This window comes from Aedes aegypti, chromosome 2, assembly GCF_002204515.2.
Source record: "Aedes aegypti strain LVP_AGWG chromosome 2, AaegL5.0 Primary Assembly, whole genome shotgun sequence".
Classification (NCBI taxonomy): domain Eukaryota; kingdom Metazoa; phylum Arthropoda; class Insecta; order Diptera; family Culicidae; genus Aedes; species Aedes aegypti.
Window position 1 is genome coordinate 105,830,534 of NC_035108.1, and position 1,153,433 is coordinate 106,983,966.

The 1,153,433-nt window shown below is 38.2% G+C and overlaps 7 protein-coding genes and 3 long non-coding RNA genes across 22 annotated transcripts; 4 read left to right on the plus strand and 6 right to left on the minus strand.

Annotated features, from left to right (window-relative positions):
* Positions 1–437: 437 nt before the first annotated feature.
* Positions 438–100,886, minus strand: LOC5575249 (RYamide neuropeptides). The gene is made up of 4 exons (XM_001655604.2): positions 100,536–100,886; positions 15,620–15,880; positions 1,344–1,587; positions 438–1,280 (listed from the first exon to the last, which is right to left on the minus strand). The coding sequence occupies exons 2-4, from the start codon at positions 15,780–15,782 to the stop codon at positions 1,229–1,231; spliced, it is 459 nt and encodes a 152-aa protein (XP_001655654.1). The 5' UTR covers positions 15,783–15,880; positions 100,536–100,886; the 3' UTR covers positions 438–1,228.
* LOC110675889 lies at positions 45,154–45,355 on the plus strand. Its single transcript, XR_002499887.1, has 2 exons — positions 45,154–45,263; positions 45,318–45,355. It is a non-coding gene; the product is annotated as an uncharacterized LOC110675889 (long non-coding RNA).
* A 29,566-nt stretch (positions 100,887–130,452) lies between the features above and the next one.
* On the minus strand, positions 130,453–131,124 carry LOC5575248 (ARL14 effector protein). Its single transcript, XM_001655605.2, has one exon. It carries the CDS (start codon positions 131,021–131,023, stop codon positions 130,520–130,522), a length of 504 nt encoding a protein of 167 aa, XP_001655655.1. The 5' UTR covers positions 131,024–131,124; the 3' UTR covers positions 130,453–130,519.
* Positions 131,125–131,526: 402 nt separating this feature from the next.
* On the plus strand, positions 131,527–145,046 carry LOC110675890 (protein RRNAD1-like). The gene is made up of 3 exons (XM_021841860.1): positions 131,527–132,058; positions 139,931–140,689; positions 144,855–145,046. Exons 1-3 carry the CDS (start codon positions 131,636–131,638, stop codon positions 145,017–145,019), a joined length of 1,347 nt encoding a protein of 448 aa, XP_021697552.1. The 5' UTR covers positions 131,527–131,635; the 3' UTR covers positions 145,020–145,046.
* Positions 145,047–165,156: 20,110 nt separating this feature from the next.
* On the minus strand, positions 165,157–165,868 carry LOC110675258. Its single transcript, XR_002499310.1, has 2 exons — positions 165,697–165,868; positions 165,157–165,635 (listed from the first exon to the last, which is right to left on the minus strand). It is a non-coding gene; the product is annotated as an uncharacterized LOC110675258 (long non-coding RNA).
* Positions 165,869–180,900: 15,032 nt separating this feature from the next.
* LOC5575250 (diacylglycerol kinase 1) lies at positions 180,901–836,430 on the minus strand. 4 transcript variants are annotated; one of them, XM_021841863.1, is made up of 21 exons: positions 835,826–836,430; positions 820,622–821,564; positions 800,196–800,660; positions 787,293–787,766; positions 473,682–473,765; positions 456,997–457,079; positions 341,454–341,658; positions 340,844–341,017; positions 326,380–326,556; positions 307,567–307,689; positions 306,361–306,485; positions 305,686–305,794; positions 263,294–263,422; positions 262,435–262,646; positions 245,189–245,329; positions 244,623–245,120; positions 243,903–244,547; positions 218,182–218,337; positions 217,407–217,623; positions 216,687–216,868; positions 180,901–181,596 (listed from the first exon to the last, which is right to left on the minus strand). In XM_021841863.1, exons 5-21 carry the CDS (start codon positions 473,752–473,754, stop codon positions 181,507–181,509), a joined length of 3,339 nt encoding a protein of 1,112 aa, XP_021697555.1. In that variant the 5' UTR covers positions 473,755–473,765; positions 787,293–787,766; positions 800,196–800,660; positions 820,622–821,564; positions 835,826–836,430; the 3' UTR covers positions 180,901–181,506. The 4 variants fall into 4 exon arrangements, with proteins under 4 accessions (XP_021697555.1, XP_021697553.1, XP_021697556.1 ...); XM_021841861.1 differs by having other exon boundaries at positions 326,380–326,562; XM_021841864.1 differs by having other exon boundaries at positions 244,632–245,120; positions 326,380–326,562; positions 835,826–836,428.
* A 56,563-nt stretch (positions 836,431–892,993) lies between these two features.
* Positions 892,994–921,288, minus strand: LOC5569420 (gram-negative bacteria-binding protein 1). Of its 3 annotated transcripts, XM_001658462.3 has the most exons (6): positions 921,008–921,167; positions 920,480–920,949; positions 913,080–913,221; positions 912,238–912,407; positions 911,470–911,858; positions 892,994–893,218 (listed from the first exon to the last, which is right to left on the minus strand). In XM_001658462.3, the coding sequence occupies exons 3-6, from the start codon at positions 913,133–913,135 to the stop codon at positions 893,015–893,017; spliced, it is 819 nt and encodes a 272-aa protein (XP_001658512.3). In that variant the 5' UTR covers positions 913,136–913,221; positions 920,480–920,949; positions 921,008–921,167; the 3' UTR covers positions 892,994–893,014. The 3 variants fall into 3 exon arrangements, 1 of the variants encoding a protein (XP_001658512.3); XR_002499890.1 differs by lacking the exons at positions 892,994–893,218; positions 911,470–911,858; positions 912,238–912,407 and adding an exon at positions 912,433–912,991 and having other exon boundaries at positions 921,008–921,288; XR_002499889.1 differs by lacking the exons at positions 892,994–893,218; positions 911,470–911,858; positions 912,238–912,407 and adding an exon at positions 912,433–913,009 and having other exon boundaries at positions 921,008–921,288.
* On the plus strand, positions 913,563–914,106 carry LOC110675892. The gene is made up of 3 exons (XR_002499891.1): positions 913,563–913,596; positions 913,656–913,786; positions 913,848–914,106. It is a non-coding gene; the product is annotated as an uncharacterized LOC110675892 (long non-coding RNA).
* A 17,278-nt stretch (positions 921,289–938,566) lies between the features above and the next one.
* LOC5574228 (chromatin modification-related protein eaf-1) lies at positions 938,567–986,237 on the minus strand. 3 transcript variants are annotated; one of them, XM_021841868.1, is made up of 6 exons: positions 985,996–986,237; positions 985,340–985,721; positions 977,339–978,175; positions 965,401–966,755; positions 965,216–965,339; positions 938,567–939,990 (listed from the first exon to the last, which is right to left on the minus strand). In XM_021841868.1, the coding sequence occupies exons 2-6, from the start codon at positions 985,478–985,480 to the stop codon at positions 939,406–939,408; spliced, it is 3,042 nt and encodes a 1,013-aa protein (XP_021697560.1). In that variant the 5' UTR covers positions 985,481–985,721; positions 985,996–986,237; the 3' UTR covers positions 938,567–939,405. The 3 variants fall into 3 exon arrangements, with proteins under 3 accessions (XP_021697560.1, XP_021697557.1, XP_021697558.1); XM_021841865.1 differs by having other exon boundaries at positions 985,340–985,777; XM_021841866.1 differs by having other exon boundaries at positions 985,340–985,795.
* A 24,681-nt stretch (positions 986,238–1,010,918) lies between these two features.
* LOC5569428 (myosin light chain kinase 2, skeletal/cardiac muscle) lies at positions 1,010,919–1,142,942 on the plus strand. Of its 6 annotated transcripts, none has more exons than XM_021841870.1 (7): positions 1,010,919–1,011,408; positions 1,022,190–1,022,587; positions 1,112,838–1,113,132; positions 1,120,564–1,120,705; positions 1,120,773–1,120,868; positions 1,120,946–1,121,049; positions 1,142,301–1,142,942. In XM_021841870.1, exons 2-7 carry the CDS (start codon positions 1,022,554–1,022,556, stop codon positions 1,142,644–1,142,646), a joined length of 1,017 nt encoding a protein of 338 aa, XP_021697562.1. In that variant the 5' UTR covers positions 1,010,919–1,011,408; positions 1,022,190–1,022,553; the 3' UTR covers positions 1,142,647–1,142,942. The 6 variants fall into 6 exon arrangements, with proteins under 6 accessions (XP_021697562.1, XP_021697561.1, XP_021697563.1 ...); XM_021841869.1 differs by having other exon boundaries at positions 1,022,204–1,022,587; XM_021841871.1 differs by having other exon boundaries at positions 1,010,919–1,011,404.
* The last annotated feature ends 10,491 nt before the right edge of the window (positions 1,142,943–1,153,433 follow it).

The window sequence follows — 1,153,433 nt, forward strand, 5'->3', positions numbered from 1 at the left end:
GATGACAAATTTGAATAATTGACATAACTCAGAGCAAAGTTGTAGATTTAGACGAAATGACAAGTTTTCTCAAGACAATTTTTCTTACTTTAAGATAAATCGGTTACAATTTTTCGTCAAAAATTTCACTTTAGTCAAATCGTTATAATTTTTGAGTTCGTCATTGGAAAAATTGCTCAAAAATATATGTTGAAATTCATGTCATTTCTGACGTGCCGTGGAAATTTCATTCAAATCGTATGTAAAATCGAGAAACAGTTACACATGTTTTGTTCAATACTGTATCTCTGTTCAATGCAAAAAGTCTCCGAAGGATGCGTTGAGGTTCTTGTCCAATTTTCGTATTTCTGGAAGATATACATAAACATTAACACATTTAAGAAAATATTGACCGTCGGACTGTGAGCATGGGTTTTCACCGTAATGAAAAATACCGATTTGAGTCTGTATGACACTATAGCAAGTGTAGTTTATTTACATAGCTGATTAGTATCTTCTTGAATTTTCGCTTGCATTCACCTCTTTCAAGAACAGTGCAATTATAGGTAGGATTTGCTCTGCAGCTTAGTTTTAAAATATATTTAAAGTAAATATACATTTGTGCTGTTCAATGTTGCGATTGTGCACGGGGCCCATTTTGTATTTATAAGCAGATGTATTTTCTTTATATTTGTATATTTATAGATTGGCTGTACAATCACAATGATTTCGATAACAGTACAATGTAAAGTCTTTTACAGTTAATTTGCTTGTTTCTTTTCCATTTATTTGCAACAATTTTCGAAAATATCTAATACATAAATAGTTTCATTTAAAATGGTAATGAATAGACCTTAAACGACAGTCAGTGCGTGGTTCCTCACGTTGGATCTATGACGAGGTGTTTTAACATTTCTTTTTTGTAACAAACTCATGCTCAAAAGCAAAAATACTGAAAGCCACAGCCTCATATTAGCTCCTAGATCGCTGAACAGAAATCACCCAGCCTCGATCGATCGATTGAAGTTGATCTGGCTTAAACTGAAAAAATATGGCATAGCTCAACTTCAAACGTTCTTTGAATCTCTATTCAGCAAACAGAGCCATTTTAGGCTAATGATTAGCTATAACTTCAACATGAAAAGTGTCTGTTAACGTTGCATTGGGTTCTGTGTAGCAGCGTGATGGTAGTTGATGTTGGCAATCGGAATGACGGGAGGGAACTTCTGTTTCGGCTACTCAACTCATCTTAGGGGCTCGAGGAGTCCAGGTCTTCATTGTATTGCTGGTCGCGTTCCTTTCTAAAATATTGCAAGAAACAGGGATAAATTATAATTACTTCATGGATTCCTTATCTGCCTTACCCGTAGCATCGGTACAGGTTGGAGACACCCGTGTGCAGACAAGCCAGATAGGTCAATTCTGCTCCGTTGTTGTTGTCGGTTTCGATTTCTTTCGTTAGCGTGTCGGAGCGTTTTCCGTAGCGGGATCCAAGAAAGAAGCGATCGTTCCTAGGGACGACGTTCACCTGTCGGAGATCTTTCCCGCCGTAGACGTGCGACCGGCCATATCGACTGCCGACGAAGAACGGCCGTTTGTCGTTTAAATCTGAAGGATAAAGGGGGAATGCAACACATTAGTGGACTCTACCCGAGGAGGAAAAAATAACTCGCAATAATCTATGCATACCATATTTTGGTATCATACCATAATTAGGTATTGTTCAGTTGTCAATATCACATTTTGGTATTGGATTCTTTTTAAACAATTTAAATACTTAATTTTAGTATTCGATAGTTATTGAGGACTGCTTAAGGTATTGAACTATTATTGAAAAATTTCACTTTTATATGAAAATCCATCATAGATCATTTCTGATCTAATTATTAGTTTGGTGTTTGTAGAATATGCATGAGAACTTATTTGAGGTATTTTACCTCTTATGCAGGGCTCATTCATTCCTCATTAATGGTGTAAATAGGTATTGGGAATTTTCTGGTATGGTATACCTTAGAATATTCAGTAGCAGTTTTATTCTGCTCGAGTAGTCTAATAAATTAGATCACGCTTTCAGTAGCACTTTGAAGTTAAGGCTAAGTAGCCCGTCATTTGTTTTGGCAGCCATGTTGGCATTGCAGCTCGGAATTGCAAAGTAATAAAACTCAGCCCTCATAGTTACTATCGATCCGGAAAAGTATCACTATATACGTTGACCTGCAGAAAGTATGCTGATACTTCTTCAGATGCATCAGTGCATTATCAACTGGTTTCTTTAAATTAATTAACTTATTACGCGTGGTAAAGATGGACAAATTATGGGTGAAATTATGAAAAAAATCCACGTGCTCGGCTGGGATTTGAACCCAGGACTCTTGTATGCTAGACGAGCGCTTTACCGACTAAGCTACCGAGCCACTTGGTGACCCAATAACTGCGTTGGTTACAAGTTTAGAATTCAAATCCCTACAGACCACGCGGACCCCCTTTATAATCCATATCCATCCATCTCATTTTACTACTCACACGGAGTTTAATTTAAAATTGTGCCATGATTTAGCAACAATCATCAACGACGCATACATATATCAATGACGGACTACTTCGCCTTAAAAGCTAAACGATTCTCAAAACCCCTGCACTGAACCAGGAAACATCATGAAAAGTATTAAAAACGTCACATACATTTAGTTACAATGATTCTGAAGTTGTAAGGTTTCAGATATCAGTTGAGTAGTTCACACTTAACAGCCCATGTGCGCATGATCGACCAGCACACTCTTTGCTGGGAAAATGCGTTTTTGGGTTCCCAGCTGCATTCTTGAATATTTCAACAAATTCGGTCGAATAATCTGGCCATTTGCTAAAGATTGAAATTCAAAAGGTGACAGGGGAAGACTTTTTGAATAATTTCTTACTTTTGTCATCTGCAAACGCATACGTCATTTTATTCAATCAATGAGTTTGATGAGCGGTTATATGGATGAATTGACGTAAACACGAAGTCACTCTAACAGCAACGCTAAACTATCTGAATAAACACTTTACAAACCGGGTATTAGGTAAAGAATGCTTATCAATGAAAAATTACATTTTGGTAATATTGGCGCTTACGTCGACTATGCGAATATGTACACGCAAACAAATTTTGTTGTATAATCTACCGAATCCATGGTAGAACTGCACCAACGATTTTCAACCGACTACAAAAATCAGTTAAGTTTACTATAATCTGGTAAAAATCACTGAGTCGTGTAGTAAATGTGACTAGGTCCATAGTAGCCGCGACTACAAAGCATTGTATTTCAATCCGTGACACCCACCGTACAACACAGTATGGTGAAAAGTACAATGCCAAACTTGTCAAATCTAGAATGTTTCTAGTAGACCTGTGCGCCGCCGCGCCACGCCGCCGCCGCCGAACCATTTTACGTCACGCCGACGCCGAATGAGCTATCGGCGGCGCGCCATACGCCGATCAGCACAACGCCGCCGATTTTGTATTTTCACGCCGATAGATAATTCGGCTCGTAAAATTTGATACTTTTATAACAACAATTGAATACTCTATAAAATAATTCAATATTGCTTAAGAAATTCCTCTAGAGATTCTTACAATAATTCACCAATTAATTAATCAAACAATTCCTCTATGTATTTCTCTAGGACTTCAAGAATTTCTCTATCAACTCCATCCTGATACATTCCAGAGATTTTTCAGGGATTTATCCTGGAATACCTACGTGGATATCTCCTTGAACTCCTTCAATGTTTCCTGTAGGAATTCATTTAGATATTGCTTCAGAATGACTATTAGACCAGCAATTACTGTAGTAATGCTTGCAGACATTCCTTCAGTAACCACTCTACGGATCTCAAAATATTCCTCGATAAAAATCAATTGAAATTTCTCCAGGAGTTCCTCCAAGACACTACCAAGGAATATTTATAGGAGTTCCATCATATATTTCTCGATGAATTGTAGCAAGTGTATGCCCAGGAATTGTTACCAAAGAAGTTTTTCCACAGTTTTATCTCATATGTTTATATAAGGGAATCTTCTAGTAATTTCTCCATGAATAATTTCACAGATTTTTTAGCTCTGGTGTTTTTTAAGGAACTCATTTATCATTCATCATTTTATCATTTATCATCATTCATTTTCGTTTCTTCTCGGATATTTTTAGTGTTTTCAGGGAATTTGTAGGATTTATTCAAAATATTCTCTCATAAATTATTTAAGAGATTCCCTGCAGTCTCTTTTGAAAAAATAGTGTTATAAAAAATAAGCCAGGGATTTCATCAAAATAATCCTGAAGAAATTCTTCTATAAACCTAAATCATTCAACTAAGGAACGCTTCTTCAGCAATTCCTCCGAATTTTGTTATTGGGATTCATCGATTCATTCTTTGAAGTATTCTGAAACCGGTTTTATTCTGGAATTTCTCAAAGGATTACGTGGTATAGGATATCTACATTTCTTCAACAAGTTTATGAGTAAGTTATCCGCTAAGGATTTCTCTTGGAATTTAGAATGCTCTGATTCTGAAACCAATCTCCTGGAGATTCTCCAGAAAATATTACATGGATCTCCAACATCGACTTCTCTCGGTATATCACCAAAGATACTACTTGGACTTCCGTCCATTGTACATCTTAAATTTTGCTCAAGATTCTCTAATAAATTCTGCACTATTTCCGATATTATACTTTCAATATTCCTTTGGTAATTTCAAAAAGAATTCTTTTAATTCCTTTCTGGTGACTATTGAAATTTCTCTGAGCGCACCAGTATTTCCTATGCTATTTTTAACTGAATTTATAAACTATATAAGTGACCATTGCTAAGGAAAGTAATTCACTAAACACACAACTTGTTTTTTCATCAGAAAAATGTAACAATTTTTAGTGGTTTAACAAGTAAAATATATCACATTTTATACCCAAAAGTTACTCGTTGCACATTTTGATTTAAAATTTCTAGTGATATCTTTCGAAGAAAAATCACCACAATCAATTCACTGACAAGATTTTTACAATTTAATGCACAGGAAATATTATTAAATATTCATTTCAATTGGAAAAACTTTCGTAACCTAACCTCACTTTTAATCCATGAGGAGTTCCGCCTACTGTAGATATTCTTCTTAGAGCTCTTTCAGAACTGATTCCAGCATTCCTTAGCAAGTATAACTTATGATACCGCATGTAAATTAGTTCAAAAATTATCATGATGCACTAGTTCATGAATTACTAAACATCAATTCTTAAAAAAAAGTAAAATTTCTTCTATGTCTTTCAGGAACTTGTAGGGATTGCAAAATCCCTATGCATGGGGAAGGCACCAGGTCCGGACGGAGTTCCAAACCTGACGCTCAAAGTCGCAATCGTGGAGGCTCCCGGTATGTTCAGATCTGCTATGCAGATATGCCTGGACGAGGGATTATTGCCAGATGTGTGGAAGAGGCAGAGCCTGGTACTATTGCCAAAGGCGGGGAAACCACCCGGTGACCCGTCGGCGTATAGACCAATATGCTTGATTGACACGGCGGGGAAGGTGCTCGAGAAGGTTGAGGTACACTGAGGTTGTAAATGATCTCTCAAGCAACCAGTTCGGCTTTCGGAAAGGGAAGTCCACCGTAGACGCTATTCTGACGGTTAAGAAAACCGCTGAGCGTAAGAGGAGGGGGATTCGCTACTGCGCAATAGTGACTCTGGATAAAAGGAACGCATTTAATAGTGCCAGTTGGGCGGCTATTGCTGATGCGCTCCTGCGTCTGGGGATACCCGAGTACCTGTACAAGATTCTCGGAAGTTACTTCCAGAATCGGGTATTAGTCTATGACACAGAGGTGGGTCGGAAGTGCTTTCACATAACCTCAGAAGTCCCGCAAGGTTCCATCCTGGGTCCGGTGTTATGGAATGTCATGTACGACGAGGTGTTGAGATTAAAATTCCCGGCGGGTGTGGTCATCGCTGGCTTTGCCGACGATATTACGCTGGAGGTCTACGGTGAATCGATCGAAGAAGTGGAATTGACTGCAACCCACTCGATCGCAATTGGGTCCTAAAATTTTTAATGAATTCTTGTTTTTATTTGATAACACGAAAAAGCATGTTACTGCAACTCCTTTAGCAATTTTTCCCGCTCAAATAAGGACTATATCATGTTTAACCTTTAATTTAAAAATTTGGTTCATGAATGAACCTTGACACTTTTGATCATGTTTGACGTTCGCTTAGTCGTCAAAAACACCACAGGGCTTTAAGTTTTAACACTGGGGTTGTTCCTATCTGACATTTCGGAAGGGACACGGAAAGCAAAATATACTCAAAAATTTGAGTTTAAGCCAAGGGGTGTGACAAAATCTAAAGAAACATAAAAAAAATGGTTTTCGAGCTTAAACCAACGGAGGACATTAAAAAATTGAGTAAACATGTGTTTTTGGCCTAAACTTAAGCGTATAGCACTAAAATTGGGACAGGGCTTTAGGACCCTATTGTGGAGGAGTGGATGAGCTCCAGGAAACTGGAATTGGCTCACCACAAAACTGAGGCGGTTGTTGTCAACAACTGAAAGTCGATGCAGCAAGCGGTGATCAGTGTAGACGACTGCACGATCACTTCGAAGCGCTCCGTCAAACACTTGGGGGTGATGATCGACGATAAGCTTACCTTCGGTAGTGTCCATTATGCCTGCAAGAGAGCCTCCACAGCTATTGTGGCACTGTCCCGAATGATGTCCAATAGCTCTGCGGTGTACGCCAGCAAGCGTAAGCTTCTGGCCAGTGTCGCCTCGTCCATACTGAGGTATGGTGGCCCGGCTTGGGGCACGGCTTGAGGCACGGCTTTAAGTACCGATAGCTACCGTACTTATAGGCTAATGTGCCTGAGGGTTGCTAGCGCGTACCGTACCGTGTCACACGATGCACTCTGCGTCATCACCGATATGGTGCCTATTGGTATCCTTATCATGGAAGACATAGAGTGCTTCGAAAGGCGCGGCACAAGAGGCATACACAGGACAGCCAGACTGGCCTCCATGGTCAAATGGCAGCGTGCGTGGGACAGTTCCACCAAGGGAGTGTGGACTCACAGGTTGATTCCGAGGTTAGATATCTGGGTCAATAGGCGCCATGGGGAACTAACATTCCACCTGACACAGGTCCTTTCGGGCCATGGTTGCTTTAGACAGTATCTACACCGTTTCGGTCATGCGGGTTCTCCCGAATGCCCAGTTTGTGCAGGTTTAGAGGAAACGGCGGAACACGTTTTGTTCGTGTGCCCGCGTTTCCGCACAATGCGTGACCGCATGTTTGCCACATGCGGTCGGGACACGACTCCGGACAATTTGGTTCAGAGGATGTGTGAAGATGAGTTTGGCTGGAATGCTGTTTTATCGGCTATCACCCACATCGTCTCGGAACTACAAAGGAGGTGGCGAGTGGACTCGAGGAGTGGCTATTGCAGACGCTAAGCAACAGGTGGTCCAAGGGCTCATAGTTGGCTACGTAGGTCATACCGGTGCCCTACGGTCGAAATCGACCCTTACAGCGATTAAGTGGCCGCGGGGAGAACATCCTGGGAGCGCTGCTGTCGTGGCGCCGGCCTACTGGGTTGGATACGAGCCTCTGGTTGTTCGGGGCAGGTGGAGGCCCCTTCGTCAGCAATCCCAGCTGGTGCTAGCTGATAGGGCCTAAGCCTTCAGTAGGTCAAATTGCGAAGCCCGCAGTATCAGTTCTTGATACCTGCAGTGCAGCTGGGCGCGGGCGTAGTGGTCGACCCTGCCCGCCTTCAGCGGACAATGGGAGGTGAGGACCACCCGGCAAGCTGGCAAAGCGCCAGCATGCTACCTTTGTGGACCCTCCTAAGCGTGTCATCGATGTTCGTTGCTGCATGGCTACGCAGCTAACCTGGAGGATGCGATGTGCAATAGCCCCTCTCCGAAGCAATGCCTTCTTGGTGGTCCCGGAGAGACGAAGGGTTTGGCGGCAATGGGAATGGTTTAGTGGGTTGGGGGTGTAGTAAATGGTCCCCAACCCCACACTCCCGGACCTTGGTCCGGAGTCTGTTGAGCAGATTATCCCCCCATTGCATAGAAGGAAAAAAAAAGACAAACAATAGTAGTTGAAACAAAATAAATACCATACAGTAAACCATCAACATATTGGCTATAATCTTGCTAAAAAAACTTCTGTCAAAATATTTACCCACTTTTAGTTATACAGGTTCAAAATTTATTGTCTTAAACGAACCACCAGTGGCGCAAGAGTTCGAATCTAGTGTGGGGCAAAAGTACCCTGGGAAAAACACAAAATATTCATACTTCCATGACAGGCATACTTTATACCAGCCGTAAACTTATGTATATATGTTAATATGAGGATTTTAGGCAATTTGCAGTTTTTTTTTGTGAGTTTATACAATTGTCGAACTTTTGCCTCGCTAATTAGAACTATTGCCCAAAAATTGTTTCCAAGCATTTATGGAAACAACTAATACATATTACCGACTGATCGGAACCAATTAAATTCATCTACGATATGGAGGCCAAGTAGTAGTTCAAATAGTTTAAAAAAATAGGAATTTGGTTCATAGTGACTACAGGAAATCAAAAAAGTATTTTAACAAAAAAAAGTATTTAACAAGAAAGTAGATGTCTCAAATAATTATTTATATAATACAATAATAGGGTCCTAAAATGTTCAATGAAATCTTGTTTTCATTTGATAACACGAAAGAGCATGTTACTGCAACTGCTTTAGCAATTTTTCCCGCTCAAATAACGGCTACATCATATTTTAACTTTAATTTCAAAATTGTATCCATAAATGAACTTTGACACTTGAGATCATGTTTGACGTTCGCTTAAGAGATGAGAATTTAAGTAACGCAAAGGCTAATGGACGCCGGGGGAAATTTTTACTTTGCTGTGTTTGTTGCAGTAAACAATCCCTAACAACCCCATAGAAACGGTAGAGTGAAAAACAGTGTACACAAACCCGCCAGCTAGCCAACTCGCCAGCTGTCACTTCTACCTTCCCCGCAGCTAACCACACCGCGCACCCACTGAGTGCTTAGTTCGGTAAACCTGTCATAAAAATCTTGGACGGGCTACTTAGCCTTAAGGGAAAACTCCCTCATCTGAAGTCCGAAACCGGTGTGATAAGTATCCGCGGGATCTACCTACAAGCCTGGAACGACCTTAGATGGTCCGCAACATTCTGGCCGTCGACCCTACAACCTTGCGGGAGCTTTGCGACGAGGAAACACGTTGGAGATCGGCGAGCCCAACGCTGGTGGTCAGTGAGCCACGCTATCACTGTATCACACGCCACGAGTGTAACAGTGACGGACGTTTTGGAGGTGAGAGGGACGGTGAGACCCATGGGCGTGCCCCGTTTACCGTAGCTCAAAATCCAATGAGTCACATTTCCGTCGGCGAGCGTTTGGACGTCGGTCAAAGGCCGGAATCAACCCACGAACGTTCCCGAAGGAGATTCTACCCACGACGACGTTTGAGCCCTGAAGTCCCAGTTGCTGTAATCGAAAGTTTGACCAAAAAGTACAATATTCAAGTCGAAAAACAACAAATAGCCATAACTTTTCCAAATCTCAATCGATTAATAAAATTTAGAGGCAAAGTCTCTTACCTGAATAGCATTCCAACCACCATAACATTTAAAAGTTTTGTTTTGAATTGAGTTAGAAATCTTGAAAAGAAACTCTTGCCCAACTTTACTCTACACTAAAATAACAAAGATATTTTTTTTTGAATCAATTTGGACGAATAAATAAAAGTAGCTCACTTATGTGAATGTGCCCAACTAAACACGAAATGTATCATGCCAATTTTCTGTGTAAAACGGTGTACAATCCACTATTGGCACAATTGGCATTATAGCCAAAATAGTTGCTTCTACCCTCACGGTGTATTTCGTAGAGCAATTTCAAAACAAAAAATTCGGCATGTCTGAAATTTTGACACAAGAAAGCCATGATTGTCCCCTCTCATTTGCAACCAAAACGAAAATAATCGGTCGGGGGGTCTAGAGCAATATTTTTTTTTCAATTTTTTTACGGAGTTTGGGATATAACTTAACCTTAGCGAGGACATTGGAGAGTTTTCGACCCATTTAAAAATTCAAATCATTATAATTTTTGATTAAAATAACCTAGCAATTTGTCATTTTCTGAAAATTAGGTATTTTATTTTGAGAACATTTATTTTTGCGGAAACAAAAGTTTCAAATGGCCCCTTGGGGAGCTTCCATAAAAAAGTTACAAATTTGGCTTAGGGTCGTTTTCGACCCGAAAATTCGAACAGCTCGAAAAAATCAGTGTGTTGACCGAATTCAGTTCTGTTGGGCTTAAATGTAAGGTACATATGTCTAGTTTCAGAAACCCTCCCGGAGATCCGGTTTTGGTCACTGTAGCCACCGGGAAACTGCTACATCTGAAAAAAGTCTCTTTAGAGACCCTTACTTTGACAACTTGTAGTTTAGTAACTAAACAAGTAATCTAAACCGTCCTTATATTATTGAACAGACATTCACGTGGACTATAAATAGAGATTCTCAAATCATTTATTTATTCACACCCGGTTCCGGAAACCCGGAACATCCGAAAAGCAAGTTTCCATCGCAGTTTTGTATATGTAATTCACATCGATACTATTCGGTTGATGGATATTTTGGCATAAAATTTCTCTGTGATAAGGAACCAATTACCAGTGCACATCCCTTGAAAAATTCGGTTCAGTATGGTCCATGCGGAACCGGTTCCTGGAGTCCCGGAAGGTGTGCAATTTGGACAATTCTATGAAATTACTCGGGTTTATGCCCCGAATCCAAATGAATTGTGTCCAATTCGTTACAATTTTTAATGTTTGGATGCATTTTGCCAAGAGGGTGAATGAATGGTTATTATGATCCTTTTGGAGTACCGGAATGGCCACCTGGAGACCCGTAATATGGGACCACAAAGTTTTAGCACCAAAACTAGGCATGCGACGGCTCAAACTTCATGATTTTGAATCCCTGTGACTTTTCTAATTTAATTATAGGGTCAACTCGAACGTCTTTCGATAGAAGATTAGCATCAAAAGTCGTTCGAGTTGGCGCTTTTATAAGTTTTGAACACAACATAGCTATACGAAACATAGTACTTGAGATCTGCTGGATATAATTTGCAAACAAGTCTGTATGCACTAAAGTTTACCGTTTTTGACTCCTTCTTGGTGTAATCGGAGACTTTGATGATTCACCTGATATTTTTGATAAAGCTTCGAATGATTTCGTTGTTAAGCTAGCAAAATCGTAAAGTTACTGAGTACCATTTTCAAAGCTGATTGAATTTATTTGTTTTATGAATAGCTATAGAATTCCGTACAACTCTAATAAAACTATGCTAAAACTGAACATGACAGCACTTATTCAGATCTCTAAGCAAAATGTTAGGATCACACGGGATTGATCGTGTAGATTCACAGGTAGATTTGTTATGAATGAAACCTATCGATGGTTGTATGAATTCATTTGCACGTTTTCTACCATCAATTTAACAAGGAAGTATATATTCGATAGTATAATTAATAATATTCTGATCTTTATTTGAGAGATTTTTAACCCTAGACTGGCTGCCAATCTGAGAATATTTGTCAGCAATTCTGTTTGTTTTACCATCGCAAACAAAAGCAATGTTCTATCAATTCTCACTACAAACACATGGACAATAGTGTCAACATTGCAATTGGATTGGAATATTGGATTTTTGAAATGTTATATTGCGTCTGTCATTGGCACAAATGTGAACTTGTCAATATTCTAGAATCTATGACATAAGGTTGAAAGGGCAAAAGATCAAAGAGAAATAAAGAGGGGACAAAAGGTCAAAAATCTTTTTTCAAAGATGATTTAATTTACCATAATGCAAATCACTTTTAACCTTTTGTCCTTTTGACCATTTGCATTTTCGACCATTCCTTTTGTCTTTCAACTTATTGTCCTTTCGACCTTTTGTCTTTCGATCGTTTGTTTCTAAACCAAGTCAGGAAGATGTATATTGCACTTGAGATACATACCAAAATTGAAAAGAGGTTGTTTGACATACTTAGTTGTAAAAGTAATGCAAATGGATAAAAACAAAGGAGAGGCAACTCAAAAATTTAATTTTCGGCCTCAGCCTGTAATTTTTAGGTCTATAATTGTCTAGAATATAATCTACAAGATATTGACACAAGATTTTTGCAACATTTTTATCTAAATCCATATCAACAGTTCACCTCACCAAAAGTTATTAATTCACGGTGCATTTAAAATGATACCTTTCACAAACAACAAAATAAAAAAAAAATTGCACTGGACCCCCCGATGGATTATTTTCATTTTAGCAGCAAATGAAAGAGGAAGGACTTGTCTTTCCTTGGTCCAAATTTGAGACATGCCGATTTTTTTGTTATAAAGTTACATGATAAAGACACCGTGCCCTATTAATTACCATTTATTGTAGTAAGAAATAATACAAAAAACTCTCAATTGGTTAATCACATCCTTTAGAAGTTGAAGGAAGCATTTGGAGAGAAAGGGCAAGCAGCAATGAAAGCTGAAACTGCTGGTAGACTTTTTCAAAAACAGATACAGTTAAACCTCCATGAGTCGATAATGGAACATATCTCGAACTCGATATCGACTCATGGAACCATATTAAAAATCAAATTTCATGGTTACTATGATGGTCCCCTCAAACGGCTTTTCATAGCATTGCTGTTCCATGACTCGATATTTCCATGAGTCGATGGTCCCTTCAATATCGACTCATGGAGGTTTAACTGTAGGTATCAGTCCCTGCAGATTATTTATTCGAATCGCATTATCACCGCTTGATAGTGCCCATTTAGTGTTGGAGAAGGGGTGGTAAAATGAACACCTTAAGGATATCATCTTCTTTCTGATATAAAAACAAGGAATATGCATAGTTCTTCCGCACACGATCAAAAATAGGGATGTTATCTAAAGTAGCAACACGAATTCAAATTAAAAAAGCTAAATTTTCACATATTTTAATCACTAGCAAAAAACGATGGAAATGTTCATTTTAGCTGCACTATGTGGGTAAAATGAACAGCTGTTGGTGGTAAAATGAACACCATGCAAAAAACGTGAGCAAAACTAATATTTTTTAAAATTTTCATTGCATTCCCGAAAATATATCTATAAATGTTTGTAACCCATTCAAAAAGAAATCTTAAAGTTTCAAATTTGACATCATATCACAACGATCACTGCAAAACCTCAAGACCTCCGAGCTAAAAGTTACGTCAGCTCTAACTTTCAAACGTGGTTTTCTAAAATCTTAGTTTTAGTGGATATTTTCACTTCAATTGACTTCCGTACCAACCTCTGATGTATGATCTAAATCAGTGCTTCCCAAACTTTTTCAACTTTCGCCCCCTTGAGGCCAACATTCATCTGGAATCGCCCCCCTGATATGTGATTTCAATATTTTATGTAATTAAGTGCTCCACAGAATCATGATACAATAACTATTATGTACATTTAAAAATATTCTTAAATATCGATATCCCAAAATTATTAGGAATGATTTACCAGACTGCAATTTATAATAGCAATTTTAATAATATTTTGCGTGCTGTAAGGGCTTCTGAAATAGTCTTTGATACAAGTTCAGCCCAATTCAAACTATTTGAATGTAATATATGCATAGGCGCCAACTTGCGACGTAGTTGGGGGATGATTCTTTAATAGTGAATACATACTGATTTATATTTTATTTCTAAAATAACTGTAATTATTTTCAAAAATTGTGAACAATAAATGTTTGACGTTTCTGGGAACATTTTTTTAAATTCGATCCAAAAACACTGAACAAATGTTTAAAAATCCAGAATGTTTTTCAACTCATATTTCAATGCATTATGTAACAAGGATATTTTCTCTAACCCCATGAAAAATTTGTCTCTAAAATTATTTGTAAAATGAGAAATGATAAGAGTGCAACCGAGTATTCTTTTTCCTGTAAAAACAGCTAGATGCCAATGAAAGAAATATTAGAAATATTATATATCAGGCATTGCAGAATTCGCTCTCATTTGAGTATGAAGCACGATCAGAGCAAGCAAAGAAAAACGTCCCATCTATTGCGGTCCACGATCGTCATTGTATCGCAAGGTGTAACTAGTTTGATAAATGAAAGCAGCGAACGAGTGCCCCAAAGAGAGAGCGATGATAAAATCCATTTTTCTCGCTTGTTTACCGTTGGGGGTAGGTGTTTTTCTATACTGGCACGATGAACAATCCACGAACTTCCAATAACAATAGTGTCCCCCAGGCTTGGAGCATATTTAGAGGGGTTTTATCATGCACTACTATCGCCCCAATCTGATCGAAGTTGTAGCAGTATACGATAAACAGTCTCTCATAATGTGCAGCATGTTATGATAGTTACAGAGAGCGATACGTGAGAGATTCTCTCAATTCTCTCAGATTTTCAATCCCTGAGTAAAATATATTGAACATTTGCAAAAAGTTCTAAAAATTCTCAGATACATGTGTTTTACATCCAAAATATGTTGTGTTTTCAAATGCTATTTGTGATTAATCATCCGACCTTGTGAAAATATCAAATACCGACCATTATTAAAATTCACATGTTCACATGAATGCATGTTTTTGACAATTATTAAGTGTAATCTATCATTATTTTAAAATGATTGGAGATCATAATTTTAAAGTGATTGGAGATTTATCGTTCCAAGGTAAAATATTCATGGAATTAGTTGAGTTTGGAATTGATTAACCTTCAGATGTGTGTCCTGATAATATTATGAGTAATTATATTCAAATACTCCCGTGATAGCCTTTTCGCCCCCTTTTTGAATTTTTCGCCCCCCAAATTCTATTTTACAAATTTTCGCCCCCTTGAGCCTGAGAATCGCCCCCCGGGGGGCGAATTCGCCCACTTTGGGAATCACTGATCTAAATCGTCCGTGCGTGATAAAAATTGATTGAAATTTGTTTTTTTTTCTCGGTAACAGGCACGGTGTTCGTTTTACCACCACTTCCCCTAACCATCTCCACGTGCCCGATAAACATGTCATCAATAATGCATTTATAACTCAATCACTGAGCCTTGGCAAAATACGATATGCCTTTGTGTCATTTGCCTTTTTTCTGTTTGCGCACTACATTCATGCTGGCTGGCACAACAGTTCTGGTGAGCTGGAGGTTACCTCTTGTGCTTCAAGATAAACCATAGTGTAGTACTGGAAAATATCACTTTCTCAAACGACTTCCTTTGGGGTGAAGACAAGACGGGAAGCGTATGCTTTTAAGGTCGCAATCGAAGGAAATCATCGTAATTGAAAGATGAGAGCGCTTCAATAGTGGCTGTTTAGCAGATACTGCTCGAGGTGGTTTCCCGATGAAACTTGTTTTTTTTTCCTATAGCCTCATTTTACCGTTTATTGTGTAAAATAAAATCTAAGCATAACGTGATTATTGCCAAGTTTCTACATTCTTCGTTTCCTACGTACAGTTCCTGGAATACGGTCAATCGCTTTTTCATCCCAAAACACAACATTTAATTTTGGTCTCGTAAAAACCAGGGCCCTACTCTACTCACTTTTCTCGTCGACTCCCCCAAACAGGCTGTTGGACTCGAGCGGCGATGGATCGGCACCGCACATGATGGAACTCATCACCAGGACCGCACTGACTAGAAGGATTAGCGAAGAGGCGCTGCAGAGAACCGTGGCGGGATGATGACTACGTGCAATTAGTTTCATAGCTCTCTGGATGTCGTGGTCGGTTGTAGGAGGATATGGAGTGTGGTGGCGCAGCGCTTATTCCGGTTCAGGTGACAGGGAAATGGAGATGATCTATTCTGCAATTTTGAACGGAGAAATGTGAAAAATAAGCGATTAGTCTTGTCGTCAGGGGAAAAACAATCAATCGAACAACAGTAGGTCTGTGGCGCGGTTACGATAAAGGTAAGATTCGTAATTATTGTTGCTTATTCGATCAGTCTCCCTGAATAAATCAATGGAATATCAATCAAAGATATGCATTATGACTTCTGTGTGATGTATTCCGAGTACTATAGAGCCAGTCGATAAAAACCCACGAGATTCACATTCCAACTTGACCACGCGTGGTTTTCGGATATACCCAGTACACAGTAGCAAAACTTTCGCCAGACATAGGATAGCTAAGACGAATAATACATTAAATATTATTTGGCAACTATTTACATCTCTCTTTAATTCATATTTCGCTGTCGTTTAAAATGTGAACCAACCATTACTTGTTGCCGTGACATTCACAAATAATGTAGCCACGCAGCGGCTATTATTAGGGTGGGTCGATAAAAAGAGACTTAACGTATATTTAAAGCTTGATGAAATGTTTGCAAAATTATAGGAGAAATTGGGGAGACTTTGTGACTTGACAGTTGTAATTCTGTAGCGTAGGCACCGTAGGGCACAACAGAGCCGAAATCTTTTTTTTTACATTAGTTACATTTTGAAATTTGAACTTATTTTAAAATCTATGTTAGTATGCGGAAGTTTTAAGGTTGGTGAATATATTTGTAACAGGGAAGGAAAGGATTTTTTGGGATTTCTTAAGCTACTTAGACTACTAAGCTGATGAAGCTTGAAGGGACAGGATGTCCAGATCTGTAATGAAACTAAACAGAAACAGTTTGTGGGAGACACGACGACAAGAGGACAATTTGAAAGGGAAAAAGAAAGACAGGGAACGAACACAATCAGTCAGAGAGTTTCAGTCAGTTCAGATCTGATACCACGATGTTCACTGCATCCCCACACAACATGTTCGATATCCTGGTAAGCCACGCCGCAAACACAGAGATTGCTTTCTGAGAGCCCAATACGGTGGATATGCGCGCTTAACGAATAGTGATTGGACATAAGCCGGCACATGACACGAATGAAATCACGGCTCATGCCCAACCCCTTAAACCATGGTTTTTTCGACACCTGTGGAAATATGGAATGCAGCCATCTACCCATTTCTCCGTCTCTCCATTTCTGTTGCCAGCTGATCAAGGTCTCCCGACGGGCCAATGCAAAAAAATCATCGAAGGCGATTTGACGCTCGTATACATCGCCTTCTTTAGCGCCTACCTTAGCCAGAGAATCCGCTTTCTCATTGCCCGGAATGGAGCAATGGAAAGGGACCCAAGCTACGGTAATAGTGTAAGAGCGATTTGATAAAGCACTCAATGCTTGGCGTATTCTATTCAGGAAGTACGCTGAGTGCTTCACCAGCTTCATTGACCGAACAGCCTCCAGAGAGCTTAGACTGTCGGAAAAAATGAAGAAGTGCTCGGGTGGGAGAGAACTGATGTACTCTAAGGCGTAAGCTAAGCTGCTAGCTCAGCAACATATACAGAACATGGCTTTAAAAGCATGAAGAAGGCGCTATGAAAAACGTTGTAAACAACGAAACCAGTGATATCATCCATTTTAGACCCATCAATAAAGAACTGTCGGTTCTCGCTGACATGCCCGAATTTACTTGCAAACATGGGAGGGATAAACTTTGAACGAAAGTGATCTGGTATACCATGGATATCTTGCTTCATGGACAAATCAAACACTACAGAGGAACAGTCGAAATCTAGGAAGTTATCACGATTTGTGTTAACCGAAGATGGGCTAACCTCCAGCGTCATGTACCAGTAGTACAAACTCATGAAACGAGTTTGAGGGTTATGTTCAAGCAGCTTTTCTTAGTTTTCAATAACCAATGGATTGAGAACCTCACAACGGATGAGGAACCTGAGTGTTAACTCCGCGAAACGATCTGTCAGGGGCTGTACTCCTGCAAGCCCAACAAACATTTTAGTGGAACAAGAGTTGAACAAACCACTCTGTAGCTTATTTCAGTTGAATAAACTGTTGTTCAGCTACTAATGTTACTTGGGAGTACCTCTAAACTCATTGTGTGAGTCGAGTTCATGCAGCCTAGCGCGATGCGAAGACAGCGGTACTGAATCCGCTGTATCTTCAGCATACCGCCGTGCGGGGTGACATTGGGCCTAGGGGGTGACTTTGACCGCCTCTTTCGATGCATCTCATGGCTAGTAGGAACGTCAAAAAACTAATCTATGACCATTTATTGCAGTGGTCCTCAGCCTAACCGATTACACGGGCCATCTTAACTCTTTCAAAATCAGTCGCGGGCCGCAAGATTTATAATGATTATTTTGAACAGCTCACTTTAAATCACTATTTCTATGAGAACGGATAATACATTTCTGGGAACTTTATGATCAAAGCAAAGGGGTTTGGAAGCAAAGATATAAGTGACAGAAAAAAAATGAATTCATGACGAAAAAAATTAACATTGAAAAACTTTTTAAGCTAGAAACAGAGCTTTATTAATATACTCAACTCAAATACGATCAATATGTCTCTTACCGTATTGGACAATGCAATTGCAACTTTTTCGATTAATAATACAAAATGGTCTACTTTAGAGGTTTTTATCTATTTTTTTATGGATCGATTCATATCAAATTTTAACATATCTTGAATATATTTATTTGTAACTTTTATTTTCTTTTACGAATTAAAAGCAATAATAAATTTCAAAATTTACTCAAACCAAAAAATTGACGAAATAGATTGATATTATCTTCAGCAATGTTGTACATTTAGATGAGTTTAACAATTATGCTGAAGATACTTGTGTAGGTCTCTCATATTTTGATATAAATCGTTTGAATATTTTTCGCGAAATTCACTTCAATCGAATCCATTTAATTTTTAATATTTTTGTATTCAATTTTTAAATATTTTAAAATATATGTTGACACTTAAGTAACGTCCGACATGCTGTGTGAATTTTATTCATATCGGGCTATAAATAACTGAGATTTATCCCATAAAAAAGACCATTTAGTATGGAAGATCGAAAAAGTTGCAGATGTATTGTCCAATACTATACATTTCTTTACGTTCGGGCTCCTCAACAATTCAGATAGCAATCCATAGTAAAAAAATTCGAATAACATAATTTTCAAAGTTTTACAGAAAAAGGAAACATTTTTGGAGTCAAAATCTAAAAAAAAATCAGCATTCTGTGGACACCTCTGCAAGACCAATTTGGTTCAATTTTGTAAACTTAAATATGTTCAGAAGAGAGATTTTTAGAGACTTAAAGACTTTTTGCAGGCCCATAGCCGTGCCTTCAAGATACTAAAAGAAAAATCAGGTTTTCAGAAACTTTGAACCTTTGAATGAATCAAAGTCAATTACATATTACTCCTTATACCATGACGATGCATGAACGCAGAAATTTTACATGATTTCAATGACTGACTTTCCAAGAACAAAGTTGCAAGAGCAAAGGATTAAACTCTAGCATAAATGAAAATTATAACATGCGGGCCGCATCACATTAACATTCAAAATCCATTCGCGGGCCGCACAAAACCTTCTCGAGGGCCGCATGCGGCCCGCGGGCCGCAGTTTGGTGACCACTGATTTATTGGCTATTTAAAACGTATTCTTGAAGCTTGACACATTGTTTTTATTATTCTGGCATTAGCTTGCTGTAAAAACATTGGCCCAAAGTCACCCTTATGGCCCAATGTCACCCCGCCTTACGGTATGTGTTTTCGCCGCGGATTGAAAGCAAAAGCTGTGTTATTATGTTATAAGGTTTTTTTCGAACATAGGTTGTTATAAACTTGATGCAGGATGTTGTTAAAATATCTAAAATTATTACAAAAAGTGTATGAATAGTAACATAAACATAACAAAATGTGTTTTAAATATATCAAAAACATATCAAGCCAAGTTATAACGTTTGATACAAAGTATCAAAATTATAATACTGTTCGATATACGATGATATCCCGACTAGAGGCTTGTAACAAAAATATAATAAAATTTTATCAGAATATGATATGCATATCATATTATGATATAATTTTGTTAGGCTCCGTCATTCATAGAACATAATAAAACAGAAATATAACATAATGTGTTTCATATCCCTTTAAGATATTTTTTTGTTCATTTTTAACAACTTTATAACAACATAAATAGATAGTTATGTATTTCAATAATATACAATATTATCGTATATCGAACAGTATTATAATTTTGATACTTTGTATCAAACATTATAACTTGGTTTGAAATGTTTTTGATAGAATTAAAACACATTTTGTTATGTTTATGTTACTATTCATACACTTTTTGTTATAATTTTAGTTATTTTAACAACATCCTGCATCAAGTTTGTAACAACCTATGTTCGAAAAACACTTATAACATAATAACATATGCTGATATAATTTTATTATGTGCCCTTAGTCGGGATTGTATATTATTGAAATGCATAAGTAACTTTTTAATTTTGTTATAAAGTAGTTGAAAATAAACAAAAAAAAAATCTTAAAGAGAAATAAAACACATTATGTTATACTTTTGTTTTTATATGTTCTGTGTATAACAAGGCCTAACAAAATTATATCATGATATGATATGCATATCATATTCTGATAAAATTTTATTATATTTTTGTTACAAGCCTCTAGTCGGGATATTATGTATGATCAAAAGATACGAGATACACACAACTCCCCATAACTCGATATTATAGAGACCATCGAGTAAGGGAGGTATCGAGTTATAGAACACGAATTCAGTGCAACTGTGATTCAAAGGACTATCGAGATAGCATCAAAATCAGCTTTTACTATGGTTCTACAGCATTCATTTGAATTTGCATAAATCATTAACCCCTCTACCGGCAGCTTCATTTTTTACCGCAAAATAAATATTAAAATCGTTATAACTTTTTTGTTTTTCATTATTTTTGCACCATTTTTTCACAAGTTCTCAAACAACTCTTCTAGTTTTGGGATCTGTGTCGATATTAATTTTTGGTGATCTGGTTTTAAAGATATTCCGATGTCCCTTGGGGGACCGACATTTTTCATATAAAATGCCTTTGGCGGCCATTTTGTTTTTGATCAATTTATCAAAAAAATAAAATGTGGGCTATATAATGCCAGGCAATAAAGAGCTTCTCTGAAAAAATCATTCAAATCGGTTCAGTATTCTTGGAGATATCTGAAAATTACGATATAATGTTTTTTGAAGTTTTTAAGATCTTTATTCGGCCAGCGTGGTTCCAGGAACCTAAATGGCCATTACTTAAAGACGGCTGCACCAAATTGCTTCATTTTTTCACAACATACTCTCATTAATGTATTGTTCCGAAGAGTGAATATCCTAATACGATTAAAATTCTGTAGCCTGAAAAATTAACGGGGGATTCTAGTTACGGGTCGGTACACGTAAAAGTTGATGAGTGGTCGAATGTCCATGGCGGAATCCGAACTGTTCATTGGCAAAAAATGAATTTTCGTTGATGTGGGCCATCATTCTGTTCAAAATAACCTTTTCAAAAAGTTTACTGATGCAGGAAAGCAAACTGATTGGACGATAGCTAGAAGCTTCTGCAGGATTTTTGTCTGGTTTTAAAATTGGAACAATTGAAAACATTTGCTGAATATATCAACTTAAAATGAAGTTTCTTGATGAGGATGTAGAAAAATCCATCATCGCCAGGAGCTTTTATATTTTTGAATTTTTCAATAATAGTTCTCACTTCTTCCAAATCAGTCTCCCAGGCATTTTCGAAAACGTTCTCTTCATTGAGAATATTTTCGAAGTCCTGAGTAACTTGATTTTCAATTGGACTAGTAAGTCCTAAATTAAAATTGTGTGCACTTTCAAACTGCATAGCAAGTTTTTGAGGTTTTTCGCAATTAGTTAGTAATAATTTGTTTTCCTCTTTCAATGCCGGTATTGGCTTCTGAGGTTTTTTCAAGATTTTAGATAATTTCCAAACGGGCTTTGAGCCAGGGTCCAATTGAGAAATCTTATTTTCAAAATTTTTGTTTCTTAATTTTGCAAAACGTTCCTTGATTTTTTGCTGCAAATCCTGCCATATAATTTTCATAGCAGGATCGCGAGTGCGTTGAAATTGCCTTCTCCTCACGTTTTTAAGGCGGAACAAAGGGTTTAAGATCATCGTCTATAATCACGGATTCAAATTTTACTTCACATTTTGGAATTGCAATGCTCCTGGCTTCAACAATGAAATTTGTTAAAGTTTCAAGAGCATTGTCAATATCAAGTTTAGTTTCTAAAGAAATGTTAACATCAAGATTAGAGTCAACAGTTTCATATATATTCCAGTCGGCTCGTAAATAATTGAAAGTCGAGCTGATAGTATTGAGAATCGCTTCATGAGATATTTGAAATGTGACAGGGACATGATCAGAATCAAAATCAGCATGAGTAATCAGTTGGCTACAAAGATGACTAAAGTCGGTTAAGACCAAATCAATCATAGAAGGATTTCTAGAAGAGGAAAAACATGTAGGGCTATCAGAGTATTGAATTGAGAAATAATTGAGAAGAGCACTCATCAAATAAAATTCTGCCGTTTGAATTACTTTGAGAATTATTCCATGACCGATGTGTGACAAAAAATTTTGACTTATTGAGAGTCAATTTTTGCAAGTCAGTTTGGAGCAAATTAACTTGCTGTCCAGAACATTGAAAAGGCAAAAAGGCAGCTATGAAAATATATTTACCAAGCTGTGTTTCAACAGAAACACCTAAAGTTTCAAAACTTTAGTTTCAAATGACGAAAACAGTTTTATACGCCTATGAATGATGATTGCAACTCCCCCACATGCCCCATCAAGTCGATCATTACGATAAACAAAAAAGTTAGGATCTCTTTTGAGTTTAGATCCAGGTTTTAAATACGTTTCGGTAATAACTGCTATATGCACGTTATTAACCGTAAGAAAATTAAACAGCTCGTCCTCTTTTCCATTCAGAGAACGAGCATTCCAATTTAAAATATTTAAATTATTATTTGGATGGCTTTGAACATTGCATCAATCATTAGATTCAATTGTTCAGTTAGAAAATTAAAATCAGAGGCAGACATTTCACTTGAAGTGGGTACATTTGATGATTTCCCATTAGAATTTTCGGTAGACGAAGAAGCGGAGTAGGAGTTATCTGTGGCGGTAGGGTTTTTTTTCCATTTGATTTGAAACAAGTAGAATGGATACTCATGGAACGAACAGGGGAGGAGTTCAAATTTCCTGCTACGATATCGGCAAAGGATTTTCCGTGGGTAGATACATTCGAAATTGAAAGATTCGAACGGCTACCCGACGGATTAAAATTAGTTTGTGAATGAGCATGATTATGATCTTCCTGATGGGTATGATTCATGATCGAGCGATCGTTAACTGAAAAATTAGTATTGTTCGATATTCTACCAGGCAAATTCCGGAAACGACCGTTATCGTAACGGATATTATCTTTCATCTGCCTGGCACGAGCCTCAATGACTCTTTTGCGTGAAGCGCAATTCTAAAAATTTGACCCCGCAATCAGAGCATATGAACTTGGTGGTATCTTCCTTCACTGGACAGACGTCCTTAGCGTGAGAAGAACCTCCGCAAATCATGCATTTAGCATCTATGCGACAATTTTTTGTACCATGACCCCACTTTTGGCACCGACGGCACTGATTGGGGTTCTGGTAATTTCCTCCAGGTTTCTGGAAATGTTCCCATGTCACACGGACATCAAACATAAGTTTTGCTTCTTCTAAAGCTTTAATATTATTTTGTTCTTTTTTGTTAAAGTGAACTAAACAAAATTCTTGAGAAAGCCATTTCCAAACAATGCCAGATTGGGTTCTCTTTTTCATAATGATTACTTGGACTGGGGAAAATCCAAGTAAATCATTTATTCCATTTTTGATCTCTTCAGGTGACTTATAGTCACTTGAGAGATCTTTCAAGACAACTTTGAACAAACTTTCAGTTTTGTCGTCATAAGTAAAAAATTTGTGCTTCTTCTCTTCAAGATGTTTGAGAAGAAGTTCTCGATCTTTAAGAGTTTCCGGTAAAACGCGACAGTCTCCTTTCTTTGCGATTTGAAAGGAAACCTTGATTCCCCTAATGGAGTTCAAGATCTCTTGCCTAAATCCCCCAAATTCGGAACAACTGCCCACGATAGGCGGCACTCTTTGCTTCCTCACTTGAATCAAAGAGCCTGGGCCAGAGGCTGCTTCGATTTGGTGTTCGGAAAACTTGTCTAGAGCATCGAACTGATTGCTCATTTCGATACAATTATTCATTTCACCCTTGGAAGAAAGTTCGCATTCCGGAGAAACGTCCTTTCTTCCATTCTTGCCACGTTTAGTGACAGTTTCAAATCCCACTTTTTTGGAAGGAAGTTGTGAATTCAGAGATTCACCCTTCCTTTTGTTTGTTGTTGATACCATGTTAAGTTAATAAACGGAAGAAGACGTGACCTTCGAGAGGTTTTTTTTTTTCCAAGACGGTGTCCAAGAAGGATTACCACCGCTAGCTTTCGCCAACGGGTCCAACGAAAAATCGAAGGCACGGATCCAAACAAGGATCGTAAAGGGATCAATAGTAGAAAAAATAGTACTGAAAAGTACCGTTTTAAATTTTAGCACTGAAAAGTACTGTTTTATTGCTTTAGGTAGTTTTTAAGAAAATTTCCAAGAGCAGAGAGAATTCGTGTACGCACAGCACGAAGGTACGATGCGCACTGAGCTAATTTTTATTGATTCTCTCTATGTACACGCATTGAAATATCAAAGAGGCGATACCCCTAATCTAATTATACTTATCGTGGAGTTTACGTTAATTAATTTAAACTTTCACTGGTGACATGCACGACCAGCAAACCTACATCATACCGGGGGATAATATATCTCCATTCCAACTTGCTAATAATCCTTGAAGGGATTTAGATGCTCCCTCCTATTGTGGTGGTCATGGTGCAATTAGGAACTACAAAAGGGGTAGTTTTATAAGCGTGACGCATGCCTTTGGCAAATTTTGAATGGCTGCCCGTCCACCACCGTCAGTTTCACGGTTAGTGAAGAGCTGCATGTAGATATAGGTGTATGTTTATTAACTGAATTTGCTTTCAGTATGAACGCCTCGAATAGAAAACGGTTTGCCATCCTGTGGAGCTCGAGACTACTTGGGACCAATGGAGAAATGAAAGTGATACCCTAAAACACAAACAGTTTTGAACAGGGCCGTTTTCAGTGGCCTATTTTATCGAATGAACTTCTTTTTCCTCTTCATTTTGACGTTAAGTTCAAATTTGAATTGAACCTGCTGATGCTGCTCTCAGGAGCTATTTCACAATTATGAACTGAGAGCATTCCTTTTCAACTGTCCATATTTATTTGAATTTGTATACCATGTGACAAGTACGGAACATTTTTTTGTGTTTAGATGTTAATGCTAAGTATGCCAGTTATTCGTTTAGGCAGCCATATTAACTGTGCAGCTCATTAATTCAAAGTAATAAAACTCAGGCCCCATTGTTAATATTGATTCGGAAGAGTATTGGTCTATACGCTTACATGCAGAAAGTATGCTAATACTTTTTAAGTTATGTCAGTGCAAGACCAACAGATTTTCTTCATTTCGTAATCGTGAGGTGAATCAGCTACAATCATCAATGTTGCGTACAAATTTCAATGACGGCCAACTTCGCCTTAACCGGATGACATTAATCAAAATCGACATAGATTCACAAAATAGCTTGTGAGCAATGGTGCAAAATTATACAAAAAAAGTTATTGCGATTTAAAATGTATTTTGTGGTAAAATAATGAAGCTGCCGGTGGTGGGTTTAGTGTGATTTTGTTTTGTTAAAGGGGCTATGCAGTCGTTACATGATATAAGATTCAGATTAAGCCGACTCTGACAGCGAGCCAATTGTAATTCATTTCAGCAATAGTATAGTAGAATTTGAAATTAGGCTTGGGATTTGAGTCTTTTGGCGATAGCGACACATAGTTTTGCCCGGTATCTATTCGGAATATTATTTAAAAGCCTATTTATTTAACGGTAACCTAATGCATTGCTCACGCTTCCTTACTAGCGCCACAGCGAACGTTTTCTTTTATCGATTTCCGGAATCAGCGATGAGGTTCGCTTCCATGCATGTAACGGACAATTACAGCCACCGGTGGAACAATAAACAACTTCAAAATGACCTTTTACTGCTGTCCATCTGCTTGACGTGAGACTGGAGACGCATAATTTAATAAAGAAAATCGTCTTTGATTTGGGAGGGCCTATCGGACAAACGAAATGTGCTTGGGAAACCACATTCGGGCGAACACGTTGCCCGAGGGAAGATAATATTTTCTGATTTCGTCGCTTAACTGCGTGGTCGACCTCACATCAAACCACAGTATTAACAGGACCATCAGTTGAGTTAGCAACAAAGCATATCCTTCAAGTTTGTGAGCATGATTGTTTGATGTCGTCACGGTGTCATGGACGGTAGTTTATGAAAAAATGTGTCAAATTGAAATTGGCGCGTTGAGTGCTTTTTGAATACCTATCTAAATGAGAAGGAAGATTATGTTGTCTTAAATGGAAATGGTTTGGGGATCGAGGGAATTGTTACAATGTTTTTTTTTGCCTCTCTCCTGTTTTAGTTTTCCTGAAATATGGATGGCTACTTCAATCAAGCATTTTTATGAGTATTTATATAGTTAGTTACGAGAACGAAACTAAGACCTTCAAGTCTCGCATATTTGTTAAAAAAACATATCTCATAAGAACAATGTAGAAACCTAAACATTGTTATTGACAGACATTGACATTGCTATTCATGAACAGAAAACTATGCTTTTAATGCTGTATGATTTTGAAAATGAGTTCAGTAACTCATATTCAAGCTTACACAGCATTTTCAATACTCAAAGTTGACATATAGGCTTAGCACCAGCGGATTGTTTAGTACCGACATATCCAACAATTTTCCATACACCTTCAAAAACTGTGAATATTATCATGCAAAACTAACTTTAATGAAAATTAAATAGTTAATCAATATTAGACATCTATAAGCTAGAAAGCATAGAATGTCTGTGATGGCAACGATAACGAAGCATTAAACATCGTTGGAAGAAATTGCTATGTGATAATATAGACCTGATCAAATTCGCCCCTGTGATCAGTTTCCTCCGGATCACGGTACCATGTTAAATCTAATGTTGACGACTCAGTAAAAATACCAAGCTGGATAGGTTAGTTACCTACACAATTTAATTGAAGTCTCAAAGCAATGCGAGTTTATACTTGGTTATGATATCATGGTTCGCGGAAGTCTGTCTCTGACATGGATCCACTAATTCGCATCAACTAATAGTCCAATCTTCCAATCAATTAGCTCAACTATTGCTGCCATCAGTTGCATCTGGTCCAGGAGTGCATCTAGTTAACTAATTCTAAATAAAATGCTCTCATTACCTCTGTATCCAACATCGAATAGCATCAGTGGGTGGGTGGTAATAGCCAGAAGCTACACTTTCATCTGTTGAATCCGTCCGTACGATTACTCCCGCGAAGAATCTCTATCTTGCTCATTATGCTATTTGGTTCCATCCCTTTCCGCAACCATCGCGAGTCGGTTAATAAGCTACATGATTGAACTGTAAAAAGTTGATTAATCCCATCATCTACTGCATATTTGCCATCACCTATTTGCACAACACATCTCCGGGACACACAAAGTATCGCATCATGACCAGACCACCCGCGCTCGGAGGAAACAACCATGCTGCTCCACCTCTTCTGATGCGGTATTGACTCAATTGCGTTGATAGCTGGGACACGATAGCCGTAGCGGTAAACGCGCAGCTATTCAGCAAGACCAAGCTGAGGGTCGTGGGTTCGAATCCCACCAGTCGAGGATCTTTTCGGGTTGGAAATTTTCTCGACTTTACAGGGCATAGAGTATCTTCGTACCTGCCACACGATATACGCATGCAAAAATGGTCATTGGCATAGTAAGCTCTCAGTTAATAACTGTGGAGCTGAGAAGCAGGCTCTGTCCCAGTGGGGATGTAACGCCAGAAAAAAGAAGAAGAAGCTGGGACACGGTGCTCCACAGACCAAAAAAAAACACCGTCAAATTTGTGCTAACCACTCGTTTCTTATGGCTAAGCTGCATGTCTTGGCAAAAATAATGAACAAAGACGTTGGGTTCGTTATTAAGTTACGTCCTTGTAATGTTATAAGTCCCCACATTCAAAAGAAAGCCAAGTTAGGGTGGCGTGTAATACGAACTTAACGAGGTAGTAGTGAAAACAATTAATAAAACCATAATATTTTTGTTCCTTTGCACCAGTACATAATATGTAATGATGCGTTCTCATAATAGTGAGTCTTAATGGGAAATTGAGGTAAACCAATACACGGTGCCCCGACAGACCGTTATTATGCAAAAAAATTGTCCATCAAATCTGAGCACAGGGCTCGATTCCTGAGATCATTTTGCACCTCTGGGCCAATTTTCAAAAAAATCCTTAGGAGAAATCTCGAGAAATCTCGATTTGAAGCTTTTGACTTAAAAATTCAATATAATCCATATTATATGTCTTCAATAGCATAGAAAAAACCTACAAAAACGCACAAAAAGTTAGCTAAACTGTTCTCAACTACTATATAACTGTTACCGTTGTTACAATTATAAATATTTACAACTGACTTAACTCACCAGAGTGGCTTAAGTATGCTTTTACATGGCGTAAACCAGAAAGCTATTAAACTAAGCTAAGAATAAAATCAAAGAAATAAATTTCAATATACTATTGATGTTACGTTCAATAAACGTAAAACATTCAATGCTGAATATTATTAATTAACAGCTAATTTTTCGACTTCCACACTATGTGACCAGCCCACCATAGTCTGCCGTATTTATTTGCTTAATCAAATTTTCTTCATTGTTCATCCGGTACTACTCTTGATGTTTACGTATAGTTTTCCACCGAGTATTGCCCTCCCCACTTTACGTAAAAAATATCCTGTTCAACATTCTCAGCCTCAACAGGATTATAACTACATGGGAAACATGTATGTCATATGTCACAAGTGTTCGAAGATTAACAAAGTCATTAACAATTTTAAACAAATCCCCATTAAGCACTACTTAAGTATCAACTTCACTAGTACTTCCACTCTATATACCTTCAATCATTTACTACGTTTTATTTTTTTCGGGATTCATCGTCAATCTGTTTATTGATTTCTAGTAGTTCGGCTCAGTAACAAAAATCTAGCTGTTGCAGGTAATGTCAAAGACTTAAAAATGAGACTAAAAGCTGATTAAGCAGACAAATTTAATCAAGTGTAAGGATTGTAGACGAGGAGCCTTTTTTTGTAAAATTACATGGAATGAAAAGAGATGTGTTTCCGAATTTACTGTTCAATATTGCGTTTTGTCGCTTACACTCAGGGTAGACAATCGTCGCCGTCAAATAGAAAAAGTCGGCGACGAAACTAATGTCGTTTTCGTTTTTAGCTGTTGCAGGTAATGTCAAAGACTTAAAAATGAGACTAAAAGCTGATTAAGCAGACAAATTTAATCAAGTGTAAGGATTGTAGACGAGGAGCCTTTTTTTGTAAAATTACATGGAATGAAAAGAGATGTGTTTCCGAATTTACTGTTCAATATTGCGTTTTGTCGCTTACACTCAGGGTAGACAATCGTCGCCGTCAAATAGAAAAAGTCGGCGACGAAACTAATGTCGTTTTCGTTTTTAGGAACTGGGTCGGTGATCAACACATAAACAAACCAATGTCAAGTAAATTGTAGTTCGGTCGAACCTGAATCGGGTTGGGGTTGAAACTGTGATTCAGAACGGGTTGCGCCAGTTCCAACCTAGGTTCAAAAACGAATTCGACATAAAAGAAGCGTTGTCATCGTCACTCAACCAGCGTCGGATGACGATTTGCCGCAGAGATCCATTCACATAGGCTCGGCGTCATGATGACGATCAAATACGATTCCTTCGTTGTGGGCGAATCTTCGTCCGGGAGCACCAAACCGACTAAAAATATGAACCGAATATACAGTAAACGCATTCTTTATGTATGTAAGGGTAGCAAGCGGAATAAAGAAATATTTGTTCGTTGACGATTTTGGGTTGAAGTTAGTCATGGCATTCTTTCGTTGATGACGAGACGACGCCCTGCCAGAGTTATTACACTGGATGACGTTGTTTTTTTTATTTCGTCGGTGACGAATGTGACGATTGTCTGCCCTGCTTATACTTCTTGATTTTGCAGACGATGACTTTATTGGAATCGATCACAGTGCAGTAAAGCAGGGTTTTTGCCATTTTGAAGATAGACAACTAAGATAAGCTTGTGATGCCATTTACTCTACCCAAACGTATAAGATCGCATATAGAGAAAAACAGGTTCAGATGTGTTGATGCTGAGGCAGTTCTCTCCATCAATGTAATTAAAGTTGTTGAAGAGCCATATACGTGTGACGTGTGATAATAATGTTTCCCTTGTAGTAAAAACACGTGTTTTAGCTGCGAATATTTCCTTTTATAGATTACGTAACCAGCTTAGGGACCCGCAACTTGCAAATGGAGACGACATTTCTACACTGTTGCTTGATAAAGGCTTATCTTACTTCAAAGATCCATTATTTCGTTAACAACTTCGCCAAAACACCTCGCGATCCTTGATCGTGCAGCACTGAAAAGTGTTTCGAAAACTTAAGCAGTTTTTAATAATAATGCAAAAAGAGCAACGATTAATACAAGCTTACCTAAATGAAACATCATTGTCAATTTGCCCTGTATAAAACGCTTATCATTGGCTCTCTAAGCACATTTATTTAAGAATAGGAGCGAAAACTATTGAGCGAATAAAATAGGCAAACTTCAGTGAGCTGGTCATTTAGTGCGAATGCCGGAAAAGTCGTAAATATTTCTAATTATTGCAACGGTAACAATGTTATACTAGTTGAGAACAGTTTGGCCAACTTTTTTAGCGTTTTTGTAGGTTTTTTCAGTGCTATTGAAAAATTTTAATATGGATTATATTGAAATTTTTAGTCAAAAACTTCAAATCGAGATTTCTCGAGATTCCTCCTAGGGATTTTTTTAAAAAATTGGTCCAGAGGTGCAGAATGACCCTAGGAATCGAGCCCTGTGCTCAGATTTGATGGACAATTTTTTTGCATAATAACGGTCTGTCTGGGCACCGTGGCAATAGGAACAGAAATTAGAAAATACCACTATTACTGGAACATGTTCCAATAATGGAGAAAGTGCTTTTTCTAAAGATTTAATGATTATGCGATTCTAAGATTATTTTTACGTTAAATAGATTAGAAAGCTTTTCGAATGACATATTCAGACATGAAAAACGAGCTTCTATTACTTTTTTTTCCTATTACTGGCACAGACGCCCCTATTCAAATGGTATACCATTGAAGAGAATCAAAAAATAGATTTAAGTATATGCTATATACTATATATTATACGGGCCTTCCTTAGCCGAGTGGGTAAAGATCTTTTCGTAATGGAAATTTCCTCGACTTCTCTGGGCATAAAGTATCATCGTCTGCCACACGATATACGAATGCGAAAATGGCAACTTAGGCAAAGGAAAGCTCTCAGGTAATAACTGTGGAAGTGCTCATTGAACACTAAGCTGAGAAACAGGCCCTGTCCTAGGACATAATTTCAAGAAGAAGAAGAAAACTCAAATCTACTTTTTGATTCTCTTCATAAATTCTGCTCAGAGGGTTAGATTACGTTAAAGAGTTGACCATTTGCCGTGGTTATCAGGGATTTACATTCAAAATTTAGTTCATAGGGAAAGTGTACCAGTTGTGGCTATAGTAGTTCCTTATTGCGATTGTGTTTCCATAGTATTTTGCAAGACTTGCTTTTTTGACATTCGCTTGAGAGTGCCACTAATAGCGTCACAGGGGCATTTGCCGTGGGATGTGGCAAAAAAGTGCCACTCTGCTTCCAATCCATGTATTTTCTTGAAATTACATAAGCTGGCAATTTAGTAAGTTATTTTTCACAAAACTTTTTCTAGAAGAGAATTTAATGGGATATGGATAAGGTTGTTACTTTTCAATGTTTGCAATACTGTTGTGATACCTTTAGAACCATAAAAATCCGTCGGATTGTTAGACGGAGTTGATATCCTCATAGGCAGAGGCGAAGTCCATTGATTGCCTTCATTTAAAAAAAAACATAATCACTGTATAATTCCGTTTTAACTATTCTCAATAAAAAATACAATCTATTTTCTGATTCAAACTCATTTATCACTTGAAAATACGATCATATTTGACGGTTTAAAACAAAATCTTTGAAAAAAAAATTTCAGTTTTAGACTTAAAAAATTCGAAGTTAGAAAAACTTTTTTCCCTAAAATTTGCCCAATTTACAATGTATGGACGACTTTTAGTAAATTTAATTACGAAACTTTTTGCTTAAGGATGATCAAAATCTGAAGTTTTTTTTAAATCGACTTTAAAGTTTTGAATATTTTTTTTTTTCAGTGTAGAAAATGCGTTTTTATTTTTTTAATATTTTTCTCTAAAACGTCAGGAAATTTCACGACAGTCCCCCATACAACACTTTTTTGTAGGTCTTACCGTTTTTGAGTTATACGGGTTTATAAAAAAAAGTAAAAAAAACTTTGACCCTTTCCAAATGTTAGTCTAGATCTATTTAAAAAAAAAACTAAAGGCCGGTTTGCTACTGACAAGAAAAGGAATCGCCTATCTCGATGCGTGGAAAATTTCTCCCAAGAAATGGTCAAGAAAATCACTTTTTTCTGATCGCAGTATGCAGTTGAGAAGAAATGTCACTTCAAAGGGGGCTCTCTGTAGGAAATTTCTTGACCCTTTCAGTCAAGGAATTTCTTTACTTTTCTTGAGCAAAACAGCATACTTAGCTTAAGTATGCAAAGTATCTTAGTTTCACATACTTTTGACATCCAGAAAGTTTCATTGAATTCTGAAGTTCGAGTTGGCGTGAAATCCGTCCATACATATATTGTGCATAATAAGAGATACCTAACAGGAAGCACGATATGAGAGTTTGATTGCTACGTTGAACAGACATTTTTCTATGTATGATTCTACGGCCCTTTTTGTAATTTCTCATGACAGTACAAGTATAACAGCTTGATTTACTATAGATTTTATTCCCGTATTACTCCGCAGATCTCTTCAGGAGTTTGTTTTGAAATTTTTCATGAACTTTCTAAATAATTCTTCCGAAAAAAAGTTTTATACCTTCATTAATCCAATCTGGATTTTTTCTAATTTCTCATTTCCGTTTAGAGTATCTTCACAAACTCATACAGTAATTCCTCCATTTTTCTTTTTGAAGAATTTTCATTGAAATCTATATATATTTTCTAGTCATTTATCCAAATTTCAAGCAAAATTTTCAGATTGTTTAAAAAAAAATGAATTTCGAAAGAAAATCATGGAGTAATTTTGTGTGAGTTCTAAGTACGACTTCCTTGAATTCCTTCGAGGATCTATGAAAGAGGAGGTCTTTGATGTTTGATCTTTTTCATTAATGACACTTTACACCAGAACGGTGCATTCGTGTCAAGGAAAAAGAAACCTTCTTCAAATATAAACAAATATTTTCTCCAAATAATGTTCTACAAGACGTTTTGAAGAGAATGATTGAAGTAGTTGGTTTGAATCCCTGAACCTTGAATAAAGTTTTAAAAAATCTATGGAGATTGGAAAATTTTAAAGAAAAAAATTCAGAGATATGTTTGAACCACAGCAACAATATTTTGATGATATGCTGGAGACATTCCAAGAAAAACATCTGGAGGAACTTAATGAGAAATCCAAGAAAAAAATCATCGAGGAGTTCTTTGAAAAGTTTATAATAGACATCATCGAATAATGCCTGATGAATTTTTTGAGCAATTCCTGAAAGTAATCGAGGATAAATATTTGAAAAAATCCTCACGAAAATGTCTGGAATAAATGAAAAAAATCGGCTTAGGAATTATTGTAGGTTTTTGTGGAAAAGTGTCGAAACGAATAAACTTTTGTGGAAGCGTTAGAGCGCTCTAAGATTTTTGGACCAAATCCTAAAGAAATTCCTCTACGCATCCATTGAAAAATCGCAGGTAGCATCCCTGAAGATATTTATGAAGGTATTTGAAAAAAAATCATTGGAGAAATTACTAGAAATCCTGAAGCAGTCTGAAGATCTGAGAAAAATATCATTAAGAACTTGTGGAATAGTCGCCTAATAGATTTTTTGCCACAGAACCCACATATTCTACTATCTATTACTGTATATATATAATTTATAATCAATATAATTTCCCTGAGTGTAGCCGAAATTCCCTGAGAATTCCAGGTTTTTTCAGGTAGTAGACACCCTGTAAAAGCTGGTTACGAAATGCAAGGTACATCCGTTATTTTTTGGGTTTCACTCGAAAACATACCTCTTTCAAAGATTGTATGATATTGCCCCGAATGCCGTTTCCAGGAAATCGTTTCCCGAAATGCACCAAAACTAAACTTTCGCTGATTTTGTTTTATTTTTTTTTGCGTTGAGAATGTCAGAACAGAACGGCCTACAAGAGCCCTAACATTCGTAGCGATTAACAAGCAACTATTCAGCAAGATCACAGCTAAATGTCGCGGATTCCAATTCCGCCGGTCGAGGATCTTTTGGGGTTGAAAAATCGTTCACATTTAGATTTTTTTCACGAGCTCGGTTGTGCGAATCTCGGCTACCCAATTTTAACCGATACTCAGCTAACAAATTGTCCGGTTGCTTAGCAACGAAGCATGATTTACTGATACTCGGCTTTAATTTGCTGAGATCCCAGGAAATTTGTTTGCCGACTACTCAGCTGTGCGGATCTCGGTTAAAATTAGCCGAGAATGAGCATTCTGAACTAAGTGTGTTCTACTTTCGAGATAATAGTACGTTTACGCAAAAAGTTGCAGAATGATGATTTTTACAGCACGATTTGTACGTTTATCCAACGAGGCTTGCCGAGTTTTGTAATGAATCATTGGGACCTTCCTTAGCCGAGTGGTTAGAGTCCGCGGCTACAAAGCAAAGCCATTCTGAAGGTGTCTGGGTTTGATTCCCGGTCGGTCCAGGATCTTTTCGTAATGGAAATTTCCTTGACTTCCCTGGGCATAGAGTATAATCGAACCTGCCACACGATATACGAATGCGAAAATGGCAACTTTGGCAAAAAAGCTCTCAGTTAATAACTGTGGAAGTGCTCAGAAGAACACTAAGCTGAGAAGCAGGCTCTGTTCCAGTGAGGACGTTAAAGCCAAGAATAAGAAGAATGAATCATTACACAACATCATTTCAAAAATTGTAAAATAATTGTGACTGCATTTCGATACGATTTCCAATACCCTCTAGTGGTCTTCTACAAAATTGCAAAAAATGTTGTACGCAACTTGTTGCAGAACTCGATTTTTACAGCACTCGTCGTAATTATTCAACTCGGCAAGCCTCGTTGAATAAATGTACAACTCGTGATGTAAAAATCATAATTCCGCAACTTGTTGCGTAGACTACTACAGTGAGGATTCGCTCGTGGGGGGTCCGCTACATGGAATGACTCGATGGTTGGATGTTCGCTGATTTGAAAATATTCCAAACTGACTTTGACAACTGAGTATCGTCGCATTGAAGTCTCTATAAATAGAACAAATGCGTATGTATATGCGCGTTTCGTGACGATTTGCTCTCCAGATGCGTTAGTGTGGAGCATTATCACCAGCTGTCAGTCATTCCAACTAACGGGTCGGGTTCGCTAGATGGTTCGCTATTTCGTAGAAGACCATTTGAGGGTATCACAAATCATATCTGAATGCATTCACCATTATTTTACAATTACAGAAAAAAATGTTTTGTAATGATTCATTACGCAACTCAAAACAGTTGCGTAATGAGAAAGCGTTGCATAATGGATCATTATACCACTGGTTTCAGTTGCGTAATAACTATTACCGCACTGCATAATTCAGTGCAGGAAAGTAGACCATTTCGTGACAGATTGGCGTGATGAAAAATAGCCTATTACGATGAGAAATTGCAAAATGATTCTTCTCCATCTGTCGAAAAATATTCTTAGTTAATCATTGTGGAAGTGTTAATTTGATCATTTAGCTGAGAAGCAGGCTGTTCCGAAACAAACAGGAGCTCTTTTCTGACTCTATGGACTGATTCACGAGTTCACTATGGACCAATGCACGAGTTCACTAATTTGACGTTTGAGCGGTGCCGAACTCACTAGTTTCCATGGTGACATAAATAACACGGCACCGCTAAAACGTCAAATAGTGAACCTGTGCATAGGTCCATTCGACGTTTGAGCGGTGCCGTGTTATTTATGTGGCCATGGTAACGAGTGAATATGGCACCGCTCAAGCGTCAAATTAGTGAACTCGTGCATTGATCCATTGAGTAGTTCGCAAAACTCTTATTTCTGGTGCGAGATCAGCTTTCAGCTGCAATGTTTATTTTGATTAGTTTAGTTGTGAAAATACATGTAAGGATAACTTACAATTCTCGCATAATCTGGGATAACGCCCTAAAAGCCATTGGTAACCACGTGTGTAGCTCGTTGTTTCTGAGCAAATGAATGAAAAATGAAATCCAAACCAACACCACTGGCAGATAGAGAATGATCCTTCCTTCACCATATCGTTGATAAATAACGTGTTATTCCATTAAAATGCTCAGGAACGACGAGCTACACTCATGGTTACCAATGGATTTTAGGGCGAGATCATAAATTATGCGAGAATTGTTTGATTTGAGCTTGATACAAATGTGTTCGCCTATGGATCAATGCACGAGTTCACTAATTTGACGTTTGAGCGGTGCCGAATTCACTAGTTTCCATGGTAACATAAATAACTCGGCACCGCTGAAACGTCTAATAGTGAACCCGTGCATAGGTCCATTGTTTGTTTGGCTACCAACCTGTGATTTAGATTTTAATTAGTTTTAGTAATTTTCTGTAATTCTACCACTTACTTTCTGTGATAGTGAACAGTGATAAACTAACTGTGATAGAGCTAGTTTTAAATTAGATTTAATTATAGAATTTACTGTAAATATAGGGACAAGTTTTAGAAAGTAGGATAGTTCAATTTTCACTAATTTACGTTAATAAAAGTGCAGCCTCGAAGAAAAACTTTCTTTCTCTTTGTCACGACTTGCTATACTGCATATCTTTGTATGGATGACATTTCAGCTCATCACCATCGTTCAGTCGCATCAACACTGCGGTGCAGTGCTGGCAGCAGGCTCTGACCTAGTTGGAACGTCATGTCAGAAAGAAAAAGAAGAAGATAATGATACCTAAGACAAGACCTAAAATAAAAATAAAACTAATTGCCCATCCAAAAAGACCACTTCTTATTGGTCGTTTTGGCAAAGGCCTATTTCCACATTGTTGAATTTAATTGCTACAGGGAACTTTGTTGGTATTCCAGCCTAGTTGTGTTGCTAGTTTGTAAGCTAGATTTTCTATAAAAAATGAAATTTTACATGAGACAAATTTCAATATAATGTTGCATAGCCTAACGAGTCCTCAAAATTATCATATGAATAAATATACTTGATTTGAGCATTATAATGGAAATTGTGCTCAATTTTCCAAATAATATTGCTAATTTCAATCATAATTTAAATTTCTGAAATACATTGCATCCTCAAAGAACACCAAATTATGAGCCTCGATTTTTTTTTCATAAGATCGAGTGTTGTAAGGGGAATTGGGTGAAAATCAACAGGGCAGTCGCAGCTGAGCTGTTACGTCCTGTCCTAGGATGATACAAATAAAAATACTATTACAGCATAAAGTTAATGCTAATGTCTTATTCCGAAGGTGTGGAAGGAGTTGACGGAAGTGTCACAAGCCTTGCAAAATAAAAAGGGGGAAGTTGGTCAAATATGTTGCGTGAAATAATTGGTGCATGAACTATCGACTCAACAGAATAACCTTAGCTTGAAAGAAGGAAACATTTCTGATGTTTAACCTTCCTAATGCATTAAGAAAAAGTTACACATTATTCATTAAGAGTCAAAAATGACCCATGACTTTAAAACGCTTTCAATAATTTATTTTGGAACCGATTTTCGTTCATTAAGGTTTATATGAAAAAATATGGAACTCTATTATAGAACCCTGATTTTTTTGTGAGTATTGCCATTCTGGGCACACGAGTACAATGGAACCTGGAACTTGTTTAAGAAGGAACTGGCGTATAGCACATTCAGCAGTTCTTACACATGGTTGACTTGACCAATTAGATATAGCCGGATTTGCTCGGAGTATTCCGGAACCGGTCCCGCTAGGGTGTGATGTGGACATTTTCAGACCATCATATAATTCCATCATGCGACGGTTCAAAATATAAGATTTTCCATGCAGATTTATGTGGGGCAAGCACGAAGATACTCTATGCCTGGGAAGTCGAGAAAATTTCCAACCCGGAGAGATCCTCTACCGATGGGATTCGAACCCATGCCCCTCAGTTTGATCTTGCTGAAAAGCTGCGCGTTTACCGCTAAGGCTATATGGGCCTATCAAACATAAAGTTATCATACTTGAAGATGTTGATCGTAGCTTTAATATTAACGTCTTGTTTATTACGTGTCTTGATGGATAATGTACAATCAGTGACAATCTAAGCCTGTGCTAACCTGATCAACTCTTTGCCTACGCCTGCTTACCTTAACAAACTGCTACATACTCAAATTCCATTTTCGTTATTACCAAATTAGAAAAAAATATTATAAGGAATCGGAATAATTCGGCAAGTCATAAACCATGTTTCGGATTAGTAAAACGACATTTTATTGCAGGCGAACTATAACTTTTGGCACCAATTTTAATTTTGAGACTCGTTCAAATAGGGTACCCGACGTTCTTTCAGGGAGATTCCTTCAAGAATTCCTCTCTAAATATCCCCAGAGACACTTTCAGAGAATTATCCAGAAATTGTTTCGAAGGTTCCCTCAGGGATAATCTCTACCGTAATCCTTACAGCAATTACTTCACAAGGGCTTTTACCAGAGATTCCTCCAGAAAGAACTTTTGTTTGCCCTGATACATTTTTGTCCGGTCCCGATAGGGCTCCAAACATATCCTAGCAATTGCTCCAGGAGTTTCTCCAAGGATTACTGCGAATAAATATTTACAGGGATTCCTATAGATATTTCGCAAGAAATTCCTGCAGGAATGTATGTAGTGATTCCTTCATAGATTTCTCCAGTAAAAGTTTTTCTGAGATTCTTTCAGGAATTTCTCTTGGAAATCCTCCCAGACCTGTTTCGGGAATTCTTTCAGGAAAGCGTCGAGATTCTTCCAGAGATTTTCAAACGATTTTTTCTGGTTTTCTTTCAGATATTCCTCTAGAAAATCAAGGATTCTTGCAGAGATATGTTCAAGGCTATACTTTTTAATTTTATGGAGGGATTATTGTGTATGTTAAATTATGTTGAAGTTCAATTGGTGGTTTTCATATCTTCAGGGTTTCTCCAGGAGTTACACTAGGACAATTTATTCAAGGATTACTCAAGATATTTCTTTAGTGATTCCTTTAAAATTTCCAAGATTCTATTAGGAATTCCTGCAAGTATTCCACAACTCACAACTTCCTCAATTTTTTTTTTCGCAGGAATTCTCTCAGAGTTATTACGAGGAAAATCGCGACATGAATTATTCTTATGATTTCTCTAGGAATTCCCTAGGAATTTCTCCAGGGACTCATTCTGGGCCTCTTAAAACTCCCTCGGAGATTCCTCCAAGAGTTCTTCTTAAAATTCGTTCAGAGATTCTCTAAACGAAAAACTTTTCGTCATGAACGTGTTTCGACTGTGAAATTGAGCGTTGCACGCTAATCCGTTGTCTGGTGTGGTGCTTCCTCCAAATCGTCCACTGCAAGCATTTACGTGTAGGTATCTTTTTTCAAGTTGTCTCCAGGGATTGCTTGAGGAATCTCTTCAATAACTTAGCTAGGGTCTTCTATTTTTCAAAAAACTTTTTAGAAACGGAGTTCCTAGAGGAATCTCTAAGAAAATCACAGATGAAATTCTGGATGAACTTTTATTCATTTTGATGAAATACCTGGAGGAATTCACGAGCGAATCTCTGTCGGAAATTCCAAGTGAGTTCTGAAAGAATTCCCTGGAGGTGTTTTTAGAGGCCCAGAGTAAAAAATGGGAGATCATTTAAAAGGAATACCTGAAAAAATACTTAGATATGAATTAGCGATTTTTTTCCTTAATGCATGTCTAAGAGAATTCCTGAAACATTTGTGATTCGATTTTTAGCTGTCACCCCTAATCATTCTATTCACGGCGTGTCTGGTAGAACAATATTATCACAAAAAAATAGGCATCGCTAAATCTTTCAGCATTCGAAAATATAGGTTTTTAGCTTTCATTTGACGGGTTCCCCAAAAAAATCCACCGAGGGATCCTGAACATTTTTTTTTATTTTGAATTTTTGTTCCTTGAAGTACAATATTTTCAAATATAATCATGGTAAAAGACAGTTTTTTTTTCTCTCAAGCTCGATGGTAGCCCAAATTCCAAATGAAAGTTGATATAACATAGATATATAAGATTACATATTGTAATAGACATAACTGTCCTATGTGATCTTGGGGATACGACACTTACTCGTACAGTGGAGGACACACTCAGTTGAGTTTAACTAATTTTCATTCTTTTACCAAGATCCGCACAGCTGAGCGGTAAGCAAATTAATTTTAACTGATATGTCAGTCTAACATCAAGTTTACTTAAAACAGCACCTTTGGGTGCCGTTACCAAACGTCACTTTTACTAAGATGTCAACAAACGGCCTTTTACCGAGATTTGCACAGCTGAGATCGGCATTCGGATTTAAGTGTGTATTTGATTCTAGTGTATAACTGTCTCTGTTCATAATTAGAAAAGATTAATTTTCGTTTCCTTCTTTCTGGAATCACACCCCTATTGAGACAAAGCCAAGTTCTCAAATACGAGTTCTTCGGTTACTCATTAACTGAGAATTTGATTCGCCTATCATGATTGTTTATTTTATATTGTGTGTAAGAAAAATAAACTCGACCGATGAGATCTAATCAACCATCCTGGAAATTCCACAAACTACGTAACGCTCTAGGGTAAAGTGACCAGACGTCCCGGATTATCCGGGACAGAGCAATTTTTAACTTGACAGTGCAGTGTCAATACTTTTTATTTTAATTATTTTAGTATGTAGTACATGTCCTAGACTGAATATAAATGTAAATTGCACATCCAACACAGGCAGCGCTTCATTGGGGATGAGATCTGACAAGCGTCCCGGATTTTTTCCGGGACACATCTGGTCACATTACTCTAGGGGGAGGGAGGAATAGCGTTTAATTTTTCCATACAAAAAACGTTACGCAGAGAGATGGGATGAGGTGGTCAAAAATGTCCGATTTTAGCGTTACGTAATAAATGGACGCTGCCAAACAATTGATACGAAATAGAGCTCTTTTGAACCGTTTTTACAAATCAATATTACTTGCTGCTGGGTTAATATTGTCATATTTTGCACAATAAATATGATTTTAAAAAAATAACATGCCAAAATAGTGACTCTTTGAATTGAAAATAGTCTTGCAGTTGTGATAACTCAACTGTTATATCCTTGAAAATATCGTGGTCAACAGGCACAATCTGGCTTCATAAATAAGCAAAAATGCAACATTTGAGGAACAGAAAATGTATTCAAGATTCAAGAAACGCCATTCCATGACCAAGTAAGTACTAACAGTTTGGACCAGACCAAAAGAATCATTGAGTCATTTTTTTTTTCAAGCAGTACGAAACAGTCGACAAATTCGATAACTTTGGAAGTTTGTTCATTTGTCTCTGCAACGGAAATTCCATGGACATCTGACATAAAAAAGAGACACATGATTTGAATTTGGAGATCCTAATTTGACTCCTCCTGACTTGAGTTTATGGAGCTACTGTAAAAACAGAGGCAGAGCTCAAGGTAGACTCTTGAGTCGCTATCATCGCAAAACCCCCAAAAAAGCTCCAAAAGGTAATAAATGCAGCCACTTGATTGATGTTGCTTTCATGAAATAGCCCAAAAAAAAATGCAAAAGTTGCACCTTCTATTTGCTGATGTCGGCATGAATGGGAAGGTATCTTTTCGAGATATTGAAACCCTTAGAATAAAGTCATAAAAATCTACTGTAAATTGCAGTTACTCAACTCTACGGGGCAAGTGGGCACATGAAATTTAACTTTTTATTCTTCCTCATAATACTTACCGTTGCCAATAATCACATAATTAATTATATTTCATGTTGAAAACATATATTATATGAATTGATATCAATCTAAAAGGAGTATAAAATGGTAAAACTTTCTTGTTTGTAAGCTACTTACGTGTTTTAATTAATGCAGTAATTGTGAAAATTGTATTATTGTTGATCTACTTGTCAGAAAACCACATTCACGGTGGAATTATTTTTATGATTTGATTTAACAGGAAATATCTTCCACTATATTCTTATTAAATTTTGAAATTCCAAGCTAAAAACATCAACATAACTTCAATACTATTAAAAAAGTCTGTGTAGTGTCACTTACTTCGGGTGCCTGGATAATATTCTTAATGAGGATTTTTTAAGCTTTTTGCTAAGGCTTGGGTAACAGGGCGTTTAAGCATATTCCATTTACTTTCGTAGGCCGTTGTAATGTTGATCCATTCTACTTTTAACCTTTAACGGTTGATTGGCAAAGACAATTCGCAATCAATAACTAAGTACTCAACGAACTCTAAGCTTGGAAGCAGGCTATGTCCCAGCAGAGGTGTAATGCCAGACAGAAGAAGAATAAATTTAATGTATTCTAACCATGAAAAGAAACAGTGCTCGGTTAGATATACTTCCACAGTATGAATAAGTGAACAGTCGAACTTACAACATATTTAATCGAATAAGTGTCCTATAGCTCAATAAATCCTCAAAATCACATAGGACAGTTTTGTTTTTTACAAAATGAAACTCAATAGATATGTATATATATTTATTTTATGAGCTTTTATATGAAAATAAAACTTTTATCCAACGAAGCTGTATTTTGCAATGATTACATTTAAAAATAATGTACTCTAAAGAACAAAAATTTTAAATAAAAAAAATGTTCGGGATCCCTCGGTGGATTTTTTTGGGGAACACGTCAAATGAAAGCTAAAAACCTATATTTTCGAATGGTGAGAGATTTAGCGATGCCTATTTTTTTGTGATAAACCTTTCCCATATACACGCCGTGTATTATGCTCTCATTTGTGTATATGATGACAAAACAACATTTGTCAATGACAACTAGACTCTGATTTTCAACTATCGTCGACTAGTTTTGTACGTTTATTTAAAAATGTAATTGTACACCATTTTAGCGACGTGAATGAAATACTGCTGACGTGATGTGAGTAATTCTTGCTGAGACTGGACCACTATTTACACTTGGTCGTGAAAAATATTTATATTTATGCTCATTCGAAAGCTTCTGTCGAGTTAGTAAAGAAACTGCATTCAATTTGTCAAATTGATGGACCCCTTGGTTGTCAAAATTGAAAGAGTTTTTGAGGATCCCTCGATTTTTGACAATTCTTGGCTCACTTAAACTGCCATAGTTAAGAATTTTTTTCAACAACCTCTTGACAGAGCAAATATAGGAGCTTCATTGGCAAAAAAAAAAATATTTTTAAACATTTCAAATACATCACAGTAAGCGTAAATCGCTACCACACCCTTATATGACCGCAAATTGCATCAGCGCAATAGGAAATGTTTTACAAAATTTGCTCATAACTTTTGATTGAAAAACATACGCCTCTGATTTTTTTCACATTTTGTGTAAAATTAGCTCAGCTTTCTAATGATCCAAAAACTTTCATAATCGGTGGTTGCGAACAATGTTAAATCAGTTTTTTTTCCGATAAAATCTAATATGGCGACCATATTCAATATGGCCGCCAGATATTTTTATTTTTGCAAATGATGCTCCTATGTTTTCTCTTTTTTCAAAACCATGTTAATGTGATGGGGTTGATGAGTTATGGCAGTTTGAGTGCGGCAAGATTTGTCAAAAATCGAGGAGTCCTGAAAATCTGTTTGAATTTGAAATTGATAATTGAACACTTTGAAAGACCAGGTGTGAATAGTGGACCGGTCTCAACGATAATTACTCATGTTACAATTTAGTTTTTGCTATGAACCATTCAGAATATTGTTGTACAAAAACCAATTTAGTTGCACGATGAAATTGGCTTTACTCAGGTAACCAATAAGCATTTGAATAAGCCGCGAAGTAGCCTGTTATCAGAATTTGAACTGCTTGCTGCTCTTTTAAAGCAGTTCGATTGCTAAGCTGAATTGAAATAGCAGTGGCGCTGCTGTTTTCAATCTCTAAGTCGGTAACAAGCATTTTCACGACACGGGCTGTTTTTAAACTCTGGCATTTGAAATGCTGTATTATTGCTGTATGAGTGCTACGAAAGACAAGTGCAGGCAATGTGTTACTAATTCGATACAACATGCCGTCTTTTTCATACTGCAATCATTATATGTGAGCTATTTTGATAGCTACTGGAAATGTTGCAATCAAGTGGAGGACTTCAAAAATAAACATGATCGCAGTCGTACGAAGCCAACTGAATCATCGATATTTCGATTTTGCAGCATTGTTCTAGTTTTTGAAGGCAAAAAATATGCAGCAAATGGAACAACAACATTTATCAGTGCGCGCTAGTATTAGCACTCTATAATAGTTTGCTTTAAAGGCTCAAAATAAGTTGTGCCTCGTAGATATCATGATGAGTTCGTAGATGACACGCAGCAAAATTGAACTTATCCGAACAAATCTGGAGCTCGATTAGAAAAGGTCGTAAGTAACAAAAGTAAATAAATTCTGCTAATTTCACCATTAGGTAGATTCTACTCAGTTTAATATGTGGTTAAAATATCATTTTGATATGATATTTCTTTAAAAATAAAATAAAAGTTAACACTTCGACGTAATGAACAAAAACTAAGAACAGTGCAAATTTGTTCATTCGTCCTTTTGCGCATAAGGTCGAAAGTACCAAAAACGCCTGATTCCGATAAAACGTGTATTCGACCTTTTGTAACCAAAGGTCCCATGAGCGACAGCTGTCAAAATAAATGGAAAAGCTGATACGACGCTCCTGTAGTATTAATTTTGCCTCGTTAAACAGTTTTTTTTTACAATGAGTGGATTAAATTCAATGCCAGGTAAGTTTCTCAAAATTAAAACATTATTTTAGTGTAATAATGTTCATTTTACAGAAGCTGCGATTTTTCGAAAACAAATCGTTTGGTTTGATGAAAGGAATTTACGGAAGAACATTCCTATGGAAAGACCCCAACTAAAGACCCGCCAGATCGCAGATTAGTAATCTCTTCACTTGATGGTTCCTGTGGAAAAACAGCATCGGGATCGATTCCATCGATGGGAATGAGCATCCTTACGCCATCCAACCTTCAAGCAAATCCAGTAACACTGATTCCATGGCAAAACCGGTCCGCACCGGCTGGGCAACTGGAAACATCAATGGATTAGTCTCCCCTTGCCAATGCTTGGATGAACACCAATCAATCCCTTCATCTTTCCTGACACGTCTTCGTCCGTCAATTTACCAGCTTCGTATATGCTGATTTCATCAGACGGTAGCCCAGGCCTTAAAACTGAGTCCTTAAAAACGAGTTATGAAGAGTTGAATGTGTTCTGAAACTAAACAGATCGAAGATTTATTATTGAAAACTTTTTTTAAATATCTAAACTTATTTTTAGAGAGCCGTTAGTCTCTTCTATTTTCTTAATTTATATTCCGAAAGCTTGTAGTATTTTTGTACAGTCAAACCTCTATGAGTCGATATTGAAAGTACAATCGACTCAGTGATATTCTAAGGAAAGCTGTTTCTTTCGGTTTCTAATCCAGCGGCTATCAACGATGCATAACTTTAGATGTCCCCCTCGATGGATCTTCAACTACTCCAGGGAGTTGGTGCACCAACTGGCAGACTTCGATGTAAGGCATGCGAATTGGACATGGTAGCGTTCCAGAAAACGAACAGCAAACGTTTAACATGGCAAAAGCGTTGTGCTAACTGCAAATCAATCCGAGAAATTCACTATTATTGAGATGAGAATACAACGATGGCTGGTGGGTCGTATGTACTTCACTGACCATCAACCAGTCCGATCGTATTTTGACGTATGGACATTTTCAGATGACAAACGTCTGAACGTGCCCGTTCGATGTGCAGCGGTGACTAGCGTTAGGTCGTATCGATTAGGTCGAATGAACCTCAAACAATCTCACACACGCAGAAGAATTTCTGTATGTTAAGATTACAATCCTGTCAATTACTTTTACTTACGCACAAATAGTTGTTTCGAAATAAAATTAACTTACGCCAACACTAAATTAACGTCAAATCAAATACACACACTTCTTTGATTGAGCTATCCACTTGTACTTATAACAATTATAATTTTGATAATTATCACTATTCGGAAACATTCACCTCCCTAGACTTCAAGTCATGCTCACAAATCTACTAACTTCTAACTTGCAAGGAATAGTGTAGGTGCTAAGATGACCACCTTTCACGCAGGAGATCACATATCAAGTTTGTCGACTCGCCCTTTGTTTTCATTTTTGCAATGTTTTTTTTAGATCGATAAAGCAGCACCGAATCTTTTCAGATATGTTGATAAAGCAGAACAAAATGCTGAGTAAACATTGCAAAATATTGTAAACTCAATAAAATTCACTTTGAGTCAAATAAAATATAGTTAAATTTTGACGTTTGACGTTTGTAAATTCAATCAAAAATATAGTTGTCAACAACTATATGGTATGGTTATGTTTAACAATATACTGTCAATTCAACTATATTTTTAGTTATCTCCAAATTAACCTTAAAATATAGTTAAATTGACCGGAAAAATAATTACGAACACTATATTTTGTTCTCCGTGCATAGACGGAAAACTTTTTTATTCTCATAAATAAAAAAAATGAGTATATTTTTCTCATTTTGTTAAATGGTTTAATGGGAGGGATTTCGTGTTGTGTCTTGATACGTATATTATGTAATTTTAAGCTTTTTGTTTTAAATATGAATTGAATTTCGTTTGAGAAACTTCATGGTGAGTTATCTCAGATAGTCAAAAATGTCACATTCGACCTTTTCAAATCGAGCTCCAGAAATGGTTTCTTAAGTAGGGTCTAAATTCACCGCTCGATGCCAAACCACCTGTAGCGTCACCATCTCCAATTCTATCGATCATCAGGTCGACATTTCAATTCGTAATATTGAATTAGGGTAAATCGCCAAATGTTGAACGGTTAAGATAGACGTTTTTATGTTATTTGATTTTAATAGAAATTCTGATAGAGAGGTTGCTAAAAAAAAGCATTCAACACCGTAGGCGATTGTTTAACATTATTCCTGTTACATTTTTGGTACTGTAATGTCCATTTTGAAATAAAAAAAATATATATTTAAAAATATAGTTCTACACCCAATTGTTGAACACATACATAACCCATCTTATTCTAATGTCGAACGATTGTCGCTAAATGTTGACCGCTTTACTCCCGCGTTCATTCAACTTGCAAGTTCGCGCTCCTCGTCGGTTGTGAGGACAGGGTAAGGTCCGCGAACCACTTTCCCTGACCACTCTGGGCTGAGACGGAAGTGGATCGTCCCCTTCGGCACTCCATAGACTTTAGCGGCTTCTGCTAATGTACATTACCTTCGACATTACAGCATCAATCGCGAGATTGAGGTTATACTCCGGATAAATCGGCAGCCGATGCGCAATTTCAATCATGATGTAAACAAACAAACGGTGATGGCATTGATGCCATAGTGAAGATAGTGAAATTCGAAGAAAGATTCAGGATATAGCCAGGGTTGCAATTAATTATACTTTACTGAATCGCGTTTTTCATCATTGCAACAGACACCATTATAGGATTTTTTAATAATAATTATTCAACAGATATTTGAAGCAATAAACAATACTATATTGTGTAATCAAATATTCTATTTCAATATAGGTTATTATTTATTTAGTTGGTGTTACATCAATTAATTTGATAAAACCTCGTTAACGTCTCTCCAACTTCGATTTTGGCCCACGTTCTCCAGATCTTGTTGCACCTGATCAAGCCACCTCGCTTGCTGTGCTCCTCGCCTTCTTGTGCCAACTGGATTCGACGCGAACACCATCTTTGCAGGATTGTTGTCCGGTAGTCTTGCAACATGCCCTGCCCAGCGCACCCTTCCGGCTTTCGCAACCTTCTGGATACTGGGTTCGCCGAAGAGCCTAGCGAGCTCGTGGTTCATTCTCCGCCGCCACACACCGTTTTCCTGTACTCCGCCAAAGATCGTCCTAAGCACCCTTCGTTCGAACACTCCAAGTGCTTGCAGGTCCTCTTCCAGCATGGTCCATGCTTCATGTCCATAGAGGACCACCGGTCTTATAAGCGTTTTGTACATGGTACATTTGGTGCGAGGGTGAATCTTTCTCGACCGCAGCTTCTTCTGGAGCCCATAGTAGGCGCGACTTCCACTGATGATGCGTCTCCGTATTTCACGACTAACGTTGTTATCAGCCGTCAACAAGGATCCGAGGTAGACGAACTCATCAACCACCTCAAAAGTATCCCCGTCTATCGTAACACTGCTTCCCAGGCGGGCTCTGTCGCGCTCGGTTCCGCCTATCAGCATGTACTTTGTTTTTGACGCATTCACCACCAGGCCGACTTTTGTCGCTTCACGTTTCAGGCGGGTGTACACGTCTGCCACCGTTCCAAATGTTCTGCCGACAATATCCATATCATCCGCGAAGCAAACAAATTGGCTGGATCTTGTGAAAATCGTACCTCGGTTATTGAACCCGGCTCTCCGCATGACACCTTCTAGTGCGATGTTGAACAGCAGGCACGAAAGTCCATCACCCTGTCGAAGTCCCCGGCGGGATTCGAACGAACTGGAATGTTTGCCCGAAATCTTCACGCTATTCTGCACACCGTCCATCGTTGCTCTTATTAGTCTTGTGAGCTTCCCGGGAAAGCTGTACTCGTCCATGATTTTCCATAGCTCTTCGCGGTCGATGCTATCATAAGCCGCTTTGAAATCGATGAACAAGTGATGCGTTGGGACTTGGTATTCACGGCATTTCTGGAGGATTTGCTGTACAGTGAAGATTTGGTCCGTTGTCGAGCGGCCGTTGATGAAACCAGCTTGATAACTTCCCATAAACTCATTTGTTATTGGTGATAGACGACGGAAGATAATCTGGGATAGCACTTTGTAGGCGGCATTCAGGATAGTGATCGCACGATAGTTTTCACATTGCAGTTTGTCGCCCTTCTTGTAGATGGGGCATATGACCCCTTGCTTCCACTCCTCCGGCAGCTGTTCCGTTTCCCAGATTCTGACAATCAGACGGTGCAGACAGGCTGCCAACCTCTCCGGGCCCATTTTGATGAGTTCAGCTCCAATACCATTATTGGATTTCAATATAGGTGTTTGCTACGAAAATCAAAAATCTGGCTATACTGTCGATGAAACCAAGACTGTCATGTTATGCTAGTGTTCAACAAATGGAAAATGTACGTGAAATGAAAGTGCACTTGAAAAAGTTTTATGTAATTAATAGGTACGAGTAAATTGTACGGATGTTTAGAAAATAACTAAAGCAGACTTTTACTGATATCGTGAATAGGTGCTTAACCCAATATACGTAGTATGTTTTACTACACAGCTTATTTCATAGCAGCCCCAGCTTAAGTTTTTTTCTAAGAGAATTGAATTTTTCGTTTCACCTACCGATAAAAATTTTCAATAAATATTTCGTTTAAGAAATTAATGTGCTAATTAAATTTATTGTGTCCAATAGTACAGCTAACTTACAAAATAATGTGTATAATTTATTGAAACTGTTTGAAAATGGTTCAATTTCCTGTTTTAACACGGTTTCTACAGATCGTTCAACATTTGGGTAGCGTTTAACAATTAGCGAATTACCCTAAGGAACAAAAAATACAACACAAGAGAAATGAATATGAATAGAGGCAAAGGAGAAGAAAGATAAAAAGAGAGGGATGGGTAAACATTTTTGTTTTTTTTTTTTGCTCAGCACCGAGGCGTTACAGTTTTTTGACAACTGAATTCAACGTTCCTGAAGGTGCAGCATTGAAGCAGCCCTTTATTTCGCCAATCCCTGCTATGAGAAAGCACTATAGGTGCATATACGTTTGACGAGCATTTCAAGCGTGTGCTAGAATAAGGGCGTAAGTCGCATGGTCGATTTATCTTCATCGATCCTCTATTCTGTGAATAAAGGTGACAAGATGCGGGATTGTTAGCATTTTTTCACTTCAGACCGCTTGACAGCGATAGCAATCTTGCGTCCTGAGATGAAAAAATTCTGACAAACCCGCATATTGTCACCTTTATTCACAGAAGAGAGGATCGATGAAGAGAAATCGATCATGCGACTTACGCCCTTATTCTAGCACACGCTTGATTTAATGCTTTGCCGTGTAGATGCATGTAATGCAGGATGGATGCTGGTTCAAATGCTTGTCGGTTACTTGGGTAGTTACATGATGAAATTGTGTTGAGCCGTGCCTATAAAAAAAATAGTGACTAGCGTTAAAAATGTAAATGCAGGTAATCACGCTTTGTAATCACTGATTTCTTATGAATTTGTGGACATGTGGACTACCATAAAAAGGGTGTTAGGTCATTAGACCGAAGTACGTTGGGCCGAAGTTTGTTAGGCCGAATTGATCATAAGGCCGAAACTGTCAAAACGTAACAGAAACCAGATTTTTTTCTTTTTTATTATAGACTATTCTGTCTTCCTTTTTCACTTACTCGGCCTAATGGACGTTTAGTCTAATGACCCATTCGGCATAACATTATTCAGCCTAATGACCCAGCAATCATCGAAAGAGCGTAATTTTAAAATGGGCAAGTCGATTTAAAAAAAACACCAGAATTGTAGATTAGCAAAAGAAAACGAATGGTGAGCATATATTTGATGAAGATTTCTCCTGAGAATATCGGTCTTGGGAGCACCGTGTTGGGAAATTATAATCGAAAGGCGTGAGTCCAGTCACATCATATGAATTCGACACTTTTATGAACCGTTGATGTGCGAAAATTATGATGGTGAGTGCGTTTGATCTACCACGCAAGTTAATGTTCATCGCTCCATGGCTGAAGATAATTATGAAACCTTAAAAGCTTTTTTTTGGTCGCTGATGATGCGGTACTGCTTTTTATGACTTTTGTTGGGTGTAACTTAATTTAATTCGGGGCTACCTAACGTCACAACCCGACAGTCAAAAGGTCTCGTATTTTGAGATGAAATACCCACGCTTCGAATTTTGCGCAGCTGCTGTACGAGAAATTCCGATAAAAGATTCAAGCTCCGTATACAAAAACGTGGTTCTATTGAAATCTGGATTGCTTCAACGCCATTCCGTGGTTGAGGCCAATAACCTAAACTTGGCTAAATTTTTAAAGTTGGCATTGATTAGCCTTCCTTAGCCGAGTGGTTACAGTCCGCGGCTACAAAGCAAAGCCATGCTGAAGGTGTCTGGGTTCGATACCCGGTCGGTCCAGGATCTTTTCGTAATGGAAATTTCCTTGAGTTCCCTGGGCATAGACCCGACTAAGGGCACATAATAAAATTATATCAGCATATGTTATTATGTTATAAGTGTTTTTCGAACATAGGTTGTTACAAACTTGATGCAGGATGTTGTTAAAATAACTAAAATTATAACAAAAAGTGTATGAATAGTAACATAAACATAACAAAATGTGTTTTAATTCTATCAAAAACATTTCAAACCAAGTTATAATGTTTGATACAAAGTATCAAAATTATAATACTGTTCGATATACGATAATATTGTATATTATTGAAATACATAACTATCTATTTATGTTGTTATAAAGTTGTTAAAAATGAACAAAAAAATATCTTAAAGGGATATGAAACACATTATGTTATATTTCTGTTTTATTATGTTCTATGAATGACGGAGCCTAACAAAATTATATCATAATATGATATGCATATCATATTCTGATAAAATTTTATTATATTTTTGTTACAAGCCTCTAGTCGGGGAGTATGATCGTACCTGCCATAGCATATACGAATGCGAAAATGGCAGCTTTGGCAAAGAAAGCTCTCAGTCAATAACTGTGGAAGTGTTCATAATAACACCAAGCTGAGTAGCAGGCTCTATCCCAGTGAGGACGTAATGCCAAGGAGAAGAAGAAGGTGATTTCAATTCACCTGTAAACATTCTGAACTGTTACGGCAAATGAACTGTAATATTTTATCAACAAAATTGTAATACAGTGATCCCTCCATGAGTCGATGTTCCATGACTCGATATAGTAGAAGCATTAAATTAAGAATGCTAATGTCGCTACTGTTCGTGTTACCAACATCTAGTTTGCCACGCGCTGACAGCTTGAATACCGGTCCTCAAAGTGTCAAAAAAAATTTGAAATCATCCACTACAACATGACATCGAACAAACAGTTTTTACAGTTCATGGAACCATACTGGAAACAAAATTTCATGGTTACTATGATGGTCCCTTCAAACAGCTTTCCAAAGGATTGCTGTTCCATGACTCGATATTTCTATGTGTCGATGGTCCCTTCAATATCGACTCATGGAGGTTTCACTGTAATAGCTTAATTTATTTTTACCAAATTAGAATGAGCCTAATACAGAACACTTGATACACAAAATATGAATGTATTATTTCAAATGATACTAATAAAGATATTAAAAAAAGTTGACCCAATTTCGAACATAAAATTCCCATTTAAAAATGCATAGATTTCCGTATCCCAAATCGTCTACTATCTACCCCGTCACTTTGAAATCCACGAAGCACGTGCTTCATGCGTTGCCAAATATCATTCAAATTGAATTGAATTTTCTTCTTCTTCTTTTCTGGCGTTACGTCCCCTCTGGGACAGAGCCTGCTTCTCAGCTTAGTGTTCTTATGAGCACTTCCACAGTTATTAACTGAGATCTTACTATGCCAATGACCATTTTTGCATGCGTATATCGTGTGGCAGGTACGAAGATACTCTATGCCCTGGGAAGTCGAGAAAATTTCCAATCCGAAAAGATCCTCGACCGGTGGGATTCGAACCCACGACCCTCAGCTTGGTCTTGCTGAATAGCTGCGCGTTTACCGCTACGGCTATCTGGGCCCCAATTTTCAGTAACCCGGTGTGGTGGATTAAAGATTAACAGCACCGTGTCAGTTCGTATACTCATTCGTTGAATCCCACCTGGCAAACAAAGTTTCCCCGAGCAGCAGGTGAACGGGAGGCGTAGGCCACTGATTCACATTTTTACTCCCGCGATTGAGGGCCCATTCATCATTCCGAGCAGTGTGCACAGTAAGCCCGAAGAATACCTTTACATATTGTTACGCAACAAGTGTGCAACAATCAAACTTCCGTCGACGATTAGGGTTTCCAATTCTTTTTTTTCGTTTTTTCATGGGTGAATAAGTTTTTTTTCGTGTGGGTTATCTTTTGATTTTCGTTGCATGTCCCTCTGGGGCGAGCGAAGGACTCAAGATCACCACAAGAGGTATTCTCGGTCTCTAGAATCATTACACACTAACATTCCTTCCCCATCCCAGCTGACTGTGAGGACTTGGCCGGCGCTGTTATTGATCAAGATTATAATATTTAATAATCAAGATTATAAAAGCTGACTTCGAGAGTAAGTGGAAAGTCCCATTCCTTATTCATTTAGATCGAAGTGCCAGTTCCGATTAATCACGGAGTTGCAACCGTTTACATGTACAGTCAGTCAGAAAAATAAAAATTGTATAAAAAATACTAACAAAAAAAGAAGGAAATGTACTGGTGTGCAAAAATTAAATATGTGAATTGAATATGGACATTTCTTTTCAATAATTTTGTGCCAAATATGTATGTTTTATATTCACGTGACGCCAAATCCCGTTCATATTGGAAACCCTAACGACGACAGTGTCGGTTATGTGATGAGAGGATGACAAACTGGTTTGAATCATTCATTTGGTGGGCGAACCGAAGAAGTGGGAAAGCAAATTCAATCACGGTGCGAAATCGTTTGTAATTTTGCGATCAGGATAAATATGAGTTTAAGGATTTATTGTCAACACGCCGTCAAGCGGATGATGATAGGATCAATCGGATCCGGTGGGCGGTTGGAATTCCTGCTGGCAGCTCAGCACGGAGTAATTGGATCCGGTGCTTTTCAAATAGCCACTAGGTATAGCTGGCTCATGGCGTTGGGCTTTGAATAGGGCGATCCATCTGGACCACATTTGTCATATTGCAACGTTAAGCTATAATGGGAATCAGGTATCGTCAAACGAGATGACTTGCAATGGCAGTTGTTAGAAATATTTTTATACTTTTTTTTGCATTACGTCCTCACTGGGACAGAGCCTGCTTCTCAGCTTAGTGTTCAATGAGAACTTCTACAGTTATTAACTAAGAGCTTTATTTGCCAAAGTTGCCATTTTCGCATTCGTATATCGCGTGGCAGGTACGATGATACTCTATACCTTCGGAAGTCAAGTAAATTTTCATTACGAAAAGATTCTGGACCTACCGAGAATCGAACCCATACACTTTGCAAGTCATCCCCATTCATCATCATTAGGGGTCTGGTTAGAGTTCGCGGCTACAAAGCAAAGTCATGCTGAAGGTGTCTGGGTTAGGATCCCGGTCGGTCCAGGATCTTTTTGTAATGGAAATTTCCTTGACTTCCCTGGGCATAGAGTATCATCGTACCTGCCACCCGATACACGAATGCGAAAATGACAACTTTGGCAAAGAAAGCTCTCAGTTAATAACTGTGGAAGTGCTCATAAGAACACTAAGCTGAGAAGCGGGCTCTGGCCCAGTGAGGACGTAAAGCCAAGAAGAAGAAGAGGCGGTTTCAAAAACCACAAACCCACATGTTTTTCTTATTTTTCAAAATCCCATCAATTACATTATTTAGAACAAGAGGTTAGCATGCCCTTAAACTGGAACAACTTTTAAATTGGTGCTTATCAGCCATGATTTGACCCGATGTATCTTATAGTGTCCCTCTTGCCCATAGCCCCCCTAATTTCCTGTAGCGGAACCTTATCGAGCTCGCTTTCTGGTAGGGATCAGTCGATTTGACGTTTGGCTTGAGTCGTTTCAGATTGATTTTCATGGGAAATTGTCTACATTTAGGCATGTTATACAGATTTACAAAGCCTTATTTTTAAATAAAATGGGAAAATATACGAGTTGTAAGAATTATGATACCATTTTTATTCTCGAAGACCCATATTTAGTACATAGGGACATTTTTTTAATGCTCAATCCTACTTTGTTATCCAGCTTATCACGCTAGCCTGCTATAAACTTCGAATCACCCCTTTTTGACATTGCTTGCCTACACTATAATATGTTTATGGTATGTAAAATGAAAAAAAAAACAAATTAAAAATAAACAGGTGCAAAATAAATCCAGTGAAAAATTTTGACTTTTCAATCAACAATCGAAGAGCATGGCTTACTAAGCCTGAACTATAAAATCGGTAGGCAAGAAATGTCAAAGTCAAATCAACCCTCGCAGTTTTATAGCTAGCGTATCGATTACAGAAATTGGTAGAGATCCATGAAGAACGGTACTGATTTGGTCGAAATAAGTTTAACAAAAATTGAACTCCAACAAAAAGTTGTGAAATAGTGATCAATAGTGATGATTTTCCCCGGGTTTACGGTACATTCTGATATCATATCGCAACGTAGGACCATTTTCGTATATTTTAGGCTTAATAAGTTAGTTAATGTACTGAAGCAAAAAAAGATTGAAAGTTTTGCTCTCTAAGAGTTAGACGAAGCATTTAATTGTCGTATATTATGGTGACAAACTTGCCATCTTTAAAAACGCATCTTATGGTTGAAAATGCAAATACAAAACCTCAACCGTAGTTCTTCAGAACTACCCGAGCGGAAGAAAATAACTACTGAATACCAAATTGAGGTATTCCATACCAGATAATTTCCAACACTTACAACCTGAATGAGGTTTGAATGAGCCCCCCAGACAACCAGAATGTACGTATAACCAATTCACCTTTTGCGTTATGCCAGGTCCGTCGCACTCGGGCTCAGATTGGGTACCACTTCTAGTACTGCATTTCGTCCCTCGGTAATGCAAAAGGTACCCAAGTTTGACAGATCGCAGTACACTTTTCACGGCATTCTAGATTACCTTATGAGCCATAAAATTTAGGGCAATTGCAAGAGACATGAAGGTCTCTATTTGTCTCTGGTTATGCGATGCTTGTATGTGCAAAGTTTCACGTATAAAAGGTCGCGGAAAGGCCTTATAAGTACAAAAGTGGAGGCGATATACGTGCATATTTTATATGATGAAACACAACATGCAATGCGAGTGTGTAGTTTTTCTTGCGAATTAGTCTGTACTCTTATGCGACTTAGTTTATGATAACAAAATTTATTTGACAGCTGCTACGGATTGATCTGACTTACTTTGTACAAGTATACGGGACGAAATGAAATGTACATATGAACTCATAAAATAGCGTTTTATGCGAGGAAACTCATCCTTATAACGATTCCATCCACTATGTAGTGCGGAAGTGATGCAGTTTGTACTAATAAGTGACTTTGTTCGTATACTGCTATGCGACTTCGGGTTGTCTGGGCCTGCATAAGAGGTAAAAAACCTCAAAAAATAATTCCTTCTGCATATTCTACAAATACCAAGTTGATATTTAGATCAGGTATTGTAATACCTAAATAATACATACAGTTAAACCTCCATGAGTCGATGTTCCATTACTCGATATCGACTCATGGAACCATACTAAAATTCAAATTTCATGGTTACTATGATGGTCCCCTCAAACAGCTTTCCATAGCATTGCTGTTCAATGATTCGATATTTCCATGAGTCGATGGTCCCTTCAATATCGACTCATGGAGGGTTGACTGTAATAGATTTTCATATAAAAGTGTTTTTTTTTTCAATAATAGTTAAATACCTCCAGCAGTCCTCAATACCTATCGAATACCAAAATGAAGTATTTGTAATTGTTTTAAACATTTTGTTCAAATACCATTATAATACCAAAATGAGGTATTGACAACTGAACAATACCTAATTATGGTATGATACCAAAATATGGTATACATAAGCAGAGCCGTAGCGTGGTCTCATGGCACCTTTGGCAAACCTTTATTCCAGCGTCCCTTAGTCAAAGCTTATTGAAACATATAATTAAAATTCTTTCTAGAATTCTAGAATGGCTTCTACATGGTTTTTTTATGAAGGTCATCAAATGTATCGTAAATAGCTAACATATCTTCTTAAGGCTCTAGTAAGAATCAATCATTTGTCATAACTGACATTCAATAACTGACAAGACTCCTGCAAGGATACATGTATATTCTCTGAACCATTTGTTTTAAGTAGAGTTTTAAAATTATTAGTTCGGATAAACAGTAGAGAATTGAAGGGCTTATGCTTGAAACAGAATATGTAGGCCATGGCTCCTTAAAAATTAGAATGTTTCACCAAAGCTTATCTCATAATGGTAATATGTAGTAAATTAAAAATAATAAAATTCTTCGAGATGAGAATGGTTTAGATTTTTCCGAAATTTCAATATGTTTCATTTTTCAGAAAATCGTAGGAAAAATAAAAAATAGAAAGATTTCATTGGTTTTTTTTTCAGAAAATATGCGTGGTCAAAATATTCTCAAAAGTTTCATTGTAAAATAGCAAGCTGGACATAAATCATATATTTTGTCATTATTCAATAAACAATTGCTTGAGGGTTCTCAATTATTCTCATGGAATTATTGTTATCATTTAAATTAAAACTTTTTGTACAGAAAGAAACCAGAAAATTGAAATATTTACAAATATTTTAACAACTGTTTTAAAAACATAATCATAATCAAATTTAACTTCATGGTGAGAGAGAAATTTTGTCAAGCGTCTAAATGTAATTTCCCCATTTATATTTCCGATGATTTATTAAAAAAACAAAACTTTTGGCCAGGTTTAACTTTTTTTGAAAATTCTGAAAACTTTGTGAAAAATCTGTCAAGCAGTTAAAAAATGGTAAAAGTTATCCTTTCCTTGATTTTGTGAGAATCTTGCACAATTTTATGTAGAAACTCTGCCCAGAATTTCGTGGCGTCCATCCAGGCAGAGGCAAGTGTTAGATTCATGTTTACTATTCTATGAAAATTTCTTTTATGATCCAGCTTGAGATTCAGTGAAATCTTGTTCGACGTATTTAGTTTTTGTGCAGCAACCTTTATTTAATAATTCCCATTTTACCTGTCAATTTATCAAAGATTCGTAGGTGGGAAAGGATTTCGTGTAATTTCATTGAATAAATCGAGTGAACGAAACATACACTCTAACTCCCAGAATATCTACAAGATTTTCATTATTCAGATAATGAAAATCTTTGTTTCTGCTCATTTACAAACTTAATTTGAGTGTAATTATTTAAACTTGAAAAAACTTTTGAGATGCTAATTGCTTAAGTGCTGTGCATAAGTTATTGCGAGTTATTCTTTCCTCCTCGGGCAGCAGTTTAAGCTAAACATGTTTGGTTTTCCAGCGTTCCAGGTATAGATGCCTATTAAAATTTCACATGTGTAGTTACGTCCTTTTGAGTTATGTCCACAAATTCAAAGGTAATCAGTGATATAAAAACTCCATTTTTGAGGCTTAATCAAAAGAAGGACTGATTTAAAATAGATTTAAGAGGAATTCTAATGTCGTTAATCATGTTTAGAAGTTGACAAACTGCTATAACATTTCACATTTGTTATTCACATTTTTTTATTGGCTTAAGTGGTGTAAAACATTACGGAGTAGTATAATTAGGACAATTAGTTAAAATAGAACACTCACATCATTTTTTTCGCTTTACCATGCTTTAAAAACTTATTTAGAGACTTAAACTATAGACACTCCGTTCTTCTTTACTGCAAGTTTCTTTTCATCTTTTTCACCGAGTCTAACTCTGTCGTACAAAAGTTAGCAAAACTGGAATAATGCTTATGAAAAGTAGGAAAAATCCAAAATTATATTGTTTGTTTCTTTTTTAATTAAAAATTTAGGTTCTTGCAGAGCTTGATTTTCCAAGCTTCGTTAGTTTTACTCCCACAAGACGTTTTAAGTCTAGCATAGATTAGATAGATAACTAGAAATTGGAAGGTTCGAGATTCAACAGCTACAATATGATAGAAAACAAACAAATTTTTCAAAGCTGTATTATCCTGAACTGTCTACCTCTTAGTGTGTTTTACCTTATGTTAAAGATGTTCGTTACTGTATGATGAGTCTTTAATTTGTCAGACAATTGTTTCAGTGAATTTGCAATGAATCCATAGGACGAAATAACAACAGGTGATTCATTCTAGTCATTATTTTCTTCCATTTTGGACTGCTACTTTTTACGTCGTTCTATTTAATACACTACACTTATTTCATAGTGGTAACCATTTCGACTAGTAGTGATCACAAAATCAAAACCAGAAAGAAAAACTTAACAAAATATGCGACAGATGGCTACCCACAACCGAAGACATAAAATTTGGAAATATTCTTTAAAGTATACATGCACAATATTATGTACAATATGTAATCATTTGTTGCATGTGAAATATTTTAAAACGCCAGTACATGTTTTCATAAAGTTATCCAGAATATTGTTCTACAGAAACTAATGTAGTTCCATAAGAAAACTGGCTTGTCTCTTTAAGATAGAGGCTACGAAAACTCAGTAATTTTTTTCCGACATGTTCTTGTAGTTTATCATTAACAACATTTGAACATAATCAACGATTTTGGAATGCCTCTTTATTATATTTGAAAGCTCTTAAAAATTGCAAAGCAAAGCCTAGGAATGAGCAATCATTGTCATATTCTGTTCAAGCTGTGATAAACTATTGTTGTGGAACAAGATTGTTGCAGCAAGGCTAGGAGAGGACAATATATTTGTTTCTGCGTGTTGGTTGACAATTGATTCACTGGTCACTTATGATTTCAAATGACGACTTTATTCGAAAGAGCAGAAAAATCGGTCATCCTTACACGGAGAAACCTTACTATCCAAAAAAACTGCATTTAGTTTTTACCCTCTATTGGGATTTTTGCTGCTCTCACAGCAGCAATGTTGTCCAAATCAGAGAAAGATACACCGACCCAGCGTCGAATATCCTTGGAATAAGCCAAATTTGGATTATTTCGAGTTTACCTGTTAATTTGTTTTAACCCACTACGGAGACTTCGAAAGCTAACAGTGAGTAGAAAATTTTTGCACCGAGTTAATTTTTGCGCTTGTTGTCAAACAAAAACTACCTACTGAGAGCTATATGCCAGTTAACACCCAAATTTGGGTTATCCCACGGAACAGCCGAATTGAGTTTAAATAAGCCAAAAACACTGGCATAGTACTGCACTCAGGCAAAAATACTATGAATATCCATTATTTTCCCTTATGTTTATTTGCCACAAGAAATCGGCAAGTATTTCATTGATTCACCTTATGAAATGATCTGAATCACGGTGTGGTGTCTTGCTGATTTCATAAAACAGAACATGAACATTGAAATAAAAATTATGAATTTCTTATATCAGCAATATAAACTACATTGCTTTTTATGACACAAATTATTATTTCATTATTAGTTTTATATTCAGTTGACAATACATTTCATATAGAGTATTTACAGAAATGTCAATGCTTTCACCTACTCATTATTAGGTGAAATTTATTTTAATGTTGAGCAAACGCGTGGAAATCGAATTTCCAACTATTTTGCCGTGTTGTGATGCTCAATAAAACGCAGCAAAGTAGTATTGCACATGCTCCTATTTTACGTTGGTCAAGCCTAATGCCAAAAATATATTGAACAAATTGACAATGGCATTACTCGTACTACAATATTTTGATGACGTCAACTCGACCATTACTCTCCGTTTATTAAAATCTACATTTCCATTTTCTTTTTCCAATTATCTGGATCCACGCGATTGTACATTGCCGAGCTTCCTTTCTGGACTTCTGAAAAATTTGACGCAATATGTTGGATCTCAACGATGGCGGTGATTTCGAGCTACAAATTTTCATAATCACAACCCTATGAGTTTTTCACATTAGTGACAGCTATGTGAATCGTTAGGCAGCCTAATGAAATTGATATATGGTAATGATGTGAAACATACTTCGCACTTATGGTTTTCATCGAATTAATATGAAATCCATAATAGCCTTATAAAATATGGTATCATTAAGAAAATGACTCATGACGGCAATGGGAATCATAAGGCGTGCAATGAAATTTGTAAAAGTTCAATATATATAATAATTTTCTCAATTATGGCTATCATTTCAACGGTATGAAATTCATATTAGCCTTCTGAAATAGGTTTTTATAGATTTTTCAATGCTTCATAAGGGAAAATTTATGAAATTCGTTAATTAATTTGCCTGAGTGTGGAAGTTGAGTTATTTGATCTGCCGGTTGAATGAAAAGAACTTAGCCAGTAGGTGTTTTTTTTCGCATGGCTGCAAATGAAAACAACTTCTACCCAGTGTCGACAGACTCACACTCAAATCTCAATCAATACCCTCTCCCGTGAGAGCAAACTCAATAGAGATCTGCTTCGCAAATCTCACGCTAGAGATTTTGATGCAAAATCACTCAATCAACTCAAACCGTTAAAAATGATTCAGTTGAAAAACCCGTCAAAAACTCGTGAAACCCGAATGTTGTTGTTTACGTTAGAAAGGAATACTATAGTTTTACCAGACTAACAAGCAATGATTGCCGTGTGTGAGTTAATTGTGGAAATACGAGACAATGAGTCAAAAAGGAGAACCAACTCATCCATGGTTTTTTGACTGCTGAGTTGCGTGATTAACAACTCACGCATGAAAAATCTCAAGCGTGAGTTATGAGAAATTGAGTTTTTCACAACACTGTTTCTACCCCATTAACTCAAAATTAGGTTAGGGGCCGTCCATAAATGACGTAGCATTTTTTCGCTGATTTTTTACACCCCCCTCCCTCATCGTAGCAAATGCGCGTACTCCCCCTTGGAAAATACGTAGCATATCAAGCACCCCCCCCTCCCCCTCTTTATATTTTTTTTCTGACTGGGTTGAAACAAAAAAAAAAATGAATTCAGAAGTTCAATACAAAATTAGATATTAATTACTGACTGAAATGTAAGGATAATCTAATCTAACAGTTTGATATACAGTAGCGCTCAAAAATAATTTGTAAAACAGTTTTAAATAAACATTATTTAAGTTACATAATTTTAGTTTCCTGTTTCATATACATAGGCTTAATTATATTACTTTTGCTGATGCTACCATGAAAAACAAGTTTACTATTAAAAATGTGAAATAAAATGTTTGATTAGATTAATGAAACTCGTTACCGTTGAGTTATGGTGCAATATATGTTGTAAAATTTGTAGAAATTTCTTTACATTACATGATTGTTTTTTTAATAATTCGTTGTTAGGGAATAGATTTCAATGAGAATGATCAACAAAATGTATTGATTTGAAATGAATCATTGTCATTATTATCCAAAATCAAATCCATTTGGCAATCAGTGGCCATATACATAAAAGAATAAACTTGAAGTATTTGAAATATTTAGAAAATCTTAACGATTATTATACAAATTATTAATATCCATTAATATTTCAGTTGAACTTCATTATCGTTTCCATACAGACATAATCTTACACAACCTATAATGAAACAGTTAAGTAATAAAAATTCTTTAAATTACCGATTTATTAGAAAATTGAAATTTCAATAACACTCGAATCTGTTGTCCTCATTAATGTTCAAACTATTTCATTAAGAGCGTTGATATATCAAAACAAATCGATGAGTTGATCGGGAGGAGATCTCCTGCAACATCGAATGCATAATTCACGGAATAAATATCTTGTTTTAATGAAAATATGAATAAAACTAGAACCGCTGACTTTATGTTTTGTTAACAAATGGCAAAACAATGTAATTCAAGTAGTTAAAGTTGTGATTGTTAATTAAATTATTGAATTTTTATTTTGTTGATTTATAAATTTATGAATTTAGACACGAATATAATATAATATTCACATAATTATTTAAAGCTTCAAAACATCTTGTTTGATTGCAGAAAATCTAAAATTTCATAGATATTTTTTTATTTTTGTTATATGAATGTTTTGAAGCTCACTTTATAACCCAAGTTTTTAAGTCAAAAAAAAAAAAGAAGTTTGATAAAAAAATAATTGCATACCATTTTTTTTCAGCGCCTCTCTTTTTACCGACTTGATTCAAAATGCTACGTCCACTAGCTAGGACCCCTCCCTCCCCCTCGTCATACTTCGTCACAAATTCGCTCCCCCTCCCCCCTAAAAAGCTACGTCATTTATGGACGACCCCTTAACGCACGAACCCCCCCGAATTGAGTGAAATGAACTCACTTTTGAGTACTTCATTTTCTCCGTGAAGATTTTAACATCGTAATTTTAAAATTATTCAAGAACATCATTCTCTTCTTTGATTTTTTTAGTTTTTTTTTTATGTTTTACAATGGTGCTTCAAATATTACTTATAAATTTGCACTACCCCATTTGAGCTTGATTTTACCCACTGCAACAAGGTAGCTAGTTTGAAGAGAACCAATGAATATACGACACCCGACGGATGCTCTAACGGTAGATAGAACAACATCCCATCAAATCAGTAAACGACAAACCAACAAACAAACGCTGGAGCATATGTTCGCTCTTCAAGCGCACAGAGGAAGCCGATGCCAATGATTCCTGTGGGTAAACGGAAGTGCCATCATCAAAGTGTCCTGATGGGTAAAAATATCAACCATGAGTAGGTATGATGGCCTACAGTGAGGTCCGGTGAATGAAAGTAGTGGCTATTATTGGAATAGAATGGAACGACCAGAGGTTTTCTAAAATCTCGTATCATAATGCAATAAAAAATAAAAGTAAAATCCATAAGATATCGACATGAATTTGGAGAGCCCAGAGTCGATTTTTCCAAAAGCAATTGGTTCTTATTGTAAGCATATGTAACTCGCATAAGTATCACCTTGTGAAGATCCCTTCGTGGTAAAATATCGCCCATATTGTATTTTCAGTACGAAGAATTGTTTTCTTTAGCATGAAGGTCACGCACGACCTCTCCGAAGACATTTTGCTGATAGATTATCAATCTCCTTCTTTCAGCCATTTTTCACATTTGAAAGTCAATTATCTACTGGAAATCAGTTTCCTTTACCATTCTATCATCAATCATTGAATGCCGCTCGATAGCTTTTCATTCGCAACATTATCATCAAGTTTATGAACGATGAAGTTGTTTCACCCAAATGACATCTAACCAACAATTAAAATGTAACCCACCCCTCCATAGTCCGGTAATATCACACTATCCATCAATTGCTTCATAGTGCCCGAACTGCGTTTCATCTACTGATAGTTTCATATCATACTACCCCACCAGGCTAGACTCGACGCGGGATGAACGGCCAGCACTTCCACCTGAACCACTGTTAACAAATTGCATTATCATAAACTGCATCAGACGGATGTCGTTCTAATGCACTTACCCGATGCGACGATGGGGGCGGTTCTTAAAACATTGCCTCTCCTCCGGTCGGCTTAGAGCAGTGGTTTTCAACTTTTTTTTTCGTTTCAGAATTGGGAATTTAACGACCTGTAGATTAGGGTACAATCAATTCAATCAGGTTTCTGAAATTATTTGTTTCTCCTTTCTGGTCAATTGAAAAGGAAAAATGAAAAAAAAAGTAAATACGAGATATTAGACTGATTTAGTGGTAGTATTTTTTAAACATCAGTATTATAATAGCAGCACAAAATTCACGTAAATTTCAGGGATGAGAAATCCTTATCACACTTGGAAACCACTGGTTTTGTGTTCCTAGAAGTGGAGACAGTGAAATCATCATCCGTGCTGGGTCAGAAGTTCACAAATTGCTATTGATTTCCGTAGGAGCAACTACGCCGTTGTGCAGTTCACTGTTTAAATTCAATGTCCCCTTTCCGTTGGTGGAAAAAAAGCAGCAAAGAATGGGGTCGTGTTTTTCTAGTGTTCTAGACGGGACTCGTATGGAAGATGGAACTGTTTTAAATTCTTCACTACTGGTAGAGAAAATTCACTTGCTCCACTTCTTTGACTTCAATTGAACATGTGCTCGGTTGGTAATCAAAATAAGTCAATGGTTGTGTGCCGGGCACGTTTACATGTAACAATGTTCTTACGAGCGCTGTAACGGTGCTCTTCGTATTTTCGTAGCTAATGGATTTATGAAATAAAGGTCTGAAATTGATAATGCTCGTTCGCAATGTTTCAAATTTTGAAATAATCTGTGGCAGATGATAGAGACAGGAACGCGCAAAAATTGGTCAACTTCAAATTGATGTGTTTCTATTGAAATTGCATTAAAAAAACCTGAAATGCTGCATTTGAAAATTGAGAGTATATACAATGCATTGCAATGGTTGCTATGATGAGTTTTTACCTCTTGCTCTCCAGTTTCTAAAATGACGTCCAAGTAAGAGGAACGGCATGTCAAAATTTTGCTCGCGCTGCAAGAGAATCCGACGTTTTCGCACAAAACTAATATGAAGGCGGATTTCAAGCAGCTTCCGGGACAGAAGTTTTATACCGCATCAGGAAAAAGGAGGGTGGCCGAAATTTTCAAAATCATCAAACTATCAAAATTTCCGAAACAATACCTCGTCCGGCATGCCATAAGCTTGTGTGGTCTAAAAAGTGATATTTTAATCACTACGGTATTCATCAATCATGATATTTACGTCATGGAGTGCTTCGAAAAGCGGCTACTACCATTCCTGAAGCAACATAATAGACCTGTGCTATTCTGTCCGGGCTTGGTGAGCTGCCACTATGGGAAAACGGCAATCGAATGGTACGATACGAACAACGTGGTTTTGATACCCAAAGACCACAACCTTCCCAACAGCCGAGAACTCCTCCCTATCGAACGGTATTGGGCCTTGATCAGATGGAATTTCAAGATAACTAATATATCCATGGAAAACTAGCAAAAGTTTAAATCAAACTGGCATTCGACGGCGAATAAGGAGGTTGAAACCACTGTGCAAAATTTTATGGAAGGGGTTAACCTGAAGGCACTACAGTTCGGATTTGACAAACCAAACTAATAAACGCACATTTTTTCCTTTAATTATATGAATTAATATTCTATTTTGTTATGGCTATATCGGTCATGCGACTCAAAGGTAAAGGAAGTCTATGGAAGATTTATGGACAGGCTTGATAATACTCCTCAACATCGCACAAAACACACCAGAGTAAAGGCTCCCCAAAATCTACGCGACTTTTTACAGCGACAGCGAAATCGGCGTCGCGATTTCGTTGTTGTGTCGCTGCAAGCGCTCTTCTATGGAACCATCTTGACTGACACCCCAACTAACAATTTTGGCGCTATAAGCCAAGATTATTTGCTTTGTGCTGTATAACAGTTGAATTGAAGCAGCGAACGCAGCAAAAAATGAAAGCTGTCAAAAATAGAACTATTAGCGTTAATACAGCTGTAACTCAAACGTTTTGCAGCTACAAACCTTAGCTGAATAAATTTCGTCAGTTATCGCTTTTGCTGCTTTCACTAAGCTGTAACTCAACTCCGTAAAAGATAGCAACCTAATGATGTGGAATAAAACTCGTCATCATTAATCCAGCTGCTTCTATACAATATGCTCAATATATAATTAAGAAGCGCTTTGTCGTCAGTTATACAGCGAGCATACAGCAGTAAGCTGTAAAACAACAACTTATGGCGCATCTACTCAGCTTGTTGGATGTAAACATTGCGTTTGACGTTCCGCACCCTTTTACAGCCTGATGAAGTGGTGTAAGCGTGGCTATGACATCTCTTACGATCATTATATAATATTGTATAAACCGTTTTCGATGTAGAACAAAACGGTGTGTTTTCTTTGCCTTTCGATATAAACTGTGGTTTGCAACAATGACAGCGTCGAGACTTGTGGATGCAAAGATCGTGAGTTTGATTCCAAGCGGTGGCAGGTAACGTTGGGAACATATTATTCAGATATTTTTGATATGAATTCCGGAAGCTGTGAAACAGCTTGAAAATAATATTTAATCGATAATACAGCGAAGCTCGATTCAAAAGTTGCGAAATGTCGTAAAACTGTCGAGATAGAGCAATAATCGGTATGAATAAGAGCTGCCAATACAGCTTAAAAGTGGCTGAGTAGATTCGCCAGATTTGTTGGTAAAAGGATTGCTTTCGTTCGTATGTACAGCACCTTTAGTCAGCATAAAGCCGTATAAAGAGGGCCTAGAGAATGTTTACATTTGCACTAAATGTTAGTTGGGACGACGCGAATCGTTGCGAAATCGCGTCGCTGTGGCTTAGGTGTCGGCCAGGGTAGACGCGTCACGCGAAGCGATGCGAAAATCCTTTGGAGTTTGACATTTCATTATTAATAATTTTCGCGTGACGCGTCTACCCTGGCCGACACCTTAGACGCGCTTATATACTTGTCCATGAAGTCCGCAAACTCCATGTTCTTCTTTTTGCTCATATCGATATTGAAGTTGCCTGCCACGATGATTGGCATGGTGATACTTGAAGAAGTTCCACGCCATAAAGAACTTTTTCAGCTTCGTCGTGGTATCTGGGAAAATGTGCATCTACATCTACTAGTAGTGCCCGACAATTCATTATAGTGATCTCGGCAGCGCATATATCACCATAATCATCTGACAAGCCCAGCTATACATCATAACAGGTGCAAATTTTAATGCAACCTGCAGGGAATCAACGGTGTTTGTCGTAACTATTGTCGAATTGTGAGTTATGAAGTTTTTTTTTGTGTTAAAGAATGTTTATTTCTATGAAATTTATAAATCATATAATAACATCCATAAAACTTTAGTTTCAAACAAGTATTTGATCATGATATCAACCTGAAAGTTTTTAAGGATGCTTAAAATATATCTCCTAGCCCGATTTCATCTTCTAAACACGTTACGGTTGAAATAATTTAATTTCTGTTAAATATCAGGGATTTTCTTAGAAATTGCCTTGGAGTTTTCATTGCAATTCTTGATATTAACTATTAATTATTTCTTTAAATATTGCATTATTAAGAATTTTACAAGCATTTTTGGATTCATGTAGAGTCGTTTCAAAAAATAACAATAATCGCATGGACAAGTAATCAATTTCACCCCGTAATGGTATTCCCCGATTTTTTATTCAAGATTTTTAGCACTAAAAACACGTTTGTTAGAAAAATTTTGGCACATGAGCCAAAGAGGCTGACCGTCGTTCTTGTTTTCCTGCATTCAGTTGTTTGGCATTTTCAACATTAGTGAAAACAGACAAGAAAAACCATGAAAAATGATCAAATTCACCCGAAATTACGGTACATGTAAACTTCAAAACACCAAAACCTTATAACAGCAAGAAAGATGTGCTTTTCTATAGAAAAAATAAGACATGCCTTGATATTTACCCATTTATCAATAGTTAAGTCATGAAAATTAATAGTTTTCATTATTGAGGTCGATTCGTAGAAAGATTTCCTATCGATTGGTGCAAGCATCTCGAAAATCAATTCGGGCCGGGTTAGTCGTGACGCTAGCGATTTTCGTTTTTCGAAAGTGTTCTCCAGTATGTTGCCGTAAGACCAGGTCCGTCCCACTCGGGCTCAGATTGGGTACACGCTAAGAAAATATTATATTAGATGGATTAAATACCATTCTAAAACCATATTCGGTCTATTAACTCATTGTGATGCATTTTTACGCATTAAGCTTGGTTAGTATAAACATATTTTATATCTGGAAATGATTTTTCGGGAATTATTTAGTTCATGCATAAAGATCTAAAATCCTGTATTGTGAATAAAATTAGCCATTTATTTTTCTTATGTAAACCAAAAACAAAACAAAATGAAACAACGTTAAATATTCGCATGAAAAACATTTAATTCCACCTAAATCTTGCAAGTGTGAACATTTATATTCCATTTGGTGCTCTTCGTTAACCCAAATCACTCCCACTTCTCTGCCGCTTCGAACCAGCATCCACAAGCTTGCAGTTTTTCTTCTCACATTTTTTTTCCAGTCAGCTACCGACGATCGCAATGGAGCTCTTCCCTGAATCAAGCTGAAAAAGTAAGTCGAAACGACTAAATACCAAGATGTATGGTACAAACGAACTTACCTTCATATGCATTTGGTTGCTTCGTTTTGTCACTCCTACGCTGCTTGTGGCGGTGGCGGATAGTTTGCTGTAGAACAAATTATTTAGGGAACTCTTTCCACATTTTGATTTTAAATGTTTTCAATGATTTTCACGCGGAAGAGACTTCACTGTTGGTTGAATATTGCACATCAAACTTCTTAGAACGTGCACTTTCAAGAAACCACCGGAGATCTTTGACGCGACGTGATTGCAATGAGATAGTGTAGAACAAAATAACAAGCAATAATTTTGGTTAAGTCTCAAGAGTAGTGTGATTCACTACATATGCTCGTCAAAAAATATTTCGTGGTTAAGCATGGAAAGGTATAAAACATAATATTTCGGTGACTAATTTTAAAGTTTCTCAATGATTAAAATGGGATAATGTTGGGAAAATATTAAATCTCATACTAATTAGTATTTTCGCCTTTCTCCGTGTACCACTTCTAGTACTGCATTTGGTCCCTCGGTAGTGCAAAGGGTACCCAAGCTTGACAGATCGCAGTAGGGTAGATGTACCAATAGTGGAGGTACTAAGTACGATTGTGCGATATTTGCCAGAAAACCATTCGTCAGAAAACTATTCGCCAGAATGACATCCGCCAGAAAACCATTCGCCAGAATGTACCATTTACCAGAAAATCATTTGCCAGAATGTACCATTCGCCAGAAAGTACCATTCCCCAGAATTATTTTTCTTGCCGATCTTGGTCGATTATTTCATGGTAAAATAACCCGGAATCCAAAGATGGTTGTCTCTATAGATGACCACTGCCTCTATTCACAATTTCAAGAGCACTAAATTACCACATCATTTTAAGCTTTTTGCTAAGGCACAGAGTGCAGACAATATATCAGGTATCAGAAGGCCGGCTCCAAAGGCACGTTCCCCACCAGTTGGGAGATTTGTGCCATCGCCATATTTGAGCCTATTTCATCATCTACCCGATGGGAGAGGAAAGGGAAGGGAAAGATGGGAGGAAATAGGAGTGGGGTCCCTTGAAGAGGGAAGATCGCATAAGCGAAATGAGAGCATGTAGCTCCATACCACAATGGGTTCGAACAGCGCCCTAAAAAGGGCCCTGCAAAACGCATGAGCGTAAAGAGAGCCTATAGCTCATTACCACAGCGGGTTAACAATATCAGAATGTCCTGAAGATTCAGGCTTCTGAATTCAGTTTCACTTAATTAGTGTTTACCAAGTAATTGGAATCGCATTTGCGCAAAAACTGGACAGTTACATATCAGGTGATACGAAGTTCCATAATCGGAGTCACAACTATCACACACAAACGAGTCAGCACGCTGAATATTTGCCATGTGATAGTTGAGTCAGCAGTGGCCTGTCAACGCTCTGACCAAGAGACTGCAATTCTGCTTTGACAGATTTGTTAAATACTTCGCCACCTTTGGAGATGGCTCAGTAATATACGATTTTGTTTGACGACACGACTCCAAACTATTCCAATATTGCTTGTGCTGAGTTGCCGCCCAAGAGTTTATCTTAAGCTTCACCCAGCACTTCGAAATTGGAATAGCCGGCTCAGGGCCAATGAAGCGCTGTTGAAGTGCTGATTGCACTCCACACATAAGAGCAAATATTTCCGCCTGAAAAACGGTGCAGTTTCTACCAAGTGAGTAAAACTGATTCAGCCTTAGCTCACGAGAATATACTCCTGCACCAGCTCTACCTTCAAGAAGGGAGCCATCAGTGTAACATACTATATTGTTTGATATACTTCTTTCCAAATAGCCAGACGTCCACTCTTCCCGTGAAGGGAATTGTGTGGTAAATGTCCTGTAAGGAAAGTTACAAGCAATTGTGAGATCACTTGGAGCAAGGACAATTTTGTCCCAATTCACCAAAAGTGGAAACAACGAAGTGTGTGTAGATCTACGATTCACTGGATTTTTCTCCAGTAGATCCAGTACCCATAAACGGTAAGAGCAAGAAAGTGCTTCTTCTTTAAGATATATGTGTATAGGCGCAACGTCGAAAAGGGCCTCGAGCGCTGCTGTGGGAGTTGTAGAGAACGCACCAGACATCGCCATCAAGCACATCCTTTGGAGATGGCCCAATTTTGATTGGATTGTTCTCACATCGCCCTTTTGCCACCACACAAGACATCCATATGCCAATATTGGTCGAACAACTGTTGTGTAAATCCATTTGATATATTTGGGTTTGAGGCCCCAAGTTTTACCAAAGGTTCGCCGGCATTGACCGAAGGCCATACAAGCTTTTTTGACACTGAAATCAATGTGAGCTGTCCATAAAAGTTTGGAATCTAGAATGACTCCGACATACTTTACTTGATCAGTCACATTAATCTCAGTGCCAAAAAGACGTAAAGGTCGAATTCCATCGCGGTTTCGTCTTTCCGTAAAAAGAACAATAGATGTTTTATTCGGGTTAACCGAAAGGCCATATTGGCGACACCAACTCTCGACTACCTGAAGAGCACTTTGCATCAGGTCGAATAGGGTGCTTATGCACATACCAACTATCAGAGCTAGATAGTCGTCGGCAAATCCATAAGTTGGAAAACCGCAATTATTGAGTTGCCTCAATAGCGTATCTGCTACGAGATTCCACAAAAGTGGTGACAAGACTCCCCCTTGGGGGCATCCGCAAACACTCAATTTTCGAATCGCTGCTTGACGCAATGTCGAGAAGAGATGTCGGTTTTTGAGCATTTGATGAATCCAATTGGTAATCATTGTAGGTAGCCCATGGTTTCGTGCGGCTTCCAATATGGCATCGAAAGACACGTTATCAAAGGCACCCTCAATATCCAAGAAAACACCCAAGCACGATCGCTTCTGAGCGAATGCTTTCTCGATATTGTATACAACTTTGTGTAAAAGAGTCACAGTGGACTTTCCAGATTGGTAAGCATGTTGATTCACATGAAGAGGCATGTTTGCCAAATAAACATCACGGATGTGATGATCGATAATGCGTTCCAGACATTTCAGAAGAAAAGAGGTCAGACTGATTGGTCTAAAACTCTTCGCTTCCTCATACGACGCACGTCCTCCTTTTGGGATAAACTTTACAGTAATATCACGCCAGGATTTGGGAATGTACCCGGTAGCAAAACTGCTTACAAGTAGCTTTTTCAAAACATGTTTGATAGACTCAAATCCCTTTTGGAGCAGAACAGGATAAATCCCATCCGCTCCTGGAGATTTGAAAGGAGCAAAACTATTAAGTGCCCATTGAATCGATTCAGTAGTTACGATACTGCGAGCCGAGGCCAGAGACTCGTAACTACATGAAAAGACATTTGGTTCATCCGTAGATGCTATGTCCACACATCCGGGGAAGTGTGTATTGAATAAACATTCTAAAACTTCTTCTTCGGAAGAAGTAAAGTCACCATTAGGTAAGCGAATTTCGTTCACTTGGAAATCCTTAGATTTTGCAAGAATTTTGTTCAACCGACTGACTTCACTCAAACTGGAAACATTTGTACAAAGGTTTTTCCAGCCGGATCGTTCAGCAGAACGAAGAGCCTTCTTGTAAGCCTTGCGAGCTGACTTGAACGACTCTGATCCAGCTGAACGGCGTCTGTTCCAACTCCTTCTACATTGTTTCCTGAGTCTAGTCAGATCGGAATTCCACCATGGGGTCCCTCTTGTAGTCTTTACAGACCGCAGAGGACATGCTTCTTCAAAAGCTTCCATAATGTAGGATGTTGTAGTATTAACGGCATCATCCAGATCACTTGGATTTTCAATGGACGGAGAATATCCATGAAATTTGGTCGCAACCAATTCAATGTAGAGTTCCCAGTTTGTTGACCGGGGATTCCTAAAACGCAAAGTCTGCGCAGTTACATTTGAATGTTCAAAGAAGATGTAGCGATGATCAGATAATGATTCCTCATCTGATACATGCCAATTCGTCAACTCGTGACTGATTCTATTCGAGCAGAGCGTTATGTCTAACACTTCTTCTCTATTAGAAACCATGAAGGTTGGGCGATTGCCTATGTTAAGTAATCCAAGGTCTGTACTACTTAAGTATTCCATCAGACTGGAGCCTCTCAAATTGATATCCGAGCTGCCCCAGATGATGTGATGAGCATTGGCATCACTGCCCACAATCAGCGGAAAGCCTTTTGTTACGCAGTGTACGACAACTCGTTTGAAGTCATCCGTTGGGGATGGTTCATCATGTGGTAAATATACCGAACAATAGACGTATTTCCTGTTGAGGTCACCAACAGAAACATCAATTGTGACAGCACATACATCTCTGGTCGTCAACTCAGAAATGAGTGTAGCAACGATTGCTTTATTTACGAGCACGCATGCGCGGGGCATTTCAAGCTTGCTAAAAGTAGCAAAAAACTGGGTCCACAAGGTTACCTAGATAGAAGTTTCCTCTACGAAAGTAGGGTTCTTGAACTAGCGCCACTTGGGCTGCACCATTTTGCATGAGTCTGCAAAGATTGATCGTTGCTGTTCTTTTATGCTGAAGATTGATCTGAGCTAACCTAACCGTAGCCACTACCCAAACTAGGCAGGATTAAGCTTTTTGCAATCTCAGCACGAAAAAGACCAGCAACGAAAAAACCAGATCGGTATCTATTTAAAGTCGCCAAAGGCGAAAGAGCACAGAATACACTGTGTAAAACGCATAATGCGAATCCATATAGGTGATAATTTAAATTAAATGTCAACATATTCATAATCCCACCCTTATTAAGCCTCAAGATAGAGACTGAAGAAGGGCAGCCGATTATCTCGGAGAAACACAAGGTCACCTGCACCATTGCTCCGGGTAGCACAGGAAGGACTCAATACTGTGGAGGGCGCCCTGGTACCCCACAGGCTCCGTTTGCGGTTAGGTTTTATTTAGACCCCCCTAACCATTCATTCTTAGGCACGGTACGCATCACACCATAAATTAGGGGTCACCTGTGAGGTGGACTTTTACCACCGGAACAGGCAGTCCGTAGTGTTAATTCTTAGCCAGTTGAAACAACCGCTACCGACACTACGCGGCTATCTAGGCTGCTCGGGAAAAGGAGGTTAATATTGATGATTAACTCCTGACGTGCCCAAGCAGCCATGTCTCTATAGATGACCACTGCCTCTATTCACAATTTCAAGAGCACTAAATTACCACATCATTTTAAGCTTTTTGCTAAGGCACAGAGTGCAGACAATATAACACTGCTATTCTACATCTCTTGCGAGATTTTCGCCTATCAAGTATTGATACAATATTCTAAGCTGTCTCACCTATTTTCAACTTTGAGAAAATTGCATTTCCTTTTACCGCGAGCTGTTCTTCATGAGAATATTGTATTTGACAATATTGTTTTTACAACTGCCAGAAAATTTCTCTGCGAATGCTGCTTTTCAATGAGCGGTTTATTAGAGTTGTGCTACTTTCTCTCAAATATCGAAACCCCGAATGTCGTTACCCAGAACACCAGTTCCCTAAATACCCCATTTTTGCAAGTGGTTTATTTTCCCGAAAAGTTTTTGGCACTCATAACTTTATACATTTCAAGGTGGTTATTTTCTATTCTTTTTCGTTCTTTCTAGTTCACCACTCTGTCACCGAAGATTGTATCCATTTTAAACTGCATCTGTTTTGATACCACGTTGTCGTTTAATGGGGTAGAGGGGGTTGTTCTGTTCAAATAACACGATCCATACAAATTTCGGGGAAATGGATTGCGGGGAAAAGTGTCATTCGAGTAGTTGGCGTTCGAGGAAATGACATTCAAGGGAGCGACATTCGAATAAAAGTAGCACAATCGATTTTTAGTGATGTCACCTCAATTGCAGTAGGGTAGAAGTACCAATTATGGCTATAGCACCAATTATGGCAATAGTGGGAACAAAAAGAGATTTTTCTTCTTGTTTCACTAGAATATAACGGCCAATATTCACAGGAATGATAAACCTATTTGTATTCGATGGTAACTAAACCTTGATGAGATCATTCGTGCAATAAACTTCGAAATATGAATATTTGAAAATTTTGTCTCACACATATGTCACCTTCTTAGCAGTATGCTAAAGAACACCCGTTACGAAATGTATGCTTTCATCCGGAAAAACTGCTTCAGTTTATAAATGTATGTTGCCCAGTGAGAACAATGTCATGTCTACCTATCTCAAGTGATATTTCTTATGACTCTGGTACCTTTTACTTGTTCGTACCTACGGGATTTCTGAGCTATAAATATTGGCTATCGTAGGCGCAGAAGAGAGACTTCCTGAACTGTGGACTGATTAACATATTATTTTATCCTTTATTTGCAGGATATAAAAGTGGCGACGAGGATCATGGAAATGTGTATTGGCGATTATCGTTTTTCTTTGAGGTGTTCTTCAGAGCTGACGAAATTGTCGTATATTGTAAACATAGTTGTTCTTTTGTGAAGCGATTGCTATATTGATATGAACGAAATTGTTCTTTAGTGTTGACGAAGTTGTCAAATGTAATGTTGAGCAAAGCAGTATGAATCCAATGATTTGAATGTCTTGTTGTAGTCATGAAATAAATACTTTAAATAGCTGTGGAATTTGTTGAGTATATTTTCGATTGTTCGTTGTTGTAACGTGAATGCGGCTTTTTAAAGAGTTGATAGAAAGTTTCTAAAGGGGAAAGGACTGTCATGTGATATTTCTTATGACTCTGGTACCTTTTACTTGTTCGTACCTACGGGATTTCTGAGCTATAAAGAAGAAGAGAGACTTCCTGAACTGTGGACTGATTAACATATTATTTTATTCTTTATTTGCAGGATATAAAAAACAAATGAACAGATTTAGCTGGTGAGCAATCAAATCCACTGTTTTAAGTTGAAAATCGTGTTATTTCCTCTATGTCGATAACTGGTACAAAGAGTGTATGAGAGCCCAATTATGGCGATACTCTGGAGGCGGTTTGTTTACATTTTTTGATCAGTGAAATAAAAGAAGTAAAGCTATTTTACGGGTGACTTCCACGACGGGACGGTTCGGTAAGGCATTATCTTCACGTACTCAATTACTAAGATTTTTCGATCACACGTTCGAAAACGCTCGCAAGCGGAAGATGCTAATTTCATGGTTGAGAGGGGTTTTCAGCGACACTCGATTTTTGAATTTTCCCTCTTTTTTCGTTAAAATTAGGCGCTGGAAAGGTCATGTGAGTTTATTATGCTGTTTTGTATAATAATTTGCATTTTCACTACAATTAGACTTCTTTTCGAAAATTAATTTGCTGCCATGAACCTATTCCAATAAATTGATTTAACATCTATTTAACATATTTTTTTTAGAAAATATTATGAGCAATCACTTCATTACATATTAGCGTTGCATTATCATTCGCTCTGGATGGCGTTTGAATTCATTTCGTGCAAATATTCGATAGTCCACAATTGGTACACTTTTATGTCGAATGCTAGGAACACTATTGCCATAATTGGTACAAAGACAACGCTTTTTTAAATCAATTTTTAGAAGCTTATAGTCAATTTAGTACTAAAACTGTTCAAATCGACAGATTTGCAAGGCTTTAAACGAGTAATTGTCAAATTATCGCTATTTGATATGGTTTGGGGCAAATAAGATTTTTCCAATTCGTATAAAATATGATGTTATTATAAATTCTACAACTGCCTTATTTGCCTGAAATCTTTTGAAAGTTGTAAATAGTAAATGTAATTTTAGTTTGTGAGTGGATGCTTTAATTACAACGTATATCGAAATCTCGTAAATATGTTTAAGAAGCAACACAACTTTCAAGAACAGCTTATGATGTGAAGAAGGGAGAATCTCATTTGAAGTTTTCTAAGCCATAATTCCTCAATACAATTTACATTAAAAAAAAAACATTTTAAATGAAACTGAAAATTCAGAAACGGAATTTACTATTACCATTAAATCAAACGGAATTTACTATTAACTATAACATATTATATCAATAATAGCTACAATTTACATCGTAATCTCGTAAATATTTAATGAACAAATCCTTAAGAAGCAACAAAACAGCTTATGATGAAAAGAAGGGAGAAGTCTTCCAAACCATAATTTTCTGCACAAGTTTTATTAAAAAAAAAACTTACTTTATTATCAGTCAATATCAAATATCAAATCTTTACGTCAATAAGCAGTATCTTTCATACATAGTAGAGCTGCTTTTATTGAATGGAATTGTTATTTTATTCTGCGTTCTTCTTCTTTTTTCTAGTTCTAGTTCCGGGGGGAGATTAGGCGCTGTCTGTTCAATTCATATTGATAAAGTTACAAAGGAATGCCTGAGAAGTCGATATTTTTTCAACCTTACGAAAGTCATTTTACCTAGTCCAAGAATTAGAATACTAGAACCACATTACAAAAAACGGATATTCGATACTTACTATGTCAACTGGAGATGGTCCTCAAGAGACCAAAATCAAACAAAATTTGTTAACGCTCTGGCTCGATTATTTCACCTACAATTTTAAACATGAATTATCTGAAAAAAAAATCTAAGGTATGGTCCATTCTGGGGAATGGTACTTTCTGGCGAACGGTTTTCTGGCGAAAGGTACATTCTGGCAAATGGTTTTCTGGCATATGGTACTTTCTGGTGGATGTCATTCTGGCGAATAGTTTTCTGGCGAATGGTTTTCTGGCAAATATCGCACAATCACTAAGAACGATTGAATTTCATTTATCCGCCTAAATTCAAGAAGCGCAAATAATGTACATGTTAATGTTGTAACGGGAAGTAACGACCATTGACTTAATGAGAAAAATAATTTCATCGCAGTAATCCACGGCATGTCAGTGAAAAATAATACCTCTACTATTCTGCCCATAACTGCATATTTGTAACATTCGACAAAAGTAGGCATTGAGTAAATGGGATACCAAGTTTGCATTTTACTGCAGTATGGGAGGAAACTAGAATTTCAAAAAATCACTGAGAATTCAAAAGTGCTTGTTTGATGCTGAAATTTTGAACAACTCATATCGCATATGGGGTGAGCAGTCAGAAAATAATTCTGATAGAAATTTCGTTGGTACTGCATTATGAGGCTCATGTATAATCTCAATGTGACTGTTTTGCGGTTACAATTGCCAATGTGACAAAACAACTTGGTATTTTTTTCAAATTTTCTAGAACAATCTCACAGATTTCAGTAAGTTGATCGAAAGTATTTGTCATTAGATGACTCTCCCCGGTATTAACCCGAAATTTTCAAAAATGTCGAATGTGACTGATATGCAGTTATGGGCAGTATTGGTACACTGCTCCTTTAGTTGCGGTATATTTTTAATTTGTGTTCCTGTGAAAGGTATTCAACGAGCTAGCTTATGTAAGATTAGATGAAAATTTATTACATTTGTTATCAAATCCATGTGTTTAAAGTGACTGATATTCAAAATGGTGCGCAACAAAACAACGTCCATTAATTACGTAAGGGTTTATGGGGGGAGGGGGGGTTTGAGATATCTTACGCGCTATACAATTTATTTTTAATTTTCATGCAAAAAATCATATTATAGGGGGAGGGGGTGTTGAAAAATCCCAAAAATCGCCCTACGTAATAAATGAACCGACCCCAACATAAAAACCGTTCATGTGATAGCATATAACGCAAGCCCATGATAGGCAGTTCAATGTAAGCGGTATTCCTTAAATTTACACTGTTTCAATAGTTATTGGCACTTAGCTGATAATTTTTCCATTTTGAATTTTTCTCTTAATGATAGGCTGTTCTTTCAACTTGTTTCCCAACATTTCGCAATTAGTTAATTAGGTAAAACGATAATTCTTCCATAATACTTAGCGTGACATAAAGGATTGTAACTACAATAAGCCTGTTGAGCTCTGTTACGGTAGGCTAATGATAGAATCTGCCCTACATAACACTGTTCGACAAAAAAAGTCGATCTGAATGCACAGAGACCGGACAACCCGGGCTTGAAAGTATAAAAATAAACAAACATAATGGCGTTTTCAGAATGTTCGTGTCTGCCCCAGGTCATTTTTAAAATATACTTGAACTTTTTGCATTTTTTATTTAAAAATCTAATCTAATCAATAAACCGACACAGTGTTTTATATTCAGGACAGCGGAATTCATGTGCCATATAATGTTTTAAACATTAAGTCCAATATGAAGAGTTGTAATAAGATTTGCAGGAAGCCCTCCCCCTTTTTTTGCACTCTCCCATTTTTAAAGTATCGCAAATGATGGAATATTTGATGTACAGGGGGTTGTCAAAATAACTGGGACAGGCAAAAATTGGGCCAACTTTGGAATGCTGTAACTTTGACAAAAATTGACCTATTTCAATTCTTTAAGAAGTAATGGACGGGTCAACTAATCTAGTTTTGAGGTGCATCCACGGAGATGAACTATGACCACCGGATACCGGTGATAATCCGGAAGCATGTCTTATGCAGTAAAATTATGACATGTTTTTAGCAAAGGTCTCGGCTAAAAATTCAAAATTTTATTACACATGAAGATAGAAGATCAAATTCTGAAGCGATTGGTGCGCCAAGTATTAAGATCGATCCAGAAACAACTAAGATGGCCATTTCCCCGGAATCGGTGCCGGTAGTGGATCCGAATTGGGATCAAACAATTTATTCACTCAAAATATGTCGCGCAATATTGTTTTCTCCCTAGCTTATCTTAAAATACCCTATTATAAATTGAGAAAGAGTCTTGTACAGATTTGGCCACTCATGGCGCCGCCAAGTGCCCCGGGGAACCTTGCATAGGGGACATTTCGATTTCGACACCAAAGCATATCATGCGACGGCTCATTCTTCATGTCTTATCGTAAATAGAGCAACTGTAGACTCAAAACGGATAGTTGACTACAGTGACTACTTCCGGGACCACCGGATGTCCCCGAGGGAACCTGTAATTAGGGACAATTGAAATTGAACTCCAATACATATCGTGCGACGGTTCATTTTTCATGTCTCGTGCTAAATAGGGCTAATGTAGACCTAAAATGGATAATTGACTACAGTGGCCACTTTTGGGACCACCGGAATTTGCCGGAGGAACCTGTCATTGGAGACATTTCTGTTCTTACACCAAAACATATCATGCGACGGCTCTTTCTTCATGCCTTGTCGTAAATAAAGTAACTGTAGACTCAAAATGGGAATTTATTTGAATTGGTAACTTTTGGAACCACCGGGTGTCTCCTAGGGAACCTATGATCGGGGACAATTGGAATTGAGCTCCAATACTCATCGTGCAACGGCTCATTCTCCATGTCTAGTCATGAATAGATCAACTTTAGACCGAAAATGTTCCCTAAGGAACCTATCATTGGGGACATTTCGATTTTGACACCAAAACATATCATGCGACAGTTCGTTCTTCATGTCTTGTCGTAAATAGGGCAACTGTAGACTCAATGTGTATATTTAAATATTGTGGCCACTTTTGAGACCACCGGATGTTCCAGAGGGAACCTGTAATTAGGGAAAATTGAAATTGAACTCCAATACATATCGTGCGACGGTTCATTTTTTATGTCTCGTGCTAAATAGGGCTATTGTAGACCTTAAGTGGATATTTGACTACAGTGGCCACTTTTAAGACCACCGGAATTTCCCGGAGGAATCTGTCATTGGGGACATCACAACCTCCCTCAGGGATATCCGGTGGTCACAAAAGTGGCCACTGTAGTCAAATATCCACTTAAGGTCTACAATAGCCCTATTTAGCACAAGACATGAAAAATGAACCATCGCACGATATGTATTGGAGTTCAATTTCAATTGCCCTAATTACAGGTTCCCTCTGGAACATCCGGTGGTCCCGGAAGTAGTCACTGTAGTCAACTACCCGTTTTGAGTCTACAGTTGCCCTATTTACGACAAGACATGAAGAATGAGCCGTCGCATAATATGCTTTGGTGTCAAAATCGAAATGTCCCCTATGCAAGGTTCCCTCGGGGCACTTTGCGGCGCCATGAGTGGTCAAATCTGTACAAGACTCTTTTTTAATTTATAATATGATATTTTATGATAAGCTAGGGAGAAAACAATATTGCGCGACATATTTTGAGTGAATAAATTGTTTGATCCCAATTCGGATCCACTACCGGCACCGATTCCGGGGAAATGGCCATATCTTGGTTGTTTCTGGATCGATCTTAATACTTGGCGCACCAATCGCTTCAGAATTTGATCTTCTATCTCCATGTGTAGTAAAATTTTGAATTTTTAGCCGAGACCTTTACTAAAAACATGTCATAATTTTACTGCATAAGACATGCTTCCGGAAATCCGGATTATCACCGGTATCCGGTGGTCATAGTTCATCTCCGTGGATTCACCTCAAAACTAGATTAGTTGACCCGTCCTAAAGAATCCTAAAGAAAACCCGTCTTAAAGAATTGAAATCGGTCAATTTTTGTCAAAGTTACAGCTTTCCAAAGTTGGCCCAATTTTTGCCTGTCCCAGTTATTTTGACAACCCCCTGTATATCAAATATTCCATCATTTGCGATACTTTAAAAATGGGGAGGGTGCAAAAAAAGGGGGAGGGCTTCCTGCAAATCTTATTACAGCTCTTCATATTGGACTTAACGTTTTAAACATTATATGGCACATGAATTCCACTGTCCTGAATATAAAACACTGTGTCGGTTTATTGATTAGATTAGATTTTTAAATAAAAATGCAAAAAGTTCAAGTATATTTTAAATATGACCTGGGGCAGACACGAACATTCTGAAAACGCCATTATTTTTGTTTATTTTTATACTTTCAAGCCCGGGTTGTCCGGTCTCTGTGCATTCAGATCGACTTTTTTTGTCGAACAGTGTAATTAAACATCGAGTTTTCTTTCTAGATACCTTTAAAAAGACCCAAATTCATGCTTCTTTATTAATTTTCTGACAATCTATATCAGTTTTCAGGATAAATATATTTTTCATGTCTTCATTAGAAACAATTTTGCCAAAAATGACATAGAACAAACAGCCGAAAACATCAAATAAAGTGACCATGTTAATGATGAATACTCAAAATGCTAATAATCACTACTTAAATAGAAGAAAAAAATACTGTTCAATGAAAGATCTTTATCAAGAGTAGATCGAAAGCATTGAAAATGTTAGATCAACACATTAAAATATGTAATATTTGCATTTATAATACAATTTTGAAGGCATAGCATAAAATTACCAGAAAAAAATCTGGTTAAAGTTTTAATAGCTCTGTAATTTTTATTAATATATTTATCTATGAAGAACAGCCTTCTAATTAAAGAAGGAAAAAATCCTGTTGAAGTTAGTAGCAGTTGTAAGAATAACAATATTAACACAGCAAAGCTTCAAAGAACTGCATACGATTGTAAGAAGGAGAGCCTAGCTTTAAAATTATCAGCTATTTCAAGTAAATGATTATTAGAGCAATAAAATATGGAAGAACAGCCTATGTTATAAAGAAGCCATATTTATAGAATTGATAACAAGCAACTCTAACGATATCGAACGAAAAAAAAAATCCTAGCACATTTGTCTATGTTTCATGGAACATAATCTACTAACGCGGAAGTAATGATCGAATAATAACCTCGAAACGATGTTCTAATATGTCAGATGCGTCCCAAACAAACTTATAGACTCATTTTTAAATTTTAAATTCCTATGCAGTAAATCAAAATGTCTCTTTTGTGTCACGCCTTTGAATTCTTCAAACAGTTTCAACCAGTCAAACTTTATTTAATAATTTTGTCTTTGCCCATTCAGTCAGTCCGGAAAAACGACATCAAGCACTAGATTTGTTCACCTCTTGAATAATCTTTCAAAACCCACCTTCTACATTTCATACATTTTTATTACGATTCATAGCACTTATTAAAATTGAACTTTTTTTTTCGACATATTTTTAATAGCTGACCTTCCAATAAAAACAGTCATCAATTTCCAATCCAAATATCTCGCCTGTCGTTTTATTAAATCATTCATAAGATAATCATTAATTTAAAGCCCAAGGGGGATCTGAAAACCCGAAAAATAAATTACCACGTGGTTAATGGATAGTACAGTGAAGCAAATTATGAAATTTTGGCTCCCTTATGCTAAAACGATTTTTATTATGGTTATTAGCATCTTCCCAAAGTTTGAAATGATTCGTGAAAAATTTGACTGTAGTTTGTAGTTTATATGGAAATTAGTATGGAAAATGAACACTATTTGTTTTCAGCCCACTATCCCTCAGTCATAATATTTTAGGGATATGAACAATATAACAGTGGATAGTGAACAGTCTCAGGTGAACAGCATAAACTGGGTTTGCATGTAACATGCTTTATCAACTATTCGGGAGGCAACAGTGCACGCACAGTGCTCCAATTACCGTTATTATCAAATAAAATATACCATCCAAACGGCAGTCGGCAGTTGATTACTGACGTTGTTCTGCACCTCTGCCGAATTTGAAAAAAATCCTTAGTCAGAATTTTGAGTTACGCCCTTTTGAAGTTTATATGATAGAAATCACATGAAATATGCCAGTTTAACTTGTTTAAACAAACAAATTACAATAAAATTTTGTAGTTTTAATTTTTTATAAGGTTTAAGATATTAAAAAATACATTTTTCTAAAAAAAAATTCGACCTACATTTGAAAAGGGCCAATGCTATGTTTAGTTATTACTAATAAGCCAATACACGAAAAATGATATCTACCAAATTAACGCCTGGTAGTGATTTGAGAAAATTGCAAAGCATTCAAAAATATATGAAAATTTTTTGGACAGGATATGCAGATACGCCCTTTTGAAATGTATGGAAAGAATATGGAATATGGAATACGGTGGATTCTGCTCCATCTATAATCAACGGTTAGCTAGGTGTATACATGATCATTACACTTTTGTGGTTGTTCTTATATCATTCAATTTAGCAAGTTGCATAGAAGAAATGATTCAAATATTACAGGCCTGCCCAACCTTTTTGGCTCTTTTTCGACATAATGGTTGGTGCGTTCACAAGAATAGACCAATATGAACAAAATTAGTCTCAAATGAATGCTTTGTAGTATATCTGTCTAATCCATGCTGAAAATTTTAAATTTGTATCAAACTTTTCGCTAGCGATGCAAGTATAGGTAAAAATCAGTCCGGCCCGCGGGCTGGATCATTTTTTGGACTTAATTGCATCGGAAGCAAATATGTTGATATAAGTTTTTAACATGCATGGATTAGACAAATATACTACCAAGCTGCTTTCATTTGAGACTTATTTTGTTCATATCGGTCTATTATTGCGAACGCATTAACCATCTATGTCGAAAAAGAGCCAATAAGGTTGGGCAGACCTGAAATATATTGTAACGCAGAATTTTCCAATTTGAGACCCCCTTTCCTCCCCCACGTTACAATTTTTGTATGAAAAATGTATGAACCGTAACACTAGCGAATCCCCTCGTTATGTAATATTTGAACGATTCCAAATTTACACGTACACATATTGTCTATACTGACATTGAAAAAGGACCAAAGTATAATTGAAATATACACTATTCAATATAGCTGAACAATGACTGTATCAAATTTGACCGAAACACTCGAACATCACTTATCTGTATCTATATTATACATCTGTGTTCTATTCCATTCTTTTTAATTCCTTTCTATTCTAATGTGTTCTATTCTATTCAATTATACTCTACTTAAGTTTATTCTACTCTGATCCACCCTAATTGTTTTTATACATATTTTTACAAATGGACACTGTATTAATTAATAACTGCACGCAAAAGATTCGAACGGTAGGTACACTTTCGATATTTGTACGGCTTTTTAGCGCTCCCAGCTCTGTAAAAAATTGCGAGGACTAGGCTGACATAATGAGCTGGCGTCGGAGTCTGTGCATAGCGCTGTTTCACAGACCTGTCAGCGCTATAAAGTCGAACAAACATCGAAAGTGTACCGTTCAATTCTTTTGCGCGCAGTTGTTCATTACAACATTGGCATTAGTAAACATATGTATAAGAACAAGTGGGGTGGATCAGAATAGAATAAATTTAAGTAGAGTAGAATTAAATCGAATAGAACAGATTAGAGTAGAAAAGAATTAAATGGAATTGAATAGAATGTAGAATATATAATTGTGTGGATACAGATATGTTATGTTCGAATGATGCGATCAACTTTGATGTTCTGCTATATTGATGTGTATATATTTCAAATATCTTTGGCTCTTTTCTAATGTCAATCTAGACATAATGTGTACGTGTAAATTTTATGCAACTTGCTAAATTGAATGAAATAAGAACAACCGCAAAGGTGCAATGATTATGTATGCACCTAACTGTTGATTATAGATGTAACGGAATTCACCATGCAATATTCTTTCCATACACTTCAAAAGGGCGTATCTGCATATCCTGTCCAAGAACTATTCATTCATATTTGAATGCTTTGGACAATTTCCTAAAATCCTGATAGCGTTAGATTGTTAGCTATAACTGTTCGTGTTGGTTGATAAGTAATAACCAAACATAGCATTGGCCCTCTTCAAATGTCGGTCTAGAAAGGAAAATGTGTATTTCAATATCTAAAACCAGATAAAAAATCAAAACTACATTTTTTTGTATAATCTTTTTGTTTAAACAAGGAAAAATGGCATATTGTATGTGATTTCTATCATATAAACTTCAAAAGGGCGTAACTCAAAATTCTGACTAAGGATTTTTTTCAAAATTGGCCCAGAGGTGCAGAACAACGTCAGGAATCAACTGATGACTGCCATATGAATGGTATATTTTATTTGATAATAACGGTTATTGGAGCACCGTGTGCACTGCAGTGGTGATCCAGGCGGGAAGAATAGATGAATGTAATCCAGGCTACTATGTTCTACAGCAAAAAAGCTGTGTTACTCTGAAGGCAAATTTAATGATCATCTTAGCTTGATTTAGATTTTGTTACCAATAATAACAAATTATCCTTACGTCCCATCAAAATGTGGTCTTCGCCAAAGTTGAAACTGAAAGGATTTCACATGAGAAGAGATTGTTCACGTTCTCATAAATCATTATGACGATCAGTTAGAGGACGGAACAGAAAAGGTTTGCTTTTCATTTTTTTCCATATACACAAAATTTCTTCGAACTGACATCAAATTTTGGGAGAATAACTTTCAACATAATTGACGCCCTTTAAGCATGAAGCAGCAAAAACTTCGAAATTCAGTATTCCTTTAAATACAAATAAACCAAATAGAAGCATTCAAATAAAAACGGATCAAAAAGCATAGCAAAAATAAAATAAGAGAATAGCTTTAAAAAACAGAGCAAAAAAATGCGCATACTCAGAACGGGTAGGAATAACAAAAATTTCGTGGCATTTTCCCACCACTCATGAAAAGTTAAAAGTAAGGTTTCGTAGGATCAATGCACGAACACATTTTTCAGATACCTAATATGGGTCAACTTGTTAACCAAGTATTTGGCAGACGATGAGTATCGACCTGCACTAGTGTGTTGTTAATTTGTGGTATTTCCCGTAAAAGGTGCGTGCAAAATTACCATCCATTGTATCAAATTAGCTTTCTTGCTCTTAAAATTCCTATTCTATTGATCTCTCTACATATGCTCTAGAGTCTTGTTATGTGCACCGAGCTTTCCTTCATTTAAGTTTTTCCAGAACATGTCGTAAAGTCTATCTATGTCTTTGCATAGCTGAAGAAAACCTACACTCACACCCTCCAAAGAGTAATGGGATGGGAAAATCCTAACCAAGTGTGAGCTATAATCATCGCGCTTGGTCACATAAACCTGTTGCCCTCGAATCGAATTCGCACTTCGCAGCGTCGACGACGACGACGACGAATCGACGTATGAGTGGCAGTCGAGAAACCCATTCACTTTCCTACGAAGTAAAATAAATAACAGCTTCAATTTAACATTCAAAGCAGGATAACCACAAAGCTATAGAAGCGCCCTTCGCGGTGTAAAAACAACGAAATTGGTGATATATCCTTTTATGGCTGGACCATATCGTTATGTGGGAGAAGCTTGTACCCTCTGCAGAAAGAGTGACTTCACCTGTGCTTAAAGATGCATGCGCTTTCTTCTGGTAGTAGCTTCAGGAGCAGGTTAAGCACTCATATCTACCTTCAGGTGGAAGTCAACATTTCGAAGAGGATTCCATTTACTGCAGCCAGAAAAAGGTGTGAAGAAATAATGTTAAAATTGCTGTAAAATCGTATAAATAAAAATACGTGATGGGACCAATGAGGGCGGGGGAGCCACATCTGCCCGGGGAACGGTTATCACCTGAAGACAGTCGTCATATGCCTTCATGTGCGAGTCAATGCGTGTAACTTGGGACTGGTTCTATGGGACACGGTGTGCATGGAAGGGGATTTTCACCAGGGATCAGTTTCCCCTATACCGACCTGTTGCGTGGCTGGAGGTGGAGAACGTATTAAGCGACGGCTATGCCATCTGAGTTGGTAATGATGGGGGGAGGGTTGGGAGGATAAAGAAACCGATGCTTCGGAATGTGTATTATTTACGATTTGCTTAATAAAATTTTCGAGAGATATATTTAACTCGTGTTCTTCTCGGTGAATTACCTCAGCATATTGACACACTAAAATTTGGCAATCGATTTCAGTAAACGTTTTGCCTAGAATTTGACAGTTGAAATCTTGGCTATTTATATGCCAATGGTTCCAAGATCATTAAGACGTTTCAGTTTATAACCAAAATTGCATTCGGTTTTGACTATCCATTACTATCAAATCTCAGCTGTTAAATTTTAGAGTGCACCAGTTGATTTTTATTTTGGGTAGCAACATCGCTTAAGACGAGTGCAAGGCTCTCTTTCCACATTCATAGGTAGTTAAAAATATAGAAGTGGAACTTTTTTTTCGCAGCTGCTATGAATCAAGACAGAATTAAATTAGAAATTATGAGGAGTCACAAGAAGGCTATGAGAATGTTAATTTAGGAACGGGATTTTCCCATATATAATTGGATTGTTTGATTATAAATGCTAATCAGAAGTGCGACCAAATTCAAAAGCGTGGGTTGGATAAACAATTATTGGCAAAATTTAATCAATATCTTTTATTACTGATTACATAGAGACTTCTTTTAGTAATAAATTGAAAATTTTGTTTCTAGAATTTTCCCAATAACACAGCGTAACAAAAATTACAGTTTTTCGTGACTCAAAGATCAAATTATGTGTCTCTAGTAGATTTGGGATCGCTGAATCTGATATGGCATCTCAGAAATGTCTCTGCGCGTCACTATTTTGTGCTACAGGTCGCCAAAGTTGTATAAAACACTAGTTTAATTCATGTTTACATGAAATTAAATGTATGATTCATCAAACTTTTTAGTGATCTAATCCAGTAAGCATGCAAAACAGGACGTAAACTTTCATTTCAAATATAATTTGGTTGAAATTGGCACGATCAAATTTAGATTAAATTGATTTTTTCAACATGCTTGCAGTCTCCATACAAAACTCTTCATTTTCTTATATGGTACAATACAATACTTTTCTAAATCACAAAAAAGAAATTGGACGTCGAAAGTATTATGAACTTTGCTGATAAGTATTGTCAAATACATTAAGTTTGAATTCTGTGGCAAATTAAGTAAATAAATTGCCATACAAGCTGGGAAAGTTGCATGCAAGTTGGCTGATATAGTCAAATTTTAAATTTTCAACAGCCAATATCTTAAAAACTAGACGTGCTATGATATTTTTGAAAATGGTAATGGATCCTGCAACTCTTAATTAAGTAAATAGCGGTATACCGAATATATTCTGATGCTTGAGACAAAAACGTGTTCCGCAGTGTAATGTATAGACAAATATTCACGAATTCCTGAATAAATTTCTCGAGGACATCTTTCGGGAATATTTTCGCAAGAATTGCAAGAAGTCATGGGCAATCCTTGGAATCATTTCTGGAGATATTGTTTACATTTATAAGGCCAAAATATCATCTAGTCTGGCTTGTCCAAACACCTACCATATCAAACGTGAAATTGCTGGTTGAAGTCTTGAAGAAGTTCTATATAAAAATCTACAAGGGAATCCTAAGAAACGCGCGGCCACGAAGTCCACTGCTATCCGGCATTCTTGCAACATGCCCTGCCCATCGTATCCTTCCAGCTTTGGCCATCTTCTGGATACTGGGTTCGCCGTAGAGTTGGGCGAGCTCGTGATTCATCCTTCGTCTCCACATACCGTTTTCCTGCACACCGCCAAAGACGTTCGAAGACTCCAAGTGCTTGCAGGTCTTCCTCGAGCATCGTCCACGTTTCATGCCCGTAGAGGACTAACGACCTGTCGCGCTTGGCTCCACCTACTAGCATGTACTTTGTCTTGGACGCATTCACCACCAGTCCAACTTTCGCTGCCTCGCGTTTCAGCCGGGTGTACAGGTCTGCCACCTTTTCAAATGTTCGGCCGACAATGTTCATATCATCCGCGAAGCAAACAATTTGACTGGATCTCGTAACAATCGTACCCCGACTGTTCAGCCCGGCTCTCTGCATAACACCTTCTAGTACAATATTGAGCAACAGGCATAAAAGTCCATCACCTTGTCCTAGTCCCCGGCGGGATCCAAACGAACTGGAATGTTCGCCTGAAACCTTTACACAATTTTGCACACCCTCCATCACGCTCTTATCAGTCTCGTGAGCTTCCCGGGAAAGCTGTTCTCGTCCATGATTTTCCATAGCTCTACGCGGTCGATACTATCATATGCCGCCTTGAAATCGATGAAAGGTGATGCGTTGGGATCTGGTATTCACGACATTTTTGGAGGATTTGCCGTACAGTAAAGATCTGGTCCGTTGTCGATCGGCCGTCAATGAAGCCGGCTTGATAACTTCCCACGAACTCGTTTACTAGAGGTGACAGACGACGGAAGATGATCTGGGATAATACTTTGTAGGCCTCATTTAGAATGGTGATTGCTCGAAACTTCTCACAATCTAACTTGTCGCCTTTCTTGTAGATGGGGCATATCACCCCTTCCTCCCATTCCTCCGGTAGCTGTTTTGATTCCCAGATTGTGCCGGCATATCAGCCGGTGCAGACAAATGGCCAGCCTCTCCGGGCCCATATTTATGAGTTCAGCTCCAATACCATCCTTACCAGCAGCTTTGTTGTTCTTGAGCTGGTGAATGGCATCCTTAACAATAGATTACCGTGCACTCTTTTTTCAATACTTAAGCATAAATGTTTTGATCAAACGATAAACGATTTAGCTACGATTTGCTTAATCAAAATATTTTTTTTTCTGGAATGGAGAAACACGAAATATGTTTGAAAAGAACCTATTTTACATTCTATTATTTGAAAATTTTATATAAATATGAGTATATCTCGAAATTGATGCAACCTAGAAAAAAAATTACTTAAGTACTTTTTGATTGCAATTTTTCTGTACTTTCAAATAATCACATAAAAAAATATTTCCATTTTGAAACATTGTGAAATAAATCACATAAGTTGTCCCCTAAAACATATCCAAAAATAAAAAAAAAAAAATCGAAACTGCGTTTCTGGAGAAAATCGATTTAAAAATTTTGTTTTTGAAATAAAAAATAATCTGTAACTTTTTTTACCGTGCATATTTTTCTCCATATAGTAATAATACCTACAACTTTTTAGAAGATTTCAAATCGATCGGACAAACCGTTTTCGACTTACAGTTTTTTAAAGATTTGCCATGCATTTTCCGATACGCTCTTCTCAAAAATAAGGCGAGGTTCAAAATGGCGGTCTGAAGGTGCAAAATGGCATTTTTGGTCATTAAGAATCTGTATGCAAATTTTCAGGCGATACAAAAAATACAAAAAAAAATCAGGTTTGCGAAACGGCGTGGAACCGCTCTCTTTTGATAACAATCAAGCAATGTTGCCATCATGCCAAAATATGGAAACTTGAACGGTTATTTTGGAAAGTTCTCAACCCATGCTTCAACTTTGCCGAATATGTCGAATTAGTATTTCCGCATCTAGACGTTGCATTTTTCAAAAACATTATTATAACCCTGATTTTTTTTACGACCCCCCGATAACGGTCGTAAAAAGAGGTTGGGGTGTAATTGAAAAGGCTGTTTCAGATTTGTTTCAATTTGAACCATAATTAAAGTGGAATTCCATTTTTGGCATGCTACATTTTTGTCTCAAGCACCAAAATACCGCTATTTACTCAATTAAGGGTTGCTGAGTCCATTGCCGTTTTCGAAAATATCATAGCACGTCTAGTTTTTGAGATATTGGCTGTTGAAAATTAAAAAAATAGCTATTTTAGGCAACTTGCATGCAAGTTTGCCAGCTTGTAAGGCAATTTATTTGCTTAATTTGCCACAGTATTCAAACTTTAAGTATATAACAATACTTATCGGCAAAGTTTATAATACTTTCGGTGCGGAAAATATATTTTTTGATGGTTTAAAAAAGTATTGTATTTTCCCATATAAGAGAAACGATGAATTTTGTATGGAGACAGCAAACATGTCGAAAAAATTGGTTAAATCCAAATTTAATCGCACAATTTTAATCAAATTTAATTCAAAATGAAAGTTTAAATGCAAAATAGCATGCTTAGTAATCCACAAAAAAATTTGATAAATTATACTCTAAATTTTATGTAAACATCAATAAAAACAGTGTTTTATACAACTTTGGCGACCTGTTGCTAAAAATTGTGACGTGCAGGAACATTTCGGAAAATGGCATCAGATTCAGCAACCCTAAATCTACTCGAGACACATAATTTGATCCTTGAGACAAGCAAAAATGTCATTTTTGTTACGCAGTGTAATTTATTGGTGAGAAATTGAGACATTAAACAACTTTTTTATAAAATCCCTGTATCATAGTTTATCAAGTGTAATATGAATGTCTTATCCGTTTACTAGAAGGGTATTAGATAACATTGTTATGCGCGGGTTCAATTTTTTCAAACGAATTATTGGTTCTTTGAAAACGTATTTTTTCAAATAGTCACATTATTATGGTGTCACGTTACGAAAATTGCCTTATTTTTGATATTGTAAAATAAATACTTCTTATAGAACTCTTATATTTTGGATTCTCTTCCTACTCGTCAAGATACGTGTTTTCATAAAAAAAGATTTAAAATCGGACTATTCTTCGAAAAGTTACACTAGGTGCAAAGTTTTGGTGTCGCGTTACGTTAAGGCCGCACGGGACGTCATCATAATCACCGTATCCATTTCAAGAAGCAAATCCCAAGAACCACTCCGTATATCGATGCGAAAATGTATCACTATGATTCTATATATGTAGTGCACAACCCAATACATTTTCAGCTTCATCGGTTCACTAAAACTCGAGATTTGCTTCCACAAAGTTTTGATGATTATTGCTAGAGTGAGACGAAAGATAGGGAAAATAACACGGTCTCCCGTGTCGCCTTAATTTTAACCGTAAATTTTCAGGATGAAACTACAAATTTCAAAATGCTTGTTCTCAGCAATGCTACAACCGATTTTCGAAATTTTTAGTAGATGGAAATAGTTATACTAGCTTTCAGCGTTGGAGCCACCCCACTTAAACCCTCCCCGTTTTTGTAAAATGTGGGTATGGGGTCATGCACAAATTACGTCACGCTCTAAGGGGGGGGGGGGTCGAGCCAAGCGTGACAAGCCTTACAAAATTTTCGGAGGACTCATACAAAAAATGTGACAAAGGGGGGGGGGGGGAGGGGGTCAAAAAAGTTGAAATTTAGCGTGACATAATTTGTGTACCATCCCTATGTCTGTGTTCTCTTGTTTTTCACTCAAATCTGATCAAGTAGCTCTGGTTTTTAATAAACTCGTTGGCTAGTGACCCAAATCTTATCAGACAGGTGCCGCTTGGTGCAGGAATAATCTCTCACATATTGTGGAACACTTGGATTCGTAAATAACGTGGTTCTCCAGCGGATAATCCGGAATATCCGTAAAAATGGTCAATTCATGAAAATAATCCAAGACAGTTTTTTTTGGCAAACTCATCAGAACTCTTTATTACAAAACGCAATAGGTTATTTGAATTGTTCATGGACCTAGGTGGTCACAATAATGGCCTCTGGAATATCCGGAACATCCGTAAAAATGGTCATTCCGTGAAAATCATCCTAGATCACTGCGCTTTTTTTTTAAACATATCAGAAATCAATTACTAAACATAACGGATGATTAGGATTGTTCTTGGATATAGGTGGCCACTATAAAGCCCTTAATCCTCCTGGAGCAACCGTTAATAATGGTCATCTCGTAAAAGTCAGCTTAAGGACATATAGGAAGGAATCCCTGTCATGGCAGTGAAAATGGCTTTCTCACACATACAAACACATTTCTGGAAGTCCACAATATATCTCAAAATAATTCACTTACCTACATTAAGTTCACTCCCAAATTGCTAACGAGACATCAGAACACTATTACCTTACGATTTCCGAAGTTTTAACACCAGTAGCTGGTGTAAATTTCATGAACCGTGCTAATTTTCAACACGGACGTTTAACTTTGTTACAATTGTTTACACTTATGATCCTGCGAACGAAGAACACTTTTCGCCGAATTTTACCACTTTCGCTAAACGTAGAACCTCCAACACAGTTTACTTTCACTACTTGTTAATTAAAGAATAATTACTGGTGGATTTCTTATGAAAACAACTTAAAATTTCACCAAACCGTGCTAAAAACAATCACTTGATCACATCATTTCGTTTTTTTTATTTTTCTAATTTTACGCCGGCTACTCGCTTGCAAGGCTGTCAGATACGTTAATGATTACGTACGACATCAAGCAATCTTATTTAGTCGAAGGGGAAAAGACTCAAATTGAAGTAGCGATTACTGGCAACAACGTCTTATCAATTATAATTTCACTATTACCAACAAATAGGAGAATATTTTATGTGTACCACTACTTTTATACAGTTATTAGTGGATTCAAAGGAGTTTCACCTTAAGTAGACACGTAGTTTTTTTCAAATCTTCTGGATGTCTTGTTATGACATTTATCTATGTTGACATTCATCCTTTACGTTGTATAATAATGAATTTGATTAATTTTGCAATAAACTTCGGTGATCAAGATGGTCTTTAATTTCAATACAAATTATACTTCTTCTTCTTCTTCCTGGTGTTATGTCCTCACTGGGATAGAGCCTTCTCAGCTTAGTGTTCTGATGAGCACTTCCACAGTTATTAACTGACAGCTTTCTTTAAAAAAAGTTGCCATTTTCGCATTCGTATATCGTGTGGCAGGTACGATTATACTCTATGCCCAGGGAGGTCAAGGAAATTTCCATTACGAAAAGATCGTGGACCGACCGGGAATCGAACCCAGACACCTTCAGCATGGCTTTGCTTTGTAGCCGCGGACTCTAACCACTCGGCTAAGAAAGGCCCCGAATTATACATAAGTTCTATAATTATGATTTTTTACGTGTTAAAATGATAGTCTTGGATGATTTTTATGCCCAGTTTTGCGGATCTTTCCAAGGGAGTTGTAGTGGTCCATAGGCAGTCCGGATTGGATGATTTTATAAATTGATAATTTTTATGAATATTGCGGATTTTCCAGTGATCCATGTTGTTTACCATTGAAGCCAAGCAGTCCCCAACACATGTGAGGCTATCTTTTCACTGACCGGCACCTTTCTGATAAGATTTGGGTCGCTTCTTAAAACCAGACCTAAAACCAAAGCTATTTGATTAGCTTTGTGCAAAATATAAAAAAAAGAAACATAGGTATTTACCTCTCACAAAAACGTGAAAGGTTTCAGAAGAATTGCGCCAACGCTTAAATCTGGTACAACTATTTCCTTTCAATGAAAGCTCAAACAATCGGTTGAATAATTGAGGAACTGAATTTTATGAGTTAAAGTGTATTCACAGTTTTGCCTAATAATCTGATTTAATAACTCTTCTGTGCGGCAGAATTCCATGATATTCAGATCACTATTTTGAGACCATAAATGACCTTAACAATTTTGCTAAAAGATGATCCTTAAAATACTACATGGCTACGTTGAAATTTTATTGGCCCAATATCTGGATCAATTACACCCCTGTGCCACAAAATTCTGTATCCTTCAGACCACCATTAGTAAATCAAAAACACCTGCACACGCTTTGTCTGAACCAGCAGATTATAAAAATCGAATGTACATCGGATATTGTCATCATCTTCAAAAAAGATCAAAGGAACGGTTAAAAAATGTAACCCAAAAAAAGTGCAATTATCCCACTGTACAGCAGCTCTACATATTTTTCGTCCGATCATTAGGAAGCTTTTATGTTCGTCTACAAATTTCTTAAAATAATTTATTGAATCTTTTTCATAATTTTACCCATTTATCAGATCCATTAACTCCACTGTGTTATTGAATTTTGGGTAGTAACGACAGCAATAAACGTATGCTTGTCGACTTAGCCGAAAGCATACTTTTAAAAGTACATCGTTGAAAGGTTTACATAATTTTATTTCACAATCAAATTCAATCACAGAAATATCTAAATATTATTGCTAAGAATTTAGTCAAATTTATATGGTGACCACATCTACGCTTCTATAAAGCACGACATTCTCAGAGGGTTTCACAGAAACATTAAATTAATTTTAACCAGTGTCGGATCTAATTACCCCACTGTGAGGCAGAATGTCGATTGTATTAAACAAATAACAATACTAGATATACATTTTTTCTGAAACCTGAAAACAACATTATCGATTTTATCAATAAAAATAAAAAAATGCTTTTTGCGTAACGCGACACCATTTGCAGAACCCTGTTGGAAGATAAACGTAACGCGGCGCTCATAAAATGAAATCAATGATTTCTGCAATTATTCAATATTTCCTTCCAGTTTGAAGTCACACTCTGATTCTTATCAATACATAGAAGGATTGCCTAGAAAAAACCCGGATTGTAAAAATTTTAGCAGAGCAGATATAGGCGATTATAGAGTGATGTTTAAAAAAGTGCATTTCAGCGATGGTGTCGCGTTACGAAATGCAACAGCTTTCAGTTACCATATATACAGTGTTATGTTTCAAAATGAATGTCACAACACCAAGTACATTTAATATGCAAAATATAAAGGCTGTTTAATAACATGGTCACAAGGCATATTTCCGAGAACAGGCCTCATTTGATAATGAAAGTCGTTTCCTCGTGGTGTCGCGTTACGTTGGAATGTGTCAAGTATCAACAAAAGAGCAACAAATATTCTATGACTCACACAGAGCTTTTATCATAAATTTCGTCTCGCTTCTTCAGCTCACTGTTCTTTTCATAGTAGAATCACATGGATTGTGTATGTAAAACCATAACAATAGCGGTAAACCAATAAAACGTCTTGTCTATTAACTTTTTATAAAGTAAATTGAACATTTAAAGTAAATTCGTATTCAAGTAAATTTCAGAAGTGCTAACATACAATCCATAACCTACTAGGTGAAAAGAGAAATAAACGACCCCCGGTAATAGTGTTTGTCTATGTGCTCTTGATGGTTCAAACTGCGCTGATAATGTTAGATAAATTGGTCAGCAATAACTTTGAAACACCTTAACAACGGTTTTTTTAACCACCTTGATACGCCGTTTATAGCGCCATCACAACGAATGCGAACACAGTCTAAACTACACCTTATTCTCAATAAGGATATTAAAGAGGTTCTGATGATCTCTAGCTGGGTCTAGAATTTTTCTAAATGGATTCCAGAGGATCCTTATGGAATCCTATGTTCTTATGGTGGGCTTCTTTGAATTTACAGCAAAATCTTGAGGATTCTGAATATATTTCCAGAGGAATTCGGTGATTGATTGTAGTCAGTGGCTTGAGAATTTTCAGTAATATCGCAACGAAATCTCAATATTCTAAGTGATATCAAAGCTTATTTGTGTATTCTACGGAATATTGGCAGCTTGTTGAGCATCACTATTAGTATAACAGTGATTTTTGTAATTATTTCTAAAGGATTTTTCCACCCATATTTCTATTGAATATCATATTGAAGGCTTATACAGTATTCTGTTTTGAAAACTATCATAGTCTTTGCGTACAGCAATTGATTTGAATCGTTTCTGTGTGACCTTTTGAATGTAGTCAATCATGTGATATGACATGCCTTATTATTTTCAAATTACCGAATATTGTCGAATTTGACTCTTGGAATTAAGAGATAAACTGATTTATTCTGTTCATTAAATTAGAAAAATCATCCAGTATTGTTACACCTAAAACTTGTTTATAATGAAATGTATTGTATTTCTGAATATTACACTATTTGGAGGATTTGTTCAGTTCTTGAATAAAGTTCACTTATGCGAATATTGTTTTAAAATGGCCTATGTATACAAAAAGTGCACATTGAGCTTGTAAAATATAATTGAAGATATTTCAGCAATGAAAACTGCCGTGAATCGCAAGTCAGTCCCATCTGTAAAAAGTAGGCATTGAGAAAATTGGGTGTGAACTTTCCAAACTCGTTTTCCATGCGAATATTCAAAAAATTCCAGAACGATTGGAACATGTTCAAATCTTAATGAAACTTTCATAATTTGCTTTTCACTATGTTACCTTTCTGAGAAAAATATAAAGATGATCAAAACACGGTTCATTTTTGTGTTACACGGTGCGGAATTTTGTAGTGGGACTGATATGCGGTTACTGTTCATTATGGAAAAATTTGACTTGCTGTTTTTTCTAGTTTTTCCAAACAAGTCTTATTATCTCATAAGGGCAGCTGAAAGAACATTGGAAAATATGCTGAAAACTGAACTCAACTCAATTTTGACGAAAATGCAGATGGGACTGACTTGCGATTCACTGAAGAAAAATGTGCGGAACTTTTGTCACAATCAATATGACGGGTCTACATATTTGTAGCACAGTCCTGTCCTACGGAAATCTGCTTCGAAATGGGCCCCTCGGATGTCTGGTCATCATTCGGTTGCATAATGATGATGTAACAACGTCCAAATGAAATTCTTGGGTTCCGATTTTGGCAACTGAAAATTTCAATTTTGTTGCCAAAAACCGAATCCCACTGTATATCACAATTTGTCATAAAAAATCTGAGAGCAATTGCTTATAAATGCGCGCTTTTAATCATGTCAAGAAAATAACAAATTATTTTATAATTCAGTTATGGACATTTTTTTCTATTATAGACATTTTAATCGCAAGGGTCATTTACGTCTTTATGGACAATAACAAAACGAGTTATATTTTGTTTAAGTTATAACACAGTTTGTTTCAATTTTGTTTAGTGTAGAATAAATTGTGTTATAATTTTTGTTATTTTAACTACTAATCAGCCAAAATTATAAAATATTTCGTTACAGAAAACGCGCTAACTGAGTAACAAAATCTGTTATAACTCTGTTGTAATCCACTGTCAAGCAGATCAATTCTACACTAATTAAATAAAATTATTCATATGATTTCTTGAGTATCCTTATCATTTCCATTTCGAAATACCCTAGTACGTCAAAAAATGGACCTAAGTCGAAAACCATCACCTGATACGAAAGTTTTGATGGAAATACAACTTTTTTTTAAAATTCCTAAAAATTCAATCAAAATCGATTGAACAATTGCGAAGTCACAGAATTTTGAAATTTTCAGTACTGTAACGCATGAAAAAACTTGATTGTTTTAGAATTGTGAAGAAAATATACGCCTTTCTCTGAGAGCATTAGAAAATGTGGAAAACTTTTGCTCTCAAAAAATCGTTTGCTTCAGTTTCTGAAGTAAAGTACAAATAATTTGTCATAAACGCTATTGACATTCATACTTTCAACTTTTAGAGAACCGAATTTTGTTTTTGTTTTGAATTTTTTATTTCTTAAGGCAAATTTATCGAATTCAATCCGATTCCTTATGATGTTTTTATGTTTTTCGAAAGACCATTTGCCAGAGTTCATCAAATCCGAAAATCGTCAATAGCTTATAAAAAATCCGAAATATTTTTAAAAGGGATTTTTTTATTTCTGTGGCATGTGCTTTTTTCTAAAGCCTTCTGACTTGGAAAATGCGTCAATATTCTTTGCATAGAAGTGCACATTGCTGTCAAATTTTAGACGATTTAAGTGCATTCATGACAAAAAGGAAAAAAAAATCCATTATTTCAATCTATTAAAAAAAAGGTATGATTAAGAATTGGGCTCTTTCTTAATTCACTTCAATATGATAGTTTTTTCTGTCTAAACTTTGTTTCTCTAAACTGTCTAAAATTTTGCAAAAAAAAAAACTATTTAATCCGACACACAATGAACATTTTTTGAAAAACCTCTCTGCTCAAGTGAATCAGAAGTGCCAAGAATAGGCTCCGGCGCCCTATGTTATTAAGATTTCCAAAAACCTTTCTAAAGGATTTCGATGGAAATTCAAGAAAATTTTCAGTCAAATTTTGACTGTACATTACGGTGTCGGCATTTTCAACCCACAAAGAAGATTTTTCCTACATTGCACAAAAATCCACAAATAAAAAACTATATTTTAGACATCTGCTCTTATTTAGATAACAAATCAAACTGAATTAATTGGAATGGAAAATTTCAAAAGAATTAAATTGATACAACATGAATAAAAATATTAAAAAATTATAAATTATTCATAAAACACATGATGAGATTTTATTATTTAGATATTGTTAATTAAGTTGGCTTCAAACGGACAAACTTTTCTCAGAATCGGGTCAAATCACGTAACGGATTTTCCATCAGTTCAAACAGTTTTTTGTACCATTACTCAGAAAATCTTGCCTCAGATGTTTCACTTTCGTTTCCTAGTTTCTGCACAGGTCATCAACATGTTTGCACGCAAGATTTAATTATTTAGCCACAGCTTATGCATATGATTTTTTCTCTACAATAATTGGTTCCCGGTAAACTAGCTCACCATTGCCACGCTATCACAATTTGCAAGAATAGAAGAAAAACTAAGCGCGGAGAATTTAATAATTGCTGTCATCCGGTTTTCCCATGTGCGGTTTCCGATAATCCGAATCCGAAATGGTTGCACATATGATTCATTTAGAATAAAGAACTCACCTCTTTGAATGCCGATGATGATTTTTTGTTCGATCTAACACACAACCGAAACCACCTGTCGAATTGCCAATTGACACCGATTTAGAACCACGCTTCCAACTGACTGGTAGTTATCGCGTTTCGCACTTCACTCAAAAATATTCACACCAAGTCACTTTCGGGCGCCTGGCGGGAAAACCGGGATACCACCGTTGAAATCCTAGGCCAGAAACGTTAATCACCCAATCGTCGCCGTCGGATTGATCTTCTAACACAATCGAGAGGCTAGTCCTCGTGCTTGATGTTCTGTTCGGTTCTGTTCCGCTGCTTCTGGGGCACCAAACGCCGGCTTCCGTTGTTCCTTCGACACTGCGGTTCTCCATGGCAATGGGCTATGCTTTTATACACACATATCAGCGACGACGGCGGATATGCGAAACGCGCCTGTTGCTCGCTGCTCCAAACCGATCCGCGGTGGCGTGGAAACGCTGGCTGGCAAGGAAGAGGAGAGAGCAAGAGTGGCCGATCCGGGAGGAAGTCCCTCGCCGGTATGCAGCGGCGTAGGAATGGGGAAGGTTAGAAGGGCTGGCTTCCCCCAGACTACTTGCCAATTTCTCGCTCGGTTTTTATCACGGTTTAATATTTGATTATCATGCTTTTCGGTAATGTTCTAATTCAGGTATAAATTGTAATCAGCGTGTTGATAATTAATTTTATACACTTTTATTGACATTTTTTCAACAACATATTACATTTCATTTGGCGTAGTTGATTTCACCTGCTTTTAAGAAAAAAAAAAACACTTGTAATTTACTTAACCTAATTTAATCTAAATATATAACGCATTAATCGTGGCAATAGAAGATTTTGTCTTAAATTAAGAATTTCATTTGACATTTGGACCCCTCGTACGCTAGCTAGCTAAACAGTTTGCGAAAAAGTCCATTTTTTGATAAATATAGGATATTTCTTCACGTGATATGTCTCATATTTCGCTTCGAACACATAGCAAACTTAGTGGCATCGTATGGAGAATGGATATGACTTTCATTTGAAGTTAAAAAATATTTAGCGTCCATTTTAAATTTTACCGCCATCTTGAATTTTGTTAGAAAAATCGTTTTTTAACCATTAGCGCACCGCTCGTTTTGAATTCTGAGATCACCATCAGAAAGCTGAGGAAAAAATGCGTAAGATAAGCTACAGGTACTAGGTGAGCGATGGTATTTTTGCAATTTCTCATCATGATAGGCTGTTTTTCATCACGCCAATCTGTCAAACAGCCTACTTTTCTGCACTGAAATATGCAGTGCGGGAATAGTCATTACGCAACTGAAATCAGTACTGTAATGATTCATTACGCAACGTTTTCTCATTACGCAACTGTTTTGAGTTGCGTAATGAATCACTACACAACCATTTTTCAGAAAATGTAAAATAATGGTGAATGCATTCCGATATAGTTTCTGATACCCTCATGTGGTCTTCTACGGAATTGAAAAAAAAAAGTTGTACGTAACTCGTTGTAGAACTCGATTTTTACAGCACTCGTCGTAATTATCCTACTCGGCAAGTCTCGTAGGATAAATTTACAACTCGTGCTGTAAAAATAATCATTCTGCAACTTGTTCTGTAAACTACTATTACCTCATGAAATGAACGATTTTCTAAATGGATAAAAACATTTTTTTAAATTTCTCATCGTAATAGGCTGTTTTTCATCACGCCAATCTGTGCTGTAATGATTCAATGAATCATTACACAACCATTTTTCAGAAATTGTAAAATGTTGGTGAATGCATTCCGATGTAATTTCTGATACCCTCAAGTGGTCTTCTACGAAATTGCGAAAAATATTGTTCCTACTACGCCATTGCAGTATGTGTGCTTCGTTGGTGCTGGTCTTTCGTGCGGTGGTCGTCCGTTTTGATCAGGCGGCAGGTAGGTACATGCCAAGGTTGGTTGGTAGTGATATACCAGAGGAGTCATCAGAAACACGATGTTCCAACGAAGCTACAAGTTGTTCGGTGGCTTTGTTGGAGGTTAACGAGGGAATGTTTTGGGTGGCAAAATCGCCGCGCAGCATATCGGCTCTGCATCATCCCATGCTGTTCGAGTTGAGCATAAACAAGCATAGATTTGCGTTTGATGGGATGTTGCGCGATAATGATTGTACCTCAGGGAAAATAGGGCCTTTTTTTGTGGGGATGTTTTTACGAGTCCTAATGCTATCTGAGAAGAGTAGGTAACTAAACCTAGCAGTTTGTTAGCAAAATGTTATTTCTTTCAAAGTAAACTTGAATCAATGCAATCGTGCTTCGAGGAGATGGTCTATAAACTATGATAGTCCTGGTTTGCAAATTTGTCATTGATGACATTAATGCAAAATATAGCTCATGGAATGATTCACAAAGCAGTTCCATCAACAGAATTTTATTTGATGAATGTTCTTCAGGATATTTCTCAATTCAATGCCTTGATAACCCTACTTGTTTTTCCCATTGTTCAAGTCGGGAGCATTGCAAGTCCTAAATGTGAAGTAAAATTTGAATCCGTGATTACAGACGATGATCTTAAACTCTTGATCCGTCTTAAAAACGTGAGGAGAAGGCATTTCAACGCACTCGCGATCCTGCTGTGAAAATTATAAGGCAGGATTTGCAGAAAGAAATCAAGAAACGTTTTGCTCAATCAAGAAACAATTTGTTTTTTAAATTCTTAATTGGACCCTGGCTCTAAGCCCTTTTGTAAATTATCTAAAATTTTGAAAAAACCTCAGAAGCCAATGCCGGCATTGAAAGAGGAAAATAAATTATTACTAACTAATTGCGAAAAAGCTCAAAAACATTCTATGCAGTTTGAAAGCGCGCACAATTTTAATTTAGGACTTACTTGTCCAATTGAAAATCAAGTTACTCAGGACTCCGAAAATATTCTCAATCAAGAGAACGTTTACGAAAATTTCTGGGAGACTGATTTGGATGAAGTGAGAACTATTATTAAAAAAATCAAAAATATGAAAGCTCCTGGCGATGATGGAATTTTCTACATCTCATCAAGAAACTTCCAGAAAGTAGCTTATCATTCTTAGTTGATATATTTAACAAATGTTTTCAATTAGCATATTTTCCTGACAAATGGAAAAATTCTAAGGTTGTTCCAATTTTAAAACCAGACAAAAATCCTGCAGAAGCTTCTAGCTATCGTCCAATCAGTTTGCTTTCCTCCATCAGTAAACTTTTTGAAAAGGTCATTTTGAACAGAATGATGGCCCACATCAACGAAAATTCAATTTTTGCCAATGAACAGTTCGGATTCCGCCATGGACATTCGACCACTCATCAACTTTTACGTGTTACAATTTTGATCCGTTCCAACAAATCTGAAGGCTATTCTACTGGTCTTGCTCTTCTAGACATAGAAAAAGCATTCGACAGTGTTTGGCATGAAGGTTTGATTGTAAAATTGAAAAACTTTAATTTTCCAACATATTGCTGTGTGTGTTTGAAATGCAAATATCAAATGCGGGAACACCAAACGCGGTAAAATTTTTAACAAGGCGAAGTCAAAGATTGATTTTCTTTGCTAGGTCAGCGGTGAGATGGATCATGGTTGCTGAGTATCCTTTGTTACCGCATTTGAAGCTCAGCTAGCTAAGGTTTGCACGTCAAACGCAAACAGCAATACATTGTTAGAATAATTCAAAGTTATCTGTCAAATCGTACACTACAGGTTAATTATCAGAACTCCAGGTCTGAAAGACTTCCTGTAAGAGCTGGTGTTCCTCAAGGCAGCATTTTGGGACCAATATTATACAACATTTTCACATCTGACTTACCTGAGTTACCTCAGGGATGTCAAAAATCCTTGTTTAAGGATGACACAGGCCACTCCGCCAAAGGACGAAGTCTGCGTGTCATCTGTAGTCGATTGCAAAAAAGTTTGGATATTTTTTCATCATAATTGCAAAAAATGGAAGATTTCTCCTAATGCTTCCAAAACTCAACTACTTATATTCCCACATAAACCAAAAGCTCTTTATTTAAAACCATCGAGTAAACATGTTGTCACGATGAGAGGGGTTCCAATAAATTGGTCAGATGAAGTTAAGTATCTAGGGCTCATGCTAGATAAGAATTTAACTTTCAAAAATCACATTGAGGGCATTCAAGCCAAATGTAACACATATGTAAAATGTATCTATCCCCTTGTTAACAGAAAATCTAAACTTTGTCTTAAGAACAAGTTTTTGATCTTCAAACATTTTTTCAGGCCAGCCATGTTGTATGCTGTAGAATTCAAAATAAAATTTTGAAAATGATTCTGAGGCTTCCTCCCTGGTATATTACAATCTTCTATTGAAACGATTAATGCGTTATATATTTAGATTAAGTTAGGTTAAGTATATTTAAAACGTGTTTTTTTCTCTGATAAGCAGGTGAAATCAACTTTCAGTGGTGCATTTTGAACTGAACGCGAGCCAAAAATGAACGGAGCCCGAGCCAAATTTGCACTTGAACGTAGTAGTCAATGAAATTACGAGCAAGAGCTTGCCGTTGCTCAAGAACGGCCCGTTCAGTTCACATTAATGATTGGAGGCCCACTTGAAGAATGAATGTATTAATCGTCGAAATTTATCATGAATATAGAAATCATACAGCTCTCGATATTATGCATGTCAAAAACATAACATTGACCTGGAATTTGTCGTAAAACAGTCAAAACTGATCGCGTTCATTTTTCGACTCGCACGGGTTCATATTTTTGAACTGCTCAATTTTCAAGCCTACTAGATCGCTGCGTTCAACAAAATGAACTGGAACGCGAACTGAACGCGTTCAAATGCATCACTGTCAACTCACCTGTAAAAAAATCTGAACTGCTACGGCGAATGAAATGTAATATGTTGTTAACAAAATGTTAATAAATAAAATGTTTTACCAAATTAGGATGGTAGTGTTGTCTGACACAGAACACATATAAGAAATCATTGTAATGTTTGGAATGATACTAATAAAGAAATTAAAAAAAAATAAGGTACATGAAAACCCTTAACCCCCTGACGCCTAATGATCAGTTTCTTTCATGAACACAGTTAATTTATTACACAAAATGGATGGCTGGCGTACTTGGCAAAGTTGTGAAAGACTCAGTCAGTCAGCAGTATATTGACAGGTTTTTCAATTCAGATTTGTTCCACTACACTCAAGATAATGTCCTCATTTGATGCATGTGCCAACCCATATGGATTTTTGCAATGGGGGTTTGCATATGAAGGGTATATGCGAAATCAATGGATTGTCGTCAATCTTTATTTCCATTGAAAATACGATTATTTCATATCCAATCCATAACCCAGACACATACTTTACATGGGCGGCTTCAATGGAGTATATTGATTAGACAAATCAAATTAATGAACGTTTTTGGTTTTCCTTGTTATATTCAATAATGATCAAAAATAAAGAAGAAAGGTTTATTGTATAGATTAATAGACATATTACAACAGCCTCAATATGCGGTATGATAAAAAAAAATAATTATAATAAGCGGGTGAAGCAGACGAACCAAAAATTGCTTGTTGAGGCAACTCGTTTTGGTCTTTATAATTATAATTTGGTCTTTATAATATATTCTCATCACATCTCTGTGGGCAGTGAGGTGGGTAGTTCATCAGTCGGTTATCGTCCTGATTATCGTTTATTGCTGTAATATTCTCTGCATAAAAGTAGATTAAGTTATAACAATATCAAAGAGTTGATTTTCAGCCATAATTACCTTCCAATTCAAACAAAATATCGCTGAACAAATGCAGCTTATTTGGATCACCACCGAGAAAACTTTTTACGGACGCCATGTTTTTACACAATGTGCTTCAGAAGAATGTATACATTGCACATACTTTAAATTCGTTTCAAATGGCGTATATGTGCTGCAAATAGTAGGTATTTATTACTATCATAGTGTGTATATGGCACATATAAAACTAATGATTTTGGAAATTTAAGCAACGCATGTGCAAATCCACATTAATTCAAGGGAGCCATTTTCTTGAGTTTAGGTTGCGCTGTAAACATAAAATATTTCAATTTTTTAGCTGTTTTGTCAGCAGCCCTTTTTTATATGTTACAATAAGCGTGATATCCAAATCAGAGATTCCTGAGAGATTGTAGAATGGATACTGGAAGCCATAGTCAGTGGGGATTCCAGCGTGAATTCTGAGATTTCAGGATCATGGGATTCCAGTGTGGATGCTAGAATTGTGAATGACTCTAGTGAGGAATTTCAATGTGGATCCTGAGATTCCAGTGGAAATGATTAAATCATGGGCAATACTGTGAGAATCCTGTGTCTCCAATGTGGATCCTGGTATTTCAATGTGCATTCTTTGCTGCCAGTAAAGATCCTGGGATTGTAGTGTAGATCGTAGCATTTTAGTGTGGAACCAGGTATTCCAGTGTGCATCTTGGGATTGTAGTGTTGATTATAGGATTTCAGTGTAGAATAAGCCCCATTGGCTCATATACAGATGTGATTTTAGTGCTGAAAATTGTCTCTAAAATAAAAAAAATCAAGGGATCCCATTTCGGGGTGAAATTGATCACTTGTCAAAACTATTATTGTTAGTTTACGAGATTCTTACATGATTCCCAAAGTGTTACCACAGGATTGTCTCAGGAACTCTAATTGTGTGCACATAAATCTTACAGGATTCCCTCCAAACTCAGACTGGATCCTTTCAGAATATCCAAAGGATTCCCATACAATATTTACATTACTGTAAGATTCTCAATGGATTTGCTCACTATTTCCGCAGTATTTCCACATTTGCACAGTATTTCAACATAACTCTCAGGATGCCTACAGTACTGCCACTGAAAGCCCAGGATTTAACCATTTCCACTGGAAAGCCAGATTCATCACTGGAAACCCAATATCCACATTAGAAGCCTAGGATCGACAATGGGGTAACACAACCGACACCAAAATCCCAGGACTTGCACTCAGTGCTGGGAATGAAATTAGTAGTAGGCTTGAGTTTTTGCGAAAATCACGTGGCTCTTCTATGGGGCTCTGCACTGTTTTGATTTTGTAAAGAATTTTGACGTTTACTGGCCTTGTTGTTTACTTACTTCATGGCAGAGTAAAAGAGAGAGGATGATTTTTGTTCAGAGCCCCATTACAGTAGTTCAAAATTGTGAATCTCATCAAGTAGCCTATGTTAGGTACATGAATTTTCTTCACTGGCTCCGCTGACTATGATTTGCTACGCTTGCCTACTGTAGTGTGAATTTCGGAACTTTTCCCAGCCCTGCTTGCACTGCAAATCTAAGATCCAGACTGCAACACCATAAACCACATTGCAATCCAAGAATCCACATTGGGTTCCCAGATTCCCCATTGGAATCCCGGAATCTACCTAAACACTGGAATCCCAGGATCCATACTGGAATCCTAATACCCACATAAAAATACTGCAATCTCAGGAATAGCATTGGAATTCCAGGATCCATACTGGAATCTTAATATCCACACTGGAAAATCAAGGTTGACGCCAAAATACCAACAACCACACTGAAATCCCTGGATCCACACTTGAGTCCCATCATCCACACTGGACTTCCAGGATCCTACTAGAGTTTTACGAAACACACTGTGGTCCCAGGATCCACACTGGAGTTTCAAAATTCACAAAATTCTCAGTATCCACACTACAATTCCAGGGCCCACACTAGATATCCAAGGTCCATACTTGAATTTTAGGACCCACTCTGGAATTGCAGGATCCACACTGGAATCCCATGATCTACGATACAATTTTAAATTCCACTCTGGAATACCAGGATCCATATTGGAATACCGAGATCCATACTGGAACTCCAGAATCCTCACTGGAAACCAAGCATCCACATTGGAATCCCAGAATCTACATAGGCTTCCTTAGGGGCCTTCCTTAGTCGAGTGGTTAGAGTCCACGGCTACAAAGCAAAGCCATGCTGAAGGTGTCTGGGTTCGATTCCCGGTCGGTCCAGGAACTTTTCGTAATGGAAATTTCCTTTATTTTCTTGGGCATAGAGTATCATCGTACCTACCCCACCATATACAAATACGAAAATGACAACTTTGGCAAAGAAAGCTCTCAGTTAATAACTGTGAAAGTGCTCATAAGAACACTAAGCTGAGAAGCAGGCTCTGTCCCAGTGAGGACGTACTGCCAAGAAGAAGAAGACATAGGCTTCCTTGGATCTATATTGAAGTTTTAGGATTCACACTGGAATCCTAGTATCCACACTGAAAACTCTGAATCCACATTAAAATATCAAAATACATTCTGGAATCGCAGCATCTACACTGGGATCCCAACATCCATACTGAAATCCCAGGTCAATACTGAAATCCTAGGATCCACACTTAAATACCACGATTCATCCTTGATCAGGTGGATCCACTCTTGTAAATACCAAGATCTACACTGTCACACTATGATCCATTCTGAAAGCATACGATCTACAATACAATCCTAGGATGGTGTCCGGCCGTTTTCCTTTTTTAAGCATAGGCTATTCTTTCGAGTTATACTGGTTTCGTTACTATTGGCAATAATTCAGCTTATATTTAAATTGGGAATTTTACCTTCTTTAAATCATCGGCAGTTCTTTGTACTTATACTAATATAAAAATTGTTTGCATCGCACTTGCTTAAATTTTCATAAGAGATTTTTCCTTCTTTTGATCATAGGCTGTTCTTTCTGTTTCTCCTCCAATATTAGGATTGCAACGTGTGAACAGAACTCTGCACCGTTGCTTGCCAATAGCAGTAAACCGATTGACTCGGTGAACAATTACGTGGAAAAAGCTCACAGTTTCTCCGTTGTGAAAAGAAGAAGAAGCCAAAATTTGCGGTTACTAGAATTATATACCGTAAAATGGGGTGTTTAGGACTAGTGGGGTTTTAAGGGATTGAACTTCTTCATCAAGTTTGACAAGTCATAAAAACGTCGAAAGTCGATATATCAGTCGTCTGAAATGCTTGATTTGTTCGGAGGGTTGTGAGCTGCATTATGTGATAGGGGATGTCTATTAAAATATAGTATTGTAGAGTCTTGTTATTTAAAACGATTAAAAACTTTTTTATTCGAATTTTATAGGCTAAATACATTCATGTACAAAACTATGAAACAATATTAAGAAAAATATGTGAGTAACTTAGAAGATAAGTATATTTAGTTTAGATCACAACGAAGATAAAAACTTTTGAAAATTTTATATAAATTTCGACTTTTGATATTTCTTATGGAAAAAGTCTCTTTATGAAAATAAGTGGGGTGTTAGGGGATTATTTTTTCTACTTTTTACAAGTTTCTAAACTCATTCGATTTATGCCGTAATATATTCCAATATACTTTTGGCTTATTCCATGAAGTAAACCTGCGTTGTAAAAGTTAAGGGGTCTATTTTGTTAGTCCTTAATTTTACCAAAATATACTAATCTCGAAAATCGGTAAAATTGGTAGGAGAATCTTGATAACAAGGTATCAAAGTAAATATGGGATTTTTCTTGATACTATTTTCAAAACTTGTTCGATCACACTGGTAAAATGTTTGGAAAGTTTGAATGATTCATTTATTTGGAAATGGTTTTGAAGCCATTGATCCTTTTAGTGGTAATCCTATGAAGTGGTAAATAATAATAATATTTTGTCATTTCTCAGAGTCGATAAGTGAAGAGTTTCGTGAAGAGTGAAACCAAATCTACCTACCGAACTGTAAAACCGTCTATCTATCGAACAGACCAGCATAACAAATTGGGGCTATTTTCGAAGACGAAAGAGAACAATCATTTAAAGAAGCCTCTTCGCGCAACTCTCTGTATATAGACTCTGTCATTTCTGAGCTCTTTTTAAAAAAAAATCGCGGCCTCGTCGGGCACTAAACGCATTGTTTTATAGAGTGAACGTCAAATTTCCGCTCCATACTGGAATACTTTTCTTCTTTAGTATTTTTTCGACTATGCCACTGGGTGTTGCATGCAAATACTTTGTTAAGTGTAGTGTTTTATATACAGGGCAAATTGGCCATTTCATCTATTAAAACTTAAAATTCTTCTTGTTATTTATGAAGTTGCTCTTCAAAGCTTATAGGATTCGTAAATTGAAATTATGTGATTTTGTTGCATTTATGTATGAAAATCATTTCAAGACAATTTTACGATGTATAGATAGTTTCCAAATAGGATTAAGAACTATGAAAGATTTAGCAGTTAAAATAAAACGGTTTGCGTTTGCAGGGGTTCCAATTTCAATAATATTGATGTATTATCTGATTAAGGTTGAACGTAACTTATGAAATTGAATGAAAGCATCAAATTTATTGACTAAAAAGAATATGTTTTGTTGTTGACAAAATATGGTTTTGTTTATGAAACTCAAATTCCTTAACACCCCTTTTGCATTATCGTCAAAAATCACACATTTTCATGATTATCTCAGAAATCTGTTATAGGATCCTCATAATTGTATTTGACTTTTGATATACACGACGAGATAATGGTAGGGCTGTCTTTTGTTCAATTATTGACATACTAGAAGTTTCTCTTCTTCTTTTTTTCAACCCCTAACACCCCATTTTACGGTACTTAATACGATTCGAGGGATCGAAGCAATCCAGTCCTGCAGCAGGACTAATAAGTCGTGAACCGTTTTAGTTACTGTCAAAAGCTGACTACAAACACAATGCAAAAACTTCTGCTTTCAGCTATTACCGCTAGCAGAAAAGTGAATATTTGCTTACATTTAGGATGTTCTTCTTTCAGCACTGACTGTTAGTTGAACTAACATCAAAGAGCCAATTATGTGTATATCAATGATCATTAACCTTCTTTAAAAATAAGTTGTATAAGTTTTTTGGAAATCAGCTTCGAAACTCACTATAATAACATGCTAACTGTAATTTACTATTATTTCCTATTTCGGCCAAACGGCATTCGGCCAAATGGCATTCGGCCAAATGGCATTCGGCCAAATGGCATTCGGCCAAATGGCATTCGGCCAAATGGCATTCGGCCAAATGGCATTCGGCCAAATGGCATTCGGCCAAATGGCATTCGGCCAAATGACCCGGAACCGTGCATGACACATGTACCGTTCAATGAATGAATTGAACAAGTTAGCATTGTTTTTTCGTTCCGAGTAAGGATTGTTTTGATCGTATTTCACTGACTATTCAGAACGATTTGAAAACAATCATTATCATCGACTGAGAAAAAGCAGTGCTAACGTGTTCATTTTTTACTTTCCTTGAAGCTCACGGTGATGTTCTTGGCTGATCTACAGCGGATTTACGAATGTGCTTCCTAATTACCTATTTTTCACAATTTATTTTGGTACGATAAAAGGTATCTTTAAACGGGATTCAGTTTTAGAAATACTTAGCCATCATGTTCTGGGAATTGAAAAAACCGAAATTTTTATACAGGTATGTTGAAAATGTGAAATTTCTGGAGTTTTCATACTTTGTTCGCGAAACCCCTCCGATTACCCAGTAACATGCCGACCCTGCGACATAGTTCAGGGGTCTCATGTTACTAAGCTAGTTCTGCATGAGTGGTTGGAAGCCATTAGCTCTTCAGGGGGAGTTATACAACACATGGTATGCTAATTTACAACTGAACAAGCGTATTATTTAGCTGCTGTTAAGTGTTGATTCAAGATGAGTTCAGTCGGCTATTTTTAGCGTATAGTGAGAAAAGTTATGTGAATGATGGTCAACAATAAAATTTATTCACGCGAGGTAAAATCAGTCTGAAATGATTAATCTAATTTTTATGATAAGTTTTAGTTTCTTCAAAACTTCAATTTGAATGTTTCATCAACTTAAATTAAAATTTATTTATTTTATTTATTATATTTTTTATAAGTTAATTATTTTATTAATTTATATTTTTCATAAACACTTTATTGCCATAAAAATAATCCTCTGTATGAATATATTTAAATCAATTGAACGGTTCTGAGGAATATGAATCTGAAAAGAAAATAAGCGAACGTTTTGATGCGTGGCATTTTTTTTAACCTATTTTATCGAAGAAATTTCCACTTTTCTTGAGCGAAACAACATTCCGAGCAGACGAAAAAAGTTTAGCAATAGCAAAATGTAAAATGGATGGCTTGAAGTGATATTGGCTGGATAGATATGAGATAAAATATCTGGAAGTGATATCCAAAATTAACTCCTAGAACAACATTGGAATGTCATATTTAGATTTTGTAAGATTTGGCCATTAGCTGCGAGCCTAATGAAAAGTATTGTTTTCTGATCTTTCATCTCTTACGTCAATCAAGTCAATATCACGTTTTGTTCGTCAGAAATTCGCTTCTACTTGGAATTCTTTCCTAAAATATTCATTTTTGTTTTAGTTTTTTTTAATAATCCTATACTCTTGGAGGCTGTTTAAGTTTATTTTCTAAACAGCTAATTAAAAAGTTCGGAGAAAACATCAGTTATGATTATATCTGGTAACTTTTTTTATATTGATTAATTGAACTTTGAAATGCATTTGGAACTCAACACGAATTTCAGATGTTTTGTCCATTTTCCGAAAATATTGCTATAGTGTGACCTCTTTCAGCCATCCATTTTATCTAATAAATTAACAGTATTCATGAAAGTAACTGATCTCAAAATAAATCACTGGGTGTCAATGGGTTAAGGATTTTCATGGACCTTAATTTTAAATCCCGTCTACATCTATGCCTTCAAAAGGTCGCTGGTTACGCATATAGATCTTATGTAAGCATTAACTAATCAATTTTCCAAACCTCTCGGAGTTCGGCTAATAACTCTTGCAACATAACGAAACAATTAAATTGATACAAATCCAGTATTGAATAAACACATTGGTAAACGACACGATTCCCTTTCTGGCAAATCGTTGGTTGAAGTTTTCCCTCATTAGACTGTTTACTCGGTATAAATTTTATGTCTCTGCAAGTCCCAGTCGCATCGACTATCAATCAGAAAGATCATCGTATAAATTTCATCTCGGCAGGGCTAAGGAATGACGCAATGTTTGTTACGCCCTCGCGAATGCCCCGTTCGCCATTGGCGTATGATGAATTCTCGGAACAGCATTATTGTAGTGACTGTGCTGCAGACAAAAATGCGTGAAACCGGATTGATGAAAATGCAAACCGTCCAGATAGGAATCCCTCAGTGGCATCGGGTGGCGGAAAACCCGTTAATTAGTGTCAGTTTTCTAGCATGTTTGGTTTGCTCTGGACCATACCGAGGAACATTGGGCACATATGTTTGGCGACTTGTTGCGTTCTTATGGGACTACCAGCAAAAAAAAGTTGACGAAAGTCGTGTGCCAACAAACTAATTACAATCAATGGGTGTGTTAATTTGCTGCCCTGTACAGATTGGAGCTCACGTCAATTTGACACTCTGATGTCATATGTGATTAGATTAGAGGACGTTTAAATGTTCATAATCTTATCTTCCCCACTCAACTCGGCTTGCATGAACATTGTCTGCAAATTCGATAATGTTTGGAAGTGATTTCCCCACGAAGCATAATCCAAAAGAGCCCAAATCGCTTCATCACTTCTTCATATGCATCGCCCTTTCGCACTTGAGGTAGGCTCTTTGGCTACCAAACAACAGACATTACGTTTCTCTCGACGGAAGCAGATCCCATTGGAGCGTCGATTTCACGCGCGTGAAAATGATCAACGTGGGAAAACCCCATCCCCGATTATTCGAATTGATAGTTGCATGCAGGGGAGAGACAACAAAAAATGGAGAGTATCTAACATGCATGATTCGAAACATTTGTTGCGACTTAGTAGCTTCGCGCAACAAAATTCAAAAAGCTTGTCGCAGGAGCAGATGCGTCATTCTTTGCACGAGAGAACATGATGTCACATCACCCTCTGTGCTACAACGGCTCAAAATCCAAAGCTGTTCGGTCGAAGCTTTCATAAAAGCTTGATGCGGAGCATTATGTTTGTAGGTCAGTACTTCCCAAACTGTGCGCCGTGTACCGTTTTGACTCAGTTTCGAACACTTGAGGCGAAGTAGGCCGACATTGAAGTTTATACGTGTTATCGATGATTGTTGCTAAAGCATCTCACGATTTCCAATTAACTTTTGGGCTGTCGCGCTGTTGTACTTTGTACAACAAAAATGTCTATCGACACCAAACCAAAATGTATTCCTCAAGAATCTTTTTAAGAACAATATTCAACAGTTTTTTATTCACAGTATGGCCCTGCACAATGCGGTAAAATCAACAAATGTACGTAGAAGTCGAACGCACTATATGCGATTCGAGTAGACCACAATTTTAAATCGATATATCTCATAATCCAAATAATTTCGTAACATGGGGTCTTCAGTAAAAAGTTGTTCCGGAGGTGGAGCGCTATCTGATGGTACCTAATTTATTTCGGAATTTTACCGCTAAGCAGCATTCGTGTGCATGAAACTTTAAAGCCCCACGCACAATGTGAGCGGCAGCGCGGTACAGCGGCATGACGGCACGCCCATCTTGATCCACACTCCACTTATCAATCCCATGTTGACTAAATCCTTCTCAACATTGACTTGACAAGCAGAGTGTACCTCAAGATGGGCCCGCCGTCATGCCGCTGTGCCGCGCTGCCGCTTACATTGTGCGTGGGGCTTAACTTTTTGCAGATATCTCAGAAGCCTGTCCATTTAGAAAGATGGCGTTTCGACAAAGTTCTTCTTCTTCTTAGCTTAGCTTAGCTTAGACTGACTACACATATCAATGGTTGCTATTCCGTGATTGACCGAAGTCAGTGAAAATGCACAAAGAATCAACTAGAAGTTCGGCTGGGATTGGCCATAATCTTCTTCAGTGTGCATAATTCAGTGCCTCTATTTATACAGGGTCAATAACGGCGCCGGCCACGTCCTTGCAGTCAGGTGGGATTGGGGGAAGGAATGTTAGTGTGTAACCTTTGCTTTTTGGAGACCGTGTTTGCCTCTGCATCTCCACAAAGGTTACTGGGAGGGATGTTTGTTAATGGGGAGGATTGTTGGGTCATAGGATTCACTTTGATAAGCGATTAGACCATGATAAACAATGATTTGTGAGATATATACATGCTTATACGTAAATATAATATTTTCATTTGATATGAACAATTTCTATGTAGAGGAAAATTATGCCGACACTTGAGGTGACGAACCATTCAAAGTTTGTTGAACAAATACCTAAATGTAACATTCCTACAGCTGTCAGGACGAAAGCATGTGTTATTATATTTTACTCATTTGAAAAGAAACAAAAAACTCGATTGGTTGGGACATTATAGAACACTCTTATTCTTATTCCGACACTTACAGTGGCGAACCATCCAAAGTTTGTTGAATAAAGTGAAACTTTCGCAAGTCTACACTTGTAGTGTCGAACCATTCAAAGTTTTTTTAATTACAAAAATAAAGGTATATAAGAGGTGTTCTGAAAAAAAAAAATGTTAAACATAAATAAATCATGAATCAGAGTTTGTGTCGACACTTACAGTGACGAACCATCCATAGTTGGTTGAAAAATCATATTTACATCCCACCATTGTAACGATTGAATGTGCAGTCATACATATTTTATAGATTAGAAATAGTAGCATGAAACGAGCTCACCAATTGATCCGTTATCCTTGACTGAGCAGCCACAATCCACTTTCGGCTTCACTCGTTTGCTCGGCTATAAAAAAGCACTCAGGAAAAAAAAATAAGCGCGCGACCCAAAAAGAATAAAAAAAAAAAAAAAAACTGTTCGGGCTTTCTTGACGCACTGCCCAGGAGCAAGCGTCAAGGTCAAAGGATCAAACAGAACTAACCGATCGCGGCACTTTTTCAGTTACTCCAACCGAACTCACCGATCACGCCACTTTTTCACTTACTAGACCAACGCGCGACATGTTTGATCCTGCCCTCGTCGCTCGCCCCGGCAAAAGCAAGTGTCAAGGTCGAAAGATCAAACAGAACTCAGACTTGCATACAAAGAGATTCTAAATCTAAAAACATATATATTACCATTAAATATATTTTATTGAACAAATTTGACAAAAATGGCCCAAATTGCATGTCTTTACAACCAGTAAGGTTGTTCGAATTCCCTCATCTCTTCCTAGATAACAGATGGATACACATTTTGTGATGATGCGTAGTTTTTTTTCTTTGCACTGAAGTGACCCGACTAATCGCAAACGTTTTCAGAAGAAACTGAAGATATTTGAAAAATGTTTCATCGCGCATAAATTCCATCAAAAATATCGCTGGAATTCTATCTATTCTGCAAAAACAAAGCTATTTTTGAGAAAATGGTTATAACCTGCTTTAAATATGTTTATGAATTGTGCTACAGAATATCAGTAGGTATTTGATCAAATAATTGTTCAGGAATTGATTAAGAACTACTTCCAAAAATGTTTACGGTAATTCTAAATTAGCCAAAAACTTCTAGAGAGTGTGCAGTGGAGTTCTATAGGAATTGCTCTGAAAATCGTCAAGAGGTTCAGCAATGCTTTGGTAGATTATATCGAAAGTGATCCAACGTTCAGAAGTCGTTGGAACCATCACACTCGTGCTGTGTATAGCACGATGCCGCTGGTATTAGATTAGTTCATTACTTCATCCAAAGATTCTTCAATAATTTTCTGGTAACTCTCTAGGGATGTTCCAGAAAGTTCTCAAGAATTACTCCCAGGAGTGCTCACGAGAATTTGTCCCAGAACATACGCATGGTTGGCCATTGATACATATTTTTAAGAAACCATTCATTAATTCATTGAGAAATACCAGAGAGAAGTGCTCCATTTGTATTTCTAGCGGTTAAAAAAGTTTTTTTTTAGCAATTATTACTTTACTTGCAAAAATGGAAGATTTCTCCAATTGCTTCAAAAACTCAACTTATAATATTCCCAAATAAACCAAATGCTCTTTAACTGAAACCTTCAAGAAGACATGTTGTCACAGTGAGAGGAGTTCCAAAAATTCAGATGAAGTTAAGTATCTAGGGCTCATGCTAGATACAAATTTGACTTTCACAAAACCAATTGAGGGTATTCAAGCCAGATGTAACAAATATATAAAATGACTGTATCCACCCATTAACAGAAAATTGAAACTTTGTCTTAAGAACAAATTTTTAATCCTCACACAAATTTTCAGGCCAGCCATGTTGTATGCTGTTCCAGTATGGACTAGCAGTTGTAATACCAGGAAGAAAGCTCTGCAGAGGACTCAAAATAAAATTTTAAAAAAGAATTTGAAGCTCCCTCTTTAGTATTGATGAGTTACACAGAATATCCAATGTTGAAACATTGGAACAAATGTCGAATAAATTTATTAACAATTGCCACAAAGATTGCATTGTATGTTTAGGTTAAATTAATTGAAAGCTAATAAATCTTCGTGCTGTTTAGATGAATACCTATAAGTAGATGAAAAATCGTATTTAGTACTAAACCATTCAATTCCACTATAGTTTGTACTTAATTGAAAGCGTTTTTTTTTCTCTCTTATAAGCAGGTGAAATCAACTCACCGGTAAAATTTATAACTGCTACGGCAAATTAAATGTACTACGTTGTTAACAAAACATTAATAAGAGCTTAATATTTTTGTTTAGTTTTACCAAATTAGGATGATAGTGTTTTCTAGCACAAAACACGAGAAGAAATGAATGCAATATTTGAAATGATACTAATAAACGAAAATAATCATTACACACATCATGACTATGATCATTTCAAATTCTTATGATATGATATCCGTAAATGTTTGAAAATCATGAATGAGTTGACGAACAGCACTAGCACTAACAGTTCCTAACAATGGGACGCACCCTCAAAGCGGCTTTAGATCTAACCATTCTATGTGATTGTGTAATCAGCATCTAAACACTGTGAATGAAGGCGCATAGATTTGATGCCACTTAACACACTGCCTTTCATATTCCTGCCCAAGTTCAAGTCCATCGTCTTCGATTCAGAAGAACAACGAAACGCACGTCTAAAAAAAGAATCACATTCCCAAAGGTTGTCTCGTGTAAAGCCAAATCAAGCCCAACAGGCACAGAAACATGTGACTGAAGAAAGCCAACAAAGTCTATGTGCTGACCACCTTCATCTATCCTATATCTACCAGGGAGGCACAAGAATCGTTCATACGTCTGGCTATGCGTCGTGGTGTGTATTATAATGGTCTTAATCCTATAACTAACGCAACATGTTTCCATTCCGTTCAAGACGCCGATGTCGGATGTTAAAATATGAACTAAGTCACAATATCATAAACCGATCTGATGTTCATCCCACTATATCGACGTAATCATCGAAGGTACTTACAATCGTGTTTTGGGCAGTAAATAAACAGCCATTTCCACTGTATGCACTAATGAAACGCACAATTGCAGAAGATTCCACTGATTAATTAATTCACGATACACAGCTTTCACAGAAATGATCTATTATTCAGACCCGCAAAATTAATCACGACCGCACAACCGTACGCCACAAAACAATCTGAGTGAAAGAACTGCGCCTGGAAAGCGAAGAAAGCGATTCACCTCATCGAGGACTGCGAGGAGCAATCCGTTTCGACAAAGTTCTTCTTCTTCTTGGCATTAACGTCCCCACTGGGACAGAGCCTGCGTCTCAGGTTAGTGTTCTTATCAGCACTTCCACAGTTATTAACTGAGAGCTTTCTATGCCAAAATTGCCAAAGTTGCCAAAGTTGCCGCGGACTCTAACCACTCGGCTAAGGAAGGCCCACACTTCGACAAAGTTATTCAGTAATTCAAAGGCTATCATTGTTCGACCAGCTATATTCAAAATGTTGTCAAAAAGCTCCTGAGATATTTGCTAAACAAACTTTCATGCACAGAGCGTCGCCTGGTGGCGGAATTTCGAAACTGTATAATCATCGCATGTCAGCCTGTTGTGGTGGCATTTTGAGTGAAACTGGCAACACTGAGTATCCGTAAACTAGAAGACCAATGGGGTCGGTTCCAATGCGAAAAACTAAAACACGTCCACTTCTACTCGTTGGTGCTTTTTATTATGATCTGATGCAAAGAAAACAAAATGGTGGTAAATTCACAAGAAGCACAGGTGGGTGATTTATAGTGGGGGCAAGTCGCGTTCTCCAAAATCCTGAACACTGAGTAATAGGAATATCAGTAGTGAAATGTCCAGTGCGCATCGTACCTTCGTGCTGTGCGTACACGAATTCTCTCTGTTCTTAAAAACTACCTGAAGCAATAAAACAATACTTTTTAGTGCTACAAAAACTGTACTTTTCAGTGCTAAAATTAAAAACGGTACTTTTCAGTGCTACTAAAACAGTACTTTTCAGTATTTTTTTTTTCTACTATTGATCCCTTTACGATCCTTGTCTGGACCCGTGCCTTCGATTTTTCGTTGGACCCGTTGGCGAAAGCTAGCGGTGGTAATCCTTCTGGGACACCGTCTTGGGATAAAACCTCTCGAAGGTCACGTCTTCTTTCGTTTATTAACTGAATATGGTATCAACAACGAACAAAAGGAAGGGTGAATCTATGAATTCACAACTTCCTTCCAAAAAAGTGGGATTTAAAACTGTCACTACACGTGGCAAGAATGGAAGAAAGGATGTTTCCCCGGAATGCGAACTTTCTTCCAAGGGTAAAATGAATAATTGTATCGAAATGAGCAATCAGTTCGATGCTCTAGACAAATTTTCCGAACACCAAATCGAAGCAGCCTCTAGCCCAGGCTCTTTGATTCAAGTGAGGAAGCAAAGAGTGCCGCCTATCGTGGTCAGTTGTTCCGAATTTGGGGGATTTAGGCAGGAGATCTTGAACTCCATTAGGGGAATCAAGGTTTCCTTCCAAATCGCAAAGAAAGGAGACTGTCGCGTTTTGCCGGAAACTCTTAAAGATCGTGAGCTTCTTCTCAGACATCTTGAAGAGAAGAAGCACAAATTTTTTACTTATGACGACAAAACTGAACGTTTGTTCAAAGTCGTCTTGAAAGGTCTCTCAAGTGACTATAAGTCACCTGAAGAGATCAAATATGGAATAAATGATTTACTTGGATTTTCCCCAGTCCAAGTAATCATTATGAAAAAGTGAACCCAATCTGGCATTGTTCGGAAAGGGCTTTCTCAAGAATATTATTTAGTTCACTTTAACAAAAAAGAACTAAATAATATTAAAGCTTTAGAAAAAGCAAAACTTATGTTCGATGTCCGTGTGACATGGGATCATTTCCAGAAACCTGGAAGAAATTACCAGAACCCCACTCAGTGGCGTCGGTGCCAAAAGTGGGGTCATGGTACAAAAAATTGTCGCATGGATGCTAAATGCATGATTTGCGGAGGTTCTTCTCACGCCAAGGACGTCTGTCCAATGAAGGAAGATACCACCAAGTTCATATGCTCTAATTGCGGGGCTAATCATAAGTCAAATTTTTGGGATTGTCCTTCACGCAAACGAGTAATTGAGGCTCGTGCCAGGCAGATGAAAGATAATATCCGTTACGATAACGGTCGTTTCCGGAATTTGCCTGGTAGAGTATCGAACAATACTCATTTTTAAGTTAACGATCGCTTGATTAGGAATCATACCCGTCAGGAAGATCATAATCATGCTCATTCACAAACTAATTTTAATTTCGAATGTATCTACCCGCGGTAAATCCTTTGCCGATTTCGTAGCAAGTAATTTGAACTCCTCCCCTATTCGTACTATGAGTCAGTGTTGCCACAAGTACAGATTTATCTGGGAAGGTACAGATTTTCTGATAGTTTTTGGTACAGATTCTGTACGGTATAGATTACAGATTTTCTCCGATAAGTACAGATGGGTACAGATTTTTGGAATTGGCGATTTTTGTAACACAAAATACAAAAAAATGCTTGAAATTCGGAACTAATTTCCACGAAACTATTATTGAAAAATACTATTTCCATATAATTTAATATTTATTATTTATTATGTGAAATTATTTCAATAAAAACTATGTTAAATTTACAAATCAATTCGGATTTTAAGAATTTCTTTCAACAATTTCGTGTGTGGTACAGATTTTGGGTACAGATTTTCAGAAGCTCTGGTACAGATAGAAAAGATTTTTGAGCTTTCGGTACAGATATAAATGTGGCAACACTGCTATGAGTATATATCCAATCACAAATTCTTCGGCAGTGCTCATTTAACTTCTGAACAGGCAACATTGCTGCACTTTTTTTTTTTCAAGGCACTTCGTGCTCGTGGCCACTACTGTGCCGGAATCAGGTGATCTGTAGCTTCTTTACCGATACAGATCTATTTTTAGCTTATTTATATTTACATCAACTTTCACTCTCTCCTACTCTTTTACTCTCACACCGAGCAGGTAGGAGAGAGCTCTGCTGTTAGTGAGGCTAGCTGCCTGCGAAGAGGGTCAGTTTGTCTCAGTCACCATCTGATACTGACGGAGGATGGATGTGCTCCCCAAAGCACGGTCCTCCGTGAGGCGTCTTCTGGTGGCTGGACGGGTTTTTTTGTGGAGGGGCTGGGAATCGAACCCATGACCTTCCGCTTATGAAGCGGAAGCGTAACCTCAAGGCTACAGACCCCCCTAACATTGCTGCACTTGGCGCGAAAGATAGCACGCACAAATCATGGCTACTATGTTTTACTCCATATATCCAGTGATGCCTGCAGAACAGCCCAATAATTATAGCCAAAGTTTTACAACTCATTCAAATATCAATAACTATTTACCGGGGCGTCCGATTTAAAAACGATCTTCGGCAAAGTTGTAGCTGATGAATGTATATCACAGTATCAACGTAGCTCTAATCCCCAAGAGCACATGGGAAAACACTATGACCGATTGAATCAATTGCTTGCTTTTCCCATAGTAATTCCCATATAAGCTTTAAAGGACTTGTGCAGTCTCAGTTTTCATCCAAATGAGCTGAAATTTTGGGAGGACACTCAGAATTTGATCTAGAATCGAATGAGCGGAGTGGAGCAAAAACGATTTTTTGAACCACTCTAGTACCCACTCTACTTGTTTCAAATGAAATGGAAAAAAAACCTACCGCCACAGGTAACATCTACTCCGCCTCTTCGTCTACCGAAAATTCTAATGGGAAATCATCAGACAATGTACCCACTTCAAGTGATATGTCTGCCTCTGATTTTAATTTTCTAACTGAACAATTGAATCTAATGATTGATGCCATGTACAAAGCTACCACTATGACTAAAGAAGTCCAAGTAGGTGTAAAATTTACAAATCAAATTTTTATTGGATTACGTTTTTCTAATGGATCCAAATAATAATTTGATTATTTTAAATTGAAATGCTCGTTCTCTGAATGGTAAAGAGGACGAGCTGTTTAATTTTCCTACGGTTAATAACGTGCATATAGCAGTTATTACTGAAACGTATTTAAAACCTGGATCTAAACTCAAGAGAACTTTTTTGTTTATTGTAATTATCGACTTGATGGGGCATGTGGGGGTGTTGCAATCATCATTCATAGGCGTATAAAACATCAACTGTTTTCGTCATTTTAAAATAAAGTTTTTGAAACTTTAGGTATTTCAGTTGAAACACAACTTGGTAAATATACTTTCATAGCTGCCTATTTGCCTTTTCAATGCTCTGGACAGCAAGTTAATTTGCTCCAAACTGATTTGCGAAAATTGACTCGCAATAAGTCGAAATTTTTTGTCATTGGTGACTTTAATGCCAATCATCGGTCATGGAATAATTCTCAAAGTAATTCCAATGGCAGAATTTTATTTCAGGATATATCTCAATTCAATACCCTGATAGCCCTACATGTTTTTCCTCTTCTAGAAATCCATCTACGATCGACTTGGGCTTAACCGACTCTAGTCATCTTTGTAGCCAATTGATTACTCATGCTGATTTTGATTCTGATCATGTTCCTGTTACATTTCAAATATCCCAAGAAGCGATTCTTAATCCTATCAGCTCCACTTTCAATTATTTTCGAGCCGACTGGAATATATATGAAACATTTATTGACTCTAATCTTGATGTGAATATTCCCTTACAAACAAAACTTGATATTGACAATGCTCTTGAAGCTTTAACAAATTCTATTGTTGAAGCCAGAAGCATTGCAATTCCAAAATGCGAAGTAAAATTTGAATCCGTGATTATAGACGATCTTAAACTTTTGATCCGTCTTGAAAATGTGAGGAGAAGGCAATTTCAAAGCACTCGCGATCCTGCTATGAAAATTATATGGCAGGATTTGCAGAAAGAAATCAAGAAACGTTTTTTACAATTAGGAAACAAAAATTTTGAAAATAAGATTTCTCAATTGGACCCTGGCTCTAAGCCCTTTTGGAAATTATCTAAAATCTTGAAAAAACTTCAGAAGCCAATACCGGCATTGAAAGAGGAAATAGTTATTTATAAAACTAGTTGCAAAATGATGATTTTTTCAGCACGAGTTGTACATTTATAAATGAATACAACGAGTGCTGAAAAAATCGAGTTTTGCAACGAGTAGCATACAACATTTTTTGCTATTTCGAAAAATGCCGTTTCAACTGGATGAACTCTAAAAGCACAAGCAAACATTTCAAAAGAATCCACATAGGCATGCAGCCATGAGTAGTTTCAATTCAGTATTTTTCAATCACGTAGGCTGTGACAGTAGTACCCATGAATGTCATTAATTTTCTCGCTCCTATGGATTTCATGCAGATCTTCCCTATTAGAGGAATGAACAGGTAAGAAAATGCTGGACGATCCGATCCCACATCAGAATCGCCAAGCTGTGTCGGAACCTGATCGAACAACGGATGTAGACTTTAGTGAAGTGACTCGCCGTGTAAACCAAATGGAAAGTCATTTCGCTCGAGTCGAGAATTTTCACCTCGCTGTAGGACACCGACAATCCTCACCTCACGCCAGATGTAGAATAAACTCAAGAATCAGATGCAATTGTGCTTATCCTATGTGACATGTAAGGCAAGACTAGTCGGCGAGGTGTCGACTCGTTTCCATTTGATTTACATTAGTCGCCTCACGTCACCCGAGGTGAGAACGACTCGTCTTGACTCACACGCCGCCCAGAATAAGCATGGCATGAAGAGACTGGGACACTGGGTTATTCGGTTGACGAAAACAGTACTGAAAAGTGCTACTTTTCAGTACCGAAAAGTGTGCTGAAAAGTAGCACTTTTCAGCACTGTTTCTTTTGGTAGGAAAAGTAGGCCGTTATGTTGATCAACTTCTCAATGAAAAGTTTATTGATTTGCAACGGAATTGCAAAAACAAATTATTACTTACTAATTGCGAAAAAGCTCAAAAACTTGCTATGCAGTTTGGAAGCGCACACAATTTTAATTTAGGACTTACTAGTCCAATTGAAAATCAAGTTACTCAGGAGTTCGAAAATATTCTCAATCAAGAGAACGTTTTCGAAAATGCCTGTGAGACTGATTTGTAAGAAGTGAGAAGTATTATTAAAAAATTCAAAAATATGAAAGCTCCTGGCGATGATGGAATTTTCTACATCCTCATCAAGAAACTTCCAGAAAGTAGCTTATTAAAAATGATATATTTAACAAATGTTTTCAGTTAGCATATTTTCCTGACAAATGAAAAAATGCTAAGGTTGTTTCAATTTTAAAACCAGACAAAAATCCTGCAGAAGCTTCTAGCTATCGTCCAATCAGTTTGCTTTCCTCCATCAGTAAAATTTTTGAAAAGGTTATTTTGAACAGAATGATGGCCCACATCAACGAAAATTCAATTTTTGCCAATGAACAGTTCGGTTTCCGCCATGGTCGAATGTCATCAACTTTTACGTGTAACAAATTTAATCCGTTCCAACAAATCTGAAGGCTATTCTACTGGTCTTGCTCTTCTAGACATAGAAAAAGCATTCGACAGTGTTTGGCATGAAGGTTTGATTGTAAAATTGAAAAACTTTAATTTTCCAACATATATTGTTAGAATAATTCAAAGTTATCTGTCAAATCGTACACTTCAGGTTAATTATCAGAACTCCAGATCTGAAAGACTTCCTGTAAGAGCTGGTGTTCCCCAAGGCAGCATTTTGGGACCAATATTATACAATATTTTCACATCTGACTTACCTGAGTTACCTCAGGGATGTCAAAAATCCCTGTTTGCGGATGACACAGGCCTCTCCGCCAAAGGACGAAGCCTGCGTGTCATCTGTAGGATTCTATAACATTCCCCAGAAAACCATTCCCCCGAAACCCATTCCCCAGAATTCCATTCCCCAGAATCTCATTCCCCAGAATGTACCATTCCCCAGAATTTCACTCCCCAGAATGAACCATTCCCCAGAAAACCAATCCCCAGAATGGACCATTCCCCAGAAAATTATGTACCTACTTTAAAGTTTTGAAACAATCTATTTAAAAAACTTGGAAATTAAACTCCATAAGCTAAGTATGCTGTTCCGCCCAAGAAAAGTAAAAATTTCTCCCCAAGAAATGGTCAAGAAATTTCCTACAGTGAGCTCCATTTGAATTGACATTTCTTTTCAACTGCGTACTGCGATCAAAGAAAAATGCTTTTCTTGAGCATTTCTTGCAAAAAATTTCCCACGCATCGAGATAAGCCGTTTCTTTTCTGTTGAAGTGCATACTTCGCTATACAAAGTTGTTTACAAGTACATGAGAAGATTAGCATTGGTGCTGCTAATTATGAACACTTTACGCATAATTCAAATTTCATTTGCAAATGAACTATCACAGTAGTTTCACTTTTATTGGCACTTATGAAGACTGATAGATCAGTCTATGGGGAAACACAATATCCAATATTTATTTAAAAAAAATATACAACTCATCACTACTCTGCACAAAATAGAGCTACACCCTTCTTTCGGTATAGTAGTTTCCAAAGATGTTCCTAGTATCATATTATACGTTTCCGATATAATGATGACGTAAACTCTGCAGAACAAAAACTTACTATTCTGCACATCAAAATGATACGCCCTTCTTTGCGTCAAGTCTAAATTACAAATGACTTGTTTAATTTTGCACAAAATAGTGATACACCCTTCTTTCAGTCTTATCCTGCTGACGATATAGACAAATTTTTCCGTAAGGATACCAAATGGCAAGAAGGCATTTGGCATGATTGATTAAATGATCAAGGACCATTTGATATAATGGTCATTTGACCAATGACCATTTGGCATGACATGAAGAACATCCTTTTTGAAAAGAAGGAGCTTAAGTATGGTTGGATAGCAAATGGCTTTATACCAAATCATTTTATGCCAAGTGACCTTATGCTATATGGGCTCTTCATCGATATATTTTGTCTATATCATTAATGAGATAATACTGAAAGAAGGGTGCATCACTATATATGCAAAAATAAACATATAGTCTGTATATTTTATGGGAATGTATTAAAAGAAGGGTGTATTATTATAATATGCAAAATACTCATGAATAGGGGGATTAGGGGCATATTGGACACATTAGGTAAATGCTTATTTTACATAGAATCGAAATATGTTTCTTTGCTCTAAAATTAAATCCACCGCTTCCTCCGCTTTGCTTATAAACTAATTTGAAACTGAGAAAAAAAATATAGTAGAATTTCAGAGGACAAATGAAGCAAAGCGTAAACTTTTATACCGTCAAAACGTTCATATACAATACAGATTTCGTACAGTTTATAAAGTTTTGCTGAAATATGCATATTCCCAGAGAGTAAGGGGGTGTCCATTTCGCCCCGTGTGTTCATTATGTCCCTAACCCTCCTACCTACATATTTGTTTTGTCACATCAGACCTTAGCCTGTCACATAAGTGACTCTTGTTCCTCTTTTCTGGCATTACGTCCCTACTGGGACAGAGCCTGCTTCTCAGCTTAGTGTTCTTATGAGCACTTCCACAGTTATTAACTGAGAGCTTACTATGCTAATGACCATTTTTGCATGCGTATATCGTGGGGCAGGTACGAAGATACTCTATGCCCTGGGAAGTCGAGAAAATTTCCAACCCGAAAAGATCCTCAACCGGTGGGATTCGAACCCACGACCCTCATCTTGGTCTTGCTGAATAGCTGCGCGTTTACCGCTACGGATATCTGGGCCCCCCCATAAGTGACTCACGCAAAGCAATAATTAAAAAAAAGAAAAAAAATGGATATTCATATAGCTTTCTGGGGAATGGTGCATTCTGGGGAATGGAATTCTGGGGAATGTTACATTCTGGGGAACGATTTTCTGGGGAATGGTTCATTCTGGGGAACGGAATTCTGGGGAATGGTTTTCGGGGGAATGGTTTTCTGGGGAATGTTATAGAATCATATTCCCACATAAACCAAAAGCTCTTTATTTGAAACCTTCAAGTAGACATGTTGTCACGATGAGAGGGATTCCAATAAATTGGTCAGATGAAGTTAAGTATCTAGGGCTCATGCTAGATAAGAATTTAACTTTCAAAAATCACATTGAGGGCATTCAAGCCAAATGTAATAAATATGTAAAATGTCTCTATCCCCTTATTATTAGAAAATCAAAACTTTGTCTTAGGAATAAGCTTTTGATATCCAAACAAATTTTCAGGCCAGCCATGATGTATGCTGTACCAATATGGACTAGCTGTTGTAATACCAGGAAAAAAGCTCTGCAGAGAATTCAAAATAAAATTTTGAAAATGATTCTGAAGCTTCCTCCCTGGTATAGTACCAATGAGTTACATAGAATATCCAATGTTGAAACATTGGAACAAAATTTGATGTCAAATAAAATAATTAATAACTTCAGGCAAAATCGTTACAATCTTCTATTGCCACGATTAATGCCTTATATGTTTAGGTTAAGTTAGGTTAAGTATATTTAAAGCGTTTTTTCTCTTATAAGCAGGTGAAATCAACTCACCTGTAAAAAATCTGAACTGCTACGGCAAATGAAATGTAATATGTTGTTAACAAAATGTTAATAAAATCTTAAATTTGTTTTACCAAATTAGGATGATAATGTTGTCTAATTACACAGAACACCTAGATATAAGAAATGAATGTAATGTTTGAAATGATACTAATAAAGAATTAAAAAAAAAAGTAGTGAAATGTGTACTCGAAATGTTGGGAGGCCGTATTATGGAAGTTTGAAATAAAAACCAAATTGTATGTATAATCTTAAGTTCTAAATAAGTGTAATAATAAAACATGAATTACAGTATTGAAGCTGCTATCACGAAGGCTGCTCTCAATAATTGGTTTATTGCGCCAACGATGACGATTCCCAACACAGCCCTTGATCTCTTAAGGCGAAGTAGGCTGTCATTGAAATTTGTACGTGTCGTTGATGATTGTCGCCAATTCATCTTAAGATATTGAATCAAAGAAAATCAGTAGGTTTTGCACTGACACTGCTGACACCTCATGTATGTTGGTGCATACAGTTATACTTTTTCAAGTCAATATAAACTATCAAGAATGAGTTTTATCACTTTGAAATTGCATGCTGCAAAGTAATCATTGCTGCCAAAACGAATGACGGGCTATTTCGCCTTAACTGAACTTTTTTTTTTTATTTAATCTAGATCTCGCGGTATTTCATGTTGAACATGGAAAACCAAGGGTGTTGTATGCATGTAGAACGCGCGATAACTCGCGTAACAATAATTCGCGCAACAACCGAAAGGTTAAGAGACCAATTTGTTTAAAATAGAAACCATCCATTATATATATAGACTTTCCTTAAAATTGAGACCAAGTTCCAACAAACAGACCTGCTACTAGTCCTACACCAATTTCTTCAACTTAAAACTGTTAAGTAAATCTGTATGCTCAACAACTGGAATATTAAAACATGAATAGAATAAGAATAATTTGAATTAAGGCACCAGGAAGAGTGAAAGATAGAGAAAAAATATACGGGGAGCTCTATACGGTATGTTTTTATTCAAAATTAGAATATACAGAAAAATTAAGATGCGGGCTTCGTGGCCGTGCGGTTAGTGTTACCAAGCATTTAGCCGCATCGAGTCAAGAAGTGTGGGTTCGATTCCCGCTTCAGTCCGGAAAACTTTCGTCAGGAACGTATTTCGACTATGCCACTGGGCGTTGCATGCTAGTCCGTTGTCTAGTGTGGTGCTTCCTTCAAAGGACATACCTAATCGTCCACTGGGAAGCAGTAACGCGTCGGTGTCTTTCTTCTTCCTCCCTGACGTCGCAAAGAGGCGCCTATTGAGCTTGTTTAATCACTTTATGGAGTGAAACATTGTTCCGGTGAGAGTAACAGCCATCCAAAGAAATAAATAAATAAATCGAAGTGCATGTTGTCAGATACGCAGTTTGGCTTTCGCAGAGCCAAAGGTACGAACGACTGTCTTGCGCTGCTTTCTTCAGAAATTTAACTTTCCTTTACTCAAAAGGAGCACATGGGTTCAGTGTTTTTGGACATTAAGGGTGCTTTTGACTCAGTTTGTGTTGATGTCTTTTTAGACAAACTCCACGCAAGTGGCCTTTCATCAATTTTGAACAATTTGTTGTCCGAGAAGCATATGAGTTTTACTCATGGCAACTTGATAGTTTCACGAATTAGCTACATGGGTCTACCCCAGGGCTCATGTCTGAGTCCTCTTCTTTATACTTTTTATGCGAGAGACATTGATTACTGTCTCATGGGAAATTGCTCGTCAAGACAGCTAGCCGATGACTGCCATTGCCACGATTAGTTCGTTATATATTTAGGTCAAGTTAATTGAAAGCGTTTTTTCTCTTATAAGCAACTCACTAATAAAATGAAATATATTGTTTATAAAAGCTTAATCCATATCTATATATAAATAAAAATGGAATGGTGTTTGTATGTCACGAAATGGCTTACGAACGGGTCAACGGATTTGAATGATTCTTTCTCCTAAAAAAAAGTTTGTTGTTATTCATATATCTGACAATCTTTATTCTAGTATCGAGCAATTTAAACATCACACATCAATTGTAGCCTATTTTTTAATCATTAATTTATTTCTAATCACCAAATCCTTGGCGTCGTGTTCAATACTCTCGTACATCCACTTTCGGGTCACCCTGCAATGCGGTCCGCACTTTGAGCTCCCACAGCACTGGCACGGAAAGTGGCACCCGGGGCAGCTCATATCCAAACAGTCGCACATATCCTTTCCCGTTTCCCGGTGGATTCCCCTCTCGTTGTAGATTCCGGTCGTTTTGGGCACCACCAGCGGAGTCGATTTCCGATTCAGCTTTCGCTTCTCGCGGCGCGATGTGTTCGGATTGAAGTTGGCCAAAAACTTCGGGTCCGTCTCCAGCTTCTTCAGCTGACCGTTTTCGGTCCGGCGGGTGATTCGTTGCTGTTGTTGCCGCAGATTGGCCGAAACCGGCGTGTTGGAACGTTCCGAATGCGGCAGCGGCGAACATGACGCCGACGAGATACCGATACGCTCTGGCTCACCTTCATCGGAGGAGTTGATTTCCACGCAGTCTTCCATAACTTTCAAAGGGATTTTTCTTGATAACTTTTACGAAATACAAAGGATTGTTTTGTGATGCGAAATCGAATGAAAGCAACGAAAGAAAGATGTCAAAGCCGTCAAAGCGGGGTAAACAAAAATGCTGTCAGATAGCTTGTGCTAGTTTCCGTTTGGTGGCGCGCGGCATTCAGAGACTGAGAGCGAATATGCACTGAAAAAAAATAACAGAAGATTCTTTCTCTTTTGCTCTTCAACAAAACTTGAAAACAACAGTGCCAGTACCTGTGAACTTACAAAGATATTGGCACAGTTGTTTTCAGATTTCCCAAAAGAGAAAAAGAGAGCGATTTTTTTATGACGTCACCGTGTAATGGCTTATAGCTGCTTATAGATGAAGCGAATTAAATTGGGAGAGAAAAATTATTGAACGGTACTGTAACAGTAAGTTAAAAAAATACTCAAATATGCGTTTTTCATTTTCATCGTGTATAGCTCAACAGTACCAACTCTCTGAAATTTGTGTGTCGCTTTTTGTCGAAAACAAAAATCTTGAACGAAACACCAGTCTAAACACATTACAAACTTTTTAAATACAAAACTTTTGTAAGTTTTAATTTATTTTTTAGAACAATGCCACTAGAATATTCCGCGCATTCGTTCAACTATGTGGATTACTTCCAACGTGCCACGGCATTCCTCAGCGAGCACCGATGGATCTTCGAGCAGTCCAACACGAAGTTTGTGCAAGCCGGCATTCTCGATGCGTTTCCTCGCACGTGGATTCAGGATTTTAAGCGCGCCAACAACGAAGAGCTCAACCAAATTCCGTTGGGATATGTGAATGAAGCGTGGTGTGATGATTTTAAGCAATTCTTGAGGTCAGTGGATAGTCTTTCGGTGGAATATGAACGGAAGTGTGATAGTTTAGATGGAAATCCAGCGACTGTGAAAGGTATAAGTCCTAAGAAATTGTACGAGATTCGTAATTTAACGAGTCTTATTGGTGATATATGCGAACCGAGTGAGACTCTGCTTGATTTTGGATCAGGATTGGTAAGTATTTCATAATAACTCCTAGTACCGTAATACGGGGCAACATTGATCAGTTTCCGGATGTTTCTTAAACATTTCATTTAAAAATTGCAAATCTTGCAAGATTTATAAATTTAAAAGATTTTTTACTTAAAGAAAAATGCCACAGAGTATTAGTTGCTTAATAATTGACTTAGATAAAATAAAACAACTATTGAAGCCTTATTCGCTTAGAAATGGAGACTATTCAACAACCATCATTTTAATACCGTTATATAGTACATGCTTATTCAATGAGCTTACCTTGACTGTTCAACAATGGTAACATTATAAGTAGGAACTACAACGTTTATTCCACATTTAAACCATCAGGTTTTCATAGAACATACGTAAATACTTGTTCAGCGTTTATTTAACAGGATTGCATGACGAAAGTCCAAAATTTTTATTAAAATAAATAAATTGTAACAAATCTTCGCGAAGAATTATTTGAAGTACCTATTCGAAAAAAAAAATGAATTCATTTTGAGTGAAAAAAAATGAACTCTTGAAAAAATCTTCCTAAGTATTCTTGAAGAAATGTTTGCATTAGTTTATGGAGGAATAATGTAAGATTTTCTGTAATAGTTTATGAAATAGCATCTTCTTATATTAAACAAATACATGTAGAGAAAAACATTGAGGCTCAGGATTTTCTGGGTATTTACTCAGGATTCACTATTTTTTGTTTAATACGAATCTTTAATTTTTGAAAGAAAACACTCAAGTGATCAGTTTAATCATACTAGCTTTAAAACACGCTCTAGAAAATTATCTAATAGTTGTATTCGAGTAAAGTGAAAGCCTTTGCTAAACTGAGCGAAAGCTTTTTCTTTATACGACCTATTACGGTCCAAATAAAGACCTTAACTTTCCTTGTAGTTGCTCACAATTTTAAGTAATACATCAAAATCTAAAATGTCGTAGACAGTGTACTGCGATACGCCAAACTTGGTAAACAAAATGTAGCGCTGAGCCCGACAGCTATATTTTTATTTCGTCTTCAAACCAAATTCAGTACTCTGAAATGTTTCTGAAAAATTACTGGAAGGTCGGGGAAAGTCAGGGAATTTTATTTTCCAAATTGAGTCGACACCCTGTAGAGGATTGCTTGAAAAATTCACAGCAAAAATTTTTGATTCTCTTTTGATTTATCCTAATACTCCACAAGGTTTTCATAAATAATAAAATAAGATTTAACTGGGAAAATGTTCTTAGTGATTTCTCAGAGAAGTTTTCAACAAAGCTATCTGCATTTTTTCAAAGAAAATTGTCTAAGTGTTTCTCTAGATTTATCTAAAAATCAATTTGATATTAATCCCCGAATTCCTTACCCATATTTTTTCAATTCAATAATTTCAAAGTTTTTAGTGGAATGGGTTCAGCTATTCTTTCATAAACTCTTCCGTGCAAATATTCAAAAATTTTCCGAGAAATTTGTTCAGAGATTTCTCTTTTTTTTATTATTAAAGTTCAAATTGAATTTGGAAAAATATTGAACTCTTATCGGGAAACTCAACCTCAACAGTAAGTTCTGTTATAAGCGGTAAATGGGCTGTTCAACAGCATTTCAGTGCCAACTGGCAGCATATAACATTTTTGAATGCTTTTAGGCATTGTGATCCACAAGCCCTGAAATTATACCCTGTATACGGGTATACAACGCTATGTTACAGGGCTTGTAAACCCTGTGCCTATTAGCAGTACACAAGGGCTGTGAATGCTTATAAACGGCTTGGTGACATGACGTTTATGACAACAAAGCCGAAACAGATTTCAATCGAAACAAATTTAGATTCGATGATCAAATTTGGTTAAAATGTATTCTGAACAGCAGAATGATTGCAGAAGAAGTCCAGAAATTCATGAGTGGTGGAAACAATAAGGATTTAAATGCTTCCGATTTGCAATATTCCTGATAAAGAACTTTCTCATTCCGAACCATAGCAAGAACAGAGAGAGAGAGGAAATGAAAAATGAATCATGAAAAAGTTTTTGGCATTATTCCGCGAGATCATCTCATTGGAAAGAAGGATTAGTTGTTAAGGGATTTCACTTCCACCATTATATCGTCCCCTTAATGCTACAACTAGATAACTCGAAAATCAAAATTTTGGGATGTGCAACTTTGAAAATAAGATCGTTTTACAAGGTGACGGTTAATCGCAGAGGATATGGTTCAAAAATAAACTTTAACTTGTGTATTTTGAATCACACGCTTATGAGCTGTAGGTATTTTACAGATCTAATTAAGAAAAATGTTTTGGCATATTGAAGTCAAAAATTTCAAATTTCGAGTTATCTAGTTGTAGCATCAATGGGACGATATACTGCAATGTAGTCCGTGGCCTCTTCCATGAGTTTGCTAGCATCCTTACCGGGGCTAACTGGATACCTGGGTAATCTCTTATGCTTTAAATACTATCCTGGGCGAACTAAATCATCAATGCATAGGTGGAGCAGTTGGAAAATCTAGGGAAAATCATGTGATAGGAGCCTCGGAAACATAAGTTCGAACAACCTGGATCACGTAACAAAAAAACAACTCTGATTAGGAACATAAAAAGGTAGAAAAGGACGGAAAATAAACAAACATGTTTTTTTCTTTTTCTTCGATCCATGTGCTATAAAATTTTGACACTCCTCACTTCAGAGACTTGGAACGAGTAGGTCGTTTATCAGCCGAATAATTCGCCAAAAGTGGCTCTATAGCAGCTCTTAATTGCGATATAGTTCCAATAAGCTCTGATAGCCAAGCCTTTAAGTCGACTATAGAACCAACTTGGTGCCGTTTTATACGGCTTAGTGGTTACTTGGGTACGTATAAGAACTCTGAAAAATTTTAAAACTCCTGGAATTCATTTTTCTTCTTTAGATTCTTTAAAATGTTGCTTTTTGGAGGACGAATTTTTGTACGAAGGTTCCTAAGAATACGTCATGTGAAGGAAGAAGAAACAACAAAAGGTTAAAGTAGACCAAAACAACCAAAGATAAGTGATTATCTATATTTGTTTCTCTAGAGGTGAATCAATGGGCTGGATAAAAAAACAATAAACTGCAGGATAATTGAAATCGCTCAAATCATATTAACAAAAAAAAAAAACATTTTTTTCAAGGAGCTCCATCAGAATCTTCATAATTAAGCCAAAAAGCCTCTAGGAATTCCGCCTTGAAAATGTACAAGAATTCAATTCCAAAATATATATTTTTTTGCAGAATTTATAAAACAATTTTTGAAACATTGTTTTAAGGAAGAACTTCACAAATTTCTTCATGTATTTCTTAATTAATCCCTGCCTAGTTATTTTGATAAATTGCTAATTTCGGAAGTAAAAATATGCCTGGGATTTTTTAATAAATTTCTTCTGGAGATTCGGGGCCCAGATAGCCGTAGCGGTAAACGCGCAGCTATTCAGCATGACCATGCTGAGGGTCGTGGGTTCGAATCCCGCTGGTCGAGGATCTAAACTAATCTGAGAAGCAGGCTTTGTCTCAGTTGGGACGTAACGCCGGAAAGAAGAAGAAGAATTCGAAGCCAAAAGACATTCCAAAAATACTTTTCGTATATAATTCCTGTAGAATCTGGAGATTTGAAGCAGAATTTACGGTGGGTGCCCCGTAGACTTATAAAACTTTATTTTTCTCGCATACTGAGCTGGGCTATAGTTCATAGCAGTACTTAAAAATACAATAAGATACTCGAACATGCTATTGTACATATAGTGTTTAAACATCGTCTAAATATTTTGCTTGCCTTTGGTGTACTAAACACAATTGTTGAACATTGTTTGTGAAAAGGTCTCAACTTTTCGAAGCAACCAGCTATATTACAGTTTTATAATAAATGAATAATCTCTATGTAAACATGTGGTTGTATTAATACTGTACATAGGCTGTTATTTTGGATTACGGTGATCATAGGTAATAAGGACTTCGAAAACTTTTCTTCTACAATTGAGTAATTATTTGTTAAATAACCCTGTTAGACAAACGTTGCATAAGCATTTCTAGATGTTTGATGATAACTGGTGGTTTAAATGTTGAATAAGCATTGTAGAATCTACTTATAATGTTACTACTGTTGAACAGCCAAGGAAAGATCGTTGAAAAACAGGTACCGTAATTTCGGGTGAAATTGATCATTTTTCACGGTTTTTCTAGTCCGTTTTCTATAATGTTAACAATGCCAAACAACTAAATGCAGGAAAACAAGTACGAAGGTGAGCCTCATCGACTTATGTACCGAAATTTTCTAACAAATGTCATTTTAGTGTTAACAAATACCTCTTAAATAAAAAATCAGAGGATCTCATTTCGGGGTGAAATTGATCACTTGTCAATGCCATTATTGTTAGTTTCCAAAACAACTCTATATGATAAATTTGAGCTCCCTGAATCCGAATATGCTTGTAAAATTCTTAACAATGCAATATTTATATAAATAACGAATAGTTAAATTTCAAGAATTACGCGGAAAACGCCTAAATGTATGCAATTTCCTAAGGAAATCAATGATATCTAACAGAAATTCAATTATTTCAACCATATGAGCTAATTGGTACGAGTTTTAGTGATGAAATCTGGTTTGGGGATATATCTCAAGCATCCTCACAAACTTTCAGGTTTATACCATGTTCAAATCCTTGCTTATAAATAGAAGTTCATAGCTGTTTGTTAATACTGTACCGTGCATGATTTTGAAATTTTACGTAATTTTCATAGTAATAAACATTCTTTAACGTAAAAAACTTCACAACACACAATTCTACAATGGTTACGACAAGCAACGTTCATTTACTGCAGCTTACATTGATATTTGTGTTCCATTACGAATAAATAAAATCGTGTGGTACGATGATCAATTTCACCCTTCTGATCAATTACACCCGATTTTACAGTACTATATTACGTTAATAACACGGTTGTTATTGAATTGATTCTCCATTAGGTACTGGGCGATCAACGCTTGAATAATAGTTAAATTTTACCTAGGACAATTATTAAACAACTCATAGCTAAATAAAACAGCTCTGAGAAAAAAAAACCTGTTTCCTGGGAAGTTGATTAGTACTTGTATGTTGAAGAGCTTTCCGATTACGAGCAATGGTGGTTGATACGTTGAGTGCAAAACATTTTGCCTTTTTTTTCATTATCTTCACTGCAGTTTAGAGCCATGTAAGTATTGTCGAAAAAGTGACAAAACAAGTCAAGCGTGTGCTAGAATAAGGGCGTAAGTCGCATGATCGATTTCTCTTCATCGATCCTCTCTTTTGCGAATAAAGGTGATTAGACGCAAGTATGTCGGCATTTTTTCAACTTAGGACGCAAGATTGCGTCGCTAACAAGCGGTCTGAAGTGAAAAAAATATATCAAACCCGCATCTTGTCACTTTTATTCACAGAAGAGAGGATCGATGAAGAGAAATCGATCATGCGACTTACGCCCCTATTCTAGCACACGCTTGAAATGTTGTTAAGTATTAAAAAAAAATATTTTACTCTATGTCACACATGGAACAACGGAATCTAAATGGATAGAAACAGCTGATCTTCTATTATTATAGAGAAGCTATTAGACAACCAAACGAAATTATCAACCAACGTTACTTCTACTTTGGTTCAACTAGCATTTAAAATAACATGAAAGTGAGGAACTAAAGTGCTGCTTTGAACATATGCAACATTTGATCATCACTTTATACCGCATATACTTTTGTTCAACAGTCACAGCTGTTATAAAGCACTAGTTAAGCAGACATGTCTATTAATCGCCCAAAATTGTTTCTTGGGTGGACACTTTGACAGAACGTACCTTCGTTCTGAACTTCCGAGCGCTGTCCGGAAAACTAATTTACGCTACGTCTTCGACTTCACCGCGAACTTAGCTTGGCTTCGAGCTCTCCCGAATAAAACACCTACAGTTAAGCTACGGCAAAGTCTACGACGCATCGGAGTCCGCACTAATCGTCCAGGACATGGCGCAGGAGCATAACATGAAGCATGAATATGTACATGACGGAAAGACATACAACATTTCGCTGGAGATGGAAGATGGTACGATTGAGGTTAGGGTACATGATTAGACAGTTCCTCACAGTTCTCTGGCTTGTAAGATGATCACGAAGATAAAAATCACTTCACAACTTCACAAACAATCAGCGCAATGAACACCAAAAGACCGGGTTCTCCTCTTCAAGCCGTCATAAAAAATGCCGACAAAAGGCAAACAAGATCGTATATTTGAGTCAACAGCCAGGATCATTGGTAGAGTTTATGAATTGAAAAACGTCAACCAAAATTCTCTTCTGATCGCATTCGATTTCGATCACGCATTCGATCGAGTCGAACACAGTTTTCTCGCCAAAACTATGGAAAGAATCAACTTCAATCAAGGATTGATTAACTTGCTATTGCAGTTTGCAAGACATAGTCACTAAAAATTTTAATTAATGGAAAAGTCAGAACACATTTATATACCCCTTATCGATGCTGCTTTATGTAATATACTTCCAACCGCTGGGAATTGCGTTCCATGAGGATTTTGATGTTCTTCTGCATGAAAATTGGACCAATGTTCCCAACGGTTTTCAGAAATGTCTTTGGATGAACAACGTTCGGCAGTTGAACATCGTCCAAAAGATGATTTTGATCAATACCCTCGCATCATCCAAGTTGCGGTATACTGCATTCGTTTTACCATTACCAAAATAATTTTTTGTTGCATCCATCTCACAAATAGAGTCATATCCATGTATGGTAAGCCATGAACAAAAATCGCGTTCGAAGCTCTCATTCTACCAAAAACAAAAATGGGACTTCACTTGCATTCACCATCATTCAAGGCTAAAGCGTTACTGGTTAACAGGATGATTGCTCGTGATCTACCATTTTTAAGGTCGTTTCTCGAAAATAATGCAAATCCTTCCAACATCATACATGTTCCTCGACGATATGAACATTTTAAACAGTGAACGAAACGGCTTTTCTCCTGGAAAACATATCGAGAAACCCTATAACATCAAGTGAAGCATATCAACTCTTCCTAAGGCGTATGAAAGCTCCAAAGAGAATTCGGGTAACGATAGTATACGATAGTACATGGGAAAGTTTTGACCAATGAAATACTATTCAAACGGAACAGGTGCATGGATCCTTTTTATAATGACTGTCCTGGAGAACCTGAAACTGTCGTGAATCATTTCTTTACATGTAATAGAAACAATCACATCTGGGGCATCAACGAAATCTGTTTACACAAGCGAATCATCGTTTGCGAACCCTCAGCTTCGAAGACTGGTTGTTTCCCGTTTTCAACAATGTCAGAAGATCTTTTCGGACATTTTTGCTCAAAACTTTACCCACAGACAAGCAGACGTAACACTTTGAACAAATTCCATTAAAATCCATCATCCCACCATCATCATCTGGTGAGCATGTTGCACGAAACCACTGTTTTGTGCAACAAGATCTACAGATGGCGGTAGTGTGAAACGTCAAACGCGAAGCAAAACGATGCACGCGCCTCTGGGTGTGAAGTTTGAAACATAGCAGATTTGATATGATCGTTAAATAAGTGGTCGATCGAAGTTTCTTCAGTGTTACGTCTGTTCGTCTGTGCTTTATCTATTCTGTTTAATTATTCAATTGTTGTCTATTCTGATTAATTTTTAATTGCTTAGAACTACCACAAAATAAATTACAGTATAACAGCTTTGGATGTCAGTACTTGTGCAAAACATATTAAACTTGCAACATTTGCATTGTCAAATGAAATTTTCAATAAACATACAGAAATCTGATCAACATCACCCCATTTTACAGTACTCAAATAGTTTGAAACAACTTTTAATTTCAGGGTTACTTAAGCCAGAACCTACATTCAGCTCACCAACTCAGGGTTCTCGGTCTGGAGGGAGATCCTTATCGCGTTCAAGCTGCGCAGCAGAGGCAAATGAAACTCTTCCCAGATTCCCAGGAACATGTGAAATATGTTCAGCACTGCATACTGGAGGAATCATTCCCTCAAATCCAAGATTCGTGTAAATTAGCATTTTCCGAGGACTTAAACTCAACTTACGCAATTGTTGGTTTGCATGCCTGCGCGGATCTCTCGATTACCGCCATAAATATGTTCCTCTCGCACGATACCATCACCAAGCTGGTGATTATGCCTTGCTGCTATCATAAATTGGAATGCGATTCCGACTCCAATTGTGCAAAGTTTAGGAATTTCCCCATCAGTGATCCTTTGAGGGACGCCACAGAAATGGTATCGAATTTCATTGGGAGACCATTCCTGCGACTAGGCTGCCAGCAAACATCAGCCCGCTGGAGAAACATGACCCCAGAGGAACATGCCGCCCATGGATTAGCCATGTTTGAACGAAGCCTGGTGGAGGCCATCGTCGAACCGGGGCATAAAGTCACCAAAAGGAAAAACTTATCTAACAGTGGGAGTGGTTCCATTCTGGACAAATATCAGCTGTGCGACGAAGCGGGTTCAGAACTGAAATGGAGTGACCAGCAATACAAGGAACTGGAGAAGCTTAGTGAAAAGTACCCCGATGGAAGTCAATTGGCGGAATATTTGACGTGTCTTCAAACATGCTTGCAGGTATTATAGAGGGATTCCACGGAGGCATGCAAGTCGATTCTGATCGACCATTTCAAAAATATCTGAAACTTTGCACAGTTTTTCAGTTCCATCTAAATCGTCATTTTCCGATATCAAATCTTCAAGTTGAGTCACGACTAACTTTTCAAAAGGGTGTATGTGAAAATGGTTCAAAAATATTCAAAAAGCTGCACAGCAAAAACGGTTCGTTCGATTGTTAGACAACTAAAGAACAAAGTTAGACAACTAAATAAAGATTCCAAAAAAATACAAACAGTAAAAAATTTTTTTTTTGCATTAAAAAACATCATTTTTGTCACAAAAACTCAAATATTTCAAAACCCTATCGGAATACCAACGTAATTTTTTGAGGGAAAACGGTCCATTATATTAGCTATCTACCATAAAAATTTGGTGATGGTAAGCCAATAAACAAAAAAGTTATGACATTTCAGATATTTCACAAATTTGACACTCAGTGAAATTTTTTTTTTTTTTTCATTGTTAATTTTTTTTTAGGACCGCAGTTTGTTGCTGAATTTTTTGTTAAGGGTACCACATGAGGTTAACAAGTTGTTTTCATGTTTTTATTTAATTATTCATAACCTTTATAGCATCTATTAGAAAGTTAGACGCGATCCAGTGTTGTGATCTAAAGTCTTGATAGTGTCATATTTTTTATTGTACGTAACTGAAGAAAAATTCTCTCAATAGTGTTGAAACCTTTTGATAAAAGAAACCTATAAGAAATCTAATATTGAAGACAAAAGCTACAAAAAAAGTTTTCTATACAGGTATACGACTAGTTTACCTGCAAAAAGTTTACCTCGTAGAGAACAAGGCGGGTCTATACCCAGGTGATCTAGTATACGTAAAGCAGGTCGGTTTTCTCGGCGCTGGTTTTCTCCACAAAGTTAAAATCTGATTACACCTGGGTATAGACCCGCCTTGGTAGAGAATAGACTTTGTTAATCATATTTGGGAGAAAGCGAGTAACTTCAACAACATCAAAAACATGATAGGTACATACCATGAACATACTCACGAAAAAGCTAAAAATATACTACCACTATGGTTATGAAAGATTTAATTGTAAAATTTTTCTTCAGTCAAGCAAACGACACCAAACTAGTCAGTAAAAACTTAAAAGTGATTTTGTTTATTAAAATCTAACGAGCAACATGAGTAGTCGCTTTCTCAACTGTTGCGAAAGAGCTACGAAATCTCACCGAAAGCACCATAGATAAACTGAAAGCGGCTGGTTATGCTCCAATGTCTACATTGAATACAAATTTACGCATTTGTACGTCCTGCCGTTTAAACGTTGACAAACGGGCAATCTGTACATCATCGGTGGATCAGGTTGCAGGAAGTTCGAAAACAACAACAACTGAGGAATTACTAGATGCACCGACAACAACTGAGGAGTTACCAGAAGTACCAAGTGCAGATAGTCTTGCCACGGTACCATCAGCGACATCTGTTTCAACAAATCAATCAGAAGATGAGTGCATCCAGAAGGTCAACATCGAACGCTTCAACGAAGGGATAGCTGGAATAAAAGTGACTCCGATTAAATGGACGAAGATGGGTTACGTCAATTATCCCGAGAAAAAATACCGTGAAATCAACGAAGCTGTACGAAGAAACCTCTTCAAATTAGGACCTGAGGATGTGGAAAATACAGACTACGATGAGGTAATTATGAATATGAAGGAAAGGTTCTCGAATCTAGCCACGACAAGGAAAGAAAAATTATTGATTTTGTCGATGCTGCCAAGCTCGTGGTCTATTCAAGACGCCATTGATGAGTTCAAAACCAATAGAAATACAGCAAAAGAGGCAAAACAATTCAAAAATAACTGTCTTGCAACCAAAAATGCTAGGTCGAGTACTTCATTAACAGATGAGACAAAAGAAAAAATAATTCAATATTTTGAAGACGATGAAGTAAGTAGAGCTATGCCTGGCCAAAAAGATTATGTATCTGTAAAAAAGATGGAAAGCGTCAAGCAATCCAAAAACGATTAATGATGACTACTTTGAAAGAAGCGTATAAAATATTAAGGTAGGTTTTTCCTCATTTGCAAGCCTTCGTCCAAGGCAATGCAAGCTTCTATCCAATTCAGGAACACATAATGTTTGTGTGTGCACAACACACGAAAATATTAACCTAATCTTACATCGTTTGAAAAGAATCAATTTATCAAAGGATATTTAAATGTTAACTGGTAGTCTTTTGTGTGAAAATACAACATCAAATTGCTATCTACGATCTTGTTCGGATTGTCCAGATTCTTCATCATTGGAAAATACTTTATTCGCTGAGTTTGAAGAAAATTATATTGATCAGTTATCATTTGAGCAATGGGTGACCACGGATAGGTGTGACCTAGAAACTATTGTAAAACCTGTAGATGAGTTTGTGTCATTTTTTTGCTTGAAATTAGAAAGTTTAATTCCTCACGACTTTATTAAAACAGAGCAATCCCGCTTTTTAAAAAATACGAAAAATACATTACAAGATGGTGAGTTTTTAGTCATTTGTGATTTTTCTGAAAACTATAGCTTTGTATTGCAAGATGAAGTGCAGTCCCATCACTGGAACGTACAACAAGCTACAATTCATCCATTCGTTATTTATTTCAATGGAAGTACGCAAATTGAACATTTTAGTTTTATTGTAATTTCCGAAGATTTAAGACAAGACTCAGTATCTGTAAATTTGTTCATTGCCAAAATGATTAACTTTTTACGCGTTGATAAGGATAAAGAAATCAGAAAGATATATTTCATGTCTGATGGAGCAGCATCGCAGTACAAAAACCGTAAGAATTTTTCGAGCCTATGTCAATTTAAATCAAAGTACGGAATTGATGCAGAATGGCATTTCTTTGGTACGTCACATGGCAAAGGTCCTTGTGATGCTATTGGAGGAACCATAAAGCGCATGGCCACAAGAGCAAGTTTAGCCAAAGAACGTGAGCATCCAATTAAAACTGCAAAAGAACTATTTGATTGGGCGAATCGCAGAAAAGAAGAAGATTTAACAAAATTATCATTTTGTTTTACTACTACTGAAGAGTACGAATTAACGGCATCAGAGCTCAGCGAGCAATATAATAACGCGAAAACGATCCAAGGAACCCAAAAATTTCACTGTTTCATTCCATTGTCAGAAAATAAAATTAAAGCAAAACTATACTCGAACTGTACTGATAATGATGCAAAAGTGTTCGATATTGTAAAAAAATTGAATAACAATAAATAAATAAATAAGTATTAATAAAATGTTTTCATGATCTCATAACGCATTCCCAAATCCAAAACTTTTAAAGTTTATATATAACATTTAGAAACTCATCGATCATACTCTAAAAAAAAATATCCTGGTAAAAAAAAATTATTTTCGTGTAATCTGTTAATTCATTTTAATTTATACATATATACATATACATATAATATTTATACATAGACATAATATTTATACATATAATATACATAATACTAATGAATACATGAAAACGACTTGTTTAATTCACGCAAGGCCCTTAACAATAAAATCAGCAACAAACTGCGGTTCCCGTAATAACACCGAAAAAAAAAAAAAATTTCTACTAAATGTGAAAATTGTGACATGTTTGAAATGTCATAACTTTTTTGTTTATTGGTTTACCATCACCAAATTTTTATGGTAGATAGCTAATATAATGAACCGTTTTTTCTCAAAAAATTACGTTGGTATTCCGATAGGGTTTTGAGGTATTTGAGTTTTTGTGTCAAAAATTATGTTTTTTAATGCAAAAAATTTTTTTTACTGTGTGTATTTTTTTTGGAATCTTCATTTAGTTGTCTAACTTTGTTTCTTTAGTTGTCTAACAATCGAACGAACCGTTTTTGCTGTGCAGCTTTTTGAATATTTTTGAACCATTTTCACATACACCCTTTTGAAAAGTTAGTCGTGACTCAACTTGAAGATTTGATATCGGAAAATGACGATTTAGATGGAACTGGAAAACTGTGCAAAGTTTCAGCTCAATAGAAAAAAATTAATTTAAAAATTTACCAAATTTTGGTGCTGTTGCTTGGAATCACTCTATAGTGACACGAAGTTATTAGTTTCTTAATGTAACGATATAAATATACTGTTCTCTCTTTTTTGCAGCCAATATGCGAGAACCTTATCCTGCTGGATCGTATGTGCCACATCGAAAAAGAAGCACAGAGTCGGAACATTACCGTGCGGTGTAAACTGGTGAAATTTGCAAACGACAAACTTTCTCCGCGATGCTTTGTTATAATAGTCGAAAAGATAAATACTGATTGTTGAATATATCAATATGAACAATACTTAAATCATTCAATTTTTTTTTGTCAGGAATGTCTCTTAGAAGTGTTTCCATGAATTTCTTCAAGTATTTCTTCGAAATAATATCTAGCAAGTCGTTGACAGCCCGACCAAAAATGACTCCCAGGTCTCTTTCCTCCCTCACTAATCAACACCTTTTCCGTGGCGATTGTGAAGATGCAGAGGTATTCTCGGTCTCTAGAAGCCACAACCATTTGTAGCAGTCTGGAAATTGGTAAATATTTTTGTATATAGTTCGTGTAAATAAGGTTGTTGGAATAGGTTGTAAAGACATGTAATTTTTAAGAATGAAATTAAATTTAAAAGTATTCCCTTAGCGTAGGCAAACAAACGAACTGGCAAACGCTTCCCCAGGTCGAAGCCAAGATGGGAAAGGGAAGGCAGCACGACTAGTATACAAGTTGTCCAATGTAACTGGGTAGTCACGACAGTACATGAAGACTTCCGGGAAATGACGCACTTCCGAGTGCATTCGAGATACACTTTCCCTTATCTGAGGCTTCACAGACTCGATCATTTCGTCCTGTTGATAGACTCACACTCAAATTTCAATCAATACGCTCTCCTGTGAGACCAAACTCATTAGAGATCGGCTTCGCAAATTTCACGCTTGAGATTTTGATGCAAAATCACTCAATGAACTCGGGATTTTCCCGTTTGGCCGTTTTAGTTCGTAGCCAGCTGGAAAGATCCATAAATCCTTTCAAGGAAATTAAATGGACTCGCCCTCAGGGAAGTCTCATTCGGGCAATTTGAAATTGGACGCGTGGTCTCCCTAGTGGAGTGGCGCTTAAGCCACGTGTTTTTGAAGCGGATCACCCTGTTGGCTGCAAATTGGCGCCCAACCTGGTTTCTTCGAAAAAATTTATTTAATCTTTGATGTAGAATTAATTTTTGTGAAATATTTATGTGGTATTTATGGATAGTTTTAGGTTCACGTGTTGATATTTTTGGAGTAAGATTTATTATAATTTTGAATTTTGTGGAGATCCTCTGATCCTTGAGATATATTATTTGGAGGATACTAAGCTTTGTTAAAAATTGAATTAGGAGCTTCCGATAAGAGGGAAGAGTGAGGAGACGAGAAACGACGTTGAGGCGAAATATTGGATGCTGATAATTAATTTGTAAGATTTTTGTGATAGTTTACGCGTTGAATTCCAGTTCTTTTTCTTGATTTCTTATTATATTTGAATTGAATATACGATTATCGGAATGGCTATTAGGCTGCCATTTGCGGTTCATTTGATCAATGATGAGATAGGTTACGAGCTTCCGATAAGAGGGAAGATTGAGGAGACGAAAAACGACGTTGAGGCGAAATATATAATATATATTATTGAGATACTTATTCAAAGAAGATGGTTGGTAAATGGCTGGGCATGGCGTACCATTGGTACCTCGCGTACCTGAAGAAATAAAATAGACCCCTTTGTGTGGTCCTTAGCCTCTTGCCCAGCAATTCCTATCCCTACCTCCTCGCGGTACTGGCCGGGGTACGAGTAACCTTAGGGAAGATCGGGTTACCAACCCCCGGTGGGAACTTTGGTCGTATGCTGACAGGGAAGGGGGGGTTTGCTTTTGCTTTTGCTTCTGCAAACCTTGAGCCTCTGTACTTCATGTTAGGAGCGGCTCACAACAGTGTCTGTTCCCCATGTCAGGGGCGGCTGATCATCGTCCGAGTGCCAGAGAAGGACTCTAAGCTAAACTGCGCACTATGGTCCTCCGAACATTTAGGGGGAATGGTCCTCAGGAAATCTAGGGGGTTGGTGTCAGGCCCTGCAAGCCAGCCATAAAAAAATCAAGCAACGAATAATCAACGAGAGAATACGAACCGGGACAATCGGCGAAGACCACAGCGACGTAAAGGGACTAGCGATTGGAAGCTCGGTACGTGGAACTGTAAGTCTCTCAACTTCATCGGGAGCACACGCATACTCGCCGACGTGCTGAAGGACCGTGGATTCGGCATCGTAGCGTTGCAGGAAGTGTGTTGGAAGGGATCAATGGTGCGAACGTTTAGAGGTAACCATACCATCTACCAGAGCTGCGGCAATACACATGAGCTGGGAACAGCTTTTATAGTGATGGGTGATATGCAGAGGCGCGTGATCGGGTGGTGGCCGATCAATGAGAGAATGTGCAAGTTCAGGATCAAAGGCCGGTTCTTCAACTTCAGCATAATAAACGTGCACAGCCCTCACTCCGGAAGCACTGATGATGATAAAGACGCTTTTTACGCGCAGCTCGAACGCGAGTACGACAGCTGCCCAAGCCACGACGTCAAAATCATCATAGGAGATCTAAACGCTCAGGTTGGCCGAGAGGAGGAATTCAGACCGACTATTGGAAAGTTCAGCGCTCACCGGCTGACGAACGAAAACGGCCTACGACTGATAGATTTTGCCGCCTCCAAGAATATGGCCATTCGTAGCACCTATTTTCAGCACAGCCTCCCGTATCGGTACACCTGGAGATCACCTCAGCAGACAGAATCGCAAATCGACCACGTTTTGATCGATGGACGGCACTTCTCCGACATTATCGACGTCAGGACCTATCGTGGCGCAAACATCGACTCTGACCACTATCTGGTGATGGTCAAACTGCGCCCAAAACTCTCCGTCGTTAACAACGTACGGTACCGATGGCCGCCCCGGTATGACCTAGAGCGGCTCAAGCAACCGGATGTCGCAGCGGCATACGCGCAACAACTCGAGGCTGCATTACCGGAAGAGGGTGAGCTGGACGAAGCCCCTCTTGAGTACTGCTGGAGAATAGTAAAAGCAGCCATCAACGATGCAGCTGAGAGCAACGTCGGGTACGTAGGACGGAGTCGACAGAACGATTGGTTCGACGAGGAGTGCCAGGAGGTTTTGAAGGAGAAGAATGCAGCGCGGGCGGTCATGCTGCAGCAAGGGACCCGGCAGAACGTGGAACGCTATAAACGGAAACGGCAACAGCAGACCCGCCTCTTTCGGGAGAAAAAACGCCGCCTGGAGGAGACGGAGTGCGAGAAGATGGATCAGCTGTACCGGTCTCAGGAAACGCGTAGGATCTATCAGAAGCTCAACGCATCCCGCAACGGCTTCGTGCCGCGAGCCGAGATGTGCAGGGATAAGGATGGGAGCATTCTGACGGACGAGCGTGAGGTGATCGAAAGGTGGAAGCAGCACTTCGACGAGCACCTGAATGGTGCTGAGAGCACAGGCAATGAAGGACGGGACAACGGAGGAAATGCCTTCGTCAGTACTGCGGAAGATGTAAACCAACCAGCCCCCACTTTGAGGGAGGTTAAGGATGCCATTCACCAGCTCAAGAACAATACAGCTGCTGGTAAGGATGGTATCGGAGCTGAACTCATAAAGATGGGTCCGGAAAGGCTGGCCATTTGTCTGCACCGGCTGATAGGCACAATCTGGGAAACAGAACAGCTACCGGAGGAGTGGAAGGAAGGGGTAATCTGCCCCATCTACAAGAAAGGCGACAAGTTAGATTGTGAGAACTTTCGAGCGATCACCATTTTAAATGCGGCCTACAAAGTATTATCCCAGATCATCTTCCGTCGTTTGTCACCCGTAGTAAACGAGTTCGTGGGAAGTTATCAAGCCGGCTTCGTTGACGGCCGATCGACAACGGACCAGATCTTTACTGTTCGGCAAATCCTCCAAAAATGTCGTGAATACCAGGTCCCAACGCATCACCTTTTCATCGATTTCAAGGCGGCATACGACAGTATCGACCGCGTAGAGCTATGGAAAATCATGTACGAGAACAGCTTTCCCGGGCAGCTCACGAGACTGATAAGAGCGACGATGGAAGGTGTGCAAAATTGTGTGAAGGTTTCAGGCGGACACTCCAGTTCGTTAGGATCCCACCGGGGACTACGACAATTTTTTTTTTCTTTATTAAGGTGAATTTTAGCACATTGACGAATGGCTAGTTCTTCACCTGAACCGGACTACGACAAGGTGATGGACTTTCGTGCCTGTTGTTCAATATTGTGCTAGAAGGTGTTATGCGGAGAGCCGGGCTTAACAGCCGGGGTACGATTTTTACGAGATCCAGTCAATTTGTTTGCTTCGCGGATGATATGGACATCGTCGGCCGAACATTTGAAAAGGTGGCAGACCTGTACACCCGCCTGAAACGCGAGGCAGCAAAAGTTGGACTGGTGGTGAATGCGGCCAAGACAAAGTACATGCTAGCTGGTGGGGCCGAGCGCGCAGTGTTACGATAGACGGGGATACTTTCGAGGTGGTCAACGAGTTCGTCTACCTTGGATCCTTGCTGATGGCTGACAGTGGAAGTCGGGCCTACTATGGCCTCCAGAAAAAGCTGCGGTCAATAAAGATTCACGCCCGCACCAAATGTACCATGTACAAAACGCTCATAAGGCCGGTAGTCCTCTACGGGCATGAAACGTGGACGATGCTCGAGGAGGACTTGCAAGCACTTGGAGTCTTCGAACGTTGGGTGCTTAGGACGATCTTCGGCGGTGTGCAGGAGAACGGTGTGTGGCGGCGAAGGATGAACCACGAGCTCGCCCAACTCTACGGCGAACCCAGTATCCAGAAGGTGGCCAAAGTTGGAAGGATACGATGGGCAGGGCATGTTGCAAGAATGCCGCACAGCAACCCTGCAAAGATGGTATTCGCTTCGGATCCGGTTCGTACAAGAAGGCGTGGAGCGCAGCGAGCTAGGTGGGCGGATCAAGTGCGTATCGATTTGGCGAGCGTGGGGCAGAACCGAGGATGGAGAGATGCGGCCACGAACCGAGTATTGTGGCGTAAAATTGTTGATTCAGTGTGATCTGTGTAGATGTTAACTAAATAAATGAATGAGAAAGAATGAAGGGCTAATGAGTCACCGTTTACGATCGACCAAGAGTTTGATTTAATCTGCTCTAGAATTTTGAAGTTGAGAAGTAAGATAGCCAATGGGTTGGATGATCGATCATTCTTCCGTTTGAAGCACTATTGGGGTAGGGTCTACAGGATAATGACCATGGATGGTGAGTCGGAACGAATGCGGAAAGACCTGCTGAAGGATATACGGACCGAGTTGAGTAAATTTGAGGGACGAAAAGAGCTAGCGCAACGGCCAGATCCGTTTAACTTTGAAGGTGAGGATCAATCCAAGAAAAACAGCGCAAGGCAGAAAGAGCAGGTTGATCGAAACGGGAATCAGGAAGGGCAGAAGATAGAGCTAGCGAGAGAGAGAGAGAAGGCGTTGGAGGCATTATTAGAAGGAGCAACGATCGAGATGCTCTTAGGGGTCGTCCATAAATGACGTAGCTTTTTAGGGGGGAGGGGGGTCTCCACGAATTTGTGACGATGTGTGACGAGGGGGAGGGAGGGGTCCTAGCTAGTGGACGTAGCATTTTTAATCACGTCGGTAAAATGAGAGGCGCTGAAAAAAATGACACGTAATTATTTTTTTATCAAACTTCTTTTTTCTTTGTTTGACTTATAAAGTTGGGTTCTAAAATGATGATTCAGCTTCAACACATTCCTATGACAAGATTAAAAAAATTCAAAGAAATTTTTGATTTTCTGTATTGCAATCAAACAGATTTTTTTAACACTTCAAATAATTATGTGAACATTATATTCATGTATTAATCAATTAATTTATAAATATATAAATTGAAAGATAAATAAATTAATTAAAAATCAAGGCTTTAAAGACTTGGAAAACATTGTTTTAGTTCTATTCATATTTTCTGTTAAAGCTTATTTCTTTAAAAAACATGATCGCTCTGGCAAATATTACATTACATTAAAACAAGATATTGTATTATGCTCGCAATGTTGCAGAAGATCTCCACCCAATCAACTCATGGATTTGTTTTGATATATCAATGCTCTTGATAAAATAGCCTGAACTAAACTTAACTCGATAGTGAAGTTAAGCTGAAATATTAATAAAGTTGAATAACTTGTATAATAATCGCTAAGATTTTCTGAACGTTCCAAATATTACAAGTGTGATCTTTTCTACATCTGGCACCTGATTGCTAAATGGATTCGATTTTGGATAATAACGACGAATACATTTTCATTGAAATCCGTTTCCTAACAACGAATAATTAAAAACCAATCCTCTACTATAACTAAATGTCTTTTCAACATATTATAAAATCTATTGTACCCTAACTCGTTACTGAACCTATCAATCCAATCAAAGATTTTTTTCTTTTTTTATATCTTCAGCTGTAAACTAATTTTTCATGGTAACAACAGCAAAAGTTATACAATTTAGCAAACAACTTAAACAGGAAAAAGTTCATTTATAACTGTTTTACAAATTACTTTTTTATTAATTATAATTAAATTTAAAATTAATCAATTAATAATTTTATTGAGCTTGAGCTTGAGCTTGAGCTTGATTGGCTGTCCGTGGATGCTACTCCAGTATCGCCAGATCAGCTGCAACCGAATGACTGATTGGGACTAGCAGGCATCTTCAGTGTATAAATGCTGGGATCTTCTATTTTTTTAGCGACAATGGTGCCTGCCACGTCAGAATGCAGACCAATGTAGGGAAGGGGGAGGAGTTGATGATGCATTATACTGGCTCCCACGTAGACCGTATATACCACTGCATCTACGCCAGTTCTTGCGCGAGTGTATGGATTGGGGAAAAGGCATGGCAGAGAGGTTTGCTTTTTGTGGTTAGCAGACTGCCTATGAATCAGGCGAAAGGAAAGGCATGCGCGTGGAAGAATGGAAGCGTTAGGGAAACGGTTTCTTGCCCGTCTCTGGTTCTAGCGTTTGCTATGAACGAATAGTTTGAGTGTGATAGATTTAGTATGGAAGATAGAAGCAAATAAGAGATATACAACTACAAAGTACGAGGAAAGGGACGGGCCTGGGATTGAACCCATGACCTTCTGCTAATGCAGCAGAAGCGGTAGCCATCAGACCACCAACCCCGTCTGTAATCAATTGATAATTTTATTAATAATTATATTAATAATAAATTTCTTTTGAGCGCTACTGCAAATCAAACATTTATTCGTTTGATTATCCTTATGGTTCAGTCAGTAATTAATATCAAAACATGTATTGAACTTCTGAATTTCATTATTTTGTTTTAAACCTAAGGAAAACAAATAAAATAATTGTAGGGGGTGGGGGGGGTTGCTTGATATGCTACGTATTTTCCAAGGGGGGGTATCAGCATTTGTGACGAAATGCTACGAGGGGGGTGGGGGGTGTAAAAAATCAGTAAAAATATGCTACGTCATTTATGGACGGTCCCTTACCAATAAGGCTGTGCTGTCAACTGTGACGCACATCAGGCAACACGCAAAAGCATCACTTACTGTGATGGTGAAAAACTTCATGAACGTGTCCAGCGCGCCATTCGTCACCGTTTCCATTCATAAGTGAAAGTGCCTTTGAGATGAGAACGTCGTTCAGAATTCATTCTCGTGTTATTTCGTAAATAAAGTTAATTTGTGCTTTTACAGTATTTCTCGTATACTTGTTTCCATATTTGAAAGACATTTCCAATAGGTACAAGTTAAAGAATTGCAACGAAAATTGGAAATTTTGTTGAACGAATCGAAAGGGGCTAAAGGTGGTGACAAGAATAGCAATATGGAGAATGAAAGTTTGAAGGGTGTATAACAGTGATGAGAAAAGTACTGGAGCAAACATTTACCGCCTCTACATTTACATCTTTCTACACGACCATCAAAATCCAAAGCAAACCATGACCGTTCAAAACCAAAAAATGTCACGGCTCTTCAAAACTGTAATCTTCTTCTTCCTAACGTTTTTCAACCCCGAATGCGAAATGACTCGAGCACAGTGGTGACACGATTTTTGCGGTTTTCTGGGTTTTGCATTTTTGCTCGATAAAGGTAGCACGAAATTGAACTTGTTTATATGTATCGCAACGGAATGATTGTGCTCTTTCTGTTAAAGCTAATAGATTTCAATTAGTTGAAAACACTAGCGAAATATTAGCGATTGAATGATTTAACACTTTTTTTAATCATTCACCTTGGAATGGCTGCCCGAAAACGGTCATAGTGGAGAGACAAAAACAGTCAAGCAGTGCGTGAACCGTTGGCAGCGCAACGCCTGATGGTATTGATGCTGCTGCTGCTTTGTGTTTTGGTTGAATGGCAGAATCTATGAATTGTGGTGAATTGTGGTCACAGTTCCCAAGACTGGTAGCCCAGGATACGCAAGTTCGGCGAGCCACACCGAGAATCAAAATGGGAGAGAGAAGGTATACAGGGATTCTAGAGCTTCTCTAAGCGGTCGAAGCTCAAAATATAATGAGTTAGCTAGGAATTGTGTACATGTGAATTGTGAATGAGACGTACGATAGCTACAGGCAAAACCAAGAGCGCGGCAGTTACCACTGACATGAGAGCAGGAATTACCGAGCCGTAGATGGGAATGATACAGTAAGGGAGTGATTTCATGGGAATGATGAATGGGGCAGCTACGACAGACGACGCGATGGACTGGACCTGCCTTAGAGGTTCGGTAATGAGCATTTGGAGCGAATGAACGAAAGATTTGCTTTGTACAGAACGAGTCAGATGCAGCGAGAGGTAGTACAGTGATAGTATGAAGTTCGAGGACCGTGGAACGAGGCGGTGACCCGTAGAACAGAGGTGGCTCAGGACAGGGATGCCTACCGAGGTCAGCAAGCTAGCAATGCCTTTCGAGATGAGCAGATCGGGCATCCATTCGAGAGGTATCGATCAAACGGACCTTGGAGACATCAGCGAGGCGTACGGAGGAGCTTCAATCAGCATTGGTCCAGTGAGCAGAGTGGCATTGGAGTGGGGATCGAGACGAACAATTTAGACGAATTGTTGCAAGAGAACCTGGGATTCAGTTGGAGTTCAGCTCCGATGAATTCTCAGAAGACGAGAGGAGGTTTACCAGGAGACAACGCGAACCGAGAGGTAACTTCAGACGAATTAGTGAGGTGTGAGATTCGGGATGTCGATCGCAGAATGGAGAAATGGCACTTGAGTTTTAGTGGGGTTGCACGAAGCAGATCGCTTGAAGATTTTCTGCTAAAGGTGCGGCGTCTAGCAAGAATGGATAGAATTGCCATCTTTGCTATGCGGACAAGTTTCTCAATTGGGAACAATTTGAGGAAAGAATCCGGTATATGCACGGCAATCCGAATAAGGACCAAGGGAATCTGAAATAGAACCAAAATGAAACTTTCCTTAATTTCAGAATGGAAATTGAGCTGCTGAACAAGCTTCTCAGTATTCCATTAGATCCACAGCGTATTTTCGAAGCTATCTTGTATAACATGCGCCCTCATTAGCGTTCGAAGCTGGCGACCGTTCTACAGTCGATAGCTTGCGAAACTTGGAATACGACGCGAACGACCCAATTTTCAAAAATTCTCCGGAAGGACCAAATAGAGCGAATGCGGTCCATAATATCGAAGAAAAGCGAAAAAGAGATGAATCTTACAGCTCGGATTTGGAAGCGGAGAATGTAAATGTGATGGGAAGCAGGTTAGAGAGAGATAAGAAGCACAGAGATTAGCGATCAGCAGAAACGAATGGTAGAAGTTAATACTGTACAGTTACCTCTATGTTGGAACTGTAGGAAAAACGATCATTTGTGGAGAAATTGTCCAGAAGAGAAGAACTATTCTGCTATCTGTGTGGCACATAAGGGAAGACGGTGACTACATGTGAAAACCACTCGGGGGATGTGAGAGTACGGGCTATGCATAACTGGAAACTTTATGGGCTTCGTGGCTATGCGGTTGGCAACGTCAGACGTTTAGGCGTATTGTGCCACGAAACGTGGGTTTTGTTTCCCGCGCCAGTCGGTAGAATCCTTTCGTCAAACGAAAAATTCATCACTGGGTGTTCCGTGTTGTCCGTTGCCTAATGTTCGTGATTGTTCATTCTCTACAGCCTTTGGCTGAAGACGGTGTAATCGACTTTTTAAGCCAGGAGTGCCAGCTAGGGAACGACAGCATTCTGGTTTCAAGAGTTTCCAGGGAGATGGAGGCGATTCCATACGTAGATCCATACCAGAACGTATGTGAAGTAAAATTTTACACGGAAACGTGTCCGCATGTGGCGGTAACAATCTTCAACAAGACCTACGACGCACTTTTAGATTCAGGAGCGAGTGTAAGCGTAACGACAGGTCCGTCCCTGAGAGAGACTCGCGAAGAGGAAAAATATCAACGTCATATGCATCCCAGATTCCCCTCTCACGAAACGTCAAATGCAGCCCACCGTTTTTATGGCTGAAAAAGTGAAAAGTATTGTATTCCAAATAAACTATTATTAAAAACCTCAGTCAACGGAGCAGTTTTTCCGAAGATGCTGATAAATTTAAACACAAGACTAGTTATTTATAATGTCTGCTACGTTTGCAGGCATTAAATTTCACTCAAAATGCCGTTTATACTTCGGTGTGATACAAACGCAATAGTTTTTTGCTGAGATGGCCATGTGAGAGTTTGAACAACTTGCGCAAGATTGAAGTACACACTGAGTGGAATAAGAAAAAACTCAGCAATCGCAGAAAAAGAAGACCGTCTCCGCGAGTCTCGTCTCAGGTCCGTCCCACTCGCCTTCAGATTGGGTGCATTTGGTCCCTTGGTACTGCAAAAGTTACCCAAGTTTGACAGATCGCAGTACACTTTTCACGGCATTCTAGATTTTGCTCTATTACCTTATGTGACATAGAATTTCGGACAATTGCAAGGGACATGAAGGTCTTTATTTCGTCTTTGATAACGAGCTTGGCAAGCATGGGTCACTGCACAAAAATCTTCCCCTCTTTTCCACTCTTACATAAGATTTGTAAACAACAAGGCCAGTAAACGTCAAAATGCCATACAGAATCAAAACAGTGCAGAGCCCTATAGCGGAAAAAAATCGGACTGACCGTGCACCAGAGTTCGGTTAAAATAGTGACAGCGGATAAGACTGTGCACAAGAGCCAAGGGTATATAAGCTTACCGATGGGATTTCGGGGTATTACGAAGATTATACCGACCTTGATAGTACCACAGGTTGCCAGGAGTCTGATTTTGGGGTACAATTTTTGGAAAACCTTTGGTATACAGATTCAAGAGACAGACGGTTTTGAGCAAGTGACGACCGTTGTCACCAGTTCTGCAAGTGGGGAAGGTAGTCGATTGAGGTTCCCATTCTTCAAATTGAAACGTTACCGACGATCAAAGCATCCGATCCGGATGAATCGTTGGATTTTTCGGCATTGGAATTACCCAAGCCGTCGAAAGCAACTACGGAAACCATTGAAACGGAACATGAATTGACGAAAGAACAAAGGCAGGAACAGATAGCAGCGATCAAGGTATTTCCATGTACAACTGAGCACCGTTTAGGAAGAACGTCGGCGATTCAACACGAGATTGTATTGATAGAGGAAGCCAAACCAAGACGTCAACCGCTATACCGGTGTTCACCGGCAATCCAGGCGGAAATGAATGCAGAAGTCGAGCGGTATAAGCGAATGGATGCCATTGAAGAATGTGCGAGTGAATGGGCTAGTGCACTAGTTCCTGTTCGTAAAGCGAACGGGAAGCTGCGTGTCTGTCTAGACTCCAGGAGGATTAACGTATTCAAGAAAAAGGACTCCTATCCAATGAGGAATATGGGCGTGATATTACAGCGTTTGGAGAAGGCGATGTATTTCTCCGTAGTGGATTTGAAGGATGCCTATTTTCAGATCTCTCTCAAGGAAGAATGCCAAGACTTCACAGCGTTCAGGACACTCAAAGGCTTGTACCGTTTCAAAGTTTGACGCTTTGGATTGACGATTCACGATGTGCCGGCTCAGGGAAAAGTCAATGATCTTGCCCCAATGATCTTGCCCGAATGTCCGATTTGTTGAAGAAGTCGAAACAAAAGTTTATATGGACCGAGGCAGCAGAAGCGACGTTCGGAGACTTTAAAGCGGCTCTGATAGCTGCTCCGATCTTGGGAAACTCAGACTTCTCACAACCTTTCTGCATAGTCAGATGCATCTGAACAATAGAGGTAATAAACTATAGAGGACGAATGTCGCTGATATCACTGTTGGAACATAACCTCTCCCGCGCGGGGCTGTAAGTGTCACTTTTCATTCATTGTTTACTAACAACTTTCAGTATTTTGGTTAGTTAGTGCGGTCTGATAAGGTAGTAAAAGAGCCTCTAAAAATGGTCCGAAAATGTTTCTGGATTAATTTTCAGGTGACGGAACGTACTGCTGGTCCATCAGTAACTTTCCACAGGTAAGGATATGGTGAGAAGTTGCTAGAAATAATGATTGATCGATTATTCCCAAGTAACCATGAAGCATTATATCATTGTATATATAATGCAGCTGCATTGCCGTAAGCCTACCATTAAAGTAGTTTAAAAGTGGAAAAGGGCTCTTTTACAGTTGCACTAATGCAAAAATGACGATAAAGCAATGAAGCAATGCATAGAGTAACATTAGTGCAGCTGTGCAATTTATAAAGTGATGTTAGTGCATTGATACATTTGTAATGTAGAGTTAATGCTTTATTGCTTGACAGCTGTTGAAATAATGGAATAAAAGCAATGTTACATCAATGTTGTTGATATGCAGTAGAATACGTGCAATGTTATAATGCTTGTGGTTGAACTTGAACTTATTTGGCTTTACATCAATTATCTTGATAAAGCCTCGCCAACAATATTTCGCCAATTCCCTCGGTTCATGGCCGCTTCTCTCCATCCTCGACTGTGACCCACGCTCTCCAGGTCCTGGTGTACCTGATCAATCCACCTAGCTCGCTGCGCCCCACGCCTTCTTGTTCCGACCGGATTCGTGGCGAACACCATCTTTACAGGGTTGTTGTCCGGCATTCTTGCAACATGCCCTGCCCAGCGTATCCTTCCAGCTTTAGCTACCTTCACGATACTGGGTTCGCCGTAGAGTTGAGCGAGCTCGTGGTTCATCCTTCGCCGCCACACGCCGTTCTCCTGCACGCCGCCGAAGATCGTCCTTAGCACTCGGCGTTCGAAAACCCCAAGAGCTTGCAAGTCCTCCTCGAGCATAGTCCACGCCTCATGCCCATAGAGGACTACCGGTCTTATGAGCGTTTTGTACATCGTGCATTTGGTGCGGGGGTGAATCTTTCTTGACCGCAGTTTCTGCTGGAGCCCATAGTAGGCACGACTTCCGCTGATGATGCGCCTTCGTATTTCCCGACTAACATTGTTGTCAGCCGTCAACAAGGATCCGAGGTAGACGAACTCGTCCACCACCTCGAAGGTATCCCCGTCTATCGTAACACTGCTTCCTAGGCGGGTCCTGTCGCGCTCAGTTCCGCCAACCAGCATGTACTTTGTTTTCGACGCATTCACCATTAGCCCGACTCTTGTTGCTTCGCGTTTCAGGCGGGTGAACAAATCTGCCACCGTTTCAAATTTTCTACCAATAATATCCATGTCGTCCGCGAAGCAAACAAATTGTCCGGATCTCGTGAAAATCGTGCCTCGACTGTTAAGTCCGGCTCTCCGCATGACACCTTCAAGCGCAATATTGAACAACAGGCACGAAAGTTCGTCACCCTGTCGTAGTCCCCGCCGAGACTCGAACGAACTGGAGTGTTCGCCCGAGATCTTCACGCAGTTTTGCACACCGTCCATCGTTGCTCTGATCAATCTTGTGAGCTTCCCGGGAAAGCTGTTCTCGTCCATGATTTTCCATAGCTTTATGCGGTCGATACTATCGTATGCCGCCTTGAAATCGATGAACAAATGGTGCGTAGGGACCTGGTACTCACGGCATTTCTGGAGGATTTGCCGCACGGAAAAGATCTGGTCCGTTGTCGAGCGGCCGTCGATGAAACCTGCTTGATAACTTCCCACGAACTCGTTTGCTATAGGTGATAGACGACGGAAGAGAATCTGGGATAGCACTTTATAGGCGGCGTTTAGGATGGTGATTGCACGATAATTTTCACACTCCAGTTTGTCGCCCTTTTTGTAGATAGGGCATATAACGCCTTGCTTCCACTCCTCCGGTAGCTGTTCCGTTTCCCAGATTCTGACTATCAGCCGATGCAGACAAGCGGCCAACCTGTCCGGGCCCATCTTGATGAGTTCGGCTCCGATACCATCCTTGCCAGCGGCTTTGTTGTTCTTGAGCTGTTGAATGGCATCCTTAACTTCCCCCATCGTGGGAGCTGGTTGATTTCCGCTATCCGCTGTGCTGACGTAGCCATCGCCTTCGCTGTCCTGACCTTCTGTGCCTGTGTTCTCTGCGCCATTCAGGTGTTCATCGTAGTGCTGCTTCCACCTTTCGATCACCTCGCGTCCGTCCGTCAAGATGCTCCCATCCTTATCCCGGCACATCTCAGCTCGCGGCACGAAGCCTTTGCGGGATGTGTTGAGCTTCTGATAGAACTTCCGCGTTTCTTGAGAACGGTACAGCAACTCCATCTCTTGGCATTCCACCTCTTCCAGGCGGCGCTTTTTGTCCCGGAATAGGCGGGTTTGCTGTTTCCGCTTCAGTCTGTATCGTTCCACGTTTTGCCGCGTACCATGCTGCAGCATTGCAGCCCGCGCTGCATTCTTCTCCTCTAAAACCTCTTGGCACTCCTCGTCGAACCAATCGTTTCTTGAGCTCCGTTCCACATATCCGACAACGCTTTCGGCAGCGTCGTTAATGGCTGCTTTGACTGTCCTCCAGCAGTCCTCAAGAGGGGCCCTATCGAGCTCGCCCTCATCCGGCAACGCTGCCTCAAGATGCTGCGCGTACGCATTGGCGACATCCGGTTGTTTCAGCCGCTCGAGATTGTACCGGGGCGGGCGTCGGTACCGTACATTGTTGATGACGGATAGTTTTGGGCGCAGTTTCACCATCACCAGGTAGTGGTCGGAGTCAATGTTGGCGCCACGATAGGTTCTGACGTCGGTTATGTCGGAGAAGTGCCGTCCATCGATCAAAACGTGGTCGATTTGCGATTCTGTCTGCTGAGGTGATCTCCAGGTGTACCGATACGGGAGGCTGTGCTGGAAATAGGTGCTACGAATGGCCATATTCTTGGAGGCGGCAAAATCTATCAGTCGTAGGCCGTTCTCGTTCGTCAGCCGGTGGGCGCTGAACTTTCCAATCGTCGGTCTGAACTCCTCCTCCTGGCCAACCTGAGCGTTCAAATCTCCTATGATGATCTTGACGTCGTGGCTTGGGCAGCGGTCGTACTCGCGTTCGAGCTGCGCGTAAAATGCGTCCTTGTCATCATCAGTGCTTCCGGAGTGTGGGCTATGCACGTTGATTATGCTGAAGTTAAAGAATCGGCCTTTGATTCTTAACTTGCACATTCGTTCATTGATCGGCCACCACCCGATCACGCGCCTCTGCATATCACCCATCACTATAAAAGCTGTTCCCAGCTCGCGTGTGTTGCCGCAGCTCTGGTAGATGGTATGATTACCTCTAAACGTTCGCACCAATGCTCCTGTCCAGCACACCTCCTGCAGCGCTACGATGTCGAAACCGCGGGTCTTCAGTACATCGGAGAGTATGCGAGTACTTCCAATGAAGTTGAGAGATTTGCAGTTCCACGTACCGAGTTTCCAATCGCTAGTCCATTTTCGTCGCTGTGGTCTTTGCCGATTGTTTCGGTCCGTATTCTCTCGTTGACGTTCCTGTGCTGATGTGTTTTTACGGCTGGCTCGCAGGGCCTGACACCAACCCCCTAGATTTCCGGAGGACCATTCCCCCTAAATGTTCGGAGGGCCATAGTGCGCAGTTTAGCTTAGAGTCCTTCTATGGCACTCGGACGATGATCAGCCGCCCCTGACATGGGGAACAGACGCTGTTGTGAGCCGCTCCTAACGTGGAGTACAGACGCTCCAGGTTTGCAAAAGCAAACCCCCCCTTCCCTGTCAGCATACGACCAAAGTTCCCACCGGGGGTTGGTTACCCGATCTTCCCCAAGGTTACTCGTACCCCGGCCAGTACCACGAGGAGGTAGGGATAGGAGTTGCTGGGCAAGAGGCTAAGGACCGCACAAAGGGGTCTATTTTATTCCTGCAGGTACGCGAGGTACCAATGGTACGCCATGCCCAGCCATTTACCGCGCCCAGCCATTTAGTGCTTGTGGTTACTTGGGTTATTAATGCAGCCTTCCTGCCGATGCATCCCGGTTAGCAGCGTGGGCACAAGCATTGCAAACAAATCTGCCGGCTCCGGGTCCAAGAATTTTCATTTGCTCTCGACATTTTTGCAACGAGGATTTCGTTGTAACTGGAGGAAGGAAGCACCTTCGCGCTGGAGCTGTTCCACATACTTCAAATATATGTACACTTCAAGGTGTACCATATTTGGACAATCTCAGTACAGATCATTCGAACGACGGAGGAACTTCATCTTTGCCAGATACCACCACCGACTGGGGACTCAGCCAGTATGAACTTACCAATTTGATCTCTAACATTTAAATTAAAAACTAAACATTTTTCAGAACTGCAACCGGATACTTGTACATATGCAATGCGTGCGATTCGGAAATAGAAAACACTCCCGCTGGTTCTAGACCTATCAGATACCCTGGCGACGTCCGGGAAAGCGATTTTCTATCCCTTCCGCGAGCAAAGCAGGCATTCGACGTTACTTTTCAAAAACTGGAAGAAACGAGGACGCAAAAAGAACATTTGTACCAGGAAAACCAACGATATTTGGCAAAAATTTCCCTACTTCAAGCACAGCTACAATCAGCGATGGAGCAACTCTCAGTGTCGAGAAACTGCAGCAACAATGAAGTTTTTGATGTAAGTTATCATTCATTGAGATGTACTTTGAAGAATTGTTCTAGCATTTATCTCTTGATAATTTTATAGTCAATCAAACAACATAAGCCTGCTGTTGTGTATAAGCTGGCAACGAACACCAAACAAGGATCACGATACTCTGAGGATATACGTACGTTTGCCATGGGTATGCATTACCACTCTCCAGCCGCATATGAATTCGCGAAGGAGAAGCTTAGTTCCGGAGATGATCTACCTCATAAATCTACAATTGCTCAGTGGTACAACGTCGTAGACTGCAGTCCCGGCATTTCAGCGGCAGCCTTAGAGATAGTGAGTAACAAGGTGAAAGCGATGAACGAAAAGGGTAATCCGCTCTTTGCGAATTTGGTTATGGATGAAATGTCCATTAGAAAGCAATTATTTACGGAAGCCGATGGAACTATTGGTGGCTGCACTAACGTTGGATTCGACATTGGACTCAAACAAGAGTTGGCCACGGAAGCGTTGGTATTATTGGTAACAGCATTAAATGATCATTTTAAGGTTCCTATTTCGCATCACTTTACGGCTGGAATCGCAGCAGAGCAGAAAAACATATTGATCACTCAAGTTCTGATGGCATTACACGATCAAAATCTAATCGTACCATCTATCACTTTTGATGGTATGAAGACAAACATACGTTGCATGAAGCTATTGGGAGCATCTTTTGACGAGCCAATAACACCAACCTTTCCCCATCCGTGTGGAACAGGTTCTGTGTGTGTTATCATGGATGCTGTTCATATGCTGAAATTAGTTCGCAATACTTTTGCTGCTAAAGGTGTTGTTCAGGATTGTCTATGCCGTGATATTAATTTTGATTTTTTAATCAAGCTTGAAGATTTCCAGTCCACAAGAGGACTTCATCTTGGTAATAAGCTTAACAGTAGTCATGTTAATTTTCACAAAAACAAAATGAAATCCAAACTTGCGATTCAAATGTTCAGTAATAGCGTGGCGAATGCATTAGAGTACCTTTTGAAACAAAACGTTGAAGAATTTTAGGGTTGTGAAAGAACAATTGAGTTTCGTCGTACGTTTAATAACTTGTTTGATATAATGAATTCAAAATCAAAATTTGGAAAAAATTTCCGCAGGCCGTATTGTAATAAAACACATCCAGATTTCATCAAATACCTACAATATTGCAAACAGTACATCACAGGACTAACATCAAAGACAAATTAAAGACCTTCATGTCCCTTGCAAATGCCCAAAATTTTATGGCTCATAAGGTAATCTAGAATGCCGTGAAAAGTGTACTGCGATGTGTCAAACTTGGGTACCTTTTGCACTACCGAGGGACCAAATGCAGTACTAGAAGTGGTACCCAATCTGAGCCCGAGTGCGACGGACCTGCTAACATGCTATGTCAAAGGAGAACAGATTTCAATATTAGAAACAGTTAATTACACAGGTTTCCTAGGACTACTAGTTAATATTGAGTCGATTACTATCATTTACTTCCAGTATATATACCCTTCTAGTAGTCCATTAGATTATCTACTTACCTACAAACTTTGCCAAGACCACATAGAACAAACATTTTGTCTGATTTGAGCCAGAGGAGGTTTTGACGACAACCCAACAACAAAACAGTTTACCTATGCGTTCCGTGCCCTCCTTATCCATAAAGAACTAAGAATGTCCACTGCTGCAAACAGTTTACCGCAAGATAGCACAGAGTTGGCCATACTATCAGTACCAAGTACCAGGAACAAAAATTCAAGAGTGTCAGATACCTCTTCAAATAACTTGCTGGAGAATTAGTTGTACGATGAAGTAAATTTGAAATCCTTGGACAATATTGACAATGATATTGTTACATACATTGCAGGATTTGTTGAGAGAAAGGTCGATAAAATACTTAAATGTGATGAGTGCAGGAGTGCTTTGCATACTGACGAAACTGAATATTCTATGTTAGTCGAGCATAAGCGGTACTGTGCTGGTGCACTGATTAACGCGCAAAAAGATACAGTCATCATCTGCAAAACAGCGGAACAGATTTTAAGAGCAGAACAAGAAAAAATCGAGAAAGGTTTTGTAGAACCAGTTAGGTTGGTAAACAAAACATTGTCAATTTTGTGGGATCAAAACCCGACATTGTTTAAAAATTTAGATGATCACGTTACGCAATGCCCTGTAGACGAAAACCACAAGCTCCTATTAATGAAACTGATTGCACGCTGCTACTTAGTCATTCGTAGCCATCACATGTGTAGGCTAGTTTCTGAGGCAAATAAGAAAGAAAATATCAGGCAGTTCTCTAAGAAAATGGTCATATTTGCTGGACAATGATGATTCGCTGAACACTGTAGAAATATGTTTTGACTGGAAATAAATTAAATGAAAAAATATTACACTCGTTTTACTATTTATTATACACAATGAAATACAAAAGTAAATTAATTTAACAAGGAAGTTGTCAAAAAAAGCTCTCAGTTAAAAACTGTGAAATTGCTCATAAGAACACTAAGCGAAGAAGCATGCTCTGTCCATTACCGCATTAAACATTCTTCTGTTTGTTCACTAAAGTGTATAAATTTGTCCATTTATGTGCAAACCACATAAAAAATTCAATAATTCTAAAAGCACATCATTCTTGAAGGTCAAATTCCCCTAGTAATATCCGATTTACTGCTCATTAACGCATGTCAGCCCCATGTTCACTGGATTTCTTTTTCACATGAGGCATTTGTGCCTTTATGAGCAGTTCAGTGGCAATGGGGGTTGATTTTTACCCTACACAGTTTGTATGATTTCGAAATGCATATTGTCAAATTAATATAGGGAAAGTGTACCAGTTATGGCTATAGTGGTTCCCTATTTGGCCATATGCAAAATTTGGATAACTTTTACATTTTTAATCTTTTTGAATGTTTTAACATCAAGATTTATTCTTAATTTAACTGCTAAAACACAAAAGATTTTTCAAAATGCAAAAGCATACAAGATATCACGTATGGCGAAATAGGGAACCACTATGGCCATAACTGGTACACCTACCCTAACTACGAAAAAAAGCAGTTAGGTGTATGTACCGTAAAGCGTCCTGATTCTGCACATGTGGTCTAAATTTTGTCGAAATTTAAGAACATTTACCAATACCTCTATCTGTATATGATGGTAAAACATCACTTTTTATTGTACCTTAAATTATTAGTATCATTGATTTTCAATTTATTAGAATATTCCTAATTGAGGGGAATTAGGGCCTTAGGTGCGCTGAATTACGGCACTTTACGCTATCTGTTTTAGACAGTGTATGCTATTCGGAAGAAAAAAATCAGGATACATGTTACATATTTATAATCAAATAAGTTTGAAACTATTAAACAGAAGTTGCTTATCATTGAATGGTCAAATAAAACATTGCCCTACTATTTTAGTGGTGTAACCTGTCAGTCACTTAATCATCGGTGACCAGACCATAATGATAACGGAATCGGATAGGTGGACAGGCATTCAACATTCTCTAGCAAGACCTGGCGACCCTTGATCTGGTTTGTCTCCTGCAACCGCACGCTTTAGACTGTTCTCGGCCGCGTCAATCCTAAGTCCGCGAATATGCAATGATTGTTAGAGTCATTAGGGCTTTTCTACCAGCCTCGTTTTCGTAGTAAAATAAGGAGCGCATATTTGTCGACAGGCTTGGTATCTCCGTCGTTTCCAGCACTGCTTTAACAGCCGCTCATCAATTGAAACTTTCAGCAGCTTTCTCCTGATGTGGAAGTGTCTGTAACCATCTTATCCTGGCGCACACGATCGACACTGTAATTGTAAAAAAAGTTCCATTAGTTCGTTCGAAAGGTAATCTCTAAAAATCACTTACCTTTTCGCGTTCCCTCCTGAAAAAGCGTCCTCTGTACGAGTGGAATGCGAATTACCACTGCACCAGCACTTCCTGTGTGAGCCATCTAATTTAAGACTATCAAAATTTAATTAATCTGTGATTTTTCTTGCTACAAACATTAACGAGTGCGATCTTCGATCGCTACCAAATGGAAAACACGAAAATAACCAAAACAATACAAAGCGTAATTTGACACTTATATACCCACGGGCGCTTCGCATGTTGAAAGCCGAGAACAAAAGGAACAGCAGCGACATTCGTCCTCTATAGTTTATTACCTCTATTATCTGAACTCGCTGTGGGAGCTGCTTTAACCCAGCAGCAAGATGGGCAGCCACGAGTCATTGCTAAGAAACTCAGTAGCACACAACGGAAGTATTCCAGAGTAGGAAGAGTGTGCCTAGGAGTTTTGCTGGCGATGCAACACTTCCGGAACTTCGTGGAGGGCACTCGGTTTCCTGTAATTACCGATGTACGTAGCCTTTTATGGTTGTTTACGATCGATGTAGAATCTTGCAACGCAAAACTGCTGAGATGAGCGTTGAAAATCTAGTCCTATGACATTGAGTTGGAATATAGGAAAGAGAAGAATAACGTTTAGCCAGATTGCCTGTCTAGGTCGGTTGAAACAGTTCTGACGGTGAATGTGGACAAGGGGTACCAGGAACTGGCGTCAAACATCGAAAGCTGTCCGACCCAGTACTGCAATTTCCGTGTAGTCGATGAAGAAATTTTTAAATACTGTAAATCTGAAGACAGAATAGAAGATGGACGTTTCAGATGGAAGAGATATCCGCCGAAGGCTGATCGTGTGGAGATCTACCGAAGAATTCACGAAGAAGCGCAATTGGGTTCGGAGAAAACTCTAGCGGTGGTTCGACAGAAGTTTTGGTGACCAAAAATGGCGGTGGACGTTAAGCGGCAATGCCAGGCTTGCGTGAAGTGTCAAAAAAGCAAAGCGTCGAACCAAAATACGACTCCACCAATGATGGGTCAGAAAAAGGTCGTAGAACATCCGTGGCAGTTCTTAGCGATGGACTAGGTGGGTCCGTTACCATCGTCTGGAAAGGGGAGAAGTACCTGCTTACTGGTAGTGACTGACCTGTTTAGTAAGTTTGTCATTGTTGCTACTGTTCAGGGAAGCGACAGCGGAAACTTCGGCTCACTTCGTTGAGAATTCCATCTTCCTGCTCTTTGGCGTGCCTGAAGTTGTGCTTACTGACAACGGAACGCAGTTCGCGTCATCATCAAGAATCACTTTAAAGAGAGGGTGAATAACCTGCAACGTATCGCTAATGCGATCTGGAATGCGGGTCATAGTTACACACTTACATTCCTTCCCCATCCCAACTAACTGTAAGGACTTGACCGGCGCCGTTATTGATCAATAATATGAGAGCTGCTGAAATGTACACTTCGAGAGTAAGCGGAAAGTCCTAAAGTAAGTAATTTGAAAGACTGAAGGTTCGGATTAAAATATGCAACACATGGCACCTGTTTATAATTGTGTATATTATGTGATTTTGCAACATTCAAACCATTTCAATTCATTACCATTCATTTCTTCGTTCTAGCATAGTAACGTATCAATATTCCCTATTATATACAATCAGCAGGTGATGATAGCTTTATCGTTAGCTCTGTCAATTCTATGCATTCATTACTATTCATACACTTATCCAACACAGCGAAACATAAACGATCGCAATGCGACATTTTCGCACTATGACGATGCAGAAGCGATTTTTTTTTATCGATGCAGTAAGACTTTTTGATTTTCGCTAAACTTCTATACATAAACGTTACATCTTCGATCTCGCAACATGGATTTGCTATACTCTGACATTTTACCAAACAAATCTAGCAATAAGTTGGATCAATATGGATTTGCTGTTGTTAATATTCGCTTCGAGGGTGGCTGTGTTCAGCAAATATGTTTCTTCAATGTTTGATATAGTTGTTGTCTAAGTGATATTGAATGGGTTTTTGGTTTTGTAGATTTAATGAATTACGCTGAGATTACTATCGGTATCAATATATTCTTTTCAATATTTCATCTACGAGTATAATAGGTCTGGTTTATGGACGAATATGTCTCTATTAGTTTGACTACGACTTTGGTTCACTATCATTCAATTTAAATGGTTTAAAGCCTTGCTAGAAGTGTAGCACGCGTAAATGTGATTTTAATAGTTTTAATAGGAAAATGTTTCCAAAAGTAGCAAAACATAAAAATCGATACTGATGGTTCTGTTGTTTGGATAATGTGCAGAATCTGACGCAGATTGTTTGGGTTATTATCTTACTTTTTCGGTATTGTCAGTCCTCGGTTCAGTAGTAAAATCAGACGTGTTTAATTTAAGAAACTATCTGAGGTGGGATAGTTAAAAAGTAAAATCTGTGTTTGTGGTAATATCCTCTATTTTGTCAGTATCGCTTTATACCTTCTAAAAGTGCCCCGTTTGGTCCGAAAGTTTGTGTATTGGTTGTTCAAAGTTACACTCTTTTTACTTCAGTAAACAAATGGACTTCATCAACGGAAACAAATGACTATATTCATCTAGAATTTGTACATCCATAACGTTTCGTGAGAAACTTAAAACAGTCGCTCTTCAGCTACGCTATCTATCTCCTATTCTCGCTCTTTCATTTCATTCTCTCTGACGTTCTTGCACGAGCGCGCAAGTGTATACCCTCATGAGCAGACGCCCGATCATTCTCATTCGGTTGGCTATACACTGTTCCCTATCATTTAACGTTTAGTTTCTGCTCAACGTTATGCGCGGGTAACGCTTTTGCTTACAGAATTACTTGCTTGTTATGAATATGTGTATGTTTTCTATATAAAACCAGTGTTTTTAGGCCTGAAACTACTATCCAGAGGCGACTGGCTGCTTTCGATCGCTGCTCGAGTCCTCGTCGTTTGAGTAAAGAACATAAACTAATAATCGAAACCAATACAGCGGTAACAGTGATGTACAGGTAACAGTTTGCTTAGCAGAAAACAAATTAGGGTTAGAGGTGTTTAAAACAAAAACGTATTAAGGTGTAACCATTGCTAGATAGTTTCTGAAACTCTTTACATCACGTGTATTGTATATGTTTTAGAATTGTTGGATCGTTATTATCTCTAACTAAAAGAACTACTCTTTCTTATCAGATCCTTACAGTTACATAATATCATGTCTTATGCACCTATTTTAGAATTTCAGTTATATGTTTATAAACTAGTCAATACTGTGTCTCTTTGTTGCAGTGATAATGAAAATTTATTTCCTTCTATACTCTATAACTTCTCCTATTTACACATGTTCAATGTATTTCGTATGTTAACTGCTACTGTGGTGTTTCCGAAGCAAAAATAATTTTCTCTTGCTCTGAATCTCATGCTATTCTCTTCACTTTCTTTTCCATGCACCGGCTGTCTTTATCGGATCGGTTATTTTTGCTCGTTAAAAAAAATAAATAATTCAAAGATCAATACAACACTTCACATATTCGATATACTTTGATAGGCTTTGGTATTAATTTCCCCAGTGGTGGACCTGCGGTTTGTTCCACACGTCGAAGCAGGTCCGAGTGGTGTGTACATTAGATGCACATTGAAAGCGTTTTATGAAGTATGGATTAAGTTAGATATCTATGACATTCAGTTTTGTACATTCTTTTAGCAACTAAATTCGAACGCGATGGTCCAGATTTTGTTTTGTTTTGTTTCGGATAACTTCCTATTCGGGTGGCTAAGAGTAACGATGGGTCGATTGGGCACATTTTCTTCAGGTGTGCTCCGTCTAATTAGATCCAATAGTAAATTAAAGAATAAATAGAAAAAAGTAATAAATCAAGAAAAGTTTCTTACCATAGTAACCGTAGCAGTTTGAACTAGCTTTTACTTAGTGTTTTTTAAACAGCGACGTGAAATCCAGTAGCCAATCTTTAACATTTCTTTAATGAGTTCAACAACAAATAGGTAAAATAGTAACTTATACAGACGATTTGTAGTGAATAAAGTGAGTAAAACTCGTAGCAGAATCGCTGAAAATATTCCTGAAGAAATACCGGAAAAGGAACTTCAAAACAAATTTCTGGATTGATAGAACCTACGATTTATTTGTATTACTTCTTATTTGTTTAGAAATTCATATTAATGGGGAGAATGTCAGAAATAATCCCTGGAGATTTATTAACGGCAATACCTAAACTATTCTAGGCGAGTACAAAAAAAGAACACTTGTGAAAATCCTTGATTTCATTTCTTAAAAAATCTCTGGATAGAGAAATGTGATGCTTTTTAAAAATCTTCGAATGAACTGTAAATGGGATCATGGATGTATTTTCGTCTGAGGAATTTTCTTGCTTTGAAAACTATAAGAGTTGCTCTAATATGAACAACTGTGAAATGATTAGCTTCATTATGTATTGTCTTAGGATTATAAAATTGTACAAATATTTAGAGCGATTTCTCAAACCTTTGAGAATACCAGCACAAAAATGAGTGGAATATATGGAGGAATCTTCAAGACTTCTTCAAGTATTTTACAGTTGTATTCGAAAACGAATCTTTTGATGAATACCAAGTTGCATTTTTTTCAGTAAAGAAATCTTTGAAAGAAATCATGGAGTTATTCAAGAGCATTAAAAAAATGAAGTGAGGAACTAAGATGTACTAAGAAACACAAAAAAATGAAAATTTCCTCGAATGATATCGGTTACAATATCGAGAAGTTCCGTAACAAATATGTAAAATATTGCCTGGAGTTGATGTAATTCCCAGACAAATAAAGTCTGTTCCACTTAGAATTGGGTCCTAAAATTTTTAATGAAATCTTGTTTTTATTTAATAACATGAAAAAGCATGTTACTGTTGCTACTTAAGCAATTTTTCCCGCTCAAATAATGGCTATGTCATGTTTAAACTTTAATTTAAAAATTTGGTCCATAAATGAACCTTGACACTTTTGACCATGTTTGACGTTCGCTTAGTCGACAAAAACACCACAGGGGTTTTAGTTCGACCACTGGGGTTGTTCCTATCTGACATTTCGTAAGGGACACGGAAACAAAATACACCCAAAATTTGAGTTTAAGCCAAAGGATGTGACAAAATCTAAAAAAATGTTTTTTGGGCTTAAACCAACGGAAAACATTAGAAAATTGAGTAAACATGTGTTTTTGGCTTAAACTTAAGCGTTTGGCACTAAAATTGGGACAGGGCTTTAGGACCCTATTTGGCCGTTTTCTTTGTATTGAAGAAAAGTATATTCAGAATTGCGTTTTCTCAATTAATTAATCCCACGAAGTTCTGATCTGACTTAGCCAGCTGCCATTACAATCGTGATATCATAGAATGGTATTTGCAGACTAATTTCAATTTTAGTGAAAAAAACATCAGTCCACCAAATATGTTGATAAAATATTGAGGGATTCCACGGAGGCATGCAAGTCGATTCTGATCGAACATTTCAAAAATATCTGAAACTTTGCACAGTTTTTCAGTTCCATCTAAATCGTCATTTTCCGATATCAAATCTTCAAGTTGAGTCACGACTAACTTTTCAAAAGGGTGTATGTGAAAATGGTTCAAAAATATTCAAAAAGCTGCACAGCAAAAACGGTTCGTTCGATTGTTAGACAACTAAAGAAACAAAGTTAGACAACTAAATAAAGATTCCAAAAAAAAAATACACACAGTAAAAGAATTTTTTTTTGCAATAAAAAACATCATTTTTGTCACAAAAACTCAAATATCTCAAAACCCTATCGGAATACCAACGTAATTTTTTGAGGGAAAGTTTCAGCTCAATAGAAAAAAATGAATTAAAAAATTTACCAAATTTTGGTGCTGTTGCTTGGAATCACTCTATTGTTTTATTACAAAATTCGAACGCGCTCTTTCTTGCTCATTTACACGGTGGTTTGCGATTACCCTTTAATGGGTGAAAAAATACCCATTATCGAATAGTGTACCGATCTGTCAAATCATGGGTGAATTTGAAAACTCAAAAAGAGTAAAAAAATACCCATTTGTTAAAACCATTGTTGATCTCATAAATGGGTGAAAAATAGTTATGAAAAGTGTACATCAATTTGCAGAGAAAATTAACGTGCTTCTTGATTCTTTTTGAATTTCTCATAATATGATTATCTCTTTTATTAGGTACTGGGATATTCCATAAAAGCGGTGAGTGATGCTCGTTTCGAATATTAATTCAAATAACTAAAGTTGTTGATTTATTTCAGGAAATTTCAGATTAGTTGGAGGGTTGCACCGGTTTGGCATCACCTTTCATTCCGGCACAATGTTACATCGATATATCAGCAATAAAAAGTGCTTAAATATATTTCCCATATGTTCCATGTGGTAAAATAAACCAAAACTATAATTTCTCAATTGTTTTACTTAACGATAACGTGAATAATCTTCAAATTTATGATTGTCCTCTCATCGTTCTCGAAATGGGTAAATTTTCACCCATTTTTCAATGCGGGAGCGTTTTGCATAAAGGGTAAAAATTTACCCATCCTATGAAATAAACTTGCTTTACTCTTTAATGAGTAAACCGTGTTTACCCATTAAATGTGGAGAGGCACGTCTAGCGGAAATGGGTAAATTTTCACCCATTAAAGGGTATTCGCAAACCACCGTGTACGTAGCTAGGATTTTTTTCTAGGGTGGCCATCAAATTCTTATTTTACAGAAGTAATGTCTTTCGCAATACATAATCACGATTTCCACAAATTTCGTAGTTTGCATAGATTTTGAAATCGCTGCACATCAGTGATATTTGTAAATTTCTATTTTTCTTCACTGAAAATATTCCTTTTTTGTATATTCCAGTAAAAAAAATGTTCCGAAAATGCTCACTTAAACGTATTAGAACATTCCTGTACAGATTGTGGCAGAATACGTTCAAAAGTTCTTTTAAAAACTCTTCCGTAAAAATACTCAGAAGTTACCCGTTATCTGTTCAGAGATTTCTTAAGAGAATTATAATATGTAATATTATTATTGTTTCCGGTGTCCGGCCGTTTGGCCGAATGCCGTTTGCCCGAATTACGAGCAAAAAAAAATCAAATTGCTTGAACTCTAATGAGTTCGATTCATAAGTTCGTGGCCCAAGAACTGATCAGCTAATTAATTTGTTGATTTTCATGATGTGGCCGAACGTCATATTTGTCGCTATATTAGTGCTCCAAAAGAATAATTGAAACGATTCGTTAATTCGGGACGAAGTTGAGAACTCACGTCAAGACTCTTAGCTAATAGGTGGTTCATTTCTGGTGTTCAGATTAATTTTCATCGGAAATTTTTCCTTCTTTTAAACATAGGCTATTCATTTGATCTGTATTGGTTCCATAACTATTGGCAATAATTAATATTGTAAGATAATTTTACCTTCTTTAAATCATCGACAGTTCTTTGTAGTTATACTGATATAATAATTTTCGCTGAACATTACTAAAGGACCTATGTACAAATGAGAGATTCTCTCGCTCTCTCGCTCTCTTTCGATTATAACAGTAGAATACTAAAGCTTTTGGGAAGTTTTTCATTATAGATCGAAAGGCAATTTTCTTGACTAGCGTTTCATACAAAAAACTTATCAAAATAGGTTAATGCGACTCAGTTATTGAGTAAAGAGAAAGTAAACAAAGAGAGCCTCTCAATGTTAGATAGGTCATTGTCTTAAATGTTTATAAAAGATTTTTCCTTCTTTTAGTCATAGGCTATTCTTTCACATTTGACTATTTTCCGTAGATTGTTGGAGTTATGGCTTTAAATATGCTCATAAAGAGTATTTTTAAAATATATTTTTAGTACAAGAATTAACTTCAGTGAGATGTCATTCTGGTCCAAGATTATCTCTGCGCCGTTGCAGGCGTGTATCAGTAAATCGAACGACTCGGTGAACACTTACGTCAAATAGGCTCACTGTTTTTTTCCGTTGTGAAGAAGCCAAAACTCGAAGAAGCCAAAACTCGTAATTGCTAGAACTATGAATTAATTTACTTTGTAAGATTCGAAGCATTGAAGCAAACCAATGCTACAGAAATACGAATAAGTCGTGAGCCATTTTAGTTACTATTAAAAACTGTCTACAAACGCAATGTGAAAATCTCTGCTGGCAGCTTTTACCGCAAGCATCGAAGTGAATAATTGGTTACATTTAGGATTTTCTTCTCTAAACATTGACTGTTTCTTGAACTAATATTAAAGAGCTGAATATCAAGGATAATTTATCCTTCTATAATAATAAACTGTTTCTTGAAATTCAGTTTTGAAATTCATTACAAATGCATGCTAACCGTAGTTTACTATCGTTCTCAATTTCGGCCAAACGGAACTCGGCCAAATGACCCTTTCGGTCAAGTGGCGTTCGGCCAAACGGCATTCGGCCAAATGACCCGGAACCATTGTTTCCTTTGGGTTGTTGTTCAAGGATTCTTCCAAAAAAATCACCTACACGCAAACAAAATTTCTTGTATAATCTACCGAATCCATGGTAGAATTAAGAACTGCACCAACGATTTTCAACCGACTACGAGAAAAATATAAAGATGATCAAAACAAGTTCCATTTTTGTGTTCCACGTTGCATTTTGGAGGACCGGTGCAATCAAGAGGCTGTCATTTCCATAGAAGAACTGTCAAAAAGCTTCCCGATCAACTGATTTGAAACGTCTTGTGAATAGGCCTATCTGACATTTCGGAAAGGGCACGGAAAACAAAATACACCCAAAATCAGAGTTTAAAGTAAGTGTGGCCACATTTTAAAAATCGAAAAAAAAAAGGTTTTTTTTTCTTACTTAAACCAACAAAAAACACTTAAAGCCTAGTATCCACATCCTAAGTAGAGCGGTCAAGTACAATTTGTTGTGAAAAATACCATGATTATACAATTTTAAAACCGGACAAAAATCATGTGCAGGCAGTATGATTTTCTCTCAGTAAACATTGATAAAACAGGACAAGAAGATGTTTCAAGTTGATGAAAATAAAATGTTTGCCATTGAACAGTTCGGGTTTTGACATTGACATTTGACCACCCATCAACTTCGAAAATTTAAAGTTATCCGTCAAATCGTACACTTTAGATTAATTATCTACGCAGCATTTGAGGGCGATGTTGTACAATATATTCACATTTGACTTGTTTGATTTACCACGGGTGAAATTGATCACCGTGGCACGCTATTTCATGCCTTACTAAATGAGCACACATATCAATGAAACTTATAGAAAATAAACGTTGTTTGTCTTAACTATTGTCAAATTGTATGTTGTGAAGTTTGTTAGTGTTGAATAATATTTATATTTATAAAAATCATGTAGAATTCCTTAATCGTGTTTGGTGTGGTATTGATAGGCATCCAACAACTTCTTGATTTAAACAAGGATTTCTCGATTACTTTTTCAAATCGACGTAAGTAACTTCCATACGGTTTTGAGAAAATTAACTCAGAAGAATCACAACCTGTCTTCTAAAAATGTTTTAAAATGAATCACATTTTTAACATTTTTTCGACGTGTACATTGCTTAAATTTTGCATGCAATGAGCTCGCGTTCAAAAACTATGGAGTTCATATTATTTCACACGTGAATTTTATGACAAAATTATAAGCCGTTTTATTCAGTTACTTGCGACGTTTTTCTACCAGTGTAAAATCGACTCAAGTAGTGTTTTGTTTTGATTCGTGGTTAAGTCACTTTGTCTCTCCATACAGCGGGGCGGCGAAAGTAGTGGTTAGGTTGCGAAAGTTGAAAATCTTACTTTCGTCGTTTTGTAAATCCGGAAATTAAACGTTCCAAAAGTGAAAAGTCGAGTTGGTTCAAAGCGAAACGTGTAGAATTTCGTCTGCGAAACACGTAGGATCGATAAAGTAAGTTTGTATACTTTTTTGACTAAGTTTTCGAGATTTGACATGGTATGAGCCAGTTTGTAAGCATGCTTGACATATATCCCCAAAACAGTTTGTATCATCGAAATTCGTACCAATTTGCTTATTTGGTTGAAATAATTGAATTTTGGTTAGATACCAGGAGATTCCTCCGGAAATTGCCTACATTTCTCGAAAACTTATTCAAACAGACTCAAGTCAAAAAAGTATACAAACTTACTTTATCGATTGTACGTGCTTCGCAGACGAAATTCTACACATTTTGCTCTAAACCAACTCGATTTTTCACTTTTAGAACATTTACTTTCCGGAATTACAAAACGACGAAAGTAAGATTTTCAACTTTCGCTACCTAACCACTACTTTCGCCGCTCCGCTGTATGGAGAGACAAAGTGACTTAACCACGAATCAAAACAAAACACTACTTGAGCCGATTTTACACTGGTACAAAAACGTCGAAAGTAACTGAATAAATCGGCTTATCATTTTGTAATAAATTTTTTGTGGGAAATAACAGGAACTCCCTAGTTTTTGAATGCGAGCTTATTGTATGCAAAATTTAAGCAATGTACACGGCGAAAATATGTGAAAAAGGTGATTCATTTTAAAACAGTTTTAGAAGACAGGTTGTGATTCTTCTGAATTAATTTTCTCAAAACTGTATGGAAGTTACTTACGTCGATTTGAAAATGTAATCGAGATTTAGACTTTTCTGCAGTCTTCTTGAAATTCAATTGTTACGGTACATCAGGGATGTCATAAATCTTTGTTTGCCGATATTGCAGACCACTCCGTCAAGCTTGCGTGTTATCTGTAGTATATTGCGTATAAGTTTGGATATTTTCTTCATACCTACTTGTAAAAAATGAAGCTTTCCCGAATGCTTTCGAAACCAATTCAACATTAAATGTAGAATTTAATCACAGACAAACAGACGTAACACTTAGAACAAATTTCTTCAAAATCCATCGCGCACTATGCACCATCATCATCAACATTGTTTCGTGCAACAAGATCTGCAGATGGCGGTAGTGTGAAACGTCAAATGCGAAGAAAAACGATACGCGCCCCTCTGGTTATGAGATTTGTAACATAGCGAATTTGAAATGATCGTTGAATGAGTGGTCGATGATAATTTCGTCAGTGTTACGTCTGTTGATCTGTGATTTAATTATGAATAAATTCAGGGAAGATTTGTAGGAATCTTTCAATAAGTGTTTTATACAATTATGGTAAGGCCGATTAAGTTTTTAATAAGAGCTTTTTTCATCGTGTGAGCTGATGAATCCAAGGCCGGTCAAATACGTGTAGTACACGTAAGTAGAAAAAGAGCTCGCTTTTCATGCACAGCTCGAGCGAGGTAGTGCTGGCGATGGCTGGCGCATCTTTTGACGCAAAAAGTTTTGTGATCAATCCCCTAGCAGTGAGAAAGCAAAACAATTTTTTTCATAACATATAGTTAGACATACGGTTTCTTCGAAAAAGTAGTAGAAGTGGCAATTTGAATCTACTTTGTTTAAGACACAATTTTTCATTTTTTTATACTTTTCGATATATGCCGTAATCTATGAATGACTTCAAAAAAATCATATTTTTTATAAAAGCATTCTTTCAAGATTTTAAACTTTTTTTGTGTTCTATACAAAGTTGTTCGTCACAGAAAAACCCGTGTGTATAGACATTTCATCAAGATATTTTTGAAACAAAAATGCTATTCATAAATTAATCGTTTTTTTTCAAATTACTTACTCTCTCCAAAGAAAAGAATCTTCTAGGCAAACGCTTTTATCACCTAACAAAAAAGAATACATGGTACTTTCATGATATGTAGGGTAGTCTGCGACATTTTTCGCCGGAAGCAGGTATTGGGGCCCAAAAAAGGGGTAGAGTAATTTTTGAATTTGAGTGTGATGAGATGTTCGGCTAAACCACGGGTTTTTATGTGACGAACGCTTTGTAGAAAAACACAAGAAATGTTTAACAAATTCACGTCAAGATATATTTGATATCAAACTACTAAAAACGCAAAATGATTCAGTGCAAAACCAACTGATTTTCTTTGATTCGAAATCGTGAGATGAATAAGCAACAATCATCAACGACGCGTACAAATTTCAGGCCGTCATTGAAATTAAATTATTACATATGGCGAAATAGATAATCATTATGTTCATAAATGGTACACCTATCCGACTGCATTCATACTAGAATCTACGTAATTTACGCTAATTAGATATATAACACTATATTTGTAATTTCTAGTGAATGCTAGGTGAATGGTATCTGATATCAAAAGAGCGTTATACAAGATGTAGTCCGAACGTATTACGTATAATACTGACGAAATTTCCAGCGGATACGTTTTGAACGAACATCATAAATTTCCTATGTTTCACACTTCACAACTAGAGGCGTGTGCATCGTTTTCTTCCGTGTTTGACGTTTCACATAAGCGCTTACTGCAGACTCTGTTGCACATGTGATGTTGCACATCACAGTGACAGTTCGTGACAGCAGAATCTCGGCTCACTATGACGTACAGACATTTCGTATCGGTTTCTCTCTCCCAGGTGGTGACCAGTCAATCAAATTTTCAGATTTGTGCTCCATTAAATTCGGTGGATGGCTTCGCTTTAGCAAACATTAAAAAAAGTTGATCTTAGTGCTATATTTAAGAACTCCTTTTCGCTTCTTGGTGCGTAGCACTTTGGAATATGCTGTTCAAGTCTGGGCACCGTATCATAATGAACAGTGCCATCGCATAGATAGCGTCCAGAAATCGTTTCTCATATACACGTTACGTCATCTATCGTGGTCCAATCCCATCAAATCACCGGCCTATGAAGATCGTGGCCAACTAATCTTAATGTAATTATTTGTTAGGTAATATTTGTTTGTATGCTCCTATGCGCACTCTTCGTAACCGTTCTAATTTGTGGATTCCTACTCGACGCACTCAATAGCTTTTTTTGACCCTTTTGAGTTTTGACGCTAGTTGTAGATTATTTAATGATGTTTCCAATAAATTTGACCTTAATATCTCTAAAAATGTTTTCGCTAGTAGGATAAGAAATCTAGATTAAGTCACAAACTGTGCAACCATAAGTGTTGAAGATGTAGAACCAATAAATAAATAAATTAGGTTTTTGGGGGGTATTGAGCCTATTTCATATTTGTTTGTCTGTACTATCACTGTTGATATCGAACATCAAATCTTACAATGTATCCAATCGACACAATCGCCACACTACGCTGTATGCGAATCTCGTTCTTCTTAAAGATCTAATTTAAAGCACATAAACCGAGCATTTTCATCCTTTCTGCCGAGGAGACTGATAGATTTTGTTTATATATAGTACTATATCCATTCTTCTAGAACAACATAACACATAATTATGGCACTAAAACTGCCCCCCGATAACTAGCTATAGCTCAACAATGATAACAATAATAACCGATATCTCTTATTTCGAATCGAACAATTAACGAATAGTAGTGTGTTAAACCTATGATAACTAACCGTTCGACATCTGTCAAAGAGAATTTCATTCACTCGCCACAGCCAAAACCGATTTAGATTAAACGGCAATTTAGATGATACCCTAGTTCCGAATTATTCCGTCGCAACAGATGCGTGATGGTTTGCTATCGATATAATCTAATGCATAATGACGATATTGTTCTGTCCGTTACAAAAGGGCTTCTACTCTTTTCGCCCGGTTGGCCATTCAGATGAATATATTGAAATTATGTGCTCTATGCTAATGAGTTTCGTCCTTTGCGGTAATTATGTTCGCACCTCAATAGCCCGGTGACCTTTAATATGGAAATGCTTTGAGCCTTACGTGTGAAAGTGTGTCAGCTGTTGTCGTCATGCAATAAGATGAAACGAATTAGGTGTTGGTATGGAGGATCAACTTGTGACGGAGGATAACGTGAGTTTCAGGAGATAATTAATAACTGATGGGATGGATGTACAGACCTACATGCTTATGAATAATCAAGTGAAGTTTTAAAGCAGAAGATTGAATTACAGTTTGTCAATTTATCGGTATGAATGCACAGTTGAAATTAAATATAAGACAATAGGTACACTTCAACTTCATTTTACGAAGGTAAACCATTTTTTAGTGTTGGCGTAAGCGAATTCGCTACGAATTATTTTTTCTGCAACTCCGTTGCAAATCAATCAACTTTTCATTGAGAAGTTAGTCAACATAACGGCCTACTTTTCCTACCAAAGAAACAGTGCTGAAAAGTGCTACTTTTCAGCACTCTTTTCGGTGCTGAAAAGTAGCACTTTTCAGTACTGTTTTGGTAGGAGTCAATCGAATAACCCAGTCTCTTCATAACATTTGTGCTTATTCTGGGCGGCGTGTGACTCGAAAAGAGTCGTTCTCACCTCGGGTGACGGGAGTCGACTTTTCACTTCATTCGACTCGTCTCGCCTCCTCACACGCCGTGCAGAATAAGCACATTTACATCTGGTTATTGTAAAATCGACTAATTGCTAGAAAATGCATTTCACCGAAGTTGGATTTTTCGCGGAATCAATGCAAGATACCATCCTTCGGAAGTAGGGCGCATTCGAGCGTATCCGGATGCGAATAGAATGCACGAATTCCAAAGTTAGGTATCTCGGTAACTATCTGGTTCCGACAAATGCTGGCGATTCTGATTTGGGATCGGATTGTCCAGCATGATACCGATGAAAGCGAGAAAACTTGTGACATTCATAGGTACTACTGTATCACAGCCTACGTGATTGAAAAATACTGAATTGATACTACGTATGGATGTATGCCCATGTGGGTTCTCTTGAAGTGTTTGTCCGTGCTTTTAGAGTTAATCCAGCTGAGACGGCATTTTTCGAAATAGCAAAAAATGTTGTATGCAACTCGTTGCAAAACTCGATTTTTTCAGCACTCGTTGTATTTATCCAACTCGGCGAGCCTCGTTGGATAAATGTACAACTCGTGCTGAAAAAATCATCATTTTGCAACTTGTTGCATAAATAACTATTTACGACCAAAATTCAGATAACGTATCAAATTAGACGATTCCGCTAAGTTGTCTAATACTGTAATCATTGCCTAACTTTCTTTTGACGGTTGTAAAGAGAAGTCGAAGTGTACCTATACGTAGCCTATTGATAGTGAAATCGATTACAGTCCGAAAGAGGCCATCGATATAAGTTTTCCATCCACAGGATAGAAGCTAAGCCCAAAAATCAAAAACCGTTACTCAACATTGTTTGCATCAAGTTGATCCTCAAGCTTACGTCGAATTAGTTTTGAGTTTTATGAAATCCTTTGCTTACATAAGCACCTTCCCTCCTGTTTCCTATACCACTTTTAAAACTTTTTAAATCTAGGATATCCATATAGTAACGAATTTCGATACGAAATCGTGCTCCTTAATTAAGTCGTCTCTACTAAAGCTAGGATATATATCATACAGATGTGTACGGGAGGGCATTCGTGTGTGTGCTCGGTGTAAATGCTGGTAGGAAAAGCTACGGCTCCTATCCCATATGAATAGTATAAAGTTGGTTTGAATAAATCCAGCAGGAACTGTCTGTACGGATATTTTGCCATCGCTCGTCCGGTTTCAGACGGAGCTTCCCATGTAGTGTAGGTGTAAAAAGTAGCACTATTCAGCACGCTACCGTTTTGTGTGGTTGGTTTGATTTATTTGGTTCCGTGTTAAAGCTATGTCGTTTCGTCCGGAGGTTTGACCCCCGGTTTTTCTTTTGTTACCGTCGAAGCCCAATCCGGATGTGCTGCCGCCCTCTCTGTTCAGCGTCGTCGTCATCGTTACGCGTCCGAGAGGCTGGCATTTGGCTAGCCTTCGTTCGAGGGAGTGTCCGTGTCGGGCTTCTTCGATAGTCATCTTTTCAGGAAGTTGAAAAAGCCACCGGTCTTCTCCGAGCGAGGCCCCATCAGCATGGGCACCTGGTTTTTGTGGGTGAGTCGTATCTGCAACGGAAATGTCGAAGAGAAACAAGTTCGATAAGCGGATTAGGTAATATGTGCTGGCACTTTGAGTATTGAACTCTGATGAAACATAAATCGCGTTGAAAATCTATGATTTCTCAGGGAACATTACTAAAGGACCTATGTACAAATGAGAGATTCTCTCCTCTCTCGTTCTCTTTCGATTATAACAGTGGAATACTAAAGATTTTGGGAAGCTTTTCACTATAGATCGAAAGTCAATTTCCTTGACTAGCGTTTCATACAAAAAACGCAACAGAAGAGGTTAATGTGACTCAGTTATTTATGAAAGAGAAAGTAAACAAAGAGAGCCTCTCAATGTTAGATAGGTCCTTTAGTAATGTTCCGCGAGATTTCGATCGGTGGTAAGCGAAGCGTAACAGAAAGGGGAGACTAGGGAAATTTGATCCCTTTTTCTCAATGAGATGTATGTCTGCAAGTAAATCACAATTTGTAAAATACACAATACTGTACATACTCTCCTGTAAACATGTTTTGCTATGTTATTAATTACGAGGCAGTTTTAAAAAGGTTGTTGAGATACACAAAACTTTAGTTTATATCATGACATATCTAAGATAACACCGTATGTTATTTTCCCTATTTCTTGTTTTATTCCAACAATAATCATCAAAACTTTGCAGAAGCAAATCTCGAGTTTAAGTAAACCGATGTAGCTGAAAATTTAATGGGTAATCCACTACATACATTGAATTATAGTGATACATTTTACATCAATATATGGAGTAGGACAAATGTACCATTAGTGGTGCATCTTAGGGAAAACTGCTGCTAATAATATCATGCAATATGTGATTTGCACATGTCAGTCGATAGATTTTAAACCCTTCTATCATTCAAATGTATAAAAATCACGTTTTATTTGAAATTTTCTTGTAAAAAGTCTAGCACCAATAATAGGAACACTATTCTTTTAGTGGAGGCATGTTTTAAGACTGGTTCCTTTAATGGCGCAAACCGTTGATTTCTTATGGGACCCTACACTAAGGGTACTGATGCACCGCCATAGGTACAAAATAGCAAATTTTTTATGGATATTATTCGATACCTTGCATCATTCTGAAAAATACCGTATAGTCATTTTTAGTGCCAAACATGTGAAAACACACAACCTCCACTATTGGAGCTATCTCTACTTAGGGAGCGTTTACCCTAGTACTTTAGATTTGGTTCTTCAAATGGATAGGGATGATTGCTTTTTTAAGAAGCGTTTAAATAGTTTGATGACACCCCAGGTAACCATTAGGCCGTAAAAATTGGCACAACATCGGTTCTATAGTGTTATAAAAAACTTCTCTCACAGAGCCTATAAACACTATATTCCTCTAAAGTGCTGCATAACAGCCACTTTTGGCGAATTATTTGGCCCATATACTGCCTGCCCCCACTTTCAAACCACGCCCGTGCAATAGACGACAAAACATTTTTCACCACAGATATTGCGATTTTTTTTACCACTTAGACTTTGATGATCTGAATTTCGTCTTTCGTAGGTTTCGCCTTCGATTTCGCTGCCCCTTTTCGATCACCGCCACCCATGCAATTATCCTGATGTTCATGACAGTTCACTCCGGCCGGCTCAGTGTTTACCATTTTCTCTTTGTTCTCGACTCACCAGCTGGTCTGGTTTACATAACAAAACCAGCTGGTCTTCCGATGTTTACAGTCATCGTCATTGTTATAACCTCCAGCTGGTGTGTTGAAACCAGCTGGTAGTGACAAAAATCAAGGATGAAAGGTAAATGGTGTTTGAAAATGTACCATCAGTACATTATTCACGCAAACAAATTTTGTTGTATAATCTACCGAATCCATGGTAGAATTAAGAACTGCACCAACGATTTTCAACCGACTACAAAAATCTGTTAAGTTAACTATAATCTGGTGAAAATCACTGAGCAGTGCAGTAAATTTGACTATGTACATAGTAGAATCCACTACAAAGCATTGTATTTCAATCCGTGACACCCACCGTACAACACAGTGTGGTCAAAAGTATGATGTTAAACTTCTCAAATCAAGAATGTTTCTAGTCAAAAATACTACAACTCTGGTTAAATCAACAGAAGAAATTTTCTTGTGTAGTGATGTTGACTATGTTTTGGTAGAATTAACAGATTAATGTAGTCGGTTGAAAATCGTTGGTGCAGTTCTTATTTTTACCATGGATTCAGTAGTTTCTACAATAAAATTGATTTCAGTGTTGGCAGCTTCTCAATTTCGTCATGGAAGTCTAATCATTCGTGAAAATTACAATAAAAAAAAGATCTGTTTGTTTTGTTTTTTATCCTACTTCAACCGCTATGAGTCAAAAACGTGTTATTTTGTTTCCTTCTTTCTCGTACCAATTGCTTCATCACGATAGGCGATTACATTTTTCTGTAGTTTCTAGTTGTTTTCGGTAAGCTCAAACGGTCGGTTCCAGGCTCGAACTTAGTACTGTTAGTTGTAGAATGTTATGTTGCAGAGCTTTTCCAATTGATCCATCCTCTGGTCTGATTAAATCATTGTCTAAGAAGCGTTTTTAAAGGCAGAAAAGTGGACGGACAAGTAAGTAAACTTGAAATCAATTTAATTTGCTGATGATTTTCTAATGCTTTTGTTTTTCACCGTAGTGTCTGCCAAAAGAACAATCTAGAAAAAAATAAGTGCAGCTGCATTGATGCGAGCTATTCAATCGCAAAATGCTTCGGACGAGGCTACGGATAACTTTCCGGTAGCACCAGAGAAGAAAGATGCATCATCGCAGACGGAGTCGAATGAATCCGCGGAAGGGAACGATAGCCTGGCTATCAACATAAACAAATGCCTTTTGCTGTTGTCTCACGTGAATACAAAAGTGGATGCGTTGGGCGCGAATCAATATCAACAGCCTGGAAGATCTTCAAATGAGCAGATTAATCTGTCGAAGATAACTTTCCAATCCGTTGAAAGTTTGGCTTATTTTGAAAGCTTGGAAGATCGCTGCCGAGATGAATCGTTTGTGAAGGGAATTGTTGCCTGCATTGGAAATATTCACGGTCGTCACAGATATACAAGTCAAGGAGCAACGATGAGTCTTCGAATAATCGACTACTTCTTCGCTCGCGATTTCCTGCTACAGTGCTCGTGGACAGGTACTACTTGTTCGTCCGGTAACGAGGAAGCAAAAAAAGCAAAAAGTACCGTTCATGAAGTTTGATAGAACGATTGATTTGTTTTATCAAATGGTGCTTTATTCCGACCCATCCTATACGCTAGATGAATGCAAAACTTTTCTGCACCGCTGCTTGAAGAACGCACATCAACGGTTCGCGGAAGTGAACGGAATAAGAAAACCAGTCTCGAGAAAACGGAAGCAATTGACGAACGAAGTCGTTCCACCTGAAGACCGTATGACCGGAGGACAGAGTAAGGATTTCGACAACATTGCAGAGGCAGATACAAGTTGCGGCGAAGGATCACTGGTAGAAACCAACGGAAATGCATAGTGGCAAGTAGAGTTTCTGGAAAATCATGAGGAAGAGGAGAATTTGCCGCCAAAGTAGTTGAAAATTGAAAATTAGCACCGTGGAATGGAACATTGATTGATTTTTTTCTGTTAAACTTTTATTTTAGTGATGAACTTCTAAAAAATAAAACCGAAACGTGAATTCGACGAGAATAAATTGTGGTTTTTATTCAAACATGACAGTTTTCTTATTTGACTTTGCTCATTTCTCAGGAAGAGTATGATGCAACGGTACAAAAATAGTTTCTTGGTGAATTTCCATCGCAACCAATTTACAAAAAATGCTGCTGAATAGATAAACCTTACAAGAACTGAAATCGTTATTTGTAATTGTTCTATAGATATAAAAAACATCGGAGGGAAACGGTTTTTCAACGTGCTTATCATTTGTAAGGAACCAATTATCTTCAAACTTGTTTGTTAGCCTGAACCCTTCGTATATTGTGCAGTACAGAAAGTTATCACCATTAATTCGAGAAGGCTGTTTTAAACTAGGATATGATTGAATGACTGGGCTGTTGTTGGTGGGGCTGAGTTTTCTCGGAGATTCTGTTAATTATTTGGTTCAATGGTAACCGTCCAGATCGCACCATATTTTTAATTTGAAATAAGAAATTTTCGAACGGGTATGATGTTAACGTAGGCAATGATCCAAATTTTTTGACCTCATCCACAATATGAACAAGGTTGTGAGTGTTACTCGAAATAACGTGAAAATGTTTGTTGTAATTTTAAATGAATGTTTTGAAAAGGTTCTCAGCCATGGGTAAATATTTCCTATAGTGTTCACTTGAACAAATCGTGACGGCGTAGAGCAAACTGATGAAGTTCTCAAACTGTGTTATATCAACAACATGTTTGAGAAGTGCTATCCCAATATAATTTAGGAAAGATGCGCATTCAGAGACCTTCCAATGGCAAAGAAATCGCAATCCTCGCACTTTACGATGCATTTCTGACGGTAGCCTTATGTTAGCTAGCATATTGTCAATACTATCGGTTGTAGATTTTGACCATTTTGCATAATGCATTTGGCCTTCTTTGTAAATTGTGAGCAGTTTTTTGGTAATACCAGAATGTAACAGATGTAATGAATCAGATACTATTATATCCTCAACCATGTCAATTGGTAAGCGAAGCAGGGGCGATTCAACGTAAATCTTTTTAAGTTTCCCATTGTCTCGAATTTTGTAAGTTTGATGGAATGAATTGAAGTTTACCGTTCCTGTAATTATACATGGATATGAATTCATGGTAATAGAGTATCCCCGACTAGAGGCTTGTAACAAAAATATAATAAAATTTTATCAGAATATGATATGCATATCATATTATGATATAATTTTGTTAGGCTCCGTCATTCATAGAACATAATAAAACAGAAATATAACATAATGTGTTTCATATCCCTTTAAGATATTTTTTTGTTCATTTTTAACAACTTTATAACAACATAAATAGATAGTTATGTATTTCAATAATATACAATATTATCGTATATCGAACAGTATTATAATTTTGATACTTTGTATCAAACATTATAACTTGGTTTGAAATGTTTTTGATAGAATTAAAACACATTTTGTTATGTTTATGTTACTATTCATACACTTTTTGTTATAATTTTAGTTATTTTAACAACATCCTGCATCAAGTTTGTAACAACCTATGTTCGAAAAACACTTATAACATAATAACATATGCTGATATAATTTTATTATGTGCCCTTAGTCGGGTCCACTTCAATTACCTTTAATAAAGGCTCTTGCGGGTGAGTCACAAATAAAGGCTCTAATTTTAACCGTCAATAGATTGCTGTTGATTAGGATTACTGATTTTAAAATTGTTTCCGCTTCATCTGCAAATGGCTTCAAAAACTCTTCGGTAGAAGTAGGTTTGCATGAAAAATGGCTGGTTCTTCGAAAACGTTGAACAAAATTGGCCATACTTGATCAATACCATTTTTGTAAAGCGGTAATCCGTCAATGTTTATATTAAGAGAAATTTTTCCAGGCTGCTTAAGATCATAGAATGCTTGAACCAGACAATCACCTATAACGAATAGAAAACACACCCTTTAAATTTTCTTTCAACTTATTTCAATACAAAAACAATATACCCAATCCTTGATGCCAATACTGGCCACCTCCAATTTGGATCAAGTTGGGTTCTTTACGAGGGGTTCTAAGCAGACTTCGCGGATCGGTGGGAAGGCACCGATCTATGGTGGAGAGCCGATTAAGCAATGGTTTCAAGGCTGAATGAGAAACATTGTATTCCAGGCTCCATTTTTGGATGAAAGTGGTTAAAGTTTCATTATCGTCAGTGCAATCCTGCTCCGAGTCTGAGGATCAAGCAGGACTATAGTCAAATGACTCTTCAAGTGCACCATGAGCTTCCATCACGTCGGAATCATCGAAACCAAGATCTGGAGCTACTGTTCCCGAGGCTGCCTCGTAATCGTTTGCAGAACTATCGTTAATTCCATCGTTCACTCCGTTAATTTCGGATACTGTGTAACTAGTCGATCGTAGATTGCCATCGTTCAACAATAATTGCTCATACTTAGCTAATTTTCTCATGTAACTACCACTTTTGAGAAATTTTTGCCAAATCTGACTTCCATCCATTGTGGCTATTTTTCTTCTAATGTTTATTTTGTTTGTTGATTTTTCAAAATGTCATTCACAACAAAGCTTCATATTAGCAGTAGTGAATATCAAATACGGCTTACATTGACTAGGCTGATAAGCACTGTTACATAGCGTTATATACCAATATAGAACCTACATTACTGCTTCAATAACACAAAGCCTACAGGCACTTGAAAATATGATATGAAGTTTGTAAGCATTAAAAATCTGGTATACGGTTATTATCCAGCTTATCACAGTGCTTAATGGTTACCTGGGACTTCACAAAACGTAGAGTGAGAGTGAGTTCATTGAACATTTTAGTTGGCGCTTGGAATAAGTGGATTGTACATTTATTGGAAATACAGTCGCCTCTCCACATCTCGATATCGAAGGGACCATCGAGATAGGGAGAGATCGAGACAAAGAACAAATTTTTGATGAATACTAGATTGAAAAACACTCCGTTGCCAAGAAAGTAGTACACAAACAGCCATCATTTTGCGCTCCTAATTTGTTTTGAATCCCAAAACATTGGTCTAGTAACCTTCGATATTGATCATATCGACATACGGAGAGAAAATTGAGAACGAAAAATGAACAGAAACACATCGAGATATGGAGATATCGAGATGAGGAAGATATCGAGATATGGAGAGTGAAAATGTATGCAGACTGAAGGGACTTATGAAATCATCGACATAGGGAGAGATATCGAGATGTAGAACATCGAGATGTGGAGAGTCGACTGTAAATGATTTTTTTAGGCTCTATAAGTGTGCCTGGATTTGATAATTTAAGCTACTGTTCTTCAAACTTTGTTTTCTCGTCTCCCGGTTTATTAGCGCTTTCTTATCTTTACTATAAAAAGTGATCCGATGAGACATTGAAGATAATATACGAGAAAATAACGAATCACCTATTTGCTAGTCCAAGCACTTTCTTTACAAAAAAAAAAAACTATTTTAGATTTGCATTAGTAAGTCAAAAAATAAAACATCATTCAGAAGTCATGTAAAATTAACTTTCGATGCACTCAAAAAGAATATATAAATACAAATAATTCTCACTAATGTGCAAATATATTAATACGATGGTTACGAATTTGGCCTATAATCAAATTAATTATCAGTCTGATTAAGGGGTCTATTTTATAAGTCGAGTCGATCAAAATGACTCGACTGGAGTCACTGTCGACCAAAAATTTCACTCGACACGGCTCTGTCACTCGAGTTTTTCGACAGTTATCACACTATGTGACAGGATTACTATAGGAGTCGACAGGTGACATCTGAAATATGCATGCTTACTTTGATCGACAGTGACCACAGACGAGTCACATGAGTCTGCTCGATTTACAAAATAGACGCCTAAATTGTTTATTGAAATCAGATATCCGGCGCCATGGAATAAGCGAACATGTGCATATTGAAATTTAATGTGTGAGATAGATTTTTTACACTGAAATTATTTAAAAATCACATGAGGTATTAGTTAGTTTCATATAGTGATTTTACAGATAACGGTGAATTTTTCACATTTCTCAATAACTGAACAATCGAATAACATTACATTATGATAAAAAATTGTCCATCAAATCTGAGCACAGAGCTCGATTCCTGAGGTTATTTTGCAACACTGGACACATAAAAAAAAAGTCCTAGGAGGAAACTCGAGCAATATTGATTTGAAATTTTTGACTAAAAATTTTTTGATTGACGATGAATCCTGGAAAAAATGAAACGAAGGAAATTGTTGCAGGTATATAGAGTGGATGTCCTTGTTTGGGAGCTGGTCCTTTTCCTTCTAAGTGAGTGGACTGTATTAGGGCTTTGCGAGTTAACCGGTGGGAATTCCTGGGCGGACAAGTTCTTCGGTGGATTGGGGACTTGTCTTCCAACAGTCTCGGGTGGGTTTCTCTCCGGTTAATCACTTGGGATACTTCAAATTACGCACATAAACACACTACTTATTCCACAAAGTTAATTACACAATTATCTGCACATTTATTTGGTGAAACACATTTATTCTAGTACATTTATCTATTTCACGTCAAGGTAATAAAAATGCTAATCAGCTACGACCGAACTAGTTGCCGACGTTAGGAATACTACTTCTCTTACAAACAATGGGTTCCAAATTTCGGCGACCGAAAGTGTTAAGCTGTTACGTCATCGTTTCGGTCTTCGCAATGAAACAGCTGCTAATGCCGAATACATTCTATGTTGCGACGAGGGGGCTTACAATGGGTACTTCATCCGAGTTGCAAACATTCCCGCCCGCCCTGAAATTGCTGGATTTCTGAAAAGAAAGAAAATCTCTCGTGCGGATGTGGACGGTCTAACTGTCTTTACCCGACTAAAGATACATAACAAAATTATATCAACACATGTTATTATGTTATAAGGTTTTTTCGAACATAGGTTGTTACAAACTTGATGCAGGATGTTGTTAAAATAACTAAATTTATAACAAAAAGTGTATGAATAGTAACATAAACATAACAAAATGTGTTTTAATTCTATCAAAAACTTATCAAATCAAGTTATAATGTTTGATACAAAGTATCAAAATTATAATACTGTTCGATATACGATAATATTCTATAGTATTGAAATGCATAACTATCAATTTATTTTGTTATAAAGTTGTAAAAAATGAACAAAAAAATATCTTAAAGGAAAATAAAACACATTATGTTATATTTTTGTTTTATTATGTTCTGTGGATAACGGGGCGTAACAAAATTATATCATTATATGATATGCATATCATATTCTGATAAAATTTTATTATATTTTTGTTACAAGCCTCTAGTCGGGTACCTTTCGATATTGCCTTCAACCTTATTAACCGATGATGGATACACAATTTTTCAACAGCTCTATTCAAGCTTGCTGTCGCTGGCTTCAAAGTGACAGCTCTAATTATTTTGTCATCTCTAGGTGTAGCTAATCACCAACGCTTCGTTCTCGCTTGTAGCTGCGTGAATACCTTTGCTAAAATAATGATCGGTCTAATCAGATCTAGAGGGTTAAAGAGCGTCTACGATGATCGACAAGACTCTTCGCTTCGTCAGTTATTCCACCGTGTCGATTTCGGGTATCTTGAACCGGAATTTCAATACATATGCCGTCGGATGCCACCCTAGTCCTAGGGTTCGCACCGCTTGATCGGGATCTAGTTGGACTCCTTCCTTTTCTTTCCTCACTACAACGAGATCTTCTTCTGGTGTACCCTGCAATACCAATGGACTATTGGAAGCCCATTTCCTTAACCGTAATTCGGTATTTTTGTTAATTTCGTCTAGCTGGGTTCGCCGCTTCCGGATTAGTCCATGTAGACGTCCTCCGCTGCAGTCTTCGGCGCTTTTGAGTAGTCGGCTTGCTCATCCAAGGCAAGCTGCTTCAGTATCCTGGTGCCTTTCTCCTTTACTACTGGATGATGGGGTATGTAACAACGAATCTTGTTGTGCCCTTTCCGAATACGCATCCACCTAGCACATATGACCGAGCTTTAGGTATTCCTCCATATACCAGTTGTATTGGTTACGCAGCGCTGAATCCTTCAGTAATCTACGTTCCGGGCCTTGAAACCGTCGGTAAGCGATATCCCTTGACTCGCCAAGCCTTCCAAAAAACGGCTTCACCCCTTGGTAGTGCGACTACGTATCGACCGTCCGAACCTCTTAGAACCGATTGAATATACTGTTCCTCGCAGCGCACTTCATTCGGGGAATTATTATGTGAATCGATCTTTCGCAGGACCAAAATCGGGAAGTCGCTCCTTCAAACGAATCGCAATATAGCAGGTTATGCGATTGTTATCGTGTGGTCCGTTCACACATCCGGACACTACCCATCCAAACACTGACTCATTCAGAGAGGGTAGACCTTCTCCTAGCAGGACTTCATTTCCGGTATTGAAAATAGTGAAAAAGTGCTGGATTCCCGACTAGAGGCTTGTAACAAAAATATAATAAAATTTTATCAGAATATGATATACATATCATATTATGATATAATTTTGTTAGGCTCCGTTATCCATAGAACATAATAAAACAAAAATATAACATAATGTGTTTTATTTACCTTTAAGATATTTTTTTGTTCATTTTTAACAACTTTATAACAAAATAAATAGATAGTTATGCATTTCAATAATATACAATATTATCGTATATCAAACAGTATTATAATTTTGATACTTTGTATCAAACATTATAACTTGGTTTGATATGTTTTTGATAGAATTAAAACACATTATGTTATGTTTATGTTACTATTCATACACTTTTTGTTATAATTTTAGTTATTTTAACAACATCCTGCATCAAGTTTGTAACAACCTATGTTCGAAAAAAACTTATAACATAATAACATATGCTGATATAATTTTGTTATGTACCCTTAGTCGGGTTCCTAGCACTAAGTCGACAGTCTTGGATGTGAAAAAGGCTGGGTCTGCCAATTCCACGCCGGCTGGGATTTCCCATCCAGTCATGTCCACATTGGCTATTGGAAGATTCGCTGTCACCCTTGGTAGTAACAGGAACTCCATCCTTCTCGAGAATTCTGACTTTCTTGATCTTATTGTAACTGCGACCTTTTGCTTCATCTTCGTGCTGGCTTGCCCGATTCCAAACACTGAAACCTCTGATCGTTGCCGTTGCACCTTCAACTGTTGCGAGAAGCGATCCGTCATGAAGTTGCACTCTGATCCGAAATCCAAAAGTGCTCTGGCCGGAACTTGAGTTCCATCCTCACCTTCCACTAAAACGATAGCTGTTGCTAGAAGCACCGACGATGTACGGTTGCAGGATACGTTGGAGGATACCAGGGTAGGTGTTCCTTGGGGAATCTTCGACCTCCCTGGTGATTGGGTACTGCTACCCATTGCTGCAGTTCGTTCGATCGGGGATCCATTCCTGTTCTCATTGGAAGACGGTCGGAAACAAACCAAAGTGTGGTGTTTGCCCCTGCAGTTCCGACACACAAAACGACCCGAGGAGGAACAAATAACTCCCCAATAACTTATGCATACCATTTTTTGGTATCATACCCCAATTAGGTATTTTTCAGTTGTCAATACCTCAATTTGGTATTATAATGGTATTGAAAAAATCTTTAAAACAATTAAAAATACTTCATTGAGGTATTAAACAGCTATTGAGGTCTGCTGGAGGTATTGAACTACAATTCAAAAATTTCATTTTTATATGAAAATCCATCAAGTATTATTGAGGTATTACAATACCTAATCTAGTTATCAGTTTGGTGTTCGTAGAATATGCTTGAGTTATTATTTGAGGTATTTTACCTCTTATGCAGGGCTAATTCATACCTCATTTAGGTATTAAGTATTGGAAATTATCTGGTATGGAATACCTCAATTTGGTATTCAGTAGTTATTTTCTTCTGCTCGGGGAGAGGGACAATCAATCGCTCGATGTCCGCGCCTAAAACAGTTCCTGCAGAGAGCGTTGTTTCGCAACACTTTGTCGCGGTCAGTTGTGGACATCCGTTGGAAAGTCGGGCATTGGTAAAGCAGGTGGGTTTCCGAGCATGCTACACAGCGTCCCACTGTTGACTGAACTGTATTGTAGCTGGAGTGTAGGTTGGATGGTTTCCTCTTCAACACTGGAAGCTCTGGCTTCAACTCAGACGATTTCGTAGGTAGGGATCCCAGAACCTTGACTCTACGTTGGAGGAATTCGGTCAGATCCTTGACGCTGTCCTGCTCCTTCATCGATGAAAATTCCTCCCAGCTCCTCCTTGTGGCTGGATCTAGGCGAACGCACAGGATATCCATAAGCAGTAGATCCTTATAATCGGCGGGTTGAACTAACTGATTCAAGGTTTGAATCGTTCGTTCAAATCCTTCCAGCAGGGATTGCAAATCAGGAGCCGACTCCTTAGTCAGCTTCGGGAGCTTGAAGAGTGCTTGCACCTGCCTCCGCTTCAACTGCTTGCTGTCGTTGTATCGCTTGGTGAGTGTGTCCCATGCGATCTGATAGTTGGCCCTTGTTATTGCCAGTGGGTCAACCAGAGCCTTCGCTTCGCCTGCCAAGCATCCTTTCAGATAATGGAATTTTTCCACATCTGGTAAGTCCGCCTTCCAGTGTATGAGCGACGTATACAAGTCGCGGAAGCTCAGCCACTCGTCAATGTTGCCGTCGAAAGTCTGCAACTTGATTTGCGGCAATCGCACGTGCTCCATGGTCGGCTGTTGCGATGTATCCAGACTGCGAATGGATTGGTTTAAAGCTGGGGGTTCCTCCAGTTCCTTTATTTTGTCCAGCAGCAGTGATTTCATATCGTAATACTTGCTGCCGAACTCGGATCGCTGCGTGGTGTAGATCTCGTCCTCCTCGGTGAAGTCCTCGTGGGTCTCGATGTCTAGGATCACATCGTTCACCTTCTCCCACAATTCATCTAATTTCTCTAGTCGCACCGTCAGCTGACTCACACTTGTCACTACACTCAACTTATCGACAAACCCACAAATGTCCTGAAACATGTTGAGGAGCGACCGCAGCGTTGTCTTCAGGGTCCTCATGGCTGGAGTTTTCTTAGCGGTGGACGTCGTCGCTGGCATCTTCACACTCGCGCTTGGACAGAGGGTTCGAATACAAAAAACGTAGGTGTAATATTCTGCTGATTCCTAGCCTCGGCTAGACATACACTGTAGAGCTGTTCTATATTTACCTGGAAAAACAGGATTTTGCACCCTCTCTACAGGTATGCACTTCAACAGATCCTAACCGGTTGATTACTTAATTGGTTGAAGGCTTGTATCGACAGATCCCTCAATCGTCCAGAAATATCACACGAAAGTAGAAGCAATTATGTAGTACTCTGTGGTGTCCAACTTCGGCAAGGCATATACTGTTCTAACTAACCTGAGAAATCAGTATTTGCGCTTCAAACGATCCAAATAACAGTGTGCCGGAATATCACGGTTCACAAAAACTGTTTTTTCCGCAATAGTGAAAACATCAATCGAAAATCGCATCAGCGGGCCCCTCGATTACGCTTCCACGAAAATATGTTGGACACATCCACAGTCACGAGAGAAATTTTTATGTTTGTAGTATGCTATCTTCTCCCGCTTCGACAAGACATATACATTGGTGTAATACAAAAACACTGACCTGTACAAACAAGCAGTTCGTCGTCACCAATGGTCCAGTCGCACGCTGTGTGAAACGCCGTCGGTGGTGTTATTTTTGTTGCTCTTCGTCCAGTCCACACGTTTGCCGTCGGGATCAGTTGAAAACGACAGTCTCCGTTCAGTTCTCGTCGGTGGTGTTTTGGTTGGTTAGATCGGCGCGTTTACCAACGGAAAAAGTGCGGACAATTCCCTTGTTCGATCGATGAAGTGATTAACACAGTGGACCGGTCGAAATTCCGGTTGAAAACGGGATAATTGAACGAAATTCGGTGGTGGTGTTCGTTCAATTGTGGTCGAATCGATTTGCTAACGACGATCGAGGTGAATGGATGAAAGTTCTCGGTGTTTGTTTTGGGTGCGGTTTGTTGTTGTACCGTCGGGGAACAGTTCGTTGGCAGTGCAGTGCAATTTGTTGTGGTGGAAAAGAAAAAAACGGTGTAGAAACCGACAGTGGTCCAGCAACGGCAGGACATATACTGTAAGTGTTTTAATTACCTGGATAAACCAAGGCAATCAGCCTGATTTGATGATTCCGGGGTGATAGTACCACAACAGAATGGCATTGAATGATCGGCAGTTCTGATTGGAATTGGTTGGTCGATCAGCTGCGTGATGATTGAAGAGCGAAAAGGATGGATGTTCGCTCGGGCAGTTCGATTCGATGAGACATGGTGAGTGCGCTTTTTGTTGCTAATTTATTGCGATGGCGTTTTGGCTTGCTCCTTACTAATTGCGCCAACGATCCTCCTTGGAAATGTGCAATGGCGATTTGAAGATCACTATCCTTCCGATGAATCCGGCTCGAAGGACCAATGTTTGGGAGCTGGTCCTTTTCCTTCTAAGTGAGTGGACTGTATTAGGGCTTTGCGAGTTAACCGGTGGGAATTCCTGGGCGGACAAGTTCTTCGGTGGATTGGGGACTTGTCTTCCAACAGTCTCGGGTGGGTTTCTCTCCAGTTAATCACTTGGGATACTTCAAATTACGCACATAAACACACTACTTATTCCACAAAGTTAATTACACAATTATCTGCACATTTATTTGGTGAAACACATTTATTCTAGTACATTTATCTATTTCACGTCAAGGTAATAAAAATGCTAATCAGCTACGACCGAACTAGTTGCCGACGTTAGGAATACTACTTCTCTTACAAACAATGGGTTCCAAATTTCGGCGACCGAAAGTGTTACGCTGTTACGTCATCGTTTCGGTCTTCGCAATGAAACAGCTGCTAATGCCGAATACATTCTATGTTGCGACGAGGGGGCTTACAATGGGTACTTCATCCGCGATGCAAACAGTCCTAGTTATGTTGATACTTAAGTAAGTAGTACATATTGGAGTTTGTTTGAAGTTGTTAAAGACTTTGTCAATCTTCGAACACTTGTGACATATGACAATAATGTTTCAGGTATAGTTATAACCATGTTGTGGCTGAGAATGTTGAACAGGATATTTTTTACGTAAAATGCTGAGGGCAGTACTCGGTGGAAAACTAGACGTAAATATCTAGAGTAGTACCAGATGTACAAAGAAGCAAATTTTATTAAACTAAACCAATATGGCAGATTTTGGTGGGCTGGCCACTTAGTGTAAAAGTCGAAAAATAAGCTGTAAATTAATAATATTCAGCATTTAATATTTCACGTTTATAGAACGTAACATCAATTGTATATAAGAATTTATTTCTTAGATTTCATTCTATTTAACTAAGCTTACTGGTTTCAGCAATGTAAAAACATACTTAAGCCACACTGGTTGGTAAGTCAGTTGAAAATGTTTATTGTAATTAACGGTAACAGTTAGGGAAAGTGTACTAGTTATGGCCATAGTGGTTCCCTATTTGGCCATACGGGATATTTCGATAACTTTTACAATTTAAATATTTTTAAATGTTTAAACATAAAGATATATCTTAAGTCTTACTACTACAACACAAAAAATCTTTCAAAATGTGAAAACATTCAAGTTATCCCGTATGGCGAAATAGGGAACCACTATGTCCATAACTGGTAGACCTGCCCTATATACTATTTGAGAAAAGTTTGACTAATTGTTTGAGCGATTTTGTAAGTTGTTTTTCAGTGCTACCGTCGATGGGGGTGACAATGGGTCTTGGGGGTGAGATTGGGTCAAAACGGAAAAATATGTTTTGTGAAATATTTCAGCTAATAACGCTGATATTACTAAAATTAATAATTCATATGTTAGGGAACATATTATTACACATAATTCATAACAGTATACATTTTTAGAAATAGTAGTTTTTGTTTACTATATCAATAAACTTGCATGTTGAAACTAGATAAAATTTACAACATTAAATTTCTCCTGTACAAAGTATCACGCATGTACTCTAGCCTCTATCGTTGTATTAGTAGAATGTTGAAAGTCTTTTCATTACACATCACAGGTATTTTCCGGAATCTGTTTGATTTTCCCACAAAAAAATATTTTTTTTCGGTACGATGTCTAAAACATTGAAAATGGGGGTGACATTGGGTCAAGCAAGAACGATAGTAAATGAAATTTCAAGTCTATTTTTTTGACATTCTACGGTGCCGAGTGTTCTCTTTTTTCATTAAGATGTGTTTATTCTTTCTATATACAGCATCTCTGAAACATCAAACAAGTCTACTTGAGTATTCCGTGCATTGAATAACAATACAACGCATTTTGACAACTTCTCAAACCAGCAACTGTGTTTCGTGCGCAGCAACATCGTAAATTTTTATCAAAAGGGTGTTTTTTCCTAAATTTGATTATTTATCAGTGTTTTCATATAATAGAAACATCTCACGGAAGTACAAATGAGTTGGATCGCTGAAATACTGGGATTATGACGTCAACTTCTGCCTGAAATGTAATGATCGTGGAATGTCGCACCGAAATTTAACTGTTTGCGAAGGTTTTAAATAATCACTGTTTCAGTACACCTTTGGGGAAACTGAATGGGCTTTATAGCAATGGGGATGAGACTTTGAAGACAATTTGAGGGAAAAACCAAGAAAATTTATGTAAACTTGACGATAAATGTTGGGTTTACATATTTTTTCTCATAGCTCTTCAATTTTCTGTATATTTGTTCTTTTAAGTGGGTTTATCATACTTGTGAAACATCTTAGATATCTTTTTGTCTTGTTTGCATCGTTTTTTATCAATATTTTTCAGTTGTGAATGGTTTTGAAATCATATTCTCAAAAACAAGTTATTTTAATTACAGTGACCCAATGTCACCCCCTCTATGGGGTGAGATTGGGTCATTTTTCATTCACTTGTGGTGCCGCTGGGAATAAATATTTGTCTTTAATTTTTTGAACAGTTGTTAATGTACCATCAAAGTACATACACACCAAATTTGAAGTTTATTGGAGTTAAATTGCGATAGTTATTCAAAAAATAAATCGCACATATCCCTTTTTGACCCATTGTCACCCCCAACGACGGTATTGCAAAATTTCAATATGGACTATATAGAATTTTAAAGTCAAAAGTTTGAGAATCCTCCTAGTTATAATTTTTTAAATTGGCCTTGAGGTGCAGAATGCCCTCAAGAATCGAGCCCAGTGCTCAGATTTGATGAACATTTTTTTTTCATAATAACGGTCTGTCAGGGCACCGTGCATACTATAAAGGGGGTTTTATTTTTCGTCAAGCATAGGTACACGGAGAAATATTTTTACCTAATTTTTGAGTTTACTTTACCCAAAATTAAGTATATCGATTATAGTTTCAACCCAAAATCTCTCGGTTTTCTCTTTCTCCCACACGAATGTTGTCAAAAATAGAGAGAGCTGCATCTATCCAATGGGGGTACTTTGGCCCAATAAGCCAAATTTGGGTAAATGCAACTTTTCTTATGTTTGGGTCGAAAGAACTCACTTTTGCGTTAAATCTACCCAAAATTGAGTATATTTTTCTAATGGAATTAAAGCCAAACTACCTAGTGGGGACCTTGGAAATTTAGCCAAAATTGAGTTATTGGGCTCAACTACGGAATTGCATTGAAACAACCCAAAATTGAGTTGAAATCCGTCTCCGTGTAGACTACATACAATAATTACAATACTTTCTTACATGCTATGGATTACTTCTATTGTTCTTTAGTCGTGTTTTATGCTGCTTTTTGGACATAGTAATGCCAATGAATTCGCAATGTACATTATACTGACGCATCATACGGTTTATTGGTCCGTTCTGAGCATAATGCGTTCTGCATGATTTTTTGAAAATAATTTTCTTGTTCTTAAATGCCGAGAGGGTGCGTAGAAGTTTAGTTGAGAAAGAAGTGCAGCAGAGTCTACACGGTTCGAAATAATGTTGTTTATAAAGAGAATCATTGCGAATTCCCGGCGTTGCTTGAGTGTTTCCAAGTTGATGAGCATGCAGCGTGCTTCATACGACGGAAGTGGCAGTACAGTCCAATTCAATTTCCGAAGGGCGTATAAAAGGAATTGCTTCTGAACTGATTCTATGCGTTCTTCGTGTACGACATGATACGGGTTCCATACTAGGTGACAGTATTCCAGAATTGGTCTTACATATGTAGTATACAATAGTTTAATAGTATATGGGTCTTGAAAATTGTTGCTGAACCTCTTAATGAAGCCAAGCATGCTGTTTGCTTTGTTTATTATGGAATTATAATGTTCTACAAAAGTGAGTTTAGAGTCTAGGGTTACGCCCAAATCCCTTACAATTTTACACTTCTGAACTACTTGATTTCCTAAAAATACTTCAATTGGAGGTGTTACATATTTTCGACTAAATGCTATTGAATTACATTTTTGATATTTAGCTGGAGTAGACTTTTTTTTTGCACCAAGTGAAGAATAAGCTAATGTCATTCTGGAATTCTTCTGCTTCGCTAGAATTACTTACTTCCATGAAGAGCTTCATGTCGTCTGCATATATAAGAAATTTTATTTTTCTAAGTAAAAAGGAAATGTCGTTTACATACAAAATACAAAGAAGTGGGCCTAAATGAGAACCTTGGGGTACTCCAGAGGTTACAGAAATGGGTGCTGATAATTTATTTTGAAAGCGCACTATTTGTTTCCGATGTGATAGATATGACTGGATCCAACTCAAAAGTCCTGGTTCCATTCCTATTTTTTTGCAATTTGAAGATTAATAATGGTATGTCGATTCGGTTAAATGCCTTACTGAAGTCAGTGTAGAGGGCTTCTACGTGCTTGCCATTGTCCATTGCGTTGAGGATGGAAGATACAAATTCTAGCAGATTGGAAGATGTTGAGCGGCCTTTAAAAAAGCCATGCTGCCTACAAGTAATTTGGTTTTTTACTTGCTGGAAAATTTTGTCGTTTACGAGAGATTCGAAGAGTTTGGGAATACAGGAGATAATGGCAATCCCAGGATCTACACTAAAGTTCTATGATCTACACTGCAATCCCAGGATCTGCACTGGAATCTCAGGATCCATTCTGATATTTCAGAATTCAATCTAAAATCCTGGACTCTCCCTGAAATACCTGCATCCATACCGATGTACACTGGAATCTGGAATCCCAGGAACCATTCTGAAATCTAAGAATTCACACTGGAATCCCGGGGCTACACTAAAATACCGGCATCCACACTGGAATCCCAGGATTTACATTGGCCTCCACAATAAGCAACTTGTGCCCATAATCACGCTTTGAAGACTTTTTGACGTTAATAAGATTGGAGTTTGACGTTAATAAGAATAATAAGATTCTGACGTAAATGAGAATTAATAATTGAAGTTAATTAATAAGACGTTTTGAAGACCAACCCAAAGAATTAGTAAACTAAAGACTGATATTTTAATTTGTGCATAAAACCAAAATATACATTTTATGATTGCTTGGTACTTGCTTTGTGAAATTCATACCTTATAAGTTATTGAAGCTTGATTCCAAGCAAACTTTAATCGTCATGAGTTTTATTTAGAAGTTCTATCAAAAATTTCATTAAAATTTTCAAAATATCTATGAGGAGCAATCGTTTTGGATGGCTTTAAGTGAAATAAATAATTGATCTTTCAGCTAAATACCACCAGATTTTTTTCCGTGATGCCTGAACTCAAAATTTTACCAATAAATGAAAAACATTTAGCGTAGAAGTACCAATTATGGCAATAGTGGGAACAAAAAGAGATTTTTCTCATTATTTCACTAGAATATAACGGCTAATACTCGCAGAAATGTTAAACATATTTGTTTTTGATGATAACCAAACCTTGATAAGAGCATTCGTGCAATAAGCTATGAAAAATAAATATTTGAAGAATCTTGCCTCACACATATGTAACCTTCATAGCAGTTTGCTAAAGGACACCCGTTGCGAAATTTATTTTTTCATCCAGTACATGACATTCCATAACACCGGACCCAGGATGGAACCTTGAGGGACTCCTGAGGTTATGTGAAAGCACTTCCGACCCACCTCTGTGTCATACACTAATACCCGATTCAGGAAGTAAGTTCCGAGAATCTTTTACAGGTACTCGGGTATCTCCAGACGCAGGAGCGCATCAGCAATAGCCGCCCAACTAGCACTATTGAATGCGTTCCTTACATCCAGAGTCACTACTGCGCAGTAGCGAATCCCCGTCCTCTTACGCTGGAGTGCTATCTCATCGGTTTTCTTAACCGACAGAATAGCGTTTACGGTGGACCTCCCTTTCCGGAAGCCGAACTGGTTGCTTGAGAGACCATTTACGGTGTACTTCAACAGTCTGTTGAGGATGATCTTCTCGAGCACCTTCCCCGCCGTGTCGATCAAGCATATAGGTCTATACGCCGACGGGTCACCGAGTGGTTTTTCCGTCTTTGGCAATAGTACCAGGCTCTGCCTCTTCCACATATCTGGAAATACTCCCTCGTCCAGTCATATCTGCATAGCAGATCTGAACATCCCGGGAGCCTCCAAGATTGCGACTTTGAGGGCCAGGTTTGGAACTCCGTCCGGACCTGGTGCCTTACCTATACTGAGGGATTTTGCAAGTTAGTACAAGTTCCTCATCGGTTACCCTCTCCTCATCGCCAGCCCTAATCCCCGGCTGTCCTACGAGGCCAAGGGCTAGGGTTGTGGCGTGGAAAGACCCCTCGATGATCCCCTCCAGCATCTCTGGAGATTGCTCTTTAGGAGCCATTGCACCTCTTGTCTTTGCCATAACGATCCTGTAGGCATCTCCCCACGGATTCGCGTTGGCACTCTGACAGAGTCCCTCAAAGCAGGCCTTTTTGCTTGCCCTTATCTCGGACCTCAGCGCGACTTTGGCAGCGGTGAACACCACCCGTCATTCTTCACGCTCCTCCTCGGTACGTGCTCGCTGCATCCGCCTCCTGGCCAGTAGGCTGGCACGGCGCAGGTTCGCAATCGCTTGAGTCCACCAGTACGTCGGTGGTCTCCTATTCCTAGAGTGGACTTGCGTAGGCATGGTCGCGTCGCATGCACGCGAGAGCACCGCTACCAGTTCGTCCCCGCTTAGACCGAGTAAGTACTTCGTCATTGAAGTACGATGTCTTCCACCTACGAGGGCTTGGCCTTGACCTAGCCGCTTCCTCTACTCGCTGCCTGCTGTTGTTGTAGTCGCTACTGTAGCGAACCGCTAGTTGGTCGCTGTGAGTGTAGGCATTGTCTATCCTCCAGTTAGAACTACTCGTTAGGCCAGGACGAAAAAAGTAACGTCGATAATCGACTCCGCTTCGTTTTGGCTAAAAGTACTTTTTATACCAATATTAGTCAGATCGACATCCAGCACGGCCAGTGCCTCTAGCAGGATTTGACCCCGCTGGTTCGTGATACGGCTTTCCCATTCCACAGCCCAGGCATTGAAGTCACCCGTTATTACTACTGGCCTTCGCCCTGTCAGCACGGTCGTCATACAGTCCAGCATCTGCGTGAACCGCTCGGTCGACCAACTCGGAGGCGCATAGCAGCTACAGAAGAGGACCCCGTTTACCTTGGCGATCACGAAGCCCTCGTAGGTAGTAGACACCAACTGCTGGACAGGGTATTTACCCGTTGTCCATATCGCCGCCATGTTTCCGGATCCATCCACGACCCAGTTGCCGTTGCCGGCGGGTACTCGGTATGGGTCCGATATGAGTCACTGCCTGCGTTAGAGCCCTCACCTCGACACCCTCGCCAAGGACCTCTTCCGCCAAACTTTTGTAGGCGGCGCCCTTGCGCTCCTTGTCGCGCTTAAGCTCGAGGATCATTTCACCTGTACGAGTGCGTCTGACACTGCGTACGTCGGCCCCTAGATCTGCGAGCTTCGCGTCGCTGCGCATCGCCTTCAAGACTTCCGAGTACTTGGATTCTTTCGTCTTGATGATGATCGCATCACCCATTTCGCGCTTGGCACCTACCCTCCTACCTTTCTTTGGCCTGGTATCCCTACGCTCCTACACTTCGTGCCTCTTGTTGCTCTTCTTTCGCTCTACGGTTGTCCAGGGGGCGTCCCCCCTGATCCGCCCTAACCTGTGGTGTTTGAGGAGCTCTCAATGGTCGCAGTGGATCCATCGGTATAGCGCCGCTGATGTGCTGGATAGTGTGTCCGCAAGGCTTCAGCGACGGATTGTCGCAGCCGCGTTGACAAGTCTCCTGCCTTGAAGTTGTATTAATTTGACGGTAGACGAATTTGAGTGATGAGCGGTACCAGTCGCGCTCGCCGTATCAGTGGACCTTGGCGACTGGGGGGAGTTTCGTGCCAGCTATGCTGTCGAACAGATTGTCGGCCTCTTCTAGCAGGCGGATTTTAGCATTACCAGCAGTCTTCTCTGCAAAGCGTCGAAGTAATTAAGTAACGGAAAGGCAGAAGGCCAGTGCGTTGGCAGGGGTAGATGGGCGGAGACCTGAAACTATTGGCACGTAGCGGTTATAGATGGGAGACAGTGTGTCAACCCGACTAGAGACTTGTAACAAAAATATAATAAAATTTTATCAGAATATGATATGCATATCATATTATGATATAATTTTGTTAGGCTCCGTTATCCATAGAACATAATACAACAGAAATATAACATAATGTGTTTTATTTCCCTTTAAGATATATTTTTGTTCAGTTTTAACAACTTTATAACAAAATAAATAGATAGTCATTAGAGTGATGCAAATTTTGAAATGTTTGCTCCCCTATGCTTAAACAATTTTAATTATGGTAAATAGCCTCCTCCCAAAGTTTGAAATGATTCGCAAGAAATTTGACTGTGCACACGTCATTTGAAGTTTATATGGAGATTACTATGGAAAACGCCAATCTTTTGTGTTCCCGACTAGAGGCTTGTAACAAAAATATAATAAAATTTTATCAGAATATGATATGCATATCATATAATGATATAATTTTGTTACGCCCCGTTATCCACAGAACATAATAAAACAAAAATATAACATAATGTGTTTTATTTTCCTTTAAGATATTTTTTTGTTCATTTTTTACAACTTTATAACAAAATAAATTGATAGTTATGCATTTCAATACTATAGAATATTATCGTATATCGAACAGTATTATAATTTTGATACTTTGTATCAAACATTATAACTTGATTTGATAAGTTTTTGATAGAATTAAAACACATTTTGTTATGTTTATGTTACTATTCATACACTTTTTGTTATAAATTTAGTTATTTTAACAACATCCTGCATCAAGTTTGTAACAACCTATGTTCGAAAAAACCTTATAACATAATAACATGTGTTGATATAATTTTGTTATGTATCTTTAGTCGGGTTCAGCCCTCTATCTTTTCGTGATCATATTTTATGGAAAAGTGAATACCCTCATCTCATGTGAAAACTTCTCAGCTACAACTTTGCCGAAGACCACTTTTTGATTGGACCTCAGGATAAATTGTTATTCATCATCATAAAGTTGGTTTGCATGTAGCATGCTTCACCAACTGTTCGTCAGGCAACATTGGAGCTCCTGGCGGGAAGAATAGATCAAAGTAATCCAGGCTACTATGTTCTACAGCAAAAAAGCAGTGTTGCTTTGAAAGTAATTGAATGATCATCCCAGGATGATTTAGACTTTGTTATCAAAAATAGCAAATTATCCTTACATCCCATCGAAATGTGGTCTTCGGCAAAGTTGTAGCTGGGAAGTTTTCACATGAGATGAGAGTGTTTACTTTTCCGTAGATTATTATGACGAGCAGTTAGAGGACTAAACACAAAAGGTTTGCCTTTTCCATAGTAATCTCCATATAAACTTCAAATAGCGTGTGCACAACCAAATTTCTTCCGAATCACTTCGAATTTTGGGAGGATCATTTTCATCATAATTGACATCGTTCAAGCATAGGGGAGCAAAAACTTCAAAATTTGCATCAGTCTAATAGTCATGCAATTCAATAATATACAATATTATCGTATATCGAACAGTATTATGATTTTTATACTTTGTATCAAACATTCTAACATGGTTTGATATGTTTTTGATAGAATTAAAACACATTTTGTTATGTTTATGTTACTATTCATAAACTTTTTGTTATAATTTTAGTTAATTTAACAACATCCTGCATCAAAATTGTAACAACCTATGTTCGAAAAAACCTTATAACATAATAACATATGCTGATAGGATTTTGTTATGTACCCTTAGTCGGGAATCAGTCTGTTCATAGCCAAGAATGTGGTTTCTAGACCGTAAAACAGTCGACTATCAATAAGAGCGGCGGCGACACGGATTCGAATAGCTCGGTTGTTGCTGCGGTGCATTTCGCATGAGATTTTATTAGGTTCAAACGGCTACGACAGTTGGCTCTGACTGCTTCACAGTGGGCCTTGAAGGATAGGCCACGATCTAAAGTGACCCCAAGGATTTTTGCTGTCTTACGATGAGAGATGGTTTAGTTGTTGATTACGATCGGAGGCCCACTGACCCTATGCCCAAATGGACATATGTGGCATCGAACACTTTTGGATGCCAACATGGTGAAACATACAAAGGCAGCCGATTTGGCCACACGAGAGACGGCTGTTTGTGCTTTTCTGCGTGTCGGCTACAATTGTCGGTCCAGATATTACGATAATTATATCGTCCGCATAGACGAAAATCTGCACTTCTGTTGGCAGGTCTTCGAATACGCCGTCCATCATGACCAGAAATAAAGTTACCGATATGACGGACCCCTGTGGTACCCCGGTTTCTTCATTGAAGGTGGTGGACTTGGCAACAACCCTAAAGGATCGATTGGTAATGAAGTTCTTTATGAAGTGCAGGATGTGACCGGTTATGCCACAGCTAACTAGTTTTTCTAGAACAAATGGTGTCCAAGTCCGGTTGAACGCTTTTGAGATGTCCAGTGAGATAATCTCAGTGTGGTAGTTTTTATTATTTGCCTCTTGGAGGACTTCACCGAGAGCTGCAAAGTAGGTGTTCGTGCCATATCCATACCGGAAAGCGTGCTGCCGGTGATCGAGTAGGCCGTGTTGCTGTAAATGGTGTGTTAGCCGGCGGTTCACCATTTGATCTACAACTTTCGAGAGGCAGCAAGTGAGAGCAATTGGACGGTAGCTTGTTGGTACTCGTAAATAATTTTCGGGTTTGGGTATCGGAACAACGAAACTATCTCGCCACTCTGTTGGGTAGGAGTCACTCAGCCATAGATTATTAATCTGCTCAAGCAAAACAAGCTTCCCTGGTCCCACCAATTTCTTTAGCATAGGGTAGCCGATGTCGTCGGGGCCGGCGGATTTGCCATTACTTCGGCTCAAGGCATGCTGAAAAAAGGGTAGGTTGATGGGGAGCTGGGAGTTGTTCGCAATCGCCAGCGATAGCGCCGGATTGTCGGACGAATTTCGGGTCGTAGATATCGAAGGCAGCGAAGCTGGCAAAGTATTTGCCTAGGCCGTTCGCAATAACGGTCGGGTCCGCTGTGTTATTGCCGTTAATAACGAGAGTAGGCGAGGCGACGGATCGTTTGCTGCTAAGGGCGCTGACCTTGGCCCATAAGTCAGTTGTTGTTTGAGAAGTATTGATGCTGTCGAGAAAATCCTCCTAACAAGCTCTTTTAGCATAACGAATGGCTTGCCGGCATTCGTTGCGCTTAGATCAATATCTGTCCAAAGCCGCAGCTCGGTTTGGATGATCGAGTTTCAATCTCTTGACAGCACGGAGGGCCTTTCTGCCTGCTTTTATAATTTTCTTGATCTCCGGAGACCACCAATGAAGTGCCTTTCGGCCGGGTGTGTTGCTTGTTTTCGGAATTGATACGCTTGCCGCTTGGGTAAGGATAGCGTAGAAGTCGGATATACCAATTGGTCGATGGTTACGGACGGATGTGCAGATGTTGTTGTTATAGGCGGTCCAATCAGCTTGGTTATATAACCAGCGGGGTCGTCTAGTTGTGGCAGGAGCCTCGGCGGCTACTGAGATTTGCAAAGGATGATGGTCGCTTCCACATGGTTCCGAGTTGACATTCCAGTGGAAACGCCGGACCTAATTTTGTAACGAACCTTTGATAAAAAAAAAATTGTGTAAATGTGCGTAATTTGAGGTGTCCCACAATGGGGCAGAATCAAAAAAACGCGGAAACAACCTGTAATTCTTCGAAATGAAGAGATAGACGTTTGGTATCTTCAGCGAAAATGGTCCTTTCAATGAGACCGATGTTTTGAGATAAAGTCATATATCTTGTATTATTCGCATAAATGGCTCATATGCCATTTCGGCCAAATGGCATTTTAGGTGTATGGTTTCTTGGGCAAAGTTGTTCACTGTTTTATGCTGAAAACTATTGCTGAAGACGTCAAATTTCCAAGGCCTACTATTTTAAAAATATAGACAATTTTTGAGAAAATGGTGCTAAAAACCGTAATATTTGAGTTTTGCAAGTATTTTTTCAATTAAAATGCCATATATCGCCTATGATTATGTCATCTATTGGCATAAAGCAGGTCTGGTAAAAATTGGATGTTAAAAATAAAATTTTGTTTGATTTTTCAAATAATAATTCCAAAAAACAGGGATATTGCATATAGGCTATTCTTGCGATCGGGCAAGTTCGGGCAGTTGTTTTCATCGCCATCCACTTACGAAAGGTCAGAGCATTATTGTCTATTAATTTCTAGGATATTATATTTAATATATTTTTCTATGCGATCTGGAAGTATGATAAGCTTATAAAAAAGGTTAAAAATTATTCTACATCACAATGAAGCAGTTTTCCAATGAAAACAAAAGTTCAAAATAATAATAATAATTCTTGCGGTTCGCTGGTAGCTACATTTACTCAAACACATGTTATACACAGTGCTCTTACATTGCTCTATTCGCAAAAATGACCTAAGCGCCAGACTCATTATATCAAACTGTTATAGTATTAATCGTAGTAGTCTCATGAGTTGAATAAACAGTTATCCGTTACTACCTGTAGAGAACAGTCGCCTTATTTCCTACATTAAAACATGGTGTCAGATCCATAGCAACAGGAATAACAGAAAAAAAAATGGAAGAGCTGAAATTGCAAATTATCGAATTGCAAAATGCTTTACGGGAAATTAAGGAGCGCGGAAATGGTCCGGTAACAAGCGCTGGCATTCCAGAGGCCCCTGCAATATTCCTTTCGAGCCCAAGTATCCCTACACCGGAGGCCATTGACATTCATGGAGATATTTGCCAAAGTGTCAAGTTCTTCAAATCATCATGGGAATATTACTGTATAGCGAGCAACCTCTCAACCAGGCCCATGAAACAACAAATTGCAACCCTTCTGTCGTGCATTGGGAAAGATTGTTTGAAGCTTTATCAGAACTTACCGTTAAGTGTTGAAGACAACCAATCTTGTGAAACGATATTGTCTGCTTTAGAAGCACATCTACTCCCGAAGATAAATAAGCGTTACGAGAGAGCTATTTTCAACAGCGCCGTTCAAGAACAAGAAGAAAATATAGACCAATATATACATCGTTTGCATGGGCTGATCAAGAATTGTCAATACGGAGATATGCAAGATGAACTATTGTTGGACAGAATCGTGGTGTCTGTAAGAGACGTGAGACTGCGCCAACGTCTTTGGGAGAACCAAGAAATTACGTTGAACGAAGCAATACAAAAATGCCGTGCAACTGAACTTACAGAAAAACAGATGAAACAACTCAATTCAGATTCCAAGATGTCAATTGAAGCACATGTCGATAAAATCCAGAACAAAGGAAAAAGATCAAACTATGCCGCATCGTAAAACAAATCTAAATGCAATTACTGTGGATACGAACACGCAAGAGAAAAAGAGAAATGTCCAGCGAATGGGAAGAAATGCCTTCAATGCGGATTGATGAACCACTTTGCGTATGCAGATCGAAACAATCAAATAATGAAGTAAAACTGAAGTCCAAAATGAATCACCAACCCAGCTTCACGCTTCGTTATTCTTCGGCACTGGCGATAAGTGTGAGAAAGTTAAATGCCAACTAGATACTGGAGCGTCCTGTAATGTGATGGGAATATCCTGTTTTACCAGAATCTCAGCTAGGAAATAACTGAAAACTACAACGACAAAGCTTAGAGTTTATGGTGGAGGTGTAATAATACCAGAAGGTCGATGTGAACTCACAGTTATTCAAGATGGTCAAGAGTCAACGCTGATGTTCGAAGTGGTAGGAGGTGAATACAAGGAGTATCTTCCGTTATTATCGTTACAAACATGTTTGAAATTCGGATTCATCACTGTAAACAAGGAAGCTATCAACACGATATTCTCAAATAAAAGCGGAGCAGAACAAATAATAGCTGAATTTCCGGACGTATTTGATGGCTTGGGTTGTGTAGAAGGAGAAGTCAGCTTAGAAATCGATAAATCAGTTCCACCCAAACAGCAAATTCCAAGACGAGTTCCTCAAAAATTGCGTGCTGAGATAAAAAAGCAGCTTGATGAGATGGAAAACATGGGTGTTATTGCAAAGGTAAATGAATATTCAGAGTGGACTAGTAACATTCTTATAGTACGACGTAATGACAAACTGAGACTCTGCATTGATCCCGTGGACTTAAATAAGGCATTGTTAGACGTTAAATATCAAATTCCGAAACTAGAAGAAATTTTACCAGAGTTACATCAAGCAAAAGTATTCAGCTGTCTTGATACAAAGAAAGGATTTTGGAACTTGAAACTAGACGAGAGAAGTAGCAAATTGACCACGTTTGTAACACCATTTGGCAATTACCGTTTTCTTCGTATGCCGTTCTGAATTAAGCCAGCTATGGAAATATATCAAAAAAAGACAACATTTACTACTTCAAGGATTAAAAGGAGTTGTCTGTATCGCTGATGACATTTTAGTATTTGGATCTGGAGAAACTACTGAAGAAGCAACTATTGATTACGACAAAAATGTAAGAAATCTACTAGTTCGTATACGAAAAGAAAATTTGAAACTTAATCGAGACAAACTGCGCTTGTGTCAAGACTCTGTGAAATTTTTCGGTCATATTATCAGCAATCAAGGAATAATGCCCGATCCAGACAAAGTGAAAGCAATACGAGAGATGCCAAAACCGGAGAATAAGGACGACGTGCTACGCTTTCTAGGAATGGTTACTTATCTTTCAAAATTCATACCAAACCTATCTCAAAGTTCGGAACCATTGCGACGATTAGTGACAGCTGATCAGTTTGAATGGAATCAAAATCACCAAGATAATTTTGACAGCATAAAGAAATTAATTAGCTCGGACATACTACTAAGTTTCTACGATGTTAACAAGCCCTTAAAAATTCAAACAGATGCATCATCAAAAGCAATTGGGTGTACTCTGATGCAAGAAGGAAAACCGATTTCGTATGCATCAAGAACCCTTTCGTCTACAGAAGCAAATTACGCACAAATTGAAAAAGAATGTTTGGCAATTGTTTATGCTTGCACAAAGTTTGATCAGTACCTCTGTGGAAAACATAATATCATTATTGAAACAGATCATGAGCCACTCGTAACAATTTTCAAGAAACCCTTATTTGTGGCTCCACGTAGAATTCAGAAAATGCTGATGGTCCTTCAACGTTACAATTTTCGGCTAATCTACAAAAAAGGCACGGAAATGATCATAGCCGATACTCTCTCAAGAGCTCCTGCAAATAGTTTAGATGATCCCCACTCTTTTGAAGTCTATCGTTTGGATTTGGAACAAACCGATCTGACCGAAGATTTACGAATATCGACGCCAGCAATGAAAAAAATCATACTGGAGTCAGAAACTGATGAAGAAATTGTACTTCTCAAATCACTTATCTCAAAAGGATGGCCGACAAAATACAGTGAAGTCAGCGATTTGGCGAAGAGATATTTCAAGTTTCGTGAGCAGTTAACCATCTACAACGGACTTGTTTTGAAAGGAGACAGAATTCTGGTACCTAAAATTATGCGCCGTTTTGTACTGGATACCCTTCACAAAAGTCATCAAGGTATCGAAGCCACTCAAAAACTATCTAGAGAATGTGTGTTCTGGCCAGGAATATCAGCGCAAATAAAAGATCTTGTCTCGCAATGTGAAGTCTGTTTGAAAAACTCCACATCTCAAAAGAAACAAGTAATGCAATCTACTGAAATCCCAAGTTTGCCTTTCGAAGTAGTAAGTATGGACGTAATGGAAATACGCTGGAAATCGAAGCCTTTGCGACTGTTGGTGACTGTTGACCACTATTCAGATTTTTTCGAAGTAGACGAAATGAAAGACTTATCATGCAAAACAGTGGTAAATATAAGTAGAAAAAATTTCAGTAGACACGGTATACCTGCAACTGTTATATCAGACAATGGAACCTGTTTCACTGGTGCTGAATTTTGTAACTAATTAACTAAACCGGGCAATCTCTCAGTAACAAGAGACCCCTCGAGCTGGGTCTCAGGGTCGGCTTGCTACTGGGTAAGCTGAGGGGCTACGCGACCAAGGTGTGCAGCGTACCGTCACCTGACTAGAGCTATTGTGGTGTGTGGAATGAAAGAATTATAACTTGGTGGGAATCTCTAGGGTTTTATTGGGTAAACTGAACTATTGTGGGTTTTAGGGTTATCTCTTAGTGATTTATTGCAAGCTATTGTTCTTGTGGGGGTGTGGGTGTTAATGGGGTTTCACGTACCGGTACGACTTGCTGCTTCTGGTTGCTGCCGACGATCTTAATGGTGGCCTGCGAGCGCTCGCTGATGCTGCTAACAGGCTGATGGCATTCTGCTGGACAGGTGGTAACGACGACACCGTAGACGTAGTGTCGTAGGGGTTTGGCTTTCGTTAGGCGTCCTCCCTCTTTGACGGCAATCGACACGGCCCAGGACGGTACCGGAGTGACCGTGCCGAGAGGGGAAAGCTCCTTTCCGTTTAGGGGTGTATACCCCGAGCTGTGGACCTCCTTCACAGTTATGACCGAAATGGCCAGAGGTCAGCGAATCCTTGACGGGTTAGGCTTAGCAGACTTCCGTCTACTAGGCCGAAACGTGTGCTGCTGGTAGGCCACGCCACACCAGCCAAGATGGCGATATTTTAACGGTAATAAAAAGGTCCTGTGAGGGTAATGGGAGGAGTTAGCTAGCTGTACTAACTTTCTAGCCATTGGTTATAGGCATTAGATTAGAATAGATTTAAGGTTCAATCATACCTGATGAAATACACTTTCTCTCCCAATTTGTAAGGTTACCACTCACTTTAATTATAACTTTGAGGACACTTTCAAAAATGCACTTGAGCACACGCACGCCTTTTTCAGAGTGAAGTGATGGCAATTCTAGAATTTGGCTTGACCCTCTTGTCTGTTTTTCCTCCCCTCCCCAATCTCCTCAATTGTGGGTTGGGGGGTTGTTACCACCTGTTGCGTGTAATACGCCTGCTGGCCCACTTATCGTTTATGTTTGTCTTGTACCCACAGCTTGCATGCAACTTTTTCATATTTGTAATTCAATTTTAACAATTCTTCTAACTTATTAACAATCATATTTTATACATTTTGACAATTTACTAACATTGATAACATTTACTAACCTTTTATTTACTAACCCTATACTAATCCAACAACACTGAACACTAGAAACGTGACAGTATACAAATAAAAAAATAGCACGAATTAAAAAAGGACTAACAATTTGTAACAAACGGTTACAATTTCAAAAATTCAAACAAGATTGGAAGTTCGAACATAAAACTTCAAGCCCACACCATCCTCAAGGTAATGGGAAAGCAGAATCAGCCGTAAAAATATGTAAAAACTTGTTGAAGAAATGTGAAGATAGCGAGACGGATTTCTATGAAGCTCTATTGATGTGGAGAAACACGCCAAATAAAATTGACAGTAGCCCAACTCTACGATTATTTGCTAGACGAACAAGAACTCACCTTCCAACGATTCCATCAGCATTGAAGCCAAAAATAGAAGAAAACGTAAGTGCAAAAATAGCAGAAAGAAGATCTAAAACAGCAGGACATTACGACAAAGGCACTGTTAATCTAAGAGATCTTGAAAATGATGAAAGAGTTTATGCGAAAATATATCCAAAAAAACATAAATGGACAAACTGTAGAATATTATTCCGACGAGACTACAGATCTTATTGGATAGTTACAGACGATAACCGAGTCTATTTAAGAAATCGTATTTTCATTAGGCCTGCAAGAAATACTATACCAAGTGAGGCAGAACCAGTTCCGATCGAACAAAATTTCGATGTCCACGATAGATTACCACATTCACATAAAAAACGAAACGAAATATTCGATGATATTTTCGATGAACCACAACAACCATCAAACAAAAATTATCCAACAACCATGCCCGTGCCAGTCGATGAACAGGAAGAAATCGTGATTAGTTCAGAACAAAACAATGAAAGCGAACTCCATGGTAGTGCTGAGGACTTGAATGGAAATGATAATGATTGTAGTACAAATCAAAATAACGAAACACGTGATGAAACAACGAATGGTACATCTACGGTATCGCAAAATGAAGAAGAAATCTTTGAACCTGCATTAAGAGATTCTCACGAAACAGATGAAGAGACCTTTACATCAGAAGAAGAAACACCTACTTCAGAGGAAGCGACATCAGTCCCAGATGAACCATCTGTTATAGAAGATTCATCGTTCAGTACCCGATATCCGTTAAGAAATAGACTAAGAGATTTTTTCAATTATCGCTAACAATCATGGAGGAGGAGATGTTATAGTATTAATCGTAGTAGTCTCATGAGTTGAATAAACAGTTATCCGTTACTACCTGTAGAGAACAGTCGCCTTATTTCCTACATTAAAACACAAACCATTTCGGTCGAATGACAATTTAGGTATGTAGAATGATTTCTTCGGCAAATTTGATCGTTATTTCATGCTAAAGATGTTAAATTTCCAAAGCCCACTATTTTTGAAAAACTGATGAAATTGTTTTGAGTACTATATTCGGTTTCTCCGTTAGAGTGAATGCATCTGTGCATTGCGATAAGTTTTCGTTTTGGAATCATTGGCTGAAATCCAATATGCTACGAGTACTTCATGCACGCGGTGTGAAGAACTGTCCAACATAGGAAAGGTTTGATATAGTTAACCGCAAGAATATTCATCATTATTTGTAGCTTTTTTTGTTTATAGCTTAGTCAACTTCCAGATAGCATTAAAAAAATATATTAAACATTATGCCCTTGGCAAAAATGGACATTAAAGCCCTGGCCGTTCATAAGTGGATAGCGATAAAATTATCGGCCCGAACTTGACTGATCGCAAGAATAGCCTATACACTAACACCCTGTTTTTTTTTATTGAAACTTTATTCTTAAAATAATCAAACAAACAAACAGCTCTGTTTCATGCCAAGAAATGACATAGGCCTAGGCGATATATGGTATTAAAACTGAAAAATAACGAGCAAAACATATAACAACAAATATTTCTTAAAATTTTGTCTGTTTGTCAAAAGTAGTAGGCTCCGGAAATTTGACATCTTTAGCAATTATTTTCAGGATAAAATAACGATCAACTTTTTAGAAGAAATCATATAGCAACCTATACATTGAATCGAACGATATAGTTTGACATAATGAATCTGGCACTAAGGGCATTTTTGCGAATAGAAAATACATAATCAATGTATATAACAAATATTTAAGTATATTTAACCAGTAAACCGCAAAGATGTTAATTATTATTATGAACTTTTGTTTTCATTGGAAAACTGCTATAGTAATTTTGAAACTTTTTATAAACTTAGCATACTTCCAGATCGCTTAGAAAAAATATATCGAATATCATATCCTAGAAAATAATAAACAATAATGCTCTGACCTTTCGTAAGTGAATGGCGACGAAAACACCTGCCCGAAATTGCCCGATCGCAAGAATGGCCTATTCGCATTATCTTTGTTTTTTGGAAATATTCTTAAAAAAAGCAAACATAATTTTATTTTTACCATCAAATTTGTACCATACCTGCTTTATGCCAATAAATGACATAGTCATAGGCGATATATGGCATTTTATGTGAAAAACTACAAGCAAAACTCAAATATTATGGTTTTTAACACTATTTTCTCAAAAATTGTCTATATTTTAAAAATAGTAGGCCTTGGAAATTTGACGTCTTCAGCAATAATTTTCAGCATAAAACAATGAATAACTTTGCCGAAGAAACCATACACCTAAAATGCCGTTTGACCGAAATGGCATATGCGCCATTCATGCGAAAAATACAAAAAAAATATATGACTTTATCTCAAAACATCGGTCTCATTGAAAGGACCATTTTCGCTGAAGACACCAAACGTCTATCTCTTCATTCCGAAGAATTACAGGTTGTTTCCGCGTTTTTTCGATTCTGCCCCAGTGTGTGTCCCAAGTAATTAAAGAAAAAACCACCAATGACTATTGGAAGACAGTTCTCAATCCAGCGATAAACTTGTCCGTTCAGGAATTCCCATCGGTTAACCCGCAAAGCCTCAACACTTTCGGAAGTAAGTGGACTCTCGGAAGGAAAACGATCAGCTCCCAAACAATTTCTATAGGAATTCCGCTGAGAAAATATTTAGATTTTTTTTCTGTTAGTAGCACTAGAGATTCCTCTAGGAGTTTGCAAGAAACTCATTCAAACATGCTATAAATAATTGTGTAAGTATTTTCTTAGAAGTTCTGCCAGAAATTTGCTTAAAGTTTCTTCTGGTATTCTACTAAAATCTGTTTCAAGAATATGTTAGATCTTCGCTCCTCTTGTTTTCTTTAAACGAATTCAAAAAATACTATTGAGCATTACTGCCCATAACTGCATATTTGAAACATTCGACAAAAGTAGGCATTGAGTAAATCAAATACAAGGTGTGCATTTTATGGAAGTATGGGAGAAAACTAAAATTTCAAAAAAATACCAGGAACTCAAAAGTGCTTATTTGAGACTGATATTTTGTACAACTCATATCGCATACTAGGTAAATAGTCAGAAAATAATTCTGATAGAAATTTCATTGCTATTACATTACGAGACTCATTTATAAACTCAATGTGACTGTTATGCGGTTATAATTACCAATGTGACAAAACAACTTGGTATTTTTTCGACTTTTCTAAAACTATCTCACAGATTTCAGTAAGTTGATCGAAAGTATTTATCATTTGATGACTCTCCACGGTATTAACTCGAAATCGACAAAAAGGTCGAATGTGACTGTTATGCAGTTATGGGCAGATTAATGCCTCCTCAAAGAGCCCGGTTTTCCAGCACCCAAATATATGCACAACTATCTAGTGTTATAAGCTTATTTTATTCATCCATTTTCTTACCGTGCATGGTCCCTGCATCCATGGTTCGCCGTCGATCTGCATCGGAAAGGTTTTCTTCGTTGTCAGGACCACTTCGCTGCACTGGGCCAACCGTCGACCCGAAGCCCTCAGCCCAGTCCGCACCTGACCCATGTGCAGACAATTTTCCAATCCAATAACCTCTATCCGTCGGTCACCAATGTCTGAAAGTAAGAAACGACAATGCATATAAGCGGGGGGAAAATCATGAAAACGGATATTTCCGTTTTTGATAGGGGTAAGCATTAGATTTGGACAAAGATAACATAGCAAGAAGATTACTAACGACCATTTTGTATTAAAATTGAGTTGTTCAGGGATATCTAGTTTTTTACACATTCAGAATATTGGTTTAAATTTGAACCATAATCAAAGTTGTTCAAAAATGGTTGGTTACTCAGAAATATTTTATAAACGAACTGGAATCATCCTTTGGCCCATTTTATTTCAAATTGAGCTGTCATTATGTGAATCTTAATGTCATTATATTACTAAACATTAATATTTTTAAATTATTTTCAATATAAATACATATTAAGACATTGAAGCATAACAAATAACTTATGTTATACTTGAAAAAAATATTTTTTTCTAGCTACCTACAATTTTTGTTTTAAATCACTGAACAACCCAATTGTAAACTCGACTGGTTCCAGAATATACAATCTTCGACCGTTAAAACTCCTATCCACCCGGACCTACCTTGAATGGCAATCGACAGATCGACCGAGTTGAAACTGTTGGCGGACAGCTCTTTGTCGGAGTTTTTCAGCTTTTTCCGAAACGGGCCCTTGCGCATTCGCTTCTGGGACAGATTTTCGCCCCACAGGTTCGATCCGCCGTGGGTGTACGGGATGTTGAGCAGAGCTATGCCCTGCAGCTGGGGACCGTTGGCAAGCTCCAGTGAGACTCCGTCACACTGCGAACGAAAGCGAAAATCCATGAAAACGATTTAACGACGCCGCCGCCGGTTGCTGATATGCAAATTCGGGCTGAAATCCACCCTCTCTTATCCGGATGGGAGAGTACAATAAAATGCGAAGGTGACGAAAGCCGGCGCACAGTTGTCCAGAATCAAAAAAATCAAAAAGTATAGAGGAATATATCCGTTATAGTCTTACAGATTTTCTAAAGCAGAGTTTGCTAGAGTTTGTAGCAATGTTCTGAAAATTCTATCACTGCACTCTACTTGCTTTAGAATGCAGTTAAATGATTTGGTTTTTTTTTTATTTTTGATGATTGAACGTAGGATTCTTGAGTCTTAATTTTGATTATTAAAGCAAGCTGACATGTAAGTATGTGTTCTTAACTATTTGATTTTGATAGATGAATGTTTGATTTGGGTTTTTCAACCTAAAACTATGTTTGGAAATCCAGGCTATGACATTTTTTTGAAAAACTGGACCACTGTGCGGCAGTAGGGGCGAACCAAAAAAAAGATCAAGATGGACAAAGCCCAACGAGTGTCGTAACATACCACAATTTCCAGACTTTCGTGCAGATTTTTGCACGATGCGGCGAACGTTTCCGACGTGGCGTACTCGAAATACCACAGCTTGTTCTTCATCCGGCTGTTGAACTTGTGTGGATTTTTCTCGCGCTCCAGATGGAATTTCACACAGATGGCAGCGTCCTGGAATTGAGGCGGGGAAAAAAAAGTTCATGCGGTATGAGTTATTGGAGTTTAAGTGGATCGTTGCGAATTTCGGAATAGTTTCATATTTATGAAGTGGATTTTGGGAGGCATTTTGTTTCCCGAATAGTTGATACTTTTTATTCAGCAGTGTATTGCCTATGAAATGAACAGAATTACATTAACGTTTATCTTATTTGTGTGAATTAATTAACACATTACTACTTCTAGTAAAATTTCCCTTTCCGATTTTAAACTGAACAACCGAATCAAATGATTGATGCAATGTTCAAAACCGTCACAATGGCTGAATCAGTCCAAGTTGGTGTAAAGTTTACTAATAAAATTGTTAGCGGATTACTTTTTTTCTAATGGATTCAATTTTTTTTATATTAAAAATGCTCGTTCGTTGTATGGCAAAGATGACGAGCTGTTTAATTTTCTAACAGCTAAAAACATACATATAGCAGTTATTTAGTGAAACTAATTTGAAACCTGGATCAAAACTCAAAAGTGATCCAAACTCTTTTGCCTATCGTAATGATCAACTTATGGGGGGACATGTGGGGGAACACGATAGCAAAGTTTTTGAAACTCTGGGTGTTTCTGTTGATACACATCTTGGTTGATACAAAGACCCATTAAAGACCTCCATGTCCCTTGCAGTTGCCCAAAATTTTATGGTTGATATACACTACCCGTCATAAATACGGACTCACTTAAATAAGTACCCACCAAAAAGTTAAGCACCTTGAAACGGGTAAATTTACATTGATATTTCGGGGAAATTTGAAAAATTTGGATAGCCTCGCGGAAATAACGCGCAGCGAGCAATCCCCGCACAGAACAAAATTCACATAGTGTGCGTTGAACGTTGACTCATAAAAAATCATCAACTTTGTCACTGTATGTCACATCTACGATTGATAATGCCGCTGTTTCTCTTTGGGAACATGTGATAATGAAGTCCATTATAAGAGGCCGGTCTACGAAAGTGTGACAGTACATGCATTTGGTATTGGAAAAAGCAAAACAGAAACAGAGGGGGTGGCGTCTAAATACACCGAAAAATCAATGCTATCATATTGAAATCTTCCCTTTCCAAAGCTCAAAGGAATCTTTCGAAACAACAACTACCGAGAAGCTAAACATTACATATAATTTGCAATTGGATTAGATGGACAAATTGATGTGAAGATTTGTGAAAAAGTTACACGTCTTCTCAGTGAGAATCGAACTCACGACTCCCCGATTTCTAGTTGGGGCGCGTTAACCAATACGCCATGAGAGGACTCATGAACGCAGAAGTTATTCTGAATTCGATTTCAGCTCAATAATCACGTGGTTCTTTTTCGCAAAGTGCACCTCTTTCGGAAGAATTAGATGCCCATCCAAACACAACGCTTTCTATATATATATCCAATGCCTTCACATCAATTTGTCCATCTAATCCAATTGCAAATTATATGTAATGTTTAGCTTTTCGGTAGTTGTTTAACTTCCACTCGGCTGGTTAGCCGTAAAACCAGGATTCATAATTAAAAAACAAGTATTTCGAAACAAGTTGTTTGAGTAGAAAAATGGGTAACCACAGCGAGATGGTTTAGTTAGATAGGCATAGCATATGTAATGCTTTTTGGACCCTTTTACTAGTTGATTGTAGTAAAAAAACTATGAATATTAGACAATAATAAGACACGCTTAATTGATGTTGAGACAATTGGGAAACGTCAAACCATTGCAAACAGCCAATGGGGCTCTACACTGTTTTGATTTTGTATAGGATTTTGACGTTTCCTGGCCTTGTTGTTTGCTTATTGCATGGCAGAGTGATAGAGGCCCAGATAGCCGTAGCGGTAAACGCACAGCTATTCAACATGACCATGCTGAGGGTCGTGGGTTCGAATCCCGCTGGTCGAGGATCTTTTCGTAAAGGAAATTTTCTCGATTCCCAGGGCATAGAATATCTTCGTACCTGCCACACATGCATGCACATGCAAAAATGGTCAATCGACTAAGAGAGCTCTCAGTTAATAACTGTGGAGGTGCTCATAAGAACACTAATCTGAGAAGCAGGCTTTGTCCCAGTAATGCCAGAAAGAAGAAGAAGAAGAAGAAGAAGTGAAAGAGAGAGGATGATTTTTGTGCAGCGCCCCATTGCACCTAACGACGAGCACAGTTGACTCTGATTGAAAGCCAGGAAAATTTACTCTTCAAAGCAATCCGATTTTCCAGGAATCAAAATTTTTCTTGTAACGCGTAATATTGCAATTTTAGAGATAACTATCCGTTCTACGGTTGAACAGAGAGCTACCGCAGCCGTCACATTACTGATTTTTACAAAGCATCATCGATTGGCTGCGATGATAACTTGGAAACCACGCTAATGAGTGTTGTTTTCTGCCGCGTTTCAAAGCTTGGGACTCAACAAGCATACTTTGATTAGATGGTTTCGTTCAATGATACAATGATTTTTAAACCTGCGGTAGAACTTTGACAGCTGCGGTAGAACTTGGCGGCTACCGCAGAACGGAAAACTTTCAAAAGAACCGTAATATATCTTGAGATTCTACAGTATGGACCATAAAAAATGCGAAAATCGTCATGTCATGTTTAATGGTAGTTTTTACATAAAAAATGTGAATGAAACATAAATATTATTCATTACTTGTATTGCTTAATCTGTTTAGAATCAGTTTTTGCTTTGGACATGATTTTATCTGTTACTTTCATTTTACCAGAGAAGAATTGGACGCATACCTTCAAATTTTATCATGCGGACGTCGAGTTTAACATCTGTGTGATGAAAGCTTCTAAAACATCAACGATTGCGTGAGATTCTTCACAGGCCTTGTCTCCAGCATACGCCCATATCTAATGATAGAATTGGTTCATATCTGGATCATTTTGAAGAGCTTTGATTGAACCTTCATATAAGTGTGATAAGCGAGTAGAAGCATTAACCTAAGAATGCTAATGTTGCTGCTGTTCGTGTTACCAACATCTAGTTTGCCACGAACTGACAGCGTGAGTACCGGGCATCGAAGTGTCAAAGTAATTATAAAATCCAAAACAACGACATGGTATTAATCAAACAATGAAAAACCATAATTTAAGGTAATAATAATTGAAATCAGTTTTGTGACAACAGCGCCATTAGCGTTCTACTACTAATAATTCTATTGATAAGCGGCTCCGTTTTGCTCAAAACCTATGAGCTAGTATCGATATAAGTTGTCTCTAACCAAAGGAACATATTTCATCCTCAAAAATCTGTTATAGGCCACCGAATTTATTTTTTATTCAACTTTAACAAAAAATAAAGTCATATCAAACCTATCAGACGCAAATGCCCTCAAAACTATGGCCCTGGCAAAATATTTTATTGTGACCATGAAAAATACTTTTTTAAGAACTCCTTCAATACTTTTTATTTCAATTAATTAAGTATATAGTACATGTCTTAGATAGAATATGAATGTAAATTGCACATCAAATATAGGCAGCGTTTCATTGGGGATAAGATCTGACAAGCGTCCCAGATTTTTTTTCCGGGACACATCTGGTCACATTAATATAAAGTGAATCTGACGTGAATCACTTGCGGGTATGGAGCTCGGGTTCTGAAGCACTTGAATTTAAAGTGAATCGATCCTGACTCTCTTGAACATGGAGTGAATACGACATGATTTTTGTTTGACTCCATATTCAAGACAAACTTGAATTACCTGAATATGAAGTGAATCAAATCTGAAATACTTTAAAATAAAGAGAATCGGATATTATTCTCTTGGATATGAAGTGAATCAACATGAATCACTTGAATTTGAAGTCAATCAAACTTGAATCACTTGTATATGAAGAGATTCTGACTAATTTGAATATGAGTCCGGCTTGAATCACTCGCACATGAAGTTTCAGATGTTTCAGATCTGATACACTTGAATATACAATGGATCAGACCTGAATCACTTGAATTTAACATGATTCTGTCATGAATCACTTTCACTTCCAAATGTCAAAAGCTTTCTGAACAGCATTCCTTACGACGTCAAAATGAGAAATCTACAAATGAAATTTCTCAACAGATAATCAATTCTCTATTTCTTATAATACATATTTTTGACCCTCATTTCTGTGATTTGTGTTCTCCGTAAGGTGTTTTATCGGTTAACTGATCGGTTAACATATTTGTTTAAATTTTATACTAAAATTTTGAAGAAAATATGCTAACGTCCATTTCTGAACATCGTTTGTGATTGCGCCCTTCAGCATAATCGCCATTTGTCAAATCATATACCGTTTTGACTCATATTCCGAACACTCAAGGCCAACGGTGACTACGAATGCATCTGGTGGACATAAATTAGCTAAGATTTGTAAAAATTTTAAATTCTTCGCAAAGTCTAATTGTTAGCTGTTGGGTGTGCCGATAAAAATGTTCATATTTGCTTGTTTAGTATTGTTTTTACGTTAAACTATGGAACAACATTTTGACTCAAATGCCGAACACTGTGATCATTGTGTCTCATATTCCGAACACCTTGATTCAAATTTCGAACAGCACGAATAAATCGTATTCAAATGAAACATTTTGAAAACTATTTTATCTGAGCTAGTTTCACTGGTCTAGAGCTAGCGGATCATCAACACTCCCGAGGTATAAAATAAATTGGAAGACGTTAAAATTGAATTGCAATTGACTGCTATTTCCTTGTAATTTGATGAAAAATTCCAACGAAATATTTCACCCAAACCGCCATACAAAAACCGAGTGTTCGGAATATGAGTCTGTTCGGAATTTGAGACAAAACGGTATTCAATTGCGCCCCACAACCCAGAGAATATGATTATAGTAGAGAAACGCGGAGAGGATTTTGACTTTGTTTATAAACAACATTTGCAATGACTATCGATAGCTGAGGTCATTCAAACAATATTTTAGTGTGTGTGTCATCCTGTCAGTCGTCGTAAGAAACCAAGCTTATCAATGACGTCACTTACGTATCGCTTTCACTAACACACATCCATCCTCTCTTTTGTGAACTTCTTTTTGAGTCTCATTGAATTTGCTCGATTGGAACCACGTTTGATGGTACAATTGGAACCTTAGGTTTCAGAATTCGCGCTTCTCTATAATAAACAAATTCTCTGCCACAACTGAGTCTAATTATTGGAAAACCATCTGTCAAATCCACTCCACTTTCAATTATTTTCGAGCTGACTGGAATATATATGAAACATATGTCGATAGTTATCTCGATGTTAACAAATCTTTACAAACAAAACTTGATATTGACAATGCTCTTGAAACTTTAACAAATTCCATTGTTGAAGCCAGGAGCATTGCAATTCCAAAATGTGAAGTAAAATTTGAATCCGTGATTATAGACGATGATCTTAAACTTTTGATCCGTCTTAAAAACGTGAGGAGAAGACAATTTCAACGCACTCGCAATCCTGCTATTAAAATTATATGGCAGGATTTGCAGAAACAAATCAAAAAACGTTTTGCACAATTAAGAAACAAAAATTTTGAAAATAAGATTTCTCAATTGGACCCTGGCTCTAAGCCCTTTTGGAAATTATCTAAAATTTTGAAGAAAAATAAAACAAACTCAGAAGCCAATACCGGCATTGAAAGAGGAAAACAAATTATTACTAATTGCGAAAAAGCTCAAAAACTTGCTATGCAGTTTGAAAGTGCGCACAATTTCAATTTAGGACTTATTATTTATTTATTTAGTTGGTGTTACATCAATTAATTTGATAAAACCTCGTTAACGATGTTACGCCAATTTACTCGGTCCAAGGCTGTGTCTCTCCAACCTCGATTTTGGCCCACGTTCTCCAGATCTTGTTGCACCTGATCAAGCCACCTCGCTCGCTGTGCTCCCCGCCTTCTTGTGCCAACCGGATTCGACGCGAACACCATCTTTGCAGGATTGTTGTCCGGTAGTCTTGCAACATGCCCTGCCCAGCGCACCCTTCCGGCTTTAGCAACCTTCTGGATACTTGGTTCGCCGTAGAGCCTAGCGAGCTCGTGGTTCATTCTCCGCCGCCACACACCGTCCTCCTGCACTCCGCCAAAGATCGTTCTAAGCACCCTTCGTTCGAACACTCCAAGTGCTTGCAGGTCCTCTTCCAGCATGGTCCATGCTTCATGTCCATAGAGGACCACCGGTCTTATAAGCGTTTTGTACATGGTACATTTGGTGCGGGGGTGAATCTTTCTCGACCGCAGCTTCTTCTGGAGCCCATAGTAGGCGCGACTTCCACTGATGATGCGTCTCCGTATTTCACGACTAACGTTGTTATCAGCCGTTAACAAGGATCCGAGGTAGACGAACTCATCAACCACCTCAAAAGTATCCCCGTCTATCGTAACACTGCTTCCCAGGCGGGCTCTGTCGCGCTCGGTTCCGCCTATCAGCATGTACTTTGTTTTTGACGCATTCACCACCAGGCCGACTTTTGTTGCTTCACGTTTCAGGCGGGTGTAGAGGTCTGTCACCGTTCCAAATGTTCTGCCGACAACATCCATATCATCCGCGAAGCAAACAAATTGGCTGGATCTTGTGAAAATCGTACCTCGGTTATTGAACCCGGCTCTCCGCATGACACCTTCTAGCGCGATGTTGAACAGCAGGCACGAAAGTCCATCACCCTGTCGAAGTCCCCGGCGGGATTCGAACGAACTGGAATGTTCGCCCGAAATCTTCACGCTATTCTGCACACCGTCCATCGTTGCTCTTATTAGTCTTGTGAGCTTCCCGGGAAAGCTGTACTCGTCCATGATTTTCCATAGCTCTTCGCGGTCGATGCTATCATAAGCCGCTTTGAAATCGATGAACAGGTGATGCGTTGGGACTTGGTATTCACGGCATTTCTGGAGGATTTGCCGTACAGTGAAGATTTGGTCCGTTGTCGAGCGGCCGTTGATGAAACCAGCTTGATAACTTCCCACAAACTCATTTGTTATTGGTGATAGACGACGGAAGATAATCTGGGATAGCACTTTGTAGGCGGCATTCAGGATAGTGATCGCACGATAGTTTTCACATTCCAGTTTGTCGCCCTTCTTGTAGATGGGGCATATGACCCCTTGCTTCCACTCCTCCGGCAGCTGTTCGGTTTCCCAGATTTTGACAATCAGCCGGTGCAGACAGGCGGCCAACCTCTCCGGGCCCATTTTGATGAGTTCAGCTCCAATACCATCTTTACCAGCGGCCTTATTATTCTTGAGCTGGCTGATGGCATCCTTAACTTCCCTCAATGTGGGGGCAGGTTGGTTTCCTTCATCCGCCGTGCTGACGTAGTCACTTCCTCCGCTGTCGTGACCCTCGTCGCCTGTGTTCTCCGTGCCATTCAGGTGTTCATCGTAGTGCTGCTTCCACCTTTCAATCACCTCACGTTCGTCCGTCAAGATGCTTCCGTCCTTATCCCTACACATTTCGGCTCGCGGCACGAAGCCTTTTCGGGATGCGTTGAGCTTCTCGTAGAACTTTCGCGTTTCTTGAGAACGATGCAGCTGTTCCATTTCTTCACATTCCGCTTCTTCCAGGCGGCGCTTTTTGTCCCGGAATAGTCGGGTTTGCTGCTTCCGTTTTCTTTTATATCGCTCCACGTTTTGTCGCGTTCCTTGCTGCAGCATTGCAGCCCGCGCTGCATCCTTCTCCTCCAAAACCTGCCTGCATTCTTCGTCGAACCAATCGTTACATGTCCTCCTTTCCACGTACCCGACGATGCTCTCGGCTGCGTTGTTGATGGCTGCTTTTATGTTGCTCCAGCAGTCCTCAAGAGGGGCTTCGTCAAGCTCGCCCTCTTCCGGCAACGCTACCTCGAGATGCTGCGCGTATGCGGCAGCGACGTTCGGTTGGGCCAGTCGCGCTAGGTTATACCGAGGCGGGCGTCGATACCGTACATTGTTGATGACGGATAGTTTTTGGCGCAGTTTCACCATCACTAGATAGTGATCAGAGTCGATGTTAGCGCCACGATAGGTTCTGACGTCGGTAATATCGGAGAAGTGCCGTCCATCGATCAAAACGTGGTCGATTTGTGATTCCGTCTGCAGTGGTGATCTCCAGGTGTATCGATACGGGAGGCTGTGCTGGAAGTAGGTGCTGCGAATGGCCATGTTCTTGGAGGCGGCAAAATCTATCAGTCGTAGGCCGTTCTCGTTCGTCAGCCGGTGGGCGCTGAACCTTCCAATCGTCGGTCTGAACTCCTCCTCCTGGCCAACCTGAGCGTTCAAATCACCTATGATGATCTTGACGTCGTGGCTTGGGCAGCGGTCGTACTCGCGTTCGAGCTGCGCGTAAAATGCGTCCTTGTCATCATCAGTGCTTCCGGAGTGAGGGCTATGCACGTTTATGATGCTGAAGTTGAAGAACCGGCCTTTGAGCCTCAACTTGCACATTCTTTCGTTGATCGGCCACCACCCGATCACACGCCTTTGCATATCACCCATCACTATAAAAGCTGTTCCCAGCTCACGTGTGTTGCCGCAGCTCTGGTAGATGGTATGATTACCTCTAAACGTTCGCACCATCGAACCTGTCCAGCACACCTCCTGCAGCGCTACGATGTCGAAACCGCGGGTCTTCAGTACATCGGAGAGTATGCGTATGCTTCCAATGAAGTTGAGAGATTTGCAGTTCCACGTACCGAGTTTCCAATCGCTAGTCCATTTCCGTCGCTGTGGTCTTTGCCGATTGTTCCGGTCCGTATTCTCTCGTTGACGTTCCTGTGCTGATGTGTTTTTACGGCTGGCTTGCAGGGCCTGACACCAACCCCCTAGATTTCCGGAGGACCATTCCCCCTAAATGTTCGGAGGGCCATAGTGCGCAGTTTAGCTTAGAGTCCTTCTCTGGCACTCGGACGATGATCAGCCGCCCCTGACATGGGGAACAGACGCTGTTGTGAGCCGCTCCTAACCTGGAGTACAGACGCTCAAGGTTTGCAGAAGCAAACCCCCCCTTCCCTGTCAGCATACGACCAAAGTTCCCACCGGGGGTTGGTTACCCGATCTTCCCTAAGGTTACTCGTACCCCGGCCAGTACCACGAGGAGGTAGGGATAGGAGTTGCTGGGCAAGAGGCTAAGGACCGCACAGAGGGGTCTATTTTATTCCTTCAGGTACGCGAGGTACCAATGGTACGCCATGCCCAGCCATTTACCAACCAATTTAGGACTTACTAGTCCAATTGAAAATCAAGTTACTCAGGACTTCGAGAACATTCTCAATCAAGAGAACGTTTTCGAAAATTTCTGTGAGACTGATTTGGAAGAAGTGAGAACTATTATTAAAAAATTCAAAAATATGAAAGCTCCTGGCGATGATGGAATTTTCTGCATCCTCATCAAGAAACTTCCAGAAAGTAGCTTATCATTCTTAGTTGATATATTTAACAAATGTTTTCAATTAGCATATTTTCCTGACAAATGGAAAAATTCTAAGGTTGTACCAATTTTAAAACCAGACCAAAATCCTGCAGAAGCTTCTAGCTATTGTCCAATCAGTTTGCTTTCCTCCATCAGTAAACTTTTTGAAAAGATCATTTTGAACAGAATGATGGCCCACATCAACGAAAATTCAATTTTTGCCTATGAACAGTTTGGAATCCGCCATGGTCATTCGACCACTCATCAACTTTTACGTGTAACAAATTTGATCCGTTCCAACAAATCTGAAGGCTATTCTACTGGTCTTGCTTTTCTAGACATAGAAAAAACATTCGACAGTGTTTGGCATGAAGGTTTGATTGTAAAATTCAAAAATTTTAATTTTCCAACATACATTGTTAGAATAATTCAAAGTTATCTGTCAAATCGTACACTTCAGGTTAATTATCAGAACTCGAGGTCTGAAAGACTTCCTGTAAGAACTGGTGTTCCTCAAGGCCAATATTATACAATATTTTCACATCTGACTTACGTGAGTTACCTCAGCGACGTCAAAAATCCTTGTTTGCGAATGACACAGGCCTTTCCGCCAAAGGACGAAGCCTGTGTGTCATCTGTAGTCAATTGCAAAAAAGTTTGAAATTTTTTTCTTCATACTTTCAAAAATGGAAGATCTCTCCTAACGCTTCCAAAACTCAACTTATAATATTCCCACATAAACCAAAAGCTTTTTATTTGAAACCTTCAAGTAGACATGTTGTCACGATGAGAGGGGTTCCAATTAATTGGTCAGATGAAGTTAAGTATCTACACTGAAAACATCTCTTCGTATTTTATCCAAAATACATTTCGTAAAACAAGATTTCGTACATATAACGCTATTTTCATTCATTGTACGAATTATTTGTACTTGACAGAATTTCGCGATTCAGTGACTTTACGAAATAATCGTATGATGTACGATATACAATTCGTAGATGTGCGTTATCGTGTTGTTCGTATTACGAATTGTTTAGTATTACGAAACTGATCGTTTAATCTACGAAATCATTCGTTGTTTTCTGCAACAAAAGGTTTCGTAGACACATTTCGTAAAACAAGACACGACCGCAGCCGAGGGAGGTAAGAAGAAGCGCGTATAAATGTTCGTTCTATATACGAAACAAACGAATTTCGATTACGAAATGTTTAGTACATTATAACAATCATTGTTTGTTTTGATTTCGAGCTTGAATCATATTACGAAGCTGGATGCATACATATTACGAAACTGTTTCGTTGCAGAAAACAAAGAATAATTTCGTAGTTCATACGAACGATTTCGTAATATAAAACAATATATATTTTCAGTGCTAGATAAGAATTTAACTTTCAAAAATCACATTGAGAGCATTTAAGCCAAATGTAATAAATATGTAAAATGTCTCTATCCCCTTATTAAAAGAAAATCGAAACTTTGCCGTAAGAACAAGCTTTTGATATTCAAACAAATTTTCAGGCCAGCCATGTTGTATGCTGTACCAATATGGAATAGCTGTTGTAATACTAGGAAGAAAGCTCTGCAGAGAATTCAAAATAAAATTTTGAAAATGATTCTGAAGCTTCCTCCCTGGTATAGTACCAACGAGTTACATAGAATATCCAATGTTGAAACATTGGAGCATATGTCAAACAAAGGTATTAAGAATTTTAGACAAAAAATTTTGCAATCTTCTTTTGCCACGAATAATGCGGTATATGTTTAACTTAAGTTAGATTAATTGAAATGAAAGCAATTTTCTTTCCTATAAGCAGGTGAATTTAATTTACCCGTAAAAATTTTGAATTACTGAAGTGCTAAACAATAGAACAATATTTACTTTGCTGTTGTTGGTACATGTATCAAAAATCTCGTAAAGGATGATATGTAGGGCCTTGAAACACAAAACAAATCATAACGACCATGCTTGTTACTTTTGTGTTCCACCGTTATTACAATCGTATTGCACAAATAAAAACCAACATCCCGACACAATTGCGCTCACTTTCAGAAGCCAAGGCAAAAACTCTTCTTTTCAAATAAAAATCAAGATAGCGAGATTGCGCGGGATGCGAAAAGTAATTTAAAGTTTTCTATCTTTTCAATTCAACAGGAAAAGTGTCCCAGCGAATGGTGGAAACACAGTCAACTCTCCCTTACTCGATATTCCGTATCTCGATATCGAGTTAGAGAACTATAGTAAAAGTTGGTTTTCATGGCTACCTCGATGGTGCCTTGGATCGCATTTGTACTGATTTTGTGTTCTATAACTCGATGCCTCCCTAACTCGATGGCCCCTTCAATATCGAGTTATGGAGAGTTAACTGTAAGCCAGCGACAAACTAAAATTGTATGATACATTTTTTTCGTTGTGAGAAACTGACGCTAAACTTGTTCGTAGTTCGCAGTTGCTCGTGAATAAATGAATTCCAATTGCAAAAAATGTGATCAGACTCTGGATATTGAAGGTAAAAGGAATTTAATAGTTCACTCGATGACTTTATTGCACAACCATACCGAGCCGTTGTAAATATGTGAAATCAAACGTGGTTGTAAGCACAGCATAGCTACATTGTGTTGGACATGCAACAATCGTTATAAAGTTCATTCGTGCCAATTAGTCTCTCGTGCAGCAATTCTCTCGTTCATATGGTTGAAGCAGTCCAGAAGAATGTGCCTTCCAACAGTTTTGTGTACCTCGTTGGACTCTAAATTCTGGGTACAAGAATTGTGGGAGGGAAAGAGATATGCTATGCAGTTGATTTCCGGTACCGGATAACGATAAACTTAGGCATGCATTCCATTCAATTGATCGCGATTTACAGTTACGGACAAAACATAAAACCCAAATCATAAAAAAAAGTTTAACTTCGTAATATTTTTAGGTTTTCCTTCAGATAACTGAAGTTTTCGTTACTGTTCATTTATGTAACGATTTTCCTTATCAATCCACAAATTTACAGAGCAGAACAATGATTAAGGCTAGAAAAATGAAGAAATTTATTTGAGATTGGAAAAATGAGTACAGTCTACAAGCTAAATCATATCAAAATTTTAGAGGCATCGATTTTTTTTTTGAGCATTCTGTTGAGAGTTAAGCAGTTGTTTCAGTTTACTCAAGATTGCAAGCATTCTCGAATGCAATGAGACAGTTTATCAATCATAAAAGTTTACGTATAATTGAAATTTAAGAATTTTGTGCGTTTATACTTTTTATCTCTCCGCTGAGATTCTAATTGTTTTGTCCGTAACTGTAAATGGCACATCGTTGTAGCCCAACATTCTCCTTTCTTGCACAGGGCTATTCAGAACCTTTCAAAGGCCAAACGATGCTGGCCTATTTTAACCTACTCTCTACCAACAGACACCTCCTTTGGCCTTTGCCCTTTGATGTAGGTATCTGCTAGGATTGGGTGCTTGTATCGGGTTGGTCGGGATGATGGCATGCCAGGCAACTTCAAGTGTCAGCCAGCTGCCAGAAAGGTGAAAGGTTAAGAATTACATACCATGTCGTCCGTGTCATGAATAGCATTATGAGTTTTTCCAAAGAGTTTTACTTTCGGACGGAAGGAGCACAAACCTTTCTAAATGAATGGGTCAGGAAGGCTAATCGGTCACAATGAGATTCCAGCTCATTAAGGTGGACATCAATTAGGTGAAGCCAGATAAAGCGTCAAAATAATAATAGTTTTTGCTATTTTTCATCGTAATACGCTGTTTCTGTTTTTATATTTATCAAGAACTGTTCTCATTTACCATTACATAACAATTATCAGAAATTTCAAGTTAGTGGTGAACGCATCTCAATATGATTTCTAATACCAGGAGTTTCTGAGCAATTCCATGAGAAAAAATACATGATATAATGAAGGTAATTCTTTCAAAAATCAACGCCAAAACAACAATATGAAGGGTGTCCACGATGAAATTACCACACACAAAATTGATTCGCAAAATTCGAGTTTCCATCCGATTGCCTTCAAATTTTCAGGGATTGAAAAATAACTATTAAACTTCATATTAACATTTTACTCGTATTTTATTAACAGTCCATACGCAAATGCCCGCACCTTGGCCTCAACCCCGGCCATAAGATTCTGCACAACCTGTGAATCAACCGTTTTTTGCATGTGAACCCATACTTTCTTCAGTTCCTCGACTGTCTTCACTACCTTAGGTCGTTTAAGAAGGTGCTGCTTCATAATCGCCCAGTACTTCTCGATGGGGCTGAGCTCCGAAGTGTTGGGAGGATTGAACATTTGCGGCTCGAAATTGACCTTATTGTCCGCATACCACTTCAGCACGTCCTTGGAGCAGTGGCATGAGGCCAATTCCGGCCAGAAGATTGTTGGGACGTTGTGGGCCTTCAGGAGAGGAAGCAGCCGCTTCTGGAGGCACTCTTTCATGTACACCTGTCTGTTCATCGTGTCCTGAGTCACGAAAGGTGCACTCCGCTTCCCGCACGTGCAGATGGCTTGCCAAACCAGGAATTCCTTCGCAAATTTAGACAGCTTCTGAGTGCGGACATGCTACGGAATGCTGAAATTATCCTTGGCCGTGAAAAACAGGTTGCCTTGGATCTGTTTGAAGTCGGCCTTCACATATGTTTCGTCGTCCATGATGCAGCATTCAACTTTCGTCAGCATGTTGAGGTACAACTTCCTGGCACGGGATTTGGCGGGCTTGTTCTGCTTCTCGTCGCGATTAGGGGCCTTTTGTACCTTGAACGTTCGAAGCCCAGCCTTAGTTTTGGCCTTCTGGACAAAACTTCGGCTTAGGTGCAGGTTCTTAGCCACATCCCGAACGGAGGCGTTCGGGTTTCGGTTAAAAGCCCCAACTACGCGGTTGTGATTTTTGGTGTTGTACGGAATACATTTTCCTTCACTTCTGGGCTTCCGATCGGTGGTCAATCGTTCCTCGAACCGCTTAATCACTCGCGACACCGTGGAATTCGCGATTCCCAATGTTTTAGCGATGGAACGATGCGAGAGATCCTGGTTCTCGTGATGAATGCGCAAGATTTTGGTGTTCTTTCAACTCCATTTCCGCGAGTTTTGATCACAGGACTTTGAAACTTGCAGGATGTAAAAAGTGCACTATGAACTAAATCCACCCAAATTTTCATTAAATTCTACCCAACGGTTATAAAGTTAGAGAAATTTCATAGTGTGGCAATTTCATCGTGGACACCCTTTATTACTTACTTATTTGGCTTTACATCAATTATCTTGATAAAGCCTCGCCAACAATAATTCGCCAATTCGGTTCATCGGTTCATGGCCGCTTCTCTTCATCCTCGACAGTGACCCACGCTCTCCAGGTCCTGGTGCACCTGGTCAATCCACCTAGCTCGCTGCGCCCCACGCCTTCTTGTTCCGACCGGATTCGTAGCGAACACCATCTGTTGTCCGGCATTCTTGCAACATGCCCTGCCCAGCGTATCCTTCCAGCTTTAGCTACCTTCACGATACTGGGTTCGCCGTAGAGTTGAGCGAGCTCGTGTTTCATCCTTCTCCGCCAAACACCGTTCTCCTGTACGCCGCCGAAGATCGGCGTTCGATAACCCCAAGAGCTTGCAAGTCCTCCTCGAGCATAGTCAACGCCTCATGCCCATAGAGGACTACCGGTCTTATGAGCGTTTTGTACATCGTACATTTGGTGCGGGGGTGAATCTTTCTTGACCGCAGTTTCTTCTGGAGCCCATAGTAGGCACGACTTCTGCTGATGATGCGCCTTCGTATTTCCCGACTAACATTGTTGTCAGCCGTCAACAAGGATCCGAGGTAGACAAACTCGTCCACCACCTCGAAGGTATCCCCGTCTATCGTAACACTGCTTCCTAGGCGGGTCCTGTCGCGCTCAGTTCCGCCAACCAGCATGTACTTTGTTTTCGACGCATTCACCATTAGCCCGACTCTTGTTGCTTCGCGTTTTAGGCGGGTGAACAAATCTGCCACCGTTTCAAATTTTCTCCCAATAATATCCATGTCGTCCGCGAAGCAAACAAATTGTCCGGATCTCGTGAAAATCGTGCCTCGACTGTTATGTCCGGCTCTCCGCATAACACCTTCAAGCGCAATATTGAACAACAGGCACGAAAGTCCGTCGCCCTGTCGTAGTCCCCGCCGAGACTCGAACGAACTGGAGTGTTCGCCCGAGATCTTCACGCAGTTTTGCACACCGTCCATCGTTGCTCTGATCAATCTTGTGAGCTTCCCGGGAAAGCTGTTCTCGTCCATGATTTTCCATAGCTCTACGTGGTCGATACTATCGTATGCCGCCTTGAAATCGATGAACAAATGGTGCGTAGGGACCTGGTACTCACGGCATTTCTGGAGAATTTGCCGCACGGAAAAGATCTGGTCCGTTGTCGAGCGGCCGTCGATGAAACCTGCTTGATAACTTCCCACAAACTCGTTTGCTATAGGTGATAGACGACGGAAGAGAATCTGGGATAGCACTTTGTAGGTGGCGTTTAGGATGGTGATTGCACGATAATTTTCACACTCCAGTTTGTCGCCCTTTTTGTAGATAGGGCATATAACGCCTTGCTTCCACTCCTCCGGTAGCTGTTCCGTTTCCCAGATTCTGACTATCAGCCGATACAGACAAGCGGCCAACCTGTCCGGGCCCATCTTGATGATTTCGGCTTCGATACCATCCTTGCCAGCGGCTTTGTTGTTCTTGAGCTGTTGAATGGCACCCTTAACTTCCCCCATCGTGGGAGCTGGTTGGTTTCCGCTGTCCGATGTGCTGACGTAGCCATCGCCTTCGTTATCCTGACCTTCTGTGCCTGTGTTCTCTGCGCCATTCAGGTGTTCATTGTAATGCTGCTTCCACCTTTCGATCACCTCGCGTCCGTCCATCAAGATGCTCCTATCCTTATCCTGACACATCTCAGCTCGCGGCACGAAGCCTTTGCGGGATGTGTTGAGCTTCTGATAGAACTTCCGCGTTTCTTGAGAACGGTACAGCAACTCCATCTCTTGGCATTCCACCTCTTTCAGGCGATGCTTTTTGTCCCGGAATAGGCGGGTTTGCTGTTTCCGCTTCAGTCGGTATCGTTCCATGTTTTGCCACGTACCATGCTGCAGCATTGCAGCCCGCGCTGCATTCTTCTCCACTAAAACCTCCTGGCACTCCTCGTCGAATCAATCGTTTCTTGAGCTCCGTTCCACATATCCGACAATGCTTTCGGCAGCGTCGTTATTGGCTGCTTTGACCGTCCTCCAGCAGTCCTCAAGAGGGGCCCTATCGAGCTCGCCCTCATCCGGCAACGCTGCCTCAAGATGCTGCGTGTACGCATTGGCGACATCCGGTTGTTTCAGCCGCTCGAGATTGTACCGGGGCGGGCGTCGGTACCGTACATTGTTGATTACGGATAGTTTTGGGCGCAGTTTCACCATCACCAGGTAGTGGTCGGAGTCAATGTTAGCGCCACGATAGGTTCTGACGTCGGTTATGTCGGAGAAGTGCCGTCCATCGATCAAAACGTGGTCGATTTGCGATTCTGTCTGCTGAGGTGATCTCCAGGTGTACCGATACGGGAGGCTGTGCTGGAAATAGGTGCTACGAATGGCCATGTTCTTGGAGGCGGCAAAATCTATCAGTCGTAGGCCGTTCTCGTTCTGTCAGCCGGTGGGCGCTGAACTTTCCAATCGTCGGTCTGAACTCCTCCTCCTGGCCAATCTGAGCGTTCAAATCTCCTATGATGATCTTGTCATAAAAGCGGTCGTACTCGCGTTCGAGCTGCGCGTAAAATGCGTCCTTGTCATCATCAGTACTTCCGGAGTGAGGGCTATGCACGTTTATGATGCTGAAGTTGAAGAACCGGCCTTTGAGCCTCAACTTGCACATTCTTTCGTTGATCGGCCACCACCCGATCACGCGCCTTTGCATATCACACATCACTATAATAGCTGTTCCCAGCTCACGTGTGTTGCCGCAGCTCTGGTAGATGGTAAGATTACCTCTAAATGTTCGCACCATCGAACCTGTCCAGCACACCTCCTGCAGCTTAGTGACTATTTCGGCCTAATGACACTTTCGACCTAACGGTACAGAACCGTTTATGGTGTGCATTCATAAAGAATCCAATTATTTAAATATGTAATCTTATGGTGTTCTTTAAGATATCTCTAAAGTAACGATTGGAAAAATAGTTGTATGCATCCAGTTATTTCTAAAGAAAAATTCCGATGCATGGAGTAGTTTATGAAAGAATCTTAGAAAAAATATGTGGAGTAATGTCTAAAAAAAAGTCAGTCATATCAAATGCAACATGATTCATATGATATAACGTGCTGTAAATGAGAAATAATGTCGGGCCGTGTTTACATAAAATGACATCCGGACCAACATCCAGTGAAGGAATGTTTACCGAAAGAACGTGAAGTGGATGAATGTGTAGTGAAATCGTTCATTTTTTGTAAACACGGTCCGCAGTAAAGGTTTTCTTCCCGCTGGAAGTTGCAGCGTGACGTAATCGTAGATTAGTTCATAGGAGTAATATTTTGAGTGAAAAAATCTGGCAACCATCTTGGATTTCGATGCTATCTTGATTTTAAATAGTAAAATGAGTTTTTCACCTTGTTAGCACTCAACATGTTGAATTTCGAGGATACCGCTAAAAACAGGTAATGTTTCCGCTTCTTCTTATGTTTATTTCACTTGGAGTTACGTCCTTACTGAAACAGAGTCTGCTTCTCAGCATAATTATTGATTTCAGAATGATTCTTCTCACCTATTTTTTGTAGCACATCATATCTTTGAATTGAGGAATAGTATTCATACTTTCAATAAATGAAAACTGTCTAAAACGTTGATTAAAATTAACAAACAATTTTTTGAACTTCATACATTGTTTTTCATTGAATGAAGTTCATAGATTTCGCTTTGGGCTATTAGCATGTCTTGTGGTGATATTGTAGCTTTAAGCTAAAACATTGTCAAAAATGATTTGTTTAGTAATGGAAATCTTGTGTTTCAAAGAACAATTATTTGATTTTCTGATGATACTTTATGATCATCTTAACTGCCGCCCAACATACATGTAAAAAATAGCGCGAGCAGGCTTCGTCCTAATTTGGACGTAATGCCAATACTCAGAAGTAAAATTTTGAATTAAAAAATCTGACGGACATCTTGAATTTCGACGTCGTCTTGGTTTTAAGAAGTTGAATGAGTTTTTCATCATGTTAACACTCATCATGTTAAATTATGCGGTCTTCATTGAAAAAACAATCAGGTACTTCCATTCTTATCTCTTTCGTATAACAGGATGCAAATGACTCATTACGCAACGCATATGAGTTGCGTAATGGTTCATTACGAGACGCTTTCCAGTAACGTAATGGAGCACATGTGATTTATATAACTATCATTCTTATGTAGAAAATTGTATAGGTCTATTAATTTTTGTTCAGGATTTGTGTTATTATCATTATTAGTACTAGGAGCTGTGGAATATTTTCCGCTCCTACCTCTTCCGCTCAGGTGGAAATTCATTGACTTTTCCCACCGTTATTTGCACTGGGCTCGGAACAGACGATCTTGCAGCTCAAGTACTGGGTATCCTCCACGCTTCTTCAGAACAGAAATATCTACCCCAGACTCTAGCAGTAGAGACCTGTGTAATATGCTGGTCACGGTAGTACCTTTAGAAATTGTATATTAGAGCCACTTCCGCTGCAGACTCAACTCAATACCAATCGAAACACCGGAATCGGAATCGATCATTGTTTCGAATAGTGATGCTATCCGAACGTTGGTTTGAAAAATTACGACAATTGCTCAGTATATTCAGTACAAGATCAAAATTTCTCAAACATGGCTACGGACGGCCATGTGCAGATTAATGCATAATAGTTTAATAATTATTCCTCAAGTAACCTTTTACGAAATTGCTAAAAATGTTGTACGCAACTCGGTGCAGAACTCGATTTTTACATCACTCATCGTAATTATCCAACTCGACAAGCCTCGTTGGATAAACATTTTCACCTTGTTGCGTAAACTACTATTGCCTATTTAAAACTATGTAGTAACAAAAAATGTAACAATTCAACTTCCTATTTGAGCGGTTCCACGCCGTTTCGCAAACCAGATTATTTTGTTGATTTTTTATGACCAAAAATGCCATTATGCACTTTCAGACCGCCATTTTGAACCTCGCCTTATTTTTGAGAAGGGCGTATCGGAAAATGCATGGCAAATCTTTAAAAAAACTGTAACTCGAAAACGGTTTGTCCGATCGATTTGAGATCTTGTACAAAGTTGTAGGTATTGCTTAGGACTATATGGAGAAAAATATGCACGGTAAAAAAAGTTACAGATTATTTATTATTTCAAAAACAAAATTTTAAAATCGATTTTCTCCAGAATCTCAGTTTCGATTTTATTTTTATTTTTGGATATGTTTTAGGGGACAACTTATGTGATTTATTGCACAATGTTTCAAAATGGAAGAATTATGAACAAAAAAAGTTATGATTTCTTAAAAAAATACAGATTCTGAAACAAAAAATCGAAATAGAGGAAAACAATATTTTTTTATGTGATTATTTGGAAGTACAGAAAAATTGCAATCGAAAAGTACTTAAGTAAATTTTTTCTAGGTTGCATCAATTTCGAGATATACTTATATTTAAATAAAATTTTCAAACAAAAAAAGAAAAATAGGCCCTTTTCAAGCTTATTTCGTGTTTCTCCATTCCAGAAAAAAAATATTTTGATGGAGCGAATCGTACGTAACTCGTTTATCGTTTGATCAAAACATTTATGCTTAAGTATTGAAAAAAGAGTGCACGGTAAAAAATATAAAGATGTTTTCAAATGAAAATTTGAAGCTAATAGTTCTTAAAAACCGCAACATTGATGTTTTTAATTTTTGGATATATTTTGCAATTGTTGTAGGTATTGTTTAGTACTATTTGGAAAAAAATATGCACGGTAAAATATAATGACAGATTTTTTAAATAAATAAATTAAAATCGATTTTCTATGAAAATGCAATCGTGATTTTTATTATTTTTGGACATGTTTTAGGGGACAACTTATGTGATTTATTGCACAATGTTTCATAATGGAAGAATTATGGACAAAAAGTCATACAGTGGGATTCCGTTTTTGGCAACAAAGTCGAAATTTTCAGTTGCCAGTTTTATTTTTCAACTACTGGTTTTGAAAACATCATTAGAATGTTATTACATCATCCTGATAGAACCATATGGCAGAAAGACTTCTGAACGGTTCACTTCGAAGCAGTTTTCCGTAATATTGTATTATGCTATGGATCTATAGGGCCGAAATGTTAATTGTGGCAAACGTTCTACATCCATGCTTCTTACGCCTCAACGTCTTTGATGATTTTTAGAAGCTTTATGTACACTATTTGTATGAGTGGGCCATGTAAAATTAATAATCGCAAAAGTGGCTTTTATACAAGAACTGAACATTTTCCTAAAACTGTGTAAGAATACAAAAAAAAAATTAAATTTGTTACTGTATTCATACAAAGACGTTTTTAAGTACAAATCAAAAGCCCTGGGTATTGAAAAACATCAAAAATCAGTTCAACTTTAGGCTTTAGCGTAAAATTTTACAAAATTCGGTAAGTTTAGAATACTTTACTAATTAATGTTTCTGATAAAGTAAAGCATTTCATAATGAATGATTGACTGCAGTCAAAAGACCAAACATAAACAACTACATCTCATGATCCATAAATGCGACTCGTAATTTTGTAGAATACACATACAACTTTTATTAATTTTACTTGAAGTGAGTTTTTATTTAGCTAAACATATAAACATATAAAACATATATTTACATATATCCATGTTATGAAACCTCAAGAACCTGATAGGAATCTTCAGGTGCTCGTAAGTAATCTACAGAAAAACGCTAAGGTTCCGAAGCATCTTGCTAAGAATATTGCTGCTATATTGCCGAAAATTCTCAAGTCTGCAAGGAAAATTTTCAAATGTTTTTTATTTTTAGGTGACCACTAGCACTCCTCAAATTCCTCTGGAAACCTTTTCAAAATCTACAAGATTTCGCCAAAATACTCAAAATACCACCTCAAATTCACATTTTCCCCATGCCCTAGAAATCTTAAGAGTTCTTTAGGAATCACCAGATTTCGGACATAATCCCCAATAACCAACTATACATTCTCAGGATCCCACAAAAACCCCAAGTATTCGCTTGGAATCTGCAGACATTCTCAAGAATCCGTTAAATCTTCTGAGAAGTCCCTTAAGGACTAAGAATCTCCTAAGGATTCTCCAGGCTTCAGAACTCATAGTTCCAGCTCGCAAGGAACATTTTGTTTATGTTGAGACTCGTATCCTTGATTAAAAATCTTGTACCGAACTCGTCTCTTAAAAATCTTACGTCTTAAAGAATTTCCAACAAAGAGGGAACGTAGCTCTAATTAGTTGTCGCAGAAATATTAATATACACACTAATACCACAAACAAAAAGTTAAAATACTCTTAATCGTATTTATCGTACGCTTCAATTATTGAGAATAAGTTGTAGTTTGGACTGTGAAACTGGAGAGAAGTGATTTTTAGTGTACCACCAACTGGCAGACCCAAGTGGGCTAGACACTTAAAAGGAATGCCTAAGAGATTGATCTCTAGTTGAGATTGTGGTGGAGATGGATGGCCTTATGAAACGTTGCGAATGCATGACAAATGACCATCCTGAAGTAAATAAGCGCGTACGGGAGCCCTTAGTGATTAATGAGATTTGGGGGAATATCAACGAAAATGAAGATCTGGAATGTAATCGGTTTGTAGTTGACCTGCCATTCAGATAAATAAAGCAACAGACACGATAATATTTACAAAAAATTACAAATTTTAATGGTATTCAAAAATGTTGCCAAAAACGGATCCATTTTGTTGCCAAAATCGGGGGGTGCCAAAAATGGAGCATGCCAAAAACAGAGCATGCCAAAAACGGAATCCCACTGTAATTAAATTAAAATATTACAAATTAAAAAAAAACGAAATAAATGAAAACAATATTTTTTTATGTGTTTATATGATAGTACAGAAAATGCATTGGAAGAGTACTTAAGTAAAATTTTTCTAGGTTGCATCAATTTCGAGATATACTCATACTTATATAAAATTTTCAAATAAAAAAAGAAAAATAGTTTTTCCCATACCCATACATTTGGACATGGTAAATGAATAAAAGAAAAACGATGATTTTTTTTAAACGTACTTCATGGGTACAAAAATAATGCGCTATGTTGTCAAGTTTTATCACTGTAGCAATCATCATTGAAAAAAATGCGGTACAAAAACTTCGTGGTGTGAAGTACCTATGTAGTATATAAGGTAAGTCTGAAACCGTGAGAGCATTAGTGTTGTATCAACAGTGATTGTTCAGTGAGTGTAGGTGACGTTTATTTGCCTGTGAAATTGACATGCTACGAAAGAAGATACAGCATTATATTGTGGATTAAGGAGGCGTTTTACAGAGGTATTTATTTTTGTTGTGCGTGAAGCTGTACAAATATCATTTTTTCGCAATGAGTTATATCAGTTCAAGATGTATTAAAGTGTTCAAACAAAGTTGTTCTAAACAGGTTTACCTCTGCTCCGTGTTTTCGGATAGTGAAAAGTAGATTCTGCTGATGGTGCTTTGCCACCTGAACATTTTTTTTGTGTTCCCGTTGGTCGCGATTCCGCCGATATTGGCAGGTGCAATGTTATCCGGGTTATAGTGCTTTGTGCAACGCTAAATAGCTGCAATAGAATTTGCTGATTGTGCTGTAATCAAAGTGTATTTTTTGGGGGAAGATTTTGAAGATGGCTTGTGGCGCCACCCGGATAGTTTTTGTTACGTTTGAGAAAAGTGTGATTCTGACAAATTAAGAAGAAAAATCATATAGTTCCATGCCGTTAAGTTCTATTTACAATGAAACCATTCAGAGGATGTCGATTCAAATTCCCTATAGAATCGTTGAAGTTTTTTGAGAAAACGGTTTTCTACTCGGCGTTTAGACATAGTATTTGGTGAGTTTGTTCCGATTAAACTACATATATTAATGCAATCTGGACTTTTTCTGTATCATGGGGACAGGCCAATTTATTTTCTCGTTTCAGAGAGCGAGTAATGGCGCTCAAACCAAAGCTTTTTAGCTAGGACACTAGGTGGAAATACCTGTGTCCCATCCCTGGAAGACGAACGCGCATGGAGCGACATTAACTTTCTTAGCTGCGTCACTCCCAACAATGATGAAACCATTACATTCACACTTACACCCAATTACAAAAAGTGTACTTAACTACACCTACACTAAATTTCAACCCAGTCGCATCACTCGCTTATAGTGAATCCTAGACCATCACCTTTCCCTTCATCCAACTCCTTGACATCTATGAGGGCGTCGGTGAGTCGCTGGCCTCTCTTCAAGTAGGTGTCATATCATCATTTTCCTTTCCTTTCCTCGTAACGGAGAAGATGGGCGTGGCCGGCAATGGACATTGTCATGTCTTTTCATTTCTGACTTCCGATTGGATAGCTATTCCATCCGAATTAGTTCTCCATGAGCAATTGGAATAAGAGTGGTAAAGCAACTAACATGACAGTTTTCAGTACGCAATCTACGAAATACTCCGTTACCACGCAACGCAACGCAAACAAAGTTGTTCTAAACATTGTCGAAATCTTACGGAAGATAATATTCAGTAATTGGTTTTGTTGGGATTTGCTGAACATAATAAATTAAATAGTAAGCTTAAAATTTTTGATTCTTGTCGTTTAAAACTGTCTAATTGTACTGAACTATCTAGTAGCGATGACTCATCGAGCAAAGGTAGCATAGATGTGATTAGAATCACATTTTTAATGCCACGTTTAGATTTACCGTGTATATCTCGGAAGTGATGCATCTCAGCTTAATTTTACTTGAGTATTTTTCGATAGAAATTTTTCATATTTAAAAATATATAGTTATTTTTCTGCACTCAAAAAAACGCACCAAAAATATCGTTTTACATAAATTCGTTTTATTTATTTTTTAAATAATTTATTTTTTATCCAAAAATTTTCCGTTTTGAGGCATTGAGCAAGAAATTACAAACAATATGCTGCAAAACATATCCAAAAATTAAAAACATCAATTTTGCGGTTTTTAAGAACAATGAACTTCAAATTTTTATTTGAAATTTTCGTTTTTATTTTTTTTACCGTGCATACTTTTTTAAATACAAATAAATTAGTATACAGGTTTTGATCAAACAATAAACAATTCAGCTACGATTCACTCAATCAAAATAAAATATTTCTGGAATGGAGAAACACGAAATATGTTTGAAAAGGGCCTATTTTACTTTTTTTATTTGAAAATTTTATTTAAATATGAATATATCTCGAAATTGATGCAACCTAGAAAAAATTTACCTAAGTACTTTTCGATTGCAATTTTTCTGTACTTTCAAATAATCACTTAAAAAATTATTGTTTTCCTCTATTTCAATTTTTTTTTCAAAATCTGTAATTTTTAAAAAATTATAACTTTTTTGTCCATAATTCTTCCATTTTGAAACATTGTGCAATAAATCACATTAGTTGTCCCCTAAAACATATCCAAAAATAAAAAAAAAATCGAAACTGCGTTTCTGGAAAAAATCGATTAAAATTTTGTTTTTGAAATGAAAAATAATCTGTAACTTTTTTCACCGTGCATATTTTTCTCCATATAGTCCTAAGCAATACCTACAACTTTGTAGAAGATCTCAAATCGATCGGACAATCCGTTTTAGAGTTACAGTATTTTAAAGATTTGCTATGCATTTTCCGATACGCCCTTCTCAAAAATAAGGGGAGGTTCAAAATGGCGGTCTGAAGGTGCAAAATGTCATTTTTGGTCATAAAGAATCTGTATGCAAATTTTCAGGCGATTCAAAAAATACAAAAATTAAATTAAAAAAAAAATCGTCATGATCGGTGGAATTACTCATTTGCTAGTATTCGATGAACCTCTGTATCGCAACGTCCTAATACAATTTCCCTGTTGGGCTGCATCACAATGAAGGGCGACAATTTCAATATCGATAAGCTTCGCCACAGTGGGACGAAGGTGAACGGGTGGAAAACTATAAAATCCTACTCACCACACCCACGGAGAAGTAGTTGTTGACAATGTTATAGGGCACGGTGAATTCCGACGCGGCTTGTGGCTTTATCAGCTTGGGCAGGTCAACAATTTTCTCCTTGACTTGCGGAACCGCTGGGGTTTCTTCCGGTTTCTCGTCGTCCTCCTCTTCCGGTTTCGCTCCGTCCGAATGGTTGTGATTATTATGATGTTGGGTAACAGCACGTGTCTTATCGTCGTTTCCGTCGATGTCTTTATGCTCACCACCACTGGAAGCGGAAAGGGAAGGCGAGTGGTCACCATTGATGACTTCCGCTTCACACTGGCTGGTGCCATTAACGACTGTTTCCGAGTGTGATGCCAGAGTCCTGCCAATGTCCCCGTTGCTGGTCGTGTTGGTTGTTTGCTGAGTAATTTCCTTCGACGAGGAGCAGGACAACGACGTTGTCATCGTGGCCGTGGCCAACTCTTGGTGCTGGTGTTGGTGCATTGTCGTGGCTGTGCCATTATTGTCACTCAGAACGACTCGTTTTGTGTTCTCTATCGATATCTCCGTAGTTTTTGTACTATTTTTGCTTTCGTCGTACGATTGAATCACAGATTTTTCCACTATTATCCTATGCGAGAGTTCTATCACTTTTTGTACATTCTCCGAAAGGGTTACCTGTTGGGAGCAAAACAAATGGGAAACAAATTTAGAATAATTAACCCATTCAACCCCAACCGCAGAGATCACGACCTGTAGTACCTTATGAGTCGGAATTATCGGCGTATCTTCAATGATCGTCGGATGGTTCTTGACTTCTATGCTCCACCGATCAAGCATCACTACCGAAGACCGTTGAATCTTATCCAATATCTTGGGAATACTTTCCCCCTCGTAGCCACCACCCCACCTCAGACACCTGGCCAAGTCATTCCCCGTCCCCAAAGGAATCACCCCTACCGATGGCTGGCACTGTAATTCAATGGAATCCATCGCTTCCAGAACCCACCCAACAGTGCCATCGCCTCCGCAGCATATCACCATGAAGTTGGGAACATCTTTGAACATGGTCAACCCCTCCAGCGGGCCTCCCTTGGACAAATCGTACACTTGCCGTGGGTTCAACAGGTACTGGAACTTCCGCAGGATTCGATCACCTTGACGGCCACCACTTTTAGGGTTGATGAACACCAACAGGGGACAGATGTTTTCAGTGGCGGTGATTTGGAAGTGAATCGTTGAAGGGACGTTCTGGAAGAAATGCGTTTCTTAGATTCAGAACTACATAGGTATCTGATCACTTAGGGTAATATTCTTACCTTGCCTCGGCTGGTGGTGTAGTTGATGGATTTCTGTCGGTCGAGAACTGCAGGACATATTACTGTTGGCGGAAGCACCATGTTGGCAAACTCACCCAAAGAGCATTCCGCTTTTACCAGAGAGGCACATTTGTTGTGAAGCTGTAAATGAAGTGAAAGAATGATTTCGATACAAAGATTAGTTACCATCAAGATGAAGGTAATAAAGTCATAATGAGTTATATGTTTATTTGAGTTTCTTCTGCGTATACATTTAAGTTTATCAGTCATCTGTTAAGGAGTTCAAGGGGTGTGGCGTCAACTGCTGTGTACAATAAACATGATTTCCTTCACTATTCGATAAATAATGTCTGAACAAAAGTAACTGCCAAAAGGCTAAATTTTCTAACACAATTCGACTGGATCTGTGGTACTCTCCACTGAGTATCGTGTCCTGTCAGGCCGAGACTGAATATCTCATGAACTGCCGGAAGCAAATTATTTCCACATCTTTGTGTTACTTTAAAACAATATAATGTGCAGTGATAACCATGAAAAAACATAATGCAAATCTCTACTAGAACGATTTTTTGATGGACGTTGTGCACTTGGTCCACTCTGACTGAACACTTTCTAGGAAAATAACAATCATTTAATGTTTGCATGATCAAATTGGGTGCATATCTCTAAAATAAACATATTATCAACATCCTTCGACATCAGATTCGTAGATTCTTCAATAATCCATATCCTCAATCATTGCACATTGGGCCAGACGGCAAAATTAGGAGGAAAAAAATATTTTGACTATGAAGATGGTTTTTAAGAACAGAAATGTCTTCGGCAAAATTGTTACATATAATGAGGACTACATTTTAACGTTAAGTGATATTAGGGTGGTCCAGCAAAATACGAAAATATATATGCTAACTTGCATGCTTTTTGAATTAGCGCATTTTGGTGAAAGAATTAAGTGATTCTATTGATTTGTTTATGAGATATGATCATTTTTATAGAAAAAAAAATCATATTCTTCAAATGTAAATATCTCAAAAAGGGGGACAAACAGAGTTGCAATTTGCACAGGATCTGATAGGTATAACCTAGAGGTTCAAATAGTATATTGTATTTTGGGAGGATATAGGAAGATTTACAGAATAATTTTAATGCGAAAACGAGCATTTTTTACTGAAAAAATCATGATTTTAGTTGGAATATTGAACATTACGACAAAGTACTAAACATACATACATTTGAAAACTGTTCAACTGAATATTTGACTCTATGACACTACCCCGAACGCCACTACCCCGAATGTCACTACCCCGAACGCCATTACCCCGAAAGCCATTACCCCGAATGGGTCACTACCCCGAACGCCATTACCCCGAATGCATAACATTTTGAGGCTTATGCTAGTTACAGAGTGGGGAGATAATTGTACGATTCCTTATCAGTATTTAACGAGTTTAGCTCAACTATGTATTTTTGAAATATCAGAAGATAAAAAAGCAGCTAGTTTTTTAGCAAATATTTTTTTCATTCTAAGTTTTCTTTGGATTTGTCCTCTAATTTTGGTGAGATTCGCACAGCCACATTGCAAAGAATTTGAAGAATAGCCTTTCCAAAAAAGAAGGATGAATTTATTATGAAAAGGATAGCTATAATATGTACAAAATTAAGATGTAGTAAAGTCTCTTATTGGAGATCGGTACTCACTTATTTTACTCATTTTTGTAGGTGTCAGGCTACTAGCATTAAGATCTCCATAAAGATTATGTTTCGTAAACGATGGTGAAGGATGATCACTCTGAGATAGTCACTGCAAGTGTTGTACTATGGAACACGCTTAAAGACAACCTGATAGACAATCGTTCCGCTATACCTAGGAAACGTTAATACACTTGTACATGTTAGAAAAAACGGTGGCCTCTGATTGCCGCTACAGTAAAAACTTTCGTTGATTGGTGGGATCATTAGTTTAGAATTTCGATGAGATAACCATATAGATATATATATATATATATATATATATATATATATATATATATATTTTTTTTTTCTTTTTTTTGGTTCAAGACGAAGAAATTATGATGGCAGAAAAGTGGTGAGCAAATCCATAAGAGACCTGTCTGTTTTAATACAAAACAATAAAAGAAGGGAAAATTTCTTAGAATTATAGCAGGATTCACTTTAGTGAATGCCTTCAGGATATATTTCTTTAAAAAAGCTGTTCTAAGTGGAAATACTAGTGACTAGCTTATCAAACGAATACTTGAAAGAACAGCCTATTTAAGAAAGAAGGGCAAACATCTGGTGAAATGTTTGCAACTATGACGTGAATGATCAATGTAACAACGTGATGATATGGCACAACCTATATTTATAAGAAAGGAAGATATTTGTTTAAAAACAAAATTGAATTATGAGCACCACCAAGAAGTCCAAATACCAGTGATCACGCAGCTGTTCAGCAAGACCATATTGAGGGTTACGGGTTCGAATTCCTCTGGTGGCGGATCATATGCATTGAACATTTCCTTGGCGTCCCTGGGAATAGAGGCACATGTACAAGAATGGTAAATTGACAAGGAATGCTCTCAGTCAGCTTATTTTATAAAAAGCCCATTCACAAATTTCATAACCCTGAAGGAGGCAAAAAATAGTGTGGGTGGTTGTCTTCAAAATGTTACAGCCCATACACAATATGTAGAATTTCCATACAATACAAAAAAATAGTATGAGGGGGTGGGTAGGTGTCAAAAATGACAATTTTTAGCGTATTGAAATGTCATACTATTCGGGGTAATGGCTCATTCGGGGTAGTGACCTATTCCGGGTAGTGGCGTTCGGGGTAATGGCGTTCGGGTTAATGGGATGGAGCCGAATATTTTTCTGCATATTATACTTATTTATGTGATGTTTCGATTCATATTCCGAACATGAACAGCATAAGCCACGACTTAAAATGCCATTAATAGCCAAAAAACAACCGATACTTATAAAATATTAAATTTCTTTACACAATTTAACCATGGGCCGTGAATCGTGAAATTTAACCTGAATTGATGATAAAAATATTATGATATCACCTTTTATTGTAAGTTTTTCGCAAAAGTTTGGAACAACATTTTATTTCCATTGTCGAACACTGTGATTATTCTACCACATATTCCGATCACTGTGATTCAAATTCCGAACAGCGCGAATAAATCCTATTCATATAAAGAATTTTGCAAATAAATTAAACTAAGTTGAATTTAATGACATGTATTAGTGAAACATTTCAACCAACACACCATACGAAATCCGCGTGTTCGGACAATGAGTGTGATTGTTTTATGTTTAAATCATTAACAAAAACATGTTTTGATTCGTTGTAATTTTCCACTGAACAGGCTGTGTATGGTGAAAGTGATTAAATTTAATTAAAAACAAAAAACTTGGACTATGCAATGCTTTTTGGTTTTGTATAACAATTACTTTGCAATTGATAAGCATGAACTTGAGCTTGGATCAGTTTACATTGCAAAAAATAAACGTTCAGCTTCGTTGAACAGCATGTCTAAAAGAAGCCATTTTATAGTATGTCGTTATGCCATAGATATGTACCCTGATTATCTCGCTTAATCAATTTAATATATTTCATACATATTATTACTTATGCATTAAAACAACTGTTGTGAATAGGAAGTTGCGATCGGCCTCTATTACAGAAGGTTTGTATTTATTAGAGAAAAATATAAAAATAAATATTCGATTGAGAAGATTTCCGATGGTTTGACTTTATTTTTAACAGAACACATCCTGATTTTAGCTAAAATCATGAACTCACAGTAAAAACTGTTCGTTTTGACATCAAAATTATACTGCATATCCTCCAATATCCTCCAGAGATACAATATACCATTTAGACCTCTAAGTTATACCTTTCATATCCTGCGCAAATTGCATACCCGTTTTTCCACCAAGTTTTTCAACTAGTTATAAAACTTTGTAGAAGACGACATTTTGATAGAATTTGAAATAAAAAAGTTGTAGGCAAAATATCAATTTTTCATTGACTCTACCCTGCATAATTGAAAACGCCATAACAAGGTTTGCGTCTTCGGCAAAGTTGTTCAAAATTAAACAAAGAACAACTCCCTAGAACACTTCAAAGCGCTAACTTGAAAAGCATAAAAGTTGACAAAAATATAACCCTAATGTCACCTAATGTCAAAATATAGTCCTCATCATATGCAACACATTTGCCGAAGACACTTTTGTTGGCTTGCGGTTCAAAACGGTTGGGCAGGCCTGCTCTAAATCATAGTTTCCCAAACTGTGGGTCACGATCCCGTAGGGTATCGAAAAAAAAAAACGTATTCTTCACTTATTATGCTGTTGATGGATCTTAGAAATTTGTTAACGGTTCCAGAATCCAAGAAAAATCTAGACAATTATTTCAAACTAGTGGCCCTGGCAAATTTCGTCTTGCCTACAAGTAGGCTGTTGAAAAAGCCATAGATTCAAAATGACAGTTTAGTTACCGTATTTTTGACTGTTCTGTAGGCTTCTTTGAACTTTTTATTCAAATGAACGCGTCGAAGTCCTGAAGTTGAAATCTTAAGTTTTCATTCCATACAAAAAGATTGGAAATCGATTAAACTGTTCAAAATTTATGATTTTTTTTAAAGAAAAAATCTAATGCGCTGAGACCTACAGTGTGTTTCGATAAAAAATTACTGATTTTTTATTTGCAAAAAAATATATCTCAAAATTTTTAAGTTTTTACATCGCTGAAAATTTGAAAATAAACGTAAAATTTTCTGAACTTTCAAGAAAACACGGGAAAGCCGAAATTTTTTATTTTTTTTATGTAAAAAATTTGTTTGTGAAATTTTATATTTTTCTTGGAAAAGTCAAAATTTGTAGCTTTCATTCCGTCCAAGAAAATTGAAAATCGGTCAAGCTAGTCAAAAGACAAAATTTTGCGCGATTTTTCTGGTCACCCTATTTCGGAAATGGTCACCCTAATCAAAAAATCCAAAATCACGTGTATCCTTATTTCGGATAAGGAACAAAATAGCAAATTTTTACGGAATTCGATGACCCAGTAGATCGGTTTTTCATGGAATGGCTGAATAGTAAATTTTGATATGGATATCTAAAAGTGATATTGACTTGATAGATATGAGAGCTAATATATCTGGAAATATCATTTATCTTAAATTGACTGCTAGAATATCATTTGCATATCATATTTGGGCGTTGTGATGTCGACAATTTTACTATGTTGATTATACAGACACATTATTGGGTCGATGGGACCATTTTTAGCGTAATTAAAAAAGCTTAGTTATAGCACATTTTGATATCGGTAGCTAAATTGATGATGGCTTGCTGGATATAGGCAGTACCGTAGCGTGCGGTTGGCCAGGTTAGCATCCGCCAAGGGCGTCGACCATCAAGGGGGCGCCAAAAAGTCTGGTACACTTGATACTTTTTTAAGAGAGACATATTACACAAGAGCACCACATGAGTCACTGGGCGGTATGAATAAAATGTAGTAAAGTTGAGTCACTACATTATCGGTACCGTAATCCGGGGTAACATTGATCAGCGGGGTAAAATTGATCGCAATGACCTTCTTCGTAAAAAGCTCGAATCAACATTTGTTGATGAAATATTTTCAATGCATGAATGGCGATTCTCTTTCTTCCAATCATGAGCTAATAAGCAATAAGGTTTTTGCGAAAATAAAGTTGTGTTCATGCGTAAATGTTTCAACTTTTGTAAACAATGATTTTCATGCTTATAGATGACACCATAAAAGAATCATGTCTCACATGAGTTCTGTAAACGATATGAGCAAGAGAAATTCGGTTGCTACTAAAAATGACATCGCTGAAAACGACTCCGTTGTCAAAATTTTCATAAATATGTCCAATAAAACATAATTCACAAATTATTATAAAGCGTGAAGAATTTCCTTAGGAATTTGCATACATTTAGGCGTATTCCACAATTCAAGGTGTTTTTAATTTTAAAATAACTCAAGAAGTAAATGACTAATAAGAGTTTGACCTTCATATTCGGCTTCAGGGACCATGATTTTAGTAAGTAGTGATATTTTCAATATTACCGAATGATGTTTTCATGGTGTGATCAATGTTACCCCATATCAGCTAAATCAAAAACTCACTTAAAACATTTTTTTTAACATGCCTTAAACTTTCAGAAAACAAAATACAGTACATAAACACGAACAATGGGTGGCAGTACTTGTTTTAAAAATATAAAATTTGCAACACATGCATTTTCGAATCAAATGTTTAAGAAATATTCAAAAAAATGATCAATGTTACCCCGGATTACGGTACCGTAAAACGGGGCGAATAGAAAAAGTGGGGGAATAGAAACAAAGCGACCTTCAGTTAAAAATGTGAATATTATGTAATGATAATCTTTAAAAACCTACTGAAATACTTTTTCCCATTAGTTGAAAAGCAACAGAGTACCGCTAGACTATTTTCAAATTAAAAATTTTGCTACATTTCTCATTAAAAAAATGAGCGGAAAATATTGAAATCTCAATCATTTTTGATAGCTTAAAACATCCGGCATTTTTGCTGATTTCAAAAATGATCGAAAATTGATCTTAATTTTAAAAATTTTATTTTTTTTCTTCACTAAGTAAAAACATGTTGATATTTCTTCTAGATGCAGTGTTTATTTTTCCATAAAATGAAAAAAGTATTCATATTTACTGAACAGTGTTTCTATTCGCCCCATTGCGGGGTGAATAGAAACAAACAACTATATCATAAATCTTTGTACGATATAATTTTTATTTTTTAACAGCAATTGGGGTCTTAGCAAAGGAAGACGCGACCCATATTTTAGGCTAATAAATTTGGTTTTTATCCGCACGGTTTAAGTTGTTCACATTCAAACATGTCGGAAAGTGTTTCTATTCGCCCTATTTCACGGTAGTAAACGCTATATGTGGAACATGTTTGTGTCATTTCTCTTTCTAAACCTTTCGAACATACTACAAACAACGCGTTGCTATGAATAAAGGTAGCATTCACTACAAAGCTACTGATAGTTAGCTTCAGAGCACAATGGTCGGAAAAAAGTGAAGTTTGGCCAAAACTAGTTTTATTGCCTTAATCGATAAAATATGTAAACTTTATATGTTATTTGGCGTTTTTAGTGTTTCAGATGGGATTATTCACATATTACGTAACTTTTTTTAAAAAAGTTTTTTATTTTCATTAAAAATGTTATCAAACTGGGCTGAAAGCACATTTTTTGTTTGTATTTGACCGAGTTTGATCAAAATGTGTATGAACAGTGGTGAAATATACCTTAAATGAACTTTGTTTGAAAAAAATCTTCAAAATATATGAAAAAATTGAATTATTCAAATAGCTCTGACTTACAAATCAGCAAATTTCTGCAAACAATTTAAACGATTTTGTAAGATCTAAGGATGCATTTTGATGTGCTATATTCAAAATGGCGGCGACATGACGCGAAAAGAGTTGTTTTTCATGTTAAAAATCATCAAAATTACTGATTCCAATATTGAATAGTATTAAAACTTCAACCAAATATTTTTTTCCATCCTCATGCTTGATAAAAGTGTTGAACCATAAGCTTTTAGACAGTGCGTAACATTGGGGAAATATTGCATTCCTAAATTATAAATTTTGTACTTAATTTTATTGTAACATTTTTCAATTTGTTGACTTCAGCCAGTTTGCCGTCATAAAAGTCATATAAATTTAAATAAATAGTTCAATTTCAATTAAGGATCGTAATAATATAATATATGAGGTATATTTTAAAATGATAAAAAACATATATATCTCAAAAAAGTTTTTGGTAGTTTTGGCCGCCCCTTTATATGGAGCCCGACCATTGTGCAGAGGTTGCTACTTATGCTTTGAGATTGTTGAAATGAATGGAATAATTAAAATTTGAGTAAATATCATGGGGAAACGATGTCAGCTTTGATATTTCGAAAGGTATTTTGAGATTTTCGCAGAAATTTTCATATTTCGAAAATAATTTTGAATTTATGTGAGAGATCTGGTATTCTTTCTCGCGTTACGTCCCAACTGGGACAGAGCCTAATTCTCAGCTTAGTCTTCTAATGAGTACTTACACAGTTTGTAACTGAGAGCTTTCAATGTCAATTGACCATTTTGCATGTGAATATCGTGTGGCAGGTACAAAGATACTAATTACGACAATTATGTTCAATCTGGCATTACGATAATTATGTTGTATCTTAGGAATTCGTGGATGTCGAATGGATTTCAGCTAATAATAAAGTAATTCTTATTTTCATGTAAGATTGACTGACTGACTGACATCCCAGATTCTCTTATTTTCTTTGGGATTCTGGAATCCCTATAGTAATTTTGGGTTTCCGATAGAATTATAGAATAATAATTCTGGGATTCTTTTGGGAATATTATATATCCGGTATTTGATCTGGCTGTTAATCTTTTGAAATGATTCGGGTATCTACAAGACAAGGTATTTCGGTAAGAATCTCTGAGATTTCAGTGAGATTCGTGCAAACTCTGGTTCAAATCTTTGGAGTTCTTGTAAACTTTAGACCTGTCTATATGTAAAAATGTAAAAGAAAATCCGTAATTCAATCACTATTGTGAGAATTTATTTCTATTTCTAAGAATTCCAGGGATTCTACCAGGAAACCTATCGAAATAACGAGAATACCACAGAAATACTCAGAATTCCATATCCATCATCGGACTTCAACATGCTGTTTTTTTAACTCACAGAGAAAGCTCAACTTTATAATTCCACAATTGCTATTATCTCAAGATTCCTTCACAGGTGTTTTTTTTTAATTCACAGAGAAAGCTCAACTTTATAATTCCACAATTGCTATTATCTCAAGATTCCTTCATAGGCTTCAGACTTCTACCTAAAATTCCAAAATTCTCAAAAAAAAATCCTTGTTGTCAAATCATTATAAAATTCACATGCACATAAAGGGAATGCTAGATTTATCGCAAATTTATACTTCAAATCGTGTAAAATTACATTATTTACATGAATTAGTGTCCATGCTCGATTACGCGATGTAGTACAGTCGACTCTTCACATCTCGATGTTCTTTATCTCGATATCTCTCCTTATGTCGATGATTTCTTAGGTCCCTTCATTCTGCATACAATTTCTCTCTCCATATCTCGATATCCTCATTATCTCGATATCTGAGTATCTCGATGTGTGCCTGTTGATTTTTCGTTCCTAATTTTCTCTCTGTATGTCGATATGACCAATACTAAAGGTTACTAGACTAATGTTTTTGGGTTCAAAACAAATTAGGAACACGCAATGTCGTCTGATTGTTTATTATTTTCTTGGCAACGGAGTGTGTTTCAATCTAGTATTCAATAAAAATTTGTTCTTTGTCTCGATCTCTCCCATCTTCGATATCGAGATGTGGAGAGGCGACTGTAATATTCATATATTCACATGATTTGTCGTGTGAATAAGCGACAAATTTGGCATATTCGCATGAGTATATTGATTTTAAGTGTCACTCTGAATGAAATTTTCTTAACGTGCAGCATCAGTCACTGGCTGATGCTCGAATGTAGTAGGTACTACATGTTCGAATTTTTTTTTCTTCATACCAAAAGTGTAGTAAATTTTGTGGATTTTGTTTTTGAGTAGATGATACATGTAGTAAAGCTCATACCACTCACTGTTTCGAATGAAATTCGCAGACATAATAATGGAAACTGAGCTAACCTGAGTGACGTGTAACAAAATATATAGAGTAAAGTGGGGCAAAAGTTCGAGTGGGGTAAGAGTTTCTTTTTAAGATTTCTAGCTCAACATTAAACAAATCTTATAAATGTCAAGGTGGTTCGAATGCTATCCAAGTATCATAAACATCGATTGAGATTTGGAAAAGTTATGGCTATTTGTTGTTTTTCGACGTGAATATTGTAATTTTTGGTCAAACTTTCGTTGCATTGAACCAATTGAAATAAAATCTTTCTCAACATTTTATGTAAGGGCGTTTCTAGGCCTATCATAAGGTTGCTTTGAGGTGTATTAGTTTTTGCATAAATGCTTGAAAACAATTTTTGGCCCATAGTGGGGCAAAAGTTCGACCCATGTATAAAATCACGGACAAATTTGCAAATTGCCTAAAATCCACATATTATCTTCAAATTTAGTTAAATTTGTCTGATCGTGTGAAAATTGTCACCAAAATTTTATATTTCCACTAAGTTTTGCGAAAAACTGCTATTTTTGAGTATATTACAATTAACCCGGTTTTGGGCAATTTTTTGATGAAAATTTAGTGTGTATTTTTAGGCAAACTTAAGTTTATGGCTGTTATAAAGTGTGCCTGTCATAAAAGGATCGATATTTTGGGTTTTAGCCAGCGAACTTATGCCCCACACTAGATTCGAACTCTTGCCCCACCGGTGGGGCAAAAGTTCGAATAAGACAATCAATTTTGAAACTGTTATAACTAAAAATGGGTAAATATTTTGACACAAGTTTGTTAAGCAAAATTATAGCCAATATGTTATGTGGCCTCAATTTTCAAAAAAACACTGCAAGATTTTTTTTGTAATTTCCTGATTTAAATCTAGCAGGATTCTCGGAAAGATTCGCGAGAATAATTCCTGTCAAATCTTGGCCAGAATTTTAACATAATCTTGAGCAGGGTCCACGCAACGTATTGTAAAGAATATCTATAAACACAGGACTGCAACAGGACTAAACTCTTGCTGAGTTCTAGATGCATTTTTTTCACTGAATCAACGATTAATAATCCTGGCAGACATTCTCTTAATGTCTTGGACAGAACTTTCAAAGAAAGTAAATCAAGATTCTCACAGAATGTTGGGAGCAGTTCTTTAGATCCCTCAATAGAATTAGTAGAGGCAAAGATTGGACTCGGAAAAAATGCAACACTATGTTTTGGGTGTAGCTTTGCATCGTATGGGTAAAAATTGATGAAATTTTGGGTGATACTAGTTTAGCGTGTTATGTTTATGTGTGCAATATTTTATTGCGATCTGTCAAGTAGTTTTCAAGTTGCATCTGAAACAAAAAGAGCTACGCCAGCAAATCTTGGGCCCGGTGATCGATAATCCTGGTCAGTCGCACAGATGGATTCCACCGTGTCCCGCGTTGTGAAGATGTTCCAGGAGACGGCGCGCTGGAAGCGGCCGAAAACCAAAATCGGAATACTCAGAGAAGGTGCGGAAAATAAGACAGTACTTTAAGCATAACCCGAACCTTTCCACCCGAGACGTGGCCAAAAAGGTCAATTCGTCGAAGTGGTTTCCTCCAGCAGACCATGAAGCGGGTGGAGCTAGGGTACCCGTCCTATTATGGAGGACTTAAGCACGGTGTTGAAATTTAAATCGTATTTCAGTGTCTAAAACCTAAATATTGTAGTATTTTGCATTTTGAACTATTAAAACTATCCTTTATCTGGAGTATAGTAAAGTAAAAAAGCAAATTTTGGAATCAAAAATACATTTTTTTAACATAAATCTGAAGCTCTTCCTCTGTCCTATTATTGCGGTATTTCGTCCTATTATTGCGCTAGTGCCGTCCTATTATTGCGGTATACCAAAAATCATAGATTTTATTACATTCAGTATACATTCAATGCCACACAATGTGCTAGCATTGAAATTATGCTCCCTCCATGTTAATGACACTGCACGGTACTGTCCGCTTGTGTGACTTTGGACGTATCTACAAAGAAAACTAATTAATTACTTTATGTCACGATTTGAAAACAAATCAACAGAATCGAATGATTTTCTGCCGGTTTCGTCTCCTCTTCCGTCGCAGCTGGACAATGTTAACGCAAATAGACAAGGTTCTTCCATCTAAGACCACTAGTCGCAATATAAGAAATGATTTTTTGACTCAAATATAACCACAATTTTGTTGCTTTTAAAAATATTTTTCACTAGTTTTCACCAATCCAATGCAATTTCAAAAAATTGCTTCCTTGCAATCATCTTGTATTTTAGTTTTTCAATGCATTTTTGCCATGTTTTCCGATTTTCAATCAGTTTACGTGATTTTTCGGTAAAACATTGTGTTTATTTGCAATATATTTGTAAAAAAAGAGCAACTACAGGGTAAAGATAAACAGATATCTTTTGTTTGACCAAATAAATGTATGAATGACACAAAATTTTGTTACAAAATAGTACCCTAATAATAAAATTAATGTTTCCAGCAATTACATTTAAAATGAGTATTGAAATATTGGATGCTTGAATGTGATTTACAGATACCGCAATAATAGGCAAACAGCTATTTTCATTGTCCTATTATTGCGGTATATGCTTTTTCTCAAAAATATAGAATTTTTATTCAAAATTCAATATCTATCATGTGACTACATCCATACTGAACTGATATACCCACTGCATATAATTGTTTTGGTTCTTAACTTAAAAATTCACGCTAATGAAAACCCGTCCGTAAATAGAGGGACTGGTTAAAAATATAGGCTTTTATTGATGCATCATTTAAAACTGTTCTTCCATCGATCAAAATCGTTTAATTTTCAAAGCATTTATCTGGCACAGCTTGGGAACACTATAAGCTTTCATCATCATCAATAATATCCATAGAAAATAGAGTTTTCGATTAATAATGAGTGTTTAATTCTAATACCGCAATAATAGGGAATACCGCAACAATGGGCAAATTACCCTATGTGTTTTAAGGTCAGGAAGGCGCCAAACCGGACTGGCAAGCAAAACACGGTGGCCAAGTTGCTTGCGCGGAAGCTGTCCCGTGAGTGGCTGGTCAAGCCAGGTTGTCTCGTCATGGACGACGAGACATACATCAAGGCGGACACCAAACAAATCTCAAACCTCGAGTTTTTTGTCGGTACGTCCCGCAAGAGAAAGATGGACAAATTCGCGAAGAAGTACCTGTTGTGGCAGGCGATCTGCGAGTGCAGACGGTACAGCAAGTCGTTCGTTACAACCGGCACCATAAACGGGCAGATTTATCGAGAGGACTGCTTGCTAGAGATGGGCGACTCACTCACGAATCATCCAAAAGAGTCGACTCTCAAAATTTTGTGAACGAATCACGGTTCTTTTCAAAAGAGTCACGGATCACTAGGACCTTATTTTTTTCAAAGATGGGCCTAAAAATTGATCCTGGATTATTTTTTTTGTTGGACTTTTCATAATCTAGTTCTCAGACATGTTTGAATAGTTGATTTAGCTTTATAAATAAGATCTCATACAAAAACGGTACCATATTGCATTTTATATACGAAATATATGACTAAGTTATGATTTTTCAAATGAGTCACTGAATCGATCAAAAGAGTCGATTCACTTTCGTGAGTGAGTCACCTTAGACTCGCTCCCAAAGTTGGACCATTTTGCCCATATCTACTGCTTGCAGAAGCGCTTGTTGCCCTTCATCCGCTTTCACCGTGGTCCTACGTTGTTCTGGACGGATCTCGCTTCGTGTCATTACGCCAAGCGAAGGGCGTTAATGTGGTCCCGAAGGAGGCGAACCCGCCAAATCACCAGAACTTCGTCCGATCGAAAAGTTTGGTAATGGAGAGATAATGAGCGATAATAAAGAAGAAGTTAAAGAAAAGCGGAAAAACATTTAAAACCGATGAAGCCTTGAAGAAAAACTGGGAGAAATTGTGTAAGAGAGATGGGAAAAACGGCCAACTCCATCTGCAAAGCACACATTTTTTTTTTCTAACTGTAATCGTTTCCGTAGAAAGGTTGACCCTTATACCGTTTTGACTCATGCTTCCAAAACTTACGGTAACTCAAAATGCATCTTATAGGCATGAATCAGCTAAAATTAAAAAAAAAAATCATATATACAATTTCTTTGCAAAGCCTAATTGTAAACCATTCAGTTTGGTGATGAAAAAAAAGTTTTACCGTTTTGTTTCTCAAATAGAGTCAAATATTTCTCAGGAGCACATAAATCCGCTAACGAGTCTCCAACCAATCGTCTCTCAGCTCAGCCGAATCATAGTGTGCTGCTCTAGCCGCAGTCTCACGAAAATTCTTTAAGCGCGCTATGTGATGAGCACCAAAGGAGACTCGTCTCGTGCGCTGCTCGGTGCTACGGCTCGCCATAGGTATCCAAGTTGTAAAACATCGGCTTAGTAACGAAGACCCTCTACAACTATGTTCACTATGCAGGTCTGCTGTGTTCTAAACAGCAGAATGTACGTATAACGAAATCACCTGGAGGCTTTGAATGTGCAAAATTTCACTTATAAGATGTCACGAAAAGGCCTTCTACGTATAAAAGTGGACGCGATATACGTGCATATAAATTTGTGATGAATAATAGCATACAATGCGATTGTATAAATTTTCTACCGAACCAACCTGTGATCTTATGCAACTGAACTTATGATAACAAATGTTGATTTGACAGCTGCTACAGATTGATTCAACTTACATTGTACGAGTGTACGGGACAAAACAAAATGTACAACTGAACTCAGAAAAAAAGCGTTTTATGCGAGGAAAATCATCAATCGGACGATTTTATCCACCGTGTGTTGCGGGTTCGATGAAAATTGTATGAATAAACGAGTTTTCACATGATTTTCACGCGACTTCTGGTTGTCTGGGATGAGACGCATTAAGACACATCTCATGAAAAATGAAGCGCTCCAAAAAAGATCTCATGATGGCGCGCAGTATGTGCGCCTGCAAGCAATGTGGCTTCTGCACATGAGGCTACAGCACGTGCACAGTAACTCTACTCTCAAATTCCGAACATCCGACTTTTTATAGCGATTTTTCAAGAAAACCACTTTAATTTCTTCGCAGGATTATCAAATTTTCTATGCTTCAAGTCCTTTACATTTAAAAATTGTGAAAATATCAATTCTCACCTTTGGGATTGCGCCTATTCGGAATATGGTCCATGTTCGGAATTTCAGACAAAACGGTATCACCTTTTACATTAGTTCTATTCAAGAGTAAGGAATTTGCTTCAAATGACGAACATTGTGTTCATCCTGTCTCATATTCATACCCTCATTCAATTTTTGAGCAGCACGAACAAATTCAATGAATATTTTTTGTAAATAAATCCATCTGAGCTAATTATACTGATATCGAACAAGAAGATCATTGCAACTTCTGGGATATAAAATAGGGCTTATCACATTAAAATTGAGATGCAGTTGACTTCCATTTGCTGGAAGTTTGATAACATATTTCAGTGAAATTTTCAACCATCTCATCATCAATTGAATGTCAACTCTACACTTCACTTTTGCAAAAAAAGGAAAAGGAAACAGAAAAAAAAACTAAGTAAGGTGAGCAAATACCTTGAAACTCTAATATGTTCTTGTTATTAATTATGAATCGTGGTTTACGGCTAACCAGCCGAGTGGAAGTTTAACAACTACCGAAAAGCTAAACATTACATATAATTTGCAATTGGATTAGATGGACAATAGACTAATGCAAATTTTGAAGTTTTTGCTCCCCTATGCTTAAACGATGTCAATTATGCTGAAAATGATCCTCTCAAAATTTGAAGTGATTCGGAAGAAATTTGGTTGTGCACACGCTATTTGAAGTTTATATGGAAATTACTATGGAAAAGGCATATCTTATGTGTTCAATCCTCTAACTGCTCGTCATAATAATATATGGAAAAGCGAACACACTCATCTCATGTAAACACTTCCCAGCTATAACTTTGCCGAAGACCACATTTTGATGGGACGTAAGGATAATTTGTTATTTTTGATAACAAAGTGTAAATCATGCTGAGATGATCATTCAATTACTTTCAGAGCAACACTGCTTTTTTGCTGTAGAACATAGTAGCCTGGATTACTTTGATCTATTTTTTCCGCCAGGAGCACCACTGTTGCCTGCCGAACAGTTGGTGAAGCATACTGTATGCAAACCAACTTTATGATGATGAATAACAATTTATCCTGACGTCCAATCAAAGTTGTAGCTGTGAAGGTTTCACATTAGACGAATTTGTCCACTTTCCCATAAAATATCATGACGAAGAGATAGAGGGATGAACACAAAAGATTGGCATTTTCTATAGTAATCTTCATATAAACTTCAAATGGCGTGTGTCAAATTTCTTCCGAATCACTTCAAACTTTGGGAGGATGCTATTTACCATTATTAAAATCGTTTAAGCATAGGGGAGCAAACATTTCAAAATTTGCATCACTCTAATGGACAAATTGATGTGAAGATTTGCGAAAAAGTTACACGACTTCTCAGTGAGAATCGAACTCACGACTCCCTGATCTCTAGTTAGGGCGCGTTACCCCTACGCCATGAGAGGACTCATGAACGCAGAAGTTAACCTGAATTCGATTTCAGCTCAATAATCACGTGGTCCTTTTTCGCAAAGTGCACCTCTTTCGGAAGAATTATTATCAAAATTAAAAACAAGTATTTATCGAGCAACGGACTCATGTTCCGTAACCGGTCGTTTGAGAACGTCGCGACCCATTGGAAGCCACAATAGAAACCTCAGCCAGCGCAGTTGCTGGCTAGTGTAGTGTGCTATTTCCATACCTAAAAAATAATGCGCTCTCGGGCTAGGCATTGAATATACATAGAAAGCGTTGTGTTTGGATGGGCATCAATTCTTCCGAAAAAGCTGAAATCGAATTCAGGTTAACTTCTGCGTTCATGAGTCCTCTCATGGCGTAGGGGTAACGCGCCCTAACTAGAGATCAGGGAGTCGTGAGTTCGATTCTCACTGAGAAGTCGTGTAACTTTTTCGCAAATCTTCACATCAATTTGTCCATCTAATCCAATTGCAAATTATATGTAATGTTTAGCTTTTCGGTAGATCTAATATGTTGCTTATCTTCTAAGCTTAGACTTCTAAGTCGCAGACTAAATAGGCCTATATGTCAAGATAAGCAACATTTTAGAGTTTAAAGGTATTTGCTCGCCTTACTAGTGATATTAGTATTTTACTTTCTCTTTTACATACTGTAAGAATCTCTCCAAATATATAAAGAAGTGTAGCATCATAAGTCTGAGCTCCTAAAGAAAGCAAAAATAGCATATCATCTCGCCATACAAAATCCGGGTGTTTGGAGTATGAGTCTGTTTGGAATTCGAGACAAATACTAATCGCATAACATGTGAAAAATCCCACAAACCGTTTCTATGCACACAGACAGTCGTCAGTTAATGACAGTGGACAGCGACACTGGATATCCTACTTACCATCATCCGACACCAGCGGCAGGTCAGTCCGGTGATGCCGTTGTACGCTTTGATCCGCTTCCGGCACTTGGAACACCGCCCGTAGCAGTTGCCCTCGACCCAGTGGTGCTGAAACACGGAACTGGCCTTCGATTTCTTCGACTTGACGTAGGTGGCGATGCAGGAAGCCGGGGCACGCTGGACGCACCGCTCGTGGACCGTGTATTTGCACACTTCCGGTCCGCACGCATTTAGCATGAAAACGAAACGAAAAGCGAAACGGGAGCCATTGTTAGGGGTGGCAGATAATGCGGTTTCGAGTTTCGGGGATGTCACATGTATCAATGATGGGAATGTACATTTGATACGGTAAATATCCATAGGCAGCCAAATTAACAAGCATTTAAAGAAGAAAAATGCTCTGTGTTTAAAAAAAAAAGTAATCAATAAAATACTTAGGCAAATGCAATTATTTGAACACTTTAAACAATAAAAAAATATATTAAAATCTATCGATATTCCTATAAAAAAAAGAAAATAAGCAATGAAATACAAAAATTAGCTCCAACATTATTTAAAATTTTGAAGCAAGGAATAATAATAACAAACACTGAATAACTAAAAATATCTAATGGAAAACTAATCACTTTAAAATTTGAAAAAATGCTAATGGACAAACTAAAATAGGCACTAAAAATCAAAAAGTTGCAAATAAAAACTGTCAAAAATGCTATTTTTGAATTTTTTGATAAATTTTTCTATTGGTTTTGCTATTTTTGCTTGCTTCGAGTTATTGTATTTACTGTTTTCGGATAAACTAATGATGGTTATTCTTTTTCTAGGGCATGATAATATTTCTATTTAATATCGAGATACTCACGGACACAGCAGAGTCCTTTCTTGCCCAGTCCGACCAGCATGTTGAGGCACATATTGCAGTAAGCCGGCTTGCTGAAGTGTTTCAGTCGCCACACGTGGTAGCCGTCCTCTTTGAGAGTATTATCGACACCTACTCGAGACCAAGGCGGGTGATGGTGGGCCATTCAATTTCCATCAATGGGCGTATAGTTGGGTTGCGTGGTTTTGAGGGAAACGTGAGGAGAAATAAATTCAAGTGCTTAATTCTTGTGGATTGTTAGATTGTAAATTTTGTGATTAAAACTGCATGAATTTACGATGGGATTCCGTTTATATTTGAAGAAGGTGTTATTGCATGTGCAGCTAGTTTCCATTTGCTTCTAGATGAAAATAATGAAAGTAAAAATGTTTAACACTTTTCACAATCACATATTTTTGGTTTTAGAACGAATTTCTTAACGTTTTTGTTATTACATTATCTCAATTTTTGTTTGGAACACTTTTAGTTAATTCTAGAAAACTGTAAGAAATACTATTCAACTGAACACTACTATGTTATAAATTATAAATTTCTTATTTCCCGTACAGACCTAAGTGAAAGCAAAAATATTAAAACCCCCACCACTCAGCGAATACTCAATGAATTCAAATACTTTTTTGTACTGGTGGTTCAGAAAATTGATTTGATTCCACACTACTCATTTGATTCAAGATCAAATTTTGAGTGTCCTCCCAAAATTTGAGTTCATTTGGACGAAGACTGAGACTGCACAAACCTTTCAAAACTTGTATAGGAATTACTATGGAAAACACAAGCATTTTATTCAATTGGTCATAGTGTTTGTCCATGTGCTCTTAAGGATTGGAGCTACGCTGATATCCACTAGGAGATTCTAGGGGATAATTAAAAAAGCTCCGTGCGCGTACGGCGTCACCATAATGTGGGTCCCAGGACATAGAGGTGTTCCTGGTAAAGCAACCGCAGACTTCCTAGCAGGATGCGGCCCTTCTGGTCCTCGTTACAGCACTAAGGTGCCCCTTGCCAATACGCGACGGTGGGTGAAATCAACCATACGCCAGACATGGCAGGCAGAGTTTGCTCGGGCAGCAAGAGAATCCGACGTTCTCGCATGAAACTTATGTGAAGGCGGATTTCAAACAGCTTTATACTGCATCAGGAAAATGGGTATGTGGTGCCCTGCATTATAGGCCTATTCACATGACGTCTCAAATCAGATGATCGGGAAGCACTTTGACAGTTCTTCTATGAAAATGACAGGCCCGTGTTAGCACCGTTCCTCCACCGATGTAAACAAATGCATAGACGGATCTGTTACATGAAAAGGCCTATTAAGATAACTTAATTGCTATGTCACGCTAGAAAATATGTGTAAACCTTGGTATTGGAATGTAAACACCTTGACACAGAGGTTAGCATTAACACTAAAATGATTAGTTTTTGATCAGTCTATAGATATGGTAGCGTGGAGAGTTTGTGACGGATCCGTGTGGTGAGTGAACAACTACAACTTAGTGTCCGGGAATTCCGGAATCACAGTGTTCGACAGAATACGCGTGGACCGTGGTCAGGAGTATCACAGTGGCGACAAGGACGGGATCTTGAATTGGTAAGAAAATGAACAGTTAGTTGATTCGAATTCATTTGTTTACCTACGTTGTGTACCGGCTGGATCGATTTTTAAGATCGGAAGTCGGAGGAGATAAGTCGGTATGGTTGATTTATGGAAGGAGCAGTTTGTATTGAATGCATTGAATGTGCCGATACCAGGGGTTTTAAATTACGAAATATAATAGTCGGTTGTAATTTAATGAAAAGTGATGCGTTAAATGGTGAGAGATGTGTCGAGTAATGGAATTTGAGAGCCGATTGGAAAATTGTTAGTTTCAGGTACACGACTGGGAACTACAGCTTGTGTTCCGATAAAGGAGGTTTCTTGGCAGAGGCACTGTATAGCAAAGCTTTCAGAGAGGGTGAAGGCGGCTGATGCAATGCACAGCATGGCTCCCGGAGAGCAAAATAAAAAGTGGCTGGTGCACTGCACAGCATAGCTCCAGGAGAGCGTACTCAAAAAAAGGCTGGTGCATTGCACAGCGTTGCTCTTCGAGAGCGTGCTTAAAAAAGGCTGGTGCATTACACAGCGTTGCTCTTCGAGAGCGTGCTTAAAAAAAAGGCTAATGCATGGCACAGCCTTGCTCTTCGAGAGCGTATTAAAAAAAAGGCTGGTGCATTGCACAGCGTTGCTCTTCGAGAGCGTGCTTAAAAAAAAGGCTGGTGCATTACACAGCGTTGCTCTTCGAGAGCGTATTCAAAAAAGGCTGGTGCATTACACAGCGTTGCTCTTCGAGAGCGTGCTTAAAAAAAAGGCTGGTGCATTACACAGCGTTGCTCTTCGAGAGCGTATTCAAAAAAGGCTGGTGCATTACACAGCGTTGCTCTTCGAGAGCGTGCTTAAAAAAAGGCTGGTGCATTACACAGCGTTGCTCTTCGAGAGCGTATTAAAAAAAAGGCTGGTGCATTGCACAGCGTTGCTCTTCGAGAGCGTGCTTAAAAAAAAGGCTGGTGCATTACACAGCGTTGCTCTTCGAGAGCGTATTCAAAAAAGGCTGGTGCATTACACAGCGTTGCTCTTCGAGAGCGTGCTTAAAAAAAAGGCTGGTGCATTACACAGCGTTGCTCTTCGAGAGCGTATTCAAAAAAGGCTGGTGCATTACACAGCGTTGCTCTTCGAGAGCGTGCTTAAAAAAAGGCTGGTGCATTACACAGCGTTGCTCTTCGAGAGCGTATTAAAAAAAAGGCTGGTGCATTGCACAGCGTTGCTCTTCGAGAGCGTGCTTAAAAAAAAGGCTAATGCATGGCACAGCGTTGCTCTTCGAGAGCGTATTAAAAAAAAAAGGCTGGTGCATTGCACAGCGTTGCTCTTCGAGAGCGTGCTTAAAAAAAAAAGGCTAATGCATGGCACAGCGTTGCTCTTCGAGAGCGTATTAAAAAAAAAAGGCTGGTGCATTGCACAGCGTTGCTCTTCGAGAGCGTGCTTAAAAAAAAGGCTGGTGCATTACACAGCGTTGCTCTTCGAGAGCGTATTCAAAAAAGGCTGGTGCATTACACAGCGTTGCTCTTCGAGAGCGTGCTTAAAAAAAGGCTGGTGCATTACACAGCGTTGCTCTTCGAGAGCGTATTAAAAAAAAGGCTGGTGCATTGCACAGCGTTGCTCTTCGAGAGCGTGCTTAAAAAAAAGGCTAATGCATGGCACAGCGTTGCTCTTCGAGAGCGTATTAAAAAAAAAGGCTGGTGCATTGCACAGCGTTGCTCTTCGAGAGCGTGCTTAAAAAAAAGGCTAATGCATGGCACAGCCTTGCTCTTCGAGAGCGTATTAAAAAAAAAGGCTGGTGCATTGCACAGCGTTGCTCTTCGAGAGCGTGCTTAAAAAAAAGGCTGGTGCATTACACAGCGTTGCTCTTCGAGAGCGTATTCAAAAAAGGCTGGTGCATTACACAGCGTTGCTCTTCGAGAGCGTGCTTAAAAAAAAGGCTGGTGCATTACACAGCGTTGCTCTTCGAGAGCGTATTCAAAAAAGGCTGGTGCATTACACAGCGTTGCTCTTCGAGAGCGTGCTTAAAAAAAGGCTGGTGCATTACACAGCGTTGCTCTTCGAGAGCGTATTAAAAAAAAGGCTGGTGCATTGCACAGCGTTGCTCTTCGAGAGCGTGCTTAAAAAAAAGGCTAATGCATGGCACAGCGTTGCTCTTCGAGAGCGTATTAAAAAAAAAAGGCTGGTGCATTGCACAGCGTTGCTCTTCGAGAGCGTGCTTAAAAAAAAAGGCTAATGCATGGCACAGCGTTGCTCTTCGAGAGCGTATTAAAAAAAAAAGGCTGGTGCATTGCACAGCGTTGCTCTTCGAGAGCGTGCTTAAAAAAAAGGCTGGTGCATTACACAGCGTTGCTCTTCGAGAGCGTATTCAAAAAAGGCTGGTGCATTACACAGCGTTGCTCTTCGAGAGCGTGCTTAAAAAAAGGCTGGTGCATTACACAGCGTTGCTCTTCGAGAGCGTATTAAAAAAAAGGCTGGTGCATTGCACAGCGTTGCTCTTCGAGAGCGTGCTTAAAAAAAAGGCTAATGCATGGCACAGCGTTGCTCTTCGAGAGCGTATTAAAAAAAAAGGCTGGTGCATTGCACAGCGTTGCTCTTCGAGAGCGTGCTTAAAAAAAGGCTAATGCATGGCACAGCGTTGATCTTCGAGAAGGTATTAAAAAAAAAGGCTGGTGCATTGCACAGCGTTGCTCTTCGAGAGCGTGCTTAAAAAAAAGGCTAATGCATGGCACAGCGTTGCTCTTCGAGAGCGTATTAAAAAAAAGGCTGGTGCATTGCACAGCGTTGCTCTTCGAGAGCGTGCTTAAAAAAAAGGCTGGTGCATTACACAGCGTTGCTCTTCGAGAGCGTATTCAAAAAAGGCTGGTGCATTACACAGCGTTGCTCTTCGAGAGCGTGCTTAAAAAAAAGGCTGGTGCATTACACAGCGTTGCTCTTCGAGAGCGTATTCAAAAAAGGCTGGTGCATTACACAGCGTTGCTCTTCGAGAGCGTGCTTAAAAAAAGGCTGGTGCATTACACAGCGTTGCTCTTCGAGAGCGTATTAAAAAAAAAGGCTGGTGCATTGCACAGCGTTGCTCTTCGAGAGCGTGCTTAAAAAAAAGGCTGGTGCATTACACAGCGTTGCTCTTCGAGAGCGTATTCAAAAAAGGCTGGTGCATTACACAGCGTTGCTCTTCGAGAGCGTATTAAAAAAAAGGCTGGTGCATTGCACAGCGTTGCTCTTCGAGAGCGTGCTTAAAAAAAAGGCTGGTGCATTACACAGCGTTGCTCTTCGAGAGCGTGCTTAAAAAAAGGCTGGTGCATTACACAGCGTTGCTCTTCGAGAGCGTATTAAAAAAAAGGCTGGTGCATTGCACAGCGTTGCTCTTCGAGAGCGTGCTTAAAAAAAAGGCTAATGCATTACACAGCGTTGCTCTTCGAGAGCGTATTAAAAAAAAGGCTGGTGCATTGCACAGCGTTGCTCTTCGAGAGCGTGCTTAAAAAAAAGGCTAATGCATGGCACAGCGTTGATCTTCGAGAAGGTATTAAAAAAAAAGGCTGGTGCATTGCACAGCGTTGCTCTTCGAGAGCGTGCTTAAAAAAAAGGCTAATGCATGGCACAGCGTTGCTCTTCGAGAGCGTATTAAAAAAAAAGGCTGGTGCATTGCACAGCGTTGCTCTTCGAGAGCGTGCTTAAAAAAAAGGCTGGTGCATTACACAGCGTTGCTCTTCGAGAGCGTATTCAAAAAAGGCTGGTGCATTACACAGCGTTGCTCTTCGAGAGCGTGCTTAAAAAAAAGGCTGGTGCATTACACAGCGTTGCTCTTCGAGAGCGTATTCAAAAAAGGCTGGTGCATTGCACAGCGTTGCTCTTCGAGAGCGTGCTTAAAAAAAGGCTGGTGCATTACACAGCGTTGCTCTTCGAGAGCGTATTAAAAAAAAGGCTGGTGCATTGCACAGCGTTGCTCTTCGAGAGCGTGCTTAAAAAAAAAAGGCTAATGCATGGCACAGCGTTGCTCTTCGAGAGCGTATTAAAAAAAAAAGGCTGGTGCATTGCACAGCGTTGCTCTTCGAGAGCGTGCTTAAAAAAAAGGCTAATGCATGGCACAGCGTTGCTCTTCGAGAGCGTATTAAAAAAAAAGGCTGGTGCATTGCACAGCGTTGCTCTTCGAGAGCGTGCTTAAAAAAAGGCTGGTGCATTACACAGCGTTGCTCTTCGAGAGCGTGCTTAAAAAAAAGGCTGGTGCATTACACAGCGTTGCTCTTCGAGAGCGTATTCAAAAAAGGCTGGTGCATTACACAGCGTTGCTCTTCGAGAGCGTGCTTAAAAAAAGGCTGGTGCATTACACAGCGTTGCTCTTCGAGAGCGTATTAAAAAAAAGGCTGGTGCATTGCACAGCGTTGCTCTTCGAGAGCGTGCTTAAAAAAAAGGCTGGTGCATTACACAGCGTTGCTCTTCGAGAGCGTATTCAAAAAAGGCTGGTGCATTACACAGCGTTGCTCTTCGAGAGCGTGCTTAAAAAAAGGCTGGTGCATTACACAGCGTTGCTCTTCGAGAGCGTATTAAAAAAAAGGCTGGTGCATTGCACAGCGTTGCTCTTCGAGAGCGTATTAAAAAAAAAGGCTAATGCATGGCACAGCGTTGCTCTTCGAGAGCGTATTAAAAAAAAAAGGCTGGTGCATTGCACAGCGTTGCTCTTCGAGAGCGTGCTTAAAAAAAGGCTAATGCATGGCACAGCGTTGCTCTTCGAGAGCGTATTAAAAAAAAAGGCTGGTGCATTGCACAGCGTTGCTCTTCGAGAGCGTGCTTAAAAAAAAGGCTGGTGCATTACACAGCGTTGCTCTTCGAGAGCGTATTCAAAAAAGGCTGGTGCATTACACAGCGTTGCTCTTCGAGAGCGTGCTTAAAAAAAGGCTGGTGCATTACACAGCGTTGCTCTTCGAGAGCGTATTAAAAAAAAGGCTGGTGCATTGCACAGCGTTGCTCTTCGAGAGCGTGCTTAAAAAAAAAAGGCTAATGCATGGCACAGCGTTGCTCTTCGAGAGCGTATTAAAAAAAAAAAGGCTGGTGCATTGCACAGCGTTGCTCTTCGAGAGCGTGCTTAAAAAAAAGGCTAATGCATGGCACAGCGTTGATCTTCGAGAAGGTATTAAAAAAAAAGGCTGGTGCATTGCACAGCGTTGCTCTTCGAGAGCGTGCTTAAAAAAAAGGCTAATGCATGGCACAGCGTTGCTCTTCGAGAGCGTATTAAAAAAAAAGGCTGGTGCATTGCACAGCGTTGCTCTTCGAGAGCGTGCTTAAAAAAAAGGCTGGTGCATTACACAGCGTTGCTCTTCGAGAGCGTATTCAAAAAAGGCTGGTGCATTACACAGCGTTGCTCTTCGAGAGCGTGCTTAAAAAAAAGGCTGGTGCATTACACAGCGTTGCTCTTCGAGAGCGTATTCAAAAAAGGCTGGTGCATTACACAGCGTTGCTCTTCGAGAGCGTGCTTAAAAAAAGGCTGGTGCATTACACAGCGTTGCTCTTCGAGAGCGTATTAAAAAAAAGGCTGGTGCATTGCACAGCGTTGCTCTTCGAGAGCGTGCTTAAAAAAAAGGCTGGTGCATTACACAGCGTTGCTCTTCGAGAGCGTATTCAAAAAAGGCTGGTGCATTACACAGCGTTGCTCTTCGAGAGCGTATTCAAAAAAGGCTGGTGCATTACACAGCGTTGCTCTTCGAGAGCGTGCTTAAAAAAAAGGCTGGTGCATTACACAGCGTTGCTCTTCGAGAGCGTATTCAAAAAAGGCTGGTGCATTACACAGCGTTGCTCTTCGAGAGCGTGCTTAAAAAAAGGCTGGTGCATTACACAGCGTTGCTCTTCGAGAGCGTATTAAAAAAAAGGCTGGTGCATTGCACAGCGTTGCTCTTCGAGAGCGTGCTTAAAAAAAAGGCTGGTGCATTACACAGCGTTGCTCTTCGAGAGCGTATTCAAAAAAGGCTGGTGCATTACACAGCGTTGCTCTTCGAGAGCGTGCTTAAAAAAAGGCTGGTGCATTACACAGCGTTGCTCTTCGAGAGCGTATTAAAAAAAAGGCTGGTGCATTGCACAGCGTTGCTCTTCGAGAGCGTATTAAAAAAAAGGCTAATGCATGGCACAGCGTTGCTCTTCGAGAGCGTATTAAAAAAAAAAGGCTGGTGCATTGCACAGCGTTGCTCTTCGAGAGCGTGCTTAAAAAAAAGGCTAATGCATGGCACAGCGTTGCTCTTCGAGAGCGTATTAAAAAAAAAAGGCTGGTGCATTGCACAGCGTTGCTCTTCGAGAGCGTGCTTAAAAAAAAGGCTGGTGCATTACACAGCGTTGCTCTTCGAGAGCGTATTCAAAAAAGGCTGGTGCATTACACAGCGTTGCTCTTCGAGAGCGTGCTTAAAAAAAGGCTGGTGCATTACACAGCGTTGCTCTTCGAGAGCGTATTAAAAAAAAGGCTGGTGCATTGCACAGCGTTGCTCTTCGAGAGCGTGCTTAAAAAAAAAAGGCTAATGCATGGCACAGCGTTGCTCTTCGAGAGCGTATTAAAAAAAAAAGGCTGGTGCATTGCACAGCGTTGCTCTTCGAGAGCGTGCTTAAAAAAAAGGCTAATGCATGGCACAGCGTTGATCTTCGAGAAGGTATTAAAAAAAAAGGCTGGTGCATTGCACAGCGTTGCTCTTCGAGAGCGTGCTTAAAAAAAAGGCTAATGCATGGCACAGCCTTGCTCTTCGAGAGCGTATTAAAAAAAAGGCTGGTGCATTGCACAGCGTTGCTCTTCGAGAGCGTGCTTAAAAAAAGGCTGGTGCATTACACAGCGTTGCTCTTCGAGAGCGTATTCAAAAAAGGCTGGTGCATTACACAGCGTTGCTCTTCGAGAGCGTGCTTAAAAAAAAGGCTGGTGCATTACACAGCGTTGCTCTTCGAGAGCGTATTCAAAAAAGGCTGGTGCATTACACAGCGTTGCTCTTCGAGAGCGTGCTTAAAAAAAGGCTGGTGCATTACACAGCGTTGCTCTTCGAGAGCGTATTAAAAAAAAGGCTGGTGCATTGCACAGCGTTGCTCTTCGAGAGCGTGCTTAAAAAAAAGGCTGGTGCATTACACAGCGTTGCTCTTCGAGAGCGTATTCAAAAAAGGCTGGTGCATTACACAGCGTTGCTCTTCGAGAGCGTATTAAAAAAAAGGCTGGTGCATTGCACAGCGTTGCTCTTCGAGAGCGTGCTTAAAAAAAAGGCTGGTGCATTACACAGCGTTGCTCTTCGAGAGCGTATTCAAAAAGGCTGGTGCATTACACAGCGTTGCTCTTCGAGAGCGTGCTTAAAAAAAGGCTGGTGCATTACACAGCGTTGCTCTTCGAGAGCGTATTAAAAAAAAGGCTGGTGCATTGCACAGCGTTGCTCTTCGAGAGCGTGCTTAAAAAAAAGGCTAATGCATGGCACAGCGTTGCTCTTCGAGAGCGTATTAAAAAAAAAAGGCTGGTGCATTGCACAGCGTTGCTCTTCGAGAGCGTGCTTAAAAAAAAGGCTGGTGCATTACACAGCGTTGCTCTTCGAGAGCGTATTCAAAAAAGGCTGGTGCATTACACAGCGTTGCTCTTCGAGAGCGTGCTTAAAAAAAGGCTGGTGCATTACACAGCGTTGCTCTTCGAGAGCGTATTAAAAAAAAGGCTGGTGCATTGCACAGCGTTGCTCTTCGAGAGCGTGCTTAAAAAAAAAGGCTAATGCATGGCACAGCGTTGCTCTTCGAGAGCGTATTAAAAAAAAAGGCTGGTGCATTGCACAGCGTTGCTCTTCGAGAGCGTGCTTAAAAAAAAGGCTAATGCATGGCACAGCGTTGATCTTCGAGAAGGTATTAAAAAAAAAGGCTGGTGCATTGCACAGCGTTGCTCTTCGAGAGCGTGCTTAAAAAAAGGCTAATGCATGGCACAGCGTTGCTCTTCGAGAGCGTATTAAAAAAAAGGCTGGTGCATTGCACAGCGTTGCTCTTCGAGAGCGTGCTTAAAAAAAAGGCTGGTGCATTACACAGCGTTGCTCTTCGAGAGCGTATTCAAAAAAGGCTGGTGCATTACACAGCGTTGCTCTTCGAGAGCGTGCTTAAAAAAAAGGCTGGTGCATTACACAGCGTTGCTCTTCGAGAGCGTATTCAAAAAAGGCTGGTGCATTACACAGCGTTGCTCTTCGAGAGCGTGCTTAAAAAAAGGCTGGTGCATTACACAGCGTTGCTCTTCGAGAGCGTATTAAAAAAAAGGCTGGTGCATTGCACAGCGTTGCTCTTCGAGAGCGTGCTTAAAAAAAAGGCTGGTGCATTACACAGCGTTGCTCTTCGAGAGCGTATTAAAAGGCTGGTGCTTACACAGCTTGCTCTTCGAGAGCGTATTAAAAAAAGGCTGGTGCATTGCACAGCGTTGCTCTTCGAGAGCGTGCTTAAAAAAAGGCTGGTGCATTACACAGCGTTGCTCTTTCGAGAGCGTGCTTAAAAAAAGGCTAGTGCATTACACAGCGTTGCTCTTCGAGAGCGTATTAAAAAAAGGCTGGTGCATGCACAGCGTTGCTCTTCGAGAGCGTGCTTAAAAAAAAGGCTAGTGCATACACAGCGTTGCTCTTCGAGAGGTATTAAAAAAAGGCTGGTGCATTGCACAGCGTTGCTCTTCGAGTGTTAGGCTTGCTCACACCCCCGAATATTAAAAAAAAGGCTGGTGCATTGCACAGCTTGCTCTTCGAGAGCGGCTTAAAAAAAAGGCTGGGCTGGCATTACACAGCGTTGCTCTTCGAGAGCGTATTCAAAAAAGGCTGGCGTGATTAACACAGGCGGTTGCTCTTTCGAGAGCGTGCTTAAAAAAAGGCTGGTGCATTACAACCAGGCGTTGCTCTTCGAGAGCGTATTAAAAAAAGGCTGGTGCATGGGGGGGGTTGCACAGCGTTGCTCTTCGAGAGCGTGCTTAAAAAAAAAGGCTAATGCATGGCACAGCGTTGCTCTTCGAGAGCGGTATTAAAAAAAAGGCTGGTGCATTGCACAGCGTTGCTCTTCGAGAGCGTGCATTAAAAAAAAGGCTGGTGCATTGCACAGCGTTGGCTCTTCGGAGAGCGTATTAAAAAAAAGGCTGGTGCATTGCCACAGGCGTAATTGCTCTTCGAGAGCGTGCTTAAAAAAACATGGCTTGGGTGGCATTACCACAGCGTTGCTCTTCGAGAGCGTATTAAAAAAAGGCTGGAATAAAAAAAATGGCATTACACAGCGTTGCTCTTCGAGAGCGTGCTTAAAAAAAGGGCTTGGTGCATTACCACAGCGTTGCTCTTCGAGAGCGTCAAATTAAAAAAAAGCTGGTGCATTGCACAGCGTTGCTCTTCGAGAGCGTGCCTTAAAAAAAAAAGGCTAATGCATGGCACAGCGTTGCTCTTCGAGAGCGTAATTAAAAAAAAAAGGTGGTGCATGCACCAGCGTTGCTCTTCGAGAGCGTGCTTAAAAAAAAATGTGCATTGGCAACAGCGTTGCTCTTCGAGAGCGTATTAAAAAAAAGGCTGGTGCATTGCACAGCGTTGCTCTTCCGGAGAGCGTGCTTAAAAAAAAGGCTGTGCATTGCACAGCGTTGCTCTTCGAGAGCGTGCTTAAAAAAAAGGCTGGTTTTGGCATTATGCACAGCGTTGCTCTTCGAGAGCGTGCTTAAAAAAAAGGCTGGTGCATTACACAGCGTTGCTCTTCGAGAGCGTATTCAAAAAAGGCTGGTGCATTACACAGCGTTGCTCTTCGAGAGCGTGCTTAAAAAAAAGGCTGGTGCATTACACAGCGTTGCTCTTCGAGAGCGTATTAAAAAAAAAGGCTGGTGCATTGCACAGCGTTGCTCTTCGAGAGCGTGCTAAAAAAAGGCTGGTGCATTACACAGCGTTGCTCTTCGAGAGCGGTATTCAAAAAAAGGCTGGTGCATTACACAGCGTTGCTTCTTTCGAGAGCGTATTCAAAAAAGGCTGGTGCATTACACAGCGTTGCTCTTCGAGAGCGTGCTTAAAAAAAAAGGCTGGTGCATTTACACAGCGTTGCTCTTCGAGAGCGTATTCAAAAAAGGCTGGTGCATTACACAGCGTTGCTCTTCGAGACGTGCTTAAAAAAAGGCTGGTGCATTACACAGCGTTGCTCTTCGAGAGCGTAATTAAAAAAGGCTGGTGATTGCACAGCGTTGCTCTCGAGAGCGTGCTTAAAAAAAAGGCTGGTGCATTACACAGCGTTGCTTCTTCGAGAGCGTATTCAAAAAAGGCTGGTGCATTACACAGCGTTGCTCTTCGAGAGCGTGCTTAAAAAAAGGCTGGTGCATTACACAGCGTTGCTCTTCGAGAGCGTATTAAAAAAAAGGCTGGTGCATTACACAGCGTTGCTCTTCGAGAGCGTATTAAAAAAAAAGGGCTAATGCATGGCACAGCGTTGCTCTTCGAGAGCGTATTAAAAAAAAAGGCTGGTGCATTGCACAGCGTTGCTCTTCGAGAGCGTGCTTAAAAAAAAGGCTAATGCATGGCACAGCGTTGCTCTTCGAGAGCGTATTAAAAAAAAAAGGCTGGTGCATTGCACAGCGTTGCTCTTCGAGAGCGTGCTTAAAAAAAAGGCTGGTGCATTACACAGCGTTGCTCTTCGAGAGCGTATTCAAAAAAGGCTGGTGCATTACACAGCGTTGCTCTTCGAGAGCGTGCTTAAAAAAAGGCTGGTGCATTACACAGCGTTGCTCTTCGAGAGCGTATTAAAAAAAAGGCTGGTGCATTGCACAGCGTTGCTCTTCGAGAGCGTGCTTAAAAAAAAAGGCTAATGCATGGCACAGCGTTGCTCTTCGAGAGCGTATTAAAAAAAAAAGGCTGGTGCATTGCACAGCGTTGCTCTTCGAGAGCGTGCTTAAAAAAAAGGCTAATGCATGGCACAGCGTTGATCTTCGAGAAGGTATTAAAAAAAAAGGCTGGTGCATTGCACAGCGTTGCTCTTCGAGAGCGTGCTTAAAAAAAAGGCTAATGCATGGCACAGCGTTGCTCTTCGAGAGCGTATTAAAAAAAAGGCTGGTGCATTGCACAGCGTTGCTCTTCGAGAGCGTGCTTAAAAAAAAGGCTGGTGCATTACACAGCGTTGCTCTTCGAGAGCGTATTCAAAAAAGGCTGGTGCATTACACAGCGTTGCTCTTCGAGAGCGTGCTTAAAAAAAAGGCTGGTGCATTACACAGCGTTGCTCTTCGAGAGCGTATTCAAAAAAGGCTGGTGCATTACACAGCGTTGCTCTTCGAGAGCGTGCTTAAAAAAAGGCTGGTGCATTACACAGCGTTGCTCTTCGAGAGCGTATTAAAAAAAAGGCTGGTGCATTGCACAGCGTTGCTCTTCGAGAGCGTGCTTAAAAAAAAGGCTGGTGCATTACACAGCGTTGCTCTTCGAGAGCGTATTCAAAAAAAGGCTGGTGCATTACACAGCGTTGCTCTTCGAGAGCGTATTAAAAAAAAGGCTGGTGCATTGCACAGCGTTGCTCTTCGAGAGCGTGCTTAAAAAAAAAGGCTGGTGCATTACACAGCGTTGCTCTTCGAGAGCGTATTCAAAAAAGGCTGGTGCATTACACAGCGTTGCTCTTCGAGAGCGTGCTTAAAAAAAGGCTGGTGCATTACACAGCGTTGCTCTTCGAGAGCGTATTAAAAAAAAGGCTGGTGCATTGCACAGCGTTGCTCTTCGAGAGCGTGCTTAAAAAAAAAGGGCTAATGCATGGCACAGCGTTGCTCTTCGAGAGCGTATTAAAAAAAAAGGCTGGTGCATTGCACAGCGTTGCTCTTCGAGAGCGTGCTTAAAAAAAAGGCTAATGCATGGCACAGCGTTGCTCTTCGAGAGCGTATTAAAAAAAAAAGGCTGGTGCATTGCACAGCGTTGCTCTTCGAGAGCGTATTAAAAAAAAAAGGCTGGTGCATTGCACAGCGTTGCTCTTCGAGAGCGTGCTTAAAAAAAAGGCTGGTGCATTACACAGCGTTGCTCTTCGAGAGCGTGCTTAAAAAAAGGCTGGTGCATTACACAGCGTTGCTCTTCGAGAGCGTATTCAAAAAAGGCTGGTGCATTACACAGCGTTGCTCTTCGAGAGCGTGCTTAAAAAAAGGCTGGTGCATTACACAGCGTTGCTCTTCGAGAGCGTATTAAAAAAAAGGCTGGTGCATTGCACAGCGTTGCTCTTCGAGAGCGTATTAAAAAAAAAAGGCTGGTGCATTGCACAGCGTTGCTCTTCGAGAGCGTATTAAAACACAGCGTGCTCTTCGAGAGCGTTTAAAAAAAGGCTGGTGCATTGCACAGCGTTGCTCTTCGAGAGCGTGCTTTAAAAAAAAGGCTGGTGCATTAACACAGCGTTGCCTCTTCGAGAGCGTATTCAAAAAAGGCTGGTGCATTACACAGCGTTGCTCTTCGAGAGCGTGCTTAAAAAAAGGCTGGTGCATTACACAGCGTTGCTCTTCGAGAGCGTATTAAAAAAAAAGGCTGGTGCATTGCACAGCGTTGCTCTTCGAGAGCGTATTAAAAAAAAAGGCTGGTGCATTGCACAGCGTTGCTCTTCGAGAGCGTTTAAAAAAAAGGCTGGTGCATTGCACACAGCGTTGCTCTTCGAGAGCGTATAAAAAAAGGCTGGTGCATTCACAGCGTTGCTCTTCGAGAGCGTGCTTAAAAAAAGGGCTGGTGCATTACACAGCGTTCTCTTCGAGAGCGTATTAAAAAAAAGGCAAAAGGCTTAAGCAAGCTGGTAAATTGCTCTTCGAGAGCGTGCTTAAAAAAAGGCTAATGCATGGCACAGCGTTGCTCTCGAGAGCGTATTAAAAAAAAAAAGGCTGGTGCATTGCACAGCGTTGCTCTTCGAGAGCGTGCTTAAAAAAAAGGCTAATGGCATGGCACAGCGTTGCTCTTCGAGAGCGTATTAAAAAAAAAGGCTGGTGCATTGCACAGCGTTGCTCTTCGAGAGCGTGCCTTAAAAAAAAGGCTGGTGCATTGCACAGCGTTGCTCTTCGAGAGCGTATTAAAAAAAAGGCTGGTGCATTGCACAGCGTTGCTCTTCGAGAGCGTATTCAAAAAAGGCTTGGTGCATTTGCACAGCGTTGCTCTTCGAGAGCGTATTAAAAAAAAAGGCTGGTGCATTGCACAGCATTGCTCTTCGAGAGCGTGCTTAAAAAAAAGGCTGGTGCATTACACAGCGTTGCTCTTCGAGAGCGTATTCAAAAAAGGCTGGTGCATTACACAGCGTTGCTCTTCGAGAGCGTGCTTAAAAAAAGGCTGGTGCATTACACAGCGTTTGCTCTTCGAGAGCGTATTAAAAAAAGGCTGGTGCATTGCACAGCGTTTGCTCTTCGAGAGCGTGCTTAAAAAAAAAAGGCTAATGCATGGCACAGCGTTGCTCTTCGAGAGCGTATTAAAAAAAAGGCTGGTGCATTGCACAGCGTTGCTCTTCGAGAGCGTGCTTAAAAAAAAGGCTGGTGCATTGCACAGCGTTGCTCTTCGAGAGCGTATTTAAAAAAAAGGCTGGGCATTGCACAGCGTTGCTCTTCGAGAGCGTATTCAAAAAAGGCTGGTGCATTGCACAGCGTTGCTCTTCGAGAGCGTATTAAAAAAAAAGGGCTGGTGGCATTGCACAGCATTGCTCTTCGAGAGCGTGCTTAAAAAAAAAGGCTGGTGCATTGCACAGCGTTGCTCTTCGAGAGCGTATTAAAAAAAGGCTGGTGCATTACACAGCGTTGCTCTTCGAGAGCGTGCTTAAAAAAAGGCTGGTGCATTACACAGCGTTGCTCTTCGAGAGCGTATTAAAAAAAGGCTGGTGCATTGCACAGCGTTGCTCTTCGAGAGCGTGCTTAAAAAAAAAGGCTAATGCATGGCACAGCGTTGCTCTTCGAGAGCGTATTAAAAAAAAAAAGGCTGGTGCATTGCACAGCGTTGCTCTTCGAGAGCGTGCTTAAAAAAAAGGCTAATGCATGGCACAGCGTTGATCTTCGAGAAGGTATTAAAAAAAAAGGCTGGTGCATTGCACAGCGTTGCTCTTCGAGAGCGTGCTTAAAAAAAAAAGGCTAATGCATGGCACAGCGTTGCTCTTCGAGAGCGTGCTTAAAAAAAAGGCTGGTGCATTGCACAGCGTTGCTCTTCGAGAGCGTATTAAAAAAAAAGGCTGGTGCATTGCACAGCGTTGCTCTTCGAGAGCGTATTCAAAAAAGGCTGGTGCATTGCACAGCGTGCTCTTCGAGAGCGTATTAAAAAAAAGGCTGGTGCATTGCACAGCATTGCTCTTCGAGAGCGTGCTTAAAAAAAGGCTGGTGCATTGCACAGCCGTTGCTCTTCGAGAGCGTATTAAAAAAAGGCTGGTGCATTACAACAGCGTTGCTCTTCGAAGAGCGTGCTTAAAAAAAAGGGCTGGTGCATTACAACAGCGTTGCTCTTCGAGAGCGTATTAAAAAAAGGCTGGTGCATTGCACAGCGTTGCTCTTCGAGAGCGTGCTTAAAAAAAAAGGCTAATGCATGGCACAGCGTTGCTCTTCGAGAGCGTATTAAAAAAAAAAGGCTGGTGCATTGCACAGCGTTGCTCTTCGAGAGCGTGCTTAAAAAAAGGCTAATGCATGGCACAGCGTTGCTCTTCGAGAGCGTATTAAAAAAAAAAGGCTGGTGCATTGCACAGCGTTGCTCTTCGAGAGCGTGCTTAAAAAAAAAGGCTAAATGCATGGCACAGCGTTGCTCTTCGAGAGCGTATTAAAAAAAAAGGCTGGTGCATTGCACAGCGTTGCTCTTCGAGAGCGTGCTTAAAAAAAAAGGCTGGTGCATTGCACAGCGTTGCTCTTCGAGAGCGTATTAAAAAAAAAAGGCTGGTGCATTGCTCAGCGTTGCTCTTCGAGAGCGTATTCAAAAAAGGCTGGTGCATTGCACAGCGTTGCTCTTCGAGAGCGTGCTTAAAAAAAGGCTGGTGCATTGCCACAGCGTCTGCTCTTCGAGAGCCGTATTCAAAAAGGGTGGGTGCATTGCACAGCGTTGCTCTCGAGAGCGTGCTGAAAAAAAAAAGAGGCTGGTGCATTGCACAGCGTTGCTCTTCGAGAACGTACTTAAAAAAAGACTATTGTATAACACACCGTTGCTCTTCGAGAGCGTACAAAGAAAAAAGAGGTAGATGCATCGCAACACTGTGCAAAATACTCACTTCAAGAGCAAAAACATATTTTAGACTAGTGAATTGCACAATATTGCTTTTCAAAAGCGTACGATAAAAGAAGCTGATTAATAGCACAATATTGATCTTCGTGAGCGTAAGACGAAGAAGTTAAAACAATGTACTGCGTTGATCAGAAGTAATGCGAATGTGTTGGTACAATATACAGAAAAATGGTTTGATGAAAAGGAAGAGTACTCAGTGTTGATAGACTCACACTCAAAATCTCAATCAATACGCTCTCCCGTGAGAGCAAACTCATTAGAGATCCGCTTCGCAAATCTCACGCTTGAGATTTTGATGCAAAATCAACTCAATCAACTCATACCGTAAAAAATGATTCAGTCGCAAAACCCGGCAAAAACTCGTGAAATCCGAATGTTGTTGTTTACGTTAGAAAGGATTACTATAATTTTACCAGACTAACAAGAAATTATTGTCGTGTGTGAGTAAACTGTGGAAATACGAGAGAATGAGTCAAAAAAGTGAGTCAACTCATCCATGATTTTTTGACTGCTGAGTTGCATGATTGACAACTCACGCATGAAAAATATCAAGCGTGAGTTGTGAGAAATTGAGTTTTTCACAACACTGAGAGTACTTTTAGTCAAAGGCATGCTGCAATTATTCGGACATACTTCGTTAACGTTGAGTGAAAGGAAGTGCAGTCGAAATTGTGGAGAACAATTTGTTTATAACATTACTTTCTGTTACATCTGTCCTTAAAATGGTGAATCTATCAAGTGAGTGACAAGAGCTAAAAATAAGGCTATCGCACCCAGCTCTTTATATCAACAAGATCAAATGGGGGAAATCCTACGGAAACGGTTTCCGTATGAAAACAATCCATATACGAGCGTGCGTAGGAACGAGAAAGGTGATTAAACGTCAGATTGCCTTAATAGCAAACACAACATTGATTCAATATGACGTCCAATGTCTTGGTTTTGATTATTTTAAGAGGGACAAAACGCATGTTTTTATGAGTAGAGGACATAACTCGCAACGATACCTCGCTGATGCGGTAGATATTTAACGAAATGATGAACAATTAAAATGCATAATAAATTACCACAAATGAAAGTAACACTGGGAGTCATGAACTTTTACCTTTCTTTTGTCTCATTCTAATCATTATTAACAAAATTTTGCAGAAGCAAAAACTTATGTTTGAGTACACTGATGAAGCTGAAAATTTATTGAGCTGTGAGCCAGAAACTACCATATTATGGTAAACCGACCAGGAAGTTGGAACCAAAACGGCAAGTACCAAAACGATGGAGTATGTATTGAATCATAAACAAGAAAAAAGTAATGCATTGTATGTAGATATATGTGGCATATGCGGTTGAAGATATTCGCTGTATAGGAAGTAGAAACAAGAAAACCATATGTTTCTAGCGAATAATATTTATTAATATAATGAATTTTGTTTCATTATAGAACTCCGAACGGTAGTGGGCCTAGATCAGAAGAAATTTCTAAAAATCTAATAAATTCATGCAGCAGTTTAATTCAAACTGGTGTTCGGCGGCGAATAAGGTCGATGAGACCACTGTGCAAAATTTTATGGAAGTGGTTGACCTGAAGGCACAGCAGTTCGGGTTTGGCAAACCAAAATAATAAACGAATATTTTTTCCTTTAAATATATAAATTAAGCTAGCACAAGAAAAAAAAGGTTATTGATTTATGAGTTTTGACTAAAAGATACAATTTCTTTTGTCCGTTCTGTGCGTTAGTCACTTACAAAACGGGTACATATTGTGCGTCTAGATCTTTGTTGTTTTAATTCGTGCCAACTTTGAAAATCTGTGTAATAACTCTGTGTTCTTAGGTTAAGTTACAACACTTTTGTAGTTTTTTTTTCAGGCCCTTCAGGCTTCTGTTTTGTTTTTTCAGGCAACTTTTTTGTTTTGTTTGTCTGACTGGGAATGAATCTGCCTACAGCAGAAAATCCCTTCAATTAAAAGTAATTCAATTCAGTTCAATACAAAGTACAGGCCAAAAACGTATGAATAGGTCGAAAATTAGTGATTTTCTCATAATCTACCACAGAGGACAAGCTTCATCAAAAGCTTCCATAATGCAGGACGTTGTAATATCAACGGCATTATCCATGGCACATGGAATAACTGGCTGGAGATTCCTGAAACGCAACGTTTCCAAATTTAATTTAGAACTTTCAAAGAAGATGTTGCGTGGACCAGATACCTAATAATTCCTCATTTGATATAACTTGAGACTGTGGGGGTGTCCAATAATAACGTAAGACTATTTTGGCGGTTTTCAATCCCCTTCCCCAATGGTAGATTTTGTGTAAGAAAATCAAAAATTAATTTGTAAGGTGCGTAAGAATTCTCAAACCTCCTCAAACCCTTACGTAATTAATAGATGGCCCCTATGAAGTTTAGGTTGCTTTGAAAAATTTGCCAGTTAACACAATTGCATTTGTGTCGAATACCTAAAAAAATCGGTCAATGACTCTTCACTTTGATGAATGTCTATATAGCAAAAATCCATTCAAACAACCGTGGAGCCAATACGTATTACATTTTATTGAATTGTAAGAGCTTTGTTTAATAGACAATGAAGTTGCACCGGTTCAAATAATACCTCTGCTGCTGCTTTTGCTTCCAGCGGGACCTACATAACTACACAAGCTCCAGTTATGCAGTATCTCTCAATTAAGTAGCAAAGTAAACCCGGTCGGTACACAAACCACAACATTATTTACGCTAGTATTCCAGGAGGAAACGATTGCTACCCGTCCGAACGATTAAATCCAGCTCGCTTCCTTCGGAGATACACTTATTGCTCCTGTCCGTTCCACTCCCGTCTGATTCGAACCGACAGGACATGTGTGCGTATATAAAACACAAGCGTAATTCAATAAATTACGGGAACTAGTCCGCAACTAGTCGACAACCAGCTAGACCAACGTTCAGCTCCCTTAGCACTAAGAGGAAAACGATTCCTCCGAGGTACGGCTAATCTGCACTTAACATAATTGTGTTTCCAGCACACCATTCTTCAAACAGACTAAACCCCCAAATAGGTGTGTGGAATAAATCATACCTAATGTAGGGCGTACGAACCCTGAAAACCGAAAAATTGTGGCATGATTTGATAAATCACCAGACTGTGAACCCAACACTGACCTACGTACCACCCTAAACACACACACAAACTGTACCGAATCCTTGTGGAAAATTCTTCCTTCAATTCGAAGGCAAACATTTCACCAGTCCTAAACGAAATGAAGGGTCGAAGCTTGGTAACCGCAGACTGTGGTCGATTGATTCCATAGTTTGCACATCCAGATTAGGGTGTCACGAAATTTCGCTTTGTCCGAAAACTTTGGGACTTAACCTCCAAGCGTAGGGAAACTCTGAGAATTGACGTTTAGAGGATGCCCCGTTGGGATTTATGATATCAAATAATATCAAAAAATATTTCACAATTAATGTGTTATTATGCGTGCTAAAGATGGATAAATTATTAGCGAAATTATGAAAATATCAACGTGCGCAGGTGGGATTTGAACCTACGGCTCTTGTATGCAAGACGAGTGCTTTACCAACTAAGTTATCGACCCACTTGGGTCACCAATAACTGAGAAGGTTACTAGGTTGACAAAGAGAAAGTTTAGGACACACTAATCCTCATCATCACCGTCATCATCATCATTACACTGAGGCAAAAATACTTAATAATTTCTTAAGGAATAATTATGATTTGGCGCCACAACGATTATTGTTGAAATTTTTAAGTTTTACTAATGATTTTGGTGAAGTTTTTCATGACTAAATTTCATAAGTCAATCAATGAAAAACAATAATAAGCGCAATGATATTTGCTTACTTAAATTATCAATCACTATTAACGAACGCCTTTTATATCAGGCGAGTTCAAAAATGGACATGTTTTGATAACATGTGACATATGATCTGTTTTCGATTAACTTGTAGCCAACATCGAAAGCGGAGTAGTTCTTCTAGCGATTGCTATGATAATTATTTCAAGCAATTGTTGTTAAAGAATTCAAAGCTCTCACTTATGAAACTTATGATCCCATTTTCGAAATGTTTAAGCGTGCAATGAAACCATAATTTGACTGGTTCATAAGTCTTGATTTATGGAAAACCTAAGTATTTTTGCCTCAGTGTATCATCATCATCACCATCAACGCCATCATCCGCTTATGGTTCGGAAAACTGAAAACGATCGATGATGACGAGGACCTAAAGTGTTTGAATTAATGGAGGGTATGCAAATCGATATTAGCTTTTTCGATTGGGCAAACAAAATTTTCAAATGAGTAGGGATCAACTTCATCCCCAACCACAGTCTGACTAAACTAAACTGCGGTGCGGCTGCCATCAATCAGAGCAGGGCGTTGAATAGGCGGCCGGGGTTGTTACCGCACACAAGTGGAATGGTAGCTTTACAACGCTCCATATAGGTTGATTTGTGCGGAATCCGTTCTTGGAGAGTTTCTGCTGCGTTTGGGGAACTAGTTGTACCAGATTTAAGTGTCAAATACTTACAAATTTTCTCCACAATTTACGTTTTGTTCTCTAGGGGAATGTATATGAAATGCAAATTACATCAGCTACGAATATAGAAGTCAAAGGTTTTTCAAGATTCAGCGGTTTGCGGATAATGCTCCCTGCAGCTGTTGGTGCTCCGCGAAGCTTTCGCAGTACTTCTCAGCGCTTGAGAAATTCTATTCATAGAATAAACTACATAACTTTCATGAATACACCAAAGTATCTTATCATTACGAAAGACGGTTGATTCTAATTCTTGCAAACGAGAACAAAGTATTGGTATCAAGTTCAAAGTTTTCGATTTAAAAACATAGGAGGTGTACAAAATATTGTTAGATTTTTGACAAGCGAAAGATCATTGAACATTTGAGTTGATATATTTAAAAAGCAGAATAGTTTATTAAATTGATTGATTTGTTATTCTCCAAAGTCAAAACACATCTATGTCTTGTTCAAACCAACCAAACCAGCAGATGTGAAGAAATGCCATCAGGTCATCCTGCTGAATTTGCAGTAGGCTTTCAAAATGATCCAACAAGCAAATTAAAAAAAGAGCATATTTTCAGCTAGGCCCAATTATGATTGTTAAAAACTAAAAAAAAAAAACGTAAAAAAATAATATATAAAAATTTGCTGTGTTTTCGTGTGTTACTCGACTATTCGGAGTATAGATTTTTTTACTCCGGATAATCGAATCACTAAATGAAAAATTAAAATCTGCGATAAAAGAACTTAAATTTTATACTTGTTTTTAATTATGAATCGTGGTTTACGGTTAACCAGCCGAGTGGAAGTTGCACAGGGAGTCGTGAGTTCGATTCTCACCGAGAAGACGTGAAACTTTTACGGTTTACGGTAGCCGCCGAGTTCTACCGCAGCTGTCAAAGTTCTACTGTAGACTTCGAAATCATTCCTTCATTGAAGCAATCAATTCAATTCAATAGTATGCTTGAAAGAGAAAACGCTTTGAAAAATGGACCGATGCACGAGTTCACTAGTAAAGCTTACAGTTTGGTCAAGATGTGTGAAAATAATAGGAATATAAATAGTAGAACGCTAGTGGTGCTGGTATCAGAAAACAGAGATATTTTATTAACACTTAATAATGAAGGTTTTGATTGTTTGTTTAGTGCCATGTTATACAGATTGTTTTATTTTGGTTCAAAAATTGATTTGACACTTGGGGATTTTTGTTATTTCCGTACAAAGTGGGCCGGAGGGTATCAGATTTTCATGAAACTTTTTCCACAGGCAGGGCTCATCAATACAGTGAGGTTCCGATTTTGGCACCCCCCGATTTTGGCAACAAAATGGATCCGTTTTTGGCAACATTTTTCAATACCATTAAAATTTGCAAATTTTTGTAAATATTATATTTTTTTTTGTTGCTTTAGTCATTTGAATAGCATGTTAACTTCACACTGATTACATTTCAGAGCTCCATTTTCGTCGATATTTCCCCAAATCTCACCAACTACTAAGGGCTCGCGTATGAGCTTATTTACTTCAGGATGGTCATTGGTCATGCATTGGCAACGTTTCATGAGGCCAATAATCTCCACCAGTATCTCAACTAAAGACCAATCTCTTTTCTTAGGCTATCTAATTGAGTGACCAGCCCACTTGAGTCTGCCAGTAGGTGATACAATAAAAAACACTGTTCTTCAGATTTGGAACAGCTTGTTTGAACAAAGCACCTGCACCGACATAAGAGCAACAAAAAATCTATGACTCACACAGAGTAACAATCATAAATTTTGTCTCATCTTGTTAGCTCACTGTCTTTATTATTATGGATTTACATACATTGCGCATGTAAAAACACACCGCAATAATAGATACACTAGTCCCACAGTTATGAATCATTTAAGGCTCAGCTTGAATTTGAAAAATTATAGTGAGCAAATTAAACAATATTTTTATGAAATCAATGCCAAATGGTAAAGTAGGGTATATACATGCATTTCATGCACAATGTTATAATTAAATTTGTTGAAAACATTTGAAATTTTCACTTATTTGAACATTGTCTTAAACCACAATTTATGAATCGGCAAAAAAGTTGTCCACAAATATGAATCATTGTGAACACGATTTATGAATCAGTTATTTACTTTCAATTATTTTGCAATTAAATGCTATATAGTTCATATGTTTATTAAAACACTGCCTCGGACAACGTTAATCATATCCGAAAGTGAACCGGCACCAAGTATTTCAAGAATCTGCATGACATTGCATGATTTTTTATGTTACTACTGAGCGGCCTGAACTAGTGAAAATTGAATTTGTGGATTCATATGCTTCTGGAGCATGTTTATTTGGAGGATGATGGCAGGTAGTGTGAGTAGACAATCATTATATCTAGATTGCAAAACTCGTGCATTGATGAAAATTCACACGTTCGATTTGTTTGTTTAAAATTATCGAACATTTCATGAACGTCCATATCGAATTGCTGTGCTTTTCTTGCAAACTTCGTGTGTGTTACACAATTAATTCCTTTGTTTTGGTTCATGGATTGATTCATCAACCGATTACAGGGATTCCAAAATTTTTCCACATAAGTTCCCGAAGCTTTCCCTTCAGATTTGTATGCGTCAACCTATGGACGCATAGATCATCACCCAACACGGATTCTGTGTGTTTTGCTTATGGTTAGCTTGTGTCATGATCATTATGTTCAAGTTGGTCAATTTATCGATTTGCGCAATGAGTTTGTTATGTTGAAATCGATGAGCTTTGCTATCGATTTCCATATTCAAAACTTCTAAATTGTTTGTGATCAACCCAAAGCGAACTAAACTGCGGTTGGACCTTATGTCGAACAACAGTCATCATCATTCCTCCAAAGAGAAAAATCAAATTTTGAAGCTGAATGTGTTTTATGAAAATTTGTGAATCCGATTTTTCTTTTATTAGTAAAGTTAGTAAAGTTGTCCGATGTTTTTATTTTTAAAAGTGTGAATATCTTTTCTTTCTCCATGTGTTTGATAATAGAGCCAACAGTTTAGTCTGGGAGTTAATCTAAAAAAAAACTTACGTACAACAAAATTGATCATAAAAATGACAAACACTTGGTATTGATATCAATCAGAGAGGATGCAAACCAGGTCTTTCCTTTTCCACTCGTTGCTTTTGGTCCTTCTGCAGAAGCGATATCCCGTTTTTATAGCGAAATTATGGAGAACCTATCAGGTATAACTAAATAAATTGTTTACATTTTTTTCACCTATTCTGTTTCTTTCTTTTTGTTCCTCACATGTTAAGGATTGTTTATTTATCCAAAAATTATTCAACATAATAATCTAAGGCCTCAATTACATAAAAAACGTCCTCAGTTTTTATAGCCATATAAGACTTTAGACACCCTAAATAACTTTTTTCATAAGAATTTGTTTTTTTTCCAAAATCATGGAAATTCATTTGTATGTTCGAATTCCTTTTCAACAAAATAAAAACAATTCCGTAGTTTATGAACGGTCCCAAACCACTTTTGCTCTCCCGTAACAAAATTTAACATTGGAAATTACTTGAAACTAAGAATCTTTTTTTGGGGCCTTCCTTAGCCGAGTGGTTAGAGTCCGCGGCTACAAAGCAAAGCCATGCTGAAGGAGTCTGGGTTCGATTCCCGGTCGGTCCAGGATCTTTTCGTAATGGAAATTTCCTTAACTTCCCTGGGCATAGAGTATCATCGTACCTGCCAAACGATATGCAAAAATGGCAAATTTGGCAAAGAATAATAGTTAATAGTTAATAGTTAATAGTTAATAGTTATAATAGTTAATAACTGTGGAAGTGCTCATAAGAACACTAAGCTGAGAAGCAGGCTCTGTCCCAGTGAGGACGTTAATGCCAAGAAGAAGAAGAAGAACAATCTTTTAAAAAAATACTAAGCACTATTAGTTTGAACGCTGATTCATAAACTGTGACTGGTGTGAATATTTCCCACAATTTATTGATCAAGTATTTTACTCAAAAATCTTAGCCAAATCCGTATAAATACGCATTTATCTCGCATAGCTATGTTTATTGAATCTGTGAAAGTTGTCTAGAGCTTAATCTTTCACAAAAATCTTTGAAACAAACTTTAAATCGTCATTTCAAGCTAAGCGTCAAACGCCACACGGCTTACAAAGTTGGCCAAAAATACAGCCCAAATAGCAACAAAAATAATTTAGTAATATTGTTGGTTCATACCGTGATCAAGAGCTTTCTAACTGAGAAAAAAAGGGTTGAAATGGCTGAACACTATGTATGGCTTATCAGTAAAAATGATTCTGTGATGTTTTGTGATAAGTTTGATAATAATTTTGTCTTCTTAAATCAGCTGATTCTTAAATTGTGGGTGATTCAACTGCGTGGGGTTACTGTATAAATATGTACAGCAAAATATCGTGTATCATACCTTTAAATAAATTTCATTAAATAACATGACAAATGCGGATAGTCCAAACTACAATTTATTTTCGATAGTATCATTTAACTTTTTGTCTGTGATATTGGTCTTTCTGCGTCAACTATTTAAAGCTACGTTCCCTCTTTTCTATAGACTCTGTAAGGCGTTAGATTTGTTAAGAGACGATCCAGAATTCTGTACAAGATTGTTAATCAACGGTACGGGCCTCAACATCATCAAAATGTTCCTTACGAGCTGAGTCTATGAGTTTACTAACTGTACCCTGAAGAATCCTTAAATGATTCTTGGTTCTTGTGGGACTTTTCAGAAATTTTAACGAATTCATGAGGATATCTACAGATTCCAAGTAGACACTGAGGGCTTCTTGAGGGATCCTTAGAGTGTATAATTGGTTATGGAGAATTATGTCCAAAATCTGGTGATCCCTAATAAACTCTAAGGCGTCCTGTTAATTTTAAGCGGGATAATGTGAATTTCTAGTAGTATTTTTTATTATTTCCGGTGAAAGCTTGGAGATTTTGAAAAGGTTCCCAGAGGAATTTGAGGTGTGCTAGTGGTAGCCTAATAATAATAAACTCTTAATTTTTTCATTAGAGACTTGAGAATTTTCAGCAACATCGCAGCGGAATTCCAAGCAGCAAAAGCCTTAGCAAGATCCTACGGAGGCTTGGCAAGATGCTTCAGAGCTCAAGCGTTTTATTTTTCTGTAGATTTCTTATGAGAACCTGAAGATTCCTTTAAAGTTCTTGAGGTTTCATAACAGGATCCTGTAAATTTCAGTTGATTTCATAAGGTAGGTGGAAAACATACATAAAGCTTAATTACAAATTATTTCAAGTAAAAATTGAATTCTACAAAATAACAAGTCACATTTATGCATTATCGCATGTTTATGTTTGCCCTTTTGATGCAGTCAACTATTCATTATAAAATGCTTTACTTTATCAGAAACATATATTGAATGAGCAATTCTAAACTTACCGAATTTTTCAAAATTTTTCGCTTAAGTCCAAAAGTTAAACTGATTTTAAATGTTCATTTAATTAGGAAAAAAAAAGCTCATGCCGTTTTGCAATACCCAGCGCTTTTGTTTCGTAAATACTTCTTTAAAAGAAAACAAAAATATTTTTTTCGTGTTTTTTCATAGTTTTAAGAAAATGTCCAGTTCTTCAATAAAAGTCACTTATGCGATTATTGGTTTTACAAGGCCCTCTTATACAAAAATTATACATAAAGCTTCTAAAAAATAATAAAGACGTTGTGGCGTATAAACGCCACTAGAAAAACGTTTGCCAGATTTAACATGACGGGGCTATAGATTCATAGCATAGTATAACCCTACGGAAAAATGCTTCGAAGTGAACCTTTTCGAAGTCTCAACGCCCTATGATTCCATAAAAATGATGTATTAACATAGTAATGATGTTTTCAAAATTAATAGTTGAAAAATAAAATTTGAAATATGGGTTCCGATTTTGGCACGGTTCCATTTTTGGCAACTGAAAATTTCAACTTTGTTGCCAAAAACGGAATCCCACTGTATATGAATAAAAAAAATTCAGAAAAATTCAGGGTCGCTTATTTTCCCGGAAAACTCAGTTGGAATTTTTTTGTTTTCCTCTGACACTACTTACTTTGAAAAATCATAACTCAAGAACGAAGCATTGTATAAACAAAGTTTTTGTATGAAAATGAAAGCAAATTTTCTCAGGAATAAAAAAAAAATAACTCGAAAAAGTTTTCCACAAAATTTTCCACCGTTGAGAAAATTCGTAAAGAAAAGCAGGAAAAACTATGGTCCAGCTCGTGGAAAATTTTCAAAAAAATATTTTTGAGAAAATAATTTCATAAGCTTTAATCGCTGAAATTTTTGAAATGTACTTCTTTTTCGTTTTTGAGATATGGCCAATTTTGTGGCAAATGACCATATAAGCCTTTTCTTTTAAAAACCCACATTTCAATCGAAGCATCTGAAAAACAAAGATTTTTTATCAAAGCAATTGCAAATTTTCTAAAACATCCGAAAAAAGATATGGGATTGGTTTTAATGAAGTATAAGTCGGAATGGATGATATATTTTTTTTTTGAAAAATTACACCGCTAAGAAAAACTGAAAAAAAAAAACTGTTTCTGCCTCAATTTTTCATTACACTGAAAAGAGATTCTTTCTTTTCTATGGAACAAATAATATTACTTTTATTATTTTGTTTAATTTTATTTATTCAATTATTCAGTATACAACTTACATTTTCATCTTAATACTATCTATTTTTTCAACCGGTAAGATTGTCTTTGGTTGCTAACACCAGAAGATTTTCGTTTCTTTGTATTATTAAGAACAAAGCATGCTGTATTTTCTTGGTTTTCATGTGCATTTGAGAATTCACTAGCAAAAATGCTTCGTTCGTCTTTTGGTATAAATGAATGATATTTTTTTGTTCTAGAAATTGGAACAAGGTTAGAAAATCTTTCCTGAAGAAATTTTTCAGCCTCTGAATAGTCATTTTCAGTTGCATAGATAAATTCCCAATCTTTTTTAAATTGGTCTTCCACCTTTTGCGACACAGTTAAGTTGAAAAATTGTTTGGCGTTATTAATTTCTACTGACTTTCTAATACTAGCATCTCCAGCCATTCGCTTACTGAAGAATTGAATAAATAAAATTAAAAAAAAAAAAGATAATAATAATCTTATTTGTTCCATAGAAAAGAAAGAATCCTTTTTCGGTGTGATGAAAAATTGAGGCAGAAACAGTTTTTTTCAGTTTTTCTTAGCGGTGTAATTTTTCAAAAAAAATATCATCCATTCCGACTTATACTTTTTGTTTGTTGTTGTGCACTGATTTACGCGCTTCCTAACTGCTCGTGTTTGAACGCAAAATTTGTCAATTTATTTGCCGTAGCTATTTATACCGTGATTACGAATATATCTGTTTTTGTCATGCTACAAGTTTTCGATGAAGCAGATTGTGTTTTATACAATTTAAGCACCAGAATTCGGTATTTTGCTGTATACGATTCACAACTGCTAATTGTGTTCGATATCCACAATGGATTGTATGAAGTGCTCACAGACCATCAACGAAGGAGAGATGTATACAGTGTGTGAAGGCAAATGCTCTAAACGCTTCCACGCTGCGTGTGTCGGTGTAGATAAAGAGCAATGGAACGCATTATCGAACAACGTCATTTGGTTGTGTGATTGCTGTATGGCTGACTTCTGCAAATACCGAGACCGCCGAGACCCGTTACAATCTACCAATGAAACTCGATCCGTAGACGTGGAGATAGCAGAATTGAAAACTAAAATTGATGTAATATTGGCAACATTAGTTTCCATCGCCGTACCTAAGCCGCCGTCATCCGTGGAGAACGCCCAATGCCACTCTAGGCCCCTGTGTCATCGTCTAATACTCGCGGAGGAACAAATTAGTTGTGCGAATATAGTCTTGCAGATGTTTGTGAAAATGATGAACAGCACAGTCAGAATGACGTAAACAACACTTTCGATTTGTATTTAACGAATATTAGTCCAAATGTAACCGAACTTGAAATCAGTGCAATGGTTTCCCGTTGTCTAGGAATAAATTCTACTGATAACTTGAATGTAAAGAAGTTGGTGTCGAAAGGAAAAGTTTGTTCTAAGCTTGACTACGTCTCCTTTAAAATTACTTTGAATGAACATTACAAACTATTAGCTATGAGTGGTAATACTTGGCCTGAACGAGTCAAATATCGTGAGTTTGTCAATCGACATAATGATACTTGGAAACCCTAATTTGTTATTTCTGTAGTACTAAATGTTGTTTCATGTGTATGCTGTTAATGAACTGTTAATAGTTTTATGTGTTATGTTTATATTCTCTAAGAGTTTGATGATAATTGTTATAGCAATGAATTATTGATTTTGTTATCTGTATGCATACCATATGTCTTAATGTTGTTAAACTATAATGATATTCTCAGTGTATCTAGTTTTAAGCTTTCATTGAGGCCTTTCAGGCCAGATGGATAAATCAATAAAGACAAATACAAATACAAAACCAATCCCATATCTTTCTTTCAGATGTTTTAGAAAATTTGCAATTGCTGTGATAAAAAATCTTTGTTTTTCCGATGCTTCGATTGAAATATGGGTTTTCAAAGAAAAGGCTTCATTTTCCACAAAATTGGCCAAAACTCAAAAACAAAAAAAAAAGTACATTTCAAAAATTTAAGCGATTAAAGCTTATGAAATTACCTTCCAAAAAAATATTTTTGAAGGTTTTCCACTAATTGGAACGTAGTTTTTCCGGCTTTTCTTTACAAATTTTCTCAACGGTGGAAAATTTTGTGGAAAACTGTTTCCAGTTAATATATATTTTTTATTCCTGAGAAAATTTGCTTTCATTTTCATTAAAAACTTTGTTTCTACAATGCTTCTTTCTTGTGTTATGATTTTTCAAAGAAAAGGCTCAAAATGGCACATTTGCCCATTTTTTACAAAATTGGCCATATTTCAAAAACGAAAAAGAAGTACATTTCAAAAATTTCAGCGATTAAAGCTTATGAAATTATCTTCTCAAAAATATTTTTTTGAAAATTTTCCATGAGTTGGAGCATAGTTTTTCCGGCTTTTATTTACGAATTTTCTCAATGGTGGAAAATTGTGTGGAAATCTTTTTCCAGTTAATATTTTTTTTTATTCCTGAGAAAATTTGCTTTCATTTTCTTAAAAAAAAACTTTGTTTCTATGATGCTTCGTTCTTGAGTTATGATTTTTCAAAGTAAGTAGTGTCAGAGGAAAACAAAAAAATTCCAACTGAGTTTTCCGGGAAAATAGGCGATCCTTATTTTTTCTGATTTTTTTTTATTCATATATTGATGAGCCCTGCCTGTGGAAAAAGTTTCATGAAAATCTGAGACCCTTTGGCCCACTTTGTACGGAAATAAAAAAATTCCCCATATACATGATCTAATTCACGGTGTATTTTTGCTTGTTGACGACTTCACGACTGCTGTTCACGGATACGAGATCGGATTTTTTTCTGAACAATACTAAAATATGATATGCACAGATGGGTTGCGTGTTATTTGTTCCTGCTAGGATATGAGTGAGATAACTGCCTACTAGATTCATGGAGTTTTCCCAATACCAGTAAGCACTACTCCACCTACGATTTCTGCAAACTCCTATTTTGTGCATTGCTATGTAGCTATCATACCGAAAAATCACTCTCCATCACATGTATACCACAAAAGGGATGAACTGAATCGAATTAATTAATGCATTCGAATGGAAACGATATGAATAAAATTCCTAGTTTATTTGTTGTGTCCTATCTTCCTGGTAGATTTACCACACTATGGACGCATAAAAACAAAAACTGTCCCCAGCATATGAATATTCAATATTTGTCTTCCTCGGCGATCCAGAGAGCAGCCACACCACGAACAGAATACAGAAATTCTCCCTTATTATTGACACAAAGTTCAAAATAAATTTATTCCATTACACACATTCATTTCCGCCCTGTGGCCGACTGGTCACTTGGGGCAGGACTTTTGCTGCCCATAAAAGCATAACTGTCCCGTATTGAACAAGTAGGTATTGGGAAAATAAAACTCAAAGTTGGAGATATGACTTCTCACACAAATTATTACAATTTTCTAGCACATATTTCTCATTTTGCTACTGTTGATCAGAGAAAAACATGAACATAATTCACGTTTTGCAATTGCCAATAGCAATTGTCGTTTAAAGTTCATTGGAAGACTGTTGTAACGTTAGTTTTCTATATAAGACCACACTAACTTCCTATTATCTACCAAATTTTCAAACAAGTTGTGTTAATTTTTATATGTATAGTTAAGTATTTGTTATAACTTGAATGTTGCGATTAAAAAAGGCCCCTCCCCTTGGTTATGCGACCTTGCCGCGATGGGAGGGCATAATCCATTAGCCCATATGATGGAAACCAAAGGCGTAACCTGTAGTGGTGGTATCACATTTTGGCATTTTTTGCTTAAAGCCGCGTCATAATTCATATGGCATAGACGCAATAATATCTCGGATGTGATCCAACGGACATTCTGCGTCATTGATAGAATTGATGCCCATTTCAAATAATTAATCTATTCGAAGTGGACATTAATACTATTGGTGACGTTCAGTTTGCCTTTTGCTAACCAGAATGATCCGTAGCCACTCTTACTATTAGCTAGCTAGATACATCGTTATCATATACGACGTAGGGAATACTTAGGAACTCTTAGGAAAATGACTAGTAGATTCACTGAGTAGAAATAAGTGGCGACAATCTTATTTTAATATGGTTTTTACATTGCCATAATAAGAAATACCTCTTTTGTAACAGCGGTATAAATAATCTAATTCCAGCTTCATTTTCGCAAAATTTACAAGTAGAAAGTAGGCGTTGTGAAGCATTGCATTTGCCTCCGAAAAGTGAATCATGTAGGAGACTGTAATAGAAGCCTAAGGTAACTTTACTCTTCAATATTCACTATAAAAATGACTATGGAAAGTAAGACACTGAGATCGATCATTAGGGTACACTTGCTAGTTTCAAAAAATTGTTGAACAGACAAGGAAAGCGACTTTTTTCTTTAAGGATATATGAACGTAATGACCAATAAATACTTTTAACAACAAAAATGAAATTAACTAGAACTACTACTAAACAGCCTAATTTTGATAAGACTTGACGACACTTGACATTTAAGACTCTAATCTTACGTAAAAGACAATAGTAATCAGAATAGCACTTGAATGACAAATTATTCAAAACCATTTCGACTAGACAGTATTAGTAATGCACTACTATTTCAAACAAATTCTACACTACTATTTCAAACAAATTCTAATGGAGCTGCTGATTTTCATAATGCTTCCTTTTCTCAGAAGCAAGGGAATATGGGTACTTTTCAAAAACTACCACGTCACAATACTAATAAAAAACAGTGTTCATGTGGGCGCCATTGCCTAGTCCGTCTGAGTATTGGTCCTGGTAGAGGGGAAACTTGGCAAAAGCCAGACCGAGGGTTCAGCCTTGACAAGTTAAGCTGTCAGGCAGCTCCAACTGAATACCATACAAAAAAAAAAAAAAAAAAAAAAAAAAAAAAAAAAAAAAAAAAAAAAAAAAAAAAAAAAACTTGAATGTTGCGATTAAAAAAGGCGTTGGTTTGAAAATTCAAATTGGACACTTATGCTTTTATGGGCAGTATATACCCGAGACAAGTCGAGCCTCGGACTGGACGTATGGAACTCTAACGACTATAACGAACCCACAACTTTCCATTCGATGCCACACAAAAACTGGAAATTGTCATCTCCAAGTAAACAAGGTGACAAACTGGGATCGATGTGTGACGTCTCTGTGCGGGTGTTTGCAAATGTGCTATTCTCAGTTGGTTCGTTATTGATAGAGGAAAATTTGCATAACTGATGACTGTAGTTGGACTGGATACGTCCTGCTTCCGTTTCCGCTGTTCATCATATGTGTGAGACACCACAGTACAACCAGCGCAGTTGGATACAGTCGTTTGTTTCACATTCGCTGATCAATACTTGGTATTTCATTGGCGGTATAGAACTTTGCACAAAGACTGATCATTATTTATTTTCGGAGCTTCATTGAAGTTATATAACAAGATTCAAACCTTAAGACAAGTTTTGGAATTATTGTTATGGCTAAAATTTGTGTATTTAGTTAAATCAGTCGTAACATCTATCATTTGCTGATGGATGAAGAAATTCGAAGTTTATACGATTTCGGGTAGGGTTTTGTTCTACTTCGTCGTAAGCGCTACTATTCGTCGCATCAACCTTTAAATGTTCCATTACGGCGGATATTCAAACTTACCTTCAACATAGATTCATTATCCAAATGTAATTTTGTGAAAGCAGTTATGGTTTGTACACTTGTACACCAAAAATGCAATAAAGCTACTGTATTTCGTTAAATAACTTTAGTTCAATTATCCACTTTTCACTTTTTCACCGAAATCGCATGGACAAACACGATTTGAGAGAAATATTTAGCGATCGACTGAGCCACACCACTTTCCAACACAAGTTTCTTCCCGCCCCCGTGGGTGACTTACTTCGCCGGGCACTTATTTTCACTATGGAAAACTTTCGTACTTCTTCACTGAAGGATTTCATTCCAATCACACGCCGTAAAACTTTAATAAATCAGCAAATTTTACGAAATTTTCTCAACCGCCGCGTATAATTGAGAATGTAAACAAAGTTCAATTTATAGTACTGAGAAAAAAAAGCTTGTGCGCATCAAAGTGTGCGCGACGCTCGACGTAAAAATACGGTTGATTGTGTTGTTTTCGCTGTACTGTGAGCAAATGCCATAATTGTACCAAAGACACATTAAAGACCTCCATGTCCCCTGCAGTTGCCCAAAATTTTATGGCTCATAAGGTAATCTAGAATGCCGTGAAAAGTGTACTGCGATCTGTCAAACTTGGGTACCTTTTGTACTACCGAGGGACCAAATGCAGTACTAGAAGTGGTACCCAATCTGAGCTCGAGTGGGACGGACCTAATTGTACGGTCAAAAAGAATTGTGTTCATATGTTTGGGCTGAATTTTAACGATGAACAATTAATTTTAAAGGAAATTAGTATATTCCATCATGCTGAAGAAATGGAGGGAGATACCCGTAGATCTATATATTCTAGTAAAACATTTTATTATAGCGTTGATATGTTGTGTTTTAACCATTCAATACATCACAGTGAGTCGCCAAAGCTGGAAGGGTACGATGGGCGGGACACGTTGTGAGAATGCCGGACAACAATCCTGCAAAAATGGTGTTCAACTCAAATCCGGCCGGTACAAGACGAAGGGGAGCGCAACGAGCTAGGTGGTTTGACCAAGTGGAGCAGGATCTTGGAAGTGTGGGGCGATCGAGGAATTGGAGGTTAGCAGCCATGGACCGAGTTAGTTGACGTAACATTGTGGTGCAGGTCATGTCTTGAAGGACGTAGAGCCAGCAAAAGTAAGTAAGGGTGTAAAATGCGTCACTGGGGTTAAACGTGCCACCATCGACTTGTACGAACGACGTGCTTTGGGACGCTGTTTTTCACCTGAGATAATAGAAAATGTATTAAAATGCTTTTCATTTTATAATTTGAAGTGTTTTTTTTTTCAAGTAAATCGAAAGCACTGAAGCACTGACAGTGAAATACTCTACTCATATATAAAATTCAATTGCCAGCATTAAGTACAAACTGTAGTCGAAGGAATCAAACAAGCATATTTGTACTCTAAAAAAAGCGATTGATGTTTCATACACGCAGCGACCTGGACTATCGAAATTCATATATTTTGCCTTATGAACAATGGAATGATTATTGCAATACAAACGCTTTATGTATCGTTTTAACATCATTCCACATCGAGGCGTCGATAAGCACGATGTGTACGCACGAGCCTATCGATGGCAAGGTTCTTAGTTTCAGGTTACCACGAAAACTTGTTTTTGTTTTCAAATTTGGTTTCATAAGGCAAATCTATAAATTTAAACCTGATTTCTTGTGGCGAATTTTAATAAGGAATTCCTTGTACTTCGATAGTCCATTTGCTGAGTGTATTAGGTACCTAATGGAAAAATATTATTCCGGAACTTATGGTGGCGGTGGTGGTCGTGGTTATGAACAGACATGTAACAAAATCACGAATTTACTATCTTTGGTTTAAAAATAACAGATTGAAAATCGCTTCAATTCATATTTTCTAAAATCATGTTTTTTGACCACCCTATCCTTGAGAGGGCTACCTTAAGGGCAAAATGAAATATTGATCCGAAATAACTTGAATCAATCACTTGTAGGCCAACTAGAAAAACGAGTTTCTGACCATCTGTAAACTTTGTTAATGTGAAAGAAAACTTATTTTAAGCATGCACGGTAAAAAAAATCAAATGACATAAAAAATGAAAATTGATATAATTTTTAAAGCTGCAATTTGTTGCAAGATTTATCTGCGGGACATGATTGTATAACTTATGCATACCATATTTTGGTATCATACCATAATTAGGTGTTGTTAAGTTGTCTGTACCTCATTTTGGTATTATAACGGTATTTGAAAAAAAAATGTTTAAAACAATTAAAAATACTTCATTTTGGTATTCGATAGCTATTGAGGACTGCTGGAGGTATTAAACTACTATTGAAACATTTCACTTTCATATGAAAATCCATTAAGTATTATTAAGGTATTAAAATACCTGATCTAATTTTTTTTGGGATTTGTAGAATATGCAGATGATATTATTTGAGGTTTTTTACCTCTTATGCAGGGCTCATTCATACCTCATTCAGGTTGTAAGTATTTGAAATTATCTGGTATGGAATACCTCAATTAAGTATTCAGTAGTTATTTTCTTCTGCTCGGGTATCTTAACAGAAGTGTGATGAAATGCGAGGAAAAAGTTCTTGACTGTCAAAGTTCAAATTTGGTATAATTTTATAAAATGTTCAATTTATTTCATTTTCAATATTTTTTTCTATTAGTGACATGATTTTATTTATTATTATTTAGTCCAGCAGAAAGTTTATGTAACATCCTTTGTGGGAACGTATTTAGAGAAGTATTTAAGATCATCAATGAAAAATGTAATTGTTTGATGAACTTGAAGAAAACGTTTTTTTTCGCCGAAAAGTTTAAATTTTGCATCCATTCGTGACTTTGATACGGTATATCTCAGAAACTAAAGCAAGTAGCATCTTCAAATTCAGGATTTTTTAATAATGTTGAAGATAACCAAAAATAATTTAAGAAACAAAACTTTTTCGATTTATGACCGTCTGATCCCCCATATATAGTGTATTCGCCCAATGTCACCCCGTAAGGCAGTACCGATATATTTTTGGTTAAAAGTATAATTGATATACTAAATTTTGGGTACAGTAAATTTTTTCTTCGTGTACACACTTTTTTCTGGATTGACGCTGGAAAAAGTGCAAATGAATTCAAGCAAACATCGATAGATTCCATTCATAGACAAACGACCTGTAAAAGATTGGCTGTGTGATCACCATTTGCTATTTGTTCAAACACCATCAAACTTTGTTTGTGCTCTTTGGGGTTTGGGGGCTTTGGCTTCGTTTCATCTTTACCAGAAAAATCTAGTTTTTGCGTCGTCGCGACGCCGAAGTCTTTTTTCTTTCGTTGTAGATTGCATGCGTTCCGAGCGCAGTCGAGTTCCGGTTTTCGCATCGCCGGAGTGATAATTTGCTTATGTGAAATGAGAGCTACAGCTGCTCAAACAGCGATGGATGATAAATTTGGTGAGCTCGTATCATGCTTTTATTTTAAATGTATAATATATTATTGAACGTATTTTATTCATGACAACGGTGAGCATGTTACTTGGATGAATCCCAGACAACCAAAATATACGTATAACGAAATCACCTGGAGGCTTTGTATGTGCAAAATTTCACTTATAAGATGTCGCGAAAAGGCCTTCTACGTACAAAAGTGGAGGCGATATACGTGCATATATTATGTGATGAATAATAACATACAATGCGAGTGTATAAATATTCAACCGAACTAACCTGTGATCCTATGCGACGTAACTTATGATAACAAATGTTGATTTGACAGCTGCTACGGATTGATGCGACTTACTTTGTACGAGTGTACGGGACGAAACAAAATGTATAAATGAACTCAGAAAAAAAGCGTTTTATGCGAGGAAACTCATCAATCTGACGATTTTATCCACGGTGTTTTGCGGGTTTGACGTAATTAGTACGATTAAACGAATTATAACGTAAACTTTTTTGCGATTTCTGGTTGTCTGGAATTGATTTAACAAAATATGAACACTTAGTCACTGTAAGTGTCGACATACACTCCTGTGCATTAACATTAAAAACGCCATACCTTTCATTTCACCTGATTTTTATCATTATAAAAAATAACCTTTGAATGGTTCGATGCTAAAAGTGTCGACATACCGTATGTTCACGTTGTCTTTAGAGTACTGATAGGTAATTTTTTGAACTGAGGTTGCATAAAAGTTAATCCTGATCATGCAGCTATGATTCCCTTCCCGTAAAATATCCCTTCCCGTGAGAGCCATGGAGATGCAGAGGTGATCTCGGTCTCTAATTACAATGGATGTCACACTAACATTCCTTGCCTTCCCCGATGACCATAAGGACGTGGCTGGCGCCGTTATTGACTGTTTAATGTTTGGAGTTCTCGAAAGTGTACATTGAAGATGGAAAGCTACTGATTTCTTGTGCAACTTCGATTATTCTGGTCAATCATGGAGTAGCAACTACAAATTGTACGGTCATCAATGTTTATGCTTAAGCTTATGCTCATAAAATTTGTGCACTTTGTTTATTCGACTTGATTTGTGAAACCAATAAAATTCTCTCAAAATAATCTAATAATACCAATTCTTAATCTCACAAAGTTCGGAAAACCGAATCTCTGAAAAAAAAATATTAGAAAGACTTGTGAATGTTGTAAAATTTACGTGTTCATACATTCTATTTTACTGTCGATTTTCTCGAGTTTCCTTATTGATAAAGTGAATGAAAGAACTATACAATCCCTCATTTACAAATATTTATAGTTGTTCAACTAATTGTAATGTTTGCTATAGATTAACGATTCAGGAAACAATTTATGTATAGCAGACATTGATAACCTTGATTTTCCATTTTGTGTAACATATTTTTTGTGTATTTTTATATTAATCGTATCACTTCATAACTTCTTTACTTGGTGGACCAGAGAGCTAGACGAAGACTCCCCGTATGAGAAAATAAAAATCGGAAATCGATGTTTGCCGCCATTTTAGGGTCCAAGATGTAACCAGAATGTAATTAGGCAATCTGACGTTTAATCACCTTTCTCTTTCCTGCACACGCACGCATATGGATTATTTTCATACGGAAACCGTTTCCGTATGAAAACAATATACAAAAAATCCAGTGTCTGATGGTCCAGCCAACCAAGTTTTTTTTCGTATGAATAAAATACGATAACATATGTATGCTTTTGTCCTGACAGCTGCAGGAATGTTACGTCTAGCTATTTGTTCAACAAACTTTGATTCGTAAGTCACTTCAAGTGTCGACATGTAGCACCTCCTGTCTGTTTGTCCACATTTCCTTCAAATATGGTGCAAAATATTTCATACTTTCAAAATAGTTGTTTTGTATGCAAAATCATTATTATTTGTGTTAAAATTTCAGGCGATTCATCGCTATTCTTTGGTCTCGCCTTTTCCACAAAACACGTATATTCAAAGATCTGTCATTCTACGCAAACATTGCTCTCTACAATAGCTTTCTTCTTTTTAAATACGTTATCTTGATTAGACCATAATTTCTGCATTTTTCGACGATATCCGGTATTGTAGGAAATCCCCCCTCATAACACACTGATTTCGAAAGGCCAATAGATTTCTAGTACCAATGTTGAACCGATAATAATTTAATACAATAGGGTAGTATCTTGTTTTTCTTCCGAAAAATTTAATTTACACTCCAACCTCTTTTTACGACCGTTTTTTTTACCGACGGTTTTTTTCCGACCACTTTTTTACGACCGAAATTCAGATTAACGACCGTTTTTATAAATGATCATTATCTTAAAAAGTATTCAAAATGGAGGATCATGATGTTCATCAAAATTGTTCAGTAGTTTAAGGGCTAACATATGGTGGTCATTCAATTGCGGAATTCTGTCACTAGGCGGCGCTAGTGAGCATAGAACTTTTGTTTTGCGAATAGCTCACGATCCTGACCACTTAGAGAGATGGCGTCTTCGGCAAAGTTGTTCAGTAGCTCAAGGACTATCATTATAAACGCTATAAAGTTCAAAATTTTGCCACCAGGCGGCGCTAGTGAGCATGAAATTTTTGTTTTGCGGATATCTCAGGATCCTGGCCAATTAGAAAGATGGCGCCTTCGGCAAAGTTGTTCAGTAGCTCAAGCGCTATCATTATAAAAGTTATGAGATTCAAAATTTTGCCACCAGGCAGCGCTAATGAGCATATAATTTTGTTTTGCGGATAGCTCAGGATCCTGGCCACTTAGAAAGATGGCATCTTCGGGAAAGTTGTTTAGTTACTCAAGAACTATCATTATTCCAGCCAAGAGATTCGAGATTTTGTCACCAGACGGCGCTAGTGAGCATAAAATTTTTGTTTTCCCGATAGCTCACGATCCTGACCACTTAGAGAGATGGCGTCTTCGACAAAGTTGTTCAGTAGCTCAAGCGCTTTAATTTTATACGCTATGAGGTTCAAAATTTTGACACCAGGCGGCGCTAGTGAGCATGAAACCTTTGTTTTGTGGATATCTCTGGATCCTGGCCACTTAGAAAGATGGCGTCTTCGGAAAAGTTGTTCAGTAGCTCAAGGACAATCATTATTCTAGCCAAGAGATTCGAGATTTTGCCACCAGGCGGCGCTAGTGAGCATAGAATTTTTGTTTTGCGGATAGCTCAGGATCCTGACCACTTAGAAAGATGGCGTCTTCGACAAAGTTGTTCAGTAGCTCAAGGACTATCATTTTAAAAGTTATGAGATTCGAAATTTTGTCACCAGGCGACGCTCGTGAGCATAAAACTTTTGTTTTGCGGATATCTCATGATCCTGACCACTTAGAGAGATGGCGTCTTCGACAAAGTTGTTCAGTAGCTCAAGGGCTATCATTATTCTAGCCAAGAGATTCGAGATTTTGCCACCAGGCGGCGCTAGTGAGCATAGAATTTTTGTTTTCTGGATAGCTCAGGATCCTGACCACTTAGAGAGATAGCGTCTTCGGCAGAGTTGTTCAGTAGCTCAAGGACTATCATTATATAAGCTATGAGCTTTGAATTTCCGCCTTCAGGCCTGAGCTCTAGATTATGACTATTCAAAAAGATGGCGTCTTCGGCAAAGTTGTTCGGCAGCTCAAGCGCTATCATCATAGAAGCTATGAGATTCGAAATTCCGCCACCAGGTGGCGCTAGTGAGCATATGATTTTTGTTTTGCGGATAGCTCTGGATTATGACTATTCAAAAAGGTGGCGTCTTAAGCAAAGTTGTTCATCAGCTCAAGGACTATTGTTATAAGAGTTATGAGATTCAAAATTTTGCCACCAGGCGGCGCTAGTGAGCATGAAACTTTTATTTTGCGGATATATCGGAATCCTGACTACATAGATATGGCGTCTTGAGCAAAGATAAGCTACTCAATAAGTTTACCGAAGACTCCATCTTTTTTTGTGGTCAGGATCCTGAGATATCCGCAAAACAAAAATTCTATGCTCACTAGCGCCGTCTGGTGACAAAACCTCGAATAATCTGGCCTGGTGGCCAAATCTCGAATCTCTTGGCTAGAATAATGATAGTCCTTGAGCTACTGAACAACTTTGCCGAAGACGCCATCTTTGTAAGTGGCTAGGATCCTAAGATAACCGCAAAATAAAAGTTTCATGCTCACTAGCGCCGCCTGGTGGCAAAGTTTTGAATCTCATAGCTTTTATAATGATAGTCCTTGAGCTACTGAACAACTTTGCCGTAGACGCCATCTTTCTAAGTGGTCAGGATCCTGATATATACGCAAAACAATAGTTGCATGCACATTTGTACGGCCTGGTGGCGCAATTTCACTTCACTTCACAAATGCACTTCAGCAGTGTTGCCAGCTACGAAAAAAACTGAACCCTTCATGAAAAACTGGATTTCAGTTGAAGAGTATTGCTATGTTGCTAAGCATTATTGCGAATCTTTATTTAAATCCGCAGAGTGTCCAACAAGTTGCGCGCCGGTGGCCCATGCGCCGAGTTGTGCCCCAGCCAAAAGTAAATAAAGAAATGTCAAAATATCTCTCCGAGGAAGTGAATCACTTTTAGGGCTCCAGTCCTAAACTGGAGAGCGATCATAATCATTTTATCGATACAAAACATATGGAATAAAATTGTTCGTACCTTCTTGTGTTCAAGTTGCAAGCGATTGAAATCGTTTTGACCGACCCACAACTCGGCGCATAATCGATCGGCGCGCAACATATTTGGTGGTCTGCGGTTTTGAGTAAAGATTCGCAAAGTGCCCAATTAGTACCAGACCATGGCGCGTAACATTCGAAGTAAAGAGAAAGTTATCGAACGAAATGCTAAAAATTCTCGAGAAGCTCAATATATTTTTCTGTTCCGCTCAAGTTTGATGGTTTTGATCTTTACTTTATTCTTCTTTAACAGTGTTGCCAGCCACATGAACATTTGTGATTCGGCCGACTGTATGGCACGCAACACTTCCTTTAACTTTGGTGAATATTCGGTATTGTTATCTTTAATTTTTTTTGGTATTTGCATATCACACCCCCATAAAATTGGCTCTTTTGATAACAATCGAGCAGTGTTGCCATCTATTACCAAAATATGAAAACTTGAACGGCCATTTTGGAAAGTTCTCAACCCATGCTTCAACTTTGCCGAATATGTCGAATCAGTATTTTCGCATCTAGACGTTGCATTTTTCAAAAACATAATTATAACCCTGGCTTTTTTTACGAACGATTTTTTTTACGACCCCCCGATAACGGTCGTAAAAAGAGGTTGGGGTGTATAGTAGTCTACAAATAACACCTCTTGCTTCAGAAATTCCCATCGTTCTTCAATTTATTGGAAAAGAATCGCCGTTCAACTTACCTAACAGCACCAGCAGTGGAATGGTGGTCAAGCCTCCCCGCTGCCATTCCTCCAACGAAACGCACCCATCGCCGTCGTAATCAATTTCGGTCATCATGTCTTGCAGAATCTGGAAATTGGAAACAGCATTATATGCAGTGCATCATCTACATAAATTATGTCATATTTTTAGTATTTTGTGAGTCCCATACTATCGAAGGGGAGTGGCCCATTTTGCATACGGACGTTTGGCGTAATGGAAGTTTCGCATAAAGCAGTTTTATATTAGATCAGGTAGCAATTAAGGGATGGATATCATTCTCATTATGCGAAATGTCCCACCCCCTATTAATGTTTCCCTCATTATCAAAGATATCTCGTTTAACGATACTGCAAAAGACAATTGTGTAATTTTCTTCGGAAGAACTCTCTATTTCTCTCTTTGACTGTCCATCACTCCTCATTAGCCAAAGCATTAGCCTAAAGCTATTGTCGTCGTCGTCGTCAACGATTGCGCCTAAGAGCTAAACAAACAACTTAATTAAATCGGACGACGAGTACAAACGGTCACAAGAGCAGCTTTGAATAAAATATACCGAAATACCTTCTACCCACTGTCATTGTCATCCATTTGTAGCTCTCATTTCAAGCGAATCTGCGCAAAACTTCTGTAGCTAGATGGAAACTTCAACTTACCGGCCTCAGTTCGGACACATCCCAGCCGAGGTACTCTGCCACTGACATCATTTGATTGACGATGGCGTCCGTTTCGGTTGTGTCCAGGACTCCGTTGCCATCGGTGTCGTACAGCCGGAACATGACTGGATAATATAAACAGGGTGAGAAGGAAAGACAATTCAATTGTAAGTGATCGGAATAAAGGATTTTTCAATCGATAGAAAAGTTTGAATTTGATGTGGAATATTTTACTTTACATAAAGATAACACTATTACATATTTCCAAAAACTATTTTTTTTATTTTGTGTTTTTTTTTTGTTGTAGTCTAACATTTTGCAGAACAATATTTGTCGGAAGGATCAACTTGCTTTTCTTCTTTACATTGCGTTCTCACTGGGACAGAGCCTGCTTCTCAGCTTAATGTCCTTATGAGCACTTTCACAGTTATTAACCAAGAGCTTTCTTTGCCAAAGTTGCCATTTTCGCATTCGTATATCGTGTGATAGGTACGATGATAGTTTATGCCTGGGGAAGTCAAAAAAATTTCCATTACGAAAAGATCCTTGACCGACCGGGAATCGAACCCAGACACTTTTAGCATGGCACTGCTTTGTAGCCTCGGACTCTAACCACTCGGCTAAGGAAGACCCCATCTATTTGACCAAACATTTAAACTCTCTGCGATTCCATGATGCAGATGTGATTAGGTTTATTTAACAAACGTACGTACGTACGTTTTTCGAAAATCATAATAAATCAATTATTTTGCAATTCATTTAATTAATTTAGAACGCCAATCCAGGAGCTGGGATAAATCTATTCAACACCTGGAAAATGGCAATCAACCATAATAAAATAGTCTATAATTTTTCTATGGGTCTTTTTCGTTTGTTATTCAAGCCTTAAAGATATCTTCAAAAGGTCACAAAACGGAATAATGAACCCATATCAAGTAGCAACTCGTTTGTTTTCGGAAGGAAATGGCAAAGATGAATAATCAGAACAACAATCATGAAAGTACACATCGAGAAACCCTATACGTTTAACCTGAATTTACCAGCACAAAAAAAAAGAAATCCCATATCTGATCCAATTTCCTGTTTGCACATCATCTCATCCGGATCATCTCTCTAGCCGCCCCCACCCCCTTTCCTCCAGCTCGTCCAGCCCATTGAACCTCCGGATAATTGTAATCACGCAAAAGATGACAATCGCATACTCACACTCCAACTTGTCCTCCGGTCGGCCGGCTTCCAGCAGCGAGAGATAGCACACGACGTCTTTCAGTGGCACCTTGAACAGCATCGGGTCCAAATAGGATTGCTTTCGGGGAAGTAACCGAATGTCTGCAGCAGGATTTTTTTTTCGGGTCATATGGAGAGAAAGAACATGGGAAAAAAAGAAATCGTTGTGACATTTTATGCTGAATATTGATATGTCGGTGATGATATGACAATCGCTGCTGTTGAATGTGGCGGCGTGGGGTCTTTTAGCTTGTCGTCGTCGTCGTCATCGGTGTCGATACTGTCAAAGTCAATGCACTGGAACCTCCATTTACGTAATGGATCGGGGTATGTATATAAAATGTTTCGTGAGTAAAACCATTATGTGTACCTTTAAAAGACAGTTCTCTTCAATTGGCTATGAATCTCATTCTAAGTAGCATTGATTTACAGTGTTAATGATTAATAATAAAGTAATCATGATTAATGATTATGATTCATGATTATAAAAAAATAAAAGTTAATCATTTAACACACAAAGCCTGCTTCTCAGCTTAGTGTTCTTATGAGCACTTTCACAGTTATTAACTGAGAGCTATCTATGCCAATGACCATTTTGCATGCGTATATCGTGTGGCAGCTACGATGATACTATATGCCCTGGGAAGTCGAGAAAATTTCCAACCTGAAAAGATCCTCGACCGGTGGGATTCGAACCCACGACCCTCAGCTTGGTCTTGCTAAATAGCTGCGCGTTTACCGCTACGGTTATCTGGTCCCCTTAATCATAATCAAAAAGATCGCTAATTTTATTCAGTAATAATAATCTTAATTACAAACCAAACATATAATCAATCAACAATCATTCATTGTGTAAAAACAGTGGCGTAGCTAGGGTTTTTGGGGCCCGGTGCAGAGTTCCATTCAGGGGCCCTCAAAATTAAGGTGAACGCTGTCTAAATGAATTGCGCAATCTATTGTTGAGATAAACGATGACTAAATAGCTTTTATAGAATTATGACGAAAGTGATGGAACTTATGTAGATATGTTGTTGATAAAATGGCAAAAATGACATTATTGGCCACGTCTTAATTATTATTCGGAAACACATTGGTTTACTAAAAATCATCGAGAGGAGTTCCCGTGAATTGCCATTGAAGTAGAAAGCAATTATTCATATACAATTTCAATTGAGTATTCTAGGGAAATTTGAACATTTCCCAAATTTTGTGTTTTTGAGTGGGTATTGATTTTGAAATTCTTCATGATGCCTTAAAAATTAATAAATTTACCCAAAGTTTGCTTCAAATAAATAACAAAATGAACTCCAAAGATTTCTTCAGGAGTTTGTGATTTTCACGAACTTTTTAAGGATTGCGTTTTGAATACACGTAGAATTTTTCTAAGGATAACCACAGAAGTTACCATCGAAGATTATTTCATCGTTTTCTCAACTTTCACCTAGATTCCCGGTAACAACATCTTCAAGACTTCAAGTAGTATTAGTATTTTCTCAAACACTTTTCTAGAATTCTTTCAAAATTATCGTTCAGATTTCAACAAGAGAATTCATTCAGGAATTACTCCTTCCGGAATTATTCTAAAAGTTCTTAGAGAAATTGTGCTCATACACAGTTAAAAATAATGAAGATTACACGTCATGTAAACTTCATTTAAGCGATGTAAACATGACTTCATGTAAATTTAGGTCTGAAATCATGTAAAAATGTGTTATATATCATGTAACCACTCAGGATCCTGCTCGATTACATGACATATAATTGAAGTTTACATGACATATCATGTAAATATCCAAGATATTCCACGCTCCAATTATGTGCATTATATGTCTCAGAAATTTACACGTTTCGTTCGAACTGTGTATGTCTTCAAAGAATTACCCGTTATTTTCCAGAAATATCTCCAAAAATGGATTATTTTAAAGAAATTATTGGTGAAGTTTATAAAAAATCCGGGAGATATTTCAGAAGGAAATCCTAAATTAACATCTGATGAAACTTGATAAGGTTTGAAAGTAACCCATAATGAACTTCCACAAAGTTCTCTGAAAGAACTCTTGGGCTCTTGAGGAAGTCTTGCAAAACTTCGAAGATAAATTGCTTAGATGATTGGAAAAACTACAATATTTACTGTATATTAGCTATTATGGAACCTCAGATGAACTTTTGAAGAGGCTATTAAGGTTTTTCTTGAAATATATACGAGAAATTGTTTGGAAAAAACTACACGAGTAATTTTGCATGAGATGTAGGAAAAATCTTTGGAGACATCTCTGAAGGAGCATCATAAGAAATTCCAGGTCAAATTTTAAGAGGAATTCCTGGAAGAATATTTCCTTGGATAATCCTTGGACAGGGTGGTCACCGAACCGGGAAAGACGGGACAAAAGCGGGGAAAAAACGGGAATTTGAATCCATCGGGAAAAAGACGGGAAAAACCGGGAATTTGAGAGGATGACCGGGAAAACAATTTTGAATGAAGATCTTTAAGCTCTAAATCTACAAAATCATCGTAGAAAGTTGTTACGGTTGATGATAGTGCCATTAAGCATGTGTAATTATGCACAAATAACTTTTAAACAATAATGATTGAATTTCATGTAGAAATCATCTACTTTGCTAAACTATACTTACTATTGACTTGATTTTTCTATAATTTATCTGACTCGAAGTTTTGAATCAGAGTTTCAAAACTTATTGCAGACAGTTTAAGCACTCAACATTTTCTTTAGTTGCTTTAAATAAGGCAGCGTCCATTTATTACGTAACGCTAAAATTGGAAATTGTTGACCCCCTGCCCCCCCTCCTCCGTAACGCTTTTTGTATGATTTTTTTTTCTATGAGCCGTGACGCTTAAGCCTACTCTCCCCCTAGAGCGTTGCATAATTTGTGGATGCCGCCTAAGTCAATAAATCCAAATGTTCTTGAAAACTTGAAAACTTGTTCTTGAAAATCATTCATAAGAGCTTCTAATATGTCATTCGTTATCTAATTGACCAAAAGTTGTATAAGTAAGGTGAAATACATGATTCAACACCGTTGGATTTGTTTGTTTTATTTCATCCTTACCTTGATTTTTTTTTGCTTTAGTAAACTCTTCATTTCTATGAAGATAAAAAAATAAAAGATTATGAATTGAAATACTTTTAAATATTGTAGTAAGATGCACAAAAGGGGCATTTCTATATAAATAAAAATGAAATACTGTTTGTATATTACGAAATGGCTTGAGAACCTGTTAACTAATTTGAAAAATTATTTCATTATTGTTTTTCTCATGGGCTCCGATGTGTTTGTGGAGAATTATATTTGTGCGAATCCGTCAAAGTTGAGGAAATTGGGAATGCAAATGTGACGCAATGCATAGCATTTTTTTCAAAGTCTGTTGCACGGCCTACTGGGCAATACAACGTTCGCCGGGACAACTAGTCTATACAAATGAAAATGGAATGGTGTTTTTATGTCACGAGTTGGCTTGAGAACAAGATGATCGATTTAAACAATTCTTTCACTATTGTTTTCCTCAAGGGCTCTAGGTTGTTTGTGTGGATTCATATTTCTCAAAATTTTCCGAGAAAGTTGAGAAAACAAATAATATAAATTTGACACAAATTTAGGGTCTTTTTTTAACGCCTGCTGTACGGCCTACTGGGCAATACAACGTTTGCCGGGAAAACTAGTTGTTGGTAAACATGGGCTTGGTAGATTTTAAAACAAATCCCTGTCAAAGTGAATTAAAAGTGCCAAGAATAATATCACAATTGAGCTAAATGTATACCCTCATTTAGCGTGACAAAAACCTAGATTTGAAAAAATGGACTTTTTAGTTTTTTCACTAATTTTTCATTCTATACTAATTATGTAGAAGCCAAAATCAAGCCAATCTTCTACGAATAATATTATTTTTCTGATTGGTCGTTAAAATCTCCTTAAAATGCCATTGAAAAGCTTGAAGTAGATTTTTTTCAGTATATTCACCTGAAAAACCGACCAAAGGGGCTCCCGTTAACGTTTGGGCCCCTCAATAAAAAACCGGGAAAATTTTGAAATTTGTACCGGGAAAACCGGGAAAAAAGCAGAAATTTCAAAATTAATACTTGGCGGCCACCCTGCCTGGAGGAATTCTTGGAGCAATTCCTAGAATTCCTGGAAAAATCCCCATTTCTTTAAGAACTGTAGAAAAACTTTCTTGAAAAAAAAAACTCCTGTAGGAAATTCTGGAATATAATTACAACTGGGGAAATCCAAATAGTGAAGAAAAGCACTGTAGTGGTCATGAATTTCCTGGCGCAAATTACGAAGAAATTCCTCTAACCATCCCTTGAAACAACGCTGAAAGATTTATTGGGAGACTTGGTGCTGGAATCAATAGAGACAATTCTAAAGGAGATCCCAGAAGTATACCTGAAGAGATCTTTGAAGAAATCAAAAACCTATGAAAAAATCACGCAATCGTCTCTGAGGGTCGCTGTGGAATCTCTTGAAGCAGGATTTCCTTGCAAGCAGAATAAAGAAAAAAAAAAAAGACTTTAGAGACCATTTCGCTTAAAATAGAGACTTGAATTAAAACAGAGACTAAGCCTCTTAAAAGAGATCTGCCATCAACCACACAACCATGTCTGCTACAAAGCATGTCCCGAAGATGGTAATTAGTCAACTGATTAACTGATTTATTGTTTCAATCATAATTGAAATGAAAATCGACTTGTTTAAGGATATGATTTGTAACATACCTCCAAATCTGTACCAGATACAATTAACAGCTCCGAAGATCCGTCTGAATTACCAAATTAAAACAAGTTGTTCTTTCTGGCGTTACGACAGACACTGTTTCTCCGATAAGTGTTGTTACCGGCACTTCCACAGTTATTGAGTAAGAGTTTTCTTCGCTAATTGACTATTTTTGCATGTGTTTATTGTGTGACAAGTACGAAGATACTAAGTGCCCTGGGGTCGAGAGAATTTCTTTTACGAAAAGATCCTTGACCGGTGGGATTCAAACCCACGACTCTCAGCTTCGTCTTGCTGAATAGCTATGCATTAATCGTAATGTCTATTTGGGCGATTGTACCCCGTTTGGCATAAAGTCGTTTGGCATAATGATTGACTAACAATAAATGTCGGCATTTTTTAAGCTTTTACCGAGATCAACACCATCGAGCCCATAGCAAAACATTCTGGTAGGTTCTAAACAAGCGTGGTGTTCGTTCAGAGATTTTCCAAGCTAATAATTTCAAAAATTGTTGTGACGTTAGAGAGCATTACTAAATAAAACTCGTGACGGGTCTCTACATCTCAGAACATAGAGTATCTTTAACCCAGACAACCAGAAATCGCATGAAAGTTCACGTTATAACTCGTTTATTCGTACTAATTACATCAAACCCGCAAAACACCGTGGATAAACTCGTCGGATTGATGAGTTTCCTCGCATAAAACACTTTTTTCTGAGTTCATTTGTACATTTTGCTTCGTCCCGTACACTCGTACAAAGTAAGTCGAATCGATCCGTAGCAGCTGTCAAATCAACATTTGCTATCATACGTTAGGTCGCATAAGATTACAGGATAGTTCGGTAGAATATTTATACACTCGCAATGTATGTTATTATTCATCACATAATATATGCACGCATTTCGTCTCCACTTTTGTACGTAGAAGGCCTTTTCGCAACATCTTATAAGTGAAATGTTGCACATACAAAGCCTCCAGGTGATTTCGTTATACGTACATTTTGGTTGTCTGGGAAGCTTGTTGCGATACACATATTTGAAAACAGTAAATTGGCAAAGAAAGTTTGCAGTTATTCATCATAGAATATATCGCTGCAGATCAAGCTCTGTCCCAGTTTGGACGTAACACTCGATAAAAATTACTTGATGAAAGAATGTATTTTTTTTTTGCAAAATATCGAAAGCTCTAATCCAAAGATCTACCAATGCGGCTTAATGCAACAATTGCCTATATACGAGAGCAGATTATTTTTCGTTTCAAATGTTTAAGGCTCTAACGCAAAAAATCTTTTTACAGCATAGCTCAAATGAACAACACATTTTTAAAAGAAAATATTTGTGGCAAAACTTTTTAACGGTTCAATATAAATTCTTATTTTGGAAATGTTCATCAAAAACACCGTCTGTTATCGAGAGAAGGAAAAATTTGTGATTAAAATATTTTTTTCCAGCATATCTCGGAAGGATATCACGCGTTTGCCCCAAAAAAGTATATGTTGAATATTGACAGGTTCTAAAGTAATTATCATTCTAGCGACACATCTGACAAGAATTGATAAAACAGCAAAATATAAAAATTGTTAACATTTAGCTTAACTAAATAATAAAATTTAAAACAGTTTAATTATAAAGAACAGCCTATTTTTAAAAGAAGTCAAAATTTATAATTAAATCAATAGAAGAATGGATGCCAACAATCATTGCGGCATAACATAACAAAAAGACATAAAAAAGTGCGTTCAGAATCATCGAAGTGATTGTGCTACTTTTCCCCGAATGCCATTTCTCCGAATGACTGGTTTCCCCGAAAAGTGGTGACGAGAAAGAACGATGAGCAGTCCAAAGAAGGAAGTATTCTGTCATTCTCGGCTATACACATGTTAGAAAAACGCTGAGGAATGTAAAACTTGGAAGAACCGCCAATTAAACAAAGAAGGGTGCATTTTAGATGGTCAGTTCGTTCATCACCCTGAAATGTATGAAGTTATGACAATTATGAGTGCTAAAAACTTTTGGGGGAAACGGGATTTTCGGAGAACTGGCATTTGGGGAATTGGCTTTCGGGAGGAAACGACATTCGAGGAAAAGGAGCACAATCCGTCGAAGTAATTGCAGTGATCGATTTCTCTTTTCGCCGATAATTTGAGCAGATCAATGTTATTGATTGCCGCCCTTTATGGTTACATCATGTGTCCGCAAATTATCCGTACAAACTTTGAAGACTTGGCTCTTTACAATCAAGCATAATAAATTCAAAATTCTTGCATGGTTTTAAACATTGGCTTATTACATTCGTAAGTAGTGAATTTGACACATATCCGATTTCCAATATTTGTAAAAGGAAGCCAAAGGTGTAGAGGTGTCTTAAACGGAGCTGTCTTTCAAGCTTTATGTCGGAAGAGTAATGCCCACAGAACGCACTGGATTTGAACCGTACAATTTTATATTTCCAGTCTAACTTGAAGGCACTAAACTATGGACCTTCGCACGAGTTCACTAATTTGACGTTTGAGCGGTGCCGAATTCACTAGTTGCCATGGCACCGCTTAAACGTCAAATAGTGAACTCGTGCATTGGTCCATAGGTTACTTCAAATAATAATAGGACATTTGGATTCATCTCTTTTAGATTTTAGAGATAACACATCTCCAGTATGACGTTGAAAAATTTAAATATGCCTATCTCAGTGTTATTTGTGTTAACATATAGATGTATTATAAAAGGTACATGGACATTGATTTTTCATTGTTTTCAATGCGAGATCATCTTTTCCATATTTTGCTGTTCGGATAATTTGCGGACACCCTGTATATAAAAATCTTCAATGCAAAAATTTGTTCCAATAGCGAAACTCAAAAGAAGAATTGATATTTGAAAGAAGGGTAATTTCTGGTTGAATAATAAAATACTATTGGCAATAACTTTCCTAATATGCTTAAATTTATTAAGAGCGAATGATTGTTGAATAAAGTGTCATTTTGTATCAATTGACTCCAAAACAAGCCTGATGCCATCAGAAAGATTCAACAGAAAGGTAAAAACGAAAAATTGAGAAATTTTTGGTTTCAGACTCATTATGCTAAACGATTATTATGCCAAACGACTTTATGCCAAATGACCTACCACCATTTGGGCCCCGATTTATCTAGAGGAGTAGTAAGAGAGGCGCCTCCATGGTGCGCACCATTCATGCTTTGAAAATGTTCCGTTTATAAATGATGATACAAACTTTTTACGAGAAGGGTCATACCGATCAATGTTACCGTAATTTCGGGTGAAATTGATCATTTTCCACGGTTCTCTTGTATGTTTCATACAATGTTGACAATGCCAAACAACTGAATGCAGCAAAATAAGTACGACGGTGAGCCTCATTGGCTCATGCACCGAAATTTTCCAACAAATGTCATAATGCTAAGAAATCTATAAGATATATAAGATAAAAAACAGGGAATTTTATTTCGGGGTGAAATTGATCACTGCGATTATTGTTAGTTTCAAAACAATTCTACATAATAAATTTGAGCTCTTTGAATTTTGCTTGCAAAATTTTTAACAATGCAATATTTATAGATATAATGAATAGTTAAGTTTCAAGAATTATGCGAAAAACGCCTAAATGTATGCAATTTTCTATGGAATTTCCTGATATCTAGCAGAAATTCAATTATTTCAGCCGAATGAACAAATTGGTACGAGGTTTGGTGATGAAATCTGGATTAGGGATATATTTTTAGCATACTCACAAACTTTCAGGTTTATACCATGCTCAAACCCTTGTTTAGACTAGAAGTTTATGGATATTTGTCAATACTGCACCGTACAAGATTTTGAAATTATACATTGTTTTCATAAAAATAAAAATTCTTCAACGCAAAAAACTTCACAACACATAATTCGACAATAGTTACGACCAGACATTGCGGAATTCGTTTTCATTTGATTTTGAAGCACGATCGAAGCATGGGCAGAAAAACATCCCATCTGTTGCGGTCCATGATCGGCAATGTATCGCAAGTTGTAACAAGTCTGATAAACAAGAGCAGCGAACGAGAGCCCCAAAGAGTGAGCGATGATAAAATCCATTTTTCTCGCTTGTTTACCGTTGGGGGTAGGTGTTTTACTTTACTGGCACAGTACATGATTAACAGTCTCTTATAATGTGCTGCATATTATGATAGTAACAGAGAGCAATACGTGATTAAGGTCAGTTTTGCATAGAAATATTCACAGTTTTTGAAGGTGTTCCCAACAAACTTTTTAGTAGAATAAGAGTTGAATATGCAACTCTTGGGCTTATTTCAGCTAAATAAACTGTTATGCAACTATCGATGTTACTTGGGGTTAGCAATACTGTTGAAGATGTTGGTACTAAACAATCCAATGGTCATAAGCCGACATGCAAACTTTGAGAGTTAAAAATGTTGAGTAAGCATCAGTGTGAACTGCTGAACTTATTTTTGAAAATGTATAGCATTACAAGAATAGTTTTTTGCTCAAAATACCATCGATTGTTCAATAAAGTGCTTATTCCGAGGAAAATTGCATACATTTAGGCGTATTATGCAGATTTACAAATTTCCATCTATATAAATAAAAATGGAGTGGTGTTTGTATGTCACGAAATGGCTAACAAACGGGTCAAAGTATTTGAATGATAATTTCTCCGTTTTATTCCTCAAGGGTTCCGACGTGTTTGTATGTATAAAAATCCCAGGATATTCACCGGAAAAGTAGGAAAAAATGAGCGTGAACCGAATTGTCATTTCATGTGGGACGATCCATAGCGTTTTTCAACAGCCTACTTGATGGCAAGACGAAGTTTGCCGGGACCACTAGTTTTGTAATAAAATGATGATTTATACGATAATAAATCTTCGAGCTGTTTAGTAGAATACCTATAAGTAGATGAAAAAAAAACGAATTTAGTACTATACCATACCATACTATTTACATCAGGAGTTCTTCTGGGGATTTCAAGAAAAGTTCCTTCAGGGATTTCATAAGCATTTTCTTTAGACATTCCACCTGGAATTCCTTCTGGGATTCTATCAAGAGTTTCTATAGGGAGTATCAGGAGTTCCCCTGAGTCTTCCAATAGGAGTTTCCAAGGATTTCCATCAGGAACTCTTCTAAGGATTTTATCAGGAGTTCCAATAGGGATACAATTAGGAATTCCTACAGTGCAAAACAACAGAAGTCGTTTTTGACATTTCATCACTAGTTCCCAAGGGATTCCATAAGGAGTTCTTCTAAGGACTTTATCAGGAGTTCCTCTAGGGTTTCCATTAGGAGTTCCTTGAGAGATTCCACCTGAAATTTCTACAGGAATTCTATCAAGAGTTTCTCTAATGATTCTATTAGGAATTACTACAGGGATTACATAACAAGTTTTTCCAAGGATTCCATCTGAAGGAGTTCCTCAATAGATTTTATCGGGTATTTCTGCAGGGATTCCATCGGAAGTTTTTTCATAGATTCCATTTGAAAAACTTCTAAGACTTTATTATAAATCCTCCTAGGATTCCATCAGAAGTTCTGTAAAGGATTCTATCAGGAATTCTTCTAAAGGTTCCAAAAAAAAAAAAATCTCCAACGATTCTTGAAGATTTCCTACAGGGATTTTATCAGAAATTTCTTCTAAGTATTCCATTACCGGCATTGCTCGAGAGATTCCTACCGGAATTTTTCAAAGGATTCCTCGCGGAGTTCATCATGGGGCTCCTCCCGGATTTCCTTAAGAAATCAATCCCGAAAACCCTCAAGGGATTTCTCTGGATTTTTCAAGGAATTTCTCGTGGAATTACTTCAGGGATTCTTGGGGGTTTTCAGGAGCCCTCCAGCGATATTACCAGACATTTATTGTAATAGTTTTACCTGTAATTTAAGAATCTACCAATATATCATCCAGTGACTCCATCAGGAATCCCTTCTGGGATTCAAAACAGGAATTCCTTCAGGAATTCTTCTGGAAGGTTTCAAGATGAACTCCAATTCAGTCTTCAAAGATCATCATTGCTGCACAGATATTTTGAAAAGCATGCTTTGAAAATATCATTGCTTCGCGTAGGATTCGCGCCTTTTCAATTCAATTGCTCCTGTGCTCACTTGATCAAAAATAATACATCATTGATTCAAATCATTTCAACGCAAATGCATACTCTAGACCTCGGATGCCCAGCTTCGGTAAATATAAAATAACCCCGTGCAAAATTCCAGTTTTCAGCGAGCTTGGTATACAATTGTAACTTCTTGATTCCCCTTTTGGGAAACCTATCTAAGGGTCTATATTATCAGTATAGTAAATGAATAAAAGTGTTGAGATTCAATATACTTACCATGGGAGTTAAGTTATAATTTATATAAATAGTAGAATTAGTTTAAAGATTAGCTCTTTCTACGAAAAAACAGTTTGGTGTAAAAAGTTAGTTATATTTTTGCTAGTTGAGGCCATTTATTTCACCAGTATAACTGCAGTATAAAGTTATCATGTCATAACTCATAAACATATTTTGTATTGGCATGAGGTAATTCATATGTTCAAAAACGTTGCAGGCAAGACTTAACCATCTATGCATAATAGAACTTGCTTAACGGATACAATGGACTTGAATAGGGAAACTTTTTTGTCTAATTTAGAGTAAGAATAGAGGTTTGGCACCCAGTCTTATGAAATCAGAGGAAATACATTACGCCGGAATCTCGCAAAATAATAAAATTTCTTTTGATTTTTTTTTCAACTGGATGCCAAACCAATGCCAATAAAATTAGAATAGAGGTGTGTATAACATGTTTAAACTTCTTTTTTCGTGATGGTAGGTAATACAAAACATTTTTATTGACATTAAACATAAAATAACATATTGCTAAGTATTGAAATACAATGAGTCTGTTCCAAAAATCACATGCAAATTTGAGACGATCCGCTACAGGGTTAATGCTCCTGGTCGTACATAACGTCAATATCATAGGAGTGCATATATGATGAAACATCACATTATTTTCTTCAGGAAAGACTGTTGAAACTGGTTGTGGCTATAATGAAAAAGATAACATTAACATCTTCAAAAGACTTTTGGGTCAATCAATTGATACTACACAACAGCTTCATGAGAATCACTATGTTCACGCAAGATAGTTCACCATTTATAGAAGCAAACATTTTATTTGTCAACTGGATATGTACTGACACGCACTTTGTGACCTCACGATGAAAAGAAAACATTGTTGGTTGCTAAGCCTACCAACAATTTATATTATCCTTCTGCAGCGTAGCCCGCTTAGTCCAAGGAGCCACAAATGATTCAGAAAAATGATGCAGTATTTTCACCGAAATGATTTGAGCAAATCAAAGCCTTGTTGGATTGAAAAATAAGGATCGTGCATTCTCTTCCTCCTAGTTTTCTGAATCAAAGCAACGAAATGCAAAGGCAATTTTGAAGACTGCTCCAATTATCCAATAACGAATTTCCTATGCGATTTGATTACAATTTCTTATAAAGATTTCACTAGTAATTCCTTCAGATACTTTAACAGTATTTTCCCTAATTATATCATCTGTAATTTTTCGCGAGAGAAGTTTTTTAATTAACTTCACAAGGAGTTCTTCTAGCGTTAACACATGGAATATCACCAGAGTTTCGCTAGAATTACCACTAGAAAAATCTACCAGAGTTTCGCCAGAAGTTCAACCATAAAATACTTCAAAGGTGTTACTAGGATTGTGCTTCAGGATTATCATAAATTCGTCCAGGGAGTTAACTGATATTTACTCAGAGTTTCAAACAACACATATCTCTAAATGCCTCAGGATGAATCCCTAAAGTAGACCTAAAAATTTTTTTTTTGATTTAAGAAAAAAAAAATCCATGGAGATATATCCCTAGAAATACTTGGAGGTATCACCAAAGAAATCAATAGATTAATTTCTACAGAGTTTCCTGGAGAGATTCCTTAGTATATTTCTGGAAGCAATCCCTGAAAGAGTTTCTGAAAGATTCTCTAAGGTAATTCCTGGTAGATTCCTTGGAAAAAATCCTTCAAGAAACACTGGATGGAAATGATGGATAAATTTATATTAGATTATTGAAGTAATTCCTGCAGAAATCCCAGGACGAATGCCTCGTAGGGACCCTAGAGAAGGAAGAAGGAAGAATCTTTGGAGGAAACACTGGTGGAGTTTATAAAAGAATTTATTGAAGATTCTCTCTAGAGGAATACCGAAGGATAACCAGTAGGATCCTCTCAAATAACTACAAGTAGAATCTCCAAAAGAATTCCTGCTGATCAAGTTTTGATGAATTTTTTTGCAGTATTTCTCTTGAAATCTTTGAAGGCTTTCTGATGGAATTCTTGGAGGAATTGTTGGTGGAATCCCTGGAGGAACTTGATGAAACCTTGGATAAATTGTGGGTAGTATCTGTAGAAATGCTTGAAGTTTCGCTGGAGGAATTCTGAAATGAATTTTTAGAGGACTTTTTTGTGGAATTCTTCAAGGAAGCATTGGATGAACCACTGGAGAAATCCCTTGGGAAGTTTTTGTATATACCCCTAGAGAAATCTGTTGAAAAATTGCTAGAAAGAATCGCTGAACTCCTTGAGGAATTTGAGGAGGAGTCCTAGGAGCAAGCCCTTAAAAAAGTCCTGGTGAAATCGTTGGGAGAATTTCTGGTGATGATTTTTTTTTTGAGAAATCTTTTGAGAAGTATCTGATAGAATTTGTGATGCGATTCCTGGGTAACGCGTGATGGAATCCTTGGAACTAACTTCTAGAGAAATTTCTGAAGAAATCTTTGAAACAATTGTTATAACAATCTGGACGAATTCAAGGAGACAGCCTTGGAGTTAGCCCTGAAGAAATTCCTTGGGATTTTTTGGACAGATCTTTGAAGGAATCAGTGGTTGAAATCCACAATAATTTGTAGAGACACCTCTAAAGGAATCCTTGGAAAAATTCCTCCTGAAGGTATGCCTGAAGTATGTTCCCCGGAGAAATTTCTGGTTGAATCTGTGGATAAATTTCTTAAGGAATTATTGATAAAATTCGTGAAAAATCCCAGGAAGAGCTTTTGGTGGAATCCTTAGTATAGCTTATTGATTCCTGGAAAAACTTTAAAGCAGAATAAATAGAGAAAACGACTAAAAGATTCTGGATAGAATTTTTGAAAAAAAAAACCCCTCAGCCATTCCCATATCAATGACTGCTCAGTATATTTCCCGAGAGAGACCCGTCATGATTTCTGAGTTTTGCTGGAAAATTTCGTACGAATTATAACTGGAATTCCTCTTAAATATTTATTTCTTCCGGTACTTAAATGTTGAATATTCTTCTCTTCCTTACTGCGATTATTGCCAGAAAATCACGAAAAGATTCTCCCTCACAGCCACATATTTCGAAAAAATAATAATCACATATTCACTAGACTCTCGGCAAGTCTAAAAAAATGCAAAGAAATATCGTGTTGCTGCAACCAACCTTGACAGTTGGTCAAACGGTTGTATCAACATAAGTCGGTTTGATCAACTTGGGGGCGGAGTCAATGTTGGTCAAACCGTCTGAGCGTCTGTGGGCTGCATAAGAACTCAGTATCCAATCCATAAACAATTCGCTCTCACTTGCGATCGGGAGATACAAACGTGAGCGTGTTGGGGGTTTGGCATCTAAGTCCGAAAGAGACATGGATTTGCGAAAAGAGATGCGTTTATGGTTAGTACTCGGATTCAGTTTGGCTTTCTATTCCGTAGAATCATAAGGTGTTCTGGTTGGTTAAAGCGCCGGTCTAGCGTACACGGAGTCGTGAGTTCGAGTATCACTACGCGTATTTTTTTTTCGCAAATTCATGTCTCAATTTGTCAAACAAACACACTGTGTCTTCTGATTACAAGTTCCCAAAAAACATGTCACATCCATTTTCAAAAAGTTACATTTGAATTTGGACAAATTTTCACCTATTTCAATCATTTTGCCTGACCCTTAAGCTTGGATAACCATAGATAAGCATTGAACTCAAAATATAATCGATCACAGTTGTTTAATTTTGATTAAGAGTGAATATCCGTTTATCACTGGATACTTTTACAACAGAGAGTTCATGAGTTCAAGAAAACATGTCGTAGATCGTCACTTAAGATGTAGCTACCTTTGAGATGTTCCTTTGAATTTATACAAGCTCTAACGTTGGCTCCACATTTTTAAAACATTCATTAGTACGTATTGAATAATTTCGTCGTAGGCTCAAATGTGCAAAAATTCTTTTTTTCGTATTATTACATACATAGAAGTTACGCAATTGGAGGTTTCAGTGCAGCTAGGAAATATGTTCCTATGTACGTGCCGATGCTTGGTCTACTATTTTCCATTGATTGGACCCGATTGTCGCCTGATGTGGGACCATATAATGAAAATACATGTTACGACCTATCAACCGTGTGTAAGTTGCTTCCTAGGGCGTGGGTTGCGTCGCATCGCAAGTCACATCACATGCAGATTATATCCGGCGTATGCTTCCGTGCGTGCTCTCTCTCTGGATTGCTTGCTCAGGATTCAGTGTCAATGTCGATCTCGATCAAACCAATATTGAACAGCGAAAATTTTCTTTGAATGAGTGGCATGTGGATTGGGTGATTGAGAAGGTTGAAATGGCTTCCAATTTCATTGTAGCTATTGGAACGCGCATTGAGCAGTCGTTGACATCGATAAATGACAAGAAATAGTAGCAGATGTCTTCTTAAATGTGGAGAAATAATGTGGCAAGTGTCAGATATATACCTTGATGTTTACGTCTTAGACATGCCACATATTTTTTGCCCCAATCATGCAAAGCCATTTGTAATGTATTATTCAACGATAAGTTCTACAAACATATCCAACCTTGCTAATAACACCTCTTCTCTTAAAGAATGTTCCAATTTAAACCGCTCGGTTGACATGATTTTACTCTGAAAAATAAATCATAAGCAATGCACATGAAATGATCCAACTGTCATTATTAATGTGCATTATTTACGACAGAATATTCGATGTATAATCGTGTAAACCAAGCATTCTCGATTGAAATCACTTCCAGTAGGCAAGAAAACATGCAATATTGGCGGATGTTGGATGCAAGATCATGAAATGTTTCAGTTTCACTCTAGATTACAAGCATTACTGAGCGCAATGAAGTAGTTTACATTATTTATCGTTGAACATTCAGTTGTAACTTTTATTATTTAATAATCATAAAAGTTTACGTGTCATGTACTTAAATTAAAGGTATTTTTGCTGTATAAGTAAGCCATTTCATGAGAACATAACATAAAAAAATGGTAAATTGCAGGAATGCTAGCAGTCTTGAGTGAAACTTAAACAATTTAGCTACATTCTTGCATTCAACATTCGTTCATATTGCATGCTTTCTTGCATCTTGATAGTGAAATAGCAAACAGTAATGCTCTGTTCACACGATGTTCTGTCAAAAATAATGCACATTAATAGAATGACGGCTTGGTCATTTCATTAGCATTATTTATGATTGATTTTTCAGCGTAAAGTAATGTGAACCAAGTGGTATTTAAAATTAAGGATTTTTTTTTTGTTAGCAACAAGGATGGAAAAAAGTCGTCTCTAGCGACAAACAACACGGTATTTGAATGGTCTAAGAGGGCCGTCGCTCTTGAAGCAGCATGATTTGAGCACTTCATTATATTTGCGTGTTACCGATATATGAAGCATCCGATGCATCGTTTGTCGTGGGACAAAGAGTTTGTCGGATGTTGTTACCAGGCTTGGGAACTGTGATCACAATTTGCCACAGTTCATCGATTCTGCCAGTCAACCAAAACACAAAGCAGCAGCAGCATCAATACCATCAGGTGTTGCGCTGCCAACGGTTCACACACTGCTTGACTGTTTTTGTCTCTCCTCTATGACCGTTTTCTGGCAGCCATCTCGAGGTGAATGATTGAAAAAAATGTTAAACAATTCAACCGCTAATATATCGCTTGTGTTTTCAACTAATTGAAATCTATTAGCTCTAACAGCAAGAGCACAATCTTTCCGTTGCGATACATATAAAAAAGTTCAATTTCATGCTGCCTTTATCGAGCAAAAATGCAAAACCCCGAAAACCGGAAAAATCGTGTAACCACTGTGCTCGAGTCATTTGGCATTCGGGTTTGAAAAAACGTTGCGAAGAAGAAGATTACAGTTTTGAAGAGCCGTGATTTTTTTTGTTTTGAACGGTCATGGATTGCTTTGGATTTTGATGGTCGTGTAGAAAAATGTGAATGTCGAGGTGGTAAATGTTTGCTACAGTACATTTCCCATCCCTGGTTGTTACAAGTTGCGATCAACTCGAATCGCGCTTCTGCTTTTCGCGCAGACCATATGTAAATGCTTTTAGAACCACAAATAGCATGTACAAAGGCAAATCACAAAGGAAAAATGAAAAAATTCTAAAAAATAATAAACTTTGATTCGCGAACAATTAATCGCTAGCGCACATGCAGAACGATGCATTATTTGGCGAGCGCAGTTTGTTGTGATTACTTAACGACAAAAGGTTAAGGCGAAGTAGGCCGTCATTGAAATTTGTACACGTCGTTGATGATTGTTGCTAATTCATCTCACGATTTCGAGTCAAAGAAAATCAGTTGGTTTTGCACTGACACAGCTGAACAAGTATCAGCATACTTTGTTAGCGCGTACAGTGATACTTTTTCAAGTCAATATAAACTATCAAGACTGAGTTTTATCACTTTGAAATGCAAGCTGAAAAGTAATCATGATTGCCAAAACGAATGACGGGCTACTTAGCCTTAATCGTAGTTGCTATGATCGCACGATAAAGAACAACCGCGATGCATCATGGATTTTGTCATGATCACTAGATTTCCATCCTTGGTTAGCAATGTTGGAGTTGTGTTTGTTGGATTAATCATTGAATAACACATAGCAAATGGTTTAACATGATTGTTGCTAAAATGTGATATGTAGGTTGGTCGGTTTTTGCAAGATTTACTACTATATTGTTATTTAATTTGCCAGAACTTCAATAGAAAAGAGGGAAAATCCATGACGATTAGTTCTCACGCGTTTAGGACAATTTCTAACATGAAGTGAGTTTCAAATGAACTTTCAATGTTTTTTTTTTTCAGGATTTTTACATAACACAATTATTCTACTATAATGAATACTTCTATCTTCTACTAAACATAAAAGCAGGTATGAACTTTGTCACAAAAGCTTTAGTTTCGATAAATATTCCTACGCCTAGGCTTCCCCTTGTTCATGGATGAAACTGAACTGATGCCTTTAAGAATTGTTAAATTGCTCGGATTCTCCCATCTGTCTTCTCCTTCAACAAGTTGATAAAGTTTACATAAGGCCAATTTCATGAACACAAGCCTAAAAAATGGTTAACCATTATCAACGCTATTTGTTCTCCATGATTGGTCCCGCTGGGAAAAATTAGAACGCTTGATATCCCTCGGTATAGCTTTCAACATCACCCGAGGCGCCGGCATTTGACGATGACGACGACAAGCCTGAAGGGTGTAACGTTGAAATATTGAAATTTCAACGCCGTGCGGACGATTTGATTGATTTGGTCCCTCCAGCTATGGAACCTTCCTGGATAAAATCGTACCATTCAGTGAATGTATTAAACAATAAATGTACAACATAACATAATGAATACAATATAACTGTAATTGAATGTCTAAACAACATTATTTTTGTTTATAAATTAAATTAAATTAAAAAAAAAACAATAATTTTGTATTACAAAGCACTATATTGCTTTAAATTGACCTTAAATTGGTAACTTCGTGCAACACAATAAAGAATATCAAAGAAAACCATAACATGATCATTTAATAAAATGTAAACAAAAAAGCGAATAACTATTCAAAACCTTTAACGTTATACTATTTACCATATAGTATGATATTAAACAATATTTTATAACGTAATTGTATTGTTATTTTTTCTTTATACTATATTGTATTTTTGATGGTTTTAATAGTACTGTTACAATACGTAGTGTTGTTTTTGTATAATATTGTTTAAACGGGTTACCTTCTATCCGACAGTTGACGGAATTGTTGCTCTTGCGGGACGAGTTCCGGGAAATCTGCGAGTGGCTGTGACTGTGGCTGTGCGATGGACTCGAATCGGCCGACCTTCGGAACGGTGCCGGCAGAATCGAGGTGCTGCCTCCCATCGGGCTCGGCGTAACCGTCAACATCGGGTGCACTGTTCCTGGAAGGTGTTTTTTTTTTTGTCATTCCAATAATGAATCCCCCTTCGGCCCGCGGGTGGACTGGACCTCGTGAAACGGTGCTTCGTTTACTGTTGTTTTATGAAAAACTAGCCACAAAACTTTTAACGCTTGTTTGTTTATTATGTTATCCAATCAAAATATGTTAGAAGAAATTTTCAGTAACGCGTTCTTGAAGGCATGATCATTAGAATTGTTGATTTTTATTACAATAACATTGTAGTCCAATACCGAGAATCGTTAATTCAAAACATCCAGCATTATTCAAAATAGTTTAATCTCATAATGACACAGCTAGCACTTGATTTTACAGACTTGTACTAATCATAGAAAATTCATGCTCTATCCTCAATGTTTAATCAGTTTAAACCAAAGAAGCAAAGGATTTGTCAGATTGAAACCGTTCTCCCGTTATAATCGTTTGTAGCTCTCACTTTTGATTTTTTGCTTTCTCTTGCTTTTGTTTTAGGCTGATTTATCGCCAGGGATGCCAGGTTGGCAGACATGTCTTCCATTGGAAGACATTTGAGTAGTGTGAAAGACATTTGGAAGACGGAAGATTTTTGAAAGACTTTTCAGAATTTGTGAAGGCATTTGGAAGACAATTTTGAAATATCGGCATTTTTAAAATTTCTATAAGGTACAGTGGGGGAAGTGTATCAGTGGGGTAAGTGGATCATTTGTCAATATAAAGCATAAATACTTGAATATATTGAATGTTTTCGCACCATTGCTTCGTTTTAGGTTATATTATTACGCCCACACTGATACTATTGCAAAACTGGTACTACACGTACACTAACACAAGCAAACTTGTTAGCTGCAAAAAGTAATTAATTTGAAAATTGTTTTCCATCAATCAAAAATCCATTGTATCTCTGTCTAAAAACGAATTCTATTATTTTTTTCGACACATGGTGAGCATTTCAGTTCTAATTGAATGAATCACAATGAAAAATATGTCATTTTTATAAATAAATACAAATATATTGGACATGGTACACTTACCCCTACTCTTTAATGGGGTGGGGTAAGTGAATCAAGAATAATTATCATTTATTGGCAGACTGCTCACGAGAATTTTAATAAGCTTTAATATCCGCAAATGTTGTTTTCCTTTATTTTGTTCCATTCCCAGCTTGAATTTGTCAAATTGACCATAGAAAATTTGAATTAATCCACTTCAAAGTTTTTTTTAACCTTTCTGGTAGAAAAAAATATAAAAAGAATAATTATTTCAAAATTCACACAAAACTTTTCGTGGTTAATCTAAGTTGAGTTGTAAAAGAGCAAAATATACTTATTTTCCAATCGAAAGCATAGTATCGTACCTTATTTGACCATATAAATTGTTCTAGACAGATGATACACATATATTCATGAATAAAATAGAAGAATTTCAGTTTGTTGTTCAAAAGTAAATGTAACTAATATATTTAAACCAAGAGTGTTTTTTGAAAATATCGTTAGGAATTATCTTACAATACTTCTGAATAACTTATGCGTATAAATGGATGAATTTTCTCCAAATTTTTCTACTTACAATGTATTATGTTTGGTTAAAATTAGTATGAGCTTATATATACATACTTTTTATTATATTTTGATTAAATAAAGATACTTTTTAATTTTAAAGTATTAAAATGTAACATTACTAGCACTAATAACAAAAACGAGGGTTATAAGATTCTTATTAAACATAATCACACTACATTTGTTTCGAGAACAGATTTTTTTAATGGTGATCCACTTACCCCACCATGGTGGGACAAGTGGATCATTTGGCGCAAATTGTTAAGTCTCTCATACTCAATACATAACAATCAGAAAAATCGGAATAAATGACGATTTGAAGTATAATAGTCCCTTATTTGTTATCCACAGAAAAAAGTTTGAGTTACATTATTCACGTTAGCTGTACATAACAATGAAGCTAACTATTGATTTTTCTGTATCCACTTACCCCACGGTACCTTATTTGAAAAAAAATATACGTTGGAAATTATACAAACCCTTCTAAAAGATTTTTGCACGTCCAAATCAAACTATAGCAATCCCTCTCCGAATTCTGTTAAAAATTCTCCAAGGATTCAATATCTCAATCTGAGAATTCTGACAAGGATTCTCCCAGAGTTTCGTCTGGGAACTCTTGCAGAGATTTATCAAGACATTCTAGTAATATGTTTAAGTATCATTCCATAGAATCATCAAAGTTATTCTTGAAATCTGTTTCAGTGTTTCTCGTGTATTATTTTTACGAATTCATAAAAAAGTAAACAGATTCTTATATGATTTTTTTCGAGATTGCTACAATTGTTGCTTCTGAAATTAACCCAGGGATCTTTGGGATATCTGTCAAGATTTTTTTCACTGGTTTCTCCTAAACCTCCTCCAGAATTCCTTCAACAATGGGTAACCCTAGGGCAGCTTCACCGGTGGTCCAATTTATTGAACCATGTTATAAATTGGAGCTTCAGGAACTCATACAGGATACCTCTAGGAATCATCAGGGTATATCTCCGGGAAGTACTTTAGGAATTCATCCAAGGATTCCACCATGAATTTCTACGGGAATATATTTAAATATTCAACAACGAAGTCCGCCCAGGTCCGTCCCACTCGGGTTCAGATAGGGTACCACTTCTAGGGCTCATTCATTTATTTCATAACACTGAAATTAGCCGTTTTTAACACCCACCCACCCCCTTGTAACGCTTTTTGTATGAATATCATTCAGTTTTTGTATGGACCGTAACATCGTTAGGATACCCACCCACCCCCTCCAGCGTTATGAAATTTGTGAATGGGCCCCTAGTACTGCATTTGGTCACTCACTACTGCAAAATGTACCCAAGTTTGATCGCAGTACACTTTTCACGGCATTCTAGATTACCATATGAGCCATACAATTTTGGGCAACTGCAAAGGACATGGAGGTCTTTATTTTGTCTTTGGTCCGCCTACAGATGTCTCCAAGCGCTCTTCCAGGAATTCTATTGAAGTTCCTCCGATTTGTCCAACAGAATTTCCAACAGGAAATCATCTGGGGATTCCTTTCAGGCATTCATCCGGGAGTTTATTGTAGGAATACTTCCGGGGATTTGTTCCAGAAATTCCTCCCGGAATTTTCTCCAGCAATCCCGTTTAGGATTTACTCCAGAAATTCCTCTGGGGATTTTCATCATGATTTTTTCCGGAGTTTAAGTCCAGGAATTCCTTTGAGGATTTTTCCGGAAATTTGTTCCAACAATTCCTCCGGATATATTTTCCAGAAATTTCTCCGATGATTTTTCCAAGAACTGATCCAGGGATTTCCTCAGTGGATTACGTCCAGGAAGTCCTCTGGGGATTTCGTCTAGAAATTTATTAAGATGTTCCTGTGAGGATTTTTTATAGAAATTCTTTCGGAGACTTTTTCAGAGAATTTATCCGAAGATTACTAGATGATTTATTCCGTGGATTTTCTCCAGAAATTGTTTCGGCGATTTTTCCAGAGGATTTTACAAAAGATTTCCTTTCAGAAGTTCTTTGGAGATTTTCTCCAGGGATTCATTCGGGGTTTCAAGGATTACTCGGGGATATCTCCCAACAGTTTTTTCAGGGATTTTCTCCAGGAATTTTCCAGAGGATTCTCAATACCAATTCCTCCGGGGATTTACTTCAGGAATTCCTCCAGAAAATTTTCTGGAGATTTCCATCAGATTTTTTCCGGGGATTTGCTAAAGGAATTCCTTCGGGGATTTCCATCAGTAATTTCTCCGGAGATTTTTCCCTAGAATTCCTCCGGGAATTCTTTTGGTACTTCACCGGGTATTCCTTCGGATTTCCTCCATAGTTCGTCCTGGATGTTTTTATATCTCCAGGAGTTCTTCAGAGTTCCTCAAGTACAGTCAAACCTCCCTGTGTCGATATCTGAAAGGACCTGGGAAAGGGACTGGGTTTTTGTATGGTTTCATGTGTCGATATCGAATAATGTAACATCGACTCATAGGGGTTTCACTATGATCCCTCGGAAATGCTCCAGAGCTCCTCTAGGAGTTCTTCTGAAGTTGCTTCGAAAAAATCACTACATTCCCTCCGGGAGTTTGTCTAGAGTTCTTCAGGAAATTTCTAAAAAAAATCTTCGGGCATTTCTCCAGGTGTTCATCAAGAGTTCCTCCAAGTTTTTTTTAAGTCATTCAAGAAATTGTTTAAGATTTTCTCTGGCAATTCTTCTGGATTTTGTCCAGCAATTCCTCGGAACGTCCTCCAGATTTCCACAGGCAATTCTTCTAGTTTTCTTTCAGGAATTCCACTGGAGTTCCTCCAGCAATTCCTCGAATGTTCCTCCGTAATTCCTGGAAGGTTCCTTTGGTGTTCCTTCCCAACAGTGGAAATTGCTTCGAATTTCCAACTTAGTTTCTCCAGGAATTTCTCCGGAGTTAGTTAACAATTTCCCCGGAGTTGCTCTAGGAACGCCTACGGAATTCCTCCAGAAACACATCTGGAGTTTCTCCAGGAACGCCTCCTGAGTTCCTCCAGGAATTGCTTCGTAGTTCCTCCAGGATTTCCTCCGGAGATTCTCTAGGATTTTGTCCAGAGTTGCTGCAGGAATTTCTTTAGAGTTCCTCCGGGAATTCCTTCGGAGCTTCACCGGTAGTTCCTCTGGAGTTCTTTTAGAAATTATTTTGGATTTGATCCAGCATATCCTCCAAACTTCCTCCAAAGCTCCAGAAGGAACTCCGCAAGAATTACTGGAGGACTCAAAAAGGAATTCATGGGGAAATTAAAAAAAAATCCTGGAGCAATTCCTGAAAGAAATGCGCAACTTTACCAAAGGAGCTTCCCGGTGGAGCTTTGAAGGAACTTCGGAGAATATGCTATTTTTTTTTTCAAAAAATCTCCGGAGGATTTTCTAAAGCAAACCGCCAAGGAAATCCCCGGAAGAATTTCTGGATAAAATCCCTAGAGTAATAGAGCTATTGAAAATCCCTGGAGAAAATTTCCGGAGGAGTTTCTAGGGATATCGCCAAAATTCCCGAAGGAAACCCCGGAAGAATTCATGGAGAAAATAATCGGAGAAATTTCTGTTTCAAATCCTTAGAGAAATTCCTGGAGGAAATCTCCTGAAAAAATCTCTGGAAAAATCCACGGAAGAAAATCCTCAGATAAATTCCTTAACATATTTCTGGACAAAATCCCCAGAGAAAATCCTGGATCAAATCCCCGCAGAAATTGCTTTCCGAAATCCTCTGAGGAATTCCTGGTGCAAAACCTGGACGAAATCCACGGAGGAATTACTATTGGCAATCACATGAGAAATTCCTGTAGAAAATTCCGGAGGAGTTATTGGAGGAAATCTCCAGGGGAATTCTTGGAAAAAAAAACTTCCGAGGAATTTCTGGACGGCTCAATCGGGAATTCCTTACAAGCTCCACTGGAAGCTCCACCGGGGATACCTTCAGATTTTCGCCATAGTTCCTCCATGAATTTAATCGAAGTGTCTCAAGGAATCCACCAGTAATACCTCAAAAATCCTCCGGAGTTCCACTAGGAATCCTTCTGATGTTACTCCAGACTTTCTTCAAGAAATTATCCAAAATTCGACCAGAAATTTCTTACGAGTTTCTCTTAGAACTCCATCTGAAAATCAGAGTTCCAGAGTTCCATCTGGAATCCCTACGGATACTTTACTCTCAAAAATTCCTTCAGTAATTTCTTTGTAGTTTCTCCAGAAGTTCATCCGGGGTACCTCTAAGAATTCCTCTGGAGTTTCTCTGAATATTCCTTCAGTCTTCCTCCGGGACTTACTCCGGATATCCTCCGCAGTTTCTTAGGGAAATCCTCCACAATTGATCTAGGAAGTTCTCTAGAGTTTCTTCAGCAATTCTTCCAAAGTTCATCTGGAGTTCCACCGGAAATTTATTGGCATTTTTTTCGGAAAAGCGAGTTTTTTTCAACAGTGAGGTACAAAGCGACGATTGAAGTGTAAAATAAAATAAAGGAATTTTCATATATTGTCTGTGGACAAATCCCTCAATGCTTTTTATCAGCAATCTTCAGAGAAATCTCTAGCGATTACAATCCTTGGTAGAATCTATGGCAGGAAAATCAGGGAGTAATCCCTGAACTTAATAGTGCAAATTGTTTCTTAAGAAGGAGTTCTAGGGTAACTTGTATGAAAACTGTTTACGAAATTTTTAAGATTGGATCAGAGTTCATAGAGTAGTACATGGACTATTTATTGCAAAACTGATTGATAAATTTGCTAAAGAGTCTGAAGAAACCCATTCTGGAGGAATTTTTTGAGAAATTCTTTGTGAAATTTCGGGATAAATTGTTGCAGAAATTCCTGATTAAACATTTGAAGAAATTCTTGGACGGAGAACAAAAGTTTCTCAATGTTTGGCTTGAAGCATCTAGAAAATTTCTAAAGGAACTCGTAAAGAAGAATTCTGATAGAAATTTTGTTTATTGAATTGTTCATTCAATTTATCATTTTTGCAATGCTTATTGGAATACATTCATATTATATTGGAATAATCCTTCGATATTCTTAAAGATACATTTCACAAAACATCACCGGAAAAATCCGTGAATAAATAGATGAAGATATATTTTTAGGGGTTCATGTAGAAATCTGTGAAGACATTCTTAGACGAGTTTCTGGTTGAACATTTGATGAATTCTCAAGAACAATTATTCATAAAATTGAAATCTGGTTGAAAATGAACCATGTACAAGTCAGCTATTGCCTGACTAGCATGGTTTTAAAACAAGCCGTGCAGAATTTCTTTGAAGAAATTCCCCAACAATAATGTTAAACATGATAATGGAGAGCCTAATTTTCTGACTTACCAGGCTTAACTAAAAATTGAGCAATTGTCACAACTGAAAAAACTGCGTAAAAATCGATAAATAAGAAAAACACAGCAGTTTTTGTTTGAAAGCAAAACAGCTATGTGTATTTATTTATTTTTTTTTAGAATTAGGGATTTTGAAGCAGAAAACTGTTTGTTTTCAGTTTTGACATTTGCTCCATTTTTACTTAACCCGAAAATTCGGACTTTATAAAGATACCATGATAATTGAAACATTTTAAGTGGAAGACATTGGAAGATATTTTTCCATGCAATTGGAAGGCATTGTAAAAAATCACCTGGCATCCCTGTTTATCGCAAACAGGCAAAAACACTTGAAAAGGAAAATTGAAATCGTACTGTCGAAGTCAGTCTTGAGTTGAATTTCAATTCGACATTTAACCCGAACGAATGGAAAGTCTCAAAAAGTATAATTCATGGTTGTTTCGGTTTTAAATTATATTTCTATATCAAAGAACCATAACTTTTTGAAGCGCCGGTCTTGCATTCATGGAGCCTTGAATTCGGATACCATCATGGACAGAATTTTCTTCACCTCAAATTATCTATCAATGCTTCCAGACTTCAAGTTTTCCATCTGTTCAAAATGTAAAAGCCAATTGTAAGGGAAAAAAACTGCCAAAGGGTGTCAAAAATACTAGCTACACAAATTTGTTAAACCTGAAAAATTCTGGATTTTCTTCATCTAAACTTACTTGTAAATCATTATTGGAAACCCTTGGGTCTTGTGTTTCTGTACCCCATTTCCATTTTTTATTTAAAGATTTCCGAATCATTTCCCAACCGATTTTTCTTCAAACTGTATGGAATCCTATCAAGTTTTGTTCTTAATTGCAATATCCACATTGAGGAACTGGTTCAGCTAAGGCAGGGTTTCTCAACCGGTGGTCCGCGAACCCCTAGGGGGCCGTGACGAGCTCTCAGGGGTCCGTGAAGCCATTGGGAATAAGCGTCGGTTCTCTTGATATGAGGAATATGTTCCTAATATATTAGGCGCTGTCCACAAAATACGTAACTCTCTAAGAGGAGAGGGGGAATAGGCCCATAACCCTTGCGGCTCATACAAAAAAATGATTTTTTTTCATACAGAAAGCGTTATGGATGAGGGTCATAAATTTCCAATTTTAGCATTACGTAATAAATGGACGCTGTTTCATTACACAGTTGCAAATTTTGCGTCTTTCAAATATTTTTAGGCCGTGTTTTTTCAAATGTGATTTTTTTTCAATTGTGATAATACTGGGAAATTACCTTCAATGTCATTCTGTCGGCTTACATAGCAAGCCATAGATGATCACTTAAATCCATTCCAGTTCAGTTTAGTGTAATATGGAAAATAATTTAATTTTTGGCAGATTTTGCCAGCTTCTTGGCAAGACCCTTCAAGAATTTCTAAGAACTTTTTTGATTATTAGAAGTAGTGAACAACGCAAGTTATTAACAGCTTTTACAAAAAACATTCGCGGAAGTCTTGTGAATCTTTCATTGAGTTTTCAAGTAAAATTTTTGATCGATTTTTGTCACAGTGATCTTTGGTAGATTTCTGCGAAGATTTCTCACGGATATCTGAAAAAGCTTTAGAAGATTTCCTAGTAAAACTTTTGACAAATTCTCCCCACAGCAGAATATAGCAGAGCATAGAAGGCCATTAGCAAGTCTCTTAAAATATTAAATGAAGAGCATCCAGAGCTGACGATTTCTGATGAAATCTTCAAATGGGTCCTAAATTTTTCGTTAAAAACTTTTTTTTTATTAAATAAGACGGTAGGGCAATTTTTTTTTAACTGTAAACCATCGAATGCGTTTAAATATTGAGTAAATATTTGTTTCTGGCCTAAACTTAAGCGTTTTGTACTAAAATTAAGACAGGATTTTAGGACTCTATTGACTCCTGTGAATATTTTATTTGAGCAGCTAGTGGGATTTGGAATCTTGAAGAATGTATATTATTCTTTTAACTTTTGTTTCACGTCGGCAGGATATTTTGAAAGCTACTGAGCTCATATTTGGGCTAAATTGCGTTGTTTAGAAAAAAACGTTTTAATTGCAAAGTTTCGGCTGAGAAAAATTCACCATTTTAAAGTGAATCGTTGTTACCCAAATTTTTCTTTACTCTAATCTAAAACCGGACATAAATGCGATTTACTGCAGAATCGAATCGAATGGAGAAAAATCCACAATGTTAAATTGAAAAAAGAAGGTGCCCAAGAGGTTTATCCAATGCAGGGCAAGATCTGCATTATTTTTGTTGGATTTTGTCAACATTGTTTATGGAGGTTCCTCGTCATACTTTTGAAAAGATGCTAGTAGTCAGAAATCTTAATTCCAAGATCAATTATTAGTAAACTCCTTCAAAGGATCATAGCAGGATACTTATATTTGGTTGATTGCATTTGACTTCAAGAACATTCACCTTTGAGGGTCCGCGAGACGTTTATAATGCTTCAAAGGGGGTCGTAGCACCGGAAAGGTTGAGAACCACTGTTGTAGGGTCACTTCTGGTGAACCAAGGGGACAAACATGGAAGAACTCAAAACTAAGCATGCGACTACTCAAACTTCATGAAATAGTCTAAGCGTTGCTGTAAGAATATGATTCTTGTCTATATGGGCACTTCGGCCAGATTGCCAAACATTGACCGGATTCTGAGGTTACTTTCGGCGAATCTGGAGATAAACATAAATAACAGATTAAACTAGACTTGCGACCGCCCAAATTTCATGAAAGAACCTCAGCATTGCTTTTTGCCTATATGGACACTTTGGCCAGATGACCAGACAATGACCGGATTTCGAGCTCACTTCCGGTGAATCAGGAGCAAACATAGATGATTGAAAAAATAGGCATGCGACCGTTCTGGCATCAGGAAATAATCACAGCGTTTACGTTTTACGTATTGATGCTTCGGTCAGATGAACAGACAATGACCGGTTTCTGAAGCCATTTCCGGTGATTCAGGGAACAAACCTGAATAAAAGGTAAAACCAGAAATTCGACTACTCAAACTTCATATAACAACCTAAGCGTTGCTGCATGAACATGCTTTTTACATGTATTGATACTTCGGCCATATAATCAGACAATAACCAGATTCTGAGTTCACTTCACTTCCGGTGAAGTCGGACAAGACACCAATACACACAACAAAACGCAGCCTCTCGTTTTAGCTGCCTTAAGACTGATAGAGCCGATAAAACTTTAGAAAGAGATAAGAGATAAACAAATAAAGTAAAACTGGACATGTGACTACTCAAAATTCATGAATTATCCTCATCTTTCTATAAGAACATGTTTCATGCATGTATCAACACTTCAGCCAAATGCCCGGATTTTGAGATCCATTCTCTTTTATCAAAAAATGTGTACAAAATTCTTATAGCTTGTGTATTTGACAATTGCAAACAGCAAAGCAGTGCTTAGACGATTGGTTCACCGAAAGTGGCCTTAGAACCCGGTCATTGTCGGGTCGTGTGGCCGAAGTGTCTCTATAGAAAATATCATAGGGTCAGTGTTCCCTTAGTGGACAGTCCCCTATAGTCGCACTAGTGGCTTTTTACGGCCGTTTTGCTATGAATCTTTTCAAAATATTTTTTGACATGAAGGTCAGGAGCTATTTATCTAAGTACCATTGATACACAGCTTGATTTTGTTCAAAAAATGATCGAAATAATTAGTTTTGCTTAAAATTTGAGCTCCCTTGCGCCTATAGTTAACCTATTGTTCCTATAGTTGCACTACTGAGAGAAACTATTTTTTATTTTACAAAATAATTGATGAATTAAGAACTTTTTTTACATCAAACGAAAGCTTTTGATCCACACTTTCAAGGAAAAATATAAAAGTTTTGTAAAAATACGGTTTTGATTAGTATTTTGCCAACGCCGAGATGCTAGTGCTACTATAGGAACAGAAATTAGAAATAGTGCTACTATAGGCACATGTATTCCTATAGTGGCACAAGCGATAATAAATGCAAACATATGACTTTTCGCAGTTTTCATATTTTTCCCACAAAACCAAGATAAAAAGCTTTCAGATGATGTAAAAATAATGACGCTAGCGTTATTTTTCGATTTCATACGAATATTTGTTCTTAGCTATGCGGCTATTGGTACATCGACCCTATTCTTACAGCAATGCTGAGGTTATTTCAAAAAGTTTGAGTAGTCGCAAGCCTAGTTTTGAGCTTCATCTATGTTTGTTTCCTGATTCACCGGAAGTGGCCTCAGAATGCGGTCTTTGTTTGTCCAACTTGACGAAAAGTCAAAGTCAAAAAGTTATGAAGCATGTTCCAGCAGCTACTGTGAGATTATTTCAGTGTCGACTCGTAACCTCACTTTCTACCTGTTATACAACCCTAAAAATGACTATTTCGGCAAATTTAGATTATAAATCAAACAGGTAATTATTGAAATCGTCCTTTCCAACAAATCACTACTCATGACATGCAAATCTGTTGCTGAAATTCAAGAATTTCTATTCGTGGAACAGGTAGATTTGAGGTTAGGAAATCGCCACTGGATTATTTCATGAAGTTTGAGCAGTCGCACGTCTGGTCTTACATATTATATATAAGTATCTCCTGGTTCACCAAAAGTGACCTGAAAATCCGCTCATATTCTGGTTATCTGGCCGAAGTATCGATTGATGCAAGAAGTTGTTCTTACCACAACGTTGAGGTTATTTCATGACGTTTCAGTAGTCGCATTTCGCAAAACGCACCTTGTCAATTTCTCTAATATAAACGACTTATGAGAGAAAAACACTATGTGGATTGATGAAACGTTGTAAATTGTTGACACCCTGCTTGAGAATTTGATACATTTTGAAAAACTTAACAGGAAGATAGAACAATAAATTCGAAAAACACGATTCTGATGTAACTTTCCCGATCATTTCACATGTTGATTTGGAAGCGATGAATTGAGAATTTTAACAACCTTTTACCATAAAACATATGATTAGAGTCTGGGTAAGTTGTTGATGACATGATTTGGCGAAATAACACAATGACTTCTATTTTCCATACAATCTTCTGTGAGGCGCCTGGTTGGGGCAATATGCACCCCATTGGTCGGGGCAGAACGATCCATTCCAAAATAAGCTGCAATCATAAAAGTAAGGTCATTTAAAGTCTTTACTAACATATTTATGCACAATTGTATCATTTTGTGGACGAAAATCTTCCAAAACTCGTATTTTTACGATAAATAAAATTACGTTCAAAACACGATGGTGCATCTTGCCCCATTTCCACTAATTGGAACATAGTTTTTTCCGGCTTTTCTTTACGAATTTTCTCAAGGGTGAAAAATTTTGTGGAAAACTTTTTCCAGTTAATATTTTTTTTTTATTCCTGAGAAAATTTGCTTTCATTTTCATAAAGAAACTTTGTTTCTTCGATGCTTCTTTCTTGAGTTATGATTTTTCAAAGAAAAGGCTCAAAATGGCACATTTGCACATTTTTTTTTTTTACAAAATTGGCCATAACTCAAAAACTAAAAAAAAAGTACATTTCAAGAATTTCAGCGATTAAAGCTTATGAAATTTTCTTCTCAAAAATATTTTTTTGAAAATTTTCCACATGTCGCGCATCGGTCGAGTAAAGTGAAAAAGTGCCGCGTTCGATTAGTTCTTTTTGATCTTTCGACGTTGACGCTTGCTCCTGGGCAGTGCGTCATGAAAGCCTGAGCAGTCGTCAGTTGTTTTCCCTCTCGGGTCGCGCGCCTATTTTCTCTGAGTGCTCTTATATAGCCGAGCAAACGAGTGAAGCTGAAAGTGGATTGTTGCTGCTCAAGGATGACGAATCAATTGATGAGCTCGTTTCATGCTACTATTTCTAATCTTTAAAATATGTATGACTGCACCTTTAATCGTTACAATGGTGAGACGTAAATATGATTAATCAACAAACTTTGAAAGGTTCGTCGATGTGAGTGTCGACATAAACTCTGATTCATAAATTATTTATGACTAAACTTTTTTTTCAAAACTACTTTTTCTTTTTACCCTTGTTTTTTTTAATTAAAAAAAACTTTGAATGGTTCGACACTACAAGTGTAGATTTACGAAAGGTTCACTTTATTCAACAAACTTTTAAAGGTTCGTCACCTCAAATGTCGGCATAATTTTTCTCTACATAGATATTGTTCATATCAAATAAAAATATAATATTTAAATATAAGCATGTTTATATTTCACAAATAATTACTTATCATGGTCTAATCGCTTATTAAAGTGATGACCCAACGATCCTCCTCATTAACAAACATCCCTCCCAGTAACCTTTGTGGAGATGCAGAGACAAACACGGTCTCCAAATAGCAAAAGTTACACACTAACATTCCTTCCCCCAATCCCACCTGACTGCAAGGACGTGGCCGGCGCCGTTATTGACCCTGTGCATTGAATTATGCATACTGAAGAAGATTATGGCCAATCCTAGCCGAACTTCTAATTGATTCTTTGTGCATTTTCACTGACCTCGGTCAATCACGGAATAGCAACCATTGGTATGTGTAATCAGTCTAAGCTATGCTAAGCTAAGCTAAAATAGGCGACCCTGAATTTTTCCAATTTTTTTTATTCATATATTGATGAGCCCTGCCTGTGGAAAAAGTTTCATGAAAATCTGAGACCCTTCGGCCCACTTTGTACGGAAATAAAAAAAATCCCCAAATGTCATCCGTCGACTCCCATAGTAATCCAGTTATATAGAATGAGAACTGTCGACAAACTCGAGCGAATTTTTCGGTCGACAGTGACTCCAGTCGAGTCATTTTGACCCCCTTAGGGGTCTACTTTGCAAATCGAGCAGAGTCATTTGACTCGTCTGTAATCACTGTGGATCAAAGTAAGCATTCAGGGCCCTATTTTATAAGTCAAGTCGACAAAAATCGACTCGACTGGAGTCACTGTCGTCCAAAATTTTTGCTCGACTCGGCTCTGTCATTCGAGTTTATCGACAGTCACTCTATGTGACTGGATTACTATGGGAGTCGACGGATGACATATGAAATATGCATGCTTGCTTTGATCGACAATGACTACAGACGAGTCACATGAATTGTAATAAAAATAATAGGAAAATCACATTTTGTACAAATCTCATTTATAGTGGGTGGGTGCATCTTGGTTTATCCCAAAAAAATCAACTTATTTCCGATACAGTCCTCAAACAAAAAAGTGTTAAAAGTTTTGATGGCTATTTTTGTCATAATAATGGTAAATGAAGCACCGTACAGTGGATCCACAGTGTACAACAAATGTGCTCAACAATCATGCATTGGATTGGAGCAAAGGATTGGAAAACCACGCTACAGAACTTTGAGCGTGACTGCTTTCACTGCACTGTAATGGGTGCTACAATTTGTACACTCACTGACCAATGAGCCGTACTCACCGCTTTTCCCCTGCCTGCTCCCATCGCTGGTGTCGCCATGTCCCAAGTGGCCCAGCGATTGAAGCTTGTCCGCGATGCCGTGCTGTATCCGATCGACGAAACTGTTGCGCTGCGATTCCTGCGAAGGCTGCGGAGTGGGCAGGTCGATAATGTTGTTCAGGTTGGGAATCGACCCTGTGGAAAAAGAGACCGAGAGACAGAAACAAACAGGAAATTGAATAAGCACAGGCGAAATGTGAATGACAACCACCATGTCGAATGCTGCCATATCTGTGGGGGCTTAATGAGTTTTACGAGAAAAACGTCCACGTTCCCTGGGATAATTATGTTTCTGATGTCGGTAATGTTTCATCAGAAATGGTACAGGATAGAGGATAATGTAGTTATCCAGAATATGGGTTTTGTAATGAAACATTGATAAATTATTATAATATGTTCAGGAATAATCATGGTCTCGTAATATTTATAATGAAATGTGAGTTCATGTAGTTTGCAGGTTTGAAACGAATTCTCCGTAGCTCCAAACATTCATCAGTAAACGAATATGCTTGTATTCATAAGAATTCTTTGGTATAATAAAAGTTTGTTATTCCTCTTCGGGAAACCTTACCTCGATTGTGAGACGTGACCGGCGCGCAGGCGGCATTACTGCTGATCGCCGCCATCTGGCTGAGCGCCTTGCCATGGCTGCTGTGCTGGGCCTGATACAGGGCCGGCTTCAGGAATGATATGAACAGGTGCCGCGTCAGTTCCTCCGGCGTTTCGCAGTCGAGGAACGCGTCCAGAAACTTACGGAAACCCTCGTAGTCGACGTCCTGAAACGAAAAGTGGAACAAGAAAAGAGGGAAGAATGTTAGTTAGGATAAAAATTGACATTGTGAGGAAGTGGTAAGTAGTAATTCGCTGATGGGTTTCTTTTCGTTGGTGCCCTGGTATAGACGAAACTATGATCTAGATTATTCTTCTTGGCATTACGTCCTCACTGGGACAGAGCCTGCTTCTTAGCTAAGTGTTCAATGAGCACCTCCACAGTTATTAACTGAGAGCTTTTTTTTGCCAAAGTTGCCATTTTCGCATTTGTATATCGTGTGGCAGGTACGATGATACTCAGGGAAGTCAAGGAAATTTCCATTACGAAAAGATCCTGGACTGACCGGCAATCGAACCCAGACACCTTCAGCATGGCTTTGCTTTGTAGCTGCGGACTACAACAACTCGGCTAAGGAAGGCCCCTAATGATTGAGATAAACTGCTAAAATTGTCGTAGGGTTGTTTTAATATTCGAATCTCACAATAGATTGCTAACTGTCTGTCATTATTTCACTTCCTTAAAAAATGAAAAATATAACGGAGAAATAATGAGAATTTTTGCCATCGACAACCATAATAACTCCAGACATAAAAGACAACAATAACGAATATTTTCGACACAAAGTTTAAATCAGTTTTGGAACTATCCTCGTTCGTGCAATAAACTTTCAAATTGCAACATAATGAGGGCGTTTTTGCTCCACAATTATCCACGAGAGAGAAGCCCTCTTGTTCATCAGAATGTTCCAGAATGTCGGCGGCGCGCGTCTATCAGGTGAATGCAGGTATTGTACTCAGTGGCAGGTGATTTAACTATCATCGTGTTGCTTTTCCAACTTGGCGGACCAGAAGCCAGAAGCAGTAGGTATTTGCGCCTTTGCGTGAGAGAATCCCGTCCCCCGTTGTTCCGGAAATAAATAGCACAGTGTCTGCATTGCAGCAGTTCTTCAGAAGGATGATGGGAAAGTTTATCGCTTGTTTCCAGGTTTAATAAACTCGAAAAATAGTTCATTCAAAAGGAAGCGAATGGAGAAAGTAGTGCTCGGTTTCGGTGTTCGGAACACGTCCTTATCGTTATGTTTTAGCTGTCACGCGAACACATGGTAAGTGCGACCGAAAAATATGCTTTAAATTTCATGTTCAATTATCTTGAATGTTTAATCACAGACAAACAGACGTAACACTTAGAACAAATTTCGATGAAAATCATTGTCGCGAGAACATATACGCCAATGCTAAAATCGGTGTGTTTGGCCGATAGGCCAATAAGTGGCGGTAGTGTGTAAACGTCAAACACGAACAAAAACGACGCGAGCGTTGCGGGTGGTGAGTTGGCCACCTACCATATATTCAAATCGACCGTTTAAAACGTGGTCGATGGACATCGATGAGAGTGTGACGTCTGTTTGTCTGTGGTTTAATGGTAGCCCTACCTAACGATTTTATATAATTATTTGGAAACATTGTGCAAAAAAAAGTTTGTTCTGATTTTTTTAATGTATCTAAAATCTAAAGCAATGAAACAGTACTTCTACCCGAGCAAAGTCGGATAGCTGGATGATATCAACTTTCATTATCGCTGTTTTTATTTTGATGTTGTGTTATCAATGATAACCGAATGTTAACAAAATTTGTATCATTATTTGTAGGTGCGACAGATATGTTTGAAAACAGGTTGGTAGCAAAATGTTATTCATTGGCATAGCTAAAATTTTTTTCTAGAGTGGGCCTAGGAGGATCCTATCAAATTCTTGTTTTTCAAAAGTAATGTTGGTCGCAATAATCACGATTTTTGCATTTTTTTTCTAATTTGATTGATTTAATTTATTTGTGATTTTGTCTCATACAGTTGCACATCAGTTATATTTGTAAATAACAATTTACACTACGGAAAATATTTATTCTTTTTCTGATCACGTAAATATATTCTGAAGAATATTCACGAAGAATATTGCTTGTGATTCTTTCACGAGAGTGTCAGTTATTCAACCAAGTGCTAATAAGAATTTTCTCTGAGAATTCCCACGGGCATTCCTGTATGATTTCTTTCCGTACTTTTTCAGTGCTTTCTTCAATAACTCCTCTGCCAGTTTTCACTAAGTTACTCCTAGGATACCCACGGAAAATCATGCCTGCGAGTAGTATTTATTATTTATCAGATTTTTTCTGAAGCTTCTTTGGACTTTCTGATCCAATCTCAAAGAATCTCTATCAAATTGCTTTAAAAAATCTCTTGAAGAATTTCGCCAGAGAATGCTTTAGAATTTCTTTTAACATTTTCCCAGCTATGTACTCTACATATTTATTACATACATATTCCAATTGTTAGCTTAAAATATCATCCTTCTATGAAACAGCAATTTGTTCACGGTTTTCTGGAGTAACTGAGGATTTATCCAAGAACTAGTACAAGAAATTTAAGAAGACTCACCAAAATTGTCTTCAACTGTATTCTGCTTCTAGGCCTTCATAATGCCCTCAATCACCCAGCAAGGATTCATTCCACAAATTTTTCAGAGTATTTTGCACAACACTTGTGAAAAATGATCGCTTTTTGCTCACAACAGCAGCGTGGTGGTTCTGATATTGGCGTACCGCGCGACGACTGGAAGGTTAAGGTTTTTCCTAAAGTTTCTCTTCAGATTCCTTCCGATAATCTCTCGGAAATTCTTCAATGGTTGCTTGAAAAATTCGCAGTAAAATTATCCATGATTTTCAACAAAAACATTGAATGATTCTTCCAGGTGTTACTCTAAAGATTCCTCGTAATATTTCACAATTTATAGGCAATTAAACAAGATTCAATAGGGAAAACGTTCTTGGTTATTCCTTAGAGTGATTTTCCGGAGATCTGTTTGCATTTTTTCACAGAAAATGGATTAAATTTCCTTTTAAACTATCTCAGTAATAATTTTCTTCGAAATTGCCTAACTAAGAAAATATTGAAAAACGTCAAACATTCCTATAAGGTTTCTAGCGAAATACGTTCAACTGTTCTTTCAAAAACTCTTCTGCAAGAATACCCAAAAGTTACACTAACGATTTGCTCAGGGATCTTTTCAGGGAACCATTTTATTGTTTCCCTGGGAAGTCATCTTAAGATTATTCCGAAAAAATCACTAAAGATTCATCTAAATACTTTCCGAATATTCTTTTTCGTTCTGTTTTTCTAGAGCATTTTCGTGCTCAACAGATATGGCAGTGCGTCAAGAAAGCCCGAGCAGTCGTCAGTTGTTTTCCCTCACGGGTCGCGCGCCTATTTTCTCTGAGTGCTTTTATATAGCCGAGTAAACGAGTGAAGCTGAAAGAGGATTGTTGCTGCTCAAGGATGACGGATCAATTGGTGAGCTCGTTTCATGCTACTGTTTCTAATCTATAAAATATGTATGACTGCACATTTAATCGTTACAACGGTGAGACGTAAATATGATTTTTCAAAAAAATATGAATGGTTCGTCACTGTGAGTGTCGACATAAATTCTGATTCATAAATTTTTTATGTCTATTTTTTTTTTATTCAAAACACCTTCTTCTTTTACCTTTATTTTTGTAATTAAAAAAAAAAACTTTGAATGGTTCGACACTTCAAGTGTAGACTTCCGAAAGGTTCACTTTATTCAACAAACTTTGAAAGGTTCCTCATCAAGTGTCGGCATAATTTTTCTCTACATAGATATTGTTCATATCAAATGAAAACATTATATTTACATATAAGCATGTTTATATCTCATCAATAATTATTTATCATGGTCTAATCACTTATCAAAGTGAATCCTGTGACCCAACGATCCTTCCCATTAACAAACATCTCTCCCAGTAACCTTTGTGGAGATGCAGAGGCAAACACGGTCTCCAAATAGCAAAGGTTACACACTAACATTCCTTCCCTCAATCCCACCTGACTGCAAGGACGTGGCCGGCGCCGTTATTGACCATGTATAAATAGAGGCACTGAATTAAGCACACTGAAGAAGATTATGGCCAATCCCAGCCGAACTTCTAGTTGATTTTTTGTGCATTTTCACTGACTTCGGTCAATCACGGAATAGCAACCATTGATATGTGTAGTCAGTCTAAGCTAAGCTAAGCTAAGCATTTTTTTTTTTTTTTTCTGGCAACTCTGCTTAGTACTGTGTTCGACTACTATCGCCCACGTTATACTTTCGCTGATTTTCATAGTGTAAACCGCCGGTAAATTCGCGCGTAACTGTTTAACAGTGAGATTTGTTGGTGTTTTGAGTGGTTCTAGTGCAGTAAGGTAGGAGCATGCATTTTTAATGACAATAATTAATTAATTATTAGTGCCAAATAAAGTGCTCGGTGAAAGTACTATGGCGGTACATACAAAGGTATAAAAGCAATCCAATAGAGGGTGCGATTGAGAGAGGCTGTCTTAGTATTGAGCCTTGCATGCAAGTTTCGTTGTAAGCATAGTGATTGCGCATGATATTTATACGGTGCATACTATGATGTATCTGCTGCAAATATAAATGCAGTTGAAAGAATTTATTGCTTAATAAGGATATAGTAATCGGTCCTAATAGTGCTAATATTCCGAAAAGAAGTACTCTGTGATAGCTATAAATAAATCATTAAAATCCGTACAATAAAGTGCTACTAAATTATATGTGCCAGTGTTTCCCAATTTTTGATTTGTTTGACATGAAAAAAGACGGTGTGCAGTGAGAAAGAAATTAATATTAAAATAATTTGTTTTCTCCAATAGTTTTTTATTTATTTATTTAATTTTGTCTTTATTTTATTTTATCATCATTTTTCTCTAATTTTTTTTTCTTTATTTGTGTACTTATTAAATTATTAACTTTTTCTTTGTTATAATATTTATTTATATTTTTTTTATTAATATTATTATTTTTTTTCAATATATTTATTTATTTTATTTATATTATTTTTTTTTTCTTTTTTGTTTATTGCTACTGTACATATTGCTTTTCTTATGTCAGCGTTTTTAACTTGTTCTTTTTCCCTAAATAAACGTTCTTCATAATAATAACAATAAAAATAAGAAAATTAATGCACATATACGTACGACAAACAATTAAACATAAATTTTGCAACATTAAAGTACATATAGTATTCCTCACTGTTACAGAGCTCAAGTACGGCGTACAATGGAATTTACTAGAGAAAATGACTTAATCGAGAAAGAATCGTTGGAGGGAGTAAGCTCCTGTTCCTCATCAATTCTTAACACTCCTGAGCGGGAAGACATGTATGTAGATGATGACGACTATGATGATGGGATTAATGTCACTCTACTATCGTCATCTGTTATTATGGAATCGAACAAGGATTCCTTACAAAATACTGTAGAGGAAAAGCAGATGGAAGCTTCTATCGCTACACTTAACTCTACTAACAATGGAGATGAAAAAGGTTACAGTAAGCTACCATCAACCGCTGTAGCTACAAGTGATAAAAAGCAGAAACGTCTCAATGGAGCTGTCAAGAAAAGGTTTAAATACCTCGTAGCACATGGACATAGTCCAAATGATGCTCGTATATTAGCGGAAACCCCATTCCGCGTGGTGCAACCCGATCCATCTAAGCGTCGCAGAAATGCAGACCTAAGTGAATCTACATCTAGCGACACAATCCGCCCAAAAAGCTTGCTCGTCAAGTTGTAAGAGGACAGTCTTCTAAAGCAAAGTCCTCAGTTCAACAGAGACTTGAACAAGCTTCAAAGGGCGGCGTCTCGTTAGATCCTAAAGAGGCTGAGGGAAACAACAGACTCAATAAACCATTGTTCTCAGAAGTAGTGAACTGTACTAGAATTGGCATCCTTCCCGAAGGCTTTCCTAACACAGAATTTACTACCCAACAATTGGTCACTATTCAAAATGTTATTCTTAAAAAAGTTGCTGAACAAAGGAAGGAACCAATTAAACCTAAATTCGGCAATTGTTTGTTCAGACCAGGGCATATGATCATTATCTGCAAAAACCAGGACACAGTCAACTGGCTAAAGGCTAAAATCTCCAATATCAAACCATGGGAGAATGCAAGCCTTATTGCAGTTGAAGAAAAAGACATACCCCGGCCTGAAATATTAGTAGGATTCTTTCCACGCAGTGAACAGGATTCTAACGAAGAAATCTTAGCTTTTATAGAAAGTCAGAATGAAGACTTAATAGTCGATGCTTGGAGGATTCTTAAGAGATATACGGTCAAACAGCATCACGTGGAACTCATTTTCACTGTTGATGCCGTTTCCATGAAGTCTCTGGAAAACTGCAAGTTTATAATAGACTACAAATTCGGAGTGGCCTATATAAGGAAAAGAAATTCGAAGGCTGAAGTTATTGAAGATAACGAAGAAAAAGCAAGTAAGGATAAAACAGGTAAATCCAGACAACATTTCGAAGGTGCTAGAGACGTTGAGATGAGCGAGCCTGGCCCAATAGGGGTGGACAACACATTAAAAAGTGCTGAAAACAATGCACACTACACTCTAACTACGAGTACCACTATCGTCAATCAATGCTCTCCACATTCCAAGGAGAAAAAGAATGATAAAAGCACTGTGGTACACTCTATTTCTCAACCGGATCATACTAAAAAAAGAAACAACAATTTGGAATACCGCCAGATAGAATCCCACAAACAATCACTTAAAAAAGAGGCGGATAAACTGCCTGCAAATCAAAACAAATAATTTAAGAGAAATGACCAAAAGAAGCATAAAATTTATACAAGAAAACCTTCATCATGCAAAGGCTGCTTCTGCAATTTTGAGCAAAACGTTTATCAAAGGCAAACTGGACGTGGCTCTTCTACAAGAGCCATGGACAAAAAACCATACAATTTTAGGATTACAAACTACTGGATGTAAGTTGATTTATGATAATACGCAGCTCGCTCCTAGAGCTGCAATTCTACTCAACTGTAACGTTAAATTCACACCAATTTCAGAATTCATCGGAAGAGATATTGCTGCTATTTCCCTAGAGGTGCCAACCGCAAAAGGAAAAACGATTGTGTATGTCGCATCCGCTTATTTTCCTGGCGATGTTGATGAAGTACCTCCTCCGGAAGTTGCAGCTTTTGTGTCTCACTGCAAAAAACAAAACAAAGCATTTATCATCGGATGTGACGCAAATGCGCATCACACTATATGGAGCAGCACAGGAATCAACAGTAGAGGTGAGTTACTCTTTGACTACGTATCTCAGAATGACATAGATATATGCAATAAGGGTAATTCTCCAACATTTTCCAATGCTATACGAGAGGAAGTATTGGACTTAACTCTTTGTAGTTCAAATCTCTCAGATAATATAAACAATTGGCATGTATCTGACGAAATATCTTTATCAGACCATAAGCAAATTTTATTTGAATTCTGCGCAAAAGATATATTAAGAGAAACTTTCAGAGACCCACGGAAAACAAACTGGGAATTATTTTTTTCTCGACTTAAATACCAAAAGGAATCCATTTCTGACACGATAAATTCATCTTTGGAAGCAGCCGACTGCTTAACTTCTTCCATCATTAATGCTTACAATGAAAGCTGTCCAGCAAAAGAACGATCTACTTGTAAAGATGTTCCTTGGTGGAACTACCGGTTAGAGAAGCTACGAAAAAATGCTCGAAAACAATTCAATCGGGCAAAATTGTCAAGAAATTGGTCTCTGTATAAAGAGGCCTTAACCAATTATAATAAAGAAATAAGAAGATCAAAGCGTAAAAATTGGAGATACATGTGCGAAGGCATAGAAAGTTCTCATGAAGCTGCAAGACTTCGGAAAGTTCTTTCTAAGGATCATAATAATGGTCTAGGTACGTTAAAAAAGGACGATGGGTCCTACACTGCAGATACACAAGAAAGTTTGGAATTAATGGTGAAAACTCATTTTCCTGGATCCATCCCCATAACAAATCGATCAAGAAATCAAGATATCAGTACCTCTTTATATAGATCTGATAGATCCAATATAGAGGTTGCAGATATTTTTACATATTCTAAGATTGAATGGGCATTGGATTCTTTCGAATCTTTCAAAACACCTGGTTTAGATGGGATTTTTCGGCGCATCTTCAAAAGTGCAAGGAAACTATTATCCCTATTCTAATGACTCTATTCAAATCTAGCTTTCTTCTGGGATATCTTCCAACTAAATGGAGGCAAGTCCGGGTAGTGTTTATACCGAAATCTAATAAAAAAGATAAAACAGTGCCAAAATCATTTAGGCCAATAAGTCTTACATCAATATTTTTAAAAATAATGGAAAAGCTTATAGATGAGTACATTAAATCAAATATACTTAAAAATAAGCCATTAAGTAGAACTCAATTCGCTTATCAGACTGGTAAGTCGACACTTTCAGCTCTACATTCGCTGGTTTCAAAAATTGAAAAAACTTTTGACACTAAGGAGATACTATTGGCTGCTTTTCTCGATGTAGAAGGCGCGTTTGACAACGCTAGTTTTACATCGATGAAAAACGCCATGAGAAATCGAGATTTCCCTGAAAAAAAGATTGAGTGGATAGAAGAGATACTATCTAGAAGGGAAATATCAGCATATCTAGGAGATTCAGTTGTAAAGGTAACAGCTGTTCAAGGCTGTCCGCAAGGGGGAGTTCTCTCTCCTCTTCTCTGGTGTCTGATTGTTGATGACCTACTTGTAAAGCTAAAGCTTCAAGGATTCGAAATAATTGGATTTGCAGATGATATTATTATTATAGTCCGCGGAAAATTCGATAAAACTGTTTCCGAGCGAATGCAAACAGCACTCAACTTAACCTTAGCATGGTGCAATAATGAAGGATTAAGTATAAATCCTGATAAAACTACAATAGTACCGTTTACAAGAAAACGTAAAGTCTGCATTTCAGCTCTTAAAATAGGAGATACTAAACTATCCTTATCTCTTAGTGCCAAATTTGTAGGTGTTGTATTAGATTGTAAGCTTGTTTGGAATAAGCATATAGAACAACAGATAGAAAAAGCAAGAAATGCTTTCTGGGGCTGCAAAAGAACCTTTGGTAAAAAATGGGGTCTGAAACCGAAGATGATATGCTGGATCTATTCGGCCATTGTTAAACCCATTATTTCATACGCATCAATTTTTTGGTGGAAAAAAAAACAAACAAGTCGCTACTCAAGCTAAGTTAAATAAACTACAAAGGCTTGCTACTATTTCAATTACTGGGGCAATACGAAACACCCCTTCAAATGCGTTGAACGCAATGTTGAATCTTCTTCCACTTCATGACTATATACAAATGGAAGCAGTTAAGAGTGCTATCAGAGTCAGAAGGTCCTTACATATCGCTGATAGTGAACTAAAAGGACATATGACTATATTGAAGCACTTCAAAATAAGTCCAGTGTACTTAGTGAACGAAGATTTTATGTTGAAGCGTAACTTTTTTGATCATCGTTTTTGGGTTGCTGATGTAACTCGCCAGGATTGGGACACAGGAGGACCAACTTTCCGATCTGGATCATTAATTTTTTTCACTGATGGTTCAAAACAAGATAACATGGTAGGGTCAGGAGTGTTTGGCCCAGGAGTAAATGTATCTTATGCACTGGGAAGTTGGCCAACAGTTTTTCAGGCCGAAATTTATGCCATTCTTGAATGCGCTGACATTTGTCTTAAAAGGCGCTACCGGAATGCTAATATATGTATTTGTTCGGATAGCAAAGCAGCCTTGAACGCTTTGAAGTCTAGAACTTACACATCAAGACTTGTTTGGGAGTGTTCCAAGCTACTGCAGCAGTTGTCCTATCGTAATAAGGTTAATCTATATTGGGTTCCTGGCCATTGCGGAATAGAAGGAAATGAAAAAGCTGATCGGTTAGCAAAACAAGGTTCTTCCATGCAATTTATAGGGCCTCAACCGTTCTTCGGAATGGCCTCTTGTGCTCTGAAAATGCAATTAAAGAGCTGGATGAAGGCAAAAATTAAACTAAACTGGAAGAACGCAATGGACTCTCGTCAGTCCAAACGATTCATCGAACCAGACGCCTATCAAACGCTGAGGTTGTTAAACCTCAATAAACACGATCTAAGTACTTATACTGGCTTATTAACAGGCCACTGCCCCAGCAAACGTTACCTTAAAATTATAGGTAAATTGCCAGAAGATATGTGTCGTTTCTGTAAATTAGAAAGCGAAAGCACTGAACATTTGTTGTGCAAGTGTGTTGCACTATACCACAAGCGTTGTAGATATTTAGATAAAGGCTTGCTAGAGCCTAATGAAATTCAGTTCTATCATCCAAAACAGGTACTACATTTTATCCGAAACGTAGTACCTGATTGGGATGCACGCCAATAGCTGTGGAGATAGTTACTTCATATAGAAACATATTTCTACAGTACGGCAAAAACAAAGAGGATAACACCACAATAGATCAACTTAATGGTCGCAGTGGTATCATGTCCCCACAGAGGAAAAAAAAAAAAAGCTAAGCATTTTCGTGCTCAACAGATAAACTTGAGCATTTGGGGCTTTCCTTAGCCGAGTTGTTAGAGACCACGGTTACTAAGCAAAGCCATGCTGAAGGTGTCTGGGTTCGATTCACGGTCGGTCCAGGATCTTTTCGTAAGGTAAATTTCCTTGACTCTCCTGAGCATACAGTATGATCGTACCTGCCACAGTATGTACGAATGCGAAAATGGCAACTTTGGCAAAAAAACCTCTCAATTAATAACTGTGGAAGTGCTCATAAGTACACTAAGCAGGCTCTGTCCTAGTGAGGACGTAATACCAAGAAGGAGAAGAAAACAATCTTGAACTGCAAACAAAACTTCAGGAATTCCATCATCTCAGGTGATGGAAATTATGTCATAGTTTTTCTGAAGGTTTATCCCGGAATTCTTTCAAAAAAAAAAACTTCTAAAAATCTATCCACTCTCTATTTTTTATTACAAAAAAAACTACTTCATTTGTGGGCTTGTGGACATTTCCTATTCAAAATTAATTTGGCCGCCATGTTGTTTTTAGTAAAATAATAAAAAATATGGGCCAAACAACGTTAGGAAATATAATTCTTAAAATTACTATATGATGGTTTAAAGTTTTCGAGCTCCTCCTATGCACTATGGGCCAGAAATCAAAATTTCCCGACAAAATTCCAAACACCGTCAAAATGAAGAATACAAACTTAAGCAAACATAATAGGGACTGCTAAGATGCATTTTGTTTTGAATTGAGAATATGTGTAATGATTATGAACAATTTGAAAAATATGTTTATTGAGGTATTTATAATTAAAATTCGCTTATATATCATGTAACAAAACACATTGCACATTTTCAAAGATATGGTTCGTACACTTCAAAGTGTTTTGAAAATACATCTTTAAGTTTCTCAGAATATTTTCAACTATTCTTAAGAATGTGATCATAAAGTCATTGTTGATTGCAATGCATTAAAAACTGTTTGTTAATCTTCTATACAAATAAAAATGGAATGGTGTTCGTATGTCACGAAATGGGATGAGAATGAACTGTCGGATATTGAAAATTCTTCCGTAGTTATGTTGCTAAAGTGTTCCGACGTGATTATGTTTATTAAAAGCACATAATATTTAACGGAAAGTCGAAAACACGGGAGTGAAGGGAACTGTAATTTTGTACTGAAAGTTTCATGGCGTTTCCATCAGCCTACTTGATGGCAAGAAAAAGTTTGCCGGGACCACTAGTTTAATATATTTATTGATGTTTCACAGTATATTTACATTTAAATAATTATTTGCCCTATTATTTTTTATAACGCGTAGTTTTCACTGTACATAACCTATGACAAAGTCATAACATCATTAGAGAGTCATATAAGCATTGTCCAAAATGGAACAAGTTAATATGAATTACATATTTGTAGATGCTATGCTGTTACAATAGTTGATAATTTCACATTGTTTGCAGCGTTTCAATCAAATTCACATTCGAAACATTATGGTCAGAAATACTTAAGGTGTAATTGATGCCTTACTTGATGTGTTAGAACATCAGAGCACCTGGTTTGCACGAGCTTTTGGACTCCATTATATCATTGCATGCATGAAATCCATAAATGAGAATCATTATTTTGTGTCCGGATCTCGTTTTTGAAATTAAAATAAATCAAAATTCCCAATCTTCATTTGCTTTCATCGAAATTCGATAGTTCGTTCATGCATAATTGAATAAATCATATGCTTAAACTACTAACATTCTCCGCCAACATTACACTAAGGGAATATTCACACATTTCATAACGCTTTAGGGGGTGGGTGGGTGTCCAAAACGGCCAATTTAAGCGTTATGACATGTATGAACAAGCTCTAAAGCTGACGATGTTTCTGGCCGCAATTCAAAAGGATTCAAACGATGTTTTTCAATTCTCATGGCATTTGACCTGGCCATTTGGTGTTGTATTTTAAAATTTTCTGATACCCCAACGTGATACAGGAGATTGCTTAATTCTTTTATAAAAAAAATAATTATAATTTATAATTATTTTGGGAAATATCAAACCACTCTTATTGAATCATCAAATTTAAAAACGGGCGGATTTTTGATAACTTTTTTATTTGGTTGAATGTATTTGGCCATCAACAAACATATGATGTGGAAGCACATGGAAGAGTGGAGTCTAGGCTTGCATCTCAAACTGATTGCAAGCCGAATACGGGGAATATCTTAGCTTTTAGGGCGAACTAGTAAAAATTTAGTAAATATTACTGGCACATCGATAAATCAATGGTAACATTTAAAATTAACGTTATTAAACTATCAGACATGTAAAATGCATTTTATTTGCTTTCCAAAAATGTACACACAATATTTTTTCCTATCAGTTTCCCCTCAAACCAAATTTCCTTATGATATGTTGTAATTCAAGTTTTCAGTTTAAACAAATTGACGTCCATAAAGTGCAATGAAATAATGTAATAAATCAAATAAGATAATTGGTACACAATCACACATGTTATTAATGCAGCCATTCCATGAAAAACCGATCTAGTGGGTCACCTTATCCGAAATAAGGATACACGTGTTTTTGTTTAAATGAAAAAATATAAAAAACTCCTAAAAAAAGTAGTAATTTTTATATTTTTTTCTTGTAAATAATTTTTTTACAGAGTATTACATTTTTTATGAAAAGTTGAAGCTTTCATTCCATAAAAAAAAGATTGAAAATCGGTTGAGCTGCTCAAAAGTTATGATTTTTTTTTTATAAAAGATCTAATGCACTGAGACCTACAGTGTGTGCCGATGGAAAATGAGTGATTTTTTATTTTCAAAAAAATATATCAAAAACATACATTGCTGAAAATTTGACAGTAAACGTAAAATTTTCAGAATATTCAAAAAAAAATAAAAAAAAATAAAAATAGAACAGAAATATTTGTCCATGTTAAAATCATTTTTTTGTGAAATTTTATATTTTTCTTGAAAAGCCAAAATCTTTAGCTTTCATTTCGTCAAAGAAAATTGAAAATCGTCGAGCGATTCAAAAGTTATAATTTGTTATAAATAAAAATTTAGCAAAATCGAGATTTTTATGATCACCCTATTTTGGAAATGGTCTTCTTCTTCTTTCTGGCGTTACGCCCCAACTGGAACAAAGCCTGCTTCTCAGTTTTGCTCTTATGAGCACTTCCACAGTTATTAACTGAGAGCTTTCTTTGCCAATTAACCATTTTTGCATGTGTATATCGTGTGGCAGGTACGAAGATACTCTATGCCCTGGGAAGCCGAGAAAATTTCCAACCCGAAAAGATCCTCGATCGGTGGGATTCGAACCCACGACCCTCAGCTTAGTCTTGCTGAATAGTTGCGCGTTTTCCGCTACGACTATCTGGGCCCCTAATCAAAAAATCCAAAAACACGTGTATCCTTATTTCGGATGAGGAACAAAATAGCAAATTTTCACGGAATTCGGTGACCCACTAAATCGGTTTTTCATGGAATGGATGAATTATGAGAAGTTCACCTAAATATTTTTTTTTTTTTTTAAGTTTTTGAACTTTTTTTGCAAAATTTTGATACCTGGCCCATAGTGTCATGGTCAGGGTGGTACCATAAACATAAATGCTCATATCTAAAAAATGGTTTCACCAAATTGCTTCATTTTTTCATAACAGACTCCCATCAAAGTTTTGTTTCGAAACGTAAATAATCGAACCCGAGAAAAAAAATATGAAGCCCAAAACAATTGCGTGGGTTATGGCTAGGCGTCAGTCACCAAGAAACTTCAGAATATCTCCGGATTCAAATGACCAATGATCAAACTCGATACAAATTCTAAAAGAGGAATATTTTTTTGGGAATCTGTAATCCGAAAATATAAAAACAAAGCAAACAAACAAGTTTTGCGATTTACATATTTTATATGTTATATTTTATAAAGTTCCATCAGAATATTTTCAAGAAATTATCCTTGAAATCTAGCAGAATTCCTGCTTTGAATTCTGGATTCCTAAGAATTCTGCCAGTAAACCTCAAAATCTGTTATCAAATAATGATAACCTTGTTACCTGTTATTATCATTTTATTTTCATTTGCTGCTGGGATCAGAGGTACTCATTATGACTTTTGCATGGCTGGCTCTTTATAAAGACATGGTCAGTATTTTATTGCAAGTTTCTAAATAGTGTCTTTTTTCAATGGAAGGCCTCTTAAATGTCTTTTTTCAACCAAAATGGTCTCTAAAGTCACTATTTTAGCTTTTATCCAGATAGTGAATCTTGATGCAAAATTCTGGAGGCTCCAGTGAAGCCTTCAAAGACTCTTATGCAATTAGATTTCTGAAACACTTCGGCGAACTCCTTCAAGTATCAGTTTTAATCCAGAAATTCATCAAGAGATTTCTCATAAACCCGTTAAAGAAGTTCGTTTAGAAATTCCTCTATAATTAGTTCCAGCAAATCCAACGCAACTACTGTTAGATTTTTCAACATTGATAACTTTTAGAAATATTCACAGATACTATTCTAGGATTTTCGCTTGAGAATTTTCCACAAATTTCATTTTATTGTTGCACTTATCAAGAGCAGATTTTGAATTTTGAGCGATTTTTTCGCTAAATGATTGTGGATGGTGTTACATTTCTGGAAGCTCTTATTATCAGTTTTACACAAATCGCGTTATATCTAAGCAGCTTTGTTGTACGAAATTTGTGCTAGATTATAAAGTATGTACAATAAAATTCCTAAAAAATATATTTGTCATTGACGATATGTTAAATGATCAGACTATCTCTTATTCAATTTGAAATTATAAACTTACGCCTATCGGAAAGTATAGTTATTTGAGATTAGTAAATTGGAAATAAACTTATTTTATTTGTGTTGAAAATACCTTAAAAGCTATGATTTTATCGTTTTGTCAAACGTTTTCTAGCAAAGCTTAATAAAATTTTGAACAAAAATTCTTGTGGAACGCCTTATTTAGAATGTACTTGAACTCACTCACCACATAGAAGGATTTTGATAAAAAATATTCATTAATAGTTAAGTTCCAACAAATCACAAAAGTAGGGACTGTGCTAGCTGAATAAGAATTGATCTTCTAAATCGAAAAATTGACGGTATTTTATCAAACAAAATTTTCACGACAAGCATTTAAAATGCTCTTAAAAAAATACAAAAATATAAAAATATTTATTTGTTTGAAAAAAATATTGTGATTCTCGTTATCTAATTCGTGCCCATACTTTCTGCGACACCCTATAGAAGGAACAGGAACTCTGTAACAGAACTTCCAAAGTATCGTACATCCCCAACGGTTTATTCCAGAGTTTTTGAAGATTTTTTTTAAACGATTTTTCCAGGAAACAAAGGGTGTCGTCGATCGTAATCAGTTGTTCCGAATTCGGAGAATTAAGGCAGGAGATCTTGAACTCCACTAGAGGAATCAGGTTTTTCTTCCAAATCGTAAAGAAAGACTGTAGCTTTTGGCCGGAAACTCTTAAAGATCACGATCAAAGTCGTCTTGAATGGTCAAAAATTGAATTAGAGTGAATAAGAAAACCCAATCTGGCATTGTTCGGAAAGGGCTTTCTCAAGAATATTATTTAGTTCACTTTAACAAAAGTGATCTAAAGAATATAAAAGGTTTAGAAAAAGCAAGAATTATAGTCGATGTCCGTGTGATGTGGAAACATTTCCAGAAAACTGGAGAAACTTTCCAAATCTCTCTCAGTGCAGTCGGTGCCAAAAGTGGGGTTATGGTACCAAACATTGCCGCATGGATGCTAAATGCATGGTTTGCGGAATTGTTTGCGCAAATTGCGGAGGCAACCATAAGTCTAACTTCTGGGAGTGCCCTTCGCGCAAACGAATCGTTGAGGCTCGAACCAGGCAGATGAACGGCAACGTTTTTCGGAATTTGTCACGGCAGAATCTCCATCAATTCTCATTTTTCCGTTAGCAGTTGCTTGCTTTATTATCATACCCATCAGGTAAATGGTAATCATGTTCATTAACAAGCTAATTTTCTCCCGACGGATTACCGTTCAATTTTTTTAAATTTGAGTGGAAATACCAAAGAAAATTCTTATGCTAATGTTGTGGCAGGTAATTTCAGCTCCTATTCCCAAATTTTCTTCCTACGAGTATCCGTTCGAATAGCTTCAAATTGAGTATCCATGTTTATTTCGCCGCAGGTAACTTCTATTCCGCCTCTTCATTAACGGAAAATCCCAACAGAAAATCAATAGAAAATGTACCTATTTCTAGTAACATGTATCCCTCTGATTTTGATTTTTTACTGAACAATTTAATCAAATGATTGATGCAATGTTAAAAACCAGCACAATGGGTGAAGCAATCTAAGTTGGTGTAAAATTTACTAATAAAATTGTATTTGGATTACGTTTCTCTATTCAATGTTCTAACAGCTAATAACATACATATATCAGTCATCACTGAAACTTCAACATTTTAATACAAGCGCAATCATCGTTCGATGACGCCATTGAAATAGACTCCCTTCTCCTCGAAAATGCTTCTCACTAATCAATCTTCCTCGAGTACCACCTCCCGAGAGCCCATCTCTCCCCTCGCCCCAAACAACCGCCAAAAGTTCCATCACAGATTTCCAAATGACTCCCGAGAAATGATGGAATGACATTTACGCTCCAGCAAATTGGATTACACTGAAATTGTGTTCCTCCGTCCATCCCCATTCTTGTAGGAGGACCCCGAAGACGACATCGCATCGGCACCTGATCCACTCGACTGGTGATTGATAATTGGATTAAGCTTTCTCTGGCCCCTGATGCCCTTTGGACGACCAAATAGCCCGGGTTCCTTTCGGTTTAAACAAATTCTTCGTCATGATCCAGATGACTTCACTTGTGTCGCCATCGTCACCATGCCATTGTCGAAGTTAATCCGGGGTGTAATTGCCAATTCAGAAATTGGGAGAGCTATAGAGCTTCTGCTTTTGGAGTGCTATTGAAATATTCCACCCAAATGTGCACACTAGAGCGGTTCAAATTATGAAAATGTTTGTTGTTAATCATAATGTCTGCAAGGTTTGCTGGCATGAAATTTTACTCAAAAGACCGTTTATGCTTTGGTGTGATGCATACGAAATAGTTTTTTGCTGAGATGTTCATGTGAGAGTTTGAACGGCTTGCACAAGATAGGTGTACACACTGAGTGGAATAAGAAAAAAAAACTCAGCAATCGCAGAAAAAGAAGACCGTCTCCGCGAGTCTCGTCTCAGGTGCAAACCTGGGAGAGACTCGCGAAGAGGAAAAATATCAACGTCATATGCAGCCCAGATTTCGCTGTCACGAAACGTCATATGCAGCCCGCCGTTTTATGGCTGACATAGCGAAAAGTATTGTATTCAAAATAAAGTGTTATTGAAAACTTTAGTCGGCTGAGCAGTTTTTGCATAGTTTCTGATAAATCTAAACATAAGATTAGCTATTTCTAATGTCTGCTACGTTTGCTGGCATGAAATTTCACTCAGAAGGCTATTTATGATTCGGTGTGATGCAAACCCAATCATTTTTTGCTGAGAAGTTCATGTGAGGGTTCGAACGGCTTGCGTATGATTGGTATAAACAAAAAGTGGAATAAGAAAAAACTCAGCAATTACAGAAAAAGAATACCGTCTTCGCGAATCTCGTTTCAGGTGCAAACCATGGGGGTTCAATTTCAATTTGAACCCCATTCCATGACCTCAATGATGTTGGAACTATAGTGAACTCTCCCTTACTCGATATTCTGTTTCTCGATATCGAGTTAGAGAACCATAGTTAAAGTTGGGTTCATGGCCCTCGATGGTCCATCAAATTGCTCAAACACAACACCAGTGCATTTTGTGGTCTATAATTCGATACTTCCCTAACTGGATGGTCCTTTTATAGTTATAGAGTTATAGAGAGCTGACTGTATTTTTAATCTGAACGATGTGCGGTTAAATAGTACGGGCGTACCCGGTATAGTTCAATAATACTATAGTCTAGTAAACTTCTATAAAAACCTCAAACAAAATAGATAAACTTAAATACAAGTGAACTTTCAACGTCCCTCTAAACATCCACCAAAATGGCTGAAAATTTGACGGAGTCTAACTTATATCTTAAGAATATAAAAACGATATGAGAGATGGAATTTTCAAACTTTTCTGAAATTCGGGCCACCCTAAAATCTGCCTGCCTATGCTTTTATCGCCACCAGATGGGTCCAGTCAGTCGTCAGTCGTTGACGATGTAAGGCAGAAAACTTTTCAAGTGGCGCTCCTCTGTCTGCATGGGGTCTAGTACATCTCCATATGTAGCTACTGCCAAACAGACCTAAAGACTCTGACGCTGAAAATTAAAGCAACGTAATCGTGGACTTCATCGGGAAAATGGCACGTTGTAATAAAGTGAACTCACGATTTTTTTGATATTTTGAATTTCTCCACAAGTATCAAATTAAATACAACATTCATTGGTAAACTATATCTCAGTTATTTATGGATCGATTTGAATGAAATTTTGGCAGAATATCAGACATAACTTGAATTTTAACATATATTTTTGAGTGATTTTTCCAATCACAAGGTCAAAAGCAGTAACGGTTTGACTAAAGTGAATTTTTTGATGATTTTTTATAAGTGATATAACTAAACATTTTGAAGGAATAGCTTCATGGTATCTTCAGCAAAGTTATAGATGTTAACGAGATGAACAAGTTCGCTGAAGACAGTTTTTGTGTAGGGCTATCAGATTTTGAGATAAATAGTTTTGAATTTTTTGTCGAAAATTATACTTTAGTTAAACCGTTATTACTTATAAACTCGTGATCTGAAAAATTATTCAAAAATATATGTTAAAATTCAAGTTATATCTGATGTTCTCTGAAAATTTTATTCAAATCGGTCCATAAATAACTGAGATCTAGCTTACCAAAGTTGGTCATTTTGTATGGAAAATCGAAAAAGTTGCAAATGTTTTGTCCAATACTGTACCACAGAAGCCCAGAGGTTGTACATGTACAGGTACTTGCATTCCTATTAGTTTGCAACATAAAAGAAGCTAATAAATAAATTTATCCTAACCTAAATATTCAAAACACTTATCGTTGCAATAGTAGATTTTTGTCTAAAATTATTGACAATATTATTCATCTTTTGCCAATGTTTCATTATTGCAATGTTATGCAATATTCCTACACCAGGAAGCAAGCTTCAGAATCTACGATTTGACTAGTCTTTAATGATATGCTATAAATTTTTCAAACAGTTCACTGCCCATACTCGCATAACAGTCCCATATTAATTTGATTAATTTTTGAGTTAGCTCCGTGAATGGTGTTTATTTTTAGTGTACTTCCCAAAATCATGCTTAAAATTGAATCTTTGTATGGACAAAAAGTGGAAAAAATACCAAACCATGTGCGTTCCATATTGAGAATACCCGCATAACAGTCCCATTAGTTGATCGTGACGAAATTGAAACAAACCCATTTTGATAATATTTTTTGTAATCTTGCGTCGTGGTTTTTATTTCATTAAAAGAATGAATACTACAAACTATACTGATTAAAACTATGTTCATTCACAAAAAATACTTATTCTAGCTTGACATGAAAGTTTTCTAGAGTGACTTTTGTTGCGATAAGTAATAGAATCACAACTAAAAGTATATCTGTGCGAGGCTTAAAAGATTTTATACCATTACCCGGAATGCAATTTACCGGAAGACAATTTAACGGAATGCACCATTACCCGGAAAGTCAAATCTTCCATTTTCGACGACCGTTATCAGTACATTTGTATACAATTTTCATCTTCTTCCATTGATGCTCAGCACAAATTATGTCACGCTGACCATGGACATTCTCGACTCCATCGAGTTCGGGATACTGTTGTTACCGCTAACAACCGCGTACGCGCTCGGTATTCTTCATCAATTTTTAGTGGTGTTTCGCGTTAATAGATATCTTTTTCGCTGTACTTATTTAGCGACAAGTGCCCACGAATGATTTCACTAAAAATCCGGTTGAAATCGGTGCAATTTAGTGCAAAAACTGCAGTGGAAGAGCTAAACCCGCGTGTGATCTCACGGTAATCACCCATTGTTCCCGCATTGTGTTGTTGGCGCAGGCATAGTGGTATTCATTGAAGCCCACGACTGTGTGTGGCTACATAACCCGAGTGTGTGAAAATATCAAACAGTGAACAAACTCCTTTTTTGGCACTCTATCGAAAAGTTTCGTCATCGCAGTGTGAACTCCCGACTAACATATCTACCCTGTGAATATCCAAGCCGGTCGACTGGGAGATCCTTAGATCATCTTAGTTCCGGCCCGGCGGCGTCATGTCGCCGAATGGCCTCCACCTCCGCCCAGGGGACCCAGGGGACCCAGGGGGCCCCGGTGGTGGCGGCAGCGGAATCACGAATCAAAGAAACGGAGAGTATACAGGGGCATTAGTACCCTCCTTTATGGACCCCGAAGGTACTTTAGGGCAACCTCACTACCTGAAGCTGTCCGGAACCTCCGGCCAAATTCTGACCGACCCCTTCCTCCTCCGTCTGTCAGTCGAAAAGCACATCGGTGGCCCTATCGCCGGTGCGTTTAAGGAGAATCGGGGCTTAACGTACGTACTGAAAGTACGTAATCAGGAACAAGTGAAACAACTGCTACGGATGAAGCAACTTAGTGATGGTACTGGTATCACTATTGAGGAGCACTCGTCACTCAATCAAGTCCGATGTGTCGTCACTAATCCCGACACCGTGGGTCTTAGCGATCAATATTTGGTCGAAAATCTGGCGAGCCAAAACGTCAAAGAGGTGCGACGCATAAAGCGCCGCAATGAGAAGGGCGAACCAGTCAACTCCCCGGTCATGATTTTGACAATCAACGGCACGGTTATCCCGGAACATATTGAATTTGGTTGGACCAGATGCCGAACCAGGAACTACTATCCCTCCCCGATGCTGTGTTTCCGCTGTTGGACTTTTGATCACATCGGCAAGCGGTGCTCAGCTACTCAGCGGACCTGCGGCAAGTGCAGCAAGACTCACGATGAAGAACTCACCCCCAACATCGCTGAAGGAGCAACAGCATTCGAGGTATCCAGAGGAAGGACAAACTGCGACGAACCGGCCCATTGTAAGAACTGTGAGGAATGGAACAAAAAACGCGAGAAGAATGAAAAGGTCGACACGAAACACGCAGTCTCCAGCCGTGAATGCCCGATCTACAAGAAAGAGAATGCCATCCAACATCTACGGGTCGACCTTGGTATTTCGTACCCGGCAGCCCGTCGGGATTACGAAACTAGGGAAGCGGCCATGGCCAAAAAGAAAAATCTGCAAACAGACAAATCCTTTGCAGGCATTGCCAACGCTAGCAAGGATTGCGAGATGGATGAAATGAGGTCGATGGTAAAAAATATTCTGGAAGACTCCAAAAGGAAGGACGAGCGCATCGCCCAACTTGAACGCGCGCTACAAAAACGCAGCGTCAACATCCGGCTAGATAGCGCAAAAGATCACGGTCTCACGGCGGAACTAGTACGGCAGGTGGCTGAGCTAACAGCCACAGTCAGACAACTGCAGGACAATCTGACGAAAAAAGACGCCTTCATCAAAACACTCCTTACCACGAGAAGCCACCCTGTAGCATCCCCAAGTAACGCCGCCGAAACTGAAAAAGCCAACATGACGCACTCCCATTCCTCAACCGACGAGATAATTGTTGACAACGTAACCTTGCAACCGTTCTTCCAGGTCCAGGAGTGAATCAAAAACAGTACCCACATCGCTAACGACCAATCCGACTATGGTCGGGAATCCACCCCGAAGGAGCAACAAACACAGGAGAACGCCTATACCATGGAGTGCAGTATCGAAGTAGACAACATCAGCAGCGACGGCGATGCTAGCGTCGCTTCCGCCGCTAACACCATCAACTTCAACGCCACATCCACCTCTAACCCATCTAAACGGGGCCAACACAGTCCCGATGGCAGTGACTCCTCTATGAAGGGACCCAGCAACTCCAAACGGAAATACCGTAAGAGCCACGGGATACCCCCTTCCCCCACAATCTAGACAAGTCGCCCGCTCAGTCCTCCCACCTACGACTCCCAGCATCAGTGGACCTTTACCTATACAACAACATTCACTGAAAACAACCAACCCGAGAATTGCTCAAATGAGTCGACTGAGCACAACTTCCACTACGAGACACCACAAAATCGATTCACGAACAACCCCTCAACCAACTCCACAACAGTGGGAGCCTTGGGCAGTCGGGGCCCCGTCAGTGCGGAAGCTACACCCCAACAGGTACTGACGGACAATCCTCAACACCCGAGTGTCTCTGCAGCTGACGGGACGCACAAGGGTGTAAGAACCTATACCCCGCAATACCCAGAGGACGGCCGGGACACACAAGGCCCTGACAAACCGGAAGCCATTTCTGTACCGGAACCGACGGACTACCCTTGTCATCCCCACCGGTCTGGAAGAGGGACGCACAAGGGTGTAAAAACCCGTCCCCCTAAGGATATTGAAGGAAATGGAATCGGTAAGGTGACGTCGAGTACAACTTGCATGCTGTCTACGAGTTTAACTTCTTCGTGTCCAACATCTTCGTGTACAACATCTTCATGTTCAACTTCAACGAGTACAACCTCGTCGAATTCAACCAACTCCATCAATAGCAAGATAACAGCTACTGAAAAAGAAACCACTACGATCAGCCGGGGCCGCGGTAGTGTGGCTGATTCACTTCCACCGGAACTGTCCCACATACCACAACATCCATGTACGCTTCGTAGAGACCCCCCAGAACTCGAAACAAACCGGTAAGATACCAGGCCGGTATAACTCCAACGAAACCTGATAATCCCTTTCCTCCCTTTATCACGGAGCGGGAAGCCACGAACGCGGATCACTATGACCGAATGATCAGAAAACGCGATCAACAATCACTGCCAACTGATGGCCCATCCCATCGGTCGTCGATAACAGACCATACGAGTTCACCTCCCGACCCCGAACCGGGTCTGCCTGGGCACCCTTTTTTTTTTTTTTTTTTTTCTTCTAAGCAATGGGGGGATAATCTGCTCAACAGACGCCGTGTGGGGTTAGGGACCATTTACTACATGCAAGCAGTAAACAGGACTACACCCCCGACCCACTAAACCATTTCCATTGCCGCCAAACCCTTCGTCTCTCCGGGACCACCAAGAAGGCATTGCTTCGGAGAGGGGCTATTGCACATCGCATCCTCCAGGTTAGCTGCGTAGCCATGCAGCAACGAACATCGATGACACGCTTAGGGGGGTCCACCAAGGTAGAATGCTGGCGCTTTGCCAGCTTCCCAGGTGGTCCTCACCTCCCGTTGTCCGCTGAAAGCGGGCAGGGTCGACCACTACGCCCGCGCCCAGCTGCACCGCAGGTATCAAGAACTGATACTGCGGGCTTCGCAATTTGACCTACTGAAGGCTCAGGCCCTATCAGCTAGCATCAGCTGGGATTGCTGACGAAGGGGCCTCCACCTGCCCCGAACAACCAGAGGCTCGTATCCACCCAGTAGGCCGGCGCCACGACAGCAGCGCTACCAGGATGTTCTCCCCGCGGCCACTTAATCGCTGTAAGGGTCGATTTCGACCGTATGGCACCGGTATGACCTACGTAGCCGACTGCGAACCCTTGGACCACCTGTTGTTTAGCGTCTGCACTAGCCACTCCTCGAGTCCACTCGCCACCTCCTTTGCAGTTCCGAGACGATGTGGGTGATAGCCGATGAAACGGCATTCCAGCCAAACTCGTCTTCACACATCCTCTGGACCAAATTGTCCGGAGTCGTGTCCCGACCGCATGTGGCTAACATGCGGTCACGCATTGTGCGGAAACGCGGGCACACGAACAAAACGTGTTCAGCAGTTTCCTCTAAACCTGCACAAACTGGACATTCGGGAGAACCCGCATGACCGAAACGGTGTAGATACTGTCTAAAGCAACCATGGCCCGAAAGGACCTGTGTCAGGTGGAATGTTAGTTCCCCATGGCGCCTATTGACCCAGATATCTAACCTCGGAATCAACCTGTGAGTCCACACTCCCTTGGTGGAACTGTCCCACGCACGCTGCCATTTGACCATGGAGGCCAGTCTGGCAGTCCTGCGTATGCCTCTTGTGCCGCGCATTTCGAAGCACTCTATGTCTTCCATGATAAGGATACCAATAGGCACCATACCGGTGATGACGCAGAGTGCATCGTGTGACACGGTACGGTACGCGCTCGCAACCCTCAGGCACATTAGCCTATAAGTACTCTCTAGCTTGCTACGGTAGCTCTTGGTACTTAAGGCCGTGCCCCAAGCCGGGCCACCATACCTCAGTATGGACGAGGCGACACTGGCCAGAAGCTTTCGCTTGCTGGCGTACACCGCAGAGCTATTGGACATCATCCGGGACAGTGCCACAATAGCTGTGGAGGCTCTCTTGCAGGCATAATCGACGTGGCTACCGAAGGTAAGCTTATCGTCGATCATCACCCCCAAGTGTTTGACGGAGCGCTTCGAAGTGATCGTGCAGTCGCCTACACTGATCACCGCTTGCTGCACCGACTTTCGATTGTTGACAACAACCGCCTCAGTTTTGTGGTGAGCCAATTCCAGTTTCCTGGAGCTCATCCACTCCTCCACAATTGCGATCGAGTGGGCTGCAGTCAATTCCACTTCTTCGATCGATTCACCGTAGACCTCCAGCGTAATATCGTCGGCAAAGCCAACGATGACCACACCCGCCGGGAATTTTAATCTCAACACCTCGTCATACATGACATTCCATAACACCGGGCCCAGGATGGAACCTTGCGGGACTCCTGAGGTTATGTGAAAGCACTTCCGACCCACCTCTGTGTCATAGACTAATACCCGATTCTGGAAGTAACTTCCGAGAATCTTGTACAGGTACTCGGGTATCCCCAGACGCAGGAGCGCATCGGCAATAGCCGCCCAACTGGCACTATTAAATGCGTTCCTTACATCCAGAGTCACTACTGCGCAGTAGCGAATCCCCCTCCTCTTACGCTGGAGTGCTATCTCAGCGGTTTTCTTAACCGTCAGAATAGCGTCTACGGTGGACTTCCATTTCCGGATGCCGAACTGGTTGCTTGAGAGACCATTTACACTCTCAGTGTACCTCAACAGTCTGTTGAGGATGATCTTCTCGAGCACCTTCCCCGCCGTGTCAATCAAGCATATTGGTCTATACGCCGACGGGTCACCAGGTGGTTTCCCCGCCTTTGGCAATAGTACCAGGCTCTGCCTCTTCCACGCATCTGGAAATACTCCCTCGTCCAGGCATATCTGCATAGCAGATCTGAACATACCGGGAGCCTCCAAGATTGCGACTTTGAGTGCCTGGGCACCCTGGATCGTCCAATCCAGGTGGTAAGTCCCACCCAAAACACGGCCAAGACCCCGAACAAGGTCCTCCTGGGCACCCCGAACGACCTCGTCCGGGTGGTAAGCCCCATCTACGTTCAACAACCTCCACCTCCAAGCACCCTATCAATCAAGGCCCTACCACCCTCGCTGTCCAGTGGAACATGAACGGTTTCCACCACAACCTGCCCGATTTGGAAGTTCTGGTCCATGATTTTCAACCGGTTGCCCTGGCCATCCAGGAAATACACCGCATCACCCCGGCGACAATGGACAACACCTTAGGTAAGAGATATAGGTGGTTCACTAAAACCGGCGCTAACATATACCAGTCGGTAGCAGTGGGCGTGTCTTTCCTGACTTCCTCAACACTTCTGTTGTTCAAATCCAAAGTTTGAAGCAGATTCATTGGAGTTTGAATTTTATACAGCCCCTTGAGTGGACCGTGGACATGATTTTTCAAGAAAATTAATATTTACGATCTATTTTTCACAAGCTGTTTATGGATTTAAAGAGAGCTCAAGCCGCAATGGTATCTTGAGAGAAGTTGTTTGTATATACATATAGCTTACCTGAGTTGAATAATTTTTTTCATTATATTCATACAAAGTGAATTAAAGTTAAAATTGTTCAAAAAACATATTATTTTTTATAAAAGTACCCTAAGACATTAGTAGCCCGCGAATGCCCGCGATGAGAATAAGGTCATTCGAAAGCTAATAACAAGAGCTTTCAAGTAGGGTACAAATTATTTTGCGAAAACTTGCGATAGACCACTTTCAACGCGTTTGAAGGTATACGGAGTACAATTCTAATTAAATAATAATAACCCTGTAATACGCTAGTAATTGCAATCGCAGTAGCCATGAATTGCATCCCTTCCCGAGAAGAAACGAAAAACTCGCTCCAATCTTCTTCTTCTTCTTTTATTTCTGGCGTTACGTCCCAACTGGGACAAAGCCTGCTTTTAAGCAGGCAGATGTTCTCATAACCACTTCCGCAGTTATTAACTAAGGACTTTCTTTGCCGATTGACCATTTTTGCATGTGTGTATTGTCTGACAGGTACGATGATACTTTATGCTCTGGCAAGTCGAGAAAATTTACTTACCAAAAGACCCTCGACTGGTGGGACTCAAACCCACGATTCTCAGGTTAGTCTAGCTGAATAGCTGCGCGTTTACCGCTAGGACTCTATGGGCCCCTATATATGCAATATTTTGGTGTTATACCTGAAATAAATATTGTCTATACCTTTATTTGATATTATTAGGATATTGAACTACCTTGAATTTAAAATTGAGCTGTTACTAAATAAAATAACACAAATTATCTCGGCTTATTAAGATGGTTGAACGAAACAATTTCCTTCGACATTCAGCCTCCAGATAAAATGAAACAAATTGAAAAAAAAACATTCCCTATGTGGACTTGCTTTAGCTGATAAAACAAGTATGATAACAGACTGAAGCTAAAGACATGACAATCATGCTGAAACTGATTAAATGGATGATACTTGCATAAAGGCAGGGTTAGATCTGAGATATTTATGGAGAAATGTGCATGAAATTTTCACATTTTTTTTTTCTCAGACGTCACATGAATTCAACATTATATTTTTGATTGGATTTTCCAATCACGAGTTCATCGTAGTTTTTTTTTTACAAACTTGAAAAATTGGCGCATTTAATTAATAAGGTGGCCATTAAGACGAGTTGAACATATTTACTAATGATGGTTTTTGTGTAGTGCTTCCATATCTTTGAATGAATAATTATATATTTGTCAAAAATTGCGTTTTAGTCTAGTTGTTTTTACTATTGAAGTTGTGCATGGAAAAATTACTCAAAAATATATGTTGAAATTCAAGTAATGCCTGGCATGCTGTGAAAATTTCATTTCAATCCGTCAATAAATAACTGTGAACCAGCCTGCCTAAGTTGACCATTTTGTAAGGAAGATTGGAAAAGTTGAAAATGTATCGTCCAAACCTGAATATTCTAATTATCAGTCCAAAACAAGAAAAAAATCGAAAAATAAAAGTCCATAATAGTTCAATATGGCATAAAATATGTCACATATATGATTTCAGCTATTTTAAAGAGAGTTTGAGGTTTTGTCCGACATTTGTTCTAGATCGAACCACTGTGCAATGGTGTCTACGGACATTACGACTCAAGAGATTGATCTCGATACCGACCTCCCAATTGTCGCGGTCCGGCTCCCGTGGCCCTTTCCCGTTTCGGTTATCTCCGTCTACCTCCCGAATGGAAAGCTTCCGGATCTAAGGAACCAACTGGAAGCAATCCTACTCAAGATCCCCAGCCCCATGGTGATACTTGGTGACGTCAATTGGCACCACCGAGCATGGGGCAGTCGAACCGATAATGCTAGGGGAAAATGTGTCGTCGACATCGCATGCAGCAACAACTTGGCGATTCTGAATGATGGAACCCCTACATTCATCCGCGGACAAACAGAGACGGCCATAGACGTTTCTCTTGACCTCCATCACTAGTCGCCTCCTTTGGTCTGTGGACACGGATACCCGAGGAAGTGATCACTACCCGATTACGCTTAGACTCGACAAATCAATCAGCCTGCAAACCTCACGGCGACCTCGCTGGATCTATGACCGGGCCGACTGGGCCCAGTTCCAATATGACATCGACTCTGGTATTGAACAAACTAGACTGAACGAAGACTAGCCCAAACTCGGGTAGAAGGGCACTCCACTGGTGGTCTCCCGAAACGAAGACGGCTACGAAAACTCGCAGAAAAGCCCTGCACGCCTTCAAAAGGTCTAAGAAGAACCTGCCCGCTGAGCACCCCGACCTTGTGACAGCCAAAAAATGCTACCAAGCCGCCCGGAACGAATGCCGGCAAATCATCAGGGAAGCCAAGGAGAAATCCAGGACCAACTTCCTCGACACAATAAATGAGGACCAGTCATCTTCGGAGCTATGGAGGAAAATCACCAGCATTCAGGGCAAACGCCGAGTGAAAGGTTTTTCTCTCAAGATCGACGGAGTAACCACCCGGGACCCACGGACGATCGCGGATGCCCTCGCGGAATACTTTCATGGGATATCCGCCATCAATAAATATACGCCAACATTTTTAAAGCATTATCCCAACCCACAATTAAGTGTGATAAATTTCCCGACTCCCCCTGACCAAGGGCAACTTTTCAACCAACCCTTCTCCATGACAGAGCTCAATTACGCCATGGGCAGGGTCAAGGGCAAGTCAGCAGGATCAGACGAACTAGGTTACCCAATGCTAAAACACCTTAGATACAGTGGAAAAAGCAAGCAGTTACAATTAATAAATCAGGAATGGACTGAAGGCACGCTACCAGAAGAGTGGAAGCACAGCCTTGTAGTCCCCATACCCAAGAGTTCCGGACCGGCTAACAGTACCACCAGCTACCGCCCGATAGCACTCACCAGCTGTGCATGCAAAATTGCAGAACGGATGGCAAATCGTCGGCAGATGGAGCATCTTGAGTCCAATGGCCTACTAGGGTACCGCCAACATGCATTTCGCCCAGGGTATGGTACCGGGACTTACCTAACGAATCTCGGAAGTATCGTAGAAGACGCAATGAAGGCGCAGGAACACGTGGAAATCGTATCCCTCGACCTTGCCAAGGCATACAACCGAGCCTGGGCCCCTAGCATCCTTAAGCAACTAGTAGAATGGGGAGTATCCGGTAACCTATTGAATTTCATAAAGAATTTCCTCACAAACTGAACTGTTGCGGAATACGGGCGATAGGCCCTTTATATCGGCACCGTATTAAGGTGACGCAGCGCGCTCGTTGAACGTCAACTTTAACTCGTCGATGACAGATCATCAGTGAATACACAAACGAAACACGTGAACATTTAGTTGATGAAAATTTATATTGTGAAATCTACTTTTTATAATTTATATTATAAAAACTGCCATAACCGCTTGCTATTGAACTGGATAACGTGAAATTGTTCTAGTCAATAGGTCAGTACAGTGTCATAGTTTGAATGTACAGTATATTCATGCAATTTAAAACTATTCCTTTATCATGCAAACACGAATCTACAACTTATTCCTAAAATTACAGCCTAAACATTGAATAGTCCGAGAGTTAATCGTTGGAACAAGTCTCTTATGCTAAAACTTATAAACTAATTAGTACGGAGAAGTAAGTACAGCCTGATTAATAGTTGGCACATTACTTAATTTATATCTTACATTATTAGCTATCCTAACCTCAGAAATTGTTACTGGAATACTAATTGGACTACGCGGATTGTAAGAAAACTAAATTGTATTGAGATATTGGATTCGTTTATCAATAAAGTTATTATTCCAGTCGAATAGCGGAAAAAACCCCAACTGCGAAACCGTTTTTTAACACGAACCTTCGAGGTCCTGATAGGAAACCACCGATCGAATGTCACGAGGGAGGAGACCGGAGTGCCTCAAGGCTCTGTGATTTCGGTTACACTCTTCCTCGTAGCCATGAGTGGGCTCTTTCTGGTGCTACCGAAAGGAGTATATCTATTGGTATACGCGGACGACATCTTGCTCCTGGTCACCGGAAAACATCCCCGTTCAATCCGCCGGAAGATGCAAGCGGCAGTGAATGCCGTCATCAAATGGGCTGGCAACACGGGCTTTGACATCGCGCCCGAAAAGAGCTCAAGACTTCACATCTGCAACTCAAATCACCGCCCATCAAAAACACCTATAACGGCCAACAGAAAGACGGTCGCTTTGAAGAAAACACTTAAAGTGCTGGGAGTGACGCTTGATCGAAAACTTTCTTTCCACAGTCACTTTCTCGCGGTCAAGGAGAGTTGTACAAACCGTGTGAACTTGATCCGTAGCATATCATCCAAACGGACGCGCAGCGACCGCGCCACGCGACACCGGGTGGCCGACGCCGTAATTTGTAGTCGCCTCTTCTACGGAATCGAGATTACCAGCCGCGCACAGGACAATCTAGTGAAAACACTGGCGCCAACCTACAACAACACCATCCGTGCGATCTCTGGACTACTACCTTCCACTCCTGCTGACTCAGCTTGCGCAGAAGCCGGTGTGTTACCTTTCTGGTATAAAGCCGCTTTGACCCTCGGAAACCGCACCGTCTGCTATCTGGAAAGGACCAAGGAAGATGGGCAGACTTGCATCCTCGAAGAGAATGCGAACTCTGCTCTTAACGCTGTGGCCAACATCCAGCTTCCTCCGGTGGCCGGGCTCCACCGAATCAGACCCAGAAGCTGGTCGGCCAAGAGATCCCAGATAGCTCAAAACATTAAGACCCATTTCCGGAGACAGTGCAACCCCACGGAAGTACAGACTGCTTTCAGAGAGGTACTACACAGAAAATTCAATTGGCACGATGTCCGATACACCGACGGCTCCAAACTAGCGGAGCGGGTCGGTCTCGGCATTCATAGTCGCACTACAGAAATCTATCACAGCCTCCCTGGTCAGTGCTCCGTTTTCTCGGCTGAAGCTGCGGCCATACTTGTAGCCATCACGACGCCCTGTGACTATCCGGTGCTGGTCGTCAGCGACTCCGACAGTGCCCTGTCTGCAATTGCTAACCCGAACAATCGACACCCTTACATACAGAAAATCCAGGCAGCCTTGGATAGCCCATCACCTAGAGCCACATTCATGTGGGTCCCCGGTCACTGCGGCATCTCCGGCAATGAGCGAGCTGACACACTCGCTGGCATCGGCCGTAACAGCCCATTAGTATCCAGAAAGATCCCCCGTGATGACGTAAAATCCTGGTTCAAGGAGCGACTTTGGACCGCCTGGTCCGTAGAATGGCACGTCCGTCTTTGGATTCCGAAATATTGACCCTCAATAGATCTTCTTTTCCTTTGAATTTGCTTGATTGTGCTATTTGTCTGTACCCGAATTCAATTCCAGGGTAATACACTAGAAAGAACAATAAACAATCAAAAGCAGAAGATTTTGGTCATTTTCGACAAAACACATTTTGCCAAAATTGCCAAGATCGGTGGAACTCGAAAGAACTGCCAACCAAATAAAGAAGGGTGAATATCAGATGGCCCGAAATAAGTCATTCTAGAAAAAAGGACATACGGAGGATATGTATCCGGTTGATTGACGTTTGTGGAAACGACATTCGGTGAATTTACACTCAGCGAAAAGTAGCACAACCAATCGTATTGAAATTCTAATCTTTGCTTATTTATTATTATTTGAATGGAGAACCGACGGTCGAATGTTAAAAGTAAAGTTAAATAGTTGTAGCCAAATTTAGCCAGTTCAGCCATGACAAGCTGAGAAGATAATTTGAAAGAACAGCTTATTTTTAAAAGAAGGGTGAAATGCAAATATATGAAGATGGTGCATATTGACATGATGAAGTATGAAGATATCTTAGACTCCTCGTCGATGCTTATGTATTTTGAAGGAAGAACCTCCCCTGTCCATTATCGTTGGTGGTCATTTTAAATATTTTTAAGTCAACATACTGACCTGAATGACCGTAAAACGGTCAAAAGGATATTAATAAAAAAAAGTCGAGAAATGTATATATAATTTTCCGGTAAATGGTCCTTCCGGGTAATGGTTTTCCGGTAAATGGTTCATTCGGGTAAATGGTTTTCTGGTGAATGGTCTTCCGGTAAATTGCATTCCGGGTAATGTCGCAGAACCGCTTAAAAAACAAGCAAAATAGATTCTCTTTGAAGCAAGGTTTGGCCAATTGTCAACTTGTTTGGATACGAAATCTCGAAACGAAACGAAATCTCCGGCAGGCTCAAGTTTTATTGGTATGAAAGGGGAGGCTTTTCGCGCACATCGCCATTAGTATCATCGACAGCATTTTCATAGTCGTACGGAGTACCTAAATACCTATAACATCTAATGACGAAAAAGGATGGTTCTGGGCACACAACAGTATCATCCACATATGGGAAATCGCAAGTCTAAAGCGATTGTCGTCATAAAGATCCAAAACTTGCTCTATTAGTTATATTCCTCGGTATGGTTCAAGTCCAACGTTTCTGTGCTGTGGATGGTCTCAACCAAGCTGCCGATAGAAACAGATAAATCAAATTTTCAACATTATCATTGTACCGTCGTTGGGGGTGACAATGGGTCAAAAAGGGATATGTATAATTTATTTATTGAATAACTATCGCAATTTAGCTCCAATAAACTTCAAATTTGGTGTGTATGTACTTTGATGGTACATTAACAACTGTTCAAAAAATTAAAGAAAAATATTTATTCACAGCGGCACCACAAGTGAATGAAAAATGACCCAATCTCACCCCATAGAGGGGGTGACATTGGGTCACTGTAATTAAAATAACTTGTTTTTGAAAAAATGATTTCAAAACCATTCACAGCTGAAATATATTGGTGAAATACGATGCAAACAAGACGAAAAGATATCTAAGATGTTTCACAAGTATGATAAACCACTTTAACGAACGATTATACCAAAAAGTTGAAGAGCTATGAGAATAAATATGTAAACCCAACATTAATCGTTAAGTTGTCATAAATATTCTCGTTTTTTCCATCAAATTGTTTTCAAAGTCTCATCCCCATTGCCATAAAGCCTATTCAGGTTTCCCAAAGGTGTACTGAGACAGTGATTATTTTAAACCTTCGCAAATAGTTAAATTTCGGTACGACATTCCATGATCAATACGTTTCAGCAGATGTTGACGTCATAATCCCCGGTATTTCAGCGATCCAACTCATTTGTACTTCCGTGAGATGTTTCTATAATATGAAAACACTAATGAAATATTGAATTTGAAATTGAATTGAAGAAAAAAATTATTTACTATAATTTTACGATGTTGCTGCGCACGAAAAACAGTTGCTGGTTTGAGAAGTTGTCAGGATGCGTTGAATTGTTATTCAATGCACGGAATACTAAAGTAGACTTGTTTGATGTTTCAGAGAAGCTGTATTTAGAAAGAATAAACAATTCTTAATGAAAAAAGAGAACACCCAACACCGTAAAATGTCAAAAAAGTGGACTTGTTATTTCATCTACTATCGTTCTTGCTTGACCCAATCTCACCCCCATTTTAATGTTTTAGACACCGTACCGAAAAAAAAATATTTTTTTGTAAAAAAATCAAATAGATCCGGAAAAAAACATGTGAAGAGTAATGAAAAGACTTTCAACTTTCTACTAATATAACTATTGACGTTAAAGTACATGCGTGATACTTTGCACAGGAGAAATTTAATGTTGTAAATTTTATCTAGTTTCAACATAAAAGTTTATCGATATAGTAAACAAAAACTACTATTCCTAAAAATGTATATTGTGATGAATTACGTGTAATTATATGTTCCCTAACATATGAATTACAAATTTCAATAATATCAGCGTTATTGGCTGAAATATTTCATATATCATATTTTTCCGTTTTGACCCAATCTCACCCCCTAGACCCATTGTCACCCCCATCGACGGTATGTATAATGTAGAGTACCTACCACCGCATAGTACTTTGAAGTAAATTTGCAATTGAAACTAGTAAACGAGTACTAAAAGTTTCAGAAGGCAAAATGCCTTGTGATCAATTGGTCGGTATTCAGACAGACTGAACCAAGTGTTTTTTTCAATGGTTTCAGAAAAACGTGTCCCAGGTATTCGAAATATGAATATATTTGCATTATTTACTGTAATAACGGAACTTATCTATTTGGTTATATATCTGTATCAAAATAGCATCGGAAAAAATAGAATTGATGGAGTTCTCAATGTATCTTTAGAACGCCAAAAAATCATCTAGTCCGGTCTGTCTGAACACCGACCAATTGTAAACTTCAATATTAATGTGTCAACGTGCGTGATAACAAAGTAAGCGAGTCCTAAGGAATGGGACTGCTATGCGGGTATATTTGCGGTTGGCTAGAGAAGTACTCGGATAACGAGTCCCATTGACTTGTGTTCCAGATTTGGACTTCAAAAACAGCCATTTTAACCGTGTTACAGTTGTTGACAATTTTATGATATGGTAATGATAGTGTTTAGAGCAATGTTACCACGATTTATTGCTATCAGCAGTGGTGGAACGAACACATTTGCAAATATGTTTAGAAGCGTTTTTCTCAACATGACGATTTTCCTAATGGGACTGTATTGCGAGTATGGGCAGTTCACTGATAGAGCAAAGCAAGCAGGGTCGGGTTCAAAATTGGTAGGGAAGGTGTATCAGCATTCGCTACCCTGGATTAAGAACCGTATCAAGACACTGCAACCTTCGCTGAAGTTTACAAATCAGAAATTTATATTTCGGTACAAGCTTTGCCTTAAAAAATATATGATTGTTATTGTCGTTAAATGTAAACTGGGCGCACTAGAATATTTTGGATTATATAAAAATAAATATGAAGTAAAAACATAAATTCAAATTTCGTTAATTTAATTTAAATTTAGCTGGTTATCGTTTTGGGATTGATCATCACGCCGCTTTTCGAAAAAAAAAAACGAATAAATCGGAAATGCCGGCAACACGGCAAAAAGAGTCGATGTGTCGTCAAGTGAGAGCTCTCTCAAAACGGTCTACCAATTAGGAGCTAGGGCAAATTCGAAATTCGAACATAGCTAGGTAGCACGGCTGGATGGAACGAACTGCTCGAATTGTATCGGGGGCGCCAAGACCAACACCAGCACATCGCGTTCTCAAATACTACGGGCGCCAAAGCAACAAAGAACGTGCCTTTGGGACATGGTTCTCCCATCGATCATACGATCGATTTCTTTTGAATTCCTGTTCATCAGTTGGAGTCGGAGGATGATATATAAGGGCCCCAGCACCTCATGGAGGGTCTCTTTGATCCTGGATAGTGAAGATAACAAGTCGGTGTTATTTTGGCAGTTTAGAAATTAAAAGTATTTAACAAAGTTTGCGTTAAAAGTGCGCGTTAAAATTTAAAGTGTGGTTTAGTTCTCGAACTTAGAAACTTTTACTAGGGAAAAGCCGTATTTTGCAACCTAGTAAGGCTACAAGCTAGCCCCGGTCCTCCTAATCGCCAACGTTGAGGCCGGTAGTTCAGTGAGAGGTCGCGATTCGGTCCACAAGTTTGAGTCGGTACAGTGATTGTCCGCGGATAAAAAGGACCGTAATTGCAAGGTGCCGCGAGTGAACTAAGCCCTATAGACAATTCCTCTCTCAGTGAGCTATCCAGTGTTTGCCAACGGTCGTCCGTCACCAAACGACCATATCACCGCAAAAGTCCTCCATTGCGAGGTGAAGCCCGAAGTCCGGTTGTAAACCGGTGAAGCCCAGCAAGTGTCGAGTCCGGTAGGAACCGGTGAAGCCCAGGAAGCCCCAGCCCGCCAGCTGTAAGTCGGAGAAAACAGGACATCCAGCACCGTCCGGTTGGGAACCGGTGAAGCAACGTGGCCAGTGGTACCGCGTGGTGATGATATCACGCACAACAACGAGCAAAGTGAGTCAGTTCCGTTTTAACGCTTGCATTTAATAATTAATCCTCCACAAGAGTGCTAATTTTCAATAAAAGCAAAAGGTTCCACGTAATTTTGGTTTGATTTGAGTAAATTTTGACTACTTCTTGTGTGCGCCGAAAATTAGATTTCATCTTGTATTGTTCACGACAGTTGCAAAGTGGTACAGGTAAGTCTCCAATAGTGCGTTTGTTTGACCCTGAGATAAGAGCGAAACAGGTGAGCTAGTTTGGGACGTGTGGACGTCCACTCCACAGACGTGGGTACGTCACAGGCAGTATTAACACAAATACACATCAATCGTTTAGTGTCCATTAAATCGCTTTGAAATGATATGGGAAAATTATCAAATTTTTGGCTCCCTTGCACCTCATTTCACCAAGGTGTTTTTGAATTCGCCGCTTGATAAAGAGAGTATTAAAAAGGTAAAACACGAGTCTCATCTCTTTGTTGCATGGAAGGAAACATTGATTCCTCTAAGGTAGTTCGGAATTTCTTGTTTAAATCCTCTGAATTCTGAAATACTTACAACGACTGTCGTAACTATTTGATTCCTCACTTGAATCGAAGAGTATGGTCAAGCTAAAGGCTGCTTCGATTTGGTGTTCCGAAATCTGTCGCTTCGGCAGCTCCCTTCTCAGATGAGCTTTTTTTTTTTACTTCCGCCGGACCCGACAGATCGAATCTGTCGCTTCGGCAACCCGTCTTCGAACAAGTTTGATATAAACTTACAGTTTTACAAACTTTTAATAGGACGCCGGAAATACTTCATTTTTCTCCTCTTCTTGTTAGTTGAATTTTGCTTCTCTTGTTCCACTGACTTGGCGGGTTCCGGTATTGCAGGTTTTGGTGTTTCCTCAGGAGCGGCCAAATCTGTTGTTGCAACCTCTTCCGGAACTGGTTCTGGTTTATTGACTTCTTGGCTGGTTTCTTCCTTTTCCGTGCTACTTCATTAACATTCCAACAGTCCAGTGGAACTTGAATTTATTTAGGTGGCCATTAAACGTAGGTTCTCTCGTCGCCAATGTGGTACTACTCAACTTGACAGTTCTAATAGCAATGAATGATCTCGTCAATTTCATGGCCAACTCTGCAAGACTACCACACTGCCTATAACTGCATATTTGTAACGTTCGACAAAAGTAGGCATTGAGTAAATGGGATATAAAGTTTGCATTTTATTGCAGTATGGGAGGGAACTGATATTTCAAAAAATCACTAAGAATTCAAAAGTGATTATTTGAGGCTGAAATTTTGTACAACTCATATCGCTCATTGGGTGAATAGTCAGAAAATAATTCTGATAGAAATTTCGTTGCCACTGCATTACGAGGCTCATGTATAATCTCAATGTGACTATTATGCAGTTACAAATGCCAATGTGGCAAAACAGCTTGGTGTTTTTTTTCGAATTTTCTAGAACAATCTCACAGATTTTAGTAAGTTGATCGAAAGTATTTGTCATTTGATGACTCACTCTCTCCGGTATAAACTCGAAATTGTCAAAAATGTCGAATGTGACTGTTATGCAGTTATGGGCAGCGAACTAATTGCTTATTTCTATGCAATTCTGACATAATTTTTAAGCAAAATACTTCATAATTCATCATCACAAAACAAGAAGTTTCGATTCTAATAATTTTTGTTCCAGTTGTTCTGCATTGGCCAATAAAGTGAAATATTCTATACCCCATTGATGAAGGCAATTAAATCCGCCAAAAAATATGACTGTCAATCTGTTTTTAATGGCACTCATAAATGCTTTTTTTTCCCGTTGCCATAAGCAGTGAATTATGGTATGTCAATTAGAGACTTCATCAACACAGAAATTTGCTTCTAGCACACAATCCGAGTATCTGATGAAGCGTTGGGGTCGCTGTCAACGATGATATGAACTGAATACCCTCCCCCTGGCGGCAAACAAATGTTATACAATTTGCTATTCCAATCAATATTGGATTGTTTGTACAGTCGCTTAAACGTTACGACAGAACTGTTGGTGATGGAGTCCCAGCGAACCCCCTTCAACATCGGCCCAATCTGGACAAGTTGCGTTGACTGTTTCTGTTGCCACTTGACAACTTGTGAATCGTCGAAAAGTTGAAATTCATTGCCTACAACATTTTATGCTACCGGAACGACGACGGATCAGGGAAAACATTTTCAATCGAGTGATGATTTCCACGAATTTCAAATAAACTGCGAGCCCGGGCGTGTTGAGTGTGAAACTTCGAAAGTGATTTTATTGACTCCACGTTTCCCATAAAAACCGACAACGTGGCAAGTCAAAACGGAGGGCGAATGAAACGAATTCATGGGTTTCATGGTTCTGACTGTTCCCACAACCATGGGTGTTGTCAGGATGTTCAACAGGGGAGGGCGAATGGCCTCAATGGCAATATTCACCAATTTTGCACACAATGGCAATTTTCAACACTTTTCACAACCTGAAATCTGTGGAGTGGAGCAAAAGTTCGACCTTAGTAGAATAATGAATACTTCCAAAAAAATATACTCGGTTTTTAGTAACAAATTTAGAATTCTTGAAAGCTATATGATGCCAAACATCAATCTTCCGGATAAACCTGTCCCCTGCCTTTCTCAAGCTACGCCCATGCCCACAACTCTTTAGCCGCAGCATTCATCGCATAATCTGACCGAATGGGGATCGAAATGTAGCTTCTCGTTCGAAACCATTCCGGAGCAGCTTTATCAAATCCTTGAGTAAACATTTCACCAACAGCAACCGTCGTCTTTGGTGCAAAGTTCTCCTCCAACAGCAGCAAGAAAAACCCATATCGAAATTCTACGAAACGAAACGATCTTCTTCAGATGAGGAGCGAAATCCTTCGTCAAGATTGAAATCATCTTCCAATCTGAATCCCATGTGGTTGGTTCGTTGGTTCTTTCGTTCCGGTAAAACACAATCCTTTGAAGACGCCCCTCTCCATCGTTTTACGTCTTCAGGCATCGTCGGTTTTTGCGCTTCCCGGAGTCAGAAGTTAACCGTGCGTGACCGTGTGTGATAAACTGGATACAATGTGAAGAGAGGTGGGTCTCGTTGGAAATGTAAGTACAGCATCCGTCGAAAATTGAGCTTCCCAAAATACCCAACGTTGATGGAGAGTTGATGGCCAATTTCGAAAAAAAATCTAATTGGTTGCAGAATGGACCCATAATTGATGTCGAGCCAATGTTAGAATCTGAGCACAAAAACAAAATCACGACCATACGCCCCGCATTTCTCGGTAAAGGTGAAGTTGTGCATGATGCTTTCAGCCATATGCTAGGTATGCAACAGCGTTTTGGATAGGATCCAATTGAATTTTTGGCAAAGACGCATATTCCGATGATCGAACTAATCGTAGGGCTTACAATGTCTGCACATTGCACAATTAGAACATAAAGAGCGCATTGCAGCATCAGGCAGATAGAGGGCCTTCCTTGGTCGAGTGGTTAGAGTCCACGGCTACAAAGCAAAGTCATGCTGAAGGTGTCTGGGTTCAATTTCCGGTCAGTCCGGGATCTTTTCGTGATGGAAATTTCCTTGACTTCCCTGGGCATAGAGTATAATCGTACCTGCCACACGATATACGAATGCAAAAATGGCAACTCTGGCAAAGAAAGCTCTCAGTTAATAACTGTCGAAGTGCACTAAGTGCAGTTAATAACTGTGGAAGTGAACACTAAGCTGAATAGCAGGCTCTGTCCCAGTGAGGACGCAATGTCAAGAAGAAGAAGCATCTGGCAGATATTCACACAAAATAAGCTATCAATAAATACAAAACAATAGATATAAAAATAATAATAGAATGACACACTCCAGAATTTCTCGAAAAAAGTCTCATAGGTTTTTGCCTCGCCGGAGTCGTCTATTTGCCATAAAATATTATGACATAGAGTTGGGCTCCTCCATAGTAGTTTCCATATAAAAATTAAATGGCGTGAAAATAGTCATTTTTTTCAAAGAATTTCAAATTTGTTGAGAATGATATTTACCATAATTGACATCGTATAAGCATAGGGGAGCCAAAACTTCAATAGGTATGTGCATCATCTTTGTTAGGCTGTGTCTCAGTTGTTCATGGACCGGTTAAAATGAAATTGACATTATTTTTGATTGTATTTGTAATTGTCATTTATTGGCAATACGATAACATGTTAGTATTTACACTTTAAATCATGTCAAGGAACACCTATAAATAAATGAAACCCCGAATTTAGTACTATACCGGCTCCATCCCATTACCCCGAACGCCTTTATCCCGAACGCCATTACCTCGAATGGGTCATTACCCCGAATAGTATGAGATATAGTGCAGTATCTTGTTTTGCTGGCAAAAATGCGTCTTCAACTGGTAATTAATGGCGCGTAAAATTCGTTGGTAAATTGTTCATCATATATTTTCCTTTCTTTTATATGTCAGCTATTCTTTCGAAATATCTTGTTGGTAAATATCTTCCTCTCATTCTTTCTGAGACAGTGCCTGTTTATCAGCTCAGTGGGCACTTTCGATGTTCAAGGGTTAATTCACAAATTTCACAACACCAAAAAATGCCATTTTTGACACCTACCCACCCTCTCGTACCATAGCATCACGTTGTTCTTTCTTAAATAGACTGTTCTTTTAGGTATTCGTTTGATAAGCTAGTCACTAGTCAGGTCTTTTATGGATTTGCTCACCACTTTTCTGCCATCATAATTTCTTCATTGTCTTGAATAAAAAAAAAATGTTTTTATGTTTATCCCACAAATCAACGAAAATTTTTACTGTTCCGGCAATCAGAGGCTGCCGTTTTTTCTAACATGTACAAGTGTATTAACGTTTTCTTGCTATAATGGAACGATTGTCTATCAGGTTGGTCTTCAAGTGTGTTCCATAGAACAACACTTGCAGTGACTATCTCAGGGTGACCTTCCATCACCATCGTTTACGAAACAAAATCTTTAAGGAGATCTTCATTCTAGTAGCCGGAGACCTACAAAAATGAGTGAAGGAAGTTGGTACCGACGTCCAATAAGAAACTTTACTACATCATTTTTTTTAATTTCTTTATTAGTATCATTCCAAACATTACATTGATTTCTTATATGAAGGTGTTCTGTGTTATTAGACAACACTATCATCCTAATTTGGTAAAACAAATTTAAGATTTTATTAACATTTTGTCAACAACATATTACATTTCATTTGCCGTAGCAGTTCAGATTTTTTACAGGTGAGTTGATTTCACCTGCTTACAAGAGAAAAAAAATATAACGTTGTACTACATCCTAATTTTGTGCATATTATAGCTATCCTTTTCATAATAAATTCATCCTTCTTTTTGAAATAGGCTGTTCTTCAGAGCATTGCAATGTGGCTGTGTGAATCTTACCAAAATAAGAGGACAAATCCAAACAAAACTTAGTATGAAAAAAATATTTGCTAAAAACAAGATTTTCCCGCAAGATGTTGATGTAGGAATCTGACGTCATTATTCCGTCGATTTTCACGAGACTTCCTACTCCACTCCATGAAAAACACCCCCAGACCATCACATTTCCTCCTCCATGCGTCACCATGCCTTAGATGTGGCGCTCTGCACCACACACGAGCTCGCCGCTTTCGGTTCAACAGCTCGAGCTTCAGGAGCACTACATCCAAGGAACGGTGACGCATGGAGATGTGATGTGATGAAATGTGATGGTCTGGGGGTGTTTTTCATGGAGTGGAGTAGGAAGCCTCGTGAAAATCGACGGAATAATGACGTCAGATTCCTACATCAACATCTTGTGGGAAAATCTGGAGGTTTCGCTGATCCAGACGGGCCTTGAAGAGAGATTCATATTTCTCTAGAACAACGACCCGAAGCATACTGCCAAGAAGACCAAGTCTTTCTTCCGGTCTTGTCGGATTAAACCACTGAAATGGCCTCCACAAAGCCCAGACCTCAACTCCATCGAGAATTTGTGGGGATTCTCGATGCCAGGGTTGACAAAACTGGTGTTACCAACAAAAATAATTATTTTGAAGCCTTGGAGTGCGCCACAACACCTACAAAACCTGGGGAAAAGCATGCCGAAGCGCCTCCAGCAAGTCCTTAAGGTCATTAACTATTTAATTGCTTTTTATTTTTCTTAAATCATCTTTTCTGGGGCCAAGAAGGAAGTGGGCACTTTATTTTATCACTATTTTTTTTCAATACAAATTGATTTTCTTTTTCTTTGAGTAAAATTCTTTTTTTTATCAAAATTTCGTAAGTGCGACTTTAAAAGAATATCAAAAATAAAATATCAAAAAAGATTTAAGTGTGTTAACTTTAATTTGAACCAAATCAATGAGAGAAATTCGAAAACTGGTGAGGTGGGCACTTTATTTTGCCTATCAGTGTATGATACATTTTAAGTGAAGAAAAACCAAATATTTATCAAAAAATGGGCTTTTTCGCAATCTGTTTAGTTAGCTGGCGTACGAGGGGTCTACCAATTCGAGAAAACCGAAAGGACCACCCTTAAATTTTATCGAAAACTAGCGATCAGTTACATAAAATTGGAATTCTAACGATGGTTACCGATGGCGGCCTGGTTTCAGCGAGAATTGCTCATCTGCAAACCTGGAGCGGCTCACAACAGCGTCTGTTCCCCATGTCAGGGGTGGCTGATCATCGTCAGAGTACCAGAGAAGGGCTCTAAACTGCGCACTATGGCCCTCCGAACATTTAGGGGGAATGGTCCTCCGGAAATCTAGGGGGTTGGTGTCAGGCCCTGCAAGTCAGCCGTAAAAACATTAAGCAACGAATAATCAACGAGAGAATACGAACCGGGACAACCGGTGAAGACCACAGCGACGTAAAGGGACTAGCGATTGGAAGCTCGGTACATGGAACTGTAAATCTCTCAACTTCATCGGGAGTACACGCATACTCGCCGACGGGCTGAAGGACCATGGATTCGGCATCGTAACGTTGCAGGAAGTGTGTTGGAAGGTGCGAACGTTTAGAGGTAACCATACCATCTACCAGAGCTGCGGCAATACAAATGAGCTGGGAACAGCTTTTATAGTGATGGGTGATATGCAGAGGCGCGTGATCGGGTGGTGGCCGATCAATGAGAGAATGTGCAAGTTGAGGATCAAAGGCCGGTTCTTCATCTTCAGCATCATAAACGTGCACAACCCTCACTCCGGAAGCACTGATGATGATAAGGACGCTTATTACGCGCAGCTTGAACGCGAGTACGACAGTTGCCCAAGCCACGACGTCAAAATCATCATAGGAGTTCTTAACGCTCAGGTTTGCCAGGAGGAGGAACTCAGACCGAGTATTGGAAAGTTCAGCGCCCACCGGCTGTTGAACGAAAACGGCCTACGACTAATTGATTTCGCCGCCTCCAAGAATATGGCCATTCGAAGCACCTACTTTCAGCACAGCCTTCCATACCGATGCACCTGGGGATCACCACAGCAGACAGAATTGCAAATCGATCATGTTCTGATTGATGGACGGCACTTCTCCGACATTATCGTCGTCAGGACCTATCGTGGCGCTAACATCGACTCTGACCACTATCTGGTGATGGTTAAACTGCGCCCAAAACTCTCCGTCATTAACAACGTACGGTACCGACGGCCGCCACGGTATGACCTACAGCGGCTTAAGCAACCGGATGTCGCAACTGCATATGCGCAGCACCTCTAGGCTGCATTACCGGGTGAGCTGGATGAAGGCCCTTTTGAGGACTGCTGGAGAACAGCCATCAACGATGCAGCTGAGAGCAACGTCGGGTACGTGGGACGGAGTCGACGGAACGATTGGTTCGACGAGGAATGTAGTCGGATTCTGGAGGAGAAGAATGCTGTGCGGGCGGTCATGCTGCAGCAAGGGATCCGGCAGAACGTGGAACGCTGTAGACGGAAGCGGCTGTAGACGGAAGCGGAGAGAAAAAAAAACGCCGCCTGGAGGAGACGGAGTGCGAGGAGATGGAACAGCTGTGCCGGTGTCAAGAAACACGTAAGTTCTATCAGAAGTACAGATAGGCAAAACGGCTCATTTTAGTGAACGGATCAGATCCGAATCACTCATATTAGTGAACCGGATCTTTTGGTTCAGCGGCTCGCAACGGAAGAGCGAACTGAACCGAGCGAATGGAAAAAAGGGCGGTTCTCTTTCGGTATCTATCGTATGTTTCGCACTATTATTCTTCGTACATTCTTACCCAGAAACTCACGATATTCTCGGTCGATTTCCCCTACCCGAACCAAGAGGAAAAGCTAAATATGGGCGGGGAAAATTTGTCTGTCTATGCTTAGAGCGCCGAGAGCACGGACCTGCATCAAACTGTGTTTGCATGTGAACCGTGGCGTGCAAAGCAAAGCAGATGATAATGCAGAGTAACGAACGAAGGAGAATAGGGGGAGATTAATCGCTTCGTTCTTTTTCCGGGTTACTTTTTTGTCTGATCCGTACTAATCAAATGAACCGACTCTCGTAAAAAAGAGCCACGTACAAGGGGTGGATCACTTGTTCGGTGCACATCTAATGTACATCGATTTGCATTAAATGCATTTTTTCGACATATGCATCAACTTAGCCCTGGCTCGTAGTATCGTAGTAACGCGTCATTGTTTGTTGTGGAAGTTTGAAAATTGATATATTCTACACTGATTCTTTTTCGACTAATCACAAATTTTATTTGTTTCAGATAAACAAGCTAGATTAGAGTTGTAACTATTAAACGATAAAATATATTAAGATGAAGATTCATTGAAGCCAAACCTAGAGAACCAGACAAACGTTTGTGCTGAAAATTTAACTCACTGGACACCACCTGGGAGAGGAAAACCAATAAGATTTTTAAGGACTACAATAACGATCTACAGATATGTTGGATGTACTGTGAAAAATATGTGATTGATTGCTGGTTTACATTGCCCCACCACCTAATCAAGATTGAACAGAACCCTTGCAACTTCCTTCCCGAGGAACTTTTTTGTCTTATTGGTGGGACAGCTTTTGACTTATTGGTGGGAAATGAAATCCACATCGATTTTCAAATCAAAGTCAAAACATATATAACATTATTTGTCTCAATAACTTGTTTTATTTCTTGTAATGTTGGTTGAGGATCATGGGGACAGGAAAAAAACGATAAGCGCTCAAGGTTGATACTCTCCTCCTTCCAGTCTCTCTGGCAGAATGAATTTTTTTTTATCGGAGCTCTGAATCACAGCTGGATTAGATCAAGAGACACGAATGTAGGTAAAGGAGCCCCTATTTGTGTATGGGCCGTCGAATAACAGACCTTGCCCTCAAGACCACAACTCTAAAAAAATCGCCTTCGGGTAATCTGCCACTGCTTGGTCCAACTTACAGCTTTACAGGAGATAACGGTACTGGATTTACACTTGGATTTAGGTTATTAGTGGATAAAGGATTAGGATAATATCTAGCCTTCATAGGAGAGTGAAGCCCAAAATGGCAATATCCGATGCTCCACTGAATCCAAGGAGTGTCAGCAGCTGCTTCGAAGGGTCCATTCCACAGCTGGCCAAAAGTATTAGGTTTTTGCAGTCTTTCTCGCTGCAGCCTGGATCAGAAAACAGCAACTTTGTTTCGTTTATGAGTATGTGAAAGGCACCGCTCTTTGTCAGTCAGAGCTAAAGCTGAGCAAGGCCGGTTACGACAGGGAGTGGTGAATTTGTTGGGTGAACAGCAGCTTTTCTTGATATGAGTTTGACATTCCGACAAGGATAACAAATAAACATTGGAGCAAGCCATGAATTGAAAATTTTCTGAGTGTGCATTTTAATGCATTTAAATAATTTTGATGCATCAGCAGAGTTGCTTAATATCAATCATATCAGCTGATTTTTTTTTTTTACTTATTCGTTTATTTGATAGGCTCAAGCGCCGTCAGGCATAACGGAGCCGAATTCATTTGATTTGGTTTACAAAATCTTGTTTGCTTCTTAAATATCTATGTTAGTTTTGGGGAACCGAAAAACTCGCGGTTTGGTCGAGGTTAGGGAATACAATTATTTTTTGGGTAAGAATGGGATTTAAAGGTTTGATTGATCACAGTTAGCAGCAAAGTGGCGGTATGGTGCTGTTCGTCAATCATGGGGCGGACTTAAACGACCTGTAACGATACAACAAAACGGTTTCAAGGAAAGCAAGGTGGACAAACGGAACGACAGACATGGGTGATCAAACAAAACCGTCAATATCCTTCAAAAATTTGAAGAGGAGGAACATGTAATCGAAGTCTAGCCTACCCAAAACATCTCTAATGTCTTCCTTATCTGGTTTTCCTTGGGCCCTGAGGGATGCACATAAATTGGTTCTGGCAATTTCGTATTCGGGACAATACCACACGACATGATTGATGTCTTGGTAACCTGCGCCGCAACCACATTGATTGCTGTCTGCGAGGCCTATTCGATAAAAGTGTGAGCCCAGGGAGTAGTGATTAGACATCAGACGACACATTACCTTGATAAAATCTCGGCTCATGTCCAACCCCTTAAACCACGGTCTATTCGATACCTGTGGGAGAATAGAATGTAACCACCTGCCCAGATCCCCTTCATTCCATTTTTGTTGCCAACTGATCATGGCTTGCTGGCGAGCAATTGTGAAAAAATCATTGAAGGTAATACGCCGTTCGTAAATATTACCTTCCATAGCGCCCACCTTGGCGAGTGAGTCCGCTTTCTCATTGCCCGGAATCGAGCAATGAGAAGGGACCCAAACCAAGGTGATGTTGTGATTCGATAGAGCACTCAAAATAGATCGTATTTCTCGTAAGAAATACGACGAGTGCTTTACCGGCCTCATTGAACGAATAGCCTCTATGGAGCTGAGACTATCCGTGAAAATGAAGTATTGATCAGAGGGAAGAGAGGCTATTCGCTCTAATGCGTAGTGTATCGCCGCTAATTCAGCGACATATACGGAACAAGGATTTTGAAGTTTATGGGCGGCGCTATGAAATTCATTAAATACACCAAAACCAGTGGAATCATTTATTTTTGACCCGTCTGTGTAAAACGTTCTGTCGCTGCTGACTTGGCCGAACTTGTCTGCGAAAATTAATGGTATATACTCCGAACGGAGTGGTTCTGGAATTCCATGGATTTCACGCTTCATGGTCAGATCAAAAGCTACAGTTGAATTGGAGAAGACTGGGAAGCAACAACCGTGGGGTAAATTCGAGGAAGGGTTAAGCCCCAAGCACAATGTGAGCGGCAGCGCGGTACAGCGGTAAAACGGCAAGCCCATCTTGAGCTACACTCTACTTGTCAAGTCAATGTTGAAAAGGATTTAGTCAACACTGGATTGATAAGTAAAGTGTAGATCAAGATGGGCATGCCGTTTTGCCGTTGTACCGCGATGCCGTTCACATTGTGCTTGGGGCCTTAATCTCCAGAGTCATGTACCAGTAGTACAGTGTCATGAATTTTGTTTGAGGATTTCGTTCGATTAGCTTTTCAAAATTTTCAATTACCAATGGGTTTAACACCTCACAGCGGATGAGGAACCGGAGCGACAATTCCGCAAAACGGTCTGATAAAGGAAGAACTCCTGCTAATACTTCTAAACTCATAGTATGAGTCGAGTTCATGCATCCTAAAGCGATTCGAATACAGCGATACTGAATACGCTGCAGCTTCAAGATGTGAGTTTTCGCCGCGGATTGGAAACAAAAGCTACCGTATTCGAGGACCGAAAGTATTGTTGTACGATATAACTTTATCAGATCTTCCGGGTGAGCTCCCCACCATGTTCCTGTGAGTGTACGCATAAAGTTGATTCGTTGCTGGCACTTCTGATGCAGATACTTGATGTGCTTTCCCCAGGTGCATTTAGAGTCGAACCAGATCCCTAGATACATGTGCGAAAGGCCTTGAGTTAGTTCCTTACCCATGAATTGAAGCTTGATCTCTACTGGGTCACGCTTCCTAGAAAAGACAACTAACTCAGTTTTCTCCGGAGAGAATTCGATACCCAGCTTTACAGCCCACGTAGACAAATTGTCTAAAGTATCTTGCAACGGTCTTTGCAGATCATCCGCCCCTGGTCCTATTACAGAAACAACGGCATCATCTGCAAGCTGTCTTAGCGAGCAATTTTCCACGAGACAATTATCAATATCTCTTACATAAAAATTATAAAGCAGGGGGCTCAAGCATGAGCCCTGGGGGAGACCCATGTAGCTAATTTGTGAAGTTGTTGAGGTTCCGTGAGAAAAGCTCATACGTTTCTCAGACAACAAGTTATGCAAGTAGTTATTCAAAATTGGGGAAAGACCACATTCGTGGAGTTTGTCTGAAAGGACATCTATACATACTGAATCGAAAGCCCCTTTAATATCCAAGAAGACTGAACCCATTTGTTCCTTTTGAGCATAGGCCAGTTGAATTTCTGAAGAAAGCAACGCAAGACAGTCGTTCGTTCCTTTACCTCTGCGGAAACCAAATTGCGTATCTGATAGAAGGCCGTTCGATTCAACCCACTTGTCAAGCCGAAAGAGAATCATTTTCTCCAACAGCTTTCGAATGCATGATAACATCGCGATAGGTCGATACGAGTTATAATCCGACGCGGGTTTTCCGGGTTTTTTGATGGCTATCACTCTCACTTGTCTCCAGTCATCCGGAACAATGTTGCCCTCCAAAATTCGATTGAAAAGATTCAACATGCGCCTCTTAATGACGTCTGGGAGGTTTTTAAGCATGCTAAATTTTATTCCATCCATGCCTGGGGCAGAGTTGTTGCATGAGAGGAGAGCAAGTGAGAATTCAACCATCGTAAACGGTTCATCCATGTCGTTTCTGTCGGTATGAACGTCTCTAATAGGTCGTTGCGTTGGAACGGAATCCGGGCAAACCTTCTTGGCGAAGTCGAAGATCCACCGAGGAGAGCTTTCGCGATCCTCATTGACCGTAGAAGCGTTCCGCATTCTTTTCCCGACGGTCCAAAGTGTTCTCATTGACGTTTCGCGCGATAACCCGTTAACAAAATTACGCCAATATCCGCGTTTTTTTGCCTTTACGAGGCTTTTAAATTTTCGCTCGAGTTTAGTAAACCGCTCGTAATTTTCTAGTGTACCGCGTTTGCGAAAGTTTTTGAACGCGGTGGATTTATCGCGATAGACCTTCGTACACTCGTCGTCCCACCAAAGAGTGGGTGGCCGGCTTCGTACTGAAGATCCTGGAAAAGGGCGACGCTGGGCTTGAAGAGCACTCTGAATAATTAACGCGGAGAGAAATTGACATTCTTCCAACGGAGGAAGAACATCAACTAGCTGTTCGCCCTCGTAAACCCCCTTGGCGTACTTTTCCCAGTCAATGTGCTTGGTGAGATCATACGCGAGGTTTATCTGATGAATTGGATTCGAATTATTGGTAACTGAAATTCTGATAGGCAGGTGATCACTACCATGGGGATCTTGAATTACTTTCCACGTGCAATCCAATGATAGTGAACTCGAACAGATTGAGAGGTCTAAAATGCTTGGAGGATCTGGAGGTTTTATTCGTGTTGCTTCCCCAGTGTTCAAAATTGTCAAGTTGAAGTAGTCACAAAGATCATATATCATGGAAGCGCGGTTGTCATCCCTCGGTGACCCCCAGGCTGTACCGTGAGAATTGAAATCTCCTAGAATCAACCATGGCGCAGGCATAGCACAGCATACGGCCGAAAGATCTCTGCGGGATACTCTGGCATTGGGCGGTATGTACACGCTGGCTATGCTGCAACTTTTACCTCGTATAGTAACATGACAAGCAACTACTTCAGTGCCTACCATCGGGGGAAATCAATTCTATAAAAGGAGTGGAGCTTATTGATCCCCAAAAAGCACTCCTCCATACCCATCCCCTCGATCCAGACGAATAATATTAAAATCGTGGAATGGGACATCTTTTTCAGAAGTTAGCCATGTTTCACAAAGAGCAAATATGTCACAGCGCGTACTGTGAACTAAAAATTTGAACGCGTCTATGTTTTTAATAATGCTTCTACAATTCCACTGTAGCACTTCGATCATATCCCCGACCTCGTTGGTTAAATTAGCCATCGAAGGATATGAACGAATCAAGAATCGGCCAATTTGAAGCCAGTCGCTTCAGAAGGGGTTTTACCAAAGGAAGAATCATACTGATAAGGCTTTTTATAGCGGGTGAGACTTCTAACGTTTCGAAGATGATATCCACTATCCCAGAAAGAGTCATTTTTCCAGAAGCATCGACATATTGTTTTCGATTTTCCTGGCTTTCTGAGTGAAAAATTGGGACATCTGGGGTTTTAGATGTTCCCGGAAGTGACGGAAAGTCTCCAGCTGATAATCTAAAACCAGGAGGTTGAACTTTAGCGGGGCTTCTGTCCCTTCTTGATTTTTCCAGGGATGGTTGGAGAACCTGTCTAACAGCTTCGTTTGGAGAAGCTTGCTGGCGTTGCTTGAGCCGTTTTGCAATGGCTCGCTTCCTCTTGGTTCCTGTATTAATGACAGTATACTCTTCCCCATCCTCAGAGCCAGAGCCCTGATCATCAATAGGCAGGGAAGTGAAGAGGTTATTGCTGTTAATGGATTGGGCTGGTGGATCAATGGCCGGAGCGATCTTCTTCAGTATTTCTGCGTAAGATCGCTTTGACCGCTGTTGCAAGGAGCGAATTGTGTGTTTCTCCCGCTCTATGAACTTCGGGCATGCGACTAGTTCATGTGGAGCTTGTCCACAACAGGTACATTTTGGTTCCTTTGGACAAGGGCCCTCCACATGCTGCTCTCCGCACGTGCTGCAACGAGGTTTGTTACAGCAGTACGTTGCGGTGTGCCCTAATTGCTGGCATTTTTCGCAATGCATAACCGTCGGTTTATAGAGACGGACAGGTAAACGAAGAAGCCCAATCACGAGGACGTCCGGAAGGGCTGACCCAGAAAAAGTCACTCGAAACGAATTTGAAGGACTTTTGGTGCCATCAGATGACACGTGGTTCATTTGTTTGACATCAATTATCTGTACTGGAGGAACGGCACGATTTTTTAAAACCTCCAGTACCAGATCTGATGTCTGCACATGTCAAAAACGGCTCGGTGACTACTCCTGAGCACTCGACCTCTAGACTAGGGACATAGACATGGTACTCCCTTAAAAAAAGCTCGTAGGCAGCAATTCTGTTGGCTTGTTCGCGGTCACTGACGGTGACTCGCAGTTTATTACGGCTGGGCGAAGACACCTCGACAATGTCTCGAAACGACTTTGCCAGATCCTTCTGAATTTGAATTTTGTTTAACGGTTTGCCTTTGGGCCGAAAAAAAAAACCAGAAAGGGACCCTTAGATCCGGGTGGATAGGCTTTTGGGCGGGGGGTCACAGTGGAAAGAGTGATAGAAGAGTCATTTGTCTGGGAATGTGGAGGATTGACTATGGGGTGTGTTGTAAAACCAGTATTGTTTGCCCCTGAGGTGGAGGGAAGCAATGCGGTGTCATTAACGGAAGTATCCATCGATTCTTGAAGCTTTCCAGGGATGGTTGGACTTAATTCTTCAAACGAGGGAGATTCTATTGATTCAACATCATCATCGGAGATATCGGATCTTTTCGGCCCCCCGCCGTCATCTGTTACGTCCATTGCAATGGATCAGTACGTAGTGGACCACAGAAGCCAAAAATAATGCTAATAATAATACAACAACTAACCTAATATGTACAAAAAAAAAAAAAAGGGTTGATAATTATTACTAGAGAATTAATCCAAACAATAATAATAATAATAAAGAAAAATAATAATAAAAAAAATAATACAAAAAAAAAAAAACTTTTAAGCTAATTCAAGTGGGCCGTGGGCCGCAAGTTGGCAACCACTGATATGGACCCGAAAACAAATAGCACGTGATAGATGGTGGATGGGAAAAACAAGGCGAAAGACAATGAATAGCGAAGGCTACTTATCCGTCCGGAGTAGGTAGGTTTTTGTTGATGCACAAATCACTACAGCAGCCGATGCGCCTTTGTCGCCGTTGTCGTCGTCGTTGTTATTGGCGACCAAATGATGACGATGATTGATTTCGATGATCGTCTTGGGTTAAAGATGAACGATGCTGCAATGGCATCGCCAAAGCCAGCTCGCTTCCCGTCGTCGGCAGGAATCACCTTGCGGCAGATACTTCTCACAAGCAGGAATGGCAAATGATATAAAAAAAAAAAACACCCTCGGCGTGAGGAATGAAAAAATAAAACTCCACTTGTTTGAGACTCGCGTGATGATGAACGGAACAATGCGTCCGACTCGTCCAAAAGCTCGACAGGGAATGATATCAGCTGATGGCTGATGGTCTAAAATTATCACTATCACTTGCGAGCTATCAATATCACTTTGATTTGACAACCAAGAGCACTCTAGATCATAATCACTGCGAAATGAGTGATCACGTGGTAATTATCCAGGCAATTACTGTTTTTCAGTGACCAACAAATAGTTTCGTCCTATCAGCAACACTGTCAAAAATATCGTACTGATAAATTGCCATTTTAACTGCTTAATTTTAGGCTAAACTTAACTCATCAATGATATCCATAGTCTATCGCCATAAATGCACATGTGATGGAGTAGACAGCATGATATTGATATGATGTAGATTGGTCCGAATATATCGCAGTCGGCCTGTACAAATGAGCAAATTTTATGCGTTGATAGTGACAGCGAGCAACTCTGTGCATTAGAAGTGATCCACCCTTTGACCAAGTATCACTCGTTCTTTTGAGTGAACCGGATCTATTGATCGGCTTGGATTCTTTTTGCCCATCTCTAATCAGAAGCTCAACGCATCCTGCAACAGCTACGTGCCGCGAGCCGAGATGTGCAGGGATAAGGATGGGAGCATTTTGTCGGACAAGCGAGAGGAGATCGAAAGGTGGAAGCAGCACATCGACGAACATCTGAATAGCGCTGAGAGCACAGGCAATGATGAGCGGGACAACGGAAGATATGCCTTCGTTAGTACCAGCTCAAGAACAATAAAGCAGCTGGTAGGGATGGTATCGGAGCTGAGCTCATAAAGATGGGCCTGGAGAGGCTGGCCATTTGTCAGCACCGGCTGATAGGCACAATCTGAGAAACAGAACAGCTACCGGAGGAGTGGAAAAAGGCGTTATATGCCCTATCTACAAAAAGGGCGACAAACTGGAAGTAAGTAAGTGTTATGTAGAGAGCCGGGGTACGATTTCTACGAGATCCAGTCAATTTGTTTGCTTCGCGGCTGATACGAACATTGTCGGCCGAACATTGGAAAGGTGGCAGTTCTGTACACCCGCCTGAAACGCGAGGCAGCAAAAGTTGGACTGGTGGTGAATGCGTCCAAGACAAAGTACATGCTAGCTGGTGGGGCCGAGCGCGACAGGGCTCGCCTAGGAAGCAGTGTTACGATAGACGGGGATACTTTCGAGGTGGTCGACGAGTTCGTCTAACTTGGATCCTTGCTGACGGCTGACAATAACGTTAGCCGTGAAATATGGAGGCGTATCATCAGTGGAAGTCGGGCCTACTATGGCCTCCAGAAGAAGCTGCGGCCAAAAAAGATTCACGCCCGCACCAAATGTACCATGTAGAAAAAAATCTCATAAGGCCGGTAGTCTTCTACGGGCATGTAACGTGGACGATGCTCGAGAAGGACTTGCAAGCACTAGGAGTCTTCGAACGTCGGGTGCTTAGGACGATTTTTGGCGGTGTGCAGGAAAAAGGTTTGTGACGGCGAAGGATGAACCATTAGCTCGCCCAACTCTACGGCGAACCCAGTATCCAGAAGGTGGCCAACGCTGAAAGCGTACGATGAGCAGGGCATGTTGCAAGAATGCCGGACAACCCTGCAAAGATGTTGTTCGCTTTGAATCCGGTTGGTACAAGAAGGCGTAGAGCGCAGCAACCTAGGAGGTGCCAAACTAAAACTGCGTTGCCTCGAATGTATGAAAATTTAATTTATGTACTTTTAAGGCAGCTTTTTTTTAAAACACACTCTGTGACAAAACAAAACTGAAATGGATAACACCAGTTGTTATAATTCTGTTTTGTTCTTTTGATCGGGTTTCTCTTGCATTATAGTATAGAGCTCCTGATAGTGGCATTCCATATGCACTCAAATTTCAAAAGAGCCAGAATGGGGAGGAACTTTCACCGAAAGTTCGCATAGGAATAAACTACATCATCCCGGAAAAAAAAACTCACATTTTTCTATTTACCTAATACCGACAGCACAAGTTGTACATTCAGAACTGTTGCTTTCGGGTTCGCCATTCGACTGCCACGCCGAGATCGAGATGTGCATACGAAACAAGCAGACAGCGGCGGAAGTTATTTGCATTGCAGCCCTCGTCAGTATGTCGTCGTTTTCGGGGAGTCACCAACGAAACGACGACGACAAGCTTTCCGGAAAGAGTTCTGCAAATGGAAAACACCCGAAACGAACGACAACCGACGACGCCAAGGGAGAACTTACCAGGCCAGAGCATCGTTGACATGCAAATTGTAATTAATTTTGAATGAGGAGAAAAAGTACAACCATGCCGCGCTGAAGAGCATAATTGAGCTTTCAGCTTCCCAGTACGACTGTGTATGGCTTTCATTTGTCATTCCGAAGTTTAAATTCAGTTGTTGTGTCCACCAATGCATTGGATGGCGATGTCGTTGTCGGTGGTGGCGGCTTTGGGAAGCATGAATAATGAACATAATTATTTGCTTCTGGAAAGCTGTCACGAACTTTACCCCTCGTATGCTCCTAGAATGGGAAGCCTGGGCAGTGGAGCATAGGTTGGCGCTGGAGCTGCAAAATAGTGACGTAAATGGGAATCTTTACAACGACATGTACAACATGCAAACTTTTGTAAAAGTGAACTAAATAATATTCTTGACAAAGCTCTTTCCGACGAATGTCAGATTGGGTTCTCTTTTTTATAATGATTACTTTGAATGGAGAAAATCCAAGTAAATCATTAATTCCATTTTTGATCTCTTCAGGTGACTTATAGTCACTTGAGAGACCTTTCAAGACGACTTTGAACAAACGTTCAGTTTCGTCGTCATAAGTAAAAAAATGTGATTCTACTCTTCAAGATGTTGGAGAAGAAGTTCGCGATCTTTGAGAGTTTCTGGCAAAATACGACAGTCTTCTTTCTTTGCGATTTGTAAGGGGAATAATGGAGTTCAAGATCTCCTGCCAGAATTCCCCAAATTTGGAACAACTGATCACAATAGGTGGCACTTTTTGCTTCTTCACTTGAATCAAAGAGCCTGGGCTAGAGACTGCTTCGATGTGGTGTTCGGAAAATTTGTCTAGGGCATCGAACTGATTGCTCATTTCGATGCAATTATCAACATTATTCATTTCACCCTTGGAAGAAAGTTCGCATTCTGGAGAAACGTCCTTTCTTCCACTCTTGCCACGTTTAGTGAAAGTTTTCAACCCCACTTTTTTGGAAGGAAGTTATGAATCCAGAGATTCACCCTTCCTTTTGTTTGTAATTGCAACCATGTTTAGTGAATAAACGAAAGAAGTCGTGTTGCGAAACCGCTCATCCTCAAATGAGAGTGACGAATACTCCAATCGTTGGATATTCAACTTCGCAAAAAAGGTCTGTCCAGACTCAGTTCCAGCTCATCCGCCTTTTTGGGAAACTCCAAGAGACGATTCTTTGGACAGACCATTCACTATGCTGGAATTTTCTATGGCTCTTCTTTCATCAAACAACTCCTCTCCGGGACGCGATATGATTAAGTTCAATCTTCTTAAAAATCTCCCCGATATCGCTAAAAGACGGTTGCTTGACCTGTTCAACTCATTCATGGAACACAACATTGTTCCACCTGAATGGCGACAGGTCAAAGTAATAGCTATTCAAAAGCCTGAAAAACCAGCGTCCGATCACAACTCATACCGCCCGATTGCTATGTTATCATGTTTAAGGAAATTGTTAGAAAAAATGATCCTTTCGCGACTTGACCACTGGGTCGAATCAAACAATATGCTTTCCAGTACTCAATTTGGCTTTCGCAAGGGCAAAGGAACAAATGATTGTCTAGCGTTGCTTTCATCAGATATTCAACTAGCCTTTGCTGACAAGGAGCAATTGGCTTCGGTTTTCTTGGATATTAAGGGCGCTTTTGATTCAGTTTCCATAAAAATATTGTCAGAAAACTTGCACAATAGTGGACTTCCTGGAACATTGAATAATTTCTTGTACAATCTGTTGTCAGAAAAACACATGAGCTTCACTCTCGGTCAACTGACAACTTCCAGAATTAGCTATATGGGCCTTCCCCAAGGCTCATGTCTAAGTCCCTTGCTTTATAATTTTTATGTTAAAGATATTGACAACTGTTTGGAAGAACCATGCACGCTTAGACAACTTGCAGATGATGCTGTGGTCTCTATGAAGGGCCCACGAGCGGAAATCCTGCAAAGACCATTGCAAAATTCCCTTGATAATCTATCCATTTGGGCTAGAAATTTAGGGATCGAGTTTGCGCCGCAAAAAACTCAACTGGTTGTATTTTCTAGGAAGCGGAATCCAGCCCAACTGAAGCTTAAGCTTTTGGGAACAGACATCGACCAATCTTTGACTACAAAATACCTTGGGGTCTGGTTTGATTCAAAAGGCACTTGGCGAACCCATATTGGGTATGTAACGGAAACATGCCAACAAAGGATCAATTTTCTACGAACAATTACCGGAACATGGTGGGGTGCTCACCCGGATGACCTCATAAAACTCTATAAAACAACCATTCTCTCTGTTCTAGAGTATGGCTCTTTCTGTTTTCTCTCAGCAGCAAACTGCCACCTGATTAAATTGGAACGGCTTCAATATCGTTGTTTGCGTATCGCCTTAGGGTGTATGCACTTGACACATAATGCGAGCTTAGAGGTTCTGGCAGGGGTTTTACCACTACAGAACCGATTCTGGGAGCTCTCGCTAAGAATACTTATTAAGTGTGGAGTGAGCAACACACTCGTCATCGAAAACTTCGAAGAATTGCTTAAACTGAATACTCAGTCGAAATTCATGAGAGTATATCTCTACTATATGTCGTCTGACATTAGCTTTCCGTGTTATAACCCTCCACGTGTACGCTTCACCAATGACAGTTCTTCTGTTGAATACGATCTGACCATGAAACAAGCTATTCATGGAATTCCAGATCAACTTCGATGTATAACTATCCCACGTATTTTTAATGCAAAGTACCAGAATGTCGATTCCTACAGGAGATATTTCACTGACGGGTCCCGTATCAATGGATCCACTGGCTTCGGTGTCTTCAATGAAAACTCTTCCGCCTTCCGGAAACTTCAGGAACCTTGCACGGTTTATGTTGCTGAGCTGGCAGCAATCAACTTCGCTTTGGGGATGATCTCAAACATGCCCGCAGACCACTTCTTCATCTTCTCGGATAGTCTCAGTTCTATTGAGGCACTCCGATCGATGAAACCTGTTAAGCATGCATCTTACTTTCTTACAAAAATAAGAGAGCAGATGTGTGCACTGGTCGAAAGATCATATAAGATTACCTTTGTATGGGTCCCCTCACATTGCCTAATTTATGGCAATGAGAAGGCGGACTCTCTCGCAAAGGTGGGCGCTGAGGAAGGTGAGATTTATGATAGACGAATTTCACACGATGAATTTTTTCATTTAGTACGTCAAAGTTCTCTTCACGGTTGGCAAAGTGATTGGCTAAATGGCCAACTGGGACGGTGGTTACATTCCATAATTCCTAGAGTTTCCTTGCGAGCGTGGTGGAAAGGTTTGGACATAAGTCGAGATTTCATTCGCGTGATGTCAAGTCTTATGTCCAACCATTACTCGCTAGATGCACATCTACACAGGATTAACCTCGCGCTGAGCAATATTTGTAATAGGTGTGGTTCCGGTTATGATGACATCGACCACGTAGTTTGGCAGTGCCCGGATATGGACGCCTCCAGAGCGCAACTTTTGGATACCCTTGTGGCCCGAGGTAGACAACCCTATGTTTCAGTTAGAGATGTGTTGGGCACCCGCGATTTCATTTATATGGTCGCAATTTACGATTTCCTTCGCCTGTCTTGTATAAAAGTTTAATTCTCTTGTGTTCTCTTCTCCAGATTTTTTTTTGTGTTGTCCCTTTTGTGTTGGATTGAGGATCCTGGCCATCCGGCAGACGAAGACCGGCATGAATTTGGTACCAACGCCATGATACGTTAATCGAGCTACCACAATATACCTCCCGGATGAGCAGCAGAGAACCCTGATCCCAATCCCTACCATGTCCTTCCTTAAAAAATTGTGACCACTAACCTCGAGTTGCCACGAGTACCCTGGCTCCATCCCTTACTAATTTTGGTACTAAAAAGTAAATAAATTGTAAAAGTACAAAAAATGAGTTTCGGCTCCGTAGAGCGTTAAACGCGATTGAGCCCCAAATAAATGAAATAGATAAAAAAAAAAAAAAAAAGAAAGAAGTCGTGACGTTCGAGAGGGTTGTTCCCAAGACGGTGTCCAAGAAGGATTACCACCACTAGCTTTCGCTAACGGATCCAACGAAAAATCGAAGGCACGGATTCAAACAAGCATCGATCAATTGGCGTAGCAAGTAGTGCTGAAAAGTACTGTTCTGTTGATTTAGGTTTCAAAAACTTTCAAGAGCAGAAAAAATTTAAGTACACACAGTACGAGGAAAAATGATCAGAATTACGAATCATAAAATTTTGAGCGTGCAATGTCTGAAATGAGCGAATCGATGTGCACTCAATTGAACAATATTTTTTTTTTTCAAAAGCTGACTTATTGTGGCTTCGTGACAAATTAATCACAAAATTCCAATGAAAATGTATGGCTAATTAAGCCCCGTGTTCGGAATCGAAAGGCAGGTATCATGTTTCGCCCATAATTAATGCGAAATGGTTCATTTCAATAAAACAATCAGCCATTATTACGCTCGGCAGGTACGTGCCTTACAATTAAGCCATATGAATATCGGCACCATATGTGGTGGTGCATTGTGAACCAGTTGAAGCCATCGAAGGCGTCAGGGCAACAATTGGTTGCAAATGAACAGTCAGATCCGCAGAAGCCAGCGTGGGTGCCATTAAGTCTTCAATTCGATGTTTTCCATCAAACACCAGCAACAGCAGGTTAACTCAGTAGGACGGAAATCGACACGGAATGGGCGCCATTCATCATCCCGATCAATTGGTAGCCCACCTGTTTGTGAAATCAAAATTAATTTTATGACGGTTTCTTCCCTTTGTCCGCGGAAATTTATGAATGCCGGTTTCCAGCCAGCGCTCAACAGGTTGTTATGGTACGTGGTCATAAGGGTGGCCCATTTTAATATGAAAACAATCAATCTGTAAAAATCCGAAGTTACACTCCCAAACTTGTTCTTGTGGACTCTTAAAAGCTACTGTGAAAATTCGAGCGGAATCCGTCAACTCTTAGGGAGATATTAACGAGCTTAATGTATGTATGGAGAAAATCGACCATATATACTGCTTTTTGAAATAACTTGACGTCCATGGTATACAGTAATCATTCAGATTCGGAATTTGCCACCAGGCATGGAACTTTTGATTTAGAAATATCTCAGGAGTCTAACCACTTAGAAAGATGACGTCTTCGACAAAGTTGGTCAAGAGCACAAAAGCTACCATTGTTTAAGCCCAGAAATTTAAGATATTGGCTCCAAATGAACAAATTTAAGAGGTTTAACATGATAATTTATATAGTTTGCTCTTTATAGGCCACTCTAGTGGCCATGGTCACCTTCCAGCCGCCACGGTGTCAGCTGACGATGTCGCCCGATGAGCTATATTAACGACCTGTCACACGGTATCGAAGGTTGAATGAAATGCTCAATGGGTTGCGACGGATGGAAGCAAGGAATGTTAGGTGGAAAATGACGGTTAAATAATGACTTCCAGTCCCGTTGCTCGATTCCGGAGCATGGACTGAGGTTTAGAAGGGTTAACTAAGGCAGTCGATTACAGACGCTTGGGATAACGAGCTTTATGGATGTATTAGTGGATTCAGATTATCGGTTTTCTTCCGACGAATAGGGCCTATGCCTTCGATTTTTTGTTGAACTTGTTGGCGGATTTAATTAGTTAATCTGGTGATAAATCTCTTGTTGGTAATTTCTCAATATTCACTGAATATTGTTGATACCGTGAATAAAAAATACATACTTTCTTCCATAGACCAAAAGGACAATCTGGTACATTGCATCGAAATGGACAATAAGTTTGATGTTTTAAACAACGTTTCCGCAAATCAAATCGAAGCAGCCTCTAGCCAAGGATTTTCGATTCAAGTGAGGCAGCAAAGGGTTCCGTCAGTCGATGTGAGAATTTCCTAAATTGGTGTATTTCAGTAGGAGACCTTGAATTCTATTGGCGCTACCGAAGTTCTCTTTATAAATCGCAAAGAGAGGAGATCTTAAGGTTCTATACTGCCCATAAACACATGTCAGTCTCAAGTTTGCTTGGATTCCTATTCACATGGGACAACTATGCGTTTATGGGCAGTATAGTCCATCATTCAATCATCAGCCATCACCAAAATTTGAAAACCAATTTTTTCGTTCAATTTTAAAGAAATCCTGATAAAAATCTATCATCGCAATTAAGAGAATGAATACTATGTATTGATAGATTTTCTTGAACATTGTTTCAATTTAGCGCTAAAACACTGGTTTTGAAAATTTATAAACGATTATGCTTATTTTCCTCTTAATGACTACTTCGCAAATGAAAGATACTCGTTTTTTTACTCTAAATAGCTAAATGACGTTTGAATCATTTTTAATCTGAACGATGTGCAAATTAGCGGGGTACCCGGTAAATTGTACACTCAAAATAGAAGCATGAAACGAGTTCACCAAATTGATCGTCCATCCTTGACTGAGTAACTGTAATCTACTTTAAGCAGCATGCTTACAAGGCTATCCATGAGGACTTTCAGCAATAGGACTGACAGCTAAAAGCAATGTCATATATTGTTGCAAAGTTCCCGGTATGGGTAGAGCAGAACTACCAAAGCGAACCACAACGCAGACACTGAAAGGCTAAGGCACCAACATAATCTCAAACACGCAGGGATAATTTTAATTGCTTATATTGATTGCCATTATAATTGCATCACACCTGATCCCTAGTTCTAGCTTCGCTTGTCTTATATATAAATAAACATAGTAACCCCCACACAATCATCGTAGCTTGGCTTAATCTAGGCGCTGGTACTCACGGCACCGCTTCTCTGCACTATCACCAGCCGTGCACTCCCGACTGATGCACCATCCTGCCAACTCATCATTCCTTGACTGATTGATGCAGAAGAACTTGCCATCAACCGGCGGGGGAGAGCCCAGCATGAATGGGATGCACGGTTGATCGCCTTCTGGGACTGCGCCGCCTTCGTCCGCTGGCTAAATTCGTCTTGAAGCGTTTCTGGCCGTATCCAACCACCGTTGTTAGCTGAGCGCACAATGTATCGCGGTCTTGCGTTGATGGAGTTCTCTTCACCTCGAATCTGCTGAAGAAAGTTGACCTAATCCTCGGACGGCCTGAGCGGCTGCCCAACGATTGCAAAAGTGGTTCCAGAAATGGAAAACAAAAACCCTGTAATGATGTAATGACGCTTTCATTCGGATGTGCTTATTCGGCTTCATTTTCGCTCACTCACCCTTAAAAGGGCCTTTCGATGTTTCTTATCCCACGAGATTTTGGTCGGTCTTTTACAGACTGGTTTGGTGCAATTGTCCCACCATTTAGCCCAAGCTGGTCAACCACCATCTTGCTTTTAACTCACTTAAAGCTTCATCGCTAACCAACACCAACCGCCTAGGACAAAGACAAATTAAAGACCCCCATGTCCCTTGCAGTTGCCCAAAATTTTATGGCTCATAAGGTAATCTAGAATGCCGTTCAAATTGTACTGCGATCTGTCAAACTTGGGTACCTTTTACACTACCGAGGGACCAAATGCAGTACTAGAAGTGGTACCCAATCTGAGCCCGAGTGCGACGGACCTGGCCTAGGAGATCTGCTTTGCGCTTCCTGTCGGCTGCTGCGATTGAATCACTTCCTTCGTGGTGTCTCGTATGGACCTATACAAGAGTTCACTATTTGACGTTTGAGCGGTGCCGTGTTATTTATGTCACCATGGAAACTAGTGAATTTGGCACCGCTGAAACGTCAAATAAGTGAACTCGTGCATCGGTCCATTCACCGTATGCCAATGGACCTTTGCACGAGTTCACTAATTTGACATTTGAGCGGTGCCGTATTCACTAGTTACCATGGTCACGTAAATAACACGGCACCGCCCAAAAGTCAACGAGTGAACTCGTGCATCGGTCCATAATGGAGCGGAACGGGATTAAGGCTAAGTAGCCCGTCATTCGTTTTGGCAACAATGATGATTTTTCAGCTTGCATTACAAAGAGATAAAACTCAGTCTTGATAGTTTATATTGACTTGAGAAAGTATCAGTGTACGCGCTGACATGTATAAAGTATGCTGATACTTTTTTTTAAGCTGTGTCAGTGCAAAACCAACTGATTTTCTTTGATTCGAAATTGTGAGATGAATTACCAACAATCATCAACGACGCGTACAAATTTCAATGACGGCCTACTTCGCCTTAAGCCGCGCTCGGTTCTAGCGGATTGTCCGTCGACACCTTAATTCAGTGCTTCCCAAACATTTTCAATTTTCGCCCCCTTGAGGCCAACATTTATTTGGAATCGCCCCCCTGATATGTGGTTTCAATATTTTTTGATACAATAAGTATTATGTACATTTGAAAATATTTTCTTAAATATCGATATCCCAAAATTATTAGGAATGATTTACTAGATTGCAATTTATAATAGCAATTTTAGCAATATTTTGCTTGCATTACAAGCTACTTAACCCATATCCGCCCAGCGTCCTAAAAATAGGACAGAAGCCCCGATCGCCCATCGTCCTATAAATAGGACAGTACTTGTAGTGCAAATATCTTGAAAATAAAGAGGTTTACGAGAAAACTGTCTTCTGCAAAGTTGATCTCTGGACTGCTGACTTCCATTTGGTAACTATTTTAATTCAGAATTAACTCACCAGGTGGCGCACAGACGCCAACAAATGTTGTATATATAAGCAACATATCAAACAACTTTCCGACGTACAAATATTTGCTTCGTTCATATCTCTGTCCAGCGATAAGATACAAAATTGGTGTCTTCGACAAAGTTGAACAACTAAATAATACCTATTTGCATAGAACCTTATAAATTCGGAAAACACTCTCAAGATGACGCTAGTGAGCCAAAACTTTATTTGCTTATATCTTAGTCCAATTTTGAGATACAAAAATGGTGTCTTCGACAAAGTTGAAAAACTCAATAATATCTATTCGCATAAAACCTTATAAATTCGGAAAACGCTCCCAAGATGGCGCTAGTGAGTCAAAACTTTATTTGTTTATATCTTATTCCAATTATGAGGTACAAAAATGGTGTCTTCGACAAAATTGAACAACTAAATGATACCTATTTACATAAAACCATATAAATTCGAAAAACACTCCCAAGATAGCACTAGTGAGCCAAAACTTTATTTGCTTATATCTCAGTCCAGTTATGAGATACAAAAATGGTGTCTTCGACAAAGTTGAACAACTCAATAATATCTATTCGCATAGAACCTTATAAATTCGGAAAACGCTCACAAGATGGCGCTAGTGGTCGAACATTTCGATTGTTCATATCTCAGTTCAGTGATGAGATACAACATTGGTGTCTTCGACAAATGTGTTCAACTAAGATCTATTCACCTGAAAACTTATTAGTTAGGAAAACATACACTAGATGGCGCTAGTGGGCAAAGATTTTATTTTGCTAATATCTCAGTCAAGTGATTAGATACAAAGTTTGTATCTTGGACAATGTTGAACAACTAAATGAATCCTATTAGTTTGGAAAACACTCACAAGGCGGCGCTAGTAGACAAATATTTTATTTGCTTGTATCTCAATCCAGTGATTGGATACAAAGTTAGTGTCTTTGACAAAGTTGAAGAACTAAATGAGACCTATTCGCCAGGAAACTTATAACTTCGGAAATTACCTAAATGGCACTACTGGGCACACATTTTATTCGCTCATATATCAGTCCACTGATTAAATCCAAAGAAAGCTATGCGCCTAAATCCTTCTTATTTCGGAATTCATTCTCATGATGGCGATAGTCGGCAAATATTTTATTCGCCTATATTGAAGTCCAGTGATGAAAAATTTGGTATCTTCGAAAACGATAATCAACTAAAGGAGATATTTTCGCAAAAAAAAACTTATTAACTGGGAAACATCAAGGAAACAACCAATAGGAAATTGGTCTGCCTAGATCAAAACAATGGATACTTACTATCGAGTCGAGAAACAATCGCTTATTTCGGATGCAATGCTCCTTACATTTTTAGATGAACCTTTACACCATTTAATGGAGGCTAAAAAAAGCAAACACATGTTTTCTAGCCGTCGAATGAAAAAGATGATTTTTTGAAGGGAGTGAAGAACGAAAAAATCCGACAAATTGACTTATCCATCCTTGAACTGAACTCCAAGGGTGAAGGGCGGCTGTCAAATGAGAGTAAAATTGAATAGCCGCCAACCTAAGTCCAGAACCAGTTTTATGGCTTAACGTGGAAAAGTAAAAATAATTATTCGCAAAATTACAGGTAATAAATGCGCTTGAAAGATATTGTTTGCAAGCAGTTTTTTACTACGCGCTACTGCAGTGTGTTGTTGCCAATTTGATCAGAAAATTCTACTAAATTCCTGAATTGAATGTTCGAGAAAATTGATTACGCCTTCACCATTGCTTGGTCGTATTTTTGTATGGTTGTTCGACAAGAACCAGCGACACGTTGAGGTAGCAGTACAGAGCCTCCCTTGCTGAGCTCACTCAGTCCAAGAATTGAGACATTCGAGCGGGCACGCTTCCGTATGCTCCCCAGGTATTCTGGCCCGCTCTAGTGTCAAAAATTTTGGACCGCGTGGATTCGGTTCTATCGGTGGATAAGACCATATGTGCATCAGTAATGTAGTAACTTCAACGTTATTTACGAATAATGTTGGCTTCAAATATTCACGTCTGTAAAGCATGTAATAGTTGGAGTGCAATGTTTGACTGTCAATGGACTATGGACTGAAGGACTAACTTTTGATTAGCACTAACGAAATTCTGATATTGCCAAATATATATTTCGATAGCTGTCAGATCCGAGCCACATTGTATACTACTAACTTGACCCAGCAAAAATATTTTGATAGCTATGTTTTCATTATCAGCTGGCAAGTTTTATAGAATCTTTTTGAAGACTATTCTGAAACATCTGCAGTCTTTTTTTATAATCAAAATATTTGACGTAAGATTTTTTTTTGTTTTTGGTATAAAGGGTGTAAGTGTGCATAATTGTACATGTACATGTATGGAAATGTATGTATGTCTGTACTCTGTATCTTACTTACGTGGTAGAGCTGAAAATTGAATTGAAGTTACTAAATGATTTAGTTCTGGCATGCATCTTTCGCCTCTGAAATTTTGATTCTCTATGTTGCAATTTCTTTATCAGGGTACGTCCATAAATTACGTCACGCAAAGTTTTGCCATATTCATCCCCCACAATTTTCCTCTATATCACACTTTTTGTATAGATTTCAATTGTTATATGGGTAGTCACGTTTTCTTGTAACCCCCTCCTTCCTTTTCTGTACGGCACGTAATTTATGAATTACCCCTCACCTGCAGATTTTTCAACTTGTTTACATTGTAATGGGTCGAAGAGCATGAAAATATTTTTGATTAATCTCGAAAATAAACTTATAGAACAACTAGATATGGACGACACACTTTCAAGAATTTTTTTTGGATCCCCACCATAGACTTGAAATTTTTTGGTGAAATAAGGTTTAATATATGGGCATACGACTATCAATAACAAAAACGGAGCTGAATTCCAATTGTGAGATACCTTGGGCGTTAACGGGTTAATCAGTTTTTGATACAAGTTCAGCCCAATTTAAACTATTTTAATATATGCATAGGCGCCAACTTGTGACGTATTTGGGGGATGATTCGTTAACGGTGATTACATATTGCTGTTTGTATTTGACGTGCAAATCCTGTCTAACTGAGCATCAAACGCGGTAACACATAGTAATCAAAGGATACTTAGCAACCATGATGCATATCACCGCCAACCTAGCAAAGAAAATCAAATTTTGACTTCGCCTTCCTTGTTGCAAATCTTACTGCATTTGGTGTTCCCGCATTTGATATTTACATTTCAAACGTACACAGCAATACTGATTTATCTTTTATTTCTAAAATTACTGCAATAATTTTTAGAAATTGTGAATAATAAATGTTTAACGTTTCTGAGAACGTTCCATTAAATCCAAAATCACTGAACAAATATAGGAAAACCAGAATATTTGTCAACTCATATTTCAATGCAATACACAAAAAGTGGATTTTTTCTAACACCAAGATAAAATTGTCTCTAAATTGATTTGTACCATGAGAAATTATAAGAAAGAGTGCTACCGGAACTTCTTTTTTCCTGGAAAAAAGCTGAATGCCAATAAAAGAAATATTTGCTTCCTAATCGCAAAGTTACCACATAAAAAAATCCTCATATAAAATATTGGGCATTTGCAGAATGTTCTAAAAATTCTCAGATACATGTTTTGTGCATCCAAAATATGATGTGTTTTAAATGTTATCTGTAACTAATCATCCGACCATGTGAAAATCTCAAATACTGACCATTCTTAAAACTCACATTGTATAAAAAAACATGAAAGCATGTGTTTGACAATCATCAAGTGAAGTCTATTATGTTATTAGACCTGATTGGAGATATATTGATCCAAGGTAAAAATTCCTAGATTGATTAACCTTCAGATGTGTGTCATAAAAAATTATGAGTGTTAGCCTTTTCGCACCCTTTCTGATTTTTTCGAACCCTGGTTGGTTGTTGTGGAAGCGATGTAGGTACGATAGGCAAACAGTTTCAACACTAAATAAATCGCACTCGCTCTTCTCGCATGAGATGGATGGATATGGGTTATGAAAGGGGTCCGCGTGGTCTGTAGGGATTTGAATTCTAAACTTGTAACCAACTCAGTTATTGGGTCACCAAGTGGCTCGGTAGCTTAGTTGGTAAAGCGTTCGTCTAGGATACAAGAGTACTGGGCTCAAATCCCAGCCGAGCACGTGGATTTTTTTCATAATTCACCCATAATTTGTCCATCTTTACTACGCGTAATGAGTTAATTAATTTAAATAAAATCATATTTATTGGGAAAATTGCTCCATAACTATAAAAACTGAATGTAGAATGTTGCCATCAATGCTTTTCAGGACCCAATATCTCACATTCACTAATGCAGAAGGGCAATATATTTCACAGTGACAGTTTTCTTCAAATCTTGCGAAATATTTTTACAACTAGTAGGCTTGTTTAGGCCGTAATAGACATGACAACCGTAGTTGCGTAATTTAAAAGTTGTTCTTGTTGATTTTACCAATTTAGTATTTTCTCTCACTAAAACTCAAGGTTATGGGTGAAAAACCTGGAGATTGTTGTTATGAATATTCCTATTATTAAAAATGTAATACGATCAATGTTATGAAAAAAATACGTGATGATAAGGGAAGAGCACCAATTTTCGACCCATTCATACGATTTTGGACTACTTTGTATGAAAATCCGAAAATTGGCACAGAATTCTTGTGGGTTGAAAATTAGTGCTTTTCCCCTAGTTTAAAATATTTTGAATGGTGTTGTTTTTGCAACGTATAAAAACTTGGTTTTACAGCATAATAGAATACAAAATGATAAATTTACCTAAATTTCCATTTTATTATTTATTGTCCCCCCTCGACACATTTTGATGAAAAGTGACACAAGAAGGTTTCAAGATTTGTTGCGGCCTTACACCTAGCAAATACTAATTTGATTTTCGCGCGCACCTCTAAATATCCCACATCAAGCTAAAAGTGTGTATGCAACCAATACGAGAGGGTAAACAAAACATGCTAGTGTTAACAGACATTAACATTTTCTTTTGAAATCAAACGGTCACTCTGATTACGAAACGTCAAAAGTTCATGATAAACAAAATAAAAACAGCTGATCGCAGCCAGTGGTGGAAATAGTTGAACAGAGTCTGGCCATTTTAATTATTCGAAGAGAGTTCCGCATGTGATACACCTTGTTATAAAGCATGACGGTAAACTTAAAAATCTTTTTTAAATTTTAAATTAGGTACTACTTTGTTAGCAATATTAACAGGAAATAAAAGAAATTTCATTACAAGTAGAATTTCATGAATGTTCATGCGGTGGCCGTCTTGCCCCATAGTGTTGAAATTTAGGTTATTTTGGATGATATTTAAGAAGCTACAAAACTAATACTTTTTAAAATAATTTTCATTTAAAATGGGACAGTGCTCATGAATAGATGCGAAACTAGCATTGGTGAGTTTTTTAAGCATTAGACAAAGTTAGAGAACAATTTGCTTAAGGTGGCACACTTGGCCCAAATCCCGCTACATTTGTTTTGTTCTGGTTCTCCGATGCAAGAATCTGTGAGCAAATTTGTTGCTGTTGGTTCATGAGTGTGGATATTGCTTGAAATTGATTCATTTTGCGTGAACGGCATGATGCTTTCCACCACTGATCGCAGCTGTCTCATGGATTACATTATTGCAAAAAAAAATCACTCCGGCGATGCGAAAATCCGACTGCTTGGCCATCGAGAAGCACTCAGAATGTGGGCCTAATAAAACAAAAAAAAAAAAACTTGGGTGACGACGAAAAATAAACGAACTTTCTGCTTAGGCTTCAATGAGGCATTTGCTCTGCAGAACACGTGCAGAATAAACCGAAAAAAAAATTAAAGCCGGCGCGAGAAGAACTAACTTTCAGCGTGGGCTTCAACGAGGTACTGCCACTTCATTATCTTCTTGCCAGGTACGATTATACTCTATGCCCAGGGGAAGTCAAGGAAATTTCCATTACGAAAAGATCCTGGACCAACCGAGAATTGAACCCAGACATCTTCAGCATGACTTTGCTTTGTAGCGACGGACTCTAACAATTCGGCCAAGGAAGACCCCCAATACACATCGAAGAATAAATAATTTATAAATTTTGCCTCACATATAGGTAGACTTACGGCTTCGGTACCATTCGACTATTATCGGCAACCAAATTTCAAACGCCAAATATACAGTATTTTTCTATCAAAACACATCAGTGGAAACATTCAGATGATTCTTTGTTATGTCCGCTTCCCGCTGGCGAGATTTCCGAGTCCAAACAAACGCCGGAGATGTGATCAATTCATATGAGCACGCCTTAAGGTGAAACATCTCGGAATCCAAAGATGGCCGTCACAATGGCCGACTTGTGCCCCTACTCACGTTTTCAAAGCCACAAAATTGGAGAAATAGTTGGCAAACGTTTCTGATCTTCTTATTTTAAGCTTCCTGCTTGTGCAAAAAGCCAAAATAAAAAGTTCACTGTTGTTGGATGCTTTCTTCGCGTGATTTGTGCCTTTGAAGTTTCAGTGCAATCTTAGAAGTTGATTCCAAACTGTGTCACCTTAAAATGCGACTGATTTGGAGCTGCCGAAGAGATTTACCAGCAGTTGTTATGGGGAAGTTGCCGAAGAGATTGAGGCTGCCGACAATAGACACAATGACAAAGTATGTTCGCAGCGTTGTAAAAACGTTTCCAAAAGTATTTCGACAAGTCTGTCGGTGTGAATCGATAAAGGATTGAGCAACGCATAAATGTAAATAGACAAACATGCAATTTTGAGGAAATGACAAAAAAAAACTTTTCAATGTTACCTTGGATTACAGTACTCAGCTATTATTTCAAAATGGTTTGCTTAAGGTTTCCCTTCCCGAGAGATAACTGGAAATGAAACGTTTGGAAAAAAAAAACTGGAAAACAAGCGTCGTCGGTTCAGTTGTGCAAATATATTCAAATGCTCTTCTGCCAGCTTCCAGCTCTCAATCCTGGAAAGGAGGAAAGCTGTTGAGCCAGTGTTTATAAATTCCGCTGCAGATCCCAATGCGCTTTTGTTGTGCACTGTCTGTGGATTGGTTTGGTTGTTTGCTTCAGCTGCATCTCAACCCATGTGAGACGACGACCGTCCTAGAACAACTTTTCTTCCTTCCTAATTTTAGCAACGACCCTTATGATTGTTCTTTCGCTACCTTCAGCTTCAGTATGTTGTTGGGTCGGAAGTGGCTGTCAAGGAGGAGTGAACTTTTCCAACTGCACATCGCAAACATGCCTTGGGGGCGTATTGTTGCGGGGAAAGTCACTCCGCCTGTAAGCTTGAGTAGGTCTTTGGAATACTGGTTAGAAATGAAACTGGTTAGTTAGCTAGTACTGGGAAAGCTTAAATGATTGTTTGGGAAAGTAGTTCCATGCATTCAAGTTATTTCTCTGATGCCTCAAAGAAAATGTTTTCTTCGCCCATTTTAATCTCTAACATTTGAAAGGCAACTCCCTCGCTGTCAGACACCATCACCATTTCGGTTTAATAGTCCTGGCACGTGCATTCCAAGGCCCATTCAGCAAAATAAAAAACCGACAAACCAAATGACACAGAACCATATTAGCAAGTGAGGTATTTCCTGGGCTGATGGGCGGGGAAAAAAGAAATGGCAGCAACCCAAACCCATGATCTTTATCGCACTCGTGTTGCCACTCGTCCAAAAGGCCACAGCAAAAAGGCCCTCAGGCCAAAGAGCACGTAGCAGCGGTTATGGGCGTAGCCAGAGGGTGATTTTTTTTAAATTTCTTTGAACACCCTTTACAAGAATTTATCTATGCAATTCTGAGGATCAAAAAATTTCTTCACGAAATGTTTTCATCATTGTGCGATCCCTCCAAGTATTCGTTTATGATTGCAGCATTCAGAATTTTTCCCGCCTAAAAATACTTCAAAAATTTCTTTGCGCATTCCATTCAGGAAATACACCAAAAAAAAATTACAAATTTCCAGGAATCACTTCAAGAATATTTTTATTCTTCACAAAATCCATCTGAAGTTTTTGTTTTAAAAATATATTCAGTGATTTCTGTATTATTTTTTGATAAATATAACTCATTATACTTGACATGAATAACTTCATGAGCTCCTTCAGAGATCCCTTCAAAACTTGCACCTCTGAAAAATTTCTCCGCAAATTCTCGGTGAAATGCAGCCCAATCCCACAATAATTGTCTTGTAATACTTCTGAGAACTCTTCCAAGACTTTTATAGAGACTCTTTCAGATTTTTTTTTGAAGAACAGGGGTTTTCAGAATTTTTGGCCAGCGGAGCACTTTTTGAAATAAAATTGCTGCACGGAGCACCTGTTCTGCATCATCATTCCGTTTGAAATCTGGACTTTTACACGCCTCAACTGACCCTATAATTCCAACAAAAACCGTGAGTTGGTCAATCTTTCAAAAAGGGGAAGATGAATCGAAGCCAACTATGAAAATTGCAAGGACAGGAAGGTGGTAGGCTTTCAATAGCAAAATAGGATCATTTCGATGTATGACAGTCATTAATCCTCAAGACGCCAAATAAATAGGATTGACTTATCAGAGGCGCTCTGTTTTTTGTACTTCAATTGATCGATTTATCACTTGCTTTCAGTGACTAATTAATGGATTTTCTCCAAATTTGTGCACGAGAAAATATGTGGTTTGGCTTTTCTGCATCTACACCTTAATATTTCAAAATTCATGGCTTAAAAACGGCCAAATTGATTTAATTAGGAAATATTCGAACAACTGAGAGAGTAATTTCTTTTTTAGGCCTTCGTTAATGTTATTGTCGTTGATGCATAGGGTAACCACAAGTTCAGAACGCATTATCATTAAAGTTGTATGTACTCCAGAGTTTTTTTTTTTCGATGAGAATAAGTATCCCGACAAAACATCCACACTCCTTAAGTTTCATGATATTCTTCCGGGGATAATTGGATTTCTTCAACTCTAAAAGTTGTTTTCCATCCATCAAATGCAAGAAAACCCAATTTTGCAGCTAAAACTGTCCCATGCAAAATGTATAGAAAAATTTTCCCCGACAGTATATTTTGAACCTTCCATTTACAAAATCTTAGCCTAAATGTTGAACGGTTTATTGAAACATCCGAGGTACATGAAAGTTCAATGATAAACGAGAGACCTTTTGTATTATTATTATTATTATTTATTAAGGAGGTTTTAACTTCAATGTCATTCGCCTCCAACCTTTTGTATAAGACTCATGAAAACAGTGTTTCGTCATTGCACCATAACATCGTAAGCATCATAAGGTAAAGAAGAATTGAAACTACCCCTTAATTTTCAAGAACAAAACAGTGCTTATTTACAACGAGTTACTAATCGATCAAATTTTTAGCGCGGTTAGTTGGTTTGTTCTCTAAATTAGTAAGGTGCAGAACTAATTGAACCCTTCAATGATTCACTTTGGCACAGTTTTTTTTTGCTTGATTGAATTGGGTGAAATTTTGCAATAAGAAGTTCTTCAATATGACGCATATTTTGGCCAGATACTGACACAGTTGCTCAAAAACCCCTGTCGAAGTGACCCAGACAACCAAAATGTATGTATAACCAAATCACCTTTTGCTTTATGCGATGCTTATATGTGCAAAGTTTCACGTATAAGATGTCGCGAAAAGGCCTTATGCGTACAAAAGTGGAGGCGATTTACGTACATATTTTATATGATGAAACATAACATGCAATGCGAGTGTGTAGATTTTCTTGCGAATTGGTCTATACTCTTATGCGACTTTATTTATGATAACAACGTTTATTTGACAGCTGCTACGGATTGATCCGACTTACTTTGTAAAACTATGCGGAACGAAACGAAATGTACAAAAAATGTACGCGTTTTATGCGAGGAAACTCATCAATCAAACGATTTCACTCACCATTTAGTGCGGGAGTGATGCAGTTTGTACAAATAAATGACTTTCGTCGTATACTGCTATGCGACTTCCGGTTGTCTGGGGAATCATAAGTGCCAAAAATATGATCTGATTCTTCATTCATCATAATTTTAGGTATGGCTTTAGGTACAATGAAATTTTCAACTGTAGTGGAGCACCTTCTAAGGCTTCACGGAGCACGATATGAAACCGCTGTTTTAGAATACTCCATAAGTTGAACTTTAAAGTTTAATATCATAGCACGTCTAGTTTTTGAGATATTGGTTGTTGAAAATGCAAAAATTGACTATTTCAGCCAACTTGCATGCAAGTTTGCCAGCTTTTAAGGCAATTTAATTGCTTAATTTGCCACAGAATTCAAACTTTATGTGTATAACAATACTTATCATCGAAGTTTACGATACTTAAAATGCAGAAAAGTTATTTTTTATGGTTTAGAAAAGTATTGTATTTTGCCATATAAGAGAAACGAAGAATTATGTATGGAGACTGCAAGCATGTTGAAAAAATCGGTTTAATCTAAATTTGATCATGAAATTTCAACCAAAATATATCTAAAACGAAAATTTAAGCCCTCTTTCCCATGATTGGCGCATGAGATCACTAAAAAGTTTGATAAAATATACCTCAAATTTTATGTAAACATCAATAAAACCAATGTTTTATACAACTTTGGCGACCTGTAGCTAAACGTTGTGACGTGCTGGGAAATTTCTGAGAACGGCATCAGATTCAGCAACCCCAAATCTACAAGAGACACATAATTTAATCCTTGAGACACGCAAAAATGTCATCTTTGTTGCGCTGTGTAATTGAATAGTCTGTTTTCAAAATTTTATAAAGATTGAATGAAAATTGAATTTTTTAGAGCATTTTAAGGAACATGATCGACGTAGTTGTATTTCTTGCTCCTTTGTAAAGTATATGATGAATACCAAATGAAATTCAAATCAGCCTTTAAATGTGAGCACACACCCGCACACATATCGCAGTAGTCTTCATTTGAAGATTTTTCTGTCAAGTTTCGATAAATCTTAACCTCATCTTGCGCAACCTTGATTGTTTATCGTTTGACTAACCGGAGTGGATCCGACAATACTGAGTACGGTCATATATTAATGAGTGTAATAAATATTTCTGTTTGGGTGCCTATAAAAAGTCATAATTGATGTAAAATCATTTTATAAGATACTAATATAACGAATCTAAAGGAATCTACTTTCAAACTATTCACTAGCTGGGCTCAAGTGCCGTATAGTTTGACGAAGCCAATATCACATGTTGATAACATAGAATTCTGATATATGAAAAAATCACTTAAAATGGGTCAACCATGCGATGGTGACAATCGGGTCTATCAGAGTAAAGAAACTTCATTTGAATATGAGAAATCTTTTCTCAAGATTTTTTTCTATCTTTTGTATGGAGAGGAATCACTGTGCGGCGTGGCGTAAAACCGTACAACATAATGAGACTAAAATAAAAAGAGACGAAATCTGATCATATTGAATATAATTCAACTTGCAACTATGGCAGCATCCATTTATTACGTAATGCTAAAATTGGAAATTTTTGACCACCCACCTCCCCACCTCCGTAACGCGTTTTGTATGAAAATTTTTAAATTTTTGTATGCGCCGAAACACTTGAGCCTACTTCCCCCCTTCCCCTAGAGCGTTACGTTATTTGTGGATGCCGCCTATGCCAAATCTATTACGCAGAACTGCCAATGATGAATATCACGCAAAAAGTGGTTCACAGGTTTCATGTGTTCAAGTTCACATAGGCTTGGGTAACGAATACAAAATTGACTGAATGTGTGGAAAACCAATGTAATGAGTAAAACATACTTTATGCAAAACAGGAAATTTGCAGCCGACTCTTGTGTATTCAGAAAATATGATACTTCAGAAGAAGCAACATTTTTGCGTGAGCCGATGTTAGCGTGTATAAAAAAGTGTTTGACAAGTCTGTCCATAAAAGCATAACTGTCCCATAAGTATTTTCGAGCCAACATCTTTTGCCGTCGCTCGCAACATTCATGCTTTAATGTGTACTTTACAATGTGTATAAAAATTAAAGTACTTTAGAGAAGATGCGAGCGTCGCGAACGGCGTGAAAGTGGGATCCGTCGGAAGAGGGTCCGGAAAATTGGTTGCTGTTGACAGTGCAAATCAGCGTCGTGTGAACACAGTGGATGATGTCTTGCTAGTGCCAGGAAAGAAAGCGAACTTGTTGTCGGTTAAGCGATTAGTGAACAAGGGCTACGAAGTGAACTTTGATGCGAAAGGTGCAACCATTAGTCGGAATGGGACTGTTGGTGCTGTGGCCGAACTTTCGAACAATTTATTCGTGATGAAACTGCTCAACGAAAGTGTATCGCTGGTGAGTGAATCAACCGAGTGCGTCCATGAATGGCACTGCAAGATGGGACACAGAGACATTGAGGCTGTGAGAAAGCTCCCGTTAGTGGCATCCGGGATGAAGATCAAAGCGTGTAGCTGTTCTGAAGAGTGCGAAGTGTGTATACGTAGGAAGATGCATCGTGAGCCGTTTCCGAAAGCCTCGAAGAGCAAGTCGTCGGGCGTTTTGGATCTGATCCACACGGATATCTGCGGTCCTATGCGGACTGCGACGCTGAGTGGAAGGCGCTACTTCCTGACGTTTATAGACGACTTCAGCAAGTATACGGTTGTCTATACCCTCAAGCGCAAATCGGAGACGCTCGACAAGCTGCGAGAGTACATCGAGATGGTTACCACCAAGTTCGGTAAGAGGCCAAAGATACTTCGCTCGGATAACGGAGGTGAGTACACCGGGGATGATTTTAAACGATTTTTGAAGAAGAATGGCATTATCGGTCAGTTTACCGCACCGTATTCGCCGCAACAAAATGGCACTGCGTTGCGTAAGAACGACTCGACGACCGGTTCTGGGGTGAAGCCATAGTAAATGCGAACTATCTTCAAAATCGCCTCCCTTCTCGTACAATACCGGTGACACCGTATGAACGTTGGCATGGGGTAAAACCGAATCTGTGCCATGTTCGCCCATTTGGTGCTGATGTTTACTGCTACATACCGAGCGAAAAGCGGGGCAAGCTTGATGAAAAGGCGAAGAAGCTGAAGCTTATGGGATACAGCGAGGCGTCAAAAGTGTACCGTCTGATTGATGTTTCGACTGGGAGAATTACGATTAGTCGGGACGTTCGTTTTCTGAGGAGCTTCAGTTCGGTACCCGAAGTGGAAAGCATGTCTCCGTGTAGCGATGTATTGACACCTCTGTCGAAGAACGCTGCGAGCATGGATCCGGTCGTGCCTTGCGAAGTGCCTGTGGTTGAGCACGAGGACGAAGACGTCTGGGAGGATGCGACGCCTGCTACTGATGAAGAGGTTGTGAGGAAATCAACTAGGACAACGAGAGGACAGTTACCGGCCCGATATGCTTGTGCGACAGAAGCTGTAGTTTAGGAGGAGCCTAAAACAGCGAAGAAGGCGCTGTCTGGTCCAGATAGTCATAACTGGAAGAAGGCATGAACTCGAATCGATAAGGAGCAACGATGCTTGGGAACTTATCGATGCTCCACAAGGAAAACGTGTGTTGGGCTGTAAATGGGTTTTCCAACTCAAGCGGACCTCAGATGGTAAGATTATTCGGTTCAAGGCCAGACTTGTGGCGCAAGGCTATAATCAGCAGTATGGTAGTGAGTATGACGAAGTCTTCGCGCCTGTCGTTCGTCAGACTACTTTCAGAGCTCTCATGTCTGTTGCGGCGAAGCGGAGAATGACAGTACGGCAGTATGACATTAAGACAGCGTTTCTAAACGGTGACCTTGAGGAGGAGTTGTTCATGCGCCAGCCTCAGGGATTCGTCGTCAAGGGCACTGAGGGCAAGGTCTGTCGTTTAAAACGTAGCTTATACGGGTTAAAGCAGAGTGCTCGCTCGTGGAACTTGAAGCTTCATTATTTCAAGCCGGATGCAGAAGACAAGCCTCTCTCGGATAACGAGGAGTATCAAGAGCTAGTGGGAAATCTGTTATTCGTGGCTGTAAATAGTCGGCCGAATATCGCAGCTCTAGTCTCGATACTTAGCCGAAAACTTTCGAACCCTACACAGCGTGATTGGAATGAACTGCGAAGGATTGTGCGTTATTTGAAAGGTTCAGTCAACCTGAAGCTTCGGCTGAGCAGTGTGGATCTGGATTGGTGGGTCATGCAGACGTTGATTGGGCGGAATGCCGCGTGGATCGCAAATCGAATAGCGGATTTCTATTCAAGTATTGTGGTGGCACCATATCATGGGCTTGCCGCAAACAGTCCTGCGTTTCCTTGTCAACTGCGGAGGCCGAGTTCGTCGCCTTGTCGGAAGCTTCTCAGGAAGCAATCCGGCTCCAGCGGCTACTACGCGATCTGGGTGAGAACGTTCCAACAGTGCAACTAAATGAGGACAATCAGTCTTGTTTGAAAATGCTGCAGTCGGAGAGGTTTAGCAACAGAACAAAGCATATTGACACGAGGTACCATTTTGCCAAGGACTTGTGTCAAACCGGCGTTATCAAGTACGTTTATTGCCCGTCAGAAGTGATGGTAGCTGATCTGCTCACCAAGCCGGTGGCACGTATTCGTGTCGAACAACTTCGACGTTTGAGCGGTCTAGAGGATTAGAAAGCCGGTGTTGAGGTGGAGTGTAGAAGTTCTGGCAACACGGCATCAGTTGTTTTGGTAATTTAAGAGCAAAAACTACTCATACCACTTTACAGTGTATTTTGTTCTATTACCGCTCGATCTATTTCCTGTCACATAACCAAAAGAAAACTCGAGAAGAATAAACGTGTCCTAAAAGTAGTGCGTTGTAAGTGTTATGTTCCGCAGTCCGATTCTCGATATTTCATCCGATTCCGTTCGTTCGTGCGTGTCCGCCTGGTAAATGTCCATAATAAGACAAATATTGTTGTGGAGCCCAGATAGCCGTAGCGGTAAACGCGCAGCTATTCGGCAAGACCAAGCTGAGGGTCGTGGGTTCGAATTCCACCAGTCGAGGATCTTTTCGGGTTGGAAATTTTCTCGACTCCCAGATCATAGAGTATCTTCGTACCTGCCACAGGATATACGCATGCAAAAATGGTCAGTTAATAACTGTGAAAGTGCTCATAAGAACGCTAAGCTGAAAAGCAGGCTCTGTCCCAGTGGGGATGTAACGCCAGAAAGAAGAAGATTGTTGTGGAGGAAAGAAACCAATTTGACCCATCATTTAGTGTCAGTGTCTTTTTTTATATGCCCAATATGCCAATATAGTGCCGATAAATTACTTATTGAATGCTTGTTAGCATAAATAATGCAGTTATGGCGTTTCTAGGCGGTAAAAATGCCGTTTTCAGCGTGTCTACATCTGTAGTGCTGTTATAATGCATATATGCACGTCTGATGCTGATTTGGGACTAATTATTAGTGCCAACGGTTACTTGAGGAATTCTAAGCGTAATTTCTGGATGAATTCAAGAGAACATGTTTGGGGAAGTCTACTTAGAAATATCTGGATGTGCCATAACAGCTCCACTAATTAAACGAATGCGATGTGGAGTTCTTGAAAAGTTCCTTCTCAAGAAGGGGAAAGTGGTCATACTATTATGGGTTATTTTATTTTAATTGCCCGTGGAACAGAGTGACTCATATGTGTAGCAATTTTATTACAAATAAACCGCCGTGCGGGGTGACATTGAGCCTAGGGGATGACTCTGACCGCCTCCTTCGGTGCATCTCATGGCTAGTAGGAACGTCGTAAAACTAATCTATGACCATCTATTAGCTGTTTATAATGTAATCTTGAAGCAATTTCTGTTGGATTACTTGTAGGTATATTTCAAAAAAACTATTCGAGGGAAGCATGGAGAAATTCTGGAGATATTTCAGGAACGAACGAAAATGGAAATTCTTAGAAATTGGAAGAAATACCGTCATAATCTTGTACAAAAAGTAGCCAAGGGTAATCGTGGGTCTCTAACTTATTAGGGCAAATTCACTAGTCAGAGGATGACAACCAATTGAAAACACAGGTTGTTGTTCCATTCTTGATTTGTCTAATGGCGTTTTCGGTTTTGAACCTGGCGTCAGAGCTGACCCGACTCGAAATAAACGAACGAAAACGGATCCAGGTTCGAGTCAAATCGAACGTGTCATACCTACATTCAAACAGTCAGCCACATAATTTTATGAAATTTCGCTTCTCTGAGTGCAAAATCACAAAATAAAGTCTCAATATTAATGCACGCAAACATCTCCTGTTATTAAAATTTTGCTTTAATTATTAATTTTGATGATTATAAAAATGTAAACAAATAATTTTTGACAGTTGAACCCCGCTCAGGTTGGATCGCAAAAAATTAGCAGAGCGAACCTCGTTGTGTTTGGGTCGAAACTGGGGCGGACCCGGGTTCGATCCGACCCAATAAAAAAACGTTCTGACAGCTGTTGGAGCGGATCCAGGGCGAAACTAGGTTTGCCCTAGCAATAAACGAAAACGCCATAAGTCATTGAATTAAACCAAGACGCGTTTCGAAGCTTACTTTGCTCATCGTGAAAAACCTTGCTTGCAAAAATTAGAATAGTCATTCAGAATGTGTGTGTCCCTGCCTGAATTTCATGAACTAACATTGGAAGTCCCTAAATCCTTTCTCCTTGACAGTTAACCTGACTACACCCATGCCTACGTTACAGTTCTGCTGCGAAAGCGAAGTCAATCCAAAACACAAAAAGGAAAGTCTCCTCCCATTCCCGCTCTCACCTTTGCCCGATTTTTTCCTTGTGAGATGTTGTCTGGTTTCGCGCTTTCCTGAGGAAAACCAGAAGAAACTCGTATTTCGTGCATGTGTACGCGAAACTCTGACGACATTCTGCTGCGACGACGGCCGTCCTGGGAAAAGAAGTTGAAAGGCTGTTTTCTGTTCTGCTCTCTACGCCACGGCACTGAATGGAAATAAGCTTTCCGGGGTCTTACGATTTGGATGGGTTTATGCTTTTCAGTCCTTGGTTTTTCGAGTGGAGTATGAGAGCCTGGGGAAGCCAATAATGGCACCACACGGGTGCTCGAGGGTGAAATGCGCGGAAATTGTCAATTGACTGTGTTTTTTGCAGTTGGAACGAGATTAAATAAAGTGAACAGCTCTTGTTCGGAATGCTGTAGAAGAGGCATTATTATTTTCCGCTTTTTAATTGCCTTCTACAATGTTGGAACTATAGGTGCATTTTAAGAAAGAGATTGCTCGAGGTAAAATTATGAGGCAAATGGGGTCATATTTTGGTCGTTTTTTTGATACAAAATGGTCAAGTTTGGAGTTTTGTATCTCTGCTTCTAGAGATCCTATTAACTTGAAATTTTCACCGGTGCTTGAAATATACCAAGCTAGAATTTCGAAGCCTATCATAAACGATTTTTTGCGTTATAGCAAATCACAAATTTTGAATTAGAAACAAAAATAACACTGAGAAGAATTGTTTTATTGCTTTAGATTTACATTCTTTTATATATTGTGATAGGAATTTTATCACGTCAATTACTTCATAGTGAAACTTTCTCATCAAAGTTTTTTGCTCATTCTGCATGTTAAAGCATACTAAGCCATTTCAAACGCCGATTTAATGATTCTATAATACCCCATAATAGTTCACATAACCCAAACAGATAAAGATAAGGATCAGATCAGATTCAAAAGATGCAGGATTACCTAATTCGGTTGTTATAAAAACGTTAAACCATCTCATGTCGTCTCCTTCGTCAGAGAGCCCTTTGTCATGCTTAGGATCCCAGCTGCAGGCGGAAATCTATTCTTCTCGGTAAACGAGGAAAGTATCATCCGGTTCCCGGTTGAACACGAGACGGCTGAGAAACATTATCCTTGAATGTACTCCACCTCTCACTTCCATCTGTGATACCCCAGCGCTGGCTGCCTCCGGGAATTCTCCGAGAAACCAACCGTTCCGACTGTCATTGTCATGGCTGTTGTTGGATGCAACCATCAACCCTTCCGACGACGACGACGACGACGACGGAACCGAGATGTTGGTTGCAAGCAAGAGTGAACGAAAGCAAATTTACGACCCGCCATGAATCATTCTTCTTCCCCGAAGGCAGTTCGCCCGACACATGACACCGTAGTTCAATTTGCGATTATGTTACAGCTCTCTTCGGGCAACGGCATGGCGATAACCGTACTGTTGATGACGGTGCCCTACTTCTTGAGATATTTGCCAACGACGACCGAAATTGATCGCAATATGAACACCAGACGTCGTTGGTCGTTGGAAATCTGTCTCCTCTTTATGGCATTGCTATTCAAGAGCATTCGTCAAACGGCGCAAGAGTTAGCAAGGCTGCTACAGTTTCTTATTTGCGATGAAGAGAAAGAAAGACCTTACCCGTGGAACTAAATTTAGATTTCAAATGCAAATTTCAGCTTCCACCGGGGACAGTGCAGCTCAATAGCTGCAGGGAAACGAGGGGCGGACGTTTCCAGTACACTGAAATTTCAATTTAAAAATGAGACCAAGGGTTCGTATATTGAGTTGCTTAGTAAATTGAATCAGATCGTAAATTGAGGTTGGAGCTCTGTTCGTTTAAAAACATAATCTTTGATATTCCAGGAAACTATGATTTTGTAGAACAAACAAGTATGTTAAGCAAACTGTTGATTGTTGTGAGCATATAATTCTACAAACGGAGATAGGACAAATTGGAAAATGGAGATCTGTTCACCATTTCTTAGTAAAAGATTATCCCGTAATTCCAATCACTTAGGAGATCTTTATTTTTTGTAAAATCATTTGTTTCGTCAAGCTCTACGTGTTAGTAACTAAATGAGTTCAACAGGTTTTCAAGTTCATGCAAAACCTTCCTAGATTGTATATATTCAATCTTCTGGCGTAATTGATAATTTTTTGATGTTTTTTTTATTAAAATTGCACAGACCCTAAAGTATTGATATTAAAAAAAAATGTATTGGTTTGTACCAAGGCATCTGATAATCCAGGGTCTTCATGGAATATAGGCTTGAGGATCAACAAGCGTAACCAGTGGTCTAATGATAGTTTTTGGATATGGAACAGCATTTAAACTATTAATATATGAAAAAGGATTTTACTAATAGGGTAATGACTGTTTATTTTGTTCTCAAACGCTAACAGTTAGCGCCAGTGGCAAAAATTACAGATAACAACCTTTCGAACATTCAGTTTCTCTTACCGGCCGCCGAGCGACGACACTGTTGTTTGTATTCCACACACTGATCGTGCTACGCTGGATTCTCAGATTTCTCAAACTTTCAACACAAGCGCATGGAAGAATGGTAGTCAGAGACTGTCAAAACATATGGAAAATTATGAAAAACGTAAATTACTTGCAATTAGAAAACTGGATCAAAAAATTAGTGATTAGCAATCAAGTGTAAAGTGAATACATAACTTTTTGTGTTTGGTTCATCTTCCGTGATGCTTTCTTTGCTTTAGGATTTCGTTTTTACTACCACTGAAAAAGAGCCATCTATAGCCTTTTCAGTTTTGAATATCGCCCTATTGATTTGTACCGATGTTCTTAGTTCTCTGAAGATTGTATTAAACATAGGCTCTAAAATCTACGAACGTTAGCAGTTGTACATAGATTAGGATCTATAAACCAGTAGCGTAGCTAGGGGGTTCAGTCCGAGCCTCAAGTTCCTAGGGGTCCAACAATCATAGTAAGAATTTCCCATAGCAGTAAAAAAAATCAGTTCCCAACATCTTCTCCTTCTTCTTGTTCTTCTTGGCATTACATTCTCACTGGGACATAGCCTGGGACATAGCCAGCTTCATTCCTTGCTTAGCGCTTGCACGATACGGTCGACGGGATCCCGGTCTCATCGTACGGCACGTTTTGCAGAGTTCATTTAGGCCTTTTTCCCCACCGCCCGCGTGGGTTTTTGGTTTAATTAGTGTTCAGTTTTGTGCAAAGTGAGTGCTTAGACGATTGCGCTTTGCGAAGGAAGCGAACTAGTGAAACTAGTATCGTTCCACCGCAATAAATTCATAGCCCATCATCAATTATCGGTGATTGATTTTTCTTCCGCACCGAGAACAACAACAAGGCAGAAGGCCGACCCGGTCGGTCTGCTACCTACGGCGCGTGGACGTTCTCCTGCTGTAGAACGGATAAGTATCCATTATCTATTGAATTGCTTTCGCATCTCCGAACAACAGTGTTGAGTTCAAGGTTGTTTTTCGCTTCTCCTCTGTCTCTCTCCCGGTGCAATTTTGCCCGTATAGGGGAGTTGGGTACAAAATAGCCCACTGATTGGTTAAGTTCTTTTTTTTATTTTTTTTTTTGTGAATTTGATTTACCCATTTAGGGGAGTTGTGTACAAAATAGTCCACTGATTGATAATTTTTTACACATATTTTTTTGTTTTTTTTTATTATTATTATTTTTTTTTCTTCATTTGGTTGCGGTTAAGCTTTTTTCCGCATGGATGAATCGGATGGAAGCGATACGCCTCCTAGAGATCTAGTTGCTCGAACGCGGTTCTATCAACCGTCTTCGGCTGGACCTTGGGTTGTCTATTTCCGGCGCAAAAAGAAGATTTTGAACGTGCTCTCGATTTCTCGGGAGCTTACGCGTAAATATCCTGGGACCGTTATTCACCAAGTGAAGCAATCCAAGCTTCGTGTAACTGCACTTAGTTACAAAGCAGCGAATGAAATTGCTCAGCATGAGGCTTTTACTGTGGAATATTGTGTCTATGTACCGGCACGAGAAGTGGAGGTGGAAGGGAAAATTATCGACGCGAGTTTGACATGCGAAGACATTAAGACTGGCAAAGGCGTCTTTGAGAACCGGTCCATTCCTGATGTGGCTATACTGGACTGTAAACAATTACAATCAGTTTCCATGGAAGGAAATAAGAAAGTGTTTTCGCCGTCAGCCTCGTTTCGAGTGACTTTCCCCGGTTCCGTCCTCCCGAAATTTGTTTGTATTGACAGTGCTTTTTACCCAGTGCGTCTTTACGTGCCGAAGGTATTCAATTGTACCAACTGCAAGCAGCTTGGCCACAGTGCTAGCTATTGCGACAACAAGCCCCGTTGTGGCAAATGCAACCAAGCTCACTTGGAAGATGCTTGCACACAGGAAGCCGAAAAATGTGGCTACTGTCGCGAGGAACTTCATGACCTAAAGAAATGCCCGGCTTACAAAAGACGCATTCGAAATGAGAGTCGCTCAATTGTGAAGCGCTCCAAGAAGACATACGCGGAAATGGTAAAATCTTTAAATCCGCCCGCAAAAGAGTCTTCATCAGCCATCCCAGTTGGTAACTCTTTTCAAGAGTTGTCTTCCGATGAAGCGAACGACGATGAAACCGATGGGGGAGATTCTTCGGAGGTACAAGCACCCGGTAAACGAAAGTCTCAATCTTCTCCGGGACTGCGCCGAAAGGTAATGAAATCTTCCCTCAAAAGTTTGCCTAATTCCAAAGGAGGTGGGGCAAATTTGAAATTGCCGAAGAAACAGGTCTTTGATGCTTCCGTTCCGTGTTGCAGCAAAGATCTGCCGCCCCCGCCTCCACCGATTAAATATACTTCGAAAAAGAAGCTCTAGACAAGATAGCAAGAAAAAAGCTACTGAAGTTCCTCGATCTTCTTTGAAAACCCCCCGAGCCAAGAGAGGTCTGATAACTTTTACGGCCCTTGTGGATCGCATATGTAATGCTCTCGGAGTTTCAGACTCATTCAGAGGCATACTCGACCTTTTTCTCCCCGCAATAGAAGAGTATCTCAAGGAATTGACTATTTCATGGCCCCTCCTTGCTTCGATCATATCTTTCGATGGCTAATTCATCAAGTGAGGTACAAGATATGATCACTGTGCTACAGTGGAACTGTCATAGTCTAAAACCTAAATTAGACACATTTAAGTTTTTGCTTCACAATTCCGATTGTGATATATTTGCACTCTGTGAAACATGGCTTTCTTCTGAAGATGATCTTAACTTCTACGATTTTAACATTATACGCCAGGATCGAGATGATAATTACGGGGGTGTGCTTTTAGGGATCAAAAAGTGTCACTCATTCTACAGAATCCCCATCCCGACTCACCCAGGCATAGAAATCGTTGCTTGCCAAATAAGCGTAAAGGGTAAAGACCTTTGCGTAGCTTCTGTTTATATTCCTCCAAGAATTTCAATAAACCGCTGTCATCTTTGGAATGCAGTCTCCATGCTCTCATCTCCAGTTTTAATACTGGGTGATATGAACTCACATGGTACTGGATGGGGCGAATCTTATGACGATTATAGAGCGGCTATTTTCTATGACTTATGCGACGATTTCAACTTGAACATTTTGAACACAGGTGAAGTGACACGTATTTCATCCGATGGCAAAGGAAGCCGTCTTGACCTGTCTTTGGGATCAAGTTCACTATCATTCAATTGCATGTGGAAGGTGATCGATGACCCCCATGGTAGTGATCACTTGCCCATAATAACTTCTATCAGAAATAATTTTGAAAGGTCAGAACAGTCAATTCAGGTTCCTTTTGACCTCACTAGGAATATCGATTGGCAAAAATTTGCATCAGCGGTAACTTTTGGTATCGAATCATTCAACACTTTCCCACCGTTGGATGAGTATCGATTCCTAACAGAATTGATTTATAAAAGTGCATTAGAATCCCAAAAGCAACGAGTTCCAAGTGCATCCTTCAAAAGACGACCAGCCACACCTGGTTGGGATGAAGAATGCACTCAGTTGTATCGAGAAAAATCTAATGCCTTTAAAGCTTTTCGTAGATATGTTACTTCAGAACTTTATTTAGAGTACTCGAAGCTCGAAAAAAGACTGAAGAATCTTATTAAAGCGAAGAAGCGTAGCTATTGGCGACGTTTCATCGATGGCCTCTCACGAGAAACTTCAATGACGACGCTTTGGAGAGTGGCTCGCAACATGCGAAACCGCTCATCCTCAAATTGGAGTGACGAATACTCCAATCGTTGGATATTCAACTTCGCAAAAAAGGTCTGTCCAGACTCAGTTCCAGCTTATCCGCCTTTTTGGGAAACTCCAAGAGACGATTCTTTGAACAGACCATTCACTATGCTGGAATTTTCTATGGCTCTTCTTTCATCAAACAACTCCTCTCCGGGACGCGATATGATTAAGTTCAATCTTCTTAAAAATCTCCCTGATATCGCTAAAAGACGGTTGCTTGACCTGTTCAACTTATTCATGGAGCACAACATTGTTCCACCTGAATGGAGACAGGTCAAAGTAATAGCTATTCAAAAGCCTGGGAAACCAGCGTCTGATCATAATTCGTACCGCCCGATTGCTATGTTATCATGTTTTAGGAAATTGTTAGAAAAAATGATCCTATCCCGGCTCGATCACTGGGTCGAATCAAACAATATGCTTTCCAGTACTCAATTTGGCTTTCGCAAGGGCAAAGGAACAAACGATTGTCTAGCGTTGCTTTCATCAGATATTTAACTAGCCTTTGCTGACAAGGAGCAATTGGCTTCGGTTTTCTTGGATATTAAGGGCGCTTTTGATTCAGTTTCCATAGAAAACTTGCACAATAGTGGACTACCTGGAATATTGAATAATTTCTTGTACAATCTGTTGTCAGAAAAACACATGAGCTTCACTCTCGGTCAACTGAATTTAGCTATATGGGCCTTCCCCAAGGCTTATGTTTAAGTCCCTTGCTTTATAATTTTTATGTTAAAGATATTGACAACTGTTTGGAAGAACCATGCACGCTTAGACAACTTGCAGATGATGCTGTGGTCTCTATTAAGGGCCCACGAGCCGACATCTTGCAAAGACCATTGCAAAATTCCCTTGATAATCTATCCACTTGGGCTAGAAATTTAGGGATCGAGTTTGCACCGCAAAAAACTCAACTGGTCGTATTTTCTAGAAAGCGGAATCCAGCCCAACTAAAGCTTAAGCTTTTGGGAACAGATATAAACCAGTCTTTGACTTCAAACTATCTTGGGGTCTGGTTTGATTCAAAATGCACTTGGCGAATCCATACTAAGTATTTGGTAGAAAAATGCCAACAAAGGATCAATTTTCTACGAACAGTTACCGGAACATGGTGGGGTGCTCACCCGGAAGACCTCATAAAACTCTATAAAACAACAATTCTCTCTGTTCTAGAGTATGGCTCTTTCTGTTTTCTCTCAGCAGCAAACTGCCACCTGATTAAATTGGAACGAATTCAATATCGTTGTTTGCGTATCGCCTTAGGGTGTATGCACTCGACACACAATGCGAGCCTAGAAGTTCTGGCAGGGGTTCTACCGCTACAGAACCGGTTCTGGGAGCTCTCGCTAAGAATACTTATTAAGTGTGGAGTGAGCAACACACTCGTCATCGAAAACTTCAAAGAATTGCTTAAACTGAATACTCAGTCAAAATTCATGAGAGTTTATCTCTACTACATGTCATCTGACATTAGCCTTCCATGTTATAACCCTCCACGTGTACGCTTCACCAATGACAGTTCCTCTGTTGAATATGATCTGTCCATGAAACAAGCTATTCATGGAATTCCAGATCAACTTCGATGTATAACTATTCCACGTATTTTCAACGGAAAGTTCCAGAATGTCGATTCCTACAGGAGATATTTCACTGACGGGTCACGTATAAATGGATCCACTGGCTTCGGTGTCTTCAATGAAAACTCTTCCGCCTTCCGAAAACTTCACGAACCTTGCACGGTTTATGTTGCTGAGCTGGCAGCAATCAACTTCGCTTTGGGGATGATCTCTAACATGCCCGCAGACCACTTCTTCATCTTCTCAGATAGTCTCAGTTCTATTGAGGCACTCCGATCGATGAAACCTGTAAAGCATGCATCTTAATTTCTTACAAAAATAAGAGAGCAGATGTGTGCACTGGTCGAAAGATCATATAAGATTACCTTTGTATGGGTCCCCTCACATTGCTTAATTTATGGCAATGAGAAGGCGGACTCTCTAGCAAAGGTGGGCGCTGAGGAAGGTGAGATATATGGTAGAAGAATTTCACACGATGAATTGTTTCATTTAGTACGTCAAAGTTCTCTTCACATCTTTCAAACATATCTCGGAAAGTATTGGACATTCATTGACAGCAATCCACAAATTAGCAACTAATTTTAATAGCCTTAGTGCTATGCACGACGAAACGCTGGCACATTTTGAACAAATGCTGAGCGAAATTAAACGGAGCATTTCCATCGTCAACAGTAGCAGCAAGACAAGTGCCGCAGAAATAAAACATCAACTATCGGCACTTCTTGACACACCTCCAACAGACCCATGCGCTGCTGTAGAAAAAGCGGTCAAACCAGCAGCACCGCAGCAGTAGAAGAAATAATAATATCAACATCAGCTGCAGCGCACTCCATTGACCAACTGCCCCAATTAATTAATTACTTGGTCGACAAAAATGCCATTCTAGCTTCCGATGTAAAATCGTACATCGAAGAAATGGCAAAAACATTTTCGGCGACACATACACATACATGTGAACCAATAATGGCAAACAACTTAGCCAATGAATTGGGGGACATCATCAAACCCTCCCCCAGCTGGCGCATGCTAGGCAATAAAAAAGTATGGAAGCATGACTGGACTGAATATGACGCTAAACAGCGTTCACGTCGTACACAGGAAAAGAAGGAAAAGAAGGCCAGACGAAGGAGGAAACAACGCCAGGAAATTTACGCCAGGAATCAAAACCACCACCACATCAACAACAACAATAACAACAACAACAGCAACAATAACAACAACAACAGCAACAATAACAACAACAACAGCAACAATAACAACAACAACAGCAACAACTACAACTACAACTACAACAACAACAACAACAACAATGGCAATAACAAAAACAACAACAACAGAAGCATCAGTAACATCAACAACAATAGCAATAGCAGAAATAACAGTACCATCAGCAACATCAACGACAACAACCACAATATCGACAAAAGTACTACTAACAACACAGAAATCACTTCAACGCACATGAATTCTGTGCGTGGAAATTCGTCATTACCATTGGACAAAGAACTTTTGGCAGCGGCACGTGTACAATTTTCTCAGCCGCCAAAGAAGGACAATGGACCGAAATTCATAAATTTCCAAAAAGGGGAAACCATCAACCCTTATCGCCCTGAAAAACCTGCCAGGCTTGAAAACCCTCCACTTTTTGACCCCATGCGTCCACCTATAGTCAGACTCACGGAAGAATCTGCAGCCGGGGACCAACGCTTCCTGAAAGCACGTCTACGGGACCCGAAAATCATGGACATAGTGCGGACCTATCTTTCATTCTTGCATGACCAGACCCCTTCAACATGTATTCGTGGACTTACCAAAACTAGCGCATCTTTGACATTAGCAGCAGAAGGACTACCAGCGGACACTAATCTTTTGCGCGAAATTTTCTTGGACGTTCACGAAGAACTCGGAATTTCGCGAAGCGACGCCTTAGAAGACTTGAAGTCGTACCGTGCATTCTTATCCAGCGAGCGCATACAGCGACTGCAGCTTACCAGGGAGAGTGCTAATAAATTTTACTCAGCCGGCTTACAAAATTTTCGAAAATAAAGACGCATTCCTTGGAAGCAGACATCACTGACGTCTCCACAACATCCACCCTACACACGCTACCTGACGCACATAGTAATGTAAGTATTACAAATAATCCAAAAATTTCTTTGTCTTCTCAACAGAATGCGACTGAAATTCTGGTATATTGCCAAAATTTCAATCGCATGAAAAGCTCAGCCAAAATGAAGGAAATTCATCAAAAACTTTTATCTTCTTCTTTCAATATAATTCTTGGAACCGAAACTAGCTGGGACGAAAGCGTAAGAAGCGAAGAAATTTTTGGAAACAATTTTAATGTATTTCGGCACGACCGAAATTTGCAACACTGTAATAAGAAGTCCGGTGGTGGAGTTCTCATAGCCATTAATGCAGACTTTACTTCTGAAGAAATTGAAACTTTCAAACACAAAGAATTCGAAAATGTTTGGGCTAAAGCTCTAATTAATGGAGAAACGCATATTTTTTCATCCGTGTATTTTCCACCTGAACACGCTAACAAACATTCTTTTGAATTATTTTTCAAAATTGTCGAAACTATTATTTCAAATATGGAACCTGAAGTAAAACTGCATATTTATGGCGACTTCAACCAACGCAATGCCGACTTCATTACAGACAATGAAAATGAATCACTTTTACTCCCAGTCGTAGGCGAAGACAGTACTTTACAATTTTTATTCGACAAAACATCATATTTTGGCCTAAATCAAATTAATCACGTAAAAATTCGCAAAATTCTTACTTGGACCTCTTATTTACAAATTGCACTGAAGATTTCTGTGTGTATACATCATTATCACCTCTATGGAAAAATGAAGTATTTCACACAGCAATTGAATATTCAATCTTCATACATAAAACTTCTCTCCCCAGCGACTGGGAGTACGAGGAAGTGCCGGAATACAATAAAGCAAATTACAAAGAAGCCAAACGTAGACTATGTACAATTAATTGGCAACATATCATAAGTATTGATGGAAATGTCGACACCGAAGTAGACAAGTTCCATTCAATTATTCAACAAATAATTAATGAAACTGTGCCAACAAGAAGAAAAAGACGAATACAAAATAACAAATTACCGGTGTGGTTTAGCCCACATCTGAAAAACCTAAAGAACAAGAAACAGAAAGCGCATAAATTATACAAAAAAGAAAATACTGCCACCAACTTACAAAATTATCATGACACATGTAACCAACTCAACTCAGCCATTAACTCCGCACATGAAGAATATAATCGTAAGGTCGAATCCGAAGTCAAATCATGTCCTAAAAACTTTTTTAATTATGTAAACACACAATTAAAAAGTAGCAATTTCCCTTCGCGAATGCATTTTGACGGAAACGTAGGTGAAAACTCTTCCGATATCTGCAACCTCTTTGCAGATTTCTTTCAAGAAGTGTATACCACCTACTCTGAAGAAGACCGCGACCGCAATTTCTTTTCTTTTTTCCCAGAAATTTCTAATAGTATATCTATTGAAAAACTATCACAACAAGAAATCTTATCGGCACTAAAAAACCTGGACGCAACTAAGGGAGCAGGACCGGATGGCATTGCACCCGTGTTCTTCAAAAATCTCTCAGAAGAACTTACCCTTCCCTTAGAACGCCTTTTCAACATGTCTTTAAATAATGGAAAATTCCCAGTAGCTTGGAAATCCTCATTTTGGTGCCTGTTTTCAAATCAGGTACAAAATCTGACATAAGAAACTATCGCGGAATTGCCATTATCTCATGTATTCCCAAACTCTTCGAATCTCTCGTAAACGACAAAATTTTCCAGCAAGTAAAAAACCAAATTACTTGTAGGCAGCATGGCTTTTTTAAAGGCCGCTCAACATCTTCCAATCTGCTAGAATTTGTATCTTTTATTCTCAACGCAATGGACAATGGCAAGCACGTAGAAGCCCTCTACACTGACTTCAGTAAGGCATTTGACCGAATCGACATACCATTATTAATCTTCAAATTGCAGAAAATAGGAATGGAGCCAGGACTCTTGAGTTGGATCCAGTCATATCTATCACATAGGAAACAAATTGTGCGCTTCCAAAATAAATTATCAGCACCCATTTCTGTAACCTCTGGAGTACCTCAAGGTTCTCATTTAGGCCCACTTCTTTTTATTTTGTATGTAAACGACATTTCCTTTTTACTTAGAAAAATAAAATTTCTCATATATGCAGACGACATGAAGCTCTTCATGGAAGTAAGTAATTCTAGCGAAGCAGAAGAATTCCAGAATGTCATTAACTTATTCTTCACTTGGTGCCAAAAAAGTTTACTTCAGCTCAATATCAAAAAATGTAATTCAATAGCATTTAGTCGAAAATTTGTAACACCACCAATTGAAGTATTTTTAGGAAATCAAGTAGTGCAGAAGTGTAAAATTGTAAGGGATTTGGGCGTAATCCTAGACTCTAAACTAACTTTTGTAGAACATTATAATTCCATAATAAACAAAGCAAACAGCATGCTTGGCTTCATTAAGAGGTTCAGCAACAATTTTCAAGACCCATATACTATTAAATTATTGTATACTACATATGTAAGACCAATTCTGGAATACTGTCACCTAGTATGGAACCCGTATCATGTCGTACACGAAGAACGCATAGAATCAGTACAGAAGCAATTCCTTTTATACGCCCTTCGGAAATTGAATTGGACTGTGCTGCCACTTCCGTCGTATGAAGCACGCTGCATGCTCATCAACTTGGAAACACTTAAGCAACGCCGGGAATTCGCAATGATTCTCTTTATAAACAACATTATTTCGAACCGTGTAGACTCCGCTGCACTTCTTTCTCAACTAAACTTCTACACACCCTCTCGGCATTTAAGAACAAGAAAATTATTTTCAGAAAAATCATGCAGAACGCATTATGCTCAAAACGGACCAATAAACCGTATGATGCGTCAGTATAATGTACATTGCGAATTCATTGGCATTACTATGTCCAAAGAGCAGCTTAAAACACAACTAAAGAACAATAGAAGTAATCCATAGCATGTAAGAAAGTATTGTAATTATTGTATGTAGTCTACCTATGCTTGACGAAATAAATAAATAAATAAATAAATAAAGAAACTTCAATTGATAATGCAAAGGAGTTCCATGAGTGGCCTCCAAGCAAACACACGATCGTATATGTTAGGATATAATAGTACAAAGGTGGAGGCGATATACGTGCAGGTTGCATGCAACCTTATAAAGAGTTAAATCCCAGCTCCTGGGAATCGATAAACGATCGATAAACGATAGATAAATACCTTAACGAAATTTCCGTTCTGCTGATTTTTTTTTTTCTGAAATGACCAATTACATACACACATCATTGTTTTCCAAAACCACCTATGGATAGTTCCACATTTTTGATTTTTTTTTTCTCAAATATCTTTAATTCGCAAATGTTGCTATACACTATATTCTAAGGTCGTTTTCACCGGTGCTCTAATTTTTTGTCCAATTGTATAACAGCTCCAAAATATTAGACCACAAAAAATAGATCAAACTTCATCCGCTCCCACTGCACTGATGTAAATTCAGTTTCAGATAAATTTGTCATTAATTTAACATCAGCTCTCCTGTCTGATGGTGAAGAAAATCCAAAATATTATTGCGGCGATCTGTGAAAGTGAATACGGCGATAATTACCCAAGAATGGATTTTATCGAAATCTGCGATGTATCCAACTTCGGAATCGACGTGTTTTTTCTCGTATTCTGATGTGCATTCATAATCTCAACTTCCAAATTTGTACAACTTGCATATTCTAGATGAAAATCAATTGAGTGATAGGAATGTTTTGTCTCTCTACCACATCAATAATAACTGGGAAAAGTAAATTCAAACCATATCAAATCAGAGATTTTTTTCAAAAACTTTTCCAAGGATTTCAATAGCTCCTTCAAAGATTTCACCTAGACATAGTTCAGACAGCCCCCATTCCTTAGCCGAGCTACAAAGGGGACCCTCCTTAGCCAACTGAAGGCAAAGCCATGCTGAAGGTGTCTGGGTTCGATTCCCGGTCGGTCCAGGATCTTATCGTAAGGAAAATTTCTTTGACTTCCCTGGACATAAAATATCATCGTACCTGCCACACGATATACGAATGCGAAAATGGCAACTTTGGCAAAGAAAGCTCTCAGTTAATAAATGTGGAAGTGCTCATAAGCACACTAAGCTGAGCAGCAGGCTCTGTCCCAGTGAGGACGTAATGCCAAAAAAGGTAGTTCAGACATTTTCTTGAAATTTTCCTACGGGATCCTCCTGGGATCTCTCCAAGCTCACCTTTCCACCAGGGATTCCTCCAGGAACTCTTTCTGAAATTAATGGTTTTGGTATTCTTGTTTTAGGTTGGATCAAGGTTAACTCCAAAGCCTTGTTCCTGAAAGCAGCCTAAATACGACTAGAGAAAAAACACATGAATATTGCTAGTATTTAATCTACGAAGTATATCGTAACTACGCTAACGCTAAATGATCAAAAATATTTATTGCTACTAGAGTATGTCAATCGTTTTAGCCTAAATCACGAACTTACGTGAAACAAGTTACGCATAAAAGACTTTGTAACACGAGGTGTTAGTGTACAATCCTCCTCCGTTGGATCCGTTTTCCCTGGGGAGCTGACACTCGCACTTCCCATCCCCCGGTCACATTGCATTTTATCGCGCTTCTCCAGTGGTTGCGCGTTTTTCTTCTGTATTCCAACTTCATCACCATTTAACAATTTATGCGAAAGAAAGAAAATCATTTGCAATTCAATAGCAAATTGCAAACTTGATTTTTATGGGCGAACTGTTTGCAGATATCTGCTCCGCACCGCACACGCTTGCAAGCACTGAGCTTTAACCATCCAGACCAGACCGAAGTCCGGCGACAATCGATGACCGAAGGCTTCCGAAGACCCGCGCGCGCCGTAAATCTTTAATGGCCGTTATAAAACATGTCACTTCATTTCATCCCTGCCATCTGGTTTGCGTCGAATCAAGCAAATGGGGAAAACACGTTTACGGCTGCGTGTGACCATTTTCCTTTTTCAGCATTTTTTTTTTTCTCGATTCTCTATTCCGTTGCACACTGGTTCAGAGCTCGAAAGACGTGCAGTTTTTAGATTTTTATTTAATTATTTATTTATTTGTTCCTAGGTTTTTCTAAAATTATTTGGACAAAAATTATGATTAAAGAAATATTGCTAAGTAGAAGAAAAAGAACATCGAAAAAACGCACGTTCTTTGAAATCCGAACATCTGTGTGCATTGTGTTGTCACGGAGGAGGCTGACGATTGCCGCTCAACGATTTCCACCGCCATTTGCACGCCGTTCTCGTGTTGATGGTTGCGCCTTAAATATTCATTTATTCGCGTTTCACGGCCTATTTCTGCCGCTTCCTGCTGATTGCTTTCGATTAAGTGCCGTGCGATTCTCGCTTCTGGAGCTTTTTTCTTCCCCGTCCCGTCTCGAATGACTTTTGGCAGACGCTTCATTTTGCGTTTTCCACACTTCCAGAAAAAAGTGAGAACGGAATTGCGAATTTTGTACCGCCAAATTGGGATGGCAATTTTGATGTAGTTGAATCATTTCATTTACATTATTACTTCTTCCTTTAATTTTCAATTACCTTCATTTTAGTTGTATCAAAGCTATTCGAAAATTGAGCGGTATTTAAAGCCATTCCTAAAATTTCAAAGAGCACAAATCTAAAAAACCAGAGAGGCATTCATGCTAAATGTTACTGTAATACATAGTCAGAGATAGTTTTTCTTTTGCAGATAGTATCATTTGACAAGTTCTTAGTAATAAATGTTCGGCATTTAAATTCGATATTTCCATATCTCAAATCCCTGAATTATCAACATCGAGCCAACTGTAATTGTTTCTACATAGTAGTGACGAACGAAGATACGTCAGCTTCGAATCGCGTAACCTATATATACTCCACACAATAAGCACCCGTAATCTGAGTTTTCCTGCAACTTTGTGTTCCTGTTTCAGGTAGGTAACATTCCATTATCAAAATATAAATTGCATCATCCTTCTCTGCTTCACGGAGCGTAAACAACATCATCGCCATCCTTTGGTACTTAAATTTCTCATTTCCTGCTCCACCAATCCAAACATGATTTACCTACCGCATGGCATGGCGCAACGGCAGCAACACCTTGTTCGACGTCAACTACATCTGGAACATCCCCAGTGTCTCTCCCCACAACTTGGGCCAGGTAACGTCATACATAAGCTTCCAGGTGAAACGGTTGGTCGCTTTTACTATGCTTGCCACTACCACAACAAGAAGACGGTGACACAGCGATACAGTTCTGCCGGCTCCTAGATTTTATAGAGACGTAGCTCTAGGGTGACTCAAGATATCGTTTTTGTTTTACATCGCTCGTTCGATTCTAGGTCAAATTTGGGTTACCAGACGTCCTCTTTTTACAGTACAAACACTCTTTTTTATCCTGAAAAATTGTGTACTATTCTTTTTTGTTTAAGGGCATCAAGGGTATTTTTTTTCTAAACATCAGTCAGAATTGCCGATCATATCAGACAATGTTTGAAGTGAACCAGAGAGAATTACAAAATTAAATTCCAGAAACAAAAGAAAAACAATATATTACCAAAATTCAGCCCTGTCGTCCTGCTTTGTCGCACTTACTCGACGACTAAGAAGCTGAGTTGTGTTTGATCCTTCGACCTTGATGCTTGCTCCTGCGGGGGCCGGCGATGAGGGCAGGATCAAACATGTCGCGCGTCGGTCGAGTGAAAGTGAAAAAGTGGCGTGATCGCTTAGTTGTGTTTGATCCTTCGACCTTGATGCTTGCTCCTGCGGGGGCCGGCGATGAGGACAGGATCAAACATGTCGCGCGTCGGTCGAGTGAAAGTGAAAAAGTGGCGTGATCGCTTAGTTGTGTTTGATCCTTCGACCTTAACGCTTGCTCCTGCGGGGGCCGGCGATGAGGACAGGATCAAACATGTCGCGCGTCGGTCGAGTGAAAGTGAAAAAGTGGCGTGATCGCTTAGTTGTGTTTGATCCTTCGACCTTGATGCTTGCTCCTGCGGGGGCCGGCGATGAGGGCAGGATCAAACATGTCGCGCGTCGGTCGAGTGAAAGTGAAAAAGTGGCGTGATCGCTTAGTTGTGTTTGATCCTTCGACCTTGACGTTTGCTCCTGCGGGGGCCGGCGATGAGGGCAGGATCAAACATGTCGCGCGTCGGTCGAGTGAAAGTGAAAAAGTGGCGTGATCGCTTAGTTGTGTTTGATCCTTCGACCTTGATGCTTGCTCCTGCGGGGGCCGGCGATGAGGACAGGATCAAACATGTCGCGCGTCGGTCGAGTGAAAGTGAAAAAGTGGCGTGATCGCTTAGTTGTGTTTGATCCTTCGACCTTGATGCTTGCTCCTGCGGGGGCCGGCGATGAGGGCAGGATCAAACATGTCGCGCATCGGTCGAGTAAAGTGAAAAAGTGCCGCGTTCGATAAGTTCTTTTTGATCTTTCGACGTTGACGCTTGCTCCTTGGCAGTGCGTCAAGAAAGCCCGAGCAGTCGTCAGTTGTTTTCCCTCTCGGGACGCGCGCCTATTTTCTCTGTGTGTTTTCATATAGCCGAGCAAACGAGTGAAGCTGAAAGTGGATTGTTGCTGCTCAAGGATGACGGATCAATTGGTGAGCTCGTTTCATGCTACTATATCTAATCTATAAAATATGTATGATTGCACCTTTAATAATTTTTAAACAAACTATGAAATGTTCGTCACTGTGAGTGTCGACATAAACTCTGATTCATAAATTATTTACGTCAAATTTTTTTTACTCAAAACACCTTTTTCCTTTTACTTTTATTTTTGTAATTAAAAAAAAACTTTGAATGGTTCGACACTACGAGTGTAGACTTGCGAAAGGTTCACTTTATTCAACAAACTTTGATAAGTTCGTCACCTCAAGTGTCGGCATAATTTTTCTCTACATAGATATTGTTCACACCAAATAGAAAATTTTATATTTACATATAAGCATATTTATAGCTCACAAATAATTATTTATCATGGTCTAATCACTTATCAAAGTGAATCCTGTGACCCAACGATCCTCCCCATTAACAAACATCCCTCCCAGTAACCTTTGTGGAGATGCAGAGGCAAACACGGTCTCCAAATAGCAAAGGTTACACACTAACATTCCTTCCCCCAATCCCACCTGACTGCAAGGACGTGGCCGGCGCCGTTATTGACCATGTATAAATAGAGGCACTGAATTATGCACACTGAAGAAGATTTTGGCCAATCCCAGCCGATCTTCTAGTTGATTCTTTGTGCATTTTCACTGACCTCGGTCAATCACGGAATAGCAACCATTGATATGTGTAGTCAGTCTAAGCTAAGCTAAGCTAAGCTAAGCTAAGCTTACTCGACGACTAAGAAGCTTTATTTAGATTTTTTTCACATTTATTTTTGGTAGTCTTATACATGTTTGCAAAATCAGCTACAGTAAGTAATTTTTACCTTCCTTACCCTATGTAGATCAGGTGCTTCATAACGCCATGTACGGTATCAATATAAATCGTCAAGCAGTATCAACGTCCTGGAGTAATAAGACTTTATTTTGCGTGGATATTATCGAGATCAAGAGCATCTTAACGCCCGATAGAAAATCAATCAAATTTTCCGAGTTGTATCAACGCCCAGGAGTTATTTTACCTTGTTTGGTTAAGATTAGATGTATCTCAACGCCCTGTAGCACATCAGTTCAAATATAAAGCTCTGTCAACCTTACTCCACGTAAATCAAGTGCATCTTAACGCCCTGTAGGACATCAATCAAAAGTTCCAAGCATTACCAAACACCCTAGAGTAAATTGACCGAATTGAACATTCCGAGCTTTATCAACGCCCTGGAGTAATTTAATCTTGCCCCATGCAGATCAGGTGTATCTTAACTAACGGGCGTTAATCGTCAATCGAAATTGTCTAGCTATACTCCCTTTTGTAATTTGACCTTGTATCAGGTAGATCAAGTACATTTTAACGCCCTGTAGAACATATATTGAAAATTCTAAGTTATATCAACGCCCTGAATTTATTTGACCATATCCTTTGTAGATCGGGTGCTTTTCTACACCCTTTGGGACATCATTTGAAAATTTCAAATTGTTTCAATGCCTAGGAGTAATTTGACCTTACTCTGCGTAGATCAGGCGCATTTTAACGCCCTATTAAACATCAATTTAAAATTCCAAGCATTACCAACGCCCTAGAGTCATTTGACCTTATCCCATGCAGATTAAGTGGAATAATTTGACCTTGGCTCACGTAGATCGCGTACATCTTATCGCCCTATAGAGCATCAATCTAAAATTCCAAGCTGTATCAACACTTTGGAGCAATTTGAAGATCATATGCATATCAACGCCCTGTAGGACAACAATTGAAAATGGCAAGCTATATCAACGCCATGGAATAGGACCTTTCTCCACGTAGATCAAAAGCATCTTAACGCCCTCTAGAACGTTAATTTAAATACCAAGCTTTATCAACACCCTGGAGTAATTTGGCCTCATCTCATGTCGATAAGGTACATCTCAACGCCCTGGATGACATCAATCGGAATTGTCAAGCTGCATCAACGACCAGGAGTAATTTGACCTTGCCTCCTGCAACTTAACGCCCTGTAAAACATCAATCGAACTTTTCACGCTGTATCGGTGCGAAGGAGTACTTTGACCCTATCTCACATACATAGTTCTTTGTGGGGTCATGAATATGTTAACATCATAATACAGCTCAGAAATTGTTACATCTGATTTCGTAAAAATACGGTCATATTATTCCATTGTGTTGTAAAATTCGGAATTTTCGTTTGTTGTCCGACATGCACTTGATCCCTAATATTCTTTTTTATTGAAAAAAAAAAAAAAAACGGATTGTCTGGAGAAATTCTTGGATAAAAACACATGGTCGTTAAGGGGGCCAAACTCCAAGGTTTATATAAATCTAAAAATATATATAGACGGAAACCACGAGTTGGAAGGATTGGGACGTAAAACTCAAAAATGAATCAATGAACAAATTATGTGAAGAAATTTTAAATTTTTAAGAATTTGTTGCAAAATCGTGGATGTAGGGTTTAATGTTGGAGAATTATTTGAAAGTAGACAAGACAAATCCGTACAGGTAGCAGGGAGTTTATGAAATTCAACGTTACCCAAAGTTGCGCGAGAACGCTGTAGATCAGTGTTTCATAAACTTGATAACAATAAATTCTGAAATCGATCCATGGTACACTGAAACAAGCGTTGCAGTAATGAGAACCATGAACGTGTTTTTAAATTTACTATTCCAACCACGATTGAGCTATAATGAACGCTTTTTATTTGCGTTTTGTTCCCTCTCAGTCCAACCGCGTCGATAGCCGAGCGGCTAGCGTTCGCGCTTGACAATCGCCAGATCCTCGGTTCGATTCTGGTATGCTGCAAGTTTTTAACCATGACATAGTAATTTTTACTATACAAATGGTGCCATGGTAAAATTGAATGCACAAACTATTCTAAATAAATGCGAATTTAGTCTGCACAAATCAAGTGGCGTTGTGTATTTAATTTAACCCTCTGATATAGTATTTTCAACCGCAACGCTGTTCTCAGTGTATATAAATCACCCTTTTTGTATGAAAAACAAAATTATGCTGAAATGTTGATACTTTAGCATGAGTGCAAGAATATTGATCGAATTATCTCAAGTTCTTAGTTTGATGAAATAAGATGGAAAAGATCCGCTTATATTTCTAATACAAAACCATCGCAAAATATATTGGAATCCAGAGCAATCGTTTCGAAAAGCAACATTTCACTTTGAAATCACTGCAAAGGGATATTTTATTTTTAAATTGAGCGATATAGAGAAACTAATAATTGGATTAGAGTACCTTGTACCTTTTAATTCCGCCCTAAATGCTAATCTTTAACAGATACAGATATTTCGACTACCACTTGCAGTCTTCTTCAGTGTCAGTTACTCGTATCCACTCAGTGGTGAAAGTGGTAATCGAAATACGCGTATCTGTCAAAGTTAACAATTTAGGGCGGAATTAAAAGGTACAAGGTACTCTAATCTACTTTTAAGTTCCTCTATTGGGATTGTGCTCAGAGGATTCGAATACATTAAAAAGATTTAAGCGATATATTTGCCCTAAATCCTAAAACCTTTTTTTTTTTGAGGACTTAAAACCTTCATATTTTTTAGTTGGTTTCTTTCATAAATCTTAAAAGTTTCTTCGTGAGTTTTTTTTAGGAAAAATATGAAACTTCACAAAAATTGTTTTTTACATGAAAAAAAATCAATAATTTCCGTTTTTTCGTGTTTTGATGGCCTCGGAGCCAAAGGGGCTATTGCTGTTCTCATTTTTTCTTGAAAGTTTAGTTTATTTTACGTTTACTGTCAAATTTTCAACGATGTATGTTTTTAGTTTTTGAGATATATTTTTTTGAAAATAAAAAATCAGTCATTTTTCATCGGCACACACTGTAGGTCTCAGCGCACTAGAATTTATATTTTTCAAAAAATCATAACTTTTGAACAGCTGAACCGATTTTCAATCTTTTTTTTATGGAATGAAAGCTTAAGATTTCAACTTTTCGCACAAAATTTAACAAACTAAAAATCTGAAAAAAAAATGTTCATGAAAATATATAAAAATTTCAAGTTTTTTTTAGAAATTTTCATTTATTTTAATGTAAAAAAAAAATAATAGTTGAAATCTTTAGCTTTTATTCCATAAAAAAAGATTGGAAATCGATTAATTTGTTCAAAAGTTATGATTTTTTTTTAATAAAAGAATTTAATGCGCTGAGACCTAGAGTGAGTGCCGATGAAAAATGACTGATTTTTTTATTTTCAAAAAAAAAAAAATAAATCTCAAAAACTAAAAAACATACATCGCTGAAAATTTGACAGTAAACGTAAAATAAACTAAACTTTCAAGAAAAAATGAGAACAGCAATAGCCCCTTTGGCTCCGAGGCCATCAAAACTTGAAAAAACGGATATTATTGATTTATTTTTATGTAAAAAACAATTTTTGTGAAGTTTCATATTTTTCTTAAAAGAAACTCACGAAGAAACTTTTAAGATTTATGAAAGAAACCAACTAAAAAATATGAAGGTTTTAAGTCCTCAAAAAAAAAAAAGGTTCTAGGATTTAGGGCAAATATATCGCTTAAATCTTTTTAATGTATTCGAATCCTCTGAGCACAATCCCAATAGAGAAACTTAAAAGTAGATTAGAGTACCTTGTACCTTAAATTTGACAGTAAACGTAGAATTAATTGAACTTTCAAGAAAAAATGAGAACAGTAATAGCCCCTTTGGTCCCGAGGCCTTCACAACACGAAAAAACGGAAGCTATTGATTTTTTTTTTCATGTAAAAACAATTTTTGTGAAGTTTCGTATTTTTCCGTAAAAGTCAAAATCTTTAGCTTTCATTTCGTCCAAAAAGATTGAAAATCGGTAGAACGGTTCAAAAGTTATATTTTTTTTAAATAAAAATAAAGAAAATCGCGATTTTTTTGGTCACCCTATTTCGGAAATGGTAACCTTAATCAAAAAATCCAAAAACAACTGTATTCTTATTTTGGATAAGGAACAAAACAGCAAATTTCCACTGAATTCGGTGACCCACTAGATCGGTTTTTCATGGAATGGCTGAATACACAATCAATCAAACAAAACTCTAGCGCATCTTAAATTGAAGAGAGTTGAGATTCTTTTTATAATCAAGGTTTTAAATAAGAGCCTCTACTCTGTTTTTTAGTTCTTGCACAAAAGAGTATTGTTCTATACATAGTACTTACATATTTTAAATTGAATAAAAACATTTTTTGGGAAAATTCATACTACGTAAAGGTTTTTGCACATACAGCAACATTACGGAGAATATGCGTCATCAAAAGAATATTGGTTTAATTAAAAAGCTCTGAGCAGTTTATTTAGAAACAAAGTAAAATTTCAGCCAAGTGTTATAACTACAAAAATAATTTTCTCAATCGCCCTAATTAGCAAATCGATGAAAATGTAATACAGAGCTGTTTATTTGGAAAATTAAAAAGTCCTGTGTTTTGTTTCAGATTTATCATATATAACGGAAAAAATTACATCTTCAGTTCTTGCATTTGTTCGAATTTTAGATGGGCATTAATTTCCAAATTTTCCGAAGTATGACCATATTTTTAGAGGTCATTAGGCTATAAGCCTTCAAAAGCTTTAAAACATTGAAGCAAAACATCTGAAAATGGTTGACATAAAAACAAACCCTCAGCGAAAACTAAATTTTCGATTTTCGAGGATTTGCTCAGTGTACTCTTTTGTACTCTTTTGCAGAGCTGTAAAAATGTACTCTTTTCGGTTAGAGCAAATATGGTAACCCAAGGTCAAATTATGAGTGAGGAGCATAAGTTCGAATGGTTTATGGACAAAAGGTCGAAAGACAAAAGGTCGAAAGGACAAAAGGTCGAAAGGACAAAAGATCGAAAACGATTTGCATGTTGGGAAATTTTTCCTTCTTTGAAAAAATATTTTCGACCTTTTGTTCCTTCTTTTTTGTTCTTCGACCTTCTGTCCTTTCGAACTTTTGTCTTTCGACCTTTTGTCATAGATTCAGTTCGAATTTAGAGCGTAAAAAGAGTTATAAGCGTTAAAAAAGTTATCGTGTACCGGATACCCTCGTTGGTTTTACCACATTTGATCTAAACACTTTTTAATTTGTAGCCCGCTAATTTGTACACCGTTCAGATTAAAAATTATTGAAACGTCATTAAGCTCATGGAACTGAGTAAAGTTAAATGGAACACTGTGAAACGAGTTGACAGCGGCATTAGCACGAGCGTGCGATGCAACCATGCAGAGGGAAGGTAAACCGCGACATGGTCGCCTGTGCGACATGCAGTTCGGCTTTCGGAAGGGTAGATCCACCGTTGATGCCATCCGAACGGTCGTGGAAACTATGGAGACGGCGCGGAAGCAAAAGAGGAGAGGAAATCGGTACTGCGGTGTGGTCACTCTGGACGTAAAAAATGCCTTCAACAGTGCCAGTTGGGCTGCGATCGCCGAATCGCTGCACAGATTGGAGGTTCCCCAGTACCTTTGTAAGATTTTGAGGAGCTACTTTCAAAATCGTACACTGATCTACGAAACAGATGCTGGGAAAAGGTGCACGACAGTCACGGCGGGCGTCCCACAGGGTTCAATTCTTGGCCCGACCCTCTGGAACGCTATGTATGATGAAGTGTTAAAGCTGAGCTTCCCCCGGGGTGTGAAGATCGTCGGCTTCGCGGATGACGTGGTGCTCGTAGTCATCGGCGAATCACTAGAGGAAGTAGAAATACTTGCTACTGAAGCAGTAGACGCCGTGGAAGAATGGATGCGAGGGAAGAAGCTTGTGTTAGCCCATCACAAACCCGAGATTGTGATGATAGGCAACCGAAAGGCAGTGCAGAAGGCGATAATCTCGGTTGGACAGTGTACCATCGAATCCAAGCGGGAAGTTAGACACGTGGGAGTGATGATCGATGATCGGCTGAGCTTCAACAGCCATGTCGATTATGCATGTGAGAGGGCCGTGAAGGTGATTTCAGCTCAATCCCGGATCATGCCCAACAACTTAGCGATCAGCAGCAGCAAGAAGCGACTACTGACGAGCGTGTCGACGTCGGTACTCAGATACGCTGGCCCCGTGTGGGTGACAGCACTGCAGACGAAGTGGAACCGCTCCCAGCTGAACAAATACGTTCAGACTGATGGCCATGCGTGTGGCGAGCGCGTATCGTACGATATCATCGGAGGCAGTCTGTGTGATTGCAGGATTGATGCCTATAAGCCTTCAACTCGAAGAGGACAGCGAGTGCTACAGGGATCGACACACGCGGGGAATTCGGAAAAGAGCCCGGGACGAAACCATGAGGAAATGGCAACAGCAGTGGGATAGCGCTGAGAACGGTAGATGGACCCACCGACTAATTCCGTGCCTGTCGATGAGGGTGAACAGAAAACACGGAGAAGTGAATTTCCACTTGACGCAGTTTTTGTCTGGTCATGGCTGTCTCAAGAAATACCTCAATAAGTTTGGACACGCAAGATCGTCGTTATGCACCGGGTGCGGCGATGTTGACGATACCCCTGAGCACGTGGTCTTCGAATGTCCGCGCTTCGAGCATGAGCGAGCCGAGATGACATCCGTCGTCGGCAATGATGTGATTGTGCACAATATCGTCCAACGAATGTGTGCCGACGAAGAGAAATGGGACGCGGTAAACAGGACAATCGTTCAGATGATGTCTCTTTTACAACGAAGATGGCGAGATGAGCAGCGGCACTCAACACAGCGGACAGCACATGGCTCTGAATCGTTGGGGCCGCCAGAATCGTCGGACCGACCTTGGCGCTTGACAAGTCAGCCTGTTGAAGCGAGCATATGAAGGCGACTAACGGGCGCGCCGGAGTAGGCTAGATCCTCCGCCGGGGACTAGACCGAGTAGAGCGGGCATAGCGTAATATCGGTAATAAGTCGTCGAGGCGCCTGCAAACCGGAAGTCATCCTCCAACCGGAATTGCAGGACCGACCTCGGCACTTACCGACCAACATCGCGTCGTAGTAGGCTATGTCCTTACGCCGGGGACTAGCCGAGTAGATCGCGAAACAGCTCCGGCAAATGGTCGTCGGGGCGCATGTGAACCGGAAGTTTCCCTCCACCGGAATCGCAGAACCGACCTCGGCATCAGCCCGTAAAGCATCGGTTCGGGAGATCTTCCGCCGTCGGGAAAATCTTCGTCGGAGTAGGATAGATCCACCGTCGGGGACTATGTTGAGTAGTCCGTAGCGAGTCACCGGCTTAAGTCGTCGGGGCACCAGTGAACCGCAAGCCATCCTCCAACCGGAATCGCTGGATCGACCTCGGCACTTCACCGGTCAGCAGCAGAGAAGCGGGAACAAACGCGTAACGTTAACGGTTTCGGGAGACATTCCTACGTGGGGAACTCTCCGCTGGAGTAGGCTAGATCCACCGTCGGGGACTATGCCGAGTAGCGATCGTGACAACCACCAGTTTTGGGTCGTCAGGGCGCCAGTGAACCGGAAGCTACCCTCCAACCGGAATCGCTGGACCGACCTCGGCATCTAACTGGTCCAACCTGGAGAACTTGAGAAACGGCGGATTAGCAGCAGGCGCAAAAGCTGCGCAGGGTTCTGGCGAGATGCCAGCCCCAAACACGTCGCAGCAGAGCAACGAAGCGTAGCAATGACAGAAGCGGCAGTAGAAACATGGCCCTGGCGCGATGCCAGCAGTACGAAGAGAGCAAGGGAAGTACAGGAGCGTAAGAAGCAAGGAGCAGTGCAGCGGTTAGCACAATAGCCTCCCCCATGAAGTAATGCCAAGAGGCAGTTCCGAGGGGAATGGCTCGTGGGCGAAGGTGGATTTTAGTCGGTATAAAAGAGTCCGACACTCTGGCGCACGATGGATGAATTCGATATGACTAGCCTCCATATCGAACGTGAAACGCTGGGCTAGTTCGTAAATGTAATTTACCACCTTCTAAAACTAAAAAAAAAAGAAAAACCACACAGATTATAGGTAAATGGGGCCTTCCTTAGCCGAGTGGTTAGCGTCCGCGGCTACAAAGCAAAGCCATGCTGAAGGTGTCTGGGTTCGATTCCCGGTCGACTTCTAGAATTTTTTGTACTCTTTTTTGGATAAATCCTCAGTAATTCCTGAAAGTTTTAAACACATTATTATATACGTATATACAGACCTTCAAGGAGAAATGATTAAAATAATATCTAAAGCATTCACTGGTGGAATTCTTCAAGAGATTTTTAAGCGATTTATAAGAGATTCTTCGATATATATTTTTTTAAGGCACTCTGTGCTCGTGGCCACTACTGTGCCGGAATCAGTTGATCTGTAGCTTCTTAACCGATATCTATTTTCAACTTATCTATATTAACATCTACACTCTCTCCTAGTCTTTTACTCTCACATCGAGCAGGTAGGAGAGAGCTCTGCTGTTAGTGACGCTAGCTGCCTGCGAAGAGGGTCAGTTTGTCTCAGGCACCATCTGATACTGACGGAGGATGGATGTGCTCCCCAAAGCACGGTCCTCCGTGAGGCGTCTTCTGATGGCTGGACGGGTTTTTTTGGGGGGGGGGGGGGTGTCCTGGGAATTGAACCCATGACCTTTCGCTTATGAAACGAAAGCGTAACCTCAAGGCTACAGACCCCCATATAATTTTTTTGGTGAGTTAAAAAAGTCTGAGAATGATTTTCCGCGGGAATTCCAGGACGAACTCAGTGAAAACTGGCGAAGAAGTTCTTGAAGAAACCACTGAAAAGTACGAAAATAATTCAGAAATTTCAATTGTAATTTTCAGAGCAATCTCTTCAAAGCACATGGAAAATGGTGGTAGTATCAGAGAAGACACTCCTTGTGAATTTCTCTAGCGAGTCCAAAGCGGTTCTCCGACATTACCCGGAAGACCATTACCCGGAAAACCATTCACCGGAAAATTATTTCTCTACAAAGTTTATTTTCCTTATTAACGTCCTTTTAACCATTGTACGGCCATTTAGATCAGTATGTTGACCTAAAAATAATGGACATGGATGATTCTTCCTTCAAAATACATAAGCATCGAAGAGGAGTAAAAGATATCTTCATACTTGATCTTGTCAATATGCACCATCTTCAAATATTTGCATTTCATATATGATTAACTCTTCTTTTAAAAATTACCCGTGCAACCATTGTTACAATTACCCCGCGATGGCGATCGCCAACGATTCAAAACGAATCGATATTGATCGCTATCGAAAATCACTCACTGGTTGACCGGGTAGCTGTTCTTTCAACTTATCTTATCTCATCAATTCACCGAATGTCGTTTTTGCTAGAATGACCCATTTCGGGTCATCTGATATTAACCATTCTTAATAGTTGGCGGTTCTTTCGAGTTCCACCGATCTCGGCATTTTTGGCAATATGTGTTTAATCGAGAATGACCAAATATCTTCCTCTTATGATTGCTTATTGTTCTTTCTAGTTTATCACCCTAGAATTGAATTCGGGGTACAGACAGGTATGAAATTCGAAGAAAAATAGTAAAATCAAGAAAACGCAAGGCAAAAGTAGATCTGTTGAGGAGCAACATCTCGGAATCCAAAAATGGTCGTCACAATGGCGAATTGTGTCCCTATACTCTCGATTACCAAGGCACCAAAGTAATACTTGGGGATTTTTTTTTATTTCCGTACAAAGTGGGCCGAAGGGTCTCAGATTTTCATGAAACTTTTTCCACAGGCAGGGCTCATCAATATATGAATAAACAAAAATTGAGAAAAATTCAGGGTCGCTAATTTCACCGGAAAACTCAGTTGGATTTTTTTTTGTTTTCCTCTGACACTACTTACTTTGAAATATCATAACTCAAGAACGAAGCATCGTAGAAACAAAGTTTTATAATGAAAATGAAAGCAAATTTTCTCAGAAATAAAAAAAAATAAACTGGAAAAAGTTTTCCACAAAATTTTTCACCGTTGAGAAAATTCGTAAAGAAAAGCCGGAAAAACTATGTTCCAATCAGTGGAAAACTTTCAAAAATATATATTTGAGAAGGTAATTTCATAAGCTTTAATCGCTGAAATTTTTGAAATGTACTTTTTTTTCGTTTTTGAATTATGGCCAATTATGTGGAAAATGACCATATAAGCCTTTTCTTTGAAAACCCATATTTCAATCGTAGCATCGGAAAAACAAAGATTTATTATCAAAGCAATTGCAAATTTTTTTAAACATCTAAATAAAAGATATGGGATTGGTTTTAATAAGTCGGAATGGATGATATTTTTCATGAAAAACTTCACCGCTAAGAAAAACTGAAAAAACTGTTGCTGCCTCAATTTTTCATTACACTGAAAAGGGTTGAAAAAGGATTCAGCTGACAACACTTGCACTTTCTCACTGCTCTTTGTTAGTTTTTTGGTAAACTTATGATTTTCAAGCCTTGTACGAGAAATCTGGGCCTTTTTAACAAAACTATGATCAAACGCAGGAATTTGAAAATCTTACACGAGTTAGAACATAGTTTTCCCGGCTTTTCTTTACGAATTTTCTCAACGGTGGAAAATTTTGTGGAAAACTTTTTCCAGTTAACATTTTTTTCTACTCCTTAGAAAATTTGCTTTCCTTTTTATTAAAAAAAAAATTTGTTTCTACGATGCTTCTTTCTTGAGCTATGATTTTTCAAAGAAAAGGCTCAAAATGGCACATTTGCACATTTTTTTGGAAATTGGCCATAGCTCAAAAACGAAAAAAAATACCATTTCAAAAATTTCAGCGATTAAAGCTTATGAAATTACCTTCTCCAAAATATTTTTTTTTGAAAATTTTCCACGAGTTGGAGCATAGTTTTTCCGGCTTTTCTTTACAAATTTTCTCAACGGTGAAAAATTATGTGGAAAACTTTTTCCAGTTAATTTTTTTTTTAGTCCTGAGGAAATTTGCTTTCATTTTCTTAAAAAACTTTTGTTTCTACGATGCATCTTTCTTGAGTTATGATATTTCAAAGTAAGTAGTGTCAGGGGAAAACAAAAAATTTCCAACTGAGTTTTCCGGGAAAATAAGCGACCCTGAATTTTTCTCAATTTTTTTATTCATATATTGATGAGCCCTGCCTATGGAAAAAAGTTTCATGAAAATCTGAGACCTTTCGGCCCAAACCCGTACGGAAATAAAAAAAAATCTTCACTTGTAGCTTTCTTTGAATAACAAAGCTAAAATGAGAATTGCACTATTGAATGTCGCTTCTTTCGCAAAATTTGGCTTTTTATAATGTTTTGATACAATATAAAAATTGTATTCTAAACTGTTTTAACTTAAGTAGATTTTTAATTGCAATCTTCTTAAGTAGATTTTTAATTGCTTCATCCCAGTTGAGTCTTGACGCCGGTAAGAAGAACAACATATTTGGTCCATAGCATTTTGGACATGTCTTTTGAAGAAGTGTTTATGGAAACCGAGGGAGTCGAGAATGTCATAACATTATTTGTGCATCAATAGAAGAGAATAAAAATTGTATAAAAATGTACTGATGAAGGTCGTCGAAAATGGAAGATTTGGTTTTCTGGGTAATGGTGCATTCCGGTATTGGTATAGAATCGTTCAAAGCAGTGCATCAAGGTTTCATTTCTAAAATGTTTTTTTTTTTTCAGAAATTCATTACATTACGGCACATACAATAATGTATCTATCTATGAAATAATGACAAAACTTTCTTCAAAGCAATTTGTTTTTCTTCACTTATTTTATGGCATTTCATTCCAGCATTATACTGCACACATTTGAAGGATGTTTTTATGCATTCCCCCTCAACTAATTAATAGTTTTATGACTCATTTTTTTTTGTTTTTCGTTAGCTCGGGTATCTTCAGATGTTTTTTAAAAGATTTTTCAGTAGTTCTTCAAGATATTCTAAAGAAATTACTCCTAATGAAAAAAAAAATCGTTTTTCAAGTATTGTCTTTAATAATTCTTGATTGATGAAATTCAACCTAACAGTAATGAATAAAAATGTTCCCGACTTTTTCCATTTGGCGGTGACGATTGCCTACCCTGGCATTGACCCTGCATTGCAAATGTATCAATGCACTAATATCACTTAATGGGTTGTATTGGTTACCCTTCTTGCATTAGTTCAACTGTAAAAGTGCCCATTGTCACTATAAAACTACTCTAATGGTAGGCTGCGGTTCCAGGTCATTTGGCCGAATACCGATTGACCGAACGCCATTTGGTCGAAAGGGTCATTTGGCCGAATGCCATTTGGACGAATGCCGTTTAGCCGAAATAGGAAATAATAGTGAATTATAGTTAGCATATTATTGTAGACGGATTTCACGCCAACTCGACAAAGGGATTGGCAGTACCCCTTAAGAATTCAATGAAACTTTCGGGGTGTGAAGACTATGTAAAACTAAGATATTTTACATACTTTGTTTTTTCAAAATCGATCTAGACTAACATTTGGACAGGGTCAAATTTTTTTTTACTTTTTTTATAAACCCGTATAACTCGAAAACGATAAGACCTACAAAAAAGTGTTTTATGGGGGACTGTCGTGAAATTTCCTGACGTTTTAGAGGAAAATATTGAAAAAATAAAAACACATTTTCTACACTGAAAAAAAAAATATTCAAAACTTTAAAGTCGATTTAAAAAACGGCCATTTCAGATTTTGATCATCCTTTAGAAAAAAGTTTCGTAATTAAATTTACTAAAAGTCGTCCATACATTGCAAATTGGGCATATTTTAGAGAAAAAAAAATCTCTAACAGGGTAAAGATCTAATTTTCGTCACCCAAGAAATTTGCACTAATTTTCGCCCCTTCATACAAAAAAGTCTAAATTTGTATGAGGGGGGCGAAAACTAAAGCATGGCGAAGATTAATTCATCTACCCCATCGATTTTTTTAAGTCCAAAATGAGTTTTTTATTTTATTTTTATTTCGCTTTAAACAGTCTAGTATGATCATATTTTCAAGTGATAAATAAGTTTTAATCACAAAATAGATCATATTTGTTTTATTGGGAGTAGTTAAAAGAAATAAAACGGAATTATACGAAGTTTTTTTTTTAATAAATTCAATTGATCTCGCACCAAACCGCTTATGAGAAAATCAACTCCGTCTAACAATCCGATGGGTTTTTTTATGGTTGGAAAGATATCACAATAATATTTAATTTCTTATTTGGTCAAAGCCAATCTTAACAGGTGTCTGGAAAGGGTCAATATTATGCTTATGAAAAAAGTCGTGGTTTGTTTTTATTTTTATTATTGCTATATATCCTATATATTTTGGCCATTTTTTTAAAGTCGACTTCAAAGTTTTGAATCTTTTTTTTAGTGAAAAAAAGGTTTTTTATTTTTTCAATTTTATTTTCTAAAACGTCAGCAAATTTCACGACAGTTCCCCATACAACACTTTTTTGTAGGTCTTACCGTTTTTTGAGTTATACGGGTTTATAAAAAAAGTAAAAATAACTTTGACCCTTTCCAAATGTTAGCTTAGATCGATTTTGAAAAAACAAAATATGCAAAGTATCTTAGTTTCACATACTTTTGACATCCAGAAAGTTTCATTGAATTCTGAAGGGATGCTGCTAATCGCGTGTCGAGTTGGCGTGAAATCCGTCTGTAGTGAGTTTCAAAGCTGAATTTCAAAGAACTTATTCAGCTTAAAGAAGGTTATCATCATTGATATACACATAATTGGCTCTTTGATGTTAGTTCAAAAAACAGTCAGTGCTGAAAGAAGAACATCCTTAATGTAATCAAATATTGACTTCTCTGCTAGTGGTAATAGCTGCCAGCAGAAGCTTTTGCATTGTGTTTGTAGTCAGCTTTTGACAGTAACTAAAACGGTTCACGAATTATTAGTCCTGCTGCAGGACTGGATTGCTACGATCCCTCGAATCGTATTAAGTAAATTATTTCATAATTCTAGTAACCGCGAAATTTGTCTTCTTCTTTTTATAAAGGAGAAACTGTGAGCTTTTTCCACGTAATCATTCAGCGAGTCAATCGGTTTACTGCTATACGCAAGCAATGGGGCAGACCTCAGTTCACACGTTGCAATCTTAATATTGGAGGAGAAACAGAAAGAACAGCCTATGATCGAAAGAAGGAAAAATATCTTATGAAAATTGAAGCAAGTGCTATGCAAACAATTTTCATATTAGTATAACTACAAAAAACTCCCGATGATTTAAATAAGGTAAAATTCCCAATTAACATATAAGCTAAATTATTGCCAACAGTAAAGGAACCAGTATAACTCGAGAGAATAAAAGGAAAAACTTCTAATGAAATCATTAAAAACCTGTAACCATATCATACCGTTGGTACCCCAGATGAAACAACCATGAGCTTTGAGTCTTGATGCAATGAGTGGAGTTCACAACTTCGTCCTAAATTAACGAGTCAATTTATCATTCTCTTGGAGCACTTATATAGTGACAAACATCATTAAAGTCAATTATTTAGCTGATCAATTATTGGGCAACACCTAACAATCTTACACATAACTGTTGTAGTAATTTGACTTTTTTTGTTCGTAATTTGGCCAAACGACCCGTTCGGCCAAATGGTGTTCGGCCAAACGGCATTCGGCCAAACGGCGGACACCGCTTACCGGAATACAGCTGCATTATATATACAATGGTATAATACTCCATGATTACTTGGGTATTATATCATTCACGTAACTGTTATAAAACATTGATACGTCCACACGAAAGCCATGATTGATGAATTATTACAGGGACTAATATCGAATTGGCGGTGTGAAACAAAAACGATTTTTTTAACCACCCTAACGAAGCACACCTTACACCCAGCTGCTCACATCCGTCGAGGAGGATGGCGGAAAACGGATTATCATTAGCGCCAGGAGAGCACAGGAGCACCGACTGTCACCACTATACTAGCGTAGTAGTAGACGAGGTAACTACTCAGCGTGCCGACCTTCGCCGTACGCGTCGTATAGACTCATTTGAGGAATTGGTGTAAATAATGTTAATGTTGCCCTTTGCTTTCGACACATCGTTTATTTTTTCACCCATCCACCCAAATGATGGTAATGAAATACCACAACGAATAGTGATCGTTAATTAAGCGGTTTTGCGGTCAAGGAGTGACTGGACTTATCATTGTTTGCAGATGATGTTGTCCACTGAGGAGAACCAGCGCGTCTTCCACGAAGTCGTCGACCTTGACGAAATCGTTGATTGAAAAGTGAAAACTGTATTACGATGAACATCTAATTGGATGTTCATCCTAGTGCTGGTTCCGCCTTTCGATCACCTTGTCCGTCAAGGGGGAAATTTGCACACAGGTAATTCAGGCAGTGTGGGGATGCCGCACCAACGACGACCTACTAAAACCGGTCGATGCATTGTACTTGAGCAATTCTTGTTAAATTGCTTGCTATACAAGAAGTGTCGGTTTGGTTTGAAATATTGTGAAGTTTCGATGATTGTAAAAACAAAATCAATTTTACCAGAGATTTACGATAACTTGATACGCTATGTTTTCAAGATATGTTTTCCATTTTCTTTCTAAAGGAACAATATGGTCAGTTTCTTTCCTAAGTTGTAATCAGAAAACAAATGTAAAAGAAATGGCGTATATAGATTACAAAAAAAAAACATCAATAAGTGCCAACTGGCTAAATAAAGAACATTAAATAAATCATAACTTAAAAATTATTCCTTCAAGTTCCCATCCAGACAAGCATTAACCCGAATGAAACACAACTCATTCAGCCCATAGAAATTGTTTATTCATCAAGAATCTTGAGCACATGGCACGACGACGACGGCGGTACTCATGTCAGCTTATCGCATTACACAAGGCAAAGACACGGTATTGGCCGTAAAGTTCATTGTAAACACATTTCTTCTACATAATACATATCGCACATCTCCGGTGTCCCAACAGAACGCGAACAGCAGCCATCACTTTTCCGGAGCCGAGCTCAGAAGCGGGTTTGCTTTCTAATCACTTCGATAACGACGAGATAAATCAAACACACATTCAAGCTCGACGAACTTGACTTCCTCCGGTGATTCAAAATGGGGTGTGTTACAAGGTACTGTAAAACAAGGTAACTTTGATAATAATGGCAAAATATTTAGCGTAGAATCGTGTTAACCAAGCATTCTCACTTTCAAGATGCAAGAAAGCATGCAATATTGGCGAATGTTGGATACAAGATCGTGAAATGTTTCAGTTTCACTCAAGATTGCAAGATTGCATAAAACTTTACGTGCCATGTAAATTTGAGAATGTTTTGCTGTGCATAACTCTACCTCTTTAACTCATTAATCCGTTCAATATCGAGTAATGGAGAGTTGACTGTAGCTCAGACATGAAGCGTCATACTGATACTTTTGATACTTGTATTCGTTTTATTTGATTGAAATCCGCAAATTTTTATAAGTAATTTACTAAGTTGAGGAACTCGCATTATCAAAAATACCCCGTTCTACAGTACTCGCTCGTGTATTGCAGGGAGGAAGTCGTGAAAAAAGAAACCCACCAGTGTAATCTTGTTTTATTTCCACGATCGATGTTACGCTATGGCTGAAAAGCTATCACATTTATCCGGGTGCCGGTGCCGGTAATTTTACATTCCATTTGATCGGATTCAATTACGCTGGGATCGATTGAAGCCCGCCCCCCAGAAACCCCCCTTGTACTTACCCCATCCGGATGAAATCGAGACGCTGACGGTGTCGTTGGGGAGCAGAATTCCTGCAGTACATTTTGGAGCTTTTTGGTGGAATCTGTGGGGGAGATGATGAGAAAAAAAAGGAGAACGGTTGAAAGATGAGAAATGGATGGCGAAGGAGTGCTTTGCGGAAGTGGAACTCCGATGACAAACGATTGGAATAGCAGCAATTTGGTATGAAAACCATTTGGCGTTTTATGATTCGCGAAATGATACTCTCTAGAATAATGGTCATTTGATATAGGTTCGGAGAATTAGGTTAGTGCTGAGATGGATTGGATATTTTTAGATATTTAACTTTGTTATGAAGAGTCTCATAGGGTTTCGCAATCCAGTTCGGGATTTGGTAAAATTAGTCACAGAAATACTCTGAAACATCTTTTCATGAACCAAGACGGATTATCGATTATGTTTTGTATACAAATGATTGAATGAGCCTCCCTTAGCCGAGTGGTTAGAGTCCGCGGCTACAAAACAAAGCCATGCTGAAGGTGTCTGGGTTCGATTTTCGGTCGGTCCAGGATCTTTTCCTGACCGAAATTTCCTCGACCTCCCTGGGCATAGAGTGTCATCGTATCTGCCACAAGATATACGAATGCGAAAATGGCAACTTTGGCAAAGAAAGCTCTCAGTTAATGTGAGATGGTGATTAGTCAACCCTGCCTAGCGTTACATATTGCGCATACCTAGCCCTCGAGACGTTACTTTGCGAATAAGCTGTCAACACGTTGACAGACATAACGCTAATACCAACCATACAAAGGTTGCCTTTTCCCGCGCACGTCAGACACGAGGGCCTGCAAGAACATGCAATTTCCTCTTTCGTATTCCTACTGTCCGGCAGTCCAGTTACATAATGCTGGGCGACAGTTTGAGCACAATCCCATTTTACAGATAATAACTGTGGAAGTGCTCATAAGAACACTAAGCTGAGAGGCCAGGCTCTGTCCCAGTGAGGACGTAAGGCCAAGAAGAAGAATAAGTATTCCCGTGCCCACATGTATAGACTTTCAAATAAGCTATTGCAAATATGAAAATTTCTGTGAAGTCGCATTATCTAACTTCTTATGATTTTTATTAAATTATGAGCATTTGTAATGAAATCTCCGAAAAAAAAATAAGATTATCACAGAATTAAAGCCAGGAAAAAAATTTCAGGAATTCTTGGACTCCAGGAGAGGAATCAAGAATATTTTTTTAAATCAATTTTTGGTTGAATCCTTAAAGGTGTGTACGTGGTCAGAAATGAATAGGGGCTGTTAGCGGTCATATCATACATCCCTCATACTTACGAAAAATATTTTAAAATAACGGGGTTTCATACAATGATTATCATTTTGTTCGATTTTTTCCAAACTGATCTCAAATTGAACGCTGCGACATGATGAAGTTTTTGAAGTCCTTGCCAAAGATCTTTTAACAATTTCGTCAATAAACCGAAACGGGTTTTGCAAGAATTCTGACGACAATTACTATTATTACTTCTTCTATTAATAATTCCTAAGAATTTTTCGAAGGATCCAGCCAGTAGTGCTACTACTGAAAAAATCATTCAGGGACGATGAACGATATAAGTATTTCTCCATGCTATTTTTAAGGCTACCCGAGCAGTGGATTACAACAAAATTGCATTACAATTATGTCAAGATTTGCAACAAATAATAAAACAAATTTTTGTTAGAAGTACTTTGAGTTGATGGAAGAAATTTTAACATTACTTATACAAAATCACACAATTCAAATGAAACGTTTAAATTTCTGAGACATATAATGCACACAACTCGAGCGTAAAACTTCACGGATATTTACATGATATGTCATGAAAACTTCATTTATATGTCATGTTATCCAGCAGGATCCTGTGAGATTAAATATCATATAACACATTACAGTAATGACCCGATTTTGTCAGCCTTCCATTTTATCTACTACTGATTTTGTCTACCTCCGATTTAAGCATCCCCTTTTCCCGATTTTGTCAACCTACAATTGATATTTATTTTAATCAGAGTAAGCACGTCTAAACTGGTAATATTGGATGCGTAAAGTCAATTGTGACCTTGGCCACGTTTACACAATCATCTAGAGCACGAAATTTTGAAATTTTTAATTCCTAATTTTTATCCAAGAAACTGATCAATCTTACCTTGGATTACGGTACATAGAAATTGGAAGAAAAAAAAAAAACAATATTTATATTAACAAAATCATAAAACTAAGTCCTCAAGTTAAAATAAAACTTGAATCGAGTCGATTTTTTTCCCGATTTAAGCTCTTACCCGATTTTGTCAACACTCAATATATAATGGGGCTGACAAAATCGGGACATTACTGTATTACATGATATTAAGTAGCCCTAAATTTACATGACATAAAGTTTACATCGCATAAATGAAGTTTACATGACGTGTAGTCTTCATTATTTTTAACAGTTCAGTTACAAAAATAAAGGCTTTTTCAAATTTGTTTAAATTTCAAACAAAATAACACAATTTGTAATAAAATATATGAGGCAAATACTTATACATGTGTGCTTTTATTCCTTTGAAGAAAATAACAAATATTAGTGAAGGATCGACTGGAACTTGATAATTAGAGGAATTTCTGGCTTGCAACTTGCAAAGACCAAAATTAGTGAAATTTATTCAATGACACTGATACGACAGATTGGCGACATCTGTTAAGACAGACATTATTGACGATAAACAGATCACTATTTTCCTACTGAAAACGGCAAAATACAGTTACTGAAACGTTGGACAGTAGAAAACACTGTTTTAATTAAGGATTAAAGACTGCAAGCCAGAAATTCGTTCAATGAAAATAACAAAGTCTGTTAGACACCAAAAAAATCTTAGATTTATACGTAACGTAATTTGAGCCTCAATCATGCAAAGCCATTTCTCATGTATTATTCAATGATAAAGGGTGTCCACGATGAAATTGCCACACACAAAATTGATTCGCAAAATTCGAGTTTTTATTCGATTGCCATCAAATTTTCAGGGATTGAAATAAAAAACAATTAAACTTCAGTTTACCATTTTACTCGTATTTTATTAACAGTCCATACGCAAATGCCCGCACCTTGGCCTTAAGCCTGGCCATCAGATTCTGCACAACCTGTGAATCAACCGTTTTTTGCATGTAAACCCATACTACCTTAGGTCGTTTAAGAAGGTGCTGCTTCATAATCGCGCAGTACTTCTCGATGGGGCGGAGCTCCGGAGTGCTGGGAGGGTTGAACATTTTCGCGAAATTGACCTTATTGTCCGCATACCTCTTCAGCACGTCATTGGAGTATTGGCATGAGGCCAAATCCAGCCAGAAGATTGTTGGGACGTTGTGGGCCTTCAGGAGAAGAAGGCACTCTTTCATGTACACCTGTCCGTTCATAGTGTCCTGGGTCACGAAAGGTGCACTCCGCTTCCCGCCCGTGCAGATGGCTTGCCAAACCAGGAATTTTTTCGCAAATTTGGACATCTTCTGAGTGCGGACATGCTCCGGAACGCTGGACTTATCATTGGCCGTGAAAAACAGGTTGCCGGGGATCTGTTTGAAGTCGGCCTTCACATATGTTTCGTCGTCCATGATGCAGCATTCAACTTTCGTCAGGGTTTTGGCGAACTTGTTCTGCTTCTTGTCGCGATTAGGGGCCTTTTATACCTTTAACATTCGAAGCCCAGCCTTAGGTTTGGCCTTCTGAACAAAACATCGGCTTAGGTGCAGGTTCTTAGCCACATCCCGAACGGAGGCGTTCGGGTTTCGGTTGAAGGCCCCAACTACGCGGTTGTGATTTTTGGTGTTGTACGGAATACTTTTTCCTTCACTTCTGGGCTTCCGATGGGTGGTCAATCGTTCCTCGAACCGCTTAATCACTTGCGACACCGTGGAATTTGCGATTCCCAACGTTTTAGCGATGGAACGATGCGAGAAATCCTTGTTCTCGTGATGAATGCGCAAGATTTCATCACGCACTAGCTGTTCTTTCGACTCCATTTCCGCGAGTTTTGATCACAGGACTTTTAAACTTGCAGGATGTAAATAATGCACTATGAACTAAATCCACCCAAATTTTCATTAAATTCTACCCAACGGTTGAAAAGTTAGATCAATTTCATAGTGTGGCAATTTCATCGTGGATACCCTTTAGAATGCAATCGGAATGAAGCTGAACTGCTTTTCAAGTGGCTTATCCAAGAAACCCGATGATATTTACAAAATTTAAACGATATTGAAAAATGTTGCCAAAAACGGAACCATTTTGTTGCCAAAATCGGGGGGTGCCAAAAATGGAACATGCCAAAAACGGAATCCCACTGTACTATAAATCGTTTATCTTCCACTGTCCAAGGAGCTGTATAAAATATAAGATCCAATGAATCTGCTTCAAACTTAGGATTTAAATAACAGAAGTGTTAAGGAAGTCGGGAAAATACTACCGTTCGGAGAAAACAAGTTAGATTTTTGAGGTTTTGACCGCCCTCAGACCATTGTGCGACCGCTCGACTCTAGCTTCGTAATCAAACGGTGATTGATGATGCGCTCAGACAGCTTCGCCATGCAGCTTGTGAGTGAGATTGACTGGAAGGGGCTCGGTCCGGATTCCTCGTAATGCGGTTTTAGAATGAGAATGACGATAGCATTCCGCCAACTAGCTTGAGGAAACTTGAGGAAAATTGAGGAGCTCAAGAAGCGTGGCGTTGAAGAAGTGGGTACCCTATTGAATCGACACCTGTTGAGGCGCCTCGTCCTTTCTCGAGAGCCCACAGAAGTTCGGCTAGGGCAATATCGATGTTATACTAGGGCGGTTCAAAATTTAAAAATGTTCGAAAATCCAATCTCACCATGTGCTCCTTACCATCCTTACCATAAAAATAGTGTCCGGTGAAATTTTCAGCTTTCTAGGTGGTGATTGAAAGGTGGCCCGAAGACAATGTAGGTTTATATGAAAATTACTATGGAGAAATTTTGAGATAAGTTCCAAACACGCTAGTACTGTAATGTAAGTGGAAACTTATTATCCCATAGTTTAAACTCATTCTTCACACCATAATAAAGAAGTGTGCTGAAGAGGGAAATTTAATTTCCATATAAACCTACATTGTCTTTGGGCCACCTTTCAATCACCACCTAGAAAGCTGAAACTTTCACAGAACACTATTTTAATAGTAAGGATGGTAAGGAACATATGGGAGATTTGATTCTCAAACATTTTTAAATTTTAAACCACCCTACTGGGAATATAATGCTGTAATAATCGTGCTTACTGATTACTTGGGTTGATCCAAATTTCTGCCTCAAAGTTCGTTCAAGACAATTATTTTTAGAATTTTTGTTCTAAAGATGGGTCAATAATTTGACGCTAGTTTGTTCAGCGACATTGTAGCTAATATGTTGAAGGCTCAATGTGTGATATTTTTTTTACTGCTATAGATTTCCTGGAAATCTTGATTATTAAAAAGTTGTAATTCAATGCATCTCATATTTAAACTTAAAACTGAAAAAAAGCTAAAAATACTTTTTAAAACCATTCCCAGTAACTCTTCTGCTTTGAATAGTTCTTCTTAAATCCCTTCAAAACCTGTATCCTTGAAAAGTTTTCCAAAATATTGTCATGAACTGCAGTTTGATGTGACGTATCGCCCAGAGATTACTCCGAGAAATATCCTCGACATAATCAGGTAGAATCAAGGAATATATCTGATTGACTTTTGTTTACTTCTACTTTAGGAATATTCACAAGGATACCTGAAAGAAATTCTTTCATTAGGCTAGGGAAAATTTTCACAATCTTCTTATACAGTCGACTCTCCATAACTCGATAGTCAAGGGACCATCGACTTATAGAACTATCGAGTTATAGAACATACCGATACCAACAATTTTAAAATCAAAGGTTCAAATTTCTATATTTCCAATACTTTTATGATCAACGCTATAAATTTGATCAACAATATAATTTTGTTGATAGCATTTTGAAAAAAAAAATATCTTTGGACACTTTTTTCAAAATGTTAGAAAAATCCCTTATTTTTACTAAAAATTATTTTTTTCTTTTATATTTTCAAACTTTTATTACAGCTTGCAAGACCTTTATTCACTGCCAAACCAGAAATGATCCATGTCTCCCTTAGCTTAGCTTAGCTTAGCTTAGACTGACTACACATATCAATGGTTGCTATTCCGTGATTGACCGAGGTCAGTGAAAATGCACAAAGAATCAACCGGCTGGGATTGACCATAATCTTCTTCAGTGTGCATAATTCAGTGCCTCTATTTATACATGGTCAATAACGGCGCCGGCCACGTCCTTGCAGTCAGGTGGGATTGGGGGAAGGAATGTTAGTGTGTAACCTTTGCTATTTGGAGACCGTGTTTGCCTCTGCATCTCCACAAAGGTTACTGGGAGGGATGTTTGTTAATGGGAAGGATCGTTGGATCACAGGATTCAGTTTGATAAGCGATTAGACCATGATAAATAATTATTTGTGAGCTATAAATATGCTTATATGTAAATATAATATTTTCATTTGGTGTGAACAATATCTATGTAGAGAAAAAATATGCCGACACTTGAGGTGACGAACCATTCAAAGTTTGTTGAATAAAGTGAACCTTTCGCAAGTCTACACTCGTAGTGTCGAACCATTCAAAGTTTTTTTTAATTACAAAAATAAAAGTAAAAGGAAAAAGGTGTTTTGAGAAAAAAAATTGGACGTAAATAATTTATGAATCAGAGTTTATGTCGACACTCACAGTGACGAACCTTTCATAGTTTGTTGAAAAATCATATTTACGTCTCACCATTGTAACGATTAAAGGTGCAATCATACATATTTTATAGATTAGATATAGTAGCATGAAACGAGCTCACCAATTGATCCGTCATCCTTGAGCAGCAACAATACACTTTCAGCTTCATTCGTTTGCTCGGCTATATAAAAACACACAGAGAAAATAGGCGCGCGACCCGAGAGGGAAAACAACTGACGACTGCTCGGAGCACTGCCAAGGAGCAAGCGTCAACATCGAAAGATCAAAAAGAACTTATCGAACGCGGCACTTTTTCACTTTACTCGACCGATGCGCGACATGTTTGATCCTGCCCTCATCGCCGGCCCCCGCAGGAGTAAGTGTCAAGGTCGAAGGATCAAACACAACTAAGCGATCACGCCACTTTTTCACTTTCACTCGACCGACGCGCGACCCCAAACCAGAAACGGTCCATGTCTCCTTGTATAAAAAGGGTTTTCGGAATTTGTCGGGACCACTAGTTAATAATTAAGTTAATAATAATCTTACAGTACCTCTCAAGACAATTCTAAAAAAAAAATGTATAAGAATTTTACAAGAAAACCCTGTAGAATTTCCTTTAATAAGTTTTGAAATTTCGTCGGGAATTCATTAAAAAAGTTAAGAATATTATCATAGGAATCTTAGAAGGAATTAATCAGGATTTTTTCTAAGGACAACATCGAGCATTTCTCTAGGCAGGAGGTTAATTTGCCTTCTTGAGTTTCGCCAAAAATTAGGGATTTATTTTAAAAAAAATCTGTAATATGTTTTGTTGTAACTGCGTTTGTAATTTTTCTGGCATTCCCTGCAGGAAGTTGATAGGTATCTCTAAACGTATGCCTCTTGAATGTTTTTCTAGTCCTAACCTTTTTCGAATCTATCAAGAATTTTTCGAGGCATTACATCTACAACGGTTCTTGCAGGAATTTCCCAAGGTAACTTCTTGGGCTGATGATTCCACTATTGAGCGGTTCCACGCCGTTTTGCAAATCCGATTATTTTTGTATTTTTAGAATCGCCTGAAAATTTGCATACAGATTCTTTATGACCAAAAATGCCATTATGCACTTTCAGACCGCCATTTTGAACCTCGCCTTATTTTTGAGAAGGGCGTATCGGAAAATTTATTATGATGATGATGATGATGATGGTCCCACCACATACCCCTACAAAGGTTTGAGCGAGACGATATATCTTTAAGATAATTAATTATGATCAATGTTAACCAGATTTGCAAACAATAAACGGTCTGATTATTTCAACAGATATAAACAACATTACAAGTTCCCATACTATACAGCAAAAAAAAAATGGTAAAAATCTGTTGGACTCAACCACACTTTTCATAAGTTTTAATAGTGATCAAGAAAGTTCAACAAAATCCAAAACATTGCCAGAATTGATAACCCCGCCGATGATGTCAAAACTATCGGAAACATTTGCATTTTCAAGAAATTTCTGACATTCAACCAGAAAACTTACTACTAATGCATGGCATCCACCAACAGCATAAATTCTCAATTCAAATGATAAGTCATCAAACAGTCGTTTATACCTGTGTACCGCGCGCGGGACTCAAACCTCCGTAGACTACACATAAAAAGGAATAAACTATAACTACGTCAATATATAAAAAATCCATCATCATCATCGAGGCGAACATCGTAGTTTATTAGTGCCCCAATAATTATTAAACATATTTTACAATATAGTCAATACAAAATATCCGTTAGTCAAAACTTCGTCAAGATACAATATTAGTCAAGTACAAAAAAGTTAACATGTAGCTGTTCAGAAGGCAGCTTTGACGTGTGAAATACATAGTCTCTTAAACTGTGATAGAGTTGCAGCACGTTTGATGTGTATAGGCATCGAATTGAAAACATTTATTCCTTTAAAAAACAAAGAGTTTTGTGAAGCACCGTACAAAAACTGTGGTGTTCTTAATTCAGTCGCGTTTCTAGTATTATATCTATGAATGTCACTTCCTCTTTCAATTCGATCACACAAATATCGAGGCAACAAACCGTTAATTACTTTAAAAATGAACACCATCGTCAAGAATACAATTCTTTGCTTCACCGATAACCACTGAAGAGCATCTAATAAGAAAGACGAGGAAGTGAATCTGTTGCATCTCAAAATCAAACGCATTATTTTATTTTGCAAACGCTGCATTCTCGATATTTGTGTTTCATTTGCTAAAAACAAAATGGAAGCGCAAAACTCCAGATGTGGAGAGATGATTGATTTGTACAAATGTATTTTACTAGCAATCGTTAAATCGTTTTTTAATCGGCAGAGTATTCCATACTTCTTGGCTATTTTCTTGATAACATTGTCGATGTGAGCGTCGAACTTTAATCTGTCATCAATAATCACGCCAAGATATTTAATTTCGCGCACGCGATCAATTGTCTCATCATCAATTTGTATTGAGACGTCTATATTTGTTCGATTCCGCGATATCAACATAAATTTAGTTTTACTTATATTCAATTTCAACTGTTTGTACTTCAACCATCTACTCAGAGAACGTAAATCTGCATTCATATGTGCAACGGCATCATCAAGATTTTTAGCCGCAATGAATATCACGGTATCATCTGCAAAAAGATTTATGTCACAAAAACGTAAAACTCGTCGCATGTCATTTATATACATAATGAATAAAACGGGCCCTAATACACTCCCCTGTGGTACGCCAAGGCTGTTCACCACGGGGCTCGAAACAGAATCATTGAAAGCAGTCCGTTGGGTTCTATCAGTTAAATAGCTCTCAAACCATCTATATGCAGAACCCGAAAATCCAAAGCGCTTGATTGTTCTTAACAACAAGGGCCGAGAAATCGTTTCAAAAGCGCGTTTGAGATCCAAAAAAACAGCAACAATCGTATCTTTACGCTCTACGTTTTCTTTCCACTTTGCCAACACCAGGTTCAATGCGGTTTCACAAGAATGACCTTCCCGATATCCCGATTGCTCTGGTATTAGCAAATTATTACTATTTAAATATGCTAACAGCTGGCCTTTTACAACAAGTTCTAAAATTTTCTCTAATGTGTGCAACATGTTGATGGGACGAAACTCTTCGGCTTTAATCGTCCCAGCAACTTTTTGAATAGGAATCACAAGTGATTCCTTCCAAACTTGTGGCACGTGCCCAGTTTGTAACGATTCATTAATCAGGTCCAGCAGATTGTGGCCGATGACATCAAAGCAATCTTGTATTACTCTCGCATTAACGTTATCTACGCCAGCCGTTTTTCCCATAGAAAAGCAAATATTTCGTAGGTCTTCCAACGTTATTGGGTGAAAACATTCAAATGTGCAATTATTGTTAATCGGCTGTTTTATTTCGTCAGGTTCATCTACTAACTCAATGGATTGGTTAATCGATGAAACACTGTCCACAAAATACTCATTAAATTTACATGCTATTACTTGTTCTGATTCTTCTAATGTGCCATTGAAAGTTATGGACCGCGGTTTACAATTACTAGGTTTTAACAAGGATTTCAAAATTTTCCATAACTCTTTGCTGTTGTTTTGATGCTGATCAATTTTCCTCTGAATATACTCGCAACGAGTTTGTTTAACCATTTGCGAGTATTTATTACGCGCGACCTTGTACCTATTCCAATTTGTATTATTATTATTTCTACGCCATTTTTTGTACAGTTTGTCCCTATTGCGTTTACAACGCAACAAATCCAAATTGTACCAGCTGTTCGAATTTTTCAACGAAACAAATTTATGTTCGACTAATTTATTGGTACAGGTTTTTAAAACATCAGTTAGAACAGCTGACTTTTGATCTAACGAACCGTCGTTTGTATGAAAATCAACATTTCTTTCGACAAGACTTGAAACGGCATGTTTTGAATACTTTTTCCAACACTTTAATTTTACAAAGTCACTTTTATTTCTACTATTGTCATCAATATTAATAACTAATGTTTCATGGTCTGTTACTTTTAAATCAGAATTTTTAATAACACTAACGGAATCCAAATTAGTATAAACGTGATCAATCAAAGTTTGACTATGTCTGAAAATACGTGTATAAACATTTACCTTTTGTTTTAAATTAAAAAAGTCAGCTAATCGTTTCAAATGATTCGAATTCGAATTGTCACACCAATTAATATTAAAGTCACCAGCAAGAACATTTAATTTACTACAATCTACAAACGTCTCAAGCCAGTTTTCCAAAATTTCAATAAAACGCTGGTCACTTGAACTGGGAGAGTGATACAATACACCGTAATTACCCATCTTCATGCCACGATCAACTGCGATGCCCAAGAACCAATTACCTTCACAAACTTCGTTCAATTGAAGCCTGTACTGAACTGATTCTTTGACATAAATAGCAACTCCGCCAGTGTGTCTCGAATGTGATAAACATGCAGCCACATTATAACCCGGAATACTATATTGATTAAATGCATCTATGTCAACAATATGCGTTTCTGATAAAAATACTAGATATGGACGTTTTTCTTCTACAATCTGACGTAATTCAACGTAGTTTGTAGATAAACCGGCTATATTTAAATACAAGATATCGAACTGATTCACATTACTACTGGAACTTGGTTGCTATTCATTGAAATGTAGGCTGCTCTTTTTTCTTTGATACAAATTCTTAAAGACTTCACATTCATAACTGAATGCTCCGTGGTTGACGTCCAAGTTCATTTTACGTTCTTTATTCATTTTTATACAATTGATACATTTCAAAACAGTTGACGTACATTCGGATGTCTTGTGACTTCCACTGCACCTACAGCATGCATCGCAATTTTTACAATTCATGCTCATGTGCCCGAATTCTCCACATTTGAAACATCTCAAAACACTAATCTCTGGAACAACACGACACCGATCAAATTTAACATACACTTGTTGCGCCGTTAACAAACAACTATGCGTCTCTTTATCAACTTCAATAACAACATTGTACTTTTTGTACTTGAAATGTGGATTTTCATACATCCTTATTACTTTGACTTCATTTATCGCGATGTCTTCATTCTGATCTTTTAAAATCCGAATGAATTCATCGGAGGAAAACTGATCGCTCATGCCCTTCACTAAAAGTCTTGGCACCGATGAGGGAACAACAGCGTTGTAGTTTTCACCCAAATCGCTTTGAATGCCATCTTTCACAACATTAACATTGTATCCTGTTGCACACTCAGCAATAATAGAGCCATCTTTCCCGTGTCTCAAGTTACTTATTTTGTGTTTTTTCGGATCCAATTTGTTAATCAAAATTTTGCGAGTATCCTCGCTACTCTGGTTGGACTCTATTGGCTTGATCACAATGACCGGACGAGCCTTACGAGTCACTTGCATTACATCATTCGCAGTGCTTTTCTTTTTTGTACTCTTATTCCTAATTTTAATCCCAGCATTACTCTTGACAACATCCGCGAAACTAATACTTTGAACAAAAACATCATCCGACATAGCGCAAACGTCTTCCTGAACCTTACGTTTCTTGCCTCTGGGAAGCAGGCTCGGCTCCGATGCCGTACTTGATGTACCGTGCTTATCATTCATTGCAACTAAATTATTATTCGAGTTAAATTCAAAAAATGAACATTTCATACTTTCCAACTCTTTGCTCACAGATTTTGACATTTCAAAAATTGCTTTATCCATGGTACTATTTAGACTTCTCACCAATTCCTCCATCCCGGTTTTTAACGCGTCGTTTATCTGAGCAGCAATTTGCTCCCGAACGCCACTGAACGAATCCGAAATAGAAGAAATCTTCTTCATCTCTTCTTCGAACATTCGTACGGTCGGGAGCGTTAAATTCTGCTCGCCACAACACTGGCTTGATAAACAATCACTACATTTAAATAGCAGATTTTCGTTCTCACTGACAAGCTTAGCAACAGCTTTCGTCAGTGGTGTGCACTTGTAATGGTACACACTCAAACAACCTGTACATGAGGTCGGTATTTCAGAAATTAATACCGGGGCCCCACATTGCTTGCACTCAGTCATTTTGCTTAGCACCTATACACTTCCACCAAACGAAACATGCATGCAACACTTAACACAGATGAAACAATACAGTGTACAAAAAAGTTACCAGCCTCCAGCAGCTGCTGGGGCAAAATTAAATGCAAAATTAAACGAGGACAAGCGTTAGAGACAATTTGCCTCCTACTTATCCTGTTTCAAAATACAATGTTGCTCGCGATAGAAATCGTTGTTCCGCGGCAAGTCCACTATTTCACACGTAATTTAATTGATTTATCACTGCACTGCAGAAACAAACTACACTGTTCACCATTACCATCAAGAATGCATGGCAAATTTTTGAAAAACTGTAACTCGAAAACGGTTTGTCCGATCGATTTGAGATCTTCTACAAAGTTGTAGGTATTGCTTAGGACTATGTGGAGAAAAATGAGCACGGTAAAAAAAAGTTACAGATTATTTTTTATTTCAAAAACAAAATTTTAAAATCAATTTTCTGCAGAAACGCAGTTATGATTTTTTTTTTAATTTTTGGATATGGTTTAGGGGACAACTCATGTGATTTATTGCACAATGTTTCAAACTGGAAGAATGATGGACAAAAAAGTTATGATTTTTTTTTAAATTACAGATTTTGAAAAAAAAATCTAAATAGAGGAAAACAATAATTTTTATGTGATTATTTGAAAGTACAGAAAAATTGCAATCCAAAAGTACTTAAGTAAATCTTTTCTAGGTTGCATCAATTTCGAGATATACTCATATTTATATAAAATTTTCTAATAAAATAAGAAAAATAGGTCCTTTTCAATCATATTTCGTGTTTCTCCATTCCAGAAAAAAATAATTTTGATTGAGCGAATCGTAGCTAAATCGTTTATCGTTTGATCAAAATATTTATGCTTAAGTATTGAAAAAAGAGTGCACGGTAAAAAATATAAACGATATTTTCAAATGAAAATTTGAAGCTAATTGTTCTTAAAAACCACAACATTGATGTTTTTAATTTTTGGATATATTTTGCGGTTGTTGTAGGTATTGTTTAGGACTATTTGGAAAAAAAATATGCACGGTAAAAAATAATGACAGATTTTTTTAATAAAAAAAATTAAAATCGATTTTCTATGAAAATGCATCTGTGATTTTTATTATTTTTGGACATGTTTTAGGGGACAACTTATGTGATTTATTGCACAATGTTTCATAATGGAAGAACTTTGGACAAACAGTTATAATTTTATAAAGTATTACAAATTTTGAAAAAAATCGAAATAAAGGAAAACAATATTTTTTTATGTGTTTATTTGATAGTACAGAAAATACATTGGAAGAGTACTTAAGTAAAAATTTTCTAGGTTCCATCAATTTCGAAATATACTCATACTTATATAAAATTTTCCAATAAAAAAAGGAAAATAGGCCTTTTCAAACATATTTCGTGTTTCTTCATTCCGGAAAATTTTATTTTGATTTCAACAACACAAACCAAGTCAAGTCAAGTACACAACATTTTTTTGTTCAAAAGTCTATGTTACGATTTTATCCAGAATTCTCCTGAACAATCCTTAGCCCCTCTACCGGTAGCGCCATTTTTTAACCACAAAACATATTCGAACAGCGATATTTTTTTAGGGGCCCTCAAAAAACTCTTCTATTTTAGGAATATGTCGATATTGATCATCTGGTTCCGGAGATATTCAGAAATTTTTTGGGGGACCAATTTTTTGCCATAATTTACGTAAATCTCTTAGTCTACAGATTTTTTTTTCTCATGATCGGTTATTTGGTGTTCGAAACAATACTTCAATAAGAGTCTGTTGTGCAAAAATGAAACAAATTGGTGCAACCGTTTTTGAGTCATGAACATTTTTGTCTCTGGTACCAATCTGGCCGTACGAAGATCTAAAAAAACAACGTTTTGTAATTTTCAGATTTCGAGGAGATAGCTCAACCGATTTGTTTGATTTTTCCAGAGGAGCTCCTTATAACCTGACATTGTATAGCCCACATTTCAGTTTTTTGATAAATTGACCAAAAACAAAATGGCGGTCAAAGAAATTTTATATGGGGAATGTCGGTTCCCAAGGAACATCTAAATATTTCAAAACCATATGACCAATAATCAGTATTGATACAGATTCTAAAAATAGAAGAGTTTTGGAGGCTTGTGAAAAAATATCGAACAACAAATAGTTTGCGTTGTTTGAATATTTTTTGTTGTAAAGAAATGCAACTTCCGGTAGAGGGGTTAAAAAGGTGGTGGTAGTCGTTATATATTCTAATAGTTTATTTCTTTTCATGGTTTCTATTTGAGCGTTTTCATTCATTTTTTTTAATCATTTTGCCTTGATTTCTTTTAGGATTTATACCATTTTTTTAACCCTTGAGGCAGGAGTTTTTTCAGGAATAATTCCAGCGGTATTCTTACATTTATTTCAGAATCCCACATACAATCAGCCAGAAATTTCTCTCTGTTCGGGTTTGTTTATAGGATATATATATATATATATATATATATATATATATATATATATATATATATATATATAGGAATTATAAATAAACCCGAACAGAGAGTTTTCTCAGAATATTTCTCATGGATTTATTAAGAATTACTGTAATGAATTCAGAAATTATTTCAGATAAGAATTTTTGGGTATGCTATCGATGGGTTCTGTATAAAAAACATACACAAATCTCAGGATGGGCTTCTTATGGTAGTTCTGGATATATGCTTCAAACTTTCACAAGAGATGCTTTTACAATTACACGCTTCTAGAATTTGAATTCTGGGGCAGCAGGGACGAAAGTCGAGGGGCTTAACGGACCCCCCCCCCCAGGACCTCTGCGAGTTGGGGAGTAGCCCAGGATGTGGTGAAGTTCGCAGTGGGCTCTGATGAACCTTCATAAAAACCACAAAAATCCGAATGCAACTCTGTCACAGCGACCGGTGCCGCTTAAAGTACCCTCGCCCAAAATAACAGGAGTGCCAACCGGCACATCAGGATTGATGCCAGTGAGATCCTGATTATAGCATACTGGTCGCGATATAAACGGACAAGGCATGGAACTACGAGTAGGAGTGCTTTGAGCACATTGCAATCGTTTACGCTGAAAATTTGAGCGATTCGTCCAATGAGTTAAATTTTTAGTACAAATATTTGTCAGATTCCCCATATTTGTGCTCAAAAATTCAAGGTTTGGCTTGGATGCATTTTCACTTTAAATGGATGAAAAATCAATTGACCTCATTTTACATAAATGAAATTACGTAAATGGAATTTACGTAAGCTATTGCTGGAAGGAAACTTAAAGGATTTGTTTTGGAGATCTCGTTAGAACCTATTTCGTCCAAAACCGATGACCTAGCCAAAACGCAAATTTGTTAACTGTAATAGAAAAATAAAGGGGTTTTACGTTCATCACAGTGCTATATTAAATAATTTTCTTCTTTTTTTCTTCTTCCCCGCTAGAGCAGAGTCTTCTTCTCAGCATAGTGTTCTAAAAGCACTTCCACAGTTATTAATCAAGTTGCCAAAGTTGCAATTTCTGCAATTGTGGCAGGCACGATTATACTCTTTACGTGATAAATCAGGAAAATTTAATTTACAAAAAGATCCTGGATCAATCGGGAATCGAACCAAGACACCTTCAGCATAGCTTTGCTTTGTAGCCGCGAACGTTACCACTAGGCTAAGGAAGGACCCATGTAATACAATCTTACAAACATCAAATCGTAATCTAAGAAGCATTGTAAAAACTGTAACCATACAGAAAAAAAACACGTCAAGGATAAATTTAGTTCTGAGACGAAAGGTGCCACCACTTAGATCCGAAACGAAAAGATATCACTTACATGAGGCGAGGTCCTGCAGCTGTTGGAATTCACTTGGCGAAAGCTTTTCCCATTTGGGAACTGTGGCTGCCATTTCCGGATGTTCTGAAATGAGAGGTGGGGAAAGAGTTCGAAAGTCGTTAGAATCGGTTGAAGAATGAAAAATGATCGGATTACTTTACGGTTGCAAGATAAATGGATTGCATTCGGAAACGTAACTTAGGTCATATGGACGGAGAGTGTATGATAGAAAACAGTGAAATATTGAAACAAATTTTACGGAAACATGTTAAATTAAGTAGTAACTGGATTAATCGGGAATTTAATTGTAATCTTCATAGTTTTAATGATTTAAATCTCCAAAGTAGCTTTATCTACCTATAGAACGTTTTCCAACTATCAGAAAAGTCGAATTGCAGTTCAAATCCCATTGCTCTAGCGAACTTCCGCCATTATCGTTTCAACAAAAGGTCCAAAGTGCAACTCTTCGACACTTCTGCTTTTCCCCACTGTTGCATGAGCCGCCGGTCGTCGCTATTGTCTCGTTAGTGATTTAACTTTTCCATTTCCTTCCCGGTTGCACGTTGTTACTGGCGACTGCCAATTGTGCTTCATCCATCGTCGTTACAACAACTTCAGAGCCCATTCTGTGATGCAACTTATTCGCTTCGTCCACTCTGGGGAGTTGAGCTCCATCCCTGCATCGGGGGACCACTTTTCCCATTTACAGTCGACGGTAAGAAAAAAATATGACACCATGGCTCGATAAAAGCAAATTATGAAATTTTCTCCATCGTTTTCACTTATTATCCGTTCTGCTGCTTGAGGAAGGGATTGGACGGATCTCTGCTCCTTCCTAGTAAGTACAGATATTCCTCGATGTAGGACGTATCTCTTTAGGTGGTTTCCATGTAGGACGATTTTGAAGGTATCCATTTAAAACGAAACCTAATAAATGGAGAGCAGTAGTAAATAGGATTTCGGTTATTCCATCAGAAGGCAGTGGCAACTATATTAATACCAACAACTGACATTTTGTCCTTTAACTGGATATCTTTAGTACATTTTGTAACAGAAGGGTGCAATTGAAGTTTTCATCAATCCATATTTTTATAAACCAATAAAAATGTAAATTGCCAATTGTAGACCAATTTTTGTGCTACCAAAATGCCATTTTGGTACAATATGATTTGAATAAGCTGGACCTTTTTTGATGCCCAAGGAAATCAAAATCGATTTCTGCGAAATGTGCGAGCTTTATTAGTTTTATTATCAGCAAAATCTTAGCTTGATTGATACGCTTTACCTAAAACTAGAATTTTCGAAAAAATATGCTATAACACAGAAGAATTTACTTAAAATGGTATATCTTCTAAACGAGTGTTCTTTATCGGATTATCACTTTCTTGAGAATTTGTTAATTTTAAAATCGTAAATTAGATATAAAAATTATCTTTTTTTGTATGGAAAGCAAAACAAAACTGCCATTCTTATTCTTGAATAAGTGAAACAATATCAATCAAATCATCTTATGTTGATCTATTTATTTCATTAAATATCTTTCAGTTTGAGCTACAGTGCCCGTTATATTATTTTTTAAATTGTTTTTTATTTAATATTTTCATCTTTCAAAACTTATTTTCATTACTGAAGTTTGAAAACAAATCCAAAGCATCAGTGAACATTATTACTGTGTATAGTCAAAATCATTTGTCATATCGTAATCTCTTTTATCTATGACGTGTTCTCATATGTTACGAGTTGTTGATTATTATTTTGTCCATACTAACAATTTCACCCCCTTGTATAGGTTTTCTTCTCAAACTTGGGCTTCACACATATTCTGTGCCTTTGAACAGAAAACTGCCTCCAGTGGGGCGAATTTGCCTAACAGATATCATTGACGATGATTTGTTGTGAAACGGAGAAAAAATAAAACCAAAAACAAACTTAATGTTCTTGGATAGAAATTAGTATTGTGTAGAAAACCTTTTAAGTATAAACGGCAGTTTAGGTGGATTTTCATAGTCACTGAAGATTTGTGCAATTGAGTAGAAGCAGCAGTGATCTGTTCCGAAAGCTAGTAGGTAGCTAATCACCCCCAATAGCCGTGAGTAAACACTGATAAAAAAAATGGATTAGTTTAGACTGATCTGAAATTATTTGTACATCTAGAACTAGCGCTGGAAATCATTACATAAAGTGCTGAAGTTGTGGTAGGTTATCGCTGGAGTGAGGAAAAACTATTTCTTGTAAGTTAAGACACAAATATTTGAAAATGTCGTTAAATTAATCTAATTTTAGTTTGAGCTGATCGAAAAAAGGACTGCTACAGAAAAATAGTTATTTCTTTACCGATTCAGAACAGATAATCGTTTCAAATGAATGATTCTTTATAAAATAATTGATTCGGAAAGCGACAGACGAGATATTTGTATTGGAAATCGATGACAGTTTGTATTGGCAGGTCTGCTTTCAAAAATACAGTCAGGTCTCCGATAAGGAACTGCCACCCACTTTCCTCCCACCGCAATTTCTCAGCTGTTTTCAATCAGATGAAGCCGATTTTTTGTTCGTCACTAAGACATAGTATGAGCTTATTACCTACCAAATTTCACTCGAATAGACACCTGTGAAATTACGGTGTTCGTAAAGTGGGTGGCAGCGTCTTATAGGAAACCTGACTGTCTGTTGAAAAAAAAGTTCAGTATTGAAATTTTATTATGATAGGAATCGTTATAAAATGCATAACATTTGGAAGATAGCTTTTGAAGATTATCCAAAAAGTAAAAGAAAAGCTCAATGTCGTTTGTCGTTTGTCCGGAGACATCTGGCTGAACGACAGAATTATGAAATAAAGTTTGACTGGTTGAAAACAGTTTGGCGGATTCAAAGGGACATCTTGATTTTCGTTGCACAAGACCTTTGATGAAATAAATTAGTCGATAAGCTTGTTTGGGACGCATCTGACAGTTCAGCACATCGTCTATTATTCGATCATTCCGAGTTATTAGTTTGTGTTTCATAAAACAAAATCAGATTTTTAGTTTTTCTTTTCTGTTGAAATTGTTGATAACGTAAAAGTTGCTTGTTTTCATTTTAATAAACACCCATTCTTTAGAACATAGGTTGTTCTTCTTTATTTTAGTAGTCTAACAATCATTGGCATAAAAATGGTTGATAATTTTAAGGATAGTTCTTTTCTTTTAATCGTGGGCAGTTCTTCGAAGCTTTGATGTGTCCATAATGTTCTGCTTGCAGCTGTTACTAACTGTTCAACATAGATTTGAAATTCGTTCAAAAGAAGGATGTTCTTTATAGATAGATATATCAATAAAAATAAATAGAGCTACTGAAACTTCAACCAGATTTTTTCTTCTGGTAATTGTATGCTTTTCTTCAAATATTATTGTAAAAGCGAATACAAAGACCAAGATTTTTCTTTGGATGTGCTTTTTTTTCTATTGCTGTCAAAATAATTTGTCAGCAGTCCTTAGCATTCACAACAAAATCTAATAGTTTAAAAGCCTACTTCACGGCATAAAAAATTAACAAGGCAGGCTCTTCACTGATGTAAACATCAAGTTTGGTTGAAAACATGTGACGTCACTCCTATCGTACCATATACCATCCGGATCACTAGATCATTTTTTTTTGAAAATTTGTTCGAGGTGGATAGGAATGACGTCGTCAAGTAGCTGTCATTTTTCGGAATATATCACCTTCTTAAATATAGTACACCGTGGCCTACTTGATATGCCAACAGTCCGATTTCGACTATCGCAGTTTTAGCATTTTGAGTATTCATTATTGACATGCTCACTTCATTTGATGTTTTCTGCTAGATGATTCATTTAGCAAATGACGTTTGGCAAAATTATAGTTTACAGGAGAGAGATGTTTATTCGGAAAACTAATAGATTCTATCTCCTCAAGCCTAACGTACAGAATGGAATGGAACTAGCTGTTGTTACGTTGCTAAGTACAATGAAAAAAAATCGTTTGGCCGTCCATACGGCATAAGGATGTTTAATGTATCTTTGCGAAATAATGCGAAACAATTTTAAAGAACAGCCTATCATTAAAAAGGGTAAATTAAAATTGAAATATTACCAGCTAAAGCTAATAATTATTGAAACAGTATAAATTTACAGAATAACTCCTAATTCTAAGAAGGAAAAACTCAGCCAAACATCCATTCGGCCAAATAACTATAAGCCAAACATCCATATACCAAAAATACGCGAAACTGTCTATCGTGTGCATGCTTTTTCATGTCAGACAACCACAAGAACGATTTTAAAGTTGCACATCATTTTGTATATCAGTTACTTAAAACATGTGGGTTGTTTAGCAAACTTAACAAATTTGCATTTAATTTTACATCACTTAGCACTTTGAACACCTTTGGCAGCAGGATAATGAATAGATTTCATTATGTAAATTACATTACGATATTTTCGAGGAAATGGTGTGTATGCTGGAGTTAGTTCATTCGGGAAAATGGTTTTCGGGGAAATATCGGACAATCGTTTCAGCATATACAGTGCCTGTTCGATTTTAGCAATATGCCAAAAATTTTCATTAAAATTGATCCGTGCTAAAATCCAACCGTAATTTTTATTAAAACTTTTATCACCGTAATAATGATCACGAATTAAATTTACATATTCTGCACATAATAAGCCTAAAAATGCTTACAGAAATATTGAGATTATCAGGATTGGTGACAAAATCGAAAAGTTTCGTTGTCAAAATCGTATGAGCACTGTAATAATGTTTTGGATTGAGTTTTCATGAGCTGTGGTAATTCACCTGTCCATTTTAGTCAAATATTCTTAACCTTCGGGCTGTCCGCTGTTGTACTTGCTGTACAACAGCTGTAATTTGTATGCTATCATTTTGAAACAAAAATATCTATCGACATCAAACCAAAATGTATTCCTCAAAAATCTTCCTAAGAACAATATACAACAGTTTTTTTTACAGTGTGGCCCTATAGAATGCGGTATAATCAGCAAATGTACATAGAAGTCGCATAATAATGAACGCACTTTATATGGTTCGTGTTGTAGACTACAATTTGAAATCGATATATGTATTTCAAAATCCAAATAATTTAGAAATATGGGGACTTCAGTAAAGTTGTTCTGTATGTGGAGCGCTACCTGATGGTGCTTCATTTAATTCGGAATTTAATCGCTAGGTGGCAGTAGTGTGCATAATACTGTTATTTTTCTATAGCAAATATCGAAGGCGCCTGTAAAATTTAGAAAGATGGCGTTTTCGACAAAGTTGTTCAGTAGCTCAAGAGCTATCATTGCTTGAACAATTGATTGATTCAAAATATTGCTACCAGGCGGTGCTAGTGAGCATGAAAGTTTTGTTTTGCAGATATCTCAGGAGCCATACCACTTAGAAAGATGGCGTCTCCGGAAAAGTTGTTCAGTAGCTCAAGGGCTATCATTATTCAAGCCAAAGTATTTGAGCTACTGAACAGCTTTGCCGAAGACGCCATTTTCCTAAGTGATCAGGATTCTGAGATATCTGCAAAACAAAAATTCCGTATGCACACTAGCCGCCGGAAAAATCTCAAAACTTCTGGCTTGAATAATGGCTTATTGAACAATTTTGCCAAAGACGCCATCTTAATAAATGGTCAGGCTCCTGCGATATCTCATGCTCACTAGCGGTGCCTGGTGGCTAAATTTTAAATCATATAGGAGATTATAAAAATGAGTAGATAAAGCTATTTGTTGATTTAATTAAAAACTCAACTGTTATTAAAATTCAGAGTAGTTCTATGAGAAGCTTTAAAAAAAAAGTTAGTAAACCCAGAAAAATCTCCATAAGCATCGTGATAGATATTCATGGAAAAAAAAATTATGGAAGAATCATTAACAATTTTGCATAAGTGGGTATCTCTGAAAAAAAAAAAATCGTAATAAGAAAATCTTAATGGGAAATCATGAAATCATTCATCATTTATTAGGAAATAATCTCATTTCTTTTATAAATTCCAAAAGTCTGCAGTCATTTTTCAAAATAACATTCACAGGAACATTTACAAAAAAATTATTATTCTATTTACATATTAGCTAGCATATCTATGTAAATGTTTCACTTTCACAGCTTTCAAAAAACCCCACTGTCGAAGTGAATTAAAAGTGCCAAGAATAGGATCCGGCTCCTATATACTCACAGTTCTGAAACATTTTCAAATTTGTTGGCAGTACTCCAACAGCCTTTCACCAACAGTTCAGAAATAATATAAGATTTTTTCCTTATCGCTGTTCCAATTTGCCTAAATATTCTGATAGAAGTCACCAATGGTTTAAGTATCTCAGAGTTTAATAATACACTGATGTTAAATTATTAACTAAGAACGAGACTTAACAGTTTCATGTTCATTAAAAATTTCCATTTTGTCAACAATTTGGTAGACGAGACCTGATATTCGAGGACATTCTTTCAATCTGATGATGGTGATAACTAGTAACTAGTAACGAATTAGCGAATTTTGATTTTTAATGTTGAATTTTCATTTTTATAATTCGCCTTTTAAAAACCACATGGCCGTAGGAAATGGAGAGCCCACCCTTACCAAAACCACGCAGAGCCACGACCCAGTGAACCACGTATCGTATCGCACAAGATGCCAAATTAAACGCTATCAATGTCAATACAAGTTGTATATAAATCTCCAATACGATTCATAAACGACAATCTGTGTTGACAACAAAACATGTCGTAAATAGTGCAATATAGAATCGCATTAAGTTGTGTAAACTAACAGATCATAAATCAATCCAGAAAGCATCATATGAAATCGCAATAACTTACCAAAAATTGCCACCCAAACTTGGTATCTGCTGACGATGGGCCTCAAAGAACAACAAAGTATTTGTTGCTGTACATGAAACATGTATTCATATTGGCAAATAATGACCGGTCTACCATGAAAGCCTTGGTGGTACAGTGGTAAGGTAACTGATACCTTATCCAAAGGTCCAGCGTTCGAGACTTGCTTTTTATCAGACTTTTTTTTATCTACTTCCTATTTTTGTGGTATCGTATATCTGATCGCAGAAAGTCTGAAAAAGTCGTGCCAAGTACGCATATAGCCTCCACTTTGGTAGGTATATAGGCTTTTCATGCATTCTATACGATTGCATTGATTCATATAGAATGATGTATAACAAAAGTTATACCAACCAAAATGTTGACTGGGGAGAAGGAAGTGGGAATTAAAAAATCAGAATAAAAGTGAACGTGGTTTATGGATGACCGCTATGAAGGGTTAATTGATCCTATCATGGAGTATTATGTTAACCTTACGAAAAAGAAAGTCCATCTTTTAGAAAAAGTAAACCAACGGTTGAAGACGGTTCTGATATCGAATACCATTTTTGAATCCAATATGGCGGAACGGTGGTAAGATGGCGACTTTCTGTGTGCAATATGTTGTCAGGTTTTTAACATTAGAAATCTTTTTGTTTTACATTCAAATGTTTAACGTTTATTCAAATCATGATAAAGTTATCTGGTAGCTCAATCCACTGTACACATAGATATTTGGACACATATATCCAGACTCAATAATCTAACGGCACTGTGTATCTGACCTCGTAAAGGGAAGCATAACTGTTCATGTCTTGTAGAATCTGTCCCATTCTACGCACCATCAACAATTTCGAGGCTGACACACAACATTTAAATAGCAAGCATTTGAATTTTTCATAAAATTTTGAGGATCGCTACACTATTGAATTTAGTTTCAGTGAAATAAGTAGAACATACAAACTTTCACACTAAAATATGCAGTCAACACTCTACTATTCTGGAGCAATTCAATATGCCTTCTAAGTTGCATTCTTTGGAACCTGACCAAATTATTTTGTTTAAAGAAAAATGCTCATATATACGATTGATAAATGGATGGAATTCCTTAATTCTTCACCAAAAGGTATTTTTTTTTTTTTTTTTGGATTTTAGCCTCGGAAGTGGCCATTCATCCTTCAAAGTTTTATTTCTTAGCTACAGTTCATAATTTGTTGATTAATTCAGTTTTCCTCAAGAAATTTTCCAATTTTTTTTCGTTTTCTTCTTCGTTTGTCAAAATATCACCTATAGTTAACCCTAGTTCACATTCCTTCCTTTGATCTTCGTAAGCCCTACAGTCCAAAAGCAGGTGAGTTACTGTAACAGGAACTCCGCATGTTGGGCACACATTAGTTTCACGGTTGAACAGATGTTGATGGGTCAATCTTGTGTGACCGATTCTTAGACGACTAATGGCCCTCCTCAGCGTTGGGTTTTGTCGGTCCTTCCACTGGAATGTTGTTGCTTTGATGTTTCTCAGAAAAGTTGTACTATTCCTCCACTGGTTTTCCCATGCTAGTCTTATTTCATGTTTGCAACATCGTAGTGCGTCCTCAGCAGGAATGTCGCAGTTATAAAATTCGTCATCCTCGCCTGCTTTGGCCAGAGCATCTGCTTTTTCGTTACCTGAAATTCTCGTATGTCCCGGTATCCAGCATAAGGTTAGTTGTTTTCCCTTTGCGACTGTTTCAATTTCTTGTACCCAAGAGTGACGAGAGTGGCCCTTTTCTAGAGCTGTCAGAACACTCGCCGAATCTGTGAATATAACTGTAGCTGATTCGTTTGAACAGGTTTTGGCGATTGCAAACCAAATGGCTTTTGCTTCCGCAGAGAATATAGAGCATTCTTTGGGTAGCTTTTTACTAAAACTTTCGTTTTCTGTTGCTACACCAAAGCCTACTTTGTATCTGTCCACTGAGCCATCCGTAAACACGTGTTGGTACAGCATGTATTTAGTTGAAGTTAAGTATAGGAACAACTGTTGAGCTTTTGCTGGTGGGTCACCAACTTTGAATTTCTGCTTGATCTCCCAGTCGATTCTAATTCTTGGTTCATTCCATGATCTGTCACCGATCCGGTGCAGTATTGCAATCCTGGGTAATTCTTGCTGGGTGAGTTGTTCATAAGCGTTTTTGGCTCTTTCAACCGATGGGTAGGTTGTTATCGATTGTGATTGGGAATAGTTTTCAGGAAAAAGCTTAGTATCTCTCTCCAATAATCGAATGGCTTTGGTTATTTCTGTGAGAGTTAGAGTGTATTCAAATGGCAATTGTCCAGCTTCAGCCATTATAGACTCTATCGGGCTTGATCTGAAGACTCCCGATGATTCGCGAATACCTGCATTGAATAAAGGTAGTAGTCTCTTCATATTTGTTACGCTGCCACTGTTGATGAAGTTTATACAGAAGAAAATTTTGGGGAGAAGCATTGCCTTTGTGACTTGTAGCATTGTTTTACGCGTTCCACCGTTCATTCTATTTCCAATCACTTTGAGGAAGTTAAGCACAGTCTGAACGTTGGTTCGCACGGCTGCTATGTGTCTTTTGAAGTTGAGTCGTTTATCTATTACAACTCCTAGTATCCTTGTATACGCTACTTCTGGAACTACAGTGCTACTAATTTCAATTGGTGGAACTGCTGGGTGTTTCCGCTTTCTGCAAATGTGCATACAACTTGATTTTTCAGCCGATATAATCATTTTAGTTTGTTCAGCCCATAACCCTAACGTCGAAGCTGATTTTTGAATTTTTTGGCGCGCCAATTTAGGGTCCTTATCGATGGCCAGTAATACAACATCATCAGCGTAGACGAATATTCGTATCCCTTTCGGTATTTTCTCAAACACGGTCTCCATTAAAACTAGAAAAAGCGATACTGAGAGAATCGAACCTTGTGGGACTCCTGTTTCTTGAGTTCGACGCGTAGATTGCACGTCGCCAACCAGTACTCGAAAACTTCTGTTAGACAGAAAACTTTTGATGAAGTTGAGCATTTTACCGTTAACTCCCCAGCTCGTGAGTTTTGCAACGGTTTGATTTCGGTCAGCTCTGTCATAGGCTTTTTGCAGATCAATGGACAGTAATTCACAGTGTTCGCCTTCGTCGAATGGTTTACGTAAGTCCTTCTCTAGTGCCGCAAAGTACGTGTCTACTCCTCTTCCTCTTCGAAAGGCGAATTGATGTGAATTAAATTTGTAATGGTTTTCAATGAAATCAACTAGCCGTCTATTCACCATCCTTTCGAGAGTCTTATTAAAACAGCTTAGCAGTGTTATCGGGCGTTGGTTGCCAATTTGTTTAGGATCTTTTCCTGGTTTTGATAAAGGAACGATCAATCCTTCCTTCCATGCATCCGGTATGCGCCCGGAGTTCCAGAGATGATTGATTGTGTTCAACATTTGCATTTTTATTCGAAACGGGAGATGTCTTAGCATCGGATAACTGATGTTATCGATGCCAACCGATGTGTTTCCACCTTTTTCGAGAGCCCACATGAGCTCGTCGATGCTAAAAGGAATGTTGAATTCTTCGTTGGGGGTTGTAACTGGCTCTACACCGTATTCAATCGTCAAGCAAGGATCTGCAGATTTTGTAACTGACTCGAAGAACTCCGCCAGATGTTCAGCAACCTGTACTGAGTCTTCTACAGTTTCACCGTCGATAACTAGCACTTGTCGTTGAAAACTTCTCTTTCCGCAAAAGGAATTTACTTTCCGCCACATTTCGTTGGCTGGACATTGTGGGTTGAATCCAGAGACAAACTTGTTCCACGAATTGGTTTTTGCCTCTCTGACGATCTTTTTTGACGCGTTTCGTGCCTGTTGAAACTCACTTAAAGCCTGTAGTCTGCGTGGATCGTTTTCGCCCATCCTTTTAAGTTTCCGAAGTTTTTTCCGCCTTGCTCGTATTGCAGCATTTACTTCTTGGTTCCACCATGGAATAGCTTTGCGGCCGATTTTTCCAGTCGTTCGTGGTATGCTTTGCTCCGCTGCGTAGATGATGTGCTGGGTGAGTTCATCAATCGATGGAGCGCTATCACGTGGAATTCTTTCCAACAGTATATCCTCAAACTCTACCCAGTTTGCCTGATCATGTAACCAACGCCTACGATGATGAATGCTTGTGATGTTGGCTACAGTTTTGAGGATCAGTGGAAAATGATCACTGGTGCGGTTATCCTCATCAACCATCCACCGGAGTCGCCCTGCTAAGTTTGAGGATGTTATTGATAAATCAATTGCTGACGTGTTTCCAGTACGAGGGTCCAATCGCGTGTGTTCCCCAGTATTGAGGATGGTTAGATTATGTTTTGCTGAGAGCTGTTCGATTATTGCTCCTTTGGCATCAGTTTTTATGCCTCCCCAGAGTAAGCTATGGGAATTAAAATCACCCAGCAGTACGATAGGAGAAGGTAGTTCCGTTATCAGTTGTTCTAACTCATTTTCTAACTGGCTTGGTGAAGTATGGCAAGGTATGTAGATTGAGACATAAGTAGCACAGATAGGATGGTTGACTCTGGCGGCGATGACTTGCATTGATGAATTCACATGCAGAAAACTATGCGGGACTGATTTGCTAACAGCAAGGCCCACTCCGTTCTGAGATGGTGATGATGGCCCCGATAAAAATTTCCAATTGTACTCGGCATGTGAGAATCTATTCATTATTTCGTACCGCGACAGTCGAGTTTCTTGTACCGCGATTATGATTGGTTGATACTCTGTTACCAATAGTTGGAGTTCAGCATATCGTTCTTGAAGACCATTTACGTTCCACTGAATAGCTACACATTTTTCAGCTGGGCTGCACGTGTTTCGAGTAGCACGTGTTGACTCGACATGTACAGTGTTCTGAGAGGTCGACTGGCTGGTAGTGGTTCGCAATAGGTGTGAGTGGTTTTTCGAATGATCTGGAATATGCATTGGATCTGATGTCTGCCCGTAAGAAAATATTGCATTGGTACTTGCCTGTAAGTACAGGCCCCCTGTACCAACTGCCGCCAAAGGCTCTTCAGTGATATCTGGGACTTCTCTGATCGGGGTCGGTACAGGGAAAAGGCCTGGGGTTGTATAAACCCTTGGAATCGCTGAATGAGTCACGGGGTTGCTGCTGTTATTCGGTGTGGGACGTTTTGATACAGGTCGGGACACTGAAATGTGCGAAGCGTCTGTTGTCTGTTCGTGATTTGGAATTGTATGAGTACTTGCCTGTGAACACAGGCCCCCAGTACCAACTGCCGCCAAAGGCTCATCAGGACTAGCTGGGACTTCTCCGGTCGGGGTCGGTACAGGGCAAAGGTCTGGGGTTGTACAAACCCTTGGAATCGCTGAATAAGTTATGCAGTTGTTGCTGTTGTTTGATGAAGGACGTTTTGGTGCAGGCCGGGATACTAAAATGTGCGAAGCGTCTGTTGTCTGTTCGTAATTTGGAATTGTATGAGTACTTGCCTGTGAACACAGGCCCCCTGTACCAACTGCCGCCAAAGGCTCATCAGGACTAGCTGGGACTTCTCCGGTCAGGGTCGGTACAGGGAAAAGGCCTGGGGTTGTGTAAACCCTTGGAATCGCTGAATTATCCACGAATATGTTGCTGTTATACGATGTGTAACTTGTTGATGGAGACTGGATGACTAGAATGTTTAGAGCGTCTGTTGTTTGTTCATAATTTAGAATTGAATGAGTACTTGCCTGTGAGTACAGGCCCCCCACACCAACTGCCGCCCAAGGCTCATCAGAAAATTCTGGAACTTCTCTGGTCGGGGTTGGTGCAGGGAAAAGGCCTGGGGTTGTACAAACCCGTGGAATCGCTGAATGATTTGTGATGTTGTTGCTGACGTACGATGTGGAGCTTGCTGGCTCATGAGGGTTGCTGACGTGTTTTCCATTTTTGTACAATAACTTTTGACTTCCATTTTTTTGATTAGTTTTAGGATTCATTGTTTGATGTTGTGTTGGTAGTGTAGCTTGCTATTGCCAGCGTTTTGATGGGATTTAATTTTGAGACATTTCTTCATCCGGTCGTGCTTCGGAAAAGCCTTCTTCTGAAGCGGTTTCATCTGCTGAGGCTGGATTCGAGGAGATTTCAACGTGTTTTTTCTTCCTGTTTGATTTTCGTAGTTTGGCCGGTTTTTTCAGAGGACTGGAAACGTGTCGCTTGATTTGCTGTTTTGCTTCGCTGCTTGAATATTGTGCACTTTTTCTGCTTTCAGACGTGTTACGGTGTTGCTGCCTCGTTTGCATTTTTGATATTCCCGGCAGTTGCACTGTAGGAACACTTGCCACTATGTCGCTTGGGGCTGCACATTGGGGCTGCTGTTTGAGTTGTAGTTGTAATTGTTTAGTCGTTTCAGCAAGTTCGTTGACTGACTTCCGCAAGTTGGTGATCTCATTTCGAAGTTTTTCGTTTTCTACAATAAGAGCTCTGTTCTGCTCTTCCTGTAGTTTTAATTGTTGTTTAAGCTCGTTAGTCTCATCACCGGCAGCTTGAACGTTAATCAAACGTTGCTGAACGATGCTGGCGAAACTGCCTTTCGAGCTAGTGATTCTGGATCTATGTGCTTCTCTGGCTGCAGCATAAGTCAGACCCTCGTCGACCTTAATTTTGATGACCTCTTGCTCCCGTCGATATACTGCACATGTGCGACTGGTTGGTTTTTCGTTTTCTCCGCAATTTTTGCAGTAGGGTGTACGATTACAATTTTCCATTTCATCGTGTATAGTCGAGCAGTTCTGGCATTTTTCCGTTTCCTTACAAGCTGTCTTAGTATGACCATAAGACAGACACTTGTAGCACAACAAAGGGCTGGGATAGTAAGGGCGCGTTGGCACTTGCAGGAGTCCGAGTCGAACGTAACTTGGTGGGGCAGGTCCGCGAATAGTGAGTATCATCGTCCCTGTGTTGACAACATTTTTGCCGATTCGTTGTGTAATCCTTCGAACATCCGTTACATTTTGATCCTGGAGTCTTCTGATGATATCATCTGTAGATGTTTCTGCAAAATCCCAACATGTGACGACACAGCGGCAAACATTACGCGTAGGATGATATACTACTTCTACAGGTGTATCATCGATCAATCGTTTGAGACTCAAGAGGTTCTCAACCTGAGATTTGTTGCGCACTTCAAGGGTATATTTCGTACAACGTGATTCTGATTTTGCCCCGGCAATCGGGCCACCGGCAGCCAGCTCGACAGATTTTTCTATGACCAGCGGTTTTCTCGCAAGAGGGGTATCATTAGCACCTCTTAGTAACAAGAATTGGGCATCACCGTATTGATCGTTCCTATCCATCCATATTGGCAATGTTCTGTTGTTTCAGTTTTGTTTATTCGGCAAATTGAAACCACTCGTGCTTGCTCCTGGATCTATATCGGGAGGCACGGTTGGTGGTGTTTTGCCGTTCATTTCATTGGAGGTGAAGTACTATCGCAAACAGAGAGTCGACTTCTATGTGGATAGAGGTTCGCTCACAAACAGTCGCTCAATCACTCGTCAATTGCTGTGGATGCTGCGTTTCTTTGCAGCGGTACAATAGTTATAGCTAACTAACACATGCAGTCTTAACAATAATTGATTCGTCTCTATGCACAAGATGTCCACTGCTCGGTACGTTTATTGCGAAACTATTTTTTTCAACTCGCGAAAAACCGACGCGTTTGGAGGAGTTCGGACTGAAATTTTGTGAATATACGGGCTACACCATCTGGCGACGTGTTAGCCGTAGTTCCAGCTATTATCGCTGGCTATTTGATGGAAAAAATAGTGAAAAATAATCGAGGTAAGTCGCGCAATGCAACTCGGACCTGGATACACTGACAAAACTGATCAAAAGGTATGTTTTTAGCTTAAAATAATGCGCGTAGCAAAAATTCTTACGGTTTGTAGGAAATGTACATTTTGTAGAATTTCAAACAAAAATGTTATATTAAAAATCAACTCTTCATGGACCACCCTACTCTGAATCGATGAAAACACCATATCAAGGGATAAAGTAAACTTACCATCGTAAAGTTAAATTAATTAACTCATCACGCGTGGTAAAGATGGATAAATAATGGGTGAAAGTATTTAAAAAAAATCCACCTGCTCGGCTGGGATTCGAATCCAGGACTGTTGTATGCTAGACGAGCGCTTTACCGACTAAGCTACCGAGCCACTTGGTGACCCAATATATCCCCACAGATCACGTAGACCCGTTTCATCACTCACATCCATCCATCTCATGTATACTATACACGAGAATGTGGATTTTTTTTCTTAATTCAATTCATAATTTATCCATCTTTACCACGCGTAAGTTAGTTAATTTAATAACCATGCGGATTGGATTACCGAACATCTCAATGTATCCTAAAGTTGTTCAAAATTTATCAACTGAGCCTTCTGGTTGATCAGGATCTCAAGATATAGAAAATTGGAAAACAAATGTGTTTATGGCGCCACCAAGCGGATGAATTCTCAATCAGATTTGTCACTGCTAGATATTCTTTAATCTGCTGAATAACTTTGCCGAAGACACTAACCTTCCAGCAGCTCATCAGGGTTTTGTGATATCCGTTGAATGGATATGGATGCCCCATGACGATCCGGAATAACTCCGAAACAACTTGGGCTGTATTTCCAAATTCGTCAGACCGTGAGCAAGACGAGTTCTACGAAAAATTCTGAAAATTTTAACGAAATCGATCGAGCAACAAAAAAAGTTTTGGTATGTTTTTAGCATATGGAAAGCAGTGTTGTAAGTAATCACAGTAGTCGACACGTTTTCGCTGATATTCGGCAGCGCTTCTCTTAAACATCAACAATACGAGCGATCAAACGAACTTCGGAAAGAAAAATGTTAATTGAATGCCTCTGACTACGATAGCTTCGTTAGAGAATGTTATTGTTTTGTCTGTTCCTGTTATTTATCGTAACAGGCGTTACTTTCACTGCAAAACAAAAATGAAAATTTTTGTATTTTCATTTATAAAATGGATACAAAGTTTTCGATTGATGTAAACAAGTTTTGATTTTTCCTTTTTGTTAAATGAAAAATAGTTTCTTTTAAAAATGCTACAAGTAGTACAATGAGTCTACTATAGGTGTAAGTCTATAAGAAATTGCATCAAATTATATATCTATGGGGCCCAGATAGCCGTAGCGGTAAACGCGCAGCTATTCAGTATGACCATGCTGAGGATCGTGGGTTCAAATCCCGCTGGTCGAGGATCTTTTCGTAAAGGAAATTTTCTCGATTCCCAGGGCATAGAGTATCTTCGTACCTGCCACACGATATACACATGCAAAAATGGTCAATCGGCAAAGAAAGCTCTCAGTTAATAACTGTGGAAGTGCTCATAAGAACACTAATCTGATAAGCAGGCTTTGTACCAGCAGGGACGTAACGCCAGAAAGAAGAAGTATATTATTTAAAAGATATCGATTGATTCTTATGTTTTGAAGTTTTAAAAATGGTCTTTAAGACCATTACAAACTAATAGTTTGTAAAAATGTTTTTCCAAATAGATCTGTCTCCATCTACGCGGTACCAATTACCGTCCTACTTCGGGAGATAACTGTATTACTGCTCCACCGTCCCTTACCCGACTAAAACAAGATGCTTTCTTCCGTCATCAAGGACCAAGCAAGTTTTCCTCCCCCCGGAAGGGAAATTGAAGGGAGCAGCGTTCGATCTTCGATAGGATTGTCAACGTTTCGGTAGATTTATTGGCTCAGATAAGCAACTTTTAGGAGGTCGGTGGTGACCATTTCATGTTCCTGCTTCGGTTCGAGAAGGAGCTCTCCGGCAATCGAAAAGAACAAATGTCGATGCGAATTAAAAGATTAGCCGGAGATTGGTCGAGCAGTTGGTTCCACCACCCATAACCAACCAGGTCGACTCAGTCCGGTTAATAGAGTAGAGAGGGGCAAAAGTTCACGTTAGCTATAGTTTGCTGAACAAGCTTGCGTAAAAATTGTTCACCCAATTTTAGTTTGATTTAAGTTTAAGTTTGACTTAATTGAATTTTATTTAAGATTAACGTTTTTAAAATTGATTGCCAAATGAACAAGAATTCTAAACTAGGGTAGGGTAAAAGTTCATTGATTGAAAAACAAAATATCGATATCTTTATAGTAGGCATCCACACCAAAAAAAATCTTAGATTTACACGTCACGTATTTTTAGCTTCATGTAAAATCTTTTGTAATATATTATACAGTGATAAATCATAGAAACACAGCTTTTATATCCAACAATGCTAACATTATCTTAAAAAAATGTACGCAAAACGTATTCCCTTAAAGAATGTTGCAAGCAAACCCGTTCGGTTAACATGAATTCACGCTGAAAATTTAATCATAAATAAAGCACGTGATATCACCGAGATGTCCATTCTTTCATGTGTTTAATTTTGGACAGAATATTCAGCGTAAACCATTTGCAATTTCACTTTCAAGATGCAAAAAAGTATTCAATATTGGCGAATGTTTGACGCAAGATCTTGAAATGTTTCAATTTTGTTCAAGATTGCAAGCATTTCTGAATTCAATGATATTTTTGCTTTGTAGAAAACATTGAAAGAAACTTTTTCCCCACTTTACCCTACCGGAGAACGATTTCCATGGCCTGTCTGCCTTTGTGCGTGTTCTGGGGCATTCGTTTCGATTTTTCAACCATTCCACACTCACTCAGTGGACAATTTTCTGCTCGATTCGAAGCCCGACAAAGAAAGACCTTGGAAATCGTAATGCAATATTAATAATCGCTACCCATCCGGACGACTATCGGGCATAAATCTATCGATCGATGTGATTCGTGTGGGAGCCAGGTGCTGGACACTGTGTTGTTTTAAAATTGTCTAAGACGAACTTTTAAAGGGATTTGATTCAGGCAAAGCCAGAATTCCAATTAAAACTAGTTTTGGTTTTGTCATATAGTTAAATTGATAACGATGAGGAAATAAATCTTCCAGCAAAACTAATTGAAAATAAGTTGTGCATAATGGTACACAGTAAAAAAAAATCTTAAATTTATATGGCACGTAAACTTTAATTTAATTTTTTTTTTTTTTTTTTTAAATCTTTATTTGAGTGTATTTTAACGCACGAGGGCTAGTTCTACACTTAGTAAACTTTAATGATTATCATGTATAACGAGTTAATATATTCAACGATACATAATGTGAACGCAATCAGGAATGCTTGCAATCTGGAGTGAAACTGAAACATTTCATGATCTTGTATTTAACACTCTCCAACATTGCATGCTTTCTTGCATCTTGAAACTGAAATTGCAAACGATTATGCTCTGTTTACACGATTTTACGTTTTACGTTAATGCTTCCAGTGGACGAGTTTTCCTTTGAAGGAAGCATCATTAGGAATTTCCCTCTCTTTCGCTTTTGGCTGTTTGGGCCCCTACCATTTGATATTCAACTGATAAAATTTGCAACAAGACTCTAGTTAGGAATTAGGAAAGGGATCCACTATACGATATCACATACTACATTCCACTCAATTTCCATTTATACTCCGACGTACATCCCAAAACTTTATGCGTCCATTCTCCTCAACTGTAGTGGTAAAGCGCAAACAGTTCGGCACTCTTTTCCCCTCTTTTCATATAACTCTCGCTAGATACTACCAATCAACTGGTTTTACGACGAGGGTCGAATTGGATGGACGATGATATGGATAGTCAGGACGGACCCTTTCTTTAAGCAACTCACCCCCAAAACGAAAGTACGCCGGACAAAACACCAAAAAACAAATCCGGTTTCACTCCATCTTCGTTAGCTAGAGCTTTTCCTCCGGGGTTTTATGTTCCGTTCCCGGTAATTTATGGGTAGAGGGGGCGGTACGCTAAACTTAAATAGTTTCAGAAAATGGTTAACATTTGATTTTGAGGCGGGTGAGCTTCATAAAAATGAAATTGTTTTATTTCAAGATCAGATGCCATCAACAGCATATGAGAGTTTGTAGAAACATCTAAAATTGTAAACATTTTGAAAAATTGCGTTACACAAACGATATTTGTGGTTCGGTGAAAAATACTTTCTAATACAGATGCTATCATAGTTAGAACAGAAATCTTAGAAAGAACTTCAAACTGTATATGTGCTGTGGTACAGTTATGATTTTTTTTGATAGATTTGTTAGTATGCTTTGGAAATCCTTTTTTCACCTTCTTCATATTTGTATGATGTAAACTGATAATTACCACTTCTGTGAAGAAATCGATCGATACTCATCGTTATCGCAATTATAATAACGCTGAACAATAAACAATCCAACGGCGATAATCGCTTTGATGGTTTAGATGCACGATATGGAACAAATAAACATTAACCAAACCGGGCATCGCGCGGTCTACTCTAGCTTCAAAATTTGAGTGTCGATACGTTTTTCCTTCGAAGCAATATGGATGGGGGTGTTTATTTTCGTTCCTTAATTCACACAGATTTGAACATGTTGCGCCAGTTTTCTTTCAATCAAGGTATGCAATCTTGGTCGGAGTGCCACAGGTCATAAAATAAGCTTAAAAGCATTTAATGAAATAGGGTTTCAATGCTAGTAGTGGACCCCTTAGTAGCTGAATTTCATTCTCGACGCTTTTCCGCATTGATATCTCAGACGCATATACGTTTTGTGGAGTCTAACAACAAGTTCAATGTCTTTACTACATAGTGCGCCTATGAAACATACAAAATTATTCGATTTTTTCCAGCGAAATATGCATTTGGAAAACTGTTGTCCGAATGCCTATTATGGACCCTCCCGGGGTTCATAATAGGAATATTTACAAATTTGACGTTTCTGGACCCTCCATTTGATTCCCATGTAATCCGGCTCGCTGCCGACGTGGAAAAGCGTATTATGGACCGTCTTGTGTGGTTTAATTTACAAAACTGTTCAATTATCTGTATTTATGCGTCTCAAACCAAATATTTCGTCTGAAACTGCTGACTATCAATGTAATCGAAGTCCCCCCCTAGATTTTCTTAGGAATAGGTTGCTTTGAGTGTTAATTTTATGTTTTGCTGTAGGGGGTCCATAATACGCAAAGCGTCCATAACCGACATCGACTCCCTATTAAAGATTGAGCATGAGCATGAGCATGAGCATGATTGACCGCTCGCAGTTGCTACTCCGTTATTGCAAGAACAGCTGTACTTACACAGAGCACCAACAGACACTTCTCGGGATCAGTAGCATCCTCAATGTGTAAGTACTGGTGCTTTCATTGTTATAATAAACAATACCTGCGCTGGCTGCGTCGAATGCAGGTCAATTTGGGGATGGGAGGGAAATGTTGAAGTGTTACTTGCTCTACAGAAGCCGAGGAGTCCTCTGCACTTCCACAAGAAAACACTGGGAGTTTAGATATGGGAAAGGATTCTTTTTGGTAAACGATAAATATATAATTCGAAATAAATACGTGAGCATACACACGGATGACCGACACTGATAGTGCGGTTACTACGCAAGCCGGACACGATACCGATTTCGTTGCTCGCTAGAGAGGAGCATACAACAGGTTTAACGTGTCAAACTCTACTGACGCGTTTTTTTTTTGTTTTTCACCGGCGCATTTAGTTTTTTCTTCCGCGCAACGCGAACCGGATACAATTGATCCGGATTCCGTCGCTCGTCCACAAGGAGCATGCAACAGATTCAACGGAAGAGTACTGGACGAGATCACAACAGAAGGCGACGTGAAGGAAGCAATTTGGAAGAAGCACCGCAGTCCATCCGGCTGAGGAAAGCGTTCGTGAGTATTTAAATAGCGACAATCCGATTACCAATCGCAGCAGCCAAAAAAAATCGACGGGGCTGGTAAGGTCAAGATGGGATGGTCGGTCTGCCCGCTGAAACTGATCCCTCGGGAAACGAATTCGGTGGAGAGATACTTCAGATGCATGGATCTCGGCCACCGGGCAATAAACTGCGAAAGCCCGGACAGGTCAGAACACTGCAGGAAATGTGGTAAGAAAGGTTACGATGGTAGATAGTTCCTATCTGATGACACACAGGTGCATGCTTTGCCAAATGGAGGATGACGCCCATAGGCTTGTCGGTTTGCCAGCTGAAGTAAGATGTGCAGAAAATGCGACACAGAAGGCCATAGGGCAAGCGATCGCTAAGTGCCTAATATGTGTCGACAGAGCAGACAACGGACACTTAACGGGCGGACCCAAATGTCCGAACACAAGCGGAGTATCAAAGCAACCAAAACGGAAGAAACACAGTTAAATTTAAACCACTGTGACACAGCCCAGCAGCTACTTTGGAAGTCAGTCTCAGAAACCAAGACTGACGTGGTGTTACTATCGGACCCATACCGTATACCAGCCAACAATGAGAACTGAGTGGCGGATAGGTCTCAACAGCTATCAGTTATAGGGGCGACAGGACGATACCCAACCCAAGAAGTAGTCTCTATCTCAAATGACGGTTTTGTGATAGCAAAAATCAACGGCGTGTTCTATTGCAGTTGTTACACGCCCCCAAGGTAACTTACTTTACTTTTGCTGGCTCTACGTCCTTCAAGACATGACCTGCGCCACTATGTTACGCCAACTAACTCGGTCCATGGCTGCTAACCTCCAATGACTCGATCGCCCCACACTTCCAAGATCCTGCTCCACTTGGTCAAACCACCTAGCTCGTTGCGCTCCCCTTCGTCTTGTACCGGCCGGATTTGAGTTGAACACCATTTTTGCGGGATTGTTGTCCGGCATTCTCACAACGTGTCCCGCCCATCGTACCCTTCCAGCTTTGGCGACTTTCGTGATACTGGGTTCACCGTAGAGTTGCGCAAGCTCGTGGTTCATTCTTCTCCTCCATACGACGTTCTCACATACTCCGTCGAAGATCGTCCGAAGCACACGTCGTTCAAAAACTCCTAGCACTTGCAGGTCCTCTTCGAGCATTGTCCACGTCTCATGCCCGTAGAGGACTACCGGTCTCATTAGCGTCTTGTACATGGTACACTTAGTACGGAAGTGAAGTTTACCAGACCACAAGGTCTTGTGGAGTCCATAGTAAGCACGACTTCCGGCGATGATACGTCTTCGAATCTCTATCGCGCTCGGTTCCTCCAGCCAGCAGATATTTCGTCTTCGACGTATTTACCTTCAATCCAACCCGATCTGCTTCACGTTTCAGCCTGGTATACTGTTCAGCAACCACCTGGAACGTTCTTCCGACAATGTCCACGTCGTCAGCAAAGCAGATGAACTGGCTGTATATATTGAAGATCGTGCCCCGCATGTTGAAGCCCGCCCGTTTCATAACACCTTCTAGCGCAATATTGAACAGGAGGCAGGAAAGACCATCGCCTTGTCGAAGTCCTTTGCGTGTTTCAAACGGGTCCGATAATGCACCCGATATCTTCACACAGCACTGTACACTATCCATCGTAGCTTTGATCAGTCTAGTCAGTTTCCCGGGAAAACCGTTCTCGTCCATAATCTTCCATAGCTCTTCGCGGTCGATGGTATCATAGGCAGGCCCGGATTTGGGGGGGGGGGGGGGGGTGCCAAGGGGGCAAATGCCCCGGCCCCCCCGAGGAACCAAAATATTACAAGAAAACATGAATTTTAAGTAGATGAAAAAACCGAATTTAGTACTATACCATTTAATTTCACTAGAGTTTGTATGGAATTAAATGGTATAGTACTAAATTCGGTTTTTTCATCTACTTATAGGTATTCTACTAAACAGCTCGAAGATTTGTTATGAGTGTTAAGCCAAAATCTTCAAAGTCTTCTCTTATCAGTTATGAGAAACATGATCATTGATATGATCTTCAAGAATATGGCTAAACCTTTTAAGCACTGTGCAATTTAAAGAGTTTATTGGGTTCCTATCAGAACATTAAAATTTAAACATATTTGCAATTCTATCAGAAACTTGAAGTTTAAGTCAATATTTTTAAAATATCTATTCTATTTTGTATGCCAAAGTCGATGAAATTTTCTTTGAATTCAGTAGGCTTGGCTTTGTTTCAGTAATGGCTTTGTTTTCAATATAATCCATAGAATTAACAGTACTGGCAAGAAAAAAAAAGTACATATAGACATGTTCATACAAAATGTTCAAGTTCAGGAAAATATATAAGAGCTTCTTACGAACAGATTGACCTGAAAATTGAATTGCATCTCATAAATAACTTGAAATTGGATTCATTGGAGATTATTCAAATACTATTCAAGAGTTTGGAAGATATTAAAATAAAAACTATTTAAAATAAATGCCAAAAAAATCAAATTGGAAAATTTTTGAAATTTAAATTTTTAGAAGTAGGCATGTTTCTGAATTTTTTTTTTCACTTAGATGAAATGCAAACTTTGTAGAAGATTACACTTATCGTAAATTGTTTGATTTCAAAATATCTTAGTATCAAAATTTGGACTTTTTTTTTCCAATATGGGTGAATTTTAAAAACTTCGACGATTTTGCATAGAATTTGATGATTTATTCACAGATCTAATTTGAAGCTATCTCCAGAACGCAGTTAAAATTTCAGATCAATTGGTTTGCTAGAAGCAAAAGACTCCAAACTTGACCATTTTGTATGAAAATCAGCTTTGCGAACTTTACTCTTACCATGTATTTACATTTTTTTTTTCAATCGGAAACAAACTGGAAACTTGTAGTAGGTAAACAGAATCAAGAGGAGATTTGGAGAAAAACGGCTTTTTCGCTCCATACAAATTATATAAAAGTCAAAAAGCGAACCAGTCTTCTACGAATTGTAATATTTTCCTCGTTGGATGGGAAAATCACCTACACATTTAATTCAGAATGCCGAATCTCGGCTTTTTTAACCGAGATCCACACAGCCCAGTAGTCGGCAAATTACCTGGGATCTCAGCAAATAATAGCCGAGTATCAGTAAATCGTGCTGCTATGCAACCGGACAATTTGTTAGCTGAATCTCGATTAAAATCAGGAAACCGAGATTCGCACAGCCGAGCTCGTGAAAATATCTAAGTGTCTAAAAACACTGTTGAAAAGCTCAAAAATAGTTGAGTTTTTCAATGTATATAATTCACAACCCACTTTGCATTTGGGCCCCTCATATCTTTGGACCGACCATCTTGTTCAAAACTCAAATTCAATACGTTTGTTTGTGGAATCCCAAAACGTGCTGAGTTTTGTATAAAAGGGCCCCTCTATGAGATCTGACCCGGGCCCCCGAAGCCCAAATCCGGCACTGATCATAGGCCGCTTTGAAATCGATACGTAGGTACGTAGGGACTTCATATTCGCGACACTTTTGGAGGATCTGCCGCAACATAAAGATTTGGTCTGTCGTCGATCGCCCGTCCACAAAACCGGCATGATAACTTCCCACAAATCTGCTTGCCAGTGGCGATAGACGGCGCTTTATAGGCTGCATTAAGAATGGTGATCGCTCGATAGTTCTCACATTCTAACTTGTCACCCTTTTCGTATATTGGGTATATTATTCCCTCCTTCCACTCCCCTGGTAGCTGTTTTGTATCCCAGATCCTGGCTATCAATCGGTGCAGACAAGTGGCCAACCTGTCCGGGCCCATTTTAATAAGTTCCGCTCCAATACCATCCTTTCCAGCTGCTTTGTTGTTCTTGAACTGTTTGATAGCATCCTTAACTTCACCTATTGTGGGAGTTGGCACGTCTTCTTCATCCGCTGTACTGATGAAGCCATTCCTCCTGCTATCTTGATCTTCCTCCTCTGCGCCGTTTAGGTGTTCATCGTAGTGCTGCTTCCACCTTTCAACCACCTCACGTTCGTCCGTCAAGATACCTCCATCCTTATCCTGGCACATTTCGGCTCGCGGCACAAAGCCTTTGCGGGATGCATTGAGTTTCTTGTAGAACTTACGCGTGTCTTGAGAACGATACAGCTGCTCCATCTCTTCGCACTCCAGGCGGCGCTTTTTATCCCGGAATAGATGGGTCTGCTGTCTTCGCTTCTGTTTGCATCGTTCCACGTTTTGACGGGTGCCTTGCTGCAGCATCATCGCCCGCGCTGCATTCTTCTCGTCCAAAACCGTCTGATACTCCTCGTCGAACCAACCGTTTCGTCGATTTGCTTCCACGAACCCAATGGCACCTTCCGCTGCGTTGCTTATGGCTGCTTTGAGACTACTCCAGCAGTCCTCAAGAGGAGCTTCGGTGGCTCTCCCTCTTCCGGCAATGCTGCTTCAGGGCTTTGCGTGTAATCAGTTGCGACTTCGGGTAGCTTGAGTTGTTCCAGATTGTACCGTGGCGGGCGTCGGTGCCGAATGTTGTCCACAACGGAGAGTCGTTGGCGCACTTTAACCGTCACTAGGTAGTGGTCCGAATCGATGTTTGCGCCGCGATAAGTTCTGACGTCGATAATGTCGGAGAAGTGTCTTCCATCAATCATAACGTGGTCGATTTGCGATTCAGTTTGTTGGGGTGATCTCCAGGTGTACCGATACGGGAGGCTGTGCTGGAAGTAGGTACTACGTATGGCCATATTTTTGGAGGCGGCGAAATCAACCTACCCAATGGTATCTACCCTATGAAATAAACGATTTTCTAAATCATGCTCTAAAATTTTGACTCGCCATATAGAGTGCAATCAACGCAAACATAATTTTTGTACAACAAAGAAACAAGTTTTCAATGTAAATCTGTATTGCATTTAGTGTAAATTACTCAAATTGCTAATATATTACAGTTTTGAATACAAAGTATAGCACACTCCAAACATTTGTTTGATTTTTTGATTCAGCAAATCGTTTATGAAGTTTTCTTACATGTGTTATTGAGTATAAATTAAACCTCAATTCGTTTAAGGAGGAGCATTTTTAAGATTTGGGATTATTGTGTGATTGGAGGCACCAGTTTTATAAATCGTTTGAACGCTCTAAAGTTATGAAGTACCCTTATTTTACCGAAATCAAACGGAAATGAAGACCGTTTATTCAATTAGAAGAAATGATGTTTAGACAAATCGACCATTTCATCACAAGCACAACTTGTCCTCTCAAAAATGGTCTTCATTTCGTAAAAATAACCCCGACAAGCAAACTTCTTTTGCAAATCATGAATAATTCATCAGTGGCATGACAAATTTTCCTCCCTCAACTATAAATCAAGAACATCACCACCAACCAACATTTGAAGCTTCCTGTCTTATCTTACCACGAAGAATTCATCCAACAAATTCCTCTCACCGAAAAACCACACTAACTGGGGTGGTACAATGATACTCATCGAGGACAAGAATCTCCCTCCGACCACGTGCTCCTTGCGGTTCAAAGTCAACCATATAGAAACTCTTCCATTCGGCACTCTGGATGTCATTCAAGAGTCGTTCGGTCGGTTGGTTGGATGGAAAGTCGCACGCATAAAATATTCGTCTGTATTACTGCTGCCGGCCGGGGAGCCCCATAAAGACCGGTTTATTATCAAATTTCTCGAAAAGTTTTCTCTTTAGACAGTGCTGCTGCTGCTGCTTGTCGTTACCGTCTTTGACATAGTCATCGTCATTTCCATCCTCTGGTGTGTCGTTTTTTGGAAGAGACCATTGACAACACAGCATTCGGCTTTAGTCCCTTAGCAGCCATTGGCGTAGAAAGATTGCGATTTATTTCTGAAAGAAATCTAGGGGGAGTCAGCATATGACACTAGACATGGATGTAATATCCATCGCAATAAGCCTGGTTTTGACAAATCGCGTATTTTTTTGTGGATTTTCAGATATTGTACTATTTTATAATTTCTTCGGATCTATGGTTATGGGCTCAAATTGCTTTACCTATTCTCTTGAGAATTTCTGGAATTCTTTCTAGGAATTTTTAAATCAGCGATTATTTCACAATTCTCTATTATTTTTGGTTCTTATTTCTCTATCTGTTGATATGAAATAGTTTCCCTGAAGATCATTATTTTTTTTTCATTTCATATTGAATATCATGAAAAGTTTATGTGGGGCTAGACGGTGCAGCCCCTGGTCCCCCTGTACCTACGCCCATGGAAACAACCAGCAGGAGCTTTATTGCCCAAGTTTGAACTAAGTCACTTCGGGCAAAGACTGTCACTAAAACGAAAGTGGTCTCCTATGTGTGTGTGTGTGTGGGTGTGCGAAAATTTATGACGGGAGCAGAGCTCGAATACTTTTCGGAAAATTAATTGAAAGCTTTTGCATACTTACGAACGACGTCATACGTGCCGCTGTTGATTGTCGTAAGCGTACCGAAGGGATATGTGCTTCATTGTTGGATCTGGGATACTGTTTGCACACAGTTCTACGGAGTTAATGTTTCTGACGAAGTCATTATTGCAAATCTCGAAGCTTACTGTCGTGAAAAGCAGAGAAAGTGGAATTAAAACATATGTTTGTGAAGGTGTCTAACTAATAAAAAAAATGTAAAAACCAAGAGAAAGAGCTCTATAGTTTTATAATTAGGAGATTAATCACGAATGGTTTGCAATATGTACTATGACTGAGCCGACACATTTGGATTAATTTCCATCTTCCATCACAAGAAAACGTTTACCAGTCCTCTCAATTGTTATACTTTTCTCCCTGTGACATTTATAGAGCTTGAGAGGTATAATCAATCTCTTGTAACAACGGATAATAAACTAACGTAGTACCACATCGTACCCTTCCCCGATGACCGTTAGAAACTTTCGGAAGGTATATATTGAGGATGGAGAACTAGACTCAAGTTATATCTTTTGTTCTCTTTAAAATTACTTTGGTTCTGGTTAATCCCAACAAATGTTTTTGGTGAATAAGAGTTTAACATACCACTCTGAAACATATTTCAACAAAATGAATGCTTATCAAGTTTCTTGTGTTATTTGGGATCACTGAGTATCAACTACGAAGCTCACGTCCATGCTATGAGGGATAACTTCTTTGATTTGTGAAAAATATTCGAATAATAAATAAAAATAATAATTCTTAATTACATTGCATGATAGCTCCTTTTTCTTTTTAGTGTCATTTGGTTGAATTTCATCAGCAGCATCAGCATGTGCGATTCGTGTTGACGGATTTGAAATTGGTTTTTGGCTGCTCAGTGAAGAATAAATTAGCAATTGGTGAGCTCGTTCCATGTTTTTTTTTTTCAAATGAATAAAATATGATAACACATGCTTTCGTCCTGACGTCCATCCAAAGTATGCCACGTCCCTATCTATCCCTGAAATCGTTCTAAAGACAAATGATCAATATGTCACCGGCAGCCATCGCTCCAGAACAAACTCAACTAGCTTCACCATCCATCCGTCTCATCTCGGCACGATATCAATGTCCACGGAGGTACAATTGGAACTAATGTTGAAATCCACCAGATTACACATTTCCAGCATGTTGTCGGCGAAAAAAAATTTGCCCAGCTATGAGTATTCCTCTTACAAGTTCTGAACGCCAACAGAAATCTCCCCCGTCGGGAATGTTTAACAAACACTTGTCCGAGCTTAATGGCCAGTCTTACAGTTTGGAATGGAGAGAGGTGGATCGGGCTGGGGGATGTGGGTTGTCCGCGTACCATAATGATGCAATGAAGATTATAAGCGTCACCAACTTATCCCGCCTGTCGTCGCACAATGGGACCGTATGAAAAAAAAGCGATCAAAACCTCGAAGGGGCTTTAAACCCCTATTCTGGAATTGGAAAAAAAAAGAGTTATTATTAACTGATTGCGTTTGCAAGCGCGCAAAATTTTAAATTAGGACTCACTAGACGAATTGAAAATCAAGTTACTCAGAATTACGAACGCATTCTCAATCGAGAGAACGTTGTCGGAAATTCCTGGGGGTTAAGTTGAAACAAGTTTTTGCAGATAATTTCACTAGTAGATTGATGATTTGGCTATTTGGCTCATATCAGTATTTTTTTTTCAGAAATTTCAACAGGTGTTCCTATAGAGATTCCATCAGGATTCATCAAAAATTCTTCTGAAATCCCACCTGGAACTCTTCTCCTGGAATTATATCAAACATTTCTATAGGGATTCCATCAGGAGTTTCCCTGAGTTTTTCAAAAAGGAGATCTTATTGGGATTTCATCAGGAGTTTCAAAGTGTTCCATCAGGAATTCCTATAAGGATTCAATAAGGAATTCCTATAGGGATAACATCATAAGTTTTTCTAGGGATTATTTCAATAGTTTCTCCAGGGATTCCACCTTTAATTCTTATATGGGTTCTTTCAGAAGTTTCTCTGGGGATTCCAACAGGAGTTACTTAGGAGATTGTACCTGGAATTCATCAAGAGGTTATATCAGGGATTCCTTAAGGAATTCTATCAGGATTTCTTCTTGGGATATTATAAGGAGTTTCGCCTAGCATAGTAGCAGGAATCTCTCAAGGGATTTCATCAGTTCCTTTAGTGATTCCATCAGAAGTTCTTCTAGGGATTTTATCAGGGTTCCCAGTTGGAATTTCTTCTGATGTTCTACCTGGAATTCCGATAAAGAATTTCTATTGAGAGTTTCTTCAATGATTCCATCAGGAGTTCCTCCAGGATTAATCAGAAGTTCTTCAACAGATTTCACCGGAAGTTTCAGCAGGGATTTCATCAGAAGTTCTTCCATGGATTTCATTAGAAATACTTCTAAGATTTCATTATAAAATGTCCCAGGGATTCCATCATAAGTTTTGTCAGGGATTCTATATTCGGTTTTCGGGGCCCGGTGCGAAGTTCAATTCAGGGTCCCTTTAAAATAGGAGTGTGCGTAGCTAGGCTAACATACAATTGTCATGTGACTAGTCAATAGGGCTGGTAGTGGCTAAGTATCTTGAAATATGAATCTAGGGCCTGGAAAAACTGACTGATCAAGAACCACGTTTTAAGGTGATTATAAAACGAAGCCAATGTTTGAATTTTCAAGTGCACAAGTCTGGAGAGTCTGACAATCGTTCGCTTTGAAAATCGATCAAATTTCTTGCTTGCTGATGGTGACCAATCGGATAGATTTTCAACGCGGAGCGCTGTTTAGTTCTCCAGACTTGTGCTTTTGAAAATTTCAGCTGAGGCTTCGTTCTAACAACCTTAACCCCTCTACCGGCAGCTTCTTTTTTTACCGCAGGAAAAAAATTCAAATCGCGATAACTTTTTTTGTTTCTCGGTATTTTTGCACCATTTTTTCACAAGTTCTCAAAAACCTCTTCTAGTTTGAGGATCCGTGTCGATATTGATGATTGGTGATCTGGTCTTAAAGATATTCCAATGTTCCTTGGGGGACCGACATTTTCCATACAAAATGTCTTAGGCGGCCATTTTGTTTTACGTCAACTTATCGAAAAAGTAAAATGTGGGCTATATAATACTATGTAATAAGGAGCTACTCTGAAAAAATCATACAAATTGGTTAAGAATTCTTAGAGATATCTGAAAATTACGATATGAGGTTTTTTGAAATTTTCAAGATCTTTATTTGGTCAGCTTGGTACCAGCAACATAAATGCTCATTACTCAAAGACGGCTGCTCCAAATTGCTTCATATTTTCACAACATACTCTCATTAATGTATTGTTTTAAAGAGTGAACATCTGAATACGTTAAAAAATCTGTAGCCTAAGATATATACGTGGGTTATGATTAAGCGTCGGTCCCCCAAAGAATTTCGGAATATCTCTGGATCCAGATGACCAATGATCTATATCGACACGGATCCTCAAACTAGAAGAGGTTTTTGAGAACTTGTGAAAAAATGGTGCAAAAATACTGAGAAAAAAAAAAGTTATCGCGATTCGATTTTTTTTCCTGCGGTAAAAAATGAAGCTGCCGGTAGAGGGGTTAATAAGGATTCCTCAGAGAATCCATCCAGTTATATCTCAGAGGGTTTTTCTAAAAAAATCTGTTGGGGATTTCTAGTGACGTTACACCTAATATTACTGCTTATATTTAACAATTTCCTTAGAATGATATTCAGGTGTCTGTTTATAGTTTTCATAGCTTAGCTTAGCTTAGACTGACTACACATATCAATGGTTGCTATTCCGTGATTGACCGAAGTCAGTAAAAATGCACAAAGAATCAACTAGAAGTTCGGCTGGGATTGGCCATAATCTTCTTCAGTGTGCATAATTCAGTGCCTCTATTTATACATGGTCAATAACGGCGCCGGCCACGTCCTTGCAGTCAGGTGGAATTGAGGGGAGGAATGTTAGTTTGTAACCTTTGCTATTTGGAGACCGTGTTTGCCTCTGCATCTCCACAAAGGTTACTGGGAGGGATGGTTGTCAATGGGGAGGATCGTTGGGTCACAGGATTCACATTGATAAGCGATTAGGCCATGATGAACGATTATTTGTGAGATATAAACATACTTGAGAATATAATATTTTCAATTGACATGAGAAATTTTCAAATATGAGAAAATAATGTTGTTACTTGAAATGACGAACCATTCAAAGTTTGTTCAACAAATAACTAAAAGCAACATTCCTACAGCTGTTAGGATATTTTACTCAATTTGAAAAAAAATCGATTATACATAATTTTCAAATGCCGACACTTACAGTGGCGAACCTTTCAAAGTCTTTTGAATTGAATGAACGTTTGGCAAGTCTACACTTCTAGCACAGACAAACGAACCGAACCATTCAAATCTTTTTTTTATTTATAAAAATAAAGGTAAAGGGTTTTATATAAAAAATATAAAAAAAAAGTTATGAATAAGAGTTTATGCCGACACTTACAGTGACGAACCATTCATAGTTTGTTGAAAAATCATATTTATGTATCGATTAAATGTGCAGTCATACATATTTTACAGATTTGAAAAAAAGCATGAAACGAGCTTACCAATTGATCCTTCATCCTTGATTGAACAGCCATATAAAAGCACTCAGAAAAAAATATAGGCGCGCGACCCGAGGAAAAACAAACTAAAATTACTTTCTCCATGCACTCCAAAGAAAGCGCAACCCGAGAAAAAAAAATGACCGCTTCTCGGGCTTTCTCGACGCACTACCCGGCAGTAAAGAACGCGTCACCCGAGAGGGAAAAATAATGACGACTTCTCTGGCGTTCTCGACGCACTGCTCCCAAGGAGCAAACGTCAACGTCGAAAGATCAAAAAGGACTCCAGGTGTCTGTTCATAGTTTTCATCAGTCAAAAACTCAAAGATTTCTTTTGAAGTACATTATGCGATTCCTTCACAAACTTCACAAGAAGAAGTGCGAAGAAGTGTTCATCCAAAGTTTTTTTTTCAAAGAAACCCTCTGACATTAATCCAAAGATTTTTTTAAAGATTCATTTCTCAAGGAAGTTATCTTTCTCGGAACTAATCCAGCGGTTCTCCCATAAAATTCATAAATTACTTCTGAGTTCCATTTGGAATTTTATTTTAATTTCCTCTTATTTCCGTTAAAAGTTTCTTTAATATTGCAACTTTAAATTTATCTCAAACTACCTTGAGAGATTTTTCTATAAGATTCTTCACCAAAATTTTCCAAACAGAAGTTCTCAAAGAATTCATCAAACGCCCGCTAAGAACGCCTCCAAAAATATGCTAGAGATATCACTGACTGTGGTTAAATCGATCATGCATTCCTACAAGGGAGAATCTTTTTAAAGATCTCCGGATTACTTCTAGAACCGTGGGAGAGGCTTGGATAAGCATCCCGAGAATCTAATGAAGTAATTATTGAAAAATTAACCAAACGAAACCCTGCATAATTTCCTGCAAGATTCTCTAGTGGAAATCCCTGGAAAATCTCGAGTGGAACTCTTGAAGGAATTACAGAAATAGTTGCTGTAGTATTTCGTGGTCTAAACCTAAATGAACAATTAAATTGAAGAATCTGTTGAGAAATTTCTTCACAAATTATTCAAGAAATGTTTGAAAGAACTCAAAATGTCTGGAGAAATGTATGAGGAATCCCCGGTTGGATCTAGTTAATGTAAATTAAATGTAACAATTCTTGTGATAATCTGTGGGGCAATGCCGGAAGGAGTGATCTAAAATGGCAATAAGTGATACTGAAAAAAAAACAATGACATGAGAGCTTTTCTTGTTTGATTTTTTTAGAAACTTTTTACACCAATGTTTTCAAACCTGGAATCAACCTATTTATAATTTCTCGGAAGTATTTTTGTACGAGGAATGTTTCTGTAGTTATGACGCTTGTAATTGCTGAAATGTCAGTAAAACTAAAAGAAAATTTCTAGGAAATCCTGTGAGAATTTATGAGACAATTAGCACAATGTTGGACATTTGAAATCATTTAAAGTTATTCAAATCGTTCAATTCAAATTGAGACATCCGTTAGGCCACGAAGCCCACTAAAGTTTTTCAAATCAAATTTCTGAGAGAAACATTAGAGGAATCTTTATAACAATCAATGGAGTAATCTTTATATATATTCCTGAAGGAAAGGTTCAAGACAAATCACTAGAAGCATTCCTGAAGCTTTTCCATGATAAATATGTAAACCCATGGAATACGCGCTCTTAGGAATACAAACATTTATTCTGAAAGGCTTGGAGACCTGCTTCGTTTAGAATATGGCTCACAATAGAAATATTTCTAAAGCAGCTCCTGGTTTCCTCCAGCTCAACTTTTAGGGGGCCCCGGATATTTTTTTGAATAAAGAAACACGATGTTCTGGACAGAACTACTGTTCCGCATGGTTAAAAAAAACGCTCTTTATCAACATAACTGGATGCTACAAGGGCCCCTCCCAACAAAAAAAAATTTAAATAATTTTTTATTTTAAAATTATTTTTGGAATGTCTTTTTGCTTAAAATTCAGAGTAAATGTATTGAAAAACCCTAGGCATACTTGTGCTTCTGAAATCAGCATAGCGGTAAAGGAATCTGTGGAGAAACGTTTAGCAAAACAACTGGACAGACATTTATTAAAAAAAATCATAAAGAAATTTTTGAAGATCTTCCTTAAAATATAACTTTACAAATAGTCTTATCAATCCATATTCTGGAATTGTATTCTCGTGCAATTCCAAGGCGGAATTCCTAGAGGGGTTAGGCAGGATTATGGGGAATCCAGAAGTCAAGAAGGAATTCTGATAGGTTTAATAAGATTAATAAGATTCTGATGAAGCTCTTTGAGAAATTTGTGTTTTTCAATTCAAAAGAGAGATTTCAATTATCCTGTAGTTATTCACTCTAGATAAAAGATTATAGATAATCCTTATTTCAAGCGTGTGCTAGAATAAGGGCGTAAGTCGCATGATCGATTTCTCCTCATCGATCCTCTCTTCTGTGAATAAAGGTGACAAGATGCAAGTTTGTCAGCAATTTTCCACTTCAGACCGCTTGGCAGCGATGCAATCTTGCGTTCTGAGGTGAAAAAATGCTGACAAACTTGCATCTTGTCACCTTTATTCACAGAAGAGAGGGTCGATGAAGAGAGAGTTGTGTTTGATCCTTCGACCTTGACGCTTGCTCCTGCGGGGGCCGGCGATGAGGGCAGGATCAAATATGTCGCGTATCGGTCGAGTAAAGTGAAAAAATGCCGCGTTCGATAAGTTCTTTTTGATCTTTCGACGTTGACGCTTGCTCCTTGGCAGTGCGTCAAGAAAGCCCGAGCAGTCGTCAGTTGTTTTCCCTCTCGGGTCGCGCGCCTATTTTCTCTGTGTGTTTTTATATAGCCGAGCAAACGAGAGAAGCTGAAAGTGGATTGTTGCTACTCAAGGATGACGGATCAATTGGTGAGCTCGTTTCATGCTACTATATCTAATCTATATAATATGTATGATTGCACCTCTAATCGTTACAACGGTGAGACGTAAATATGATTTTTCAACAAACTATGAAAGGTTCGTCACTGTGAGTGTCGACATAAACTCTGATTCATAATTATTTACGTCCATTTTTTTTTTCTCAAAACACCTTTTTCCTTTTACTTTTATTTTTGTAATTAAAAAACACTTTGAATGGTTCGTCACCTCAAGTGTCGGCATATTTTTTCTCTACATAGATATTGTTCACACCAAATGAAAATATTATATTTACATATAAGCATATTTATAGCTCACAAATAATTATTTATCATGGTCTAATCGCTTATCAAAGTGAATCCTGTGACCCAACGATCCTCCCCATTAACAAACATCCCTCTCAGTAACCTTTGTGGAGATGCAGAGGCAAACAAAGGTTACACACTAACATTCCTTCCCCCAATCCCACCTGACTGCAAGGACGTGGCCGGCGCCGTTATTCACCATGTATAAATAGAGGCACTGAATTATGTACACTGAAGAAGATTATGGCCAATCCCAGCCGATCTTCTAGTTGATTCTATGTGCATTTTCACTGACCTCGGTCAATCACGGAATAGCAACCATTGATATGTGTAGTCAGTCTAAGCTAAGCTAAGCTAAGCTAAGAAGAGAGGATCGATGAAGAGAAATCGATCATGCGACTTACGCCCTTATTCTAGCACACGCTTGATTTTTGGTTGTTTCGTTATCCATATGTTGTTTCTATCTACTTCAATATTTGATTGTTTCTTCTTCTTTCGTATGACGCTTTCTTGAGCAACTTCGTACAAAAAATCAAAATTTTTATAGAATTTTACGAAAACAAAATAATTCTAGAAGTTTTGAAAATTTTCATGATTTTTATGCGTATGATTCTAATTTCTGAAAGTCCATCAGCAATTTTCAAAGTTATGCAAAAAATTCCCTTCAATTTTAAATCATGAATTTTACCATAAGACAGCTTTGACATTGTTCTTGAAATATACCGCCAATATTTTCATGATAAACTACACAATTCTAGCACAAAAGATTAAAAAATTCCCTCAAAAAAGTTTGTTTGGAATTTCTGCCAGTACGAAAAAAATAGTTTTTAGACTAATCTGTTCGCCATACTACAAAAAGCTTCGAAGTTCCGGTGTTAGATAGTTTGTTAGTTACAAACGAGCAATTCCACCGAACATGACGATTTTTTTTTAATTTAATTTTTGTATATTTTGAATCACCTGAAAATTTGCATGCAGATTCTTTATGACCAAAAATGCCATTTTGCACCTTCAGACCGCCATTTTGAACCTCGCCTTAGTTTTGAGAAGGGCGTATCGGAAAATGCATAGCAAATCTTTAAAAAACTGTAACTCGAAAACGGTTTGTCCGATCGATTTGAGATCTTCTACAAAGTTGTAGGTATTGTTTAGGACTATATGGAGAAAAATATGCACGGTAAAAATAAGTTACAGATTAATTTTTTATTTCAAAAACAAAATTTTAAAATCGATTTTCTCCAGAAACGCAGTTTTGATTTTTTTTTATTTTTGGATATGTTATAGGGGACAACTTATGTGATTTATTGCACAATGTTTCAAAATGGAAGAAAAATGGACAAAAAAGTTATGATTTTTTAAAAAGCACAGATTTTGAAAAAAAAATCGAAATAGAGGAAAACAATAATATTTTATGTGATTATTTGAAAGTACACAAAAATTGCAATCGAAAAGTACTTAGGAAATTTTTTTTCTAGGTTGCATCAATTTCGAGATATACTCATATTTATATAAAATTTTCAAATAAAAAAAGTAAAATAGGCCCTTTTCAAACATATTTCGTGTTTCTCCATTCCAGAAATATTTTATTTTGATTGAGTGAATCGTAGCTAAATTGTTTATTGTTTGATCGAAACCTATATACTAAAGTATTTAAAAAAGTATGCACGGTCAAAAATATATAAACGAAATTTTCAAATGAAAATTTGAAGTTCGTTGTTCTTAAAAACCGCAAAATTGATGTTTTTAATTTTTGGATATGTTTTGCAGCATATTGTTCGTAATTTCTTGCACAATGCCTCAAAACAGAAAATTTTTGGATAAAAAATTAATTATATCAAATAATAAACAAAACAAATTTATGTAAAACAATATTTTTGGTGCGTTTTTTGAGTACAGAAAAATAACTATATATTTTTAAATATGGAAAATGTCCAAATGTATGGGTATGGGAAAAACGTGTTTGTTCATAATACCTACTAACACAGGCAAAAGTGATGAAAACCCTTGTGGAGCCTGTTTAGTAGAATGTCTGTAAATATACAAAATGATATGTAGTACTGTTCCTTTCAATTCAACTATTGTATCCTTCGACAGATACGCGTATTTCAACCTCAACTGTAAAGCCGTCTTCAGTGTTGTGTACTTGACTTGATTTTTTTTATTAGAAAATTTTATATAAGTATAAGTATATCTCGAAATTGATGCAACCTAGAAAAATTTTATTTAAGTACTCTTCCAATGCATTTTCTGTACTATCAAATGAACACATAAAAACATATTGTTTTCCTTTATTTCGATTTTTTTTTCAAAATTTGTAATATTTTATAAAATTATAACTTTTTTGTCCATAATTCTTCCATTATGAAACATTGTGCAATAAATCACATAAGTTGTCCCCTAAAACATGTCCAAAAATAATAAAAATCACAAATGCATTTTCATAGAAAATCGATTTTATTTTTTTTTTCATTAAAAAAATCTGTCATTATTTTTTACCGTGCATATTTTTTTCCAAATAGTCCCAAACAATACCTACAACAACCGCAAAATATATCCAAAAATTAAAAACATCAATGTTGCGGTTTTCAAGAACTATTAGCTTCAAATTTTCATTTGAAAATATCGTTTATTTTTTTACCGTGCGCTCTTTTTTCAAAACTTAAGCATAAATGTTTTGATCAAACGATAAACGATTTAACTACGATTCGCTCAATCAAAAAATTTTTTTTCTGGAATGGAGAAACTCGAAATATGCTTGAAAAGGGCCTATTTTTTTAATTTGAAAATTTTATATAAATATGAGTATATCTCGAAATTGATACAACCTAGAAAAAATTTACTTAAGTACTTTTTGATTTAAATTTTTCTGTACTTTCAAATAATCACATAAAAAAATATTGTTTTCCTCTATTTCGATATTTTTTTCAAAATCTGTAATTTTTAAAAAAATCATAACTTTTTTGTCCATAATTCTTCCATTTTGAAACATTGTGCAATAAATCACATAAGTTGTCCCCTAAAACATATCCAAAAATAAAACAAAAAAAATCAAAACTGCGTTTCTGGAGAAAATCGATTTTAAAATTTTGTTTTTGAAATAAAATAAAATCTGTAATTTTTTTAACCGGGCATATTTTTTTCCATCTAGTCCTAAGCAATAGCTACGTTTTTGTAGAAGATCTCAAATCGATCGGACAAACCGTTTTCGAGTTACAGTTTTTTAAAGATTTGCCATGCATTTTCCGATACGCCCTTCTCAAAAATAAGGCGAGGTTCAAAATGGCGGTCTGAAAGTGCATAATGGCATTTTTGGTCATAAAGAATCTGTATGCAAATTTTCAGGCGATTAAAAAAATACAAAAATAATCGGGTTTGCGAAACGGCGTGGAACCGATCAAACACCTTCAGTAAAATATTGTCAATTATAAAAGACGATTAAAATGAACAAGATTTTTTGTGATAAATCCCATAAAAAACACCATATTTTGTGAAGTACATCGTCAGGAATTTCGTCAAAAAGTTTCAAAAACTGCACGATGAATTTCTGAATTTCCCGACAAGAATTCAGTTTTTTTTAAATTAAATTTGAACTAGTAGGGTGCAGAGCTACTTGGGCACTTCCATGATTCACTTTGGCATGAGGGGTTTTTATCGGCTGAATTGTCTGAAACTTTGCAATAAGAAGTACTTTTATACGACGCTCATTGTGGCCAAATATGAGCTCAGTAGCTTTCAAAAAATACCTCTGTCGAAGTGAATCAAAGGTGCCAAGTATTGGATAGCTGCCTATAATAAAAAAAATAGAAGTCAATCAAATGATTTGCCTCTCTATAGTAATCATGTCGTCACTTGAATTCGATCGACATGTTGATGGCCTTCCTCTATCTTTACACCTCCCTAATACAGTTGTTGTGGAAGCAATGAGGGTATGATAGGTAAACAGTTTTAACAGTAAATAAATCGCACTCGCTCTGCGCGCGCGTGTAGTATACATGAAAGGAGTCTGTGTGATCTGCGGGGATTTCAATTCGAAACTTGTAACTAACCCTGTGTAAAGCACTCGTCTAGCATACTATTAGCCATTACGTCTAGTGCTTTTTTATATTTTTTATATAAATACAAATGGAGTGATGTTTGTATGTCGCGAAATGGCTTGCGAATGGATGAACGGATAGACATAAGTTTTTCACAGTTCCACTCGACAATGGATGCGACAGTTCTAGGAAACAATTTGTGGAAATCTCCGGAATAATCGGGAAACGGGAGAAGACAAACCAGTCATTTTGTATGGGGGATTACATGACGTTTTACAACAGCCTACTTGATGGCAAGACGAAGTTTGCCGGGACCACTAGTTACAGTCATCTCTCCCTTACTCGATATTGAAGGGACCATCGAGCTAGGGAGGTATCGAGTTACAGAACACAAAAGCAGTGCAACTGCGTTCCAAGGGACCATCGAGTTAGCCATGAAAACCAACTTTTACTATGGTTCTCTAACTCGATATCAAGATATGGAATATCGAGTAAGGGAGAGTTAACTGTATCAATAAAGTTGGTCCTTGACTTTAGAACAGCATCCTTAGCATCTTGCGGTTACACCTAGCATAAACATGGAGTCACTTTTAATTTCCGAACTAGGACTCCATACGGTTGAACATTTTCATGGCCAACGTTTGCCTTAACAAGGGTTTGAAATGTAACGTGCTTTTGGGAAACACATCGAAAGTATTTGACATAAAAGATTCTACCCCATTACCATGAATGCTATTTCCCCGAATGCCATGACTCCGAATTCCATTTCCCCGAATGTAACATTACCCCGAATTCCATCACTCCGAATGCTATTTACTCGAATTTAAAATTATCTTGACATGATGACACTTTCTCATGATATAGGAATTCGGGGTAATGTCATTCGGGGTGATGGGTCGTTCGAGGTGTTGGAATTCGGGGTAATGGAGTTCGGGTTAATGGCATTCAGGGTAATGGGATTCGGAGTAATGGGGTAGAATCGACATAGAAATGTAAAAAAAAATCAACTGCATGATAAGTATAACCGGAGCATGGTGGGGAGCCTGCATTGACATAAAATGGGTTTCAGCGTTTTCAATTATAATATATTACCAATGTCTATAAACCACTTTTAGAAGCTTTTTGAAAAATGCGTTATTTGATGAGTTATGGATCTCGCTATCTCTTTTTGCTGTATTTTGCTGTAGAAAAATAACAAGAAAGGAACGCTGAAGAAATTCCTGGTGGAAATTTTGAAACAACTCATTGTGGAATTTAAGGAGGAATCTGAGGAAAGATCCCTGAAAAAGTCCTGGTAATATTCTTGCGGGAATTTCCGGTGATGAATTTCTTGAGGAATCTCTTGATAAGTATCTGAAAGAATTCGTGATGTGATTTCTGGGTAATGTGTGATGTCGTTCTTGGAACTAGCTTCTAGAGGAATTCTTGAAGGAATCTTTGAAGAAATTGTTATAGCAATCTTTGGAGGAATTCTTTGAGGCGCCCTTGGTGTAAGCCCTGAAAAATTACTGAACAAATTACTTAAAGATTTTTATGGATTGATTTTTGATGGAATCAGTGGAAGAAATCCTGAATAATTTGTAGAGGAATCTCTGAAAGAATGCTACCTGAAGGATTTTCCCCGAAGAAATTTCTGGTTGAATCTGTGGGTAAATTTCTAGAGGAATTATTGATAACAGACAGAGCATACTTCTCAATTAAAGGTTCATAGAGCACTTCCACAGTTATTAACTGACAGCTTTCTTTGCCAAAGTTGCCATTTTTGCATTCGTATATCCTGTGGCAGGCACGATGATACTTTATACATAGAGAAATCAAGGAAATTTTCATTACGAAAACTCAGAATGGCTTTGCTTTGTAGCCGCAATCACCCTAGCGGTTTGATCGTCTTTTTTCCGCTGAAATGGTCCCATTGTGCGTCGCCCCGTGTCAGTTCGATTCAGTGGCAGGCGAAAGGAACCCATCACGCCAGCAGATGATAAAAGAGTGCAGCGTGAGCCCAACTCGAAACACTATCCATCTTTTTCCACTTTGAACAGTCATGTCCAACGTCGCCGGTCCATCCGTCTGGTGCTCTAACTAAACACACAGTATCCCGACCGGTGGATTACAAAAGAATTGTAACAGATTGTGTTACTCAGTATGCTCGTTTTTCAATTATATATGTTAAAAGGGGCTCAGATAGCCGTAGCGGTAAACGCGCAGCTATTCAGAAAGACCGAATTGAGGATCGTGGGTTCGAATCCCACCGTTTGAAGGTCTTTTCGGACTAGAAAATTTCTCGACTTCCCAGGTCATAGAGTATCTTCGTACCTGCCACACTATATACACATGCAAAAATTGCCAATTGACAAAGAAAGCTCTCTGTTAATTATTGTGAAAGTGCTTATTAGAACACTAAGCTGAGAAGCAGGACCGGTTCCAGTGGAGACGTAACACCATACATTTTGCTGATTAGTATCTAAAGTAACAAAAAATACTATAATTAAACAAAATTAAAACAATATATGTTAAAATTTAAACATAGACATAACTCACAATAATGTAAACAGATTTTTAACTTATCCATAACTGAATTACAACAAAATTTGTTATCTTCAATTACTTTTTAAATGTTTGTACCTCTTACAAATTGTAGTAGAAGTATGGTTTTAATTAAAGTAAATTCAAAAAAGAATATGTTAGTATAATTAAATTTGTTTTAGTTGTGTTTAAGTCTCTTCCAGTGGGTTGCAACAAAACTTAAAAGAACTTCGTTATTTAATTTTTTTGATACAATTGTAGTACAATTTTGTTGGTCGGGTCAGCAGCGCAAAGGACCCGGTCGTCAGTTCTCTTGGGGGGTGGTAATTCATTATGGCTTTGCGGATGGGACCTCAACTTGGCCGATGGCAGAATAAGCGGCTGACGGCTGAAGATAGATGGATGGTTTGGATGGATGGATGGATGGATGGATGGAATCGGGGGAACCGGCGTAAGCATACAAGTAAAGTGAAGTGATGCACGTGCTTGCTGTCCTCGTCCGGGGAGAAAAAGAAAAATGTCAACTGTCGACGCCATGAAGATGATGATAGTGGCGAGCCAAAGAGTACACACTAAAGATGGACTGCATTTTTTATGCAAATTAGGATTGCATAAAGAAATGAAAAATGTGAAGAGCAAATTTGTATTTGATGTTTATCTTGGACGGGAGTATTTTGCCATAAGTAACCGGAGGAATGTTGATAGAAGATTCTGGGTAATTGGTCCAAATAGCAAGCACCCGAAAAAAATCTTAGATTTGCAAATCACGTATATTTAGCTTCAATCATATAAAGCCGTTTGTAATCATTTATCGTTGAATTCAATGATAAATCTTACAAACACAGCTATACATCCAACATTTCTAACAAAATTCTAAAACCTAAACGCAAAAGTTCTTCCCTCATAGAATGTTTCAAGCGAAACCGCTTGATTTATACGATACGCTGAAATATAAATAATAAATGTATCACATGGAATGATCGATCCTTCAATCCATCAATGTGCATTAGTTTTGACAAAATATTTGGCATATAACCCGGGTTGCCACATTAAAATCTGTATTTTTTGCTCGGAATATCTGTATTTCTGTATCTTAGAGCAAAATATCTGTATTTTGAATCTGTATCCCTAAAATATGAGATAAAAATGAAAATTAAACTAGAAAATAAGGAAATACCAAAAATTTGTAACTACAATGCAAAATTTTGAAATTTGAATTTTAAGGTTTAAAAATATATATAGTTCCATATATGCTGACAAATCTGCATAAATCTGTATAATTTTGACATATTTCTGTATACAGAATCTATATATCTGTATTTTTCCAAAAAATCTGTATTCTGTATATACAGATTCTTGGTCACAAAATATTCGAGAAAATCTGTAAAATACAGATAAATCTGCATATGTGGCAACACTGCATATAACACAGCGTAACAAAAACAAATTGCCTTACAAGCTGGCAAACTTGCATGCAATTTGGCTAAAATAGTAAATTTTTGCATTTTCAACAGCCAATATCTAAAAAACTAGACGTGCTATGATATTTATGAAAACGGTAATGGATTCAGCAAGCCTTAATTGAGTGAATAACGGCATTTTGGTGCTTGAGACAAAAACGTGTTCCGCAGTGTAATATTGTAAATCGAGCATTCTCGTTGGCAATTTTACTTGCAAGATGCAAGAATTCATGAAATATTTTCAATTGTTGGATGCAAGATCTTGAATAGTTTCAGTTTTACTCAAGATTGCAAGCTTTCTGAATACAATTACACAGTTTACAATATTTATCGGTGAACAGGGAGCCGGGTCCTATTCTTGGCACTTTCGATTCACTTCGGCAGTGAGGTTTTTGTAAGCTATTGTCCTCATATTCGCCCACAATATACGTCGCATGGGGCCCAGATAGCCGTAGCGGTAAACGCGCAGCTATTCAGCAAGACCAAGCTGGGGGTCGTGGGTTCGAATCCCACCGGTCGAGGATCTTTTCGGGATGGAAATTTTCTCGACTTCTCAGGGCATAGAGTATCTTCGTACCTGCCACACGATATACGCATTCAAAAATGGTCATTGCACTGAAAATATATATTGTTTTATATTACGAAATCGTTCGTTTGAACTACGAAATTATTCGTTGTTTTCTGCAACGAAACAGTTTCGTAAAATATATGCAATCAGCTTCGTAATAAAATTGAAGCTCCAAATCAAAACAAACAATGCACAGTGGTCCAGGAATCAGTTTTACGCGGAAAGATGCATTTTGAGCTTTAGAATGAAACATTAGACAAAAACGGTCTTCTACAAAGTTGTTTGTATTAGTTGAGCCCTTTGTTTGGTGTTATTGAAAATTAGGGTGGACCACATTTTCATAGAAATTGTGTAACTAACTTTCTTATCTGTAGAAATTATATTATACATGCTTCAGCAAAGTTATAGACCATTCAATTTCAAGCAACTTTGTCAAAAAAGTTTTTTTGTATCTCTTAAATTGACCGATTTAGAGCTTTTTTCCTGCAGTGACATAGGGTGGTCCGAACAAAACTGGTTTTCTGGCTCTAGAGTTTTCAATTCGAATTTCTCATCAAAGTAGTCTATGGAACACTTTTAGAACTTTGAAAAATGCGTAATTTGGTGAGTGAAGAAACTCGCTATCTCCTTTCGTTTAGGAGTTATTGTTGTTTTCTCTCAAAAACATGCCTACTTTGATTGTGAATATCTATGATTGGGGCAAACATAAAAAATATCTTTTGACGGCATTCAAAAGACAAAATAAAATTTTATATTATATCAAAAAATTACAGATGTGTTATTTTTGTAACTTTTTAAAATGCCTTGAAAAACAAAGCATTTTGAACAGAAAAACTTAAATAACTTTTGATCTAAAATAGATATCATCAATATTTTTGCATGAAAATTTACGTTTTGTTAAGTTCTTAAAGTCGTTCATAGACCGCTTTGACGAGAAATCTGAAATAAGAAAGATAGGGCTTTAAAACTATTTTGAAGATTTTCATAGTATGTATTTCTATATTATTTTGCATTTTGAGCATGAAAATGAAATTTTAGACAAAAATGATCTTCTACAAAATTGTTTCTCAAAATGTAAGCTTTTATACTATGTCATTTGAAACTAGGGTGGTCCACAATATCACACACATCATATAATCAACTTTTTTATTTGCAAAAATACTGGTATATGCTCTTAGGCAAAGCGGTAGAACTTGAAATTTTGATCAACTTTGCCAAAATAAGTTTTTCTGTAGCTCAAAATTTGACCAATCTAGAGCATTTTTTCCTAATCATCGCAGGGTGGTCCAACAAAAATTTGTTTTTCAACTCTAGTTTTTTTGATATTATTTTTTCGTCAAAGTTGTCTATGAACGACTTTTAAAACTTAACCAAACGCAAATTTTCATGCAAAAAGATTGTTGATATCTATTTTAGTTCAAAAGTTATTAAAGTTTTTGTGATAAAAAATATTTGACTATCAAGACGTTTTATTAGAGTTAGAAAAATAACACATCTGTAATTTTTTATATAATATACAATTTTATTTTGTCTTTTGAACGCCGTCAAAAGATATTTTTTATGTTTGCCCCAATCATAGATATTCACAATCAAAGTAGGCATGTTTTTGAGAGAAAACCAACAATAACTCCTAAACGAAAGGAGATAGCGAGTTTCTTCACTCACCAAATTACGCATTTTTCAAAGTTCTAAAAGTGTTCCATAGACTACTTTGATGAGAAATTCGAATTGAAAACTCTAGAGCCAGAAAACCAGTTTTGTTCGGATCACCCTATGGCACTGCAGGAAAAAAGCTCTAAATCGGTCAATTTAAGAGATACAAAAAAACTTTTTTGGCAAAGTTGCTTGAAATTGAATGGTCTATAACTTTGCTGAAGCATGTATAATATAATTTCTACAAATAAGAAAGTTAGTTACACAATTTCTATGAAAATGTGGTCCACCCTAATTTTCAATAACACCAAACAAAGGGCTCAACTAATACAAATAACTTTGTAGAAGACCGTTTTTGTCTAATGTTTCATTCTAAAGCTCAAAATGCATCTTTCCGCATAAATCTGATTCCTGGACCATAGTGCAATGATTGTTATAATGTACTAAACATTTCGTAATCGAATTTCGTTTGTTTCGTATTGAGAACGAACATCTATACGCAATGTACGAATCATTCGTAAAAAGAGCTAGAGCTTTAGTGCTTTGAACGAAATGGGTTCGTGCATTTTACAAAATATACAATTAGCTGGGATGTAAACAATATTTTCTTTTTGTTCACAGTGACTCAACTTTATATTCGTACAGGGTTGAAGTACCAATCAGTAGTATCAAGTTGGTGAATATTAATCAAAAGATATATTGAATTAAATACCCTTACTCAATAAAAGAGGTTTATTATTGATGAAATATTTCGCAGTCGATGATAGCTTTTAAACAACTTGATGTGAAAACAGTACACGGTACGAATATATGTTTGAGTCATTGTATGATCATTTTTGTATATGCTCCGCCTGCATTTCGATTTACTTGGGCGTTCTTCTTGTACATCTTCATCAGGGTCACGGACTTCCTGCGGGTTCCACGATTTAGGCGACAATTGGCACAGTTCTGCATCAGCAAAGCCCGCTTCATGTGCAAAAGCTAGTTTACATCCACTCCGCGGTAGATGAATTTTCGGAACGTGCGCTTCTTCTTACCGCCCTCGGCTTAGGTCATGTCATGTTGTATTTTACAAAATGTGTCTACGAAACCTTTCGTTGCAGAAAAAAACGAATGATTTCGTAGCTTAAACGATCAGTTTCGTAATACAAAACAATTCTCGTTTACTCTTTCAAATGAACGTAGGTAACCTTCACACGGTTTGGAGAAGAACAAAATAATTGGGAAGTAATAAAACATTATTTCTATCTCTCATTTTCCCAGAAAAACTTAATGATAAAATGATACCTTTTCAATTACTTACGGAATTATTGTACCAGTGCACTATGGCCCAGAAAGCAGATTTACGCGTAAATAAAAATTTAGAGCTTTAGAATGAAGCATTAGACAAAAACTGTCTTCCACAAAGTTGTTTGTATTAGTCAGTAAGACCCTTTTTCATGTTATTCAAAATAAGGGTGGACCTCATTTTCATAGAAATAAAATAGCTATCTTATTTGTAAAAATATATGGTATAACATACTTTAGCAAAGTCGTAGACCATTCATCTTCGAGAAACTCTGCAACATTTTTTTTTAATTTGACTGATTCATTGATTTTTTCCTATGCTCGCATAGGGTGGTCCCTAGACCACTGGATTTCTGGTTCTACCCTTTTCATTTCTAATATCTCATCGAAGTAGTCTTTGAACGACTTTCAGAACTTCGGAAAATGCGTAATTTGGTGGATGAGGGAACTTCCTGACTCTAAAAAAAAGTTATAGGGTAGGTGTACCAGTTATGGACATAGTGGTTCCTTATTTTGCCATACGTGATTAGTTTAATGTCATCAAATTTTGAAATTTTATGTTTGTTGTAGTAGTTCGATTCAAGATATATCTTGATGTTAAAACATTCGAAAAAATTTAAAGTGTGAAAATTATTAAAATAGCACATATGGCCAAATAGGGAACCACTATGGCCATAACTGGTACACATTCCCTGAACAATCTTTTAGTATGAAAATTTGCATATTTATTTTAAATTTACTGACGTTTTTCTGAATGCTTTTCAGTGCATATTATTAAACGCTAATCTAAATAACACAACTGTATTTTTCATGTATTGTGGTACTTTTAAGAAGTTTTCCGTTCTGCAGTAGCTTAAAAAAACAGCAGTAAACAACATTCATTAGCGTGGTTTCCGAGGTATCATCGCAGATGTTCGATGATGCTTTGTGAAATTCATACTCTTAAAAATAATGAAGATTAGTGTGGACATAATTCTGGTTATGACTGAATAACACATGGTATAGGTAATGAAACGATAAAAAAAACGTGTATATATTGAACAAAACATATAATTTTGTATTTCTTTTGATGAAAAACTTATCGTCTGATTGGCTAGCAACAATATATCACTATGTACAGTTTCTTAAAACACAAGTTTGCGATGGGAAAACCAATGCAATTCATACTTGTTCCTATCGAATAAATTTCGCAACTTCAATTCCCAACGACCTACTCGAACATCGCCTTACCCTGCAAAAATTTGCTCACTGTTTACACTCTTTCACCGTCACGTATCACATCACAAATATCACTTGTAAAGTTTCTTTCTCGACTCGAGTGAAGTTACTCAAATGGAGGATATCGCGCCACTCGTAGAATAAACCCAAATCTGTTTTTGAAAATGAACCACTCACGACTATTAGCACCCACCATCTTTGAAAACAAGCCTGATGACTTGTTCTCATGACGCTGCCAACAAATTTGATGATTATGTAAATTTACGGTCTCATAAACTGAAAACTAACTCGTGTCATAGAGTTTATTAGCTAGGTATACCTGTATTTAAAATCATGACGTTCATTTTACATGATAATGTAAAATTAAGTTATAAGACATCGAGATTTTGTAATATATCTATAGAAGCCTAAATTTCAGTCATATTTGGGATTAGGTCGTAAAAAATTTAATGCAATAGGATTTACGTCACCTGTAAACCTCATTATATAGTGTAGAACTGAATGTTATCTCTAATTGAAATATTAAAGAAAATCATTTTATTTTTCGAAAGCCCTCGAAAGATATTACGTATTAGATATTATGTATTTTTTTAAGTTCTTAATATAGTAAATAGACTACTTTGATGAGATAATAGAATGGAAAACGCTGGAATTAGATAGCCAGATTTCTATGGATACACACTCCGAAAAAATCATGCGATTTTACGTCTTTTTAAGCACATAAAAGAAGCGAGCAAAATGACGTGTATTTGTGTCACGTTTTAAATACGATGGTGTCTGATTCGGGAAAGCGACATCGTTATTATGTCCTACATCATGTAAAAATACATTTTTCTTTCAATACATCCTTCAGAACCCATTTTTACGTCATTTCTTCACTTATATCATGTGTCATTTAGTCATAATGTGAATTACGTCCGAAGTGATTTTCATTATTTTTAAGAGTGTAATACTATGTGAACGTAGGAAAAAAGCTATAAATCGGTTGATTTGCGTGTTACAAAGAATCATATTTTGAAAAGTTTTTTTTTAATTAAATGGTCCACAATTTTGCTGAAGTGTTTAACTTCTACAAATAAGATAGTTGGCCACTTCAGTTCTATGATTATTTAGAGCACTCTAATTTTGAACTGAACAAATGGTCTAACTAATATAAACAACATTGTAAAAGACAGTTTTCATTCCTATGCTCTTTACATCTTTGCATTTTTACGCGTGTATCTGCTTTCTGAACCACTGTGCAGTGTAAGATTGTCTCAAGTAGTGTTTTGTTATGATTCGTGGTTACGTCGTGATTCCAAAATATAAATGATATACCGAAAAGTGGATTTGTTTCATAGTGGAATCTAAGTTTGTTTACTCTTCTGAATTACGGTTGTTTAAAAAAGTATTCTAGAATTTGCACCCACTGCGAGAAGCGTGAGTGAAAGACAAACACAAAAAATACGAAAACGCACATCTACTAATTGGATATCGTACCTCTTACGATTATTTCGTAAAGTCACTGAATCGTGAAATTCTGTCAAATACAAATAATTCGTACAATTAATGAAAATAGCGTTATGTGTACGAAATCTTGGTTTACGAAATGGATTTTGGATAAAATACGAAGAGATGTTTTCAGTGTGGCATAGTAAACTCTCAGTTAATAACTGTGGAAGTGCTAATAAGAACACTAAGCTGAGAAGCAGGCTCTGTCCCAGTGGGGACGTAACGCCAGAAAGAAGAAGAAGATACGTCGCATTAAAGTGCTTCTCATTGCAAAGTTCGGCCGAGAAAAAACCCCCTTGCCAAAGTGAAACATGGAAGTGCTCAAGCACCCTATTCAGTTATAACTCATTTTACATAACAAACCTTTAAGTTACATGTCATTTAAATTTTAGAATTTTTTGTCATGTAGCTTCGATGACAAGTAATGTAAATTTCTATGAAATGTAATGTCATTCAGCCGGAGTCTGTAAGATTACATGACATGTAACACAAATTTACATGATCTCAAACGTAACTCCAAATGACTTTATGTTTATTTCACATTATGTAGTTTACATGACGTGTAATTTTTATTTTTTCTAATAGTGTACTATAATTGTAAATGACTCACTAACCTTTCAAACCAGATTTGAAAATATTGCTTTGTTCAAATCAAACTGGTTCTCTCGATTTGATTACAAAAAATAACTGAATGGTTGTAAACAAATGAGCATCGCATGTTCAATTCACACCCTACCGTTTTCAAATGGTAACCCAATCCTTCGGAGCTGCCTTACCTGTAATGAGAAGAAATAAAATTGGGATGATTTACGGCGGAAATAATCATAGAAAATAGTATTTTATTACGTCCTTAACATTATTATATCCCACAAATACATGCCGTCTCGAGTAGTGGGGCTCTATTGTCCTTGGAACGAAACCTACAGTCCATAAAAAAACGTCCCAACACAAAAGGGGGGGGGGGCTATCAGCAATGAATTATTAAAATGCAAACCATTCACAGCCAAAATGGGCAAACGCGGTAGGCTGCTTTTCAGCCATTCATTGCTTGGGTAATTTCCTCTTCGCCGGCACCGAAAAGTCTCACCGATGGAAATTCGGTGCCCGGGTAAAAAAAATCTAGTCGGTGGCAAGTTTTGCCATTTAAACGAAATAATAGGAGGGGGTATTCTGACGCTGGTTTGTTTGAAATGAGTGCCATTGAAATAAATTAACAAAAATATTGTCAGACGTCATAATAGGATCCTAAAATGATTGACAAAAAAAACTTGTTTTAATAGAACAAAACCACAGAGCGTGTTTCCCGCTCAAATATCGGCTTTATCACATTTAAACTTTGATTGTAAAAATGGGACCAAATTCAAACCTTGACACTTTTGATCATGTTTGACGTTCACTTAGTCGAAAAAAAAACGCCACAGGAGCTCAACTTTTTTACACTGGGGTTGTTCCTATCTGACATTTCGGAAGGGACATGGAAAACAAAATACATCAATTTAGTCCGCGAGTGTTTGAAGTTTTGGTGAAGAAATTGAGGGTGATTGAGAACTGCCCTGTCGACGACGGATTATCCATTGGTGAGCTCGTTTCATGCTTCTTTTTCAAATAAGTAAAATATGCATAGGGTGTCCCAGAAAGTATGGGCACGACTTTGCCATACTGCCATTTCGAGAATAGTGCAGATTAAAATCTGATTTTCACACATTTTATTTTTGCACCTATCAAGAGCAGATTTTGAATTTTGAGCGTTTTTTTTTTCGCTATCTGTTTGTTGGTGGTGAACAGCAACTACAAATCTGATTTGTTAAATGTTTTTTAATATGTGCGATATTGTTAAATGTTTCCTATCGAAGCAAAATAAAAATTTAAACGAAAACTCTTGTGGAACGTACTTAAACTCATCACATCGATAGATTTTGATAAAAACATCCATTTTGAGCCTTCGGTTGATCATTTTAGACCATTTTTAGCCGTTTTATGGAAATTTGAAGCCATTTAAGGTCATCTAAAGGCCGTTTAAAGACGTTTATGGCCATTTTAAGCCGTTTAATGCCATTTAATGCAATTTTTAACCATTGATAGACATTTTAAGCCGTTTCATACCGTTTGAAAATGTTTGTAGCCAAGTTTTGGCCGTTTAAACCCGTTTTGAAGCTTTTTTAGCCGCTTAACGACATTGTAAGCTATTTTGGGTCCATTTTTCTCCGTTTTCAGCCATTTTCAGCCACTTTGAGTATTAGTTTGATAATTTTAAGCACTTTGAGCCGTTTTTGGCCATTTTAAGTCGTTAAAAGTTATTTTAAACAAATTTTTATGAGCCTTAGTTTGATCATTTTGAACCGTTTTAAATGAATTTGAAGCCATTTTTAAGCAACTTAAGACCGTTTAAGCCGTTTTAGGCCATTTCAAACTGTTTTAGTCCATTTTAAACCAATTTTACGCTGTTTTTTTTCCATTTTAGGCGATTTTTAAGCGAAACGGCTCAATTTTAAACCATTTTAAAAGTGGTTTATTCATCACTGCTTAGGCATTAAACCTAATTTAACCCTAAGAGAAAACGTGGTTTACGGCCAAAGCGAAGTTGAAGAAATTGGCCCTTAGGCTAAAATAATTTAATCCGCTTAAAGACATTTTTAAGCCATTTTAGGCCAATTTTACGCCGTTTTTATCCATTTGAAAAGATTTGAAGTCATTGATAGCTATTTTAAGCCATTTCTAGCCTTAGTTTGATCATTATACGCCATTTTAAGCCGTTTTAAGTAAATTGATGGTGTTTAGGCCAATTTTTGGCCGTTTAACGTCGTTTTAGTCCAATTTAGGCCATTACAAGCTGTTGTAGGCCGTTTAAAGCTATTTAAAGCCATTGCAAGCCATTTTAAGCAATGTTAGGCTACTTTAAGCAATTGAAGACGTTTCAAACCGCATAAAACGTTTTAAGTCCATTTAAGGCCGTGTAAAGCCGTTACAGGTCTTTTGGGCCGCTTTAAGAAATTTTAAGCCATCTTAGACTAATTTTACGCAATTTTAAGCCATTTTAATCCATTTTAAGCGAGTTTAAGCCATTTATGGCTTAAATTGATCATTTTAAGCCAATTTCAGGCCTTTCAAAACCGTTTTAGGCCATTTTAAGCCGTTTTAAGCCATTTTACGCAAGTTTAAGCCATTTTGATCTTTAGTTTGATAATATAAAGCAATGCTAAGCTAATTTAAGTAACTTCGAATTTATTCAATGGTTAATTTAAGGCCGTTTGATGCCTTTCAAAATCATTTTCAATCAAAAAATTCCCAAATTGGATGGGCTCGATGTTACCAGGAAAATAAAAGTGATGACTTCAACTGATACTTTTTGAAACTTCTTCCTAAATTACCTGAGTATTCTTGCAGAGCTTGATCAAAACATTTTTTCGAAGCTTCTGCCAGAAAGTATTTAAAAACTCCTACAAGAATGTTTATAGAAATTATTTTCGAGATCCTGTCAGAAATTCTTCACCAATAATTTCAGTGTTTCATAATAACCTTGAATTTTGTTGGGAATTTCCTCAGCCCTATTATTTTTTCAAGAATGATTTGAGAAATAATTTCAGGATTACAACCATATATCTCTCAAGAAATTATTGCATGCATACACAGAGGAATTGTTAAATTAATTCTTTCATGGATTTGCAGCTTTTCTCCCAGAAGATGTTCAAGGCAACCGTCTCGAAATTTATTGTGGAATTTGTTTAAAAAATTCCGTCTGAAATTGATTAAGTTGTTCGTGTAGAAATTTCTCTAGTGATGACACCAAGAATTTCCCAGGTTTTCTCATAAAGCCAGGGGAATTGTCAACAAATTCCGGTTAGTTATTCTCAAAATATTTTTTGAGGTTTTTCTCCAAAAAATAATGCGAAAGAAATTCTTTTCAAATTACCCCATAAATTCTTCGGAGAAGTGCTGAAACATTCTTGAAGCAAAAAACATTCAAGGACCAAGAAAGTTAATAAATTAATCATTATAAAAAAATCCGCTAAAAAAATTATAAAGGATTCCAGGTATTCATAACGCAATCTTCAAAGAATTCCTCGAAATACTGAATGGACAGATATCTGATGATTTTCCTTGAAGAATCATCCTGGAGAAGCTATTGAATGAAACTTCAAAGCATCTGAAAAACTTTTAGAGGAAACAAAAACCAGAAATTTGTTGAGGAATTCTTAGGCGAATACTTGAGTGTATTATTAACAAAACTCTAGAATTATTACTTTCAGAACGTTGGAGGTATAAGTTTCTTGAAAAATATTCAGGAAGATGAATAGAACAATCCACTAAGACATTATTCAGGAATTCTATAGACCGCTTTTTAATGATTTTTTATAAATTTGAACGTAATCGATCGGCCAAGATCCGCTCTCGTCGGACGACGCACTAAATTTCCTGACCACTAAGTAATTGGTAGGTAGCGAATTGGTCACGATGCCGATTTTGAAAATTAACATCTCGATGAATGTGTCAAATGTACATATCATACATCCGACGAAAGTTTAGACTGCGAAATGATGATTCCATGTACTTTGGGGTAATCGAGATCAGTTCGCCTTCGAGCATCGGAGTCTCTGTAGCTTGTAGGTTGAAGCGCCCATCTAGCGTATAGGTTGTCGTGGGTTCGATCCTCACCGGAGCATGTGGTTTCTTATCGCAGTTTCAATTTCAATATGTACATTTGACACGTCAAAGCATTATAAGCTATAGTGGTACATTTCAAGCCATTTTAAGCCAGTTTGGCCATTTTAAGTCATTCTTAGCCGTTTTAAGACATTTTAAGCCGCTTGAAGCCTTTTAAAGCCGTTCTCAGTCAATTTTAAGCTATTTTAAACCCTTTAGATCCACTTTAAACGATTATTAGCGGTTTTAAGCCATTCTAGGCCGTTTCAAACCGTATGAAGCCGTTTCAAACCGTTTGAAGCCGTTTTAAGCTATTTTCAGCCATTTTGAACATTATTATGATAGTTTTAAGCCGTTTTAAGGTAGTTTGAAACCATTTTGAGTCAGTTTTAAACCGTTTGAAACCAGTTTAAGCCATTTCAAGCTATTTCAAATCATTGTGAGCCATTTTCAGTCGTTTAAATGACATTTAAACAAATTTAAGCCAATTTTTAACCATTCTATGCCGTTTCAAACCGTATAAAACCGTTTGAGGCCAACTTTAGGCCGTTTAAAGCCGTTTTGAGCCACAAGGGACATTCCTATAATTCCGTAAGGGAAGGGGTTTGAAAGACGCCAAAATTATTTTACGTAATTAGTGTACGGCCCCTTATAAGTTGTTTCAAACCAATTCAAGCCGTTGTAAGCAAATTGGAAATCAAATTAAAGCCATTTTAAGCCGTTTTAGCAGTTTTAAACAGTTTTACGCCGATAGAAGCCATTTCAAGCCATTTTTAGCCGTTGTAAACCATTTGAGCTGTTTTAGGCAAATTTGAAGTCGTTTTAGCCGTTGTAAGCCATATTAAGCCATTTTGAGTCATTTAAAGCCATTTTTAGCAAATTTGAAAACAATTTAAAATTATTTTAAGCATTTTTAAGCCATTTTAAATAAATTTGATGATCATGAGCTCTAAGTCGTTTCTTAGCCATATTATGCCATTTTAAGCAATTTTACGTCGATTTAAGCCATTTCAAGCCATATTAAAACGCTTTGAGTTATTTTAAGCCGTTTTAAGAAATTTGAAGCCAATTTGAAGTTGGTTCAAGCCGTTCCCCCGAATGCCATTACCTCGAATTCCATTACTCCGAATGTACCATTACCCCGAATGCTATTTCCCCGAATTTACAATTATCTTGACATGATGATGTTGATGACATTTCTCCATGATATTGGAATTCGGGGTATTGTCATTCGGGGTGATGGGTCGTTCGGGGTTTTGGAATTCGGGGTAATGGCGTTCGGGTTAATGGCATTCGGGGTAATGAGGTTCGGGGTAATGGGGTAGAATCGTTTGAATCCGTTGTAAGCAGTTTTTAAGCTATTTTAGGCAAATTTGAAGCCAACTTGAAGCCATATTAGGCCCTTTCATACCGTTATAAGTCATCTTAAACTAATTTGAAGCCAATAGGAATCCGTTTCAAGCCATTGTTAGCCGTGCAAAGCCATTTTAAGGAATTTTAAGTAATTTAAGCCGTTTTTTAAGCAAATTCGAAGTCAATCTTAAACCATTTTATGCAGTTTTAAGTAAATTTGATGCAAATAAGAGGCCGTTTTGAGTCTTTCGAACCAATTTAAAGCTATTTAAGGCAAATCTGAAGCTCATTTAAAGCGATTTCAAGCCGATTGAAGCCATTTCTATCCACTTAAATTATGAGGTAATTTTAAGTTGTGTTAAGCCGTTCTTAGCCATCTTAAACCCTTTTAAGCCGTTTTAGGCAATTTTGAAGCCCATTTAAAATCGTTTTAAGTTATTTGATGCCATTTAAAGCCATGTTAAACAAAAAATCTTACTATGGGAGGGGGGAGGAGTGGTTGAAAACCGCCAAAATTGTTTTACGTAATTAATGAACGGCCCCTTAAAAGCCGTTTCAAACCAATTCAAGCCGTGGTAAGCAAATTTGAAGCCTATTTAAAGCCATTTTAGGCCGTTTAAAGCCATCTCGGGCCTTCTTATGAAATTTTAAACCATTTTCATAAATAACATATTTGATATCTTAAAACGTTTGCAATTGTAATGAGGTTTTAAACTATTCGTGAAAGTCTTAAAAGTATCTAAAACAGCTTTCTTGATAAAATTTGTTTTTTTCTTTTTCATTTCCTATTCATCTCTACCCGGGTTGCCATTGCCATTCGTCGGTGACAATGGGGGAAAACTGAGGTTCTGCCACTGATGCACGAAGCTTTGTACACTCAATTAAATTTTTCGTTCGAGACCAAGCGCTCAGATTGCGAACCCGAAAGCGCTCATTTTCCAACGGGGTGGTAAATTTTCCACGGAGATATCATTTGAATAAACGAGCTCGGATGGCAAACCATCTTGAATGGGGATGGGATGGATGTCCTTGACAACTCCCACACCGGCTGCTGCTGGGGAATGCCACCGGCACGCTCCGTAACCCGGGTGGAGGAGGGTTGAATATCGAATTCTGCCATTGATACAGAATATTTGAATGCCAAATTTGTCATTTTTTTGTTCGAAATAAGAGTTAAAATAACAAAAATTATAACTCAATTTACATGGCATAAAAAGATCTTTTCAGAATGAAAATTTACTTGACTTCACTGGGCATAGAGTATCACCGTACTTGCCACACAATATACGAATGCAAAAATGTCAACTTTGGCGAAGAAAGCTCTCAGTTATTGTAAGTGCTCATTGTACACTGTGAGCTGAGAAGCAGGCTTTGTCCCAGTGAGGACGTAAAGCCTAGAAAGAAGAAGCAGAAGAACATGGTATAAATACTAAAAAATATCTTGCTATGTCGTTGTAACAAAGTATAGACAAAAGGAAATTTAGCTTTAACTTGCTAAAATTTAATATTATTTCATCATTATTATGTTATCCACCGCTACTCGGGTACCCAGTAACAAACGCGAATTGCCTGAGACTACAAATTGCTCGTGGCTTGGTGTATTGTGCTCTCGTGGAGACTCCTTTTACGCATCGCCGGCTCCTGTGGCACAATCGTTCACTGGAGGCCAATTCAGCGGAAAGCTTACGCACTCACATTCATTAAATTAATCCTAATGATCTCGTCGGGCTTAACCGGCCCCGGACCCCGTGACGATGGGTTGGTATCCAATTGAAGGGGTTTGTATGATTTTTTGTAGACAGAGCATTTGGCACAAATGAACAAAAAAAGGACAAATCTCTGAATTCACAGCTTTTTCAAAAAAAAAAAGGGTTTTAAAACTGTCATTAAACGTGTAAAAAGTGGAAGAAAGGACGTTTCTCCGAAATGCACGCTTTCTTCCAAGGGTGAAATGGTTAATGTTGATAATTGCACCGAAATGAACAATCAGTTCGATGCTCTAGACAAATTTTGCGAACTCTTTGATTCAAGTGAGGAAGCAAATAGTGCCGCCTATCGTGGTCAGTTGTTCCGAATTTGACGGATTTTGGCAGGAGATCTTAAACTCTTGAAGAGAAAAAGCACATTTTTTACATTTCCTCAAATTATTGTCCTCAACTTTAGGCCTGGTAATGATCAGCCTAAATGAAATACATGTCCATTCTAGACAACATAATAGAATCATTTTCGATTTTTGACCAGTGCCCTTCAAGTCACACTTGAAGCTATGAGATTTTATTTACGTAGCTTCATGAAGAAGTTTTATGAGGAGTAAAAATTTGGCACCGTAGAGTGAGCCGGCTTTTATCATTCTTGTTATGCTCTTTGAACGTCTGTCTTTAATTATTTTTAAAGGATTAGCTCGATTTTTAGCCGTCGCTTGGGTGCCACGATTTTATATTGATTTTTTTTAAGGGCACAGAAGTTAAATATGAAGCTCTTGTATCTCCCCTACTCGGAACGCCACGAACTGTTTATAGTTGTGGCTCTACCCCATTTGGCATAATGTCATCTGGCATAATGCCAATTGGCATAATGGCCATTTGGCATAACGGCGATTTGGCATAATTTGAAGAATACATTGCCTCAAATTATTGTCCTCAACTTTTGGCCTGATAATGATCAGCCTAAATGAAATACATGTCCATTCTAGACAACATAATATAATCATTCTAGGTAACATAATATAATCATTTTCGATTTTCGACCAGTGCTCTTCAAGTCACACTTGTAGCTGTGAGATTTTATTCACGTAGCTTCATAAAGCACCGTAGAGTTAGCCGGCTTTTATCATTCTTGTAATGCTCTTTGAACGTCTGTCTTTAATTATTTTTAAAGCTTTAGCTCGATTTCTGGCCGTCGCTTGGGTGCCACGATTTTATATTAATATTTTTTTTTGAGGGCGCAGAAGTTGAATAAGAACAACATCCAATGTTCCAAAGAAGGAAAATCTCAAGAGAGATTCTTTGCCTTAAATGCTACAACAATCAGTTGATACACGGTTATTAGTTAAGCAGAATATTTCGCCTATTGCTGAACGGCCTTAAATCTCGCCTATTACTGAACAATATGTGTGTTCCTAACGAAATGTTTAACAATTAGCGAGCATTTTGTGCGTTCAATAATTGGTGAACTACCCAACTAGAAAATTTACCTTCTTTCAAACATAAGCTGTTCATTTAGTATGCAGCGTAGTGAATCATAGGCACGCCATGATCGATTTTTAATTACATCGGATGCCTCGGATGGTACCGTGTTGATTCAAATTTTCCGGACGCTTCAAATTCCGGAAACTCATCTTAACTGAATGAGTACGACTCAGTGGTGAGATCCATGATATGATCACGACTAACCGGATTTCCGATATAACGCGGTTACGCCAAACGAATATGTTTCTGGTCCCATCGCTCGTTCCCGCTGGAGCAAGCGACACATCCAATGGACTCAACCCTACTCAATCCCAGACACTGCCCCTAATTCACCCAAAAGTCATTTTTCTTCTACTTTATGCATGGAGAATGTAAAGGACGTGGTAATTATAGACTTTAGACGAAAAAGTCGGAATTTAGTCTAAAAATATCGCGAAAAGGCCACTGTCCGGCATTCGCAGCGTCCACAGTTCGTTATGACTCGTTAAACTGCAAACTCAAAAGAACAGCTCATGTTTAAAAGAAGATGAATTTTACTAAGGAGCTGCCCATTAACCCATGGTCATTTTTTTGGAATTTCAGACCGAATTGTTTCCTCCACTGTGGTCAGTTGTCAACACAAAAATTTTAAAATTTGTATGGACTGTGGTCTTTGGCCAAACCCCCCTTCCGCCCGTAAATGACCACATGGTTCATGGACGACCCCTAATCTAAATTAATTACCCCATATGTTATGGGATGCCTCTCCAGCGATATGCTCAACCTCAGATGTGACAAGTAATAATGTTGGTAATATTATTATCATCAGCCTCAAACGCACTATTTGGACGAGCCTATCTTAAAGTATTTCCTCGTACTTACATCACATTAACTTCTTTGGACTAAAGATCATTGTCAATATTAGTCCCTTTTTCCAGTCATTTTGACTAGTCATAGACAGACATTTCAATCACTTTAAGGGGGCAGGATCCGTCATTGATTTCGGAATTTTCAAAAGCAGTTTTTTCGTTCAAAGTCAAGAAAATTTACAGGAAAATGTGACGGAGCGTTGAACGTTAAATGTGAAATGTGTGAGAAAAATATATATATATTTTTAATTATGCCAGATGGCCGTTATGCCAAATGGCTATTATGCCAAATGGCCATTATGCCAAATGGCATTATGCCAAACGGCATTATGTCAGATGGCATTATGCCAAATGGGGTAGAGCCGCTAATGTTGTCGCAGCTAATACAAGCTCCTCCCCTTCAAATTTTCTTCCCACGGGTAATCGTTCGATTCTTTTTTTCAATTCAAAAGAAAATACCCATGATTATTCTACCGAAGGTAACTGCTATTCCGTCTCTTTATCAACTGAATATCCCAACATAAAATAAAAAAAAATGTACAATTTCTAGTAACATGTCTTTCTCTGATTTTGATGTTTTAACTGAAAAACTGAATCAAAGGAAGTTTTTGGTATAAAATTTACTAACAAATTTGTTATTGTTATCGAATATTTTGAATTGAAATGCTCCTGCTTTGTATGATTAAGAAGACGCATTGGGGTAGGAATCTTACAGGCCTCCTCCACAAATTTTTCAGGGTATTTGATATGAATTGGAAAAAAAATATAATAATTTTAGGGAAAATTGTTGAATATAGGCAGACCGGGACATGTTAGCCAACATTATATGTAATTATGGCCACATTATGTCAAGAGATTATGTAGCCAGCGAGACTTGAACCCATGCATATTTCAAGGATATCTGAATAACCACAAACAAGTTTTCGATTATTTTCTAATTACTACATCTTCCGGAACGTTGCAAAAAAAAAAACTGCGGAAATTCATCCTGGAATTCGATGAAATTTCAATAACACTTTCAATCTGAGTTCCTCAAGGAGATCAACAATCCCTTTACTTTATTTTTAAATCATTTTGTACTGCAATTTTACGAGAAATGTTCGCCCAAATTCTACCAAGAGAATGTTAAGAATTAAGACATATTATATCATGAATAATATCATATTTTAATTCTATGAATTTCACAATGTAGTTCTAAAATTATTCTACCGGAAAGATTCCAAGAAATTTCTCTCTGTATTCCTTCGAATATTCTCCTCATATTCCACTAAGAATTCTTTCACAAATTTCATCAAAACATCCACCAGAAAGTGTATAAGAAATGCTTTCCTAGTTTCTACTTTAACCATTCCAGGACATGCACCGAAAACTCCGGAATACCACAAATATTTTTTTACGAAGAATCTCGTCAAAAGCTCTAAGAATTTTCTTTAGAAAACGGTTCCAGAAACTTCACTGCACATATCGACTCTAATTTCAACTTCTACGTTTACATTGGATTCAATCATGATCGCAATAATTTAAATTAATTTCTTTGGAAGACATATACGTCCAAAATCTCCCTCTGGATTTAGCTTAAAATCTGAAAACATTCTGATGGATATAACATAACGATATTTTGCCAAGAAAAATAAATTTCTCGATGATTTCTGAATTAAAATTCGCAAAATTTTGATTAACATCCTGTGATGAATTTTCCCACATTTTATAACGGGAAATATTTTCAATAAATTTATATACACAAAAAATCACCTGATAACTAATTTAGAAGTTTGTGAGGAAATTCTTCAATAATTTCGTTCAAATTTCACCATATTCATTTACAAGCATTTCGCCAAAAAGAAAAATATCCACGAAAGTTCATTAGGAATTTTTACAAGAAGAATAAAATCAGTTTACAAAATATTAGCGTTGACTTTTCCAAAAAAATGATGTCTTTTTCCAATATTTTAAGTATAGATTCTCCAAGATTCAGAATACAAATATGTTCAGATTCAGAGAACAGTAATGTTAAACATTTGTTTGACTAATACAAACTTCGTAAATTCCTATTCCAAATCCTACTTATTCCGTTAGTAACTATGTCAAAAATAATGCCAACAAGACATATCCGCAGGAATGTCATCACTTGGTGTATCACTAAGACGCGAAAAAAAAAATCACGGATCAATCCAGCCACCTTAGAAAATCACAAAAATACTGTATATTTTAGATTTCTCTAAAAGCAAATTCCAGGATAATACTTTAAAATAATCCAGAAAAAGCTCTACAGAAATATCGGGAAATATTTATGGAATGATTTCTAGTAAAACTTTGAAAATTTGATTGATAGAGAGCCTGGCCAGTTATTGACACAGGCTATAATACGTTCAGACAGTATTTTCAAGGATTTTTAAGAATCCACCAACATTTCTGCAGGCATTCCTAAAACAGTTATTCGAAGTATTCCTTTGAGGAATCGGTCAGATTTTTTTTCAATAAAGGAGACCTTTAGATTTCTTCAGGATTTAATTTAAGTTATCCCCAGATCATTTGTTCTATCAAATGGAAAAATTACTAAACACAATGCAAAAATGTTTGATATTTATCGTAATAATTGTTGCAGAGATATGTTAAATAACTCTATGGAGAATTTTTAGATAAATCACTTGGAAAAATACCTTATGCAATCCTAGAGAAATTCTTGCAGGAACTATTATATCTTCTTTTATGCGATACTAAGGTAATTTCTAGAATGATCCTAGCAATGATGTTTGGAAAAAAATATGGGGAAAATATTTAAAGCTTCCTAGGGAAAACTGAAGAATTTTGCAAAATCCTTGAAAAGGTACAAACAGCATTTCTGTTGTAATTCCTGGAACAACGTTTTAAAACTACTCAAGGCAAGTTAGTGGAAAAATTCGTTCTGATAAGGACGGTTAATAAAAATGTGCTTTTCTATGAAAAATAAGACATGCTTCGATGTTTCTCAATTTTTCAATAGTTTAGCCATGAGAATCAATAGTGTTCATTGTTCGAGTAGATTCGTAGAAAGATTTCCAATCGATTGGTGCAAGAATCTTGAAAATCTATCCGGGCGTTAGTAAGCTATCAACAGTCAAAATCTAACCACTTTTCGTGACGCGAGGGATTTTTCGTTTTTCGAAATTGTACCCCAGTATGTTGCCGTAAGACGTTATCCAACGTCAACAAATAGTTCCTAAAGTGTTTCCTATGATTCACATAAGGTTTTTGGCAGATTCCTCGCAATAATAACTGCTGGATATTGATTGAACTTTTAAATGATATTCGGTAAGGTTTTTGACAGAAGTCTGATTTTTCGTTAGACAAATTCTGAAAATAATTTTGTTTTAAATTCAAACAATATATATTTTATCTTTGTAGCAAATCAGTTAATTTTGTTTTTTGGTTCCGTCGGGCAGGGGGGAGGGGGAAGAAATATCAGCAAGAATCACTAGAGTTATTCTTGGAATAATTCTAGAGCAAATTTCTAGGTGTTGGTTCGTGAAGCTCTTTTTTTTTGAAAAAAAAACCTACATGTGACATCTCCAAAGGACTTAAAGAGGTTTACCAGAAGATAATTTTTGAATTATCCTTTTTAAATTTCTGGAAATTGTTTGCATGCTGAATGCTCAGAAATATCCCACAAACACATAAAAGAATGCCTGGAGATTATCATGAAAACGTTATGAATCAAATAAGAAAACAAAAAGAAAAAAAAAGTTCAAAAAAAAAAAAGAAAGTGAAGATATATTTAAGAATTACCCAGCGGAAATTTCAAAGGAATTTCTGGAAGAAATTTTCAGAACAAACCGATAACATAAAACTCAATAACAAGTTATGTTGTTCACATTACAAATTAAAATTAATCAGGACCGCTAAATATGCAAAGCATTTTAAGATACTTTTACATCTTTCCTCCTAAATTTTCATGAAAAATAACAGATTAGTGAAAACTATGCTTTTGCGATGGATATTACATCCGTGACACTAGAACTCGCTGTGCTCTCTAGGCCCCCTCCAGAGAAAAAATCCTAGTAACGCCAATGAGCTATTGAGGACGAGCTATTTAATTTCCTAACAGCTGACTTCGAAAACATTCTCAATCAACAGAACGATTTCGAAAATTCCTGGGAGATTGATTTGGAAGAAGTGAGAACTATTATTAAAGGGCGAACACAAAAAGTCATGCCAGTTTCTTATAATGTTTAGAATCGAACCAAAATTTTAGGGTAGTTTTATACATATATTTACTTCAAAAATCAAAAGAAAGTTAATCGATGGAACCTTGAGTGTAAAATTCAAGGCATATTCGCTTGATGCCCTCCATCAAAGTCTTTACAGTGTCATCCGGTACCAGTTTCTCAGTTTTTTTTTTTTTCATTTTCTTAACATGTCCTTCTCGTCTTTGACTGTCTTCTTGCTCTTCCGAAATTCCCGCTTCATTATTGCCCAGTACTGCTCCACCGGGCGCAGCTCCGGACAGTTTGGCGGATTCATGCCCTTTGAAACAAAATGGACAGAATTGGCCTCATACCACCCCATGACACTTTTAGAATAGTAGCATGATGCTATATCTGGCAAAACGGCAAAAGACGCTTCTCGAGGCACTCAGATTTGTAGATCTCGCCATTTACTGTGCGCTTTGTCACGAAAAGCTCACTCCTCAGTCCGCAAAAGCAGATGGCCTGCCAAATGAGATATTTGGAGGCGAACTTCAGCATTTTCTTCTTCTTCAATTTGTCGTCCACATCGAACTTGCTCTTGTCGGTGAAAAACTCTAACACCGGAATTTGCTTAAAATCGGCTTTTATATACGTTTCGTCGTCCATCACACAGCAGCCATATTTTGTCAGCATCTTCTCGTAGAGCTTCCATACCCGAGTTTTAGCCGTCGATTGTTGCCGTTCATCGCGGTTTGGGAAATTCTGTTCCTTGTATGTCCAGCTCTCTTCTTTGCATTCTGGATGTAGCTCTGCAACATGCCAATCTTTTTAGCCAAATCACGGCGTGAGACCTTAGGATTTGCTTTAATCATCCGCTTCACCTTTCCCTCCATCTTTTTGTTCTCCGGTCCAGGTTTTCTTCCAGCTCCTTTGCCGTGGTCCAACGTCAACCGCTCCTGGAACCGCTTCAACACTCTGGAGACGGTTGAATAGGGAATGTTCAACATTTTTCCCAACTGCCGGTGCGACAGCTCAGGAAATTCCAGGTGTTTGGAAAGAATTTGTTCTCCCAACTCACGTTGGAACACCTCCATTTTCGTTGAATCGAAAAACACGACTTCGAGTTTGACAGCATGTAAACAATACACATCAATGAGAATGTGTGCAAAATTTGGTTGATTTTTACCCAATGGTAAAAAAGTTATACCCTGTTAAATGTGTCGCAATAATTTCGTGTTCGCCCTTCAAAAAATTCAAAAATATGAATGCTCCTGGCGATGATGGAATTTTCTACATCCTCATCAAGAAACTTCCAGAAAGTAGCTTATCATTTTCAGTTGATATATTTAACAAATGTTTGCAATTATCATATTTTCCTGACAAATGGAAAACTGCTAAGGTTGTACCAATTTTAAAACTAGACAAAAATCCTGCAGAAGCTTCTATCGTTCAATCAGTTTGCTTTCCATAGATCAAAATTTAACTTTCAAAAATCACATTGAGGACATTCAAGCCAAATGCAATAAATATGTAAAATGTCTCTATCCCCTGATTAATAGAAATGGAAACTTTGTCTTAAAAACAAGCTTTTGATATTAAAACAAATTTTCAGGCCAGCCATGTTGTATGCTGTACCAATATGGACTAGCTGTTGTAATAACAGGAAGAACAGTTTTGAAAATGATTCTGAACACTGTCCCTGGTATACAGTCGACTCTTCACATCTCGATGTTCTACATCTCGATATCTCTTCCTATGTCGATGATTTGTTCGGTCCCTTCATTCTGCATAAATGTTCACTCTCCGTATCTCGATATCCTCCTTATCTCGATATCTCCCTATCGCAATGTGATTTTCGTTCCCGATTTTCTCTCCGTACGTCGATATGCCCATTATCAAAGGCCACTAATGACTAGACTAGATTTTATGGATTCACAACAATTTGTAATGACGAAATGACGTCTGTTCATTTTCGATTATCCTAGTAACGGAGTGATTTTCAATCTACAGTTAACTATCCCTTACTCGATATTGAAGGGACCATCGAGTTAGGGAGGTATCGAGTTACAGAACACAAAACCAGTGCAACTGCGATCTAAGGGACCATCGAGTTAGTCATGAAAACCAACTTTTACTATGGTTCTCTAACTCGATATCGAGATACAGAATATCGAGTAAGGGAGAGTTGACTGTAGTATTCATTAAAAATTTGTTCTTTGTCTCGATCTCTCCCTATCTCAATGTTCCCTTCCTGGGAGGGAGAAACCGATACAAAATTTATGTACGTCATAGTGAGCCGAGATTCTGTAACGAATGCTTCAGGTACGTGACCAACAGCAGCTTATGCGCCACTCACCGAAGGTGAGACTGCTGAGGCTGTTTAAGGCCCGGCAGAGGCTCTTTTCTAGGGCGGGTTGAATTTATCCCTCAAACACCGAAAAACACCTAGTAAACCACAAAGCCGACTCAAAGAATACCAATCTAAACTAATCCAATTCAAAAATTATACTAATTAGCTAAAAATTTAAAAATCTAGTTCAAAAAACGATCAACAAAGGCTCAATGAGATTTGTTGAATTAATTCCTGATATATCAAATCGTTTCTTCGTCAACCTTCACTTTGGTGTGGACCTAATAGTTTTCAAATCCTGTTTATTTAAATTCAAATTCATTTACAGAGGCCTATCTATCTGAAGGTGACGTCACCAATTGGTTTGAAATTCTTACTTCTAGGTTTTGAATCTTACTAGCTAGTAAAAGAAAAATATATATACAATATTCAAAATCTGACCTTGTGCAGGTGTCAAACCTGTTCAGCTTCCGGCGATCAGGTTCTGCTTCGACGAGATGCGGGAATTCGTCCTTAACTCCCACGCAGAACAATCCTACTCACGTGTTCTTCAAGCATGCGCATGCGTATGGGCCGAACCGCAAAAAGCTTCACTGGTAGGTGGCGTACTTACGTTAGGCTACCGTCGACCATCAGCAAATGGCGGTTGCGTATATGATCGCCCACTCCGCTGGCGATGATTGTCGTTGCTGCTACTCGTGTGTAGATGGCGTACACGAAGCTTTCGGAGGCAAGCGTTTGCCTATCGTGCGATGTTTCGACAACAGCCAAGTGACGTAACGGAGGAGCTTTGATGTTGCGGGTCGCGTTGCGTAGCCAACTTGAGGGGAAGCTTTATGGCGGTGTACGTTGCGGCACTAGACTGGTTCACTCGCAATCGGGGAACGTGTGCGGATCGAATTCGGTCGGATGAAAATCCACCACACATAAACACCCGCGATGACCAGCGGGAAAAACCTGGTCAAGCGAATTTACGAACACTAAATTGAGCACAGTAATTTGCACATAATTCTCGTCTTACCTTAGATCAACAGAAATTATTCACATCTGTTAAGGTTGTTTTAATAGTGCACAATCTAAATTCAACTTTTCCTGCAACTAATAACTTCCGTTATAATTTTGAAGCACTATAAAATTAAAAGCTTGTACCCTGCACTAAATGTGAGCTTATTTAAATGATATAAGCTTATTTCTCACTATAATGAAATTCAACTTTACTATAATTTGCTATTCACACCGAACTATAAAAGCTGACGAATCGCACGAGAATAATAGTCCCCTTACAGGAATTTCGCTTTTATGTAAAGCTATGAATTCGTATCTATTTTTATACGAACGCAATTTATTCTCACCCCATCTCATTCTGCCTTACGTTAACCTACATCGCGATCTCATCTCAAAGTTCTTTTTTGGTATTACAAAAGATCGCAGCAAAGCGGATATACAAAAATCTGCGCGATCAGTTTAAAAAGGCACTTGATCTGCTTCATGATCAACTAAATGAGATCTGTGGAGGTGCTCACGGAAGCTTTTGGAAACATTCGAATATAAACTTTATTGAAAAAGCTTCAGATGTCCCAACTCATTCATCGAGATGGCGTGTCAGTTGCTGAAAGGGTCTAATGTACCATAACTTTATACACTGTTAAGTTGACTTAACGGTTAATAAGATTGGATGCTAAATATATTGTTACATTTTCGCCGATGCTAAATTAAAAAAAAATGAAATTTTCAAATTTCATTTTTTTTTTTGAAATTTGAAAATTTTAACTACATTAACCATTTTACTAACACTTAATTAAGAACTGAATCTTTACACAAACTTAACCGATGAACGGTGGGAAATGGATTAAATATGTAATATGAACGAAATTTACTTTGAACCTTACACAAATTATTGAAATTTTAACAAAAATGATTGAAATTATCTACCGGATATTCTGGACCAGTCTAATCTCATTCCTGAACTTAATCCAACTCTCTTCATTTACTCTTACTTCTCATTAACATCAGAAAAATCTGATTAATTTTCCTTACCTACTAACCGACTAACTTCAGACATATCTGAAAAACCGAGTTTGATTCATAAACGAAATAACTCCAATAATGATTGGAAATGCGTATTTCTTCACGAACGTGTACCTAAACTAAAACGTACTCATTCTCATTCACGCCCAAAAGCTCTCTCTCCTAGTGGGAGTGCTTTCCAATCAGAATAACCGGATAGAAAACATCGCACAAATTGATGCTATAAGAAAACAAAATCAAAACAAGAACTGTCAAAGTAATATGGATTATCGAAGCTGGGCTGTTGTTTTATTGGAAAGTTGTTCGAATTAAGTGAAATTTAAGTACAAAACCGGACTATTGCAAAACGTAAACGAAATTTAAAGATAGTGATTATTGGGATCTAACTGAATTACTATTGCTGCTACGGAATTTCGAACTGTAAGTATACTAAATCTGAACTGAAACATAACGAACTAAAGATTCATTGCCAACTATATTCTAGGGACAAAAACGACACTTAACTATACGGATGGCGAATCTACGTGCGAGGAAACACAGGTGTGACATCTCGAGCACGGATGTTAGTACCTCTAGGAGTATTTTGGACCTTATGTTTTGGTTGATGGAGACGGTGCTCAACATCGACATAGCTGGTTCTCTATGCATCTTGCATGTTGCAGAAGATGCCTTCAACGTGAGGTAACACTTACATGACTTCTCTAACGTTGGAATAAACAACCTCTGGAGAGTGTTTTATGTAATTACAATACTTTTAGTTTATGTGCACCGTTTGATGACACCGACATAGCTTGAGTTTTTCAGAGCTTGTTTAAGCTCTTTTTAGGAATGACCCATGGTAAACTCCGGAGATCCTTTTACCGTCTAAGCCCTCAACTATATAGGAATTGGTTCCCACTTTTTCTCTTATTCGGACTTTGGTAAATTTGCTCGCTAGTTTACCCACAAAATTACGACTTTTGTCGGACAAATGAATATTTTTCTTGAATACAATATTGCCAGGGTCAATGTTGTGTCTCGTATTCGCTCTAAGGTTGTACGTTTTGGAATATTTTTGATAGGCTTTCATGAGATTTTGCCTGACCAAACCAAATAGTGCTTTCAGGTCTTCATTCAGTTTAACGGGATTACGATCTGAGTCCTCTATTTCTCTCAGAAAGTCGTACTCAGCACCCGAACTAACCATATTCCGCCCAAAATTTATGAAAAACGGAGTGTGGCCTGTGCTATCATGCACCGTGGTTCTTATTGCTTGGGCGATCTTGTGGATAGATCGATCCCATTCTCGATGGTCTTTTTGCTGATGAAGGGAGCAACGGATAGCTGTTACTATAACCCTGTTTACTCTTTCTACGGGGTTCGGACTAGGATGGTATACAGCCAGATTCCAGTGCGTGACTTCGTAATTCTTCAGTAGCTTAGTGAAAGCTTCGGATTTAAAGACTTTCGCGTTATCTGTAATGCATATTGCCGGTACGCCAAACAAGTTGAATACATGATTTTCCACAAACATGCATACAGCTGGGGCTGTGGCGCTGCGCATGCATTGGACCATTATAAATTTAGAGAAATGGTCGCAGACTACCAAGAGCCAAATATTACCACTTTTCGATCTCGGGTATGGCCCAAGAAAATCCAGGGATATCATTTCCCAGGGTCTGGAACAGATCTTTGGCTTTCCACAAACGGGTCTGACATTAAGATTTGGGGTTTTGGATTCTTTGCAAATCACACAACTGTTACAATATCGTTGCACGTCAGACGACATTCGGGGCCAGTAATAGCGTTCGCGTAATCGGGCAAGGGTTTTGAGGAACCCATAATGAGCTTGTTCATGGGTCTGTTTGATGAGGCTACGGCGCTCTGGTAACGGTACGACGTACTTCCACTTAAATCCTGGGTCTTCAATTAGGGTGCTGTTAGTCACGAATTTGTATATTTTTCCGTCAGTTATTTTGAAGTCCTTATAGCGTTCGGGGTATTTCTCGATCATATCTCGAAGTTGAGTGATGTATGGGTCCGGAATTGAACAGTCAATGGTACAAATGGACCGCGATAATGCGTCGGCCGGAATATTCTCCGAACCCTTTTTATACTGATACAAGACATCGTATTTTGCTAATTTTAATGCCCACCGGGCAATTCTGGGTGATCGGGACTCGATGGACATACTGTGCAGAAACGTGAGGCTCATCGCATCCGTTTGCACAATGAACTGCGTTCCTTCTAAAAAGTGTTTGAAATGTTCAATGCTCATCAGAACAGCTAAACACTCCCGTTCTGTAGCGCTGTATCTACGCTGCGTGCTCGATAGTTTTTTAGAGAAATACGCGATGGTTCGACGTTCACCGTCTTGGATTTGTATTAACACTGCACCGATAGCCAAATCCGAACTATCAGTCTCCAATATAAACGGAATCTGGAAATTGGGATTCGCCAGAATAGGGGCTGTAACTAGAGCGGTTTTTAGTTTTGTCAGCGCTGTTTCAGCCTCCTCGGTCCATACGAATTTCTTTTTATTCTTTTTCAAGAGATCTGTAATGGGGGTCGTAATATCGGAGTAGTTTTGCACGAATTTCTGATAGAAACCGGCTAATCCGAGGAGTCTCCGAATATCCTTGACCGTTTTAGGACTCGGGTAATCCAACACTGGTTGTATTTTGCTAGCGTCCATTGCAAGGCCATGTTCAGATAACACGTACCCAAGGTAACGGATCTGTGTTTGACAAAAACGACTCTTGCTTAAGTTAATCGTCAACCCAGCCCTCTGTAAGCGTGCGGCTACGATACTTATAAGCTCGAGATGTTCCTTCAGGGCGCGGTAAATGGCTGGGCATGGCGTACCATTGGTACCTCGCGTACCTGCAGGAATAAAATAGACCCCTTTGTGCGGTCCTTAGCCTCTTGCCCAGCAACTCCTATCCCTACCTCCTCGTGGTACTGGCCGGGGTACGAGTAACCTTGGGGAAGATCGGGTAACCAACCCCCGGTGGGAACTTTGGTCGTATGCTGACAGGGAAGGGGGGGTTTGCTTTTGCAAACCTGGAGCGTCTGTACTCCACGTTAGGAGCGGCTCACAACAGCGTCTGTTCCCCATGTCAGGGGCGGCTGATCATCGTCCGAGTGCCAGAGAAGGACTCTAAGCTAAACTGCGCACTATGGCCCTCCGAACATTTAGGGGGAATGGTCCTCCGGAAATCTAGGGGGTTGGTGTCAGGCCCTGCGAGCCAGCCGTAAAAACACATCAGCACAGGAACGCCAACGAGAGAATACGGACCGGAACAATCGGCAAAGACCACAGCGACGAAAATGGACTAGCGATTGGAAACTCGGTACGTGGAACTGCAAATCTCTCAACTTCATTGGAAGTACTCGCATACTCTCCGATGTACTGAAGACCCGCGGTTTCGACATCGTAGCGCTGCAGGAGGTGTGCTGGACAGGAGCATTGGTGCGAACGTTTAGAGGTAATCATACCATCTACCAGAGCTGCGGCAACACACGCGAGCTGGGAACAGCTTTTATAGTGATGGGTGACATGCAAAGGCGCGTGATCGGGTGGTGGCCGATCAATGAACGAATGTGCAAGTTAAGAATCAAAGGCCGATTCTTTAACTTCAGCATAATCAACGTGCATAGCCCACACTCCGGAAGCACTGATGATGACAAGGACGCATTTTACGCGCAGCTCGAACGCGAGTACGACCGCTGCCCAAGCCACGACGTCAAGATCATCATAGGAGATTTGAATGCTCAGGTTGGCCAGGAGGAGGAGTTCAGACCGACGATTGGAAAGTTCAGCGCCCACCGGCTGACGAACGAGAACGGCCTACGACTGATAGATTTTGCCGCCTCCAAGAACATGGCCATTCGTAGCACCTATTTCCAGCACAGCCTCCCGTATCGGTACACCTGGAGATCACCTCAGCAGACAGAATCGCAAATCGACCACGTTTTGATCGATGGACGGCACTTCTCCGACATAACCGACGTCAGAACCTATCGTGGCGCCAACATTGACTCCGACCACTACCTGGTGATGGTGAAACTGCGCCCAAAACTATCCGTCATCAACAATGTACGGTACCGACGCCCGCCCCGGTACAATCTCGAGCGGCTGAAACAACCGGATGTCGCCAATGCGTACGCGCAGCATCTTGAGGCAGCGTTGCCGGATGAGGGCGAGCTCGATAGGGCCCCTCTTGAGGACTGCTGGAGGACAGTCAAAGCAGCCATTAACGACGCTGCCGAAAGCGTTGTCGGATATGTGGAACGGAGCTCAAGAAACGATTGGTTCGACGAGGAGTGCCAAGAGGTTTTAGAGGAGAAGAATGCAGCGCGGGCTGCAATGCTGCAGCATGGTACGCGGCAAAACGTGGAACGATACAGACTGAAGCGGAAACAGCAAACCCGCCTATTCCGGGACAAAAAGCGCCGCCTGGAAGAGGTGGAATGCCAAGAGATGGAGTTGCTGTACCGTTCTCAAGAAACGCGGAAGTTCTATCAGAAGCTCAACACATCCCGCAAAGGCTTCGTGCCGCGAGCTGAGATGTGCCGGGATAAGGATGGGAGCATCTTGACGGACGGACGCGAGGTGATCGAAAGGTGGAAGCAGCACTACGATGAACACCTGAATGGCGCAGAGAACACAGGCACAGAAGGTCAGGACAGCGAAGGCGATGGCTACGTCAGCACAGCGGATAGCGGAAATCAACCAGCTCCCACGATGGGGGAAGTTAAGGATGCCATTCAACAGCTCAAGAACAACAAAGCCGCTGGCAAGGATGGTATCGGAGCCGAACTCATCAAGATGGGCCCGGACAGGTTGGCCGCTTGTCTGCATCGGCTGATAGTCAGAATCTGGGAAACGGAACAGCTACCGGAGGAGTGGAAGCAAGGCGTTATATGCCCTATCTACAAAAAGGGCGACAAACTGGAGTGTGAAAATTATCGTGCAATCACCATCCTAAACGCCGCCTATAAAGTGCTATCCCAGATTCTCTTCCGTCGTCTATCACCTATAGCAAACGAGTTCGTGGGAAGTTATCAAGCAGGTTTCATCGACGGCCGCTCGACAACGGACCAGATCTTTTCCGTGCGGCAAATCCTCCAGAAATGCCGTGAGTACCAGGTCCCTACGCACCATTTGTTCATCGATTTCAAGGCGGCATACGATAGTATCGACCGCATAGAGCTATGGAAAATCATGGACGAGAACAGCTTTCCCGGGAAGCTCACAAGATTGATCAGAGCAACGATGGACGGTGTGCAAAACTGCGTGAAGATCTCGGGCGAACACTCCAGTTCGTTCGAGTCTCGGCGGGGACTACGACAGGGCGATGGACTTTCGTGCCTGTTGTTCAATATTGCGCTTGAAGGTGTCATGCGGAGAGCCGGACTTAACAGTCGAGGCACGATTTTCACGAGATCCGGACAGTTTGTTTGCTTCGCGGACGACATGGATATTATTGGGAGAAAATTTGAAACGGTGGCAGATTTGTTCACCCGCCTGAAACGCGAAGCAACAAGAGTCGGGCTAATGGTGAATGCGTCGAAAACAAAGTACATGCTGGTTGGCGGAACTGAGCGCGACAGGACCCGCCTAGGAAGCAGTGTTACGATAGACGGGGATACCTTCGAGGTGGTGGACGAGTTCGTCTACCTCGGATCCTTGTTGACGGCTGACAACAATGTTAGTCGGGAAATACGAAGGCGCATCATCAGCGGAAGTCGTGCCTACTATGGGCTCCAGAAGAAACTGCGGTCAAGAAAGATTCACCCCCGCACCAAATGCACGATGTACAAAACGCTCATAAGACCGGTAGTCCTCTATGGGCATGAGGCGTGGACTATGCTCGAGGAGGACTTGCAAGCTCTTGGGGTTTTCGAACGCCGAGTGCTAAGGACGATCTTCGGCGGCGTGCAGGAGAACGGCGTGTGGCGGCGAAGGATGAACCACGAGCTCGCTCAACTCTACGGCGAACCCAGTATCGTGAAGGTAGCTAAAGCTGGAAGGATACGCTGGGCAGGGCATGTTGCAAGAATGCCGGACAACAACCCTGTAAAGATGGTGTTCGCCACGAATCCGGTCGGAACAAGAAGGCGTGGGGCGCAGCGAGCTAGGTGGATTGATCAGGTACACCAGGACCTGGAGAGCGTGGGTCACAGCCGAGGATGGAGAGAAGCGGCCATGAACCGAGGGAATTGGCGAAATATTGTTGGCGAGGCTTTATCAAGATAATTGATGTAAAGCCAAATAAGTAAGTAAGTATGTTCCTTCAGAGTATTTGAAACGATAATTATATCGTCTAAGTATACATATACTCGAGGCTCCAAATCGTGACCCAGAACCTTAGACATTAGCCGAGCCATAGTCGCAGGGGCATTAGTTAACCCGAACGGCATGACTGTAAACCGAAAAAGCCCTTTGTTAGTTTTGAATGCCGTTTTATCTTTTGCGGATTTTTCAAGAGGCACCTGGTAATAGGATTCCGATAAATCGATTACCGAGAAGAACTTAGATTTTTCGATCCTCTGTAGAATTCCCATCATATTTGGGAAGGGAAAGTCGTCGCGTTTTGTGCATTGGTTTAAACGTCTTGAGTCCAAGCATATCCTCCATTTCCCGTTAGCCTTCTTGATAGGGAGAAGACGGTTCACAAAATCTACGACTCCTGAGCATTCTTCGATGACCCCTAACTTAAGCATTCGATTCACTTCCGCATCTATTACCTGTTCAACGACTGGAGACCAGCGGTAAGTTGGAATTTTGCGCGGTGTAGCTCCAGGAAGTAGTTCGATTTGATGCTTCATAATCTTGGTTCGACCTAACGATCCTTCTTTGGTAGCAGGAAGTTGTTTCACAACGTTGAACAAAGCTGAACGATCCTCTTCGGATAAATCGTGTTCGGTAATGATGTCCTCCGGTTTGCTTACCAAATTCTCCGGAATCTCTATAGTTGGGATCTCGAGGCTTTCATCGACTTCAATGTTTGATTCCTTTGGGTATCCCGATATCGATGCCGGTTCTAAATTGAAGCAAATCCTTTCCCTATCTCCAAAATATTCTTCTGCACAATTTAAGCCTGTTTGAAGTGCTGGATGCGACGAACCAGGACCAACCAATTCAAATCCAAATTTATTTAGGAAATCGACTCCTAAAATTAGGTCCTTCTTCATCTCGGGCACTACAATGGTTGGTAACACTTGGGTAGTTGATTGGTATGACACGGGTAAATTAACGTATCCAAGACATTGGTATGGAGTTCCGTCTGCAGTGGTTATTTGAAGTTTGAGAGGATGAATACTCAAACCAAGTTTTTGAATTAGTTTGACCGAGCTAATTACGGATAAACTAGCTCCCGTATCGGCCAAACCTTCAATCTCCTCCGACATAATTCGCACTTTCAGATGAGGGCACTTGTGCACTCGCGTGTCGATCTGAAGAACTTTGTTGAATAGGGAATAATTTGAAATAGGAATCTGATTTTCTACGGATGAGGAAGAGCGATTCCCAAACGGTTCCTCACTCATTCGTTTTTTGGCTCCTCATCATCGCGCGACTTCAAATTATGTCGATTAGGACATCTAAAGGCAGTCGTGTCCACGTGTCCACAAATATGACAGAAGATTTCTTTCTTCTGATTACAATCTTTCCACAGATGTCCCGTCTGTCTACAATTCCAACAGACCAACTGTGGTAATGTTGTAGCAGTCGAGTTATCTAGACTAGACTTTGTACCTGCTGCTTTCGCGTCTTTATTTACCCGCGAAAATTTCCCAAATCGCTTCTGCAACGCGAAAATTTGTTCCAAATCCTCCCCTTCATAATCTTCTCCATCTTCGTCGTCTGCTGTAAGCTGATGAATCGTCGGTTTAGTTTGACCAACGCCTGTATACAAATTTGGCTCCAGGGCATCAAATTTGTAACACATTTGAGCCAAGTGCTCAATTGAATTGATTGGCTCCAAAGCTAGACGACGTTTATACCCGATCTTCATATTCTCTACGATCAATTCATATTTCTCCCTCTCGGTCATTTTGTGATTCAGTCGTTGGGCTAGCATCTCAATATCTGCTAGAAACGCGCTGAATAACTCATTCGGTCGTTGCTTACGGTTACGAAGTTCCTCTTTTACGATACGGTCCCTGTTGGGATTATCGTATCGCATTTTTAGGTAACTTTCCAGGGTTTCCCAACTCTGAAACCGATCTTCATATGTGGTATACCACACGTATGCATTCTCCTTAAACAAAAGGTGAGCATGCCTGCGCAACTCCTGCTTAGTAATGTCATACGACCGGCACAAAATATCGATCTGCCGCAAAAAATCGGTAACAGGAATCGTGTTATTATCTCCACTAAATTTTGGCCACTTCTCGATAATGTTGCATTGTTGGTGTGGTTGGCGACGTACATAGCCGGAAGAACCGTAAGCATTGGGAAACGCTGTACGGTCGTATGAGTTCGGAAAGAGTGGCTGCGACATTCCTGGACGAGCTGTCCAGTGAGGGTCCCGTGGTGACCCCGATAGACTATTCGGTTGCATTGGTCTGTCATCCATTTCAGGAACACGCTCTCTTGGGTTTTGCAACGGTGGCATAGAATTCTCGGGAGTTATTAAACCTCTCAGATCTCCGCGAGAAATCTGAAACAATTCAGTATCTCGGAATCCCACGTTAGCAATTCGATCTGCCAACCGGCTGACGTCGAGGTTCGATGGTGAAACGCGTTGAGAACTACTGTCCAACAACCTTGCCAGGTAAGCTTTCACATACGTTTCGATCTCTGACGCATGAACGTATTCGCTCATACTCCTTTCATTTATTTCCGGATTATTAGGTGCCGGCGAGGTCGCTACCTCAACCCGCGACGGACCTGTCTGGCTAACCGGTTCTCTCACCGGTGGTGGTTGCGACAATGACAAATGCTGTGGATCATACGGTTTCACAGACCTTTGCTGAGCAAAATTAGTTTTGAAAGGCGGAGTGTAAAACGTTTTATCCAACAAACTTGCAGAAATGGTCGGATTGATGGGTAAATCCTTTGCTATTGGTGAGCTGCTAGTCCGTGGTGGTTCGGGTATCGCCTGGACATCCGGATCACTCAGAAATCCTGGAGCCGACCGACGACGATCTGGATTCGCAGCTACATTTCGTCCAACATATTCGGACACACGTGACGCTGGGACGTTATCCGACGAAATAAACGGATTGTTCCGAGGCTGGGTGAGCGATACGCCTCCAACTGCACCTTCTTCCGCAGTCGAATTAGGTTGAAACTGCTCATCGATAGGCGCTTCAGTGCTCAACAGGGCTTGGGATTCCAATTCGCGATTGGTGTGAATCGGTTCAGGTACGGTTGACCCCATTATACCCCCAACTGCTCGCTGCATTCCACTGGTGCTCGCTACTGGTTGTTGGTCCTCATTCACATTCAACGTCGTTGGGACCGTTCGCTGCCTCGAAAATGGGACCACTTGGCAAGTTGGTACCAAAAACATTGCTTCACTAAAATCCACTGAAAAATATTTCACTCCTATCTGAGCAATCACAAACAGCAGCATGTCCTGCTGATCCTTCTCCTTACTCGTCTGTGGCACGTAACGACGTACACGTTTATGATAGTGTACCAACCGCGACAAACAACCTGCACCACGACCGTTAACGATTTGATCTTCGATTTCATCGAGTTTATGCGGTATAGTGACATAATCACGAGCGAATTCATAACGAGACTTCATCACATAATTCGGATCTTCGTTGCCTCTCAGCCATTTACGAAGCGTCCGACGTTTGGCAACAATCGACACATTCGTCGGTTGCGAGCGAAGACTCAATTCATAGTCCAACTCCTCTTCAAGGAGGTCATTCGCGTTAATACGATAGCCATCCATTCTAAATTAATTTAAAATGCAAGAAAAATACTATCCGAATTCAAATATTGATTCGGTTTATTGCTAAGGTTTAGAACACCTTGATCAAACTTAAATCCAGGTAGAAAATTTCAATTCAATAAACGTAAGCTAATTGTCTAACCGAACTTATTCAAATTCGACGAAGTGTATTCCTTCGACCAACTCAATTCTAATATTCTAAATTTATCCAATCCGAATTGTCTCTAAACTAATCCGAAACTAATGAGATATTCTTCGGGCCCCACGTTGGGCGCCAAAATGTAACGAATGCTTCAGGTACGTGACCAACAGCAGCTTATGCGCCACTCACCGAAGGTGAGACTGCTGAGGCTGTTTAAGGCCCGGCAGAGGCTCTTTTCTAGGGCGGGTTGAATTTATCCCTCAAACACCGAAAAACACCTAGTAAACCACAAAGCCGACTCAAAGAATACCAATCTAAACTAATCCAATTCAAAAATTATACTAATTAGCTAAAAATTTAAAAATCTAGTTCAAAAAACGATCAACAAAGGCTCAATGAGATTTGTTGAATTAATTCCTGATATATCAAATCGTTTCTTCGTCAACCTTCACTTTGGTGTAGACCTAATAGTTTTCAAATCCTGTTTATTTAAATTCAAATTCATTTACAGAGGCCTATCTATCTGAAGGTGACGTCACCAATTGGTTTGAAATTCTTACTTCTAGGTTTTGAATCTTACTAGCTAGTAAAAGAAAAATATATATACAATATTCAAAATCTGACCTTGTGCAGGTGTCAAACCTGTTCAGCTTCCGGCGATCAGGTTCTGCTTCGACGAGATGCGGGAATTCGTCCTTAACTCCCACGCAGAACAATCCTACTCACGTGTTCTTCAAGCATGCGCATGCGTATGGGCCGAACCGCAAAAAGCTTCACTGGTAGGTGGCGTACTTACGTTAGGCTACCGTCGACCATCAGCAAATGGCGGTTGCGTATATGATCGCCCACTCCGCTGGCGATGATTGTTGAAAATGTAACAATATATTTAGCATCCAATCTTATTAACCGTTAAGTCAACTTAACAGTGTATAAAGTTATGGTACATTAGACCCTTTCAGCAACTGACACGCCATCTCGATGAATGAGTTGGGACATCTGAAGCTTTTTCAATAAAGTTTATATTCGAATGTTTCCAAAAGCTTCCGTGAGCACCTCCACAGATCTCATTTAGTTGATCATGAAGCAGATCAAGTGCCTTTTTAAACTGATCGCGCAGATTTTTGTATATCCGCTTTGCTGCGATCTTTTGTAATACCAAAAAAGAACTTTGAGATGAGATCGCGATGTAGGTTAACGTAAGGCAGAATGAGATGGGGTGAGAATAAATTGCGTTCGTATAAAAATAGATACGAATTCATAGCTTTACATAAAAGCGAAATTCCTGTAAGGGGACTATTATTCTCGTGCGATTCGTCAGCTTTTATAGTTCGGTGTGAATAGCAAATTATAGTAAAGTTGAATTTCATTATAGTGAGAAATAAGCTTATATCATTTAAATAAGCTCACATTTAGTGCAGGGTACAAGCTTTTAATTTTATAGTGCTTCAAAATTATAACGGAAGTTATTAGTTGCAGGAAAAGTTGAATTTAGATTGTGCACTATTAAAACAACCTTAACAGATGTGAATAATTTCTGTTGATCTAAGGTAAGACGAGAATTATGTGCAAATTACTGTGCTCAATTTAGTGTTCGTAAATTCGCTTGACCAGGTCCCGCTGGTCATCGCGGGTGTTTATGTGTGGTGGATTTTCATCCGACCGAATTCGATCCGCACACGTTCCCCGATTGCGAGTGAACCAGTCTAGTGCCGCAACGTACACCGCCATAAAGCTTCCCCTCAAGTTGGCTACGCAACGCGACCCGCAACATCAAAGCTCCTCCGTTACGTCACTTGGCTGTTGTCGAAACATCGCACAATAGGCAAACGCTTGCCTCCGAAAGCTTCGTGTACGCCATCTACACACGAGTAGCAGCAACGACAATCATCGCCAGCGGAGTGGGCGATCATATACGCAACCGCCATTTGCTGATGGTCGACGGTAGCCTAACGTAAGTACGCCACCTACCAGTGAAGCTTTTTGCGGTTCGGCCCATACGCATGCGCATGCTTGAAGAACACGTGAGTAGGATTGTTCTGCGTGGGAGTTAAGGACGAATTCCCGCATCTCGTCGAAGCAGAACCTGATCGCCGGAAGCTGAACAGGTTTGACACCTGCACAAGGTCAGATTTTGAATATTGTATATATATTTTTCTTTTACTAGCTAGTAAGATTCAAAACCTAGAAGTAAGAATTTCAAACCAATTGGTGACGTCACCTTCAGATAGATAGGCCTCTGTAAATGAATTTGAATTTAAATAAACAGGATTTGAAAACTATTAGGTCTACACCAAAGTGAAGGTTGACGAAGAAACGATTTGATATATCAGGAATTAATTCAACAAATCTCATTGAGCCTTTGTTGATCGTTTTTTGAACTAGATTTTTAAATTTTTAGCTAATTAGTATAATTTTTGAATTGGATTAGTTTAGATTGGTATTCTTTGAGTCGGCTTTGTGGTTTACTAGGTGTTTTTCGGTGTTTGAGGGATAAATTCAACCCGCCCTAGAAAAGAGCCTCTGCCGGGCCTTAAACAGCCTCAGCAGTCTCACCTTCGGTGAGTGGCGCATAAGCTGCTGTTGGTCACGTACCTGAAGCATTCGTTACAATTCTGCTGTCAGGAACTGTTACTGTGAGCCCAGATCTTAAAGAATGGACAAACTTGATAAAAACACGTAATTGATCAAAACAAATTTTTGCATTTCAACAAAGTTGACATCAATACGCTTCCAATCGCAAAACGCAACATACTGTTAGCCATCTACACTTTGGTAGCGCAACTAGTCAGATGATGAGAGATTTGACTTTCCACGCATCCATCACATGCCGCTGTGGGGAAAAATGTTTTATTTTCCTGATAATAGATAGGAATAATAATAGGATAATAGGTAGGAATATCCATTCTCTATGCTCTACATACGTTTGTTTTTTTGTATTATTGCACTACTTTCATAAAAATTGAGATCCGGCTGGTAGGAGCACTAGTTTGAGGTTGGAAAACCAGGATATGTGAGGTTAGTTTCATTGGAAATTTCGCCTGCGCGATTTTTGCACTTGAATAAAACACGCTTCGGGACATTCTCCACTGCCCCTAAAAATACCATTGGGTAGATGAATGAATTCTCTACCATTGGATCTCATTCAATTTCATACATAAGTGAAGTAAGCGGTGAAAATAAATATTTTGTTCCGAATGTTTTGAAACCATGAATCAGTTTGACATTGCTCTCGTCAACCATCATCATGACGACAGCAGCACACCCCACCGGATGAATTGTCGTATTGGGAGCGAATCGGTTGAAAATCAATTCCTGCACACCCAAAAGCAATGCTACGATAGCACCTTTTAATTTGATCAAATATAAAGTATTGAAACACGCATCTTTTTACTGTTTTTCAATCAAAATTAAAAGTAAATACATATAAAACTATGGCTCTTTTTCCAAGTTTGTCCAGAAAGATCTAAGGTACACAATAAAAGAAAAGTAGCGATCCTTCCCAAGCCTGCCTTGATTGTCGTTGGTGAGCGGGAGTTATCTTGCAGTTTGGAAAAGTGTTGTGTCATATTTCGTGTGTAGTGTCTGTGCCTCCCTCTCAGGTCCCTTCGATATCGAGATGTGGAGAGGCGACTGTAGTACCAATGAGTTACTTGGTATATTAGGGTGGGGCTTATTTCCAAAAATCTTCCGTAGTCAGGATTTACAAAGTGGAAAATGATCATCGGTCCCAAAATAACATCCTGTGAAAAAATGAGATTTTTTGGTGAAGGTTTAGAGGTGGCGCAAAGGGCCTAAGTGCAATTTCCCCATTTTAGTGAACTCTGAAAAAATTTGGTATGCTTTTCAGCTTGTTTCGGTGATTTTAGGACCCTTAAGGGCAAAAAATCACCTCAAAATTGCGATATCTCAACTCCTTTAGATGATATTTGACGAAATATATTTATGCATGCGATTTTTGGCCCTTGTATAGGTTACGCTGACTGATTTCTCGCGTAACTTTTCAAAACGGCCTATCTAACAATTCACACATTTCGAGTAAATCGAGCTTGAAGGTTGTGAAAATATATTTTGAAACTGTATCAAAATGAAACAATTTTTCCTTACTGTGTTGCTTGTAGAGGGAAGCAGTGTAATAAAGTTCAACGTAAGAAATGAAATTTTGTCAATTTATTTGGAAATTACACTGAAATCTATAAAAACATTAGATAGGACGTTTTGACCAAAAATATGTACATAGGATAAATCACATAGGTCGTTCTGTTTCAACAATTGTTACATTGGACATTCACTTCAGTCATTTTGTTTTAGTTATGGTAGCATCGGACATTTTGATTTGAGCACACAGCAAGCATGTTTTATTTCATTTTGTATCCACGTGCGTTGAACTGCTTCAACATTCAAGTTGAACTGCTCATTTTGTTGCAGTGTGATAATCGCAGGCACCAGCTGTGCTTTGTTTTGATTCATTTGAAGAAGGGACGAATGACCTTCGGGTTAAAGTCCCTCACAAACAACAACAATTTGATTCATTCAATGCCACGCCGTCACTTTTTTCTCTCCGTCTATGTGTCCTATGTAACAACAGAAGGAGGGGAAACGTTGAGCTGTACATGGGACTTTTTGCTTTCTCGCTGTTTCTCTCTCAATCTTCCCCCTCGTTTTAATGCTGGTTTCGCCCACACTTGTTCGTGTGTGAGTTACCCACTGCACGACGGGTGGTGACGACTGTGTTGCATTCGGCACCAGCCGTCGGCGCAAACAAGAAATAGCAGTGGGAAATGATGACGGCGCCGTCGATTGTGTTGTAGGAAACCAATGCCAAACAAATATATACAGCTTTTCCGCTCTTCGGTGAATGATTGCTCTGCAAATCTATGTGCGCAAGTCGCGCATGCACGTTGCTCGTGTTGCTGCCGTGCCAAAATACAGTTCTGTGTACCTTGTTCTCTTTTTGTTATTTATTTGAGCTTATTCAATATTGCGAGGCAGAGCGACTCTGAAAATATGGACATTTTGTTGCGGTGTGCTAATCGGAGACACCAGCTGTGCTTTGTTTTGATTCATTCAATCCCACGACGTTACTTCTTCCCTCCGTCTATGTGTCCTATGTAACAACAGAAGGAGGGGAAACGTTGAGCTGTATGTAGGACATTTTGCTCACTGATTATCCCTCAATTTCACAACCCCCCCCCCCCCCCCCCCCGTTTTTATGACGATTTCGCCCACATGATCATGTGTGAGTTTCCCACTGCATGACGTGGTGATGGTGACGGCTGTGTTGCAATCAGCACCAGCCGTCGGTTGAAACAAGAAATTGCGGTGGGGAATGATGACGATGCCGACGTCGTCCATCTTGTTGTAGGAACTTGAGAAAGGAGCCCACGCCTAACAAATACATACAGCTTCTCCTCCCTTCGGTGATTGATCGCTCTGAAAATATGTGTGAGCAAGTCGCGCATGTACGTTGCTGCCGGGAAGCATATTTATATGCTTGATCGATCATGCATCTGAATCAGATTGATACAATGCCATCATGATGCTCAATCTTTTGCTCAATATCATTCCCCTATATGCACGCAATGCGCTAATAATATGAAAAGAGAAGTTGCAGCAGATCCAATCCAGCGAAACGGTAAAACATGGTTTGGCAAAAAGACCAAAATACAGTTTTGTGTAACTCATTCTCTTTTTGTCACTTGAGCGTTTTCAATTTTGCGAGGCAGTGCGACTCTGAAAATATCGACTGAAATGATTGTGAAGCATTTATTATGGCATTCTATACATCTAAGTAGCGTCTCAGACACGCTTCTACAAATCATTCTACCTTTTAAACTCCAATCCAAAGCTTTATTCAGGAATGTCCAATGTAACATTAGAATCGTGTTTATTCATAAATGTTACTTAGGACACGTGGTTGGTTCTCTGATCAAAGGTCCAATGTAACTATTGAATAAAAGTGATGCAGTTTTGAACATTGGTCATTTTGTTAAGCTTTTAATAGATTAATTTATTGTTAATATATCAGAACGAGTGTTCTAGTGTGCTGCTAAGTGGTGCAACGCAAATGATTTGCAATGATAATCTCGATTTGTTTACATTTGTTACTTAGGACGTTTTGAAAAGTTACGCGAGATTTCCATGAACCCGAATAAGCATATGAATAGCTGGGGAGGATTCCTATGCAAGTAGAATGGAACAAAGAACAAAGAAGAACGAGAGAAAGAACAAAGGACACAGAAGAATGTGAGGTGGGGTGAGTTAAACAAGGGAAGGTGTAACTGATGATATTATATTAGAATGAACTACGGAACCGTGAAAATATCTCGGTTGGATGTATGAAATGTGATTATATGCAAGTTTAACACAAAAACTGTATTTTAGAATGCCCGATTGATATAACTCCAGCAATTGCTTTTATAACCTGAAAGAAAGTACAGAGGGGCCTTAACCCATACAGGCTCAAAATCCGTACACTCCATACAAATAAAAGGAGTTTTATATGAAGTGGAAGGGTTTAGATTCATTTCATAGGTTTTCGGATTTTGATCCCGCACGATATATCCTTATTAGGCAAATTCATAAACGATTTCTGCTTTCTAGCAGTAACACTTCCTCTTAGAATTTCCACAGGAATTTCTGGATTATGATGTCATTTCAACAATTAATTGCGTTTGGGCTTCCAATACTTCACTTTTGCCACAACACCTTCAACATAACTTCGGACAAACGAAAATGCAGTTGAAATTCAATACATCGTTCTACATCGGTATATGAAATCGATGCATATAAACAACAACAGAAGGAAAAAATCGGTAGTCAAAATTCAAATTACTGCACGAGCTTCTATAGGGTGCAAGAGATAAAGCACTTCAGGTAACCTCTCGAATTAAAACAAAATTAAAGCTTCACAGTTCTGAAACATATTTTTTTTAGGAATTGCGACAGAGCTACATGAAGGAATTTTCACAGAATGTTCTATGTATATATAAATGCTTATATAAATTTGTTATGAATTTAATTAATACTGTGTGAGGCTGAATTTCCAGGATGTATATTTTGCAACGGTACATTTCGATAAATTGCTATCAACATCCAGGAAAAAAACCGAACGATTATTGAACTAAAGCAGTGAAGTGGACATGCATATATCTATACCTACCAGGAAAATAATGATGAAACTTCGCATGGAGTTGAGGACATTTTAGCCGTTACTGCAATTTTTATATTAAGAGTAATCTAAAATCGTATGCATGGGTCGAAAACTAGAGATGGGTCAAAAATTGGTGCTCTTCCCCTACTTGAAGAAACATTGCTCGAAATATTTCTGAAGTAGGTAATATTAAACAGAAGTCAATATTGTCATCGTTTTCTACTGGAACTATTCTCCATTGCGTAAAATCGAGATTTTACAAGATTCCTCAGTTACACTCAACACATCACTAGTTTCACCCTCCCAACTGTTTAACCCACCCCACCTTACATTCTTCTGTGTTCTTTGCTCTTTCTCGCATTCTTCTTTGCTCTTCGCTCCATTTTACTAGCATAGGAATTCTCCCCAGCTAATCATATGCTTATTCGGGTTCATAGTGATCAGTCAGCGTAACCAATACAAGGGCCAAAAATCGCATGCATAAATATATTTCGTCAAATATCATCTAAAGGAGTAGAGATATCGCAATTTTAAGGTGATTTTTTGCCCTTAAGGGTCCTAAAATTACCAAAACAAGCTGAAAAGCATATCAATTTTTTTCAGAGTTCACTAAAATGGTAAAATTGCACTTACGCCCTTTGCGCCACCTCTAAATCTTCACCGAAAATTCTCATTTTTTCACAGGATGTTATTTTGGGACCGATGATAATTTTCCACTTTGTAAATCCTGACTACGGAAGATTTTTGGAAATAAGCCCCACCCTATTGGTATATGCAATGTTGAAACATTGGAACAAATGTCGAAAAAAATTAATAATAATTTGAGACAAAAATCATTGCAATCTTCTACTTCCACAATTCTTTCGTTAAATGTTTAGGTTATGTGACATGTGCAGTTATACTTTTAAGGAAATGGGAAAGAAATTTGTGCACCACAGCTTTTAACTGATAGAATAACTTTGATCACTTCCCACCTCAAAGTGATACACTTGATGAATCATTTCTAGGTTCAAGTTTAATCGTCACGAAAATCTAAAAATCTCCCGTTCCTCAGCCCTCGTTCTGCAAATCACTGCCCTCTAAAGCATATCCCGAAAAGTTGTCCCTTGGTCCCTTTGGCAAGAGGATACACCGATAACGATCACCATAAATAATATTTTCCCAACGTGGAAGGCCAGCAAAACTTTCCACAGCAGCGCCCTTAACTCGCTCGAAATCGGTGAAGGATTAAGGAACTTTCGGGACAAGAAAACTGGCCAGCTCGCAAAGCACTCCGGTGGATGTTGGGAACGTAATTGGTTCATCGCTTCGTAGGGTTGCCCTTTGTAGTCGCTGAGTTCACTTTTCTCGTTTTGGGGAGATAACAATGAGGTTGGGTTTTGGTGTTGCTCGGTAGAGTCTCTTCTTAATCACATTGCTGTTAATGGGAAAGTTGATTCAAGTGACATTTATTACATTATCTCTTGTGTAGAGATAGTATTTTTCATCATCTTCATAGCCAAAATCTACGTGCGAGCTTGAATGGCAGAATGGGCACGTGAGAGAATGCTCAATTAGCTTGGACTCTTTTTGGTGAATGGCATGGTAAAATCTCGAATTAAAAAAAAACGAATATTTAACTGTGCAATTTGTTTGTGGCCCAAACAGTCTTATGCTTGAGTATACTTCTTTTCTTTTTTTGGAATTACGTCCTCATTGGAACAGAGACTGCTTCTCAGCTTAGTATTCTTATGAGCACTTCCACAGTTATTAACTGAGAGCTTTCTTTGCCAAAGTTGCCATTTTCTCATTCGTATATCGTGTGGCAGGTACGATGATTCTTTATGCCCAGGTAAGTCAAGGAAATTTTCATAACGAAAAGATTCTGGACCGACCGGGAATCGAACCCAGACACCTTCAGCATGGCTTTGCTTAGTAGCCGTGGACACTTACCATTCGATTAAGAAAGGCCCGCACAAAAAAAAAACTACACAACTTACAGATACTCTAGGCCCTAAGAAGTTGACACGTTTTTCAACCCAGAAATATCCTCGACCTGTAAGATTCGAAGCCTCAGAATGGTTTTGCTGAATAGCTAAGCGTTTACCGGCATGGGAAAAATTTCAAAAAAAAAAAAATTCAAATTTCAAATAATAATTAATAAATTCGAGGAAATGGATTTCTGTTGATATTACAAAACGTTGTTTGGATATCTTCTTCATGGTTTTACTTTCGCTTTGGACGAAACTGTAAGGTGCTGGCCAGAGTGGACGCGACTTGCGACGCGAAGCGGTTCGATGCGGATTATGACAATTTGTGCGTCAACGCGCGTCTAAATGCTGTTCGTTTATATACAGCCAAAACAAAAGTAGCATGCCAGAGTGCGCGCGAAAGCTTGCGAAGCGCAAAGCAATTTTTCGCGCGAAACACGACCAACCAGTGCATGCACTGTTTTTGCCGCGATATTCGCGCGGAAAGTTATTTAGTTTCACCATTTCTCAAGTTGGTGTTCGACATGGCAGACGTAAATACTTCTATTGAAAGTGAGCAGCTGATCGGTTCCGTTTTTCTTCGGAAAGAGCTATGGGATCAAACGTCCAGAGGCTACCGGAACTGTGTTCTAGTGGATAATAGTTGGAAGAGTTTAATGTTCCTTGTAAGTTGGTTTTACAAGAATGAAAAAAAAAATCACTAATCATGTCGATTTTTTTTTTACAGAAGACTATCTGAGGAAAAAATGGAAAGGATTACGCGATACGTACGGTAAGATTCTTCGTAATCTACCAGTGTCTAGATCCGGCGATCCGGGAGGTGAAAACCATGATTCCAGTTGGCCGTTCTTTAAATGTATGGAGTTTTTAAGGAACCAAATGAAGCCCCGAAAAACATCCGAGAACTTAAAGCAGGCCCAACCAACGCCAACTGTGGAAAATCTTGAGGAAGGTGACCAGTACGGAGAAATTGAAATGCTGGATGAATCTGCTGCTGAAGTTCTTGAGTCGCAACCAGGGTGGTTTGAAGTGCCCTCGAACTCTGCGGCTGCACCACCATCTGCAAAAAAGAAGAAACACTCAATCTGCACGAATGCTCGAGATTGAGCAGAGGAAATTTGAACTGCTTGAGAAAAAAACAGAGAGTGGTTTCAATCGCGACGAAGACGAGAGCTTTTTTATAGTTTGTTACCACATGTTAAGAAACCAGACCCTGCAAAAAAGTTAATCCATCGCTTTGTTGTTTGCTTTCGACTGTAATTCACCAGTATTTTAACGGTTTCGGCTCTTTATTTATTTATTTCGTCAAACGACGTAGACTAGTACATTTTACATATACATATTTTTGTTTTATTTCTTAATACTAAAATTATGAAATTTATAAAAAATATTGAAAAAAAAAAGTGTAGTGTAAGTAATGTTAATTTCATTTTGTTTTATTTTATGTGTTGCGATTTCTAGAGGATTTGAAGTATGTTTTTAGATTTTGCCGAGACATGGTAAAGTCAATAGTTTCGCAATGTTGATTGTAAATGGCCATCATTTGATTTAGAGGCCCGTTTTTGGCATAATTTGTTCGATGATGATTTGTCAAGAATAAGTTACGATTTCGTAGTTGCCTAGAAGGCGCGTAGAAATTTAATTTTGATAAGATTTCTGTAGAATCAATACGTTGCGAAACGATATCATTTACAAATGAAACTCTTGCGATTTCACGCCGCTCTTTCAAAGTTTGTATGTCAATAAGCATGCAGCGTGCTTTGTAGGGTGGAAGTGGAAATGATGTCCAACCTAATTTACGAAGAGCATATAGTAGAAATTGTTTTTGTACAGATTCTAATCTTTCTTCGTGTGTCATTGAGAAAGGAGACCATACAATGCTGCAGTATTCCATGATTGATCTTACATATGCAATATATAGAGTTTTAATTGTGTATGGGTCATGAAAGTTGTAGCAGAAGCGTTTTATGAACCCTAGCATGTTATTAGCCTTGTGAATTATTATATTGTAGTGGTCTACGAAAGAAAGCTTAGAGTCTAAGATTACTCCTAAGTCCCTTACTCTTTCACATTTTTCTACATTTTGATTTCCTAATGAAATTGAAATTCGCGGTGTTGTTCTTTTTCTGCTAAATGATATTAGGTTGCATTTTTTTTACATTCAGTTCTAATAGGCTTTTTTTGCACCATATGTAGAATATTTCTATTTCATTGCGGAATACATTGATGTCTTCTTCATTTCTTATTTCCAGGTAGAGCTTCATGTCATCAGCATATATTAACACTTTGAGTTTATTAAAAATGAAGGAAATGTCGTTTACATACATAATAAAAAGAAGAGGTCCCAAATGAGAGCCTTGAGGGACACCCGAAGTGACTTGAATTGGTTGTGATTTGTTTCCTTTGAATTTTATTATTTGTTGGCAGTCAGTTAAATACGATTCAAGCCATTTCAGCAGTCTTGGCTCGATTCCAATTTTTTTTAGTTTGAAAAGTAGCTCTGGTATGTCTATGTGATCAAATGCCTTGCTAAAGTCCGTATAAAGAGCTTCTACGTGGTTTCCATTGTCCATTGCATTCAATGAATAGTCAACAAATTGAAGTAAATTTGTTGAGGTCGAGCGACCTTTAAAGAAGCCATGTTGTGTGTCAGTAATTCTATTTTTGATTTGAAGAAATAGTTTTTCGTTGACGATTGACTCGAAAAGTTTTGGAATACAAGAGATAATGGCTATACCACGATAATTACGTATGTCAGATTTTCGGCCAGATTTAAAGATAGGCACTAAAAAGGAGCTTTTCCATATTTTTGGGAAGATTCCGGATTCAAGGGATTTATTAAAAAGCCAAAACAATGGCGCTGTAAGTTCTTTTGCTAAATTTTTCATAAATATTGGTGGAATCGTGTCAGGGCCGGGACCTTTTGAAGCGTCCAAATTCATTAGAGCATAGGTTCCCAAACTTTTCGAGTGCGCGACCCACCTAGCTGTCTGGCATATTCTTCGCGACCCACCAGGTGAAAAAAGTTGATAAATTAATTTTTCCACTAACATTTTTGAAGTCTATCGTTACTTTTTTGAAAATGGCATGCACCGCGAACGTTTAAATTACGAAGTCTACGATGTTGCTTACATTTCAATGTGACTAATTCTCGTTCAATTGACAACAACAACAACAATCACATCGAAATATTATATTCCACCATATTACATATTTGATGGGAATATAAAATTTTCATAAAATTTTACGAACCAAGGAAAACAGTTTTTCTCAGCTAAAAAGTTATTTATTTTTTGATATTTAAGATAATTATTTTTTTCTGAGCTGGAAATTTCAACAGTAAGAGTACTGTTTATCAATTATCACTGAACTCCCAATATTTGTGATAGAATTATTTGAACAAAGATTTCAAATTTCATTTTTGCTAAATTTATTGTACACAGCAAAAAGTTGTGACTATTAAGTAGCACGCAATTTGGAAATCAACGGAAAATTGTGGCAGGCATTTGAAAATTACAAGCGTTAGCCAACAGCTGAAGCAAATCAGACTATCTGTCAACCAATCATGACCCTTGCAATAAAAAATTCAGCTCAGTGCGCTAGAAATTTATTGTTGACTGCTCTTTCAAATTCAAGCTAAGTATGCTGTTTCGCTCAAGAAAAGTAAAGAAATTCCTTGACTGAAAGGGTCAAGAAATTTCCTACAGAGAGTTCCCTTTGAAGTGACGTTTCTTCTCAACTGCGTACTGCGATCAGAAAAAAGTGATTTTCTTGACCATTTCTTGGGAGAAATTTTCCATGCATCGAGATAGGCGATTCCTTTTCTTGTCAGTAGCAAACCGGCCTTCACGATGAAACCGCCAACCATCGAGCGATTCTGTGACACATTCATTTAAGGAAGAAGCTGTTCCACTTTCATTTTTCATTTACTGAGATGGTGAAACAGCCGAGAGAGCTGGAGCGTGTAGCTATCACTAAAGGGTAGCGAGTTCGATTCTTGGATACATTTTTGTATTTTCTCTTTTAATTTTGAAGCTATCATCAACTTATTTTCAAACCAGCAGCAATGTAGTTTTAAGATCGCACATAATGATGAATATATTTTGATACATTCAATCCGTCATAGTTTTAGACGTTTCGTTCGCACTATGTTTGTTTCCGAAATTTGCCACAAAAATGTAGTATGTAAATCTATAAATTTATCCAAACTTTTTGTACAGTTACGTTGATGTGAAAAAAATCACTATATTTATACAAAACTTTTCTTATACGAGAAAAAAGTTTTGTTTGAAACAAAATGTTTTTAAAGCTTCAATTTTCTAACATCTTTCCAAAAAAAAAAATGCCATATCAAGTGTTTTGATCATCAGTACTTATGACTGTTAGGCTCTAGAAAAAATGCTGAAATGAATAAATGGGAACAATTTAAAACCATTTGCTTCGAATCGAGGAGACATATGAAAATGTAGGAAAAAATCTAAGTCGATCAACACAAAATGAGATATTTTTTCGCGACCCACCAGAGAGCAGCTCACGACCCCCCTGGGGGTCGCGACCCACAGTTTGGGAAACTATGCATTAGAGCGTCTGAAATTTCCCGCACATTGATTTGATTCACACCAATATCTCTAGAAAATTCCGGGTAAAACGCAAAATAATTGCGATCGCGGTCTTCTTCCGAAAATGTAGTATAGATTTCTTGGAAAAAATTTGCATATAGATTGCAAATTTTTTCTAAGTTGTCGCCCACATTTTCATCAAGGTGCATAACAGATGGAAAATTGTCAGATTTTAGTTTTGTTTTTACGTAATTGAAGAAGTTCTTTGGACATGACTTTATTTCAAGTTCAGTTTTTGAATTATATTCTTCAAAAGCATCACTGATGGCAAGATTCAATTGAGTGCAAATGTCCAAATATTTTGCTAAGTTTTCATCTTTCTGGTGTTTCTTATAAATTTTGTGTGCCTTTTGCTTCCGATTTTTCAGATTTTTTATGTGGTTGTTATACCATATTGGATTTTTTGTACTGAGGTTTCGTCGTATTTTTTTGGAAGGAATTTCTTGTTTTATGATTTCTAGTACAATTTCATTGAATATGTATGCAGCAGTTTCGACACTTCCTTCATTTCTGATTATTTCTTGCCAATTAACACTATTTAATCTACATTTAATTTTTTCATAGTCTGCTGATTTGTATTCAAAGGCTTCCTCGTATTCATAGTCTTTGGGTCTTGCATTTTTATGGATGAATAGGGAATATTCGATTGCTGTGTGAAACGCTTCATTTTTCCATAATGGATTCAATGACTCAGTTACACAGAAATCTTCGTAAATGTTTGTCAATAAGAAATCCAAATAACAGTTTTATCTGTTTTTAATATGATTAATTTGATTTAGTCCTAAATTTGCGGTTTTATCGAAAATAAACTGCAATGTTTCATTGTCCTCAACGACTGGAAGTAAAATACTTTCGTTTTCAGAGTCCCGAATGAAATCAGCATTGCGTTGGTTAAAATCACCATAGATGTGAACTTTAACCTCTGGGGGGAGTTGTGATAAAATTTGTTCGGCACATTGTAAGAAATTTTCATACGAACCTTTATGCGCATGGTCAGGAAGAAAATACACTGAGGCAAACAAGTGTGTTTCACCTGCTATGTGTGACTTTACCCAGACATGTTCGAATTCTCGCGGAACATTACTAAAGGACCTATGTACAAATGAGAGATTCTCTCCTCTCTCGTTCTCTTTCGATTATAACAGTGGAACACTAAAGATTTTGGGAAGTTTTTCACTATAGATCGAAAGTCAATTTCCTTGACTAGCGTTTCATACAAAAAACGCAACAGTAGAGATTAATGTGACTCAGTTATTAATTAAAGAGAAAGTAAACAAAGAGAGCCTCTCAATGTTAGATAGGTCCTTTAGTAATGTTACGCGAGAATTCTTTAAAATGTTGTGTGTTGATTACTTCAGAATTAAAATCAGTTGAAAGAGCAACGAGTACTCCCCCACCTGATTTTCTTCCGGACTCTGAAAAATTCCGGTCGCCTCTGAATACGTTGAAGCCGCTTCCAAAGACTTCTTCGCTTTTTACGCTTTTAGTCTAGATAAGCAGCTTAAACGCCTTTTTATCTACTTTCCTACGTTTCGGTGTATATTTCTTCTTCTTCTGCAACCTCTAAATCCCAGAAGAAGGTGAAATATACACCGAAACGTAGGAAAGTAGATGAAAAAGGCGTTTTAGCTGCTTATCTAGACTGAAAGAGCCGAAAACCGTTAAAATACTGTTAATCCTTCGGATGGAGTTGCAGCAGGTCGTGTTTAAACATGTGTACAAGGAAACACAACCAACGCGTAGTGGTAGTGTCGAAAATCCGCAACAAGAATCTGAATATGATTTTGAATCACCCCTTGATTATTCTCGATTACAATTAAATGGATATGCGATAACTGAAAACCTTCTTGTTATTGACTTTTTTTGTGTACTGAGCTTTGGCATCATTTTTACATATGAAAATCCTTTGAACTCTGGTGGAGATCTTATGGATCGGTTGGTTATCATTTGAATCGAACTGTGAATTAGTGTTCTGTAACAATCCTTGAAGTTCAAAACTTTAGGATATTTACCATGCTTTTTTAAAGAACTTAAAACAAGGACTTTAACTGAGATTTTTTTCAAGAATTCTCGGAATATTTCGTTGTAATTCTTAAAATTCTCATGAAATTCCATTAATGATTTCTTTCAGTGATTTCACCAGTAAGACTTCTGGGAATTGCTGAGAAATTTCTCATTAAAATTGATTTAAAATATTATCAAGAGATTCCTTCACAAATTCTTCGTAGGTTTTCAGATGATTCTACAAGGTTATTCCAGAAAATTTTCCCATGGAATTTGTTAGGATCTTTCCAAGAATATTTCTCTCAATTATTACTGCAAGAATTTCCGGGATTCTTCTAGGAATTTCACAAGCGATTTCTACAGGAAATCTTCAATCTTCTTTTACAGCTACAAAATGATTATACGTTTCTTGATCAACTGTGAACATAAGCGAAGGCGAAGGAAGTCATCCATTCCTTCAGGGAATTTTGAAGTGATTCTTCTACGTATTTCAACACGTAGACATTCCTCCAGTGGTTTCAAAATGAACTTTCAAGGCGTTTTCACAAATTCTCTACAAGAATCTACAGGGATTCATCAACTTATTTTTTTCATGGATTCTTTCAAGGCTTTCTCGAGGATTTTTTTTCCAGAAACTTATAAAAAAATTCCTCCAATAGTTTCTGCAGGGATATTTCAACGCTATATTTTAGCATACTAGAAATTCTTCTAGTTTTTTTTAGGATTGCTATTACTATTCTTCCAGGAATTACACCTAAGATTTTTATATAAATTCCTTCAGTAATTTCTTCAGGAATTTTTAGTGGAAATCCTCCACAAGTAATTTAAACATTTTTAAGGAAATCCTCCAAGACATCCTTTAGGTATATTTTTCAAAGAAATTGTCGCAGGAATTTCTCCAAAAATTCCTTAAGAGATTCTTAGGGCAACTTCACTGGTGAAATCTTCAATTTTGTGTTTTTTTTTTTAATATTGAATATTAGAGGGAGTTTCTCCACAAATTCCTCCGAGGATTTCCTTTGAAAAAGTTGGTTACGTATTTTTCCAGGATTTGCTCCAAGAATTATTTTTGAGATTTCCATCAGGAATTCCTCCAGGTATGTTGTCTAGAAATTCCTCCGGGGATATCTTCCAAGAATTACTTCGGGATTTCTTCCAGACATTTTTCCGGGGATTTCCTCCAGGAACTCCTTCGGGATTATCCTCCAGAAATTCTTCCGTGGATTTCTTCCAGGAGATCGCTCCGGGGATTTCCTCTAAGAATTTTCCCGAAAATTTTCTCCAGGGATTTGCAACGAAAATTCTTCCGAGGATTTAGTCCAGAAATTCTTTCCGTGATTCCCTCTAGGAATTCTTCCGGGGATATCCTCCACGAATCGCTCCGGAGATTTGCTTTAGGAATTGCTTCGGATTTTCCTTCAGGAATTTCTCGAAAATTTCGTCAAGGAATACCTCTAAGTATATTGTCGAGGAATTCCTCCGTAGATTTCCTCCAAGAATTACATCGGGATTTTCTTCCAGACATTCTTCCGGGGATTTCCTCCAGTAATTCTTTCGAAAATTTTCTCCAGAAATTCTTCCGTGGTTCCGAGGGGTCTGGAGATTTCCTCAATGAATTCCTCCGGATATATAGTACAGGAATTCTTTCGAGGATTTCAACCCAGAAATTCCTCCTGGGAATCCCTCAAGGAATTCCTCCGGATTTTCATTCAGGAATTCCTCCGAGGATTTCCTGCAGGAATTTTACCTGGGATTTCCTCCAGAGTTCCTCTGGAAATTTCCTACAGGAATTACTCCAGAAATTCTTTCGAGGATTTATACCAGTAATTAATCCGAGGATCTCCTCCAGAAATTCTTCCGGAGATTCTCTCCAGAAAAAGAAATTCCTTCTGAGTTATTCATGAAGGAATTCCAGAAGAATTTCCGAGTAGTTTCTGGGGGGAACTCTGGAGAAATTCCTGGATGAACTCCATAAGAGTTCCTGTAAACACTTAAGGAAAAATCCTGGAAGAACTCCGGGGGATTTCCAAAAGAAAATTCGGAGGGATTCTTGGAGCAGTTTCGGAAGAATTCCTGTAATAAATCCGAAGGAATTCACGGATGAAATCCGTAGAAACTTCTGGAGAAAAGCCAGAATTATTCCCTGAATATCTCTGGAAGAATTCACGAGGGTATTCCAGAGGAATTTATGGAGATATTTCTTGGAGACACCAGCTAAACTCCAGGTCGAACTCCGGAGGTATTTATGGGTGATTTTCTATCAATTCTCCAGAGTTCCATCAGAAATTTCTCCGGACCTGTGGGCATTCCTTCAAAGCTCCTCGGTGATTTTTTTTTTCAGTTTTTCCGGAAATTCTTTTAGACTTCCTGCGGGAAATCATCTACATCTCTTTCGGGAATGTTTGCAGAGTTCTTCAGAAAATTTATATATAAATTTCTTCAGAGTTCCTCCAGGAAATCCTTCGGAGCTCCTCCGAGAATTCCACAAGGATATCTTTCAGGAGATCTTCAAGAATTCCTCCGGGAATTCCTCGCAAGTTCGTTCAGGATTTTTTCGAAGTTCCTTTAGATATTCCATTGAAATTCCTCTAGCAATTTCTCCGAAGTTTCTCCGAAAAATTCTCTCTGAAGTTCCTCCGGGAAACCCTTCAGAATGCGTCCAGTATTTCCTCAAGGAATTCCTTCGGAGCTCCGCCAGGTATTCTTCCGGAGTTCCGAAATTGCCTGGAAATTCCTACAAGAATCCTGCTGAGAATTCCACCAGGAATTTTTCCGGAAGCTTCGTCAGGGATCCTCCCGTGTATCCTACAGGTGTTTCCCCAGAGAGTTCTCCAAGAAACTTGCCAAGAGGTCTCCAGTAATTCTCCTTGGAGTTCCTCCAAAAATTGCTTCAGTAGTTCCTCCATAAATTTCAGGGGATCTTCCAAAAATTTCTGAGGATACCGTTCCCAGCATTTCTTCCAAAAATTTGATTGGGATTTCCTTCAAGTATTCCTCAAGAATTCCTCCAATAATTCCTAATCCTAGTCCTCCGGAAATACCACGTTGAATTCCACCAGGAGTTCCATTACGTAGGAGATGACTATGCAAACACCAAGAATTCCTTAGTCTGCCAGAAATTCCTCGGGGATTCCCCCAGGAATATCTTCAACTGTTTCGTCAGGAACTCCTTCGTAAATTTTACGGCATATTCGTTCGGTAGTTCCAACAAGAATTTCTACAGAAATTCATTCAGGAATTCAGCTTGCTGACAACAATTTCGCTTTTTTCAGCAGAGTTTCTTCCAAGAATTGCTCCAGAGATTCCTAGAGGACAGCGATTCCTTAGTTGAGCATTTCATAATTTCATATAAATTCCTCTGGGAATTTCTCCCATATTTTTTCCACGCATTACAGATTACTACAGCTCCAAGAACTTTTTATGATTTTCCCCAAAAAAAAAATCTCCAACCCCTCTTCGGATTTCAATAGCTACCTTTTATGTTTTCAATAGCTACTATTTTTTTCCTAAGGAATTGTTCTAGAAATTCCTCCAGAATTCACCAGAGATTAATTTGAGAATTCTCCAGAAATTCATATTTTTGTTCAAACATTATTAAAAATATTCCATCGAATTTCCTCCAGGGATTTCTCTAAGGATTTCAGTAGGATATTCACGAATTCCGTGGAAAGTTTTTGTAGGAATTCAGGGGAGAGAGCACTTCGAGAAATGCAGCATGGAAAGGAAAGGTCAGGACATGATGAGGTTGGCAAGATTGCAAATGGACGATCACTACTTTCAATTTCGAGGGAATTTCTACAAGCAGACGAAAGGAGCCCCTATGGCATGGAACGGAGCCTGTGGGGTATGAGGGCTCCCTCTACAGTATTGTGCTCTTCCTGTGCTACCCGGAGCAATGGCGCAGGTGACCTTGTGTTTCTCCGAGATAATCGGCTGCCTTGCTTCAGTCTCAATGCTGAGGCTAAATAAAAGTGGGATTATAACAATGCTGTAATTTAGATTAAACTAGCACATTAAATTTGTTCTACACAGTGTATTCTGTGCTTTTCGCCTTTGGCGACTTTTAAGAGATATAGATCTTTTTATTTCGCTGCTGGTCTTTTTCGTGCTGAGATTGTAAGAAGCTTAATGCTGCCTAGTTTAGGTAGTGGTTACGGTTAGTATAACTCAGAAAATTTTTCAGCTACAAAAACAGCAAAGATCAATCTTTGTCCTTGGGAAAAATAAAAAAAAAACTTTTGGAGGAATTCCTGAAGAAATATCTGGAAGATTCTCTGAAAGAATTGATTAAGAACTCTCTGGAGAAATGACTAGAGGATTCCTGGAGGAATCTCAAGAGGCATACCTGAACTAAACTCTAGAGAAAATCCTGCTGAGATTCGTTGAAGACTCCTTGTAGAAATTTCTTGAGGAATGCCGTAGGAGACATTCCTGGAGGAATCCCTTGAAGTAATTCTAGACAAATATTTGGATCATACATTATTAAATCATCAAACCCCTGGAAAGACGTTTGGAGAAATTTACGTAGAAATTTTTGGAGTTAGGCCATGGAGCAATTGATGGGAGTATCTTTTTTGAAAAAAAAAAATCCTGAAGGAATTCTTGAGAGAGTGACTGGAGTTAACTGCAGATAATTTTCATGAAAACTTGTCGTACTGCACGATTTTGAAACAGTATAAACGATAAATGCACGGAAAAATATATTGGTTTGAATTTATAATGTAATGTCTGAAATGATATGGAAAATTTTTCTAGAATATTAGAACTTATGTTGGAAGCCCTGGATAAGTTTTAAACAAACTCTGAATTTTTTAGTTGTTATTCCAAATCGTCTCTGGCTAATCTTCCAGAGGAAATTTGTTTAGGTCCTTTCAGAAGCCAGGTTTAAGATTCCTTCCATAGCCGCAGATTACTGCAGAAAGTCACTAGTAATTTATTTAGAAGGTCTGTCAGATATTGGTCCAGATTTTCATCAAAGCTTATTAAAATACTTCTGCCAAAAAACTTTGATTTCTGTATCACACTATATTTGTCGTCATATCTATTTCATGCTGTTTGGGTTATAAAAGCTAAGCGAATTTCATTATCATCAGATCACGAAAATAGTGACTTTAGTGACAATTTTTCTGAAAAAGGGGCTGTTTAGTGACCAGGTTGAAAAAAGTGACTACTACCAGCCCTGTATAAAGGATTTCTTGAATAAAGTTCTGTAATAATTTCTTTTGTAAGCCCTGTAGAGAATCTTATAGAATGTTTGGAGAATTTCGTGGGAGTCATGAGTGAATCAAATAAGGCCAATCTCTGGTTACTTTAAACACTTATTATTAAGGTTTAAAATTCAGTAATAAGGATTTTTATTATTTATTGTGTTCTTATTATTCTGTTTCTCATGTTGCATGAACCAGTGTGTATTTTCAATAACTATTTATATAAGTTAGCACCACCCTAGTAACACACCAGTTAAGCACCAGGCATCGACGATCCCAGAACCGACAGCCAGTCAAAACATCGTTTGGAATTTATCAAAACATAAACATAAATTAATATCCAATAAAAGAGCATGTGGCTCGATAGCGACAGCTTGTTCAGTTCGTTCAGTTCAAATAGCTAGTTCAGTCTTAAGTTAGTCATCCGAAATCATTTTTTTAAAAATTAAGTTTTAGTTCTTAATTTATTAACTGGCGCCCGAATAGGGACCAGCGCGAGTGTAGGTTAATTGTGTCGTGAGTGTTAAAATATCGCGAGCATTATCCGAAAATTTCAACTTTACCGCAGCACAAGTGGCGACCGCTACTGCAGCAGCAGACGTGAAGAAAGCGCCCCTAGTCACCATCATATAGGAAAAACGGGATCAGCGCATCTTCGCTGGGACAGTTGAGGCTCGTGTCTGGTCTTAAAACAACAGGAGTTCCGACGTTAGAGGACGGATACCCGAACTAAAGAGTTTCGACGTAACAGGACGGAACCGACGGACAACTGAAGTACTCGCCGTTACAGGAATAGAGTATTCAGAGTATGATAAGAATACTATTGTAAGTATAATTAACAAATTATTATTTTTTTCAGAGTAGAAAGAAAAATTAAGTGCATAAGTGTATTAAGTGTTTGTAAGTGTAGTTTATAATTGTGTAACTAAATAAAAAAGTTCTCAAATAATTCCAATCAATTAAATAAAAAAAAATCTGGATCAAATAATAGAACAATTCGGCTCATTAAATCTAAATATGCCTAACGATATTCAGAATATACTCGATCGCTTAGAATTTTTGGAAAAACAAAATGTGGTGCCAACGGAATTGGATTATAATGATCCAATTCTTTATTATTTAAACCCGGATGGTTCACCAGCTGATCCATCTTCAATAGAAAAGATTCCGGATTTAATAAACACCATACCTAATTTTGAAGGTTCATCAAACGAGTTAAGCAGCTGGATTCGAGATGTGGATGCTCTAGTCAAAGCTTATCAAGTTAATCCCTCAAGTTCTGTGCAGCAAAAAAATAAATTTTACGCAATCTGCACAACTATACGTAGAAAAATTAGGGGAGAAGCAAATACGGCTCTCGTAAATTCAGATGTGAATATAAATTGGAATCTCATAAAAAAAACATTGTTAACATATTATGGTGAGAAACGAGATCTCACGACTTTGGACTACCAACTGATGAATATCACGCAATCAGGAAGACAATTGAAAATTTATTACGACGAAATAAATAAATTACTTTCTCTAATTGCAGGACAAATTAAAACTAATCAAAATTACCAGCATCCAGAAGCTTCAAAAGCTATGATAAGTATGTATAACAAAAAGGCAATTGATGCGTTCATTAGGGGTTTAGATGGTGATATTGGTAAGTTTCTCAAAAATTATGAACCTGAATCTTTAGCTAATGCATATGCGTATTGCATAACTTATCAAAACATCGAGTTTCGAAAAATAATGACAAAAACAAGAAACCATGAAATGCCTTCAACGTCAAAAGGTTTTTCATCTACAAAATTGCCACCTTTGATTCCACCTAAAGTACCATTAAGGATACCGAATAGCAATAATATGCAAAATAATCCATTTCAACACAGACAAATGCCAAATTATCAGTTTCAAAATAGGCAACCTATGATACCACACATGCCAAAACCTACACCACACTTCCAATTCACAAGACCACAATTTCCTCCACATATGATTTTCCCACCTAGAACACAATCAGTTCCTCAATTCACAACTCAGCTAAAACAACAACCAATAAATCAACCAAATACTTTCCAACCAAAGCCAGTTCCAATGGAAGTGGACCCCTCAATTAGAAGTAATATGGTAAATTATGCTAACCGACCTCGTAATTTCCATATTGAATCTGATGATTCTGAAAGTTATTTTCAAGAACTACCATATTTAGTAAATAATGAAGATCCAGAAATGACTTCTTTTGAAAAATATTGTAAAAATTTTGAATATCAACAACCAATTGATGATCAATCCAATGAAGAGCTTGTAGAAGATTGTGAATTGAATTTTTTAGAATAAAATCATCATTACCATATTTTCTACATTATGGTAATGGAAAACTGGAAAACCCATTGCAAATTTTAGTTGACACTGGATCGAATAAAAATTTTATTCATCCTAAATATACTAAAATATCCCATGCGGTTGAAAATCCTTTTTATGTTTCATCAATAGGAGGAGACATAAAAATTGAGAAATTTTCTCAAGGTAAAATTTTTGCACCATACTCAAATGTTAACGTTAAACTTTTTCATATGCCTAAACTAAAATCATTCGATGCAATAATAGGTCATGACACGCTTAAGGAAATAAAAGCTGTTATTGATACATCAAACGAAAAATTAATAATTGATTCAAAATTTGAAATTCCTCTATTACAACGTAAGCTACAAATGATCAATCAAATAAATATTCGGGATGACCATCTTCAAAAATTTGAGAAAGAAAAAATTCATGAATTATTACAACAATATAAAGATCTTTTTTTACCTCCGGATGAGAAATTGACATTTGCAACCAAGATAAAAGCCGATATTAGAACCGTTGATGAAAACCCTGTGTATTCAAAATCTTATCCATATCCTCAAGCTTTTAAAAGCGAAGTTTGTAACCAAATTGAAAAAATGTTACATGATGGAATAATAAGACCATCCAGGTCTCCATATAATTCTCCCGTATGGATAGTTCCCAAAAAGTTAGATGCCTCTGGCAAGAAAAAGTTTAGACTTGTTATTGATTATCGCAAATTAAATCAAAAAACGATAAGTGATAGATACCCGATTCCCGATACGTCTACTATTTTGGCTAATTTAGGTAAAATGAAATACTTCACAACCCTTGACTTAGCATCTGGTTTTCACCAGATCCCTCTGAATGATAACGATATTGAAAAAACAGCTTTTTCCGTCAATAATGGAAAGTATGAATTCGTTCGGCTACCTTTTGGATTGAAAAATGCCCCTGCCATTTTTCAGCGTGTAATGGATGATGTTTTACACGAATATATTGGAAAAATATGTTATGTCTATATTGATGACATAATTATATTTGGAGAAACTTTAGAAGAACAACTGAAAAATTTAAAAATAATTCTTGAAACACTTCGTAAAGCAAATTTTAAAATACAATCAGACAAATCTGAATGGTTGAAAACAGAAGTTGAATTCCTTGGATTTATTGTATCCAAAAATGGGTTGAAACCAAATCCTAAAAAAATTGAGAGTATTCAAAATTATCCAGAACCACGAAACTTAAAAGAATTAAGAGCATTTCTTGGATTATCCGGATATTACAGGAGATTTGTAAAAAATTATGCTAAAATTGCTAAGCCACTCACTAGATATCTAAAAGGAGAAAATGGACATCGACAAATTTCAAAAAATGAATCTAAAAATTTTAATATAACATTGGATAATGAAGGAAAGAAAGCTTTTAAATTACTGAAAGAAATCTTGTCATCAGAAGATGTTTTAGCATTTCCTGATTTTAATAAACCTTTTTTACTTACAACTGATGCATCAAATAAAGCAATAGGTGCTGTGTTGTCTCAAAACTTTCATGATGGAGAAAGACCAATTACTTTCATTTCTAAAACTTTATCAAGCACAGAAGAAAATTATGCAACTAATGAAAAAGAGATGCTTGCAATAGTTTGGGCATTGCATACTCTTAGAAATTTTATTTATGGTCATAAAATTGTAATTTATACAGACCACCAACCTTTAACTTTCACAATATCTCCAAAGAATAATAATGCAAAGCTTAAGAGATGGAAGGCTTTTATTGAAGAGCACGACCATGAGATTTTCTATAAACCAGGCAAAGCTAATGTAGTAGCTGATGCCTTATCACGTATTCAAATAAATTCTCTAACTGCGACCCAACACTCAGCAGATGATGACGACAGCTCTTTTATTCCATCTACAGAAGCTCCAATAAATGTTTTCAAAAATCAATTATTTTTCAAAATTGGAACCAAATCAAGATACGGTTTAGTTGTACCATTCGATAATTACAAAAGACATATTTTCATTGAACCTAGATTCTCAAGAGATTTTTTGAAACAACAACTTAAGAAATATTTAAATCCAAATGTTATAAATGGTATTTATACAGATGAACCTATTATGGGTGAAATTCAAGAAATTTTTAAAGAAACGTTTAATCCTAGATTGATGAAAGTCAGATATTCTCAAATCAAAGTTCAAGATTTAAATAACCAGGAAAACCAATTAGAAGAAATTAAAAAGATTCATCAATTCGCTCATAGAAATGCAAAAGAGAATGCAGAACAACTTTTGAAACATTATTACTTTCCTAAAATGACAAAAATGGTTGAACAATTTGTAAACACGTGTGATATATGTAAAACAGAAAAATATCAAAGAAATCCACAGAAATTTATACCATTCAAAACACCAATTCCAACTTATCCATCTCAAATAATTCACATAGATATTTTCACATATGATCAAGATAATTTGTTTTTGACTTCAATAGATAAATTTTCAAAATATTTGAAATATAAAGCAATTGAAAGTAAATCACTTCTTGATATAGAAGATGCCTTATTAGATTTGATACATGAATGGAACATACCAAAAACAATTATTATGGACAATGAAAGTTCTTTCAACTCAAATATTATTGAACAGCGGTTAAGAGATTTGAATATTGAAATTTATAAAACTCCTATAAACAGATCAGAGACGAATGGACAAATTGAACGTTGTCATTCGACTTTAAGGGAAATAGCCAGATGTCTTAAAAAAGAGACACCTCAAATAGATATACCACAATTGATTCGTTCATCAGTTTACAAATATAATAACACTATACACAGTTTTGTAAAAAACACGCCACACAATATTTATATCGGTGAAACGAACCAAAATTTGGATGAACAGGAAATAGCCAGAAGAAAAACTAAAAGTCACGAGAAAATTTTGAATTTATATAACGAAAAAAATGAGAAAATATTAGATAAACAATATCCAAATTTTCAACCAGGATCTTATGTATTTGAAAAAGCGAAAGAAATTTCTAAAAGAAAAAGTAGGTATAAAAAGATTCAAGTTAAAGAAGATTTCGACACATATATTATTGATTCAAATAACCGTAAAATTCATAAAATGAATATCAGAAAAAAATAACACATTAATTTTTATTCTTTTATTTTTAGAACAATTCTTGTTTACACGATGTACAGCCATGTGGAATCAACTATCAGAATACACGACTTGAATAAAAATCCTTTAGCCATCATACCCATAGGAAAAGCCAAACTTCAATTAGGACATGTAAGAATAATCCAACCAGTTAATTTCACATACTTTGAAGACATAATTGAAAATTTTGATGAGATGTTAAGAACTAATAAACTAAGTGGAAAATTGTATCAAGTATTGAAGAAAAAACATGCACATTTGTATAACACTTATTATAAACTAAAACCTAATGTTCATCGAAGAAAACGTTGGGATAGTCTAGGCACTGCATGGAAATGGATAGCAGGAAATCCAGATGCTGAAGATCTAAGGATTATCAACCAAACGATGAATAATTTGATCGAATATAACAATCAACAAGTTTTTGTCAACAATGCTATGGATACAAGGATTCAACAAATCAGCAAAATTACAAACGACCTTCTTGAACTGGATTTCAAAACAAAATTACAACATGAAGTGGAAATGAATATACTTATTGCGATACTCAATATAGATGCTGTACAAAATCAACTAGAAGTTTTGGAAGATGCGATATTACTAGCGAAACATGGTATTCCAAGCAGCAGAATTTTGTCAATGACAGAATATGCCAAAATAAAACCATTTTTAGAGCAGCAAAATGTTCATATTACAACATTTGAAAAACTCTTATCGAAATCATCAGCCCAAGTTACAATGAATAATACACATGTAATTTATATGCTAAAAATACCTCAATTATCATCAGAAACATATGAATATGAATTCATAGACTCTTTGGTACAAAATCAAAAAAGGGTACATCTTTATTCAAATCACATTCTCTACAATTCAACAAAAACATATGAAATCAGCAATGAATGTACACAAGATGAAACTCTCTATATTTGTGATACCAAAATCCTAAAAACTCCAAGTCATTGCATCCGCAATCTCATCAGGATACAGCACGCCAACTGTACATATGAAAAAGTGTATACAACTGGAAACATCAAACACATAGATGAAGCAACTCTTTTACTCAATGATGTAAATGTTAGTTTACACTCAAATTGTACTAACAATACTCAGAGGTTAAAAGGATCTTATATAATTCAATTCGAACATTGTGAATTATATTTGGACAATAATATATACCGCAACTCTATCATCAACCTCAACAGCAAAACTTTTAGACCAACAACAGGATTATTGGTAGAAGAAGATTCAATAATCGATATTCCATCACCGGAATTTTTGGCAAATTTAACGCTAAACCATAGAGGTATTTTGGAACATGTGTATCTACAAAATGAGTCACTAAAATGGAAACAGCATATTTTTGAAATAATGGGTAGTTCTGGAATACTTATTATAATCATAATGCTAGTAATTGGAATAATTATCAAGTATTGGAAACCAAAACAAACAAATATCAATATCAAAATAAGTGAACAAACAACTTGAAAATGAATCATCAAGTTATACAGACATTTCTACAGAACGTTTCTTGGAAATTCAGAAATTTTTAAACATGCCGACACAAGAACGCTCAATAAGACTTTGAGGACAAAGTCTTTTGAAGGCGGAGGAGTTAGCACCACCCTAGTAACACACCAGTTAAGCACCAGGCATCGACGATCCCAGAACCGACAGCCAGTCAAAACATCGTTTGGAATTTATCAAAACATAAACATAAATTAATATCCAATAAAAGAGCATGTGGCTCGATAGCGACAGCTTGTTCAGTTCGTTCAGTTCAAATAGCTAGTTCAGTCTTAAGTTAGTCATCCGAAATCATTTTTTAAAAATTAAGTTTTAGTTCTTAATTTATTAACTTATAGTTCGCTTCAAATAGTTTTACAATCTTTTATTGCAAACGAAATATCTCAGACCTGCATGTCAGTTCTGCGATAACTATGATGGAAATTTGTTTTTTTCGGTTTCTCAGCATTTTCAAGAAATACTTCGCCTTCTTTCATAACTTCTTCGTATCCTTCCATGTCGATAATTACGTTGTGTAAAATTCAAATGGCCTTTGTAATCGTTTCCGCTGTTTGCACTTCAGTTTCGATTGGTTTCCAGAGTAGCCGCCATTTAGAATTTATCGCACCACAACTACATTCCACTGATTTCCTTGCTCTGGAAAACCTGGCGTTAAAATACTCTTCATTAGGACTACAGTCTCTTCTAGCATATGGCCGCAAAACGTGTGGTAGAAGTGGATAGGCTTCATCAGCTACGAAAACATGAGGCACCAATATGTTCGTCCCAGGGAGATGGCAATCAGGAGGAATATCCAATTCCCCAGACTCCATGAGTTTGAACAAAGTTGAAGATTTAACAATGCCTCCGTCACTTTGCTTACCATACGAGCCAACTTCTATTGCAATAAATTTGCAGTTGCTGATCTGCTTGAAGCACAATCGAAAAAAACTTCTTGTAATTGAAAAACATTGTTACGGTGTTCGGTGGGCATTTGATTCGGATGTGTTTTCCATCGATACTTCCAATGCAGTTAGGAAAATTCCTCATATCCCAATAATCCTTCGCGACGTTTTTGAACAACTCCTCGGTAGGTTGGGGCATATGCAAATCGTGTAATTTATCCCATACTGCAAGGCAAGTTTCCTAAACGATTTCAGCTGTAGTCGATCGACCAATGCGAAAGGTATACGATAATGCATTGAACGATATTCCGGTTGCAAGGTACCTGGAAAATTGCGGTATACGTATGTACTTAATTTTTTTTATTATCATCGACAGTAAACTATATATCACACAATTCAAATTTTTACCTGAGCGTGATAATCAACTTTTCCCGCGGGGTTATCGGTTGCTTCACAAAGTTTGTCCACTGCTTTGTCAGACGAACTTGTATTTTACTTAAAATATATTCAAATGTCTCGATTTCCATACGAGTATAATCGCGAAACTTTTGCGGAAAACCCAGCAGATCAGGATACAAATGATGATATACACCGAAAATATTTCGCTTTTGATTCACAGGATGAAGCCATATTCACGAAATCCTTCGAAAAAATACTGCCGAACTTCGTCTGACATAAAATATTCATTATCCGAATTCATTTCTGCAATAATTTAATTATATGATATTGAATAAACTGCGTAAATTTTGTTTTGATTCAGTTTGACAGCAAGCACGGTTCATCGGCTTTATTCGCGTTTACTCTGGCTATCATTTCGCGTTGAAAATCGTGTTCGCTTCGCTTCGCAGCGCGTTGCTTTGCAAGTCGCGTCCACTCTGGCCGCACCCTAACTTTCACCCGAGTAGGCGATTATTAAAATATATCCCATGCATGCATTGTGATCCCGGATCCTCAGCTTCAAGTTCATAATATGTATACATTAATGGCACAAATCTCCCAAATGGCGGGGAACGCGCCTTCTGATGTATTAAAAATATCAGCGAATTCCTCCCCGTGGCAATAATGTTTGCACACCTGTTGCACATTGTTGCCTTTTGTTGAACCTCGTGAAAATCCCTCACAATACATTCGGTTTTGTCAGCTTTTGTGCAACCCATCGCTGTTTGCTATTCATTGTTCAACGCGCAATTCGCCGATTCCCCACATTCAGTAGAGCTCATAGAAATGCGCCCTCCCCAAACGACACACACGTCACTGCTTCGTGAAAAGAAAGTCAAGCTTTTCCAATTCACCTGCCAACACAATAAACGCCTCGGTTCGATATTCGCTCGTACACTCCCGTGCAAAAGTTTATGATCACATCTCAAAAGAGCATACAAGTGTCCATATCTCTACGGTCAAAAATTTGGTTGAAACTCTATATTTCTCATTCGAATATCAGGAAGTTCATAGATCTTTTTCTTATTTCTGGTTTTACATTCCAACTAGGACAGAGCCTGCTTCTCAGCATAATGTTCTTATGAGCACTATCACAGCTATTAACTGAGATGTTTTTTGCTGAAGTTGCCATTTTCACATTCGTATATCGTGTGGCAGGTACGATGATACACTATGCCCAGGGAAGTCAAAGAAATTTCAACTATGAAAAAATCCTGGACCGACCGGGAATCGGACCCAGACACTTTCAGCATGGCTTTGCCTTGTAGCCGCAGACTCTTTCCACTCGGATAAGGAAGGCGCCTCATTTTTATTAATATCTCTAGCATTTTTCGATAAATTCCAAAAATTAAGGACTTTTTTAAATGTGAATAATAGAATCTAATAAATAATTTGGGATTTTGTGAATTTTCGTGTTTATTGAATTATTATTGTTTTCATATGCAAGTAAAAATTTAGTAAAATTCACTCAAAAAAAGCAGACAAAATACCTATCGAGTAAGGTTAAGGTGAAACTCCTTTGAATCCACTAATAACTGTATAAAAGTAGTGGTACACAAAAAAATATTCTCCTATTTGTTGGTGATAGTGAAATTATAATTGATAAGATGTTGTTGCCAGTAATCGCTACCTCAATTTGAGTCTTTTCCCCTTCGACTAAATAAGATTGCTTGATGTCGTATGTAACCATCAACGTATCTGACAGCCCTGCAAGCGAGCAGCCGGCGTAAAATTAGAAAAATAAAAAAAGCGAAATGCTTTGATCAAGTGATTGTTTTTAGCACGGTTTGGTGAAATTTTAAGTTGTTTTCATCAGAAATCCACCAGTAATTGTTCTTCAATTAACAAGTAGTGAAAGTAAACTGTGTTGGAGGTTCTACGTTTAGTGAAAGTGGTAAAATTCGGCGAAAAGTGTTCTTCGTTCGCAGGCGGATAAGTGTGAACAATGTAGCAAAGTTAAACGTCCGCGTTGGAAATTAGCACGGTTCATGAAATTTCCACCAGCTACTAGTGTTAAAACTACGGAAATCGTGAGGCAATAGTGTTCTGATGTCTCGTTAGCAATTTGGGAGTGAACTTAGTGTAGGTAAGTGAAATATTTTGAGAAATAATGTGGACTTCCTGATATGTGTTTGTATATGTGAGGAAGCCATTTTCACTGCCATGACAGGGATTCCTTCCTATATCTCCTTAATTTATTGCTTTCCGAATAAACTATAAGCAGTTTCAATTTGATTTATAATCATAGATAAATTGATAAAAAATACTTTTATAAGTTTTCAAGAGGGTTTCACAAACATTCGAACCGGGGTGGACGCGGGATCTTATCGAACACAGTGTGTCAGCAGCCTTTCAACGACTTTCGCGTGAAACGAGTGAAAAAATATTGGAATTGAATGAAATGAATGCACGCGGGGACACAAAAAGCTTCACTCGAACACAATTGGCAAGTGAGTGAGTGAGATTATAAAAAGAAAAGTTTCCCACAGCTCAGGCGGAAAACCTCATTACGCTTTTTTCTCCCCAGAGCGGCATCTTAGAGAGCTTCCAAGCGCACAAGCTTGGGCGAACAAAAAGTGAAGTGTTTTTCCTGCAGCATTCTTCTCTGAAGCTCATTTGGTATTCCTGTGGAAAATTGCTTCGTTTTTTTTTCTTGCCCGCTCACAGCGCTATCAATAATGTATGCTTTCTTTGGTTGTTGGCACGTGTTACAAATCCGAGGAAAAAAAATCCCAAAAGATGCCCTTTCAGCTTTGTTGCAGAGTCTTGGTCGTCGTCATCTTCGGTAACGGACGAGGGCAACGTGTCGTTTGTTGGTTTCGGTTGGATTTATCCACTTATCGTCGGAGGCAGGAGTCAAGAGTCAACTTCATCTCGCACGTAAGAACAACGAACGAAAAACAATCTCCTCAACTTGTGCAACCAAGCTGGTCCATGGATTCTCACACTTTTCGAATGTGCGGTCCACCAAAGAAATATAGAGTTATGAAAGTTTTCTGTAGATAAAGGTATATGGTTGTCAATATTTTAGTGCATTCAATGTTTTGCCATATTTTTTGCTTTATCTTAAAAACTATTATTACATGAGCGGTTCCACAGAAAATGACGACTTTTTTTCCCAAATTTCATTTTTATATTTTTTGATTTGAATGAAATTTTGCACATGCTTTCTTTATGCCCAAAAATGCCTTTTTGCATCATCGGCTCGCCATTTTGACTCTAGCCTTACTTTTGAGAAGGGCCTAAGAAAAAGAATCCTTAACAATTTTCAAAAAATTATAACTTAGAAACGGTTTGTCCGATCAGTTTGGTGCCTTCCGCAAAGTTTTAGGTTATTGTTGGGACTATTTGGAAAAAAATATACACTGTAAAAAAAAAGTTGTAATTTTTTATATATCGAAAATAAAGCTTGAAAATCAATTTTCTCAAAAATCGTATTTCTGATTTTTTTTTATATGTTAAAGTAGACAAAAAATGAATTCTTTTGCACAGTGGGTCAAGATGGAGAAATCATGGACAAAAAAGTTATGATTTTTTAAAAAAAGGTTAATTTTTTAATATGGTCTAAATAAACTTTTTGCTTTTCGACCCGATTTTATGAAAGTACGCAAAATTTTCAACAAAAAAGGTATATGAGAAAATTTTGATAATTACTACCGAAACATTTGAAAAGTTTATTATGACCATTTTCAAAAATTCACCTTTATTTAAATCATAACTTTTTTGTCCATGATTTCTCCATCTTGACCCACTGTGCAAAAGACTTCATTTTTTGTCTAATTCAACATATAAAAAAATAAAAAAAAATCAAAAATACGATTTTTGAGAAAATTGATTTTTAGCTTTATTTTCGATGTATAAAAATATACAACTTTTTTTTACAGTGTATATTTTTTTTCCAGATAGTCCCAACAATAACCTAACACTTTGCGGAAGACTCCAAACTGATCGGACAAACCGTTTCTAAGTTATATTATAATGACCGAAAATTGAAAATTATATCATAATTCTGTATTAAAATCGCTGTATCTTTAAAACGGTAAAAGTTAGCCTGATTTTTCCGTATACCTTTTTTGTTGTAAATTTTGCGTACTTTCATAAAATCGAGTTGAAAAATATTTAAAAAGTTTATTATGACCATTTTCAAAAATTCACCTTTTTTCAAAAAATCATAACTTTTTTTTCCATGATTTCTCCATCTTGACCCACTGTGCAAAAGAATTCATTTTTTGTCTACTTTAACATATAAAAAAATAAAAACATCAAGAAAACGATTTTTGTGAAAATGGATTTTTAAGCTTTATTTTCCAAATAAAAAAAAATACAATTTTTTTTTACTGTATATATTTTTCCAGATAGTTCCAACAATAACCTAAAACTTTGCGGAAGGCACCAAACCGATCAGACAAATAGTATCTGAGTTTTAATTTTTTGAAAATTGTTAAGGCTTTTTTTCTTAGGCCCTTCTCAAAAGTAACGCTAGGGTAAAAATGGCGAACCGATGATGCAAATAGGCATTTTTGGGTATAAAGAAAGCATATGCCAAATTTCAGCCAAATCAAAAAATACAAAAGTAAACCGACAATTGAATTCAAATGGAACCGCTCACATTTCATATAGTTTGGAGAGAAATATACCTTGTTTGAAATTATTTTAGTTATTTTAAGTTCACTGTTAACGGAGTGGTCCGTGAGTTTTTGAAACGATCGTCATGTCAAATATTTTCAGTAGTACTTAACAACCACTTGTAGCGACCAGTCGCATTTAGCACAATAAACCAGTTTTCTTAATTCTCGTTCATTCGGCGTTTAACTGCTTTTCCGTTTGCCAGTCGACCTATTCCTTTATTCACCTTACAAAGCTTTGAATTCATGTAGAAGCCAACTAAATTTTTTGAAATTATTGCAAATATTTCGAATCAGATTTGTTTTACTATTTGGAGTGTTTTTATTTATAGGCCAGCATTTTTTTTAATCTTATTGCAAATTTTTCAAATTTTGTTTGTTGTATGTGTACAGTTTCCCTTAGCCGAGTGGTTACAGTCCGCGGCTACAAAGCAAAGCCATGCTGAACGTGTCTGGGTTCGATTCCCGGTCGGTCACGGATCTTTTCATAAAGCAAATTTCCTTTGAATCATCGATACTTTACGATATAGGTACAAATGCGAAAATGGCAACTTTGGTAAAAAAGCTCTCAGTTAATAGCTGTGGAAGTGCCCATTGAACACTTATCTGAGAAGCAGGCTTTGTCCCAGTAAGGACGTATAGCCAAGAACTGTACTGATTGCATGCAAACTATTTTGATCAATAACAATGTTTGGGTTTGTTGGTAAATAGTCGATTTTATTTGGGTTTTTCTATGGAAGCTGAAGATTTCGTGAAGGAAATTTTGGCCATTGTATGAATTGAATGAAACTTTATTCCAAGATGTCGTGCCCACAGTTTGGGAACCCATGCGCCAGTCAGTCAGCCAGCAAGCCACTGCACTCATTTAGCGGCAGATATGACTTTCTTCAATCAGAAAACTTTCTTCCAAAGTGCTGGAACGTGGCGCAACTACTGAGTACCGATGTCAAGTGTTTTGTTTTGCCGCCCTGTTAAGTCTTTGTCGGGTTTTGAGGATAACAGTTTATGGTAGTTCGGTTGGTGGGAGTGGCTAGAATTTCTTCCGTTGTATAGATTTTTTTCTTCGCAGGTTTGATAATGCAAAAATATAATTCAAACTAATTTATTTCAGGACCAATTTCAAAAGTGCTAAAATCTTATATTGTTTTAATATTTGCATAAAAATCCTCAAATTTACTTGATTCCAACGAAAATAGCTTTGACATGAAGTGCCATACTAATACTCTTTATTTTTGTGTTCGTTTTTCTTAACTGATTAACAGAAACTTTGTTATTTCGTTTAGTATGTTGTGGGTCTCGCACTATCAAAGTTACCCACATTATCAAAGTTACCCCGTTTTACGGTAACTATAAAATATCCGTATTTGCGACGGATAACATCCGATCCTATCAAATAGGGAGACGCCTTAACGGCAGATGGAAATCTGACCAGAGAAGGCAAAAGAAATGTCTCGCCTAATGCTAGAGAGACGTCTTAACTGTTAAAAACAATACTGGAGAGGGCAAGAATGTCTCGCCTCAAAATAAGGCGAGATTGATTTAACCTCTTGGGAGGGAAACGCCTTAACGACGGATGAAAATCCAGTCGGATACGGCAAGTTATCTCGCCTGGCTGGAAAAGCAAAAATGGTTTTCCCTAATTGAAGGGAAACATCTTGACAGAAATTAAAATCCAATAGAAAAAAAGGCAGTGTTGGGGCAGGTTCGCGATTTCCGTTAGAATTGGGACGGTGGAGAAACACGGCCACTTGCTGTAAAGTAGCCACTATGCTCGGCGGGAAACGGCAATACCGGCGAAAGCACTAGCACAAAGCTCACGGAGGTGTCGCTAACAGCCACTAGGCTTCTTTCTACTCTTCACTTATGGAACGGTTATTTAAGAGCTCGATTTGGAATAACTTTATTTCTTGAACCTTATTCTAACGAAACTTAGCTAGCTACCACAACTGGTAAATTAAATTATATTCTACTCATTTTATAACACTACTACCATCGCCTAGCACTCAAATGCAGTACTAGAGCAGATGGGTTCGGCGCGAATCTATAGATGTTTGACAATAGATATTTGGGAACTTGATGAGAACAAACAGGCAGTAAACTACCTTAGCGTCAGGTAAAAGAATTCAGAATATTGAACAGAAATAACTTCCCTTTACGATTACATATTTAAATACCCGAAGATATTCAGCAAATACAGGTAAATAAAATATCTTAGTATTCAGGTGAAAGGCAAGTGAAACTCACAAAAAATGAAGTGATGAACGAAGTAGTTTCCAGTTCTGAGGTCAAATTTTAGTTTAAAATAACTGATACCCCCCAGAACAGCATTGTTAATTAAAGAAAAGGAGATGTGATAGATTCACAAATTTCCGAATAGGCCATGTGATTGAAAAAAATAATTATTCATTCTGTCAGGTCAACAAGTACCACACTTTCTATCTTCTATCTTCTATCACCTATTTTCTATCTCATATATTCTTTTGCTATTTTGTATATAAATAAAAATCCAATTGTGTTTGTTTGTCACTAAATGACGTAAAAACGGTTCAACAGATTCACATAATTTTTTCACTATTACCTTCGTTGAGGGCTGCGACATTCTCGTGTTTTTTGAAAAAAACATAGAAAAGACTTCGAAATTGTCGGAAGAATGAGAGAACACTAATCGGTCATTTTGTATGCGAGATTTATTGTCATTTTTCAAACAGCTAATGATGGCAAAGCGACGTAGTGGCTACTCTTAGGATTCTTATCAGTATCTTCTTAAGGTTCTTTTCACTTTCTAAGGATCATCAGAATTGTTTCATGATTATCATCAGAAACCTTAGAGGATTCTTATCAAATTTCTCTCGAGAATCTCAACAGTATCATGTCAGATTCACATCAGACTCCCTCTATCCAAAGGATTCACTTTCTCATCAGAACCATTCTAGGACACTCATCGTTATCAATCCAGTTTCTCATCAGATTTCTTCCAGGATTCTCATTAGAAACTTTCTGGGATTATTCCAGATAGTTCTCAGAATCTGAAGCATTTTGTATGTATCCTTTCAGTATAAGTGTCGTAATACGCGATTTCATATTTATGATGGGTAGTGTATATAAGCTTTATAGCAAATCTATCAGATTCCTCAAGGACTTTATGTTGTTCCTCAAATAATTAAAATGTGCTTACAGATTCTTCCAGATTTTTTCGGGTTTCATGTTTCTTTACAATATTCAGTGATACCTCTAAAAGTCCTTAATTTATCATTCAGGAGTTCTAGAGTTCTAATAGGCAGTCTAAGGAAACAATTCTCGTAGATAGTCTATTTGATGTGATTCTACTAAATTGAGATTCAGCTGGTGCACTTTTGAAAAAAAAAAAGCGTCTAAAGCAGACATATATCGGCTTATTCTGCACGCGTTCTGCTGGGCAGTGTTTCGTTAAGGGGCCGTTCATTAATAACGTAAGTAGTTATGGGGGAGGGGGGTTCGAGATTTCTTACGCGATTTATACGATTTATTTTTGGTTTTCATACAAAAAATTATACTATGGGGGGATGGGGGGTTGAAAGATCCCAAAAATTGTCTTACGTAATTAATGGATAGCCACTTAAGCCCAAGCGGAAGGTGAAGATGCATCGAAACCAAATCTCGGATTTTCTAGAGCGCGTATCTGGCAAGCTGGACAGCGAATCGGGCTTGACCGATTGGTCACTCGCTGGTGGTGACAAATCGGTTGAGTTTTCAGCTTAAACCACTGTCTGGTTCTCTAGGTTTGAGCTTTAGAAGTTTTGAGTTTTGGCTTCGAAGAATCTTAACCAGAAAAATTGTTTATTTTTGCATCGTCGCCGAAGTTTTTTTTTATTCTCGTTTTAGTTTGCACGCATTCTGAGAGCAATCGAGTTCTGGTTTTCACGTCGCCGGAGTGATATTTTGCTTTTGTGAAATGAACACGCTGATTAATGTAGCTTATGACTGCTCAATTAAGGATGGATGATCAATTTGGTGAACTCGTTTCATGCTTTTATTTTAAGAGTGTAATAAATTAATAACGTATTTTTATCATGACAACGATTGGAATGTTACTTAAATTAATCGGTTTACTTAACCCTCTAATACCCAAATTTTTATTTTCAATCTAAATATCATTTTTAGTTATCCAAAATCGTTCTAAACACGTTTTGGGCAATGATTCATTTTTATTCGCGAATCTTTGGTTTTGATTTTTATAATTTTTATTTTTGAACATCCCTATCCTTTTTCATTTTTTATTGAAGCCTCTTCTAGTTACTGATTTTTGGCAATAATAAAAATTCAAGTTTTTTCGATACTTTTAAAAATATCAAATTTTTAATATTTTTCTGGAAATATTTTTATTTTCCGTGTAATTAACGGAAAAACAGGTTTGAAATTATTTCAATACCACCAAGCTGTTCTTTTTTGGTAGGTTTATAGTTGAAATATATGAAAGGTATGATTTTTATATTACACGTTAAATGAACCCCATGCATTTGTAGGTTATATAAGAATACAATTTTTCGAACAACTTTCAAAAATACAAAAAAGTTTCAAAAGTCAGAAAAAACTTTTCTTATATGCATGTAACGAGTCAGTTCATTATTTAAATGTCGACATAGACTCTTGTACGTTAAGACTGAAAATCCCATACCTTCCCTTTTACCTGATTTTTATCATTTTAAAAAATAACCTTTGAATGGTTTTGAACTCCTCCTGATTTACTCTTGTAATTGTATGATTGTTTCTTCTATTATCTTTCAATGAAAAAATAAACTGTCCTTGAGGATGACGTACATATATTCCAAAAATGTGAAAATTTGTTTCTACACCATCATCATCATCATCATCATTCCTCATTATTCACTTCTTATTCCTCATTATCCAATCCTCATTTCTCAGTCCTCATTTCTCACGTCTCTCTCTTCACTTCTCATTCCTTACTCATCATTATTTATTAGTAACTCCTCACTCCTTTCGCCCAACATCCCACTCCTGATTTCTCACTCCTCCTTTATGACTCCGCATTCCGCAGTTCTCTTTTCTCTTTTCTCATTCTGCATCCCTCACTTCTCATTGCCCCTTGATTTACACTCTCGGGGGAATTATTTAATCTCTCATGCACGAACTATGCTATTGTTTTGATGTATTTGACCACATGTGAAATCATAACATAACATACCGAACATAAATTCACATTTTTACAGCAACAAAACCAAATCTTAAAAATACATACATCGTAACCTCTGAACTCCATCAATGCAATCCACAGAATATCAATAACTATTTTTAACACACAATTTCATCCGTATAACATCGAAAATAGGACGTCACCTTTTCTGCTTCCAATATTAACACAAATGATTCCAATATCAACCACTCTTTTCATAACACTGGAATGCCAAACACAACAGAAAACACTTCAACTCACACTACTAGCGCACCTATACGCACTCAAAAAAGAGTTCTGGAAAACGAGAGCTGGCAAAAATACACCATGAACTATCATCATGTTTAGCGTTAGCGTAGTTACGGTATACTTCGTAGATTGGATACTAGCAACATTTATGTTTCTTTTTAATAATCTCATCCTATCTACTTTCAGGAACAAGGCAGGGGAGTATACCTTGCTAAAATCATAAACAAGAATACTAAAAGCTTGAATATCACTATTCCCGGCCACGCCCATCTTTACCGTAACTTGGGATAGGGGAAGGAAATGTTGATGTAGCACTTACTTAATGAGAAGCCACCGACTCAGCGACACCGTCATAAGTGCTACGGAGTTGGAAGTTGGGGAAGGTATATTGTCAGATAGCTGGCGATAGACCATAAACATTTGTTGTTTAAGTGTTTTCAATTTAATCTTTAGAATGCCGGCAATAGTTGTCGATTGTGCAGTAATATTTTTGCTCAATAGCCAGTAAAAAGCAAAACCGATCCCTCCAGGGTCATCGGATTGTATAAAATAACGTTACGCGTAAAAAAAAAACCGGTGGTACTGTATTTATAGAAAATCGAAAAACGAAAGGAAGCGCGTTCGAACTAAACACCCTAGGATAGCACAGTCGGTTTTTCTGCTCAAAATTCTACGAAAAGCAGAATCGATCCCTCCAGGGTCATCGAACGTTTATAAGGCATCCACTACCGATTGCTAGTTGCGTTACACCCGCCCGGACAGAATGCGCAATCTGAACATAATTATCAAACTCCGAAAATAACATTTTCCGTTCAAGAAACGATCAGAAGTTCCACGACGCGGACAAAAACGATCCGGAAGGCGCACAAAAGAAAAAGTATCATACTGGAACAAACTCACCGGATTGATTCTCTAAATTCATGTGCTGCCTGTCACTTCCGGATGGTTCGGTGAACTTAGGGCAGCCAAAAACCATCAGTACTGAGGACACAAATCAATAAAATCACTTTTTCATTTTTCACTTTTCACTATTCCATTTCTGAATGTAAAATTGTATTCTTATATAACTGTATATTAAAATGGACAGACATTTTTTCGACGAAAACACGCACAAAACCGTGAGCAAAATCTATCGGACGACGCAAAACCGAACTGTCCTGCTTGGGCTTCACTGTAAACTCGGCATTACCCTTTAATGTGGGAAAAATACCCTTTATTTTCTGATATATGGAAACGTCAAATAAAGGGTACTTTATTTTTTTGAAATAAAGGGTATTTTATGCCCATTTATATATTCCGTCTATTTACCCTTTAATGAGTGAAAAAGTTCTTGCAATTTTGTATATTAGATTCACGAAACAGCGTTTGTTGTTCTTTAGTTTGTTAATATTATAACAGTAATAAGCATTTAAAAATGCGAATTCATAGAAGGTAGGTTACATTTCTTTTCTTTTCGCGTCATCTATCTAAACAAACTATAAAATATTTTATAGAATGGCTTTGCTGCACAATACATCCCGTTGCATGTCCCGCTGTATAAAACTACCAGGAGCACCTGCCCCATAAAGCTAGTTGACGAATGGATTATTCTTTGGATCAAAATTTTTATTGTAAATCTTTTATTGAATAAATCTTTCTTGTATTTATAAGTCTTAGAGCTGATGATTTTATATATGAAAATGAATATTAAAATTAATTAAAATTTAATATATGAAAAAAGAGTAAATTTTACTCTGTTTCCAAAAACGATTTTTCTGGATAATGGGTAAAATTCACTCGTTGATTTGACGTACAAGCCGTCTACTCTTTAATGAGTAAAGGCCCTTTACTCTTTTTATGAGTTAAACTAGTCTCTCTCAAAGAGGGTATTTTTTTACCCTTTAAAGAGTACTTTGGTCTTACAGTGTTCACGAAGCACTACCACCATGAACTATCATCATGTTTACGCATAAACATGATCTAGTTCACGGTGTATTTTTGCTTGTTGACGAGTTCACGTCTGCTGTTCACGGATACGAGAACGGATTTTTTTTTCTGTGTAAATATTTTTTTCTCATTCAAAAACAAAATTTGCATCTGATTGTCTTCTGTTTCTAGGCCGAGTCGTGAAATGTGGGGATGGGCTTCATATACAACGAGGGTTGCCTATCGAATACAAAATTTTACACCAGAAAGCTGATTTTCGATATTTTTGGTATTTGAATTGATTGTTTATACTTCTCAATTATCTTATATGCGCAACAGAAATATTTCGCGGATATTTAAGATACATAATCATATTAACGTGAAGCCTCAATCCCTTGAAAATGAAGTGCAAGGTTGGGGCGCACTATACCGGTTTACCCTACATGTCATTCGTCTTTTCTCGTTTGCTTAGTTTTTCATTGTTACTGGAACTAAATGCCCTGTTGCCTATTTGATATCGTCTATAGTATTCCTCTTAATCCCTACCTAAGACAAGACGTGACAGGTACAAAGTACACAAATGAAACCAATTGACTGTCAAAAAAGACCACTTCTCATTGGTCGTTTTGGCAAAGGCCTACTTTCACATCGTTGAGTTGGATTTCGACAGGGCACTTTGTTGCTAGCCCGGCCGTGTTGCTAGATCATAAATTAAAGTTTCATAAAAAGTTTGAAAATTTTTCATGAAATCTTTTTGTTTCGATTCCATTTATTTTCGATGTTAACTTTTCCGCATGTGCTCCTACAATACAATAAAATCAATAAAATATACTTAACTGAGAGCAATATAATGGAAATTGTGTCAATTTTCTCTACAAGTATTGGCGGTTTCTAATATAAACCTGACTTTTTAAAAAGAAAGCATCCTCCATTGCACTATATGAATGAAGCGTGCAAGAAACAATCAAATTATGGGCCTTGATATTTAAATTTGTTCACAAGATTTGCTCAAAAAGAATACTGGTAGCACTGGCTTTTGTATCGTCAAGGATATCGGCCGAAAAAGAACTGGGCAGTCTTAGTTAAACTGTCACGTCCTGTCCTAGATCCCTACAGGTTCGATGCTAAAAGTGTCGACTAACCATATGTTCACGTTGTCTTGAGAGTACTGATAGATGATATTTTGAACTGAGGTTGCATAAATCGCATCACTTACCAAGGTGAATCCTGATCATACAGCTATGATCCTTCCACAGCAACAAAACTCTTTCCCACGACTACCATGGAAATGCAGAGGTGATCTCGGTCTCTAGTAACAATGGGTGTCATACTAACATTCCTTCCCTTCTACGACCACTGTAAGGACGTTCACGGCGCTGGCATTGACTTTCTAATGTTTGGTGCTCTCGAAAGTGTACATTGAAGATGGAGAGCTGTTCCCAAGCTACATTTATTGATTCCTTGTGCAACTTCGACTATTCGGGTGAGTCACAGAGTAGCAACAACGAATTGTAAGGTCATCAATACATTTTTTTTTAATTTATAGAAGGGATTATTAGAGTATGTCGAGCACTCGACACTGAAGAAGTCTGTAAGTCGCAGAAGAAATAGGCCTATCTGTCAAGATAAGCAACACATTACAGTTTAAAGGTATTTGCTCGCCTTACTAAAAATCACTAGTTAGTATTTTATTTTTTCTTTTGCAAAAGTGAAGTGAAGTCTTAAAGTTCTACTAGTAGTTTTTTTTAGTCTTCAATGCTCATGCTTATTTTATGTCAATCTAGTGAATTTTTACCATACAAAGTAAGTTTTAGGAGTCCGGCACAGAGGAATCTATCCTTATATTTACGTACCGTAATCCGGGGTGTTATTGATCAGCGAGGTAACATTGATCGGAGAGACTCATCTCGTAATAAGTTGGTATCATCATTTATTGATGAAACATTTCCAAAGCATGAATGCTGCTTCTCTTTCTTATATTTATGAGCTATTAAAAATTAAGATTTTTTTCAAAAATTGCGTTAACTGTATGCGTAAATTTGTCAAGTTTGCGAAACAATGATTTCAATGGTTAAGGATGACATAACCGAAGATTCATGTCTCAGATAAGTTTTGCAAGCGATATGAGCAAAGAAAATGCGGTTCTCACTAAAAATGGTCCCGCGAGAAGAGACGAACCAGCCAAGGCTGGTCTGAAAGCTAAAAGTCTCTATAATAAAGATAATTCAACATTCATTACTAAAAATGGCATCGCCAAAAACGATTCCACTGTCAAAACTTATATATGTTTGTTCAATTAGGCAACATTAACAAATTACTGTTAAGAATGTAGAATTCCCTTAGGAAATTGCCTACCTTTAAGCGTATTCCGCTGTTCGAGGTGTTTTTAATTTCAAAATAACTCAAAAAGTAAATGAGATGTAAGCGTTTGGACATCATATTCGGCTTCAGGGGCCATTATTTAAGTAAGTAATGACATTTTCAATATTACCGAACGTTGTTACCCCATATCAGCTAAATGAAAAAATCACATAAAACATTTTTGTAAACATGCTTAAATCTTTCAAAAAACAAAATTCAGTATATAGTCACGCCCCGATAGTCGTAGCGGTAAACGCGCAGCTATACAGCATGACCATGCTGAGGGTCGTGGGTTCGAATCCCGCTGGTCGAGGATCTTTTCGTAAAGGAAATTTTCTCGACTTCCCAGGGCATAGAGTATCTTCGTACCGGCCACACGATATACACATGCAAAAATGGTCAATCATCAAAGAAAGCTCTCAGTTAATAACTGTGGAAATGCTCATAAGAACACTAATCTGAGAAGCAGGCTTTGCTCCAGTTGGAACGTAACGCCAGAAAGAAGAAGAAGATATAGTTACGAGCCATGGGTGGCAGTACTTGTTTTAAAAATATCCTAAAAACTGATCAATGTTACCCCGGATTACGGATTACCTCCAACTCTTATCGTAAATGGCGGTTTCAGTAGTGTACTCAACTTTATATATAAGTATGCATTTCGTAGGGAAATGCACCAGTTTCCCACCAACAAGAAAGATTTTCGTCCTACTTTTCGGGGACTGCTAATCATAAGAACATGTCAAAGTTATTGGTTGAAGATGGCTGTTTTCTCCTACTATACCTCTGACCTACATTTATGGTTTCGAAATGGTGCTTCACATTATCTGCTTACCTAAGACAGTAATCTGCTATCTCGCCAAGTATTAGTCAGCGGCCATATAAGTTGTGGTCTTCCCTCCGTGGAGACAAGGTTAACCTCAACAAATTGGTTACACGTGTCAATATGGTCACCACATACGGAAAGCTTCTTCTGCACAAGTTGCGGTAGGGCTAGGAATTTTGGTGGTTTCGTCCCCTAGACCTCGAATAATCCAGCAACTCCCAAGCGATAATCACGGTTTCGCACAGTACTTTGCGGTTAATGATGACAACGGCCATCCACACTGCTGCTACTGGTTGGCACCCTGCCACCTCGCCGTCACCGTAAGTTGGTCAACGACCACCGGCGCTGCGGATGGCGAATAATCACGCTTCTTAGGTTGGATCGTTCTCGGTTCGGTTCCAGTTAAGGATATGCGATATGTATTATTTGCATGGCGATACTTAATGAAACGATACAAGGAAATTCAAGCACTATTACCCTTTAATTCCATATCTCAAGCACGTTTTGGGCAATGAACTATTTTTATTCACTTTTTTTTCTTCATCTTTTTGGCATAACGTCTTCACTGGGACAGATTCTGCTTCTCAGCTTAGTTTTTAATGAGCACTTCCACAGTTATTAACTGAGAGCTTTCTTTGCCGAAGTTGCTACTTTCGCATTCCTATATCATGTGGCAAGTACGACAATATTCTATGTCCAGAGGAGTCAAGGAAAATTCCATTGCGAAAAGATCATGGACCAACCGGGAATTGAACCCAGACACTTTCAGCATGGCTTTGCTTTGTGGCCGCGGACTCTAACCACTCGGCTAAGGAAGGCCCCAATGAAGGCTCTATCAAAAGGAATTCATTCAAAATAACGCATACCCCTGGTTCCCTTCCCGATAGGATGCTCAACGATTAAAACCGTTTCAGCTGGAGGGCAATCTTCCCTCGGCGGATGGTGCCACACTTTTAAATGGTTCGTTCTTTTCACAGCTTTCCAGATCGCCTCCGTATAATGGAGTGCCATCCCGGAAAAATCGGATGACCGGTTTTATGACCCTACTAATGATGATGACGGGCCGGCCGAGGAAATCGACTTAAATTTGTGTTTTCCTCCATGAATGTTGTTGTGCAACTAGGAAGGTGGCCTGTGATGGAAGTTCAAGCAAGGCAATATTAATTGGTTATTAGGTGGGGTCTCGGGCGCAGTTATGAAACAACTTTTCGAGTGAGGCTAAATGCTTTGAACTTGCGTCTGACTCAATTATGGTGCTCAAGTTTCAGCTAAGAAGCTGTATTTTCACGATTGGCCAACTTGGGCGGTAATTCTAATGAAATTAGCAACTTGTTCGATATATTTTTTCCGGCACAAGCTTTTTGGTTGAAATTTTTCAAGAATGATGTAGGACCGAAAGTAGGAGAATAAGAAATTGAGCTCAAATTTTAACCGTAAGAAGCCAATATAAGAACTAGCTTCAAGTGTATTGCTCTCTACACTATTATATATAATATTATATTAGAATTAGAAGCGCAAAAAGTTATTATGTTAAAAGTTATTAGTTAGTCTTTTTTGCTTATGCTTATACTTATAAACAGAAAACGAAACTTGGTCTTAAGAACTAGCTTCCGAACTTAAAACAGATTTTCAGCCTGGTATGCTGTACTAATTTGGACTAGCTGTTAAAATATCAGAAAGAAGATTTTGAAGATGATTCAAAACAAGATTTGAAAATGATTCTGAAGCTACCTTCCTGAGCGGTTCCACGCCGTTTCGCAAACCCGATTATTTTTGTATTTTTTGAATCGCCTGAAAATTTGCATACAGATTCTTTATGACCAAAAATGCCATTATGCACTTTCAGACCGCCATTTTGAACTTCGCCTTATTTTTGAGAAGGGCGTATCGGAAAATGCATGGCAAATCTTTAAAAAACTGTAACTCGAAAACGGTTTGTCCGATCGATTTGAGATCTTCTACAAAGTTGTAGGTATTGCTATATGGAAAAAATATGCACGGTAAAAAAAGTTACAGATTATTTTTTATTTCAAAAACAAAATTTTAAAATCGATTTTCTCCAGAAACGCAGTTTTGATTTTTTTTTTTTTTTGGATATGTTTTAGGGGACAACTTATGTGATTTATTGCACAATGTTTCAAAATGGAAGAACTATGGACAAAAAAGTTATGATTTTTTAAAAAATTACAGATTTTGAAAAAAAAATCGAAATAAAGGAAAACAATAATTTTTTTATGTGATTATTTGAAAATACAGAAAAATTGCAATCGAAAAGAACTTAAGTAATTTTTTTCTAGGTTGCATCGATTTCGAGATATACTCATATTTATATAAAATTTTCAAATAAAAAAAGAAAATAGGACCTTTTCAAGCATATTTCGTGTTTCTCCATTCCAGAAAAAAAATATTTTGATTGAGCGAATCGTAGCTAAATCGTTTATCGTTTGATCAAAGCATTTATGCTTAAGTATTGAAACAAGAGTGCACGGTAAAGAATATAAACGATATTTTCAAATGAAAATTTGAAGCTAATAGTTCTTAAAAACCGCAACATTGATGTTTTAAATTTTTGGATATTTTTTGCGGTTGTTGTAGGTATTGTTAAGGACTATTTGGAAAAAAATATGCACGGTAAAAAATAATGACAGATTTTTTAAATAAAAAAGAATAAAATCGATTTTCTATGAAAATGCATCTGTGATTTGTATTATTTTTGGACATGTTTTAGGGGACAACTTATGTGATTTATTGCACAATGTTTCATAATGGAAGAATTATGGACAAAAAAGTTATAATTTTATAAAATATAACAAATTTTGAAAAAAAATTATATAAAGGAAAACAATTTTTTTATGTTTTTATTTGATAGTACAGAAAATGCATTGGAAGAGTACTTACGTAAATTTTTTCTAGGTTGCATCAATTTCGAGATATACTCATACTTATATAACATTTTCAAATGAAAAAAGAAAAATAGGCCCTTTTCAAACATATTTCGTGTTTCTCCATTCCGGAAAATTTTATTTTGATTTCAACAACACAAACCAAGTCAAGTCAAGTACACAACACTGAAGACGGCTTAACAGTTGAGGTTGAAATACGCGTATCTGTCGAAGGATACAATAGTAGAATTAAAAGGAACAGTACTACTCATCTGTTTGTATATTTACAGGCATTCTACTAAACAGGCTCCACAAGGGTTTTCATCACTTTTGCCTGTGTTAGTAGGTATGATGAACAAACACCCATTTGCCGGGCTTAGCCCTGGGGACCAAAGGTACACCGTTGTGATAGAATCACAATTTTAATGCCACGTTTAGATATACCGTGTATATCTCAGAAGTGATGCATCTCAGCTTTATTTTACTTGAGTATTTTTCGATAGAAATTTTTCATATTTAAAAATATATAGTTTTTTTTCTGTACTCAAAAAAACGCACCAAAATTATCGTTTTACATAAATTTGTTTTATTTATTTATTTAAATAATTTATTTTTTATCCAAAAATTTTCCGTTTTGAGGCATTGTGCAAGAAATTACAAACAATATGCTGCAAAACATATCCAAAAATTAAAAACATCAATTTTGCGGTTTTTAAGAACAATGAACTTCAAATTTTCATTTGAAAATTTCGTTTATATATTTTTTACCCTGCATACTTTTTCAAATACTTTAGTATAAAGGTTTTGATCAAACAATAAACAATTCACCTACGATTCACTCAATCAAAATAAAATATTTCTGGAATGGAGAAACACGAAATATGTTTGAAAAGGGCCTATTTTACTTTTTGTATATGAAAATATTATATAAATATGAGTATATCTCGAAATTGATGCAACCTAGAAAAAATTTACTTAAGTACTTTTCGATTGCAATTTTTCTGTACTTTCAAATAATCACATAAAAAATTATTGTTTTCTACTATTTCGATTTTTTTTTTCAAAATCTGTAATTTTTTAAAAAATCATAACTTTTTTGTCCATAATTCTTCCATTTTGAAACATTGTGCAATAAATCACATAAGTTGTCCCCTAAAACATATCCAAAAATAAAAAAAAAAAATCAAAACTGCGTTTCTGGAGAAAATCGATTTTAAAATTTTGTTTTTGAAATAAAAAATAATCTGTAACTTTTTTTACCGTGCATATTTTTCTCCATATAGTCCTAAGCAATACCTACAACTTTGTAGAAGATCTCAAATCGATCGGACAAACCGTTTTCGAGTTACAGTTTTTTAAAGATTTTCTATGCATTTTCCGATACGCCCTTCTAAAAAATAAGGCGAGGTTCAAAATGGCGGTCTGAAGGTGCAAAATGGCATTTTTGGTCATAAAGAATCTGTATGCAAATTTTCAGGCGATTCAAAAAAACAAAAATTAAATTTAAAAAAATCGTCATGTTCGGTGGAATTGCCGTCCTGGTGTATAACTAATGGAATATACAGAATTCCCACACATTTCCTAAAGGATGATATTCCCACGCTTGGTGAAGTCGTTAGATACTTAAACCGCACTTTTGCAAGATAGTTCGAAACCCACGTTGAAATTCAACACACAGTTTACTCGGAATGCTATCGATAGACTTCGACGAATCGAAGTAATTTGTGTTGGTTGTATCGAGGTTCCTCAGTCATATTTGCATCGGAATCTGCGTTTTTCTGGCGAACTACTCTGCCAAGGCTGTTATCCCTATCTGCTCTGCAATTCCACGAATGCATCATAATACCAGTTGAGTTCTCGCGAAATGGTGCTGATGGTGAACTGCAACGCTGGATGCAGTTTAAATTTAGAGCACCAACTTCTGAGTAACGGGAATGGTTGGGCTGAATGTTAAATTGAACCGCAACTGCACTGGTATATTGTAGGAATTATTAACTTAGCGAGAATGGATCTTGGGATAGATGTCTTCATCAGAAAGGAATAACAAAATGATTTTATCATATAGATATTATTTCAAACATTTAAATACATTTAAACATTTGACCAAGCTTGTACGAAAAACTTAAATAGCTTAAACGTTGATTTATATAGCAAATTATGATATAATTGAGTTATTCTGTTATGCCTTCCCGATCGGGGTTAGGCATTGGACATAATCATTTTTAGCTTTCAATAGAAGGAACATGATCTTTTGACAAATTTTCTCTTGTATATTTCTGAAACACACATTCACCAAACCTCATCACAGCTTTCCAGGAAACAATTTATCAAAACAGATCGCTTCACGCTTCAATGAATCGTAAAGTCTTCTGTAATCCCCATTTCTTCCAGGCAGGTAGACAACTCCCAAGTACACGTGGGACGGACAATTGACACCGACGGTATAGGTTTTATTTGCGGCTTTGCCACCCCACCCACTCTAGCGCCTAAATTTGTAGCGATAAAAGTCAGCAACGGAAGAAGGAAAAAAAAGCACAGCAGGAATGGAAAAATCATCCGAACCTTTGGAACAAAAACAGCCATAAATCTTTCGATTTCTATTTCGGTCCGAAATCAATCTTGTTCGATGCCGTCGTCCTTGTCGTCGTCATCGTTGTGGTCCTTCTGCTTTTCTCCGGGAAAATGCCATCGATTTGTTCATGGCGAGCTTTTAGGTTTGGATGGGGGGAAGCTAAGCTGCCACCACCTACTTCAATTCAGGCTATGCGAATGTGAGCATAGATTTCTGGATCAGAAGCGTAGGAAAAAGTGATATTGGGGTCGTTGCTGTGGACGAATTTTTTTATTTAACTTATTTAACTAAAGGGGATTTTTTTTTATTTCCGTACGGGTTTGGGCCGAAAGGTCTCAGATTTTCATGAAACTTTTTCCACAGGCAGTGCTCATCAATACATGAATAAAAAAATTGAGAAAAATTCAGGGTCGCCTATTTTCCCGGAAAACTCAGTTGGAAAATTTTTGTTTTCCCCTGACACTACTTACTTTGAAAAATCATAACTCAAGAACGAAGCATTATAGAAACAAAGTTTTTTTTTTATGAAAATGAAAGCAAATTTTCTCAGAAATAAAAAAAAATAACTGGAAAAAGTTTTCCACAAAATTTTTCACCGTTGAGAAAATTCGTAAAGAAAAGCCGGAAAAACTATGCTCCGACTCGTGGAAAATTTTCAAAAAAATATTTTTGAGAAGATAATTTCATAAGCTTTAATCGCTGAAATTTTTGAAATGTACTTTTTTCGTTTTTGAGTTATGGCCAATTTTGTAAAAAATGTGCAAATGTGCCATTTTGAGCCTTTTCTTTGAAAAATCATAACTCAAGAAAGAAGCATCGTAGAAATAAAGTTTTTTTATGAAAATGAACGCAAATTTTCTCAGAAATAAAAAAAAATAACTGGAAACAGTTTTCCACAAAATTTTCCACCGTTGAGAAAATTCGTTAGGAAAAGCCGGAAAAACTATGTTCCAATTAGTGGAAAATTTTCAAAATATATTTTTGAGAAGGTAATTTCATAAGCTTAAATCGCTGATATTTTTGAAATTGTATTTTTTTTCGTTTTTGAGTTATGGCCAATTTTGTGGGAAATGACCATATAAGCCTTTTCTTTGAAAACCCATATTTCAATCGAAGCATCGAAAATCGAAGATTTTTTTATCAAAGCAATTGCAAATTTTCTAAAACATCTGAAAAAAAGATGTGGGATTGGTTTTAATGAAGTATAAGTCGGAATGGATGATATTTTTCATGAAAAATTACGCCGCTAAGAAAAACTGAAAAAACTTTTTCTGCCTCAATTTTTCATTACACTGAAAAGGGATTCTTTCTTTTCTATGGAACAAATAAGATTAAATTTTATTTATTCAATTATTCAGTATATAACATACATTTTCATCTTAATACTATCTTTTTTAAATTGGTTTTTCACCTTTTGCGACACAGCCCAGTCGAAAAATTATTTGGCGTTATTAATTTCTGCTGACTTTCTAATACTAGCATCTCTAGCCATTCGCTTAATGTTGCCACCGATACCATCACAAGGACCTTTTCCATGTGAGGTTGGGGAAAAGTGCCATTCTGCTTTAATTTAAAAAATTCTGGGTTTTTAATTTAATTTCTTGGAATCAGAAGTAACATTGAATTTTTTAAGATGGTTCTACGATTTCAGTAGAGATTCCATTTAAAGTTCTAGTTGGTTTTCTTCTTCTTCTTTCTGGCGTTACGTCCCCACTAGGACAGAGCCTGCTTCTCAGATAAGTGTTCTTATGAGCACTTCCACAGTTATTAACTGAGAGCTTACTATGCCAATGACCATTTTTGCATGCGTATATCGTGTGGCAGGTACGAAGATACTCTATGCCCTGGGAAGTCAAGAAAATTTCCAATCCGAAAAGATCCTCGACCGGTGGGATTCGAACCCACGACCCTCAGCTTGGTCTTGCTGAATAGCGGCGCGTTTACCGCTACGGCTATCTGGGCCCCAGTTCTAGTTGGTATCCTGAGTTATTCTGGCAAAGCATTTTTATAAATTTTAAGCTGGACAGTATAGTTAACTTCATTGACCTGATGATAGGGTATCTATGTCCATATAACACTATAACTCGGAATAACATTTTTTTAACAAAATGAATATTTTCAATTTGAATGCCAATAATAGAGTATCTATTATAAGAAAAAAAACAAAATAAAAAATGCGTGGTTGGGTTTAGCAGAAATACGATCAACCGATTAATTGCTGAAAACGCGTAGAATTTTTTTTAGAGAAATTCATGCGAACGTAAATCTTCAAAGGATTCCTAGAAGAATTTCCCTATATCTTGTACATTTTTTGCCGTATTACTCTACGCTTGAGTCTAAAACTATTTAAAATTATTTTAAAACTGTTCTCAAATGTTTTGAATTCCAGAAAAAAATATAACTTCAAATTAAAAATAAAATAAATTGGAGCAAAGAATCATTGAGTAAAATAATGACAATTTAAAACACAATTTTCTGAAGTGACATATAACTCCTTGAGTTTTTAAAACTTTTTTTTTCGAATTTTCTTCCATAAGTGTCGAAAGCATCTTTAAATACATTTTTGTAAACACCTCAAAAATGAAATTCCGAAGAAATGTCTGGAACTTCTGGAGAATGAACGAAGCGAAGCGAGTGTGCGGGTGCGAAGAAAAATATTCGCATTCAGTCAAAGATGGATTACCAACTGGTGAGCTCGTTTCATGCTAACGATAACACATTTCGTCAAAACAAGTGACAGCATAAACTTGTATGTGTATCACATCCAAAAATTCGAACTTCCAACAGTCATACTGAATGTAATAGCTGGATTTTTTTTTTAATATTATAAATATATTATTTTTTGACATTATTTTGCGCTTTGCATACATTTATTCATTCAAACAAAAGATTTCTGCCCATCTTTCCTCTATACTATATCTCATTTACAAATATGTATAAAAAAGCATAATGTTTGAGCGAAAAACCACGAAAAATGAGTGAAAACACATGCCAAAAACGCTTTAAAAACTAAGAAACAAAAGGATCGCAGTGAAGCCATCTTTAAAAATTGCATCGGACTATTGGAAGTTAGTGGAAAATCTCTATACTAAGCTCCGAAATCATAGGGAATTCTCAAGACAACAAATTAACTTCTTATTTAGCGACTAATGGTCTCAGATGGAAATATTAACATTTTCCAACTTCAAGGACGGGGAGACGAAACAGGCAAAAAAACATTCGATTCTGATTATTTGTTTTCGAATCGTAACATAAAGTAATCAGTTAGTTTTCTTCATACATTTGTCCAATGTCACACAAACTGGCAGTACCGTGCAGTGCCATTAACATGGGGAAAGTATAAATTCAATGTTCGAACATTGTTGTGACATTGAATGTATATATACCTACCTTGATACCATGATGGCTACAGCGTAGCGTCACGCCATTGCCGGGCGTATTGTAGAGCTCCACCTTCGTCGGTCTTGGGCGAAACTTCTCCAGTTGCCTCGAACGTTTAGGGTCGCCAGGTCCTCTTCCACTGCGTACAGCCAGCGTATTCGAGGGCTTCCCCGAAGCCGCCGATCTCTATCTGGTTCCCTGCTGAATATTATTTTCGCAATACTTTCTTCCGACATTCACACAAAGTGACCAGCCCACAGAAGTCTGCCGTATTTTTCACGATTGATAATATTCGCATCTTTGTACACTTGATACAACTCGTGATTCATGAGTCTGTGCCACATATTATTTTCGAGTTTCCCATCGAGTATTGTCCGCAGCACTTTACGCTCAAAAACATCGAGAGCTTTCCGGTCTGACTTTTTCAACGTCCACGCGTCGTGCCCGTAGAGAGCTACCGGAAGAATCAATGTGTTATACAGAGCGAATTTTGTTTCCGTTTGCAAGCTGCGGGACCTAAGCTGGTTATGTAGTCCGTAAAAGGCCCTATTCGCAGCCGCAACACGTTTTTTCACTTCGCGGGAAACGTCGTTGTCACATGTCACAAGTGTTCCAAGATAAACAAATTCTTCAACAACTTCAAACACTACCTCAGCACCTACAAGACCATGCCTGACTCTATCTCTACCTGCAACCATGTACTTCGTTTTGGTAGAATTAATAGTCAGGCCTATCTTCGCTGTCTCCCTCTTCAGAGGCACGAAGGCCTCTTCCACTGATCTGCGATCAATTCCAATCAGGTCTATATCGTCCGCAAAGCCAAGGAGCATGTGCGACCTTGTGATAATAGTGCCATTTCTCTGCACGCCAGATCTCCTAATAGCACCCTCGAGTGCAATGTTGAACAGTAAATTCGAAAATGCGTCTCCCTGCTTGAATCCGTCTAACGTCACGAACGAGGTTGACACCTTGTCTGCGATCCGAACACTTGATTTCGAACCATCCAGCGTAGCACGTATCAGCCAGCCAGCCAAATTAGTTTCGCCGGAAAACCATGTTCAGACATTGTCTGCCAAAGCTCATTTCTTTCCACTGAGTCGTACGCCGCCTTGAAATCAATAAACAGATGTTGAGTCTGCAAGTCCCGGAATTTGTCTAGGATCATTCGCAGGCTAAACATCTGGTCCGTTGTCGAACGGCCCTCATGAAAACCAGCTTGGTATTCGCCGACGAAGGACTCCTCGAGCGGTCGCAATCTGTTAAACAGGATGCGCGACAGAATTTTGTACGCCGAATTCAGCAGGGTAATTCCTCTGTAATTGGCACACTCCAGTCTGTGCCCTTTCTTGTAGATAGGCCATCCAACCAGACGGCGGGCAATTCTTCGTCCTCCCATACCTTCAGAAGTACTCGGTGGATCGACTGGTAAAGCTGCTCGCTTCCGTGCTTGAGAAGCTCGACCAGGATCTCGTCCTTCCCAGCAGCCTTACAGTTTTTCAGCAGATAGCCTTTTAACCTCTCCTATGGTTGGTGGGTCCACAGCTTGATCGTCGTCATCTATGTTCATCCTGTTCCTCGCTACATTTCCATTCTCACCGTTCAACAATTGCTGAAAGTGCTCCTTCCACCTGGCAGCCACCGCCGTTTTATCGATCAGCAAATTCCCTTCTCGATCATTGCACATGGCGGGCACTGGTACGGTATTGTGCTGCGCACCATTGACCGTTGCATAGAATCTCCGCATATCATTCCGGTTCATGCTTTCTTGTGCGTCAGCTACCACACTTTCTTCGTGCTGCCTTTTCTTTCTGCGGTGGATTCGCTTTTCTTCGGCACTCGCTGCCCTGTACCGCTCTCTGTTCTGTCGGGTACCGGCCACAAGCATACGGCTTCAGGCGACATTTTCATGTATGTCACTCTCTGGCACTCTTCATCGAACCAGCCGTTTCGTCTTCGTCGTTGACCAGTGCCAATCGCTTCCCGCGCCGTTGTTGTCACAGCTTCGTGGATAGGGTTCCACAGGCTGTCGACGTCTCCAGCAACGTTGATTCTTGCCAATTGCTCGTCTAGTTGCTGACGGTATTGCGCAGCTACCCCATCAGTCGACAAGCGTTGTATATTGAAGCGCATTGTTCTGTTTGTTGTGGAACTCGTGACGCTGGATAACCGCGCCCGAATTTTAGCTACAACGAGATTATGATCCGAATCGATGTTAGGGCCTCGGAAGGTCCTGACATCCATGACATCTGAGAAATGTCGCCCATCAACCAGCACGTGGTCTATTTGGGAGCAGGTATCGCCACTCGGGTGTCGCCAGGTGTGTTTGCGGATATTCTTTCGTGCGAAGTAGGTACTGCTGATTGCCATCCCTCTAGCAGCAGCGAAGGATACTAGCCGCAGGCCATTATCATTGGTAACGGAATGAAGGCTTTCCGTTCCAATGACGGGTTGGAAGAAATATTCTTTCCCGATCTGCGCATTTGCGTCTCCGATGACTATCTTGACGTCTTGTTTTGGGCACTCTCCGTAGGCCTTATCCAGGCTCTCATGGAACTCGTTCGTTGGCGCATATATGCTGATCAGGCTGTAGTTGAAGAACTTGCCCTTCATTCTCAACACACAGATTCGGTCGCTTACCGGTTTCCACCGAATAATTCGCTTCATCTGCTTCCCAAGCACTATGAAGCCAACTCCACGTTCTGCTCTGTCGCCACCGCTGTAGTAGATGTGGTACTTGAATGAAGTGTTGGCGATGGGGTCCACCGCTCGGAATTCGCGTTCTCCGGTTCTCGACCAGCGTATTTCCTGGATAGCTGCCACGTTCACGCCGACATTCCGCAGTTCACGAGCCAGGAGCCCAACACGCGCGGGTTCATTCAAAGTTCTCACGTTCCAAGATCCAACTTTCCAATCGTTGTCCTTTATTCGTTGCCGGGTCTGTTGCCGTAAAATCAATCCGTTTGCTCTACTTTTGCTTTTCTTGGTTGGTGAAGAGTCTTCGATAGGCCACCTAACCAGGGTTGCGCTACCTACATCGTGCTAGAAGGGCTGCCTCCTCAGTGCTGACACGATACAGCAATGTCCGTTTGTTCTTTACATGATGACCACGGTCATAGCCATCACAACCATCCACCTTTATCAGGGCTTTGGACCTGTAGCTCTGGTTCTCAACAGTTTCAAGTTTTTTCGGACATGCTACTATGGTGAGCCGTCATGCGCTAGCGGTGTTTGAATGTATATATAATGGAATTAAATGTATGTTTCTGTTATACCGCAACAATAGGAATGTAGAAACGCAATGATAGGACAAAGGAAGATATTCAGATGTATGTTTGAAAAATGTAAGTTTGACATCGAAATAAACATTTTTACTTCACTATAGGTACCGTAATCCGGGGTATCATTGATCAGCGGGGTAACATTGATCGGAATGACTCATCTCGTAATAAGTTGGTATCATCATTTATTGATGAAACATTTACAAAGCATGAATGTTGCTTCTCTTTCTTATATTTATGTGCTATTAAAAACTAAGATTTTTGCAAAAATTGCGTTAACTTTATGCGTAAATTTGTTAAGTTTGCGAAACAATGGTTTCAATGGTTAAGGATGACACTACCGAAGATTTATGTCTGACATAAGTTCTGCAAGCGATATGAGCAAGGAAAATGCGGTTCTCACTACAAATGGCATCGCCAAAAATGAATCCGCTGTCAAAACTTTTATAAGTATGTTCAATTAGGCAACATTAACGAATTACTGTTAAGAATGTTGAATTCCCTTAGGAAATTGCCTACCTTTAGGCGTATTTCGCTGTTGGATGTGTTTTTAATTTTAGAATAATTCAAAAAGTAAATGAGATGTAAGCGTTTGAACACCATATTCGGCTTCAGGGGCCATGATTTTAGTAAGTAACGACATTTTCAATATTACCGAACGTTGTTTACATGGATGATCAATGTTACCCCATATCAGCTAAATGAAAAAATCTCCTAAAACATTTTAATAAACATGCTTAAATCTTTCAAATAACAAAATTCAGTATATAGTCACAAGCTATGGGTGGCAGTACTTGTTTTAAAAATATAAAACTCACAACATTTTCATTTTTGGGTGAAATATTTAAGAAATATCCTAAAAACTGATCAATGTTACCCCGGATTACGATACTCTAGATTATGGATAGTTTCAATACTTCACACTACTAAAAAAAAAATATTGAGGTTGGACACTGATACACTAAAACCTCAATTTACGAAGTCTTTTTTTACGCTACCTCAATTTAAGTCATTTTTTTACGCAGTAAACTAAATTTACGTCACTTTTTTACGCAGTGCGTAAATTGAGTTTTGATAATTCTGTGGGAAATTACTGATCTCCGGTTGGGGAAAACCGTTGGAAACCCATACAATAAGGGTATTTTCGGAACGGGAACGACGAAAGGATGACGAAAACCGATGTTCGACGCCAATTTGGAATTGAATCAACAAGGCTATCAAAACGAATGACGGGCTACTTAGCCTTAAGAGTTTAGGTTTTATGCTATAAATAAGTATCATCAATGTACAACTACTTAAGTTTGTAGATACTCAGACCCATATATCGTGGTCCTCGGAAGTACAAAAACATCGACACAACTCAACACAACACAACACAACTCAATACAACACTTTGTTTGCAAATATGGACAGTAAGAGGCCTTTGCAATATTGAAGAACTATCTATTAGGACGATCTTCGGCGGAGTATGTGAGAACGGCGTATGGAGGACAAGAATGAACCACGAGCTTGCGCAACTCTACGGTGAACCCAGTATCACGAAAGTCGCCAAAGCTGGAAGGGTACGATGGGCGGGACACGTTGTGAGAATGCCGGACAACAATCCCGCAAAAATGGTGTTCAACTCAAATCCGGCCGGTACAAGACGAAGGGGAGCGCAACGAGCTAGGTGGTTTGACTAAGTGGAGCAGGATCTTGGAAGTGTGGGGCGATCGAGGAATTTGAGGTTAGCAGCCATGGACCGAGTTAGTTGGCGTAACATTGTGACGCAGGTCATGTCTTGAAGGACGTAGAGCCAGCAAAAGTAAAGTAAAGTAACTATTGATGATTGGTTACGCTTGTATATCCTAAAGCCCATATTCGATAGAGATCTTAGAGGACCAAGGACATCCGCACAAATTCATACAATACACCGTTTACCCACATGAATGGTAAGGGGCCTTTGGAGTATTTGAAAATTATCTTCTAATCACTTATTATGGTCGTAGATCCAAAGGCTTTCATTCAGTGGAGTCCTTGGAGCACCAAAAACATCCGTATAAATCAATAAAATATTCCGTTGACTTGAATGAATGGTTAAGAGACTGTGCCATATTTAAAAACTACCTATAGATCATTGATGACGTTTGTAGATTCAAAGGCCTATATTCAATGAAGTCCTTGGATGACCTAGGATTTCGGTACGAATTATATCAATACTCATTTTACTGCTACATATAGATTAGGGCCTGTGCCATATCAAAAAAACATCTATTGATAATTGGTTACGCTTGTAGATCCTAAGGCCTAAATTCGATATAGATCTTGGAGGGCTTAGGACATCGGCACAAATTATTATATTACACCGTTTACTCACATGAATGGTAAGGGGCCTGTGGAGTAATTGAAAACTGACCTCTAGACTCTTATTACAGCCGTAGATCCCAAGGCCTATATTCAATGGAGTCCTTGGAGGACCTAGGACATCGGCACAAATTATAAAAATACTTATTTTACTTCTATGAATAGACAAGGGCCTGTGCCAAGAAGATCAAAGGATCGCTGAATATGCCAGTACATTGTAGGTATATATTCCAGGAAGTTTTTGGATGAACAAGAAAACCTGTTGTACTCACTTAATTTCCAAAACTTGGATCTGACACTACAAACGCTTCTTAGAAATATAACAATCTTCTAGGGTTTAGTATTGTGAGACATTTTTCTACATAGAAATGATAAATTGATCTCCGTTAACTCATGTAGAATCACATGATCAAACTCAAAGAGATCTTGGAAGATCTTAACTTGCAGACATTTTTGCCTGATTTAGAACCCAATGTATTAATAATATGTTAATGGTGCTAAAAGAGCATATTTTTTCGAAATAATATATATTAATTTCATACAAGTAGACTTCAAACGGCAAAACCTCGTTTTACGAACTGAGCTCCCTCGTTTTACGCACTGATTCAATTTACGCACCCCCGATCTAGTTCGTGAATTGAGGTTATAGTGTATACGATTTGAATTTCAACACCGTCCATAGGTCCTCCATAATAGGACACATGCCCTACTGATGTTTGGTTATGCATCGAAAACCTAGCCTCATCCTCGCTCAGCCTAGTGTCAATTTTAGTGTTGGCTAGACTGCAAGCCTATTGACTATCTACAAGACAATATTAAGTTGTTGATGTTGATTCCAAAGACTATTGCCGGTAAAATGGACTAAATACTGCGAATCCTTAAATTACCAGATTCTAGGGAAAAAAACGATGATGCTGGGGTTCGGTTCGGTAGACATTACCTCGTAATGCATTACTACATGCGTTACGAAAAAAAACATAGGTTAAAAGAATCGCATCACTTACCAAGAGGTTAGCACATTGTGAAATTTCGATTGTTGTGGTTCAATGATCATGCGCTATACAGTTTCTTGTTATAAGATTGGTAAGACTATTCACAAATGATAATTGAACTGCATCATGTTAATCTCTTGGCGGTGAAACCGAATTACTAAACTAGCTTTAAGTACGAGTCGTATTTTTCCTCCTTGTCCAAGGATCGCATCACCAATCAAAGGCAACTTCCAAATCTTTTTCCTCTCTCATTAATCAACACCCTTCCCGTGGTGATTGTGGAGATGCAGAGGTATTCTCAATCTCTAGTAGCAACAATCATTACGCACTTACATTGCTACCCCATCCCAACGGATTGTAAGGCTTGGCCGGCACCGTCATCGATCCATACTATGGGATATGCTAAAATGTGCACCTCGAGAATAAGAGGAAAATCCCATCCCATATTCATTTGGATTGAAGTGCAATTCTTACCAGTTTCGATTCATCACGGATTAACAATTGTTGACATCTACAATCAGTCTATGTCTATGTCTATGTCAGTTCTATCTGGAACTTTTGGAGAAATTTTAAATATGGTAAAAATGTTTCAAAATGCATAACACTTCACAACATAATTTTATAATTTTACATCTAGTTTTGACAGGGCAGGTGATAATGAACAATTTTCCAATTCCTAGTATCAGCTCCTCCTGGTTACGTCCGTGAACGCTCATGAACCTGTTGTACGACATCGTTGCTTCTAAATTAGGCTTGCATTTGTCGATCGTGCCTCACTCGGACACGTACCTAGCCAGACAGCCAATCTGAAAAATTGCCAATATTTGGTGTTCATTGTTTCCGCTTTCGTCGTCGTGGTCGTCATTCCACAGGACGTGAGTATACTAGCTCCTGTACGTGTTGAAAAAGAGGTTTTCCGTGCCAAAAACACAAGACAGAAGCAACAACCAGAAACCAATAAACATTCGATGAACGTTGGTTCTGTATGGTTGTTCGTGTCGAAGTTCAAGTTGCCGTTTGTCGTCTCTTCCCGACCGATGGATGACAACAGAATTGTAACAGTCAGCACATTTTTCTAATAAAATTCGTTATAATTTCAACTCGCTAGTAATTGATATAACAAAATACATAACACAATTTTTACAAGATCCAACAAATTGAAATAAAATATGTTATAATTTGGTAGAAAATAATACTCACTGTGTTTTTGATTAATCATGAATATAACTGATTGTTATGTTCCATAGCTGAATTATAACATAAGTTACCATTTTCTTTACATGAAATATAACTTCCCATGTATAAGCAATCGCTCTCAAATTCGTTTTAACGAATTGTGTAATTATTGTACTTTTTATTGAAAACAATGTTGAACAGCCTTCTTGGTGTATTTCTTTTGTTATAAATGTTTTAAAATTATCTCCAAAAACTCAAATTGCCTTTTACTAAAATGAAGCATACTACCTACTTGCAATAAATTTTGATACAACTGTGGTGCGATTTTAATGTAATCCCCTGGTCGTGTCATGGCTCGGATTGAAATGGCAGGTTTCGTTTTAATAAGGCAGCTCATCAGGAAGAGACAGTGATCCTCCATTTATACATGGCGACCGTTACATCGAGTAGCACACACATGCCTTTGAGCGAATTCCTGCACAAATTTGTCGAGAATTCACGGTACACAAGCAGCATGCAGCTGCTTCAAACGTAGTTCAAAAGCTCGCGCCATTTTTTGCAACGCCAAAACTATTTGGGTCATGTATCTTCCCATTAATTTAACCCCTTTCCCGGGGGCGGAATGCTGTCAATGAAGGCGGCATAGTCTGACGGGGCGAAGAAGGTAGTTTGCCATTCCCAGCGAAATCCATTGTTGTCCTCTATCTGTACACACATGTAGTATTAGGGTGGTTCAAATTACAAACAAAAGTTTGAGAAAACCGTATACTTCTTCTTCTTGGCATTGCGTTCTCACTGGGATAGAGCCTGCTTCTCAGCTTAGTGTTCAATGAGCACTTCTACAGTTATTAACTGAGAGCTTTCTTTTCCAAAGTGGCCTTTGTCGCATTCGTATATCGTGTGGCAGGTACGATGATACTCTATGCCCAGGGAAGCAATAGAAATTTCCATTACGAAAAGATCCTGGACCGACCGGGAATCGAACCCAGACACCTTCAGCATGGCTTTGCTTTGTACTCTAACCATTTGGCTACCCGAGGAGGAAAGAATAACTCACGATAATACCTCATTTTGGTATTTAGTAGTAATTTTCTTCTGCTCGGGTAGGGAAGGTCCTGTCTCCTCCACACAGGGGGGGTGCCAAGAGGGCAAATGCCCCGGGCCCCCCGATGGAGGGGGCCCCCCGATGGAGGGGGCCCCCGAGGAATCAAAATTAAGAACAAAAAAAAAAATAAATACGTTACAATAGTTTCTCTTTCGACATTTGGACATATAATTCAATATTTGAGTTATATTTTTTTATTACCTGATCGCACAGTATGGTTTCGTCAATTGTTATCCTTCAGTATATTACAAATTAAAAAAAGTCATGAATATTAAGCCAAAATCTTTGAAATTCTTCTCTAGTTAGTTTTCAAAAAATATTTGAATAGGAAATGCGCTTGACGTATTTGCAAGATCTTAAAAAATGCGACTAAACCTCTAAAGCACTGCTCAATTCAAAGAGTTTTTCTGGTACCTATCAGAACTTTGAAATTTAATCATATTTGCGATTCTATCAGAAACATAAAGCGTAAGAGAAATTCAATAAAGGCCTATAGTTTATGAGAAAAAAAAATTGGAATATTTTTTAAATGTTAATATTTAGAAAAAGGCATGCTTCATCAAATTGGTTCACTTAAATTAATTGCAAAACTTTGTAGAAGATTATATCCTAAATTGTTTGTTTTCAAAATATTCAAGTATCAACATTTGGACATTTTTGTCGACATGGGTGGATTTTAAGAACTTAGATACTTTGCATAGAATTTGGTGAGTCATTTACAAATGAAGCTTTTTCCAACATGCAGTTCAATTTTCAGGTCAATCGGCCTTGTATACTGTATTCTTGCCAATACACACTTAGATTATATTACTGGGGTCGGTAAAATTTTACTGGGTTTTGGAACTACCGAAAAAGTCAGTAAAATGAAAACTGTCGCCACGTGTAATTGAAAAGCAAATTTCACCATGTTTTATTTTTTATCAATAAATGATATAAAAAGAAAGCTCTCTGCAAAATTTCACTGAAAAATCTCTGTTTTTCAATTTCCGACATTTTTTTTAGTTTACTGACTTTTTCGGTAGTTCTAAAACTCAGTTATTTTTACCGAACAGATTGAGTGTGTACTGTAAATATTTTTTTTTCCAGAGAATGCGGCAACCGAGACAAACTGGAAACTTGTACTAAATAGAGTCAAAAGGAAAACAAAAACGGCTTTGAAGGTTTTCAGCAATTTTTTACTCTACACAAATTATTTAGCCAATAAAAACAGCCAATCTTCTAAGAATTATTATATTTTTCACTTTGGACGGAAAAATCACCACAAAACACTATTGAAAAGCTTGAAAACAGACGAATTTCGCAATGTATATAGCTCACAACCGAAAATGTCACTTACACTACTTTGAATTTGGGCCCCTCATATGTTTGAACCGACCTTCTCGTTCATAACTCAAATTCAATACGTTAATTTGTGGAATCCCAAAACGTGCTGCATTTTGTAACGAAGCCCAAATCCGGTACTGATGCGGTGTCTGGGTTTGATTCTCATTCGGTCCAAGATCTTTTCGTAATGGAAATTTCGATTTCCCTGGGCATTGTGTATAATCGTACCTGCCACACGATATACGAATGCGAAAATGGCATGTTTGCCAAAGAAAGCTCTTAGTTAATAACATGTGGAAGTGCTCATAAGAACACTAAGCTGAGAAGCAGTCTCTGTGCCAGTGAGGACGTAATGCCAAGAAGAAGAAGAACACGTCAACTTATATGATTGTTATATAAAACGAGATATAACCAAATATTCAAACATTTTGTGATCTTGCATCCAACATTCGCGAATATTGCATTTATTCTTGCATCTTGTAAGTTAAATTGCAAACCAAAATACTCGGTTTACACGATTAAACGCTGAATATTCTGTCAAAAATAATGCAAATCCGTTCACATGATTTATCACTGAAAATTCATCCATAATTAATGCACATTAAATTACCAAGCACTTCAGTGCAGGAAAGTAGGCCATTTCATGACAGATTGGCGTCATGAAAAACAGCCTATTAAATACGATGAGAAATTGCAAAAAAAGCATTACGCAACTGAAAAAAGTGCTGTAATAATTAATTACGCAACGCTTTCTAATTTCGCAACTGTTTTGAGTTGCATAATGAATCATAACACAACATATTTCAGAAATAATAAAATAATGGAGAATGCATTCTGATATAATTTCTGATACCTTCAAGTGGTCTTATGTGAAATTGCAAAAAATGTTGTACGCTACTTGTTACAGAACAACTTCTCGCGTTGAGTATCATACAGGCGTATCTGCAGTGATCGATTTCTCTTCGTCGATTATCTCTTTGCATTAGTACCTAGAACTAAGCTAGTTTCCATAGCATTTTACGATGCAGGATGATTAAGGACGATGGTTACTTTCTAATGAATCAAAAACAACAGCCAAAACAGTCACTTGGCCAGGTTATTTGTAAAAAAAATCGACAAAGAGAAATCGATCACTGCAGATACGCCCTTATGATACTAAACGCGATACTTGTTCCGTAAACTACTGGTTTCGTCTTTGGGCCACCTTTATATCATTACCGAACTGGCTTAACACAGATCTCTATTTGCGTCATAAAGATTGCAAGGAAGATATGGGATTCTCAAACCTGATATGAAATTTGAACCGCCCTAATGTAGTTGTAGCCCATTGCAACAGTAGTGCTTCTTGGATCATCGGCAGACCCTTTCACAGCTGGCGGCAAAGAAGAAGGAAGAGGCTGCAGAGCACGTGCAAGACGAAAGGCAAAGCAATTTGGCTTGCCATTCTGGGAAAATTGGGTCGTCTCTTCTTGACTCTCAAAGACGGAGCGCGCCTGCCGGAAGAAGACAACAACGAAGAAGCCAAGATGGCACGTGGCTTTGGCTTCCAGCGGCAAAAGTAAGTTGCAAGAGTTGTTTCCGAAGGTAGCATCCGTTGTAATATAGGTAGTTGGGCTTAGCAAGACAAGGCAGGAAGGTTGAATTTCAAGCGATTCGTCGAAGACGACCTTGTTTACTGTAAAAGCTCGTTTACAGGCGTGACTTGGGTGGAAATTTCTCAAGTTGCTCAGTTTTATTTTTCTTCATTTGTGTTAGGAAGGACGCCCATCGGATTATCTCAGAGGGATGGGAAATCGGTCCCCAATCGGAGCGATACCCAGCAAATGGAATGGGAAAAATGTTTTCATGCCCTAGAAAAAGGATGACCATCACTTGTTGATCCAAAAACAGGCAATGGAAATTTCGAATAGGCAATTTGAAAATTGTTTTGAGTAACATATTATTTACTGAAAAACCGCAATAAAAAATCGAAAAAAAAAAACACAACGTAACAAAAATGACATTTTTGCGTGTGTCAGGAATCAAATTATGTGTCTCTAGTAGATTTGGAGTTGCTGTATCTGATGCCGTTCTCAGAAATGTTACAGCACGTCACAATTTATCGCTACAGGTCTTCAAAGTTGTATAAAACACTGTTTTCTATGATTTTTAAATGAAACTTAAAGTATGATTTATCAATTTTTTTGTAGAGCATACCAAATATGACAAACTTTTATTTCAGACATAATTTGGTTGGAATTGTTCGATCAAATTTAGTTAAAATCGATTTTTTCAACGTGCTTGCAAACTTCATACAAAATTCTTCGTTGCTCTCATATGGAAAAATGCAATACTTTCCTAAACCATCACAAAATAAGTTTTGAGCATCGAAAATAAAATGAACTTTGCTGATAAGTATAGTTAAACACATGAAGTTTGTATTCTGTGGCAAATTAAGCAAATGAGTTACCATACAAGCTGACAAACTTGCATGCAAGTTGACTGAAATAGTTATATATTGCATTTTCAAATGCCAATATCTCAAAAACTAGACTAGTCATGATAGTTTTGAAAGCGGCAATGGATTCAGAAACCCTTATTTAAGTAAATAACTTTATTTCGGTGCTTGAGACGAAAATGTGTTCCACAGTGATATCAGCATATAGTACTTAAATATTTCAAAACTTGAATTTTTAAGTGCAACTTTCAATATCTTATTGTTTTTTTTTTGTTTTGGTTATTCAATGCTATTTCTTGCAACATATTGAATTTTAAGTTTATGTTGCTTATTTAAAACTTTCATATGAATATCGATTATTTCTTTTTTTTTTTTGTTGCTGGTTTCCAATTTATTTTTTGCTTATATTGATCGGTTTGTTACTGCTAAATAACTATTTTATTGACAGCTCTTTGATAAATGCTTGTTAATTTGCCTGCCCAAACGGAATAGGTAACGATCGATTAAATTTGCTGGTAATCATGCTCATTATGAGTCTCGTGGTGTGCCTCTTTGGAATGGTTGCTATCATCGTAATCGGGGCAATTATATATCCGACAGATTGTACAAACATGGGGTCGAGGTTAGGTTGGATTGGATCATTGGGGTGAGGGCTGAACAAACAACGGAGCTTTCTTTGTTGTAGCTACGACAAACAGTTCGTTCGTTCGTTCGTTGTTGTTGCCTGACATGAAAACAAGTTTTTAATTAAGTTCAATTGGCTGTTGCAAACACGCAATTGGAATGGGAGCATAGAGCATTGATTTTTTGACTGGAGGTGGGCACAGTGGGCTTTGACTGGATGACTGACAGTTTCGTTTGAAAAAAAAAATAGAATTACCTGCAGTGCAAAAGCTTGGGGTCACCCCCAGGAACATAAAAGTTTTTTGTTCATATTGAAATTCTCTATGACTCATCCGAAAAACAATGAGTTAATCTTACTTCCTTTATATTGATGCCATTGAGATTCGACCAAAAGGTCCAAAAAATTTCGGACACTAACTGAAACTTGTTTGAAATCTGGAGATCCAAACTTTTTTGTTTATCTTTTATCGACTGTATGAAGCATGTAGTGGAGTTGCTAGAGTCATTCATAGGAGTATAAAACATCAACAATTATCGTCATTTTTAATTTGAAAAGCAAAGCCTTCCTATTTGGTAAATATGTAATAGTGAGCCATCTCTTTAAAACGATCATCATATTTCAGTTTTGTTTAAGCATGAAAATCCTCTATAGGTACAGCTAACCGTACCTAAATCATTTCATGAGATTTATTTAATTTCACTGAAACATAAAAGTTCTCATGTCCTTAATTTATTTTTCAAAAATGCACATGGTAATCCCCTCGCCATGCGATTATGACATTACACACGGTTACTGTCAATGGAGGGAGGGTTTCGTCGTTCGTTGCATAACATATCAGCTTAGAGGCACAGTGACGAAGTATGTTCACGTTCGTGGAGGTCCCTGCCTTTGCCAGCACCTCACAATTGACGATTATTATCCATCTTCTTCTTCTTGGCATTACGTCCTCACTGGAACAGAGCCTGCTTTTTAGAGCTCAGTGTTCAAAGAGCACTTGCACAGTTATTAATCGAGAGCTTTCTTTGCCAAAGTTGCCATTTTCTCACTCGTATATCGTGTGGCAGGTACGATGATATTCTATGCCCAGGGATATCAAGGAAATATCCATTACGAAGAGATCGTGGACCGACCGGGAATCGAACCCAGACGCCTTCAGCATGATTTTGCTTTGTAGCCGCGGACTCTAACCACTCGGTTATGGAAGGTCCCTTGATTATTACCCATGTGGATGCTGATTATTAGGATTGCTCATTTTTTTCTCAGGTCTCGCCCCCTACCCCAACGAGAAACCGGATGGTGATGTGTGTGTGTGTAATTATGTTTGAAACGAGTTGTCGTCATGTGGGGTCGACAAATAAATCATCACCGGAAAACGATGTGGATGCCGTGGTGGATGTTTATGGGGGACGTAGAAGGAGGAGCGGTTGTAATAAAACACGACGTACGACAAAATTGATGGCGCGAAAAAATATATGGGAAATTACTGTTGGGAGATACGTTGAAAGGATATGATGGGTGCTACATACTTGAAACGAATATGTTTCTGGTGATTTAAAATAATTATGGAAATGAGTTTTCCAGTTGGTCTAGCTGACGTAAAGACGTCAGATGGCTCAGGTGCAGCATTTTTTTACTTTCTGGGATTATCATAATAACATACGGGGGTCGAACCTGAAGTTGTGGTTAGAACACACGCCTCTCACGCCGAGGACCTGGTATCGAACCCCATGCCCGAGATAGTCACAAATGACGCAAAGAAACATAGTGACGACTTCCTTCGGAAGGGAAGTAAAGCCGTTGATTCCGAGATAAACCAACTCAGGGCTAAAAATCTTGGTAATAAAGATAGAAAAAAATGTACGCTAAAAACGCGCTCAACATGTTAGGCCAAGTGTGAGTGAAGAAGTAGTCATAAGACTTAAGATTCACGAAAATAAAGCCCAAAAACATCAGACCGAAGTAATGATTGAAAAGCTGAGCCACAAAAAATATGCCATACGATGAAGAATAACAATATTTACAGATATGGCATCTGAGAGTGTTTACTGACAACATATACTTTTTTATCCAGCGAGATTTAAGTTTACATCCGCTTCGGTCTCTCAGAAGATGTTGACTTTAGTCACTTGGTACACAGCGCGCCAAATTTTCAGGATGATAAGATTGCCCAACCCTCTCTTGTCTCACACGCTGTGTCTGAGTTAGCAGATTGTGATTTTCTTACCTTAGATCAGTATTCGTGTCATATTTTCAAAATATGAAGATATTGAAACATTATTACGAAGATTTTTTTTTCCCACACATTTGTATGAGCAAAAATAGTTAGAGAACGGTTTATATGGTTCTGAGTATGACAGAACGCTAATACATTTCATACATTACATTCTTATCTTGCCTAATAAAAATCAAAACTTAGCTTGACTAACGGGTCTGCTAAGGATTTTTACAAATACTTTTCAACACTTATGAATGGTAGTGCGGTCAAAAAATAATTTGCCCCATACATAAAGTCACTAAACAAAATAACAAACAAAAAACAAATGATTAACTATCATTGAAGGTATTGTAGAATATCATGATACAAGTTCATTACTAAAAATTATGAACTTAAGCATAGGTGTTCTTTGCTTTCTCAGCCTAGGCTTACAAAGACGGCTAATGTTGGAGAGAAAAGCATTAAAACTTTGTAACTTGATTAGTAAAAATAGGTGTTTCTTACTTGGTAAATTGGTCCCTTCATGAAAATAATTACTCTTTTATTCTCTTTTCCATGATGCTTTTCTATTTTATCATAGAAGACTTAGGTAAGTTTAGTACTATACCATTCAATTCCATAAGAATTTGAATCCTTTGACAGATACACATATTTTGACCTCAACTGTGAAGACTGCCTTACAGTTGAGGTTGAAATACGCATATCTTTCAAATGATTCAAACTCTAATGGAATGAAATGGTATAGTACTAAATTCGGTTTTTTATTTACTCTTAGGTATTTCACTAAACAGCTCAAAGATTTATTAACAACTAGTAGGCCCGGCAAACTTCGTCTTGCCATCAAGTAGGCTGTTGAAGACGCTATGGATCGTCTCATACAAAATGACAGTTCCGTTCACGCTCGTTTTTTCAAATATCCTGGGATTGTTATACACACAAACCCGGCGGAACACTTGACGAACAGAACTGAAAAATAATCGTTCAAATCGGATGACTCGTTCAGAAGCCATTTCGTGACATACAAACACCACTCCATTTTTATTTATATAAATTATTAATTGATTGTGGTTGGTAAATGGCTGGGCATGGCGTACCATTGGTACCTCGTGTACCTGAAGGAATAAAATAGACCCCTCTGTGCGGTCCTTAGCCTCTTGCCCAGCAACTCCTATCCCTACCTCCTCGTGGTACTGGCCGGAGTACGAGTAACCTTGGGGAAGATCGGAAAACCAACCCCCGGTGGGAACTTTGGTCGTATGCTGACAGGGAAGAGGGGGTTTGCTTTTGCTTTTGCTTCTGCAAACCTTGAGCGTCTGTACTCCATGTTAGGAGCGGCTCACAACAGCCTGTCTGGTCTGGTGATGGTCAAACTGCATTACCGGAAGAGGATGAGCTGGACGAAGCCCCTCTTGAGGACTGCTGGAGAACAGTAAAAGCAGCCATCAATGATGCAGCTGAGAGAAACGTCGGGTACGTGGGACGGAGTCGACGGAACGATTGGTTCGACGAGGAGTGTCAGGAGATTTTGGAGGAGAAGAATGCAGCGCAGGCGGTCATGTTGCAGCAAGGGACCCGGCAGAACGTGGAACGCTATAAACGGAAACGGCAACAGCAGACCCGCCTCTTTCGGGAGAAAAAACTGCTGGCTGGCTGCTGGCCATTTGTCTGCACCGGCTGATAGGCACAATCTGGTAAATAGAACAGCTACCGGAGGAGTGGAAGGAAGAGGTAATATGCCCCATCTACAAGAAAGGCGACAAGTTAGATTGTGAGAACTTTCGAGCGATCACCATTCTAAATGCGGCCTACAAAGTATTGTTCCAGATCATCTTCCATCATCTATCACCTATAGTAAGCGAGTTCGTGGGAAATTATCAAGCCGGCTTCGTTGACGGCCGATCGACGATGGACCAGATCTTTACTGTACGGCAAATCCTTCAAAAATGTCGTGAATACCAGGTCCCAACGCATCACCTTTTCATCGATTTCAAGGCGGCATACGACAGTATCGACCGCGTAGAGCTATGGAAAATCATGGACGAGAACAGCTTTCCCGGGAAGCTCACAAGACTGATAAGAGCGACGATGGAACTGCCGTTATACGCATAATTGTCCCATGTTACTTTTTGTGCATTTTGACTTTTTGTCATCAAACAGTTTATTTTTACCTATAGTTTTAGAAAACACTTACCAAAAATTAACTTTATTCGGAAACTCAATGAAAAGCAAGCCAAGTCAATTTGTCTCATTGATGAATTTCCACGCATAACTGTCCCACTACTGTATTTATACGCATAACTGTCACACTATACAATTCGCTGGGCTAGTCTTGAACAAAATATTCAGTTGTCAGTTTTGGATTTTGGGAAAATCGTTTTGAACATCTTCTTACGTTGGCTTTACATTCCATGTGGAAAACAACCTGTTTTATGTGTTTGTATTATCGGGATGCATTTAATGATTCATGCGAGTCTGACGTCAAATTTAATTTAAATTTTCAATATTAAAATATTAGGGGAATTAGGGGCATAATGGACACGTTAAGCAAATGTTCGTTTTAAGACCCTTAAATGGCAATGTTTTTAATTTACCCCCGGCTAGTTTTCAAGTTTGATGTTAGTACGACGTGCCACATTCATTCATAGTGATAAAAATCATATCATATGTCAGAAAAGCGAGATAGAAAATTGGGTCGAAAACAAGGCTGGTAAAAAGGTATCGGGGCGAAATGAACACCTGTATGAAATTTAGTTATTCCAACATATTCAATGACTGTCAATCATTCCGATATGCAAAAGGACTCTCCCTCAATCATAATAGCTAAAAAGAACCTTTCTGGGTTCGTTACTTTGCTCAAAAATTAGATTCTTCCACGGTCTTGCTTATATGCCAATTTGAAACTGAGAAAAATTTTAAGTCAAATTTTAAAGAACAATTGAAGCAAAAAATATTTTTTTTTACCGTCAAGCATTTCAAATGCAATACAGATTTCATGCAGTGAATGAACTTTTGATGAAATTTGTGTATTATCAGATATTGAGAGGGTGTCCATTTCGCCCCGTATGTTCATTATGCCCCTAATCCCCCTACTTTCCTTTAATTTCGAGTCCATGGCTTGCGACAAATCAACTTCATGATTTAGCAAACCAAGTCCAAATAAAAATAGTTCGACCGTTTTTGGATGACTTGGCCACATGCTGAGTTGGTCCGAATACTGGTTCACTAGTGGAAGTGGCCATTATACTGGCAAATCTGAAACCTGGCTTGCGACATATCAATTTTCATGAATTTGCAAATCAAGTCTACAGGTGGTTCAAATGTATTTGAATGACTTGACCACATGTCGGATTGTTCTGAATTCCCTGTTCCCTGGGGGAAATGGACTTTTAACTGTCGGTTCCGAAATCTAGCTGGCAACATCAAACTTCATAAATTCACAAATCAAGGCTAAAGAATTACCCCAAAGGTTCCTGGATGACTTGATAACATGCCAGGTTGTTTTGGATACCCTGCTTCCCAGGAATTGACCATTATATTGGCGGTCTTGAGAACTATCTTGCAAAATATCAAACTTGATGAAGTCAAGAAGAGGTCAAAGTCAAGTCAAAAGAAGAATAGGATGACCTGGCCACATACTGACAAGGGAGGGTCACGATAGCGTCCCCCGGGGTTTTCATCCGGACTATTTTTGTTGGATTCTACATGTCAAAATATGAAAAAATCCAAAGCCTTTCGGGTGATGGGCCAGTGGTGTAGCCAGGAGGGGCTCTCAAAGGGACAATTTTTTGCACATCGAATATAAATGTTAAATTTTCTTATCCAACAAAATAAATAATTTTGATGCTGATTGTAGTAGAAACAAGGAGAAGGCATATTAATCTTTATGAATAATGCATATTTACTACACCAAGGGCGTAGTCAGGGTGAAAACTCGGGAGTACAATTTCATAATAACATAACATTATTTAATATCAATTTCTGACCAGTTCACGCTATTCCACCTATACCAAGAAAAAAGAAGGAGAGCCAGATATTTTCTCCAGTGGTGTAGACAGAAAGGGCTTTTTAAGGGCTATATTTAGCATGGAGCGAATATGGAGGTACGAATTCTAATTATGAGCTACGATTTATTTACATTCAACTCGTTACATTTAAAAGTTAAAATCGAAACATTAAGTGATAATTAAAATTTATTGAAGTCGATTTCAAATGACTTATGGATGCTTCAGTATGGATGTATGCATTATGTCTAGTTATATAACATTGAGGGTACATTATAAGGAGTTCGACTCGATCGAGGTTTAACAGTATATATCTTACAGATCTCTTTCTGTCAATGTTTAAACGTTCACCATAAATTGTCCTACATCCCAACAATAAAATAACAACAAAGAACAACAATTATGAAATACTTTTATTAAAAAAACAAGAGAATGCTGGGTGCCACATTTATTTAAAATCAAACCAGTTTTTCAGACTGTTTATTCATTTACAGAACGTGTGTAGTCGTTTTATCAGTGTATGATCAATGCAGAATACTTTTTCACAATGTGCACATCTGATAAACGTAGTTCATTCGCAGTCTGTTTCTGTATATTCATCACTTTGAATTCTTTCGCAATAGGAGTATCGAATGGCCCTGGATGATTTACAATATATCCGCTTTTGAAAAAAGCAAAACGTATGAGATTTTCAAACCGTTTGGCACTAAACTGGTAGTGTGCAAAAGATTGAAATCGCAGAAAATAGTCCCTGTGCCAAATATTGACGTTGTCTTTAGCTATCAGCTGGGAGGGAGGCACCAATACTACACACAAAATATAACATGATTTTTTTTTCAAACCGCAAGAAAACTCCAGCTTGCCAACGACAATCAAGGCAGACTTGATAAAGATCGCTAGTTTTCTTTTGATGTGTACCTTCGACTTTTCCGGACAAACATGGAAAAAAGGCCAAACTTTTCTATGCATTTCATTTTTGTTTTTATTAGAAAAAGTAAAATGATGCGTATTTGAATACTTTATAGCTTATCAATCGATTTTTGTCACATTTGATGAAATGCAAAAATATGTTTTGGCCAATTACGCGCTTTTTCCATGTTTGTCCATTGTTTAAGATCCGGGCTCACAGTGACAGTTCGTGACAGCAGCATCTCGGCTCACTATGACGTACATAAATTTCGTATCGGTTTCTCCCTCCCAGGCTATCAGTAGTGTGTCTGTCAAAAACCGGACAAAGTTTTTATATGGACGGAAGAAGTACACATCGGCTGGTTGCACGATACCAATACATTAAGCTGGAATCAATCGATTGATGAATTTTACGTTTTTGGGGACTGTCGATTTATAAAGGTCATCATCTTTATTGGAGGTCCAGGAATCGACCAACAGAAGGACATTTTCTCTTCCAGCCAAATCCGGCCACAGAACCTCATCCAAAAAAACCTTCAAATCTTGCTTCGACATGTTTGCTGTTTTCCCTGCAAATGCTTTGATATTTGGATACTCGATTGCTGTATGGACTGGAAACCGACCGGAGGGCTCTGATTTTGTTTTTGTGTATCTATCAATGAAAGCGAAGGGCCATTCATAAAATACTTGTGATTCATAGTGGAAAGTGATAAGATCATAAATCGTTTTCATTTTCATTTTCAAGATCGTTTTCGATAGTTTCAGCAAGAACAAACAATTACGTTGGGGATACATCCTGACATAATCTTAAATTAAATTAGTGGTTCATGGCCAGTGCAAAATTCTAATGGCTCCTTGTTCAAACCTTTAGGTTACGGATTCCTTAAGTTCGGACATATGTAACCCTCCTGCATTGCGGTCATTTCGGCCAATTTTACATGGAGTATCACCTGTGTTATATGTATTTATATGTCATTCTAATGCATAAGAAGAATTGAAGTCATAGTTTACTAGATGCAAAATCAAATACACAGACAAACCTGTGCAAAACTATGCGCATGATATCATTGTATACGTATATTTTTTATTACAATTCATTTGATTTTGCTGTACCTGTTGATTTACGTACTTTCTTTATTACATTGGATTTATTTTATAATATATGTTGAGTTGACATTTCAGAAATGTTAATTTGATTATATTGTATTATTTGCAAATTTACGATTGTAAATCGTATTGTATAAATACAAAATCAATCAAAAAAAAAATCAAAATTATTTGCTTGGAAGAGTCATAGAAGATTTTTGGCCATATTCATTTATGCAACACCGACTGGTGCACATATGTAAGAGCTACATTATTTATTTAACAATAAGAAATCGAGATTTTTTTAACTCGAGCAATGGAGAATTTCCTTTATAATATTTTAATATAAGAAAATTTAATCATACTAATGCCCTTGCTAATAGCAGAATCGTTTTATTTACAGACATACTTTGACTGTTCTATGTGCTGAAAAGTGTAATTTTGAAAAATACTAGTTAACATTGCCCTCTCCGTCTACACCACTGGAGGAAATATTTGGCTCTTTTCTTTTTTCTTAGTAAAGGGATAGCGTGAACTGGCCAGCAATTGATACTAAATAATGTTATTATAAAATTGTACTCCAGAGTTTTCACCCTGACTACGCCTTTTGTGTATTAAATATGCATTATTCATATAGATTAATATGCCTTCTCCTTGTTTCTACTACAATCAGCATCAAAATTATTTATTTTGTTGGATAAGAAAATTTAACATTTATATTCGATATGCAAAAAATTGTCCCTTTGAGAGCCCCTCCTGGCTACACCACTGGCCCATCACCCGAAATGCTTTGGATTTTTCCATATTTTGACATGTAGAATCCAACAAAAATAGTACGGATGGAAACCCCGGGGTACGCTATCGTGACCCTCCCTTGTGAGTTATTACGCATAGTTGGCTCTTCGGTGCAAGTGGCAAATATGTTGGTGGTTCTAAAACTTAATAAACGATGTATCAAATATCATGATATTACAAACAAAGTCCAAAGAAATGTCAAATGGTGTGAAGATTTGTGTCGTGAGTTTTGAGTTAAATATTTACTCCGCAGAATAACCTTGCATTTGCAGATGAGTTTCTGTCAAACCTGCAGCTGGATGAGTCGATTTAGGAATTTATAACATCTTATAAACTCTCTAACTTACTCATCTACTATTTCTTTCACTAACTCCTACATTTTTTCATAATCACACATACAGAAAACTTTGCTTTCCATCCCAAACTTTAAAATCATATTTCTCCACTTCCCCTCACGTGGCTCCGTTTGGCACATGTCACTTGAGCCTTCGTTAGGTGCCTTACCATAGTCTTGAGGATATACGTCCTCTATATTGGATACAATCTATACGTAAGAACGGTCATCTACAGCAATATGCTTAGCACAAAATTGGTCACTACTCTCAGTGGGACTGTTATGCGTAGAAATTCATCAAAAACCCCGTATTTCTAGGCATAACAGTCCCACTTTGAATTTCGTAGCTAAATTTACTTTATTCACATAGTACAAACTCTTGACTCTAATAAACACGCTATTCTTTATACTATTGTGAAGATTTTAAGTTAATTTACCACACACCTGGTCAATACGAGGCCTAAATGTGTTAAAATCTTTAAACGCGTTTTTCTTGATTGCATATTTTGGAACATGGGACAATTATGCGTATAACGGCAGGGAAGGTGTGCAAAATTGTGTGAAGGTGTCAGGCGAACACTCCAGTTCGTTTGAATCCCACCGGGGACTTCGACAAGGTGATGGACTTTCGTGCCTGTTGTTCAATATCGCGCTAGAAGGTGTTATGCAGAGAGCCGGGCTTAACAGCCGATTTTTACGAGATCCAGTCAATTTGTTTGCTTCGCGGATGATATGGACATCGTCGGCCGAACATTTGAAAAGGTGGCAGACCTGTACACCCGCCTGAAACGCGAGGCCGTAAAAGTTGGACTGGTGGTGAATGCGGCCAAGATAAAGTGCATGCTAGCTGGTGGGGCCGAGCGCGACAAGGTTCGAAAAATTTCAATTTTAGCGTTACGTAATAAAAGGATGCCGCCTGTTATATTTACAAAAATAATAATAAAAAAAAAATGGTATTCAAAAATGTTGCCAAAAACAGATCCATTTTGTTGCCAAAATCGGGGGGTGCCAAAAATGGAGCGTGCCATCAAGTTTAATGCAAAAAATATTGTTTTTATTTTAAAATAAGCCATTTTCATTAGTTATTTGCGTTTCTCCATCAATAATAATACGTTTTCGAGAGTAGAGACCATATTTCTTTCCACTTACTTATTTAACTTGATGGAGGATCAAGAATAACTAATAAAAATGACCTATTCTTATTTTTAAATAATATTTTTGTATTAAACTCGATATAATTCGAAAATGGCTCCTTTTAGAGAAATTATTCATATATTCATTATGGCTTAGAATCATTTCAAGATGCTTACTGTATCATCAGAACGTATTTATTTTGACAAAAAATCAAAATTTTGAAAATATTTTGGTCGATTTTGTTCTTAGAAAAACTTATTTATTAAGAATTTCTCCATCATGAAACTTTGTCCCAAACATCTTTTTACTATCATGATTCTATGGTGAAAATTTAAAAAATATTAAAAATTGGGCTTTTAAGTTATTTAAAATTTAAGTTTGATTTTTGATTTTTCTATGAAATAAAATAAAACATTTTTTCAGTGTATATGTTTTTCTTATAGCCCAAACGGTTCACTACAACTTTTTCATAGAACATTTTTCCCTAAAATCAACAGTTTTAAATAAGTGTCATGCAAAAATTTATAGGCCATTCTCAAAAGTTACACTTGAGTCAAAATAATCAAATTTTCTATGGAAAACACTTATTCTACCATACCAAAAACATGTGCAAAATTTAATCCAAATCGAAGACTATCCAGCACGATTTTTATTTTCTTCGACTTTGTGGATGGAATTCGTCACCTAGATACACCACATAGAAGAGTTTTTGATAATAAAAAAACATTCATTACTAATTTAGTTCCAACAAAACACAAAAGTAAAGTATGTGATGGCTAGATAAGAGAGGATTTGCTAAAATCAAACATTTCAATGTAAAAGGTTAATTTTTTGAATACAATTTTCACAGGTAGCAATTGAAATGCCCAAAGTAAAATACAAAAATATAAAAATCTGTTTGAAAAAATATTATAATTCTCGTTATCAAAGTCGTGCCATTACTCTCTGGGATACACTGGGATTAAAAAGGCCCTCCAAAAAAGTTTGTCTGAAATTTCTGCAGATGCAAAAATGGTTTTCTGTTTCCCGTAGTAGTTTGAATTTGTTTCCCATAGTAATATGAAACTTGCCAAGGATTTCGTCAAAAAGTTTGAGGAATACTACAATCACAATTTTCAATTTTCCGACAGAAGTTTGGTATTGTTTTCCAAAGTCAACTTATGTTGATACTAAATATCGAACAAATGTCTTTTGAAGTTCTTCCAAATTTTTTTTTTATTTGTTACATTAGATATGTGATAAAAATTTGAAATGAATACAAAATGATTAATAGAAAAATTTGAGAAAAACAAAATCCCCAACGAATTTATTAAGGTATTCGTGGAGAAGTTGTTGAAATGAAAAGTGGATGTATTTCTAGATTTTATTTATGAAAAATACCCTGAATTAGCATTTTAAAATATTTGTGTTGTATTTTCTTAAATATGAAAAAATGCATATGTTATTTCAAAAGAGTTTTTTGAAATGTTCAAAAACGAATTGTAAAATCTGTTCAAAAATTTCTTTGAAAAAATCCATAGAAGAAACACTTGTACTGTATAAAGAAAAAAAAAATCTCTGAAAAATACCTAGGGAAACAATACTTTAATACTAATACTTTAATAACTTTCTGTTTAAAAAAGCAGATAGATTTACGTAGCAATTCTCTGGAAAATCGCAAAGAACATTTTCTCAATTGAATCCTGTTTAACCCGTGTAGGCCTGATTGAAAGTAAAAATACAAAAACCCTCATCGCTCAGCGAATACTTAACGGATTCCAATTGTTTTTTGTCAGTATACTGAGTCAAATCTAGTTTCTGGAAGTGGCCGGGAAAACTCCTGTAGCCTGAGTTATTGCAGTGAGTCACTGGGTCAGATCGGGAGACAAAGGTTGTGTGCTTCTGTGCCCCTGGAGGTCACCTCAAGGTCATGGAAGACCCTTAGTTTACCACCACGGGTATTTGGGTCCCGAAAAACTATTATTTACCTACAATCAAGCAGTTCCATAAATGTAAATATTACTTTTTGTAAAGCCTTCCTTCAAACAAAACGTGCACATAAGCCTATCTTGCCGTTGCAAACAGCACTGTTGTATCAACTTCAGTAACCATGGAAACATAATCACACATTTAGAAGGACGGCAATACAGTGCACACTGCACATTTATCTCCAATCTGTTCTCTGAATGGAGAGATAGGATCATATTATCGTTTAGTCCGATCTACCCGATTAAAATTTTAAATTGAATTGAATTGTTCAATTATGGTGTACAATATACACTTTAATATATTAATTTTTGAATATATCAGCAAGATTAACACATTTTTTGTTCTTACTTGAAATTCACAATTATTCTTATTATGCTTGCATAATTTTGTTATGTATCTACTGTTTTACGGAACATTATATTAACCCTTCTACCGACAGCTTCTCCACAAAACAATATTTGAATCGTAAAAACTTTTTGTTTCTAGATAATTCTGTACCATTTTTTCACACGTTCTCAAAAAACTCTTCTATTTTTGGAATCTGTGTCGGTGTTGACCATTGGTCATCTGGTTTTCAAGATATTCCGGTATTCCTTGGGGCACTGACGCTTTCCATGTAAAATATCTTTTGTTTTTTTTTTTTTTTTGAAGTCTTTAAGAGCATGTTACGACCAGAGTGGTACCCAAAACATTAAAGCTCATTACTCAAAATGGTTGCACCGATTTGTTTCATTTTTTCACAATAGAAGTACAGTTTTGAAAAGCGAATATCCGAATATGAGGAAAAAATATGCAGCCTTGGAAAATTACGAGGGTTATGGCTACGGATCCAGATGACCACAGATCAAAACCGAAACGAAATCTAAAAATAGCAGAGATTTTTGAGAACGTGTGCAAAAATATTGAGAAAAAAAAGTTATCGCGTTTTGATTATATTTTTGAAGTGAAGCTGCCGTTGGAGAGGTTAATATCTGATGGTTGTTTTGATTGTGTAAATAAATTCTATTATTAGGGTTTAAAATTTTCAATTATTTGCATTGATATTCCTCACCAAGCAAAATTCTCTTTGTTAGAGTTGAAATCTATTTTTAATAATATTCCTTCACCTTTTTATATACTAGGAGATTTAAATGCTCACAATTTGGCATGGGGAAGCTATAAAAATGATGGTAGGGGTTCATTAATTATGGACGTTATTGATGAATTAAATTTAAATATTCTTAATGATGGTTCTTTGACCAGGATTGTTGTGCCTCCTGGTCATCATTCTTGTATTGATTTATCTCTTTGTTCGAATAGTTTGTCCAGATTTCATCTTGGAAAACTATTGAAGACGCAAACGGAAGTGATCATGTGCCTATATGGATTAACATTCATAATCCTAATAATATACAATATAACCAAGAACCTTCTGTTCCTGATTTAACAATAAATGTGGATTGGGCTAAATTTTCTGATTTAGTTTCCTTTGCTTTGCTTAGTTTTGACACTTCACTTTCTACCATTATTTAAAAAAATCTCAAACTAAAAAAATGATGCATTCATCATCTAAGAAAAAAAATCCAGCATTTTGGTGGGATAATGATTGTACAATTGCTTTGAAAAATAAATCAAATGCTTTCAAATTATTTAGACGATTTGGTTCTAGAGATCAATATATTTTATATTGTAAAGCTGAAGCTCAATTTACTAGAGTTATAAAATTTAAAAAAAGGAATTATTGGAGAAATTTTATTGAAAATCTTGATCCTGATACATCACTATCAACATTATGGACTGTTGCTCGAATATGAAATTATAATTTTCGACTTCACCAGTTTTAGAATATTCGGAAGATTTGATTGACCAGTTTGCTTCTAAAATTTGTCCTGATTTTACACCTATAGATATAAAACATAAAAAAAATCAACATATAATTTTTTTCATAATCTTTGTATTGAATTTTCTATTGAAGAAATGAATTTGGCATTATCAGTTACGAAAAATACTACTCCTGGTATTGATAATATTAAATATATAGTTTTAAAAAAATTACCTATTGATGGGAAGTTACATTTACTTTCATTATATAATACATTTTTGTTTCAAAATATTTTTCCTGAGGAATGGCGTTTCATAAAAGTTGTAAGTATCTTAAAACCTGGGAAAAATCCCTCACTTGTTCAAAGTAGAAGACCAATTAGTTTATTATCATGTCATCGTAAATTAATGGAAAGGATGATTTAAAACCGTCTTGAATTATGGGCAGAAAAAAAAAATATATTTTCTTTATCTCAATTTGGGTTTAGAAAAGGTCCAGGCACACGTGATTGTGTAGCTCTTCTATCATCATATATTGAATTATCATTGAACAAGAAACAAGATGTAGTTCCTACATTTCTTGATGTTTCTGGTGCATACGATTCTGTACTGATAGATTACTTTATGATAAAATGATTGATTGTAAACTGCCTTTAATAATTGCAAATTTTTTGTGTAATTTATTTTCATTTAAAATAATGCATTTTTTCCATAACGGAGAATCGAAAATGATCCGTTATAGTTATTTTGGTCTTCCTCAGGGTTCTTGTTTAAGCCCATTTTTATATAATTTATTTATATTATTCTATTATTCCTAGTGGGTGTATCTTCATTCAATTTGCTGATAATAAGGTTATTTCTATCAGTGGAAGTTATTCGTCATTTTATGCAATGTTGTTTGGACAACCTTGGTACATGGGCGCATAATAATAGTTTTAGTTTTTCAGTACAAAAAAAAAACAAAATTTATTATATTTTCTCGTAAACATTCTCCAATTGATATTGTTTTATAATTAAATTATCATCAGATAGAGCAGATTTTTGAATATGAATATCTTGGAATATGGTTTGATTTTAAACTGAAATGGAACAAACATATTCAATACATTCAAACAATGGTTCTAAGAGAATAAATTTTCTTCGAACAATCTGGAACTAGGTGGGGAGCTCATCCCAGTGATTTGATTACCCTTTATAAAACAATTATTCTGTAATGGAATATGGCTGTTTTACTTTTGGTAGTGCAATTCAAACTCATTTTTCTAAACTAGAAAAAATCCGATTTCGTTGTTTAAGAATGTGTTTGAAATTAATGAATTCTACTCATACTAAATCTATTGAAGTTTTAGATGGTATAATTCCTCTTAAATACCGTTTCAATGAACTAAATTGTAAATTTTTACTACAATGTTTCTCCAATAATTATTATATTAAAACCTTTGTTTGAAATTAATCCCACCAGTAATTATTGAGTTCATTCATTTATTGCTCTGCTGAAAATGTTATGTTAGATTTATCTCCTGGTTTCTATGAATATAACATGAATGTTTATTCTTTTCGTCCTTATGTTGATTTTACCTTGCATGAAGAATTGAAACATATTCATTTTAGTGCTCGCTATTTTGCAAAATTAGTATTTCAACGTAAATTTATTGGGGTGGAACCTGAACAAATTTATTTCACAGATGGATCTTTGATCAATAATATAGCAGGTTTTGGAGTTTTCAATTTTTATATTGCACATTGTTTTAAATTAGAAGCTCCTTGTTCTATTTACATTGCTGAATTAACAGCTCTCCATTTTGCTTTTTATCTATTAAAGAAATATTGAATGATTTGTTTTCTAGAGGATTTGTCATTAAATTTGTTTGGGTTCCTGCTCATTCTTATATTTATGGTAATGAACAAGCTGACTCTTTAGCAAAATTAGGTGTTTCTCGTGGAATAATTTATAATCGGGCTATTTTTCCATCAGAATACTTTACTAAATTGAAACAAAATTCTATAAATAGAGTAAGGTGGGGCAAAAGTTCGACCTAAGTGGTATAATCAAAGTTTCCAGGAAAACAATAGCAGTTAAAACAAAACAAATACCATACAGTGAACCTTCAACATATTGGCTATAATTTTGCTGAACAAACTTATGTCAAAATATTTACTCATTTTTAGTTATAACAGTTTCAAAATTGATTGTCTTATTCGAACTTTTGCCCCACCGTTGGGGCAAGAGTTCGAATCTAGTGTGGGGCAAAAGTTCGCTGGCTAAAACACAAAATATCGATCTTTTTATGTCAGGCATGCCTTACACCAGCCGTAAACTTAAGTGTAACGAAAAATACACATTAAATTTTCATCAAAAAATTGCCCAAAACCGAGTTAATTGTAATATACTCAAAAATAGCAGTTTATCGCAAAACTAAGTGGAAATGTAAAATTTTGGTGACAATTTTCACACGATCAGACAAGTTTAACTTAATTTGAAGATAATATGTGGATTTTAGGCAATTTGCAAATTTTTCCGTAATTTAATACATGGGTCGAACTTTTGCCCCACTATGGGCCAAAAATTGTTTCCAAGCAGAAACAGAAGGTTTCATGGTAGCCATCCAGGACCGGGTAATTGCGACGAAGAATCATCGGCACTACATATTGCACGAATACGTGGAGGACCGCTGTAGGAAGTGCAATTCAGTAGGGGAGACTATCGAGCATGTCGTTGCCGGCTGTTCAGTAGGGGAATTCGGGGTAAAACCGACACCCTAAGCTTATTGTTAAACGAACCTAAAATTGTTGTAGAATCACATATTGGTTATAAATCTATCGATCCTTGTGATCGCTGGATGATATATTTAGGTTATATAGTGATTTAAATCAAATTAATATTTCATCATTTTTAGGTGAGACAATTGAGAGTGCGGGTAAGATCGACACCCTGTTGGGGTAAAACCGACACGTGCACTTTGAGTAGAATTTATACGTTGTGAACATCATCATCACATGGCATATTAAAAGGAATGCTTTAAACATGACTTTCGACTTTCATGAACCCTTTCTTTAAAGGATTAAACACAAATTACGTAAATTATTGAGAAGAGGCCAAAGATTCACTAAATATATAAAATTTCAAATGTCCCATGCTAAGATTATAAAGTTGGGGTGAATACACATGGGTATGATTAATTTGTGTTCATGGAATGTTTACGAAGTTGAAGTTGTGGCGAATGATTGGTTTTAAAAATAAATACTGTTTTATTTTAACAAGACAGAAAAGTGTTATTATTTTTAGTTATTAAAAACTGTCGAACCTTATGATTTGTAAATAAACAATAAAATTAATTTATTTTATAAACAACAAGATTATTTATGTTCAAATTCTATAAATTTTTCAATTTCAAATGAGAAAAATTTCTTCAAGCTTTATCAAATAAGTTTAAACGTGAAACATAGAAATATTATGTTTTAATACTTAATGATAGCTTGTGGCAAGTCACATAGAATCATATTTAAATGTTAACAAGTTAGCCATCCATGAACTTCACTGGAATTCAAAAATAAAGACTCACATAAACTACAGAGGAAGTCTCCCTACAAGAAAGATTAGCTGGAGCTAGATTCTGAAGCAAAGAAAGGTGTCGATTTTACCCCAAATGAAAGTGTCGATCTTACCCCGAGTGTACATTCATTTTTTAATAGCGTTTTCAGCTGTCGAAAAACCAAAAATTAAATTCTTCTTCATGTTATATGAACTTAATAATAGTAAAGGATGATGTAGACGCAGAACAAATAATGACATTTTAAAAATTTCACATGTGAAATAGTTAAAGAATAACAGCGAAATATTGCAACTGCTGTTGCTTCTATGTTATCCAATATGATTTTGTTGTTTATTTTGGCAGATTATTGGTAGATTCAGTTGTAATGTCATCCAAAACACAACATTTCACAAGTTAAGATAAAGCGTGGTGGAAACTGCATGAAAATCTGCTCAAAACATGGAAAATAAAAGGGCGTCGATCTTACCCACAGTGTCGGTTTTACCCTGATTTCCCCTACTAGCTGGATCAGCCTACCTCGATCGTCACAACGAAGTTGCCAAGATTGTGCATCAACAGCTTGCCCTTAAGCACAACTTGGTGGATCGATTTGTGCCCTACTACAAGTACCTGCCTGACCGGGTTCTGGAAAATAGTTGCATAAAGCTGTACTGCGATCGCGAGATCATAACGGACGTCCTCATCCGTGCCAACCGCCCCGACATTGTAGTCTACGACAAAAGGATGAAACGAGTTACACTCATCGACATCGCTGTACCGCTGGACCACAATGTCCAATCAACGTTCTCTAACAAGATAGCGAAGTACCACGACTTGGCGGATGAGTTGAAGCAGATGTGGTACCTAGAAGACGTCCGTATAGTTCCGGTAGTCCTCTCAGCGACCGGAATCGTCCCGAAATCTCTCCTAAGGTCCCTAGACGAGCTGGAATTGAAGAAGGACCTACACAGCATCCAAAAAGCGGTGATTCTTGGTACCTGCAGCATAGTTAGTCGGTTCCTGAACCACCACAACTGAGAAGCTCATCCAGCAGACTCATTAGGATAAGTTAAACCGACCAATGAGATCCACAGAGCCTAATCCCCTTTGGCATACAGATTGCCCGGGGTAGGTGAAAGTTTCCAGCATCTATTGCTGAGAAGTACCAAAACTCTATAATAATAATAATAATAATAATAATAATAATAAAAGAAGATAGAAGATAAGTAAAGTAGGAATGATACCTTGTTTTAAGGTATGGTCATCATTTATGGTCGACTGAATTCTAATAAATAATTTCAAAAGAAATAGTTAAAATATAGAAAAAATGCTTAAATTATTATACTAAAACAAAAAAGGGCAACAAATCAACAGTAATAAGATTTCGAATTTCAATCATAATGTTAAGACATACAGCCAACTCTCCAATTCTCGATATTTCTTATCTCGATACTGAGGAAGAGAACCATATTAAAAGTTGGTTTTCATGGTTACCTTGAGAGTCCCTTAAATCACATTTGCACTGGTTTTGTGTTCCATAACTCGATGGTCCCTTCAATATCGAGTTATGGAGAGTGTTGACTGTATAACGACATCCGTTTTTGTGTTTGGTTAAGTTTTTTTATGGTTAAGCCTTTGGAAAATATGGTATTGTAACAATAAAATCTATTGCATTTTAATAATATTTCCCATCAGGGTAGTTCGATGCTACCTGAACCGTACAGGCCGGGTTGAAATCAAAATGAAATTGTTGCACCAGACGGCGATGGTGACAATTGCATCCATTACCGGCGCTTCATGCGTTCTCTCTGTAGGTACACAGGTGGTTTTGATTGTTTTGTAACCATGCCAAAGGCGGCTAATGTGCGGTGATGGCCACAGGTGGAAATCGTTTCCAGGCCAAACACAAAGCCACGGTAAATGGAAATGGGCGATTATTATCAATGCAAATTGTGGTGGATTTGTGTAATTTGAGGTGTCCTATGTTATTCCGAAGCATCTTCTTCTCCTTATTTATGGCTCTACGGTTGAACTGGAGCACGGAACTATTTTTTTCTGAAGGATACTTTGGATCTGACAAAAAATCATCTGGATTTCGGTGAATATTGCAAATCGTGCATCGCATCGCTAAACAATAGGTAAACATCTATTTACCATGCACCAGCAGCTCCCTCTGCAGCGCTCAAGTGACGTACCTGAAAGCAGAAGAGAATAAGCAATAGATTACTAAAATTATTGTAAAAATATAAATTGATAGAATAGTTATTATCGAAGATACCGTCGTTGGGGGTGACAATGGGTCAAAAAGGCATATGTACGATTTGTTTATTGAATAACTATCGCAATTTAGCTTCAATAAACTTCAAATTTGGTGTGTATGTACTTTGATGGTACATTAACAACTGTTCAAAAAATTATTGAAAAATATTTATTCACATCGACACTACAAGTGAATGAAAAATGACCCAATCTCTCCCCATAGAGGGGGTGACATTGGGTCACAATTATTGAAATAACTTATTTTTGAGAATTTGATTGCAAAACCATTCACAGCTGAAAAATATTGATGAAATACGATGCAAAAAAGACGAAAAGATATCTAAGATGTTTCACAAGTATGATATACCCACTTAAAAGAACGATTATACCAAAAATTTGAAGAGCTATGAGAAAATATATGAGACCCAACATTTATCGTCAAGTTTACATAAATTTTCTTGTTTGTTTCCCTCAAATTATCTTCAAAGTCTCATCCCCATTGCCATAAAGCCTATCCAGTTTTCCCAGAGGTGTACTGGAACAGTTATTATTTTAAACCCTCGCCAATAGTTATATTTCGGTGCGACATTCCTCGATCAATATATTTCAGGCAGATTTTGACTTCATAGTACCGGTATTTCAGCGATCCAACTCATTCGTACTTTCGTGAGATGTTTCTGTAATAGGAAGACACTAATAAATAATTAAATTTATTAAAAAAAAACAATTGATAAAATTTTACGATGTTGATGCGCACGAAACACAGTTGCTGGTTTGAGAAGTTGTCAAAATTCGTTGCATTGTTATTCGATGCACGGAATCCTCAAGTAGACTTGTTTGATGTTTCAGAGATGCTGTATTTAGAAAGAATAAACACATCTTAATGAGGAATGAGAACACCCGGCACCGTAAAATGCCAAAAAAGTGGTCTTGCAATTTAATTTACTATCGTTCTTGCTTGACCCAATCTCACCCCCATTTTCAATGTTTTAGACACCGTACCGAAAAAAATAAAATTTTTGTGGAAAAATCAATTAGATTACGGAAAATACTTGTGAAGTGTAATGAAAAGTCTTTCAACCTTCTACTAATACAACGATAGAGGTTAAAGTACATGCGTTATACTTTGCACAGGAGAAATTTAATGCTGTAAATTTTATCTAGTTTTAACATACATGTTTATTGATATAGTAAACAAAAATTACTAATTCTAAAAATGTATATTGTGATGAATTATGTGTAATAATATGTTCCCCAACATATGAATAATTATTTCTAGCGATATCAGCGTTATTAGCTGATATATTACATAAATCATAATTTTCCGTTTTGACCCAATCTCACCCCCTAGACCCATTGTCACCCCCATCGACGGTATTAATAAGATAAAGGCAAATAATAAATCTGACCCGTAATGTATGTATGCACTACAATAGTATCACAAATGCCGACACGTCTAATAACAGCATTCCCACCGCACAGAAACCCACGAAATTATTGCGACACCGAAAATGTCATGCCAATTTTCTTATAATGTTTAGAATCAAACCAAAATTTTAGGGTAATTTTATACATATATTTCCTTCAAAAATCAAAAGAGAAGTTAATCGATGGAAGAAGTTTTCGCTTGATGCCCTCCATTATAGTCTTAACAGTGTCATCCGGTACCAGTTTCTCAGTTTTTTTTATCCATTTTCTTAACATGTCCTTCTCGTCTTTGACTGTCTTCTTGCTCTTCCGAAGTTCCCGCTTCATTATTGCCCAGTACTGCTCCACCGGGCGCAGCTCCGGACATTTTGGCGGATTCATGTCCTTTGGGACAAAATGGACAGAATTGGCCTCATATCACTCCAGGACACTTTTAGAATAGTGGCATGATGCCGAATCTGGCCAAAATAGCGGAGCTTCGTCGTGCTGCTGCAAGAACGGCAGAAAACGCTTCTCGAGGCACTCAGATTTGTAGATCTCGCCATTTACTGTGCCCTTTGTCAAGACATCTGCCCCAAATGAGATATTTGGAGGCAAACTTCGACATTTTCTTCTTCTTAAATTTGTCGTCTGCATCGAACTTGCTCTTGCCGGTGAAAAACTCCAACTCCGGAATTTGCTTAAAATCGGCTTTTATATACGTTTCGTCGTCCATCACACAGCAGCCATATTTTGTCAGCATCTTCTCGTAGAGCTTCCGTGCCCAAGTTGTAGCCGTCGATTGTTGCCGCTCATCGCGGTTTGGGAAGTTCTGTACCTTGTATGTATGTAGTCTAGTTCTCTTCTTTGCATTCTGGACGTAGCTCGGTGACATGTCGATCTTTTTAGCCAAATCGCGACTCAAGACGTTGGGATTTGATTTAATCATCTGCTTCACCTTTCCCTCCGTCTTTTTGTTCTCCGGTCCCGGTTTTCTTCCAGCTCCTTTGCCGTGGTCCAACGTCAACCGCTCCTGGAACCGCTTCAACGCTTTGGAGACGGTTGAATGGTGAATGTTCAACATTTTTCCCAACTGCCGGTGAGACAGGACAGGCAATTCCAGGTGTTTGGAAAGAATTTGTTCTCTCGACTTGCGTTGGTTCACCTCCATTTTCGTTGAATCGAAAAACACAACTCCGAGTTTGACAGCATGTAAACAATACACATCAATAAGAAAGTGTGCAAAATTTGGTTGATTTTTACCCAATGGTAGAAAAGTTATGCCCTGTTGAACGTGTCGTAATGATATCGTATTCGCCCTTCACTAGATCTTTAACGTTTCTGAGTCTGATGGCTATGACAGTTTAAGCTTTTGAGCACACTCTTGAGCAAAATACAGAGTAACTCTGAGTAAGTCTTACTGCTAACCACCAATGCACGAGTTCACTATTTGACGTTTTAGCGGTGCCTTGTTATTTAGGTAACCATGGAAACGAATGGATTCGGCACCGCTCAAACGTCAAAATCGTGAACTCGTACATTGATCCATAACAACCCATGTTGTCGTTAGAATGTTGTCGTCATGAATGTAGTTTTGTTTTTTAAGTCCTGACACTGTTTTGACCTGAGTATCGGTTTTATACCAAAATGGATTAAAGTAGAACTAAAATGTTCGGAACGTATCATCCAATGTCGTATTTTCTAGATTGATTATATCAAGCATCATCCAACATCGCACTGCAGCACTACATACAATTGCGAGAAGCATTTTCAATATTTAATTCCCCGCGTGCAAATGAAGCACATCACCTGCATTCCTGAAATCGACATCCACTCACTCGCTTGTTGACATTCGGATTAAACTCGTAATTGAATGAATAATCCCCTCAGGGGAGGAAATTCGGGTAAGTAATTTGCCGCATTGGTTGTCGAATTGGAATAATAAATTATTGCATTTCGTTGGAAATCGGAATTGCGTGCACCAAGCCATGCTCCCTAATTGGCAGAAAACCGCTAATGGTTTTGCAGCGGCTTTTCGCATCACGGCAGAATGTTTTGATACTAAGGCAATCCGTAACGATAAATAATGGATATTTGCCTGGAAATTGATCATAAATCCAAATGCCACGCCAGAGCGTTTCGAACGACCGTAAAGATAACTACATCGGAATCGCTTGAGCTCGAGTGCCGAAAAGACGTCCGGTGGTTATCAGGTCAAATCCGCACTTGATGAATGAGGGCCCATAAAAGTGTGCATCGATAGCGCACAGCGCACACTAATCACCGGATCCGTCCATCATCAGACACCACCGGGATTAATACCAATATCTGGGATTGGTATCTGATGTACCGCAATTCGACGGTTCTGGGTGATTGGACTGCTCTTTTACTATCCCTCGGATTGGTCTCCACTTGCTTTGGGGAGTTTGATGGTGGAACTCTTCATTTCCGGTGAATGACAGTTTCCTACGGAGCGGGAGTTGAGCTTTCCAAGGAGGAAGAGGAACAGGAATGACATGATTGTGGTTTTGCATCAAATACGTTAATGACGAAGCAAGGAATAACTTTAGAAGATTTCGGTTAATGTTGATAATTGCATCGAAACAGGCCCATGGAAAGGGACGACTTCTAGCGTAGTCAACATCTCGATGTGTTTACCCATTTTCGGGTACATTGAATCGAGTGTGCAATCATAATGCGAAGTTTTGTTTAATGTTTATGATCCGTAATCGAACAAGCGTCGCAATAAAATAACTAAGGCTTGCAGGATGCCTATAAATGTTTGCTCTATTTATAAAACCATCGAAATATTGAATGTGCTTCATCTTTTTAGCACATTTTCAGCTGATTTAACGATAGCAAAGATTGAACCAAACCGTAACAAACAATTAAACAAAGCAATGGTCTTTATTTTCACAGTTGTCACAACTGACAGTGGGCGATATTCACTTATCGCCCGGGACATCTTGGGGGCCGTTCAAATATTACGTAACGCAACAAGGGGAGGGAGGGGGTCTTACATAATGTAACGGTCCATACAAAAATTTAAAATGTTCCATACAAAAGCTGTTACGTGGGGGTAAGAGGGGGTCTAAATTGACAAATTTTGCGTTACGTAATATTTGAATGAACCCTTAGCTACGAAGAGCACTGTGTATTTTTTATTAATGACACTTTACACCGCATGGTGCATTCGTGTCAATTAAAATTCGTGTTTATTTATGCAATAGTTCACATTCTTACAGTTACAGTGTAAATTAAACATCATACTTTTTATTTTTTCTGGATCTCGTGTTATGAACTCTCCACTCTGAGCCAGTCTCACTTTTGCTGCATGTCCGTTTCGATTCGTTTTCAAGCATTCCATCCGCTTCGGTTGACAACCGCCTCTTCCCAGATTCGAGCTCCGTTGTGATTTTCTCTGCTGATCATTCCCATAGAGCGCTGCATATGACGAGCCTAACCTCACTTATTTGACAGCTGCTGGTCCTGTTGTTTACGTTTCGGACTTAGTCGTTTTTTCCATCATTTTTTCATCTTCGCATTTCTATCATCAGCATGCTGATGGTGACGATTTTCCACGGTAGGAAGATAGAATAATACGATCCGTGGGTATCTGCAGTGGATTTGACCTCTCCTCGCAGCAAACTTTCACGAAATTAAGAATGATTCGAAAAAAGTACTAAGTCCAAACTGTAAACAACAGGACCAGTACCTGTCAAAATTGATGCGTGACGTCACAGTGCAGTGGAGTATTGCCGTTGTTGTTCTCGGTCTTTGCGTATTCGTCATCAGATTCTGCTTGGCTTGTGCCGTCGGAATCTGTCGACGATGGTTCAGTGGCCTCGCATCGAACGCGTTGATTATCAATTTTGTTTTCAGCATTGACATCGCTGAAAGCTGTTGATGTTCGCTGCTTTGGATCGGCACGAGCCGACTGCTCGTTTGGATCGTTTACTACAGGGGATTTTTTTTTATAATCGGACGATTTGGGCCGGAGGTTCTCTGATTTGCATGAAATTTTCACCAGAGGTAGAGCTCGTGGATACATGACCAAAAGTGAAATTCAAAAAAATTATAGTGGCCTATTTTCCCGGAAAACTCTTGATGAATTTTCACGATTTCTCTATATACCTCAAACTTTGAAAATTCATATCTCCTGAACTATGCATCGTAGAACAAAAGTTTTTTAGTGAAATCGAAAGGAAATTTTCTCAGCAATCTATTAAAAATATAAAAAGAAAAACATTTCTCGGAAAAATTTTCACCATGGAGAAAATTGTCGGAAAAATAGCGAAAAAACTATCGTCTGTATCAGAAAAAAATTTCAAAAAAATATTTTTTGTTTCATTAATCCATACTCTAACTTTCGTCCATAGACGCCAAAGTGGTATCTTTTACCGTTTAGGCGACAGAACTGAAAAACCGATGACCACCCGCACGCTTCCCATAGAAAAATGTGTTCTATTGTGGGCCTCATAACCGTGCGCTAACGGTGGCAGTAATTTACACGCATTGTAAGTGTAACACAGTAAACCATCCTTTCCTTTCCAGTCAGAAGAAGCTTTTCGTCAATCGGAGCACTCTCCTTTGGGTATTTTGTATGTCCTTTATTCGTAACCTTTACTATTGAGACCAACAGTCTTTAATTGAAAACGATCCTAACATTTAATAATATAGGTGATAGGAACTGACCCTCAGCAAGCATGGGAAAATTCACTCACTCACCCGAACGCCACCGATGAAAAATAGCAAAAAATCTGCTGCTATCGAACATTCAGTGATAGCTGAACCGTCCTAGGCGGAGTGTAGCATGAAAGCGTCGAAACCGATTGTGTAAAAGCGACAATCGGAAGGAACGCGAAGAGAAGTGAATACCAATACACCAATATCTGCGTGGCACGAGTTAATGCACTTAGCATCCATTCGCCGAATGCATTGAACTGACTGAGAGGATTCTTACTCACTGAATCATTCCGTGGTGTGGACTGCCAGTCAGTGAACGCTCATCAGCACTCAAACCCGAATGCCATTCGAACAGAATCAGAATGTAAACAATCATGCTGGACAAACATTTCAAAAGGGCACATCGACATTGGTAAACATTGGCTTTGCAAGCCGCTGTTGAACCCAATTCAACTCGATCACGCTCACCAATACCACTATCAGGAAGAGCTAACACCAATCTTTCTGATAGTGGGGTAAGTTTGCGTGGGCGGGCTAAAAAGGGCTCAACAGCAACGTTTCTGAAAAAAAGCTCAAGACCTCTTGGGCCCTTTTCAAATGTTTGTCCTTTGTCCGAATTTTGGTATTGCATTCGACTGATCAGATGCCGTTTTTTGTTTCGCTTAGTGCTCGCCGAAGAAACAGAATGGGCACTGGAAATTGAAACGTTCGGCTTGGTTAAAAAAAAGGCTATCTCGCTCCCGACTGTGCGTGGAAGCGAGTGAGGGAAACACAATAACTGAGTAGGTGTTTCCCATGCTTGACGCTCAGTATTATATAGTTGCCAAGCAAAAAGGATATTTATGCATACATAAAGTGCTATTTTAATTTTCTTGCTTTTTTCAAATTTTGTTCAATTTATCAAATGATTAGATAATTAACTAAAAGCGCGCGAATAAATTTTCAGTTTTGTTTTCTATACAAAGTGATATATTTGATGTAAATTCTTATTGTTCCTTGGAAGAATATAGTATAGTATTTGCATGTATATAATATCAATCGACTGTATAACACTCAGGGACGCTATCTATTGTTCCATTGATGGCTGCTGTGGAATATTCCACTGCCAGTCAGCGTGGTTTCTTTCGTTTCTCCACCGAGTAGGCATGCTGCCTCTCAGTGGTAATAAATCTGTTAAAGTGAAGCCGTTCGCTTGATTTGCCGTCCGTTGTATCGTAAAAGACACAACGTAGGAAAGACGTCCTGGCCGAAACAACATATTAACAATATATTCATAAGTTTTCAAAGAAAGTGGATCTTGAGATTTGATCCTTCAAACGTTACCGTAATGATTGATTGTAACAAGAACTTCCCGTGCGGCTTTCATAGAGGCTGTTAGCTTTAATACTAAATAACGTTGCTGATGAAGGGCACACAAAACACCCAACTGTCCAATGGAGAGTGCTCCGATTGACGAAAAGCTTCTTCTGACTGGAAAAGAAAGGATGGTTTACTGTGTTACACTTACAATGCGTGTAAATTACTGCCGCCGTTAGCGCACGGTTATGAGGCCCACAATAGAACACATTTTCCTATGGGAAGCGTGCGGGTGGTCATCGGTTTTTCAGTTCTGTCGCCTAAACGGTAAAAGATACCACTTTGGCGTCTATGGACGAAAGTTAGAGTATGGATTAATGAAACAAAAAATATTTTTTTGAAAATTTTTCATGATACAGACGATAGTTTTTTCGCTATTTTTCCGACAATTTTCTCCATGGTGAAAATTTTTCCGAGAAATGTTTTTCTTTTTATATTTTTAATAGATTGCTGAGAAAATTTCCTTTCGATTTCACTAAAAAACTTTTGTTCTACGATGCATAGTTCAGGAGATATGAATTTTCAAAGTTTGAGGTATATAGAGAAATCGTGAAAATTCATCTAGAGTTTTCCGGGAAAATAGGCCACTATATTTTTTTTGAATTTCACTTTTGGTCATGTATCCACTAGCTCTACCTCTGGTGAAAATTTCATGCAAATCGGAGAACCTCCGGCCCAAACCTGTCCGATAATTTAAAAAAATGCCCTACGTGCTATGGTTCTCGATAATAATGCATGACGGCACTGTTTTCTCCATCCGTATTCGGGTGTCTAGGGCCCGCATCGAAACGATCAATCAGTTCGATGCTTTAGACAAATTTTTCGAACAGCAAATCGAAGCAGCCTCTTTGATTCAAGTGAAAAAACAAAAAGTAGGGTAACTGGGGGTAAACGCGTCCTCTAAGGTAGGCAGCGTTTTTAGCTATGAAGAACATTATTATAAGCCTTTTTATGCATTATCTGATAGACAAACATGTTTTCTATCAAATAGTAGAAACAGTCATCCATTTTATTTTTTCTGGTGTTAATAAATCAATTTTAATAAAATGCTTGCTTATCTGCATTTTTATTTTTTGCGGGGTAAAACGCGCCATCTGATCTCGGCGGTAGTCGTTCGCGCGCACGCATGCGCAGTCATGCTTGCAAATACGTTGCATGCATAAGGGCCTTTGATCAGATGTTATTGTTCGATTAGTATACAATGATTATGCTATACAATGATTATGCTATACAATGTATAGCGTGCCATGCTGATTCGAAAAATGTGCATTTGTAAGGTTCAAATTGGCACGTAGAGTAAACAGGTATAATACGCCCCCCTAAGGCAAAACTGCTCTATCGCAGTAGCAAATGCATTATTTCTATGGTTTTTGGTGTCAAAGCGTTATTTACTTAGTTGGTCAGTCTCTGCATGCCACTTTCTCTTGCCAGGTAGCTTCTAAAAAGAGTACAAGACGTTTTACGTAAACGGTCCAAATTTTGACGTTCCAAAACAAACCGGGCAATATGCCCCTCCCATTTGAAAAGTTCCGCAGCGTTGTACAAATGCTTCCAAGGAAAATTCCACCACTTGCTAAGCTTAAAAGGGTCCATTAGCAGTCCTCTACCGGTAAAAGTTTTTATAATAAGTACAATTGTAAAGGATGGGCTTCATTTACAACGAGGCTTGCCTATCGGACCCAAAATTTTACGCCAAAAAGCTGATATTTGATATTATTGGTATTTCTTTTGGTTGTTTATACATCTCAGAGATCTTATATGCGCAACATAATTTTTCCGTGGATATTAAAGATATGTAATCATATTTACGTGTTAAAGAAGCCTCAATCTCTTTAAAATAAAGTGGGGCGTATTGCCCGGTTAGGGCGCATTAAACTGATTTGCCCTAACTACAGTTTGGCATTAAGTTTGCTGGAATTTTAATTCAAACGGCTGTTTTGGTGTTATGATATAGGAGTGGCCATTTTGCCCCACAAGTTCATTAAAGTTTAAGGGCCGATTTCTTCACCTTCGCTTAAGCCGTAAACCACGTTTACCCATATGATTAACCTAGGTTTAGGACCTAAGCGGGGGTGAAGAAATCGGCCCTAAGTCCTAAATTACGCTTTTAAAGGATAAATTCAACACTTTTTTGCATGGAATACGAACTATGGGAGTGCACAAGTCGATTCTCAGTGATAGTTTTAAAAGTTTTGTTGTTTATCGGCCTGAAAAATGGCCTAGAAAATAACACAAGATTACAACGAAAACAGCGAAAAACGTTTTTTCGTGTTTTTTTACTATTTTTGCCAGGAAAACACTTAAAAATATATATAGAGAAGCATTTTAATACATTTTCCATTATCTCGGGTGAAAAACAGCGTCCCAAAGCACGTCGTTCGTTCAAAACAAGGGTGGCGCGTTTTACCCCAACGGCGCATTTTACACCCAGTTCCCCTACCGTCTATCGTGATGAATTGTTCCGAATTTTGAGGGTTTAGGCAGGAGATCTTGATCTGCATCAGGGGAATCAAGGTTTCCTTTCAAATCGCAAAGAAAGGCGACTGTCGCGTTTTGCCAGAAACTCTTAAAATCGCCAACTACTTCTCAAACATCTTGAAGAAAAGTGTAGGGATTATGAGAATAGACGAACAAGAAGCGGTGAAAAGCGAATGATGATTTCAAATGAGTGATGTTGTTAGATGTTTGGGCTGTTAACCGTTTCATCAATTCGTTTGACCATTGGTTAAAATTTGACATTTCGATAGTTATTTACCCCTCAAATGTTTAAATTGAGCTTCGCGGTCGACCCATTTGAGCTTTGAGAGTCGAGCAGTTATTTCAGAACAAAGTTGACAGATGATTAGTTATTCTCAAATTCATGGGATCAGAAAATAACTGAGGTTTTTGGCAGCACTGTCAAGTAGTAGTTGCATAGATTTATTTGGCAAATTTTGGTGTCTAAAAGTGCTTTAAAATTATAAAAGTAGTAATAATAGGATTGGAGCGAGAATCTCATTACAGAAGAAATGGAGTTTATGGTGTACAAATGGTTGATCTCAAATGATTTTCTTTCAATTGGTTGGTGACTGAAAAGTCGACATGATGGGCAGTGCTTTTTTGGTGTCTGTAGTGGTAGTGACTGCACGGTGAATGAGCGACGGAACATGTGAGCATTATCGTAGTGTCTTGTGTCTAAATGGTGGTCTGATGATGATCATAATGATTTGAAACATTAGTGTGAGTGTCTGCAACATCTGAAGCATCATCATGCGACAATGCAGGGATACGGTGACATATATTGCACAATGCATGATGCAAAATGCAGATAAGTTTATTGTTATTTACCTACCTTGATACCTTGATGGCTACAGCGTAGCATCACGCCATTGCCGGGCGTATTGTAGAGCTCCATCTTTGTCGGTCTTGGGCGAAACTTCTCCAGTTGCCCCGAACGTTTAGGGTCGCCAGGTCCTCTTCCACTGCGTACAGCCAGCGTATTCGTGGTCTTCCCCGAAGCCGCCGGCCTCTACCTGGTTCCCTGCTGAATATTATTTTCGCAATTCTTTCTTCCGACATTCGCACTAAGTGACCAGCCCACTGAAGTCTGCCGTATTTTACACGATTGATAATATTCGCATCTTTGTACACTTGATACAACTCGTGATTCATGCGTCTGCGCCACACACCATTTTCGAGTTTCCCACCGAGTATTGTCCGCAGCACTTTACGCTCGAAAACACCGAGAGCTTTCCGGTCTGACTCTTTCAACGTCCACGCTTCGTGCCCGTAGAGAGCCACCGGAAGAATCAATGTTTTATACAGGGCGAATTTAGTTTCGGTTTGCAAGCTGCGGGACCTAAGCTGGTTACGTAGTCCGTAAAAGGCCCTATTCGCAGCCGCAACACGTCTTTTCACTTCGCGGGAAACGTCGTTGTCACATGTCACAAGTGTTCCAAGGTAAACAAATTCTTCAACAACTTCAAACACATCCCCATCAAACACTACCTCAGCACTTACACCACCATGCCTGACTCTATCTCTACCTGCAACCATGTACTTCGTCTTGGTAGAATTGATGGTCAGGCCTATCCTCGCTGTCTCCCTCTTCAGAGGCACGAAGGCCTCTTCCACTGACCTGCGATCGATTCCAATCAGGTCTATATCGTCCGCAAAGCCAAGGAGCATGTGCGACCTTGTGATAATAGTGCCATTTCTTTGCACGCCAGATCTCCTAATGGCACCCTCAAGTGCAATGTTGAACAGTAAATTCGAAAGTGCGTCTCCCTGCTTCAATCCGTCTAACGTCACGAACGAGGTTGACACCTCGTCTGCGATCCGAACACTTGATTTCGAACCATCCAGCGTTGCACGTATCAGCCTAATTAGTTTCGCCGGAAAACCATTTTCAGACATTATCTGCCAAAGCTCATTTCTTTTCACTGAGTCGTACGCCGCCTTGAAATCAATAAACAGATGGTGAGTCTGCAAGTTAAACTCCCGGAATTTGTCTAGGATCATTCGCAAGCTAAACATCTGGTCCGTTGTCGAACGGCCCTCACGAAAACCAGCTTGGTATTCGCCGACGAAGGACTCCTCGAGCGGTCTCAGTCTGTTAAACAGGATGCGCGACAGAATTTTGTACGCCGAATTCAGCAGGGTAATTCCTCTGTAATTGGCACACTCCAGTCTGTGCCCTTTCTTGTAGATAGGGCGGATGAGGCCATCCAACCAGCCGGTGGGCAATTCTTCGTCCTCCCATACCTTCAGAAGTACTCGGTGGATCGACTGGTAAAGCTGCTCGCTTCCGTGCTTGAGAAGCTCGACCGGGATCTCGTCCTTCCCAGCAGACTTACAGTTCTTCAGCTCGCTGATAGCCTTTTTAACCTCTCCTATGGTCGGTGGGTCCACAGCTTGATCGTCATCATCTATGTTAATCCTGTTCCTCGCTACATTTCCATTATCACCGTTCAACAATTGCTGGAAGTGCTCCTTCCACCTGGCAGCCACCGCCGTTTTATCGGTCAGCAAATTCCCTTCTCGGTCATTGCACATGGCGGGCACTGGTACGGTGTTGTGCCGCGCACCATTGACCGTTGCATAAAATCTCCGCATATCATTTCGGTTCATGCTTTCTTGTGCGTCAGCTACCACACTTTCTTCGTGCTGCCTTTTCTTTCTGCGGTGGATTCGCTTTTCTTCGGCTCTCGCTGCCCTGTACCGCTCTCTGTTCTGTCGGGTACCGGCCACAAGCATACGGCTTCTGGCAACATTCTTCATGTCTGTCACCCTCTGGCACGCTTCATCGAACCAGTCGTTCCGTCTTCGTCGTTGACCAGTGCCGATCACTTCCCGCGCCGTTGTTGTCACAGCTTCGTGGATAGGGTCCCACAGGCTGTCGACGTCCCCAGCAACGATGACTCTTCCCAACTTCTCGTCTAGTTGCTGACGGTACTGCGCAGCTACCCCATCAGTCGACAAGCGTTGTATATTGAAGCGTAGCGTTCTGTGTGTTGCGGAACTCGTGACGCTGGATAACCGCGCTCGAATTTTAGCTACAACGAGATAATGATCCGAGTCGATATTAGGGCCTCGGAAGGTCCTGACATCAATGACATCTGAGAAATGTCGCCCATCAACCAGCACGTGGTCTATTTGGGAGCAGGCATCGCCACTCGGGTGTCGCCAGGTGTGTTTGCGGATATTCTTTCGTGCGAAGTAGGTACTGCTGATTGCCATCCCTCTAGCAGCAGCGAAGGTTACTAGCCGCAGGCCATTATCATTGGTAACGGAATGAAGGCTTTCCGTTCCAATAACGGGTCGGAAGAAATCTTCTTTCCCGATCTGCGCATTTGCGTCGCCAATGACTATCTTGACGTCTTGTTTTGGGCACTCTCCGTAGGCCTTATCCAGGCTCTCATAGAACTCATCCTTCATGTCATCGGGCTTATCGTTCGTTGGCGCATATATGCTGATCAGGCTGTAGTTGAAGAACTTGCCCCTCATTCTCAACACACAGATTCGGTCGCTTACCGGTTTCCACCGAATAATTCGCTTCATCTGCTTCCCAATCACTATGAAGCCAACTCCACGTTCTGCTCTGTCGCCACCGCTGTAGTAGATGTGGTACTTGAATGAAGTGTTGGCGATGGGGTCCACCGCTCGGAATTCGCGTTCTCCGGTTCTCGGCCAGCGTATTTCCTGGATAGCTGCCACGTTCACGCCGACATTCCGCAGTTCACGAGCAAGGAGCCCAACACGCGCGGGTTCATTCAAAGTTCTCACGTTCCAAGATCCAACTTTCCAATCGTTGTCCTTTAATCGTTGCCGGGTCTGTTGCCGTAAAATCAATCCGTTTGCTCTACTTTTGCCTTTCTTGGTTGGTGAAGAGTCTTCGATAGGCCACCTAACCAGGGTTGCGCTACCTACATCGTGCTAGAGGGGCTGCCTCCTCGTTATTTATAATTTATAATTATGTTCAGAGAATATAGATCTGCGGTGCACGCTACGTCTAAACCAGCGAATTATGCAAAACGAATGCACTTCGGATTTTTTTTTTCGCTACACTGAGAACAGCTACGGCTTTAAGGTATCCAAGACCATACCAAATTAGTATTATATCATTCAAATACATCGAAGCGAGAAGGTTAAAAGAAGTTTGTTTTATTTGTTTAATTTTGAGCAAAATCTAATCGTAATTGTATGTACTTTTCTATTAAAAAAAACGATCTGGTGTGCAATCAACGAATTAGCAAGGGTGTTAGAAGAAAAAAACAGAGTACTGATTTCTAGGAAGCACAGCTTAAACGTGAAATAAAATTGTTTCAACGGATCGGGGAACTCAACATTAGTGACAATTCCTCTGAAGGTTTTATAGGTTGGTTGATTAAAAGCATTTCGAGCGGTAGAGAAAGCTTCTTGACGCCTCCATAGATTTTGCGGTGATCGTCAACAAGTTCTCAAAAATGAGCATATTCAGAATAAAAGTGGGGTCGAAGGAATGGAGTTATTAGATAGTACTAGTTCCAAGATATTCAAATGTAATATAAGTCGGGTAAAGAAAAATATAAATTCTTGAAACTACGTCCTGCTGCAGCGCCAAAATTTGCGATCGATGGCGCAGAATAAAGAAGCGCCAGATCTGAACTACGTTAAAAGAGAAGCTGTTGTTGCAAAACTATATGATTACGCAACACATGTAATCTGCAGATCACTCGACGAAGGCTCCGGCTCCGGCGCAAATGAAACAGACAAAGCATTTCAAACCATTTAAAATTTAAAATAATTTTGATCTCTTATATTCAGTGTGACGATAAGATATTTAAGCTTGGAAATCTCTATCTGAAGTTGCAGTCTACCTTTGTTAAGTTAAGTTATAACATGTAAAGCGTATTAAACCATATAGAAATTTCAATAATTTTCTATAATAAATTTCTAAGTTCTTATGTTTGATGTTCTGAGCCTGGAAAACAATATCAATTTTTGAAACTTAGGTCATAAAGTAGAGTTAGAAAATGAAAAATGCATTGAGAAATTAAAAAAAAACTCACATGATCTTAATCGCTTATCACTTCAATGTTATAAGCTTGGAAGACTATCAAACGTACTTTTTTGAGAGTAATAACTACCTTCAAAATGGAGTTTGAACATGCAAAATGCATTAAGCCATTCAAAAATGTTCATAATTTCGATCTCTCATGCTCATTTTCATGTTCTGAATTTGTTCTAATTAGAGCTTGTTCTAAACTCAGTTGTAAAGTGCATGAAGTCATTTAAAAATTTAAATAATTTTGATCACCTATGCTCACTTTGATGTTCCTTGCCTGGAAAACACTATCTGGAGTAACACTTTGGGAAAAGAGGTAGATAATAGAGTAACTTATATTGATCCCGTATGAAATATATATTTGATTATTATAATTAGAATTACTTTTTAAGCATTTACATTTACAGGATCCTTGTACATCAAGCAGAAATTTCAGAAGAAGCAGAACCAAAAGACAAGTAATCCCATTACAACGTTTCAACACGTATATTCATTCGGAAGCCAAAGCAAGTGGAACCCTAAACAATAACTAAATTTAGATATGATTTTTTCTTTGAATTTCATTTTCTAAGAGTAAAGGACGAGGAGAATGTAGGGATAACGAAAAAGAATAAGAAAAATGGACAAACAAGAATCGGTGCCATGTGAGCGATGATTTCAAATGATTGATGTCGTTAAATGTTTAGAAAGTCGTTGTAGGCTGGGCAACTTTGAGCGGAATAAACGTGCTTCGCTTTGTGCAAAAACATATGTTGCATTCAATTAGTAACAGTGCACTATGGTCCAGGAATCAGTTTTACGCGGAAAGATGCATTTTGAGCTTTAGAATGAAACATTAGACAAAAACGGTCTTCTACAAAGTTGTTTGTATTAGTAAGGTTCTTTGTTTGGTGTTATTTAAAATTAGGGTGGACCACATTTTCATAGAAATTGTGTAACTAACTTTCTTATTTGTAGAAATTATACTATACATGCTTTAGCAAAGTTGTGGACCATTCAATTTCAAGCAATTTTGCCTAAAAAAGTTTTTTTTATATCTCTTAAATTGGCCGATTTAGAGCTATTTTACTACGGTGACATAGGGTGGTCCGAACAAAATTGGTTTTCTGGCTCTAGACTTTTCAATTCAAATTTCTCATCAAAGTAGTCTATGAGACACTTTTAAAGCTTTGAAAAATGCGTAGTTTGGTGAGTGAAGAAACTCGCTATCTCTTTCCGTTTGGGAGTTATTATTGTTTTTCTCTCAAAACATGCCTACTTCGATTGTGAATATTTCTGATTGGGGCAAACATAAAAAATATCTTTTGAAGGCATTTAAAAGACAAAAAAAATGTAAATTATATAAAAAAAATTACAGATGTGTTATTTTTGTAACTCTAATAAAACACCTTGAAAATCAAATATTTTTTATCACAAAAACTTTAATAACTTTTGAACTAAAATAGATATCAGCAATATTTTTGCATGAAAATTTGCGTTTTGTTAAGTTCTAAAAGTCGTTCATAGACGACTTTGACGAGAAACTAATATTAAAAACACTAGAATTGAAAAACTGATTTTTGTTGGACCACCCTTTGATGATTAGGAAAAAATGCTCTAGATTGGTCAAATTTTGAGCTACAGAAAAACTGTTTTTGGAAAAGTTGGTCAAAATTCCAAGTTCTACCGCTTTGCCTAGGAGTATATACCAGTATTTTTGCAAATAAAAAAGTTGATTATATGATTTGTGTGAAATTGTGGACCACCCTAGTTTTGAATGACTCAGTATGAAAGCCTACATTTTTATAAACAATTTTGTAGAAGATCATTTTTGTCTAAAATTTTATTTTCATGCTCAAAATGCAAAATAATAAAGAAATACATACTATGAAAATCTTCAAAATAGTTTTAAAGTCCTATCTTTCTTATTTCAGATTTCTCGTCAAAGCGGTCTATGAACGACTTTTAGAACTCAACAAAACGCAAATTTTCATGCAAAAAGATTGATGATATCTTTTTTAGTTAAAAAATTATTAAAGTTTTTCTGCTTAAAATCATTTGTTTTAAGGGCATTTTATTAGAGTTACAAAAATAACACATTTGTAATTTTTTGATATAATATACAATTTTATTTTGTTTTTTGAATGCTGTCAAAAGATATTTTTTATGTTTGCCCCAATCAAAAATATTCACAATTAAAGTAGGCATGTTTTTGAGAGAAAAACAACAATAACTCCCAAACGAAAAGAGATAACGAGTTTCTTCACTCACCAAACTACGCATTTTTCAAAGCTCTAAAAGTGTTTCATAGACTACTTTGATGAGAAATTTGAATTGAAAACTCTAGAGCCAGAAAACCAATTTTGTTCGGACCACCCTATGTCACCGTAGGAAAATAGCTATAAATCGGTCAATTTAAGAGATATAAAAAAACTTTTTTTGGCAAAGTTGCTTAAAATTGAATGGTCTACAATTTTGCTGAAGCATGTATAGTATAATTTCTACAAATAAGAAAGTTAGTTACACAATTTCTATGAAAATGTGGTCCACCCTAATTTTTAATAACACCAAACAAAGGACCTTACTAATACAAACAAGTTTGTAGAAGACCGTTTTTGTCTAATGTTTCATTCTAAAGCTCAAAATTCATCTTTCCGCGTAAAACTGATTCCTGGACCACTGTGCAGTGAATAGAATTTATAATTTAAATAGGAAAACGCACTAAGCAAAGACCGACACTGAACGTTTGTTCAAAGTCGTCTTGAAAAGATTCTCAAGTGACTATAAGTCACCTGAAGAGATTAAAAATTGAATAAATGATTACTTGGCTTTTCCCCAGTCCAAGTAATCATTATGAAAAAGAGAACCCAATCTGGCATTGTTCGGAAAGGGCTTATTAATATTATTTAGTTCGCTTTAATAAAATTGATCTTAATAATATTAAAGCTTTAGAAAAAGCTAGACTTATGACATGGGAACATTTTCAGAAACCTGGAAGAAATTTCCACAACTCCACTCTGTGCCGTCGGTGCCAAAAGTGGGGTTATGGCACAAAACTTTGCTGCATGGTTGGTAAATGTATGATTTGCGGATGTTCTTCTCACTCTAAGACGCTTGTCATTTGAAGAAACTTACCAAAAAGATTGTATGCTCAAATTGCGGAGGCAACCATACTTAAGTCTAACTTTTGGGATTGCCCTTCGTGTAAACGAATCGTCGACGGTCATACTAGGCAGATGAACGGTAATGTTACCGGAATTCCCCTGGCATAATCTCCAGCAATGCTCATTTTTCATCATGCTCATTCACAAGCTAGTTTTCTTACCTTGGGTAGCCGTAGCAGGCAGTTTTAGTTCTTCCACTTGAAATTTTCTTGCTACGGTTCACTTTAGAGTCAAACATCAGCGTGACAAAGAATTAGAGCAATGACTTTTCCGCACAACTGGCATCGCTGTGCGGAACATCAACGCGTTCGGCAAAGGAAAAGAAATTTTGTTCATCATATCGATGTCCAGTTCGATTTCGACATCGTAAACTTCCATGCATCTGCATGGGAAGTCCGTGTTTGCGGATGAAGAATATCTTCAGAGCGCTTGGATTCAAATGTTCAGAACGGTGTCTGATTGATAGATTATGCATCTAAGAGCATAAAAGTGATTCAGTCTGATGGAGGTACTTCCTTGTGCATTGATTCACATCTTAACGTCTACCAAATTGAGGTTTCGTCAATTATTGCCGTCGCCATTCTGTGTGTCACAAGCGAATGGAACTGAATGGGACCCCTACCGCAAAAGCATGCTTGCCTACATAAGCGGTAAACCCAGGGCTTAACCCGGATCAATTATGCACTCGTATGCTTCGTTCCATAATATAGGTGCTTGGGCAAAATTTGATTACACCCAGCTTTTGTTTCCAAACCAGCAAAATTTATTCGGGTAATTTTCCAATCTATACAGAACTCGGTTCGGCATTGTGTGTCATCCGTTCGAAATGCAATTGCAACGCTCCGTCAAGCACACTCGATGGATGGTGTATTACGCCACTAGTCACGCATTTCCGATTTATGAGATTTACTGATCAAATTCCACAAGCGGTGCAATCAATGGGCGTTGCAAGGATTCTGATCGGGGAGGGTGAATGATCTCAAAAGCATTGATAACCAACTTCTCAAAAAGGTTTCGACGTTTTCCTCAATTTTTATATGATTAGCGTAAAATTAACCCGTATTTAAGTTCATTGATAGTTTTTTTTTGGAAGAAAATTTAATTTTCTCTGCATTCATTCTTGTTAAACAAGAGCTAGTTAGGTAAATGATGGCTTCGGCACCCTGAGCGTATTTTCGGTAGTACTAACTTATCCGCCTTTTTAAAATTTATCTATATTGTGGTAAATGCCATAACATAATTTTAAGCGGATTTTTTGCAAAACGCATTGTGGATTCTTGGTGTTATTTTTGAATTACCTCTGACATTAGCCTGAGTTTTAATTCAAATTCAATAAATTCATTTATTTTTTAATATGAATGTTGAGAAAAATCTTTGGAAAATCGAAAGAAGTTATTAACTTTCGTAACTAGTTTTTTCGTTGGCCGAAGGGGAAGGGTGTCTCTGGCTACGCCAATTGATACAACAAATTCGTTCGACAGGCAGCATATATGGGACACCCGGGTCATATTTGCATCCAAGATGTGATGACGTTAGCACGATGCATGTATTCATGCGGTGGATGTGTGCGCTATGCATACTTTAATAACGCTTCTCATCCTACTCCGTCGTCCTTTGGCCCATCTGCCCGGAAGCCTCCTCCGAGCTCTATGCTGGTTCTTGCGGCTGATGACGAACATTGGATCCGTTGCCGGGATTAGCCTATCGCTGCATTAGTGCCACAGCAGTTGAGTACAACTCATTCGAAATTGCGGCGAAGTGTCGATAGTGTAAGGTGGCCCATTATAATATGAAAAAATGAATCTGTGAAAATTTGAGCGGAATCGATCTACACTAAGGGGGCTAGACAAGCTTGAAGCTTTGAAGTTCGACCAAATATATGAGAAAAACTGTTCCAACTACATTCTAGGCCATTCTTCTTCTTCTGCTTCTTGGTATTACGTTTTCACTGGGACAGAGCCTACTTCTCAACTAAGAGTTCAAATAAGCACTTCCACAGTTATTAACTGAGAGTTTTCGTTGCAAAGTTGCCATTTTTGAAATCGTACATGTGGCAGGTACGATGATACTCTCTCTATTCCAAGGGAAGTTGAAGAAATTTCCATCTCTCTTGATCGGAGTATATAATGTAATTAATAATATAATGTAGTCGGAACAGTTTTCCCAAATATTTGGTCGATAAAGCTGAGGGGGGCTGAGAGTTCGAATTCCGCTCAAGTATTCAAAGAAGCTTCTAAAAGTCCATATGAATAAATTTTTGAAGTGCCACTCAAGAATTTTGTGATTTCATCATCATGGACCACCCTATTTGATAAAATCGGCTCGTTACGGTAGGTCAGGGTTCGACTTCAATATTGGCGCCCTGGAGGGTGCTTTCGTCGTCGTCGTCATCATCCACGTCGTTTCCAATGTCGTCATCGGTGGTTGATGCTGACTGAACTTATTTATGCAAACAGCTGCAATAGTCATTTTCTGCCATGTGCTCCAACTGAAATCAATGCCGTAGATATGCCGGCTTGGTGCTGTATGTCAATTGATCCAGGCTTCTAGGTCATATCATAAAGAAGATTGCAAATAATCCATGTACGAATTTAGTGTTGGATCCGCTTTGAATTCCCTGTCTATTCATATACACATTGATGAACTGCGATCAGAAGTATTACGGTTAAGGAATAAGTGGGATAGGCATCATTATTCATTTTTTAATTGTATATTTTTTGTACGCTTAAACTACTGAATCCGGTTTTGAAATCTTACAGCATAACAAGCCTAGTTTTGATCTTAACCCGTATAGGCCTGAGTGGAAGCAAATATACTGAAACCCTCACCGCTCAGCGAATTCTTAACGGATGCAAATGATTTTTTTCCAGTTCAGTGGCCCACATATCTAGTTTCTAGAAGTGGCCAAGGAAACTCGGAAATATGTCTGTGGCCGGAGTTATTCCGGTGGGTTACTGGGTCAAGTCGGGTAAAAAAAAGCATTTTTTTGGGACATGCAAAGATACCTTTAATTATTTGCAATGACAATCATTTTTATTTGCATAAATCATTAAGATCTGATATTCCACATTACAAATGAAGAGTTTTGCACCGTTTAAAATATACCAGATGTGGCCATTTGGACGTAATGCCCGGAAGAACCGGCTGTAGATTTGTTGGATACTAAACCGTTTCAATTCTCGAAAAGTAGAAATCAAACATAATTTTGCACTAAAATGCGTTCCCATGATCTTGGCACAGATGTTCAGATAAAATTGGCCACTTTATCATAAGTTTGAGGCGTCCCGGGACTCGAAAATGATCATTTATAGGATTAATCAATTGCAAAACTCATAGTTATCTAATTTAATCGTTTCTCAAAAAGTTTACACTGATGCAATTTTCTTAAAATTCCGTCATGTAGTGGCCACATTATAGCCGATACCGGAAATTATCTGTGACTTGAAATTTGCCTACCTTGAGGGGCACAAACATACAGTACCCTTCTCCCCCGACCTGACCCATTGATCCACCGGAATAGCTCCAGCTATAAGAATATTTCCGCGTTCCTCTGTCCACTTCTAGAAACTAGATATGTGTGCCAGTATACTGACAAAAAATCATTTGAATCCGTTAAGAATTCGCTGAGCGGTGAGGGTTTTAGAATTTTTGCTTTTACTTAGGCCTATACGGGTTAAAAGCGTTTATTATCGGAGAACGTGTTTATTTCATATGAAATTGTCTACATTTAGGCGAGTTATAATAGTTTCCAAAGCTTAAATTTGTGACAAAATGATCAAATTCTGCACGAGTTGTAAGAATTTAGACGCAATTTTATAAATCAAGGTACCCAAAATCAGTGGATAAGGACATTTTGTCGAAATTAAGCTGACAATATCTGAATTCTTAAGTAAAATATAACTGAAAATTTCTAAAATAGTCATCAATTTGTCCCCACATTAAGGTACACCGATGCAAGTTGAAACGGTAGTGATGAGAAATTTGACTACAGAAACTTCCAGATAAAAAATATTGCAATCTTTTGAAGAAGAAAATGCTGGTAACTGTTGAGGCATTATATTCATAACATTGCATCTCATCTTACCCCGCCAGTTTCTGCTTTGCCCAGTGTACCTTACCAGAAGTGATTTAAGTTGATTCAAACCCTCTTCTAGTAAACTTATCCAATTTTCAAAATTTCAGATAGGAGCGTACATCCAGCTTCGATAATAACCGTAATTATGCCACCTTGCAGCATTTATGGTCGTCCAGATCCAGTTCGTCAATTGCGTGTTTTTGCTTCGCTATCCCCCAAAACGCTCACGATCAACAGTACAAAGAATTTCATGGAACGAAAGAGTTCATACCTTCCCAGCGTATGATCAAGCGTCATTAGAAATGTGAATGCGATTCTCTCCGCCCTTTGTCTGCACCTTCTCCCGTGCCCAACACTGGTCTAGCCACTTCAGTCCATCTGCTGAACAAACAACAACCCCATGACAGAGACCATCATCGTGAAGCTATTCTCGTTTACCGTACAACGGAGTAGTTTTGATATTTTTTCGGAAGATAATCTGTTTATTTTCACATTCTGTCTTGAAGATTTTTTTTAAATTTTATGTGTATTTTTAATACTGGTATCTGAGTTACCGTGATCTGGGGGTTGAATATATTTCCTCCCAAAGATGCTGAAGGTTTCGTTCTCACCACAAACATTCCATGTTTTCTGGTTTATAGATGTCTAATGATGATTTTGAACTATTACATTTTTATAAGGATCAGTTTTGCATAGAAACATTCACAGTTTCTGAAGATGTAAGCAATACACTTGGAAATGTCGGTGCTAAGCAATCCACTGGTGCTGTCCCTTAATGTTAACTTTGATTGTTTAAAATGTTGTGTAAGCTCAAGTATGAACTACTGAACTCATTTTTGACACCATACAGCATAGAAAATTTAGTTTTTGTTCATAAAGCTGTTTAATCTTCAATAATGTGCTTTTTTTCAAGGGGAATTGCCTACATTTAGGCGTGTTAGGCAGATTTTCAAAGATTAGTTTTGCAATTTTGAGATCATTTTTAAAATAAGGAGACCCAAATTTAGTAGAACGGGATAGCCTGTCTCTCAGCTTACTGTTCTTCAAGGCGTGTTCAATTCTCTCCAATATTCTCTCTCTTTGGCTACAGAGTAAAATGCACACACCTTGGTGTTCTTATTAGCACTTCCACAGCTGTTAACTGAGAGCTTTCTTTGCCAAAGTTGCCATTTTCGCATTCGTTTATCGTGTGGCAGGTACGATGAAACAGTGCTGAAAAGAGCCTTTGGAGTTTTTGGAGTAGTCAAATTGTTATCTATTGCCTATATATGTCATTTATCAAATTGCTCTGCAATTAACCAACTCAGGGCCCTATTTTATAAGTCGGGTTGGTCAAAAACGACTCAACTGGAGTCACTGTCGTCCAAAAATTTCTCGCGACTCGGCTCTGTCACTTGAGTTTATCGACAGTTGTCACTTTATGTGACTAGATTACTATGGAAGTCGACGGGTGACATCTGAAATATGCATTCTTGCTTTGATCGACAATTACTACAGATGAGTGACATGAAACCGCTCGATTTTCAAAATAGACCCCTTAGTCCACTTTATTCTGATTCTCCGACGATCCGAATTGAGCCGGGCTCAGATGGTGCAACAAAGAATCAGAAGCCAGTTGATTGTGAGGTATTCTTAGTTGGAGCACGATCGTTTTGCGGACATAGAGGAGCCCAAGATATTTGAGGGATTCCACGGAGGCATGCAAGTCGATTCTGATCGACCATTTCAAAAATATCTGAAACTTTGCACAGTTTTTCAGTTCCATCTAAATCGTCATTTTCCGATATCAAATCTTCAAGTTGAGTCACGACTAACTTTTCAAAAGGGTGTATGTGAAAATGGTTCAAAAATATTCAAAAAGCTGCACAGCAAAAACGGTTCGTTCGATTGTTAGACAACTAAAGAAACAAAGTTAGACAACTAAATAAAGATTCCAAAAAAATACACACAAAAAAATTTTTTTTTGCATTAAAAAACATCATTTTTGTCACAAAAACTCAAATATCTCAAAACCCTATCGGAATACCAACGTAATTTTTTGAGGGAAAACGGTCCATTATATTAGCTATCTACCATAAAAATTTGGTGATGGTAAGCCAATAAACAAAAAAGTTATGACATTTCAAATATTTCACAAATTTGACACTTAGTAAAACAAATTTTTTTTTTTCATTGTTAATTTTTTTTTAGCACCGCAGTTTGTTGCTGAATTTTTTGTTCAGGGTACCACATGAGGTTATCAAGTTGTTTTCATGATATTTTATTTAATTATTCATAACTATTATAGCATCTATTAGAAAGTTAGACGCGATTCAGTGTTGTGATCTAAAGTCTTGATAGTGTCATATTTTTTATTGTACGTAACTGAAGAAAAATTCTCTCAATAGTGTTGAAACCTTTTGATAAAAGAAACCTATAAGAAATCTAATATTGAAGACAAAAGCTACAAAAAAAGTTTTCTATACAGGTATACGACTAGGTTACCTTCAAAAAGTTTACCTCGTAGAGAACAAGGCGGGTCTATACCCAGGTGATCTAGTATACGTAAAGCAGGTCGGTTTTCTCGGCGCTGGTTTTCTCCACAAAGTAAAAATCTGATTACACCTGGGTATAGACCCGCCTTGGTAGAGAATAGACTTTGTTAATCATATATGGGAGAAAGCGAGTAACTTCAACAACATCAAAAACATGATAGGTACATACCATGAACATACTCACGAAAAAGCTAAAAATATACTACCACTATGGTTATAAAAGATTTAATTGTAAAATTTTTCTTCAGTCAAGCAAACGACACCAAACTAGTCAGTAAAAACTTTAAAGTGATTTTGTTTATGAAAATCTAACGAGCAACATGAGTAGTCGCTTTCTCAACTGTTGCAGGCCGTTTGCAGAAAAAAAGTGTTCGAAAGAGCTACGAAATCTCACCGAAAGCACCATAGATAAACTGAAAGCGGCTGGTTATGCTCCAATGCCTACATTGAATACAAATTTACGCATTTGTACGTCCTGCCGTTTAAACGTTGACAAACGGGCAATCTGTACAGCATCGGTGGATCAGGTTGCAGGAAGTTCGAAAACAACATCTGAGGAATTACTAGATGCACCGACAACAACTGAGGAGTTACCAGAAGTACCAAGTGCAGATAGTCTTGCCACGGTACCATCAGCGACATCTGTTTCAACAAATCAATCAGAAGATGAGTGCATCCAGAAGGTCAACATCGAACGCTTCAACGAAGGGATAGCTGGAATAAAAGTGACTCCGATTAAATGGACGAAGATGGGTTACGTCAATTATCCCGAGAAAAAATACCGCGAAATCAACGAAGCTGTACGAAGAAACCTCTTCAAATTAGGACCTGAGGATGTGGAAAATACAGACTACGATGAGGTAATTATGAATATGAAGGAAAGGTTCTCGAATCTAGCCACGACAAGGAAAGAAAAATTATTGATTTTGTCGATGCTGCCAAGCTCGTGGTCTATTCAAGACGCCATTGATTCAAAACCAATAGAAATACAGCAAAAGAGGCAAAACAATTCAAAAATAACTGTCTTGCAACCAAAAATGCTAGGTCGAGTACTTCATTAACAGATGAGACAAAAGAAAAAATAATTCAATATTTTGAAGACGATGAAGTAAGTAGAGCTATGCCTGGCCAAAATGATTATGTATCTGTAAAAAAAAGATGGAAAGCGTCAAGCAATCCAAAAACGATTAATGATGACTACTTTGAAAGAAGCGTATACACGCTTCAAGGAAATTAACGAAAATATTAAGGTAGGTTTTTCCTCATTTGCAAGCCTTCGTCCAAGGCAATGCAAGCTTCTATCCAATTCAGGAACACATAATGTTTGTGTGTGCACAACACACGAAAATATTAACCTAATCTTACATAGTTTGAAAAGAATCAATTTATCAAAGGATATTAAAATGTTAACTGGTAGTCTTTTGTGTGAAAATACAACATCAAATTGCTATCTACGATCTTGTTCGGATTGTCCAGATTCTTCATCATTGGAAAATACTTTATTCGCTGAGTTTGAAGAAAATTATATTGATCAGTTATCATTTGAGCAATGGGTGACCACGGATAGGTGTGACCTAGAAACTATTGTAAAACCTGTAGATGAGTTTGTGTCATTTTTTTGCTTGAAATTAGAAAGTTTAATTCCTCACGACTTTATTAAAACAGAGCAATCCCGCTTTTTAAAAAATACGAAAAATACATTACAAGATGGTGAATTTTTAGTCATTTGTGATTTTTCTGATAACTATAGCTTTGTATTGCAAGATGAAGTGCAGTCCCATCACTGGAACGTACAACAAGCTACAATTCATCCATTCGTTATTTATTTCAATGGAAGTACGCAAATTGAACATTTTAGTTTTATTGTAATTTCCGAAGATTTAAGACACGACTCAGTATCTGTAAATTTGTTCATTGCCAAAATGATTAACTTTTTACGCGTTGATAAGGATAAAGAAATCAGAAAGATATATTTCATGTCTGATGGAGCAGCATCGCAGTACAAAAACCGTAAGAATTTTTCGAGCCTATGTCAATTTAAATCAAAGTACGGAATTGATGCAGAATGGCATTTCTTTGCTACGTCACATGGCAAAGGTCCTTGTGATGCTGTTGGAGGAACCATAAAGCGCATGGCCACAAGAGCAAGTTTAGCCAAAGAACGTGAGCATCCAATTAAAACTGCAAAAGAACTATTTGATTGGGTGAATCGCAGAAAAGAAGAAGATTTAACAAAATTATCATTTTGTTTTACTACTACTGAAGAGTACGAATTAACGGCATCAGAGCTCAGCGAGCAATATAATAACGCGAAAACGATCCAAGGAACCCAAAAATTTCACTGTTTCATTCCATTGTCAGAAAATAAAATTAAAGCAAAACTATACTCGAACTGTACTGATAATGATGCAAAAGTGTTCGATATTGTAAAAAAATTGAATAACAATAAATAAATAAATAAGTATTAATAAAATGTTTTCATGATCTCATAACGCATACCCAAATCCAAAACTTTTAAAGTTTATATTTAACATTTAAAAACTCATCGATCATACTCTAAAAAAAAAAATATCCTGGTAAAAAAAATTTTATTTTCGTGTAATCTGTTAGTTCATTTTAATTTATACATATATACATATACATATAATATTTATACAGATACATAATATTTATACATATAATATACATAATACTAATGAATACATGAAAACGACTTGTTCAATTCACGCAAGGCCCTTAACAATAAAATCAGCAACAAACTGCGGTTCCCGTAATAATTTACACCGAAAAAAAAAAATTTTTTTCTACTAAATGTGAAAATTGTGACATGTTTGAAATGTCATAACTTTTTTGTTTATTGGTTTACCATCACCAAATTTTTATGGTAGATAGCTAATATAATGGACCGTTTTCCCTCAAAAAATTACGTTGGTATTCCGATAGGGTTTTGAGATATTTGAGTTTTTGGTGAAAAATTATGTTTTTTAATGCAAAAAAAAATTTTTTTTTACTGTGTGTATTTTTTGGAATCTTTATTTAGTTGTCTAACTTTGTTTCTTTAGTTGTCTAACAATCGAACGAACCGTTTTTGCTGTGCAGCTTTTTGAATATTTTTGAACCATTTTCACATACACCCCTTTTGAAAAGTTAGTCGTGACTCAACTTGAAGATTTGATATCGGAAAATGACGATTTAGATGGAACTGAAAAACTGTGCAAAGTTTCAGTTCAATAGAAAAAAATGAATTAAAAAAATTACCAAATTTTGGTACTGTTGCTTGGAATCACTTTATTGTTATACCAGACATGTAAAGTGCACATAATTTGCTTTCCGAAAATGTGCACACAATAATTTTTCTTACCATGTTTTCCCTTGAACCAAATTTTCTTATGATAGGCTGAAATTCAAGTATTTCAGTTTAGACAAAATTCACCTCCATAAAGTGCAATGAAATAATGTAATTAATCGAATGAGATAGTTGGTATACAATCACATATGTTCTCAATAATGAAAAATTCATCTCAATAATTCATTTTATTGAAAAAAGGTTTGACGCGAAATTTTGTTTTCTGGCCCATAGTGCAACCACCACGGGAAGCGTGTTTATTAGTGAGGAAGGGAAAAGATCTGGGAGTCAGCTTTGGTCGGTGATGCGATCTATGGATAAGGAGGAAAAATACGACTTTCACCTAAAACTATTTTTGCATTTTGTCTCGCGGTGAAAACATATTTAAGGATAGAAAATTAAGAAATACAAAATGTCGAACTATTCAAAGGTTATTTTAAGTAATGACAAAAAAAAAGAAAAGTATTAAAATTATTTCAAACAGAATAAGGGTTTATGCTGATACTTTAGTGACGAATCATCCATGTTTGAAAAATGCAAAAAAAAGTAACGTTGCCTCAAAATAAATGTGTGATCATTAGCATGGAACGAACTCACCAGTTAGTAGTCCATTATAGACTGAACACGAACATCTTTTCACACTCGCACGACGCGAACCAGACACGTTTGACCTTGACTCCGTCAATCGCTCCACAGGAACATGGAACAGAATCAAGGAGCACACATCACCTCCTAGACTTCTCCGAATCACTGTCCACACTGAAAACATTCTACAAGCTCGATCAATGTGTTTCACACGTGAATTTTCACTAATTGGTGTTTAACATCAAACGATGGTGTAAAACCAGTCGCTATTGGAAATCCGAATTCACATTCAAAACACGTTAATTTACAAATTTTCGAAAAGTTGGCTGTAGAAGTTATTAGCGATTTCTTGATTTCCTGATACCAGGCATCCATTACGGGCGCACGGTTTCCCAAAAAATTTCATGTCAATAAACATGTCACGCGTGGATGGCAAATGTAAGTCTTTTTCATGTTAGGTAAACTAGTTCTACTAGTGATTGATATCGCAACAGTGAAATACATTGAAATTGTATGTATAAGCCCCTATATATATATATATATATGTATATCGAACCAAAGACAAACCTGAACGGAATTTCAGGTTTTACACGTTATTTCACCTTGCCATTAGACACGACAGATCCACGTTGAAAAGAATATGGATCGAACGTGAAGATTATTTTCAGTGCAGCAAATTGCACGCAAACGGAGAAAGAAAGGGAACCGACAACACGAGAAAAAAAACGACCACTTTTGCTCGGGCTTCCCCGAATTACACAATAGAGAAAAAAATATAATAAAATTCGAAGAAAATTTTGCGTACAATTAAATTTTGTTATTAAATTAATCAACTTTTTCGGCTTGTTTTGCATATCATAATTATCAAAAATCGTGAAAATATATTTCTAAGTATTTGACTATTCCAGACCACATGCTCAAACTAAGCGTTCTCAAACTAAGCGTTTACGTGGTATCCCAGCCCACAAAAATGATCCCATAAGAGATGTTAGTTTTGATGCATGGAATTTGTTCATTCCGAGTATCGAGGAAACATACCAGGTTGGAATTCAGAATTCATCCATTCCAAAAGGTTACATTGAAAATATTGATGATAAGACAAATATACAGAGATAAAAAAGTAAAATATTTTGAATGCTCAGTAAATCAAATCTAATTGATTTTTGGAGCTCAAAAGTGATTTGGCAGCTCTTAAATACAAAACATTGCGTAAATTTTTGTTTCTTACTGTTGAAACAAATTTATGGTTTACAGTTGATTATTTTTCATTAGATAAGTTTTGGTTGAGTAACAGTGAAAAACTAAAATGCATAAGACGAGGATATTGCGTAGCATTCGAGAATTGTTTTTGACTCATTCAACATATTGTAACTTATACATTTAACATTAAACATATTTTATCATTTTCACAAAAATCGTTTATTTTATTTACTCACATTTTAAATTGTTCATTGTAAAGAAATAGACATCACTAAAAATAATCAACAAAATATCTTTATTTATGCTACACCAACATCATTTTTATCATATTTTTAAAATTTGATCTAGCTCGAATCTGCTTTTGGCTAATCTTATTCGTTTTTCTACAAATAGGAGTTGGTGTTCCCTTAGTAGACGTTCCCCTACAGTTGCACTAATGGCTTTTACGGCCGTTTGGCTATGAATCGTTGCAAAATATGTTTTGACAGGAGGATCCGGAGCTATTTATCAAATTACCATAGATACACAGTTCGATTTTGTTCAAAATTTATCGAAATAAGTAGTTTTGCTTAAAATTTAAGCTCCCTTTCACCTAGAGTAAACCTATTGTTCCTATGGTACCACTTCTAAAAGAATCTTTTTTTTTCTATTAAATAAAATAATTGATGATTTAAGAACTTTTTTTTCATCAATCGAGAGCTTTTGATCCACATTTTGAAGGAAAAATTTATAAATTTTGTAAAACAGTTTTGATGGGAAATGTCATATCGGATAGCAACGAGTACATGTGCAAAGTTTCATTACAAATGAAAACAGTCGGCCTGAAACTAGGGTAAATTCTGTACTTTAGACAGACTAAGGATATGTCTGGAAACGGCGATCGATTAACTGCATTAGATACTAATATTTTATTACGTAATGATACTTATATGCTTACCCAGACAACCAAAATGTACGTATAGTGAAATCACCTGGAGGCTTTGCATGTGCAAAATTTCACTTATAAGATGTCGCGAAAATGCCTTCTACGTACAAAAGTGGAGGCGATATACGTGTATATATTATGTGATGAATAATAGCATACAATGCTAGTGTATAAATTTTCTACCGAACTAACCTGTGATCTTATGCGACTTAACATATGATAACAAATGTTGATTTGACAGCTGCAACGGATTAACTCGACTTTCTTTGTACAAGTGTACGGGACAAAACAAAATGTACAAATGAACTCAGAAAAAAAGCGTTTTATGCGAGGAAACTCATCAATCTGACGATTTTATCCACAGTGTTTTGCGGGTTTGATGTAATTTGTATGAATTAACGAGTTATTGCGTTAACTTTGTTGTGACTTCTGGTTGTCTGGGTAATGTCTCATTGTACTTTGAGTTTCTGGGGAAAAAAAGCTTACAAACTGTAGTATTAGCTTCCAAAATAGTGTTTTTTGGTGGCCTGTCTGTTATACATTTCGGACACCAAATATACATTTTGGACACCCTCATGTGAATATAATTTGGACAGTGGCGTTATCTCAATATCCATACAATGGTTTCTTAGAATGGCGATTGTTTCATAAAACTTTGGGAGTAAACATGTGACTTTTTTCGCTTATTGGATGTCTATATTAGTGATAATCAATAATTTCATTTCATGCAAGCTAATATCATAAGATCCACGAAATACGCCTGCAAGTATGCATGCGTGTGACATTCCAGTGCGTTTCATCAGATGGCCAAAATATATCAACTGAACAATAACCGTAATCTATTTTGGACACCACCTGATTTATGCCTTATATACTCATGTTAAGATTTTAGATGAACTTAGCTTAAATTTTAGACATATTTTATCATACTGCCACTTTTAAACTTTTCATGAATGCCAATTCTGAGCTCTATTATTGCATATAATGTATGTTCTTGAAATGTACGTCCTCTTGCATTCGCAGGTTTCACAGATGTTCTATTGATACAATTTACTATGTTGATAGTTTTGAAGCCAATTTGTAATTGTTATGAAAATGGTCATCATTGTTAAGTAGCATAGTGTATTAATAATGCAATACATGATTTCCCGTACATATATTCCTCACCATCTCATTGGAAATGAGCGTAGAACGACTAGCCTGTCCAAATTATATGCATGTCCAAGTTATATACGTTACCCTGAATGCTTACTATGAAAGTTACCCGCATTATCAAAGTTACCCATTAAACGGTACTGCTTTTATCACGAAACAACCGCCGCACCGCAGAAATGGTTTATTCACCGAACAGCGCCTTTGGGCGTCATTGGGTTTTTTTTCCTCATTTTTCTCCGTAGATTTTCTCGCATTTTCCAGCCCCGATAGGCGTGCAGGGCTATTATTTCTCGTTCGTTTCGCTCTGAATCGGTATCGCGCGCGCTCGCACTCCCACTCATTGAGGCCATTCTCGGTATGTTATTCATACTCTCGTTTGACCGCATCAAACAAAAATTTCCACCGACCGCTGCGCTGCGAGGAAAAACAAACATAGAGCATGGCATAAAATAATTAATTAGGTTAATTTCGAAAAATTTCTTTTCGGTGTGGCACTGCCTCCAGGGGGGTTGAAGAGTGCGTATTTGCGTGAAGCTAATTCATTAGATTTGGTTGCAGTGGTGGAATTTAAATAATTGTCATTAAAATTAAGTGTTGCAATTGAAAATAACGACGCCGTAGATTCAGTGGGGACAGTTAGAAATTATGAAAATGTTTTTCGTTTCATAATAGAGATATGTGTTCGCCATAAAACACTAATAATTTGGCAGAATTAGGAGACAATTGATTCCACATTTGAAACAAAGCATAATTTAGAATTCCTCAATGCATTGTGGGGCCGAAATAGCCGTAGCGGTAAACGCGCTGCTATTCAGCAAGAAAAAGCTGAGGGTCATGGGTTCGAATCCCTTAATAGAACAACGTGTGGTAAGCCACTGTACTGTTTCGTTTGCTAGTTTTCCATTGGTTATGGTCATACTTTCTATTCACCGTATGGCGCTAAAAGTGATTACACTGAAAATCCCTGCTCGGTGGGTGGTGATGTTTGTGTCACATCGGTTGTGCGGCTTTTTCGGACCATCGGAGCTCTTCTATCGTCTGCATCCACGCAGACAGACAGTGTGGAAAAACATGGAAAAACAAAGCCCCAACCAGCAGGATCTCGGCAAATGGCTCTCTGGCTCACTGGGAAGTAACTACGAATTCGAATGTATCTTCATTTCCACTGCCATTCTACTGGGTAAACTTCGAGAGCACAGTCGACTCGGTAACAGTGCTACCTCCTGCTGTTTACGACCAACCCAACACGCAAGTAAGAATGAAAAATGTTCCATTCTTTATCTCTTTTGCGGCCTTGAAGCCGATACGATGTCTACATCGACTTCTCGGTTGCACAGTGCTCTCCGGATCGTTATTATCAGAAAAAAATATTCATCAAATCTGCACTCCACAATCGTTTTCTATGACTAAGCTACATGTCTGGGCAAAGTTTGATACATAGAAAACGAGCTGCCCAGCACAGATTTGATGCCGATTTTTTCTGATTAAGACGGTTGGGGAGCACATCGGGTTCCTTTTCGATTGAAACCAACCGCCTGGACCAGGATGACCAGCTCCAAGGTTTTTTTTTTCGTCTTGTGAATAATGACCACCAGCACACCACAGAGAAAGTGAGCCGTCCTTCGTCAGAGGCGCTGGCGACGATGATGACCTTAAACGGCTGACAAAAGAGCCCAAAGGACGACCGTTAGACCGGAGACTGTCGGTTATTGAATGTCGGGGATAATATTGTTATAGCCGATACAGTATAATAACCCCTAAAAGTAACGCAGATTGGATTCGGTCGGGTTGAAGCTCCGTCACATCGGGCGATGACTTGGGTGAAAATCGGTGAATTATGAACGTCATGATTTTTACAACCAATCAACCCATCACCACATTGTGGACTGGATCCGGTTATATCTTAACCGTCCAATATCGATTATGGGGGATATTCATAAAAGCAAATGTCATGATTTTAGTAAAGTAGGATTACCAAAATTTTCCTTCCTGGGAGGAAATTGATTACACCCGATTCTGTTTTTGCACGGGGGATGCGTACCGTGCAAAAAAAGTTTTCAGTTCAAAATTTCGAAAACCGTGCAAAAAAGTAACACCACTTCTCGACGGTTCATGTAAAAATAAGGTTTTGGCGGAAAAAAATGTATGGAAACTTTTTTTGCACGGCCGTGTAAAAAAATCCGTGCAAAAACAGAAGTTGCTGCAGATATGAAAGTAGGGGAGTGGCGTTTTTAAGACGCCAAGAGTTTAAGATTATCATCTATAATCCTTCTTCTTGGCATTACCCAAGCAGCACATATTGTTACAAGTAGCTTACAGCAACGGCTACTTAACATATTCAATAGTTACAATATGATAATTTTGAAACATGGAAAAATACTGCTATGTAACCGAAAAAGCGCAAAAAGTCGAGCCTTGTTTGTTCGTTAAATAAGAAGTTTACAAGCGACTGCTATGTAATTCGTTGATTACGCATGGGTTTTCCTGTGACAAAATAAATGAAACGGAGTTGAAGTTGTTGTTACTTTCTGACAGTTTTGGAACCGAGCAACCATTTAAGAATTGAATGTCAATAAAAGTAATACGTATGATTTTCGAACGTGTAATTATTCACTAGTATATAATAGATTTAACATACCGATTTGAATTTGTGGTGAAATCAATCATTTTTCTTGCTCAAAACTGACGCGCTCATAAAATAGATAATAATTTTATATTGAATAACACATGATACCTGGATTGTTGAGATATTATTCCATTAGAACTGACACAAAAAATCAGAGGGGGTTGTGTACAAGGCACGATCGCATGACGTTAACTACGTCAAGTGATTTTCTACATTTGAATTTTAGTCGATTGTCATAATTGCAGCCTTCCTATAGTTTGAAATCTAACATCAATATAGAAAACCTAGCGATAAATGAGTTAATAGTATTCAAATCTTACATAATTTCGTGACGGTCGCATTATTTTAGATTTTCAATTGACACCCAGTATATTGCTGTAAGACGTAGTTAACGTCAAAAATGGAAATTGACACTTTTTCTCAAATCAGCAGTGTTTTTGATTTTAATTTAATAGTTTGTGAAGATTGTGATTCCAAAATCACGATGTTTCGTGTCCCGCAGTTGGATTTTCTGGATTGCCTATCATAAATCACTATTTAATTTCATCTTGCTGCAGAAACACTTCCGAATAACTGTTTGAGGACAGCCAATCTAAAATGATGAAAACTATTGTAAAGCTGTCAAAGAGGCTGCAAATTGCAAATTCAACAATTTTAATTATTCACTGGAAAAATATCTATGAAAACAATAACTAGTCATAAAATAGTAAAGTTCTTATATCAAAATTCACAATACGTATGAAAACTTTTGGCATGTAGTGTTGACCACTGTCAGCAAGTTACTCATTTGTTACACATTACTTACCCAGAAATCTTATGTTATTTTTAAAACTGATGTGTAACTATACTGAAACTGCCAATAAATTACACTGCTGTCAGTAGGGGAAGGGGTATTAAAATGAACACCATAACGATATCGTCTTGCTTTTAATGGGAAAAAACGATGAATTTGCGATAAATCATCAAATAATGTGCAAAAATCCCCTAAGCCAATTGACTGGAACCTTACAAAAGTATGAAAACTATATGCTCCGTCCAAGCACATGGTTTGTGACGTACTCAAATGGCTCAAATAGCTCGAAAAAAGGCAAATTCAAGTGTGTGATATAAAAAAGGCGCAAGTCGCATGATCGATTTCTCTTCATCGATCCTCTCTTCTGTCAATAAAGGTGACAAGATGCGGGTTTGTTAACAATGTTTCACTACAAGACGCTAGAAAGTAATGTTATCTTGCGTCCTGAGGTGAAACAACGAATTGAATTTAGAAATTGATCAATTTGTGCCAATATTAGGGACTGAGGGTAATATGCCTATGATAAGGAAAATACCGTAATTTCGGGTGAAATTGATCATTTTCCACGGTTTTTTCTGGCCTGATTTCTGAAATGTTATCAATGCCATACAACTAAATGCAGGAAAACAAGTACGACGATGAACCTCATTGGCTAATGTACCGAATTTTTCTAACAAACGTGATTTTAGTGCCTAATATGATCACTAATATAAAAAATCGTTAGTTTCATGTTAGTTACATGAAAATAATCGTCAATTAAATTTCAAGAATACCACGGAAAACGCCTAAATGTAGGCAATTTCATAAGGAATTTTCTAACATGCAGCCGAAATTCAATTATTTCAACAAAATTAGCAAATTGGTAAGAATTGTGATGGTAAAATTGGGTTTGGGGATATATGTTAAGCATCCTCACAAACTTTTAGGCTGACACCATGTTCAAAACCTCGTCTAGAACTAGATGTTTATGGTTGTCTAACAACATCACACAAAACATGGTTCTGGAATTTTACATTATTTTCATAGAAATAAGCATTATTTGACGCAAAACCCTTCACTACAAACATTTTGACAATATCTAAGACAAACAACGTTCATTTACTATAGATTGCATTGATTTTTGTGCACTATTAGTAAGATTTAAAATCGCATGACGTGGTGATCAATTTCACCCTACTGATAAATTTCACCCGAATTTACGGTATCGATTTAGATGTGAAAAACATGCTTTTTTTATTATTATCGGATATACAAATATGTTCTCTATCAAATAGTAGACACAACATCCATTCATTTGAGTATTTCTAGGGTTAATACCTTGATACCTTGATGGCTACAGCGTAGCATCACGCCATTGCCGGCCGTATTGTAGAGCTCCATCTTCGTCGGTCTTGGGCGAAACTTCTCCAGTTGCCCCGAACGTTTAGGGTCGCCAGGTCCTCTTCCACTGCGTACAGCCAGCGTATTCGAGGGCTTCCCCGAAGCCGCCGACCTCTACCTGGTTCCCTGCTGAATATTTTTTTTCGCAATTCTTTCTTCCGACATTCGCACTAAGTGACCAGCCCACTGAAGTCTGCCGTATTTTACACAATTGATAATATTCGCATCTTTGTACACTTGATACAACTCGTGATTCATGCAACTGCGCCATACACCATTTTCGAGTTTCCCACCGAGTATTGTCCGCAGCACTTTACGCTCGAAAACACCGAGAGCTTTCCGGTCTGACTCTTTCAACGTCCACGCTTCGTGCCCGTAGAGAGCCACCGGAAGAATCAATGTTTTATACAGGGCGAATTTTGCTTCGGTTTGCACGCTGCGGGACCAGCTGGTTACGTAGTCCGTAAAAGGCCCTATTCGCAGCCGCAACACGTCTTTTCACTTCGCGGGAAACGTCGTTGTCACATGTCACAAGTGTTCCAAGGTAAACAAATTCTTCAACAACTTCAAACACATCCCCATCAAACACTACTCAGCACTTACACCACCATGCCTGACTCTATCTCTACCTACAACTATGTACTTCGTCTTGGTAGAATTGATGGTATAGGCCTCCTCGCTGTCTCCCTCTTCAGAGGCACGAAGGCCTCTTCCACTGACCTGCGATCGATTCCAATCAGGTCTATATCGTCCGCAAAGCCAAGGAGCATGTGCGACCTTGTGATAATAGTGCCATTTCTTTGCACGCCAGATCACCTAATAGCACCCTCAAGTGCAATGTTGAACAGTAAATTCGAAAGTGCGTCTCCCTGCTTCAATCCATCTAACGTCACGAACGAGGTTGACACCTCGTCTGCGATCCGAACACTTGATTTCGAACCATCCAGCGTAGCACGTATCAGCCTAATTAGTTTCGCCGGAAAACCATTTTCAGACATTATCTGCCAAAGCTAATTTCTTTTCACTGAGTCGTACGCCGCCTTGAAATCAATAAACAGATGGTGAGTCTGCAAGTTATACTCCCGGAATTTGTCTAGGATCATTCGCAAGCTAAACATCTGGTCCGTTGTCGAACGGCCCTCACGAAAACCAGCTTGGTATTCGCCGACGAAGGACTCCTCGAGCGGTCTCAGTCTGTTAAACAGGATGCGCGACAGAATTTTGTACGCCGAATTCAGCAGGGTAATTCTTCTGTAATTGGCACACTCCAGTCTGTGCCCTTTCTTGTAGATAGGGCGGATGAGGCCATCCAACCAGCCGGTGGGCAATTCTTCGTCCTCCCATACCTTCAGAAGTACTCGGTGGATCGACTGGTAAAGCTGCTCGCTTCCGTGCTTGAGAAGCTCGACCGGAATCTCGTCCTTCCCAGCAGCCTTACAGTTCTTCAGCTCGCTGATAGCCTTTTTAACCTCTCCTATGGTCGGTGGGTCCACAGCTTGATCGTCATCATCTATGTTAATCCTGTTCCTCGCTACATTTCCATTATCACCGTTCAACAATTGCTGGAAGTGCTCCTTCCACCTGGCAGCCACCGCCGTTTTATCGGTCAGCAAATTCCCTTCTCGGTCATTGCACATGGCGGGCACTGGTACGGTATTGTGCCGCGCACCATTGACCGTTGCATAGAATCTCGGCATATCATTCCGGTTCATGCTTTCTTGTGCGTCAGCTACCACACTTTTTTCGTGCTGCCTTTTCTTTCTGCGGTGGATTCGCTTTTCTTCGGCTCTCGCTGCCCTGTACCGCTCTCTGTTCTGTCGGGTACCGGCCACAAGCATACGGCTTCTGGCGACATTCTTCATGTCTGTCACCCTCTGGCACGCTTCATCGAACCAGTCGTTCCGTCTTCGTCGTTGACCAGTGCCGATCACTTCCCGCGCCGTTGTCACAGCTTCGTGGATAGGGTCCCACAGGCTGTCGACGTCTCCAGCAACGTTGACTCTTCCCAACTTCTCGTCTAGTTGCTGACGGTACTGCGCAGCTACCCCATCAGTCGACAAGCGTTGTATATTGAAGCGTAGCGTTCTGTGTGTTGCGGAACTCGTGACGCTGGATAACCGCGCTCGAATTTTAGCTACAACGAGATAATGATCCGAGTCGATATTAGGGCCTCGGAAGGTCCTGACATCAATGACATCTGAGAAATGTCGCCCATCAACCAGCACGTGGTCTATTTGGGAGCAGGCATCTCCACTCGGGTGTCGCCAGGTGTGTTTGCGGAAATTCTTTCGCGCGAAGTATGTACTGCTGATTGCCATCCCTCTAGCAGTAGCGAAGGTTACTAGCCGCAGGCCATTATCATTGGTAACGGAATGAAGGCTTTCCGTTCCAATGACGGGTCGGAAGAAATCTTCTTTCCCGATCTGCGCATTTGCGTCGCCGATGACTATCTTGACGTCTTGTTTTGGACACTCTCCGTAGGCCTTATCCAGGCTCTCATAGAACTTATCCTTCATGTCATCGGGCTTATCGTTCGTTGGCGCATATATGCTGATCAGGCTGTAGTTGAAGAACTTGCCCTTCATTCTCAACACACTGATTCGGTCGCTTACCGGTTTCCACCGAATAATTCGCTTCATCTGCTTCCCAATCACTATGAAGCCAACTCCACGTTCTGCTCTGTCGCCACCGCTGTAGTAGATGTGGTACTTGAATGAAGTGTTGGCGATGGGGTCCACCGCTTGGAATTCGCGTTCTCCGGTTATCGGCCAGCGTATTTCCTGGATAGCTGCCACGTTCACACCGACATTCCGCAGTTCACGAGCCAGGAGCCCAACACGCGCGGGTTCATTCAAAGTTCTCACGTTCCAAGATCCAACTTTCCAATCGTTGTCCTTTATTCGTTGCCGGGTCTGTTGCCGTAAAATCAATCCGTTTGCTCTACTTTTGCCTTTCTTGGTTGGTGAAGAGTCTTCGATAGGCCACCTAACCAGGGTTGCGCTACCTACATCGTGCTAGAGGGGCTGCCTCCTCGATGCTGACACGATACAGCATCGTTCGCTTGTTCTTTACATGATGACCACGGTCATAGCCATCACAACCATCCACCTTTATCAGGGCTTTGGACCTGTAGCTCTGGTTCTCAATAGTTTCAAGTTCTTTCGGACATGCTACTATGGTGAGCCGTCATGCGCTAGCGGAGTTTCTAGGGTTAATAAATCAATTAAAAAAAAAAAAAACCCATAAGCACGCATTTTTTTTTTAATAAATCAATTAAAAAAAATGCGTGCTTATGGGTCATACATAAACCACGTAGTCATTTATTGGGCGAGGGGAGAGATTCTGCCCAATGACCACGGTCCATACAAATTGTAAATTTTGTGTATGGACAAATGACTACTAGGGGGAAGGTGAGTCTAAAATTGGGAAAAAAATAACCGCGTTGTTAATGGTAGCCCCTTGTGAATTTCTGTGCTGTCACTTCAATAGGGCCTAACTAACATGAGTGATTCCTCTTCATCGATTCTGGGAAACTTTGATAATGCGGGTAACTTTGATAGTGCGAGACAAACAACATATTAAACAAAATAACGAAGTTTCTGTTAATCAGTTAAGAAAAACAAATGCAAAAGTAAAGAGTGTCAGTATGACACTTCATGTCAAAGCTATTTTCGTTGGAATCAAGTGCATTTGAGGATTTTTATGGAAATATTAAAAATTTATAAGATTTTAGCATTTTTGCGACGCTTACAATCTGTTCTGCGATCACTTTTTGAATAAGTCATAATGAGTTCGTCACTTATCCATGACAGCCTAGTTATAGTAGAACATTAATTCGGTCTCAAATCTCTTAGCGAAAACCATTTTTACAAGTTGAGACCATTTTTGTAATCTAAGTCAGAAATTTCCACATAGAGTTAAACGCCCAGAGGTATGCAACACCCTACAAATGTTACGTAATTCATTCAAGTTTGTTTATACTCCATTATCAAAGTTACCCCAAAACAGAAAACTGACTTTCGATTATATGAAAAATAATATATCCATTCAGAATAAATATGTTGGCAATCTATCAAGTGCAATCTATAGCTAGGATGTCAGTACTTGTTTTAAAAATATAAATTGTAATTCTTTGAAACATAATGCATACATATTGAAGGTTTCTTCGAAAAAACTATCAAAGTTACCCGTTTTACGGTACATGGTGATGCGAAAAATTTACATTTGTAAGGTTCTGATTTGCGCGTTACTTCAGCGTGGCATTACAGTCACCCCACAGTTATGGATAGCACACAGATATGGATCAGAGTTGGATTAATATGGGAATATCTCATCAAATAGAGTTGCAATTACGCAGAACACATTTTCTATATGTGAACCATAAATCTGTACAGCATCGCAATCAATTATAATATGCTTAAGCTTATTTTTGCCGTTCGTAGGAAATAAAATGTCAACCGTATTCCCAAAAGCGTTGATTCATAACTGTGGGGCATTGAAAATCATACCACAGTTATGAATCAAAGATAAGACGATTTCGAAATAAACGCCAAAACGTATGCTTTCACTAGCACACCATTCGTTTACCTCGCAGATAAATTGCTGTTATAGTGTTTTGATCCATAATATGAGTCGATTTGATCCATAATAGGGATCCTCCTCTTCCACTGATCCACATCTGTGGGGTGGACATCGTTTGAAATTTCTATCGAAATCGACACTTTTTCGTAAATAATCGGATATTTTGAGTTGTATTCTAAAAAACAACTATATTCTTCAGTGCCAGGGAGGTAATTTTGTTTTGTACTGCTTCATCATGTTTTTTAATCACATTTTGTTCTGAAAAATGACCCTTAGTTGATCCATAACTGTGGGGTGACTGTACGTGTGGTAGAATTTGAATTCAACAGCTGTTTGGTGTTATGAAATAGGGGGGGTGGGAGTTTTGCCCCCACAAGTTGATTAAAGTTTAGGTCCTTCGATAAGTTTTTCAAGGACAAATTTAACATATTTATAGCACGTAATACAAACTATGACAGTACATAAGTGGACCCTGTGGGAGTTGGAATCCCAGAACAAATTTCAACAAAGAAGACTGACTGATGTCGTCTAAAAGCAATTAAGCTTAACAAAACACAATCATTTACGGGATTGACTGTTTAACGAGAAACTTGCGACGATCGACGCGCCACAATAATTCGTGGACGGAGGGTATTAGAACTAAATGGGAGATGTTGATTTCGAAATTTTGAAGTAAACATCACTCCCAAACACTAGCGATTTTGCGGTGGAATGTTGACGTTTGATTACGAATTGTCTAGAGGACCCAAAAACTTTAACGTTCAAGGATCCGTCATCGTAATCATCGAAACTTCAACAGCCATTTTTCTGTTCAAAACTGAAATCTACTCGTGGAAAATGTGTTCACTGTGTTTCGGTTGGAGAATAAAATACAGTGAACACATGAATATATTATGATTTTGAACGAAAAAACTGATTTTGAAAATTATCGAGTTGATGACGGATCCTGCCCCCTTAAACGAATTCTCGTCAATCCGTGTCATCAGCTCAAAGATTGGCGTTCCCCACAAAAGTAGTAAAGAGAACATTACAAATGTAACTCGATGTTCTGTGATATGTCTACTCGCAGAAATTGTCCTTCATTTATTAATTGATTTATTAATTATAACTTGTTCTATCGCACAACATCAATAGAGATGCAGCGAAACGAATGAAGACAAAGACAGCAAAATTTTCATATACTTTCATCGTCATTAAAATATTATGGAAATGTTAATTTTATGTTGGTGGTAAAACACACGAGCAAAACAAACATTTTAGAATTTTTATATTACAGTCCTAAAAAACATCTATGGATGATTATGATCCCTTCGAAAACAGTTCTAAAGGTTTTTGCTTCGACATCATATCATTACAATATTGAGCTCATTGAAAAACCTAAACATCTCCGTGCCCAAAAATTACATCAGTTTTAATTTCTGAACGTGGTTCTGACTTCAATTTATCTCCGTATCAACAAAAACACTCTTATTTATGCTCTAAATCATCCGTGCGTAATTAAAATTATTAAAATTTGTTGTTCATGCGTAACAAGTTTGGTGTTCATTTGACCATCCTGTTCATTTTTTCACCCCTTCCCCTATGACAAATGGTAAACAAACTTCATGCTGTTACACACATGTGACTTAGCCATCTGTATGTAACCTAGCGTGATATTTGTTTCTTTGCAACCACAGATTCAATTTCAATGTAACTTATTCATTTTGACAGCTCTAGGTTACGTTTCATGCAAGTAAAAATGCAACACCTATGTAATGTAAACAAAGCGTAAGTTACAATGTAATAGTTTAGTAACCAAAATTGAAAATCATCAATAAGATATGCTACAAATTATCTGAAATGCAACGGCAATGTAATTTGTTTTATTTTTCTAAAATATTGCATTTGTTACCAGTGCTACTTGGGTAACGTCCTCACTGGTACAGAGCCTCCTTCTTAGCTTAGTGTTCTTATAAGAACTTCCACAGTTATTAACTGAGAGCTTTCTTTGCCAAACTTGCCATTTCCGCATTCGTATATCGTGTGACAGGTACAATGATACTCTATGCCCAGGGAAGTCAAGGAAATTTCCTTCACATTTTGGTATTGCCATACCCCTTGCTTCAACAATGGAACTTGTTAAAGATTTGAGACTATTGTCAATATCAATTTTAGTTTACAAGGAAATGTTAGCACCAAGATTACTATCGATGTGTGTTTCATATGTATTCCAGTTGGCTCAAAAGTAAATGGGTCCTAAAGGCCTGTCCCAATTTTAGTGCCAAACACTTAAGTTTTGGTCAAAAACACATGTTTACTCCATTTTATAATGTTTTTCTTTTGTTTAAGTCAAAAAAAAAATGTTTTTAAATTTTGTCACACTCCTTGGCCTATACTCAAATTTTGGGTGTATTTTGCTTTCCGTGTCCCTTCCGAAATGTCAGATAGGAACAACCCCAGTGTTAAAACTAAAAGCCCTGTGGTATTTTTGTCGATTAAGCGAACGTCAAACATGATCAATAGTGTCAAGGTTCATTTATGGACCCAATTTTGAAAGCAATGTTTAAATATGATGTAGCCGTTATTTGAGTGGGAAAAAATACTAAAATAGTTGCAGTAACATGCTCTTTCGTGTCATTAAATAAAAACAAGATTTCATTAAACATTTTAGGACTCAATTGAAAGTGGAGCTGACAGGATTGAGAATCGCTTCATGGGATATTTGAAATGTAACAGGGGCATGATCAGAATCAAAATCAGTGTGGTTAATCAGTTGGCTACAAAGTTGATTAGAGTCGGTTAAGACCAAATAAATCCTAGAAGAGTTTCTAGAAGTGGAAACACAAGTAGGGCTATCAGGTAATTGAATCGAGAAATATCCTGAAGAGCACTCATCAAATAAAGTTCTGCCGTTGGAATTACTTTGCAAATTATTCCATGAGCGATGTTTCGCATTAAAGTCATCAATGAAAAAAATGACTTATTGCGAGTCAAATTCTGGAAGCCATTTTGAAGCAAATTAACTTGCTGCCCAATGCATTGAAAAGGCAAATAGGCAGCTATGAAAGTATATTTACCAAGCTGTGTTTCAATAGAAATACCCAAAGTTTCAAAAACTTTGCTTTCAAATGACGAAAAAGGTTGATGTTTTATACGCCTACGAATGATGATTGCAACTCCCTATATGCTCCATCAAGTCAATCATTACGATAAAAAAAAGTTCGGGTATCTTTTGAATTTGGATCCAGGTTTCAAATAAGTGTCAGTAATAACTGCTATATGTTTGTTATTAGCTGTTAGAAAATTAAACAGCTCGTCCTCTTTACCGTTCAAAGAACGAGCATTCCAATTCAAAATATTTGAAAAAATATTTCGATCTATTAGAGGAACGTAATCTAATAACAATTTTATTAGTAAATTTTACACCAACTGGAGACCTGACTGTATAAATTTTGCGACCTACCGGTATAAGCAGACCTCCAATATGGAGACGCGTGGTAGTCCAACAATGACGATGCTAGAAAAGTCCAGCACGCAATTCGTCATTCCAGTTTTATCGCTCTCGCTTTGCACACCTTCAAACCTAAAATCAAGCAAAAACCCATCGTGAAAGTAGGGCGGAAAATTCATCGTGCTCACAAATGGCACACAAACGGCATCGGCTTGCCTCCACTCTGGAGCGAGACTGATTGAAAAATAAAACACGACTTCCTCCTCTCTGCCCGGCAACGTCGACGATATCTCTGCTCCCGCGGAAAGATCTAACGAGGAAGAGAAACCTCGACGATCGATGGTGAAGCGTGATGTAAACGAAATATAGCCGGCAAATTGTGACGATATAGCTACCAAGCTAGTGGTTAGGGTGACCATAAAATATACACCCGATTCTGTTTTTGCACGGATTTTTTTTACACGGCCGTGCAAAAAAAGTTTCCATACATTTTTTTCCACCAAAACCTTATTTTTGCATGAAACGTCGAGAAATGGTATTACTTTTTTTGCACGGTTTTTGAAATTTTGAACTGAAAACTTTTTTTTTTGCACGGTACGCATCCCCCGTGCAAAAACAGAATCGGGTGTAACTGATTTTGGGGCCTTCCTTAGCCGAGTGGTTAGAGTCCGCGGCTACAAAGCAAAGCCATGCTGAAGGTGTCTGGTTTCGATTCCCGGTCAGTCCAGGATATTTTCGTAATGGAAATTTCCTTGACTTCCCTGGGCATAGAGTATCCTCGTACCTACCACACGATATACGAATGCGAAAATGACAACTTAGGCAAAGAAAGCTCTCAGTTAATAACTGTGGTAGCGCTCATAAGTACACTAAGCTTAGACGTTAATGCCAAGAACAAGAAGAAGAAGAAGGAGAAATTTTCCATTATTGAAAACCGGTAGCCCACCTTGTGAAAGCCTTTCACGAATCAGGCTGAGTTTTCAGCTGTCAAAATACCGAATACAATAAAAACTCAGGGCTAATAACATTGATAAATCGAGATTTATGTCAAAAAGTGACGTTTGTCTTCAATTTGCGTAGGCTATATCCCATCTAACGGGAGCCCAATTAAAACGAAGCCCACCTAAACGAATGAAATTCGACTGTGAAGAGAAAATATATCCAAACTTTTTTGCAATCAACTGCAGATGACACGCAGGCTTCGTCCTTTAGCAGAGAGACCTGTGTCATCCGCAAACACAAACAAAATGACATCCTTTAAGTAAAAAACATGTGAAAATATTGAATAATATTGGTCTCAGAATGCTACCATGAGGAACACCAGCTCTTATAGGAAGTCTTTCAGACTTGTAGTTCTGATAATTAACCTGAAGTGTACGATTTGACAGATAACTCTGGATTATTCTAACAATGTATTTTAGAAAATTAAAGTTTTTGAATTTTACAATCAAACCTTCATGGCAAACACTGTCGAATGTTATTTCTATGTCTAGAAAAGCAAGACCAATAGAATAACTTTCAGATTTGTTGTACCGTATCAAATTTGTTAGACGTAAAAGGTGGTGAATGGTCGAATACCCATGTGGGCATCTGACCTGTTCATTGGCGAAAATTGAATTTTTGTTGTTGTGGACGAACATTCTGTTCAAAATGATATCTTCAAAAAGTTTACTGATGGAGGAAAGCAAGCTGATTGGACGATAGCTAGAAGCTTCTGCAGGATTTTTGTTTGGTTTTAACCAAGGTATTTAGAAGGGAGGTAGTTCGATGTGTCAAATAGAGCATTCCGCCATATTGGAGAAAAAGATGACATCTAGCTGGTTCGTTATGGTCAAGTACGTCAGCAAGCCATGAAACTAAATAATATTTCCCCTCAATTCATTTTGTTTTCGAAAACGTCAGTTGTGTTTTCAGTTGTTTGAAATTTTCTGGAACGCTTCCATAGTACACACTCAGCATCATGCCAATCTCGAATTACAAAATAACTGCGATTGACAGTGGATTTTCGCCACGCAGGAGTTGTACGGGAAAAGACAGAGCTTAACAAAACACAAGAGCTTGTTCACAGATCTCATAACGCTGAAGGGGATGGGTGGGTGTCCTCAAGTTGTTACGGCTCATACAAAAACAGTGGAAATATCATACAAGAAGACACCCGCCCATCCCCGGGGTGTTAAAAATGTCCATGCTCAGAATTCTGAAATATGCGAACACAACGACAATCGACAATGAAAATAAAAACGGAATGCATCAAAATATCAAACAATTTCATACATAATTTAATTGCATTTTATTGAGCTTTATATGTATTACAGGTCAAAGCCACATTTCTGAAAAATAAAAACATATTCAAGACCAGGAAAGCTTTCATTTCATTTTATAGTCAAACGGCATCCATGTATAACCGGCACCCGTTTAGAGAGAGAACTATCGCATTCGACAGCTTAATCGGTGTTACATTGCCATCTACCTGTTACGATTAGTTTTGTTTGCTAAAAATAAAAATAATGGTTAGTAAATGGTATCGTCAATAATTTCATAACTCTCCTCATCCCTTGATCAGCCGATGAAACGCCATAACATGAAATTTCTCTTACTATCGTTGACCATCGCCATATACCTACGGGTTACAGCCTCCATTATACACTTCTGCGGTTAACTTGGCCGGACTCCTGCAAGAAAGCAACTCTATACTGGGTATTTTGCTCCGTAGAGTTTAAATCTGAAAACAGTAAAATTAGAATAATATTTCAGATAATACATTATATCAAAGAACTTACTTGAAGATGCTTTGAGATTTTTTTTCATTACCAAAGCGTTCAATAATAAACAATCCTATGGAAACGATAGCAACCACAGGCAACCTTTAGAGGGGAAAATCACATCAACGAACTCGCCAGCTGGCCGACCGGCCAGATGTCATTTTCTACTCCCCACTGTTTATCACTCCCCGCATCCACTGACTGCTTAGATTGCTGTACCTTTCTTCAATATACCTTGGTTTTAACCATGATTGATTGAAGGAAGGTTCAGTGATCTAAGTAGTCAGTGGGTGCGAAGTGAGGTCTGCTACAGGGGAGGTGACGAGCTGGCTAGCTGGCGAGAATGTTTTCATGTAACGTTTCTATGGGAATGTTAGGGATTGTTTACCACAGAAAACAAATACTACCGGTAAGTGAAAATTTTCTCCCGCATTTCTGAGTAACGTTTACTTTCTTCGTGTATTTTAGAGGATGTAAAATGCAAGTGTTTTATTGATTAAAGTGAGAAAAAGCTACCAGGATGCTACATTTCTTCTATGACTAGTGAAATTAAGGCGAAGTAAGCCGTCATTGAAATTTGTACGCGTCGTTGATGATTGTTGCTAATGCATCTCACGATTTCGAATCAAAGAAAATCAGTTGGGTTTCCACTGACACAGCTTGGAAAAGTATCAGCATACTTTATGTATGTTAGTGCGTACAGTGATACTTTTTCAAGTCAATATAAATTATCAAGACTGTTTTTTTTCACTTTGAAATACAAGCTGAAAAGTCATCATTGTTGCCAAAATGAATGACGGGCTACTTAGCCTTAAAAGCCGAACGAAACGAGATGGCGTGCGGCTGTGAAAAATGTTTGGAGGTACGTCTTGAGTTAGCACCTTCAAACCAAAACAAACTCGCCAGCTGTCACATGGTATTTCAAAATGGCAAATTCAACATTCTGACACATTGAAGTACCTCCCTTCTAGATACCTTGGTTTTAACATTGATACATTTTTCCATTCTTCAGCACTGTTTCTGGTGTTAGGAAAAGTAGACCATTATGTTGTCCATTTCCTCGATATAAAGTAGGCTCATAGGCAACGGAATGGCAAAAAAAGTTGTTACATTAGAGAGCATAAATTATTAAAACTTGTGACGGTTCTGTTGGAAGACCTTTTCAGGATAATAACTTTCTCTACAGCCCAGAACATAGAGTATTTGAGCTTGTTGTAATATACATATTTAAAAATAATAAATTGGCTAAGAAAGTTCGCAGTTGTTCGTAGAACATTTTGCTGCAAATCAAGCTCTGTCCCAGTTGGGACGTGACACTTAATGAATATTACTCGGTAAAAAAAGGGTAAGTTTATATGCAAAATATTGAAAGTTTAATCCAAAGATCTGATACTACCGTAAAATGGTAAATCTTCAGTGCCAGGCCAACTCAAGACGCAAGATCTCTCCGGCAATCCCAGGTTCGGCTAGCTACTGGGTAATTAAGGGCTTTTCGCGAATACAAAAGTTAACTCCAGAGAACTTTCACGTTACTTGCACATTTATTTAATTTTCCTATTTGTGTCGTGTGCGTGTTGTTCTGTATTTTGCAATTTAGATTAAATTTGTTAAGTGTGTCCTATTCTTATCGTTGGTACCGCTGTTTTCTGATGTTGCGTGGACAAATGGCCGACACCAATCCTGCAGTGCAGCCGGATCTCTCGCCGGAATGGCGAAGCGGCGGATGTACGGGCTGGTATTCCGGTCCGTTGACGGGCCAGCGGGCGTTTCTGGACGGTTGGATGCAGGCGTCTTCCCTCTTAGACGCAATCGGCCGGCCGTGGCATGGCCACCTTGGACGGCCGAGAGGGGGATCTCCTTGGCGATTAGGGCCAACGGCCCGAAATTTTGGTCCTACTAGAGGACAGGGTCCTAAACATTTAGGCCCGGAAGCCTAATGGCTTCACAAGCCGAACCGTGTGCTGGACGGAAACAATGGCGAAACAAGAACAAGAGGTCCTGAGCGATATCGTTCTTTTACACCCACTTAGATCCTGCTAAGGGCTGGAGGGGGGGTGATAATAAATGGATTAACTAATTCACTGCACTTTTTAAACACGTCTTTAGCACGCGGACGCCTGATTGAAATTGCTTTAATTTGGGCAATGGCTGCTGAGTTTACAAGTTTTCCCACATTTTGTCTTATTTTGTCTGATAACATGCCATCTCGCTTCATAATGAATAATTGTTCCGCCATGATTGATAATTGGTAGCGGACGAAGACATTTACAGAGGTACAGGACCCTATCACTACTGTGGTAAATCTACTGTTCTTACACAAGAAACGTGAAAGGTCCGACATTCAACATAAATAATAAAAACAAAAATCCACAATTTGTAACCAAACGGTTACAGATCGTGACAAAACGTAACACAACGTAACAAAAATGACATTATTGCATGCCTCAAGGATCAAATTATGCGTCTTTAGTTGATTTGGTGTTGTCAAATCTGATGTCGTTCTCAAAAAATGTTCCAGCGCGTCACAATTTTAGCTGCAGGTCGTGAAACTTGTATGAAACACTGGTTTCATTGATGTTTGCATGTAATTTGAAGTATAATTTGTTAAACTTTTGTTGGATCTTATGCACCAGGCATGTGAAATACCGCTGTTGAGAGTGAGAATGGGTCAAAAAAGGATATGTAGGATTTATTTATTGCATAACTTCCACAATTTAACTCCAATAAACTTCAAATTTGGTGTGTATGTACTTTGATGGTACAGTAACAACTGTCCAAAAATTATAGAAAAATATTTATTCACTGCGGCGCTTTAAATGAATGAAAAATGACCCAATCTCACCCCATAGAGGGGGTTACATTGGGTCACTGTAATTGAAGTAACTTGTTTTTGAGAATATGATTGCAAAACCATTCACATCTGAAAAATATTGATGAAATACGATGCAAAAAAAAACGAAAAGACATCTAAGATGTTTCACAAGTTTGATAAACCCACTTTAAAGAACGATGATAGCAAAAAAATGAGGAGCTATGAGAAAAAATATGTAAACCCAGCATTTACCGTCAAGTTTACTCAAATTTTCTTGTTTTTCCCCTCAAATTGTCTTCAAAGTCTCGTTCCCATTGCCATAAAGCCTATTCAGTTTCTCCAAAAGTCTACAGAAACAGAGATTATTTTAAACCTTCAAATTTCGGTGCGACATTCCACGATCAATGCATTTTAGGCAGAAGTTGACGTCATAATCCCGGTATTTCAGCGATCCAAATTATTGATACTTCCGTGAGTTGTTTTAATAATATGAAAACACGAATAAATAATTAAATTAAAAAAAAACCCTTTGAAAAAATATTACGATGTTATTGCGCATGAAAAACAGTTGCTGGTTTGAGAAGTTGTCAAAATGCGTTGCATTGTTATTCAATGCACGGAATCTTCAACTAGACTTGTTTGATGTTTCAGCGATGCTGTATTTAGAAAGAGTAAACACATCTTAATGAAGAAAGAGTACACATGGCACCGTAAAACGACAAAACAGTAGACTTGTGATTTCATTTATTATCGTTCTTCATTGTACCAATCTCACCCCCATTTTTAATGTTTTAGACACTGTACCGAAAACAAATGAAACTTTTGTGGAAAAATCAATTAAATTCCGGAAAATATGCGTGAAGTGTATTGAAAAGACTTTCAATCTTCTACTTATATAACAAAAGAGAATAAAGTACATGCGTTATACTTTGCACAGGAGTAATTTAATGTTGTAAATTTTGTCTAGTTTCAACATACAAGTTTTTTGATATATTAAACAAAACCTACTATTTCTTAAAATGTATATTGTGATCCATTATGTGTAATAATATGTTCCCTACCATATGAATTATAAATTTTAGTAATATCAGCTTTATTAGCTGAAATATACCATAAATCATATTTTCCGTTCTGACCCAATCTCACCCCCCAGACCCATTGTCACCCCCATCGATGGTTGAACTTAACCTTTCAATTTGTATATACTTCTTCTTTCTGGCGTTACGTCCCCACTGGGACAGAGCCTGCTTCTCAGCTTAGTGTTCTTATGAGCACTTCCACAGTTATTAACTGAGAGCTTACTATGCCAATGACCATTTTTGCATGTGTATATCGTGTGGCAGGTACGAAGATACTCTATGCCCTGGGAAGTCGAGAAAATTTCCAACCCGAAAAGATCCTCGACCGGTGGGATTCGAACCCACGACCCTCAGCTTGGTCATGCTGAATAGCTGCGCGTTTACCGCTACGGCTATCTGGGCCCCTATCAATTTGTATATAATTTAGTTTAAATTGCGAAATTTAGATCAAGCCAATTATTTCAACATGCTTGCAGTCTCCATACAGTATTCTTCGTTTCTCATATATGGCGAAACACATTACTTTTTTTAACCATCAAAAAACAACTTTTGACCATTGAAAGTATTAACTTTGTTGATAAGTATTGTTATACACATGAAGTTTCAATTTCAAATAAATTGCCATACAAGCTGACAAACTTGCATGCAAGTTAGCTGAAATAGTCAAATTTTGCATTTTCAACAGTCCCTTTTTCAAAAACTGGACGTGCTATGATATATGAAAATGGCAATGGTTTCAGCAACCCTTGATTAAGTGAATAGCGGTATTTTGGTTCGTGGGTCAAAATCGTGTTCCGCAGGGTTAAGGTAGCATAATGAAAATATAGCCTATAGGGTAGATGTAACACACTGAGATCAAATTACCGAATTCGGTAATTCATTTACCGAAATCTCAACAGCTGACCAGTCGGTAATCCGTTCGGTAATCTAACATACTACCGACCGTTCGGTGATTTGCATTTTGGAATGCAGCTGTCAAACTAACCGATCCTTCGGTAATCGTTTACCGAAAAACTGTAACCCCAGACCCCTGGGTTTTTTTTTCTCGGTAACCAAATTTTTCATGGAGCGAAAAGCAAATCATAATCAAAAAAGCTATTTTATTCATTCAGATTATATGGAACAGATAAAACATAATGTTGTTAACTTGATGGATACAACAATACAGTTCACACGCATATGGAACTTATTTCAGGTGCATCGATCAAAAGCGACAACGTCCGTGTGATCGGGAAAAAATAATCCAAAACAGCACTTGTTAATAGCTGGCATGCAAATCATTACACAGAAAACATTCAAACTGTACTTTAGTTACCTACCTACCTTGGGCTAATTACCACAAAATGATTGAAATGACTCAGCCGCTCCAAGAACTTTTTCGCAACGATGAAAAAAAATTACACGTCACGGTTTGACGTCTTTAAATTACGACATTACCGATTGCGGTAATCTATCATATCGATTACCGAAGTTACAGTAGAATACTTTACAGTTTTCGGTAATGCTGAGAATTCACAGAGGTTTCGGTAAATTTGTTGACAGATTTATCTCAGTTTACCGAACTTCAGTAATTTTTTAAAAGGCGCGCTGTCAAAACCTGTAAATTTACCGAATCATCGGTGTTTTTTCTGAATTACCGATTAGTTTCGGTAATTTTATTTACCGAACTCATAGTCTCTGTTTAAGTGTGTATATTTTCTATCAAATAATAAAATTCAATTGGCAATGCTTTAGTTTATTCAAGAGCATACACTGAAAATAATCCACAAGCTCGATCCTAATTATTTTTTACGTGGATCTGCCGTATCGAACTGCAAAGAGGAATGAAGTGTAAAACTTGTGATTCTATTAAGGATTGACTTTGGTTCGATAGCAAAGTCTTTTACACATGATTTGAACGTGTTTTACAATGGCGTTATCCATCACTAGTAGACCTAGTTTGCCTATCATGACAAGGACTCACATTTGCCATTCTCGCGTGACATCCCAGACAACCAAAATGTACGTATAACGAAATCACCTGGAGGCTCTATATGTGCAAAATTTCACTTATAAGATGTTGCGAAACGGCCTTCTACGTACAAAAGTGGAGGCGATATGCGTGCATATATTATGTGATGAATAATAACATACAATGCGAGTGTATAAATATTCTACCGAAGTAACCTGCAATATTATGCGACTTAACTTATGATAACAAATGATGATTTGACAGCTGCTACGGATTGATCCGACTTACTTTGTACGTGTGTACGGGACGAAACAAAATGTACAAATGAACTCAGAAAAGAAGTGTTTTATGCGAGGAAACTCATCAATCTGACAAGTTTATCCACGGTGTTTAGCGAGTTTGATGTAATTAGTATGAATAAAGGAGTTGTAACGTGAACTTTCATGCGATTTCTGGTTGTCTGGGATGTTTATTGACATGTTAATTTTTGGGAAACGGTGCGCCCGTAATGGGTGCCTTGAATAGGAAAATTACGCAATCGCTAATAAATCCTACAGCAAATTTTTCGATTATTTGTAAATTAACGTGTTCTGCATTTGAATTTGGATTGCCGATAGCGACTGGTTTAACACCATCGATTGATGTGTTTTACAATTAGTGAAAATTCACGTGTGAAACACGTTAATAGAGCTTGTAGAATGTTTTCAGTGTATGATAGTTGAATAGTTGAATGTCATTTTTGTATCAATTGACTCCGACATAAACCTAATGTCGTAAGTGGGATTCAAAAAAACGAAAAAAAAAAACTGATGTCATCTTACGAAATCCTTATTTTCAGACTTATTATGCCACTTCTCGAGTACGTAGAATGAAGTTCAAGAAACAGTTGGTTCAACAAGAAGTTGTACGCGGCAAAACGTGGCACGATAGAGACTGAAGCGGAAGCAACTAACTCCAGGCAAAAAGCGCTGCCTCAAAGAGATAAAATGGCAAGCTAAGGAGTCACTATACCATTCTCAAGTTCCACCAGAAGCTCAACGTATCCCGAAAACGCTTCGTATAGCGACTCAAAATCAGCTAACGAACGAAAGGTGATCGAATGGTACAAGCAGCACTACGATGAACACTTGACTGACGCAGAGAACAAAGGCACAGAGGGGCATGACAGTGGAGGTGATGGCTACGTCAGTGGAAACTAACCATTTTCCACGATAAGGGGAGTTAAGGAAGTCATTCAACAGCTCAAGAGCAATAAGGCCGCTGGTAAGGATGGTATCGGAGCCGAACTCATGGCGATGTGATGATTCAATTTTTATTTTTCTAGTCACCCTAACTAACAAGCGATGTTGGTGGCAGTGTGGCGTCTTCCACGGTGTGGTCGGTGGCAGCTGGGCGGTGAGGCAGGCGAATTATTAGAACACGATGAGCAAACATCAACACAGTCAGCCGACTCGGAACGAATGTAAAGCAAATTTTGAAAACCAGTTGGTAGCACGTTGCCGTCACTCAGTTTCGAGTGCTGTGCACAGAGCACAGTTTACTCACCCACCTACCCTACCCTACCGCAAATCGTGTACGCCAACCATACCTTTGCAGATCAGATGGGAAAATGATGTAGGGCGGAAAACGAAAAGCGATGTGGAATGGCCGAAGGTGGGTGGTGAGGGTGGAGCAATTCGAAAAAACGATGACGTCAAAGGCGTTCCCTTCCCTGCTCCCTTCACAGACCAATGCACAGCTGGTCGATGAAACTGATGCCGCTTCTGCTGCTAGGCTAGGCTGACTGGGTGGTAAGTAAAGTACCGAACTACAATGTGTTTGGCGCTATTTGCTGTTGGCGTTTGAGGAACCGGACGGGTCCCAAATGAGAAATTGCACTTATTGCCGTTTGGTGTTTGCTTAGAATGTGTTTCGGGATCGGAGGGAAGGAAAGAAGGGATGCACAGTGGTTTGATCTAGGGCAAAATTAACAAAAGTTATGATTGAAATGTGAAGTCAGATAACATAATAAACAAATTTGAAATTGAAGCATGAAACAAGCTCACGAATTGATGCTCCATCCAGATGCATTCACAAACCACTTTCAGCTTGGATAATAGCTAGAAACGTCTGCAGAGTTTTTGTACACTTTCGAAAACGTTCTCTCGATTGAGAATGTTTTCGGAATCCTGAGTAACTTGATTTTCAATTGTCAGAATCCAATTGTGAAATTTTGTTTTCGAAATTGTTGTTTCATGATCGAGAAATTACTTAATTTTAAATTACTTATGCAGATCATATAATTTTAATAGAATCACTAGTGAAAAAAATGAAAAAAGGAAGCTTTGATTTTCGAGATTTTGTTCGCCTTTCAACCACCGTGGAGTGGCTGGGGGAAGGTTTTATTTCATGGGCTGCACTTCAAACTGGGGAAACAGGCCAAAGCGTTGCTCCACAATTTGACTGGTTTGTTTATGCAACGACACGACAGGGGAAGGGACGATGGCGAAGCCGTCCGTATGGCCGCACTTAAATGGAACACATTTGGAAAGGTCAAGACAAGGATGAAGCCGTTTAATTACCTTTGTACTCTGAACTTAAGGGCCCCTAATGGACGAAGTCGGAAAGATGGACTTCACTTGATTGTCTTCCAGGACCTTTTCTATTGTTCTTCAGAGCCTCAGGTAACTGCTCTATGGAATCTTACTCGATTACTTATTGAGAGATTGTTTGCTAGGGCTGACATTGTTGCATTAGCATGGAGTTCAAAACGACCAGCGCGAGGATGCTCTGTGCCTATGATGTCTGTTATATTTTCTCTTATTGAAGAGGCTTAGAAGAAAATTACTCGAAGCCACACCTTAAACTTTGAAGAGTACACATCTGGAGAACTAAACAATCCTGCTTGCGTTAAAGCATGTATGTTTGGTGCTCTTCCGTTATTGTATTTCTGCAGCTTTTTAAATGCTTTTATTGATATAATTTCCAACATTATACCCATTTCTTATGCGTATGTAAAACTAAAGTGAGCTATTTTCAACATTTTGCTAACAACACATTACATGTCATTTTCGATAGCAGTTCAAAAATGTCACAGCAAGTGAATTTTGCTTATAAGAGAAAAATCGCTTTTAAGTAAATTGATCCTAAAAATAAAGAGCACGTATCAAGGCCATAGAAGATTGCAGCTATTTTTGTCTAAAATTATTGATAATTTTATTTGACATTTACTTTTTGTTCAAGTTTCAACATTGGATATTTTGTGACATCTCCATTAGAGTGGTTCAAAAAATCGTTTTTGCTCCACACCGCTCATTCGATTCTAGATCAAATTCTGGGTGTCCTCCCAAAATTTGAGCTCATTCGGACGAAAACTGAGACTGCACAAGCCCTTCAAAGTTTATATGGGAATTACTATGGGAAAAGCAAGCAATTCATTCAATCGGTCATAGTGTTTGTCCATGTGCTCTTGGGGATGAGAGCTACGTTGATACTGTGAGATACATTCATCAGCTACAACTTTGCCCAAGACCGTTTTCAATTCGGACGCCTCAGTTATTAGTTATGGATTTCTATCCAGTCACAAATTCTTCAGCAGTGCTCATTTAACTTCTTAACAGGCAACATTGCTGCACCTGGCACGAAACATAGCACGCACAAATCATGGCTACTATGTTTTACTGCATATATCCAGTGATGCCTGCAGAGCAGTCCAATAATTATAGCCAAAGTTTTACAACTCATTCAAAAATCAATAACTAATTACTGGGGCGTCCAATTTAAAAGCGGTCTTCGGCAAAGTTGTATAGCTGATGAATGTAGCTCACAGTATCAACGTCGTTATAATCTCCAAGAGCACATGGACAAACATTATGACCGATTGAATGAATTGCTTGGTTTTCCCATAGTTATTCCCATATAAACTATAAACGGCTTGTGCAGTCTCAGTTTTCATCCAAATGAGCTCAAATTTTGGGAGGACACTTAGAATTTGATCCAGAATCAAATGAGCGGTGTGGAGCAAAAACAATTTTTTGAACCACTCTAATCTCCATATTAGGATGGCAGTTTCAAATTTTAATTTTGAATCCTCCGTAAAGTTTATTCTTTGGGTATTACAACAGCTTGTCCATATTGGTACAGCATACAACATGGCCGACCAAAAAGTTTGTTTCAGGACCAAAATCCTATTCTTGAGACAAAGTTGTAATTTGCTATTATTTAGTGGATACGGACCTATATAAATATATATAACTATGTTACAATTGGTTTCAATGCCATCAATGTGATAGTTAAAAGCTCAATTTTTAACTAACATGAGTCCTAGGTACCTAACTTTATGTGTCTAATTTATTAGAATCTCTCTCATTGTGACATGTCTATTTGAAAGTCACACATAAAGAGAATGTGGTTTGATGGGAAGTTTACAATTTAATTTTTGGATGCATTAAATGAAATACCGTTAAGTCACCAGTCACCGTGCGGCCTCCATTCACCGTGCACATATACAAATTCCTACAGAATATTCATACAATTTTCACAAATTATAATAAGATAAAACTGATGAAACGAAGTAGTTCTTGTCACAAAACATTTTGAAAAACCTAATTTATGTAGTCAAAATCATGTTAATTCTGTTTGATAGTAGAAATGCCAAAAATACACATTTTTTCATTTTAACGAAAGAGTATGAAATTTTTCAAAATTTCAACAAGTTTTCATTGTGGATACTACTAGTAAGATGTATTTCATCGTATGAACAATGAGATTTTATGCAAATTAGAATTTTTTATTGTGTTTCAGTCGAAACCCAAATGCACGGTGAATGGATCCGTTTCAATATATATGGTTCCTATTACAGTGCAATATTAGATTTATTGTTATGTGGTCATTAAACTACTTTATATTTAGTTTTTGAGTGCACATGGAATGGTTTGGACAATACAGTCAAACCTCTTATAACGATTTTAATGAAAAAATAATTGTTTAGCCAATTTTTAAACATTTTATGGTTTTTATTGTAAACTAATATTTAAATACTCTTAAAAATGAGTGTGCACACTACTAGCAACATACTTTCTCTATCAACAACGTTTCTTCAAGATACAAAATTTAATCATGACGATAACTATATGCACGGTGAATGGTGCACTAATGTGCACGGTAAATGGTGACACAGAACGGTACGAGGCTACCTTACACACTTAGATTAAATTACTGGGGTCGGTAGAATTTTACTGGGTTTTGGAACTACCGAAAAAGTCAGTAAAATGAAAACTGTCGCCACGCGTAATTGAAAAGCAAATTTCACCATGTTTTATTTTTTATCGTTATATGATATAAAAAGAAAGCTCTCTGCAAAATTTCAGTAAAAAATCTCTGTTTTTCGATTTCTGACATTTATTTTTAGTTTACTGACTTTTTCGGTAGTTCCAAAACCCAGTTATTTTTACCGAACAGATTGAGTGTGTAACACGGCATTTTCAAACATAATTTTTGAGTATTTTTTGTTATGCATCACTAGTTTTAAATTTTTTCCCTGATTTATTATACAGGGTGTTTGGTTCCGGACTTTAAGAATTTTGAGGGTAGATAGATCTCCACGAGTTATGAAAAAGTGTCTAAGGAACATAGGGTCGCAAGTCACTGCTAAGTGAATTAATCACAATTTAAAATTTTTCAATTTTATCATCTTTGACGCTCCATATCTAAATAACTATTAGTCGTACATTCAATCTCTGCGCACGAATCGAAAGCTTATGACCTCATCTTTCTTAGCTTCTTTGACATGAATTTTGTAGAAAATGGTTAACATGCAGAAATAATGAAAAATTTGCAAAAAGTGCCGAAAAAATCAGCATTTTTTCAGGTATTTTCATGAAATTTAATATGATAATGAAACTTCCTTTAAAAAGTTCTTCTACAAAATATGCATTATCTTGTTAGCTGCCAAAGTTTCTTTGGGAGCAACATTGTATGTTTTGTAGATTCGTCACAATATCACTTTTAATGTTGTGCACCAAACAGTAATAAATCAATCAAATAATTGCCGGTTTACCCTATTCGTTCGTATGTTCGTTGATTGCTGCCTTCGCGTGGGAATGAAGTGGACGGTGACGACGGATGTTGGTCGTGCCGAAGCCGAAGGAAAATGAATTCGCTTTGCAATTTGCGCTATGTCATCTTCGCTGCGACATTTGGTTTGTAAACAGTTGCGCATACAGATTCAATGCGTGCGCCACATGACTGTCGTAGTAGCGAATGTGTGTTTATAACGACCGATCCCTTTAAATTCTTCGCACTAGTAGCTGAGCTACGGTGCAGAGCGGATGGGGGGTGTGCGTGCGCGTGCAGCGAGAACTCAATTTGTGCATTTCTCGTGTATGACGTTGCACTTTTAATGCATTATTATGCTATTATAAGTCCTTTATACTTGAATCACATGTGGGATATAGGGATTAATAATCTTGACCCATATTGTAAGCGATACATAAAGATGGGCGAGGGTGTCATACAGGGGGAGAGGTCGGTTTTTAAGGAACCATATAGGGGGAAGGGAGGTGTGGCCAATGAACACGGTACAAACAAATTCTATTTTATGTTTTTGTATAAATCACATGATTCATGGACAACCTCTTTTCACGCACCACGCGCGTCGTTGTAATGTTGTACTTGTAATGTAACCTCGTAAACCTCGCTCGTATTACACAGCACAAGCGAGGTCTTAGGTCAATTTCTCAATGTGGTGTAAATTAGAGAAAATGTATAACCCTAAACGACCTTCAATTGGCGGGATTCGAACCCACGATCAACAGCATGGTTCACGGAATTACCGCTACGGCTGGCATATGATATGATATGTAGGAATATTATAATCGCGTAGAACATAGTTTTGCATAATGTGCCTTGCTAGAAAAGTCTATGAAACGAATTTTTTTCCTCTAGATAAATCTCATATTTTTTTAGAGATTTTTTTTTCTAGTGTTACGTTTCAACATGAACCTGATCCTCAGCTAAATGCTAGTACTTCCACTGTTATTAACCGAGTGGTTTTCTTTCCAATTGATCATTATGTGCATTTCTAAGTCGTAAAGGTTCCTTTCAAAATCACAAGCAGCATTTCCAGAACTTTCAATAGAGATTGCTAAAGCAATTTTCTGCTCTTTTTTCACGAAAAAAATACAAGGAATTATACTGGAGATAACTCAAAACAACAACATAGTAATTCGTTTGAGGATTGCTTCAGGAATGATTTCAAGAATTATTCAAGGAACTGCAAGAAGGTTTTTTCAAAAAATAATCTGGGAGTTTCTTGATCTCCCAATTTTTATTTCTGGAATGCTAGAGATAGTCGGGTCTCGGGTTTACAACCCGACGGGTTCGCGTTTAAAAAAATAAGTTCAGGTTCGGGTCGATTATAAGAGATTTAGGTCGGGGTTCGGCTTGGAAAATGTTAGGTTTGGGTCGGGTTTGAGTCGTCTTTGGTGATCATTATGAATAAAGCAACAATCGCCAACGAACATTTCTGCTAAATAAGAATTGAAAAAAAACTCTCTCAAGCGTACTCCAACGTATGTCAGAAAAGTTTAATTTACTAGTAATTTCAAACAGGGCTTTTAGAAGGATTTTGTCAAAAATTGCTTCCAGAAAATTTAGGGTTTGAGTTTGGAAACAAATTATTATTTCGGGTTTGGGTCGGGCCCGGGTTATAAAAAAAATAAAATATGTCTGGTGGGTTTGGGTTTATAAAATGTGAATTCCGACCAAACCTACTTTCTGGAGTTTCTCCAAAAGTTACATTTGAAATACCTCCAGGAAACTTGTCTGGAAATCTTCAACAAAAAAAAATATTTTTATTTCTGTAGAACACACTTTTGTATTTTCCAAGGACTTGTTTAGGTATTTCCACATTAAGTGGTTCTGAAATTATTGCAAAAGTTCTATTGAGAACTTTTTAAGTTGTTCCTTCTAGAATTCATGAAGAAGTTCATGATTTCTTCAGGCATAATTTTTGGAAATTCTAGATGAGTTCTTTCCTTTGGATATTCCAAGTGATACCTCTGGGGTTTTATGCAATATTCTTCCTTCACGGTAATTTGACTACGAATTGATACAGAAATGCTCTCAGGAAACAATTCAGTGATTACTTCAAGGATTGTTTAAATTTTGCTTTAGAGACACCTTCCGGTGTTCCAGAAAATTCCTTAAAAATGTTTCTCCTGGATTTTCTAAGAAACACTTTTCTTTGATTTTTCATCTGTTCTCTCAATAACATTAAACTTATTTTCATTATTTTTTTTCTACGGTTCATACACAATAATAGAGGGTACTTCAAACATTTGCAAAATGACTTGAATAACTATTTTAAAAATTTCAGTGGTTTTCAGGTTTTTCCTCCAAAATTTTGCAAGTACCCTTCTGGATTAAATTTCTAATGCCTCATTGATTCAAAATATTGGTCAATTCAATGCTGAGTAAATATGACTTGTTTTTTTCCAGTTTAGTTTTTGACATGAGTCACAAATTCAAGTATAAATTTGGTAAACAATATTCAAACAATTTCTACAAAGTAAGTTTTATTCATTCGACACGTCAACTGACCAAAAACTTATGTATGTTTTTTCAGGTGGTGATGTAATCATAACGAACCAAACTATGTGTCTTTAAACTATAAGCATTATCATGAAATTGATTACCACCACAATTTTGCGGGATTAATATAGTTACTACTTTGAAGTACGAAATTCCTATAGTGGTTTTCCCAGGAATGTATCACAGGCTTTTTTAGGTATTTTATTAGGAATTTATTCTAATTTTTGTTCATGAAATTTTCAAAATAATCATCCAAGAATTCTTCAAGCAATTTCCTGAAGTACCTCCTGAAGGACTCCTTTTGCTTTTGATCAGAACATTTTTAAACTTGCACCCCGCTAATCTGCACATTTTTTTCAAATTTAAAATGATTCTGACGTTATTCATCTCATTAAATGGAATAAAGCGAATGAAAAATCATGAAACAATATGCAGAATCAAAACAAATAGCCAACCAGAAACAGGTGACCAGAAGTTCAAATTTAAAATGAACCCTGATGGTTGGTATTAGCTTTAATTTAAATAACTGGAGGTACACAATACATCTTCATGAATTATGTGGTGGAATTCCTGGTAAAATCCTTCAAGAATTTTTAGGTGGAACCCTAAAAGGGAACCTTGGAGGTAGATCATTGGATGCATTCTAGAAAAAATCTTTCGAGCCTCCATGAGTCGATATGAGGATGAAACCATCCATTCATGGAAATATCGAGTCATGGAACAGAAATGCTTAGGAAGCTGATTGAGGGGACCATCATAGTAACCATGAAATTTTGTTTTCAGTATGGTTCCATGATTCGATATCGAGTACTGGAACATCGACTCATGAGGATTCACCGTATTGCTATAGAAATTTTTGCAAGTATTTCTGACGGAGTTCATGGAGGTATTCTTGAAAAATCTCTGGAAGTATTATTCAAAGAATCCTTTGAAATATTACTGGAAAAACCCTTAATGTATTCCTGTAGAATATCTTTGTCCTTAGTGAAATGCCTAGAGAAATTCCTGTGGAATACTACCAGGTTCTTATTGCTAGAGTAATCTATGGAAGAACTTCTGCAGGAATCACTAAAAGAGAAATTCCTGGAGAATGTCCCTACAAATCTCTGAATAAATGCCTTAAGCAACTCTTGAAAGTCATCCAGGAGGAATTCTAAGAGAGATTGCTGTAGGAAAATTAAAAGTTATTTTTGGGAAATCTAGCAGGTATTCCTGAAGGAATCCTTGAAGGTTTTCCTTGAAGAATCATTGTAGTAAAATTTTGGAGAAATCTCATGTTCCTAGAAGAATTCCTAGAGTTGTGTTTGGTTTAATCCCTGGAAGTATTCCTGTATGAAACCTTGGAGGTACTCCTAGAGGAATCGTTAGAGGCATTTTTGTGGTATACGTGCTAATATTCCCTAAGGTATTCATTAAGGAATCTTTGATGGTATTCCTCGATAATTTCCTGATGGCATTCTTGGAGATATTTCTGAAGATATTATCTGAGGTATTTCTGGAAGGGATTCTAGCAGTATTATTTAAGGCAGTGGTCACCAAACTGCGGCCCGCGGGCCGTATGCGGCTCTCAGTTTCTTCAAGACTACAAAGTTGCGACGTTCCAGTAGCTTTTGTTTTCAAAAAAGAAAGTGTTTTTTCGTAATATTTCTACTTTAGTTCCAAAATTACGCTTAAGTTTTAGTTTCGCTGTGGCTAAGGATTTTTTTATAACATAATGGTTAATTTTTGATATTATACTAGTGTATGATTGCAACACAAATTGGGGAAAATATTACAAGTTTGTCAAAGATTGTTTAATATTTGAAAAATTAATCCACATGCTTTATCTCTTGAATCGTAACTAGATTGATTGTGACCATAATGTTTCACTTCCGGAAATCGTATAATTTTTGACATTACATGTCATTGTATTGTCATTGACATTATATCTTTGCACGAAGGACGAACTCTTGAGAATCCAGGGACATCGGTGTTATCAGAAAAGAATATTGAAACGGTTAGTAACTGACGAACACAATATTCATGCTTATTTCAGAAGTCACCTGTCGACCCGATAGAAACCCAGTCAAATTGTGTGACAACTATCGAAAAACTCGACTGACAGAGTCGTGCAGAGCGAAATTTTTGGACGACAGAAACTCTAGTCGAGTCGTTTCGATCGGATTTAAAAAAAAATAGGAGTAAAGTGATGGCCCGCTTAACCAGTTATGCTGAGGACCACTGCTCTAAATCGTCCATGCGTGATAAAAATTCAATCAAATTTGTTTTTTCTCGGTAAAAGGCACGATGTTCATCTTGCCACCCCTGTTCATTTTGCCACCACTTCCCCTATATCTTTCTACTGACTTATTGTTCTTGATTCTTGAAAAACTAATGGAAATGTCCTATTTAATTATTAAAATAATACATTTTTGCATTAGGCTTGAAATAACTAGAGTTTTCAAATTTCCCGGGATTTGATTTTCCGGGAAACGGGAAATAAAATTACCATTTCCCGGGAAATCCCGGGATCCCGGGAAATTCTGAAAAACTTGAAAATAAAGCAAATTTGGTGGAATTTTATTTTTCAAATTATCGTAATTCGTGTAGGGTCAGTGTTCCCTTAGTAGACAGTCCCCTATTGTCGCACTAGTAGTTTTTAACGGCCGTTTTGGTACAAATCGTTGCAAAATATTTTTAACATGAAGCTCAGGAACCATTCACCTAAGTACCATTCATACACAACACGATTTAAAAAAAAAATGATCGAAATATAGTTTTGCTTATAATGTAAGCTCCTTTGCATCTATAGGAAACCTATTGTTCCTATAGTAGCACTACTAAGAAAAACTATTTTTTATAAAACAAAATAACTAATTAAGTAAGAACTTTTTTATATCAATCAAAAGCTTTTGATCCACTTTTTAAAGCAAAAATGTAAAAGTTATGTAAAAACACGATTTTGATTTGTATTTTGCTTTGTATTATAGGCTACAATAGCACAAGCGACAATAAATACAAAAAAAAATTGTTTTCGTATTTTTTGTGTTTTTTTCTTTCACAAAACCGTGATAAAAAGCTTTCAGACGTAAAAACAATGCCACTGGCTTTATTTTTCGATTTTATTCGAATATTTGTTCTTAGTCATGCGGCTTCATCGACCCTATATGTATTTTATACCAGTAAATTTGTTGGTTATTTCTCTTCTTTGTGAGTAATTTATTCATATTGCTCTAAATAAATGTTAGCTTAATTTCAAACGCCAGGCTTCAGAACAACAAAGTTTATAGCATTAAGCAAAAGTCCTCGTGGAGTTTATTCTTGATCCAACTAGAGTCTTCATATTAAAAATTGTGACTGTTACATCCATGAAAACTTTAGAAGCCTTCTGAATTCATAGAAAAGATCCCTTGAAAATTCCGTTATTTTATATGACAAATTTCGTCAAAAACGATATCTATTTTAATAACAACTTTTTCATTACAAAAAACAAAAAATCAGCATCGAAATATAACTAGTGATGTAGTGAGTTCATTGGTAAGAATTATATGATATGGTTTTTGTTTGAAAATAGATAGTCAATTTCATGATAAAGTTTATAGTTTAAAGACACGTAGTTTGGTTCGTTATGATTACGTTTGTGGTTTAAGTTTAAGTTTGTTTAAGTTAATATAAACTCGCGTTCAAAAGTTTAGGGTCACCACCTGAAAAAAACATACATAAGTTGTTGGTCAGTTGACGTGTCGAATGAATAAAACTTACTTTGTAGGAATTGTTTGAATATTGTTTACCAAATTTATACTTGAGTTTGTGACGCATTTCAAAAACTAAACCGGAAAAAACAAGTCATATTTTCTCAGCATTGAATTGACCAATATTTTGAATCAATGAGGCATTAGAAATTTATTCCAGAAGGGTACTTGCAAAATTTTGGAGGAAAAACCTGAAAACCACTGAAAATTTTAAAATAGTTATTCAAGTCATTTTTCAAATGTTTGAAGTACCCTCTATTATTTTGTATGAACCGTAGAAAAAAAAATAATGGAAATAAGTTTAATGTTCTTGAGAGAACAGATGAAAAATCAAAGAAGGGTGTTTCTTAGAAAATCCTGGAGAAACATTTTTAAGGAATCCTTTCTGGAACACCGGAAGGTGTCTCTAAAGCAATATTTTAAGCCATCCTGGAAGTAATCACTGGATTGTTTCCTGAGAGCATCTCTATACGCATTTCTGTATCAATTCGTAGTCAAATTACCGTGAGGGAATTTCAAGAAGAATATTGCATAAAACCCCAGAGGTATCACTTGGAATATCCGAAGGTTTTCATGCAAAGTTCCAGGATTACTATGATCAGGAGGTTCTTCCAATCTTCCTGAAGGTACACTTCTGGAGGAAGAAATTCCAGATAGAACTCATCTAGAATTTCCAAAAATTATGCCTGAAGAAATCATGAACTTCTTCATGAATTCTAGAAGGAACAACTTAAAAAGTTCTCAATAGAACTTTTGCAATAATTTCAGAACCACTTAATGTGGAAATACCTAAACAAGTCCTTGGAAAATACAAAAGTGTGTTCTACAGAAATAAAAATATTTTTTTTGTTGAAGATTTCCAGACAAACTTCCTGGAGGTATTTCAAATGTAACTTTTGGAGAAACTCCAGAAAGTAGGTTTGGTCGGAATTTACATTTTATAAACCCAAACCCACCAGACATATTTTATTTTTTTATAACCCGGGCCCGACCCAAACCCGAAATAATAATTTGTTTCCAAACTCAAACCCTAAATTTTCTGGAAGCAATTTTTGACAAAATCCTTCTAAAAGCCCTGTTTGAAATTACTAGTAAATTAAACTTTTCTGACATACGTTGGAGTACGCTTGAGAGAGTTTTTTTTTCAATTCTTATTTAGCAGAAATGTTCGTTGGCGATTGTTGCTTTATTCATAATGATCACCAAAGACGACTCAAACCCGACCCAAACCTAACATTTTCCAAGCCGAACCCCGACCTAAATCTCTTATAATCGACCCGAACCTGAACTCATTTTTTTTAAACGCGAACCCGTCGGGTTGTAAACCCGAGACCCGACTATCTCTAGCATTCCAGAAATAAAAATTGGGAGATCAAGAAACTCCCAGATTATTTTTTGAAAAAACCTTCTTGCAGTTCCTTGAATAATTCTTGAAATCATTCCTGAAGCAATCCTCAAACGATTTACTATGTTGTTGTTTTGAGTTATCTCCAGTATAATTCCTTGTAATTTTTTTCGTGAAAAAAGAGCAGAAAATTGCTTTAGCAATCTCTATTGAAAGTTCTGGTAATGCTGCTTGTGATTTTGAAAGGAACCTTTACGACTTAGAAATGCACATAATGATCAATTGGAAAGAAAACCACTCGGTTAATAACAGTGGAAGTACTAGCATTTAGCTGAGGATCAGGTTCATGTTGAAACGTAACACTAGAAAAAAAATCTCTCAAAAAATATGAGATTTATCTAGAGGAAAAAAATTCGTTTCATAGACTTTTCTAGCAAGGCACATTATGCAAAACTATGTTCTACGCGATTATAATATTCCTACATATCATATCATATGCCAGCCGTAGCGGTAATTCCGTGAACCATGCTGTTGATCGTGGGTTCGAATCCCGCCAATTGAAGGTCGTTTAGGGTTATACATTTTCTCTAATTTACACCGCATTGAGAAATTGACCTAAGACCTCGCTTGTGCTGTGTAATACGAGCGAGGTTTACGAGGTTACATTACAAGTACAACATTACAACGACGCGCGTGGTGCGTGAAAAGAGGTTGTCCATGAATCATGTGATTTATACAAAAACATAAAATAGAATTTGTTTGTACCGTGTTCATTGGCCACACCTCCCTTCCCCCTATATGGTTCCTTAAAAACCGACCTCTCCCCCTGTATGACACCCTCGCCCATCTTTATGTATCGCTTACAATATGGGTCAAGATTATTAATCCCTATATCCCACATGTAATTCAAGTATAAAGGACTTATAATAGCATAATAATGCATTAAAAGTGCAACGTCATACACGAGAAATGCACAAATTGAGTTCTCGCTGCATGCGCACGCACACCCCCCATCCGCTCTGCACCGTAGCTCAGCTACTTGTGCGAAGAATTTAAAGGGATCGGTCGTTATAAACACACATTCGCTACTACGACAGTCATGTGGCGCACGCATTGAATCTGTATGCGCAACTGTTTACAAACCAAATGTCGCAGCGAAGATGACATAGCGCAAATTGCAAAGCGAATTCATTTTCCTTCGGCTTCGGCACGACCAACATCCGTCGTCACCGTCCACTTCATTCCCACGCGAAGGCAGCAATCAACGAACATACGAACGAATAGGGTAAACCGGCAATTATTTGATTGATTTATTACTGTTTGGTGCACAACATTAAAAGTGATATTGTGACGAATCTACAAAACATACAATGTTGCTCCCAAAGAAACTTTGGCAGCTAACAAGATAATGCATATTTTGTAGAAGAACTTTTTTAAAGGAAGTTTCATTATCATATTAAATTTCATGAAAATACCTGAAAAAATGCTGATTTTTTCGTCACTTTTTGCAAACTTTTCATTATTTATGCATGTTAACCATTTTCTACAAAATTCATGTCAAAGAAGCTAAGAAAGATGAGGTCATAAGCTTTCGATTCGTGCGCAGAGATTGAATGTACGACTAATAGTTATTTAGATATGAAGCGTCTAAGATGAGAAAATAGAAAAACTTTAAACTGTGATTAATTCACTTAGCAGTGACTTGCGACCCTATGTTCCTTAGGCACTTTTTCATAACTCGTGGAGATCTATCTACCCTCAAAATTCTTAAAATCCGGAACCAAACACCCTGTATAATTGCACGTTTACGTAGTGGTATTCTAGTACGCTTCAAATTATTTGGAAAAGTTATATAATTTTTTGAAGCGTAAATTCTCTTTAAATGCACGGTGAATGGTAGCTTGACGGTACGCAATTCCTGTAATTATGAAGAAAATATACCCTATTTTGATTTTTGACAACCTTCCGGTTACTCAGGGAAGTCAGATGTAAAAATAATATACAATATTGGCCAAGAATGCTGCCCTCAGTTTTTTTTATAAAACGATTAAACTTTTTCATGAATACTGTATAATGCTTTTTATATGTAAGAGTTGAATAGCATTTCGATTTTTTGGAATTAATCAAATACGTGACATATGAAAGTTAATTAGAGGTCGAATGTTGGGATTCAAACTGTTCAGAGGCAAAAGTTGAATTTTCGTTAATATAAACCATCATTCTGTTCATTATAACTTTTTTGCAAAATGTTTACTGATAGAAAAAATTAGAAAAACGCAGTAAGTCGCGCCGCAAACGGTTGTGTTTTCAACTGCCTGTCACGTTTTTTACGCGATTCCGCTGGTGGTTCGTCTGGTGCTACGCCACCCGGATAGTTTTTCTTTCATTTGTGATAAGTGTGGTTATGGTGAGAAATTGCAGTACAGTTAACTCTCCCTAACTCGATATTCCGTATCTCGATATCGAGTTAGAGAACCATAGTAAAAGTTGGTTTTCATGGCTAACTCGCTGGTCCCTTGGATCACAGTTGCATTGGTTTTGTGTTCTGTAACTTGATACCTCCCTAACTCGATGGTCCCTTCAATATTGAGTAAGGGAGAGTTGACTGTAGTTATATTGCGGTTCTTTGGATAATTTTCCGTTCTGCTGTAGCCACCAAGTTCTACCGCAGGCTTGAGAATCATTGTATCATTGACCGAAACCATCTAAGGGGCGGTCCATTAATTACATAAGACAATTTTCGAGATTTTTCAACCTCCCCTCCCCCCATGGTAAGATTATTTGTACGAAAATTAAAAATGAATTGTATGGCGCGTAAGAAATCTCAGACCCCCCCTCCCCCCATAAACCCTTACGTAATTAATGGACAGCCCCTAATCAAAGTATGCTAGTAGAGTAAAAAGCTTTGATAAACAGCCGAAAACAACAGTAATCAACGTGGATTCCAAGGTATCATCGCAGCCGATCAATGATGCCTTGTGAAAAGTCAGTAATGTGACAGCTTCGGTAACTTTCTGTTGAGGCAAAGTAGCCCGTCATTTGTTTTGGAAACAATGATGACATTTCAGCTTGGATTTCAAAGTGATAAAACTCGGTCTTGATAGTTTATATTGACTTGAAAAAAAATCACTGTACGCGCTTACATGCATAAAATATGCTGATACTTTTTCAACTGTGTCAGTGCAAAACCAATCTATTTTCTTTTTTTTATCTATTTTCGAAATCGTGAGATGAATTAGCCACAATCATCAACGACGCGTACAGATTTCAATGACGGCCTACTTCGCCATAAACCGTAGGACGGAAAATTATCTCTAAAAAAGCAATATAACTGTAAATAGTGCTTTTTATTCTGTTTTATTCTGTTGAAAAGAATACGTTTTGAATTGTGGAAACCGCTTCGTTTATGCTATGTGTAGGAGTAATATTTTAAATCCAATTTGTTTTCACGTTTTAGAGAGCGAGCAATGGCGCTTAAACCAAAGTTTTTTAGCTAGGACACAAGATGAAAATACCTGTGTCTCATCCCTGGAAGACACACGCATTGAGTGACATTGAATTTCTTAGTATCGTCACTCCAGTAGCGTAGCTAGGGGGGGCCGTGGGTGCGGTCCGCACCGGGCCCCGAGTTCATAGGGGCCCCCAAATCGTGGTAAGTGTTTCATTTACTTTAAAGAATTTGATTTCTAGAAAACTAACAGGTTACAAACAGATGAAAACTCAGTTTGACGGTGACCTTGATCGGCAATGTGTAGGGCCCCATAATCAATGGTATTAGTGATTAGAAAAGCTTAAATACCTCAAAATTCATTCTCGATAACTCGGTTTAATTTTGAAATTCATACGGATCTACCTAAATGTGCGGGGCTCATAACCGTATCTGAAACTGATTTGGAGGTATGTTACAGACCTCACCGTATTTCATTTCAATTATAATTTAGAATAGAAATCAGTAACCATCTTCGGGACATGGATTGTACATATTCAAGGCTGGTAGAAGATCTCTTTTTAGAGGCTTAGCCTCTATTTTAATGCAAGGCTTTATTTTTGAAGGCTCTATTTTTAAGAGATCTTAAAAATAGAGCCTTTTTTTAAGAAATTTTTTTCACTGGTTCTTTTCAGATTCCTCGAGAAAAAACTTCATAAATTCTGATAGTGATTTTTTTTCCATAGATTCTATACAAATTTACAACACCCAATTGCCTCAGACATCTATTCAATGGTTTGTCGATTTAAATTGATGATTTGACCTTTCTAACTACGATTTCCATGAGCTGTCCGGAATTCGAATCAAAGTGTCCGGAATACGAGGCAAAAGCGAAGAGGCGTCCGGAATAAGAATCATGAAAAGGCCACACATTTCCATTTATTTAAAATTATTCCTGTTGCGGAATCAAAATCTTCACCCTACATTCGAAAGTTAAGTGTTTTGAAGGCTCGATAACGCGGAAGAAATATACATAATGATTTATTTTATATGCTTTCTGATGAGTTATACTTCACTGAGGCCTTAGGTTCCCGTAATATGAATCAGAACGGTATAGGAGATCTTCCCAGCTTCATAAAGGAGCTCTTTAAAAAATACTATACTGTTCATTTGAATTTGAGGATTTTTCAAAGAATTCCCAAGAGAATTCCTATGCCAGTTTCTCCAGTTTGCCATACAGGACTTTTTACAGCAATACTTCGATATAACATAAATCGATTTTTATATTCGTTGCGTTACATCGAGGTTACGTTATATCGAAGCAAGTTTTTTTGTATCTAAATTTCGTTCAACATGTATACTTTTATTGGAAAATGGATTATGAATTGATGTTATTGACCTAGCAAGCATTTTCAGTCTTTCTTACATATTTTTGCGTGTTTTTTTATTTTTCTTTTAATTTTCTTTTTTTATTGTTACCTCTCTATTGCTGCAATCTTTGAATAAATGTATTCCAGAAATATCTTTGGAGGAATCCTTGAGCACTCAGAAAAACTCTGAAATAAATTCATAAACGAGATCTTTAAGAAACCCTTAAAAAGTTAATGTTGAGCCGTCCATTAACAGTTCTAGTAGGGTCGATGTACCAATAACCGCGAAGCTAAGAACAAAAATTCGAATAAAATCGAAAAATAACGCTAGCGTCGTTATTTTCACATCATCTGAAAGCTTTTTATCTTGGTTTTATGGAAAAAATATGAAAACTACGGAAACTCAAATTTTTGTATTTATTATCGCGTGTGCCACTATAGGAATACATGTGCCTATAGTAGCACTATTTTTAATTTCTGTTCCTATAGTAGCACTCGTTGACGTCGTTGGCAAAATACTTATCAAAACAGTATTTTTACAAAACTTCTATATTTTTCCTACAAAGTGTGGATCAAAAGCTATCGTTTGATGTAATTCATCAATTATTTCGTAAAATAAAAAAATAGTTTCTCTCAGTAGTGCAACTTCAGGAACAATAGGTTTACTCTAGGCGCAAGGGAGCTCAAATTTTAAGCAAAACCAATTATTTCGATCATTTTTTTTAAGTGTAGAACTAGCCCTCGTGCGTTAAAATACACTCAAATAAAGGTTTAAAAAAAAAAAAAAAAAAAAAAAAAAAAAAAAAAAAAAAAAAAAAGATCATTTTTTGAACAAATTCAATCTGTGTATCAATGGTACTTAGATAAATAGCTCCTGACCTTCATGTCAAAAAAATGTTTTGAAAAGATTTATATCAAAATGGCCGTAAAAAGCCACTAGTGCGACTATAGGGGACTGTCCACTAAGAGAACACCGACCCTAGGCAATTATGGGACTTAAAGAATTTTGTTATGAGGAACTCTTGAAATAAATCCTTTTGTTATTTCTTGACAGATTTTAAGAATAAATTTCCCAAGAATTCTTTAAAAACGTATCAGTAAATTGATGAAGGAATCACTAGAAAACTCCATTCAAAGAAGAACTAACGTTGAGAGATTTTCCACGGAAAAGTTTCAGAACGAATACGTTGTGAGAGTATTGGCATTATTCCAGCAGAATTCTCTGGGGGATCTGGAGATCTTGATAAGTTTTTGGACGAATTCCCGAATATATTTTGTAATACAAAATATCAGTAGGATATTCTATAGAGGAAAACTTCAAAGGGCTCCATCCCATTACCCCGAACGCCATTACCCCGAATGCCACTACCCCGAACGCCACTACCCCGAAAGCCATTACCCCGAATGGGTTATTACCCCAAACGCCACTACCCCGAATGAGCCATTACCCCGAATAGTATGAGATACAGTGCAGTATCTTGTTTTACGGGAAAAAAATCATCTCTAATGAAAAATAGTGATAACTGGCGTGTTAAATTGGTCGGTAAAATGTTCATCATATATTTTTCCTTCTTTTATATGTCAGCTATTCCTTCGAAATATCTTGTTGGCAACTATCTTCTTCTCATTCTTTCTTAGACAGTGCCTGTTCATCAGCTCACTCAGGGCACTTTTCGCAGTTCAAGGGTTCATTTACAAATTCCATAACGCCAAGAATTTCTATTTTTGACGTACCAATTTTTGTATGGAAATTCTACATATTGTGTATGGGCTGTAACATTTTGAGGACAACCACCCACAACATTTTTTGTTCCCTTCAGCGTTACCAAATTTGTGAACAGGCTTTTAATAAAATTAGCCTTCTATTGACTGAGAGCTGTCCTTGTCAATTTACCATTCTTGTACATGTGCCGCTATGCCCAGAGACGTCAAGGAAATGTTCAATGCATAAGATCTGCCACCGGAGGAATTCGAACCCATAACCCTCAAAATGGTCTTGTTGAACAGCTGCGCGATCACCGGTATTTGGATTTCTTGATGGTGTTCAAATTTCAATTTTATTTTATTTTCTTATGAATATAGGTTGTACCATACACAGTATGAACGAAACCTGTAAAATTATAGCGAGTCGAATGTAACAAAAGGACTCCATCATATATGATAGATATTTATGAGCGATCTTAAAATTACATTGCTGCTGGTTTGAAAATGAGCTATAATTAGATAATAAACTAGATGAATATGTAAAAAAAGTTCTAAACGGGAATTGATCTCGCGACCTCTGGAGCGATAGCTACACTCCCGAGCTTTCTCGGCTGTCTCACCACCTTAGCAGGTGCTTGACAAAAAATGAACACGTTCTGCGTAAAATGAGTGTATCGCAGAATAGCTTCGACGGTTGGCGGTTTCATCGAGAAGTGATTGAAAGAGCAGTCAACAATGCGGGGTGTTCTCTCGGTCGCGTGTTTGTTGAGCGTGGCTGGGTTTGTTTTGTGGAAGATTCATGTAAATTTCTAGCGGATTTAACTGAAATATAGTTGGAAGGGCCCTGATTGATTGACAGATGGTCATATTTGCTTCAGCTGTTGGCTAACGCTTGTAATTTTCAAATGCCTGCCACAATTTTCCGTCGATGTCCAAATTGCGTGCTGCTTAATATTCACAAATTTTTGCTGTGTAGCATCACGTTTTACAGTGATCATCCACGTCATGGCTGCAAAAATTTCACCAGAAATTTGCCCTTCTTTCTTAAATAGACTGTTATTTCAAGTTTTCGTTGAATATGCTAGGCACTAATATTTCCATATAGAACAGTTTTTTTGAGGAATGTATCCTGAAAGCATTCACTAAAATGGATCCTACTATAATTCTAATCAGAAGTTTTCCCCTTCTTTTATCTTCTTATATTAAAAAAGACAAGTGTGTTATGCATTTGCCAACCACTTTTCTGTCATTATCATTTTTTCATAGTCTTTAATAAAAAAAAATTTTGGTTACCTCATCGAAATTTAAATAAATGATCCCACAAAAAGTTTTTACTGTAGCGGCACTCAGAGGTCGCCGTTTTTTCTAACATGCACAATGTATTAACGTTTCCTTACCATAGCGGAACGGTTGTCTATCAGGTTGATCACTTGCAGCGACTATATCAGGGTGATCTTCAATTAAAAAATCTTCAAGAAGATCTCAATGCTAGTAGCCCGACAGCTAAAAAAATGAGTAAAGGAAGTGGGTACCGACGTCCAATAAGAGACTATACAACATCGTTATTTTGTGCATATTATAGTTATCCTTTTTATAATAAATTCAGCCTTCTTTTCAAAATAGGCTGTTCTTCAGAGCATTTCAATGTGGCTGTATGAATCTCTAACTGCTTTTCCATCTTCTTATATTTGAAAAATATATTGTTGAACCAAACTCGTTAAATACTCATAAGGAATCGTACTATTATCTCCCCACTCTCTAACTAGAATAAATCTCAAAATGTTATGCATTCAGGGTAATGGCGTTCGGGATAGTGACCCATTCGGTGTAGTGGCGTTCGGGGTAATGACCCATTCGGGGTAATGGCTTTCGGGGTAATGGCGTTAGGGGTAGTGGCATTCGGGGTAGTGGCGTTCGGGGTAGTGTCATAGAGTCCTTTAAAGATTACTTGGAGAACCTACTGAAAAAATCCTTAAGAACTTTCTTAAGAAATTCCTGATGGAATCAAATGGAAGGATTTCGTAATTTATTTACTGAAGATATTTCGAGAAGATTGTTTTTTTAGGTTTTTGGATGAATACCTGTACGAGTTTTTAAAATAATTGCTAGGGCATTTCAAGAATTTTTACTGGATAGTTCTTCGAAAGAGTCGCTGAAAGAATTCATGATAAACTGCTGGAATAATTTATGAATTTCTATACTCCGGAAAAATTAAAGTATCGTAGGCAGAATGGTTTGAAGAATTTATAGTTGAATCTTCTTTATATCCTGGAGAAATCACTTGGTGAAATTCTTGATCAAAGGCATAGAAGAAAGGCATAGAAAGATATATTTGAAAAAGAAACTATTGGAGAAATTCAAAATCCTTGAATTTAAAATCCCTAGAATTCGGGATTCTTTGGAAACAGCTCTTGGACATATTCTGGATAAAATCCTGGAGGAATTTAATTATGTAATTTCTCAAGAAATCCTTGGGACGGGAATCCGTTAAGTCAATACTGATCAAATGTTTCTAGAAACTCTTGGAGCAATCTCTGAATCGCTTTGAAAAAAAAAATCTGGTGGAGTCCCTGGAATTATTTTTGAGGAATATCTCAGAAGTTTTTATGCATGAAGATCATGAAGATTAACTAGTGGAATTCCTACAAGATCACTGTCGCAATTAAAAAAAATCTCTAAGAACTCTATATTCTTTAATTCCCGAAGTAATCTTAGGGACAATCTCTGGAGTAATTCCTGAAGGAATTCACTGGTTAAAATCTGAACGGAAAAAAATTCAAGAAAACCCTTTGAGAAAATACTATTTGAAATCATAAAGATATTGTAAACGGGAATCTTGGTGGAAGTTATGAGAAAACGTAAAATCATTGGAAACATTCCTGGAGTACTTGTTTTCTTGGACAATTTCATGAAGGTTTTTGAAGAAATTTATGCTGGAATCTCTAAGGTAACTTTTATGGTTATCCTAAGGAGAATTCTACATTGGATTTTTTGAGGTTTATTAATTTTTAGGAAGTTCGTGAAAATCACAAAATGAACTCTTGAGAAAATCTTTGGTGTTCATTTTGTAATTAGTTAGCATAATACATGAATTATATGAAAAAAAAAATACACTCTAGCTTGGTAGTCGGTTATTGTAGTTCGGTATTCTACCATAACCGAGTATTAGTTCGGATGTTGCTGGTACTTCCAATTGCCTTTCAACTCCAGTTGCAGTTTGTAAGAACACAGTTTTGGAGGTATCTGTAGTGATAGCGGTTAAATCGATATTAATATTTGCCAAACATAGACAACAAAATAAACATCGATTAATATTAGCGAGTCGCCCAATTCTGACGCCCCGACTGACACGAACAATTAAAAAAAAAAGCAAAAATTGTTTTCTTGACTGACGATGCGAAGGAGGACACAACGACAACGAACAACAGAATATAAAACCTACGCGCAGATCGTTAGTCGGGAAATACGAAGGTGCCTACTATGGGCTCCAGAAGAAACTGTGGTCAAGGTTCACCCCCGCACCAAATGCACGATGTACAAAACGCTCATAAGACCGATAGTCCTCTATGGGCATGAGAAGTGGACTATGCTCGAGGAGGACCTGCAAACTTTTGGGATTTTCGAATGCCAAGTGCTAAGGACGATCTTCGGCGGCGTGTGGCGGCGAAGGATGAACCACGAGCTCGCCCAACTCTAAGGCGAACCCGGTATCCTGCAGGTGGCTAAAGCTGGAAGGCTACGCTGGGCAGGGCATGTTGCAAGAATGCTGGACAACAGCCCTGTGAAGATGGTGTCGCAACAAATCCGGTCGGAATAAGAAGGCGTGGGGCGCAGCGAGCCAGGTGGATTGATCAGGTGGACCAGGACCTGGAGAGCGTGGGTCGCATTCGAGGATGGGGAGAAGCGGCCATGAACCAAGTGAATTTGTGAAATATTGTTGGCGAGGTTTTATCAAGTTAATTGATGTTGAACAAAATAAATAAATAATATGCATTCGCTGAGCGGTGAAGGTTTTGGCATTTTCGCTATCACTCAGGCTTATACGGGTTAGAACGAAAATAAGGTAGAAGATAAAGTAATAAATTTAAAAATACGTATTCCAATTACTTTTCCACTTAATCGAAATTGACAACGCTATCGATTTACGCTAAATTCAATTATACCTTCACAACTGCACATCACCAATTGCCACAACACGAGCTCAAGCGATTATCCTCTATTCAATTTTCTCCTACACCAAACTTAATTTTTCAATTAAGCACTTTGCTAATTAATTCGATAAGTTCAGAGCATCGACGGGAGAAGTGTATACTGGCGGTTGCTTTTGAGCTTTCTGCTCAATGAGCAAAAAATAAAAACTCCACATTTTCAGTCTTGCTGTCCCCCCCCCTTTCCCGATTGAACAATGCAACAAAAAATGAATTGCATTTTGTGAATGTGGTTGAAATGTGGCAAAAAAAGCGTTATCCATGGAAACAGTTTATCAAAGGATATTTTATTTCTCCACTCTACTCCATCGGTATCGAGCATTTCCACTTCGATAATTGCATTGAGTGTGTCATGATTTTGAATGAAAAGCGACGATTGATTCGGAATCAATCAGCTCTCGGTCCAACCGAAATCCCATTTTCCCATTCCGTGGTCAACTTTGCTATGGTTGGATGGGTATACGTAGTTTGGCTCGTGCTTTAAGAGCGTTGCCAGATTGCCATTGAACAAAATTACAGTTTGAATAATGAAACGCAAATTAAATTGCAATGCTTTCAGTTAGGATTGTTCAGGGGGTTTCAGGAAATTTAATTGAAAAAGCACGTCTTGAGATTTTGCAAAATTATTTGATTTTTGTAAACTATTTAATCGAGAAGCGTAAATAATTTTGCTTCGAAAAGCTTAAATACAATATTGTAATAATTTGACTTCCTCTTACTACTGTTATATATTCTTCTCCTTCTTGGCATTACGTCCTCATTGAGGCAGAGCCTGCTTCTTAGCTAAGTTTTCTTATGAGCACTTCCACAGTTATTAACTGAGAGCTTTCTTTGCCAAAGTTGCCATTTTCGCATTCGTATATCGTGTGGCAGGTACGATGATACTCTATGTCCAGGGAAGTGAAGGAAATTTCCATTACGAAAAGATTCTGGACAGACCGAGAATCGAATCCAGTCACCTTCAGCATGGCTTTGCTTTGTAGCAGCGAACTCTAACCACTCGGCCAATCTTCCAGACATTTTGAATCATTGTGTGTAGAAAAAGTCGTCCCAAAAGGATTGAAGTCAATTATAAAACCATGACAAAACTAGAGATATTACTTGGGAAGACTAGCGAGAGTAATGGTTCTACTTCATTCTACTCAAATCTAACATTTATGGGCTGTAACTGATACTATCTTCAAACGTATCCGAAATTTCTTTGGATATCCACACGCTCCGCAAATGACATCCTCCAAACCTCCCCAGCCGGAAAACAAATGAAAATCCCGTCCGTTCGGGAGATTTTATCCTCAATCACGTTCTGCAATTTGATTCGTTTCCCACCGCCTAAATAAATCAAAGCCGAACGGATGGCGCTAATGGGTCCGATTTGCCCGTTACTCAACCTTGAGCGCAACCTAAATGCGTGAAAAATGGGCGCATTCCGAGCAGCAGCCACCCGGACCCGGAAGGTGATGATGGGTTGGAAGTTGGGATGATGGGGGTCTTTTGACGCAATTGTACCCAGTTGGCCAGAGAAGGTTCCTGGATGGAACGGTTTTACGAGAACCATTTACTGGCAGCACAGGGGTCTAGATTTTGAAAATCTTGATAAAAATTCTACATTAATAATATTTCAATGTTGTTAGTCATAAAAAATGTTTGAGAGCATAATTTAAGGTTGAAGAGCCAATATTGGGTGAAGTGACAATTTCTTGGTTTTCATAGAACAAAGTTGTAATATAATTGCTATTTTCCATGCATTTTGAGGCTCTTAACCTTTTCAAAAACTAATGATTAAGCAAACCCTGCTAAATTTGGTAAATTTGATAGCACTAGCCCGGAAAAATGCTGAAGGTGTCTGGGTTCGATTCCCGGTCGGTCCAGGACCTCTTTTCGTAATGGAAATTTCCTTGACTTCCCTGGGCATAGAGTATCATCGTACCTGCCATACGATATACGAATGCGAAAATGGCAACATTGGCAAAGAAAGCTTTAGTTGATAACTGTGGAAGTGATCATTGATACTAAGCTGAGAAGCAGCTTTGTCCCAGTGAGGACGTAATTCCAAGAAAAAGGAATGATGAAAAAGTGATGTGATCCGAACGATATTACGTTCAATTTGACGTTTTTGTTTTACAACTAAAAACTATGTATGGAAATTATGTTTGGCCAACTTTTTGGAAAACCAGACCGCTGTGGCCCGATTTGTTTGGTTGTTCAATGGCAAATTGTTTAATTTCTGATCCCGAACTGAACGTGGACCGGCAGCAGTGTAATCCGGAGCGCGATCAAATCCCTTCCCGTATGGTTCTTTCGAATCACACGAGAGAGTCAAAGGGTTAATTATTCATAATGCTTAACGGGGAGCACGCGAATGTGCGTCAATGTTTCAGTTTGTTTGGAAATTTGCTGACCGTCGCGTGCTGTTTTGCAATTTGTTGCCGGTTTTGTTTAGCAGCGTTTGAGGGGTGCTAATTCTACAGATGAACATGTGTTACAAAGTGTTTTCAATTAAGGAACGGCTCAATCAAGGCGGTTTATAGGGATGAAAAAAAAACATATATATGAATAGTATCAGGTATCAAGCAACCAGCTCCAGAGGCACGTTCTCCACTATAATTTTGGAGATATGCGCCAAGCTTTAGAAAAAGCAAGACTTATGTTCGATGTCCGTGTGACATGGGAACATTTCCAGAAACCTGGAAGATGTGCCAAAAGTGGGGTCATGGAACAAAACATTGCCGCATGGATGCTAAATGCATGATTTGCGGAGGTCTCACGCTAAAGACGTCTGTCCTGTGAAGGATGATACCACAAAGTTTGTATGCGTTAATTGCGGGGGCCATCATAAGTCTAACTTATGGGATTACCCTTCGCGTAGGTAAGTCGTCGTGACTCGTGCCAGGCAGATGAACGGTTATGTTTTTCTTTTCCGGAATTCCCCTGATAGATTTTCGAACAATGCTCAAATTTCAATTAACGATCGCTTGATTTGGAATCATACTCATCAGGTGGATTATAATAATGCTCATTCACAAACTAATTTTGTTCCGTCGAGTAGACGTTCGAATGAATCTACCCAAGGAAAATCCTATGCCGATATCATAGCAGGTAATATAAACTTCTCCCCTTTTCATACTACGAGTAACCGTTCTTATTGTTTCAAATCAAATGAAAAAAAAAACCCTGCCGTCACAGGAAACTTCTATTCCGCCTCTTCGTCTACCAAAAAACCTAACGAAGATAATGTACCTACTTCAAGTTACATGTCTCCTTCTAATTTTAATTGTCTAGCTGGACAATTGTAAAGAGCCAATATCATCATCTCACTTATTGGAATATATTTACCTTTCATATTAAAAGATATAAAAGATGGTAGGAAGAGAAACAGGAAAAGTGAAAAAAAGATCTTACTACAGCAGGTAAAAACCAACAATATATCTCACGGTGCTCCAATTACCTTTATTATCAAATAAAATATACCGTCCAAACGGCAGTCGGCAGTTGATTCCTGACGTTGTTCTGCACCTCTGGGCCGAATTTGAAAAAAAATCCTTAGTCAGAATTTTGAGTTACGCCCTTTTGAAGTTTATATGATAGAAATCACACAAAATATGCCACTTTAACTTGTTTAATCCGTAGGCCACGGGGCTGACAACCAAAATTCAAATTGCTCGTATTTGAGCATAACTCCATATTTTTCAGTGAAATTTTGAGGATTACTTCACTAATAGTTGTAGTTTTATGAGTGAGGGGAAAGTATAGATTCAGAGTATTGTGGACAAAGTTATTCCAGAACATCTCTGGGTCAGGTAGGGTAAAAATCACATAAACTTCCTCTTAGAACTCATTTATCGTTTGGAAACGAAATGTTTTCATTCGAAAAGTTAATAGACCCGTTATTTGTAATAAGTTACGATGCTGCAGGATATTAAGAAAAAATAAAATTAACATCTGAACATTGAACATCTTAAGGTCTTCAGAACATACTGAAGTTGTAAGTATCCATTTCTATATGCAGCTTGACTTATTATTCAAACAAAATGTTTCCAATATATCCATACTTGACCGCAAATCTCCGTTAGAGTTTTAAAAATGGTTCAGACGTGTTCACAAATTTTGACAAGATATTGGATATTGGAAGTCATTCAAATCAACCTGGAGTTCAGGTCGTTTTGATCTATCAAATCTACTAGAGTTTATACTCACCCAATTTCCGTGAAACCTTCTCGTTTCTATCCATAAAGCTCTATATGACTCGGAAAGTGTACTGCTATGAATATTGAACATCTTAAGGTCTTCAGAACATACTGAAGATGTTGATTGATCTATGGGGACGTCCATAAGCCACGTGGACATTTATGGGGTGAGGGGGGGTTTGGCCGATGACCACGGTCCATACATATTTTGATATTTTTGTATGGACAAATAATCACGAGGGTAAGAGGGGGGGTTGGTATCCCTTGATAAATGGCCACGTGGTTAATGGAGAGCTCCTATGCACTTTGAACCACTCTGATGAAAAGATTTACAATAGCTACTGGATCTACTGGTACTGTTCACCACTCGTTTTCAACATCTGATATCGCTGAATATCTAAGGACATCTGCAAAGCTTTTGAAATGTGATTAGGAAGTTTATTCTTCTTTCTGACGTTACGTCCCAATATTGACAGAACCTGTTTCTCAGCTTAGTGTTGCTATGGAAAACTTTCACAGTTATTTACTGGGATCTTTCTTTGGATCACATCCTTGAAATATGAACGCTTTCTTTGAAAAACAGATGTTTGAAAACCGATAAAAAGTTTACATATGACCTTGAATTTAAATTTAATAAGTAGTTATTTTGAATATGGAAAAATAAGTTGGGTCTCGCAAGAATAATGAAAAACCATCATAATTTGAAAGTAACAATGCATTTTGCACTATTTCTCAACCTTGTTAACGGCGAAAAAACAGCTCGCAGTGAGGTGTTCGTTTCAGCGTGCTTTTTACATGGTCGGCGTTCCGCGGATCCCCTGTTGAGAAGTATGGCTCTAGAGGAACTATGAGAATAAATGTTGTAAACAAGTGAAAAACAGTACCAGAGATATTTTTTTAACTTTAACGGAGATTGGTGATCAAGTATGGATATATTATAAACACTTTGTTCGAATAATAAGTTAAGCTGTATATAGAAATCAATGCCTAAAGCTTCAGTATGTTCTGAAGACCTTAAGATGTTCAATATTCATAGCAGTACATTTTCCGAGTCATATAGAGCTTTATGGATAGAAACGAGAAGGTTTCACGGGAATTGGGTGAGTATAAACTGTAGTAGATTTGATAGATCAAAATGACCTGAACTCCAGGTTGATTTGGATGACTTCCAAAATCCAATATCTTGTCAAAATATGTGAACACGTCTGAAACATTTTTTTTAAACTCTAATGGAAATTTGCTATCAAGTATGAATATATTGAAAACATTTTGTTTGAATAATAAGTCAAGCTGCATATAGAAATTGATACCCACAACTTCAGTATGTTCTGAAGACCTTGAGATGTTCAATATTCATAGCAGTACATTTTCCGAGTCATATTAAACCTTATGGATAGGAACGAAAAGGTTTGACGGAAATTGGGTGATTATAAACTGTAGTAGATTTGATAGATCAAAATGACCTGAACTCCAGGTTGATTTGGATGACTTCCAATATCCAATAGCTTGTCAAAATTTGTGAACACGTCTGTTAAGGCTAAATGAGTGCTGTAAACCACTAAAAGTGAACATCACTCGATTAAAATAATTTATGAACCTGTGTAGATTATGGTCAAAACTTCAGAATGTTTTAGAGGCCTTAGCATTATTCTAGGTTAATTTTATTTTTTATTAATATCCTGCAGCATCGTAACTTATTACAAATAACGGGTCTATTAACTTTTTGTATGAAAACATTTCGTTTCCAAACGATAAATGAGTTCTAAGAGGAAGTTTATGTGATTTTTACCCTACCTGACCCAGAGATGTTCTGGAATAACTTTGTCCACAATACTCTGAATCTATACTTTCCCCTCACTCATAAAATTACAACTATTAGTGAAGTAATCCTCAAAATTTCACTGAAATATATGGAGTTATGCTCAAATATGAGCAATTTGAATTTTAATTGTCAGCCCCGTAGCCTACGAGTTAAACAAAGAGATTATGATAAAATTTTGTAGTTTGCATTTTCATATGGTTTTAGATTCAAAAAAATACATTTTTCTAAAATATTTCTCGATCGACATTTGAAAAGGGGCAATGCTATGTTATTACTAACAGGCCAATACACGAAAAATGGTATCTACCAAATTAACGCTTGGTAGTGATTTTAGGAAATTGTCCAAAGCATTCAAATTTGAATGTAAAATTCTTGGACAGGATATGCAGATGCGCCCTTTTGATATGTATGGAAAGAATATGGAATATGGTGGATTCTGCTCCATCTATAATCAACGGTTAGCTAGGTGCATACATAATCATTACACTTTTGCGGTTGTTCTTATTTCATTCAATTTAGCAAGTTGCATAGAAGGAATGATTCAAATATAATGTAACGCAGAATTTTCCAATTTGAGACCCCCTTTCATCCCCCACGTTACAGCTTTTGTATGGAAAATGTATGAACCGTTACACTACCGAACACCCTCGTTACGTAATACAGTCGGGTCTCCTATTAAACGCATTCCTATAACGTGCACTCCTATTACGCTCACTCCTATTAGACACACCAGAACGTTATAGGAGACCCAGGGCTTATGGGATTTCATCACTTTGGGGGTATTGTTGAATATCTCGTATGCCAAAAGAGATAGCACAGTACTGTCTTCGGCGAAGTTTCAGTGCTAAGTACGATCTACCTTTAGGAGTTGAGGATCATCCTTTTAGTTGAGAACTTGGCCGGTAGGGGCGCTTTTTCTGATTTGCACTATATGAACCATGAGGGATAAGAATGCAAAATTGTGTAACATATGATATCTCTAGATCCTGATGTTTTGGAAGGTTGGTGTCTTCGGAAGAGTTGTTCAGTAGCTGAAGGGCTGACATGCGGTGGTCATTCTGATACGGAATTACGCCACCAGGCGGCGCTAGTGGGCATGAAATTTTTGTTTTGCGCATAGCTCAGTTGCCTGACCACTTAGAAAGATGGCGTCTTCGGCAAAGTTGCTCAGTATCACAAGGGCTAACATTATTTGAGCCGAAAGTTTCCAAATTTTGCCACAATGCGGCGCAAGTGAGCAATGAGTTTTTGTTTTGAGCATAGCTCAGTAGCCTGACCACTTAGAAAGATGGCGTCTTCGGCAAAGTTGCTCAGTATCACAAGGGCTAACATTATTTGAGCCGAAAGTTTCCAAATTTTGCCACAAGGCGGCGCTAGTGAGCAATGAGTTTTTGTTTTGCGCATAGCTCAGTAGCCTGACCACTTAGAAAGATGGCGTCTTTGGCAAAGTTGCTCAGTATCACAAGGGCTAACATTATTTGAGCCGAATGTTTCCAAATTTTGCCACAAGGCGGCGCAAGTGAGCAATGAGTTTTTGTTTTGAGCATAGCTCAGTAGCCTGACCACTTAGAAAGATGGCGTCTTCGGCAAAGTTGCTCAGTATCACAAGGGCTAACATTATTGGAGCCGAAAGTTTCCAAATTTTGCCACAAGGCGGCGCAAGTGAGCCATGAGTTTTTGTTTTGAGCATAGCTCAGTAGCCTGACCACTTAGAAAGATGGCGTCTTCGGCAAAGTTGCTCAGTATCACAAGGGCTAACATTATTTGAGCCGAAAGTTTCCAAATTTTGCCACAAGGCGGCGCAAGTGAGCAATGAGTTTTTGTTTTGAGCATAGCTCAGTAGCCTGACCACTTAGAAAGATGGCGTCTTCGGCAAAGTTGCTCAGTATCACAAGGGCTAACATTATTTGAGCCGAAAGTTTCCAAATTTTGCCACAAGGCGGCGCTAGTGAGCAATGAGTTTTTGTTTTGCGCATAGCTCAGTTGCCTGACCACTTAGAACAATGGAGTCTTCGGCAAAGTTGCTCAGCATCACAAGGGCTAACATTATTGGAGCCGAAAATTTCCAAATTTTGCGACCAGGTGGCGCTAGTGAGCAAATAATTTTTGTTTTACGGATAGCTCAGTAGCCTGACTACTTAGAAAGATAGCGTCTTCGGCAAAGTTGCTCAGTATCACAAGGGCTAACATTATTTGAGCCGAAAGTTTCCAAATTTTGCCACAAGGCGGCGCTAGTGAGCAATGAGTTTTTGTTTTGCGCATAGCTCAGTAGCCTGACCACTTAGAAAGATGGCGTCTTCGGCAAAGTTGCTCAGTATCACAAGGGCTAACATTATTGGAGCCGAAAGTTTCCAAATTTTGCCACTTGGTGGCGCTAGTGAGCAAGTAATTTTTGTTTCGCGGATAGCTCAGTAGCCTGACCACTAAGAACAATGGCGTCTTCGGCAAAGTTGCTCAGTACCACAAGGGCTAACATTATTTGAACCGAAAATTTCGAAATTTTGCCACCAGGCGGCACTAGTGAGAAAAGAATTTTTATTTTACGGATAGCTCAGTAGCCTGACTACTAAGAAAGATGGCGTCTTCGGCAAAGTTGCTCAGTATCACAAGGGCTAACATTATTTGAGCCGAAAGTTTCCAAATTTTGCCACAAGGCGGCGCAAGTGAGCAATGAGTTTTTGTTTTGAGCATAGCTCAGTAGCCTGACCACTTAGAAAGATGGCGTCTTCGGCAAAGTTGCTCAGTATCACAAGGGCTAACATTATTTGAGCCGAAAGTTTCCAAATTTTGCCACAAGGCGGCGCTAGTGAGCAATGAGTTTTTGTTTTGCGCATAGCTCAGTAGCCTGACCACTTAGAAAGATGGCGTCTTCGGCAAAGTTGCTCAGTATCACAAGGGCTAACATTATTTGAGCCGAAAGTTTCCAAATTTTGCCACAAGGCGGCGCTAGTGAGCAATGAGTTTTTGTTTTGCGCATAGCTCAGTAGCCTGACCACTTAGAAAGATGGCGTCTTCGGCAAAGTTGCTCAGTATCACAAGGGCTAACATTATTTGAGCCGAATGTTTCCAAATTTTGCCACAAGGCGGCGCAAGTGAGCAATGAGTTTTTGTTTTGAGCATAGCTCAGTAGCCTGACCACTTAGAAAGATGGCGTCTTCGGCAAAGTTGCTCAGTATCACAAGGGCTAACATTATTTGAGCCGAATGTTTCCAAATTTTGCCACAAGGCGGCGCAAGTGAGCAATGAGTTTTTGTTTTGAGCATAGCTCAGTAGCCTGACCACTTAGAAAGATGGCGTCTTCGGCAAAGTTGCTCAGTATCACAAGGGCTAACATTATTTGAGCCGAATGTTTCCAAATTTTGCCACAAGGCGGCGCAAGTGAGCAATGAGTTTTTGTTTTGAGCATAGCTCAGTAGCCTGACCACTTAGAAAGATGGCGTCTTCGGCAAAGTTGCTCAGTATCACAAGGGCTAACATTATTGGAGCCGAAAGTTTCCAAATTTTGCCACAAGGCGGCGCAAGTGAGCAATGAGTTTTTGTTTTGAGCATAGCTCAGTAGCCTGACCACTTAGAAAGATGGCGTCTTCGGCAAAGTTGCTCAGTATCACAAGGGCTAACATTATTTGACCCGAAAGTTTCCAAATTTTGCCACAAGGCGGCGCAAGTGAGCAATGAGTTTTTGTTTTGAGCATAGCTCAGTAGCCTGACCACTTAGAAAGATGGCGTCTTCGGCAAAGTTGCTCAGTATCACAAGGGCTAACATTATTTGAGCCGAAAGTTTCCAAATTTTGCCACAAGGCGGCGCTAGTGAGCAATGAGTTTTTGTTTTGCGCATAGCTCAGTTGCCTGACCACTTAGAACAATGGCGTCTTCGGCAAAGTTGCTCAGTATCACAAGGGCTAACATTATTGGAGCCGAAAATTTCCAAATTTTGCCACAAGGCGGCGCTAGTGAGCAATGAGTTTTTGTTTTGCGCATAGCTCAGTAGCCTGACCACTTAGAAAGATGGCGTCTTCGGCAAAGTTGCTCAGTATCACAAGGGCTAACATTATTTGAGCCGAATGTTTCCAAATTTTGCCACAAGGCGGCGCTAGTGAGCAATGAGTTTTTGTTTTGCGCATAGCTCAGTAGCCTGACCACTTAGAAAGATGGCGTCTTCGGCAAAGTTGCTCAGTATCACAAGGGCTAACATTATTTGAGCCGAATGTTTCCAAATTTTGCCACAAGGCGGCGCTAGTGAGCAATGAGTTTTTGTTTTGCGCATAGCTCAGTAGCCTGACCACTTAGAAAGATGGCGTCTTCGGCAAAGTTGCTCAGTATCACAAGGGCTAACATTATTTGAGCCGAATGTTTCCAAATTTTGCCACTTGGTGGCGCTAGTGAGCAAGTAATTTTTGTTTCGCGGATAGCTCAGTAGCCTGACCACTAAGAACAATGGCGTCTTCGGCAAAGTTGCTCAGTACCACAAGGGCTAACATTATTTGAACCGAAAATTTCGAAATTTTGCCACCAGGCGGCGCTAGTGAGAAAAGAATTTTTATTTTACGGATAGCTCAGTAGCCTGACCACTAAGAACAATGGCGTCTTCGGCAAAGTTGCTCAGTATCATAAGGGCTAACATTATTTGAACCGAAAATTTCCAAATTTTGCCACAAGGCGGCGCTAGTGAGCAAGTTATTTTTGTTTCGCGGATAGCTCAGTAGTCTGACCACTTAGAAAGATGGCGTCTTCGGCAAAGTTGCTCAGTATCACAAGGGCTAACATTATTTGAGCCGAAAGTTTCCAAATTTTGCCACAAGGCGGCGCTAGTGAGCAATGAGTTTTTGTTTTGCGCATAGCTCAGTAGCCTGACCACTTAGAAAGATGGCGTCTTCGGCAAAGTTGCTCAGTATCACAAGGGCTAACATTATTTGAGCCGAATGTTTCCAAATTTTGCCACAAGGCGGCGCAAGTGAGCAATGAGTTTTTGTTTTGAGCATAGCTCAGTAGCCTGACCACTTAGAAAGATGGCGTCTTCGGCAAAGTTGCTCAGTATCACAAGGGCTAACATTATTGGAGCCGAAAGTTTCCAAATTTTGCCACTTGGTGGCGCTAGTGAGCAAGTAATTTTTGTTTCGCGGATAGCTCAGTAGCCTGACCACTAAGAACAATGGCGTCTTCGGCAAAGTTGCTCAGTACCACAAGGGCTAACATTATTTGAACCGAAAATTTCGAAATTTTGCCACCAGGCGGCGCTAGTGAGAAAAGAATTTTTATTTTACGGATAGCTCAGTAGCCTGACCACTAAGAACAATGGCGTCTTCGGCAAAGTTGCTCAGTATCATAAGGGCTAACATTATTTGAACCGAAAATTTCCAAATTTTGCCACAAGGCGGCGCTAGTGAGCAAGTTATTTTTGTTTCGCGGATAGCTCAGTAGCCTGACCACTTAGAAAGATGGCGTCTTCGGCAAAGTTGCTCAGTATCACAAGGGCTAACATTATTTGAGCCGAAAGTTTCCAAATTTTGCCACAAGGCGGCGCTAGTGAGCAATGAGTTTTTGTTTTGCGCATAGCTCAGTAGCCTGACCACTTAGAAAGATGGCGTCTTCGGCAAAGTTGCTCAGTATCACAAGGGCTAACATTATTGGAGCCGAAAGTTTCCAAATTTTGCCACTTGGTGGCGCTAGTGAGCAAGTAATTTTTGTTTCGCGGATAGCTCAGTAGCCTGACCACTAAGAACAATGGCGTCTTCGGCAAAGTTGCTCAGTACCACAAGGGCTAACATTATTTGAACCGAAAATTTCGAAATTTTGCCACCAGGCGGCGCTAGTGAGAAAAGAATTTTTATTTTACGGATAGCTCAGTAGCCTGACCACTAAGAACAATGGCGTCTTCGGCAAAGTTGCTCAGTACCACAAGGGCTAACATTATTTGAACCGAAAATTTCGAAATTTTGCCACCAGGCGGCGCTAGTGAGAAAAGAATTTTTATTTTACGGATAGCTCAGTAGCCTGACCACTAAGAACAATGGCGTCTTCGGCAAAGTTGCTCAGTATTGTAAATTTTGCACCTTATCGGACGCGACGATTTGTAATCGTCGCCAGTGAAACCGTCGCCAAAATCGTCGCCAGCCAACCAGTCGGTGCGAATTTGACGTTTCACCAGTCTTACCAACACAACGGCAAATCACTTCCTTTGATTCGTTTGCTGGCGACGATTTAGTCGGTTTGTTTGAAAGTTGGCGGCGCGTTTTGTTGTCAATGAAACAGACAATATCATAAGGGCTAACATTATTTGAACCGAAAATTTCCAAATTTTGCCACAAGGCGGCGCTAGTGAGCAAGTTATTTTTGTTTCGCGGATAGCTCAGTAGCCTGACCACTTAGAAAGATGGCGTCTTCGGCAAAGTTGCTCAGTATCACAAGGGCTAACATTATTTGAGCCGAAAGTTTCCAAATTTTGCCACAAGGCGGCGCTAGTGAGCAATGAGTTTTTGTTTTGCGCATAGCTCAGTAGCCTGACCACTTAGAAAGATGGCGTCTTCGGCAAAGTTGCTCAGTATCACAAGGGCTAACATTATTTGAGCCGAATGTTTCCAAATTTTGCCACAAGGCGGCGCAAGTGAGCAATGAGTTTTTGTTTTGAGCATAGCTCAGTAGCCTGACCACTTAGAAAGATGGCGTCTTCGGCAAAGTTGCTCAGTATCACAAGGGCTAACATTATTGGAGCCGAAAGTTTCCAATTTTGCCACAAGGCGGCGCAAGTGAGCAATGAGTTTTTGTTTTGAGCATAGCTCAGTAGCCTGACCACTTAGAAAGATGGCGTCTTCGGCAAAGTTGCTCAGTATCACAAGGGCTAACATTATTTGAGCCGAAAGTTTCCAAATTTTGCCACAAGGCGGCGCAAGTGAGCAATGAGTTTTTGTTTTGAGCATAGCTCAGTAGCCTGACCACTTAGAAAGATGGCGTCTTCGGCAAAGTTGCTCAGTATCACAAGGGCTAACATTATTTGAGCCGAAAGTTTCCAAATTTTGCCACAAGGCGGCGCTAGTGAGCAATGAGTTTTTGTTTTGCGCATAGCTCAGTTGCCTGACCACTTAGAACAATGGCGTCTTCGGCAAAGTTGCTCAGTATCACAAGGGCTAACATTATTGGAGCCGAAAATTTCCAAATTTTGCCACAAGGCGGCGCTAGTGAGCAATGAGTTTTTGTTTTGCGCATAGCTCAGTAGCCTGACCACTTAGAAAGATGGCGTCTTCGGCAAAGTTGCTCAGTATCACAAGGGCTAACATTATTTGAGCCGAATGTTTCCCAAATTTTGCCACAAGGCGGCGCTAGTGAGCAATGAGTTTTTGTTTTGCGCATAGCTCAGTAGCCTGACCACTTAGAAAGATGGCGTCTTCGGCAAAGTTGCTCAGTATCACAAGGGCTAACATTATTTTGAGCCGAATGTTTCCAAATTTTGCCACAAGGCGGCGCAAGTGAGCAATGAGTTTTTGTTTTGAGCATAGCTCAGTAGCCTGACCACTTAGAAAGATGGCGTCTTCGGCAAAGTTGCTCAGTATCACAAGGGCTAACATTATTGGAGCCGAAAGTTTCCAAATTTTGCCACTTGGTGGCGCTAGTGAGCAAGTAATTTTTGTTTCGCGGATAGCTCAGTAGCCTGACCACTAAGAACAATGGCGTCTTCGGCAAAGTTGCTCAGTACCACAAGGGCTAACATTATTTGAACCGAAAATTTCGAAATTTTGCCACCATGCGGCGCTAGTGAGAAAAGAATTTTTATTTTACGGATAGCTCAGTAGCCTGACCACTAAGAACAATGGCGTCTTCGGCAAAGTTGCTCAGTATCATAAGGGCTAACATTATTTGAACCGAAAATTTCCAAATTTTGCCACAAGGCGGCGCTAGTGAGCAAGTTATTTTTGTTTCGCGGATAGCTCAGTAGCCTGACCACTTAGAAAGATGGCGTCTTCGGCAAAGTTGCTCAGTATCACAAGGGCTAACATTATTTGAGCCGAAAGTTTCCAAATTTTGCCACAAGGCGGCGCTAGTGAGCAATGAGTTTTTGTTTTGCGCATAGCTCAGTAGCCTGACCACTTAGAAAGATGGCGTCTTCGGCAAAGTTGCTCAGTATCACAAGGGCTAACATTATTGGAGCCGAAAGTTTCCAAATTTTGCCACTTGGTGGCGCTAGTGAGCAAGTAATTTTTGTTTCGCGGATAGCTCAGTAGCCTGACCACTAAGAACAATGGCGTCTTCGGCAAAGTTGCTCAGTACCACAAGGGCTAACATTATTTGAACCGAAAATTTCGAAATTTTGCCACCAGGCGGCGCTAGTGAGAAAAGAATTTTTATTTTACGGATAGCTCAGTAGCCTGACCACTAAGAACAATGGCGTCTTCGGCAAAGTTGCTCAGTACCACAAGGGCTAACATTATTTGAACCGAAAATTTCGAAATTTTGCCACCAGGCGGCGCTAGTGAGAAAAGAATTTTTATTTTACGGATAGCTCAGTAGCCTGACCACTAAGAACAATGGCGTCTTCGGCAAAGTTGCTCAGTATCATAAGGGCTAACATTATTTGAACCGAAAATTTCCAAATTTTGCCACAAGGCGGCGCTAGTGAGCAAGTTATTTTTGTTTCGCGGATAGCTCAGTAGCCTGACCACTTAGAAAGATGGCGTCTTCGGCAAAGTTGCTCAGTATCACAAGGGCTAACATTATTTGAGCCGAAAGTTTCCAAATTTTGCCACAAGGCGGCGCTAGTGAGCAATGAGTTTTTGTTTTGCGCATAGCTCAGTAGCCTGACCACTTAGAAAGATGGCGTCTTCGGCAAAGTTGCTCAGTATCACAAGGGCTAACATTATTTGAGCCGAATGTTTCCAAATTTTGCCACAAGGCGGCGCAAGTGAGCAATGAGTTTTTGTTTTGAGCATAGCTCAGTAGCCTGACCACTTAGAAAGATGGCGTCTTCGGCAAAGTTGCTCAGTATCACAAGGGCTAACATTATTTGAGCCGAATGTTTCCAAATTTTGCCACAAGGCGGCGCAAGTGAGCAATGAGTTTTTGTTTTGAGCATAGCTCAGTAGCCTGACCACTTAGAAAGATGGCGTCTTCGGCAAAGTTGCTCAGTATCACAAGGGCTAACATTATTTGAGCCGAAAGTTTCCAAATTTTGCCACAAGGCGGCGCTAGTGAGCAATGAGTTTTTGTTTTGCGCATAGCTCAGTTGCCTGACCACTTAGAACAATGGCGTCTTCGGCAAAGTTGCTCAGTATCACAAGGGCTAACATTATTGGAGCCGAAAATTTCCAAATTTTGCCACAAGGCGGCGCTAGTGAGCAATGAGTTTTTGTTTTGCGCATAGCTCAGTAGCCTGACCACTTAGAAAGATGGCGTCTTCGGCAAAGTTGCTCAGTATCACAAGGGCTAACATTATTTGAGCCGAATGTTTCCAAATTTTGCCACAAGGCGGCGCTAGTGAGCAATGAGTTTTTGTTTTGCGCATAGCTCAGTAGCCTGACCACTTAGAAAGATGGCGTCTTCGGCAAAGTTGCTCAGTATCACAAGGGCTAACATTATTTGAGCCGAATGTTTCCAAATTTTGCCACAAGGCGGCGCAAGTGAGCAATGAGTTTTTGTTTTGAGCATAGCTCAGTAGCCTGACCACTTAGAAAGATGGCGTCTTCGGCAAAGTTGCTCAGTATCACAAGGGCTAACATTATTTGAGCCGAATGTTTCCAAATTTTGCCACAAGGCGGCGCAAGTGAGCAATGAGTTTTTGTTTTGAGCATAGCTCAGTAGCCTGACCACTTAGAAAGATGGCGTCTTCGGCAAAGTTGCTCAGTATCACAAGGGCTAACATTATTTGAGCCGAAAGTTTCCAAATTTTGCCACAAGGCGGCGCTAGTGAGCAATGAGTTTTTTGTTTTGCGCATAGCTCAGTAGCCTGACCACTTAGAAAGATGGCGTCTTCGGCAAAGTTGCTCAGTATCACAAGGGCTAACATTATTGGAGCCGAAAGTTTCCAAATTTTGCCACTTGGTGGCGCTAGTGAGCAAGTAATTTTTGTTTCGCGGATAGCTCAGTAGCCTGACCACTAAGAACAATGGCGTCTTCGGCAAAGTTGCTCAGTACCACAAGGGCTAACATTATTTGAACCGAAAATTTCGAAATTTTGCCACCAGGCGGCGCTAGTGAGAAAAGAATTTTTATTTTACGGATAGCTCAGTAGCCTGACCACTAAGAAAATGGCGTCTTCGGCAAAGTTGCTCAGTATCATAAGGGCTAACATTATTTGAACCGAAAATTTCCAAATTTTGCCACAAGGCGGCGCTAGTGAGCAAGTTATTTTTGTTTCGCGGATAGCTCAGTAGCCTGACCACTTAGAAAGATGGCGTCTTCGGCAAAGTTGCTCAGTATCACAAGGGCTAACATTATTTGAGCCGAAAGTTTCCAAATTTTGCCACAAGGCGGCGCTAGTGAGCAATGAGTTTTTGTTTTGCGCATAGCTCAGTAGCCTGACCACTTAGAAAGATGGCGTCTTCGGCAAAGTTGCTCAGTATCACAAGGGCTAACATTATTTGAGCCGAATGTTTCCAAATTTTGCCACAAGGCGGCGCAAGTGAGCAATGAGTTTTTGTTTTGAGCATAGCTCAGTAGCCTGACCACTTAGAAAGATGGCGTCTTCGGCAAAGTTGCTCAGTATCACAAGGGCTAACATTATTTGAGCCGAAAGTTTCCAAATTTTGCCACAAGGCGGCGCAAGTGAGCAATGAGTTTTTGTTTTGAGCATAGCTCAGTAGCCTGACCACTTAGAAAGATGGCGTCTTCGGCAAAGTTGCTCAGTATCACAAGGGCTAACATTATTTGAGCCGAAAGTTTCCAAATTTTGCCACAAGGCGGCGCTAGTGAGCAATGAGTTTTTTGTTTTGCGCATAGCTCAGTTGCCTGACCACTTAGAACAATGGCGTCTTCGGCAAAGTTGCTCAGTATCACAAGGGCTAACATTATTGGAGCCGAAAATTTCCCAATTTTGCGACCAGGTGGCGCTAGTGAGCAAATAATTTTTGTTTTACGGATAGCTCAGTAGCCTGACCACTTAGAAAGATGGCGTCTTCGGCAAAGTTGCTCAGTATCACAAGGGCTAACATTATTTGAGCCGAATGTTTCCAAATTTTGCCACAAGGCGGCGCAAGTGAGCAATGAGTTTTTGTTTTGAGCATAGCTCAGTAGCCTGACCACTTAGAAAGATAGCGTCTTCGGCAAAGTTGCTCAGTATCACAAGGGCTAACATTATTTGAGCCGAAAGTTTCCAAATTTTGCCACAAGGCGGCGCAAGTGAGCAATGAGTTTTTGTTTTGAGCATAGCTCAGTAGCCTGACCACTTAGAAAGATGGCGTCTTCGGCAAAGTTGCTCAGTATCACAAGGGCTAACATTATTTGAGCCGAAAGTTTCCAAATTTTGCCACAAGGCGGCGCTAGTGAGCAATGAGTTTTTGTTTTGCGCATAGCTCAGTAGCCTGACCACTTAGAAAGATGGCGTCTTCGGCAAAGTTGCTCAGTATCACAAGGGCTAACATTATTTGAGCCGAATGTTTCCAAATTTTGCCACAAGGCGGCGCAAGTGAGCAATGAGTTTTTGTTTTGAGCATAGCTCAGTAGCCTGACCACTTAGAAAGATGGCGTCTTCGGCAAAGTTGCTCAGTATCACAAGGGCTAACATTATTGGAGCCGAAAATTTCCCAATTTTGCGACCAGGTGGCGCTAGTGAGCAAATAATTTTTGTTTTACGGATAGCTCAGTAGCCTGACCACTTAGAAAGATGGCGTCTTCGGCAAAGTTGCTCAGTATCACAAGGGCTAACATTATTTGAGCCGAAATGTTTCCCAAATTTTGCCACAAGGCGGCGCTAGTGAGCAAATGAATTTTTGTTTTGCGCATAGCTCAGTAGCCTGACCACTTAGAAAGATGGCGTCTTCGGCAAAGTTGCTCAGTATCACAAGGGCTAACATTATTTGAGCCGAAAGTTTCCAAATTTTGCCACAAGGCGGCGCTAGTGAGCAATGAGTTTTTGTTTTGCGCATAGCTCAGTAGCCTGACCACTTAGAAAGATGGCGTCTTCGGCAAAGTTGCTCAGTATCACAAGGGCTAACATTATTTGAGCCGAAAGTTTCCAAATTTTGCCACAAGGCGGCGCTAGTGAGCAATGAGTTTTTGTTTTGCGCATAGCTCAGTAGCCTGACCACTTAGAAAGATGGCGTCTTCGGCAAAGTTGCTCAGTATCACAAGGGCTAACATTATTGAGCCGAAAGTTTCCCAATTTTGCGACCAGGCGGCGCTAGTGAGCAAATAATTTTTGTTTTGACGGATAGCTCAGTAGCCTGACTACTTAGAAAGATAGCGTCTTCGGCAAAGTTGCTCAGTATCACAAGGGCTAACATTATTGGAGCCGAAAATTTCCCAATTTTGCCACAAGGCGGCGCAAGTGAGCAATGAGTTTTTGTTTTGAGCATAGCTCAGTAGCCTGACCACTTAGAAAGATGGCGTCTTCGGCAAAGTTGCTCAGTATCACAAGGGCTAACATTATTTGAGCCGAATGTTTCCAAATTTTGCCACAAGGCGGCGCAAGTGAGCAATGAGTTTTTGTTTTGCGCATAGCTCAGTAGCCTGACCACTTAGAAAGATGGCGTCTTCGGCAAAGTTGCTCAGTATCACAAGGGCTAACATTATTTGAGCCGAAAGTTTCCAAATTTTGCCACAAGGCGGCGCTAGTGAGCAATGAGTTTTTGTTTTGCGCATAGCTCAGTTGCCTGACCACTTAGAACAATGGCGTCTTCGGCAAAGTTGCTCAGTATCACAAGGGCTAACATTATTGGAGCCGAAAGTTTCCCAATTTTGCGACCAGGTGGCGCTAGTGAGCAAATAATTTTTGTTTTACGGATAGCTCAGTAGCCTGACTACTTAGAAAGATAGCGTCTTCGGCAAAGTTGCTCAGTATCACAAGGGCTAACATTATTGGAGCCGAAAATTTCCCAATTTTGCCACAAGGCGGCGCAAGTGAGCAATGAGTTTTTGTTTTGAGCATAGCTCAGTAGCCTGACCACTTAGAAAGATGGCGTCTTCGGCAAAGTTGCTCAGTATCACAAGGGCTAACATTATTGGAGCCGAAAGTTTCCAAATTTTGCCACAAGGCGGCGCTAGTGAGCAATGAGTTTTTGTTTTGCGCATAGCTCAGTAGCCTGACCACTTAGAAAGATGGCGTCTTCGGCAAAGTTGCTCAGTATCACAAGGGCTAACATTATTTGAGCCGAATGTTTCCAAATTTTGCCACAAGGCGGCGCAAGTGAGCAATGAGTTTTTGTTTTGCGCATAGCTCAGTAGCCTGACCACTTAGAAAGATGGCGTCTTCGGCAAAGTTGCTCAGTATCACAAGGGCTAACATTATTTGAGCCGAAAGTTTCCAAATTTTGCCACAAGGCGGCGCTAGTGAGCAATGAGTTTTTGTTTTGCGCATAGCTCAGTTGCCTGACCACTTAGAACAATGGCGTCTTCGGCAAAGTTGCTCAGTATCACAAGGGCTAACATTATTGGAGCCGAAAATTTCCCAATTTTGCCACAAGGCGGCGCAAGTGAGCAATGAGTTTTTGTTTTGAGCATAGCTCAGTAGCCTGACCACTTAGAAAGATGGCGTCTTCGGCAAAGTTGCTCAGTATCACAAGGGCTAACATTATTGGAGCCGAAAGTTTCCAAATTTTGCCACAAGGCGGCGCTAGTGAGCAATGAGTTTTTGTTTTGCGCATAGCTCAGTAGCCTGACCACTTAGAAAGATGGCGTCTTCGGCAAAGTTGCTCAGTATCACAAGGGCTAACATTATTTGAGCCGAATGTTTCCAAATTTTGCCACAAGGCGGCGCAAGTGAGCAATGAGTTTTTGTTTTGCGCATAGCTCAGTAGCCTGACCACTTAGAAAGATGGCGTCTTCGGCAAAGTTGCGCAGTATCACAAGGGCTAACATTATTGGAGCCGAAAGTTTCCAAATTTTGCCACAAGGCGGCGCTAGTGAGCAATGAGTTTTTGTTTTGCGCATAGCTCAGTAGCCTGACCACTTAGAAAGATGGCGTCTTCGGCAAAGTTGCTCAGTATCACAAGGGCTAACATTATTTGAGCCGAATGTTTCCAAATTTTGCCACAAGGCGGCGCAAGTGAGCAATGAGTTTTTGTTTTGAGCATAGCTCAGTAGCCTGACCACTTAGAAAGATGGCGTCTTCGGCAAAGTTGCTCAGTATCACAAGGGCTAACATTATTGGAGCCGAAAGTTTCCAAATTTTGCCACAAGGCGGCGCTAGTGAGCAATGAGTTTTTGTTTTGCGCATAGCTCAGTAGCCTGACCACTTAGAAAGATGGCGTCTTCGGCAAAGTTGCTCAGTATCACAAGGGCTAACATTATTTGAGCCGAATGTTTCCAAATTTTGCCACAAGGCGGCGCAAGTGAGCAATGAGTTTTTGTTTTGCGCATAGCTCAGTAGCCTGACCACTTAGAAAGATGGCGTCTTCGGCAAAGTTGCTCAGTATCACAAGGGCTAACATTATTGGAGCCGAAAGTTTCCAAATTTTGCCACTTGGTGGCGCTAGTGAGCAAGTAATTTTTGTTTCGCGGATAGCTCAGTAGCCTGACCACTAAGAACAATGGCGTCTTCGGCAAAGTTGCTCAGTATCATAAGGGCTAACATTATTTGAACCGAAAATTTCCAAATTTTGCCACAAGGCGGCGCTAGTGAGCAAGTTATTTTTGTTTCGCGGATAGCTCAGTAGCCTGACCACTTAGAAAGATGGCGTCTTCGGCAAAGTTGCTCAGTATCACAAGGGCTAACATTATTTGAGCCGAAAGTTTCCAAATTTTGCCACAAGGCGGCGCTAGTGAGCAATGAGTTTTTGTTTTGCGCATAGCTCAGTAGCCTGACCACTTAGAAAGATGGCGTCTTCGGCAAAGTTGCTCAGTATCACAAGGGCTAACATTATTTGAGCCGAATGTTTCCAAATTTTGCCACAAGGCGGCGCAAGTGAGCAATGAGTTTTTGTTTTGAGCATAGCTCAGTAGCCTGACCACTTAGAAAGATGGCGTCTTCGGCAAAGTTGCTCAGTATCACAAGGGCTAACATTATTTGAGCCGAAAGTTTCCAAATTTTGCCACAAGGCGGCGCAAGTGAGCAATGAGTTTTTGTTTTGAGCATAGCTCAGTAGCCTGACCACTTAGAAAGATGGCGTCTTCGGCAAAGTTGCTCAGTATCACAAGGGCTAACATTATTTGAGCCGAAAGTTTCCAAATTTTGCCACAAGGCGGCGCTAGTGAGCAATGAGTTTTTGTTTTGCGCATAGCTCAGTTGCCTGACCACTTAGAACAATGGCGTCTTCGGCAAAGTTGCTCAGTATCACAAGGGCTAACATTATTGGAGCCGAAAATTTCCCAATTTTGCGACCAGGTGGCGCTAGTGAGCAAATAATTTTTGTTTTACGGATAGCTCAGTAGCCTGACTACTTAGAAAGATAGCGTCTTCGGCAAAGTTGCTCAGTATCACAAGGGCTAACATTATTTGAGCCGAAAGTTTCCAAATTTTGCCACAAGGCGGCGCTAGTGAGCAATGAGTTTTTGTTTTGCGCATAGCTCAGTAGCCTGACCACTTAGAAAGATGGCGTCTTCGGCAAAGTTGCTCAGTATCACAAGGGCTAACATTATTGGAGCCGAAAATTTCCCAATTTTGCGACCAGGTGGCGCTAGTGAGCAAATAATTTTTGTTTTACGGATAGCTCAGTAGCCTGACTACTTAGAAAGATAGCGTCTTCGGCAAAGTTGCTCAGTATCACAAGGGCTAACATTATTGGAGCCGAAAATTTCCCAATTTTGCGACCAGGTGGCGCTAGTGAGCAAATAATTTTTGTTTTACGGATAGCTCAGTAGCCTGACCACTTAGAAAGATGGCGTCTTCGGCAAAGTTGCTCAGTATCACAAGGGCTAACATTATTTGAGCCGAATGTTTCCAAATTTTGCCACAAGGCGGCGCAAGTGAGCAATGAGTTTTTGTTTTGAGCATAGCTCAGTAGCCTGACCACTTAGAAAGATGGCGTCTTCGGCAAAGTTGCTCAGTATCACAAGGGCTAACATTATTGGAGCCGAAAGTTTCCAAATTTTGCCACAAGGCGGCGCTAGTGAGCAATGAGTTTTTGTTTTGCGCATAGCTCAGTAGCCTGACCACTTAGAAAGATGGCGTCTTCGGCAAAGTTGCTCAGTATCACAAGGGCTAACATTATTTGAGCCGAATGTTTCCAAATTTTGCCACAAGGCGGCGCAAGTGAGCAATGAGTTTTTGTTTTGCGCATAGCTCAGTAGCCTGACCACTTAGAAAGATGGCGTCTTCGGCAAAGTTGCTCAGTATCACAAGGGCTAACATTATTTGAGCCGAAAGTTTCCAAATTTTGCCACAAGGCGGCGCTAGTGAGCAATGAGTTTTTGTTTTGCGCATAGCTCAGTAGCCTGACCACTTAGAAAGATGGCGTCTTCGGCAAAGTTGCTCAGTATCACAAGGGCTAACATTATTTGAGCCGAATGTTTCCAAATTTTGCCACAAGGCGGCGCAAGTGAGCAATGAGTTTTTGTTTTGCGCATAGCTCAGTAGCCTGACCACTTAGAAAGATGGCGTCTTCGGCAAAGTTGCTCAGTATCACAAGGGCTAACATTATTTGAGCCGAATGTTTCCAAATTTTGCCACAAGGCGGCGCAAGTGAGCAATGAGTTTTTGTTTTGCGCATAGCTCAGTAGCCTGACCACTTAGAAAGATGGCGTCTTCGGCAAAGTTGCTCAGTATCACAAGGGCTAACATTATTTGAGCCGAAAGTTTCCAAATTTTGCCACAAGGCGGCGCTAGTGAGCAATGAGTTTTTGTTTTGCGCATAGCTCAGTTGCCTGACCACTTAGAACAATGGCGTCTTCGGCAAAGTTGCTCAGTATCACAAGGGCTAACATTATTGGAGCCGAAAGTTTCCCAATTTTGCGACCAGGTGGCGCTAGTGAGCAAATAATTTTTGTTTTACGGATAGCTCAGTAGCCTGACTACTTAGAAAGATGGCGTCTTCGGCAAAGTTGCTCAGTATCACAAGGGCTAACATTATTGGAGCCGAAAATTTCCCAATTTTGCCACAAGGCGGCGCAAGTGAGCAATGAGTTTTTTGTTTTGAGCATAGCTCAGTAGCCTGACCACTTAGAAAGATGGCGTCTTCGGCAAAGTTGCTCAGTATCACAAGGGCTAACATTATTTGAGCCGAAAGTTTCCAAATTTTGCCACAAGGCGGCGCTAGTGAGCAATGAGTTTTTGTTTTGCGCATAGCTCAGTAGCCTGACCACTTAGAAAGATGGCGTCTTCGGCAAAGTTGCTCAGTATCACAAGGGCTAACATTATTTGAGCCGAAAGTTTCCAAATTTTGCCACAAGGCGGCGCAAGTGAGCAATGAGTTTTTGTTTTGAGCATAGCTCAGTAGCCTGACCACTTAGAAAGATGGCGTCTTCGGCAAAGTTGCTCAGTATCACAAGGGCTAACATTATTTGAGCCGAAAGTTTCCAAATTTTGCCACAAGGCGGCGCTAGTGAGCAATGAGTTTTTGTTTTGCGCATAGCTCAGTTGCCTGACCACTTAGAACAATGGCGTCTTCGGCAAAGTTGCTCAGTATCACAAGGGCTAACATTATTGGAGCCGAAAATTTCCCAATTTTGCGACCAGGTGGCGCTAGTGAGCAAATAATTTTTGTTTTACGGATAGCTCAGTAGCCTGACTACTTAGAAAGATAGCGTCTTCGGCAAAGTTGCTCAGTATCACAAGGGCTAACATTATTTGAGCCGAAAGTTTCCAAATTTTGCCACAAGGCGGCGCTAGTGAGCAATGAGTTTTTGTTTTGCGCATAGCTCAGTAGCCTGACCACTTAGAAAGATGGCGTCTTCGGCAAAGTTGCTCAGTATCACAAGGGCTAACATTATTGGAGCCGAAAATTTCCCAATTTTGCGACCAGGTGGCGCTAGTGAGCAAATAATTTTTGTTTTACGGATAGCTCAGTAGCCTGACTACTTAGAAAGATAGCGTCTTCGGCAAAGTTGCTCAGTATCACAAGGGCTAACATTATTGGAGCCGAAAATTTCCCAATTTTGCGACCAGGTGGCGCTAGTGAGCAAATAATTTTTGTTTTACGGATAGCTCAGTAGCCTGACCACTTAGAAAGATGGCGTCTTCGGCAAAGTTGCTCAGTATCACAAGGGCTAACATTATTTGAGCCGAATGTTTCCAAATTTTGCCACAAGGCGGCGCAAGTGAGCAATGAGTTTTTGTTTTGAGCATAGCTCAGTAGCCTGACCACTTAGAAAGATGGCGTCTTCGGCAAAGTTGCTCAGTATCACAAGGGCTAACATTATTGGAGCCGAAAGTTTCCAAATTTTGCCACAAGGCGGCGCTAGTGAGCAATGAGTTTTTGTTTTGCGCATAGCTCAGTAGCCTGACCACTTAGAAAGATGGCGTCTTCGGCAAAGTTGCTCAGTATCACAAGGGCTAACATTATTTGAGCCGAATGTTTCCAAATTTTGCCACAAGGCGGCGCAAGTGAGCAATGAGTTTTTGTTTTGCGCATAGCTCAGTAGCCTGACCACTTAGAAAGATGGCGTCTTCGGCAAAGTTGCTCAGTATCACAAGGGCTAACATTATTTGAGCCGAAAGTTTCCAAATTTTGCCACAAGGCGGCGCTAGTGAGCAATGAGTTTTTGTTTTGCGCATAGCTCAGTAGCCTGACCACTTAGAAAGATGGCGTCTTCGGCAAAGTTGCTCAGTATCACAAGGGCTAACATTATTTGAGCCGAATGTTTCCAAATTTTGCCACAAGGCGGCGCAAGTGAGCAATGAGTTTTTGTTTTGCGCATAGCTCAGTAGCCTGACCACTTAGAAAGATGGCGTCTTCGGCAAAGTTGCTCAGTATCACAAGGGCTAACATTATTTGAGCCGAATGTTTCCAAATTTTGCCACAAGGCGGCGCAAGTGAGCAATGAGTTTTTGTTTTGCGCATAGCTCAGTAGCCTGACCACTTAGAAAGATGGCGTCTTCGGCAAAGTTGCTCAGTATCACAAGGGCTAACATTATTTGAGCCGAAAGTTTCCAAATTTTGCCACAAGGCGGCGCTAGTGAGCAATGAGTTTTTGTTTTGCGCATAGCTCAGTTGCCTGACCACTTAGAACAATGGCGTCTTCGGCAAAGTTGCTCAGTATCACAAGGGCTAACATTATTGGAGCCGAAAGTTTCCCAATTTTGCGACCAGGTGGCGCTAGTGAGCAAATAATTTTTGTTTTACGGATAGCTCAGTAGCCTGACTACTTAGAAAGATGGCGTCTTCGGCAAAGTTGCTCAGTATCACAAGGGCTAACATTATTGGAGCCGAAAATTTCCCAATTTTGCCACAAGGCGGCGCAAGTGAGCAATGAGTTTTTGTTTTGAGCATAGCTCAGTAGCCTGACCACTTAGAAAGATGGCGTCTTCGGCAAAGTTGCTCAGTATCACAAGGGCTAACATTATTGGAGCCGAAAGTTTCCAAATTTTGCCACAAGGCGGCGCTAGTGAGCAATGAGTTTTTGTTTTGCGCATAGCTCAGTAGCCTGACCACTTAGAAAGATGGCGTCTTCGGCAAAGTTGCTCAGTATCACAAGGGCTAACATTATTTGAGCCGAATGTTTCCAAATTTTGCCACAAGGCGGCGCAAGTGAGCAATGAGTTTTTGTTTTGCGCATAGCTCAGTAGCCTGACCACTTAGAAAGATGGCGTCTTCGGCAAAGTTGCTCAGTATCACAAGGGCTAACATTATTTGAGCCGAAAGTTTCCAAATTTTGCCACAAGGCGGCGCTAGTGAGCAATGAGTTTTTGTTTTGCGCATAGCTCAGTTGCCTGACCACTTAGAACAATGGCGTCTTCGGCAAAGTTGCTCAGTATCACAAGGGCTAACATTATTGGAGCCGAAAATTTCCCAATTTTGCCACAAGGCGGCGCAAGTGAGCAATGAGTTTTTGTTTTGAGCATAGCTCAGTAGCCTGACCACTTAGAAAGATGGCGTCTTCGGCAAAGTTGCTCAGTATCACAAGGGCTAACATTATTGGAGCCGAAAGTTTCCAAATTTTGCCACAAGGCGGCGCTAGTGAGCAATGAGTTTTTGTTTTGCGCATAGCTCAGTAGCCTGACCACTTAGAAAGATGGCGTCTTCGGCAAAGTTGCTCAGTATCACAAGGGCTAACATTATTTGAGCCGAATGTTTCCAAATTTTGCCACAAGGCGGCGCAAGTGAGCAATGAGTTTTTGTTTTGCGCATAGCTCAGTAGCCTGACCACTTAGAAAGATGGCGTCTTCGGCAAAGTTGCTCAGTATCACAAGGGCTAACATTATTTGAGCCGAAAGTTTCCAAATTTTGCCACAAGGCGGCGCTAGTGAGCAATGAGTTTTTGTTTTGAGCATAGCTCAGTTGCCTGACCACTTAGAACAATGGCGTCTTCGGCAAAGTTGCTCAGTATCACAAGGGCTAACATTATTGGAGCCGAAAATTTCCCAATTTTGCGACCAGGTGGCGCTAGTGAGCAAATAATTTTGTTTTACGGATAGCTCAGTAGCCTGACTACTTAGAAAGATAGCGTCTTCGGCAAAGTTGCTCAGTATCACAAGGGCTAACATTATTTGAGCCGAATGTTTCCAAATTTTGCCACAAGGCGGCGCAAGTGAGCAATGAGTTTTTGTTTTGAGCATAGCTCAGTAGCCTGACCACTTAGAAAGATGGCGTCTTCGGCAAAGTTGCTCAGTACCACAAGGGCTAACATTATTTGAACCGAAAATTTCGAAATTTTGCCACCAGGCGGCGCTAGTGAGAAAAGAATTTTTATTTTACGGATAGCTCAGTAGCCTGACCACTAAGAACAATGGCGTCTTCGGCAAAGTTGCTCAGTATCATAAGGGCTAACATTATTTGAACCGAAAATTTCCAAATTTTGCCACAAGGCGGCGCTAGTGAGCAAGTAATTTTTGTTTCGCGGATAGCTCAGTAGCCTGACCACTTAGAAAGATGGCGTCTTCGGCAAAGTTGCTCAGTATCACAAGGGCTAACATTATTTGAACCGAAAATTTCCAAATTTTGCCACAAGGTGGCGCTAGTGAGCAAGTTATTTTTGTTTCGCGGATAGCTCAGTAGCCTGACCACTTAGAAAGATGGCGTCTTCGGCAAAGTTGCTCAGTATCACAAGGGCTAACATTATTTGAGCCGAAAGTTTCCAAATTTTGCCACAAGGCGGCGCAAGTGAGCAATGAGTTTTTGTTTTGAGCATAGCTCAGTAGCCTGACCACTTAGAAAGATGGCGTCTTCGGCAAAGTTGCTCAGTATCACAAGGGCTAACATTATTGGAGCCGAAAGTTTCCAAATTTTGCCACAAGGCGGCGCAAGTGAGCAATGAGTTTTTGTTTTGAGCATAGCTCAGTAGCCTGACCACTTAGAAAGATGGCGTCTTCGGCAAAGTTGCTCAGTATCACAAGGGCTAACATTATTGGAGCCGAAAGTTTCCAAATTTTGCCACAAGGCGGCGCAAGTGAGCAATGAGTTTTTGTTTTGAGCATAGCTCAGTAGCCTGACCACTTAGAAAGATGGCGTCTTCGGCAAAGTTGCTCAGTATCACAAGGGCTAACATTATTTGAGCCGAAAGTTTCGAAATTTTGCCACCAGGCGGCACTAGTGAGAAAAGAATTTTTATTTAACGGATAGCTCAGTAGCCTGACTACTTAGAACGATGACGTTTTCGGCAAAGTTGCTCAGTATCTCAAGGGCTAACATTATTGGAGCCGAAAATTTCCCAATTTTGCGACCAGGTGGCGCTAGTGAGCAAATAATTTTTGTTTTACGGATAGCTCAGTAGCCTGACTACTTAGAAAGATGGCGTCTTCGGCAAAGTTGCTCAGTATCACAAGGGCTAACATTATTTGAGCCGAATGTTTCCAAATTTTGCCACAAGGCGGCGCAAGTGAGCAATGAGTTTTTGTTTTGAGCATAGCTCAGTAGCCTGACCACTTAGAAAGATGGCGTCTTCGGCAAAGTTGCTCAGTATCACAAGGGCTAACATTATTTGAACCGAAAATTTCGAAATTTTGCCACTAGGCGGCGCTAGTGAGCAAGTAATTTTTGTTTCGCGGATAGCTCAGTAGCCTGACCACTTAGAACGATGACGTTTTCGGCAAAGTTGCTCAGTATCTCAAGGGCTAACATTATTTGAGCCGAAAGTTTCCAAATTTTGCCACAAGGCGGCGCTAGTGAGCAATGAGTTTTTGTTTTGCGCATAGCTCAGTAGCCTGACCACTTAGAAAGATGGCGTCTTCGGCAAAGTTGCTCAGTATCACAAGGGCTAACATTATTTGAGCCGAATGTTTCCAAATTTTGCCACAAGGCGGCGCAAGTGAGCAATGAGTTTTTGTTTTGAGCATAGCTCAGTAGCCTGACCACTTAGAAAGATGGCGTCTTCGGCAAAGTTGCTCAGTATCACAAGGGCTAACATTATTGGAGCCGAAAGTTTCCAAATTTTGCCACTTGGTGGCGCTAGTGAGCAAGTAATTTTTGTTTCGCGGATAGCTCAGTAGCCTGACCACTAAGAACAATGGCGTCTTCGGCAAAGTTGCTCAGTACCACAAGGGCTAACATTATTTGAGCCGAAAGTTTCGAAATTTTGCCACCTGGCGGCACTAGTGAGAAAAGAATTTTTATTTAACGGATAGCTCAGTAGCCTGACTACTTAGAACGATGACGTTTTCGGCAAAGTTGCTCAGTATCTCAAGGGCTAACATTATTGGAGCCGAAAATTTCCCAATTTTGCGACCAGGTGGCGCTAGTGAGCAAATAATTTTTGTTTTACGGATAGCTCAGTAGCCTGACTACTTAGAAAGATGGCGTCTTCGGCAAAGTTGCTCAGTATCACAAGGGCTAACATTATTTGAGCCGAATGTTTCCAAATTTTGCCACAAGGCGGCGCAAGTGAGCAATGAGTTTTTGTTTTGAGCATAGCTCAGTAGCCTGACCACTTAGAAAGATGGCGTCTTCGGCAAAGTTGCTCAGTATCACAAGGGCTAACATTATTGGAGCCGAAAGTTTCCAAATTTTGCCACAAGGCGGCGCAAGTGAGCAATGAGTTTTTGTTTTGAGCATAGCTCAGTAGCCTGACTACTTAGAACGATGACGTTTTCGGCAAAGTTGCTCAGTATCTCAAGGGCTAACATTATTGGAGCCGAAAATTTCCCAATTTTGCGACCAGGTGGCGCTAGTGAGCAAATAATTTTTGTTTTACGGATAGCTCAGTAGCCTGACCACTTAGAAAGATGGCGTCTTCGGCAAAGTTGCTCAGTATCACAAGGGCTAACATTATTTGAACCGAAAATTTCGAAATTTTGCCACTAGGCGGCGCTAGTGAGCAAGTAATTTTTGTTTCGCGGATAGCTCCGTAGCCTGACCACTTAGAACGATGACGTTTTCGGCAAAGTTGCTCAGTATCTCAAGGGCTAACATTATTGGAGCCGAAAATTTCCCAATTTTGCGACCAGGTGGCGCTAGTGAGCAAATAATTTTTGTTTTACGGATAGCTCAGTAGCCTGACTACTTAGAAAGATAGCGTCTTCGGCAAAGTTGCTCAGTATCTCAAGGGATAACATTATTTGAGCCGAAAGTTTCCAAATTTTGCCACTAGGCGGCGCAAGTGAGCAAGTAATTTTTGTTTTGCGCATAGATCGTTAGCCTGACCACTTAGAAAGATGGCGTCTTCGGCAAAGTTGCTCAGTATCACAAGGGCTAACATTATTTGAGCCGAAAGTTTCGAAATTTTATATATACGTAGAAATCAGGAGAAAAAGTTTTTATAGGATTGAATTATCGTTATGGAAAAGAAGGTTTATATTTTAAAAATATTCAAACAAGAGTGTCGTGTAACTAATGAGATAAGGCCAATCCTAATTATCTCATTGAGATTTTTATCGAATGGATTTCCCAATTGATAAGTATTGACTGACATTCCAACCTAACCTAAGTTCATGCTACTAAGGATACTAGGATAACTAGCCACACTTTTATTCGATTGTATAAAATAATGTATATATTTTTCTCTAGGCACTTCTATTCACTGAGCTATGCGCAAAACAAAAAGTATTTGCTCACTAGCGCCGCCTAGCGGCAAAATTTGGAATTTTTCGGCTCAAATAATGTTAGCCCTTGTGATACTGAGCAACTTTGCCGAAGACGCCATCATTCTAAGTGGTCAGGCTACTGAGCTATGCGCAAAACAAAAATACTTTGCTCACTAGCGCCGCCTTGTGGCAAAATTTGGAAATTTTCGGTTCAAATAATGTTAGCCCTTGTGATTCTGAGCAACTTTGCCGAAGACGCCATTGTTCTAAGTGGTCAGGCAACTGAGCTATGCGCAAAACAAAAATTTCATGCCCACTAGAGCCGCCTGGTGGCGTAATTCCGTATCAGAATGACCACCGCATGTCAGCCTTTGAACTACTGAACAACTCTTCCGAAGACACCAACCTTCCAAAACATCAGGATCTAGAGATATCATATGTTACACAATGTTGCATTCTTATCCCTCATTGTTCATATAGTGCAAATCAGAAAAAGCGCCCCTACCGGCCAAGTTCTCAACCAAATAGATGATCCTCAACTCCTAAAGGTAGATCGTACTTAGCACTGAAACTTCGCCGAAGACAGTACTGTGCTATCTCTTTTGGCATACGAGATATTCAACAACACCCCCAACATGCTCAAAAAAGCGTTCTGGAAAACGTGAACTGTCAAAAATACACCGTGAACTACCATGATTGTTCTCGTATACATGATCTAGTTCACGGTGTATTTTTCTTGTTGACGAGTTCACGCCTGCTGTTCACGGATACGAGAACGGATTTTTTTCTGTGAAAGTGATGAAATCCCATAAGCCTATAACGTAGATTCCTATTACGCCCCCCAACCATGTGTCTAATAGGAGACCTGACTGTAGTTGAACGATTCCAAATTTACACGTACACAAATTGTCTATACTGACATTGGAAAAGGACCAAAGTATACATCTCGATATCTCTCCTTATGTCGATGATTTCCTCGGTCTCTTCATTCTGCATATAAATTTTCTCTCCATATCTTGATATCCTCTTTATCTCGATATCTCCATATCTCGATGTAGTTTTGTTGATTTTTCATTCTCGATTTTCTCTTCGTATGTCGATAATCACTTTATCAAAGGATACTAGACCAGATTTTCATGACTTAACAAATTTGAGGAGCATGAAATGACGTGCTTGTTTATTATTATTCCTATTTTCCTAACAACGGATCGGTTTTCAATCTAGTATTCACTAAAAATATGTTCTATGTCTCGATCTCTCCCTATCTCGATGGACCCTTCGATATCGAGATGTGGAGAGGGGACTGTAGCTGAACAATGACTGTATCAAGGTTGACCGAAACACTCTGTATCTATATTATACATCTGTATTCGATTCCATTCTATTTAATTCTTTTCTATTCTAATCTGTTCTGTTCTATTCAATTATACTCTATTTAAATTTATTCTACCCTGATCCACCCTACTTGTTCTTTTACATATTTTTACAAATGGATACTGTATGAATTAACAACTGCGTGCAAAATATTTGAACGGTACATTTTTGATATTTGTACGGCTCCCAGCTCTGTAAAAAATTGCTATGCACAGATTCTGCGTGCTTATCATATGATCCATAAAAATGAAGATTTTTTATTATTATTCCACTGTAAGTCCAAATATGGGTTTCAACTTATATATAGTTTTTATGTATTTTAAGGAACTGAAGCATTTTGTATTAAATGCTTTTCATTTGAGCTGGATCCTTGTTTTGAAGGTAATTTGAACAAGTTTGTCGAGAGCTGGGAAGAGCAGAGTCTGACAAAATTTTCGAAATATCATATCACCAAGTTTCATGTAAAAGACTTCTGCAATGCGACTGGTCAAGGACTAGGCTGACATAATGAGCTGGCGTCGGAGTCTGTGCATAGCGCTATTTCACAGACCTGTCAGCGCTATAAAGTCGAACAATCATTGAAAGTGTACCTTTCAATTCTTTTGCACGCAGTTGTTGATTACAACATTGGCATTTGTAAAAATATGTATAAGAACAAGTAAGGTGGATCAGAATAGAATAAATTCAAGTAGAGTAGAATTGAATAGAATAAAACGGATTATAATAGAAAAGAATTAAATAGAATTGAATAGAAAATGGAATATAGAATTATGTAGATACAGATATGCTATGTTCGAATGTTGCGATCAACTTTGATGTTCAGCTATATTGATGTGTATATATTTCAATTATACTTTGGCCCTTTTCTAATGTCAATCTAGACAATATGTGTACGTGTAAATTTAATGCAACTTGCTAAATTTAATGAAATAAGAACAACCGCAAAGGTGTAATGATTATGTATGCACCTAACCGTTTTTACTGAAAAGCTGCGCGTTTACCGCTGAGGCTATATGGGTCTCTTAAACATTAAGTTATCAAACTTGAATTTTATTTCCGTTATTACCAAATTAGTAAAAAAAATGTAATGTAAGGAATCGAAATCATTCGACATAATTCTCAATTCAATTCGACATCAATCGCAATTTTGAGACCTGCTCAAATAGGGCACCAGACATCCTTTTAGAAAAACCTTCAGATATTCCTTCAAGAATCACTCTCTAAATATCTCCAGAGGTTCTTCCAGAGAATTTTCCAGGAATTAGTTCGAAAATTCCTTTACGAATAATCTCTACCGCAATTCTTACAGCAATTTCTTCACTAGGGCTTTTGCCAGAGATTGCTCCAGGAAGAACTATTGTTTCCCATGATACATTTTAGACCAGTTCTGATAGGGCTCTTGATAGGCTGAATATCTTAGCAATTCCTCCTGGAGTTTCTCCAGGAATTCGATAAGCAATTCGTCCTAGGATTCCTGCAAACAATATTTACAGGCATTTAATTTGGTTACCGGCATTTCGGTCTATTTTACTTGAAGTAAGAGGGAGCATGGAGAAGAAAGCAATGAATACTAGATGGATAGGTACCGTAAGGGAACGGCGAGAGAAATTGGATTAGATGTTGAAGAGGGCATACCATATAGAACTATAGTAATATTTGAAACGTCCTTCTTTTTGGATAACGTCCCCTATGGGAACGGCTTGGCGTGTTGTTCGAATAACACTGTCAAGACAGCCAAGACATTTACAGGGATTCCTTTAGATGTTTCTAGAGTTTCTGCAAGAATGTCTCTAGTGATTACTAAAGTATTTCCTGGGATTCCTTCAGGAGTTTCTCTCAGAAATCCTCCAAGACCTGCTCTAGGAATTGTTTCAGGAAAGCTGCGGAATTTCTCCAGATAATTTTTAAGCATTTTTTCTGGTATTCTTTCAGAGATTCCTTTAGAAAATCAAGGATTCTTGCAGAGAATCTTCAAGGCAACATTTTTTTATGAAGGGATTGTTAGAGTATGTTAATGTTCATATCTTCAAGTTTTCCCCCAAGAATTTCTCTAAGAGTTGATTTTGTTTCAATGGTTACTCAAGATATTTATCTAGTAATTTCTTCAGAATTTTCTCTGATGATTCATCTACGGAAACAAACAAAGATATCTCCAAGTAGTCCTCTCAAGATGCTTCCAGGAATTATTCCGAAAATTTCTTCTTGGATTCCTCCCTGGATTACTCCAGGGATTCTACCAGGAATTTTTACAGGTGAGGGATTCCACGGAGGCATGCAAGTCGATTCTGATCGACCATTTCAAAAATATCTGAAACTTTGCACAGTTTTTCAGTTCCATCTAAATCGTCATTTTCCGATATCAAATTCTCAAGTTGAGTCACGACTAACTTTTCAAAAGGGTGTATGTGAAAATGGTTCAAAAATATTCAAAAAGCTGCACAGCAAAAACGGTTCGTTCGATTGTAAGACAACTAAAGAAACAAAGTTAGACAACTAAATAAAGATTCCAAAACAAATAAACACAGTAAAAAAAAATTTTTTTTGCATTAAAAAACATCATTTTTGTCACAAAAATTCAAATATCTCAAAACCCTATCGGAATAACAACGGGATGGGGGAAAACGGTCCATTATATTAGCTATCTACCATAAAAATTTGGTGATGGTAAGCCAATAAACAAAAAAGTTATGACATTTCAAATATTTCACAAATTTGACACTTAGTGAAATTTTTTTTTTTTTTCATTGTTAATTTTTTTTAGGACCGCAGTTTGTTGCTGAATTTTTTGTTAAGGGTACCACATGAGGTTAACAAGTTGTTTTCATGATATTTTATTTAATTATTCATAACTATTATAGCATCTATTAGAAAGTTAGACGCGATCCAGTGTTGTGATCTAAAGTCTTGATAGTGTCATATTTTTTATTGTACGTAACTGAAGAAAAATTCTCTCAATAGTGTTGAAACCTTTTGATAAAAGAAACCTATAAGAAATCTAATATTGAAGACAAAAGCTACAAAAAAAGTTTTCTATACAGGTATACGACTAGTTAACCTGTAAAAAGTTTACCTCGTAGAGAACAAGGCGGGTCTATACCCAGGTGATCTAGTATACGTAAAGCAGGTCGGTTTTCTCGGCGCTGGTTTTCTCCACAAAGTTAAAATCTGATTACACCTGGGTATAGACCCGCCTTGGTAGAGAATAGACTTTGTTAATCATATTTGGGAGAAATCAAGTAACTTCAACAACATCAAAAACATGATAGGTAATACCATGAACATACTCACGAAAAAGCTAAAAATATACTACCACTATGGTTATAAAATATTTAATTGTAAAATTTTTTTTCAGTCAAGCAAACGACACCAAACTAGTCAGTAAAAACTTAAAAGTGATTTTGTTTATTAAAATCTAACGAGCAACATGAGTAGTCGCTTTCTCAACTGTTGCAGGCCGTTTGCAGAAAAAAAAGTGTTCGAAAGAGCTACGAAATCTCACCGAAAGCACCATAGATAAACTGAAAGCGGCTGGTTATGCTCCAATGTCTACATTGAATACAAATTTACGCATTTGTATGTCCTGCCGTTTAAACGTTGACAATCTGTACATCATCGGTGGATCAGGTTGCAGGAAGTTCGAAAACAACAACAACTGAGGAATTACTAGATGCACCGACAACAACTGAGGAGTTACCAGAAGTACCAAGTGCAAATAGTCTTGCTACGGTACCATCAGCGACATCTGTTTCAACAAATTAATCAGAAGATGAGTGCATCCAGAAGGTCAACATCGAACGCTTCAACGAAGGGATAGCTGGAATAAAAGTGACTCCGATTAAATGGACGAAGATGGGTCACGTCAATTATCCCGAGAAAAAATACCGTGAAATCAATGAAGCTGTACGAAGAAACCTCTTCAAATTAGGACCTGAGGATATGGAAACTACAGACTACGATGAGGTAATTATGAATATGAAGGAAAGGTTCTCGAATCTAGCCACGACAAGGAAAGAAAAAATATTGATTTTGTCGATGCTGCCAAGCTCGTGGTCTATTCAAGACGCCATTGATGAGTTCAAAACCAATAGAAATACAGCAAAAGAGGCAAAACAATTCAAAAATAACTGTCTTGCAACCAAAAATGCTAGGTCGAGTACTTCATTAACAGATGAGACAAAAGAAAAAATAATTCAATATTTTGAAGACGATGAAGTAAGTAGAGCTATGCCTGGCCAAAAAGATTATGTATCTGTAAAAAAAAGATGGAAAGCGTCAAGCAATCCAAAAACGATTAATGATGACTACTTTGAAAGAAGCGTATACACGCTTCAAGGAAATTAACGAAAATATTAAGGTAGGTTTTTCCTCATTTGCAAGCCTTCGTCCAAGGCAATGCAAGCTTCTATCCAATTCAGGAACACATAATGTTTGTGTGTGCACAACACACGAAAATATGAACCTAATCTTACATAGTTTGAAAAGAATCAATTTATCAAAGGATATTAAAATGTTAACTGGTAGTCTTTTGTGTGAAAATACAACATCAAATTGCTATCTACGATCTTGTTCGGATTGTCCAGATTCTTCATCATTGGAAAATACTTTATTCGCTGAGTTTGAAGAAAATTATATTGATCAGTTATCATTTGAGCAATGGGTGACCACGGATAGGTGTGACCTAGAAACTATTGTAAAACCTGTAGATGAGTTTGTGTCATTTTTTTGCTTGAAATTAGAAAGTTTAATTCCTCACGACTTTATTAAAACAGAGCAATCCCGCTTTTTAAAAAATACGAAAAATACATTACAAGATGGTGAATTTTTAGTCATTTGTGATTTTTCTGAAAACTATAGCTTTGTATTGCAAGATGAAGTGCAGTCCCATCACTGGAACGTACAACAAGCTACAATTCATCCATCCGTTATTTATTTCAATGGAAGTACGCAAATTGAACATTTTAGTTTTATTGTAATTTCCGAAGATTTAAGACACAACTCAGTATCTGTAAATTTGTTCATTGCCAAAATGATTAACTTTTTACGCGTTGATAAGGATAAAGAAATCAGAAAGATATATTTCATGTCTGATGGAGCAGCATCGCAGTACAAAAACCGTAAGAATTTTTCGAGCCTATGTCAAATTAAATCAAAGTACGGAATTGATGCAGAATGGCATTTCTTTGCTACGTCACATGGCAAAGGTCCTTGTGATGCTATTGGAGGAACCATAAAGCGCATGGCCACAAGAGCAAGTTTAGCCAAAGAACGTGAGCATCCAATTAAAACTGCACAAGAACTATTTGATTGGGCGAATCGCAGAAAAGAAGAAGATTTAACAAAATTATCATTTTGTTTTACTACTACTGAAGAGTACGAATTAACGGCATCAGAGCTCAGCGAGCAATATAATAACGCGAAAACGATCCAAGGAACCCAAAAATTTCACTGTTTCATTCCATTGTCAGAAAATAAAATTAAAGCAAAACTATACTCGAACTGTACTGATAATGATGCAAAAGTGTTCGAAAAAAATATCCTGGTAAAAAAAAATTATTTTCGTGTAATCTGTTAATTCATTTTAATTTATACATATATACATATACATATAATATTTATACATATACATAATATTTATACATATAATATACATAATACTAATGAATACATGAAAACGACTTGTTTAATTCACGCAAGGCCCTTAACAATAAAATCAGCAACAAACTGCGGTTCCCGTAATAATTTACACCGAAAAAAAAATTTTTTTTCTACTAAATGTGAAAATTGTGACATGTTTGAAATGTTAACCTGTAATTGGTTTACCATCACCAAATTTTTATGGTAGATAGCTAATATAATGGACCGTTTTCCCTCAAAAAAATACGTTGGTATTCCGATAGGGTTTTGAGATATTTGAGTTTTTGTGTCAAAAATTATGGTTTTTAATGCAAAAAAAAAAGTTTTTTACTGTGTGTATTTTTTTTTTGAATCTTTATTTAGTTGTCTAACTTTGTTTCTTTAGTTGTCTAACAATCGAACGAACCGTTTTTGCTGTGCAGCTTTTTGAATATTTTTGAACCATTTTCACATACACCCTTTTGAAAAGTTAGTCGTGACTCAACTTGAAGATTTGATATCGGAAAATGACGATTTAGATGGAAGTGGAAAACTGTGCAAAGTTTCAGCTCAATAGAAAAAAATGAATTAAAAAATTTACCAAATTTTGGTGCTGTTACTTGGAATCACTCAGGTGTTTCTCAACTTACAAATTCCTCAAGAATTTCTTGGAGGAATTCTCCCAGAGTTACCACAAGGAAAATCGTGACATGAATTATTTTAATAATTTCTCCAGACTAACTGGTACTCGTTCTGAACCACCAACAGGAGTTCTTCTTGAAGTTCCTTTAGTGATTCTCATATGAATTCCTGCAGGAATTTAGTCATACATTATGCTAAGAACTACTTCAGGGATTATTTTACGAAAATCTCTACAAATATTCCTCCAGTAAATGCTCTACATTGATTTTTTCGGTAAATCTCTTCATGGAATCCTCCAAAGATTTCTTTTGGGATTTCTTGAAGAATTATTCCAGGGATTTCTCCAGAAGAGTCAAAACAGGGGTTACAGGGGTTTTTTCCAGGGATTTCTCTACAAATTCTACCAGCATTCGTCGTAGGACACCTACAAGGATTCTCCAAGAATCCTCCAGAAGCCCGTTAGAAATTCCTATAGGAGTATCTCCAGAGGCTCATCCAGGGATTTCTCTAGTTAAACCTCTACTGCGATTCCTGCAGAGATTTCTTCAGCTTTTTCATCAGGAATATCACAAAGGATTGCTTTAAAAAAATTCTTAATGATTTCCTCTAGAAATTGTCCAAGGATGAGCTGGTAGACAATCAAAATGAAATATGCTTTTCGTCTACGCAGTGTTTATTATAAAAAAGCCGATAAAAAAATAAACAGCGGAGCCAAAAAGCATATTTTATGTTCCAGGGATTTTTTCATGAATTCCTCTAGAGAATTCTTCTAAGAATCCCTCGATTGGCTCTTGCAAGAATTACTTCAGACATTTTTCCAGGAATTCAACCGGGGATTCTTCAAGGGATTACTTTTTTTCTAGAATTATAACGCATTTATCCGCATCGACCAAGGAGTGCGGGATCGATTCCCGCTTCAGTTAGGAAAACTTTTCATCAGGAACGTGTTTCGATTGTGAATTTTTTTAAGGATTCTCCAGGAATTGCTCTAGGAATCTTTTCAGGACCTCATCTAAGATTTTTCTTTCAAATATTTTCTTGAAAAAAGGAGTTCCTAGAGGAATCTTAAAAAAAAAAATCGTAGATGAAATTCAGGATGAATTATTATTCATTTTGATGAAATCTCTGGAGGAATTCATGGGTAAATCTGGGAATTTATAGAGGATTCTCGAAGAATTGCCCGGAGGAGTTTTTGGAGGCCCAGAACGAGTCTCTAAAGAAATTTGAAGGGGAATTCCTGGAAGATTACCTGAAAAAATCCTTAGAAGAATTCATGTAACGATTTGCTGGATGCATGCCAGAGGGAATTCCTATGGTATACTTTTGAGGAATCCCTAAAGAAATTCAAGAAGTTATTTATTATAGAATCCCTAGATGAATTTCTCCAGGAGAATTTCGGGAGCGATCCCGGAGGAAGTCTCAGGAATAATTCGTAGAATAATCTCGAGAAGACTACCCGAGAATATTCTGGACAAACAAATGGAGAAATATCTGGAGTAATGCTTCAAGAAATCGTTGTATTGTAACTTGGAGGAAGCCCTTAAGACATCACTGCATAAATCCTTGTAGAAATATTCCTGGAGGAATGCTAAGAAGAGTCCCCGACCAAAAAAAAGGAACAAGATTATAACAGTTTTGCTCTTATATGATTTTATTATAAGACCAGTTGTTATAAAACATATACCGTTAGTAGTTGGAATAACAAATTTAACGCAAAATAAATATAGAATATAACAAATCCTATTAAAATTATACCAATATGATTACAAAACGTGTTACCGACCTGTCACAACAAAACAAACATTATTGCAAATTTTGTTATTGTTCATAACTTTAGATGTTATTTACAACCAACTTACACATGCAATATAAGAAATATAACAAATGTCATGTAATTAATCTGATACAAAAAATGTGACAAGTTAAGCACAAAGCCATCTTGCCAAGGTTATATGAACTTCTGTTAATTTAACAGCTTTTTTTACAATATAATCTTGTTATGTGATTCTAGACGGGTGTCTGAGAAGCCTGAGTGGCCCAGAAGTAATATCTGAAAAAAGAGGACCTGGGATCAAATCCCATCCCCGACATAGTCACTTATGACGTAAAAAGTTATAGTGACGACTTCCTTCGGAAGGGAAGTAAAGCCGTTGGTCCCGAGATGAACTAGCCCAGGGCTAAAAATCTCGTTAATAAAGTCAAACCAACCAACCAATATCTGAAAAAGTTCCCTGAGGAATCGTTCGAGAAATTCCTTGAGAAATTCTAGTTAAAATTTTACTGGAGGAATCTATGGAGGAATCACTGGAGACATTCCCCCAGTAAGTCTTGGCGAAATCCCTGTACAAATATCCCTGCAGAAATTCCTGGAATAATCCTTGGAAAAATCCCTGGAGGAACTTTTGGCAATATTCCTGATGGAATTGCTGGTATTTCTGGAGTTCTATCGGAAACGGTCTGGTAGCGAACACAATTTGTTTCTTGGAGAAATCTCAGGGTAACCGTTTGTGGAACCCATGGAAAAATCGCTGTAAGGATTACAGTAGAGATTATCTTGAATCTTATGGCTCCTGCACATAAGGCTGCAGCACGTGCACAGTATGCAACCAGTGGATTACAACAAAATTGTATCACAATTATATCAAGATTTGTTACAAATATCAAATTTTATTTCATTGCTGTAGTAGGCCTTGAACTGGTAAGACGTTGTTTTCAAAAAAAATTTCAAGATCCCTGCTACTTGGATTCCTGTGTGGTGCGATAGCGGAAGATTTCCTGTGTGGTGCGTAGAAGAAGAAGTTTTTCCTGTGTGGCGCGAGAAGAAGACAACCTGTGTGGCGCGGAAGAAGAAGATTTCCTGTGTGGCGCGAGAAGTAGGAGACATCCTGTGTGGTGTGAAAGGACAAAATTTTCGAGAGAGATTTTACTTTTCCGGAACCCTTCAAAGTTGGACGTTTTATTGCGTGGAGAATAATTTCAAGACATTTTGAAGTTGAAGTTTTCCCGGATCAAGTTGACTTTTCAAAATTTTGATAAGTATCATTTTTGTTATAGTTTGTTACGTTTGTTAGTTTAGTTTTTTTTTAAATTGATATTTACTACCACGGCTATGGATGTGGATAATAAAGATTCTGGCTCAAAAGAAGATGATCCTCCACCAGGACCATCTTCTGTTACAAAGCCAACGCGAATTAAAATTTACCCTACATCATTTTCTGGCCCCTTTATAGTATATTTTAGAAAAAAAGATAAGCCTATCAATGTTTTATTGATTTCGGCTAAAATATATGAAAAATACTCGTCTGTCAAAGAAATCAAAAAAGTTTCTCTTGACAAGTTACGTGTTGTTTTTGGTTCTCGCGATGACGCCAACTCCCTTTTGGAGTCCCAAATTTTTGCTGGTTCTTATCGTGTATACGCACCATGTGATTTTTGCGAAATCAATGGTGTTATATATGATGAAACTTTAGATTGCAATGATATTATAAATCACGGCATTGGAATATTCAAAAATAACGCTATTTCGACTGTAAATGTTTTAGATTGCCACAGATTATCTAAGCTTTTTTTAAATGACAAAGGAACTCAATATGTTCACTCCAATTGCATTAAGATTACATTTGCTGGATCAGGAATTCCGGACTTTCTAGAAGTTGATGGAGTTATTTTTCGAGTAAGGCTTTATTATCCTAAATTGATGCACTGCGAACGTTGTCTCCTTTTTGGACACACTATTCAATTTTGCTCGAATAAACCTAAATGTTCGAAATGTGCACAATCCCATTTATCATCCGATTGTAAAAAACATTCAGAATGTTGTATTTATTGTAATCAGAAACACATTACCTTGAAGGATTGTCCTGTATATATTAGTAATCAATCAAAACATAATCAAAAGCTTAAAAATAGAAATCAATCTTCATATTCAGAGATTTTGAAAAATTCAAAAGACATTTCAAATCCTAATGTTTATGAATCTTAACTTGATGATGAACAGGATAATTCATTAAATTCAGATAATTTTGTTTACAAGCCGCCCCCTAAAAGAAAAAGGATTCTCAAATCATCGAGTCAACCTCTAGAAAGTCATAATACTAAAGTAAAATCATTTAACAAAAATTTTCCTTGTTTGATTCCTTCCACTTCTAATACAATCCCAGGATTTCAACGTGTTGAGTTTGATCCACCAAATAATGATTTTAATGCAAATACTAATTCTTCAGATGAAAACAAAAATTGTAAAGATGATAATTCAATGTTAGGTATTTTGGAAGAATTAGTAGAACTATTGGGTTTCAGTGATTTTTGGAAGAAAATAATAAAAATGATTTTTCCATTTTTAGTTTCAATACTTGATAAGTTGAATTCATTCGGACCAATTATTGCTTCATTACTTTCTTCGTAATGGCTTATAATAATAAACGTTCTCTGAATATTTTACAGTGGAATTGCAGAAGCATTATTCCTAAAGTAGATAGATTAAAAGTTTTGATTGCAATTAACAACATTGATATTTTTTATTTGAATGAAACATGGTTAACTGATTCGAAAGCTTTATGTTTTCAATCCTTTAACATTATTCGGAAAGATAGGGATATTCCATTTGGAGGAGTTCTGATTGGTATTAGAAGTGGCATTGAGTTTAAGTATTTGAATTTATCATTAAACATACAACTTGAACATGTTATAATTTCTGTTAAACACAATGATATTAATTTTTGTATTATTTGTTTATATGCTCCTCCAAATTCGTCTTTTTCAATATCTGAAGTGAAAATGATTATAGATAATGTTCCTTTTCCCTTTTTTATTTTGGGTGATTTTAATGCCCACAATTATTCTTGGGGAAGTGATAAAGTTGATGGTCGTGGTTTGTTAATTATGGATCTTATTGATGAATTCAATTTGAATATTCTAAATGATGGTTCATACACGAGAGTTGCTGTGCCACCATTACAAAATTCATGTATTGATTTATCGTTATGTTCAAGTAATTTGGCTTTCTTATCATCTTGGGAAACAATAAATGATCCAAATGGAAGCGATCATCTTCCAATCTTTATTCAAGTTGCTGGTTCATCATGTAGTGCAAATTCAAATAATTCTCACATTCCTGACTTTTCGAAAACTGTAGATTGGATGAAATTTTCTGATTTGATGTCCACTTCATTGATACATTTAGAAGACCTTTGTTCTCCAATTGAAAAATATAATGAATTCATTAAAATTGTAGTAAAATGTTTACAAAAATCACAGAAAAAACAGTCAGTTTCTAAAATTGAAAAGAATAGGCGTCCTACATTTTGGTGGGATGCAGATTGTTCTAGCGCTTTGAAAACCAAATCAGATGCTTTTAAAAAATTTCGTCGCTCTTGTACTAGAGAAAACTATTTGTTATATTGTAGAGAGGAAGCTATGTTTACTCGTATTACTAAATTCAAGAAAAGGAATTATTGGAAACATTTTATTGAAAATCTTGATAGAGAAACTTCTTTATCAAAATTGTGGACTGTTGCAAAAAAAATTAAGAAATCATGACAATTCAACTCCCAATACATTGGAATATTCTGATAGTTGGATTAATCAATTTGCATTTAAAATTTGTCCTGATTTTGTTCCTTGTAATATTATTTTAAAAACAAACAGACCATCATTTTTTTCCCTGAACTTTGTTCTCCATTTTCAATAGATGAGTTTGATTTAGCATTATCTATAACTAACAATACTGCTCCGGGTATTGATAATGTTAAATTTATTGTTCTTAAAAGTTTACCATATGAAGGAAAAGTTCATTTACTTTCAATATATAATTGTTTTCTTTTCCAAAATATTTTACCGTTAGAATGGCGTTCAATTAAAGTAGTTAGTATACTAAAGCCTGGTAAAGATCCCTCGCTGGCTGATAGTCGTAGACCAATTAGTTTACTGTCTTGCCTTCGTAAACTTATGGAAAGAATGATTCTTAATCGCCTTGAGTTATGGGCTGAAAAGAATGAAATTCTATCCACTTCTCAATTTGGTTTCAGAAAAGGTCGTGGAACCCGTGACTGCACAGCACTTTTAGCATCTCAAGTTCAATTATGTTTCAATAGAAAACAGGATGTTATTTCCACTTTTTTGGATGTATCCGGTGCATACGATTCTGTGCTTATTGATTTACTTTTTCAAAAAATGAATGATTATAAAATTCCTCCCATTTTATTTAATTTTCTCTACAATTTATTTTCTTTCAAAATAATGCATTTTTATCATAATGGATCTTCTAAAATGGTCCGTTTTAGTTATTTCGGTCTACCTCAAGGTTCTTGCTTAAGTCCTTTTTTATATAATTTATTTACTAGTGATATATCAGCTGTAATTCCAAATGGGTGTTATTTTTATCAATTTGCAGATGATAAGGTCATTTCTGTTAGTGGAGAAAACAGAGAAATTATTCGACATTACATGCAAATTTGTTTGGATAATATTAGATTATGGGCTTTTAATAATGGTTTCTCTTTATCAGTTCCAAAAACTAAATTCATTATATTTTCACGTAAATATTCCACCATAAGTGTAAATTTATACCTTAATGGATTTGAAATTGAACAAGTAGATGAGTATAAATATCTTGGTATTTGGTTCGATTCTAAATTGAACTGGAATTCACATATCAAATACATTCAGAAAATTTGTTCGAAACGAATCAATTTTCTTCGTATCATTACTGGCACTTGGTGGGGTGCCCATCCTTCTGATATGATAACTCTTTACAATACTACAAAGCGCTCAGTTTTGGAGTATGGATGTTTCACTTTTGGTTGTGCTAGTCAACATATTTTTCAAAACTTGAAAAAATTCAAATTCGTTGTTTAAGGATTTGTTTAAAATTAATGAATTCCACTCATACTAAATCTGTCGAAGTTTTAGCGGGCGTTGTTCCTCTCAAAATTCGTTTTAATGAGTTGAATTGTAAATTCCTAGTTCAATGTTTGAATAATAATCATCAAATAATTACTATACTAAAAGATTTACAAGAAATTAATCCAACATGTAAAATGATAACAGCATTTGATTATTGTTCTACGGAAAATATTGTTCCATTTCATTCCAATATTTTTCATAATTGTGATATAAATGTTCATTATTTTCATCCATTAATTGATATATCTTTACAAATGGAATTAAAACAAATTCCAATTAATGAGTCTTCGCGATTTGCTAAATTGTTATTTGAGCGGAAATTTGATGGCTTTGATTCTCAATGTATGTATTACACGGATGGATCTTTTATCAATAATAATTCTGGCTTTGGTGTTTATCATGTTGATAACGCACATTTTTTTAAACTGCAATTTCCTTGTTCTATTTTTGTAGCCGAATTGTGTGCTTTATATTTTACATGTAATTTAATCAAGTAATGCTCTCCAAACATTTATATTATATGTACTGATAGCTTGAGCTGCTTAAATGCTATTAAATCCGTTAGTTTCAATTCTAAATCACATCATTTAATTTTAATGTTGCGCAAGCTTTTATATGATCTGCATTCTCGAGGATTCATCATTAAATTTGTCTGGGTTCCAGCACATTGTCAAATATTAGGTAACGAACAAGCCGATTCCTTAGCTAAGCTAGGCGCTTCTCGTGGCATTATTTTCAACCGTGACATATTTTATTCAGAATATTTTTCTAAATTTAAAAGATATTCTATCAACCTTTGGCAAAATGATTGGAACTCAAGTGATAAAGGTCGTTGGTGTCATTCCATATGTTCAAATGTGGATAAAAAACCCTGGTTTAAAAAATGTATCTGTTGGTAGAAATTTTATTTGTCTTATTTCAAGGCTCATGTCCAATCATTATATTTGCAATAGTCATTTATTTCGTATTAATATTGTAGATTCTAATCTATGTGAATGTGGTGCATCTTATCAAGACATTGATCACATTGTTTTTCATTGTCATATGTATGTTATGCCAAGGAGAAAAATCATTGATAGTTTTCAAAAATTAAATCATTCTGTACCTACATCGGTTCGAGATATTCTTGGTAGTAAATCTCTTGTTATGATGAAAATTATTTTTGAATATTTAAATGAAATTCGTTATATTGTTTGATATTGCCTTTCAAATTTTCTTTTCAGAGTTCAAGAAACATATTTGTCCCTCAACTATTGCTGATCGATGTTTTTCCTTCAAGATATTGGCTTGGTTATGGATTGTTTCCGGTTGAGCCTTTAGTATTAGTTTTACTTATTTTATAACGTATTTCGAAAAGATGAAGAGATTTTGCGCCCTTTTGAGAAGTATTTTGGAAAAACAAATCACTCAAAAGGGTTTTTCCCTCTTCCAAATTTTTGTTAAAATGAATAAATAAATAAATAAATAAATCAATCAAATTTTATTTCATTTTTGTTCATGCACGTTGAGTTGTAACAATGTCCTTACATAATTAAAACAAAATCAGTTATAATAACAAAGGCTATTTCAAATTTGTTTAAATTTATAACATAATTATAAAACAAATCGTGATAAAAAATCTGAGGGAAGTTACATATACATGTGCACTTTTATTCGTGTAAAAAACATAACAAATTTTGTTATAATTAATTTATGAATAATGACAAACTGAGTTATTTTTTTGTTTGATTTGAAACATAATAAGTTACATTTTTGTTTAAATTATATTATATTTTGTTTCAATTTTGTTTGGTATAGAGGAAATTGTATTGTATTTTTTGTTATTTTATCTACTACCGACCATTGGATTACAACAATATTGTAGCACGATTATATCAAGATTAATTACAAATATCAAATTTTGTTTCATTTTTGCTAGAAGTACTTTGAATTCATGGAAGAAATTTAACATAGAGTAAAGTGGGGCAAAAGTTCGAGTGGGGCAAGAGTTTCTTTTTAAGATTTCTAGCTCAAATCAAATCAAAACTTATAAATGTCATGGTGGTTCGAATGTTATTCAAGTAAGAGACTTTCACTCCAAATATCATAAAAATCGAATGAGATTTGGAAAAGTTATGGCTATTTGTCGTTTTTCGACGTAAATATTGTAATATTTGGTCAAACTTTCGATGCATGGAACCAAACGAAGATAACATATTTTTCAATATTTTATGTAAGGGCGTTTCTAGGCCTATCATAAGGATGCTTTGACGTGTATTAGTTTTTCCATAAAATGTTGGAATCAATTTTTGGTCCATAGCGGGGCAAAAGTTCGAATCTGCGGGGCAAAAGTTCGACCCATGTATAAATCCATGGAAAGTTTTCCAAATTTCCTGAAATCTACATATTATCATCAAATTTAGCGAAATTTGCCTGATCGTACGAAAAATGTCACAAAAATTTTACATTTTCACTTAGTTTTGCGAAAAACTGCTATTTTTTGGGTGTAATACAATTAACCCTGTTTTTGGCATTTTTTGATGAAAATTTAGTGTGTATTTTTCGGCAAACATAAGTTTACGGTTGGTTTAACGTATGCCTGGCATAAAAGTATTGATATTTTGTATTTTAGCCAACGAGCTTTTGCCCCACACTAGATTCGAACTTTTGCCCCACCGGTGGGGCAAAAGTTCGTTTAAGACAATCAATTTTGAAACTGTTATAACTAAAAATGGGTAAATATTTTGACACAAGTTTGTTCAGCAAAGTTATAGCCAATATGTTGAAGGTTCGCTGTATGGTATTTGTTTTGTTTCATCTGCTATTATTTTCCTGGAAACTTTGATTATACCACTAAGGTCGAACTTTTGCCCCACCTTACTCTAATTGAAAAAAACCAGTTATATTAACAAAAGCTGCTTCAAATTTGTTACTAGTTAGAACATAATTATAACACATTTTTCATAAAATTTGTGAAAGCAATTGCTTATACTAACAAATTTTGCTATAATTCAGAAATGGAAAATAACAAAATGAATTATTTTTGCTCTTGTAAATCGGAATGAAAAACCATGAAATTTGAACCGTCGTTATATACATGTGTATGAGCTGCTGAATTTGATATACGCCAGTTCCTTCTGAAACAGGTTCCAGGTTCCCTTGTGCCCAAAATGGCCATACTGCAAACAATTTCCAGGGTTCCATTCTTGAGTTCCATATCTTTCATATAAAGCTAAAAGAACGAAAATCGGTTAAAAATGGATTTTTGAGAGCGTTTTAAAGCCATGGGTCATTTTTGACCCTTAATGCATAATGTGTCACTTTTTTGTAGCGCCGCTCCTAGAGGTCACTGAAAGCTTCTTTTAGCACGAAAATGTTCGTTTTCAAAAGTTAGGAAAAGTCAGAAAATTTCAGACTTATATCTCTTTTCTCTACAAAGTTACAGCTTATTTACCGTACCGATGACAAAAATGACCACAATGCACAAGGAAGGTTAATGAGAATATGCTGTGAAAACAATGAAGCAATTTGCTGCAGCCGTCTTTTAGTAATAAGCATTCATGTGTTTGGTACCACGCTGGCCGAATAAAGATCTAATAAACTTCAAAAAACATCATATCGTAATTTTCAGATATCTATTAGAATACATAACCGATTTGTATTGTTTTTTCAGATTAGCTCTTTATCACCTATCTTTGTATAGCCCACATTTTATTTATTTGATAAATTGACGTTAAACAAAATGGTCGCCAAAGACATTTTATATGGAGAATGTCGGTCCCTTAAAAAACATCGGAATATCTTTAAAACCCGATAATTAATGACAGATATTTTAATTAATGATTAATGAATTTTAAATTAATGACATGGATTCTTAAACTAGAAAAGTTTTTTGAGAACTTGTGAAAAAATGATGCATAAATATCGAGAAACAAAAAAGTTATCAAGGTTTGCGGTAAAAAATGAAGCAGCCGGTAGAGAGGTTAATGCTCATGCTCACTATGGGCCGAAGTGGTATTCAAACAATTTTGCAAAAACTAATACATCTGAAAGACAGGTTTGTTTTCTAGTGTTTCAATTTGTAGCTCTAAATGCATATTTCCTAGTAATTCCACTTTCTGTATCATACCACATAACGCCCAATGATCTTCAAATTCATTTGTTTTCAAATTAAAGCTTCCGTTTCCGGCTCGGTATCTCGACAAACCAGCTCAATAAGTCAACCGACAACTCATAGCTCGTGAGTACTTTAATTAATTGCTAAGTAAACACTAGTACCAATTGATTCTCAAAGCCACAGGAAGTGCAGATGTAAATAACCAAGCGATGAAGATAAAACATTTAATTTTCACACAAACACCTTTCATCTCGCCAAACATCTTTGACCTCACGGCAAGAAGCAATCAATTAAAATACTTTCCAAACTTTCTCTTCCCAGCACCTGCCGACGGCTTCAACGCCTCTCCAAATCGTTCTTACCAGTTTCACTGGAAACCACAACGGAAAGATATTAGAGAGAGATACGGGTTTCTTCGTACAAGTTTTCTCCACATACATATGTACGAGTTTGTGAGACGTCCTCGTCTTCGGAGATGTGCATGTGTGTATGTGTCTGTGCGTGGGAGGTGTTAGATAAAATTTTAAGGATCGTTTCGAGAAAGATAATAAATCATACCGGAGCACAACCATCATGATGAGCTCCCCTTTCCCCACCGAATAATAATACGAACGATCGCAAGAGATACGACGAACTAAGATTGAAGCGTACCGTGAATTGGGGGCAAATTGATAGTTTTCCTCCAACTTGTTGACGCATTATCGCTAGATATCCTTATAAATCCCTAGGTGATTCCGGCCTAGGGAAGTCAAGGGAATTTCCAAAACGAAAAAACCCTGAACCGACCGACCAGAAATCGAACTCAGACACCTTCAGCATGGCTTTGCTTTGTAGCCGCGAACACTACACCCAACAGTGATCTATTTGACCCCGGCTTACGGTACAGCTATAGCAAGACGCGGGCGGAGTTCAGACTGCCATCAGATACCCATCAGGTTTGGGGATAAGCATTCGCCCCGAGTTCGTTCGACGTTCGGTGGAATATTTATGAAAAATGAATTGCATAACCGAGATGAGTTTTACTTTATCTTTATTTATTTTTTTTCTTTTCCTGCGGTTCACTTTCGATTATACTTTTTGTGGTGGAAATTACCGCTTGAAGAAACCGTGGGTGGTCCCGGTCGCCATGTAGACTGATTTGGATTTTTCTGTTATCTAAGTGATTTTAGACAAATTGCAGGGTATTCATAGATGTAAGCATCAGTTTTGAAATTTGCTTCTTCCATGCAGCACTTCGTTGGTAAATGTTGGACATGGTATACCATTGGTACCTCGCTTACTTTCAGGAATATGAAATAGACCCCTTTATGTTGTTCTTCGCCTTCTGGGCACTCTCAATCAGTTTTTAGCTGAATAAACTGTTGTTCATCTACTTATGTTACTTGGAATGGTTTGCAAACTTAGAGCGCCTGTACAATCGAAGAAAATCTCTGCGATGTAGAAGGACTTGCGACTTGAAACTAGGGATGTGGAACTGCAGATCTCAACATCCTTGTAAGTAAATAAATTCTTTTCGATATATGTATGTTCCGTTTTTATCAACACGATCGGAAATTTTCAGTTGACAAAAACGGAATAATTTTCTTAGACAAATATTTTACAAATTTGAAAAACAAATTACAGTTTTGTCAGGTTAATACACATTTTCTTCATATAAATGCACAGTATTGATGTTTAGGAGCTGTGAGAAGCATTAAGATTGTTCATTCTTATGGGTTCGTAATGAAAGTTGATTGCATACTCCTATCAATTTGTCATAAATCATTAATAGTTTTAGTTTTCTTGATTTGAATTTTAATAAATGTAATATAGAATATTAGAATTTTAATAAATGTGATATAGAAAACGATAATCACATAAATGTCCTTTGCATCAAAAGATGCGTCATATTTGTAGAAATAACTACAAAGAAGTGGGTCATACTGATCATTATTTTTTTTTCAAGAAATATTAGACAAGAAACAACTTCTTTTTCTACTGTTCATCCTCATCTTTATGCTTCTTCTTCTTCTTCTTCTTCTTCTTCTTCTTTCTTCTTCTTCTTCTTCTTCTTCTTCTTCTTCTTCTTCTTCTTTATGGCATTACATCCCAACTGAGAAAGAGCCTTCTTCTCAGCTTAGTGTTCTACCGCAATTATTAACTGAGAGCTTTTATGCCAAGGTAATTATTTTTTAATTTTTGGCCACACCCGATTGGCGATTAAATGTGGGGTTATGTTGCAAAAGTTTTGCAAACTGAAATGAACATTTACGGTTTCCTGTGTTGCTAAATTGCCAAAATCTTATCAGTAAAACGATTGCGGGTTTTTTCTTCCAATGTTATTACTACTAACTTCGACAGGGATGCACTAATCGCCAATCTAGAACAGCGCCACCATAGCCGTTTAGTTTTACGTTACATCCAAGTAGACTGGCAATAAACTAACCTAAAGTTCTAGTTTTTTGTTAAGTAAAAATCAACTTAAATACTAGTGGCCCCGTCAAACGTTTTTCCATCAAGTAGGCTGCTGAAAAATTGTATGCAATCACCCATACAAACGACAGATTAGTTTTCAGTTGTTTTTTCCAGTTGTTCCAGAGTATTTTTCAAATCGTTTCCTTTACTCAAACACGTCGGAACACTCGGGCCAATGCAACAGTGAAATAATCATGTAGTCTATTAGCCCGTTCTTAAGCAATTTCGTGACATACAAACACCATTCCATTTTTATTTATTTAGAAGGTCATCAAAAAATACAAAAGTGTGCAAATTCTAGAACAAGCATATTGGAAGCACCATATTAGAACTTGTTGGTAAGAAACTCTTTTGTAATGTTTTATGAATAATCGTATGGCTGTTGGTATAAGACTCCTAGTTAACCTTTTGGTCTCCATGTGGGGTAAGGGTTTATATCTGCTCAAAGATCAAGATCCCAGCACATTTGGGATGGCAACGTGCGTGACGTGGGAACGTCCAGTATCAACAGTTCCTAAAATTGTCAGCAATTTCAGCCTATTATCCTCTTCCTCGATGCTAATATATTATAAAATTTTCTATAGATTGCTTTACCTTATCCTCTATCCCTTAGACTGGAATATTGTAGACTGGACCTATTCCCCTATCCCTTAGAACAGGATCTAATCAATGGCTGTTTGCTATAATTTGTACAATGCTATCGAGTTTGACAGATAGAAGATAATGTCCCAAAATATGACGGGGTCGACAGTCTTATCAAAAATGAAATAAACTCGATCATAACTCTTGCCGTTGTCCAAACACTCTTGAGTTCATTCTCAAGTGCATCCCTTATAAAAAAGAACTGAACATATATGGGATCATCCATTAATCACGTAAGGAGTTACAGGGGAGTGAGGGTGTTTGAGATATTTTACGTGCCATACAAATTATTTTTTATTTTCATACAAAAAATCGATACCATAGGGAGAGGGGTGTCGAAAAACCGACAAAATTGTCTTACGTAATTAATGAACAGCTCCTATGTCTATCAAATTCACATAGAAAGTGCTTTGATGCCATGTTATATGTGAAAAAGGAGATGTCTCTGCAACTCTGTTAAGTACGAATTCAACTAATCACAAATCCCAGTTGTTGCTAGGATGTGGCCAGAGCAACTCTCGATTGTTGAATCATGAGTCAATCTTGTCGAACAGACCATGCTAAGTTTGAACTTGAATTGATTAGTGGATAAGCAGGAGTTACACCTTATTGAATCGTATATAACTTGACACCTACCATGTATCGTAGGTGCTCATCATTAACATAATGTCGAAAATTTAACTCTGAGGCTATTGAAAAGCATTCAAACTACTTCAAAATAAATATTTAGTTTATATTCTAAACATTTTGAAAACAAAAAAATAAACATTTTTCGTGTGTTGATAAAAACGGAATAATTTGTTGACGAAATCGGAACATGACAAAATCGGAACATTCCTGTGCTGAACATCCAAGGATTCGGTGGAATTGTTTTAGTACTCCATATTTTATTCTTTAGAAAAAATCTAAGTAAAAAGTATTTAGGAAAGTTTTTGGAAGACGTTCGAGAGAAATGCCTCAAAAACAAAAACTTCCGAAAAAATAATCTGAGTTTCGCCAAATTTTTTAGCCTAGATTTGTCTAAAGCAGATCCGTCAATACATTAATAGTGGATGACAGCTTCCCGATTTATGACGATGTCAATGACTACCGAGCAGTTAATGAGATGTGGCTTCGTTTGAAAAGATCAAACAAACTTTCAGCCAGCAGCTCTGACATCACGGCCAGTCATTTATCCCCCCTCAAGCCACCCAACCGGAGAAGCCAGTGGCAGTGATGTGTTTTAATCTGCGGTGCTCCCGAAAACTCGGTCATAGATTAAAGCACCTTCAGATGAATGGGTGCGATGCGATGGAGATAATCCGCGGTGCAAGAATTTTTCATTGTGGGTAGAATAAACGGCTGCAGGGCGGATTTGGTTGTCGCTCCCAGCTTTTGCTGTTTCGATGAAACCAGGTCAAAAGTCTTATCAGTGATGGCGAAAGACAACAGGGAGGCGGTGATGACACGATGGACGGGCGATTGTCACGGCTTCTCATCTACAGTCACCACTCAGATAGAGGTGTTTCACTCAGGTTCAAAATTAGGTGGGCAGAGGGTTCATTTGGTGATGGCAGTTTAGAAAAATTTACTTTAAACACAGTCTGAAACGAATTGTATTTGCAAAACTTAAGCACGTCATATTACTAAGATTAATTAGCCACGGGCTGAAAATCTCACAAACAAAATGGATAATAATAACAATAATGTTCGTTATTTCTCAATATCCATCATATTCCATCCAAATTATGACTTCACATAATAAATGACCGTACTTCTCGAGAAAATACTGTACCCTACTATAGGTTAGTGCGAGATGATCACTCTCTGGGTGGTTGTTGGTAAGTATCGCGTTCCCAGCCCTGTCTGGCTGATGGAGACAATCTCGAAAAATGATGATGATTATTAGTCTGCGTGACTCGAGAAATATGACAAAGGCACCGATGGTGGACTTTGCTGTTGTCTACTGTGGCTGCCCGGTCTCGCTTAAATGAAGCTGCAATGATACTGAGAGTAACTTATTGTTGCTAGTTATGTCACCACAGTACAGATACTAAATCCATTGAGTGAGTTTTGAGACATCAGTTATCGCATTGGGAATCAGAACTAGTGTAAAGTCGCATTTTCAAGATAAACAAGTCTGGAGAACCAGATAATCGTTTCACTGAAAAGTTGATCAATCGGTACCGTGTGGGATCGAAATCCGTACACTTCATTGAATTTTCATTATTTTAATAGTTTTCAAACTACACATCTAATTACATTAAATTATAAGTTGTTGTTCATGGCAATTTGATACAAGTAGGAAAGGATTTTAAAATTGTAAAAATCAAAATGTGACCGCCCATCATTGTGATGATTGGTTTGTGTGCCTTCTTAGTGATTTAACGAATAAAAGTGAGGACAGTTTCCAACAATTAATAGTCAAATGCGCACTTCTTCGAAACCAACTGTTGATCATGATGACTTCTTATAGTGAGTATTTGCAATTCCGCATGAGTAAATGCTATTTCTGAATAGTACAACAACTGTTGAGGAAGATTATTATGCTGTACGGATTTTGATTCATAATTCCAAATTGAATCTTAATCCGTACAGTGCAAAACTTTAACATATTTCATCACGTTTTAGCTAATATATATAATAGTATGAAGCTGAAACATAACGATGGTGATTTAAGAAAAAACGTTGAAGTAGTGTACAATGGCCAATAATTCCCGAAAACTGCGAATGCTTTAGGTATTTTGAAAATCACCGTCAGAGATACGATAATACAGAGGATTAGGCAAAATGATAGGGATAGGCAAAATTTTACCTAAACTCAAATATTTATAACTTAACGAAAAATTGATGAAATTGGATACATCCAGAAGCAGTCGACCTTCAAATTTTGTCTAGTTTCAGGAACTTGCTTGGCCATACAAATTGGCCTTCGGACACCGTTCCGAACATTCTGTAATCATGTCCAAATGACATTTTTTGTCGTTTGATTTTTTTCTGTGCGATGTAAAGTTGTATAGATGTTTTCTATTTCTCTTGAAGCTAGAACTAATTGGAAGTTGAACGCATTAAGATTCGTTAAAAATCTTCAGATATATGACCATTTCTGAACAATTTTTTCAGCGGCTGCTAGACCACTGTATAGCAGGTAACTTGTGCCCTGGGAGATGTGGTCATTTTCCGAATTGGCCACTTCTCTAGGAGTTCCTGGAATCTACTATAGAGTGATTATTACATCTTGTGGTTCTGATATGCTCCACATCCTCCAAGGCACATGGAACCTACTGTCCATGGAACACGGTGATTCTAAAACTGCTGCCAGAAGCATGAATTTTATAAACATTAGACTTTGTTACCCAAATTGATATGATTCTGTACATTTGTGAAATTGCCCACTTCCATCGGGGTACCTCGAACCTACTATATAGTGGTCATGGCAGCCGGTGGTTCTGAAAGTGCTTTCGGAAGCATCACCTTCAAAAATCTTAATATTTGATACCCATATTGAAGTAACTCCAGACATGTTTTGATTCGGCCACATCCCCCGGAGCACCTGGAATCTACTAAAGAGTGGTCATGGCGTTATGTGTATTTATGTGACCACCATCAGATACGGAATTTCACCACCAGGCGGTGCTAGTGTGCATGAAAGTTTTGTTTTGGGAATATATCAGGATCCTGGTCTTTTGTAAAGATGGCGTCTCCATCAAAGTTATTCAGTCGCTCAAGAGCTATCATTTTTTGAGCCAAAAAATTAGAGATTTTGCCACCAGGTGGCGCTAGTGAGCACGACACTTTTGTTTTGCAAATATATCAGTATTCTGATCACTAATGAAGATGACGTCTTCGTCAGAGTTGTTTAGTAGCTCGAGGGCAATTATTATTCTAGCCAACAGATTCGAGATTCGCTAGTATGCATGAAACTTTTGTTTTGCAGATGTCTCAGAATTCTGACCATTTATCACGATGGTGTCTTCGACAAACTTATTTAATAAACCAAGAGCAAGCATTGATCGAGCAAGTTGATTCTGAATTTCGCCACCAGGCCCGTGAGCATTAAATTTTTCTTTCGCAAATATCTCAGGAGTCCAGCCACTAAGAAATATGGCGTCTTGGGCAAAGTTGTTCGGTAGCTCAAAGGCTATCTCAGTTAAGGCCTTGAATTGAAATTCTAGATTGGCTAAAATAATGATAGCCCTTGAAATACTGAACAACTTTGTCGAGTATGCCATCTTTCTAGATGGTCAGGATCCCGAAATAACCACAAAACAAAAGTTTCATGCTCACTACATAGCGTTACCTGGTGGCAAAATCTCGAACTTTGTTGACTAAAATAATGATAGTCCTTGAGCTACTGAACAACTTTGCCGAAGACGTCATCTTTCTAAGTGGTTAGCATCCTGAGATACCTGCAAAACAAAAGGTTCAATCTCCCTGGCACCGTCTGGTGATGAAATTTTGTATCAACTATCTCGAAAAATAATAGCGCCAAGAGTGGCCCGTCGTCCAAATACCAAATATTAGAATTGGGCGCAATTATGCTGTGCGATGAAATTATGCGACTTCTATGTAAATATGTTGATTTGACCGCATGCTAAAGTGTCATTATTTAAACAAAAACTGCCGGGTATTGTTCCTAAGAAGATTCTTGAGAAGTACAGGGTGCGCCATTGTTTTTGTTGGTGTATAAGCATTGAATAACTTTGGCATTAATCAACCGATGGATTCGATTAGACACATTTTGGAAACTTCAATTCAGTGCAGTTTTAATCACGAATAACTGAAACCAAAACAACACGCCAACACAGTGACGCTTTATATTGAAAATAGTCTATTAGTTGTGCCAAGTCAATATTCATATCCTTGAAAATATCATGGACAACCATCTGGCGACATTGATAAGCAAAACTGACACACTTCAAGAACCGCGAGATGCATGAAACGCCATTCCATGACCAAATAGTGACTGTTTGGGCCGGCGCTCACGCCAAAAAAAAATCATTGGGCCATACTTTTACAAACAGTACGAAATAGCCGATGAAAATCGATATTTTTGGATGTTGACTCATTATATTCGTTCTAAAATTCTTCTCAAATCAGTAACCGACACTGATTTCAATAAGACGGCTCACGGCGCCAATTCCATTATTTTCCAAAAAAAAAACCTTGTAATTTGTACTATTATTGACTACAATGATGTAAGAAGTTATTTGCAAATATGTCTCTTCACACTCGTAGCTGCAAAAATGACTTATACGCCTTTATGCAAAAAAAAATCTCGCGTTCAGTATCATAAGGGCGTAACTGCAATGATCGATTTTCTTTTTAGCTAATTACTCGGCCAGGCGACAGCTTTTGACCGCTTTTTTCGATTCAGTAGAAAGTACTCATCGCCCTTCGTCATGTTACATCGAAAAATGTTACCAAATGGAATTTCCTGTACTAGTCCAAAGAGAAAATCGACGAAGAGAAATCGATCAATGCTGATACGCCTGTATGATACTAAACGCAAAAAATGCGGAAATTTTGAATTTTTTCAGTTTTTAACATAAAATTTTAATAAAATCTTGGAAACTTCATTTAAAATATATTATTTTAAACATAAACTTGCTCTTATGTAATGTCTGGTTCTGCTTTGGCCACATAGCGTTGCGAGATTTTCGGATTTTTTTATCACAAACAACTCATTTTCATACTTGTGCTGGTTAAGGAGTATACCGAAAAATAGTTAAAAATTTCGAAGAGTTGCAGGGAGTTGCAGCTGTATCTTTCAGACCTCTTAGAGGACACTCTGAGGAACATGTCTGTGAGTGATTAAGGGTGGAACTCGGTGGAACTTTTTTCGAATCGATAACCAAAGTTACATGTTAGTATTTCCTGGGTTTGATTTCATAGCCAACTCATCGTGCCGATTTTTGATATTCAAAGTTAAAATTGGTGTGCTTATCCTATCAAAAATACTTCACCAACCTTCAAACATGTTCTCTTTCAAATTTTGATTGAATGGATTGGTTTCAACACCCTCCGTACTAGTTAAAAGTGATGTTGAAAACATGCGACAAAATATAGTTTTTCTGCTACTCCGACAACTGTCACTTTCGACGCTTGTTGTAGTCGTTAAAGTGCTTGATAAATCCTTCAATAGCCGTTTCAATAGCCGTTTCAATAGCCGATGTTATCTTTAAACACTTGTGGATACTTACAATAGCCGAATAAAATAACTTGAAATTTGATTTTTGTCCATGGCGCTCCGTGGCTCACTGCAGATCAAACTGTTCAGTTTTTGCAAAGAAATGCCCTGGGTGTCTGATGTCACCAAGTAGTGATTTGAATTTGGGGATACTGATTTGATTCCCATTGACTTAATATTTCTGAGTTTTTTCAAAAGCATAGTGTATTTCAGCGATTATTCGACCATTGACGAATTAACAGGAATTCGTCTCAATTCTTACAGATGTTACAGATAATTTCGCAAAAATACAGTCAGAAATTCTATCCATACTTGGAACGCTGATTTGCTGAAATGACCTACCATTTGGCATAAAGTAGTTTGGCATAAAGCCGTTTGGCATAAAGTCGTTTGGCATAATTGTCATTTGGCATAAAGTCGTTTGGCATAATGAGCCTGGAACCAAGGATTTCTTAAGAAGCCATTCGTTTTTTACGTTTCTATTGAATCTTCCTGATGACATCAGGCTTGTTTCGGAGTCATTTGATACAAAATGACACTTCCAACAATATGCTCTTGAATAAAATAAAGCATATTATGAAAGTTATTGTTAACAGTATGTTATTATTTATTCAGAAATTACCATTCTTTCACATATTGGAATAAATGTTTGCACTGAAGTTATACATATATTTAGCACAAATTTACCTTTCTTTCAAACGTTTTATTTTTTTTTTCTAATTATTATGTAACCATAATTATTGGTATAAAAATTGTTGATTTAAAATTTGAATAAATTTCACCTTTGGTGCCGTATTTTTAAAATTTTTGTTGCTTCAGACTGACAAAAGGGCGTCAATCGATAACATTGATCTGATCAGCGAAATGAGAAATCGATTACTGCAATTACTTCGATGGATTGTGCTACTTTTCTCCAAATGTCGTTTCCCCGATCGCCATTTCCCAGAATGCCAGTGCTTCGAATATCTCGTTTCCCCGATTAACCCACTTCGCCGAAAAGTTTTAAGCACTTATAACTGTCGTAACTTTATACATTTCAGGGTGATGAACGAACTGGCCATCTAATATGCACCCTTCTTTATTTAATTGACGGTTCTTTCGAGTTTTACCGTCCTCAGTATTTTTGTCATCATGTGTATAGCCGAGAATGACCTCACTCTTTTGATTGCTTATCTTTTTTCTTGTTCACTATCTAGCCACTGAAGATCATTACAGTACCTATTTAAACTGCACCACTTTTTGGGGAAATTGTTCATTCGGGGTACTGGCATTTGGGCAACTGGCATTCGGAGAAACGACATTCGGGTAAAAGTAGCACAGCCACTTCGATTATTCTGAACGCAATATATGATGTCTTTTCGTTTTATTATGCCACAATAATTTTTGGCATTCAAGCTTCTATTGGTGTAATCATAAATTTTGCCTTCTTTTAAATATAGGCTGTTCTTTTATTTTTGCTAAATGTGAACCATATTTTACATTTCGCTGTTTTATCAATTCTTGCAAGACGTGCTGTTATAATGATAATTTCTTTAGAACCTGCCAATATTCAACATATTTTTTTTGCAAATGCTTGATCTCCTTTCGAGATAAGCTGGAAAAATATTATTTCAATCACAAGTTTTTTCTTCTTTCGATAACAAACGGTGTTTTTGATGTTCACATCCAAAATTAAAATTTATATTGAACCGTTGAAAATTTTTGCCACAAATATTTATTTCCAAAAATGTGTTGTTCATTTGAATTATGCTGTGAGAAGATTTTTTTGCGTTAGAGCTTTTATCAAGTAATTTTCATCAAGTGTTAGGTCCAAACTGGGATAGAACATGATCTGTAGCGAAATATTCTATGAGAGTTCCCTTTATTAATAATTGTGAACTTTCTTTGCCAATTTACTATTTTCAAATATGTATATCGCAACAAGCTCAAAGATACTCTATGTTTTTGGGTGTAGAGAAAATTTTTTATTCCCAAAAAGATCTTCCAATGTTCTCTAATGTCACAACAATGTTTTACATTCATAGCTTGGAAAATCTCTGAACGAACACCACGCTTGTTGAGAACCTACCAAAAATGTTTGCTATGGGCTCGGTGGTGTTGATCTCGGTAAAAGCTTAAAAAATGCCGATATTCATTCTAAGTCAATCATTATGCCAAACGGCCATTATGCCAAACGACCTTATGCCAAACGGGGTACAATCGATTTGCTTGCTTATTCACAGTAATCTCTCCCTGACATCAATCAATCCCTACTTTATCAATTTCGAATGCATTTTTTTTGCCAAATGGGCGTAAATAGTCAAATGATATTATTGAAGGAATAGAAACTCAATGAATAACTGTAGACATTCAGCAGCAATTTTTGCAATATTTCCATTATGAGTTCATTCAAGTATCTCAACAAACAGTGCACTATCTGCTCAGTACAATTTGCAGAACTTTTCACAAATCCTTTTAAAATATATTTTTTTTTTCAAGACAAAAAAATCCATATAATGTTCATTTTGCTAAATATGTATTCTATCTTTTGCTTTAAAGTTAAAAATTAATCAATATTCAAACAGAGCAATTGCAATGAACATATGCATAAAATCTGTTGGACATTCCAGTTGAACCTCCCAGTAACTTTTCTATGCAGTATTCAGGGAATTCATCAAAGAATTCTATCTGCCACATGTCCAAAAAATCCAATGGCTTTATGATTACTCAAAGATCGAATCCACATACATAGTTGAGCTCAAAAATTGTTGGCAACGCCTTGTTCTCGCGGATAATGCAAAATGATTCTCGAGAAAAAATTACGCTATCTTCCGCAAAATGTTTCCCAAATCTCAGCAAACGAACATGTTGCTCGTCGTAAAATATATATCTAGGTGCTTTGTGGTATCACTGACGAGAACAAATATTGAACAAATACGAGAATCTGGAAAAACAATAAACGTGCAGTTTAAACACGGTTTTTGCAGTAAATATTTTATGAATATCTTTCTTCTTATGCTTTCCTTTTCATTCCTCTAACATTACATTCCAGTTAGGATTTTAGCATAAGAATTTATGATAATAGAATAAGAATTTTTCTCTGACACGAATGCGCCCTTCTGGTGTAAGGTATCACAAGAAAAACAAAGCATTTTTAATAGTGAACTTTCTCCAGTATTGTTGCAAAAGGGTATCGTGTTATAACCAAAATTACACTGTATGTATGTTCAGGACAAAGATCTTCAACGGCACCTAAATTTGAAACCAGCTACTTTTAATAAAGTCTTGTTTTAAAGCTACACATTTGCATTCCAGAACATCCGCAAACAGGCACTGTAAGTAATACCACGCTTCTATTTTGTACAACAAGTGTGCCTTCAGATGGTGCTTGTACTCAGCACAAGCTGTTCTAAAAAATTGATCACATTTTTCACATCATTCTTAGTAGTAACTATACATTTTCTGATTTTTTTTAAATACGATACTGTGCTTTCCACTCGAATTGCAATCGAAAAACGCTTTCAACTCAAATTGCAATCGAATTGCATGAAGTTTACATTTTTGTTGATCAAAAGAAGCAAAATGAGTTATCTGTGTCGAGGTTCTAAACTGGATTCTACCCCATTTCCCCGAATGCCGTTACCCTGAATGCCATTACCCCAAATGTACCATTACCCCGAATCCCATCACCCCGAATGCGATTTCCCCGAATTTACAATTATTTTGACATGATGATATTGATGACATTTTCCCATGATATTGGAATTCGGGGTAATGTCATTCGGGGTGATGGGTCGTTCGGGGTTTTAGAATTCTGGGTAATGGCGTTCGGGTTAATGGCATTCGGGGTAATGGGATTCGGGGTAATGGGGTAGAATCTCTAAACGGATATAGCATGCAGAAATATACAAGAAAATAATGAACATTTCAATTTTGTGCGCTATTTTCTCAATGTCTACTTTTTCCATATGAAAAATTTGCTTTCATGGGTAGTTTATTAGGCGTATAAAATACGGCAAACTACAGTGGAAGAATGAATTGAGAAAATTATACAGTAATGTCCTGATTATGTCAGCCCCTTGGTGCATTTTGGGTTGACAAAATGGGAAAAAGTGTAAATCGGGAAAAAATCGACCACTTTTTATTATTATTTTTACCTATAGTCTTTGTTTTATTATTTTGGTAATGATTATAGCGTTTTATTTTGATTTTTGTATGAGCCGTATTATTTAACAAGATCCCTAACGTAACTCCGTTCCATGACAACTGCGATACAAAGTGAATTCAGCCTTTAGATGATGGTATAGGTGTGGCCAGATTGTACCCCGTTTGGCATAAAGTCGTTTGGCATAATTATTGTTTTTATTATTTTACCTATGCCGTTTGGCGCAATGGTTATTTGGCAAAATAGCCGTTTGGAAAAATGATTGACTTAAAGTAAATATCGGCATTTTTAAAACTTTAACCGAGATCAACACCACCGAGGGTACTAAATAAGCGTGGTGTTCGTTCAGAGATTTTCCAAGCTAAGAATTTCAAAAATTGTTGTGATATTAGAGAGCATTACTAAATAAACCTCGTGACGGGTCTCTACGTCTCAGGACATAGATTATCTTTGAGCTTGTTGCGGCATACATATTTGAAAACAGTAAATTGGCAAAGAAAGTTAACATTTATTCATCAAGGGAAAGCTCATAGAATGTTTCGCTGCAGATCAAGCTTCGTCCTAGTTTGGCCGTAACACTCGATGAAAATTACTTGATAAAAGAATGAATTTTTTTGCAAAATATCGAAAGCTCTAATCCAAAGATCTGTCAATGCGACTTGATGCAAAAATAGCCTATATACGAGAGCAGATTATTTTTCGCTTAAAATGTGTAAGGCTCTAACGCAAAAAAAATCTTTTCACAGCATAGCTCTAATGAACATCACATCTTTAAAATATCACATCTTTAAAAGAAAATATGTGTGGCAAAACTGTTCAATACTTCAATATAAATTCTAATTTAAGAAGCATACATCAAAAACACCGTTTATTATCGAGAGCAGGGAAAATATGTGATTGAAATAATATTTTTCCAGCATATCTCGGAAGGAGATCACGCGTTTGCCCCAAAAAAAGTATATGTTGAATATTGGCAGGTTCTTAAGTAATTATCGTTCTTACAACACATCTGGCAAGAATTGATAAAACAGCAAAATATAAAAATGATCAGCTTTACTAAATAATAAAATTTAAAACAGTATAAATATAAAGAACAGCCTGTTTTTAAAAGAAGGCAAAATTTATAATTAAACCAATAGAAGAATGGACGCCAAAAATTATTGCGGCATAATCAAACGAAAAGACATAAAAAAGTGCGTACAGAATCATCGAAGTGATTGTGCTACTTTTCCCCGAATACCATTTCCTCGAATGACTGGTTTCCCCGAAAATTGGTGACGAGAAAGAACGATAAACAGCCAAACGAAGGAAGAATTCTGCCATTCTTGGCTATACACATGCTGAGGACGGTAAAACTCGAAAGAACCGCCAACTAAATAAAGAACGGTGCATATTAGATGGTCAGTTCGTTCACCAACCTGATATATCTAAATTTACGACAATTAACGGGAAAACGGGATATTCGGGGAACTGGCGTTCGGGGAAAAGTATCACAACCCATAGAAGTAAATGCAGTAATCGATTTCTCTTTTCACTGATAATTTGAGCAGATCAATGTTATCGATTGCCGCCCTTTTGTCTGTTGGCAACAAAAAATACTTTAAAAATGTAGCTCCAGAGAACAGCCTATACATAAAAGAAGGAGAAATTTATTGAAGTTTATAATAAATAATAAATAATAAAATGCTATTGGCAATAACTAGCCTAATATGCCTATTTTTTTTCAAGAGCGAATGATTGTTAAATCATGTGTCATTTTGTATCAATTGACTCCAAAACAAGCCTGATGTCATCAGAAAGATTCAATAGAATCGTAAAAACGAAAAATTGTTAATTCTTGGTTTCAGACTCATTATGCCAAACGACCATTATGCCAAACGACCATTATGCCAAATGACTTTATGCCAAATAACCTACCACCGTGTGGCCAAGGTCATATTTGACTTTGTACATTATGGTTGTACCCAATATTTCCACATTAGGTTAATATAACTTTTAAGCTAACAAAATCGGGTCAAAAAGGATGCTAGAATCGGGGGTAGGTGCCAAAATCGGGTGTAGATTAAATTGGAGGTAGACAAAATCGGGGGTTGACAAAATCGGATCATTACTGTGTTCAGCAAAGATGTAGTTAGGCGATAATACGCCCAGGAATGGTGTGATCAGAGATGAAATAAAGACCTCCATATTCCTTGCAGTTGCTCATACTTTAATGGCACATAATATTGAAGAACAAAATTTAGAATTCCGTGAAAAGTGTATTGCGATCTGTCAAACTTGGGTACCTTTTGCAGTACCAAGGGATCAAATTCAGTATTAGAAGTGGTATCCATTCTGAACCCGGCAACTATGTCTCTATTCGTATCTGGTGGAATGCTAGACTGTAGCAGGTTCGGATTAAAAAATGAAATAAACAAAAGAAACCACTTTGATATCCAATAAATTGTTTTGCGCGCCCACAAAAAAAATCATTCTTCATATACAAAACAAGTAACGCCACCTCGCTACTTATCTCAGTTGTTTCCTCTGACCATCCAGTTTCTTCGTCGAAGAAAATCAGAGAAGCAAACAGAGTGAACCTCCTAGCCTGCATCGTGGGATTGATCTCGCCTTCTCAAACGACCAAGAACAGTACTTCCCAACCTGTGCGAAGTCAGTGAATAGAATAGTAGAAAAGCATTTCAAATTTAGTGATCGTCGTTTCTTTGTGAGCAATCCGATCATCAAATTTAAAATGGGCATTAGGGTGCCAATGCAAATCGATTTTTCGAATTTCAAAAAATGGTAGTGCTCAAAAGTTTTGTCTCCTCGAAAAAAGTCCCCATGCAAAATTTGAGCTCAATCGGACTTCATTAAGTGGACCCCAAAGCCGTCAAAGTTTGGCTTTTTTGACCCATGAAAAATCTCCAAAAAAAATCGAAATTTTTTTTTTTTTTGCCAGTTGTCTTAGGAATGCATGAAACGTCGAGATCTGGTGTTATTTGGAAAAAAAATTTTTTTGAAAAAATCGACCTTTTGGGACTTAGTAAATTTTTGAGTTGGTGGAGTGAATTGAATTTGAAATGAACGATTTGAATTCAATTGCTGAGAAACTCAAGGCAATAGTATTGAAACATATCCTATATCATTGTTGGCCACTGAAAGCATATTATATGTGATATTTCATTAGGGTGGTTCATTTACTTTCCATTAGGGTGGTCCTTTTTGTTAAAAAATAAAAAAAATAAAAAATAGAATTTTAATTGAATATTGAAGACAATAGTATTGGAACATCTCTCACATTATCGTAAGCCATTTTCTACATTTAATATGTGATATTTTATTGGGGTGGTTCTCTTATTTTCCATTAGGGTGGGCCTTTCTGTCGAAAAATCATAATTTGAGTGGGATATTAATAACAATAGTATTTTATCACCTCTTTCATCATCGTAGGGCATTTCCTTCATTAGATTCGTGATATTTTATTAGGGTAGCTCACTTATTTTCCATTGGTGTTTGCCGAAAATTAAAAAAAAAATCAATAAATTTTGAATTTCATCCTTTTTTTTAGCACAATAGTATTTTAACACCTCTTTTATAATCGTAGGCCATTGTCTTCATTTTTGTTTAGAGAGGCTTTAAATTCCTCTGAATTCATGCGCCTCTAGTTCCATTTGATATGCGACATCATCGTAGGACACTGTTAACATATTTCATTAGGGAGTTTCTCTCATTTTTCATTAGGGTGCATGATTTTTCGTATAGTTTGAAACCATGATTTCTCGCAAAAGTCTCGTCCACTTTCCTTAATTATGGTGTCATTGTATAAATTTCAACCTTAATATCTACAGACCGAAAGATTATGGTGTGGACTACTGCATAATATTTGCGTAATGTTAGACGAAAAATGTAAAGGTAACTTAGTTAACAACAAAAGAGTTTTCTAGAAAGCCTCTCATTGTTAGAAAGGTCCTTTTGAAAAGTTTTGCGTGATTTTCATTCGGAATGCAACACTTCACTAAGCTGAACCAGTTCGGAGTCCTCGTCTCATACAAAATCCGCTTGCTACTTCGTGATTTCAGATGCACTCATCTCAGAGATCAAGCATTGAGCCTCAGTGACCTTTCCAATTTAGTTTTGCAAATTCCGAAGGAAATTCCTGAGAAAATTCTGAAGGAAATTCTAGAGGAAATACCGAAGGAAATTCCAAAAGAAATTCCAACGTTAATTCCAGAGGAAATTACGAAAGAAATTCCAGTGGAAATTCTGAAGGAAATTCTAGTGGAAATTCCGAAGGAAATTCCAGACGAAATTTCTCAGGAAATTCCAGAGGAAATTTTGCAGGAATTTCTAGAGGAAATTCCGAAGGAAATTTTAGAGAAAATTCTGAAGGAAATTCCAGAGAAAATTCGGGAGGAAATACCAGAGAAAAAACTGAAAGAAATTCCAGATGAAATTCCAGAGATAATTTCGAAGAAAATTCTAGGGGAAATACGGAAGAAAATTCCAAAGGAGATTCCGAATGAAATTCCAGAGGAAATTCCGAAGGAAATTCCAGAGGATATTTCGAAGGAAATTCCAGAGAAAATTCCGAAGGAAATACCGAAGGAAATTCCAGAGGAAACGAAAATTATAAAGGTACTTCCGAAGAAAATTCCAAAATAATTTCAAAGCTTCAAAAGAAATTCCAAATGAAATTCCGAATCAAATTTAGCATGAAGCTCCAAAAGGAATTCCGAAGGTAACTCCAGAAGAAATTACGAAGCAAATTGCAAAGTAAATTTCGACGAAAATAACGTAGAAAATTTCAAATCAAATCCCGAAGGTAGCTCCAAAAGAAATTCCAAAGCAAATCCCGAAAGAAATTCCAAAGCAAATTCCATAAAAATAAATCCGAATGGATGTTTGAAGGATGCTCTGAAGCAAATTCCAAAGAAAACTCGGACGAAAATTGCGCAGAAAATTCCAAATGAAATTCTGAAGCCAGCTCTAAGATAAATTGCAAAGGAAATTCCATAAGAAAATTCAAAGGAACTTCCGAAGCGAAATGCAAAGGAAATTCCGAAGGAAATTCAAGAAGAAATTCCGAAAGAAATTCCAAAGGAAACGCCGAAGAAAATTTTGAAGAACTGAAGAAAGAAATTCCGAAAGTAATTCCAAAGAAATTCAAAATAACTTCCTGAAGCAACTTACTGAAAGAAATTCATGAAGAAATTCCAAAGGAAATTCTGAAGTAAATGAGATATGAAGTTCTGAAGAATACAAAGAAATTTTAAAAGATACTCCCAAGAAAATTCCGAAAATTCCAAAGTAAATTCCGAGAAAATTCAAAGGAAATTCCGATGAAAATTACGTAAAACAGTCCAAAGGTAAATTCCGTAAAAAATTCCAATCAAAACTTCTAAATAAAACTCCGAAATCTCCATAGGACATTCCAAAGGTTATTCCAAAGGAAATTCCGAGTAAACTCTATAACAAATTTGGAAGTAAACTTCAAACGAAATTCCGAAAGAAATTTCAAAGAGAGTTTTGAAGGAAGTAATAAAGGAATTCCAAAGGAAATTCTAAAGAAAATTTGATAACTAGCCTCAAAGAAAACTGCAAAGGAATTTTAAAGGATACTCCTTAGGAAATTTCGACGGAAATTCCAAAGTTAAAGGAAACTAAAAAAAATCCAACGGAATTTCCGAAGCAAATTTTTGCGTAAAAAATTCCAAAGGAAATTCCGAAAAAAATCCAAAGGAAATTCTTAAGGAAATTCCGTTGAAATTCCAAAGGAAATTCCGAAAACTCGATAGGAAATTCCATAAAAAATTCAAAACAAATTCCGATTGAAATTCAGAAAGGAATTTCTAAGGAAATTTCGAAGAAAAAATCACAGCTCTAAAAGAAAATCTAAAGGAAACTTCGATGGAAACTTTCAAAATATAAGGGAAATCACGAAAAAAAACAGAATAAAATTCTAAAAGAAATTCTGAAGCACATTCCGACGACAATTCTGAAAAATATCCAAAGCATATTCAAAAAGGAATTTCTAAGGAAATTCCAAAGAAAATTCCAAAGCAATTCCCGAAGCAAATTGCAATAAAAAAAGGAAGTTAATAGGAAATTTCGTAGAAAATTTCTAAGGAATTTTCTATGGAATATCAAAAAAAAAATTGTAAGGAAATTCTCAAGAAAACTCTGTAGAAATTCCAAACAAAATTGTAAAGGAAATTTCTAAGAATATTCCGCACTAAATTTCCAAAAGGTCCAAAAGAAATACCAAATGAAATTCCGAAGAAAGCTTCAAAGAAAATTTCGAAGGAAATTCCAAAGTAAATTCCAATGCTTCGAAAGAAATTCAAAATAATATTTCGAATACAATTCTGAAGGAAGCTCCAAAGATAATTACACAGGAAATTCCGAAACAAACTCTAGAAGAAATTCGGAAGGAAACTCCAAAGAAAATTCCAAAGCAAATTTCGAAGAAAACTCAAAAAGAAACTCCGAAGTAAGTTTCGAAGAAAATTCCAATGAAAAGTTCAGAATGAAATTCCGAAAAACACTTCATAGGAAATTTCGAAGGAAATACCACAGAAAATTCAAAAGGGCACTTCTAGAGATACCGAAGAAAATTCCACAGGATATTCCGAAGCAAATTCAGGATAAATTTCCAATTTTGATGAAAATTCCGTAGAAGGTTTTAAAGGATATTTCGTAGAAAAGTCCAATAAAATTTTTTAAAAGGAATTTCGAAGGAAATTCCGATTAAAATTCCAAAGGAAACTCCAAAGAAAATTCCGTTGAAAACTCCAACGCAAAAATCCATATGAAATTCCGACGAAATTTCTATAAGGAACTTTGTTACATCTTTGAAGAATAAACGAGAACTGATTGTTAAAACTGGAATTGCCTACGTTGTCACAACCGAATCGCGTGTACTATAGCAAGCAGAAGGCAACGTACTTTTATTTCGGGAATGAAGGAGCCCAAGCCAGAGAATCTCTTTTGAAAATATAAACTAAACACTTTTTGTTGCCCTTCATCGTCGCCCATCAAGCTATTGTCATAATTTGAATACGTCAAAAATTATTTCATTCCTGATTTATCTGTATTTTAATTATGGCAGTTAGAGTTGTGCTTCACTGAATTCACTGATGATTGTTGTTGCAACGTTTTATTTTAACTATTCAAAAGAAAACCTTAATGAAAATATCTTAACGAAGAGTTGCATGCCAATGAACAATCATGATTCAAAACTATACAAACAAAGTTGATTTGTTAGATCTGTTGAGAATATTTTTTTTAATTTACAAATTAAATGATCGCCCTTATGCAAAACTGAGGACAATAGCCCCAATGAAATATCACATATTATGTTAACAGTGGCCTACAATGACATAGGAGATGTTTAATTACTCTTGAATTTACTATTTCATTTAAATTCTCAATTTTTTTTTAAGGACCACCGTAATAGAATATAAGTGAACCTTCCCAATGAAATATCACGAATCTAATGAAGGAAATGGCCTACGATGATGAAAGAGATGATAAAATACTATTGTTATTAATATCCCACTCAAATTATGATTTTTCGACAGAAAGGCCCACCGGAATCGAAAATAAGTGAACCACCCTAATAAAATACCACATATAAAATGTAGAAAATGGCTTACGATAATGTGGGAGATGTTCCAATACTATTGTCTTCAATATTCAATTAAAATTCTATTTTTTATTTGTTTTTATTTTTAACAAAAAGGACCACCCTAATGGAAACTAAATGAACCACCCTAATGAAATATCGCATATAATATGCTTTCAGTGGCCAACAATGATAAAGGATATTTTTCAATACTATTGCCTAGAATTTCTCAGCAATTGAATTCAAATCGTTCATTTCAAATTCAATTCACTCCACCAACTCAAAAATTTACTAAGTCCCAAAAGGTCGATTTTTTCAAAAAAAAAATTTTTCCAAATAACATCAGATCTCGACGTTTCATGCATTTCTAAGACATCTGGCATCAAAAAAAAAATCGATTTCGGAAATTTCATGTACCCCCCCCCCCTTTTGGAGATTTTTAATGGGTCAAAAAAGCCAAACTTTGACCGCTTTGGGGGTCCACTTAATGAAGTCCGATTGAGCTCAAATTTTGCATGGGGACTTTTTTCGAGGAGACAAAACTTTTGAGCACTACCATTTTTTGAAATTCGATGGCAAAATTTTTCCCATACATTCCATTGGCACCCTAATGGGCATATATGAACGATCATTCAAGGGCATAGGTTTTAATCGTCTGTTGAAACATTTGGATGTAGTAAATTTAGTGAAGACTGATCTAGTGGAACCATGGTAAACTTGTATGAGGAATTAAGAGTAGAGCATTGCAGCTTGCTCCTTCATAGAGGATTTTTTTTGAAAATAATATTGGCTTTAGTGGAACTACAGCCGTCTCTCCACATCTCGACATCCTAAAGATCATCGAGATAGGGAGAGATCGAGACATAGCGCAAATTTTTAAGGAATACTTGATCGAAATTCTCTCCGTTACCTGGAAAATTATAAACAAAAAGACGTTATTTGAGCTAAAAATAATAACAAAAACGTTTTCCCCACTTCTTCTTTACAACAGTACAAAAAATGTTAATTATCATTTTTTTAAGTAAATTCTTCACCTTCAGTTTCTTTTGATGCGCCGCGCTATGTAAAAATAGGACGCCATGAACATTCAAACTTTGGGAACCTCTGACCAACAGTATCCCGCTCCCATCTCGTTCTAGTTATTTCGATTCAAAGCATATCTCTCCTACCGAATGGCAAAGGTAAATAAACAATCGCCCAGAGGCCGACGATGGAACCCAACGCCATCAGGCCGGTCCAAGGCAGGTTGCAGTGGCAGTAAAATTTATTATTCAGCACGCGCGGAAATTGATGTTTATGAGCAGCCGGTCGTCTCTCGCTCGGCTTTCGTCGTTTTCGTCGTCGTTTTAATCATCATTGTCGTTGTGTCCCCAAAATGAGTTTAGCCTCCCAGAAAGGTGTGGGAGTGTTGATTGTGTATTTCTTTTGGTTAAGAATTATGAGCGCGACCGGGATCCGGGATGATGGGTTTATTCAAATTAATGAGATTGGAGGAATAAAGGTATCGTCATTAATGATATACAGTGAATTTCCATTCCAGGATTAAGGGTTTGGTGTTATTTCGATGAATGGAATCGCTTAATCAGTTTCCACTGGTTTTATCTGCTTGGTTTAGATGAAACTTTGCAATTTTTTCGAGAACATTGTTTCTTGGAAGGCAGCTTGATTTTCAGTCTACAAACATCTATAGAACAGAACTGGCTATTTCAAGGCTTTCGTCGGCTTTGGATTCTTGGAGATCATTTGTTCAGACGGTCTCACAGACTGAAATCCGACACAATTTCTCGTTACATATTCCTCGTATCAAACAACAAAATCTTCCATTTTACTCTTCATCTAAACTTACCTTCTGTAGTTATTTTCCTTTCGCGACGATGTGGTTCTAATATTTCACGAAATTTCTCTCGAATCTCGCTGTTCCTTGCTTACGGCTTCTGGTTTGCGCTCATGCGGTTTTGCAGCCACCCACTTCTACCAAGAACCGGGAAACAGATACCTGTCTCTGAGCTCAGCTGAAACAGCGAAACCCACGAATTGCGGTGTCGCGTGTCGGTGAAGCTGGAAAAACAAATCCCCACTTGTCTCACCGTTGCACCTTCTCTAGAGAATCTTCGTTTCAGAGCGCGCTTCTCACAAACAAAACTGAAGGGGTTTTACTTTTCACTTGCACATAGCTGCTGACGTTGTGGTGAGACCTCAGAAGAATTACACCGTTCCGACACAATTCACGGAATATTCTGCGCTGTAGGTGGATGCTAATCTCGTTCAGTTTCGGTTGATGGTCAATTTAGGATTTGGTCACGACTTCACTGCCTTCGAGCTGAAATGAGAATAGAAAATGGAATAAAATTAACATTCTGAATATCTTTACAAGCTTTAAGAAGCTTTTGATATTTCTTGACTAATATTTTGGACATATTGACGGTTTAACCCTTAAAAATAACCCCAGCAGAAATTGACAACAATATTATAAGGAATCTTGTTACCTGGTTATCATCATTTGATATTTGCTTTTGTTATTATCTTGGCTGAATTAACAGCCAATACAACCAATGGACAACAAAAATAAGAACTCAGATTTGTCCGTCGAATAACGAAGTAACAGTAAATTTTGTGATCACTAATTTCAAGTTCATAACTCAATGTGTATTTTTTGCATTTGAATATTATGGTCATAAATCACGGATTTTTTTTTGAGATCTGAGTGCTCTGGCCTTCGCACCAAACAATTAAACAAAATTTTATATGATGTAAAGCCTACTTTTTTTATTACTACACGCTTCATAAAAATTTTATGGGATAGAAGTTTGCGAACATATATTGATATCAAACATGTCTGTCAGAAATACAATGAAAACAAGTTTTGGTTTGACTCGGTTGTCATTGGTAACAGAATAAAAAAAATGAGAACATCGATAATGAAAGTTGTTATAAGGTACCGTGGGGTAAGTGGATACAGCAAAATCAATAGTTAAATTCATTGTTATGTACAGCTAACGTGAATAATGTAACTCAAACTTTTTTCTGTGGATAACAAATAAGGGACTATTATACTTCAAATCGTCATCTATTTCGGATTTTCTGATTGTTATGTATTGAGTATGGGAGACTTAAAAATTTGCGCTAAATGATCCACTTGCCCCACCATGGTGGGGTAAGTGGATCACCATTAAAAAAAATCTGTTCTCGAATCAAATGTAGTGTGATTATGTTTAATAAGAATGATATTATCCTTGTTCAAGTTATTAGTGCTAGTGATGTTACATTTTAATACTTTAAAATTAAAAAGTATCTTTATTTAATCAAAATACAATAAAAAGTATGTATATATTAGTTCATACAAATTTGAACAAAAAAAGAAAAATTGTAACTAGAAAAATTTGGAGAAAATTCATCCATTTATAGGCATAAGTTACACAGAAGTATTGTAGGATTATTCCTAACGATATTTTCGAAAATACTCTTGATTTAAAAGTATTAGTAACATTTACTTTTGAATAACAAACTGAAATCTTTCTATTTTATTTATGAATATATATTTATCATCTGTCTAGAGCAATTTATATGGTCAAATAAGGTACGATACTATGCTTTCGATTGGAAAATTAGTATATTTTGCTCTTTTACAACGCAGCTTAGATAAATCACGAAAAGTTTCGTGTGAATTTTGAAATTATTATTCTTTTCATATTTTTTTATACCACAAAAGGTTAAACAACTTTTAGGTGGATTAATTCAAATTTTCTGTGGTCAATTTGACAAATTCAAGCTGGGAATGGAACAAAATAAAGGAAAGCAACATTTGCGGATATTAAAGCTTATTAAAATTCTCGTAAGCAGTCTGCCAATAAATGATAATTATTCTTGATTCACTTACCCCACTCCATCAAAAAGTAGGGGTAAGTGTACCATGTCCAATATATTTGTATTTGTTTATAAAAATGACATATTTTTCATTGTGATTCATTGAATTAAAACTGAAATGCTCACCATGTGTCGTAAAAAATAATAGAATTCGATTTTAGACAGAGATACAATGGATTTTTGATTGATGGAAAACAATTTTCAAATTAATTACTTTTTGCAGCTAACAAGTTTGCTTGTGTTAGTGTACGTGTAGTACCAGTTTTGCAATAGTATCAGTGTGGGCGTGAGAATATAACCTAAAACGAAGCAATGGTGCGAAAACATTCAACATATTAAAGTATTTATGCTTTATATTGACAAATGATCCACTTACCCCACTGATACACTTGCCCCACTGTACCTTAAATTTGATATCATCCAGTTATCTGAATAGCTGCCCATCATTCCATTATTTACAATCTAAATTTGAAAAAATTCAAAATATTATACTTTTTCATATGTTTTAGGCGTTCCAGTCGAATTTTGGATTCATGTTACCATTGAGATGAGCTAACTGTTTTTATTATTTTTTTTAAAATATATGTTTGTAATTGAATAGTAGTTATTAGTAAAATTAATGTTGAATAATGTATCATTTGTTAATATATTGTTTGTTTAGTGTTCAGAATATTGTTTAGAAGAACAAAGTTTGTTAACACACTTTCACCATACACTGAACAAGTTTAAGAACATACACGAAATGAGCTAAAAAGTGAAAAGTGGGTCGTCATGCTCGTGTTGAAGGACATACTCTGTATTGCTCTAAGTAACACAGAGCTTCCATTCATGGCGATAGTCGAGCACTTCAGTTTTCAGAAAAACAGTTTAAGAAGCTTTCGATCCTCAATTTTATAATCCTAGTTGTCGTCTGGCGAGGTTTCTACCTTTTTAAACAGATTAGAGCACCATGCGTCTCCATCAGACAGGACCTCAGATACCTCAACCAAGCGGGATAGCGCGCCCGGGATAATATTATCCTTCGCGCGTAAGCTTTTTGGGCAGGTGAGAGCTGTTGGGATAACTATCGTGAGTATCTTATCGGATTTGCAAGTGGAGCGTGAAATTCTAATTTGCGAGTAGTACCAAGGCAATCAAGCTTTCTTTCAGCTTTTTTTCGAGGGCAGCGTCAGGCTCCAAATCAGAGATTTTGTTTTATTTTTTTTTCTTCAGGAGATTGAGGAGAGACGCAGACATCCGGGAATAAACAGCATATAATAATAGTTGGTCATCCCGAGATACCTGCGCAACGTTTTTAAAGAGAATATATCGTGTGGGATCGAAATCCGCACAGCATTAAACTCCGTGCACTTGGTTAAATTTTCAATATTTTAAAATATAAACGAATAAATATACAGTTTTAATGTTGCACATCCAATAACAATAAGTTATAAGTTGTTGTAAATGCGAACAAAATTTAAGTAGGCCATGATTTGAAAATCGAAAAAATAAAAATGTGATCGCTTGTCATTGTGCGGTTTGGTTAGTGTGCCTTCCTAGTGATTCGCTAACAAGAAAAGATGTAGTTTTCAACATATTAATAGAGAAATGTGCACATTTTTCTCAGAGCGTATGATTAATGATTAATGATTATGATTAATCAAAAATATTAATCATTAATCATAAAAAATCAAGAGTTAATCATTAATCACTAATCATAATCATAAAGATTGCAAATTTTATTAAGTAATCATAATCTTAATCATAAGTCAAACATTTAATCAATCATCAATCAATCACTGAACAAAATTTAACATATTTTACAACATTGCCTTCTAATGTATAAATAAATTTTGCATTTCTTATATCTTGTGGCATGAACAATGAGAGTTTATGCCCAAGGAACGTCCAAATCCAACCAAGTACAGCATGACTTTGCTTTGTATCCGCGGACGTTATCATAAGACTAAAAAAGACCCTTAAATATTTCCTCCGTGTAAGACGGTGCATTTCTCAGTTTTCTTCCTCTTCTTGGCATTAACGTCCTCACTGGGACAGAGCCGGCTTCTCAGCTTAATGTTCTTATGAGCACTTCCACAGTTATTGGCTGAAATCTTTCTTTGCCAATGTTACCATTTTCGCATTCGTATATCGTGTGGCAGGTACGATTATACTCTATGCCCAGGGGAAGTACGATTATACTCTTTGTCCCCTCAAGGAAATTTCCTTCACGAAAAGATCCTGGACCGACCGGGAATCAAACCCAGACACCTTCAGCATGGCTTTGCTTTGTAGCCGCGGACTCTAACCACTCAGCTGAGGAAGGCCTCATTCTCAGTTTTATTTGATCCGAATCCGAAGATGCGGTTGAAAGCTTGTGAATGGTACCATTCTACATGAAGTATTGCTGTTTATAGGGGCAGATCACAACATTTCGACCTAGCACTAGTTTTTTGTCCGTTCATAAGATTGTTGTATACTTTGTACGAAAATCCGAAAATTGGCACTTTCGGCATTCTCGAGAGCAAAAAAGCTTTCCCGTCTTCGTAATGCTTTCTGTATAAACATTTTCAAAATTTTGTTTGAGTCGCACCGTATGAGCCTACCCCTTCCTCCTTCGAGCATTACGTGATTTGTGGACGGTGCCTTAGGAAGATGCCATTTAATCATTACTTTTATTAATAATCATTGATTAATGGTTAATCATTCAAAGGCTAATGATTAAATGCCCAAAAGCATGCAGTAAATGCTTTGAAGTATGCAGCAAACAAGTTGTACATTACATAATGATGATTTTTTCTCTTGATTAGCAATAAAACTGATATCAAATCTTTTGAACTTTATTACAGCAAATCTTTTTTACTGAAATTTAGATTCAAATCAAGGAAGAGCTGAAATTCCTTAAAAACATCGTTTGAAAAAATATTTTTCCAGTGTTCCATGAAGATCTCGTTAGGAAATTCCTAGCATATGTTCAAACTGATTTCGCCCAATATTTCTCCAAGAATTGGGTTGTTTAGTAATGACATATTTGCAGTGTTTCGTAGCAGTGGCGCAACCAAGGGGGGGTTTTGGGGGTCAAAACCCCCTCCAGAGCCGAAAAATTCAAGAGTTGCCAATTATCTTTTAGAAATTCAACACTATACATCATACAACTACAGAGCAGTAACTTAGTTTGATTCGTAGTAACACTAGGAATGTCAACGATTTCACAGTTATTTTCATCTAATTTCATTTGTTTTTTAAATTCATAAACTTTCAGGGAATTTTATAAAAACATCTGCAAATTTTCAAGCCTCTCTTTACCAAATTTTCTAGCCTCTATTAAAAACAAACTGAAGGCGTTATATCCACAGTTTTTCAAACCTTCAGAACCTTTTCATTGCTGTAGCATCCAAAATATCAAAATTCTTATAGTTGCTCAAGCATTTTGCCAAATTTGGCGACCTTCAGAGTACCGGGTACCTCCGTTGGTTTGACCACATTCAATCTGAACACTTTTTAATTTGTACCCCGCTAATTTGCACTTCGTTCAGATTAAAAATGGTTCAAACGTCATTTCGCTCATGGAACGGAGTAAAGTGAAATGGAACGCTGTGGAACGGAGCGCAAAATCAAAACAAAACAGCGAAAGAGGCAACCAAAAACCCAGTTATAGGGTGACTAGAAGTTCAAATTAAAAATGAACCCCGATGATTTGAATGAGCTACTGTTCAAATTAACGGGGGTGCACGGTATACCAATTTTTTGATTTTTTGATTATAGAGAAGACAAGTTTACGACGGAAGTTTATGGTGGAAGCATTTCGGACCCATTAGGAACTTTTGACAATTTTGAGATTATGTAGGTGTGAATCATGATCTTTTTTTTTCTATAGTGTGTCATGAGATTGGGGTGTTCATTCAAAAAATGCTAGAAAAATATTACTCGGATTTGTCTATTGGAAATGTGGATGCTTTAGCGTCCCACTACAATAGTAAATGAATCGCGAATTTCAAAGGCATCCAAAAATTAAGGCTTAATAGTTGAATCACATATATAGACATAAAATCGTCACAATGAAAGCAGAACTAATTTTTGACCTTTGGATTCGATTATCAGGATTGTCAATTCTGTAAGATCTGATAATTTGTTTTCAATCATTTTCATTACAAATTGCTGCGCTTGTGGATTGTTTTCGAAGTCATTCTCCTTGTTGATAAACTCGAAAACATATTTAATGAACTACACAGAAGGAGAGCAGCTGAATAGCATCGCGCTAATTTATTGTAATCTTTTCCAATTTTGTTTTACTGTGCAATAACTAAAACATACTTTAATTCTTCAACTCCATTCTTTCATGAGAAAAAAAAACTTCTCAAAAATATTTTAAAATACACAAAACCCCCCCTAGAACCAAATCCTGGTTGTGCTACTGTTTCGTAGCATGTTCGAAAGATCACATTTTCTAAGTATATCAAGTATATCAGACGTAGACTCAAAGACATTTTAATTTAAACAATGACAGCTCGCTTGAAGTTAAAATTTGCTGGGGGTGATGCAAAAGTGATTTCCATACTAATATCAAACGTTATTAAATTAGTTTCAGGGCCGGACAATTTTGAAATTTTGAGTTCTGGTTCAAACTTTAATGTAGATTCAGAATATACAAAAAACTGGATACATCTATACAAAACCTACCTAATACTTCAATAATTCCCTTGAAAATGAATTTAATGGCTTGGTTTGCAAAATTTATGAAGTTTAATATATGGAAAGCTAGGTTTCAGAACTTCACTTTCATTTTGGAGTATGAATAAACAACTAGGGAAAGTGTACCAGTTATGGCCATAGTGGTTCCCTATTTGGCAATATGCAAAATTCGGATAACTTTCAAATTTATAATCTTTTCGAATGTTTTAACATCAAGATATATCCTATAGCTTACTGCTAAAACACAAAAAAACTTTTCAAAATATTGAGACATTCAAGTTATCACGTATGACGAAATAGGGAACCACTTTGGCCATAACTGGTACACCTACCCTAATTAAGTTTTAACATTTCACTTTACAAAGAATACTAACAATCATGAAATTAAACTTTTATATGTATAATAATAATATTCTCATCTGCTAATGTTTTTTTCAACACCAATATTTTGAACACTTTCCCTGGGAAATCGACACACCTTAACAACCTGGCATATGTTCAAGTTTATCAATAACGCTTGAAATCGTCGTTTAAAACTAAACAATTGATGAAGTTGGATATGTCGCAAGCTACGCTTCACAAAGTCAATATATTGACCACTACCTCCAGGATACTGGCTCTTGAACCAGAGCAATTAATCACGATTTGTGTTTAAAAGCTGTGATTAATTTGTCATAACGAAGTTGTTTATATAGGATTGTTTGTTAATCATGAGTAATATTCTTATATTAGTATATGACCCACTGGTTGCATACTTCAAGTCGTTTAGTGCATCTTTTCGGGCATTTAATCATTATTTATTGAATGATTAATGATTAATCAAAGATTAATCATAAAAACAATAATTAAATAACATGAAATGCCCAAAACACCTTTAAGTATGCAACCAATGCATCACACTCTTGAAAATTTATTTTAGTACACTTATGATTAAAAAATCTGAAACAAATAGCTCTCATCATGATTTTTCGTTCAATCATCAATTTTTCAATCATGATTAACTTAACACTGTTCCCTTGAACCATCCTTCTTTCGACTAGGTTTGCAAAACAATGAAACTTGATTAATCGTTAATAAATTTTGGGAATCGATATGAAGGTGGCTTCTGGCTCTTTAAGGGGGCTACTCCAGTACTCCCCGTAATTGAATCCGGAACTATCGTAATTTACGAATCGATACCCATAGTTTCAAAGACAAACAGCAATCCTGATATTTACGAAATTTCGTTAGAAGACGACTGAAAAACATAATTTTGAAAAACTACCGTAAAACTAAACATTACAAATAGTAAAAGTGTACCAGTTATGGCTATAGTGGTTCCCTATTTGGCCATATGGGTTTTCTCGAAAACTTTCACATTTTGAATATTTTTGAATGTTTCAACATCATCAAGATATATTTGATATCAAATTGAAAAGTATGACACACAGAATAAAAAAAAATTGAAGAAAATCTAATTATCCCGTATAGCGAAATAGGGAACCATTATGAATCTTAATCCGTACAAGGCAAACATTAACATGTTCTATCATGTTTCAGCCAAAACACATGATATATAAAGCTCTAACATACAATATTGGACAAAACATTTGCAACTGTTTCGGTTTTCCATACAAAATGACCTACTTTGGTAAGCTATATCTCAGCTATTTATGGTCCGATTGGAATAAAATTTTGGCAGAACATCAGATATAATATCAACATATATTTTTGAATGATTTTTATACTCACAAGTTAAAACGCAGTAACGGTTTGACTCAAGTGAATTTTTTGACGTTTTTTTATAAATGACATAACTAAACATATTGAAGGAATAGCTTCATGGTATCTTCAGCAAAGTTGTAGATTTCAACGAGATGAACAACTTTGCTGAAGACATTTTTTTGTAAGGCTATCAGATTTTGAGATAAATAGTTTTGATTTTTTTTGTCAAAAATTACACTTTAGCTAAACCGTTATTACTAATAAACTCGTGATTGGAAAAAATATTCAAAAATATATGTTAAAATTCAAGTTATATCTGATGTTTTGTGAAAATTTTATTCTAATCGGTCTAAAAATAACTGAGATCTAGCTTACCTAAGTCATTTTGGTCATTTTTATGGAAAATCGAAAAAGTTGCAAATGTTTTGTCCAATACTGTACATGTCTCAAATTACTTTAATCTTCTTCTTATTATTATTAGCGTTACGTCCCAACTGGGACAGAACCTGCTTTTCAGCTTAGTATTCTTATGAGCACTTCCGCAATTATTAACTGAGAGCTTGACCAGTTAACCATTTTCGCTTTCGTATATCTTATGGCAGGTACGAAGATACTCTATGCCCTGGGAGTCGAGAAAATGTCCAACTCGAAAAGATCCTTTAGCAGTGGGGTTTGAACCAACGACCCTCAGCTTGGTCTTGCCGAATAACTGCGTGTTTACCACTACGGCTGACGCTGATGTATAGAAAAAAACCACCGTTTAATCAGTGCACAATGGCCAATCATTCAGGAAAGCTGCGCCAGTTTGTGTTCTTATACAAATGTGAAGATTTTTTTAGTACGTGAATTCTGCATCTGGGAGATGCCGGTAGATCTATAAATTCTAGTAAAACATTTTATAATAGCGTTGATGTGTTGTATTTTGACCACTCACTATATCACAGTGAGCCGTAAGTTGAGAAACGAATCTGAAAACTGATTGCGACAGAAATGAAAACGATACGACGAATTGAGAATACGGCTAGATGCTATTTCATTGCATTATTTCCAAAAAGACGATCAAGATTTATCAAAATCTTATTGTACAATGCGAAAGCTGTTTAGGGAAATAATTCATTGGCATCGGTTTGTATCAGCATCAGTCACTGCAATACTGGGAAAATTGCAGGTTTTCACTGATCAAAGCCTAATACGATGGATACTAGCACATCACCCTAACTCTATTTTGCCTGACTGGGAAAAGACGCGCAAAAGTGCTTATGCTGTTCACTTGATTCATGGTGGACAGTAGGTCGTCCCTTATTTTTCGAAAATGCGAAATGTTAAAAGTTCGTCATTGTAAAGTGCTCGTTCTGGTAAGAAAAAAATTAGGTAAAAATTTGAAGTCCGTACGTGGGGACGCTAAGATTCAGACATCAAAATTAAATATAAATGATTGATTATAGTTAAACTGCTTTGATATCAAAACATTTTTTTGCAATTCCGTTATATATTGGCCTACTTTTCATCAAGAAGATAGACTACATAACGGCCTACTTTTCTTAATCAAAGAAACAGTGCTGAAAAAAAGCACTTTTTAGTACTATTTTGGTAATCCTCAACTAAATATCGAAGTGTCCGTGAAAACCATTCATTGAATAATTCTGGTTTTTTCAATGATTGACATTTTATTTTACATCTGTTGAACGATCCAAATCCGACTCAGGTAAGCGTTTCTGATTCGAAATAAGACCGTCTAGCAAAAGTAGTTAAGGCAATAAATTAAGCTATTTTACCCCCAAAAAGTCAAGCGCCTAATGCGTCTAAACCAATGCTTCCCAAACACGGTTTTCGCGGCGCACCAGTCTTTCGCAGGATCGCTTTTTCACGCCGCAAAAACCGTATTTGGGAAGCGCGGGTCTACACGGTTCAGGATGCAGGTATAGGCAATTTGGCAAACTAAGAATAACTTTATAATTTATCCGGTATATTACCTGGCTTCTCTCGAACAATAAGTTTTGGCCATTTTAGCTTCGATGGTGAAAATTAGTGACAGTCATGTAGAATGCATGAATTACAGCATACCTGATTGGAAAATATTGAGTCTATACTACGCATCTACGTCCACGTGTGTTTCCTTGAAGCATGTTTGTGATGTTTGTGAATCAATCCGAATGAAACGGTATTTTTTCATTATAGCAAAAAATGTTGTATCAAACTCGTTGCAAAACTCGTTTTTTCAGCACTCGTCGTATTTATCCAACTCGGCGAGCCTCGTTGGATAAATGTACAACTCGTGCTGAAAAAATCATCATTTTGCACCTTGTTGCATAAATAACTATTATGATATGTTAAATGATAATAAATCTACGAACTGTTTAGTGGAATACCTACAAGTAGATAAAAAACCGAATTTGGTACTATACCATTTAATTCCACTAGAGTTTGTATCTTTTGACAGATACACGTATTTCGACCTCAACTGTAAGGCCGTCTTCGGTTTCGTGTGCTAGGCTCGACTTTGTTTTTCATCTACTTATTTGATGAGTATTGTTTTTAAAAATATCGATTACATAAACTGATCAATTAAGTGCAGATTTTTTTTTAAACTAATTTGACAATAATTGAATTCCAAAATACAACATAATAAAAAGATGCAAATTTGCCCCCGGATTATGGTACCAATAAAAATGTAAAAGAAAATTTCAAGGTAATAACTGTTAGTATTATTAATTAGTAGTCCTGGTTAACTTTGTTTTGCCATCAAAAAGACACCATAAATCACAGTTACGTTTACTTCAAATTTTTCGAATTTTCCGCTCAATATAATGCTTTTTATATACACTTTCTTGTCGGAACACTTCAGGTACATAACTATGGAAAAGTTTTCAAAATCCAATAGCCCGTTCTCAATTCCTTTCGTGACATACAAACACTACGCATTTTTCTTTATGTAGATTGAGCGGAGAAGCTGATTCTATATAATAAGGTATAAACTCATTGTTCTATTTAAATCCCAAATACAAAATGGCGTCAAAATCAATGATGGCCGATAGAATTTTACAACAAATCATGTTCTTCGCTCGACGTAAGGTTAGAATCAGCGATTGAAAACTTTTTAATTTGTTGTACAATAATGATGTTTGCATTGATTGTACTCAACATAAATGTCAACAATGACATGTTTTATAAAATCATTTATTTCATAGAGTAAATACTATAGCTCACCTATTTTCGTAGCTGCTCTTACTCATTTTTCAGCTTCCCACAGAATCATAAAAATAGCGGTGCTGTGTTCGTTACTCCCATCTACTTTGAGTAATGTCATGTTTACCGTAAAAAAAACAAATAAATGCAGTGAATCATGCAATTATTAAGCCTTGGAAAAAAAGTTATTTCATAATCAACTAATGAAAAACTTTAGTAGGACTGTATTAAAAGTATGAATAAAATGAAAAGAAGAAATGACTGCTAAACATGACGACAAAGTCATACTCGAATAAATAAAAACAAATTCTAGCAGACATCATTCCCCTCCCCAGAGAGCGGAAGTATCGCCAAAGTTCATCCAAAACATTTAAACACACATGTGGAACACGTTCGGAAGCGTAAGATGCTCGCAAAGCACTTGAGACTTGATTCGTCGGTTTTTACTTCCCCGGTGGATCCACAACAACACGCTAGTCTTGCACGTCACTCCCGATCACACCGTGAAGAAGAGAGGCTGGCAGTTATGGTGCAATTCGCCGACTTTTTGTTCAAATCTCGAGGGCTTTTGCACCGACGAGTTTTCTTCTCCGACGCCGCAAAATGATGCCTGGCACAGATGCCATATAGTTGTTGGTGATTGCCTCTTCTATTGCAGCACCACTCGCCGTCAAAACTGATGACGTAAAAAGGGTGGAAAAGTTTGCTGCCATTTTCCTCCTTGTGGTGGAGATTGAGTGTGAGGCAACTCTTTTGCAGGTTAGAGAGAAAAATGAAAAATAAACTTTCTTGAATGCAATTGGATGAAATACCCTTGGCAGCTGCATGAATGTAGTGGAGAACGTGCGACAATTAGGGAATAAATTCTTATAAAATGTAAGTAAAGGGGGACTTGATTCGTATTTTGCTCGTGCGAGTCTTCCATTAAAATTATGATCAACTTATAAGGATTTAGAAGCAGAAGGATTTCGTCCTAATATTTTATTAGGTAATTATTAAATATACCCGTCACACTGTTGTGCTACAAATCATCAAAGTTTCCCATACAAAGTAAAGTATCTAGGAATTGGATCATTACGTACCCTTGAATAAATCATGAAGGTTTTTTTTTTCATAATTGCCGAAGGAATAAATAATAGAAGTCATGGAGGATTTTCTGGAGGAATCCTCTGATAAAATAACCTTTGCGTCGTGGATGAACCAGCCCTGGACTGAAAATCTCCCTAATAAAGATAATAAAAATAATAATAACCTTTGCGTCCCTGACCTATAACCCTGTAGTTATGCAATAGTAGAACACATTTGTTCCCTCAAGAACACTCACCTGTACAAATACCAGGAACCTAGAATATTCTGTTTCTGATCAGGAATCCAACCCCAACGGTCCAAACACACTTCACAATTCAAATCGCAGTAAAATGCAGAACTCGCAAATTTGCTTCATTTCTCTTTCTGTACCGCACAAAACACCCAAACATCACATTTCAAACGGACGAGATTCGTTCCCCCACAGGAAAAAAACGATATCGAATTTTTGCACTTTGATATACGATCGTAACTTTAATTCACACAGCTGTGAAATTTCACCGCACGGTTCGCTTTCTTTCAGATTGGCGCAGCGTATTTCACTTTTTTTTTTCTCGGGCGGGTGCTGCGGCGCTTTTGTTTCGGCAGTCGGCGACTATTATCTCGCAAATTTCGGAACCCCGAAAGCAATTTTATATTTTCATCCGAACCGACGCCACCATAATCTTCAACATACTGGTGCACTGTGGGATGTTTGACGGATCTAGATGGACAAAAGACATATTTTTTCTAGTTATATTTTGAAACAACGTTCTGCGTATGACACAATAATAGTAGGTACTCAGTTTTCCTTTGTTCAAAATCATAGTCTTAAAAATTTGCGAATATAGGATAATTTTTTCATCATATCATAATGGAAGTTTTCAGGGTTAAAACTATTACTTCGACAAACAAACATCTGTAGTTTTCAAACATCAGTCTTCTTCTTCTTCTTCTTGGCATTACGTCCTCACTGGGACAGACCTGCTTCTCAGCCTAGTATTCTTATAAGCACTTTCACAGTTATTAACTGAGAGCTTTCTTTGCCAAGGTTGCCATTTTCGCATTCGTATAGCGTGTGGCAGGTACGATTATACTCTATGGGCAGGGAAGTCAACGAAATTTCAATTACGAAAAGATCCTGGGCCGACCGGGAATTGAACCCACCCACCTTCAGCATGACATTGCTTTGTAGCCGCGGACTCTAACCATTCTGCTAAGGAAGGCCCCATCATCAGGCTGTAAAGCTCAGAATGCATGGTTTTTCATCTTTTGTAGGATTTGCTGCCGGTTTTTATTGCGTAAAAGTGCGTGAAAGTGAGTTTTCAATGTACTTTATTTTGAAAATATTAATTAAATTGAAATGGTACATCTAAATCTTGTTTGTGAATACCTCAGACACAGACTGTTAGTTAGCATTAAATCAGTCTTAATTTTGTATTTGGTCTCGTGAAAATCATCAATATTAAACCAATGAAATCAATAGCAAGGATTTTTCTAAAAGGGGGAAGCGAGCGAATTTAATACAAACACGATTATTACACAAAACTTCTGCATAATGTTTGTATAAAATATTGAACTATTGAACTTTTCCAATTTTCTATCAAACTTCAGTCCGAAACGCATCCTAGTTCAATGCATTTGCTGAATAACGGGTCCAACTAACGCCTTCAACATATGCAAATAAGAAAAAGTTTAAAGATTCGTTTGGTAGATTTTGGCAGGTTTCTCAACAAATCGACATTTCTTCCAAAGATAACTCCCGAAATTTTCCAGGCATCCCACTTGATCTTTTCCACACGGAAACCAATATGATTTGTCTTAGGAATTTGGCTCGGCTTTCTTGTTGAGTTTTCTAGGATTTGTATTTAGTTTTTCCTTCGGGTACTTGACATTCTTCACGGAGTTCTTCCAGAAACTTCTCAATCTATTCTAAAGTTCTGTGCAGTTAGAATCCGGAATCACTTATTGTGTTGCAGCGCCACGGAAAGTGACCGCTTCAAGAATTCTTTTACAGCGTTTTGTTTACCTAGGCGCCCACTTCAAAACTGGTATAAATTTCACGGTGTTTCGTGCAGTGAGTCAAATGTTTTATCAGATTGTTGTCAGGGTTGTCGCAAAATCTCAATTAATCGATTAGTTCATAATCGATTACAGTCCAATAATGACGATTATAGGTAACGATTAATCGGCCAGCAGTAATCGATTAATCGAATTAATCGATATTATTTTCTGAAAAACGAGTTGTTACTGATATATGCATCACTATAATCCCTCCCATTTTACCGAAATTCAATAAAAAAACAGCTTTCAAAATTGTTCCCAAAAATACGGAAATACAAAAACGTGAAATTTCTCCTATGATATTCGTACAAAACCAATTTCTAAATCTTTAATGTGAGGTAATGTTTAGTATATTGTTTCTTGATTTTCTATATTCAAACTAAGCTGATTTTCAGTATACTATAGATAAATTGGTTGAACCTATAGCCTTCATTTATACCGTGTAACTAAGCGGTAAAAAATCTGCAGCGAACCATTCCCTCTTACATTCTTTGATGATTTGTTTAATAAAATAATTCAAATTTCAAGACATTACCGAACTGCTGTTAGAACTGACCAATTTATGATTTATGCAGAACATACATGATTACAGAGTTCTGTGGGAAACCCCTGCTTGGCTTCATTAAAGTTTTCCATTGAAAATAATAAAAATTGAGCCTAAATTATACATACATCTAAATAATACATTTATTGATAACAGAGTAGCTTGTTATTATGCGGGTTCAGGTTTTTGTGCAGTTTATTGCATTATGTCCTTTGCGCGAATGAGGCTCGATCCACTTCTGCTTCACTTTCCTCGCACGATATGTAGGAGTCCTGAACAAATGCATCAGTGAAAATATCTGAAGTGCTTCCGGCAGACTTGTCATTCAGGGTGTGTTTAAAAATTTAATCAAGAACTTCAGGAAATACTTCAGGTCCTAAAATATTGTCAGGAATTTCTCAAGACATTATTCATGAAATTTTACAAGAAAGTTCTCAAAAAATCACAGACATTCTTCCAAAGATGTCTCAAGAGAAAAGATGTCTCAAGAGAAAGAGAAAATTTACCCGATCTTTCGGGTACGTTGGTTTGACCACTTTTTAATTTGTACCTAGACAATCTGGATATTCAAATTTAAAATGTTTCAAGGGTCATTTCACTCATGGAACGGAGTAAAGCGAAATGGAAATTGTGAAACGGCACGCATAATCTAAATAAAACAGCCAAAGAGGTAACCAGAAACCCGGTTCTAGGATGGCCAGAAGTTCAAATTGAAAACTGAATCCCGTTGGGTTGCATGAGATATCATTCAAATTAGCAGGAATGACTGTATCCCTTCTTGTTAGAGGTATTTTACAATTCTTGCCGACTGATTTTCAATATTTTTTCTTTCTTATAGTGATTTTTAACGATTGCGGCTAGAATAGTTTGTTTTTTTTTAATGGCACACTTCATGATACCACAAAAAATAACTAAAACATAAAATACATGATCTTGAGTTCATGGAAGATTAAATAAATAAATAAATAATTAAATAACAAAAAAATACAAATACAAATACAAAAAAAAAATATTGCTAGTTTTTTCTCCAAGAATAGATCAGAATGTTTTTGTTAGGATATTCTCCTTTTATTTTTACAGGATTTCCATGAAGTCTCCAGATATTTTTTAAAATGTTTCTTCTTGAATTTTTTTCTGGGTTTCTCTTGTAATAATAATAGTTATTGTACCTAAGATTGATTGATGAACACCTGTAGATATTCATCCCAAAATTTCTTTAGCAATTGGTACAAAGATACATTTGGAAATATCTCTTGAGTTTATGTCAAAAAACCTTTTCTTTCAGGGTTTTTTTTCTGGAGTTATTTCATAAAATAATTAAGAAATTTCTTCAAACCATCCCAGCAAAAGATTATACACCCTGGTAAATACTATAATAAATCTCTTAGGAATGCTTGGAGGAACTCCTGAAGGAATTCTAAGTGGAATCCCTTGAGAAACTCCACGAAAAGACCAAGAGTATCTCTTGTAAGGATTCTTGAAGCAAATTGTGGACATGCAAATGGAGGACTCCGTTGCGAAGTAAGATTGTGTGAGTAAGAATACTTGTGGGTTTTCTTGTTGAATGTTTAGAGGGAGGAGAAATTGATAGAAGAATCTTTTAAGAATTCTTTGAAAAATCCTTTTATCCAACTTGTTCACACCGAAATTTAGAAATCCTTTTGCAGCAGACGAGTTTGTCGTACAGCTCAAAACTGCAAATATGTTTTATTAGAATAATTTCAAGTTTTAATTACATGGTGTCTTACATAAATGGTTTTCAATTACTTCAATTCGGGTGAACAATTTCATACGAATTCTTAATGTATTCCGGCCTGTAATTATAAGAATAATTTTCTAGCACTGTAACCCTCGCATTTAATGTTCAGAATACGTTTACTCACGTGTGCTACACAATATTAATCAAATTCAACAATTTAACCGAAATATAATTAGGATGAACGAATTCAACTTGGATTGACTCAAATGTGATTTTGTCTAACGAAACGTAATTCTTCTTTTTTCCGCATTTATAATCTTCGCTAAACTACGCTGACAGTGACAGCGTTCGCCAAAGTATCCATGACATTTGTACGTCAGACAGCAGTACTTGTCGATCTGTTGGGTTCGTCCACTAGGGTGGTACCAAGCGGTAGTGTTAACAATTCCCCCTCCCGTAACTCTGGTTCAGGGCCAGGGATTTGACCAGATTTACTCCGCAACTCCATCACCGCTAGCTTGGCGACCGCCCGACGAAAAACGCCCTTAGACGTTCTAACTAGCGCACGTCGAATTCTTCCATCAGTCCCTCGTATCACCTTTTCTACTATACCCCGGATCCAGGTCCTACGGTTGTTCCCATCAGTAATATAGACCAGCTCTCCTTCTGCGATAGGTTCTTGTTCAGCAAGCCATTTGGTGCGATGGTTGATTGTTGGGATGTATTCCTTCAGCCATCTTTTCCATAACATGTCTGCCAGCTCTTGAGATCGTTTATAGCTGTCCCGCAACGCTTCGGCAGAACTTGTTGGCAAATTAGCCTCTTCACGCTCTCCGGCAGGCAAACCACGAAGAAAATGATTCGGCGTGAGGGCTTCGCAGTCTGCAGATTCTTGTGGCACGTATGTTAACGGACGAGAATTCACCATGTCCTCGGCTTCTGATAATATCGTCAACAATATCTCGTCACTTAATTTGCCGCCATTGTGTAAAGCCTTTAGTGCCTCCTTTGCCGACCTCACTAACCGTTCCCATACACCACCCATGTGTGGTGCTGCTGGGGGGTTAAAGTTCCAACGAGTCCTAGCGTCGGTAAAGATGTCCGCACATTCCATTTCTATGCAACGAATTTCCTGGATGAACTCCTTACTCGCAGCTTGAAAATTAGTTCCGTTGTCGGAAAAAATCTCCAACGGAGTGCCCCTTCTGCAAATGAAACGTCTGATTGCCATGGCGCATGATTGGCTGCTCAAGCTATAGGCTATTTCCATATGGATCGCCCGAGTCACAAGGCATGTGAATAGACACACCCATCTTTTTTCTGAGCGACGTCCTACAGTGACGACTACTGGGCCGAAGTAGTCAACTCCTACATAACTAAATGGCCGTATTTGGGGGGTTAGACGCTGCACCGGTAAAGGAGCCATTCTAGGCGCCACAGGAATACATTTATGTATTTTGCACCAAGTACAGTCCTTAATCACCTGCAAAACAGCCGCGCGAATATTTTGAACATAGAAACGCTGTCGCAGCTCGTTCACTACCGTCTCACGGTTGGCGTGACCGAATTTTGCATGATAGTGTAGTAGTAGTTTCGATGTAACGTCGTGGCCCTTTGGTAGTACAATTGGGAAACGCTGCTCGAAAGGGATGAAATCCGCGTGAGCTGCACGGCCTTCCATCCGGATCACACCATTCGCATCTAGAAATGGAGCCAATCTATAGAGTGGGCTGGAGCGTTCAATAAGGTGCAATTTCGATTGAGGTAGTCTGTTGTTCTTCAATAGCGTTTTCATTTCGTCGGGGAATCCTTCTTGCTGTGCTGCTTTCCATAGAAAGTTTTCCGCCATCTGGTATTCTTCGCGCTTGAGAGGTGATTTGATTGATGGAAACGTTCGTTTTAGCAACTTCACCAACTTAGGCGAGGCTTGCAGTGTTTCTATTGGCTGTTTCTTCATCCTTTTGTGACAATTAGAAATGAAACGAAACACACAGGCCATGCTTCTTACCAATATGGTCCAACGCGAGAATCGCGTGGTGTCTATTAGAGCCTTGTGAAACGAAACTTCGTGGAACAGATGATATGCTCGCAGTTCTTCTACTACGCCAGGGGGTGGCAAATCTCGTTGAGAGTACTCTTGATCTAATCGATAAAGAATGTCAGGGCCTTGTACCCATTCGCTTTCCGTCGCCAACGGTGGTCCATTTTTTCCCCATTTCGTTAAAACATCGGCTATATTGTGCTTCGTAGCCACCCAGCTCCATTGCTTTGGATTGGTGATGCTCAAAATTTCCCCGATGCGATATGCGACAAACTGTTTGTACTTCCTATGGTCGGAGCGGATCCATGAAAGTACTGTAGCTGAATCGATATGGTAGAACACTCTTTGCACCTGTACAGAGTGGTTCGACTTCACAAAGGCGGCTAATCTGGCTCCAAGTACCGCAGCAAGGAGTTCCATTCTCGGTATGGACATGTATTGCAACGGAGCTACCTTCGATTTTGCTGAAACCAGTGCCACTCTCGGTTCTCCTTTTACCAATACACGAAAATAAGCGACACATCCATAAGCTTCTTCGCTTGCATCTGCAAACACGTGTAATTCGAGGTCCTGGTAGTCTGATGCCTTCACGTCGGCGAAGTAACATCGCGGAATTTCCATAGCTTGAAGACTTGGCAGTAGTGCAATCCAACGGTACCACTTCTTCGCGGAGTGCTCATCAATTATCTCGTCCCACGAACAACCATTTCTCCAAAGATCTTGAACGATGATTTTTCCGAGCACGGTGAAAGGCGCCCACAGGCCGAGCGGGTCAAAAAAACTCATGACAACGCTCAACAATACTCGTTTGGTGGGCAGCTTACTTTCGGTCAAATATACTTGAAGATCGTTGCGCAGAGCCGTAGTACACACAAAGACATCCTTTACTGTATTCCAAGACATACCAAGAATTCTTTCCATACTAGTGTTGCTAGACTTGTCGCTAGCGAAATGAACGATGTGGTTCTCCGGTTTTCTACCGAAGTGTTGTTGGAATTCTTCACTGTTGGACACCCAATTTCGGATGTGAAAACCGGCATTGGAGTGGATGTATGTAACCTCCTCTGCTCGTCTGATAGCCTCGCTCACAGTGAACGTGGAATCTAAATAATCGTCCACGTAATGTTTATTAATTATTGCATCCACAGCGTCCGGATATTCCTCCGCGTAGTCCTGAGCGTTTCGATTTTTAATAAACTGTGCGGAGCAGGGTGAACTGGTTGCGCCAAAGGTGGCGACGTCCATGACGTAGGTTATGGGAGGACCTGATGCGTTCGGACGATATAGAAACCTTTGTGCTGACTTGTCGCTTGACCGTATTCGCAGCTGGTGATACATTTCCGCTATATCGCCACCGAAAGCGACGGGACGTTCTCGGAACGGACACAGCACAGACGGCAAACTGGATAGAAGGTCGGGCCCCTTGAGCAATTCGGAGTTGAGCGACTTTCCCTGAACGGACGCGGCTGCGTCCCATACAAGCCGGACTTTGCCCGGCTTTTTTGGGTTGAGTACCACATTTAAAGGGAGATACCAGACCTTTCCCGGTTCAGCTTCAATCAGCTCAGTGTTCGTAGCGATGTGAGCGTAGCCTTTGTATTGGTATTCTTCAATTTGCCTCTCGACATTCTGTTTCAGCTCCGAATTTTTCTCCAATCTCCGCTCCAGGCTCTTCATGCGTTTTAGCGCCATGGGGAAGCTATCTGGTAGCTGTGGGTCATCGCTTCGCCACAGAAGCCCCGTTTCGAAGCGCTTGCCGACCCGCATAGTGGTTTGTTCCAGTAGCTCCTTTGCTCTGCGATCTTCGGCTGATTCAGGCAGCACTTTGACGTCTAAACCGGTTTCCTCCAATGTAAAGTGCCTTCGAAGTAGTTCTTGCAAATCTAGTTCAGTTATGTCACCGACTGTATGATGACCAGCAAACCCTGTTGCCATGTTTTCGCCGCCTTGTGGGCCGTATATGGTCCAGCCAAGTTTGGTACGAACTGCTATTGGCTCACCAGGATTTCCAATCCGTGACTCCAGCGGTGCATACACATGCAAATGTTTCAAACCGATAAGCACTTTTGGAGATCCACTTAAACAGTCCGCTACTGGTAGTCCACAAAGATGCTTGAATCGAGCTGCCACCTCAGCAAAACGAATCCTTTGGTCAGGGAGTTGAAGCTCTTTAACCGTGTGGACATTTCGAAGCAGATATTTCTCCTTTGACCCGGTGGCCGAAATTGATACGTCAACGCTCCTTGAGTCCCGTTCCAGTCTACTCATTCCCGCGGTCCATTTGACAAGAATGGGTTCCCAGGCTCCTTTCAGTTTCAGTTGGTCTGCAATGGCGCTTTCCATCAGCGAATAAGAAGACCCTTCATCCAAAAAGGCGACAACGTCAAGGGTACGCCCTTCATGGTGCAACTTAATTGGAACCATCCTAAAAATGATTGGATGATGTTCCGAGTTGTGCACATGACAGTTTGTCGACAAAGCCATAGGAGGGTTTGGTGGATGAAGGAGGGGATGGTGCCGCTCTTTGCAATCTCCTACATTGCAGTGACCTTTGAATCGGCAACGTATTTGCCCGTGCTCGTTGAGGCACAATTGACACATTTTCCACTTTTCAGTTATCTTTAGCCTATCGCTATACGTCAGCCTCTGGAAATCTTCACAGGAACGCGTTCGATGCTCGAGGCTGTTGCATCCACGGCACGGTTTACGTATCGCTTGCTGGAGTTCGATATTATGTTGATTTGCAGAGCGTTGTGATGGAGGTTGGACGCCGATGTGAGCATTGAGAAATCCTTCGTGATCCTTAGCTTTCGATTTCTTTTCTTTCTTGTCCCGGTTAGGACGACCATCCACGTGGAAATCCGTGTAGAGCGTTGCTTCGGTAGCTTCCGAAACGATTATCGAGAGGAAATCCGAAAAAGTTCTCAAATCCACAATGTTGTTGTCGACGTTTATATCTAACCCACTCCATCTTCGTACTGGGCGGTAGCTTTTCCACCAGTTCCGTGATGAGCATGGGGTTGACAAGATGATCTATTAGTCCCGATGCTACTAGGTGGTCGCACAATTGCTGAACGACCATGCCATAGTGGATGAATGTACCCAAACGATCGATCCGAGGTGGATCCGCTTTCCTTGCTTTCAGCATAAGTGAATGGAGCAGTTGCTCCGGGCGGCCATAGAGAAGCCGAAGCGTATCAATGACTCGTGGGACCGATTCTGGCAACAGTAGTCTGCTCCTTACGGCTTCCAGAGCTGGCCCTCGGATACTCTCTTGTAGTCTACCGAGATTTTCAAGATCGGTCCAGTTGCATGCAGCATTGCCATTATTAAAGCTGCTTATGAAGAGCGGCCACTCTTCTGGCCGACCGGTGAAAACTGGTAGCTTTGCAAACGGACCTTTTCTTGCCGCTATCTGAGCTTTGGTCAGTTCAGGTTCTCCTTGATGCTGATTTGGAATCCCCTGTTGATTCGCACATGGGTTGAACGTCGCGGGCACCTCAATATTCGCCGTTGAGATGGGTGCCTGATATATGGCCGAGTTTCGAGGAATATTTGCAGACAATTCTGGATGCGGTGGATGCGATAAGACAGGCTTGTCTATCTTAACGGTTGGTACTTGCGGATTCTTGAGCGGTGTCGATTCCTCCAGAACATTTTCGATTGCTGATTGGCGGTTGATGATAGTATCCCGTTGCAGTGGAGCGTTTTTGGGTGTAGAAGATTTCGGAAAAGTTCCACGGATATCATCGGCCGATTTGCCCTGCTGTTCCGGAAATTTGAACTTCTCCTTCCACGCCTTTTCTAAATCCGTTTCCAACTGTACGTGATTCGACACATAGGTACCTCCTACAGCGCCCTCTTCCTGGACGAATGGGTCCATCACACCCTCGAACTCCTTGTACATCTCGTTACGCATCTTGTGAAATTCTGCTTCCGCCTCTTTCTTCCTTTGAAGCATTTCCCTCTCTAGGCGAATTTTTAGAACCATCTTCTCTTTCTCCCTCTGGAGCTGGCGCTCGAACTTGGCTCTCATTTGACGCAGCTCTATTTGGTGCTGCATTTCGGCTTCTTCCTGGTCTGAATCCTGATCTTGCTCGTTGATTGTCGATCTTTTATCGACCCTCGGATCAAGGGAATCGGCCGGCTCCTTGCCGGACGCGTCTGAGACATCGACGACTGTGGCTTCACGGTGTTGAGATTTGTCCGCAGTACCTGTGTTTAAACACTCCTTGCACGTCCACGGGAGGTTTTCAATGCCAGCAGTCACATCCGCGCACATAAAGTGGAACCAACTCTGACACTTCTCACAGCTGACCATATTGCTATCCGCATGATTCGGTCTTTCGCAAAGCGCGCAATCATACCCGGTGCTTTCGGGGTTATGTTCCTTTTCCTTAGATGATGCCATCGCATTTATTTTTGAGAATTGTTCACACCGAAATTTAGAAATCCTTTTGCAGCAGACGAGTTTGTCGTACAGCTCAAAACTGCAAATATGTTTTATTAGAATAATTTCAAGTTTTAATTACATGGTGTCTTACATAAATGGTTTTCAATTACTTCAATTCGGGTGAACAATTTCATACGAATTCTTAATGTATTCCGGCCTGTAATTATAAGAATAATTTTCTAGCACTGTAACCCTCGCATTTAATGTTCAGAATACGTTTACTCACGTGTGCTACACAATATTAATCAAATTCAACAATTTAACCGAAATATAATTAGGATGAACGAATTCAACTTGGATTGACTCAAATGTGATTTTGTCTAACGAAACGTAATTCTTCTTTTTTCCGCATTTATAATCTTCGCTAAACTACGCTGACAGTGACAGCGTTCGCCAAAGTATCCATGACATTTGTACGTCAGACAGCAGTACTTGTCGATCTGTTGGGTTCGTCCACTAGGGTGGTACCAAGCGGTAGTGTTAACACAACTTTTTTTTCGAAAATATCCAAAGGAGTCCTTAAAGAATTCATGAAAATAACATTGAAGCAATGTATATAAGCGGTATTACCGTATGGCCCCCTAGAGGAATCCTTTCAGAAATTTCTATTAGATTGCATGAAATGAAGAAATTGCTAAAAGAATCACGTGAGAATTTTGGAATAAATCCATAAGAGAATTACTGAAGCAATATCTAAGAAAACAACATGATCGCATCTAATTTTTAGGATTCTCATGGAATCCCTAGAGACATTTACAAGGATTACTCAACTATTTATTTTTCGCAATTATTTAAAAATTACTTTTAAATAGTTCGACAACAAAAAATGGCGACGCACTCCCAAGCTTCATGTGCAGATTCCCTGTTCAATTTCTATTATTCTAGTCAACCACGGTGCAGAAACTATTTTGTGTACGGTCTTCGATGCTTTTTTAGCCATACAAGCGTATGAAATCCTTAGTATACTGTGCTCCAGTTCCTACTGAAATAGGGTTCAGCTGTCTTCGTGTACAGAATAGCCAACCTAACAAAAACTGTGCTGGGTTCCATTATATGACCTCAAATCTTTGCATTGTTCGATTCCCGGTCGTTCTTTTCGTAAAGGAAATTTTCTTGACTTCCCTTGGCGAAGAAAGCTCTCAGTTAATATCTAAGCTGAGATGCAGGCTCTATCCCAATGAGGACGTAATGACAAAAAAAAGAAGAAGAAGCTTTAGTGCCACTTTTTATGTACCTCCGCTCCTTGAATTCACTGAAAGTTTCTTTTAGCACGGATATGTTCGTTTTCAATAGTTAGGGACAGTCAAGAAATTCCAGATCTCCATCGCAAATCTCTACACAATTATAGCTTTCGTGTCGATTGACCAAAATAAGCCCTAATGTCAAAAAAGGTAAAACAATGCTATGATGTTTTCAGAAATATTTATTTTGAAAATTTGTCTCAAACGTTATTTTAAAAATGTGAAGAACATCAGGCGATCCTCGAAGAAGACACTGTAGTAGAAATTTTTCAAAATAACAAGTGAATAATTGCCATTCATTAAAACATTTTATGCTCCATACTGTTGAGCGTAAAACATAGCAACGGTAATACAAGTTTGTAGCACAAGAAAGGGAGCATTGCATGGTTAAGTTGAAATGGAACAATAAAGGTTTAGTTATTATTGTGTATTTCTTTCACTACTGGACTGCGAAGTGCGACCTCACAAGTGCGAATCATGTTGGTGTCTTCAGAGCACTTACTCTCTAATTTGCGAAGAATAAGTCCTCCGAAGACACCCATCGGTTTTGATGCCATTGTGCACTTTTATTACCGTTTCCGCACTCGCAAAAACTTCTGCGATAGTTCAGTAGTGAAAGAAATGCGCAATATAAGGTTTAATTTCATACTTAGAAGTCTACCTAGGGTTATGTTAGAATTCCATCAAAAACAGCCAAGAGTTTTGTTAATCACAGGTAATCGCCTAGAACAGTGATTCCCAAAGTGGGCGAATTCGTCCCCCTGGGGGCGATTTACGGGTCCATGAGGGCGAAAATTTGTAAATCAGAAAGGGGAGGGGGCGAAAAAGCTTGAAAGGGGGCGAAAGTGATCGTATGGGAGCAATTGAAAAACAAAAATAAACACAACAAACTACGCTTCGCGAATAATGCATCGTTCTGCATGTGCGCTAGCGATTAATTGTTCGCTAGTCAAAATTCCATTATTTTGAGGATTCTTTCGTGTTTTATTAGTGATTTGAATTCAGATATGCTGTTTATTGATCTTTATTCATTTTGACATGAGCTTCAAGGAAAATAACAGCACTCAGACGGCATGATTCGAATTTGATCGCTACTTGTAACAACATCCGACAAACTCTTTATCCCACGACTAACAGTGCATCGGATGCTTGATTTATCGGTCCAACGCGCGCGTACTGAGGTCTTCAAATCATGTTGCTGCAAGAGCGACGGCCCTCTTAGGGCCGATTTCTTCACCTTCGCTTAAGACGTAAACCACGTTTACCCATACGATTAAACCAGGTTTAAGGCCTAAGCGGTGGTGAAGAAACCGCTTATTAGACCGTTAAAATACCGCGTAGTTTGTCACTAGAGTCAATTTTTTTTTTCCATCCTTGGTGAGAACTTTTGACGATATTTGAAATCCATTTCAAAGTCAAAAACAATATTGGTGTTCAAATTTGTTATTTTGGATACACGCATTTTAACCAGTTTTTATAGTATAAATCATTTCATAAATAAATCTATGTGATTTTGATGAAAAAGAATTCCAATGATAAGACCAGTGTTGCTTGCTGTCACTATCAATGCTTAAATTTTGCTGATTTGTACAGGCCGACTGCGATAAAAATCGGATCATTCCATATCACATCAACATCATGCTGTCTACTCCATCACCAGTGCATTGATGGCGATTGACTATAGATATCACTGATGGGTTAAGTTCAGCTTTAAATTAAGCAGATAAAATAACAATTTATCTGTACGATATTTTTGACAGTGTTGCAGATAGATTGAAACTATGTGTTGGTCACTGAAAAACATTAACAGGATGGATAATTACCACGTGATCACTCATTCTGCAGTGGTTATGATCTAGAGTGCGATGTTGCATCACTGCTGTTGGTTGTCAAATCAAAGTGATATTGATAGCTAGCAAGTGATATTGATAGTTTTAGACCATCAGCCATCAGCTGACATGATTGATATTAAGCAACTCTGGATAAGACCACTAAATGCCACATACGCAAATCACCCTACTTCAAAGTAGGCCTGATTTCACAATTGCGTGGATCAAAGCATCAGATACGTCGATCAGCATCTAAATTGCATTCAATAAAAAAAAAAATTTAATGCTATATTTCAGTGAATGAAGAGTTAAAAATAGCTTTGGTTTACTTATATTTTTAGTATATTTTGTATATAGATTGGGCTGTTTCCAGAACTGCTAAAAATGTATACCTTGAGAAAAATTTAAAAAAAATCAGAATGTGGGTCAAAACTATTTGACAATTGCACACAGTTGTTGATACAAAACAATTGATGCATATTGATAGATATTGTATGACTTTTCATAGATATGCAAGTAAAAGACATTCTTTTTGGAGTATTTAATTGAAGTATTTGGTTGACTACTATAACTATACCCTTTAAATTTGACAAATTTTCAATATACTTATGATGAGATATTGATCAAAACTTCAACGTAAGTTTAAATTTCACATCAGGAGGGCGATTCCAAAAAATATTGGTCTCAAGGGGGCGAAAATCAAAAAAGTTTGGGAAACGCTGGCCTAGAATGTCATTACGGTTTCAATGAACACCACTAGACTACTGGTTGAGAAACACTGTTTTCAGTTATTCCATATGAAACATAAAATTTATAAATATTGTAATAGGTTTTCAATGATAATTCCTCTGTTATTACAAAATATACAATCACTATAACACTCTGCTTTCGACGAAATTCGTGGAAACCGTGATTATTACGGTAATATGAATATTACAACCCTTGAAATCATATATGTATTTTCTGAGATCATGAACAGAGATCTACCGATAGACAATAGAACTTCTCTGTGATAGAACTATGTACGGCGCAAAAAATTGTTCGCGCCGACGATCTTGAAAAACAACTTTGAATAAACCCACAGAGAATATCAAAATAAGTAACTGCGAAGATCTTTAATCATATTTCGTGGTTTAAAGAATTTCACCACGATATTTTTGTGCACAAAACACAATGTTTTGGAGGCAAACATCACAGTAGCTTGAACTTATTATTTTCTTGCTATAATCGACAATAATCGATGTCAGTTAATCGATTATCTCGATTATTGAGCGAGACATGTATCGATGAAAAAATAATCGATTAGTGAGGCGATTAATCGATTAATCGAAATAATCCATTAATTTACGACAACCCTAGATGAAAGCCGAGTGGAGAAAACAAATTCTGCAAACCCACGTTGATAATCCAACGTGGCCCGCAATTAAAATCGAAAAAAAAACGTTGAAAATCGCCTAATCAACCGTGTATGATGTGCTCAAACGTTTCAGGCAACGAAACAGCGAGGGTCGAGTGCCTCAAGGTAAGCGTCGTAGTGGAATACATGACCGCAAGCTGAACCAGATGGTGTTGGGAACCGTCAGAGCAAACACTGGACTATCCGACAATGAAATCGCACAAAAATTCGCTGCTGCTCGCAGTGCCGTTCAAAGAATTCGTTAGCGAGCAGGATATCATTCTTATCGAGACAGCAAGCAACCAAACAGAACGTTGAAGCAAAGTTTCATCACCAAAATTCGTGCTCGAAAATTGTACCAGCAGGTTTCAACGAAGTAACAAGGATGCCTGCTCATCGATGATGAATCCTACTTCAAAATGGATTTCGGGAAGCTTCCTGGACAAATATTGTACATAACGACGGCACGAGGAGATGTTCCTGTGAAGTTCAAGTTTGCTCTCATGACAAATTTACCAAAAAAAAAAAACTGGTGATTTTACAAGGGATATGCTGTACAAGGGAGAACGCCTCAAAAACCACGTACCGTAAAATGGGGTAACGTTGATAATGCGGGTAACTTTGATAGTGCGAGACCCACGACATACTTAACGAAATAACAAAGTTTCTGTTAATCAGTTAAGCAAAATGAATGCAAAAGTATAGAGTATTAATATGACACTTCAGGTCAAAGCTATTTTCGTTGGAATGTACTTGAGAATTTATATGCAAATATTAAAAAATTATAAGATTTTAGCATTTTTGAAACGTCTACAAACAATCTGTTCTACAATCACTATTTGTTGAAGTAATAATGAGTTCGTCACTTATCCTCGACAGCCTAGTTATAGTAGAACATGAATTCGGTCTCAAATCTCTTATCGAAAACCATTTTTACAAACTGGGACCATTTTTATAATCTAAGTCAGAAATTTCTATATAGCGTTAAACGCCTAGAGGTTTGTAACGCCCTTCAAATGTTCCGTAATACATTCAATTTTGTTCGATTTATACTCCATTATCAAAGTTACCCTAAAACAGAAAACCGACTTTCGATTATATGAAAAACTAGAAATCCATTCCGAATAAATCTATTTTTCAATCAATCAACTGAAATCGATAGTTAGGATATTAGTAGTCGTTTTAAAAATATAAATTATAATTCTTTGAAACGGCTTGCCTTAATATTCAAGTTTTCTTCGAAAAAAAAAACTATCAAAGTTACCCCGTTTTACGGTACTACTTTTCATTAAAGCCAAAAAAGGTCCCTTCTGGACACTTTTTTCAAATGGGCGAAATTGACAAAGACGTCAAAATAAAAAATCTGCAAATGAAATTTCCCAACAGATTATCAATTCTCTATTTTTCATAATACATATTTTTGACCCTATGTGATTCGTGTTCTCCGTAAGGTCTTTTATCAGATAACCTAATTTGGAACATATTTGTTTAAATTTTGCATTAAAATTTTGAGGAAAATATGGTAACGTCCATTTCTGAACATCGTTTGTGATTGCGCCCTTCAGCATAATCGCCATTTGTCAAATCATAAATCCAATTGCGCCTCTCAGCCGAGTCCAATTGGTAAACCATCTGTCAAATTCGCCTGTTTGTTTTGCTTTTTGTTGAAAGCAATTCTCGATTACTTTTTCAAATCGGCGTAAGTAACTTCCATACGGTTTTGAGAAAATTAATTCAGAAGAATAAAAAACTAAAACTCTTTTAAAATGAATCACCTTTTAAACATTTTTTCGACGTGTACATTGCTTAAATTTTGCATACAATGAGCTCGCGTTCAAAAACTATGGAGTTCCTATTATTTCACACAAGAATTTTTATGTCAAAATGATAAGCCGTTTTATTCAGTTACTTGCGACGTTTTTCTACCAGTGTAAAGTCGACTCAAGAAGTGTTTTGTTTTGATTCGTGGTTAAGTCACTTTGTCTCTCCATACAGCGGGGCGGCGAAAGTAGTGGTTAGGTTGTGAAAGATGAAAATCTTACTTTCGTCGTTTTGTAAATCCGAAAATTAAACGTTCTAAAAGTGAAAATTCGAGTTGGTTCAGAGCGAAACGTGTAGAATTTCGTCTGCAAAACACGTAGGATCGATAAAGTAAGTTTGTATACTTTTTTGACTTGAGTTTATATGAATAAGTTTTCAAGAATTTTAGTTGCGCCCTTCTGCTCGAATTTGTTTTTGAAGTACTTTTAATAGTTAAAGGCTCAAATCAACTGAGAAAATCGATATTCTTTGCTGGTAAAATCACCGCGCCCCTCTCATCCAACAGGAACAACCCGCGTAGGTGCACTAGCCGTTGTCAGTAGCAGCCGAAGGTAAGTGTTCTAACATCCCATCGTCGATTGGATACCGTCAGAATCTTTGCAAACAACTTCAGCAGAAGTTATGTTTTTCTTACAGCAAAGAACATTTACATTCCTACTGAGCCTCGTCCACCGCCGGAGGATGAGTCGGTATTCCATTTTTGCTGCTACTATCGTTTATATCGGCAGGTGTTGCACAGGATCACCTGCGACGGATACTTAGACGGGGACATTTTTCGAAACTCTACATTACTGGAGGTATGTTACGAATTCTCTCATTTTTTATTAATCTGGTGCAGGAATCGAATGAGGGACTACGTTGTATCAATATGACTGCCATACTATTCTCAGGATCATTTCATTCGGCTGATCAACAAGCGCGAATATGATACCAAAACATTCCACCATAATACCTCTCAAAATAACATGGTTTCTACATCTATGTTTTGGGATATGCATGTAATCGTACTAAACTTACATTAAGTAGCTGATGTAATAAATTATGGCATGATTTTTCGGAAAACAAGCTCTAAATTTAACAAGAGCCTTAAATTGAATGTAGATTTCAGATAAGCCCTTTTGTCATCGTTGTTTAGTGTGGGAGGAAATGGGCGAAATTTCACGCTAAGGAAAACCCTTTCGAAATTCAATTACGCCCAATTGTTTTTTTTTTTTATGATTTACTGCACGTAACACAAAAAAAAATGAAGTTTTGTGGTTTTTCTTGCAAGTACGATACAAAATGATGCCAACCCAACCTTTAACTTAATTTGTTTATTTTTGTTAGTTTCGCCCCTTTGAAAAAAGTGGCCAGCCTTTTAGTTTTGGCCAGATTTAGCGAGTTGCCACTACAGCCGGGACATCATCTAGTGGTACCACGATTATAACGTAGAATTCATCGATAAAAACATAAATCCACCCATCAGCCCAATACTTCTTAAAATCTCGCATACTCTGAGATAACGCCCTAAAAGCCATTGGTAACCACGTGTGTAGCTCGTTGTTTCTGAGCAAATGAAAGAATAAGCATCCAAACCAACATCATGGGCAGGTAGATAATGACCCTTTCTTCCCCATAGCGTTGTTAAATAACATGAAAATCCATTCAAATGCTCAGAAACAACGAGCTACACACATGATTACCAATGGCTTTTAGGGCGAGATCAGAAGCTATGCGAGAAATATTACTTTTGCCATACAGTTTCCATGTATTCCATCAAGATTTTTTCATCGATTTTTTTCCTTTACAAGGATTTTTCCCGAACACCATTCAGAGATATTTTTTGGAAAATCTATAAACATGGTGATAGCTATCCTCCAAAAATGTATGTCACAAATACCACTAAAATTCTTGCAAAATTAACATCAATTGCTAAAAAACTGAATCGAGAAGTTTTTTTTTTAACGAATTCCTTTTGAAAATACTCCAGGAATTCTTTCACATCCCTGGCAGAAAATTAAAAAATCCTAAAATTAAGGGTTTTTCTGCTGAGTTTTTAGTGGTGTTCTTAGATTCGCAATTTTCGAATATTTGGAAAAGTCATGAGAAAAAAAGGTGAGGGGGCTTGTGTACAAGACTCGAACGCATGACGTTAACTACGCCAAGTGATTTTCTGAATTTGAGTTTTAGTCGATTGTCATAGTTGCAGCCTTTTAGTTCAAACTCTAACATAATATCGAGGACCCAGATAGCCGTAGCGGTAAACGCGCAGCTATTCAGGATGACCATGCTGAGGGTCGTGGGTTCGAATCCCGCTGGTCGAGGATCTTTTCGTAAAGGAAATTTTCTCGATTCCCAGGGCATATCAATCGGCAAAGAAAGCTCTCAGTTAATAACTGTGGAAGTGCTCATAAGAACACTAATCTGAGTAGCAGGCTTTGTCCCAGTTGGGACGTAACGCCAGAAAGAAGAATAAGAAGAATATCGTGACGGCCGCAACATTTTAGATTTTCAATCGACACTCAGTGTATTGCCGCAAGACGTTGTTAACGTCAAAATATATTAGAGCACTTCCTATGGATTAATTCCTAGACAAATCAATGTGAGATATCATGTAAATTTTGCTATAGGGAAAGTGTACCAGTTATGGACATAGTGGTTCCCTATTTGGCCATAAGTGAAATTCGGATAGCTTTTACATTTTTAATCTTTTTGAATGTTTTAACATCAAGATACATCCTATATCTTACTGCTAAAACACAAAAAAACTTTTCAAAATGTTGAGACATTCAAAATATCACGTATGGCGAAATAGGGAACCACTATGGCCATAACTGGTACACCTACCCTAATTCCTGGAAGAAATCAAAATATAACACTAGGTATACTTCTGGATGAATATTTTCAAAATCTTAATTAACCCTTAAAAGCCCGAGACGAACTTTCAATTTTTAACCTTCAGTCGTCGCGCGGTTTGCCACCGTCAGAACCATCACGTTGTGCACGAAAAGCTAGGTTTTTTTCAACAGTGTAGATCAATTAATTCGAAATAAGTTTTGAAGTAAATGCGCTTAGTTGGTCTTACAGCGGATGAATTCTCAATCAGATTTTTCATCGCCAGATAATCCTTGATCTGCTGAATAACTTTGCCGAAGATACCAACCTTCTAGCTCATTTGGATGTTGAGATATCCGTTTGACACCAATTTTGGACCCCTCCTGTCCACCCTTTTCCGTTGCCTAGAGAAGGGAGAGGGATCAGTGGGGATGTCTCACCCAAGGATGGTAAGACCAACTAACCGTATGTACTTCAAAATTTATTTCAAATTTATAGATCTACTATGCTTCGAATTGTGGTCATTCAAAAATTCAAGGTTCTTCGATGACCCTTTGTCGTACCACATTAAAATTGTTGCGTAAAGTGAATCAGTTTCTTGTAAAGATTTGAAGAGAGCAACGATTAAGAAAAATCGACCCTTATAAAAAATCAATGTTAATTTATCCAAGCAAAAACTTTCATTATGTCTTAACGATACCAGGATTGAGGAATAAAACATATAATGTCAAACACAGAACATAGTCAATTTTATAAGTTTGAAGTGATGTTCATTTACGTTACCAGTTATTAGTTTTAAGCGTGTAAGTCACGCGTGATCCATCAAAATACCGTTCGAAACGTGCTCCGCTACTAACTGCACTCAAAGAATGTGAAAAACGTCGCGAAACACTTTTGGCCACCTAGATTGCCCAAATAACCCATTATGGGTCATCCACCACCCAGCCGTCGACGGACGGTTCCAAAAATCTTCTCTCGGTTATCTTCTTCCTTCAACTGACACCGCGAATGAAGATCACTGACACACTCCTCTGCTACTACTGACACCCCACCCACAATTGGAACATGAAACACACGCACGAACGCCGGACGGGTCGCGAGCCGCCTTCTATCTTCAATTTATTACGGACAAATATTTCAATTACGACCGTAGATTACACTTGCCCACAGCACCTACACACTTGTCACTTGAGAGGAATCTTCTGTTCTTCAGACTAAGTGGGCATCTCCTACTGGTTCACTGACTGACACTTTCCTTCTAGATACTGGTACTTTGGCCAGCTGTGCAATTGCGAACACGACTTCACACTCCGGGATCACGACACTAACTACGGAACGGACAATTCTGCACTAGATGGTTCCTTCAGCGTTTTTGGCATCCGTCTTCGTGCACACCGTGCACTGGAGTCCGTTACTCTCGTCTTCGTGAGAAATGGTTGGCTTTGGTGCTACAGAACTCTTTCTCTTGCCACACGTGTGCGTGAATCTCACGAGCGTTATTGGTGCCACTCAGCAATCAAAAAACGGATGGAGGGGTTTCTCACGAGTGAGTAACGTCTTTATCGCGTGGAGAGATGATAACGCTCATGTAGAGACGGCGTAGTGTGAAATCTGGAATCTTCACTGTTCAGGATACGGCACGCACGTTGACGTTTTGGCACGCGATGTGCCAATTAACGAGTTTGGATGCATCTTGGGGATATGGTTGATATTTATGAATGGATTCCTGAAAAACGAAAATAGACAGTGATTAATTAATTAGCAAAATCTTTATGCATACAATTTTTAACCAACTTGTGTCTGAGATGGGGACGCATGGTATATTGTTCTTAGTGGAGTTTAGAACTATGCCTTCTCCCAAAGTCTGAGGGACTGCACAAGCTTTCCAATGTTTGTAGGGAAATCACTGTTAGAAAAAAAAAATCAATGCATTCAAATGGTCATAGTGTTTACCCATCTGTTCTTGTGGCTTAGAGCTACACTGATACTGTTGGGTACATTCGTCAAATTTGTATAAGACTGTTTTGTAGAAATTGAAAATCTTTAGCTAAAATAATTAAGCTGGCGTCACTGGATGTAGCGATTTCTTTAATCACCTTATTGTATGCCGTTCAAAATCTAACACTGAACCCAATTAAATACAAGTTTCATATGGAGTAATCAGTTGTATATCTGTTTGAGGCCCTCTTGTCGCATCGATCACAGTTCCCTAACCGAAGATTATTTGTATGCGGAGAATAGAGTGATGGAGAGTAAAAATCAAGATTTAGAAGGCAATAACGTAGTTTGAAAACCAGTTCAGTCGATTTAGATATTTCTATAGTATTGGGTAATAGAGTCCTAAAGCCCTGCTCCAATTTAAGTACCAAATGCTTATGTTTAGGCCAGAAACTCATGTTGACTTGATTTTCAAGTGTTTTCCTTAGCAAAGCCCAACAGTATTTTTTTTCTGTTCTGTCACACCCTTTGGTTTAAGCTCAAATTTTGGGTGTATTTTTTTTCCGTGCTCCTCCAGATATGTCAGTAGGAACAACCCCAGTATAAGCACTTTTTAAAAACTATAATCTCAGTGGAAATTTGTCGGCGAAGTGAACGTCAAACATGATCAAAAGTGTCAGGCTTCAAATTTGAAGTTTAAATATGATGATATTATTCGAGCGGGAAAATTTGCCAAAGTAATAGCAAAGATATGCTTTTTCGTATTATTAAAAATAAATGAAGATTTGATAAAACAAAAATAGAATTCAATTGTGACGCCTCGTTTCCTCCTAATGCTGCTACTTATATAAACTTTTACATTGTCAAAATCGCAGATACTGGGATCCAATTTGTAAGAGTACCTGTATTGAAACAAAGTAATTTTCAATTCCCATTTTTCACATCCAATAATGTGCATGAATCCTCTGATGCCTTACTGTACACCAAGGGTTTCCGGCCTTTTTGGCACGCGAAGCACTTTTCAAAAAAAAAAATTGCTACGCGGAGCACCGGTTCTTCATTGTTACTTTGTTTGATATCACGATTTTTTTTAAATGCTAAATCGACCCTATAACTCCAACGAAAATCGTTAAGTTAGATTTATGTCTGTCAATCTTCCATTAATTTTGATTTTTCTGTAACCTAAAACGATTTTTTTAATTGAGCACACTGCTAAATTTTAATGATTTCCTATGACAATAAGGCATCAGAATGAAACTGATTTCGTGAAATATTTCAAAACGGCAGAATTACTTTGGTTGAGAAATTTTCAGACTTTTTTGTTCTGACGAGTTATTATAGCGATATATTTCTCTTTAAAGCTTTTATTTATGTGTCTGAATGGGTTTACCACAAATTCAACACTATCCGAAATATTCATCGGTTTGATAAAAATCTTGAAATTTTCCTAATTTTGTATCACGGTGTCAAAATTCGATTATAATCGAAGTGTCATGTCATGCCTCAGAATTTTTTTGGACAAGTATGATCCCAACACTCACACTCTGAAAGTTTCGAATAATTCTCTGGAGAAAATTAAAATTCTTCAAGTTTTGTTTTCCATATTAATTTCATGAAAATTCAATAAAACTGTCCCATACGAAATGTGTGGAAAAACTTTCACCGACAGGATATATTTTACCTTTCAGCTACAATGTTCAGCCTAAGTGCTGAACGTTTTCGTAAAAATATACAAGATAAATTAAAGTTCAATAATGGTAGAGATTTTGACACTATGTAAGACTCGTAAAAACTATGTTCCGTCTTCCACCATAACGTCAAAAGCATCATCATAAGGCGAAAATGAATTAATACCACTTCTAAATTTCCAAGAGCACAAAACTTGAGAACATAACAGCTATTTCAAATGATAATTCGATCGATTCACTCTAAGATTATTTTACCGATTCCAGTCCATCTCATAAGCTGAACGTTCGGTAAAAAATAACTTAACAATCTATGAAAAGGTTGAACAAAGAAAAAAACTCGAAAATGCACCAACCGGGAATTGAACTTTCGACCTACCGATCAGGAAGTAGGCGTGTTGCTTCTACGCCAGATTTCACTGATTATTAGTGGTGTGCAAAAACTGAATCAAAAGGAGCTCGTGCTTGCCAGAGCTCAAATGATGTCAAATGATTTCACAGAAATTCAGTTAAAATCATGCTGTCACTGAACTGTTTGTTAGTATTTTACAGGATGACGGTAAATTTGTTTGCTTTCACGAGTTTTGTCGCTTAAATAGTAGATTTTACAGAAAAATCTGTTTTTGTTTTGGTTCACAGTTCAAAGTTGGTGATTTTTTTTCACAGTATACCCTGCTGCTGTGAATTGTTGGACGTTTCGAAAACCGAACATTCGCCTTTTTAACGGTATTTTTTGGATTGAATTCCAAGTTTTTTTCGCTTGAGATAAATAAAAATACATAAAAAATACATCATTCATAAAAATTGACAAAATAATCATTTTAGAATGTTTAAAGCCGGGATTTGAATCGTCCGGGTAATTCAAACATCACCGTACTGCGATTTTTCTAAGTTTATCAGAACTTATCGATCAAATTTCTAGAGCGATCGGTTTTTTTGTCGCTTAAATTTATACTCTTGAAATTTCTTGATATGGCTTGGTTTGGTATAATTGAAAAAGTGTTTTAAAGCAAAAAGATGAGGTATTTCAAAGCAATGGTTCAAATTTTCAAAACTCTCGCGGAGCACTTGTCAAGGCTTCATGGAGCACCAAGTGCTCCGCGGAGCACGATATGAAAACCGCTAATTGAATTGGTTAAGAACATTATGAAAAGTTCCGCCAGAGAACTTTTTAGAAATTCTTTAAACGTTTCACCAGGATAGCCCTCTACATACCTATCATATATAAATCCCAATTGTTAAGATTTCTTCAAAAATCAATTTGATGTTGCTCTCGAAAATAATTTTTTGGAATGTCTTCAAAAAATACCTTCGCCAGTAAATTAAAAAAAAACGAACATTCCTATTAAGTTAAACAGAATAGTTCAACAGTTCTTTCAAACACTCTACCGTGAAAATACTCAAAAACTTCCCGAGCAATTTGTTCAGGAATTTCTTCAGAGAGTTATATATTTTTTATCCTGGGAGTTCGTCCTAGGATTCTTATGATAAATTCACCAGAGATTCATCCAAGTATTTTCTAGAGATTGTTTCTATAAAGAGCACTTATATTTATTCCTGGTTATTTAATGCCTGGTGATTAAATGTCTCCAGAAATTCCATCAGGTATTTTTTAAGGTTCCATAATTTTTTCCGAATTTGAATCCCGGTATTCTTGCATAATATACATCTAGAAACCTATCCACTATCAGTTATTGTTCAAAAACTGTTTCAGGAATACCAAAATATTGTTTAAAGGATTTTTTTACAAATTCACTCCACGAATCACTCCAAATAAATACCAAATTTATATCAGTTTTTTAGTATAACACATACAGAAAATGTTTTAGATGAACTTGTTTAGAAATTTGTTAAATAATTTCAGCTCTAATTGAGTTCGGAAATATATACTGGATTCGTGTCGAAAAGTTCAGCAATTTATCGTCGAATTTCTGAAGCTTTTTGACCACACAGAAATGCTTAAGTTGGATTTGTAAGATGCACTTTAAAACTTCTTTTTTATTTTTTCTTCGTCTTTTGTGATGGACAATAATTGGCGTTAAAATTTTTGACATTTCACTGCATGTTTTTGTATCTAACATCTTCGAAATCTTCTGCGAACAGATTGATGTAGAAACCTTTTTTTTTTCTATTTGCAGAAAATCCAAACAAACTCCTCAGTAGGGACTGTTTTTAATTATTGTAGTTGAACTGTGCTGCCCATAACTGCATAACAGTCACTTCGACATTTTTGACAAATTGGAGTTAATACCGTGGAGAGTCATCAAATGGTAAATACTTTCGATCAACTTAGTGAAATCAAATTTTTTTTTTGTCACATTGTTAATAATAACCGCATAACAGTCACATTGAGATTATAAATATGCCTTGTAATGTAACAGCAATGAAATTTCTATCAGAATTATTTTTTGACTATTCACCTAGTATTAGAATTCTTCCGAAAGAGGTGCACTTTGCGAAAAAGGACCACGTAATTATTGAGCTGAAATCGAATTCAGGTTAACTTCTGCGTTCATGAGTCCTCTCATTAGAGTGGTAACGCACCCCAACTAGAGATCGGGAGTCGTGAGTTCGATTCTCACTGAGAAGACGTGTAACTTTTTCGCATATCTTCACATCAATTTGTCCATCTAATACAATTGCAAATTATATGTAATGTTTAGCTTTTCGGTAGTTGTTAAACTTCCACTCGGCTGGTTAGCCGTAAACCACGATTCATAATTAAAAACAAGGCGTATTATATAAATCTTTTATCATACCCGTCACAAATAAGTGTCATTCAGCCACCACTAGCAGTTTAAATGAGGTATTATATGCTGCAATAAAGCTGGTTTTGTAGCCACAAAGTTTTAACTTTATAGTTTGTCTCTAAAAGGTTTTGAAAACAAGTAAAAGCTGGCATACTAAATATCATCTTCTAGCAACGTTAAATGTCGCCTCTACTAATCATAGCATTCACGTAACTGTCATAAAACATTGATAAATCCACACGAATGCCAAATTGCTGTGGAATTGTTACTTGGGAAGAGTACAAAATTGGAGACGATATACGTGCATGTGCCGTAATGCTGCATGCAAAATGTAAGTAGATCGCCTCCACTATCGTACTCCAATACTCTCTACAGTGTGCTCCATTTGAATTGACATTTCTCTTCAACTGCGTACTGCGATCAAAGAAAAATACCTTTCTTGAGTATTTCTTGCTCTCACGCATTGACATACGTAATTACTTTTCATAATGGATAATTTCGTAATGTTAGATTTTCTGAATGTAAAGCTAGGAGGAAATTTATGAATTTCTCGGAAAATTTGCTGAAGAATTTTTGATGGCCTTTCACATATCAGTACTAAATTGATGATCGCGTTCAATTGGACCCAGAATGTCAAAAACACTACTTGATGTAATAGCGAAGAATATTGTAGAAGATTGTACCATGATCAAAATTGATAAAGTTTGTGTTTTAACCATCTGAAGTATATCATGCAATACTGCATGTATTTCTTCAACATAGCTTGGAGGTAGCCACTAAGCGCATCATAGCCACCTATGACGCTAGGCCAGCTGAGGCACATGTCGCATGCATATAAGTGACTGTACGGGAGTGCTGATCCAAGCCTAACATTCAACAACTTAAAGAGTAATGAAAATGAGATTAAATTCAGATACAACCTTCTGCAATAATGTTCATTAGGGTATCAACTAGTGTATTTGTCATTCTGGGCTTATTTGAACGTGAACAATTAGTATACGGAACGAAAAAGTGACATAGGGTCAATTTTCAATATATTTGAGACGAATATCCCATACAATCTTCAAATCGAATGCGCCAGCTGGTGGAGCAACCAATTGAGTTGAAATTTTGATAGAGCGTTTCTCTTACCCTAAGGCTCATATCTAAGGGGTGCCCCGTTGAGTTTTACAACTTTTTTGTTTAAGGGCCAGTCTAATCAGTAGCCATACGTAATTCTGCAATATTTCAAAACTTCTTGAATTTATCTTCTTCTTAAAATTCTTTAAAGTGTTTCTATGAATGTGTGAAAAGATGTTTTGTGAATAAATGAGAAACAAAAAAAATGTTGAAGTAGATAGAAACAACAGATGGACAACGGAACAACTCAAGTTGACAGAGTAATGTAATAAGTTGACCTCTAATAAATTAAACAAAATCTCAAGAAGTTCAGTCAAAGTCTTCTTCACAAATTATCCTTGAAATCTAGCAGGAGTTCTGGATTCCCCTGAATTATGCTCTGGGAATTCCGCCCATGAATTGCATAAAATTTCAACTCCAGAAGTTTTCAAGAGATTTGTAGCTAAAGTTTTGAAGCCGTCCTTTGATATTCCTTTTTTTTTTGAAAATGTAGTTGGGAGTTCAAGGAATAAGTTTATTCATGCAAAATTACTTAAAAAATGAAGCAAAATCAAAGAAAGAATTATTGCTGAAATAAAAAAAAAACTACAGTCATTTTTTGGACTTCTTCATACCATCCATCTGAAAATTGAGCCAGGCTAAAATTCCATGAAAAGATCTGACATGAAAAAAAAAATTGGCAAAAATTCCTATTGTTCAAGAAATTCCCTCAGTAATTTTGTCAATAATTTGAGATTTTTAGTGTCGATCCTGGGAATCCAGTGTGGATCCTAGGATCTTGGGTCTCCGATTTGCATCCTGGTATTTCAGAGTGGATCCTTTGATTCCAGTGTGGATCTTGGGATTGTAATGTGGATCGCAGAACTCGGGAATTTAGGGTTCTAATGTCAATCCTGGTATTTCAGTATGGGTCCTTTGATGACAGTTTGAAACTTGGGATTGTAGTATGGATCTAGTGTTTTCAATTTTCCCGGGATTTGACTTCCCGGGAAACGGGAAATAAAATTGACATTTCCCGGGAATTCCCGGGATCCCGGGAAATCCTTAATAACCTGTAAATTAAGCTAATTTTATGCAGTTCTTTAATTTTGTTTTTATATTTAATGTATATTATGGGCCCTATTTTATAAGTCGAGTCGATCGAAATGACTCGACTGTAGTCACTGTCGTCCAAAACATTCGCTCGACACGCCTCTGTCACTCGAATTTTTCGTCAGTTGTCGTTCTATGTGACCGGATTACTATGGCAGTCGACGCGTGACATCTGAAATACGCATGCTTACCTTGATCGACAATGACTACAGATGAGTCACTTGAATTTGCTCGATTTTTAAAATAGACCCCTATATTTTAGAACAGTAAATTGGCACGATTGTTTCTCTTATTTATGAGTAATTTATTTATGTTTCTACAAAATATCTGTTGGCTTCGTTTTTTGATAGTTGAAGCCTTCATCAGGTGATGCTAGACAAATCATCTTAAATTCAAATCTCGCGAAACATTACTAAAGGACCTATGTACATATGAGAGATTCTCTCCTCTCTCGCTCTCTTTCGATTATAACAGTGGAATACTAAAGCTTTTGGGAAATTTTTCACTACAGATCGAAAGGCAATTTCCTTGACTAGCGTTTCATACAAAAAACGCAACAGAAGAGGTTAATGTGACTCAGTTATTGATCAAAGAGAAAGTAAACAAAGAGAGCCTCTCATTTGTACATAGGTCCTTTAGTAATGTTTCGCGAGAAATAATACTTGCCAATATTTAGGAGTCTATTTTGTAAATCGAACCATTTTATGTGACTCGTCTGCAGTCACTGTTGAACACAGTAGGCATGCATATTTCAGTAGTCACCCATCGACTACCATATTAATCCTGTCACATAGAGCTGTCGAATGATTCGAGTGACACAGTCGTTTTTTTTTACAGTGACTCCAGTCGAGTCGTTTTTGATCGACTCGACTTATAAAATGGACCCCTTAATCAATCATTTCGAACACTATAATAAAAACCAACTAGAGCCTTTCGTTAAAAATTGTGACTGTTACATTTAATAGAAACCGTAAGCGAGATGGATCAACGAGGTCCGTGCTCGTATAGAAAGCAACAGAAATATATAAATCATAAAAAGTCTATGAACCTACTCAAATCATGGAATAAATCCCTTACAAGTTCCTTTATATTGTATTGCATATGAACTTTCTTGGAAAAACATACGTCAAAAATATATGCATTTATTAATAACTATTTTATTACGAAAATAACACCAATAAACATCAAAATATAATAAGTAATCTAGTGAGGACATTTGTTGGTATGATATAAAAAGTAACTTGTGTGATAGTTTACTTGAATATATATGCTCAATTCTTCATTGAGACAGAGCTTCCCGGGAAATACGGGAATCCCGGGAAACAGAAAATCATTTCCCGGGAAATGGGAATCCCGGAAAATCTCATTTCCCGGGAAATGTTCCCGGGATTGAAAACTCTATATGGATCGTAGAACTTAAGTGAAGGTCCTGCGATTGTGATGAGGATCGCAGGATTTAAATGTGGATCTTGGGATACCAGTGTGGGTTCCAGAGCTCCAGTGTGGATTCTAGAATGTCAGTGTGTATCCCTATATTCCAGTGTATATCCGGAGATGTAATGTAGTTTGTAGGAATGCTGATATTTCAGTATAGATCTTGGGATTATAGTGTGGATACTGATATTCAAGTGTGGGTCCTAGGATTTCAGTATGGATCCTAAGAAGATCCACACTGGGGATTCTGGGCATCCAGTAAGGAAGTTCCATTTCTGGTGTTACAGTATGGATCCTGGTATTCCAAAATGGATCCTAGGATTGTAGCGTTGATCGTGGAATTCCAATGTGGATTCCCAGATTTTAGAATGGATCCTGGTATTTCATTGTTGATTCTGAGATTTCAGTGTGGATCCTCGTGTTTCAGTGTGAATCCTGCTATTCTAGTGTGGATCCTGGGATTTCAAAATTGATCATGGGATTTAAGTGTGATTGTTTGGATTTCAGTGAGGAAGCAGGGATTTCAGTTTAGATTCTGTGGTATAATTTTATTATGGATTTTAGGAAGCAGAGTCGGAAAATGACAAAAATATGTCAAAAACAAAAATTGTTTTTCACATTTTCTATAGCAGATTTAATTTTGGAAAGCATTGTCAACTACAGTCGAATATCATGATGATTAAGACAGGCTCACCAATAATATTTTTTCAGGGGGCGATGAAATTCACAAATTTTTAATGTCATTTGAATTGAAATTCGGTGTGTATCTTGCTATTGCATAGATTCTGGTATTCCAGTGTGAATTTTAAGATTGTAGCGTAAATCTTGGGATTCCAGTATGGATCCTAGTTATGAAGTGTGGGTCCTGGGATTTCAGGGCAGATACTGGGATTCCAGTCTGGATTCTGGAAATTCATTGTGCATCCTGGGCTTCCAGTATGGATCCTGGATGTCAGTGTGGATTCTGATATTTCAGAGTGGATCCTAGGATTCCAGCGTAGAGCCTGGGATCCCAATGTGATTCTTGGGATTCCAGTGTGAATATTAGGATTTCAGTAGAATAGATTCTGGGATTCCAGTGAGGATTCTGGGATTCTAGTGTGGATGATGGGAATCTAGGATGGATCCTAGTGTTCCAGTCTGGATCCAAAGATTTCAGTATAGATCCAAGGATTCTAGTGTGGATAATGTTACTTTAGTATGGATCCTAGGCTTCTCATTTGGGTGTTGGGATTCCAGTGCTGTTAGCTGTATAGTCAACTCTCCCTTACTCGATATTCCGTATCTCGATATCGAGTTAAAGAAGCATATTAAAAGTTGGTTTTCATGCCTACTTCGATGATCCCTTGGATCGCATTTGCACTGGTTTTGTGTCCAATAACTCGATAACTCCCTTCAATATCGAGTTATGAAGATTTACTATAAATCTTCTGAAATATAAGTGTAGATCCTGAGACGGTACTATGGATCGTAATTTGTCAGTGTGGATCTTGTGATTCCAGCGTGGATATCGGGATACCAGTGTGAACCCTGGTATTCCAGTTTGGATCCTGAAATTGTAACGTTGTTCCAGATTGAAACCTGAGATTTCAGTAAGGATCTGGAGATTCCACTGTACACTTTGGGATTCCAGTGTGGATCCTGGGATTGGAACATGTATTCTTGGTTTTCAAGGATCCTAGGATTGCGGTGTGAACTCTAGGATTCCAGTGTAGATCCGGGGATACCAGTATAGGTACTGGATTTCCGATGTGGATCCTGATTTCAGTGTAAAAATTGTGTTACGAGTACCATAATCCGGGGTATCATTGATCAGCGGGGTTACATTGATCGGAATGACTCATCTCGTAAAAAGTTCGTATCATCATTTATTGATGGAACATTTCCAAATAACGAATGGTGCTTCTCTTTCTTATATTCATAAACTAATGTAAGTGAGGATGTTAGCGAAAATTGCGTTTACATTATGCGTAAATTTGTCAACTTTTCGAAACAATGATTTCAATGGGTAAGGATGATACTACCGAAGATTCATGTCTCACATAAGTTCTGCAAATGATATGCGCAATGAAAATGCGGTTCTTACTAAAAATGTCATCGCCGAAAACGATTCCGTTGTCAAAACTTTCATAAGTATGCTTAATTAGGCAACATTAACAAATTACTGTAAAGAATATAGAATTCCCTTAGGAAATTGCCTACCTTTAGGCGTATTCCGTGGTTCGAGGTGTTTTTAAATGACTTGTAAGCGTTTGGCCTTCATATTCGGCTTCGAGAGCCATGATTCAAGTAAGTAACGACATTTTCAATATTACCAAACATTGTTTACACAGGTGATCAATGTTACCCCATATCAGCTAAATCAAAAAATCACTTAAAATATTTTTTAAAACTTGCTCAAATCTTTAAAAAAACAAAATGCAGTATATAGTCACGAGATATGGGTGGCAGTACTTGTTTTAAAAATATAAAATTTGAAACATTTGCATTTTTAAACGAAATATTTAAGAAATATTCAAAAAAATGATCAATGTTACCCCGGATTACGGTAGGCTTTATTTTGCTCATCTTGATCTTAAAGGTGGAGCAAACTCGCACGCTCACAAAAATTATGAGTCGATGTTTATTGTACATCCGTGGCTGAGAGAATGGAGAGGAACGTTGGCTCTAGCCAAATGCACATCTTTCATTTGACAGCTTAGTTCTGCGAAGTTCTGCGAACACACCATCATTGCTTTTGGGATGAACTGAGGTTGGTTGCTCCGTCAACGCAAGAGCATGATTTCGCTTACCTTTTTGCCCTTTTGGACAAAAAGCTGCAAGGAGACAACGAAGAGCTGCCTGGAAGTACTCTTCTCCGAACTGAGAAATGGGAAAAAATGCTCTCCACCGTACTGAGAAAGGGGAAAACAATCTCTTTCTCTTTGGAGCACTTAGGTTGTCAAAACAAACTCTTTACAACTGTGGGAATGATAATAAGCTAACACAAACGTGTAAACTCTTCATTCCGTAGAGTACGGACGCTCAATTTGTGTGTGGGTAAAATCAGTAGAAGCATTAACCTAAGAATGCTAATGTCGCTACTGTTCGTGTTACCAACATCTAGTTTGCCACGTTCTGACAGCTTGAGTACCGATCCTCAAAGTGTCAAACAAATGTTTGAATCATCCACTACAACATGGCATCGAACAAACAATGAAAAGACACAGTTAAAGGTGATAATAAACTAACTCAGTTTTGTGAGAACAGCGCCATTAGCGTTCTCTACTAATATTTCTATTGTAAAATCGTTTCCCTTTTGTGGTTGATCGTTGAAAGGGGGAGAAAGAGACTAAATATAGAGCAAGGAAGAAGCATGGTTACGAGTGAGAATTTTAATTTTCCAGTGTGGATTCTTAGATTCAAGTGTGGGTCCTGAGATTATAGTGTGGATTCGTGGATTCCAATGAAGAGTCTGGTATTCCAGTGTGGATGATGTTATTTCAGCGAGGATTTCAGTATTCCAGTGGGAATGGGTTAATGGAAATCCTAGGATTCATGTTGGAATCCTTGGCTTTCAGTGGCAATACTGTGGGAATCCTTTGAGAATTACGTTGAATGCATTGTAGTCGTTTTATTTCCAACAGGTTACGGCCAGGAACTGTAGGACGCCGAGATGGCTTCAATGAGGAACCACGAGGAAGCACCTGGATAGGACCTGGACGAAGAGGCAGAATTTCGGTGAGTAGGTAGAGCCTGGACGGGAGGTGGCTTGGACGAGGTGCTCAAGAGTTGGTGGCCAGGATGCTGAGAACGAGACTGGCTGATCGGAGAGGACGAGCTCGGAAGAGCTGGAGGAACTCGGAAGTCAAGAGGAGCTTGGAGGACGGTGCGGTTGACCAAGAGGATGGTGATTCGGCAAATCAAAGGTGTTTCGTTTAGTGGATGAGCTAAAGCTAAAACAAGATTTATTAATTCCATTTCTGTGCAATTCCAAACTCACTTCCTTACAATTTCTCTGTGCGACCTTCTATTCTATTCCCTAATCTTTCGACAAACATCGAATGGCTTCAGCTTTGCTGGATCTTGTAGTGTCTGCCGATGTAATAGATGTGTCACAAATGACATAATTGTTTTAAGGATTTTTATAAACATTAGTACGTACTTAAATTCGTTTATGATAGATAATATGATTTCAATACAACTTAACTAAACTTCTTTTCCCTATGATATTTACTTCACTGTCGACTTTGAGTGACTTTAAGCCGTTTCTTTAACTTGTTCTTCCTCTTATTACAGAAAGGTTTGACAGGAGCTTTGTTCCTATTAAGTCGCGAAATTGCTTCGCAACAACCATCCATACAAAAATATAATTTTCCCATACTAATTCTGTTACGTGGGTGAGAGAGGGGGTCTAAAAATGGCAAATTTCACCTTACGTAAAATTTAAATGATCCTTAACATACTTGTTGCCGCTGGGAGCACTGCTTATATCCTACTATTGACAGCAATCGACACTATTCAAAGATTGACATGAGATGAAGAGAGAGTTGAAACAATAGAAACCATATTTCTGTAGATGATACAATACTTATATCTAATGTGAATTAGTTCCTACTATTCAACCTATTCAATTTGTTATTCTACCTAAAACTAAAGGATAAATAGTGAGTCACAATATTAAATAGCTACTTAATCGTAAATTTATATAAACTCATTACTTACAGTGTCTAAAATCTGTTAAAATCATGCAACACAAAATTTTAATTGTGAACTAAACTTGATTGTTGCGACGGAAGGTACGAAAGACGCTGAACTTGTAAGGATGCTCCGAAAGTGTAAGAAGCACAAAGAGTCAATGAATTGGTCATAAATTAATAAAATCTGCTTTCAGTTTAAAGCTTCGCTAAACAGCAAAATACCTGTTGAATCTGTTGCTCAGAACCCGGTGTCCGAATCCTGCTTACCTCATTCCTCCGCTAACAATACTATTACCGCAATATCTTGTCACATTTTAATGCGTAATATCGCTTTCAAAAATGTGCAAAAAAAAGTCTTTTTATTTTTTTTTATTTCGCGAGAGAATCAGGTGATTACTATGAATGTGAAATATTTCGGGCGTTAATGGGTTAAGATCTAAGTTAAGTTTAGATCACTCAGCCTCTGAACAGAGACCTACTACCAGCCTTGACATTGCTGCGCAAGTAAGAATATTGTAATTTATGGCAGATATGCTTTTTTGCTTATTTAATTATCCTATTTGCAGAGAACGCATAAAATAATGCCCAAGCAGGAGATATTAGTTATCCCGAAGATTCAGTTATCTTGCTTTTTCCAACCAACTGGAAAGAAATATCCAACGAACAACATAAACACAGCCCAGTCCGTACTCGACGCAATCTTTCCCATCCTTCTTGTTTCTGTTGCGAACGTGAACGTAAACGTATTCCGACAGACTCAACCAGGCGACACAATTTCAGTGCCGTAGAATGGGGTAGCTTTGATAGCTTTTTGTGAGAAAATCCGATTATTTCCGCATAATGTTTGAAAAATGTTTGTTATATATTTTTGCAACAAAAATTTCAAAATTCAGATGTATAAAGTTATGAAATAAACGAGTTGTACGAATTTTGACATCATTTTTTAGAATGAGGAGACTCATCATTGGTGTACATTTATTCTTAAACTTGGTTTGTTATATGGTGATTAATTTTGCCCCGGTGTGTCTTTTTCAATTGCTTATATTAAATATAATTTTATAAAATATTAAAAGTTATTTCATTAAAAAAATCGACTACATAAACTGATAGAAAATTCTTAATGGATTGACAGGAATTTTTCCGTTTAGTATGCTGTGAATCCCACACTGTCAATGGTATTCGCATTATCAAACATACCCCGTTTGACGGTACCTCCGCTTCAAGATCCAGTCCCCGAATCGTCTCACTATTACGAAATGGATAAAAACCGGATCGAAGTCCCGCACTCACCACTAGACACAATGCGATGGACAGGCTCACTGATGACTGCCTCCTCGCGCCAACGTTGTTCCTCGTTGCTTCACAAAAGCCGTGACGAACCTCCCCCCAATGGCCAAAAGAGGGATCTCAATCAATCGAAGCAAGAAAGGTGTGCGCGTGGCGGGGATGGCCAACTCATGCGGTGATGAACATCAACGATTCAGTTATTATCCTTCTTCGACGGGACGCTTGCACTATTCCAACAATATTCCACCGAGCGCGAAACCGTGCGCTTCGTTATCCCCAGTGCTTCACAGCAACGGTCCGTTAGTCAACTTGCCTATGATGGTGTTGACACAACCGGAAGTACCGATTCTTCGCACCACCAAAACCCCACTCCCCTTTTTCCGCTTCTGGTTCTCCCTCACTCCACACACTAGTCACGGTTCCAACCTTGATTTTCACTTTTTCACTTTCACTCACACTCCTCACTATTTGGTCGGTCCAACACCTTAGTGCGGTTTCTGGAGCTTTTCCCAAAGGTTTTTCCAACTCCGATCGCGGCGAGAATCCGAACCGAACTGAATCGAAAGCTGGAAATCACCGTCATATGGCGTGGAGGATTTTTCTTCTCCGAATTGTGATGGAACTCACGAGAATATGAGTTTGGGAGAATGGAGCATTTTGGAAGCACGTGAGCTCGGAGAGCAGGACGTTGTTTACATGGATTGTAAACAACGCCGGCTTGGCTTATCACGACGACACGATATCTTTTGCCGAGTTGGAACCCACCACACTGATAACACTGCGGAACACATTTTTGTCTCAAGCATCAAAATACCGTTATTTACTTAATTAAGGGTGGCTGAATCCATTGCCGTTTTCAAAAATATCACAGCACGTCTAGTTTTTGAGATATTGACAGTTGAAAATGCAAAATTTGACTATTTCAGCCAACTTGCATGCAAGTTTGCCAGCTTGTAAGGAAATTTATTCGCTTAATTTGCCACAGAATTCAAACTTTATGCGTATAACAATACTTATCAGCAAAGTTCATGATACTATCGATGCTCAAAAGTTGTTTTTTGGTGTTTTAGAAAAGTATTGCATTTTGACATATAAGAGAAACAAAGAGTTTTGTATGGAGACTGCAAGCATGTTGAAAACATCGATTTAGACTAAGTTTTATCGTGCAATTCCAATCAAATTATATCTGAAATGAAAGTTGAAGTCCTATTTTGCATGTTTACTGTATTGGATCACAAAAAAGTTTGAGTAATCATACTTTAAATTTCATGTAAACATCACTTAAACCAGTGTTTTATACTACTTTGGCGATCTGTAGCTAAAAATTGTGACGTGCTGGGACATTTCTGAGAACGGCATCAGATTCAGTGTCCCCAAATCTACTAGAGACACATAATTTGGTTCTTGAGACACGCAAAAATGTCATTTTTGTTACGCTGTGTAATGGAGCATGGTGCGCGCGCTCCACTTTTATTGTTATGGTGGTTCTGTGTCTGGTAGGTTTACCCATTAGGGGAGGCAAAATTGTTGATTTCGTGCTGTAAAGAAACATATTGAATAAAATTTTTAGCTTTTAAGTTTTTTAGTGCCCGATCACGGGTTTCACGGCAAATTATTTGTAGGGACGACATAATCTACTTAATTCTTCTACTCACCGCAATTCACATTCTTTATTCCCTGCAAGAGGTTGTCCGGATTTGCAATGTCCTCACTCTCTGACAGTATTTTGCTTCGTATATCCTTGAATCAAAGGCAGTCGAATATAATGTGCTCTGATGTCAACCGAAGTGCGAGGAGATGGAACAGCTGGTCTGAAGAAACGCGGAAGTTCTATCAGGAAGCATCATAACGGAGCGGTTCCACAAAAAATGACGACTTTTTTCCCAAATGTCATTTTTATATTTTTTGATTTGGATGAAATTTTACACAGGCTTTCTTTATGCCCAACAATGCCTTTTTGCATCATCGGTTCGCCATTTTGACTCTAGCCTTACTTTTGAGAAGGGCCTAAAAAAAATCCTTAATAATTTTCAAAAAATTATAACTTAGAAACGGTTTGTCCGATCAGTTTGGTGTCTTCCGCAAAGTTTTAGGTTATTGTTGGGACTATCTGGAAAAAATATAAACTGTGAAAAAAAAAAATGTTGTAGTTTTTTATATTTCGAAAATAAAGCTTAATAATCAATTTTATCACGTTCCGATTTTGTCAAGCTCCGATGTTGTCACGTTCCGATTTCGTCAACAAATTATTCCGTTTATATCAACACAAAAAACTGATTTATTTTTCATTTTTTCCAAAATATTAGAATATAAACTAAATACTTATTTTGAAGCAATTTAAATGCGATTCAATAGACTCAGAGTGGAATTTTCGACATTATGTTAATGTTGAGCACTTACGAGGTTTCAAGTCATATACGATTCAATAAGGTTTGACATCTTCCTATCCACTAATCAATTGGATTTTTCAAACTGAGCATGGCCTGTTGGACAAGATTGATCAACAAAACAAATTATTTGATTGATTACTTCAAACAATCAAGAGTTGCTCTGGCCACGTCCTAGCAACAACTGGAATTTGTGATTATTTGAATATATACTTAAAAGAGTTGCAGAGACCTCCCGTTTTTCTCATATAACATGGCATCAAAGAATTTTCTATGTAAATTTGATTGACATATGGACTGTCCATTAATTACGTAAGACCATTTTGGCGGTTTTTCGATCCCCCTCCTATTATGGTATGATTACTTGTATGAAAATAAAAAAATAATTTGTATGACAGGTAAGATATCTCAAACAACCCTCCCCCGAAACCCCTTACGTGATTAATGGACAATTCCATTTATGTTAAGTTCTTTTTATAAGGCATGCACTTGGGAATGGACTCAAGAATGTTTGGGCAATGGTAAGATAGATCGAGTTTATTATATTTTTGATACGACCCCGTCATATTTTGGACATTACAGTATGGCCCAAAAAACATTGTTTGAACGTGAATTTAGCACTCACAAGCGTTATTTTCATTGTTTTTGTGAATGGGCTTGATTACTGTTGTATATTCTGACATATCTTCGCTATCTAAGACAACTTTTGTCATATTTTAAGTGTCCTAAATAATGTAATAAAGCAAAGAAGTTTGAAGGCTTTGTCCACTCAAAGTTAGAAACAGCGTCTGAATGCCGTATACTCTGGTGATAAACTTTCCACATTCAAAAATCGCACTGTATCGTTGAAAATTTTAGTTTGTTTGGTATCAGATGATGGAAGAGTTCAAAGAGAACGTGTTTTCCATGCCTGGATCATAGATTTGAGGGCATTTACCAATGAAAATATATACCGAGGTGTGGAAAAGACAGTTAGTGTGGGTGACATCCGTGTACGGTGCAAAATGTTTCACAATTACAAGCGAGTTAGCTCCCATAAGAAGCTGTGTAAATTAGTGACGTAGTTATTTGTGTTAACGCTTTTTCTCCTTACTAATACATAGCCATTGCTTCTTCTTCCACACCTTGGTATATATTCTCATTGGGCATTTACGTCTCATGGGTTTTCTTTTTTTTTTTTTATTTATTTATTAAACATATTACATATTACATACTAAACCGTTAGTTAACAAATATTTAAATATTCACCAAATATTTTTTTTACTTTTTCTTTCTGATTCCATCTGAATTCTCTTATGCTTTTTTTAAATACAAACAGGCTTATTTTTGGATGTTTCTGTACACAGAATGCAATATAATGTACTGCTAACCCAGACACAGTTTTCTGACGAGGACACTCTAAATCAAAATCCCAACTTAAGATGTCTTCAAAATCATTGAATTGTACTTTCAATGTGTTATGTATAATTCTACACACCCAGTCCCTCACTTCCTTCGAAGAGCTGCACATTTTAATACGATGCTCATTACTATCAATTTCGTTGCATCCACATCGTTCACAGAAGGCATTTTCAACCCCACCGATACCGTATTGGACCTTTTTCAGTTTATTAACAACCAGGTCGTTGAATAATTGAAACAATGCTGATTTATCTTCAGCAAGAAGATAAGAATAACTTAAGATTTTCCATCTAGAAGCCCAAATTATTTGCGGATATAATGATTCTACAAGAGGTGTGAAACCTTGTGAACTGAGAAACGATCGATAAAGCAGTTTCACAGAATCGAGACCATTGTCCAATTGGGGTATTAGTGTTATCCATTCCTTTCCATTCCGTATTAATTTAGACATGTGCTTAAAATTTAGAAGATATTTTTCTCCAACTTCACAGTTCTCGTCATTGTTTTTAATGATATTCCAAACAAAAAGGGCTTTACATTTTTCCGTTGGGTCTATCAAGCCAAGACCACCACTATCAGTATCGCGATAAAGCTGTCGCCTATCAACTCCAAAAATACAATTTTTCCATATGAAGTTTCCCACTATTGTTTTAATTTTAGCCAAATGGAGATTTTTCGCAGGAAAAATCTGGGCCAAATACCACAACTTCGATAAAACAAATACGTTGACATACCAAACTTTTTCCAATAAGCACATGTTGCGGAATGACACTTGCCAAATACGATGCCTCATTTCAACTAATAATTTTTCAAAATTCGATTCAACAGTATCGTTCCAGGAGGATTTGAAAGTAACTCCTAGTAACCTCAAATTTTCAGTTTCTGGGACCTGGAATGGGCCACCACGACAGTTATTGATCCTTAAAAATTTTGATTTTTTCAGATTTAAGCTAATCTTCGAAAACTTTGAAAAAATAGCTATGATATTCAGCACGTTATCAAGCTCTTCCGAGTTTCGAAGAAAGATGTTCACGTCATCCGCAAATGCGATCACTCTCAGGAATTTGTCATACACAAGTACCCCGAGCACGCTTTGATCAATCATCCGAATAAGAGGTTCCACATATAAAACAAATAACAACATGCTCAGAGGGCAGCCTTGTCTGACAGACGACCTTATTTGAATTTCCTGCGTCAGGAATCCGTTGAACAAAATCTTGGATGTTGCCTTTCCGTATAAACGCTGAATACATTGAATCAATTGGTCTGGAAAACCAAACTTTCCTAGCACTTTCCATAAAAAAGCGTGGTCAACCTTATCGAAGGCTTTTTCCAAGTCGAGACTAAGGAGTAGACCTTTGAACCGTTTGCTTTCTGTAGCTTTAGTCATTATCCTACGCACATCTTTCAAGTTTTCAATACAGGATCGCCCTGGTATGCATGCACTTTGTCCGGGTCCTACGAGTTTCTCAACACTTATCTGCATTCTATTACAAATCATTTTGGTGAAGAGCTTGTAATCAGTATTTAATAAGCTGATGGGGCGATGGTTGTCCAAATTTGTCAGATCTCCTTTTTTTGGAATCAAAGTAATAATTCCATCAGAAAAATCTTTGTCAATCTGTCCACTCAAGTACGCGTTGTACAATCGCAAAAGTTCGGTTTTCAAAATTTCAAAGTTAGAAAGGTAAAACTCGTAGGTCAAACCATCAGGACCCGGGGATTTTTTCTTATTGCAAGCTTTTAGAGTCCTCAACAATTCATCCTCAGAAATTTCTTACACCAAATCATCAACCTCTTCCGCAGGAAGAGTGTTAACGATTGAATTCAACGGATTTTCATATCTATTTAAGTCTGAGTCATCTATTGTACCTTTATACAACATTGAAAAGTGGTCATGTACCAAAGAACCTATCTTTGAGTTGTCTGTTTCAAGAGTATTTCCATTTTTTAGCCTTAACCCAAACACATTTGATCTGTGGACTCCTTTAGAAAGATGATAAATTGTTACTTTTTCGTCCTCCGTTATTGCACTTGTAGAAATTTTGACACTTAAATTCTGTAGTCTGCTCTGCTCAAGATCCATTAGTTTGGATTTGGTAAAAGCAATTTCGTTGGTAACATCTTCTCCTGCGGTTTGTCTGTTGAAATACTCAAAAAGCTTGCTGGAAAGAACTGCTTTCGATGATCGGTTGGATTGGTTCAAATGCCAACTCTCCGATTTATAAAAACTTCTTGCTTTTGGTTTAAAGCAATAATGCCACCAAGCGCTAATATCTGACGTATAGGATGACCTTTGCTTTAGTTTTTCATACTCAGCACGGAACCGGTTTCTGGTTTCAACACAATGTAAAAAACTAGGATTATCTTTCCAATAGTAACGGCCACGTGATGATATCTGTTCTTTTGTAACTTTTAACGTTAAAATCACGCAATGATGATCAGAAAACACAAGTGGCAAAGTTTTGCAGTTGCAAACATTGCAAACAAACTCCTTCGGTATATAAAAACGATCTAAACGTGAAGCTGATTGATTTCTATGAAAGGTGAAACGGTCTAATTTGAGCGATTTGGCTACATCTTTAAAAGAAAAAAGTTCAACTAAATTCTTCAACCCATTAGAAAAGTTCTTTGTCGACCCCAAAGAATCTTTAGGATCCAAAATACAATTGAAATCCCCTCCAAGCATCGTGAAAACAGTTCCTGGTTTGTTAAGGTGAACGCTTAAACCTTCTGTGAACAGTTCATCCCTCTCTCGCTTCTTATCACTTCCTGACTGCGCGTAAATATTTATATAGTTCACTTCATTTACAACTACTGATAAAATCCTACCAGATGGATCGAATATAAAATCCGAGTAGCTGAAGCTTTTTCTAATTAGAATTGCCGTCCCTTTCCTATCTACGCTTACGTTCACCAATGCATTGTGTGTTGACACAAAAGCAAAATCATTGTAGCTTACTTCCTGTAAGAACACAATATCAATATTGTGCTCGTAGATGAAATCTTTTAAAAGGCTCCTATTGACTGCTGTGTTAGTACTGTTAAGGTTTATCGTTGCTACTGAACAAATAAAATTCATTTTTAGTATAGGTTAGCCTACTCTCTGTTGTTGGTTTTCTTTTTGGTCGTGACTGACCTTGACCTACGGTTCTGTGCTACTAGCAGTTTGCTATCGTCGGATGGTACGATGATTTACTTCCTCGACACCGCATCAGACTCTGACGATTCAGAGTCCACGCGTTTCAGATCACGTGTACGTTTTTTTGATCCATTTCCTTCCTCTATCGACTCTACCACAGCAGGCTTGCTGGGAGATTCACCGGCCGATGGTTAGGCTGGCACCACGACGCTGTTCACATTAGAGGCACGCAATAGTTCCTCCGGTTTACGGCCATTTTTGGTTAGCACCACCATACCCGGCATGGGATCTGGTTGTGCCAAAAGACCTTTGACGACAACGTTTGCAAAGGATCCAGGTTCCTTACTTCCACAGGCTGCTGCGGCTCTCTGGCCAGAAACTTCCTCCGTAGAAAGCTTCATCCGCTCGTTCACACTCTGACGTTTTGGACAAGCCGCTTTCAGGTGATCCAAAGCTCCGCAAACGAAGCACTTATGCTGCAATCCTTCATAGAAGACCCTTGCTCTGATGCTCTGGATATGGAGTTGCGCCGGAATCTCGGACACCATCTCCATATGTACTCCTCGAATACCATTCCAGATAGGGAAAACCGTCTCCACAGAGTATCGTTCACGGACCATCTGATGGATGGTACCGTACTTCGCCAATACAGTAGCGATCTGTTCGTCCTTCACCTCTGGCGGCAAACCGAAAATGCGGACATAACGGAACGTTCCGTTCGCCAAACTCACCGATACTTGTACCTTATCTCCGTTAGCGTACTTGAAATCCACGTGCTTGCCCAGCTTAATAAGGGCATCCTTCACACGTGCCTCCGTCTGGAAGCGCACAAACAAGCTAAAATCCTCTCGGTACATAGCACTCAGGTCATCACAGCTCCATCCTTGTTCCTTGAAAAACGTGAACACTTCTTCATTGGACGGATTCCGCGTATGCGATCCAAAGCGAAGTTTGATGGTATTTTCTCGTTTCGGTTCCATTGTTCGTTCCTCTAACTAAACACTACTATGATACAAAAAAAAGGAAACAATATCCACAATAGCACTCTTTCACTGTCTCGAAACACGTCTGATTCGGACGAAGACTGAAAGCGAACTGGGTTCGATATGCCTTTATTTTTTTGTTAAAGTTTAATAAAAAAAAATAACACGGAAGTCTATAACAGCTTTTTGAGGAAGAAATTTTTTACTTCGGTTAGGGTCAACTTATATCAACTTATATAGCTTAAAGGTTTTGAGCAAAACAGAGCCGCTTATCATACTTATATGAAGGTTCAGCCACGGCTTTCCAAAATGCGCCGTTTTTTCGAAAATATGTTTGAGTCTCCAATGATCCAGGTATGAACCTATTCTATCATTTGATATGGGCGAATGCTGAATACAAGGTCTGGAAAGAAACTCACCCTATCGTTGATGTTTCAGAAACTTTCTTCACAAAGATTAGCAATCCTCGCTGAAACCAGGCCGCCATCGGCACCCATCGTTAGAATTCCAATTTTATGTCACTGATCGCTAGTTTTCGATAAAACTTAAGGGTGGTCCTTTCTGTTTTCTCAAATTGGTGGACCCCTCGTACGCCAGCTAGCTGAACAGTTTGCGAAAAAGCCCATTTTTTGATAAATCTTGTGTATTTCTTCACGTGATATGTCTCATATTTTGCTTGGAACACATAGCAAACTTAATGGCATCGTATAGAGAAAAGATATAGCTTTCATTTAAACTTGAAAAAAATTTGGCGGCCATCTTCTTTTTTGTTTGAAAAATCGTTTTTTCCAACATTAGCGCAACGCTAGTTTTGAATTCAAAGATCACCATCAGAAAGCTGAGGAAAACTTGCGTAAGATAGGTTACAGAAACTAGGTGAGCAATGGTATTTACCCTATCAGATGAACGATTTTCTATATCATGTAATACGATTTTGACGTATATGGCGAGTGCAATTAATACAAACATCATTTTTTTTACTACAAAGAAACAAGTTTTCAATCGTTGGTGTTTTATTCGAGTCGAGTAAAGAATAAGAATATTATTTTGAGTGATGAAATGTGGCGGCCATCTTGGATTTCGACGCCATCTTGATTCTAAGTAGAAAAATGATTTTTTCACCTTGATAGCACTCAGCATGTCGAATTTAGACGCTACCAATAAAAACAAGGTTACGTATACTCTTCTTCTTATTATTCTTAATTTTCCGGACGTTACGTCCCTACTGGAACCGAGCCTGATACTAAGCATTATTAGTTTTAAATCCAGGTTATTAAACAGGAATTTTGTTTTATAATGCGATTTCTGACAACAGAATAATTCTTCGACATATCTTTGAATTCAGTAATAATGAATAAATAAATTCATTAAATGAAAACCGTTCAAAGACATTCATTGTATTAAACAAACATATTTTTACCTTTGTATTAAACAAACATATATATACCAAAAAGGTTAATTTTCTGAGCCATAAAATATCGTTTTTACTATCGCCCAACATACATGTGAAAAGTAGCGAAATTGAAAGATGAGAAGCAGGTTTTGTTCTAATGTGGACGTACTGCCGAAATGCAGGTGTATCATTTCGAGGTTGGAAAATCTGGTGGCCATCTTGGATTTCGACGCCATCTTGGTTTTTAGCAGTTGAATGATTTTTTACCATCTCAGTGCTCATCATGTTGAATTTTGAGGCCTCCGTTAAAAAAACAGTCAGATTCTATCTTTCTTACACACTTAATTTATTTCGCCGAGGTCGCTAAAATAAATTTCCGAGAACCCAACAGCTGAGATCTCGGCGAAAATCTCGGTAAAAGTTCAAAGTGCCGAACATCACTGCAAAATCCAAAACTCATCCAGCTGTCAAAATTTGCTGAGCAGATCGGCAAATCTCTGCCTGAAATTTTCGGCATATTTTTATCGAAATTCTGTAAATGTTTATTGTTATTTTTATTTATTAGGTATACGAATAAAAAGGTCAAACTTTTTTTATTTGCGTTTTTCAACAACAAAAAAAATATCCTGATTTTAAAGCGACGCAGCAAGTGTTTATGCTAGCTGCAAGGTAATAGCAAAAATCCTCCGAATGCCAAGGAATCATCTTTGCATCGCGTTTCGACTTCAATGAAGCTCGAAATACAATTGTATCTGAAAAGAGAAATGTAATCTAAACGAAAGTCATCACTGCTCCAGTTAACTTTTAGTAAAAACGAAAAATATAAAACAAAATTCGTTTCCAATAACTTACGTGACCAATCAGGCTTTCCTTCTGTCGATTGCACGTGTTTCAGCATTTTGACAGATGCACTTCGCCGAATCTCGGTAAACTCATTCGTTTGCCGAATGCTGTGGCAAAATAAAATACTGAATTTCGGTAAAACATATGAATAACCGATTTTCGGCACTTCACATCTATCAACTTGGATCAAGTGTCAAATTTCAACGAGATCTCAGTAAATATATGATTTACCGGCAGAGTTCGTTAATTTGCTTTACCGAAATCAAATTCGATAATTAAGTGTGTATCTTATCACAGATGTTCAACGGATTGTTAATTTCTATGTTTTAGACCAAATAAATGAAAGAAATAATTCTATTTTTTAACGTCAGGAAAAAAAAAGAACAAGAAGAAGAATAAGTGTAACGGTAGAATTAAAGTCAACATGTTGAGTGCTAACAAGGTTAAAACTCATTCTACTGCTTAAAACCAAGATGGCGTCATAATCCAAGATGGCCGCCAGATTTTATCACTCAAAATAATATTCCAAGTCTTCATCTGTCTCAAATAATACACCAACGATTGAAAACTTATTTCTTTGTTGTAAAAAAAATGATGTTTGCATCGATTGCACTCGCCATATACGTCAAAATAGTAGAACATGATTTAGAAAATCGTTCATATCATAGAGTAAATACCTTTGCTCATCTAGTTTCTGTAGCCTATCTTACGCAATTTTTCCTCAGCTTTCTGATGGTGATCTCAGAATTCAAAACTAGTGGTGCGCTAATGGTGAAAAAACGATTTTCCTAACAAAATTCAAGATGGCGGCCAAAATTCAAAATGGCCACCAAATTTTTTTCAAGTTTAAATGAAACCTATATCTTTTCTCTATACGATGCCACTAAGTTTGCTATGTGTTCCAAGCAAAATATGAGACATATCACGTGAAGAAATACACAAGATTTATCAAAAAATAGGCTTTTTCGTAAACTGTTCAGCTAGCTGGCGTACGAGGGGTCCACCAATTTGAGAAAACAGAAAGGACCACCCTTAAGTTTTATCGAAAACTAGCGATCAGTGACATAAAATTGGAATTCTAACGATGGGTGCCGATGGCGGCCTGGTTTCAGCGAGAATTGCTCAGATATTGAACTCGATGACCGTATGATAAAATTTGAAGGTATGCTTCCAATTCCTCTCTAGTAAGGTGAAAGTAAAAGATAAAAATCATGTCTGAAACGAAAAACTGAGTCGGAAAAATACATTTATGTTTCGTTCACATTTTCTTTACGAAAACTACCATAAAACATGGTAAGACGATTTTCGCATTTTTATGGGCCATTCTGTATTCTCTATTTCTCAAACTCGATAGAATTGTACAGATTATAGCAAACAACCATTTGTTAGATCCTGTTCCAAGGGGTAGGGAAAGAGGTCCAGCAAAACTAAGCAATCAATAGAAAATTTTGGAATCTCCATATAATGAGTTTGCATCGAGGAAGAGGGTAAAGGTCTGAAATGGCTGACAATTTAAGAATGCACGTTCTCGCGTCACGCACGTTGCCACGTTGCTGAGTTCTTGATCTTCCTCCCCATGACTTTTTTCAACACATGAAGACTAAAAGGTAAATGATGAGTCTTATAAAAACGGCCATACGCTTATTCAAAAAACTTTACAAAAGAGTTCCATACCAAAAATTTCTAATTTGGTGATGCTTGTTTTAGAGTTTGTACACTTTTGTGTTTTTGATGAACTTCTTCTATCTTCTATATAAATAAAAAGGAATGGTGTTTGTATGTGACGAAATGGCTTAAAAACGGGCTAATAGATTTACATGATTATTTCACTGTGGTACTGGCCAAGTGTTCCGACGTGTTTGAGTGAAGGAAACGATTTAGAAAATTCTCTGGAATAACTGGAAAAACAACTGAAAACTAATCTGCCGTTTTGTATGGGAGATTGCATGCCATTTTTCAGCAGCCTACTTGATGGAAAATCGAAGTTTGACCGGACCACTAGTTTTTAATTAGTAGTTTACGGAACAAGTTGCAGAATGATGACTTTTACAGCACGAGTCGGCAAGCTTCGTAGGATAATTATGACGAGTGCTGTAAAAATCCATTTCTGCAACGTACAACATTTTTTGCAATTTCGTAGAAGACCACTTGAGGGTGTCAGAAGTTATATCAGAATGCATTCACCTTTATTTCACAATTTCTGAAAAAATGTTGTGTAATGATTCATTACGCAACTCAAAACAGTTGCGTAATGAGAAAGCGTTGCGTTTTGAATCATTACAGCACTGGTTTCAGTTGCGTAATGACTATTCCAGCACTGCATACTTCAGTGCAGGAAAGTAGGCCGTTTCATGACAGATTGGCGTGATGGAAAACAGCGTATTACGATGAGAAATTACAAAAAATATGTTTACTTACTTAAAAACTAGAACTAATTTAATTGCCAGTCGCATCGTGATCTAACATAAAGCTAAAAAGCGATGGTGACGCTGTTCTAGATTAGCGATTAGTGCATTTATCAACGAGATTTTTTGTCCTGGGCTAGTTCATCTCGGGACCAACGGCTTTACTTTCGGAAGTCGTCACCATAATCTTCAAGTCATAAGTGACTATCTCGGGGATGAAACTCGATCAAAGGTCCTCGACGTGAGAGGTGTGTGTTCTAACCACTACACCAGGTCCGTCCCCTGAAGAAGTTGATAGTAATATCTTTAGAAGAAATATCACCAAAATCATTTTACTGATAAGATGTTGGCATTCAAAGCACAGAAAACCGTCAATATTCATTTCAGTTTGCAAAACTTTTGCAATATAACTCCCAGAGTTGCTTAATATCAATCATATCAGCTGATGGCTGATGGTCTAAAACTATCAATATCACTTGCGAATTATCAATATCACTTTGATTTGACAACCAACAGCAATGATGCGACATCGCACTCTAGATCAAAATCACTGCAGAATGAGTGATCACGTGGCCATTATCCATGCTATTAATGTTTTTCAGTGACCAACACATAGTTTCAATCTATCTGCAACACTGTTGAAAATATCTTACTGATAAATTGCCATTTTTTGTGCATAATTCAAAACTAAACTTAACCCATCAGTGATATCCATAGTCTATCGCTATCAATGCACTGGTGATGGAGTAGACAGCATGATGTTGATGTGATATGGAATGATCCGATTTGTATCACAGTCGGCCTGTACAAATCAGCAAATTTAAAGCATTGATAGTGACATCGAGCAACTCTGATAACTCCACATTTAATCGCTAATCGGGAGTGCACAAAAATGCAAAAAATATACCTTGCCTAAAGGATCTCAGCTGTTAACCGCGGAGAAGCTGAGGAGAAGGCCTTTTCTCAGTTGGGATGTAATTCCAGAAGAAAAAGAAGAAAAATAAGAAGAAGAAGAAGAATAAAAAGCAGAAGGATGAGGATGAACAGTAGAAAAATAGTGACTTATTTATTTTGTCTTGGAAAAATAAAAGAAGACAATAATCAGCTTGACCCACTTCCTAGTAGTTATTTTTACAAATATGACGAACCTCATAATGCAAATGACATTTATGTGATTATTGTTTTAATTTTCTATATTACATTGATTGAAATTCTAACCACGAAAACTTACACTATTAATAATTTATTACAAAATCATATTAATTGATAGGAGTTTGCATTCACCTTTCATTACGAACCAATAAGAATGAATACTGCTACTCACAGCTCCTAAACATCAAAACTGTGCGTTTATATGATGAAAATGAGTATCATCCTGACAAAAGTGCAATTTTATTTTCAAATTTGTAAAATATTTCGTCTGAGAAAATTATTCCGTTTTTATCACGGTTCCGTTTTTGTCAACTGAAGATTACTGATCGTGTTAATAAAAACGGAACATACCTGTATTTTTATTTTTTTATAATTTAAAGTAGACAAAAAATGGAGTCTTTTGCACAGTGGGTCAAGATGGAGGAATCATGGACAAAAAAGTTATGATTTTTTAAAAAAGGTGAATTTTTGAAAATGGTCATAATAAATTTTATAAATGTTTTTCAACTCGATTTTATGGAAGTATGCAAAATTTACAACAAAAAAGGTTTTTGGGAAAATCAGGCTAACTTTTACCGTTTTAGAGAAACAGCGATTTTAATACAAAATTATGATATAATTTTCAATTTTCGGTCATTTTCGAATGTTTTTCGATGCTCATAAGCCTAGAAATTTGTTTATTGTCTGAAAGAGCAGATAATTTTTGACTAAAATATTTGAAAAAATATTGATTTGGTAATTTTTCATGGTATGAGGCGAAATAAAAAATGAGCCCTGTAAAAATGATTTATTTAACGAAACACAACTTCATCATTCAACATTGTGATATTTTGATATGTAATTATCAGGAAAGTATGGAACAAAATGTTAAAAGTTAAAAAATAACGAATATAAAGCAACCAATACGTGAAAAGCATTTATATCGATTTAAGATAATGAAATATTTCCATTCGAAAACAAAAGCTTTATGAGTAGAGGAGAAACGTGCCCAGTTGTCTCACACAAATATACCTGATGTTTTCGAAAAGTACAGCACGCCAAGAAAAGCACTTAAGTTTGAACAAAATTTATTTCATGTCCGATGGAGCTGCTTCACTATATAAACATAGAAAGAACTTTTATAGTCTTAGCCAATTTAAGAAAAACTATGATATAGATGTTGAATGGCATTTTTTCGCAACATCGCATGGCAAAGGGCCCTGCACAACCAAAAGTTGTGAATTTTCAGTAAATTTAATTTTAAAATCGCTGTATCTCGGAAACGATAGCAATTAGCAAAATTTTCTCGTATACCTTTTTTGTTGCAAATTTTGCGTACTTTCATAAAATCGGGTCGATAAGCATTCAAAAAGTTTATTTAAACCGTATTGAAAAATCAACCTTTTTTAAAAAAAATCATAACTCTTTTGTCCATGATTTCTCCATCTTTACCCACTGTGCAAAAGACTCCATTTTTTGTCTACTTTAAATTATAAAAAAATAAAAAAAATCAAAAAATGATTTCTGAGAAAATGGATTTTTAAGCTTTATTTACGTAATGAAATAAAATTACAAAATTTTTTTACAGTGCATATTTTTTTCCAGATAGTTCCAACAATAACCTAAAACTTTGCGCAAGGCACCAAACCAGACAAATGTTTTCTGAGTTTTAATTTTTTGAAAATTGTTAAGGCTTTTTTTCTTAGGCCCTTCTCAAAAGTAACGTCAGGGTAAAAATGGCGAACCGATGATGCAAATAGGCATTTTTGGGTATAAAGAAAGCATATGCCAAATTTCAGCCAAATCAAAAAATACAAAAGTAAACCGACATTCGAATTCAAACGGAACCGCTCTACACTTTTGTTGAAATGAATCAAACTCGTTACACGTAAAATATCATGAGTGGTCGAATGTCCATGTCGAAAACCGAACTGTTCACCGGCAAAAATTGAATTTTCGTCCATGTAAACTATCTCATCTTTATCTATCTAATCACATATACAAAGTAGCTACTAGTAGTTCAAACTAATAAATCCCAGATATGAGACCTTGTATTTCTAGGGTTTGGAGTTTTCTAATTTATTTAATATTTACGAGATATAAAATCATTTGCAGCATCCTTCACCCGCAATCATATTCCATATTCGCACAGAAGAACACAGCAAATGGACTCTCGTTCATATGTAGTTTTTCATCGCAACCCATCCAAACCAAATCCACTTTAGTCGCTTGAATGTTGTAAAAGTTGGCAAACATGTGTACAACATACAAGCTCTAGGTTGATATCCGACAAACCACTGATTCTGGTCAGAACATTTCTTATGTGGAAATATGGGGGATGACGGTACAATATGCACTTTCTTTTTCTTAGCAATTAGCCAACACAGACTCCTCTAGGTCGGTGATGCAACAGCAATGCGACTTTCCTTAGCCGAGTGGTTAGAGTCCACGGCTACTAAGCAAAGCCACGCTGAAGGTGTCTGGGTTCAATTCCCGGTCGGTCCCGGATCTTTTCGTAATGGAAATTTACTTGGCTTCCCTGGGCACAGAGTATCATCAAATTAGTGACGAACACATTGAAACTTCATCGTAAATCGTAAATGTTTGTTTCTAAATTAAAAATACTAAAATGCTATCAATTTTCAACTATTATATTAAAGCCGTGATTATTCGTCATGCCTTTCTACATATCTGTCTTCCAATTTATCCATTCACACCTTTATCTGTAATGCTTGCGAGCAAGGTGTCAGAAGTTGCATACAAGTTGAAGGCGGATAGTATACCTGTAGGCGAGGTAAAATATATCGATGGATGGAACAAAGACAAGTAATTAAAAACAAACAACAAACATATTAATAAATATCATATATAAACCACACATCACAAAAATGTTGTGTTTGGGTACAGCAGCTTTCAAATACCAAGTCATATTCGAATATTGAGCTTCAAATGTCCTTGATTCCAATAAAAATAACTGAGATTAAATGTCTTACTAACAAGTGAATACTAGTGCGGTTTTGGTTAACTGTAAAAACTGGAATTATTTAATAAGCAAAAAAAAATATATGAGAAGCTCTTATTGACACCAAAAACGTGAAAAGGTTTTGAAAATTCGAGTCCCGTCCTCATCAACATAGAAGAGAATTTGGAAGGTATGGCGAACTTTGGGGTAATATTCGATTAAGCCGCATTTTCCACCACCCGCTCATGTAGAGAAGACCCACCAATAAACCACTACTGGCTACTGTAGTACGGGTTATGCTTTTTGCTGTGTATAGCCGTTTTGAACTTGTGGCAAGTTTCCCTCGTCCCGAAATGACAGCATCCAACCAAAGATAGAGAAAGAGTCCATTGGCAAAGCCAAACCGAAGAGTTCTGCATTCGTCACATACAGACAGAGACAACATCCGGAGGAGCGGAAATAAATGCTCGTACTTGTTGGTATATACCTACACATATCTTCCCATTCATATCCGGGTTCTGAGAAGGAAAAGCATGAATTAGTTATTTTGCAGAATGGGAATCAACACATGTAGCGTATGGGACGGCCGGAGGTGATGCAGAGATTGAAAACAGGGATGCATGCCTTTGTTCGTGGGAATGTTTGGAGGGAAAATATGTCCCCAATCTAATTTTCACCGGGGTAAATGTTATTTTTCGAAATGAACATTCAGGAGCTAAAGTGATTTCTGTTTGGCGTGGGAAAAATAAACTAAACAGTCCGTATCTGATGGAAAGTGTTTCAGGAAAATGAATTGACTTTTGTGCTACCGCTGCCGACTAAAAAGCAAAGAGATTTTTAACTTAAAATTCATTCGAACAATTGCGATTTGCATCCGTAGATGGAGCCTTCCTCAGTACTCGGAGCAATAATGATAATTGGCTGCCTTTTTACTGTCCCAAGTTAAGTTATTAATTAACTTCAGTTATCACCAATATGGTTGCGAATTATGCATTTGACATAGTGTATTCTGTGCTTTTTTGCCTTTGACGACTTCCTATATTCTCCGAATATGTATTTTTGCTGCTAGGCTTTTTCTATGCTGTAAATTTTCCTGTCTTATAAAAAGAGGTTACTAACTTCAAATTCACTCCAACGGTTGCAATTTGAATCAGTGCTGAAAACAATGAAATATGTGAATCTACCCCGGAGCTGTCTGAAAAGTTTCACCGTCTTCTGTAACAATCTAATAAACCTCGATTTTTCCACGTTTCCATCCTTAAATAATCAGCAAACACAAGGTCGTAACTTTTGTCGATCCGTGAATTTCTCAGCGAGTAAATACAATTACGCACAATTTGGTTTCGGATCACGTACCCACGCGATGCCGCCAGTTTTCTTCGATTTCCTCAATCGACGGGAATCTTCAAACGATGGCTGAATGTGTTGCCGAAGGCGATAAAACTTCCGGAACGGCCCCAACCGGTGGTGTAACGTCACTATCAACAGCTGTGCGGTGGAAATAAGGATAACGCGCAAAGCACCCCATCATATGGTACATTACACGGCACGCTATGAATATTGAGGACTTGATGGCGGCGGTGCCTAAATTATGCCTACACCAACAACCAGCGGCTGGAAGATATCGATTTTTAGTTGAACAGCTTTTTGCGGTAAAAAAACATGTATTTCACGGTTTGCTCTGGGCCACCTAGAGCAGTTGAATCGATTTAATGGATATAACGGTGAAAAGCTCTCAGGTTACAGCTGTGGAAGTGCTCATAAGAACACCAAGTTAATGAACGGGCTCTGTCCCAGTAACTCCAGAAGAAAATAAAGAAAAAAAAATATTGGGGCTGGTCTTTAAATCGTAGCTAATAATAGGTTCAATTTTACGCATAAAATTTCTTCATAATTACCACTCTTTTCCAATAATCGACACTCGCTGTCTTCTTTATAATTAACTCTTAAATCTTCTTTTCCCTTATTCTTTCTCAGGTTACTTTTCTCATTGCCTTTTTCTCTCATTTTGGTTCTTATTTCATCGTGCTATTTAGTATTTCAGTGCCACTTCATCATTCATTTTTATATTTATTTGTCAGAGTTGCCTTGATTTCCGGAAAGGGGGTAGTCAATGATATCTCAATTCCGGTAGATCTTGCACATTACCGAGAAGTGAATCATGATCTTTTCAGCATAGCTTCATTTTTCAACTGCGAAACAAGGCCCGAGGTCCAAGGGCGTTCATCGATTTAATCAATCATTCTATCAGTTGATTACATCTATCTTATAGTCCTATATTTCATTGATTCTATCAGTCTTTAAGTCGCTAATCAACGTTTATTCTCACATTCGGACAATTTGGCGCATAATTCGTGTTCGTCGAGGTTTTAAAGCTGCATTTCTTTGTTTGTATTTGCGAAAATGAGTAAACCTTCTGAATTCTTCGAGAATCATGAGTAACTTGAAAATATTTTAGAATAGCTCTGGAATCCCGAGAATCGCTTCTGGATCCGGAAAATTTGAATTCCTTTAGAATCCCGAGAATTTCAAATAAATCCCCAGAATCACTAGATTTTATTTTGTTAAGCAAAACCGAGAAAAAGCTTGTTCGTCAATGTTGTATCTATGATCATTTGCTACAACTTTGCTGAACATGCCAACTTACGATTCGTTAAAATAAAGAAGTTGGCGTATACGTCACTCTTGCAATCACCGTAAAAAAAAATATCCGTACATTTTGTAGTACTAAAAATTCTGAACATATTCTCAGAAGAAACTATGGCTCTAAAATCAATAAATCTTGACGAAAACCTCATGTCCGCCTAAATTAGCTTCCTGGACCAGTGTGCATGGACTCGGTAGATAATACAACAAAATTTGTTTGCGTGTAAAAATGGGTGGCATCAAGGTATCTACGAGGGAGGTTGTTCAATCCGTTAATCAGAATGTTCTGTCATGTTAGAAAAATAGTTGACATCTGGCAAGTTTGGTTTGCACGATCAAGTCAGCAAGCCATGGAATTCATGAAACATCTCCCCCCAATCATTCGATTTCCAAACGCGTCTTCTCGTCAAATCCTATTCAGTTCTGATTTACGTTGTTAACTTATAGAAAATCTAGTTTTAATTATCCCTTTAGCGAAACTCCACACTAGACCTGTGCGCCGAAATATTTTTAATCGGCGACGGCGTGAGGGCATTTTTGTATCGGCGGCGGCGGCGTCAGGCCGTTCGCATGTTTCGGCGGTGGCAACGGCGGCGTACATTGGCGTGGAGAAAATTGGACATCAAATAGTTTGGAAATAGTCTTCTTTTTTTTCAGCATTATGTTCCTACAGGTACAGAGCCTAGGCTAACCTACTTGTTAAATGAGAGCTTTCTTTGCCAAAGTTTCAATTTGCACATTCGTGTCTCGTGTGGCTGGTACCATGATACTTCAAGCCCAAGAAAAGCATGGACATTTTTTTGCACGAAAAGATCCTGAACTGGTCGGGAATCGAACCCAGACACCTTTAGCATGGCTTTTCTTTGTAGCCGCGGACATAACCATACTCCATGCCCTAAAACGTCGAGGAAATTACGAAAAAAAAACCCTGAAGCGATGGGATTCAAACTCACATCCAAACACCCAAGATCATGCTGAATATTCTCGCGTTGAACGCTTGGTAAAATTAGTCGCATTACCTATAAACTACAATAAAAACGATGAAGCAGTCAATGCACCATCACAATCATTCTATTATTTGAACACAGCAATTGAAATTGTTGCCCCGTATTCGCCTATTTGGAATAATCTTTGAAAGATCTTGAAAACTTTGAAAAATCTTAAAAGAAATGTTTTCAACAAATCGTGAAAGAAAAATATATTTATTATTTTTAATCTCTGGACAAAATCTATAAATAGTTTCTGGATGAATCCTTGAGGAAAATGATGAACTCTTCGAAAAATTCACGCACGAATATTTGAAAAACATTCCTGAAAATAAAATCAAGAACCTTTTCAAAATTCTGGTAACAATATATGCGCTAATAAAGACTAGCTTGGAAGATATTTTGGAGAAAACTTAAGGTGAACCCCTTCAGAAATACAAGAAAAGATTCTTGTAAGTATCTAGGATGAATCTTAGAAGAAATTGATGCGGAATCCCAAGAAAAGTTTTTGAACGTAGCCTCGAAGAAACGCATCGAACATTTTCTGGAAGAACTCCTGGAGTATTACATAAAGAAGTATGCCTTAAAAAATTTTTAGGAGTTCTTTGAGTGGCTCTCAGATGATTCTCTGTTTTAGTTCTAAAACAACACGAACAAGATTTTTAAATATATTTCCCGCTTAAAAAAGTGCTTGGAAAAACTTTTAGAGAAAGACGTAGAAAGGATTTACTTTTTTGGAAGAATTGATGTGGAGAAATTCATGAACTAGTGTATCATGATCAATTATGAACAAATTTACATGCGGTATCATGAGGCGATATTTTTCATATGCAGGAAGGAAGAAGTAATATCTATAGTAGGTGAACTCCTATTTGCACACCATTTTTTGTACATAACGTAATTTTTGGTATACTTTACTTGTGAAACCATTCTTTAGCATTGGTTATTTGTTTAGTTTATCAACCATTGACAATACAGGTGCGTTCATAGAAATTTCCATAGCCACCATACAATAATTAATAGTGTTTTTTTTTTTTCAAAAATCGTTAAGAAATTTTTGATAAAGTATTTGTCGAAATTACCAATGTAATTTTTGAAAGTTAAATATGGGGAATCATGAAGAATTTACTAGAAAATTGTATTAGAGAATACTGGAACAACCCTTCAAGGATTTTCCTTGGAAAACATGTTGGATGAACAATTGACGAAAGAAGTATCTTTGGTGGTATTCCGGGAGAATAGAGGAGATTTATATTTAAATTTCTGGAAAAACTCTAAGAGATTCGATTGAGAATATTCTGAATAATTTTCAAGAGTAATCCTTAGCGGATCACCTAATCATGAATTCTTTGAATTTATGTAAGTATCCTATATACATATAGTCCTTTGAAAAAATCTAGAAAAAAAACCGCCTGCAAAATTCTTGGAGGAATTTTTGAAGCATTTGTTAGATAAATGATTGAAGGAACTCGTGCAGAAACATATGAAAGGATCCCTGAAGGGTATTTTAGGAAACTAAAAAATAATACATTAGAGAAAATTTTGAATTCCTGCATATTACTGGAAATCAATTTAAACATATCGGAGAACGATCGTAAAAAAATCTCAAATAAATTCCTTAAAAAACGCCAGAGGAATCTTGGAAACATCTGTAAAATTGTTCATGAAGAAAATACTGGAGGATTTTCTAGAACAAATTGAAATGAGAGGAAACTTTTAAAGAACTTCTTTGCCAATAATTCCTGGCTTGCAACAAAAATTTTTGAGGAATATATGATGGAACATTTTTGTGGATTCCTTGGTAGTGTCTTGTTTGAACTCTTGGAGACATTTCAATTGATTTTCATCAAGGAATCTTTTGAGATACGTAGAGTGGTTACTGAAGGAATCTCTGTAAGTATTCATTTAATAATAATCAATCCAGAAATTAATACCAGTAGGCATTCTGAAATAGTATCTGAAGGAATTCGTACAGGAAACTCTAAAACAGTTGAAGGAGAAATTCCAGTAGTTATTCCAGGATAAATCCCTGAAAAATCTCTGGAAGGTTCCAAGATGGGGTTGATAGAGAAGTTCCTAATATCCATAGAGAAACACGTTGAGGAAATATTGGATAAATTCCTAGATGAATTTCTGTAAGAATCCCTATGGGAATTTCTCAAGCAACATTGAATTATTTCGTTGTTTTTTATGAAGGTATCAAATTTTAAGAGCCAAATTATTCATCGGCGTGAGAACACAAAATCGGCGGCGTAGTGTTGATCGGCGTATGGCGCGCCGCCGATAAATCATTCGGCGTTGGCGTGACGGAAAATGAATCGGCGGCGGCGGCGCACAGATCTACTCCACACCACTAGCATCCTTCTTACCTCTGGAGATCACAAAAAACGGCAGATTAAAGAGGGATTCAATGTGATAGTCTTCAAACAATATGAATTATAATGTTTCACTTGAGTACATATCGAATTATAAAGCCTACAAGTAACATCCACTATTCAATACCTGAACGATCCACTCGGCCATTTCAGCTGGTCGTTTTGGATGGAGAATTATGCAACTCTGTGCGGAATCATCCTCAAGTGAGAACCGTTCAGGCTGTCATCGAGGTTGGCACTAATTGATCGGCGTATAGATTTTAAACAATGCTCAATTTTAATTGAAAACACTGTTTTATGGATTGTTACATTGAATCAAATCGGTAAAACTAAAATAAAATTTGTGCTTATACTATGAAGGTTCCAATATGATATATGATATATGATATATGGTGGACAGGAATGACGTCGTCAAGTAGCTGTCCGTTTTCGGAATATATTACCTTCTTAATATAGTACACTGTGACATCCACTATTCAACACCTGAACGATTCACTTGGCCATTTGAGCTGGTCGCTTTCGGTATGCAATGCAACTCTGTGCGGAATCTTGAGGATGATTGCACGGTACAGGCTGTCATCGAGGTTGGCACCAATTGATCGCCGTATAGATTTTAAACAATGCTCGATTTTAATTGAAAACAGAGTGCTTCGAAAAGCCCAAGCAAGACGGTTCGTTTTCGGGACACCGAGTAGTTTTACGGTTCGCGTTGTGAGTGCGAAAAAATATCCGTGTTCAGTCGAGGATGGATTACCAACTGGTGAGCTCGTTTCATGCTTATAATGACACATTTTTTCATGACAGCGTTAATTTTATGTAATATTCAAACAAACTTTGTGTGGTTCGTGACTACAGGTGTCGGCATAATGCCTGTTTTATATAATTTCTATATACATATATTTCTCTCTTTAACATTACCAAAAACATCTTTTGAATGGTTCGAAATTATGGCTGATGACGTTCATTTTAAAACTCCTACCAAAAACTTTTCATCTCGAAACAAAAATGTTCAGCGTTACTTTTCTGTAATTTTCAAACAAACTATGTATGTTTCGTCACTACAAGTGTCGGCATCATTCCTGTTTCACAGTATTTAAAAAATAAACATATAAGGTACAATGGGGGAAGTGTAGCAGTGGGGTAAGTGGATCATTTGTCAATATTAAGCATAAATACTTGAATATGTTGAATGTTTTTGAACCATTGCTTCGTTTTAGGTTATATTCTTACGCCCACACTGAAACTATTGCAAAACTGGTAATACACATACACTAACACAAGCAAACTTGTTAGCTGCAAAAAGTAATTAATTTGAAAATTGTTTTCCATCAATCAAAAATTCATTGTATCTCTGTCTAAAATCGAATTCTATTATTTTTTTCGACACATGATGAGCATTTCAGTTCTGATTGAATGAATCACTATGAAAAATATGTCATTTTTATAAATAAATACAAATATATTGGACATGGTACACTTACCCCTACTTTTTAATGGGGTGGGGTAAGTGGATCAAGAATAATTATCATTTATTGGCAGACTGCTTACGAGAAATTTAATAAGCTTTATTATCCGCTAATGTTGTTTTCCTTTATTTTGTTCCATTCCCAGCTTGAATTTGTCAAATTGGCCATAGAAAATTTGAATTAATCCACCTGAACGTTTTTTTTAACTTTTCTTTTATAAAAAATATTAAAAGAATAATAATTTCAAAATTCACACGAAACTTTTCGTGGTTTATCTAAGCTGAGTTGTAAAAGAGCAAAATATACTTATTTTCCAATCGAAAGCATAGTATCGTACCTTATTTGAGCATATAAATTGTTCTAGACAGATGATACACATATATTCATACATAAAATAGAAGGATTTCAGTTTGTTATTCAAAAGTAAATGTAACTTATGTTTTTCAACCATGAGTGTTTTTCGAAAATATCTTTAAGAATAATCCTACAATACTTCTGTATAACTTTTGCGTATAAAAGGAAGAATTTTCTCTAAATTTTTCTAGTTACAAGGTTTTTTTTTTTTTTTGTTCAAATTAGTATGAATTAATATATACATACTGTTTACAATATTTTGATTTAATAAACATACTTTTTAATTTTAAAGTATTAAAATGTAACATAAGTAACACTAATAACAAGAGCGAGGGTAATATCATTCTTATTAAACATAATCACACTACATTTGTTTCGAGAACAGATTTTTTTTTAAAGGTGATCCACTTACCCCACCATGGTGGGGCAAGTAGATCATTTGGCGGAAATTTTTAACTCTCTCATACTCAATACATAACAATCAGAAAAATCGAAATAAATGACGATTTGAAGTATAATAGTCCCTTATTTGTTATCCACAGAAAAAAGTTTGAGTTACATTATTCACGTTAGCTGTACATAATAATGAAGTTAACTATTGATTTTTATGTATCCACTTACCCCACGGTACCTTATTTTTCTCTTTTCGCCATTACTAAAAACATCTTTTGAAAGGTTCGACAATCCATTATGTTGACGTATTTTTTAAATCTTCTACCAAAAACTTCTCGAGACATAATGCAAAACTAGCTTTAAGTCGTAAATTTCCTCCTTATCCATGGATCGCATTACTGACCAATGGTGACTCCTAGATTTTTTTCCTCCCTTACTAATAAACACCCTTCCCGTGGTGATTGTGAAGATGCAGAGGTACACTCGGACTCTAGAAGCAACAATCATTACACCCTAACATTCCTTACCAATCCCAACTGACTATAAGGACTTGGCCGGCTCCGTTATTGATCAATAATATTAGATCTGCTAAAATTGTACTTCGAGAATAAGCGGAAACTCCCATCCCTCATTCATTTGGATCGTAGTGCAATTCTTACCAGTTCCGATCAATCACGGAGTAGCAACCATTGACATGTACAGTCAGTCTATGCTATGCTTTGCTAATGCTCAATTTTAATTGAAAACACTGTTTTACGGATTGTTACATTAAATCAAAACGGTATCCTGAAAACAGTATAACTAAAATAAAATTTGTGCCAATATTACGAAGGTTCCAATATGATATTTTTGCTCACTCAAGACGCTGCACGATCAACAATAAATCCGAAATTGTGGGTTTTTCGGAGTTCAAAACGAAATTTTCGGAATCCCGTGAATCCCTTCGTAATCTCTTAAATCCATTTGTTTTGCCGAAAATACCTTCAGTATCCCGAGAATCCCTTCACATTTCAGATATTCCCTAAGCAATTCTGAGAACCACCTTGTGATCTCGACGATCCCTTCACAATCCCGAGAATTCCTTCGTGATCCTGAGAATCTCTACGGAATTCGGAGAATCTCTTCAAAATCAGGAAAATCCCTTCGCAATCCCGAAAATGATTTTGGTATCCTGAGAATCGCTTTTCTTTTACTAAGAATCCTTTCGTAATCCTGGAAATCACATCGAATTATTTTCATAATCATGAGAGTCTTGAGAACCCGTTCGGAGTCGCCAGATAGTTTTTTCGAAGAAAACATGAATATTTTTGCATGCTGTTTCGAAGATTTACAATTTATATTTTTAAAACAAGTACTGGCATCCTAGCTATCGATTACAGTCGATAAATTGGCAAAAGATTTATTTTGAATGGATATATAATTTTTCATATAATCGAAAGTTGGTTTTCTGTTTTGGGGTAACTTTGATAATGGAGTATGATTCGAACAAAATTGAATGAATAACGAACATTTGTAGGGCATTGCATACCTCTAGGCGTTTAACGTTATATGGAAATTTCTGACTTAGATCACAAAAATGGTCCCAGTTTGTGAAAATGCTTTTCGCAAAGAGATTTGAGACCGCATTCAAGTTCTATGACAACTAGGCTGTCAAAGATAAGTGGCCAACTATTCAAAACTACTTCAAATAGTGATCGTAGAACAGATTGTTTGTAAGCTCTTCGAAAATGCTAAAATTGTGTAATTTTTTTAAATTCGTATAAAAGCCTAAAATGTTCTTGATTCAAATGAAAACCGCTCTTACATGAAGTGTCATACTAATATTCTTTAGTTTTGCATTCGTTTTGCTAAACTGATTAACAGAAATTATGATATTTCGTTTAGTATGTGGTGGGTTTAGCACTATCAAAGTTACCCGCATTATCAAAGTTACCCCGTTTTACGGTAAATCTCTACGGAATGCTGAGAACCCGTTTTTATTCCGAGCATGTAAGGTACCGCGGGGCAAGTGGGAACGAAAAAAACGATAGTTCAAACAAATTGTACAATAAAATTTTCAAATGTCAATATTTTTCAAATCCAACAACACAATCACGGTGTGGCAACATATTTGCTGATGTGTGCATGAAACTAATCGAATAATTTCGAAATTGTGAAAACCTTGGAAGAAAGTTTTAGAATGAGCCAATGGACGCAGTTACCTCGCTAAGCGGGGCAAGTGGGACACATCCAGTTTCATGCGTCAATCCACATCCATTGATAAGTCATAGATTTTTAGTTTTAAGTACATATTTGATGTACATAAAGGATCAACCATAAAATACGGTACATTTTAGGAAGAAACCCTTTATTTAATAGTATGTCACCTCACATTATATATTAATTGAAAATTCCTCAATAAAAGCGTGAAAAGGAATTAAACATGTTCAAAATATATCATTTATAAGTTGTTAATTAAAATGTAGCACATAAACAATCAATAATTGACGAAATTATAATATGTTTTTTTTTATTATTTATATGCATGGCAGAAAACCACTTAATGGGGTGGAATTGTTTTTCATCACTACTTAATTTGGTAGAAATAACAAATAAAGTTCAAATAACATAGAAAAGTAATCGTTCTCATGATGCATTTCAAATTTCAACTGTGTGTTTGTTCAATTTTGAAGTCGTATTTCAAAAATAAAAAAATAATTAAAAAATAAAGAATAATAACACTTTTCTTCTCCCTCTTATGCAATTACGTAATTTGAGGTTGATCTTTTTTGATAAAAATCATTTGTTTGAATGTTTTACTGCTACTCTCTAGCAAAATGTATGGAACGTGCACGAAAAGTTTTGATTCTGGTTTTTGTTTTGATAGGTCCCACTTACCCCAGGTACAAATATATTTTGGGGTAAGATAGACCATCGAAAATTGCATATGAATTGAAACCAAAATACTGGTTTATCGTTAGCAGCTTGTAATAATACTAAAAATTATAGCTTACTGATGGAAATTCGATTTAAAACACATTTATTTTTTGCGAGTCAATGCAAGATGTGAAACGTGTCACAATTTGTCATGCAAGATGAAAATGGTGCTGAACTGACAACTGTTACATGAACCACATGGTAATAAAAATAACAATATGTTTAGTACTGAATACCGTTTTGACTCATATTCCGAACACTTAAGACAAACAGTGACTTCAAATGCATCTTATTGGCATAAATTAGCTGATATTTGTGTAAATTTTAATTTCTTCGCAAAACCTTACTGTTAGCTGATAGGTGTACCGACAATAATGTTGATTCAATTAATTTAAGCATTGTTTTTACGTAAAAGTATGGAACAACATTTTGATTCAAATGCCGAACACTGTGTTGATTCTGTCTCATATTCCGAACACCTTGATTCAAATTCCGAACAGCACGAATAACCCGTATTAAAATGAATAATTTCGCAAATAAATTTATCTGAGCTGATTCTACTGGTATCAAACTAGAGAATCATCACTACTCCCGCGGTATAAATTATATTTCAGACGTTAAAAATTGAATTGCAATTGACTGCCATTTCCTTGTTATTTGGTGACATATTTCAGCGAAACATTTCAACCAAATCGCCATACAAAAACCGAGTGTTCGGAATATGAGTCTGTTCGGAATTTGAGACAAAACGGTACATTCCTTGTCATTGTATCTTCAACTTTCTAGAAGAATACCCCCATGAAAAACTTTTCCTAGTTGAGCTATGAAGAAACGCCCCACTTACCCCGGATTCTCACTTGCCACAGGGTACCTTATTCGGAATCCAGAGAAACCTAAGAATCCTTCGTAATTCGAGAATTCCTTCACAATCCCAACAACCTTTACGGAATCCCAAGAATCTTTTCGCAATCCCAAGAATCAGTACGGGATTCATTCAAAATCATGAGAATGCAAAGAATCCATTCGGAATCGCTCCAGGATTCCCAAAACCGCTTTAGAATCCCGAGAAGTTTGAATCCCTTCAGCTTCCCGTCGTGCTTCGAAGTCCTAAAGATCACTAAAACAACTTCGGAATCCTGAAAGCCTTAACTATTTCTCCGGAAACCCTTCAGAATCTCGAGAATCACTTTGTTTTTCTGCAATCTTTTCGGTATCTTGAAATTCATTCAAAATTCGAAAATCCATACAGAAACTCGATAAACCTTTTGTTATCTGAACAATTCTCTCGTAAAATCTCAAAAATCACTTTAGATTCCCACCAGTATCGTGCAAACGCGTTCGGAATCTTGAGAATTCCAAGAATCCCTTCGCAATGCCTAGGATTCCTTTGGCATCCCGAGAATCTAAATAACTCTAAATTCCGGATACCCTTTCGAAATTTAAAGAATCTTTTAGAAATCTCGAGAGAGAGAGAGAGAGAGAGAGAGGAGAGAGAGAGAGAGAGAGAGAGAGAGAGAGAGAGAGAGAAGAGAGAGAGAGAGAGAGAGAGAGAGAGAGAGAGAGAGAGAGAGAGAGAGAGAGAGAGAGAGAGAGAGAGAGAGAGAGAGAGAAGAGAGAGAGAGAGAGAGAGAGAGAGAGAGAGAGAGAGAGAGAGAGAGAGAGAGAGAGAGAGAGAGAGAGAGAGAGAGAGAGAGAGAGAGAGAGAGAGAGAGAGAGAGAGAGAGAGAGAGAGAGAGAGAGAGAGAGAGAGAGAGAGAGAGAGAGAGAGAGAGAGAGAGAGAGAGAGAGAGGGGGGCCGCTCACTGACAGTTGGCATGTTTTCTTGCCTTCTTTGACTTGTTGTTTAAATTCTTAGGTTGTGTACAACGTTCAGACGAACTTATTTTGGTCAAAATCATATTCCCTTCTTGTTGTTCACCATGAAAAAGGATATAAAAAAATCAATAGCAGTTTTGCAAAACACAACTATATTTAGGTTTTCAATTTTTTGAAATGTGAAATCATCGAAAATCACCTAGAAATTTTAATTTACTTTACTTGAATTTTGACGGTTTTTCACGCTTTGCCCTTCGAATGTGCGATGCACTCACAAAATATTCATTCGGAGTGAACGGCTCGAACACCATGTATCGCACAAAAATTCAAACCAAGAATATGGATTCTGCCAATAATTAGTAAAATTATTTCTTAAAAAGTGTTTCTCCTTTCTCCTTTCCGTGTTATTTCGATACATGAGAAATTAGTATGCAGTGAATATGCTGTTTAATGCTGAAACAGCATTATTTAGATTATTAGGAAAAAAACGGATTTTGTGATTTCCAGGATATTGACGCTTTTTTGTATCACGGTATTGTTTGCAACGGAGATGTCGAAAAATTACGCTTATCGCATACAACAAGAAGCTAGTTCTAATAAATAACCATTCGATCGACGGCCGGACGGTTAAGCTTTCGGTTGTTGCGAACCGCCTCGCTGTTGCTGTGTAAGACAAGCGAGGTTTTCACACTATAGTTATTGTGGTAGTGCTCCTGAGTTCTGTTTGATCTTTCGACCTTGACGCTTGCTCCTACGGGGGCGAGCGACGAGGGCAGGATCAAACATGTCGCGCGTCGGTCTAGTAAATGAAAAAGTGGCGTGATCGGTTAGTTCTTTTTGATCCTTTGACCTTGACGCTTGCTGCTGGGCAGTGCGTCAAGAAAGCCAAGTTTTTTTTCCTTTTCGGGTCGCGCGCCTTTTTTTCTTTCTGAGTGCTTTTATATAGACGAGCAAACGAGTGAGGCTGAGAGTGAATTGTGGCTGCACAGTGAAGGATAAAGGATCAATTGGTGAGCTCGTTTCATGCTACTATTTCTAATCTATAAAATATGTAGGACTGCACATTTAATCGTTACATTTGTGGGACGTAAATATGAATTTTCAACAAACTATGAATTGATCGTCACTGTGAGTGTCGACACAAACTCTGATTCATGAATTATTCATGTTTCACATTGTTTTTTATTTTCAGAACACCCCTTTTTACCTTTATTTTTGTAAATAATAAAAAAAACTTTGAATGATTCGACACTACAAGTTTAGACTTGCGAAAAGTTCATTTAATTCAACAAACTTTGGAGGGTTCGCCACTGTAAGTGTCGGCATAAGAATAAGAGTTGTGTGCTACTGAATGAACATTGTCATAGATCTTGTCTTCCAACCCTGTTATGATGGTTGACAATCAAAAGCCTGTTGAAAGAACTCCGAGAATGTAACATCGGATCGGACATCAAACGATCTAGTAGGCATGGCACAACTTCGACGCCTCACTCCTATAGTAATGTCAGAATGGAATGCAAGGTTCTTCGTGGTGCTCCCGCTTGCCAACAACGATTCTGAGCTTCACATTTGGCGATCCTGCCAGGAGTTTTAAATAAATTTTCGTTTTTCCTGGAGAGCCTGGATTCGATAGCAAGCGGGAGTGTCCACTAGGAAATGTGTTTGTGTCGAGTGCTTCTTAAACCGCGTGTGAAAATATGTATTCATAGTGATTGTGGAGTGAAGTTTGAATCTGATAAAAAGGCATCTGTAAGTAAACAGCAATGTGGTATTTTCTATGAATAATAGAAAACTGATTGAAGAGGAAATATGACATTAATATGCAGTAGCCGCTTCACTACTCACTGAAGCAGCAATGTTTCTCTCTGTTCTTGTTGTTGCTCTTATTGAACACCAGCATCACCTCAACTATTTGAATTGCGCGATGCAGGCTTTGAAGTGAATATTTTGTTTTGCATTTGAATTCAAACAGATTACTTCGATGGAAATATTTGAATGTAATAGAAAGTGTTTCATCTATTTTATCCGATTCAAAGATTATGATCATTTCAAGCTGATTCATCTAAGTTATGAAGTGCGCATTTTGCTTTTATCAGGGACCTATTTTCTGTATAGGTTGAACGGAAAAAAAATAACGTTAGGAACTGAACTATTTTTTTTGCAGAAGTCAATTGAACATATCCGTGTATAAAAAAAATATCGTATAATTAAGTATAATTTGTAAAATAATGTGATTTTGCAAAAGAGAAGTGAAGTGTTAAAGTTATTAGTGGTTTTCATGAATATTAATCAATTTGTATAACTTATCAATTAGTAATTTCAATCGAAAAAAAAAACTCCCGTAACATTTATCAACTGTGCAAATTTCTATATAAATAATAATAAAACTTCGCTTTGGTTGTATGTGATCATTTCATCGTTTCTTCTGTGATGATACACACATTTCTATATCTTTTCTCTCCTGCTTTCAAATAAAAACAAAATAATTTCAATAAAATAAAATAGAGTGAAAAATGAATGTAAGTGTGTGCAAATATTCCTAACCATGGGCGATTTTGAATTGGTGTTCCAAAAGTAGATTTTTCGTTCCAATTAATCGATTTTTGATGTTGAAACAACATGAAATCCTAATACAAGGGATTTGATCTTATTTTGAGTCGTTGTTCTTGTAAATTTGCTTACGAGTGAAGAAATCGAATCGATTTGAATAAAATCGATACAAAGGACGAATCGAATTTCAATCGATTCAGTATTATCGATGTTTTGGTCAAATTTGACCTATAATGCACATTAGACTGGCCCACCTTAGTATGGGAGAAAAATAAAGTTGTATAATTCCACGGGGCACCCGCCAGGATTATTATGTAGGGTTAGCGGTAGACTTCCTGAAAGTTTCAGCTCATTTGGTCGTTCCATGAGCTGGCGCAATTGAATTGAAGTTAATATGGGATTTTCAGCTCCAACATATAGGAAACAGCACATCATCACCTGTTTGAGTCAGGAAAATTGTTGATCGCGTTCAATTGAACCCAGAATGTCAAAAACACTACTTGATACTATAGCAAACAATATTGTAGAAGGTTGTATGAAGATTAAAATTGATAAAGTTGGTGTTTTAACTATCTGAAGTAGATTTGCAATCTTGCTTAGTATTCCTTCAACTTAGCTGGGTGGTAGCCACTAAGCGCATCATAGCCACCTATGACGCTGGGCGAGCTGCGGCACGAGGTGCATGCACATGTGTGATTGTACGGGAGTGCTGATCTAAGCCTAACTTTCAACAACTGAAAGCTTAATGAAAATGAGCTTAAATCCAGATACAACCTTCGGCAACTATGTTCATTAGCGTATCAACTAGTGAATTTGTCATTCTGGGCTCAATTGAACGCGATTAACTAGTGTACGAGACGAAACAGTGACATAGGGTCAATTTTCAATATATTTGAGACGAATATTCCATACAAACTTTGAATTGAATGCGCCAGCTGGGGGAGCAACCAAATGAGTTGAAATTTTGAGAGAGCTTTTTTCTTACCCTAAGGCACATATCTAGGGGGTGCCCCGTTGAATTTTACAACTTTTTTGTTTAAGGGCCAGTCTAATGCACATGATTGTTTTCTTTCCTATTTGCTTCAGTACATTGTGTATCCCGTAATTTTTAACGAACAAGTTAAGTGTGAAGCATACTGAATCGGTGAAATTTGTGAATTTTGTGTCGATAACCGGTGAGATCCAAACTTTTCAAATCTACTTAATTCATTATTATTTCTAAATAAATGCCATGTTAAAAAAAAACATGTTTGAAAAAATATCCCTAACGCGACTGGTGGTTGCTATGAAAAAATGCCCTAAACACAATAGGTGTACGCAATGCAAAAAAAAATGTCCTTAACGTGACTGGTGCTTGCAATTAAAAAAATATTATTGCCGCGATTGGTGGTTGCATTTGGTTTGGTATTTGGTTGTCTTTAACGCGACAGATGGTTGCAATGAATATGTTATTAACTCGACTGGTGGTCGCATACTTGTTCCTAGCAATCAATGTTATTGATATTGCTAGCGCGACTGGAGGTCGCATATTTGTTCTAAGCAATGGTGGTGTATACTTACTACCGCGACTGGTGGTCGCATACTTGTTCATAGTAACTGCTATTGATGTTGTTAACTCGACTGGTGGTCGTATATTTGCTCTAAGTAATGGTGGTGTACACTTGCTATCGCGACTAGTGGTCACAAATTGGTTCCTAATAAAAGTGATGTTCACATGCATGCGCGACTGTATCTATAGAATAAGATATGTAAGCCCAATGATGACTAGTAACTTAGTAAATATGTTATATCAAAACAAGTAACAACAGTCAAACAAGTCTTTGAGTGAGTATTTCCGTGAAAGTACGGTGGATTGAATGTACAACAAGATGAAAGTCAAACACTGATGCTACTCTGTTGAACGCATATATGTCAGTTTATTAATAGCAATATTTTGACCAAAATTCATCTTAGATATGTCATTTCATACACCGTCAAGCTACCATTCACCGTGCATTTAAGAAAAAAAATGTTCTTTAAAAAATTATATAACTTTTCCAAATAATTTAGAGCGTACTAGAATACCACTACGTAGCGTGCAATTATATCATAATTCAGGGAAAAATCTAAAACTAGTGATGCATAACAAAAAAATACTCAAAAATTATGTTTGAAAATGTCATGCTAAGGTCGCCTCGTACCGTTCTATGTCACCATTTACCGTGCACACTAGTGCACCATTCACCGTGCGTATAGTTTTTGTCGTGATTTTATTTCGTATCTTGAAAAAACGTTGTTGATGGAGCAACTATGTTGCTAGTAGTGTGCGCACTCATTTTTAAGAGTATTCAAATCTATATTTACAATAAAAACCTTAAAAAGTTTAAAAAATGATTAAATAATTATTTTTTTACTAAAATCGTTATAGGAGGTTTGACTGTATTGTCAAAGCCATTCCATATTCACTAAAAAACTAAATATGAAGTAGTTTAATCACAATATAAAAATAAATCTAGTATTACCGAATTATTTCATGCCTTTTACACCAATGCACGGTAATAGGAACCATATATATTGAAGAGGGTCCATTCACCGTGCATTTGGGTTTCGACTGAGACGCAATAAAAAATTCTAATTTGCCAAAAATCTCATTGCTCATACGATGGAATACATCTTACTTATATTATCCACAGCAAAAACTAGTTGAAATTTGGAAAAATTTCGTACTCTAACGTTAAAATGAATAATGTAAATTTTTGGCGTTTCTACTAAGAGTGTTGGAAAATATCATTTTCAAACAGAATTCTCATGATTTTGACTACATAAACTAGGTTTTTCAAAATGCTTTGTGACAAAAACTACTTCATTTCATCAGTTTTATCTTATTTTGCTGACAAAAGAATAATTTGTGAAAATTGTATGAATATTCTGTAGGAATTTGTATATGTGCACGGTGAATGGAGGCCGCACGGTGACTGGTGACTTAACGGTAATTAGCTTGCCGTTTCTAATGTATGGAACGACATTCAACCGATCAATAATTTCAACGCCGTTCTGATTGCGTAAGTATCCTACAGCGGAAAAATGTTTCAAAGTCGCATGTACAAGTGAACAGTTGAATACATCGGTGAAGTTCTTAGCGATGTGAAATATACATCCTGAATTCCTGAAAGCTTTCGTGATGACGGAAACGATGTGAAAACTCATCACTTCAAACTTTTTTTTCCTGAGAAGAGGTAGGTTGTGTGCTACTGAATGAACATTGTCATAGATCTTGTCTTCCAACCCTGTTATGATGGTTGACAATCAAAAGCCTGTTGAAAGAACTCCGAGAATGTAACATCGGATCGGACATCAAACGATCTAGTAGGCATGGCACAACTTCGACGCCTCACTCCTATAGTAATGTCAGAATGGAATGCAAGGTTCTTCGTGGTGCTCCCGCTTGCCAACAACGATTCTGAGCTTCACAAGAGTGTTCTATGATGTTCCAACCAATCAAGTTTTTTGTTTCTTTTCAAATAAGTAAAATATAATAACACATGCTTTCGTCCTGACAGCTGTAGGAATGTTACATTTAGGTATTTGTTCAACAAACTTTGAATGGTTCGTCACCTCAAGTGTCGGCATAATTTTCCACTATATAGAAATTGTTCATATCAAATGAAAATATTATATTTACAAATAAGCATGTATATATCTCACAATTCATTATTTATCATGGTCTAATCGCTTATCAAAGTGAACCATGTGACCCAACGATCCTTCCCATTAACAAACATCCCTCCCAGTAATCTTTGTGTAGATGCAGAGGCAAACACGGTCTCCAAATAGCAAAGGTTACACACTAACATTCCTTCCCCCAATCCCACCTGACTGCAAGGACGTGGCCGGCGCCGTTATTGACCCTGTATAAATAGAGGCACTGAATTATGCACATTGAAGAAGATTATGGCCAATCCCAGCCGAACTTCTAGTTGATTCTTTGTGCATTTTCACTGACTTCGGTCAATCACGGAATAGCAACCATTGATATGTGTAGTCAGTCTAAGCTAAGCTAAGCTAAGCTAAGCTAAGCTATAGTTATTGTGGTAGTGCTCCAACCAATATGCGCTCATCACTTATCTTGATACCACTCCGAATACATCGGGCAGTCACATTCCAACTTTGCGCTAGGATGGTTCGTTCCTACGCAGCGCGCGTGCATTGAAATTAATACTCGAAGGCTGTTACCACAGTTATTATTTATTTATTTATTTGGTTTTACATCAATTAGCTTGATTAAACCTCGCCAACAACATTTCGCCAAATAACTCGGTTCATGGCCGCTTCTCTCCATCCTCGACTGCGACCCACGCTCTCCAGGTTCTGGTGCACCTGGTCAATCCACCTAGCTCGCTGCGGCCCCACGTCTTCTTGTTTCGACCGGATTCGTAGCGAACACCATCTTTACAGGGCTGTTGTCCAGCATTCTTGCAACATGCCCTGCCCAGCGTATCCTTCCAGCTTTAGCTACCTTCACGATACTGGGTTCGCCGTAGAGTTGAGCGAGTTCGTGGTTCATCCTTCGCCGCCACACGCCGTTCTCCTGTACGCCGCCGAAGATCGTCCTTAGCACTCGGCGTTCGAAAACCCCAAGAGCTTGCAAGTCCTCCTCGAGCATAGTTCACGCCTCATGCCCATAGACTACCGGTCTTATTAGCGTTTTGTACATCGTACATTTGGTGCGGGGGTGAATCTTTCTTGACCGCAGTTTCTTCTGCAGCCTATAGTAGGTACGACTTTCGCTGATAATGCGCCTTCGTATTTCACGAGTAACATTATTCCCACGCCTCCGGTAGCTGTTCCGTCTCCCAGATTCTGATTATCAGCCGATGCAGACAAGCGGCCAGCCTGTCTGGGCCCATCTTGATGAGTTCCGCTCTGATACCATCCTTGCCAGCGGCATTGTTGCTCTTGAGCTGTTGAATGGCATCCTTAACTCCACCCATCGTGGGACTTGGTTGGTTTCCACTGTTCGTTTTGCTGACGTAGCCATCGCCTTCGTTATCCTGACCTTCTGTGCCTGTGTTGTCTGCGCCATTTAGGTGTTCGTCGCAGAGCTGCTTCAACCTTTCGATCACCTCGCGTGCGTCCATCAAGATGCTCCCATCCTTATCCCGGCTTAATTCAGCTCGCGGCACGCCGCCTTTGCGGGACGTGTTAGGCTCATAATAGAACTTCCGCGTTTCTTAAAAACTGTACAGTATATCCTTCTCTTGGCATACCACCTCTTCCAGGCGGCGCTTTTTGTCCCGGAATAGGCGGGTTTGCTGTTTCTGCTTCAGTCTGTATCGTTCCACGTTCTGCCACGGACCATGCTGCAGCATTGCAGACCGCGCTGCATTCTTACGCTCCAAAACCTCCTGGCACTCCTCGTCGATCCAATCGTTTCTTGATCTCCCTTCTACATATACGACAGTGCATCCGGGAGCGTCATTAATGGCTGCTTTGACTGTCCTTCAGCAGTCCTCAAGAGGGACCCTATCAAGCTCGCCCTCATCCGGCAACGCTACCTCAAGATACTGCGCGTACGCATTGGTGACATCCGGTTGTTTCAGCCGCGCTAGATTGTACCGAGGCGGGCGTCGGTACCGTACATCGTTGATGACGGATAGTTTTGGGCGCAGTTTCACCAAGTAGTAGTCGGAGTCAATTTTAGCGCCACGATAGGTTCTGACGTCGGTTAAGTCGGGGAAGTGCCGTCAATCGATCAAAACGTGGTCGATTTGCGATTATGTCTGCTGAGATGATCTCCAGGTGTACCAATACGGGAGGCTGTGCTCGAAATAGGTGCTACGAATGGCCATATTCTTGGGGAGCGGCAAAGTCTATTAGTCGTAGGCCGTTCTCGTTCGTCAGCCGGTGGGCGCTAAACTTTCCAATTGTTGGTTTGAATTTCTCCTCCTGGCCGTTCTCTCCGTCGTGGCTTGAGCAGCGGTCGTACTCGCGTTCGAGCTGCGCGTAAAATGCGTCCTCGTCATCATCAGCGCTTCCGGAGTGTTGGCTATGCACGTTGATTATGCTGAAGTTGAAGAATCGGCTTATGATTCTCAACTTGCACATTAATTTATTGATCGGCCACAACCCGATCAAGCGCTTCTGCATATCACCCATCACTATAAAAGCTGTTCCCAGCTCACGTGTGTTGCCGCAGCTCTGGTAGATGGTATGACTACCTCTAAACGTTCGCACGATTGCTCCTGTTCAGCACACCTCCTGCAGCGCTACGATGCCCAAACCACGGATTTACAGCACATCGGAGAGTTTGCGTGTGCTTCCGATGAAGTTGAACGATTTACAGTTCCATGTACCGAGTTTCCAATCGCTAACTCATTTCCGTCACTGTGGTCTTTGCCGATTGACGTTCCTGTGCTGATGTGTTTTTTTACGGTTGGCTAGCATGGCCTAACACCAACCCTCTAGATTTCTAGAGGACCATTCCCCCTAAATGTTTGGAGGACCATAGTGAGCAGTTTAGTTTAGAGTCCTTCTCTGGCACTCGGACGATGATCAGCCGCCCCTGGCATGGTGTACAGACGCTGCAGGTTTGCAGAAGCAAAACTAAAGCAAACCCCCCTTCCCTGTCAGCAAACGACCAAAGTTCCCACCGTGGTTGGTTACCCGATCTTTTCTAAGGTTACTCGTACCCCGGCCAGTACCACGAAGAGTTGCTGGGCAAGAGGCTAAGGACCACACAAAGGGGTCTTTTTTATTCCAGCAGGTACGCGAAGTACCAATGGTACGCCATGCCCAGCCATTTACCGTGCCAATCGAACATAGTTACAGACAAAAACGCGCTTTTTAACTCGTGTCTAGAAGGCAAGAAAGCATAAGAAAACTATCACAGTCAAATAACTGATTAGTTGTCAAACTACAGTTCAATCATTCCAACTTTGACAATCGTGAGACACATCTACCATAGAAAAATATATGCAGCTCATTCCCTTTCTCTGCTGCTCCACAGAGTTAAGTCATTAAAGTCACTTCATTTCCAGCAAAAGCGAAGGTCCTGCAAGCCGAGAAGAGGAAATAACCGGCACATGAAGAGCGAAAGTGCAGATAACAGGACAATAATGTCTTCTGAGTGACGGTGACGATGTTGGTCGGTTGGTTTGAGAGGACAGGGTAGGACGATGATGAGTGAAGTGTCATCACTGTCAAGATATACTCTTCAGCAGCGAGGAATTCCTGTTTTATTTTACGTAGGTTCTCCACCGTCACAGCCGCAGAGGTCGACTGACTTTGTAAGAGGCTAACAACGGCGTGAAGTCAGTGTGAAACGAACCTCAACCGATACAGGTGCGAAAAGTTGCACGCCTCAACCCGTCGTCGTCGTGTTAATCCATCGAATCAAGTATCATCTGAAGGAAAATTTTAATTAAAAACTTTGTCACCCGATTCGCTCGGCCAAGTCGACGTAGATTGGAGATATTGTGCACGGGACGGTGCTTTATCACAGTCAAACCTCCATGGGTCGCTATTGAAGGAACTATTGGCTCATGGGAATATTGGATTTTCAAACAAATGAACTGAAAAGCAGTTTAGCCCCTCTACCGGCAGCATCATCTCTTCATCACATAAAATTTATAAATCGTTATATTTTTGCACCATTTTTTTCACAAATTCTTTAAAAAAACCTTTATATATTTTGCATCTGTGTCGATTATCGGTCACCTGATTTTGAAGAATGCGGCACCGACACTTCCCACTTGAAATTTCTTTCACTATCACTTGCTCTGCCACACTATTTGAATTTAATAGCATTTAAGCACTAAGAAATTTGTTCTAATGAAACTTTATTTGCATCGATTTGCTCGAACATCAACTCGTACAGATTTCACTGTAGAAGGTCTGTTGGCTCCATTTGACGCCGTACTCGGCCAGTGACAAAGCTTTAAAAAGCACCCGACAATTTGTACGGCATTACGTAACTGCTATGACGTCATGTGCACCCCGCCACACGCACAGCTATGTAGCGGGGAATGGGTGTGAAATGCCTCCCACACCACACAGCCTATAGCACCCACCAACAACCACACGACCGGGTCCGCAAGCCAGGATTGCCGCTTCGCAGTTTATGTCCTTTCTGAAAACACCAAACCACCACATGGCGAATGCCGATGACAGTCGTTTCTCCGGCAGTGCGAAGCCTGAGGACATTCCTTCTACCGAGAGCATAATTTAATTGTACGATATTTTTGCACCATTTTTTCACAAGTTTTCACCAAACTCTTCAAGTTTAAGTATCTGTGTCGATTTTGATCGAAATACGAGACAGTGAGTCAAAAAGGTGAGCCAACTCATCCATGATTTTTTGACTGCTGAGTTGCATGATTGACAACTCACGCATGAAAAATCTCAAGCGTGAGTTGTGAGAAATTGAGTTTTTCGCAACACTGGTCTTAAGGCCCAAGTAAAAATGGCGCAAAAGTCAAAACTGAAAAAGCAGTTTTCTCTTTTTAAATAGACAAATCGAAGAAAATAAAAACACACAGCTCTTTTATTTGCCAAATAAAAAGGCTGTGTGTTTTTATTTTCATCAATTTGTTGTTTTAAAAGAAGAAAACTGCTTTTTCAGTTCTGATTTTTGTGACCTTTTTCCTTGCACCTTAATCAGCCCTTTATTTTCGTATGATGAAAAATGGCGACTTATGCAGAAGATTGAGATCAGTACAGTTTATCAATTTGTTTATCTTTAAAATAAAAAAATCAAAAAACGAACTGAATCTTCGTCGAAGTAGCTGGCGAGATAAGTTGAAATCAAAGAGAGCAGAAACTCTATTGAAAAACTCGTAGTATATCGGCAATAGCCAAAGCTGTGTCTCTGCGGACGGACAGGGGTTCCAGGTGAATAAGTTGGCATCGGCTTTCAGAGCTTGGCACCCGATAGGGATCCGACCACGAATGTCTTCGTAGTGCAAATCTCAAAAACCTCCTTTGAACGGATTCAACTCTCTCAACTCCATTGTTGTAGTGAGGCGTCCAAACTACCGAACAGTGCTCTAAAACGGAACGAGACAGGGAGCAGTAGAGCGATTTAAGATAGATATCTATCCGAGCAATGTTCTGAAATTCTAAAGATAAGGCCTAGTATTTTGAAAGCTTTGTCGACGACGAACGAGATGTGCTGCTTAACACTTACGTCCCAAACCCCCATTTCGACTAAAATTTTTAAATTTAAATTGATGTTTCTCATCCGTTTTCCAACGGATTTTTAAGATAGATGGATTTTTGCATGGATCGATCACAAAATTCTTCTCGTTTTTGGAACTGTAGTCGACTTCTCGAAAATGACCGTAGTTTCGGATATATTCAGGGGAGTACTGGAGTACTTCCTCCATTCCCGTGCAGTTGGCCACTTTTTGATTGCGTCTAAAACTCCACACATCAAACTTCATGATTCTGTAAGGTAGGTATTGTGTGGTATGAGCCAGCCTAGAGAATGGTCGTTGCTTGTTTTTTGGCATGCTGGGTGATTTGCTAGCGCTCTTAGATAGTTTCCACAGATATGTACATTGGGATTCATTTTAAGACTTTTTGATCATATTGGCCACTTCCATGGACACTCCGGGAACCTGGTGCCATCGGAAAAGTGGACAATTTTCGATAATATCCGAAACTTATCTTGTGACGTATCAAACGTTTTAATTTTACAAAATATGTACTTTGGGAATTGATCGCAGACTTATTGGCCAGTTGTATGGACACTCCGGGAACCTGATGCCCTCTGGGAAGTGGTCAATTCCCGATATCTTGGACGTGTCATACTTCATGATTTTGCAAATTATTTACGTTGAGATTTATTTGGGGACTTTCTTTTCTGACCATATTGGCCACTTCCATGGACTCTCCGGGAACCTGGTGGCCTCAGGAAAGTGGACTATTTGCGAAATTCTCGGAATCTGTAATTATCGAGGTTTTCATGGAAGCAAAATATATCTTTACCCACTCTTTTTTACGATTACTTACCAAAATTCCAACTAAAAAATGAAGGGAATTATAGACATTTTTCTAAAAGTTATATGATAAGTTCCGGTAACACGCCTCCACGAATTCCTTCTATATTTTCCATTATAACGTAAGTTTATTTTGTAAAATCAAATTTTATTTTCTGAGGACCTTCGGCAAATTATGACAACCAAAATTGGCATAACAAAAGAAATTATAAAATTTTTAAAATTCAGTGTTCAGACAGACCGGAAAAGATAGTATATACTTGTATATAACTTGTAGAGTTAAGTCAATAATTCCATCACGCTATGTCTGAACCAGACGATAATGAAAATCGAATGTACATCGGAGGGGCCTAGATAGCCGTAGCGGTAAACTCGCAGCTATTCAGCAAGACCAAGCTGAGGGTCGTGGGTTCGAATCCCACCGGTCGAGGATCTTTTCGGGTTGGAAATTTTCTCGACTTCCCAGGGCATAGAGTATCTTCGTACCTGCCACACGATATACGCATGCAAAAATGGTCATAGGCATATTAAGCTCTCAGTTAATAACTGTGGAAGTGCTCATAAGAACACTAAGCTGAGAAGCAGGCTCTGTCCCAGTGGGAACGTAATGCCAGAAAGAAGAAGAATGTACATCGGATTTTTTCTCGCTAAAGATCAGTATTTGGCTATATTTTCATTATCGGAAGGTTTTAAAATATTTTATCGGTGAATTTTTTTCCATACATTTTGTATGGGCTGAAATTCGTCGAAAACGGGATTTTTATGGGTTTTATTATGAAAAATAGGTAAAAAGTGAAAAAAAAATCGAAATTTCACCGATGGAATATTTTAAAACCTTCTGTTCGGTCTCACCGCAACGATATCTCCCATTCGCTTTATGCTAGGCGCACTCGTAAACAGCAGCAGCACAGCCGTGTGCATTCAATTTCTCTGCTTTCTCCCCCAGCTAGCAGCAAGCAGCCCAATTGCTTTGAAGCTCTTGCGTTGGGCTGCGTGATGCTAGCTGTTGGCGCATCAAACCTTTATAACATTACACTCATCCGTACTACCTCTAGGATATATAAGAGTCACCTCGTTCTGTATGTAAATTAGTTGTAAGTTGTGATCGTTACGAGTAGTATCCCCCACCGAGCAGGAGCACTGCCTCTCGGTGGTGGGCAATAAATTATCATCGTCATAGAAGAAGCTCGTTTGTTCGTTACTCGTCTGCCCCTCCGGGACCAAAAAGAAACACAACGTAGGGCCTGGTCAACCCTGGACGAAACACCTTCCGATTATGAAAATATAAGCCAAATACTGAATACTAGCGAGAAGAAACCCGATGTACATTCGATTTTTATAATCATCTGGTTCAGACATAGCATGCCATCATATGTGATTTTTACTATGCTATTTTGAAACAGATGTTCAAATAGATATAATTTATCTATTACAGCAAATAATTCAAATATTTTGTTAATTCTTACGTTTTCCTAAAACAATATTGCTTTCTTACAGAAGTGATCAAATATGTATTTGTTCCCTCGGTTTTGTGATTTTTTGTGTCGGTATATTCTATAACTCGATAATTCTTTAAGTCGATGGTCCCTTGAATATCAAGTTATGAAGAGTAGAATGTAGCAGCGGTAATGTGATGAGAATTTCCTGAAATGTCTACTGTTTGTGAAAGCCCATTTCCCCCAGGTCGCCAGGTTCTCATAGTGTCCATTCTAGTGACCAATGTGGTCAAAATGCCTCGGAATGATTTCATTGTACATATTTTGCAAAATCATGAAGTACAATACGTTGCAAGATAGATTTCGTACATTATTGAAAATTGTCATCTCTTCCGAAGCCACCAGGTTGCCAGAGTGTCCATGGTAGTGGTCAATATTGTAAAACACTCTAGGAGTGGTTTTCAATGTACAGATTTTGCAAAAACTTGATAAGTCGCAAGATGGAATTCGTACATTCTTAGCAATTGTCAACTTCTACGATGGTACCAGGATGCCGGAGTGTCAACAGTAATGGCCTATATGGTCAAAAAATCTTCAAATGATTTCCAACGTACGTTGCTCAATATCAATCATATCAGCTGATAACTTATGTGCTAGAATTATCAATATTACTTGTAAGCTATCAATATCATTTTGATTTTACAACCCGATTCTCGAGAGCTGCCACATCAACTACACATCGAAGACGATCAACAAACGCCTGTCACGGACAATCTACATGTAGCATATGCAGGAGTTCTGCACTGGCTGAGAAACAATCAGCCGAACCGGAGAGGCAGAACAAGAATCAAAACAAACATACAAAACAAATTGTGAATCCTCACATGCACACTGCAGTTTAGATTTTAATTATACACACCGACAAACACGATATGTCACACGAATAGTACAACAAAAACGAAAAGCAATGGTGATCGATATTGGATCAGGTACTAAATTCCGGTGCGCAGCTTTAAGTTCGGTTTTCCCACCGAAAAAGCATCCTAAACTAGCTCCGGTTGTGCGGGAGTAAGTACACGGAAAGAATGCGTAGGCGTAAAATGAGTGTCGGTATTAACTTTTTGTAATTAAAATCCACCAGACAGTTACAGGTTCTGCCGAACCAAACTGGACGAAAAAACTGTAACAATTGGTAGAATTTCAATAATATTAAAACTAAACATAAATTTATAAACACCGCTTCGCCACTCGTTTATATTCGTGATTGCCCAAGTGACACATTTTGTCATAAATGTGGTCAAAATACACCTTTCATACATCGCCGCTGTTTTAATTCGAATGTGCAATACTAAATATCATACACCTTTATGACCGAAAAAGCGCAGACGGTGAATGATTTAAAACATCTTGCATAGTCCAATTAGATGTTTTACAATACCTACTTCATACTTGTCAAAGCATTCTGATATGTTATATCAAAGTTATATCATACATCATTATAACCATTAATTTGTAATCAAGTTATCAAGACGTGATTTGCCGTATTTTAGAATACAAGTGCATTTTGTGTATTAGGTGTTTGAAATGTTTTGACTGCTCAAAAAACAAAAACAAAAAAATCTACCATTGACTTCAAATGGTGCAAATAACGTGATGAAAAACAAGCATCTTGCTTCATGAGATTTACTTGCGATATTTGTTTTTTCAAGTTACGAGTTTCAAAATAAAAAGTAATATTTGTGCATCTACGGTGTATGTTTTTTAGGTGCGGTATTAGATTTTAGGTGAAACTTAGTGTTGTACTCCTCGTTTATTGATGCGCCTTTTAAAACATGCGCAATTGCAACTTATGTTCAGTGAAATATATCCAATAGTGTGAAATTTTTCTTTGGAGGAACAACTGAGAAACATGGTGGATTCAACTAGATGTCTACAGGGTAGGTTAAAACTTTTTGTATTGATTATTGGATTAGGTACTTGAAATTCAATTGGTTGATATATATTTTTTTATTTCAATAGATCGTAATATTAAAAAAAAAACATCGAACTTTTTAGCTGGGTCGAACATATTCCTGGCGTTTCATGCTGAAAACTGTAATCCAGCTATATGTAAAGGGCTTGTTCACAAATTTCATTACGCTGAAGGGTGTTACGGCTCATACGAAATTTTTAGGATATTCATACAAAAAGCGTTACGAGGGGGTGGATGGGTGTCAAAAATGGTCATTTTCGGCGTTATGAAATATTTGAATAAACCCAAATCGCTTGCAATGAAAGCTCTATAGTTATTCATTTTTCTGATCGGTGCTGTAACCTGGCATTGCTTTGGAAAGGTAGAAGACACGGGTGTTGGAAGCAATTTTGTGTTTGAATGAAGTTATAACTACGTATTCAGTACGTGTTCAAAATAACAAATATAAATGCTGCTTAATTCATTGAAAATGTCAAATATCGTCGTTGAGATGAAAAATGGTCGTTGCCATTGAAAAAAAACACATCTGAAGAACTTTTATTTGCGCACTATTTTCGTGCAGTCATTTTTTTCCTCCTCTTGCATTAACTACCATTTTGCTTGATTGTTCGCTAAAGATTTAGTTTTGCTACAAATTTCTGCAGCCATCTTCGAAGACAAACTGAGATGTCAAAGAGACACATGCTAAAAATGTTTTGCATTTGACAGAAAAAAACATAACTATAACATCTCTATCAAAACAATCAAACAAATTGTACGAAAAACGTTTTCAAGAGCAACTTTATAACTTAATTGGCATAAACTGAAGTTTGGTTATGGGGAGTGCTTTAATTAAGTAATATATGCGTTTGTCAATCAGAAATATAACATAAACATTGGATCTGAGCTTGCAGAATGGATGTTCTTCTAAGACATCTGAGAATGGTTTTAGAACAGAAGATGTAATAAATTTCATCTTAACATCTGATTATAACATCATTTTCGGATAGCTCACCGAGAAGATGTTTTCTGTGGTACTTGGGTGATATGTACATACTACGAGGAAGAGATGTTGTTTGAAGCTTTGTGTACTTTCTAAGAGTTCTTTTTCTCGATTTCAGACTACGCAGTTCATTCGTACGCCGAAGAGAACGATGATGATACTTTTTAAAGACATGTCGGTCGGTAAATGAATGGGCATGGCGTACCATTGCATTGGTACCTCGCGTACCTGCAAGAATGAAATATACCCTTTTGTGCGGTCCTTAGCCTCTTGCCCAGCACTCCTATCCCTACCTCCTCGTGGTACTGGCCGGGGTACGAGCAACCTTAGGAAAGGTCGGGTAACCAACCCCGGTGTCGTATGCTGACAGGGAAGGGGGGTTTGCTTCTGTAAACCTGGAGCGTCTGTATTCTATGTTAGGAGTGGCCTCAACAGCGTCTGTTCCCCATGTCAGGGGCGGCTGAATATCGTCCGAGTGCCAGAAAAGGACTCTAAGCTAAACTGCGCACTATGGCCCTCCGAACATTTAGGGGGAATGGTCCTCCGGAAATCTAGGGGGTTGGTGTCAGGCCTTGCAAACCAACTGTAAAAATACATCAGCACAGGAACGCCAACGAGAGTATACGGACCGTACGGTACGAGGAACTGAAAATCTCTCAACTTCATCATAAGCTCCGATGTAGTGAAGAAACGCGATTTCGGTATCGTAGCGCTGCAGGAGGTGTGCTGGACAGGAGGATAGTGCGAACGTTTAGAGATAATCATACCATCTACCAGAGCTGCGGCAACACACGTGAGCTGGGAACAGCTTTTATAGTGATGGGTGATATGCAAAGGCGAATGGTAGCCGATCAATGAACAAATGTGCAAGTTGAGAATCAAAGGCCGATTCTTCAACTTCAGCATAATCAACGTGCATAACCCACACTCCGAAAGCACTGACGATGACAAGGACGCATTTCACGCGCAGCTCGAACGCGAGTACGACCGCCCAAACCACGACGTCAAGATTATCATAGGAGATTTGAACGCTCAGGTTAGCCAGGAGGATGAGTTCATACCGGCTATTGGAAAGTTCAGCGCCCACCGGCTGACGAACGAGAACTGCCTGCGACTGATAGATTTTGCCGCCTCCAAGAATATGGCCATTTGCAGCAAATATTTCGAGCACAGCCTCCCGTATCGATACACCTGGTGATCACCACAGCAGACGGAATCACAAATCGACCACGATTTGATCGATGGACGGCACTTCTCCGATATAACCGACGTCAGAACCTATCGTGGCACTATCTAGTGATGGTGAAACTGCGCAAAAAACTATCCGTCATCAACAATGTACGGTATCGACGCCCGCCTCGGTATAACCTAGCGCGACTGGCCCAACCGAACGTCGCGCCGCATATGCGCAGCATCTCGAGGTAGCGTTGCCGGAAGAGGGCGAGCTTGACGAAGCCCCTCTTGAGAACTGCTAGAGCAACATAAAAGCAGCCATCAACAACGCAGTAGAAAGCATCGTCGGGTACGTGGAAAGGAGGATGTTGGAGTACGGGGTTCGTCAAAAATCCGAAAAACCGGTTGCGCTCGAACACGGAGTTCTTCTCGACCAACAGAACAACACGTGATGACCGGAACGATAGGAAGGGGATAGGGGTTTTTACTCTCCTGTTATGAAGCGACGACAACGTGCTAAAGGTGTTTTCTATCGAAGAGCTATATTTGAACTGATTGCTGATCGACCTGCGCAGAGATCATCTATCTTATAGCATGGTATACGAACACTGAAGACAATGTGTTCGGTCGCGTGTTTCACTCACTAGCCGAAGGCTAGTGATAGAGAAGCAAAATCAATCTATCTATCTAGCTTATGTACATGGTGGGTTATTGAAAACTGTGAAAATTAAGCAACTCTACTATTTCTACAACTATGCTTTAACGATTGGTTCGACGAAGAATGCAGGCAGGTTTTGGAGGAGAAGGATGCAGCGCGGGCTGCAATGCTGCAGCAAGGAACGCGACAAAACGTGGAGCGATATAAAAGAAAACGAAAGCAGCAAACCCGCCTATTCCGGGACAAAAAACGCCACCTGGAAGAAGCGGAATGTGAAGAAATGGAACAGCTGCATCGTTCACAAGAAACGCGAAAGTTCTACGAGAAGCTTAAGGTGATTATAGAACGAAGCCACATCTCAAATTTTCAAGAGCACAAGACTTAAGAACCAAACAGCGCTCCACGTTGAAAATTTATCCCATTGGTCACCACTAACAAGCAAGCAATTTGATTGATTTTTGACGTGAACTGTTGTCAGATTCTCCAGTCTTGTGCACTTGAAAATTCAAAGTTTGGCTTCGTTTGATAATCACCTTAACGCATCCCAAAAAGGCTTCGTGCCGCGAGCGGAAATGTATTGGGATGAGGATGGAAGCTTCTTGACGGACGGACGTGAGGTGATTGAAAGGGGAAAGCAGCACTACGATGAACACCTGAATGGCGCAGAGAACACAGGCGCAGAGGGTCACGACAGCGGAGGAAGTGACTACGTCAGCACGGCGGATGAAGGAAACCAACCTGCCCCCACATTGAGGTAAGTTGAGGATGCCATCAACCAGCTCAAGAATAACAAGGCAGCTGGTAAGGATGGTATTGGAGCTGAATTCATCAAAATGGGCCCGGAGAGGTTGGCTGCCTGTCTGCACCGGCTGATTGTCAGAATCTGGGAAACGTTACAGCTGTCGGAGGAGTGGAAGCAAGGGGTCATATGCCCCATCTACAAGAGGGGCGACAAACTGGAATGTGAAAACTATCGTGCAATCACTATCCAGAATGCCGCCTACAAAGTGCTATCCCAGATTCTTTTCCGTCGTCTATTACCAATAGCGAATGAGTTTGTGGGAAGTTATCAAGCTGGTTTCATCAACGGTTGCTCGACGACAGACCAAATCTGCACTGTACGGCAAATACTTCAGAAATGTCGTGAATACCAAGTCCCAACGCATCACCTGTTTATCGATTTTAAAGTGGATTACGATAGCATCGACCGCGAAGAGCTGTGGAAAATCATGGACGAGTACAGCTTTCCCGGGAAGCTCACAAGACTAAAGATTTCGGGCGAACATTCCAGTTCGTTCGAATCCCGCCGGGGACCTCGAGAGGGTGAGGGACTTTCGTGCCTGCTACACTGATAGACAAAATAAAGTGCCCACCTTACCAGTTTTCGAATTTCTCTCATTGATTTGGTTCAAATTAAAGTTAACACACTTAAATCTTTTTTGATATTTTATTTTTGATGTTCTTTTAAAGTTGCACTTACGAAATTTTGATAAAAAAAGAATTTTACTCAAAGAAAAGGAAAATCAATTTGTATTGAAAAAAAATATATAGTGACAAAATAAAGTGCCCACTTCCTTCTTGGCCCCAGAAAAGATGATTTAAGAAAAATAAAAAGCAATTTAATAGTTAATGTCTCCTCCTTTGGTCTTAAGGACTTGCTGGAGGCGCTTCGGCATGCTTTTCACCAGGTTTTGTAGGTGTTGTGGATCTAGTTCTTTCCAGGCGCGCTCCAAGGCTTCAAAATAATTATTTTTGTTGGTAACACCAGTTTTGTCACCCCTGGCATCGAGAATCGCCCACAAATTCTCGATGGGGTTGAGGTCTGGGGCTTTGTGGAGCCATTCCACCGGTTTAATCCGACAAGATCGGAAGAAAGACTTGGTCTTCTTGGCAGTATGCTTCGGGTCGTTGTTCTAGAGAAATATGAATTTCTCTTCAAGGCCTGTCTGGATCAGCGAAACCTCCAGATTTTTCCCGCAAGATGTTGATGTAGGGAATCTGCCGTCATTATTCCGTCGATTTCACGAGGTTTTCTAACCTCCACTCCATGAAAAACACCCAGCCATCACATTCCTCTCCATGCTTCACAGTTCCTTGGATGTGGTCCGTCGTGTTTACGAGTGTGGTGCGGCGCCACATTCATAGGAAATGTATGTCCACTCCGAAATGAGCAGATTCCTACATCAACATCCTGCGGGAAAATCTGGGAGGTTTCGCTGATCCAGACGGGCCTTGAAGAGAAATTCATATTTCTCTAGAACAACGACCCGAAGCATACTGCCAAGAAGACCAAGTCTTTCTTCCGATCTTGTCGGATTAAACCGGTGGAATGGCCTCCACAAAGCCCAGACCTCAACCCCATCGAGAATTTGTGGGCGATTCTCGATGCCAGGGGTGACAAAACTGGTGTTACCAACAAAAATAATTATTTTGAAGCCTTGGAGCGCGCCTGGAAAGAACTAGATCCACAACACCTACAAAACCTGGAAAAAAGTATGCCGAAGCGCCTCCAGCAAGTCCTTAAGGCCAAAGGAGGACAAATTAACTATTAAATTGATTTTTATTTTTCTTAAATCATCTTTTCTGGGGCCAAGAAGGAAGTGGGCACTTTATTTTGTCACTATATTTTTTTTTTCAATACAAATTGATTTTCCTTTTCTTTGAGTAAAATTCTTTTTTTATCAAAATTTCGTAAGTGCAACTTTGAAAAAATACCAAAAATAAAATATCAAAAAAGATTTAAATGTGTTAACTTTAATTTGAACCAAATCAATGAGAGAAATTCGAAAACTGGTAAGGTGGGCACTTTATTTTGCCTCTCAGTGTATTTTGACATCGCGTCATGTGGAGAGGTACCGAGGTACGATTTTCACAAGATCGAGCCAATTTGTTAGCTTTGCGTATGATATGGAAATTGTCGGCAGAACATGTGGAACGGTGGCAAACCTGTACACCCACCCGAAACGTGAAGCGACAAAAGTCGGCTTGGTGGGGAATGCGTCAAAAACAAAGTACATGCAGATAGGCGGAACCGAGCACGACAGAGCCCGCCTAGGAAGCAGTGTTACGACAGACGGGGATACTTTTGAGGTGGTTGATGAGTTCGTCTATCTCGGATCCTTGTTAACGGCTGATAACAACGTTAGTTGTGAAATACGGAGACGCATCATAGGCCCGCCAAATGTACCATGTACAAAACGCTTATAATACCGGTGATCCTCTATGGACATGAAGCAAGGACCATGCTGGAAGAGGGCCTGCAAGCGCTTGGAGTGTTCGAACGCGGTGCTTAGGACCATCTTTGGCGGTGTGCAGGAGAACGGTGTATGGCGGCAGAGAATGAATCACGAGCTTGCTGGGCTCTACGGCGAACCCAGTATCGAGAAGGTGGCGAAATCCGGAAAGGTGCGTTGGGGCAGGGCATGTTGCAAGACTACCGAACAACAACCCTGCAAAGAGGGTCTTCGCGCTTAATCCGGTTGGTACAAGAAAGCGGGGAGCACAGCGATAATGCCAAACAACTAAGTATATGGAAACAAGTACGACAGTGAGGTTCATTAGCTCGTGTACCGAAATTTTCAAACAAATGTGATTTTTAGTGCGAAAAATCAACTCCACAATACAAAATCGGCGGATTCCGTTTCGGGGTCAAATTGATCACTTGTCAATACGATTATTGTTAGCTTTTAAAACAAATCTACATACTGAACTTGAGTTAGCTGAATCCGAACAGGCTTGCCAAATTCTAAACAATACAATATTTAGAAGAAATAAAATCCTGTGACATGGTGATCAGTTTCACCCTACTGATCAATTTGACCTAAATTTACGGTACCTAACTTCGGGGGTAGCGCATTCGATTCGCATCCGGATGCGCTTTAATACGCCCTACTTCCGAAGTAGAGTATCTCGTATAGATTCCGAGAAAAATCCAACTTCGGCGAACTGCATTTTCTAATGATTGACCGAACTTACAATAAAACAAATTGATATAACACCAAGTAAATAAAATGATCAATAACGTAAATAAAAACAATATTACTTTTAAATGTGAATATGCACACCACAAAATTTTGACTAACTCGTCACGCATTTTGAGCTTCAATCATGTAAACCATTTTTAATGATAATAAATCTTCGAGCTGTTTAGTAGAATACCTATAAGTAGATGAAAAAACTAATTTAGTACTATACCATTTAATTCCACTAGAGTTTGTATCCTTTGATAGATACGCGTATTTCGACCTCAACTGTAAGGCCGTCTTCAGTGTCGTGTACTAGACTCGACTTGAAGAAAACCATCGTATGCACACATTATATAGGGTGATGTGCTAGTATCCATCGTATTAAGCATTGATCAGTGAGAACTGCAATTTTCCCAGTATTGCAGTGAATGATGCTGACACAAACCGATGCCAAACAATTCTTTCTCGAAACGGCTTTAGCATTGTACAATAACATTTTGATAAATCTTGATCTCTTTTTGGAAATAATGCAAAGATAATGCATCTTACCGTATTCTCAGTCCGTCGTATCGTTTTCAACTCCGTCGCAATCAGTTTCCAGATTCGTCTCACAACTTACGGCTCACTGTGTGTATTAAATGGTTAAAACACAACATATCAACGCTATAATAAAATGTTTTACTAGAATATTGTAGTTGGCTTTGATGAATACTAAGCAGATAGTGTCATAATAAAGTAATCATTGTTCGGAACCACACGTATCTTCCTTCAATATATAGATCTACTGGCATCTCCCTCCATTCCTTCAGCATGATGGAATATACTAATTTCCTTTAAAATTCATTGTTCGTTATCAAAATTCAGCCCAAACATATAAACACAATTCCTTTTGACCGTACAATTATGGCATTTGCTCACAGTACAGCGAAAACAACACAATCAAAGAAACCGTATTTTTACATCGAGCGTCGCTCACACATTGATGCGCACAAGCTTTTTTTAGGATGCATAGGATGCAGACTCTACTCCTCAGCGAAGACGGAAAGACCAAGGAACTGGAATAAAAGCCATCATCGACAAAAAGGAAAGACAGCAAATTCAGAATGCTTTGACGGCACTAACCCCTATCACCGAACCCATGAAGATAATCTCCATCCCATACGACGTACACATCAGCAAATAGCTTCGCCCAAAGCTAAGGAATTTCGGAATCGATTTGGTATTTTCCAGCAGAGACAACCAACTTAGAACTTCGTTAGGCTCTACCAAGGATCCGGTAAACACACTAAACAAGGCTGGTGTTTACAAAATCAGCTGTTCCCACTACAGCAAGGTCTACGTTGGTCAAACAAAGCGGTCTCTCGAGGTTAGATTCAAGGAACACTTAGCGGAAATGGGAAAAGCTCAGAAGACGATAGACAAGGGGATGACATACGATTTCAAATCTAAGGTGGCAGAACATATCTTTTCAGAAGGACATACAATTACGACGGCCGATATCAAAATTTTGAGAAATGTTTCTTCTCCTTGGAAACTGGATGTGGCGGAGAGTCTGGAAATTTGCAAACAGGTACCTACGACGCTACTCAACAGAGACAACGGCAATACATGGCTATTCAACTGGGTACCTACTAATCGTTCCCGTGATGTATTGCGATTTTTTTTACCACTTAGACTTTGATGATCTGAATTTCGTCTTTCTCAGATTTCGCCTTCGATTTCGCTGCCCCTTTTCGATCACCACCGCCCATGCAATTATCCTGATGTTCATGACATTTCACTCCGGCCGGCTCAGTGTTTACCATTTTCTCTTTGTCCTCGACTCACCAGCTGGTCTGATTTACATAACAAAACCAGCTGGTCTTCCGATGTTTACAGTCATAGTCATTGTTCTAACATCCAGCTGGTGTGTCGAAACCAGCTGGTAGTGACAGAAATCAAGGATGAAAGGTAAATGGTGTTTGAAAATGTACCATCAGTACATCATTGGCAGCTTCTCAATTTCGTCATGATATTACAATACCTTTCAGCATTTAAAGTTTCAACAAACGAGGGATGGAATGTACCTAAAAGCTCATAAATTTCAAGTTAAAAAAATAATGGGTAGGGAAATACGTTTATACCTTGTGTTACTATAAAAATGTGTGCGTACGATGGTTTTCTTCAAGTCGAGTCTAGTACACGACACTGAAGACGGCCTTACAGTTGAGGTCGAAATACGCGTATCTGTCAAAGGATACAAACTCTAGTGGAATTAAATGGTATAGTTCGGTTTTTTCATCTACTCATTTTTAATGTATAGTTCTACAAACACAGCTATTATATCCAGCATTGCTAGCAAAATCCAAAATATTGAAAGCAAAACGTCTTCTTTTCCTATAATTTGCAAGAAAATCCACTCGGTTTACATGATTTTACGCTGCAAATTGTATCATAAACGATGCGCATTAAATGACCAAGCTGAGAATCCATTCATGTGCATTATTTTTTGGCAGAATATTCAGTATAACTATAATCGTGAAAATCAAGCATTCTCGTCTGCAATTTCACTTTAAAGATGTAAGAAAGTATGCAATATTGGATGCAATATCATGTTTCAGATTCACAAGATTGCAGGCATTACTGAATGAAATAAGGCAGTTGATATTATTATTCGTTGAATATTCAGCTATAGCTCGATTAACATGACAGTCCTAAGAGTTTACGTGTCATGTAAACTTACGAATTTTTTGTGGTGTATATTATTTTGCGGGAAAATTTAAAAATTGCCCATAATCCACATATTATTTTAAAATTTAGCAAAATTTACCTGGTCGTGCGAGAAAAGTCACCAAAATTTTTGTTTTTGTTTAATTATGCGAATACCTGCTACTTTTTGGGTATATCACAATTCTATGATGAAAATTTAGTGTATTTTTTGGTGTATTGTATGCCTGTCATAAAACTATCGAAATTTAGTGTGGCCAGCGAACTTATGCCCACACTAAATTCAAAAAGTTCGTTTAAGTTTTCTTGAGACAATCAATTTTAAAATTATTGTACCTAATGATAGGTAAATATTATGACACAAGATTGCTCAGCAAAAATGTAGCCAATATGTTGAGGCTCATTATGTGGTATTTATTTCTTTTCAACTGTCATAGTTTTCTGGAAATATGGATTATTCAACTAGGGTCGAACTGTGGCCCCACCTTACCTTATGTATTTTTTATTCGATTGCCAAATTCGAATATGAATATAAAGCTATTTGGCTTGATTTTTGAGAGTTTTCCCTAATTTGCTGGTTTCATGTGACGAAATGTAGTGCTTTTTTAGCAAAGAGATTAATAATCACGATGCTGTGTGATCCCGAGTATCATACCTACGTGGAGCAACACTGTATCCTGCTGTTTTTTTATGCTCACTATCGGCGTCATCTGCCATTGTTGTCCTCGCTTCGCTCGCTATCCTCTTCAGTGGGTCGGTTGGTCAGGACAGGACAGGACGTTGAGTGAGGTGTGCAATAAAATTTATTTTTAGCTTCCGCGTTGGTTTGATGAGGCTTTGTTGCTGTTGGAACGCAGGATGGAGCTCAGCTATCAGATAAGGCCTTCTCCGCTTGGCCGCTTCTTGGTGGTGGCCTTTGGTGTTTGGTTGCCTGGAAATTACTGACAGCTTGAAATTAGTCAGCCGGTGGCAGGAAATTTGTTGGGAAATTGTTTCCTCGTTGGGATCAAATAAAAAAAAACTGTAGGTACCGTCAACCGACTGGTGGTGATTAGCGGATTTATCTGTTGGAAAATTTGCTGACAGGAATTGCAGGAGTTGCTGACTGCACTGAAATGAAACTATAGAGGCAAATTTATTGGTTGAGATTAATTTGATATTTTGATCGCTTTTTGGGATTTATTTTTAGCTTTTTCGGAGGTGATTTGAAGATTTAAATTTGGCCCGAAGACAATGAAGGTTTATATGGAAATCATTATGGAGAAACATTCAAAAATGTTCCAAACATGTTGGTACTGCAATGTAAATACACAACTATCATCACATAGTGAAAACTCATTCAACACCTCAACCTCAAATTATCAAGAGCACAAATTTGGAAAACCAATTATTTGTTCAAGCTGAAAACTTGATCGAATGCACACAGACTAGTGGAAACCATTCGATCAAAATTTCAGTGTAGCTAAATGGTTAACTTGTTCTCCAGATTTGTGCTCTTAAAATTTTGAGCGTTGGCTTTAGTTCATCTTCACCTTGAGAATCATTGAAGGTCTGATGGGTCGTCCACCTAGTACTTTTTCAAGTAAAATATTAAAACTCGAATATTTCAATTTTTCACCGAAAGAATATTTTGAAGGAACGATTTTCTGAAAAGTTAAACCAAAAACTAAAACCCTGCGAAGGATAATGTTACGTTCATTCAAGTTTGTTTGAAAAGTGATTGCGTTATACATACTTACATGCTGGTTAGTTGAGTGCTCTCCGCGATCTGCCTGGCATATCTTCGAAAAAAAACATAGAAAAATGGATTCCTAGTAACAGCAAAATGAAAATAAAAAAACACTCTGTTAAAACCTTCGGAATGCGCAAAACGGTATCCCAACAACGGGACAAGAAATAAGAAATATCCTTTCTTCAACAAGTTAGACAGTTCATTCCAAGAAAGCTAATTACAAAAGTTGCAAACAAGCAACAAGTTAATTAGCATTTCGAAGCTTCACCTGTTTCTACTGCATTATTGCGTTTCAGCACCTTGTTTGCTCCTTCACATGGATTCACAACGAACAACGTGATTTGAGGAATGATTAAATATTCAAAATGAATACAATTGTTGATTGGAGAGTTTCTTTCGAAAATGAACGATAAATTACCATATCTGTTCAGGCTTCACTTTAATCAAAGCGCGTACACTCGCACGTAATCCACTTTCAGCTCCGGATCGGTCCACGTCCGAAACCACACGTTCCTATTCTGGTAGAAAAAGTACTCCGCCTTCGGGCTGGTGTTGTTCCATGGCTTTGGCTGCCGCAACGGACCCGTCATGCTCGAATCGGGAAAATCCGTGACACCTCCGACTCCCACGCCAAGCGATATGTAAAACTGAAATACATCGAGACGACACGTGTCAACGTTAAATTTGAACGAACATTTTTCACGGTGCTTTATTTACAATTATTATTTAAAAAAATGTAGTTAAACGCCAATTGTTTTGTATGATTATTTTACATCTTTGGATCGATTTTTTAAAAATTCGTTAGACGAAATTTTGAGCTTTAGCGGAACCGTCAAAATTGCTAATTTTTGAGATAAGGTACCGCGGGGCAAGTGGGTAAATGGGGTAAGTGAAAATAACTGGAATATTTTACTGAATATGTGAATTAACGTTTTAAATTCATACGTAAACCTTTGAGGCCATTGAGAATATTACAATAGGTAAGAGATTTCTGAGATTTTTCAGCCTTCATTGCATAATAGAGCGAAATATTATTAACCTGTCAACTATCACTCCGTAACAAGTTGGCGGCGTGCAATCTTATTTAAATATTTTCAGTGGAAAAAAGTTGCGGAAAAGAATTTTCTGTACCACTTCTAAGTAATCCCCTCTGATAGTTTTTAACTGCAATAAAAAAAGTTTTAGAATTAATTCGACATACACCTAGAAATAACTAAATTGAAACACTGTCAATTTTGTAATCACGTGGGGCAAGTGAAAAGCTTCTCATTAGAGATTGAAATTGTGTTTTCTCTTTAGGCAGCTATAAGTATAAAAGGTTCACAATTACCATAGAACAACAGAACGTGCTGATAGTTCAAGAAACACTATACTCAAAGCGTTAAATGCTATTATCATGGCCAAATCATGGAACTTTTCTAAAAAAAAAAGGTTGCCAAATATTACGATATTAATATGTTTACTTCGGACAGCCAATTAAAAGGAATACCGTAATCCGGGGTAACATTGATCATTTTTTTTTTTTTTTTTTGAATATTTCTTAAATATTTCGTTTGAAAATGCAAATAATGCAGATTTTATATTTTTAAAACAAGTACTGCCACCCATAGCTTGTAACTATATACTGCATTTACTTTTCTGAAAGATTCAAGCATGTTTAAAAAAATGTTTTAAATGATTTTTTGATTCAGCTGATATGGGGTAACATTGATCACCTATGTAAACAACGTTCGGTAATAATGAAAATGTCGTTATTTACTTAAATCATGACCCCCGAAGCCGAATATGAAGGCCAAACGCTTACAAGTCATTTACTGTTTGAGTTATTTTAAAATTAGAAACACCGCGAATCACGGAATACGCCTAAAGGTAGGCAATTTCCTAAGGGAATTCTATATTCTTTACAGTAATTCGTTAATGTTGCCGAATTGAGCATACTTATGAAAGTTTTGATAACGGAGTCGTTTTCAGCAATGCCATTTTTAATAAGAATTGCATTTTTCTTGTTCATATCGTTTGCAGAACTTATGTGAGACATGAATCTTCGGTAGTGTCATCCTTACCCATTGAAATCATTGTTTCGAAAAGTTGACAAATTTACGCATAAGGTAAACGCAATTTTCGCAAAAATCTTCACTTTCATTAGCTCATGAATATAAGAAAGAGAAGCACCATTCATAATTTGGATATGTTCCATCAATAAATGATGATACTAACTTTTCACGACATGAATCATTCCGATCAATGTTACCCCGCTGATCAATGATACCCCGGATTACGGTACGTTGATTGAAAAGTCCCAATATAAGAGAACGCACGAAAATCTTGTGGAATGTCTATGTAAAGCAAGTTCAAAACATAAAAAATGGGGTATAGTTGTATCGACATAAAAAAGTTTCGAAATACTTTATTGAACGATTTCTCTTGAAGAGTTATCCGACATCATATCCGATTTTCCTAAAAACAAATAACGAGCGGTGGAAATTCTACAGAGCAGAAATGCAATTGCTTTCCCATGATGTAAGAACTAACATTGGAAATGTTTCAGTTATAATGTTGTCGAATCATTTCAACAAACATAACTGAACAGAAGAAAATTCAATTTACAAGAATAACATTTTCTTTGTTTACATGTTACTTATGTTATTATTCATTGGGACGCCTTAATAGATGTTAAAGGTAATAGAAATCGTGAATGTAACTGTTAGTTTTTGAATTTTTTGTTCAAAATGATAAACTGTTCACTTGCCCCACCTGTGGGGCATCAGTTTTTTCTGATGCTATTTTGATACAGAGGTTTCATCAAATAGAAAAGTTCCGTTATTATAGCAAATAACGTCAATATTTTGTTATTCAAAACGCTTGGGCTACGTTTTCCTGAAATCATACAAAAACACTTGGTTCAATCTGTCTAAACACCGACCAGCTGTGTTTCAAAATCCGTACAAGCACCGAATCCATTCACTGAATAGAATGATTTTTGTATGAAATGAAATGAAAATCATGAGATTGAATTATTTTATGAAAATCAAAACATCTAGAAACTATTTTTGACTCTGAATTTCAGCGTTAATGTACTGCAAATAAGATTCCTCGCCGCGTTAATGGCGTAAATCGTTCCTTATAGGTCCAGATGTGTACAATAACTGTACAGTCAATTTTCTGGCATTTAACGTTTTAGGGCTTTTTTATAATAACGGTAAATGAAGGACATAAACGAACATTAACCGTAATTTTCAGGAGCCGATGGTTTAAAACGGTATCAATTTTATATTTCCATGTCATCAATCACTAGGGGGGACGGGTCTGGTGTAGCCTCTCACGCCGAGGACCTGGGATCGAATCCCATATTCGAAATAGTCACTTATGACTTTCAAGGTTAAATTGACCGCTTCCTTCGGAAGGGAAGCAAAGCCGTTGGCCCCGAGATGACCTGACCCAGGGTTAAAAATCTCGTTAATAACGATAAAAAAACAATCACTAGAGACCGATTGGTAATACAGTCGACTCTCCACATCTCGATATCGAAAGACAAAGATCCATACCTTTAATGAATACTAGGGGAAGACGGGGTTAGACCGCCCGCCTAAGCAATTTAATTCATATGTCAAAATTAAAAATCAATAAATGCTTTTTCGACGCAGCATATCGTTTTTGGAAGCCTTAGGCATAATCAAAAAATATCACAGATGTTGTATTTGTAAACAATATTTATTTCTTGAAGCTTGAAAAAAGTGATATCTTATCACGATTATTTTTAGCGATGGGGTAAAACCGCCCACCCACGGGGTAAAAGCGACCTCCACGATTTTCATACATAATTTTGCGAAAAAAAAAATCGATTCCTTGTAATTCTTAACAATATAATGTTTTATGAATATTATATTGATTATCGTAGATATTGAATCATGTTAGGGTTAATTAATTAAAAAAAACTTAGATATATAATTATCATCACCTTGAAACACCCATATTTTGCAAAAAAAAAATGCGGATTTGGCTTGTGTTTCTAACAAAATTGATTTTATTTTACTTGAATAGCAATGTACGACATAGTTACAACTTTTAAAATGGTTTGGACATTTTATTTGGTATAAATTAGTGGTGGCGGTCTTAACCCATCTATAGTGGTCGATTTTACCGCACTTGCGCAATTTTCACAACAATGGCCTTATTTCAAAGCTAAATGTTTATAATTCTTATTTCACTTCACTGAAGTATATTTCACATTTCTGTTAAAGCATGGACGGGTAATTTGTTGGGTTTTTACAAAAAAATCCCTTCCGAAACCCTTAAGTGAGCATCTGTTAAATTTAGATCAAATTCAATATCGACGAGAAGAAACTTTGTTTTTGATATTTGTTTTGAAAAACTTAATGTAAGTATCACATTTCATGGTTCGTAATGTCAAAAATCTTGTGTTTATGAAAAGTGCTTGGTGAACTTTTAAGAAAACCGCCATTTTCATGCCAAACTGAAGGTGGTCCTTCTTACCCCGTCTTCCCCTAGACTGGAAACGGCTCCGTTGTCAGGAAAATAGGGATAATAATAAACAATCAGACGTCATTTCGGGTTTCTACATTTTTTCAAAATCACGAAAATTTGGTCTAGTATCCTCTGATAAAGGACATATGGACAGAAAACCGGGAATGCATCGAGATCAGGGATTGAATCCTATCGCTCTCTGTAACTATCATAATAAGCAGCACATTATGAGAGACTGTTTATCGTATACTGCTACAACATTAATCAGATCGGGGGATAGCAGTGCATAATAAAACCCCTCTAAACAAGCTCCAAACCTGGGGGACACTATTGCTATAGGAGGTTCGGGGATTGTTTAACGTGTCAGTAAAGTAAAACACCTACCCCCAACGGTAAACAAGCGAGAAAAATTAAGTTTATCATCGCTCTCTCTTTGGGGGTTCTCGTTCGCTGCTCCTATTTATCAGACTTGTTACAACTTGCGATACATTGACGATCGTGGACCGCAACAGATTGGATGTTTTTCTTTGCTTGCTTTGATCGTGCTTCATACGCTAATGATAACGAATTTTGCAATGCCTGATCGAGATAGGAGAATATCGAGATATGAAGAGGGGTATTGTAGCCAGAATGAAGGGACTGAAGAAATCATCGACATAGGGAGAGATTTCGAGATGTATAACATCGAAATGTAGAGAGTCGACTGTACTCACGTGTTGTGCATACTTCAGAAAATGCTCGATTTTGCCCTTTTTGTTCGTTTTTTTTTGTTAGATCAATAAAGCATATTTGGACATGTTTACATGGCTTCGAATGAAAACAACTTCAACCGAACCGACTAACTCAAAATTAGGTTAACGTAGTAATCCTCCGAACTGAGTGGATTAAACTCACTTTTGAGTAGTATTGTTTCTCCATGTTCGTCAAAGTTAAGCATTATTTTTCGCATTACAAAAATCATTATTTTGATTAACAATTTATATGTTGGTATCCTTTATCATTCTACTAAAGGTAGCGCTAAAAAATATTAATAATATTCCACTGTTCTCTAACACTAGTTCATCCTACTGATTGATCCTTTATGACCAAATTGACTAAAACACCATCCTTTTACTAACAGCAAAAAAATTAAATAAAAATCGTGTTGAAAACTGGTCATATAACTAAAGAAACTATATTTGTATTAAAGAGAGCTATATCGCGAGTTATAAACGCATTCTTAGGTATAAATTCATCTCTTTATGGTCGCTTTATTAAAAAATCACATATTTATAAAATCTTGTGTGCATATTTATCGACCTACTGTCATTGTCATTGTGCTTTGGAAGGTCTTCTGGAAATTAACCGTTTGTTTTCTATTGTGACGTAGGGACCAGATTAGCAACTCTATGAAGGCGCAGGTTATTTTTCATATTAATACTATATTAGTACTTCCATCAGAACTTACTTTAAACCTAAAAATTCTACTCATATCAGTTCTATTGAAATTCAAAATATTTTTCTCTAAAAAAATCAATGAAAAATGATTTTATGATATCTGAAAAAATATTGCTCCAAAAATAACCAAATGTTTTTCTGCAGGCTTCTGATTGATAATGCTTTCGACGAACAAGCCTTTTTTGAATATTTTGACTACCATTTTGTATGGGACGATCCATAGCGTTTTTCAAAAGCCTACTTGATGGCAAGACGAAGTTTGCCGGGACCACTAGTTTCTAATAATAATTGTTTTTGATAACCTCCAAAAATAGACTGTTCCAAACGTTTTGCCTTATTAGTGTGAAATTTAATTATTTTTGTGGCTTTTTTTATGATCACAATATTGTACAATATTAGTTGATCGATGTACAAAAAACCGATTCCGATTTCATTAATAAATTAAAAAGATATTGAATGTATAAAGTGTTCACTTTATAATTTGAACAGTCCTTATGTTTTGACCTATTCTCACCCCTCTGCCCTATTATCACCCCCATCAACAGCACATAAAAAATGGATAACAATAAGAAAAATTCTGGAGATTTTTCGGTTTTTTCATGTATTTTAGTCGTGTGGGGCAAAATGTGGCATTATCGTAGTACACACAAGATAAAACAGGGTTCCCCAAGCTGTGGTCTGCGGACCCCAAGTGGCCGTGACGACTTCTCAGAAATCTAAAAAGCTATTATAAATACAACCATTCCATAAAAAACCGATCTAGTGGGTCACCGAATTCCGTGAAAATTTGATATTTTGTTACTTATCCAAAATAAGATAAACGTGTTTTTAGATTTTTTGATTAGCGTGACCATTTCCGAAATAAGGTGACCAGAAAAATCGTGACTTTGCAAATTTTATTTAAAAAAAGTTATAACTTTTGAACCGCTTGACCGATTTTCAATTTTTTTTGGACGAAACGAAATGAAGGCTTCGGAACAAAAAGGGGTATTGCAGTATTCATTTTTCTTGAAAGTTCAGAAAATTAAATGTTTAATGTCAAATTTTTGGTGATGTATGTTTTTTAGTTTTTGAGATATATTTTTTTGAAAATAAAAACTCAGTCATTTGTTATCTTGTTTGTTGTCTATTTGTTATTATGTTGTCTCAGCGCATTAGATCTTTTTATTGTTGAAAAATCACAAGCTTTGAACAGAGCGTTAATGCTTAACGGGTCGCAATGATTGATTAAGTGATTAATGATTAAATTCAAGTTTATCATGATTAATGATTATGACTAATGATTATTTTTTTAAAGTCATGATTAATGATTATGATTGATGATTAAGCCAAAGTATGATTAATGATTATGATTAATGATTAAATTTCAATTTTAGATGATTAATGATTAAACTCAATATGATCAGTGATTATGATTAAGGCATTCACCGTTGTGTCCATGAGTCCTCTCGTGGTGTAGGAGTAACGCGCCCTATCTAGTGAACAGGGGGTCGTGAGTTCGGTTCGCACCTAGAAGATGTCTAACGTCGCAAGTTTCATATATTTTTTTTTCCATTTACTCCAATTGAGGAAGTATATGTAATGTTTTGTTTTACGATAGTTGTTCAAAATTATGGTTTTCAGTCGTCTTCTAATCAAATTTCGTCAATATAAGGGTTGCTGTTTGTCTTCAGAACTGCTCGATTCGAAATTTACGATGATTCCGGATTCAATTGCGTGGTGTACTGGAGTAGCCTCCCTAAGATTCAGACGCCACTTTCATATCGAGTCCCAAAAGTTATTAACGATTTATCAAGCTACATTGTTTCGCAGACTAAGTGTAAAGAAGAATAGTTTAATAGCAGAGCGTTAAGAGAATCATGATTGGAAAGTTTGATTCAGATTTTTTTCAATCATAAGTGTACCAATAAATTTTCAAGAGTAAGATGCATTCGTTGCATACTTGAAGGTGTTTCTCATGTCATTTAATTATTGTAATTTAATTATTGTTTTTTTTTAATGATTAATCCTTGATTAATCATTAATCATCCATTAACTAATGATTAAATGCCCGAAAAGATGCACTAAACGACTTAAAGTATGCAACCAATGGGTTATACACTAAGACTAGATAATGATGATGATATTACTTAACAAACAAATTTTTTGAACTTCGTTGTGTGAAACAAATCACAGTTTTGAATCACAAATCGTTATTAATTGCTCTGGTTCAAGAGCCAGCATCCTGGAGGAAGTGACCAATATATTGGCCTTTTGAAGCGTAACTTGCGACACATTCATGAATTATTAAGTTTTAAATGAATGTTTTTGATGCACTTTAACATATGCTGGGGTGTTAAGGTTTGTTTTTTTTCTCGGGGAAAGTATTCAAAATGTTGGCAAAAAAAACTAGTCGGATTTCAACACTTCACTTTATAAAATAAAAAGAGTGTAGAAAAAATCATATCGGTTAACTCTAATATGCTGTTTATCTCGTGATTATTATAATAAGTTAAATGTATTTGCTCGTCTTTCTAGTGATTCTAAGTATTTTTTGTATAAAGCGAAGTGTTAAAATTCAATTAGTTGTTCATTCATACTCCAATAATTCCTCCGAAGTGAAAGTGAAGCATTATATTGTTAGTTCTGAAACCTAGCTTTCCATCTTAAACTTCATGAACTTTGCAAACGAAGCCATTGATTTCATTCTCAAGAGAATTATTGAATTATAAGATCTCAGATATTTCGTAAGAATTGTTAGGGGTATCCAGTTGGTTAAATTTTCTGAATCTACGTTAAAGTTTGAACCAGAACCAGTCCGTGCCCAATAAAATTGTGATATACTTAGAAAAATGTGATCTTTTGAACAAGCTACAAAATACTGCAAATATTTTATCACTAAACAACCCCATTTTTGGATAAATGTTGAGTGAAATCAGGTTGAACATTTGGTTGGAATTTCCTAACGAGATCTTTATGAGAAACAGGAAAAATATTCATACAATGTTTTAAAGGGATTTTCGTCCTTCCTTGATCTGAACCTAGATTTCAGTTTCGGTTTGAGATTAAAAACTTGCTGTAAAGAAGTTCAAAAGATTCTTATTTCAGATTTATTGCTAACCAAGGGATTGAAATAATCCATTTATTGCATACTTCAAGGCGATTAGTGCATACTTTCTGGGATTTAATCGTTAGCCTTTGAATGATTCACCATTAATAATGATTATTATTAAAAATGATGATTAAATGGCATGTCACAGACATCGTTTAGAAATCACGTCATGCTCGAAGTGGGGGACGACTCAAACAAAATTTTGAAAACTCAAACAAAAAGCATTACGGAGAGTAAAAGTGGTGCAAAAATCAAAACTGAAAAAGCAGTTTTCTCTTTTATTTGCTAAAAAAATAAAGCTGTGTGTTTTCCTTTTTTTTAAGAAGAAAACTACTTTTTCAGTTTTGAATTTTGTGCCATTTTTACTCTAACCTTAAGCATGGTTTATCGTTTATAGTCATCAAATGTTTAATCAAGATGAACTTAACGTTCTACATTCAGTGAATATCTTCAGACGATGTAGGATTTCAAACATCAAACGTAAACATAAACAGCAAGGAGCTATTGACAGAAATACCACCTACTAGGGGAAAAGGACTAATTTTCGATCTCGAAAATTTTGTGCAAATATTCGGATTTTCATACAAAGTATACAGGGTGTCCGCAAATTATCCGTACAAACTTTGAAGGCATGGCTCTATACAATTAAGCGGAATAATTTCAGAATTCTTGCATGGTATAATACATTGACCTATTATATTCTTCAGCAGTAAGTGTCACACATTTCCGATTTCAAATATTTGTAAAACCAAGACAAAAGTGTTGAATAGTCTTAGAGAGAGCCGTTTTCGAGCTTTTTGACGGAAGATAAGAGTCCATAGAACTCACAGGATTTGAACCTTCTCATTTTCTATTTCCAGCCTAACTTGAAGCCAAGGAACTGTAGATTACTTCAAACAGTAATAGAAAATTTGGATTAATCTATTTCAGATTTTAGGGAGAAAACATTTCTAAAATGACTAGCGGCCCTCAGGAATAACGTCTCCGAAAAATTAAAATTTGCCTATCTCCGAAAGAAGCAATTATTTTTAAATTTTTTGAAATTCTATTTTGTGTCAACATATGGATGTTTCAAAAAAGGTACACGGTCATTGATTTTTTTTTTTTACCGTTTTAAATATGAGATCATCTTTCCCATATATTGTTGTTCGGATAATTTACGAACACCCTGTACAAACATCTTATGAACGGCTAGAAAACTAGTGCTTGATCAAAATTTGATGATCTGCGACAATCCTTCATGTAGAATGGTACCACTCACAAGCGTCCAACCGGGTCTTCGGATTCGGATTACATGAACGAAATATTTAAGGGTCTTTTTTAGTCTTATGGTGACGTCCGCGGATACAAAGCAAAGCCATGCTGTACTTGGTTGGATTTGGAACTTCCTTGGGCATAAACTATCATTGTTCTTGTCACACGATATAAGAAATGCAAAATTTATTTATACATTAGAAGGCAATGTTGTAAAATTTGTCGAATTTTGTTCAATGATTGATTGATGATTGATTAAATGTTTGATTCGTGATTAAGATTATGATTACAGAATAAAATTGGCGATATTTATGATTATGATTAATGATTAATGATTAAAACATAATATTACAATAATTATGATTAGTGATTAATGATTAACTCTTGATTTTTTGTGATTAATGATTAACATTTTTGATTAATCATAACCATTAATCATTAATCATGATTGAATTTATGATTAATCATTAACGCTCTGGCTTTGAACAGCTACACCGATTCCCAATCTTTTTTATGGAATAGAAGCTTAAGATTTCCAGTTTTCAGAAAAAAAAACATAAAACTCTAAAAAAAAATTATTTACATGATGAAATATAAAATTTTCTAGTTTTTTTTTTTATATTTTGTCATGTAAAAACATTTTTTTGTTTCAGAGTTTCATATATTTTCTGAAAAATTGAAATCTTAAGCTTTCATTCCATAAAAAAAGATTGGAAATCGGTTGAGCTGTTCAAAAGTTATGTTTTTTTTTTAAGGCCGTTCTCGTTCGTCAGCCGGTGGGCGCTGAACTTTCCAATCATCGGTCTGAACTCTTCCTCCTGGCCAACCTGAGCGTTCAAATCTTCTATGATGATCTTAACGTCGTGGCTTAGGCAGCGGTCGTACTCGCGTTCGAGCTGCGCGTAAAATGCGTCCTACTTATAATCAGTGCTTCCGGAGTGTGGGCTATGCACGTTGATTATGTTGAAATTAAAATATCGGCCTTTGATTCTTAACTTGCACATTCGTTCATTGATCGGCCTCCACCCGATCACGCGCCTTTGCATATCACCCATCACTATGAAAGCTGTTCCCAGCTCGCGTGTGTTGCCGCAGCTCTGGTAGATGGTATGATTACCTCTAAACGTTCGCACCAATGCTCCTGTCCAGCACACCTCCTGCAGCGCTACGATGCCGAAACCGCGGGTCTTCAGTACATCGGAGAGTATTCGAGAAGTTGAGGGATTTGCAGTTCCACGTACCGAGTTTCCAATCGCTAGGATAGGGATTGCTGGGCAAAAGGCTAAGGACCACACAAAGGGGTCTATTTTATTCCTGCAAGAACGCGAGGTACGAATGGTACGCCATAACCAGCCATTTACCGTGCCGTAGATATAATAAAGTTGAATGATTTAAACAAACATGACTGAACAGAAGAAAATTGAATTGTTTAGAATAAAATGTTCATTGTACACGATATTTATGTTGAAGTTTATGAAAATCGTAGATATAGTGGTTGTTTGTTGTTTGTTGGGGCATAGAAACACTTCGGCCATTGAGTTGAACTTTTGTGGTATACCCCTGTATAATCCTATAACTGTATAACTGTATACACCCCGGTATAACGCATCCTCAGAGGTTGATCACCATTTATCGAGTGAACAACCGAGGACGCGTCTTTTCCCAGTCAGGAAGAATTGAGTTTATGATACCAACAACCTTTCTAGGATTTGTAGTCCAAATTTCTGTAGGTTGAATAGAGCAATTGTTTAGGAATTTGAATCTACTCTTGTAGAAAGCACCACAACTGCAGAACAGATATTACGAGGTTTCTCGTTCTATGCACAGTGATTTATTTCATCGATTTCACGATCAAAATAGAATAACTTCAAAACTATTGGTTCTAGATGTTTGGTGTCTTCGATGAAGTTTCTTGATATTAAAAGGCGCTTCTTTTGGTATTAGGGGTAAGATGATCAATTTACCCACAAGTGAGATAAAAAGAAAATATTTTTTCTAAAAATTAAGTTAGAGATTTCAAGTCCTCGGCAAAGTTGTAGAGTATGTAATTACAAACAACTTTGCCGAAAACGCAAAATTTCCCCTTAAAACTTGTTTTTTGTACATAACTTTTCAATAGAATTTTTTACATTTTTCAAATCTTCTACAAAGTTGTTTGGATCGATAAAATACACATTTTTGCCGAACACGAAAACCTTGTATCTCTTATCGTTAAAAAGTTATAAACAAATTTATGTTAAATTTTGGTCCACTTTCACCTTAAAAATCTCCATTCTACGCAAAATGACGCAGTTAGTTTCATGGCAACTTCAAGTTCTAACTTTCTAATTTTGCATACAGGTAATAACTTTTGGAAACAAAAGGTTTTTTTCAGTGTTTTTCACAGATGATATATCGTTAATTTAAAATTTTAAGTTCTAAACCCTCCCTGTTAACTACAATTTTCTTGTTAAGGTACATCGGAGCAAGTAAGAATACTGGACAATTAAGACCTTGAGACACAGCTATGTTACAGAAACAACAGATATCATTCTCAAGCTGGCCGATGTTTTTCAAATGATATCTGCTCGGACAGTGTCCGGTTACTCGGTAACGGTAATATAACAATTAGTTTTATAATTTATCGTTCAAAACGACAATATTTTAACTAGGGCAACTGTTGACTCAATGTGTATATTTAAATATTGTGGCCACATTTGAGACCACCGGATGTTCCAGAGGGAACCTGTAATTAGGGACAATTGAAATTGAACTCCAATACATATCGTGCGACGGTTCATTTTTCATGTCTCGTGCTAAATAGGGCTATTGTAGACCTTAAGTAGATATTTGACTACAGTGGCCACTTTTGGGACCACCGGATATCCCTGAGGGAGGCTGTGATGTCCCAATGACAGATTCCTACGGGAAATTCCGGTGGTCCCAAAAGTGGCCACTGTAGTCAAATATCCACTTAAGGTTTACAATAGCCCTATTTAGCACGATACATGAAAAATGAACCGTCGCAGTTGGTCTCAAATGTGGCCACAACATTTAAATATACAAATTGAGTCAACAGTTGCCCTATTTACGACAAGACATGAAGAACAAACTGTCGCATGAAATGTTTTGATTGAAAAATCGAAATGTCCCCAATGATAGGTTCCTTAGGGAACTATAAGAGGCCCCTTAAGTGACCATTCTAGTTAAATATCCATTTTCGGTCTAAAGTTGACCTATTCATGACTAGACATGAAGAATGAGCCGTTCACGATGAGTATTGGAGCTCAATTCCAATTGTCCCCAATTATAGGTTCCCTAGGGGACACCCGGTGGTCCCAAAAGTGACCAATTCAATTAAATCCCCATTTTAAGTCTACAGTTACTTTATTTACGACAAGGCATGAAGAAAGAGCCGTCGCATGATATGTTTTGGTGTAAAAACAGAAATGTCCCCAATGACAGGTTCCTTCGGGAAATTCCGGTGGTCGCAAAAGTGGCCACTGTAGTCAATTATCCATTTTTGGTCTACAATAGCCCTATTTAGCACGAGACATGAAAAATGAACCGTCACACGATATGTATTGGAGATCAATTTCAATTGTCCCTAATTATAGGTTCCCTCGGGGACATCCGGCGGTCCCGGAAGTAGTCACTGTAGTCAACTATCCATTTTGAGTCTACAGTTGCCCTATTTACGACAAGACATGAAGAATGAGCCGTCGCATGATATGCTTTGGTGTCAAAATCGAAATTTCCCCTATGCAAGGTTCCCCCGGGGCACTGGGCGGCGCCATGAGTGGCCAAATCTGTACAAGACTCATTTTCAACTTATAATAGGGTATTTTATGATAAGCTAGGGAGAAAACAATATTGCGCGACATATTTTGAGTGAATAAATTGTTTCATCCCAATTCGGATCCACTACCGGCACCGATTCCGGGGAAATGGCCATATATTGGTTGTTTCTGGACAAATATTAATACTTGGCGCACCAATCGCTTCAGAATTAGATCTTCTATCTTCATGTGTAGTAAAATTTTGATTTTTTAGCTAGAGACCTTTGCTAAAAACACGTCATAATTTACTGCATAAGACATGCTTCCGGAAATCCGGATTATCACCGGTATCCGGTGGTCATAGTTCATCTCCATGGATGCACCCCAAAACTAGTTGACCCGTCCATTACTTCTTAAAGAATTGAAATCGGTCAATCTTTGTCAAAGTTACAGCATTCCAAAGTTGGCCCCAATTTTTGCCTGTCCCAGTTATTTTGACAACCCCCTGTATATCAAATATTCCATCATTTGCGATACTTTAAAAATGGGGAGGGTACAAAAAAGGGGGGAGGGCTCCCTGCAAATCTTATTACAACTCTTCATATTGTATTTAAAGTTGAAAACAATATATGGCACATGAATTCCCCTGTCCTGAATATAAAACACTGTGTCGGTTTATTGATTAGATTAGATTTTTAAATAAAAAATGCAAAAAGTTCAAGTATATTTTAAAAATAACCTGGAGCAGACACGAACATTCTGAAAACGCCATTATTTTTGTTTATTTTTATACTTTCAAGCCCGGGGTGTCCGGTCTCTGTGCATTCAGATCGACTTTTTTTGTCGAACAGTGTTATAGTAGTGCACATAAGCAGAACATGATCCAAGATGGCTGCTCAATACCTATTTTATAGTCTAGAAAGTTATATATGACTGAATATACTTCTTCGATTTTACCCTCTGTATGTGTGGGGGGTAAAATTGACCCCAAATTTCAAATCGTAATAACTTCATGGAACTTCAATCGATTCTCGATTTTTCTGGTGTTTTGTAAATAACTTTTAATTCAGTTTCACTTAAAAATACAAAAAAAAAAATAAAAGAGAGGGGGTCTTGACGGCGAGGGGTTGTAGTGAAAAAGGAAAAGAGAACGTGAAATTTAGAAAGTTTGGATGCCTATCTCAGAAACAGTTGAACATAAAACTACACTTTCTTCGGTTGACATTTGCCGCAGGGATAGGACTACTGTGTTGCACATTGGTTAGTTGGGAATTCTACCGCATGATGGAGCTATCACAGAAAACATTATTTTCTGATCCCCCCAATTTTATAATTTTAGAAAAATATTTAACAAGATATTTGAAAAGGAATCATGTGCGAAACAAACAACTCGTGGATGCGCACCAATGTGTGATAAAACTTACAAATCGATTTACTAACAAAAATTTACAGCACTACATATTTCTCTGGGGTCATCCCAAAAAACAGACAGAGGGTTAATTATGTACTTAAATAAACAAAAAAAAAAGTACAATTACAATAAGCCAAAGTCGAGCACTTCCCAAAGTCTGAACAAAACGAGACTATTACTGCCCATATTGGCCTAACAGTCCCATGTATATAGGTAATTCCAGAGAACATGCGACTGTTATGCGAATATAGGCAGATTCCCGAGCAAAGTTGAATAGCAAAATGATAATAAATCTTGTTACCTGGTTATCATCATTTGATAAACAACTACCGAAAAGCTAAACATTACATATAATTTGCAATTGGATTAGATGGACAAATTGATGTGAAGATTTGCGAAAAAGTTACACGTCTTCTCAGTGAGAATCGAACTCACGACTCCCCGATCTCTAGTTGGGGCGCGTTAACCACTACGCCATGAGAGGACTCATGAACGCAGAAGTTAACCTGAATTCGATTTCAGCTCAATAATCACGTGGTTCTTTTTCGCAAAGTGCACCTCTTTCGGAAGAATTAGATGCCCATCCAAACACAACGCTTTCTATATATATCCAATGCCTAGCCCGAGAGCGCATTGTTTTTAGGTATAGGAATAGCACACTACACTAGCCAGCAACTGCGCTGGCTGAGGTATCTATTGTGTGGGCTTCCAATGGGTCGCGACGTTCTCAAACGACCGGTTACGGAACATGAGTCCGTTGCTCGATAAATATTTGTTTTTAATTATGAAACGTGGTTTTACGGCTAACCAGCCGAGTGGAAGTTTAACAACTACCGAAAAGCTAAACATTACATATAATTTGCAATTGGATTAGATGGACAAATTGATGTGAAGATTTGCGAAAAAGTTACACGTCTTCTCAGTGAGAATCGAACTCACGACTCCCCGATCTCTAGTTGGGGCGCGTTAACCACTACGCCATGAGAGGACTCATGAACGCAGAAGTTAACCTGAATTCGATTTCAGCTCAATAATCACGTGGTTCTTTTTCGCAAAGTGCACCTCTTTCGGAAGAATTAGATGCCCATCCAAACACAACGCTTTCTATATATATCCAATGCCTAGCCCGAGAGCGCATTGTTTTTAGGTATAGGAATAGCACACTACACTAGCCAGCAACTGCGCTGGCTGAGGTATCTATTGTGTGGGCTTCCAATGGGTCGCGACGTTCTCAAACGACCGGTTACGGAACATGAGTCCGTTGCTCGATAAATATTTGTTTTAATTATGAAACGTGGTTTTACGGCTAACCAGCCGAGTGGAAGTTTAACAACTACCGAAAAGCTAAACATTACATATAATTTGCAATTGGATTAGATGGACAAATTGATGTGAAGATTTGCGAAAAAGTTACACGTCTTCTCAGTGAGAATCGAACTCACGACTCCCCGATCTCTAGTTGGGGCGCGTTAACCACTACGCCATGAGAGGACTCATGAACGCAGAAGTTAACCTGAATTCGATTTCAGCTCAATAATCACGTGGTTCTTTTTCGCAAAGTGCACCTCTTTCGGAAGAATTAGATGCCCATCCAAACACAACGCTTTCTATATATATCCAATGCCTAGCCGAGAGCGCATTGTTTTTAGGTATAGGAATAGCACACTACACTAGCCAGCAACTGCGCTGGCTGAGGTATCTATTGTGTGGGCTTCCAATGGGTCGCGACGTTCTCAAACGACCGGTTACGGAACATGAGTCCGTTGCTCGATAAATATTTGTTTTTAATTATGAAACGTGGTTTTACGGCTAACCAGCCGAGTGGAAGTTTAACAACTACCGAAAAGCTAAACATTACATATAATTTGCAATTGGATTAGATGGACAAATTGATGTGAAGATTTGCGAAAAAGTTACACGTCTTCTCAGTGAGAATCGAACTCACGACTCCCCGATCTCTAGTTGGGGCGCGTTAACCACTACGCCATGAGAGGACTCATGAACGCAGAAGTTAGAAAGCGTTGTGTTTGGATGGGCATCTAATTCTTCCGAAAGAGGTGCACTTTGCGAAAAAGAACCACGTGATTATTGAGCTGAAATCGAATTCAGGTTAACTTCTGCGTTCATGAGTCCTCTCATGGCGTAGTGGTTAACGCGCCCCAACTAGAGATCGGGGAGTCGTGAGTTCGATTCTCACTGAGAAGACGTGTAACTTTTTCGCAAATCTTCACATCAATTTGTCCATCTAATCCAATTGCAAATTATATGTAATGTTTAGCTTTTCGGTAGTTGTTAAACTTCCACTCGGCTGGTTAGCCGTAAAACCACGTTTCATAATTAAAAACAAATATTTATCGAGCAACGGACTCATGTTCCGTAACCGGTCGTTTGAGAACGTCGCGACCCATTGGAAGCCCACACAATAGATACCTCAGCCAGCGCAGTTGCTGGCTAGTGTAGTGTGCTATTCCTATACCTAAAAACAATGCGCTCTCGGGCTAGGCATTGGATATATATAGAAAGCGTTGTGTTTGGATGGGCATCTAATTCTTCCGAAAGAGGTGCACTTTGCGAAAAAGAACCACGTGATTATTGAGCTGAAATCGAATTCAGGTTAACTTCTGCGTTCATGAGTCCTCTCATGGCGTAGTGGTTAACGCGCCCCAACTAGAGATCGGGGAGTCGTGAGTTCGATTCTCACTGAGAAGACGTGTAACTTTTTCGCAAATCTTCACATCAATTTGTCCATCTAATCCAATTGCAAATTATATGTAATGTTTAGCTTTTCGGTAGTTGTTAAACTTCCACTCGGCTGGTTAGCCGTAAAACCACGTTTCATAATTAAAAACAAATATCATTTGATAACTGATTTTGTTATCGTCTTGGCTGAATTAACAGCCAACATATCAAAAATGAGAACTCAAATTTGCTTCTCGAATAACAAAGTAGTAGTAAATTATGTAACCACTGATTTCAAGTTGATAACTAAATTTACAACATCATATTTTTTTTTTGAATTGTATGGTAATAAATCACGGAAAATTTTTGAGAAATGAGTTTTTGGATTGAACTTACGCTTCAAATCATTTTACAAAATTTGGTATGACAAAAAGTCAACTTTGTTTATCAACACACACATTGTAAAAATGTTATGGGAAAGATGTGTGATAACATATTTTGTTATCAACCTGTTATCAATAATGTCTGTCACGGATACAATAATACCCAATTTTGTTATCATTCGGTTATCATTGATAACATAATATCAAATTGATAACAGTGATAATGAAAGTTGTTATCATTTTGATATCATCCAGTTATCCGCCTTTGCTCGGGTTACCAGTCGATACCTATTATTTTTACATGGAAGTAGAAGGTTTCATAAAATATCGGTTTTGGAACCATCGACTCGTAAATGTTACGCATTTGGGTCCTTTTTTATACAATCAAATCTCAAATTACCTCTCGATCAAACGGTGACATGGCATTGTCCGGATTCCACAAATTCGCCTGGGTCAAATTGTTGGCCGCACCGTACGGCTTGAACCGATCCCTCAGGGTAGCATACTGGAATCCATCCACGGTCAGAGCGATGCTGTCCGGCTTCCACACAAGTCCATAGGTATGAAAGTTATCGCTGAAATGCTCGTCCAAAACGTTCGCCTTCAGAAAAGCATCCCGCAGTTTGGGTTTGGTCGTTAAAATGGCACCACCTCGCAACCGATGCCCATCAACGAGGATGCCTTCCCGCGTAATCAGATGCTCATTGGACAGGACGTGAGCCACCATCAGCATCCCCGAAGCCAAATCCGCATAGCCATAGTAATTTTCTGCCGGTTGGAGCAGTAACTCTGTCGGGGGATGATGGCAAAATAGACGATTAGAAATAACGATGCAAGAGCACAGTGTTTTTAATTCAACGATTTCACTATGAAAATATAATAACTTGAAAACTATAAAACAAATAAACGATATAAAAGGCATTAAATGCTATTACGAGTTTGATAATCAGTATACCTAATAGTGAGATAAATCAAAGAAAAAAGTTCAAGATTTTAAGCCTTTGACAAAGTTGTAGCTGACAAATTTTAACTTTATTTATTTACAAAAAATGTTTTCTCACTGTTGGGTGAATGAAAACCAATAGTTTTGAAGGTTTTATATCTGGATCCTTAAATCGATGAATCAAGACACCGTGCGTCGGGCTTCGACTAGCGGAACTCAAATTACGTGGAAAAATCCAATCCCCCTTGGGCAGCTTGGCACGAATCTCCACTCGACCGTATCGAAAGCGAAAACTGTTTTTGGTGTTCAGCTTGGCGGAAACCACCGGCGGCAGGATGGTGGACAGGGCTGCCCTTCGGCGACACTCGTACTCATTGTTGGTGGGTGATTTGCAGCTGGTGGGGTGTGTGGGGTGTGTGGGGTGTGTAGCGTATTCATGTGAGGATTAAAGTTGGAAAACCGAAAAATGGAAAACAGCATTATCAGCAGACGTGAATTCGGAAACACGTGTACGAGGTAGACTGGCGAATATTTGCGAGAAATGGGAACCATTAATGAAAGTTGTATTGTATATTGATGGTTTATTCCATTCACTGAATGGCATGTTTTTATCTGGTTAGTATTCTTCATTGGATAAAAAACAAGTTGTATAAAATATTGAAATACTAAATATGGATATATTTTTGGTCTTAGTGAAATTTGATAATTTATACAAAAATCATAACTTTAAAAGTTTGTGAGTTGGGTTAGGGAGAGTTGACTGTACAACAGATGATCTATCCATGCAAAAGACAAGTGAAACACAGTGTAAATATTTGCTGCCAACCAGTCTAGTGCCCTCTCTCAGTGGCTTCATCGCACATAATAATAATAGAGCAATTTATTATTCATAGGAATCGGGCACACCGGATTCATCGGAAGCGTTTATGGGCCCAACCCGAAAATTGCTAACTCCGGAAGCCTGGCTAAGGCGGGAAAACTATACATCGAGTGAAAGCTTAGGTAATACAATGTAGGATCAAAACAGTTGGGTGATTATTCACTCAAGCAAGGTTCGTTCAACTTACCCGGAAAGGATCAGCTCCCCGGTTCGGATGCGTTCCTCGTTGAAGTCCGGATTCATGTTGAGCAGCGTCGGCACGATGAACAGGTGCCCCCCGGCGACGTAGCTGTTTTCCGGTGATTCCTGATAGGACAAAACTCGGCCGACTGTAAATGGAAAAAATCGTAAATCGTAAAGATGGGCGTGGCCGGGAATGGCTACACTGAACCAACTAATCCGATTATAATTATCTGTAAATTCATATACCTGCATCCAAACATTCATTTAATTGGGATATGTGGGAATAATATGAAGATCCAATGCAATTTAAATAATGATCATATATGAGCAATTTGAATTTCATATAAAGATTATTGGATATCGATCATCTATCCGATCATTACAAAATCAGATACATGATATATGATTTGCCAATGTGAAAAAATCTGAGTGTTTGTTTACCTGTGTCAAGATGGCGGCCGCTACATAGAACTTATAAGTCGATCTTGGATTTCCAGACGAATTGCTGCAAGTTTTCAAAGGTAAGCTCGAAGGAATTAACTCTATCATAGAATATAATGTTTTTTTTTTCTAATTTCAGAATGTGGAATCACCCTTTACGAGCTAGTATCGTACTCATTTGAAGAGTTTTGTCATAAATGGGAACCAACGCCGATTAGCTGGAGATACGACGAGCAGTTCGACACTATCCAAAATTGGAGGGAGCGTAACGTAAGTTATTTTACAGTTAAAACTAGGATATGTTTTAATAAGCAATGTTTTAATATTTTAGAGATTGTTTGTCGTGAAACCAACGTCTCTGGTTGAGGGAAACGCATGCAAACATGAAGTGATTGAAATTGAAATATTGAAATAATTGCAAGTATAAGCACGTATACGTAGAGCACAAATGTGGCCCTTTTAACAAATGTAATTAGAATGAGAACGAATCAGTGCGCATCGTACCTTCGTGCTGTGCGTACACGAATTCTCTCTGCTCTTGGAAGTTTTCTTAAAAACTACCTAAAGCAATAAAACAGTACTTTTCAGTGCTAAAATTCAAAACAGTACTTTTCAGTGCTACTAAAACAGTACTTTTTTTTCTACTATTGATCCCTTTACGATCCTTGTTTGGACCCGTGCCTTCGATTTTTCGTTGGACCCGTTGGCGAAAGCTAGCGGTGGTAATCCTTCTTGGACACCGTCTTGGGAAAAAACCTCTCGAAGGTCACGTCTTCTTATTCACTAAACATGGTTGCAACAACATATAAAAGGAAGGGTGAATCTCTGAATACACAACTTCCTTCCAAATAAAAAAGATTTAAAACTGTCACTAAACGTGGCAAGAATGGAAGAAAGGACGTTTCTCCGGAATGCGAACTTTCTTCCAAGGGTGAAATGAATACTCAATTTCTTGGGGTTTGTGCTAACGTAAGAACCTCGACACCACTTATAAGACGCGACGTGAGACAGGACACAACACTTATTGTTCTTACAACGATTAAAAGGAGTTAAAATTACCTTTTTAGTCGACCGGTTTCGGGCTCGATGTTGCCCATCTACGGGACGATGTCCGACTGATTACATAATATACTAACACTAGTATTCGTACTGTAGTCAGTATACGTCGAGAAGTGTTGAAGGTTACTGCATTTTCAGCTTAGTCAGGTGGAAGAGTGGAGACACAATTGGAGCATCGTCCTCATTCATTAGAGGACGATCAGATGTTGCGATATACATGGACTCCCATGCATTCAAGTGAGATGTTTTTCTGACGTTTTTAATCAACTTTGCATTCTCCCAGACGACAGTGTGATCTAGGGTCGATGTATGTGCTGCTACACTTGAATCATTAGCACCTTCGTTTTCGACCGCGTTCCTATGTTCTCGTAGGCGAATTTTGAACTTGCGCCGAGTCTGGCCGATGTACACTGCAGGGCAATTACTACATGGTATTTGGTATATTCCTGATTTTTCCTCCTGCGGGATTTTAATCGTTGTAAGAACAATAAGTGTTGTGTCCTGTCTCACGTCGCGTCTTATAAGTGGTGAAATGAATAATTGTATTGAAATGAGCAATCAGTTCGATGCTCTAGACAAAATTTCCGAACACCAAATCGAAGCTGCCTCTAGCCCAGGCTCTTTGATTCAAGTGAGGAAGCAAAGAATGCCGCCTATCGTGGTCAGTTGTTCCGAATTCGGGGGATTTAGGCAGGAGATCTTGAACTCCATTAGGGGTATCAAGGTTTCCTTCCAAATCGCAAAGAAAGGAGACTGTCGCGTTTTGCCGGAAACTCTTAAAGATCGCGAACTTCTTCTCAAACATCTTGGAGGAAAGAAGCACAAGTTTTTTACTTATGACGACAAAACTGAACGTTTGTTCAAAGTTGTCTTGAAAGGTCTCTCAAGTGACTATAAGTCACCTGAAGAAATCAAAAATGGAAATTTACTTGGAAATGGAATGATTTACTTGGATTTTCCCCAGTCCAAGTAATCATTATGAAAAAGAGAACCCAATCTGGCATTGTTCGGGAAGGGCTTTCTCAAGAATATTATTTAGTCCACTTTAACAAAAAAGAACTAAATAATATTAAAGCTTTAGAAAAAGCAAAACTTTTGTTTGATGTCCGTGTGACATGGGAACATTTCCAGAAACCTGGAGGAAATTACCAGAACCCCACTCAGTGCCGTCGGTGCCAAAAGTGGGGTCATGGTACAAAAAATTGTCGCATGGATGCTAAACGCAAGATTTGCGGAGGTTCTTCTCACGCTAAGGACGTCTGTCCAGTGAAGGAAGATACCACCAAGTTCATATGCTCTAATTGTGGGGCTAATCATAAGTCCAATTTTTGGAATTGCCCTTCATGCAAAAGAGTCATTGAGGCTCGTGCCAGGCAGATGAAAAATAATATCCGTTACGATAACGGTCGTTTCCGGGATTTGCCTGGTAGAGTATCGAACAATGCTCATTTTTCAGTTAACGATCGCTTGATTAGGAATCATACAGAAAGATCATAATCATGCTCATTCACAAACTAATTTTAATCCGTCGGGTAGCCGTTCGAATCTTTCAATTTCGAATGTATCTACCCACGGTAAATCCTTTGCCGATATCGTAGCAGGTAATTTGAACTCTTCCACTATTCGTTCCATGAGTACCCATTCTACTTGTTTCAAATCAAATGGAAAAAACCCTACTGCCACAGGTAACTCCTACTCAGCTTCTTCGTCTACCGAAAATTCTAATGGGAAATCATCGAATGTACTCACTTCAAGTGATATGTCTGCCTCAGATTTTAATTTTCTAACTGAACAATTGAATCTAATGATTGATGCAATGTTCAAAGCCACCACTATGACTGAAGCAGTCCGAGTTGGTGTAAAATTTACAAATCAAATTGTTATTGGATTACGTTTTTCTAATGGATCCAAATAATAATTTAAATATTTTAAATTGGAAAGCTCGTTCTCTGAATGGTAAAGAGGACGAGCTGTTTAATTTTCTTACAGTTAATAACGTGCATATAGCAGTTATTACTGAAACGTATTTAAAACCTGGATCTAAACTCCAAAGAGATCCTAACTTTTTTGTTTACCGTAATGATCGACTTGATGGGGCATGTGGGGGAGTTGCAATCATCATTTATAGGCGTATAAAACATCAACTGTTTTCGTCATTTGAAACTAAAGTTTTTGAAACTTTAGGTGTTTCTGTTGAAACACAGTTTGGTAAATATACTTTCATAGCTGCCTATTTGCCTTTTCAATGCTCTGGGCAGCAAGTTAATTTGCTCCAAACTGACTTGCGTAAATTGACTCGCAATAAGTCAAAATATTTTGTCATTGGTGACTTTAATGCCAAACATCGGTCATGGAATAATTCTCAAAGTAATTCCAACGGCAGAATTTTATTTGATGAGTGCTCTTCAGGATATTTCTCAATTCAATACCCTGATAGCCCCACATGTTTTTCCTCTTCTAGAAATCCATCTACGATTGATTTGGTCATAACCGACTCTAGTCATCTTTGTAGCCAATCAGCTGATTTTGATTCTGATCATGTCCCTGTTACATTTCAAATATCCCATGAAGCGATTCTCAATCCTATCAGCTCCACTTTCAATTATTTTCGAGCCGACTGGAATATATATGAAACATTTGTTGACTCTAATCTTAATGTTAATATTCCTTTACAAACAAAACTTTATATTGACAATGCTCTTGAAACTTTAACAAATTCCATTGATGAAGCCAGGAGCATTGCAATTCCAAAATGTGAAGTAAAATTTGAATCCGTGATTATAGATGATGATCTTAAACTCTTGGTCCGTCTTAAAAACGTGAGGAGAAGACAATTTCAACGCACTCGCTATCCTGCTATGAAAATTATATGGCAGGATTTGCAGAAAGAAATCAAGAAACGTTTTGCACAATTAAGAAACAAAAATTTTGAAAATAAGATATCTCAATTGGACCCTTGCTCTAAGCCCTTTTGGAAATTATCTAAAATCTTGAAAAAACCTCAGAAGCCAATACCGGCATTGAAAGAGGAAAACAAATTATTACTAACTAAATGCGAAAAAGCTCAAAAACTTGCTATGCAGTTTGAAAGTGCGCACAATTTTAATTTAGGACTTACTAGTCCAATTGAAAATCAAGTTACTTAGGACTTCGAAAATATTCCCAATCAAGAGAACATTTTCGAAAATTCCTGGGAGACTGATTTGGAAGCAGTGAGAACTATTATTAAAAAATTCAAAAATATGAAAGCTCCTGGCGATGATGGAATTTTCTACATCCTCATCAAGAAACTTCCAGAAAGTAGCTTATCATTTTTAGTTGATATATTTAACAAATGTTTTCAATTAGCATATTTTCCTGACAAATGGAAAAATGCTAAGGTTGTTCCAATTTTAAAACCAGACAAAAATCCTGCAGAAGCTTCTAGCTATCGTCCAATCAGTTTGCTTTCCCCCATCAGTAAAATTTTTGAAAAGGTTATTTTGAACAGAATGATGGCCCACATCAACGAAAATTCAATTTTTGCCAATGAACAGTTCGGATTCCGCCATGGACATTCGACCACTCATCAACTTTTACGTGTAACAAATTTGATCCGTTCCAACAAATCTGAAGGCTATACTACTGGTTATTATACAATATTTTCACATATGACTTACCTGAGTTACCTCAGGGATGTCAAAAATCTTTGTTTGCGGATCACACAGGCCTCTCCGCCAAAGGACGAAGCCGGCGTGCCATCTGTAGTCGATTGCAAAAAAGTTTGGATATTTTTTCTTCATACTTGCAAAAATGGAAGATTTCTCCTAATGCTTCCAAAACTTAATTAATAATATTCCCACATAAACCAAAAGCTCTTTATTTGAAACCTTCAAGTAAACATGTTGTCACGATGAGAGGGGTTCCAATAAATTGGTCAGATGAAGTTAAGTATCTAGGGCTCATGCTAGATAAGAATTTAAAGAATTCAAAAATCACATTGAGGGCATTCAAGCCAAATGTAACAAATATGTAAAATGTCTCTATCCCCTTATTAATAGAAAATCAAAACTTTGTCTTAAGAGCAAGCTTTTGATATTCAAACAAATTTTCAGGCCAGCCATGTTGTATGCTGTACCAATATGGACTAGCTGTTGTAATACCAGGAAGAAAGCTCTGCAGAGAATTCAAAATAAAATTTTGAAAATGATTCTGAGACTTCCTCCCTGGTATAGTACCAATGAGTTACATAGAATATCCAATGTTGAAACATTGGAACAAATGTCAAATAAAATAATAAATAATTTCAAGCAAAAATCGTTACAATTTTCTATTGCCACGATTAATGCGTTATATGTTTAGGTTAAGTTTGGTTAAGTATATTCAAAGCGTTTTTTTCTCTTATAAGCAGGTGAAATCAACTCACCTGTAAAAAAACTGAACTGCTACGGCAAATGAAATGTAATATGTTGTTAACAAAATGTTAATAAAATCTCAGATTTGTTTTTACCAAATAAGGATGATAGTGTTGTCTAATAACACAGAACACCTAGATATAAGAAATAATAAATGTAATGTTTGGAATGATACTAATAAAAAAAAACGCTCATGCAGCTGCATAGCTGCACAAAGTCCTTTCAAAAGAACATTTAAATGGTCTAGGTAGCCTTAAAAAAGAAGACGGCAGTTTTACTGTTGACTCTTCTGAAACACTGGAAGTAATGATGAGAACTCATTTCCCTGAATCGATCCCAGATTCGAATGAAGAACAGGTCTCAGATGAGGCAAGACATGTATGGTCGATAAATGCCTAACAGAAAGTTTTTCAGCCTATCAAATCTGGGGTGCTGTATCTCAGCTTCTGATAGTCCGAATTGGCTGAAATTTGGAAGACGAACTACAAATAACTTGAAATTTTGCCTTTAAGGAAATTGTTACATTGCAGTCATTTTACATAGAGATTCAGAGGGTTGTTCAAAGACAAAAGTTAGTAACCAAGAGACTTTTTAATTTAAATCGAAAACTATAAGTCGTGGAAAGTTAGTATGTTCTGCAAATTTGTGTGACTTCTGAAATTGAACAACTTTGTGGATCAGACCAATTTTCCACGACTTAGGGTTTGTTCACAAATTTCATAACGCCAAAAATGGCAATTTTCGATACCCATCCACCCCTTCGTGACGCATTTTTCATGAATATTTTTAAATTTTTGTATGAGCTGTAACATTTTTAGGACACCCACCCACCCCCTTCAGCGTTATGAAATTTGTGAATGGGCCCTTATCGTTTTCGAATTGAATTACAAATTCCCTCGGTTACTTACTTTTGTCTTTGAACAACCCTCTGAAACTCTATGTAAAATGACTGCAATGTAATAATTTCCCTACAGGCAATATTTCAAGTTATTTGTAGTTCATCATCCAAATTTCAGCCAATTCGGCCTACCAGAAGCTGAGATACAGTACTCCAAACTTAGGCATTTTGTATGGAAAAACAGCATTTGGTTACTAACTTATGTCACTGACTGTAGGTATTCAAAGCAAGTGTTGCGCTTTCATATATTCCAAAAGCGTGGCAAAAGGTTTGAGTTGTTTTCATTCCAAAAGCTGGAAGAAAGGATAAAACAACTCCCACAGCCTTTAGACCTATAAGCCTTTCCTCTGTTCTTTTAAAGACAATAAAAAAAAATTATTGATGAAATTTCCATACATATTTTTCTATGATCATTTACTTTACTGACTGGAAAGAGTAATCACCCTGTAGTGCAATACCTCAAACAGTCCTCAATAACATTCCAATACCTCAATGAGGTATTTTAATTGGTTTCAAACAATATTTTCAATACCATAATAATACCAAATTAAGGTATTAAATTAAATATTAAAATATAGTACGAGTTATTCGTTCCTACTCGAGAAGACTTACCTCCGTATCCAAAGGAATTCGCACCTCCCGTTGCCACTTCTGCAAGTCAAACGTTTGGAAGGTATCCTCGAAAACCATTCGTCCAGCGCAACTGGGTTTCCCATTCACGGTGGTAACGGTTGGGGCACATGGTGCCTCGGTGGTTGTAGTGCTCTTTTCGGACGGTTTTGTCGTTTTGGTCGCCTTCGGCTTCACCGTTGTAGTCGTCGTTGTTGTCGTCGTAGTAGTTTTTAAAGCTGCTTTCCGCTTCTGCTTCTGATTGGCCAACCAATAGGAACGATCCTCGTGCTGAACGTATACCCAATAGTGGACAGTTTGGTCATCGGTGATGGTGGCTTTCGTGGTCTCAAATACCCAACGACCATCCTCGGACGGTTCCGTTATGTCATCCGCATAATCACCTTCTTCGAACTGCTGGAACGGCTTGTTAATGCGAGCATGAAAGGCGAACAGCTTTATTCCGGGAACGTCTTCAAAAGATACTCTGCGTGAGGGACATGTTCGTGGATAACGTTCAACTACACCTACCGGGAATGCTGGCTCGGAAGCCACGCGGTTTCAAGAATTCAAATTCTATATCAGGAATAGAAAATTCTTGTGCCGAGACATAATTCACTTGTACAATTAGGCAAACAATCACTACACTATACAGAAGATGTCTCATCGTGCGAGATGCTGATTACGAACTGATTGTTAAGAGTTTACTAGTGATGCAAGATGACGACGCGAAAGATCAAGAACTGGGAGAGCGTAAGAATTGGGATTCACCGATTCGATGTTTTGCAATCGGTGGCTCTTGGAAAAGACGCACTATACATACACAACATCGTGCGGTGAACCCTTGAGAAGCGAAGCATTATTGTAAATTTAAAACTGGTTTAGGTACACTACTGCCAGCGAGGGATGCAAATACATTGCCATGGGACACTATCTCTCATGTAGTCGACCCAATCGATGGGAACAGCATGCGCTTGTAGAATAAGTCGGATGCGTGAAATACCAGTTGACTTAACTGTTTAGAAACATCTTTTTACGAAGAGATTCTGGACCGACTGGGAATCGCACCCAGACACCTTAAACACCTTAAGTGAGAGTTTAGTATAAAAGCTGGGTTAAAAAAGAGTGAAATTTGAATCATTAAATTGTATGATTTACTAACAAATCATTATTCGTAGCTAGTTTGAATTTCCGAACATTGACAGTTTCTGGTTTCGATCAGACCCATGCGTAGCGGCGATATTGCAATGAAACTGCAAAAACGTACTGTGCCTATTGATTGTCTATTTAATAATCTAATGAACGTGCACCAGTTATGACAATAGTGGTTCCCTATTCAATCATATGTAAATTCTCTAAAACTTTCACATTTTGAATATTTTTGAATGTTTTAAGACCGCACGGGACGTCATCATAATCACCCTATCCATTTGAAGAAGCAAATCCCAAGAGCCACTCCATATATCACTTCATCGGTTCACGAAAACTCGAGATTTGCTTCCACAAAGTTTTGATGATAATTGTTAGAGTGAGACAAAATATAGGGAAAATCACACGGTCTCCCGTGTCACCTTAACCACACTTTACATTTCATCCCATCTTTCGATCCTCTGAGCATGATATGGATTGAATTGTGAGATATTATCTTAGAGCTCTGTGATCGATTTTTCGTAGATATCTTATGCTCAGTCATCTTGAGCTTAGCAATCCACGCGTTTGATTTACTTGACAGAGCTAACCAAGCCAATCCCTAACTACAGTGATACCTCCATGAGTCGATGTTCCATGACTCGATATCGACTCATGGAACCATACTAAAACATAATTTCATGGTTACAATGATGGTCCCTAGAAGCAGCTTTCCAAAGAATTGCTGTTCCATGACTCGATATTTCCATGAGTCGATGGACCCTTCAATATCGACTCATGTAGGTTTCACTGTAATACGGAAATCATCAATCACGACCAAGATAAGTGAACAATGCTTATTAAAATAAGATCGTTTTGAGTTTTCATTAACTTTTCAGGGGTTGCAGCATTATTGTTTCACGTCTGCTGGGAACTCGAAAGAAAAAATAAAATGATAATCATAAAAACAATACAGTTGTTAGAATTGATAAAAATAAGTTTGGTTGATAATCAGAAAGATTGCATGTTTAATCTCAACAAATCTACATAATTAAGCTGACGGATTTCACGCCAACTCGACTCGCTATTGGCAGCACCCCTTCAGAATTCAATGAAACTATCTGGATGTCAAAAGTATGTGAAACTAAGATACTTTGCATATTTTGTTTTTTTTTTTCAAAATCGATCTAGACTAACATTTGGAAAGGGTCAAAGTTTTTTTTTTTACTTTTTTTATAAACCCGTATAACTCAAAAACGGTAAGACCTACAAAAAAGTGTTGTATGGGGGACTGTCGTGAAATTCCCTGAAGTTTTAGAAAAAAATATTAAAAAAATAAAAAACATTTTCTACACTGTAAAAAAATTAATCAAAACTTTAAAGTCGATTAAAAAAACGGCCACTTCAGATTTTGATCATCCTTAAGCAAAAAGATTCGTAATTAAATTTACTAAAAGTCGTCCAGAAATAAAAAGGAATTATACAGAGTTTTTTTATTAAATTCAATTGATCTCGCACAATACCGCTTATGAGAAAATCAACTCCGTCTAACAATTCGATGGGTTTTTTATAGTTGGAAAGATATCACAATAATATTTTATTTCTTTGCAAATAAAATCATGAGTTATGAGCTTATCAACTTTCTCCACGAAATACGAAACAAATTTTTCAACAGGCTTTATTATCGTTTCTAAATTAATCTATCGAGGAATCTTGTTGATCCATCTTTAACTTCATTTCACAAATGACTTAGATAAAATGAAAAGAGTTTTATTGACATCAAGCTTAAATAGTTATCCTCATAGGTAGAACGACAATTGTAAGTTAAATACTCATATTTCTATACACTCACGCGGTGGTTGTTGAGTAACTCATGGCCGTTAACGGACATTTTAGGTAGATAACAATACAAACATATTCATTATTTCTTATGCATCTGGCATGTAACGCAGGTACGTTCAGTAAGTTTTTCTTTTCACAAACTTTTTTCTAGAAGAGAGTGATTCCAAGCAACAGCACCAAAATTTGGTAAATTTTTTAATTCATTTTTTTTCTATTGAGCTGAAACTTTGTACAGTTTTCCAGTTCCATCTAAATCGTCATTTTCCGATATCAAATCTTCAAGTTGAGTCACGACTAACTTTTCAAAAGGGTGTATGTGAAAATGGTTCAAAAATATTCAAAAAGCTGCACAGCAAAAACGGTTCGTTCGATTGTTAGACAACTAAAGAAACAAAGTTAGACAACTAAATAAAGATTCAAAAAAAAAATACACACAGTAAAAAAAATTGTTTTTGCATTAAAAAACATAATTTTTGACACAAAAACTCAAATATCTCAAAACCCTATCGGAATACCAACGTATTTTTTGAGGGAAAACGGTCCATTATATTAGCTATCTACCATAAAAATTTGGTGATGGTAAACCAATAAACAAAAAAGTTATGACATTTCAAACATGTCACAATTTTCACATTTAGTAGAAAAAAAAATTTTTTTTTTTCGGTGTAAATTATTACGGGAACCGCAGTTTGTTGCTGATTTTATTGTTAAGGGCCTTGCGTGAATTAAACAAGTCGTTTTCATGTATTCATTAGTATTATGTATATTATATGTATATGTATATATGTATAAATTAAAATGAATTAACAGATTACACGAAAATATTTTTTTTCTTTACCAGGATATTTTTTTTAGAGTATGATCGATGAGTTTCTAAATGTTATATACAAACTTTAAAAGTTTTGGATTTGGGTATGCGTTATGAGATCATGAAAACATTTTATTAATACTTATTTATTTATTTATTGTTATTCAATTTTTTTACACTATCGAACACTTTTGCATCATTATCAGTACAGTTCGAGTATAGTTTTGCTTTAATTTTATTTTCTGACAATGGAATGAAACAGTGAAATTTTTGGGTTCCTTGGATCGTTTTCGCGTTATTATATTGCTCGCTGAGCTCTGATGCCGTTAATTCGTACTCTTCAGTAGTAGTAAAACAAAATGATAATTTTGTTAAATCTTCTTCTTTTCTGCGATTCGCCCAATCAAATAGTTCTTTTGCAGTTTTAATTGGATGCTCACGTTCTTTGGCTAAACTTGCTCTTGTGGCCATGCGCTTTATGGTTCCTCCAATAGCATCACAAGGACCTTTGCCATGTGACGTAGCAAAGAAATGCCATTCTGCATCAATTCCGTACTTTGATTTAAATTGACATAGGCTCGAAAAATTCTTACGGTTTTTGTACTGCGAGGCTGCTCCATCAGACATGAAATATATCTTTCTGATTTCTTTATCCTTATCAACGCGTAAAAAGTTAATCATTTTGGCAATGAACAAATTTACAGATACTGAGTCGTGTCTTAAATCTTCGGAAATTACAATAAAACTAAAATGTTCAATTTGCGTACTTCCATTGAAATAAATAACGAATGGATGAAATGTAGCTTGTTGTACGTTCCAGTGATGGGACTGCACTTCATCTTGCAATACAAAGCTATAGTTTTCAGAAAAATCACAAATGAATAAAAATTCACCATCTTGTAATGTATTTTTCGTATTTTTTAAAAAGCGGGATTACTCTGTTTTAATAAAGTCGTGAGGAATTAAACTTTCTAATTTCAAGCAAAAAAAATGACACAAACTCATCTACAGGTTTTACAATAGTTTCTAGGTCACACCTATCCGTGGTCACCCATTGCTCAAATGATAACTGATCAATATAATTTTCTTCAAACTCAGCGAATAAAGTATTTTCCAATGATGAAGAATCTGGACAATCCGAACAAGATCGTAGATAGCAATTTGATGTTGTATTTTCACACAAAAGACTACCAGTTAACATTTTAATATCCTTTCATAAATTGATTCTTTTCAAACTATGTAAGATTAGGTTAATATTTTCGTGTGTTGTGCACACACAAACATTATGTGTTCCTGAATTGGATAGAAGCTTGCATTGCCTTGGACGAAGGCTTGCAAATGAGGAAAAACCTACCTTAATATTTTCGTTAATTTCCTTGAAGCGTGTATACGCTTCTTTCAAAGTAGTCATCATTAATCGTTTTTTGATTGCTTGACGCTTTCCATCTTTTTTTACAGATACATAATCTTTTTGGCCAGGCATAGCTCTACTTACTTCATCGTCTTCAAAATATTGAATTATTTTTTCTTTTGTCTCATCTGTTAATGAAGTACTCGACCTAGCATTTTTGGTTGCAAGACAGTTATTTTTGAATTGTTTTGCCTCTTTTGCTGTATTTCTATTGGTTTTGAACTCATCAATGGCGTCTTGAATAGACCACGAGCTTGGCAGCATCGACAAAATCTATAATTTTTCTTTCCTTGTCGTGGCTAGATTCGAGAACCTTTCCTTCATATTCATAATTACCTCATCGTAGTCTGTATTTTCCACATCCTCAGGTCCTAATTTGAAGAGGTTTCTTCGTACAGCTTCGTTGATTTCACGGTATTTTTTCTCGGGATAATTGACGTAACCCATCTTCGTCCATTTAATCGGAGTCACTTTTATTCCAGCTATCCCTTCGTTGAAGCGTTCGATGTTGACCTTCTGGATGCACTCATCTTCTGATTGATTTGTTGAAACAGATGTCGCTGATGGTACCGTGGCAAGACTATCTGCACTTGGTACTTCAGGTAACTCCTCAGTTGTTGTCGGTGCATCTAGTAATTCCTCAGTTGTTGTTGTTTTCGAACTTCCTGCAACCTGATCCACCGATGATGTACAGATTGCCCGTTTGTCAACGTTTAAACGGCAGGACGTACAAATGCGTAAATTTGTATTCAATGTAGACATTGGAGCATAACCAGCCGATTTCAGTTTATCTATGGTGCTTTCGGTGAGATTTCGTAGCTCTTTCGAACACTTTTTTTCTGCAAACGGCCTGCCACAGTTGAGAAAGTGACTACTCATGTTGCTCGTTAGATTTTAATAAACAAAATCACTTTAAAGTTTTTACTGACTAGTTTGGTGTCGTTTGCTTGACTGAAGAAAAATTTTACAATTAAATCTTTTATAACCATAGTGGTAGTATATTTTTAGCTTTTTCGTGAGTATGTTCATGGTATGTACCTATCATGTTTTTGATGTTGTTGAAGTTACTCGCTTTCTCCCAAATATGATTAACAAAGTCTATTCTCTACCAAGGCGGGTCTATACCCAGGTGTAATCAGATTTTAACTTTGTGGAGAAAACCAGCGCCGAGAAAACCGACCTGCTTTACGTATACTAGATCACCTGGGTATAGACCCGCCTTGTTCTCTACGAGGTAAACTTTTTGCAGGTAAACTAGTCGTATACCTGTATAGAAAACTTTTTTTGTAGCTTATGTCTCCAATATTAGATTTCTTATAGGTTTTTTTATCAAAAGGTTTCAACACTATTGAGAGAATTTTTCTTCAGTTACGTACAATAAAAAATATGACACTATCAAGACTTTAGATCACAACACTGGATCGCGTCTAACTTTCTAATAGATGCTATAATAGTTATGAATAATTAAATAACATATCATGAAAACAACTTGTTAACCTCATGTGGTACCCTTGACAAAAAATTCAGCAACAAACTGCGGTCCTAAAAAAAATTAACAATGAAAAAAAAAAAATTTCACTAAGTGTCAAATTTGTGAAATATTTGAAATGTCATAACTTTTTTGTTTATTGGCTTACCATCACCAAATTTTTATGGTAGATAGCTAATATAATGGACCGTTTTCCCTCAAAAAATTACGTTGGTATTCCGATAGGTATTCCCTCCCAAAGTTTAATATAAAAAAGTGTAGATTCCTATAGGGTTTTGAGATATTTGAGTTTATGTTGAGTTTTTGTGGCAAAAATGCTGTTTTTTAATGCAGAAAAAAATTTTTTTTACTGTGTGTATTTTTTTTGGAATCTTTATTTAGTTGTCTAACTTTGTTTCTTTAGTTGTCTAACAATCGAACGAACCGTTTTTGCTGTGCAGCTTTTTGAATATTTTTGAACCATTTTCACATACACCCTTTTGAAAAGTTAGTCGTGACTCAACTTGAAGATTTGATATCGGAAAATGACGATTTAGATGGAACTGAAAAACTGTGCAAAGTTTCAGATATTTTTGAAATGGTCGATCAGAATCGACTTGCATGCCTCCGTGGAATCCCTCAAGAGAATTTAATGGGGTATGGATAAGGTTTTTACTTTTCTATGTTTTCAATACTGTTGTGATATCTTTCAAACCATAAAAATCTGTCGGATTGTTAGATGAAGTTGGTTTTCTCATAAGCGGTATGGTGCGAGATCAATTGAATTCAATTTAAAAAAAAACTTTGTATAATTCCGTTTTATTTCTTTTAACTACTCCAAATAAAACAAATATAATCTATTTTGTGATTTAAACTCATTTATTAGTTGAAAATATGACCATACTAGACTATTTAAAGCGAAATAAAAAAAAATAAAAAAATCATTTTGGACTTAAAAAAATCGATGTTAGAAAAACTTTTTTTCTCTAAAATATGCCCAATTTGCAATGTATGGACGACTTTTAGTAAATTTAATTACGAAACTTTTTGCTTAAGGCTGGTTTGCTACTGACAAGAAAAGGAATCGCCTATCTCGATGCGTGGAAATTTTCTTCCAAGAAATTGTCCAGAAAATCACATTTTTCTGATCGCAGTACGCAGTCGAGAAGAAATGTCATTTCGAAGGGGGCTCTCTGTCCCTTGACCCATTCAGTCAAGGAATTTCTTTATTTTTCTTGAGCGAAACAGCATACTTAGCTTAAAGATGATCAAAATCTGGCCGTTTTTTTTAAATCGACTTTAAAGTTTTGAAGCATTTTTTTACAATGTAGAAAATTTGTATTATTCTTTCAATATTTTTTTTTCTTAAACATCAGGAAATTTCACGACAGTTTCCCATACAACACTTTTTTGTAGGCCTTACCGTTTTTGAGTTAAACGGGTTTATAAAATTTTTTTTTAACCATTTCCATATGTTAGTCTAGATCGAGTCTGAAAAAAAAGTATGTAAAGTGTCTTAGTTTCACATAGTCTTCACAACCAGAAATTTTCATTGAATTCTGAAGGGGTGCTGCCAATCCCTTTGTCGGTTTGGCGTGAAATCCGTCAGCTAAGTATGCTGTTTCGCTCAAGAAAAGTAAAGAAATTCCTTGACTGAATGGGTCAAGAAATTTACTACAGAGAGCCCCGTTTAAAATGACATTTCTTCTCTACTGCGTACTGCGATCAGAAAAATGTGATTTTCTGGACCATTTCTGGGAAGAAATTTTCCACGCATCGAAATAGGCGATTCCTTTTCTTGTCAGTAGCAAACCAGCCTTTACACTTTGACCCACAGCTATTCCCATGCTAAGACAAGACGTGGCAGGTCAAAGTACAAAAACGAAACCAATTTCCTGTCAAAAAAGACCATTTCTCATTGGTAGTTTTGGCAAAAGCCTACTTTCACATCGTTGAGTTGAAATGCAACAGGGCACTTTGTTGCTAGCTCGGCCAAGAATTAAAATTTGCATTAAAAGTTTGGAAATTTTGCATGGAATCTTTTTGTTTCAAATCTATTTATACCGATATTTAGTTCAAAGCATGTATTCATACAATACTAAAACATTTAAAAAATACCTAATTTTGACCAATATGATGGAAATTATGTCAATTTTCAATGAAAATATCACCGGTTTTGAATTTCAACCTGAGTTTTAATAAATGTAGTGTCCTCTATTGCAGCAAATGAATGAAGCGTGCAAGAAACAATCAAATTATGCGCCTTGGTATTTGAATTTGTTTACAAGATTTTCTTAAAAGGATACTGGTAACACTGGTATCGTCAAGTTGATCGTTTGAAAAACAACGGGGCAGTCTTAGTTGAGCTGTTACGTCCTGTCCTAGTTCCCATGTCGAACTCTGATTACCTCATGTACATACAGTATGGCCCATAAAAAAATGCGAAAATCGTCATATCATGTTTTGTGGTAGTTTTTACATATAAAATGTAAATGAAACATAAATATTATTCATTACTTGTATTGTTTAATCTATTAAGACTTAGTTTTTCGCTTCGGACATCGTTTTTATCTGCTACTTTTACCTTACCAGAGAGGAATTGGAAGCATACCTACAAATTTTATCATGCGGACGTCGAGTTCAATTGGTAATTGGAGACTTAAACATATTTTCGAAAAAACGGCTCATTTTGGAGAGATTTGATTGAACCGTCATATAAGTGTGATAAGCGGCTCCGTTTTGCTCAAAGCCTATGAGCTAGTATTGATATAAGTTGTCTCTAACCGAAGGAACAAAAATTTTATCCTCAAAAATCTGTTGAAGGCCTCCGTATTTATTTTTAATTCAACTTTAACAAAAAAATAAAGGCATATCAAATCTACAAGACGCAAATGCCCTCAAAACTATGGCCCTGGCAAAATATTTGATTGTAATCATGAAGAACACGTTCTCTAAGAACTCCTCCATCCTCTGATACCAAGCAAACTAAAATTTTCAACAATAAAGTGTGATTTTTGAAGGTGGAAAGTTCATCACCAGAGTATACGACAATCAGACGCTGTTTCTAACTTCGGGCGGAAAAACTCTTTGAACTTATTTGCTTTATTACATTATTTTGGACAGTAAGAAAAATATGACAAAAATTGTCCTGGATAGCGAAGTAGTGTCAGAATATACTACAATAATCAGAAATTACAATCACTATCAAAAACAATGAAAATAACGCCTGTGGATGCTATATTCACGTTCAAACAATTTTCGCATTTTTTATGGGCCATACTCGGGGAATACTCGGGGCACGTGGCAGCCAATAATTCGAAAATGGTTTGTAGTGGTAACAAGTACAATGCTTTTACTCCAACTTTCACCTAAAATAACAATTTATTCAGTAGCCATTCAGTTGACATAAGCTACGGATCATCGCTAAGCCTTTCAAAATTGTCTCACAAGGAAACCACGTGGATAAAATTTACTTTGTATGAAGGGATAAACAAACTGTTCGTGAAACTAGTGATCAGTCTGGATTTTCCTGAACTGGATAGCTAAAAACTCAGCTCAACGTATTCACTTAGTTGGGGGGAGAGCCCAATATATTCACTAAATAAATTCAAATGGAACTTCCCGGTCACTCTATGGCAAACACATTCAGGAAAAAAAACATACCCCATTAAATTTTCTTCTAGAATATACTACTAAACGTACCTGCGTTACAAGCCAAATGAATAAGAAATAATGTTATTGTTATCTACCTAAAATGTCCGTTAACGACCTGAGTTACTCAACAATCACCGCGTGAGTGTATAGAAAGATAGGTATTTAACTTATAATTGTCGTTCTACCTATGCATATAACTATTTAAGCTTGATGTCAATAAAACTCTTTTCATTTTATCTAAGTCATTTGTGAAAAAAAGTTGAAGATGGATCAACAAGATTTATCGCGCATTAAAATTTCGAGATGTTGCGCCGGTATAAACAATCCTAAGAGCAGGCGTAGCCAGTTGCGAAACTTGTCACCAACAATGATCGAACACATACGTGCTATGGGATATAGTCATCAGCTTGATGAAACTATGCATATTTGTGAGTCATGTCGCTTAGTGATCAGGCTCCACAGAAGTGCGCATCGTACCTTCGTGATGTGCGTACACGAATTCTCTCTGCTCTTGGAAGTTTTCTTAAAAACTACCTAAAGCAATAAAACAGTACTACAATGCTACAAAAACAGTACTTTTCAGTGCTAAAATTAAAAACGGTACTTTTCAGTGCTACTAAAACAGTACTTTTCAGTACTATTTTTTCTACTATTGATCCCTTTACGATCCTTGTTTGGACCCGTGCCTTCGATTTTTCGTTGGACCCGTTGGCGAATTATTAACTAAACATGGTATCAACAACAAACAAAAGGAAGGGTGAATCTCTGAATTCACTACTTCATTCCAAAAAAGTGGGTTTTAAAACTGTCACTACACGTGGCAAGAATGGAAGAAAGGACGCTTCCCCGGAATGCGAAGTTTCTTCCAAGGGTGAAATGAATAATTGTATCGAAATGAGCAATCAGTTCGATGCTTTAGACAAATTTTCCGAACACCAAATCGAAGCAGCCTCTAGCCCAGGCTCTTTGATTCAAGTGAGGAAGCAAAGAGTGCCGCCTATCGTGGTCAGTTGTTCCGAATTTGGGGGATTTAGGCAGGAGATCTTGAACTCCATTAGGGGAATCAAGGTTTCCTTCCAAATTGCAAAGAAAGGAGACTGTCGCATTTTGCCGGAAACTATTAAAGATCGTGAACTTCTTCTCAGACATCTTGAAGAGAAGAAGCACATTGTTTTTACTTATGACGACAAAACTGAACGTTTGTTCAAAGTTGTCTTGAAAAGTCTCTCAAGTGACTATAAATCACCTGAAGAGATCAAAAATGGAATAAATGATTTACTTGGATTTTCCCCAGTCCAAGTAATCATTATGAAAAAGAGAACCCAATCTGGCATTGTTCGGAAAGGGCTTTCTCAAGAATATTATTTAATTCACTTTAACAAAAAAGAACTAAATAATATTAAAGCTTTAGAAAAAAGCAAAACTTTTGTTTGATGTCCGTGTGACATGGGAACATTTCCAGAAACCTGGAGGAAATTACCAGAACCCCACTCAGTGCCGTCGGTGCCAAAAGTAGGATCATGGTACAAAAAATTGTCGCATGGATGCTAAATGCATGATTTGCGGAGGTTCTTCTCACGCTAAGGACGACTGTCCAGTGAAAGATGATACCAGAAAGTTTGAATGCGCCAATTGCAAGGGCCCTCATAAAGCTAACTTGTGGGAATGCCCTTCACGCAAAAGAGTCGTTGAGGCTCGTGCCAGGCAGATGAAAGATAATATCCGTTACGATAACTGTCGTTTCCAGAATTTGCCTGGTAGAGTATCGAACAATGCTCATTTTTCAGTTAACGATCGCTTGATCATGAATCATACCCATCAGGAAGATCATAATCATGCTCATTCACAAACTAATTTTAATCCGTCGGGTAGCCGTTCGAATCTTTCAATTTCGAATGTATCTACCCACGGTAAATCCTTTGCCGATATCGTAGCAGGAAATTCGAACTCCTCCCCTGTTCGAACCATGGGTACCGATTCTACTTGTTTCAAATCAAATGGAAAAAACCCTACCGCCACAGGTAACTCCGCTTCTTCGTCTACCGAAAATTCTAATAAGAAATCACATGACATGTTTGCCTCTGATTTTAATTTTCTAACTGAACAATTGAATCTAATGATTGATGCAATGTTCAAAGCCACCACTATGACTGAAGCAGTCCAAGTAGGTGTAAAATTTACAAATCAAATTGTTATTGGATTACGTTTTTCTAATGGATCAAAATAATAATTTAAATATTTTAAATTGGAATGCTCGTTCTCTGAATGGTAAAGAGGACGAGCTGTTTAATTTTCTTACAATTAATAACGTGCATATAGCAGTTATAACCGAAGCGTATTTAAAACCTGGATCTAAACTCAGATCCTAACTTTTTTGTTTATCGTAATGATCGACTTGATGGGGCATGTGGGGGAGTTGCAATCATCATTCATAGGCGTATAAAACATCAACTGTTTTCATCATTTGAAACTAAAGTTTTTGAAACTTTAGGTGTTTCTGTTGAAACACAGTTTGGTAAATATACTTTCATAGCTGCCTATTTGCCTTTTCAATGCTCTGGGCAGCAAGTTAATTTTCTCCAAACTTACGTGCGAAAATTGACTCGCAATAAGTCATTTTTTTTGTCATTGGTGACTAATGCCAAACATCGGTCATGGAATAATTCTCAAAGTAATTCCAACGGCAGAATTTTATTTGATGAGTGCTCTTCAGGATATTTCTCAATTCAATATTCTGATAGCCCTACATGTTTTTCCTCTTCTAGAAATCCATCCACGATTGACTTGGTCTTAACCGACTCTAGTCATCTTTGTAGCCAATTAGTTACTCATGCTGATTTTGATTCTGATCATGTCCCTGTTACATTTCAAATATCCCAAGAAGCGATTCTAAATCCTATCAGCTCCACTTTCAATTATTTACGAGCCGACTGGAATATATATGAAACGTATTAGACTCGCGATCCTGCTATGAAAATTATATGGCAGGATTTGCAGAAAGAAATCAAGAAACGTTTTGCTCAATTAAGAAACAAAAATTTTGAAAATAAAATTTCTCAATTGGACCCTGGCTCTAAGCCCTTTTGGAAATTATCTAAAATCTTGAAAAAACCTCAGAAGCCAATACCGGCATTGAAAGAGGATTGCGAAAAAGCTCAAAAACTTGCTATGCAGTTTGAAAGTGCGCACAATTTTAAATTAGGACTTACTAGTCCAATTGAAAATGAAGTTACTCAGGAGTTCGAAAATATTCTCAATCAAGAGAACGTTTTCGAAAATGCCTGGGAGACTGATTTGGAAGAAGTGAGAACTATTATTAAAAAAATCAAAAATATGAAAGCTCCTGGCGATGATGGAATTTTCTACATCCTCATCAAGAAACTTTCAGAAAGTAGCTTATCATTCTTAGTTGATATATTTAACAAATGTTTTCAAAAATCCTGCAGAAGCTTCTAGCTATCGTCCAATCAGTTTGCTTTCCTCCATCAGTAAACTTTTTGAAAAGGTTATTTTGAACAGAATGATGGCCCACATCAACGAAAATTCAATTTTTGCCAATGAGCAGTTCGGATTCCGCCATGGACATTCGACCACTCATCAACTTTTACGTGTAACAAATTTGATCCGTTCCAACAAATCTGAAGGCTATTCTACTGGTCTTGCTCTTCTAGACATAGAAAAAGTATTCGACAGTGTTTGGCATGAAGGTTTGATTGTAAAATTAAAAAACTTTAATTTTCCAACATACATTGTTAGAATAATTCAAAGTTATCTGTCAAATCGTACACTTCAGGTTAATTATCAGAACTCCAGATCTGAAAGACTTCCTGTAAGAGCTGGTGTTCCTCAAGGCAGCATTTTGGGACCAATATTATACAATATTTTCACATCTGACTTACCTGAGTTACCGTAAAACGGGGTAACTTTGATAGTTTTTTCGAAGAAAACTTGAATATTTTTGCATGTTGTTTCAAAGTCTTACAATTTATATTTTTAAAACAAGTACTGGCATCCTAGCTATCGATTACAGTCGATAAATTGGCAAAAGATTTATTTTGAATGGATATATAATTTTTCATATAATCGAAAGTTGGTTTTCTGTTTTGGGGTAACTTTGATAATGGAGTATGATTCGAACAAAACTGAATGAATAACGAACATTTGTAGGGCATTGCATACCTCTAGGCGTTTAACGTTATATGGAAATTTCTGACTTAGATTACAAAAACGGTCCCAGTTTGTGAAAATGCTTTTTGCTATGAGATTTGAGACCGTATCCAAGTTCTATGATAACTAGACTGTCAAAGATAAGTGGCCAACTATTCAAAACTACATCAAATAGTGATCGTAGAACAGATTGTTTGTAAGCGTTTCGAAAATGCTAAAATTGTGTAAATTTTTTAAATTCGTATAAACAGCCTAAAATGTTCTTGATTCAAATGAAAACCGCTCTCACATGAAGTGTCATACTAATGTTCTTTAGTTTTGCATTCGTTTTGCTTAACTGATTAACAGAAATTATGATATTTCGTTTAGTATGTGGTGGGTTACGCACTATCAAAGTTACCCGCATTATCAAAGTTACCCCGTTTTACGGTACCTCAGAAATGTCAAAAATCCTTGTTTGCGGATGACTCAGGCCTCTCCGCCAAAGGACGAAGCCTGCGTGTCATCTGTAGTCGATTGCAAAAAAGTTTGGATATTTTTTCTTCATACTTGCAAAAATGGAAGATTTCTCCTAATGCTTCCAAAACTCAACTAATAATATTCCCACATAAACCAAAAGCTCTTTATTTGAAACCTTCAAGTAGACATGTTGTCACGATGAGAGGGGTTCCAATAAATTGGTCAGATGAAGTTAAGTATCTAGGGCTCATGCTAGATAACAATTTAACTTTCAAAAATCACATTGAGGGCATTCAAGCCAAATGTAATAAATATGTAAAATGTCTCTATCCCCTTATTAATAGAAAATCAAAACTTTGTCTTAAGAACAAGCTTTTGATATTCAAACAAATTTTCAGGCCAGCCATGTTGTATGCTGTACCAATATGGACTAGCTGTTGTAATACCAGGAAGAAAGCTCTGCAGAGAATTCAAAATAAAATTTTGAAAATGATTCTGAGGCTTCCTCCCTGGTATAGTACCAATAAGTTACATAGAATATCCAATGTTGAAACATTGGAACAAATGTCAAATAAAATAATCAATAATTTCAGGCAAAAATCGTTACAATCTTCTATTGCCACGATTAATGCGTTATATGTTTAGGTTAAGTTAGGTTAAGTATATTCAAAGCGTTTTTTTTTCTTATAAGCAGATGAAATAAACTCACCTGTAAAAAATCTGAACTGCTACGGCAAATGAAATGTAATATGTTGTTAACAAAATGTTAATAAAATCTTAGATTTGTGTTACAAATTAGGATGATAGTGTTGTCTAATAACACAGAACACCTAGATATAAGAAATCAATGTAATGTTTGGAATGATACTAAAAAAAAAAATCCGCCTAAGAAAAAACGACGGCAAAGGCCCCTGTGACGCTATTGGTGGCACTCTCAAGCGAATGGCAAAAAGAGCAAGTCTTGCAAAATACTATGGAAACACAATCGCAACTCCGCGAGAAATATTCGACTGGGCAGTGAAACAAACTGATACATGTATCACCAAATTAAATTTCTGTTATATATCTAATGAACAATATGTTAAAATGTCAGAGGAATTGATGGAATTGTTTGATAAGGTTGAAACTGTCCCTGGTACCCAAAAATATCATTTTTTTTATGCCTATTAGTGATACACAAATTGCAGCCAAACGGTATACCAATTCAGAGGATGAACCAAAAATATTCAATTTATTCAGTAAAGCCCAAAAATAATGTAAATATTCATGTGCAGATACTACGTTTTAGGATATATAGCAATAATAAAAATAATGATGCATGATAAAAAAAAACACGGCTTTTTTTTAAGCATAATATTGACCCTTTCCAGACATCTGTTGAGATTGGCTTTGACCAAATAAGAAATAAAATATTATTGTGATATCTTTCCAACCATTAAAACCCATCGGATTGTTAGACGGAGTTGGTTTTCTCATAAGCGGTTTGGTGCGAGATCAATTGTATTTAATTAAAAAAAACTCTGTATAATTCCGTTTTATTTCTTTAAACTACTCCCAATAAAACAAATATAATCTATTTTGTGATTAAAACTCATTTATCACTTCAAAATATGAGCATACTAGACTATTTAAAGCGAAATAAAAAAAATCAAAAAAAAATTTTTTTGGACCTAAAAAATTCGTTGTTAGAAAAACTTTTTTCCCTAAAATATGCCCAATTTGCAATGTATGGACGACTTTTAGTAAATTTAATTACGAAACTTTTTGCTTAAGGATGATCAAAATCTGAAATGGCCGTTTTTTTTAAATCGACTTTAAAGTTTTGAATCATTGTTTTTATGGTGTAGAAAATGTTTATTTTTTATTTTTTCAACATTTTTTTCTAAAACGTCAGGAAATTTCACGACAGTCCCCCATACAACACTTTTTTGTAGGTCTTACCGTTTTCGAGTTATAAGGGTTTATAATAAAAAGTAAAAAAAAACTTTGACCCTTTCCAAATGTTAGTCTAGATCGATTTTGAAAAAACAAAGTATGTAAAGTATCTTAGTTTCACATAGTCTTCACACCCAGAAAGTTTCATTGAATTCTGAAGGGGTGCTGTCAATCGCGTGTCGAGTTGGCGTGAAATTCGTCAAGAAGGATTACCACCGCTAGCTTTCGCCAACGGGTCCAACGAAAAATCGAAGGCACGGGTCCAAACAAGGATCGTAAAGGAATCAATAGTAGAAAAAATAGTACTGGAATGTACTGTTTTAGTCAGGGCAGGCAATCGTCACCGTCAAATGGAAAAAGAATCGTCATCGTCACTCAACCAGCGTTGGATGACGATTTGCTGCAGTTGTCCGCCACAAAGGCTCGGCGTCATGACGAACAAAGAAGCCTCCTTCGTTATGGTCGAATCTTCGTTCGGGAGCTCTGAGCCGACTAAAAATATGAACAGTGGCGTCGATAGATTATGAGCCTTTTTTGAAAAAAAAAAAAAAATGAAACAAAAACAAAAACAAAACGTGTCCGGAGTTGAACAAACGAGCTCTGAATCGTCACCGTCACGCGCTTACCAACAGAGCTATTGCTGAAGCTTGAGGAAAACGGGTTTAATTGCCAATACAAGCAATTCTGGGATGGCATTCGCCGTTTTGTGCATAGCAAGCGAATATACAATAAAAGCCTCCTTCGTTTGAGAGAGGGAAGCGAACGGAATGAAGTCAAAGTGGTTCGTTGACGATTTTGGATTGACGTTCGTCGTGCATTCTTTCGTCGATGACGAGACGACGACCTGCCAGAGTTATTGTACTGGATGACGATGTCTTTTTCTATTTCGTCATCGCACTGTGACGAATCTGACGATTGCCTGCCCTGGTTTTAGTAGCACTGAAAAGTACCGTTTTTAATTTTAGCACTGAAAAGTACTGTTTTATTGCTTTAGGTAGTTTTAAGAAAATTTCCAAGAGCAGAGAGAATTCGTGTACGCACAGTGAAGGTACGATGCGCACTGACTTTACTAACAATAAAACGATGAGTACTTGACGATCATACACTTACAATCTGCAAGTAAGACAACTACGCCACTCCCCCATAGTTTTCATATTCTTATTACAAAACTTTTAGGATTTTTTCAGTGGCTGTGATATATAAAAAAACAGGGTAAGATTTCTGCTTTGACACTGGGTGATATATTTTAATCCACCGTTTCGTGGGATTTGTACACTTATCAACTAGCTCCGACATCGATTGTTAAGGAAATCCTATGTTACACAGTTACTTAAACTTCAGTGGCTTATTCTCAAATGACGAAACATATGGCATTATGTACAAGCAAAGTTACTACTATACTATAGCACAAACTACTGGCCACGGATGAATGTCAAAGTGGTTTTCTTTATTCTTAAGAAAGGCGAACCTAGACTCATTCATTTGTTGATCTCTCGCATTTTGGTAATAATAATATAGTTTTTGCCTTTGTTAATCTTTGACCATGCAGCGGACTCGTTTTGAACAACAATTCAAATACAACGAAATCGTAAAGAAAAGATATTAAATCTTACAATGGCCATGAAGCAGTCAATTTTCAATAATTGTGTGGATGAGAAAAATCGAACATAAGTTGATGTTTGCAATAAGTTATCTAAGACTATCTACAATACTATACCGTAGAAACTGGATATCGTTTGCTGTGAAACAACTGACTTGAATTCATATGTCCTAGACTCATAAGTATACAATTCTAGATATATTAAAAGAGAGTCATTGGTCATAAATTGAGATGCAAAAACATATAAAACACTTAAAACAACTAGGATGATTCTTACATAGATACATTAATTATTCCTGTGTTACAATATTCCTAAAAAAACCTCAAAGAAATCAATAATTTATGGCAACGTGCACTGGAACAAATAAAATCTTGACAACAGAACTCATCAATCTTCCTGTACAATTAACATCATGCTCTAACTGGAATGCTGATTCACCCACATCACCCTCCGCCCCTAGGTAATCTGTTCGATCTTTATGTTCCCGATGCTTCCCATCAGTTCCCTGGACTGCTGCTGCTGCTGCTGAATGGCGCCCAGAAATTGCGTCCCATCGATGATGAAGTTCGACGGCAGAGTGTACACGGTGGCCGAACTTCCGTCTGCCGATTTGATTATGGCCGTTTTGGTTCCTCCGCTGTTGGCACCGCCGGTTACGGTGGCCCCTCCGACGCCTAGTCCTGCTAGGGCCGAGGCCGACACGGTTTGTAGGGTGCTGTGACTGGTGGCCGTGGCCATGCTGGTGGGCATCGCAATCTGCAGCTGCTGAATGATGGGACCCTTGCCGGAGAGAGCGTTCTGGAGCTGGGCTGCCGGAATGGTGAAGATCTGCTGGGACTGAAGCGACACCGGAGGCATTTGGGGTTGAGGTTGGGCTTGCTGCGGCTGTTGTTGGGTGGGTAGTTGTACTTGTTGGATTTGGTGCTGCTGTTGTTGTTGCATTGGCTGTTGCTGCTGTTGCGATTGTTGGACTGTTGGTAACTGCTGAGTTTGTGCCGGAGCCTCTGTTTTCACCTTTACGGGGGGAGATCGTTTCTCAGGCTGGAAGAATGTAAATTTGATTACAAATACAGAACAAAGCAATAGATAAAATTTATTGAATAACATCAATATTGCCCTCAAGTTATTCAAACCATTTTATGCCTCTATAATCGTTTGAGCAACTTCCATATCCCATATTTTGAAGTATCTATTTGTAACTGTGAGTTTGGAATACATTACAGTAATGAAGGGTTGTTTCGACAATTTTTCATGAACCGTTAGAGGTGTGCCAAAGTATTGGGAAGGTGATATGGGGCGATCCATTAATTACATAAGACAATTTTGGCGGTTTTTCGACCCCCCCTCCCCCCATGGTAAGATTTTTTATATGAAAATTACAAATAATTTGTATGGCGCGTAAGAAATCTCAAACCCCCCCTCCCCCCATAACCTCTTACGTAATTAATGGACTACCCCTATGTTACACAGACGAATATCGTCGACTCTCCATATCTCGATGTTCTACATCTCGATATCTCTTCCTTTGTCGATGATTTTTTCGGTCCCTTCAATCTGCATACATTTTCACTCTCCACATCTCGATATCCTCCTTATCTCGATATCTTCCTATCTCGATGTGTTTTTCATTCCCGAGTTTCTCTCCGTATGTCGATATGCCCAGTATCAAAATAATTTGCAAACACGAAATGACGTCTGTTTGTGGTTTTCAATCGGAGTGGTTTTCAATCTAGTGTTCATTAAAAATTTGTTCTTTGTCTCGATCTATCCCTATGGTCCCTTCCACGGTGGACAAAATTAAGAAGGTGATATATTCCGAAAACTGACAGCTACTTGACGACGTCATTCTTATCCACCTCGAACAAATTTTCGAAAAAAATGATCTACACTCAGGCAAATGGACTATCGATAAACATAGGAACCCCTTATGAAAATTCGCCACAAGAAATCGGATTGAAATTCATAAATTTGCCTTATGAAACCAGAATTTGAAAATAAAAAACGTTTTCGCGGCAACCTGGAATCGAACCAAGAACCTTGCGATCGATAGGCCCGAGCGTACATCACGCGCCTATCGACGCCTTGACGAGGTGTGATGCTAAAACGATACATAAAGCGTTCGTATTGCAATATTCGTTCCACCTTTCATAAGGCAAAATGTATGAAATTCGATAGTCCAGTTCGCTGCGTGTAGTGGTCCGGAAGTTATATAGTACGATAGGAGTGACGTCACATGTTTACAATCAAACTTGATATTTACATCAGTAAAGAGCCTGCCTTGTTAATGTTTATGCCGTGGTCCCTTCGATATCGAGATGTGGAGAGGCGACTGTAGTAACAAAGACAAAATAAAGACCTCTATTTCCCTTGTAGTTGCCCAAAATTCTATGGCTCTTAAGGTAATCTAGAATGCCGTGAAAAGTGTACTGCGATGTCAGACTTGGGCACCTTTTGCACTACCGAGGGACCAAATGCAGTACTAGAAGTGGTACCCAATCTGAGCCCGAGTCGGACGGACCTGGTAGTAAGGTGCATCCTCTACTTTGGCGCCGTCGAACCCTGTGAACGTGGTCCGGGCTTAGTATGTTAGTTAGTATGATGAACATAGCAATATATTCTGGAAAATATTGTACTTATAAGTTTCATCAAATTCGAATTTGTTTCAAGTTCTTCGAAACTCAATGGAGCATTGGGCGATTTTGAATCGATGTTTTCGTTCGATTAATCGGACGAATCGATGTACAGAGCACATAAAACTAAGTGAATCGTTTTTCATAATTCATAATGATGAAATCAATTAGTATCGTGAAATGGGGCGAAGTTGATCACTTTTAAGCGATTTTGTTCAATAAGATTTGGTGGGATACATGCATGTACATTAGAGTGGTTCAAAAAATCGTTTTTGCTCCACACCGCTCATTCAATTCTAGAGAGTTCTGTCTGATCTTTCGACCTTGACGCTTGCTCCTACGGGCGCCAGCGACGAGGGCAGGATCAAACATGTCGCGCGTCGGTCTAGTAAGTGAAAAAGTGGCGTGATCGGTTAGTTCTTTTTGATCCTTTGACCTTGACGCTTGCTGCTGGGCAGTGCGTCAAGAAAGCCAAGTTTTTTTTTTTCCTTTTCGGATCGCGCGCCTATTTTTTTCTGAGTGCTTTTATATAGCCGAGCAAACGAGTGAGGCTGAGAGTGGATTGTGGCTGCACAGTGAAGGATAAAGGATCAATTGGTGAGCTCGTTTCATGCTACTATTTCTAATCTATAAAATATGTATGACTGCACATTTAATCGTTACAATTGTGGGACGTAAATATGAATTTTCAACAAACTATGAATTGTTCGTCACTGTGAGTGTCGACACAAACTCTGATTCATGAATTATTTATGTTTCACATTTTTTTTTATTTTCAGAACACCCCTTTTTACCTTTATTTTTGTAATTAAAAAAAAAACTTTGAATGGTTCGACACTACAAGTGTAGACTTGCGAAAAGTTCACTTTATTCAACAAACTTTGGATGGTTCGCCACTGTAAGTGTCGGCATAAGAATAAGAGTGTTCTATGATGTTCCAACCAATCAAGTTTTTTGTTTCTTTTCAAATAAGTAAAATATAATAACACATGCTTTCGTCCTGACAGCTGTAGGAATGTTACATTTAGGTATTTGTTCAACAAACTTTGAATGGTTCGTCACCTCAAGTGTCGGCATAATTTTCCACTACATAGAAATTGTTCATATCAAATGAAAATATTATATTTACAAAAAGCATGTATATATCTCACAAATCATTATTTATCATGGTCTAATCGCTTATCAAAGTGAATCCTGTGACCCAACGATCCTTCCCATTAACAAACATCCCTCCCAGTTACCTTTGAGGAGATGCAGAGGCAAACACGGTCTCCAAATAGCAAAGGTTACACACTAACATTCCTTCCCCCAATCCCACCTGACTGCAAGGACGTGGCCGGCGCCGTTATTGACCCTGTATAAATAGAGGCACTGAATTATGCACACTGAAGAAGATTATGGCCAATCCCAGCCGAACTTCTAGTTGATTCTTTGTGCATTTTCACTGACTTCGGTCAATCACGGAATAGCAACCATTGACATGTGTAGTCAGTCTAAGCTAAGCTAAGCTAAGCTAAGCACACCGCTCATTCAATTCTAGATCAAATTTTGAGTGTCCTTCCAAAATTTGAGCTCATTCAGATCAAAACTGAGATTGCACAAGCCCTTCAAAGTTGATATAGGAATTACTATGGGAAAAGCAAGCAATTCATTCAATCGGTCATAGTGTTCGTGCTACGTTGATACTGTGAGATACATTCATCAGTTACAACTTTGCCGAAGGCCGTTTTCAAATCGGACGTCTCAGTAATTAGTTATTGATTTGTATCCAGTCACAAATTTTACTGCGGAACACGTTTTTATCTCCAGCACCAAAATTCCGCTATTCACTTAATTAAGGATTGCTGAATCCATTGCCGTTTTCAGAAATATCATAGCACGTCTAGTTTAATTGACTGTTGAAAATGCAAAAAAATGACTATTTCAGCCAACTTGCATGCAAGTTTGCCAGCTTGTAAGGTAATGTATTGGCCAGCTTTGCCAGCTTGTAAGGTAATATATTGGCTTAATTTGCCACAGAACTCAAACTTTATGTGTATAACCATATTTATCATCAAAGTTTGTAATACTTTCGATGCGGAAAAGTTATTGTTTAATGGTTTAGAGAATTTTTGTACCGTTTTTAATCATATTCCGAACACTTAAGGTCAGCACTGACTTCAAATGCATCTGATAGGCATAAATTAGTTGATATTTGTGAAAATTTAAATTTCTTCACAAAGTCTAACCCTTAGCGGTTGCGTATACCGAAAAAAAATATTTATTTAAACTTGTTCACTATTGTTTTTACGTTAAAGTATGGAACAACATTTTGATTCAAATGCCGAACACTGTGATCATTCTGTCTCATATTCCGAACACCTTGACTCAAATTCCGAACAGCACGAATAAATCGTGTTCAAATGAATAATTTCGCAAATAAATTTATCTGAGTTAGTCGTACTGGTCTTGAACTAGAGAAACACCCCTACTTCAGAGTTATAAAATAGATTTGAAGACGTTAAAATTGAATTGCAATTGACAGCCATTTCGTAGTAATTTTATGACATATTTCAGCGAAACATTTCAACCAAGTCGCCATACAAAAACCGAGTGTTCGGAATATGAGTCTGTTCGGAATTTGAGACAAAACGGTATTTTGCCATATAGAAGAAACGAAGAATTTTGTATGAAGCTTGCATGTAGGGTTGTCGCAAATTAATCGATTATTTCGATTAATCGATTAATCGACTCACTAATCGATTAATTTTTCATCGATAACTGGCTCACTTAATAATCGAGATAATCGATTAATTGACTTCGATTATTCGACGATTTTTCCAAAATAAAATGTCCAATTCGAACTACGGAGATGTTTTCCTGTAAAACACTGTGTTGTGTAAAGCTTAGAATGCTGTTTCACTCAAGAAAAGTAAAGAAATTTCTTTACTGAATGGGTCAAGAAATTTCCTACAAAGAGTCCCATTTGGAATGACATTTCTTCTCAACTGCGTACTGCGATCAAAGAAATGTAATTTCCTGGTCATTTCTGGGAAGAAATTCTCCTCGCATCGAGATAGGCGATTCCTTTTCTTGCCAGTAGCAAACCAGCAAACCAGTTTTCCAAGATCATCGGTGCGAAATCGATAAACACAGTCAGTCCCATACTGCCGTGAATCGCAAGGCAGTCCCATCTGATTTTTTGTCCAATTTTAGTTTATACAAGTGTTGAACATATATTCATATGACCTATCAGATACACTAACGAGACTGCATAATTTGTTCGGTAAAATTTGTAAAAAAAATACCAAGTCGAATAGTCCTATAATGAAATGTGACCTCATGATAAGCAAAATGTAAAAGTTTCGTTAATATCCAAACATGTGTCAATTTCCTGAACTGTTTTTAGTATTCGTTTGAATGGGACTCACTTGCGATTCACAGTAGTATATTGTCTATCAATTAAATGGCCATGGGTCATTATGTCATTGCATACGCCACAAATTTTTACTACCGTTTCCATTTTTTACACTTTACAGGGTGAAGAGTAAAATATTCTGCTCAATTTCCTTTATTCACCTTTGGAAAGATTCCTACTTCCACATTCAGTGTTTTCTTGATTTTCCTAAAATATCTTTTGAGATTTTCTCACATTTTTAAACGAATGTTTACAATGAATTTATCAAAAAATCTATTTTTTTGCTTTCATTGTGCATCGGGGTAATTTTTAGACATTGGCACTAAAAAAAAAAATATTCTGATATTTCCTTACTTAAGAAAACTAACTTTGGAAAGCGATCATATCCATGCTGCAAAAATCTTTCAGTGAGCGGCGCTACAATGCTTTTAAACGCTCCCAAAAATTAGAATAGAGTTCTGAACAGTTTTTGTAAATTTGATCATGCTGTACACAAGGAAGTGGTATACACCTATGATCAGAATTTCATAAGCGTTTTTATTCTGATTCACGAGAGCATCAAGTCATGGACGATTGATTTTGGCCATGTGATATCGATTCTGGTAGGTCTTTGTGTGGACATTTTCTGAACATCATGTTGTACCATCATTCATCAGCTCAAAATCTATGATTTTTATCCACACTCAGAAGGACGTCATACCATAGCAAATATTAAATAGGTTATATCCGAATTCTTCATTTTATGACAAAACACGAAGATAGAACGAAATTTATATTATTTTTATACAAAAGTAAAAAAACGTAAAACCTGCGATCAATAACTAGAATCATGGAATCGGTACCCGACCAGAACCACATAACAAGATAATAACACATTCCTATCAGCAGCAGTTAAAAATAACAGAAGTTGATATAATTTTGTTATCAAAATGGCTTTGTTCTCAACTTGTTATATTTTTTGTAACACATTTACAACAAGATTTGTTATATTTTTGACATCGCATTTATAAGTTTGTTGCAAATACCATCCCGACCAGAAGGAAAAAACAAGATTATAACAGATTGTGTTCCCCTGATATGATTTTTTTTATATCACCAGTTGTTATAAAACATGTACCGTTAGTAGTTAAAATAACAAAAATTCTAACAAAATTTGCACCAAACCAAACTAAGATATAACAAACCCTGTTATAATAATAACAACATTATTACAGAATGTGTTACAAGGATGTTACAAAATAACAAAATTATTACAAACTATGTTACTGTATATGACATCGGATGGTATTTGCAACAAACTTATAAATGCGATGTCAAAAATATAACAAATCTTGTTATAAATGTGTTACAAAAAATATAACAAGTTGAGAACAAAGCCATTTTGATAACAAAATTATATCAACTTCTGTTATTTTTAACTGCTGCTGATAGGAATGTGTTATTATCTTGTTATGTGGTTCTGGTCGGGATCCGATGTCATATACAGTAACATAGTTTGTAATAATTTTGTTATTTTGTAACATCCTTGTAACACATTCTGTAATAATGTTGTTATTATTATAACAGGGTTTGTTATATCTTAGTTTGGTTTGGTGCAAATTTTGTTAGAATTTTTGTTGTTTTAACTACTAACGGTACATGTTTTATAACAACTGGTGATATAAAAAAAATCATATCAGGGGAACACAATCTGTTATAATCTTGTTTTTTCCTTCTGGTCGGGTACAGATAGGGCTACAGAAATTGCTCCAGAAATATCGGATGAAAAATTTCCAGAGTGATTCTCCCGTTAATTTATCCAGGAATTCATAGATTAATGAACTTGTACAGATTTTTCCACAGATATATCCAAAAATTGCTCCAGGAATCACATTGCGAAGATTTTTCCAAAGAGATCTCTAGGAATATTTATAGCTGTGTAATCCATGTAGATGTCTCTAGGAATTCAACATGAAGCTCAAATATGAGATTCCTTCATTTTTTCAGGAATTGCTTTAGAAATTACATCATGGATTCCTTCCCAAATTATTTCGCGATTCGTCCAGACATTTCTTCTGAAGATTCTTGGAATTTATTCAAGAAGTTGGTAGAGATTGTCTCGAAATTCATTTCAAGACTCCTTCAGGCATTATTTTCGAGGCTATTTCTCCAGGCATTTAAAAAACATAAATAAAAGACACGGACACCGTCTTCAGCCATTTAGCTGCACAGACTGTAACTTAACGCTAGACAACGGACAAGCCATGCTCCAATGGTACAGCCGAGAAACATTCCTCACGAAAAGTTTCAATGGCTGCAGCGGGAATCGAACCCACAGCCCATGGCACGATGCACTCATTGCCTGACGACACTAACCGCACGGCCACGAAGCCCATAATCACAAAAAAAAAACTGTCGAAATAATCTCTAGCGTTTCCCAAAAACATTCCAAAATATGTCTCTATCACTTCCATCTAGGATTCCTATGCAAGACACTACAAGAAAACCCTCATGAAACGGTACACAATGTCCTCTATGTGCACCTGCAGTATTTGCCTTAAGAATCCTTACAGAAAATGACCCAAGAATTTCACCAGGAGTCGTCCACAGATTCCTCCCGATTTTTCTAGGAATTGTTCAAGGGCTTCCCCCAAAAAATCCTATAAGGATTCTAGCGAGAATTCAGAAATCTCCAGACGTTACTAAGAGGTTTCTTCAGCGATTTCAACCAGGGTATTTAATAAAAACTTTTCCTCGGATTTCTTGGAGAAATTTTTGGAGTATTTCCTGAAAGAATTCCAGGAAACAATCTGGAGGAAATTTTTGAAGAAAACTCAGGAAAATTGTCAGATGTGTTTTCAGATGCATCAATAATAGATAAGTTTTAATACTTGTTACGAATTTCAGGAATAATACTTGTTGTTTTTTATCAAAGAAACTCTGGAAGGAATTTCAGGATGAATTTGTTGAGAAATTATCGGTAGACTTCATGGAAATCTTGTAAAAACAAATAAGGGATTTCTGAAATACAAAACATGAGGAAATTCTGGCCGATTTTAGGAGAAATGACTGTAAAAAACCGGTAGAATCCCTTGAAAAAAATCTGGAACAATTCCTAGAATAAGTCGTAGAGGAATCACTGGATAAATTTATAAGGGAAAATCATTGGATTTTTTTTGAGAAATTCTTCAAGAACCTCAAAAAGATTTTTTTTTGAAACTCAGAAGAAATTCCTGGAGGAACTCTTGATAGAACCACAGGAAAATGTTTCGGAGGAGCCAAGTGATGTTTTTGAAGCAATGGCTGGAGAAATCCCTAAACAAATTTCTAAAAAAAAATCTTGAAGGAATCCCTAGAGGAATTTCAAACAAAATACTTGCAGTCATCTCTTAAGAAATTTCAGAAGGAGACCCATAAGCAATTCCTAAAAGTTGTACTAGAGCCATTTATAAAGGAAACCTTGGATGAATTATTTAAATACTTGCAGGAATTTTTAGAGGAACCCCAAATGAAATTCATAGTAAAATCCGAAGAAGAAAAATTGTAGCAGCAAAACAGAAACGACTCGAATAAATCCAAGTATAATTCTTAATTCCTCCACCGGCAGCTTCATCTTATCACCAAAAAACAATATTCAAATTGCGATAACTTTTTTGGTTCTCGATATTTTTGCACCTTTTTTCACATATTCTCAACAAACTTTTCTATTTTTGGATTTTGTGTTGGTATTGACCATTGGTCATCTAGTTTTGAATATAATCCGGTATTCCTTGAGGGACCGACACTTCTCATATAAAATTTCTTAGGCTACTATTTTGTTTTTAGTCGATTTATAAAAACAAAAATGCGGGCTATACAGTGTCAGGTAATAAAGAGCTTCACTGAAAAAATCATTCAAATCGGTTGAGTTCCCTTCGAGAAGTCCAAAACTACAATATGATGTTTTTTTAAGTTTTCAAGATCTCGTTACGGCCGCAGTTGTACCAAAAACATAAAAGCTTATTACTCAAAAAACGGTTGTACCGTTTTGTTTTATTTTTTTACAACAGACTCTCGTCAAAGTATAGTTTTGAAAAGCCAACAACCCAACATGAGAAAAATCTGTAACTTGAGCTATTAATGCGTTCGTCCACCAAAAAATTTTGGAATATCTCCGGATCCAGATGACCAATGATCAAAACAACTACAGATTATTAAAATAGAAGAGATTTTTGAGAACTTGTGGTGGTGCAAATATATAGAGAAACAAAAAAGTTATAGCGATTTCAATATTTCTTCATGGATGCTCGTATAGAGTTTAAGAAACCTCTGACACAAAATGCCTAGGGGAATCTTTGGCAGACTTTTTGAAAAAAAAAATGTCGCTTGTTAGTACATACACCACCTTATGCGAGCATTCATACGGTTTGTCTAGTGTTTGTTCGGATAGTTCAGCGTATAAACTAGTCTGTTATGATCATGATTGTAGCTTACTGTTTGGTCGCATAAAATGTCATGCGAATATGGGCAATGCAATAGTTAGAGAGTTTTTCAATTCCCGGATGCCCAAAAAACTAAAAAAAAACTTGAAATTTTAGTTTTTTTTATACAAAATAGTCAAAATCGGAAGACTTGAGATTATAAATTAAATTATTTTTGATTAATACTGTGAACTGAATATGAATGAATAATGTCTACACACAGAGAAATACCAGCTATTCGAAACAATAAATAACTTTGTTATTCTTAATAAACTTGTTCAATTTGTTGTAATAAAAAATGTGTTGAAACAACAATCATTTTTATCAAAATTAAGCAACAATATTGTTGGATTTACTGGGTTAATTTTTAACTAGATTTATTTTTGAAACAACAAAACAAAAACTTTACGTCAAATGAAAGTTTATTTGTTTCAATTTACATGTACATTGATTGTTATAATTATCCATGTAACATAAAACTGTTCCGCCATTTTTTTTGCTTAGTAGAAACGGTGAAAAAGCGGATATCTCCGATACATGAAATTATGGTGAAGTACATGGCGTGGTTAAACTGTTCGTGCGAGAAGTTCAGGTCATAGATTTTTGTATTGGAATAATCATAGATTGCCAGTTTTGGAGTAATCAAAACCACATTCAGAATTATTTTTGGTAAGTATGATCCATCTTTTCTAAAATTTTAATTCCACTAATGCATTCTCCAGTATTGCAGCCAACTCTTACACGAGCTGGTTATTTTATCCCGTCACTTAGTCGCGAAGCAGATAAAGAACATTCTTCAGTTGAAGGGATTTTGGTGCACGTACCGATACTTCTACTTTCACAAAATAAAGGTAAAGTAGACGTTTCGAAGCGATTATCGTTGTTTATTGTTTATTTCCTAAAAAAAACAAAGCAAAAATAAAGGGACTAAGACCAACAAAAAAGTGTTTTAATTTCAAACAAGATCATTGTCACATCAAAAAACAGTGTAATTTGATTTAAAAATAAAAGATTTTATTTCAAAGCAAAAATTTGCAAAAAAAAATTGTTGCCCCCTGTTTTACACAGCTGTCAAATTCAACAATTTTTATTTTTGGATTAAATTAAGAGTTGTTATTGAAACAATGAAAGGCAATTATATGCCAGCAAATAATAAAGATATATTGTTGTAATGATACAGAATATATTTGATATTAAAATTTTCTCTTTGCGTGTAAAAGCCCGTCCACCCCATTGAGGTCATTGGAATTTCAGAGAGATTTTGTAATTATATGAACAAATTTTCGCTCTGTGTAATTTATACTGATTTTCCCAAAAAAATGCAAAGTTTAATTAAAAAAAACCTTCTTAGATTGCCTTCGAAATTATGCGTTAGCCATAGACCATGACTGATTCCTGGACAAATTCTTGATCTGGTGAAACTTACGTTGAATCTTTTTAAGCTGGTTAAATTTTTGACATAAATTTAAAATTGCATCTTACAAGCAATCTATCATAAACTTGGCTAAGAATTGCGTCAAAAACTTAACAAAAATCTGGTTAAGATTAACTAAAGGACCTCGCTTTTTATTTACTTAAAAAGATTTTTCCATGAATTCATGAACAATTTTACATGAAATTTGTTGAGAATGATTGGAAAAATACACTGTATATCTGAAGAAATCTATAGACAATCTCGTCAGGGGCCTCATTAGAACTTTGTCATAGTTCAATGAATAACTAATAGGTAATACAGACAAGGCTTCATCAGAAATCAGTATCATCTCAGAAATCCGCCAGTACTTCTGATTTAATCTGTTCAAGATTTCCGTGGATCTCCCAAGAAATTTGTCAAATATTCAATGCTCCATTATTGTAGTAATTATTAATTTATTCATTAAGACCACTAGTTGTCAGATGAAGTAAAAAATACAAATACAAATATTCATTTGGATCAGGTTTTCGTAAGTGGCAATATCATCAACCATAACAACTTTCTACAACTTATTTTGGTGGTTTGTAGGTTTAGTGCTTGGAGATGTCTGTTTAAAATTATTGTTCCGGTGACCATCTCAAATTTCCGGTTTCCCGTCTTTTTCCGCGGTCCAGTGGCCGCCCTGGAATTATTGGCAACAATCGTATCACTTAGTGACGACTTATAATCTCACGTTTAGCTGTTTTACGACCCATTTTGTATAGAAACAGTTGACATAAGATGAAGTGATTCCTATCAATATTAGAACTCGCTTTTGAAGTCCTGGACGAGTTTTTATCAAACTCTTTGATTTTTTGTTTGTTATTACAACCCGTATCTCCGGGAGGAATTTTAATGAGCATCTTTCAAATAATAGTTTAAATATTCCTTCTATAGTCACATATTAGCCAGATATTGGCTCTGGTATTCGCAAAAACTATTTAAAAAGTTCTGACTACAAAATCCAGCCCAAATCCAGCATATTCTCCAAAACCTTTCTCTTATTTTTTTATATTTTCCGTTGCAGTGGCTACGTGCTGCTTGTGTTGAAAAAATAACCCAGCCTTAAATTTCAATACCGTTAGATCACGAAAATAGTGACTTTAGTGACCAATTTTCGACTTTTTGTTGGAAATAGTGACTTTTTAGTGACCAGGTTGAAAAAAGTGACCAAGTCACTAAAAAGTGACTTGCTACCAGCCCTGTTATTGTTTTTTTCTGGTTCCAGTTTGGTGTCTTTTTTCAGGAAAGAACTTAAAAGTTCCAGTCCTAACTGCCATAACTTGGTTAATTTTTACCGGCTCATACGGTAATTAGGGTAATTAGTTTTAATTTTTCTGTTATAACGTTATATGAAAAGATAAAGAGGTTTTGTGCCTCTTTGAAAAATATTTCGAAAGGAAATCACTCAAAGGGGTTTTTCCCTCTTTCAAAATTTTGGTTAAATAAATAAATAAATAAATAAATAACTGCCCATAACTGCATATTTGTAACATTCGACAAAAGTAGGCAAAGTAACCTAAACAGAGCTTACCTGAGAAAATCGAATATCGGTATTAAAATATTAGATATTAAAATTTCTTGAAAAATAAATTAAAAGTTCATTCGAAAATCGTGCAGAAACTCATTTCAAAATATCTTTAGAATTTTGTAACAATTCCGTAAATATTTTTAGTGGTTCTGATAAATACGAATTGTTTAACAAATTCTTTAAGGTATTCTCTACAATTTACCATGATTAAAAATATCACAAATTTCAATGGACGTTCGATCTAAGTATTATCCAGGGGTAAGGAAAGCAAAAATTTTCTACAAGGCTCGTTCATGTATGTTCTGCATAAATGGGTCAGTTATATGTTAGTTTTTTTTTTTCATTTCCATAATGGAAATCATGAAAAATGGGAAAGGAAAAGATAAGCTTCAGAATTATAAGTGTAGGCCATTGGTTCAACGAAATTGTATACTAATAACATACTAAAATTCATCTTGATTTAAAAAAAATAACTTGAAGAAACAATTTATTAAGCCATGAACCTCAGCTTCATGCTTCGAGAATTGGATAAGTTCTATTTAATTTTAAAGAATTTTATCGTGCATATCTATCCGAATTCACAAGAATTTATCTATTAGGAGCTATTTTTAAAACTGTTTTTCAATAAAATTTCGGGCAAGTTGAAACGGCTGGGGTTACATTAAATGTAAAATTTTGTAATAATTTAAAATTTTACTACAGAAACATTGAGCTAACAAATGAAACCAACTTTAAGGAACGAAAAGCCTGCTAACACTTATTGTCATCATGTTTAAAACTTAGTATTTCATTTTGCCCCACCCGTTTTAGCCTACTCCGGTATACCTTATAGCAGTAAGAACTCATATGTACAGAAAAAATGTCGATTAATTCGATTAATCGAAAAATACTAGTCGATTAATCGTTATCAGTAATCGGTATTCTTGGGCTGTAATCGATTACCAACTAATCGATTAATTGAGATTTTGCGACAACCCTACTTGCATGTTGAAAAAATCGGTTTAATCCAAATTTAATCGCGCAATTTCAATCAAATTATGTCTGAAATGAAAATTCAAGTTCTATTTTGCATGTTTGGTGGATTAGATTACAAAATATTTTGATAAATTGTACTTTAAATTTCATGTACCGTAAAACGGGATAACTTTGATAGTATTTTCGAAGAAAACTTCAATATTTATGCATTCTGTATCAAAGAATTATATTTTATATTTTTAAAACAAGTACTGACATCCTAGCTATCGATTGCACTTGATAGATTGCCAAAAGATTTATTCTGAATGGATATATAATTTTTCATATAATCGAAAGTCGGTTTTCTGTTTTGGGGTAACTTTGATAATGGAGTATAAATCGAACAAGATTGAATGAATCACGGAACATTTATAGGGCGTTGCATACCTCTAGGCGTTTAACGCTATATGGAAATTTCTGACTTAGATTACAAAAATGGTCCCAGTTTCTAAAAATGGTTTTCGCTAAGAGATTTGAGACCGAATTCATGTTCTACTATAACTAGGCTGTCATGGGTAAGTGACGAACTTATTATGACTTTATCAAATAGTGGTCGTAGAACAGATTGTTTGTTAGCGTTGCAAAAATGCTAAAATCTTGTAAATTTTTAATATTTGCATAAAAATCCTCAAATGCACTTGATTTCAACGAAAATAGCTTTGACATGAAGTGTCATACTAATACTCTTTACTTTTGCATTCGTTTTCCTTAACTGATTGACAGAAACTTCGATAATTCGTTTACTATGTTGGGGGTCTCGCACTATCAAAGTTACCCGCATTATCAAAGTTACCCCGTTTTACGGTACCGTGTATGTACTACATTTGACGCGGGTCCAAACTTGACGCACTTTTCAACATTTTCACCATTAAAACTATATTTACTTTAATTATTATGAAAAACTATACCTATAACTATTTGTTTACACTAATGTAACATACTAAATATCAAAACAGGTAGCTTTTGTTCGTACACAAGCATAAACAAAAATAAAAGCAAAACTCCATCCGTCAAATGCGTCATTTTTCGCCAGTCTTAACATGTCTGCTAAGGAAGCAGTCAAATATTTCTCCTGAATTCTCGTGGTAAAAAGATTTTTTTGTGAAGACAACATCAATATCTAATTTGTAAGTATTACTAGTGTTCTGATGCATTACAAAACGTTTTTTGTGCATTTTGACAATGTTTTGAGCAAAAATGTTTTGCGTCAAATTAGGCTCACTGTGTTCCTAATTATTTACAGGCAAAAATGGAACCAAAAACAAAGTATGTAACTTATTCGAAGACTGAACTCGCAAATGCCGTGGACATGGCACGTAGAGGTGTATCCATCCGAAAATCTGCCGCTTCGTTTGGTGTTCCGGAGCCTACCGTTCGCCGGAAGCTCAAACTACAAAAATTGCGCTAACCGGGATAGCCGTCCGTGCTATCGAAGGAGGAGGAGAAGTCAATAATTGAATGAATATGCTTGGCTGCCCAATCGGGGTTTCCGGTCAATGCTCAGCGGCTACAAACATCTGTTGGTTACTTTCTTCGTATTTCCGGTAAATCTAACCCGTTTACAGCTGGGATTCCAGGACGTAAATGGCTAAAATTGTTCCTCCGGCGTCATCCTGAAATCTCGCGTCGCGTCCCAAGTGCTCTCTCTAAACAACGTACGACAGTCGCGGAAAAACCAATCCGGAACTGGTTCAATGAAGTCGGTTCTTTCATTGACAAACAACAATTACGGCAGATTCTGGAGAAGCCTGAGTGCATATTCAATATGGACGAGTCAGCAGTACGGATGGTTCCGACCAAAGAACACGTTTTCGCCAAAACTGGTGAAAAGTATGTTCATACATATAATGGAAACTCAGAAAAAGAAAGCTATACGGCCCTGTTTGCAGCTAACGCCGCCGGTACTCTTGCTCCGCCGATGGTTCTTTTCCCCTATAAACAACGACTCCCGGCAGTGATCGCGCAAAATGCACCCTCAGGCTGGTCGGTTGGACGGAACCAGTCAGGATGGATGACGCGAGAAACTTTCTTGGATTATCTAAAGAAGGTATTCGTTCCTTGGGTAGAAGAGGCAAAAATACCACTCCCAATAGTGATATTTGTTGATGGTCACACCTCGCATGTGTCCTACGAGACCATTGAATAAGCCATTTTACGAGACGTTTCGGAACAGCTGATCGCCGAAACGGCGTCAATTGACAGGAGACCTGGGATTAAATCCAGCGTGATTTTTAACAACGCCTCATCTTACCAAACGAGGACATGAAGAAAATGACAAAAAAGAGATCCAAAAATGTTTGTTACTGCAACTTTACACCTAGTTATTGTATCAGCTACCTCTTTTTCACCTATATTTCACATAAAAAGGCATTTTTGTGATCAGAAATATTTTAATATTTTTTCTCCATTTAAGTTTTCGCCTGTGTGAAAAGCTACGCTTGAAATGCGCACAGTCATCAACCATCATCATCGCCATAACTGACGACGATGATTGAAAAATCCCAGGTCTCCTGTCATTTGACCTGCTTCGTAAAATGGCTTATTCTGCCGTTCACATCAGATTACTCTGATTTCGTTGTACCCTAATGCCACTCATGTACTCCAGCCTTTGGACGTGGCTTTTTTTAGGCCATTGAAAGTCCATTGGAATGAACGTTTGATTGAATATCGAACTTTTCATGCTGGCCAAACATTGCCGAAACATGAAATTGCACCGCTCTTGAAAAAAGCAGTCGATGACATCAACAACATGAAAACTGTAATCATGAACGGGTTTCGGAAGTGTGGAATCCAAATGCGGTCAACTATGGCATTTTGTTGAAAGGACAAACTTCAAGTAGGGGAACATGGTCCAAGACGCACTGATGGGGTAAAATGGCCCACCTCATTAAATCATTCCTAGCACGTTTCAATTTGTATTCTTTGCCAAACGATGTTAAAATATGTTTACCCAAGAGTTGCCGCCGCAAAACTCATAGATTTCTCCTTAATTTTTCGGTGAAATTCAACATTTTTCTCTTTTTTGCCTAAACAATAAGGTTTTCCGATGATTTTATTAAGGAATAAGCGTTTCCATTCCACAGAGCAAACTCATGGAGAAACATGGTTGCTAACTACTAATTCTCCATACTAAATGGCATTTTACCCCATCCATTTGGTCATTTTGAACCACCCCCATTTCTTAACCAACTTTTCTACACGTTTTATACCCGTTAAAAAACTCAAATTTGGGAAATGTTTTCATGATGGTAGCAAGGAAATATTGTAAAGTTACTGTTAGGACTTCGAATGGCGTTAAAATGTGGATCTCATTAGGAGAAAACGACACAAATCCTTAAAGTGGCATTTTGGACCATTTGACCCTACTGCCAAAGACACGCGTGAAGCTGTTGAACCTGGTGAACAGGACAGCCGTGACATTACTGAAGCCCAACCCGGAAGCTCAAAATTGTCTGCAATATCTGGAATCTTGTCTCAAAGTTGGTCAATTAAAAATGTTTGAAAAGCATCAATCTGAGGTTTCGGGGGTCAAATACCACCCCCCAATCCCCCCCCCCCCAGAGCAGAAATATTTATATGACTGACCATACTGGATCCTACAAGCACTGCAACAGTAGGTTGTATTGACTGTTATATTTTTCTGAATTGTGACTTTCTTATTAATACACCCCAAAAGAGTTTCATAAAAACCTAATTTTCTCACTTTTACTGATAAATATAGTGCAGGCTTTTGACGAGATGTTTTTCAAACATACTAATAGATATTTTGGAATTCTCAACAATTGATTCCGAAGCTTCAACAATCTTATAGTTGATGCAGCATTTAGGCAAATTTTACGACCTTCACAGCACGTGAATTGTTGAAGAAGCATTTCTTTTGGGTTCAATGATTACGGAAAAATCCTAGTTCTAGAAAAGCTCATCCCCTCTGACAATTCGGTTCGTAAGCTAAAAATCACAAATCGATACTGTTACTTTTAAAGGGCTTAACTGACATGTGCGATTTCTCTTCATCAATCCTTTCTTTCGATTAAAACTTCGCCAAATTAAACAAAAAATCTGAATTTCTTGTCAATGCAGTAAGATTTAGTAATTTCTTATCCTACAGCACGAAAACATGCTATGAAAAGGGAATCAGTTTTCTGAAATAATGCAAGGAGAGCAAGGACGAAGAGAAATCGCTGAATGCAGATAAATTATAATGAAAAATCAATGTCGATATATTTGTCTACAAGCTGGGAATGCTTCAAAGATCGTTCATCGTTGAAAAACTTGAAAACGTTTATAAGGAATAAAATAGGCGAAGAGTGATTTAACGCTGTTATTCTTAAATATGTGCATCTAAATAAAACTATAAGTGAAGGTACAGTTTTGGAACTATCAAGAAAACCACAATGGATAAAGATTTAAATCGTTATGGAATGTTTAAACTTCATATGAACTTTTTTTAACCATTCATATCTAAAAAGAAAAATCTATGCTAATTTTTATAAAAATAAAATTTCTTGTGGAATTTTTTTCCTTCATTCACCACAGGCGTATTTTGGAAAATTTTGTAAAATTATACCAGGTACAATAGACTTTCTTTAACTAACAGAGGTGTAAGTTCATACAATAAGGCATGCCTAGAGCGAACTAGAGAAACTGCAATTTGTAAATGTTGTTGCGTCCTTCGTAAATGTTAACATATACAAATTATTCTACTTTGACTCCCTTTTTACCGTCTAAAACCCCCCCTAGAGCCAAATCCTGGTTGCGCTACTGATCTGATTCCATTTGGCCGGGTCCTGTAGGAGACACCAATTTGCTCTATACATGGCAGGACATTAAGAAGAAAGCGAACTTAAATCTCCCAGCAGACGATCCCGATGAGTTCCATGGATTTGAAACAAATGACGTCGAGGGTAAGTGCGCTGTAGAATAATGAAATAAAATTATATTTTATCTTTCACTATTTGAATTTACAGAAGATCGGATTAACATGCTCCAGTGGAAGGATACTGTCGGAAGCTCTTGGGATACAACTACGCAGCAAACAGGGAACATCACTGAACTAACGGGAACTGCTGAAAACGTGGAAGAAAGTCTTGTGAACGGAAATTTGAATGAAGAAACTGTAACAGGCATTCCAAAAAATCCAGCCAATATCAAAATCATGAGACAACAACCGGTCAACCAAAATTCGACAGAAGATCCAAAATCTCCATCACAAGCCTTGTCTAGCTTTTCCCTGGCAGGAATGAAGCAAAATTTGTTTAGCGTTGCCTTCGCTTTGCCCAAAGCTACTCCTAAGCCCCCGAAAGATCGCAAACGACCTCGTCCTCCTGCTGTCGCCACAAGCGATGAGTACAGAGCGTGGTTCCAGAAGATAGAGTTAGACAAAAAGCAAGAAGAACAAATACGTGCAGAGAAGAAAGCAGCCAGAGATGTCAAGAAAGCAGCCTCAGCATTACGACTCAAAGCAAAGTCTAAAGCTGGTCCGAAAAGGGCAAAGCTCGTTATTTAAATTTTAGTGACATGTAATTATCTGGATACTTAAATATAAAGTTGTTTTTGTTAATTTCCCGGAGTTTTTAAAATGCGCCATAATAGGAACATAATGCGTCAAATTAGGCACACTGTGAAAACGGTGCGTCAAGTTAGGAACACAGAGTGCGATACGAAAAATGTTCGTCCCATGAGTAAATAAACCCATATGAACTTCTTTCTCATTTTTCTCATATTCTATAATGGTTTAACTGTTATGGTGTAAAATATGAACAAAATTGGTCTTATTTTTATTTTATTATTCACGTTTGATTACAAAATTTTGTTAACCGCGTCAAATATGGTGCTTTCACGGTAAACATGAATAAAACCAGTGTTTTATACAACTTTGGCGACCTGTAGCTAACATTTCTAAAAATGGCACCAGATTCAGCAACCCCAAATCTACTAGAGACACATAATTTGATCCTTGAGACACGCAAAAATGTCATTTTTGTTACGCTGTGTTTTTCAACAGTGCTCATTTAACTTCTGAACAGGCAACATTGCTGCATCTGGCGCGAAAGAGGCGAAAGATAGCACGCACAAATCATGGCTACTATGTTTTACTGCATATCTACAGTGATGCCTGCAGAACAGCCTTAATATTTGGGCCAATGTTTTACAACTCATACATAAATCAATAACTAATTACTGGGGCGTCCGATTTAAAAACGGTCTTCGGCAAAGTTGTAGATGACAAATGCATTTAACAGTATCAACGTAGCCCTAATCCCCAAGAGCACATAGGCAAACACTATGACCGATTGAATGAATTGCTTGCTTTTCCTATAGGTATTTCAATATAAATTTTGAAGAGCTTGTGCAGTCTCAGTTTTGATCTGAATGAGCTCAAATTTTGGGAGAACACACAGAAAATGATCTAGAATAAAATGAACGGTGTGGAGTAAAAACGATTTTTTGAACCACTCTAATGTACATGCCATCCATATATTTTTAAACCAGAAGTGGTTGGACGTTTATTGAATTATGTAAAGGAAATTTTGACAAAGACCTATGACAAAGACCTATGACAAAGACCTAAGACAATAACAACATTTTTTGTCCAAGATGATACAGAAAAAACGAAAGACATTATTTTCCTTATACCATGACCCCACAGTTACGGATCAATTTAGTGTTGAGCACAACCTATAAAATTCAATAAAACAACATAGAAAACATAAAACATTATTTCTAAAGCACGAATCGAATCGCTTTAAATTGGAACTTCAATAAGTAAACTATTTTGAGTGTAATATTCAATTTGGATTTCATAAAAATTAAAAATTCTAGCAATCTATGAAACCCCTATTATGGATCAATTTTCATGTTATGGATCAAATTGTGACGGGTCTGGGTCATTTGGCATAACGGACAATTGGCATAATATCAAACCATCTGAAAAGTAAGGGTTATTTGGTATAATAATTCAGATACAGTGAAACCTCCATGAGTCGATATTGAAGGGACCATCGACTTATGGAAATATCGAGTCATGGAACAGAAATCCATTGGAAAGCCGCTTCTAGGGACCATCATAGTAACCATGAAATGTTGTTTTTAATATGGTTCGATGAGTCGATATCGAGGTTAGTGGTCACAATTTTTAAAGGAAGAACATGGTAGGGATTGATATCACGATTTCTCTGCTGTTCATCCGAGAGTTATATCGTGGTTGCTCGATTTTCGTTTAATGGCGTTGGTATCGGAGACGAATTGGAAGCTTGTAGTAAATGGAATCAAAAAGAGCTTTGGAGTATAACGGCTTTGTAGATTTTTAGCTATTCTTTTAGCAATTATTGCAATTCAGAAGCCGGAAAACGAGCCAGTCTTTTACGAATTGTTATATTGAACGGAAAAATCACCTAAAAACACTGTTGGAAAACTTGAAAACAGTTGAATTTTTGAATGTATATAGCTCACAACCTACTTTTCATTTGGGCCTCTCATATGTTTGGACTGACCATCTCGTTCAAAACTCAAATTCAATACGTTGGTTTGTGGAATTCCAAAACGTGCTGAATTTTGTATAAAAGGGCCCCCTTTATGAGATCTGTCCCGGCCCCCCGAAGGCCAAATCCGGCACTGTTGATACCGTCCGGATTTTGATTCACCACGGTAACTTGCGATACGGTATGACATTTCTTTGTGCCGATTTACAAACTCACGAACATACTCGATACCTGGTGTGTTATTGGTCACTGGGAAATCACAATTTGGTTGTTTTTCAAATAATCGGCGATTTCTTTCTTTTCGAATGGATAACCCCAGTCAGCACATGTAACAAGTCGTCTTGCTAGGAGCTTTTCCTATTCAGGATAAATCGCTAATATCGGCCCGGAATGTTCGCCGGTGTTTGGTTTGACTATTCTTCGGTTCAAAACAGTCTTACCGATGCCGAACGTTTTACAGGCCTCAACTTGCGTCATTCCTTTCCGAACAGTTTCAAGTGCACGTCGTGGAGATTTTGCTTAAATTTTGTTAACAATCGATTTTACAATGTTTGTATACATGTCAGCAAATTTTCCAAATATTATTTCATCATTTTTCAGATGAATTTTTTGCCCTTAAATAATCGAATGCATGCAATGTAATTTGAAATCCAGTAACCGGATAGAATTTTAACGAATATATAACACAAACCAGAATCCAAAAAAAAACTTAGGATCAATGCTGTGATTTGTCAATGTTGGTTTTGAAGTTCAATGCCTTAACACCCCATGGGTTCCTTATACCCCATTTTACGGTACCGTCAAAAGGGGTGACTTGCAACGGCAGGGTGACTTGCAACACATTGAAATTTACAACTAATTTTCACTATAAAACACAAATTGCAAAAGAAAATTCGTTTGAAACCGATGCTTCAATACGTGTGACTCACAATCCAAGTAGGGGCCACGATTAAATCTGTTTTTTAAAAATATGTTTATGCATTAAACATAATTCTTTTAAATGTCTTGAAAACTGACACTTGATGAAGGTTAAAATCGTGAGATAGATTTTATTTACAAAATTAATACTCTACATGGTGTTTCTATAACTAATAAGCGATGATATGACGAATTTTATTTTACGAAATTGTAGCAACAATTTTTTAATAAAAAATATTTTAATAATAATGTACCTACACGGGGTGACTTGCAACACTTTATTTCCAAGCCATTTAGAGTTTTATAAAAGTAGAAAACCTTTGTGTTAAGTCTACTTTATAATCAAAAGAGTAATAATTCATCAATCAACTACAAACACTCGTTAAAAATATTATTCAGTCAAGATATTGGACCTTGATGATTTAACACATCTTTTTCGGATACAAAAATAGCTCGATTTTTTTCTTACAAAAAGGTATTCAAAATGCTCTTGTACTGGTTCGAATGCTTCAAATATATGAATAGCAATACTTCACAAGTGTGACTAATGAAAAATATCAACATTTTATTGGCAAAAAACTAAATTAGCATTGAGTGTTGCAAGTCACCCCGCACAAGGACATTTAAAAATTTACACCTTTTTAATGACTTTTGATATGACAAAATAATTCGATTCAATCTTCTGTCATCCCATTCTGTAGGCGGGCCGGCAATTAAAAGTACTTAAGGAAATTAGAATTTTAGATGACGTTCAGATTATGGTTTTGGTAGATTGAAGTTGAAAAGTGTTGCAAGTCACCCCGTTTGACGGTACATGTAAGTCAAAAAGATTCTCCCCCGCACCAAATATACCATGTACAAAACACTTATAAGGCCAGTCATTTACGGGCATGAAACGTGGACGATGCTTAGGTGCTTAGGACGATTTTTGGCGGTATGCAGGAAAACGGTGTGTGGCAGCGAAGGATGAATCACGAGCTCTTCCAACTCTACGGCGAACCCAGTATTCAGAAGGTGGTCAAAGCTGGAGGGATACAGTGGGCAGGACAGGGCATGTTGTAAGACTGCCGGACAGTAACCCTGCAAAGTTGCAGTTTTGCCTTTATATCTGGGGCTAGCTATGAAAGAAGCACTGCAGAACTTCCTAGACGATTTGTTATAAGAATTTCTAAATTAATTCTAGATTGCTTCCTGTAGACTGGAGATATTTTTCAAATTACCAGGAGTAAAATCTGAAAAAATTTATGATGAAAATCTTCAAAAAATCCTTAAAATATAAGGAATCCCCCAAAGAAGTTCCAGGAATAATCTCTGGAGGAATTTCTGGGTGGAAAATCTATAAAAAGCTTTAGGTGAATTTTAGAATATGTAGAAGTGCATCTTCAAATGCTGAAATTTTAGAAGATCCCAAATCCAGCAATCTGGAAGAATGAAGAATTTGGCTGCCAGCCATTGTGCCATTCAGGTCAATTCAACAAACGGTCCTATAACACTTCCCCGAATACCATTACCCCGAAAACCATCTCCCCGAAAACCAGTACCCCGAAAACCATTACCCCGAATGCAACGTTACCCCGAATGACACATTACCCCGAAAACCATTACCCCGAATGGTAAATTACCCCGAAAACCAGTTCCCCTAATACGACACTTCCCCGAAAATGAGTGATGCACTTCAAGAAATTCTTCAAGGAAGCTCGCGAATTTGAGCCTGAAAGTTTTCGGCTTAGTAACTACAGTTATCTCTCCCTAACTCGATATTGAAAGGATCATCGAGTTAGGGAGGTATCGAGATACAGAACACATTTTTTTTTTCAATTTTCGAAATTTTGATTGTTTCGACAAAGTACATTTAAAATAGTAAATTAAATGTGAAAAATAGTAAATTTTTTGTACATTTGCCAACGTGACACTTTTTGCATAGTCTTCAAAAATTTAATTTCTTATCACCCTGAAATGACTTGTGAACCTTCATTTTACTATCACTATAATCATAATTATCAAATTTATGAAATTTATGAACATTTGGAGAATATTTGGAAATTTCCATGAAAATATCGAGTTAGAGAGGTAAACTTGCATAGGAAACTGAAACAGATCGCATCGAGTTAGGGAACATCGAGTTAGAGAGGTTTCGACTTACAGAGGGATCAAAGTATGCTAGATTGAAGGGACCGTGCATTCCATCGAGTTAGGGGAAATATCGAGATACAGAATATCGAGTAAGGGAGAGTTAAGTTACTAGTATTCCTATTGGTGATTTTTTATTCTTTCAAACATCGGCTGTTCTTTCGAGGTTGTATAATGGCAGTGTAAAAATTTTAATCAATGATTTTCTCTTCATTGAGTTATAGGCTGTTCTTTCGAGTTGTACCGTTTGAGTTGAAGTTTGAGCAATAGTGGTAAAAAAATCGACTGACAAAATTGTCTTGAGCGAAATTCAAAGTTGGCAGTGACTTTAAAAAAGTAAATGAAAATAAGCCCCTGCATTACTTGTCTGTATTACATCTTGTCAGTATTACAATTTCCAAGAAGAGATTTGTCCTTCTTTTAGTTATCGGCTATTCTTTCTGAAGTTGCACTAGCAAAGTGATTGTTGGCATCATAATTATTGACGCTTTCAACAGTGATTTTTTTCTTCTTTTATCATAGGCTGTTCTTTAGCGATGTACTTTTGAAATAGTGGTCAGTTTAATATCAGTTATCATTTTCATCTGACATTTTTCAAACCATAGTCTAATGACATTTGAGAATATGTTGAACTCGCATTGCCTCCAGCAATATAAAAATATAATTATACATTACCAAATAATATAACGCTTTTGAAAGAGGGCGGGAAATGTCTCTAATATTAACATGTCAGCATTATCATCAGTTCGAAAAATGATTTATTGCTGTGAACACAATCATTCTCACAAAATCAAGTACACGCCTGTGAGTAAAATTTGGGTTCTCACCTGGCTCATGAAGAATAGCTGTTGATTAAAAGAATAATAAATCTTTGATAACATTAAGAACAAAAATTCAAATGAAAATCAAAATTCTATGAAATAGGTATATGGGATTCATTTGTCGGTTCTTCAATTTTTCGTGCCAAGAAAATTCGGGGTTATGGTCCATTCGGGGAAATGGTATTCGGGGTAACGGACTATTCGGGGTAATGGTTTTCGGGGTATTGGTTTTCGGGGTACTTGACCATTCGGGGTATTGACTTTCGGGGTGATGGTTTTCGGGGTAATGGTATTCGGGGAAATGTTATAGGATCCAACAAACTGCCAAATTTGTTCGTCAAACAGTATCACACAGTATGGTCAAACGTAGTACCAAATTGAGCTTCAAGCTAATGTTGCTCAAACGGTCTGAGGCGTGTTGTGGGTGCTGGGTAAAATAATAAACTACTCACCTTCTGTGCCTCGCTCGCTATGTCATGCATTTGCTTGTGCTTCAAGAAGTGCCCCTTAATGTAGAAGTGCTTGCTACAGATCGTACAGTGATACGGAGCCGAGCTGCTATTCTCCTGATGGGTCCTAAAATGAAAACCAAAGCATTTACATCTCTATCACCGACCCAACTATCAGTCCTACTCACTTCTTGTGCTTCTTGAGGTTGTCCTTCCGCGAGAAGTACTTCCGACAGATTGGGCACGCGAACAGCTTCTTCCCGGTGTGGGACACGATGTGCCTCATGAGGTGCTCCTTGCGGCTGAACGATTTGCTGCAACCCGCCTCGTCGCACTTGAACGGCCGCAGACCGACGTGCGACTTGAGGTGCTGCATCAGGTGTTCCTTCCGCTTGAACGACTTGGAGCAAACATCACAGGAAGTGAAGCTCACGGTGGAGGAGACGTTGGCATTGGTTCCTTGGGTGCTGGTACCTGACAGTGAATCTGGGTGGGTATCCTGCTTGAGCAGGGACAGAGCGGAGATGGCCTTCATCTGTTGGGTGGCCGCAATGGACGCGTTGGTCACGTTGGACATCGACTCCGATGAGCTGTTGAGCTGGTCTTGGGAGGAGGAATCTCTGCGGGTGGTTGTGGAGGGAGGTGGTGCTGGGGGTGGCTGAGGAGGGTTTGGTTTGGGAGGTTTCGGAGGAGGTTGCTGGGCTGGTTGTTGAACCTGTATCGGGGGTCTTTGGACAACTTGTAGCTGTTGGGTTTGTTGAACTGGGGTCTGTTGCTGGGGTTGCTGCTGAACAGGTTGAGTGGTGATGACTATGTTTGCTTGCTGGGGCTGCACTTCCGTTGCGGACTGGTTCTGAACCTGGGATGACTTTTCGACTAGACTGAGATAATTGGACAGAGGAACTTGCACGCTTGGCATGGAAAGCTGGGCTTGGATTTGCTGGGGTTGAATTTGTATTTGCTGGTGCTGCTGAGGGGGTTGAATTTGGATCGTTTCCATCGGACTGATGCCGAACTGTTGGAGGCCTTGAGGGGTCAACGTGAGAGCAGGTGGCATCTGAGCTGGGGCCAGTCGGAACATTCCATCCGGACCAGGTTGTAGCTTCATCTGTACGTATTGAACATTTGGAACCATGGTTTTATTCATCTCTCCAACGTTCGCAATCGGAGCCAGGGCAATCTGCTCTCCGCCGCCTTCGGACTTTAACATAATTGGGACAACACATTTGTTGCCTTGCATCATTTTGGCATCCAGCACCGGTATGGCGGTAGTGGATTTCACAGCCGTTGATCCAGCAGAGCTGGCAATAAGCGGAGAACTCGTGAATATCGTCCCTGTCGGAGCGGACGAAAAGCTAGCTATACTGGTATGGGACGACACGGGCGTTAAGGTGATAGGGCTGCTTGATACAGTGGCCATCGGAGTTGTTGCCGCCAGAATGGTTTGCTTGGGAGGTGTGGACGTTACCAGCGTAGCCTGCGGAGTTGTAGGCGATTTAATCAAGACACTGATTTTGGGCTTCTTCGCTGAGACCAGCTCCGGCTGGAATGAAGAATACGAAAAGTTGATATCAGGGTTAGGAGAAGAGGAGTGGATAGAGTTAGGGAACATTCAAATATGACGTCCATCGTTTTTCTGGATTTATGGACCCCCCCTTCCCCCTCTGTCAGGCATTTTCCAATACCCTCTACATGTACTGTCACACTTTAGTAGAGACCCCCCCTCCCCCAAATGATGGACGTCATATTTGAATGATCCCTTAGCCAAAGACAAAGATAAATTAAAAGCAAAGGCGGAGGAGATTTATAAAATAGAAGGTAGCGAAGAGGAATCATAATCAGGAGTAGAGGAATAAATGATACATGTAATATTATAAAAATAAAATTAAAAAACATGAATAAATTATTGTTAACAGTAATGCTGAGAACTTAACCCTCTAATACCCAAATTTTTGTTTTCGATCTAAATATTATTTTTCATTATCTAAAATCATTCTAAACACGGTTTGGGCAATGAATTATTTTTCTTCGCAAATTTATGAATTTTGATTTTTGATTTTTATTATTTTTATTTTTGAACATCCCTATCCTTTTAATTTTTTTCTTGAAGCCTCTTCTGGTTACTGATTTTTGACAATAATAAAAATTTGAGTTTTTACTATACTTTTGAAAATATGATTTTTTAAATTTTTTTCTGGAACATTTTTTATTTTCCGTGTAACTAACGGAAAAACAGATTTGAAATTATTTCAATACCATTAGGCTCTTCTTCTGTGATAGGTTGATCGTAGAAAAATATAAGAGTTACGATTTTTTATAATACACGTCAAATGAATCCCAGGCATTTGTAGGTTATATAAGAATACAATTTTTCAAACAATTTTCAATAATACAAATAAGTTTCAAAAATCATAAAAAACTTTTCTTATATGCGTGTTATGAGTCAAGGTTTAAGCCAAAAATAAAATCATTTTAATTTCCGAGCTACGAAAAAATACACAAAATTCCAAAGTGTACCTCGTCTAAAGGCGGGGTTGGGTATTAGAGGGTTAAACATAAATGCATGTATTAATAAAATGAAGGAATACTAAGAAATTTGCAGGCGGACTGAAAACGATAAAGAAATGCAACAAAATAAGAAATGTCGCGGGAATGGGCGTTATTTGGAAAAAAATAATTGTTTTTCTTGTATTTTAAAGGACTAAAACAAAGAAGCAAATACAGGAAAAGCTTGGAGACCCAACGGAGGAAGCTTATGTAGAATTCGTTTTTGAACCTAGGTTGGAACTGGTGCAACCCGGTCTGAATCACAGTTTCAACCCCAACCCGATTCAGGTTCGACCGAATTGCAATTTGCTTGACGTTTGTTTGTTTATGTACAGATTACCGACCCAGTTCCTTAAAACGAAAACGACATTAGCTGGTTCATAATTGAAGAGCAATTAACCTTGGTGAGAGATTTCCATTTCTATATTCAGGGTGGCAAGTATTGAACTGAATGTTAAATATAAAACTAAATACGTGCCAGGATCAAAGTGTTGAACTTTGATTCAGGAAGTATTAATGCATCTCAGATATCCATTTTATGGGGCCCAGATAGCCGTTGCGGTAAACGCGCAGCTATTCAGCATGACCATGCTGAGGGTCGTAGGTTCGAATCCCGCTGGTCGAGGATCTTTTCGTAATGGAAATTTTCTCGATTCCCAGGGCATAGAGTATCTACGTACCTGCCACACGATATACACATGCAAAAATGGTCAATCGGCAAAGAAAGCTCTCAGTTAATAACTGTGGAAGTGCTCATAAGAACACTAATCTGAGAAGCAAGCTTTGTCCCAGTTGGGACGTAACGCCAGAAAGAAGAATATCCATTTGATATCAGGAATGTCTTAATGCGGGGCTTATTGTATCGGACAACGACCTCGGGATGTACGTGTATGAACAGGCGTCCTAGAAGGTCGCTGTCTGGACAATAGAGCTATCAACTTTCCATTTCCAGGGCTAAAATTATTTGCAACAATAAACAAAACTATAAATAGTTGGAAATAAGTTTCTTCCATAAAAGCACTGCCGGTTCAGTGGGCGATGGATTGTACTCACACACACACACACACACACACACACACACACACACACACACACACACACACACACACACACACACACACACACACACACACACACACACACACACACACACACACACACACACACACACACACACACACACACACACACACAGTTAATTTTTAATGAACCTAATATTTTTCATATACAGTAACTCGATTTTTATTTTCGTTACGTTATATCGAGGTTACGTTACATCGAAGCAAAATATTTATTTTTTTAAATTTCGTTCAAAAATATTTTTTATGGGAAAATAAATCTCAAATTGATATTATTCACCTACCAGGTATTTTCAGTCTTTCTTACATATATTTCTCAATATTTTCCCTGTTTTTTTTGTGTGTTTTTTTTTTTATCCCTTTCGGGACGGACCATATTTGAGTGATTATTTAAAAATTTACCTTATAAACTCATCATCTCAACAAAACTTTCTTTATTTTGGCTATTCTATCAACCCATGAACTTTTTAGGGTCAAATTCAGACCAGCACAATTGTGCTGGTCCGTCCCCAAGGTGGTCGATGTTCGAAAAAAAAAAAAAAATTTATTTTTTTAGAAAATTGTTCCAGTCATGCCTTTTTAAAAAAATTTCGGCCCGTATTTTTTTATTTCGTCATTAGGGTGCTCTTTCGGGGAACAGGGTGACCCAAAAATTCAGAAATATTTTTTAATGTACATTAAAATTAAAAAAAAATAATGTACTTTAATTTATATGATTTTTTTTTTACAAATGGATCGAAAACAATGTACGAGAGATGAAAATACTTACTATTCTATCTAAGATTCAAAGCATTACGTGATGATGACGTTTATCGCTATAATTCAAGAACTAGTTTACGTCATATAAAAATGGGTAAACATACCTGTTTGAATAACTTGAAAACTAATTGTCTCAACCAAACCATCTTGGTTTTGTTATGTCTGCTTATATCCTTAAAAATTACATGGGATTTTTTCTCAAAAATAATTTACGGAATACTAGTTAAAATTGAAAAAATAATAATAAACCTTCGAATTGTTTAGTGGATTATCTATACATAAATGAAAACCGAATTTAGTACTATACCATTTAATTCCACTAGAGTTTGTATCCTTTAACAGATACGCGAAATTTGACCTCCATTATAAGGCCGTTATCAAAGTCATGTACTAGACTTGAAAATTAAATTATTTTTTAAAAAAACCCCTCCAACCTCTTTCACTCATTTTACCTAATATATACACTATCACATTTAAAATCACATAGCCCTCCTTTAAATGATACTTAAACGATGTTTTTGTAAAGGTTGATAAAATGGAAGTTATATATTTTCAATAACTGGAATCATTCATTTTATTCCTAGAATTTAAATGGAAACGTCAAAACATTCAGTCTGCGTAAGCAGCTTCCCTAAAAATTCATGTAAATTTACGTAATATGTGCCCGACAGCTTGGACGGCTTGGCTTCTTCTTTCTGACTTTACAGAAGCCTGCCTTTCAACTTCTCATGAGCACTTCCACAGTTAAGAAACACAGAAAGAACTGAGACGGATAGCTTACACATTACAAGGAATTTGGAAACCCTTTTAAAAACGAATTGTCAAAATCAGGTCATTAACCATATTAAAGCATGAATTTGCTCTTTGAAATTGTTACATATATTCCAGCTATCTGATTAGATTACAAAGGAAAATGTAAAGCTCTGAGGGACGATTCAAATATTACGTCCATTGTTTTTCGGGATTTCTAGACCCCACCTCCCCCCAGGTGGGGCAAGTGAAAAGTTTATCGTTTTGAACAAAAAGCACAAAAACTAACAGTTCTTCTTCTTCTTCTTGGCATTTATGTCCCCGCTGGGACATAGCCTGCTTCTCAGCTTAGTGTTCTTATGAGCACTTCCACAGTTATTAACTGAGAGCTTTCTTTGCCAAAGTTGCCATTTCGCTTTCGTATATCGTGTGGCAGGTACGATTATACTCTATGCCCAGGGAAGTCTAGGAAATTTCTATTACGAAAAGGTCCTGGACCGACCGGGATTTGAACCCAGACACCTTCAGCATGGCTTTGCTTTGTAGCCGCAGACTCTAACCACTCGGCTAAGGAAGGCCCCTAACTAACTAACAGTTACATTCACGATTTCTATTACCTTTAACATCTATTAAGGCGTCCCAATGAACAATAACATAAGTAACATGTAAACAAAGAAAATTTTATTCTTGTAAATTGAATTTTCTTCTGTTCAGTTATGTTTGTTGAAATGATTCGACAACATTATAACTGCAACATTTCCAATGTTAGTTCTTACATCATGAGACAGCAAATGCATTTCTGCTCTGTAGAATTTCCACCGCTCGTTATTTGTTTTTAAGAAAATCGGATATGATGTCGGATAACTCTTCAAGAGAAAACAAACGGAATCGTTCAATAAAGTATTTAAAAACTTTTTTATGTCGATACATCTATACCCCATTTTTTATGTTTTGAACTAGCTTTACATAGACATTCCACAAGATTTCCGTGCGTTCTCTTATATTGGGACTTTTTAATCAACATATTCCTTTTAGGGGCCTATTTTGTAAATCAAGCAGATTCATGTGACTCGTCTGTATTCATTGTCGATCAAAGCAAGCATGCATATTTCAGATGTCACCCGTCGACTCCCATAGTAATCCAGTCACATAGAGTGACAACTGTCGAAAAACTCGAGTGACAGAGCTGAGTCGAGCGAATTTTTCGGTCGACAGTGACACCAGTCGAGTCATTTTGATCGACTCGACTTATAAAATAGACCCCTTAATTGGCTGTCCGAAGTAAACATATTAATATCGTAATATTTGGCAACCTTTTTTTAGAGAAGTTCCATGATTTGGCCATGATAATAGCATTTAACGCTTTGAGTATAGTGTTTCTTGAATTATCAGCACGTTCTTTTGTTCTATGATAATTGTGAACCTTTTATACTCATAGCTGCCTAAAGAGAAAACACAATTTCAATCTCTAATGAGAAACTTTTCACTTGCCCCACGTGATTAGAAAATTGACAGTAATTCAATTTAGTTATTTCTAGGTGTATGTCGAATTAATTCTAAAACTTTTTTTATTGCAGTTTAAAACTATCAGAGGGGACTACTTAGAAGTGGTACAGAAAATTATTTTCCGCAACTTTTTTCCACTGAAAATATTTAAATAAGATTGCACGCCGCCAACTTGTTACGGAGTGATAGTTGATAGCTTAACAATATTTCGCTCTATTATGCAATAAAGGCTGAAAAATCTCAGAAATCTCATACCTATCGTAATATTCTCAATGGCCTCAAAGGTTTACGCATGAGTTTAAAACTGTAATTCACATATTCAGTAAAATATACCAATTATTTTCACTTACCCCATTTACCCACTTTCCCCGCGGTACCTTAACAATTTTATCGGCACACCCGACAGCTAACAGTTAGACTTTGCGAATAAATAAAAATTTTCACAAATATCAGCTAATTTATTCCTATCAGATGCATTTGAAGTCACTGTTGGCCTTAAGTTTTCGGAATATGAGTCAAAACGGTATTATGCTCCACTAACACAAAAGACCATCTGAGCCTTGATGTAGCCTGGATCTGAGCCTGGATGGATAATTTTCATTAATAATCAAGAAAACTGATTTAATTTGTCTTTGACTAGCAGAACTGTTAATGTGAATAGGGACGAAAAACAGGTTATTCGTTATTCGTAACGTGTGGGATCTAGTGCCATCCATTGTTACTAATAATGTTAGAATTTAATATTCATCTAGGAAGTTTGTGGGAATAGAAATAATATTGCGATCAGGGAGGAATTTCTTGGCCTTCACAAATGCGAGGGAGTTCACGCTGAGGGTTTCGGTCGTTCGCTAAAGTAGAATAAGGTCGTAACAGCATAGCGCACGGCTGCTTGCTATGAACCTTAAAAATTGAAAATACTTTCCTTGTTTAGAAAATCAAACCTGCTGATTTCCAGGCAAAGCTATCAGTTTGTAGCGGGTTCAAGCAAAATTTAAGAACTTCAATTTCTCAATAGCCAATTGATTAGTGCCTTGCTTGCGCAGAAAAACGCTTAAGGTGATTATAAAACGAAGCCAAACTTAGAATTTTCAAGTGCACAAGACTGGAGAATCTGTCAACAGTTCGCGTTGAAAATCAATCAAATAGCTTGCTTGCTGGTGGTGACCAATGGGGTAAATTTTCAACGCAGAGCGCTCTTTGGTTCTCAAGTCTTGTGCTCTTGAAAATTTGAGGTGTGGCTTCGTTATATAATCACCTTAATATTCATATTTGTAGGTTTTCCACAATCCACACCGAATAGTCCGACCATCCAAAAATTGTATGGGAACTCGTTCACACCAGGAAACTTTCAATGGATCCTAATCATTGGTTGCCTAAAATCATACGAAATAATTAAAAATTATAAGAAAATGGTTTATCTCAATATAAAAAGTTGAACACGAAAATAATTTTGTTGCAAAATACATCGAGTGAAAATTAATGACAGTTCAATCAACAACATAAAATCATTGCCTGCTAAGACTTAACTATAAAATTTGTAGCCAAGAAATGCCAAAATTGAAACACCCCTTGTTGATTTATAGCTAGCGTAAAAAGCTGGATTTTAGTTTAAGAAACGTGTTTTTTATTTTATTTTATTTTATTTTATTGATGTACAAGGGGGTCAGGGGCCAAATCTCTAGCATAAGTTTGAAACCTCACGCCGTCCATAATACACCGAGGGGGTTTTGGAGTTTGGGAAGTAGGCAACGCAACATCTTTGACCAGAAGGTTCTTTAAGTTTTGCTTCTACTCTTGACTTCCAATACACGTATGAATGATGCAAGGCCAAAAGAACATGAATCAGTCATACATATAGCGGAAGTAAAGTGTTTTGCCTAAGGATATGGAAAAGGAGGGATTTTGTGTGTTTTTTTTTTGTAAATAGCTCTGTGGAACAAGTTTGTTATTAGTTAAAAATTTAGTTGATCTTATTCACCTTGGAATCAGTAATAAGAATATTTACAGAAACATAATACTTATCTTTTCTTGGCCAATACGCTGCCATGTCTTTCTTCTCGGATGATTTTTTCCTCGTAGTAATGGCGGGTTTGATATGAAACCAAGGATAAAGAGCAAAGAAATGTTAGTGATTGTTACATGCTTTATTGCTGTATTGACCTACAATGAAATCATACAAAATTCGCTCTTTGGATTCCCATGATAACAATCCCCATGCAGCTTCCGAGAAACTCCATGGCAATGATCACTGTACGCCATGTGCGGCATTCAGGACTGATGACGAACAACAAAAAATGAATCCAAAAGAGCAAAAACCTCAATGTTTCAATGTAGGACAATCCAGCTTTATTGCATGTGAGAAGCTTTTAGTGATATTCTCACAACGGCCATTCAGAATGGTTCGACGGATGTAGATAAAAGATCATTATGATTAAATTAACGCGACGACATGTTAGTAAGCTCAAAACGATTATTGTAGTTGCAACTTTTAATTTAAATAGTTAAGCTAAGGGTCGGTTATTGTATATAACTTTATAGATAAGCAGAAGTATAGCACGAACGCGAAGTAATGACCTTCCATCCCATCTTCAAGTGCTCCCCACAAGCACAACACTTCATTCTGGCACTTTAGAACGTCCATGTTGTAACTTGTTCACACAAGAAATCTGCCTCGACCGAGTTGGCAGAACGCGCCCGTACCCCTTTCTTTTTTTTTTTTTTTTTGTATGGTATTCAGTTGGAGCTGCCTGACAGCTTAACTTGTCAAGGCTGAACCCTCGGTCTGGCTTTTGCCAAGTTTCCCCTCTACCAGGACCAATACTCAGACGGACTAGGCAATGGCGCCCACATGAACACTGTTTTTTTTTATTAGTATTGTGACGTGGTAGTTTTTGAAAAGTGCCCATATTCCCTTGCTTCTGAGAAAAGGAAGCATTGTGAAAATCAGCAGCTCCATCAGAATTTGTTTGAAATAGTTGTGTAGTAGTGTCATTACTAATACTGTCTAGTCGAAATAGTTTTGAATAATTTGTCATTCAAGTGCTATTCTGATTACTCCTGTCTTTTACGTAAGATTAGAGTCTTAAATGTCAATTGTCGTCAAGTTTTAACAAAATTAGGCTGTTTAGTAGTAGTTCTAGTTAATTTTATTTTTTGTTGTTAAAAGTGTTTATTGGTCATTACGTTCATATATCCTTGAAGAAAAAAGTCGCTTTCCTTGTCTGTTCAACAATTTTTCGGAACTAGCAAGTGTACCCTAATGATCGATCTCAGCGTCTTACTTTCCATAGTCATTTTCTAGTGAATATTGAAGAGTAAAGTTACCTTAGGCTTCTATTACAGTCTCCTACATGATTCACTTTTCGGTGGCAAATGCAATGCTTCACAACGCCTACTTTCTACTTGTAAATTTTGCGAAAATGAAGCTGGAATTAGATTATTTATACCTCTGTTACAAAACAGGTATTTCTTATTATGGCATTGTAAAAACCATATTGAAATAAGATTGTCGCCACTTATTTCTACTCAGTGAATCTACTAGTCATTTACCCAAGAGTTCCTAAGTATTCCCTACGTCGTATATGATAACGATGTATCTAACTAGCTAATAGTAAGAGTGGCTACGGATCATTCTGGTTAGCAAAAGGCAAACTGAACGTCACCAATAGTATTAATGTCCACTTCGAATAGATTAATTATTTGAAATGGGCATCAATTCTATCAATGACGCAGAATGTCCGTTGGATCACATCCGAGATATTATTGCGTCTATGCCATATGAATTATGACGCGGCTTTAAGCAAAAAATGCCAAAATGTGATACCACCACTACAGGTTACGCCTTTGGTTTCCATCATATGGGCTAATGGATTATGCCCTCCCATCGCGGCAAGGTCGCATAACCAAGGGGAGGGAGAACGCGCCCGTACCCCTTTCTGAACCAAAAGTCAGGGAGTTTAAGAATCGTGTTTATAATAAAAATGAAAAAAATAAAGGAAACCAAAAAAGTTACGTTATTTTGAGTTACGTTATAAAGAGGTTACGTTATATCGAGGTATCACTGTAACCGAAAGTAGATTTTTGGTTTTGGGGTATCTTTGATAATGGGTAGAGTATCCGTCCTGTTATGGAGGATCCTACTATCCTTTATCTGGAGGTAAAAAGTAAATTTTGAAATCAAACATTATTTTTTTTTTACATAAATTTGAAGCTCTTCCTTTGTCCTATTATTGCGGTATACCAAAAATCATACATTTTATTACATTCAGCATACATTTAATGCTACACAATGTTCGAGTATTGAAATAACGCTTCCTTCATGTTAATAACACTGCACGGTACTGTCAGTTTGTGTGACTTTGGATACATATATAAAGAAAACTGATGACACAGACAAACAGACGTCACCAAACGCGGTAAGATTTTTAACCAGGAAGGCGTAGTCAAACATTAGTTTTCTTTGCTAGGTTGGCGATGATATGGATCATGGTTGCTAAGAAGCCTTTGGTTACTTTGTGTTACCGCATTTGAAGTGCAGTTAGACTGGATTTGCACGTCAAATGCATACAGCAATAAAAAAAAATCTCACAGCAACGCACAGAGTAATCCCCATATTAGAAATTTATAACAGTTCTTGGATGAAATTTTGGAGCAACAATAAGAATAATGGGAAGATTGCTTATGTTAACCAACAGTCGTATACAGTTAGGGGTGGTCGGGGCGGTTTAGACAATGGAGTGGAATGAGCACCCCTTGAAAACTGCATAAATTCTGCAAATTTTATCTGAAGTAACATGCAACCCCAAAGCTGACAAGGAAATGAAGCAATAGGCATGTTATAAGTCAGTGTTCAAAATTGTTCAAAATTCAAAGTAAAAGAATTAAATGATGTTCGAAAAAATATGGGCATTGCCCCGAATGGCTCTTTTAAAATTCATAATTTTAGAATGATGATGTTTGACTATTAGAGGGTTCTTAAAATTTAATCTTTTTGCACGGAGTGTTCATAAATACTAATAACTTTCAAGTGTAGTGAGAAAAATAATTTTATTTTAAGATTATATGAGATTATATGACAACCAAAAATAGGGTTCTTATATCACCCCATCTGTAAAAATCGACTCGTAAAATGATAAATTTTGAAAAATCATTCATTCATTCGTGAACTTTATGAGACAACGGAAATCATTCGGATCAAGTGTATTGATCTAAAAATTGTTGGAAATCATGAAAAATCCGAAGATTTCATAATATTTCCAGCACTCTTATCGACTTTTTCTTAAGGTGGCCAAACTGCCCCACTTTCCCCTATTAAACAGATTAGTCCTGCGTCTCTAAAAGGCCGTTTATTGAGAATCTTTTAGAGCTTTCCCAATCAAATATGCTTCAAGTAAGACTCGAATTCAGTCATCTTGTTGCGACCTCTTAATAAGAATACAATCTAGCAACACACATCAACTAACCCCCATCTAATTCCCACACTCACCGTCTTTTCCAGCTCCTTCCGGTTTATCACCTTCACCGGTGTCTTCATCCTGAGAAACTCGTCCATTTGTTGGTACGAGGAGGTGCCTTGTTGCTGTTGCTGCTGTTGATCACCATCGCCCACGGAAGCAGCCGCCGTCAGCACAGCTTGACTCGTCCCATCCTGAAGCTTGTAGTGGATCTGATTGGCCTTGATGGTCTGCCCATCCACCGTTATGGTGTACTGAGCCAGTGGTTGTTGCTGCTGATTTTGTCCCGTTGCTTGCTGATGGCTCTCCTGGGTGGATGCTGCGGCAGCAACGGCCGCTGCGGCCACCGAAGTCTCCCCCGTCTGGATGCCCACGGCTTGCATGATACTGTTGAGGAAATCCGCATTGGGTGCCATGATTGTGGCCGTCTGGATGGCACCTGCGTTCCCAGTACTCGCTGCCTGGGCGAAACCTTTAGGTAGGCTATTGATGATGATGGGAGTCATGGCCGGAGCGGTCGTAATGGTGGCCGTTTGCTGCTGTAAGGCGGAACTGCTGGCCGGAATTGTCGGAAGCAGCTTTACTTGAGGAGCGGCTTGGGGAGGTGGCTGAGTTTGAATGGTCGGAAGGGTGATGGTGGCTGCAACTGGATTCGAAGTACTGCTGGTCGTCTGAGTGCTCGATTGATCGTCTTTTACTGAATCATCCTTGATATAGACCATACCGCCGTTCCGCAGCTTGGTGGAGTTTAGACAACTTTCCAACATTCCCTGGGCCTTCACAACCGACTCCCGGAATTCGACATGCGCTTCCAGTTGCTTCAGACATTTCGCACAAACGCTTTTCGGAAGGCGATCCTTTTCGTAAACCTGGAAAGTGGATAAATTTCAGAATAAAGTACATTGATGCAAAAACTACGTATCAATTTCATAGGAAAACGCTTATGGCTTATTTGTTTTTACTATGTTTCTTTATTAAGATTCTTATAAAACACAAAATTTCTGATATTTATATGATATTCTTGTCACTTTCATTATAGATCTCATGAATATTTTTATCTTCTTAAATTTAAACAGCAATTTATAAGGACTGTTTATTTTATACAGTGGACACCTTTTACATGCAATATCTTTTTAATTTATCAATGAAATCGTAATCGGGTTTCTGTACATCGATCGACTAATGTTGTACAATATTGTGATAATAAAAAAGCCACAAAAATATTTAAATTTCACTATAATAAGGAAAAACGTTTAGAACAGTCGATTTTTGCAGGTAACCAAAAACAATGATTATTAGAAATGGGCTGGAAAGTTCGACAATCTATATTTTTTATTTTCAAAAAAGGCTTGTTCTTCGAAAGCATCATCAATCAGAAGCTTGCAGAAAAATATGAGGTAAATTTTGGAGCAACTATTTTCCAGATATCATAAATGCATTTTTCACTGATTTAAAAAAAAAATATAAATTTAAATGGAATTGATATGAGTGGAATTTTTAGATTTAAAGTACGTCCTGACGGTAGTACTAATATATTATTGTGGAAAATAACCCACGCCTTTATAGAGTTGCTAATTTGGTTCCCACGTCACATTAAAAGCACAATAGTAAAACAAAATGTTTTATTTCCAGAAGACCTTCCAAAGCACAATGGCCATCATCAAAGTTGGGAACACTACTGTAATTAAATCTGAGATTACCCATCAAAATATTTCGAGAAATGTGCTTACAATTTTCAGTAAATCGATAAATATGCGTACATGATTTTAAAAGTATGAGATTTTTCAGTAAAACGACCATGAAGGGAAAAAATAATAACTAAGAATGCGGTTAAGACTCGCGATCTAGCTCTGTTTTATACAAATATAGTTTCTTTAGTAATCTAATTTTCAACACGATTTTTACTTTACTTTTTTTACTGGGTGTAGAAGGATGGTGTTTTAGCAAAATTGGCCATAAAGGATTAATCACTGGAATGACCTAGTGTCAGAGAACGGAGGAATATTATTGATGTTTTTAAAGCGCTACCTTCAGTAGAATAATAAAGGACGCCAACATACAATTTGTTCATAAAAATGAGGATTTTTGTTATGCGAAAAACAATGCTTAACTTTGACGAACAGTTTTTCTTAGGAGTTTTTGGAAAAACTATTTAGTTCTTCAACCAATAGCATTTTGAAAAATTTATTTTTTATTAACATTGTAGAATAATAGTGGAACGATGCACAGAAAACCGATTACGATTTTATCAATGAATGAAAAAGATATAGCAAAAACAAAGTGTCCACTTCATAAAATGAACAGTCCTTATAGCAGTGGTGCTCAAGATGAAGTGGGCGAGCGATGTAATCCGGATCAATTGTTTTCGGTTCGCATTGTCTACTCATTTACTTCAATGAAATTCCCTAATATTTCCAGATTTAAAAAAAAAATCAGGTGCAAGAAATTCTCCAAAAAACATAAATGGTTGATGAATTTTTCATTTTAGATTACTTTAAATATTTTTTTTTTAAAGGGGCTTCGAAACACTGAAACAGAAAATCTAACGATAAATTTCAAAGTATTTTTATTCCAATGAACAAAAAATGTTTTGAATTTGTAAATAAAATTTGGTAATTTTGATTTGATTTCCACAAAAAGCAAAAATGCTTATCAAATGATCTGAAAATGTCTTTGTTCATCAAATTCGTATATGAAGAAAATAGTCTATTCAATTTTCAGAAAAATATCATTTAAGATAAATGGTATTCAGAGTAATGTACCCAGATTTTTTTTTGGAGAGCGTTTTGTATTTTTTCATACATGATATCTTGGGGAAATCAGGGGTGACCGTCTTGGAAATGGCAACTTTAAAGAACTCTTTCCTGAAAAAAAAAACTGAACAGGAACCACGACATGAGAGATTAATTTGTCATTTGAAAAGACATTTCTTTAAGAATGTTCCTAAGACTTGTTGAAATTTCAAGTGACAAGTATAACTGCTTGTTTCGCTGCAGATTTTTTTTTCACGTAAAATCGCTACGGATATTTAAAGAAAATTTTACAGTAACCTCGATGAAACTTTTGTGAATTCTATGTATGCCTTGATGAATTCCTATTTACGGCGATTTCTGAAAAAAAACTTCTGGATTCTTGATGAATCTCTTCTAGGATTTTTTTTTAAATAAATTTTAAAATTGGCTGAAAAATTTCGAATTTCTCAATAATGTCCTACAACAAGACCTAAAAAAAATTGGAATCAATGCCTGAAGAATTATAGGTATGAATGAATGGACTATAATAATTGCTGTAGTATCAACTGGCTTGGAACCTTGAATGAAGTGTAGAATATACCATGACGTAATCGTAGATAAATTTTTACTAAAGGCCACTAGAGGAACCATACCTCCACTAAAGGAACAGTGTTTTCTATTATTGATGCAACGCTTATTACAGGGGAAATCACATATTACACCTCCAGTAAAACAATAATGATTTCCTACTGAAATCCTTCCAGAGATGCCTGCAATAATTTTTCAGAAGAATCTTTTTCGAAAATAATCCAAGGATTCCTTTAGAGCATTATCCAGAGTTTCCTTCAAACATTTTTTTCGAGGATTTTCTCAACAGATTTTTTCATATTTCTTCTAGTTTTTTTTTTTTCAAAAAGTTTTCCAAAGATCTCCCTGGCATTTCTTTTGTCAGAGGTTTCTAAGGAATTATGCTTGGAATTATTCAAGTTGTTTCTCCTTTGATCCCACAGAAATTCTTTCTAGGATTTTCCTGTGAATTCTTTTTGTGATGCCTCCAGTAATTCCTGCAGGAATTTCAAGACGTTCTCCAGGGTTTCCTTAATAGGTTCATCCAGAAATACTTCTAGGTAACACTTATGGACTTTTTTTTTCAAAAATTTCCTTCAGGGAAGGCTATAGGTATTCTGTCCGATATTCCTTCAAGAAAGCATCTAAAAATTAGTCCAGGGATATATTCAATGATTCTCACACAAATACACAAGAGATTTTGCAAGGAATTGCTCTAAAAATTCCACCAAAACTTCTTACTATGATTATTTTAAGAGTTCTACCTAGAATTTCATCAGGAACTTCTAAAGGAAAAATTATTTCTGATATTCCTTCATGGATCCATACAGGGATTCTTCCAGGCCTTACTTTAAAATTTGTTCCACATTTTTTTTTTGAGGGATCATACCATATTTTTTCCAGTTATTTATCCTCGAATCGAAAAGAATTTCCTCACAGTTGTGTTTTCAGGATTTCCTTCTTTCATTCCTACAAGATTTCCATGAAGTCTTCCGAAAATTCCTTAAAGAATTCATCCTGAAATACATTCAAGGGTTTCTCTATTAACAGGAATTATTCTGATATTGATAGTGGTACAACAGGTACGAAAAATAGTACATTAATACAGGGCTGGTAGCGATCAGACAGCAAAATAACAGTGACTTTAGTGACTAAAATTACCAAAAAAGTGACCAAATAGTGACTAAAAAGTGACTTCATAGCTACAAATATTAAGGTGAAGATGAATCGAAGCCAAACCTCAAGTTTTCAAGAGCACAAATCTGGAGAACCGAAAACCCGTTTGAGCTGAAAACTTAATCGATTGGTCACCACCAGCGAGTGACCAATCGATTAAGTTTTCAGCTCAAATGGATGTTTGGTTCTCCAGATCCGTGCTCTTGAAAATTTGAGGTTTGGCTTCGATTTATCTTCACCTTAATCCAAAATCAAAGTTCAGAAACGAAAATACGGACTTTATAACAAAAAAAAAATATTAATAAGCCTACACATTATGTAAAATTAAAAATTTAATTACTTTAAGTATTCCGAAATATGTCTCAACAGATAATTGCTTTCAACGTACACAGATAACATCATCGAATTACAATAGTTATAATTACCAAAGGACATAGTGTGCAATCAAAAATCTGGTAAATATTGTACAGGCTAGGGTTCCTAGTACCGACCCCTTTTTACCAGTACCGGTTCTACGGTACTGTAACTCTCAGTACCGGTAGTACCGGTAAAATACCGGTTCTGGAACAAAGGTTTATAATATACATAAAGCATACAGTATTGGACAACAGAACCGCAACGTTTTCAAATTTGCCAATTAATACAAGGTTGCTGGCGCTTATTGTTAATTTTTATGAACTATAACACTAACAAAATAAGGTCTTAAAAAAAGAGTAATTAGTAAACCGTTCTAAATCATGAACTAAACAAAAATCTGTGTTAAAATACAAGTTCTGTCTGACGTGAGGGACCACATTCATTCAAATCTATCCTTTAACCGTCCACAGTTGCTCGGAAAAGTTGCAGACGTCCTGAGTAATATTGTATGTGATGCGAAAAACCGTTCAAAATTAATAATTTGTGGACTGTTCCCATTGTATCGCCTTTCATTTCATTCATAAAGTAGGATTAAAATATGCAAAGCATGTTCTATGTTCAATGTTTAGCTGACATACGTGTGCGTATTTTTGTAACATAACTTTCAGACACAGAGAAAGCTCTTTCTAAGTCCGTCCGGAAGTTTGCTCAAATTGTTGCCCATGCATCGTTAAATTTGGTATTCTCGTGATACACGAATTATTCCGAATAATTGCTATCAATCTTTGTGCTTTAAGGGCATTTCTAGGCAGTCTAGAAAAATGCCCTTGAACAATATAACCAGTCGAACCACGTTGTACCTTAATTGAAGCACCTTTGAATGCTTTAGTATACTGAAAGCTTTCGTTATATTTGATCCTAGTTGTCTAGAAAACTTGATATTCATCATCAGCAGCTTCATTTGTATTCAACAATCGATAATTCGTGCTTCTAACGTTTTTATGCGCGGAGATAAAACATCTTCAGTGCTGAAAAGATGCTGGTTAGAATAAGCCTTTATGTAATACGTTCGTTGATCGACCTAAGATGTTTGCCATCAACGAATTCTACATAACATACGTTACATTTATTGTGAAAAAAAATAATATTGATTCAAATGATTAGTGGATTTTTCATCAGTACCGAAAATACCGGTACTCAATGCTTTCCAGTACCGGTATTTCGGTACCAAAAATTGGTCTGTAATACCGGTACTTTCGGTACCGGTACTACCGGTACCAAAACCCTAGTACAGGCGCTAGACCGAAGAGCTTAAAACAACTTAAAATCTCCAACATCAGTCAATAGAGAAAATCTCCTGGAAATTCAAAATTAATAAACTCTGAAGACAGGAATTATGGCAATACTCTTTGGCATTAATGTCGATCTTAATCGTCACATTCATTCAAGCTGTCATATGTCAGAGTTGCGGAACGAGTTTCTGAAAAAATGCTTTGTGCATTTCTTGGGAAGTTTCAAAATGTGTTTGAGAGTAAGGTATTTTGTCGACCCTTACAAACATTGTAGATAAATTTCTGGATGATCTTATGAAGTTCCCGATAGTATCAAGAATTTTAAAACTGAAGACGAAAAAATTAGTTAGAATATATTTGTAATTGAACCATCACTCTCTGATCAAAAAACAGATCTTTGCATTAGAATAACAAAATAAGTAAAACATTACTGTACTACTATTTAAGTTTGAGAAGCTGATCCAGATTGTTGTTGATTTATCATCAGATCACGAAAAAAGTGACTTTAGTGACTTTTTGGTGCAAATAGTGACTTTTTAGTGACCAGGTCGAATAAAGTGGCCAAGTCACTAAAAAGTGACTCGCTACCACGCCTGTTAATAGTAAATAGTACTACATTTCTCAGGTATGCAGGTTTCTTCTAGAGTAATGTTCACTACTTTAACTATTTTTCTAACAAGTCTACTTTGATGGAAGGTTTCTAAAGTCTCCATTTTAATCAAAATGGTCTCTAATGTCCCTTTTTTGCATTAATCTTCTTGCAGTGAATTCTGATGCAAAATTCTAGAGGCTCTTTTAGAGATTATTGGGTGACTATTCCACAATTTCTTAATTATATTTTTCTAGAACGATTCAGAAATTCTAGTGATTTCTCCAAAGATTCCTTCTGGAATACTTTTAGGTACTTCTTCAGGGATGCTACCAGCGATTTCTGAAGAGATGCTACGAGGATTTTTTTACAGAACTTGGCCCAGAAAATCCTAGAGCACTCAAACGCTACTACCTCCAATAATTTTCACAGAGATTACTTTAAAAAAATCCTAGCGATTATCCCAAGATTTCCTCCACATATTTTTTCTTTCATTTATTTTTTCATCGATTTTTCCAGTTTTTACTTTGAGGAGATTTCCCACGGATCCTACGGAGTTCTTCCATAAAGGTTTTTCAAAGTTTTGGAAAAAAAAATCGTTTCGACTTTTTTTAAGGGAACCTACAATAATTCCTACGCCAATTGGCACAAATCATTGACTTATTATGGAACCATCTACTATGCGTACTGATGCACAACTAAAGATACAAACGAGATTTTTGTTAAGCAAAACAATTGCCGCATCGTACATCATGGAAAAATATAACATTGTCATTTATTTATGCATATATGAATTTCTGCTGGGATTCCGTCCAATGTTCTTTCAGTTATTCTTTTGGAGTCTATCAAGGGTTACTTTAGAGTTAACAAAAGTTTTTCTTCTTTCTTTCTGGCATTACGTCCTCACTGTGGGACAGAACCTGCTTCTCAGCTGAGTGTTCTTATAAGCACTTCCACAGTTATTAACTGAGAGCTTTCCTTGCCAAAGTTTCCATTTTCGCATTCGTATCTCGTGTGGCAGGTACGATAATACTCTATGCCTAGGAAAGTCAAGGAAATTTCCATAACGGAAAGATCCTGGACCGACCGGAAATCGAACCCAGAAACCTTCAGCATGGACGGACCCAGAAACCTTCAGCCGCGGACTTTAACCACTCGGCTAAGGAAGGCCCGAATAGCTCTGCACCCTCAGCCCTGCATCCTCAGTGTAAATTTCTTGTATTGTAAAATAAAATACTTCTTATGTCGTTAGCCCATAAGAAAATCGTATGTTCCGTTCCCTCAGTGTCCGAGACCGAATTGACTCTAAAATTTAGTTACCTTTATTTTGAGGCAATCGGTGATTTTGACGTGTATGTTCTTCCGTTTCCCTTCATCCGAAAAGATCCCGATTCGTCCTCCATTACTGCTGGCACACAGGCGGCACAAATCCCCAAAATTCACACACTTGTATCCAGCCATCGTTAGCTTCTTCTCTTCGTAACAGATGTTGATTTATGCCTCACGAATCTGATGCAATTTCCTCCAGCAAAACTTCCTACTCTCGCTTTCCGCGAGCCATTTTCACTTTCTTCGCAATGATCTGTCAAACGCCTGTCGCCCTTCCGGAAGCATCCCCTTAACACAGTTTCCCCTTAACCCCTTCAGACGCACAGTTCAATATTGGCGCTCAATTTCATCTTTTTTCCACTCTGCAATCATTCTTCGTTCGCCGTCGATTATTGTTTTCTCCCACCGCACATGCAATTAGCAGAGCCTCTGTACGTGCCATAAATTCTTTTGTTCTCATGACTTTTACTGTGCGCCGTGTGTTGGTGCTGTCTCGCTCTCTCTCACGGGCAACTTGAAAACAGGGCGCACAGTAAAAGTCAAACGTTTTATAGCATGCATAGGCTCATTCCTCCTTCTTAGAAGACCAGACTCTTCACGTTCCCCCCACAAAAAGACGATTGCACTTTGCGTTTCCACCCACTCACTTATCAACAAACGATGCTGCTGTCAATCGAAATTTTTATGCAGCTTTTTTCACACAATCCCCGCATTTCACCAAAAATCCAACACGATATTCGCAAAATACGCAGCTTCAACCACACAGTTGGACACTTTTCAAGCCGTTTTGCACCGATTTTCCACCGGAAAATTGCAACGAAATTATTTTCCTTCGCAAACAAGACGCGTTCCCGTCAGCCCGCGATAGATTTTTTTTTTCGTTTTTCCTTTGCCTCCTTCCAAACATCGAACACACGCTTGCCGATTGCACGCACACAAGCGAGCAAAAGTGACAAGTTCTGAGTGGGCCTGTGGGAAAGTGGGTTCGATTTGACTCAAGCGGTATGGTTCTCAAAGTGTGCCGCTGGTGAACCACGCGGTTCATTTGCTAGTAGCGGATTCCCCATTAAACATTCGACAGTTCAAATAGGTTGAAAAATCGGTCAATAGGGTCCTAAAGCCCTGTCTCAATTTTAGTACCAAACGCTTAAGTTTAGGGCAGAAACACATGTTTACTCAATTTTTAATTGATTTTCATTGGTTTAAGTACAAAAAACATTTTTTTATGATTTTGTCACATCTTTTGGTTTAAACTCAAATGTTGGGTATATTTTGTTTTCCGTGTCCCTTCCGAAATGTCAGATAGGAACAACCCCAGTGTTCAAACTATATGCCCTGTGGCATTTTTGTCGAAAAAGTGAATGTCAAACAAGATCACAAGTGTCAAGGTTCATATTCGAAACCATTTTTAAAATTGAAGTTTAAAAATGTTATAGCCGTTATTTGAGCTGGAAAACTTGCTAAAGTAGTTGCAATAACATGCTGTTTCGTATTATTAAATAAAAACAAAAATTCATTAAACATTTTAGGACCCAATTGTTGCACCGACGCTTATGGAATATTAACACAGCGATCAACTGATTTGTCGCCAGATTAAATCGGGTGACCGATGAAATCTGATATTAAGTAGGTCAACTTTGTTGGATTTTACAGAAACAATCGACTTATTCACCTATTTAGTAGGATTACGTCGGTACACCCTATTTTATTGGATGATATTCGGTTGATCCCTGTGTTAAACTTCCATAAGCGTCGGTGCAACAATCGACCGATTGCTGAATCGATTTAGTCGGCTGTTGAACTGTCAAATGTTTAATGGGGTTGATTATTTTACTTGGCGCGCATTGCCGGTGCACCACACTAGGGTAACGTATAGAGGGGGAATTATGTGTCTTCGGTCGTTTTGTTCTCTTCCTCAGAGGGGGCCAAATCTCAGGGGGTGTGTCAGATCTGTTGAAGAAGGCCTAAGGCTTTACTTAAAACCCCACGCTAAACACATTTTTTCAAACCTGTTTGCCTAAGAATCAAACTTTAACCCGATAGGGACAATCATGTATTTTGGACAGGCTAAGGATATGTCTGGAAACGGCGATCGATTAACTACATTAGATAAATACTATTGTGTTAATACGGAATGTTACTTATATGCTTAATGTCTCTTTATACTTTGAGTTTCTGGGGAGAAAAAGGTTTGTAGCCACAGATAACAGATGTTGAAATCCGATTGTTAAACTGTGTAAGACAATTAACGATTATTTAGAATGGCAACACAAGTAGCAACCTCGTTGTGGCGCTGTCATCGCTAAGTTCCCATGACGATATCAGTGGTGAATATGAAATATTTCAAGATACTGATATTCACCACTGATTGACGCAATTCGTTGTGTGGGGGCGCTAGTGATGCAAGAAGTTTCTGTTTGAACATCGCTTTCAGAAAATTTTTGTACTAGCATAAACATCTTTTATATGTGACCCAGGTTTAAAACCGAATTAGATAGCCGAAAGCCATTAGACTCAGACGCGACGTTGAGCCATCAAATACCTAGTAACATTCATTTCTAATTGTGACAAAAAAATGGAACAGGACGAACAGTATCCGAGGAGAGAGTGCCTCTGTGCCTCTGGCTCATTCTACCATCATCGTCAGTCACATAAGTAACATTCATGCAAACACTTTCTTTCTTTCCTAATATCGCGTTGTTCGACGGGTGCAATTATTCCGCCTGAAAGTTCCGTATGACGGTGTTGTTGGAGGAGCACGATTTGCTTGACTGCATCGAACGGAAACTGGTGGATATCGAGGAGATCCAAGAACTACAAACGGGTAGTGCTGATGTGAAAAGGCAGATGCAGGATTCAGGGGTCGATAAGATTTTCTGGGAGCAAGCCATTCAAACGGCTACATATTTTGGCAATAGGAGCCCGACCAATGCATTGAATTCACACAAAACTCCGTTCGAAATGTGAGAGTCACGAAAACCTGATGTTACGAAGTTGAGAGCTTTCGGATGTCGTGTGTTTGTGCACTAGAGTGATGCAAATTTTCAAATTTTAGCTCCCCTATGCTTAAACAATTTTAAATATGGTAAATAGCATCCTCCCAAAGTTTGAAGTGATTCGGAAGAAATTTGACTGTGCACACGCTATTTGAAATTTATATGGAGATTACTATGGAAAACGTCAATCTTTTGTGTTCAGCCCTCTATCTCTTCGTCATGAAATTTTATGAAAAAGTAAACAAACTCTTCTAATGTAAAATCCTCCCAGCTACAACTTTGCCGAAGACCACTTTTCGATTGGACGTCAGGATAAATTGTTATTCATTATCATAAAGTTGGTTTGCATGTAGCATGCTTCACCAACTGTTCGGCAGGCAACAGTGGTGCTCCTGGAGGGTAGAATATATCAAAGTAATCCAGGCTACTATGTTCTACAGCAAAAAAGCAGTGTTGCTCTGAAAGTATTGCTGTGTGCGTTTGAAATGCAAATATCAAATGCGGGAACACCAATTGCGGTAAGATTTTCAACAAGGAAGGCGAAGTCAAAGATCGTTTTTCTTTGCAAGGTTGGCGGTGATATGGATAATTGTTGCTAAGTATCCTTTGATAAGTTTGTGTTACCGCTTTTGGAACGCATTCGGGCAAGATTTGCACGTCAAACGCAAGCAGCAATAATTGAATGATCATCTCAGCACGAAACAGACTTTGTTATCAATAATTACAAATTATCCTTACGTCCCATCAAAATTTGGTCTTCGGCAAAGTTGTAGCTGGGAACTTTTCACATGAGATGAGTGTGTTCACTTTTCCATAGATTATTATGACGAGCAGTTAGAGGACTGAACACAAAAGGTTTGGCTTTTCCATAGTAATTTCCATATAAACTTCAAATAGCGTGTGCACAACCAAATTTCTTCCGAATCACTTCAAATTTTGGGAGGATCATTTTCATGATAATTGACATCGTTTAAGCCTAGGGGAGCAAAAACTTCAAAATTTGCATCAGTCTATTGTGCACGTTCCGAGGGAGCTTCGAAAGAAATTAGATGCCAAGTCGTTGTAAGGAGTATTCCTAGGGTATTCTCCAAACGGTTATCGTGTCTGGGATTCGAGGAGCAGGAAGATTATCGTCGCTCGTGATGTGGATTTTGTTGACACTGAAGTGTCATCGAAAGTTGTCGATAAGGCAAATCGTTTTGATGGATTGTTGTACGTACCTCGGAGAGTCGAAGAGTTGAATGCAGATTTGGAAGGCGAACCATCGGAAAATTATGAAGCACGAGAAGTTTTCAACGAAGAAAAAGCTAGCGGTAGAAGTTCAGCAGAAACGGAACCAGAAAGTGGTCGTCCTAGGCGCGATCGGAGACCCCCGGAATGGCATAAGGATTTTGAAATCAAGTATGCCGGATAGGGTAACCAATATATTTTGGACCTCTATATATTTTGGACCCCCTGGGCCATTTTCCTGTAAATTTTCCAGTTTAAATCGAAATACCAATACAATCCGCATGCCATTTGGAAAGATAAGACTATTCCGCACTTGCATCAAGCGTTTGTGCATGGATTATGTGTTTATTTTATCTGAAATTAATTTAATTAAATCGGTTCATCCATGCAACCGTTACAACACGTTACAGACAGAAATTGAAGACGTCAGAAATTTTTCAAATGTAAACAAAAACTTTTTTCAAATTTCTGAACTAAAAGCGTAGAATTTCTTCGCTTTTCCATTGTCAATCGATTGATTAGACTATGGGCAAGCATATTATACAACCAGTGCCGTGGACTTTGTCACCAAACGATAAAAAAATGCCGGGGGTCCAAAATATATACTTTGAGGGTCCAAAATGTATTGGTGTGTCCAAAATAATGAAAAACAGTGCATCACAACTCAATTATTTTCGACGTCTTTTGGATCCTACATGACCGTATGGGAATTTTTATCTCGTAGAGCAAGTTTTTCTTTACATTTTGGTATGTTCTTTGACTTGGTTACGCTGTGCAATTAATTAATTGGGACAAAAATGTAAAATCACTTCCTTAGGGGGTCCAAAATACGACCGTTACCCTATGCTTTGAGCGCTCTGAATTACATCGATAATATTCCAAACACAATCGATGAGCTGAAACAGAGTGAGGACTGGAGTTTCTGGAAGAAGGCGATTGAAGAAGAGATGGACTCGTTGAAGTGCAACGATACCTGGACATTGACCCCTCTTCCAAAGGGTCGGAATGCGATTACCTGTGAATGGGTTTTCGAGTAAAGCGTGGTAGTTTCGAAGCAGAGAACAGGTACAAAGCCAGACTGGTAGCCAGAGGTGTCAGTCAGAAGAAGGGGTTCGACTACACAGAAACGTATTCTCCAGTGGCGAAACTGGACACCCTTCGAACTGTTCTGGCTGTGGCAAATCGAGAACGTATGCATTTACATCCAATGGACGTTAAAACTGCGTTCTTAAATGGCCAGCTCAACGAGGAAATTTACATGGCTCAACCAGCAGGATTTGAGCAGGGGAACGGCCTGGTTTGTCGCCTGAATCGGTCCTTGTATGGCTTAAAGCAAGCGTCTAAAGCCAAGTATGGACCTGAAACGTAAATCACTCAAGTAAAATTTCTCCTTTTTACCGAAGTAATTTTGACAGCTGATTCAGTATGAGCGTAATGTCACTTTTACTTGCGGAATAATTGAGCGGCACATTTTTCCGTTCGGAAAAGTGACAGCTCCCTTTTGGCCGGTACGCTGATCATAAGTACTGTGCAAAAGGATAGGACAAGAAACGGTCAAGGAATGATTCCGCTACCGAAATTACTTGAGCCACAGATAACAGACGTTGAAGTCCGATTGTAAAACTGTGTAAGCCAATTAATGGCAATTTTGAATGGCAACACAAGTAGCAACATTGTGGTGGCGCTGTCATCGCTAAGTTCCCATGACGATGTCAGTGGTGAATATGAAATATTTCAAGATACTGATATTCACCACTGATTGACGCAATTCGCTGTGTGGCGGCGCTAGTGATTGCAAGGAGTTTCAATTTGAATATTTACACAGGTTTTCAGATTTTTTTTGTTCTAGCATAAACATCTGTTATCTGTGCTTGAGCTGTACGCTGCTGTGAAGTAGAGCTGATTTCATAACGTCGGTAACGCCTGCCGTACAAATCAAGCTCTACTTCACAGCAGCGTACAGCTCAAGTAATTTCGGTAGCGGAATCATTCCTTGACCGTTTCTTGTCCTATCCTTTTGCACAGTACTTATGATCAGCGTACCGGACATAAGCGTGGAACGAACGATTTCATCGTTTCATCGTGAAGTTAGGACTCGTACGCAGTGAGAACGAGCAATGACTGTACGTGCGAGGCGAGGGAAGGAATAAGATCATCGTCGTGCTATACGTTGATGACATATGCTGCCACTTTTCGAAATGACTGAAAGCAAGCCAATTTCCACTCCAATGGAAAATCGTCTGCGATTATCGAAGGGATTGGAGGACCAGAGAACAACGAAGCCATACCGCGAGCTTGTTGGCTGTTTAATGTATGCTTCACTGACGACAAGGCCAGATTTATCGGCAGCGGTCAATTATTTTAATCAGCATCAGGTATGCCCAAACGAGGAGCATTGGGTGTACCTTAAGCGAATGCTTCGCTACGTCAAGGATACACTGGATGTTGGGCTCATGTTCAAGGACGATGATCGATCTGTAATGTTGGAGGTTTATTCAGATGCTGATTGGTCCAATGATGTGATTGATCGTCGTTCTGTAACTGGCTGCATTTTCAAAGTGTATAGCTGCACTGTAAGCTGGATAACGCGAAAACAGCAGACGGTGTCACTATCGTCGACCGAAGCAGAGCTGTCGGCATTGTGAACGGCGGCGTGTCATGTTTTATGGATGTTACATGTGCTTCAAGATTTGGGGCATAAAACTACGGAGCCGATAGTTATTAATGAGGACAATCAGTCGACGATTAAAATTGCGGAGGACTGTCATGATCATGGTCGACTGAAACACGTCGACACTAAACATTATTTCATGAAAGATTTGATTCAACAAGGAGTGCTGCAGATTAAGTTTGTGAGATCGGCAGGCAGAACAACATCATGACGGAAGGTCTTCCTTCAGCAATCTTTAAACAGTTACGACCAATGATAGGACTCGGAAGATGTTGTGGTTGAGCAGGGGTGTTGAAATGGCAACCACCTTACAATTTATCGCCTAAATGCAACCCTGGACTTTATTTGACTATCCGCCATGTTTTTATTTTTATCAAAACAAACTCGAATGAATAAATATGTGTATCAGTTTTTCTACAAGTTAATCGCGTTTAATCCGTTTAATTTCTCCTGGTCCATCCGAAACTTACTTTAGGCCCCAACGAGACTACACACCCACACACACCCCCACACCACGTGAGTGCTCTGTACCAGGTAGGATATAGCTAGGTGGTTAGGTGCCGATAGGGCAATAATCCCAATAAACGTGCCATCACATTAATTCCTGTGGTTTTCCCTCTTATCCACGTCTCTTCAACGGCAAGGAACTGAGCCGACCCTGAGTGTTCTTTAAGATGAAGATGAATCGAAGCCCAACTTCAAATTATCAAGAGCACGAATCTGGCTAGCTGATAGGGACCAATCGATTAGGTTATCAGCTTGAACGGATGTTCGGTTCTCCAGATCCGTGCGCTTGAAAATTTGAAGTTTGGCTTCGATTTATCTTCACCTTAAGGTTCATGCGAGCAAGTGGGCCGTGTAAATAGGCTGTTACAACACTTTGAAATATTTCCTACACAGTTCACGAAATTTTGTGAAATATTTAAGATAAACTGTTTAGCACGATATACGTGGAAATTTACGGCAATAAGTGAATACCACTCTGGTGCACACTTAAATTATTTCACCGACCTCAGTAAAAATTTTCGCCGAGAACCCAACAGCTGAGAATTTGGTCATTTTCAATGCCAAATCTCGGTACTTATTTTACCGATCCAATCCAGTTTTTTTGCCGAGATCTCGGCGAACGTTGCCGAGATTCGGTAAACGTTTACCGAGATCTCGGTAAAAGTTTTATCGAGAATCGTCAAATTATTACCGAGATATCAGCTGTTGAGTTCTCGGCGAATCCGTTTAAGTGTGTAGTATTACCGTATTACACTAACGTAGAATAGCTTGTTTGATGAAGTAGAAAAATGAATAACTATGATATGTGAATAATTGTCCATTGAAGTCGTATTTTCACTTAAAAATAATTTTTGATTGATTGAATCACAGCATTCATAAACAAAATTGAGAAACTTTAATTTTACCATATTGCGTTTTGAATAGACACAAATTGATAAAATTTGATAAATAGATGTGCGATAACTGTAGATTGAATTTGGCTCTACCTATGAGCACAGAGAAACAGACGTAACACTTAGAACAAATCCCGATAAAAATCATAGTCACGAAATCATGTACGTCCAATGCTAAAACACTGTAGTTGGCCGATGGACCAACAGGTGGCGGTAGTGTATAAACGTTAAACACGAACAAAAACGACGCGAGCGCTGCGGGTGGTTGATTGACCACCTACCCAATATTTGAATCGATCGTTAAAAAGTTGGTCGATGGACAGCGATGAGAGTGTGACGTCTGTTTGTCTGTGCTATGAGCATGCCGCTTGAAACAATTTTCGTAAAGTCTTAAGTTAATGGAATAAGTTTATAATTGAAATAATTTCAAAATATTTTCTGTGGTGAAACAGTATTATAACGCCTTTCAAAAAATATAATCACCAATAATGTCAGTTAGACTAGCGTGAAATAATGTTACCTCGAATTTGTATGAGAATATATTGGACACAGTGTACAACATAAATTGCATGTAAAATAATCTGAATCGTGAGTACATCGGTTATAGCTCTTGAGCCTTTAAAGATCAGTTAATTGCGAATGAATTGTGCGGCATATAAGTGCAATGTGTCATTGGAAATATTTGAACATGCTTAACGATATTAAAATGCCTAATTAATGTTTTTACAATTGGTGTTATTAATGGTTACACCTCCAAAAGGGCGTAACTCCATATTTTGTTGATCTTTTCGATCAAAACTCCACCTAGAAGTTACAAGTAACTGAATAAACCAACTATGAATCAAATTTCAATGGTATATTTCTTCTGATAACCACGGTCAATGAAAACCCGTTTAAATATCTCAGATTCCCTTTGAATTTGTGGAACTATAATCGGTTTCTTCACCACCGCTTAAGCATTAAACCTAGTTTAACCATATGGGTAAACGTGGTTTACGGCTTAAGCGAAGGTGAAGAAATTGGCCCTTAAACAAACAAATAGGCGTAACTTCAAAAAGGGCCCTACAATTTTATTTTTTTTTTCAAATTTTAGCCAGACATGCTGCTTAGCTATAGAAAACGTCTGGTGAGCACAGATTTGATGGAGATTTTTTTCTGATAAACCAAGCCATGTTTCAACAGAATAGCTCAAAGTTTCAAAAACTTTGGTTTCAAATGTCGCAAAAAGTTGATGTATTATACGCCTATGAATGATGATAGCAACTCCCTCACATGCTTCATCCAATCGATCATTACGGTAAACAAAAATAAATGGATCTCTTTTGAGTGTGGATTCAGGTTTCAAAAAAGTTTCAGTAATAACTGCTTTATGTATATTATTGGCTGTTAGAAAATCAAACTGCTCGTCCTCTTTAACATTCAAAGAACAAGCATTCCAATTTGAAATATTTAATAAAATATTTGGATCCATTAGAGAAACATAATCCGATAACAATTTTATTAGTAACTTTTACACCAACTTGGACTGCTTCCGCCATAATTTTGGGTTAAAACATTGCATCAATCATTTGATTCAATTATTCTGTTTGGAAAACTTTAACGAGCATAGTATTCTTCAACTCAATGTTCAAATTAGACGTATTTTCCAACAACCCAAAGTCGGTCTGTGTATTGCTGCGGTCAGAAGAATGCTTGGCGCGTGGGCAATATATACAGCATACAGCACCAGCTGGTCGACCGATTATTTGTCTGCGATTATACGGTGGGAGTTTTCCACTCGCGCGTTATTCACAAGTCGTGCCGAAATATTGTAACAACAATGATATAAAGATATAGAGAAAGGTCGACGAAGCAGAACTCCGTGAAAGTCCGTGCGGATGGGCTGACTATAAATATCATTGCTTGCTTGCGAATGGGACTCCGCATGGGGGACACTGCGACGCCATAGCGTGTTTCCATTTCAATTGGAAGACGACCGCCGTAAATATGACTCGCGAATGCGACCCCGTGTCACCTTAGAGCCATACATTTAGAAAAGGGGGAATCGTACAATTTTAACTCAGTTTATCATCCACAGGGTAGTTACGGATCAACAATCGGTCGGATACAGTCGCCCCACAGTTATGGATAGCATACAGCTATTGATTAAACGGAGAATATCTCATCAATATCAATCAACTCATCTCATATTGTACTCTTGTTGTATCTGTTCTTGTGAATACTTATAAGTACGGTCGGAAAAGTATAAGAGAGTAACAATTGTTTCTTAAGTCACTAAGACCCACCTATTTGTTCTAGATGATGAGGAGGTCGAAGTGGAAAAATGGCTCAATCAGCATCTGAGGTTGGTTTCAACTCATGAGACAAGTTCTTTCCGAGTTCATGAGTTTATCTTTCGATGTCTAGGAGGAAAACGATTCCGAATCAGTGGAGTAGCAGACCTCTAAAACAAGCTTCTTGTTTCGAGGAATCATGCGATGAAACCTGTTCACAGTTTCAAAAACCGACTTTGAAACTTATAAGAAGAAGCAATAATTTGATACGCTAGAGTACCGATGCATGGTCAAAATCAGTATCATTCAACCAGCATACATAGTGGCCGAACCTGATTAGGGGCGCGCTTTTGAAAGTTTAATGGTGACAAACTGATTCCTCCAAAAGGTATAAATAGTGGTATCTTTTTCTAAAGAGGCTCTATGCAAAATGGTAAAGAGTGATATTTGTATAAAAAACGACTAGGGAAAGTGTACCAGTTATGGACATAGTGGTTCCCTATTTCGCCATATGTAGTAACTTTAATGTCTTCAAATTTTGAAAATGTTTGTGAGTTGTAGCAGTTAGATTTAAGATAAATCTTGATGTTAAAGCATTCATAAAGATTTAAAATGTGAAAGTTATCAAAATGCCACATATGGCCAAATAGGGAACCACTATGGCCACAACTGGTACACTTTCCCTACTTCATTATTTCTCAATAGTAATGGAGTAAAACGACATGCACTAAACAAAGGACACGGGTATACCACAAAAGATCAAAGAAAACTGGTCGCAGAACAGAACAGAACAGAAAAAAATCTCATCAAATAGAGTTTCAATAAATCTATACTGCATCGCAATCATTTATAATATGCTTCAGCATGGTTTTTTCCGTTCGTGGGAATTCTCAGGTAGGAATTAAAATGTCAACTGTGATAGATTTGCATATCAATGAGCAGGCCGTTTATTTTGGATGCCACTTATTACACTTCCCGCATAAATCCATACAACACTAAAACCGCACTTAATATGGTTTATAGTTCACTTTCAACCATTTCCGGAATGGTACATTCGACCATAAGCCTACTATTTCTGGGTAATGTTTCGAATGTAATAGCTAAGGTTTTCGAAGATCCGACCATATACTCAATGGGTTGTAACAATATTTACCGTTTCGAAATTGATTTCTTTCGAACAAATTTCAAACCAAAACCACAACGGAAGCATATCTAGTAAGGTAATCCATTATACTTCGTGAGAATACAAACTATAGTTGGGGTACAATCCTACAATAAAAATAAAGAAAAAAAGAATTGTTTTCTCCCTTCTTGTATATGAAAAAAAAAACAATTTTTGGAATATTAAAACTTTATTTACTTCGTAAGCTAGTATGATAACAAAAATATGCTATTTAAAATTTCACATCTGGCGGCAGTCATTTTGCTTGTCCCAGGTCACGGGTGCGTAGTTGAGAGCTCTAATCTTTCCCGGAACCACATTCACGGGCACACTATGCACTGCAGTCGAAAGATCAAGCTCGGGTGCCACTTCCAATAATTGCACTTATCCGGATTCCGCTTCTGTGTTTTCTGCTGGTACCACGCGAAGTTATTTCCTTGGCCATTTCGAGATTGAAGAAATTTGCCCAAACAATTTTTTTTCCGATGAATCATGCGCATCAGTTCTGTTTGTAGAAGAAGAAGCTCTTTTGTATTAGTTTTTTAATTAAAACTTACCTGATATTTCCAAGGCTGTGGCGTTTTACTTTCGTCTTTGATTTAACATAATTCAGACGATTTCACATGCGAAATAGGTTTAAAATAATTTGGAACAGATCAACAAACCGAGTCACGAACAAACGAGCGACAAAAATGAGCTATTCAGCCGTTAATCATAACGGGTGCAGTACAAACAAGGTTGTCGTATGGTGGATACTTTTCAAACTATTTGGATACCATATCAAAACTTTTGTTAACTGTATTTTTTTTTTATTTAGTGTCTGGATATGGTTTTACCGTAACATGAATAATACAAGTGAACCATATCCGAAATAGCTGATAATAGCTATTATATTCATGTAACAGTTTGTCTAGTTCAAAGAATGGTATACTAAGAAATTTTTTTCTCTTGACAGATTGTAAATTTGGTTAGGTACTTGTTTTCGTTGCGTTTTAATGAAAACTCGGTAAAAAATATGCGGTACTGGTAAGTCAGTACTAACTTTTACTGACTTTTTACATTTTCTCGGTAATTTGTAATTTTACGGTGCTATCAGCACAAACGTTTACCGTGTTTAGTAAATAAAGAAATATATTACCGAAAAGTCAGTATTTTTATCAAGAAATACTGGAATCTCAGTATTTTTGTGATTTACTGATCAAAAACCGTAAAATAATTTACCGAACAGCGATATCGTTTTTAAGGGTGTAATTTTCTGTGCGGGTTATTATTACTGAAGCTGCCAAGGAATATAGATGGGAAAACATCACATCAACCATATTCCCATGACTGTTGGGCATTTAAAACCGTACAAAAGTTATGAATCAAAGATAAGACGGTTCGGAAAGAAACGCCAAACGTAGGGTGCAGAACCACTTGGACTTCCATGATTCATTACGCATATTGTGGCCAAATATGAGCTCTATAGCTTTCAAAAAACCCCACTGCCCACTAGGAGAAATAGAAGCAAAAGTCGTTTTAGCTGCCTTGAGACTGATAGAGCCCATAAAACTTTAGAAAGAAATTACCCGCATAGCAAAATAAAGTTTGTCTTACTTTAAGAACAATAAACATCTTGTAACGGGTACGGTTAATGTTTCAGAAATAGTTGCTTTTATGTATAACCATATGGACTTCAAAGCTGTTCACCATTTCAAACAGTATGATTAACCCATACCTTTCAGTAACAATATATGATTGTTAAATTATATGGGTTGGATTCAAGCAAGATATGGTGGAAACATTACGCCACCATTCGGCAAATTGTTTTTGTTTTAATTTGTGCAACACACACACACATTTGCATTTGACAATATTGAACTACATTTTAACAGTTCGACAAATAGTTACATTTTGTTGGTATTTGTGAGCGACAATCTAGCGTTGAGTGTAGAAAAAATCGCCGATTGCCGTCGAAGGAAAACAGTCGAGTAAAGCTGAAATTATATTTACAAAACAGCAATGCACACGAACATAACACGAACGGTCATCTTTGGCGAGCAAGGTCCATGTTCTTCGGAAGCTGTGTTCCCAGAGATTGTTGGAAGGAGGAAGCATGTCCGATCATTTGAACGAGATAACTTGCCTAGCCAACCGACTAATTGCGATGGGAGAAGAGCTGAAAGATCACTGGATAGTGGCCATGGTTTTATCAAGCTTACCGGAATCGTATGGAAGTCTTATTACGGCGTTGGAGAGTCGACCTAAAGCGGATTTAACACTCAAATTTGTGAAAGGGAAACTACTTGGTGAATGGAGGCGGCGCGAAGAAAATCAATCCATTGAAAAGGTGTTACGAACTGGCGTTGATGAATCAAGAAAATCATCGATGAAGCAGAAGGTAACATGCAATTACTGTGGATTGGAAGGTCATTTTCGTCGGGATTGCAGGAAGTTTGCGAGTGACAAGAAAAAGCAGCAGAAACCCAGAGAGCAAAAGGTGAAGCTGGCAGCTAACGATGAAATGGAGATGTGCCTGGCGGCCAGTGAGCAATCTGGTGGCGATCTGTGGCTATTGGACTCTGGAGCAACTTCCCATATGACGAACGATGTGCGTTCCCTGAACAGTTTGGGTGTCTCACGAAAAACCTGAATTAGATTCGCGGATGGAAAGAAAGTCGAAGGATGCGGTGTTGGTACCGGCGTGTTCCGAGGTATGAATGATCAAGGTACAGCAGTCAAGGTCAAACTTTCCGAAGTCTACCATGTACCCGCGCTGGCCGGAAGTCTGCTGAGTGTTAGTAAGATAACGGATGAAGGTTATGAAGTTGTATTCAACAAAACGATGTGCAAGGTTGTGAAGGATGACGTAATCTATTTGATTGGAGAACGACGAGGCAGTTTGTACCATCTGAAGGCAGGACCAGAGAGAGTTTTGGTGACTGTGGCTGACCATTCCCAGCAGTGTATTCATTTGTGGCATCGCCGGTTGGGACACCGGAACTCTGATGCGATTATGCGAATATTGCGTGTAGAAATGGGAACTGGTATGGCGGTGCAGAGATGCGGAGTTCAATCCATCTGTGGTACGTGCTGCGAGGGGAAACAGAGCCGAGCCTCATTCCCAAAGGAGTCAGAGAGCAGAACAGTGGCAGTTGGTGATCTTATTCATATGGACCTGTGCGGACCATTTGAGGAGCGTACACCAAGTGGAAATCGATTTTGCCTGGTGATCATCGACGACTATTCTCGCTATACCGAAGTTTACCTGATGCGATGCAAATCGGAAGCAATCCTCAAGATCCAACAGTACGTTAACTTGATGGCAAACCAATTCGGAAGAAAACCCAGAATAATGCGATCGGATGGCGGAGGAGAATTTATCAACGGGAAATTGCAACAGTTCTGTCATGATAACGGAATCCGAGTGCAACAGTCAGCTCCCTACAGCCCACAGCAGAATGGAGTAGCGGAAAGAAAAAATCGTTATCTGGTTGAAATGATGAGATGCATGCTAGCGAATCGAAGCTTGAGAAGGAATTTTGGGGAGAGGCCATAGCAACGGCAAACTTTATTCAATACCATTTGCCGACATTATCGTCAAGCAAAACTCCTTACGAGCTTTGAATGTCAGGAGGAGCCAATGAATTTTGCTGCAGCAATGTCAAGTGACCATAAGGAGGAATGAATGCTGGCCATGGAGGATGAAATTGAATCCAACGAAGATAAGAAAACGTGGAAGTTAGTTGATTTGCCAGCTGGAAGAAAAGCAATTGGTGCCAAATGGGTCTACAAAATAAAACGAGATGCTAACGGAGAAATTTCAAGATTCAAGGCAAGACTGGTAGCCAAAGGATACAGTCAACAATACGGCGTTGATTACGACGAAATATTTGCTCCCATAGTACGTCAAGCAACATTTAGAACACTACTAGCTGTTGCTGCTAAGAAAGGTATGTCTGTACGCCAATACGATATCAAGACTGCGTTTTTACACGGCACTCTTGAGAAGGATATTTATATGCAGCAACCTGCTGAATTTGTAGTCAAAGGAAGTGAACAAAAAGTGTATCGACTGTACAAAAGCCTCTATGGATTAAAGCAAGCAACCAAAGCATGGAACCAGCGGCTCAATGCGGAACTGGAACGGCTAGGATTTAGACGCTGTGATACTGATCCGTGTTTGTATGTAAAGCTCGAAATGGAAAGCACAGCTACGTTCTGGTCTATGTCGACGACATTTTGGTTGCAAGCGAGGACAACAATCTGTTCACAAAGACTGAGAAAGCATTACGAAGAAGTTTTACACTAACCTCGTAAGGAGAAGTCCACTGGTATCTAGGAATGGAAGTTAAGCGAAATGAAAAGGGAGATTTCTTTGTGAGTCAAGAACGATATATTGGGCAAGTCTCGAAGTCAACTGGTCTGGAAGAAACTAAACCATCAAGAATACCTTTGGATCCAGGATACCACAAGCACGAAGCGAGTGAGCGTCTCCCTGATAACAAGGACTATCAAAAGCTAATGGGTCAATTGCTGTACGTATCCGTGAATACCAGACCAGATATTTCTGCTGCAGTATCCATTTTAAGCAGAAAGACAAGTTGTCCAACGAAAGGTGATTGGGTTGAGCTGAAACGAGTAGCCCGATACCACATGACGACCAAGAACTTATGCCTGCGGCTAAGTAACACGGAAGCGAACGAAGGACTTCTGAGATTCTGCGATGCTGATTGGGCTGAGTGTCGAGATGATAGAAAATCCAACAGCGGATTTCTGATGAAGTACAACGGAGGGACAATTAGCTGGGCATGTCGTAAGCAAACGTGCGTATCGCTGAAGCAGAGTTTGTAGCACTATCTGAATCATTTTTTTTATCTGAATCAGTTCAAGAGATGATGTGGTTGAAGCAATTACTCTGTGATCTTGATGAACAACCCGCCGTACCCAGCATGTACGAAGATAACCAAAGCACCCTTAAGGTGAAACTCCGTTGAATCCACAAATTTTAACGTAAATGTAGTGGTAGGCACAACATTATTCTCTTATTTCTGAGTAGTAGTAAAATATGAATCAAATGTACATCGTTGCCAGTTCATATTATGTTTGTTGTCAGCGTTTGTTTTTCAATTCGCTTTTAAATTGCCGGTTGTCGTATAAAACTTCCAACGATACTGATAACACTACAACAGCGAAAGTGGACAAAAAATAGAAAAATAAAAAAAGTGAAATATTGTGATAGCGTGATTGTTTTGCAAAGTTTTGTGTTATTTCTACCAGAAATTTACTGCTACGTGTTCTATAAACTACAATAAGTGAAAGTAAATTGTGTTGGACGTCCTACGTTTAGCAAGAGATAGAAAATCAAGTGAAAAGTGTCCTTCATTTGCCGGTGGATTAATCAAAACAAGCACCAAAATACTCGTCATACGTGTTGAAAATGACCACGAATCGTCAGATTTCGGGCATTATCAGTTGAGAAAACGATTAAGATGGAAAAGTAATCCTGTTCTTATGGCGTGTTAGCAATTTGGCTGTGATTTTTTACAGGTAAGTTGCATAATTTGAGAAAAAGCGCAATCCGCTGGCTGAATTTGTCTGTATGCGTGAAGAAGCCATCTTCTCTGCCATGACAGGGATTCTATCCTATATGTCCTTAAGATGCTGGACAGTGAGAAATTCAGCAACCGGACTAAACATATTGATACAAGATTTCATTTTACACGAGATATGAAGACGAAGCGAGAAGTTGATTTTGTCTACTGCTGTTCCGAAGATATGGTCGCAGATTTACTCACGAAGCCTCTAGGAGCAGTTCGTTTGGGAAAACTGAGGACGATGTCTGAAATCGAGATTATGTGTTGAGGAGGAGTGTTGATGATGAAAGCAACACAGTGATCATAGTAGCCAAGAACCTTACACAGTTAGTTGACGTTGTGAAATTTGTTAGAAAATTAGTTTATTCCCGAAACACACTCTAATCAGTATAGATGTGTTTTACTGCCCTCACTATTCATCAACCAATACTATGCACGGAATGACCATTTGACGTTTTAGCGGTACCGTGTTATTTATGTGACCATGGAAACCAGTGAATTTGGCACCGCTCAAACGTCAAATTAGTGTTTTTGACAACGAAAAGACCGAGAAAGCTACAGGTATAATTATGGGTTTGTGTAAAATATAAATGTATAATATATTATGTATGCTACAAATAATCACAAAAGTATTAATAAAAATTTGAAAGAGCACCATAGTTGGCCAATAATGCATTACTCAGCAATTGAAGTTTAGGTTCTGGAGCAGTACAAAGTTAGCTGGTACAGCCGGGGCAGGTAGTTGGGCTATAACAATATTTTTTGAATAATAATAACAATACAAAATTGGCTCCGTAATGCCTTATATCACTTGAGCCTATGAAAAGTCAGTTAATTGTTAAATTACTTTTATGGAATGCATGTGCAATGTGTCATTGAAAAAAAAAAAAACATGATGAACGGTATTAGAATGCCTAAGGCAGCATCCATTTATAACGTAACGCTAAAATTGGAAATCTTTGACTTAGGGGAGCACCATGTGCATATTTGCCTTTTAAATGCACTAATCAGCAAGTTCATTTGCTCCAAACTGACTTGCGGAAATTTATTCGCAATAAGTAAAAAAAATTTGCCATTGGTGACTTTAATGCCAAACATCGGTCATGAAATAATTTACAAAGTAATTCCAACAGCAGAATTTTATTTGATGAGTGCTCTTCAGGATATTTCTCAATTCAATACCCTGATAGCCCTACATGTTTTTCCTCTTCTAGAAATCCATCTACGATTGACATGGTCTTAACCGACTCTAGTCATCTTTATGGCCAATTAGTTACTCATGCTGATTTTGATTCTGATCATGTCCCTGTACATTTCAAATATCCCATGAAGCGATTCTCAATCCCATCAGCTCCACTTTCAATTATTTTCGAGCTGACTGGAATATATATGGAACATATATTGATAGTAATCTTGATGTTAACATTTCTCTACAAACAAAACTTGACAATTGGGTCCAGAAATGTTTTATTAAACATTGTTTTAATGACACGAAAGAGCATGTTACTGCAACTGTTTAAACAATTTTTCCTGCTCAAATAACGGCTACATCATATTTAAAATCTAATTTAAAAATTGGGTCCATAAATGAACCTTGACACTTTTGATCATGTTTGACGTTCGCTTAATCGACAAAAACACCACAGGGCTTTTATTTTTAACACTGGGGTTGTTCTTATCTGACATTTCGGAAGGGACACGGAAAGCAAATACACCCAAAATTTGAGTTTAAGCGAAGGAGTGTGACAAAATCTAAAAACATGTTTTTTGGACTAAAGAAAAACATTAAAAAATTGAGTAAACATGTATTTTTGGCCTAAACTTAAGCGTTTGGCATTAAAATTGGGACAGGCGTTTAGGATCCTATTATAATTCTCTCGAAACTTTAACAAATTCCATTGTTGAAGCCTGGGTGGGACATTGCAATATCTAAATGTGAAGTAAAATTCGAATCCGTGATTATAGACGATGATCTTAAATTCTTGATCCGTCTTAAAAACATGAGGAGAAGGCAGTTTCAGCGCACTCACTTTCTTGCTATAAAAATTAATTAATAACAATTATTATTATTATTATTAAATAATTAATTATTAAGTTTTCAAATTCTCAATTGGATCCTGGCTCTAAGCCCTTTTGTAAATTATCTAAAATTTAAAAAAAAAACTTGTAAACCAATTCCAGCTTTGAAAGAGGAAAACAAATTGTTACTAACTTATTGCGAAAAAGCTCAAAAACTTGCTATGCAGTTTGAAAGCGCGCACAATTTTAATTTAGGACTTACTAGTCCAATTGAAAATCAAGTTACTCAGGACTTCGAAAATATTTTCAATCAAGAGAACGTTTTCGAAAATTCCTGGGAGACTTATTTGGAAGAAGTGAGAACTATTATTAAAAAATTCAAAAATATGAAAGCTCCTGGCGATGATGGAATTTTCTACATCCTCATCAAGAAACTTCCAAAAAGTAGCTAATCGTTCTTAGTCGATATAATTGACAAATGTTTTCAATTAGCATATTTTCCGGACAAATGGAAAAATGCTAAGGTTGTACCAATTTTAAAACCAGACAAAAATTTTGCAGGAGCTTCTGGCTATCGTCTAATCAGTTTGCTTTCCTCCATCAGTAAACTTTTTGAAAAGGTCATTTTGAACATAATGATGGTCCACATCAACGAAAATTCAATTTTTGCCAATGAACAGTTCGGATTCCGCCATGGACATTCGACCACTCATCAACTTTGATTCGTAACAAGTTTGATTCGTACCAACGAATCTGAAGGCTATTGTACTAGTCTTGCACTTCTAGACATAGAAAAAGCATACGATAGTGTTGGGCATGAAGGCTTGATCGTAAAATTTAAAAAAAGAACTTCAAGTTTCCAACATACATTGTTATAATATTCCAAAGTTATCTGTCAAATCGTACACTTCAGGTTAATTATCAGAACTCAGAAGTCTGAAATACTTCTTGTAAGAGCTGGTGTTCCTCAAGGCAGCATTTAGGGAACAATATTAAACCAATGTTTTCACATCTGACTCACCTGAGTTACCACAGGGATGTTAAAAATTTTTGTTTGCGAAAAATTGCAAAAAAAAATGGATTTTTTTTTCTTAATTGCCAAAATGGTAGATTTCTCCTGATGCTTCTAAAACTCAACTAATAAAATTAAGCTCGTATTAGATATAAGTTCGTACGCTGATATCAAAGACAAATTAAAGACCTTCATGGCCCTTGAAGTTGCCCAAAATTTTATGGCTCATTAGGTAATCTAGAATGCCGTGAAAAGTGTACTGCGATCTGTCAAACTTGGGTACCTTTTGCACTACCGAGGGATCAAATGCAGTACTAGAAGTGGTACCGGGTACCCCCGTTGGTTTGACCACATTTAATCTGAACACTTTTTAATCTGTACCCCGCTAATTTGCACATCGTTCAGATTAAAAATGGTTCAAACGTCATTTAGCTCATGGAACGGAGTGGAGTGAGATGGAACGCTGTGGAACGGAACGCAGAATCAAAACAAAACAGTAAAAGAGGTAACCAGGAACGCGTTTCTAGGGTGACTAGATGTTCAAATTAAAAATGAACCCCGATGGTTTGCATGAGGTACCGTTCAAATTAGCGGGGGTGCACGGTACTCAATCTGAGCCCGATTGGGACGGACCTGCTGATATAGTATTTCTGAATGACATAGAATATCCAATATTGAAACATTGGAACAAATGTCGAATAATATCATTAACAATTTATACAAAAATCGTTGCAGTCTTCCATTGTGCTTCATTTATGTAGCTTAAGTGTATTAAAAAGCAATTTGTTAACTCTTATAAGCAGAGTAAATCAATCTATTTGTAAACAATCAGAACTGTTACGGCAAATGAAATGTAATATATTGTTAACAAAATGTTTATAATACCTTAATTCAGTATTACCAGATAAGGATGTTAGTGTTGTCTAACTAACACAGGAAACCTAGATATTAGAAATGAATGAAGTTTTTAAAATGATAATAGTTAAAGAGATTTAAGGCGAAGTAGGCCGTCATTGAAATTTGTACGCGTCGTTGATGATTGTTGCTAATTCATCTAACGATTTCGAATCAAAGAAAATCAGTTGATTTTGCACTGACACAGCTGAAAAAGTATCAGCATACTTTATGTATGTTAGCGCCTACAGTGATACTTTATCAAGTCAATATAAACGATCAAGACTAAGTTTTATCACTTTGAAAAGCAAGCTGAAATGTTATCATTGTTACCAAAACGAATGACGGGCTACTTAGCCTTAAAACATTTCGTTAAAGTGCATTGCACACAATTCTCCCCATGCATCGCCTTCTTTGTTTCTCCGGCAGCCCACTTTGAGCTGATACATCTGCAAAACCGTGAAATCTAAGTTTACTGCGTCGGCTTCCAATCCAATCCAACAAGCAGCAGTCCAATCCGTCGTCGAACTTTCGGTCGTCGCATCCATCGTGTAAATTATCCCCCACAAATCCCTCAGCCTATATATAGATATTTACCGATGGATGGCGGCGGCGACCGAAGACGTCGCGTCGGCGAGAAGAATTACGCATCCTCCGTGGTTCTTCTGGTTACTGCTGCTGTGAATGCCTTTCGAATCACACAGCCGCGACCCCGCTACATTCGCAGGGCTGGTAGCGACTGAGTGTCTTAGAAATATGAACTTATTCTTGGAAAAGAGGCCAGAAAAGAGGGAACCAGAAGATATTTTTTTTAGAGGATTTTTTTATTCAGAAAATCTGATCAGAAATTTCGTTTTGATTATTTATATTTTTTCAATTTCCATAAGTATTACTCGTGACATTATTTACAACAGGGCTGCCCAACGTACGGCCCGGGGGCCGCATCCGGCCCGCGACCTCATTTTGTGCGGCCCGCGGAAGATTCGAAGATTCTTCCCGTTGGCCCGTTGAATTTTCTACCAACCCGAAATTAGAACATACTAAACCTAATTAATTTATAATTTAGTTTCAACCTAAAATTTTGGTATAGTAATTATTTATATTGTTTTTTTTTTATAAACCTTCTTAGATACCGTCGATGGGGGTGACAATGAGTCTAGGGGGTGAGATTGGGTCAAAACGGAAAAATATGTTTTGTTAAATATTTCAGCTAATAACGCTGATATTACTAAAATTGGTAATTCATGTGTTAGGGAACATATTATTACATATAATTCATAATAATATACATTTTTAGAAATAGTAGTTTTTGTGTACTACATCAATAAACTTGCATGTTGAAACTAGATAATATTTACAACATTAAATTTCTCCTGTACAAAGTATCACGCATGTACTTTAGCCTCTATCGTTGTATTAGTAGAATGTTGAAAGTCTTTTCATTACACATCACAGGTATTTTCCGGAATCTGTTTGATTTTCCCACAAAACAACATTTTTTTCGGTACGATGTCTAAAACATTGAAAATGGGGGTGAGATTGGGTCAAGCAAGAACGATAGTAAATGAAATTCCAAGTCCACTTTTTTGTCATTTTACGGTGCCGGGTGTTCTCTTTTTTCATTAAGATGTGTTTATTCTTTCTAAATACAGCATCTCTGAAACATCAAACAAGTCTACTTGAGTATTCCGTGCATTAAATAACAATACAACGCATTTTGACAACTTCTCAAACCAGCAACTGTGTTTCGTGCGCAGCAACATCGTAATTTTTTTTTATCAAAAGGGTGTTTTTTTTCTAAATTTGATTATTTATCAGTGTTTACATATTTTAGAAACATCTCACGGAAGTACAAATGAGTTGGATCGCTGAAATACTGGGATTATGACGTCAACTTCTGCCTGAAATTTATTGATCGTGGAATGTCGCACCGAAATTTAACTATTTGCGAAGGTTTAAAATAATCACTGTTTCAGTACACCTTTGGGGAAACTGAAGGGGCTTTATAGCAATGGGGATGAGACTGCGAAGACAATTTGATGGAAAAACCAAGAAAATTTATGTAAACTTGACGATAAATGTTGGGGGTTTACATATTTTTTCTCATAGCTCTTCAATTTTCAGTATAATCTTTCTTTTAAGTGGGTTTATCATACTTGTGAAACATCTTTACAACATAGATATCTTTTTGTCTTGTTTGCATCGTTTTTTGTCAATATTTTTCAGTTGTGAATGGTTTTGAAATCATATTCTCAAAAACAAGTTATTTTAATTACAGTGACCCTCTATGGGGTGAGATTGGGTCATTTTTCATTCACTTTTGGTGCCGCTGTGAATAAATATTTGTCTTTAATTTTTTGAACAGTTGCTAATGTATCATCAAAGTACATACACACCAAATTTGAAGTTTATTGGAGTTAAATTGCGATAGTTATTCAAAAAATAAATCGCACATATCCCTTTTTGACCCATTGTCACCCCCAACGACGGTACTAAATTTATTCAAATTCTAAATCTAAAATTATGAGTGTTAAACAATGTTTCTACCATGGCTTCTTCCGACATTCATTCATTGGTCCTTGAACATTTGATCCTTGACGGGATTATTAGAAAGGCAGGATTTTTTTCAAAATCTTGAACAGGATTTTTTAAGAATTCTGGACACGACTTTCACGGATAACATTGACAAGATTCTCACAGAATGTTTACCAGGATTCCATAACCAAAATTTTCAACGAATTTAATACATAGATTTGTAAAATCCTGGGCAAGATTGCAACATAACGTTATGTAAAATTTTGCCAGAAAGCTAAACGAATTCATAATAAAATTATGAGCAGGTTAATTTCGAAATAATTTTAGGCATTTTCAAATATTTATAGATAGCATTTCAAAATGATTATTGAGTAAGATTCTGAAGGAAACCAAGGCACAAAAGTTGTAAAATCTTGGACATTTTGATCAAAAATTTCGTAAAAGCTTGATCGGAATTTTAGCACACTTCTGCTTATGCTAATAATATTAGGTCGGATCCTGACAGAATTTGGAGTAGGATTCTGAAAAACATTCCTAGATATTATTCTCACAGGATCCAAAATTTCTTGGGTAGATTCTTCAAAATATTCTGGACTAGATTATTATATAATTTTGAAAGGGACTCTCACAATGTCCAGCAGCAATTATCTTTTTATCGATTTCTTCAAATGAAATTTACTCCATTCACTGAATTTCGTTGGGTTTTATGAACTTCATTTACTAACTTTCGTCAGATCGCATAGGAATCTTTGTGCGTTTAAAAATGTGGCCCGCGACACAAACTTATTCTTGCGATTTGGCCCGCGGTTTAAAAAAGGTTGGGCAGGCATGATTTACAACAAGCTTTATTTTTCATCAAAAACTATTTCAGGTATATCCTTAAGATATTATTACAAAGATTTCTTAATAGTTCATTTCTTCTTACTGAAATCCTCCATGAATTTTGTTCAAGATGCTCTCATGAATTTAACCGAGATTTTAGTTTTCAAATTTTAGTCCTCAGACTCCATAAAAAATCATTCACATATGGTCGGTGTTCAGACAGTGATTCATGAAGTGATTATTCCATCGACCTTGAAGGTTCTAGCAGAAAGAGTAAAATATGTAGTGATTTTGGAGATAATTTTGATTGAAAAATAGACTTAAGGAACTTTTCATTAACTATAAAGACTTTCTAGAGACTTGCATTGAAATAAAGACCAAGTCACTAAATCTTAAAAGAGACCTGCTACCAGCCCTGTATTCACAGTTCGTGACACATTCCAGCGAAGGCCAACTCTGTTTCATCGACACTCAGCAGGACTGTAAGTGCTTCTTACACTCTCCAGCGCAGACGTCATTCGGCCGTAAACAGTTGTTGTTCGCTTGGGCCTTGGGCCAGTTCCTTCTATGGGCAAGACGGCATGACCGTATCGGGTCTTAGCAAGCCCCGTGTAGCCGTTTTTGGCTGACAATCATTGGCGCGCAGCGTAACGTTTTTGGATCATTCGACGGTGTCCGCGTTCTCGTCGGGGGAAGGGTCTCTCTCGGTTTGCACCAGTCTCCATCGATTCAGAACCCAACCAAAGCAAGCGCGGCGGCTCACATACCGAATAAACAAGACAAAACACAAATCCTACAACAATTTTTCGTGGGATTAGTAGGCCTCGGTCAGTTGCTTAGTAAATCATCATCACGATCATTATCATCGTCCTGTGAAGAGATCGCGTCGTCACCGCGCCCATATGTGCGAATGCCTAAGTAGAAAGCGTGAGCACCAGAGAATAACCGATCCTCGGCTCGGAGCGAAGTGGAAATTTCTGCTCAAAAATAAATCCGGGGAAAATCTGCGCCCGTACTTTCTTCAGCCTGTGAAGCACTCTCGCTATTTGCCATTCGCACGTTAATCACGACAGACGCAATTTCACGACGCGGTTTTAAGTTTTGCACGAGTTGTGAATCTCAAGTCTCAAGATTGGACCAGACGCGGTGATCGCTGACCCGTGATTTTGATCGTTGGCGACAAATTTCCTCGCTTCGGTGAACGTGTGCGCTCAAGATCAACCCAATTAATCACGGATTCAGGGATTTGTGGATCAAATTTCGGTGGCTATCATAGTGCGTGCTCAAACGTCTAACCAAGAAGACGACGACTAGTGGTGATCAGTATAGTGTGATGTGAGAGATCAGTGAAAGTGATCCGATTCAGGAAGCCAAACTGTGACCATCGAATACAGAAAATTGTGTCAGTGCACATTGGATGAGTGGGCAAATTTGAAGATCATCCGTGGATGCAAAACGGTAGTGTAGTGAGTGAGTTTTCGATTGCACAGTAGACAAACTACGGTGATCGTTATTATCAGGATAAAATCTCCATCAAATCTATGCTTACTAGTCGATTTCTATGATTTAACTGCATGTCTGGGAAAAGTTTCAAGAAAAAATCGTAAGGTCTGTTTTGAAATTATTCCGTTTCCGTGAATTCATAAAACCCAAGAAAACAGTGATATTCGCACAGCGCCCCATTTACCGTTATTATAATGAAATGTGTTATCGAAGCTTGGTTCAAGGCTGATTTCTTTTGTTGTGTACTTTCGATCTTTCCTGACAAACATGGAAAAAGGGCCACAGTTTTCTATGCACTAAATATTAATTTTCATTGGAAAAAGTAAAACGATGCGTTTTTCAATGCTTCATATTCAATCAGTTGAAAGATGCTCACGTGACATTACTTGCATTATGTGCATGAATTGATTTTCATTCAATTTTTGTCACTTTTGATGAAATGCAAAATTGTGTTTCAATCAGTTACGCGCTTTTTCCATGTTAGTCCAATGTTTGAGATCTGGGCTCACAGTGACAGTTCGTGACAGCGGAATCCCGGCTCACTATGACGGACAGAAATTTTGTATTGGTTTCTCCCTCCCAGGTATGAATAATGCGTGGGAACTTTGTTCAGTTCAACTCTGAACTCAAAAAGCAGAGACACCATGTACAATAGAAATATTAGTAGTAGAACGCTAGTGGCGCTGTTGTCACAAAACTGATTTCAATTATTATTACCTTAAATTATGTTTTTTCATTGTTTGTTCAATACTATGTCGTTGTTTTGGTTTTCATAATTAATTTGACACTGTGATGCCCGGTACTCACGCTTTCAGTTCGTGGCAAACTAGATGTTGGTAACACGAACAGCAGCTACATTAGCATGCTTAGGTTAAGGCCGCACGGAACGTCATCATAATCACCCTATCCATTTCAAGAAGCAAATTCCAAGAACCACTCCATATATCGATGCGAAAATGTATCACTATGATTCTATATATGTAGTGCACAACCCGATAAATTTTCAGCTTCATCGGTTCACTAAAACTCGAGATTTGCTTCCACAATGTTTTGATGATTATTGTTAGAGTGAGACGAAAGATACTCCATGTACTGAGTACATGCACCATCTGAAAAGTAAACTTGTTGTACACAGTACGAACAGGTCCGTCCCACTCGGGCTCAGATTGTGTACCACTTCTAGTACTGCATTTGGTCCCTCGGTAGTGCAAAAGGTACCCAAGTTTGACAGATCGCAGTACACTTTTCACGGCATTCTAGATTACCTTATGAGCCATAAAATTTGTGGCAACTGCAAGGAACATGGGGGTCTTTAATTTGTCTTTGGTACGAACATGGTATTATTTTCAGTGGACATTTGCGACTGTTCTAGAGTGCAAACTTGCAGCTTTAAAGCAAGATCTTAATGAAAGTAACAGATTTCCAATTCAGGATCTGTTGAGGTCGTTTTGGGTGGATTTTTTTCGCCGTTTCTGAACATAGAATGCAAATTTGGTTATCACACGATATCTTTAGGGGCCCAGATAGCCGTGACGGTAAACGCGCAGCTATTCAGCAAGACCAAGCTGAGGGTCGTGGGTTCGAATTCCACCAGTCGAGAATCTTTGGGTTTATTCATAAATTTCATAACGCCAAAAATGGTCATTTTCGACACTCACCCACCCCCTCGTAACGCTTTTTGTACGAATATTCTACAAATTTTGTATGAGCTGTAACATCTCAGGGACACCCACCCACCCCTTAGAGCGTTATGAAATTTGTGAATGGGCCCTTTTCGGGTTGGAAATTTTCTCGACTTCCCAGGGCATAGAGTATCTTCGTACCTGCCACACGATATACGCATGCAAAAATGGTCATTGGCATAGTAAGCTCTCAGTAAATAACTGTGGAAGTGCTCATAAGAACACTAAGCTGAGAAGCAGGCACTGTCCCAGTGGGGACGTAACGCCAGAAAGAAGAAGAAGAACGATATCTTTATGCAAAAATTGTGAACAAAGTATCCAAGTTGAAAGTAGTTGAAGTAGTTGAAAGTTTTATAGATAAGTTACTGGAAGCTTCAGAAGGAACACCCAGAAGATTTCCTGAGTATGTTCATTCAAATTTATTGATTCATTGCTGTTTGATTTATTTGAAGCATAATTAAAGGTGAAAAAGTGTATCAATTTTTTCAAATTAAGAAATTGTTTAGGTCATATAGATATTCATAAACAAATTCGAAATTTGTGAAATATATATATATCAAGGATTCACCCAATTGCTGTTTCTGGCAAAACTTACCAGTGGCATACGTATTTGTGACTGTATTTTCGAGGGATTTTCTGTAACAACCGTAAGAATAAAAACAAACGCATGAAAGTTTTTGGTAAAATTTTGAACTCTAGAGGTGCCTGTAAATGCCTGAGGTATGCATTCAAAGTTTTTCGTATTTCACTCTGCAGCTGTCACAAGGTTGTGATCAAAAAACTCTTGACCGTTGGGGAAGCGTCAATCTGGTTTAGATTACTAAATATGATATGCAACGAAAAGATGGAAGCCTAAAAAATCAGCAATATCCATAAAATTAGGAGTATAATTCTTTCATGCTCTCAGGAAACATTTAAAAATGATGTACATCATGTGAGGAAGGTGGTTCTGTATTAGGTAAGCATAACAAAAACGATGGACGTCATATTTGAATCTTCCCTCCCGAATTACTCTACAAAGGTCCTTCAAGGACTTGAGCTTGGGTTTGATTGACCGCTTGTGGTTGCTACTCCAGTATCGCCGGATCAGCTGCACTTACACAAGGAATCAACCAGATAACTGCATGGGACTAACAGACACCCTCAGTGCTGGTGGTTTTCTATTTTTAGGCAACAATGGCGCCTTCCACGTCAGAATGCAGACCAAAAAGGGGAAGGAGGAGGTATTGATGATGCATTTTAAAACTGACCCACAGTAGACCGAACTTACCCCTCCATCTACGCCAGTTCATGCGGAAAGGGTTAGGGGTGGTTATTTTTTATGGCAGAAAGGCTTGCTGTTTTGGTTAGCAGACTGCCTATTTATAGGACGTAAGGAAAGGCGTGCTAAAATGACGGAAGAATGGAAGCGTAGGGAAGCGGTATTTTTGTCCGTCGCTGGTTCTAGCAAGTGCTATGAACGAATAGATCAACTGTGATGTATTAAGAATAAAAGATAGAAGCAAGTGAAAGATACAACTACAATGTACGAGGAAAAGTACGGGGCTAGGATTGAACCCAAAGCCAGAAGCGGTAGCCATAAGATCACCAAATCCTTCAAAAAATGTCATACAAGTGTCCTTCAAGGACTACGTCAAAGCCCATTCTTAACATTCTGCCAACAAATTTTACTCAAATGCATCAACAAATATCTAAAACAATCACAATAAATCAATCACAATACGATCCAATTGACATGTTGAAAAAATAATCTTGCAAGCACAACGAATCACATGTTGGTCACAAATGAACACAGTACTAGATTTTCGTGGTTCAAAATTTTTATGAACTTGAAATGAGGTCCCAGATAACCAGTGAGCACTGTTGTAAGCGGTAAATGGGCTGTTAAACGGCATTTCAGTACCAACTAGCAGCCTAAGACATTTTCAAATGCTTTTAGGCACCATCCTCAAGCCCTGAAATTAGCAATATATTGGTATACAACACTATGTTATAGGCAGGGCCGGATTTACAAATGTAAGGGCCAGGGGCCATTGTCGAAAGGGGGCTCTTTTCCCTGAAAATTTCTTTAATACCTTAGAATAGACTCGATATTTTTAATGTTTTAATGTTTAATGTTTAATGTTTCTCTTTCAATTGTATTCGAACCTTCTGAGCAGAATCTCAATAGATAATCAAAAAAATAGATTTGAGTACCTTGTACCTATTAATTACGCTCAAATTGCATATCTTTGACATGAGCCTTTGTAGGTGCCATAAATTCTTTTGATCTCAAGACTTTTACTGTGCGCCGTGTGTTGGTGCTTCCTCACTTTCTCTCACGGGCAACTTGAAAACAGGGCGCACAGTAAAAGTCAGACATTTTATAGCATGCATAGGCTCATACGCGAGTTTTGACTACCACTTCTTCAGTGTCAGTTACTCGAATCCACTACCAGTGTATCCACCAGTGTATACGAGTAACAAACACTGAAGAAGCTACAAGTGGTAGTCGAAATACGTGTATCTGTTAAAGATAAGCAATAAAAGCGGATTTAAAAGGTACAAGGTACTCAAAACTCCGTTTTTTAGAATTCCGTTGCATATCAGCTTAATTATTGACAGAATGAACGTCCTAACGGCCTACTTTTCTCATCAAAAAAATCAGGGCTGAAAAGTGCTACTTTTCAGCACTATTATTGGTGCTTGAAAGAAGCACTTTTCAGTTCTGTTTTGGGTATTAGCAAAATTATATCTGAGTGAATCCATGATCCATACAACGAATTGCTCTGTATTTCTAGATGACTTCTGATCCATACATCCGTTGGACGATCCGAATTCGACTCAGGGATTATGAATGGGAATAGGCTTGTCATGCGAATGTAGAGGGGGCAGTATAGTCAGTTGTTCACTATTTACTTTCCACAAAAAGACGGGAACATCACGCGGTTCGTGTAAGCCCTTTAGCAGTTTAACATACGCAGCATGACTGCATAACTTGGATAGAAAATTGTATTCGGTGTCCTACCTGGTCTGTCTTCGAATACTGAATCAGCTATGGAACCATGTGAACACCAAAGTTATGAACAAAAATGATTGTAGACGAGTTTTTTCATACAATTTTGTGTAGATTTTGCTGAAAAATTTGATTTTTTTTACATGATTTTTTACATTTTTCATGTCTTTTACAAAGTTGTTAGATATATTAAAATGCGTGTTTTTGCTGAACGTCGCATCTCTCTATCTCTTAAATTAAAGGAATTATCGGTCGAATTCGTTTTAATAAGGCTTATTTGTTTAATAATAAAAACCCATGAAAAGACGCTTATAGACAAAAGTTTTTATCGACTGCCGAAATGGGAGATATGGTACTTTCTTGATTTTTAAGAGTTGTCTGCGCCATTTTGCACCGAAGCCAGTTATAGGGGCCTGATGTACCCCTTGAAAACTTTTTGCATCAAAAGATGCACTTTAGTATACCAAGAAACTTCCCAAACAAACTATATCGCTAAAGTAAACGGTTTGAACGCTATTCAAAAAGCGCATAAAAATCGACAAAATAAAACATAGTGCAGGGTACTCTTAGAGGATTTGCTCCAGAATTTGCTCCGAGAAACCCTTGACCACTTATCGTTGGAGTGCTATCTCCAGTTGCCTCAGGGACTACCCCGATTTTTTTCCAAAGACTATACTAGCAGTTCATTCAGATATGTTTCACTAATCCTTCAACCGGATTCTACAGGAAATCTTACATAAATTTTTGCAGATGTTCTAAACATTTATCTTGAAGGATATAGTAAGGGAATCGATGGAAGAATCACCGGATAAAATCCTGGAGGACTAAGGACTTTTTTTGTAAAATATCTAAAAGAATCTTTGGAGAAATTGTTGATGGAATCTCTTATGTAGTTTTTATTGTTATCCGAAACAAGATTCTTGTAGGAATTCCACGGGAAATATTCACTACTCTTGGAGAAATCTTCGGAAATAGATGAGAAAATCGAATTTAGTACTATACCATTTAATTCCACTAGAGTTTGTATCTATTGACAGCTACGCGTATTTTGTCCTCAACTGTAAGGCCGTCTTCAGTGTCGTGTACTAGACTCGACTTCGACTCGAGACTCTAGTACACGACACTGATGACGGCCTTACAGTTGAGGTCGAAATACGCGTATCTGTCAAAGGATACAAACTTTAGTGGAATTAAATGGTATAGTACTAAATTTGGTTTTTTCATCTAGTTATAGGTATTCTACTAAACAGCTCGAAGATTTATAATTAAGAAATCTTCGGATTAATCTCTGAATCTTTGGGAAAATACCTAAGTTCTCACAAAAATCCTAAAGAAAATTATTAAAAAGTACATACTGGCCTGATTCCATGAAGAAGAATCGAACTCTTATATTTTGAATCCTTTTAGATTACGTTTTGTTTTTTTTTCTGTTCCCTGTTTTTCCATTTTCGGTCTCTTTTTGGTTCCTGTCTGGTCTCTTGTATTAAGATGTCTTCTACGTTCCTATATTCAAGGCACTCAAACACTACCAGCCCGACAGCGTGATCGATAGAGTCACTTTCTAAATAACTATTTAAATAATGGAAATCCTTTTACTTGATCAGTAGTTATATAAATTGCTTTCTAGTCTTAAACTTTGTTGAGAAAGCTTACGTTACAGTTAGAAAAGTCACGTCAGCGAATATTAGGAATTTATGCAAAAGGATGGCACTCTATTTCTCTATCCAAATCGTTTTTGAATCTTTCTTAGAGTTCTTGTTTCTCGTGAAATCAACAAAATCCCATTCTGAATGTTCTAATGTTATTTTTAGTAATTTTATTTAAGTTACTTGGCATGATTTTTTTTTATTAAAAGTGAATCTTTCAAATTAAGCTATGCGATTCCAAAAAGTATGTAATATTGCATTGATTCTAAGTATTCGTAAAAGTTCAACTATAAATTAATTTGTCGAGATTTGTGAGGCCCCTAAAATGCCACTGACGTTTGAGCGGGGCCTAATTTCCATGGTCACGTAAATAACACGGCACCGCTAAAACGTCAAATAGTGAACTCGTGCATTGATTTATAGCAGCTCTTAATGGATCATTGAAGATAGTTTTTGTCAGTGCTCACCGCATCAAAACAAAGGCGCCACTGTATATGTGATTTAACATTGTGGCAGCACTGCTGTTCTGTCAAACACACAAGGTTACAGGTGCGCTATCTATGCTTTCCATAGCGGCCGTTTTGGTTATTTTAATGATCCATTGCGATATAGTTCCAATTAGACCTGTTAGCCAAGCCTTTAAATCGACTATAGAATCAACTTGGTGCCGTTGAATACAACTTATAAGCGATTTCTTCACCACCGCTATTCAATGTAAATGCCGGGGGTCCAAAATATAAAATTCAAGTGTCTAAAATGTATTGGGGGGTCCAAAATATTGAATTAAACATAATAATGTGAGCTTTTTGTTCATACACGGAGTTTTTCACTACATTTTGGCATGTTCGTTGAATGGGTTACTCTGTGCAATTAATAAATTGAGACAAACACTCAAAATCATTTTCTTAGAGGGTCCAAAATACGATGATTGATTGCCCTATTTTCCTCTGTGTGGATTCCTCGTCCGTGCTTAAAAAAATGCACACCAAAAAATCTTAAATTTGCACTTAACTTTAGCTACAATCGTGTAAAGCCATTTGTAATGTATTATTCAGTGGTAAACTGTACAAAGAGAGCTTTTATATCAAACATTGTAAACGAAATCCAAGGAATATTGCAAGCAAAACTGCTCGGTTTACATAAATTCACGCTGTAAATTGAGGGCCATATTTCATAAGTCAAGTCGACCGAAAACGACTCGACTGGAGTCACTGTCGATCAAAATTTTTGCTCGACTCGGCTCTGTCTTTCGAGTTTATCGACAGATGTCACTCTATGTGACAGGTTTACTATGCGGGAGTCGACGGGTGACATCTGAAATATGCATGCTTACTTTGATCGATAGTGACTACAAGCGAGGCACATGAATCCACTCGATTTACAAAATAAATCCCTCACTCAATAATAATGAAATGACCCAAGCCATTCAAGTGCATTATTTTTGACTAAATATTCAGCGTATAAACGTGTAAACAAGGCATTCTGATGTAATGTCTGGTCGGGCAAAGTTCACATTGTGTTACAAGATTTTCTGATTCGTTATCACTAACAACCTATTTTCATACTTTTGCTGGGTAATCTGGTTTCTACTGTGATCAACACGTCGTACAGGGGTCTTAAATTACTGTTACATTAATTGTTGAACAGAGTATATTTGAAATCAATTTGATGTAAGGATCGTTGGAACTCATTAATAAAACGGCAATAAAACTGAAATGACATCAGATGGGACTCTTCCAGTAGCGGTGAAAACGTAATCCTAAAGCAAAGTACCACGGATTCCGATAACGTTTCTTAATTTCAAGTAATTTACGTTTTCAATTAATTTGACACTTCTGAACTAAAATTTTTCCACGAGTATGTGTTGGAAAATCGAAACTGAACGTAGCACGCTGAATGAGTTAGATTCAAAAAACAGTGTCGCCGTTTGGTTTTCAGTATAAGAAATTTAATGCTTGAAGACTTTTTAATTTAATTCTAAAACGGTAAGTCGTGGAAAGTTGGTGTGTTCTGCAAATTTGTGTGACTTCTGAAATTGAACAACTTTATGGAACAGACCTACAACCCACAACTTACCATTTAAGAATTAAACTACAATGTCTCTAGGTTACTTACTTTTGTCTTTGAACAACCCTCTGAAACTCTATGTTAAATGACTGTAATGTAACAATTCTCTTACAGGCAAAATTTCAAGTTATTTGTAGTTCGTCATCCAAATTTCAGCCAATTCGGACTACCAGAAGCTGAGATACAGCACCCCAAACTTGGGCATTTTGTTTCAAAAAATAGCATTTGGTTACTAACTTATGTCACTGACTGTACATAAAATATTTTAACTATATGATGATAATTGCTTCGTAATGCTGCTTGGCGCTTGAGCCATTAAAAAATTAGTAATATATGAAATATATATATACCATAAGTTTTTCAACTTATGATATGATGATATGATTTGCTGATAATAATGGTAAATGCAAAATTGTGTAAATATCACTGAATAATTCGTGGAGTTTTGCCATCAAAAAAGTGCAACGTCAAAATGGCCCTACGTTTTTTTTTTGTAATTTTGCCATTATACGCATAATTGTCCCATGTTCCAAAATATGCAATCGAGAAAAACGCATTTAAAGATTTTAACACATTTAGGCCTCGTATTGACCATGTGTGTAGTAAATTAAATTAAAATCTGTACAATAGTATAAAGAATAGCGTGTTCATTTGAGTCAAGAGTTTGTATTATGGGAGTAAAGTAAATTTAGCTGAGAATTTCAAAGTGGAACTGTTATGCCTAGAAAAAACGGGGTTTTTGGTGAATTTCTACGTATAACATTCCCACTGCTGGTAGTGACCAATTATGTGCTAAGCATACTGCTGTAGATGACCGTTCTTACGTATAGATCGTACCGAATGTAGGAGACGTATATTCTCAAGTCTATGTTAAGGCACCTAATGAAGGCTCAAGTGACATGTGCCAAACGGAGCCACGTGTGGGGAAGTGAAAAAAAAAATAGTTTGGGATGGAAAGCAAGGTTTTCAGTATGTGTGATAATGAGAAAATGTATCAGTTAGTGAAAGAAAAAAATGGATGAGTAAGTTAGAGAGTTTATACATCGCAAATAAGTTTTAGAACCGCCAACATATTTGCCATACTTGCACCGAACAACCAGTTATCCGGAATAAGCCACTTTGTGACCAGGTCATTCAAAATCTTCTAAACAATTCTTCTTTTGACTTGATTTGCAAATTCATGAAGTTTGATATGTTGCAAGATAGATCTCAGAACCGCCAATATTATGGCCGCTTCCTTTTGGAGAACAGGGTTTTCAAAACAACCTGACATGTTATCAAGTCAGCCATAAACGTTTGAAATACCGTTCTCTAGCTTTGATTTGGGAATTTATGAACTTTGATATTGCCAGCTAGATTTCAGAGCCGACAATTTAGTGGCCATTTCCCCCAGGGAACCGAGAACTCGGAACTATCCGACAAGTGGTCAAGTCATTTAAATACCTTTGAACCACCTCTAGACTTGATTTGCAAATTCATGAAAATTGATATGTCGCAAGCCAGGTTTCAGATTCGCCAATATAATTACCACTTCCACCAGTGAACCGATATTCGGAACAACCCAGCATGTGGCCAAGTCATCCAAAAACGGTTGAACTATTTTTATTTAGACTTGGTTTGCTAAATCATGAAGTTGATTTGTCGCAAGCCATGGACTCTAAATTAAAGTGGTTATGGATTCTTCAAGTGGGATTACCTCAGTAGTTTTCGTGATGAATCCAAAATAACGGTAAATTTCTAATCGATGACCGCGGTTCCAAAAACTAGAAGAATTTTGTGATCGATCCTGAAAATTCAACTGAAATTAATTGAAAAACGGATGGGACATAATATTTTGATATTGAAAATTTCAATCAAATTTGACGTCAGGCTCGCATAAATGATACCTCCCCGCATGCCTCCCGATAATACAAACACATAAAACAGGTTGTGTTCCACATATGATGTAAAGCCAACGTAAAAAGATATTCAAAACGATTTTCCCAAACAACAGCTAATTAAAAACTGCGTACTGAATATTTTGTTCTAGATCAGCGCTGCGAATTGTATAGTGTGACAGTTATGCGTAGAAATACAGTAGTGGGACAGTTATGCGTGGAAATTCAACAATGGGACAAATTGACTTGGCTTGCTTTTCATTGAGTTTCCGAACAAAGTTAATTTTCGGTGTGTGTTTTCTAAAACTATACGTAAAAATAAACTGTTTGATGACAAAAAGTCAAAATGCACAAAAAGTAACTTTCATGCGTATAACGGCAGTGCAATTAAAATAAGAAATCGACTGATGAGCACACATTTGGTGAAGACTTATCCTGATAACAACGCCCTGAGGAGCACCGTGCGAACGTTACAACGTAGATATCCACCGATAGATGTGAGCAGCCAACAGTTGTGTTCAGCAAAAGACAATAAAAGTCGACAAAATTTACGACACCTCCGAATGGTCAACAACGGCCAGCAGAAGAAAGGAAAATTGTTCAAAATGAGAAAATAGGACTTCAGTGGCGACGAAGATTTCTTCTGGTCTGCCCTGGGCGGAACACGATCGGCGTTTGGTGTTGAAAAGTGAAAAGTGACCTTAGATGTTTTAGCTCTTCGCTTGGTTTGTGTGTGGCAGCTGGGGAAGAGAATTTCAAGTGCCGTGACGTGAGGTCACAGAGAGAAGAAAGAACGCGTCCGGAGCTAAACAGAGAGCAGAGTAAACAATCCCGGAAGGTTCAAGATGTTCAAAGTCGACGAAAACTATCCCACCCAAGGTAAGAGCACACTTTCGACGGATTTAATTGGTGTGAAATGATTTCATTGATTGCGCTTCTACGGCCGGTTAGTGGGTTGGATGAGGTGTAGCGAATTACATTTCTCCATGGCGGCAGTCCGTAATTAGAGAGGGAAATTGAGCCGAAAGGAGCCGAGCGATTGCCTAATTGGACACGGAGACGAATCTGACGGGTTTGACGTACGGGAGTGTACATAGAGGTTTATTCTCGTTCAGAGATGGCATCGAGTTAGCTGAGTCGTTTCGATTGCAAATGTTTGAATGGTTGGTCGTTTCTGTAGACTTAACCAAAAATGGTACAGTCAACTTTCCACATCTCGATATCTTTCCCTATGTCGATTATTTCATAAACCCCTTCAGCCTGCATACATTGTCGCTCTCCATATCTCGATATTCGCCTTATCTCGATATCTCCATATCTCAATGTGTTTCTGATGATTTTTTGTTCTAATTTTTCTCTCCGTATGTCGATATGACCAATAGGGCGTCTGTACCAGTGATAGTGGCAATAGTAACGGATTGAGGAATAAAAAAATCGCCAAAAAATAACGGAAACTGGTTTTTTATATTTGAATACGTCATTCGAAAGCTTTTTTATTATATTTCACGTAAAAAATAATCTTAGAATGATAAAATCATTAAATCTATCAAAAAAACATTTCCTCCATTACTGGAACACGTTCCAGTAATAGTGGTATTTGCTAACTTTTGTTCCTATAATAGTGGTTTACATTGATTTCCCATTGAGACTCACTATTATAGAAACGCCCCACTATAACTGGTGCAAAGGAGCAAAAAAGTTAAGGATTTCAATTGTTTTCTACTATTTCCTTACTATTTCACAAGATTTTTTTCACACATTCATATAATTTTGACAATGTCCATGTTAGAAAAATACACATAAAAATAAAAATTGGCTATAACAAGCTTGAAACGGCACTACCACTATTATTGGTACACACACTATGACTGGATCAGACACCCTATCGAAGGTTACTAGACCTAAGTTTTGGGATTCAAAACAACCTAGTAGCGCAAAATGACGTCTGTTTGTGTATTACTTTCTTGGCAACTTAGTATTTTTAAATCTAGTATTCATCAAAAAAATGTTCTTTGTCTCAATCTCTCCCTATCTCGACGGTCCCTTCGATATCGAGATGTGGAGAGGCGACTGAATAACTCAAATCTTAAACATGCGATAGACGAACTGCGCCGGTTCTGATCATACAGTCAAATCGACACAAAAGCTTTTTCTTAACACAATCGAAACCTTCACTGTTAATAAGGGAATACAGACATTTTATATATTTGTTACATTTGGTTTAGGGGCCCAGATAGCCGTAGCGGTAAACGCGCAGCTATTCAGCAAGACCAAGCTGAGGGTCGTGGGTTCGAGTCCCACCGGTCGAGGATCTTTTCGGGTTGGAAATTTTCTCGACTTCCCAGGGCATAGAGTATCTTCGTACCTGCCACACGAAATACGCATGCGAAAATGGTCATTGGCATAGTAAGCTCTCAGTTAATAACTGTGGAAGTGCTCAAAAAGAACACTAAGCTGAGAAGCAGGCTCTGTCCCAGTGGGGACGTAACGCCAGAAAAGAAGAAGAAGAAGAACATTTGGTTTGAATGCCCTCAATGTAATTTTTGAAAGTTAAATTTTTTATTTGGCACTTAACTTCATCTGACCAGTTTATTGGGACTTTTTCATCGTAACAACATGTGTTGAAGGTTTCAAATTAAGAGATTTGGTTTATGTGGAAATCTTATTAGTTGAGTTTTGAGTTTGAGTTTTGAGCATAAGGAGAAATCTACCATTTTTGCAAGTATAAAGAAAAAATATCCAAACTTTTTTGCACTCTACTTCTGATGACACGCAGGCTTCGTCCTTTGGCGGAAAGACCTGTGTTATCCGCAAACGAAGATTTTTGACATCCCTGAGGTAACTCAGGGGAGTCAGATGTGAAAATATTGTACAATATTGGTTCCAAAATGCTGCCTTGAGGAGCACCAGCTCTTACAGGAAGTCTTTTAGACTTCCGAGTTCTGATATTTAATCTGAAGTGTACGATTTGATAGATAACTTTGGATTATTTTAATAATGTATGCTGGAAAATCAAAGTTCTTTTTAATTTTACGATTAAGCCTTCATGCCAAACACTGTTGAATGCTTTTTCTTAGTTAGTTAGTTGGACAGATTTGTTGGAACGGATCAAATTTGTTACACGTAAAAGTTGATGAGTGGTCGAATGTCCATGGCAAAAATTGAATTTTCATTGGTCCACATAATTGTGTTCAAAATGACCTTTTCAAAAAGTTTACTGATGAAAGAAAGCAAACTTGCTGGACAATAGCTTCTTCTGCAGGATTTTCGTTGGGTTTTAAAATTGGTACAATTTGCGTCATCGTTAGGGGCTTTCATATTTTATTATCATTTTTTTAATGATAGTTCTCACTTCTTCCAAATCAGTCTCCCAGGAATTTTCTAAAAACGATCTCTTGATTGAGAATGTTTTCGAAATCCTGAGTAACTTGATTTTCAATTGGACTAGTGAGTCCTAAATTAAAATTATGCGTGCTATCAAAGTGCATAGCAAGTTTTTGAGCTTTTTCGCAATTAGTTAGTAATAATTTGTTTTCCTATTTCAAAGCCAATCATCAAATAAAATGGTTTTTCATTGTTACTGGAACTATGTGCCCTGCTGCTTATTTGATATCTTCTATAGTACCCCTTTTTATCCATACATTCTCCTCCTGATCTACTCTTATAATTGTGCGATTGTTTGTTCTTTTATCTTTCAATGAAAACATAAATTCATATTATCTTTCATTCATTTCATGTTGTTCTTGAGTTCTTTCATACTTAAGATAACATACAAAAAACTCTCCCTTACTGTGTATTCCGTCGATATAGAGCTAGAGAACCACTTCTCGTTCCTCATTCCTCTCATTCACTCCTCATTCCTTGTTCCTCACTTCTCACTGCTAAATCTTCATTCCACACTTCTCACTCCTCATTACTCACTCCTCATTCCTCACTCCTCATTCCTGAATCTTCAATTCTCATTCCTGAATCCTCAATTCTCATTCCTCATCTCTCATTTCTTTCGTCTCACTTCTGATTCCTTACTCCTCATTGCTCATTCCTTACTCATCACTCCTTAATTATCTTCTTCACTCCTAATTCCTTACTACTCATTCTTCACACCTCATTCCTCACTCTTAATTCCTTGTTCTTCACTCCTCACCCCTCACTCCTCATTCCTTATTTATCGCTTCTCATTCCCTATTCCTCACTGCTCTTTCTTCGTTCCACACTTCGCACTCCTCATTCCTCATTCCTCAATCCTTACATCTCATTTGTCATTCCTCAATTCTCACTCCTCATTCCTCGTTTCTCATTACTCATAATGTACTTCTCCTTCCTCAATCCTCATTCTTCACTCCTCACTTTTCACTTCTCAATTTTCATTCCTCATTTTCCAGTCCCTACTCCTCATTCCTCATTTGTTATTCCTCACTCATCACTCCTCATTACTGTTTTTTATTCCTCACTCATCATTCATCATTCCTCATCTCTTATTCTTCACTTCTCATTCCTCATTCCTCATTCCTCACTCCTCATCCCTTAGATGTTAATTACAGCAAATCACAATTTAGTAAAGGCTTTCTTATTCTCATGAAGTAGCCTAACAAAAATCAAAACTTAGCTTGACTAATTACAGGTTTGCAATGTTTTTTTTAATTCGCATAAAAACATAAAAACATAAGTCATAATTTTAAAAACTTTAGAACAAAAAAAACGATTAAAGATCATTGAAAGTACTATAGATCAGGCTAAAAGTTAATTTCAAATTTGCTATCTCAGCATAGGCTTATAAAAAAGACTAATATTAAAAATAAAAGCATTAAAACATTGCAAAAAGACAAATAAAAATATGTGTTTCTTACTTGGTAAATCGGGCTTTTCATGGAAATAGTTTATTCTCTTTTTAATAATGCCTGTAAATTTTATCAAATAAGGCTTGATAGTGAGGAAAAATGTCAATGTTTTTTTTATTGAAATTTAGCGGTTTTCATCAAACTCTACGTACATTGCGGGAATCCCGGGATTCCCGGGATGCCAGAACTAAAATCCCGAAATTTGTCAAATCCCGGGATTTTTTGTCCCGGGATGGACACTCTACTCCTCATTCATTTTCTTCACTCCTAATTCCTTACCACTCATTCCTCACTCTAAACTTCTCGTTCCTCCACTCCTCTCTAACAGTCGTAGATTCCTATACTATGATGCAACCAAGAAACATGAATTTATTATGGCCAGAATAGAAAAAAAAACTGAAAAATAAACTATTTTAGAAAATATACTGCACAGCGGTTACGGAAAAATTTTGACCCATTTTTTCACGGAAGGCCTTAGGGGTTGTCCATTAATAACGTAAGGGTTTATGGGGGGAGGGGGGGGGGGGTTCTGAGATTTCTTACGCGCCATACAATTTATTTTTGATTTTCATACAAAAAATCTTACCATGGGGGGAGGGGGGGTTGAAAAACCCCGAAAATTGTCTTACGTAATTAATGGACCACCCCTTAGGTTGAAAATAAGGAGAAAGAGCTCAGATTTGTTACTGTAGCTGGAGTATTTTTTCAATAACATAACATAATATAATAACATACATAATAACAATAACATAACCTTTAAAAATTCAGTTAAAATCCCTTTCCATGATATTTTTAGTATTTTCTTTGTGCATTTCATCCATTTCTAGTATTTTTTGACGTGTATAACTTTAATTGGAGCAGTACGAACTTTTTCCTCAAAGCCGAAGTAACAAGAAAACTTCTTCTAAATGTAGTGTCCGGAGGAAGGAATCGGCACAAGCCATTCTAATGATACAGCAGCCAAATTGCACCAGGAGCAATACCAGCACAACCTCATCGCTCGTAACACTTTACAAGACTGACGTATCATTCGTCTCTTCCGGCCTCTTGCTTAGTTTTTCATTGTTACTGGAACTATATGCCCTCCTACTTGATACCTTCTATAGTACCACTCTCAATCGCTACAGTCACCAATGACAAAAAAATTTGACTTATGGCCGCACGGGACGTCATTATAATAACCCTTTCCATTTGAAGATGCAAATCTCAAGTACCACTCTATATATTGATATGAAAAATTTATCATATAATTCTACATGTGTAGTGCACAGCTTATAAAATTTTCAGCTTCTTCGGTTCACTAAAACTTGAGATTTGCTTCTGCAAAGTTTTGATGAAAATTGTTAGAGCGAGACAAAAGATAGGGAAAATAACACAGTCTCCCGTGATACCTTGTTGCGCGTCAATTTCCGCAAGTCAGTTTGAACCAAGCTCACTTGCTGCTCACCCAAGTAACTATGGAGCATTATATCAGTGCTTATATAAAGCAGCGTAAGTCTATCATTAAAGTATTTAGTTCAAAAGTGGAAAAGGGCCCTTATACAGGTTCTTATAATGTAATAACTTCAATAAAGCAATAGAGCATTTCATAAAGTAATATTAGTGCATTGATACATTTGTAATGTAGCGTTAATGCTCTATTGCCTGACAGCTCTTGATTTGTGTCGAATAAAAGCATCATGGTACATCAATATTGTTACTTGGTTAGTGTATTGACAAGGCAAATGGGCAGCTATGAGAGAATATTTACCAAGATGTGTTTCAACAAAAAGACCGAAAATTTCAAAAACTTTGGTTTCAAATGACGAAAAAGGTTGATGTTTTATACGCCTGTGAATGATGATTGCAACCTGTCTTCTAAAACTGTTTTAAAATGAATCACCTTTTTAACATGTTTTCGACGTGTTACTTACTTACTTATTTGGCTTTACATCAATTATCTTGATAAAGCCTCGCCAACAATATTTCGCCAATTCCCTCGGTTCATGGCCGCTTCTCTCCATCCTCGACTGTGACCCACGCTCTCCAGGTCCTGGTGTACCTGGTCAATCCACCTAGCTCGCTGCGCCCCACGCCTTCTTGTTCCGACCGGATTCGTGGCGAACACCATCTTTACAGGGTTGTTGTCCGGCATTCTTGCAACATGCCCTGCCCAGCGTATCCTTCCAGCTTTAGCTACCTTCACGATACTGGGTTCGCCGTAGAGTTGAGCGAGCTCGTGGTTCATCCTTCGCCGCCACACGCCGTTCTCCTGCACGCCGCCGAAGATCGTCCTTAGCACTCGGCGTTCGAAAACCCCAAGAGCTTGCAAGTCCTCCTCGAGCATAGTCCACGCCTCATGCCCATAGAGGACTACCGGTCTTATGAGCGTTTTGTACATCGTGCATTTGGTGCGGGGGTGAATCTTTCTTGACCGCAGTTTCTTCTGGAGCCCATAGTAGGCACGACTTCCGCTGATGATGCGCCTTCGTATTTCCCGACTAACGTTGTTGTCAGCCGTCAACAAGGATCCGAGGTAGACGAACTCGTCCACCACCTCGAAGGTATCCCCGTCTATCGTAACACTGCTTCCTAGGCGGGCCCTGTCGCGCTCAGTTCCGCCAACCAGCATGTACTTTGTTTTCGACGCATTCACCATTAGCCCGACTCTTGTTGCTTCGCGTTTCAGGCGGGTGAACAAATCTGCCACCGTTTCAAATTTTCTCCCAATAATATCCATGTCGTCCGCGAAGCAAACAAATTGTCCGGATCTCGTGAAAATCGTGCCTCGACTGTTAAGTCCGGCTCTCCGCATGACACCTTCAAGCGCAATATTGAACAACAGGCACGAAAGTCCGTCACCCTGTCGTAGTCCCCGCCGAGACTCGAACGAACTGGAGTGTTCGCCCGAGATCTTCACGCAGTTTTGCACACCGTCCATCGTTGCTCTGATCAATCTTGTGAGCTTCCCGGGAAAGCTGTTCTCGTCCATGATTTTCCATAGCTCTATGCGGTCGATACTATCGTATGCCGCCTTGAAATCGATGAACAAATGGTGCGTAGGGACCTGGTACTCACGGCATTTCTGGAGGATTTGCCGCACGGAAAAGATCTGGTCCGTTGTCGAGCGGCCGTCGATGAAACCTGCTTGATAACTTCCCACGAACTCGTTTGCTATAGGTGATAGACGACGGAAGAGAATCTGGGATAGCACTTTATAGGCGGCGTTTAGGATGGTGATTGCACGATAATTTTCACACTCCAGTTTATCGCCCTTTTTGTAGATAGGGCATATAACGGTAGTGCTTCGTGAAGCCCAAGCAGGACAGTTCGGTTTTGCGTCGTCCGATAGATTTGGCTCACGGTTTCGCGCATGTTTTCGTCGCCGGAGATTTTTTTTTCCTGTTTTCAAGCGTCTTGCTGGGTAGTGCTTCGTGAAGCCCAAGCAGGACAGTTCGGTTTTGCGTCGTCCGATAGATTTGGCTCACGGTTTCGCGCATGTTTTCGTCGCCGGAGATTTTTTTTTTCCTGTTTTCAAGCGTCTTGCTGGGTAGTGCTTCGTGAAGCCCAAGCAGGACAGTTCAGTTTTGCGTCGTCCGATAAATTTGGCTCACGGTTTCGCGCATGTTTTCGTCGCCGGAGATTTTTTTTCCTGTTTTCAAGCGTCTTGCTGGGTAGTGCTTCGTGAAGCCCAAGCAGGACAGTTCGGTTTTGCGTCGTCCGATAGATTTGGCTCACGGTTTCGCGCATGTTTTCGTCGCCGGAGATTTTTTTTTTTCCTGTTTTCAAGCGTCTTGCTGGGTAGTGCTTCGTGAAGCCCAAGCAGGACAGTTCGGTTTTGCGTCGTCCGATAAATTTGGCTCACGGTTTCGCGCATGTTTTCGTCGCCGGAGATTTTTTTTTTTTTTTTTCCTGTTTTCAAGCGTCTTGCTGGGTAGTGCTTCGTGAAGCCCAAGCAGGACAGTTCGGTTTTGCGTCGTCCGATAAATTTGGCTCACGGTTTCGCGCATGTTTTCGTCGCCGGAGATTTTTTTTTTTTTCCTGTTTTCAAGCGTCTTGCTGGGTAGTGCTTCGTGAAGCCCAAGCAGGACAGTTCGGTTTTGCGTCGTCCGATAAATTTGGCTCACGGTTTCGCGCATGTTTTCGTCGCCGGAGATTTTTTTTTTTTCCTGTTTTCAAGCGTCTTGCTGGGTAGTGCTTCGTGAAGCCCAAGCAGGACAGTTCGGTTTTGCGTCGTCCGATAAATTTGGCTCACGGTTTCGCGCATGTTTTCGTCGCCGGAGATTTTTTTTTCCTGTTTTCAAGCGTCTTGCTGGGTAGTGCTTCGTGAAGCCCAAGCAGGACAGTTCGGTTTTGCGTCGTCCGATAAATTTGGCTCACGGTTTCGCGCATGTTTTCGTCGCCGGAGATTTTTTTTTTTCCTGTTTTCAAGCGTCTTGCTGGGTAGTGCTTCGTAAAGCCCAAGCAGGACAATTCAGTTTTGCGTCGTCCGATAAATTTGGCTCACGGTTTCGCGCATGTTTTCGTCGCCGGAGATTTTTTTTTTCCTGTTTCCAAGCGTCCTGCTGGGTAGTGCTTCGTGAAGCCCAAGCAGGACAGTTCGGTTTTGCGGCGTCCGATAGATTTGGCTCACGGTTTCGCGCGTGTTTTCGGCTCCTAAGATTTTTTTTCTGTTTTGGAGCGTCTTGCTGGGTAGGTATTTGGAAGGCACAAGCAAGACGGTTTGTTTTCGGGACGCCAAGAAGTTTTGCTGTCAGTATCAGTTTTGTGTTCAGTCGAGGATGGATTACCAACTGGTGAGTTCGTTTCATTCTTGTGATAACACATATTTTCTTGAAAGCGTAACTTTTAAGTAATTTTAAAACAAACTTTGTATGGTTCGTCACTGGAAGTGTCGGCATTATGTTTTTTTCTTTTACAACTTCAATATACATATATTTGTCTCTTTTATACGTTATTAAAAATTATCTTTTGAATTGTTCGACATTGTGAGTGTTGACGTGTTTTTTGAAACTTGTACCATATCGAGACAAAATGCACAGTAGTACTCGTATGTAATTTTCGGGCAAGCTATGTATGGTTCGTCACTGCAAGTGTTGGCATTGTTCCTGTTTCATATAGTTTGGAATGTGTACATGTAATTTTCGGTTTTCGTCATTAATAAAAACATCTTTTGAATAGAGTAGTGTTTGATCCTTCGACCTTGACACTTGCTCCTGCTGGGGCGGGTGATGAGGGCAGGATCAAGCATGTCGCGCGTCGGTAGTGAAGCGGTGAAAAAGTGATCGGTTCGTAAGTAGTGTTTGATCCTTCGACCTTGACGCTTGCTCCTGCGGGGGCGGGCGATGAGGGCAGGATCAAACTTGTCGCGCGTCGTTCGCTCAGAGAAATGAAAAAGCGCCGCGGATCGCTAGTAGTGTTTGATCTATTGATCGCGTCGCTTGCTCTTGCGTGGGCGAGTGACGAACACTTGTTCGGCGTTTAATGCGATTATCGAATTATTTCGCGAATCCGGTTAGGCGTGATTATATCATGGCTCGCATCACCAAACATTGGTGACTCCCAGATCTTTACCTTATCCCACTAACCCAATATCCTCTCCATGACAACCGTGGAGATGCAGAGGTGATCTCGGTCTCTAGTAACAACGGTAGTCACACTAACATTCCTTCCCTTCCCCGATGACCGTAAGGACGTGGCCGGCGCCGTTATTGACTTTTAAATTTGAGCTCTCGATTTGTGCACATTGAAGAATGGTAAGCTAATCCCAAGCCCCATTCATTAATTCCCTGTGCAACTTCGATTGTTCTGGTCAATCACGGAGTAGCAACTACGAATTGTACGGTCATCTATGCTTATGCTTATGCTATGCTTATGCTTTTTGTAGATAGGGCATATAACGCCTTGCTTCCACTCCTCCGGTAGCTGTTCCGTTTCCCAGATTCTGACTATCAGCCGATGCAGACAAGCGGCTAACCTGTCCGGGCCCATCTTGATGAGTTCGGCTCCGATACCATCCTTGCCAGCGGCTTTGTTGTTCTTGAGCTGTTGAATGGCATCCTTAACTTCCCCCATCGTGGGAGCTGGTTGATTTCCGCTGTCCGCTGTGCTGACGTAGCCATCGCCTTCGCTGTCCTGACCTTCTGTGCCTGTGTTCTCTGCGCCATTCAGGTGTTCATCGTAGTGCTGCTTCCACCTTTCGATCACCTCGCGTCCGTCCGTCAAGATGCTCCCATCCTTATCCCGGCACATCTCAGCTCGCGGCACGAAGCCTTTGCGGGATGTGTTGAGCTTCTGATAGAACTTCCGCGTTTCTTGAGAACGGTACAGCAACTCCATCTCTTGGCATTCCACCTCTTCCAGGCGGCGCTTTTTGTCCCGGAATAGGCGGGTTTGCTGTTTCCGCTTCAGTCTGTATCGTTCCACGTTTTGCCGCGTACCATGCTGCAGCATTGCAGCCCGCGCTGCATTCTTCTCCTCTAAAACCTCCTGGCACTCCTCGTCGAACCAATCGTTTCTTGAACTCCGTTCCACATATCCGACAACGCTTTCGGCAGCGTCGTTAATGGCTGCTTTGACTGTCCTCCAGCAGTCCTCAAGAGGGGCCCTATCGAGCTCGCCCTCATCCGGCAACGCTGCCTCAAGATGCTGCGCGTACGCATTGGCGACATCCGGTTGTTTCAGCCGCTCGAGATTGTACCGGGGCGGGCGTCGGTACCGTACATTGTTGATGACGGATAGTTTTGGGCGCAGTTTCACCATCACCAGGTAGTGGTCGGAGTCAATGTTGGCGCCACGATAGGTTCTGACGTCGGTTATGTCGGAGAAGTGCCGTACATCGATCAAAACGTGGTCGATTTGCGATTCTGTCTGCTGAGGTGATCTCCAGGTGTACCGATACGGGAGGCTGTGCTGGAAATAGGTGCTACGAATGGCCATGTTCTTGGAGGCGGCAAAATCTATCAGTCGTAGGCCGTTCTCGTTCGTCAGCCGGTGGGCGCTGAACTTTCCAATCGTCGGTCTGAACTCCTCCTCCTGGCCAACCTGAGCGTTTAAGTCTCCTATGATGATCTTGACGTCGTGGCTTGGGCAGCGGTCGTACTCGCGTTCGAGCTGCGCGTAAAATGCGTCCTTGTCATCATCAGTGCTTCCGGAGTGTGGGCTATGCACGTTGATTATGCTGAAGTTAAAGAATCGGCCTTTGATTCTTAACTTGCACATTCGTTCATTGATCGGCCACCACCCGATCACGCGCCTTTGAATATCACCCATCACTATGAAAGCTGTTCCCAGCTCGCGTGTGTTGCCGCAGCTCTGGTAGATGGTATGATTACCTCTAAACGTTCGCACCAATGCTCCTGTCCAGCACACCTCCTGCAGCGCTACGATGTCGAAACCGCGGGTCTTCAGTACATCGGAGAGTATGCGAGTACTTCCAATGAAGTTGAGAGATTTGCAGTTCCACGTACCGAGTTTCCAATCGCTAGTCCATTTTCGTCGCTGTGGTCTTTGCCGATTGTTCCGGTCCGTATTCTCTCGTTGACGTTCCTGTGCTGATGTGTTTTTACGGTTGGCTTGCAGGGCCTGACACCAACCCCCTAGATTTCCGGAGGACCATTCCCCCTAAATGTTCGGAGGGCCATAGTGCGCAGTTTAGCTTAGAGTCCTTCTCTGGCACTCGGACGATGATCAGCCGCCCCTGACATGGGGAACAGACGCTGTTGTGAGCCGCTCCTAACATGGAGTACAGACGCTCAAGGTTTGCAGAAGCAAACCCCCCCCCCTTCCCTGTCAGCATACGACCAAAGTTCCCACCGGGGGTTGGTTACCCGATCTTCCCCAAGGTTACTCGTATCCCGGCCAGTACCACGAGGAGGTAGGGATAGGAGTTGCTGGGCAAGAGGCTAAGGACCGCACAAAGGGGTCTATTTTATTCCTGCAGGTACGCGAGGTACCAATGGTACGCCATGCCCAGCCATTTACCGTGCCGTTTTCGACGTGTACATTTCTTAAATTTTGCATACAATGAGCTCGCGTTCAAAAACTATGGAGTTCCTATTATTTCACACAAGAATTTTATGACAAAATGATAAGCCGTTTTATTCAGTTACATGCGACGTTTTTCTACCAGTGTAAAATCGACTCAAGTAGTGTTTTGTTTCGAAGTCACTTTGTTTCTCCATACAGCGAGGCGGCGAAACTAGTGGTTAGGTTGCGAACGTTGAAAATCTTACTTTCGTCGTTTTGTAAATCCGGTAATTAAACGTTCTAAAAGTTGTAAATCGAGTTGGTTCAGAGCAGTACGTGTAGAATTCCGCCTGCGAAACACGTAGCATCGATAAAGTAAGTTTGTGTACTTTTTTGAATTGAGTTTGTATGAATAAGTTTTCGAGAATTATTCCTATAGAGATCATTCTAGGATTTCAAGATTATCAAGGTTTCAACCAAAAATTCTACTGGTGAGACCTTTGAGCTTTTACCGCTGAAAACCATTGAAGGGATTTCTTGGCGTACCCTTGAAAAAGAAATCTCCCCAGACAACCAGAAGTCGCATGAAAGTTCACGTAATAACTCGTTAATGCATACAAATTACATCAAACCCGCAAACACGGTTGATAAAATCGTCAGATTGATGAGTTTCCTCGCACAAAATGCTTTTTTCTGTGTTCGTTTATACATTTTGTTTCGTCCCGTACACTCGCACAAAGTAAGTCGTATCAATCCGTAGCAGCTGTCAAATCAACATTTGTTATCATAAGTTAAGTCGCGTAGGATCACAAGTTAGTTCGGTAGAACATTTATACACTCGCATTGTATGCTATCATCACATCACATAATATATGCACGAATATCGCCTCCACTTTTGTATGTAGAAGGCCTTTTCGCGACATCTTATAAATGCTATTTTGCACATACAAAGCCTCCAGGTGATTTCGTTATACGTACAGTATCGGACATATAAAATGCACCAAAGCCGTTTTCCCATACAAAATGGTCAACTTCAGGGAGCTATATCTCCGCCATTTCTCAGCCGATTCTTCTCATGTTTTTTGTGACGAACTACAAAATACCTCAATTTTTGAAAGTAAATTTCACAAGACGTTACATTTAAAACTTTTTATAAGGGTGAATTTTTAAATTTTTACCGGCAGAATATTGTTTGACCATTTATCCACAAAGTTTTCCTTCAAATGTTAAACATATTTAAAAAAATGAATGTGTGAGTTCGGTAATAAAAAGCATATTTTGCAAATCTCTTTTTGTAGGGTCCCCAAATCTACTTCCTCGCCGGGCCCCAAAAACTTCATATTTGGTACAACGGATCACGATAGGCGGCACTCTTTGTTTACCCACTTGAATCAAAGAGCCTGGGCTAGAGGCTGTTTCGATTTGGTGTTCGGGAAATTTTTGTCGAAAGTATTGAACTGAATGCTCATTTCGATACAATTATCAATATTAACCATTTCACCCTTGGAAGAAAGCGCGCATTCCGGAGAAACGTCCTTTCTTCCATTTTAGCCACGTTTAGTGATAGTTTTTTATCCCGTTTTTTTGGAAGGAAGTTGTTAGTTCAGAGATTCACCCTTCCTTTCGTTAGTGGTTGCAACCATGTTTAGTGAATAACGAAAGAAAAAGAGACCTTCTAAGAGATTTTTTCCCAACACGGTATCCAAGAATGGTTAGCACAAAGGATGGAGATCTAGTGATCATGATAAAACAAATGATGCATCGTGGTTGTTCTTTATCATGCGATCATAGCAACAACGATAAACCTTCAAGCTAAGTATGCTGTACCGCTCAAGAAAAGTAAAAATTTCTGCGGAAGAAATGGTCAAGAAATTTTATACAGTGTGCTTTATTTGAAGTGACATTTCTTTTCAACTGCGTACTGCGATCAAAGAAAAATGCTTTTCTTGAGCATTTCTTGCAAGAAATTTTCCACGCATCGAGATAGGCGTTTACTTTTCTGCATACTAGTGCATACTTCGCTTTAGTCGTCAAGCCATCACAACAAACTCCGCTCCGCGAAAAATGAATCGCTCGGCCTATGAGCTGACGATCAATTGTTCGCGAATCAAAGTCATAATTTTGGAGGATTTCCATGATCCCACTCCACGATTTGTCTCCTAGCTTATCATTTTTAAGCCTGATTTGCTACTGAAAAGAAATCGCTAAAGAAATTTCTCGCCGATTCCTTGCAGAAATTTTCTACAGCGACTCCCATTTGAAGTGACAGTTCTTTTCAACTGCGTACTGCGATCAGAAAAAAGCGCATTCTTGATCGGTTCCTTGCAGAAATTTCCCATGCATTAAGATAGGCCGAGAAATTACTTGTCAGCAGCGAATCAGGCTTTAATCTAAAAACCAATAATGCGTGGTGTGTGAGAAAGTTTATCCTTGAATTTTAAATTGATTCGCATTAATCGCAACATGTTAATACAATATCCGAAAAACTCTTTGTCCTACGACAAACAGTTCATCGGATGCTCGATATATCTATGATTAGCGCGCGTGGTGAGGTGTTGAAATCATGTTGCTGCATAAGCGACGGCCCTCTTGGACCTTTCGAATATCGTGTTTTTAGTCGTTAGAGCTGATTTTTTTCCATCTTTGATTAACACCGCTAGCTTTCGCTAACGGGTCCAAACAAGGGTCAATAAAATAAAATAGTTTCAAAACTTTCGTCAGCAGAAAGAATTTATGTACGATGTGCACCGAGCGTCATAATATATGATTTTGGTAACCTGAGTGAGTCAAGAGCAGCCCTACGAATTCGTATCTCTGAAACAAGCTAAATTATAATCATGGTTGGCAAATATTGTCATCCCTCTGGATAATTACCTTGCAGTGTGATGAAGAGATCATCCCACCGTCCAGCTATTTGCCGGTGAAAAAATCAACAAGTTTCCCGTTTTCGCTCTCTTGCTGTCTCAGACAAATGATTGATGGCTGAAAATAGACACGAAAAACAAGCATTTCGCGCCAAAAAACGTGCCCACCTAAAATTCTGTTTTCCTACTCAGCAGCATCAGCGGCAGCGGTGGCCCCATCGCCAAATTATCTAGCAGACAATATCCATTCATATAGAGTGAGGTGGGGCAAAAGTTCAACCTTGGTGGAATAATTGGTAGTTCCAGAAGTACTATGACACTTGAAACGAAAAAAAACGCACTAGTATTGAGCAAAAGTTCGCTGACTGGAAAACAAAATATCTTCAATTTGTGACAGAAATGCCTTATATTAGCCATGAAGTGATGTTCGCATCAAAATACACATAATTTTTTGATAAGATATTCACCAAAAACAAGGTCAATTGTAATATATCCCAAAATTGTAGTTCTTTTTTGCAAAATTAGGGGTCAAAAATGTGATCTAAACATTGATACAAAAACTAATACATCTTAAAGCATCCTTACGATAGGTCAAAATTGTATAATACATCTCTCCATAACTTGATACTGAAGGGATCATCGATTTAGGGAGGTATCGAGTTACAAAACTCAAAACTAATGTAAATACATCGATGTAGCCATGGAAACCAACTTATACTATTGTTCTCTAACTCAATATTGAGATATCGAGTAAGGGAGAGTTGACTGTATTACATATTTATTTTCCTCCATGCTACGAAATCCATGAAACCTCAAAAGATTTCTACAATTTTTGGAGCAAAAATCTATCTAACATTTGTTTTAAATTGAAATAGAAAACTTAAAAAGAATCGTTTGCCCCATCCTACTCTAGGCAGGGCAGTAAACAGCAAGCATCAGGTAATCCTTTCAACGAACGGTGGCAGTTGTCGCTTGTCATGAAAATTGCCCATAAAACTCATTCCCGAATGGTGCAGGTGTTTCAAATATGGGAACCAACGTTTCCTTTCCACTCTCCGGGATGCACTGTGGTTACGATTCCACAACGCCGCAAAATCAAATTCCGGCGCAAAATCAGCCCGGATCGACGTTGTTGGTTGGATTCCGATGAGCCGGCCTTCCATTCGAGCTCGATGGTCAATTTTGCCACTCTTAATTACGGTCATCATTCACACGGCTCGTGAATTGAGGAGAAATCGTCCAGTGCCAGGCCATAATTCAAATTAAGCGCTGTCGACGCCCGGTGCAAACTGATTTCGGTGACATTATTGGCTCGTTCGGGAATTTATCATCTTAATCGGGGGGTGTCTGTCTGGCGAATGATTTGGAGAGATGGCAAATTTTCTACATTTTCCATCGCGATGGTGGATTGGAAGATTGGTTACACTGGAACCTCAATTCACGACCCGATTGGGGGCTCGTTAATGAAATGGATTCGTAAAACGTGCTTTCGCCTTTTGGAGGTCTTTTCCATTCTCAATTTTGCTAGAAACTATGAGTAAATGAAAACCGAATTTAGTACTACATCATTTAATTCCAGTAAATTTATGGAACTATTGGAATTAAATGGTGTATTACTGTACTAAATTCGATTTTCATTTCATTTAAATACGAAGAATAATTTAAGCGTAAGAGTAAATCCATTGAGTGCATCACGCAAAATTTAGGACTATCGATCCCTCTTCCTTATTTGTACGGATCTTTCGTATTCTTAATGTGTTGTTCATCACTCAATCAAGAAGCTTCACCGCTCTATATAAGCGTGGCGTAATTAATGAAAATTCCTATAAGTCGATAGGTCGATTATTCCCTTCAATATCGACTTATGGAGGGTTTGATTGTATGTTGAAAATAACGTTTTCTAACTGCTACGCATAGTAAGGGTAATAGTTAAGGTACCGTGGGGCAAGTGGGTAATGGATTTTGCATAGTTGGGATTCTTCAAATTCTAGAGACCTTAAATTAAAACAAATGAGGTCGTGTATATTTTCAGCTTTACTACCACCAAATATAAGCAGTATACTGAAATTGATTTTTATGTAAAATTGTAGAAAAAAGTACAGAAAAAGTTTTTGAAAAAAGTCTCCTTACTTTTCATTTTCCCCACAGGTGGGGCAAGTGAAAAGTTTATCGTTTTGGACAATAAATCCAAAAATTAACAGTTACATTCACGATTTCTATTACCTTTAACATTTGTTAAGGCGTCCCAATGAACAATAACATAAGTAACATGTATACAAAGAAAATTTTATTCTTGTTACTCGAATTTTCTTCTGTTCAGTAGTGTTTGTTGAAATGATTCAACAGCATTATAACTGCAGCATTTCCAATGTTAGTTCCTTCATCATGGGACAGCAATTGCATTTCTGCTCAGTAGATTTTCCACCGTTCGTTATTTGTTTTTAAGAAAATCGGATAACTCTTCAAAAGAAATCAAACGGAATCCTTCAATAAAGTATTCAGATACTTTCTTATGTGGATACACCAATACCCCATTTTTATGTTTTGAACTAGCTTTACATAGACATTCCACGAGATTTCCGTGCGTTCTCTTATATTGGAACTTTTCAATTAACGTCTTCCTTTTAATCGGCTATCGTAATATTTGGCAACCTTGTTTTAGAGAAGTTCCATGATTTGACCATGATAATAGCATTCAACGCTTTGAGTATAGTGTTTCTTGAATTATAAGCACGTTCTGTTGTTCTATGATAATTGCGAACCTTGTATACTTATAGTTACCTAAAGAGAATACACAAATTCAATATCTAATGAGAAACTTTTCACTTGCCCCACGTGATTAGAAAATTGACGGTGTTTCAATTTATTTATTTTTAAGTCTATGTCGAATTAATTCTAAAACTTTTTTATTGCAGTTTACAACTGTCAGAGGGGCCAACTTAGAAGTGGCACAGAAAATTATTTTCCGCAACTTTTTTCCACCAAAAATATTAAAATAAGATTGCACGCCGCCAACTTGTAACGGAGTTGACAGGTAAAAAATCTTTCGCTCTATTATGCAATAATGGCTGAAAAATCTCTGAAATCCCTTACCTATCGTAATGTTCTCAATAGACTCAAAGTTTTACGCATGAGTTTAAAACGTTAATTCACATATTCAGTTAAATATACCAATTATTTTCACTTACCCCATTTACCCACTTGCCCCGCGGTACTTAACCCTCTAATACCCATTTTTTTTATTTTCGGTCTCAATATCATTCATTTATCATATTAAGGGGCCCAAATAGCCGTAGCGGTAAACGCGCAGCTATTCAGCAAGACCAAGCTGAGGGTCGTGGATTCAAATCCCACCGGTCGAGCATCTTTTTGGGTTGGAAATTTTCTCGACTTCCCAGGGCATAGAGTATCTTCGTACCTGCCACACGATATACACATGCAAAAATGGTCATTGGCATAGTAAGCTCTCAGTTAATAACTGTGGAAGTGCTCATAAGAACACTAAGCTGAGAAGCAGGCTCTGTCCCAGTAGGGATGTAACGCCAGAAAAGAAGAATCATTTTTCGTTATCTAGAATCGTTCTAAACACGTTTGATTGATTTATTTTTATTTGCGAATTTATGAATTTTGGTTTTTAATATTCATTTTTTTTGAACATCCCTATCCTTTTTATTTTTTTATTGAAGCCTCTCGTGGTTACTGATTTTTGGCAATAATAAAAATTGATGTTTTTATAGTACTTTTTAAAATATTAAATTTTTATATTTATTTCTGAAACATATATTTTTCCATGTAACTAACAAAAAAAAACAGGTTTTAAATTATTTTTATACTACCAGGCTTAGTGCAGGATAAATTATATTACCTGACCGATTTGTTTTCCCTCGCATCCACTTAGCTTCTGCTAAGGGAAATAGGGGGGGGGGTTCTACTCGTTTCACTGCACTCACTAAATTCTTGTCCACAGCACACGGATGCCTGATACTAAAAGAGGCCGAATTTGGACGTTGGCCGTTCTCCTAAAGATTCCCCACTTTCATCGAAGTACATCTTTTTGCATGCCATCTCGCTTCTCATATGTATGTATCATCGTTCCGCCATGATTAATAATTGCTAGCGGACGAAGACATTTACACCGGCATAAACCCTAAAGCTTCTGTGGTGTCTCCATCTGTTTTTACACGAGAAACGTTAGGGTTCCGAAACGAACAAATAAATATAAAACAAAAACCAACAATTTGTAATCAAACGATTACAAAACACCGGATATACTCCTGCAGCTATGCCGGTTCATGTGGAAAGGTACACGCAAATAAATCCGTTCCGATATACGTGAACAAAATATCACAGACAAACAGACGTAACACTTAGAACAAATCCCGATCAAAATCATAGTCACGAGGACATGTACGCCCAATGCTAAAATCGGCGTATTTGGCCGATGGGCCAACAGATGGCGGTAGTGGGTAAACGTCAAACACGAACAAAAACGATGCGAGCGCTGCGGGTGGTGGATTGGCCACCTACCATATATTTGAATCGGCCGTTAAAAAGGTGGTCGATGGACATCGATGAGAGTGTGACGTCTGTTTGTCTGTGAAAATATCATAGGAAACGGAACGGAGTACGTATGCTGATTCGTGATTTAGTTCCCGTAAGCGTGATTTAGAACATCTCATTTCCATGAACATTCATTCTTGACTCTAAACTGGCATCTAAGGATCGTAACGCTTCCAATACCATGATTCTGAAATCACGATATTGAAAACCTCTAAATTCATATTTCTGGACAAACATTTCAAAAGGGCACATCGACATTGGTAAACATTGGCTTTGCAAGACGCTGTTGAGCCCAGTTCAACTCGATCACGCACACCAATACTACTATCAGGAAGAGCTGACACCAATCTTTCCGATAGTGGTGTCAGTTTGCCTTTGTCTTGGGCCCTTTTCCCTTTTTTTGTCCAGATTTGTGATTTGGTTCTAGCTAGAGTGCCTGTAAACAAGAGTAACCGCCATGTTCCAGTTTTGACAGGTCTCCTGTTCGATTGGAACGCGGATTTGTATGGAAATGACAGTTCTGTTGAAAGTGTATGTATGTTACAATCGAGCGCCCCTCGTATCAAGACAACTTCTATGTTAATTAGTACACCATGGTTATGTGTGTTGTCGATTATTGTATTGTTTATGCTTATGTTGATAATAAATCAGTCGTTTGTGTACAGTGGAATCGCTCGGTCGTTGTTACTTTTGATCCGTAAGCCTCGGTGTTCCTCTCTCGATCCGCTGTTTATTGTGTCCACTGGTAGTTGCTTTCAACAGGTTATTGGCCCAGGTATGGACGAGAGAGTGAAAGTCGCCGCGTTCGACGATTCCGGCTTCCACAATTGGAAGTTCCGGATGGAAACTGTGCTCGACACTTGTGATCTACTCGATTGTGTCGAACGAGAGATTGTCGAGATAGAAGAATTGCGCGATGTGGCTACGGACTCCGCGGTTGAAAAATTGGAGAAGAAAAAGCAAACGGTTGCACGCAAAGCCGCGGAGAAAAGGTGCAAAGCGATTGTTATTTCGGCCATTGCCGACAACCAATTGGAGTTGGTGAAAGATTCCCAAGTAACCACAAGCATTATAACATTGCACGTATTCTACTGCATATCAACACCATTGATGCAACATTGCTTTTATTCAACAAATTTCAAGAGCTGTCAAGCAATAAAGCATTAACCCTACATTACAAATGTATCAATGCACTAACATCACTTTATAAATTGTACTGCTGCATTAATATTACTTTATTAGTTGCTTCATTGCTTTATCTTCCTTTTTGCATTAATTTAACTGTAAAAGTGCCCTTTTCCACTTTTAAACTACTTTAATGGTAGGCTTACGGCAATGCAGCTGCATTATATATGCAATTATATAATGCTCTATGGTTACTTGGGATTGTGCGACTCCAAAGCAGATATGGGACACACTGAAAGCAGTGTTTGAACGACGTGGTGTTGCCGGGCAACAGCTCCTAACGTTAAAATATGAAGAGGGAGTCGGTGACGGTTTGTCGGAGCATTTGCTCAAATTTGATCGCTTAATTCGCGAACTAAAAGAAAGTGGTGCAGCAGTGGAGGATTCTGATGCGATCTGCCATTTGCTCTTAACGTTGCCATCATCGTTTGACCCAGTGGTAACTGCAATTGAAACGCTCCCCACCGGTGTGACAATGGCATTTGTGAAAAAGCGTTTATTGGATGTGGAAATGAAGAACCGGAATCTGTTGACCGCTGACGTTGAAACCCATGGAGCTGCCATGACAAGTAGGCATGTCTGGCATAAGATTAAGTGCTTCAGGTGTGGGAAACTTGGACACAAACAAGTTAACTGCCGTGTTCGTTTGGTTCCCAAACAGAGTGACAAAGAAAATGTTAAATACTGTGAACGTAAGACTGACGTAGTACTTGAAGAAGATGGTGCTCCGGATAGGACAAACATTTGCTTTGTGACATCAGAAGAAGAAAAAGAAGAAGTTGTGAAGATGCAATGGTTTCTTGATTCCGGAGCAACAGACCATATGCTGAAAGATTCCGGTTTGTTCAGTGCAATGCGGAGATTGGAACGGCCGGTGGAAGTAATAGTGGCGAATGGTGAAAAGCTGGTAGCAGAATATTGTGGTGATGTTGTCCTGTATTCGGTTGTTGACGGGAAGAGGAAGAAATGCGAAGCGAGGGATGTTTTGTATCTCCCTGGACTCAGCTGCAATCTGTTTTCTGTAAATCGGGTAGTGAGATCCGGTTTGCAGGTAAGATTTGTCGGTGACCGAGCCGAAGTGACGAAGAACGGAAGTGTTATGGCCGTTGGACGCTTCACAGGGAAGCTTTATGGCTTGGATATGCTTTGCAAGCGTAGCATAAGCAACGTAGGAGCAGCTGTAGGAACCACGACCAACCGAAAATGGTGAATTAGAAGTTTATTTTGTTTACGATAAACTTTTGTTTTGATGAGTGTTAATTTGTCGTTTTGTGCTATGCGTGATCGAAGTGTTTTTAAGAGATGTAATTGATTTTTTTTTTGAACATTTGATGTGCCGATGAGATGTATGAGAACCGGCGAACTGAACAATAGTTAATTTGATTTAAGAATGATGATCAAAGCAGCGATACTTTGAACAGAACTTGGAACAACAAGTTTTCGAATACGATTCGGACTGTGATATGTGATACGATGGTTGTCGACTTGAGAGGGAGTGTTGAAAGTGTATGTATGTTAAGGCCCAAACGCAATGATAGCGGAACGGCAACGGAATGCGGAACCGGTTCGCCAGCATGTATCACAACATCTCGACTGAGCTGACAACGAATGAAATTGGATCAACACTGAGTCGACAAGCTGATTATAGTTCATGCTGGCGAACCGGTTCCGCATTCCGTTGCCGTTCCGCTATCATTGCGTTTGGGCCTTTACAATCGAGCGCCCCTCGTATCAAGACAACTTCTATGTTAATTAGTACACCATGGTTATGTGTGTTGTCGATTATTGTATTGTTTATGCTTATGTTGATAATAAATCAGTCGTTTGTGTACAGTGGAATCGCTCGGTCGTTGTTACTTTTGATCCGTAAACCTCGGTGTTCCTCTCTCGATCCGCTGTTTATTGTGTCCACTGGTAGTTGCTTTCAACAAGTTCGCCGCTGTTCCAATTTTGACATTGACGCCACTTTTATCTAGATCCACTCTGGTTCCAGCCTGTTCCAGCTAGCGCGAACTCTGTTCACGTGCGCTGTCAATAATAATAACGCATGCGCAGTAGCACTCAACAAAACAGACTCGAGAGTGAAGATGCCATTCATTTTCTGGCAAAATCTTTTTTGTTTTCCAGCAGATTGTTTAGTTGCAAGTGAATTTTAATTGAATTGGTCGCCTATCCCGACGTTGCTTCTGCTAAAAATGAAGCCTGCTGCTTAAATGGACTGAATATGCAACTGATGGCCGATATTTTTCCTCGAGAGCGTAGCTGCTTCTACAACGGGGCGAACGATGGGAGTTTTTCTTTTACAACTCAACCAAATTTTGCAGTTTTCGGGGAGGTTTTCAGATGTGCAACTTGTGAATTCACTGCTATGTTGCCTTAATGAAAACATACAATAGCTTCTCTTATTTCGGAAGAAAATTCCACAAAACTTTTCTTGAGAAAGTGGGCAAAATGATGGGGTTTTTAAAGTTGTCATTATAATCACAGATATACAGAACGCGATCCAGAACAGTGTTCTTGTATACGTGAAAGGAGTTCTCGTTAACCAGAACAAATATCACGTTTCCATTAGAGTGCCTGTAAACAAGAGTGACGTCATGTTCCAGTTTTGACAGGTCTCCTGCTCGATTGGAACGCGGATTTGTATGGAAATGACAGTTCGCCGCTGTTCCAATTTTGACATTGACGCCACTCTTATCTAGATCCACTCTGGTGTCCATGATTTCTCTGAGCTGTCAGTGATCAGTGAGCAGGCGTTACGCACGATTTGTTGAACTTAGTTCCCGGATTCATGATTTCTAATCATGGTGTATAAGCCATTTTACGAAGCCTGGTCAAATGACAGGAGACCTGGGATTTTTCAATCATCGTCGTCAGTTTTCGCGATGATGATGGTTGATGACTGTGCGCATTTCTAGCGTAGCTTTTCATACAGGCGAAAACTTAAATGGAGAAAAATTATTAAAATATTTTTAATCACAAAAGTGCCTTTTTATGTGCAATTTGGGTAACAAAGAGGTAGCTGATACAACAACTAGGTGTAATGTTGCAGTAACGAACATTTTTGGATCTCTTTTTTGTCATTTTCTCCATGTCCCCCATTTGGTAAGATGGGCCGTTGTTAAAAATCACGCTGGATTTAATCCCAGGTCTCCTGTCAATTGACGCCGTTTCGGCGATCAGCTGTTCCGAAACGTCTCGTAAAATGGCTTATTTTCGTAAAGCGAAAATCAGCTTGTTCCAGAGTTCATGACTGATAGTGCTCATTTTTAGGAACGGTTTTATTTGCGTGTATAGGGGTGGTAATTTTATGACAGAGAGGCTTGTTGTTTGGTTAGCAGACTTCCTAGTGCCTATGTATCTGCAAGAATAGTTATTTATGCAACAAGTTGCAAAACGATGATTTTTTCAACACGAGTTGTACATGGATAAATACAACGAGTGCTGAAAAAATCGAGTTTTGCGACGAATTGCATACAACATTTTTTGCTATTTCGAAAATGCCGTTTCAGATAGATAAACTCTAAAGGTGAAGATGCAACGAACCACACCTCAAAATTTCAAGAGCACAAATCTAGAGAACTAAACAGCCATTCAAGCTGAAAATTTAATCGATTGGTCACCACCAGCGTGTGACCAATCGATTAAGTTTTCAAATCAATCCGCTTTCTGGTTCTCTTGATTTGTGCTCTTGAAAATTTGAGGTTTGGCATCGATGCATCTTCACCTAAAAGCACAGACAAACACTTCAAGAGAACTCACATAGGCATACATTCAATTCGTTTTTTTTTTGTTTCAATCACGTAGGCTGTGATACCGTGGTACTCATGAATGTCACAAGTTTTCTCGCTCCCATCTTTATCATGTAGATCTATATTCCTTATTGGAGGAAAACAGGTAAGGCAGCACAAACAGTAGCTGACTACAAATGCTGGACGATCCGATTGTTGGAAAAAATCCCCGCGAAAATTATCCAGAGTTCCTGCAAAAAAATAAATGATTCCTCCAGGTGTTGCTGTAAGGGCTTCATGAAATATTTCACAAGAATTTCATGAGCAAATGAAAAGAATTCAATTGGGAAAATATTATTCATGATTTCTCAGAGAAGATCTCCGCAGATCTATTTGCAATTTTATACAAGACAGTGGTTTTTTTAACCGTGGGGGACTTTCTTTCTAGGGGGTACTTTTGGTCTTTTTAGGGGGAAAACTTTGACCGTCCAAAATAATTTTGTATATTGTATTCTGTTTGTTATATGAAATACCAAAAAAATTGGCCTTATCCAGTGTTGTAAGCAATCACGGGAGTTGACACGTTTTCGTTGACATTTTGCAGCCTTTGCTTTCAACATTCACTAAACGAGCAGTCAAATGAACGAACAGAAATGCCATTTTTTTTTCATTTTTATCTTCTTTTTATCATAATAAGAGCGTATGTGAGTCACATTCGTTATAATGTGCCAGATTAACCTATTAGTGTTGTTTATAATCGAACCCAAGACATAGTAGTCTGGTTCATAGCGGGTATCACTTTTAGTTCCCTTGGTACTACAAATGGTACCCAAGTTTCACACTTTCCATGCTATTCTAGATTTTGCTCTATTACCTTATGTTTCATAAATTTTGGTCAGCTTCCAATAACATGGAAGTCTATATTTGGTATTTGATCGAAAATTTCTGAAATCCATGCAAACTCCATAATTTATGAAAATGTCATCTTGTCAGACGACATTGATTCCACAGTATTTGTGTTTTTTGTGGTTTTCATTCTACCACTCATGTTGTGTGTGAAAAATGATAGCGGGTTGTAGTGAAGTTAATAAACTACTTACCATGGCAGCGAAATGAACGTCGCGAAAAAAAATCGTATCTGGACAAACATTTGAAAAGGGCTCAAGAGGTCTTGAGCCTTTTTCTAAAAACGTTGCTGTTGAGTTCTTTTAAGCCCGCCCACGCAAACTAATACCACTATCAGAAAGATTGGTGTTAGCTCTTCCTGATAGTGGTATTGGTGAGCGTGATCGAGTTGAATTGGGCTCAACAGCGGCTTGCAAAGCCAATGTTTACCAATGTCGATGTGCCCTTTTGAAATGTTTGTCCAGGTATGTTTACAGCACTGCTCATAAGAATCCTCTCAGGGTTTTCGCTGTCAACATGCTAGATCGTATACGGTATTGTATACGGGTACAAATGTGCAGGCGATAAACGTACATTTTGCATGCAGTTCAATGACGCATACGTATATCGCCTCCACTTTTGTTTTCTCAAACCCTATATGATTTTGGGTTACCTAGGTCATCAGAATCCTCTCTGGATTCTCATTAAAATTCTAATAGATTCTCATCAGTATCCTCTTTGGTTCTCATCAAAATGTTTTCAGAATCATCGTCAGAATCCAATCACGATTCTCTTGACAATCTTCTCGGGATTCTCAACACAATCCTCTCACGATTCTTAACAGTATCCTTCTCATCACAATAATTTCAGGATTCTTATTAAAATCCTCTCGGAATTCTTATTAGAATTTTCTCAGAATTCTTTTTAAAATCCTCTCCGCATTATCATTAGAATCCTCTCAGTATTCTCATCAGAATTCTCTAAGTAATCTCGCCAGAATTCTCTCAGGGGTCTCGTAAAACTTTAAATTGCCAAGCACTTCTTTTTCTTCAAAACACGTGATTGAGAATAATGGATTCCACTGCAAAAACGTCATCTTTCCTGCATTACGCCGATTACGACAATTTCGAAACCGGGAAGTAATTTTTCGAACCTCGTCGACGACGAATACGATTCTGACACTGATGGCTGACCAGCCGAATGGAAAGTGATGTGTTTGGCAAGTTGTCAACCAAAATAAGAACCGCAAACGCAAACATTTTCCTTTCGTGAGATAATTGCGTAAATGGATATGGCGATTAGCGGGGCCGCCAGGGGCAGCCAAAGCAGTCGGCACTGCAGCGTTTACATAACTCCGATTCCACTCCGATCCGATCCGATGAATGAGTGGGATTTATAAACACAGTGGCAATACTAACGTCACTCGGAGTCGAACTGGACTTTTCCTTTACCGGGTGCGATTTCATTCATGACTCAGGTGAAACGTGGAACGATCGACCTATTTCCATCTGCAGTGTTTTCATTCAATTTTTCCCACGCATTTTTTTCCTCCAACGTCCATTTGACTGCCCACCTCGGAAACAGAGAATAATTCATGGCGCGCTGTGTTCTGCAGATCGTTATCATCAGAAAAAAAAAATCTCCATCAAATCTGTGATCACCAGTCGTCTTCTACAAAATTAAAAAAAATCTTCGATCCTGTTTTCAAATTACGCCCTTATAAAAATAAAAATAAAACAAAATAAAATTAAATCGAGATAATCAATCGTTTTTCATAAGAACTATACCATCACAATTTAGTTCATTGTTGGTTCGATTAGTTATTTGTAGGAATTGCAGAATTTATTCGTTATTATTTGACTTCGAAGCACGATTAAAGCAAGCGACGAAAAACATCCCATCTGTATCGGTTCATGATCGGCAATGTTTCGCAAGTTGTAACAAGCTTGATAAATAGTATCAGCGAACGAGAACCCCAAAGAGAGAGCAATCATAAACCCAGTTTTTCACACTTATTTACCAGTGGGGTGCAGTTTGTGCACATTGAGAGTGTTTAGCTAATCCCAAGCCTCAATACAAAAAAATCTCTGTGCAACTTCGATTGTTCTGGTCAACCATGGAGTGCAACTACTTTCTTTCTAACGCTACGTCCTAACTGGGACATAGACTTCATCTTAGCTTAGTCTTCTCATAAGCACTTCCACAGATGCATTTTGATCAACTTGACGATCTGAGGAGCACCGTGCATTCGTATTGCTAGATCTACCACAAGAACCTAGACCCACCTCAAAACGGGGCGAGTGACTTTTTTTCTTTCTGTGTATGGTTGCCCGGGGGGTGATTTGTTTGGAATGCTCACCTCGCGAGGTTTTCAAATAAATTCGCAATTCGCGCTTGTAAATGGCTCGTTAAAGACAGATAAATTTCAGGCCGCGGTCCGAACTGGCAATTTGTTGTTATTTTTTCCCCCATAGCACTGACAAGGCGTTGGAGAAAAGAGTGAAAGTTAAGGAATTTATTTGCCACGTCCATTTCCAACGAGAAGAATGCATATGCTGTTTCGGGAATGATTTATAAGGTACGGGTAGTCGTTCTTAATTTTTCTGGAAACCGGTTGAAAATAATATTCAACTCTTATCTGTATTCATGTTACAGTCAACTCTTTATAACTCGATATGAATGGATCATCGTGTTGAGGTGATATCGAGATATAGAACACAAACTCGAATCTGTTAAGAGTCTCCAGTTAGACGATGAACTTAAACTTTTGTTCCGTCTTGAAAAAAAAAAACGTGAGGGGAAGGTAATCTCAATTTACTCGCAATCCTGCTATGAAATTTCAGTATCTGCAAAAATAAATAAAAAAACATTTTTCTGGAATTATAAATAAAATTTAATCGATTGCGTTTGATTTTACTTGTTTCGATTTCCAAGTTCAGAAAACACTCGAATTATACTGGAGAAAAACTTTGTCGGCATCCAATTTAATGTGGTACATCAAATTGTACACTCAGAAACACGGGTAGTCACATTATTAAATTTTAGTTATTTATGGCTATTTTCTATCTGCCTCTCTTTCCTTCTGCAGGGAATTTTTATGCTATTTGTCAATTTGCCGCAGATAGAAAATAGGTAATAATGTATAAACTTCACTAATTCGGTGACTATTTTTATTTCTGAGTGTATACTATGTCGTCTATGTGTTCTGAGTGTATACTAGTCGTCCAATAAACGATTAAATTTACCCGCAGTCGACGCCACCCACGAACCCACTCTTTTCTGTACATAGGTACGTCGACGTTCGCTCAAAAGATCCGCACAGGGAAGGAACCTTGAAAAGCTAATCGACTCGGAACGGACCAAAGATCGCGTGTTTCGCATCGTTTTGGCAACCTCTTCCATTCTTCTCGCGGGATCGTCTTCTGACTGTCTTTTTGGCGAGCGTCTCGGGTGATGATGATTATTGTGATCATGATCATTGCCGCCGTCCGTCGTCTTCACTTCTGTTTGTTGTAGAGTAGCAGATGTTTAGTAGGAGAAAGAGGTGCAAATAATTCTGATCGTAAATTTCAAAAAAAAAATATTGTTTGCGAGACACCAACCTTCTCCTACACACTTATAGGGGAAGATGGTTCAAAATGCCAATCGCATGTTACAGAGATATCACAAAGTTTTACTAGAAACTTTTAACGTAACACAGTAGTTAAACATGTTTTCTCTACCCGAATTAAAAAATTTTACCACAAAAAATCAGAATATTTGACGTAAAATATTGATTTTTTTTTTTGAAGCATTCAAAAAATGTACTTGTTCAAAATGCCAAATAAACGAGACAGAACGCACTATAACTACAGACAAACGGTCATAACAGTTAGAACAATTATCAATCCATAATCCGTAAGAGGCCATATTCGTAGCTACAACACTTCTTTTCACTTCGCTGGAAACGTCGTTGTCACATGTCACAAGAGGTATACAAATGCATCAACAACTTCAAAGACATACCCATCAAACACTACTTCAGCACCTACACCACCAAGCCTACCTCTAACTCTACCTGCAACTATGTACTTTGTTTTGGTAGAATTAATAGTAAGGCTATTTCGTCTAACGTCACAAACGAGGCTAGGTGGCGGTAGTGCGCAAACGTCAAAATAATACATTCGCCACGAATGAGCATAATTAGAGATAAGCGCTATTTTGCTGTACGATGAAATAAACTCAAGTGTTTTGTCTGTGCTAAAACATTGGGATAGGACCAGTGAATCAATTGTCAGTCATCAAGCAACGACAAAGACATTGTCATCTTCTATTCTTGTTGCTATAATTTTATTCCGCAACAACAGATTATCTTAACTTAATCAGAATATGACAAAGTCGCTCACCGCGTGCGCAGAGATTTTCTTGGTAAACATTCCAGATTATCGAATAACAATCATAAAACACATTTAATTTTGTGTTCAAAATAAGTGATTAATCACTTATTGAAAAGCTTGCAACAATGTTGTACCCTGTTTGCTCTGTCATAACAATTTTTCGTGAGATTGTTTCTAAATCCGTAAAAGTTGGGACAAGCGATTGTGAGCGCGCTTGCTTTGTTGTTCGTTTTGCGTCTGTTTTGCAGACTATTGTATTCACTGGATAGGGTGCATCAAAATATTGTAGTAAGTCGCACCAAAATATTAGAGAAGAATGCACTAGATTGTTATCCTGTAGTAAGGGCAAAATACCTTAAAACACAGGTAAAATTCCCGCAAATGTTCATGTATCATTGAGAAGAGAAAAAGAGCAAAAAAAAAATCTAATGAAGTTTGCTTCAAACCATATGGGAGTATCACTTCTTGAATGAAATTTCGAAGAATTGTTATAGTTATAGTATGATTACATTATTTTGTTCGATATCAAAACCATAAAACTGGATAAAAACAAGTTTGAAATAAATTTTACGTGAGCTTGTTTTTTTATTCAAACCAGTTCCAAACGCAAGATTATGTACAATTTGTATATGAAAAAAAAGGTGAACCGAGCAAATTTTGCTGAAACATCGGACTACCGAATGAATATACAAATATTTCATTACTAACGTGGGTGTGTTGGTGAGCCATTTTTCGGGAATCCAGTACCTGGGTATTGAAGTAAGATATTGTTATGACTTTAGCAGTCAGTTATTGTTATATGTTTGCCAAATTAAGAGTAATTAATACAACATTATGCTAAAAGATCTTGTAGCCGGCGGGACTTGAACCATTTCCATTCTGTACACGGATACAAGTATTTGACTAATGACCATTGTAGTAGCCCCAAACCCAAAATCACTCTAGTCCAATATACCACCCTTACCATAACTCTATCTGCTAGCATAGAATACTGTCGGTGTGAGAAAACGCAACAATATTGTACCTACACTCCCGTGCATAAGTTTGGGTTCACCCCCTAAAAAACATACAAAAGTGTTCAGTCCATATCTCTCGAATTATACGTCCAATTTAAACTCTCTAAGGCGCATTCGAAAGGCAAAGAGCGTACTTCGTACGTATTTTTCCAAAAACATTTTTTGAATTTTGTATACTAAATTTTTACTTAAATTTGTGACATTTTTCAAACAACACACTGAAAAAACAGCTGATTTCCTCAGCGCTCACGAAATTTTGGCGGAAAAATCTGAAAACGATTCAAAATCAATGGAACAGTCATTCAATTCATCGTGCAAAAGTTTGGGTTCACCTGAACTTACTTGAAAATGGCAGAGATATTGGCAAACATACACACAAATAAGAAGAACACAAAGAAGAGAAATAACTGTGCACATTTACTGGTCTAAAATATGATATACATAAAATAAAAATAATATAAGAAAAATCCATATAAACAGCTTAACTTGAGAATTTCCCGTTGTGCATGTTTTTTAACTACTTTAGCAATTTGTCCAGCTCAAATGACGGCTATAACATATTCAAACATTAATTTAAAAATGGTTTTAAATATGATCCTTGACACTTTTGATCATGTTTGACATTGTCGACAAAAATGCCACAGGGGTTTTATTTTTAACACTTGGATTGTTCCTACAACGAAACAAGCGTTGAAGTAATGAGTACGAGCTTTTAAATTTACTATGAGGGTGTCCGGCCATTTGGCCGAACGCCGTTTGGCCAAACGCCATTTGGCCGAACGGGTCGTTTTGCCGAATGCCGTTTGGCCGAATTACGAACAAAAAATTATCAAATTACTACAACTTTTATGTGTAAGATTCTTAGGTGTTACCCAATAATTAATCAGCTAATTAATTGACTTTAATGATGTGATGGGACGTAATGTTTGTCACTATATAAATGCTCCAAGAGAATGATAAAATTGACCCATTAATTTAGGACTAAGTTATGAACTGCACTAATTGCATCAAGACTCGAAGCTCATAGTTCTGGGGCTACCATATAGGGTTCCAGATTTTTAATGATTTCATTAGAAGTTTTTCCTTCTTTTAAGCATATGATATTCTTTCGAGTTATCTGGTGTCGTTACTATTGGCAATAATTCACACACTTAAATTAGAATGCCGAATCTCGGCTAATTTTAACCGAGATCCGCTCAGCCAAGAAGTCGGCAAACCAATTTCCTGGGATCTCAGTAAATAAAAGCCGACTATCAGTGAATCGTGCTTCGTTGCTAAGCAACCGGACAAATTGTTAGATGATTCTCGGTTATAATCGAGAAACTGAGATTCGCACAGCCGAGCTCGTGAAAAAAAAATCTAACTGTGCAGCTTATATTTTAATTGGGAATTCAACCTTCTTTAAATTATCGGCAGTTCTTTGTTGTTATACTAATATAAAAATTGTTTGCATCGCACTTGCTTAAAATTTCAAAAGAGATTTTTCCTTCTTTTGATCATAGGCAGTTCTTTCTGTTCCTCCTCCAATAATAGGATTGCAACGTGTGAACAGTGCTTTGCACCGTTGCTTGCGTATAGCAGTAAACCAAGTGACTCGGTGAACAATTACGTGGAAAAAGCTCACAGTTTCTCCGTCGTGAAAAAAGAAGCCAAAATTTGCGGTTACTAGAATTATGAAATAATTTATTTGATACCTGAGACGAGACTCGCGAAGACGTTCTTTTTTTCTGTGATTGCTGAGTTTTTTCTTATTCTACTCTGTGTTATCATCGATCATGCGCAAGTCGTTCAAACCGTTACATGAACATCTCAGCAAAATAATATTGCGTTTGCATCACAACGAAGCATAAATACCATTTTGAGTGAAATTTTATGCCAGAAAACGTAGCGGACATTAGAAATAACAAGCCTTGTGTTTAGAACTGTGGGCTTCGTGGCCGTGCGGTTAGTGTTACCAAGCATTTAGCCGCATCGAGTCAAGGAGTGTGGGTTCGATTCCCGCTTCAAGCCTGATTTGCTACTGAAAAGAAATTGCTAAAGAAATTTCTCGCCGATTCCTTGCAAAAATTTTCTACAGCGACTCCCATTTGAACTGAAAGTTCTTTTCAATTGCGTACTGCGATCAGAAAAAAGCGCATTCTTGATCGATTCCTTGCAGAAATTTCACATGCATCAAGATCGAGAAATTACTTGTCAGCAGCGAATCAGGCTTCAGACCGAAAAACTTTTCGTCAGGAACGTATGTCGACTGTGCCACTGGGCGTTGCATGCTAGTCCGTTGTCTAGTGTGGTGCATCCTTCAAAGGACATAATCGTCCACTGGAAGCATTAAAGTGTCGGTGTCTTTTAGATTTATCAGTATCTTCGGAAAAACTGCTCCGCTGACTGAGGTTTTTAATAATAGTTTATTTTGAAAACAATTTTTTTCACTTTTTCAGCCAGAGAAACGATGGGCTGCATTTCACGTTTCGTGACAGTGGCAGGGTGGCCACCGAACCGGGAAAAACGGGAAAAGCGGGAAAAAGACGGGAATTTGAATACATCGGGAAAAAGACGGGAAAAAACGGGAATTTGAGATGGTCTCGGGGAAAATCATTTTGAACGAACATCTTCAAGCTATAAATCTACAAACCATCAAAAATAAGTTTTAGAAAGTTGATATGGTTGATCATATTGCCATCTGTTATCTTGGACAGATAGGTTTCAAACATGATTTTCTTGTAGAAATAGTCTAGTTTGCTACACTAAAGTTGGTTGGTAATGTTTCGAAATATTTTATGATTTTTTTCTCTTACTAACAGGGCTTAATTTTTACTTTAACTTATCTGACTCAGAATTCTGAAACTTTTAACAGAAGGTTTAAGCACTCAAACATATTTGATTCATAATTTTCTTTAGTTATTTTAGTATTTTAGTTTAGAACGGCTTTGTTCCATCCTCACCTTAAACATATTTACTTTAGTGAACTCTTCATATTTATGAAGAAATAAAAGAGGAAACACTAAAAATTGAAATACTTTAAATAGGGTAATAGGATGCACAAAAGGGACATATCTAGGTATTTAAATTTAAAATGGAATGGTGTTTGTATGTCACGAGTTGGCTTGAGAACGGGACGACTGATTTGAACAATTCTTTCACTTTTGTTTTCCTCAAGGGTTCCGACGTGTTTGAGTGGAAGAACATTTTTCGAAATCCTCCAAGAAAGTTGAGAAAACAGGAAATGCGAATTTGACATAAAATTCGGGAATTTTTCCCAAAGCCTCTACGGCCTACTGGGCAATACGACGTTTGCCGGGACACTAAATGTTTAAGTGAATCAAAAGTGCCAAGAATAGAAGCAATGGGGTGTAAGTGATAGAATCCCACTTTTGAGAAAAACGACTTTTAAGTTTTTTCAACAATTTTTCATTCCATACTAATTGTACGACCCATAACGCGGGTAGATCACCTTTTCGTGGTGCGTTATGGGGTAAAGATCTACCAGTGAACCCTAGTCCTGACTGCTTCAAACGAAGAGAACAGGATATTATAGTAATCAAAGGAACACTTATAGTCCTTGTTACATTTTAAACCTTGCTGAAAGTGACAAGTCTCGGTTTTTCCAGTTGCCGAGAATGATCTTGAGACAAGGAAAAAAAAATGAGCCGAATTCAACCATTTGTTTTCTAATCTTTTATTTATTTCGTTCTCTAGTTTGAAGAAGTAAGGACTAGGATTCTGATGCATGGACAATATCGGTGTAATTTCTTGGCTTTAGCGAGGGATCCGATTTTGCCTGATAAAGGGGCGCGCCTGTGGAGAGTGCATGCACCACACTCTTCGAAGGGTAGGAACCTTTCAGTTAGAATCCTTTCCTGTGATCAAGTTAGGAATTACAACTGTAAGAAAACCGAATGCTTTATCACTTCTCGATAGTGACAAAGTAAAACGACATGCACTACACAAAGGACACGGGATATACTACAATAGATCAAGTATTGGTCGCAGTGGTTTATGTTCCGAACAGAAAAAAAAAAATTGTACGAGAGCCAAAAAAACACATGCCAATCTTCTACGAATATTATTTGTTTCTTATTGACCGGAAAAATCATCTAAAAATACCGTTTAAAAGCTTACAGTACAATTTTTTGGTTTGTTCAACTAAAAAACCGATTATTGGGTTATTTTTGTGCGGTATTTTTGAAAATTATACCGGGAAAACCGGGAAAAAAGCGGGAATTTCATAACGGATTTTTGGTGGCCACCCTGCAGTGGGATCTGGGCTACATATGACGTTGATATTTTTCCTCTTCGCGAGTCTCTCTCAGCTTAATACGATTCGAGGGATCGAAGCAATCAAGTCCTGCAGCAGGACTAATAAGTCGTGAACCGTTTTAGTTATTGTCAAAAGCTGACTACAAACACAATGCAAAAATTTCTGCTGGCAGTTATTACCGCTAGCAGAAAAGTGAATATTTGCTTGAATTTAGGGTGTTCTTCTTTCAGCACTGACTGTTTGTTGAACAAACGTTAAAGAGCCAATTATGTGTATATCAATGATGATTAACCTTCTTTAAAAATAAGTTGAATAAGTTCTTTGAGATTCAGCTTCGAAACTCACTACAATAACATACTAACTAATTATAGTATTACTATTATTTCCTATTTCGGCCAAACGGCATTCGGTCAAATGACCCGGAACTCGATTGAGCTATCATGACCGCTTTTTATTTACGTTTTAGTACCTCTCCAGTCAACAGTATCGATAGCCGCGCGGTAAGCGTTCGCGCTTGACAATCGCCAGATCCTTGGTCTGCTGCAAGATTTTAACCATGATACAGTAATTTTTACTTTATGGTAAAATTGAATGCACAAAAAATTCGAAATAATTGCGAATTTAGTCTGCACAAATCAAGTGGCATTGTGCATTTAATTTAACCCTCTGATACAGTATTTACAACTACTACGCTGTTCTCAGTGTATCTAACATTTCAGAAGGGACACGGAAAACAAAATATACCCAAATTTTTTTTTTTTTTTTTTATTTCTTTATTAAGGTGAATTTTAGCACATTGACGAATGGCTAGTTCTTCACCTGACTGGAAATGCCAGATGGGCATCCCACAAAAAATGAGTAAAGAAGGATGGTCAGAGGGACCAGCCTTTGAGCCCAACCATGGGGTCTCACCATTGTGCGTTTTTCACGTAGGACGATAAAAACAACTTAAAAAAGGGGGTACGTGCGCATTTGCTGGGCCGACGTCTTCTGCAGCCGAGAAAAAGAGAAAGGATCGTTGGCGGGTTGCGATTGATGACTTTGTTGTTGGATGGGTCTTATCCCCGAAAACGGAATCTTCCGGGGAGCCCACCGGTCGCGGCGGTGTGAAGATTCTTGCAGGTTCATTGAAATGGTGCGGTTGCGTTAGGGGTTACGTTGGTTGGATGGGACTTACCCCCGAAAGAAAGGTCTTCAGGGAGCCCACCGATCGTCCAATCCGTATTCTCTGACGTGGATAAGGTTGAGATCAGGTTGTAGAGTCGTCACGTGCGGTAGTAGAGTCTGGTTTCCTTAAGGAAGCAAATTAGGGCCGACAATGATGCGGGGTCATTTGCGAGGGCATCGCGGATGCTTCCGGGAATGTTATTAGTGCTTCTGTGGTGTTCGTAGAGAGGGCAGTGGCAGATTACATGTTCCGCTGAGTTGTGTACACCGCATTGTTCACACTCTTGACGGAAGGATCTGCCATCAAAGTTATAGGCAAAACGGGTATGTCCGGTCCTAAGGCGCGAAATTATTTTCTGGGCGCGGAGCGAGGAGAGCTCTTCCCAGCTAGAGGTATCTCCTTTTACCTTCCGAAGCTGAGCCGAAGTATTTTGGTGCCACTCATGGGCCCAATAGTCTCTGATGGATTTAGCGATCCAGCGTTTTACGTCTGGGGGTGGAACGGAAAGGGTAAAACGAGACATTTGGTGTCCCGTACCAGCTAACAAGTCTGCAGCCACATTTCCTTGAATACCGCAATGCCCAGGGACCCAGGTAAAGGTGACTGTCTCTGGAGTATGGGCTCGTATACCCTGTATCCACGGGTGGGACGGCCGTTCTGACTGCAAGGCTGATAGGACGCTTGCAGAATCGGTGATGATGAGGATTGGAGCACTCGCTGGAGAGATGGCTGCATAAAAGATGGCCGCTGCTTCGGCAGAGAAAACCGAACACTCGGTTGGAAGGCTTTGACAGAGTGTCAGGTCAGCGCCAGAGATGCCGATACCTACTCCACGCTGCGAAAGAGAGTTCCAGTACGGACGCTCTAAGCACCGTAGAGTCATCGCCACTACGGAAGGTCTTTTTTATCTGCTCGTCTACGATTGGAGGGGGAAGCTGCCAACTGCTCGCTCCATGCCAGTGTACCCTAGCCACAGGGGGAAGACTGGAGTTGGCAATCTCACGGAGGATACGATCTGCTTGATCAAAGAGAGCGACTCTATCGTTTCCAGCTGTTTTTGAAGCGTAAGTAGCCGCCTTCCGGCAGATGGCTGCGTGCACTCGATGGCGGAATGGGAGGATACCAGCTTCTGCACAGGCTGCGTCGGCGGGGGTTGATGGAAGTAAACCGGAGATAGTGCGGACGTACCCGTTGAAAATCGGTGACAGGATTTCAAGCAGATTTTGTTGGCTCAAACAGGTGATCTCGAGACCGTAAAGTAGCCTGCTATCTACGATAGCTTGTGCTACTCTGAAGCGCGTGGACCGATTGTTGGATCTATGCGGCTTGGATATCGTTTTAATGATGTTCAGACGGGAACGACAGTTCGTTTTGACCGCATTGAAATGCTCCTTAAACTGCAGATTACGGTCAATCAAAATTCCTAAAGTCCTGACAGTTTTCCTGTTTGGAATGGGTTGCCCGTCAATTTGGATTCCTGGACTCACTAGTTTATGTCGCGAGTTACAAACATGGCCGCGGACGCTTTTAGCTGCGGAGAGCGAAAAACCAACAGAGGAAGCCCATTTGTGTACTGCCGTTACTGCTGCTTGCGCTTTGACTCTAGTGCGCCTAGGAGTATGACCAATGGCTACCAGCAAGATGTCGTCAGCATATACAAATATGTAAATGTCTGGCGGTAAGTTTTCAAACACTCCGTTCATCGCTACCAGGAACAGCGTAACCGCGATGACCGAACCTTGTGGGACCCCAGTTTCTTCGGCGAAGGCGCTTGAGCTGTGGTTCCCTACTGCAACCCGAAAAGATCGATGTAGAAGAAAGTTTTTAAGGAAGCCGATCAGGTTCCCGGAGAAACCCCATTCCGTCAGTTGTTTTAGTACCAAAGGAGTCCATGTTCTATTGAACGCTTTGGAAATGTCCAGTGAAACCAGGACTGCATGCTGTCCTTTTGTCCGTGCATCATGAAGGAGGTCTCCAAGGGAGGCGAAGTAAGAGTCAGTGCCGTATCCCGGCCTAAAAGCGTGCTGTCGATGACCGAGGCGACCATCCGCTTCCTCTTTTAATCGTCGGTTAACCATTCTCTCGACCACCTTCGAGAGGCAACACGTTAGAGATATGGGACGATATTTAGATGTATCCCGAGAGGCCACGTTGGTTTTGGGAATAGGGACGACGAGACTTTCTCTCCACTCGTCCGGGAATGAGCGCTGGTGCCACATACTATTGATTAGCTCCAACAGTTTCGCTTTACCTCCGAGAGGGAGGTTTTTTATGAGGGGGTAGCCAATACCATCGGGGCCGGCGGATTTGCCGGTACTAGACCCGAGGGCAAAGTTGAGCTCTCGCATGGAGAAGGAGCAATTCAACGGAGAGGTGCCACGGTCCTCCGGAATCACGAAATTGGATAAACTAGATTGGTTGTTAGCGATTCTTTGGCGGAAAACTGGATCGTATGCATCGATGCTGACTAGACTACCAAAGTAATTTCCCAGGGCTTCGGCAACCGCAGAAGGCTCGGTGATTGTTGACCCTTGGATGTCCAGGGAAATCGGCGTGATTTTCCTTTTACCACTTAGGGCGTTAATCTTCCCCCATAAATCTGCCGAGGTTTGGGAAGAATTCATGGAATTAAGAAATTCTTCCCATGACAACCGCTTGGCTGTCCTTATGGTGGAACGACATTTTATGTTGACGGTTCGGTAAATCCTGAGTTTATCTTCTTTCTCCGGATGGTCGTTGGGAAGTCTTTTAAGTGCTCTCAGGGCTTTCCGGCGTGCTTTTACAATGGAGCGGGTGTCATCAGACCACCAGCGAAGAGCTTTCCTTCCTGGTCTGCTGCTGCTTTTGGGGATGGCTGAGGCAGCTGCCTTTGTAATAACATTGGAAAAGTTGGTTAAAGAAGCAGGCTCTTCTAATTCGAGAAGATGATTGATGTTTGATTGGTAGATTTGCCAGTCCGTCCGATCGTAACACCACCTGGGGCGTCTGGTGATTGGCGGGGACGTGACCGCTGCAGAAATCTGAATCGGATAATGATCACTACCGTGCAAGTCGGCGCAAGCTTGCCATAGGAACTTGTAAGCTATGGAGCGACTTGTCATTGATAAATCTATGGACGAAGCGACACGGCCGTTGTAGAAGGTGGGGGAACCGTCATTTAAGGATACCATGTCCGAATCTTCTAGGGCGTTAAGAATAGCTGTTCCGCGTGGATCTATCCTATCGCCACCCCAGATTTGATGGTGCGCATTGAAATCTCCAAGGAGCAGTCGGGGCTCTGGAGTAGTCCTGATTATGTTTAAGATTTTCTCTTTGATTCCAGAGAGGGAGCCGCAAGGAAGATAGCAGTTAATGATCGTTAGCCTAAAGCTACCAACTAATCGAACAGCTACAATGGGTAAGTCACTGTCGATTTCTATAATTTCGAAAGGGACACTCAGCAAGACGCCGAGGGCTACGGTGTGCCGCACATTCCTGCTTTTCTTCATTGTCCATCTGTATTTTCCACTCAGGGAGCGGTTCATAGCGGTAGTTGACGTACGATTCACCTCCTGCAGAGCAATAACCCAAGGTGAACTGACGTGTGTCAAAAGCTCTAGATTGCTCAGATTGTGGTAAAAACCGTTAATATTCCACTGGAGGCAGAACTTGGTTGGATCGGGTAGAGTTGGAGTGGGGAACCGGGATCGGAAATCACAGTTCTCGGATGGCGAGTTTTTTGAGTGGGTTGATGAAGATGATGTGTTTTTACTGTTCTCAGAGTGATGTCTGGGCAAATTCGGAGGAGTTATGGCAGCGGAACGATTCGGCGAGTCCCCACCAGAGGGATACACCGGAGATCTTGACGTTGAGGTGTCAAGGCATCGGTGGTGGTCACCCAGAAGCGGTGAAATAGGGCGTACAGTTGATGTGACAGCGGCAGTGCTTGCGTCGGAGTTGATTTGTTCGGAGAGAAGGGACCGGTTATCCAAAGAAATTGACCCGGGGGTGCCTGATGATGGTGGCAATAAAGCGGGCGGTGGTGGTGCCACTGCAATGGCGTCGGGGTTAAGGTTCTCAGAATACAGAGCACTGAAACTTCGAGGCTGGTCATCAATTAAAAGTGACCTGGGCGGCCATGTCGTTGGAGCGGAAGGAATGGTATGTTGCGCTATGGTTTCGATGACATCAGGAGTCGAATTCTCGAGGAGCTTTGTGGACGATCCACTGGGGTTACAGTTCCCGGGGTGTCCAGTTGAGGCGTAACAACTCTGGGATCGGACGTCCGAAAAAGATGGCCCGGGAGGCTCTAAAGGTGGCAGTTGATTTACGATGGGGTCCGGAAAGGGGCACTCGGAATGTATTGTGCTTATGACGGGGTGGGACTTACCACCCGGGTTGGAGTGCCCGGGGTGCCCAGGATTTGTCACGAAAGAATCAACTAATACGCTGGTTGACGATACGGCATCGTAGCTGGTTGGGTTGCTGGTATAGGCTACAGTATTTGCTTCATGGAAGAAAACTTGACTTCCCACGTTGTCCTTTGGGGTAGCGGGTAGAGCCCGACGCGTCCCAATTACTTGAAAGACTTGACTTCCCACGTCGTCCAGGGAAGTAGGCTTGGCAACTTGATTTCCCTCTTCCAAGTCTTCCCCCAGCGCCAAAGGTTGTCCGTCAGTTCCGGAGTGGGAAACGACCGCACCGACGGGGCTCTGGCTACCGGGGGTTTTAGCTGGGCAACGAAGTAAGTGAAGCGGGAGCTCTTCGTCCATGTCGTCTTCAAGACGCCGGAGTCGGCCCAACGATTCCGGTAGGGGTAAAACGTCCGGTACATTGGCGCCCCGACTATCAAGAGAGACGGCAGGACTGTTATTTTGGACATGATGCCGGAGTCGGATCGGCGATTCTGGTTCGGACGTTGCTTCCAGTTCACCGGCGCTCCGACGATCAGTAGCCAAAGAAATGATGTTGCGTTGAGGATTGATTTGGGCTGCTGCGTGATGGGCATCAGTGCAGTGAGAGACAGGTTTATGGCGTTGGGGTGGTGGTGAGAAGATGGATAGGGTTGATGGACTTACCTTTTATTGGAGATCGCTGCATGGCCCTCGACAGATTTTATCTTCGATTTTTTCTGTTGCTGAAACAGGGTTTCAGTGCGGGATATTGAGCTTATTGGCCTTTTACCGGGGGTTTTGGTGGGATCAACATTGCTTCCGCTACCTCTAGGGAGTAGGGCCCTAGTGCGAGGCGGTTTGGGAGTTTGGGGTGAGAGTGTGTTTTTAGACTGGTGAGGAGAGAAAAATTCAATATTTGCGCTGTGGTCGGAAGACGTAGTGTCAGAGTCTGAGGGATCGTTGTCAAGCAATTTGTCTGGGTGCTGTTCATTAGAAGTAACGCTTCCAGACAAGATGGTGTCCTTGGCAGCTTCTAGATCGACAGTAGGTTCGTGGATTCCGTTTTTACTGGTGGTAGGCGAGTTATTAAGTGTAGTGGCAGAAGCGATGTTGGTAGTTGCAGATGGCTCGGAGGTGTCAGTTTTCTCATTGATGGTTGCAGAGGAAGTTGTTAGAGTTTTGTTTGTTGGTGCACTATTTGTTGAGCTTATAATGCTTGCTGCCGGCATGACAGCTTTTAGAAAAACTGAGACTTGCTCGGTTAGGAGCTGAATTTGCTTAGCCTGGTCAGCGACAATGGTCTTCAGTACTTCTATTTCGCTACTAACGGTGTCCGAAAGAGCTGGACGAGAAGCAAGCGCAGCCCGGAGCTCTGCTATCTCAGCGTCCTTGGCTGCTAGAACGGCTGATAGTTCTTCATTTCGTTCTCTTGGTTGTTGGGAAACCTTAGTAGCGTAGCTAACCATAGTGGCGAAAGTTCCACTGCCTCGGTTCTGCTCAACCAAGCGGCGAGCTGCAGGGTACGAAATCCCCTGATCGACCTTCACTTTTTGAATAGTGTTTTCATATTGCCACCGAGGACAAGAGCGACTCGATATCCTGTGTTCGTTGGTATTGCAGGATTTGCAAAAATCGCCAATGTTGCAGTCTCTGTTCTCGGCAATCGGGTGATCCCCAGAACAGGTCCCACATGTCGCAACTTTTGTTTGGCAACGCAGTTTGGTGTGTCCAAAAAGCCAGCAGTTAAAACACTGCATAGGACTCGGGTAGTATGGTCGAGTCCTGCAGCGGATGTAACCAAAATTAATAATTTCAGGTCGAATGGTGCCACGACAGCTGGGGTGTTTTCACGAGATTGTCCATTTCGCTTGGTGATTCGCCTGACTTCTTTCACTCCTTGCTCCTTTAACTCTTCCAGTAGTTCCTGTTCTGACATATTAACTACATCTCGACAACTGACCACAAACCGGGTTGAATTCAATGTTGGGTGTTCGGCGCCAAGGACCGCGGTACCATCCAGTAATTGATTCATTTCCAGCAGCTTGTTGAATTGCGATCGACTTCTTACCTTCAGAGCATAAGATGACTTATTTGCCTCTGGAAAAGCGCCATCAATTTTACCACCGACAAACCTTTCCACCGAACGTCGGATATGGAAGGGCTTGTTGGGGAGGGGACCGTTAACACCAGAAATTCTCAAAAGGTGTAGCTCGCCATGGAGCCCTTCTGGATCCATGAACGACGGAATCGTTGGTCCCGAAAAAGAGCCATCAACCCTGTCACCAATATTATCATTCGCAGGACCATCCCACCAAGAATTTGTGGGAGGTCCGGCCGAACTAGCCGCCATGGCGGCCCCTCACACGGAAAACACCACCACCACCAACTCACCTGGATCAATCCTGTTGAAGTCAGCAGATGACGACACCTGAACACACTAAACAGGAAGCAACGATTCACTCGATCTGCACTCGCGCACTACTAAAATGTCTCAACTCTAAACCCCAAACGTGGGGGAGGAAAAAACTTCGCGCACTAACTAAGTCTTGCGTTTCCTAGTACCCTAATACGTAGGTGAGAAAGCACTTCCTTTGCTAATTAACGCAAGATACCGGCACTGCAAAAAAACAGCACCACTCTATCCCCGCGGGGTGCGGGACGGGTTAACTCGTAAATCACTGTACGATTCTTTTCAGCAGCAATATGTATAGTCTATCACCGATCACTTTCTGTGTGCCGGCTACGAGAAGCCCAAGCAAGCAGTATGAATGCAGCACCGAAACAATACCTTTGGCTTACGGTCACTGCCGGTCAAATTTGTGCCTCTTCCACTGTAATGCACTGATGGAACGGAATTCGATTTTGCGAAAAATTTCGCCACAAGCTTTACACTTCTTTCCCAGAAATAGCTTTGGGAAAGCTGTTTTCTTCGCCCCGAAGGGCTGGTAGTAGATACTACTCCCCCCTAAGGCTTCTTGGTGACACTAACCAAGCAATATTGTAGTCACGGATTGTACACGGCCACGCAAACCGTGACAAAAATCACTAGCTTTATCCCTCTCCCGGGTGAAAAAACACGCGCCGGCAAGAGGGAACTCGCCCGTTTAGGGCTCGGCTCACGCTATTTCGCGGCAACGACAGTTAAGATTCGGCACTAATTTCACACACGTACCCCGTGAAAAACTAGTCACGTTTAAAAGACAACTAAACACGATTACGTAACGAACAATTAAAACAACGTAAAACGACCGCAATAAAAAGCGTGTGCAATCAAGGCCGGCTCGATGCAAACTGATACCCAAAATTTGAGTTTAAACAAAGTCTAAAAAACCGTAAAAAAAGTTTTTGGACTTAAACCAACGAAAATCATAAAACATTAAAAAAACATGTGTTCCTGGCTTTAACTTAAGCGTTCGGTTCTAAAATTAGGACAGGTTTTAGGATCCTATTTAAAGACATTTGAAGTATAATTTGAGTTGTTCAACATGAGGTACATGGAGAGGCAATAGAAAAACAAAAACAAATCAGATAGTTACAAAAAACGCTCCTACGGGAATCTGGTATGCCTTTTCTAGAAAATCTATCGAACTGCAAAACACAATTTTTGTCCCCCTAAAACCGTTTCGATCGCCAGAACCTCACACTTAAAGGAAACAGAACAGTAACAAATCAGCTAATCAGCTAAAAACCTTACGGCAATGCTGAAGGAATGCCTCCCCTAGAAAACCATTCAAAATTCCAAAAACAGAACTGTTGTCTCCTTAAAACTCTCTAGGAAACCGACGCGTAGACGTAACTCACTATATTATCTTAGGTTATAGTTTGTTTTCTCGTGGTCGGTTATTCACTATTCAAAACTATACTTCGATGAGAGTCTGTTGTGTAAAAATGAAGCCATTTGGTGCAACCATTTTTTAAATGTGAGTATTTATGTTTGTGATACCCCTCTGACCGTAGGAGGATCTTGAAAACTTCAAAATAAAGCATATTGCTCACAACTAAGGTTGTGGCTTATCAGCCGATTGATAATTAGAAACACCTGAAGTTCATAGACACCCATATTATGTTTTTTAGTCTTTTTGGAGACAACACATCCGATTGGTTTGATTTTTTCAGATAAAGGGCGAACACGAAATTATTGCGACACATTCAACAGGGCATAACTTTTCTACCATTGGGTAGAAATCAACCAAATTTTGCACACTTTCTCATTGATGTGTATTGTTTACATGCTGTCAAACTCGAAGTCGTGTTTTTCGATTCAACGAAAATGGAGGTGAACCAACGCGAGAACAAATTCTTCCCAAACACCTGGAATTTCCTGACCTGTCGCACCGGCAGTTGGGAAAAATGTTGAACATTCACCATTCAACCGTATCCAGAGTGTTGAAGCGATTCCAGGAGCAGTTGACGTTGGACCACGGCAAAGGAGCTGTAAGAAAACCGGGTGAAGAACTGGAAGAAAGCGGAGAAGATGCTGACAAAATATGACTACTGTGTGATGGACGACGAACGAACCTTTCTTAGCCGAGTGGTTAGAGTCCGCGGCTACAAAGCAAACCCATGCTGAAGGTGTCTGGGTTCGATTCCCGGTCGGTTCAGGATCTTTTCGTGATGGAAATTTCCTTGACTTCCCTGGGCATAGAGTATCATCGTACCTGCCACACGATATACGAATGCGGAAATGGCAACTTTGGCAAAGAAAGCTCTCAGTTAATAATTGTGGAAGTGCTCATGAGAACACTAAGCTGAGAAGCAGGCTTTGTCCCAGTGAGGACGTTAATGACAAAAAGAAGAAGAAGAAATATATAAAAGCCGATTTTAAGCAAATTCCGGGGTTGGAGTTTTTCACCGGCAAGAGCAAGTTCGATGTGGACGACAAATTTAAGAAGAAGAAAATGTCGGAGTTCGCCTCCAATTATCTCATTTGGCAGGCCATCTGCTCTTGCGGACTGAGGAGTGAGCTTTTCGTGACAAAAGGCACAAATCTGAGTGCCTCGAGAAGCGCCTTTTGCCGTTCTTGCAGCAGCACGACCATTGGCGTAAATAGGGAGGGGCCAGGAGGGTCCTGCCCACACCCCCCCCCCCAAAACATAAGCTTGCCCCCCCAAAAATGGAGAAGAAATGACAAAACAGTTAAAACTAGTTTTTAGTATCCAACACTTATGATACTAGACGCATTAAATGTACTTTGAATATAAATTTATGGATGACCATTGTTTGACAGGCAATAGCAATATGTAATTTTAATACGTCACATACTGCCATACTGTTTCCTTTTTGCCTTTCCCAATGTTGAAATTCATTGAAGCATGTTTTAGAATCAGAAAAACTGGCTTGATCCATTTGTAGTGGCATTGTTAATTAGAAAACCAAAGTCTTTTCATATTTTTAAACAAGCTGCGATATTTTGTGATCTATTATCTTGAGCGAATCGTTGTTACTGGGTATGAGAGTTATGGTAAAGTTTACAAAAAAAAAAATCTCGAAAATAAACAATGGTGCAGTAAACGGACTTTTGTTTGTATACATTTTTTGCGAGCTTCTAAATGTTTCATATTCAAATTTATAAGCCATTCGATAAATTTTTGTCTCCGAGAGGTCGGGACCAGATATAATCTGCTAGTAAATAGACGACAGTGAAGCAGTTGCATTCAAATGTGACAGCAAAACTGTGAACATTGAAATTACTTCACATATAGTAACAATGTTTTTTTCAATGTTATGTTGACACCAATTTTCTTAAGTTTTTAGATTGAAAAGATAATAAGACCATGTTACTATTTGTTTCTGTAGAATAAACGTAAAACTTTATTCATACTGAAGATTGTTTCAAGACACGCTTTTTATTCTTCTATAAGTGCCTATAATATGACCCTTTATTTTATTTATTTTTATTATTTTTTCTTGCGCCAATATTTTTGGCGTCTTACGTAGTTTATATGGACATTACATCAATTATTTTTGTTTGTCTTTGTTAACGAGATTTTTAACGCTGGGATAGTTCATTTCGAGACCAACAGCTTCACTTCCCTTCCAAATGAAATCGCCACTATAACTTTTTGAGTCATAAGTGACCCAGGTAACCACAAGCGATAAGGTATTACCGTATTTTAACTTTAATTCAACGAGTGCAATGCATCATTACTTTTATTCTGGAATATGCGTGCAGTAATGCTTTAATTCCATTTTATGAATGCAATGTAGCATTGTTCTATTGTAGCAATGAAATGTGCATTAATGGATGATATACGGTCACCATTCAATGCTTCATTGCATCATCTTACTCAAGGCTTCATCGCAACAAAAATGGCAAGATTTCATTGCTCTATTTATTTTCAATCTTTCCCTCACTCAGGAAAATATACTATAGAAATACTTAAATATTCCTAATGAAAATTCATCACAAGGAATCTTGTTGAAATTCGTAGATTTGTCTTACGAGAAACCATAATTTGAAAACAAAAAATATGCAACAACCTGGAATTGAACCAAAAACCTTACGATTCGTAGGCCCGTGCGTACACCACACAACTATTGACGATTCAATGTGCCGAGGTGCTAAAACGATACATAAAACGTGAAGATTTAGCCCCACACAATGAAAACAAAACAAAATCTCAACAGCAAAAACCGACAGCCGTGGTAAACTTGTGGAAGTGCAACAGTCGTGTCCACTTACTTATTGCGCATTTCACCCCAAATTGAACTAGCAAAATTCTTAGAGTGCAAAAAGAGTGTGATAAGAGTGCACGCTTGCATCGGATCATTAAAACGTATTCGGTACACTTGTTTCTTGAACCACAAGGAATAAGTGCACTAAAAACACCATCATGATTCGACGTAATCCTGAGCTGCTTACACACTTTGAAGGAGCCACTTTAATACTGCATTAATGAGACATGTAATGCAGTATGACTTTATATGCCATATTTTATAGAAGCATATAAAGTGATATTGATGCAACTACCGGGTACCCCCGTTGGTTTGATCACATTTAATCTGAACACTTTTTAATCTGTACCCCGCTAATTTGCACATCGTTCAGATTAAAAATGGTTCAAACGTCATTTAGCTCATGGAACGGAGTGAAGTGAGATGGAACGCTGTGGAACGGAACGCAGAATCAAAACAAAACAGTGAAAGAGGTAACCAGAAACACATTTCTAGGGTGACTAGATGTTCAAATTAAAAATGAACCCCGATGGTTTGCATGAGGTACCGTTCAAATTAGCGGGGGTGCACGGTATATACAGCTGTACCAAAGACACATTAAAGACCTCCATGTCCCTTGCAGTTGCCCAAAATTTTATGGCTCATGAGGTAATCTAGAATGTCGTGCAAAGTGTACTGTGATCTGTCAAACTTGGGTACTTTTTGCACTACCGAGGGACCAAATGTAGTACTAGAAGTGGTACCAAATCTGAGCCCGAGTGAAACGGACCTGGCTGTACGGTTACTTGGGTGACTACCTCCAGAATGGGATTCGATCCCAGGTCCTCGACGTGTGTTCTACACCAGGTCACCAGGTTGTTAAAATCTCATTTGATTTTGTCCCGAGATGAACTAGCCCAGATTTTTTATGTAAGGGCGTTTTTATGCATCATAAGAATGCTTTGAGGTGTATTAGTGACTACATAATTGCTTGGAATCAATTTTTGGCCCATAGTGTGGCAAAAGTTCAAATCAGCGGGCCAAAAGTTTGACCACGTTTTCATTTAGTTTTGCGAAAAACGTTTTTTGGGCAATTTTTTGATGACTGCCATTGTTTTTATAAAAATTTTGATTATACCACTAAGGTCGAACTTTTGCTCTTCCTTACTATGATTGAATATCAATAAATCCATGAGCAAAATACCTTCCATCTTGTTTTCTTCAAGCAACTGCTGTTGGCTCGTCAGATTTAACTGGCTACCCTATAAGATGTATTTAATGACAAGGTTAAAAAAAGAAGAAGGAATTGGAATGTACTGTAACGCGCGATTGGATCGCAGGAGTGCTTGAAGCAGAAATATTAGTGTATATTAAGTGAAGTTCAGAGGTTTGAAACCAGTTGAAATCACTGAAGATTGTAAGTGATAATCTTAATTAATGTGTGTATTTTTATGAAATAAAGTATTTTCAGTTTCAGCTGATCATAACAAACAAAAGCCTTGATCTGCTCTAAAACCCAGTGTCGTCGCTACGAATTTGCTGACGACAGTTTTATTTGCATACAAAAAAACTTCAATCCTCCAATTTTTTGGTAGCCAAGCAGATTTATGATTTAAAGTTTTTAACTCTAACAAAAAAAGTATTGTTCAATCCTATGTACACATTTTGGTTTCGAGAGGTTTAGAGAAATGAATCGTTTGCTACAGAAATGCTGAGCAATAATAATCCATATTTTCAAACTAGCAAGCATTTATTTTAAAGGCTTGGGTGATACATTTAAATCTTTATCTTGTTTTATAACTTTGCAGGCATCTTGTTCAAATCTAATTGGAAAGGTAAATCCTAATTATAATCTACTTTTAAATCCTTGTATTCTATTCGAGATCTATAAGATTGGGTTGTGATGCTACGCTGTAGCCATCAAGGTATCAAGGGTATCAAGGTAGGTAAGATTGGGTTGAATACGTCATCATGGCAATATAAAACGAAAACATAGATTTTTAAATAATTTTTTACTATTTTCCCATAAAAGTGACATTTGGTATCTAAGAAAGTTGATCAGTCGGTTATGGACGATTTTTAGGTTTTGATCTACCTCTGTATGAAAGTGCGCCACTATTGGTTCACAAATATTATCGAAAAAAGCATTGTTAAGTTATTCAAATCCTTTACGACTTTTGTCTCTCATGAGAAGGGGCCGTGGCCCCCCTCAAGTCTGACGGCTATTTACGCCCATGAGCACGACGGAACTCCGCTATTTTGGCCAGATTTGGCATCATTCCACTATTCTAACAGTGTCCTGGAGTGGTATGAGGCCAATTCTGTCCATTTTGTTCGAAAGGACATGAATCTGCCAAACTGTCCGAAGCTGCGCCCGGTGGAGCAGTACTGGGCAATAATGAAGCGGGAACTTCAGAAGAGCAAGAAGACATTCAAAGACGAGAAGGACATTTTAAGAAAATGGAAAAAAAAAACTGAGGAACTGGTACCGGATGACACTGTAAAGACTTTGATGGAGGGCATCAAGCGAAATGCCTTCAATTTTACACTCAAGGCTCAATCGATTAACTTTTCTTTGATTTTTGGAGTAAATATATGTATAAAATAACCCTAAAATTTTGATTTGATTTTAAACATTATAAGAAAATTAGCATGACATTTTCCGTGTCGCAATAATTTCGTGTTCGCTTTTTATCCACTCTAAGTTCGACTATAAAAATATGGAATATCTAAGGAAACGAATCGGCATTACGATATATTGGGAATATCTCATCGTTCCTATCAGCTTTGTTCAAATTCGCGCCGAGCCGAAAATGGCTGACTGTAGCACGGATTATTTGTTATATTTTTTTATTTAGTCAAAAAAAGACTAAAATCGAGCTAAAGTCATACATTATATCTTATTAAAGCAAGATGGTACAGTGTAAGAAAAATTTGAACAGTGTTATGATACTTGATAATGTGAGAAACTTATTTTGCGATAATTTTTTCATACGAATACGCCAAAAAACCAATAATTAATTTTCTGTTCAAGTGAAGTAACAAAGGACTACAGTTCTAGGAATACTATTATACCATGAACGGAGTATTATTTTAGGTATTTTCCACTTCCAATACTATAAATTTCTTAAAAAACGTTAAAAAGGCCTAAACTTTTACTAGTAATTTTAACCCATGAGTGCATTTTGAATCACTTTGCCCCAAGGGGCGTTGCAGTTTGAATGAAACCGAGTTGATTCGCTGTGGCGTGGCGCAGTTCAAGGTGTCGTCGGTTCGCAGGTTCAGCTGAACTTGATCGGGACGAGACGTTTCTACGGGGCTTGCCGGTCAGAGCGGAAGGAACGCGACTATTGAAATAGAACTTGGATCTTTGTGATGGTGATTAATTTATGTACATTAGGAGACATGTCTCCTTAGGGTTTCTCGAATTGCAGTCACGGAGGGGACACATCTTGGACAGCTGTGTGGCCATTTGCCATTGGGCCATTGTTTATGTTGCTGTTTTGTAATGGAACAGAATATAAATAAAAAATGTAGAATTATTCTCCTCACAGTTGGAGTATTAGAGCTGAAACTAAACTTCCAACTTTTTTACTATTGATAGTAGACGACGGAAGACGGTCTTGAATAGTGAATTGAAGTACAGAGGATTGCTCTGTAGTAGATGGAGCGTAACGCAAGTAGTAGAAACAGATCAGTACCACAATCAAATTTAGGTGAAGCATGTCATATATACCTCCTTAGCGTCCGTGGCTACCAAGCAAAGCTATGCTGAAGGTGTCTGGGTTAGATTCTCGATTGGTCCAGGATCTTTTCGTGATGAAAATTCCTTGAATTTTCTAGGTATAAATCTTACCTGCCACACGATATACGCATGTTAAAATGGCAAATTTGGTAAAACAAACTGTCAGTTAATAACTGTGGAAGTGCTCATTGAACACTAAGCTCAGAAACAGGTTCTATCCCAGTAGGGACGTCATGCCAATAAATAGAAGAAGATTAAATGCGTTTAAGCTTGCATTGGTTGACTGCTGTCCCTAGGATATCAAATCTATGAAGCATTCAACACTCCCAGTTGAAGATCCCTTGCGAAATAACTTACCTTCCCTAATGATATATTTGTTTACCAGCAAACGACAAAGAACCATCTAACAAACGACGACGACGGCCCACAATGTCGCAGTCCCGATACGGTGACCTACATGTTCCGAAAATAAATAAAATTAAAGCAATCTCCTATAAGGTGGCTATAAAACGTCACATTCCCAAGCGCGTTCGTCACGCATATAATTCATGTGACGTTTGCCGTGAGGATCACCATTCGTTCGTCGTCGTCGAATTGTATGACCGTGAAAAGATCACGTACCTACGACGTCGGCTTTCATTGCGACAGAGCTCCAGACTAATAATTCAGAATGATGCTCGTCGACTTTAATTCTTTTTATTATTTCTGGCTTTACGTCCCAACTGCGACAGAGTCTATTGTCTTCAATGCGTTCTATAGTTTTTCTCGAAAAATTGAGTACTCCACTAAGGTCTAGCTTTTTTCCCATCTTACGCTAACCGTGGAAGTGCTTTAAGAAGCTAATAATCAGGCTTTGTCCTAGGGGGGGCTTAATGTCCAGACGTTGCCTTCAGTATGGTCTCTTACTGCTACTCAGTACATTTATCGTTACGGTTATTTTCCTTGATCCTGTTCCTTGTCAACACGGCATTTCAATCAATATGTACCTATTTGTTGATCGTACTTTATGTTGAAATTTACGTCAAACAAAATCAGTGAAGTCACTTCGACTACGTTCCTATGCTGATTAATGCGAAATATGATGGTAATTGCAGTTAAAATAAGAGGAATTTGCTCACTTTAGTCGTGATTCATCATTAATTAATGTCGATCCCTGCAATCTCTGGTAACACGTAGGTATTTATAACTTCAAACGTCTCATGTTTTTTTTGTGACCAGATGACGGTCTTCCAAGTCGCCTGAACGCCTCGCTAGGACTCTCACTTGAGTGCATCCATGCATATCTTGGTGCTGCCTTGCGCTTGAACCTTTGCGAAGTTCGGTGACATTTCACGATCACGGGTTGAATGGGACCGAAGTGAACGGTTGCCAACGATCATCACTCTCGCGATGAAATTTGATCTGGCAGGGGGTGTTTTATGTTTCCTGTTGTCTCAGAGTTTTGGGCAGGATTCATCACTATGTATTCTGTCCAGGTGTGAAATATGAGTGGAAATGGTCAATTAATTGATGAGAACTCATAAAAATTTCACCCAGTATTACGCCGTGGTATGATCATTGCGATCACAACCTTGAAATTCTTCATTAACGAAGGAGAATCGCTTTATGCTACTCTCACGGTCACGAAACGATGCTGATCTTGTTGTTGGGAGCCATTCATCTTTTAACCACCCACTATATTTTCCCCTCGCTGCGTCGTCGCCAGGATTCTGTTTTTTCGGTAGTTACATTCTCAATCAGCTAGATAGGCATTTCTTAAGTGTTCTGTAGGTATCATGAAAATGAAGCTGCGTTCGGACGGCTGTTTGAATATGAACTGAACTGAACTGAGGTGAAACGAAAATATTTTCGGACGGGAGGTGTTGCTCGAAACATATGGTCGCACTCACAACAAAGATTATGCAACCCGTCTGGCGTTCAAGATTCGGCTGTGTTTTATTTTGGGTGGTGTGAATGTCTTATGATTTCAACGAGCGGCTTCAAGAGATTTCGAGAGGTTATGGGGAAGGGCGTAAAAATAAGGCTTCCTAACCGGTGATCCGCGAACCCATAGAGGGCTGTAACGAGTTGTCAGGGGGTCTGCGAAGACATTGAGAATAAGTAAATGTGAGAAATCTTTTCCTAGAGCTTTAAAGAGAACGCTAGAACCAAGTTGAAAAGTTTTGATTACTCAAATATGTATAAACTGTTATTTATTTTTGCAAGTCAGTTATAATTATTTAACGAGCATCCGTTATAAATTTTATCCAATGTGATCTTGAAAATTAAACTCTAAGTTCATTTCTGGAGATATCCATAGGAGATAGTTGAAATATTTGTGGCTTAATCCTTGGCTGATTTTGCCGGCTTCCTGGCAAGATCCTTTAACAACTGTGGTGGTTTCTGAAATAATTAAACAATGCTTAATTTTTTACTGCTGTGGCTCTACCCCGTTTGGCATTATACCGTTTGGCATAAAGTCGTTTGGCATAATATCCCTTTGACATAATCGTGGGAAAAACGAAGTGCAATTATATTAGTGATACGATATGGTTTCAATGGGTAGGTGGCCAACCATTTTCCAGACAATATGCAAGCAATTTTGGAATGTGCTTCTATTTCAGCATGAGCATGATTGAGCGCCCGCAGATGCTACTCCGTTATTGCAAGAACAGCTGTACTTACACAGGGAACCAACAGACACTACTCGGGATCAGTAGCATCCTCAATGTGTAAGTACTGTACTGGTGTTCTCATTATCATAACAAACATTAACGGCGCCGGCTGCGTCCGAATGCAGGTCAATTTGGGATGGGAGGGAAATGTTGACGTGTTATTTGCTTTATGGATGCCGAGGACTCCACTGCACTTCCACAAGTAAACACTGGGAGTTTCGATATGGAAAAGGTTTAGGTAAAGGATTCGTTTTTGGACATTGGATCAACCGATTTTTTTTAGGTCCAGAACCATTTTGTGGTGTTCTAACATGGAACTGGAAACAGTCAATGATAATTACAAACTGGAATAAAACTGCTATGGCTCAACAGTCAAAACAAATATCACCTGAAACTGATGGGAAAAGTTGAAGATGATATTAGTCGTTTTTGACATGAGAGTTATGAATCCTCTGAACATAAGTAGTTGTATGTTCCTGGATTTGAAAAAAGCCTTCGATACCATTGACCATGACGTACTATTGAGAAAATTAGAGTACTATGGAATTCGTGGTACTGCCAACACATTGTTCAGGAGCTATCTAACCGCAAGATCACAATACGTGTCAGTCAATGGCGCAACTAGTTCTAAGAGAGAAATTACAGTTGGAGTTCCTCAGGGGAGTAATTTAGGACCCTTACTGTTTCTGCTTTATATAAACGATTTGGCAAAGCTACCATTGCACGGGAAACCAATACTTTTCGCGGGCGATACGTCTGTTATATATACCGCAACCGATCCTGCCTGCCTCATAAATCTGATGAAGGAATATATCCTGAAGCTGCAAATGTTCTTTGCGGAAAATCTACTGTCGTTAAACCTCGGAAAGACGAACTATATGATATTTCACTCGCGGCGGAAAAAAATTGACCGCCATGCAGAACTAGTAGTCGGATCTACTGTTGTTGAGAAAGTCGAGGTGTTTAAATACCTTGGGTTGATCTTCGACTCTACCTTGAGCTGGAGCTCCCACGTCGATAAACTGAGAAGCAATATCAGTTCGTATTGTGGTCTTTTCTGGAGAGTTTCCAAGTTTCTTCCATTGAGGCAAGTCATTACTATGTATCAAGCGTTTGTTCATTCTAAACTTCAATACCTTGTTTCTATATGGGCTGCTGCATCAAAAACTATTCTGAAACCACTGCAGAGTACACAAAATCGATGCCTCAAAATTGTATACGGCAAACCCCGACTATATTCAACAATTAATCTGTACACAAATGCAGCTCTTTCAATCAGTCCTATATTAGCATTGAAAGAGCTGCAAACCGTGGTTATGATGAAAAACATCCTCCACAACCCACAGATCCACCACAACTTCACTCTTCAGCGAGCTCATCACCCACACGGAACGAGGAATCGAAATAACTTATTCGTTACTCGCCGTAATACGGAAGCTGAGAAGAAATCCTTCACGTACAATGGATTCCTGCGATATAACGCTTTACCCGCGGCGTTGAAATCGGAAATGAATCTAATGAAATTTAAGGCTGCTGCAAAACGATACGTAAAAAGCAATGTAAACCTGTACTTGATTTAGCTTGACTAAATTAGCTCCAACTTCATCAATACGTTTCCGTATCCGCTTCTAAGTAACATAACCAGAACTCATCTGCGACGCTATCTTGTCGTCACTAACTACACTGGTACCCGAACAAGGACATGCACTTCGCCCAGAAGTTACTACAGCTTTGCAGTACTGTCTCTAGCCTTTGGACAGCACTCAACAGCAATACCAATGCGCTGTTAGCTCTTAGTCTACAGCGATATCGTTTTTTCGTTGTCCTTTATCCTGGTGTCCTTGGTCAGCAGTAGCATCAGTTTCCCTGTCAGGTAACATAGATTGGTATATGTCTGGCCGAAGCCAGTGATACTACGCCTGTGAACGCTTCCAGAACCACGCCATGTACTTCGCCCAGAAGTTACTCCAGTTTTGCAGTAATTTCTCCAGTATTTGGTGTCCTTGGTCAGCAGTAGCACCAATTTCCCTGCCAGTAATATCTCCAGCACTTAGCAGCAATAACATTTCGCCGTTAGCTCTTGGACTACAGCGACACCGTTTTTCGACGTACTTTATCCTGGTGTCCTTGGTCAGCAGTAGCACCAGTTTCCCTGTCAGGTAACATAGATTGGTAAATGTCTGGCCGAAGCCAGTGATACTACGCCCGTAACGGAGTTCGTTAACGCTTCCAGACCCACGTCAAACCTGCGTCCAGAAGTTACTTCAGATTTACATTTCTTCGGTCAGCAGTAGCACCAGTTCCCTGTCAGTTATTACAGTTTTGCAGTAATGTCTCCAGTACTTGTTTATCCTGGTGTCCTTGGTCAGCAGTAGCACCAGTTTCCCTTTCAGGTAACATAGACTGGTATATGTCTGGCCGGAGCCAGTGATACTACGCCCATAACGGAGTTCGTTAACGCTTCCAGAACCACGCCACGCCTTCGCCCAGAAGTTACTCCAGTTTTGCAGTAATTTTTCCAGTACTTGGTGTCCTTGGTCAGCAGCAGTGGCGTAACCAAGGGGGGGGTTTTGGGGGTCAAAACCCCCTCCAGAGCCGAAAAATTATAAGGCTTGACAAGTATATTTTTCAAATTCAACACTGTACATCATACAACTACAGAGCAGTTAATTAGTTTGATTCAAATTACCACAGGGAATGTCCGTGGTTTTTACAGTAATGTAATTCTAAGTTGTATTTTTTTATTCTTAAACGCATGAGGAAGTTTGATAAAATCATACTTATCTGCGAATTATTACTTATAAATAACAACATTTTCAATCCCTTTAAAAAACAACTAAAGGAGTTGACACAAACAGTTTTTCAAACCTTCAGATATATTGGAACCTATTTGTGCAGCATCCAAAATATCAAAATTCCTGAGACATTTTACCGTATTTTGCGACCTTCTTAGCATACGAATTTCATGTTTTTTTAAGGTAACGGAGAAGAAAAATCTGCGAATAGTATTGAAGTATTTAGATGCCGGTGGAAGCATTTGGGAATTCAACTATTTTGAGATTTTGTAGGTATCAATTATGAATTTAATTCTATTTTTTAGATGTTCCTTCAAAAAATGTTGGAAAAACGTGACTTACAAATGTCCATTAAAAATATGGATGCATTATCATCCAACTACAATACTAAATAAATCGGATAACAAATTAAACTTAAAACTAGGCATTACAGAATTAGCTCTCATTTGATTTTGAAGCACGATCAAAGCAAGCAAAGAAAAACATCCCATCTGTTGCGGGCTATGATCGGCAATGTATCGCAAGTCTGATGAATAGGAGCAGCGAACGAGAGCCCCAAGGAGAGAGCGATGATAATATCCATTTTTCTCGCTGGTTTACCGTTGGGGGTAGGTATTTTACTTTACTGGCACGATAAACAATCCTAAAACTTCCGATAGCAATAGTGTCCCCCATGTTTGGAACTTGTTTAGAGGGGCTATATCATGGACTGCTATCCCCTATCTGAAAGTTGCAGCAGTACACGATAAACAGTCTCTCATAATGTGCTTCATATTATGATAGTTACAGAGAGCGATACGTGAGAGATTCTGTCAATTTTCTCTAGATTCAATCCCTGCTTAAAACCAAGATTTATGGTCATATTGAAAATTTTAAGGTATTATAACTAATTGGACATAAAATCTAAACAATGAAAACAGAACTCATTTTTTACCTTTGGACTCGATTTTCTAGTCCAATTTTGTAAGTTGTGATAATCAGTTTCCTACCGACAGTTGAGTTTTGCAATGCTGATACACTTTCGACCTACTGCAACAATAGTGGCAATGATGTCTATAGCAAATTGCTGCGCTTAAAGGTTATTCTCTAGTCATTCTTATTGTTGAACAAATCGAAAACCTATTTAAGGAACAACACAGAAGAAAAGCGGCTGAATTGTATCACGCAAATTTGTTGTAATCTTTCTTAACTTACCGTTTTGATTCATATTACGGACACTTAAGGCCTCAGTGAAGTATAACCAAGCTTGGACCATCCAAAATAAATCATTCTGTATGATTTTTTAGCGTTATTGAGCGTCGGAAGCCCTCAACTTTCGGATGGTGGGTAAAGAATACGCGTCCGCAACTTGAATAATTTTAAATAAATCAAAACGTGTGGCCTTTTCATGATTCTTATTCCGGACGCTCCCTCACTTTTGCCTCATATTCCGGACGCTTTGATTCGAATTACGGACAGCTCATGATAATCATTAATGGAACAGTCAAATCATCAATTGAAATCGTTCAACCACTTAAGAGACGTCTAAGGTAGTTGGGTATTATAAATTTGCAATGATATTTATGGAAAAAACCTAATAAAACGAGCCTCGAAAATGAGAACTTTTGGACGGCGAAAATTGAAACATTTCGTGTGAAATGTTTCCCATACAAACGAGAGTGTCCGAAATTTGAAGCTGTACGTAATATGAATCAAAACGGTATTATACAATGCAAAAAATTAAATATGAATACTTAAATACTTCAACTCGATTATTTTTACTCAAATTTTTTTTTTCTCGAAAAGTTTTGAAATTTGCAAACTCACCCCCCCCCCCTTGGAACAAAACCTGGTTGCGCTACTGGGTCAGAAGTAACACCAGTTTCCCTGTCAGCAATGTCTCCACCACTCAGCAGCAACAACATTTCGGCGTTAGCTTTTGAACTACAGCGACACCGTTTTTTGTCGTATTTTATCCTGGTATCCTTGGTCAGCAGTAGCACCAGTTTCCCTGTCAGGTAACATAGACTGGTATATGTCTGGCCGAAGCCAGTGATCCTACGCCCGTAACGGAGTTTTTTTATGTTTCCAGAACTACGTTGTACATGCTCGTCCAAATAACAGGTCAGTCTCTGACACTTCCTCCACACCCGTCAACAGCGAGACATCATTTCAATGGCACATAGTACACAGCTCATCCTACCTAATTCAATTTATATAAAGTTTAAAATCTATCTAGTTAGTAAGCTTGTATCCTGTAGTTATAGTAGGCGCTTCCTTAAAAGAGAAAATATTCTCACTGGAAGTGTACATGATTTGTATGTATATATCGAAAAGAAGAGTGGGTTTTATGCCTTTTGGAGAAGAGGGCACACTTGATCTTCACTCCCAAGGGCTTTTCCCTGCTCCAAAATAAAAAAAAATAAAAACAAAATGATCTTTTTTTTAAATAATAGTAAAGTTTTTTGACAAATATGATCTCAGATGCTTTGAAATATGATCTCTGCCTCCCGATGAGGTTGTGCGTTTCATACGTATACATTATACCTAATTGTGATAATACCTACGTCCAGCGTTGATTATTATTTTTATAGTAATTTATCAATTTGACAAGGTACATTAGAGTGGGTTGTGTATCACCAAAGATCAATTATTGGTCGCAGTGCACTGCGGATATAATATACCCACAAAAAAGATATGATTGGTAATATATATTCTGAGGAAAAACTACCCGACTAGAGGCTTGTAACAAAAATATAATAAAATTTTAGCAGAATATGATATGCTTATCATATTACGATATAATTTTGTTAGGCTCCGTTATCCATAGAACATAATAAAACAGAAATATAACATAATGTGTTTTATTTCCCTTTAAGATATTTTTTCGTTCATTTTTAACAACTTTATAACGAAATAAATAGATAGTTATGCATTTCAATAATATACAATATTATCGTATATCGAACAGTTTTATAATTTTAATACTTTGTATCAAACATTATAACTTAGTTTGATATGTTTTTGATACAATTAAAACACATTTTGTTATGTTTATGTTACTATTCATATACTTTTTGTTATAATTTTAGTTATTTTAACAACATCCTGCATCAAGTTTGTAACAACCTATGTTCGAAAACAACTTATAACATAATAACATATGCTGATATAATTTTGTTATGTACCCTTAGTCGGGTAATCACGCTCATAGCAAATAAATATTGAAATGTAATTTTGGTTGATAATATATGTAATCCAGCTTTTTACGCTAGCATGCCATAAATCTTGAATCACCCCCTTCTGACAATTCTTGCCACTGTAAGATGAAAGTACTCTTTAAAGGGTAAAAAAGTACCCTCTTTAAGAGAAACTAGTTTTACTCTTAAAAAGAGCAGAGGGCATGTACGTCAAATCAACGAGTACCCATTTACCCATTATCTTTAATAAGCTGTTTAGCAAAGAGGGTAAAATTCACCTTATTTTATTTGTTGATGATTTTATCTTTTTAAAATAATTCTAATACAAATAAATAAGGCAAACTCTAAACGTTAGGATAAATAACTATGTTTTTTTTTAAACTTATCTTTCATAAAAAGGAACACAGAAGGAACAGGATAACTGCTGGTTATTTTCGTCGACTGGAAGCAAAGCCAGGAATATCGCTCTTCGGATTATGTATGCTGCATCATCATAATTTGAATGCAACGCCAAACGCATTCTGAAAATGAACATTTTTGTCGATTAGAACTTAAAGGTAGAATAAATAATTTGTACTTACATTTGGCAGTATCTGTGATGCTCTTTCAACTATTTTCAATCCATATTTACCATCCACCATGAATGATTATACTGAAATTATTCTACAAGCTCGATCAATATGTGAATAGTGAATTTGCACTAAGTGTAAAACACAGCAATCGATGGTGTAAAACCAGTCGCTATCGGCAATCCTAATTCAAATGTAAAACACGTTAATTTACAATTTGTCGGAATCTATGCTGATGAGAATATTAGCGATTTCTTAAACTTCTGCTACAGGCACCCTTTTCGGGCACACTGTTCTACAAAAACAACATGTCACGCGTGTGGATGAAACTAAGTCCTTGTCATTATGGGTAAACTAGTTGCACTAGTAATGAATATTGCAATTGTAAAACAAGTTGAAATCAGGTGTAAAGACTTTGCTATCGAACTAAAGTTAATCTCTAACAAAATTACAGGTTTTACACGTCATTTCGTCTTGTCAATGGGCACGGCAGATTCACGTTGAAAAGAATTTTGATCAAACGTGTGGATTATTATCAGTGTAAGCTAATCCACTTTCACAAGCTTCAAGAAATTTTTCACCCTTTTATGGGTAAATGCTTCGAACTTCGAAATATGAGAAAAATACCCTTTATTTGAAATTTCATATTTCATATATCAAGAAAATATGGATATTTTTCCATATTAAAGGGTGATGTCGAGTTTACAGTGTATAGTTTGTTTATGGAATACTCAAACTGGGCGTCGTGATATAGAATATTTGTCTAACGTCAAAAGCAGGGTTGGGAAAAAATCTGAAATTCACTCTACAGTAGTCAAACAAAGCCAATCACAGTCAGCGAAGCCAGTGAAACTCACGCCCATCGCTGCTGTAGGCAAAAAGCCTTGAAAATTGCAAAACACCCGTTGCTAAGGACAACCCAAAATTACTGTAGAAAAATGTTCTATTTCCCGCTGCATTTCCCGCATTTAGAGCCTTCAATGACACTCATGATTTAGAGAAAATCATGTACCCAATATAGGCTACTTGATGAGATTCACGATTTTAAACTACTGTAGTGAGAGAGCCACGAGATTTTCGCGAAATTCAAGCCTACTACTATTACCATTCCCAGCACTGGTCAAAAGCCTGCACTCTTGGTTTAAAAAACATTAAAAAACAACATTTTTTAATTTACGATTATACTAATTCTATTGTTTTAGGTTAATCAAAAGCATTTATCAACAGCAACTTGGACAATAAGATTCAATTTATTTTGAATAGTTACCAGGGCTATAGATACGAACTGGGTTAAAAACATGATGGTGAAATTGTTTCTTCAGCGAGACCTTCAACTCGCAAAACGGATATTTCATCACCACTCAACGTTCTGTTACCTTAGTAAAGGGTTTGAAGGGCATTATTAGTTTTATGAGGTGCTTACTAATTTTCTATCTGTATTACACAGACAAAAACAGTTACCTACCGCTGGAACGCAATAATGTCAATTGCTGGTTGAGTTTTTTGTCGTGCGAGTTCATGTTGAGTTTTTTCATCTTTTTCACAAAATAATCTTATAATCAACCCTTTTTATATGGATAGACCCCCCTATTTTGAATGATGCAGTAAACGTTTAAATAGGTCTTAAATAGTATTCTGATCAAGCGTAATTTAAAGCCTCATCATAACAAAACCAGTCATGTACGGTATAAGGCGTTTAATGAAACGTCCCATGGACGGACCCAAACTGAGCACCACGTAGTGTAGATAGTTCGAAAATAATGAACAAAACGATTATGTTGGGCGTGTTCCTTCATTCTGCAGTTGCATGATTGCTCTCTTTGTATTACCAAAAATAAATGCAATTACAATTTTTTTCTTCTTTTAAACGTCAAATTAGTGAACTCGTGCATTGGTCCATAGTGAAAAATCTTGACAGTTCAATCAACAATCTTAAATCTGCCTACTAAGATCAAGCTATAAAACTTGTATACAATAAATGTCAAAATCAATGAGCCTATGCATGCTATAAAACGTTTGACTTTTACTGTGCGCCCTGTTTTCAGTTGCCCGTGAGCGAGAGCGAGACAGCATTAACACACGGCGCACAGTAAAAGTCAAGAAAACAAAAGAATTTATGGCACGTACAGAGGCTCATTCACCTCTCGTAGTTTTATGGCTAGCGTAAAAAGCTGGATAGACATGTCCACTTAAAAAAATCTTCGGTTCTACGTGCCACATTAAACTCTGATATTATTTACCAACATATATTATCTGTGCAAAAATGAGCTAATTTGATATACACACTTAAACGGTTTCGCCGAGAACCCAACAGCTGATATCTCGGTAATAATTTGACGATTCTCGGTAAAACTTTTACCGAGATCTCGGTAAACGTTTACCGAATCTCGGTAACGTTCGCCGAGATCTCGGCAAAAAATTCGGATTGCCGAAATCTCGGTAAAATAAGTACCGAGATTCGGCGTTAAAATTTACCGAGCTCTCAGCTGTTGGGTTCTCGGCGAAAAATTTTACTGAGATCGGTGAAATAATTTAAGTGTGTAGTTTAAGCGGTGTATCAAATCGATTTTATAATTTTATGGACCTTTCATCCGAAATGCATCCCTGACACCTTAAAATTACTTCCAAAATTATTCAAAAATACCACTTATGGCGAAATAGAGAACCACTATGTCCTAACTGGTACACCTACCCTAGTGAAAAACAAAACAAAATTTCAACGAATCCAGTATTTTCTATTTAAAACATAATGTTTGTTCTTCAAAAAAAAAGTCTATCAACGATCAGCCGTACGATGCTCTCACACGAGCGCTGGACGGCACTGACGTTCATCTTCCGGATGCAATTCAGATACTCGTGGTCCTGGAATGTATGTCTTCGTGAGGGGAAAGTAATTTTCGTCGAAAGGTGTCTACCATAAATTTCTCGCGAAACATTACTAAAGGACTTATGTACAAATAAGAGATTCTCTCCTCTCTCGCTCTCTTTTGATTATAACAGTGGAATAGTAAAGCTTTTGGGAAGTACACTACAGATCGAAAGGCAATGTCCTTGACTAGCGTTTGATACTAAAAACGTAACACAAGAGGTTAATGTGACTCAGTTATTGACCAAAGAGAGAGTAAACAAAGAGAGCCTCTTATTTCTAGAAAGATTCGCGAATTAGGTGAAACTGACAATATGTGCACAATTTAAGAAAATATAGCGTTGAAATTGTAGCTCGATTGTCTATTCACTGCACTTGAACTTTTCCCCTATCGATAATTTAACTATTCAAAAAACGCAAATTTGTAGAAGACGAACTTCACGTCATGCCAAACCACACACTTTATTGCTTACGCCTGTGTTTTTGTTAATCAAAGTGATGGGCGCATCTGAAATCGAAATCAAAACACGGCGAGAGTAAACGGCGACACTTCAAACAAAAAATAAGCAAAAAATAAAATCAATAAAAAAATAAATATCGATTACAGGCTCTGTGCCGACAAGACCCCTCGTTTCGACAACCTTAACAATCACAGCGCTACGTTGATCGATGACAGCGTAGATGATGAGTGATATCGGGAGAGAAATGACAGGCGATTAGTGGATAGAAGAAGAAAAAACCCTTCGTCATCTTGTGCCTGTGACTAGGAGATTATCATCCAAGTGAATTATAGTGAACTAGAATCTTTATTAATAGTAAAACACTATTTCGAGAAAATTAGCGTGAATTATATCTAATGATAGACTGTAAGTAACACTATATACCTTTGCTGCAAATCGAAAAATTATGTTTAATGAACGATATGTCTAAATCAGGATTGTTCGGTTGATACTGTATCTACCACATAATTCAAACACGACCCATTCTTGAAATTGATAGCGGTAACCAAATTTGTAAGTAAATTCACCTTATTTAGAAAACCTAACATGCAGAAACCTAATAAAATGAATTCATTGTAGCTTGAAGCTAAACCCACCTAATCCTGTGTTTGCTGTCGAGAGTTGGTGCACCCTAACCCCACAAACTTCAAGAAATTTGTGGTAGCAAGAATGGAGTATCAGGTTCCCCAAAACCCCGACGCCTCACGGAACTGCCAGTCATGCGACCGTCCTGATACGGCGGAGAGCGAGATGGTCCAGTGCAGTGTCTGCAGACTGTGGGAGCACTTCGGTTGTGCTGGAGTAGATGGTAGCGTTAAACATCCCGACGTCAGGTATGTTTGCAAGAAGTGCGTGGCCAGACAGGGGCCTTCTGCCGGAGGTGCGCTCCAAGTGCCCGGCGACGATAAGTATAAGAAGAAAACTTCGAAGGGAGGTTCTAAGACGGCTTCGAAGAAGGGCAGAACAATTCCCGATCCACCGAAGAGTGTGACTTCCAGTGTCCGCGCCAAGCTGTTAGAGGAAGAGTTGAAACTCGTCGCGGAAGAGCAGCGGCTGCAAGAAGAAGCCCTACAGGAGCAGGAGGACATAAGAAGGCGGCAGCTAGCCGAAGAGGAACGTCGGCTAGAGGAAAAGCGGCGACTAGCGGAAGAGGAGAGCAAGATGCGCGAACGAAAATTACAGGAAGAGCTGGATCTGAAGCGAAAAAAGATGCAGATCAGAAAGGAGTCACTTGAAAAACGCCAGGCCCTCATCCGGGAGGCGGCGTCGACGAGTAGCAGGAGTAGTTCAATTCAGGACTCGAACGAAAGAGTGAATAAGTGGCTGAATTTTCAGAACAATGCTGGAGAATCAAGAGGATCTCTAGGGGACGACGACAATGGAGATCAACAACTTGCCGATCACGATCCACTAGAAGATCTCGCACACCCAGCAATCGAGTACCCTGATATTAGAGCGCTTACGGTCGTGTCAGACCTTCCCCGTCCTTCGAACCCGCCAGCTCATGTGACGCAAAATGCCCTGACGCACTCGTTTCCCACTCATCCACCGGTTCACACGCTAACTCAAGTGCAAATCGCCGCACGACAGGTTCTGGGAAAGGACCTTCCCACTTTCGGCGGGAACCCAGAAGACTGGCCGATCTTTATTAGTAATTTCGAGCAGTCCACTGCCACTTGTGGATACTCAGATGCTGAAAATCTGGTACGGCTTCAACGATGTTTGAAGGGAAACGCGCTGGAGTCGGTTCGCAGTCGACTGCTGTTGCCTGCTAGTGTACCGCACGTTATTAAGACCCTGCGTACACTCTATGGTAGACCAGAACTCATCATTCGGTCACTGATGACGAAGATACGCCAGGTTCCCGCCCCTCGACACGATCGTTTGGAAACGCTGATACAATTCGGTCTTTCGGTGCAAAATCTGGTCGGTCATCTAAAAGCAGCGAGCCAGCTAAATCATCTTTCGAATCCGGCATTGATGCAGGAACTTGTAGAGAAACTCCCTGGTTCCATGCGGATTGACTGGGCAATCTACAAAAACAAAAACCTTCCGGCGACCCTCGAAACCTTCGGGGACTTCATGGACGGGCTGGTAACGGCCGCAAGTGAGGTGTCTTTCGAGCTTCCAGGTGAAAGGGCAACAGCGAAAGACGAAAAGCAGAAATCCAGAGAAACCGGTAACATTTGTGCACATTCTGGTGAGCGAATGCCTTTTTCGTCTTCCGAAGGGCCAGCATCTGTTGCAAACGGTGGGCCGAATTCTTTTGCTCCCGTCAAAATGGGCAAGCCGTGTGCAGCGTGCGGTCGGGGTGGACATCGAGTGGCGGATTGCCATCAGTTCAAAGTTGCGACTTTAGACGAACGCTGGAAACTGGTCCAGCTGAAGGGTTTGTGCCGAACGTGCCTGAACAGTCACGGCAAATGGCCATGCCGTTCCTGGAATGGATGTGGTGTCGAAGGATGTAGACAAAAGCATAACACTCTCCTACACACCTCCTCTTCTTCCCCTGAAAACGTAGGGATGTCAGCAAGTCACGTGCTATCGGAGGACCTGAAATGGCCGCTCTTTCGCATTGTCCCCGTCGTTCTCTTCAGTGGCAGTTCATCTCAACCAATATTCGCCTTCATCGATGAAGGCTCCTCTTACACTCTGTTGGAGGAATCAGTCGCTAAGCAGCTCGGAGCCAGAGGTCAGCTAGAGCCACTAACTCTCCAATGGACTGGAAATGTGAAACGGAAGGAGACGAAATCCCACCGTGTCCAAATTGAAATTGCTGGCAAGGGCAACGGCAACCGACACAGATTAGTCGATGCTCGTACCGTAAGCCGACTTGTCCTACCTTCTCAATCTCTCAAATACGGAGAACTGGCCAATCGGTTTCCTCATCTTCGTGGCCTCCCCCTGGAGGACTACGAATTAGTCCAACCTAAGTTATTGATAGGGCTGGACAATCTTAGATTGTGCGTTCCGTTAAAGCTGCGAGAAGGGGGACCGAAAGATCCAATCGGGGCGAAATGTAGACTAGGGTGGAGCATCTACGGTTGCGTACCCGGTCAGTCGCCTCAAACTGCAATTGTTAGCTTTCACGTCGGAGCTGTATCGGATCCGGATCGGGAATTGAACGAGCAGCTTCGTGACTACTTTACCCTGGAGGCCGCAACCGTTTTACATCCACTTGAGGCTACAGAGTCGGAGGAAGATAAGCGTGCCAGACAGCTGCTGAGGGACACAACGCATCGTGTGCCTTCTGGAAGTGGGTACGAAACCGGGCTGCTTTGGAGAACAGACAAACCAAACTTTCCCGATAGCTACCCCATGGCTGTTCGTCGGCTGGAAGCTCTAGAACGGAAGCTGCAGAAGGATCCGGAGTTGCAGCGAAGAGTGCGAGAACAGATCGCAGAATACGAGCATAAAGGATACGCCCACAAAGCAAGCTTGGTGGAACTAACCTCAGTACCAGCTGATCAAGTGTGGTACCTCCCGCTGGGCGTTGTTACGAATCCCAGAAAACCCGGGAAGTTGCGACTAATCTGGGATGCAGCGGCCAAAGTGAACAACGTTTCTTTCAATTCCAAGATGCTCAAGGGGCCGGACTTGCTTTCCCCTCTTCCTCAAGTACTTCGTCAGTTTCGTCAGTTTCCTGTCGCGGTGTGCGGAGATATTATGGAGATGTTCCATCAGATAAAGATCCGCGCACCGGATAACCAATCTCAACGGTTTCTGTTCCGCAACAACCCGTGCGATCCACCCCGAGTGTATGTGATGGACGTCGCCACATTTGGTTCGACCTGTTCCCCAGCCTCAGCGCAGTACATCAAGAACCTGAACGCGAAGGAGTTCTCCAACGAATACCCCCGAGCAGCAGCAGCTATCCAAAACAAGCACTATGTGGACGATTACCTTGACAGCTTTATTACAGTCCAGGAAGCGATCGCGGTCGTCAACGAGGTAAAGTTGGTCCACTCCAAGGCTGGATTCACACTGCGTCATTTCTTGTCTAACGAAGCACCTGTTCTTAAGGGAATCGGTGCCGCATGTGAAGTAGAACCGAAAAACCTGGACCTAGAGCGGGGGGAAAAACTGGAATCAGTGCTAGGCATGCAGTGGATTCCATCCGAAGACGTCTTCGTGTACACATTAGGAATGAGAGATGATTTGCAGTCCATACTCGTCGAAGATCACATCCCCACTAAGCGAGAGATCGCCAGGATTGTGATGAGTTTGTTCGACCCTCTCGGGTTTATCGCTTTCTTCCTCGTACATGGAAAAATCCTGTTGCAAGACATTTGGGCTAAAGGTACGGAGTGGGATGAACAGATACCGGAGGATATCAATGAGCGGTGGCAGCAGTGGTCAAAACTTTTCAACCAGTTGAGTCAACTACGTATTCCTCGGTGCTATTTCCGTTCACCTTTTCCCACAAGGCTGGATGATCTCCAACTTCATCTTTTTGTCGACGCCAGCGAGTCAGCATACGCTTGCATAGTATACTTTCGCTTGGAGACAGACGGTGACACGCAGGTGGCGCTCGTCGGTGCCAAGACCAAAGTTGCTCCGTTAAAAACACTCTCGATCCCAAGACTTGAGTTGAAAGCGGCCGTACTTGGCGTTCGTTTGCTAGACACTATTCAAAGTCAGCACGAGTTCCCGATCAGCCGTCGCTTCTGCTGGAGCGATTCGGGTACAGTGCTTGCGTGGATCCGCGCCAATGACCATAGACGTTTCCACAAATTTGTCGCCGTCCGCGTCGGTGAAATTCTTACTTCCACAGAGCAACAGGAGTGGAGGTGGGTGCCGACGAAGTTCAACGTCGCCGATTTGGCTACCAAGTGGGGGACAAGTCCACAGTTAACCATGGAGAACCCTTGGTACCAAGGGCCGAGCTTCATCCACGACCCGGAAGAGACTTGGCCGCAACAACGATCGACTACTTCAACGAACGAAGAGTTACGACCTGCATACTTCAGCTTCATTCATTTTGGTCCCATTGTGGACTTCGATCGGTTCAGCAGTTGGACGAAGCTCCTCCGTTCATCAGCATACGTGCTACGTTTCCTCGACAATATTCGCCGACAGAAGCAAGGAATCACTCTGCAGCTTGGCGTTCTCGACAGCAACGAACTACGGCGAGCTGAAGAAATGCTGTGGAAGCTAGCTCAGGCTGACACTTACCCGGATGAAATCACCGTTCTAACAAAATCCCAAGGCCCTCCGGATCGTCGTCACCTAGTGGTGGAGAAGTCCAGTGGTATCTACACTAAATGGCCTTTTATTGACGAGAGAGGAACTCTGCGGAGTCGTGGTCGGATTGGAGCTGCACCCTACGTAGCGGTGGAAGCGAAGTATCCTGTCATTCTTCCAAAGCAACATGCGATCACCATTCTGATTGTAGACTGGTATCACCGCCGTTTCCGGCATGCAAACCGCGAGACCGTCGTTAACGAAATCCGTCAACGTTTCGACATTCCGGCACTAAGGAGATTGGTGGATAAAGTCGCAAAAAACTGCGTAGTTTGTCGCATCACAAAGGCTGCCCCGAAACCACCAGCGATGGCTTCGCTACCTGAAATGCGTCTGGCAGCATTTAATCAACCATTCACTTTCACTGGGTTGGACTATTTTGGCCCAGTGCTCGTTAAGGTAGGACGAAGTAACGTCAAGCGGTGGGTGGCTCTTTTTACCTGCCTGACCACCAGAGCTATCCACCTAGAACTTGTGCATACTTTGAGCACGGAGTCGTGTATCATGGCCGTTCAACGCTTCGTCTCTCGCCGCGGTTTGCCGAGGGAATTCTGGACGGACAACGCCACATGTTTCCAAGGAACCAGTAACGAACTGAAAACACTTACCGAAGCAACAAAGATGGCCATGGCTGAAAAGTTCACCTCACCGCAGACAGCCTGGAAGTTTATCCCACCTTCTACACCGCACATGGGTGGAGCGTGGGAGAGACTTGTGCGCTCAGTCAAGGTGGCTATCGGAGCAATAATGGATGCACCACGTAGACCAGATGACGAAACGTTTGAAACGATTCTACTCGAGGCGGAGGCAATGATCAACTCTAGACCTCTGACCTACGTTCCGCTAGAGTCTGCGGATCAAGAAGCTTTAACGCCCAACCATTTTTTGTTGGGCAATTCGGCTGGCTTCAAATTCATGCCTACGGAGACCATGGACACCCGTTCAACCCTTCGCAGCAGCTGGAAGTTAGCGAGATACATCACCAGCGAATTCTGGAACCGATGGCTGAAAGAATATCTGCCGGTCATTACACGTAGAAGTAAATGGTTTCAGGACGTCAAGGATATTGCAGTAGGAATGCAAGAACCAGTGGATTCGAGGCCGTATTGAAGAGGTTTATCCTGGGAAGGATGGTAGAGTACGGCAGGCTTCGGTGCGAACATCGACGGGGGTCATCCGAAGAGCAGCTGTCAAACTAGCTGTTCTAGATGTCTTGGACGAACGTAAACCTCTCAATGGAATTCCGGGAGTTCCGGATCCTCACCAAGGTTTACGGGCGGGGGTATGTGCCGACAAGACCCCTCGTTTCGACAACCTTAACAATCACAGCGCTACGTTGATCGATGACAGCGTAGATGATGAGTGATATCGGGAGAGAAATGACAGGCGATTAGTGGATAGAAGAAGAAAAAACCCTTCGTCATCTTGTGCCTGTGACTAGGAGATTATCATCCAAGTGAATTATAGTGAACTAGAATCTTTATTAATAGTAAAACACTATTTCGAGAAAATTAGCGTGAATTATATCTAATGATAGACTGTAAGTAACACTATATACCTTTGCTGCAAATCGAAAAATTATGTTTAATGAACGATATGTCTAAATCAGGATTGTTCGGTTGATACTGTATCTACCACATAATTCAAACACGACCCATTCTTGAAATTGATAGCGGTAACCAAATTTGTAAGTAAATTCACCTTATTTAGAAAACCTAACATGCAGAAACCTAATAAAATGAATTCATTGTAGCTTGAAGCTAAACCCACCTAATCCTGTGTTTGCTGTCGAGAGTTGGTGCACCCTAACCCCACAGGCTCATAACATTTGGCGATACTGGCATCCTTGAGTGCGTTTAAGGCGAAAGCTTATAATATTTTTTTTAGTACGAAATAGCTACGGAAATTGTAAGAGATGTGTGCGGTTTTGATGAGGATTTTAAAACTAGGTTTATGAAATGTATATTAAATGGAGTTTGAGTATATTTTCTCAAATTGGGATTAAAAATTGCGCATGAGAATTTCATTGGTTATTTTCTCATTGTTATTGATTTGTCAGATAGGCCCTTATCGCGAATCCCTCTCGATTTGTACATAGGTCCTTTAGTAATGTTTCGCGAGATTTGTTTCCACGATGACCAACCACGCGTTTCGTAATACTGTACAACACGTTCGCAAAGTGCTTGCAGCTTCAACGACATCTTCGATTGAACTGTTAGCAACCGAGCGAAGAGAAACAGACCACCCATTTTTAGGGAGTCCAGAGAGCATTTCTCTTGGAGAAAATTACGCTCTTTACTTTAATTACTGAAGGGCATTGAAATCATTCTATTTTTTAAAACAACATCGTTAAAGGTGAAACAAAACAATTGACTACCTTCCCGAGCAAAGTCGGATAACTGGATGATTTATTTATTTAGTTGGTGTTACATCAATTAATTTGATAAAACCTCGTTAACGATGTTACGCCAATTTACTCGGTCCATGGCTGTGTCTCTCCAACTTCGATTTTGGCCCACGTTCTCCAGATCTTGTTGCACCTGATCAAGCCACCTCGCTCGCTATGCTCCTCGCCTTCTTGTGCCAACCGGATTCGACGCGAACACCATCTTTGCAGGATTGTTGTCCGGTAGTCTTGCAACATGCCCTGCCCAGCGCACCCTTCCGGCTTTCGCAACCTTCTGGATACTTGGTTCGCCGAAGAGCCTAGCGAGCTCGTGGTTCATTCTCCGCCGCCACACACCGTTCTCCTGCACGCCGCCAAAGATCGTCCTAAGCACCCTTCGTTCGAACACTCCTAGTGCTTGCAGGTCCTCTTCCAGCATGGTCCATGCTTCATGTCCATAGAGGACCACCGGTCTTATAAGCGTTTTGTACATGGTACATTTGGTGCGGGGGTGAATCTTTCTCGACCGCAGCTTTTTCTGGAGCCCATAGTAGGCGCGACTTCCGCTGATGATGCGTCTCCGTATTTCACGACTAACGTTGTTATCAGCCGTTAACAAGGATCCGAGGTAGACGAACTCATCAACCACCTCAAAAGTATCCCCGTCTATCGTAACACTGCTTCCCAGGCGGGCTCTGTCGCTCTCGGTTCCGCCTATCAGCATGTACACCCCAACCTCTTTTTACGACCGTTATCGGGGGGTCGTAAAAAAAATCGGTCGTAAAAAATATCAGGGTTATAATTTTGTTTTTGAAAAATGCAATGTCTAGATGCGGAAATACTGATTCGACATATTCGGCAAAGTTGAAGCATTGGTTGAGAACTTTCCAAAATGGCCGTTCAAGTTTTCATATTTTGGTAATAGATGGCAACACTGCTCGATTGTTATCAAAAGAGCCAATTTTATGAGGGTGTGATATGCAAATACAAAAAAAAATTAAAGATAACGATACCGAATATTCACCAAAGTTGAAGGAAGTGTTGCGTGCCATACAGTTGGCCGAATCACAAATGGTCATGTGGCTGGCAACACTGTTTAAGAAGAATAAAGTAAAGATCAAAACCATCAAACTTGAGCGGAAGCTAAGGCTTAGCAACATAGCAATACTCTTCAACTGAAATCCGGTTTTTCATGAAGGGTTCACATTTTTTTTCGTGGCTGGCAACACTGCTTAAGTGAAATTGCGCCACCAGGCAGTACAAGTGTGCATGCAACTATTGTTTTGCGTATATATCAGGATCCTGACCACTTGGAAAGATAGCGTCTTCGGCAAAGTTGTTCAGTAGCTCAAGGACTATCATTATTCTAGCCAAGAGATTCGAGATTTTGCCACCAGGCGGCGCTAGTGAGCATAGAATTTTTGTTATGCGGATAGCTCAGGTTCCTGACCACTTAGAAAGATGGCGTTTTCGGCAAAAATGTTTAGTAGCTCAAGGACTATCATTATTCAAGCCAAGAGATTCGAGATTTTGCCACCAGGCGGCGCTAGTGAGCATATAATTTTTGTTTTGCGGATAGTTCAGGATCCATGCCACTTAGAAAGATGGCGTCTTGGGCAAAGTTGTTCAGTAGCTCAAGCGCTATCATTATAAAAGTTATGAGATTCGAAATTTTGTTACCAGGCGGTGCTAGTGAGTATAGAATGTTTGTTTTACGGATAGCTCAAGATCCTGACCACTTAGAAAGATGGTGTCTTCGGCAAAGTTGTTCAGTAGCTCAAGGACTATCAATATTGTAGCCAAGGGATTCGAGATTCGACCACCAGGCGGCGCTAGTGAGCACAGATTATTTGTTTGCCGGATAGCTCAGGATCCTGACCACTTAGAAAGATGGCGTCTTCGGCAAAGTTGTTCATTAGCTCAAGCGCTATCATTATAAAAGTTATGAGATTAGAAATTTTGCCACCAGGCGGCGCTAGTGAGCATAGATTTTTTGTTTTGCGGATAGCTCAGGATCCTGGCCACTTAGAGAGATGGCGCCTTCGGCAAAGTTGTTCAGTAGCTCAAGGACTATCATTATCAAAGCTATAAGATTCAAAATTTTGCCACCAGGTGGCGCTAGTGAGCATGAAACTTTTGTTTGGCTGTTATCTTAGGATCCTAACCACTTAGAAAGATGGCGCCTTCGGCAAAGTTGTTCAGTAGCTCAAGTGCTATCATAATAAAAGTTATGATATTCAAAATTTTGCCACCAGGTGGCGCTAGTGAGCATAGATTTTTTGTTTTGCGGATAGCTCAGGATCCTGGCCACTTAGAAAGATGGCGTCTTCGGCAAAGTTGTTCAGTAGCTCAAGGACTATAATCATTCTAGCCAAAAGATTCGAGATTCGGCCACCAGGCGGCGCTAGTGAGCACAGATTATTTGTTTGCCGGATAGCTTCGGCAAAGTTGTTCAGTAGCTCAAGCGCTATCATTATAAAAGCTATGAGATTCGAAATTTTGCCACCAGGCGGTGCTAGTGAGCATAGAATGTTTGTTTTGCGGATAGCTCAGGATCCTGGCCACTTAGAAAGATGGCGTCTTCGGCAAAGTTGTTCAGTAGCTCAAGGACTATAATCATTCTAGCCAAAAGATTCGAGATTCGGCCACCAGGCGGCGCTAGTGAGCACAGATTATTTGTTTGCCGGATAGCTTCGGCAAAGTTGTTCAGTAGCTCAAGCGCAATCATAATAAAAGTTATGATATTCAAAATTTTGCCACCAGGTGACACTAGTGAGCATAGATTTTTTGTTTTGCGGATATCCCAGGATCCTGGCCACTTTGAGAGATGGCGCCTTCGGCAAAGTTGTTCAGTAGCTCAAGGACTATCATTATCAAAGCTATAAGATTCAAAATTTTGCCACCAGGTGGCGCTAGTGAGCATGAAACTTTTGTTTGGCTGTTATCTTAGGATCCTAACCACTTAGAAAGATGGCGCCTTCGGCAAAGTTGTTCAGTAGCTCAAGTGCTATCATAATAAAAGTTATGATATTCAAAATTTTGCCACCAGGTGGCGCTAGTGAGCATAGATTTTTTGTTTTGCGGATAGCTCAGGATCCTGGCCACTTAGAAAGATGGCGTCTTCGGCAAAGTTGTTCAGTAGCTCAAGGACTATAATCATTCTAGCCAAAAGATTCGAGATTCGGCCACCAGGCGGCGCTAGTGAGCACAGATTATTTGTTTGCCGGATAGCTTCGGCAAAGTTGTTCAGTAGCTCAAGCGCTATCATTATAAAAGCTATGAGATTCGAAATTTTGCCACCAGGCGGTGCTAGTGAGCATAGAATGTTTGTTTTGCGGATAGCTCAGGATCCTGGCCACTTAGAAAGATGGCGTCTTCGGCAAAGTTGTTCAGTAGCTCAAGGACTATCATTATTCTAGCCAAGAGATTCGAGATTTGGCCACCAGGTGGCGCTAGTGAGCATAGATTATTTGTTTGCCGGAAAGCTCAGAATCCTGACCACTTAGAAAGATGTCGTCTTCAGCAAAGTTGTTCAGTAGTTTAAGGACTATCATTATTCTAGCCAAGAGATTCGAGATTTTGTCACCAGGTGGCGCTAGTGAGCATAGAATTTTTGTTCTCCGGATAGCTCAGGATCCTGACCACTTAGAAAAATGGCGTTTTCGGCAAAGTTGTAGCTCAAGGACTATCATTATAAGAGCTATGAGACTCAAAATTTTGCCACCAGGTGGCGCTAGTGAGTATGATACTTTTGTTTTGTGGATATCTCAGGATCCTGACCACTAAAAAGATGGAGTCTTCGGTAAATTTTTTGAGTAGCTCAACTTTGCTCAAGACGCCATGTCTTTGTAGCCAGGATTCTGATATATCCGCAAAATAAAAGTTTCATGCTCACTGGCGCTGCCTGGTGGCAAAATTTTGAATCTCATAGCTTTTATAATGATACACACTCAATCCCAGTTTGGCTGTTCGGTATTTTTTTTTACGGTTTTAGAACCGTAAATTACGAAATTTTCTGAAATTTCAGCTTTTCTGCTTTCAATCACTGATGTTCAGCAACATATTTTTTATTTTACTGAAATTGGTAATTGTTGTCACTGATAGTTCAGCTATTTTGAAGCTTTACCGTATAGTACCCAGTAAAATCATAATGTCAGTAAAATGTTACAACCGACTTTCAGTATCGATGAATTGCTAGCTGAGGTTTTCGGTAAATTAAAAACAAAAAAACCCGCATGCGGGTGATTGTCAAATAACAACTCTTGCAGCAGAAATAATTGCAAAGTTGATGAGCTCCAGCTTTACAAAACAAATTGAATTCATTGCGGGTTTCACTGTGCTTTCTCTTGTATGGTAAGCAATCGAATATAGGTAACTGATTATTATTACATATCAGATGTATTGCTATATATTTTGATTATCCAAGGCAAATTTAGACAATGAAACTACGGTACAATCTTATTGGGGTAATATATGCACACCTATCATCACTGACTAAATCGTCATTATTTGACAAATGGAGGAGCTTTTAGATTTACGGAGTTTTCGGTACGTATCAGAATTACTGAGTTAACTCTGTTGTTCTAAAACTTAGTAAAATTTTACCGACTTCGGTAATAAAATCTTAGTGTGTAGTCCTCGAGCTGATGAACAACTTTGCCCAAGACGCCACCTTTTTGAATAGTCATAATCAAGAGCTATCTCTTGGCTAGAATGATGATAGTCCTTGAGCTACTGAACAACTTTGCCGAAGGCGACATCTTTCTAAGTGACTAGCATCCAAAGATAATCCAAAACATAAGTTTCATGCTCACTAGTGCCGCCTCGTGGCAAAATTTCGAATCTCATAACTTTTATAATTATAGCGCTTGAGCTACTGAACAACTTTGTCGAGGACGCCATCTCTCTAAGTGGTCAGGATCCTGAGCTATCGGGAAAACAAAAAATATATGCTCACTAGCGCCACCTGGTGGCCAAATCTCGAATCTCTTGGCTAGAATAATGATAGTCCTTGAGCTACTGAACAACTCTGCCGAAGGCGACATCTTTCTTAGTGACTAGCATCCAAAGATAATCCAAAACATAAGTTTCATGCTCACTAGTGCCGCCTGGTGGCAGAATTTTGAATCTCATAAATTTTATAATGATTAGCGCTTGAGCTACTGAACAACTTTGTCAAAGGCGCCATCTCTCTAAGTGGTCAGGATCCTGAGCTATCCGCAAAACAAAAATTCTATGCTCACTAGAGCCGCCTGGTGGCAAAATCTCGAATCTCTTGGCTAGAATAATGATAGTTCTTGAGCTACTGAACAACTTTGTCGAAGACGCCATCTCTCTAAGTGGCAAGGATCGTGAGATATCCGCAAAACAAAAGTTTCATGCTCACTATCGCCGTTTGGTGGCAAAATTTTGAATCTCATAGCTTTTATAATGATAGCGCTTGAGCTACTGAACAACTTTGTCGAAGACGCCATCTTTCTAAGTGGTCAGGATCCTGAGCTATCGGGAAAACAAGAATTCTATGCTCACTAGCGCCGCCTGGTGGCAAAATCTCGAATCTCTTGGCTAGAATAATGATAGCGCTTGAGCAACTGATCAATTTTGCCGAAGATGCCATCTTTCTAAGTGATCAGGATCCTGAGCTATCGGGAAAACAAAAATTCTATGCTCACTAGCACCACCTGGTGGCAAAATCTCGAATCTCTTGGCTAGAATAATGATAGCGCTTGAGCAACTGAACAATTTTGCCGAAGATGCCATCTTTCTAAGTGGCCAGGATCCTGAGCTATCCACAAAACAAAAGTTCTATACTCACTAGCACCGCCTGGTGGCAAAATCTCGAATCTCTTGGCTAGAATAATGATAGTCCTTGAGCTAATGAACAACTTTGCCGAAGATGCCATCTTTCTAAGTGGGCAAGATCCTGAGCTATCCGCAAAACAAAAGTTTCATGCTCACTAGCGCCGCCTGGTGGCAAAATTTTGAACCTTATAGCGTTTATAATAATAGCGCTTGAGCTACTGAACAACTTTGTCGAAGACGCCATCTCTCTAAGTGATCAGGATCCTGAGCTATCGGGAAAACAAAAATTATATGCTCACTAGCGCCGCCTGGTGGCAAAATCTCGAATCTCTTGGCTAGAATAATGATAGTCCTTGAGCTACTGAATAATTTTGCCGAAGACGCCATCTTTCTAAGTGGTCAGGATCCTGAGCTATCCGCAAAACAAAAAATCTATGCTCACTGGCGCCGCCTGGTGGCCAAATCTCGAATCTCTTGGCAGAATAATGATAGCGCTTGAGCAACTGATCAACTTTGCCGAAGACGTCATCTTTCTAAGTGGCCAGGATCCTGAGCTATCCGCAAAACAAAAATTATATGCTCATTAGCGCCGCCTGGTGGCAAAATTTCGAATCTCATAACTTTTATAATGATAGCGCTTGAGCTACTGAACAACTTTGTCGAAGACGCCATCTCTCTAAGTGGTCAGGATCCTGGGCTATCGGGAAAACAAAAATTCTATGCTCACTAGCGCCGCCTGGTGGCCATATCTCGAATCTCTTGGCTAGAATAATGATAGCGCTTGAGCAACTAAACAACTTTGTCGAAGACGCCATCTCTCTAAGTGGTCAGGATCCTGAGCTATCCGCAAAACAAAAGTTCTATGCTCACTAGCACCGCCTGGTGGCAAAATCTCGAATCTCTTGGCTAGAATAATGATAGTCCTTGAGCTAATGAACAACTTTGCCGAAGACGCCATCTTTCTAAGTGGGCAGGATCCTGAGCTATCCGCAAAACAAAAGTTTAATGCTCACTAGCGCCGCCTGGTGACAAAATTTTGAATCTTATAACGTTTATAATAATAGCGCTTGAGCTACTGAACAACTTTGCCGAAGGCGCCATCTTTCTAAGTGGTCAGGATCGTGAGCTATCCGCAAAACAAAAGTTCTATGCCCACTAGCGCCGCCTAGTGGCAGAATTCCGCAATTGAATGACCACCATATGTTGGCCCTTGAACTACTGAACAATTTGCTGAACATCATGATCCTCTATTTTGAATACTTTTTAAGATAATGATCATTTATAAAAACGGTCGTTAATCTGAATTTCGGTCGTAAAAAAGTGGTCGGAAAAAGAACCGTCGGTAAAAAAACGGTCGTAAAAAGAGGTTGGAGTGTACTTTGTTTTTGACGCATTCACTATCAGGCCGACTTTTGTTGCTTCACGTTTCAGGCGGGTGTAGAGGTCTGCCACCGTTCCAAATGTTCTGCCGACAATATCCATATCATCCGCGAAGCAAACAAATTGGCTGGATCTTGTGAAAATCGTACCTCGGTTATTGAACCCGGCTCTCCGCATGACACCTTCTAGCGCGATGTTGAACAGCAGGCACGAAAGTCCATCACCCTGTCGAAGTCCCCGGCGGAATTCGAACGAACTGGAATGTTCGCCCGAAATCTTCACGCTATTCTGCACAACGTTCATCGTTGCTCTTATTAGTCTTGTGAGCTTCCCGGGAAAGCTGTACTCGTCCATAATTTTCCATAGCTCTTCGCGGTCGATGCTATCATAAGCCGCTTTGAAATCGATGAACAGGTGATGCGTTGGGACTTGGTATTCACGGCATTTCTGGAGGATTTGCCGTACAGTGAAGATTTGGTCCGTTGTCGAGCGGCAATTAAAATATAATCATGATTGCCAACAGTAATAAAACTAGTAGAACTCGAAAGAATAGCTTATGTTTGAAAGAAAGAAAAATTTTAAATAATCTCATTGAAAATCGTTTGAAACTTCAGCACACCGTTGATAACCCAGAGACGAACCAATCATCAGCTTAAGGTGAAGATGAATTGAAGCCAAACATCAAATTTTCAAGAGCACAAATCTAGAGAACCGAACTCTCGTTTGAGCTGAAAACTTAATCGATTGATCACCACCAGCTAGTGACCAATTGATTAAGTTTTCAGTCTAAACGGATGTTTGGTTCTCCAGATCTGTGCTCTTGAAAATTTGAGGTTTGGCTTCGATTCATCTTCACCTTAAAGTCTTGACGCGGTGTGTGGAGTTCAAAACTTCGCCCTGAATGAACAATTCGATCAACAAACATGCGTCCCATCCCATCACAGTTATTGGGCTGCTCTTCTGAATATAGTCGCCTCTCCACAACTTGATTTCGAAGGGACCATCGAGATAGGGAGAGATCGAGACATACACACTTCGAAAACTTCTTTTAATTTTACGTCATATAAGACCGACATATTAAAGCGAGCAAAATGGCACATTATTGCGTTCGTTTTTAATTTTACAAGAGGTCAAATCGTACAGAGTCGTAAGTTTACTTTGTGTCAAATGGTGGTGGTTGTATTTTTACTCTTCCAGTTCGAGCTTGTAAAATTCATATCTGACACATTTTTAATCGAAGAAAAAAAAGGTAAATAAATCGAAGCCAAACCTCAAATTTGCTAGAGCACAAATCTGTAGAAGCAAATGTCCGTTCAGGCTGAAAAATTGTTCAATTAGTCACTGACTGATGGTCGATTAAGTTTTCAGCTTGACCCGTTGTCTGGTTGTCTAGATTTGTGCTCTTGCAAATTTGTGATTTACACTCTTAAAAATAATGAAAATCACTCCGGACGTAATTCACATTATGACTGAATGACACATGAGGTAAGTGATGAAATGACGTTAAAATGAATTCTGAAATATGTATTGAAGGAAAAATGTAATTTTACATGATGAAGGACATGAAAACGATGCCGCTATGATTGACATTTCCCGAATCAGACACCATCGTATTTAAAATGTGACACAAGTTCACATCATTTGGCTCGCTTCTTTTATGTGCATCCAAAAGACGTAAAATCGCATGATTTTTTCGGAGTGTGTAGCTTCGATTCATCATCATCTCAAAGTTACTTGCAATGTAAGTGATTGATTTATTTTTTAGATATTATGCATCCGGTAGAAATCAAGACCAACATTTATTTATAATTATTGTTTTCTCGGGCCCCGTGCGTCGCAGCTAATATGTGAATAGTGCGCTATGTTCATAAAAATCGTAAGAATGCAGCGCCACACTAAAAAACTGATTTCAAAATCGCGCGAGTTGAGGCGCGTCGCGAGTCTCACTGACGCGATCCGGTTTGGTGGCGGTGCGACAATATTTTTTTCTAAAACACGCTTACAAATGTAGAACAAATCAACCATTTAAAAGCAAATTTGCAAAATAAACAGTGTATACATACATGTTGCGGATTCTCAACGATTTGGGTGTCGCGAACGGTTTTCCGGTTCAGCACTTCAGAGGACAGAACACCGGATGTCCTTCCGAAATATATTTCACAACATGTTTGGTGATCCATTTGAAGTCCGAAGACATGAACTCACAATCCATGATTGGACATTCCACTTCAACATTGTTTTTTCGTCCAATATGGCGCTGCCGAATGTGTTGGACAAACACGGCGAAGGATTAAAAAACAAACAACACAATTTTCGAATGGGCACTCAAACTTCGATTCTTTCTTATGCAACCGCATATGTTTTATCAACAACTCGTCGTTTTCTGCGGATATTCCGCAGAATTTGCACACTATTTTCATTCTTACAATTAAGCACTTAAACTCACCCTGCGCAAACGACTGACATTTTACTTATGCCCCTTTGCTTTGCGGCTGGCGTTTAGGTGTTGGGACATTGGTCATTGTACACTGAAAAGTAAGTGGCTAGATTAAAAAACAAACACTGAAAATTATTACGCTCAAAATTGAAAGTAATTTACAGTGACGGAATTTTAAAAGAACCACTTGAAATTTATTGATTGCGTATATAATAACGTAAATATAAATCTTCATTACATTAATGTCATCTATCATTATGTCAGGTTTTCCAAATAAATCATCAGTAATATTCAGGATTTTTTAGTGTGTAGGTAGAATTTTGTTTTACAATATTGCTCAATATGCTATAACAAACGAAAAACGATTGCAAAGTTACAGAGATTGAGCGCACAAAATGCCAAATTTTAAAGGTAATCACAAACTTTGGCTCACATACACCCTATGTCTTCAAAATATGTCGAAATTTCTACTATTCAAAACGAATATGCCTTTGTACTAAGAAAAGATCGGGCACCTGGCTTCTTTAAGTTGTTCTTCTTTTCATCCATGTGTGCCCAGTTGTGAATTTTCCACCCTTGCGTGTTACGTTAAACAGTGTTGCCATTTGTATGGAAGACGGTACACTATTTCTCAAAAAATATTACCTAATTATTATTTAGTTTTTAATTGTGGTGATTATGTGAATTATAGTGTATCTCTTCTTCTTGGTATTACGTCCTCACTGGGACAGAGCCTGCTTCTCAGCTTAGTGTTCAATGAGCACTTCCACAGTTATTAACTGAGTGCTTTTATTGCCAAAGTGGCCTTTTTCGGATTTGGATTAAGATTCCCTTTAAGTCCTTTAAAAAACACTCAAGGCAAGTACAAAACGAACTAATTGAAGCCCAATACGACCAATCTAACACTGCACAATCTGCATCCGGCTGACAGCTTAAAAAACGGTATGTCCTTCTCATTTTTCACGCAAATCTTAATCCACTCGTTACGCGCTTTCGGGTCCTTCGGGAACCGATAAAAATGGTGATCCGGATGAGATTTCCTGCTCCGTATACAGTTAAAGGCTTTGCACTTAATTTCGATTTGATTTCGTTTCACTTTCTTGTTAGGTTTACATCGGTCGGCTACGAACTTTTATACACAACCGCAAAAAAAAATTACGACCCAACATAGTAATCCGGCAACACGGGCAAAACCAAAACAAACGCATCCGATGGTAACTTTTCACACGCAGCCACACACTCGCAGACATCAAATTCAACCAATCAGCGACTGGATCACAAACTGGATTCAATTTTATTCCCAGTTCTCGTGTAACAATTCTAAAGGGCCAATGATCAAATTGTAAACAAATCGGGTTTTGATACCATTCGATAGCATCTCCCAACACCCACAAACTATGCAAACATTGTCAACATAATCATAAAATTTAACCGTTATAAACTCGGTTTTCAAAACGGCCAATAACCGCTTTTTTCCAAATCATTCATTGGCTCCCGCTCGAAAAGGCCAATGATTGGTTCTCGCTCCATCAAGAAGGCCTACAATCGGAAAATTTCGCAAACTGTCATTGGCCTTAGCATGGTGAGAGGCCAATGACTCTCTCTTGCTCATTCATTGAAAACCGAAAAGGCCTAGCCTTGGGCCAAGCACGCTAATAAAATTCTATTTTGGCCAATAAAAAAGGCCCATGCCTTGATGAAAATCAAAAATGGGCCAAGCATTTAAACTCATCATTTTTTCCACATTTTTGTCAGTTTTCAGAATAAAATCAATTATTAGTGTGTAGTAACAGTAAATCGTCACCCAACTAGCAAGAAATCACATTGATTGATTTGAAATCTGAAAAATAGGAATTGAAAATGTGGTGAATGATATTCAAATCGAATTTTCTCAGTGGCCCTTTTGAATTGTTACGCGAGAGTTGTCCTATCTTTATATTAGCCTTTGTATCACTTTTCTATGAGGCGCAGTGCTGCCAGATTCATAACTATGAAATCATACAAAAAACGTCTATACTTGTTCAAATATCTACAGCTCTGATTTACATCCATCCCAATCTAGTAACATAGTCAAATGAACAATATTCCCTCATCTAAATGCTTTGTCCGTCGTCGCAACACAGCTTTCAAGTTCATCCAATGACACGAAAATAAACACCATCCCGCTTGTTTACATGTTTCATTCTCAGCCCTCCTTTTTGATGCGACCAGGGCGACCTTGCTGAAATCGAAAACGAATGCCCCACAACTGTTTACAACCGTGTCATTTAAAGTAAATAAACGCACGGGGAAAATATTTCTAAAAAACGCTCATTTTTCATCGGACGCATCTCAAATATCTTGACTCCGGGTCTACTTACCACAAAACGCAACCCAAGCAACAACGTGATTGGTTTGTGGAAGACAAATCCGCTCTTTTTGAGCTTGGTATTTGACGCGCGTCTATTTAAATCAAGTCAATGACCACCACACCATCGATATTTCTCGTTTTTTTTTTGTAACGGTCGAACTTGTCCCGTCGTTTGAGCAAAATTTACGACATCCATGTTCGAAAATAACTCTTACACTGAGTGGATTCCCAGACATAAATCACAGTGCCGATATGTATGCGCGGTTTTTGGAGAGGAAAACTCCTCCACCGTTAAGTGATTCACGAACTGACGTGTGCTCTGTTTGCAGACCAAACATTATAACGCAAAGTAACGGACCATTTAAACGAACAGAACTTTTTATACCAGACAGTGTAATGATCACGTTTATCATAAACAGTGTGATGATTTATTGATTAAAAACAATTTCAAAACATAATAAATCTACTTGTTAGTGGGATACTGGTAAGAAAAAGTACAAAAAAATTCAGTACTGTTTGCCATTATATTCTGACTAGAATGTTTGTTCTTTGACAGGTACTTCGACCTTAATTTCAAAATAATAAATATCACAAAGTTTTGGAGAACTAGATTTATTTTAATTGTCGGCTTTCTTTCGTGAATCTATACTGGGCTGCATGTGAACGCTATTTTTAAGAGTTCCCACCATGCAAAACTATGTTTTGACATCCATTCGGAGGTTGCGGCCCCAAATTTTCTGACAAAGTGAAATGGTGGGAAACTTGAACTAGTGAACGTGTCACCATTTTATTAGCCCAGCCGACAATGTCCGTATAACTCGAAAATGTGTTAAAAATGTGTTAATGTGTGAACTGTTCCCATGTTCATTGCTCAGCGCTCTTTACCTAATAATGCATTCATTGGACATGCAAACAGCACTCACTTGTTCAAAAATATTTGAATAACACAGTGCAACAAAAATTACATGTTTGCGTGTCACAAGGATCAAATTATGTGTTTCTAGTAGATTCGGGGTTACTGAATCTGATGCCGTTCTCAGAAATGTTCCAGCACGTTACAATTTTCAGCTACAGGTCGCTAAAGTTGTATGAAATACTGGTTTCATTGATGTTTACATGAAATTTAAAGTATAATTTATCAAACTTTTTTGTGATCTAATCCACCAAACATGCTTCGGCTTTCATTTTAGATAAAATTTGGTTGAAATTGCACGATTAAATTTAAATTAAACCGATTTTTTTAACATACCGTAATCCGGGGTAGCATTGATCATTTTTCTTCAATATTTCGTTTGAAAATGCAAATGTTGCAGGTTTTATATTTTTAAAACAAGTACTGCCACCCATAGCTCGAGACTATATACTTTATTTTGTTTATTGAAAGATTTATGCATGCTAAAAAAAAAATTTAGGTGATTTTTTTATTTAGTTGATATGGGGTAACATTGATCACCTATAAAAACAACGTTCGGTAATACTGAAAATGTCGTTTCTTTCTTAAATCATGGCCAAACGCCTTCAAGTAATTTACTTTTTGAGTTATTTTAAAATTAAAAACACCTCGAACCACGGAATACGCCTAAAAGTAGGCAATTTCCTAAGGGAATTTTACATTCTTAACAGTAATTCGGTAATGTTGCCTAATTGAGCATACTTATAAAAGTTTTGACAATGGAATCGTTTTCGGCGACGTTATTTTTAGTAAGAATCACATTTTCCTTGCTTATATCGTTTGCAGAACTTATGTGAGTCATGAATCTTCGGTAGTGTCAACCTAACCAATTAAAATCATTATATAGAAAAGATGACAAATTTACGCATAAGGTAAACGCAATTTTCACAAAAATATTACCATTTATTAGCTCATGAATATAAGAAAGAGGAGCACCATTCATGATTTGGAAATGTTTCATCAATAAATGATAATACGAACTTTTTATGAGGTGAGTCATTCCGATCAATGTTACCCCGCTGATCAATGATACCCCGGATTACGGTACTTGCAATGTCCATTAGACTGATGCAAATTTTGAAGTTTTTGCTCCCCTATGCTTAAACGATGTCAATTATGATGAAAATGATCCTCCCAAAATTTGAAGTGATTCGGAAGATATTTGACTGTGTACACGCCATTTGAAGTTTATATGAAGATTACTATGGAAAACGCCAATCTTTTGGGTTCAGCCCTCTATCTCTTCGTCATAACATTTTATGGAAAAGTGAATACACTCACCTCATGTGAAAACTTCCCAGCTACAACTTTGCCGAAGATCACATTTTGATGGGACGTACGTATAATTTGTTATTATTGATAACAAAGTCTAAATCATGCTGAGATGATCATTCAACTACTTTCAGAGCAACACTGCTTTTTTTTGCTGTAGAACATAGTAGCCTGGATTACTTTGATCTATTCTTCCCGTCAGGAGTACCACTGTTGCCTGCCGAACAGTTGGTGAAGCATGCAATATGCAAACCAAGTTTATAATGATGAATAACAATTTATCCTGACGTCCAATCAAAAAGTGGTCTTCGGCAAAGTTGTAGCTGGGAAGTTTTCAAATGAGGTGAGTGTATTCACTTTTTCATAAAACGTTATGACGAAGGGATAGAAGGCTGAACACAAAAGATTGGCGTTTTCCATAGTAATCTCCATGTAAACTTCAAATGGCGTGTGCACAGTCAAATTTCTTCCGAATCACTTCAAACTTTGCAAGGATGCTATTTACCATAATAAAAATCGTTTAAGCATAGGGGAGCTAAAATTTCAAAATTTGCATCACTCTAATGTCCATACAAAATTCTTCTCATATGGTAAAATACAATACTTTTCTAAACCATCAAAACATAACTTTTCCACATCGAAAGTATCATCATTCGATGTTGAGTATTGTTATATACATGTAGTTTCAATTTTGTGGTAAATTAGGCAAATAAATTGCCTAACAAGCTTGCAAACTTGCATGCAAGTTGGTTGAAATAGTAATTTTTTTAATTTTAAACAGCCAATATCTCAAAAACTAGACATGCTATGATATTTCTGAAAACGGCAATGGATTCAGCAACTCTTAATTAAGTGAATAGCGGTATTTTGGTGCTTGAGACAAAAACGAGTTCCGCAGTGTAATCGAAGTTGCACAAGTAATCACGACTCCAAACATTAAGAGGAAAATAACCATCATCGTTTTACAAATTTTCAAAACCAGGTTTTATTTTGCTCAAAATTGAAGCAATGCTCCAGAAAATCTATCATTGCATTGCACTTGCTATCTGAAGTAAAGCCTGTCCACGATAAATTTCGGACACGGATGGCGGGTGTACCACAGAAAGTTCAAGAATTTTACAGAAAGAAGGATTAACATCCTTGTCAACTGTTTATTTTGTAGATATAACTCTTTTATTCTGAAATAAACAATTGTTTTTGTTGAATTATGAGTAACTTTTTTTTGCTGCCATTATTTGGGTGTCCGAAATTTAACGTGGACAGGCTTTACGATGATAGATTTTCATTAGGATTGATTGGAATTTGAACAAAAAAAACTGGTTTTCAAATGTTGATGATTGCCGATGATTGAATGATGGATTCTTGAGCCTTAAAAAGTCAATAACGGCGCCAGCCTTATCCTTATGGCCATTGGAGAATATTTCTAGTGATTTTCACAACGTTAAACGCATAAGTGACCTGTGTGCATTTCAAGTATCAAAATTAATTATTTTATTATAGTGAATATACAAAATATCGTCTCGAAACTTTTATTTGAAAACCAAATATGTGTACCGTAAACCGTTAAGCACCGGTTTCTAAGTTATCGATTGCAGTTGAAATATTACATAACGATTAGAGATGGTCGGGTTTCACATTTTCCAAACTCGAACCCGACCCTTACCCGACTTATTTTCTTTAAACCTGGACCCGACCTGAAGCCGAGACAATAGTTGAAAAACAAACCCGAACCCGACCCGAACCCAAAAAATGTTCGCTGTTAAAACCCGGACCCGACCCGAAACCCGTCGTTTCTGTTTTTCTGTTTTCTGTTTTTTTTTTTTTATTTCCGTGTAATAAATGAAAAAAACAGATTTGAAATTATTTTTATACCACCAAGCTCTTCTTCTGTGATAGGTTGATCGTAAAAAAATATAAAAGGTACGATTTTTTATATTACACGTTGAAAGAACCCCAGGTATTTATAAGTTATATAAGAAAACAATTTTTCAAACAATTTTCAAAAATACAAAAAAGTTTCAAAAATAACTTTTTTTACATGCGTGTTATGAGTCAAGGTTTAAGCCAAAAATAAAATCATTTTGATTTCCGAGCTACGAAAAAATACACTAAATTCCAACGTGCACCCCGTCTAAAGGCGGGGTTGGGTATTAGAGGCAGTGTTGCCACATTTCTATCTGTACCGAAGACTCAGAAATATTTTTTATCTGTACCAGAGATTCTAAAATTATGTACCCAAAATCTGTACCACATCCAACATAAATGATTGAAAAAACTCTTAAGATCCTAAAAAACTTGGAAATTTAACATAGTTTTTATTGAAATAATTTCATTTGTAATATAATTATTATTCAATTCTTTGGAAATTGTATCTTTCAATTATAGTTTTGTAAAAATGAGTTCCAATTTTCACGAATCTTTTGGATTTTGTGTCACAAAATTGCCAATTCCAAAAATCTGTACCAATCTGTACTTTTTCGTGAAAATCTGTAATCTGTACCAAAAACTATCAAATAATCTGTACTTTTCCAGATAAATCTGTACTTGTGGCAACACTGATTAGAGGGTTAGTTGGATCCTATTGTACAATTGAAAATAAAATCACAACGTTTTACAAAAGGAAACATAATAAAGAATATGTAATTATTATACAATAGGATCCTTCTTGCCACTTTTGATTCACTTCGGCAGTGGGGTTTTTTGAAAGCTACTGAGCTCATATTTAACCACAATATGCGTCGTATTTGAGGTGAAGATGAATCGAAGCCAAAGTTCAAATTTTCAAGAGCACGGATCTGGAGAACCAAGCATGCGTTTGAGCTGAAAACCTAATCAATTGGTCACCACCAGCTGATGACCAATCGATTAAGTTTTCAGCTTAAACGGATGCTTGGTTCTCCAGATCCGTGCTCTTGAAAATTTGAATTTTGGCTTCGATTCATCTTCACTTTAAATGCTATTTTAACCAAATGTAAATTTTTGATATCTAAAGTAGAGTATCTCGGATACAATGTTAATTCGGAAGGAATAAGTCCAAGTGAGAAACATGTTGAATGCATAAAAAACTTTCCAATTCCTAAAAATGTGCATGATGTTTATAAATTTATTGGATTGGCAAGATACTTTAGAAAATTTATCCCAAATTTTTCAGTTATTGCAAAACCACTTTATGATTTAGTAAAAAAGAATAAAAATGATTTCAGGTTTGCAAAAAAGGAAATGGTTTCCTTCGAAATCCTTCGAGAAAAACTTATTGCAGAACCAGTATTGAAAATGGTTTCTCCTTTTGCTAGAACTGAACTGCACACATATGTGAGTGCTTTTGGATTCGGTGGTATTTCAATGCAGGAACAATCAGATGGAGTTTTACATCCAGTAATGTATTATAGCAAAAGATCAGATTCACATGAAGGACATTAATGCGAAGATTGCTCGATGGGAAATTTATCACGTTTGCCAATTATTTGTGCATAAGGGAATGGAAATAATAGTTTTGAAAGAGCATTATTGGCTAGCCAGATGTTGGATTCTAAAATTGAAGAAGTTAGAGCACAGTTAGAAAATAGCGAAGATAAAAATTATGAGTTGCGAGATGGAGTCGTGTATCGGAACAGCAAAGATAATAAAATATTGTTCTATGTCCCACAAAATATGATAGGTCAAATTTTGAAAATGTATCACGATGATTTCGACCATTTTGGTGTAGAAAATGTTTATGAACTTATTAACAAATCGTACTGGTTTCCAAATATGAAGGAAGAGATTGAGAAGTATATAAATAATTGTTCAAAATGTATCGTATATTCTAAGAAATTTTTTAAGAAGGATGGCCCTTTGAATATAGTAGAGAAAGGAAATAGACCTTTTCATGTGTATCGTATGACCATCTTCAGTGTCGTAATATACTCGACTTACAGTTGAGGCCGAAATACGCGTAGCCATCAAAGAATACAAACAATAGAGGCATTAAATGGTATAGTACTAAATTCGGTTTTATTTTCATTTATTTACTTACGTTCTTGTTCTTATGCTTCTGTCGACGATCACCTGTTTACAACACAATCACGATGCGTCAATGTTCAAAAAATCACAAATGTTTGACGTTGTCTGCAGTGTTCTCTCGAATAAAACGTCCATTAATCCGTCAGTCTCCGACTCCACCCGGTTACCATCATCGCCATGAACCTGAAATCAACCACTTGCTCTGGCCGTCAAAACGTGTGCAGCTCAAAATCTTCCAACCGTCGGATAGATGCTCTTTGTTTACACCTCGAACCCATAAAACGTGCAATCAAATGGTCCAATTTGTTTTTACTTGGCTTCTCCTCGAGGTTTCTCCCGTCCCCTTCGAAAAATAATGTTAGTTATACTGTTATTTTAGGGGAAAATATTTTCATGTCCTAGGAGAAGGAATACTAACACTGATTTATCCAAAAGCCAATAAAATAATACTAAACAAGCAATAATTGAGGACAAATAAGAAATACAAATTACAGATATTTCAGGATATATCTTATGAAAACGAGCAATATAATATATATACTCTAATATTCTTATAAATAGTAAATACATTTCAACACATTTGTAGCAAGCTGTTTGATTTTTAAGTGCATATTGTTTATTTTTCCGAAAGCGTTTTTTGTTTTTTTTTTATGTAGGGAAAGTGTACCAGTTATGGCCATAGTGGTTCCCTATTTGGCCATATGCAATATATGGATAACTTTTGCATTTTTAATCTCTCTGAATGTTTTAACATCAAGATTTATCCTTTATCTTACTGCTAAAACACAAAACAATTTTCAAAATGTGAAGGCATTCAAGATATCACGTATGGCGAAATAGGGAACCACTATGGCCATAACTGGTACACCTACCCTAGTATGTTTCTTTTGAAAGTTTTGGGTTTTTAGCGCTAATTATTATTATTTTTCCCTTGAACATTTCATGTTTTTGGGTGCTAATTTGCAATCTTTTATTGTTTATTTACAATTTAATTATCGATTGATTGCTTGTTTACAATTTATCTATGTCTATGCCTGATTCTTTTATTGGCCACTTTATTATAAAACAATGAATGTTCCCTTTCTTTCAATGCTTGTTAATTTGACTGTTGTTATTTCATTCTCTCCTCCCCCTATCACAGAACTGGAGCCGGCGTTTCCCTACCGGCAGGTGCAGCTAAAGGAGAATGTCGATCCCCGGCAAACGTTCGACATTCTACCGGAACTGGGCCGGGGTACCTTCGGGACGGTGTTCCTGTGCCGGGAGAAAGCCTCCGGGCTGGAGCTGGCGGCCAAAATAGTGTCCTGCGACAAGAAGAAGGAGCGCACCGACGCCATTCGGGAGATCGACATCATGAGCTGCCTGCACCATCCCCGGTTGATCCAGCTGTTCGATGCGTTTGACTACGAGAATAAAGTCTATGTGATACTAGAACTGTAAGTATGGGGGGCTAGGATTCACCGAAACCCTTTTTTACGTAATGGGTCATAAAAAGCATTTTACGTAAACAGAATATCAAATTGAATTTGTGCAATGTAAACGGAATTCTATGGCCAGCGAAATTCAAACACTGTTTAAAGCTATGTCAGCTACACTCCAACCTCTTTTTACGACCGTTTTTTTACCGACGGTTCTTTTTCCGACCACTTTTTTACGACCGAAATTCAGATTGACGACCGTTTTTATAAATGATCATTATCTTAAAAAGTATTCAAAATAGAGGATCATGATGTTCAGCAAAATTGTTCAGTAGTTCAAGGGGTAACATATGGTGGTCATTCAATTGCGGAATTCTGCCACTAGGCGGCGCTAGTGAGCATAGAACTTTTGTTTTGCGAATATCTCAGGATCCTGGCCGCTTAGAAAGATGGCGTCTTCGGCAAAGTTGTTCAGTAGCTCAAGGACTATCAATATTCGAGATTTTGCCACCAGGCGGTGCTAGTGAGCATAGATTTTTTGTTTTCCGGATAGCTCAGTATCCTGACCACTTAGAGAGATGGCGTCTTCGACAAAGTTGTTCAGTAGCTCAAACGCTATTATTATAAATGCTATGAGGTTCAAAATTTTGCCACCAGGCGACGCTAGTGAGCATGAAACTTTTGTTTTGCGGATATCTCAGGATCGTGACCACTTAGAAAGATGGCGCCTTCGGCAAAGTTGTTCAGTAGCTCAAGGACTATCATTATTCTAGCCAAGAGATTCGAGATTTTGCCACCAGGCGGTGCTAGTGAGCATAGAATTTTTGTTTTTCCGATAGCTCAGGATCCTGCAAAGTAAGTGCTGCTGATGGCCATCCCCCTGGCAGCAGTGAAAGTCACTAGTCGTAGGCCGTTGTCATTGGTAACGGAGTGAAGGCTCTGCTTACCGATTATCGGACGGAAAAAGTCCTCTCTTCCGACCTGCGCGTACGCATCTCCGATGACGATTTTCACGTCGTATTATAGGCACTCTCCATAGACCTTATCAATGCGTCCTTCATGTCTTCAGGTTTGTCGTTCGCCGGTGCATAGATGTTGATCAGGCTGTAGTTGAAGAATTTGCCCCGTATCCTCAGTACACAGATTCATCTGCTTCCCGATCACTATGAAACCGACTCCATGTTCTGCCTTATCGCCGCCACTGTGGTAGATGTTCTATTTGAACGTAGTGTTGGCGATGGGATCAACCGCCTGTAACCAGTGGTGTGTCTGTCTGTCCGAGATTGTTGAGATTTTCGCGATGTAGTGTGTTCCGTGTATTTTGTATGAGACAACCAAGAAAGAGTTTGAGTATTTGTTAGCATCACCACCCATCGCCCACTGGACAGCATGCAGCCACATAGATTATTATCCAACGTTCCGCTACTCACCACTAGGCCTGAAAGGACGAGCAGAATGGGCGGCCATTAGGGGGTGGCGTAAAAGAAGCCATAATGGGGCGAATCCATACATTGCGGGAAACTGTAGGTCGAGGGTTCTGAAAAGCACATCCACCATTGATCTGGATCATTATCAAGCCAAATATTAAGCGAGATAGACGTCTGTCGGAAATTTGTAAAGAGTAGAAAGGATTGTGCAAAGAGTAGAAGATAGTGGATAGTGTGGACTGTTGGAAGCATCCAGGTAACAGACCCTCGACAATAGCCCCAATCGTCCGCATAATGCTCTTCGTTACCCTCGAGACTGCAAACGCGTGCCTTGTGCTTGAGGCCGCGTCTGGAAACGCCATTTTGCCAACAGCGACGCAGCATCGGCAAGCCAAGGTCTAGGAAGGTGAAGACTGTAGGAAGGAAGCACGGAAAGAAGTCGCGTCGCAGTCCAACCGAGGAGAGGAGCGAACCGGCGGCGTCGAAGTAAGGTGTGGTAGCGGAACGAAGAAGGGGCCCCGCCACCAGAAGAAGAGAAGAAGAGGAAGTGGAAGGTAGGAGATAGGTTGTAAGGAAGTGGGATGAAATAAAGGTACCTGTGGCAAGAAATTGAATAAAGTGGGTTTAAGTTTCGCATAACGGATATTCAAGTGTTTTTTGGTCGCGGGTAATCACGCGCATATGCCGACCCTGAGACAGTGTAGAAGGGGGTCTCATTGATTCCGGATAGGGAACTGCTCCATTAGTTACAATTGGCGAATTGAAATTTTCGCGCAGATTCTCAGTGCCCGGGTACACTTGAATGCCAATTGCGTGTCTGCAGAAGTCTCTGGGAAAACACCCAGACTTCATTGACCAATCTTTACCAAAAGCACACAAAACAGGTAACCGACGGGAGATTGAACTTCAATATAGCTTATTTCATTAAGAAGGGTCTTGGATGTATGTGAACGGTCTGATTAGCCGCCAACAGTTGAGTAAAACTAACTAAAAGAATACGAGTTGTTAAGTTGGAGAATTTTCGCGGTGAATTCCGGAAAGGCTCAGTGTAGTGTGATTTTCAGACTGAACAGTAAAACACCAAACAATCACGAAACGTTTATTGACCGTAAACGGACTAAAACTAGGATTTTTCAAATTGATTTGCTTCGTTAGGGAGCGTGAACAAATTTTAGGATTTTTTAATTACAATTTTCAGCTTTGAAGCAACGAAAGTGTTTACAAATTAGGATTTTCAAATTGGTTTCTGAGGAGGTTCCTCTGAACAACATAACTAGGTTCTTTTTACGTTTTATTTTTCAACTTTTTCTGGTTGAATGTCATCGACAACGATGGAAATGTCCTTGTTGTTTGCGAAGTGCCATGCGATGAATCCCAGTCATCTAACGATTGATGAGCTGGAACATGAATTGAAGATCCGCGGTGCGCCGATGGATGCTTCACGTAGCGCGTCTGAGAGAACCCTGCGATGTTTGCTGAAAGAAGAGAAAGATAAATCAGACACGGTATTTCCATTTGTCAGCGAATCAGTTGTAGAAGAGCTGGAAGTATGCGACGATAAATTGAATGGTATCAAAAACCATTTGATGAAACGAGGTTCGAAAAAAGCACCAGAACAGTTGAATAAAACTAGACTGATTCACATTTTATTTCGAATGCAACGGCTGAGAGCCTACGCAAAAGAGGAAGAGGAGTTGAACAGTCTAGCGGTAATAGCTGGAGAATGCGTCAAGCTTCTAGATGTGCATTTCTCAGCTACCTCCCACCTCCCTGAAGTGAGAAAGGCTGAGTTAGCAATCATGAATGAAAGCTTGCACCGAATGCGAAATGAAGTGGAAAACGACAATGCTGTTCAGGAGCAGAATGGAAATGAAAACGAAAATGGATCTGCGGATGAGAATCGGACCGATTTGAATGAGAAAAATGGAGAGGAATACGAAAAGAGTCACAATGTGATAGGAAAAATCAGATCAGAGAGCAGGGCATTCAAGCCAAATGTAAGAAATATGTAAAATGTCTCTACCCCCTTATTAATAGAAAATCAAAACTTTGTCTTAAGAACAAGCTGTTGATATTCAAACAAATTTTCAGGCCAGCCATGTTGTATGCTGTACCAATATGGACTAGCTGTTGTAATACCAGGAAGAAAGCTCTGCAGAGAATTCAAAATAAAATTTTGAAAATGATTCTGAGACTTCCTCCCTGGTATAGTACCAATGAGTTACATAGAATATCCAATGTTGAAACATTGGAACAAATGTCAAATACAATCAATTATAATTTCAGGCAAAAATCGTTACAATCTTCTATTGCCACGATTAATGCGTTATATGTGTAGGTTAAGTTAGGTTAAGTATATTAAAAACGTTATTTTTTTCTCTTATAAGCAGGTGAAATCAACTCACCTGTAAAAAAACTGAACTGCTACGGCAAATGAAATGTAAATGTAATATGTTGTTAACAAAATGTTAATTAAATCTTAAATTTGTTTTACCAAATTAGGATGATAGTGTTGAAAAAAAAAAAAAAAGACCAGAGAGCAGGTTTCCGATTCATAAGTAAATGGGCAGTACGATACGATGGAATGGACAATGGACGAAAGTTGAATGAGTTTCTAAAGGAGGTAGAATTTAACGCTAGGTCTGAAGGTTTTTCGGAAGATGAGTTGTTCCAGGGTGCTCACCATCTGTTCACACAGAAGGCGAGATCTTGGTACATGGAAGTCTGTTGTGAGATAGGATCGTGGAGAGAGTTGATTAGACAGTTGAAGAGAGAATTTTTACCTGTTGACATCGACTATGTCTACGAACGGCAAGCTGGAAACCGTAAGCAAGGTGCCAGGGAGAAGTTACAGGACTTTTACTAGGACATGGTCCGGATTTTCCGTAGCATGTCAACCCCGTGGGATGAAAAACGGAAATTTGATGTCCTCTTCCGTAACACCCGGGAAGACTGTCGCATAGCAATGCTGACGGCAAACGTTGACTCGATTCCTAAAATGAGAGATTCCCATTACATTCAACGGAGAGACCAAAATCATACCGGTTATGGTTGCTCCGAATTTAAATCGTCGTTGTATTTTGGGATACAACTTTTGGCAAGCTTTTGGGATCCGTCCAACATTTTCTCAGTCCGTTAATTTGATCGATGAGGCTGAAACAGAAACAATTGATAGTGTTAATGTCAGTCAGACCGTCAGTCAAGGAGGTTCACAGCTTTTTCGGTGCCAGGAAAGGGACTTTTTCAGTTCACTCGGCTACCTTTTGGGCTGGTGAATAGCCCAGCGACACTGAGTAAGCTGATGGACAGAGTTTTGGGTCACGGTGAACTCGAACCAGCTATTTTCGTCTACGTTGATTATATAGTGGTAGCGAGCCACACGTTCGAAGAGCACATACGAAAGCTGAGAGATTTAGCGAGATGGTTGAAAGAGGTTAATTTGTATATAAATTTGGAAAAATCAAAATTTTGCTGCCATGAACTACCCTACCTCGGATATATCCTTTCTGAACAAGGATTGCGCCCTAACCCAGATCGAGTCCAAGCGATCCTGGGATTTGAGGCGCCAAAATCCGTGAGGTCACTGAGAAGATTCCTCGGTATGGAAAACTACTACCGACGGTTCATCAATAATTTCAGCGAACTCACCGCACCTCTAACGGATTTGTTGAAAAACAAACCAAAAAGAGTGCAGTGGAACGAGGCAGCAGAAAATGCATTTATAGCTATCAAAGAGAGGCTCATCGTAGCCCCAGTGATGGCAAATCCCGATTTCAGCCTACCGTTTTCTGTGCAAACCGACGCGAGTGATAATGCTCTGGCTGGTGTGCTAACCCAAGTGCACAACGGAGTCGAGAGAGTCATTGCATATCACTCTGAGAAGTTGAAAGGTGCTGAGTTCAACTACCATGCAGCGGAGAAAGAGGGCTTGGCTGCCCTTCGCTGCATTGAGAAGTTTCGATGCTACATATAAGGCACTCATTTCACGCTTGTGACTGATTCTTCGGCTCTTTCCTTCATAACGCGTGCCAAATGGAGATCGTCGTCACGGTCGAGTCCACAATGGTCGGAAAAAAGTGAAGTTTGGCCAAAACTATTTTTATCGCCTTAATCGATGAAATATGTAATCTGAATATGTTATTTGGCGTTTTTGTTATTCCAGAAGGGGTTATTCACAAATTACGTAACTTAGAAAATAATATTTTTTTTAAATTTAAACTGTTATCAAACTGGGCTGAAAGCACAAAGTTTGTTTATATTTGATCGATTTTGATCAAAATGTGTATGAATAGTGGTTAAATACATTTTAAATAAACTTTGTATGAAAAATATCGTCAAAATATATGTAAAATATTGAATTATTCAAATAGCTCTAACTTGCAAATCAGCAAATTTCTGCAAAAATTTTAAAGGTTTTTTGTAAGATCTAAGGATGCTTTTTGATGTGCAATATTCGAAATGGCGGCGACATGACGCGACAAGAGTTGTTTTTCATGTTCAAAATCATCAAAATTACTAAAGTGTAATATTGAATAGTATTAAAACTTTACCCAAATATTTTTTTCCATCCTCATGCTCGATAAAAGTGTTGAACCATAAGCTTTCAGATAGTGGGTAACTTAGGGGAAATATTGCATTCCTAAATTACAAAATTTGTGCTTTATTTTATTGTCACATTTTTTGATTTTTTGACTTCAGTCGGTTTGCCGTCATAAAAGTCATATAAATTTAAATTTTAGTTCAATTTCAATAAAGGATCATAATAGTATAACACATGAGGTATACTTTAAAATTAAAAAAAAAATCATAAAATCTTAAAAAAGTTTTTGGTAGTTTTGGCCGCCCCTTTATATGGAGCCCGACCATTGTGGAGTCGTTGGAGCGTCACCCTCCAACACTATGACATGGACATCAGGCACCGAAAAGGGAAAGAGAACATTGTCCCTGACGCTCTGTCTCGATCCGTAGAAGCGTTGGATGTGGAGGAGTCCGACAGATGGTATCGAGATCTTTTCGATGCAGTCAATGAGGACCCCGAGAAATATATAGATTTTCGAATCCAGGATGGGAAACTCTTCAAGTTCGTTGCCTCTCAGTCCGATGTGCTGGATTATAGGTTCGAATGGAAGGAGTGTGTTCCTGAATCCGAACGCTCCAGGATCATTCGGGAGGAACACGACGGAATGATGCACATTGGGTTTGAGAAGTGCATCGAAAAGGTTAAAAGAAGGTTTTACTAGCCAAGAATGAGCGCTGATGTAAAAAAATACATAACTAATTGCGAAAACTACAAAATGAGCAAACATTCCACAGCCTCAACCGCTCCAGAAATGGGAAATCAGCGAATTTCAACTCGTCCCTTCCAGATCGTGTGCATGGATTACATACAATCTCTGCCGCGAAGCAAGCATGGCAATCCTCACTTGTTAGTTGTCTTAGACATCTTTTCTAAGTACTGCCTGCTTGCTCCGGTGAAGAAAATTGCATCTGGTAATCTTTGCACTATTCTGGAGGAACGGTGGTTTCGTCGACTGTCAGTCCCTCAGTACGTCATCACGGACAACGCCACGACTTTCATGTCCAAGGAGTTCCAGGAGTTGTTGAAGAAATACGACATCCAATACTGGGCAAATGCGCGACATCGAAGTCAATTCATTATCCGTCTCAAATTGGCTGTAGCTAATATTACAAAAAATAACTTTGAAAGTGATGTAAATTATCACACACAACAATCATTTATATTAGTAGAAACTCTTGAAGAAGGCAAAAAATACTCTGAACGTCAGAGAAGTAGGAGCAAAAGTCATTTCAGTTGTCTAAAGACTGATAGAACCGATATGAGATCAGAAAGAACAAGTCACAACAGTTATTATTTTTTAAGATTTATTATCTTCAGTTTCAGTAAGTTTTTAATAAGAAGTTGAAAATTACAATTTGCAATTGAAAGCATTAAATATGTTAAAAATATTAGTAAATATGAAAATACGAAAATTCCTTCTAATTTCTGTTCCATCTCTTTCAGAGTCCAAGGTGGTGAGCTGTTTGAGCGTGTGATAGATGACGACTTTGTGCTAACAGAAAAAGCGTGCGCCGTTTTTATGAGACAAATCTGCGAAGGCATGGAATACATCCACAGCCGGAGTATAATTCATCTGGACATGAAGGTCAGGCTCTAGTGCAACATGAAATCTTTGTTCCATACGTTTTTAACACTTAATCTTTTTATTTTAGCCAGAAAACATTCTGTGTCTTACAAAGACTGGCAATCGGATAAAGATCATCGACTTTGGATTCGCCAGACGCTACGATCCCCATAAAAAGCTTCACGTAAACTGTCGTTCGACATCCCAGCACGTGCCTTGACATCGATTAACAAGTGGTATGTTTTTTTTCTTATTATGTAGGTCATGTTCGGTACGCCAGAGTTCACCGCCCCAGAGGTTCTCAACTACGATGAAATCTACTTCTACACGGACATGTGGAGCTTGGGCGTTATCTGTTACGTTCTGTGAGTTTTGTGGGAGTTCGTTAAAGTACAAAGCATGACCATCATTCCATCATTGCTTGGAAGAAATTTACTAATCCATCTGGCTTTGACTAACCCGCAAGTGCCTGACAAGTTGCATGTATCTTAAGGCCTGGTTCCCATCTACCGTTGCGGTTTGACTAGATTGATCACCACAAGAATAAATCCTACTCGCAGCAGTTCTTGTTTTGCATCGCATTCTAAGTTTAGTTCAGTGCAGCTCTCAGCTGTCTCATCCCTTTTTATCGTTATCCTTGTGCACCTCTCAGTGGATCTGTTTGTTTCATATGCCTTCGTTCTGGTTAAAGTAGGATCAAGACTCTACTCCAAAACCAGCTCGAGATAGAGTTTTCCCTCTGTTTGGTTCTATTTAGTTTTTTAGAAGAATGGCGGAACATTTTTTTAAATTGTTGGATCTGCTTCGTCATGATGTGAGTCAACAGATAACTTTACAAGCTTGAAATTCTGTTTTAGAGATTGAATTTGAATTTTTCTTTTTTGAAATTCAGATTTACTCAAATTATGGCAAATTGTTGAATCGTTCTGAATATTTTTTTCGTTACTAGACCTAATATGATATTTTGCTAACAGATTGATGATGAATGGTCTTAATGTAAAGTAGAAACCACATGTTCAACCGACAAGATTTCAATATAATTCAAAATAAAACCCTAACAAATATTGTACATATACAAGATATGTAAAACTCTGATACAGTATTTGTGATAAAATATGACATTTTCTGTCATGAAAGCATATATTTTACGTATATGTCAGGATCTCATCAAATGACATCTGGTTAAACTAGCAAAAGTCTGTTATTTCACTAAATTTCTATTTCTTCGTTTACATTTCATTAATATATAATAGGTAACAGATGAAGTTGACTGATTGACCGAAACACTGACAAAGCAGGTACATAGATTTCAAAATTCAACGCCAATTCAAATTTGTTCCAACAATGTTGCCCATGTTTCAGTTAAAGCACTAACAAAGAATGTTCTAAGTGCCGTTCACACACTGTTTCTTGTTGTTGCCTTGTTCTTTGTTCTGTAGTTCCCTTCGTTAATCCATGAGCCTCTCTTCCACAGACTTCAAAAATTATTACTAGATAGCAAAGGGGTGGCAGGGGTTGCAGTTGAAAGAAACTCAGAATGCGAATGCGGAAGCAAAAGCTGGGGAGTGTTCTTGGTGACATAACGTTTTAATTTTAGTTTTTATTATTGATAATCGGACCATCTATGTTTGTCAAATAACTCACAGGAAAAGCCATGCGGAAACGGTTCGAGGAGAACCTCTGGGCTCCTATGATGATGGTCAGCTATTCAGGCTGAATATGGGACCGTTTTCCATGGATTTTCTCTAATTGTACATGACATTTCTCAAAATAGGTATTCTACTTCACAAGTCTAAAAATATGGGTAGCTACGTTGCACAGTTTTAATAAAACTGTGATGTAATGTTGTCTTAGATGCACATCAGTCTCGTTGTATTATATTGACAACATCTCTTAAACAGATAAAAATCTACTGAAAAGAAACAAGCTTCAAACATGTTCAAGAAGTTATTTTTTTTTCAAGCATCAAGATAATCAAAATAATAGTATGAAAACAGTTATGTTATTTAATGTTAAATTGGAACAACATTCCAATATAAGGTGCTAGAAGACCTATTCTTCTTCTTTCTGGTGTTGCGTCTCCACTGGGACAGAGCCGGCTTCTCAGCTAAGTGATCTTATGAGAACTTCTTCCACAGTTATTAACTGAGAGCTTACTATGTCAATGACAATTTTCACATGCGTATATCGTATGGCAGGTACGATGATACTTTATGCCCTGGGAAGTCGAGAACCCTCGACCAGTGGGATTCGAATCCACGACCCTCAGCTTAGTCTTGCTGAATAGCTGCGCGTTTACCGCTACGGCTATCTGGGCCCTAGAAGACCTCAGAGTCTTCCAAATTCTTCGAGCAATATCAGTTGGAAATTCTCAAGATCCTACTGAAATTACTCATGATTGCCCCGCTAAGAACACATGGATCCTTGAGATTCAACTGAACGTAAATTCTCAGGATCGCGATGAGAACCCCAGGAATCTTTTTAGGAAACCCCAAGGTCCCGCACAGACTGGCTATGCTAAGATTTCATTAGGATTTCTCTGGAAATACTCAAGATTCCATGGAGATTCTTGAGAAACCCCAGGATCGTACGTAACCTCTCCGCATGTAGCGAGCATGTGACCTCTCACAACCATGAAACGCGGGCAATCGAACACGCATTGCTCCACTGTTTCCTCCACACCAGCACAATTGGGGCACGCAGGAGATTCTGAGTGCCTGAACCTAAGCAGGTACTTAACTTATAATAATATTTCTAAGTGGCCAGGATCCGCAAAACAAAATTAAATCGTGCTCACTAGCGTTGCCTGGTGGAAAAACCTTGTATCTCTTGACTAGAATAATGATAGCCCTTGAAGTACTGAACAACTTCGCCCAAGGCGTTATTTTTCTAAGTGGTCAGGATCCTGAGCAATCCACAAAACAAATATTCAATGCTCACTTGCGCCACCTGGTGGCAAAATCTAGAATCTCTTGGCTACAATAATGATAGCGCTTGAGCTACTGAAAAACATTTCTGAAGACGCCATCTTTCTAAATGGTCATAATCCTGAGCTATCCGCAATACAAAAATGCTCACTAGCGCCGCCTGGTCAAAGACAAATTAAAGACCTTCATGTCCCTTGCAAATGCCCAAAATTTTATGGCTCATAAGGTAATCTAGAATGCCGTGAAAAGTGTACTGCGATGTGTCAAACTTGGGTACCTTTTGCACTACCGAGGGACCGAATGCAGTACTAGAAGTGGTACCCAATCTGAGCCCGAGTGCGACGGACCTGGCCTGGTGGCAAAATCTCGAGTCTCTTGGCTAGAATAATGATAAACCATGAGCTACTGATCAACTTTGCCGAAGATGCCATCTTTCTAAGGGGTCAGAATCCTGAGAATCCGCAAAACAAAAGTTGCATGCACACTTGTACCGCCTGGTGGCATAATTTCACTTAAGCAGTGTTGCCAGCTACGGCAAAATTTTGTTGAACCCCTTATGAAAAACAGGATTACAGTTGAAGAGTATTTCTATATTGCTAAGCATTCTATTTTTCTGGCCCGCTAAAGTTTTATGGTTTTGATCTTTTCTTTATTCTTCTTAAACAGTGTTTCCAGCCACATGAACATTTGTGATTCGGCTGACTGTATGGCACGCAACACTTCCTTCAACTTTGGTGAACATTCGGTATCGTCATCCTCAACATTTTTTGGTGTTTGCATATCACACCCCCATAAAATTGACTCTTTTGATAACAATCGAGCAGTGTTGCCAGCTATTACCAAAATATGAAAACTTGAACGGCCATTTTGGAAAGTTCTCAATCCATGCTTCAACTTTTCCGAATATCTCGAATCAGTATTTCCGCATCTAGACGTTGCATTTTTCAAAAACATAATTATAACCCTGATTTTTCTTACGACCGATTTTTTTTATGACCCCCCGATGATATTCATTTTACGTTTATTAACCCGCTGACGACTTAAGACTAATTTTGGAATTAATTGGTACAAATGGTACTCTATTCAACAATTCCATGCTCTTGAATAAACTAATTGATCACCGGCAGTGGAGAAAATATTGCAAATATGGTAGGTGTACCAGTTATATAATGGTTCCATATTTCGCCATACGTAATATTTTGATTATCTTCAAATTGTTAATCATTCTGTGTGTTTAGGTAGTTTAAACTTAAAAATATCTTGATGTCAACACGTTCAAAACTATTGAAAATGTGAAACACGTATGGCTAAATAGGGAACCACTATAGCCATAACTGGTACACTTTCCCTAGTATATTATAATTTACTCAGAGATTTCCATTCTTTCAAATAAAAATTATTCTTTTGAGTTCCGCTATTGGAATAAATTATGGCACTGAAATTTTGATATGTTTACCACCCTTCTTTGTTTTTTTTTTAAATTTTAATTTAGTTTTTAGGGGAACATGGTCCAATTCGGACCTAGTAAAGGGTGCTGGGAATGGTAATAGTAGTAGGCTTGAATTTTCGCGAAAATCACGTCGCTCTCCAGGACAGTAGTTCCAAAAACGTGAATCTCATCAAGTAGCCTATGTTGGGTGCACGAATTTTCTAAATCATGAGTGTCATTGAAGGCTCCAAATGCGGGAAATGCAGCTGGAAATAGAACATTTTTTTACAGTAAATCTGGGTTGCCCTTAGCAACGGGTGTTTTGCTATTTTCAAGTCTTTTTGCCTACAGCAGCAATGGGCGTGAGTTTCACTGGCTTCGCTGACTGTAATTGGCTTTGCTTGGCTACTGTAGAGTGAATTTCAAGATTTTTCCCAACCCTGCTAGCAACAGTTGTTTGGCCATATCTTTTCAGCACAATGAACTACATGATGAGTTTTATGTTTTCGTAAAAGACTGGGTTTATCCGTGGTGCTTCTCTAGGGGGTGTCAATAGGGATAACGTAAACCATTTTGGAATCGAAGATGGCTTTGTGAAAATCACTTGGAACCCATGCAATATGGTTTTTTTTAAATTTATTGGTTCTTAGTCTTTTGAGGTTGAATTTCATTACGATGTCAAAACAACTTAAATTGCGTTTGGCATTCGTTGTCAAATGCCGATATTAAGGAAAAAACAATGTGCCAAATTTCAAAAGTGCAGAAGAAATCACTAATTGAATCTGCTCATTTCAAATCACTAATTATGCCAAACGACTTTATTCCAAACGGGGTACAGTCAAAAATGCCTACATCTCTGGAATAACCCGAAATCTATTGGTGATCTAACGCAAAGCTAAAACGCGTAGATGGCGCTCTTCTAGAATAAGGAAAAAAGCATCTTAATAAAAATTTCTAAAAACATTGGAAGAAAAATCACCACAATCATTTAACTGGTATTATTTTGCAATTTAAAGCTCAGGAAACCGTAAATATTCATTTCAATTTGAAAAACTTTGGAAACCTAACCTCACTTTTGATCGCCAATCCAGTGAGCATGTTGGTGCTCAATGGTTGTTGAAGCAAATTTCAATCTTGTGTCAACGTATCATGAATCAAAAATGATTTCTACAGCATTCTGAAAATTATCACTTTTGCCTGGACTTTCGAAACATGTTTGGTACCAGGTCGATTCAAAATATTTGTTGTATTTTTGAAATATCATTTCCACTCATCACTTGACGACTCATGAAGGTGCCGCATGAATGGTTTTGGAAAAATAATATTGAAATGGTAACTACTATGGAGACACTCGGAATCGTATCCACAGCGATCTCAGATTGATAGTGTTTTAAATATAAAAAATGTCAAGTGTATTATGATTTGAGACTTCATAGTTCAGCAGATTTTGATCCCAACGGAAACCGGAATCGTTGGATCAATCAGTTCCCCAATGTGGCTCCTGCAAACTGAAACAAATAGGTATTGGGTGCCATCCACACAAAATAAACAATCTCATGAATACTAAATTTTACATAGCTTAGGTACTTCTTTTGATGCCTGTAGCATGGGTTATTAAGGATAAAATCTCATGAAAAATAAGTGAAAATCTATTTTTGTGTCTATGATTCGCCATCATGCTCCACATGGCGATCCTGTCTCACTTTCCTTTAATATTCTTATTCACGAAAATTACGAAGTTCAAAATTTGTAAAAAGCATATATACAATATATTGTATATAGAATATACAATAATAGTTTATCGATTGACAATTTGATTTGATTTCAAAGTTTTGAAATTATTGCTGTTTGTATTTGACGTGCAAATCCAGTCTAACGGGGCTTCAAATGCGGTAACACACAGTAACCAAAGGATACTTAGCAACCATGATCCACATCACCGCCAACCTAGCAAAGAAAATAAATTTTTGACTTCGCCTTCCTTGTTAAAAATCTTAACGCATTTGGTGTTCCCGCATTTGATATTTGCATTTCAAATGCACACAGCAATAAAAAATGCCATGTTCCAAGTTCATTATTAGGTGGTTGATCACTCTGGGTGATCGTGATACGTTCTGAAACCGTTTGTAGAAAATTATCGATTCAGTTTTAATATTCTTTACTATACTTATCGCGTCAAATCCATCAGCTAATTAGAAATCGGGAAATACTTGATCCCACCATGCGATAGAGCCGCACATGAGTTCAAACGTAACGTATCATCTAAGTATAATTTACGAACCAGTATTATCCGGGGGATTCCAGATGCCGTAATTCCGCATGTTTCGAACGTTTCTGACTTAATCCGTGACCACTCACTCGCTGACATTACAAAACTATATACTGCCGTGTGAAAATCGGCACCCACCTACTCCCAAGAATGTGACTTTATAATCAACACGTTCCGCACGTGCTCCTCTCGATGGGCATGCCGCACGGTTTAGCTCGGAAACTAGTATTTCCTCTTACACTAGCAGAGATGATCGGCAAAGTGATTCTTAATGATTTATTTAAGATTTGTAGGGATCGTATTACATCTAAAAATTGATATTCCAACAGATTCGTGAAATTCACGAACGTTCTGCACCCTGAATGCTTGAAATGATGAAAATGATGTTCATTTATTTTGTGATTTCAAGATTTTCCCTGCGGCAAATGAAAGATCAATACCATTCATAGCGAATGGCACTGTTACATATCAGTCAACTTTAGAAAAGGGGACGTACCTTTGGCGGAGAATTCCCTCCCACCCACAAACCGTACGGAAGAAGGGAAATACCCGACATAATTCTGCACCTCATATAATCTGATGTAATCATACGTGTTGTCAAGATTTATATCTCGGGATTTTTCGCTGCTGAAAATAAAACATTAACCCCGCGGCGAACTGATCGTGACTGGAAAATGGTTTAACAATGGAAGTTCTACAGGTTTCACACTGTTTCCTGTATTAATATCTGTTGAAGCTGGAAGCCAGTTGGCAATCCGGTTCGAAGCGGAAACTCTAGACGCATGGTATGAATTGCATTTTGCGAGTTAGTAATTAATACAAGCTAATTACGCACACTCTGATTAGGAGTAGTATTGTGAGAACGGGTTTAAGAGAAAACAAGTCTTACGATCTTCAAGCGTAATCAGTTATCTCTTGAAAGTTTGTTTACAAAATTTTTACCCACAATGGCTCATGAAAATATGTTCAGCCAATTTTTTTTAATTCGAAAATTTATTTTATTTCAGGCCATCAGATCTACAAGCATAACGAGTGATGTTTTTGGTAGAAGCTATCCAAAAACTGCCTTTCAGATCTACAAATGAAACTTAACTATCTTAGATATAATAACAATGTACACTACCCGTCATAAATACGGACTCACTGAAATAAGTATTGCAACACTCAGCTGAATAATGAATCACCCCCAAAAAGTTTAGCATCACCTCAAAACAGGTTAATTCACATTGCTATATCTCGAGATCCTTACGACTTGCAAAGAAGCGATCTTCAGCAATGAACACTTCCACAGTTATTAACTGAGAGCTTTATATGCCAAAGTTGCCATTTTCACATTCGTATGTCGTGTGGCAGCCGCGATTATACTTTATGCACTGGGAAGTCAAGGAAATTTTCAAGAAAATAATAAACATATTTACCTTTCACAAAAACGTGGAAGAGAAGAATTGCGCCAACGCTTTATATCCTTTCGATGATAGTTCAAAGAGTCGGTTGAATAATTGAGGAGTTGAATTTCATGAGTTAAAATGTATTCACAGTTTCGCCTAATAATCTGATTTAATATCTCTTCTGTGCGGCAGAATTCCATGATATTCAGATCACTATTTTGAGACCATAAACGTCCTTAACAATTTTGCTAAAACATGATCCTCAAAATACTACATGGCTACGTTGAAATATTGTTGGCCCAATATCTGGTTCAATTGTGCCGCGAAATTCTGTATCCTGCAGACTAGAGGGTCTTGTTTCCCGGGCGCGTAAAAATCCCGGGATTGGGGATTTTATTTTTCAAAATCTCGGGAAACTCCGGGATCCCTAGATAAAATCAAATTCTTCTAAAATGAATGAAGAACGGTCGGAGCGGGTTTCAAAGCAAAGTTTAGTTTTAAAGAGTAGTTTCACAATAACCGAAGCTGATTTTCAAGGTATAGTTGCATAGTAATTACCAAATAAAAAATCACTCTTCTATTTCACATTTCTTACATCACCTGCATGTGACAACAATAGTTCTTGATAGGAGTAAATTTTGAATAAATTTCATTCGTGATGCGTTAAGAATAGGTGATAACAATCACTCTCAAATTTATTTCAGAAATGCTGTCAAAATCAATCTTCATTGTCATTCATGTAACTTGCTTACATTCTTTGGCTCATATACAGTGGGATTCCGTTTTTGGCAACAAAGTTTAAATTTTCAGTTGCCAAAAACGGAACCGTGCCAAAATCGGAACCCATATTCCAAATTTTATTTTTCAATTATTGGTTTTGAAAACATCATTACAATGTTAATACATCATTTTTATGGAATCATAAGGCTTTGAGACTTCGAAAAGGTTCACTTCTAAGTATTTTTCCGAAGGGTTATACTATGCTATGAAGCCCCGTAATGTTAAATCTGGCAAACGTTTTTCTGGTGGCGTTTTTACGCCTCAACGTCTTCAATTATATTTAGAAGCTTTATTTATTTTTTGTATAAAAGGGCCTTGTAAAACCAATAATCGCATAAGTGACCTTTATTCAAGAACTAGACATTTTCTTAAAACTATGAAAGAGCACGAAAAAAATATTTTTGTTTTCTTATAAAGACGTATTTACGAATCAAAAGCGCTGAGCATTGCGAAACGGCATTAGCTTTTTTTTTTTGATTGAATGAACATTTAAAATCAGTTTATCTTTTGGACTTAAGCGTAAAATTTGAAAAATTCGGTAAGTTTAGAATTTCTCTTTCAATTTATGTTTCTGATAAAGAAAAGCATTTTATAATGAACAGTTGACTGCAATCAAAAAGGCAAACATAAAGATGAGATGATGCATAAATGTGACTTGTAATTCTGTAGAATTTAATTTTTACTTGAAACAATTTTTCATTGAGCTTGATATATGTTTTACACCTACCTTATGAAATCGACTGAAATTTACAGGATCCTGTTATGAAACCTCAAGAACCTTATAGGAATCTTCAGGTTCTCATAAGAAATATACAGAAAAATGCTTGAGCTCTGAAGCATCTTGCCAAGCATCCGCAGGATCTTGCATAGAGTTCTCAGGATCTTGCTAAGGATTTTGCTAGGAGTTAATATCTTGGAATTCCGCTGCGATGTTGCTGAAAATTCTCAAGTCTCCGATGAAAAAACATTTTTAGTTTATTATTATTAGGCTACCACTAGCACACTTCAAATTCCTCTGGGAACCTTTTCAAAACCCCCAAGCTTTCGCTGGAAATATTAATGATACCACTAGAAATTCACATTATCCCGCTTAAAATTTACAGGACGCCCTAGTGTTTATTAGGAATTACCAGATTTTGAACATAATTCTCCATAACCATTTATACACTCTAAGGATCCCTCAAGAAGCCTTCAGTGTCCACTTGGAATCTGCAGATATCCTTATGAATTCGTCAAAATTTCTGGAAAGTCCCACAAGAACCAAGAATCCCTTAAGGATTCTCCAGGGTACAGTTAGGAATCTCATAGACTCAGCTCGTAAGGAACATTTTGATGATGTTAAGACACGTATGCTTGATTACAAAATTCTGGATCGTCTCTTAACAAATCTAACGCCTTACAGAGTCTATAGAAAAAAGGAAACGTAGCTTTAAATAGTTGACGCAGAGAGATCAATATACAGACCAATACCACAGACAAATAGTTAAAACACCCTCAGTCGTATTTATCGCACGCTTCAATGATATTATTGAGACTAAATTGTAGTTTGGACTATATTCGCATTTGTCATGTTATTTAATGAAATTTATTGAAAGTTATGATGCACGACATTTTGCTGTACATATTTGTATATATTATTGCGGTGTGTTTTTACATGTGCTATGTTTTTAAATCCATAATTATAAAAACAGTGAGTCAAAGAGATGGGACAAGGTTTATGATTGTAACTCTGTGTGAGTCATAGATTATGCTCTTATGTCGGTGCTGGTGCTTTGTTCAAACAAGCTGTTCCAAATCTGAAGAAAAGTGTTTTTATTGTATCACCTACTGGCAGACTCAAGTGGGCTGGACACTCAATATGAATGCCTAAGAAAATAGTCTTTAGTTGAGATACTGGCGGAGATTATTGGCCTCATGAAACGTTGTCAATGTATGACCAATGACCATTCTGAAGTAAATAAGCGCGTACGCGAGTCCTAGTAGTTGGTGAGATTTGGGGAAATATCGACGAAAATGGAGCTCTGGAATGTAATCGATGTGGAAGTGACATGCTGTTCAAATGACTAAAGCAACAGACACGATCATATTTACAAAAAAATACAAATTTTAATGGTATTGAAAAATGTTGCCAAAAACGGGGGGTGCCAAAATCGGAGCATGCCAAAAACGGAGCATGCCAAAAACGGAATCCCACTGTAATTTATTTTTCAAAGAATTGGAACGATAGCCGCAGGCATGTCCAGGCTTGAGAACTGTGATCACAATTTGCCACAGTTCATCGATTCTGCCAGTCAACCACTACACAAAGCAGCAGCAGCATCAATACCATCAGGCGTTGCGCTGCCAACGGTTCACACTCTGCTTGACTGTTTTTGTCTCACCAGTATGACCGTTTTCGGACAGCCATCTCGAGGTGAATGATTGAAAAAAATGTTAAATCATTCAATCGCTAATATTTCAAGTAGATGAAAAAACCGAATTTAGTACTATACCATTTAATTCCACTAGAGTTTGTATCCTTTGACAGATACGCGTATTTCGACCTCAACTGTAAGGCCATCTTCAGTGTCGTGTACTAGACTCGACTCGTACACGACACTGAAGACGGCCTTACAGTTGAGGTCGAAATACGCGTATCTGTCAAAGGATACAAACTCTAGTGGAATTAAATGGTATAGTACTAAATTCGGTTTTTTCATCTACTTATAGGTATTCTACTAAACAACTCGAAGATTTATTATCGCTAATATTTCGCTTGTGTTTTCAACTAATTGAAATCCATTAGCGCTAATAGCAAGAGCACAATCATTCCGTTGCGATACATATAAACAAGTTTAATTTCATGCTGCCTTTATCGAGCAAAAATGCAAAACCTCGAAAACCGGAAAAATCGTGTCACCACTGCGCTCGAGTCATTTCGCATTCGGGTTTGAAAAAACGTTGCGAAGAAGAAGATTACAGTTTTGAAGAGGCGTGACATTTTTTTGTTTTGAACGGTCATGGTTTGCTTTGGATTTTGATGGTCGTGTAGAAAAATGTGAATGTCGAGGTGGTAAATGTTTGCTACAGTACATTTCACATCCCTGGGCATGACAGACCAGGAACATATTCTTTTTCTTCTAGGCATTACGTCCTCACTAGGACAAAGCCTGCTTCTAAGCTTAGTGTTCTTATGACCACTTCCACACTTATTAACTGAGGCCTTTTGTCGCCAAAGTTGCCATTTTCGCATTCGTATATCGTGTGGCAGGTACGATGATACTTTATGCCCTGGGAAGTCAAGGAAATTTCCATTACGAAAAGATCCTGGACCGACCAGGAATCGAAGCTAGACATCTTCAGCAAGGATTTGCTTTGTAGCCGTGAACTCTACCTACTCGGCTAAGGACTACCAGGAACATATGATTTGAAAATTAACTAGCAAAACATTAGGTTGACAATTGAGACACACTTTGTATGTAAATAAACCTGCTGAAATTTATTGATATTTTATTCAAAAGTTAAATTCTACTCTTGCCCCACCATTTCAACTCGCGATTTGTATTGAATTACTCAAAAATTACCCCTAATGCTAATCGAGACCATGTTAAGCAGACAAATTTAAAACTTCACTATGGAAACCTTTGTGTCTATTTGAAATTGATTTGCCGCTTTTACCTTTGGTCTTCAAATTGACATTGAAAAAAACAATAAAAAAAACAAAAACAAAAATGTTTCTAAAATGTTATTTTAAGTTATCAAGTTTTATTTTTCCAGTTTGCAAAATTGAATTGGAAATCAAGTTTGTAATGTACCAGAAAAATAATACAAGTTCAAGCACAAAAGCTCTTATAATTTTAATAAACCCTTACATGGCGAACTGAAACAAACAAAGCAAAACAAAAGACGTGTTGTTCTGAACTAAAATACAATAACAGTCATCAGAACAACATGTCGTTTGTTTTGTGCTATAATTTGATAATTGCACAGCAGTATTTCCTAATTCAATATACAATATCGGGAAATCCCGAGATCTTCAAAAATATCCCGGGATTCGGGATTTTTCAGATCCCGGGATTTCCCGGGATTTTCGTCCCGGGATTCCCGGGACAAGACCCTCTACTGCAGACCACTATTAGTAAATCATAAACACCTGCACACGCTATGTCCGAACCAGAAGATTATAAAAATAGAATGTACAACGGATATGTTCATCAACTTCAAAAAAAATACCTCAAAAAAAGTGTTATTATATCACTGTATAGCAGCTCTACATATTTTTCGTCCCATCATTAGGAAGCTTTTATGGTCTTCTACAAATTTCTAAAACAATATTCTTAAAATAATTTATTGAATCTTTTTAATAATTTTACCCATTTATCAGATCCATTAACTCCACTATGTTATTTAATTTCGGCTAGTTCCGATAACCATAAACGTCTGCTTGTCGACTTTGCCGAAAGCATACTTTTGAAAGTACATCGTTGAAAGGTTAACATGATTTTATTTTACAATCAAATTCAATCATTCTAACATGTGTCAAAACTCAAGATTATTCGCGCCGCCATCCGAAAGCACTGTACCGGAAACATTCTTAAGAAATCACAGAAACACCTAAATAGTATTGCAAAGAATCAAGTCAAACTTGTATGGTGACCACAAGTGCCATCTACGCTTTTACAAAGCACGACATTCTCAAAAAGTTTCACAGAAACTTTAAATTAATTTTAACCAGTGTTGGATCAAATTACTCCACTGTGAAGCAGAATGTCGAATGTATTAAACAAATAACAATACTAAATATACATTTTTTTCAAAACCTGAAAGTAACATTACCGATTTTATCAATAAAAATAAAAAATGCTTTTTGCGTAACGCGACACCATTTGCAGAACCCTGTTGAAAGATAAACGTAACGCGGCGCTCATAAAATGAAATCAATGATTTCTGCAATTATTCAATATTTCCTTCTAGTTTGAAGTCACACTCTGATTCTTATCAATACATAGAAGGATTGCCTAGAACAAACCCGGATTGTAAAAATTATAGCAGAGCAGATATAGGCGATTATGGAGTGATGTTTAAAAAAGTGCATTTCAGCGATGGTGTCGCGTTACGAAATGCAACTGCTGTTATTTACCAAATATGCAGAGTAAAGTTTCAAAATGAATATCACAACATGAAGTACATTTAATATGCAAGATATAAACCTGTTTAATCACATGGTCACAAGGCATATTTCCGAGAACAGGCCTAATTTGATAATGAACGTCGGTTCCTCGTGGTGTCGCGTTACGCTGGAATGTGTCAATTACTAAGGAGAGCTAAGGAGTATTGTAATCTATCAAAATTAAAAATTGGAAAGTTTTATTTTTTTTTATTTTATTACAAATTTAGTTGACCAAAGATTTTTCTTACATTGATTGTTGTATAGATTTTTCATTATAATTTAACTGTCGAATTTCGATTTGCGAGTTTTCGATCGTCTTTCAGAACCAGTTTTGCTCTTAATCCATTGTTTTTTTTTCAAATTATGGCAGTTTTTCAAATTTAATGGCATTGAAATATTATGCAATTGGCTACAATTCTTCCTGGTCGCCAAAACAATCTTCTGGATTGAGATCTTCTTCTATCAAATCCACGTACCTAGGTGTGGTCAAACAGAGCGGGCGACAAGTACAGTGGAAGTGCTCGAGAAGCTGAAATCATCGGTAGTTCCGAATCTAATTCATCAGATTCGTTTGTGCCGATATCATGCGGTTTGATGGCAGGAATTGAATTTTTGCATCTCATTAGCTTACCAGCATGATTACCCGATAAGCTACGGTAAAAGTGATCCTAGAACATAATGGTAATATGATATGTGAATAGATAATAATTGATGTTTTATTGAAATACTTACCCAAAAGATCCGTGAGTTTACCGTCAAGTGCAAGTCATCATTAGCACAATATTTGAGCCACTATGAGCGGAGAACAAAGGCATTCGGGAACCGGTATAAACTTACACGATCCTTCTTGCTTTTCCTCCGGCAACCTTAAACCGAGCACCGCATCGTAATCCACAAGTTATGGGAGGGACAGATAGCTAGACAAGTAGAATGAACTTTCCGAACTTTCACACGAACTAGGAGCTGATCGAGTCGAAATAAGCATAAGCATAAGCATAGATGACCGTACAATTCGTAGTTGCTACTCCGTGATTGACCAGAACAATCGAAGTTGCACAGGGAATTAATGAATGGGGCTTGGGATTAGCTTACCATTCTTCAATGTGCACAAATCGAGAGCTCAAATTTAAAAGTCAATAACGGCGCCGGCCACGTCCTTACGGTCATCGGGGAAGGGAAGGAATGTTAGTGTGACTACCGTTGTTACTAGAGACCGAGATCACCTCTGCATCTCCACGGTTGTCATGGAGAGGATATTGGGTTAGTGGGATAAGGTAAAGATCTGGGAGTCACCAATGTTTGGTGATGCGAGCCATGATATAATCACGCCTAACCGGATTCGCGAAATAATTCGATAATCGCATTAAACGCCGAACAAGTGTTCGTCACTCGCCCACGCAAGAGCAAGCGACGCGATCAATAGATCAAACACTACTAGCGATCCGCGGCGCTTTTTCATTTCTCTGAGCGAACGACGCGCGACAAGTTTGATCCTGCCCCCATCGCCCGCCCCCGCAGGAGCAAGCGTCAAGGTCGAAGGATCAAACACTACTTACGAACCGATCACTTTTTCACCGCTTCACTACCGACGCGCGACATGTTTGATCCTGCCCTCATCACCCGCCCCAGCAGGAGCAAGTGTCAAGGTCGAAGGATCAAACACTACTCTATTCAAAAGATGTTTTTATTAATGACGAAAACTGAAAATTACATGTATATATTTTAAATTATATGAAACAGGAATAATGCCGACACTTGTAGTGACGAACTATACATAGTTTGTTTGAAAATTACATATGAGTATTACTGTGCATTTTGTCTCGATATGGTACAAGTTTTAAAAAATACGTCAACATTCACAATGTCGAACAATTCAAAAGATAATTTTTAATAACGTATAAAAGAGACAAATATATGTATATTGAAATTGTATAAGAAAAAAACATAATGCCGACACTTATAGTGACGAACCATACAAAGTTTGTTTTAAAATTACTTAAAAGTTACGCTTTCAAGAAAATATGTGTTATCACAAGAATGAAACGAACTCACCAGTTGGTAATCCATCCTCGACTGAACACAAAACTGATACTGACAGCAAAACTTCTTGGCGTCCCGAAAACAAACCGTCTTGCTTGTGCCTTCCAAATATCTACCCAGCAAGACGCTCCAAAACAGAAAAAAAAATCTAAGGAGCCGAAAACACGCGCGAAACCGTGAGCCAAATCTATCGGACGACGCAAAACCGAACTGTCCTGCTTGGGCTTCACGAAGCACTACCCAGCAAGACGCTTGAAAACAGGAAAAAAAAAATCTCCGGCGACGAAAACATGCGCGAAACCGTGAGCCAAATTTATCGGACGACGCAAAAATGAACTGTCCTGCTTGGGCTTCACGAAGCACTACCCAGCAAGACGCTTGAAAACAGGAAAAAAAAAATCTCCGGCGACGAAAACATGCGCGAAACCGTGAGTCAAATCTATCGGACGACGCAAAACCGAACTGTCCTGCTTGGGCTTCACGAAGCACTACCCAGCAAGACGCTTGAAAACAGGAAAAAAAAAATCTCCGGCGACGAAAACATGCGCGAAACCGTGAGCCAAATCTATCGGACGACGCAAAACCGAACTGTCCTGCTTGGGCTTCACGAAGCACTACCCAGCAAGACGCTTGAAAACAGGAAAAAAAAATCTCCGGCGACGAAAACATGCGCGAAACCGTGAGCCAAATTTATCGGACGACGCAAAAATGAACTGTCCTGCTTGGGCTTCACGAAGCACTACCCAGCAAGACGCTTGAAAACAGGAAAAAAAAAAAATCTCCGGCGACGAAAACATGCGCGAAACCGTGAGCCAAATCTATCGGACGACGCAAAACCGAACTGTCCTGCTTGGGCTTCACGAAGCACTACCCAGCAAGACGCTTGAAAACAGGAAAAAAAAAAATCTCCGGCGACGAAAACATGCGCGAAACCGTGAGCCAAATCTATCGGACGACGCAAAACCGAACTGTCCTGCTTGGGCTTCACGAAGCACTACCCAGCAAGACGCTTGAAAACAGGAAAAAAAAAATCTCCGGCGACGAAAACATGCGCGAAACCGTGAGCCAAATTTATCGGACGACGCAAAAATGAACTGTCCTGCTTGGGCTTCACGAAGCACTACCCAGCAAGACGCTTGAAAACAGGAAAAAAAAAATCTCCGGCGACGAAAACATGCGCGAAACCGTGAGCCAAATCTATCGGACGACGCAAAACCGAACTGTCCTGCTTGGGCTTCACGAAGCACTACCCAGCAAGACGCTTGAAAACAGGAAAAAAAAATCTCCGGCGACGAAAACATGCGCGAAACCGTGAGCCAAATCTATCGGACGACGCAAAACCGAACTGTCCTGCTTGGGCTTCACGAAGCACTACCCAGCAAGACGCTTGAAAACAGGAAAAAAAAAATCTCCGGCGACGAAAACATGCGCGAAACCGTGAGCCAAATTTATCGGACGACGCAAAAATGAACTGTCCTGCTTGGGCTTCACGAAGCACTACCCAGCAAGACGCTTGAAAACAGGAAAAAAAAAATCTCCGGCGACGAAAACATGCGCGAAACCGTGAGCCAAATCTATCGGACGACGCAAAACCGAACTGTCCTGCTTGGGCTTCACGAAGCACTACCCAGCAAGACGCTTGAAAACAGGAAAAAAAAAATCTCCGGCGACGAAAACATGCGCGAAACCGTGAGCCAAATTTATCGGACGACGCAAAAATGAACTGTCCTGCTTGGGCTTCACGAAGCACTACCCAGCAAGACGCTTGAAAACAGGAAAAAAAAATCTCCGGCGACGAAAACATGCGCGAAACCGTGAGCCAAATCTATCGGACGACGCAAAACCGAACTGTCCTGCTTGGGCTTCACGAAGCACTACCCAGCAAGACGCTTGAAAACAGGAAAAAAAAATCTCCGGCGACGAAAACATGCGCGAAACCGTGAGCCAAATCTATCGGACGACGCAAAACCGAACTGTCCTGCTTGGGCTTCACGAAGCACTACCCAGCAAGACGCTTGAAAACAGGAAAAAAAAAATCTCCGGCGACGAAAACATGCGCGAAACCGTGAGCCAAATCTATCGGACGACGCAAAACCGAACTGTCCTGCTTGGGCTTCACGAAGCACCTAGGAGCTGATCGAGTCGAAATGTAAACAAACTTTGAGAAAGTCATGGGTTGTTGAACATATTCAAGCTCTCTAGAGAGAGATCGGAGAGCAAAACTTTGAGAGCGGAGAACTTGGAATGACGTTTGAGGACCTGATACGACAAACACCATTCGCCACAAGAAGCATATTTCAAGATTTCCTTAAAAATAAAAGAGGGTCCAGTTCGCAACACCCAGTTGTAGCCAATAAGGCTATCCATGAGGACTTTCCGCGATAGGACTGACAGCTAAAAGTGTAAATGCAACCGAATCGGAAGGTTAAACAAAACATGCAAGTGTTATCAGAGCTTAACATTTCCCTTTGTAATCGAACGGTCACTCCGAACGCGAAACGTCAAAATCTCATGATAAACAAAAAACCAGCTGATCGCAGCTGTCTCATGGATTGCCTTATTGCATAATATTGCAATGCCATTAAATTTGAAAAACTGCCATAATTTGAAAAAAACAATGGAGTAAGAGCAAAACTGGTTCTGAAAGACGATCGAAAACTCGCAAATCAAAATTCGACAGTTAAATTATAATGAGAACTCTATACAACGATCAATGTAAGAACAATCTTTTGGTCAACTATATTGTAATAAAATAAAAAAAAATAAAACTTTCCAATTTTTAATTTTGATAGATTACAATACTCCTTAGCTCTCCTTAGTAATTCATCAGAAAGCAACATAACCACAATTTCCAATGTTTGGCTCCGGCAATCAGGCTCCCGTTTGACAAGCATATTGAGTCTGTCCGCAGCACCCAGGTAAAGCTGTAAAGTATCTTAGTTTCACATAGTCTTCACACTCAGAATGTTTCATTGAATTCTGAAGGGGTGCTGCCAATCCCTTTGTCGAGTTGGGGTGAAATCCGTCCACAAAAGATTGGCGTTTTCCATAGTAATCTCTATATAAACTTCAAATGGCGTGTGCACAGTCAAATTTCTTCCGAATCACTTCAAACTTTGGGAGGAAGCTATTCACCATAATTCAAATCGTTTAAGCATAGGGGTGCAAACATTCCATCACTCTAATGTTGTGTTTTGTGTACGTGTTTCAATACCTGCAGTAATTGTGAAAATTCGGTTATTGTTGTTATGCTTGTCAGAAAACCACTTTCATGGTGGAATTATTTCTTCTTCCACTATATTCTTGTTTAATTTTGAAAAACTATGTTGAAAACATCCAAATAATTTCAATACTATTAAAAAAGTCTTTAAAGGGGGGTCTGTAGCCTTGAGGTTACGCTTTCGCTTCATAAGCGGAAGGTCATGGGTTCGATTCCCAGCCCCTCCACAAAAAAACCCGTCCAGCCACCAGAAGACGCCTCACGGAGGACCGTGCTTTGGGGAGCTTATCCATCCTCCGTCAGTATCAGATGGTGACTGAGACAAACTGACCCCCTTCGCAGGCAGCTAGCCTCACTAACAACAGAGCTCTCTCCTACCTGCTCGGTGTGAGAGTAAAAGAGTAGGATAGAGTGAAAATAAGATGTAAATATAGATTCGTGATCAAACGTCAACATCCCACCGCAAAATCGCTAGTATTTGGAGGTGATTTTAACCTCCAAATTGCCAAATAACCACCAAATCATCACCTCCAAGTTAGTTCTAATAACCTCCGTTACATGAAATATGGTGGCGCGTCGATCGTCGCAAGTTTATCGTTAAACAGTCAATAACTTAAAAATACATCTGTATCGGTTAAGAAGAAGCTACAGATCAGCTGATTCCGGCACAGTAGTGGCCACGAGCACGGAGTGCCTTAAAAAAAAGTCTTTGGAATGTCATTTACTCCGGGGTGCCTCAATAATATGTTAAATGATAATTTTTAAACTTTTTGCTAAGGCTTGGGGTATAGGGCGTTTGAGCATATTCCGTTTCCTTTCGCAGGCTGTTGTAATGTTGACCGATTCTACTTTTTATGAAACCAATATGGGAAGTAATTTATGGAATTACGATTGATTGGCAATCAACAACTAAGAACTTAACGAATTCTAAGCTGGGAAGTAGGCTATGTCCCAGCAGAGGTGTAATTCCAGACAGAAGAAGAAGAAGAAATTTAATGTATTCTAACCATGAAAGGAAACAGTGCTCGGTTCAATATACTTCCCAGTACGAATAAGTGAACAGTCGAACTTGCAACATATCCAATCAAATAAGTGTCTATAGCTCATTAAATCCTTAAAATCACATAGGACAGTTTTGTTTTTTACAAAATGAAACCTTATATATGTATGTATATTTAATTTATGAACTTCTATATGGAATTGAAACTTTCATCGAGTTTAAGACCAATGAAACTGTCTTTCACAATGATTACATTTAAAAATAATGTACTTTGAAGTACAAAAATGTAAAATAAAAAAAAATTGGGATCCCTCGGTGAATTTTATTTTTTTTTTTGGGAACACGTCAAATGGAAGCTAAAAACCTATATTTTCGAATGGTGAAAGATTTAGAGATGCCAATTTTGTTGTGACAAACCTTTCCCACATACACGCCTTTTGGCCAAACTTTATTTTTTCCGACCATTGTAACCTGGTTATGATCCTTTGATTTATGTAGAGTCTACATTGTAGACATAAAATACCATTCAGCATTCAGAGAAAAACCTGTGTCCTATCCCAAGAAAGGATTACAAACAACAATGGAGTGCGCATCAACTTTCCTAGCAACGCCACTCCCACCGGTTTTGCCTGTCTCCCTAAATGGAACGGTTGGTACGGTTGTCCCCGTTTCTTCGTTTAAAATATTTCAAAAGTATCCGTCTATCATGTTATTCATTCGTGAATAATCCGATCGCCGTTTATTTTTGAAATACCTTCCCAAGTCTGCACAGTGGGCCTGGCCGTTTTAATATTTGTATCATATCATTGATATGCTGCAAATATTAATGCTGACAAAAGAATACCGAAAGAAATTTTGGTATTTCCAGGATGCTTTTCAATATTGGCTGTGCAAGCACTTAGAATTGAATAGAATAGACTAGAATAGAATAAAATACCATTCAGCATTCCCAACACCAACACTCTAATGCGAAACTAATTACACAAGCAAATGCGTATTTTCACTCAATCCTACTCTAAACATTAACATAACCCAGGAGCAGTAACGCAATCGACCACTACAAACTACAACACGCTTGTTCTAAGGGTCTACAAACCTGCTTCTCCAACGGAGCGTGTCAGGACAGCATATCTCTCAGTCAAAACTTTTGATTGTCATACTCACAACGTCACCCGTCATCCAATAAAATATGTATAATTAATCAGAATAATTCGTTTGGGTAACGTCTATTTCGGTGCCTAATCTAGGTGGTGGAATTTGGTCTCAAGATTTCTACTCACACCTAACAGACTAGATTTGATAAACTAATTTATACGCAAAAATAACCCAAAATGAAAACACCCACTCAACCCTCACCAAAATCAACTGATCTCTATCTCATACATATTTTCCCCTCACCCCTACCGTTCCACAGACTGTCCGGTCTGTCGCCGTTCGTTGGGGACAACGACATGGCCACCATGAACAACGTCGTCACCGGAAGCTACTCGTTCAAGTACAGTTCCTTCGATGCCGTGTCGGAGGACGCGATGGACTTTGTGCGCCAGCTGCTGGTCCGGGACGGGTCCAAGCGGCTCACGGCCAAGCAGGCCCTCTGCCACAAGTGGCTCGCCGAAACGGCGCCCCAGAACACGACCGAGTTATCTATAACAAAAACAAAATTGAAACGTTATGTTATTAAGAAACGGTGGATCAAGGCGGTCAATACGATCATCGCGCTGCGGCGGATGGGCGCCCGGATCGACTTCGATCTGATCTGACCGTGAATGGGATGGTTGAGGAGGAAGTCGCCGTCCAACGATTCGTTGGGCGACGGCGGGTGAAAGACCAGAACGGGTTAATTCAATAGGAATGATATGATAATTTTTATGTTTCTTTGTGTTTAGGAAGATGTGAGCAAATTCTTACCAATTGTTTTAAGTGTTAGTAAGTATATAGGTAGTTCTAATCGATTTCGTAAATTGAGCAATATAACGACTCATGTTTTAAATGTTCATGGAACCGTATCAAACTCCGTCGTGAAGATAATTTTGAGTTTCAAAATTCAAAATGCAAATATTGGTGTGATTTCATTAGATTAACGCTCAACTCTCCGTCATCGTAATCATCGTCATCATCAAAACTTCAAAAGCAGTTTTTCTGTCCAAATCTAAAAATTATTCGTTGAAAATGTGTTCACTGTACTTCGGTTGGAGAATAGATTACAGGGAACACATTTTCATGTAAATTTTCTTGATTTTGAATGAAAAAACTGCTTTCAAAAATTCCGAAATCAATGACGGATCCTGCTCCCTTAAATTGAGTAATATCAGCAAAAATTTCGGAACAATAAGTATCTAATGCGGCGTGTCAAAAGGGCTCAATACTCATCCCATGCGAATCCTAAGTAGCACTAAGACGTATTTAAAAAAATCTCTCAGAATCCTCCTAAAATTCCTTCTAATTTCTTTCCAGGATTCCAAAATCTAAACAATGTTTAGACAATTCACTCGGTTCAAGGCCGCGTCTCTTCATCCTCGACTGCGTCACACGCTCTCCAGGTCCTGGTGCACCTGGTCAATTCCCCTAGCTCGCTGCGCCCCACGCCTTCTGGTTTCGATCGGATTCGTAGCGAACACCATCTTTACAGGGCTGTTGTCCGGCATTCTTGCAACCCGCCCTGCCCATCGTATACAGGGTTCGCCGTAGAGCTGGGCGAGCTCGTGGTTCATCCTTCGCCGCCACCAGGGCTTAAAAGCGTCAATGTAAATAGAGAGTGTCGTACAACTTTTACATAGATGCTTCCCTTACTATCATCGGACGGAGAGACAATAACAGAGATTTTTTTTTTTTTCAAATTTTCTCTCAGTTTTCTGTCACTACGGCTCGTGACGGAATCTTAAACTTGATAATATTTAATTTATTATCTGGTATGCATTTTATTTATATTGCTGTAATCATGGAAGAATATCCACTTGTCAATCACATTTACTTCCCGAATTGAGAAAGAAATTTTTTAAAGCAAAACAACATTAAAGTAACTCTTATGAGAGCTCCGTCATTGCGACGTGACGAATTGAGCGCATGATATATAGTTTCGTGTAGTGACAGTGAGAAGACTCGTTTCGTCAGTGTCGCAAGTCGGTTATGATACTTAACAGCCCTGTTCATAGCGTTCAAAACCCCAAGAGTTTTCAAATCCTTTTCGAGTTTAGTCCACGTTCCATGCCCGTAGAGAACTACCGGCCGTATAAGCGTTTTGTGAATCGTGCATTTGGTGCGGGGGTGAATCTTTCTCGACCGCAGCTTTCTCTGGAGCCCATAGTAGACATGACTTCCACAGATGATGTGCCTTCGTATTTTACGACTCACGTTGTTGTCAGCCGTCAGCAAGGATCCGAGATAGGCGAACTCCTCAACCACCTCGAAAGCATTTGCGTCTTACTTTGCGGGCCCTGTCGCGCTATCTGCATGTACTGTGTTGTCGACGCATTCACCACCAGTCTTGCTTCGCGTTCCAGGCAGGTGAAAAATCTGCAACGGTATTAAAATTTTCTCCCAAGTATATCCATGCGATTGTCCAAATCTCGTGAAAATCGTTCCTCGACTGTTGAGTCCAGCTCTTCGCGTAAAACAGCAGGCACGAAAATCCATCACCTTGTCGTAGTCCCGTCGGTGAGGTTCAAACGAACTGGTGAAGATCTTCACGCAGTTTTGGTACAAAGGAACCTGGTACTTACGGGAAGCTCTCCGGGCCCATATTGATGAGTTCAGCTCCGATTCTATCCTTTTCAGCGGCCTTGCTGCTTTTGAGCTGTTGGATGGCATCATTAGCTTCCCCTATAGTGAGAGCTGATTGGTTTCCACTGTCCGCTGTGCTGACATAGCCGTTACCTTCGTTGTCCTGACCTTCTATGCCAGTATTCTCTTCGTCATTCATGTGTTCATCGTAGTGCTGCTTCCACCTTTCAATCACCTCTTGTTCTTCCGTCAAGACCATCTTTATCTCTGCACATTTCAGCTTGCGGCATGAAGCCTTGGTGGGATACGTTGAGCATCTGATAGAACTTCCACGTTTCTTGAGAACGTTCCATGGCGCTTATTGCCCAGGAAAAAGCGGCTTTGCTGTTTCCGTTTCAATGTTTTGCTGTGTGCCATGCTGCATCATTGGTTCTGTTTGAGGTGATCTCCAGCAGTATCCTGGAAATAGGTGCCCATATTATTGAAGACGGCAAAATTATCAATCAAAGGCGGGTTTCGTTCGTTAGCCCGCTTCAATAATTGAACTATATTAATTTCCTTTAGAGTTTCCTGAGCAATTCCATGTTTTGTCAATAGAAACCTGAAAAATATTTCAATAATTGTAATTGATTACTACATCTAAGACAAAAATATAATAGAGATAATAATAATCGTCCTACATGTCATCTAAGGGCATCTTCTGAATTTGCAAAGCATTTTGCAAGTTGATTTTCCATAAATTTATTTCATGATTCCACCAACAAAGATTCCTTCAGGAAAAGTACAGGAACCATCCTAGAAATTTTCTAACGTCAGAAATATAACTAAATGATCACAGTTGATTGTTCTGGGTAAAGTTTCCTGCAGTATCGCTTCTAGTATTTATTTTCTCGAATTCCTCCAATGTATACTTCAGGGATATATTAATTATTTTGCGTACACAAGTTTTACCCTAGGTCATTAGGGATTTCTCCTGAGATTTGCGTTCATAGATTCTGTCAATTACTCCATCCCTTACTTAAAAACCTTCAACAAGAATTTCCCTTCAGATTTTTCCATAAATTTTGTTTGAAAATTGCTTTCAAAGTTTTCCTAACGACTTTTACCAATGCGCAAGGTATTTATACAGAGATTACAGGAATTTCCAAAATTTCTCCGATAAATAATCAAGCAAATCAATGAGAAGTCCTTCTCCATTAGTTCCACCCAGAAATGTACCCTAATTTACTTTTGAAATTATAACAAGGTTTATCTAATGCATTGAAACAATTTATATAGGAATTAATCCAGCAATTCTTCTGGCAATTTCTGCTAAATTTTTTTCAAGGCCACTCCAAGAATTCATTGAGGATTTCCTTTAATTATGATTTGATAATTATTACAGAGATTCTTTGAGAATTCTCAAAATTCTCCTAAATATGTTCGTCCCTTAGTTGTTGGAATATTGAACATTTATGAATTTATTAGTCTTTTAAAATGTCATCGTTCTTTATACTTACATGACTGCTGATCTTTATCCCATGGCAACTTTCAGTGTGAGTGCTCGAAATCTTTTTTACCAATCAAATTTTACAGAGTGACCAAGGAATTTGGAATGTGGAATGCAGGGACCAGACCTGATACAGTTGGGCACAGAGCAATTTGGCCAACTTGAACTGTCTACATATAATAAACTTTTATACGTAGAATGAAAGGATCAATTTTATGGCCATGGCTTTTATAATTTTGACGAAGTACATAAAAATTATTACCTGTATGATACGTTGTTCTACTCATGGTGAATTAATGTTATGTTTGTGACTTACGTCTATATTACATTCCTTGAATAAACACGTGGTTTTGATAACGGAATCGAGGGCTTTGATTGATAATACGTTGACAATTAATTCAATCGAAAATAATTAAACAAGAGAAATACAATTCTGTGAATCGCGAGATGATTCGACTTAGGCGACAAAAGTTGATTTGTTTTCTTTGAGATCAACTCGTCGCGATTCATTCGACCATTCGAGAATAAGCCTGAATGAGAAAAAATAAAACAGTAACGTTAACAACGCAAGGTGTCAATCGGTTTTGTGGGGGAATCTGGTGATCAACTGATATCCCAAAATATCGCTCGTCGCATATTAGACCTTGCAGTTTTTTCAAGAAATTCCAGTACACCAATGCAGCAAAGATGGTTAGAAGGAAAAAGATAACCGACTCTCGTCTTTTCTAGGCGACAAGAATAGCGCCGCTCTGGTGAGTCAAAAGCCAACTAATATGCAACCTTCTCCTAGTGACCACCAGATGTTGAAGTGTTTGTTCATGACATTCACGCTTGAAAAAATATACACAGCTCAAACGGGGAGGTCCGATATTGCCAATCATCTCCAAATGGCATACAATGTGAGAAAAAGAAGAAAAAACAAGCACATGAACATTTTTAGTATGTATAAAATTAACTCAAATTTTTTGTTGGTCCAATAGAGCCTAAAGTTATGTGAGTTGAACTCATTTCTGTGTAAAACTTTTTAACCGTGGTTGTTCTTCTACTTTTCGTTTTTTGATTGCACGATTATTTGAATTTAGCTTAATATAATGTTAACGCGCTTTTAGCTCAACAGATGGCAGTAGTGTTACTTGAATAACGTGTCGTCGGCAAAATATATGGCAAAATAAACAGTCGATCATCTTTTTCTTTTTAACCATCTTTGCCTTGGCCCATAACACGCATATGAGGATTTTTTTAAGGACTTTTGAAACTATTTTGTATTTTTCAAATGCCTGGGATTAATTTAATGTGCAATACCAAAAATAGTATTTTTTTTTTATATTTTTCTCAATATCATAAAAGGTGCGCTAAAAAAATTCAAACCTGTTTTTCCGTTAGCTGAAATGAAAATAAAAAATGTTCAAGGAAAAAAATAAAAATTTATTATTTTTAAAAGCGCATTAAAAATGTTTGTTTTTGGCTAAAATTAGCAATCAACAGAGGCCAAAAAATGAAAAAGGATAGGGATGTATTTAGAGATCGCTACTATAAAGAATACTAAGCATACTCTGCAAATAATTTTATTAGGAATCACTGCAAAGAATATTCTTCAAAAAAAATCTGAACACATCCTTGTAAGAATTCCTTGAAAGATTTCTGAACATATTTTAGAAAATAAAAAATCATTCTCTGGGGCATTGAATGTTCCCAGACAAAATTCTCCAGGAATTGTATGGGAAGAATGTTGGTGGAATTCATGGATTGATTATTCCATGGATTGATTATTGAATTTTGGATGAATGACCAAGAAAGACTCGAAAAAGGAGTTTCTGAAAAGAATATCATTAGTAAAAGTATCATTAGTGGAGTATTTCAACACATTTTTATACGATACATCTCCTTCCCCAATGTCCATATCATCCGCGAAACAAACAAATTGACTGGATCTCGTAAAAATCGTACCCCGGCTTGATAACTTTCTACGAACTCGTTTACTACAGGTGACAGACGACGGAAGATAATCGGGGATAGTACTTTGTAGGCCGCATTTAGAATGATAATCGCTCGAAACCTCTTACAGTCTAGCTTGTCACGCTTTGGGTATATTTCACCCTCCTTCCACTCTTCCGGTAGTTGTTCTGTATCCCAGATCCTGACTATCAATCGCTGCGGACAAGCAGCCAACCTGTCCAGGCCCATTTCAATAAGTTCAGCTGCAAAACCATCCTTCCCAGCTGCTTTGTTGTTCTTGAAATGAGCATCCTCAACATCACCTATTGTGGGAATTGGCACGTCTCCCTCATCCCCCGGTCAACCAGTCAGTGATTTTCGATAGCGATCGATATAGATTCGTTTTGAACCGTTAGCGATCGCCATCGTTGGTCAAAGATCTATAAAGAATTAGGGTGGCTGATCCAATGGTAGTGTGTTTACCAATAATAGTGGTAGTGCGGTTTCAAACGTGTTATAGGCAATTTTTATTTTTATGTGTATTTTTCTAACATGGCCCTTGTTAAATTGATATGAATGTGTATAAAATTTGTTTGGAAATTAGTAAGGAAATAGTAGAAAACAATTAAAAACCTTAACTTTTTTGCTCCTTTGCACCAGTAATAGTGGGACGTTTCTATAATAGTGGGTTTCAATGGGAAATCAATGAAAACCACTATTATAGGAACAGCCGTTTGCTAATACCACTATTACTGAAACATGTTCCTGTAATGGAGGAAATGCTTTTTTGAAAGATTCAATGGTTTTATCGTTCTAAAATTATTTTTTACGTAAAATAGAATTGAAAAGCTTTCGTATGACGTATTCACATATGAAAAACAAGCTTCCGTTATTTTCTGGATTTTTTTTATTCCTCAACCCGTTACTATTGCCACTATCACTGCTACAGACGCCCTATGAAGACTGGTTGGTCGGGCCGCCGAACCGATGAAGCCGTTCCTCTTGCTGCCTTGTTCTCCCGCCTCTGTGCCATTCAGGTGTTCATCGTAGCGCTGCTACCACCTGTCAATCATCGCACATTCGTCTGTCAAGATTACTACATTTTTATCCCGGCACAAAGCCATGAAGGATGCATTGAGTTTCTTGTAGAACTTTCACGTTCCTTAAGAACGATAAATCTGCTCCAGCTCTTCGCACTCCAGTTCTTCCAGGTGGCGCTTTTTATCCCGGAATAAATGGGCCTGCTGTCTTCGCTTCTGTTTGTATCGTTCCACATTTTGACGGATACTCTGCTGCAGCATCATCGCCCACGCTGAATACATCTTGTCCAATACCGTCAGACATTCCTCGTCGAACCAACCGTTCCGTCGATTTCCTTCCATGTACCCAATGCAATTGTAGGGTAACTGGGGGTAAAACGCGCCCTCTAAGGAAGGAAGCGGTTTTAGCTATGAAGAACATTATTATAAGCCTTTTTCTATTCATCATCTCATAGACAAACATGTTTTCTATCAAATGGTAGAAACAGCCATCCATTTTCTTTTTTCTGGAGTGTTTAAATCAATTTTTATAAAATGCTTTCTTATCTGCATTTTTATTTTTTACGGGGTAAAACGCGCCACCTGATCTCGGCGTTAGTCGCTCGCGCGCACTCATGCGCAATCATGCTTGCAAATACGTTGCATACATAAGGGCGTTTGATCAGATGTTATTTTTCGATTATAGTATACATGCCGATTCGAAAAATGTGCATTTGTAAGGTTCAAATTGGCACGTTACTACAGCTTGGCATTACGTTTGCTGGAATTTGAATTCAAACGGCTGTTTTGGTGTTATGAAATAGGTGTGGCCGTTTTGCCCCACGAGTTGATTAAACTTTAAGTCCTTCAATACGCTTTTTAAGGATAAATTCAACACTTTTTTCGCATGGGAGTGCACAAGTCTATTCTCGGTGATAGTTTCAAAAGTTTTGTTATTTATCGGCCTGAAAAATGGCCTAGAAAATAACACAAAATTACAACGAAAACAAGAAAAACGTTTTTTGAGTTTTTCACGATTTTTGCCAGGAAAACACTTAAAAATATATATAGAGAAGCATTTTAATACGTTTTCCATTATCTCTGGTGAAAAATAGCATCCCAAAGCACGTCATTCGTTCAAAACAAGGGTGGCGCGTTTTACCCCAACGGCGCATTTTACACCCAGTTCCCCTACCTTCTGCTGCGTTGGTAATGGCTGCTTTGATACTACTCCAATAGTCCTAAAGAGGGGCTTCGATGAGCTCTCCCTTATCCGGCAAAGCTACTTCAAGGCTTTGTGCGTAATCATTTGCGACTTCGGGTAGCTTGAGTCGTTTTAGATTGTACCGTGGTGGGCGTCGGTACCGATTGTTGTTTACAACGGAAAGTGTTTGGCGCACTTTAACCCTCACAAGGTAGTGGCTGAATTAATGTTTTCGTCGCGATATATATCAATCAAACGTGGTCGATTTGCGATTTAATTCGTTGGGATTATCTCCTGGTGTACCGATACTGGAAACTGTGCCGGAAGTAGGTACTACGTACGGCCATGCTCTTGGAGACGGCGGAATCAATCAGTGTAAAGTCGTTTTCGTTTATAAGCTGGTGAGCGTTGAACTTCCCTATAAACAGTATGATTTCTTCCTCCTAGCCGACCTGACCGTTGAGATCTCCGATAACGATGTTGACGTCATAACTTCGACAGCTGTCGTATGCACGCTCCAGCGTGCTTAGAAATCGTCCTTATCGTCATCGTCACTTGTTAGGTGAGGGCTGTGCACGTTGATTATGTTGATATTGAAGAAACGGACATTGATCCTTAACTTGCACATTCTGTTGTCGATTGGCCACCATCCAATCACGCGCCTCTACATTTCGCCCATCACGATAAATGCTGAGCCCAGCTAGTGTCTGTTGCCGCAGTTCTGGTAGATGGTTTAACCATCCCTGGCACTAAGACAATGATCAGCCGCTCCTAACATGGAAATCATACGCTCTAATGAGCCACACCCTTCGATGAGAGGAGCCCTTCCCTGTCAGCGTACGACCAAGGCCCCACCGGCGTCAGTCAACAAATCTATTCTTTGGTAACTCGTTCCCCATGGGGTCTTGCGAGGAGGTAGGGATAGGAATTACTGGACAAGAGGCTAAGGACCACAAATGTCTATTATATACCAGCAGGTACGCGAAGTGCCAATGGTACTCAATTGTGCTTATTCTGCGCGGCGTGTAAGGTGAGACGAGTCGAATGAGGTGAAAATTTTCGACTCGCTCCCATTTGATTAACATTAGTCGTCTCACGTTTTTGCGAGAATCGGAATCGATCCTAGCGATTATCTGCAGTACCGATTGTTCAGTACAAAAATATGAATGAATTTTGAATGAGAACAGAACAATATTGTATACACATATAAGGGCATTCCTTGCTGTGCGCTTGAACAAGCCAGTTCAGTTTTTGGCAGTCGGTAGTTTTTTGGGTTTTTCTTCCACCGCCCGTGTGGTTTTTACCAGTGCAGTATTGTACCGTAGTGCTTTAAACCGCGCATCGTGAAGGAAGCGAACCAGATTGACAAGGGTCAACTGGTATCGTGCCACAATAAAACATTGTCACCTTCATCCCCCGGTGATTGGTTCCCCCGTATAAATCAGCAGTGAGAACGGCGATACGTTTTTCCTGCCTACCTACAGTGTAGAAGACCAGCTGCTGTGCGGTTATCGAACGGGAACGGATAAGTATCTATTGTATACATCTATAGAATTGCTTTCGCATCTCCGAACAAATAGCGTTGAGTTCAAGGTTGTTTTTCGCTTCACTTCTGTCTCTCTCCCGGTGCAAGTTTTGCTCATATAGGGGAGGCGTGAACAAAATAGCCCACTAATTGGTTAAGTTTTTTTTTCTCTTTTTTTTTTTTTTTTATTAGTATTTAGTATTTTGTTTTTGCCCGTACAGGGGAAGTGTGTACAAAATAGTCCACTGATAGGTTATTTTTTTTTCTGCATATATTTTTTTGTTTTTTTTTTTCTTATTTGGTTGTGGTTGATTTTTATCCCGCATGGACGAATCGGATGGAGGCGATACGCCTCCTAAAGATCTCGTTGCTCGAACGCGGTTTTATCAACCGTCTTCGGCTGGGCCTTGGGTTGTCTATTTCCGGCGCAAAAACAAGATTTTGAATGTGCTCTCGATTTCTAGAGAGCTGACGCGTAAATATCCTGGGACCGTTATTCACCAAGTGAAGCAATCCAAGCTGCGTGTAACTGCACCTAGTTACAAAGCAGCGAATGAGATTGCTCAGCATGAGGCTTTTACTGTGGAATATTATGTGTATATTTTGGCCAGAGAGGTTGAGGTGGAAGGGAAAATTATCGACGCGAGTCTGACCTGTGAAGACATTAAGACAGGCAAAGGCGTTTTTGAGAACCGGTCCATTCCTGATGTGGCTATACTGGATTGTAAACAATTACAATCAGCTTCCATGGAAGGAAATAAGAAAGTGTTTTCACCGTCAGCCTCGTTTCGAGTGACTTTCCCTGGTTCCGTCCTCCCAAAATTTGTTTGCATCGATAGTGTTTTTTACCCAGTGCGTCTTTACGTGCCGAAGGTATTCAATTGTACCAACTGCAAGCAGCTTGGTCATAGTGCTAGCTTTTGCGACAACAAGCCCCGTTGTGGCAAATGCAACCAAGCTCACTTGGAAGATGATTGCACACAGGAAGCTGAAAAATGCAGCTACTGTCGTGAGGATCTTCATGACTTGCAGAAATGCCCGGCATACAAAAGGCGCATTCGAAATGAGAGTCGCTCCATTGTGAAGCGCTCCAAGAAGACGTATGCGGAAATGGTGAAAGCTTTAAATCCGCCTGCAAAAGAGTCTTCATCAGCCATCCCAGTTGGTAACTCTTTTCAAGAGTTGTCTTCCGATGAAGCGAACGACGACGAAACCGATGGGGGAGATTCTTCGGAGGTACACGCACCCGGAAAAAGGAAGTCTCCATCTTCTCCGGGACTGCGCCGTAAGGTATTGAAATCTTCCCTCAGAAGTTTGCCTAATTCCAAAGGAGGTGGGGCAAATTTGAAAATCCCGAAGAAACAGGTCTTTGATGCTTCCGTTCCATGTTGCAGCAAAGATCTGCCGCCCCCGCCTCCACAGATAAAATACACTTCGAAAAGAAGCTCTAGACAAGAAAGCAAAAGAAATGCTACTGAAGTCCCTCGCTCTTCCTCGAAAATCCCCCGGGCTAAGCGAGGACTGATAACTTTTACGGCCCTTGTGGATCGCATATGTAATGCTCTCGGAGTTTCAGACTCATTCAGAGGCATACTCGACCTTTTTCTCCCCGCTATAGAAGAATATCTCAGGGAATTGACTATCTCGTGGCCCCT

Coding starts and splice junctions, on each gene's coding strand:
- LOC5569428 (XM_021841870.1), top strand. CDS start 1,022,554: ATGTTCAAAGTCGACGAAAACTATCCCACCCAAG. Junction 1,113,133..1,120,563: donor GTCTATGTGATACTAGAACT/GTAAGTATGGGG, acceptor CATCTCTTTCAG/AGTCCAAGGTGGTGAGCTGT. Junction 1,121,050..1,142,300: donor GGCGTTATCTGTTACGTTCT/GTGAGTTTTGTG, acceptor ACCGTTCCACAG/ACTGTCCGGTCTGTCGCCGT.
- LOC5574228 (XM_021841868.1), bottom strand. CDS start 985,480: ATGGCTGGATACAAGTGTGTGAATTTTGGGGATTTGTGCCGCCTGTGT. Junction 978,176..985,339: donor CCGATTGCCTCAAAATAAAG/GTAACTAAATTT, acceptor TCCACTTTCCAG/GTTTACGAAAAGGATCGCCT. Junction 965,340..965,400: donor AACCTCAAGAAGCACAAGAA/GTGAGTAGGACT, acceptor TTTTCATTTTAG/GACCCATCAGGAGAATAGCA.
- LOC5569420 (XM_001658462.3), bottom strand. CDS start 913,135: ATGAATCCGGACTTCAACGAGGAACGCATCCGAACCGGGGAGCTGATC. Junction 912,408..913,079: donor GGGGAGCTGATCCTTTCCGG/GTAAGTTGAACG, acceptor ACACCCCACCAG/CTGCAAATCACCCACCAACA. Junction 893,219..911,469: donor TGTCACCGTTTGATCGAGAG/GTAATTTGAGAT, acceptor GATGTATTTCAG/TTTTACATATCGCTTGGCGT.
- LOC5575249 (XM_001655604.2), bottom strand. CDS start 15,782: ATGAAACTAATTGCACGTAGTCATCATCCCGCCACGGTTCTCTGCAGC. Junction 1,588..15,619: donor TGGGGGAGTCGACGAGAAAA/GTGAGTAGAGTA, acceptor TTTATCCTTCAG/ATTTAAACGACAAACGGCCG. Junction 1,281..1,343: donor AACCTGTACCGATGCTACGG/GTAAGGCAGATA, acceptor GCAATATTTTAG/AAAGGAACGCGACCAGCAAT.
- LOC5575250 (XM_021841861.1), bottom strand. CDS start 473,754: ATGGCAGCCACAGTTCCCAAATGGGAAAAGCTTTCGCCAAGTGAATTC. Junction 263,423..305,685: donor TCCACTGCTGGTGCTGTTAG/GTAAGTTGAACG, acceptor GGTCTCGAGTAG/GTGTCGATAATACTCTCAAA. Junction 181,597..216,686: donor GGATGCAGGGACCATGCACG/GTAAGAAAATGG, acceptor TTTCCGTTGCAG/ATACGACTCACCCACAAAAA.
- LOC5575248 (XM_001655605.2), bottom strand. CDS start 131,023: ATGGAAGACTGCGTGGAAATCAACTCCTCCGATGAAGGTGAGCCAGAG.
- LOC110675890 (XM_021841860.1), top strand. CDS start 131,636: ATGCCACTAGAATATTCCGCGCATTCGTTCAACTATGTGGATTACTTC. Junction 132,059..139,930: donor TTGATTTTGGATCAGGATTG/GTAAGTATTTCA, acceptor TTTTAATTTCAG/GGTTACTTAAGCCAGAACCT. Junction 140,690..144,854: donor GTCTTCAAACATGCTTGCAG/GTATTATAGAGG, acceptor TCTTTTTTGCAG/CCAATATGCGAGAACCTTAT.